This window comes from Peromyscus eremicus, chromosome 9 (assembly GCF_949786415.1).
Source record: "Peromyscus eremicus chromosome 9, PerEre_H2_v1, whole genome shotgun sequence".
NCBI lineage: Eukaryota > Metazoa > Chordata > Mammalia > Rodentia > Cricetidae > Peromyscus > Peromyscus eremicus.
This window is the reverse complement of record NC_081425.1, coordinates 44,177,258-45,199,995: the sequence shown is the minus strand read 5'-3', so window position 1 is coordinate 45,199,995 and position 1,022,738 is coordinate 44,177,258. Positions and strand designations below refer to the sequence as shown.

General features: G+C 42.0%; 4 protein-coding genes, 1 long non-coding RNA gene and 1 pseudogene across 8 annotated transcripts in view; 4 read left to right on the top strand and 2 right to left on the bottom strand.

Annotated features, from left to right (window-relative positions):
- Ccdc122 (coiled-coil domain containing 122) overlaps nt 1-45,908 on the top strand; it is a 50,323-nt gene extending 4,415 nt beyond the window's left edge. The window contains exons 2-6 of one of the 3 annotated variants that reach the window (XM_059273303.1): nt 6,045-6,138; nt 6,995-7,110; nt 19,975-20,373; nt 21,147-21,263; nt 45,025-45,908. In XM_059273303.1, the coding sequence (XP_059129286.1) occupies nt 6,093-6,138; nt 6,995-7,110; nt 19,975-20,373; nt 21,147-21,263; nt 45,025-45,222 (876 nt within the window). In that variant the 5' untranslated portion in view covers nt 6,045-6,092 and the 3' untranslated portion in view covers nt 45,223-45,908. Of the gene's footprint in view, nt 1-6,044; nt 6,139-6,994; nt 7,111-12,295; nt 12,396-14,615; nt 14,744-19,974; nt 20,374-21,146; nt 21,264-45,024 lie in introns of those variants that run through there. The other 2 variants (XM_059273304.1, XM_059273302.1) reach the window with 2 other exon arrangements.
- A 43,710-nt stretch (nt 45,909-89,618) lies between these two features.
- On the top strand, nt 89,619-652,473 carry Enox1 (ecto-NOX disulfide-thiol exchanger 1). The gene is made up of 18 exons (XM_059273297.1): nt 89,619-89,815; nt 210,360-210,420; nt 308,334-308,435; nt 373,931-374,072; nt 443,467-443,613; nt 444,614-444,751; nt 501,618-501,791; nt 502,965-503,171; nt 506,395-506,628; nt 516,271-516,483; nt 539,983-540,089; nt 543,982-544,099; nt 566,156-566,340; nt 592,461-592,568; nt 596,950-597,006; nt 630,858-630,960; nt 637,741-637,826; nt 651,509-652,473. Exons 5-18 carry the CDS (start codon nt 443,541-443,543, stop codon nt 651,638-651,640), a joined length of 1,935 nt encoding a protein of 644 aa, XP_059129280.1. The 5' UTR covers nt 89,619-89,815; nt 210,360-210,420; nt 308,334-308,435; nt 373,931-374,072; nt 443,467-443,540; the 3' UTR covers nt 651,641-652,473.
- On the bottom strand, nt 204,986-205,303 carry LOC131919836 (small ribosomal subunit protein uS19-like; annotated as a pseudogene).
- A 107,455-nt stretch (nt 652,474-759,928) lies between the features above and the next one.
- On the bottom strand, nt 759,929-813,901 carry Dnajc15 (DnaJ heat shock protein family (Hsp40) member C15). Its single transcript, XM_059273300.1, has 6 exons — nt 813,749-813,901; nt 801,114-801,165; nt 799,407-799,480; nt 786,748-786,824; nt 782,348-782,418; nt 759,929-760,180 (listed from the first exon to the last, which is right to left on the bottom strand). Exons 1-6 carry the CDS (start codon nt 813,848-813,850, stop codon nt 760,107-760,109), a joined length of 450 nt encoding a protein of 149 aa, XP_059129283.1. The 5' UTR covers nt 813,851-813,901; the 3' UTR covers nt 759,929-760,106.
- LOC131919211 (uncharacterized) lies at nt 813,622-815,660 on the top strand. The gene is made up of 3 exons (XR_009381193.1): nt 813,622-813,949; nt 814,057-814,118; nt 815,431-815,660. It is a non-coding gene; the product is annotated as an uncharacterized LOC131919211 (long non-coding RNA).
- Nucleotides 815,661-839,682: 24,022 nt separating this feature from the next.
- Nucleotides 839,683-944,017, top strand: Epsti1 (epithelial stromal interaction 1). Of its 2 annotated transcripts, XM_059273298.1 has the most exons (12): nt 839,683-839,950; nt 866,322-866,380; nt 867,963-868,046; nt 873,355-873,428; nt 874,190-874,273; nt 882,306-882,379; nt 904,982-905,075; nt 917,849-917,881; nt 919,693-919,776; nt 930,749-930,822; nt 936,555-936,654; nt 943,464-944,017. In XM_059273298.1, exons 1-12 carry the CDS (start codon nt 839,772-839,774, stop codon nt 943,470-943,472), a joined length of 948 nt encoding a protein of 315 aa, XP_059129281.1. In that variant the 5' UTR covers nt 839,683-839,771; the 3' UTR covers nt 943,473-944,017. The 2 variants fall into 2 exon arrangements, with proteins under 2 accessions (XP_059129281.1, XP_059129282.1); XM_059273299.1 differs by lacking the exon at nt 917,849-917,881.
- Nucleotides 944,018-1,022,738: the final 78,721 nt, after the last annotated feature.

Sequence of the window (1,022,738 nt, the reverse complement as noted above, 5' to 3'; positions counted from 1 at the left end):
CATTGGTTTTTTTGTCTGCATGAATGTCTGTGTGAGGGTGTCAGAGGGAGCTCCAGACAGCTTCCAGCTGCCATGTGGGTGCTAGGAATTGAACCCAGGTCCCCTGGAAGAACAGCCAGTGCTCTTAACCACTGCACCATCTCTCAAGCCCCATATACATATACATATATATATATACATATATATGTATATATATATATTTCAGGATGCTTCTTCGGTGGCATGTTTCCATGTTGACCCTCAGATAACCTTTGGTATTAGTTGTCCCCCCCATTCCCTCCATTTCCTATCTCTTCCATACCTCTCCCCATTTAATCCTACTCTAGCTATCAACCCTGCTACACCTTTCCTTAATAATAAATTCTCTTTCCCTTCTCTTGGGATATCCTTCCCTTCCCCCTAGTCCTCCCACTCAGTAGCTAACCTCCATGGTTATACTAATTGTAGAACACATGTTGAAGGCTTAAAAGCTAGCACCCACATGCAAGAGAAAACATATAAATAGTATTTCTTTTATTTTTTGGCAGGGGGAGAGGGTGCTGAATTACCTTAGTCAAAATTATTCTTGGTTTTTTTAAATTTTTTTTATTTTTTTGGCTCCATCCATTTACCTGCAAAATTCCTAATTTCTTTTGTTTTATAGTCTTATAAATAACGCATTAATATCTCATTGTACCACATTTTCATTATCCATTCATTATTTGATGGGCATCTAAGCTGTTTGCAATTTCTGGCTATTATGGATACAGCAGCACTGAACACGGACGAGCAATTGTTTGTGTAGTAGGATGTAGAGTCCTGTGGGTTTATGCCCAAGAGTGGTGTAGCTGCATATTGGGGCAGATTAATTCCCAGCTTCCTGAGGAACTGTCACCTGATCTCCATAGTGGCTGAAAAGAAAGTATATTCTTTGGTGTTTGGCTGAAATGTTCTGTAGATGTCTGCTTGGTCCATTTGATTTATGATGTTATTTAACTCAAGCATGTGTTTTCTATTTAATTTTTGTTGGGATGACCTGTCTATTGGTGATCATAGGGTATTGAAATCTCCCTCTGTCATTGTATGAGGATCAACAAGTGATTTTAGCTGTAGTAGTGTTTCTCTTATGAACTTCTCTGCCCTTGAGTTTGGTGCATAAATGTTTAGAATTGCAATATTCTCTTCATGTATTTTTTCTGTTGATGAGTATGTAGTGTCTTTCCTTATCTCTTCTGATCAGTTTTGATTTGAAGTCTGTTTTTGCCAGATATTAAAATGGCTACATCTGCTTGTTTCTTGGTCCATTTCATTGGAATACCTTATTCCATCCTTTTATCCTAAGGTAATATCTGTCCTTGGTGGCAAGGTGTTTCTTGAATACAACAGAAAGATAGATCCTGTTTTCTAATCCAATCTGTTAGTCTGTGTATTTTCATTGGGGAATTTGTACTATTAATAGTGAGAATTATCAATGAACTGTGTTTATTGATTCCTATTATTTTGTTGTTATGATGTTATGTTGTTTTTATCTTCCTTTTTACTTTTTGTTCTGGAATTGTTTGTTTCTTGTGTTCTTGGGTGTAGTCTTTCCTTTTCTGTTGATTGTGATCGATAGTTTTGTTGGGTATAGGAGTCTGGGCTGGCATCTGTGTTCTCTTAGAGCTTGTAGAACATCTGTTCAGACCCTTCTGGCTTTTAGAGTCTCTATTGAGAAATCAGGTGTTATTCTAATGGGCCTGCCTTTATATGTGACTTGTTTTTTTTTTTTCCCTTGCAGCTTTTAATGTCCATTCTTTGTTTTCTGTTCCTGTCTGTTTGGTGTTCTGTATGCTTGTACCTTGGTAGGCACCTCCTTCTTTAGGTTGGGAAATTTTTCTTCTGTGATTTTGTTAAAAAATATTTTCTATGCCTTTGACCTGGGTTTCTCCTCCTTCTTCTATCCCTATTATTTGTAGATATGACCTTTTCAGAGTGTTCCAGATTTCCTGGATGTTTTGTACCTGGTTTGTTTGTTTTTTGTTTTTTGTTTTGTTTTGTTTTTTAGATTTAACATTTTCTTGCACTGAGTATTTATTTCTTCTACTTTGTTTTCAAGACTTGAAATTCCCTCTTCCATGTATTGGTGAGGCTTAACTCTGAGGCTTTTGACTGCCTAAATTTTTCATTTCCAATTTTATTTCAGTTTTGGTTTTTAGTGCCTCTATTTCTTTGTTAAATTCTTCCGTTTTCACATTTGTTTCATTATTTCATTCAACTGTTTCTTTCTGTTTTCATGGTCTTCATTCCTCTTTAAGGTCCTTGAATATGTTCACAATTGCTGTTTTGAAGTCCTTGGCTTGTGCTTCAGCTCTATTACATTTCTTAGGGCCTTCTGTAATAGGGTTATTAGTTTCTAATAGAGGCGTGTTATCTTGGCTGGTCATGTGTTTTTATACTGGAGTCTAGGCATCTGGAGTTAAGATGATTAAGATGTTTCTAGGTTTTGACATCTGTTCTTGGCTTTGTGGGGTGGGTGTCCTGTTCTTTGGTTGCTGTTGCCCTTTCTGGATCCTAGGCAAGTGATAGATGTGGGGTCTCTGGCAGACAGTGCTTCCACAAGTCTATGGGTGACAGAAAGGAATGGAGATGGGCTAGGAGGAAAGGCAGAGAGTACCTGTGGCAGAGAGTTAGGGGGATCTGGCTCACATGAAGAGGTGGGGTCCCCAGGGAATGGGGTATGGTGGGAGGAGGGGCTCCTGCAAGTAGGCCACAGTAAGAAAAGGAATAAGTCTGGAGAGAGAGGGCTGAAAGGCCTATGGGGCCCTGGATCTGTATTAAGAGGTGGGGTCTCCAGTGAATGATGTTGAGATGGCAGGAGGGGTTCCTGAAAGCAGGACTAGGAGTAAGTCTGACAGAGAATAATGAAGGTCCAGAGGGATAGTGAAAAATCACTGACCTGAGTCAGAACCTCATGTAGCCACGGGGAGCGGGTGTGTGTGTGTGTGTGTGTGTGTGTGTGGTCCAAGGTAGAAAGTGTTTCTGGGCATTTGCTGCTGACACAAAGGAATGTCGATAAGCCAGAAGGGAAGGCTTGGGGGCCGGGGAGAGCTGAGCTGGGGCCCAGCAAGAAGTGGAGTCCCCAGGGAGTGAAAGTAGTGTAGGAGGGGGGACATGTGCAAGCCAGCTGCTCCAAGACTCCGGTGAGACTGGAGAGATTATGAGGGAGGACAGAAAGGAGAGTGGAAATCTGTTCTTCTGTCTTTTCAGTCTAGGGTATGTGTTTAGCCATCTTCCAAGCCTCCACTATGGTAGTTTTCAATGATTTGACTTATGAATTTCTTTTGGATGGAGTCCAATAATAGGCTTTTTTAAAAAAGTAGATAATGACTGTGTATCAATTCTAATGAATTATCAGTAGATGGCAGTCATTGTTTTCTTTTCGTTCTTTCTTTTTTCCTTTCCTTTCTTTAGGTTCCACCATAGAGATCCAGAAAACAAAATAAAACCAAAAACACCCCCCACCCCCCACACACACACCAAAAAAAAAAAAAAAACAAAAACCCCACAATCTTCTCCAATTTTTTTCAAGAATAGTTGGTGTAATTAAGTGTTATGTAAGAGTTCTTCAACTGATGTTGATTCATGATTCAGAAATAAATATCAAGAAATACCAGTTAGTTTCTTATCATATGAATCTAATGTTCTTCATTCTTTATGTTATGTCATCAAATATTTGAGGGAGGACATTACTAGAGTTAGTGAATTGAGGAAGAGGCAGTATTTCTGGCTTTCAGTTAAAGCAAAAAGGTAAAGCTAAAGATCAGTAAAGAAGCTGGAAAGTCTGCTGAAGGTGGAACTTGAGTTTCAGGGAAAACAAAGGGTGAGTTGGGGTATGCAACTGTGTCAAATTAAGGAATGTACCAAGCTCAGTGGGGATACATCTTCACAGTAAGGCATGATTTGAAAGTCTGAAGGCTTCTCCTAAAGCCTGAGTGAGGAGGGATATTGAGTACAATGGGACCAGTGACCAGCTTTAGGCAGATTGTGAAGTGGCACTGGTTCAGAGGGGAGAGAGTAGACTTTCTAGGAAGAGAAGTCCATCTAGCAGGAACTTAGAGCATGAAGTTGGGTTCCCTCTTGAATCATGCAAATAGGGTGCTGGAGCCACCTGAAATAGTTCCTCAAACAGGGAAAGTGGGTACAGTAGTGTGAGTAAAAAGAAGAAGCTCAGTGGTAAGATATCACGCACAAGGTCCTGGGGTCAATCCCCGGCACTAGGAAAAAAAAATGGTTAACAATCTAATTTGATTCTGACATGATATATAAAGACATGATTCTTCTCTTTAAAAAGTAGTACTCCAGCATTAAGTGGTACTAAAATAACATGAATTCAACTCACATCACAATAGCTGACTGTAAGTTCCTTGATCTGTTTGTGCCTCAGTGAGCTTTTGGTGTATATTTACCTCAGAGTCAAATGAGTTTACATGTTAAATACTTAGAACACTACCAAGAGCAGGATAAATATTATATATAATGCTTAAACAAGTCTGAAGTACTTAGCATCCGGCACAAGTAGGCATGGAAGATGCACTTAGCACTGTAGTCAGTTGGAAGCATTGAGCTTGCTGTAGAGTATGCGTTTTCAAGGCAGGTAGGGAAATTAAGGATGAAGTCTTTGACCATAAGACGACACAAATAAGCTAGAGAATGTAAGATTTGGCTCCACCAATACTAATCTGAGGCAGTTCTGTGTATGATGAGGGAAGGACATAGAGCAGAGGCATGAACAGGGAATGAACTCAGAACCAGGAAGACATCAAGAGTGAAGGAAGTTCCAAGTGAGATTTGAAGGGAGTGACATGAAGACATAAGAAGGAATTCTAACTTCTCACATGCATATGACCGTCCACTAGCTAAGCTTTCGGAGTCTCTTCTACTTGTTGTAAGATATTTCTGCGTAGGTTTCAATCGTCTTGCTTCAGAAGCAATTCAGTTTTGATTTTCCTTCTTATTTTTATGTAACACATCTCAGTCTTAAGTTTTAGTTTAGAAGGCATGTGTAATTCATGTGTGAGTGTGTGTATGTGTGTGTGAGTGTGTGTGTGTGTGAGTGTGTGTGTGTGTGAGTGTGTGTGTGTTGTGTTGTGTTTAATCCTTAGAAAAGATGCTCAGTGATTGCTGAAACTTCTCTGTGGAGGTTTCCTTGCATGTGTTTAACATTTAGGATAATGTTTCATTTTTTTGTCTTGGAAAGTTTGGGATCATTTTAGTACTGGTTAGATTTACAGCATCTATAAAATATTGGGGTTTTGTTAACAATTAGAAATTTCCTTCTGCACAGATGTTAAATAGAAGGTGGTAACTTCTAATCTCAGCAGTATTTGTGAATATCAAGTCCACTTTTTCATCCTAGGAATGTGTATCATTTCCTCTGGACAGACCAATTCTGTGCTGTTTGTCCTGACCCCACAATGGCCTGTTCTGTCACCTTTCCACTCCTGTGAGTGCAGTTCCCTCTTCCTTTCTTGATCTTATCAGCTGCTCCTAAGAAAAGGGTAAACAAATGTCTTCAAACCTGCCTAGGACTGCCCTGGTTAAAGTAACACTGGACAGAAATGATGAAATGTTCTTGGAATCATTTCTTACTTGTGCTGATCAAAATCTTCTTCAACACAGTACTGGAAATTCCTGCTAATCCATAGTAATTACTCAGTGTATGTCAGCTATTGCGTGTGTGTGTGTGTGTGTGTGTGTGTGTGTGTGTGTGTGTGTGTGCATATATACATACAGGAGTATGTTATAATATCTTTAATTATGACCTTGGCCCTCTGAGGCTTCACAGATAAAGATACAGAAGATAAAAGAAAAAACTTCCTCAAGCTCCAACAGCTAAAAAGCAGAAAAAACAAAATTTAAATATAGTTTTTCTTTCTTCTTAAATCTCACTTAATTATTGTGTTTAATTATTGATACTCATAGTGAGCAGTCTTTAATCATCCTTGTCCTGTGTTTAATAACTGTTAAGATCATGAATATGTGTCAGGAAAAACGAAAAGTGAAACATTATCTCTGTTGTTTTGTAGGAGTAAAGAAGGTGAACTAATCCAGGGAAAGGAGCTAGTAAACAAAGAATGTCAGAAGACAGAGAACAGAAGAAGGAAGGCATTCCTAAAGAAGGTAAGGGAGCAATCCCAATAAATAGCTGGAAGATCAGCAGCATTGACAAAAATGAGTGAAAGGATCATGGTGGTAAAAATGGGAGCAAGTTAGAGGAGGAGGAAGCAGGTATATTTCCTCAGGAATAGACATAGACAGGGTTTATATGCTTTGTGTAACATGAAAAAACAGGACTATACAACTAAGAAATGCTGAGACTATGTGTGAGAGGGAGGATTCCCATAGAAGAGCACACCAATTGGTTATCCAATACCAAGTGGTCAGCCCTGAAAACATATATACAGGCTACATTATACAGACCAAGCAGGTTGTGCTTATGCATTTATCAATATATATATGTGTGTGTGTATATGTATGTATATATGTATGTGTGTGTTTATATATGTTAATACATATGTGTATTAACAACAATTAACTTTTAAAAAGACCATAAATTTGAAAAAAGAGTGAGGAGGGGTACATGGAGGTGCTTAGAGGAGTTTATGAGTAATAATTTCAAAACATAAATAATTAAAAAGACAGGACTACAGTGAAAAATAATCAACTCTAAGTGGTTTTCACTTGCTGTGATAGCACTGTAATTACAACATGTGCAAGAGTTCTGGATTAGGAAATTAAGACAATCACATTTACTCTGTTCTATAGAGAACTGGTACAACACTGAGGTAAGCAACCCAAGTGACATTACTATGGCCTTGTTCTTGATTTTGCTTAGGGCCAGAAAGGGAGACTGTCAACCCTAAAGTTAGTTATTTATAAGAAAAAAACATTGTTTTTAATGAACTTATAGAAAGAAATATGACTTCCTTAAAATATATGCATTTAATTTTTATTAAATACCTTATTCTTTATCTAGCTATGAGCAAGGAAGACACGTCTTCATTAACAGATGTTGTAGAGCAAGTTGCAAAACAACAACAATCACAAACATCCGAAATAGAAAAACATAAGAGAGTTCTGTTCCATTTGCAGGTAACTATTTCATATATTCTTTGAAATGTCTCTGGCTTCTTCCGAAGTTTTAGTGAAATGTTGCTTATGAAGACTAACCAGGAAGGCCTTGCCACACAAGCAAGAGAATCTGAGTTTGATGGCCCATGTAACAAAGCCAAGCATGGTGGTGTGTCCTTGGGCTGTGGAGAAAGGCTGATTCCTGTGGCTCATTGGCCAGCCAGCCTACCCTACCTGGCAAGTGCTAGGCCTGTGAGAGACCCTGTCTCACAAAACTGAGTAGATGGTGCTTGAGGAACACCACCAGAGGTTGTCTTCTAGTTTTCACATCTATAAACATACACACATGCATGTGCACAGACACACACACACACACACACACACACACACACACACACCCCAACAGTAGCACCACCACCACTACCACAAAAAAGAATGGTATTGGGAGGTTCATTTTAAATTCATATTTATTCCCTCAAGTTTTTGTTCTCCCAAAGTGGTCTATATGAATATTCTGGGTTTATAGAATATCTCACACTTCCATGCAGTGTCATTGTAGCTACAATGTCATTATAGCTATAATGTAAGTACATAAAACCCACCACTTCACATAGAATCATTTAAAATTCATCCTATGGCATTTTCCCATAAAACCATAAATTGAAGTAAATTAGTAAAACCATGTAAGCCAGTAAAGCTATGGTGTCTGAGTGACTAGCTGTTAGTGAACACCTTAAGTAGACTTCCTCTAAGTTCTTTCCTCTTCATAATGTTCTCTCATCATTCTACAAGGAACATGGGGACCATCTTCGTCTTGTATGAAACGTAATGGAACATAATCACACTCTGTGAATATGACTAGAGAAAGGCAACGGTGTTTGTAAAGGTGTTATTACAAAGGCCGTGGAAATGAGAAGAGCAGGCTTCAGAGCTGAGCTGTCCTGCTTGCATGGCTAGGTTTGCATATTTAGCTCTACGACTGAATTTGCTAGTGCCTCTTCTGCCTCCTTTGTAAAATGGAGAGAATAGTGAGAGATGATTGCAAGGGTTTTGTGAATATCAGAGTCCACTTGTAATTGTATATCAGTGTCATTGGTGGGGCCACAGTGGACAGTAAGACTTGATTTTGACACTTACTTAAGTATTAATGTATTCACAGATACATCATGGTAATAATTGTGTTGATATACTATAGATGGTTTATATATACTAACATTATGTTAGTCACTCCTAAAATATATTAGCAAAATAGAATTTAATACAAAGCAATGTCTTAGATTTCTATAAAGAATTTTTATGACTTCTTTTTATAAAACTTCAGATGATATTTTATTTATGCTGAGAGCCTATTTTTGAATAAAAATTTTACAAAACATTATATTTACTCTTGCATTGTTCATCACCTGTGGGGGAGGGAGACAAAAAAATCAAACAAATAATTTCATGCCACATGGCATCCTCAATGTTAGAAGCATGAACTTCGTACAGATTTAACACAAGAAAGACTTTTCACTAAAGAAGTGATCTTTCAAAGTCAAGATTTCAAGGACAGTTGGAGTATTGAATACTTGGGACAAGGTTCAGAGTGAGAAGTTAGGAGGCTAATATTCCAGAGAGTTCACAGAGGCCTGCCATAGCCTTGGCATGTCCACAGCACTGGAAGTACTTCGGCAATGCCATAGCATAGAGAAGCCTTGCGAAATGATGGAAGCTTTATACAGTGATAAGAGACTTGTATTTTATTCTGAAGTTGATGAGGTCCAAATGGATTTTAAAGCAAAGATTCAATAAAAAAAACTATGTTAAAGAAAGAGAATTCTAGGTCCATAAAAAGTACTTGTTACAACATCTACTTAGGACAAAAATTCTCAGCAAATTAGGAATAGACAAGAATTTTCTCAATCTAAAGGAAAAGAACATCTGTGTAAGAGCAACCATATGCCTGAGGCTGAAGTAATGTTTTCCTCTAGTGATCAGGAACAAAGCAAGGTGCTTCCTTTCATTTTTATTCAAATGAAGAAAAAGAATATATCTAGACAGGATGAAGTAAACTTAAAAAGTTATTCATGTCATGGTTACCTTTAGAAAAATCCCAAAGAATCCTGAAAAAGCTATTAATATTAATAAGGGAGTTTTTTTAAGTAATAGAATGTCAAGACTAATATTTTAAAAACTGTATTATATGTCTATTTATGGGCAAGAGATGATCAGAAAATTTTAAAACAACATCATTTATTATGGTACCAAAACTGTGCAGTTAAGTAGAGATGAATTTGGCAAATGTTTAAACAAGCCAAGTATGAATGAAAAAAGTTAAAGACCTAAAAGATGGAAAACTATACCATTTTCATGAATCATGAAAATGTTAGTTCTCCCAACTTTATACCTAGAGTAAAAGCTATCTCAAGCAAAAATACTACCTCAATTTTGTTTTGACCAGCTGATTCTAGAATTGGATAGAGAGACAGAGAACCTACAAATGGCCAAAACAACTTTGAACAACAATGTTGGAATTCTTATACTGCCTGGACTACTTTCCAGCACAGCAGCCAGTTTTCTAATTCTACAAATACCAACTAGATCTAAATAGTTCAGTCTATTCTGACATTACCTGACGTTAGCATCAGCCCTCACATGCACACATTCACCATTACACACATAATGATGACAGATAGACAGACAGACAGACACATACATACATACATACATACATAGACTAATTAATAAAATTTAAAAGTCAAAATCCATCAGATTTCAAAATGTAAAGATTTGGAATTTATTGACCTTGATTGTATCTTAATAAGATGGAACAGAGGAAGAAAAGGAGAAGTCATGGTAGCACTTCTGTGTTTCTAATTTAAGGGTGGAAATAGATAAAAGAAAACATGCTAAAGCTAGTAACAAAATATAATGGTCTTACATTACTTTAAGAAAAAAAAGAGATGACCTAATTGGTAGAAATGTTATGTTTCCCTATACCAAGTTTGCATGCTCTTATCATTAATAACTTGATTGTAGCCAACAGAACATCTGTTCCCTTTTCTTATATATGTGTCCATCATTTCATAAACATTTATTGAGCTTCTACTTTGTGACAGGCACTGTCTTAAGAGGAAGGTGGTGATGAAGAAGACAGACAAGGTTCTTGTAGTCACAATTCCTACTTTCTAATAGAGGAAGAAAACTGTAAGCTATTTAAAGGAGAGTTGCAGATTGATATGTTGCAAAGGAGGTAGGATAGGGTAATATGTGAGAGTGATGGGGAGGGTGTGAGTAGTTACTTCTTATTTCAGTTTAACCAAGGTTCCCCTGAGGAATATAACAACTGAATGTGAATCGTGAGGGGCAAAGGATTTTAAACAATTTTGTTTACTATTGTTGTGGGATATTTGTACACTATGTGAGGATATATTGCTGTGATTGATTTAATAAAGAGCTGAATGGTCAATAGCTAGCAGGAGGTATAGGTGGGATTTCCAGGGAAAGAAAGGAAGAGGAGGAGGAATTGAAGGGCAGGAGACACAAGGAAACGTGGAGGAAGCAGGATGGGTGCTACATGACAGAACACAGATTAATACAAATGGGTTAATTTAAGTGATAAGAGCTAGTGGAGACAAGCCTAAGCTAAAGGCCAAGCTTTCATAATTAGTAAAAAGTCTCAGTGTTGTTATTTGGAAGCTGGCTGGTAGGACATAAAAAACTTGTTACATATTATTATTGCATGTTTGTGTGGCATGTGAATTCGGGCACCTGCATGCTACAGTGAAGGATGGATGTCAGAAGATAACTTTGGAGTTGCTTGTCGTTTTCCATCATGTTGTCAGGCTTGCAAGCCTAGCACTTCAGCTGCTGACCTGTCTTGCTGGCCTGAGGCAGAGAATTTTATGGTAGATGGATCAACAATTACAGATGTCCTTAATTAAGAAGGAACTGGGCATAATGGATAAACAGGAAGGATGCTGGGAAACAAGAGTGTAGTAAATGAGTAGGAGAGGCAGCAAATAGGGATTAGGATCAATGTATTGGCTTTATAAGCCACTTGCAGGGATTTAATTGTGTCATTAATGTGACAGGACACCATGAGAGGTTTGAGCAGGGAAGTGTGCCATGTGCTTTATGTTTTAAAAAATTTTTTCTGTTTACACATGGTACCTAGCTGGTGAAGAGGGGCAAGAATGGAAATAAGATGAGTCAGAAGTCAGGCTGTACCACCTATGATAAAGATATGTCAAAAATAAATTTGAGGTATTTATCTATTTATTATATGTTTGTTTATTTATTTATTTATTTATTTATTTATTGGTGCTGGGGATGGACCCCAGGGCCTCATGTGTGCTATACAAATGTTCCGCCACTGAGCTACATCCTATCCATATATTCAAGATTTTATTTTGATATCCCAATCATCGAGCTTTGTTGAAAGTGGCAAATAGAATGTAGAGGCAAATGAAAAGAATCAGGAATGACTTCTCAGCTTTTGACTATCCAGTGAAAACCAGTACAGTTTTCAGACATCAGTGGATCTGTGGGAGGAGTATGTTTGGTGTGTTTCAGATATTGGCTGAATATGTTTGCATAGTTGAGATGGTTCTGCCAGGAAAACACCAGAGGAGTCTTACATAGAAGGGTTTGAAGTGAGAGTTCACTTTTTATCATGTCTTTCGTCCAACCCTTCAAATTGACTTAAAGAGAGTGACAGTAGGAGACAGAAAGAAAGAAGGACGACAAGTGTCCTGCAGTTATTTAAGTGGGATTTGATGTAGAACTGGATGAACAACTAAATACAGAAACAAAAAGGCTATAGATTAGACAATGGTTGTTTCTCAAGGTGGTCCTGTGGATTATGTTTGTGACTGTGCTGTGCTGATGTGTACTTCTGGTCTCTTTATCTGTATACTCACACTGTGACATATCACTGTTAGTTGACAGATCCTGTAGTTGCCTTTCTCCTTCAGAACTCAGGAAATAGCCACCCACAGTCGATTAGGGTGTGCTGTGACCTCACAGTTCTACAAGAATTCTGTGGTCTCCCTCCCATTTGATGCTATGATGTCTGGGCCCCTTGATTTCTAGATCAAGAACAACCTTGCATTACCACTTTACATTTGTCAGTGTTTTCCTAACACAACATGCAGGCCAGGCCAAGCCAAACTAGGTCACATGGTATAGAGCTTTCCCCTTCAAACAAACAAACAAACAAACACCATATAATTCAGAGAAATTCCCTTTGTTCTCAGGCTCTGAAAGGAAATAAGGTCTACAGGCTCCCATGTGTGTCTTCAGAGCACCCTCCTGGCTGTCTGTGGGTATGATGCTCTAACTCTCCTATTGCTCTCTAAGTTCCCAGGGCTGGCTATGAGTCTGTGACTCCCAATAAGGCTCATTCTGAAGAACAAAGTCATGTTAGCTTTCTTTCAATGAACCTGTTTTCTTTTGTAATTTATAATAGTTATGTGTTCCCATTGTGTTGAACTCATTTCCACCCCTTGAGGCTGAGTTTGGTCATGTGACTAGCTAGCGTGTTAGCCCAATTGAGTCAAGCAAAAAGCTTTAGGAAAGCTCTTACATAGTCACATGTCCACTTTTTTTGTGTGTGTGTTTGCTATCATGAGAAGAACATACCTCTGGAGCTTAATACATATAAGACAAAGCCAAAACACCCCGGCCAACCCAGTTAAAGCCAGCCTAAATCATTTTCCAGCCAGCCAGCACTCATTTAAGACAGCTGGTTCAGTCATTCCCTTCGCCCCACTGCCCTCTCCAAGTGGCTTCCTTTCCTCCTCCAGTTAGTCCACATTTCTGCTTTCGTTTTCCATGTGTTCTACTGCCTTCTCTATTTCCCATCTCTCTTCAGTTCTCTTCTTCCTCTCTCATGATCTTCTTTCTAGTTTCATTACACCACGCACACACACACACACACACACACACACACACACACACACTCCCCATATGAGAGAAAATTGTTTTGTCTTTCTGAGACTAGTTTATTTCACTCAATATAATGGTTTCCAGTTGCATACATTTTCCTGAAAATGTTATGATTTTAATTTCCTTTGTTGCTGCACAATATTCTCTTGTGCACATGTACTATATTTGCTTTCTCCAGTTATCTGATGGACATCTCGGCTGGTTCCACTTCCTGACTATTGAGATTAGTGCAGCTGTAAACATGAAAGCAATTTAGATTACTTCAGGTATGAACTCAAGAGTGGTGTAGCTGGATCATAGCGTAGCTCTGTTTGTAGAAATATTTCAGAAATACATACTGATTTCTATAGCAGCTGTACAAGTTGACATTCACTTTACCAGAGAATAAAACTTCATCTTTCCCTATATCCTCCCAAGCATTTGTCTTTTGTTTTATTGGTCATAACCATTATGACCAGGATAAGATGGAATCTCAAAGAAATATTAATTTGCAGTTGGTTGATGACTAATGAGGATGAACACTTTTTCAAGTATCTATTGGCCATCCATATTTCTTGTTTTGAGAACTGTCTATTCATATCATAAGCCCATTTATTGATTTGGATTTTTGATATTTAATGTTTATAATTCTTTATATATCCTAAGCATTAATCCTCTGTCTAATGTGGAGTTGGAAAAGATTTCCCCCATTTTATTTGTTGATGACTCTTTCCTTTGCAGTGCAGAAGCATCTCAATTTCATGTGCTCTCATGTCAATTCTCGGAATTATTTCCTGTGTTATTAGAAACCTAGTCAGGAAAGTCCTTGTCTATGCCTGTGTCCTCCTGTGGGATGATGGGCGTGTCTGTGTCAGGAAGGGGCGTATGGGATGTGTGTGCTCATATGTGGGAGTACATGCATGTGTGTGCATGTGCATATGGAGACCAGAAGTCCATATCCGATGTCTTCACACAGTAATTTTCTCCTTATCTTTGGAGACAGGGTCTCTCAACAAATGCAGAGGTCTCCAAGTTGGCTAAGCTGGCTGGTTGGCCAGTTCCAGAGATTTGCTTCTCTTTGCCCCAGTCCTACCCCAGGGCTGAGTTTGCACTGTAGAGTTCTTTTTTACTCTGTTGTGTAGGCTTATTCCTGGGTATTTTTAAAGCTATTATGAATACAATTTTTCTCTTTGATATCTTTCTTGATGCATTTGTTATAGAGAGAAAGCTACTAGTCTTGGTGTAGTGTTTTTTTTGTTTTGTTTTGTTTTTTGTTTTTTTTCGAGGCAGGGTTTCTCTGTGTAGCTTTGTGCCTTTTCCTGGAACTCACTTGGTAGCCCAGGCTCGCCTTGAACTCACAGAGATCCACCTGGCTCTGTCTCCCGAGTGCTGGGATTAAAGGCGTGCACCACCACCGCCCGGTGGTGTAGTGATTTTTTTTGCCTTGCTATTTTGCTGGAAGTATTTATCATCTCTAACAGGATTCTGGTAGAATATTTAGGGTCTTTTGGGTGCATTGGATTATGTTATCTACAAATAAGGATAATCTGACTTCTGCCTTTCTAGTTTGTCTCATTTTATCCCTTTCTCTTGTCTTATTATGCATACTGCTCTCACAGAGGACCAAAGTGCAGTTCCCAGCTCCCATGTCAGGTAGCTCAACTGCTTGTACTTCCAGCTCCAGGGGATCCATAACTTCTTCTGGCCTCTGTGGATAATGTACACATGTGCAAAAATTTACACAAAGGTACATATATATCTATGCATAATTAAAAATAAACTATTTTAAAATTGAAAAGAATTTTAAAGAATGGAAAGAGTAGGTACCCTTGATCAAAATTTTAGAACAAAAACCTTCAGTTTTTCCTTTATTAATATAATGTTGATTATATGTTTATCAAATATAGCCTTTACTATGTTGATGTATGTACCTGCTACTACTAATTTCTTCAGGATTTTTTTTTATAAATTTTTGTCAATATTTATTAAACTTTAACAATAGACTTTTGTACATTCACTGTTGTGATCTTGTGGTTTCTTTCAAGTCTACTCATGTGCTGAGTTACTCTTCCCAGTGTACATGTATTGTACCAATCTTACATCCTTGGAATGGAACCAACTTGATCAACACACATGATCTTAATGTATTCTTGAATCCAGTTTGATAGAACTTTATTGAGAGTTTTTGTACCTATATTCATCAGTGATCTTGGTCTACAGTTTTCTTTCTTCCTTCTGTTCTCAGTTCCAATCTGCTATTGATATCATGATGATGCTGGCTTTATTGAAGGTGTTTGGTAATGTTCTTTCCCTTTTTATTTTATGGAAGAGCTTGAAGAGCCTTAAGTAATAGCTCTTAAAGGCTTGTAGAATTTGACATTGAATGTATTTAGACCTGGAGTTTTCATTGTTTGAAAGTCTTTTTTTCAATTTCTGGCTTAATCTCAGTGGTGATTATGGATCTGTTTAAGTTTTTTATATTTTATTTAATTTTGGCAAGTCATCTATATCTAGGAATTTAACCATTTCTTCTAAATTTTCTAATTTCTTGGAATATGAGTTTCAAAGTACTCCTTAATGATAACCTGTATTTTATTTCTATATGTAGTAATTTATCTTTTTTTATTTCTAATTTTGTTAACCTGTGTCATCTCTCATTTTTCCCCATTTATTTATTTATTTGTGTGAGTGTGTGTCCCTATATTGGTGTGCCACTGTGGAGGTCTGAGGACAACTTAGGGGGGTCATTCTCTCATTCACTCTCGGAGGATCAAACTCGAGTTGTCAGGCTTGGAAGCAAGCACCTTTACTTACTGGGCCATCTTGCTAGCTCGTAGCATTTTCTTTTGGTTAGTTTGGCTAAGAATTTGTTAATATTGTTTATTTTTTCTTTTCTTTTTTTTTTTTTTCGAGACAGGGTTTCTCTGTGTAGCTTTGCGCCTTTCCTGGGACTCACTTGGTAGCCCAGGCTGGCCTCGAACTCACAGAGATCCACCTGGCTCTGCCTCCCGAGTGCTGGGATTAAAGGCGTGCACCACCACCGCCCGGCTTGTTTATTTTTTCAAAGAGCCAATTTTGTAAGTTTCTTTTAAACTACTTACAAATGACTAGTTTATGCTATGATCTTTATTCTTTCCTTCCATCTGCTGCTTTTAAGTTAGATTGTTCTTGGTTTTCAAGGACATTGAGGTACATCATTAGGTTATTTATTCCAGCTATTTTAAATTGTTTCATGTAAACATTCATTATAAACATTCCTCTTAGAACTGCCTTAGCTGTATCCCAAGGCTCTAGTAAGCTGTGCATTCATTTTCACTTCTGCACTAGTTACTTTTCTTTTCCTGTAATAAAACATCAGGTCCAGAGGCAACTTAGAGAAGGAAGAGTTTATTTTGGATTATAGTTCTAAAGGGAGAGTCCACAATAACTATGAAGAATGGCAGCAGGAAAGTAGAACAGGAAGCTGAGCAATCTCATCTTCAACTATAACTAGAAGCAGAGAGTGAACTGCAAGTGGGAAGACACTTTAAGTTTCCAAGCCTGCCCTCTAGGAAGGTTGTACTACCTCCCCTAGGACCTCTGAAAGGAGTACCAAGTGTGCAAATACCCTAGCTTAGGGGGACCTTTATTATTCAAACCACCACAATTCAATTCAAGGAACTTTTCATTTCTTCTCTAGTTTCTCCAGTGACTCACTCATCATTCCAACATGTACAGTTTAATCTCCATATATTTCTGTATTTTTTAATTGATTTTTAGTTTTGTTTCACTATAATCTGATAAGATACAAGAACTTATTTTGATTCTTTTGTGTTTGGTAAGACTTAATTTGTGTCCTGGAATGTGGGCTATTTCACAGAAGGTTCAGTGGCCTGCTAAGAAGAATGTGTGTTCATTTTCTCTAGGGTGGACTATTTTCTATATACCTGTTAAGTCTGCTTGATTTTTGATGTAATTTAACTTTAACTGTGCTACTTTTTAGTTTGAATGAGCTATATATAGAGAGATTGAAATCACTCACTCCTCCTGTAGCAGGACCTAGCTGACATTTTATGCCCATTATAGCAGCCTCAATGTTTCATGTATGCATATGTACAATAAATTTGGCTCAAAATCTACTTTATTGGATACTAGAATAGATATGCCAACTTGTTTTCAGTTTCTGTTTGCTGGGTAGATTATCGTTTTCTGACTCTCAGCCTGTGAGTATCCTTGCCGGTAAAGTATTTTTCTGGAGATAACAGAAAGTTGGATCTAGTTTTTTTTTTTTTAAATCAGATAGCCCATGTCCTTTTACTGGTGAATTGGAGTCATTTACACTTAAGGTTATTATAGACAGATGTTTACTAATTGCCATAATTTTGTTGGTTATTTTTCTGGTTGGTTGGATAATTGTTCTGTACTATCCCTCATATTAGTATCAGGGTGCTACTAGTTTATTGAATTGCATTTGATGGATTCCTTTGTTATCCATCCTCTTCTGAAATTTATTCTTCCCTGTGTTCTTTTTATTAAGACTGTCTCCTTTTCTTTATATAGTATCCCTTCAAATATTTTCTGGAGTAATGGGCTAGTGGTCATGATTTCCCTTGGTTTGTGCTTGTTTTGAAATATATTTCTCTCTCAGTTTGGAAAAGGCTTTGCTAGATATAATATTTTTACCAACTCCCATTTGCATTTACTAAATTTTAGATCTACTTACATTTTTAAAAAGACATGCCTCATATACTTATTGATCTAGCAGACAAAATAAATTACACAGCCCAGGATCAAGCATTCCTAGGTTCAAAGTCAGGATTCCAGAGTCTGTCTCCTTTCCTATTTAACATCTCCAAACTTCAGTTTTATCATTTGTACGATAGTGATAATAATAACTGTTGAGGGTGTTAGCAACTCATCTCTGCTTTGCCTTCCTTCCATCTCCTTTACCTTTCCCCCTATTGTATGTTGACCCTTATTTTTTTTCTGTATAAACCAACGAGTGTCATAGCAGAATCACCTAGCAGTTCTGTTTTACATTTTGAGGAGTACTCACACTGATTCTGATAGTGAGTGGCTGGACTTAACTACATTTCTACCACCAACATGTAGGTATTCCCAGCCCTCCATCTTCTAGCTGTACTTATGATTGCCTGCTTTCTTAGCTGCAGCACTTGGGAAAGTGGACCCTGCCTCTCACCTGGGCAGGACAGTAGAACTGACCCTGTTGGCAGTGTGGGAGAGCCAGCGGGCTGACCAACCCTGCAACTACCCAGGCCCAGAACCAGGGTTGTGTGTTGGCCCACCACAACATCCACCCTATTTGTGATCTGCTGGAGCATGGGGGAGGGGGGCTGGGGTCGGTCCTCTGGACCCATGGCTGCAAGATCTCCATGACAGGGCAACAACAGGATGTCCAGGAAGCATCCCAGTGAGGGCCCACATCCATGGTGTAGCAGAGACCAGGGGCCTTGAACCAGACCAATGATTCTTTGTGATGAATGCCTGCATGTAAAAATGTATGGGTAAAGAGGTTTACTGAATGATTCACTGTGTCACACTGGAGCTTCCATAATGAGTTTTTTCCCTTTCTCCTTTTTTTTTTTAAACCTTTCTTCTCTTAAATTATATTTTGTTTTATTTGGGGCAGGAGGAGAAAGGTGGGTAGGATTAGGAGGCATGATGTGAAAGAGACAACGAATAAATAAAAAGAAAGTTAAAAAGGAAGCAGACAACAAATGCCCTCCTTTGCTTTTTACACAGGTAGCCAGCAGCAGAAGTGTGCTTAGTTTCATGTGGGACAATTTAGTTTTCCCTTTTCAGAAAAACCAAGAGAAGTAACTCAGTGAATACATATCCTGTGTTTAAGGAGACTTAAAAGTGTGTTTCCCCTAAAAGCCACTTAACAGAGAAGTACAGCAACCCCCACACATAGGAGCAAACCTGACCAAAATCAGCTCCCTGCTCTCAACCATATGCATCACCTGGCAACACCAGCTTCTCCCAGGCATGTCCATGATAAATAACACTGTATTGTATGTCACTGAGGTTTTGTGCTACGGCAATTGATAACTGATACAAATAAAAATAGATTAGGAAGGGAGGAAGGAAAGTCTGATTTGGGGACATGATGAATTTGAGGTAGAACATGATGAATTCGAAGTGACCCACGAATTTGAAGTGACCTGTGAATTTGAAGTGACCCGTGAATTTGAAGTGACCCGTGGTAGTTGGGTATAGAACTGAGTAGCCACACATAGTCTGTGAACCATCAGAAGAAAATAGAAAAGATGGAACTATTTATATAATTACTCAGTCCATACATATAGAATGACAAGAAGAAATATGATGACTGAACACTGAGGAAGCCCTATATTTGAAGGAGTTGTTGAAACTGAGAAGTAGTAAGAAATGACTGAGGAGATCCAAAGAAAACTGGTGATATGAAAACTAGATTTTAACAAGGATGTGTGAGTAAACAATGACTGATGCCCCAGGAAAGCAAAATAGATCCTTTACATTTATTTTACAAGTGAAGAAAGTGAGATTTGGATGGAGTAATTAAGCTTATGTGTGGTCATAGAGATTGGTAAAAAGCAGTAAAAGTACTGGAACCTAGTCTTTAGGTTACTTAACTCTGGGCTATATAAATTTTACCATACTGTCTTATTTGAAAGAATACTTCTGGTATCTATAAACACAGTTTTTAAAATGACCAATTATCTCCTTTATGCATAAGATGGTAAATGATATAACTTTAATACCTGAGAATTAGATGAGCAAGTAAGAGATATACAACTGTGGGACCCTTCTGTGATTCTAAAATAAGTGCATATTATGCTATTGCGTGTCTCCTATTATGAATCATTTTTCCTATATCTTATAAATGTATTTTTTATATTGTGACTTCTTATGTGCATTATGAGTTAAAATAATGACTTTCCTCTCTGCTGAATACAATGAATTAATCATTAATGATATTTATGAAATATATTACAGATTGAACTTCATGATCTTGAAAAACAAATAGCAGCTATTGCTGCAGAAGCTAAAGAGACAGAGAAGCAAATGCACCAACAAGATGCTGCCATGGAGAATTCCAGACTTCATTGTGGACTCTTGGAAGCTCAAATTGAGTCCTTATATTCGGAAAGTGTAAAGCTGAAATTTGATACAGAAACAGCCCAAGAACAATTTGAGGAACAAATGATAAAATATAATGCATATTATGCAAAAATAAAAGCCTATAAAGATAGTTTAGTAGAGACAGAAAGCAAATGCTCATTTATGACTGAACTCTATGAAAAACGAGAGCTCATCAAAAACTTAAAGACAATGAAAGAAGATCTTAGGGAAGATCTCCAAAATCCACAAGGAAGATATGCAACACAAATACAGGTTTGAAGTGTTACTTATCAAACTCTTCTCTGTTGTTTGTAAGTATAGATAGCAAATAATAATTAAATTAATCCAATACCTATAGTTCTACATTTAGAAACAGTTTTCACAATTTTTAAAACTTAAGTAAGTACATATAGCAATCAGATATATAAGTTAAATAACAATTTCCCAATGTGCAGATGCTTAAAGGAGATATAGATTATCTGTGGCTGTGTGTGTGTGTGTGTGTGTGTGTGTGTGTGTGTGTGTAGTCACATATTTATGTGTATTTATGGTCAAAATCACAGTGAACAATTAATCCATTTACTGCAGAAAGTGTAATTCATGAAAAATGTTCACCCTCTGTTTTGATAACTAGACTGAATAAATTCATGTGATTAATGCTGTTATGCAAGCCAGTGGAATTCATAATTGCACAGTGGGCATCTTTGTATTCCTCCTACTAATCTTTGAAAACCATAGAGGATACAGACTTAAAATATCTACCACTCCTTGCTGGAGAATGCAAAAGTACCCTTTGCACTGTTGCCAGGGAATCATCAACACAACCACTACTTTCCTTTGTGTCTTATTTTGTTTTCAAATCCAGGTTTGCTTTGTGTAAATAATGGTTATTTTGTATGGCTATAGAAGTAATGTTTTAATCCTGTTTTCTAAATTTAAATTTTGATTAGGCTAGTTTTCATAAATTATGAAAACACTGAAAGTTTTGGATTTATTTTGACCATTGGGTTTTTGACTTGTATATTTTAAATTTTACAAATATCCAGGAAGACATTTCAAAGCTAACGAATAAAATTATGACAGTAAAAGATTCAATCATTGAGAAAACATATTTTATTGAAGAAGAGAAAAAGACGCATGAAAGACTAAGAAAAGAAATAGAGGTGAGTCTTAACTATTTATATTTAAATATTTCATGAGACTGTGTCTTAAACTTATGCTATATTTGTATTTCTATAACTTACTTTTGATTTTCAAAACAGCCAGAGAACAAGAAAGAACTTGACTAAACATAAGCTATTAAAATATAACAAGAGATAACACTTCTTTCAAGTCTGTGAACGTATTCAAACAAAGCAAGTAGTCACATCAAATATGGTCTACACCAGGTATGACACATGCCTATAATCCTAGCACTTGGAAGGGTAGAGTTTGAACCAGTTTGGTCTACAAAGTAATACCATGTCAAAAAAAAAATGATATCTGGTTTAGAATTCTCTGGAATTTGTCCAGGTCTCATTCTGCCAACCACTTAGTACCTAATTAATGGCTACAAAGCAAAGGCTTAGATGGTCAAAAAGGATGACCATTCTAGATATTGGAATCTTGAAAAGAGAGCAAAGAGCCGTAGAAAGCATTGTTGCTCTAAACTTCTTGATTTCATATTTACAACTCTCAAGAGTCAAGTTTAAAAACAACGAATATCTATACAAAATGAAAATGAAGGCAGGTACTGTGGTTCTTGCCCATCAGCCCAGCATTTAGGATACTAAGGCAGATGGATTGCCATAAATTAGAGTCCAGTCCTGGCTTTAGAGTGAGACTCTGTCTCCAAACCAAAGCAAATAAATAAGGAAAATGAAAGAGAAACTAATTTCTTAACATGCAGTGCCACCCTAGACATTTGTCATTTGTGTGAATGGAGAACAAGTATGGAAAAGAATGTGCTGTTAATAGCAAATGAAAAATAATTTTTACCTTCAACACAATAATTTGACATGATATGAAAACACCTAAATAATTTTAACATGAAAAGCCTTTCCTATACGTATTTTCAGTTAAAAAAAAACCCACCATGATTTTATCTTATAGATCAGTAGGAATTCAAATTAGATTAAGCATTTCATTTATAATTGTGTTCTTTTACACATCAATTTATTAAAATGTTGTAAGGTAGTCTATACATGGTGTGAAAGTAGAAAAACGATTAATGAGACAGAGAAGAGCTCTAAAAGTCGTTCCTGTGCGTGACTGACATAAACGGAATGAGCTAAACCGTGCCAGTGGGATGGTGGTGCAGCAGGTGAGTGTGCTTGCTGCCAAGACTGACAACCTGAATACCAGCCCGTGAAGGAAGGACAGACAGACCATGCTGGTGCAGCTTATCCTCTGACCTCCACATGTGGGCCATTGTGGCATGCACTCACCCACACACACATGCATCACAGCACACAACATTACACCATACCCACTCCCCCACCCCCACACAAATAAATGCGACAACATCGGTTCAACTATATAGAGAATGCTAAGTTGAATTTCCATCTTATACTACCTATGCTTATACTCATAAGAGCATTCAAGAAATGTAAGAGAAAATTTAACTCTGTATTAAATAAACATTTTTAAAGACAAAAATACCTTCACAAACTCTATGGTTAAATAATTTTACTTCCCTAACACTAGAGAGGACAGACTCAGCTCTTAGAAAGATTTGTAAGACATATGAAAGAAGAGAAAAAGTCAAGGACATGTCAACAAAACAGAAACCCAATGACATAGAAATAATTAGTTAAGCGTGTGGATCTAAACAACAAATCAGCAAACAAAAAATGAAAAATCACTTTAACAATTTTTCTGCATTTTCTTTTTGAACAATATGGCATTTTTATTTTTAAATTGTCCTACAAATTAGGTTTCCAGTGAGATTTGCATATGCACTTCATTGTGGTTGTTATTCTTTCTCGTCCTCTCCCCTCCCCCACCCTCTTCTTCTCTGTACCCTTCATCCCCAGTGTTCCCTTTCACTTTGGGCTCTTGTCTTCCATGCCCTCCATTCAGGGCTCTTTTCTCCAGGCTCTGATTTCCTGCCTTTTACTTACATTTGCCCCAACATGAGACACATAATCAGCAGTTAGAGGCGAGGATCTACATATGAGAGATAAAGTCTGGTCTTTGTCGTTTGGAGCCTGGATTATATCACTTACTATAATGTTTTCCAGTTCTTTACATTTTCACATAAATTTCATAATTTCACTTTTCTTTTTAACTTAATAAAATTCTATTGTATGTACATACTACATTTACACTATCCATTCATAGGTTCTCAGACATCTATTTCTTTGTTATTATAAAAGAGAGTAGTGATAAACATGGCTGTGGAAGAATCTCTGTAATAGGATGAGCCCTTGGGCATATGCCCAGGGGTGGTATATCTTGGCCATGTGGAAGTTCTATTTTTAACACTTTGAGAAGCATCCACACTGGTCTCCATGGTCACGGTACTAAGTCACTTTCCTACCAGCAATGAACAAGGGCTCCTCCTCTTCCCACATCCTGTCTAGTATTTGTTTCTTTTCTTGATACCGTTTAACTGGGGTGATACAGAATCTCAGAGTAGTTTCAATTTGCATTTCCATGATGGCTAAAGATACTAAACATCTTAAAAATACTTACTGCCATTTGCCTTTCTTCTTTTAAAAATGGTTCATTAGCTCACTTGTTGATGGCACATTTTATTTTTGGAATTTCATTTTTACAGTTTATGTTTTGTAGACATCAGTCCTCTGTTGGCAGGATAGGATAGCAAAAATTTTCACCCATTCTGAAGCTATCCATTGAGTTTGCTGTGTAAAACTTTTTTAAATTTCATGTTGTACCATTCGTTAATCTTTCTGAATATTTCTACTGATATTGGGGTCCTAGTCAGAAAGCTCTTGTCTATATGTACTTCTTGAAGTGAAATGTATTCTCCGTGTTTTCCTTTAGCAAGTTCAGCATTCTCTATTTTAAATTAAGGTCTTTGACCAAGTTTGAATTGATTTTTGTGCAGGATGAGAGATATGGGTCTAATTTCATTCTTCTGAAGGTGACTATCCAGTTTTCTAGTACCATTTAACAATAAAATATTGATAATTAAAGCTGTAATGGGGTTTATTTAGCTACAAAATTATCAATATTTATAGTTGGAAAGATGAAAAGCACCTTAATTTTAATACATCCTTTATATGACTGCAAATTGCTGAAAACATCTTGTTAAGAAATTTGATATTATGTAGTAAGTTCTTATAATAACATGTTCTTAGGTGCCATTGTTAAAGAGAAAGTACTTACATTTTAAATGCTTGGCTTAATTAATTTTGATTAATATCTGCACACATCAGAACCGTCTCTCTTTTTTTAAATTTTATAATTTAATTTAATTTTACATATCAGCCACGGATTCCCTTGTTCTCCCCACTCCCGCGGGCCCCCCCCCCCCCCCCGCCTTCCCCCCAGCCCACCCCCCATTCCCATATCCTCCAGGGCAAAGACTCCCCTGGGGATTGAGTTCAACCTGGTAGATTCAGTCCAGGCAGGTCCAGTCCCCTCCTCCCAGGCTGAGCCAAGTGTCCCTGTATAAGCCCCAGGTTCCAAACAGCCAGCTCATGCACTGAGGACAGGTCCCTGTCCCACTGCCTGGATGCCTCCCAAACAGATCAAGCTAATCTCAGAACTGTCTCTTAATCAAGACATTGAACTTCCCGTACATGTTTAGAAAGTGCTTTTTTGTTTCTTTCTCCATGAAATTGGAATTTTTAAAAAAACTTTATTGATAAATCACTACATGTAATACTATAATTTAGCATTTAAAGCATCAAATCCAAAGAATTTTAGTATACTTTCTGCCTGGTGTGATCATCACCAAAGTTAATTTTAGACAGTTCCATCACCCTTTTGTTAATTTAATTTTTATCTCCTGCTCAAACTGAGTGATTTCTAGTGTTTTTCTTCTTGATTACTTATTTTTTTTTTCCATTTTTCTCTCCAGTTATTGAGATCCACTGAATTTTTCACTTAAGATTTAATCTTTTGGTCTTTGAATTTCCACTTGATTTCTTAAATTTTCTGTTTAAATCCTTTGCAAAGTATTTCTTCATCTTCTTATGTTTGTGACTTTCTGTTGCATGTGTATCGTGACTGCTTTGAACTGCTCATCAGATAACTGTGATGTGGTTACAGAGGTGTTGGTGAATGGTGAAGGTCATTTCTTACTGAGTTTGAGATCTCAGTTCTTGGTATGATAACTAGTTTTCTATTGATACCTGCATGTGTGGCCTAATAGCTTTTAAGACCTAGATCATAATCACTTCCAGGCAGCAGCTTAAGTTCACATCTTCCTGGTAGTCTCTGTCGACACCCATTGGAGAGTGAAGAGTTTCTTTTCACTGTGAACCAGGTGTGGGTGTTCTGGCTGGCCCTCCAGACCTCTGCTGCTAACACCTTGTCCTGCACTTGACAGGTGCCTTACCATTCCACACACACCCTCTGCTCTAATTATACATTGCTGTGTTGGCCCTGAGTACTGGTCTAGGGAGATAGCTGAATGGTTAACAGCACTTACTGCTTTTATGGAAGGCCCAGGCTTTACTAAGCTTCCTCTGCTTTTACTACAACTTGATGAGAGTAGTGTCTTCATGGGCTCCACTGATTCCAAAAGACTTAGCTTGTTATTACTTAGAAGGCAATACAACTCAGGACTGCCCAGTTAGCCCACTGAAGCCACTCAGCAGGTGGATTGGAGAACTTCAATATTACTAGCAATGATATACTATGGGATTGTTTTAGTGACTCCTCATGTGTGGGTGGTGGAGAGCCACATCTTTTTTTGTGGTATTCATTTTGAGGAGAAGAGTTACTATCTGAGAGTGTTCGGTCTTGGGAGGCTGCCATTTTCTTCATTATCTGTCTGGAAAGAGGCGGTTTCCCTGGAGACTTTTCCCTTCGAGTATTTATCGACACTTCTGATGGCTGTCTTCTCAAGAACCCTCTCTGGAGTATGTAAGAGAAATGGAAATGCATGTCATTCCTAGGGCCTGAATTCTCTACCTGTATTTCTTTCTTCTCTCCAGTTTTTCAGAGGCTTCTGATATTTGTTTTATGTTCGATATTTAGGGTTCTTAGTCACAAAGAAAGAACCAGCAAATGAAGACATTTCTATTTTGCTAGAAACAGTATGGAAAATTGGTACTTTAAATGCTAAAGAATAAGAGGCCATTAATGCTAGATTTTGAGGAATTAACCCTAACATCTTCCATTTTTAAATTTTTTCATCATAAAGTTTCTTGCTCTGAAATTTAATGACTATTAAGCTTAATAGGGCTAGCTGTATTTTGAGCTTTTCAGTTGTAGTTTTATTGCTTCTAATATATTAAAAAGTAATCCTCAACTTTGTCACAATGTCATATTCATAAATTTAAGTTAAAATTTTACACAATAATTATTAAAATGAAAAACAAATACATTTTTGAAAACAGTTGTTCTTACTAATTGTTATTAACTAATCATTGTTGTTCTGAAAATAACCAAATTTTTTTAAGAAGGTTGAATTCCAGTACTGGGAGGCTTTACTAGTTATTTCTTCCTGTGAGTACTATTTTCTATCCTTCCTGAGTTTTGTTATCCACAGCTCTGGGACAGTTCATAGGTAATTTTTTTTCCTTAACTATACCATTGTTTGTTCTAATCTTTAATGTTTTCAAACATTTATGCATTGCATATTTTAGAGTCTGTATTCCTATCCTTTACATTTGTTGTTCAAAAAATAGAAACGGTCTTGAATTTCAATCTTTATCTGCAAAATAATGTTTTCAGTATTTCTAGGTCATATGTGAAATGGGAAAAAAAGACATTTCTAAATATTTATCCCTAAACGTCTTTCTTTCCTATTTTTATCTTTATATTTTTAGAAGATGGAGGCAATAATAAAATATGAGTCACCAAGAAAAACTGAGAGAGCATGAACACAAAGCTTCAAATATAAAGCACTTAGCAACAGTATGATTTTTTTTTTAGCTTAAAGCATAACAAGTGTTATTTGCCAAAATAAAGAAAAAACTGGAGCAGTTTAAGATGATTTAGCAATTGATGAGTGTTGCAAGCAGTATTTTGTAATAACAGACATTCTGTAAAGCACTGATGATTTACTGTTGCCTAAATTTTGTACAGTCTGGCCTTAACATTTTAAAGGGTAGGGAAAATTAGTGCACTTCAGAGCCACTACAAAGAGTGTTTGAGTCAGTACCACATGACACTCATCTATACAACTGACAAATACATCCATTTATTGATGTTAAGAATAGAAATGATTACAGAGCCAGGAGCCAGTCAATCCATATGAAAACTCCAAAGAAGAAAAGGAGAAAAGGGGAGCTAAAGGCAGTATAAGAATTATTCAAGTAGGACCAGGGAGATAGCTGAATGGTTAACAGCACTGACTGCTTTTATGGAAGACCCAAGTTTCATCCCCAGCACCCACATCAGCTCTCAACTGCCTGTTGCTTTCCGATCTGGAGGATGTGATGCCTCTGTCCTTGTAGGCACCTGAACTCATGTGCCCTCACATGCACATACACAGAAACACACACACACACACACACACACACACACACACACACACACACACACTTAAAGACAATAAAATAAATCTTTAAAAATAGTATTCAAGTAGATAGCATGATAACATGGTAAGAATTTAGTAATCTAGAGAAAATGCAAAAACAAAGGTTGAGTATTAATTGGTTTATTATTATTTTCCAGTTCCTGTATTTTCCAAAAAACTTTATATAAGATATATAATTAATCTTAATAATAATCTATGACATAATTTTATAAGCTTAATAATTTGTATAAGATTAAACATCTAATGAAACAGAACAAAATATGATCCCTGATCTGTTGAACTCTTTCTCCCAGTCATATTTAAAATGGAATATACTTTCCTTAATGAAAATGTAAAATAGTAGAGAGAACACTCTATCATTCCTTTGAAACTACCTCCTATTACATTACTCTTTCCCATTGTTTTCACCTCTTACTCATGGTTTACACACAAACACACACTCACAACAAGACATGGGTATATTATATTATATTATATTATATTATATTATATTATATTATATTATATTATATTATATTATATATATTGTAATTATATGTACTGCACATATAATTTGGCAACCAATTTACTTATTCATATCTATCTTAACACATTTTCCATTTTAATATATATTAGCCCACCTTAATTTTTTAATTGCTATAAAACATCCAACAATATTTCTACACCTTAGTTTCTATCACCCTGCTACATCTAGTGAATATTTAACCAGTTTCATTATTAAAAGTACTGTTGGGGTGAACACTGTACTACACATATCTTTTTGTACCAGGAATTAGTACTAGAGAATCATAAGATCCAGGCTCTGTTACATTCTCTTAAAAATTAAGTAATATTAATTCTTTCAGTAATATACTTTCTCTTAATAATTATGAACAAAATATCTTACATTTAAAATAATTTTATACTGTTTTATAGACTTACTCCCTCATGATATTATTTGGGTCAATACTAAATTTGGCTTTACAAGATTTTCATATTAGTTCCTTTCAAAGCCTTGTCTGTAATTTAAACTGGATGTGTGAATAAAATTTCAAGGTCCTCAATTGGAAACAGGTAGAATGTTAAGGAGCTGAGATTTCAGTATCTGCTCATATGAGAATTTACCTTCTTCTGCTACTGCCGAACGCTAGTAGTAAAGACCACTGTGTCCAAATAGATAGAAGGAACTAAAAGGAGGGAGGATTTCTTCTTACCTCACAGTTCAAAGGGTAGAGTCCTTGACAGGGAAAACACAGCAGAGTTCATGGCAGTAGGAGCACACAGGTGGCACTCCTCATCTGCAGACTGGAAGCAGAGAGCTCCTGCTGGAGGATGGCCACTCTCTAACGAATACCCTTCCTAGCCTGTGCCCATCAGGTAGGTCCCATGGTCAAAAGGTTCTACAGCTTTTCAAAACAATGTCATGAGCTGAGGAACAGATATTCAAACACATCAGCCTGTGAGGACATTTTTTACATTCAAATCTTAACACCCATAATGATAACTGAGACAAAAGCTGGCTAAAGCCCTAAACCCCAGGACAAAACAGAAATAGACATTCTACTAAGTATTAACTTTTACAAGTTTAAGATGATCTACCAGTGATTTAACTGAAATTAGAACCAAACTCAACATTAACTGCACTAGAATGGTGACAGATGGTTTTCTAAAACTCAGAAACATTCGTGGCTAATAAACAACAGAAAGTATCATTAGTGTTAAATGAAAAAATACTGATCAAAAATTTTGTATTTTATGACATACTTTTTCTTAAGTAAAGGTGAAATAATGAAATTGCCAAATAAGCAAAAGCTGGTAGACCTTATTTCTGGTATATTTTCACTAAGAAATGCTGAATGACATTCTTAATGTGAAAAGGAATAATCTTGCAAATGACTTGAAGTGGAAAATACATGGATGAGTAAAGGAATACTTTTCTTGAATTGCTTAGAAGTTGATTGATGGACTTCTAGATAACACGGCAGATTCAAACTGCTTTTGAGCAAGCAGTGGGTGGTTATAGTAAGTGAAACAGGCTGAGCAGGACCACCATCCTGCTCAGACTAGCAACTCCTGCCATACCCAGCACTCATCCCTAAACACCTAATGACAGTCAGGTAACTTGTGCTGACGCAATGCAACTGTGCAGCTGCATAGGAGCCACAGTTTGGGATACTCCCTGTGGGCTCTGATTCCCTCTGAACCAACCTAGAAAGTGCGTCTGCTAGCAAACAGCCCGCAGAACTTGTACCACAGGTGAGTTTCTGCCTTGAAACTCTCACTTACTACTGCCCCTGGAAACAGCCTGACATGACCACCACAAATGAGCCCTGGCACCCAAGCAGCCATTAGTGGGCAATGGGTGCTCATGCTAGACCTGCAGTCACCATCCCTGTCCCCACCTTAGTGGGTCCAAAGCCAAGAAGTTCTAGTTGAAAGAAATTTACATTACAGAAGTGCCTATCTGCAAGACCACATAGGCTTCATGAGTCTAACAGCTGACCTCACTGGAAGTCTCCCCAGTAACTGGGAAACTGATAACAATACAGGGGAGGGAGGAATCTCATAGCCCACTGGGTGAAAAAATTGGACCCAAATCTTCTTTTGCAAGTTACTATCCTTCCCTTTGCTTTTGCTTGGTTTGTATATAAGTTTGTATGTTTTGGTTTTATAGCAGTTTTGTTTCTTTGTTTTTGTTATGTTTTGTCATGTCTTTGTTTCTTTTTTTCCTAATGAGTTAGTAGTTTAGTTTCTCTTCCTAACTGTTTATTTTTATAATTATTTGCCGTTTTGTACTTTGTTAAGTCACTGTGTTTTAGCTTTTATCTCATCACAATAGGCCTTTCTAATTCTCCATCTTTTCTTCACCCACTCGTCTGCATTTCTTTCCTTACAGTCTCTGCCTCCCCTGCCTTCACCCCATATGCCTTCCTTCTCATTCATGCTTTACCTCCTTTTAGCTCTTTTCCTGTTCTTTTTCATTTCTCTACTGAAGTGCTGATACCCTTTGCTCTAGAAAGTCAAGTACATTTTCTCCAGCCAGTGTTCTGTCACCACTGTCTCTGAAGCAAAATGAGGAAACAGGACCAAAGGGTCTCCTACAGCCAGGCAAAAACAGGAGTACTGATAAGTAAGAGATAACGTCATGCCCCCCTCCCCCCCCAAAAAAAAGCTGCAGAAAAGGTAATTCCTAATGAAGACATCCCTCTTGGAGGACTCAGACAACCAAATACATTTGGGAAGAAGGAGAGATAAAACAGAGACATATCCATCTCAATAGATGCACTGAACACAACTAGGAAACACAAAGAATAAGAGGCAAGGACTTACCCTTGCTCCATTCCAAACTTCCAACTCCACACTGTGGAAACACAAAGCCCCCGAGATAGCTGAAATGTCTGAGAAAATTCAGATATTATTTTTTAAAAAGAATTAATAGCTGCCATGTCCTTGCATGGCTTGGGTCCAGGAACCCTGATTTGGATCTATGAGGGACTAAAGAAAGGACAGACACATGTACAGAAAGGCTTCTCAGAAGAAGAAACCACAGCACCCTGGAAGCTCAGTATGTGTTTATTATATACAGTTGAACAGGGAAGTGGGATTATTGCACTACAGATAAACAGGGTTACCGTACACAGGTGAACAAGGAAACAGGACTAACCTCAGTAAGAGCAGGCTCTGTGGGGGAGTCTTCAGGCCATAACCATCCTGGAGAGGAAAGCTACCGTGGATGTTTTCTGCACACACTGTCAACATTTGCACTTGGACCTGATGGAGGCTTTCCTATCCCTCTGAGCTTCACCCTGGGCAAGCTTTGCCACTCCCGTGGGTCGGAGGAATTTGGGTCTTTCACATGGGCGTGCCCATGTCAAGCAACATACATTGACTCAGAACTTAACTCCCCAAATGGCCATATCAAGGATTTAAAGGAAAAAATCAGATAACAAATTAAGGTAATATATTCAGGGTCTCAGTAAGACAGTCCTGAAAGGAACAAAACAGTAAATTGGGGTCAAAAGCCCAATATATGGAAGAACATATAAGCCAGGATAGGGAAACCCTGAAAAGAAACCAAAATGAAATGCAGGAAATAATCCTTCAAACAAAAACTACCGGTGGTGGCACACGCCTTTAATCCCAGCACTCGGGAGGCAGAGGCAGGCGGATCTCTGTGAGTTCGAGGCCAGCCTGGTCTACAGAGCGAGATCCAGGAAAGGTGCAAAGCTACCTGGTCTCGAAAAAACCAAAAAAAAAAAAAAAAAAAAAAAAAAACCTACCACATAAAGTGTCACCAGCAGACACTGCATGCAAAAGAATGAATTTCAGGGATAGAGGAACGGTTAAGATAACATACTGAGACATAGAAGAAGGACGTAGTTAATGGGCATGACCAATACTTCCAAGAAGTCTGGGAGAGATTCCAAACCTTACAATCCGTCAGATGGGAGATAAGATAAAAACAAAACAAATAGACAGACTAATAACAAAAATCTCCCAAAAGCTGGAGAAAGAAGTCCACATCCAAACATCTGAGGCATACAAAGGTAACAGTTTAGTTAACTTCTAGGTCTTAAGGTAATTGGGTTCTAAGTCATTTGATTTACAAAGAACACCTTATCCTATTTATTTCTTCAATAGTCCACTCAACATATTTGCGTGCCTACCATCTACCTATTACTTTTAAATTCTGAAGGTAGAATGGTAACAATAATAAATAAATTAACAAATAAGTAAACATAAAATTTTTTTTTGAGAATGAGGTTAAGGACAAAACTTGAACAGTGAAAATGTATGTAATGTATATGGTGTAGGGAATGAAAAAGTGAAACACTGGATCTCAAAGAGAAGGAAACTTCAAGAAGCTCTCTTTGGAGAATCTCTTTGGCAAAAACCTGAAATACATGAAGGATCTAGTCATGCAAACACACAAGAAAGCTTTGCAGGCAAAAGGACAACCAAGTACAAAGGCTTTCAAATGTGAATATGCTTGGGCTCAGGGAATAGATGTGCAGTGTGTCTGGAATGGAGGCACAAAGAGAAAACTCACAGGAGATGAGATCAAAGTGTGAATATATGAGGTCTTCTTCCCTATTTAGTGCAGGGTTTTATGTTGTTGTTTTTTCTACACCTAGTTCTCTTTTAAATTTTTTGCCAGTTAGCAATAGTAACTAAATAAGAGGAGCAACCACACATTTCTTACAAGTAACAAGCTTTATTCTCTATAGAATCACCACATTCTTAGCTACTTAATGGTATTCAAGTCATAACATAAGACAGCTATCAAAATCAGAATGCCACCTGGAGGGGCTTTAAGAAGCTTACAAGGTGACCTTTCCTTCATGAAGTCACCTCTAGGCCAAAACTGCTTTTTAGCCTGTGAATTTAGAAATTTAACATAGTTAGTGTGTTAATGTCAAGTATCCCATATTACTATAATACAAGCAAACTCTATAGAGACAGGTAATTTATGAATCACAATACTGCATCTTCTTTATGAAAAACAGCTTGCATGGAAATCAAGTCAGTCACATGCATCTAAGTGTTGTTGGCCTGCAGGCAGTTTGTGGGGGCATTTTCTTGATTGGGGCATTTCCAATTGATGTGGGAGGGTCTAGCTCACTGTGGGCAGTGCTATCCTTGGGTGAGTGGTCCTGAGAGGCATAAAAAACCACAGTGAGCAAGCCATGAGGAACAAGCCTGTAAGCAGCTAAGCAGAGGGATCCTCAGTTGAAGAAATGAATTCCTCCATAGCCTCTGCTTCAGTTCTTGCCTGAGCTCCTGCTCTGCCCTCCCTACATGATGGACTGTGACTGGACAGGTGAACAGAACAAGCCCTTTCCTCTCAAGCTGCTTTTCAGTGTTTTATCACAGCAACAGAAAGCAACATGCATTGTCATTAGCCTATTCTTTGTCTCCAGTTTTCTGCCAGTGGGTTCTTTTTCTAGCTGTAGTAACATCTGCTGTAACAGCTAGTTGTGGCTTACCGAAGGGTAATTTCACAAATCAGTTAGTTTGCAACTCTGATAAAACAGATTAACCATTTTCTACTTGTTAGGCGTCTAGGAACATGAATTTAATCATATTCAGTAACTGTATTCTTAGAGTATATTTTGTTAGATTATTAATGAATAAGCACACATAGTAGATACAGTATTTACAAATGAATATTGTGTTTGTTAGTTACCAACTTGACATAAACAAGAGTCACCTGGAAAGAGAGAGTCTCAATTGAAGAATTGCTTCCATCAAATTGGCCTATGGGCATGTCTGTGGGAACATTTTCTTAATTGCTAACTGATGGATGTGGGGTCAGACCACTTCGGGTGGTCCCATCCCTGGACCTGGGCCTGGGTGTTGGTTAACCGAGCAAGCAAATAAGCAGCATTTCTCCACAGTCTCTGCTTTAGTTTCTGCCTACAGGTTTTCTGCTTGAGTTCCTGCTCTGAAATTCCTCAGTGATGGCCCATAATCTACAAGCCCAAAAAAGACTTTCCTCCACAACTTACTTTTGGTCATAGGGTTTATCACAGCATCAGAAAGCACACTATACAAATTTATACTTTTTAAAGAAATTCAATATATTGAAAAGCTTCTTTTGGATATAGTTTCATTATTTAATATGTTTGTTATGTTTAATATATTTGGCAAGCTGGGACTCTGTCGTCCCCCATTATTTAGTGATTTCATGTAGAGCACCTTCTATATATTAGGAAGCATCTATTGTATTAGGTTTCCATACTGCCATTCAAATGGCCCTTAATTTTAGCTAACTCTCCCTGTATTCTCTCATTATCCACCTCTCCCCTCCCCATTGATCCTCCCATTCTAGCCCTCTCCCACCATCCATAACTATTTATTCTATTACCCTTTCCTAACAAGATCTGTATCCCCACCCCTTTGTCCCTTACCCTATACCCAACCTTTTTGGTTCTACAGATTGTAGCCTGGATATTATTGACTTAATAATAGCTAATATCCATATATAAGCACACGTATATGCTATATTTGTTTTTCTGGGTCTGGGATACCTCACTCAGAAGGATTTCTTTTCTAGTTTTATCCATTTACCTGCAATTTCAGGATGTCTTTTTTTTCAATAGCTGAGTAATACTCCATTGTATAAATACGTCACATTTTCTTTATTCATTCTCCTGTCGAGGGACATTGAGATTGTTTCTAATTTCTGGCTATTATGAATAGAGCAGCAATAAACATGGTTGAATAAGTCTCTGTAGTAGGATAAAGTGTTCTTTAGGTATGTGGCCAAGAGTGGTATAGCTGAATCTTGAGGAAAATTGATTCCTTTCTTACTGAGGAACTGCCACAGTGATTTCCATAGTGGGTTTTTGCATTCTCCCCAGCAATGGAGGAGTGTTCCCCACTCCACATCCTTGCCAGCCTGAGCTGATGCTTGTTTTATTGTTCCTAATCACTCTGACTGTTTGATGAACTCTCAAGGTAGTTTTGATTTGCATTCCCCTGATACTAAGGACGTTGAACATTTCTTTAAGTGTTTCTCAGTCATTTGAGTTTTCTCTTTTAAGAATTCTCTGTTTAGCTCTGGCTTAGTTAGAGTTTCTATTGCTGTGAAGAGACACCATACAGTTTCAGAGGTTCAGTCCATTACCGTCATGGCAGGGAACATGGCAGTGTGCAGGCAGATGTAGTACTGGAGGAATAGCTGAGAGTCCTACATCTTGTAGGCAACAGGAAGTGGACTGACACACTGGACAGTATCCTGAGCATAGGAAACCTCAAAGACTGTCCCCACAGTGACACACTTCCTCCAACAAGGCCATACCCACTCCAACAAAGCCGTATCTCCTAACAGTGGCACTCCCTATGAGATTATAGGGGCCAATTACATTCAAACTACCACATTCCACTCCCTGCCCTCCATAAGCTTGTAACAATGTCATAATGCACAATGCATTTAGTCCAACTTTAAGTCTGAATAGTCTATCACAGTCTCAACAATGTTTAAAAGTCCCAAGTTCAAAGCCTCTTCTGAGATTCATGCATCTCTTAACTGTCATCACCTGTAAAAATCAAAATCAAAAAACATTACATACTTCCAACACATAATGGCACAGGATTACATTACCATTCCAAACATAGGGAAGGGAGCATAGTAAGGAAATACTGGACCAAAGTAAGACCAAAAACCAGCTGGACAAACTCCAAACTGCATCTTCATGTCTGATGTTAAAACAGTCTTCAGATCTTCAATTCCATTCAGCTTTGTTGACTGCAACACACTTCTTGGACTGTTTCCACTCCCTGTTAGCAGCTCTCCTTAGCAGGTATCCCACAACGCTGGCATCTCTAACATCTTGGGTTCTCCAAGGCAATCTAGGCTTCAACTTCACACTTTCATGCACTGGCCTGTCTACTAGGCCTCTGTTAAGGGACACCCTTGACTCATGCCTGGCCTCTACGACTTTCTTTAGGTGAAGAGGCAAATTCCATAGCCCTTTTCTTCTATCTTTAACTCTAAAGCCAGAGCCATGTGGCCCAAGCTGTTGTTGTTGTCGTCGTCATCGTTGTCGTTGTTGTTGTTGTTGTTGGTGGTGGTGGTGGTGGTGTATGTGTTGGCTTCCCCTCTTTTGATTTGCTACTTTGGGATTATTTATTCCCTGAGTTTTCTTGGGTGTAGTTAACTTCTTTTTATTGGGGTTTTCCTTCTAGTGCCTTCTGTAGGGCTGGATTTGTAGATAGAAATTGCTTAAATTTTGTTTTATCATGGAATGTCTTATTTTCTCCATCTACTGTGATTGAAAATTTTGCTTGGTATAACAGTCTTGGCTGGCATCTGTGGTCCTAAAGTCTGTAGCACACCTTTACAGGCCCTTCTGGCACTGAGAGTCTTCATTTAGAAGTCCAGTGTTATTTTCATAGGTCTTTTTCCCTTGAAGATTTTAATATTCTTTGTTCTGTACATTTAGTGTTTTGATTATTATGTGCCAAGGGGACTTTCTTTTCTGGTTCAGTCCATCTGGTGTCCTGTATACGTCTTGTACCTTGATATACATTTCTCCTTTAGGTTGGGGAAATTTTCTTTCTGAGATTTTGTTGAAAATATTTTCTGGACCTTTGACATGGGCTTATTCTCCTTCTATTCCTATTATTCTTAGACTTGTTCTTTTCTTAGTGCTCCAGTTTTCCTGGATGTTTTGTGCTAGGAGTCTTTTAGATTTAACGTTTTCCTTGACTGAAGTATCCATTTTGTCTATTGTATCTTCAATGCCTGAGAATCTCTCTTTCATCTCTTGCAGTCATTTTGTGAGGCTTGCCTCTGAGGTTCTTGTATGAGTACCTACATTTTTAATTTCCAGATTTCTCTCAGTTTGGAGTTTCTTGATTGATTCTATTTCCACTTTCATATCTTGAACTATTTTATTTATTTCCATCCACTCTTTGTTTGTGTTGTCACAGAATTCTTTAAGGGGTTTATTAGCTTACTCTTTAAGGGCCTCTGTCATCTTCATAAAGGCTATTCTAAGGTCTTTTCTTTTGCCTCAGCTATGTCGAAATACTCAAAGGCTACTGTTGTAGCTTTGCTAGGCTCTAGTAGAAATATATTGTCCTGGCTGTTATTGAATATGGTTTTTATGCTGGCATCTAAGCATGTGGGATTGGGAAGATTGTAATTTTAGGTGCTGATATCTGGTCTTGTCTTTGTTGGGTGGGTGTTTTGTTCCTTGGTTTCTGTTTTCTCTCTGGTTCTTAGGAGAGTGTAGTATCTGTGTGTTGCCTGGTAGGAAATTCTTCTGGAGATCTGACAGGCATGGCCAGTGGGGGTTCTAAATAAAATGTGTTTTACTTAGGTAGTGGGAAGTAACATTTAAGAATGGGGATGGGATAGGGAGGGGCTTAGGGGTCCACAGGAGGGAGGAGAGCAGGGTGTTCCATCAGAATCTGCTTAGTCCCCTAGGAATGGGGCAGAGAGTGAGGAGAGGCCGCAGTAGAAGGTCTGCTACAGAACTGAGGATGAGACTTGGGGATTGGACTTGGAGGAATGGAGGGGAGAGGTGAAGATTTTCAGTTAGCCTTCTTGCTTCCCTGGTCAGAGTGGCCTGTGGGATTCTGGGGAATTCTGATATAAAAATTCTGCTGGAGTTGAGGTCAGGGATAAAGCAATGAGTGGGCACAGGAAGGTTGGTAGGGGAGCTCTGTGTGGTCCACTGGAGATGGGGGCAGGGGAGGAAAGGGGGCTGCAGCAGGCTTTCTGCTGAAGAGTTGGGCATGAGACTAGGGGATTGGAATTGAAGGAGCAAAGGGAGAGGTGAAGACGTGTAGTCAGCCTGCCTACTTCCCTGGTTGGAGTTGTCTGCTGGTTCCCAGGGAGTGCCTGATGGAGTTAGTGTAGAGAGCCGTGCACGGCCGTGCCTCAAAGACGGCGCAGCGTCTGGCTTCTGCCTTCCCGATGGCAGGTGCTCCTTATTTGGCTAAGGCTAGGATCTGGCTTGCTTCTGCACACCTGGACTTAATCTGGCTTGCTTGTACGTGTCTGACCCTAGCGGCATTGTCCACGTGGCACCACGGGGTTGATTTGCCCAGTGGCTATAAAAGGGCGTGGGCTGGCTTTCTTGGAGGTGATTGTGAGGGTGACTGTGAGAGGGTGACAGTGAGAGAGGAGAGAGAGAAGAAGAAAAAGACTATCCCCGGGGTCAGAAGATTGTTCAGGGTTCCTGAATAAACTGCTTAGAGAAGAGTCTGGCGTTGCGTCATCCTTGCTGGTAGAGGCGGACGCGACAGTTAGGGTCTGGGATAAAGCACTGAGTAGGGGGAGGGAGGTTAGGAGTGGAATATCTGTGTGATCCCCTGGAGAGGGGGTCAGGGGTGGGGATGGTGGCCACAGCTGGTTTGGTCTGCTGCAGAGCTGTGGATAAGGCTGGGGATTTGGATTTGGAGGAGCTGAAGGAGAGGTGAAGATCTCCAGTTAGCTTACCTATGTCCCTGGTCAGTCTATAGTCATTTATTTTTAATCCTTATAAAGTCATTTTTCTTTGCTAGCATGTCAACAAGCCTGGTTTGCTAAGTAGAATATTTCATCTGATTTTGCAAAATTAGCAAGCATGAATATATGTATATACATTATATATTTATATAACTTATTGCAATTTATTTGAAGTATTAGTTGATGAGTTTTTACTTTGTTTTTATATCAGTATTTTGAAATGTTTATACTGTCATTCCAGTTCTGCTGTTGGTGCACAGTGATGTTTCAACATGATTGCTTTCCTTGGTCACCTATTTTATTTTGTGTGTTTAAAAATATGTTCTATGAAGATGAAGTAGTATATAGTATCCATCATCCTATCAAAAGTATGTAGTCTGTAAGCACAGGAAAGAGCCCCTGAGCACTAATGGAGGATCTGAGTAAAAGACAGAAGCAAGAGGAGACTGAGCATGTGGCCCAATCTGGGTCCTGGTAGTAAAAGCTATAGTAGTGCCTAATATTTATATGCCTGTATATATGTACATACATATATATGTATGCATGTATAATAGGTACCTATCTCAGTTCTATTATTATGTAATTGTATTGTTAATTTAAGATAAATATTGGGCTGAAGAGATAGCTCAGTGAGTGATAGCAAATGCCTTTAAGCTTAACCTGAGTTACATCCCCAGAACCCACATGGTGGATGGTGAGAACCAAGTTCCACAAGTTGCCCTGTGACTTTCACATATGTGCTCCCTGACACACACACACACACACACACACACACACACACACACAACTAAGTAAATGTAAAAATAAATGTTTAACTATGAGATATCATTTTAGATACATAAGGATGGCTGTTAACAATGGCAAATAGTAATACATATTTTGAGGGTGTAAGGAAATTGGAACTGTCACATATTACAAGTGGGAATGTAAAATGGTGCTGTCATTCTGGAAAATAGTTCTTCAGAGGGTTAAACATGAAGTTACCACATGACCTAATAACTCTTTTCCTAGGTTTATAGGCAAGGTGCACACAAAATATGTCACACAAAGACCTATACATGAGTATTCATAATAGTATGATCATAACAGCTAAAAATGGGAAACAACTCAAACATTCATCAACAGGTGGACTAGATATCATATAATGGGATATTATTTGACAGTAAAAACGATGGAATACTGATACAGTCTACTTCATAGCTGATCCTTAAACATATTATGCAAAGTGAAAAAAGCCAGTTACAAAGAAAACCTATTGTATGATTCTATTTATATGAAATGCACAGAATAGGCAAATGTGTAAAAGGAAAATTAGATTAGTGGTTGCCTCGTGCAAAGAGTGGGGTAGAGGAATGGAATTGAGTGCTAATGGTTACTTGTGTTTTTAGGAAGTAAATGAAAATGTTTTAAAACAGATTGTGGTTATGTTTATATAGTTCTGTGAACATGCTAAAAGTAATTTGTCCGATTTACATAATGGATTACGTGAATTGTTTAACTACCATGACCTATATTATTGCTTGGGTGTTGACCTGTGTTGCTTGCATCCTGGAACTCTGACTAGGGGCATCCACACATGTACAAAGCTGGAATCAAGTTGGGGGATCTGCTACTTCCAGTGGAAGGTACCTACTATCACCATTTTGTTGTTGGGGGGTTGGCTCTTTTTTGGGGGGTGCGCCACCCAGCTCCTAAGTAAATCACACACAGAGGCTTATTCTTACTTATGAATGCCTGGCCTTAGCTTGGCTTAGTTTCTTGCCAGCTTTCTTAACTTAACTTATCCCATCTACCTTTTGCCTCTGGGCTTTTCCCATTCTCTTACTTCTGTAAATCTTACTCTGTTGCTGGTTGTGTAGCTGGGTAGCTGGCCCCTGGAGTCCTCCCCATTCTCTGGCTACTTCTAGATCTCTCTTTCCAGGTTTCTCTCTATATGTACTCTCTACCTGCCAGCCCCACCTATCCTTTCTCCTGCCTTGCTATTGGCCAGTTCTTCATTAGACTATCAGGTGTTTTAGACAAGCACAGTAACACAGCTTCACAGAGTTAAACAAATGCAACATAAGCAAAAGTAACACACCTTAAAATATTCTACTGTAGCAGGAATCTTAGAGTCTTATTAATAAAATCAAACCTGAGGCAAGTTATTGGGGTGAAATGCTGGATGGTCAAAGAGACAGAACAAGCCACAGCTAACCTCACCTGGCCAACTTCTCAGCTGATCTTGTTTCCTCAGACTGGAAGCTTCTGTGTCCTCATCCCAATTGCTCTCAGCTGAACTGCTGCTTGAAAGCCTGAAGCTTAACCAGGCAAATGCTTAACCAGGCAAATGCTTAACCAGCCAAATGCCTAACCAGCCAAATGCCTCTAGTTTTTGGTCTCCACGCCTTATATGTCTTTCTGTTTTTGCCATCACTCCCTGGGATTAAAGGCTGGCTTTCTGGGATTAAAGGCATGAGTCACCATGCTTGGCTGTATCCTTGAACAGATGGATTTCTGCCTCTGGAATGCTAGGATTAAAGGCGTGTGCTACCACTGCCTAACTTCTATGTTTAATATTGTGGTTGTTCTATCTCTGACCCCAGATAAGTTTATTAGCATGCACAATATTTTGGGGAACACAATACCACATTCTACTATATCACCATAATTCAGAACCTCAATATGTTTATTAGGCATGGGGAGATGGGTTAGCTAGCCTTGGTAGGAGGACTGTAGGTGAGCAGTTGTAGGCTGTAGACATACTGGAGGAGGAAGCAGCAGTTGCTAGTCTTTGAACACACTAGTCAGTTGTTTATAAACAGTCAAACACTCTTTGGTACTCCTCTTCAGCCCAGCTTCATGGAGAAATAACTTAACCAATTTCCCATGACTCAGAGACCTTGGAGTCCTTGACATGGCTATGCCCATCTCAGCAATATACATTCACTCAGAGTTTCCTCTGATTTTAACAAACAAGATAGGAATGCTTTGTATAGTCAGAACTAATATAGGAATATTTTATTTGTTTTTCACTTACTATTGTTTGAGTATTTTATGCTATTATTATTTTTCAGAATCCTCATACATGAGTATTGTAACTACATCCTTTCCACCCCATACTCTCTCTACTACAATCCCTCTCATGACCTCCTCGATGCCTCTCAACTTCACGACCACCTCTTCTTTAATTATTATTATGTGTTTAGGGATGCCTGCTTGGGATTGGATATCAATCTCTATCAATAGATATCAATATCTGTCAGGGGGGCTTATTCCTGGAGAAGGCTGATTCTCCCTCTCTAAGTAACCATTAATTTTCTATAGCTTTTCATTTAGGAGCTATATGAACATAAGGCCTTCATCAGGCCTTATGAGATGCCTCCCATCAATACTGAAATGTCAACTGGTATTGTCACTGTGTAGATCTTGTTTAGGGGACTATATTGTGAAGAATTCATGGATGTGACTCTGTCATGTATAGAGGACACTATCTTGTAGCACATATCCTGGTCCTCTGGTGTAGTCGGAAGATTTCCTGTATCTCGGCTTGCCGGTGGTCGGGACAGATCTCTCCCACTCACATTCCCCAAGTAAACACACAGAGGCTTATATTAATTATAACTGCATGGCCATGGCTGAAGCCTTTTGCTAGCTAGCTCTTATATCTTAAATTAGCCCATAACTATTAATCTATGTATCTCCACATGTTTCCTGGTTTACCTGTGTCCCATTACATGTTGCTCCTTGGGCGGCTCACTGGTGTCTCTCTCCCTTTCTTCCTGTCTCTCCCTTTGAATTTCCTGCCTGCCTCTAAGTTGTCTTGCCATAGGCCAAACGGCTTTATTTATCAACCAATCAGAGCAACTCATATTCGCAGCATACAGAAAGACTTCCCCCATCACTCTGGCTCTTACAATCTTTTGCCCCCATCTTTGGCCATGATCTCTGAGCCTTGGTGTAGTTGTATTTCTGTGTATCTGCTGGAGATAGGCCCATTCACAGTCAGTTGTTCTCTACACTGTGACCAATTGTGTATTTCTGAAATGTTCATTTTGCTGCTAAATGAAGCATCTTTGAGGGGTAAGGGCTATGCTTATCTGTGGATAAGGATATGTATTCGGAATGCAGTTGGGAATTATACTGGTTTAGGAAAGTAGCAGCAGTAGGTTTTCCTCTGGGGTCCATGACCTCTCCAGCTCCTGGTAGTTTACTACCTGGTTTACAGTGACAGGTGTGCATTCTCTCCAAGCACTGAGTGGGCAGTAAGTCCACTTAGATGGCTATTCATTACCCCTGAGAGATAAGTGCTACTTGTATACCATAGAATACATCTTGACATGCTGGTCATTGTTGTGGGTCGTGGGCTTTACAGCTAGCTAAAGTTTTTAGTTTCTTTACACCCTTGGCATTTTTGGATGCTAAGAGAGCTAGGCCTCAGGGAGAAGGATTCCAGGTCAGTTTCAGTTTGGTTCCTCCAAGCCCTGTGTTTGAAGTGTGTGGTGTCTTCAAAAATCGGGTCTTACCTTCAAATTCTCCACACAAAGTAGGAGAGAATCCTTGCCAACTATACATCTAATAAATGATTGCTAACCAGAATATACAAAGAACTAAAAAAGCAGTGAAAAAAACAAATTACCCAATTAAAAATAGGCTATGGATCTGAACACAGAGTTCTCAAAAGAAGAGAGAAAATTTGCTAAGAAGCATCTTTAAAAGTGTTCAGTATTCTTAGCAATTAAGGAAATGCAAATTAAAAGTACTTTGAGATTTCATCTTACCCTGCTCAGCATGACTGAAATCAAGTAAACAGCTAATAACAATGCTGGTGAGGATGTGGGAAAAGGGAAACCTCATTCACTATTGGTGAGAGTCCACTATGGAAATCAGTGTGGTAAAGTCTCAAAAAGTTAAAGTTAGATGTACCATTTTATCTAGCTGTAACTCTTGGTGTATGCCCAAAGGACTCAACATCCTACTTCACAGGTAGCTTCTCAGCCATGTTCACTGCGGCTCTATTCACAATAAATACCTAGGAAACAGAACAACCTAAATAATCTACTTATGAATGGGTAATGAAAATGTAGCATGTATACTGAACTCCATTCAGCTTTTTAAAAAATGAAATCATGAAATTTGCAGGTAAATGGATAAAATTTTTTTAGCTTTTTGTGGCCAGACACCACATCACTTGGAATTTCCACTGCTTCATTACCTTGCAGTGTGTCATTGTCTGGCTCAGAATAAATTTCCTCAGCTACCTAAGGGCAAGGAAATAGACCACATCAGCTCTTACATCAGTGGTTCTCAGCTTGTGGGTCACAACACTCGATGTCCCTTCACAGGGCTTTCCTAGGACCACCATAAAATACAGATATTTACATTGTCATTCATAACAGTAGCAATATCACAGCTATGAAGCTGCAAGGAAAAGAGTATTTTGGTTGGGGTCACCACAACATGAAGAGCTGTATTAAAGGAGTTAGGAAGGTTGGGAACCCCTGACTTAGATCTTTTAAACATAGATAGATAGAGATATATGTTTCCGTGAGCCACTAACTGTAGAGAACAGAACCGTTTCTCTTAACTAGTGGTAAAGAAAGACATTAGAACAATTAAATTCAACTGAGTGTAATAGAACAATGAATGATCCATGAATTGTTAAGTCCTCAGAGCCTGAGGAGCTTCAGAAGGCTGTCAGTGGTGTGGGCAGGCAGCATTTCTGGGCAGCAAATGGAAGTGAGATACAGAAGTGACTCCACTGGCTACAGCCCATAGTGAGCACGGCCTTACCAGCTGGCAACCATGAGTTACTGAAACAGGGCTACTGGGATTTGCTGAGAACCAGCTGTGCTACAAATACATACTTTTAGGCTCTCAGTTTAGATGCTAAGATTGCAGTTCATCAGATAGGACTCAATAAAGAGGCAGCTGCAGGCCACATTCACTTAACACTGGGTAACTGCCTTGACAAACAGGGTATTCCATCCTGGATGTTTCATTTGGGTTCAAATCCTAAACACCGCAATTTGTGAGCTTTGAAATTGTGTTCAAATTACTCTGATTTTCAGTTTCTTCACACACACACACACACACACACACACACACACACACACACACACACGATAATAATACCTACAGCATAAGGTATTATGGTCATTTCATGTAGGAAACTTTCAGCACTAATAATATTTTGAATACTTACATAATTTTTGTTTGTATTGATTATTCCAGTGAATGATTTCTAATTGAGTGCTTCCCTCTAGAGGAGTCAGAGTGTCTGTTATTAACTGTTGACTGTGCATGCTCACAAGCACTGTTGTTGTGTACTGTTTTCTAACAGGTACAGCATAAGAGATATGATGCAATTCTTAAGCGTTTGCATTGCCAGGTGAACAAGATTCAGTTAAACAGGAGGAAATGGCAATGGAACATCCAACAACTGGAAAAAACTGCAGCTGAGTTAAAAAAGCGCCTCGGAGTGAAAGAAGCCCAGGAAATACAGAACAGACCAACAGCATCGTGGGAAAGAATACTGTGAAGACCCTTTGGGCTCCTGAGAGCCAGCACCCAGTGGCAGAGGCCTGTCTCAATGACCGATATTTTCTTTTTCTTTTTCCTCCTCCTCTTCCTTCTCTTTGTTTCAGTCACGTATCTAATGGTTAAAGTGCCTCCTATCTATAGTGCGTGGTAGAAAATAGCAGGGCTTACAGGAAGCTAGCCAAAGAGTGTGTGTGCATTCAGATGTTCCTTACACTCCTGAATGCCTCCATATAATAATGTTGAATTCACTACCCTACAAAGTGAAAATTTAGAAGAAACAATTGGGTTTCCAAGGACTTCAATTGCTGAAGTATCTAAAAAATAGTTGTCTGTTTCAAACTTTTTATTAGATTTTTTTACAACTGTCTTTGCAATAGCCCATGAATATTAATATTCATGATAATATCATTATATGTTTAATGCATCAACTATTTTATTGTTTCCTCTTTTCTCCAGGAGGTAGCAATCATTTTCCTTTGTTTTTAAATAATATATTTTAGAGTGTTACAATACATAAAATTTGTGTTTACTCTTCAGTCTATAAATTCTTTATTCCTATATTGTGACTAAAATAAAATTATAGCATCATATAAGGCAGACATACAATAAAACTCTTCAAAGAGATATTTTTCCACATTGAAAGGCAAATTTTTTGTCAATGGCAATAAATTGAATGTAAAAACACCTTTGAAGATAAAATTGCTCTCTTTAATGCTCTATTGATCACAACTACAGAGAAGCAAAAATAAATATTAATTACTGAAGACACAGTTTTAAAATATTCACTTGTGGGATTACATAATTTCAAAGAAGCAACATTGAAAAGATATTCTGAATTCATTTCTCACCTTTCTGTGTGCCTAACATTCAGTAAGTATGTAGCTAATAGAAAACCTGATATTAGCAATCTCATTATGCCTGGTGTTAAGAGTCTTAGCACAGTTCAGAATGGTTTACTACAGTTAACACTTCACATGGCTGGGCCTGTAACATAATCAGCTTTGCTCCCAGACTCAGAAGTGCTACTACAGATAGAAAGGGTTAAACTTACAGACTATGCTCAGCTTGAGACAAGGTTGAACTAGATGCTGCATGTCTAGATATGTGTTAGCACAATATGCACGTTCAAAGCTCTGGTTTCCTCATCTCCCTTTAAGTTTGTAATTGTGATCACTAACAGCTTGAGTTATTGTGAAAGGACAGATACAGGCAGAAGGTGCTGCTTGCTGCTAAGGAACCCCGAGTCAAAATGGTCCAAGGCTGCAGAGTATGCTTTATTGAGGGTTGTTGGAGGTTCTCTTCCTATTGCCCTGATAAAATACCCTGACAAAAGTAACTTACAGGAGAAAAGGCTAATTTTAGTTTATAGTTCCAGGTTAAAGTTCATCTTGGCAATGAAGTCAGGGCATCAGGAGCTTAGTGCAGCTGACTGCATTACTTCCACAATCATTGGAGTGTTCTGTTTACAGGATGCCCAGCCCAGGGAATGGGCTCACCCATGGTAGGAAGGTCTTCCCACCTTTAATCAAGATAATCACCCAGACGTGCTCAGAGGTCCATCTTTCAGATGATTCTAACTTGTTAAGCAGGCAGTTAACCCTAACCGTCACAAGGAATTAGACCAGAAGCGTAGTCAAGAGTGGCTACACGCCCAGTGAAACCCCATGACTTGGGTAACAGGGGAGAGCATTTAAAAGAGTGGCTTGCTTCTAAGCCACAGTGCACCTGGTTTTATCTCAAGCTGACGTCGACATAGCATATTCCTGCTGCTGAAGGTGCCATATCTAGTCTTATAGCTGTACGTAGCACCCTTAGGTTTTGTTTATTTATATATGCTTGGAAACTATGCAGAGGAGTAAGGAGTCCACCCAGGGCTTCTTGAGACAACCATAATGATTATAATTCAAGACCTGAAGTCTAGTCAAACTAGAGTCCTCCGGTTATACATTTGAAGCTTCATTTTTAAATGAAGATATGAAGCAAATAAAGCTACTTGAGATGAGGAGTCATATTTGAGAAAACAATGATATTTTTTTATAATGATGCATGCACTTAGTTTCAATTTTATGATAGTTATGTGAAAGATATATTGTTCTTTTTAATCATTAAAATGATTTCAGATAATGGAGGCTTTCACAGTAATCAAGAAGAAATAGTAACTGGGTATGGTAGCTCAGGCCTGTGGTCCCAGCGCTAAGATAGGCTTGAGGCAGGGGAGGTACAGGAGGAGTTTCAGGCCATTCTGAGCTTCAGTGTGATACCTGATTTCAAATGAACAAACAGACTAAAGAACTGACTCTGCTGGATGAATTTTTTTTTCAACTCGACACAAGCTAAGATCATCTAGGAAGAGGAAAATTCAGTTGAGAAAACGCCTCCCTCAGATTGCCCTGTAGGCAAGCCTGTGCATCATTCTCTTGATTAATAATTGGTGTAGGAGAGTTGAGCCCACGGTGGGCAGTTCCACCCCTGGGTAGCTAGTCCTGGGTTCTATAAGAAAGCAGGCTAAGCAGGCCATGGAGAGCAAGCCAGTAAGCAGTGTTCCTCCATGGCTTTTGCTTCACTTCCTGTTTCCAGGTCTCCACCTTGAGTTTCTGCCCTAACTTCCCTGCATGATGTAAGATGAAATAAACTTTTTCCCAAGTTGCTTTTGGTTATGCTGTTTATTACAGCAATAGGAAGCAAGCTAGAACACCAACCAAGCTCAAATATCCCTAAAATTTGAAATACAAGAAAACTGGTATTTCAACACATTAATAAAGTGTTAAGTTAGAGAATTGTGTGATTTTTATTTCTATATAACACATATAGAACTACTGTTCTGTATTAGGCTATTCTCTGTTACTATAACAAAATGCCTGATCTGAGTACTTCTAAAGAAAGGAAATTCATTCAATATTCACAATATTGGTAGCTGAAAGTCCAAACAGCACAGCTCCTGCCCTGGCTGTGGATTCCTTACAGTATCCCCTCATGGTGGGTCGCATCATGGTGGGGACACATACAGAATGACAGATCTGTCAAATATCAGGTCAAGGAGCTGCTGAGGATTAGAGTCCTAGGAGAACTGTATTGATCTCTTCTGAGGGCATATCACTGAAGAGGCAAGGGCCTACCACTAGGCCTTGTCTCTTAAAGCCTGCACCACCTCAGCATCCCCACAGTGAGGACCATGCTCAACACATGAGCTCTTGGGGGACATATTCAAGTCCTAGCCAAACTGTGACAATGTCTTTCTCACGAAGACTTTTGTTTCAAACTCTTTGGGGTAAACTCATAGTTATTTCTTCTCTTTAGAAGTGCTCCAAGTTGGGGGGGGGACCTACATTGTTTTGTCAGTAGGGGTGGATCATACCCCTAGGTCAAGTGCCATTGTCTGACCTCTCTGACCTCTGCAGAAATGTCATCTACTCCAACTGGTCTCAAACACCATCTTCTGGCTGTGCTGTACCTGCAGTTGCTTACTGTAGTCATGGTCAAGGTAAATGTTCTGTTTTTGACCATGGCTCTTTTAGTCCCTTGACTAGTTGTGTGATTTTCCAAAACACTACCTATATGTCCAATCACAAAGCCTTTTCTTATGTATTCAATTCTGTCGTTGGATGTGCTTGCCAACTTTTAACTGACTGTTTTGTTATTCTGTCCACGTACTCTTCTCCTCTGATTTCTGCTATAAACCGAGGGTTCTGTAGTTCTCCTTGCTTTGCGTGACTCAGCAGATTTTCTCTCTCTTCAAAGCTACAATCTTCTACAGCTATGATTTATAGATATTTCTATTGTGGACTTGAAAAATCCCAGTATGAAACTCAAAACTAGTATGGGAGCTTTTGGTTCTCAGCAGCATGTGCCCTGAGCCTGCTAGGTGATACCACCTAAATTATCAGAACTAGGTAATAAATGCAAAGAAACAGTGGGAAGAAAAAACCTGCAACCACTACCTCACAAATTAACTTACAATATATACACTGCATGGGTGAATTAGAGCTAACCAATGTGAAGAGACTGGAATTTTCTTGAAAGCCCTATTTTAATAATAATGGAGGTTCCAGATTGCATGTTATTAAAGCCAGCCATGACAGTGTTAAGATGCTTTCATGGCCAATATAAATAACTTGTACATACTATCTTAAGACCAGATCTCTTCCATGCTATTGGCTAGTGGTACTATTTTCCAAAACACTGTGTATATGAAACAACAATAAGCAACAGCAATGTGCTGAGTGAACATATGCCTGATTTGGCAAATGGCATACATTATCTCTTTTAGTTCTCAGAATGAGGTTTAAGGTAGCTTTTATTATCTCTGATTTGTAGGTGGGCAAATGCAGGCTTAGACAAGACTTGCCCAAGATATCGTTGCACAACTCAGCAGGGGTAGAGTTGAAGATCAAAATCCCAGTGTATCTGCCTGACAGCACAAGGAAATGATTCTAAAAGTAAATTCAACTTAACTACAATAAGCAATAATATTTTTGTCTATATCATTGTGATAGACTATAGGCATAAAATGAATTTGACCAAAGAAAGAAAATTGATAGTTAAAACTGAGCAGCACTGAAAAGCACAAGTAACATTCCATGAGGGTCAGTACCTGAAAACCGTTTTGGTTAAGGAAAATGGAATTTGCTTTGTAGACATTGTCTTGATGTAGATGTAACCGTCTTATTAAATAAGAAACACAGAGCCAAATACAGAGTTAAAAAGCCCAAGAGGTCAGAGAAGTAGCTGAGAGCTGAGACTTAAAACTGCCTTCTTACCCTTCCTGGCACTGCTGTCCTTCCCCTCAGCAAAAGACCTACTTCCTGTGTATCTGTCTTTTTATTGACTTTCTGGTCTGCCTTCTCATTGGTTGTAAACCCAACCACATGACCTCCTCATCACTGCCTGCCTGTACAGACCTCCAGGTCTTCTATGGTTGGTATTGAGATTAAAGGCATGTGTTTCCATGCTGGCTGTATTCTTGAACACACAGAGATCTGTCTGTCATGTGATTTGGATTAAAGGCATGCACCACCACCGCCTGGCTTCTGCTATGGCTTGCTATTAGCTTTGACCCCCCAGGCAACTTTATTTATTAACATACAAATAAAATCACATTTCAGTACAAATAAAATATCACCATATTTTGAAACCTTTTAAAGTTCACACAGGAGATGCCACTGAGACCTTCATCACCTTAAGCCAACACAGGATTCACTGTCTGCCTATAAAAGTTGCAAAAGGCTCATGCTAGTACAGTTTGGGACTAGCAGACTGGTAGTCTGTGATTCAGGAGCGCGTGTAAATTTGATTAGCTACTTGCTCATTTTTCAGTTGCTCATTCAGTATTGTAAATATTTTATTTTTCATTAACCAAACTAATGATTAGCAAAGCTAATGATCAGAAACTAAATGTCACGTGCCTGCCACAAATAACCCATGTTATTTGAATATATAATGCATTTCTGGCAGCACCATTTTTGTCCTTTGCTGATAAATTGGGCAATGTCAAATAAAATCAGGTTTTCTATTTTGCATTAGCTACAGTATAACACTTTCTCTTTAGTGCTACTGAACTACAAGCAACACCAAGAAAAATAAAGGTTGGAACAAATACTCATAGAAGACTAGATCCATCTAATACATAGCTAAGAACAAGGTGCTGCACATTGCTTCTTATTTTCTGTAATGTTACCTTTAAGTGGTAGCTCTGATCTCTAGCTCGTTAAGAAAAGAAAAATAGCATATGGTTTGGTAATGACAGGGTTGCTGTTTTACATAATCCAGGAAAGACAGACATGAAGTAATGAGACTTCAACCTTTTAATTAATGAGATATTCAAAAGCAAACCGAGTTTGTGTGATAAATACCTTTTAAAAGGTTTCTTACTTGGACCCTCTGACATAAAAATCATGTCAAAGTTTGAATAGAACACTTAAATTACAGAAATTTGCCAGCATTGCTCATTCACAGAGCCCAAGGGAGTTTAGAGGCCGTGGTAACACACTGTCAATCTGAGATAAATGTCCAAGTCCATTTTCCAAAGTAAATAAAACGTATCCTCTACTTCATCTGCTATTATTTCTTTTTCTCTCAGAATTACTTTACATAGAATTGACATATACAGTCCCTGAAGAGGAGCTTCCCCAAGGTGTTTTCATTGTGGTTGCTCCTTGAATCTATAGTCCTTTGTATATTTTATACAGAAAACATAGCAGCCTACAACTGGTAAGGTCGCTTTGTCTTCTACGACCCAGATTTAAGTAGCTCATGCATTGATGTAGCCATATGTCATCACATCCACTGAACATATTTCCTCTTCATGTTATCATGGCACAGCCATTTTTCCTTTTTCTTTTTATTAAATTTATTTATTTTACATCCTGACTACAGTTTCCCCTCCTTTCCTCCCATTCCTTTCCCCCAATCGACTCCTCCTCTGTTTCTGTTGAGAAAGGGATGCCTCCCATGGGTTGCCAAGTCCAGCCCAACCTTCGGACAGTCCTTGGTATAGAGAGTGTGGACTGGGAAATAAGAGATATGAGAAATAATGATGTAGACGTAAAAGGAAAACACAGAGACACAGAATAGCTTTGGGAGGGCTCTGGGTCAATACCATAATTGCCTGAGTTTATTCTTCATGGGCTTTCTATACACCAGCAAGAGGAGAGGCAAAAGACCTCCCCATCTCAAGGACACCATGGTTCAAGATACAAAGTACAGACAAGTGTAAACACTTCCTTAATTCTCAAAACATCTAGTAGCCACACCTTACAGCAAAGCATCCTGTAATTAGGCCTTGAAGTATAAGACACCTGGTAACCAAGTCTTAGGCTAAAACATCCTATTATACAGCCTTATGGGGCAAAACAATCTTGGACTCTCCAGCCTTGAGTTAAGATGGAATAAGGCCACACTATGGAGTCTCTGTGGGACCCCACAATGGGTATCAACAAAGCATGGCATATCAAGTTGCAATAGGACTGCGCTCCTCCCCTTGTATTAAGGCTGGGCAAGACAACACAGTATACAGAATAGGTTCTCAAGAGCCAGCCAAAGCATTAGAGACAGTCTCTGCTCCCACGTTAGGAGTCTCACAAGTAGACCAAGCTATACAACTGTCACATATATGTAGAGTGCCTAGGGCATTCCCATGCAGGATCCCTGGTTGTCAGTTCAGTCTCTGTGAACTCTTATGAGCCCATGTTAGTTGATTCTGTGAATTTTCTTGTGGTGTCCTTGACCCCTCTGGCTTGTACAATCCTTCTTCCCTCTCTTCAGCAAGATACCTAGAGCTCAGCCCAGTGCTTGGATCTCTGCATCTGTTCCCATCAGTTACTGAATGAAGGCTCTCTGATGACATTTGGGGTAGTCATCAACCTATGAGTGTAGCAGAATATTGATAGGTATTATTACCATGACATTTTTCTTTCCTTGCTTCCTTCCTTGCTTCCTTCCTTGCTTCCTTCCTTCCTTCCTTCCCTCCCTCCGTCCCTCCCTCTCTTCCTCTCTCCCTCCCTCCCCCCCTCCCTCCTTCCCTCTCTCCCTCCTTTCCTTCCTTCTTTACTTGCTTTCTTGCTTTCTTTCCCTCCAATCCTGTTTGGTTCTATCCTAGGTCTCTGGGCCATCCAGGCTCTGGGATGTGACACTCCAGGCAGTGTCAGGGGTGGGCTCCCTCGTGGCATGGGTCTCAGGTTGGACCAGTCATTGGTTGGCCATTCTCACAATCTCTGTGCCATCCTTACCCCAGCACATCCAATAGACAGAACAGACTATAGGTAGAAGGTTATGTGGCTGGGTTGGTGTCTCAATCCCTCCACTGGAAGTCTTGCCTGGTCACAGATGTCCAGTTCAGGCTATGGATCCACTATTGCTAGGATTCTTAGCTGGGGTTATCCTTGTAGATTCTTGGGAGTTTCTCTTGTACCAGGTTTCTACTTGACCCTGAAATGCCTCCCCACTTTATAGTCATCTCTTTTAGTCCTCTCCTCTCCACCCACCCCCAACCTGATCCCTTATGTTCTCATCCCCACCTGCTCCCAGTCTACATATGAGATATCTTCTATTTCCCCTTTCCAGGGGGATCCATGTGTCCCACCTTGAGCCCTCCTTGTTACCTAGCCTCTCTGAGTCTGTGGATTGTAGCATGGTTATCCTTTACTTTACAGCTGATATCCACTTATAAGTGAGTATATACCATATTTGGCTTTCTGAGTCTAGGTTACCTCACTCAGGATGATTTTCTCTAGTTCCATCCATTTGCCTTTAAATTTCACAATGTTGTTTTTAACAGCTGAGTAATACTCCATTGTGTAAATGTACCACATTTTCTTTATCCATTTTCTTTATCTCAGACATTGAGGGACATCTAGGTTGTTTCCAGGTTCTGGCTATTATGAATAACACTGCGTTGAACATAGTTGAGCAAGTGTCCTTGTGGTATGATTGAGCATCCTTTGGGTATACACCCAAGATTGATATAGCTGGGTCTTAAGGTAGATTGGGTCCCAATTTTCTGAGAAACCACCATACTGATTTCCAAAGTGGCTGGTACAGCCATTCTTAAGGGTCTTTCTTAAGGGAAGTCTTCTCTGAGGATACTTCCATCCCTTATGTGTGTGTGTGTGTGTGTGTGTGTGTGTGTGTGTGTGTGTGTGTGTGTGTTTACTTTGCCAGACCATTAGATCACATTCATTTTAGTTATGGATTATACACTCCATCCTCAGAGTCATCCTTTTCCCAGCCTTTCATTAGATTATTTTTTCTAGTCTCAATATAATCTACCTATGCAGTCTCTTTATGATTAGTTTAATTCCTTCATGTCTCTTGGTTTATTTGTATCTAAAGCAGCACTTTCTTACTCAGACCTTTCCTGTTTCTGCCCCCAACAGCCATAATTTGCCCAGTTTCAGGTTAAGTTCTCATTTTGGTACTCTGAAGCGTAAGCAGGATTTAGATTGCAAACGCTGTCTTCATTTATAGCTGGCCCAGGCAAGGAAAGGTATCTTGACTTGAAATGCTTCACAGACAAAAACAGTCCAGTGATTCTCAATTGTGGATTACAACCCCCCACAGGGGTCGCATATCAGATATCCTGCATATCAGATATTTACATTATGATTCATAACAGTAGCAAAATTACAGTTATGAAATAGCAATGGAAATAATTTTATGGTTGTGGGTCAGCACAACACAAGGAATTGTATTGAAAGGCCGCAGAGTTAGAAAGGTTGAGAATCACTGGCTGACTTTGTCTAAAACACTGTAATAGGTTCGGAGCTCTTCCCAGATCTCAGCAGCTCTGCTGTAATCCCTCCTGAGCAGCCTTTTAGGAATCCAAGCGTGCTTTTGCCTCCTGTGCTCTTACTGAGACTTTCTTAGGGAGGGCTGTACCCTCAGAAGGACTTGGCTGTGGCTTTGCATCTGTCTTCTTTACTGGTCTTACTTTCCTCCCTGATTTCTCCTGGGAAGACCTCAGGAATGAATCAATTCCTTAAGCACCTTCACCTCAGGGTTGACTGTGGGGAATCCCAAACTAAGTTGCCTTGCAAAAATAATCCCACACTGAAATCTCTACTTTTCAAGCAATGAACTGTTCTCCTTCTGTGTCTTCCTCACCCCAGGTCAGCTTCACTCACAGCAGGAAAAGAAAAAAAGATGAAGAAACAAGAAAACACTAAGAACCCTGGAAATCTAATCACTGCCCCTCCATCATTTGTTGTGATTTTAATATGATTTATTTATTTTAAGTTAAAAGGCAAGCCAATGGGCATTAGCATTATTACATATAACTAGTACATCAGTAACAGTACACCATTAGCTTTCAAAGTAATAAATCACTATTTTGTATCATTAATCTTGTTGATATTATTGTTCTAAAGAAGTACCATGTTGATACAAACAATAAATTAAATAGATAAATTCTGACTCTGAAACTTTAAGATAAAAGGTTAGTATATTTTTCAGCTGTGGCAAGGTCACATGACTACAGATAGATTTATTAGAAAACTCATACAAGCAGACAAAAAGGTGGTATTCGGGGAAACTATGTTAACTGCTTTCATTCCATCTAGAAGACAAAGTAAAATGTGTACACTTAAGACACCATGTCCTCATGGTCGCATCCTGGTTTTCTCAAACCACTCACTTCCTGTGTTTTCTACCATTTAAAGTTAGCAGTCATCACTCGGAGTACTTCATTATTCCATCCATAGCTCAAGAGCACTAGAGTAACAATCCGGTGCCTACCAAAAACATGAACTCAGCAAGATGCAAGGAAATATGGATCTATAGGGCAGACCTTTGTAAAATACAAAAGCCAGGGTAACCAAAATCACAGTAGCAGACAATTCACAGTGCCTTTAAGAATATGTATTGCCAACAATACCAGAACACATTGCTGTTTTTACAGTGTCAAAACTTAAAGTTAGTAAGAATTTATCAAAAACAATTTTTAGAGTTGTAGGAATGATTTTTTTATCATTATATCATCAGTATCACCTTTCTCCTCCTAAACCACAAAACATTCAAAATATTAATATTGCTAGTTCTCAAAACCTATGGCATACATTTATATATATTAAATTATAATATATGCTATATATTATATATTAACTATATATTATATGTAATAGATAGTATATATTACATATATACTATGTTTAAATTATGTTTAAACTGTTTAATTTATGTCTAAATTATGTCATTAATATATATTACATACAATATGTTGTAATTTTAAACTATTAAAAACATCACTAACTTTGACAGTAGTAAAAATCTATGGCATATATATGTGTAGTTTAAGATTATGTATAATTATATATTATATAATATATATTATAATTTTAAACCATTAACTTCACTAACATTAGTTCTCAAAACGTATGACATATATATGTAGGTTAAAAATAGATAATATATAATTTATATATGTAATAACTTATATATAATTGTAAACTATTAACAATGTTACACAAAAGTGGGGAACAGATAGAGGAATACATCTTGAATATTAACATTTATTATTCATCTAAAATGGAAAGTTGACTATGGTGAAGGACTCCACACAGCTTTCTCATTACTCCCTCATGTTATGCCTTCTCTATGTTAAGAAACTGTAAAAATAGATAGGGTACATCAGACACACACACACACACACACACACACACACACACACACACACACCATACAGAGGGAGAGAGAGAGAGAGAGAGAGAGAGAGAGAGAGAGAGAGAGAGAGAGACAGTGAAATGTAAAACATCACATAACAGAAGCCAAGCCTTTTTTTTTTTAAACACAGAATAAGGAGTAATTAATTAATTACAACAAAGGAGAGGTGATTATAACAAGAGGTGACTTTTAAAGCTTGCTTCAAGGGAAGTGTTTGCTCTCATAGCTATTTCCACTCCTTAAAATCTGAATGTAGCTAAAGTTTTCCTGCCTGACCCACAGTCAGGACAAATCTCTCTCACCTGCCAGTCCCACAGCCCCTCAGACCCGACCAAGTAAACACAGAGACTTATATTGCTTTCAAACTGTATGGCCGTGGCAGGCTTCTTGCTAACTGTTCTTATAGCTTAAATTAATCCATTTCTATAAATCTATATCTTGCCAAGTAGCTCGTGGCTTACCAGCATCTTCACATGCTGTTTGTCATCGTGGCGGCTGGCAGTGTCTCTCTGACTCAGCCTTCCACTTCCCAGCTTTATTCTCCTCCTTGTCCCGCCTACACTTCCTGCCTAGCCAATGGCCAATCAGTGTTTTATTTATTGACAAATCAGCAACACATTTGCCGTCCAGAACATCCCACAGTATCTGAATGTTCCAGTTTCTTCTCCTCTGCTTCTAAACTAGCTGCAGATATCAGACATACAATAGGTACTTTGAGGTATGCTGGAAGAATGAATGAGCGTGATAACCAGTCAATCATTCAACTCATCTTGTTACCCAAATCTCCCAGCATTCCTTTCTGATCTCTCCTCACTCAAATCTCACTGTTGATACCAGAACAGTGTTTAAATAAAGATTTACATGCGATGCTTCTTCTATAAAGAAAGCAAAAAAAAAAAAAAACCCAGTATGGGCACAAAATCCATTTTATAAGCAAATAGTAAACACTTAAAAATCTGTCAGCAGCCTGCCTTTCCGTCCTCACTTTATCCTGCTCTGCCCAAGAAATAAACCCTATAATTCAGCCAAAACAAAATTCTAACTCTTGCATAAGCATATTTTCACATATTATTCTCTGCCTGAAATTACTCTCTCCTATACCCCAGGAGTCAACACCAACTCAGCCTTTAGGATCAAGTTCAATGACTACATCTCTATAAAGCTGAATTACCATTTAGCAAGGCTCAATTTTTCTACAATGTCACAGTTTAGAATTACTTAGAAATCTATATCATGATTTCCGGGATAGAAATGACTGGATTATAGCTTAGAGAATTGATGCAGCACTTCTTGTTTGGAGTGGGTTGAAATAATTTAAACCCTAAAATATTGAGCTTCATTAAAGATATTCCGGAGTTTGCAATGTAATGCTAAATAAAAGGCATCATTCAAGTCTGTGGCTCTATAGCTCAATACAGTACATTGACCTAACATAAATGAGTCACTGGGTTCCACCCCCAGAAAAACACACACACACACACACACACACACACATACACAAACAAACACACACACACATACCTACATCACACACACATACACACCACAATACGCACACATACACTACAACACACACACATACACATACACACACACATCACACACATACACACCACAACACACACACATACACGTACCACACCACACACACACATACACGTACCACACCACACACACACCACACATACATACACACACACCACACATACACACACATATACACGCATACACACATACACCACACATACACACACACATACACACACATATACACACATACACACACACACCACACCACACACACACACACACACACACACACACACCATAACACAAAGCTTTAAAGAAATGTGAAAACTAGCCTCATCTACTTCCAAATTCTACTTTTATATTTTTAGACCAAATCTTATGAACATCTGCCAGTATAAAATGTCTTCTAAGAATGCCTCTTAGGAAAATGGAATGACACCTTCAGGTAGCTAAGGCGTGCTTAGCAAACCACAGTTCTTTGTATTTCCTCATTATAGACACTTGGAAGCATGCTTTGAAGGGGATTTATGCAGAGAAAACTTAGACACAGTATTCCTTCCTTTCAAAGAGGAAATTGTAAGAAACTCTGTGAAAGTACTGCAAAATGAACAGGACTTTACGGGAGTAAAAATGAAGTTATTAAAAGTGCAAGTCATAGGATTTCTCTGACTATAATAGTATAAATTAATCATAAAGGAATGAATATTTTAGATGATTCCATAAAGTGTCACTGTGTTTTACTGTTTCCATATAATTAGCAATAATTTTGGAATTTAACTGTAATTCTAATACAGTTTTTCATATGACATGATTTATATTTTTTCTAATTACATCTGTAGAAAAATCATCTTTAGGAAATTAGCCTTCTGTGCCAATTGTATTTTTTTACACACTGAAGATAAATCTATTGCCTTTAAATGTTCTTAATTCCTTCCCCCCAAATAACAATATTCCATTAGCAATGATTTGAGGGGTCGGGGTACTTTTTCTGTGTTTAGGCACTAGCAGGAGCCTTGACCATACTCATTGAGCCTTGCAGACTAATTGTCTGTACAAAGGGATTTTGAGACTTTCATTATTAGGATGTTTCCCAGATATTTTAATTTTCAGATGCACTTTAGTATAATTATGGCTGCTATAATCAAGGATATTTGAGAAATAATATGCACAGCCAAATGGAAAAGCAGTGAATAAGTAATCCACCCTATACTGACTATATACTAACTATATATTATATACCATATACTATATGCTGACTATATACTAACATACACTGTATTATATATTAATATATACAAAAGTAAGTATTTTGTGCTATTAAGTATGTAATTGCTAATATATCTGAATCTGAATTTCAAATCTAGCACTGTTAATATGGCGGATACAAATAAAGTCCAAATATTAAATATGGAAATAAAAATTTATAAATATGCATATTTAAAAAGTATGAACTCTTTAGATTAGTGAAGAGGAAACATAGATTATAAAACATTCAGAATATATTAAGAGTAATATATTTTCTACTTATTTTTATTAAAAACATGACTTGAATTATATTTCAAAGAGCTGGGGTATTTTGGTCATTTGCAGGCTAGACCTTGTTTTCCTCCAGGTAAAATGGTCCCAAATTTTCTATCAAGATATGTGTAGTATAATTTCTAGTATTTCAGCCATACAAGCCATGCTTCTTTAAATATATTTGGCCTTGACATTATCCTATGAAAGATGCAGGATAAAAAGCACCTCGGGTGTTTATGCTAATCCTAGCATGTGGTTTACCAACAGGTGATTTTGGCATACATAGGGTTAACGTTTTGCCGCCCCATGGGATCATTGTTTGCTGTCATGTAAGAAGCTTTTCTCACTAGCTCACCTTGGACTTATGGGAGAACAAATAGGGTAAAATATTTGAGAATAAACTTTGCCTTAGGATAATGTCTATTGTGACTTGAAATTAAATATTCCAAATAGTAAAATACGGTTCAAGAGTATTCACAATAGCAAACGTGTTCTTTCTATAAAAAAAATCTCTAGATCTCTATCTATCTGTCTGTCTATCTATCTATCTGTCTGTCTGTGTGTGTGTGTGTGTGTGTGTGTGTGTGTGTGTGTATTAGTTATCACCATTGGCATCTTTGACACTTGTCCCTTTTCTATATACTTCAACCAGTGGAAATTTCAAAAGGGTAGAGACCTAGAAATGCCTGGCACATACATAGTAAGTTCATACTCATAATCTACCTATCTCTACTTCACTTCACCATGTTTTGACAGAATAATGCTCCTTGCAACAGTTCTAATCATGCCTCAAAACTATAGATCTAGAATATAGAAACAAAACAGGATTTGCTTCGTGGGGTTATTATAATATTAAATATGATAATGATTATAAAAATTTGTACTGTAACTTTAATGCTAATCACCAGTGTTGCCCGCCGTTAGTACACAATTTGTAACTGAAATCATGGAAGTGAGGAGAAATCAAATCGAGTTACATAACTAGGATGTGTCAGAAGTGGAATTAAAACCTGAGCTACAACCTATTTTTCTTCCCCAATTCCCGTCTTTCCATTTCCTTAGTAAAGAGTAATTTTTACTTGCTGCTGGTTTTAGAGATACCTACAGTAGAGCAGACTTGTGTGTGTTCAGGGAGCCCTCTCATGACTGGATTCAGTGGTGTTTAAACAAGGACTTTTGTGATCAAAACATTGTGTATGACCACCTCCCTAGAATCATTTGGTACATTTTAGAGCTGAAAAGTCAGATAAAGCCAAGCCTAGAAGGGGCCACTGCATGGGTAGCTAAGGTCTTGTGGCTGGTCGTGGGGCAGAAACATTGTGTGTGACTAAGGAGTGATTGTATTCCAGCAGCATCAGGGACGCGACAGCTAGGTCAGGAGTAGTCAAGACCAGGCAGGCTTCTGAGACACGACAAGAACTCAGGAAGCCCTCGCAGAGGGGAAGGGGTCGTGGTGGATAGTGGGGAACGTTAACTCCTCAGGACCTACATTTCCATAAAGGGAAGAGAATGTCCACACTTCCCCAGGAATGGAAACCATGAGAGGAATGCAGCCAGCTTATCTTGGATCTTTCTTTTTATCTCAAGTAGAAGAGTGATTTATTTCTGTGGATTTGTAAGGAGGCTTAGCTTAACCTGTGACTCTTCTATAAGGCAGCCTGCACACCGAGTGCATTTTGGGCTGCTATTGAAGGAGAAAATTCAATACAACAAGGCTTTTGACCAAATATCTAACATGTTCCCCAATCAACTTCATCAGTAACAGAGTTAACATTCTGATTTCTATTTGTTCATTTAAAAAAATGAGATAGCAAACAAGAGGCCAGAAATAAAACAATGACATATAGGGTAGCAAGAAGGATCAAGAAAAAGGACTTTCTAGAGTTTGGGAGATCTGAGCACAGCGGCATTATTTAAATAGTTATTCAGAGGAAAGCTATGGGAGTCCGTTTTTCCTTTGTACCACGTGAATTCCAGGAACCGAACTCAGGTCATCAGGCTGGGCAGCAAGCACCTTTTCCCACTGAGCCTCCCCCTGCTCCTCATTTGCCAATTTATTTTAAAGCCAAATTCGATATCTCTGATTCCAAGTGGAGTACAAATACCCAAGTTTACTGAACATCTAAGATATTGCAGACATACACACATATGTAGCCTGATTTGATTGATTACTCCAAGTGGTGTGGTTCTGAGTCATTTAGTCAGCAATTGCTCATTCAGTAAGTACATATCCCTGCAACATGATGTAATCTACAGTGCCGGTCCTTTCTCTCTTTATCTTACACCCTGGTGTGTTAGCGAGACTTGAAACAGTGTAGCAACACAGAATAGGGGAATATAATGAGGTCCCCAATGCGACCTGAATTTTTTGAAAAATTAACATAAGCTGTGGTTGAGGTGATAATATTTGGATGAAAAAGAAAATACAAGATTATTTCAGACCAGAGCTACTGTGTGCTAGAACAGCCATAGTACACCACATTGGGTGGGTGGGGGTCTACGATGGGGAAGGAGGAAGAGGGAATCTTGAATCGGAGATTTACCAAGATGAGAGTGAGGCCGGGGGACATGCATACCTCTGAGGAGCCACACGATGGCTTCAGCTGTGCTTCTAGCTCCTTTAGGTTGTTTCAGAGGGGAACTAGAGTATCCTTCTTTATACAGTAGCCTGTGAATATCACTACCTCCAATAATTCTGTCAGACTGCTCTCCAAACATGAAATCTTGAGAGGCTGCTGTACCCTGCACCATTAAGCTTACCCCCATCCACAAGGCAATCCTCAGCTGAGCAACTTACTGCTCCAAGTTAAAGAGGAACTTACTAACTTTGGAGCAAAAAAAAAAAAAAAGAGGCCTGTCATAGATCCAAACTTCTTTTTTAAATATTTTAAGACATACAAAATAAGTATTATGAGATAACATTGAAAAAATATGAAGTTTTCTCTTAATAGCAAATGGCAGCTAGTAGATTAATCTACCTCTAGAATGTGAAAAGAAATAGCCTGGGGAGTTTTGGTTTTGAAAATGATTGAACAAACCTTCTAGAATTCAGCCTCCAGCTCCCAGATCCCCAGCAGGTCATACATAATGACAGAGTAACCCTGGATCACAAAGCCGCTGACACTTGCTAGGTTGTAAAAGACCTCAGGAGTTCACTCAGGAGTCTACTCAGGGCCCAAATCTCCAGGTCTTCTCACAGACTGTCTGGATGGGTTAGCTTGGTTCTGGTTGCTTCATTCCTGGCCTCCTGCATGCCCCCTACTGTTCCAATCACTTTGACAGATTCACTGAGACAGTTAGCTAACATGTCTACAGAGAAGCCACATTCCACACACTACAAGCATTCAGAGTGAAGAGGCACATGATTCTTGAAGTCTGGGAAACTTAATATTGATTAGAGATGGCAGATGTAAAAAGAAACCAAGGGTCTCACTAATTATAAATATGGAATATTCTCTTCTGCCTCTCTTACTGCATCCATATGAAGTACAGGGGAAAGGAAACATACTAGTGTATAAAATACATTTATGGTTAAGTTATATTTCTTTATTGCAGTCAATAGCAAAACCCAACCAGAATAAGAAATAAAGAAGTATTAAGTTTTACCGAAGATCAAAGTAGAACTGGATAATATTTTGATATAAAATTCACACAGAGAAAGGAGGGAGGTATAGAGGTGTCTCTCCTTAGGAACAAAGGTCCTGGAGCAGGGAGGTGTCATAGGAACACAGAATAGCCATACATCGAGGGAGGCAGCAAAAGCCAGTGCAGGATGACTTCAGATGAAGGTTGTGACGAGGGAGGAGTGTGGGGGTGAGGCACCCCAGGACAGCATCTGTAATTCAGAGGAAGAGAGTACATGGAAAGAGACCACACTCTTCGCAGAATACAATCAATGAACTACTACTGCCTTATCTCTGTTCAGTGGCTGTGTCCTCCTACCACTTGGACACATTTCAGAGTGCTTTCCCTGCATTTCTGGTCATTGTCAATCACAGCTTCAGTATATCTTTATAGCACCCTAAATATAACTGATTTCCTATGTGGACTAGAGTCTCCCTTTCATTCAGCTGAGGTTTGACTCCATGCTTTGCTGGGGTATGAAGGGTGGGGAACTACAAAACTTTTCCCACTGCTGTCTCCTAAATTCCAGCTCTGGACATCACCATGCTTCTCTCACCCCAGGGGAGGATGAAGGCTGAGGAAAAAAAAGGAAGGGCCCATTCACTTCTTCTGCTGTTTGGAGATCTGTCTGGAAGGGCAGGACAATGTTGTCCCTCTCCTCTCTACGGCATGGTTAGATTAGTTAAATACTATCACAGGAGGGGACTTGAGCCAGCACCATTCCCTGGTGAGGTGACTTCCAAATGACCACTCTGAATCTTCTTTGGTGCCTGGTGACGTTGCATAGAATCCCTGCTTAGGTCCTTTCACTTCCACAGGCAGCCCCTGGAGATGACTCAAGTCTGGCTCCCCTCTGGTGTGTGCACACTTGGTACTGTGCAGATTCTCAGCTTGATGACACATTCGCTGGGCTGCCTTGCCATAGCTGTGTTGTAGAACAAGTCAATTACCATTACCCATCAAGAAGCTGAAAGAATGACCTTTCTTTTTCCATTTCTTCTTCCTTTCTTTTACCAACTTGTGTTTCTAAGGAATAGCCCCAGGGTTCAGTATGTAGCAGAGGATTACCTTTAGCTCCTTAGTCTCTTAATTCCACCTCCTGGTTCTGGGATTACAGGCATGCACAATCAATTTATAGAGTCAGGGACTGATTCCAATGTGTTAAACATGCTAACACTATACCAGCTGAGCTACATTCTCAGCCTTGAAAAAATGTTTTTAACCAACTTGTAACCTTATAAATTATATGAGAGCCTATGAAGAAAATGGAATAAAATATTTTTTTTGTTTCTTTTTGTGGTACTAGGGACTGAACTCAGGGCCATACTCATGTTAAGCAATTGCTCTACCACTAAGCTATGTCCTGAGTCTTCTTTGCATTTTTTAAATTTGGGAACAGGGTCACACTAGGTTTCCTAAACTGGCCTTGTATTCTTCCTGTGGCCAATACAATCCTTGGACTTGGGATCAGCCTCCTGATTAGATGGAATTACAGGGTGACATCACTTAGCTCAGCTTAGAATTTTCTTTGTAGGGTAGAGAGAAATTACTTCCTCTTCTTTCTCATCCTAAACTTATTCTGTTACCTTCCTTTCCTGTACTCCATTCCCCATTAATCTCCTCTCAATTCGTTAGTAGTCTGAAATTCTCAAGTCACTGTTAGCCATTAATTGTCACAAAACTGGCTTCTGCTTGCCATGTCCTTTCTAGACTTTCCCTTGTCCTTCTTGCAGTAGCTGGGGATCATCGTGTTTCGACAACTTTCTGTTCTCTTGATCTTGTGTAAATTTTGAAGCTAGTAAGGAAGCCCTTTATTCTGCTCTGGGCGGCGGGGAAGGGGTGCTCTTACCTGAGCATTTATCCAGTATTACTAACAGTTCTAAAGGATCGTGATTTCACACTTAAACGCATATGATGCTACTGTGCCATTGCATTTCACTTTATCTCTCAAGAGCTATCAAGTGCTGCTGGGTCAACTTTGACATGCTTAGTTAATGGGAAAAAAAGAACAAAGAAAATGAACCTACAAAAATGAGTCTGGGAATTAAAAAGGAGGCAGCATTGTTGGGGGTCTCTCGAGAATCACACATCTGTTTTCTGCCTCTTATCTTTCTTACTTATCAAATCTTTTTGACTTTTCAGTGACATATCTCTCTTTCCTTAGAATGGCAACAAAATCTAAACCCAGAAAATTCTGATAAGATAAACCCCAAAAAAGAAAAAGGAGAGAAGGAGAGAGAGAGAGAGAGAGAGAGAGAGAGAGAGAGAGAGAGAGAGAGAGAGAGAACAAAACAGGTGGAAGAAATGGCTGTCCAAAGTGCATACAAATACGTTAGGAGGGTAAAATGATTTCATATCAACTTTGGATCAGTAGTTGATGTGCCTTTCCAAGACACATCCTTCAATTAGTTAGGAGTTCTTTTACAATTGTTTACAAAGTTCCCTATACACTTATAAAGGCCTATTCAGTGAAAATGGCAAATAAAAATGCTCATTCTTTAAATGGTTCAAAACCACATTTATAAACAAATTATGTATTTCATACTAGCTAATTTTCCTGATAAACTAGATGTTAGACATGTAGGTTTTATGTTATTATCATTTCCATTGATTACCAACTGAAACAGTAGGGTTCTAGTTGTGTGAAATGCAATTAAACAAATTTCAATTATATGGGAGGGTACTCTTTCTTAATGTGAGTAATTTTATCTTAATGATGTCCATTATACACACATTTATTAGCCATTCACATATACCCCAGACACTTTGTGTACTAAGCAAGATATAGTGGTAGGCTGAGAGCTATCCCACGCTATTGTAATCAGTGGTAATTCACTTCTAAAATCCTGGAAATAGTGCAAAATGGGCAGTAACCCAGTTCAACACGATCATGGCCTCATCAGTGGCTGGACAGCACATCTGAGTGGTGATTGCAGGTTCTAAATTCTGTCCAAGTCACATCCTCCTACAACAAAACAAAAACAAAAAATCACATCTCTCAACTTGCATTTTGCCAACAGTAGATGTTGGCAGAAATGCTTAGGAAGACAGAGCATGTGAGCAGAAAGCTTCAGGATTGTGTTTTACTAGAATTTTCTTTTTCACATCAGTTTATAATTTATACATTAACTAGGCAGCTTCTTTTACTTGTTTTGGGAATCCCAAACCTTGAAATTTTAAAGTAGCCAAGGATTCTAGCTATTTCCATAAGATGTCAGAAGTAGGTCAGAGTGTGAATATCGTACGTTGTGTTTATGTAATTTATTTTGTTTTAGGGACTTTATGTCCATGTCTGCTTGATTTTTGTAAATGAATGAACTCACATGTATTAATTTTTTAACATTTAACCCTTCATCAGTGATTGTGGGCCAAGTTTGAGGAAGAAGGCAAACAGTATTTTCTTAGCTGAGCACATTATAAACCAGAAAGTAGAGTGGTCTCCATTTTCACTGACATTAGAATGACCCAGGAAAATGTTTAAAAGAGTAAATCCTTGGCAATGTTCCAGGCCAAATGACTCCAACATACCCAGGGAGCCTGAGCATGACCATTTTATGAAGTTGTGTTTCTCATATATAGTTAGAGTTGAGGTCCACTGGAACAAGTGAACCAGCCATGTAGTAGAAGACATGGCTACGGCTTTGAAACATCCTGAGGAATGGAATGAAACATATTCAGAGAATAGGATTTACTGACAGATATATTTAAGGTGCTGGGGGATGATCCTTCTGTATGCTGTGACTGTGTGTTGCTCTCATTGGTTGATAATAAAGCTGTTTTGACCAATGGTGAGGCAGGATAAGGTTAGGTGGTACAATTAAACTAGGGACTGAGATGAAGAAAGGCGGAGTTGGGAAGATGTGAGTCAGCAGCTCAAGAAGCAAGATGCTAAAGGACTGTTAAGCCATGGGCCACATGGTGATGCATAGATGAATAGAAACGGTTTAATTTAAATATAAGATATAGTAGAATATTTTTTTTTGTTTTGTTTTTTGTTTTTTCAAGACAGGGTTTCTCTGTGTAGCTTTGCGTCTTTTCCTGGAACTCACTTGGTAGCCCAGGCTGGCCTCGAACTCACAGAGATCCACCTGGCTCTGCCTCCCGAGTGCTGGGATTAAAGGCGTGCGCCACCACCGCCCGGCTAGAATATTGTTTTAAGGTGTGTTACTTTTGTTTATGTTGCATTTGTTTAATCAGCTGAGAGCTGCTCATGCAGAGAATCCAGGTGTACCTTATCAATTTAAAAGTTTACTCATGCAGTCAAAAAAAGGCTAAAAGACACACAGTAAAAAAGACCCAGACAGAAAAACCTCTAAATAGGTTCCAGTGTGTTTTACAATGTGCATAGGCTTAATAAAGAAAGAAAAAAAATATGGACAGTCATAAAAAGAAGTAGTTTAAAAATAATAAAGTCTTTAAAGAGAGAAGTACAATAATAAAAAATAAGCCACATAGAGATGGGAAATATACAGGGAGTTTGGATCCTGTATGTTGTATTGATTTGGAATTTTTTGAATGGTCATAAGCAAACAACAGCTGCTAAGAGACATGGGATTGAAAGAGGGGCTTATGAAATAAATCAGCCTTTATACCTTAGGAATGCTTTAACTTTTAAAAACTCAAAAATATATTTGTTAAATGGAAATAAAAAATGCTCTGGAGTTTTGTTCCCACAAAAGATGAGAGGCTATGGATTCATTCAGGGTTAAAATGGATCAGTTTTGATCAGGTGAGATCTCCTGAAACTTGACAGGTGATATCTATCAGCAAGGTTACTGCTGGTCTTCCCAGGACTTGGTCATTATCTCAAAAATTTCTCTCTGGGACCCTAAAGATACTTCATCCACAGACATCAGGAAGAAGTATGGAGAAAATTATGTCCACATTCCCCAGAGTTGGGGGGTATGGGTGGTTTTTGGTTATTTGGTGGGTTATGGATGTTTGTTATCATTTAGGGGAATATAGACTATTGATGCAAATTTAGAGTTATTTTTGTTACACTGTATATATGTTTCTACTCTTATTTAAAGGATTTTTATATATTAATAAAAATTTAAGGTTATTTTTGTTACAACATATTGTATGTTTGTTTCTAGTTTTGTTTGAGGTATTGTGCCAATGAAGTTCATTTGAAAATATAGGGTGAAGTTCTAATTTTTGAAAGCTATTATTATAAACTATATAGGATATTAAGAAACATAGATTAGTGGTTAGTCATTTATAATAATCAAAATTGTAGGTATGTTAGGTATGCTTTCTAGATCATATAGAGATATATTTTAGATAGATAGATGGTCTTCAAACCTGTCAAAGATGTATAGAATATGGCATTTGAAATGTTTTGTTAACTTAAGGCTTTTCATGACAATGAGACACTTTTGCTCCTGGCAGCACCAATTTACTTCAGAGAAGATGATGGGCACTGAAGAAGCTCCTTTTGGAGTTGGCTTTCATTGTGGCAAAGTTAGCCACTGGGCAAAGAAACCGCTTTTTCCTTGACTGCTTCCCAATGTGCTGTGCAGACTGGACATGCAGGACACACAGGGAAAAAATGTTGAACTTTGCCCAAACAAGGCAGGACAGTCCTTCAAAATTCCTGCTTCACAGAAGAGTCTACCAGATATTCTGCAGGACATAGAGGAAAGTGACTGATGAACTTTGCCAAAACAAGGTAGGACAGTCCAAAATTCTTGCTTCATAGAAAAGTCTGCCATATACTCTAGGCCTGTAGGCTAAAGATGGATGTCCCAACATTGCAGAGGAACTTTGGGTGACTGTCTAGGCAGCCAAATGTCTCTGTTGTTAGATAATATTACATCCTTCTGGGTCTTTGATGGAGTTGAAGACTAAATAATCATAGTTGCAATTTCTCTTAGTTATGATAGAAAGTAAGTTAGGATTCACCAATGAAACAAAGAGTTGGTTCTTTGAGAAAATCAACAAGATAGACAAGCCCTTATCCAGACTAACCAAAAGGCAGAGAGAGAACATCCAAATCAACAAAATCAGAAATGAAAAGGGAGATATAACAACAAAATCCAGAGAATCCTCAGGTCATACTTCAAAAACCTATACTCTATAAAATTGGAAATCTAAAAGAAATGGACAATTCTCTGGATAGGTAACACATACCAAAGTTAAATCAAGACCAGATAAACATTTTAAATAGACCAATAACCCCTAAGGAAATAGAAACAGTCATTAAAAGTCTCCCAACCAAAAAAAGCCCAGGACCAGATGGTTTCAAGGCAGAATTTTACCAGATTTTCAAAGAAGAGTTAATACCAATACTCTTCAAATTGTTCCACACAATAGAAACAGAAAGTACGTCACCAAACTCCTTTTATGAAGCTTCAGTTACTCTGATTCCCAAGCCACACAAAGATGCAACAAAGAAAGAGAATTACAGACCAATCTCCTACATGAACGTTGATGCAAAAATACTCAATAAAATATTGACAAACTGACTCCAAGAACATACCAAAAACATTATCCATCATGATCAAATAGGCTTTATCCCAGAGATGCAAGGATGGTTCAATATACGAAAGTCTGTCAATGTAATACACCATATAAACAAACTGAAAGAAAAAAAAAACACATAATCACTTCATTAGATGCTGAAAAGGCCTTTGACAAAATCCAACACCCCTTCATGGTAAATGTCTTGGAGAGATAAGGAACACAGGGAACATACCTAAACATAATAAAGGCAATTTACAGCGAGCCAACAGCCAACATCAAATTAAATGGAGAGAAACTCAAAGTGATTTCACTAAAATCAGGAACAAGACTGTTCTCCCCATATTTATTCAATATAGAATTTGAAGTTCTAGCAATAAGACAGCAAAAGGAGATCAAGGGAATACAAATTGGAAAGGAAGAAGTCAAACTTTCACTATTTGCAGATGATATGATAGTATACATAAGTGACACCAAAATTCTACCAGAGAACTCCTACAGCTGATAAACATCTTCAGTAATGTGGTAGAATACAGAATTAACAAAAAAAAATCAGTAGCCCTACTATATACAAATGACAAATGGGCTGAGAAAGAAATCAGAGAAACATCACCCTTTACAATAGCCACAGATAATATAAAATACCTTGGGGTAACTCTAACTAAGCAAGTGAAAGACCTGTATGATGAGAACTTTAAGTCTCTGAAGAAAGAAATTGAAGATGTCAGAAAATGAAAAGATCTCCCACGCTCATGAATAGGAAGGATTAACACAGTAAAAATGGCAATCTTACCAAAAGTAATCCCCATCAAAATCCCAACACCATTCTTCACAGACCTGGAAAGAACAATACTCAGCTTCATATGGAAAAACAAAAAACCCAGGATAGCTAAAACTTTGGATTCACTATGACAGAATAGATAATGCATTATTTTGTCTGAATATGCTAATTACAAATGGACAGAATATTGTGAATGTAATCCTTACCTGATAATTATTATTGTATATCATCTTACTATGTTAAAGTTAAAACCATTTTATTTTTATTTAGACAAAAAGGGAGAAATGTACTAGACAATTATTTTAAGGTGTGTTGCTTTTGTTTATGTTGCATTTGTTTAACTCTGTAAAGCTGTGTTACTGTGCCTGTATAAAACACATGTTGGTTTAATAAAGAACTGGCCAATAGCAAAACAGGGGAAAGGATAGGTGGGGCTGGCAGGCAGAGAGGATATATAGAAGGAGAAAACTGGGAGGAGAGAGCTAAGATCTAGGAGCCAGAGAAGGAGGAGAACTCCAGGGGCCAGCTACCCGCCTACAAAGCAAGACACAGAGTAAGAGTTTAGATTTACAGAAGTAAGAGAATGTGAAAAGCCCAGAGGCAAAAGGTAGATGGGATAATTTAAGATAAGGAAAGCTGGCAAGAAACTACACCAAGCTAAGGCTGGGCATTCATAATAATAATGTGACTCTGTGTGTGTTTATTTGGGAGCTGAGTGGTGGGCCCCCCAACAAAAGAGTAAAATACTAACAACAACAATAAGAGCTAGTTTGTAATAAGCCTGAGCCATTGACCAAGCATTTATAATAATAAAAGCCACTGTGTGGTAATTTAGGGAGTGGCTGATGGGTATTCAAGAACAGATGGGTGAGAGAAAAGCCTCCATTTACAATAAGGGGAAAAGCCTGGTGAACCATCATGAGAGTAGAAATAACAGTAAGTTTGAAAACAAAATACTGGATAAAGAATAACTTGCCCACTGGTGTATTGCAGTGCAAGGCAATGTAATACTTTGTTTTTCCAGACTTCGCAGGCTACCCCATGGGCTCTGGAGTTAATTAAGAGCTGGCATTCTTGAAGAGATTAGTTGCCACAAAATCCCATCAAGACTGGGATAATGGAAGGAATCAGCTGATGGGGAATAAAAGCAATGGAGGAGCCTGCGAAAGCTACCCCTTGCCATGAGGAAGGAGGGCCCTGGATGGGGAGCCAGCCAGCATATGTTGCCCTGCTTCCTAGCCCAAGGACTGTCTTTGTAGGCACATCCTGAGGTTTCCCTAGAGCTGCAGTTGACCATGATCGGAGACACACCAGTGTGGCCTGGTAACCTACCCACTGAGTTAGACTCACTGACGTAGCACCTGGGAATGCATAACTGTTTGGAAGACAGAGATGGAGCTGATGTGTAACCATGGGCTATTCTAGAACAACATCCGAAGAAAAGTCCAGATCACTGTAGGCCCACACTGGGTGCCCCCCCCCAAAATAAGAAGAGTCTGAAAATGCAGATCCCTTGCATTTCAGTAAACTCTCAAAGTGAGGCTCATACTGTCATCCAAGGACCACAGTTTGAGGTGCACTGTACTTGACTGTTGAATGAGTCCTCTTGAGCATGAGTGAGATGAGGTAGAGAAAATCAGGTGATCCAGCACATTGACTTCTCCCAGGGAGAGAACTGTCGAAGATACACCCAGCTCTGCTATGGTTGTAATACATCCCTCAGGGATCATCTGTTGTAAGCTTGGTCCCCTACATGGCAATGATGGAATGTGTCGAAACATTTCACAGATGAGCAAAGTAATTAGGTCACTGGGGCACTGCCTCCAGAACGGAATGATACTGAGCTCACAGGATGGCTCAACTGCTCTTGTTGAAAGCGACATAAAGAAAAGAGTAGACCGTCCCCTATCTGCTCTCTGATGCTCCCAGTGTGATGACATCTGCTGTGATGTGGCCAACCAAGGGGACGTGAACAAGAGTTTAAACCAATGGAGTCGGCTTCTCCTGGGCCTTCCGCTCATGGCACCTTGAGCTCAATGGACATGTTTTCTTTGTGAACTCCCCTGTTAAGGTGTTTTATGGTACAAGGAAGAAACGCAAACAAGCAATAACCAGGCTGGCAGAAGCTCCCTTTCTATCAAGTGGCCAATGTAGATGGAGAATTTCTTCATATTATGTGGGGCATGGCTTCCTTGTCAGGAAAAGTGCTTCTCTTTTTCATTTTCTTTGTAAAGAAAACAATATTTTTGCCCAGATGTGGATCAAATTGAGGTTAGAGAGGAGAATCTTCAGCTCAGCAGAGGGATGGTTACTCCACAAACCTGGGGAGATATCTCTCGATTTTTACTTTGTGAGGCCTCTATGGAGGAAAAGGGTGTTTCCTTTGAGAAAAGGTTTCTAAAATATCGTGGCAGGTTTCCTTGAAAGTAATTGTTTCATTTTTATTTAGCAATTTGCAAACATAGGTACTCGATTGTTTTTAAGTAGCTTGAAATCTTCATGGATGGTAGGTAACACATGTGTTTTACCATATGTAGATTATATATGTACAATACCATACCGTTACCGTCCTCTTCAAAATGTAAAAGTCCAGTAGATGAAAAAAAGTCCAGTAGATGGCGCTGTTTACTTCTTTTTTTTACAAATCCATAGAGTGGCCTGCTTGTTCCTAAACTATGTTTTCGAAATTGTATAAATCCAGCCAGCCATTCTGTTTAAAAAACATTATTTACAAGGAGCCCAATCATTACATATTTTCTGAGTCCAAACTGGGTGACTCTGTCACAGTTTATTAACTAGAAAAGTACTTAAGAGTTATCAATCTCGTCTAAGGACAGAAAGCATTTAACTTGATCCTCCTTTTCCTTTCACAGTCTCCAGAACAGCTGTTTTCTCCTCCCCCACCAACTCACCCCCACACTGCAGATGCTAGCTGATCAAGATAGAAGCCAGGCATCAATTTCAGGCCACAAATGTACTTGGGCTTAAGTAAAATAGTTTGTATTGAACACTGTCTTTTAAACATTGGAACACATTTACGAACAGACAAACAACTGACAGTTTCATATGACATGGAAACAACTAACGTAATCATTGTAGGTAGAGCTTTTGAAATCAGAAGGGACCAGCTTTGGAATTTGAGTCTCAGCTCTCATCAGGTAGCTCCTGGTCATGTGACAACATGTCCTTGTTATAGTAGCCATTCCATATAGTTAACATGAAAAATGTAATTAGATCAATATGGTACAAATCAAAATATATATAACATATGGTAACTATAGAGCATATATGTCATATAGAACATATATATATATATATATATATATATATATATAACATATAACATACGGTAGACATTCAGTCAATGTGCTTGCTGTTTATTTTATCATTCAAGTTCCGTCTTCATTTGTCAGACTTGTCTTACATAAGACATTCTTCCACAACGTCATAAAAGAAAACTCCATCATCACTGTTAGCAACATGTTTACGTCCAGCCCTCCTCCAAGCTAAGCGATGCTAATTCACCGTGTTTTCTCATCATTAGCATCAAACCTGTATTTTTAAGCTTCCTGGGCTTTCAAAGCACATGGAGGCAATTCCAGAAGCATCTCCTGCTGCTGAAGGTTAAAGCAGCTGTAGTCTGTAATCTCCCGCTCAGCCACCAATACTAATTTAATACAGAGAGGTGAACACATGGCTAAAATGTTGAGCACGGTGTCTATTTTCCCACCATGGTTTAAGATTATGAAAATTATAGATTGTCTACAGAAGCTTGTATTTGTAGTTAGTGATAGTTTCCCAACATCACATATTAAATACATCAAACTGTCAACATAGTCTACTATGAATTAAAATTTTATTATCTATCAGTGTTCAACTTGATTAAAATTCAGAAGCCAAGCAGAAAGATTAATACAATGAACGGGAATATCCAGAAGCAAGAAAAATAAATACCAAATAGTGAAAAGGAAAAAAAAATCACCCTAAGAATTGCAGTTTCTATATTTGTCCATGTATATTTGCTTCACTTGGCTGTCAATTTTAATTGGTCTGCAACATGCTGTGGTTCTAATATATTCAGAACTTCAATTGTTATCTTTTCCACTTATTATAGTAACCCCAAATGCAGTCTGTTCCTCACAAATAATAGAGGTTTCTCTTATTATAGGAATAAATAGCTTATTAAATCGACTGCTAGTTTTTATAACCAGTGACACCATTCTTCAGAGGTGCAAAGAGTGGGAACCCGTCTCCTTTACAAATTATGTTTACTTTCTGAGAGCAGTGGTGATTTATAAAGGTTAGCCCATTGCTAATTAAGATGTAAAGGTTAAAACTAAGACAGGTATATACTAAAATGTTGGGATCCTGCCACTGGTACTCATCTCCAATGCGCTTGCTTTTTGGATGTCAAGACTAGTTTTTAAAAAGATGCTGAAGACGAATTTTGGGGTGTCATTGGATCTCTTGGTTCTTCTTTCCAATATGGCCTCACTGGATAACCACCCCCCCCTTGCTTTCTACTATGAGAGAGCCAGAGAGAGGGAGAGAGAGATATCCTCTCCCTTCCCCAACCCGCTAACACACACAATTATGTATCTGTAAAATGTTGATGGTTCTAGAATTTGAGAGGCCACACAGTGTACTAAAAAGGACATAGCCTTCAATCAAAGATAGATCTGAGTCCCAAACAGATTTTAATACTTACTACTTTTCTTACCTTAGCATCTTATTCCACCTTTCCAAATCAGAGCTTTGCCATCAATTTAAAAAAATGAGATAAATAACACATTCCCTACAGGAAGTGATTGGTGTATTTTATCATAATGACTAAAATATTGGAGACGTTCAATACTTGATTAAAATGAACTCAAAATTTTAAGCAAAAGTGGACCTTTAAATAACCTGTTAAACTCACCATCTGCATTTTAACCAGCAGCTAGTTTGTAACAGTTATTTTTTAAAGATTTCTTAAGGAAAAAAAAAAAAAAAAAACAGAATCATTTGACATGTATCTGTGCACTTAAAGTTTAACAAAAACTGAGCTGAAAATATGAAGTATAGCGAAGTATAGCCGCAGACTTACCACCAAGAGCTGGCACTGTGGTACCACATTGTTTGCCAATCAGTCATTTGTTCAACCGTATTAGTGAGCTCAGACGCACCATGGGTGAGTCCTAACAAGTATTCTTCAATGCTTTGTTTTAATAAAATTATCTGTTTAGGAGTTCAGATTTATTTATGCTAGTATAAATATGTTACATATCTTAACTATATTCATGTGTGTATATATGCTACATGTATGTATATATCCATTGTTACTTTTGTTGTTCCCTGTTTATAAAGTTTAACTAAAATGTAGCTAAACAGTATATGAAGATTAGCTGGGAATTCAAGGTCAGAATGCAAGGAGTTGAAAGTTCCAGGCCACTTTCACCGCGTGTTTCTGAGACATTATTTGGTATAGGAAACTACTTGAATCCTCAGATGACAATTAAAGGAATAATGATCTTGAACTATCATATATTGATACTGGCAGAATTAGTGAATTCAGGGCTGTATAGTTTCTGAAATATTATTAGAGCATCTCCTACAGCCTTTGTTTTAATAAGATTTTCTTCTGAGAGAAATAATTTGATAGATGATTTGTCAGTTTTTCTGGGAGGTGAAAAGCAAAACAAAACACATGAATGTTGTTGAACAACGACAATGCATGTTTATGGGAGGGGCTTTGTGAATGACAGGGTGGGCGGTTGTGGGATGGGCTTTGTGAATGGCAAAGGGTGGGTGGTTGTGGGATGGGCTTTGTGAATGGCAAAGGGTGGGTGGTTGTGGGAGGGGCTTTGTGAGTGACAAATGGTGGGTGGTTGTGGGAGGGGCTTTGTGAGTGACAAATGGTGGGTGGTTGTGGGAGGGGCTTTGTGAGTGACAAATGGTGGGTGGTTGTGGGAGGGGCTTTGTGAGTGACAAATGGTGGGCGGTTGTGGGAGGGACTCTGTGAGTGGCAAAGGGTGGGCAGTCTCTTCTGAAATATGATAGCAAGTTCAGTTTCCTCAATGAACTATTTTGAACAAAAACATTTTGCTAAAAATGCTACCAAAATGCAGCTCAAAAGAGATAGTATGATGGAAAGGATGCACAGGATGTTGATGTCGTCCCCCACGTGACTGTACAGATTAAAATATACACAGGATTATTTTATTTTGGCATAATCAAGGGCTGTAGGGCATTCTTGACAACCAATATGCGAGCATTGCCCACATCTAGTATAGCCGACAAGGCTACTGACAGTTTGCTGCCACATCTGTGAAAGTGGCCTCTGAGAAACACAGGGGCGGTCTCATCCTCCTCTTCATCACTTTCAACTATTGTGAACTATTCTGAACAAATTGCAAAATCCAATTTGTCTGCCCAGCCTCCTTTGAAGTTCACTCTAATACACAGCTGTCTCTCAATGCTTTTGTACCTCTAGCAGAAGCAGAAGACATGAATAGAAGACCCCCCATTACAAATTGTGTGTGATCTGGGATTGGTTATCTGGGCTTTTCTGGATGGTGGAGATTTCAACAATAAATACTGGATACATTTTCTTAGTGAAATGAAAAGTTAACCTATAACTCAACAGCCCTTGCATTTATCACATGCATTTTGCAAATTAAAGTTTAATTTGTTAGGACAGTGGTCTATGGCCATACACCTAAGCCAGTGGTTCTCAACCTGTGGGTCATGACCCCAGGATCGAATGACCCTTTCACAGGGTTTGCCTAAGGCCATCGAAAAACACAGATCTTTACATTATGATTCATAAGAGTAGCAAAATTAGGGTTATGAAGTAGCAATGAAAATAATTTTATAGTTGTGGGTCACCACAACACGAGGAACTGTATAAAAGGGTCTCAGCATTAGGAAGGTTGAGAACTGCTGACCTAAGCTGTCAGCCACAGGTGGCAATGTGTTGAGAGAGTGACAGGGCCTAGAAAGCAGCACTGAAAAGTGACAGTGCAAATCTCACTAATGCAACAGAAAATTCACAGCATGCAGGGTGTTCCGGGATCAAGCAGTAGCCCAGGTGACAAGGATGTGAAAGCTTACCACGGTCTCAAAAATTGCTTCTTGAGTCTCGATCATTGTCATATTGATTAATTGAGCAGCTATTTTCTAAGGGCTAGCTGTAGGCCAGCATCAAAGCTAAATGCTATCACACAGAGTCATCTAATGTATCTGCTTCTCGGCATGGTCAAGACCCACAAGTGCTCACTGAGGTTTTGGCCACACTGGTTAAGAGGAGTTTGGGTTTTCTGTCCCCTGTAGCCATGGTGCTGACTTGCTACAGGCCCTTGGACAAAGCATTAACCCTTCCTCTCATTCACTGTAGGCAAGAGACAATGACAGCCGAACTGCACGCTTTTTTTTTTTCTTATAGTGTCACTGTGATGCACAAACGAGATAATTGATGTGAAATGCTTTGGAAATTATACGGTATACATTTTCTTTGCTCCTTATAATAGACAGAAATAATCATTTCCACCTATTCACCTCCCATGGATGCTGGTGCTTCGTGGCATGTATTGAACGACAATGCTCTCTCCCTGATCTACAAATAGAACGAGACAGAGTTCCTGCCCCTTGATTTACACTGGGAAAACATGCCCGATAAAAAGCTGAGGAAACAAAGAAGACAAAAGCCAGCAGTGATCGTCGATGTGTTTACAGAAGGCCCGAGTGTTCTTCGAAGGCAAACGCTATGTACGTTTTCCACAGTCCTTAGGATATTCGCTTATGGTGCATAAATAGTCACATACACAATGTAGAACCAGAAAAAATTAAAAATAGAAAAGGATTAAAAGGTAGTCAGCCTGAGTAGAGTGGAGGGAGTGAGACATAGTCCAGGTGAGTCCAACTATGTCTAAGACTTGTTATTATTATTATTATTATCTACCTTACATTCTAGTGAGTCTGACATAGGCAAATACTGGTGTAGGTGTGATATGAACAGAAGCTCACCTTGCAAGTTGACTTTTTCTACAGAAACTATATCTAGTAGTTCAGCTTGTCATCAATGTGATACTATTATTTAGCTTTGAAAATATTAATATTCAATATTCTTTTTTTTTTTTGGTTTTTTTAGACAGGGTTTCTCTGCATAGCTTTGGCGCCTTTCCTGGAACTCACTCTGTAGACCAGGCTGGCCTCGAACTCATAGAGATCCACCTGGCTCTGCCTCCCGAGTGCTGGGATTAAAGGCGTGTGCCACCACCACCCAGCTAATATTCAATGTTCTATTAACCAAATATTCCCAAATATGCCAGTATCTAAACAATGTCTTACCTTTTATAAAATACTTTATGAAAGCAATTTATCACAGTAATGTTTTGAGATGGGCATTGCCATTGTCTCCAGTCTGGAACTGAAAATATTAGGACAGGAATTGGGAAAATAATTAAAAGTTAAGACTGTAAAGGAAGGGATCATGGCTGAACCTCGATTTGTGTATTCTCCTTCTGCGGGCCACATAAATTAATCACAGTCTAAAATAAAGCCCTATTATGAAGGAAAGGAGTCTAGAAGTTAAATATAAAAGCTCATTGAGTGCATGGGTTGAATATTATAGTGTCCGTCCTTACTCCTCTCTCCCTATTCTATGCCAGTGTCTATAAGGCAAGTCCATTGGCTTCCATGAGAAGGTCTGGTGAAATGGTTTCTGAGATCTACACTGCACATCACTGTGAGTCTATATTGGTGGATGGTGATTCTATGCATGAATACTATATATTTGTTTCACAATATTGTTGGGATGCCCAGAAGAGTGCCTTGATGTAGCATTCCCTCAAAATTCCAAGGTATCTAGTGTTTGTAGGTAATCCTATGAAGTACAGTTTGAAAAGAAGGACGGAATGGCTTAGAGAAAAATAAGACAAAGTCATAATTGACATTTCAATTTCAAGTATTATATAGGATTCTTACAAATTTCAGTAATGACAGGTTAGCTGACTAAAACACAAACACATCCAAATAATTAAGCATGGCTGTCAACAAAACATCAGTAATTTCCTTTAAATTTCAGTCTTCTAGGCTCAAAACAGATTACTCCTTATTCTCTTTGCCAGAGTCTTGGTGAAAGACTATGCCAGATATTGTAGAAAACAAAACCCCCAAATACCCTCTGGGGTGTAGGGTAGCATTCCCAGCTACACTTATTTTTCTCTTTCTTTACAGTCAGAACAAAATTTCTAACAAATGGGAGATCTTATACTACAATAAGAATGAAATCTTGTTTCTCCTATTCTGGACCAGTGTTGCTATTTTGGAAATTTAAAATGTAAATTGCCCCATGAAGCAGCTGCTAAGGGCTAATTTCCATTTGTGTTTCATTTTCCCCTTCTATAATTGTCATAGAATGAAACTGCTGAAATTCTCATGGATTAATACTACCAAAACCTACCCCTATTGCGTCACCGTCTGGAGTTTCTCTGCTACAGCATTAGAGAATTGTGTGATTAGAAGAGGTCCTGACTAATCATTACATATGGTATACATACTTTTTACTTAGATTCCTTTAAGTAGTGCTTCACAGAATGTGCTGTTACTTTTTTGTTACTTTTGGTTAACTTCATATAAGCTATAGTCCTCTAGGAAGCAGGAGCCTCAGTTGAGATGGTGCCTCTGTTAGGCTGGCTTGTAGGCAAGTCTGCAGGGGATATTTTCTTGATTAATGATTGATGTGGGAGGGGGTCCTGCCCACTGTGAGTGGTGCCATCCCTAGGAAGGGCATGGGTGGTGTAAGAAAGCAGGTTGAATGAGCCATAGAGAACAAGCTGGTAAACAGTATTCCTTCCTGTTCTCTGCTTCTGTTCCTGCCTCCAGGTTCTGCCGTGCTTGAGTTCCTGTGGACTGTAATCAAGACATATAATCCAAATAAACCCTTTCTTCCCCAAGTTGCATGTGATTACTATGGTTCTAACCACAACAGAAGGGAGACTGGGGCATCCACCATCCATCTCAGCAACTCATTTTAGATACACTTTAATCGTCAGAAAACTCCTCATTATACTTTAATCCCTCACTCACAGATGAAGAAATGTAAATCCTGCACTGAATCTCAGCACATGGAGAGTTGACTCTTGGAAGGCCTCAAGTGTGAAAAGAACTTAAATTCTTTTATGTCTAAAACCATATGGTTCCTATAATATGGAACTCTCTGAGTGCTTGGGGCTGGATTGTGTAAGACACAGCCCTTTAGCGATCTTCACGGTCATGGCTTAGTCTACAGTTTTACAGTTTCAATTCACTGAATAATTGTGTAGTCCCAGGGGGAGGATTCCTACTAGTTGACATCTTAGGAAACTGATGGTGTGATGCCAGGGTGGAGGGGCATGAGTTGGACAGAAGGCACAGGGAAGATGTGTGTCTTCTCCATCTGACTGTTCTTTTTCATATCTTTATATATCTGGAAATTTAAATCCATTAGCATTTTCATTCTTCAGACTGCAGGTTACACACAGGAAGTATGTAAAGGGAGGTCATCTGTGATGACTAGATATTCTCAAGTTCATGCAGTACGGTTCTTTTTGAGTAGAGACATAGCTAGTCAGGCTATAAAATGAGGGAGAGAGATGGCATGTTGAAGAAATACAGAAAAACAGACAAGCGAGAAGGGGGAAACTCCACACCGTTATATTCTTTAGATTCACGCCAACATTAGAGAGTAAGGGAATGCTGAGTATTGTCTCATATCTTTACAGAAAGTCCTTACATAAAGACACGAAATTATTCCTATTTTCAGATGAGATAACCCAGGCTTAGTGGGGTTCAGAAACTCTCAGGTTCGAACCCTGTGATACAAATCCAGCCCAGTCTGATGATTGATATTTCCCCTTTTCATGTTGCCTATCTTACCACTAAATATAAATATCCATTCTGGTGACGGTGAAGATGAAGTGTATAGAGCATTCTTTAGCACTGCCACTGAAGTAGTTAAATAATAATAATAATAATAATAATAATAATAATAATAATAATAATAAAATCGTTTAACTTAAAAAATTTAAATTTCACTTGAGGATTTAGTACATGAATACTGGATTTACATCACTTTCATCTTTCCCTCTTCTCCCTCCAACTCCTTCTGTGTCCCCCCACTCTGTCAAACTCATACCTTTTAAAATTATTATTGTGATATTTCATATATATATTTAGATATATAATCTGCTGAGTCCATTTAATGTTGCTCCTATGTGCATATGTTTAGGGCTGACCTTTTGGGACTGGGTAACCCATTAGGGGCTTGTCCCTGGAGAGGACTGAATCAATCAATCTCTCTCCATCCCTCTTTCCCTCTCTCTCTCCCCCTCAGCAGCCATTAATTATTTTTATCATTATGGTCAAATATGGTTTCATTATATTAATTAAAGTCTGATTTTTTAAAATGTAATCAAAGGACATGGAAGTAACTGTACTCTGTGGGCTTCATATTAGCCACATGCCATACAGGCAGGGCTTTCTATGGCTTCCCACTGCTCAGGGACTTGGCTCTGAATCACTGGCCTCATGCTGCTTAACAAATTTTTCTATTTCTGCCTTAATCTTTCTACTCAGGTTCAATGCCATAAATAAAGTCTATCTCAAAAAGGACTCCGGTTTGTCTCTCTAAGACCTTTTTTGCTCCGACATGGATCTGTGCAAACAAACACGGAGCACATTCTACAAGGAAGAATAAAGAAACACGATTTTCTGCCAGGGGAATCTACTTTCCTAGGTGCCGAAATTCATTGGTTTGGTAAACGGGAATAGTTCCTCTATCTAATTAAGGCAACGTCTGTGTCCTCCATTCTTAGATGTTTCTTTCGCAATTTAGCACCCACCCAAACTTTTCTGTGTATATTGTTATTCCCCATATACAATTTCCAAGATATATTGTGTTTCACTACTCTAGCATTTTATTCAGTTTTTTTCTTTATATAGAATGCAATTCAGGATGGCAACTTACTTGTTTAAAACTTTCATCATTTACGATATAGGGTGAATAGTCAGTTGACGGACTATATTCCTTCAGTGACTCGAATGGGATGCTCCCTATATTTTTGGCAACTGAATACTTGTTCCCTAGTTTGTGGCACTGTTTTGGGAGTATTAGGGTGTGTGGTCTACCTGGAGGAAGTATCATTGGGGGTGAGCTTTGATGTTTCCAGAATGTGGGGGACCCACCCCCACCTTTTTTCCGCAGGGTACTCTTGAGGAGTGAGGGATGAGATTTAGATAGAAACTTAGAGGGGAGAGAGAGACAGATAGAAACACAGGATAGTCTCAGGAGGGCCTGGATTCTTATCCACCAGCCCTTTCTGTCTCTTCTAAAGGGCTTTCTAAAAGAATGTCAAGGGGTGGAGCAAAAGAACTCCCCCTAGCACAGCCAAGTGCAGACCCTTCCAAACACCTGGTAACCATGCACACATGTGGTCAATCCATCCCCTTATGCAGCCCTGCTGGGTAAAGCAAGCTCAGATCTCACTAGGAAACCTCTGTGGGCTCCCACACCAGAGTCATGCCCAGTTTCCAGGGCATTCTCTCTGCTTCATGCTTGTAGTTTGAGATGTGAGCTCTCAGTTGCTGCTCCAGCCACCTGCTGCCTGCTACCCCTTTCTCCATCATGGACTATTATCCTTCTAGCACCCCAAACAGACTCTTCCATGAGCTGCCTCGGTCATGGCATTTTATCACTAAGACAACTCCCACAGACAATCCCCCCTGATGTTTCGTCCTTTCTCCTTGTCTTCCTCCCCTCTTTTCTTCCAATAGGTGTTTAGCTTTCATTTTAAGAAAGACAACCAGATTTGCAGAGTGGGATGGTATGGCTTGAGGTATTTTTACTTTGGGGACCTGTTGCCATCTATGCAGTGAGCAAATTGACAAAATGATAAATCTTGCCACACTTTTTTATTAAATAAAATATCTTCCTGGGGAAAACACAACAAATCAACTGCAAAAGTAGGCGAGTCCATTGGAATTTTAGCTTTCATTTGCATTAATTATTGAGGACTGTTGGACACCTCTCCCCATTTTGCCTGTAGCAATTGACATAAAACATATATTTAAATAATTCGCCACCCCTGAGTCAACCTTCTGCAGACCTAATAGATGGTGACCCCAGTGACTGGTTTAAGACTGGTTACTTATTGAAATCAAGACTCTTTCCTGCTCCATCAGGGAATGCAGTACTAAGTCCAAGGTTAGAGCTGGACCCGCTTTGGGGGATGGAGGTTAAGTAATGCAAAGCTTCCACAGAATGGCCAGGGGCCAAGGAGCATGGCTTGTGATTCCAGAACACGTCAGCAAGGTAAAATTAAACTTGCAGAGGACCATTAAGAAGGACTCAGTGTTAGAACGGCGAAAGCTGAGAAGTAAAGAGGTAAGGTTTCATAGATGCCCAATTCAAATCCTGTTCCCAAGGACTTGCTTGAGTAAAAAGCCCAACTTGAAAAAGAAAATGAATGGGAAGTTTTTTGAACTTTTTATTACTGTCTTTGACTTTTTTCTTGCTATAATGATAACATTTAATAGCTACTGTTTTACTTAAATAACATTTAAAGAAAATAAATATAAACAAATGTCTGTGAGGGTATACATTAAAATATGAACCACGATTGGCCCCTACAAGGTAATGTTTCTGCATTTTTTCTTTATATATTTTTGTATTGTTTATGTTTTCAACCAGTGAGCACATCTGTGGGCAATGAACTGTCATTTTTTTTAAAGAAAGGAATTTTAATCATTGGTATTAATCTGGAAAATGAATGTTTTCAACTTAAATTAGGGGGCAAAACATCACCGAGGAATCAGAATCTGTATAATAGAGAAAAAAAACATAGTAATTAAAAACAGATGAACAGAAAGGCTTGGGTTTTTGCAGTAGTAGCAGAATTTACAGAATCACAGCACCTCTAGAATATGGAATCTGCAATTTCCTGCATGTATCTCTTTCTGCCAACTTTTGGTTGTGGTGGTTTTCTTAAAATATCCTTGGAAAGGACTCCCAGGAATCATCAACCCCATTCAGTGGTACAGTCTTGCAAAAGTTGCTACCCTTGTTTCAAGAGCTTCTCAGTCATGTCTGTCTTCCAAGTTTCTGCCACACACTTGATGTGGTGCCAATATTCCGTAATTCCAGGGAACCCATCTCATGCTGCTTCATGGAAGTTTCTTAAGGAACCTATAAGGAAGGTGTTATCCAGCATGTACAGACATAGCAATGGAAGCGTGGTAGGTGAAGCCTCCAAGGTCACATGGCAGGTCACTATTTGAAATGGGATTTGGACTCAGGTCTTATGGTAGAGAATCCTGTGCCGTTCTCAGGTTATACAAAGACCACCTCTAAAAAGGTCAAAGGCCAGCATGACAGTCCTGGCTCCCCCACATGCAACCTCTGAAGCCTATAGGAAGGCAGATTATGTAAGTGTTTGGTACTTGGATGGATGGGCTTTCAACATCCAAGTTGATTATGTAACTTTATGTTGATGGCCCCCTATATTAAGTGGGAGAGGCATCCTTGTTATACTGCTTTCCACCACTAAAACGTTGTTTCTGTGGATTACTGATTTTCTATAAATTACTTGAAAATCATATTTTTAAAAGTTATATTAACTAAAAATGTCTCCGTTAGTAAGTAGAAATAAACCAGGCAGGAAGAAAATTACATGACCTAAGGATATTGGTAATATAGTCTTCTATGAAAATTATCCAAGAATGGATTGCTGAGTCTTCACAGGTAAGTTTCAAAATGTATGGTGGCCCGACATTTCCCTTGATGGGTTAATGTAAGTTCTAGCATATTGTAATCTATTCTTCTCTGCCTAGGGAATCCTCAAAGATAAATAATCCACAGCTGCCCCTGTTGACACCATCCACTCTAACTTCTCAGCAGTTTTCTTCACACCTTCAATTCAAGTTCAGATCACAACACCAAATCAGGAGCTATGATCATTTAAACCATTACTATGAGGGAGTGTGAGTGTGAAAATATGAGTGTAAAACTTGGCCACTAATGTTCAATCATTGACCAAATGGTCTTCTTACCAACAGCTTCATTAACTCTCTTTGGTAATTAAAATAGAAGTTTATTTGCTGCATGTGGTCAAGTGATAAATTTTGCATATGTTCACTCATTTTTTATTCCTAAGAATAATGCGAGCTAAACTGCAGACGTCTTAAAGGCAAAGCACCTCATTTCTATTGCTAAGGAAGTGAGAGGAGCAGAGCTGATTATAGAGTAGACACTCAGCAAGCACTCGTTTAGTTTACTGGTCTGCATGTGCATCTTCTTCATATTGACAAGTAAGTCATTAGATTAAAATAAAGAATCTAAAAGAGGTAAGCTAGAGCTGAAAATTGAAAGGATGTAAAGGACCAATTCTAAGTCAACAAGGCAAGTCAAGGCTTTGTTTGGAAGATTTTTAAAAGTGAGGTTTATTGAAATATAAATGTGTATAATTATATACAATACATATACACATACATATATAATAAAATTTACCCTTTGGGTGTAAGAAAAAGAATGAGATACTAAGAAGTCCCTAATTTGCTTTCCTTCAGCCGCAAATTGACAACATGTAAAAGGATCTATATTAAGCATGGATCTTTACCTCGGAATGTGTACCCATACCTCTCTGAAATTTGATGCAAAGACGTGTATGTTCCAATGTTCATTTTCCTGGAGAGAGACTCCTGTTAGCTTCCAGGAGATCTGGAACTCAACACAGCATTAGAATGATCAGTATGTAGCATGCCCACTGTGCCCCAATATCAGCATTGATGGCTGAAACAGATATTTGTCCACTTCTGCTTGGAATAAACTGTAAGTTCCTTTCTGGGTTTTGCCTTTCCTTGTGATGTCTAACATCTGGTCTGAATTAAATTTCCCTAAGAAGTACCTGGAAAAAGACCATGCTAACAGTAACAGCATGGGTATACACTAAGTAACTCGAGCCTGCTCCTTGTTCAAGGTTCCACTCTGTACTGAGCTGGCACTTTGATTTTAGGTGCTGGTCAAGGTTCTTTTTATCATTTAAAACTCAAGTGGACTAAATGATCTGGGACCTAATTATGAGGGAAATTACCTGTATCCTTATGCGAGCTTACAGCCACTAAAACCACAGCAGCACTTCAGCTAACGGTTCCTGCCTTCTCACTTCAGAGAATTTGGGGCTGTGTGCTCCCAGCAAGAGGAGTTGACTTTGAAATTCACAGACCATCTTCCTGCCGAAATCTGCTGGTCTTTGGAGGTGGAAGCAGCTGGCTTTTTATTTAGACAGACAGACTGATCAGGCATGACCAAATCAGCTGTAAGTGTTTGCCCTCAGGCTCTCTGTCACAGTCCTGTGTTTCTAAAGAAGTTAATGTTTGACTGCTTTATAGCAACTATAGCACAATGAAGAAGAGCTGTTACATTAATGATTCTTCTTTTTAGGGACGAGTCTCCAGGCTATATATTTCATTACTACCTACTTCTAAATGGCATGGAGATCTAGACACTGGTATTTTAGTTCTCACTACTCCTCCAAACTTTTATCTTTTAAACATATTTCTTTTGCCGGGTGGCAGTAGCACACACCTTTAATCTCAGCACTCAGGGGACAGAGCCAGGTGGATTTCTGTGAGTTCGAGGCCAGCCTGGTCTACAGAGTGAGATCCAGGACAGGCACCAAAACTACACCAAGAAACCCTGTCTAGAAAAACAAACAAACAAAATATTTCTTTTATTACTTTTAATTACGTGTATGCTTGTGTCTTGCATGTAGGTTTGTGATCATGAATGCAGGTGCCCGAGGAGGCCAGAGGTACTGGGTCTCCCTCAAGTTGGAGTCACAAGTGGTTTTAACTGTCTAACAGTGACAGTGGGTACTGGGAACCAAACCTGGGCCCTCTCCAAGAGCAATAAGTGCTCCTAACATCTGAGCCATCTCTCCAGCCCAGAAACTTCTATCTTAAAGTCAGTCAGAAATATTAAATGTTTGAAATTGCTATTCTTCCTTTTCATTGTTTATTTTTCCATGTCTACGATGTATCCTTTAAACAGAGGTGAAGTACAATTGTTATGTGCCTACTTCTAAGACATTGGCCTCTTACAACTGTCTTGGTGGTGACAAGGTATTTGGAGAAGTTACAGCTCGCTAGCACTCGCCCACTCCAGCAGATAAAACGAGCATGTGGAGAACTGTTGTAACTTTACAAGGCCTTGGAAATTATCTCGGAAGGCTTTGCTGTATATTTGTTGTCTACTTTGGCCGTGGGGGGCCCATTCTGCATATCTGTTCACGAGTTTTAGAAATGCCTTTCAAGTAAAAGTTTTAGATAACCTAAGCTTCCTATTTAACAAAACGACGAGAATTCCAAGATCACAGCAAGTGTCTCCTAAGAAGACTGTAAATGGAGTGACAGTGGAGAAGTCATTGAAAAGGGACCCCTAAGAGAAAACATAAAAATGGATTTATTTGGCAGCATCCAGATAAATCCTTTTTAATTTTCACTTTATTTCAGTTATAGTTCACAGCTGTGGAATCATGACTGGCAAGAGAGGCAGCTCATAGAAGAGCCTGAGTTCAAAGGAATTGAAATTGAGCGTGGAATGTGAAATGGAGGCCTCCTGCTTCTAAGAAGATGACTGGGAACAGTGAGCTCGAAGGCAGCAGCAGAATTAGCAGCAGTCCCCAGTGACCTTGCATGGTGTGGGCCAGTGCTCAGGGCCTTATGCCCCTGACAGAGAAAAGCTCGCTTCGGACCAGCTTTCAGAAACAGACAATCATTTAAAATCTCCTTTTCTATCCTCTACTACAGAAGGGAGTGTGTCAACTGCTTAGTATGTGTGACTTGGTGACTTTACCATTTTGTGAGTTTAGGTAAGTGTCCCCAGGACCTTTATCCTTCTCTCATGCAGAATATATCACTGAGTGCCTTTCTGAGTGCTCTTTGCATGAATCTTTTGGTAAACTTGCACAATGGGTCAGCATTCTCTTATTTTCTTTCTTTGCACTGGGGCTCTGCAGCCAGAGGGGGGGAAAAGCCTTCACACAGGGAACTGGCCTAAGTTTAAATCAAGCAAGCCTAGTGGGATGGTAATGACATTCCCAGCATCCAAGTTTCTGCCTTCAGGATATGTGAAGCTTTAAAACAATGTCATTCATTCAACATTTATAGAGAACACATAATGTACAGTGGCACCGTGCAAGTACTGGAGGGCAGGCAGAGTGCAAAACACGACCGGGGCTTGAGGATTCCTGCCAGGAAGGGCATGTCAGCTGTTACACAGGCCTTACACTCCTCGAAGGAACTCTTGGGTGAATAAAGTCTACTTATTTAAAATAAACATGGAAAAATATACTGACAGGTCGATATATCTTTTAGGAATAGGACAGGTAGGTAATTTAACCATTATTTCTAAGATGTTGGAGTGCTCTGGTGATTAAGGAGTTCCTGGACCAGCCTACTTGAAAGATGCACTACTTGTATGCCTGAACAGTTGGCAGAATCCTAACAAAGAGAAGACTGGTATTTTTTTTTCCTTTGTGGAAAGTGGACAACTTTGAGGGAAGTGGCTTCCAAGGAGATCAAAAGGTAACATTTTGTCTGCTGTGCTCCCAACCACTGTTGAGGTAACCTAACATCCAGAGTACACCCTCTCTGCCCAGGGTCAACCCTAGACTAAGCTGGATTGAGCAGTGCACCCCACGCTCGCAGCCAGGAGTCCACCGCGTGCACCCGAGTTCCCTGCACCCAGAAGCTCCGGCCTGGCGCCTCTAAGGTCGCCATGGCAACCATGGGGTACCAAGACCAGTCCCTGAACGTCCAGCCTAGAAATCCAAACCGGCAGCAGCAGCACGAGCTGGTCCCCTCGGCCCCTCCCTCGAGGGGATAGCGCGAGCCTGTGCCGCGGGAGCGACTCGTGCAGCATCGGTGGCCAAGCGCTCCGCGGGCCCCAGGCCGGCCTGGATCCCGAGCTGGAGCGCGCCACGCCGCCTTCTCGACAGGCTCCGCCGCGGGGCCAGCAGCTCCTCTGGGCGAGACGGGCGGCCCATCCTTCCTCCGCTTTACGGATTTCCGGGGGCGACGAATTTTGCCTCGGTCCCTACGAGCATCTCTCTCCGCTTCGCTCCCCCCCCCCCCGCCCCTCGCGACTCCCCCCACCCCTGGGCGCGCGCGCGCACACTCACTCACACTGGCAAGGCGCGCGTGCGCACGCCCGCGCGCCCCGAGCCGCGGAGTCTCCAGCGCCCCTGAGCAGATCCCACTCTCCCGGGCGCTGCTACTCACACAGGCTTCCAGCCGCCACGGGGCGTCCTCTGTCTGCGGCAGCGGCGGCGGCGGCGGCGGCGGCGGCGGCGGCGCGAGCGGCGGCTGCAGTCTGGCCCCGTCTGGCTGGCTGCTCTGCGCCCCGGACGGAGTCCGGCAGAAGCGCGATCGGGGAGGAGACGCCGAGGCGAGGAGGAGCCGCGCCGCGCCCCGCGCTCGCTTGCCTTGAATCCCCGCACCGTAGCCCCAGGTAAGCGGCTCCGCGGCCCGCAGCATCCCCGGGCTCGTCGGTACTCGCAGTCCAGGGGGTGGTGGTGGGGTTTCCCGGTCCCGCCCCCGCCGCGGCCCGGGGACAAGGAGGCACCGAGAGGAGTGGGCGAGGGGGGAGGGGAGCGGAGCTGGAGGTGAGGCTGGAAGGCAGCGGGGTGGGGGAGCCCCCTGCGCCCTTCCCCGCCGCTCCCCGGGCTCCCGCACTTTTACGAGCTGGGGGTGCCCGGCGCCCCACACAGCTGTTCTCCGCTCTTTTTGCCGCTGGCCGGCTAGTGTCCGCTCGGGCTCAGCGCCCGCCACGCACCAACCGCCTCCCTTGCACCTTGGACAGCGCACCCCGCCGCTCGCCTCCCGGGGACCGCACCCGGGACCCCGTCCTGCCCGTGCAGCCCTCCGGTTGTCCCCTTCTTCCCACAGTGTCCCCCTCCTGTCTTGTATAGCATCTCCCTGCCTTGGCGGTCTCCACTCTGGCGCGGGCCAGAAACTTTCCTCCCCGCCCGGTCTGCGCGAGGTACTATTGTTGTTATTTGTGTCTGTCCCTCTCGCCGGGAACTGGACACATGGACAGGTCTTCCTTGGCGGCGGACGATCGCCTGCCTTGCCCAGTCCGAGACGGCACTGGGCAGCTGGACTCGGACACCCGGCCGGAGCCTCGGCAGCTGGGCGCCCGCGGGTTCCCAGCCTCTCTGGACACGTGCACTCCTCCCACGGACGCGGCCCCTCCCGGACCACCCCATGTCCTCCCCCTGCACGGCCACGGCCACCCCATAGGTTGGACACCCGGGATCGCGGGCTCTGATTGGCTGGTGGCGTAACCCCGCCTCCTTGGAGGGGGGTGGTTCTGGAGTGTTGTGGTTGTCATCCTGCAGCGAGCACATGGGGGAAGTGGGGTCGACAGGTGGGGAAGCCCAGTTCCAAGGTATAGTCATTCCAGTGTGTGTAACTGAACCACCCTCCTTCCTGTACTTTACACCGTTCGCCTTACTCCGTCTTCCGCAGTCTTCCACTGTTAGAACCTTACAAATCTTTAAATTTGGCTAAGATTATGTTTGTTCAGTGGTAGCGATTTTTACAAGTAGCTTTAGGAGAATGCAGGAAACAAGTGCACAAGACGAGATTCACAGCGAGCTGGGCTGAGGATTAGAGTTTGGTCCTTTGGAGGAAGTCATGGAAGGGTGCTTACGGCATCTGAAGAGGGTGGAGAAAGGAGAAAGGAAATTGATTGATGGCCGAGACCCTGGTGCTGAAGAAGCCAAAGAAGAAGGAAGTGGTGGGTCATTTGTAGGTGGAGACGTGAAGTCCCTGTGAGCTGTACTGGGAGGCAGCTGCGTTCTGCTGAAGACCGCTCTCTGGGAAAGGAGTAATTTTGTATAGTACTTAGGTAGTGATTAACACACTTTGCTTTTGTTTTGCCAGCGGTGCACTTTTGATAGGAGACTTATAGTAATAATGTCTGCCCACATAATGGATATTGATTATTCCGCTTTCTTGTAATATGCAGATTTGCAAATGGTAATGAATTTCATCCCTCTAGAGGGAAGCATTAAAGTGCTTTTGAAATATCGTGAGAGAAGACGAATGAGCATTGTGTAAAATCCAGAGACTGTCCTGACATTGTGTAGTTCCGTTCCAGAAATGCGTATAAATGACTTTGATTTCTCTTCATTTCAAAGCCCTATTGCTTCCAGCATTGTTGAGCTTTAATTCCTTCAGGCTGTTTTGATGTTGTGTCTGTACGTCTTAAGAATATTGTAATTCTTATCTTTAGTAACCTTGTCAATGGGAAACAGGCAGCAACCGATGCAGGGTAATGTTGACAACTTTATACTGAGCACACTGTGTATTATTTTATTTGCAAGCTGGTGAAATATGCAAGAGGAACATAGCATGACTATAATTCCCCCAGAGACTCATGTCCAAACAATGTGGAGAATCATGTGAGGCTATTCCAGGGAGGACAGTTCAATTATTTTTAAGACGAATAAATTTCAAAGATTCCTATGCGTAAACAGCAACACTAGTTGAATGATCTTTGGACGCACTGGCAGCACATATTAAGTAAAACAGCTTATTGAATATGTGAGATGATCAAAGGAGATGGCACAGCTTTCCCACTTATTATTATGTAAGCAGGGAGAAGAGCCTTGCCGTCTGGAGGACTTCATACTCAAGGAACAGGGTTTGACACATCTGACGAATCTGAAGTCATTGCTGTTGCTGAGAAGATGATTCTTACTGTGTTTTTATTTCTTTAGTTCATGCTGGTTTTCCAACATGGATTTAGATGCTGGTTGTGGGCCTACGAAATCTAGATTATGTAAACTAGAAAAGAATGTGTATAATAGCACAAACATATGTGCAAAATATATATTGATATCTGCATACAGTCACAAGTTGATACACGTAATTTTAGGGTACATGCAATGTATTCATATATATGCATTATTGCCAGCCTTAGAATTTTTGCTAATCTCTTCTTGTCCGAAAGGTGGCCCTGTTTTAAACTGTAAAAGCATTATCACCAGTAGAATTGGCCAATAGATCACAGAAACAGACAATAGTATTTTGTTGCCAGGCAACCACCTACTGTGAATGAAAAACAAAGCAGTGACAGCTGCTTGCACATCCTGAGACTCAGCCTGTAACTCAGGCATCGAAGCCCTCCACATAAGACACACCTACAAGTTGCATTTCAGACAGGTGGACCTATCTCTCTTTAAAACTGTTATTAAAATAATTTTGAATTTTTTGGTTGTAATAAGGATTATGTGGTTATTGTTGAGTGAAACGAAGTAGCTAATTTTGATTGCCCTCTTAGTCTTGGGGTAAACAGAAAAACTGAAGTGGGAGAGAGGTTTAGACCCTTCCCATTCTTCCCTTCAGAATCATTAAACATTGTAAACACATTTTCGCCACTGTCAGGTGCTCTTGGGATGTTATAAAAACTTGAGTTAGGTCTGTGAATAGATGGCAGCCTTTTACTGCTAAAAGAGAAGCAGAGAGTGATGCTCTCTAGCTCAACCATTTAATTCTGTGCATTACTGAGGAAGAAGGGGTGGGGGTGGGGGGATGTGACAGCCTGGTGACAACCCATAGGATACCTTCCCTGGGAAATACCTGATGATTTTCTCCTCTGAATCATTCTGTCTTCATCCTTATTTAAATAGAATTTGTAGCTGGGATTAAATCAGGATACTCAGAAAGTACAGCAGTAATTGCAAGTAAAGATCAGTATGGACACACAGGGCTAGACTGTGGTCTGAGATGCACTGCATACAATTTATTCTGCATCCAGCCCCATGAACCCACCTCTTTCCCAACACTTGGAAGCTCAATGCCTTGCTAGTTGTTTATAGATTTGAACAATCTTTAATAATCTCTTATTATTGTGAGAAGTGTGTGTGTGTGTGTGTGTGTGTGTGTGTGTGTGTGTGTGTGTGTGTATGTACCTTTGTGTACAGGTTCATTCTCATGCAGACACTAGAGGGCATACTTGGATATTGTTGCATCTGCCTAAGTACACTCCATTTTATTTTCTGAGACAAGGTCTCTTACTGGCTTCAGGCTTGCTGACTAGGCTAGACGGGCTGGCCAGAGAGCCCAGGGATGCACTTGTCTCCACTTCCCCACTCCTAGGGTTACCAGGATACACCACTATTTTTTTTCAATTAGATGTGATTTTGTTTTTGTTTTTCAACAAATTCAGGTCTTTATGCTTGTTTAGCAAGTAATTTACCAACTGGATTATCTTGACGTGTAAATTTTTGATGGTGGTGAGATTCAAGATTATGTTGGTTAGTTTGTCTTTCTACAAGAGTGCAGATATTACAGTTTCCTACATCACACATGATCTAGGGTCTTAAGTGAAGGTGACATTGAATTTATGGTCATATTCATTTTAGGGTTCTAGCGTGTCGGTAGAAGGTAAGTCTCTAAAGGCCTAGATTGTTGTAGTCTAGATTGTTCCCAGACTCAAAAATGAACACGAACATATTATTGGTGGCAAACTTAGAGCACCTTGCATAATTCCAGCATTTCTTCTAACCTGAGGAAATGTATTGCACGCCTGATATGTTTTGAAGTTCCTTTTGCTAGTAAAGAATCTGCATTCCCCGCTGCCTGTCATTGATGAGCAGAGTAAGCATTTAATGATAACACAATACCTTCAGTACAGGAACCAGGGTGGACTGATGGGGGGAACAGTGTAGTGACAATATTAAGTACCATTGAAAAGACATTCTCACCAGAAAAGATGCACTTTAGCAGATTGGTAGGGGGGATAAATTGATTTGCAGCATGTCTAACTTAGCTTTAGAAGCCTTCTATTAATTTGTTCTAGCTAGGAAGATTTTCAAACAATAATAGCTTGGCAGATTTCAAGTGAACTCCACTGGTTTACCCAAATAAAAACACAAAACGTTTTCCATTGTCTGAGTATAGTTTGTCCACAATAGGTATTTGTTTTGGAACTTTGGAGAGTAATCTAAATTTCAAGATTATTTAAGAAAAGAAATTCTGACATTTCTAAATGCATTTGCTTAGTAGGGTGTTAAATAGTTGATATCATATTTAATCTGCTGGAATCCTGGAATTTAGTTTCCCTCTCCTATTTTCTCTTATAAGATAATGTGTTTATAGGAACAAACAAATCATACACAACACTTAATACCTTTTCCTTTTGCTGTTTATATCCTTATGATAGAATATAGTTGGAGTCAGTTTGCTTTTTTTTAATGTGCTGAAGAGATGATTTAAATAAAAGATGTTTACAGTTTCAATTTCCTTATGCCATCTTCTGCTCTTAGATCCTGTAAACTCTCACCCACCAAAATAGGATTATTACTGAAAACAAACAAGTAAATGCATAAGCAGCATGCCGTTGCTGCCCTGCAGGCTAGCCAGCCAAGCATCTCTTCCCATTCTTAGAAATGTGTTTACTTCTGTGCACATATACATGCATAGGAAGTTGAAAGGTCTATAACTCTTGTGGATAGAACTAGTATTTGACTGGAAGATTTGTGTGTGGTCATATTTAAGGTGAAGATGAACTATTCAGATTTTTAAAAATAGGATAGCATAGAAAGAATCACATTTATTCTTTTTGGAAATAAGTACAGTTATTTGATAATATAACCAACTGTAGCAGTTGGAACAATATTCAGGACTCGCAGCCGAGCATGATGTATGAGAGACACCCCAGATATGCTCTGTGGGGTTAGTCCATCTTCCCTTCTTCTCTGTGTAATAATGTAAATATTTCAGTCTTCCTCCAAGTGAAAAGTAGAAGCTTTGAATATGGAGAAGACAGTACTGTCATTTTGTAATAGCTTTTATATTAACAAATCTGAAATAGCTAACTTAGTCAGGGATTTTTTGGAATATACTTCCTCCTAGTGTAAAGTCACACCAGAATTATTGATTTTTTTCACAAATATAGCCATCCCTAGTATAGCGCAGCTCTTTAAGAGCCCACAGCAACATAACAAAGGTTATGGCTGTAAGTCCGAAGGAATACTTTATTTGGCTGGCACTGGAGAGTAAAGTCCGCGAGCTTCGTGTAATTATCCAGACTGGAATGCAGCCAAGGCTTGGTGGCTAACATCCCAAATGGTGGGGAAGTACCATGGATGAGGTGTTTAGTGACTTCAAGTGCCTTGTCTCATTTGCAAGGGGACACCTTGTGCATCTCGAAAGCCTCAGAAGCCATTGTGCACATACAGGACAGAGCCCAGAGTCACCGTTGCTATCCAGATGCCCAGGTTTTATACCATCGAGAAAGACCTTTGTCCCGATGCGTCTTGGTGATGGAGGGTGGGTGAGGACCCCAGCCTGAGTTCTAATTGCTCATACCTTTATTTCCCACTGCTTAGGTGTTTGCCTCCTACGAAGGGTTTTATTCCTGGCTGCATATTGGCACGTCTTTCATGACATGTAAGGTGATAAATGGTTAAAGTAAGGTTCAGTATCCCTGGTTAGGAAGTCTATAGTGTACAAGTGGGAAATTCCACACCTGACATTATACGGTGAGGATGAGCTGCTGTCTAGATTGTGGGTATAATAAAAATATAGGGTAAAGTTTCCTTCAGACTACATGTATATAAAATATAACTGAATTTTATGTTTGGGTCTCACCCCTAAGATGTCTCATTATATGTATGTAAATATCTTCAAATAAAATTCAAAATACTTCTGGTACCAAATAGTTTGAATGATGGATTTTTTTTTCTTTATTAAGAAATTTTCTACTCACTCCTCATGCTATCCACAGACCCCCTCCCCAATGATGGATTTTTTTAACCTATGCCTTCTACAAGGATTCCTGACTGTCTTACATATATCAGTGATCAGTATACATTTGTCTGGTTCTAGTAGTGAAATTGTACTTACTCTTTTATTTAGGACCATTTTTCTTCTTCCTGGTGTAGGGGCACTCATAATGCCATCTTAGAGACTATTTCTTCAACGAACATTTATTGAGCATTTGCTGTATGAATGGTACTGTATTTGGCTCCATGGTTTATAGACTCTTAATACTTCATTCCAGCTGTTTGGAGAGAACATTTTTACTTTCAGAAAAGTACACAAATTCATTGTGCTCTTCAGAAGAGTTGACAGGGTCCACCAAAGGTTTTGAAATTTAGTGAGATCAGGCAGCCCATCTCAAATCTGCCTGTTCACAGGACTCTCATGCCATACTTGTCACAGTGCTAGTTTGCAGATCCTACCAAGACCCTTAGGAATGTGCAGAGACGTGGCTGGGGGAGAGGCCAGAGTCAGCTTCATATTCGGCCTCAGACACTCCATGCTTCTGTAAATATTTCCCCCTTCTCCTCTTATGTTGTATAGCTTGGTAGTGTAGTAAGCAAATGGCCTTCACAGTGGACCTCAGCACGGCTGAGCTGGCTCATACCCTGGGGCATGATAACCATGATAGCCATGATGGATGCCCTGTCCTGTGTCCTGGAGTTCCACCATGAAACTGCTCCTCAGTAACCCGGAGAGGCTGTCTGGTGCCCTGGGGGAATTAATGGCTGTGTCTCTTCCCACCATTATACTGGTTCTTCCTGGGATTCCTTCCCAGGCAGATAGCTTGTACTTACATTCTATCTGAGGTCTGCTTCTGTGGAGTCCCACACAGGAAATAGCAGAACCTGCTTTATTTTCTATTTATTTATTTATTTTATTTTTATCATGCGGCAAGTTTGGGAGAGCCAGTGTCGGGTGATGATGGAGTGTTACTGAAGTCCATAGATGAGGACATTGCACTTTAGATTTGGAGCTTAGAAAGATCACTCTGGCAGATGTGTGGGGGACTAAATCAATGGGAAAGGGGTTGGGAGCACGAGACCAGCTGGGAAGCAGGCCTGCCCAGGCAGTGATAAGCACTTATGTAAAGGTAGTCAGGAGCACTTAGGCTGCAGATGGAGATGCAGGGAAGGACTGGAGATGCAGCCTAATGGAGCGCAGCCCAGAAAAGTCAGCAAAAAAGTCACAGATACCTATGGCATGTCACCCACTACCATGCCAGAGAGGGTTCAGTCTTCCACCCTGTGCACCATCACCCTGCTCTGCCCATTAGGCTCGACAGCCCTGGGGTGGCTGTGGACTCTTTCTGTGTAGCTTATATTCTTACCCAGTCTTGCTAGAGTTAAATTGTAAATTCAGACATAAATAAAAGACGACAAAAAGATAAATTGCAGAGTATAAATAATTCACCACCAGGTCATTAAAGGAGGAAGGTTATATTTTACAGGAAGGATTTGTGGAGTTGTACAGAAGAATTGGAGAGATCTTTGATGCATGTTCATTTCGTGATGAATAGTGACTTTCCTTCTCTCTTGCTTGTGGCCAAGAAGTGATGTTTGTCCATCATCGGTTTCTGGGAGAGGACCATGGCTCCCTGGCTTTATGGCTATTGTTTTCCCTGCTGCCCTGTTAGCAGGTATTTTAGCTAAGTGAATGAGTGCTAGCTGGGGTGTGGCTTTCTTTTTCCTTCTCGTTCTGTCATAATGCCCAGCTCTTGACTGCAGTTTCCCTGGCCAGTTATTAGTCCACACGCTCCCAAAGGAGATCAGGGGGTACAGAGACCAAGAGAAAGAAAGCAGAAATCCATAAAGAGAACTGTTTTGAATTAAATGCCTAATTATGAAATGAGCGAGTTAGAGCTTGTTAGATGATATGAAATAAGATAAGGCGGCCTTCTAATTAGTATTGTGTGAATGCTAATATTCTGGCTCTGTCTGAGGTAAGACTGAGAGCTGAACAATCAAACAAGGGAAGCCTATCACCACCCTATTTTTTTTTTCCTAAAGTGTCATTGAGTCAATGACAAACAAAGACCAAATTATGAAGAGCTAAAGAATGGGTCATTGAAGAGCTTACTGGTATATGATTAACAAGAAGAACAAAGAGTTATGAGAATGAAAACACTGTGTGTGTGAGCATTGTAGAGGGCAGGAGCACTGTGGGAGAAAGAAGGTGAAAAGAGACGTTGCTGACGGAGGATGTTATACATATGTGGACATTGTAGAGGGCAGGAGCACTGTGGGAGAAAGATGATGAAAAGAGATGTTGCTGATGGAGGATGTTATACATATGTGGACATTGTAGAGGGCAGGAGCACTGTGGGAGAAAGATGATGAAAAGAAACATTGCCGATGGATGATGTTGTACATATGTGGACAGTGTTTGAATTGAATTACGTTTTTAAACTTTTAGATAATGGTAAATTCACATGTTATTGTAAGAAACAATGCAGAGATCTTATGCATCTCTTTAGCTAGGTTCTGCAAAGACAAAAATCTTACAAAAACAGAGCATATAGCAGTAGCTCTCAACCTGTCAGTAGCAACCCCTTTTGGGGGGTTGAATGACCCTTTCACAAGGGTCACTGCCTAAGACAATGGGGAACATCAGATATTTACATGACCATTCATAGCAGTAGCAAAATTACAGTTATGAAGTAACAACAAAAATAATTTTATGGTTGGGTCAACACAACATGAGGAACTGTATTAAAGGATCACAGCATTAGGAAGGTTGAGAACCACTGGCATATAGTGTAATCTTATAGCTAGGATGTTGAGGTTAGTATAATTCTACCAGTTATACTGAGATTTCACAAGGTTTTCTTGTTTGCGTGTGCTTGTACGATATTCATTTATTTGTCATCGTTTGATTTGAGACCAAGCTGGAAGTCACTACGTAGCCAGGGCTGGCTGGCATCAGTATTCAAGACCCTTCTTTCTCTGCCTCTCTAATGTTGAGATTCTAGGTACATTTAATCTTGAAAGTCACATCATTTTTCATTTAGCTGGTCTGGATTGGTTCTGGCTAAATTGTAACCAAGGAACAGATGATACAGAGTAAGCGCCCCTGGTGTCTTCCCATCTTTGGATTCTGCAGAGTGACATCAAGGGCCACCTGACCATGGCAGGAAAGTCAGCGAATTGTTTCAGTTGCTTTGTTTGCTCCTGTGACCCTTGCATGGCCCTAAGAAGGCTTCTGAAGTGTTTTGTAATAAAAGCTTGCTCATGGAAACTCACGAGGATACCTCCTCCTACACTAGTATGTCTGTCCTTCCCTTTTCAGCTGGGTACACTGCCCTTTGTCCTTTTTTCCTCTTCTCTGTTTAGGAAGGAGCTCACTCCTGAAGGCTGCCTTCTCCAACCTCCAAGCCAGCAGGTGGGAGCTGGTAGTGAGAACAACAAATCCATGTTTATTTTTGCTTTGGGTAGTATCCCTGGTGACAGAACCCCTCCTCTGTCTAATCGTTCGTGCTTCCACATACCTTCTCTCATTATCACTGCTCACTAGTGATGTAGTGATGTAGGCCAACGATGTACTGTGGTCCCCCTGCTCTTAAGAACCTCTTCACCAGGCCCCATTGCTGAGGACAACACCTACGCAACTCATTGAACATGAAGATGTTGAGCTGGTACCTAAATAGAGCCTTCCCCACTACATCCCAGTGTGTTTGGTAGAGTAAAGTATTCTGCATGCTACTAAAGAGAAATGTGAACGCCAAGACAGCCACAAACCCTTTGATCTACAATGAAGTAGTGCCTGTAAGACATGTGTGCTAGTGCAATGGTAACACAAAGCTTGTGGGAGTAACCGACCAATAGCTGATTTGGCTTAAGGCCCACTCCATGAGATGCAACCCATACCCAACACTGCTTGGGTGACCAAGAATCTGAGACTAGGTAGTCCAGGGACCTGGGGTAAAAAAATCAAATAATGCAAAGCTAAAGAAAAAAAATGTAGTGATAAAATGACTCCTAATGATATTCTGCTGTACTCATAGTTCAGCTCCTTGCTCAGCCATCATCAGAGAATCTTCCTCTTGCAGCGATGGGAACAAATATAGAGGCCACAGCCAGACATTATGCAGAAAGTAAGAGACCTTGGAACACTCAGCCCTAAATGGGATGTTGCCATCCAAGTCCTCCCCTCAGGGCTCAGGGAACTTATGGAAGAGGAGGCAGAAAGAGTGTAAGAGCTGGAGGGGATGGAGGACACCAAGAAAACAAGGCCTTTTAGATCAACCTGAGCAAAGCTCATGAACTCACAGAGACTGAGGCAGCATGCACAGGGCCTGCACCAGGTCCTCCGTGTTATAGTATGGCTTCCAGTTTAGTCTTTTTATGAGATTCCCAAGTGTTCAAACGAGTAGGTCTCTGGTTCTTGTGCCTTCTTTTGAGCTCTTTTCCTTCTCTTAATTTGTCTTGTCCAACTTTGATGTGATGTTTTTCTTATTATATTTTTGAAAAATGAGTGAATGAAAATCTAGGTACTAGGGTAAAGGTTAACAACTGAGCTGTCATTTACACTTTCTGGAAGAGAGAAAATCAGTTTTCTCCAATGAAGTGACACCGGGTATATCAACAACTCCAGGTCAAACTTCATGCCCAACAGTAGTTGACCAACATATGATGGACTCCACAGTTTTTCTTTTTGGGTGTTCATTTTATTTTCTTGATTTTGGGAGGTTTTGTTGCTGCATTGGATTTTTTTTTTTTTTGAGAAAGAATTTAAAGTTGGGTGGATAAGGAGTGGAGAGTATCTTTAGGGACTTGGGAAGGGAAGAATATGATCAAAATATTTAAAAATTGTTTTAAATAATAAAAAAGAACCTCTAGACCATCTGATGGCTTGGAGCTGCCCATTCCTCTGTCATCGAAGTAAGCAATTTTCTATTGTTTCCTCAGTGGGAAATGTTTGAGGGGTTTCTGTTTCCTTAGGCGGACAGCCTTCAGTTCCTTAAAGCATAGGGATGACAGGCTGGGTGGTGGTGGCGCACGCCTTTAATCCCAGCACTCGGGAGGCAGAGCCAGGTGGATCTCTGTGAGTTCGAGGCCAGCCTGGGCTACCAAGTGAGTTCCAGGACAGGCGCAAAGCTACACAGAGAAACCCTGTCTCGAAAAACCAAAAAAAAAAAAAAAAAAAAAAGCATAGGGATGATACAAATCTGATAATCCTGTGTTCATAATCACTCCACTGTCCCCCAGTCTCCATCTCTTTCCTGACCGCTTAGGACTTTGTTTCAAAGTACCAGGTTCTCTTTGTCAAATGATTCGGAACCCTGGAAGTTTCTTTCCAAAGTCTTTGTTGCTATCTTCTAACACCCCCCCCCAGCCCCCACCCTCGCTAACCTTTCCTCCTGCCAGCAGTTCTTTCTGAGCCCATGTCTGTGGAATACCCTTAACATATTAACGTGCTGGCTTCATGACCCACTCATGAGTGTTCCTGGGCTTGTGGGTCAAGTCTCTGCTGCATCCGGGTTTGCATTTACTGACGTTGCACTTGTCTGTATTAAGATAGCTTTTGTGTGTTTTCTTACACTTTTCTGCTTCCCTCCTATAGAAGTATATGTGTTTGCACAACCAACACAGTGGCAAGAATGCTGATGAGAACACTTTGGAAAGAAGGGAGCTAGACTCAAGTAGACTGTATCTATAAAGCAAGTGACAAAGGCAAATTGGGGGCCACCAAAGCCAGGACTGTAATGGCCTCACACTACCTTGAGGAAGGGGCTACAAAATAGTTAGTTACTTGGCATCCTAAGAGATGGTGGTGGGGCAGTGATTGCTCAGGCACTCCTCCTCTCCAAAAATGGTCTTATTGGCTATTGATTGCCACCATATTAGTCCTTGAGCTTCATCCATCCATTCTCCAGGGCACCTAGCCAAAGATAGAGTTGGGTGTTGGAGCCCTTTTTTAAGAAAGAGATTAGAGCCGGGCGGCGGTGGCGCACGCCTTTAATCCCAGCACTCAGGAGGCAGAGGCAGGCCGATCTCTGTGAGTTCGAGGCCAGCCTGGTCTACAAAGCGAGTTCCAGGACAGGCTCCAAAGCTACAGCGAAACCCTGTCTCGAAAAACAACAACAACAAAACCAAACAAACAAATAAAAAAAGTTTAGAGGTATCCAACTGAGATGCTCACAAGAGCACATCAACCATCTGAAGTGCTCTATCCTTAGAGCCCACTGACCATTGCAGCCTGCATGGTGGAGAGTCTTAGAATTAACAACCATCTACATCGTCAGCAGCCCTACAGATGCAGAACCTGGAAAAATGCAGGACCTTTGGTAAAATAAATTTAAGTATTGAAGGATTGCTTTTGGAATGGCCACTGAATGTGTTCTCCTGGCCTCATGGTGGGCACAGGGCATGGGAGTGTTTTGTGGGTTAGTACACATGGTTATGAAGGAATGGATCTGTCTGGAACCTGCCCATAAGGCTGCTTGCTTGCCTCTGCTCTCCGTAATGATAAGAAGTGGTGAGTGCTGGGCTGTGGGTTGTGGATTAGGTGGCTCTGGACAAGCTGACAATGGAAAAGAAATAAGCTTATTTCAGATGAGCATAAGCTTCAAGGCAAGTAATTAAGACACACTTCAGCTTCATGGGAAAATTAGGATTCGAGTTAATACAAGTACCGGGCTGGAAAAAAGACGAGTCACCTGCTCACCTGTAATCAACGAAGAACTGTTTAGTAACAAAACATCAATTACGCTTGCGCTGGTGTGACTTTCTCCTCTTTCCCTTGCTATTATATCATAGAACTGACTGAGTCCAGACTCCTTTTCCCTCTGGTGACACTCTATGCACCTTTCTTTCTTCAAGAGGTCCATGCCTACGTGAGAGAAAATAATCGTTTCTTGTGCTATATCCATGTCCCCCGCCCCTCAGTCTTTTACCCATTTCACTTACATCTTTCTACAGAGATGCACGCTCCCTCTCCTGGTTACACAGTCAGGTGCGGTGGTGTGTGGACAGAGTTTTAAACTGTATATTTCTAAGTTTTTGAGACTCAGTTTTGACGTGTAACACACAGTAGGTATTTGGAAGTCATAGACTCTGCTGCTTCTGTTTATTGGCCAAAGTGCTCACCATTGTTAGTGTTGGGTGGGCTCTAAGTAGTTTCTGATTCTGAAAAGCTACTTGTTAAAGTATTATTTTTGACCCATGCATTTTAATTCTCACGCTGCATTGTGACCTAGCTTGATATTCATTCTGTAGTAGAAATTTAATGTTTTTGGAGAAAGGCATGCTAGATAGTCATTGTGCCAAATGAATAGGTATTTATTGTGCCAGGTCCACACTAGATGCTGAGAACACAGTAGTGAATGAAATAATCATTATTCCCCGATTCCTGGGAGTCCATAGCTTACTGGTAATGACATTAAATAAGTAAACACAAAATAATTATATAATTGGAACTCGTGGTAAGCACTTGGAAAAGACAAGGTTTCTCTGCAAGAGTATAATGAGTGTGCAGTGGTCAGGGGAGCCTTCTAGGGGAGAGTAATTTATCAATTAATGCCTGAAGGGTGGTTAAGATTATCCAGATGGGGAGTCCTAGGTGTGGTGTCCAGAAAGAGCTTGGTTTTTGGAAACTAAAAAATGGCCAGTCAACATTGCTGGGCATCAGATAGTGAGGGTGGGCTGTGCATAAGAAGGAGGCTGGTGAGACTGATAATGCCTTCTGCTCTGTGGCCTGAACTTAAATCTTCCCTTAGGAGTGCTGGGGAGCTATTCAGACGATTTCGTCTGTCCTTCTTTTCAAATTGAGGAAAGCTCATACAACATAGCGTGAAACATTTGGAAATGAACAATACAGTTGCATTTAGTGCGCTTGAAAGGTTGTGAAAGTACCACGTGTACATCCTCTAAAGCCTTTTCTTCTTTGCACATGGAAACCCTGTACTGGCACAGTCACCAGAGGAGTCAAGGGAAGTGCTGAGGACTGGTGTTAGTGTTCATGATCTTTCTGGGGAGTTTATAGAGGGGTCAGAAGGGGAAAGACTGGAAGCAAGAGGACCAACATGGGGATGATCTGTCAAGTCCAATGGCTATGGGCTCCTGAACAAGGCACAGGGATAATGGGCCCAGATGGAGATGAGTAGAATGATCTGAGACAGAGTCACACAATCACGTTTGATTATCTGTAAGTGATTGAGCATTCTTGTAATTATGTACGTCAGGCCTGTCTGGAATGCTGGGTAGACCTATAGCTACTTGAGTCTAGCTCAGATAACTGGTGCAGAAGGACTAAAGATGGTCCCAGAAGGATTCTTACTGCAGTGAAGACATGAGGACCAGCCATGGTTCTCTTCTTGTTCATCTGTACTTAAGATTAAAAGCGTCCAACTGTTCATCTCGGCAGGATTGTACGAGTCCTGGGTATAAAATAGACAAATACACAATTACACATATACTTAGAATCTTGAGTGGGACAAATGCTGTTTGGGGATTCTCTATAACTTGATACCAAAGCTAAATATGCAATATAAATGTTTGGTTGGGTAGAATATATTTTTTATTTTTTTTCTTGGAACAGTATGACTCTCCCAAAATTCGACAGTGATGGACTGAATAAATGCAATATAGCAATTTACCATAAAAGAAATAAATTATTAGTGGAAATTAAGTTGTAAAAAATATTACCTTATGTTTGAAAAATTTCTATTACTTTAAAGAAATGTTCATACCAATTAAACTGATTTTAGAAGCTAGGGTACTTGAGACTATTTTTTGGAGATCTAACAAGCTGTAGTTAACATTCACCAATAAACAGATCACAATTTTTATCTTGACTTCTGTTCTATTTGTCCACAATGGGTGTTCCCAGCCCAAGCAAATCTGTGGCACTCAAATGTCTGTAGCCCAACAGTGTTCAGAAATCTTTGAAACAATCTTTCCTCAACAGTCTATACCAAGTGTGCTCAGTGATAACTTCAGAAGTGAAACTAGGAGGGAGTCATAGTCTTTTGGTTCCCTTGAAACCATTACCTTGGGAAGGCTTAAGTGACTGAAATAGAGACTCGAACCTTATGGACACGTTAGGGATTTGTCCAAGAAGAGTGTAGCTATCCAGCCTCCTTTGGGGATAAGCCAACCTTCTCTGCCCGATACATTAGACCTGCGCCCGGCTGCCCTCTGCAGCTCTGAGTGGCCTCCGTAGTCCCTGGCCTCCTTGATACGTTGTCTGTTTGCTCTGCCATGCCTCTGTCTTTCCTGTGTGAGCATTCTTGGGTTAGATGAAGCTCAGTTTCTGAGAAAAGAAGCTTCCTCTTGATCAGTGCTATTTCCAGTCTCCTGGAAGATGGAAAGACACTTGGAAACGGCTGCCTCTGCTCCTCTTTCAACGTGTGTACATTCGGCTCTGAAAAAGGTGCCATTGCTTCATCACGGAATCTTATAATGGCATAATATTCTGAGTGCCTGGCTAGTTTCTTCATTATTTTTCTTCTCCCAGAACATTTAAGTTTAGAGAGAGCTTGGAGGCAAAGCTGTCCATTTATTTTGTAATACAGACAGAATCAGTAAATACCCAGGTTATTTTTAAGTTTAATTTTCTCCTCACAAAAAACGCATGCCATTATGAAATAAAACACTATAAAAGATGCAGGAAGAATAAACCATTCCTCAGAAACCCCATAGACAACCATTGCTGACACTTTAGAAAAATTCTCCCTCGCATACCTCCCACTCTGCTGTGTGTGGAGGTGGGTGGGAGTGAGTAGGGTTGTATTCACATAAACACTACATACAAATAACATTGTAAACAAATGTGATTTTTGATTTATGTTTCTCTACAACCTGTTGTTTTTTTCTAATATAATGTAGGCATCATTTCATTTCAGATGGTGTGTATAATATATATGTATATGTAATATATGATTTATACATTTTTCTTTTTTTATTAAGAAAATGTTTTCATTCATTTTACACATCAAAGATCTCCTTCTTCCCTCCTCCCACCGCCCCACCCCCTCCCAACCCATCCTCCACTCCCTTCCACAAGAAGGCAAGGCCTCCCATGTGGAGGCACATTTAACAGAGGCAAGTCCAAGCCCTTCCCCCTGCCTCAAGGCTGCATGAGGTGTCCTATCATAGGTAGTGAGCTCCACAAAGCCCGCTCATGCACCAGAGATGGATTCTGATCCTACCGCCAGGGGGCCTCCCAGGCAGATCAAGCTACACAACTGTCTCACCATGCAGAGGGCCTAGTCCAGTCCCATGCAGGCTCCACAGCCATTGATCCAACTTTCATGAGTTCCCTCTAGTTTGGTTTGGTCGTCCCTGCATGTTTCCCCATCATAATCCTTATGCACTTGCTCATAGAATCTATCTTTTCTCTCTTTGATTGGACTCCTGGAGCTCTGTCTAGTGACTGGCTGTGGATCTCTGCAGGATAGCTAAAAGAATCCTGTACAACAAAACCACCTCTGGAGGCATCACTATCCCTGACATTAAGCACTACTATAGAGCTATAGTAATGAAAACAGCTTGGTATTGGCATAAAAACCGACATGTGGACCAATGGAATCGAATTGAAGACCCTACCATTAACCTACACACGTATGAACACCTGATTTTTGACAAAGAAGCCAAAACTGTACAATGGAAAAAAATAAAGCATCTTCAGCAAATGGTGCTGGCATAACTGGATGTCAACATGTAGAAGACTGCAAATAGATCCACATCTCTCGCCATGCACAAAACTCAAGTCCAAGTGGATCAAAGACCTCAACATAAATCCAGTTACACTGAACCTGATAGAAGAGAAAATAGGAAGTAGTCTTGAACACATTGGCACAGGAGACCACTTCCTAAATAGAACACCAGTAGCACAGACACTGAGAGCAACAATTAGTAAAGGGGACTTTCTGAAACTGAGAAGCTTCTGTAAGGCAAAGGACACAGTAAATAAGACAAAATGACAGCCTACAGAATGAGAAAAGATTTTCACCAACCCCACATCTGACAGAGGGCATGATTTATATTTTTAATGATTGAGTGCTTGTATTGGGTACCTTTGTGCTGGCTAGTTTTATGTCAACGTGACACAAGCTGGAGTGACTGAGGAGGAGGGAACCTCAACTGAGAAACTGCCTCCGTAAGACTGGGCTGTACACAAGCCTGTCAGGTATTTTCCTAATTAGTGATTGACTGGGGAGGGCCTGGCCATCGTGGGTGGGGCCATCCCAGGGCTGGTGGTCCTGGGTTCTATAAGAGAGCAGGCTGAGCAAGCCATGGGAAGTAAGCTAATAAGCAGCATCCCTCCATGGCCTCTGCATCAGCTCCTGGCTTCAGGTTCCTGCTCTGTTTGAGTTCCTGTCCTGACTTCTTTCAATGATGAACAGTGATGTGGAAGTGTAAAATGAATAAACCCTTTCTTGGTTTGGTCATGGGGTTTCATCACAGCAAAAGTAACCCTGACTAGGATAATGTTCATGGTAAGAAACACAGTTCTTGGGCCAAACTGGCATAATAATGATAAATCTATTGAAAAACTCTGCTGTTGTAATTTGAGTGTTCCTCTCAAAGGTCTGTGTGTTGAAGGCTTGGCTCCCAGCCTACAGTGCCCTTGGGACTGTGGACCTTTTATGAGGTAGGATTAGGACTCTTAGTAAGACTATGACCCTTCCTCATCCTTACCCTGCTTTCTGGTTTCCATGTGGTGATCAGTGTTCTCCGCTGTGTGCTGCCACCATGATGCCCCACTTTAGAGGCTCCCAAACTGTGTGGCTAATCAACCACAGACTGCAACTTTTGCAACCGTGAGGGAAATGAACCCTTGTAAGCTGATTTTTCTCGGGCGTTTGTCGTGGTGGCAGCACAGCAGCCACACCATTGCCATTTTCTCTCTGCCTCAGATTTAGGGAGTTTATGCTAATTCCGTCTCACCCCCATGAGTCAGGAACTAAGTTCTGAAAAGCCTTTCGGAGTTGGTAGCTAATGGTGTCTGTTGGAATTTTCTCCAGTGTTGCTGACAGACATTAGTTTCTAATTTTTATTCCAGAAACCATGGCTGCTCTGAGTACACTTAAAATATTCTCTTGATATTCATGTGGTGACAACCCTTCGGTAAATTACTATTAAAAAATGTTGGATCCAAAGTTTACATCTTAATAGCCAGGAGCCATCTTATTTATAGCATGGTACTTTTGCTAATAATACCCTGATATCACTCAACAGCCTGTTGGAAGTTTTTTTTTCTTTAATATTTATTTGTTTTGTTGTTGTTTCAAGATTCTAAATCTTTTAAGTAGAGGTTTCAGAGTTAAAGGAAGATCTCAGATAGAACAGTTTCTCTTAGCAGAACAATTTTGAAATGATATCATTTGAAGCTGACCATAGCCGCTGTAGACAGAAGTGATGTATTCTACCAGTTATGAGCCTAGTTTCTGGTGGGTGATAGCCCAGAGGTTAACTATTTGGAAATCTCAGGGTGTCCACCTTGTCTGGTTGATGGCAAGTGCTGGCTCATATTAGCTGTTACTATCATCCTTTTCATTTCAGTATGTGTGGGAAAGACCAGTGAAGCATGATGGGAAGTCAGGGGGAGTTGATGACCATTCATATGTTTTCTCTGTGCTCTCAACTAGTTTTTCTGAAAATCTTGTGGTTGAATTTATTGGAGAAAATTAGCTTAGGGATCGGTGATTTCTGTAGTGGCCAGGCCTTGTGGAGGCCACACTTTTGAGGCAAGAAATAAGGAAACTTACTGAGCTGATGGACACTCAGGGACCCAGTGCAGACATGCAGTGTAGCAGAGTTGCTTTGGTTAGTGTGGGTGAGAAGGGTGTGTGAATAGAAGAAGCCTGCTTGAAAAAACTCAGCCTACCGTGAATATAATTTTAAAGGCTTTTATTTATTTTTACTTTATTCAGGAACTGGAGTTACAAATGGTGGTGTGGTGCCATGTGGGTGCTGGGAACCGAACTGGGTCCTCTGTAAGACCAACAAGTGCTCTTAATGGCTGAGCCATCCTTTCCAATCTGGTGGTGAATGTCTTGGAGTGTTTTCAGCCATGTGTGCATAGGATCCTTTTTAATCCCCACAGCAGTTGTTTATGTCAATAAGAGTAAACTGTAGCACAGAGAAGTCCAGTACCATGTCTGCTCTCCTTGCTGGTAAGTGGAGGAAACAAGAACGTGAGTCCTCTCTTCTACTGTGTTGTGTTCCACAGTGCCCCTCTTATTTTAACATAGAAACTACTAATAACTAGCTTTCTTTTATTTGACCTGATGACAGAGAAAGGAACACAACATTGAATATCAAAATAAAGATGCAGCATTGAAGAGATCCACCCGAGAATCGCTATTGAACATGTTTGGTATTGCAAAGGGCTCAAATGGAGAAGGTGACATACACAGGAAACAAGGAAGTCGGGTCACTAGCAGCGACGGGAACAGGCTTGCCTGCAGAAAATGACTCTGTGAGTTGTGAATTTTCACAGGCAAGAAACATGTGGAAAGAGGCCAAGAAATACAAAGAGACCAGATAAAGTGGTGTGATATATGTACATGTGTTTTAAACCTATAAATGTGTTAAAGAAATACTAATAATTGCCAAACTAGAAAGGTTTATCATGGGAGCATGCTCACCTCTGTAACAGAAAATTTGATTACGGGGTAGAAGTTTGGGGGAGTTTGGGAGGTGTTTGAGCTTGTCTGCTGTTTTTAATTGGATCGAGTGTGTTAGAGTGATATGGATCTAGCAACTCAATCAAAATGAGACAGAAGAAAAGGACAATATGAACAGAGGGAAAGAGAGAGCTTGGGTTTAGCAGAGTTAGTGGATAAGAATAGTGGTTTCCTGGAGTTTCACAATATGGCCAGGCCTTCTGACATTTAGAATATGGAGGAGTTCTTTGCCAGTGTGGGCCAAGAGCTGTGCCCAGCTCTCTTAGCCTCCCTTGCTCCTTCCGTCTCTAATTGCTGGATGCCAGGTGGAGCTGGAGGGCACTGGCAGATTGAGTGGGCCTAGTGAGTCTCCTGTTACATCTGGCAGCAAGTGCCCCGCTCTCCACAGGCTCCTGCTGGCTGCTGCACACTGCCCGTGTTGGTGGAGTCAGCCAGTGGACAGCTGATTCGGAGCCATGGGGGCGTGCACAGAGCTTTGGCCAGTGGCCAGCCGTATATGGCAGACCCTGCTCACCGTTAAGTGCTTCAGGGGGAACTGAGTGCATGCTTTCCCACTGACGCTCTAATGAGCCCATTACAGAGTATTTGCTGCAATGTCTCCTTAAGTCACCTTTATTGAGAATAGACTCCCTTGGCCAACTGCACGGATCCCTAGAAACTTCCCTTTAATGCACGCTCTAAACTTTTCCCTCCAAGCTTGAGGCAACCGCCGTCTGTCCCTTCCATCAGTGGCTGGGGATAGCTGTGGGCACCGATGATGCTACTGTCTTAAAAAGCCGAAAAATAGATACAAAGTGAAGTTGAGTTTCTGCATCCTTCAGGGCAGCACTTCTGACCCCAGAGTTAAAACAACCCAGGAACAGCACGGGACTTGTCAGTGAGCAGTGCATCCTTGAGTGGTCCTTGGTGTCCAGTGGGTGCACCCTCATCTCAGCACTGAAGATGCTGTTGCAAACTCCCAAAGCTCCAAGTTTGTTCCCACATCTCTTTAGTCTCAAAATCTTAGCGTGAAATATTTAGTACCCTAGGAAAGCTAAATTAATGGTGAGTCAGAGTAATTAAGGCAAAGTAAATAATCTCCAAGGTTCTCACTCCCCCGTGAAACTAATTTCAAATCTTATCCTTCATGTGTTAAAAATAGTTCTCTGCTAATTCAAGATGGCCATGCACTGTGCTGGTGAAGTGCACTTCAGTTCTGTTGAAAGGATGCAGATTAGAGAGTTATTTTCAATTGGGCACTTTTTTTTTTCCAAGAGAAGCATTCATTCTGGCATCCTGAAAGTGTGAATCTCTACGGGTGAGCTGAGAGTTGAGTACAGCTGCAGCCAGGCAGATGACGGGCCAACGAGCTTAGGGTAACTTGTTGCTGGAGCATCCTTTTCTTCCTTTCAGTGAGAACTTAGTTTCCAGCCCTCTCTCCATTGATGAGGTTTGTTCAACTTTTGCAGGGGTTTGATGAGCCAAAGCCTGACCTTCCTGTGTCTACTCATTTAGAAAATAAGTCCACCTGAGGCCCTGGGGGATGGTTCATTGGTAAACGACCCACTGCACAAGCATGAGGTACGGAGTTTGGGTCCCCAGAACCTACATAAAAGCTAGGCTTGGAAATACATGTCTGAAACCTCAGCACTGGGTGTAAAGATGTATGTATATTATGTATATAATACACATAATATACATAAATTATTAGGATCCCAGAGCTCATTCACCAGCCAGCCTGGACAAATCATTGAGCTCCAGGTTCAGTGAGAGACCCTGCCTCAAACAATGTGGTAGACAACAACTGAGAAAGACATTTGACATCTATCTCTGACCTCCACTTGCACATGTACACATGCACACACCTGTATGAACATCTACACACACACACACACACACACACACACACACACACACACACACACACGGTGTATTTTGCTCCAATGAGCAATGGAAACACTGGAACTGGAACATAACTTTAGTTGGTATCTGAAAACACTTAGAGTCACAAGCCCACACCTGTTTCTTGTTTATGAATTTTAGAGGTCACAGCACTAAAGCACCTCTATGGATGAGGGAGACATGTGCATTACCCTATTTGCCCAGGGCGTGAGGGACGGAGTGACGGCTCGGATCCATGTGCTTCTTCCAGTGGGTGGACCTGTTCAGGGCTTGTGACAATGGTCTTGATCAAGTGAGAGAACTTCCTCTTTCTTTGTGATAAGAGCATCTCTCTTGGTTGAGAAAGAAGAGCTGCCTTTGGAGAGAAACGTCTAACATTGGTCCTCCATCGCCTCAGCTGAACTTTGAGGTCATGACCATTGCGATGTATGTAATGATGCTTTGCTTTGGAAATGTTGTGAGGTGGTGACACAAGAGTGGAAGCCACAGGATGCCATGCATATCACACAGTTGCATATAGCCACCTAACCAGAGCAGAAATATGGCTAAGCAGTGGTGATGCCTGTGGACGGTGGCTTTAGTGAATTTTTTATCTTCACAAATACCTAGCTTTGGTACCACTTAACCTTTTAGAGGGTGAAATGTCTCTAAATTTTACTAAATTTTTATTTCTCTTTCTAATAAAACAAAACACATGAGTGTAGGCATGTGACATGTGCAGGGGATGATAACTTCTTTAGGGTATATGAAGACATAAGACAGTCATGTTATGACTTTTTAACATCACTATTGATATCAGAGTGATAATGTGCATTTGTACAGTGCCCGGAAGTGTGAAAAGTCAAACCTTACTATTTAATTATCACAAATGAAGTGGGCAGTAGCCCTTCTGTTTTAAGGGCCATGATGATGAACTTTGGTCATTGTTTCATCTTTTTTTATATCATACATATTTACTGTGTGCTTCCTCATGTTATAGGAGGTTAGCTTGTACAAAGATGACCCTGTCCTTTGGGAGTAGGTAGGCAATAAGGGGAAATGGACATCAGTGGGGAACAGTAGTAGGAAGCTGTCAGTTCCAGATTGTTGGAAGGGTTCACAGACGTGCTGGGGATTAATGTTTAACGGGGGAGGTGGACTGCCAATCATAGAAGTTAAGCCTGCCTCCAGAGGGGCTCTCCATGTAAAGAAAAGCTGCAGCACAGGGACAATGACCACAGTGTGGGCAGAGTAGTAGCATGAAGTAACCAGGACACCGAGGACATGTAGAAAGGCCAGGGAGGTGAAGCTTGGAAAGGTCACGTAGCTTGTAAACGACAACCTGGAGGACACAGCATTTTCTGTACCCCAGTTGATGATTCTCCTTTAGAGTAGGGCCTTCATTTAGCCTCCCACCCCGACCACATCCTGAGTCCCTTCTATACAGGCACATTGATGCATGCAACATGTAGGGATTTCACCCAATGCATTTACCCCATGTAGCCAGAGGCATGAGCTTGTAGTTTGGTCAGCATAAACCTCTGTGTGTCTCCAGGGATTAGTTCAGGCACTGTGAGGAGGGCCGAGGCCTGGGTGTGCTCAGCTGAGTGGTTTTTGGCAGGTAAAGCAAGTGTTACTGTAGCCATGGGTAAATAGGTGGATTGTTCCTGCATGCCCCGCCCTGATGTCGAGGTCTTGGGGCTTTTATGTATTTGGTGCTGGGAAATATAAACACTTCAGTAATTAATTTGAAGGTGATGGTGCTTTGAGCTAATTCTGCAGGTTAAAAATAAGGTGTGGGTCACAGAGATGAATAAGTGCCAGAAATAAGTGAAAACAACTTAAAGAGAGTGGCGGGGGGAGGTACAGCACGGTAGCTGTTAGCCGAGACTGCAGCTTAAAAGCAGGCGATTTGGTTGGGTTTTGTACACTGTATGCTGTGTAAAGAACAAACCTTTCCATTTTTTTCTTTTGCCACTGAGAGCCATGATGTTATCTCTATAATTGAAAATAATCTTCTAAGGTTGCTCCTTAACTGGGTTTACACAATCCTCTTTCAAATCAGCTGCTATCTGCCCTTACATTTCACAGTAAATGCTGCTGTCTGCACAGCCCTTGCTAACAAGAAGATCAAGTGTAACTCTTTCATGTTGGAACCTAGTATTGCCATTGTAATTATCCCAGCAGGCTCTTGGTTGTGCTGTTGGGAGTGGGCTTCTTTCTCACCTGTGTCTGTAAGGCGTGTGAGCCCCTGTTCCCAGCAATGTGCACTTTCTCAGATATCTTAAGGATTTCTTTAACTTTCCCAAGTCCTTTAATTGTTTTATGGTTGGAAATATTTTCGTAGCTGTTTCAAGGTTGTTGCTGGGGTTAGGGCAAGGTAGGTTTTAGGAATTTTTTTCCTTTAGCTCTACCAGATGTTATATACAAGAGAGCTCTACATTCTCTGTTTATACCTTCACTGGCCTCATTTTGGCAAAGTTAGAAAAACAGCATGCCTATTAAGCTGCGCTAGGCAGGTTTTGAATAAATGGTGGTGAAGGAGGTAAGCATTAAGGTATGCTAGCCCAGAATGCTGCGCAGAGCAATGGAATATTCTTTGGAATTCTTCAAGAGCAAGACATATTCTTGTGTGCTCAGGATTCAGATTCTTCATGATTATGTGTCTTTGCAATATTTATCAATCTTCCTAGATAGCATTCACATTTCACTGTTGTTACATTACCCCAGTTGCATTATTAATTAAAAAAAGATTTTATTTCTAGCTTAGCAACATATTCAGTGGCATTTTCTTCAAATCATGGCTGCCGATTGCTCACTTCCTTAGGGAGATGTCAATCAACAGCCATGTAAAGATAATGGCGCATCAAGTCCTATTTAAATTAGAGCCCAAATTGGGCTGAGACGTCACAGGAAGGTCCTAGCAGGTGTTGCCTGAAGATGCTTTGGGACATGAGCAAAGTTTGAGGATCTAATGAAGGACAAGATAGGGAGGGACGACACTGAAGGAACTTCCTGTGCCTTGGTTCTCCGGCTGCTTTTAGATAGAAGTTTTACTTCACGATGTCAGTTGGGATGTTTGGATTATGAGCTATTGTAGACTGAGTATTTGTGTCCTCCCCCAACTTCCTGTTTAAATAGCAATGATGCTTCTAGAGGGTTGCTTGAAGCTTTGGATGTGATTAGGTGGTAAGGACAGAACCTTCATGGGTGACATTAGTACCCATATCCGAGAGGCCAGGAGAGCACTCATCACACTCATCTTGTGAGGACCCAATGAGAATGTGACATCCGGGAACCAGGAAGTGGGCCTTCACAGACACTGACCATCCTGGCACTTTGTCCCTGAACTTCTTAGTCTTTTGAGTTATAAGAAGTTAATTGCTCCTGTATATAAGCTATCTAATATACACCATTCTTTTGTTGGCAACACAAATGGACTAAGAGAAAGCCTGACTTTTCTGTTGGACACCCATGTAACTAACTTCTTCAGTCAAGTCTAAATATCCTTGGGTGAGAAATAACAGAAATAAAATCAAATGTCCTGAAATGAATTTTGTACAAGTTTGAGAAAAGATTCATATACTACATATACATCAATAATAAACAGTAGATTTATGTGTCATTTTAAAACTAGATACTTAGCCATTCTAGGCTACCCGTTGCCTTGATTAATGCCATTAGTAGGGATAATTGAAAATTGATTGACTCACTTAGACACCTTCCTAATCTCATTAACAAAACTATGATTATTCCATAAATACTTCATGTTGCATTTCACAAGCCACTTATCAGTGTGTGTTTCAGAAAAAACCGAAGTATGTTCTGACTGTAGAATAACATTGTTATGAACAGTAAGTAGTAAGAGAGTGGACCTCCTGCCTGATTGCCACAGCTGGCTGCCAACAGGGCCCCTTCAGGATTGCAGAACTCCACTGGAGTCTTCCCTTCCATCTGGGAAGTGCATACTGCCAGCTCACATCTGTGGGAGGCAGAGACCCAAGCTGTGCATGCGTCTTTCACTCTATGTTGTACATAGACCAGTTCATTGCTTCCATGGATCACTACTTTAAAGACTTACAGGCACAATCTTAGTTAAGTTCCAGATTTCACACCACAGTTAATGGAATAGACCAGAAAGAAACTCAAATCTGACTGTTAAAGGGCTGCTTCTTTTACCCACTGTCTTAGTTAGGGTTTCTATTGCTGTGAAGAGACACCATGACTACAGCAACTCTTATAAAGGAAAGCATTTAACTGGGGATGGCTTACATTTCAGAGGTTTAGTTCATTATCATCATGGTGGGACATAGTGGTGTGCAGGTAGACATGGTGCTGGAGAAGGAGATGAGAGTTCTACATCTAGATTGGCAGGCAGCAAGAAGAGACAAGAAGAGATACATGTCCTCCCGCAAGGCCACAACTACTCCAACAAGGCCACACCTCCTAATAGTGACACTCTGTGGGCCTATAGGGGCCATTTTCGTTGAAACTGCCACAGCTGAAAAATGAGACTTGGTGCTTTAGAATCTCCCACCCTGTATCTTCCTCTGTCTCATCAACGGTTGGCGTTGACAATATAGGGAGGGACTGAAAGGGCTTCCTTCTTTAGGCCATACGTGTCTCCAAGCTCTGAGCAGCATATCCTGCCAGAGGAAGAATGACTTGGTACTCAGGTTTAAATTACCCCAGGGCCACTTTAACTTAGAAGTTTCTCACTTGATGGAGATGTGGCCAGCTGAATATGACATAGCTCAGCAGCTGTCTCTGTCTCAAACACACCCATGCACATTAAACATTATCCTTCAACTTGTGCCAAGAAGTCCAGCTTTATTAGGCATATGGTGTAAAAAAAAAAAAAAGGCACAAAGGGAGGATGTGTGTGTAGTAGCTTTGTCAGAGGTGCCTGTCTGACCTAGAGAAGGGTAGAAATATATGTCTGAACTTTCTAAATGAATGCCTGGATTTTCTCTCATTTCCTTTCTCCCTGTGTTCCTGACTACTGGGAATGACACTCTCAATTCCTTCCCTGTAGAATTCGTAGTATTTTGCCTACCGAACATAGAAAGTGATAGAGGCTTTGCTTAAAGTATCAAGACTATTGTGGTCATTTCAAAATGACAGAAATGAGGTGAGGGGGGAGGGCTCAGCACCTGTGATCCAGTGGCTCATAGAGAGAGGCAGTCCTAGCAGAACTGAATCCATCTAGAAACAGTTTACTTGGTGATACCCTTGAAGGGAGGCAGCCAAGTGAGTGTGCAAGAGTGGACCTTAGATCACGCAGTGTCTTTTCTGTGCAAGTGTGCAGTATGTGTGTTTTTGGGAAATAATGTGGCTTTCACCACAGTATAAGAATTATTGAATCACTAAATTGACTTTAAGCCATTTCAGGGTGCTCTCCAAGGGGTGAAAAGTCCATCTGGTGATGTAGACATATGGGAGGACTTCCTTTATAAAGTTTTAAATACTTTCTATACATTTATTTTTGTACATCATAAAGATAGTTTCCTTCAGAATAAAAATACCTTTAAAAATTTCTAGTGAGCTTATTTCCAAAGAATTTGCTTTCCTTGCCTCAACTTTCCCATCGGAGAAGAAAATTTGATATCTCATGTGTATCTGATCTGCAAGTTTTATTTTCTGGAAGGAAAACTAGGGTAGAGGGCAGGAAAACCCTTGGGCCCTAGCTGTGACTTGCAGCGTCTGGATGCTTGGTGCCTCGGTATTAATAATTGTATTTGTCTTTTCCTTTATCTCAGGGACTTGGGGGAAAGTAAGTGACACAACACAACAAATATCTGAGCTCTTTCCATCCTCCAAATGTGCATTATCATAATCATAATTGGCATACGGCCCACTGCCAGGGAGGTGGTCCTTGTTTTCTCTACTTTGTGATATTTGTGATCTCGTAAAAAAGCCCAAAAGCCCTTTCCACTGAGGATATTTCCCACAAAGACCACAAACTTGAACTTTGTTTTAGACAGAAAGTCTCTTAATGTTAAGCTTGTGTGTCATGATGCCTGTTGGTTCCCTTGGAAACACTCCCTTTTGTTCTGGCTTATGGACCACAAGGTAGAGAACATAGCGAAAGTGAGCAGGCCCGGCTGGGGGAATGATGGCAGGACCAGGCAGCGTGGACAGGTGTCCATGGGGACAGTGGGCCCTAAGGGCAACAGTGCCTCATTGAGCTGGGGGTGTTTCATGTTGGGGCAAACATGCTGGTGTGCGCCCTGGGCAACATGGATTGGTGTGGAGGATGTGACAGATGGCATTCGGTAGCATCAGAGAGAGCCCTGCTCCTCTGCATACGTTGGGTTGGTTCAAAGCCTTCTCAGCAAGGATGCAGAGTGTTGACATTCGTGGTGATTACCAGGGATACTGGGAACGGTGCAAACTATAATCATTTGTCTATTGCGGTGGTACGAGATAGTGCATGCTAGGGTACATTTCAGAAGGATTTGTTTTTTAGAAATTGCAGGGGATGCACTCCAGCCTCATAGAGGATGCACATAACCAGGTCAGGCTTCTTGCTCAAGGTAGCAGATTAATGTGGGGTTGTTTTCTCCTTGGATGGATGAAGACAACATCCAAGAGAGGAAAGACTTAAAGCTTGCTTATGTCTACACATTGAGATGTCACTCATTGTCTTCCCAGTAACAAACAGTCATACCAATGGAAACAACCCCTGTGTTTAATAATCTTATCATATGACTGTGATGTGCCTTGTAGCGTTAGCCTTTGATAAAAAGTTTGACAGTTTTGTGCTATTCTGCAAGACAGTAGCTTCTCCGTCACTATAAGTTTAAAATAAATGACAACTTTGAAGCACAGACTGTTAGTAACATGAAGGGTTGAAAAGTTTAGTGGAGTTAAGTTGTATGACTCCAGGATTCTGTGGTTTAAATCTGCATTTAACAGTCTGTCTTTGGCATATTAGAGTCTGGTCAACCCGAGCTCTAGTGTCCATTACTTCCTGACATGTGACTTCTTGGCTCCATCCTGTAGCTTCTTGTAAGATAGAGTTGCTGTTCTCAGCGCTCTGGTCTTGGAGCACACAGACCCTCTTTCCTTCCCTCTCTATTTTCTAATTAGCATCCTGATGGCACAAGCTGCTTGTTCCTGGCTTCATTGCTGTTAGGACCCAAAGATGACCTGTTCTTAAATAGATTTTAAATTTTTAATTAGGCTATGCCAATTTGTTTTCTGCTATGATTGCTACTCATATTGTCTATACTAACAGCTATAACAACCATTTCATTTAATTGTCTAATCTTAGTCCTATTAAAAGTACTATTTGTTTTGTCCCCTTTTTATAGATGAGAAAACTGGGGCTTAGGGTAGGTCAATGACTTTCTCAAAGCCACCCAAGTAGTTAGTTTCAAATTAAACTTACTTTGTGATCAATTTAAAAATGCAGACATCAAGCCAAGAGGTGGCGGAGCACACCTTTAATCCCAGCACTCAGGAGGTAGAGGCCAACCTGGTCTATGGAGCCATATTTTGGACAGCCAGGACTACACAGAGAATCTTTGTCTCAAAAACCAAAAACAAACTATCAAACAAATGCAGAGATCTCCTGTAGCCTTTCCTTACTTTGTCTAAAGATACAGTACGCAATAACGGTCAGGTCCTGACAGCTACAGTCAAGTCCACTTTCTGTCTCCACAAGGATCTCCCATGTTACCTTCAATTGCCACGCTCACCTCTCTAGCTTCTTTCCCTTCCTGAACCATGTGACCCTTACAACCCTGTTTCCATAATTTTCTCTATTACAGAATGCTACATAAATATGATTTGTAACTTTTGGATTTGCCTTTTAAAGAACAACTCAGTACCACTACCTGGTCACTCCTGAAAATTGTTGTGTGCTTCCATAAATGATTTCATTTTATTGTTGAGTAGTCCAGGGATGAAGATGATCTTCCTCTTTCTCCTCTATTTCTTCCTCCTCCTCCTCCTTTCTGTTTGCAGTGTGGGGACAGGAACCCAGGACCTTGTTCATGCTAGGCAAGTGCTCTGCCACTGAGCTCATCTCCCAGTTCAGCAGTAGGTACAAAACATGACATCACCAAATAGTGGGGGAAATGCAGAGAAACGAGATGGTCATACATTGTTGTTGAGAATATAAATAGTGAAAACACCATTTGAAATTTTATTGTAAAGTTTAATGTTCAAAACATGTGGCTGCCTGCCAACTGCATTTTTGAAAATTAATACTGGGAAGAATAAAAACAAAAGTGTATTCAAACAAAAACCTGTACAGGAAAGGTCCATTAAAACTTTATTTTTACAGTAGAAAAATACTGAGGGAAAATAAGAAAAGTCTTTCAAAAGAGAAATAAGTTAAAAAGTACTGAGCTGGTGGAACTTTGACCAGATCAAATTCTTCAGTGGTAATCTTCTGTGTTTTCTCTGGCATCTGCTTCTCTCTGTCTTCCATGCTTGAAGATGATGTTTCTGTTATCGATACTCATCTGACGACAGGAATACCACTGTAAATGCTCACATTCCACCCCAGTCCCTCCCAGTTAGGGAAGGGCTTTGCAGTTCTCATCCAGTATGGAACAGAGAAGTGATTAATTTTTTTTCTTGCATGTTCTGAGCAGATACAGTCCCAGTGATGTGTCGGGGAAAGGACCACATGACCTCCGAACTTGCTTTTGGGGAGAACAAATGCAGCAGAGCAGGGTGTAGTGATTAGTTAAGCAAGCATCCTCCTTAGGGGCAACAGGACAGCAGTGCATCTAGGTATTCAGGCAGTCAGCATGGCTTGCTATGTAGACTTTGAGTCTGGGACCAAAAAAATAACCACGCAAATTGCAAGGAGGTAGACAGAGAAAATACTTAGAGCTCAAGTCCTATTACTGAAATGTCAGGTCTAGATTCCTATTCAGGAAGTGTGGTCATAATAGAATGAGGAAAACCAGAAGGCATGCTGGTCCCCCTTCATGCCTCAGTTGTGGTAAGGGATTTCACTGCTTCACATTTCAGAAACCATTACAGGAGGGGCCATACATAATAAATCTAAAGTTTCCCCAAATCACTTGGCTGATGAGCTTAAAGGCTCACTCAGACTATCAAAGGCACAGAAATTCGGGCTATGTCTCTGCTCATCTCTCCTCAGCAAACTTGTTTCTACAGCATACCTTTTCCTGAGAGTGGTTATGATCAAATTTCTTTGTCCTCCAAGGCATTGAGATGTTAATCTTAATTCTTATTTCCAGTGTCCTCTGGCTGGGTTGCAGGATACAATATCAATATATAAAAATCAATTGTGTTACTACATACTAGCAGTGAACAATCAGACACTGAAATAAAAATGCCATTTCACAATAGCATCAAGAATATGAAATACTTGGTAATAAATCTAATAAAAGATTGCAGCTGGAGTTTGTATCTTAGCAGGAGAATTTGGCTAAGCTTCCTACGGCTCTGTCCCTGGCAATGCCCATAGGAAGAGTTCAGGACCTCAACAACAGGACCATGAAATATTTACCTTTTGGAGAAGTTAAAGGAAATTCTAAATAAATGGGGAACTACAATGTGTGCATAGTCAGAAGACACAATATTGTTATGATGCCTACTTCTCCCCAAAATGGATATACAGAGTCAGTATATCCTGGGAGGTTCTGATATTGAAAAGATGAGTCTGAAAGGCCATTTAGAAATGGAGAGAACCCAGAATATCCAAAACATTTTTGGAGAGGATAGATAGGGCTGAAGGAGGATTAAGTCTGATTTAAAGGCGTCTGAAGCAATAGTAATCAAAAAGACTTGGTACTAGTGTCCTAACAGACAAATAGGAAAGTGGAACAGGAGAGAGAGAGAGAGAGAGAGAGAGAGAGAGAGAGAGAGAGAGAGAGAGAGAGAGAGAGAGAGAGAGGCAGAAATGGACTCACAACTTTATAAACTAACTTTAGACAAAGATGCAAAGACAGTCTGGGAAAGCTTTATTTCGCAAATGATGAAATGAGCACAGAGCTATTCCTTATGTAACATTTAAAAATTGAGCATGAAAATGGATCAAGACATGATTGTAACACTTAAAAGTATCACTCACAGAAGGTAGAACATGCTTTATTGGGTTGGACAAAGATTTCTTTGATATAATGTACACTCCAGTAAAAAGACAAGTTAATATATTAAACACCATCAAAAACATTCAGTTAAGAGTGCAAAGATAAGCCACAGATTGGGGGGAAAGCGAAACCCCTATGTCTGATTTGCAGTTTAGAATATATAAATTACCCTCAAATTTTACGAAGAAAACAATTCACTGAAATAGGTAAATGATTTGAATAGCTACATCACTAAGAAGAAGTATGGGTGTCAAATGAGCACATGAAAAGATGCTGAATAGTGCTAGTCATTAGAGAAATGCAAATTAGAACTCCAGTGAAATCATGTAATAGACATATTAGAGGCTACAATGAGAACAAACCCTACTGAATGTTGACAATTCTGTAGAAAAAATGGAACTTTCTATTATGTGCTCTTAGCAGGAATGTAAAATACCGTGTCCATTTTGGAAAACAGTTTAGCAGTTTGCTGCAAAAGGAAACATGTGCCTGTCATGATCTACACCCTCCATTTCTATGTATGTGTCTCACAGGAAAGGAAACTGTCTTTATGAAGACTTCCATGTGAATCTTCATAGCAGTGCCCTTCTGATAGCAGCCAACCTCAGTCAACCCCACTGTCTATCAGCAGTTGAAAAGATTCTTTCCCAGCAGTCAATCCACACCCATGCTGAAAGTCCAGCAGTAAAAGGTAATGAGCTGTTGATTTCATGCAGCAATGTGGATGAATCTCAAAATAATTATGCAAAACTATGAAGACTACATACTGCATGACTTCATACTCTCAGAAGTGATGATGTCCTGTAATATTAGAAAGGAAGTCGGTGGCTTGGGTGGGGATGGGGATGGGCAGAGAGAGGGATGGGTGTGAAGTAGAGCTGGCAACTTGGAGTCATGAATGTTCATTATCTTGACTATTCTGATGGTTTCACAAGTGAATACACATGGAACAGTTTACGAAAATCTACACTTTAAAGAGTGAGTTTTATTGTATTTGAATTATTTTCCAAAAAACCATTAAAATTGTTACTGTGAAACAGTGTGACGGCCGGAAGACCACAAGCGCTCCAGGACTTCGCATAACCGCTCCACCTTACAAGGGCTATGAGTCCATTTTTCTAGTGGAAATGGCTATAGCTCAGCTGAGAAAGTTGAACAAGCATTGTTGAAACTGCTACAAAGAGAAACTATTCTCGGTGCAGTAGCAGTGAGTAAGGATTGAGGCATGTGATGGAGTGTGGCAGAACAATGTGAGTATCCCCTGGAAGGCAGTGCTAGAGGGACTCTGGCAACCATAGAGGTGGGTGAAGCTAGAGTAGAGAGAGGACAGACTACACAGTTCATCTTGGCATCCTGTAGTGTGAGGATATTAGTTCGCAGGCACTGGAGAGCTGCTAAAGGCGTTTAATCGGAAAAGTGTCAGGCCATGTTTATGTTCAGGGAAGATTATTCTCACACCAGAATGAATGTTCATGAAGATTAAAAAAAACACAAGATTTTAATTAAGAATATTTTCCAGTCATAAAGATTTTTATTTGAATACTTCTTGTATAATTATTTTGTTTGAATAGACTCCAAAGAATAGAGCATGTAAAATTCTGCATCGAATGCCACACACGTATGCATGCATGTGGATCTACACTGTTGGTTCTCCTGGCTTCCTCTGACCTCGGTGACAGAGAGCACATTTCTCAGTCCTACTCCAGTAGCCTTTTGACAAAAGATTCCATATCAGAGGTTTTGCCTAAATCTGAATTGTAAAGGTGCCCTGTACAGAATTCCATCAGAGGGGAGTTGAGAATCAAGGTTGGCAGCTTGGAACTTGGGAAACTATCTCAATGTGTTTGGATTCCAGCTCCGCAAGCATTAAATGCAGGCGCCTCTCTCCCTCCCTAGGGTGTGTGCAAAGCGCCCTGTAGTATTGGAAACTGCATTGCCAGGGCAGCATTTCATCCCTCTGCTTGGATGATGCAGTTTGGGCATCATTAAGGGATGCTGGAATTACAGTGCAGGCATGACCACTGAAGAATGGAGCACTCTGATGGTCACATCTGCCTGTCTCCACCCTGAATACTTGACTGCCTGCTAATCTTTGGGTACTAAATCTGCACTGTGCCAAATTTTACTTTCCTTTCAAGATATAAAGCTTCCTGTTTTTCTCTCTCTCAGGAATGGACTTTTAGCCACATGTGTTGGAAAATAGTGTCTGCAGGGGATACCTCTCTGTGCGTCTGGGAGAAACATAAATACTTCTTAAAGTTTATAACTTTATAATTATTGTAATAAAAAAGCAGATCAAGCATTTGGATGTTTTGTGAGTTCTGGACATAATGATGGGCATTCATTTTTACAGTGTAATGGAATTACTGTGGTATATGTCATATGGTTTGAATATTCATTATATTATACTTTGAGAGAGTTGAGATCACATACTGCAGAGTCTTGAATTTATAAAACTCCGAAGCAACAAACAACAACAGACAAACACAAAATGGTGAAATATCAGTGAGAATGGCTTCATGCCGTAACTTTGCCATGATGATGAAATATACTCAAATACCTAAAACCATGGGAAAAGCAAAGTGTTTCTTATCATTATTTTTACTGTTATTTTCACTTCAGAAAATGACATCATCGGTCCCATTCTCAGAGACCAGTGGTTAGTGTCGGTTTAAATTAAGTCACATCTACTAATTGCCAGTTGAGGATCAGGCCTTGTTTCCTTCTGGGAACCAGCTGAGGCTCTGCTCCTGTGGTGTTGACGTGGGCCTTGCTGTTGTCATGAAGTCCAATGTCTCCATGGTTCCTTTCTCCAAGGCAAGTTCCAGTAAGGGCCTCAGAAGGCACCTGTATGCACATATTTAAAGAGCAAAGTAGTGTTTACCCACAGAAAAGAACCATTTCAAACTCTTGCTTCTTTCTTGCACAGGAATTATGTGGTTGTAAAGCCATGGGATGTGAGATAGTTCTAGTCACTCATTGGAAATACATGAGGCTGGATTGGTAATCTTCCTTGCCCTCATTAACATCAAGTGTTTTCATGGAATAATAAACTGGACCAACTCTGCTTTGTGGATACTAAATATTCAGTAACATTTTTATTCAAGAAGGGTGAAGAAGTTCTTTGTAACTTGATGGGATACCGTTATAATAACTACCATTGCAATAACAATACCCAATAATTACAAAGTGCTGTATACCAGGCACTTTTGCATGTGTTTTACATATGGTTACTGATTTGAACCACATAACAGATATGTGTCTGAGTTATAACCTCTGATAAATTGACAGAGCTTGGAAGTGGAAGAGTAAAATTCCAACCCAGGCAGTCTGTTGTGAAGACTTGGTGTCCTGAAGCAGTCTGCTGGTTGCTTCCTAGTAACAGACTCTTTTAAAGGAATAATATTGAAGACACTATAAATAAATGACATTAACCACTAGGACAGTGTTACTGCTATGAGAATTGAGTATTCGCTGTATGAAATACTACACTGAGGACTTTGTAGGTATTATGTAGTGCTGTGTGTGCAGTTTAATCCTCTTAATGTTTTGAGCTGGTTGGTCTTTTTCCAACTTACCACAAACCTAGACATGTGGATAGTGGGGATCTTAATTGAGGAGACTGACCTGTAGGCGAGGCTGTGCAGTACTGTCTTGATCAATTGATGTGGGAGGGTCCAGCTCATGGTGGGGTGGTGCCACCCCTGAGCAGGTGGTCCTGGGTTCTATAAGAAAGCAGGCTAAGCACCCATGTACAGCAAGTCATTAAACACTATTTCTGCATGGTCTCTGCTTTCAGTTCCTGCTTCCAGGTTCTTCCCTTGAGTTCCTGCCCTAATATCAGTGATGGAGTGTGGCCTGAGAGTTCCAAGGTGAAACAAACCCTATCCTTCCCAGGTTGCTTTTGGTCATGGTGTTTGATCACAGCAGTATTTCACTTCACAAATTACAGTCCATCATAGAGAAGTCAGCGAGATCATGAAGGAACAATGCCTTTTTGCTTTTCAAGGCTTGCTCTGCCTACTTTTTTATAATACTCAGGACCACCACCCTGCTCCTGAGGGCTGGGCCCACCCACTTCTATCATTAATTAAGAGGATGCACCACAGACTTGCCTCCGGGCAATCTGATGGTGATAATTTCTCAGTTAAGGTTCCTCTTCCCAGATAATTCTAGCTGTGTCAAGTTGACAACAACCAACCAGGACATGGGGTATATTATCATTCACATTGTATAGAGGAGAAAACAAGGTTTATAATGATGTGTTAGTAAATTTGATTTAGGGTTCAAACCCAAATCCTTGACAAAAATGTTTGTTTTAAACCCTATGGGAAAAGGTAATAAAAATAACTCAAGTTAAACTATTGTATGAGTAAGCTGCATTTAAAAAAATATAAATCATGTAGTTAGATTTGAACTTTCTAAATATGCAAGTAATACATACTATAGTTCTATACACATAAATCCTATGTGTGTGTGTGTGTATTAGAATGTTGTGATTTCACAAATAGTGTTTTAATTTTCACATTTGAAAGTCTTATAAGTGATGGGCTTGATGACTGCATAATGCCTTCGGTGCTTGGGCCAGACTGCCAGGAGCAGGGTTCTTGTCTCTTGTGCTATGGACTTCTTTAGCTGGCTGCTGGAATCTGTGGCCTCTTCCTTAGAGTGAAGTGTGTAAATGTATTGAATACCAAGCCTGATAGGGCTGCAGCTATAATGAAATAGTTGTCAAAGTATTTAGACATATTTGGGTTATAGCAACATATATTCCCTTTTGGTATCATATGTTAGTCTTGTGGTGGCTATAATGGCCACTATAATGGTGATGAACATAGATTATATTTTGACACACTCGCAAGAATTGCACTGAGATATGAAAACATTCATGGCTTCTGTTGGTGACAAATAGACATGTGCTGTTACTTCTGTCATGAGTGCTTTAGTTGTCCAAATTCATAATTATTGAAATTCTAATCTGAGTTTAAATACTTCCATGAATTCTATCCATGGATCTCCTTAAGCTTCAAGGATGATTTAAGCACCTCTGGATGGTGCTGCTTAATCTTACACACTACAAGGGTCAGGTATGCTCTTCACATCTGGATCTTCAGAAATTTTGTCTCAATTCAGAAAGGATCTGGAGTTGCCTCACTACACCATGTAGATCTTGACTCTAAAGGGTTCTTCCTGGACTGAAGGTGTAGAAATACTTTCCTCTCTGCATGGCTTGATGATTACTTGCCTCCTCATGAGCTTTAAAGATGCGCTGTTCTCATTCTGGAGCTTATGTTTCTGAGAGAAGGCAATAGCTACAGAAATATGCTCTTAAGACTAAGGATGGTATATGGTGACAGGGAGGCTTGCTTAGGGGGAGCAGTAATGACAGTGGCAGTTTAGCAGACATGTTGATGAGAAAAAGAAATTATATATTAGAGGGGAATAGACCCATAGAGAATGCCATTCTTTTCCTTCTCCCTTCTTGTATATTCATGGTATCATATGCTACCAGAGCATGCTGGTGTATCTACTCAGAAGCATTTTAGAGTATCTACTTTGTGTCAAAAATTAAGCTATCATTGATATGTCATTGGAATCTCATAATTCTTTGAAATTATACCTGCTTTTTCAGAGGAGAGGCCTAGGGCATATTGTGGTGATGATGTGGTTGCCAAGGGAAGAGGCCATCATTTGCATTATACCACTAGGTACCACTTACTTTTGTTTCCACTTCCAGCCTTCTGTCCTGGAGGGGCAGACCCAGTAACTGAACAGTTTAGCTGCTCCAGTTCCAGGCAGCATCTGGGAAACTGACTTGGACTAACATGATATATAAAAATGGTAATTTTTCAACAGAAATTTGATAAACTTGTTATGGATAGATTAACTGTGTTCTGAAGTTTGGGTTGCTGTCTGGAAGCAAGAAAATGGATTTCTAGTTAATGGATTTGGGCAGATTTCTTTGTGCTTGACTGGCTTTTGAAGAATTGGCAACGTACTAGGAGTTCCCCCAAAAATTCTGTGTAATCTCCTGTTTTTATTCTGTGCTGTTTTATTTACTGTTATTCATTAATTTGTAGGCTCAATTTATTTATTTTTTTACTATCTACTTTCTTTTCCAGAAATCCCTTGTCACATTGTCTCACATCTTTATGGTCTTTTGTATATCATGAAATATCTTCTCTTGTGTTTATGGTCAGACAATGTTCTTATTCCTGCTTCCTGTTAGTGGGACTGGCTAATTACTACCTTGCTCAGAGCCCCCACTTTTACCATTACAAACATTGCTGTGAATATTCACATATCTTCTGATCTCTAGTAATCCTTTTTAAGTGTGTGTGTGTGTGTGTGTGTGTGTGTGTGTGTGTGTGTGTATGTTTATGGTAAGGTTAAAGGGAATTTCAAAGGAAAATAGATATGCTCCTAATTTGCCACTTACACCCAATGGCTTTGATTTCTACATATTTTCTGTCAACCTCTACCCTCTGTAATCCTAGTTTTATGTCTTTATCATTTTGTATCTTGCTGTTCACATTTACTATTCTCTTGTAAGTGCTTTCTTATGTCGATGCTTTTTTTCGACGTCTTCAATGGTTGCCAGTTGCTTGTCCCCAGTGCCTCGCAGGTTCAGGTGCTGTTTTACCTCACGTCTTAGTACAGCATCTCTCTTGAGAAGCTTCTTTCTCTTCGCTCTTGGAAAACCTGACCAGACTCGGCGAGCACCCTGCCAGCACCTCCTTGGGGCTCAAGGCCCTGTCACTCTATTGCTCCTAAGCAAATGGTGATCGTTTGTGAGTGAACATACGGGGAGCGCTCACACTAGGAACTTTTCTTGGCACCAGAGTTCCTCTGCAGACGCTGCCTTCTGGAGAAACTACAGGTAATCCATAACACTAAGACACGTTGTAGCTGTAATTTATATTCGCAGCCATTTACGCAGCGTTAGTTAGGCGGTTCAGCACCAAGGAGAGTGACTGTTTGCTTAAGCTTGGGTTCAAGGTCAGTGGAGGATTTACTGTTTAGGCCTCTGTGGTGCTGTTGGCAAGATGTAATTTTTCCATAATAGATGAAAAGCCAAACCCTGTATAAACACACTTTAATAATGGTGAGAGCATTCGCAGAGCTGTACACTGAGGAAATATTAAAGTTCACACTCCTGTAGCTTAGGCCTAATTGAAGCAAATAGTGTTCATATTTACACTCGGGCTGTTTGTTTTAATATCAGTTCTTGGAGTGCCTCATCACGTGTCACCCAGCCCTCTACCCACAACTGCTTAGCAGTCCATTCCAGCGTCCTGCCTGCTTTGTGTCTGTCTTCCAGGCCGGAGGACAGATTTACAGTTTCCTTTGTGTGCCTTGGAAATCCTCGAGGTGGTATCCTAGGCTCTTTTCCTCTGAACATCCATCTCAGTGCTGGAAGGCACAGCTTCCTCATTAGCTATTGGTTCACTGGGGAAAATGACTTATTAGGGTGAGCTAAACTCTCTTTGTCTGTTTCTATAACAGGTTCTTAGAACCATGACAACGGTGCCCAGAACCTGTTTTCCGAGAAGCCCTGAAGTCTCGGGCTTTTACTGGAAAGGAACATTAGCTCATGCCCTTCCTCATGCCCCACAGATTGAGATTGTCACTGAGATGGAGACACTCTGTGGGATAGAAAGGAGTGGAGAGTGTTTTGTTCAGAAAAAAAACCCAACAAACCTTATGCAGACAAAGGAGCCACAGATTCGGGACTTATTTCCTCCCTGCCAGGGCAGCGCCTGTCTAGCACCCTCCCCACCCCCAGCCAGGGGAGGGGATCAGATCTCTTCAAGGGACTCTAGAGCTGCTGGGGCTTTTCACAGCATCACTGGGTGAGCTTATTGATTGTGCCTTGACCCTCTTCTCAAGGGTTTTAATAGAGCTTGAGGATTTATGCTTGAGAGCCCCCTGGGCTGGACCTATTAGAAAATGTAGCACAAAGCATGCTTAGAGAGTTTCTGAGTTGATAGAAAACACAGGTCTCCTGCTTCCATGGAAAATGTTCCAGCAGAGTATGATTGGAGGGGTGCCTGCATCCCATCTGCCCTCTGTCTGCTCCTGTGGCGAAACTTACTGTTCTACAGTAACTTGTTTGCTGTTAGCCATCTTGTTTCTAAGGAAGAGTAATAGCATTTCAGGTACACTCCTCAAGTGAGATTATCAAAGTAGCCTTGTGATTACTTTTTCAGCTCTCCCTTATTTCTTTCCAGCTGTTTGTCATACAACAGCCAAAGAGATCATGTTATAGACAGACAGAAACTGCAGTGTGCTGACCTTAAAACCCCAGACATCAGCTTAAGAGTCTCTCTGACACACTGTATCAGGTACTTTTCTGTTGCTGTGACAAAACACCACGACCAAAGCATTTATAGAAGGAAGAATTTATCTGGGGTTATAGTTCCAGAGAGGTAGTAAGTGTCTGCCATGGCAGCAAGTGGCAGTTGTGTGGCAGGGACAGAATCTGGGAGCTCTCACATCTTCAAATGCATGCATGAAGCAGAGAGAGCAAATTAGAAGTAGGTGAAGGCTTTTCACTCCCAAATCCTTCTTCCAGGAAGTCCATACCACCCAAACCTTCCTAAACAGCGCCACCAAACTGGGAGCCAAGTGGTCAAATGCTGAGCCTATGGGGGACATTCTCATTCACACCACCACATGTGTCCACGTCCAGTCACTCAGCAGAACCATCAGTTCAACTTGAGAACCACCTAGAACTTTAGCAGCTCTCACCACTCCCCTGTCCTGAAGGAGCCACCACTGTCACCACACCTCTGAGGGAGTGATGGCTAATTGTATGTGCAAGCTTGACTAGGCTGTGGATGTCCAATTAACTGCCAAGACATTTACCAGTAAGAATTCTTTCCGCCTGATTTCACATCTCCTACCCTGGACCATTGAGACCTCATACACGTTCCTTTTGTTCTCAGGCCTTTGGGTTTTAACTGGGTCTGTATCACAGGCGGTTTTGGTCACCAACTTAACTAGAATGTTACTGTATTATCCCCCCATGAAGGAATGAATTGCTGTCTGTTGTTGGTCTTTAACATATCCCCAGTACACTTGAAGAATTCTGGCACAGAACAGACACGGAGAATATTTGCTGAATGAATGGATCATGGAAGATGGCAGTGAACAGCTGGGGTCAGTTAATCTCCTTAGTAGGAACTGGGGAAACTGACAGAAGTGGTGGATAATATAGATTTTTAAAAAATATGTCTTTGTAGATTGTCTTTGTAGCATGGCCCATAAAGGGCAGCCCTGTTTAACCATGAAGATGAAAAGCGGGGGAAAGTGGGTTAGATGGAAGTGAGTGGAAGCAGAGGCAGGCAGGATCTAAGACAACGACACTTCACAGTTTTAATAGAAGCAAGTGCTGAGCTGCGTTGCCGATCAGCAAAACTACTATGAATATGTTAGTTTCAGAACTTTTGAGACCAAGTATCATTCACATTTGCTTGCTGTAATGAGCCACCACAAGAAGGGATTGTGCACACAGAACCCGGGAAGAATGAACTACCGTCTTGCTATCTCTCTTCAGCGTTAGCTTCCTTCATTTTTTTCCCTCCTAAAACATCTCTAATATACAACTAAAAAGCTATTGGTTGTGAAATGCTTCTATCTGAAAAGAAGTTAATAAAAATGTTGTTTCTCTTGAAATATGTAGGAGACGTGGGATATATAACAGAGATAATGTGAGCGTTACCTTTAACATTTATAATTAAGAACCAGCTCCATTGTTAGTCTATACAGTATGAGAGAAAGGCAGTTTACCTTAGAATAGAGACTTTTAGAATATGACATTTTTCTTCATATAATGTTAAAGAGACTTTCTATAAATTATTATATGGACTATATAATTGGCTACATAACAGCCTGTTATTATGTTGGAAAAAACTGATTAAAGACTTTTACATGTAAAACACTAAGGCTGAATTTAGAAAACCGTTCTCTTCTAGATGGTATCATATACTGTGTACTCTTGGGGCCTGGTTAAAAGGGCTTTTCACAAGAAATAGTGTGACATTTTTAATGCTTTATGATTACATTTGGAAAATGACATCTTTAAAATAGTGTTTTTCCTAGTCATTTCACTTAAAATACACAGAATTTGTAAAGAAACTAATTATGATGATGAATTTAGGTCTAAATTAAAGTTGAAATTCTTCAGAAAGAAAAAAACAGTGGTTTGAAAGTGTAACCCCATTTTCTTTCTGAACTGATTTAAGTGAACCTGAATCCCTGGTCTGTGTGGGATATGGGAAAGAATGCGAATCAGCCCTCACATCTCCTGTGTTTGCTGTGGAAGGTCCATTGTGTGTTCACTGGGATTGGGAAATTAGATATATGAGAATTTAAAGTAATAAAAGTCAAACAGATTTAAGATATTGACCAATTATGACTTTTGTGGTGACATGTATATTTACTCAGATGGGTCTTTCTAGAAGGTCTAGCCTAATATCCTTTCTTGTTAAATGTGTTATTATATATAATTATGGAAATATACATTCTAGGTAGAGTATGTAACTTGTGCCAGTAAGTGGTGTCCTTGGCCAGAGAAGTCAGTCCTAAAGAAGTTGCCCCATCTATTTTGAATAGTTCTGTAAAGGACTCCATCACTAGTCTCAGGTCCTTGCTCTTTTGTTTGAGATGTGTGAGCCTCCATTAACATTCAGAACCACTGGGTCTAGAAGTGGCAGATATTCCCATTATCATCCAGGAAAGAGCAAATGTGAAGGACCTTGGAAAGCAGAAACACCAATTTAAGTTATTATTCTAAAGTTGATCCCTGATGCTGAGGTGTCTCGATTTTATTACACACATCGTTGCCTTGATATTGGAAATCACAAGATGCAATAGGAAATGCATTTGCTGGTCAGTGGTCTCTCTCTCTCTCTCTCTCTCTCTCTCTCTCTCTCTCTCTCTCTCTCTGTGTGTGTGTGTGTGTGTGTGTGTGTGTGTGTGTGTGTGTGTGTGTGTAAAATTGGCTTCCACTAGAAGTCTGTAGAGTGGATTAGGCCTGGGTTTAGGAATATACCTTCTTGTTCATCCAAGTTCAAGTTGGCTGTAAGGCTAGCCAAAGTGGTATTTCAGGAGTGAGGTGGAGAAGGAAGTTAACAATCAATTTTGTCTCTTCTCATCTTAACCAGGTGTCTCCATGTTGTCTCCATGTTTTTAATAAACTGAATATTACAATGCTCACCTCCACTGCTGGAGAGGCGGAGTTGGGGGGGTAACTATGATCAAAATGCATTATATACATGCATGAGATTCTCAAAGAATAAATAGAAACATTTTAGAAGTATTAATTTAAGTGAGATAAAGAATTTTTTCCAGATACCATGTGGCACTTAAGTTTGTCCATGACTGTTTGAACATAAACTTAAATTATGATTTTTTTTTTCCAGAAAGCTTGCTCGTCTGATATAGTTCTGCAGCCACACTGAGATGGAGCATTTCTTATTGCTGGGGTCAAGTTAGGGCCTGCCTATCATAGTATTTCTGGAAAGTAAGAAAAAAAATTCATCCAGTGAATCGTTTAGACTCATATCATCCTATCTTTAGAAAATTAATTTTTAGTACCAGCACCCTAGACACACAGCCTATTGCATAGCCTTTTTAGAGGGACTGTGCAAGGTACCTTGCTTCATGTGCTGACAATTTTTGATCATTTTCTTCGCTGTAATGTGGGAAAATATAAAAAAAATTTACAATAAAGCTCTTCATGTTTTGTAGCCTACATTAATAATTAAAAGATCAATAAACGCACTATAGCAGAAGTTTCTACCCTAGTATAAATGTGTACAATTGAATCAATAAGGTACATTAAACAATGTTCCCTGCAACCAAGCTGACTGAGAGCACGCAGAGTGGATTTTTAAAAAGTCAATAAAAGGGGGGAAATGGAAGGAGGAGTTGGTCCTGAAGATGGGTTTTGATGATCATCCTCTACTGCTCACTTCCCTTTTACAATGCTGCACTTTTACAGGAAGTGAGGGAGAGCAGGTCCTTTCCAATACTGTGCTGGGGTCAGAGCTAAATGGATGGGCTGCTGTTGTAAGCCTTCAATGACCTTCCGGGATGATTCATTCTCATTCTCTCTCTCTCTCTCTCTCTCTCTCTCTCTCTCTCTCTCTCTCTCTCTCTCTCTCTCTCTCTCTCTCTCTCTCTGTGTGTGTGTGTGTGTGTGCACGCCTCTGTATCTGTCTGTCTACAAGATCCCAAGTTGTAATCATGGCCTTTGAAAACTCTGTTACTAGATTTTTACCTTAAATGTCATGCTTTCTCATGCATTTAAATGTTGAATATTTTGATAACTTTTTACATGTATTTTATATGTGTCTGTGTTTGCATATATACACATGTGTGTGCCATGGCAGGAATATAGAGGTCAAAATAAGACTTCTAAGAAGTCAGTTCTGTCAATTCTCTCCTTCCACAGTCTGGGTGTCAAGGATCGAACCTGGGCCAGGCTTAGTCACAAGGGCGTTACCCACTGAACCATCTTTTTGGGCCCATGTTGAGTATTTTGACATAGTGCAGGAATATGTTCTCCATTTTATATTTAAATGATCAATTTCTTCTCTCCCTTCCTTTTTCTTCCTCCCCTCTCTTTTTACTCCCTTTCCTCTGAAACAAATCTGGTTTTAGCTGGGCTGATTGATGCATATTATAACCAAGTACGGCCACTCCCCCTCTTAAAGGTTGAGAAGCACGTAAACTGTAGTTTGGTGGAGAGCCTGCCCAGCCCATGGTTGGCAGTGGTGTCTCAGTGATGTTTCTTCAGCATAATTTTCTCATCTATAAAACTAAATATAAATTTATAAAACTATAAATAATAGCAAATTCTCAGGTTCTGTTTTCTAGAGCATTCCCCCCATTCTTGTGAATTTACCCCATGTATCTGTTCCAAACTATCCAAACAAGAGTCTCCTTCATGTCACATTTTTTTTGTCCATTTTCTCACTTGCTGCTGATTTTATTGGGGGACAGAGGTACCATCTATATGCTCATACCTGCAGAGTTAAAAACAAGTTCCCGTGCGTTCTAAAGCAAGAAATGCAGGGTGGAGGTTGACCACTGACACCTTCAGATCCGTCTCATTGCTTCCTGCATGGTTCCCTTAGGAGGGAAAGGAGGGCAGCTTCCTGGATCCCAATGATTCTTCAGGTTTGAAAGAGTTGAATTGCATTAGAACTGTTTTGTTTCTCATTCGATGGTGGATAAAAATGTCTAATATGGAAGGTCTTAGACACCGAGATAGTCCACCCATCGGGAATAATTCTGTGCTGTCCTACTTGAAAGTCAAAACAAAACAAAAAACAAACAAAACCCCAAACTTAGAAGAGCCAACTCTTGAACTGATTTTCTAGGGACTCCTATTACGTGAGGTGGCTTTAAACAACAAGGAAGAGCAGCTGGTGGCGTACACCTGTAGTCCCAGCACTCAGGTAGCAGAGGCAGGTGGATCTCCATGAGTTCGAGGCCAGCCTGGTCTGCAGAGTGAATTTCAGGACTGCCAGGGCTACACAGAGAAAACCATATCTTGAAAAAACAAAAACGAAAACAAAAACAAGCAAACAAACAAAAACCCAAGAAGTGTCTGGGGTCTGGGAGACTCAAGGTCTGAAATCAAGCGTCAGCAGGGCTGCGTTCCTCTTGTTACTGGTAGGAGAGAATCCTTGCTCCCAAACTTTGTCTTCTGTTGGTTTGCTGAACACCATTGGCTATCCTTGACTGTGCTCCAGCCCTTAAGTCCTTGCACGACATTCTGTCTACTCTCTTTTCTCATAATGACATCACTTGTATTACATTAGGACTTGCCTAATGACCTCATCTTGAAAGACTATTTCCAGATAGAGCCAGATCCAAAGGTACTGGATGTCAGGATGTCCACATATTTGGGGGGGCGGCCACACACAACTCAACTGATAAAAATTTCTGACTTATTTTTTTCCATGTTGAAGCTGTAACAAGTCTTTGGGTAAGGGAGTCAGCTGGAGGATCAGCAATCCCAGCAGTATATTTGGAAAACAATTTGTCTGTACAAGATAAAAGGAGAAAGCTTTTTAAGAGAGTGCTTTTGGTGCACTGAAAAAACTGGGTCTCCGTTTTCCTTTGGAGCATCCAGAGCCAAGGCTAAATCACCAATCGGGTAGGGCTTACTCTAATGCCTTTTGATGCTTCTGACATGTTTGTAAAGCCCAAGATTCGTTTGTGCATAGAGGTTATTATCTTTTAGTTCTTTGTGTAGAAAATAACCGAGCTGATGGCGTCTTCCAATAACACAGTCACTGTGTCTTGCAGAAAGTGGTTGCTATTAGGTCTCTGCACTACTTTTGCTGCAGAAGGCATTTTATGTACCATTTGTTGTACTTTTTCTTGTTGTTATTTCCCCATGTGGTTGGTACACAATTATTTGAAGGGTATGAAATCTTTATATTTTTGTTCTGCAATCCTATAATACTTAGACTTTGGTAGGGGTGGGTACACATACCCATGAAGATATGAACATATATCTTTCAGCTGTAAATTGAGGATCTCAGGGAGGGACTAGTTAACAGCAAGATCTAGCTTGGAACTGGCATAGCAGCCTCTTTTTTTTTCTGTGTGGCTGCCCAATTAAGTATAATTTATGTCAGTGATGTGAGCTGTGGCTGTCTGCAGCTTGGATGCTGACTTTGCCACATTTGTAGTGGTCTGATAGACAGGTGGGGAACCTGTTTATCCTGCTTTCCTGGGGGCAGAGCGAGGGCAGAGCATACTCTGTGGTTGCTAAGAGCCAATGCTCAGAACCTTCATCATCAGGACCATTGCCTGGCGAGCGTCCCACTCTGAACTTTTCAGGTCTAGCCTACCGATATTTAGGATTCTTATTTGAGATCATCTTGCTGCAAGATTTAATGGGGAATACATTTCAGCACCCTTTCACTTTAATAGGAAGTATATTGCTGTCTTCTTAAGGATAGCTTGTGTTATTGGCACTTCAGTGTTGAAAATGAATTCAGTTTTACATTAAAAAATCATAGGTGGCTGGTTGGGTAGCCAGTGTTTCTATACATATATTTTAATGATTTGGTATAAATAATGAAGCTAATTGCGTGAGAATTCAATTATAGAGGCTTAAATTGTTTTTATGTCAGTTTTGAATAGTAGTCTTTGGTAGTAAGGATTTGAGAGTGAGATAACCATAGATTCAGTGTCATTGTGTCCCTAGTCACAGGGAGTGTGGGAAGACAAGGGTCGGTCTTTGAATCATAAAACAGACATGCATCCCAGAGTTCATCTTGCCCATCTTGTGACTTCGGGCAGCTCTGTCCTTCGTCTGTGAGGCTGCATGAGACAATCTGAAAATGTGCATTTTGGAGTCAGCCCAGTAGATCCAAACGCAAGGGGCATCAGGTGGGCCTGGCAGTGTGACAAACTTTTAAAATTATCTTCACATTACAAATGACTCCTGTAATGTTTGAAGTGAATTCTGATGCTGTTACTATTGATTTTAATTTTCTATCCCCTTTCCTTCTCTGCTTGGGATAAAATGTTAATTAACTCTCACCTGTGAAACCTGTGTGACTCATGTTGCTTGTTTAATTTAGATTACAAACCCACGGGGCCAGCTTCTTTTCTTTCCTCTGCAGTACTAAGAACCTCGAAGGCGGGAGTGCTGATGTTCTTGTGTATGTTAGCGGTCGTGATGCTCTGCCAGGGTGGTGTGCCGATGTGCTTATTCAGAAGTGAAGAGTTCAGGTTGTTTTGTTTTGTTTTTGTAAACTGGAAAATACTTGATTTTGCTTTAGGCTGGTCGTACAGTGACTTCATAAGGAATGCTAAGCTAGATACTAAACTGGAGTTTGAATGTATTTTGGATTATGTTGCTTATTCTGAGCCCAAAGCAGTTCCACCTTCCATGTAAAGGTTATTTTAATCATTTTCCAATCTCCTTTCATTCCAGAATAGTTAAGTGCCCCCCGCCCCCTACCCCCTACACACACACACACACACACACACACACACACACACACACACAATTCCCAAAGAAAGGGATAAAAACAGGGCTGGTATGAAACCTAAAGAGGTTTGGCTAAAGAAAGGAGTTGAGATTTCAGGGACAGAGGTGACTGTGATATTCTGCCTCGACATATCTTCAGCAGAAACTTTTTTAAAAAAATTAAAAACTCAGTCATTTGGTATAGAAAGCTCAATACATGGAACATGACCTAGAGGTAAGTCACATATTAAAATAATTCAGTCCCAAAACCACTCTGTTTGAAATATCTGAGTAGAGAAAACCTCTTTATTTAAGACAGACTTGGAAAAGGCAGCCAAATGAATGAAGTTGAAATTAGAGTAATTTGGAGTGTATAGTAATTTGATGTGATTATCCAGGGACGTTACCTAGAACTTGGCTGAGTTCCGTGGCATGGAGAGAAGCCCAAAGAGAACGGGCTTGTCATCTCCAGTGACTCCTCCTACTCATTCAGGAAGCATATTGTGTGTGCATCACATATGTGATCATGCACTCTGCTAAGAACTGGGCAAACAGAGGTGAGTCATGCCCTTGAGGATGAAGAATATCAGAAAGAAGAAAAGGGAACAGTAGGGGGTCCAGGTGGCGGAGGAGCACTGAGTGAGGAGTGGTAACTAGCTGTGTCCAGGAGACAGGAAAGCTTCCAAAGCAAGTATTTTTAAGTTGAATTCTGCGGGGTGATGGGAGGGCAGGAGTAAAACCCCTCAGTGACTGAGGGAAGAGACTGAAGAATACGGTAGAAGATGGAGAGACCTCCCGTGCTCGAGGATTAGAAGAATTAATCATTGAAAATGACGCTTCCACCAAACGCAATCTACAGATTTGATGCAATCCCAATACAGATTCCAAGGTCACTCTTCAAGGACACAGAAAAAGCAATCCAAAAATGTATGTGGCTTGACTTTTATGTCTTTTTGTTTCTAAAGTTAGATTCTCAATATAAGTGGACACATTTGATATTGTCATTTCATTTAATTTGTCTTAACATTAATTTTGAAAACTTGATTCCACTTTGAACGAAACATTGGCTTTGTGGAAGTGATAGGAAGCCACATGACAGAGAACGCACACTGCTTCTTAAGCTTATCTTATTTGTTTCTTTCTGGTATGGGGAATCAGGACCTCATGCCTACTAAGCATTTGCTCTGCCTCTAAGTTACAACCCATAATACCAAGATTCCTTGATTAAGGGTATTTTTGATGCCAATTTATTTTTTAAGATATACTTATCACACAGAAATGCTACAGTAGTGTTTTCACAAATAGTTGAAAAATATGAGGGTTTGGTTGGTTGCTATTAAAATATTCCAACATCTTTATTTTTGAACATTATATAGGAGTTAAGTATTTCAAGTGCTAACCATGTTTACATTAGGCACACATCTTCATAAATAATGCAAGGGAAGTGTTAGTCTAGACCTACTTAAATTATCCAAAAACACCAAATTTTCAGAGTAGGAATGACTAGGTTTTCTATAATTTAATCAGAAGATTGGTATTTTAATCTGTATTAAATAGACACTTGTTCAGATTCATAGGTTAACTTAGTATGTATATTCATGTACAGAATACATATTGAGTGAATATGATTTGGGTTATATGAATATAAAATATAGAACTGTGGATTTCTTGATCTTAGTTTAACCACTTCTTGTTGAAAAGCCTTAGGGAAAGCAGGTGTCTTCTTTGGGCTTAGTTCTCTCATGTAAATAAAAAAGAAGAGACTGAACTGAGTTACAGATTCTGTGGTTATTATTCTTTTTTAAATTGAGGCATGGCACTCACAGTCTTCATGGAAGCTCATGGTGGTAACACAGTACATGTAGATGAGGTAAAAGGTCAAGGCAGGACAAACAATCTTTCAGCTCCTCTAGCATCAGCTATTTTCATGTCCTGTGAATTTCACCTTCTGGCCAGTTAGAAATGAGCTAGTACCACACCATAGTTAGAAATGTTATCAAAAGACAAATAGCAAATGCTGGTGAGGATGCATGGACACTCTATGTAGCATTGCCAAGGAGGTAAATTAGTCTAGCCATCCTTGAAAACAGTGTGGAGATGCCTCGAACTACTACAAAGCAGGCTATCACATGACCATGAAGTTTCACTACTGGCTATAAATACAAAGAAGCAAAACCATTCTACCAAAGAGATACTTGTACTCGCGTGCTTATTTTGCTATTAGTCACAATCAGTAAAGTAGGGAATCAGACTGACTAGATGTCCATCCATGGGTATGTGGTAGAGAAAAGAGCTGTATATATGCAGAATATTATTCAACCAAAAAAGACTGAAAGCCCATCATTGCAGCAAAATAGAGGGAAGGAGAGGTCAGTGATTTTTAGCATAATAAATCATAGAAAGATTAATAGTACGCGTTCTCGAACTCATTTGTGGGAACTCAAAAGTTCTTCTTGTAGAAGAACAGAGTGGAACAGTGGTCTTTAGATCCTGGTGGAGGCTGGTGGGACAGGAAGGGATAAAAAGGGACATCAAAATACCGAGGTGGAGAATCTCCTTCTGGTTCTGTAGCACGGTAGGGAAACTATTGATTAAAATAATCTTTGGTGTGTTCTATTTGATGAGATGAATGAACCTGAGAGGGAACAAGCAGGAGCTTTGCTGGCCGAAGAAAGGGCAGAATCTTAGGTCTCCCTTCCCTTCCCATTCACTCAGATTGTGTGTGTGTGTGTGTGTGTGTGTGTGTGTGTGTGTGTGTGTGTGTGTCTTCATGGTGCCCAGAGGTCAACTTCAGGTTGACCTTCATGGTCCCCAGCATCTGTCTGCCTTCGTTTTTGTACAGTCTTTCTCTGGATCCTGGGCCTTGGTAATCAGGATACGCTGACTCACAGGCCAATAAACCAAAGAACCCTCCTGTCCCCGCTTCCCTGCACCTCCAGGAAGGGGATGCTACTGATGTCATATCACACTATCTCAAGCACCTGAATCGGTGTCTGTGTCACATGCAGGCCTGGTGCTCTCAGAGGCCAGAAGAGGACATTGCATCCCCAGGAACTGGAGGTACAGTTTTGAGCTGCCATGTGGGTGCTGGGAATCAAACCCTGGTCTTCTGGAATAGCCGAATGTTCTTAAGTGCCTAGCCCTCTCTCTCGCCCCTCACTGAATTTCTTAATGACACTCATAATACCTTCCAGTTACCATTAGAAGCAACAGAGACTACTGCCTCTCTGCCTTTGGGCTGAGATCAAGTATAAAATGATTTTTTTTCACAAATATGCATGATTGAATTGTAAATGCGGTTCATTTTTTTCCCTAGCTCGTTTTGTAGAACAAGTGTTAGTGACATATTACCCCAGAGGAATGAACAGTCAGATAAGTCTTGAGAAGTCCTACTTCCCATTCTACTCTCTTAGACATTTTCAAATGCACGAATAAGCTCCAAAACTTCTGTTGTAAACAAATGTGTGCTATTTTAAATAGTTCACGAATGAGTTCACAAAAATCTTTTTTATTTTCTTTCAGAATCTATTACTGTCCAGAAGAGTTCAGTCACAGTTTACATGTCAGAAAACACTGATCCCATCGTCTGAGCTGTTCAGATGATCTCTGAGGGGCGAGGGTTTAAATGCCAGGAGGAGTTCTAAGCAGCGACTGAGGTCTGGGTAACAAATTGAAAGTAAACACAAAGAAACAAAGCACACATGCTTTTATATCCCTGCAAAGTCTTTTACCTGGTACATGTTGTCAAGATTGCCCTTAATATCACATTAAGTAAGAAAATCCACCTACAGCTCTGAGTCTGGGGCCAGCAGATGTCTCAGGCTGCTGAAAGTGCTGTCTGTCCAACCTGACAACCTGAAATCAATTCCCAGGATCCACGTGGTGGAAGAGAGTAGCATCTCTCACCTGTGTGCTGTAATGTGCACATGTGCGTGCTCTCTCACTCTCTGTCTCCCTCTCTGTCTCCCTCTCTTTCTCTCTCTCTCTCTCTCTCTCTCTCTCTCTCTCTCTCTCTCTCTCTCTCTCAATAAATATAATAAGCAAAAGCCCGGTAAGTCATGTTTTCACTAGTTTTATTTTATTTATTTTGAGATGAAGGCCAGAAGAAGATAGTGACTTTGGATGCCAGCCTGGTCTGATTCATCAGCCCCTGTTTCATCACGTCCCTCGCCCTTTCTTTACCTTTCTCCAGGGACAAAAAGGTAAAGAAAGAGCAAAGAAAAGTGACAGGGGGAGAAACTGGGTTTATTAAAGCCCAGAGGGTGTTAAATTCCAATTGCCAGCATCTGACACCGTGGTCTTCGGTGCACTAGAAAACCGTATATTTTCTGTAATAGGAAATGCTGCATAAAGAACTCTGGTTTTAAATTTAAAGTGATTTCTTGTTAGGAATTGGTTATTTTTGTATATCCATCTAACCTTTAAAAAATTGATTTCCCTAACATCAGAGACTCAACAAGCAAATGCATAATATTAATGCTTATAACTTCAGTGGGTAAATTCATATTTAAAACATTCAAAGGTTGATAATATTTGTCTTAGTTAGGGTTTCTATTGCTGCAACACAACACCATGATCAAAAAGCAAGTTGGGGAGGAAAGGGTCTATTCATCTTATACTTCTACATTGCTGTTCATCATCAAAAGAAGTCAAGACAGGAGCTCAAGCAGGGCAGGAACCTGGATACAGGAGCTGATGCAGAGGCCATGGAGGGGTGCTGCTTACTGGCTTGTTCAGCCTGCTTTCTTATAGAACCCAGGACCACCATGCCAGGGGTGGCACCACCCACAAAGGGCTGGGCCCTCCCACACTGATTATTAATTGAGAAAATGCCTTACAGTTGGATCTCATGGAGGCATTTCCTTAGTTGAGACTCCTTCCTCTTTGATGACTCTAGCTTGTGTCAAGTTGACACAAAACCAGCCAGTACATTATTTTATGTGGTTTCTAATAATTAAGGATGATGACATTAAGGAGTGGGGGAGAAAGAAAGTACAGAGGGGCTACATAGTATTTTTCTATCAGATGGCCATCATCTAATTGAGAAATTCCTTTCTCCAGACTTGTGCCGGTCTTTCTTCCGAGTCCTATGCTTCTGTAGGCACATGTGAACTTCAGGGCTACCTTTTACTGTGTGTCCTCTGCTGGCATTGACTCTGTTGATCTCAAGGAAGCTCGCATCTAAACAAACTCGTTAGAACAACCTTGTAATGACTGTCAACTTGGCTATGTTGTCTGCCCGCCAGTAGAAGGCGCGGACTGTATCCATTTTTATTTAGGCCTACTAGGTCTACTCTGTGGGAAGGAGGAGAACTAGTCCAATGTGGGATAGCCCTTCTAAAGGCAGGTTCAAGTAAAGAGTGAGTGAGAATTGCCTCTTACTGCTGGATTCAGAGGAGGTGTTGTTCTTCAATTCCCATCTGTTTTAACAGGTGTGAAGAGGAATTAGTTCTAGAATGGTCACAAACAGTATGGAATTTGAGTCCGTTAGTAGGATTTGCGGACATCTGCCATTGCTCTGCAGTCCAAGGTGGTGGGAAGTACTCCAAGAAGGAGCTGGAAAACAGAGCATGCTGACATGTGTGACAAGGGGACAGCCTGGACGGGCAAGGAGTTCGTTAGTGTGAGTCTGTGGATTACACACAAAAGTCAACCTCTCCTACCTAAAGAAAGTCATTTCCTGTTGCCAAGATGACTCGGTGGCAAAGGTGCTAGCCACTGAGCTTTATGAACAATCCCCCGTGGTAGAAGGAAAGAGCCAACTTTTGTACGTTGCCCTGGACCGCTGTATGTACACTGTAGCATTCGCACTCACACACACAGGTGCATGCATTGCACACGTGTGTACTCACACACAGAAGATGTAAAAGCTATGGATTTAAGAAATACATGGATTCAATTCTGACCCCAGTAGACTACTACTTTACTGAGGCCAGTTATCTTTGCCCCTGCACACTGGTTGAGTAAGGTGCTGGGTAAGTTTAGCATTTTGTTAAAGCTCCAGTGTGTGATAGAACTGAATGGTAAAATTAAAAGCTTTCAAAACAGACTGTAAAATCTCATTATTCCTTGTCTTTTTATTGTATGATTTTCTGGTTCTTGTTTTTTGTTTTTTCCCTCAACTTCGGGCCACACTTTGTCCCTTTTTGTGCCCATATATCGTTTACTTGAAAAAAAATCATCATGCACTCCTATAATCATACTGGGCACCTGGGAAGTTTAGAGCATGGAACTTGTCTTTGTGTGACTGACAACTGGTGATGAGCACTGAGGAGCTGCAGAAGAACAGCAGAGGGGAGCAGCCACATTCCTTGTGGAAAGCTCTTGTGACAGAGAAGTGTGTCACAGGAGACAAAAGATATGGCTTTATTTCTACGGTTCTTGCTGCCTGGCTCCTGCCCTCGTCTGGGAGAGAAGCATGGTGCTGGCTGACGACTGGGGAGCTCTTTGGAGCCTCATGTTTGGGCCACCTCCCAGCAGGAGACTAGCATGACTACCCATGAGCTCTGTAATCTGTGCCATTTAGATGGTGATGGTCAGTAGAAATGATGATTAGCCATGGCCCAGCCCTTCAAGTCATACATTTCAGGGAGCCAAGGTCCTTGAAAGTGTCTGTGTCAAGCCCTCACCGATTGGCTTGAAGTTGCTTGGTCAGTGGGAATGGATACCGTATTCCATTTCCTTGAAAACGCAGATTTGAAAGACACAACAGTATGGCTGGTGAGAAGTGACTCAGTAAAGCGCTTGCTGTGTGAACACGAGGACCTGAGTTGAAATCCCCAACAACCGTGTAGAAAAATCGTTGGCTGCATGGCTCTGTAACTCCAGCACTAGAGAGGCAGAGACAGGTGAGTCTCAGAAGTTCACCAGTAAGCAAGCCCAACTGAAATGACAAGTTCAAGTTCAGCAAGAGACCCTTCCTCAAAAAAAATAAGGTAGAGAACAATAGAGGAAGACCACCGACATTGAAACACTCATGTGAAACATAACACATTACCCCTCCCACCCCATACACACCACCACCACCACCACCACCACCACCACCACCACCACCACCACCACCATTTCTGGACTGAGGACATGGCTCATTTGACAGAATGCTTGCTATGTAATCACGGACTTGAGCTTGATCCACAGCACCCACATGATGGCATGTACTTGCCAGCTCAGGGCTGGACAAGAGGGAGACAGTGGTCCGCTGGGCTCTCTGGCCAGCCAACCCAGCCTAATCAGCAAGCCCTGCGTTCCAGAGAGAGGACCCGATCTCAAAAACAAGGTGGACAGCTCCTGAGGAATGATACTCGAGGGTAACTTCTGATCTCCATGTGCATGTGCACCCTCACGTGCACAAACATACATCCATGTACAATATGTGAACAAAATAACATGCTTCTATGTTGCCTTCTAAATTCAAGTCATGAGGCTGGAGATACAACTTAATGGTTAAGAGAACTTGATGTTCTTCCAGAGGACCTGTCTTGAGGCATCCATGTCTGGTAGCTAGCTGACACTGGCTTGTAAGTCCAGCTCCCAGGGATCGATGTCCTCTTCTGGACTCCATGGGCACCTCAATTTACATGTGCACATACCCACACACAGACCTATACATGTACACATAGTTAAAAATAATAAAGGGCTGGAGAAATGGCTCAGTGGTGTGGAGCCAGAGACTCCAATGCCCTCTTCCAGTCTCTGAGGGCAACTGCACACACATGACATACATACACTTACACAACAACCCACACATAGTCTTAAATAAAAATTAAAAATACTATTTTAAAAGGGGCAGGGAGATGATCCAGTGGTTCTTGCAGTGGCCCTAGGCTCAATTTCCACCATCCACATCAGAATCCTCTAATTCTAGTTATAGAGGATCTGACTCCTTCTTCTGACTGTGTGAGCACAAGGCGTTCATGTGGGATGTGTACATGTATGCAGGCACTCACACATACACATAAAATTGAAAAAAATATATAAATCTCTAAAAGAAGTAAATCTTAAATAAATACCAGTCATCAAATCAATAGTTTTTTCTTTCATTCAAAAGCCAAAATAGTCTAGATGTGCTATGTAATAATTAAGGGAGGTGAGCAGTACATCCCTATGATAATATTTCAGTTTTCTGTAAGCAGGATCATTTATCTCGGCTTTGCCATAGCAAACATACCTGACTCCTCCCCTTTTCCAATCCACCTGTGCTCCCATGATGAGAACAGTAGGCCCACCTCTACTCATTTTCCTACAAACGTCTGATTTCATTCTTCTTCACACCTGAGTTAAAATCTACACCATCTATTCTTTCTTCAGACATTCGTCAGTTAATAGAAATCAGGTTTGATTCCATTTCTTAGCTTTTGTGAACAGTGTAGCAATTAACATGCATGTGCAAGAGTAGCTCTGGTGGGTTGCCTTAAAATTCCAACAGTGTGAAACCAGGGGTAGGATCCTGGATCACAGGGAAGTCCTAGTTTGAGGCTAGTGAGGAACCTCCTTATTGTTCTCCAAAGTGGCTGCACCTGTTGGCATTCCCATCCCAGTGTATGAGGGTCGGGGCCCCCCCTTCCCCCCCTCCCCTCCCGTCCCCCCCTTTCCCTCGCCACCAAAACTCACCAGCATTTGCTGCTTACTTTCTTGATGCTGGCAGTTCTTACAGGGGTGAGACAGAATCTCAAACCGGCTATAATCTGCACTTTCCTGATGACGAAGGATGTTTAACACTTTACTGGCCACTTATATTTTGTCTTTAAAAAAAAAGATTCATGTTCATTACTTTTTAAAATTGTGTGTGTGTGTGTGTGTGTGTGTGTGTGCGCGCGCGCGCGTGCGCGTGCACAAGGGTATGTACACATGTGGGTATGTGATTGTGGTTGCTTGCAGAGACTAGAAGAAGGCAGGAGCTGGAGTTAAAAGCAGATTGTGAGCTGGCCGACGTGGGTGCTGAGAACTAACGCTGGTCCCCTGCAGGAGCAGCGCCTCCTCTTAACTAATGAACCATCTCTCCAGCCTCTTCACTTCTTCTCTTGAGAGATGTCTCTTCAGTTCATTTACTGATGGGATGGTTCGGGGCTTTCTGTACTTAAGTTTAGCATTTTAAAAGTAGATTCTAGATTGAATGTAGAGTTGGTAAAGAATTCCCCCTTCCTGATGCTGTCTCTCCATTCTGTTGATGGCTCCTTCACTGCACAGGAGCCTTTTAATTCAATGCCTTCCAATTTGTCAATTCTTAGAATTATTTTCTATGCTGTTTGAGTCCTCTGCAGAATATTTTTTGCCTCTGCCCATATCTTCAATTGATTTACTTTGAGATATTAGCACAAGCAGTGTCTTTGAATGGAACTGGAAGCCAGTATATCAAGTTAAGTAACCTAGACTCAGGAAAAAATAGCACATTTCCCTCTTATTTTTGCAATATAGATGTGTGTGTGTGTGTGTGTGTGTGTGTGTGTGTGTGTGTGTGTGATATGAAAGTTGAAAGGAGATTTTGAGGGTGAAGAAGAGATCTTAAGGAAGGCAAAGGAGGAAAAGGAGGGTCATAACACATGTATGACATGAGAACAGGATGACTGCTTTTGCATTTTGAAAAAGGACAAAGTTCCAACAAGACCAGAAACAGGGGAATCAGGCAAAGTAGTAGGATGAATAAGAGGATAAAGAGATGTGTGAAAATACCCCAATGAAACCTGTTAATTTGTCTGCTATCTTAAGAAATATAGGAAAACAATAGTGTCAGTTTTCTATAGATATGGATATTCCTTGCTCCATTCACAGCCAGCTGAAGCCTTTATGCTGACTAGATGATGTAGAACTCTTTCTTGCATGGGTTTAAAGAGCAGCTAAGTTTGTGTAAGGGAATGTGTGAAGTGGGGGCGAGCTCTCTTGAAAGCAAACGTAAGTGTGAGCTGGGGAAGGACATGAAAACAGAAGGAAGAAAGGAAGGGTGAATTAGTTAAATATGAATTAGAAAAATTCCAGATTCCTTAGGTTCATTTTAGTTTGCAGTTGAATTTCCTCCAAAATCCACTGCTGGAATCCATTACAGCGGCATTCTTTACTACTTTTCATACGATCTCTATTTCCTGATTTCTGTCTCTTGAGTTCCCACTGTTGTGTTTGTCAAGGGAATGCAGAAACAGATAAAGAGGTCCTTGTGCAAAGTGCACATAGATTATTTCATCGTGGTGGTATGATCATGCTGCCAATGAGCGAGGGATGCCTAGGGGTTTGGGGACCCCCTCCCTTTCTGTCGGTGTTGGAAGCACTAATGAAACATGCCAAGGAGGAGGAAAGGCAGCAGACTAATAAGAGGTAGGGCGCGTGGAGGAGGCCAGGCTTGCTGGAACAAGCACTCTGGGCCATGGGCACAAAGAGAGGCCATTCCTGTTTGTCAGCTGCATGCACTCTTTCATGCGTGAAAGCCTTTTGCACACATTTGATTTATTTAATTGAAAGGAACTGATGGAGAAGTAAAGTAGCCACTTCCATTTGAGCAGTAACAAAAGAAACATGAAAAATGGATCCCTGGAATATTTTCCTGGTGTTCACAACATTATTTAAAAGATCTAATGTGATGTCATGTATGATTTATGTGGTGTGGGTGTTTTCCGACTGCGTTTGAAGCAGATAGGTATTAGAGTGTAAAATATTATGTTGCTTCAAGTATCAAAACTGTTCTGGTGATAGGGGGAAGATAAGGAGTTGTACTGCTGATCAGATAGCCCGGAATAACTGTCTTCAGTGGTAAAGCTTATATTAGGACATTTTTATCCTAATGAAATATTCAGGATTCTCATTTCCTTCCTCTCTGTAGCTTCGGGGTTTCGTCCAACTCTTTCTCTTACTCTGTGTCTGTCTCTCTCTTCTTGTCTTGTGTGTGTGTGTGTGTGTGTGTGTGTGTGTGTGTGTGTGTAAGGCATCTGTATAGGTGCTCTAATACCATCACCAAGGTGAAGGAGAGGAACAGCTGGACAGTCTGGGATCCCATTTGTAGCTATGACATCTCCCTTCTTATTTTAAGTATCTTTGGTGGCTCTCACTTCTTTGCCCTAGCTTTGCATTATTTAAAAAAGTGTTTCCAAGGCACCGGAACTCATAGAGTGCTTTGCTGAGTATGAAAGGATTAAGAGTTTCAAATGCTTTTAGGAACAGGAGTTGTCTGTCTTCCAATTCTTAATTTTCAGTTGGAATGTGTGCTGAAGTCATCTCAAGACAACCCTAACAGGTAGTATACATTACCCTTCTGCAGCTCCGGACTGGAGACCTTTAAGTGAGCATCACAGCTTTGCTTCCACAGATCTTGGTTTGAGTTTTGTTCTGGGCTTTGCTGCTAGGGAAGTGAACAGTAGCCCACCAAGAGGTACTCACACACCTGCTACACTGCAAGGTTCCCAAATGTAGCTTTCCTAGATGGAGTGCTAAGATGTTTAAATATAAAAAGCTGCACAACATGCCTTCATATAGGACAGAGAGATGTTGCCTGAGGGGCCTGTCTCCCCCATGGCTGCCAAGGTAGAGGCAGAGGTCCAGGTCCAGTGATCCTTGCTTGGAGATAGGTGAGTTCTGGATTAGTCTTTCTGTGGAGGAGCAGTTGGGGGGAAACCTGGCAACTCAGTACTCAGGCTCATGCTCTGGGAGGCGGGGGATCCAAACACCTTTATTTCCTTGCCTTTTCAAAGGTTCTGTTTTATAGTGATGTCATCCTCCTGGACAGACTCAGTGTGTCTTTTAGGTTTCCTCATGGTCCAGATGGATGCTGCCGTGTTTGTGTGAAAAGGATGCTATTTGGGGAGTGCTTCACATTCAGACTGGGGTTTGTAATCATTCTCATTTCTTTTAGCATTTGGGTAAATGTGCCCAATTTCTTTGAATCTTTGAATTTGAATTGAATTCAGTAGAAGGGAGATGCTTTTGTGATCATGGACAAATGAATATTCTTTAATACTCTGAATAGCTAGAATTATGAGAAGTATTCCCTACCTCATGGATTTGTTTTTATGACTTAAAAAGATAGTGTATGTGAAGTGCCTCTCGTAGTGTCTAGAACTCTAGATGCACCAAGAAATAATGTCTGCCACCAGTATTACTGTTGCTGCTTCATGTCCAGTCTTTACCTAGTGCTACATGTTCCTTCAAACTATGTTTTTCAGTATACTTCTGTTATCTCCGGGGACAGACAGTTTATTATATTCCTAGACAGGTCCATGTTTGCTTCTTTGGAAATTCTTATTCCTGTTGGTTTTTCTTCCTTATCATTACTTTATTCCACTAGTCCCTAAGTTTTTTTTTAAATTTTGAGACAAGGTCTTGCTATGTAGCTCTGGTTGGCCTGGAAATCGTAATGGTCTTCTCTGCCTCTGGAGTGCTGGGATTACAAGGCATTACCATCCCCAGATCTGGACTGTGACCTCACAGAGCGCCACTGAGCACATCCCCAGCTCTACATTGCATTCTCTGTGTGTACATGTTTGTGTGTGTGCATGTGTGTGCATGTGTGGACAGGGATTGAGTTGGGTGTTTTCCTCCTTCATTCTTCATTCTATCTGTTGAGACAAGGTCTCTCACTTGGCCCGGAGCTCACTGATTTGGCTAACTGGCTAGCCAGTGACTCCCAGAGATCCTCCTGTCTCTTCCTGTCCAGCACTGGTATTACATATAAGTGTTGCCACTGTTCCTAGCTTTTATGTGGGTGCTGAGTATTCGACCCAGGCCCACATAGTTGCATGACAAGTGCTGTCCTGGCTGAACTCTCTCCCCAGCTTACCCTATGTTCATTCTTAAACTGTCTGCCCTGTGACAGACATCCAACTGCTAGACCTTGTTTGTCTGTGTTCCCCCTAGGTTTACTTAGCTTCCCCAGGTCTTTCTGTGAGGTCATCCACCATCCCGCTAATCTTCTGTAGAGACCTGGTAGTTTTTTTTTTTTTTTTTTTTTTGGTTTTTCGAGACAGGGTTTCTCTGTGTAGCTTTGCGCCTTTCCTGGGACTCACTTGGTAGCCCAGGCTGGCCTCGAACTCACAGAGATCCGCCTGGCTCTGCCTCCGAGTGCTGGGATTAAAGGCGTGCGCCACCACCGCCCGGCTGAGACATGGTAGCTTTTTAAACACAAACACTTACGTACAGCAAGCACATTTCTAAATTGCTTTCCACGCCCATCATCTTGTAAAACATTTTATTGTCCCCGTTTCCCAAAAGTGAAAATTAAGACTCACCAGGGTTCCTTCCATTCTGTTTGATTACATGGCTAACAAGCTGCTGGCCCGGTTTGACCTGGTACCCTCTGATGGGTCCTTGTCTATGCCCCTGTCTAAATGCTGCCCTGTAGCTCTGGTACATCCACTACAGAGCAGAAGGGGGGACAGTGTCTTCTCAGCTTCTAAGATTGTGGTTGGTTTTTTTACTCTTTGGGGGCCTGCCACCCAGCTCCCAAATAAATACACAGAGACTTATTCTTACTTATGAATACCCAGCCTTAGCTTAGGTTGTTTCTAGCCAGCTTTTCTAACTTAAATTATCCTATTTCTCTTTAAATACTTTTTGCCTCTGAGATTTTATCTTTCTCTATTCTATATACCTTTCTTTCCTTCTTACTCCATGGTTGGCTGTGTGGCTGTGTGGCTGGCCCCTGGTATCCTTCTCCTTCTTCTCTCAAGCCTGGATTTCTCCTCCTATTTATTCTCTCTGCCTGGCAGCCCTGCCTATCCCTCTCTCCTTGACTGTTCAGCTCTTTATTAGACCAATCAGTTGTTTTAAATAGGCTGAGTTACACAGCCTCACAGAGTTAAACAAATGCAACATAAAAGAATGTAACACATCTTTGCATCATTAAACAAATATTCTACAGCATAAGTGAATGTAACACATCTTAAACTAATATTCCACAATATAAGATCTTTTGGTATTTATCTTCCTCATATCTAACAAATACTTACTGAAAACTGAATGAGCACAAAATGGTAGCATATGCTACAATTACATAGATCTGTTCCTGAAGCAGAGGTCCTGTGTTCTGAACACATGTGTCTTAGTGGCAGGCTCTCTACCTCATTAGCTTGATCCAGTGCAGATGAAAGGATGGAGCCCTCCATTTAAAATTCAGGAAACAGTGCCATTATTTCCTCAGACTCTTCACTTATGGTAGTTTTTTTTTAAAAAAATTGTTATTCAGTATAATTCAGTGTGGAGAATAATTTAAATATTAAGTAATGACTTTGAGATTTACTCTCATTTTTATGTTATGCAATGCTTGTGTTAAACGGACACATGGGGGCTCTAAACTTGTAGAGGGAATCCCTAAAATTATGCAGTGAAAGTGCTACACCCAATCATCAGTTGTTTCTGTTTCCTGGGATGTCTGTATTGTACCTGTGGCTTTCTACCTTGATGAAAAAGGAAAGTGAGCTGTGAGCGGCCCACCTTTCTTTCTGTGCTGTGCTATCTGGGATTGGGAGTTAGCTACTATTTAGAATGCAGTTGTCTTTTTTCTGTGTGATTCCAAGTCCTAGCTCACGGGAAGGCATCCTCTTGGGGCTGTCAGTGTGCTTACTCACTGCTGACTCACAAATGCACTTGGCATTGTATCTCACTCATCTCCCACATGTTTTGGAATTCTATTTTCATGGGACACTGAGAAAGCCACATGCAAATGAGGTAGAAAGGAACAGTGGACACGTGACCTTCTCTGTTCACCACGTGTTCCTTTGTCTTGATAGACTTCATGCAGCAGACGTTCAACAGGATGATGGCAGAGCAAGAGCAGACCCTTGGAGGGTGGGGCTCTTTGTGGCCGCATAAGTAATGTCCATCGGACAGCCCTGCCTAGTGGGAAACCGGCAAAGGCTATTTCAGGTTGAGCATCCCTAACTCAGAAATCAGAAATTTGAAATGTCCTGAAATAGAAAATATTCTCCTCGGTGCTAACTTGAGACCACAAGTGGAAAGATTCTATGCTTGACTTCATGTGACAGGCTGTAGTCAAAATATAAGCACACTAAAAATACTATGTAACATTTCAGGTATGCGTATGTGATACATAAATGAATTTCATGTTTAGACTTGGTTCTCATCCCAAGATGTCTCATGTGAATGCAAATGTTACAACATCTGAAAGAATGCAGAATCCAAAATGTTCCTCATTTTAGTAGTGGTACCCAATCTGTCCCGGGCAGATGGAGCTGAGCCACAGCAAAGGGCTTGAACACCTACGAGAGTTTGGAGGTGAGGGTGATGTTTGAGCAGGCGGTAAGGGAGATTGCTCATAAGGAGGGGCATTGAAAGGGCTTCCATATGAGAGGAAACCTGTGCTGTGCCCCTGAGGGATGGTAGGACAGAACCTGGTAGTTCAGAGAGCAGCTGTAGTCCAGAGTAGCCTGAGCAGAGAGAACGTGGTATGGATATAGATCACTTGCCGTGTGCAGCGTGAGAATAGTGAATAAGATCGTTGCTTCCTCATTCTCATTTATATTGCATAGGGTCTATAAATCTGCAAACACAATCCTGAGAGAAACATCAGATTTATATGTGTGATTTTTCAATAATAGCCTATGTAATTTATATTAACTTTAGACAATTTCCCCCCAAAATGAAACACTATTAATTCTCAGTCTTGCTCTTGGAATGATTACAGTTAGAGAGATAAATCTTGATTTCTCTTTTCAAGTGTGTCGCCTTGAGGAGAAGATTAGGCATACATGCCACATGTTCTTTTTTTTATACCTGAACTTGGGAATGTTGCCCTCAGGTCTCAGAAGCAGGATATGAGTTCTGACATGTTCTCTGTCAGCCTGAGAGAGGAGGCCACAGTTAGCTTATTCAACTGGATAGGCTTCAAATTGGGAAGTATAGTTTATTAGGTGGCAAACTCCGTGGCCAAAAAAAAGTAAGGACTTTGGTATTTTGGCTGGTCCCAGAGGGTGCTGCTTGCTTTGTTTCCATGACGGGGATCATCCATTCTTAGTAAGCTACATTAGGCTCTGGTGGTTGCTTCTTTGTATTTTTGTGTCAGTGTGGGGCCTTAATCACTAGGCTTGTCTGTGAGTACCTTATAGCTTGGTACGTTTATGATATCCCCTCTTTTTACCCATGAGCTCTGTATCTCTCAGCCCTGGAGCCACTGCATCGTGATCTCTAAGACAGGAAGAAATCAGGCACATTAACCACTCAGCTCTGAGGTAGACACCCGGGCAGCTAGAGAGCAAGACAGAGTCTCAGATAATGAAACTCATGAGAGTGTGTGTGTGTGTGTGTGTGTGTAATGCTACAACTCAATGGGAAATATGAAAATAGTTCTTTATGAAATGGGGGTCTTCCTTTTAAAAGGCTTAGGAACATTTGTGGAAACTTTTATCTGGCATTGATCTTGTCCTGAGGACAAAGCTCAACATCTAAACATCACCCTAGAGGCCCCGCCTCCCAAGTTCATGGCCCTGGAGCTGAAATATATAGTATATGAATTTGATGGGAACAAATTCAGACCATAACTTTTGACCCAGAGCCCCAGATTCATCTCCTCCTCCTCCTCCTCCTCCTCCTCCTGTCATTCTATCCCTTAGCTTCAGTCTCTTAACGTCTTCCAGCATCAAATTTCCCTGCAGCTGTGAGGCTGTGAGCCCAGAGGTCACATGCTTCTGAAATACAATGGAAGGATGGGCTTGCATTTGACATTGCCTTCTGACAAGGGGACATAGAAAAGAGGAATAAAGGAATGCAGATCCTTTGTAAGTCTTAAACCTGGAAATAATCTTGGCGTTTGTTTCCTGCCTTCCAGACTCACTGGGCTGAGGATTCATCCCCCTCTGCCCCAGGCCTGTTAAGTGCAACCCCAACTTGAGTTTTCACACTGAGATTCTTTGTCTTCAGCTTTTCAAGGCTGACATTGCATACTGCTGACTCCGTGTTTGGGGGTTTTGGGGTAGCTCTTGCACGATAGATAGCTCCTGTAAATTAGCACCTCAAGATTCTGCCAAGGCCTGCCAGTTAAAGCCCTTTGGGGCAGCTGCCAAGATTCCACATGGCCCACTGGAACCACATTTGGGACATCCAAGTGCTGGAATGTGGCAGCCCTGAGCAAAGAGCCCTAAACCCCCATACATTCCCTGAACTCCTCCTCTGAGATTGCCCTGCTCCCCAAGCCCTAGCTCCCCAGACTCAGGATGGGCATGACAGCCCCTCATAGTGAACTCTAAAATATTTGCCAGCCCATCTCCCATTGTCCTGCTGAATTGGGTATGATTTCTTCTATCTGTGTTAACCCATTTACCCAATGGTTGCTTGGATACATACTTGGTTTTTCTTCCCTAACATTAGGCCTTATTGCTTACATGGCCTCGCTGAGAAGTCCAAACTTTTATCTTCTCCTTCTATTTCTGTTAATACCATCTTTAAATCATTTCTATGGTCTAAAATTTCGCTGTAAGAAACAACACAGCACCTATCTCGAATGCTTTGCTGATTAGAGATTTCTTCTGCCAACTCTCCTAGTCCACTACTTTAAATTCTGCCTTTCCCGAAGTCTTAGGACACCAAGGGAACTCAGCCAAGTTCTTTGCTGCACCGTAGCAAGTTTGCCTCTTCCTCCGGTTCACAATACTTAACCTTCATTCCTTCTGAGGAGTGATCTCTTCATATTTCTGTCAGATTCCCATCATCACTTGGGGAAGCCCTAGGATGACTAAGGACTTGCACTGGAAATCCTTGTCTTCTGACCCATCTCACCAGCATCACCCCAGATGCCTGACTCAGAGCAATCTTGGATTTCCTCAGTATTCACTTCAAAACTATTCTGGCCTCTGCCTGTTGTCAGCTTCCAAAGCTGCTTCCACATTTTTTTTTCATTGTTATAGCTACACCCTACTTCTGTGGAACTAGTTTGGACTTAATCCATTTGTGCTGTGGTGGCAAAATATCTAGCTCTGAGAAATTTATAATGAGGAAACATTTCTCACAAGCGTAGAGGCTGGGGAATCCATGATTATGGCTCTGGCATGTAGTGAGGGCTCACATGGAAGTTGGTGCAAGGGTATGCATGAGAGAGTGAACCTGCAAGCCGTTTTTATAGTGGCACCAGCCCAGTGAATGCCTCCTCCATGGTCTCACTTCCCACCATGATTGCTTTGAATATTACGATTTGTAGCTGAAAGTTTTCCTGTGTCCTGCTTGGGCCCTGCAGTCGGGACGAATCTCTCCCAAGAGCGTTCTGCAGCCACTTGGTCCCAAATAAACACACAGAGGCTTATATTATTTTCAAACTATATGGCCTAATGGCTCAGGCTTCTCACTAGCTAGCTCTTACATCTTCAATTAACCCATTTCTATAAATCTATACTTTGCCACATGGCTTGTGGCTTACCAGTACTTTTACATCTTGCTTCTCCTGGCAGCGGCTAACAGTGTCTGCCACACTCTCCTTTCTCCTCCCATTATCTCTCTTGGATTTTCCCGCCTGGCTCCATCCTGCCCTGCCATAGGCCAATGCAGCTTTATCTATCAGAGCAACACATATTCACAGCATACAGAAAGACATCCCACAATGACAATTCAAACACATGAATTGTACATGTCTTTGGTAGTATAGCTTTTTTGCTAAATTTTGAATAGAATCCCATAAAAATCCTTCAACTTTGCTCTTCTTCAGGATTGTTTTGATAACTAGATTATTCATATTTTTGTATGACAAGAAGTTAGTGTCATGTCAGTTTTTGTGGAAATTATGTTGATAATTTCATTGGGGAAGCATCCACTTTAATACTATTAATATTTCTATTTCATCATCAGGTATCTGGGCCATCACTTACATCTTCATTTTCTATAGCATTTTACAGTTTGAAAAAGAGGGGTCTTTCATGTTTGTTACACTTTTTTTCATTTGACATATGAAAATTCTATTAGAAGTAGTATTCTTTCAGATATATTGTTATTACTTGGTGGTATATAGACATAGACGTGACTTGTCTGTACAGATGTTTGCCAATTTATGAGAGTCGTGCTTTCATAACATTGTAAGTAGGAACTATTTGAGTATGCACTTCCAGTGACAGTGCTCCTCTTCAGAGCATTGATCATGTGGGCGATTGGAGCCCAGGCTTGCTACTGCCCTGCCCAATAAGGAACTTGGAAAAAAGAACCAAATCCAAAGTCCTGTTTGTCCTGAGTGCTCATTGCTATTGGACCATTTTAGAGCTGGGAAACTGCAAGGTGAGCTATCTGTCTTGATTTTTATATTATCTAGCTTTACTAAATACATTTTAAAAAGATCTCTCTCTCTCTCTCTCTCTCTCTCTCTCTCTCTCTCTCTCTCATATGTATACAGTGTTCTGTCTGCATATATGTCTGCATGCCAGAAGAGGGCATCAGATCTCATTATAGATGGTTATGAGCCACCATGTGGTTGCTGGCAATTGAACTCAGGTCCTCTGGAAGAGCAGCAATGCTCTGAACCTCTGAGCCATCTCTCCAGCCCCACTGAATAAATTTTATGCATGTGTGAGAACCCTGGTTTTGTGGACAGAGAAAAGGAACAGCCAAAAATAAATTTACTCTTTCCATTGTTCTCTTACACTGTTTGAGATGACTATGCCACCAATGAGAAGTGGGAAAAGAGAATCCTTTCTGACCATAGAAAAAGTGTGTGTAGTATGCTAGCATTAGGGTAGGACATCCATAGGACATAGATGGGTTTTATTAGACTTCGTTTTGTTTCCAGTACTGGGAGATTTTTGTTGGTTGTTTTTCTTAATCATGTGTTCATTTGGGTTCCATGTCTTTTTCACACCTGTGTTCTTTGCAGATATATTTTTCCCATTCATGATTTTGTCAGTATATGTTGACTTAATCTTTTGAGTTTAGAATGTTGAAATAGCCTTGCATTTTGGATTAAATACTATATCCATGGGGTACTATTTTTAATTTTATTTGCTAGTCTTGGTTTGCAAATGCTTTCTTAGGAATTCTTGTATCTTTGCATGTGAGTTATATTGGTTTATAGTTTTCCTTTCTTGTAATGCAGGTACCATGCTTGGGTATTAGGGCAGTAACAGAACTGCTGGATCATGCTTTTTCTTCTTTTTGATTTATTGCTGAGAATCAAGATTGGGTTTGCTGACATTTATTATTGTTTGTCTTTTTTCTGTTTCACTTTTTTCTACTTTATTAAAGCTTCATTTCTCCTTTGGTTGACAGCATAGATCATTGACATTAAGCCTTTTTTATACCTTAATATAAGTCTTCAAAACTTCTTCTAATCATTACTTTATAAAGTGTTTTGACAAACTTTAATATATTATTAGTATTCAGTTCTGTTTTTAACTTCGGCTTATGATTTCTTCTTGAATGCACAGGTGGATTTAGAAAGATATTGCTCAATTTCCCAATATTTGGCATATTGGATTACATTTCTACACTACGTTACTAATTTATTTAAATGATTTATGAACAGATAATATTTTATATGATTTGAATCTCTTATTGACTTTTATGTTCAAATATATGAGCTATTAAAATTTTCTTCTTAAACTAATACATTTATTTATTTATTTATTGTTTTTCGAGACAGGGTTTCTCTGTGTTGTTTTGGTGCCTGTCCTGGATAGCACTCTATAGACCAGGCTGGCCTTGAACTCACAGAGATCCACCTGGCTCTGCCTCTGGAGGGCTGGGATTCTTTAAAAGTTCTTTTGTGTTGGGACTGGAGAGGGCAGAGTACTTAAGCATTCTTGCTGCTCATGCAGAAGACCCACGGTTGGTTCCTAGCCCCATGTCAGCTGGCTTACAATGCCTGTAAGTCCAGTGTCAGGAGATCCTGTGCCATCTCTTGACCTCCACAGGTACTCACAGTGGTCTCTCTCTCTCTTACACACACACACACACACACACACACACACACACACACACACAGATATTTAATGGAAAGCATTTCTAAATTTATTCAGTTATCATTGCATATATATAATATTCTTTGATCAAATCCCTCCACCTCCATTATCCTCTTGTCTCCCACCAAATGCCTTCTTTCCATGCCCACCCAGCAACTGCTTTCATGTCTTTTCTTTGTGTGTGAGAGAGATCTGTTGAATTTGAGTTGCCTGCATGAGCAAGGGTCAGGGACTATTTTTCTTGAGTGGGAGATAAGCTACCTAGGAGTATTTTTAAGTGTGCTTGACAAGTATGTTTCTTAGATCAGTTCTGCTTTGCTGAGTTTAATATTCTACACATTTAGGTTAAACTTAGCAGATAATGTTATTGGGGGAGTCAGTTGGCCTTTGGGGTTCTTAGTCTCATTAATAAGAGAATTAAGAATGGACTCAGAAGGAAGCTTGATGACTATTTTATTAGAGTTTGAAAGAAAAACAGCAGAGCAGGCGAGGTGTAAATTTGTGCAGCTTGGAGAAAGAGGGACATGGAGAAGAGGAAGAGGGAGCTGTGTGTTTTGAGTTAGGGTTTAAGAAAACAGGGATAGTCTTCAATGGAGGTTGGCAAGCAGCTGTAGAAAGGGGTGTGTTTATGGCTGGGTGTGTCTTTAGACAAGAAAGTGAGAAAGCCTTAAGTGTCAAGGAAAATAGGCTTAGGTTTTTGGTCAGTATCTAAAAAAGAAACAGAAAGAAGGGAAAGAAAAAGTTGCGCTTTTTGAGGTAGAACTCAGAAAAAAATAGGCAGTCTTAGGGCTGTGCTGCCCAGTGGGAGCTCCATAAACAACTGCAGGAAGGGAGTGCTTTCTGGAAAGTCTAAGTATAACCTTATGAGGGGATAATTATTCTTCCCATCTCCTTAGCGTTTTTTCAGGTGAATCAACTTTCCATCCTGTGGAGTGATCTCAAGGAGGAGTGCTTGGCAAGCCCAGTTGGATTCACTCTTGAGAGAGGAAGAGAAGACAATGGCATTTAATGCTAAAATTTTGGAATAGATCAGAATGTCGTGTTTCTACGTGGAGCCAAAAGACAGAACACAGATACCACTCCTTTGACCAGGAGAAGCTAGTTTTCCTTTAATGGGGCTCAACAGAGTCCAGCCACCTCCACCTTTTCTTACGGTACTTGAGATCCCAAGGAGGGACAGTTGTGATGGATTCCTTCCTGGTGTTGCTAGGGAAGAGGAAGGCGAGGCCCAAAGCTGACCACGAGAAATCCACCCTTAGTGACCTCCCAGGCTGCCAACCCCTGCCAAGCTACTTAACATTAATGTTGTTATGATTAGCTGTGGCCATATTGCATTGTCACTTCCCAAGAAAGGAATGTTTAAACCTTACTCTTGCCAGTTTTTAGTGTAAATCACACTCTTGGGAGCAGACATTCTGGATGGGATGCTGCGTTAAGGAAATGGTCTTTTCACTTCGATAATGGCTCTGCCATTGTAAAGTACATTCATTTCTTTCTGGAATTACTCATTTGTTGAAGTCTGCCTTCTTCAAGTATTCCCCTAGCCACATTCTTTTTCTTTTTTATGAATTAAGGTTTGTTTTAATCTTTTCATTAATTTTTAGTTAGAATGTAAAGTAGTGGTTTCATCATGGCATCTTTCATCCACGTGTGTCATGTATGAGCCCCACTCCCTCCCCTACTCCCCTCTCCAGTGCCTCCCCCTCCAAGTGTTTACCTCTCCTCCTCCTTTTATCTTCCTTTTGTATGTATTCCGTTTCTCTATTTCCCGCCTCTTTTAAGATTGCTTCCTACATTCCTGTTATTCTTTTCTAGTTCTGTGTCTAACAAACACCCACACATAAATACACATATAAACCCACACATGTAAATACACATATAAACACACACATAAGTACACATATAAACACCCACATGTAAATACACATATTGATTTTTTTTTCGCTTTTTTGTTTTTTGAGACAGGGTTTCTCTGTGTAGCTTTGCGCCTTTCCTGGAACTCACTTGGTAGTCCAGGCTGGCCTCGAACTCACAGAGATCCGCCTGGCTCTGCCTCCCAAGTGCTGGGATTAAAGGCGTGTGCCACCACCGCCCGGCTGTAAATACACATATAAACACACACATAAGTACACATATAAACATGTACATGTAAATACACATATAAACACCCACATGTAAATACACATATAAACATGTACATGTAAATACACGTGTAAACACACACATAAATACACATGTAAACACACACACATCATTTTAAATGTAGCTGCTGCATCTGAGGGAAAACAGTCCTGTTGGTTGTCTTCCTCAGTACTTTGTTTAACATGATTTCCAGTTGCATCCATTTTCATGCACATATTTCATCTCATTTTCTTTATGGCTTCGGAATGTTTCATTGTGTGTATGTGTCCTGGTTCATCTGTTGGTGGACATCTAGTTTGGTTTTATTTTCTGGCATTCACGTGTGTGAATGAATATATATATACATAGATATATAATATGTTATGTATAATGTTATATTTATATAGAGAGATATAAAAATAAACTCTTCCTTCTGTCTTGAGTCACCTGAAGTTTACTTTTCAGACTGTGTAGCTGGCCGCTGTATTATGTAGTATAACGATCTTTGTCGTAGAGTTATGTTGTAACTGTAGTCAGTGTATAGTCAGTGTCACTACTGGAGTTTCTCTTTAAGTGTGCAGCCCTTTGATTTGGTTTTTGGTGGTCCCTTCTGTTCTCATTTGGGATGATGTCATCTTAGGACTACTTTCTATTTACTGCTCATTTTTTGTTTTGTTTTTCCTTTTTCTCTTTTCTAATTTCCTTTGAATTCACAAGATTTACTTTTGCTTAAAAAACATTTATTCACTCCATTTAATATTCTATATGATCCTCCCTCATTTAAGATACTCTTACCTTTTAACATGTCTCTGTTAGTAACTTCATTCAATTATTATCTACAACCTTCCTTATCAAGAAAAATCACCTAGTCTCTGATATCTTGCTATCTGTACCATCTTGGCATTTTAGAGTTTTAGTTTTTTTGTTATAAAAGACAATATTTTAAAATTTGAGCATGAGTTAGGGGGCTTATTTTGGTTACCATTTTGTTAAATATTGGATAATGTTTATTTTAAAATATACTCCACTGGACTCAGGCTTGCTGTTAAAAATGGAAGGTGTGACCCTAATAAAGAAATCACTTTAAAGGAAGATTAGTAGAAAAGTGGTGAACAGTGTTTAGTTGTTGTTGTTGTTTTATAGTGATCTGGTTTTTTTTTTTTTCATGGACATTAGGGAAAAATAAATCCAAGTGTTAATGTAGAATTTAAAACAAGTTCTCTCAACTCTGATTCTATCATCTGTTTGCTATGTATTTTGCCTTAATATTGGTCAGCTGCTCAGTAAAAATCTATCTGGAAAGATTACTTAGATTTTTCTATAGAACTCAGGAATAGGTTCAGTATGGAACATCTGGCAATAGAGAGGAAGAAGACAGATAATCTGATATTCTCCAAGAGTCCTAAAGAAATGGCCAAGCATCGTTCTGGAGCTGCCTATGTTTATGGCCTCAGAAGTCACGTCCATTCAGGGGGTTGGCTGTACTCCTTCTTCTTAGCATTGAAGAGGGCAGGCAATGGCAAAGTGTGGGCTAAACGAGAAAAGGGTGGAGGGTTGGATGAAGCAGGTATTCCACTTGTGCCGCTGTAGGGGAGGGACTCTCTACACCATGTCCAGCAAAGGAGGCATGCGGAAAGAACCACCACATACTTCTCTGCCTCACCCCTCATCCCTCCTCAGGGTCTTCGGTTATCTGTCATAGGCAATTTCTGCTGTTGTGGCAAAATACCCTGGCCTGGGTAATTTATGGCAGCAGAAATTTGTTGCTCACAGTTATGAGGCTAGACCTTATATGGTTGACAGTAGCGCCTTTAGTATCTGGCGAGGGCCTCTTCCACATAGATGCTACCTTCTCTTTGTTCTCACATGCAGAACGGGTGAAGGAGTTTCACTAACCGTTGCCTCTTAATACTATTTCACCTTATGAAGTTGGTGGGGGTGCAGGCACATACAGACCAAAGCATCACCTGAGATCACATTCTAGACCTCCAAGTCTGCTGGTCAGTGGTCTCCTGCCTATGCCAGTGAGTAAGGTTGAACCTAAGGAAAATGATTAGCCAACTGTGGTGGTATTGTGTCCCCCAAAATATTGTGTACCTTAATAAACTTATCTGGGGTCAGAGAACAGAAAAGCCACAAGATACTTAGGCTAGAAAATGTTAGCACACGCCTTTAATCCTAGCATTCCAGAGAAAGAAATCCCTCTGGATCTCTGTGAGTTCAAGGCTGCATTGGAAACAACCAGGCATGGTGACTCATGCCGTTAATCCCAGAAAGCAGCCTTTAATCCCAGGGAGTGATGGTAGAAAGCAGAAAGGTTTATAAGGCGTGAGGACCAGAAACTAGAAGCATTTAGCTGGTTAGGCATTTGGCTGGTTAAGCATTTGGCTGGTTAAGTGTTCAGGATTTCGAGCAGCAGTTCAGCTGAGAGCCATTGGGATGAGGACACAGAAGCTTCCAGTCTGAGGAAACAAGACCAGCTGAGGATCTGGCAAGGTGAGATAGCTGTGGCTTGTTCTGTCTCTCTGATCTACCAGCATTAACCCCAATAACTGGCCTTGGGTTTGATTTTATTAGTAAGACTCTCTAAGATTCATGCTACAACCAACTATTTTAGCATCGGATAAAAAGCTCTCCTCTCGGGAGCTGGAATGATAAAGCACTCATAACTCCATTCCCTGGTGCCTGGCTCTATTTGTCCTCTTAATTGGCTTGAAACTTACAAAGGGTATTATTATCCATCCTTTAAGACTTCTATATACTTTTGTATTATGGTGATCAAAATGATAGCAATATCTGATATCAATATCAGTAGTAAGAAGAGCATAAATGAATGAGTGCTATCTATCTATCTATCTATCTATCTATCTACCTATCTATCTATTTCCACCTAGTCAGTCTATCTATCTGTCTGTCTATCTATCCACCTAATCAGTTTATCTATCTATCTATCTATCTATCTATCTATCTATCTATCTATCTATCTATCTATCATCTATCTACTATCTACCCTATCTATCTATCTATCTATCTATCTATCTATCTATCTATCTACTATCTACCCTATCTATCTATCTATCTGTCTGTCTGTCTGTCTGTCTGTCTACATACTAATCTATCTACACACACACACACACACACACACACACACACACACACACACACATCTAAAGAGAGTTAGACCAAATGAAAAGATCAAGTCTCAGTAAATTTCATAGTGATGGATTCCACTTATTTTTGAAATGATAGAATTACAGAGATCTAGAACAGATGAATGGTAGTCAATAACAGGATGGGGTAAGTAATGTATGGGGATTCCTTGGTAAAGATGGAAGAATTCAGTGGATTATAATGGTGGTTATAAGAGTCAATTCACTGGATAAAACTACATGTGTCTGTGTATACACACACTATGCTAATACTGGTAAAATTTGAATAAGACCTAAAACCTATGTATGAATATTATGCCAATATATTTTCCAGGACTTGGGAACTATGTAAGATGGCATCATGGAGGCAGATTGGACAAAATGTACACAACATCTGTATTATTTTTTGCAACTTCCCTTGAATTGATAGTTGTCTCCAAATAAAATATTTAGAAACATATACGGACATTGTCACTTAATCTCAAGTAAGAGTTAATAAGCCAGGGGATGAACTGAAGTTCAGAAGGCTTCATGTGGAGGATATTTTCTAGGAATAAATTCTGTCTCTGTTTAAGTCATGATACAAATAATCTTGAAAACCCCCTAGACTGTCCATTCAATAATAAGTTTCCACAGTTCCACCAGTCTCTTCTAGAAGATTGTTCATGGGATCCAAAACCCTTCAGTTCTTCTGTTGCTAGTTAGATGGGCTTGTGAACTGCCTGGTTGTCTTCCTTGGAATATGATACTTAAGAAACTACAATTCATCTGTGAATGTATAAATGCATTCTCATTTAGTAATGGTTTTAATAAGAATCCAGATCCTTTCTATAAACAAAGGATTGGGGGAGAGAGTTCAGACTTAGGAACAATCACTGCCATTGGTAACAACTCTTCTCTTTCCAGGCATGCACCTGTCTGTGTTCACTCCTTAGCAGCATTGTAGACTTCAAAGCCTGAATAGTCAAGATCTGAGCCATTTTCTTTGTTCTTGCAATCTCTATATGCAAACTCAGTAGCATTTGAGAGCTAATCTCCCTGTGTGCAGAGTAATTACAGAAAAGTAAATAATCTCCAGTGTTCGGATTCCCTTTGGAAATGGTTTAATATCTTATCTCTCAAAACTAGTTTTCATTGCACCCGAAAGGCCTGAGAAATTTCCTTAGTATTCAGAAAAGGAGTAACTTTAAGAACACTCTGGAGCCCCTCTCCATCCATTGTTGTTGTGTGGGGACATTTTCCCCATCCTATGAAAAACCAGCTCTCTGTGCCCTTTACCCAGCCTGTGCAGTGTGTGCGGGTGGGTGGGAGTACCCTCTGTATAGCCCACGCTTCAGTTCAGATTTTGTGAACTGAATCAGAAGTTGCTGTGGGCAAGGAAGGTGATCTTTGTGACTGTGGATTGTTTTCTGGGGGAACATCTTTTTTTCCCCTCTCTCTCAATTCTATAATGACACTCCAGTATTCCATTAGGGGCCACCCACTTCCCACAACATGTTCTGAAGAAGCCTGTGTGACCCTGTAGGTGATTATTTCCTGGGATTTGTGTGTATGTCAGAGGGGTCATGATGCACACTGTAAACACTATACATATGCATGAGTAGGACAGAGGACAACCATTGGGTGTCATTTTTCAGGGGACATTCACTTTTTTTTAAACCAAGGCATCTCACTGGGACATGGACTTTACCAATAAGACTCAGTGGGTTGGTCGGTGAGCACCAGAAATCTGCTTCTGTCGACCTCCCAGGTGCTGGGTTTACAAGCATGTGGTACTTAGCTTTTCAAATAGATTCTGGGGATCGAACTCAGGTCCTTGTGCTTGCGCGACAAGTATTTTGTTCACTAAGCTATCTCCCTAGCCTCCTTACTGGAAGTAAAAGAAAATCCATTTATTTATTTGTTGTATGTGTGTATGTACACATGCATGTTCGCCATAGCATTCATTGTTGAGATCAAAGGGCAGCTTGTGGGAGTTGGCTCTTTTCTTTCATCATATGGGTTTCTTGGATCTAACTCAGGGAGTCAGGTTTTGTGATAAGTGCCTTTCGTGGCTGAATCATCTTGCTGGACCCCCTGCTGGGATTTTCCAACCTTGAAAGGTTTGTGATGTTTGTCCCAGTCTCTCTACAGGCTTCAGGAGGGGTTATTTTGCTGTTGCTGCCCACATCCCATGGCAGCCAGCACCTAGTCTGAGCTCTTTGCTCCTGTATCAGAAATGATGGATGCCAGACCTCAAAGTACCGAAGCAATGCTTGCTGTTTCAGCTGTGAGCTTGTTCTTCTCACGGGCTGTGGACAAGTGTATGGCTGGAAGCTGTGCACTTCACCTAAGGTTGCAACTACGCAAAGAACCTCCACGCCTCCATGACTCATGTTCTTCCCACAGCAGGACTGTTAGGAGACATGTTGTTTGGAACAAATATATCTTTCATGAAGTGTGCAAAGACTAGACATGTGCTGCTAGCAGTTTGCAGCCGTTCCAGATTCGTGAAAAGTCTAGTGTTGATTGAAGCGTTCTATCTTTGATCATGGTGTTAAGATGGTTTTTGCTCTTACTTTTCCCTCAATAAAATATGAGGAGGAAACAACTATTCATAGCTGTGGTGCTTTATTTCTATTAAACTTCAGCATTTTGGTGTTCTAACAGATGCCTTTTGAGAGCCCTGCATGGTTTGTACACATCTGTGATCGCAGAATTCTGTAAGTGGAGGCCAAAGAATTGTAAATGTGTGCTCTACAGTGAGTTCAAGGCCAGTCAGGGCTACAAGTAGTCTGACTATTTCAGACCCCCTAAAAGAATTCCTTTAAATAATTTAAATTGTTTGAATTTGAGCTCATACTGTTTCATAACCATCGACTCTCACGTTTTTGTTGTGATGTTCTTTGCTATTTTTCTGATTACACTAAGAATTGTAGTCTTTGAAAATTTGTTTCCAGTTTCATATAACTGGTGTTTTCCTTGTTTTTAATAATACTTTTTCGATCTAAGTTAACTGTTACTTTCTGATGTTATTTATGAAGAATGTATCATTCATAAGGTTACAAAAATAAGGGAACTTGAGACTAACAAGCAAAGCTTTCCTTGTGACCGAGCATCATTGTTAGATACAGTTAAGTGAAAATGTTAGTGAAAACCAGTGAGGTGGAAAGGATTGCCTAGTGGCTTCTCTCATTCTTCTCCACCCTCTATTTCTCTTGTGCTACAGTTACTCCTCCTAACGCTCAATGCTGTTTGGATATATTTCCTCTTCTTGTTTCTTTCTCCCCCTTCTTACTCTTCCTGATGTAGGTGTTCTTTGGGGATCCATTTTTGCCTTCCTCCACCCCACACGCTCAATTTCTTTCAGCTCTGAGCCTTTCTGGAGAGGACAGGAAGAACAACGGATGCTCCATCTACTGTAGCATATGAGAGCCCACATCAGTCATGTCTCCCTAGGCCGGGTGCAGAGAAAGGGGTGGTTGGGTTCTGATTGTTCCTCAGAGCCCAACAATCTGTTCATCTTGATGTGTACTAGATCCTTCCTAGAGCTTCATGCCTTCGCACTAACTTGGCCCTCGAGTAGACCTGGGGTGGATGCCACTCAGCTTCTGAGTTAGTAGCAGGTGATCTATTCTGAGATGGTTCACTTTTCTCACTGGAAATTCCTTTTGCCATGTGTCACAGGCAAAATTAAAAATCTTACAGATCAGTACTAAATAGGTTGGTTAAGCCTAAGTTGATGATGTCCCATAGAGCGTTGTAGTTGGATAATCACTTGCCAATCGCAAGGCTTGCCCAATGTTGGATCAGTTTTCCTAAGTCCTGACACTCTCTCACTTGGTCTCCTTTGCAACCTCAGTGGCCAGAGTGTCTGCTGCCATCAGTCTTGTAACAGAGTGTCTGCTGTTGTCGGTCTTGTAATAGAGTGTCTGCTGCCCTCGGTCTTGCAACAGAGTGTCTACTGCCTTGTAACAGAATGTCTGCTGCCATCGGTCTTGCAACAGAGTGTCTGCTGCCGTCGGTCTTGCAACAGAGTGTCTGCTGCCGTCGGTCTTGCAACAGAGTGTCTGCTGCCGTCGGTCTTGTAACAGAGTGTCTGCTGCCATTGGCCTTGCAACAGGCTGGCTTTCTTCTGCCTCTTCATCACTCTGAAGGTGTTAGCAATGGCGTTCACTGGGAGAAACATTCCTGAAGCTCCAATTGGCCTTGTTGGCCTACTGGGCCCCAGTTGCAAGTCCCCTGATATCTTAAACTCAGTATATGTGTAAAGTTGACCCCTCTCTCTTATCAACATCTCTTCTAGGCTTTACCTTGATGTTGTTAATGGCACAACCATCTTTCTTCTACGCCTAAAATCTGGAGTCACGTTTCATTCCATCAACTTCTTCACTTTTCCTATTCAGCCATTGGCAAAGGGTTGATTTATCACAGACTCTGGTAGCTTTTGAAAAGTCTTCATTCTTGTTTATTTAGTCTCTTTTTGTTTAAATGGGTCCCTAAGCAGGATGTAATTCCTCCTTAATTTTCCCTCCACAACTTTGTTATTACTTAAGGGCCAGTAAAATTGTTTTCTGCTCTTTCAAATCATTTCCCTATGATGTGTCTGGCTGGAAATACTCTTTTTGAAAGAACAAACAAACCCCACAATATATTCCAGAGTTATTTTTTATGTCTGTTGAATTGTCCTTGGTATAATGAAAGAACTTGGGATGCAGATATTAGAGCCTCCACCCACCCCTTTGTGAGTCCCTTATTGGCACAGGGAACCCCACCCAGATGCTCCTGAATCATTTCAGGAATGCTGGGCATTATTGGTATCTGGGCATGGGTAGCCCTGATCTAAGCATCCCAGTAATTCTGTGCTTCTTTAACTCACCTAAACTATTTTGTTGTGTTTATATTAACAGAATGCCAAAATTTCCCTTCTTTATCAAATATTTTTATAAGCACTTTCTTTTTCCTCAGTGGAACTTCTCAACCAGAATTCAGAGGGGGGAGAAATGAAGCAAGGTCCAATTGCAGAGAAAATGGTACCAACACTTTAGAAAACTGTTGACATTTACCCAGCAGTTCTCCGGGTGTGTTCCAAAGAGAACTGAAAATTCATGTCCACATAAACAGCTGCTCACAGACATTAATAGCACTGTTCATTGTTCCATAATAGAAAAAGTGGGAACACCCAACTATTCATTACCTGATGAAGGAATAGACAAACTGTGGTGTATTCATACAGCAGAATTTTATTTGAATATTAAAAGTGCTTAAGTATTGCATTATGAATGAATCCTAAAGACAATGGTCTGAAGCAAAAGAAGCCAGCAACAAATGATACCATGTTGTATGATTCCATTGATGTGAAATGTCTAGAAAATGTAAATCCATGAAAAGTAGTTTTGGCTCTTGTGAGTTGTAGGTCTGGCATAGCCAATAATGTCTAATGAAATTTTTTTTTTTAAGGTGATGAAACTTGTATGGAATTAGATGATATTTTATTAGGTTTCTGTTGCTCTGAAAAAGTCCGTGACCAAAATCAATTTGAGGAACAAAGGATATTTTTTCATCTGACAGTTCCATATCACGGTCCATCACTGAGGATCAGGGCAAGAACTCAAACAGGGCAGAAACTTGGAGGTAGGCGCTGATTCACAGGCCGTGGAGGAGTGCTGCTTACTCCTTGCTCCCCATGGCATACTCAGCCTGCTCTCTTATAGTCCCCAGCCAACCCCCATGGACTGGGCCTTCCCACAGCAACTACTGAAATATACACTACAGGTTTGCCTACAGCCTGATCTTATGGAAGCATTTTCTCAACTCAGAGTCGCTGTTCCCACATGACTTGAGCTTTTATCAAGTTGACATAAAAGTAGCCAGCACAGATATTATGATAACGTTACAGTCGCTTGAAAGCTGCCCAAGCTAAAAAGCATTGACTTCTCTCTTGAACCCACAAGGTGCCTAAGAGCAGAATGAAATCTTGGAACCTCTGCCTTTGTTTTTCTCGTCTCCTTTAGTTTGGGTCATGCCAATGCCAGCCAGGCAATGCCTGTGTCCCCCTCTGCTATGCTTTGGATATGAAATGTTGCAGAGAGCTCTGCTCAAGGGTTTGGACACTTGGTCTCCAGCTGGTAGAGCATTTAAAGAATGTTCTGGAACCCTGGGGGTGAGGGCCTAGTGAGGAGAAGTTGATATTTTGGAGACAGGCCTTGGGGTTTTAACTTGGCCCTACTTCATGTCCTTTATCTGCTTCCTGGTCCATGGAGATATGAGCAAACAGACCTGCATTCCTGCAACGATGTCTTTCCATCATGCTGGATGGAACCGAAATGAATCCATCCCTGCTGGTGTTGCTTCTTCTTGTTCAGTATCTGGTAACTTCAATAGGAAAAGTGACTAAAACATGAACCTTGTCTCTCCTCCTCTCTCCCCTCCTCTCCTCCCCCTCCCTCTCTCTCTCTCTCTCTCTCTCTCTCTCTCTCTCTCTCTCTCTCTGTCTCACACACACACACACACACACACACACACACACACACACACACACACCAGCACTGAGAACACAGAGATATATTTTTATTCTAAGCATGCCCAGTCTTCTTGGATTTTATGAACCAGAAAAGCTCAGAGGACAGAGCACCCATCCCCCATAGGTGAAGGGAATACCCTGGAGCAGAAGTATTCATTTTACAGGAAACAGATTGATCCTTCAAGCAAAGGCATGGACTCCTGAGAACCATGCTGAAGAACCATGACTGAGACAGTGTTTCCCTAGCTCACACCTTGACCAGGATTGTTAATTATTTACACCTCTTTCCCTGTCCCAGTACCTCCTTTCTAAGCTCATGTCTCTACCCTGAAGGTGGACTTCAAGTTGCTAGGCTTTCTTCCTCCCAATGCAATGATTCAATTCATCCCCGTTTTCTACTATTACTTGTCTTTATAATTTTCACATTGGAAAAGGCAGCTGAGCCTAGCTTCTTCAGTAGCTGGAATGGTTGTTGCTGGCCCCAAACTCAACTTTGTAGATATAGTAAACAAACAAACAACAACAACAAAAAAAAAAACCCAAACAGAACCTCTGAATTGTATACTTGGAAGGGTGAATATTCATTGTACCTGAATTATATCCAAATCCTTTACTAATAAGCCAAGAGAATAAAAAGTGAGCATTGAAAATAACCAGAAAGTATTTGGATATATTTGTTAAATTATAGAGTCCTTCTTGTCACAGTTAGGTCAGCTGAAACACTTTACAAGTAAGAAAAGTTACCAGAGGTTGAGTGACCTTACTCAGGTTCCTGCAGTGTGTGGTTGGGTGAGGGCCATTTTTGGAAAGACAAGCTTGTTCCGCTAACGGTGTTGCCTTCCAGGGAGCACATGCCTTCTGTTAGATGTGTCTGTGTGAACATAGCGCTCTGCAGGTATGAAACGAAACTCCCAGGAAAGAAACCAGGCCTGTCTGAAAGGTTTTACAAGGCAAATGAGAACTGAGCCTTTTGTTTCTATCCCTGTCACTAACAGTATTTGGTCCGGAGGAAAAGACAATTTTGTTAGAAGAGAAGTTAAACTAACACGATAGTATTTTCCTATTTCTTCTATAATGTGACTTGTCTATTGAATTCCCCAAACTAAATCTGATATAATTGCTAGATAATAACCTGCCCCTTTAAGACAGTGGATACCCTAAGAAACCAGATTCTACAACCTGAAGAAATCGCAGTACCCACAACAACTCCCTGGGACAGAGAACTAAGAAGCTGTCTGTGCAATGGCTAAGAGCAGCCACTGACTTATAGTCCTAACCAGTATCCAGATCTTCCATGTTCTCTGTCCTATGTGATGTGCTATATGATAAATCACATGCCGTGATTTAGTGGGCTATCCCTTTGTTCAGGGGCTTTCTCTGAAGGGGCTTCTCTGCCCCATCTCTATGGCCAGTTCCCTGTTTCTGTCTCCCTGTCCAAGTTTGAACAGGAAACCTCTCTGTCACTTTAAGGGACTGTTATGCTGTTCTTCATGTGTTATTCTTTCTAAGCTCTCAGTTAACCCAGACCACAATCCTAAGGCCCTTTCTTCTAATAACTTCATTCCTGATGGGCAATTATATGTCATATACTTTCCGGAACCAACTGCTACCACCACAGTATTATGTTTAACAGTGATGCTGAATAATATATCAAATGAAATTATTAGTTACAAATAAAAATATAGTAATTTGAATATTAAAGCCCAAGGTTTCCTAACATTACAACTAGCTGCTCCTCATGAAGTTATAGCTATACTATCAAACTGGCCAAAAGAAAACCTAGAATTTAAGGGTAAATTATCTTCAATACTCCAAAAATCAAGTACAATATTTATAAAGTGCTAGTAACTATAGACACGGGAGAAAACATATAATTCATTTAGTTAAAAAAATACAATTTTTGGTTTGCCTGTTTCCATCATCTGTTGTCTTTAGTTCTTTAAGCCATATTGTGTTCTTGCTTATTTTAATTTTGGGTTTAATACTTCTGATATATTTATATGTTACATATAAATGTTATGTCAGATATATAGGTTTGGAGGGATCAGACCTGGGTCATGATGACCGATGGATTTAAAGGGATCCACAGATTTATTTGTTGCTGGATTTACTAGCCACTCCTAGAGACTGCTCTCTTGCCTCGTTAGCCTCATCTTTGTTAGGTCCTAAGGCTAAGCTTCCCAAGTACCATGGGAGATCTCCACATGCTCAAAGTGTGATTCTTAGCCATTGGGAATGTATTAGCTACTTTTATATCGCTGTGATAAAAGACCATGACCTAGGCAACTTATAGGAAGAAGGGGCTTTTCGGCTTGTGTTTTCCAAAGGATACGAGTCCACGATGGCAGAATGCAGCATGGCGACTGGAGGAAGGAGCTGAGGCTCCCATCTTCAGATAGTGTGGGTGGAACAGAGACCTCAAAATGGTGGGAGTCTTTAAACTGTTGGAGCCAGCCTCTAATGAAACACCTCCTCCAGCGAAGCCACACCTCCTGAGCCTACCCAAATGACATCACCAACTGGGAAGCAAGTTTCCAAATGCCCGAGACTGTGGGAGACATTTCATTCAAACCACTCCAAAGGGGAACTGGGAACTAAAGATTCCAGAAAAAAGGAAAAGAAAGTTATACTTATGTTAGAACTTACACTGATAGAAGGCTGATGGATGTACTAGAACTCATGAAAATTGGAATGGTCTGAGCCAAATTGTCCTGGGCTGTCTTTATCCCTTTTAATACCCTTACATTAAACAGCTCTGTGACCCAGTATCTTACTTGCAACTATAGATAAATTCTTCTGAAATGTACTAACAGACCACTAGCTTCCACCAGCCCCTAAGCTAAGGCTATCATCAGCATCTATAACCTGCTATAATCCACCTGCCCAGTGTGCAGCCAGTGTATTTAAAAAGGGCCTTGATTTATAGCTTTTCTTTGTTCTTTAACTGTAAACCTGTCATGAAAAAATGCCATGTTGGAGCATGGTATCTGATGTAACATTGATCTTTGTTCCTGGGTCATACTCATATTTGGCTCCACAATAAGTGATCTCTTATCTCTTTAGGGTGAGAGTTGTGGTTTTTGTGTTGACAGGTGCCTGGGGATAGCATGAGTTTGAAGTCTGAACTTGTTCAAGATGAAACCCCATTATTGTCTTCTAGTGCCTTGAATAGTGTTGTAGATTGTGCTCATTAGTATTTTTCACCCCCACCCCCTCTGCTACATGTATTTTCTATTCTCTACATGACTGCTTGCTGGTCATGTCTATGCTTGAGGGTAGATTTCATTTCTTATCTGCAACATGTTAAAAAGTCAAAATTCAATAGAGTAAAGGGGAGGATTTTAATGAGCCTGTTTCAACGGGAAGAATCTTCATCAACATTGATGAGTGTCTCAAAGATGAGGGAGAAATCCTGTATTTCATCTAACAAGAGGTTTGTGAAGGAAGCTTTATCTACAAAGGCTGACTTACTGATTAGAACTTTAGTGACTTTGGAGAAGTTGGAACGTTGCAGGTCCAGAGACTAATTACTAATTATCTTGGGCTATCTTTAATTCCCTTATATGAACATTTATTGTTCCTTTCTGTATGTGGCCTAATACCCTTGCTTGTGGCTGGTAGGTAAATCTTGACATATATGAACACACACTTCCATAACTTCCATCACTCCCAAGGCCAAAATGTCTTGAACTATCACCTGAGCCATAGAGCAGAGATTTACCGTCTTTGCTATGACCCATCTTCCTATGTGCCAACCAGTGTATTTGAGAAGTTTGTTGATTTATGGCATTTTGCTTTTTCTGTTATTATAAAAACTTCATGAAACTGTTCATTTGTCAGAGCATGGGATTTAGGGTAGTCTAAATATGTGTTCTTGGACGTGGTCACTTATGTTTGACTCCAGAATACACTACCTCTTATTCCCTTTGAGTTGATGATTGTTTTTAACTAATTTTCTATTGTTTGATTTACCAATAGAGACTTGGGAACCAAATACAGGTGTGAAAACCTGCTAGCTCAGGGAGGCAGAGAAAGCACCTAGCTGACATTCCCTCTTCTACCTATGTCCCAGAAAGAGAATCTTCTCTTCTGTCATCTCAAACCAAAAGGATCCCCAAACTCAAATGTCCCTCCCTACTACTTCCTGTGCCCCCCTCTTTCCCTTCCTCCTTCCTTCCCTCCCTCCCTCCCTCCCTCCCTCCCTCCCTCCCTTTCTCCCTCTCCCCTCCTCTCTCTCACTTCCTGACTTTCCCTCACTCTCTATGGCTATTTCCAGTCAACTGGTTGCTTGCTCCTCCTGTTGACCTACGGAATGTTGTTTTTATCTTATCCTATTTACCATAAGCAGAAAGCTCTTGGATTAAAGGTATGTGCTAGGGCTGAGCCATGCCACAGCTAGAAGCAGGTTTTTCCAGCAAACACCACAAGATATCCTGAAACAGTTGGTAGTTGTTTTTATTCACTGACCAGTTACTGAGGAAGGGTACAAATGGGATATGTCTTGGAATAAGAACAGGCAGAGTAGTCTCTTACAGTGCCTCTGTTTCAGCTCCCTCGTCTCTAAAATTAACTATCAATTAAAAATCATTCCCACGCTGGTGTCTGGTTTTATAAAGACAACGGCCATCTGGAAATATCACTTGAGGGAATTTGTTATCCCCATTTTATGGCTCATTGACCCTCTGGTGGTCAGTTTTAAAGGAAAATCAAAAGACCAAGTTAGAGTTGCTCAGAGGACAAGGGAGAGAAACTGGCTAGACAGTTTAGACCATGGGTCCAGAAAGCAGTAGTTGTCAGGCCATTTTTGCCCCTCCCGACAAGGGAGTTCTGGTTCTCAGTTCCTTGTTACATCTCACAATGTACACCCCTACTTAGAATCTGCATATGAGAGTGTGACCAGGCACTAATCTCTTTTGGTGAGTGGCTTCGGAAGGGGACCTTTGGGTTCTTATGGTAGAAATGAGGCATGTCTGTTCCCCAGTTTCAGCCCAGCTCCTTCATAATCTTAGGGTACCCATTCTCCAGAGCACGCTGTTAAAAAAAATCGTTAAAGATCATTGATGACAGGCTCCTCCCTAATGGAATCTATTTCTGCCCCTGGGTGTAGACCTGACATTCTAATCTGCTCCAAAGGTTAGAACATTACAGACTGTTGTCTTCTCACTTAACGTTTAATCCATCTGGGCCTGTCAATCACCTGGCCAAGAGCTCAACCCTCAGGAAAGCTGTCATGCTAAGAATATGGGAAGAATAATTATTCTCTTAATGAGGTAATGTACGTTCCCTTCCTAGGAAGGTTGCAGAGCTTCCATCATGTAGTATTGCAGAGCTTCCCCACCTTTCTGAATCCTAAATCAGAAAACCGTAACTTTCCTTTTCTTCTTTCTATTGCTTTTCTTTTTTTCCTTTCCTTTTTTTTTTTTCCTCCAAGATAGGGTTTCTCTGTGTAACTTTTGTGGCTATTCTAGAACTTGCTTTGTAGACCAATCTGGCCTCGAACTCACAGAGATCTGCCTGCCTCTGCCTCCCGAGTGCCTGGCTTTCTATTGCTTTCATAAGCACACATTCCCTGACACATTGGACTTCCTCTCTCTTTCCTAAGTTCCTCCCTGCTTACACGTGGCTGCTAAGGAAGTGCAGGGCTTCTTCTCAGAGGATTCTTGGTTTCCTGCCCTGTTGTTTTTCTCTCCAATACTAGAAGAAATGTCTGTGGAGTTCCTTCTGAGTCCGTTTTCAAACTATTTTGCTGAAGAGTGAGAACCTAAAGGGGAGACCCCACCTTCCGTGTTAACATGTGATGCCCACCCTGGGGCTCCCAAGGTTTCTGCTAACAGAAAGACTGCCTGTAGGGACCACAGTGACTGAAGGGCGTGGCCAGCGACTGCTCAGCTGGTGCCTGTGCAGATGGGCCATGTAGGCTCAGCCTGCAAGGAGCTGTGAAGGAAATGGAATGAGGGGTTAATTTTGAATATAAGAAGTGGTCAAATTTCCTAAATGTGGGGTTATTAAAATGTGTTTCTCGTTTTTCTTTTCATAGACTATCTCTATTACAAATTAGTCTTTTTTGTTTTCTTTTTTTTTCCCCTCTCTCTTTTTTTTACCCCTAAGCCTAATCTCCATGATTTCACCATATGGAAACTGTGACTTTTAAAAAGAACTTGCTCTATTGAGCAAGCTTGGTACATTTTTCAAATGTTTCTTGACATTAACAGCTCTATTTCTCAATTAGCAAAGGGAATAAAGTTGATTATGCATATCCATGGGGTGACAATTTACATCTGATTAGCAGCTCTAAGGTAAACATTAAAAGGTCACTATAAATAACTTTTACTTCTTTTGTTCTCCTACCAGTCACTGAGTCCCAGCTTCCCTCTGCTCCCGTGGTTGATGGAATCCCATTTTTAAAATGGTAGGCCTCAGTTTCTACTGTACAATCAAATCTGTGGAATTTGAAGCTTAGTTAGTTGACATTTTGGTTGGTTCATTTTTCCTGTTCTTCTGATGCCCATCTGCTTTTGTGAGAACTATTAGTGACTCAGCCGTAAAACAACAAGAAACATGGACAAGGCTTGCAGCACATCTTGATGACTCCTTTATGGATTTCTCTTTCAGCCTAAAAGGTCTTCACATTTTTTTTTTAAGATGATAAAACAGATAAAAGAGTCGGGGGTGATGGGGGGCCATGTCACCTCCTGTGTTATGAAACTGATCAGCCATAGAATACAAAACAATTCATTCTGTGCTCTGGAATCAGAATGGAAGCTGCCTTTTGTGGGGAGCAAAGAAAACCCTGAGTGAGGGAAGTCCTGAGTCAATGTGTACTATTGACATGGACATGGCCGTGTCAAGAATCCCATAGCTTCAAGCACAGAGGGATGGCAGAGCCGTCCTCCAGGGACCAAATGTGTTGACAGCGAGTGCAGAAAATGTCCACCATAGCTTCCTCCTCCCAGATATTTACAGCCTGAAGATTGTTTCCTTACAAAGACTGCTCCTCCTGAGGTGAGCTGAACTGTTTCCTTGATCCTGCTGTATTCTGTAAATCCTGTCTCCTTGTGTATCTGTCTATAATAACCCTGCCTTCCCTTTTCAGCTGTATGTATAACCCTGCCTCTCTGTTCAACTCTATAATAAACACACTGAGTTTCCTGAAGGCTGAAGTTTCTCCAGTAGCCCTGATCATCCAACACCCCTCCCACCCCGCCCCTTTCTGACTATGTGTACATCTGTCTGTCGTTTTTTTCAATACCTCCTTACCCCAGTCAAGTCCATTCCTGTAATGCAAAATGCAAAATGCAGTAAACTGTCTTGTGCATGAGAATGGTTCAGATAAGGAAATTGATAATATTGGTTCAGAGAGGAATTTAGGTAGTCCTGTTGATGTGCTTGGAGAGTCCTACTTTGCAATTGCTATAATTAAGTTAAAGACATGTGGTCCCTTTAAATCTATGCATATGTAGACAGGATTTTGTCTTCTTTCTGTGTTTTTTTAAAATAGTGGTAACTGTAATAATGATTTTTGTTATAAATGTTAGAATTCTGAGGCAGTGTAGAGCTAGAAGGCAGAAAGAGACCAGAGTCTGACCTTCAATGGATAGGATTGTGTTTATTAGCATACACAGCCATGGACAGCCTCTTTCCTGTGGAAAATTGTGGAGTCTGCCCCAGGGAAAAAGTTGGCTGTGACCCTTTATAGGGGTGGGTCAGGGGCTTGGGAATGATGAAATCATTGCAGCTGTAGGGGACTATAAGTCCCTCTGTCCATCTTTCCTTCCTGAAATTGTTGGCTCAAGGCGAGACAGAGTATCTCGGGAGAGAGGCTGTCTCAACGGACTTTCCTTTCTGTACTGACCTATAATCAAATGGCTGGTCATGGCTGAGCAAAGTCATCTGTAATCTCATAGGAATCCTGTTTTATAACCAGGGCACTCTCTAAATATGTACATACTATTTGTGAAAACAATCATATAAACTTCAGATATGTGATGAAATAAATGTTTGAAAGATTCCCATTCCCACTCTTTGGAGATAATAATATACATTTTACTAAATATTCTAAGGGTTTTTGTTTTGGCTTTCCTTTTCTTCTGAGCATATAAACATACTTATTTTAAAAATAGAACTATGTAACATGCATCATTAACCCTGATTTATGGATATATGATATTATTATTAAATAACATGACTAGGTTTACTGTTCAAAGGGCTACTATAATTTTTGGCTCCTTGATGACACTTAAGTTGTTTACTAGGATAAGTTATGTGAAGATTCTGAGTACTTTTAAACTGTTTGTGAGAGGTTTTGATCGGTTCACTTTCCCATGGTTGGGTTTAATAGTGCCCACTCTGCCTCGCCTTCATTAATGCTTCAGCACCCTCCAATCCTTAGTTCTCTACGCATTTACCATTGCAAGTTCGAATTTATTTTATTTTGAAGTTTAAATACTTCCAGGCAATTCAGAGGCATTTGTGTGCTTTTCTTGTCGTCTGGCTTACCTTTTCTAGCAGCTGGTTTTGGATTATTGTTTGTTTTTATTTTGCTTTACAAGAGCTCTTTACATATTACAGAGATTAGCCCTCTGCCGATTAACTCAATCTAAATTAGGTACCAGGCAATGTGCCAAACATGCACAACCCCCCATTTGATTGTTGTCTTTTCACTTGAACTTAGAAGAGTCCCTCCATTGAAGAGATACTTAATTAATCAAATGTATCGACATGTAGTATTGGACTGAATAATCATTCCTGGGGAAAATCTTCTTGCCCTAAGATTATAGAAATTGTCCCTTAAATTTTCTTCCAGTTCTGTGATTATTAAACTATTTGGAATTAATTTGGGAGAGGCATAGTTGGTAAGGATCATAAATTATTTTTCTATATGCTTATCCCAATGCTATCATTTTAGAATCCACAGTTTTTCCATTTTTTTAATTATTTATTTTTATGCTTGTGGGTGTTTTGCTTACATATGTGTCTGAGCACCCTGTGTGCAACTGGTGCCCGTGCAGGCCAGAAGGTGGCTTTTGATCCCCTGAGACTGGAGTTACAGACAGTTGTGAACTGCCATGTGGGTGCTGGGACTCAACCCTGGGTCCTCTGGAAGAGAATCCAGTGCTCTTAACCACTGAGCCATCTCTCCAGTCTGTGGAGCCATCTCTCCTGTCCCCAGTTTTTCTATTTTTATCATACCCAACGTTCCCATGGGTCCTTGGATATAATTCTGCTTTTTCTATTTCATCCCATAGCTCTTTATTACCATTGGCTTATTCAGAGATACAAGGATGGATTATCAAACAAATATGTGGTGATATTATGTATATGCTCTAACAAATAAAGCTTGTCTGAAGATCAGAGGGCAAAGCCAGCCACTAGTTATTCATAAAGGCTAGGCAGTAGTGGCACACACCTTTAATCCCAGCATTTGGAATCTCATGCCTTTGCTCCCAGTACTTGGGAGGCACACATACCTTTAATCCCAGCACTAGGAAGGTTGAGACAGGAAGTGATATAGCTGGGCAGAGGGAGGAATATAAGAGAGTCCCTTTTGGCTGAGGAGTTGGTGAGGTGAGAGATGCTGTGGCTTGTTTCTTTGTTTCTGCGATCTTTCAGCATTTACCTTGATATCTGGCTCTGGGTTTTTATTATTAAGACCAATTAGGATTCGTGCTACAGAAATATTAGGATTGGTTCAAGAGTGGAGAGTCTGAGAGTAAGGCTTGCTTCTAGGAGGTGAGTGTGAATGAACTTGGAAGGTGTAGCAGGTAGGAGTGCCTAAGAGAGAGTTGGAGATGATGAAGAAGTGGAAAGACTTGAATGTGAGTGAAGCCTTAGAAATAAGACTTGGCTCGTGTGTGGTGTGTGTGTGTGTGTGTATGTGTGTGTGTGTGTGTGTGTGTGTGTGTGTGTGTGTGTGTCTATGCAGTAATATAAGGCACAACAGAAAGTTGGGCCAAGTTTGCTCCTATGGTGTTTGGAGGGTTTCTCCTGTCATATAATTAATGTAGATTTAGTCTGAAATAGTATCGTGTGTTTTAAGCAGATGTGAGAGACAATCTGTTTTGTGTTGTAGATAAGATTTTGGGTGGTTTTGTTGTTGTTGTTGAAGATGAATTGGAAGGATTTTAGAAGAATCACCAACTAGGCAAGGATTCTAATGATCAGGAGTTTCCGTAGAACGTGATAGGGATCTGGACTAAGATGGGAGTAACAAAGAGAAGGAGCAGAGGTAGATGAGAGATGTGCTGGTGGTGATTTACAAAGAATGATGGACAGTGCAGTTGGGAGAGTAGAATAGTTAATGTCTTCAGTCCCTAGACTAGGAGATGGAAATGTCTTGTGAAGAGCAAGTTCTGGTCAGCTTCACTCCTGCAGGTCCGGGAATATGACAGCTATGAAAGATGAGACTAAACAAATTTGATAGGTTTCAGCCCAGGTGCCACCTCAAGGCATTAGATTTAATGTTCAAATAGTGAATATTGCACCAACTTGTTCCTTTGACCGACTGCCCAGGGAGTGTACACATCATCTTACCCACTCCTGCCATTTTTTTCCCCTACACTGGCTGACAGATTCCAGAATGTTCTTCAAAGTATTTAACATAGATGGGGGAAAGTTATGGTTTTCCTATTCCATACATTATCTGTATCATCAACAGGTTTCTAGATGTACCTTGCAGATGAGATTTGAAGCTTACAGACGTTGAATAATGAAAACCCTGTAGAAGTCATTATATGAAAAAGTTCTTGGCTGGAGCTGATGGAAAATCTCATTTCAGAAGCCAGGGCACAAATGTAACTGTCCAAAGGTTTTCTTTGATTACATGTATTGCCTCTCAAATAGAACGCAGACTTAATTTGTTCACTGAGAAGCTGTTTCCAGTTGTTAAATTCATACCTGATATGAGTTACGACATGGAAGGGAGTAAACGACAAATAGAGTATATGTGGCTTCTGCTACTGAGTTGCCAGCTAAGTGTCACCAAGTGAGGAAATGTGGGCAGCGTCGTCACTCTCTTCAATTTTTATTTTTTGAATATCATGGTGTTTGAAGTCAGGCTTATAAATGCTTGGTCACATTGAGTATGTTAACAGTTTAAGCTTGAAACAGTTTATCAGCTTCATTATCTTTCTTATCTGTGTACCTTCTGGACCGATGATCTTTTAAAACTCTGCTTGTCTTTTTTCCTCAATTTTATTTATAAGCAAGACTGACGATCATTCTGCCAAAATGAGTATTCTTGATGCAGACCTCTCCGAATCATCTTTGGACCTCAAAATCCTTATGCTCTCAAGAGAAAGTAGAAGGTAGAGTTGTAGCTCGAGTTTTCCTGACTGGCCCACAGTCAGGGCAAATCTCTTTCACCTGCCAGTCCCCCAGCCACTCAGACCCGACCAAGTAAACACAGAGACTTATGTTGCTTTCAAACTGTATGGCCGTGGCAGGCTTCTTGCTAACTGTTCTTATAGCTTAAATTAATCCATTTCCTTTAATCTATACCTTGCCACATGGCTCGTGGCTTACCGGCATCTTCACAAGCTGTTTCTCATCGTGGTGGCTGGCAGTGTCTCTCTGACTCAGCCTTCCACTTCCCAGCTTTATTCTCCTCCTTGCCCCGCCTATACTTCCTGCCTAGCCAACGGCCAATCAGTGTTTTATTGATTAATTAGCAACACATTTGCCATACATCCCACAGCATAGAGTGATGTATACTACCCTGCTGTTTGATGATGTGATGTGCCAGCGATATGGGTTCTTACATTTCTAGCTGAGGCCTCCTGTGTATAAGAGCCAAAAAGGGATTGTGGACATGCTTATGGACTGTCCTGGGCTACAGACTCATATATTTTGTAAAATTGGAGCAGGGTTTGAAATGTCATAAAAGCTAGCATCTTTTCTTTAGTCTTCTCACTGTGAATAGGTTTAGGTTGAATGGTGGAGGCAAAAGCTTGGAAAAGAAGAGATCATGGAAGAATGGAAGCAAAACAGAATTGCATTGTGGTAAAGAATTCTGAAAGTCCTGAGTGCCTGTGTATACAGAGACAGGCCTACATTCATTCATCATCACGTTAATATGTTTATGTCTGTAAGGTCATATAGAATTTTGATGCAGTATATACATTTTATCTGTGTAGGTTGATGTATGGACATAAAACCAAATCGGAAAAAAAAAATGAATACAATGATACATAGCTCTGAAGCAGTCCATTTGCATGAGAATGAAAAGCTGCTTTTGGAGCAGCTGATTTTGCCATTTTCTCTTAAATAAAATTTGGCTCATTTTTCATCTAAATATTGGAAGTACCCAGTGTGTCAGTTTGTCGGAGACAGACTCAGTGCTTAATGATTAAATTTGTACCCACTCCTGCATCTGTCCACCAAGCATCTCAGGCAATTTCCTGGTTTTATTTTCATTGTTATTCTGATTCTCTGAATCCTCTTTTTAATCTCAGTTTTTCTCTCATCTTTTAAGCTCTGAATTGGGTCTCATCAGCTTGGCCCCTTGAGTTCTTCATTGTTCTCTGAAATCTTTTTTACTCATTATCTTAGTTACTTTTCTATTGTTGTGACAAAACACCATGACCAAGACAACTTATGGAAGAAAGCATTTGATTTTGGTTTACAGTTTCTGAGGGTCAGAGTCCATGATGGCCAAGCAAGTCCATGGTGGCAGGAGCAGCTGAGAACCCACATCTTAATCAGCAAGTAGGAGGCAGAGAGACACTGGGAATGGTCTGGACTTTTGAAACCTCAAAGCCCATCCCCAGAGACATATCTTTTCCAACAAGGCCACACCTCCTAATCCTATTCAAACATGTGAGCCTTTGGAACCATTCTTATTCAAAGGATCACGTTCCTCTTCATGCCTTCCTAGGTTTTGTATGTACTTTTGACTCAGGTGCTAAACACTAAGCAACTGTTCACCAGATTCACTCTGTCTCAGAAGCACAGTTAATGCTGCTGTTTCCCAGCTTCCCCTGTAGTGGGGTGTGGTCATGTGTATAGAAGCTCTTTGTAAAAATCTTCTACAAATGCTTCTGGCTGTCTTTCTTTTCTTTCTTTTCTTTTCTTTTCTTTCTTTCTTTCTTTCTTTCTTTCTTTCTTTCTTTCTTTCTTTCTTTCTTTCTTTCTTTCTTATTTCTTTCTTTCCTTCTTTTTGTTCAGTGGAATGGATGCTATCATTCCACAAGCTCCTGAAATCATTGTCCCCTTTTTCCCTATCTGAGTTCCTTGAATCATTATGCTGGAATAGATTTAAATATATTACTAAAGCCATTGAGTCTTGGTGATTTGCTAATATAACTTAGACTACTTTGCTGACTAGTTTCTCGTCAAGTTGACACAAGGTAGGGTCAGTTGAAAGGAGGAAACCTCAATTGAGAAAATGCCTTAAAAAGATTGCCCTGTAGACAAGTCTTTGGTTTGGGGGGATGTTCTTGACTAATGACTGGTTTGGGGGCTATCTTAGGGTGAAGAGACACTGTGACCACAGCATATCTTATAAAGAAAATGTTTAATGGAGGTGGCTTGCTTACAGTTTCAGAGGTTCAGTCCATTATCATCACAGCTGGGAGCATGGTGGCCTGCAGGTAGACATGGTGCTAGAGAAGTAGCTAAGAGTCCTATATCTTGCAGGCAAAAGGAAGTAGACTGAGACATTGAGTGGTATACTGAGCATAGGAAACTTCAAATCCCATCCCTACAGTGACACACTTCCAACAAGGTCATACCCACTCCAACAAAGCCACACCTCCTAATTATGCCACACCCTATGAGATTTTGGGGACCAATTACATTCAAACTATCACGTTCCACTCCCTGGCCCCCATAAACTTGTAACAGTATCATAATACGAAATGCATTTCATCCAACTTCAAAAGTCCTCATAATCTGTCACAATCTCAACAATGTTTTAAAGTCCAAAGTTCAAAGTCTCTTCTGAGGTTCATGCAATCTCTTAACTGTAATCACCTGTAAAAATCAAAATAAAAAAGCAGATCACATACTTCCAACATATAATGACATAGGATATACATTACCATTCCAAAACACAGGGAAGGGAGCATAGTGAGGAAATACTGGACCAAAGCAAGACTGAAAATCAACTGGACAAACTCCAAACTCTGCAGCTCCATGTCTGATGTCAACTGCTCTTCAAATCTCCAACTCCATTCAGCTTTGTTGACTGCAACATACTTCTTTTTCTTGGGCTGGTTCCACTCCTTGTTAGCAGCTTTCCTCAGCAGGTATCCAGCAACTTTGGCACCTCTGACATTTTGGGTTCTTCAAGGCAATTCAGACTTCAATTTCACAGCTTCATGCAATGGCCTCTCTACTAAGCCTCCATTCAGGGACACCCCTGACACATGCTGGGCCTCAGCAGCTTTCCTTAATATCCAGGGAAAAATTCTATAACCCTTTTCTTCTATCCTTAACTTTAAAGCCAGAACCACATGGCCAAAGCTGCCAAGTTCTGCTGCTTGCTGTGGCTGGAACATGGCCCCCTCATTCAATTACATCTTCACCAGCTTTCTGCCCTTCACTGCCTAAGCTTGGCTGTCCTGAAACTTGTTCTGTAGACCAGGCTGGCCTCAAACTCAGAGATCCATTATCCTCTGCCATCTCACTGATGGGAATAAAGGTGTGCCTCACCACACCCAGCTCTAAGCTTTTCTATACTTACTTTCCACAAGTTGAAAACTTAACTGGGTGGGATCTTGCCCTGAGGTCACCACTCCCTTTATTCCATTTCTTACTCTGTTTATCTCCTTGAACACAGGACTTAGCTCCATTCCACTTTCTGGTGCTCTTTTTCTCCTCAAATATTTTTCCTTGCTCAGCTTGCTCCTTTTCTTTATAAATCTTTATCAGAGTTAACACTAATAACCACAGAACAGAGTCTATACTATGTTGTTTTGAGATATTTCTCTGCCAATGGTATTAATCCAAAACTCTTCACTTTGGATTAAAAAAAAAGGAGAAAGGCAAAAAAAAAAAAAAAAAAAAAAAGCCACTTTCTTCACCAAACCATCACAAGACCAGTGTCTAGGCCACATACTAACGTTTTTCTCCTCTGAAACCTCTTGATCCCCACAGTTCATCAGATCACACTCACCACCACTGTCTTCCATGCTCCTACTAGTATGGCCCATTAAGCTATGCTTAAAGCATTCCACTGCCTTCCTAATCCAAACTCCCAAAGTCCATATTAATCTCCAAATAAAGACATAGTCAGGCCTATCACAGCAATACTGCCCTCCTGGAACCAACTTCTGTCCTAGTTAGGGTTTTTATTGCTGTGAAGAGATACCATGACAACAGCAAACTCTTACAAGGAAACTTTTTAATTGTGTGGCTCCCTTACAATTTCAGAGGTTTGGGCCATTATCATTATGGCAGGGAGCATGGGTCCTGCAGGCAGACATGGTGCTGGAGAAGTAGCTGAGAGTCCTACATCTTGCCGGCAACAGGAAGTTGACTGAAACACTGCGTGGTATCCTGAGAACAGGAAACCTCAAAGCCTAACCCCACAGTGATACACTTCCTCCAACAAGGTTATACCCATTTCAATAAAGCCATACTTCCTGATAGTGCCACTCCCCATGAGATTAGGGGGGCCCTACAGTCAAACTACCACAAGGGCTCAGCCCACTCTAGGTAGTACCACCCCTAGACATGTGGTCCTAGTCTGTATAACAAAGCAAGCCATATAAGCAAGCCTGTAAGCATCATTCCTCCATGGCCTTTGCATCCATTCCTGCCTCAAGATTCCTGCCTTGAGTTCCCTGCTCTGACTTCCCTTCATGATGGGCTATAATCAGGATGCACTTGCCATTCAAATAAACCTTTTCCTCCCTAAGTTTGCATTTGGTTATGACATTTTATCATCATGGAAGACAAACTGGGACAATGATCTTATAACCATTCTTGATTCCCTAGAGCCTAGTTCTTTTTCTCTGAAAGCAAGACTGAAATGTCTGTTCATGAGATGTGTCTTGAGTGGTACTCTTCAAGTGTCTTAAACTAGAGTGCATTTGAACCGACAGAGTCTCCTTCCTCCCCTGTCCATTTTCCTATAAGTCAAGCCATGGCTGTCCAGATGTCCAGGCCCCCAGCCTGGAAGCTGTGCTTTGCTTTTCTGGCTGCCACATCCTTGATGGAGCCCAGAAGTTGGCATGTATCAGCCTTGGAGCAAATTCAGCCGCCTCCTTCTTCTTCTCCTTCTCCTCTTCTTCCTCCTCCTCCTCTTCCTCCTCCTCTTCCTCCCCCTCCTCTTCCTCCTCCTCCTCTTCCTCCTTCTCCTCTTCCTCCTCCTCCTTCTTCTTAATAGATTTTTTAGCCCGAAGTCTTTCATTTGTATGGTTTTTGTTGTTGGTGTTGGTTGGTTGGTTTGTTTTTAATGACCTCTTTCTCATTAACAACAGAAGTTCCAGAAATCATACACTGACAAATCTTAAAGGTTTCTTACCTGGTCGTACTTAGAAAGTGTTTTCCAAACCCTTTTCTAATCAGTTGCCAGAGTCTGTTCATGCTGTCTTTTCACTGTTCTCTTGGACTCAATGACTTCTTTGCATTTCCAGCGTTACCTTTAACACCCTATTTAGAGTGTGGAAAAAATAACACCCTACATGGCCCCCAGTGTATTTGGCCCCAGAGTCTTGCAATCTGTTCTCAATTTGGTGGCCAAAACAATCCTGCTCAAAGGAAAATGTTGAGAGGCTGCTTGTTACCATAATGATACAACTCTCAGGTCCGCGTATCTTTATGTGCAAACCAAGTGTCTCTGAAAACTCATTAAAAATCACCATCTTGATTAAAACCCTCCAATGCGTTCCTTCGCCCCCCCCCCCCCCCTGCCCAGACTGTCTCCTTCCTCTGTGGCCTTTAGCACTGTCCGTTTCCCGTGTTACCACAGCTTCTGTTCTGTTTTTTGTCTCTCTCTTCCCACCGACCATAACTTCCACAAGAACCAGGACCGTGTCTGCGTAGGATGTTGTGGGGCCTGCAGCATCCATCCATCATACTTGAAACATGGTTAGCAGGCCATGGGCAGCACTGGTGGAAGGCATAGTCAGTCCCATTTCCTGCCCCCATTCACCAAATCTTGTTGAAGTAATGATTTCCATTATTTAAATTACTTAAATCTAAGGAAGACAAGGCATAAGCCAGGCTGGCTTGATGGGTACAAGAAATGTATTAAGAAAGGAGGGAAAGCCGGGTGGTGGTGGCGCACGCCTTTAATCCCAACACTCGGGAGGCAGAGCCAGGCGGATCTCTGTGAGTTCGAGGCCAGCCTGGGCTACCAAGTGAGTTCCAGGAAAGGCTCCAAAACTACACAGAGAAACCCTGTCTCGAAAAACCAAAAAAAAAAAAAAAAAGAAAAAGAAAAAAGAAAAAAGAAAAAAAAAAGAGAAGGGAAGGATGATATATGGTATAATCATCTATGAAACTCATTCATTAAGCTCCCAAACATCCTGGATACCTAATCTTCCAAACAAAAGGTGACCCTTCCCCAGTCCAGCAGTGTCAATCATCTCTAGTCATAAAGAACAGAGGAAAAGACTTTTTTTTTTTTTTTTTTTGCCATAGAGAGAACCCCCAGGGCAAGCTGTCACGTACTTGCTCTTCCGCTCAGTCTTCCATTTGTTTGTTTAACAAATGTTTGTTAAGTGTGATCCAGATGCCTGGGATTGAAATGTGAAGGGGGATGGAGCTATTATATTACTTGGAAAGCAGACACCTAAAATCTAATTATAGGACAATATAGTAAGCACTGCAATTAGCAATTTGTACAAAGTAGTCTAGGAGCACACAGGAGGAAGCGAATTCTGCTTTCACCTGCTTCTGGCAAGATGAAAATGGAAATGTATGTACATGTTTTTTTTGTGGAGAGCAAAAGATATGGGTAAAATTTACCTCTGTTCTGCTTCAATTTTGCCTAAATAATTTCTCATAGATGGTATGCTGTTTTCCCATATGAATTTGCTTGCCAGATGGAATAAGTCACTGCGTTTGGATCAGAAGCAACAGAATTTCTTAGACATTCTTGGATGAGTCATAAGAGAGAAGACAGACGTTCTTCTCATGATGTCATGCCTCCTCCCCAAACTCCCCAGGAGACATACATACAGGAGAACTCAGTTCCTGGGTATGGACCTTTGGAAATAGCTAAATAGGGGTGAATCACACTTGAATAAGCGTGATATCACATGAGCACGGCACAAGTCTGTAAGGGACTCTGTTCAGGGGTCACATGGCTGAGAACCGACCCCATGCATTGTGGGCAAACTTTTATATGGTTCGACATTACAACCTCCTTTTGCCTCATTAAGCAAAATAAAAGAAATGAACTGACAGTGAGGTTAGAGGGATCTGTCACCTTTTTACTTTCAGGGTTTTTTTTTTTTTTTTCTGGTTAGCTCTGTGTGTGTGTGTATGTATGTGTGTCCATAAGTGGGTGAGTGTGCACTTGTAGATGAGCATATTGTTACCAGAGAGTCTCTCACTGAGCCCTGAGCTTGCAGACTCATCTAGTCTAGGGAGCCAGCTTGCACCAGAGTCTCCTGTTTTTGCTTCTTGAACATTGGAACTATAGGTGAGCCACTACACTCATCTGGCTTTTAAGTGGATTCCAAGAATCTGAGCTCAGGGCCTCACACTTCCACTACAAGTGCTCTATCCTTTGAGCCATCCCCCAGCTCCCGTTCTTCTTTGGTCTTTCATCTCTTCCCTCCTCCCTTTAAATTTCGTGGAAATCGTCTGATCCTGGTTGAAAATTTCCTTGGACAGTGATAAGCAGAAATAATTGGTAGCCTGCATTTATAGCCCATCTGCCGTTTACCTGGAGAAAGTGGAATGAGCTTCTTAAATTCACTAAGCCTTGATTTCCTCATCTTAAAACAAGATTTCTAATCAACGATTGCATTAGTTACTTTTCTGGTCCATGTATTACAAGCAGCTCCGTGGAACTGTTCACTTGGGCTCATCGGAAATAGTTATGGTGGGAAGGGAGCGGTGACTAGTGTGTCCTGTCCATGTGCATTTTATTGTCCTGGAGTGCATTTTATTCCCATCTTGGTGGATTAGGAAGCTGAGAGCTCTAGATTGTAATTATAGGTGGATGTAACTCTCAAAGGTACATCTCTAATGTGCCAGCTAGGCACCATATCTCAAAGGTCACAGAACCTCTCCAAAAAGCTGGGGGTCAGGCTCTCCAAACATGAGCCTGTAGGGGACATTTCTAATTCAAACCATTTATCTCCACAGGCTATTTTGAGGATTAAATGAGATAGTGCAAATAAAGTTCCAAAATGTCTCAAGAGCTTCTAGGTTATCTTTTGTTACAGAGTCTTAACAGCTAAGCCTTGCATTGATTTCTTCCCTGATTAGCAGATAATTTTTCCTTTGTCATTCCAACCCCCACAAGAACAAAACTCCACTGAAAGAGTATACTAGAGCCCCACAGGGTGACTTTACCTTTCTCAGATGCTTGGTCAGTTTATTTCTTAGTTTATTTTGGCTGAGACTTCATTTGTAACTGAAAAGTTCTCTTGTTGATAATGTGGGTTTTGCTCTGTAGCCAGCCTGTCTTGATATTCATTTCATAGTGCATATTAACCTTGAACTCCTATAATCCTGGGATTATAGGGGCGAGCCACCATGCTTATTTTATAATTTTCGATTTCAAAGAATTTACACTATTGTGTGTGTGTGTGTGTGTGTGTGTGTGTGTGTGTGTGTGTGTTTCTGGATTTTCTAAAAGATTGGAACAACCGTCCTGGCTCTTGAGCAGGGGCTGGCTGTCTGATAAGTGATGGGCCAGGCCAAGGTCTCCTCCTCTTCACAGTGTCCTGGAGGCAACCACAGCTGAGCTCAGAGTGGAGCTCACAATCTTAAAGTCAGATGGAAACAGGATTACAGAGGTCCACAAAGCATTACTATGTACCCATCTCCCAGCACCTTAGTAAATATAGATCTGCCATCACCTTGTGCCTTTTTTCCAGAATTTCCTTTTGAATTAATGCCTTCCATAGTTCAGAGTCCCAGCTGCCAAGGCGAGTGACTCATTTCTCCATTATGTAAGCCATTAGCAGATTACTGCTCAGGAGCTAGAATACCTTGCTCTAGGGGTAACAGCAAGGTGCCCAAATGACTCTCAGCTGTGCCTTGACACTGGCTCACCTGGGTTCCCCAGAGAAGCCACACTTAGCTCTCAGCTCTGAGTCCTGCACAGAGACCTCATTAGCATCACAAAGCCACTCCTCTGCCTTCCGGGCAGTCACCTGCCCAAGGGAAAAGGGAACTATGGGAGAGGAGGTGATTTGCAATTACCAGGAAGTCAAAATTCTTGCAAAAATTGCACATTGACTAGATCTGGATGTAGGGAAATATGCAGAGATTCAGTGTGGGAAATGTCATCTGAGAGAACTTGAAATTTGAGGCAGACTCCTTGGCATCAGGTCCTGCTTAAAGCAAACACTGGAGAAAATGACCTTGGGGATCCTGGGAAATTGAAGAAGAACGACGTGATTTACACAATGAGGCTGAAAGGAAGGGAAATGCTTAAGGAGCAGTCATTTCTAAAATGCTGTTGCTTTAAAAGCGATTTCAAAGCTCAGATACTTATATATTTGTTATTTAGCTATGATTATGAAGTTTTTGTTGTCTGGAGTACAATATATGCATTGTGATCAGGCAAACAATATTGTTTCCCCCAAACCATGGAAGACGTAGTCAGTGTCTGTGATTGAGTGGAGCTGCAATGCCTGGAGGAGCCTTGACTTATTTAGCTCTTAATCCTTCCTCTCTGAGGAGCTCCCATCATTTGGTGTGCTAGATGCAAACATGAGAATTCAGTTGCTTCTGAAGATTACCTGTTCTCTGTGGGGTGCCAGTCCTCAGAGGAGGTCCAGGCCCCAACCACAGATGTGATATTATCTCCCAAGGACTGCTACCACTGGAGTGGATTAGCAGAGCGATGGGGAGCGAGGATTTAGAAGCCATTTTGCTTGCCGTTCATGACTACTCAGAAGGTCATCAGGATGTGCTACATATCAAATATCGTGTTTGTTGGAGGCTTCCTGCGAATCAGTTTTTAACTAGTCTTAATTTGCACACGTTCTTCTTTCCCTTTGATTCTTCAGTTTTAGCGTCCTGTCAGATAAAACTGGTAAAGTCCTTTCCATCTGGTCACTTTGGTTCCTCCGTGTTAGGTAGCAATGAAACCTGGGACAAATGGCTAACTGAGGCGCCTATTTAACATATCAAAGTAGATGCTGGCCAGTCTCTCTCGGCCATCACCAATACTTGTTACAGAGTCCTAGCTTCTCAGCACTTCTCACCCTGCCCTTTACCCTCGACCTCTCAGGCCCCTGAGCTTAGCTGACCTCCCAACTTCTCTGCTTCCTATATAACCTCAGCCATGGTCAGCAGTTCCTCCTTAGCTCCCTCTCTCCTCCCTCCACCCCAGGGCCTGGTTCTGTCTGCTGGCCATGTTCAGTTTGGACTTTTCCAGATGCCTCTGGCTGTTCTTGCCCTCATATCTACAATAAACCTTCTCCTCCACCATCCCTGGGGGAGCAGTCATGTCCTCATTTTTCATTCACTTAGTAAGAGAGATACAGTCATCGACCACACACACAAGAGTCAAGAACTTTACATTTCCTGACTGCTCTTATCAGTCATTAAAGCATCGTTTCTCGAAGAGCCTGAAGTTAAAAGACAGCCCCACCAATAACTAACATTTAAGATACTTCAAAAAAGACAGACATGTTTAGGTGAGAGAAATGCTGTTCCCCGTGAGAACTTTATGGAGTAGGTGACTTTAAAATGCCCACCCCCACACCACAATCCAAGTTTCTGCAGGTGAGGTTGTTTCCTGCCTGGATATGCATCTTCATCATTGGCTTGACGGTCATTTCTGGAGAGGCAGAAGAAGAGTTCTTTATCCTCGGTGTTCTGTGACATGGTCCAGTGATGGACACAGAGTGGGAATCTGACATATGTTCATTGATTTGGTCTTGTGCCAGAGGCAGGACATTAATCATTCTTTCTAATGGGAAGTGAAAAGCGAGATGGTACAGTGAAAATATTCAACTCAGCAGCAAACAAAAGGTGGTCTTTGTCTGGTAGCCCTGTTAGGACTCTTTAATAGGGCATTTTCCCTTCTATCTTTTTTGGCTTTCTAGACCCTAACTTCTTGGGGTCACACAAAAGAGGAAGTGAAAGTGAGTGAGATTTACATCTTGAGTCTGGTGAAGCCTCCAGTCATCTTTGGAGAAGGTACCATTTGCTGCTTCATCCTGGGATGAAGAGATGGCAGGAAGCCAGCGGAAGTCGGTCTATTTCAAAATCTCAATGGCTTTAGCCTGGTTCTCTTGTCTTACACACTCACTGTCTGTTTTGCATCCAATTGTAAAAGGCTAAACTGAACTCAAAAAATAGCCACCACTATTAGTGAGCTCTGGTGCGATCTAGGAGTCAGGAGATACCAAGGCCTCCCCTCTCCCAGCAGCTAAAACCCAGGCCTGCCTCTGTCACCAGGGAAACACAGTAGGGCAGTGCCTTCTGGATTCTCCCCTTTCTTCCCACCCAGGTTCCCCAGCTATGGATTATCCCAAGGCCTCTGTAAAGCTTGTGTGGCTCCCAAAGGTCTTCTGGCCTTGTAGCACCGGATTCCCAAAGACATGCTAGAAAACTACAAGAACTTCAGGGTCTACACAGCAGCCAGTTATCAGGGGAAGCATTCACCAGTGTCTGCCACTGGCATTGGCCTGCTTGATTGCTTGCTTTCTCTTTCTTTCTTTCTTTCTTTCTTTCTTTCTTTCTTTCTTTCTTTCTTTCTTTCTTTCTTTCTTTCTTTCTTTCTTTCTTCCTTCCTTTCTTCCTTCCTTCCTTCCTTGCCTCTCTTCCTCCCTCCCTCCCTCCCTCCCTTCCTCCTCCTCCTCCTCCTCCTAATCCTTCTCTCTCTCTCTCTCTGTCTCTTTTTCTCTCTAATAATTCCAAACATGAAGGCTGAGGTAACTATTAGATTTGATGTTCCACATTCTCCCTCTGAAATGAAGTTTGTCTTATTAGCTAATAATTCTATTCTATTAAAAACCCAGAATTGATTTTATAAGCGTGGCAACTAGCCAACACATGAAAAGTTCTCCACGGGCCCAAAGGAGAACATGTAAAATGCCATTTCAAGTGCCAAGTTCTTTTCTAATGCTTCTTGTTTTCTTTCACAGTATTTTGGAAGTGGCTTAAATCTAATTGGTTCCCTCAGGATCTCAACTCCTGTTACATTTGTGGAACATCTTTTATTTATTATTTTTTTTCTAGAGACATCTGGAAAGAATGAGTTGCTGCTACTTGCTGGCATGCAGGATAGAATGATGCATGAAGCAACTTTTATTATTATTATTAATTAATTAATTATTTTTATCATCATGAATCCTTTCTTAGGAACTTTCAAGTATTGTCTCAGCTCTTTTCAATCTTTGAATGTTTGCTTTTTCCTCTTATTTGGGAAGTGTACCTAATGTTGAATTTCACAGTAGGAACAACATCTATGTCCTAGCTAGCCTGAACTGTCAATTTGACACAACCTTGAACTTCGGAGAAGGCAGTTTTAAGATCAGATTTTGGCCTGTAGGCTGGTCTGTGGGCTTTTATCTTGATTGGTAGTTGATGTAGGAGGGCACAGCCCATCGTGAGCAGCACCATTCCCTGGGTAGGTGATCCTGGCCTATATAAGAAAGGCAGCTGTACATGACCCTGGGGATTCTAGCAAGGTGTGTTCCTCCATGGTTTCTACTTCATGTTTCTGCCTTGGCTTCCCTCAGCAGTGAACAGTCTGGAAATGTGAGCCTACCCTTTCCTCCCCTAAGTTGCTTTTGGTTGTGATATTAGCCCCATGAAACTAGAACAATCTATAGGTGTAACTACCCCGGGTAGCTGGCCCATCCCAGCTATGAAAGAAAAAGGCAGACAGACACATAACAATAAAGGATAGAGTTGTCTAGAGTTCCCTCAGGATAACACACACCAAGTGTGGCTCCACGTATGTCTAGATTATGCAAAGCAAACACCCATTTCCACTGTGGAACTACCATACTTTTAGTGGCCCAGCTTCAGATGCTCCTGCCGCGTAAGCTACTGTGGGCACGGGATCAGAACCTCTCCCTTCATTATAGTCAGTTTGTACATTTTCAGCCTCACATGGAGAAGCAAATATGCCATCTTGGTCCCAGAGAGCAGGAAGGGGAGGGCGGGGCAGGCAGAGCTTTGCTGCTCGCTTGCTCTTTGCTTCTAAATGTTTGTTTTAGATTCTTATCTATCAGGCCCTGCAATCTAACAACAGGAAAGACTACTTGGAGAGTTGTTTTTTATACATGACTGAGAGGCTCTGGCTTCGTTGGGAGCTTTACTCTTCCGTTTCAGCATGGAGGCTTAGCAAAAGGGGGCATGGCTACCCAGGCACTGGCTGGCACAAAGCATGTTGCAGAAAGACCTTCAGGAACCCTATATGATGCTGGCTGACCAACCTGCTGAGCTGCTGGTGGCTCTGGGGGTAGAAAGAGCTTTGGTAGCACTGGGAAGTTCATTCCTCCAGCGGGGTGGGTGGTGGGTGGGGGAATCAGTATTTTGAAGTCTGTGTTGACAGCTGCATCTTCAAATATTAAATACTTCCTGTCCTAAGCATAGGCTGGAAGAGTGACAGCGAGTTCCGAAACTTCCTTTTTGATTAAAGATCTCCTGGGTGTGTGTGTGTGTGTGTGTGTGTGTGTGTGTGTGTGTGTGTGTGCTCACATGCATTATAGTCTACACTCACAAATGGAAGATCTGTTCAATTGCAATCTGGTGTCCTGTTACTGGTTGGGCAGGCCTTGTCCAAGCATAGAAAAACTTAATTTCAGGCTTAGCCAGCAATGAAGTTAATAATAAAACATATTTATTGAATTTAAAACAGCAAGATTCTTGCTAATTCATTTTAAAACATTTCCCCACATTTTCTTCCCAAGAGAAAAATTTATGTTTCTGCCAAACGGGATGAGGGCCAGGCAGACTGATGCGTTCCCCTTGCTGTCCTGAGGGAGACTGGGGAGGTGGGATGAGTCCAGCTTCAGTGTGTGCATTATACAGCTGGCTCTTCCTTTTTCCCATGGGTAAAGTAACAGGTTTAGATCAGGTGAGTCCTAAGGGCCTCTCCACATCTAACATTCTATTAGAATAAACATGTGATCAGTAGGAAGAGACACACAAAGGAAGCATGGGAACCCAGGGCTTGAGGAGGGGCATTTTCGGGGAGAAGGATGCTTGCTCCTCTCCCCGCACGCATGTCAGCCCTTGCCTTCCTCGTGGCGCTGAGAAACTTCCATGCTTCTCTTCTGTGCCTCCACTCTCTTCTCTGGAATGTTTCTTTTCAGTTCTCTCCCACTCCCATCTCCCCCGGCCCCCCCCACCCCCCCACCCCCCCACCCCCCCACCCCCCCACCCCCTCCACCCCCGCCTCTGAGGAATAGGCCTAGTTGGGATTTTTTCAGGCTCATGTAGGAATTATTAATGAAACCTAGAATATAATTTTCTGGGCTATTTTTATCCTTTTTCCCAGGATTTGTTTTTTGTTATGGTTTCAGTTTTACTAATTGTGAAAATGATTTATTTTAGCTTCTAGGTTGTATGTTTGTAATGATGATAATCATGATGGTGATACCCTGAGTATTTCTTCCTAATACACTCAGCTGTTCTTAATACCATGAGTATAACTTAGTTAAGCCTCATGACAATACTGTAAGAAATTTACTGTAGTCCCAATCACTATTCCTATAAGGACACTGATTCAGGAAGGGTAAATAACTTGGCAAGGTTTGACACATAGAGGAAAGCTAAGATTCAGTCCTGGTCAACCATTCTCTAATGTCCGCCGCTCTTAGGCACTTGGTCTTACTGAGTTTCCTCTAAGGTAATGTGATATATTGTATTCATTTTCTTACACCCTTTGAATTGGTATAGTGCTCAAGGAAAGCATATTTTGTGTAGAATTGAATTACAGAAATACCACCTATCTGGACACCATAGCTGAACACGCCTTCCAGACCAGGCTCCGCTGGCCTCAGGTTTCTTGGGAGAAACAGTCCTCATAACACCCTCAAGTGTGCGTGTTGAGCAGTGATGCACTTATTATCTGAGTGTGTGCACTTTATGTGTGAACTTTATGAATTAATTTAATCTGGAGGTTTCTATTTTAATAAAATAAGGTTGGAGTTTAAGGAAGCCACATTGAATTTTCATGCAAAGACTGAAACTACTGTGTTATTTAAACAGAGGTATTGACAAGCTAATATATGAACCAAGTGTGGATTGAAGGAACAGCTAGGCCCAGAAGGTCAGTGAGAACTGTACTTAGTTATTAGAAAAAAGAAGCCTGCAAGATTCTGTTTGCCCGAGCACTGCTGACTTATTTGGGGACACAGTAGGCTTTTCAGTTATTAAGAACACATGACACAGGAAAGAAAGATCAATATGTTTATACTCCTAGCTCAATATTTCTACCTTATTGGTGGCAAGAGAAAGAAATAAGAGAGCTAATTTCTTTTATCTTTGTTGCCATGGTACAAAGTTAATATCTTTTTATAGGATAGATATCCCATCAAGTGCATAAAATATATTGTTTATTCATTATACTCTCCTATACCACACCTTTCTGATAGTCATATTTCCAGCAGTTCCACTCTCTCTCTCTCTCTCTCTCTCTCTCACACACACACACACACACACACACACACACACACACACACCATGCTCATGTGTGCATTTACTGTTGGAAATGCTTTTTAGGGATAATTGAGCAAAGTTGCCTTACTTAGCGGATGAAGAAATACAGCCTCAAGCAAATAAGGAGCCTAACCAAGGGTTATGTAAAGCTCTACAAGTAGAAAACAGCAATTACACAATTTGTAGACTGTTTACTCTGGCTGGTCACTTTGTGAATATTTTTGAGATCTTTTTTTTTTATGTGAGATTTTAGGGAGAGAGCAGTCTTCACTGGCCGAGAGGTGGTTGTTGGCATCCTTATGAGACACATGTGAGCAGTGAGACCACAGCTGCGAAGCACCTGGGGATTCATTCTTCTTAGGTTCATTCTTCGAATATGGCAGTTGTGTGAACTCATTCCTTCCTGGGTCTTCTGCCTTCCAAGGGAAAAATCTGCCGACCAAGGAAAGAAACAAGATGACTGAATATTGCACAGAAGTCTGGGAGCATTCAGTGTAGCAAATCTAGTGATTTTTTTTTTTTTAAAAATTCAAGAAATGCCTACTCTTTTTTCCAACATCTGATCTAAGTTCACATCCATAGGCATAAATCAGAGAAGATTCTTCTTTCCACTTCTGATTTTAATATAGTGGTCAGGAGGAAAAAAAAATTTTTTTTAATGCTTTCAGATATAAAGAGTATTGCTGCCTAAAACAATGAGCTTTAATTCTCTGAGGTGTTTACTTCACAAACATTGTCATTCCCTGGACACCTGCTGTGGGTGACAGCTGATCTCTAGACCGTGAACAGACATGTTTGATGTTAGTGCAGGAAACTGTCAGTGCAAAGAAACTTGATGTTCTGTCATTAATTTTAAAACAGCCTTTTGTATATGGAAATACCATTATTAAGGTGGTTGTTGTGTAAGCAAGGGGTGTAGCTGGAGAGCCTCTCTCCAGGTCCCACCAAGCCCCGCAGTCCCACAACCCACGTATAAAATAATCACTCAGATGCTTATATTACTTATAAACTGTATGGCCGTGGCAGGCTTCTTGCTAACTGTTCTTATATCTTAAATTAACCCATTTCTATAAATCTATACCTTGACACGTGGCTCGTGGCTTACTGGCATCTTTACATGCTACTTGTCCTGGCGGTGGCTGGCAGTGTCTCCCCGACCCAGCCTTCTGCTTCCCAGAATTCTCCTCTCTCCTTGTCCCGCCTATACTTCCTGCCTGGCCACTGGCCAATCAGTGTTTTATTTGTACAGAACGATATCCACAGCAAAGGGGTCATGGGAAATGTGAGAAAATGAGGGGAGATAAATGGCCTGTATGAAATTCAGTCATGTAGACAGTATGCCATCTGCAGTTTCATTTGTGACTGGCCTAGTATTTAATATCATCCTCATTGCTTATGGGGGGACTTGGAATCAGGAGGTGAGGTCACTTAACCCTGGTGACCTAGCTGGTAAGCAGCTGGGCCGAAGTCTCTGAGATTTTCCAGTCCAGGATGGATCTATTGTGTGTACCCGATGCCAGTGGCCTTTAATCCCCCAGCTGACACAGTGTCCGTGTTCATTACCTTTCTCACTGGTGTGACAAAATACCAACAAAGGCCGCTTAAGGAGGAAGAGTTTGTTCTGGGGTCATAGTTTGAGGGGACACTACTCATCTTGGGAGGAATCCTCTTTTATTGCCTTGTCAGTTCTGAATTAGACAAGTCCAGATGAGTGAAAGTCATAGGACGAATTCTCCTCAAATTATGATGGGGTTACGCCATGCAGTACCTGTAGTGAATTGAAAAAAATATCTGAAGTCAAAAAGCATTTTATACCTTCTCACTGAACATCCTAGCTTAGTGATGGTGTTCCTTAGTGGATGGCCTCTTCACCCGGGTGGTCTCCTCATTGGCTGGGAGCCATGACACTCTACTGATGCCTGGCTTTGCAAAAGAACATTGGCCCACACATCGCTAGCTCTAGAGGACATCGAAACTGAACATCCAGATGTCACAGTGTGTATAATTTGACTGATATAATCACAAACTGAACCACCATAAGTCAAAGATCGTCTATTTATAAAGCGCAAACAAAACAGATGAACAGTGTTCTCTACAAAGCACGGACCCTCCTCACAAGATCTTGGGTTTGCTTGCCGTTTCTTTCACAGTGGTGCACTGTACAATTTGTACATTGTGAATCTCTTTGGGTTTATATTTATCTAATAGTACTTATGTCTGATTGTGAGATCGAAAAGACAAAAGAGGTAAACAGTGCTTTTGACAAGAGAGCTAGTGTGTGCCGTTTTACAGGTGCTCCACAGTATTCACTGGTGTTTTCACAGTATCAAGTGTCACACAAAGATAAAGGGACATTTAGTGTGGGCTCACACTGAAGTGAAGATAGACACAGGGAGCTGAGGGAGGTGGCCTTCATTTTAAAGAGTGAGGACAAGTCAACATTTCCTTTTTTGTGACCACACAGCTCTTTCCATTGCCAGTGGCAGTGCCATTGCATTGTCAATCCGTCTGTTCCCAACTTTTGAAGGCATTTTGAGATGCCTCATGGTGGTGTGCTCTAAGGGACTCTGGCCAGCGTGACTGATGTGGCGATTGTGGCTCTGACTGGCCCTTCCCTTCTCTCCCATTCCCTCTTCCTTGCTAAAAACCATTAGATTACACTAAAGCTAGCCAAGGTCTATTCCCTTATTTGGCCACCTCCTCCTCCTGAGGCTGACTACCAAGGTCCAGCTATCAAAGTATTGAAGTTCAGCAACCCAAAGCCCCCTTGGCTCACCTAATTAACAGGCCCAGCTAAAATTAAACCCCTCATCTTAACACAAGGTTTCCCCACATACTACCATTTTCTTATGTTCCATGCCTGTCTCCTCTCTATCCAGAGGCAGTCCATTGTCTTTTGGAATAAGTAGCCCTCCCCCCTGTCCCTTGTTCCCTTCCCCTTCTCCCTCATCCTCTGTCTCCTGTCTTTGTCTCTCATTCCCTGCCCTCTGTCCCTCTGGGGCAAACAAATCTCCTTTGTGCTGAGAACTTGGACTTGAGGCTCCCGAGCTGATACTTTTCCTTTCGGTGTTGGCTTCCATCTTGGATCCTCCTTGTATCTGAGCTGCTTTCTTCCTGCCATTCCTGCTCGCTTGTTCTCCAGGCCTCCTAGTTACAGCCCATGCCTGACACTGTCTTAGTACCGCCCACAGATCAGGATCTTTGGGACAGATAGATCCAGTGTAGCTGGGTTAGTTCCAGCTCACTCTCATCAGCTGCTGTCCTTGTACTGTCTTTGCACATCCATCATCCCACTCTGCTAAAAGAGGAATGATCATTTTAATGTTGGAAGAAGGTAGAGTTGGAAACACTGTGTGCCCAGGCAGTGGAACAGTTCCTACAGGGCAGAGTACACGGGGAAATATGACCCGAATGGAGGAGCTTGCCTTGAAATCCTCATCCGTTTCAGAGGGACCACCTGACTGTTCTGTCATCTCAGGGCAAATCCCAGTTCTCATGAAAGCATTTGGTTAAGGCAATCGGCGGAGGATGAGACCGAATGACTCTCTTAAGATACAGGAGTGCCATGTGTTTAGCCCTGAAGAAGGACTTTTCTAATCGAAGTCAGGGTACAACTGGCTAGGCTTCTCAAAGCCTCTCCCTGGGCTCTCTTCTTGGAGTATTCTCAGTTCAGTTCTTGTGGGAACCAGTAAGCATTGTCCATCTGTGGGACTGTGGAGTCCTTTGGAAAATACTGTTGAAAAGCTGTAGAGAGAAGGTGGGCACATGAACAGGAAAACAAGCCCCACACAGAGGAACAAAATGCATAATGCACGACTCCCAGGGCAGAGGTTGACACCGCTTCACTGTTTCCTCTTCAGACTACACAGTGTCATAAGGTGGGTGTCCTCAGAGCTTTCAGGGAGTTTCCAAGGAGCACCTGGTAGGTGAGTGACGGAAGCCTTGCTTTAAAACTTGCCTCTATCAGAGGCGGGCGGACAAGACAGACCCTCCAGGCTCCCCAGGTCTACCCCCAATGTTTGCTTCCTTTAAACTGGATCTGAGTTCAAGCTAATCTGTCTCCTCTAATTACCCCTTTAAATGTTACAGAGACCAGACCTGGGAACTTGTGGGCTCTAGTATTGTTCTTTTCCTAAAATTTGTTCAGTGTTTTGTTTGTTTTTGTTTTTTGAGACAGGGTCTCTATACATAGCCCTGCTGTCCTGGAACTCACTCTGTAGAACAACCTGTCCTAGAACTCTCAGAGATGCTCTTGCCTCTGTCTCCTAAGTGCTGGGATTACAGGTGTGTGCCATCATGCCAAGCTTGTGCTCAGTGTTTTCTCTATGTGTGTTTTGTGTGTGTTTGTGTGTGTGTGTGTGCACTTGTACATGTGTGGACACTAGGGGACAATCTCAGCTGTCTTTCAAGCATCCACCTTTTCTTTTGAGACAGTGGCCTGGAATTCACCAAGTAGACTAGACTAGTTGGCCACTGAACCCCCAGCATCCCATTGTGCTCTGCCAAATTCAGGGATTACAAGTGCGCACCGCCATGCCAGGCCTTTTCACTCAGACTCTGGGGATTTCACGCAGAAAAGTGAGTATTTTACTGACTGCACTCTCTTCAACCCTGTTTTTAATTCCTCTTTGTGAGACAGGGTCCTGCCACGTAGCCCTGACTGGATTAGATTTTTCAATGTGACCAAGCTTGCCTGGAACTTGGGGAGATCGCCCTTCCTCTGCCTCCAGAGTGCTTCTATAAAAGGAGTACACTCATAATGTTTAGTTCCTTCAGTGTTCTCTGAGAGGATAACTAAGAGCTCCAGGGGAGGGTGTGTACACAGATCCCGAGAGGCCACGGAGTCCTGTGTGTCCTTCCCCATATGGATTTTCTCTCCATGCATCCCCCAGGAGGGCATTGCATGAGCATGTGCAGTAGAGGCCTGCTGTTGATAATTTAAATGTCTATTTAAAAATCTGTGTCACACTGCACCTTAATATTTGATTTTCTCTCTGTGAGGCTGGCTTTGGTGTTAACGATTTTTTCATTTTCTCAGCCACATTTTATGGATTATTTAACAGGCATGTATGACAGGATGAGACAAAGGAAAGGGACAGAGGAAGGTGGCAACATTGCCCCTCGCCAGCCCTTACCTCACTAGAGGGGGAGGTGGGGGGATGGCCCCACACTGAGAGCAGTACCTGCAGGGCACCCTGAGAGAAATGCAGAGGTGTGTGGTGCACAATGTGGCGAGGAAGCCTGGGTGGCTGGCTGTGAGATCTTAGTGAGACTTCTCATTTACTCTCAGCCTCCTTGAAGTTCACGGCCGTCCTTTCTCTCCACTCCTTGGAGAACTGGTGAAACTCTTCAAAGTTTACTTGGAATTACACAATCACTATATTGAAGTTACATGCATTTACATATGATCACACACACATATGCATATGCAGTCACATACATATATGTTGTTAGGCACAGCCACCAACGAAGTGTGCTGGTTAATTTTTTTGTCATCTTGACACAAGCTGGGCCATCTGGTAAGGTGGAACTTCAGTCCAGAAAGTGCCTTCATCATCCTGGTCTGGAGGTAAACCTGTGGGATATTTTCTTGACCAATGATCAGCCTGGGAGGGCCCATCCCACTGTGGGGGAGTGCCAGCCTGAACATATAGGTGGTCCTGTGTTACATACGAAAGCAGGCTGAGCTAAAGACGGAGAGGGCAAGGCAGTAAGCAGCGTTCCTTCCTGTTCTCTGCGTCAGTTCCTGCCTCCAGGCTCCTGCTGATCTCCGAGCGGACTTTTCTCAATGGTGGACTTTTCTCAATGGTGGACTTTTCTCAATGGTGGACTCTTCTCAATGGTGGACTTTTCTCAATGGTGGACTCTTCTCAATGGTGGACTTTTCTCAATGGTGGACTTTTCTCAATGGTAGACTGTGCTGAGGACATGGAAGCCAAACAGAGCCTTTCCTCTCAGGTTGTTCCGGTCTCAGCATTTAGCAACAGAGAGACTAGAACAAGAGGAGATCAAGCAAACAATACTTGAGCTCTCCGATCTGTTTCCTCTCCGCAGTCAACATTCATACTCGTAGGGCATATTGACACACCATTGTCACCTGCCAATGGCTTCTGTGAGGGTCCCTTCTTGGTGTTGCATATTCAGGAAATTGGGACACCGCAATGGCACATATCCATCACCATGGTGTCACACACAATAGTTTATGCTCTAAAGTCCTCTATGTTCTGCCTGTTCATCTGTCCTTCTCCACAGCCCCTGGCAACCATTCCTGTCACATAGGTTATGTGGCCTTTTGTCATTGCCTTCTTTTTCTTATGAATATGAATTCAGAGTTCCTCCATGTCTTTAAAGGAGCTTAGGAATTCTGCTGTCGCCCCCCCACTCCCCTTCTCCACTGCTTGATTGTAAAGTTACACTGTATTTAACAAACATAGATGTTGTATTTTCTTTATATGACTTACTGCCCTCTGATGTCTTCACTTTTTTCTTTATCTGTCCTTCTCACTAGAACACCAGCTTAGTGGGGATGGAGTTCTAGTCTGCCTTGGGTCCCGGTGTTCTCACAGTACCTGGAAAAGTGTTTCTGCATAGTAGGTATTTTCTGCATAGTAGGTGTTTTCTGCATAGCAGGTGCTCAGCAAATGTTGTAAGAGTTGCACGCAGTGTGACCTGAACATGAATTCCCTCTGTCTCTGGTCTTCTCTCCTACTTGGTTTTAAAGGTGACAAACTCTCTCATTCACTTTGCTCCAGATTTCCAGATTTTGTTCGGAGGATGAAGCAGAAATTCATGTTAAGTCACCGAGTGTGGGAATTATTTCTTGTTCACCTTTGGCTTCTGAAGCTCTGTGGGTTGTCTTCTGAATTTAATGGGCCCCAGGTGAAAGGCAGCTGGAAGCTTCGGTGGGAACCAGTCACGTGGCCAGAGAGACGACGGCAGGCAGAGGAAATGATTAAGGGAGAGTAGCGGGGAAGTGAGTGCTAACATTTTAGAGTCACACATGGTATTCAAAGCTGTGTGTAACTTAGAACAGGAGTTAGGGGACAAATCTGACAGAAAACGAGGAAGCACACACAGCACCCAGCAGCACAGGGATGAAGGCGTTTCTTTAGATGTTTGACTCATTTACCAAACTGTAGTGGGATCAAAATATAGGCTGGTTCCAGGGAGAAATAATACAGTCACTGTTTGTGGTTCAGTGGTGCCCTTGGGGGCACAGCGAGGCCTGCAATTTCATTATTGGTTTTCTAAGTAACTTTCTTTAAGGCTAACAGACTTTCTGGGAAGGCCAAACCAAGGGAAGCGGAGTTAATGTTCTCATTAAAATGTTAAAGAGGCCTTATTCATGGACGAAGGAGGCTGTACTTGCTACATCCTTGTGAACTATGAAAATATGTGTTGATCTCTTGCAGAGGGTTCCCCTGGGCCCTCTGTCACCGAAAGCTTTGCCTAAACAGGGCTTGGCCACTTCTGGGCATGGAGTCATTGATCCTCCGTACTGTCTTCCAGGAAGAACTGGTGATGGGGTACCTCCTCCATCAGACTGCTTTCTTCCTGTAGCCCCTGCTTGACTGGGCTGAGAGATGTCTGAAGATGCTGCAGTGCTGGTGAAGCCAACAGTTGCTCTGCTGACCGTGGATGAGAGCCCTCCCGGACTCTGTCACCCCTCAGCATTGCAGTTTAGAAACAGCCATAGGACTTTATAGAGACTGAATGCAGATGCCAAGCACAATGCTGATTTTATTTCTGGACCTCCCTCCCACCCCTCACCACACACACACTCCCCAGCACTAACCATGAGTCTTTATTGGCTACAGCTACTTCAGAGGGATGAAGCAGGAGGACCGGGTGACCTAGCCTGCAGTGCTTCACGGGCTGGTTAGGGGATGGAGAACTCGCCCAGGTAGCGGCCAATCGGTCATCTCTGGTTTGATTTCCACCTGGCTGAAGGTCTTGCCATTGTAGACACCCACCATGCTGCCTACCGTCTCGGGCAGGATGATCATGTCCCTCAGGTGGGGCTTCACCACCTCGGCTTCTCCATGGGCGGTGCCTCCTTCCTGTTCTTCCTCTGCTCCGTGAGTAGCCAGCACTGCTTCCGCCACAGGCCGTCACGATTCAGGCGCTGCCCCTGGCCCACGCTGTACAGCCTCGTCAGCTGTGCATAGGGCATGTCCCTCAGCTGGCCCCGGTCCACGCTGCGCTCGGTAGGCGAACTTGCCGAAGGTCCACTTCTTTTTTTTTTTTTTTTTTTTTTTTTGTTTGTTTGTTTGGTTTTTCGAGACAGGGTTTCTCTGTGTAGCTTTGCGCCTCTCCTGGAACTCACTTGGTAGCCCAGGCTGGCCTCGAACTCACAGAGATCCGCCTGGCTCTGCCTCCCGAGTGCTGGGATTAAAGGCGTGCGCCACCACTGCCCAGCCCGCTTCTTTTTTTACTCCACTTTAGCCATCTTGGAAACTGCTCTTGGAAATTGTTTTATACTGATATTTACATGAGACTGAAATTGTAGAACGATGGTCTTCATACAGGTAGGAAACCATATCACTGGAAAACTCAACATGAAATTTAAGGAGAATCAGTTAAAACACCCTACCTTTACTCTACGTTATTAGAAAGCCTTGCTTGTTGGATGATAGCAAATGCGAGTCTCATGGTTTGCACTTGTGATAGTAAGTGTAGTTTCTGGGGAATGGTCAAAAGTATCAAAGAAGGAGAGAAGTCTAGCCCAGGTTCATGTCTGATATTCCCCAAACAAAAGACACTCACAAAAAGAAAGACAAATAAAGTTTTTATGGGATAGTGGAGATTCCATACAATAATGACCTCAAACAGTTGTTAAGCTGGTGGGTTTTGTTGTTACCTAAGAAGTAAGTAGTTGTGGACAAATAGATTTGGGCAAAGGAGTGTGATCTACTGGTTGTAAATGGAAGGAGGTCTACCAAGGACTTCGATTCTTCTGGATGTTTCCATATCCTTGGCTCCTTTGATTTATATGTAGAGGGTTTACCTCTCATGTGAGGGCCTTGTGATCTGCTTCAAGAGGTCAGAAAAAATCTTTCCCAAGTTCTAGTGACCAGAATCAGGCAAAAAGGGCAGGAGAGAAGATGGAGACCTTCCTGACTCTGCAGTTTCTCAAATTCGGTGCCTCCATATTTGGGGGAATAGCCCTCCACATTATTAGTTGTAAGTTAAACTGGTGAGTTTTAAATATTCAATCCTACTCAGACCAGACTAATGTTGAAATATGTATGTCCTACAAACTGTCAAAGCATTTTCTTTTAAAGAATGAACTCCTTGTCCAAGTGAGGACTTGACATTTGTAAACTGTTTCCAGTGTGAGAGCCAGAGATGTGAGTTATGACAGATAATCCTGAAAGATGGTTGACTCTGTAGATTTCTGAATTGCTTTGATAGAGGTGTAATGCTTTTAGTCCAACACTAATATGGATATTAGTGTTAAAAAGAACCTCTAGGCATTTCTGTGGAACACTGATGCTACATAGTGAAATACGTGCTTTTAATCACAAAGCAATTTAGAGTAACATGTAACAAACTTGCAGGCTCTTCCTTTCACTCTTTGATGATTGACAAGTAGTGTCTTACAGACACTGGGAAACTGCTCACCTGACCCATGCATTCAGAGAGTGGCTTCCCACAGTTCTATCTGGCATGGCTCAGCAATCTACACGTCCTCACTTTAGCCAAAGTAGAAATCCGGTAGTTGATGTGGTCTGGGGAATTTCTTAGTTGACTGGAAAATGCTTGTGTGTGGTGTTCAGGCCCTTACTCCCACCTTTGAAGAAATGTAACTGTGATGAGACCTGAACAATGCACCTTGGAAACAAACGGAACCATTTGCTAGTGTGGTACAGGATGCTGTATTGTTAATAACGTTCGTCTGCTTTGTAGATTTTTTTTTTTTTCTATTTTCAGATTTGTTGTTTGAATGCTAGTGGTCACATCTGACTGCCCAAAGTAATACTTCACATTCTAGTGCAATTGTATCCTAGATCCTATGTTGTGTTTGTGATTAGTGCCAAAAAGTTAAGGGAATTTTTCCAAGCCCATCAGTGTGAATTAGTCTCCTCAACTAGACTATCTTAACATTTATAATGACCAGTATGTTGATTGCTTGGCTACTTACTCATTTCTCCATCATATATTTAGGGCATATAGACTGTGTTCAGGGCATTGGGATACAAAAGGTCAGCAAACTGGATCTTGTCTGAGTTTTATTGATAGTTCACGGGTTGACTATAAAAGATTGAACTACTTAAAAAAAACAAAACAGAAAAAAACAAAACAAAACAAAAAACAAAATTACTTTTCAGCAATTTAAAGACCGTATGTGAAATTGCCATATCACAGCCTACGCTATAGAGTTCTTCTTCCTAAGTGCATTTGACATGAGAAGAAGTACCAGGCATTTATATACAATCTTCATATATTTATTAAGCTGTACCTTGTGAGGCTTCCTGTTGGGGCAGTGAAGGAGGCTTCTTGTGTACTGTAGTGTGTGTTTATCAAGAACCACTTTGTAAGTGCCCACTGGTGCCATTGAGGGGCCTTGTATGGGGGTGGGGCATGCTTCATCCCAGGAGGGTGTGGGGTCCTTGTATGGGGGTGGGGCATGTTTCATCCCTGGAGAGTGTGGGGGTCCTTGTATGGGGGTGGGGCATGCTTCATCTCAGGAGGGTGTGGGGTCCTTGTATGGGGGTGGGGTATGCTTCATCCCAGGAGAGTGTGGGGTCCTTGTATGGGGGTGGGGCATGCTTTATCGTAGGAGGGTATGGGGGTCCTTGTATGGGGGTGGGGCATGCTTCATCCCCGGAGGGTGTGGGGTCCTTGTATGGGGTGAGGCATGCTTCATCCCTGGAGAGTGTGGGGTTCTTGTATGGGGGTGGGGCATGCTTCATCCCAGGAGGGTGTGGGGTCCTTGTATGGGGGTGGGGCATGCTTTATCCCAGAAGGGTATGGGGTCCTTGTATGGGGGTGGGGCATGCTTCATCTCTGGAGGGTGTGGGGGTCCTTGTATGGGGGTGGGGCATGCTTCATCCCAGGAGGGTGTGGGGTCCTTGTATGGGGATGGGGCATGCTTCATCCCAGGAGGGTGTGGGGGTCTGCTCAGAGAGGGATGAGACTAAAGCCAGGATTGCTGTCATGGTACACTTAGGCAAAACTAGGGAGCAAATGAAACCCTTTGCTTAGTGTATGTCACCTCCGTATGGCTTCTAAGCACAATAGCTAAAATTCCAGGTTTGTCCTACAGTTTTGAATGCCAAGAAAATGCTAGGCTATTGCATTTTCTTTTTAAAAGTCTTCCTGCCCCGACTGTTGACCTGGCACAGGTTAGGAGGATGTGAGAAGTCCAAGTCTTACGTTGACATGATGAAGGGGTCCAGCATTTTCCCTGCCATTGCTAAGCTGTGTGTTTGGCTAGGCTGGCTGCATGCTAACAAAGCGACTCAGATCTGTGAAAGGCAAGAGGGCACAGAAGAAGAGAGTGAAAGTGTGGGTATAACAGGGAAAAAGAGAAAGTGGAAGGGAGGCACAGAGGCTATTTGATGTTCCTTCTTTCTCTCCCTTCCCTGTTCACAGAGAAGACAGGGTAACAAAGCAGGTCAATTGAAGGGGGGGAAAGAGTGACCGAGGCTGGGGTAGGAGAGCAGCTGGAGGTGGTAAGGGAACCAGAGAGGGCACAGGAATAAGTGGGGGAGAAGGAGAGATAAGAACTATTTAAATGCAGGAAAGAGATGGGCGCAGAGAGGGGGGTAGCGCACGCTTTGGTCATACTGAGAGCCCTCAATTGCTCCCAGTGGTGCATCTGCCAAATAGCCAGTGTCCCTTGCGGAGGACATTCTCCTGACTTTTGTATTAGCTTTAATGCGATTCCCTTTCTGGTTCCCGTATAACTGGTTGAGGTTTCATTGACACTCCGTGTGATCAAATGCAAGCACGGAGGCACAGTTCTGTTATCCCTTGCTGGGCGCTGCAGACTTCTGAGTCGCTGCTTCCTGCATTTGATGTCTGCCATTCCTCCTTGTCTACAGGTAGGAGAGTTAAAAGGGGGAAAAGCACACCTCTGGGCTACCACGGTTACGGCTCATGCATACAGATATTCAAAGACGCTGAAAGAAAAGAGAAAATCACAGTCCCATATTTTCTTGAAGTGAGGTAGTTAGTTGACTCTTTCGTTTCTGGTTCGGTTACATGCACCGACAAAGCCACACACTGTACCTTCTGGAAGATCTAATTTTTGTTATAGGATTCACTGTAGCATGCCTTTCAGACAGCTGGCGCCGAGCAAGGCACTTTCCAAGTGGGCATGAATACCTAAGTGCATACCTTCCTGTTAGAGCAACCATGCCATTTTATAATTTCTGTTTTCCCTCTTCTGACTCTTTGGATGACATTGGGTCTAACTGAGGAGCTTTTGGATGTTGCTTCACAACTAGTCTATGTGTTCTGGAAAAGGAAGGGAGTTTAGTTAGCAGCAAAGGATTTTGGAGGGGTTAGGAGATCATTTGTCCTCAGATTCACACACCTGTGATGAAATTGTGGGCTTCAAATCTGGGGCGCTCCGTACTATGGTCCTAGGAACCACAGATGCTTGGGGTCCTTTAAAACCGGGCTTCCCAGGCTTCAGTCTGCCTGGGTACCAGCTGAAGCCCCCGTGAAACTGCAGAGTCTGGTGCTGTATGCCTCCCAGGGGACTCTCAGTCCAGGCTGATGTGACTGAGTGTACCATGCTTGAAAAAGGAGGACTCTGAAACCCTTTTCAAAAAATCAAGTTTTATTCTATGAAAATATCTAAGTATATTTTATAGTTTGCAGGACAATAGATTTTCTTAGGGAAAAAAAAACATAAATATCTAACTCAGTTCCAATTGGAAATTTATAAGATAAATAACACATCTGCCTCCCCAGCTTTAGGCACTAGTGAGACTCTAGACATAACACCAGACTCGGTGTAGCAAACTTTAACAAGTAGGGCTTCTTTAAAGCAGAAATATCCTGTGAGAGATTGACAGCTTAAAGGCTCTGTTTATGGTGAACAGCTATTGATTGTTCCCAGGTTAGCATGGTGCAGAGCCCTTCTGCAAGGGCATTCCGTTGGAATGGACTGAGCATAGAAAGGGCAATGTTCAGCTCCAGCTCCTCCAAGTGAAACCTTGCATCTGCTTACACATGTTCAGTTGGCTCGGAAACTGATGTTTGGAGTTTCTTCTAACAAGATGGCCTTTGTTTTGCAGGTCCTTGGCAGCCAGCATGGTCGTGTATTGATAAAGAGGAGAGAGAGCTCATCGTGCTAAGGTAAGGGAGTGGTGTGTGTGGCTCAAATGACAAGCAGGACTAATGTCAGGGTACCATTGTATGAGGACTGACTTTCCTTTATCATATACCTTGAGGTCATTTTCTTGCACAGGGATGCCTGTGTTTCAGGGGTCTGTAGTGTGAAACATCAGTGAACTGACTTGCTCATGAGGAGCATCTGCAGGGCCTTTGGAAACCAAAAGTGATGAAACACAGTCATAGGAGGTCATGTACCAATTTCTACAGAGTAAAGTAGAATTATGGCCGTTCCTCCTTTTTGTCAGAAATCTCTCTTTTCAACATTAATGTAAATATGTAAATACTGAATATTTCAAATTAAGTCTTCTCTTTTTCTTCTTATCTAAAGTTGTCCTAAGTCCCCCCCTTTTTTATTAAAATTCATACTTTACGACTTTGATTTGCCCAAATAGGTCGTTAAGATCAGTTTTTCATTAACTTTTGCTGCTTTCTTTTCTACAATCTTTTCAGAGGATTAAAGGTCCCCACTGAGAGAAACTGTCTCTTTCTCATATGGCCTTTATAAATCTGACACAGATGTAGCAGCCTGGTCAACTGAACCAAGATATGAGTAGAAATGACCCCCACCAGGAGTTCTATTGACCATGACAATAAACTGGGCTTATTTCTTTGGTGACAATCTGTGTCATTGTCTCATAGTTGTAGAAGCTGTGTGTCTACAATCAAGGTGTCGTTAGGGTTTCTTTTTGGTGTTTTGAGGAAGAGTAGGGTCCAGCTCCAAATTCTGTTGTCTCAGGCATTCCTTGGCATGCAGATGACACCTTTCCCCCAGGTGTCACATCATGTCCCTTCCATGTCTGTCTATCCCTGTGTCACAGGGCATTGGGGTGATTCTAATGACCTACTCTTAAGTTCATCATCCTTATGGGCCCCATTTCTAAAGCAAGCTACATCCACATGTGCCGGAAGCTAGGACCTCTGCGTCTTTTAGAGGGACATAATTCACCTGCAGTCCTGTCCAAGTAGCACTTCTCTTGGTATCCCCTAACAAGTCTAACACCCTGCTTGCTGCTTAATATTTACTGAATGAATGAAAGACCACATTGACCGTGGTCAGACCCATTAGGAAAAGCAAAGTGCACTTACCAGAGGTGTGCAGGCTTCATTCCACTCTTACCTCCAGTGAATACCTCCAGTCTGTATCGTCCAAGTTAAATTACACTGTAAGTAGGTACGATGACTCTTAAAAGTTGTGTAGAAAGTGAGTTTAAAAATACATATACAGCTCCTGTTGTGAGTGGTCCTTGCTTCTCTGCTGGCATCCAGGCTGAACCATCAATCTGCATACTGCCTCCATCAGTACCTCCAGATACCTTTGCAGCCAGTTCGGTGCCATTTAAATCATAGCTGGGCTGTTTCTTCCTGGCTGCATTGCTTTGCACTTATTAAGTTTAATGTTCTGTTTCCTAGCTTTAATTCATAAATGCTATCCTGAAATGGATCTGCCCTCACAGCATCGTCTCCCATTTCTGTGCTTCTCTAGCTCAAATTATTAGAAGTTACCTTTTTAGCATTTGTATTTGGATATTGGTAAGACATTAAGACACTGATCCTCAGGTAGAACTTAATGGCTCTGTTTATTCCTAGAGATGTTTATTTGTGAAATTTTTACTTCCTCTTAACTCTGTGCTTTTTTTTTTTTTCCAAGTCTGCTGTTGTAGGAAAAAAATAGCTAAAAGAACTAAAAGGAAGCCTCCTGCTGAGAAGCGTAAAGGGCTGGAATTTTCTGCTTGGAATGAGTAGATGGGTTAGGAAACCTGTGAGTTCTCCTGTGCCCAAGATGAGTGCTGTATGGAGCTGATGTGAGATGGTAGGACAAGTTTGAGATGGAGGGTCAGCGCCAGGTTGGGGCTTCCTGGGGGTATACCCTGTAGGCCTATTGGAATCACTTACGTGCAGACATTCCCAGCCCATAGGAGTTTCTGTGTTCCCTGGATGAGGCTGAGTCTGCCCCATGGCCAAGTGGGTAACACTAATTTCAACAGCACTAGATTTCTAAGCTGGTGGCTTATACATAGAACAAAAGATTGTTAGCCTTTTCCAACCGATATTTGTCCTTAGAAAATTGGTAAGTCATATGGCAGTTATTTATGACACGTGTGGTGTGTGCCGGCATGATCCCACCAAATGACATGGAGGATTGCTCAGCTTCCTCTTGATGCCTCCACAGCTGTTTTCTTTGTTGCACTCAAGATTGCTGCCATTGACTTAGGGGCTTCTGGAGCTTTCCTCGTGCACTTCCCTTGTTTGGTCTGTTGAGGATGTCTGTAGGGCTTCTTTAAAACAGTTAAATGTGCTGTAGTCACGCAAGGATCACGTCAGGGTGATGGTGGGGTTGCCCTCTGTGGCTGCAGGTGGAGCGCAGTGAGCAGTCACACGCTGGTCATTAAAGTCTGCTGAACTGGGTGGCCAACGACTGCGCTGTGCACTACTGTAGGGTAAGATCTAATACGTCTCATTTTAATAACTGCGCCATTTTGTGTGGTCCTTATACTCATCTGTTATGGAAACATCCTAGAAACAAAACTCCAAGCCCCTCTAGCATTTAAACCTTAGCTATTTTTGTTGCCTAATCTTTTCTTTGCCTCTATTCTGTATTCTTCAGTTTCATTGATCCAATATTTGAGAACTTGGACATAGGATTTTTGTGGGATGCTAATATTTGTTGTTAGCTCTGATTTCAAAACCTGAGAAGTCATTTCTGTATTCACTTAGTCAGTGGTTAACATGGTAGAGTTTTGTGTCTGTTTTAAAAACCTGTTCAAGGTTATTTATAGTATTTAGAAAGTATCTTAATTTAAACAAATCTTTTATTTTGGGGATAGGGTTTCACTATCCCATGTGCCACTATGCCTGGCACATTCATATTTTGACTCACGCTTTATCAAACCTTCTTAGGACTTTTTTTTTATGCACACAAGTTAAAATGGGAACCTAAGTATTCAATTTCTCTGGGTTCATCTTTCTCCCATGGCACTCTCTTTGTTTCATTTAAAATCTGTGAGTTAAGTGATCCTGAGCTGGAGAGTTAAAGGGAGTGAAGAAGAGCAGAGGGCTCCTGGCAGGGAGCTCAGAAGTCTGGCATTCTCCTTCATCTGTTGCTGTTTCTTGCATGTAGATAGCACTAGGCATTGCCCAATTCCTGTAATTCATGTTTTTAAGCCCTTCACCCCAACTACTTCTCTTCTTCTTCTCCTCTTCTCCCTGTCCTCTTCCTCCTCTTCTCCTCTCCTCCTCCTCTTCTCTACTCTTCCTTTTCTAGGTTTTTTTCACTCTCCCCTTTGCTTGCTTATTAGTTCATTCATTCATTTATGCATTGCCTTTCTGCCATGTACCAGAAATTGCTCTGGGAGAAAATGTTAAGCATATTATCATTCCAATGCTGATGGACAGTCATGCAAAGCCCCTGGTGTAATTCAGCCATATACTTCACATGTCTTCCAAACAGGAAGCGGGACAGTAAAATTGGCTTGGGGGAGTTAGGGAATGTTTTTATGGAGAAGATCGTAAAGAGGTGGAGATTGGGAGAATAGAAAAGATGCTGCCATGTAGATGAGCATCATGGGATAAAAACCATTCCAGAGGAGAGGAGATGGATCTGCAGGGAGCTGGGTGTGCTGTGTACTGCATGTTGATAGGATATTCCTGGAGCATACAGTGGAAAGAGGGAGTGAGAATGGATGAGGCACTTTAAAGAAGGTGGGAAGTGGATCTTGGTGGTTCTTTTGCACACAGCTGAACGGTCTTTCTATCTCATGATGCACACAGCAGTTGCCGCCCATGCATCCTCCACATTGCAAGGAGACTGACGGTTCATAAGGGCATATATCCTCTTTATTCATGACTCTCAACTCATTGCTTCTAAAGGAAAGCCAGGCCTCCTAGAACTCTTACTCACTCCATTAAGTTGTGTACTCAGTGAGACTTGTCCATTTTATTTCTCATACACCTTTTCCTACTTTTGTCTCTCTGCTTCCATTTCCAAAATCTTCCTGTCCTTCAAGACTACCTGTGATTTGTATTTTTTTTTTTAATGGAAACTTTACTCCTGACTGATCTTTTTTTAACCTCTTCTGAACTCCAGGATAACTTCCGATGACTTCTCAATCAAAATTTTCATAGGCTTCTTTGAGTCACAAGCTATTTTTGCAAATGTTCAGTAAGATACCCACACATTGAAGGGAAGGGCTTGATGTCTTTCATGTAGCCTGTCTATGTCAAAAGGGCAGCTTCTTGCGTTTAACAGACATTGCACCGATACATTTCCAGAGAACGGAGCCAAACAGAGTTTCTATAATTTGGGAGGCTCTTACTGTGATTGATTAGTTGTCATGGGGAGATGCAGTTGTTAATATGCTATCCATATGTAACTCTTTCATGGAAGACTGTCAGTGGAGGTGGAAGAATTGCATTGAGCAAAAGGCAGGCAGAGTACGGAAAGGACGTCAGGTTTAAGGGGAAATCGGATGAACTACCCTAAGGTTTCGACATGGGAAGAAGACACTCAGCCATTAAGCCACACGTAATTGTCTCTAACACTGAGTGACAAATGGCCCAACAGGCAAAAGAACCTATATTACATTAAAATTATTACATGAAATGACCTCTGGAAAACTTGATTCAATTTAAGTCTTCTCAGTTACAGTCCTGGAGACAATCACAAATTCAAAAATATATTTATGAAACTGTGTTGCCACTGAGCTCAAAAGACCATAATCCTATTACTTGAGATTTTGAAAAGGGTAAACATGAGTAACTGCAAAGAGATATTGATTAAAGAAGTAATATGAACAGGAATAATGGAATTAAGTAATTGAGGCAATATTGGGCCTAATGGACCTTGTTCCCTTAGTGCTTTTCTTCTGATTTTGCATTGAGTTGGCTCTAAAGTCGATTGGACTGTGTGCATCGAAAAAAGACACAATGGAAGAATGAACATTGCTGTCTATAAAAAAATCAATCTGTTATTCTTAAGGAAGAGCATCAATCAGTCTGTGAAATCAATTAGCTGGGTTTTTTTTTGCATTAGTTTATAACATAATGAAACAAATGATGAGACAAGACTATGTGCCTTAATCATAGTAGATCTCAGTAGACATTTCTTGAGTTGATGGAAGGCTAACAGGGATTTAAAAGTGAACTGGTGCCAGTCCCTTTGTTAGTGTGAGTTTCCCCCATGTTCTGTTGGCTCCACAGCCTGTGTCTGTAGTACTGTAAAGGCAGATTACTCAACTTCATTGATTCTTGCACTGAGATGAGTTCTCTCACCTTCTGTCAGCAGGCCAGGCCAGCTTTGGTGACCTTGTATCTCTGGGTCATTCCGTGTCCTAAGTGGCTTTTTGGAAATCCTGACTGTCATAACTATGTCGTACTAAAAGGTTTTACATTTGGGAATATTGCTTTAGTGACAAAACTCCCTATTTATGTAACATCAGTGTTTTCTCCCTGTCTTCCGGGCTCTGGGCTTGTGTTTTAGAATGCATTCCCTATGGCAGTTCATTAAGATTTCTGCCACTCCTTACTTTTAACCTCCACCAGTTCCTGCCCCTCCAGGGGTCACAGATTTGCTTTTCATTGTATCACTGCACTTTGGATAAGTCTGTGGTTCTACTTAAAATCCTTCTACATATATGCATGCATGTGTGCACTTACATACATATAATTAAAGCCAGTTCTCCTTTAGGCAGTAGTGAGGTTTTTGTTTGTTGGTTTTATCCACACTGTTAGAAAGTCATTTTAGTGGGATGCGTGGTCCTGGGCCTGGAGAGTTGCAGGTGCACAATACAGAAGGTTGGTTTTTTTTTTTAAACCTGCAAGTATTTCAATAATCATTATACTTTTAATCTCCATAAGCGTATAACTTTAAAATCTGAAAATCACTCAAGTATGAAGTTTCCTGTCTCCTTTCATAGGATTGTAGGGAACTAAAGTGTTTACAAAATGTTTCAACATCTTGGTGATCTGCCTTGGTGAGAAATGGAGAATCTTAAGACACTCAATGCAGCTGTGTTTTGTGCAGAAGGGTTTTTCTTTCTTATGTGAAGAGCCCCGATGTATATATTCCTCAATCAGTTAATCATATTCTGTTGTACATAGTGCAACCTCTGCAGAGAAATGTCTGGAAGCCCAGGTTTTCAAAATTGAATTGAAACCCTTCTTTCCTCCTTTGCATTGGCTCTTCCCATCCCGTTGTCTTGTCTGATGGAGTTTGCTCTGAATGTCCTCTTTTAGGCCAATTGTCAATGCAAAGCACTTCTCTCCCTTTGAGGATATGCCCAAGAGTGGTATAGCTGGATCTTGGGGGAGATGGATTCCCAATTTTCTAAGAAATCACCATATTGATTTCCAAAGTGGTTGTACAAGCTTGCATTCCCACCAGCAGTGGAGGAGAGTTCCCCTAGCTCCACATCCTCTCCTGCATAAGGTGTCTTCAGTGTTTTTTATCTTAGTCATTCTGACAGGCGTAAGGTGGTATCTCAGAGTTGTTTTGATTTGCATTTCCCTGATGATTAGGGATGTTGAGCAATTCCTTAAATGTCTTTCAGCCATTTGAGTTTCCTCTGTTGAGAATTCTCTGTTTAGTTCTATAGCCCATTTCTTAATTGGACTGTTGGGCATTTTGATGTCTAATTTCTTGAGTTCCTTATATATTCTAGATATCAGTCCTCTGTCAGATGTGGGGTTGGTGAAGATCTTTTCCCATTCTGTAGGCTGTCGCTTTGCCTTGTTGACTGTATCCTTTGCTCTACAAAAGCTTCTCAGTTTCAAGAGGTCCCATTGATTGATTGTTTCTCTCAGTGTCTGTGCTACTGGTGTTCTATTTAGGAAGTAGTCTCCTATGCCAATGCATTCAAGACTACTTCCTACTTTCTCTTCTAGCAGGTTCAGAGTAGCTGGATTTATGTTGAGGTCCTTGATCCACTTGGACTTAAGTTTTGTGCACGGTGATAGTTATGGATCTATTTGCAGCCTTCTACATGTTGATATCCAGTTTTGCCAGCACCATTTGTTGAAGATGCTTTCTTTTTTCCATTGTGCACTTTTGGCTTCTTTGTCAAAAATTATATGTTCATAGGTGTGCGGATTAATGTCAGGGTCTTCAATTCGATTCCATTGGTCCACATGTCAGTTTTTATGCCAGTACCAAGCTGTTTTTATTACTGTAGCTCTATAGTACAGCTTGAAGTCAGGGATCGTGATGCCTCCAGAGGTTGTGTTATTGTACAGGATTCTTTTGGCTATCCTGAGTTTTTTGTTTTTCCATATGAAGTTGAGTATTATTCTTTCCAGGTCTGTGAAGAATTGTGTTGGTATTTTGATGGGGATTGCATTGAATCTGTAGATTGCTTTTGGTAAGATTGCCATTTTTACTATGTTAGTCCTGCCTATCCATGAGCATGGGAGATCTTTACATTTTCTGACTTCTTCAATTTCTTTTTTCAGGGACTTAAAGTTCTTGTCATATAGGTCTTTCACTTGCTTGGTTAGTGTTACCCCAAGGTATTTTATGTCATTTGTGGCTATAGTAAAGGGTGATGTATCTCTGATTTCCTTCTCCGCTTCTTTGTCCATTATATATAGGAGGGCTACTGATTTTTTTGAGTTGATCTTGTATCCTGCTATGTTGCTGAAGGTGTTTATAAGCTGTATCAGTTCCTTGGTGAAATCTTTGGGGTTGCTCAAGTATACTATCATGTCATCTGCAAATAGGGAAAGCTTGACTTCTTCCTTTCCAATTTGTATCCCCTTAATCTCCTTATGTTGTCTTATTGCTCTGGCTAGAACTTCAAGTACTATATTGAATAAGTATGGGGAGAGCAGACAGCCTTGCCTCGTTCCTGATTTTAGTGGAATTGCTTTGAGTTTCTCTCCATTTAATTTGATGTTGGCTGTTGGCTTGCTGTAAATTGCCTTTATTATGTTTAGGTATGTTCCCTGTATTCCTGATCGCTCCAAGACCTTTATCATGAAGGGATGTTGGATTTTGTCAAATGCCTTTTCAGCATCTCGTGAGATGATCATGTGGTTTTTTTCTTTGAGTTTGTTTATATGGTGTATTACATTGACAGACTTTCGTATGTTGAGCCATCCTTGCATCCCTGGAATGAATCCTACTTGATCATGGTGGATAATTGTTTTGATGTGTTCTTGGAGTCTGTTTGCCAGTATTTTATTGAGTATTTTTGCATCAATGTTCATGAGGGAGATCGGTCTGTAGTTCTCTTTCTTTGTTGTATCCTTGTTTGGTTTAGGAATCAGGGTAATTGTAGCCTCATAGAAGGAGTTTGGTAATGTTCCTTCTGTTTCTATTGTGTGGAACAATTTAGAGAGTATTGGTATTAACTCTTCTTTGAAGATCTGGTAGAATTATGCACTGAAACCATCTGGTCCTGGGCTTTTTTTGGTTGGGAGACTTTTAATGACTGTTTCTATTTCGTTAGGGGTTATTGGACTATTTAAATAGTTTATCTGGTCTTGATTTAATTTAGGTATGTGGTACCTATCCAGAAAATTATCCATTTCTTTTAGGTTTTCCAGTTTTGTGGAATAGAGGTTTTTGAAGTATGACCTGATGATTCTCTGGATTTCCTCAATGTCTGTTGTTATGTCCCCCTTTTCATTTCTGATTTTGTTGATTTGGATGCTCTCTCTCTGTCTTTTGGTTAGATTGGATAAGGGCTTGTCTATCTTGTTGATTTTCTCAAAGAACCAACTCTTTGTTTCATTAATTTTTTGTATTGTTCTCTTTGTTTCTATTTTATTGATTTCAGCTCTCACTTTGATAATTTCCTGGCATCTATTTTTCCTGGGAGACTCTGCTTCTTCTTGTTCTAGAACTTTCAGGTGTGCTGTTAAGTCACTAGTGTGAGATTTCTCCAGCTTATTTATGTGGGCATTTAGTGCTATGAATTTCCCTCTTAGTACTGCTTTCATAGTGTCCCATAGGTTTGGATATGTGGTGTCTTCATTTTCGTTGATCTCTAGGAAGTCTTTAATTTCTTTCTTTATTTCTTCCTTAACCCATTGGTGATTCAGTTGGTTATTATTCAGTTTCCATGAGATTGTCGGTTTTCTGTAGTTTTTGTTGTTGTTGAAATCCAACTTTAGACCATGGTGGTCTGATAGAACACAGGAGGTTATTCCAATTGTTTTGTATCTGTTTAGATTTGTTTTGTGGCCAAGTATGTGGTCGATTTTAGAGAAGGTTCCATGGGGTGCTGAGAAGAATGTATATTCTTTTTTGTTAGGATGGAATGTTCTGTAGATATCGATTAAGTCCATTTGAGTCATGACATCAGTTAAGTCCTTTATTTATCTGTTAAGTTTCAATTTGGGAGATCTGTCCAGTGGTGAAAGTGGGGTGTTGAGGTCTCCCACTATTAATGTGTGGGGTTTTATATGTGATTTAAGCTTTAGTAATGTTTCTTTTACACATGTGGGTGCCCTTGTGTTTGGGGCATAAATGTTCAGAATTGAGACTTCATCTTGGTGGATCTTTCCTGTGATGAGTATGTAATGCCCTTCTTGATCTCTTTTGATTGATTTTAGTTTGAAGTCTATTTTGCTGGATATCAGGATGGCTACACCCGCTTGTTTCTTAAGACCGTTTGATTGGAAAGTCTTTTCCCAGCCTTTTATTTTTAGGTAGTGTCTATCTTTGAATTTGAGATGTGTTTCTTGTATGCAGCAGAAAGATGGGTCCTGCTTTCGTATCTATTCTGTAAGCCTACGTCTTTTTATAGGTGAATTAAGTCCATTGATATTGAGGGATATTAATGACCAGTGATTGTTCATTTCTGTTATTTTTTGGTGGTGATGTGTGTGTACTTCTCTTCGTTGGGGTTTACTGCTGTGGCTTTATCTATTGCCTGTGTTTTTGAGGGTGTATCTGACTTCCTTAGGTTGGAATTTTCCTTCTAGTGCTTTCTGTAGGGCTGGTTTTGTGGATAAATATTGTTTAAATCTGGCTTTGTCATGGAATGTCTTGTTCACTCCATCTATGATGATTGAAAGTTTTGCTGGGTATATTAGTCTAGGCTGACATCCATGATCCCTTAGTGTCTGCCTTACATCTGCCCAGGTCCTTCTGGCTTTCAAAGTCTCCATTGAGAAATTGGGTGTTTTTCTGATAGGTTTGCCTTTATATGTCACTTGGCCTTTTTCCTTTGCTGCTCTTAATATTCTTTCTTTATTCTGTACATTTAATTGTTTAATTATTATGTGGCGAGGGGACTTTTTTTGGGGGTCTAGTCTGTTTGGTGTTCTATAGGCTTCTTGTATCTTCATAGGCATTTCCTTCTTTAAGTTGGGAAAGTTTTCTACTATGATCTTGTTGAATATATTTTCTGTGCCCTTGAGTTGGTATTCTTCTCCTTCTTCTACCCCTATTATTCGTAGGTTTGGTCTTTTCATGGTGTCCCAAATTTCTTGAACATTTTGGTTCATGACTTTGTTGGATTTAGTGTTTTCTTTGACTGATGAATCTATTTCTTCTACTGTATCTTCAACGCTAGAGATCCTCTCTTCCATCTCTTGCATTCTGTTGATTATACTTACATCTGAAGTTCCCAGTCGTTTTCTCAGATTTTCTATTTCCAGCATTCCCTCTGTTTGTGTCTTCTTCATTTTTTCTACTTCCCTTTTCAGGTCTTGGACGGTTTCCTTCATTTGTTTCATTGATTTTTCTTGATTTTCTTTCAGTATTTTATTGTTTTCTTCCAGGACTTTATTGATTTCTTCTAATTGGTTTGCCCTTTCCTCTAGTTGTTTACAGCATTCTTCACATTTTTTTGTCTTTTCCTCTACACAGGCCTCTACCTTCTTCATGATGACATTCATAAGGCTATTTTCTTCTGTTTCTTCCAATTTCTGATGTTCAGGTCTAGGTGTTGGAGGAGGCTAGGGCCTGGTGATGCTGTATTGCTATTCATTTTGTTGTATGTGTTTCTGCCTTGACGTCTGCCCATCTCCTTGTGGTTCATTCTTGGCCTTATCCGCTCACTTGGTTCAGACAGAGCTGACAGATTCAGGAAGTCTTTCTCTCTTGTCCAGATGGGAGCTCTCTTGTCCAAATTGGAAGTCCAGGGCAGGATGGGAGCTCTTGTCCAGAAGGGAAGTCCGGGGCAGGATGGGAGCTCTTCTCTCTCTCTCTCTCTCTCTCTCTCTCTCTCTCTCTCTCCTCCAGAAGGGAAGTCTGGGGCAAGATGGGAGCCGGGGGCTGGCCTCTAAGTCTCAGGAAGAGGCTTGGGGCTCGGGCAGATGGGCGTGGGGGCAGGGCGTGGAGACTGCCGAGTCCGCCAGGGGTCCTGGAGAAGGGGATCCCTCCCGGTGGGGCTAGAAGGGAACCTGCCCGGTGGCCAGAACCTGGGGCCAAGTTGAGCAGGTCTTCCCCGGAGTAGCTGGTGCCCAGGGATGGGGTCCAGGGCAAGCCAGGGGACTCACCTGTGCTCCAGAAGGGAAGTCCAGGGCAAGATGCGGAAAAAGCTATTTTCAATAAAAGGGGAAAAATTAAAAAGTGACATCTCCCCTCAAAAAAGATGAATACATATGTTATTCCTGACCCTTCTAAAGCATAATTGAAATGACTTTTGAGGGATTTTTCTTAAAGGAACACGCCTATGAAAATATGAGTCAGCAGCTACCTCACTTTGGAAGTTGGAATGGATTTGGATGGGGTGATAACTTAAGGGCTGAGAGAGTGGACTTTGAATTGGGCAGAGGAGAACAGAGGACAGTATCCCAGTTTTGGATTGAAAACCTCTGCAGAAGCTCACACCTGAGAATCAAGAATCCTCCTGAGCCACAGAATTGCTGTTCAGTTTCTGGTTCTCCACCCTTCTATATCAGCAGACGACCAAGGATCACTGGACTTTAAGGAAAACTATCCTGATAGGCCAAAGCTAAAGCATGCACTCAGAACAAGAAAACTTAGAGAAAACAGAACTTTGTAGGAAATAGTCTTCTGAAAAACCAAACTCAAACAAAAAACCTCTAGAGAGATAAAACAAGATTTCACAGCTATTGACTACACAGAATTTATAAAGATTAAAGATAATGCCATGAGAATTTCCTAGATAGTGAGTTAAATATAGAAGATAATACAATAAATAAATAAATAAATAGTTGATAGGATCTGTTCTTAAGGTCCAGTATCCAAAAATAGAAACATCAGAGGCAGAGAATGTGGGGCAAAGCACTGAAAAGTATCTAAGGGAAATTCAACATTTCCTACAACCTACAACTAAATGTAGGAAGTTTGGGGTCAAAAGAGAAAAATCACGAAATTGTGAAACTGTATAAATCTAGATTGTGTTCCAGTAAATGGCAGAATCCACTAATAAGCAAGACCCAGGGTCTCAGAAATGGCACGAGATGAAAGCTAGATGAGAAAAAAAAATAGCCAAGGTGAAGACAGAGACATGTGAAGGCACAGCCAAGCGATGGGTGTTGGCATCAACTGATCTAAATTGTAGAGGGTAGAGAGGTTCAGGGGAGACTTCGATGATGACAAAGCTGGCAAAGCCACTTGTGTGTAGGCACCGAGAAAGGAGGAAACATAGTAAATTCATGGGAACTACTCAGATAGCACAATGATTAGCTCTAAGAAGACCCAATGTAAGGCAGAAAAAAAATATATAGTCATGGCATACTGTGTGGCCTGACACCAGTAGTCTCTCTCAAGCCCTGTGACTTAAGTGTGGGCATAGAATCCAAGTGTGGTGCAATCCTAAGACTTCCAAAAATTATCTATTCATATTTTTAAAAATTACTACATTTAAACCTGAATTTTTGTATTTGTGTACATATATGTAAATGTGTGCAAGGCATGCACTTCTTGTGGTGTACTTGTGGAAGTCAGAAGGCAACATGGAGAAGACTGTAATGAGTCTTTTTTTGTCCCACCAGCCAACTCCCAAAAATGACACAGAGACTTATTAATTATGAAAGCATGGCCTATAGCTTAGGCTTGTTCCTAACAAGCTCTTATAACTTAAATTAACCCATTTCTATTAATCTACATTCTATCTCATGGTGTTATCTCTCTTTCATCTTGCACCTCCTGTTTTCTTGCCATGTCTCCTGGTATCTTCTGTGTACCTAGATTCCTCCTCCTCTTCCTTTCTCTCCCTGGAAATCCCGCCTGTACCTCCTGACTAGCTATTGGCTGTTCAGCTTTTTATTACACTAATCACAGCAACTCACCTTCACACAGTGTACACATATCCCACAACAGTAGTCAGGTCTTTCCTTCCATTGTGTGGGTCCTGGGAATTGAACTCAGATCGTCAGACTTGGCAGCAATCACCTTTACACTCTGGCTTGTATCACCAGCCCTCTTTTCAGAATTTTAACGCATGCTTGTTGATGAATATACATTTTCAAACACACCTTTTTGATCAGGACTTTAGTGATTCTCTATCAGCTATTTATTAGTTGCTGTTGTGATTTGGCTCGTAGATGTACTGAAGGTTACATCCTAAGGCAGTGATGTCACCCTAGAGGGTGACACAGCTTTTAAGACATGGGCAGGGCTGGGCAGTGGTGGTGCATGCCTTTAATCCCAACACTCGGGAGGCAGAGGCAGGCGGATCTCTGTGAGTTCGAGGCCAGCCTGGGCTACTGAGTGAGTTCCAGGAAAGGCGAAAAGCTACACAGAGAAACTCTGTCTTGAAAAAAACAAAAACAAAACAAAACAACAACAAAAAAGACATGGGCAGTATCTGATGGGCAGTAATTGGGGGCTTAACTTTAAAGGATATTAGGACCCTGGACATTAGTCTTCTTTTTCTGCCTTCTGGCCACTATGAGGTGAACAGCCCCTCTCTGCTGTCTGTTCTTACCATGGTGTACCATGATGCAAGAGGCCCAAGGCAACAGGGACAACCTGTCCACTGACTGAAACTCTAGAATGACAAAGTAAATTCTTCTTAAGTCAGTTATGAGAGATATTTTGTCAGAGTATCATAAACCCTACTGACACCTTCAGTGTTAGTGAAACACTATACAAGCAATAATTTAGAAAAAAAAATCAAATTATCTCACTGCTGTTCCAAATTCTTCAACAGTTAAAATTATAATTAAAAATTTGATAGTTTGTCTTTTTCTTTGCTAACCCAATGCGATACTCCGATAATTCGATGAAGTCCAAAGCCAGTTGAATTTCCCCGTGAAGAATTATGAGTTAAAAGTAAATTATACTCAGTGGAAAAAAGTATTTGAGACCCAGGAATATGACAAATAAGATAACGTTAATTCTAAAGATAGTGAACTTCATCTTTTAATAAAAGCCAGATGAGACGTTGAAGTTCGAGAACTGTAGCTTGTATTTCTGACTTCCCTGAACGCCTTCCTGCTGCCTCTGTGGTGTGTCTGAGGGAATGTGGTGGGAGCACCAGCAGCCACTCTGGAAGTCCATTAGCTGTGAAGGAAGAGAAGCCATTGGGCCTGCGTACGGGGAACGCGGTGTGGAAGGGTCTGCGAGCACTGCCCGGTTGGCGCCCTTCATATTCAGCGCAGAGGCTGGAAACAATGGTGCTTTAATTTGGTGCTCAGCTAATGGCTGCTGATTTGTTCTCATTTTCCAGGCTTCTACTATGTCCTTCGAATCCTCACAGGGGTGTTGTGCTTTTAGCTTGAGGTCTCTGCGCTTCATTTTCCCCTTTGTTCTTCAAACATGCGCTTGGCTTCACCCTGCTTCATCTCCTGAGAGGCTCAGCATAATGCGTGGTACGCACTGAATAATTTGGAGGAATCTCTGACATGTCTTGATGATGTTAAATCACTCAGAATCCTGGGAAATAGCCCTTGCTTGCATTAGCAGAAGATTAAGTCAGGTGAACTTTAAAGTCTTAATTTTTAAAAAAATTTACATTTTTACCAGTGATGATTGAACAACGTTGATATTCTTCCTGCTTGCATTACTGATTACAATTGCAAATGCTTGCAGAAAGTTCTAGAATGGCTTCTTGCTGCTCCATATGGAGTAGGCATTATTTTACCTATTTAGTGCCTATTAAATATTAAAAACACTTTACCAAAAATATCTCCATAACTATATGTAACATGTGCATATATCATAATGAGAAGTATATTCTGATATGTGTGCCTAACACTGGCTTCCTTGGGGTTATATTCTAAGAGAATTTGCCAAGAAGTTTAACATTTTGCGAGGTTTCTTATTTGAGACATCATTATGGGAAAAGGTAAAAATAGAGATGCTTTCCGATGAGGTCAGGATAGTGATTTTTCAGCTAGTTACTATCATTTTGCATCAGGACTTGCTGAATATGAGCCCAAAATGATCTGAACCAGGAAAAATGGAAAACCATGGTAAGCTAGTTATTTGAAGGTGGGATCCAGGACAGTCACCAACCCTTGAACTTTCCCAGTGACAAATGAAGGGGTGTCATTTGTGATCGTACAGGAGCTCTGTTCTGGGTGGAGACTCAGAGGTGAGCATGGACATACAGCTAGCTACAGAGTGGGAGCTAGTGCTTCCCCGTCACGTGGCAGGTAGAATGGGCACAACAGGCCTGGGGAGTGGGGTGAGGGTGGGCACAGTCGGAAAGGGGAGGGTAGACTTGCATATTTCAGGTGGAAATTTAATTTAAAGGGAAACATTTGGCGCTTTTGAGGGTAAATGACATGATCAAAATGACATTTTGGGGTAACACTGTGGACTGTAAACAAAAAATTAGAGGAGGAGACAGCTGATTTCAGGAGAAGATGGGCTGTAGAGAGACAGGTTTGACTTGGTGACAGGAGTGATGTGACAGCTGATTACAGATAAGCATTGCTGTCTTGGAGAATACTCTATCTACAAGTCTAAAAGTAACTAATTAATTACATTTTAAAGTAGAAAAAAACCTAAGATAGCCAAGAAATATCCAAACACCTTCTGGAATAGATTACCTCTCTTTCCAGTTGTGACAAGAAGACAGTTTGCAAAGACAGAAACTGACTGAATCAGTTCCCTTAGGGATGCATTCCCAACCCTTCATCTTCACCTGCTCCCAGAAGATCCCCCTGACCTCAACAAATAAAGGAGTGCGGTAAGGTCAGAGGTCAGGGAAGGAAGGAAGGGTCTGGGAAGCACCTGTGTACACCAGTCATCAGATGCAGCTGTGCAGGTAGGCATTCCCTGATGGCCTGCAGAAGGAGAGAGGCAGGGCTACCTAAGCAAATACTGGGAGCTGCTTCATGGAGAGTCCAAGGACAAAAAGACAGAGGGAGTGTTTGGCATGGCGTTCAGCCATGAGCTTACTTGCCTAAGCTAGACACGGACATTTGCCTCATTAGAGTAGGCAGTCCGATTTGTAATTTGAGGCTCTAGATGGAGGGCCGTGTCATTTGTTAAGTGTAGCATCCACAGGAAATTCACAGGGTAAACACACAAGAATACAGCCCAAATTGGCATGTGTGAGCATGTGTTCAACTACCAGAAACATTTCCATAGCCTGTCCTCTACAAATGAAATTCTTATTCTAGAATAGCTGTTCTTTTTAAAAATTATTTAAAAAAATTATTTGTAGGTTTATGTGTATGTGTGCATTGTGTGTGTGTGTGTGTGTGTGTGTGTGTGTGTGTGTGTGTGTATGAATATGAATATGTGCACATGAAAGCCAGAAGTTTAGAGGTTCAGATTCCCTGGAGCTGGAGTTACGTAAGGTTGTGAGATGTCCAATGTGAGTGTTGGGAACCAAACTCCACTCCACTGGAAGAGCAGAAAGTACACTTAACTGTTCAGCCATTTCTCTAGACCATAGCATTGTTTTTTTTTAAAGATCTTTTTGTTCATATATTATGTCTCTCTGTGTGCACATGTGCCTGCAAAGGCCAGAAGAGGGTGTCAGAGCCCCTGAAGCTGGAGTTACAGGTCTTTGTTAGCCTCCCAATGTGGGTGCTGGGAACTGTGCCCAGGGTCCTCTGGAAGAGCAACAAGAATTCTCCATTCGATTCCAGAATTGACTGATTTTCTTTAAATGGGTATCAGGCAGTACACTTTCAATCCAAAGTGAAAGAATTACTTACACCAAGAAAGCATTCATTTTTACATTGCAATTAAAATCACTCAGCCCTGACCCCCATATCAGAATAGATTATAATCCCCATGTTTAAAAAATAAAATCGAAACAAAAGGCCCTGGAGCCCTCTCCATATAATTGATTCACCAATAATTGGTTTTCAGTACTTGAGCTCAATTCCCAGAACCAATATAAAAACAAAAAGCAAAACAAAATACACAACAGAGGTAGGGGTATGTGTGCTTGTAATCCCAGCTCTGGAGAGCTAGAGACAGACAGATCCAGAGGCTTGCTGGCCAGTCTGCTAGCTCCAGTGGCCATCTCCAGGTCCCAGAAAGAGGTCCTGTTTCAAACAACAAGGTGAATGCCTCTCAGGGTCAGATTTCTCATGGCTTATACACACACCAAACAACAACAACTACAACAACAACAGTAAAAACTGGGAGGAGTTTTGCATTTTATATTAGTCACTACTTCCTGTTGAAAATGAGTCTATTAATTGTCCTCTCATCCATCTATCTAATCTATCAACTGCCCAGTGTGTGTATATAAATTATGTGTATGTGTATGTCCATACCTATACACAGTAGACTGAATTTGAGGGAGCTAGTAAGTCCAAACCTCACAGCCTAGACCATAGTCAGGAAACTCTGGTAGAAGTTGGTGTTGCATGGAGTCGTTAGAGGCCAGGCCTCGGTTTCCATGTTCCAGTCCTGAGGCACAATTTCTTCATCTCCTGGAAACCTAGGTTTTGCTTTTAATACTTTCAGTTGCTTTGGCAAGGCTCGTTCTCATAGCCAGAGTTGGTTCCTTTGCCTGACTTTAACCGATTACAGATGTTAATGACATTAACAAAACACTTAGGGGCTGGAGAGATGGCTCTGTGGTTAAGAGCACTGGCTGCTTTTGTAGAGGACCCGAGTTCTATTCCCAGCACCCACATGGAGGATAACAACCGTCTGTAACTCCAGTTCTGGGATATCCAACACTCTTCTGGTTCCTGTCTCCACTGTATACACAGAAATACACTCAGGCAAAATACCCATATACATTAAAAAATAATAGACAGCCACATCTCGCCTGTTGTCAGCACCCACAACTCGTGTAGCCTCGCAAACACACACTGTCACCACAGCTCTTACTTCCGTTGTACTTAAAGAGGAGAGCTAGCTGCATTTTGCCTGGTTCGACAATGCTGTCACCATTGATACAATGGTGGCAGTTTTATTGATGTTTTAATTTTTCTATCAAATTGTAACTAAGATAATATTTTTGAAAATCTGGACAATGTTAGCATCTTTTCTGTGTCCCATGCCAGTGGCTCATCTGCCTCAACTTAGGAATTGACATGAGCATGAATGAGGTGAAAACTGGGTCGTTTGTTTTGTGCCAGGGCCTTGTGTTGCCCAGGCTGCCTTTGAACTCAGTAGGTAGCCAAGAATGACCTTGAACTCTTGATCCTCCCAGGATACAGTGTACACAGTGCTAGGAATTGAAACCCAGGATTCATGTGTTAGGCAGGCACATTGCCAACTGGGCTATAATCCATTCCCAGCCCGGGTGATGTGAATTTGGCAGGACTAGGTTATTGACTTCTGGAGTTCTGCAATAAGACTATTCCGCTGACTTTGTGACAGTCACATGGGATATGGGGAGTTAATATTTTCTGGGAAGAATTTTAATGTTAGAATTTACTGTCTTTTGCACATATAAATTTGAAGCCTTAATGTTATGCTCTTCTGGTTATTTGCATTTAATATGCATGCAAATTCACAATGTATACTATATGCTGAGAACATAATTTATAAATCGGTACTTTCCCTGGTTGTTAGCAATTTTGGCCGCTTTAAAAATTAATGCTTTGAAGAAATATATGTTTGCAGATTTATTTGTAGTATCTTTAGTTTCCTGAGGAAAAAAATCATATATTGTATGTTCTCTACAAGCGAGGCAGACCTCTGCTGTAATGTCCCCGGTGTTTAAAAAAGTTATGCACAAAGGGAAATGTGAATAAAAATGCTTTTATTTATCTTTCCTGTAAATGGGTTTGGATTAGATGTTACAGAGGTTTACTGCCACCAACAATGCTGAAAAATATGTGTTTCTGCAGCGTGATTGCAATGTGCAGCATCCTGCTACAATTGGGGGTGAGTCACGTCAGTGCTGAACATCTTTTGAGTAAGAGAGGACATATTATAGTTGTAGGTGGGAGAAGATCCGTTCACAACATCATGGAGAGCAAGAGCATCCCAGAGAGGGCTCTGGGGCCTCTCAGGCTGCCTTTTAGCCTTGTTGTCTTGGCAACTAAAACACAGCCATCCGTCCTTTCCCCAGGCAGGGAGCTCCAGTCATCCTTGATTCTGCAGTGACCTTTTCTCCTCCCCCTTTCCAATCTGCTTTGAGGATCTGCCACGAATGTTCAAGGCAACTTCAGATTTCCTCTTCCCTGGACATCTTCGACCAGTCACCACGTTCTTTTCTTTCCCTTTTGGACCATTAGAACCTCATCACAGGATCCTGGCTGCTTAGGATCAGTTCCTCTTCCATCAGTTCCCAGTAAGGCTTTCCAAACCTTCCTGTCCAGGGTAGAAGTCAGGTCAGTTCAACTTGGACCCTTGGGATACATTGTCTGCAAGGTGCAGACGCTCGCCTTCACCTGCAACAGTCTGCTCCAGCATCCTATGAAGGGTCAAGTTTAAACATTCCCCTTCACTACTTAGTCACCTTCCATGTCTTTATCTGCCCCAAGGACTTCCCTTCTGTGTCTCTAAGTTACCCCCTCCTCTCTCAGAATCACTGTTCTGTAAGTGGTGATGAACAAAGGCTCTCAGCTGACAAGTTCTCTTGGTGGCAGTGTCACCAGCCCTATAGGATCCTGAACTTTGTGTGACTCTTGTACTAGTGGTTGCAGGGAATGAGCTAAGTTCAGCTGCCCTGTGGGCGGTGACTCTAAAGGTAGGTGAGGGCCCCTGTAATCATGCAGCCTGGCAAAGGGCAGGAGTCCTGAATTCTTGGCTCTCTTCCTCATGCGAGTGAGTGCAGAGGAGAGATAATGAGCCATGGGAACCAAGATGTCTTGATTTTTCTCATTCATTTGTGGGCCAGGGTCATTGTCAGTGACTCTACCGCTTGGTATTCTATAGTCCTTGACCCAGAGGGTGTGTGACAGTCGAGGTGCATCAAAGTTAAGTATCCTGCTGATAAGAGAAACTATCAAGAGACAGAGCTTGCTTAGAAACCATGAATGATACAGAATCCTGTTTTTGAATTATTGGGCAGTATGTGACGAGTTTGATGTTAAATACTTAGTGAAAATAACCCAAATTGGTGATAATTGGCATTTAGATAAAATATTCTGCAATGGTTTTGCTTCCTGCCCCTTCCTTGGCATTTCCATTTCCCTCTTCATGCCTCTCCTCTCTGTTTCCCTTTCCTCCATACCTCACCCCTTCTCCTTTAAAAAATAAGCCATAACAGTAGCTAATAAATATAAGGAGACTGTGACTTGCTCAGAGATGCATTTTTCCTGCCTGGTAGTATGATAGGCAACTCCAACCTCGGAGTACCCTCCTAATTGTCAAAGAAGACTTATGGACGTGGAAGTCTCACCCTGAGTCCAAGAAACCTGAGCCTACTTTACTTTTGGATATGTTCTGATCATTCCCTTGGCTTAGTATTACCAAAGGTGTTTGATCGAGGGGGTCATGTTGGGGCTCCTGAGAGAATGCAAGGAGTGAGGCAATTTTCTGGGGGCCTGACTGAATCATGGGGTCTGGATGCTGAGGGATCAGTGGGTCCTGAAACCTCCTTTTGCCGAATTAGCACCCACTAACTCCCCCCGCAACAATAGACACCCCTCCACTAAACAAGAAGTAGAGGTGGGCACACTGGGACCCTAGGAAATGCCAGCCTGCTCCTTTAAAGCCCAAGTGTCAGAAGAGGTGTTTTTGTTTGTTTGTTTTGTTTGAGATAAGGTTTCTCTGTGTAGCCCTGACTGTCCTGGAACTCACTTTGTAGACCAGGCTGGCCCCAAACTCAGAGATCTTCCTACTTCTATCTCTTAAGTTTTGGGATTAAAGGTGTGTGCCATTGCACCCAGCTCCAGGGCTTGGAGATTTTAAAAATATATCTTAAAATAGTTGCTCTTAACAAGAACAGTATGCCACAGAGAAATATGTGGTCTGAAAAGCTAGAAACATTATCTGGCCCTTGGCAAATAATGAAGGCTAATTTCCATAAAGAACTGATTAGCTATACCCAAAAGCCATTTTGGTAGCCCTGTTTTGAAAAAGTGAAGACCAAGGTTGCAACTGGGTTCCATGGTGACTGAGCCTTGAGGTTGGTGTCCTGGAGAACATTATTTGCCAGAGAATGTCATAGTTGTACTGATGTGACCTGTATGTGGCAGATTGGTCTAGATCTGTGAAGTAGAGGAATTCATGGGAGAACTGGGGAGGAGGGCCAAGGCCCGCTGCCGATTTGTGGATGGTGCTCAGAGAATTCCTACCTACTGAAGTCACAGCACATATGAGCACCATAAATGGGGAGGGTAGTGGTTTTCAGTTCACACTGTGTTTTGTAGTTTACAAAGTGTTTCTCGTTTTGTAATTGTGAGAGCCGTTTGAGGCGGGAAGCGTGAGTGTTATTGTTGACCCCAATTTATAAAGAAAAAAAGGATTAATCTTTAGTCTGGCAAGTGTCTTCTTCAAGGTCATAGAGTTATTATATGGTAGAGCTGGAAATCAAATCCAGACATCCTGGCTCCCAGACCTCAGAAGCAATGAATTCTCACTGCTCAGAGTGTCAACCCCATATGCTCAGCATGGAAGTATTCCTGCTCAGTATTGATTCAATATGCCATGAAGTTCATTGTGTTAATACAGGAAACAACAGGAATGAGTAGGGGCCTCCAGGGCTGGCATGGCCTGGTTTATCTCAGCCCAGACACCTTCTCACGCGGGAAGGTGGGTGTGGAAGGAGCTGTCACCAGATAGAAGAGGCAGTTGCAGTGTGCCAGGTTGTCCTTGCAGGTCTAGGAATACTTGGGTCAGAGGGCAAACCCCAGAATTCTCTCTCTTGCTTAAAGAACTCATGAAAGAGGAAAGTGTGAGAAGTTGTATCACCTGATACAGAATCTTTCCTAAATTGAAGCTGTTTTCACTATTTTACTGTACATGTTGGACCATAGTGCTACTCAATAAATAATCTGAGTGGCCTGCTTTCTGCATTTGGGATTCACATATCAAAGACTATATTCCTGTGTGATACAATAGGGGAGAGGCTTATACCCTCTTACTCACCACCTCCAAACTTGGGTCTGTCTGTCAGGATTAAATGCACAGTAGAGCCAGCTGACGTCCACAGAGATAGTGGTGCTCCCGATCTGAACCTGAGCTGCAGGTACCACAGCCCATGTTACTGATGAGTGCTGCAGCACTGGGGGATTTATCAGGGGAAAGGCAAGCAGCCTTTGCAGGGACTGCAACTACATCCGTATTCAGCCAAGGAGAACAGCACTCCTGCTGAGAATGATGGCCAGGGGCTCTGGGACAGTGCTGCCTTTACACTGTTCATAAAATATGTTAAAAAATAAAGCCTTAAAAGTCATGTTTGTGAAGAGTGAGGACAGGAAAATGAGAGCAGCAATTCACAGTGTACTTATCCTCTGCAGCCAGAAGTGGTATCAATTTTTAAGCATGGTATGTCTTGTCTCCTGCAGATTCTTGCCGGGGGTGGGTAGGGGAGGCGGGCAGGCCATCCATGGGCTGGAGTCTTACAAGCTGTTCTGGAGCTCTGCCTGTCTGGCTCCTTAGACCTTGCAGATATTAGCTCAAGTGTCACTTCTTGGAGAGCCTTATACCCACCCAGTCTGGGAATCCTAACTTCTGAGCTCTGGCCTTGGGGTTTTCTACCTCCTTATCCTGTCGTATTTTCTTCATGGCACCGGTCACTGCTGGCAATTAATTTATTGTTGGTTTGTTCAGTGTCTATCTCTTTCTTCTGGACTGTGAGCTCCATGGGAGTGAAAGCCAGCTGCAACTCCGATTTACTGTGGAGTTGTGGAGCATACAAACAGTGTCTGGCCTTTGAGAGGTACTCAGTAAACTCAGTGAGTAGATGGTACTCAGTAAACTAGTGAGTAGATGAATGTGTGTGAATGAATGAATGAATGAATAGATGTATGAGCAAATTTATGTTTTCCTGTTACTTAGTCCCTTAGCGCAGTACCTAGCACTGGGGTCTCTTTCTACTAGGAGAATCAAGAGACTCTTAGTTATTTTCATTACTATGACAAAATACCTCTTGAGAAGCATCCTAAGGGTAGAGGGATTTATTTCAGCTGGTGGTTTGAGGGAATACATTCCATCGCAGCAGGGAAGACATGGAAGTATCAGCAGTTCCAGGCTGGGGCAGTAGGCATGTGAAGCAGCTGGTTTACATCTTGAGGGATGAGGAAACAGAGGTCTGCTGAACCAGAACTCGAAGGCTCACTCCACCAGTGACCCTTCTCCTAAAGTTTCTACAACTTTCCCAAGCCATGCCACCAACCGAGGACCAAGTGTAAGACAAAGGAGTCTACAAGGAGCTATTTCATCATCAAACCATAACAGAGGCTGTGCTTGTTTTCTGTTGTTGTAGCAACAATGAGGATAGCCTGACAGGCTTGAGCAACACAACACAGGTCCAAATACAAGTGTCTGCAGTACTACATTCCTTAGTAAAGAATCCAAGGAAAAGAATCTATTTTCCAAATGGTAGAGGCCACCCACGTTCTTTAGTTTGTGGTACCCATCCATCTTCAAAGCCAGCAGTAGTGGGTCAAGTCTTTCTCACATGTCTCTGGTAACCCAAAAAGTTCTCTGCTTTTAAGGACTAAGGTGGTTAGATTGAGTTTACGTGGATAATCTTGAGTAATCTCAAAGGTCTTTAACCTCAATCACTAAGGAGGAGAGAAGCCAGCTAGCCTGATAAAACCACAGCTGCCTTGTTCTGGGTGGCACACATAGGCATGTGTGCTAGCTACTTCCCACTGAGCCAACTTGGAGTCTACCTCTGCACCTGGTGATTGGTGATGCATGTCCATAAGAATGCTGGGGGCCAATGAGAAAGAGACAACACAGTCTCCAGATGCCAATGGGAAATCAGGAGGGGGGTATATAGGTTCGCCCCATGTCCACAATAAATGAGTCGACTGCTTGTTTCTTACCTGACTCCAGGTGTCTGTGTCGTTGATGCAACACCTTCTCACCCCCTTCCCCAAGGGGTGTCCAGATAGGGTGACCCACAACAAATCACATCTACAAAGTCCTTTTTGCCATGTAAGGTATCATATGTAGATTCCAGGGTCAAGATTCTGGACCTTTTGTGTGGATGTACAGAAACAGCAACAGCAAAACATGGTGCTCACGCCAGTGCCTCATTTCTCTTCCAGGGTATTTATGGTGAGAGAGAGTCTTCCTAAGCTATTATTCACTCGGTGAGAACTAATTGTGAAGCTTGTCACATTCCTCTTGACAACTTTGTTTCTAATGGCAGAATTGGCCTAGGTTGGAGACCAGATTGCTAAATAAAATGGGACCAGTGGCCAATGTGTTCAAAGCGTATTCGGGAGTAGCTGTAGTGATAAAATGGTTATGGAAGATAATATGTGTTGTGTTTAGGGCTTTTGGAGAAGTTTGTGTAAGACAGTATTTACAATCACCTTGTAATTAGAAGTACTATTTTATCCTCATTTTATAGATGATAAAACTAAGACATAGATGATTACCTAGGTAGTGACTGAGCCAAGATTAAAAACTCCAGGCATCCTGGCTCTAAATGCTGCTCCCTACCACAGTGCTTCTCTACCTCTCATGGGGGAAATTAGTGAGTAGCTGAAGGAGCCTACAAGAGGGTCAACATTGTTGTTGAAGAACAGAGCCTCAATTTTTATGCACATGTGTTCATTATTAGGGCTTCATGGTTTCTACCTTAGGATCCTCAGAACTCAGAACAGACCCCACTATGATCAGGTATAACTACCTATCCCCAGAGCCTGGAGATACAGATGTTTTTTACCTGGAAATTACCCACCCCAGGGGAATTCCCTCTAAAGGGCTGGCATGGGTGATACTCTGTACTGTGTACCCTGCTAAGGCTTATTTGGACTCTTGTGTCTATGAAGTAGAGAGAAGCTCTGACCTTGTTTGCTAGGCCTCAGCCTGGGTCAGCCACTTCAATACATAGAGCCTCTGTGAAGAGAGATTCTAAACAGTGTTGTCTAGATCTCTAACGTGAGATAGGATCATGTGAACACTGAGAACTGCAGTGTTGGTGATAAGTACCCACTGAGTAAATGGGGTGAAGAGGGGAGCAAATATCATAACCTCAGAGCCCTGATGCTGTCTGGTTTTGGTCACCCTGAGCTGAACTGGACAGCATGATTGAGGTAGGAAATCATCCCTGCACAGCTTCCAAGGGAGACTGACTGATTGCAGGAATTTTACAGGTCAGCCCATGAAAGCATGTAATCCGTCAGGGTGTGGGAAGGATAGCTGGTCTTTGTCGTATAGACCAGGACTTTCAGTAATCCAACTGTGGTTATTTTAGTAGCAGAGGGTGGCCAGGCAATTAATCTCATTTCTATTTTTCTTTTTGGATTTTCCTCCCTTATTTTCAAAGTTGTTTGACAGTTTCATACATTCATATAATGAATTTTACTCATGTCACCATTTTCCTCTTCTCCCTCTGGCGTTCTTCTTCTCGGTGAGTCCCTCTCCGAGCTTGATGTCTTTTTTTCTGTGTGTGGCCCATGGAGTTTAATTATGAGTGTGAATGCGAAGTTATTCAGCACAGCATGGGCAATCTGTGTCTACACTACTGAAGAAAGTGACACCCTTCCCCCAGCAAGCGCTGCTAATAGTCCCTCCAGGTGAGGTGGGGCCTCATAAGCTCCCTCCCTCATCCATGATGAAATATTGATGGGCCCAATCGTGTTCAATAACAACAGCTCCCATGAATTCATGAGCATGATGGCCATGTCATGTTTAGAAGACATCCCCTCATCCTCTGCCAACTCACATTCTTTTCACCTCCTCAGCTGAAATACTCCATGAACGTTGGAGGAGGTGCTGTCTTCATTGGGACCCAACATTCCACTGTCTTATGCTTGGCACTTTGGTTTGTTACAGGTCTCTGTAGAGCTACCAACTGCTACAGTATTATGTTTCTCTTGTGAAGGCAATGCTAATCTGTTGGTGTAAACCAATATATTTTACCATTGATATTTAGATGACAAAATGATGTTTAGCAAATCAGTAATAGTAGGTTTGTTCCTAGAGCCTGTGACTTCCTCACCTAAGGGCTGTTGACTAGGTTTACAGAACCAAGCATGAGTTTTCTCCTGTGGAGTCGGCCTCAAATCCAGTAAGATGGATGTTGATTGTCCTCATAACGGTTGTGCCACTATTATATTAGAAGCCACATCTTGCCTGATAGGATATTTATCGTAACTCACAGGGTTTAGAGATGAGTAAGATTGTTGATGACTTACTTATTTTTCCCAGTAGCCTGCATAGTACTTTCTGGGATCATGAAGACTAACCACAATGGAGAATGCTTTCAGTTCACCTACAGCTTGATTTCTCCAGGACATGTGACTAAACTGTTCAGTTTATCAACTTCTAGTGGCAAGACATTTATTGAACGATGATGCTGTTCTTTAATGGGTTTGCTATCTAATTGCTTAGGCATAAATGGCAGATATAAGGTTAAAACTTTTTCATTGAACTTAGTGAGCACCTACAGATATTTATTTGAATAATAAGTTATAAGTTTGTCTATCAGGGACATTTGAGAGTTTACCCTGCCTGCGATGGTTTGAATGAAAATGTCCCCCATAGGCCCATAAGGAGTGCCACTATTAGAAGGGGTGGCCTTATTGGAGTAGGTGTGGTTTTACTGGGGGAACTTTGTCACTGAGTGTGATCTTTGAGATTTTAGAAGCTCAAGCCAGGCCGAGTGGCTCAGTTTCTCATCCTGCTGCCTGCCAATCCAGGTGTACAGTTCTCAGTTCTTTCTGTAGCACCGAATCTGCCTGTGCATTGCCATGCTTCCTACCATGGTGATAATGGAGTAAACTTTTGAACCTGTAGGCCAGCCCCAATTAAATGTTTTCTTATATAAGAGTAGGCATGGTCATGATGTCTCTTCACAGCAATAGAACCCTAAGATACTGCTTGTAAGTCAACAAGTCCACAGCATCACATTGCTGACCCAAGTCACAGCACTAGAGCAGACACAAAGGATGTTACTGTTCCTGGCACAATAGGCAGCATGAGCTTCTGTACTCTCACTGGTTTCCTTGTTACCGAGCTCTGTTGGAGCAGCGCACAGAGGTCCAGACCTGGTGGATCTGTGTCACAGCTGAAGATAACAAACAGTCTTTAGGAAATCACCAGTCATATGAAAGGGTGCTTGAAAACATGCCAGCATTTACCCCAGGAGAAGGCCTCTGGCCAAGAAACAGAATGATTTCCCTGCCTGGAGGAGATAGGAACTCCACCCTTACAGGCTCTTTGCCCTATAAAAATTCTTGAAAAGGTCCTCTGGGACAAATAATGTTACAGAATGAGAATTGCTTCCCAATAGGAACTAATGCATAATTAGCTATATTTCTAATAATTATCCTCAAACTATTTTTCTTAAATATAGAGTTGTACCAGTGAGTTGATAAGTTCTGAATACCAAGAAGGAAAAAAATTCACTTCATCTAGAATTCAACTTAATAATTTGGGATTAGGATTCAATCAAACTTGTTGTTAAAAACCCAGTTTCCATAGCATTCAGAACTTCCAAAGAATTGGTAATTAAATGTCATTTTAATGAAAAGTTATTTGTGTGGAATGTGTGAAGGGCATGTAATTGTCTCTTGTCACATGAGAGCAAATGAAAGCTTGAGTTCTGTGCTCTGACAATGCGTTATACTGATTGGTGCTTATGTAAAGATTTTTTGTTTAGGAAAACATAACCTTTCCTTTGATTCCCATGGTAATGTTCTAAACAGATCCTTAATAGGAAAATTATTATTTAGTGTACAAATTCCTTCATCTCTGATTCTTCAATTAAGTCCTAAAATGAATTGCCTTTTTAAATAGTCACTATTAAAGATAAAAGACTATTACTGCCTACTCAGTGAGTAGTCAGTGATAAATTGGCCCCAAGTGAATTGGATAGTCCATAGACAGTTAAGCGCAGAATATATTTTTTAAGTTGAAACTCAGTGCTTGACTCATAGGAAAGTTCAAGGACCCCATATTCCATAAAGGTTGGTATGGCCCCATGAACATGACTTTATGCACAGCTGGGTCTGTCTAGCTCTCACACTTCTTACTGCAGCAATTCAGCCTAAATATCTGAGTCTCAGCCTTCTCATCTATAAATTGTAGCTAATGATTACTACATCAAGGAGTAGTTGTGCATCCTGCATGAAATAAGTTATTTGAGGCTGATGTATTTCTTTAATAATGTAAAAAGAATATTGAATTCAGTTCAGGACCATTATAAGATTTTTTTTGATTACTTTCAGCTTGGGTGAAGCTTTAAATTCTTAGTTAAATTCCTTTTCTAAAGCACTCATTTATTGTCTATTATTTTTCTAGTTATCTAGGTGCATTGGGGAATTAAAATCATCATTTAAAAATCATCCCATGGATATCAAAAGCTCATAAATTGTTAGATGCTAATGGGAAAGTCAAGAATCTGCTCCAACTTATTATTGTAGGCGTGCACAGAGCTACCTCGGGAAAAGCAAGGGCTGGTTTCAATTCCCAGAATAAAACGCTTTGCAGAATTTAAAATATGTCACTCACTATAAATTAATTCAATTATTTACCAACTACACACATACTAATCAGAGTTGAAAGTGTGATAGACCACGGGGAAGAATGGCTAGTTACCTTTCTGTACAAGTGCCTGCACAGAGAAATAATGACAGCTTGCGTGTGTGTGTGTGTGTGTGTGTGTGTGTGTGCGCGCGCGCGCGCGCGCGCGCGCGCGCGCATTGCCCTTGGCTTTATGGGAAATCAGGATCTGAATATTTAAAAACTAATTACAATTAATTAAGATGACTAAAAGAGCTGTGACAGGTTGGGATTCTATTTTTACCAATTTAATCAATCTCTCCAATGAAAAGTAGGAGAGAGGTTTTTAGATCTGACATGTGGCTCTAAAGCTTCTCGGTGAGAATGGGTTGAGCAAGCACCGCAAGAGGGAGGCAATGTGGGCTCCTCCAAGAGGAAGAAACTCTGAAACCTCTAAAACAAGTGGCTACGGTACGCTTAATATCAAGGAAGACATGTCTGAAGAGGTGAAGAAAAGGGGAAGAAAGTTAATGTGTTTCAGCGGATGGAACAATAGAGGACAAGTATAAGATGCCCACTTTCCCCTATGTGGTTGCCATTTGCTGCTTCATACTATCATGCTAACTTTTATTATAGGTTTATACCTACTGATATGTTTATTTGTACATGCATACAGCAATATAATTGATTTGTGTTTGTATAGATGGTGTGTATATATGGATATGTTTAGTATGCCTTCAGACTATGTATAAAATGTTAAATATTTTACTTAGTAGACTTTGGGCTAAATATTTCCTACATGTGTGCCAAAACATTAAAAAAATAGCTATTCCAAAGGAAGAGAACAATTTGGAAGCTGTGACAAAGTTATTTCAAGTTTCTTGTTCCTGATGGTCACTGGATCGTGCTTGGCTTTGTTTCTGTTTGGTCCAGCTCACATTGAATAGGTATCTACCTTCCATGGGTAGGATGCCATGCTGGCTCTGTAGTGTCTAAGCTGATCATGGTCATTATTAGCAAGGTTCCTCTGTTCACTCACACCAGAGAGTAGGCAGTAGAGACACAGAACTACCTGCCCATCTCAGCGCATGGTAACCCATGAGAGAGGGGGTTCAGAGTCAAACTTTTGCTCATAATAACCTTGTCTTGCAGTGGAGAAGCTCCCATTGTGTTGAGAGTAGATGTTTTCAAATACCACATATTTCTAATTATTTTACCATGAAAGACTGTGAAATGAGATCTTCCACCTCTTTTTTTTATTAATATATTTTTCTTTTCCTAGATTCTTTATGATCACATACACACACCTTTTAGAAAAACACAGTTATTGAATAAATGAGACCATCGGGCAAATGTTTGAAGTTCTAACTCTGGTCTCTGTTAGACAAGAAAGTGGATATTCCAATAAGTCGGGTTGTGGAGACCATGGCAAGTCATCCATACACAGCTGCAGGCTCAGCATTTGTTAGATAGTATCTTGGATGAGTAGTTAATTAAGTAAAGGAATCCAATCCCCTCAGAATCTTGAAGAAATGAGGTGTGTGTTTTCTTCTCCTAGAACAGGGAGGCAAATTGGTCTCTGATCTGTTGTGGCCATCTATGGGGCACTTCTGCTGACTTGTGTTTCTATTTGAAAATCTTTTGTGTCTCAGTGACCTTAGTGCCAGGGATGCCCATTGGCTAAATTTAATTGCCTTTCTAAAAGTATCATCCCTGCCCCCAGTGATTACCTCAGTTTACAAGTAATTAAAGCATGATGTGTTGGAAATGTTTTTGTTTCAGTTCTTCCTGTTTCTCACCTTATTGATGTGCTTATTTATCAACAAATGACTGACTCCAGAAGGCAAGTATTTCTCTCAGCTTTGTCAACTGATTCAGTCTGGGGATGTTCAGGACAGACAATCTAGGAAGAAAGACAGTACTGGACCCTAGTGCTTGTAGGTGTGTGTGTGTGTGCATGTGTACGTGTGTATGCAGGACATCAGGGTATTATTTTAAAGAACCATTTGTATGATGTTTTGAAATTAGAGGCCCAATTATATAATAATTGTTACTAATATATGTATATATATGCATAAACTTCTTGAGAAGTTAAGCACGTCTCTAAAATTTTTATTCAGATATATTTATTTTATGTGTATGAGTGTTTGCTTGTATGTGAACCAATGGCATGCCTGGTGCCCACAGAGTTCAGAAGGGGGCATAGAACCCCTGGAACTGGAGTGAGCCATGGCTGTGAGCCGCCATGTGGGTGCTGGGAATTGAAGTCCGAGCTTCTGCATGAGCAACAGGTGCTCTTTAACAGCTGAGCCATCACTCCAGCCCCCAGCAAGTCTTCTTTTGTAAAAGTAGGACAATGGCTAATGACCTTATTGTGGTCCAGATAATGAAATGTGCCTCACAAAGCACCTGGTTTGGGGTAAACATTCAGTTCATGTTGTCACTGCCACTGATCAGTGTGGCCTTTGGAAGTTTTGAGTGTATTTTAGGATTTTGTGAAACTGGAAAGCTTCTTTCTATTTGAAGCCTCCTGGGAGGCACCGTGGACTTCCTTTTTAGTGTTTTCTGTTGCTCTGTGTTCTTTTCTCCATGTCTAACTGTAGTTGACTTGATTGAAATCCCACAGCCGTTACCAAGACTCACAGGCTTTGAGGGCAGGACTCCTCCAAGATTGTGTTGGGACAGTTCTAGCAAGAGAAGGCATTCAAACAAATTAGGACAGAGCCATGCAGCAGGGAGATGTCACACCTGGGTTTATTTCTTGTTACTTATTTGCTGCAAGGTTCCTAAGGTCACCTTCTAGGACTCAGTAGTTTTGAGTCCCCTAAAGCCACATTTGTAGACAGAGATGACCCCGGTCTAATCTGCTGATGACTGGTCCAACAGTTTTTTTTTTAAATCTCTAAATCTATGTTCCTTAAATATTTGATGAACTGGTATTTAATGGAGACATAATGATAGAAATGATTTTTAGTTAATCAAAATATATGCTAATGGACTTAGTATCTCATTTGCTGTCTCTGGCCAAGGCAGGATCAATGACATTGTTGATTTTGCTGTGGGTTGTTTGTGTGTCTGTGTATGTTTTCTAAATCAGTGATTATGGGCCTTATTGAAGGCTATAAATCTTTGATGACAATGTATCTCACCCCTTCCCTTCAGTGGAGCTCATTTGGTCTCAAGGTTTTAGCAGCAGTGCTGGGTGCTGCAGCCAGAGGGTAGATGGCACCAGCAGGCTTTCATCGACTAGGTGGGTGGGGCGCTGGCTTTGTTCCATCGGAGAGTGCTGTATTTGCATTTTCGGGTTATATAAAGCATCTCTGATTAAAGTCGAGTCGATTTGTACTCAATACTTTACATTCTAAAAACTGGCTCTCTAGGAATTGGCCCAGTGCTCTGAGCAAGTTGGTGAAGGGTTTTTGTGTATCAAGCATCTAGAAGAATCTGTTAAGTAGTAGTTCCACAGAAAATTTATTTTTTCTCACGTCTAATTCCCCATGGCTCTGGGTGCAGTAACTGTGTTAGGAAGAAAAAAGATATTTTTTTATCTTAGAAGTTTATGCATATATATACATATATTAGTAACAATTATTATATGCAGATACTGTGTCTACAGGGTCTTCCTTTCTAAAATGTTAAAATATGAAAAAAAAATCAATATCCCAGAATTGCATGGGAGTAGATAGGAGGATAATAACTGAAATTTCCATTTTCCTTAGATAACAGTTTTAGTAAACTATAAACTTTTAATAGGGTGTAAATTGTATTACATGGATTAAAACCAGACTTTCTTTTTTAGAGGGTCTAGAGTCTACCTTTAATGTAACAAATTTAGGCAAATATTTTAAGATAAATTTTGCAACTTTGTCAGAATATATTTTTGGATAGTCATGGTAAATTTAACGATAGATAACACTTTTACTTAAAACTTGATTGAAAAAATCTAAGTAAATCCCTTGAAGATATGCACTGCATTTGTTTTGCTTTGTTGCTGTGGTTTTGAGACACTCTTAATCTGTAGTTCATGTTGGCTTCCAACTCTCAGGTCTGCTGTCTCTGCCTTCCTGGTGCTGGGACTATAGTCGTGTGTCACCACTCCGACCGAAGCTCTGAGGGTGCTTTTAAACATGAAGCTGTGCTGGGTTATACTCAGGTTGTCATGGTTTCAGTGAAGGATGCTGGGAAGAGCTGGTCATCAAAGATGTAGTGCTGGTCCCAGCTCAGATTGTCCAGTCAGTGCACTTGACTGATTTTAGTTAATATAAATCTAACCAAATGCTAGGTATCTCAGATTAGAATCATTGTCTAAGGCCAATGCAAATTTATTACAAAACTTTGGATTCTTAAGTTTTGTACAGTAGCCCATAGATGAAATTACAGATTTTTGGAAAGTTTAAAATTGGTGCCCAAACCTTCCATGATTTGATTACACAATGCCACTACCATCAGTGATTTTTTTTTCCTAACCTGCTATTTGGATGTATTTCACCTGCAAAGAATCCTTTATTAAACTTGAGTCATCATAGTCTAAATATAGATTCTCCTCTCCATCTATCCCTCCCCCTCCGGAACAAGTTATATATAGTATGCAAACAGATTGTGCAACAACCTTGGAGAATAAAGTACAGAACCATAAATAAATGAAGACTTGGTGTTGCTGGGAGATATGTGGACTAAAGAGAAAGCAACAACTGGAGTCGTTTGTTTCGGTTTTCACTTGCTACGCACTTCACAGACAGCAACATTTGGTTTATCTGGCAAGGAAGTTTATTAAGTTAGAAACCAGCTCCTTAAATTATAGTCTTTGCTAAAGCTTGATGCATTTAGAGAAACTCTTTGAATTAAGGGGTCAAATATTATAGTTTTCTCAAAAAGACCCTGGACACTAGTGATGATAGTGTGAGTTAATTCCATTTCCCAGAGTGAGGTCTCACTGTGTGGACACAATGTACCACTTTGGCTGAGATGCTGTTTTCAATAAATATGGAAATTATGGTTTCCAGTGCAGTGGCCTGGTAGGAAGTCTCATGGGAAATAGCTTGAAACTATGTGATAGATTTGAAATTAATTCCTACCCCTCTTCTGAAGTAGCCAACCCATATGTACAAGATGTATTATTATTTCCAGGCCATCTAGAAGGAGGGTGAAATGCAATTCTATTTTGTAAAATGAGTCTGGAGCAATACAATTCTGGCCCACATGTCTTCCTCTGAGGGCAAGTGGAACAAAGCAGGTTCCGACATCATGAGGCAGCCCCAGTCATGGTGGTTCTAAGTGCTACTTGCTGTTGACTCTTTGCCGCCATCTTGGCTTGTTCTGATGACTCAGCAGAAAATGACATATACATATACACACACACACACACACACACACACACACACACACACACACACACACGGGGCGGGGGGGGGAGAGAGAGAGAGAGAGAGAGAGAGAGAGAGAGAGAGAGAGAGAGAGAGAGAGTCTATGTGTAGTTTTTTACCTTGTCAAATCTCCAAGATGGTTTTTCTAAGTTTGAGTTTCAAGCTAAACCTATGTTCTCAACCTTCAATCTGTGAGAACAAAGGTAAATGAAATGTGCCTGTCATTCAGATCATTTGTAAAGGAAACATTGGAGATTTACTATTTCAAAGATTTGGAGGACACCTGTGACTAAGAGTAGGGAAAATGGGAACTGAGAAAGCAATTGGGAGGCTGGGGCTGTAGTTCAGTGGCACACCTCTTCTCTGGTAGGCATTGGTGGTGGGTTGGATTGGTTGCACATGGCCAGGGTAAAGGCGTGGTTTAGAGGGAGTGATCTGAAACTCTTAGGATGATGTGGAGACAGTCAATAAATATTCACACTCCTGGTATCCTGGTGGGTTCCTGCCGAGGTCAGAGACACCCAAGCTGTCCATGCTCTGACCTCACCCACTGCTGTCAGTCTCTGGGGACACAGGGCCAGCACTCACACTCCTGGTATCCTGGCGGGTTCCTACCAAGGTCAGAGACGCCCAGGCTGTCCATGCTCTGACCTCACCCACTGCTGTCAGTCTTTGGGGACACAGGGCCACTCCTCTGGGCCCTGGGAGCAAAGGCACCTGGGTGTGACATCGATTTCCCCTTCCCTAAGAACCATTGTTTCTGGCTGTTCAATGCTCTTTTGTCATTGTCTGTGGAGATCACCTCTTGCCTTTAATCCTGATCCACAAGTGTGATGAAATAGGCAAGATTGACTCTGTTTTGTTCATTTCTAACTCCATTCAGAGTTCATAGAATTAATAGGTTAATGAAAACACATGTTTTGTGTGACTGTCTGGAGCTCTTGGGAAGTTGCCTGTGGATAAACTTTGTAAGGCCTGTGCATCATGATTGCTCGAATTCTGTGAAGGGGGAAGAGCCCTGGGCCCCATTCACCAGGCTTTCCTAAGCAGCACCATTAGAAGGGTGGCATTTACCTGCATACAATTATGTCCTCGTGGTAGCTGCCTCTCTTCCACTCGTTTCAATGTACGAGATGCCATTTATTCTCAGCTGCCATCTCCATGGTCACAATTCCCATCTTACAGATGAGAACTCCAAATTTGAAAAGTTATAACTTGGTCAAGTTTTCAGATTGGAAGGTGGCAGCATTCCTGGCCCAAGCCATCACTCATTGTCCCATCCTCTGCTGGGCACCACCTGACACGCTTGCTCGCTCTTTTCCCGCCTTTTGCTGCCTGTTTCCCAAGCAGCAGCTTCTTCCCTAGTGATTGACGGCTGTGTCTCAGCACTTCTCCAGTGACGTCTCTCCCCTCCCCTGAGCTCTTTCCTGACTTGTCGGCTTGGCAGCCGGCCCCCAAGGCTTTGGTTTGCTGTTGTCCTGTCTGTTTTACAAAGGACTTCGGCAAAGCAAGCTGGAAAATTTGAACATCTCTTGTGGATGTTTGGATATTTGCCAAATAATCTAGAGCACCAAAATACAGGATAATTTTTTTTGAAATAGTGTTTCTTAGGGATGAATTCTCAGATTGGTTATGCAATACCAAGTGGTCAGTCCTGCCTGAAATCGTGTGTGTGTGTGTGTGTGTGTGTGTGTGTGTGTGTGTGTGTGTGTAGTTATATGGACTGAGCAGGTCTATTTAGGAATAAATATTCACATATATGTAGCAATAGGGAAAGAAGTAGAGACCAAGAACTTAAGAGATCAAGGCAGGGATGTGCATGGGAATTGTTAGGGGGAGGAAACTAAAGGGGGCAATGATGTAATTACACTTTAATTCCAGAAAAAGAGAGAGAATATAGGTTGAGCATCTCCAGCCAAAAAATTCAGGCTGATTCATGCTGATATTATGCCACAGTAGAGAATTCCAGGCTTAATCTCATATGATGGGTTCCAGTCAATGGCAGATGCATTAGAAACATTATTAAAAATTACATTTAGGCTTTGTATCCAAGGTGTGTGTGTGTGACATAAGTGAATTTCATGTTGAGGCTTCAGTCTTAACCTTGGGATCTCTCTCTTCATCTGTTTATATATGTGTGTTTGCATGTATGTGTGCACACGTGTGTGTATATGTTTATGTATGGATATATGTTCTTATGTTCACACACACATATACATACACCCACCCCACACACACACACATGTGCACATACACCACACACATACTCCAAATCTGAAAAAAAAACAAATGTGAAGCAAGTCTGGTCCCAAGCGCTTGATATAAGGGATAGTCAACAAGTGTTTGCATTTTAAAATGTCATAACAAGAACTCGGTCTTCAGGAACTTTCAGAGGAACCATAGAGCATTGCAGTGGGAAAACTGAGGCCCTGTATGCTTAAGTGATGATACCAAAGTCAACCTGCTGTTCTGGGGTTGTGCTACCCCAGAAGTCCAGTCTTGTGAAAGGGCCCCACTGCTCCCCTCCATGGCCAAATGACTTCCAAGACTTTCCTAGTTGGCTTCTTCCGGTTGCGCTGGCTCCTAGACTTCTTGCTTTCTGTCCCTTGGATCGAGGTCAGAATGAAAATTTTGTTGGCCACTGTCCAGATGCCCACAAGCACGTGTACACATATACACAGTCCAGCAGCAAGGCAAATGCAGTCGGTTCCTCCTCCACACTTTGGTTGTATTTGTTACAAGAAGCTGCCAAAATTCACCAGAATCCTGATATACGACATATTTTACTGTTATTGAAAATTCTAAACATCATTTCTTGCTTCTCATGTGTGGACATTGCAGAAAATATATGAACTGAATGTATAGTTCCATATTTAAAATACCATTCTGTCACCGTATCTTTTTCAAAAGACCAGAACTATCATTATTTGTTCTTTTGATTTCCCCCCATTTCTTTGCAGGGAGCATCAGTAGAAGCTGAGTTTGTTGATACAATTGCGGCCTTGTTTCCTATAATGGGCACTTGTTTAAACAAAGAAATGCTTATCAGGGGAAATGATAACTGTGATAAATTGCCTGGCTTTCGTGTTTACTTGCTGTTTTCTGGTGCTGCTAAGTCAGTCTGAACAAAACGGAACTGCATGTCCTTTCCAGTGGCACCTCCTTTCCCCACTGATTATTTGTAGATTTCCCCTCTTGTCCCTTTACTCAGACCCTATTCTTTTGTATCACAGCCCAGGTAGTAATCCCCCGTTTATTCCTGACTGTTTACATGTATTTCCACACAGATTCTGCTCCACACCCTTAATGCGTCCCTCCATGCCTCTTTCTTTCTTTGCTTCTGATCTTCAAAACAGCTGCCATAGAAATGTGTGTCTGTTCTCTGCATACATGCCCCACACGTGGCAGCACTAACACCCTGGGGAGCCACCACGCTTGACTGACAAGCAACAGGTGTGCCTCCTGTGGTGCAGAAAGGTGCTCTAGAGTTATGTCCACACGCACACCTTTTGTGTTTATGACCTTTATCATTGTTAGTCTTGGACTTGACTTCTAAAGACAAAAGAACAAGTTTATGGTGTCCCTGGCTGTCCGGCCCTGGTGCAGCCTTTCTCAATTTTTCACATAAATGCCAGTGCTGATCCAGGAAAAGACAAAGCATTGCCCACAAAGAATAAGATTGAGAGGCGTGTGTGGTATTCCTGGAGGAATTAACTGATTACAAGGCTCCTGGAGCTGAATTGACAGTGACCGTCACCAGCTAACACTGTTTCTGTACAGTCAAGAACACTGGGATGGCCAGCTCCTGTGGCCAGTGCTTCTCGAATGTGTGGGAATTTGTAGTCTGTCTTCTGTCCAGTAACTTTCATTTTGCTATTTTCATAGACTGTGAGTCCTAGACATTGATGACCTTGTTTGGTGGGTGGCAGAAGGAAGAACTAACCCATGTAGTTAAGTCTCTCTTCTTTCAACACACCACCAGGGTCTAACTGGGTGCTGGAAGAGTCTTCTAGCCATGGATTCTGGCTTTCCTTGAGTTTTGTTTTTGGTGAAGTGTTGGAATCTACAAATAGGCAGTGATGGGGGTGGGCAGGAATCCCTCACTTCTGTAACTTAGTTTAGTCTAAGACAGTAGTTCTCAACCTTCCTAAGCTGCAGCCATTTAATGCAGCCATTTAATGCAGTTCCTCAAGGTGTGGTGACCCTCAACCATAAAATTACTTTGTTGCTACTTCACAACTGTAATTTTGCTACTGTTATGAATCATAATGTAAATATTTTTGGAGACAGAGCTTTGTCACAGGTGTTGTGACCCAACCACTGGTCTAAGGTGAGTGTATGTAGACCCCAGGTAAGTAGCAGGAGGACACATGTGCCACCTCTTAGGCTTCCACACATTTATAATTCTCTGACAGGCGAAGAATAGACACAGACTTCAAAATGGTACTGTGGGAGAAGGTACTATTAAAAGGGTAAAAGATTTAACATAAAATATAGACTCAGAATAGATAATAATAAAACACAACATACACTGTGCTGGTTTTATTTTGAAGATGATACTTGGTTACAGTGTGATTGTGGCTCTGTTTCCCTGAATAATTTGTACACAGGACTTTGTGCAGAATGCCCTCCATCTTTCTACAGTCATGCTCTCACTTTGGTCCTCATTACCCTCGTAGTTTATAAACTAGAGGGAGCAGACGCATGTGACCTAGTAACCATTCTAAGGCGCCAGGGAGGCAAATCCAGCTTTGTTCAAGCTGGGCAGGACTTCCTGCATCCCAGGAAGGAAGTACTCTGAAGCTCCCTAGTTGGTTGCCAAGAGTATGCAAGCTTGCCCCTGTGGGCAGGTTCACCCACACTTGTGTTGCTCACTCAAAAAAGTAGCTTTGTGTTGCCAGGAGCTGCAATCTGGTAATCTGGATTCTAACAGTATGCCCCACAAGAAAATAACTAAGACATATGTGGAAGAGGATATGCATTATGATGTTAATGAAACTGGCAAAATGTAGAAACTTAAATGTCCTCACATAAAGGAATGTTTAAATAAATTACAGCCCCTTTCTAAGGTACAGTATTATTATAGCCATTAAAGACATGCTTTTTAAGGCCATTTAACCAAATGGGGAAACACATTATCTTAAGTGAATAAAGTGGATTTCACAATGATATTTATGATAGGAACCCACTTTATCAAAAGAAAAAAAAAAGATTGCCAAGAAAGAGACTGGAGCAAAATACCCTAGCTACTCAACTAATTTTGATAGTTGGATGACATGGGAAGTAACATTTTTGTGTGTGTTTCCTTTTCTACAAATATTGTGCAGGGAGCAATTATTCGAAGATTTTATGTGTGCATTCACACAGCTCTTTAGCGCTCCAGGGAAAGCTCACAAGGAAGTAATCCTTTGCTTCTATGCACATGTGTTTTCCTGTGAAGCCGGACCTTCAGATTCTTGCTAAGCAGAAACAAAAGCTTCTGGGAAGGTTGAGTGAAGGGGGACATGCTTTAAGAGGAAAAGGGGCCTCCATTATATTTCTTCTTAACACTGCAGGACATCCTCCTTTTACTAATGTTGTTCCTGTCTTGTTCTCTGAATGCTTTGTTTATACCAGTGCTGGAAGTTTTGTTGAAGGATTACCAGACAGACACGCCTGCGAAATTAGGATGTGATATAGTGAAGGCAAAGTCAGTGGACTGCTTGCTGTTGAATCCACGGTCTCAAACTCACTTCCTGGGGCCTTTGCAGATGCTGCCTATGGTAGGCATCCACTTAGAGCTTCTTTGAGCTACTATCAGCAATATGCCTTCCATTCTTCAAATAGTCTCCTACATACAGATCAGACCAAAAGAAGCCTATGCTGAAAGGAAAACGGAAAGACTGGGGAGTGATCCCAATAAAATGTCACAAGTAGAAAGAATTTTTTGAATTGAATGCAGCATGATGTGGAGTTAATTAAGAGAAGGTACCAGGAGCCAGAATAAAATGACCATCCTTAGAGTAAACCGTTGGTAGTGTGGATTTCTGTGAGTGAAGGTGGCTTTGAAAAGCTCACTGACAGCTTTCAAAGTAAATAAAGGGGGTAATTATCAAAGAAGGAAACATCTACCAAACATCCACTTATACACTCAATTACGTTTTATCTGTGCTTCAGTTTCCTGTAGGAATTCCTTGAATTGGCTGTGAAGAAGTTGATGTGGGCGCCGGGCGGTGGTGGCGCACGCCTTTAATCCCAGCACTCGGGAGGCAGAGCCAGGCGGATCTCTGTGAGTTTGAGGCCAGCCTGGGCTACCAAGTGAGTTCCAGGAAAGGCACAAAGCTACACAGAGAAACCCTGTTTTGAAAAACCAAAAAAAAAAAAAAAAAAAAAAAAAAGAAGAAGAAGGAGTTGATGTGGAACCTGGGCAAATCTGGTGTAAAGGGAAAAATAAATAGTAGCGAGCAACTTTTTAGAATGAAAGCTATTAGCACGAAGTGATGTCAGCTCTACAGAAATGTAATTGGCTCAATGGAAGTGTAAGGCAAATTAGTGCATCTATGAAAATCAATTAGCTAATAACTATTGAATTTTAAAAACACATATTTCCAGGTTAATGTAGATGAGTCCTGCCATTCTTTTTTGTTCAGTGCAATTAAAAACTCTTGGCATTATAGACCAAACCAATGAGCATTTGCATGCTGGAGAAGGGGGGAAGGAATGCTTAAGGGCACTGGAGGGATGACCAGATGCCAAGTTCCCAGTGACCTCCTATTGCCTCTGGCATTTGATGCTGAAGAATGTTGCTTCATCCAGGGTCCCAAGCTCTTCATTTGAGAAAGCGAGTGAACCTGAACCAAATAAACCCAGAGACTCCTATACCAAGGAATAATTAAGCAGACAAAAGCAACATTTAAGAGGAGGTTTTGAGTAGAATAAGGGAAAAGCACCATTTTCCCTATCAGACAGACAGGAGGACAGTGTACTGTTCACCAGGAATAGTGGACAACAAGGGAAGAGGTACCATGTGTGTCAAATGCTGAAAAAGTATCAAAAAAGAATCAACATTTCTTAATGTGGAGCCAGTCAATAACCATCAGGAGTGAGGAGGAAGTGACAGCGGGCCCGGCCTGACGGCAGGGCTGGAGGAAGTTCTCTCTGAACAGGACGGAAAGAATGAAAGAAAGGATGCTGCCTGCTGTGGGATGTTCTGTATGGCAAATGTGTTGCTGATTGGTCAATAAAACACTGATTGGCCATTGGCTAGGCAGGAAGTATAGGTGGGACAAGGAGGAGAATAAAGCTGGGAAGTGGAATGCTGAGAGAGAGACACTGCCAGCCGCCATGATGACAAACAGCATGTGAAGATGCCGGTAAGCCACGAGCCACGTGGCAAGGTATAGATTAATAGAAATGGATTAATTTAAGCTGTAAGAACAGTTAGCAAGAAGCCTGCCACGGCCATACAGTTTGTAACCAATATAAGTCTCTGTGTTTATTTGGTCGTGTCTGAGTGACTGTAGGACTGGCAGGTGAGAAAGATTTGTCCTGACTGTGGGCCAGGCAGGAAAACTTTAGCTACTGCTGCCAAGCCAGGCAGGCAGGAAGGACAGTCACCAAAAACAAGTATAATGCTACAGTCATCCCGTTCCTTCTAGGTCTCATAGTTATGTTTGGTGGTTGAAATGATGATGACAGTACTGCATCTCATGTCAGTCTAAGAGAACGTGGAAAGTTGTTGCATTTATTTGAAATGGGGGATGCAAAAATACTAAGATGAGCAAGTTTCCTGTACTTCACTAGAGCTAATAAAATGCCCACCAATAAGACTATAAAAGTTATGTGCACATATGCATAGTACCCAGAGCAAGCACTAAAAACCGTGCAAAGAAAAACTTGGGCCAACAGGGAATTCTGCATTTCTAACCCATTTGAAAAACACGTATACAAAAGAAAACAGAGAATTTTTTTAAAAAAAAAGAAAGAGTAAGATGATCAACTTACAACCAAATACAATAGTAAGGAGAGTAAATTCAGGTAGTCTAAGACATAAATGGCAGGGTAGAGTTTAAAATCGACAAATGTGTATTACAGGAAATGCACCCCGAGGGCTAGAGAGATGGCTCATCAGTTAAGAGCACAGGCCGCTCTTGCAGAGGACTTGACCTCAATTCCCAGCACCTGTATGGCAGCTCACAACTGTCTGTAACTCCAGTTCCAGGAAGTCTGATGCCTCCTATTGACTTCCATGGAAGTGAGGCATACATGTGGTGAACATGCACATATATGCAGGAAAAGTGTCATACACATAAAAATGAATCAGATTTGTTTAAAGAAATACAGCACTTGAGTTACATGCATTGCACTAGCATATCTTACAGGCAGGACACTATTGCAGATCAGAGTGTTCGTAGCTGAGTTGGTGTTTATGTATCTCTTTTGATAGCATTAAAAGTACCTTCCTGTACCAAAGATGCATACCAAATGGGGGCGAAGGCTCTAGGTACGCACCGGCCAACTTCTCCATGTTCACTGAGTTGTGTAGGTGTTGTCTTCAGCAATGGGAACTTGCTGTCGGTTTTTGGAGACTAACCTATAGTCTTGTCCACAGCCTGTGTTGTTTAGAACTCAGAAGTAACCCGTTCCTGGTCCTGGAGGCCTCATTTGATAACAAGAGATGTCCATTTGGGGCTCTCTCTCCCCATTATTTGGGGATTTCACTCAGTATACGTAAGTGACTTTAAAAATTCCTAGGCTTTCCTTTGTTGAGAGCATTTGGATGACTGATTTGATCTCATTTTTTCTTCTGTTTAGAATTTTCTCTATCTTTAAAAAATTAATAATTTTAACTTATTGGTATGTGTGCATGTGTGTGTGTGCATGTGTGTGTGTGTGTGTGTGTATGTGTGTGATGTGTACATGTACTACATGCAGATGTAAAGGTCAGAGGATGCCTTTTAGATGCTCTCAACTGCTAAACTATCTCACTGGCCTTTGTTTAAAATTACTTTTTGTAGATTATGTGCTTCTAGGAATTTATCTTTTTCGCTAAGATTGCCTGCTTCAAGAAGGTATAGCCTCTTCACCTTTTATTTTCTGTAGCTTTCCTTATGTTTAGTTCAGCTAAAGACTTGTCTGTTTTGTTGAACTTCTCAAAAGGTACTGTTACTTTCTGTTTGTAAAATATTGTTCTTGAGAGGTAATTTATATACCATAAAATTTCCTCAAAGTTTGCAAGCATGCATGTACAAAGTTGTGGAACAATTATAGCAATCTAATTTCGGACCTTTTCAGTAATAGGGTGGTACTGACCTACAAGCTTCATCCCTACTGGCCAGCTTTCATGGTGCTTAAAAGTACTACCAAAGGAGAATACTGTGACTCCTGCAAACTATAATAACAACTGGCCTAGCAAAACATGCCCATTGGTGCAATAACGGCATGAGCATCAGGAGAGTAACCAGCTACTTTCTGATGAATTTGAGTACTGCTTCCCAAGATGAAACCCACACCTGGCACCATTGTTGAACCAAGAACCTATGACTAGACAGGCCATAGGCCCCAGCGGAGAATCTAGTACCATTCTGCTACATTGACATCATATTAAACTGGCTCCTAATGATTTATTATTCCCATAAAGTAATGTCCCTCTCAACATTCATTAGAGAAGTTTCTATTTGCAGTAGATAGGGGTTTAACAGCAACACAGTTCTCTGGCCAAATTGCAGAGAATAAGAGATGGCAGAATGGTCAGCTCTAAATGGGACATCTATATTACACCTTTCCTCTCCAGGCTCAGGGATCATTGTGGAGGTGGGGCGGAGAAGAAAGACTGTTAAGAGCTCAAGGCAATGGATAAATCCAAGGAAACAGTATTCTCTGGACACAGCAGGACAGATGCAAATATGAACACACACTGACTGTTAGAGCGTGTACAAGCCCTTTGTAAGCTCAAGCCAGACCAAATAGTTTGGAGAAGGGAAGTGGACATGAAGCCTCAGTCCTGACTGAGGGAGTATTAGCAATTGATAGGTGCTGGGAGGGGGAGAGTCAGTTTAAGAGCGTTGCCCTGGTAATTCAACCTTACTCTAGAGAAGGTCCAAGACTACTTGGGCAGCACAGGTTGGACTTGATAGATGAAAACAAGCGAAACCGTAAGACAAAGTGCAGTTGCTAGTGAAGGCGCAGAGGGTCTGCGAGGAGTCTGGAGGGAGGGAATTTGATCACAGCACGAGGTATAAAATTCTCAAAGAAGTAATACCCATTTTAAATATTCATTTTATTTTTTATTTATAAGTATGTGTGATGGTGTGTGCAAATGTGTGTAGATACCCAAGGAGGTCAGATGAGGGCGTCAGATCCCCTGGAATCACAGTATTTACAGGTGGTTGCCAGCTACCAGTCATAGGTTCTAGGAACCCAACTCTGGTCCTCTGCAAGAGCAGCAAACACTCTTAACCACCTAGCCATCTCTTCAGAACCAAAATCAACTTTTAGTTGCTCAGATACATAGATTCATTGTAAATTAGGTTTATCGATGATATTGTAGAGCTAAGCATATGGTCACTGTAAGAGAAATAATATGAGTGTTCCTTGTACCACGTTTATGAAACCTAGTTCTATAGTCTGATAGATAGCACCATTAGTCAATTTAGCTAACTTATTTTGTGAATCGTGACATTAAAATCTCTTTCTGTTCACTTAAATTAGTCTATCTGTCTACCTGTCTATGAGTGATAATCCAGTTCCTTTCCTGATTTCTCTTATTTTCTTGTGTGTTGTCTTAGAAATTGAACCTAGGACCTTATACATGGTAGAAAAGCAAAAACACTCTGCCACTGAGGTGCATCCACAGCCATCCCACCTTCTCAAATCATTAAGACAAGCTTTGCTAAGGCACGCTGAGCCCTGTGAACCATTGGGTTCAAGTGCAGTTCCTGTGAGGTCAGTCTGTGATTTCTTTGCTAAAATCCTGACCTATCAGGTGGTCTGTTCTTTGTGAGACCTGCTCCTCCACCTACTAGCTAAGCATGTCTTCTTCAAAGGAACTGTCTGTCCTTCCTGAGGATGTCTAGAGGCCAGCTTCTAGAGCAGTTGAAATGGCTTTCATCTGCCTTCCTTCCCTTCACCCCTCATCAGCTTGGCCCATTAAGCACATTTCTAAGAACTCTTTAATGTTGTAGCACTACCAATTGTATGTAAAGATGACTATGATTGCTTAGATACGAAAGACAGAATTAACAAAAAGGAAAAGGAAAAAAAAAAAAAAAGCATTCTGACTATGCTACCAGGCAGTTGGAAAGCAGGAAGAGAGTCTTTGTGCGATCAGTGCGTTAGCAGGTTGGAAGGCAAAGCAACATTGCTGGAACTCATGAGAAAGAGTGAGGAACTGTGCCAGGGGCAAGCCCAGGCCTCCCGGCAAGGCTTCCAGCTTCGGGAAGACTTATGTGTTTCCCAAACTGGACATGTCATTGATGGTTAAGCCACAGTCCATGGTTGCCAACATTATTGTGCAGTGTGGCTTTGCCCAAGAAGCATTGCTAGAATACATTAGAACAATGATTGAGGATTTTACTTGCTCTGTTGAAATAAGTTGAATTACATGGTGCAACATGGTTTTTCCCAAGTGGCTAAAAATCAGTGACTTAAGATATTTACAATGTAAGAAATGTGTGTTCCTAATAAGGTTGGGGAGTCAGCTTTACTTAAGGGAGTAGTGCGGGTCTTCATCATCATCTAAGTAGCCCTTGGAGATCCCATGGGGTGCGACTTGATTTTTCTCATTATAAAGTAAATCTGAAATGACGGTTGCATACAGACATCCAGAGGAGACCAAACCAGATGTGTGACAGAGTCATGTTTGCAAAATTCTTTCTTCAAATCCTTCCATGTATATCTGGCATTTAACATTTAAACATTTACACTGGAGGATTATTCTAACCGTTGCGATTCTTGATGCCTGACAGATGGATTTGAGTGTGTGTGTGTGTGTGTGTGTGTGTGTGTGTGTGTGTGTGTGCGCGCGCGCAGAACTAGGGTGGGGCATGGAGGATTCCCTAGGTAACCTGTGCTGGAGTATTTCTGGTCACAATGGGGAAACATGGTATCTTTTAACTCAGTTTCCCATATCTATCACTCAGACAATTCAAAACAACATTTAGTAAAGCTCTCTCAAGGGCTAGGAAGAGATAACTGCATTGTCACCCTTGTTGAACCATTTCTATTGAGTATTTTTATACTGGTTTCAAAATCACTGGCAGTGTTGAGCTCTCTCTGTTGAGTATTTTGCACACTGCGATAGCAAGCTTCACCAGTGTTCCACTTTAAAATGGTCTCAACTTGACAGCTCACTCTCAGCTGACATCCATATGCTGACTAGTGTTTCACAGAGGTTTGCTCTTTGGCAATGAATGATTTACTTTTAATATCTACATTGGAAAACTGTTACGTTGTTTTCTAAGAATTTGCCTCTTCTGATAACTACTAAATGAAATGTGAATTGTACGATAAGACTGTGGACTTGTGGGGGATATTCCAATTTGAAAGGCAAAGAGCAAAAGAACTTTGACATCTGTTTTATAACTTTGCAACTTCATCTAAGTGAGCTGCCACTGCCCTCCTCTGAGTAGCTAATGCTATCCCACAGTGCACAGCTTTAAAAAAAATGTGAAATGAAGAAGGATGAAGCAAGTCAGAGCATGATAATTAATCAGTGTGTGAATTAACTCTGTGTTCTTAAGGGAAAATAAAATTTCCCTGACTCCACTTAGTGGAGAATGTATCACAGTGTCAGTTTGAAGTAGCAGCAGAGCTTTCTTCTTCCTGTTGTGGTTCAGGCTCCCCGGGGTATGTTTGTGTCTGTCTGTGGGGTGTGTGTATTAGAGGGCTCCATGTGCTCCACGGAGATGGGAGCAAGGAGGATGGCCAATGGACAAGCGTAAACACACACAGTAGAACGTAAAACAGAGGAAAAGTACCCACATGCATGCCATCAGCAGGCTCAGTGTTTGGAAAAGCTATAGCTCATTTGTCACATGCAAAATGCTGGAAAAAAAAAAACACATAAATGCCAGAGCACTTTGACTTTATAATAACACATTGGAGGTGATGTCTGGACCTTCTCTGGATGTCAGAGCAGATGGTTGATACCATGTGCGGGGAACAGGCACTTTGCAATTCTCAACATTTGGAAATCTGCCATGTTAATTTGAAATGGATGAAAATTTTAACAGGATTTTTCGCAAACTTATGAGAGGCTAAAACAATTTAAAACTGTGGAGGATTGGAATTTATTTTCTGATAGAACAGCTCTACAAATAATATTTGAAATTCAGACGAATTGACTCAAGTCCTGCCTGAATGTAAAGGCGATGTGCTTAACGAAACAGCGAAGAGAACAGGAAACGGATGCTTTCCCTACTTTGGTAATGGGCAATTTCAGTATTTGTGTTGCTGCCCCTTACATTAATTCTTATGCCATAACAAAATAATAGTTATCACTTTTCAATGCAATTATAATTGTGTTCAAGTGTTAATGATTAAAATAACACGGCGAGGCCTATATTAGAAGTAAGAGTGATTATTTTTTCAATTGCAAGTGTGAGGCTTTATGGAGAGAGTAATCAGATGCTGTATACATGCTGTACTCCATAACTGCTGTGCCTTTCCTATTTGAGTCTTAGTCTATGAGCTGTTGACATTAGCCGAGGGGGCAGCATCAGGATGGTGCTGAGGTAGTCTCTGGAAAGCCAAAGTTGCATATCCCTGACAGTGTAACTCAGACTCAGCATTGCTCATTATGCTCAGATGTCTATAAAATATAAATACAGAGTAACTATTTTATTAAATTTGAACCAATGGGTAGATTTTATGAAAATAATACAAAATCCATTAAAGGTATTTTGCCTCTGTTCTCATGTGTGTGTCTGAGGTGTGAATATTTGTGTACATGGTTTGCTTGCCTGTGTGTGTGTGTGTGTGTGTGTGTACATGTACATGTGGAGCCCAGAGGTTGATGTTAGGAATAATCCTTCATTCTTACCCCTTATTTATTGAGGTAGAATCTTTCAGTCAAACCTGGAGCTCACTGATAAGGCTAGTCCACCTAGCCAGCTTGCTCTGGGGTTCCCCAGGTTCTATCTTTAGAGGATAGAATTACTTCCGCATCTACTCTGCATTCACGTGGATTCTGGGAATGCAGACTGCAATCCTCATGCTTGTATAGTAAGCACTTTCACCACTGAGAGCTCTCCTCAACAAAGAAAGGACTTTTAAGGTATCACCCTCCATAGTTGCAAATGAGTTACTTAGGCATAGACAAGCCTAATGAATAACTCATGCAGAAGCGAAAGGAAAGATTTTCATCCATAGAGAGTCACCAATAGAAAGTAACCAGTTGTGATCTGTGGGTGTGCTGGCCACGAAGATGAGCGGTATCTATATGTATCAACCTGATCATAAAAAGATGGAGAGGTTGGGGAAAGTGTCAGGTGAAAGAATGGCCTACAGCGTGCAGGGACTGGTCTCCCGCATTGATTGAGTGCCTGCCCTGTGGCAGGCTGTCTGTGGGGCATTTTATAGACATTGTGATATGAGAAGAACAAAGAAAGATAGATAGCAGGATGATGGGCAGAGAGGAGATTAGAAGGAGAATGCAGGTGATGTTGAAATATGTGTGATGAATGAGAAGTGGGTGGCTCACATCGGTGTTAGTGAAGAGGCCATCGACGGATTGGCTGGTGCTGGGGGTATCAAGAGAGGACGGCTTCTGCGGCTGCTGTCTGTCACTCAGTGGTGGCTTGGGCCTGGTTTGTGCTTGTGCACAGCACATTAGTCTTGAAGCAGGTGTTTAGTTCATGTGTGGGATGAGGGAGGACAAGAGGGAGGATGGTGGACATCAGGAGTATTTTCTGTTTATTCATCAACCTGTGCATCCACGCATCCTCCCACCTGCCTAATTCAAAACTCAGAAAGTGGTTCTCATCTAGCTCTTCCTGTGATCAGCAGCCCAGCTCCTGGGATCAGCACCCACTTCTAACTACAGCTGTTTTCAGTGCTGTGCCCTCATATAGCATGTTCATAATGATGCCTCCTTGTCAACAAAATGTAGCATAGCCATGAGATCCCTTAGTGAAGGTATACACTGGCAAAATACACTCTAAAAAGATTTTCTTTTAACCATTAAATTGGTGGTGTTTTGGGAAAATAAATCATCATTATGTTTTTTGACACCCAGGACAATGCTTTATAAACAGACAGACACATAGACACATACACACGTATATAGTGAGATGTGATATAGATTATAACTTGAATGATTGAATTTTGTGGGTGGTCATATTGTGCAATATCAGAATCCTCCTTATCAGAAAACTCTACCAGAAATGTTGCATGACTATGTCCATGCTCTTAACCATCCTCCACCCTCAAAATGAGATGGCATTTTCATATATTGAATTAGGAAATCAGATGCTGGGGCTGAAGTTGTAACTCAGTAATAGAGCAGCTTACTTAGTTCACAGGGCCCTGGGTTCTACCCCTAGTAATCACAGACATACAATACAGACACACAGAGACAGAAACACACACACACACACACACACACACACACACACACACACACACACAGAAACACACATACACATACAGACACACATACACAAACACACACCCACACAGTCACATTCATGCACACACATGTGCACACACACACACACTTCAATTACTGAGATGCCTTCAGTAATGAAGAGGACATGTTTAGAACAAGGGTTCCTGCTCCTGGCTTTCCTAGATGGTCTCAGCACCTGCCTGAGTCTGGTAGCCATAATCCTTCTGCAATACCCTGCACTTACAGTGAGCCTTGGCAAATTGACACCCAACATAGACCCTTCATGGGCCTTGCACACCTGAAGCTTTGCTAGGACCTGCTCACATCTATCACAACCTAACACCTACTCTGGATGGGACCAAACGTTTCTCCAGTAGCATCAGCATCCTCTGCTGAAGGAGCAGTGGGGTCTTGAGTATGAGGACTGCAGTGTTAGAAACCATGGTCCTTTCCTGGTGAGTGGCAACTGTGTGAGCTTTGGTTTCCATAGTGGTAGGAAGAGTATGATAATGTATGCTCTGCAGAATTATCAGTTGAGGCATAGGAAACACTGTCTGGTGTCCTGGGAAATTTCTGAGCATCATAGTCACAGGGGGCCAGGCATCTCTGTGCCCATACCCATCTGTGGCAGCTTTGCTCCAGGGCATATGTTAAGTTGATAGCACTAGTGATTGTTGAAAATTATAAGAAAGTTGTTTGCAGTAAAACTGTTTTGGTACACTGATTACTCCAGGGTAGAGAAAAGCACATTTGTGAAGGAGCCTCTGTGCACAGCGAGTGAGAACTGAATCCTCTTGGCCCACTTAGTCCAGTGCCTTAATGCCATCCTCCTCCTCAAAACCCCTCCCACCTTCCCCATGGAATCTTCACCTCCTCCACAGTGTTCCCCAAGCTCAGCAACACCCCCGTATTGCCATCTAAGACTGATTAAAGTCCCATTAAGACTTGTAAGTGGGCCAGCTCTGTCCTCTCTGGTAGAGGGATCTTGCTCAGCAGAGCTGGCCTCACTGCACCTGAGAGGACAACACACGTCCTCTGCAAGTCCATGCCAGCTGGCTGTCGCCTTCACAGTTTCTTAAACTGCCCGTGAGCTCTTAAAAAGAAACATACTTCAAAGGAATCTTGTCAGACATTGCCCTCAGTTTGAACAAATATTTCCTGTAACTGTATATATGGCCTTGTCATAGTCTCTTCAATCTAATATTTGCTCTGGAAAGTTACAGTAAGAGCGACAGGCCAGGTTTGTTGTGATTTTTCCCAGTCTACTCTTTTGCTGTTTCTTGGTTTGAGGAATGCACAGAGGCTGAGGCACCCTGGAACTTCTTAGATCTGTGAATGAACCATGCAGGTGGAGTAGGCCCAAGGACATGGCTATGCTTAACAAGAGAACATACTTGACTCATCCCTAAAAGCAAAAATGTAGTATTCTAATACTTTTTCAACTTGGTTAAATATAGGAGATAGAAAAAAAAAATTAACTGATTTAGCCAATGCTTATTTTACTACTGCTGTGTGCTAAGTAAGCATCATAGGTTCATTGGTGAAAGCATTGAACCTGGTCCTCCATGAAGCATACCGTCTTGTCAGAGAGGAGCCAGGAGGGTCATGGTCTAGCCAGGCATCCTTAGAGAAAAGCATTTCATTAGTAATTTGGCTCTAGATCAAACAGAAGCCTAATTTGTAATGTTTATTGATCCTAGCCAACTTCAGGAAATGATTGTGACACTGGTAAATGAGAACTGAGAAGAAATGGGTCCAGTCAACTTGTGGAGCTGGAAGGAGATGGGAAAAGCAGCCATCAAATAGAATAAAAAACCAAGCCCACACTGTTGGGTGTGTTAACATGAGCTGGAGGATAATGGAGCAGGGAGAGGCAGAGGCAGTGCAGGGAATGTGGTGGAGTGAGGAATAAAGTAACCAGGCCTGGTAACCTCTGGATAGATTCTAGAAGGAGGGAAGGAGCCAGAGTGCACACGTCCAGGGGAGAGAGTTCAGTGCATCAGGAGCAGCAGGTGTGGTTTGTCGGGGACGCATCCTGGGGACGGCTTGCAGAGCTTGTTTGTGGTGAGATGGGAGATCGAGTGGAAGAGTGACATGGTCTGAACAGACGTTCTAACAAAATCCTTGAGAACAGGAGCTAAATGGTGGCAGGGCCACAAACTAGGAGGTGAGTTAGAACTGATGGAGCAATACACGTAGTAAATCTGGACTTAGTAAACTCCAATCCATGATTTGGACCAGGGTGGGGAGATGTGTTCAGAACCTGGGGTTATGTTGTGTGAGAGCCAATGGGACATGAAGGTATGTGGCGGGGAGTGGCGCGTCAGGGAGGGCACTGACACTTTGTCAGACTTAGACCCAGGGCTCTGTTCTGCATCTGGAGGCCTCCTTCCCACTTGTGTCTCTTCCAATTGCTCATTTCCCTTTCTTGTTCATGGACATGGTCAGTGAGCTCCATGATGGCAGGACCATGCTCTCATTCTTTTTTTTTTTTTTTTTTTTTTCGAGACAGGGTTTCTCTGTGTAGTTTTGCGTCTTTCCTGGAACTCACTTGGTAGTCCAGGCTGGCCTCGAACTCACAGAGATCCACCTGGCTCTGCCTCCCGAGTGCTGGGATTAAAGGCGTGAGCCACCACCGCCCGGCTCATGCTCTCATTCTTACCCTGTTGCTGGTGCCTCGTACAGGGCCCGCTGCACAGCTGGTTCCTGGGCCATGTTTAGTGAGCGTTGGATGTCCTCTCTTCATCATTTGTGATCTCCATATGGCTATCAGATCTAAATGGTGACCCAACTGCACATCTTGGCCTGAAGAAAAGTGAAACATGGAGTGTCTAAAGTTCGTTATAGCCAACATTCAGAGGGTATCACTGCACAGAACCTGGAATCACAGCTGTCCATATTGAATGCTGCTAAAGGCTTTTTTTAAAATTTTGTTTTGTTTGTTTGTTTGTTTTGATTTTTCAAGACAGGGTTTCTCTGTGTAGCCCTGGCTGTCCTGGAACTAGCTCTGTAATACCAGGCTGGTCTCCAACTCACAGAACCACCTGGCCTCTGTCTCACCAGTACTGGGATTAAAAATGTGGTGGCTGCTAACATTTTGAACTCTGAGAAAGGATGCTGTTTTTTGCAGAAAACATAGTGGATTATTTTTGCCAATTTCATTAAGTCTTTTTCATTAAGAGTCAACTCTTGAGTGACTCCAAAGTAGAGGATGGGCTTCCATGTCTAAAGGACAGTAAATCCAAACCAGTTCAGCTGTATCACTGCAAATGAAAAGGCTTTGTCCCCATGGAGCTTCCTTTCTGCTAATACTATTTACTGTGACGATTGCTGTTTTAAAATTTTGAAACTGGAAGCCAGCTGTAGTGGTGGAAAAAGCAGATGAGCATTGACTGAGTTGTGTGGGAGACAGACATGTAATGAAGACCCTAGCCCCCAACCCCCATAGGTCCTTTGCTCCTTTGCCCAAAATTTCCATGTCTGTATTAACATGACCTGAATGGTGACCATGCGAGAGGTGGGTGTGTCATAGCATCTATTCTTTCATCATTAACAATTTAAAAGCCTTTTTTGAAGACCCGAGAGTGAGTTTAGCTGGGAACAAATGAGGATTTGGTAGAGAATGTCAATAGCTCTGAAGTTTGTAGTTAGGAGCTGAGTATGAAAACCCAGGTGCCTTTCCAGGTGAATGTAAAAACCCCACTGCAGAGGAGTCCACAGGCCCATTGTTAAGAGTCTGTCCGGTGATGGGGGCTATGGAATTCACATGTGTCTACAGAGGACCTTCATCTTCTCCTGTCACAGCATGAGTCCCCATCTGGGCCAGTGACTGACATAGAAACAAACAGGTGCCAATTTGTCAGTGGCTTCCAAAGTTGATTGTTTAGGAATATGTTTTTTACCTAATTATAGTAATTATGATTTATGCATGTATTTTTTCCATATAAGTACTGGACCTTGTGTCCAGGGCAAGTCTCTAGGGAAGCTGATCTTGAAGCAAACACCCTGTTGATCTGGGAAGAGAAGCCTGCAGAGCTCCTTGTCTCCTCCTCTGGGAGAGGAGACCAGGCCCTTATATGTCAACCTCTAGTAAGTGTTAGTGTGGCTGAGTGTGCCCTAGAGTCGAAGTGTTAGTGTGGCTGAGTGTGCTATAGAGTGAGTCAAAGTGTTAGTGTGGATAAGTGTGCTATAGTGTCAAAGTGTTAATGTGGCTGAGTGTGCTATAGAGTGAGTCAAAGTGTTAGTGTGGATAAGTGTGCTATAGAGTGAGTCAAAGTGTTAGTGTGGCTGAGTGTGCCATAGAGTCAAAGGTTAGTGTGGATAAGTGTGCTATAGTGTCAAAGTGTTAGTGTGGCTGAGTGTGCCATAGAGTCAAAGGTTAGTGTGGCTGAGTGTGCTCTAGAGTCGAAGTGTTAGTGTGGCTGAGTGTGCCCTAGAGTCGAAGTGTTAGTGTGGCTGAGTGTGCTCTAGAGTCAAAGGTTAGTGTGGATAAGTGTGCTATAGAGTGAGTCAAAGTGTTAGTGTGGCTGAGTGTGCCATAGAGTCAAAGGTTAGTGTGGGTAAGTGTGCTATAGAGTGAGTCAAAGTGTTAGTGTGGCTGAGTGTGCCATAGAGTCAAAGGTTAGTGTGGGTAAGTGTGCTATAGAGTGAGTCAAAGTGTTAGTGTGGCTGAGTGTGCCATAGAGTCAAAGGTTAGTGTGGCTGAGTGTGCTATAGAGTGAGTCAAAGTGTTAGTGTAGATAAGTGTGCTATAGTGTCAAAGTGTTAGTGTGGCTGAGTGTGCCATAGAGTCAAAGGTTAGTGTGGATAAGTGTGCCATAGAGTCAAAGGTTAGTGTGGATAAGTGTGCTCTAGAGTCGAAGTGTTAGTGTGGATAAGTGTGCTCTAGAGTCGAAGTGTTAGTGTGGCTGAGTGTGCTCTAGAGTGAGTCAAAGTGTTAGTGTGGATAAGTGTGCTATAGTGTCAAAGTGTTAATGTGGCTGAGTGTGCCCTAGAGTCGAAGTGTTAGTGTGGATAAGTGTGCTATAGAGTGAGTCAAAGTGTTAGTGTGGCTGAGTGTGCCATAGAGTCAAAGGTTAGTATGGATAAGTGTGTTCTAGAGTCAAAGTGTTAGTGTGGCTGAGTGTGCTCTAGAGTCAGGCACAGATTTGCTCAGACTGATGTCATGACTTGGGAACTGGAGATAGTGTTTTCTTCTTGGGATTCTCATGGAAATTATTGAGTTAATGACTAGAGGGCAACCACCGTGTTTGTAAGCTGACAGTTCGATGTTGCATGTTCCATGTCAGCTCCCATGCTCTCTGCACACACCCTAATATACTAATTAACCTTTTGAATTCAAGTGCCAAAAAAGGAATAATTCTGAAATTGCTGCTGTATTGCTTATCACGTTCAGTGGGTTTTTGGCTTTGGCTTTTACAAGTGTAACTCCCCTTCTGTGAAGATGCTACTCTCAACATTCCTTGTGTTTACAGATTCATCTTTCATCATGTTTTGTCCAGTTAACATCGTGCATGAGAAGATGCACTTGTCGTTGGTGTGGACATCCACACCAATTGTTGTTTTCATCTCTGGCATTTATACTGGCTGACAATGTAAACCCTCTGTGTCAAGAGTTGCCCCACTCCCCTGAACCTCGAATTCCAGACTTCAGAAGGAGCAGAGATATTTGAATGGGCGTATCTGTGCATCTTGGAAGAATTTCTTCTGCCTTCTTTCCTGCATTCCACATCCCTCCCCCGACCCACCCAAGTGCAACTGGGGCTGTGTTGCTAGGACCAGTGAGAGAGGACCACATTCACCTGCCCACACTCTGCCCGGCTCTCTGGCTGGCCTTAAAGCTTTAGCATGGTTCATCCCTTTAACTTGGGAACGTCTGTCTCAGACAGGTCCCAGTTTTGATAGGAGCACGAGTAATAGCGTCCTCACTGTAGGATGGTTTTTAAATGGTCCAGACCTTCCAGGGGGAAGCCTGGCAGATTGTTTCAGATTGGCATTCATGCATGCAAAGGGAGTGAGAGGGGAGTAGATGGTAAATCTCAACTGGTCCTGAGGGTATGGATGCTGTGGTTTTCTTCCCCCATCCTTTCTGATCCCCACTGAGTGAGGATGCCTCTGTGTACCTCCTTTTAAGTCCCCCTCTTAGGTGAGCTGGGAAAGGCTTGTTGGCTTCATTTCATTTTAGAGGTTTCTCTGCAGACAAGGTAACCAGGATTCTGGGAACATTGCAGCTGCCTCACAGACCTTGAAGGGCCCATGATACCTCTCAGACACTCTCTCGGCTCACTCTCATCTCCTGAATATTTTATTTCTGATCCCATCAGTAGGTAAAGGAATGTGATGGTTTCCTCGCTTTGGTCCTTTTCCCTAGAACTCTGTCAGCCTGGGGATATATTTTGGATAAAGGAGTAGAATCACTTTGTTGCCAGTGATAAAAAAAAGTCTAAAAATGTACAGGTAGGAAACAGACAGGAAAGTCATCCCTGGCAGCGGTTTCCAGCAGACTCCAGGCCACTTGTCTCTATGGCAGTAATTATTAGCAGAAGTTATAATCCAATTATATGAGCAGTTTTTGGAATTAGCACACATTTCTCCTGTCAATATATTAGCAAAACATTGCAGCTGAGTAAGTTCTATGATAGTTACTGATGTTTTTTGAGCTTGTCAAGTGTGTAAAAATACTCAGCAAAACAATTTCTGAAAGCATTTTTATATGGAGATCTGACAAAAGAATAATTATAAAGCATCTTCTGTTTGAGTGAGATCTGTTGTGTGCTAAAGGACTGTAGACTTTATCAGATTCAGATTCGATGGTAGGAGAGTATGTGATAAATATTACTGTTCCCGGGGCCCTGCCTCTGCACAAGAGACAAGCAACCTTGCAGATGTCAGCACATTGCCTGAAATTGGCTTAGCTGGATCCTGGAGGCTATGTTCAGGAAATCTTAATCCACTCATTCATCTGTCCCCTCCCTCCATTCCTAATGTATTTCATTATGGTTACATATTCAGCATAGAAAAATCTCTATCAGTATGTCTTGCATAGTGATGTAAAATCCAATCAAAGTAGGTTTAACAAATTAATTTTAATCACATAAGAATAGATATTAGTATTTTCTAATTGATGAGCAGATCAAGCTGCTATTATTTTTTTCCTGCAGTTTTGTTTCTTCTCTGTTTTATACTAAAAATATGATAATGGCATTTTAAGTCACCTGTGAATCAAACCGTTGGAATGTCCCCATGAGTCATTCAATCACGAATTTTCACTTGTCCTAGATGCCCAAGATTTTAAATGACTAATATAGACTAAGAAGAACTGGTTTGCCTTGGTAAACATACCAATTAGCTGGCATACATTAATACAGTTCCTGAATCCAGAAGTCATATTTAAGCTGTTTCTATACTTTATATACATTGTTGGATTCCTTTCCCATCTCATGTGTAGGTCCAAGTGGGTCGTTTCTCAGCTGAGATGAGTAATTAGGATCTTGCTGATCACACACCATAAAAATACACATGGCGCTTTTTCATCCCTGTCTCTCCAGACTTACTCTTTTTCCTACTGCAGCCTGCTTGCAGGAGATCCTCCTGCCACCTACCTCCATTCCCTGGTGACTTTACCTCTGGGTGTTGAGGTGCAATCCCCTTAGCTCTTTCCTACAGATCCTCTTATCCTTCTCTCCCAGCCTATCTCCATTGCTTTTTGCCACCAGCCACCAGGCAGCAGAAACACTTACTATGAGAGACTCCCCCCTGGCCACACTGGACTGGGATGCAGGTGGGTAGTTTTTAATATCCTTCCTGTCCTCCAGTCTGCTTCTTCCAGAATTATTCTTAGTCCTATAGCAGCTTTGCTGCAGGACCCTTCTTCCCACCATGACTCTACTCCTTAAGGACCTCATCTCTTGGTGGAGATCCCAGTCATCCCAGCTAGTTCCCTCTGCCTCTCAGTCTTTTCTCTCAGCCCATCTCCATTCCTTTCTGTCCCCCACTGAACCACAGAAGCACTCTCTACCAGGGATCTCACAGCCACCACACTTGCCTAGGATCCAGAGTAGATAACAGCAAGTACAAGAAAGACACCCACCTATCAAAGAGAAGACCAGATATGGACACCAAGACACACCTCAAACATTGTAGCTCAAGATGTCTAGATCCCTGGAAAAACCACAAACATGAACAGCCTAAGTTTGCCTCCTGCAGAAGCCAGTAATACATTGTAACAGTCTCAGAGAAATGCAGATTAGCTGAACAAGCCAGGGACTTCAATATAACAATTACAAATAAGTTCAAGACCTTAAAGAGGACATGGACAGACATGTTATTGAAGACCATAAAAGTACAAACAGTTGAATGGAATAATGGAAACATTTCAATTCTTGAAAGTAGAAACAGAATCATCAAAGAAAACCAAAATAAAACTAGAAATTAACAATTTAGGAAGTCAAACTAAAATCTCAGAGGAAAGCCTCACCAATGTATTACAATACATGGAAGAGAAAATTTCTAGTCTTTAAGGTAGAAGATGTAGATAGATCAGTCAAAAAAATGTTAAATCTGAGAAATCGAGGCACAAAACATCCAGGAAATCTGGGACACTATGAAAAGATCAAACCCACGAATAATAAGGATAGAGAAAGAAGAAGAAACCTAGGCCAAAGGCACAGAAGATATTTTTTAACAAAATCATAGACAATTTCCCCAATATAAAGAAGGAAAACACCAAAGTACAAGAAGCAAACAGAACACCAAACAGACAGGATAAAAAAAAATGCCCATATCACATAATAATCAAAACACTAAAAATATAGAACAAAGAAAGATATTAAACACTGCAAGGGGAAAAGACCAAGTAACATATAAAAGCAGACCCATTACAGTAACACCTGACTTCTCAATGAAGACTCTGAAAGCCAGAAAGGCATGGAGGCTGTTCTACAAATCCTGAGACACCATAGATGCCAGCTGAGACTGCTATACTTAGAAAAACCATCAGTCACAATTAACTGCAAAAGAAATTTAAGCAATTTCTATTTACCAGTCTAGCTCTACAGAAGACACTAGAAGAGAATCTTGAATCTAAAGAGGTTAATGGAACCCCAGAAAACACAAGGAATAAATAATTCCAAGACAGTAAAAAAGAGTGAGGGTAACAACAAAATTCCAACAATCAATAAAAATAGCTTATTGATAACCCTCAATATTAATGGTCTCAATTCCCCAATAAAAAGATACAGAGTAACAGAATGGATTAGAAAACAGGATCCATCTTTCTGCTGCATCCAAGAAATACATCTCAACATCAAGGATAGACACCACCTCAGGGTAAAAGGATGGAAAAAGTTATTCTAAGCAAATGGACCCAACAAGCAAGCTGATGTAAGTATTTTAATATCAGACAATGTAGTCTTCAAACCAAAGCTAATCAGAAGAGATACTCATCAAAGGAAAAATCCACCAAAGGATATTACCATTCTAAACATTTATGTTTCAAACATAAGATACCCAAATTCATAAAAGAAACACTGCTAGTGGGTAACTTCAATGCCACATTTTCCCCAGTAGATAGGTTATCCAGACAAAAGCTAAACAGAGAAATGTTGGAGTTAAATATTGTCCTAACAGATATCTACAGAACATTTCACCCAAACACAAAAGAATATTCCTTCTTCTTAACACCCCGTGGAACTTTCTCCAAAATTGACCACATCCATAGACACAAAGAAAGTCTCAGCAGATACAAGAAAATTGAAATAACTGTATTCTATCTGGTCATCATTGATTAAAGCTGGATATCATCAACAAACAACACAATGTATACACAAACTTATGGAAACTGAAAAATCATTATTGAATGAAAATGAGTCAAGACTGAAATCAAGAAAAAAACTAAAAACTTTAGAATTGAGTGAAAATGAAGCACAACATACCCAAGCCTATGGGACACAATGAAAGTGGTTATAGCAGGTAAGTTCATAGCATTAAGCACTTACATCAGGAAACTAGAGAGATATTGTATTAATACTTTAACAACATGTCTAAAAGATTACAACAATACGAAGTAATAATAGCCTGTAGATGTAAGTTTCTGTCCCTCCTGGTCCTGTAGCCGCTCAGTCCCAAATAAACACACAGAGGCTTATATTAATTATAAACTGTTTGGCCTATTGCTCACACTTACAACTAACTAGCTCTTGTGCTTAAATTAATCCATAATTCTTGTCTAGGTTTAGCCACGTGGCTTGATACCTTTTCTCAATCCAGTATTCTCATGTTAATTCCTCTGCGTCTGGCTGGCGACCCCATCTCTGCCTTTCCTCTTCCCAGAATTCTCCTAATCTGGTTGCCCTGCCTATACTTCCTGCCTGGCTACTGGCTAATTAGCATTTTATTAAGCCAATACTACAAGTGACAAGTCTTTACAGTAGCCCAAAAGAATAGGAGAAGAAGGGAAGAAACAAATTGAAATAATGATATAAAGACAAACAATGTCACCTCCAGGAAGGAGAACTTGAAATTGATGAAGTCAGTCTTGTGAATTTAAGGGGAGACAGCTTCTCAGAGGTGACATGTTTAGGAGATACAGGGGTGGAGGCTTCAAATCACTGCCTTTGATTCTCAATTTGGTCTTCCAGGCCATGCTTTATAAAACCTTTTGGAAATCATATTACAAGCTTGTATTTTGAGCTTATTATTTTGTTTTTTTAATTTTTATTTTTAATTATGTATTAATCTGTTTCTCTTTGTGAATTTGCACATGGGTGCAATTGCCTGTGGAGGCCAGAAGAGGGTACCAGATCCCCTAGAGCTAAAGTTACAGGCTGTTGTCAGCTGCCCAATATGGGTACTGAGAACCAAATTCAGGTCCTCTGCAACAGCAGTGTGCTCTTTTAACTACTTAGCCATTTCCCCAGCCCCTCTGAAAGAGTGATTGTCTTAGTCATGCCATAATACAGGAATGAAGGCAGAATGAAGACACTAGCCTTTATCATATCAAAGAAATGAAGACCTAGAGAAGTAATGTTATTGACTGGATTATGAGTGCATAAGCTAATATTGTGATCCTATTAAGTCTATCTCTTGAATATATAAACATTGTAACTGCATTTATATGACTTAATTTTATCAGGTCAGTGGGAGAAAGTAAAAATAACGAATTTACATAAATTAATTAGAACAAATTCTGAATTGAGATTTTTTTCCAAGAGCCATTTAGAGATGAAATTTTTTGTTCAGTTTGTACCATTTTACTTCAGAATTATGATTTTATTCTGCATTTCTATTGTTCTGTTAGAATGACAGACAACTTATAAGGCCCTCTCTGCCTTCAGCTGTGTCTTTCACATTATAGTTTTAAAAAAATATTTCAAGGTTAAGGGAATCAAACTAAAACCCTTACAACTATAGCCACATTGTCTAAATCACTATTTCTGGTGCTTATGACTTCTACTTGAAGTTTTATCAATGGATAGTAGAGGATTATTTATTTTTATAATTAACTAAATTGTTATGCACCTATATAACTATGTAACAAGTTTAAAAATAAAGACAACTGCCAGGGAAACTGTGGAGTTTTGATCTGAGTCTAATGCTTCTAATTATAGATTAGGAACATCAAGTCAAGTTGTGCTATATTGTCAGTACACAAGACAGCTCTTTGTAAAAGCCTGAAGTTTTATTAGTTTAGGAAAAGCTGAGAGACTCTCCCAGCCATCATAAAGGGTAGAATTGACATGCAGGCATTTTGCAGGTATAAAACCATTCTCACCTGCCATTTGGGGATATAAATCAGCAATATAGGGCTATTATCCAAGAGGCAGACATGATCTGGAATTGCGTTAACAAAAATGTAGGACATGAGAGCCATGAAATAAGTCATGCACTGTGTCCAACATTGATAAGACACATATTAGAGTCTAATTTTCAACTCCATATTTTAAATACAATATTAGGAAATTGGAGATGGGCCAGAGGAAAGAAAAGAAAATGATTTGAAATTACAAAAATTTGAAATCTGCATTCTATATAACCATCAAGGTAAAGCCTGTAGGGTAGCATGGACGTAGGGTTGAGTGGGTCTCCATCTTTGGAGTAACTGCGAGTAACTTTTGCCTGGGGCCTTAAGTCTGTCTTTAAAGGTAAAATTTTAGCATTAGAAAAAGGAGTCACAACCCAAAGTGCAGTTCTTCTGTTTCTCAAATCTAGTGCTGCTTACTGGAAATACAAGAGTCAATGGCATGTGTCAGACTATGAAAGACCTTTTCTTTGGGAGAAGAAACATAATTATTATTTTGGTTCTCATGATGAACCAGCATTTTCATACATTGTCTTATTTATGTCTCAGAAAACTTAAGAGTAATTTGGAAGGTTCAGCATTGCTCAGGCCGAGTTTGAAAAGAAGAGTGAGTGGCTTGAGCTGAAGAGAGCCTAGGAATGAACCACAAGATGAAGCCCCAGCTCTGAGGTACCTAGAGAGGAGTATAATGAATGTCAGATGCAGCTTGCTTGGGTATTAGTGAGTCATGTGACAGGGTATCTGGGACAGTTTTCGATGAAGCAGGATTTTTTTGAGGTGGCACCACAAATGTGGAGGAGCCCTGGCTGGTCTGTTTACTTCCCATCATTGCTCTTAGAAATGAGTACAAACATAATGGCCTTCAAACAGAACAGATGTAATTCTGGAAGCCAGAAGTCAGAGTGTCAGCAGGGCTGTCTTTACACTGGACGTCACAGGCAGGAGTCCTTCGTAGCCTCTTCCCAGCTCTGGACGGCTCTTCACACTTATTTCTGCATGGTTGCTTTCAATCTTCAAAACTAGCAGTGACAAGAACACGTGTTTCTCACACTGAATCCCTCTCCCATTGCCCCTTCTAACTCTGTCAGGGTAATGTGATTACATTGAACCCACCCATGTAATCCAGTACAAGCTCCTGTATCAAGATCTTAAATCTGAGGTTCTGGGAGTCAATTTGTTATTCAGCTCACTGTAGTAGAGATGGAAATAGTAAGTTAAGTTCATGCATGAGATCTTGTCAATCAACTGCCGGCTGGACAGCTGGTTCCTTTCTGAAGATGCAGGGGGTTGGGAACTTAGATTGTAGTTAGGCTGGAGAGGAAGCCATGTTGAAATGTTTCAGAACAAGGAGATGGAAAGAAAAATTAGCTATAAGAGGTCCTTACTAGCAAACTTAGGTTAGTCAACTTCTTTGGTTCAATGACTTAAAATGTAATTCTAATATTCCATATGAATCAGAAATTTGTCATTTCATTGTCACCTTTGCTTTTAAAGTAGTACTCAGTATAATGGAATAATGATGAATGTTTAGTTTCCGAGAGCCGTGTTTGGAATACAGCCTCTGGGTATTGTTCTGACCCAATGTCAGTGTCTCATTTTAAAGCCCTATACTTCCTGTTCTTGAATATTCTGCTTCTAGCAAAACTTTGGGTGTATTTCTTACAGGGCTCTTGGCCGTGTTGCACACAATAAATTATATGTGCACTTTGAAAGGTAACACTATGACTGTCTCCCAAGCCTATACATTATCACTGCAGTATTAGAACCCCGATCATCTTTGGCCTTGATGAGTATGTAAAGAGAATGTGGGTAGCGGGAAACATATACAAAGAAGAGCTTCCTTCCAAACAGCAGTGCAGTTCACTGCAGAAGCCAACAGCTCCAGCCCAGTTTTTCCGCTCATCCTCACCCCGGTGAGCAGAACTGATGGTAGGTGCTGTTTCTGGGCTTGTGCAGTGGCTGTTGCTGCCAGCTCCTCCCTCGCTGGAGGTAATTAGAGTTCCTCAGTTCGGGGTTTGAGCGGGCTTCATGCTGCCCTAACTCTGGCTGCAGGAGGAGAGAAGACCAGGCAATGCCTGTGCCCTGCTGATTCTTAGATTCTACCATTTCATTCCGTGCACCTGCAGGAACATTTGAAGGAAAAACCACTGCTCACTAGTCTTCAGGATCCTTTGGATTTTCTAATCTGAATTCTTATGTGTTCAATAAACAAAATGTTCATGTATGGAAGAATTTAGACTTGGAGTGTTTGGGATCCAAGAGCACATAAGGCATGGCCCACACTCTCAGAAAGAGCATCTTGTCTAAGAAGAGAGGTAGAGGCTCTGCAGATGTCTCTGGTGTTGTAGTGGGAATGAGGGAAGTGTGTGGAACCAGCAGGAGAGAGGCTCCTGGTGCTGAGGAAAATTCGTCATCAGAGCTTTTCTTCTTAAGAGTTAAAATATTTAAATAGGGGTTTTATTTAACTGGGAGATTTCCTTCCAGCTACCTTTGATAGTACTAGCAGGTTGCTGTGCAGACTACTGAGGTATAAAATATAGCAATGGTTTTACCCAGCACTGGACCCTCCATGCTTCAGAACTCACCTGGAGGCAGGATGTTTGCATTGGTACTGTGGTAACATGACAGTTATGGTGACTGACACCTTTGCCATGGGATTTGAGGCTTATGGCTTCTGAGAGAATTCGATGCCTTGGTCAAAAGCCCATGGCTGGCCAAGTCATAAGCCCCAGGGTAGAACCTGTTATTGTTAGTTTGCTAGACAGTTGTGTTTCAAATTGCCTTCTTAGTATTTATGCTTATACCCATAGACCTGTGTTGCTGTCTGTCTTGAACAGAAAAGGCTTCCTTTTGCAGTGATCTGCAGCCATTTGAGAGATGTGTGACTGATAAAAGTGCTTGAGAGTAAAAGACTGTGAATACTCATCCCTAAATGAGACACCTTACACCCCGCACACGCACACACACACACACACACACACACACACACACACAGAACCAGCACCGTCACTACCACCATTGAGCCTCAGGGAGCATTGAGGACGAAGAGGCGGAAAGAATGTGAGATTTGGAGGAGGGCTGTGAAGTGCTGTCTTCTGGACGTGACATATGGCATGGCTGCTGCACTCACGAGCTCACAAAAGCTGTGGATACCTGCACCAGACCTGGACAAGACCAAGCCAGATGAAATTCCAACATAGATAGGGAAGTGCTCGCCACATCAAAGCCCATACTGAGGTGTTATTAGCAGTTGAGGGCTGCCAAGGAAGGGAGAATCAGTCTTCTTCGAGAGTGTGGCCACTGTTATGTTTTGTATATTTCAGTGGATGGTTCCAATCCCATGCACATGGGTCTTAATTGGACTTAGTGGAGTATCCAAAAAAGAAGGGAAGGAAGAAAAAGAAAATGCAGATATGAAGTTGGGAGAGCAATGTTAGGAGGTATCTGGGGAAATGTGAAGAGGAGAAAATGGGGCTATATATGACCATATTTCATTGTACACATGTATGAAATTCCCAAAGATAAGGGTTTTATGAGTACAGAGGATACTGGAAAGAAGTTTATATGGGTAAGATTCTGAACATACAAAATTAGCAGAGGTCTGGAGGTGGGGGTTTTGGAGGTGGGAGGTCCAGAGATAGGGGTTTGGAGGTCTGGAGGTGGGAGGGGGATCTGGAGGTGGGGAGTTTGGAGGTGGGGGGAGGTCTGGAAGTGTGAGGGTCTGGAGGTAGAGGTTTGGAGGTCTGGAGGTGGGAGGTCTGAGGAGAGGAACTGTGGTAACATGATTATGAGGGAAATGTACATTTTTTCAGAAGATTTTTTTTTTAAACTTTTGTTAAAAACTGATAGTTTTATCTCATGGAGATATAAGAATATTTACTATACTTTGCTATTTTGGGGAAATCTATTTTTATATGTGACATAGTATAGATTAAATTTTATACTCATTTGATAGCTACTAGAAAAGAAAGTATTTTCTGTTTCCAAGGGGCAGATATGATATAAACTACCTTATGTGTATATACTTACATTATATGTGCATTTATATGAGAATATGTAGATGTAGGTAAAACTAGATAGGGCCTACCATTGTAATATGTTACCACTAACTGTGAACAGAAAGAGAAGAGTACTCCCCTGCCCTTTTTCATCTTCTGTATTCTCTCCAGAATCCCTGCAGACTCTGTAGGTGGGAAGGCTCTGCATCCTGCATACCTGCCTCTTTCACTGAGGGCAGATTGGCATCCATGACTTCGAGTAAAGACCAGATGAGCCTTCCTGCTTAACTGATAATCTAAAGCTAAGACAGTGGTGGGCAAGGACCACACCTTGACTGGACTGCTTAGTTATGCATCTCTCTTGCTTTCTGTTTACACCTTACTCTTACATCAGGACTGTGAAGATGGACTTGGGAAGTCATAGGATCCCTTTGTCCCTCCTCCCAGTGTGCTGAATGAATCTTCTTTTTATACCTTTTACCATTAGAACAAAACCAAGAAATATCTTCTATCAGAATAGTAGGGAAAATATCATTTGTAATTGAGAACCACTGATGTTTGGAAAATAGGTTTTTAAAATATTTTTCTTATTTATTTGGTAATTCTGTGTTTCAGTGATAAAATTTTAATGTAAATATTAATACAGGTCTAGTGGGTTGGCTTGGTGGTTAAAATTGCTTATTGTTCTTGCAGAGGACCCAGGTTCGATTCTTAGCACACACATGGCAACTCACGACATCTGTAATTCCAGTTCCAGGGCATTCAGTGCCCTCTTCTGATTTCTGCAGATCCCAGCATGTGGTGCAGACATACATGTGAGCAAAATGTGTGTGGATAGAATAAAATAAAGCCAAAAAGTTTTAAATTATATATGAAAAATTGAGTTTTTTCACCCCTCAGATAAAATAAAACCAGTGGAATGGCAATCGTAGAAAGAATCATTAAGACCCAAAGAGTGCTAAAATGGCTTAAGGCTGATCCCTTTCCCCATTCTGCCTTTATGCTTAGGTGTGAGCTACTATGCAGTATACCAAATAAGCCACTCTTCCAGTGACCTTAAAATAAGGTCACACCTTATCTTTTGACACTGAGTACTAACCTTTCTTACCACCTGCTTCCATTAATCTCCCAAAGGGCAAGCTTTATTAAATTGACAAGCTTTTGAATGCCAACAAAGCTTACTAGATAACATGAACATGTGGAAATTTAAAACTTCTCAAGGTTCCAGAATAAACACATATAACCTTATGTAAATATGTATACATGTGGGGAGGGGACAGAATATGTAGAAATTTCCCCTCTAAAAATAAGGCCAGCATTTCCTTCAGTTCTAAATACACTCAGACTGTGTGCCAACAGTCCAGGAGCATGACAGTATTGAGGAACTTTTGGCTAGCTCATCAGAATTTGGATGAATCCCCCCAAATGTGTGGATAGGATTTGAAACAGCTTAACTGAGGCTAACACACACTGACATCCCGTCCTTTGTAAGGTGGTTGAAAACGACTTTCGCTGCTCTAGGAAGGAGAAGAAGTGTGTATTTTTAGGTATTCACCTGAGCATACAGAACTGTTCTTAGAGCAGCTATTCTGTTCTGGTCAGCACCTGAAAATACCCCACAGAACAGCTGCTCCAAATCTACTATGTTAAGAATTAAGTCGTACAGCTCCATTAATGCCATGTAATGTTATTTGTTGGTAATAAAAGAGCTTATAGCCATTTACAGTCAAAAGGGGGAGCAGGAGCCAAGGGGCGACTGGCCCTACACACAGATTGCTAAGGAGTAGAATATGATAAAATTCAGTGAGCATGAAAGTTAATGAAGACTGCCAGTTATTAATCTTTTCTGCTGTGGCCAGTGATTTAGGTCTATTGTTTAACTCAAAGTCGTGAGCATCCTAGGTTATGTCCTAAGACTAGATCTAGAAAGCCCCTGACTCATTCTCAGTCTGCACCTGCACTAGGGTTTCCAGGTTGCCTTTCCTTTACAAGAGGGGTAGTCACTGGCTGGGGTGGTCCTGCACACATAGCTTCCACTGCCTCATCCCTGGTGCTCTTGCTTATCGAATGGCCTTGAACTTAGAACCTCTGGGGAGAGGTTGACAATTAGCTGTCTTGACTCTGCAACCTGCATTGGGATAAAGGATTCTTGGAGTTTTATGAATTTAAATTCTTCCTTTCCAATTAAGACCCATAGCATTGCTGGTTGGGTTTTTGCTCTGCATTATTTTTCTCTCGTTTAAAAACCTCAAGGTCTTTGAATTTTCCCTCCTTCAGCCTTGCCCTGGGTTGTCTTTATCATGAACCTTCAAAGCTTAGCTCTGAGTTCTCTGTTTCCAAGAACATCCTTGCTCCAGTTCTCACTTCCTTTTTTTATAATAAAAAAAAATGTGTTTAATTAGAAGCGTTCAGAATGTCAACAAAACAGCTGCATTTCCTCTACAATTCCAGAGCAATATTCCAGTAACAGAACAATTATTTCCATATATGCTTCATCGGAAACAACTGCAGGTGGAAAAAAACAAAACACTGCTGTCCCCATGTATAACCAAATTGTATACTGTGCACCAAAAAGGACTTGCTTTAAATTTCTGTGCCGATTTACAGGCCCCAGACTGTACCGGGCTAGGTCAGTGGCTCTTGGAAATACCACCAGGACAGGGCTAGTTAAAGCCACATTCAATAGTTTTATCTCTATCTGTATCTACTATCTATCTGTCTTTCTGTCTGTCTATCTATCTATCTATCTATCTATCTATCTATCTATCTATCAATGACACTGTACAATTTAAGGACAAGTCTTACACAATCTTACATTTCATTTTCTTTTTTCTTAGAAGGAGGGAGTTTTGTACAGGGGGCTAAATGCTTCATAGACAATAAGAAAGAACTGTACTAGAACCAACTTATTCATCATCTTCCTTGTCCTGTTCATCACCCCCGCCTTCTCTTTCTTGCTCTTTCAGCCCTGACCAGGCTTTCTCTCTGCATGAGGTTTCGCTTTAGTTCTCTGGGCAGTGATACTCTCTCCCTGGTTTTCCTTCAGCTCGGCAGCCTTCTCCTCACAGGGTTGCTTGTCTTCCGCAGCAGCGGTGTCCCAGGTCTCTTCCAGCTTCCGTGCAGCATCACCGGTGGACAAGCCGAGGTGGTTTCCTTTGATTTAGGGTTGAGACTCAGAACATGACAAGACGCAGGCTGACGAGGCCTCTCGGGTGCGTTGAGGTCTTTGCACTTCTTTGTCTCCCCTTTTGGGGGATGTAGGCTTTCATTTCTCTTCCATAACAAGCCTGTCAGCCTTTTCCATGTCCTCTGAAAGAAACATCCTGTGCTTCTTGAGCTCTTCCTGGTGCGTTTGCACAAGGAACTTATATGATGACATTTTTGCTCTCAGCTTCTTAGGATCTGGTCTCCTTTGACTGTATCTAGTTGTTCTCCTCTGAGGCGCAGAGTCACCTAGTGCTTGCTGCTTGCCCCAGCACTCTCTCTATGGAGCTCAGTGTTTGTCCAGTTCTCATTTCATCTACCACTGATTCCTTCTGTTATCTCCGGGAGACAGAGATGGAGTCCCTGTGGTGAAGGCCAGCAGGAAGACGTTGGTTCTGTTAGGAAAGGAGTGCAAATGCGTTTGCTGGCGACTAGAGGCTGCCCCTTGGTTTACATCTGAGAGTGCTGGTGTGCGTATTCTAGCATCAGTGTAAAGTATTAGCGTGGTCATGGGCGTTAAGGGCTGGACAAGTTGGACGGAGGATAATAAAAGTCAGAAAATAGAGTGGCTTTCTGATGCATGAATCTTTGCAATATCTCCAGCAAAGTGTAAAATTGTCTCCATCGAGCGTCTCTGGGTACAGATAGGTTACTCCTAACGCCAGTTGTTTCTCTTAAAGATAGAAATTCTTATAATCTGTTAACCCACCATTCCTCTTTTATAACTTTAACTAGACTAGAAATAAAACGATGGAACGAGAATTCCTATTTCCTATCGCAGTCCCTGGTCTAGTATGCTTACTTAACCCCATGGAATCTAGAAAAAGTTCTGGAACCAATGTAAGGAGGAGGAGGAAATGAGAGCCAAAATGAAGCCAGATATGATGCTTGAATTTCTTGTGCATCATTGACTTAACCAAGGTGCCCACTAAAGCATGGTACCTGGAGATATTGCAGATAAAGCTGTGGCCAGGACATGCTCGATGCACTCCAGCAGAGAGAGAGGTAAACAGAAGACGTACACAGATCAGGAAGAAGGCACTTGTGGGTAGAAACCAGAGAACAGGGAAACAAGGTAACTAACTGGATTATACCTCCTGGGTGGTACTTTCAACAGGGTGCCTTTCTAATAAGGTGACATTTGACCACTGTGATCACTGTGACCAGGCGGTCACTCTTTGGTGTTCCATTCATTATGATGAAGAATTGGATGGCTGGTGACATAGCGGCTCAGAGGCAGAGCGCATGCGTAGTGTGTGCAAGGCTCCGAGATCAAGCCCTAGTATAGCATCATTTAGGAACACAAATGTTTTTCCTCAGTCGCCTATTGAATATGTGTTAAGTTGGAGTCATCTCCTGGTTGAGATTTGCAGGCGTTAAGCAAGGTCACCTTGTCTTCAACTTGGTGCCGCGCTGTGTCAGCCCACGCTCTTGCTTGTGTTGGGACTTGATGGTTTCAAATGGCTGTCCTGTGTGTTATTTCTGTCTCCTCCTCTCTATGGCAACACCTCATACGTGTCTGTTTATTGTTCTAGCGAACTGACCGCATCGCTGCTTTCCATCCCCCCTTTCCTTTCATAATTTACATGGTCTTTGTTCCGTGAGTTCTCTGACCGTGGACAGAGAACTGCAGTGGTGTGACTTTAAGGATCCAGGTTTTGTTTTGTAAGAACAATTAATTAGGGTATGGACAAGGGAGTAGGCGGTTGTCAATTAACAGAGAATGAAGTCAGCCAGTGATAATTTAAATGAGTTTGGAGTCTAGACTATTCCTTGTGTGAGTTGTGTGATCAAAGCAAAAAACAAAACTTTACTTATCTTTTGACAGATTGGCAAAACCCTTCAAAGCCATTTTGCTGCCATTTCATCCTTGGAGTTGTGCTGGACACTCATTTCTTCACCTATGCACATTCTCCATCTGGCTCTTGGCCTGCTTCATGAGCAGCTGTGGCCCAGATACGGTTCTGTGGTATGAGTTTCCTCATGTGTCATGACATCTTCATTCTTCCATCTCTCTCTGTGCTGAGCTCTTTGAGGCTCGGGACGAGGGATCGTGCCATCTCCTTCTTTGTTTTATTATTTTTTTTTAATTGGGTTGAAGGTCATGTCACATAGAGGTAACTGATTGAAAGTGAGTGATTCGGTGACTTCCAGTTCTTGACAATGCTGTGCAATCACCACCTCTGTGTTAGTCCCAAATACTCTCACATCCCCAGAAGGAAACTCTGTCCTTGCTTGGCAACTGCTCCCCAGACTCTGGCAAACGCTGGTTGTTACATTTATATCCTTGGTGGTTTGCAAAATACCTTGCCAGAGTAAGTGCTTAACAACTTTTTACTGGAATAATAAATGGATTAAAAATTCCAAAGAGAGCTGTCTTGATTTCAGTTGCTTTATTCATCCAGACGATTTTGGACCGACCACACGCCAGGCCATGTGCTGGAGTGGGGGGCGGGGCAGGGCACAGGAAGTGAGCAATGTAGCTACATTTTTCTATCATGAAGACTATAATCTGACTCAGTGTTGGACAGTAGAAATATTATGTGTTTCACATATGATATTTAAATTTTCTAGTAGCCAAACATATTCATTTAATGTTGCTATTAAAGTTTATGCAAACTAGTGACTGAAATCAGCCTAAACATGCTTTTTTAAACTTATTATTTATTTATTTATTTTTATTTTTAAAGTTTTCCTTTTTAAAATTAATTTATTTTAATGCGCATTGGTGGGTTTTGTTTTGTTTTTGTGGTTGTTTTTTTTTTTTTTTTTTGCCATGGGTGTTGGGGCTCCTGAAACTGGCATTACAGACAGTTGGGAGCTGCCATGTGGGTGCTGGGAATTGAACCCAGGTCCTCTGGAAGATCAGTCGGTGCTCTTAATCTCTGAGCCATCTCTCCAGCCAAACATGCTTCTTTTAAATTTTTTTATTTAATGGCACTGAATAGCAGAAGGCTATTGGTTGGTCCCAGTGCTAATTCAAAGTGCCAACAGGCTGTATCTCTCATGGAGCAATGCATACTAATTCTGCCAAATTCCAGGTGAATTTTACCTAGAAGAACATCTCAATTTGAGCTGGACACATGTATTAGTCACCTTTCTCAATGCTGTGACAAGTTACCTAACATGACTGAAGAAAGGGCTTGTTTAGGTGCCACAGTTTGAGGGTACAATCCAGCATGGTGGGAAAATTGTATCAGCAAGACATTGAGGTGGCAAGTCACGTGCCACCCCCAGTCAGGAAGCAGACCATGATGGCTGCCAATGCTCAGCTCACTGTACAACCCCCTTTTTCTGCAGTTCAAGGCCCACCCACCCCCAGATTGGTACTGCCCATATTTATGATGAGGTTTCTCACCTCAATTTATCTAGTCTGGAAATTCCCACAGAAACACAGGCAGAGCCAGGTCTCGTTCCTGCCAGGTAGACAACTAGCTGGAACCACACATGCTTCATCTGACTCATGTCTTCCCTATTGCTCCATATAGTTCTTGGGAGCTCCCTGGGCAGCGAAAAGACGATTTCAGGTATGGTGTGTGTCAACTAAAAGTACAGAATTCCACAAGACCGTACGCCAGAGAATCTACAATCATGGTGAGGTATGGGAGGTCCCCTAGAGAAAGCAGAAAGCCGAGTTACAAGAAAATTGGGTCTTAAGAGCAGAGGGTGAGGTTATACACCCCCTGCCTCTGTCTTACTTTTCTATTTCTGTGATGAACACTGCAACCAAGGCAACTTATAAAGGGAAATGTTTAGTTGGGCTTATGGTTTCAGAGAGCTGTAAACCCGGATGGTGAAGTAAGGCATGGCAGCAGGAATGGCAGGGAGCCCACATCTTGATCTGTAAATAGGAGGCAGAGAGGCACACTAAGAATGGCAGCAGTCTTTTGAAACCTCAAAGCCTGTCCCCAGGGACACAAATCCTCCAACAAGGCCAAATGTCCTAACCCTTCCCAAACAGTCCCACAAGCATTCAACCATGAGCCTATGATAGTGGTTCTCAACCTTCCTAATGCTGTGACCCTCTAATACAGTTCCTGATAGTGTGGTGACCCAAACCATAAACTTATTTTCATTGCTACTTCATTACTGTAAGTTCACTACTGTTCTGAATCATAACATAAACATCTGTGTTTTCCAGTGGTCTTAGGTGACCCCTGTGAAAGGGTCATTTGACCCCAAAGAGGTCATTCTCGTTTAAGCCACCATACTGCCTTTCTGCCTTCAGTGGTCTTCACTGTCACTGAAGTCCCAGCTAATGCCGTACCCATCTCAGCAGGAAAGAGAGAAGGCTGGAGTTGAATTTCTTAGACTGTTAATCCTGCTGTTTATAAATTCCCATTTTCTCCATTCTTAACCTTCCTGAGTATTGTGTTTTGATGGAGACAACATTTTTGTTGCGTTATTTTCTGTCACAATATATCTGTTAGACCAACTCAGTTCATTTGAAAAGAATGTGAACTCTAATTATTCCGTAGGGTTTTGTTGTTGTTGTTTATTTTTGTTGACTTAAAAGTATTACTTAAAAATACAATACATCTCTGGCAGCCATTTTTAGGACCCTTCTCCTGCCAAGGCACTTGCCTCTTCAGCACAGTAAAGTGGGTACCCTTCCCTCCCTCATCACTAATGCCATGGTCTTGGCTGCCCTTGGGGGATGACCTTACAGAGAGGAGCAGGAGTACAATTTCATCTGACCAAAGCAGAGATTCTGTTGAGTGAGGAGAACCACATCTGGGCATTTTCTAAGTTACGGAGGCATCTGTGTGTCATTCATCTGGTGGCAGTCCTTATCCTGCTGCTCTGAGCCACGAGGACACACGATATATTCTTAATAACCACCACATAAGAATGGTTTGCAATGTGATGCTCTCCAGAAGAGTGCTCCTCTCAAACAGAGGCCACAGAAGGCAGAGCCACATTTTAGGAACCATTAATAAAACAGATTTCAGGTGGCGGGAGGGGGTGCTGGAATGATGCTAAGGATATCTTCAGAGTTACCTTATAACACTTCCCTGTGTACTCAAACTCTTCTGCTCCCACAGTCTGGCAGGAAGGTCACAGACAGTAACAGTGTCGTGTTCTCACGTTTCCATATTTGGTTTTCTGAAAACCATGCTCTTCTGGCCAACTTCCCTCTCAACTCTCCTGGGTGAAGCAACTGATGCCTGCTTCCTTTCCCAAGGACAGCTCAGACATGAAAGGCATGAGATGAGACCAGACTCCCTGTTCATTCCTCAGAGATCTAGTGCAAGCCTTAATCTCCTCCTTCAGGGCATCTTCACGGTGGTTCCGTTGCAGTGACGTTAAATGTTAAAATAATAGGTGATTCACTCCATTCTTAACATGTGTGTGTTTCCTCTCGAAGCCCAGTATGCTTCCAAATTATGGCTGCTTTAAAGTTTAGTCTGTGTGAACGTTAGTCCAGCAAGCAGTTTTGAACAAACAACTCCCACAGTACAATGGGTCTCTTCCTCCTCTCAACTCCCCAGGATCCATTGTTGTGTCCCTGGCTGTTCTAGCCCCACCTCCCACCTCTCACCAAACTGGCTGAGTCCTTCTACCTCTCATCCTCTGGTACCACTCATGCTCTTCTTAGTCTAGTCTTGCTTATGCCCCACTGTGAAGAAATTTCCACAAGGGAAGCAAACCAAATGCATGTCCCTCAAAGGTCCATTTCCTCCCTGTCACATTTCCCTCTGCCACACAGTTTCTGGGATGTTAAGAGGTGCAGGCAGAATGTCCTTTGGTGTGTCACTACAAATGCCAGGCTCAGTGTCCCAATCCTGCTCACCCAGTATCTCTGCCCTGAATCCAATCTGTGTGAGTGTCCTCAAGGACACACTGTGATAAGTATATTGGTGAGAAACCAGGGGTTTCACTTTGCAGATCCCTCAGACTTGATGGGTGTTGAAAGAACACAATGCTTGGACTGGGATCAACATGAAAATGCATGCTTTAATCAGCTGTGGCAGTTTCTGAATGTTCTTCCTTCTCTTATAATTTCAGTGTATAGTAAAGTGCTGTATGTGTGATGCACACATGAAGTCATTCCCATGACCACCCTCTAAGCATTGATTTGAACCAGCAGCATTAATTTTAGTGGAGTGATGCGTCCTACATTGGAGGTCAGTTAATTGAGTATGTGTTGTGATGGCTCAGGCTGGAAAGAGTCTTCCATCTGTGGACCCTGCTGACAATGATGCACTTTCACTAATTGGATGTGGAAAGCTGTTTGGCAGTTCACTTTCCTAAGTGTCATTTTTATACCTTTCCATGACCTCTGTCTACCTGAAGCGTCCGTCACGTGGTCTCTTGTTTCCCCTCCACCCACCAGTTTGACACACATATTATTACTTCCTAAATAGCACTTAGTCTGTCATATGGAGCATTAGCCTTGAAGATCTGCGGTCCACGTTGTAATTTTGAGGATGGAAATTGGTTAAATGACAACAGAAATATGGTAGTTCATGAAGGAAACTCTTTGCAAGTTTCATTTTCTGTTCTGGCCATTCATATCCTTGTCACTAACCTCATTAGGTCAAGGGCTTCCAGGCATTATATACAGAACTGGTGTGTGTTCCGGTGACCGTGGCACACATTTTTTAGCATCTGAACAGTGATTTTCCTTCCTGTTTGGGAGGATAGTCTTTTTCAAATGTCTGTAATTTTTAACTTGAAAAATTAATATTGCACAATGAGTTTTGCCTCAGGAACCCTTTGAAGCTGGATTCTGAAGTTCAGCTCACATTTACCCCAAGTCTGAGAACTCCTCAAACTTGAAGGCAGCAGCTGTGAAGGTCAGACAGATGAATTAACTTCCTTGTCAGGACTAGAGTTATTGGATGTTGTTCTTTTATTATTATTACTTTTATTTGCCCTAAGGTTCCCAGGCATCTGAGACAAACAATACGCCTATGCCATGGATTTGAATATTCAAGGATTCCTTCCTTATTGTCATAATGGCTGGAAGAACAGCCAAAGTCATGTTGAATGTGGACACAGAGAGAAACATCCATCTCCCTCTGTGCATGCCTGGGTAACAGCCCTGTGGTGCTGTGCTGCCAGCAAACATCTGGAGTAGTTCATCACCACCAAACAGATGTTGGTGTGAATTGGGTCATCTTAGTAGCAGAGCACACACACATTTCTTTATTCTTGCAGTGACAGCCATTACATTTTCTTCATGCTAATTTTGACAGTGACACCCTGCTCTGAAATCTGAATACATTCGTTACAGTGAGGATTGGAACCAAGGGGTCAGATTCAGACTAGCTCCAGAGGATTTATAAGATGCTGCCTCCTCGTTCACATAATTCTCTTGAATTTAAAGTGTGGGATAAGAGCAAGGGAAAGTATAAGGAGGTGTGGGTTCTAATGTAGACATCGTTGAGACTTCCTGGTTATAGATAACAGGAAGAGTGGCAATTCTTAGGGGAATATCAGTCCTCTGAAAGAAGTCACTCTTGTAAGAAAAATGGACAGCAGGAGGACATTGAGCCGTGACATTCAGTGAGTCCTTGTCACCAGCCATCATTAGCATGCAAGCCTGCTGTTAGTTTTCTGTGTTTTATGTTATGGTCTTGACCAAGCAGGAGCTCCTGAAACAAGAGAAGCAGTTAATATCACACAAGTTATTATTTCTTTCTGGAATGCTTTATATTTTTAGTACCAATGAGATCTTTCTCTTGTCCCAGTGTGCCTCTAAAAATTTAAAGAGAATCAAAGAATGCATAATTTATATCTGTCCCAGAGGTAACAGAGTGACTCAATGGTGTCCATGAAGGAATGGTTTTAAATTTCATGTCTTATGCAAGAGGTGATTTTTATGTGAAAACTGCAAGGACCGGCCTCAGGGATCTCTAGGTAATTATCCCTCTGACAGCAGAGAGAGGTTCCAGCGGGATTATTGCTGAAAGCAGTAGTGAGTCAGCTATGCCCTTGTGAATCATGGTGCATCACGGTTGCCACAACGGAGCACATAGCAACGGATGCCCTGCACATAGCACATCTCCCTTTCACCCCCCTGAGAACTCCAGTGAGGCCCATGTGTCTCAAAAGGCGGATGAGTCTAGATTTCCTGTGGAAGAATTTAGGGCAAGAATGGATGAACTTTCTGCTTACCACATCAGTTCCTCAAATTTGTTTTCTTCACTTTGGTCCCCAGGATGCTTAATGATGAAGTCAGTGAGTCTATTAGTCTTTAAGCCATGGGCATCCTGACTCCTCTCTGCTGCTTTCATTGTTCCAGAGACTCCTCACCCAAACCCCTGGGCATATGGGATGCTGGATTTGGAAAGGCCTTAGTGCTTCCAGGAGAAGAGATGTCGGAATTATATGCCACTGTCAACTTTGTTAAAAACCTATGCTTTGTTTTGGGCCAATCTAGTTTTTAGCATGTGCTTTTAAGCATTTCATGGCAATGGTGTTCTTCTCTGGGAATATTAGGTGCCAAGAAACAAAATCATGTAGCCTAGTAGGGGAAGGGACTTCTCTAAGCAGCAAAGGGCTAGTGGACCTGGGAAGAACTACATTTCTCTATTGCCCCTTGTTTATCAATGTTTATGGTATGTATGTGAGTGCGTACATTTTTGTTTTGATATGGCAATCTTCATTTCTCATCAGAGAAGGTGTTTGTTAAGCTTGCAGTCTCTTAGTTTGTGGACTGCTTTCTGGGTCCTCTGTTCTCTTTGCCTCAGAGATGAGTCTGACTCCTGGCCCTTCCCCTTTCCTGTATGTATATGTGCACACATCAAACACAGATGGAGAGATTTGCCATTGCAACCCCTTCATCTCTCAAACATGAACTGACTGGAGCTCTTGGGTGCCTTATCTCTTTTTAAATATAATAATCTCAATCAAAAGTGATTTTAAGCAATAATCATTCAACACAGCTTCTCCCATAAGTTCAGATCTAGTTAAGTAAATCAAGAGTCAGACAGATTCTCTTTGTGTGCATGTTGAGACTTTTTTACCAATATGACAGAACTGGAGGATGTGGCACATGTGTACCAAAGCCCCCTCTGAAGCAGAGGACTCCTCGGCCATCCATAGAGCAGCTTAGCCCCAGGCCTGTGTCCAGACAGCCTGTGCAAGGCACAAGAGAACAGTGGGCTGAGCCTGTGTATCTGAGGAGGTTAGGGGAGAAATGGACACACTGTTCCTTCTCCCAGTGAACTGATTGGATAAATCATTAATTCTCAAGGAAAAATGAAATCAGAGCCTGCCCTTCAGAGAGTTTACTTTGTCTTCCTTCCATGGGAACGGGGGGGGGGGGGGGGGCAGAAGTTACCATCACTAGGGACTGGGGAGCAGGTTTCCTAGTTGTAGGAAGCACAGACTCTCTGCCTTTGCTTATCTGTGAATGCATCACCCCCACTGCCCACCCATCTTCCCCTCCACTGCCCATCTGGGCAGCCCCAGAAGGCTTCCCGCCCACTGAAAGTCTCTCTTGAGTCTGGCTGAAACATACTCATTTGCCCCGATGGCAAGTTGTTTCACCTGCCTTTTGTCTCCAGGGATACTGCTGTCAGTGAGGTCCACTTTCCCCTGAACACCTCCCTCTGGAAATTCTAAATGTCTAACATGTCTGCTTAGTTTTTGTTTCTGGTGACTATCATGAGACCCTAACCAGGTTGATACCTGTTCTTATTCTAAATTTCACATGCCTTTGGCATCTGAGGCCTCTAGGCTCTTCTCTATTATTCCCCTCTATCATTCTCTCTGAAGAAATTCAGGGGTCCTCCCATTTTAGACTAAATGTCAGGTAAGCTCTTGGGTTTTCCCCCCTCCATTCTTGTCTTTCATTGTGTCCCCTATATATCCCTGGCTTTTAACCCTGCCTATGTGTGGATGAATCCCAAATGTCTATCTTCAGCTCTAAACCCTTTGTCCAGTTCTTGTCTGAGGTTTCCAATTTTATGTTTTCTTTTTTGGTATATCTAAATGGGAGTTTTAAATTTGAATGTTCTCAAGTGAGACAAATGATATTTTATTTGATAATCTTTTTTATTTTTCCTTTCCTTTCCTGGTTAAAGTCATCAATATTCTATTTGCTCCTCAAATAGAAAGTCTTGAAGACATCCTCAGTTATATTAGTGTCTTGGACAATGTTGGGTATTAAAGAAACGGACACCTGGTAGGGGGATCTATGAGGATCAGAGGTTCAAGATCATCCTCAGCTATATGGCATGTTCAATACCAACCTTGGTTGCATGAGACACACACCCCATTCAAAAAATAAAGAAAGAAAAAGGTAAGAACACAGAGACAGTGGTAAGGATTTTGCTCATGATAGGTTCATAGGCATTGGTTTGAAATTATTTAAATTAGCTCATATAGATGTCTGTGACTATAGAAATCTTTACGGGAGGGGCATAGACTACTCCAGGGAAAGTAATGACTAACTTTTTCCTGGGTGTAGTGCAGGGTCACTTATGAACTCAGTTTTTAACTGAGTTTTCTCAAGTAGTTAACAAATTAATGCATGTGAAAAGACAGGAAACTCTTGGAGCACTTGGAGCATCATGGCGTGCCCAGGTTGGTTCAGGGAGAATGAGTTGGATGGAGAACTGTGGTCTGAAGCTGAGCCAGGCAGCTGTGCCAGTGCAGAAAGAATGTTCGTGTTAGGCTCAAGTTTTCTGTTCATACTCGAAGGAGAAGTTTGAATGAAGAGACATCGTCTCCATCTGGTTCTACTCATAGTGATTTCAGGGGTCCCGTTCTTTTCTTAGCATCCTGCCAAGAGCATCTTCTGTGTACAACTATGGTAAAATCAAGAGTTTGAAGGTGAAAATCACCAGGGCCAGCAAGATAGCTCAGGAGGTAAAATGCTTTCTGCTAAACCCAACAAACTGTGTTCATTCCCCAGGATCTGCTCGAAAGAAGGAGAGAACCAATTCTGCAAGTTACCTTCTAACCTTCACATATAGTGCTGTGGCTTGTGAGTGCACACACATACACACACACACACACACACACACATACACACACACACAGACACACACACACAGACACACAGACATACACACACATACACACACACATACACACACATACACACACACATACACACACACACATACACACACACACATACACACACACATACACACACACACACACATACACACACACACAGAGTAAATAAATATTAACGAGTAAATTGAGTAGTGAAGACAATTTAGATGAGTATTGGAGGTCGGTCTGTCTGTCCGCTTACACACTCATCAGCCACTTGATCTGTCCATCTGCTTGGGTTGCCATGGGTGCTTCTGTTTTGTTTGTTTTCTTTTTTTCTTCTAACACTTTCTTTTTTCCCTTCTTTCTTGAAAAGATACAACATTCTTTTAGTGATTTGTTGATGTAATTTTTTACACTCTTCCTTCACAGGTTGGTGTAATCCTCCAGTCAAACTTGTCCTGGAATTCTCTGTGTGGGGAGACTTAAATTCTGCTGTATTTCCATTGCTTTCTTAGTGGTCTGTTTAAGTTGTTTAAAATTTTTTGATCTGATTTTATAGGTCATATTTGCTTAGGAATTTATCCAACTCTTCTAGATTTCCCAGCTTTGGAGAATATAAGAGTTCAAAAAAAAAAATCCTCTAATGAATCTTTGGATGTCAGTAGAAGTCAGTTGTCTCAACTGTCTTGTCCTGTCTAATTTTATTACGATGGGCCTTTTCCCTTGGTTAGTTTAACTAGAGATTTGTGAACCTCTCAAATGACCAAATCTTCATTTGACTGAATCTCTTTATTGTTCTTTTAGTCTCTTATTTCATTAATTTCTGCCTAAGTCTATTACTGATTGTCACCTCATGCATTTGGGCTGGGCTTCTTGTTTTTGTAGAACCTTAGATTGTATCATTGTATTATTTATTCAGTGTCTCTCTGTTTTTTTAATGAAAGCACTCATAGCTATGAATTTTCTTCTTAGAATTGCCTTATCTGTATCTGGGAGGTTGCTATCATTTTCCTTTGGTTTTAGGAGTTTAAGAAGTTTTCTTTCTTATTTTTTAATGACCCTGTATATTGTGGCTGGTGTGGTGGCACAAGCCTTTAATCCTAGCACTTGGGAGGCAGAGGCAGATGGATCTCTGTGAGTTTGAGGTCAGCCTGGTTTATATAGTTCCAGGATAGCCAGGACTACATAGTAAGACCCTCTGTCAGAAACAAACAAAAAGGAAAAAGTGTATTATTCTACCAGTATTTGTATAATATTTTTGTTGTTTTCTTGCTGATAGGAAAGGAATTGTCTTTCTCATTTTTGTATTTGTTACTGATTTTCTTGTGCACTAGAATATGATCAGCTTTAAAGAGTAGATACTGAGAAGAACATATCCCCTCTGTTGGATGAACTATTCTGAAAATATATGTTGACTCTAGGTGACCAATGTATAATTTAGCTTTGAAGTTGTTGGGTTTTATTTTGGCATTTATATTTGGGTTTTATTTTGGCAATTTTTCGTTTGTGAAACCAATTTAAAGATGAGAGTTGATACAAAGTCTTTATTAGATCATCACAAGAAATTCCACAGCTGGACATAGTACAGACATCAACAGATCATGGGCAGCCCAGCCCCAATGTATACATTTTCATCACAGCTCCTGTTTTTGTGGCTCGGGGAACATCCTGGAATAGGGGATTATTATCAGGACATTATCAGTGGATGTGATAATAGGCAAAGGGGGAAATTTCCTGGAGTTCCATCCCCAAACAAAGTACTGGAGGCAGCTACTGATTGCTTGGAGGAGAATTAGCCTCTCTCAGGGATAAGCCCCCCATATTGAGTTCCAATATGGAACAATAAGTCTTGAAACCATATACACACCACCAACAAAAACAGACCCAGCAGGTTGTATTCACATCTATTCTTGCATAGACATATGTGCCATATATGTAACAATAACCCAAGAAAAAGGCTGTTGAGAGTAGGGTGTCCGGGGAGGGGTTTGAGGGCAAGTAGCTGGGTGAAGCTAGAGGGAAGAAAGGAAGAGGGGCAAAAGTAATGTAATTTTATTACAATTAAAAACATATTTAAAAAGAAAAAAGTTTCCCATTGTTACTGCCTCAGGGCCTATCTGAACTTTCATGGCATTTATTGTTAGTTTTATGAAATTGAGAGCCTACTTACTCCTTGGTGCATATTTACAACTGTCATATCTTCTTGATAAACTTATTGATATGCAGTGGCCATTTTTCCTCTTCTAACTAGTTTTGGCCTGATGTGTACTCTCGGCCATGAGTGGACAGTGGCTTGTTTATGTCTCCCATTTGCTTGGTAGTTGAATTTAGCTTTTGACTCTCAGTGTTTGACTCTCTTTGCCACGATGCCCAGTGCAGTTCTCAAAGTCAAGAGATAGCTAGACCTTGGTTTTCTTTCAGTCAGTCGCTTTGTGCCCTTTACTTGGTGAATGGGAGCATTTGCATTTAAGGCTACTATTGAGCTGGGCGGTGGTGGTGCACGCCTTTAATCCCAGCACTTGGGAGGCAGAGGTAGGCGGATCTCTTGAGTTTGAGGCCAACCTGGGCTACAGAGTGAGATCCAGGAAAGGCGCAAAGCTGCACAGAGAAACCCTGTCTCGAAAAAACAAACAAACAAACAAACAAACAAACAAACAAAAAAAGAGACTACTATGGAGATAGGTTGCTATTTCCTATGAGTTTTATTTGTTTGTCTGATTTGTTTTTGTTTTTGGTTGTTTGGATTATTGGTAGCTATTTTTCTTCTTTCCCTTTTAATATTAGGGGTTTACTGGATTGGAAACTATGGACTTCTTCCCAGGGCTCCTCTACCCACCTATTTATTCCTTTTAAAAAGGTAGAAGTTCTTATCCTCTTGTATGTGAAACCATCTTTCTTTCTCTGTGTATAGAATCTCTTTAAATCTCTTCCTCACTGCTGGTGAGGTTTTCATAAATAGTCCTTATTTGTGCTTGTCCCAATATTTTTATTCTTCAATAATTTTAAGAGATAACTTTTCTGGGTATAATAATCTCTGTTGACAGAGCTTAAAATATATTATCCGATGATTTCCTGGCTCTTAGGGTTGCTGATGAGAGATCTTATGGTATTGTGATGAATTTCTCTTATAGGTAAGTTGGTGTTTTTCCCTCATATTTTAAGTATTGTCTCCTTTTCTTGTTGCTCTTTTTGGATTTTTAAAAAATGTTTCACCTATGCTAGGTCATGGAGAGGTTCTTTTCTAGTTGTGTATATTTGGATATTCATTTCTTTCTCCCGGTTTGGGAAATTTTCTTCTATCATTTCATTCAACAAATTTCCTGTGGACTTTATCTTAGCTCCTTCTTCTACCTGCTGTGGGTTGTTTTTATGTGTTCAAAGAGATCCTAATTAGATTAAGTAAGAATTGGTTCTAGAAAGGGCTAACGTGAGCTAACAGTGTTACAGAAAGGCTATTTGAACAGCAGTGAGGCTGAGAAGGGGGAAGGTGGCCTTGGAGGGGAACCTTTTAACAGGCTATTGAAGTACTTTAGTTGTAAGTGATGGATGGATTATGAAGGAATACACCCATGTTTAAGGACACAGAGCTCTTCCGTGTCCATTAACTGTTTCTTAAAGCTTCACTTTATAGCATAACACAATTTATTCAATGGCTTTCTGAAATATAAACGTTTACTGTCTACACATTCTGTAAGCACAGAGGATTTGACAGGCTTATACTTGTGGGTAATAGACGTCATAAAAATCACCACCTTGAACTGTCTGCCATACCCAGCCTTGTTATTCTTAAGTCAGACATTTGGATAGCCAATACCAAGAGATACAAATTAACTTTTGGATGAAATGGGTCTCGTCTTATCAATAAAATGAGTTTTTAAAACCTGATGGCTGTAGGCATGAAAATAAGAATGATACAATGATCACAAACTAGCAAATCTGTACAGGGACTTGACTTGCAGCAGATGGAGAAACCTATGATACTGGAGTTTAGGACACCCTTGGAATGGAAGGATGGCTGAGTGTGGAGTGAGTGTCTCCTTCAGGGACTCCATTTCAGGAGCTTGGCTCTTTCTTACTTGTGCGGTTCTTCTTTCTTAACTTGTAATCTGCTTTGACTCTTTGAAGTTCAAGTGGAGTTAGTTCATCTAAGGAAAACATTTCTGAGCAGAGGTTGACAGACCGGCACACTAGTTTGGTTGAAATCTGATTTTCTCCCATTTGGTGACCTGAATGATCAGGGGAGTTTCTGACTTTCTTGTGGGAACACCCTGGCATGGTTGCTGATCAACTTCTTTAGCACAGCTAGAATTTTAAGCCAGGTTCTGAGTGTTCTTACTGTATATCATTCTCCATCGGGAATGTATGTGTCCTCAGCCTGTGTTTGTTCTAGAAGGTACCATGTATACCATGGTAAGGAAAAATGGCTTTTGAATTAGCCTTTCAAGGCAAAATATTTATCTGACAGCTTTTACCAAAATATGTGGCTCTAGTTATATGCCATCCTATCTAAGTCAACTTTATAAATAACAGTGCCACTTGTCAAAGAAGTGAGAAAAGAATGTTATCCTACCACAAAGGAAGATTCATTGCCTAGGGATTTTTCATATTATGTTTTTCAAGTACAATAGATCAAAATTTTTATAGCAGGGGAACATTTCTGTGGTTTGTAGAGGCCCAAAGTAAACATCTTTAAATGTCAGAATGCTTTAAAACCCAAACAGGCTGTATTCTCATTAGAGAGAAGCCTGGCTGGAATTCATAAATTGAAATATTCTGCCATAAAGTTTATTGTAAACAAGAAACCTAGAAAAGGCATGTGTGCTATTCCATAAATATCAAGCTTTGGGTTTTACATGCAAAAAATGTGGGAAGTTACATAATCAACCCCTGACTCGTTATCGTGATTTACAGATCTACTTTTGAAATGCTGTTTCTCCTCCTTGTGGACTGTGGGGAGGAGCGGAGGAAGCGCAGATTAAACACTGACCCCTTCCTTGGAAAGGACTCCTTTGCTCTTCAGGTCCTTTTGAAAAATTTTGATCATTCATGACGCTCTTGCTCCTCCTTTTTGTAAGATTAATTAATTAATTATTAGGGCACAGCCAAACAGAGGTAAAATGATCTTTGAGAGTTACATTAATCATTTCAAGTAATTAAAAATTTTTAACAAAGCGCTTTAGGCAAGCAGTTTATTAGATACAATTTTGTTCATTTTAAAACATTAAATATTTAAACGTATGCTAGAATAGCTAGATAAAAGGGAGAATGATAGAACTCATTGGGCTGAAGATCACATTATTTTTAAGACAATATTAGAGGGAAAATGAGATTTTAAAAAGGAGCGCTGGGCTGGGGAGATGGCTCACTAGGTAAAGCCTGTGCCATGCCAGCTTGGGGAAATGGCTGAGAATCCCCACAACGCACATAAAGCCGGGTGAGGGACAGGAGAATCCTCAGAATCTCACTGACCAACTGGCCCAGGGTATGCAGTGGGGGCCAACAAAGGACCCTGTTTTAAAAAAGATGCATTGCACTCTGAACCCCTGGCACATCCGCACTTACACGGACACACGGACACACACACACACACACACACACACACACGAGAGAGAGAGAGAGAGAGAGAGAGAGAGAGAGAGAGAGAGAGAGAGAGAGAGAGAGAGAGTGAGAGAGAATGCTGAGGGAGTTTCCTCAGTGGTACAGCACTTGTAAAACAAGCTCAAGCTCAAGGTGCTGAATTTCATCCCTGGAACTGGAAAAACAAAAAATGAATGCTGGTGTTGAGTAAAAGCTCTTAATGCTGGCATCCTATTTAAAAGCGTCCCTCTAGTGGCTTGTCTAAGTGCAGTGAGGGTGTTCTGAGACCTTGTAGGTAAGATTTGCTTGCATGTTTCCCCTCCCTGCCTCCAGGCACTGAGGTCTGCACTTGTACTTTCTCCACTTAGTCTATGGTGAGTTTTAAAATTTCTTGGGAAACCCAGTCGGCAATTGGCATGGAGGCACTTCGTTCAAATTATGAATAAACAAATTAATGTCTTGGATAGAACAACACTTTTGCTTGGCTGTGTCTGCTTCTGGAAGAGGATGTTGGTCTGCTTGTTCTGTATATTTTTATTTTAGATAGTCTGGACAAGGTCACTGGAAATATAATAGGTAGGAGTTTAGCCACAGGAATTCCAAATAACTTAACTCCAAAAGTAATAATGACCTACCCTTTCATTTTACAGGAGTTTATACTTTGCAAATTCTTACAGATAAACATGAACATTTAAACTCATCTCATGTAAACGATAGACATGTTTCAGTAAATTATTGAACTCATTAAAGATCTAGTCTGTGTTAGCATTCCATCCTGATAATGACATTCCTGAGACAAATTAGCTTGTTGAGGGGAAAAAATGCTTCTCTGGGATCACAGTTCTGGAGATGTTAATCCATGCCTTGTTGAACCTATTGTTTGGCACCTATGATGAGACAGAACATCTGGAAGAAGTATAAGGTACCACAGTCTCACATCTGGAGCCAGGGGAACAAACAAACAGAAAATAGAAAGAACATGTCCCCAAGGATCTAACCCTCCAAACAGGGCCCCACATCTCGTGGTTCCTGCCAGCTCTCCATCATGCCAGCCTGGGGGCTACAGTCTTTCCTACATGGGTCTTTGGGAAGTATTCAGCATCTGCATTTCAGTGTGTACCTGTCTTCTGAGAGTGGAGACAATAGATGCAACAGCTTCTACGTGTTCTCCTCAGCTGATGGAGTCCAGATAGCTCAGTTCTTAAGTTCTGGCCTTGCTTGTTTTCCTTCAGAAATACTAATTTGTTCCCCAAATATCCCAGTTATCTTTGTATTGCTTCAGCTGCAAGCAGTTTTTTTTTTCAATTACATTCTAACGGAAGATAGACATGACATTGACACTGAGAATAACAATTTGTATATTCTAAAACCATAAATAATATATGTTTATTTATCCTAGGTATTCATCTTTCTTGAAGATCAAGTAGAATGAAATTCATGTGATTAAGTAGCTACAAAATTCATGTGCCTCTTCACTGGTGGTTTTCTTTTTAAAAATTGCTATATTTGAAATCTTGAAAACACCTAGAATTTGTAAGAAGTAGAATTTTGTTCCTTGTAAGTGTGGACCAATCAACCTTTTTGAGGAAGCATTATGGTGGCTGGAGAGATTGCTCAGTGTTTACAAGCATGTACTGCTCTTGCAGAGGACCCAGGTTCGGTTCCCAGCACCCACACAGGCCAGTTCCTAAATGCCTAGATAACTCTAGTTTCAGGTGTACCAATGCTCTCTTCTGGCTTCTGTGGATGGACGACTGTACTTACATGTGCACACACATAATAAAAATGAAAATAAAATCTTTTTAAAAAGAGAAAGCAACATGACTTCCTAGGAAAGTTGATTTTATTATTTTTAAAAAGTTTTTAAAATCTCTTGTCTAATACCAACTGGCATATTAATTCATGGTAATAAATAACAAATGGAAAACACATGTAAATGCTGACATCCCCAGGGCAACTTATTTACATCAGAATTTGTATTAGAGAGCAAAATTTTAACACCAAAATGTGCAGTTGAAACTTGGCTCAAGAAAACAGGCAGTTCTTAAATTTCCTAATCACAATGACCACCAGCCATAAGATCCTTGCTTCTGTAATATGCTTGGTCGTTACTAACATTTAAAAAGAAGACCAACCAATGAGACAGGAAAAAAAAAGTAATCCCTTCAAAGGTGAGAGTCATTTTCTGTCCACCAGTGGTTTTATTTTTGGAGAGATCCGCAGGGTCCTTTCCCGAGGTGGTCGTTCACATATTTAAATGTCAATCTGGGAGGGTAGGTGTTGTTCCAGCACCTCCTTGGCTTCCTGTGGTCTCGGTTTACTGGAACCTCACTCTGTGATTTGCTCTTGTCTCAAGTGATTTCACCCACTGTACCAACTTGAAAATTCAAACAAGATAAAGAAACCAGAGGCAGATTATTTTCCCCCTTAACAATAAAATTCTTTTTGACAAGTGTGGAAATTTCTCAGCCCCAGTTCCCAAAGAGCTACCCTATTGGTGCTACAGCTAGGAGCCCTAGTGACTCTCTGTATGGAACCCCTTTACTTTTCTTTTCAATGAGCTCTGGGGTCCCAAGGGCCTGTAGGTCCTGCAGAGAGAGTGCCCAGGTCATAGAACCTCTGAAGACCAAGAAGCCTCCCTTAGTTTGTCCCAAGCACAGGGGAGTGGTCCCACCTCTCACGGCGCATAGCAAGAAGAAGGGCTCACGACTAAAGCTGGAATGTTTTTAGCCAGGGTTGCATTTACCTTCTGCTCACTCTACTCCAGCCTGGCTGACCCCCTTTGTTCCCTTCTCAGCCTTAGCCCCCTGCTCTTGAGTTCCTCTCTGTTGGGAGGCTTCTCATCTAAGCCATCAGTCCATGTATGACTTCCTCAAAGAAGTCTCCCCACCTGGGTCAATGACCACTTCCGTTTTCTTACCAGCACCCAGGGAAGCAATCGTATCCCCCTCTTCAGAGCTCTGTGCCCTGCCCTGTCTATTCCTCTACGGCTCTTGGCCACACTAAAGTGGAAGCTCCTAGAGAGCAGAGACCTTGCTGCTCTTCATTCACCTATTGCTCCCTCGCAGCAGAGCTGGTGGTAGCATTCATCGGATGCAACTGAGAAACTGTATCCGAACAGCATCAGGACCACCGTCCTGGTGTGACGAGGGGCGGCAGTGACCGGTCTGCAGGGTTCTCCAGCCTGTGCAGCAGGGTTTCTGTGGGACAGGCTTTTGAAATAGTCTTCTGATTAAACTTCAGGGAACAGCGTTCCTTTATAAATTCAGGATTAGCTGTTCTGAATAGCAGCTGATTCCATTTCCTAGTTGAGAGGCAAGAGTAAGTAAACATTGTATTATTTAAACCAATAGAACGCCTCCAAGAGGTTAACTTCTTGGCCATCTACACGTCTCAGGAAGGCCCCTTCTGTCCAGAGGCACTCAGGGAAGCTTAGAGGTCAGGCTGTGTTTCTGTGGAGATTCTTCTGGCTTTAAAGGCATACCACTCTTTGCTTATTTAAAAGGCTCTTAATTCAGGTCCTGTCAACTCCTTCCTGTATTTCTTGACTGCCCCTTTAGGACCCATTTCCATGGCTTGTGGTACATCCATGTCTGTCTTAAAGCCTGTTAGACACCATCATACTCTAATTCGTATTGTTTATATTTGTGATTATTATACTTACAGACTGCATTTATTTGAAACTCACGTGCACTTCTTAGGGGCTCCTCTCTGTATACCTTCTGTTACCTACAGAAGACCTGCCAGGTTGCTGCTTTCATTTCTCTGTCACCTGAACCTCTCCCCATCCTGTGGATGTTGACTGTGAGGCCACAGAGGGAACACTTACCCAAGTAGAGACTCAGAAGCTGAAGCTTGCAGCCTATCTGTAAGACCTGCTACACTTCTCATCTGCTCTCAAGCACAGAGCAGGAGAGTTCCTTGCTGCCTGGGCTGCTTCCTTGGCCTTCTTTGCATGCTAGCCCAGGTGTGATGAGTGTCCTGCACAGAGCACAACCCAGTAGATGACAGGGCTAGCACACTGAACCCTGAGGTAGGAGGCCCAACTGATCACTTGGGAGACACAAAGGTAATCCTAGGCACTTCTAGATCTGCCCTTTGGTTTCATGCTTGGTAGGGAAGCAGGAAAATAAATAAAAGAAGATATGGCTTAGTAACTTTTGAGTGACTTGCAGATAGAAGGAGCAAGGACTTTGCTTCTGGACTCTAACAAGTGATTGCCAGGGAGTGAGGGGACACTATACAGAGGGTGCTGTGATGATATAAAACTTAGGAGTATTTCACTACTAAATTCTGGCGGCCTTGTTGCAAAAGACAAACATAATATCTGCTCAGAGCATATCATGGTTGGGGTTTATAGTAACTGCTTCTTTGTTTAAAATACCTCTAAGGTGCTCAAAGAGTAGCTTAGCAGGTAAAAGCACCTGATGTACAAGCATGAGGACCTGGGTTTGCATCCACACAAAAAGCTAGGTGTGGCCACATTACACTTATAACCCCAGCATTGTAGAGGGCAGAGACAGGAGAATCTCTTCAGCTTGCTGGTCAGTACCAGCTTGTTCCAGTTACTGTAAGAAATCCTGCCTCACAGAAATAAGGTGGCCCATTATAGAGCAGAATATCAGATATTTTCCTTTGGTCTCAGATTGTATACATGGGTATGCACCTGTATGCGTGTGTAGCCACATGCACACATTGAACATGCATGCATTGAACACAAACACACAGAACCACAAATAAAATGCCTTCAAGTCTAGAAGATTATCTCCACTCCTAACCAAACTGAAGCTGTAGTCACATGGAAATTAAGAACAATACTTTATTGTACTTGCGACAGATGATGGATGGGTTGATTACTTTGAAAGAGGGCTCAAATGCGGTAAAATCCATCAGTCCAACAGAAGAAAACAAGAATAGGAATGCACAGTTGAAAGGAAAAGCTAGTATCTGAAAACTGCCTTATTAGTGATGGAAACAAAATTGAAACTTAAAAGACAGTATTCTTGATTGTCAACTGACGACAGCTTAAACTGCCGGTGAGGGCCTGGAAGACAGCTCAGACCCCTGCTGCTCTTGTGGAGGACCTGGGTTCCTTTCCCAGCACCCAGATGGCTCACAGCCACCTGTAACTTCCCTTGCAATCAATGTAATGCCCTCTTCTGGCCTTCGCAGGCACTGCACTCATGTGGTGGTTACAGTACACTCAGGCAAAACACTCGCACACATAAAATAAAAATCCATAAATCTGAAACTGTTGATTCCACTTCATAATAATAACCTGCTACACTGTTGGAAGGAGTGCATAGTGGGAAAATACTTTTGAAGGTGCTTCGTTGCATTTATCCCAACTATATACTTATAACTGCACTATAGCATTTTGCATATTTTTTGTAATAGTCAAGATTTGGAAGAAATCTAAAAGTGTACCAGTGGGAATACAGAGGATGTAGTATATCTCTTCAGCACAATTGGTATCACATTGCATTAGTGAGACTTTCCCTGTAATGACAAATATCTAAGAAACAAGTTAAAAGGAAGAATGATTTCTTTTGACTCAAGGTTTTGGAGGTTTCAGTCTATGGTTGCTTGGACCCATCCCTGTGGGCCTGTGGTGAGGCAAATCATCTTGGTGGAGCATGGAGCGTGTGGTAGAGAAGCAGAGATGTTCACCTCATGGCATTTGAGGAGTAGAGGGAAGAGAAGGGTCAGGGGTCAAGATGCAGTTTTGCAGAGTATGCCTCATGGATCTTGTTCCTTCAGCTCTGCCCACTTCTTACTTTACACGCCTCCTGATAATGCCACCATTTTAATCCATGTAGGGATTAATCCATTGGTCAGTGTGTAGACACTTGCCCGAAGCCCGTCATCTGCCAATCAAGCCTTCAAGACAAGAGTCTGGGGGAGACATTTTTTATTTAAATGCAACAGCCATAAGTAAAACAAAGTGGTCTATGCCAATCATAAGGAGCAATGCTCCAGAAGTACTTTATGTAATAAAAAAAGCATATGTAAGTGGAATAATAAATGCTTCCAAATAGTTTAAATAGGTACCAGCAGGTAGGCACACTCTTAAGTGTGCATTTATGTATGTTTGTTTGTACAAGGCTGAACATAATGCTGTTTATGTTGATTATTTAGAAAGTGGAACTGGTGGGAATGGACCTGGCATTTTTGGCTTTTTTTTTTTAATTAATTGGTTTTTTTGGTTCCAACGTATAATACTTGTAAGAGAAGCCCAAAGGTATGCATGAAGCACTGACAAAGGTGATTTTATGCTAGTATTTCTAAAGAGTTAGTTAACAGCAATTCTAGTTTTCCATGTGGTCCCTACTCATAGGATGTTTTAATTCCTATTAGAAATCAAAGTTCTTGGTTAAAATTTACATGCAGTCTGTATTTTACTAGGCTCCTCCGCACGGGATTTTCCTTCCGATGTGGATGTGGCTCTTTGTCTACTGTTTTACCCCTGGCAGCCTACCTGGGTGGGGATGGGGGTGCAAACCCTCGTGTTCTCTGCGATTAGGCTCCCTGCTGCCTTGTTCTTGGTCAATTACCTAGGATTGGGTAATTCACACAAACAGCAGCAGCAGCATGTTTAAGGAAGTACTCATTTCCTTGGTTGACCATTCTGCCTGAGAGACAAACTTGTGATCCATCCATTGAGTTTGACTTTCCTGTGAATTGCATATTGTCATCCATCCCCAGTATTAAGGAAAGCTGTGTGTGGAATACCGGATTCCAGTGCTGTTTGTCAGCAGCCAAAGTACAAATTTTCTCCTAGAAGAGACTGAGCACTGAGAATAAAAGCTCACAAGAGTGTGTGTGTGTGTGTGTGTGTGTGTGTGTGTGTGTGTGTGTGTTTTTGTGTGTATGTGTGTGTGTGTGTGTGTGTGTGTAGGGGGCATTTAAATAAGAATGCTTGTGTTTGGAGGGGCTGTTTTGTGACCCCTGTCCTTTGCACATTTGAGGGGTCAGCAGGCCAGAGGGCATGTCTCACTGAGTGCTGTTGACTGAGCCCTTGTTCCAGGCCAGCTGCATTCTGCAGGGACTGGCCAGCAGACTAGATGGGAGTGAGTTTGCCAGATGTAGCTGAGAGGATGTGCAGTGAGCTGGGAGCATCCCTTGTATTAGATTTTCACCTTGTGTGTGGCACCTTTTGGTTATAGGCTCAAGTGGTTTCCAGAGAAGAGGAGCAAAAATCAGAAAGAAGTGTTTTCTATTGTTGTTTGTACTTCACCCTCTAGAAGAGGGAGTTTGGGAGAGAATATAAGTGCTAAAAAAGGAAGAAAAAAAAAAAACAGAACAAAACAAAACTCTTTATCACAAAGAAATGTCAGTCCCAAAGACCGTGTTGGCTGTGTACTGAGAAGTGTACTAGTTTCAAATCGAAACTAAGAGCTTTCTTATAAAAATATACTTCTCTTTAGTCCCTGCACCTTTTGTTGCCTTCCTGTCTAAATTGTGCTATAATCATTCATTTGACTCCCCTTTAAATGTGAGTGCGGGGAGAAACACAGTGAATGGTCCCGTTCGTGGCAGTTGAAAAGTTAAAGTGCTTCCCTGTCACAGAGGCAACAGTTTGTAGAGGAAAGTCGGCAGGAGCAGCGAAGGCGAGTGAGTGGCTGATTCACTGTGGCCTGGCAGCAAAGCGCTGAGCTGTCCCTGACACCAGCACAAACCCAGATCCGTTCCAGAAACACTCTGGCTCCTTCAAGCACAGGGCTGAGTCGCTGGTCCAGCCTTGCTATGCCTCAAGGAAGTGAGCAGCATGCTAATCATTTTCTACTTAACTGCTGCTTGAACAAGGACACCCAGAGGAATCGTTGAGACCGGAGACCACAGAATGTTCCTGGCCCATCAAACGCTGTCATCAGTGCGTTGGCTGGTGGTCTTTGTGCTGAAAGTCTCACAGTTGTTATGGAGGACGGTGTCAGGGCAAACTGTATACTGAGCTGGTCACCTGACAAAGATTTTAGTGCTCTCTATGAGTGGGCTTCTGGGCAGTTCATCTCCAGGCTGGTTTCCCAGCACCCAGACTGGACCAGAGACACAACCCTCCAAGCAGCATAGCTCATACACACTTCTCATGTAGGGGTCTTCTCTCACCACCTCCAGCTTATTTTCTTGTGGTACACTGTGGTGGGGCACTGGGCTGGGCCTCAGTATCCTGAAATTCGTCATGTGGGAGATAGTGTGAATATGGATGAGCATCAGTGACAGCTGGTTAAGGTCCAGAGGTCTTGGCTTCTTGGTTGATGTCTTCTCACCTTCTTGGTTTTCCACCACCAGCCACATGGAAGTTTTCTTCTTTAAGCCCAGGCTGCTGAACCTGGTGGGTGTTTGGCTGTCAAGTGACTTAGGATGCAGCCTTTGCTGGATGCAGTGCCTCATACCTAGTGCCCATCCCTTCCTATTTGTTCCTCCCACGCAAGAGAACTTGTCTTATATTGTCAGTCATACCTGTTCCTGTTAGGGAATGTTTTCCCAAACAACCATCCTCCTGGTATCCCTTCCCTGAAGCTGTGGCTTGCTTCTTGCTCCTCAGAAAGCCATTTTCTATGATAAGCAGACGTTCTGTGAGTCAAAGACTCATTGATGGAAGCACATCCCCCCCATTTCCCGCATCCCCCGTCATCTCTTGGTCACAAGCTCATTTGACTCTGCTTCGGGTTCCCGGACTTGGAGCTGCAATAAGCATTCATCTGACCTGCCAAATCTCTTCCATCCTAAGAAAGAGGCTTGAGGCTTGAGACTCAGACAGTCTACCCACTGTCCTTGCTTTTGGGGACCCGCTCCTCATCTACAGTGTCCATTCTCTCTGACTTGGGCTGTGTGCTTCCACATGGCTTCCATCAAGCTTCCTGTACTGATTGGAGTATGTGTCCCTTTCCTCCCTTATTTCCTCAGGTCACAACCAGCTCATTTACCACCTCCTAAGAGCCCTTCCCTGACAGCCTGTAATAAAGATGTCTTTTGTAAATCCACCATATCCCCTTGTTGACACATAAGCGAATATGGCACTTCTGATCGTCACCTTTTTATATCATAAGCCAAATCTTCAGCTAGTTAACTTTTTATGTGTGTACGTCTTCCTTAAGAGTGTCAACCTTTTTGAGATTAGAAACTTCTGGACTCTTTTAAAACCATATAATTATCATCAAGCCTGTCTAACATTTAAGTGCTTGAAAATATTTGTTCAACGAAAAAAGTCTTAATTAATCACAAATGAACATTGCGAGTTGCTAGGGAGCTTGCTTTTGTTTGCTGTTGATCTCCCAGCTGTAAGTCTTCTAAACACATCTTAAGACGTGAGGTCCTCTTAGCTTAACGTCCTGAGTTTGGAGAGATCCCCAGTAAATTGAACTCCCAAGAAAAACTATTTTAATTAAACACCGCAAGTGCAAAGCAGAAGCGAGTCAAAATATCGTCTACCCTCTCCCATGCCATCTCAATAAGTGAGGAACTACAGCACCCCAAGGGAAAGGCTGATTTCCATGGCAACACTCTGCCAAATCCTTCTTTTGGTTTTTGCTACATGTGAGAAAAGACAAATAGTCTTGAGGTTACAAAAGAAAACTGGACCGGCAAGCCTAGCAACTTCTTCTAGTTGTTTGCCTGTTTTCCTGGGACCATCAAAGACAATGGGCATGATTAAGGGGTTAGAGAAATTTACTGTTGTTCACCTCTCCTGATACAGTGAGAACTCACCTCGGGATGCTGCATACCATACAGTGAGCATCTATTGCTGTCGAAGTGCTTCTCATTTTAGGAAATGGTACCCAAAGGATGGTGATTTAAGAAGTGTAAGTGGAGGGTGGTAGAAAGATTGAGAACTATTAACTGGGAGAGGAAGCCGGTTGTGACTCCAAACCATCCTCTGCTTTGATTTCTCCACTCCGTGCTCTCTCTAGAAAGCAGTATGTCATCCATAGCTGCAGTGGAGCAGATTCATACATATTTACTAGTTGCAAATTAGAAAGTGCAGCCTGGAGAAGGGCTGTGCTCTTTGTCTTTCTGCTTCTCTTCTCTCACTGATGATTCAGTGCTCTTTATACACCCCGAATCCAGAAACCGCTTCAGGAACTTGTCATAGTCCGTGTATACCAATAAGGTCTTTGTAATTTAAATAGAGTTTTATTTTCTAATTTGGAAGCTTGTAGGGGAGACAGGCTGGGGTTTTCTCCATCCCGTGTCAAGGCTTTGATGCAATGATTTATTAAGGTACCAGTCGAGATATTGATCCTGCTAATAGCTTCTGCCTGGCCTCACAATGTTTTACATTTTCCTCGTCTAAAAGACCATATTCCCTTTCTCCTCATCTGATTGACCATAAATGCTTCGGCCTTTCCTCAGTAATTATCTCACTCACTAAAGCAGTGGGTAAAAGTCAAGTATTTATAGACTAATTAGTGAAGTCAACATGTCTAAGTGGAATGTTTTACAGAATATCAAGAAGTACCACATAGTGCTGTGAAATGAACAAAATTTGGTACACAGAAAGTGAGGGCGAGAAGACAAACGGTCGAGAACATGCACACTCCTGGAGGCCGCTGTCTCTCGTGTGACTGCTAGGGCTCAGCCCAAGCCATGCTCTCCTGATGCACTTTTCCATGCAGCTTCTCACCTTGGGCCGTTTTCCTTTTTATTTTTTGTTGTTGCTCACTTTTCTCTTGTTTTTCTTTTTCTTTTTTGTTAACTTATGAAAGCTTTGAGATATTAGCATGTTCTGAGTCTATTTCATAGTTGTTCTTTTTTTTTTTTTTTGGATTTTAGTGTGTGTGTGTGTATGCCTGAGTTATATATGTGTGCTGTTTGCATGAATGCAGGAGCTTCTGGAAGCCAGAAGTAGGTGTCAGATCCCCTAGAACTGGAGTTACAGATAGTTGCAAACTGCCATGTGGTGCGAGGAATTCACTACCACCTGACCCCCCCCCCCCCCATCCTCTGCAAAAGCATTAAAGTGCTCTTAACCTTTGGCCTACTCATTCAGCCCCAAGATTTGTTTTTTAGACTTTATTATCTCATGATATGAATGGAATCATCAATAGATCTGATAAAAGTGCAAGGAAGAGCCATTTTATTGCACGTAAAGTTCCCTTGCACTTAGCAAATGTCTTGAAAGGTAGTAATTCTCGCCTAAGGTAAAAAGGGCTTGGTTCTGAAAACGGGCAAAGCGCCACTGGTGTAACAATACATATATGGGTCGAGGAGTGGGGAAGCCTGGTTCAGGTTGCAGAGGAGACGGCTCAGCAGGTGAAGCGCTGATGACCTGAGTTCAATCCTTGGGACTCGAGAAAACGTGGCAGGAGAGAATTAACTTCTGAAAATTGTCCTCTGACTTTTACATGAGCCCCACGGCACATGCACACCAGCACTTTGCACACACAATACACATCATATGTATGCATGTCACACATACACACAAATAATAAATATATATGTGTATATATTAATATGTGTATATACATATATATGTGTGTGTATGTATATATAAATATTAAGGTAAGAAACCTGGTTTTCAGCCTGCGTTTGTAACCGAGTCCACATGTTTTTGCTGCCATATGTGTCTTGTTGGTGTTGGGAAGGTACCTATTTCTTTGTTTTGAAACTAGAGATACAAAAACCATTATAAAAATCGAAGATGATAGCCAGGCGGTGGTGGCGCACACCTTTAATCCCATCACTCGGGAGGCAGAGCCAGGCGGATCTCTGTGAGTTCGAGGCCAGCCTGGGCTACCAAGTGAGTTCCAGGAAAGGCGCAAAGCTACACAGAGAAATCCTGTCTCGAAAAAACAAAACAAAAAAAACAAAACAAAACAAAAATCAAAGGTGATAATGTGTGCTAAATTACTTTGTAAATTGTATGGGACTAGAGAGAAGTCATTCTTTTAAAAAGCATTTCCTGGGGCTGGAGAGATGGCTCAGTGGTTAAGAGGACTGGATATCCTTCCAGAGGACCCAGATTCTGTTCCACCCACATGGCAGCTCACAGCTATCTGAAACTCCAGTTCCAGGGGATCTGACACCCTCACATAGACATACAGACACACATAGACACACATGCAGGTAGAACACCAGTGCACAGAAGAGAAAAATCAATAAGAATTTACTTCTTTATAAAGTAACATTAAAAAAAGCATTTCCAATGGTATTAAGGTCACTGAGAATTTCTTCAAGGTAGGCAGCTTGCAGCCCTGAATACTGCTAAGTAGTAACAGTGCTCCCTCTTTGTTCCTGTGTTCCTTTTTGGAGAGGTGAAAAATCTTACAGGAGTCACAAATATGCAGGAATGTTTCATTATGTAGGGCCCAAGTGCAATGCTTCTGTGTCCCTCCCTACAAGTGACATTTGCGCACTTGGACAGGTACTGTGGGCTTTCGTTCAGTGTGCCAGGTCTAGATTGAGAAACAAGAACAACAACAAAACCACGTCTGCCTTAAGTGACGATCACCAAGTCTTTCTCATGGTTGTGCCCTCTGATTGTTCATTGTCTTTAAATCCTCCTACTTCTCATTATTTGCAGGAACTGACAACTCGCAAAATCAGAAGCCAAAGCAGAATTGAGTCCCAACAGGGGGACCGCAAGCGGGCCCAGCCCCGGAAGTGAGCTGGTTCCCAAGAAGTGGTGAGTATTACAAGCTTGGAGACAAGAGCTTTACTTCTGACCTCTCTCGGGGCAGCCAAGGGTCCAGCCCAGGCTGCCTGAAGAACTGTGCTTCCCTGCTCCCATCTTTGTGTGTGTGAGTTAAAATAATTGGTGACCCTGCATTCACTAGACCCGTGTTGTTACTGCATAGACAACTCAGTGTCTGTTTCCCAGTTCAGCATGGTTGTCAGAGCAGGAGCATCCAGTCCTAAGTCCAACAGTGCTGCTTACGTTCAGCTGTGTGGCCGTCATTGTGTCTTGCTTATCACCCAGTGGGCCTCGCACCTATGTGTAAGGACCAGTGGTGCCATTAGGTTGCCTGTGACTGCCCATATCTCCCCATTCAATGTCCTTTTCTAACCCTTACAGAATATCATAAGCTCCAGAATTAACTTCTCTTTCCAGGCATTCCAAAAATGCCTAGGTTTTGATGATATTGATGGTGGTGGTGGTGATGGTGAATGATTAAGTCAGGACAAAATCACATCCCTAAACTAATTTATAATAAAGTTTCTCCTCCCCTTACTAAGGGTGTGTTTCTACTTTAAAGCTGAAAGTCTTCAAAGTTTGCTATTTATTTGGCTGAAGTATGGTTTGTTTATTCATTATCTTAGCAGGACACTGAAACCCTAGTCTTATGATGTGTGTGAGATCAGGTAGGTCTTATGCTTGCGTTGGTCCTTCCACACTTAACTGGAAGGTTACAACCAGTCGTGACCTAGGCAGAAAGTATTATATCACCCTTATCATGTTTATACTGTTTATTCCCTCTCATCAAATACAGTCCCAGTGGCCATGATCTTAGTTGGGCCGATCCTGTAGGCAGTAACAATTTTAGTAAGTGGGAGGGGGAGGGGAGTTGAAGAGATGAACGGAGACAGAAGGAGGGCAAAGGGCAGCCAGAGCTTAACCTTAGCCCCCAAAGTCTCTTCTGGCCCTGGGAGTTTGTGTAAATGAGAAAGAGAAGGGGCAGGAATAAGGGCAAAAGGAAAAGAGAGAAGGCTCTTTGAATACAGTAAAAGGCTCCAGGCTAATAAATATGTTATGATGTGTTGTTTATCTCCTAGACTAGAGGTGAGCCCTTTCCTGTGGCTGCTACGAATTTCAAAAATGAATCAGCTTGTAGCCTCCCTTGTATGCCCCCTTCAGGACATCAGAGAAGTCTCCCTCAGCCAGCGAGGTTGAGGCTGTCAATGAATACTTCAGCATTTTCTTTTTAAGCATTTGCCTCCCTCAGTCAGAACCCTCAAAGAGGGTTGGTGAGAGATCAGAAATCTGTCAGAGTGACAATGCTTGGGGCCTTGGCCCATCCTACAGAGGATGGAGACTGAGATTTGGGCAGCAGGGCATTGGGGGGAGGGGAGACAAAGACTGGGATAGAATACCTAGACAGTCCAGCAAGATGCTGAAATACAAGGAGGCTTAGAGTAAAATTTAGTTTCTAAAACTCAGCGTGTGTGTGTGTGTGTGTGTGTGTGTGTGTGTGTGTGTGTGTGTATGTATGAAGAATTGAAATGCCCCTGGCTTACTGAGTGTCCCTTAACTGGAAAAGGCTTCACTCTGTAGCTCAGGGGCAGCAACTGTACCATCGGACAGTGGGTATAATTGAAAGTGCCTTAAAGGTGCTGAGGGCTCTTCTGTGGTGTGGTCCTCCTCTCATCAAATACAGTCGTCAGGGATTGCAGCTTCTTAAACCTGTGACTAGCAAATCTGACTGCATCGCAGTGTAACTTTTTAGATAATAGTAACTTTGGTATATCAAAATGTTCCATAGCATTTGATATACCTGGACCATTATGAAATAAATATGCCACCACATAATTGTTAGAAGACAAATAAGGCCCCAAACCTAATTTAATAGTTCCTTCCTGAAGTCTTCTCACTGGCCACTGGCAGCTCTGTTCTGGTAGGAGTGAGTCCTTAGGGCAGGGTTTGAGAAAGCATTTCTTGAAGAGATAAGATCTCCAACTTTACCTATATTAAAACCTTGAAGGTAAAGTCTCTGAGATGGCTCAGTAGGTAAAGGTACTTGGCACTTAGCCTGAGAACCTGGGTTTGATTCCTGGTGCCCACATGGTAGAAGGAACCAGTTCTTGGCTGTTTAACCTCCATGTGTTCACCTCGGCACACCTACCCAAAACATCATGCATGTACACACATACTAATAATAAGTGAAACAATTAAATAAAAATTCTCTTGTGGTGATTTGAAATAAAATGGGCCCCGAAGGGAATGGCACTATTAGGAGATATGGTCTTGTTGGAGGTATGACCTTGATGGAGGAGGTGTCACTGTGGAGGTGGGCTTTGAGGTCCATATATGCTCAAGCCATGCCCAGTGAGATAGACCATTTCCCTTTGCCTGCCTATCAAGATGTAGAATTCTCCAGCACCATATCTACCTGTACAGTGCCATGTTCCATGAAGATCATGGACTGAACCACTGAACTTAAGCAAGTCCCACTAATTAAATGTTTTCCTTGTAAGAGTTGCTATGTTCATAGTGTCTCTTCACAGCAGTAGAAACCCTACCTAAGGCAGAAGTTGGTACTGGAAGTGGGGCATTGCTGTGATAGTCCTGACCATATTTTTTTTTTTGAATAATATGGACTTTGGGAATTTGAGTTAGGAAATCAGTGGAATGCTTTAAACACTGCTTAATGGGCCATACCAGCAGGGGCATGGAAGACAGTGGTGCTGAGTGTGATTTGATGAACCGTGAGGCCTTGCTCAAGAGGTTACAGAGAAGAAGAATATTAATATGTGGCCTAGAGATTATTCTTGTGATATTTTGGTGAAGAATGTGGCTGCTCTTTTGCCCTTGTCCAAAGAGTCTGCCTGAGACTACAGTAGATAGTTTTGGGTTAGTTCCTTTGGCAGAGGAAATCTCAAAACAGCCTAGTATAGACTCTGTTCTATGGTGGTTAGTGTTAACTCTGATGAAGATTTATAATGAAAAGAAGCAAGCTGAGCAAGGAAAAATACAAAGTATACAGATTGAGAAAAGGGACACAGAAAGTGGGATAGAATTAAATCCTGTGTTTAAGGAGATAAACACATTAAGAAATGGAATAAAGGGAGTGGTGACCTCAGGGCAAGACCCCACCCAGCTAAATTTCCAACTTGGGAAAAGGAATTGAAGAAAAGCTTAGAGCTGGATGTGGTGGTACACACCTTTAATCCCAGCAAGGGATGGCAGAGGCTGAGTTTGAGGTCAGCCTGGTCTACAGAGCAAGTTTCAGGACAGCCAGGCTTATGCAGTGAAGGACAGAAAGCTGGTGAAAATGTAACTGAACGAGGGGCCCATGTTCCAGCCCCAGCAAGCAGCAGAACTTGGCAGAGTCAGCCATGTGGTTCTGCAGTTAAGGATAGAAGGAAGGGGCTATGGAATTTGCCTCCATGTGTAAGGAAAGCCACTGAAGCCAGGCATGTATCAGGGGTGTCCCTGAATGGAGACCTAGAGAGGCCATTGCATGAAGCTGGAAGTTTGAAGCCTGGATTGCTTTAGAGTTCTCAAGATGTTAGAGATGCCAGAGCTGTGAGATACCTTCCAAGGAAAGCTGCTAACAGGGACTGGAACCAGTCCAAGAGAAAAAAGTGTGTTGCAGTCAACAAAGCTGAATGGAGTTGGAGATCTGAAGAGAGTTTTGACATCAGGCATGGAGATGGAGAGTTTGGAGTTTGCCCACCTGGTTTTAGGTCTTGCTTTGGTCCAGTATTTTCTCACTGGGCTCCTTTCCCTTCGTTTTGGAATGGTAATGTATATCCGGTGCCATTGTATGTTGGAAGTATGTTATCTGCTTTTTGCTTTTGATTTTATAGATATCAGTTAGAGATTGCATGAATCTCAGAAGAGACTTTGAATTTCAGACTTTTACTTAAGTTTGAGACTGTTATAGACTATAGAGACTTTTGCAGTTGGATTGAATGCATTTTTGCATTATGATGTGACTATAAGCCTTTGGGGGCCAGGGAGTGGAATGTGGTGGTTTGAAAGAAAATGACCTCTAAAGGGTGTGGCACTCTTTGGAGATGTGACTTTGTTGGAGTAGGTGTGGCCTTATTGAAGGAAAAGCATCACTGTGGAGGTCTCATATATGTTTAAGCCATGCTCGGTGAGACAGACCATTTCCTATTGCCTGCCTATCAAAATGTAAAATTCTCCAGCACCATGTCTGCCTGCACACTGCCGTACTCCCAGCCACCAGGCTTCCCACCATGATGATACTGGACTAAACCTCTGAAACTGTAAGCTGCCACCACAATGAAACATTTTCCTTTGTAAGAGTTGTCATGGTCATGGTGTCTCTTCACAGCAATAGAAACCCTAGCTAAGACACTTGTCTGTGGTGATTCAGGGATTCCAGAACTGTTACTGAAATACAGCGGAATTACAGTGGGAGGCTATTCTCTAACCATTATGGATTACTTATGATCTAACTCACAAAAAATCAGGAGCCATATTTTGTGATATGAAAGCCTTGCTTGGATAGTACAAACTGATGGTTTAAATTACTGTTGTGATATCTCAAATGGTTTATTGAACCCAGGTAGTTAATTCTCATAAAGCAACACAAAGCACAAATTCTCTGCCTTATACAAGTATCCTGGAAAAAGCTGTTAGAAGGTTTTAAGGAAAAAAACGTTATGGCAGTGTTCATTCAGTGTGTGCTGGTGGGAAAGTCACATGACACCCTGGGAGTTCTGTCTTCTCAGGTACTGTGGTGGCTAATTCCTGCACCAGGCTACCTTAAGATGCTTGTAGAGCTTCATCCAATCTCGGGAATTAGGTGTACTTTGTCTACACCTGGGTAGAGGGTGAGAAACCTGTGTTAGCAGAACTCTTGAGATGCCCCATAAAGAATGGCACACTTGGGTCTCTGACTGGAGTCCCTGCATCATCCACGTCCCCCCAGAGCTGGAGTCAGGTGCTTAGTGGCATTTGAGTGACTCTTATTTGAGCATCACACTCAACACTGCGGCTTACAACCTTACCCTCATGCCTCAGTGTTAGTCTCTCCTGAAACAGGAAGACATGACTGTGGATCTCAGGGCGGCCTAAATGGTTACTAGAGTTCAAGCTTCCATGATGGTCCTAAAACCTGCAGTTCTGGAGCTGGATTGTTATGGCAAGATACCATTTGTATTGGATACCTAAGAGGCTCAGAACACACAGACACATGCAAGAGCCTTGTAGATCAACTTACACAGTCAGTGTATTTAAAGTAATTATAAATTTCAGTTATGTTAAAAAATAAAACACCATCCAGAAAGTCACGCATCACTGATCCCAGGCTGTTTTTGCATGAGATGTCTTTGATCATAGTGCAGGCAAAACTCCTGCTTTGGTGAAGTGGGGAGATGGACTGGAGATCCCAATGAAGCTGGTAATAATAGTTATAGTTATTTCGCTAGCTTTGGGGTTAAACACAAGGACCACACATTAGCACTCAGTATGCTGCTATTCTTGTCTCTGTTCAGGGCTTAATGGCTAGCTAAAAATACATTTGTCAGTTGGTGAATTTTCAAATTGCCACCAATCCACCATTCACAGGGCTGCTCTCTCGCCCTGCAGATCCCTGGGAAACCCTGAAAACTTCAAGGCTAAGGACAACTTTGTTGAATTATCACAAGTCTGCTTTTTATGGGATGCGATTAATGTAAATTCTATAGTCATTCTGTTTTCAGTTAACTTGATTATAAATGAAGCATCTGGCTGGGTGTGATGGTTCAAGCTTGAATCCTAGCACTTGAGAGACAGATGCAGGACGATCAGGTGTTCAGGAACCATCTTTGACTTCATAAAGAGATCAAGGCCAGCCTGAGCCATAAGAGACCCTGTCTCAAAATAAAAACGAACAAATAAAACCACTGCAGAGCATAGCAGAATAAAGATATCCGGAAAGGTTCTCATCATGTAAGCACCTCAGCCCACCCATGCCCTAACCCATTAGGCTTGGATTTTTCAGTTAAATCTGCCCATGAGTTCTCCCTGGTTTTTCTGTCACTTAGAATTAGGATTCTGTGACTTGAAACTGGAATGATTCTAATGATGGCTTGGGCAGGGATAAATGGAGGGGCTGGGATTGTTTTACTTTTTATTTAAAAAGAAATGATGTTACTTTCCTCATAGTTTGCTTCCTCTGAAAGAGACACTTCTTCTCTTTAATGTGTTCAAATGATCAGAAATTTGTGTCAGTTCCAAAGCAGTTGTTTTATTTCCAAGCATAGTTTGTATCTGTTACACTCAAAAGATTAAAAAAAAAATCTGCTGGGTGGTGGTGTTTACACACCTTTCATCCCCACACTTAGAGGCAGAGGCAGGTAGATCTCTGAGTTTGAAGCCACCTGGTTTATAGATCGAGTTCCAGGATAGCTAGGGCTACACAGAGAAACCCTGTTTTGGAAAAAAACAAACAAACAAACAAACAAAAACAAACAAAAAAGATAAATACACACAAAAAAAATAATAAAAACCTCTAACCATGTATAGAAAACTGGCCTTTCTGTAATAGTTTTAATGGCTTTTGTGATCCTCTGGCCAGTCTCTTGCAGAAAAGAGAGCCCTATGCATGTGGAGTTGGGAACAATGATGTGTAAGAAACAATTTAAGGTGTCCACCTGCCTTGGGTAACAGCACTGAGGGTCGGGGATGACTGTTTTCCGGGGTTCACAGCCATATCTTGTTATCAGCAGAGCCCCCCACTTTCTGAGCTACCTGTCTAGATGTTAGCTATTGTTTGGTCCTAGCGTGGGTTGTATGAGCCTCTCAAGCTCCAGGATGTGGTGCATCAGCCATGGTTTGTAGTATCTGATGACAGCCATTAACTCCGGTTTCCAGACAGAAGTAGTCCCTTCAGGCCTGTGCGAATGAAGTGCCCTGCAATTGTACCTGCGTTTATCTCATTGGTGATTGTTTAGGAAATTCACTTTCAGATCTTTCTCTTTGATGTCTTTATCAGTTCCCTTTTTCAATCAGAGATAACTTTTATCTTCACATCATTAATGAATGTATTTAAAGTTTGTTCTTCTTACATAGGTTTCTTGTCACTTCCTGGCAGCATGTAGTAAGTTACTATATTCTTCCACAGGGCTCTGTGGGGTTTGTGAAATCGTGTCATTTCCATGCTTTTGTCTTTGGTTTGTCTTCTATTAGGAAAACCAAAGAAGATACAGATTTAAGACAATGAACTTGACAAAACTAACATGAAAAACAGGTGGTGTTGCTAAAATCTTTTCTCCTAGAAGTCAAATTCAGACTCTGTTATAGGCTCTTCTTGCCCAGTTGGTGGATGGGCCCGTTCTGGCATTCTCAGAGACATCAGCTGTCCTCAGTTCCGAGGCAAGAAGATGCGCCAGGCTGATTCTTCTATGATTTTATGGTTGGCTGAGCCAGCTTAACCAACAATGCCGCAGGCATTGTGGGAACAATAAGCCTCAACAGACCCAAGGGGAGGTGTTGACAGCTCAGATGGGAAGTGGGTAGTGGAGTCCTGCCAGTGGCTGCCCTTTTCAGAAGGCATGCACTTCCAGGGAATCCCCTGCAAACCAGGCCTGGGGATGCAGGAGCGGGGGGTGGGGGTGGGGGTGTTTATGGTGTGCAGTCACTGTTTTCTGGGTTTGGTTCTTTCTTTCAGGTCATTGAGACAGTAAGGGATGAGTATACTCGTAAGTGGGAGATCTTTTATTTTTTACAGTTGCTTTATTTAGAACTAATTGTCTATTTTTCTCCATTGAACTACAAATAACGAGAAAGCAGAAACTGAGGAGATGGGGAACATCTGAAATGCAGTCAAAATTTGGCGAGGGTGTGGGTCTTTAGAAGGTGGCTGAGCTGAAGACATCCAGAAAGGTAGCAAAGGACTTCAGGTCCCTTCTGAACACCTCCCTCGCTGTGAGAGTGACATAAGATCCCCTTCCGTACCCATAAGCCCTTGGGGGATGTGGCCCCTGCTGCTCACCAGTGACCTGGTACCTAAAACATGTAGGTAGAGCTCAGCCTCCATTTGCTGCCTGGGCTGCTCTCGACCAGAACTAGAGCTTGGCAGGTCCTTCTGACTCTTCCTTTCCAGCCTGAGTGGTACTATTCTGAAGACTGCCTCAAACTCTGCCCAAGATGGCTGGCACCCCATATCCCTTTACTCTCCATTGGCCACATGCTACCATCTGTGTGTGTGTGTGTGTGTGTGTGTGTGTGTGTGTGTGTGTGTGTATACGTGTGTGTATTTGTCTGTGTGTGTGTGTCTGTCTGTGTGAGTAGGTGTGTGTATTTGTCTGTGTGTGTGTCTGTCTGTCTGTGTGTGTGGGTGTGGGTGTGGATGTGTGTATGTATGTGTATGTTGTTTGCTTGTGTGTTTTGTCTTTTCAACCAAAATGCCTGTTCTATGAGGGCAAGGAACTTACTCATCACTGGATTTCCAGGAGCTCATTATCACTTATGTACTATAGGGTCTCTGCTAATATTGGAACTTTCTAGATCTGTTTTAAGTGAGGATCCAGCATCTTATGTTTCTTATAAGCAAAAGTTTTTTCTTGTTTTCTGTCATTTAAGGGAAAATTTCAGCCTGTTAAGATAGCTGGGCATGCAGGCAGGATCTGCTTAGTCTCCTGGGAATGGGGGCAGAGAGGGAGTGGAGGCCACAGCAGGTCCTGCTACAGAGCTGGGGATGAGAGTAGGGGGTTGGATTTGGAGGAGAGGAGGGGGAGTGAAGATCTGAAGCTTGCCTACCTGCTTCCCTGGCTGGCATGGCTGGCAGGTTCCCAGGGAATGCCTTCAGGAGTTGGAGGTGGAGACCAAGGGGTGAGGTGGTGAGGAAGTTATAGGAGAAGATCTGTGTGAAGATCTGGAGGTGGGGCAGAGAGAAATGGGAGGCCACAACAGATAGTTTGCTGTGGAGCTGGGGATGGGACTTGGGGATTGGATGTGGTTACTCTCCCCCTCCCAGTACCTCTCAGGGTCCCTGGAGCTCAGCCAAGGTTGCTGCCTTTATTAAGTAAGGTGGAGGGAAGAGTATGCACAGTTGGACATCTGTCACCTGTGGAGAGGAGATAGGAATAGCATCCTCTTCTGTCCCCAGGGAGCCTGTGCCCAGACACACAGCATAGACATTGAAAACATCAACAGGATCTCCAGAGTTTCCTGTCTTTCTCTATTTGTGCCTTCAACTTTATTTTATGAACTTTTATTCCTGACACTTGCAGAAAGTAGGAGGAGAAGCTGGCTTATAGGCTCTGACCATTATTAGGTGACCTCTCATAGGAGCTGGGGCCTCAGGTCCCAGGAGAAGCTGGCTCACACGCTCTGACCATCAGGTGACCTCTCATAGGAGCTGGGGCCTCAGGTCCCAGGAGGAGCTGGCTCACACGCTCTGACCATCAGGTGACCTCTCACAGGAACTAGGGCCTCAGATCCCAGAGGCCATTTAGGATCCCACTCCTCCTCTATTCCTGCTCATCTGGGGCCTCATATTTATATCCTGAGAAAGGAGATAGAAGCTTGACAAAGAGATTACTTTCGTGTGATCGTTTAATTGCAGGATAGTCAGCAAATGGCCACCCTAGGTCCACTGCAAAAGGTACTTGAAGACCAATTACATTTTCGTTTTTAACCTTAAAGACTGTGTGAAGGGGAAGCCCAGTGGCTTCATATACTTTGGGATTCTTCAGAAATGTGCCGGGCGTTTACCCACCAACCTCACAGCTTCCCAGATTTTTCTTGAGTGCGAGCAGCAGGAAATATTAGATAGAAGGATTTAGAATGTGGAGATGAACAGATAGAAAATAAAGGATAGCCTTGAGAGGGCCTGGAACCTATTCCAATGAGCCCCGACTGTCTCTGCCCCAGGGTATTTATAGAGATGCCAAGTGGGTGGAGCAAAAGACCTCCCCCCCAGCACAGCCAAGTGCAGACCATCTCAGACACCTGCACTTAGGCCCGTGGTCCTAATCATCCTCTCTATGCGGTCCTGTTGGGTAAAGCCACGAGGAACCTGAAAATGGGCTCCCACAGAAATGGCTCTTATCTTATTCGATAAGATATATATCATATATACATATATATATATATATATATGATATATAAAACGTATAGCCTGTTTTGCCTGAGATCTCACTTTATTTTAATACTATCTGGAATTCCTTTGAGATGGCAGAGATACGTTCAGAGGATGAGTCTCACCTCCCCTGGACTCAGTGGTACTGCTGATGAATGTGGGGTCATTGGAGAGGTGACTTTGGAGGTCACAAATGGGAGTTGGCTAATGATTTAGTGGACAGAACAATGGGAGATGGTTCGGGGGTTTGGGGTGCTGGAGGAGAAGAAATGTTTTTAAAAGGGAACAGATTACTGACTCTGATTAAGATGGCTCACCATAAGCTTGTTTTGGACCCAGACAACGGTTCTTTCTTATCATTAGTTCTTTCCTTTGAGGAGAAGAAAGCACATCTGTCCCTCCCTAGATTCCACTTGACCAGCAGGCACTTTCAATTACTGGCTTCTTCCCAGAGCCAAGTAACACACATTATAGTCCTGCCTGGTAAGGTGACATTTACTTGATGAAGCTTGACTTTTGTCCCAGTGGTAGCTGGATCACGTGGAAGTCACATGGTTCCTATTGTGCTTGTTTTTCTACTCCCCAAATTTAGCAAGCTCTAGAGCCTAATGATTAGGCTTATAGTTATCTTGGCAATATGTCCATTGTGTTTTCAAGAAAACACAACAGCACCCGTTCCTCATTGACTTCTGTCAGCTTTTATCAAGCAACATCTGTGGATCTGAACATGCATTGGCCCCAAAGGAAAGAAAAGAGATGAACTCTGTTCTTCAGGTCAGTGGAAAGCAAGATGCTTGGTTGGGTGTCAAGAAGCCAAAAAAACAAAAAACAAAAAACAAAAACAAAAAACAAAAAACAAAAACAAAAAAAAAAAACAGTGGCATACCTTCTCTCTTATTTTATTTAGATTTTAAAGATTAAATGCCTAACTTCTGCCAATATTTTGGCATAGATCATCTCCTTGCAACACATGCAGCCAAGGAGACAATATTAGCATTAATTTCCAGCCAAGGAAACCGAGGCTCAGAGCAGGCTCAGAGCAGGTCTGCAGAGCTGGGAGTTAGTCTCATTCGCTAGGCTCTTGTTTTTCAGATGTTTAGATGGGAATGTGTTTCCAAGAAGAGCCACCTCGGACACTAATTGGTAAGGTCATCCATGGAAGCGATAAAGGAGAGAGATGACCTTGAGAGTCCTTAAAGGTGGGCCTGTGGCTGAGGGATGTGAAACCTGCTCAACAGAGTCAGTGTGAGGTTTTAAGAGATAACTGAGTATTTCTGGACAGTCAGAATCAATGTTTTCTTCTCTGCTCCATTTTTGGTAACAGGAATGAAAAGAAAACTTGGTGCTTTGTTCTGAAGATAAAAATATAAGTAAAAAGATGACCAAAAGGACTTTAGTGTAACAGTCCTTACAGTTGGAAGGAGGGGGCAGGGAGACTAGGCTATACTTTGGTGATTCTGGACCATAAACCATGATGTATAAAGCATTTTATAGGAGAACTTGATGCCTACTCTTATACAGTATTCCTATACAATATGCTAACATGTATATGAAACAATGTCCCAGGTATCTTCTCCTTCCTCTTCATGCCCAGGAAAACCATCCAGAGAGCAGACAGCAGACACTATAACCCTTCCTGCCTCTCTCACATTTCCATGTCCAACATATGTCATCTTCTCTCTGCTGAACACTGAATCTGTCTCCTCAAATTCATATGCTGACATCTTGTCCAGCAAGGCGATAGTACCCAGAGGTGGGGCTCTGAGGTGTGATTTGGTCCTGAGGCAAGAGCCCTCGCAAAGGGGAGTGAGTCCCAAGAGCGTTCTCTGCGCACTCTACTAGGAGAGTACACAGATAGAAGTCAGCTGTCTGTGAAGCAGGAAGCAGCCCCTCATCAGGCACCAAATTCTCCAGCACCGTGTTCTCAGTCTTCACAGCCTGCTGTTCATGTGTCCACGGCATTGGGCTACAGCAGCTAGGGTGCACTGAGACCCCGGGCCTTAAATTCCAAAGACCTTTGGCATCTCCACCGCTTCATTCTGGAGCTGAGGGGTGTGTGTCATAGGTTGTTGGTGCTGTGCAGTTTATGGATGCTGAGGGAGTTTCCGCAGCCAAAGGAAGTCCCCTTTGGTGAGACGCTTTTTGACATAATTTTATCACTGGAAAGAGAGAAAACTTTGATGGTGATGCAGCAGCCTTCTAATCCTATTAGAAAGTTTTCCTGTATATTTTAGAGCTCGAAATTTGAAAACCCAGGTGCAGTCTAGGCCCCGTGAGTGCTTTGTGGGTTATCATTTTCAATTGTAAATTTGATTTTTATAACAGGAATGCCTCTTTTGAAAGTAGTGGTGCTGGAATGTTCTATTGAAAAGAAATACAAAAATTATCTTTCTCCAGTATTATCTCTTTCGATTTTCTTTTTGTGTATGTGAAAACTGCAATATAACAAAACTGTTGTGCTTTAATTTCTGTGGAGGCATTGTCAACCTGGCCTGAGTTCTGAAGGTTTCTGACTGAATTGTGTGATTTTTTTTTTTTTACTTTCTGAGAAGAATAGTCTGTGCTACACTGTTTAGTTTTATTTGAAATCATTTTCATTAAAATTATAGAGAAAAATATTAAGGAAGGATTGAAGAGGTTGAAACTGAGAGATTTTCAAAATCTTGCAATTTTTCAAGTGTATTAAATGATGGGAATAAGACAAAATAATAAACAATAAATTTGATAAGTGTTCTAGAAGTACTGGGTTTTACTGCAGATATAAATTTACCACAGATCCTTCCATTTAGGCTCTTGATTGATAAAAAAAACCACAGCTGTCTTCTGGATGCCATCTTCTCCTGCTACCCCCCCCCCATGCCTCCAGGGAAGCATTTCTGGGGATGCTCTATCAGAGCAAGCCTTTTCCACCTTCTTCTCAAAGGCATGACTTATCTGGGGAAACAGGAGTTACCTGAAGACTAAAACATATTCTTATTATCCATTCCACTCCAGCCTCGCTTTTGCTAATCAGTTCTCAGTATAGTGATTTCACTCAAAGGATTTCACTAGTGGTGTAGGTTATGGTCGAACACAAAACGTGGGTTTGATCCCCAGTACTGAAAGTTAAAGAGGAATGGGAAGAGAGTAGAGCCCTAGGCGGTGGGAGGTGTATTTCTAACCAAGTCACAAGTCCCGAAAGCACCACAGGATCCAGCTTACAGCAGATTTCTGTTTGCCTCTTGGTCTCTTTTCCATTCCTTTAATTATCTTGAGGTCTTTCCTCCCTAAGGACTCCTATATATACCTCTGTGAGGCAAAATTACAGGCTTTGTTTCTTCAAAGGGCTCCGCTTGGGAGATTGAATGTATATTATTTATTTTAGATAGAACCCCAAATGCTTTTCTGACACTGCATGTAAGTGTTTTATATCACGGAATTTGGGGACGATCTTCAGTGGAAGTATGTTTAGTAACATGTTTTACTAAAACCAATGTTGACTGTGAACATTATAGTTTCCAAAGCACTTATACAAATCTCATTTAAATTTGGTTTAATCCTCCTTTGGAGATGGGAAGATGATAGACTTAAAGCCAAATATGGTAGCAATCATATAAATTGTAAATAGACATAATACTCTGATTAAGAGTCATTATCAGACTACATATTCAGTTTAATCCTGCTTTCAAGAGTTACATCTAGAATTAAGTAAACTTTAAGAGTTATATCTAGAACTAAGTAAACAATAGAAAAATTGCAAGGACTGAGTTCTCACATATAAAAGATAGTCCCAGTGATGCTATTAGTTAACACCAATAAGACTTAAAAAATTACGTGTCATAAAATTGTATTTTATAACTCTAAAAGCTTGACTTCACATGGAACCTGAAATAGTCCACAAGCTTTATTCAGTGATACACAGGCCAACTAAAGCAGAGATGTATAGAACCAAGAAGAGGAAGAGAAAAATGCAGAAATGATAAGAGATTCCGATTTCTTTACTGATTGAGCATTTTGTAAAGTAAGCACTCTGAAAGTTTGCAGCACATGATAGCCTTCATTTGGGGATGCAGAGACACTGACCGTCGAGAACAGAGCAATCCCATCTTCTCTGGGACATGTGGGGCCCCTTTCCTTCCACTTGGTTGGCTAGTGCATAAAAGTAACAGTCTGGAAGTACTGCAAAGGCTTAACAACTGGATCGAAGGATGAGAGAGGTCAAGAGTTGACCTTGATTCATCAAGCTATAAATCAGCAACACTGTCTCTGAAGGCAACAGTAAAATCTTAAAGATTTCCACATTGTAAAATTAAAAATATGTTTCGAACTAAATAGTAGGTTGGAAAGGAAATTGCAATGCAAATTCTCAAATATTTTGACCTGATTGATATTAAAAATTTGACATATAAAATGTTTAAATGCAACTAGTGCTATCTTTAAAGGAAATTTGTAGCTTTAAATGAATGTTAGAAGAACAGCCGAGCTAGCTAGTAGTGGCACACCCCTGTAATCCCTAATCCCAGCACTTGAGAGGGTGATTTCCAGGGCAGCCTGGTCTACAAAGTGAGTTCCAGGACTGTTACACGGAAAAACCCTGTCTCAAAAAAACAAAAACAAACAAACAAAAAAACAACAAAAAGCAACTGAGGACAGAAATTAATAAAATGGAGATTAAGAGAACAATGCACAGGTCAGTCAAACAAAGAGTTAGTTCTTTGAAAAAAAATAAACAAATTTGACAAACCTCTAACCTAACTAACCAAAAGAGAAAGAAGACATGGGCTTTAAAAATTTGAAAGAAAAAGGGAGAGTAGTTACAATGCACTCCCAGTGAATTCTAAATGATCATTAGGGAATAAGTTGAAAACTTCCCCAAATCTGTTAAATTGAAAAGTAATAGATAGTTCCTAGACAGAAAGGATCAACAAAACTAAACTAAGAGGATATAAGCAACTTCAGGGATCCACAGCAAGTGTTGAGATTGAAACAGTAAGTAAAAGTTGTCCCACGAACAGAAGCTCAGGGCTGGATGGAATCAATGTGAATCTAACCAAACCTTTAATGGACAGCTACCACCAATCAGTGCTTCTCAAACTGACCCACTAAGCATGAAGGAAAGGAACACTACAGACTTAATTCTGCAAAGCCAGCATGCCCTCATAACCAAACCAAATGAAGGGACAACAAATAAAGAAAACTAAGGAAAAATTTCTACCATGTACATAGATACAAAAATCCCAAACAGAATACTTGCAAACTTGATTTGTGAACACGTTAAAGAAGATCATACATCACAACTAATTTGACATGCAAATCAATAAATGTAATAAACTATATAAGTAGACATAACTTGAGATATCACATATGAGCATCTCAGAAAATGTAGAAAAAGCACTTGACAAAATTTATCCCTTTATGATAAAAATTCTGAAGAAACTAGCAATAGAAGGAACAAATCTCAATATAATAAGGGCTATAATATAATATAAAGCACATCTATAGCCAACATTATACTAAATGGGGGGAAATGGAAGCATTTCCTCTAAAATCAGGAGTGAGCAGAGAGTACCTATTCTCTCTACTTATTCAACACCTTTATGCAATTGAGCTCTTAACTAGAAAAGCAGGACAAGAAAGAAATAAAAGGGGTAGGAGTAGTAAAGGGAGAAGTTAAGTTATTGCTATTACAGGTGAAATGATCAGACTCCATCAAAAAGGTATTAGATCTGATAATACTTTTAGTACAGTTGCAGAATAGAAATTCAACACATAAAAATCAGTAACTTTTCTATATCCAAAAAATTAACTTGCCAAGAAAAAAACCCATCCTATTCACAATAGCTTCAAAGAAGTAATAAACTGAGACTAAAGCTACCAAGGAGATGGGCATCTTCTCCAATGAAAACAGAATAGAGAAGTGGGAAAAGACACTAGAGGATGGAAAGAGCTTCAGTGTTTGTGGACTGACAAGTTAACATTGAAAATGGTACTGTAATCAGTCTGCAGATTAACCGCAGATTCCACTCTTCATAGAATGTATTAGTTACTTCTCTGTTGCTGCAGTCAAATGCCACAACTAAAAGCAACTTACGGTCCCCGAGGGCTAGAGTCCAGAAGGCATGGTGTGCAGGCAGGAGCAGGAAGGTGATAGCTTACATTTGAGTTCACACACAGGAAGCAGAGAGGGAGAAACAGAAGTGAGACTATAAACCCTCAAAACCCACCTCCAGTGACTTCCCCCAGCAAGACTCCACCTTCTGAATGATCCCCTAAGAGCACCACCAACTGGGACCCGAGTATTTAAATTATAAGCTGGGGGTGTGGGGCATTTCTTATTCAAGCCACCATATATTTACTAAAATTCACACACACACACACACACACACACACACACACACACACACACACCCGCCCCAAATAGCTGAGGAGGTCTTTAGCAGCAGCATCAATGCTGGAGATATTACAATATCTAGTGTAATCTTACAAAGTCAGCAGCAAACACAGCGTTACCACACAAGTAAACCAACGGAATAGAGTAGGGACCCGCAAATAAACACACCCAGCTACAACTACCTACTTTTTGACAAACTTGTCGAAAACATGCATTAGAGAAAAGACAGCTTCTTTAACAAATAATGCCTGGAAAATTTGATTTCCACATGTAGAAAAATAAAACTAAAGCCATAGTTTCCACCTTACACAAAAATCAATTCAAAATCGATCAAAGAGCTTAGTATAAGACCTGAAAGTTTGAAGGTACTGGAGGAAAACATAAGAACACTTCAGTCCACAGGCATAGGCAAGAACTTCCTGAAACTAACTCCAGTGGCCAGGAAGTAATCCCAAGGATTTAGAGATGAGATTGTATTACATTTAAAAGCTTCTAAGAAAGGAAAGAATCCAAAAATACAAAAGGGGCCTAGAGTCATGGCTCAGCAGTTAAGAGCGCTGGCTGCCTTTCTGTTGAACCTGATCCAGTTCCCGGCACCCTCATCTCATAACGTATAATCACCGATAACTCGAGTAACAGGGGATCAGATGCCTTCTTGTGGCCTCGGTGGGCACCCCCATACATGCGGTGGACACACCAAACACTTTCAAAGTAAAATGCCTTCTTCTTTTTTAATAGGCTCTGCACAGCAAAGGAAACTGTCAGCATAGTAAACAGACAGACTACAGACTGGGAAAAAAATAATTTGCTAGCTACATACTGGACAGGAGATTAATGTCAATATATATAAAAAAAATTAAACTCCAAAAAGCCCCAAATCATTAACCAGTAAATGGGCTAATGAGTTTGAGTAGACATTTTTCATAAAGAAGGAATATAATGGCCAAGAAATAATACTTAGAAATGTGTCCAACAAACATAGGAATCAGGAAAATGGCAAAGTAAAACTTTTTGGCGCATGTATGTTCTCCAGACACGACAGAGCATATGCGCACGTGAGCCCACAGTAGCTGTGACAGCACGTACAGGACCTGCAGAGGCTCAGGGCAGTCAAAGTCCTGGCATGGAAGAAGGGACACGGGCACAGAGTCCCACCCTAACTGAGGAGCTATTAGTATTTGGCGGCGGCTGGGAGAGGGAGAGTCAGATTTCTTCAGTGGTGTAACAGCTGGTGTATCACCCGGTACAGGCAAACCCCATGTCCAGGGTAGCTAGTCCATCCAAACTGGACTCATGAGGTTGAAAGAGAGAGAAAACATGAAGTTGCATGGGTAGGCTGGTGGGGGAGTGTTTGGGAAGAGTTAGGGGAGGAGGATGGAGATGGTCAAAATCTGTTGTAGGAAATTCCTGAAGAATTCATAAAACATTATTTAAAAAACAGTTCCATGGGAATGGAGAGATAGCTCAGCAGTTAAGAGCACTGGCTGCTCTTTCGTTGCTTTGAGTTTGGCTCCCAGCACCCATATGCCATCTCACAACCATCTATAACTCCAGTGCCAGGGAATTTGATAGCCTCTTCTGACTTCCAAAGGCACCAGGCATGCACATGGTACACATATACATGCAGGCAAAACACTCATACAGATAAAATAAACAGGTATTTTCAAAAAAGTTAAACTGTTTTGAAATTCCATTTATCCCCAAACAGAGAGGCTACCCCAATAAAGTAAGCAATGGCAAGTGCTGGGAAGGGATGGGAAAGGAGGGATTCTACTCACTGCTGGTGGAAATGGAAACTTGTGTAGGACCTGTGGAAGTCAGTCTAAAATTTCCTCAAAACACTAAAAAATAGAACTACCATATGACCTACCTATACCACTCGAGTGCGTCCAAAGGACCTTTCAGTCAATACCACAGAGACACTTGTACATCCTTGCTGATTACTACACTATTCACAGTATACAAGAGATAGAATAATCAGCCTAGATATCCATTAATAGATGGATGGTTAAAATATGATACACACACAATGGAACTTTATGCAGCCATAAAGAAAAATAAAATCATGATATTTGTAGGAAAATGGGTGCAACTGGAAATCACATTAAGCAAAATGAGCCAGATTCAGAAAAACAAGGGCATATTTTCTCTTATGTCCATGGTATTAGGGATGACAGAGGGACATCACAAGAGTTCTCTGCAGATTTTAAAATTAGACTGTTACAAATAGCCTTGTCAAATAAATGTGATCTGTATGAAAAATATAATAGCAAGTTTGTTTACCACTTTAGAGGTCATGGGACCTGGGAGAAGAGGACTGATAAATGAAGCAGACTAAAGTATCATATAATAGCCAACTTTATTCAGAGCATCAGACACTATACTCTGAGGGTTAAGAAGAGTCACGTGAGTAAAGTATACAGTCACAGAGACAAGCCTCACAGGACAAAAACATGTTTTTCCGTAGAGGCACATATACAAATAACAATAGCCAGTTGTAATGACTCACCTGAAGTCAACCCACTCCTATCCTCCTATCCAGTACACATGAGAGGGGCATGAAAATGCATTCCAAGAATAATTTTGTGTTTTTTAAGAAACTGTGGTCACAAGACTCTTTTCTTGTTTTCTTGGAGTTTTCTCACAAGCACTCAGAATTCTTCTCACACGATGGACTGTGTTCTAACACAAGTTAAATTGCATGATATTAAAAATAAGTGAGAAAATTGGGTTTCTGCCAGGTTGGCTTAATGTAAATTTTACAGTAATTTTGTAAGAATTCATTAAAATTTAACATTCATCTGGGTCAGTAATTCTTACATCAGGAATAAGTGTGGTATATGCTCATGTCCACCCAAGTCTTCAATCTACCAGAGGTTCTGCCAATGTTTACTTACTCACCTTCTCTATGGCTTATGAAAATGATGGGAAAGGAATTGGAAGAAGCATGACTTTATTTTCGAAGCCATACAGAACTTGTATGAAGATGGCTGTAGATGAGTTGGTTCATTGTGATTTTAAGTTAGGATTTACATGAGGACCTATATGAGGACAGACGTGGTGGGCATGATCAGGTGGCCCTCAAGGACAAGTGGAGGAAAACAACTAGTGTTGAGAGGATGCTTGGTCGTCTTCGGTCTAGGAGTTGCGTCTAGAGTCCAGCGAACACATTCACGCGAAGTTAGAGGCTAAAGAAATACCTAGTAAGTGGGTTCTGCCTCCAGGTGCATGTGAGGACTCAACTGGGAGATGCCTGCCCCACACAGCCCTCAGAGTTCAGGCAGACTGAATATTGCTTCTTGCCCGGTTCCAGTCAGTGATAAGCAGGCAAGGAAATACAATTTGACTGTGGCGTGCCATCGTGAGAAGATAGAGAAAACATTGATTTTCAGCCGTTTACTTCACCTAGTTTAATTCTGAGATATGTGTCTCATCTCATGGAGACTTTGATAATTTAACTTGAGAGCTTATTAATTTTTAGTGAAGTATTTTGATACAGTTGTCCAGCTTCACAGCACCAGTGCTGAGAGCTATGAGAAACGTGCGCGCGCGCATGCGCGCGCGCGCGCGCGCGCGTGTGTGTGTGTGTGTGTGTGTGTGCGCGCGTCTCACACACACAGGCACACACACACTACCACAGTCGCTATCCTCATTGTCTACCTTCCCTGCATTTCCCATGCTCCCTCATCTTGGGGTGAAGACAAATCTTCAGGGCAGTTCTTAGGGTGTCTTCGGCTCCAGCGCAGATTTCTTGCACATGCCTCAAGAGTGTCTCACATGCACTTTGCACAACGTTTCCCCGATGAATGCTGTTCAGCAGCAAAGCTGTTCCATTTCCTCCTCAGGGACGGTCTCCAGTGGCTGCATCTCTCACCTGTAGACCCCAAATCGTTGGTAACTTCGTAGGAACTGTGGCTGCTGACACTTTGTTAATCTAGGTGGTCATATTGATTTGATGGAGAAATGCTTAGGAAATCGGTCAAGCTCCCCTGTGTGGGAAGGTGCCTTCAGACGTGATTGGATCCTGGTCTGATTAGTGTAGTGATGGTTTTGGGAGGCAGTGGTAACTTGCAGAGGTATGGCCTATTTGAAAGCAGGAAGTCACTGGGCACATGTCCTTCAGAGCTATGTCTTGTCCTGGGCCTCTCTCTGTCCTCTCCCTGCTCTCTGGATGCCATGAGGTAAGCTGCCTCTGTTACTACTTCGACTGCCTCACCTCAGGCCCCAAACAAGGGACCCATCTGGAGACATGGACTGAAATGTCTGTGAGCCAAAATGCATCCTCCCCCTTCATTAGCTTTGCTCAGGCATTTAGTCACTGTGCTGAAAGACTGATGCAGGTGCACACCCTTGGAGGAGACCCACCTCTGAGGCACAGGGGTCGTAGTCCAGGAGTAAGCATTACCTCCATCACATTGGCAGATGCTACTGAACGTTACTCACGTGTTGGGTTTCTGGTGCTCAATCAGACTGGGAATAAGTCACTCTACTAGCTTAGATGTGTACTTACTATAGAATCTTTCATATAGGAGTCTGGCGTACACACACACACACACACACACACACACACACACACACACACACACGTACACTCTTCCAGAGACCTCTCAGCACTCAGAGTAGACACCATTGTTGTCAGGATTGCTGCCTTGTTGTGGAAACTTCTTTCCTTGTCACTTCGTTCTCTTCCACGTGGACCTGAGGAGGCTCCTTAGTCCCTGCTGTGAAGTCGTCCCAAGAGAACCTACCTCCCTGTCCTCTGAGTAACACACAGGCCCAGCTCTACAAAGAGAGACTCCACTCAGGTACAAGGAAAGAACGTTCCTTGCACTGACCTTAACCAAAGGTGACCAGCATGACACTTTCTACAGTTCTATTTAAAATGCTCCTTGGTGGGCAGATAGGGTTGTGAATGACCAGAATAATCGTGCTGCCATACCAAAGATGATGCTGTGTTGGAAGGCTCAAGGTGGCCATGCAGGCACTTCTGTGTCTCTGTGGTTTCATTGTTGTTAAGAAGGCATATCTTTTCTTGCAGATGAGGCAGGCTTTCAAAAATGAAACTGCTTTCTAGATACTCCAAAACCTAATTATGTTCTACCTTCATATGGTTTGAAGCCTGTAGGCAAAACATGGGGGTTTTGTATTAGATGAAAGCAAATCGGTAGTGCCTTTCTTTGCAGCAAATGGTGTAAACTTTTCTATGTAAAAGGCCACATTTCTTAAATTCAAGGCTAGTTACCTGCTTCATTAAGAAACATGAGTGCAAATAAATTTTATGAAAAAATTATGGAAAGCAATTGGCTAGAGAGTGATTCCAGAGGTTAATGTGTGTAGTAATTGGCTTATTTAGGATGTACCGTCAAACAAGATTCACCAATCATTTCTAGTTTAAGTAAATGATACAGCATTATAGCAATTAAAATATGATTCATTTTCCAAGTGTTTCCACATTAACTTAAAAAATAATCATTTGGGTTTAATCCAAATCAACAAAAAAATATACAGCATCTAAATGGGGCATTTACCTTCCCAGTGCCTTTTCCTGCTGCTGAATTTGTAGAACAGTGCAAGCTAGGAACCTCCTCTCTGCACTGTAGAGCTTAAAGGATATTCTCCTAAGGTGTATACCTTCTTCATAACCCCTATTTATTTATGCCACAGGTCATAATTCTAGTGAATGTGACACTGCAGTCACTCTCACAGTCACAAATTATAATGTGTATGTGCAAATTATAACTTTCTTGCACAGAGCAAGGAGCAGAGCTGTGTGAGGTGAAATAAGAAGGATAAGTAAAAGTCATTTGATACAGTAATGAAAATAAATTACAATGAGTTTTCTAACGGGGGAGATCTTTTTCCCCCTCTCATGATGCTTAGTTCTGCTGCCTTAAGAGTTTCTAGGTGACAAATGTCACAGTGCCATGGCGAGCAGGTAGCCTGATGGATGCGCTGAGCAGTCTGTGGCTGAAACTTTCGTCCGAATCTTGCATATGGTGACATTTTAGCTCTGCCCCCTTTCTGAGGCTGATGGGAAGGCATTCTCACTGGCATCTGTTATTGTTGTTATGAGAAGGGCTATGTTACAGATGACTCAGGTACCAAAGTAGCATGCGATGGAGAGGTAGCAGGAAAGTAGCATATGAGAGAACCCAAACAGGACCAGTGACACTTCCTGGGACCCTAGTGAAAAAAAAAATGGCATTTTGTATTTCATTAATAAAGGGAACCAGTCTTCGAATAGGATATATGCTTAGTTGGGTATGACACATTCCACATCTTATTCTTGTACTTTTGGATCCAAATGCCATGCAAAGCAATCCGATATTTGATGATAATGGTAGTGGTAGCATGAGCGGGAACAGCTAACCTGTGGTTACTCAGCATGTTCTGTGTGTCAGGCACTGTTTTCTCTGATGACTTTGTGGACCAGTTCTCTGTCCCTACACTTGAGGGAGAGGATTTAAGTTCCTTGCTCAGGGTCACACAACTGGTAGCCGAAACTGAGCTCAGAATCTAATACAGAAACCCTGCACAAGTGCAAATAGCTCAATGAACATCGCATGGCTCAGGACTTCGGTTTGTTCCCATGAACTTGGACACATGTGTTTTGCATTAGATGAGAGCAAGTTTTCTCCACCTTTTGGCATTTCAGACTGCCTGAGCACATTAGGATGTTGAGCACTGTCCCTCTCTGCCCTCCCCACAAGTTTTTAATGGCAATGCTAAGCCTCAGATGTCTACCACAATTTCCAGATGTCTCCGAGAGTGGGAATGTGTTGTCTGTTGAGAAGTACTGGCCTTGAAGACCCTCTTAGGTGTCAGTTGTTTAGGAGTACCAGTTCCTACTAGAGCCATCTGGAAACACTTGAATTTGCCAAGAGATTAAAAACATTTCCAGCAAACCCTGAAAGACCTAGACTGACCTTTCTCTGCATGGCAGCGTCACTGTCTTCAACCCCAGAGAGCGAGGGAATGGGAGGCACGTGGTGTCTCGATGTCCCCCTCTTGTCTGTCTCTCTGTTACTGAAGTGAGAGAAGACAAAGGCACCAAGCTGAAAACTCACCAGAACCTGTGTGCAGTATGGGAATCACTTTCCTAATTGGGAAGCAAAAACCAGTAACCATGTAGAGGTAGTGCCATGAACAGAGTGCTGTGCTATTGGGAAGAATTTGAACAAACAGTGGCCAGTGAGAGCCGATCTTCTCTTGAGGGCACAACGCTGGGCCCAAGGAACACTGGGGAGGGCCCTGGGGAGGGCTGCACACTTCACTCCACTCTCAGCTTTCTTGAGACTCTGTGTTGCTGAGGATCCAAACTTCCTGTAGTTGATGCATCAAACAGAAACATGCATGAGATCAAGAGCTATGGTTCGATTTACAACTACAAGGGCCAATGTAGGTTTCTGAAAGACAAATTAAATTCATACCCTTGAAAAATCAGTAAAGATATTTCCCATGTTCATTTTGCATTAAAATAAAAGCTCTGCCATAGTGGTTCATGGCTTTAGAACCTTTCATGACCATACTGCCCTTTAGTTTTGCTCTATAGCATTCTGCTGTGGATCCCCTGGACTCTTTGAAAGAGCATAAGAATCTATATAAAAAGGGAAATTTCTAAGTACTTTAAAATACAATTTAGGAAGATGGTGTGGTTTAAAATTACTTAGGTAGGATCTCCAGAGATCACTTGAGCTTAATGAGGCTAACCATGTATATATTAATGTATTAAAAGTTAATGTTAAAGAATGAGAGCAACATCTTATAGGATTTGTATATTTTAGAACTCCCTAAAGACTTTTAAAATTCTGATTAATCAAAAGTCAAACAATCAGATGTAAGAGAATCTATATTTATAAATCACAGATGGGGCCACAAGCTCTTACTACCACAATCCATTTTTACCCTGTGAAGAAAAGAAGAGGCAGTTTTAAACAGTGTCTCTAATGCATAGAGGCCAATGCAGGTGGTCAGGTGATAAAAATGAGAAGCTATCAAAGTCACAAAACTAAGGTGCCAGCGTTTCACCTGACTATGAACCATAGATAAGGAGAAATATATTCAAGGCCCAGGGTATGTTAAAGAAAACTGCTATTGGACTAAATAAAAGTAATTTTTATTCAAAAATCTTTCAACATATTGGTAAGCATCCTGGAAAGATGAGATAAATTATTGAGAAAGGAGAGAGGTGAAGCAGGAGGAGCATATAGTTCTACAGCTGGAGGTACCTAGAGTCCCTGGCCCATCTGCTCCTGAGAAGATCTCTGTGCCCCATGCAGCAAAGGCTCATGGGATTGGGAACCTCTCATTAGACCCTTCGGGCTGTTCACCAGAAGGCTTCGTTTCCAAGACGTGTATTCTGGAGTTAAAAAAATAAAGGTATGTTAATGAGCAACGACCTCCTCTTCCTCCTTTCTTCTTTCCACCCTTCACTCTCATCTCCCTTGACAAGCCATTTCAGTTAAAGAATACAGGGAGATCTAGCCTCACACAGGACTGTGGTTATAAAGGGGGGACCTCTGCCCGCCTTTTCACATAGTTGTATATATTGTTGCTTGATATTGCACACAAAACTCAAAAACTGCCCTGATCCTTTTTAATCTGATGCAGCTTTATCCACTTGGCTTTGCCATGTCTACTCAAACGTCAGCACACTGCAAAAGGAAGATAATGCTCCATTGTTATTATGAGAAAGGATTTTGTCTGCTAGACACTAAGCATAGATCTTAGGAATACTTAGGTGTCTGCAGGTCATCGTTTGAGAACTGAAGGTATGGGGAAACGTTTTAAAGTATAGAAAAGCACATGGTATACTGTGGAGTTCTAAAGGGAGAGAGGGATTATTGCCATCATTTTAAATTATATATTTAACTTAAAATATATACGATAAAACTAGAAAACAACAAAAGGTAAAACTACATAGAAAAGTCTTTTTTCTATAATTTTCTTTTTAAAATTTATTAAAGAAATTATTTTGTAACAGAGTTGAGTTGTTAAGTTTTTCATCCTCTAAAAGTGAAACATTTTGAAAATTTAAGGAAAAACTAATCCCATTACCCTGAAAACATTTTCACATGGCTATTTTTGTACTTATTCCTTTTTGTTTTCATTTTGTTGGGTGTTTTTCATGAAGTAATACAATTTGTTTTTTCCCTTATTATTTCAGAATATTTTTATATGGCCTGAAAGCTTTTCTTTAGTTACATATAAAATATTCAAAACTCTCATTGCTGGTACAAATCCTGGCTTATATTGAGATGAACTGGCTATTCTAACTGGCGCCCAGTGATGTTAGCAACTGCACTGCTTTCCTGTAGGGGAGCAACAATGATTTTTCATGAACCGAGCTTAAAAAAATGTAATCATCACATTAATATTCTAACAATTTTAGATCCTTAATTATGCTAATTTGATTTTAATGATTTAGCAAATTTCTGTTTGTTCTTAATGATGATTTAAAAATAGCCAGAGGTACTTTCAGTTCAGGCACAGTTTTGTTTAATATTATTGTTGCTGTAACTACACTCTTAACTTTTAATCACTCTCAGGCTGTCTTATTCCACACACAACTTGGGGCTAATGTGTACAGGTAACTCCTTAGATCCAGGCAGTGCATTAATTTGAATGGCACTGCTTTTTGCCATTCAAACATCTCCCAGCCCATAAAAATTTCATTTCTTGGCATTGCCCGCATGCTGAGCTGCATGCAAGGGAACTTTAGCACAGGTGTGTCTCTGTGGGGTCACTCCCAGATGGATTCCCCTCAGAAGTCATAAACAGAAAGTAATTAGATGACAGCATCTTTCCTTTCTACAATTTTGGTCCTTTTGAAGAAAATTTTATCTGTCCATCATAGATGAAATCCCCTAAACGTCTTGTCTACTCTGATTATATACTTCAGTTCTCCACAATATCTGGGTCAAGCGTGTTATCACCATAGCATCAGATGATATATGACAACTGATAGCAATTGTCGAAACGCTCTGAACATGGGATGTTTTGTTTAGTAGTTTCCTGTCTGTCCCTAGACAGTCTGTGCTCACAGGGCGTATGAAGTGATAGGCGTATACCAAAACACTACACATCCATGAGGGAGCCATCCTTACGTCAATTACTGATACAGATGGATCCGGATTCTTAGCATCTGAACTCAGACTGCCCTGTGTTGGACAGCTTAGGGTAGCAGCTGCAGATATTGGTTCTGTTTGCATAGCTATGCAAGCATTAGTTTGTTGGCTTTTTAACCTGATTGGACTCTTGAGACAATTGGTCTGGGGTTGATCCCAGATCTTCCACTTCCAATGCCATCATTTAGGGAAGTCATTTAATCTTTTCTGTCAGTGTCTTTATCTGGACAATGGGAATAACACTTGCAAGTATTAAGTGAGTTACTGATGTTAATTTTTTTTGAGAAAGCAATACTCAGTATTAATTATACAATGGCCCACACTCCTATATTAACAACCAAAGCTAAAATGCTCCATAAGAGTTCTTGTAGGCTGGGAATCCATACTACGTACACTAGCTGTGTAAAATTGTACTCCTAATAGAAGAAAAATATTTGACTGCTCAGTCTTAAGAAATACACAGAATATTGTAGTCAGAGAGCAAAAAGAAGCTACTACTTTACAGTAGTTCTTTTTAAATGTTCTTTACATTTAAAAAAAATCGATGCAGCAACTAAATAATAGAAGAAAAGATACTGAGTGTCGAAATGGGGATTTGGGCGCTCCTCCCCAATGACAAATCAAGGTGGGAAGCTGGTGTGAAGGGTAGGATGGAAAATCAATCCAGGAGGTCAGATATTTATTGACTGGGAGTTGCAGAAGGGGGAGAAAAATTGGAAACGTAGATAATTATCAAAGAAATAATCAGAGAAATAATGGGAGATAATGGGTTTATCTGAAGGTAGATCCTGTGCTCAACTCATTCCCTAGCCATCCTAATTGCTGCATCTTCTGAGCTTTTGGAACTCCTGGGGTAAAGAGAAAGTCCTGAATGTTTGTAGGCCTGGGTCAGGCTAGAAGACTGGTTGGTGTCATCTAAGGAGGAAAGAGCAGCCTCGTAGTTTGTTTGTTGGTGGCAACCTTGGGTCCTGCAATATGATGGCTCATCTGGACGTTTCCATCTAGTTCTCAAGGGAAATAATTGTGAACCCAAGATTCTCAAGTGTAAGGCAAAGGGACTTTACAGGTTCAAGTGTCCTCTAAAAGAATAAACTACAGATCTACTAGAGAAAAATGAAATATAGTGGCAGGATAAGAATTTGCATGTATTATGTATGTAATATATGTTTTAGTGTATACACATGAGCTTGTGGGTGAAAAAGCTCTTTTGTAGGAATGTATGTGAGGCCAGATGTAGACAACAGGTGCCTTTCTCACTAGCTCTCTGTCTTATTCTTTGAGTCAGGATTTCTGACTAAACTTGAAGTTCACTGATGCAGCTAGATTAGTTGATCAGTAATTCCCGGGGAGCCGCCTGTCTGTCTCTCCTCTCGGCAATGCTGAGGTTATAGGTGTGTGAGCCACTTCCCGTGGGTTCATAGCTGCTCAGAACCCTAGTTGAGGCCCTCACACTTGCGTGCCAAGCACTTTACCAAGTAAGCCATCTTCCCATCCTCAAGTAAGGCTTTAAAAAAAATGGACAAGGAACTCAATCTGTACTGAATGCTGAATTATAGAAATTGTACATATATTAAAATCTCAAGAATTGTATATTCTGATGCAGGTCTGTAATACTATCATTTGAGAAGGCTGGTGCAGGAGGATTACTGTGAGCTCAAAGCCAACCAGGGCTACCAAGGAAGGCTGTCTACGGAAGAAAATGACAGATATTCATCTACACGGTTTTTTGTTTGTTTGTTTGTTTGTTTGTTTTTTCAAGACAGAGTTTCTCTGTGTAGCTTTGTGTCTTTCCTAGATCTCGCTCTGTAGACCAGGTTGGCCTCAAACTCACAGAGATCTACCTGTCTCTGCTTCCCGAGTGCTGGGATTAAAGGCGTGCGCCGCCACTGCCCGTCCAGATATTCATCTAATAATATTTAGTACTAGTGAATCCAGGATACACACTCATGCACACATTAAATTATAATAGTTACATAAGCTCTTTTTAGAAGGTAACATTTAAATGTACAGCCCATTGGATCCAGCACTTCTAGCTGTAGGTTTCAATACTAAAACAATAAATACCTGAATGTGTACAAAGAGTATGTCCAAGGGGCTTTATTGAATGACTTGGGTAACTAGGCTAAGAAGTATAATCTCTAGAGTCTCTGTAGCACTTAACCTCATTTAAATAGTTAGCTTTTGTTTGTTTTGTTTGTTTGTTTTTGAGAGAGGGTCTCATGTGGCCCACACAGACCTGAAACTATCGATGTGTTCAAAGTTGGCACTGGACTCTTGATCCTCCTGCCTCCCTCTCCCCATTGGTGAAATCACAAGCAAGCCCTACCACACGCAGCAATGTGCTAAATGCCTAGGGCTTCAGGCATCCTGTGAGTCCCGGAAACTGAGGTCTCATTAGGGGAGAGATCACACCTGGACTGTTTCACAGGCCTCACCCATACACTCAGCAGAGATGTTGGGTTGAATCTTCTCCAAATTCAAGTGAATCAAATCATTTGGTTTTGAGCTGAAATGAAGCTTAGAAAATTTCAACCCCAAAGGAAACCCTTTCGGGAAATTATGACAAAGTGGAAATTGGTTCATAATGGAAGTCGGTGTAGTCTGTAATTTTATGGTTTTCCAAAGAGTATATCATCTCACTTTGCATTGTGTTCACTTAATTAGGTGTTTGAAATATGGAAAACAATATTTAGAAGAAGGCAGAAACAGTCTTAATGAGACTCAAAGAGCATAAACAGAAAGAATACATTCAGGTGTCTTTACATTATAATCATACAAATAATGATTTGGGCGTAGGAAGGGAGCTGGCTCTTTTATTACTTGCCATCACTCAGCCTCTCTGTCACCTACATAATACAGTTTGTTTTTTTAAGATGCATCAGTCTAAATTCACTGACAGAGGATGAAAGTTTTTTAAAAGTATAATATTTTTAGATTTCTTCCCATCCAGGCTTAAATTAGATACGTTATGAACCATGGTTGTATAAAAGGATTTGGAAATGTAGGCCTCAGAACCAACATATAAAAAAAAAAAATCAAGTTCTCCTTTATAGCATACACTAGCATTTTCAAAGGAGAGGAAATCTGTCGCTTTGATGGGTGGGTGGGAGTTGGAGGGAGAATGCGGAAGAGAGCCGAAGATGGCGACAGGACGTGACCACAGCTGACTTCCGAGTTACTGTGGCATCGTGAGTGAGAAGCATCTAGCGCAAGGCGTTGCCTGCTCTACTCAATACCTCCTAGATAATATTGCATTATTTATTTGTCAAACTTCTGTTCCATGAGTTTTCCTATGTCTGCTATGTCTGAGAGAAGGCTTCTCTTGGCCATGGATCTTTGTCTTTATTGCTCGAAGTTTGTTTTAACCTATTTTCCTCTCATTTTTGGAGTTAGAATATAATTACATCATTTCTCCCTTCCTTTTTCTCTATCTAAGTTCTTTCATATACCCATTCTTGCTCTCTTTCAAATTCATGTCCTGTTTTCATTGGTTGTTGTTATATGCCTATGTCTATGTATACACATATATAACCCTAAACATAACCTGCTCAATCTGTATGTCACACACACACACACACACACACACACACACACACACACACACACACATGCATATGTATTATGTATGTATTCAGGATGGCTGTTTGGTATTAGATCAGCAATTAGTGTACTCTTCCCTGAGGAAGACTATATCTCCCAGAATTGAGACTGTGGGAAGGTTTGTCTTTCCAGGCCATTTCCTACAGAACAAATACCTATGATAGGCCAAGAAAATAGACTATGTCATTATGTCATTACCCAAAGGCTTCCCAAGACAGGACTTGAAGTTGGTCCCCTTGAAGTGTGGTATCTTCCAATTAGTAAGAGTAGAAGGGTAGAGATAAATTATATCTTAAATTCATTTTAGAACATAAAAGGCACTTTAAATTTAAATGCCTTGCTAAACACTGTGCTTTGTTTTCTAGTTCAAAGATTTTTTAAAAGCGTTTTAGGAAACTCTGCTTTTCTGTTATAATAGTGAGGAAAGTTGTTTTGGAAACTTTTGTACTTTCACTGTTTCTCATCCCAGTTTTTTAAGGCCAGAATAAAGACTGAAAATAATGAGTATGAAACAAAGGCTTTCGACTGTGAGATGCAACAGTTTTAATTAAAGAATGATGGAAAGGCGATTAGTTCTCCAGATCTTTAATAAAGCTAGCCAGTTCTCCACTGACACTGTAGGAATTATGCTCTAGTGAGCTGGGGCATTTTGCTCATAGGCTAGCAACACTGTATGCTTTTAATTAACAGTTGTACTTTGATTTCTTGGCCACCATTGAAAGAAAAGTGATAGCAAATAATATGTTATTTCATAATCATATTCAAAAACCTTTCATCATCAAGTGTATGTAGAGAATCTTACTCATTAAGCGTTGTATGGCTCAAATACCAGACAGTACCTCCTTCTCTTCAAGTCTACTGTCCTAAACAAAACTATTAGGCAGAAATTAATAGGACACCAGCCACTTCCAGAATTAAAATACATGTATTAGTATTAGTTAGCAGGTCACAGAATGAAGAAAATCTTTGCACTTTGTATATCTGATGAAGCTAGTGCTCCAACATTACAATAACAGCAGTCAGACAGACTGCTTCATTACGAACTGGCCAAAGCACCTGGACAGACACATTCTGGGGAAGATACGCAACTGACCAATACATCTATAAAACATGTTGCAGGTTCATTAATCATTGGAGAAGTGTACCTCAAAAACACCATGAGATGGCACTTTACAATTCTTAGCATGGCTAGTCAGAACAAAAGTTCTTTAAAAAAAGCAAAAATAAAAAAAACAGAAAGCAAATCCATGAGTATGTGTTGAAACAGAACCTTTGTGTACTGTGGTGGCAATATGAAGCAACATAGATGATGTTGAAGAAAGCATGATAGTCCTCAAAAATAGTCAAAATAGAAACCACCATGGATTCCAGAAATTCCACTGTGGGTCTGTGCCTCCAAGAACTGAAAGTAGGGTACACTCAAGCCCATAGCAACAGCATTCACAATACAAATATCAGCAACTCTAATGCTCAATAATGGAGGAACAAGCAAACTAAGTGTGCTGTAAACCTATAACAAACTGTTGTCCATCCTAAATGGATGAGCCTTGAGGACAGTTAAAATATATGAGATACCTAGTATAGAAAGTTCAAGTAGACAGAAAGTGGATTGGTGGTTGCCAGGGCCTGGAGAGAGAGGAACTATGTTTACAGTTACAGGGTTTAAGTTGTGGAAAATGAGGAGTTCAGTGAATGGGCAGGTGAAGTTATACAACACTGGATGTGTTTAATATATGCCTCAAAATGATTGAAGTTGTAACATTTATGTTACATGTATTTTACTGCAACCAAAAATTAAAGGTATATGTGTATGTATACACACAGCATTAACCTTAAATGTGATACTATGGCTGTGGCCTGCCGGCCTGAGCCAGACAGCTTTTGGATTTGGTTTCTTTATAACACTTGTCAAACAGTTCCTAGTGGCGTGTGTGATTATGGACACTAGGGACATTAGCTGCTGTTCATGCTGCTAGGGAACTGATGAGGACAAAACGACACAGTGAACCACACAACCAGTATGTGTGTGACTGAGCTGCAGGTGGTGACGTAATGAATAAAATGAAGCAGCGGGTTAAAGACAGAGTGCTAGAAGCACGGTTGAAGAAGTGATCAGGGAAGTCCTCTGGGAGTGAGTTTTATCTAAGCAGAGCTATTAGTGCAGATGTGTGTGTGTGCGTGTGCATGCGTGTGTGTGTGTGTGTGTGTGTGTGTGTGTGTGTGTGTGTGTTTTCAGATATCTTGGGGATGTATTGCAGGGTGGAAGACACCCATTTTGCAACTTAGAAGCTAGAACTCACACAAAACATTACAAACTGGTGGTGAGCTGGGCTGTGTGATGTCCTACATATGAATCACTGGTCTGGAGGGATCTGGTAGGTGACTGCCCATGCCTTAGTGCTGACTATAAGGGATTGCTTGATGGGATGTTGTTGTTGGAATATTAGTTTAGGATGTGTTACATTTATTTGTTCTGTGTAATATTTGTTTAATGATGTAAAGATGTATTCCAATCTTTTATGTTGCATTTGTTTAACTTTGTGAAGCTGTGTTACTGTGCCTCTCTAAAACATCTGATTGGTCTAAGAAAAAGCTGAATGGCCAATAGCTAGGCAGGAGAAAGGATAGGCAGGGCTGTCATGCAGAGAGAATAAATAGAAGAAAAGGAGAGAGGAGGGAGAATAGGAGGAGAGGAGGGCTCCAGGGGCCAGCCACCCAACCACCCAGCCACCCAGCCACCCAGCAAGCCACAGAGTAAGAAGGAAAAAAAGACATATAGAATAAATAAGGTAAAAGGCCCAGAGGCAAAATGTAGAAGAAGTGAAACAGGATAATTTAAGTTAGAAAAGCTGGCTAGAAACAAGCCAAGCTTAGGTCAGGCATTCATAAGTAAAAATAAGTCTCTGTGTATTTATTTGGGAGCTGGGCGGTGGGCCTGCAAAGAGTTAAGAAAAAAAAAAAAAAGAACCAACTACAGGATATGTTTGTATTGCATTCTCCAGAGCCAGAGCAACACCTCAGATGGCAAATGCCCCTTCTAGCATAGGGGCCTCCAAGGCTGTGTGGAGGATGGAAGGGAGAGAGACTGATGGACAGGGCTCCAATGCTGCTTGCAGTGCACCTCTACATTTGCCAGGAGATGCTGCTCCTCGCTCTGAATCTTCACTTCCTTAACCAGCTGCGCTAGAACAAAGTTTGGCTACCGAGGGAGATCCAGAATCACTCTCAAGACCCTTGATTGTCACATAGAAAACAGTTAGAGAATGAGAGACTGCATTAAATGTTCACTTCAGCCTTCCCAGTTCTGGGCTATCTTCTTGTTCCTCTGCATTCCACTTTTACACTTATTTAACCCAGACAGTTTAGAGCTAGACTCTATTACCTGGGAGCCTCTTTGAGGTGTGTCTGGGAGACTTGACCATAGATAATTCTACCAATAGTCTGAGGCCACACTTTGAGAATAAACAGACTGGAGACATTGGTGTAGGGACAAGCCTTCCAATGGATGGGATGGAAGCATGGTAGCAATTATTATTGAGCTTTATGGATTTAAAATGAAAAAAACTCAGAGAGTAAAATGGTGGATCCAGGGAGGCATGGCTACTACATCATGGCTAAGACACAAGTTCTATGTTCTTGCCCCCAAAACACTCCTTCCCAAATAGAGGCTTATGGAACCATGAGTCATACTGAGGAATTATAGAACAGTGGTGTTTATAAATAATCTGCATTTAGTCTGAGATTCTGCCTTTCTAAATGTTTTGAGTATTACACTTTCACTAGGCTATAATAGTAATTGTGTGTAGTGGTGTAGTTTTTAAAGGACAGAGGACTGCAGGAGAAGATAATGTGGTTGGCAGACAGTGAAAACCTGCTCTCCATGTCTTCATAGCATCGCCCTGGTCCTTGAAGGAGTCCCAGAGGACCCTGCTGTGGTGGAAAGTATATTCACACAGAGATGTGACACTGAGAAGCTGATCATATCTCCTTCATTCATTCGCTTCGTAACTTTTGGCAAATCACTTCATTTCTCTGAGTACATGCCATCATCTATGATTTTGTGTGCTTAAGGATAAATTTTTATATTTTGAAATACAGAGATCATTAAAATGGATTAGAGCTGATTTCCCTCATTAGGAGTAATTCATCAGCTCTGCCATATTTGTGTGAAATGACTAATACAAATTTTTTTTATTAAACCCAGTACACAAAAAGCTTATTAAGCCAATACTGGCATACCCAAAGTGGTATTTTATTTAAGGCAATTGCTATTCCCTAGTAATCTAGATTTCTGTGGTTTAGTCATAAAATTATTAAATTATCTGAATATAGTTAATGTAAGACTCATTTTTCCCATGTCTTCATTTTTTTTTTTTTTTTGGCATAGTTTTGCCTCTTATTTCAGGCAATGTTTATGACTGAGGCCAATTTGCCCGTATCAGACTCCGACCTCTCGGGAAGGAAGGCCACCTTCCTGTCCACAGTGGCATTCCCATGATCTTGTCCATGAATGCATGGTCATGGACTTAGGATTCGAGCCGATTCATGATGCTGTACAAATTGCTCCAGGGATGTCTTTCGAGTACTCAGATGCCCGGCCAGCTGTAGAGCTCAGCGTTTTGCTTCGCGGCACTCTCCTGACTTACTGTGTCTGCTTTGTCACTCATGTATTAAGGCCTGCTGTCTGCTGAGCCCCAAGCCAGGTGTAGAAGACACCGTTCAGATCCCAGGAACTCTGGAGTTAGCCCGAAAGCAAGTCACTGTGGTAATACAATAAAAATATAGGAGCATGTGTGTCTTCCACGAAGAGTTCAGACCCAGGCTTTCTTGTACATTCAGACTAAGCGAGGAGACGTGGCTGTGTGAATCTCAGGAGCAAACAAGTACTTGGCAGAAAAGGGTCCTTTGAGTGCAGGTGGTACCAGCTATAGGGAGATGGTGCTCTCCTCCGGGAGATGGGGACAGTCGTCCATCACATGAGAAAGAGAGTGCAGGTGCAGCCCTCCTGCCCCTCCTGATGGGAGCAGGAGGACCCAGCCCTGAGGAGTCTTTGCTCTCTGGGATGAAGCTCCACCATCTCTGATGACAGTCCGGCTTGCTTCTCTCTGGTTCCCATGGTCCCCTGATCACCCAAGAGACAATCAAGAACCCGAGACTTGGGGTTGCCCTGCAAACACTTTGTATAGTGGTTATTTCTTTGCTCTAAAATTATTTTATTGATGTGTGTCTCTCATAATGTAGCTAAAAAGAAAATTTAGCTGGTCTCTTAATGGGGGAGGGCAGGTTTCTAGACGCAAGGAACCACTGTATCTCATGCAAATGGTCTGGGCCAGAGTCAAGCACCTTTTGCACTCTGACACAGTAAGATAGTGGGTCCAAGCATGCTCGCCGGCTTTTGTTTGGAAACTGGCTGTGACCTCTTGTTTCCGTCTCTGCATAAATTGTGTTTCTAGCAACGTGTCCAGACATCATTACTACATTGCTAGAAGTTCCTCCGCGGGTTTCCCTCCCACTCACCCTTCTTCCCTTCAGCGAAGTTTGAGGCACTCTCATTTGGTGTGGCAGATGACGCATTGAAACACTGCCACACTGGTCTTTTCTATCTTTATGTGGGCAGGCTGGTAGGCTCGAAACAGCACAGAAAGGATCCGAGTTCCTGAGAACCTGGCTTCCTCTTCCTCCAGACTCCTAAGGTTGTTATTGGCTGCATGTATTTCACATTTGACGATACATAGGAGCGGTTTGGGGTGTGGTTCTCTGAGGACAGAAATCCTCTCATAGACACATCTTCAGTGGTGTCCATGTTAGTTGAGCCTGACTGAGTGGCTGAGAGGATGAATGAATGAGTCCTCTGATGGAGGTCCTTGTTGCTCCATCTGCCAGCCCAGGGTAATTCCAGATAGTCAAATCTAGATAGTTATTTTGCCCCACAATGAAGTATTTGATATCAGAGCTTAGCATCTGAAAGATATACTCAATAGTTCTCATTCTCACTGACTTTGTTTATTTGGACCTAGGAAGAGGTGCCTATAAAAACTGAGCCTGTTCTAACTCTCCTGGCTCTTCCCGGAGGCAGAGGTGTCTACTCTACAGTTGATGCTGTTTGGGGTACAGCCAAAGGAGGCCACAGGATGCAACAGCCCCTTTAGACACTGCATCCCTCCTGGTTCTCTCCTGGCCTTTGTTCACCATAGCCAAGTGTTTGGCTCTTAATGACTTAGGAACAAGGACCTGAGTGCTCGGGTCAGGCTTGAGGTTTACTCCGTCATCATTATCTTCATGGCCTTGGACAAACTACTGCTACCGTCCATTGAAATGATAAAGTCTGCCAGCCAGGATTGTTGCGGAAATTAAATAAGGCATCTAGTAAATGGTGGTTTCCCCTTTTTCTCTTTCTCTGTTGGAGGGACAGTGAGTAGCTGGAGCATTCCTTCCTTGGTCTGATTAGTAGATGTTCTATTTCAAATCTCTGCAGTAGTATCACATATTTTGAAAGCACAAAAGATCTCTTGTGAATTTGAAAAGATAATGATAAAATCTCCAGCAGCTAATAAAATGAGAATCCTTTTCTTTGCAGGGAAAGGAATCACATTAGCTTTTTTTTTTTTTTTTTTTTTTTTTTTTTTTTTTTTTTTTGGTCCACGATAAAACACAGATGTCTTTAAATACATCTGTGGGATGAACTACAGCAGGTTAGGACTTTTTGGCTTGATGCTTTCTGGGCCTATACAGTTGAGCCTGGTAAACATGGGACTCTGCCACGTAATGTGTGTACCCTTCACCTTCCCACAGGTCCCGTTTCTGTGGCTGGTCTGAGATGCTGCCAGAGGCCCCTCAGCAGCCCTGTTTTTGCCAGCCTACTTTCTTATCCAGTCAGTGTGTCACAATAGAAAGTCTCCAGCATGGCTGACTGTTTATTAGCTGTCTTACTTTACCAGTTTTTAAGTCCTGTTTATCCAGTGAGGAAGAGGAAGTTACCGGGAGATGGTTTCAGGAGCAGTGGTCAGTGCAGGTGATGGTCGATGGTCAGGCTGAGTGTGCTGTGTGGTCACTGTGCTTCATAAACATGAGCCTGCTTTATCCCTGCCCTTGCATGGCGCCCAACCCAACCTCTCCTGGTTAGTGCTGGCATTGCTGCGTTCTGAAGCCTGGCACTCTGCCACTTCTTCTGACCCTTAAGCATTTCACTGTGTCTTTTATCTCACTGTCCCCTTCTCTTCAAATCTGTCCATAAATAGTCTCTTTTATCTGACCAGTGGCCACCTTACACAACCATTGTGTCTCATGTGATGACAGTTCTGTGTGTAGGTATATATGCTGTCTCCTTTTCTATATAAGATCACTGAAAAGAGAGACAATGTTTTACTACATTCCAGACCCCACCCAGCTATTAGTGACATTAGAGTATTTTAACAAATTCAAATACAACATATTCACAAAATTATGCAAAGTAGCTTGTCCCTTTTGTAATGAGTTTAGAAAATGTGAACATGGAGGTTATGTGTGAGTATTATATTTATGGGCATATAATGAGCTAACAGTGAAGAGGTTCTGGTGAGATTTGATGAGGAAGGCCTCTAGAGCCTGTTTCGGATACGCTATGAAGGAACTGAAGAATGAGTATTATCCAGGGCCCTTTGATGGGAATCTAGAGCAGCAAGCAGGAAGCTCTGTCACACTGTGAAATTGTAGTCCATTTGTTTATTCACTTATTTAGTAAACACCCTTCAAAACATTTATTGTAAGTGAAGCAGTTACTGGGTACTGGGAACATTAGATGAATGAGCTCCAGGGCCCTTGGGCAAGCTTATACCACAGTGGGAAGCCAGACACATTAGTAGACGTTTAAAAAGCAATCTAGATGTTCAGGGATGAGGGAGACATTATACATTTCCCCAGGGCCCAAAGGGACACTACAGGCATAAGAAGTCCAGCTCCAGCTCCTTAGGCTGCCTCAAGAGCACCAAGCAGAGACAACTTGTATGGAAAACAAGGCCATAGAATATGAGCCTGAGACTGCCAAAACGCTGTGGCATCCAAAATCCAGACAGCACAGGGGACAGAGTTCTGTGGGCTTTCTGGCTTCAGTTCTGCTACCTCTTCTGCCTAAGGCCTGTTCCTCTTCCCTGCCCCGGATCTGCAACCTGGATTCTCAGTCTGTGGAACCAAGTACAGCTTTCTGCCAGATGGGGATGGAGACCAAGATGAACTTTTTACTTAGCCACCGGTTCTGGAGATGACAAGGTGTTTTGTGTGGAGACAAAGGACGGAGAGAGGTCTCAGTGGCCAGTGAGACTGTAAAAGTCCGTTAGATGAGCATGTGATTAAGAGGCAGAATTCAGGTGGTGGCTGCAGGTGTGAGAGGCACGGGTTCAGCAGTGTGATGTCGCTGAGCTGAATTTATTCTGTGGCAGAATGAATTATCATTCATTCTGAGTATGAGCAAATATGTGTCTCAGATGCCCTAACCGTATATCATGGGTGAAATTGTACCCAAAAGATTCATCACTAAAAGGAATGAAATGGTAATTTATATGCTTGTAACTAGCACCCAGGGATATTTTGCTGTTTTCCCTACCTGTGCTCTTTTGAGACCCTCAGACTTTTTGAAAAGAAATAAAATTTGTCAAAGATTCTTGGCTTGGATAGGGGAGAGTTTTGACATAGATCCCAGAACCACTTGTTTCAATTCTATATTTAAAGAAAATGTTAAAACTGATAGAGATTCTACTTGTTTGTATTTTATATAATTTATCTTTAAGTTTTCTAGGATAGATCCTGAGAATATGTATATTATATGAATTAATTTAATTCAAGATGTTTAGCAGGTACTTGAAGGACTCATAAAGTAGTTGCTATAAATTGTACAGTTATTATTATATCTAATCAACAAGGACATTGAGTTCTTTTCTTACATTGTTAAAATGAATAAGGTTTGATATTTGTACATTTTAAACTGTTGCATGAATAATTATTTAAGAATCTAGGAAACCAAATTAAAATCTGGCCACCTTTTGAATAACTATGGATTTATGATTCTAAAGCATTTTACGTGAAAGATGACTACCCCATAATAACTGAATAAACACTGGGTTCACACTAGTACTCCACCCCACCCCCCTTTAGTTACTATTGAAACCACTCCCTCTCAAGACACTAGAAGCAATGACAGAAAACTAGAATGGCTTTTCATAGACACGGTCACCTAGCTGTCCCTGTATCTTCCTGCTCATGGATTTTGGGGTATGTGTGTGGGGGGATTTCAAAGCAGGATGATGGGAGAGGATACCTATATGTCTCAACTACCAGAAGGAACCTAAATGCCAATGAATGTCAAATTGGTTAAGTTAATACACACAACATACCTACTGGGAATGACTGAATGAAATGGAAGGCGGGAAGAGTTTCCAAGAGAGGAAAACATGTTAGTGTGTTTGGTGTGTTCTTTAATATTGAGCAGTGCATTCCTCAGATGAATTCTATTTGGAGGATGCTTCATCATCTCTGACTGTACATATATGTTCCCTAACTTAGGGTACCATCAGATCCTCTTTGAAGGACAAAGTAGCCATCTTGTCTACACTGGGAAAAGTAGGTATCTTATCTGTTGTGCTTTATCTTAGTGGCATAGATACAACAAACATTCATTTCTCATAGTTCTAGAAATCATGCAGTCCACTATCATGTCACCATCAGAGTCAGCAGGTCTCGGGAGCCCCCTTTCCTTATTCCTAGCTCTGACTTTACAAGATAGGAAGGACGAGAGATTGTTTGGGGCCTTATTCTAAGAACACTTGTCTCAATCTCAGGATATAGTGCTCCTCTGCCCCCAAGACTCACCTTCTAATTATATTGCCTTGAAGATCAAGACTTTACCATAAGAGTTTGGTGAGGGTAGGTGGTACTGTTAGACCATAGCAGCAAAGACAAATGACTCAGACCATGGTCAGTTAGACCTGTGACCTTGATGACTCAGGCCAAAGGCAGTCACTCCTGAGCTTCGGCCCAAAGACCTTAGGTGGGACTTACTGTCTGAGGCACAGCCTTCACTGAACTAAATTCAGTACAGAATTTAGAGACCTGAAAACTATAAACTGCATACCTCTGGTGCCCAACCCAAAAGCCTTTAAACATATTTGCAGCCATGAAATGCACTTATGAGATAAAGTATGATCTGTGTTGTCTAGAGCACATCTGGACTACTTGGTGGCAATCAGAGCTCTCCATCACTGCATTAGCATAATGAGTTTAGCTTGTTTTCATCTGAGGGTGCTGTTGAAAAGGAAAGATTAATACAGTGTGTCTCGACTAACCCCAAATTCTGTTTTGTATTTCTTTGATACAGATTCTTTGATGTGAGGGCAAACTCTAAATCTCTTTTAAAAGAAGAAAAATGCCCCTGAGACTGTGTAACATGCACACAATCTCAAGAATGTAGGAGACTGCACAAAAAGAGAAGCTAAGGTCTGTGTTTGGAGCTGGCAGCATTGTTAGTGGAATTTAATTACAGCTCAGCTGGCTTTTTGCTCGTGAGAAAATGTTCACTAAGACTGAAGAATATTTTGCAGCTATCCTATGCAATTGACTAGGCCACAGAGAGAACAAGCTAGATAAACACTAACTAGTGTTTTAGGTAAAGCACTAACTAGAGTCTCTAAAAGCAGGAGACACGGAACCAAAGACCCAACGCCTCTGTTCTTTTCTCCTACTCTCCTGTGCAAAGGAATTTAGTCTCTCCAGATAGCACTGGTGATCATTATAGTCAGGAAAGCATGACCTTTGTGTAGTCAGGACAAGAGAACTGAAAACTTTTGCTCCTGCTGCTGAGAGAAAATGAGCCTGAATTCGTAGGCCAACCTTAACTTAACCAATCTGGTTGCACACTTACAACTCCAAGGCTAATGTGCTCTAGGTACACACTCCTATGAATGCAGCAAATGCACACTTTGAAATCCTGTGTGGAACACATGTTCATAGACCCCAAAGACGGAGTCCTCCCGACATACATTATAATCACACAGCCATCATACCTGGAATTAGGTGGGTACCCAGATGTTAACAACGGCTTTGACTTCCTGCACTCCAGACTTTTGGTCAGAAAATCAGTCATAGACCATGTGATCAGAGGGGTTTAGAAACCTTTGGTGAATTCTGCCATGAAGGAGATCACTGTTCTTTATGTCATATTCATGTGGCATTCCACAAACTTTTTGTTCATTGCTAGACATGTAAAGTAGAAAATAAAGAAGGCTCAGTATTTGGCCAAAGGAGGGACTTCTGCCTCATCTTGCACCTTGATGGAGTGTTTGAGGTCTTGCCTGGGAGGAAGAATTTGTCACATGAAGAAAGAGAAGTCGAGCTGGATAAAACTTGCATAACATGTGCTCCTGTGAATGGAATTCTCAGTACTTTTGAGGTGCCTCTAGAGATTGCTTGGATCTGCAAGACTGGCCTATGGAGTGCTGCCATGTGGACTCTGCAGCCTCAGGACTGAGGACACATGTGTAACCATCTCTTAGCTTCTCTGTGATTATATATGTGGGTATTGTAATATTATGTGGGTAAGGTTGTGAGAATTTTATCAAGTGACATACATAGCATGTAATGAAAACTGTATAATCATTTATCTTGTCCATGAGATACTCAAATAATGAGTAAAGAAATTGTAGAAATGTTGTTCAGGAAAAGCTGGCTAAAGATCCAGTTGAACAGCAGAAGAATCAGCAGTCCTCTGGTTCTTCTGTGAATGAGACTGCAGATTCTTGGCCCCACCCTCAGATGTAATTCTTAGATCTTGGTTAGGATCCAGGAATGTACATTATTCAAAACACTCCTAATGCTTGGTTACCATGTGGACTGTCTCAGAATCTTATGAGAGCTTCCTTGGGCTTTACCCTTTGGGGGCGTGCAGAACTCCTGGACTCACAAGACCTGTTCTTTTCATCTTTGTTCTGCCACATACTGGCTGTGAGACCTCGAGCATGTCAAGGAGAACATTGTAAATGCGAAGCAAAATATGTATCGGAAAAGATGCCAGTGAGGTCATCACTGCCGTGTGGTCTGGTTATTGACATTGAAAGTGCTTCAAGCTACAGTGTAGCAGAGAGAAGCCAGATTAATCAGAGTGACAGGGTTACTTCATGAAGGAGAGTTGTGTTCCAGGTGGGTCCTACAGTTTTCCTGGAAACTGCCTGTTTCATGTAGCCAAGTGGCTCCAGCTAACATTCCTGTGTCTCATGTACATGGGTGATAGGAATTATTAGACATTTGTTTTGAGAAATTTTTACAAAGTTAGCCCAAAATGGAATTGTCAATAGGCTTTCCTATATCAACTTAAACAACTTAAACATTTGAGAGATAATGCAAAGAGGTTGGATTGGCTTAGGACCATAATGCAGCACGTGACTGTGGAATGCCAGGAGGAGAGCTGGCTGGCTGACGGCTAAGCATCCTCATCATTCTTTTCTCTACAGATGTGTCTGGCCCCAAGTGCCAGAGTGAAGAATGAGAGCAGATTTTTCAGGAGGGAAGGAAGGGCAGGACACATTTCAAACTTTATTTAGATAAAAATATATTTACTGCTAGATCTAAACATTGAAATCATTCTTTCTAGAGCCATAGTTGCTTCTGATTTAAGAATTTAGTCACTTCCTTGAGGGATATATTATAAAGGAGCAAAATATTTAGGGCTAAAAACGAAAATAGGTCTCAACTGGAAATTTCGGATCTATAACACTGGCTTAGATTATATCTTATTCTACTCCAGTTTTAATAGAACCCTATAGGACAAAGAACCAAAGGCTAAAATTGCCTTGGTCTCTAGAGGTGGACACGAAGGAGATGCTAGGGTTCTCCTCGATTCACAATGATAAATGCTAATCATGACTGCTGCTATAACTGCTAAAAGAAACATGTCCGCATGTATGTGAATGCAAAGTTAAACAATCATATGTGAGTATTTGTAAGCTCATCATTAGTATATGCATTTCATGATGTTGTCTTTGACAGTGTTTGTTTGTACAGTTAATGAAAACTGAGTTTCAAGATTTTTTTTTAAATTTGAATCACTTTTTAAGCTGCTATTAATAGCTAAGAGTTAATAGCTTCTTGAAAAGTGGTGAATTTTGTTGTTTTAATTTATTGACTTTAAGTACATTCATTACTTTTGTGTCATTGGCCCATTTCTATTTTCCTTCTGTGTTATTTTCCCTATTATAAATAATTTCATAAAGAAGACATAAACCACAGTGCGGATGTGCTTCCCACGTTGACCCATGATTCACAGAGCTCTCTAAAAATCTCCGGGTAGAGCAGAAGGACAGTCGCTCAGCTGTAGATGACTCACCTGATTGCAGGAGAGGTCGGGATTAAGAATAATAGAATAGTCCTTACATTGTTGATTACCTCCTGAGAACGTGTGGTTAGTTAGCCTCTCCAGAATAGGAAAGCTGTAAGTAGTCATAGCAGAGGAATCCAGACAGAAGGTGTATCACAAAGGTAGAGATGGTTCTCACAGACATCTATCTCCAGCATGAGTTTTTATCCCCCTCTGCATGTTCTCTCTACTTTTTTAATGTCTCCTTCTTACTTGTCCTGGTTAGTCAATTGTTCTGTTCTTTGTGGTCCTCAATGCCTTTCAATTTTTCCTGACCTCCTAGTATTTGTTCTTAAAGTCTCGGGATAAATGTTCTTTTGGAACCCTCTGTGACCCTTGTCTAAGCTCCTTCTAGTGTAGCGTGCTCTTCCTTTATCGCTGCACTTGGAACAAAGTCAGTCTCCATTCCTTTAATGGTGCGTCTTCCCGGCTAGACAAGAAACGAAACTCCACATTGTCAGTGTCTCTGTCCTCTCTGTCTCTCTGTCTCTCTGTCTCTCTGTCTCTCTGTCTCTCTGTCTCTCTCTCTCTCTCTCTCTCTCTCTCTCTCTCTGTGTGTGTGTGTGTGTGTGTGTGTGCGTGTAGTCTCTGTCTTTCTCTCTGAATGCTCAGCCCAGTGCTTGACACATTTAGAGTACTTGAATAATGTTTTTTGAAAGCCTGATAAATGGAAAAATGAAATCTTCACAAAGAGGACAGATGTTGACCTCATGAAGTAGCTTAGCCAGGATTATAATTTAGCCAATTATACTTGTATTTTCAAAAGTAAATAAAGATTTTTTGACTGGTTTATTAATGTTCATGCAAATGTGCAAAGGATAGGTAACAAGTAAATATGAAAGTCAAAGCCTCAAAGCTGATGAGATCAAAGTTACACTCTTGGGCAGAAGTGAAAAATAATGACAAAACGATAATAGCAACAAAAATAACCTACAGCATCCACATAGGTTCTTCTGGACCAACCACACCCACATAGGTTCTTCTGGACCAACCATACCCACATAGGTTCTTCTGAACCAACCATACCCACATAGGTTCTTCTGGACCAACCATACCCACATAGGTTCTTCTGGACCAACCATACCCACATAGGTTCTTCTGGACCAACCATACCCACATAGGTTCTTCTGGACCAACCATACCCACATAGGTTCTTCTGGACCAACCATACCCACATAGGTTCTTCTGAACCAACCATACCCACATAGGTTCTTTTGGACCAACCACACCCACATAGGTTCTTCTGGACCAACCATACCCACATAGGTTCTTCTGGACCAACCATACCCACATTGGTTCATCTGGAAGCTTCTGCAGATGCATTACTAACATGGAATTTCTTTGAAAATAGCTTTTTTACTGTGTCATCCATTAGATATCTCTAGCATAGTGCTGGCAAGACTTTCCATCAACTGTATGCTCATTGGCAAAGTGTTTCCAAAATATTATAGTGAACTTTGAAGCTGTGAGCAGCCTGTATGACATTTCCATATTGGTATGGGGGGTATTGCATTTTTTTACACATCACTTGAGTGCTTCTTGTCAACTTTTGTTCTCAGGATGGAGTAGGTTTGAATTCTGAATGCAGATATGCAAAATGAGGCCAGCAAGATGGCTCAGAGGTAAAGGTGTCTGCAGCCAGGTCTGAGGACTTGAGCTCAATCCCCTCAGCCTAAAGGGCAGAAGGAGACAACTGATGCCTATGAGTCCATCTCCCTGTGACTTCCACAAGTGCCTAGTGTGTGCCTGTTCCCCAGTACACAAAAAGGTCACTTAAATTTTTTTGAAAAGAAAAGTATCTATACAGATTGGAATGAGCAAGTGTGTTACATGATAGAAGTGCCCAGTCCATAGCAAGGAAGGCGGGTGAGAATTAGCACTATGTGACTCTGGGAGGACCTTTGGGTAACTGCTGTGTGAGCCGCCTCTGAGGAGCTGCTTAGGGATAGGAGAACTCAATCTGATCTTCTCAAACGATTAATACAAATAATAATATGAGTGTAATATACATAGTAAATAGGCATCTGCGTGCTATAGGTGTAAATTGTGCACATAGAAATATACGTATCATGTTATGCATTCAATTATGTGTATATATTACACATACATGAGCTACTGCATGTTAGTTCAGTAATACATTGGTGCTGCACTGGGGTGTAGGCCTGATGACCTGTGGAAAGGAAATGTTGGTGCTGTCATCTTGGATCTCCTAAAATGAACCTGGAAGATGATTACAGTTTGAAGCAGTTGCTGCTGTTGATGGTGTTTCCCCTACAAGGTGGTGAGACGATGCAACCCAGTGGTCCAGCATCTCCCAGAGCACTCTAAAAGACTGAATCAGACTCAGTGAACTGGCATATTGCTCTATGTCTTAGTTTAGGAATTTTAGAATTTCTTGGCAAACTACCATTCCCAAGGAGAACTCTCTGACCTAATTTAGCAAGTTCTAAATGAAGCGTCTTGCTCACAGCCTGGGGAATGGGGTTCAGATGGGCCAGGCTGTTTTCTTTCAGCTTTTTCCTTTTAAAGTTCCAGAGCAGTTCAGGTCAATGTGATTTGCTTATGTTGAACTCAACTGATTATTTAGAATTCAGCACTCATGGATGAAAGACGCAGCACAAATACAAAGGCCCAAACTCTGTCACATCAGTCCATAAACCATCCTCCTCTGAATGAAATTACTGTCCAAAAACACACCAACTCTCAACTCTGAGAACAGGCATAAAGCTGCTCTCAATTAAAAGAAAAAAATTGTTTTCCAGCTCAAGAAGCTTTCCATCTCCAAGTAACTTTGAAAGGGCTCCCTAAAAGAGAAAACACATTTATCAGTGTGCTGTGAAAAGTAGGCAGAGAATGAATGGGAACCCTGAGGCTGCTTCTGTGATTAAATGCCTCCGCTCATATCCTTATTTTATCCAAATACATCCTTTATTGGGCTGGCGTTCCATTGGCCTCTTTAAGGAGCTAAATGTGGAAGCGAATAAGTCTGTCAAGGTGAAAACACCAGAAGAATTTGGGAATATAAAATATGACCTTACTCTTGCATGGTACCAGTTACAGAAGTTCACAGTGTGGACATTGCCAGATTTCTTTGTATTTTCTTCCATGCATATGACAGTAGGCACAGTAGCAGCCACCCCTATGGACATAATCAGTGCTTGCCTTGTGCCAGGCCTGTTTTCAGTGAGTTACATAGAGCCATCCACTTAATTCTCACCACAATCTAATGAGTTAGCCACTCCTACCACCTCTTAATTTCCAGATAGCAAAGCATGAAGAAATTAAACAATATTATGATCGTTTACCCGGTAAGGTAGTTGAAGGGATGGGATCTGAAACCAGGCACTTGAATTCCAGAGTTTATACTCTGAACAATTCCAGTGTATCACATCTCAGCTGGAAGAGAGTGTGATTTAGGACCCAGTGTTTGGATTGAAATGGCTCTGTCGAAGTTCTTAGGTGCTGGCCCCAACAAAGGATCCAGAAGAGCAAAGAGCGTTCCAAGGTCAGAAGGTTTTAGATGTGCAAGCACTTTCATCTGGACTTGTCACAATTAAAATTAGGAAGTTGTTACTCATTTTTTAAAACAAATAACAGTATCTTAATGAATGCCAGTCTTCTAGACTTTTGGATTTAGCAGCAAAAGATTCAGCATCCAATTCTCCTGCAGCCTCCAATTCTTGAAGAGAATTGCATGGTAACTGTAATGCCAGTAGCAACTATCACTACGTCTGAGTACGGGATGGAGAGGGAAGCCAAGCCTTGTCCTTTACCAGTCCTAGAAAGCCTGTGAAGGATCACACGGGATGACGTTTGGCTGCTATTAGCTCTGATTCAACTTTCACTGGACAACCCTGCAACATTGAGAGAAACTAGTTTGGTGATGTCCTTGTCCTAGTGAGGTCTGCACAGGCACAGAGATACACCTGAAGTCATCACTACTGGTGGAACTTTCTGAGACCTAGCTTTTGCAGAACAAAACAAAACACCCCCCAAACAAAGGAGTAGCTACATAATTATAGACCTGCCCAACCTTGAGAACATATTCTGCAGACTTCTAAGCTGCTACGGAGTTCTAATTAAGGAAAGAATGGGGTATGGAAGAAGCTCAGGTGTTTTTCCTTTCTTCAGGACAAGCAAGTGAGCACCTGCCTTTGAAGCCCCTGTAGGATGTAGAATATTGAATTTCATGGATTTTCCTGTATCAAATGACATTGGGGAAACCGGTCACTTAAACTGTTTAAACACACAGCAAAAGGAGGTAGAAAATGACTGAGAATGCCACCCGAAGCCTCTGCAATCCTTCATCTTTTGATGTTTGCCTTTTCTTTTTTTAATTTTTTTATTTTTATTAAGAGATTTTTCTATTCGTTTTACATATCAACCATGGATTCCCCTGTCCTCCCTCCTTCCACCCCCTAGCCTTGCCCCCAACCCACCCCCCATTCCCACCTCCTTCAAGGCAAGGTCTCCCCTGGGGATTCAGCCCAGCCTGGTAGATTCAGTTGAGGCAGGTCCAATCCCCTCCCCGCTGTACCAAGGCTGAGTAAAGTGTCCCAGCATAGGCCCTAGGTTCCAAAAAGCCAGCTCATGTACCAAGGATAGGTCCCGGTCTCACTGCCTGGGGGCCCCCTAAACAGTTCAAGCTAAACAACTGTTTCACTTATCCAGGGGGCCTTGTTCAGTTCCATAGGGGCTCCTCGGCTATTGGTTCACAGTTCATGTGTTCCTGCTAGTTTGGCTAGTTGTCTCTTTACTTTTTCCAATCATGGACTCGATAACTCTTGCTCATATAATCCCTCCTCTCTCTCTCGTCGATTGGAGTCCTGGAGCTCTGCCTGGGATCTATTCGTAGATCTCTGCCTATGCTTCCATCAGTCACTGGATGAGGGTTCTATGATGACAGTTAGGATGTTCTGCCATCTGATCACCAGAGTAGGTCAGCTCAGGCACCCTCTTGACCATTGCCAGTAGTCTATTGTGGAGTCATCTTTGTGGATACCTGGGGACCTCTCTAGCACTCTGCTTCTTCCTATTCTCATGGTGTCTTCATTTATCATGTTATCTCTTTTCTTGTTCTCCTACTTTGTTCCTGATCCAGCTAGGACCTCTCGCTCCCCTAAGCTCTCTTTCCCCCCGACCCTTGCCTTTGATGTTTGCCTTTTCTTTTTAGCCTTCCGCTTCACTTATACTTTCCTGAGTCTGGATTGTAGATTAGTAATCAACAACCCCCAGAAGGTCCAAGCCACGCTATAGCAGCTGTAGTAACCAGCTGTGGTAACCCACCTTGAAGTACCATAATCCGCGGCACCCTGCTCTCCCCATGTCATTTCAGTTATATCATGTTCAGTGGTGAGGTGCTGGTCACTCTCATGTTGAAAACTGGGATATGACTCACAGACAGTCCCTGGTGATTTGTCATCTGGTCTGCTAGACTCATACAGGAAGTGAATTGCAGACTCGGGCTGTTTCAGGCTGGCCCCAGTCTCCCCATGCTGTATTAAAAAGGAAAGAGATCCATGTTAGGAGCTATGATACTTTAGGACAGTATTACTCACTACCTGGAGTTTTTACAAATATCTTACCATTTCTTTATTCCTAATAACTAACACCCCTGAGGCAGACTGTCTCCTTCCTAAAGTGTTGCTGTAACACTCCTGTAGCAGGCCAGAATGTCTAGCTACCTCTGTGTGAGGTTTCAAATGTTATGTTTTCATTTTTGAATTACCAGCAGGACCTTCTGTAAATGCTGAGGGTTACATTATGAAGCATAAATCTAGTTGGAAGATTTCCTGGTAGATTTATGTTCATGTGAATAAATATTTTGTGTCTATTTATATCAACAGCACATATGTAAATGCTTTTAGAAATTAAAAAGAGGATGGACTTACAATAAAAACTATGCTAGCTCCCACCTCTGGATTTATTTGCTCAGAGAAAAACCTATAAATATTTTAATTATTTCTATATTTGCATTTTTGTTAACCACTTATAACTTCCAAAATATTGGTAGTATTAGATCATCACATATGTGTGCATGTACATATGTATGTGTGATCATAATCTCTTGCTTTATCGAGGTTCTTTGTTATTTGTTGATTTCATACCTGGGTGGATAAGGGCCTAACTTCTTTGCAGTACAGTGTGACTTCTAGTTCTAATTATCTCTGTACCTTTACATAGTAGACATGGCTGTAGTTTCAGTCTGGAGTGTTTGCCAGAGGCCCACCTGTTGACTCTTGTCTTCAGCTTGGCATCACTGGTAAGTTACAGAACCTTTGAGAGGTAGGCCCTAGTGGTAGGAGGTTAGGTTATTGGGGATCTATTCACTGGAAGACAGTATCGGATCTCAGCCCCTTCCTGTTTCATGTGTCACTGCCCAGCCAACATGAAATGAACCTCACTCTACCACACATCTTCCACGCCCTTCAGACAGAACATGCCCTTCCTGCCAAAATCGGTGCAGCCAAGTAACTAAGGATTGAAATCGCATGTCCTTGAGCCCAAACAACTTTTTTCCTTGTTATATGTTGGTTATTTTAGATATTTTTATTAGAGACCTAACTAACAATGTGTTACTTCCTTTCTTCAACTAGAAAATAGTGGTTTTTATTATAATGTAAGAGTATTCCCATTCTAGTTTCCTTGTGGTACTGTCACAAAACGTCTGATGCTGAGCTATTTGTAAAATGCAGACGTTTAGTAGATCATTCTGAAGTCTGAAAATGGTCAAGATGACAGCAGATTCAGTGTCTGGTGAGGCTTTGTTCCATGGATGGAGTCATATGTCAGAACTCTTACATAAATGGCGAAAGAAACAGATGAACTTTGCATTTCTCCATTCCTGGAAAGCAAACTGAGCCTATGCTAGCTCCCTCCAGACACGTTAGAAGGCACTGGTGCACTGAGTGATGGGGACGCTCTCCTGACATACTCTCTGAAAGGCTCCACTCTTCGCAGGCATCTCAGCGGGTTTAAGTCTCCGTTTGTGGATTCTAAGGGGCACATTCTAGCCATATCATTTACCCTTCTGTGACTTCTCCTTTCAGTGTCTTCCAGTTTCTCTTTACGTTATGAAGGGAAACATAATTTACACTATTTTTATCTTTATATTGAGATTTAGATGTTCTATCTATAGATACATTCTAAAGATTGACTTATAAATAAATTACTACTGTGTTGTCATGTTGCACCAAGCCTTTTATCATTGTGTGACAATCTTTATCTCTTGCAAATCATTTTTAACCTTTACTAGCCTTTACTGATAAAGAGGCTGTCCACCTCTGCTCATCCCAACTACTATTTCCCTGGACTGTTTATACTTTCAGCCTGTGTCGGTGAACTTAAGTATTTCTGTTGGGGATATAGTTGAATTGTGCTTGTGTGTTGCGTGTATTCGGCTTCTGCATATTTTATTGGTGAATCAAATTCTTTTATATCTAAAGTAATAATTGCTATTATTTATTGCTAAATAAAGAGTGGTTGCTATTTTGCTGTTTCAGCTTGTTGTAGTCCTTTCTTCCTCTTTTGCTATCATCCTCTGTTGAGTTTTTATTTCGATATACTTCAGTCTTCCATACTTTCTTCTCTTTGTAATTAATTTGAAGTTGGCATAAAACCTTATGAGAGTCTCTTTTATTATAATTATTTTCCTTTTCAATCACATATAAAAATCTATGCTTTTATTAGGCCCATGTACTTGGCTATTAATATCTAAATTTACTTCTTTTTTTTGCGGGGGAGATGTTTCGAGACAAGGTTTCTCTGTGTGGCTTTGGGCCTGTTCTAGAACTCACTCTGTAGCCAAGGCTGGCCTTGAACTCACAGAGATCCTCCTGCTTCTGCCTCCCAAGTGCTGGGATTGAAGGTGTGTGCCACCACCGCCCTGCTTAAATTTACTTCTTGTATTGGGCATCCACTAACAAATTTTTGTGTTTATTCTTTATCTTTTAACTTTACACACTAGTATTAGTGTTGTTAATGATTTATGTGCCACCATCTCAGTCTGTATTATTTGTATTTGTCTGTATTTTCATTTATTAGTAAAAGAAATGCTTTCATATTCTTTCATGTTACGATTTGCTTCAAGATCTCCCTTTACAGCTCCTTATAAGGGAGGTCTGGTATTGACAAATCCATTTCTTTATATTTGCCTTGAAATGTTTTTCTCCCATTCAATTCTAAAGGGGTTTTTCAAGGATGGTATTCCTTGGTGGCAGTTTTTTCTTTTTCTTTTCTTTAATCATATTGAATCTATCATCTTATTAGTACATTCTTATGTGATGAGTTGATTTTCTCTTTCTTCTTTTACAATTCTTTGCTTGACTTTTGACAGTTTAATTACTTTTATGCTGTGTTTTATGAATGTGAATATTCCTTTATATATCTAAATTTGAATGGTTTTCAACCATTTTTAAGTCTTCTATCTTATTTTCTCTATTTTGAGTTTTCTATAGTGCATGTCCATTTCCTCGATAATGCCTCATATGTGAACAACTTAAACTGATGTGTCTGCAAATGTATTTATCCTTCAGCTTGATTTAACTGTTGTTAAAGCCCTCTATTAAACTTTTTAAGTTCATTCATGATTATTTAGGTGTTGACTCTTACTGTTGTTGAATTTTCGATTTTGTGCATTTATTGTTTCTCTGATTTTATTTAGCCATTCTCTATAGTTCACTAAAGTTCTTTAAGATGATTACCTTTGATTCCTTGCCCAAAAGGTCCTAAATCTCCATTTCTTTAAGGTTGGCCGTTCATATTTTGTTCCTTGGGTGCTGTGATGGTTCATTTTAACTATCAACTTGACACAATCTAGAAACACTCTGGAAGTCTAGGTAAGAGGTTGTCTAGATTGGGTTTTCCTGTGGGCGATTGTTTTGAGATTGGAAGTCCTGCCCACTGTGGGTGGCACCACTCTCTAGGCAGTGGATCCTGGAGTGTGTAAGAGTGGACAAAGTGAGCTGTGGACTAGAATGCATGTGTTAATTCATTGTTGATGCTTTTCTCTGTGCCATACTGTGACAAGTTTCTCTCAAGCTCTTGTTCCTGTGATCCCTGTTATGACAGCTTAATTTTGAGTTAAATTCTTTCTCCCCTAAGTTACCTTTGTCAGGGAATTTTTTCACAGCAATGGAAACAGAATTAAGACAGATACTTTGTAGCCTTATGTTGCTGTCTATGGATTTGAAGCTGTCGCCTCCTTGTAGACTAGCAGTTTGTGGGAAACCCTTGGATGATCAGCTCAGCAAGGAGTTCTGGGCTGGCCAGTTGGTGTGGTCTGCCTGTTGGCTGATTGATGGAAATCTGTGAAGCGGAAGCGCCTGTGGCCTGTTGAGGCTGATGCTGGGGTTGCATGTATGAATATTAATCTTAATTTATAAACACCCAGGCAGCCTAAGTCTTTTTAGAAATAATTGTTGTGTCTATTAGTGGTAATGATACTGCTTGTTCCCAGTCATACTGTTCTTATCGAAACTAAAAACTGAACACAATAGAATTACTACAGTTAAATGTTACTCTATCAACATTATCATGTACCACAAGTATCATATTTATTTCATCTTCATCAATATGTGGCAGTCTAATAGCTTTTCTTTTACTGTCAGGACTTTGACAGGTTTGGAGAGTAACAGGTACATATAGTCACTGTTAGTCTGAGGGTTCCTGGGAAGCCTGCTACAGAACTGAAGTTCACTCTTGCTCATCTCAGCAGTACCTGACACATGCTAGCTGTGTGACTCGAGTGCTGTTGTGACATGTGGCCACTGGTTGAGGTAGCATCTGCTGCCCCTCTCTAGTCTCTCTACAGGTTCCAGTTGGCTTTTCTGTACCATGTTTATTTCAGACAAGCAGCTAAGTCTAGTATGCAATCCCGTGAAGTTCTGCCTCCCAGATTAAAGATGTTAAAAGGCTCTTAGGCTTGTGTTAAAGGTAGGTGTCGTGGTTATGAAATAGTGTAGGGGGTTGCTTTCATGTTGTTGAATGATATTGTTTCTGCTTAAATGTTTATCACATGTATTGTTCATCATTTGACTTCATCTACTGCAGTTACTATAGATTTCTAATTACTATTTCCCTCATTCCTTTTACTTTTGAATTATACTTTTATTTCCTGTATATGAGTGTTTTGCCTGCAGGTATGTTAAGTTCACTGCATGGGTGCCAGTGGAGGCCAGAAGAGGGTGCTGGATCTCCTGGAACTAGAGCTAGTGACACTTTTACGTTACCATGTGAGTGTTGGGACCTAAATCAAGGTCCTTAGCAGAGCAGTACGTGCTCTTATCTGCAGAGCCACGTTCCCAACTCCTCCTACATTTAAAAAAATTAGAATTCTCCAGTGAAGACAGTTGTCCCTTTTTTACTGTCTGTCTGTCTGTCCATCTGTCCATTCATCCCTTTATCCATCTGTCTATCCATCTATCTACCCATCCATTCATCCATGCATCAATCCATCCATCCACTCATCCATCTATCTATCTGTCTGCTTATCTAGTCATTTTCCCAAAAGACTTTAGATATTATGTAATTATATGCTCTCAGAGTATTGCCATTTTGAATCTCAAATTGTTCCAGTTTGGCCACTGGAAGATCCTTGAGCATGGCTCCTGTGACTTTTGATAAACTCAACCCTAGTTTTTATTGTTTATATTTTTAACACTTCTATGCTTCCTTTCACTGTAGGTTTCCTCAAACTAATCCATAATTAATGTTGCTAATCCATAATTAATGTTAAACTAACCCACAGAGTAGGCTAATCAATAATCCCATAAATATTTATTGAGTGTTAAAAGACTATATTCAATGCAATGGAGAACAATGAAATTTAGGATATAATTTCTGTCTTCCAAGATCCTGTTAGGGCTTTTGCAAAGATAAAATAAACTAAGGGAAGATAATAAGAAATACATGGTAGAAAAAGATTAAACCATGAAGGCTAGAGTTCTCAGTAAAGGAAAAAGCAATATGTGACTTAGTAACTAATGAAAGGGGCCCAGAAAAGTGGGTGTTTGGTCAGATGAAATGGCAATGAGCAGACAGTGGAGAGGTTATTACTACTGCATATAGCAAGCTGTTAAAGAATGAAAAACATCTTTGATGCAATAGAGAAATTTCTTTTTTAGTAAGATAAAATTAAACTTCTTTGATGCAATAGACAAATTTCTTTTTTAGTAAGATAAAATTAACTAAAATTTATAAAAGAAGCAGAAAATGAGTATAACTCTATATTTTAAAAATAAGTAGAATTAGTAAGGGAAATTATTCTAAAAAGAGGATTCCAGTACAGATGCACTGTACAGATGCTGGTGAAATTCTTCTAGCATTTATGAAATAAATTATACTAATTTTAAAGCAAATTCAGATGTAAGTAGAGATAGTACTTTTAAGACTTTTTAAAGAATAAAATATGTATTCAGAGTATAGAACTATGGAACATAAACTACAAGAACATTTCTAGGATGTGAAGAATTAACATAGAGATATGCTAATTAAATGCAATATACTTTTAGACACCATAACCGCCACACAGTCCTGTTTGTGCTATAACAAAAATCACACATTGATATTCCTTGTGATTACAGATGCAAAGCTGTTCCAGCACAGAGATGTAACTCCCAGTCACTATAGTGACATAAAAAAAGGATGAAGCATCATGATCACTTTAATTTATTTCAAGTATATCAGCATGCTTTAATATTTGAATATTAATAATGAATACTAAATATTAATTTGTACTGGTGTGATGAAGTATACAACACATCTGATTATTATAAGTAGTAGACTCAAAGACAGGACTCTTAAATTTTAATACATAATTATGATTAGAAACTGAAACTTTCTAAAAGTAAAAGAGACCTTCCTTAGTCTTACTAAAAGAAATCAGTGAAAAACATGTAAGTAATAATAATGACATACTTTCTTTCAAAATCAATAAAAGTCACAGGCCCTACTCTGACTGTTTTTGAGTAGCACTGTATTGGAGGTCTGAGCCTTTGTAATAAGGCAAGTAAAAGAAATAAAAAGCATACTTATAAGTGTTTTGTGGAAAAGTTACACAAATTTACATATGACATTACCAGAAGTCCAAAAAAATTCACTTGAGCTGGGAAATTTTGTTGAACATAGCGAGGTCTCTGGATTCAAGAGCAGTGTAAAACATTCTATCTCTGCACACTCAAAAATTATAAAGTAAAATTACAAGTAATACCACTAACATTAGTATCAAAACCATATATACTTGATATTATGTTTAAAAAGTGCAAAACAAACTGAAAATCACTTTTAATGTATGAAAAATTTAAGAAGGCAAATAAATAATTAATCATATTGTACAGTGAAGACTCCGTTTTAACAAGTTGATTTAAAAAAATGATGCAATTATTGAATACAATTCCAAGCATTTTATGGGGCAATTAATAAATTTGGTCCTGAAATTTATATAAAAATACAAAGACTTGGAAATTTTAAGCCACTTTAAAAAATATATAGCAATACCAGGGGGACTAACATTCTGAAAGATGGTGTTTCAAATGAATCAGTAGAAGGAAATGGATTATCAGGAAATAGACCAATGTGTACAGTCAAGTGATTTTTAACAAAGGCTACAAATGTAGTTTTCTGGGTTAAGGAGAGAAACAAAGTTAGTTACTGTCCTTCATTTATTGAAACAAAGGAAATAACACTTACCCTACTCCATATAAAAAATAGCTCTAAGTTTGTAATAAACCTTTACATCAAAGTAAAATCTACAAACTTTCAAAAATTAATAGAATATCTTAGAATGACAGTAATTATTTATTAGGATACAATAGATGAGAAAAACAATAAGTTAAATTTAACAAATATGCAAAGTTCCTCATTAAAAACATTGTTCATGGTCCAGTCACAGAGTGGAAACTTAATTTGCTGTACATTAATGAGAAAAACAAATCAAATAAAAATGTATAAATAATCTTTACATCTCACTTAAAAATAAACAAAGAAGCTAGGTTTGGTGGTATAAGCCTGTCATACTAGTTGCTTGGAAACTCCTGAGGCAGGAGCATCATGAGATCAACACTGAGCTGCAGAAAAAATTAAAGGCTGGCCTGGGTAACTTAGTGAGACCTTGTCTCAAAATTTAAAAAAAAAAAAATGGCTAGAGGAGTATGTTAGTGAGAGAGGCCTTGGGTTCAATTCCTAACACCACAAAAGAACTTTAAGAATGCAAAGAAAACCTTTTAGTCAATGTGCAAATTACTTAAGCAGATCATTCATAAAAGAAGATGTAAGAAAATTCAATAAACATTTGAAAATGTAGTAATAATATTAGTAGTCAACAGGGAGCTGTAAATTCAAGTAGGGGTTCACTTTCTTCAGGATCATTAAAACTAAAAGTACCAGATACCAAATGTTGATGATGTCCTAATACATTTTCCATACGAGTAAGGATATGAAATATTATAGCACTTCTTAATAATTTTCTAGTTCTTTATGAACTTAAAACATGAACTTTCAGCATGGCTGAGCATTCTCATACCTAGTTATTTACTTAAAAACTTAAACTTAAATGAAAACATACATAGTCCTTTTTTGTTTGTTTGTTTGTTTGTGTTTCAAGACAGGGTTTCTCTGTGTAGTTTTGGTGCCTGTTCTGAATCTCACTCTGTACACCAGGCTGGCCTTAAACTCACAGAGATCCACCTGGCTCTGCCTCCTTAGTGCTGGGATTAAAGGCATGCACCACCACCGCCTGGCCATGGTCCTTTTCTTAGTCACTGCTCTGTTTCTGTGAAGAGACACCATGACCAAGACAGTTAATAAAAGAAAGCATTTACTTGGGGGCTTGCTTACAGTTTCAGAGGGTGAATCATGTTCATGGTAGGAAGCATGACAACATACAGGCAGGCATGGGGCTGGAGGAGGAGCTGAGAACTACATACTGATCCACAGGCTGCAGAGGGGGGAGGGGGAGGGAGAGGGAGAGGGGCTGGGCCTGACATGGCTTTTTAAAACTTCAAAAGCCTACCCCCAGTGACATACCTCCTCCAACAAGGCCACACCCCCTAATCCTTCCCAAACAGTTTCATTAACTGGTGACTAAGCACTCATATATATGAGCCTATGGGACCATTCTCATTCAAACCACGATAGTCCTATATAAAAATATAAAGCCCCAAAATTGGAGAGATGAATCAGCAATTAAGAATCCTGACTGCTCTTCCAGAGGCCCCTGGTTCAATTCCCAGGACTAATAAGGAAGCACACACTGTCTATGACTCCAGTCCCAGTGGATCTGACACCCTCTTTTTACCTCCTCAGGCACTGCATACATGTGGTGCACAGACATGCATACAGACAAAATATCCACATACAAATGAAGGAAAAATATAACTTCTTAAATAAGAATGTTCATAGTCACCTTTTTTTATAATAGCCAAATATTGGACCAACCTAAATGCCAGTTATGAAAAATAGAAACGGACAAGAGAATGTGAAAGAAATTATGATAAGTTCATCCAATGGACTACTGTACATATGCAATGGAAGAGGACCATCAGAAGTGATGGAGATGCTTTTTATCATGGCTGCCTGAATGTTACTTGGGGTTGTACACTTGACAGGAATCATGAACTGTGTGCTTAGGATAGTGTGTTTAACGGTGTATCATTTACATACCAGTTAAATTGCTGGTGTGGTTGTTGAGATTCTTGACTCAGTGTTCCTGTGTCAGCATAGCCTAGCACACAATCACTCTTGCCTTCCTTTGCCCGGGAATATAGACACACCCAGAATCTGCTCCTCACATTTTGTCTGTTTTCCTAACCACTTCCCCATACCTCCACTCAAAACACTGCTGTGCTTTTGAGCTATTTCTCTGTTCTCATTTTCAATTCATCTAGCTGCTGAAATTTATTCTGCATTGTTCTGTTTCTTACCCCTCTTCCGTATATTCCTACTGCTGTTTCTTAATTCCCTCAAGAGTCTCTTCCTGATTATTCACAATATTGATGGTACGTTTGTCTCCACATCCTAGTCACAATCTGTCTGACAGAAAGTACTTCTAATTTATCCCAGACCACTCTACAAAATTTTCAACTTTGTTATGCTGGAATTTATATTAATCATGTTCTCCAACCACAAAAATAAAAATGTTCCCACTCTAGTCTCCAAAGTGATTTCCTATCATCTCTGTTTCTTTGCCAATCAGATGGAACATTTGTACCATCTGACAGTTTTGTCACCTGTTTGTGTCCTTCTTGAGGAAACTTGAAATTCTGTATAAAGTTAATTTGGAAAATTGTCCTTTTTTAGGTTATGTGAAGATGATGCTAGTAAAGTTGGATCACTTACTCGTTTTTTTTTTTTTAAATTTAACTGAACAGATACATACTGAGCACCTAGTCCATGCCTCGGATGGCACTGAGAGCCGTAGATGAATTTGCAACTATCATGAATGTATTCTCTGAAAAGAGTTAGAAGCCTACCACATTAGAAACTTAAGAAGTAGATATAGTTCAGCATGTTAATCTCTCTCTCTCTCTTTCTCTCTCTCTCTCTCTCTCTCTCTCTCTCTCTCTCTCTCTCTCTCTCTCTCTCGTGTGTGTGTGTTACAAATATTAATGTGCTTGTGGTCTTGTGGTCAATATAGAAAATTTTGACCACTGTGAGTTGCTTCAGGGTGTCATTTTTGGTTGGATTATAGGTTATGTAGGTAGTTGGTAAAAATGTTAGTTTCATGTCCCAGTAGGCTTGAACTTTTCCCTCTTCTACTGAAAGAAAAACCTAGTTTGTTTGACATTTAATTAGAACACTTGGACTGGTGCAGGTGTCTATGAAGATGTTCCTGGCAAAGCATAGTGTTGGAGACAGCAGGCTGAGAAGAGGTCTTCTCCAGTCTGGGTAGACAGCATCCTAGCACTGGGGCCTTGATGGAACAAGAGTGCAGTGGAATGGCCAATTCCTGTTCTCCTCCTTGGATCTGTGGCACCCTTCCTTTCTGCACGTGGATCTTAGAGCATCCATGTGCTATAGGAATCTATCATGGCCTCACAGTCTCTGACCATCGATCTGGGTTTGCAAGTTACACCATCCCCTAGTTCTAAGAATTCCAAATTGAATTGAGACACATTTAAACTTTCTTGATTATCAACTTATGTCTTAGTCTAAGCTGTTCCCCTAATAATCTCAACTCTAAGTGTGTCTGTATAGAAAGATGGAGAGCCTATCAGTCTGTCTCACTGGAAGACCTTGTCTAAAACAGTAAGGCTCCTCCAAAAAACAGAGCAAATAGCATTGTGTGTGTGTGTGTGTGTGTGTGTGTGTGTATGCATGTATACACTTAAGTTCACACATGTACACATACATACAAGTAAAGTCAAAGATTTATTTTGAAGTTTAGCTCATGTGGTCTGGGAGACTAGCAAGTCTAAAATCTGTTTGGTAGGCCAGCAAGCTGGAACTCCAGAGAAGAGTTAGTATTGTAGATTGAGTCTGGGAGCAAATGATGTCTTCTTCATGGGATCTCAGGCTGTTTCTCTGCAAGGCTTTCTACATTATGGAATACAAGGTATTTATTTAGTATCTACTGACTACAACATTATTTTCATCTTTAAAAAAATACCTTTACAGTACCTAAAGAGATGTTGGACCACATACCTGAGCACTGAGGCCCATATAATTACCACAGAAATCTGGCCGTGGCTTGGCTCAGACTCCTAGCTCCATTCTCTCACAAAGCTTTAATCAAGTCTTTGACTGCCAAGGCCATAGTCTTCTCCACTGAGTAAGCTGGCTATTGGCTTAGAAACTTCCCTCAATTCTTCTTCATAAGATCATTCACAACATGGCAGTCAAGATCAGCGGAGCAAGAGTGATGTCACTTCTCATCACTTTTCTTGTATTCTAATTCTGAGGTAGCCTCGAGGCCTGCCTAGCCTATAGTTACAGTAGTGGTGAGACACCCAAGGCTGTAAATACAAGTATGGAACCATGCAAACAATCAGTGCAAGGCCTGGCCTTGCTGTGTGACCCACTTTAAGTCTCCAGACAGAGGGAAAGGGAAGAGTCTTTTCCTAGTACAGATAAACAGTGTACACTCGTGCTTGGTTTGGAGCAAGCACACAGCACTAGAAGGAACTGGAATTACACGTCTCATGGAAAAGTCATCAGAATTAATGGCCTGGAGCAGTCTCAACTTACGGATTGCAACCTCTTTGGGGGTCACTTATCAGGTATCCTGCTTATCTGATATTTATATTATGATTCATAACAGTAGCAAAATTACAGTTATGAAGTAAGCAACAAAATAAATTTATGGTTGAGATCGCTGCAACATGAACTATATTAAAGGGTTGCAGCATTAGGAAGGTTGAGAAGCCCTGGTCTGAAGTGAGTTAGCTGTCTTGATTGGAAATTCTAAAGTAAAGACAAAGTAAAGAGCGGGCTTCTTGCTCTTTCATTTACAGTCAGTTTTGGATTGGCATTAAACATTTAATTAAATATTTAACATGAAGAAGGCATGCTTATGAGTCAGAAGTCAAAAGCCCCACACCTACCTTTGGAAACTTACACAGTACTTTCATCTCAGTCTGTAAAGTAAGACTGTACGAGAAATTCTCTGGTTTGTTATTGCTGCTGTCTGTTGAACAATACACTGCCAATGCAGAGGTCCATAGGAACCAGGCGATGACCTCACTGAGAAAGAGAGTAGGGCGTGGTGGGGAGTATGAGGCTGGAAATACAGGCCTCTGTTTGCCCTCCTGCCTCAGCCCTTACCAGCCTTTGACATGACGAAATCCATCCCATTGTTACCAGATCTTCCTTTTTCATTTTTTAAAAAATGTCCATTAACCCAAGTGCTCTTCTAACTGGGTAATTCTAACAGCAGCTTCCATGGCTGTGTGCTCTAGACACCTGGAGAATCATTAGCAGGTCCCTCCTAGGTGCAGTATTTTACCCCTTCAGAGAAGACTGTACATATCCCGGTTGGGACCTTCCATTCAGGAGGACTGTGGACTATCTGCCAGGTAGGTCAGGTACACCTGGAGGAACAAGAGAAGCAGGGGAGTCCATCCTACCTGTACCAGCTGATTCCAGGGTTGGGGGTTCACTGTCCTGTAGCTAGTAGACTGCTTCCATAGATCTAGAGACGTGCCTGTGAGTACTCTCTCCTGAGGTTGCAGATGATAGAGGAGCACACATTTCCAACAAGGCATTTAGGTCTGATCCTTGAGAAGATAGGATGCCCTTGTGGGCTCTTGAGTAGTGGAATGTACATAATTAGAACAGCACTAAAAGTTAGTTATGCATTCATTTACATTTGCATATGTATCACCGTGTATGTGAGAGGATAACAAATTGTTTGGCGTTTGTCAAGATGACTACAAAGAGGGAAGCCTTGCTGAGAGTCTATGGTGATCCATAGAGAATGATGTCATGTTTAGAATGGGAGGAAAGAAGGGGAAAGATTGAGACGGGCGAGAAGTATCCATGGCTCCGTCCATTTTGTAAATGCTGTCTTCTTCCATTCTAGAGATTGTGGCAAAGTAGCACAGACTAAGATTTGTACAGTAAAGGGATTCCTTTGCTCCCAAGAGGATGTTGTCTCTTCCCCATGGAGACTGTAGAAAATCGAGCTTCCAGCATGCAGAATGAGGCATCTTCTAGAAGGGCCCTAACCCAGTTAATAAGAATGGAGGAAGAAGGCCCTCAAGGCTCAGTCACATCTTAAAGTCATAACCTCTTAATGATGTCACGTTGGCAAGGGGCACAGTTAAAGCACAGCTCGGTCTTTGGCAAAGGTCTCAGGTGTAGGAGGCAGAGAGGGTGAGAGAACTGAAGCCACTTCAGGCTCTTGGTTCTCCTGCTCAGTACAGTCTTGTGTGAGTCTGGTATGGACAAGGCAGTGTGGCTGGGTGAATCCCTGTGAGTGCATATATTCAGTGGGATTATGTTTTAAATGTATAAACAAGAAGATTCTTGCTAGGGTTCTTTTGAACTCCAGAACATAGAAGGATTAGGAATCTCCATTACTGCAACAAAAAGAATGATTTTTAAATGAACTTACATTTATCTTTAAATGAATGATACAAAACCAAATAGAGCCTCGGTTTCCCTTGCTTCTGGTGAATCACAGCCACCGTCATCTTGCTCTGTGCTTGTTAAAATAGAGCACATTTCATTCTGCTTGCCAGAGTAAAGGGGCGTGTGGGTTCTCTCCACAGTGACAAGCATGTTTTCTTGAACAATACTATTAAAGGTCACATTGACGATCTGAGTCAGAAGCCCTATGATTTAAATTTGAGCCTAAGTTTAAAAATGGCATGTCTAGAGCGTGCCAGTTTCCATTAAGAACCACGGTGTCATTTTGAATTACTGCCGAACTGAGCAAGGACCCTGCAGGATATTGTATCTCTTAGCAGAAGGCGGGCATGTTCTCCTTGGCTTCATTCTCTGTCTCTGTTGGGGCAAAGAAAATGATGTCAGACTTCATGGACCTGCTTTCTGGTGAAGGCCCTAATTTTCCAGTAACATCTGAGATGGAAACTTTATCATGTCTGGTTCATAACGCTCATCATGGATGTTGCTTTCCTTACTGAACCTTCTTGGCTCCCCTTCTCCCTGACAGAGGGAACCTCAAGCCCTCTGAGGTCACCAAGCATATGCACCCCCCAGTGGTGTCACTAGACTTTCCAGCCACAGTGCCACCACTTCAGTCATCTCTCCCGCACCCTTGTGAGGATCTTGCTTCATGCTTAGGGAAGGTTGTGTAGGAGAAATGAAGTGACAGTTTGAGTCCCATGCCCAATGTCACACAGAATGATGAAACAGGAACTCTCCAGAAAAGTCGAATTCCACATCTCATTCTCACTAGTACCAACTTCTTAACTAGTTGTATTCCTCTGTGAGACATTAAGTTACCAGGGGGCAGAGGAAGGACAGTCGTACTATTTCCGTATTTCTTGAATTTTATAACTTCTTAATTGACTCATACATCTCCAGTGTGTAGTGGCTAAGTGAGTACTGTTGGGATTTTGGTAAGCAGACACGCATGTTACTTTAAATTCGAATGCTAGATTGTGTTGGAATGGTAACAAAGAAAGGAAGAGGTGGTTAGCCACTGTGCTCTGTTTCTTTTGCATTCCCATAACTTAGATTCTCTCTTCCCCCCTCCCATTCTCTGTCAACCTCGTCTTCTTTCATGCGAAGTTCAACTCACTCTGTGTGTCTCTGTTCTCTTTTCTTCCCCATGTACTAGACCCCAACTTTCCAACCTTGAAAACACTGTCAACCGTTTCTTCATGTTTGTTTATATGTGACTTATGTTTTACTGCCGAGTACAAAATTAAAAGTTTCTAAAAGTTATACGAGGCGATCTTAGCTCCTAGATCATTTTCCAGCCTTTCTGGGGTGCTTAACTAGTGCAGTGCAAATGAGGTAAATGATCCAAGACTTGGGCAAAAGTACATGACATTGAAGACGTACACACTGAGGGAAGTTTTGAAGTGTTCAGTTGCTGTGTGTTGTTCAGTGGGTACAAAGACGGCTAGTAGAAGGCAAACTGTGAGGCTGTGTTGCTTCCAGAACCATGATGTTAATTGACTGAAAATGGAAATAAAAATCCAGAAAGAGCCCTGTCAAAGTTTACTGAGGGCCCTTCAGTCATTCAGGTGGACATAACCACTTGCCTACTTCATTCAGGGCATCCTCAGAGGACGTAGACTCAATTCCCACCATGTCAAAAGAAGGAAACTGTGAGCCATGTAGGCGGGCCTGTGGAAATGAGAAGTGTGCATTGCCATTATTGGCATAGCAGAGCACACAAATGGCACTGTCACACCAGGGAGCTCCTTGGTTTCCAAGGAACACTCTTTGTTTGCTTAGGAAAGAGAATTGGAAGGGAAAACAGCATTGCTTTAGCTTGGTTGTCTGCTTTTCACAGGGCCCAGTAGAGTAAGATAATATTTGATATAAACCTAAAGCAAATTAGGAAACACAATTTCGTAATTAATTTAGTAATATTTGAACTTGATCTCTCTGGAGGTTATGTGTTTCTCATCGGTTGTGTTTATGAAATAGTTTTCTCAATCTCATAGGCTCCATCATGAAATGAGAAGAAGAGGCAGCCAGAAGCACTCTGGGTTTTAGTAGAAACAGGACTTAACCTTGATCTCAGGAAGATGTGTGTCAGCTTTTCTCAGCTGCAGTGCAGGGTGGCCGTCCCCCAGCCCTGCCCTCCATATGAAGGCCCTGCCCTCCATATGAAGGCCCTGCCCAGATCGATGCCTGTAGACATTTGGGAAGTAGCGATGCTGCTCTGGTACTCACAGCCTGCCCAAAGCTTTTCAGTCTGAGCCCAATGTCATGAGGGGAAGTGGAGAAGCAGGATTGTTTATAAAATATTCTTGACTGTTTGCAGTTTCTGAATCCAATGCTCAAAGTTCTATGTTTCACCTCTCCATTTACGAATAAAATGATTTGGGTACAAATCATTAATAGAAATTAATAACATCCCACTAGATTAGTTAGGGCTTCTGTTGCTGTGAAGAGACATCATGACCACAGCAACTCTTATAAAGAAAAACAATTAATTGGGGTGGCTTACAGTTCAGAGGTTTAGTCCATTATTATCATGGTGCGATATGGTGGCGTACACCCAGACATGGGCTAGAGAAGTAGCTGAGAGTCCTACATCTTCACTTGCAGGCAACAGGAAGTAGTCTGAGACACTGGGCTTGGCTTGAGCATATATGAGATCTCAAAGCCCCCACAGTGACACACATCCTCTAACAAGACCATGCCTACTCCAACAAAGCCACACCTCCTAATAGTGCCACTCCCTATGAGCTTATGTGGCCAATTGCATTCAAACCACCACCTGTGCTTTCTGAGCATGGAAACTGGGTAGGACTGGCAGTTGTTCGTGGTGCTGGAAACATTCCCTAACAGTGTGCTTTTCTTTGCTTCCAGAAGCATTTGGCATGTCAGAACTCTACTGTCTTCCATGGGATTTCCTTTGAGCAGCTTCCATAAAACACTTTTATGAATACATTGTTTCCATCAAGACCTGAAAGGACAGATATCCATCTTCTTCTCTGCAGGCCATTTTAAGGTTTGTGTTATTTATTTCCATTTTTATTACTAGAGATATTGTTAATTTTAAGGGATTTTTCTAAAAATTTCATTGATAAATCCATTTCAATAAGAGCTCTGCAAGTAGATAATGCACAAATTGTAAAGCTTTAATTTAACTGGGAGATACACATAAATAAAAGAAAATATGCTGTGGTACATCTCATTCCCATTATCTCATGTTCTGTATGATGCTTTGAAGATATTAGAGATAATGTAGGTTCCACATTGGCTATAAACAAACTTTATTTCTAGATTTACAAACCCTTAACTGAATAGATTCCATTAGTTTATATTAGGTGTGACCATATATCAGATTTTGCTAGATATTTTTAATCAGCTAGTACTTATGCATAAATGCACTTTGAAATATCAAAAATCAAAACTGTATTTGTCAGTATCAACTAATGCTGTCAGCAGGGCACCTTTAAATGTAAAATCTCAGTGGACCAAGTGTCCTCATTTTGTTCTACCAGGAAGTACTCACCTTAATGTTTCTTGAATGATAAAGAAGGCTTGTGTCAGGGTGTGTGTGTGTGTGTGTGTGTGTGTGTGTGTGTGTGTGTGTGTGTGTTTGCGTTTTGAAAAGCTAGCAATTCTTTTGCTCACTCAAGGAGCAAGCTGGCAGGATGCAGCTTCATCTGGAAGTAGACTTGCCTCTGAGATAGCACCAAATAAAATACTTTTATTTTGAAGACACTGTCTGACAAAGACTATATTTGGTTCATGCATCTTTCATGGCTGGAGCAAGCAGCAGAGTATACAGAGTAAGGCCTGGAACACAGAGTGGACAGGAACTAAATAAAGAGCAAGCGAGAAGGCACACACGACCTCCCAGCCTGACACATCTTTTCCCCAAAGACATTTATTTCATTTGGTGGGACTTTTATTCTGTCCAAGGTGACAAATGTTTTTTCCCTAATAGACCTTTACTGTGTTTTACTTTTTTATTTCTTTCATGTCTACTGAGAAATCAGAGAAAATTTTACTGCAATCTGGGCTAAATTCCAATCTTCCCATTTCAAAACCTCCATTGGGGGCCATCTTGATTAGTTTGCCTTGGAGGGCATGGCTGTGGCTATTTATTAAGGGATGGGGGGTTGATGGGAAGTTGTGCCCCCATCTCCCACTCCACCTCCAGTCTGTGATCTGGTAGCTTGCTGCATCCTGATGACTGTATCTATAGAAACAGGCACACTGGGAGGACACACCTGAATGCACCTTCTCATCTGCAAGCAAGATTCTGCCTCACCTGTCTGGTTTTAACCCTTCATACCCAAAGATTTGGTTTCCTTTTATGATGCTGAGATATTTTGAAAATCACAGAAAATAATGAAATCTACCCCATAACGAAATTTTAAGTACATGGTCAACTTCATGTATATTATGAACGTGTTCTTTGAGAATTGTAGTAGTTTATCTTCTTTTTTTTTATTATTTTGCAATACAATTCAGTTCTACATATCATCCACGGATTCCCTTGTTCTCCCCCCTCCCGCCCCCCTCACCTTCCCCCCAGCCCACCCCCCATTCCCACCTCCTCCAGGGCAAAGCCTTCCCCACAGACTGAGATCAACCTGGTAGACTCAGTCCAGGTAGGTCCAGTCCCCTCCTCCCAGGCTGAGCCAAGTGATCCTGCATAGGCCCCAGGTTTCAAACAGCCAACTCATGCAATGAGCACAGGACCCGGTCCCACTGCCTGGATGCCTCCCAAACAGATCAAGCCAATCAACTGTCTCACCCATTCAGAGGGCCTGATCCAGTTGGTGACCCCTCAGCCATTGGTTCATAGTTCATGTGTTTCCATTCATTTGGCTATTTGTCCCTGTGCTTTATCCAACCTTGGTCTCAACAATTCTCACTCATATAAACCCTCCTCATTCTCACTAATTGGACTCCCAGAGATCCACCCGGGGCCTAGCCATGGATCTCTGTATCCAGATCCTTCAGTAGTTGGATGAGGTTTCTAGCACGACAGTTAGGGTGTTTGGCCATCCCATCACCAGAGTAGGTCAGTTCGGGCTGTATCTTGACCATTGTCAGCAGTCTGTTGTGGGAGTATCTATGTGGATTTCTGTGGGCCTCTCTAGCACTTTGCTTCTTCCTATTCTCATGTGGTCTTCATAATCATCAGGGAAATGCAAATCAAAACAACTCTGAGATAGCACCTTACGCCTGTCAGAATGGCTAAGATCAAAAACACTGAAGACACCTTATGCTGGAGAGGATGTGGAGCTAGGGGAACTCTCCTTCACTGCTGGTGGGAATGCAAGCTTGTACAACCACTTTGGAAATCAATATGGCACTTTCTTAGAAAATTGGGAATCCATCTCCCCCAAGATCCAGCTATACCACTCTTGGGCATATACCCAAGGAATGCTCAACCACACCACAAGAGCACTTGTTCAGCTATGTTCATATCAGCATTGTTTGTAATAGCCAGAACATGGAAGCAACCTAGATGCCCTTCAACTGAAGAATGGATAAACAAAATGTGGTATATGTACACAATGGAATACTACTCAGCACAGAAAAACAATGACATCATGAGGTTTGCAGACAAATGGATGGATCTAGAAAAAAATCATCCTGAGTGAGGTAACCCAGACTCAGAAAGACAAACATGGTATGTACTCACTCATAGGAGGATACTAGATGTGGAACAAGGATGACTGGACTGCTACTCACATCACCAGGGAGATTACCTGGAAAACAGGACCCCAAGAAAGACACGGGGATCGCCCAATGACAGAGAAATGGAAGAGATCTACATGAACAGCCTGGACATGAGTGGGGGTAGTGAAGGGCAAGGGTCGAGGGAAAGAGAGCTTGGGGGAGCGGGAGATCTCAGCTGGATCAACAACAGAGAGGGAGAACAAGGAATAGTAGTTTATCTTCTTAACTTAAATTCTACACCTACTGAAAAGCCCCTCTACATATACCTGGCGCCAGCCCCCACCCTGCTTCTGTCTTCCATGAGTTTGACCGTGATTACTTGTCCTTCTGGGACAAGCTTTTTTCACTTTGCAAAATTGCTTCCTTTGTAATATGCTTTTCTGGGCATATGCTATATTGTAAAAAATTCATTTGTCATTTTGTTTGTGCATTTGCACATGATGGGTAGTGGAGTGTGGGTACCATACGGTGAATATGGAGGTCAGAGGGCAGCTTTGTGGAGTTGGTTTTCTCTTTTCACCTTTATGTGAGCTCAAGGACTCAGACTTAACCCATCAAGATTTACCAGCTAAGCCATATCCCCACCTCTCCTTTTTTTTTTTTTTTTTTTGGTTTTTCAAGACAGGGTTTCTCTGTGTAGCTTTGTGCCTTTCCTGGAACTCACTTGGTAGCCTAGGCTGGCCTCGAACTCACAGAGATCCGCCTGCCTCTGCCTCTCGAGTGCTGGGATTAAAGGCGTGCACCACCACCACCAGGCTCCTTTTTTTTAAAAAAAAAAATATATGTTGATAGTTTGTGGATCTACATGTTGATTATTATAAATAATGTTTAATAACTAAGCCATGAGGATGTCTCTACAAAGCTCTTTTCTCAATTCCTTGGGTATATACTCAGAAATAGGATTGTGGGATCATATGATAATTCCATTTTTAATTTTTGAAAAAAAATTTGTGCTGTTTTCCTGAGTGATGGATAACATTTGAACACAGCCAGCAGTGTTCAAGCACTATGGTATCTCTATGTCTTATCAATGCTTGTTCCTTTTGGCTGATTTAATAATAAATATCCTTTTTGATAGGTGTGAGGTGACAGATTTCTGTAGCTGTGACCTGGTTTCATGATGACTTAACACAAGTTGACCATTACATATCTGCTTGGAGGATATCTGTTCTAGCTCTTTCTCATTATTGTTTAGCTTTTTGGCTAAATATCATTTGCTTTTGGCTCGTGAGTGACAGCGGCCCTTATAGGTGTTGTATGTTAACCTCTGCATGGATGGATGGAGAGCAGGCTCCATCTCACTCTGTCCATTGCTTCCTCCCCTACACAGAGACTTTTTACTTGATATGATTCCATGTGTCCATGTTGCTTTGGTCATCATTCTACCTTTGGTGTAAAAAAAAAAGGGAAAAAACATAGGTAAAGACAATGTTGAGGAGCTATTTGTGCATGTCTTCTACTTGTACCTTTTTCGGGAGGTGGACTTAGATTTAAGTCTTCAGTAAGTTGAGGGTTGGTTTTAGTATATAGTTTAAGATGAAAGAACATTTCATTCTTTTTCAATTTTCCTAATACAAGGTGTTGGAGAGACTTCCTTTACCTTATTTGGTAGCTACCAGGACTCAAACCGTCAGAGACCATTTGATTGAGTGTAGGTCCTTTTGTGACTATCCTCTGTTGTCTTGATCTAATTTTCTGCTCTATATTGCATAATTTTCTTTTAATTACCATGGTTTTGTAGTCTATTTTCATGTGAAGAAGTATATTACAGGTACAAAATGCAATTCTTGCTTCTCAAAGTAATTTGGTTATTATTGTTCTATGGCATTCCATATGAATTTCAGGATTATTTTTCCTATTTCTGTGGCAAATTCGATTGGGCTTTTGAAGAGATTGCATTGATTTTTGTGAATCACTTTGGTTAGTATAGATATTAGAGCAAAATTAAAGCTGTTAATCTATAAACATGAGGTCTTTCATTTGTTTATATATTCCCTTGGGTTTCTTCAGCAATATTTGGTAGTTTTCAGTATTCAAATATTTTGTCTGTCTGGTTAGTTTTGTTCCTAAGTGTTTTCTAGCTTTATATTTTTTATTGATAAATTTTGCTGTTTGACAATTTCATGCTTGTATGCGATATATCATGATTACCCTCAGCCCCTATCCTCTCAAACTCCCTTCCTCTTTACCAGTCTTTCTCCCAGGTCCCAGACTTTTGGTTGTGCTTTGCGAATCATTTATTTTAAATGGCAATCTGTGTGACCATTGAAATAGAAGTGTTCACTAGATCCTGATCAGATCATTGGTGAGGGCACAACTGAAAACAGTGATTCCCTTGCTTTCTGAATCTATCAGCAGCAAACAGTTTAGCAGTGAGAGATAGGAACCCCTGAATGAGTCCCTCATCCACTGATGCCTGACTGTAGACATGCCCATTCTTGTGCAGACCCAGTGTGGGCATCCAGAGATGCTATGGGTTTATGATTACATGGCAACATCTTAACCATGAGATGACCTTTTACAGCCAAACTGGTCTTCTGACTCTGAGATTTTTTTTTCACTCCATCTTCTAAAATGTTCCCCAAGACTCAGAGGGTATGGGACAAATGTCTAGTGTAGTGTTGAGTTGTCACATAATCTTGGTATTTGAGCAGCCATGAATTTATTCATTCCCATTCCCTGGAAAGGCAAGGCTTCTCTGATTAAGACTGAAAGTAGCAATTGTCTATAGGTAGAAACATGAATATTTAGCAGGCAGCTCAACACTGTGTCGATTCAGCTAAACCACCTGTTCCTGAGTATTTTATGTCTTACGGTAAATGAGATTGTTCTTGTAATTTCCTTTTCGACTGTTAGTTGTTATTATGTAGAAACAAAGTATTTTGATGTTCATTTTCTATCCTGAAACTGTTGACTTTATTAGTTCCTATGCTTCTATGTGAAATCCTAAGAGCTCTTTATAAGATGATGTCATTATCAACAGGTGATTTTATTTCTTCCTTCCCCATAATGATGTTTTCAATTTCTTGTACCAACCAAATTGTATTAACTAGGACTTTTAATGTTATGTTGATAAAAATGTGTCAAAAATGGCATCTTTTCCTTGTTACTAATTTTAAAGGGAAAATTTTAGGTTTTCTTAATTGAGTATGATGCTCAAATGGGCTTTTTATTCATGACTTTTATTATGTCAAGGTAATTGCTTCCTATACTTAAATTGCTGAGTTGTTTTGTTTTGTTTTGTTTTAATCATGGAAGGGCATTAAATTTTGACAAGTTTTTTTCTTTATCTACTGAGATGATCCTGTGACTTTTATACCTTTTTATTGTTAATATAGTGTGTCTTATGGAATAGCTTCTGGGTTTTGAACCATCCTTGCAGCCCAGAGGAAAATCCCACTTGTCTTGGTCTATAATCTTATTTCTGTGCTGTTGAATTTTGGGTAAGGATTTTTTTTTAATCTCTGCTCATGGGAAACACTGGCCAGTAGTTTTCTTTCCATAGAGTATTTTCGCCTGGCTTTGGCAACAGCCTTGGCCTTGTGTAAAAGTTTTTGTAGTAATCCTCCTCTTCAATTTCTTAAAGATTTTGAAAAAAAGATTAGTGTTGATTTTTCTTAAGTATTTGGTAGTTTTCCAGTAAAGCCTTTCTTTGGTGATATAACTATTGTTAACTTAGTAGGCAGTTACAGGTCTGCATAAGCCGTCTTGTTCTTGCAGAGTAACCACTAGTAGGCTGTAGTCTGGTTGTGGTCTAGGCTGTAGTCTGCTCCACTCAGACTGTCCAGCTTCTTGGTATCTGATTTTTAATTTTAGTCCAACAATAGTAGCATGGAATCTAATGCCCTCTCATTTGCTCTGGTTTTACCTGTTTGAATCTTTCTCGAGAAAAGATGTGTATTTCCCAACCTCATGTGATACTAATGGATTTCTTCTTCTAGATAAAAAGCCCCCTTGTACCATTATAGCATCATTTTTCTAATCATCCCTTTCCCCCCTTTTGGGGAGAAAAGCCTGTTTTATGTTGTTTCAATAAAATCTTTTTCCTGAAAAAATTGTATAATTCAAATTTTAGCCATCTAGATATCCTCATTGCTCCTGTTTTGGAGTTTCTTAAGTTACTACATTTCACTTTAAGAGCACAAAGAAAGGGAAGGAGCATTAAATGTTATCTACTTGTATTTCTCAATCACCACTTTGGGTGGGGCCATTCTTTGTGACATAAGACTGAATTATGCATTTTAAAATTTTTCAAGTCTGCGGATTTCAAAAACCAGATGCTAACAACTCCTAATAATTTCAGCCATTGTGATATGTTCAGATCTCCCTCCCAGTGCTGAGGAGGTCTGCTGATGCCTGCATGCCTCACTTGACACTGTGATAATGTAGTTGGTGAACTGAATACAGGGTGGGGCTAGGCCCTTTTCTGCTCTATCATACTTCTCAAATCCCTGGGTTTTCCAGCCATCTAACGGCACATCTGCTGCCTCTATCCATGCTCTTTTATAGGACTAGTACTTTTAGTTTGGTACTTAAAGGAAATCATGTTTGTCTGATTGAAGAACATGGTTAAGAGGAAGATCATGTTAGTATTTAGTTCAGGGAAATAACGGAGAAAGGGCATCTCTGAGGATGGAGAGAAGCAGCTGGGCCTGGACCTCAGAGGAAGTGTTTGTACAGATGTTACAGCCCAGCAGTGGTATGTCAGTTGAACAGACACCACAGTGGTAGTTGGTCAGTTACTAAAATCGGAAAAGGGGGAAACAAACAAACAAAAAACCCCTGACATCTGAGGAAAGTGTACAAAATGAGGGATTCTTTCAGCACACACCTTAGTTTCTGTTTCCTTTCAGGTCATAGGCTTCCTCAAAACCTAGAAGATCAGTCTGTGGGGAGCTGGCTGGCAGACGCCTGGGTTCTGATTTGCCTTGGCTACCTGCTCACTCCGCCCTCCTCTCCCTTCCTCTTACTTCTTGCTAGCTCATGCTCCGTTCTTCATGCATTCTGAGTGTGGAGAAATGACTTGACCAGTTCTGTTCCTCCTCATTCTGCCCAGAGCTGGAGCCAAGTTCTCAATTATAAAGACAAAGAAACATTTGACCTTCGTGAATTTGCCCACCCTCAAAGCTTTGGTAAGGCTCCATCTCCTTGTGACTTATAATGATAGGTGTAGGACCTCCCCATGGAAAAGTCACTATTGTTCCCTTCTGTTGTTTTGGGGTTTTATGTAAAAAACAAATCACAGAATTCTCTACTCCAGAGGTTACTTCATAGTCTAATGAAAAAAAAAAAAAAAAAGGTCATGGTTTAAGGAAACAGAGTTCTAGATAGGAACATCTCACTTCTTATAGTGGATTACCCTCAGCATCTTTCTTAGCTTCCACAAGAAGACACAGAAAGCATGGAGATGAGCCAAAGACTGCTAGCAGAATATAGTCTTCGCTTCCTAATAAGATGAGAAATTCTGTGTGATAAGGTTTCATGTGATCTGTAAAAGGTCACATTTATGAAGAAGGAAAAATAACAACAAAGGACTTCCATTATCATACATTAGTTATTTATAGCTCCATGCCTTAGCTCCTGGGTGAGGTTTTTTAAAACAATGTTTCCTTGTCTTGCTGTCTTTTGTACATAGGACACGGAGTTATATTTGACTTCACGGAGTTTCTCATTTCCTGAAATAGACTACCAGCTCTGTAAACATTGAAGAATAAATATTAGCTTTAGGAGAACACGTTTCTTTACTAGTTGAAAAATAGCATGTAATAAAAAATACAAGGATGTAATATTGAAAATTATAGATCAATATGCCTTCTTATTGTGGATGTATATCTAATCCTTACACGTGGAGTCTGTGTTTTCAGAAAAATGCATGCTGTGTAATACCACTTGTGTCTGTGATAAATTTCCACCCCTCATATTTAACGATACATCTCAAGTGACTCTTGCCTTACTAGTGAAATGTTTGGGCTTATTTTCCATTATGATGTTGAAAATGCTGTGGTTCATCGCTCTGAATGCTAGGAATTTCACACAATCCAAAGTTAGTAAAATGCTTATACATTCCTTCTTGGCGAAACATCCCCGCCTCCCCCCCCCCCCCAAAAAAAGGAAGCTGCCTTGGAATTACATTAGGAAATTTTGAAAGAAAAGGAAATTTTTGTGAGGGATGTTTTTAAGAGTCAATTGTGACCTTGCACAGCTAGTCAAAACTTTTAATTGTGCAAACTGGAGTCCAAAATCCATTTAAAGTAGCAATGGAAACATGTCTTCCATCAAGTATGGCTCCAAAACCTTCCATTCACAGCCCACAAGAAGGAAGAGTAACTCACATGAAGAGGGATGTGATGAAACCCTCTTTTCAAGGGAAAAAGCAACTTAGTTGTGTTCCAGTAATTCACTCCCATCACTCCCATCTGAGGATGGCCGCCAGCTGTCCAAGTGCCACTGGCTTCTTTCATCACATACAGCCTCTCTTCTGCAATGACTCGGTGTCGTTCCTCATGCTGAAGACCGGAAGTGATCAGCCTTCTGTACTTTAGCTCAGAAATACGACAAGCCGGCCTAGTAGGAATGTCTCTTTCTAATCATCTGCCTTGTTGCGCTTTCTCCAAACAATTCCACAAAGCTTATCCACTGCTATCGTGAAGAGGTTTAAGCCTGAGTGAGGGCATACAGCCTAAGTGTCCACCCCATGCTTTACAGTGCTGATGTCACAGCCCTGATTTTTAATGTTCAAAAGACAATTGCCATCCTTCCTGTTCTTCCTCCTACTGACTTAATGTTTCTCACTAATGTGTGTGTGTGTGTGTGTATGTGTGTGTGTGTAACTGTCATTAAAGATGTTTGTGTCTACGTATCATGTGATACTGTTTTTCAGTTTACATAGATGGAATCCTGCTAAATAGCCCTTGGCAACTTGTTTTCTTCTGAACACTGTTTTTAAGCAGTATCTCCTTATTAGCCAGTTTTCCACATAAAAAGTACCACATGTCCAACTTCACAGAATAGTATTTATCATTCTTTTGTGTCTTCTGGACGGTCACCTGCCTAGTCCCATCTCTTCTTGACATTCAATGTCCAAATAAGCTTTTGATGTGAATCAGCCATATGCTACTGTCAGAGAATCAGCAATAGGAAATCCCTGCTTTTTATATCCTATTGTTCGAGTCTTAGAAGGTCTATTAATAAAAAACCCCTGAGCCAGACAGATATTGGGGTGAAAGCTGAAAGATCAGACAAGCAGAACAAGCTAAAGCCAACCTCACCTCGCTGACTCCTCAGTTGATCCTCAGACTGAAAGCCTCTGAGTCCTCATCTGAAAGGGTCTCAGCTGAACTACTTTTTCCTGTAGTTCCTGTTTCCTCATATCTTATATACCTTTCTCCACCCTGCTGTCACTTCCTGGGATTAAAGTGTGCCACCACTGCCTGGCTCTGTTCCCAGTGTGGCCTTGAACTCACAGAGATCCAGATGCATCTCTGCCTCTTGAGTGGTAGGATTAAGCGTGTCTGCTACCACTGTCTGGCCTCTATGTCTACTGTAGTGGCTGGCTCTGTCATCCAAGCCCCAGGCAAGTTTATTAGGGTACACAGTATATCACTACAACATCCTAACACACACACACACACACACACACACACACACACACACTAACATACAAACAAAACCTGTCTTTCTCTTTTTTATTGGCTTTTATTTTTTATTTATTTAATTTGGAGGGGTGGATGGGTTTCAAGACAGGGTTTCTCTGTCCTGTACCTCACTTTGTAGACCATGCTGGCCTCGAACTCACAAAGAACCTCTGCCTCCCATGTGCTGGGACTAAAGGTGTGCGCCATCATGCCCAGCCTTGTCTTTCTTTCCTAACCACAGTTTCTGCTTTATGCTGCTGTTTTTTTGGTTTTTTTTTTGGTTTTTTTTTTTTTTTTTGGTTTTTCGAGACAGAGTTTCTCTGTGTAGCTTTGCGCCTTTCCTGGAACTCACTTGGTAGTCCAGGCTGGCCTCGAACTCACAGAGATCCACCTGGCTCTGCCTCCCGAGTGCTGGGATTAAAGGCGTGCGCCACCACCGCCCGGCTTATGCTGCTGTTTGTACAAGATGTGTCAATCTTCTTTTTTATTGTTTTTTTTTTTTAAATGAGCTGTTCTGCAGATGGTTTCCCAGCTCCATCTCAGTCCAGTCTAGTTGTTTCAGAAGGGTGAGCATCGCCAGCAGCAGCAGCAGAACAGGGACATAGGCAAACTACAAAGAGTATAAGGGAGGACACCTTCCAGTCTCACACGTCTGACATTCAGGTGGCGTCCACAAGGGATGCTTTTGGAAGTACATTTGCACATTTGTTCACACTCCATTATCTCAGAGGTCAGCTCATGCAGAGGCCTTTTCCATTAGACCAAGACAATTTTTTCTTTTTGTCCTTGGATTTCATAATAACATTAGGAAGAAATGTACATGATTCATAAAAGCTTCAGTACCTTGTTAAATATTTCAGACCAATCTCATCGTAAATGTTTTAGTGTCTGGTTCCTTCACAAAATGAGAGCTATTGAAAATTCTCAGGTGACGACTGGAGTGGTGGCTTAGCTGTGAAGAGCACATGCTGATCTTGCAGAAGACCCTGGTTCAGTTCCCAGCACGCTTGTCCATAACTCCACTCTGGGGCATCCATCGCCCTCTTCTGGCCTCCAGGGGCAACTGCACTCGGGTGCAGTTAACCCACACAGACATACAGGCACACATGTAATTAAAAATAAAATTACATTGGACGTGGTAACCTACACTTTAAATCCAAGCACTTAGGAGTCAGAAGTCGGCTGTCATTGAAGAGTTTGAGGGCAGCCAGGTCTACATATAGACTGCCAGACCAGTTGGGGGACAGAGTGAGACCCTGTCTAAAATTGAAAAATAAAACACCTACATCTTTAAACCTTTTTTCTTGGGTGATAAATATTGGTGGATTTGGGGGATTTTTATGAAAAATTTTTGCCTAGCATCTGATAAATCTTATTTAAGTGATCAAATAAACAAATTAATTAGTATTTATAGATGGTACATGATCATTTGTTCCAGTGGTATTTCTGAATTCTTTTTACATATCTTTTATCTGTTAGAACAATGAACTTCAACACTTGAACCTCTGTGATGCAAAACAAGTCTAATAAGTAAATGATCTGAGTTTACTGAGTGCATAAATTTCCAAGAGATCAAACTTAAAGTGTAGGGTTCCTAGTTTACTTGAGGCTCTGAAGAAGTGTCCTCCAACATTAAAAGTTTACAGCTCATATACCTTAAGAACATAGGCTATTTCCAAATCCTGTTTTGTTTTGCCACTCTAAGAAAGTACAACTTTTGGGGAATTGATTATATTTTTGCACAAAAGCATGTTTTGAGCCAATCACTACCACTAAAACAAAACAAAACAAAAACCCAGCAACTTAAAAAAACTGAGCTGAGAAGATGTTTCCGCTGGTAAAGTTCTTGGGCACAGGCAGGAGGATCTTCATTCTGATCCCAAAATGTAGGTAAAAATTCAGGCAAGGAAATGTATGCCTTTAATCCGAGAGCTAGGGAGGCAGAGACAAATGGGTCCTTGGAACAACCCAGTCAGGTAGCCTAGCCAAATTGGTGAACTCTAGTTCAATGAGAGGTCCTATCTCAAATGATAGGACAGAAGGGAACTGAGGAAGACTGAAGACACCTGACCTCAACTCTTGGCTTATACACACATGCACGCACACACACACACACGTGAACATTCCCATACACATGCATGTACACAAATTCACACAAACATGCATTCAAATGCTTATGCACAACCCACATGTGCATACACACACACACAAATTTCAAGAAAGAATAGAAGCAATTATATCTAGAATAGACGTAGTCTTTCCTGGTTCAGTTACTGAGTTGTAAATGATTTATTCCTTTTTGTATACTGCAGATCACGACAGTGTAAATGATCTTACCACTTTCCAAATGTAACTTTCTATCTTAAAAACACTTAATAAGTACTGAGCCCTGCCTTTGGTCACCCTGGGCAATGCTCTGGTCATTACTGAAAGTCAAGCTTATAGGGCTTTTATTTCCACACTGCCCCCCCCCCCTTAATCTTTATTTTTGTTGTACTTGATGGAATGCTGCTAAGCTAAGATTTGTGCCAAGTTTAGTTTTCACTAGACTTTTGTAGCTGAGTATAAGTCCTCAGAAAATAGAGTTCCTGTCAGAAATTCTGACATGCATTCCCTATTGCTGCTCTGCTGCCTGCCTGTCATCACACTGCTTAAGGCCTTGTGTGGATGTGTGCCATCAACAGGGAAATGCTTTCCAACTGTGGTGCCTGATTATAAGTAGGACTTTTCTATGGTAGTGTGGTATTCATAGGGTAACATAATTCGTGCTGTTCTCTTACCAATAAGTTTATCACGTCTATCAGCACCAGCGTCATTGGGTTCGTATTCAAGATGCTCCTTAATAAATGTGATGTGTTCTCAACATATTATAAATTCTATTTCTGATCACTTTAGAAAACCAAACTGTCCATCCATCTGCATTACCATTACATCTCTATCACCACCAGACCTACAGCCTTCCATGTTTTCCTGTCCATTCTCTCTCAGGGGGCTGGAGTAGAGTGACTGACATTTATATAATTTCATACATGTGTGCAACGATATATGGTCATATCCACCCCACATTTTCCTTTTCCAACCTCTCCCATCGCCCCCAACATGCCCCCTTCACAACTCATCATCTCCTCCTCCTATTTTTCTTTATAAAATAACTCACAGTCTAATTAGTGCTGCCCATATCATATGAGTATGGGCAGCCTACTAGCGGCTCCTGGGAAAGAAGCTGATTCTCTCTCCCCCCATCAGTAGCTCCACTGTTAGCAGTTCAGCCTTGGGAGCTCCTCCTCCATCCATGCTGGGGATCACCTTTTGGAACTCAGGAAACAGGTCTTGTAAAGCCCTCCTGTGGTCCTACTACTTTTATGCCTTTTGTTTTTATTTCAGAGCCCAGGTAAATTTTTGTAAGTAGCAATTACTACCAAGTAGCTTAGTGGGAGAAAGGTTGGTCATGATGTTGAATTGTGAGTTTTTCAGTCAAAACTTGAGAAAATATCCGTTACAATCTGAAATGGCACATAGAAGAGTAGAAAATGAGAGCATGGGTCTTTATTCAGATGGGAAAATCATCATCTTCATTTTGAATAAGTTGGAACCTGAATTTGGAGTATTTTGTGTGGAAACGCTGTGCAAAATTTAAAGATAATACATCATTACCAAAAGTGTTGAACAGACAAAATTAGATTAACAGATCTAAGCAGAAAACAATGCTGGTGTTAGGAAGCTAGGAAAATCATTCATTTCAAGTGTGCTCTTAGTACATGCAACCCAGAGATAAATACTTAGGGATGGCGAGTCTCAAGGTTGCTTGCTAAGAGAGAAATCACTACTGGAAAGCCTCCTGATGTGGTGAGTACTGTCATATTTTTGGAATCAAGTGATGCTCATTGTCAAGGGCAGTGGTACTCTTGGGTAACTTCTGTAACATAAGCTTACTGCTGATGGAAATCTTCACTATAATACCAAACACCTTATCCTCCTTATGAATCTTTAAATCGCCTCCAGTATTTTGACTCTAAGATGATCCACTCTGAGAGTAAATATGGAAGGCTGGACTTAGGCCAGCATAAGGAGATTATGTTAATTTATCCAACAGTGAGTTTAAGTCAATTGTAAACTTCATTTGGATATAGGTCTCCTAATGCACTTCTTTTAAAAATGAGTACTGTTTACATTGAAGAGGTGCTTTAAGACAATAGATGTATTGTTGGTGTGGCCCAGAAAGTAAGTGATTGTTTTCATTTACATATAACATTTGATTTCCTCTTAACAGTAACAGTTCAGTCTGGGAGAATAAGACATTGATGTACAAGGTACCTGACTTCTGATTGTGTCTCCATGAGAGTTTCTTTGTAAATAACCACAAGAAACTATGTTTGTTTGTTTTTTTATGGAAAAGACATTTTTCCAGATTCTTTCCCAAAATGTGGATGACACTTCAATAAATACCACAAGTGAAAATTTTCCAGATAATTTTCACAAGACTGTTTCCATTTATTTGGAATTTTCCACACACACAGACAATTTACTGAACAGTGAAATCACTGTTAGAAATTCCATCCTAGAGCTGGGGGTGGTCAGTCCAGAGGCAGAGGTGGGTAGATGTCTGTGAGCTCTGGGCCAGCCTGGGTAGCATAGTGAGACCCTGTCTCAAGAAAGAAAAACAAAATCCATCTCTAAGGTTTAGCAGGCTGTGAGATCATGCATCTGCTTAGAAGGCTGAACTAAGCAAATGACATTTTGTTTCACTGAACAGAATTTTATGTCTTTAAATTTTTTGGAGTAAAAATCCACTAGTTAAAACTTTTTAGATTCCTCAGGAGCATATATATTTGACAGCTTACATGACCCCAGTCGTAAGAGGAACAGGGCTTTCGAAACTCCGGCTCAATTTGCTCATCAGAAACATTAATTTGTAAGAAATGGATGTGTGTTGAGAAACTCTACTTGCAAGAGAGTGGTTGTGTGTATAAATTCCTTAGCAAATACACTTTACCTGTTTTCACTCATGCTGTCTTAGCAAAGCAACCCAGCACACATAGAGGTTCTGGGGACCCTCATCCCCAGTGCGAGCATGCTGTCCCTTCTGTGGGTTGAAGGTGTCAATGCTGCATTTCTATATGAAAAGGAGGTGACGAGACCCAGTGCCATTAACCTTTTATTTTTACTACACATGTACTTATTTTTTCTAAAATTACCTCACACAGCTTCCTTTTGCTGAGGTCCTGGAAGGCATGTGTAGAAGTTGGCTCTTAGCAACTCACAGCAACCATTTAAATGGTTGCTGGACAAATAAATAAGACAATTAATTAAAGGTGGCCATGACAGGTGACTTAGCCCAAATCCTCTAACTTCCATGGGCTGGATACCAGATGGAAAGGGTCCCCTTCCGTGCTCTCTCGGCAAAGCCCAGTTGGGTTTATTGCTGTGGCTTTTGGCAGGCTCTCTTTTCTTGGCCCTGCATGCTCCTTGCCGTGTGTGAGCATATTTTCCTGGAACAAAAATGAAGGAAATACTGTTTCTAAAAATACGCTTTATGAGTTTTTAAAACTGCAATCCTCCTTTCTACTAGTTCATTCACATAGGGATCCTGAGAGATGACATTCACAGGAGGAGAAAAAAATAAAGAAAGAAAAGAAAAGAAATGGCCAATCTGATTTTATCTGTACAACAAATCTAACAACTATTTTCACAAAATACATTAACTCTTCTGCTTCTGGGAAATTCCATTTTTGTGGAGCTATGGCCACAGGCATCCTGTTCTTACTAAAAATAATAACTACAATATTTTCTTATTACTTAGTCATACCAGGAACTTCTCTTTGCACATATTAATGAGTACGACTGTGTGGTAGGTATAATTCGTTGCTTAGAGTTTATAAATGAGAAAATTTAACCATTGACCTTTTAAGAAGCATGACTAGTAATGAGTTAATATGGGGTCCCTCACTTTCCTTTTCTCTCCCTTCCTCCCTCCTTCTCCCCTCCCTCCCTCCCCCCTAGTCTCCTCTCCTTTCCTTCTCTCTCTCTCTTATTTCTCCCATTGTCTTTTTTATTGCAAAAGATCAAGCTTTTGAGATATATTATTTTTATTTTCTGATACGGTATTGTGGGAAAATATTAATCATACAAAAAGTGGGAAGAAATTTACAGTGACAGTTATATGTTACTAGGACACATCATTGCAGCCTTCCCAGACATACATACATGAATTCAACTTATTTCTGGGCATATTTTAAACTAAGCTGTAGACTTCACTACATGTCTGTACATATCCTCTCATGTGTGCATCATGGCTAGAATTCAAATTTAGCATATAATAAAAATGCACAGTTCTCAAGTACATATTTCCCTGAGTTCTGACAAACTTACATGCTTATGTCACCAAAATCTATATATCACCTTAAAACGTGCCCTACTCAACCCCCAAGAGCAAACAGTACTTTTTCTAGAACATTGTATGGGTAGAAATCACATATAATAGACTCTTGTGTCTGGCCCCATTCTTACAGTGTGTCTGTTTCTCAGCTTGTCCTGTGTCTCGGTTTGCTGGTCACTGTTTCCTATTTATTGCTGTTGCTGTTCTTGTTTGCCTTACCTATCCATCTCTTACTGATTGACACCTGGACTCTTGAGCAAAAGTGAATGAGCTTCCCAGAGCATTCCTGTACAAGGCCTTTCATGAGCATGGAACTTCATCTCTGTTCAGGCAACATCTGAAAGTACAACTGTACACAGGTGCAGACTTGGTTTCAGGAGATTGCTTACATTCCCATCAACAACACGTTATCATTTTACTTACCCACATCCTCAGTAGCACTTGGCTCTGTCGGTCCTCTTTTCATTTTAGTCATTCTGGAAGTTTCATAGCAGTGCTACATTGTATTCTGAAGTGCATTTTCCTTGACCAGTATATTGAAATCATTTTCATGTGGTTACTGTACATTCATATATCTTCCTCTATAAAGTGCCCTTAAAGTAGCTTCTCATATTTATCCTGGCTTATTTGTATTCTTATTTTTTAAGAAAAGCATTCTTCATATATACATATGAAGATATGTGTGTGTGTGTGTGTGTGTGTGTGTGTGTGTGTGTGTGTGTGTGATACTAATATATATGTGATATTGTTATTCATCAAATGTGAGTTTTGCTAGCGTGGTCATCCAGACAGGCTTTGCTACCGATTCTCTCAACAATGCCTTTGGTAAGCACATGTTTTCATTTTTGAGATATATTTCTCAAGATTTTTTCCTTCATTGCTTTTATTTCTGTTCTCATTTTTAAAAACTCTTTAACTCAAATCAAAATAATTTTTATTAATTGAACCTTACAGTTTTATTCTTTATGTTTAGATTTATGCTTTATAGTGAGCTAATTTTTGTTTATTATATGAGGTCAGTGTGGAATTAATTGGTCCCTATGTGGATGGTTAATTTTTCAGCAGTATTTGTTAAAAAACAAAACAAAACAAAAAAAAAAAAAAACAAAAAACACTTGACTTTCCTTATAGAAATTCCTGGGTGCTGTTCCCCAAAATCAAATACTACTATAATACTCTATGTATTTCTCTATCTGGGGACTCTGCTGCATCCTCTTGATTGTTTATCTCTTTTTCCAGTATCACAGTGTATGAGTTACTTTCCCGTTGCTGTGCTCAAACACCACGACAAGACAGTTTATAAAAGGAAGGTTTTATTTGGCTTACAAGTCCAGAAGAGTCTACAGCTTTGTTTGAAATATGCTCACAAATAAGCTGAATTCATGTATGGGAGGAGGGCTGCAGTGATATACCTTGGTAATATATAAATGTCACTGTAAAATTTCTCTCCATTTTTTTTGTGTGATTAATAGTTTTTTACAGTATCATATCAGAAAGTACAAATAATAAATCTCAAAGGCTTGATTTTTTGCAATAAAAAGGGGAGTGGGGGAAATAGAGGGAGAAGGAAAGAGAGGGAAGGGACAAGAAGGGGGAGGGAGGGAAGGAAGAGGAAGAGAGCAGGACAGGAGAGAGCAGGGGACCCCAAATTAACTCATTACTAGTCATGCTTCTTAAAAGGTCAATGGTTAAATTTTCTCATTTATAAACTCTAAGCAACAAATTATACCTACCACACAGTCATACTCATTAATATGTGCAAAGAGAAGTTCCTGGTATGACTAAGTAATAAGAAAATATTGTAGTTATTATTTTTAGTAAGAACAGGATGCCTGTGGCCATAGCTCCACAAAAATGGAATTTCTCAGAAGCAGAAGAGTTAATGTATTTTGTGAAAATAGTTGTTAGATTTGTTGTATAGATAAAATCAGATTGGCCATTTCTTTTCTTTTGGGGGGGAAGGGTGATTTTGGGGGGTTGTTTATTTATTTGTTTGTTTTGGGTTTTTTTATCCATCAAAGTGGGAGGACATGGCAGCAAGTGACAGAAGCAGGAAGCTTCACATCTTCAAACCACAAATGATGCTGAAAGAGCAAACTGGAATAGGACAAGGATTTAAAGTCTCAAAGCCCACCTCCAGTGACAAATCTCCTACAGCAAGGACACCCGCCCCAAACCTCTCCAAACAGGGCCATCAACTTTGAGAACAAATGTTCAAATATCTGAGCTCATGGAGGACACTCATTCAGACCACTACATATGTTGTACTGATTAATGTAGATTTACAGTTAGTCTTCTGGTCAGGTGGTATAAGCTATCTGTTCCTTCTTTTTAAAAAGTTTATGTGTCCTGCTTCTTGTGACCTTGTATATACATTTAAGAATTAGATTGCTGGTTACTAAAAATAAAAACAAAATCAGTCAACCAAGCAGGATCATAACTGGGAATATGTTGATATTCAGCCTCAAATTGGGAAGAATTGATGTCTGAATATTGAATTTTCCAATCCATAAACTTAAAATGATCTTCCCACTCATATGGATCTTCTTTAATATCTCTCAAGATACTTTGATGTTTGTGTTTAAAAAAAGTCTTACATGTCTATTATTTAATCTTGGGGTTTATGTATATATATATATATGCATATACATATATAAGTATATACATATATATTGTAAATGGAGAGTTCAGTGGTTTGAATGTGTTTCTTGGCTGACTTTACAGAGAAGGCCTGGGAATAGTGTGGCCATGGGAATATCAAGCATACTTGGTACCAAGATCTTGGTCTCTATCAGCCATTGATGGGAACTAGAGTTCTCTGGAAAGTGGCTGTTTTAATGACTGTGGTGGTAAAAACAGAAGGTAATGTTGGAGCATCTGAGTTAAAGTGGCAAAAACAAAAGGATGCAGAATGCCAAGGGGACAGGAGCCGACCTGAATGAGCCCAAAATAACGTAGTATGTAAGTACCATGCAGAAGATGAAAAGAATATGTGTGAGTTTGTCTTGATACAGATAAACTACAGAAGGAAGCCCCTCCTTATAAAAGAACTCCACTTAGAAGAGGCAGCTCTACCTGTCCTGAACCTCTCGTAAGTGTAGATGCCATTGGTCATTGACTTCCACAGGAAGTATAGGAATGCTATTGTGCAGAAACCTGCTAAAGATTGTACCCATCAACTAAGTGGCCAAGATCACCAGTGAGGAGTCACGGTGGTATCACTTAGCCACCCCCTGCCCCCTGCACCATGCTGCTATGTGAACCTAGCCTCTGTGATAGTCTTCCCAGTAACTGTGGTCAGTCATCAACAACCCCAAGCAGAACAGTTTACAAAACACATGGCCACTCCTTCTTAAGATAGTTAGCATCAAGGGAAACAAAAGAAGACTGAGGAACTACAAAACTGTCCCCATCCATAAGACACTGAGACTGGACGCCTTGGCACAGTGGGCTGTCCTGGATTAGATCGTGGATCACAAAAAGGAAATTACCAGAAACATAGTTGGGTTAAAGTGAAGGCGAGGCCAGTTAGCAGTATACTGATGTCACTTTCTTAATTGTGGTAACTGCATGGTAATTTCAATATTAACATGGTGTAAATGGAGGAAGAGTATCTAGGAAGGTGCTGAATTTGCAACATTTCTGTAAATCTAAAATTATTATGAAGTAAAATGTTATTTAAAATATTAAGAATAATGAGTTAAAGACCTGGTACATGAAATAGATGTTATCAAATATGCCATGGCTGAAGTAGGATCTCGGGTCCAGGCTCTCCTCATTCCTGTGGCTCCTTCCTTCCCTCCTAGGACTCCCCTGGATGTGTTTGGTGAACTGTGATACTTCAGGATGAAATCCAAATTCCTTGACATCGTTTCTGGCACATGCATAGTCTTACCCTTGCCTGGCTTTTATTTTCATACCTGTTGACCTCTTGCTCCATGTCTATTCCCCTCATATATTCAGATGGCAATTCCTTTGCTTCAGGCTGACTGTGACTTTCCTCTTGATGTTACACATACTATTCTTTCAACTTGAAGATCATTCTCAAGCTTAGTCACCCTCAGAATCCCTTAAAAATCACCTCAGACAGCTGCAAAAATGACTCGGGGTAAGAACCCTTGCTCTTGCAGAGGACCTAGGTTCAGTTCCCCAAACCCTCAAAACCATCTGAACTCCAGTGGGATCCAATGCTCTCTTTTGACCTGTGTAGGCACCAGGTATGCACATGGTGCACATAAACACCTCTGGGCAAAACACTGATATGTATAAAATAAATCTAATTTTTTTCAAAAATCAGTCTTAGAATTCCCCACAACAGCACATCTTCTCTCAAAGGGCTCTTAGAAAGGGAAGATTCATCCTGAAATCATTTTCTCAGCAGCACATAGTCTATCCTACTCACCTGCATACATACTTCTTGCATGCATCGTTCCTGAAGTGAAAATTCCTCTGTTATTCATGTCCCCATGCCAGATAGTAAGTACAGTGCCTGGCGTACATGCAGCATGAATGAATATGTGCATACATGAATAAAAGATAGCAAATTTATTAAAAAACAAGTTGTTTCCTCTTTGTTGTCTTTAAATGTATTTGACTCTGACTAGCACAATCAATGAATTCAGTCATTGTTAATCAGCAAAAGTATCCCACTTGCCACCTTAAAATAAAGAATGTTACATCAACAATCAATCATGGGTTGGAAGAAGCCCATAGGGCCTTACCTGATTGGCTACTGGTGGACTCTGGGGGAAGTACAGTCATTGTCTTCGGTTGTAGACCCAGTGAGGTGCCCACTGGGCTCTAATGGACAGTTCCAAAAGAGTCAACACCGTTGATTCTGGTTATGCACTGTAGTTCTAAGCAAAACCAAAACCAAACCAAAGCAAGTGAAAGTCTGAAAGGCAAGTAGAGAAGAGGGTGGGGTGTTAGTTGAGATAGGACAGTATGAATAGAGAGTTGAAGTTTATAGTAATCAGAGTGTACTTTATATGTATACAAAAGTTTCAATGAACACATTTCAATAAAAGCTATAAAATACTTTTAAAGGGCATTAGCCTTCCAGAAATAATAGTAATTCAACCAAGATACACACCACACACACACACACACACACACACACACACACACACACACACACACACACACACGATATGAGGAGTAGCTTTCTGACCCTAAAAATAACAGAAAGTCTGTTGGTAGATAATTTATAGTGAGTGAAATAGGTGCTATGCTGTCGCCATTCAGTCTGTTTGTGTTTCAAGGCATTTTCGCTAATGCACACTGTATACATTTATCTTCATTAATCATTCCAAGGAGATGGTTTCTGATGCAGGTGGGTGAGCTACTCCCAGGCATTTTAATTTGCCAGTTATTGTACCCATAGCTAAGAACAAATAGTGATTAGTTTCACATTTCGCTCACTGGGCAGCTTAATGTTCTTGTCACCTTATATTGAGTTTTAAATGTGTGAAGCACAAAGAATGTCAAACGTATTTCTCAGGCGTGCAGGGGTAGGGTCATTCCTAGCCATTTGAATTGCTTCAAGATACAGCAATTAAAGGACCTGGCGACTAGTAACAGCACAACATTACAAGATAATATAACAGAAGTGTATGGAAGATGATACTATAAGTGCATAGGGTAGATTATTAAGTTGCAGATGGCTCTTTTAATTTTCTTTCACAAAAGCCCCCACTTGCTAGTATGTGGGATCTGCGTGCTGGCTTTCTGGATTGGATTACTACCATTCAAAAAAAGAAAGAGCCCCTGGTGTGATCCCATTTATAAAATACCCTTTGCTTAAGCACTTTTCTTCTTTGAGTATTCTGAGGTGCCAGGGGTCACCCCAAACAGAATGAGATGTAGTGATGGTTAGCATAATGACCTTGCATATTGGGCAAGATGCTCTAGCCATTACTCACTGATGTGATTAAAACAAAACACCTTACCCTGCATGGTGGAAAAGTTCCCCTTGGAAAATCCCAAAACATGGAGCAGTTTTGTCCCTGTTCTTTTGCTTAATTGTCTGGGAATCAAATTGTCTCATTTCTGGAGACTTAACCTAGTGTCATTGTTAGCAGAAAAGATTATTTATTGTTTCAAGTGGGCGTGGGGAAATGTCAAGCGCTCAGCATCCCAAATACAAACTTTATTTGTTTGTCTCTTAAAGAATTTGTTTGCATATAATGTTGTGTTCACACCACCGATAAGAGAAATGTATTTAATAACTACTCAGAATTAATATGCTGTAGTATGCATGGCTGCCTAATTTAATTTATCTCTGATTAAGCCTATTATGTTTGAGATCACTTTACAGAAGAGACTTTTTGCCAGCTGTAAGCTTATTTGAATTGTAATATAAGTTAATAATGTGTGAAATAACCAGTGGTACCCACTTCTAAATGTTAATTGTGCCAGCTGACTTCCTGAGTCGATGCATGCCCAGATCATTCATTGACATTACTTAATATCTTGCATTAAAACCTGTATTATAAAAATGTGAAAATTTACTTCTTTAGTAGGCAAAGACAAATGCAGTAGTCCTGCTTTAATTCCAAAACCCAGAAAAGTGGTTATTGCATTATAAAGGGGAATTTGAAAAAAAATCAATGATTAATTAATCATATAAAATGATATTGAAGATAATACTTGCATACCTCTCATGTGATTTCTGTTCTAAATATATTCCTTCATTATCAAATCATGGGTGAATCAAATGAAGCATTAACCTCAGAGACTTGGCAGTGATTTCCCCTAGCATCTGCCTTGGTATCTAGGCCATCAAGTGTCTTCAATAGATTCATCAGGAGAGAGAAGGGCCTTTGCTATTACTGCTTGGTGGCTTAGCTCTATATTATAGACCAAATTGTTCATCATGTTTATGGTATGCCAACTATGAATCAATGGCCAAACTAATTCTCCTTTTAAATCTTTTAAGCGGTTATCTCCAAAACAGTTATTATGCTATATTCTCTTCATAGTAATCATTGGCCTGGTACATAGTTTCATGCAACCTATAAATTGTATTGCTTCACATGTAAACTTAATTATCTATAAATGAATTTAGGTTTGATAATCTTATAGCTTCTTGCCCAGACTTTTTTTCTTTCTTTCTTTCTTTTCTCCCAGTTTGGAATGCTTTCTACTGCCATCTGATATAATTTTACCCAGCCATCCAGGCCCTCTTGAAATCTTGCATACCCATGGCAGGTTTTCTAACCATCTCAGGCCTTTGGCTACTTCCTCTGTAAACTTGTCTTGTAGTCAGTTGCTCCAGCCATCTTGTTTTTAAAAATAGTGATATCAATAGCTGGTGATGATTGATGATCAGAATGCAGATATGACAGGGGAGAAACATATGTAACACAAGCCCTATATGAATACATACATGTTTACCGCTCTAAAGGTATTGGACCCTGGAAGAATAGATCCTTAAAAATGGGGCAGACTCATGCAATAGCCAACTTTATTGAGAACACTAGACAATTTATACTCTGAAAGTTAAGAAGAATCACATGAGTAAAGTGTATAATCACAAGGACAAACCACATGTGGCAAAGGCATATTTTTCCATAGAGGCATAAACAAATAACAATAGCCAGTTGTAATGAATAATCTAAAGCAAACTTACTCCTATCTGCTACACCTGGAAGAGGCATGAAAGCACATTCCAAGGACAATTCTCTGTTTTTGAAGAAACTGAGAAACTCTTGTCTTGTTTTCTCACAAACATTTAGAATTCCTCTCATGCAACCCATTCTTGGACCATGTTCCAACACATACATACATGTGAATAAGTATAAGTAGTTTATATGTTTCATTTGTACATATGAAGAAGATGTTGGCATGCTTGCTGTATTTTAAAAGGCAGAGTACATAGAGTGGATTTTGTTGTTGTTGTTGTTGTTGTTGTTGTTGTTAGAAGGGGCTGTTTGTACACCTGTAGTTTGAATCTTGGTAAATGTAAACTATTGTTTCCAAGAAACACTGAAATACTGCTGGGTAATTAGAACATGCTTGCCACTGTTCTTCAGGCCTGTTGCATCAGGAAGGCATTTTTGTTGTTGTTGTTTAAAAATCTAACCAGATGATTCCTCTAAGTATCCAGAATTGAGATCTACTGGTATCAAGGAAACATAAATGTCATTAAATCCATTCATCCATCTGGTGCTTTATTGCTTTCTACAGCTGTTTAGCAATGACAGAAGAGTACTTCTAATACAGGGATTGAAATTGCAGCTCTCTAATGGTGGTATCCATGTCGCATGCAGTCCTCCTCTCAAGCTGCCACTCAAGGTGACCCAGTTTGGGGACTGTAAGAGAGTACTCTAATAGAAGAGTCTAATGTAGTGGGGCATCAGTCAGTCTCAGGCAAACAAAAACTGTTTTTTGCCCTACTGCCAACCCATTTGTGTATTTGGATGGTACAGAACTGGGTTTTGATACATTTTCTTCTAGTAAGGAAAAGGGTGCTGCTTTGGATAGACTTTTTAAATGGAAAGATAAAAACGGCTAAAACATTAAAACCTTAGCAGTCTGGAGAGAAAAGAGACACTGAGGAAAAAAGCAGGGGGTAAAAAAGAAAAACAACAGATTCTCAAAGACTTTTTGAAGTTAAAATGACATATCACAAGCATAAAAATATTCATTCACTGGTTATCTCTGGTATGTAGATTGATTAAGAAAGTTTCTGTAATGAAGAAAGCATGAAGAAAAAACTCCCAAATGTGTGTATATAATCAGCTATAAATCTATAAACTCCTTGAGGGTCACTGGTTTTTGTTTTTGTTTTTTTCTTAAATGAGAGAAGACTTCCAGCAACTGCATGGAGACTTGCCAACAGCTGAGTTCCGGTTCCTGTCAGGAACCCGGAAGCATCTTCATCTGCCATACATCCTTTTCTTCCTAGCAACACTTAGCAGTCTCTCCCTTTGAGATACAAGTAAATGTCAATCACCTAGTAGAAAGGGGAATGCATTTTCACTTTTAATAGTCTGATTTACATGATAGCATTAAAATGATCATGAGAATCCCTTTGAGTTGCATCTTGATGACATAACATGGTCCTGCAACCTGAGAATAAACTTATTCACTGTTGTCTCTTATTTTAGTTACATTGATCACTGAGCAGTCAGTCTGAGTGCCACACAGTTGATTTATTTCATTCATTGATTGCCAAAATGGCCAGATGTGTTTCCAGCAATCTGACTGTCTTCATAACCAAATCAAATCAACTATGCAGCAATTCAGCCAATGGTTGAGTGTCCAGCTGTCCTAGATGCAACTAGCAGTGAGATATTAAGCTATGCTTGGAAATGTCTAGGTTCGTTGAAATCATTATAGCTTTTTCTGCTGCTCTGTAATTTATATGCAGCTATAGGAGGAAGCATCGATAAATAAAAATGTTAGCAGGTTGTACTCTGACTTCTTCCTCAATGAAAATATCTAGCTAGATTTGTAAAACATGTTAGAATCAGACATTGAACATCAACTCATTCCATCTTTTCATAGTCTGTTAATAGATGTTACCTGAGAGAATGAAAGGAGGCCCTGTAGTCATATAAGTTCACATGATGCCAGATCAAACAAGATCAAACAGGAGCTGTAGAGAATAACATGTAGTTCTCACCTTCCAGAGTGGTAGAGGGGAGGGCAAGAGATGGCAGACCTTTTCCAAATGATCATATCTCAGAACTCTCCGGTGAATATGTAGAGGGACTCCATCTGACCTCCTAACTTCGTAGTTAAGCAAACTCCATCCAAAAATGTAAAGAAACTGACACAGCATCTCACTTCTCTTTGTCTAGGGGGCCTGCTTTCCTTTAACTACCCATAATCCTCTGTATGCACTTTCTCCCAGAAGGTGACTGACAAGAGTTTCCAGGTGGTCTGCTCATGGGAGTGAAAACTCTTCACTTTCCCTCCTGTGTTTTGAGAAACTGATGTAATAGCTCCTCAGTTGATGATTAGTTCCAACTTTTGGAGCCAAAGGTCAACTCATGGAAGGAGGTTTACTTTCCTCTGTCTGTCATCCCCTAGAAAACAGCAGAGCGTTCCAGAGATGACTCAGCCATACTGCACCAAAGTTCCGTTCCCAACTCCCACATCACCACCACCTGTCACTCCAGCTCTAGGGAATCTGAGGCCCTCTTCTTACCTCCATAGTCACATGCTGTCACATACAAAGAGATACACACAAACACATAAATAAAAATAGACTCTTTCAAAAAAGGAAACAACCATGGATTAGGACAATTGGGCAGTGTATACCGCTGCCCCCCCCCCCCGACACACACACACACACACACACACACACACACACACACACACACCCCAGAGTCCTGAGAGAGTTAGCATTTGATTTGTGTGAACACAGAAAGTTCTTTGGGTAAACAAACTGGGCCAGATTGAGCATATGTCAATGCCAGGTAAAGCTGTAAAAATTGAAATTTCTGGTGTTGTGAGACTGAACATGTGCGACTTTGTATTTTCCTATTCAAGAAATCTCAGCAAAATTATAGAAAATTGTTCTTAAATCTATAAAGTTGAGACGGAGAGAGCAGGTAAGAGAAAACAAGTGATACCACTAAGAAGAGATGTCAGCCAATTTGAGGACAATGATAGCAATTGAGGAGTAGCTGAGGTATGTGGACAGAAGCCATGATGTCCTCCTTTGGGAACATCTCAGGGCTAAGAAAGACTCCAGAGGTGAGACTAGCTAGACAGGATGATTGTATCATGTTGACAGGAACATTAGCACCTGGAGTAGTTACTAGGAGTAGTTAGCCTATACTCCCTGCCCCACCACATGGAGCCACATCCCATCATCCCTCTTTACACCTTGAAAAGGAGTGATAGGCTGCACCAGTCATAGATGCTTTGGACCCTGGGAACCAGACCTGGGGAAGGAGATGAGGCTGCACAGAGAAGACAAGTGGAGCCCTCTTGCACTGCCCCCTGGGGTACATGCATTAAGGGACCACTTCCTAGGCAAGATTTTGAAGACCTGGAGAAACTTAGTGGCCCAAAGATTGGCATTTGGCATCTTACTCAAACAGATTCCAACCCAGTTGTCATCAGGGGTCAGCACACCTGTGCTGTGGATATCACTCAGTATAAATAAAATGCTGATTGGCCAGTAGCTAGGCGGGAAGTATAGGCAGGACAAGCAGAAAAGAGAATTCTGGGAACAGGAAGGCTGAGTCAGGAGACGCTGCCAGCTGCCGCCATGAGTACCAACATGTAAGATACTGGTAAGCCACAAGCTATGTGGCAAGGTATAGATTTATAGAAATGGGTTAATTTAAGATAGAAGAACTAGATAACAAGAAGCCTGCCACGACCATACAGTTTGTAAGCAATATAAGTCTCCGTGTGTTTACTCTGTTGGGTCTGAGCGGCTGTGGGACTGGCGGGCGAGAGAAATTTGTCCTGACAGTGGGCTGGGCAGGACTGGAGAAAAGTCTAGCTACACACCTGGCCCTATCCATGTTTTCCATGGAAACTACTCACTATCCCTAAATACACAGGAATTACATGTTTCTGTATTTAAGTATATACTATTTATAAGAATATCTTAAATGTAGAGAGTCACTAGTCACTTAAATAGAACCCTCAATATAAAATAAAATAAAATATAAAGACCCAGAGAAAAAGAGAGAGAGAGAGAGAGAGAGAGAGAGAGAGAGAGAGAGAGAGAGAGGAGAGAGGAGAGCAGAGACAATGTTAAGGGGGCTGGGAGAGGATTACTTTGTGAAGTAAATGAAGGACTTTCAAAAATCTGTAACATTTCTCAGAAAGATGAAAAACACTACTATAGTCATCACATAAAATAAACATTCTATAAGAAATGAAAAAATCAGAAAATAAATATATATATCTAATAAAAATTATTATATAAGTATAATTTATATTATATGTACACAAAAATATACATATAATAAATAGATGTACATATATACATATAATAAATATATATATATACCAATATATGCACACACACACACACACACACACACATTTGAATGTAGAAAATAAAGTCAAGTAGATTTCCCAGAAAGCAACTTAGCAAGCAGTGATAGAGGATGGGATGGGGTTGAGGTAAAAAAATAAATAAAATAAAACCAGTGAATTAATCCATAAGGTTCAATATTTTTCCAAAGGAGTTCCAGAAAGAGAAAAAGAACAAATCTGTGGGATACAAGATAAAAGATAATAAAAGAAGACATTTCAAGGGAGAACCACAGGTGTCTACAGATGTAAAGGGACAAAAAAGTGCCCAGAACATTGGATAAAAAAGGTCCTCATTATAATGGTGCTTAGTGTGAAACTTCAAAACAGCAGGATTAAAAAGAAGCTTCCAGACCCTTCAGAGAAATCACGAAAGTCGCACATGAAAGGGCAGGAATACCAATGGTGTGTGCCTTCTCAACTGTGGCCCCGGAAGCCAGCAGGCACTGGAGTACAGCTTAAAACTCCTAGGAGAAAAAATTCCTCCTTACTTACAGTTCATTTAACCAGGCGAACTGGCAAATAAGCTTGAGTCGAGTTAAGACATATGCATGGTCTCAGCAAATGTGCCTCCCATGGACTTCCCTAGGAAACAGCTAGGAAATGTGCTGCCCTTAACACAAGGTTGTGAATGAGAGGACAGGATGGCGAGGGCTCCCGGACAGGGGGATCCAACAGAAGAGCACAGAGAATTACACAGCACAGTACTGTTTAAAAGAAGGCCCTGGTCAACAGGTGGGAACACCTTTAAACCAGACAGATTGATCAGGCCTCTTGCTGGGAAATGGGTCTGACAGATGAACTGCTTGGCTTGACCTTATGAGAAGGAGTTTCAATAAGGGTTTTGTAGTTCTTTTGGATAGCTTAAAAACATTATAATAAGCCCAAAGAGTAAAAGGCAATAGGTGTATCAGAAGTGAACCCTTCTATTTGACTCTGTCGTGCACAAGACTACATGGATATAACAGTGTAAATAGAATATTCATATAATCCCAAATTGCCTGACACATTGGAAAATGAGAGAAGAAAACTATCTTGTTGGGAGGTAGTGATGGGATAAGAATGGTCAGGGTTTTTTTTCATTTTACATATTAGTAAGTTATGGTATAATGTCTAAATGGTATGATGTTAAAAATATCATATGCTACTTAAATAAAAGAAAGCAAATATAAGAGCTGGAAGGTGAAAGTGGTGTCCTCTGTGGTGGGACTGAGTTTGATAGAGGTTGGGGTCAGATCAGAGTTACTTACTAATGAGTCTTCCTGCACTTGGACAAGATTATCGATGAACCAAACTGAGAACAATGGGGGGGGCAAAAGTCCTATAATATAAGAAGTTGCTCATTTTAGCAAATGGATACTTTTCATAAAAAAAAAATGAGAGGAGGAAAGAAAAGAGGGAATGAAAGAAAACAAGAAGAGAGAAAAAAAGACTTAGAAGTAACAAAAGACGAGAGTGGTCTCTGAGAGCAAGAAGGGCATTAGGAGAGTGGTGAGCAGTCATTACTGGCATGTTTCAGTTATAAGTCCTGCAATATTGCTATGGACATAGCGCTGTGATGAATATTAAGTTGCATTATAAGTTAGTAGAATCACAAATAGAAGTTATATAACGAAGGTGTATACACACACCAAATAAAAGTGAGAGCATGATGCCTGGTGCTAGTGTCTTCCAGAGCTCCTTCGTTTCATGTCTAACAACAAAGTAAGCACCCAGGACCCTCTGCCATACTTACTGCAGCTGACATTTCCTGTCATCTGTACCAACTCTCCACGTTCTGTATTTGAACTATACTAATTGGTGATCCCTTATGGGACTCATAACGTCTCTATTTTCCTTCACCTGGATCTTTACATAAAGTGCAGTTATTGCTCACACTGTGCTCACCCTCCAAACTCCCGACACTCAAGCTCACACCTACCAGTCATCACTTCCCACCTTCCCTGCTCACCTCCATTCCCTGGATACTTGAACTGTTTCCTCTAGGCTCCAATTCCTCCATGAGGGATTTGTGAGGCCTTCACAGCCTGGTACTGCCTTTGGCACCACCTCCCACACACTGCTGTGAATCATGGGAGTGTCTCCCTTCCTTCCCCTGTCTTTGTAAGGGACCTGGAAGGTCACAGGAGCAGGCAGCTTCCTACACTGTTTCTTTTTCCTTCTTGTGCTGCCTGGGAGAGCACTGATCTAACCTAGGTATTGCCTCGGATATTAATTAAATGAGTAAACTAATCTTTTATTAAATGTGAAATCTGTTCAATCATATGGCCCAGCACTAAACATCTGCATCTACATAAATAAATATTACCAGTCAGTAAAAACGCTTTTCTTTTGGTTTTCGGGAGGCTCACAAGTGTTCCCTCCAAGGAGGGGTCTCCTGCACAGAGCCTGCAGGATAAACTGTTATCTGAGACTTCTGTTTATGCTGCCTTCATGGGGGATATGGAAAAATTGTCATCTTGGAGGCTCACGGTTTAGTTTGATGGAGTAGGAGTTGCAGATGGTCTCTGGACTGAAATTGTAGGCCAAATGGCACCTGGGCCTCCAGGCAAAGACGCCCTTAGACATCACCCTGGCCTGATGCACAGCAGTGCTGGCTGAGATGGACCGGGATTGGCAAGAGTACTAATATGAAAAAAGAAGTCCAGAAATCCCCAAGGCCGTATCGAAGTCACCTAAGGTTGGGGTGGAGCCATGGTTCTCAACCTTCCTAATGCTGTGACGTGTTGTGGTGACCCCAACCATAAAATTAATTCATTGCTACTTCATAACTGTAATTTTGCTACTTTTATGAATCATGATGTAAAGTATCTGATATGAAGGATATCTGATATGTGACCCCCATGAAAAAGCCTTTCAACCCCCAAAGGCGTCACAACCCACAGGTTGAGAACCACTTGGTAGAGTCTTGAAACCCTGAATCCACATGGCACACACCTTGTTTAGGTCCCTTCATGTTCAATCAGGTTTTATTCTACCATCCCAAATCTCTAAGTAGCCACTCAAAATGACCATCTAACAAATATGAAACATTCATTATTAAAGTAACACAATGCCCGCACTGTTATGATGCATACAAATATCAGGAGAGTGTCCTTTGGAAAGAATGCAGTAGATCCGCTAAGTCCTGGCATAGTGAGGCCTTCAGCACCACAGGCTGCTGCCAGAAAAGATTAGTGTGGAGCAGGAAGTCCTCAACTCCCACCCTTCCCGTGAGGACCTCCCTACAGCTGTGCTGATAATTTCATGCAGTCTCACATTTCCCTGCTGCTTTCTCCACAAACATCCATCCCTATCTTTTTTGCTTGCCTGTGATTTCTCTTTAATGGAAAGCCATGTAATAAAGGATTTTGCCTCTTTCTTTACTCCTTTTCTTTCAGTTTTTCTGGAATAACATGCTGAAGTAATTTGCATGAAGACAGTTTCTTTGCATAGGCCAGTTTTAGAAGGCCACACGAGTCTAAGGAAATGGTCTCTGAGAACAGGAAGACTGTTCTTCAGAGAAGGACTAACTCTTTATTGTGTATATCTTACCAAGCACATCTCTTCCTTTTTTTACTTTATTTTTATTGTTGTATATGTATATGTCTGTGGGGGTGAGCCTTCAGTTGTTGGTCCCTCCTTTCACCTTGTTTGAGGCAGGGTCACTTTGTTGCTCACTACTGTGTGCAGGCTAGCTGGCACACAGCTCCTAGGGATCCTCCCATCTCTGCCTCCATGTCACCACAGAGGCAGTGGGATACAGACATGCACTGCCGTGCCTGGCATTACATAGTTTCTGGGGATTCGAACCCAGGCCCTCACACTTGCTCATCAAACACTTTATCCACCAAGTGTCTCTCCAGCTCTCATATATCCCTTTTAAAAAATAAAACAGTAGTTTAAGAGAGCCCCTTTACAAATGTTTTATAAGTAGCTGTAACAACTTTGCCAGCCACATAAGCAATACCATTTATGTGTAGTCCTAAGAATGCACTTCTTAACTTCTGTAGATGTAACCAACCGTCTTATTAAATAAGAAACACAGAGCCGATTCAGAGAAGAAAGCCAAGAGGTCAGAACTAAGAGCCTTACCCTTCCTGCTTCAGCTATCCTGCTTCAGCCAAGAGAGCTCTCCGAAAAAGGGGCCTACTTCCTGTGTGTATGTCCTTTTATAGTCTAGCTGTTCTGCCTTCTCATTGGTTGTAAACCTAAACATGTGATTGCCTTATCACTGCCTGTATGTACCGCCCTCCAGGTCCTTAAAGGCGTGCGCCACCACCGCCACGCACTTGCTATGGCTCTAAAACTCTGACCCCCAGGCAACTTTATTTATTAACATACAATTAAAATCACATTTCAGTACAAGTAAAATACCACCACAAACTTCTCTCCTTTTCCAGAAGTCAGGTTGTAAATGGGCTGCTGTTTGGGTCCACAAACTTACCAGATTACGAATTCTTTACCAACTGTGTCTGTTTCTCATCTGAACAATGCCATCTGTGCTTAGGCTGTGCTGGAATTAAACATTGGTTTTCGGCCAGATACATTTTTCCAACTTTTCAGCAAGGTGTCCCAGGATAGGTCTTGGGTCTCCATTCCCTTCTGAGTAAGATTGGGATAAAATCTCCCATGCACAGACAGTAATTGAAGAACAGGCCCAGATGTGTGTGTTTGGTGACTCTCAGCGACTGGTTCAAGACAGGGCTTCAACGTCAGGTTCTGTCCCTGCAGAAGGTCACCAGAGTGAAGATTCCCGGTGGTCTTTTTAATCACTAGCTACTCAAAGTGTGGCCACAGTATCACCAGGAAGTTTATTAGAGCTACAAAGTCTTGGCCCGGCGTGCTCTGAAGGATCAGCTTTTGTACTGTGCACTGGACCCAAGCCATGCCTATGCACAGGAAGTCTGAGTAACATTTTCTACCTGTAGAATTTTAGGAAGTCTATAAATCTTATTTCTGATTTTTAAATTTTTTCTGTCTTATGGACTTGAGTGGAGACAAGTTCTCCTGGTGATAGCAAATTGCTTAGAAGTAGTAAATAATTCTCTGAGCTCTACTTTGCCAGACCAGATGATTCCTGTCTAGATAATGCCTGTTCTTACCCCTCTGCCTCTTTCTGTCCGCTTCCTCCAGCCTGGAGATTCTCCCCATCCTAAACACTAGAGACACCACACCTGTACCTCACGGTCTGCCGAAATCCTCAAACCAGCCAATCCCAAGCCTTCCTCCAGGACTCAACCTGTTCTTTCCCAGGAAGCACAATCTCAGCTCACTCTCTCTGCCTCCCGACCAGTGTGGCACTTCCCCATGAGCCTCTGGATAGCCTGAAATACCCCTTAACACCCATTTGGGGTATTATAGCCTGTTGTCATTATCATGGCTGTCATTTGCGGAGCTGTGGGCTTCCCCATATAGGAGTAAAACCTGCAATCGTAGTTACACGCTAGAATAAAGCTGCCCTTCACACTTTTAGCAGCTGCTTTTCAAGCCTTTTGGAGCAGCGAGGGTGGACCACAGAGCCAGGTGTCCTAGTCGGGTACAACCAACAGTAGGAAACTCTACAAGAATGCTAAGCTTCATCGTCAGTCTAAACTAGCTTTTAAATAAAGATGATAGCCGTGTCCAAGGCTGTAAATCTGCTTAATGTGCCATGACTGTGTTGAAGGCCAGTGGTACTCCTTAGCAAGCTTCGAACACCTCAGACACTGCCGTTGCAAAAGATTAAGCCATCTAGGACAAAGGAACCATTTGCATCAAAGCACACAAACTTATTTACCATATTCAAAAATGCCAGGGAAACAAATACATCCATTGCTTTTTCCTGTAATTTCTTAATATATATGCTTCAGATAGAACCCCCCCCCCCCCCCACACACACACACAGCCTGGCCAGGGAGCAGCTGTTATGTAAGCAACTCCTTGCTCACCTTTGTACTTCCCTCTTGTCTCCAGTTCTGAGGAGAATCTGATTGTGTGGAGGTGAGCTCGCCAAAACTGTCAGTGCTGGCAGATGTTAATGTAAGCTAGACTTTCTGTGATCTGATCCAATAGGTGGAAAAAGAACCCCTCTAAAAATTATTTCATGTTTACTAGAAGCAATCGTTTTTTTTTTTTCTCTTAGACAAGTTCTTTTACCATAATTTTATTAAGTAATTACAGTTTGGTTGGTAGTTTTGGTTAGGACTGCTACTAGAAGAGGAAAAATTATATGAATTGTCTTGTGGCCATCAGAGTAATTTTCATTAAAAAATAACTTCATTTGTTAAGATCATAATCAAGAGTCAGCTCCAACCCCTGGGTGCATCATACACAACACAATGCTACTGCCAGCCAGTGTCTACAAAGAACTTGTTTGCCTGCATGTCCGACAAATGTCACCTGAAACCAGGGGCTTGTTTCTTGAAGTGTTTTGTTTGATGGTTCCTTGACTGTTTTCCAAGAAACCTCATTTGCTCAAGGGAGCCTGGCCCTGGGAAAGGGTGTTTGCATCTGCTTAAGAAAGTGTGCCTGAAATAGTGACTTATTTGGAACTGGGAACAGAATGGAATGGGAAGGACAGATGAGCCAGTTTGAGCCAGCAAAGAACAACCTGGCCCTCTAGACTCTTATAAAAGGGGCTGTGAGCAAAGCACTTTGTGGAGCCTGGAGCCAGCAAGACCCATCTCCACTCAGCAGGCCTTGTCTCTGTACAAAACGCTTTCTCTAACAGTGTCATAAGGTACACGATTGCATTTTAAGCTCCACTTAAACTCCTGTTATGGTGCGGGTTTCCCGATTCAGCCCTGCAGACTCCATTGCAGAGACTGCTCTCCAAGGTACGTTGCCCATTTGAAACTCAGTCAAGTTCTGTGGATGGCCTCGGGATGTTCGCCGCTGGTGATGGGATCCAAATCACAGTGCTTTCTCTGTTGCCAGGAGAGTTGACATGTATGCTGATGCATGGGCTACCTGAAGAGAGGGCTTAGGCTCTGCTGCTGTCTCACTGAGCTGAAAACAAACTAGCAGTCGAGGAAATGGGGGGGGGGGCTCATCTCCTATCTAGAGGAATGCAGAATGAACTGCGGACTAATCCAAAAGCAGCCAACTCCTGCCACTGTGTGGCTTTTGGGTCTGTGCCTTTCCTGTTTCTTCCACTCTTTCTTTTAGTCTCCTCACTTTTCTACCCAATGGAATCAAGTTCATTTGTTTATTTTCATAGCCTGAAGCCTTGTAACTCTGAGCTGGCAAAGCTGATGAGAGAGAGGCTCTTTAAATCTTAAAATCCTGAAGTTAGATTAATTTGTATTTTATTAATCTTTCTCTTGTGTTTAAGAGGAAAAAAAGAAGAAGAAACAAAGAAACCATTGGCCACATTTAAAACTGGCAAGGTTAAGTGTGGATTGAGTCCTGTTTAGATACGGGGGTAATGAGAATCGTACCTTCTAAAAAAAATTTAAATCTATCTTTGCACAATTAGCAAATTATTAAATGACCTTTCCTTCAGTGTCTTCAAGCAATTGCCTGTTCCCACTAATAGGAGAACATGTTTTACAAGGTTCACGTTGATTAATTGACAAATGCTGATAAAATCAAAGCAGTGTTAAAACCCAGTGCACCAACAGCAACATAAATTACATTTGTTCAATAATGCTCCAAGTGGCTATGCGCCTATGCTTTACCTTTCAATAAATAGCACTGTCTTCATTGAAACATCCATTGTGGAAATTTATCTCTGAGGAGGACTGTCAGGCTGCACAGCCTGAGCCCAACATTTCTATATCTATACATGGTTTTAGCTCTATTAAAACCATTGATGGCTGTGATTATTCAAAAAGGATGCATTATACTTTGTATGAAAATGACATAGTTTAATATAGTACTTTGAAAATCATACACCCTCAAGTGACTTTCATTTGCCTTATTTTTTTTTTATTTTTAGCATCAACTACCCGAAATGTTCTAAACAAATTGCCTTATGTCACTCATAAAGAGCATCGCCTTCTTGGCTCACTGCCAGGGAGCTTCTGGGTGCCACTGAGCTGCTTTTAGCTGGATTGTGCTCCTATATGCTTGAGACATGGGGATGCCTGTCAAACCCAGGCTTTTGCTTTCAATAGGGATGAGTTGCTGTCTGCAAGGGTCTCATGTATCATGTCAAACCCGAAAGTCTAGACAATTCCAGCAGGAAAAAGAAGAGCTTCAGTAGATAGGAGAGTCTGTCCCACTGGGTGCTACTTCTCTTCTGTTGTTTTTCATACCCCTGGGATAGACTTTCATACTCTAGTGAAAGATGGCCTTTAGAAATGCCCAGTTCCCCCACACTACCAATGCCTGCCTTATGTAGATTGTGCTTGCCACCCCACAGTCTGAAATCATTCCTCACTCTGTACTTATGGACCATGTCCCCAATTCTGACACTGTTATGTTTGACACATGGCTGTTATGACAATGACTCTTAAAAAAAATACACATTAAAAGGAAATCACTTCCTTCAAACATCGTTTTCTTTTCTAGAATCAAAGAGTGTTGGAGTAAACATCCTTGAAGCATCTAATGCAAACCTTGTTTTCTGTTGTAAACTGAAAATGCTGTGACCAGCCCAGGGTCCCACAGTGAGTCAGGAACCAACCAGGGACTAAGACTGGCCCAAATCTCTTGATCTTGGGAAAGTCTTTGGGACCTGCCTCAGGGCCATACCCTTGGGGAAGACAAGCAGCCGGCCTGGGTCCAACAGTCATCGTGTTCAGTGTGGAGAGGGAAGAAGTGACGTTACCAAGGCACGCCCCCCCCCAGTCTTTCCTCCTAGCAGCTTTTTCATGTAGATGACCTGAAGGCAGTGACTGATGCTCTTTTCACATCTCTCTTGCATTTGCATCCTGTAAGACCTGTCAGGGATGAGTTCACTTGGTTTTATGGACTGTGAATGAGCCAAGTGATGCTTCTGTGGATGGCTCTCAGTTCTGACTCTTCTCATATGCTTTGGTTGGGTGAGGCACGCCAGTCTTCTCGTCACCCCTGCCTTTGTCTAGAACTCCAGAGAAAGCAAAGGACTCTCCCACTGGCCATTCTTTCACTGGAGGGACATTGTTTCACTCTCCTTGGTCTCTGACAGAAGAGAGGCACGATACAGACATCAGGACAGCAGCAAGTCTTCATTCCTACTCATAAGAGGGTGATTAAGATGTTGTATGCAAAAGCTATACAGAGAAACCCTGTCTAAAAAAAAAAAAAAAACCAAACCAAAAAAAAAAAAAAAAAGATGTTGTATGCAGATGATAGTTCTTTTTCCTTCTAGTAGATCCAGGTACTGATTGCCATCTTTGCGGTCCCTAGAGGTCCCTAGAGCTGGTTGCCTCTGTGGACCTCCTCCCTTCCTTCCCCCAGCTAGTGTGACCTTTTAAGAAGAATGGGAAAAGATGCAGTCACACTATGCCCTTCTTCATACAAAAGCAGTTGTCCCCCATCATGGGCATACTGTGCTGGTGCTCCCCTGGGTTTCTGCTTTGGTAGCACAGAGGCTCTCTGCATCCTCCGCTTCTTCTCAGCAGGTTTCCTAAAGCATCCCAAGTCCCAACAATTGAACAGCCTGCTGGCTTGAGAATTTTGCCCTGTGTTAAGCAATGCACACCTAAACATTTTAAATATGTGTTCATGCCTTTGTGGGCATGTGGTATATGGATGTGTGTGTGTGTGTGTGTGTGTGTGTGTGTGTGTGTGTGTATGTTCATGTGCAGCATATGTACATGTGTGCATCTGTGTGTTGAAGCTAGAGGTCAGTGTCCTGGGACTACGTCAGTCATTCTCCACTCGCCACTTACTTTTTGAGGCAGGGTCTCTCCCTGAACCTAGAGCTGACCAATTCAGCTATACTGGCTGGCCAGAGACTCCATGGTCTTCTCTCTCCAGTGCTGAGATTACAGACCTGTGCGGCTCTGACTGGGCTTACATGGGTTCTGGAGGGGTGAACTTGGATCCTCATACTTGAGTGTTATGGACAGAGCCATCTCCCAGCCCCGGAAGTAAATCTGTTTTAAACATGGAATTTGAAAATGTTGGTTGGGCAAGCTGGTTTATTTCTGGTCCTTGGAACGTCTCCTCTGCCTGGTTTAATCCTATCCATCCTGTAAGACTCAGCTCATGCATCTCTTCTGCTGAGTTCCCAGCCGTCCTCTGCCCATGTCTCACTCTTGGTCACATGGTTGCAAAGCAGCTTATTCCAGCAGCACCAGGGGATAGCATTTATCTCCAGGATATTAGAGCCAGTTGTATCCACATGTCCTCCAGCCCAGTGTGTCCACAGGGGCAGTGTCTGATTGATCTTACATCATCTGCCCAGGGCCTAGTGGAGGCTATACCCTGGAGTTCTGTATGGACGGTTGGCCTGAACCAAACTGGCTCAGCACTTGCTCTTTTAATATAAGGGCTCTGAGTTTCCAGAAAGTGCATCAAGAAAAGTGTCTTTGGAAAATTCCTGAAGACTTAAAATTTTATACTCTTATTTTTAATATGAAAATATAAAACCATGCATGTATTTCCATATATATGAGGTTACTACCTTTGAGTGGGGAAGAATTTTTATCACAGATTTACTTCCTTTATGTGAAAGAGGTAAACATGTAAATCTAGAACCAAATACGTATTAAAATGTACTAAAACAGCCATTTGGGTGTCTTCTGTAAGTGACAAAGTTGTCAGAGAATTTTTATAGAGAAGAATTTTCTCAAAATGATACAGGCACTCCAATGTTCCAGTCAAATTTTTCTTGGCCTGAACTTCATGGCTTTCTAAAGTATGTTTACAAGGCTGGATGTATTCCTAAGAAGATATTTACTTTATACAACAGGTACCATGGACTTACAAAACTTAGTAACACCTCTCACTGTCATAAAATCTGTTTGTAGTATGCATTATTTCTGGAATAGTTAACAATAAAATCGCCCATGTAGACCTTTAATGATTTTAAATCTCATTTGAGGGAACCTGCGTGCTGCACCTTTGACTTGTGAAAACTGAGTGCTAATGGGAATGCTGTGGAGAATCAAGAACAAAAGAAAAATATCAGAACAACACTGTCCCAAATCCCAAAAATATTGCATATGGACCTGAAATGCAACATGATCTTTATTTAGATACTTCCATTTTCCTTTTTACCTAGATTGACTAAAAGAGACTTACAGAGAGATGTGGCTTGCGTGTGGGTGGGGTGTTGTTGGTTTACAGGGAGTGGTTCAGTCCTTGAGTGTACCATTGTATTCAGACAGAATGCAAGGTCACCAATGCCTCTTCTTCCTGACGATAGTGAGTACATGGAGTTCTTTTAATAATGCATTCATTGAAAAATAATATTCCTGACTATGGAATTGTCTTTAATAACCCTCAGCATATATCACGTGGCAACCCTAGTTCTTTTAGACTAGGTTTTTCAGTGCGTAAATAAAACACTCCAGTGCTGACCCTTTTCAGTAAACAATACTAGAAATATTGAGTATCTTTAAAATTCAAATGCCGCTTATGAAATATGTTTTCGTTTTCACAGGCAGCTGAGACCTGGCTGTACTAATACCCAGCTAATCTGAGGTCTGGAAAGAGCCTGAGACTCAGTCAGACTCTGGCTTCTCAGCTTGCCTTGGCCCCAAGGGCAGAGGCTCTGAGCGAGGTCCCATTGGATTTCGTTCTCTCCTTACATTGGCATTTTGATTTCCCCCAAGATCTTTCTCTCACGTCCAAGGATTTGTATCATAAGCATCTCATTTGGGCTAATATACACATGCCTCACCCAATTTTAATTAAGTAGTAAAGCTGATCTTTATTTATTAGAAATTTATTTTAAACATCAATATCCCTCCTCATTTTATCTTTAAAAATGTCTTTACTTGTCTATCTCTTTTCACTCTAAAAAATATCTAAGGGGAGCTCCCCACCTCATTAAGAGATGTCATTCAACTTTTATTACTGGTCCTTGGGATGACAATATACACAGCCACAACCCACATTGCTGACCATGAGCAGCAGATCTGTGGTCCTGCCCTGGGGCATGCAGGTTCCAGGGCATTCTGAGACATGCAATTTCTGGGACAGGCAAGCTTGGGGGCAGGCAGGTTTTGAGGCAGGCAGGTTTGGGGGCAGGCAGATTCCAGGGGAGGCAGGTTCTGGTGCATGCATGTTCTAGGGCAGGCAGGTTCTGGGGTCCCCAGGCAGCAAAGCTTCATCAGTTCCACTGCATTAAAAATTAAAGCCTGCCCAGAAGTGGGCTGCTCACCCTAGCCTGGAGTATGTGGTAGCCACCCCTATTAGTGAGTATGGTAGAAGGGCACCCCGTGTCCTTTTTCTTCATCTCCTTTCTCTGTGTGTCTTCTGACTGTCACCTTTTCTGATTGGAAAACGGACACAACCATGATAATTCTGAAATATCCTGAATGAAATACTACTTAGGAAAACATAAAACCATTGCAAAAAAAATGACATAAATAAATTCAAATTGAGTACAACATGATTCCTGGTGTGTTCATTGAGTCTCTAGCTAACAGAGTCCTTTTGTGATGATAACTACCAGAGACAATCATCAAATGATAGGAACACAGGCTTGCATCCTAGACTTCAGTGAATTTTTTGGATGGAATATGGAGTCATTTCTATTTCTTAAGCCTGTAATTTATACATCCAGCACTGTGTAATGATTGCTGAGCTTCAGAGTGATAGTCTGAATACATCAAAATTAGCCTAAGCCGACAGCACAGTTCTCAGTCTGGCTTTGTCTTTCCTGACTGAGAGAGATTTTAAGAGTACTGGTTGGTTAATTTTGTAAAATGCCTTTGATTTAGCCAATGCTCCCTGATGATTAAATTAAGTGTATGCAATTTAGATATCACTGAGTGTGCATGTAGCCTTCTCCATGTGCCCTATGAAAAGCACGCATCCCGTCATTGCGTCTTGTTACTGCTTTTAGCATCTGTTTGATAACATCAGTGGAAGCCATTTTTTCTCTTTAGCCAAATTACACCTTGATCAGAACATCATTTCATTCATTCTGATAGTTTAAGTCCATATTTAATATTTATATTCTCTTATAACTGTAATAAGCATTTTCACCTGGATGGAATGATACTTGCATACACTATTATTATAATTAACACTTTTTGAAGATTTGTCCAACCTTCTGGCATTGGGACAGGACGCTGTTATTTCTCTCCTTCTATGTAGTTTCACATTTGAGAAGCAGATGGTCTAGTTACAAAAAATAAATCTTATAAGTAATATCTTGTAATATTTTAAATATATTTACAACTTTGTGTTAGAAATACTGAGGAAAAGTTCATGTGGAAAAGACGTATGTGTAAATATACAAAGAAAATCATGGAACTTAAAAAAGAATTCTTGGGACTGGAGAGATGGCTCAGCAGTTAAGAACACTGGCAGCTTTTGCAGAGGACCCGGATTCAGTTCCCGTAACCCAAATAGTGGCTCAAAACCTCCTGTAACTCAAGTTCCAGGGGATCCAGTGATCTCTTCTGGACTCCCAGGGCTCCTGCACACCCATGAGGGTGTGTGGATATACTCTCTCACATATACAGTCTCTCTCTCTCTCTCTCTCTCTCTCTCTCTCTCTCTCTCTCTCTCTCTCACACACACACACACACACACACACCACACACACACACACACACACACACACACACACACACACACGCAAATAAATTTTTTTAAAGCAAAACAACAACCAAAGAATAACTTGCTGTAAGGGATCCCTAAAGGTGTAAGAAATACAAGAAAATGTTCATCCAGTCTAGCCAATGACCTCAGTCAGCACTCTATGTGAGGCACAAACCCAGCAATTTCTGATCACACTTGTGGACCTACAAGGCCCAGAGATACAAAGGCCATCTCACAAAACATCTTACCCAATATTATACTGAGTGTTGGTCAAACTGTGTTTTCTTCAAAAAAAGCCTTCTTTACTTTCTTCTTTTAATTGATTTTTTGAAGTTCCCCATTGGCTCTAAAATTATAGCCCTCCTGCCTGTCAAATTCTGATGCTCACTGGAATCAACTTCAGAGCTGTTGTTTCAAATTCTTGACCCTTACATAGGATTCAGAGAAGCCAAATCTTCCAAGGTGGAAAACAGGTTTGTAGCTGGAGTTTTCTCCAGTCCTGCCCAGCCCCATGGACCCCACAACCGCTTTTAAAATAATCACTCAGAAGCTCATATTAATTAAACTGCTCGGCCATTAACTCAGGCCTATCACTGTCCAGCTCTTAGACTTAAACTTAGCCCATTTCTATTAATCTATATCTTGCCACGTGGCTCGTGGCTTACCAGTACTTTACATCCTACTCCCCATGGCAGCATCTGGCAGCGTCTCCCTGCCTCAGCCTTCCACTTGCCAGACTTCTCCTCTCTCTGTGTCCCGCTTATACTTCTTGCCTGGCTACTGGCCAATCAGCGTTTTATTTATCAATCAATCACCCACAGAACAGGTCTGTGTACTGGAAACCTACTTGGGTAGACCCATGTCCACCAGAAACTGAACACCATTTTGTGGCTGGTGACACACCAGTCGCATGCCTACAGAGGGAAGCAGATGACCTCCAACCCTCCCACCCCCTACCCCCTACCCCCCCCCCAAACATATCGGCTGTCACTGATGCTGTCAGCTTAGTACAGAAGCATCTGTAGATGCTCATGTCGTTCTCCTGGACTAAAGGAATCCTTTCACTGTCCCTGGCCTTAAATATGCTGCTCCTGTCACAGTTCTCCCAAGCCAGAAACCTGGGAAGAGTTTTTTAATATTGCCTCTTAGTGCCCTCACACCTGTCCCTGATACCTCTCACCTATGCATTCCACTTGATCACTTGTGACATAGGAATTCCAGAAACTTCTCTCAGTGCCTTCTCCTCTCTCCATCTCTCCTGCTACTGCCTTATCTGCTCTTGTCTCTAGTGATTTTCCCGGAATGGGGGCCCAGCACAGGCTTCTCTCCCCATGGATCTTACCTTCCACTCTGACATAGAAATTACTGTTTTAAGTTACAAATTTTATCCCATCGCTCCCAATTTAAAGCACTGTTTGGCACCCTGCTAACTACAAGGATGCTGCTTCCTAGCATGGCCTCTCCATTTCATCATTTGCCCCCTAAATTCCAGACAAAAGAAAGTCTTACTTTTCTATACCACGCCACATGCTGTTCACACCCAGTGCTTTTGAGCATCACGGTGCCCGTGTCTGAAGAATCATTTTGTTCCTTTAAACATCCTCTCCTACGAATGTTCACCTCTGTACCTCCTTCAAGAAAATCTGCAGTCACCATCACCGGCCAGCTAATTGGTTCTCCCTCTGTTGTTTGTGTTAACTTGCGTTTTATTAAGTTTGCACACGTGTCTTCACACCTGCCTGGTGACCCGAGCTAACTGCACCCCTCTTTGGAGTAAGTGCTTGCTTGTATAGAACTTACAGAACTTGCAAACGGTGTTGCGCAGAGTAGTCGCTGGATGCCTGGGGAAAGAATGCTTGGACAGGATCCGTGATTCCTCCCCAAGAGCCTCCGTCCCTTTTAGAGTATTGCTTAACAGGTGTAATTTATCATTCGCTTCCATTCTCCTACTGATATGTGGACATCACTCTCATGATTGATCATTTCCCCCAACTAGTCAGTGGTCAATCTAAACCTGTCACCAATGCTTTGGAGTCTACCAGTCACTGTAGCTCATTTTTTGAAATTCAGATTTTTCACTGGGGAGGGACTTAAGTATTTAGCCTAGTTTCCAGTTACATTGGTGCCCTTTTTTTCTGAGAAGAGCTGATGCAAATGATCCTCTCAGGGCTTCCACTTTACCTCAGTCTGAAGTTCATACTTACATTGTTAGTTGTCTAATGTAAGGGTGATTTTACTCACAAAATGAGAGTAGAGTGCTATTGACATCTGCTTATTAGTAATGGTTTTAACCCAAAATGTTGCTGTTTTTCCCTTGTTCTTCTCTTAAAACTTTGAATTTTACATTGTGTGTGTGTGTGTGTGTGCACATACACACGCATTTGTACATGTATGTCATAGATGTATGATGTATGGATGTCCGAGAGGCAAGAAGAGATCACATCCCCTGTAGCTGGAGTTACAAGTAGGTTTTGAGCCTCCTGATATGGATGCTGGGAACTGAACTCTGGCCCTCTGGAAGATCAGGAAGTGTTCTTAATCACGAAGCCATGTCTCCAGGCCTTAAAATGTTCTTTAAAAACATTCTATATGCTACCCACACCACCTGCAATGTTTGTTTCAGTATTTTGGAGCAACACTGTATGTAGGTTTCTCTCCCCTAAATTGTTGCTCTAAGAATTGCCCCCACACATCTGTGACTGCATTTACTTCCCTGCCATCTCCATTCACTGCTTGTGCTTTTAGAGTCCGAATTTGTCGGAGGAGCTCCTGTAAGACAGTGACTTCTGTCTGTAAAAAACCTCCTCCTCTTTTATTCTGAGTCTGGCTATTTCATTCTGTAATTAAATGTTTGTTCCTCTCCTAAACTTAGTGGAGCTGATTGGTGTTTCCATCACCCATCCTGCCCTGAACTTTCCAAATGCACCTCAGGAGGCCGTCCTTGGGTCTGGGTAAGAGCAAAGCTGTCTGCCCTCACTGTCAAGGACTCCAGGCTGTGTAGCACCTTCCCTCTGGGAGCCTGGTCACCCTCACGCCATTGAGGTTTTTGCAGCTAGTCGATACGTTTGTTATATACTTTCTTCCCTGTCACCAAACGTTATGAACACACTCCCACCATTGTTGCCCCGATTTAATGAGAGCACTGTAAATCTGTCCGCTGTGACTTTATTTAAAGCTCTCCTAAAACATACCATAATATTTTGTGCATTGTTTTGGTCTCTTGGTTAATGAATTCTGAGATTCCTTTCCATGCTGTAAGAGAATGCTTCATTTTCCTCCTCCTAAAGTGATCTTCTTTACACTGTGCACAGTAAACCCTAGTTTTAGCATTTCATGAGTTGGTAAGTGCATGTTTATGTTGCCAAGACTCCCCTAATCTTTCTGAGCTATCTTCTATAAAGAGGCTTACTTCAGTTTTCCAGTTGATAAACCAGCATTTTTATATAGGAAAACATTGTACTTAGCATGCATGGATTTAAATCCCTTGACATTTTTCTCAAAGCCACATTTTGAAGAATAAAACAACATTTTAAAGACTAAAAGTACCATTGTCATTGTATACATGCAGAGAAGGCATTCTCTGAATAAACTTGCTAAAATGTAAAGTAGCAGCTAGGCAGCTCTGCCCTGTCAGCAGCCTCCAAAACACTCCCAGTTTCACACTTTCTGGTCCCTGGTCCCTGCCTGAGCTGCTGCCCACTCCGGTCTCTGCCCACTACGGATATTCGTATCCTTAGAGACTCTGCCAGCTTCTGCGGCTCTTGGCGTCTTCCTCACACCTCAGATGAAAATAACATCTTCCTCCTCTCTCAGCCACACACTTCTACCATAAGTACTCTTCTTTAGCATTAGTTCCCTTAATATTTATGATTGATCGCCTCTGTCTCAAGACCCACCACTCTGTGAGTGGAAGTAAAAACTGATGAGTATGCAGGATTTCATTTCTTAAGGACCATTTTTTTTTTTAATGTGCCAAAAGCTGCTTTAAGTACCAATACCATGTGAGTGTTTTATGTCTTCTTTTTAAACCGGAATAAAATATATAGGAAGTTAATTTTGTTTAGGTTAGCTTAGTTTCTAAAGAATTGGAAATCATAATCCTCCTTATATACTTCCAGAGTCTTGGATGGTATTAGAAAGACCTTAAAAGCTAGCTGCAATAGGGTCAGGAAGGACGATTGTCAAGAGAATGTCAAAGGAGGCAGCTTCCCACCTCCTCCTTTCTCATCCATCGGTAGCATTGTCAGTTGAGACTGGGAAGTGGGGGTGTGGGGGTGTGCACATTGCGCTACAAAACAGAATGAACCCAGGTGGACAGCCCAGATTCTGCCCAACAAATTGCCCTTCCCTGTAATGCTGAGCACCAGTGAGGTAAGCTCCCAGCAGTGCCTCTGGGGGCCCCAGTGTTTCACTGTGCTCCAAGTTAAAGGCTTTCTGGCCAGAAGAGTATCCTGGATTGCATGGTCCATCAGTTTCATGTTTTCGAAAGACCATGAAGCAAAATAAATGATGTTCTCTGGTGAGATAGCATAGCCACAACCCACCAGACAAATCCTTACAGTTTGTCTGGAAGCTATCTTGTGAGCATTGTGCTCAGAGGCTGCTGTTGTTTCTTGCCTCTTAATGCTTGAAAACTAGCTGAAGAAAGACACACAGAGATCCCTCCCATCCCAGATGAACATGAATGCAAGATGGGACATATAAGGGACACAGAACACTGGTTGTCAGAATGCCATTATTCAATTTTAGTAGTGGATACAAACATAATAATTTTACTACAGCTATATAGTCAAAATATATATTTACTTATTTATTAGTACAAGTATCTATAAAGTACCTATTTTTGTCTCATCCTATACAATAATACTGGTAAAGTCCTACTTTTAAAAATGTCTTTCTTTCTATCATATACTAGATTGAACGCTATGAAAACGCCAATATTTTACTAGTTTTTAAATCCACAGAAACATCAATTTCACATGGCTCAGAGCAAATTTAACTATTAAAAATTAAAATAATGGTTTTCTGCTCCCTGTTAAGTACCCTTGGGAAACGCTGGAGTTAGAGGGGCAAGAATTGATCCTGTAAGGTGCCTCCGAGAAGGTGGTCCTTGATGTGAGCCAGAAAGGAGGGAGGCGTGGAGAAGTAGAGGTGCACAGGGCAGCAGCTGTGAGTACAGCAGCCTGAAGGAAAGGTGAAGGACCACAGGCAGAGCTCCTGTCCCCTTTGATAGACATTCTCAACTTCTGTGATAGCTCCTGAAAAAGCACGTTTCCACAGCCCGTAAGTAGTTTCAAAACCTCTCCAATGGCAAAATTATTCTTGCATTGTTACTAATGCCTAGAGCGGGATCTAGTATTTCCATTGCAGAATATGTGGTTGTCACAGAGTGGCCATCTTGGCAGTGGCTCTGTAGCCTGAGTCAGCAGGCATGCATCCAACCTGATGAAGTCAGGTGCCTGGGCCTTCAAGTCCTTCTGAAGTGTCTAGTGCCAAGGTTAGCGGCTCATAGGCTGCGACTCCCTCCAGTTCATGCTGGAAGCTGCCTCGGTCATTCCTGTGGACATCTTGATGTCTTTCTGGCCAGATCCTACTTCGCTCAGACCTCAGCCTCCGGCCTTTGTCCTTACCAGTTACTTGTAATGGGTAACCACCCAGCACATTCCTCCGAATTGACTTAAGAGAGTCTATCAAAGGTCGTTTTCCCAGCATCAGTTGCTGTGACTGCCGTACGCCTATCAGGCCTGGCTGAGCCCTGCTGGAGGTGTGTTCCAACAGAGAACAGTGGCCATCTGACCAATGGGCCATGGAACATGAACCGTGGCTTTGGAATGAAAGGGGAACAACTGTTTTATAATGGGCTGAAAAACTCACTGAATGCCCCGAGTCTTGGAAATGTGCCATCTTTATTTTTAGAACTAGCTATAATTTGGAAAGTGAGGGCAGAATTTATTTCCTTATGTTTAATGAGCATTAATAAATACAGGTATGAGAATGTTTATTTTTTCTTTTTAAAGATCTTATTTTTCTAGACCACTTTGAAGTTCATAGTGATATTGAACAGAAGGTAAAGAAATTTCCCATATACTTCCTGTACTCAGATAGGCATTGTCCCCCCGACCCATTATTAATACTCCCACCAAAGTGGCACATTGACTACAGTTGACAAACCTACATGGTTACATCATTCAAAGTCCATAGTTTGTTTGTTGTGTGGGATCAATTATTGCTCTGAGGCAGAATGAAAGAATCATGGCTATTCCCTTGAGTTAATGAGACCCCTTTTTCAAAAGTCAACAATAATAACCACAAAAAAAAACTACATAAATTAATCTCAGGGCTGAGTGAGGTAGAGGCTAAATCACGGACAAGTCTTTAAAATGTCAGAGTCATCTTATTTCTTGTGGATGCAGCAAGCCGTAACTTCTGGTGATTACATTTCATTTTCCTTGAAGATAGAGCGAATTATATTTATTTAAGTGAATCAGCCAATATGTTTGTATATTTGCATTTTTAAATGTAGGTTTTATTATTAATATATTGTTATTTCTTAGGAGTAGGAAGGCCAGAAGATGAAGATACTGCTGAAGCTGGTTTGTTACCAGGTCCCCAAAGGAGGGGACACATCTTGCCATAGTACAGCAAGCGTGGGACAGACTAGGGAGGCACTCCATCTATCTCAAGAAAGGAACTGAGAGGAACACTAGGCAAGAACCCTTCCTGTGCTTCCCCAGGAAAGAATGTAGGTTTAGGATTGGCTAGGACAGATAATGTAAGCGAATTTCGGAGTGAGGCACTCTCTCCAGTGGCCTCGTTCCTGGCCCTGGCATGATGGGAACAAGAACTGTGGCTTAGAACCTGAAAACCCCAGAACAAAAAGCAGTTTGGGAGATAGATGGTGGTCTCCTGGTCTGTTGGTTCACCCTTGTCGAGCGGCTCCCAAGTGACCATATGATGTCCTGAGAAGCTGGCTATCCCTGGGAGAACCAGTTTCCTCCAGCATCTGTAAGACCACAGGCATGAGCATCAGAAATACAGAAAGTAGAGATGTAAGTAATGCAGTGTGTGTGTATATATGCTTATGCATTCACACAATCAAATCAATGCATTTGAGAGTGTGGGAGAAGGAGGATTTATGTATATACTATTAAACACTGTTTTGGCTTGTGGCAATTTAGCGCAAAGAAACATTTTAAATGATTAAAAATAAGCCTATCCCCATGGAAGACTAATTTACCAAGGAACTCTCTATGTAATATAACTTCAGATCCTAAGAAATCTATAGAGAAAAATAAGGCTTATAGAAAGATGGAAGGTAACTGAGGTTGCGGTTATAAATAGAGGCCATTCTTGTCCAAGAGCAAGGATTCGGGTGGGATCAACAGAACTGGACTAATGGGAGGAAGATAGCTTGTACTCAGGCACCCTGGGGAGCAAGTGCAGCATTGCCAAGCCAGGATCATGCCTGGCAGCCTCACAGGAGCTTAGCAGGCCCGTGCTTCCTGAGAAGAAGTCATAGAACTTGAACTTGCAGAGGTAACTGGCAGCCGGACCCTGAAGGGCCTTGGAGACCATGTAAACATGGTAGGAAGCTGCTTGTGTGCATGACTGTAGTCAAAACTGCAGCCATCTGAAGATGAGAGCTAAGCAAGCTTTGGCGTCAAATTGCAAAAGACGTAGCCATTGCTTTTTTTCTTCTGTCTTTTGTTCTCAACTATTAAATTATCTTATAGTCATTTGAGATGCCTAGGTTTACAAATGGCAAAGTTTAATACCGGCCTCCCAGAGGTCTACATTTACTAGTTATTTTTATAGTTTAAAACAAATAAAACCTTACTCCTACCATGCAAAGGGACAGCTTCAGGTCATGACGGAAGTCACATTCTGTACTGCCGAATGGGCTGGCATACATGTGGCATTTAAATAAAATGGAAAACAATTTTAAAAACTGTCACACTTCTGGTAAATGTGGAGGGGAAAAACGCTGTGAACAATCAACAATTTGCTTTTATTTTCTATTAAATCAGAGTGGTTTTTGCGTTGATATCGTCTATAGAATATAAAGTAAAATCTACCCACAGCCCACTTACTGTAAGAGCACCCACAAAGAAAACCTCATTTCAAATCTAATTGTGGACATTGTTTCTTCATTAAAAATTCATAGGGTTTGTGAATGTGTCACATGAGTTCTGGCATCTCCATTATTTCCCAGCTCTTTCCCACTACCATTCTAATCAGAATTTCAAAACACTCCCGTCTAGAAAGATGTTCTCTGAAGAGCAGTCAAAGAAAAATGAAATGGAGAAAGAGAGACATGATGAATGTAAACAGAAAGAGTCCCCAAACACACAGATGAGAATCCCCCCTTGCTCTTCCAGCATACACAACTAGTGGACGGGGACACCAACCTTACCCTACACCCTGCATCTTCCTGTTGCTGCAACTTCCTCGTCTCAGCTGCTCCTGAGTGTGTCAGTAGCTGTCAACAAGTAGGTGCCTTTGGGAGCCCACAGAAGACTTCTATGCTTCTATGCCCAGGCTCTTCCTTCCCTCCTCTCAAATGGCCAGCCCAGAATGCTAGGCCATGGATCGTACCGCGCATGGTATTTGCTGGAAATGGATATGACAAACAGTGCTAGCAGCCATTTTGGTGAGGTGGTCCCCATGCTGAGCCTTTCTTGCTTCTCCTTTGTGTTTTTGTGTATTTGCATCAGGAAAATCGAAATATTGTCTGGCATCCTTAGCAATGCTTCAGCCAACATTAGGTTACATAAAAGATGATGGCCCCATTAAAATATAACCTAGCTGATAATTTCCTCTTGTCTAGTGGTGGTGGATACAGCCATCCAAAGATTGTAACTTAAGACATATTCTTCTCTAGTGCCAGTGCTAAGGGCAGCCCACACACAATTATGTATAGTGTACAAGGCAGTGATCTCCTTAACTTTGAGTATAATCCTTCTACTGATAGTGTATAATATTGTACTCTCATTATCTTTGAGTGTAATCCCTCTACTTACCAAAGTTGCTGTAAAGCGGTGTGCCATGTGTGCTGGCAGCTAAGTACAAAACATGGAATCTACATCTGCCTTCTCCTTGTACCATAAATAAGACTGATAGAAGCACAGAATGGGGTGTACTGTGGAGCCATAAGCTGAAGAAACCAGAAAACACTTCTTCTCATTCCTGTCCCCAGGGATCACTGCCACCTTCCAGGCACCTCATGTTGCCTTTGTCTCTCGGTCCCTCAATAGCTGCCCTAGTCTGTCTAGGCCTGTGAATCTCCTCCGTGATGCTCGCACACTCACGGAATGGTGCAAAGATACATAAATAGCCCCCAGGTAAACGAGCTGTGACTGTACAGGAAAACTGGTGGCTACCATAAACTAGAATTTTAACTGGGTCTGCTGATACTGTGATCATTTGGGTGGAGGAGTGTGCTTCTCCCAACTTCCTATATAAGCTGACAGTGGTTGTGCTATGGTTAATAAATTTCAGAAATCACCTTTTCTCCTCCTGTAAACTTTTACATTGGAGCTTGGCAGGGAGCTTGCAGATTGAAAAACAGTTTCAGCTCAATACAGTTCTGATTGTGAAGATGCAGCTTCAACTTGGTCATTTTATTTTGCATCACGTTTTTGCTATTAATTCACATTTTCTCCAATTTGCCCATTTCCTATGTAGCCTGCTCCACTACTTGATTCCCAAGTGTGTGATGCATCCTAAAGGTTCCTGCAGTGGATGGCCACTGTCCTGAATTCTGGGTGTTCGATTGAGACGTCAAGATCACACTACCATGCTTTCCCTTGTAAGATCTTCTGAACCGAAAAGCTTACAAAAACCAAATTGGCGGTGCAGCTTCCAAACCCTGCCACACACAGGCTCAGCTCAGCTCATCCATTCCCCTGCTGACAGTGAGTCAACCTACAGTGTGGGTAGGAAAGCCATAAAGACCGAAATGCATACTTTCTGCTGGGTGGGAGAGGATGAGTGGCAATAAAGGCTGTGTGGTCATGTGATCAAGAGTATTACCCGGGGAAGACTGTCTTAGGGAGATCTGGATCTCAGCTGTCACAGGAGCTGACAGTTCTGCAAGTGATGTTTCATTCTTTAAACTCATACAAGAGGCAGTGGATGCCAACCCCTCCACTGCCTCCTGAGATGAGAACTGAAAAGCATGAAGTGGAAGAGCTCAGGAACGGGGCCCACAGGGGGCCTGTGACAGGAGCCCCCCTCTGATCTGCACGTCTGTGCTCCCAAACTGCTGTGCACACTGCCTAGGAGAGGCCAAGAGAATGTTGTCCCTGGACCAGTTTCTCTCCATGGGGACTGAAGAAGTCGCTTCCGCCATGGGCAATAACTCTACCAAGCACACGAGAGATCTCTGATTCAAGTTTGTCCCTTCTTAACTGACACAGACTTGTGTTTCCAGAGTCTTAGGACCGGTGGTCATCCCTTAGAATAGTAATTATTATAAAATCTGGATGTTCTACCTTATTCAGCTTGGGAATTCCTAGAATCCCCCATTCCCTGTTTCTGTAGGTCTTGTTTATGGTTTCTGTTGGAAGGAGAAGTAAATTCCAGGCCTCATAGCTAGCTGCCAGTATAATGAGATTGCTTGTGCTAGACTGTACTGGGTACAAGAGAAAGAAATCAGATGGAAAGGGGGAGGAGTCTGATGAGGTGAGGAAAAACAATAATGGCCTGACTTGATTTCCCAGCCCAGGAGAATAGTCCTAGGCAGTCCCTGATGACCACAGATTCACTTCCCATCTCTGTCTCTCTCTATAGACATACATTTTATACATTTTACACACCAATCTATCTATATAGCCCTTCCCTGATGCCCAGGCTGTCTTGAGTGAAGGTGTATCAGCCAAGCTGTCAGCGTATGCCAGCACTTGCTGCTTTGAACATTCCATGGACACCTTGCAGAAGCTGTTCAACAAGCGTATTTGCTTACTTCAAAACACACCTCTGGCTTTAGAAGGCTCTAGCAGGACCACAACTGCGGTGAGCTCTAGATGACCCTAAATCCCTTTCCACGCTGTACAAAGGGGAAAACTTCCTTTAGTGGCCCAGGAGAAGGCCCGGCCCATGGCCGGTACCAGTGCAGCCCTTCACTTTCCAAATCGACTGCCATGATTGATGGCATCCTTGCCACCTTCTCTTTCTTAGCCATATACGTAGGCTGTTCAGCCTGCGTTTTGAGTCAGCAAAGAGACACCCTATTGCTGTCCCTGGCATTATGCATTAAGCCTACTAAAAGGCCTTGCTGACTTCGATCTCATTACTAGAGTGGGCCGTGCTTGTCACACAGACGTTAGAAGCAGCTGCAGATTGGTAACAACAGCAAAGTTTTCGGTGGCCCGCACCCACGCCACAGCAGTGCCAGCAGTGACAGCAGCCGTAGCAGTGAGATGGTGGCTGCAGAAGTCTTGTGAGTGGCTGAGGCAGAAAGGACAGAAAACACAGGCAAGGGAGATGAGCAGGGTTTCGATGAGCCTTAGCTGAGAAACTGTAGACCTGGCTTGCGGGAACTGTACCAGGAAGCTGTGTGATCTTAAGGACCAAGAGTCTCAGGCATCCTAGGTCTAAGAACTGTAATATTCACTGTTGTTAGGCTAGGGTCCGAGCACTGGAGGGCTGTTTGTAAGCTGGAACACCAGCAAGTAGCAGCTTCGCAGCTGACTGCTGCTGCCAGTCACTACCGCTTCCTATAGCTGAAAGACAAAGATTACCACAGCCACCAAGGGCTGAGGCCACCTATAGTTAGAACTCAGGGCAACAAGCCTCCATCCTTACTGCCTAGAGCCATGTCTCTAGTGTCTACATCCTTGGAGCAGCAGGCTCCTAACCGTTCAGCATGTAGAGTTGTAAAGTTCTGGGTCTGCCCATCTGGTTTCCAGATCTTGGAAACTCAAGGGCCTTGGATCATCAGTTGTGATAGTTAAACTTGATTGTCATCTTGATGGAATTTAGAAACACCATAAAAATAAGCCTCTGGGTGTATCTGTGAGGGAGTTTCTAATTAAGTTAATTGAGGTGGGACTGCCCACCCTTAATGTAGGCGGCAGCCTGCCATGGCTGGGGGGTCCTAGACCGCATTAAAAGGAGACCATGAGCCCAGCAGCAGCGTCTATTTCTCCCCGACTGGGAGACGGTGTACTCATTTGCCTCAGGCTACGGCTGCCTCTGCACAGTCCCTTCCACGATAAACTACACACTGCACTGCAAGCCAAAACCGCCTCCTGCACTTGCCTCGCCAGGTGCTTTGTCATGACAGGAAAGTCCACCAGCCCCGGAGTAGCATCTGGGCATCTACTCAGGACTCCAGGTGGAGCAAGGGTCAGTTCAGCCGGGGACGCTGATCTCTAACAAAGTCCAGTTGAGGATACAGGTCAACCCTAGGCCAATAAATATCATACATGCTTGGTCCTTCGGCTTTTGTTTTGTTTTATTTTTTCCAAATGATGATTATCACTCTGACATCAAGAAAAAATGTGCCTCTCAAGAAAGCAAGCCTTTGGGTGTTTCCAGCAGCCATTTATAACTGATTGGCCCAGATCCTTTCACTTGGTCACATCTCTGATGGCAGTGGAGGGTTTGGGGAGGGCTGAGGAGAGCCGTGACAGAGTCAATCTTACAATCCCCATCAGACTATGGCTGTATCTGCCACAGAGTGCTGTCTCTTGGTTCATTACTGATGGTGGCATTTCCAGGCCCAAACTCTGACTTCTTTTGATTCACCGTTCTGGGCTCATTCTTCTGGCTTCATGCTATGTTCCCCCTTTCTTTCTTTCTCTCTTTCTCTCTTTCTTTGTTTTTTTTTCTTCTTTTCTTTAGGAAGAAGGAAGGCATCTTCAAATACTTCATATACAAGCCCAGCAATAAGTACATTAGTAAGTAGTGTTTTTCCAGAACCTACTTAAGGGTTTGTTGTTGTTTGTTTCAATAGGAAGGCTCATAAGAGAATCTAGTTCACTATAGTGCAGGAATTTCATGTCTGCTAGTGATTTTTGATTTTTGAACGTGTTCTGTGTTACTGTAAACTCCATGAGGACAGAGTCCATTTCGTGCACCATTCTACTATTGGTATTTAACACAGTGTCCTGTATACCATAGTCACTTAATGAAGACCTCTTGAGCAGTTGTATCTTCAGAGGATGGAAGTAACCTTTTATCCCAGATTGTTCTGTCTAAGTACCAACAAAGCTCATAGGAGCTTAGCCTATATTTTTGGTGAAAGAAATCTGAGTTCTGTGAATCTATAACAACTAAGATCAGGGCTGGGGACTGTATCCAGGACTCTGCCATTTTTTCTGATCTAGAGGAAATGACCCAAGTCTTGGTCTTTAGAACTCTCTTTTCTTTTTTCTTTTTTGCACAACACTGTAGCCTAATAGAAGGTTGTGTTTTGTGGCATATTTTTCCCAAGAGATCCGGGATATGAGCTGCTTATTAAAATGGCATTAATGGCATTGTATAGTGATGGTGTTCTCCAGTGAGTACCTCTACAGAATATGGCTAGCTGGAGATAGGGTCTGAAGAGAGTAGTATCCCTCTTACTGTTTGACCTAGCTTTATTTGAACCCATTACATGTATTACCTTAAAGTAAATTTTTCCTTATGAAAGTATCAGTTCCTGTCTCCCAAACATCTCTCAGATCAAAAAGGAGCATGTCATTGCATTTTTATGCAAGTTTCACAGCCAGAGGTAAAGAACAGTGCATTGCTGATAGCTGGAAATGGAAGCTGGAGTTGGGGGTTGGGGGTGGGGTGGGGAGAGTGTCTGAATAATGACAGTGATCCCCCCTGATACAGGGTTTGGTGTTAGGAAACTATATTTTAACAAATCTGGAAGTCATGAGTTTTGTTTCATATTAACTATGTGTCTTAACATTTTTTTGTTTACCTTAGTTTTTACCTGTTGGTAAAAACTTCCCATACTGTTGAGTTGATGGGTTGGTTAAGTAGGAACACCCATCTCCCTTACTGTGCATACTAGTATAATAACCGCCTTAACCACCAGAGTATCCGAGGGCTGGTGAACATTTGGAGTTGACAGCCACTGCAGCTCCCAGCTGCCACCGCTTCCTGCACTGTAGTGCTCAGGCACCGCTGGTTGCTGGGTAGTTTCCTAAGTCATTACTCTGCAATAAACATGATCTCAGAGTAAACTGTAACATTTAGGATTGCTCCAGAATAAGAATATCAGAGGACTGGAAGAACAGAAGATCTTTTTCATTAAGCCTAGAAAGGGAAAAATGTGATAATACCACTGGGAATTCTTTTAGAATATTTGTTTAGGTTGGGTTTAAGCCATCTTGCTGTGAAAATAAACCGTGGTAGCAGTAGCAATATTCTGTAATTCCCACAAAGCACATTCAGCATAATTTCTTTTTTATAAATAATAAAACCATAAATAAATATGATTACCCTAAGCTAACATGAAATTATATTCAGGCCCCCAGGCCTGATGTTCTCCTCTCGTATCTGAGTTTTTCCAGTTCAGTGTTGGCCTGCTGCTCCCTCCGCAGTCCTCTTCCCTGTGTCGTCCCCTGTGTGGGCGCTGAACTGGAGGTGGGCTGGGGGCGGCATGTGACCTTGAACTGAGTTTGTTGAGTGGAGGGAAAGTAGAGCTTTGCCTCACAGGCTTTCAGTAGGCAGGAGACTGACAGGGCCTTAAACCTGTGTGGAGTTCAGCAGCTTCCCCCTCACAGGTCTCACCCCATATCTTACCACGGGTGTGGATGGCACTCACATCTGACAGTGTAATTTGGCTATAGGAATTTTGGATGAGAGTTTGATAATTTTGCATTTGAAATTATTCACTTATGAGTTATGGCTTTTCATCTAAAATCAGCTCTGATTTCTCCATAATTGTGAGGACTCAGGAATTCTGCAAAGTGAGAAAGCCTGCTGACAAATGATTTTCAACTGTAATGACTTTCATCTGAATGCTAAATTTGACAAGAATTGTCCTAATACAAAATTTATGGATATTTAATGAAATAATTCTTTATTTAAAATAATGCACTTTTCACTGTATGCTAGAACAAAACATTTTCGGGTCTCCAACATTACTGTGGATATCTCATGCCTCAAGTGCCTAATTGATAATGCAGTCCCAGTTAAGGGAACAGGCAGGGGCAGGGGCCGGGGCAGCGGCCCCTTTCATCCAGAAAACTAGTAGGGAAGGGATTCTCCTTGAGGCTAGTCTTCCAAATGCCGCTCCCACATGTCTGGCTTCTTTTGGTTTAGGGGATTTTTGTCTGCTTTTTTTTCTTTTTCATGTATTTTTTAATTCCTTGACAGCTACATACATGTATAGAAATTTGCCCCTTTCACCTACTAGTACCCTGTCTCTTCCTCTTTCCTTCTGCTGAACCCCCCACTTCCTGGTAAGTCCTCTTTCCTCCTGCTGAACCCCCCCACTTCCTGTTAAGTCCTATTTCCTCCTGCTGAACCTCCCACTTCCTGGTAAGTCCTCTTTCCTCCTGCTGAACCCCCCACTTCCTGTTAAGTCCTCTTTCCTCCTGCTGAACCTCCCTACTTCCTGTTAAGTCCTTTCTCCTCCTGCTAAAACCCCCCACTTCTTGGTAAGTCCTCTTTCCTCCTTCTGAAGCCCCCCCCCACTTCCTGGTAAGTCCTCTTTCCTCCTGCTGAACCACCCACTTCCTGTTAAATCCTCTTTCCTTCTGCTCAACCCCCTACTTCCTGTTAAGTCCTCTTTCCTCCTGCTGAACTCCTCCACTTCCTTTTAAGTCCTCTTTTCTCCTGCTGAACCCTCCCACACTTCCTGGTAAGTCCTCTTTCCTCCTGCTGAACCCGCCCTTCCTTTAAGTCCTCTCTCCTCCTGCTGAACCCCCCCACTTCCTTTAAGTCCTCTCTCCTCTTGCTGAACCCCCCCACTTCCCTTAAGTCCTCTTTCCTCCTGCTGACCCCCCCCACTTCCTGTTAAGTCCCCTCCTCCTCACATCTGTTGTGTGTGTGTCACCCACTGAGGTTAAATAGAGTTCCCGCATGAGCATGGGTGGGAGGATTTTTACTGAAGCACAGACAACTTAACAGTGACTGTACCACTGAGCAAAGTCACACCCCTTCTAGCTGCCACCATTAGCTGTCAGCTGTCCCTGAGGGAGGAGTGGAGCCTCAGGATGAAATGTTGACTGTCTAGATCTGTGTAGCTCATAATTATGCAAGCAACTGCCGCTACAGTGACTTAGGAGTCCTTAGGTCGTGTGGTGTCCAGAAGATGCTGTTTTGCAGCAGTCCTGCCCAGCCTCTGCCTTCTACAATCCTGCCACCCCTCAGTGTTCCCCAAGCCTTTGGTGGGGAGATGTGATATAGGTATCCCACTCAAGGCCAAACACCCCATAGTCACTTATCTCTGTATTTTGAGCAGTTGTGAGTCTCTACATTGACTGTTGTCTCCTCCAAATAGAAGTTCTCTGATGGAGGCCAGAGAGACACACTAATTGAGGGGAATGGGAGGTTCACAAGGCGGTTTGATATTAGGCCCAGTTAGCAAATTAATAGTAGTAGGCTCTTTCCTGGGGCCTGTGACCTCCCTGGCCGTGGACTGTTGCCCACGTTTACTGTACTGGGCATGCCTTTCTCCTGTGGAGCGGGCCTTAACTTCACTCAGCAAACAATCGATTGTCCCCATCAGTTACACCAACGGGCCTATCTTCCCAGACCGGTTGTTATTGTAGCTGTCGGAGTTCACAGCTGGGTAAGACTATTGCTAATGGACTTTTCTCCCCCAGGCAGCCCGCATTACCCCTTCCAGCACTATAAAAGGTAGCCAGCAGAGAGGAAGATTCCTAGTCAGTTTCAGCTTGATTTCTCTATATCCTGTAACCAGCATACGTGGTACCTACAGCAACAGCGTCTTATTTTCAAGTTCTGCCAGGCAACCTGAAGCAGTAGCAATAGCCTCTATTATCTGGAGGATCTTTGGGGTGATCCTGGCCAATTTTAGGAAGGTATCCCACACTTGATACTGGGATATTTGTTTCATAGTTTGTGCTCTGGAAGACGCATTATCCTCCTGTGTAAGGTACCTCCATCCAACTTCTTTTAAGCTGTATTTGTACTAAGCACCCTTAACATCAGTTATCCTTGCCTCATCCCCTCCTCTGCCCTCCCTTCCTAACCCTTCTGCCACTTACACCTCCCTCCCCACCCTTCCCTTTTGCTTCTTCATGTAAAGAAGGTCACTTGACAGTGATTAAGGGAACAGTTTGACTTCTTAAAGGGCCAATGTCTCCTCTGTGGATTCAGAGAAGATGAGGGTGGAGGGTAGTGCATCTACACCCTTAATGGAAGCCTAGACAAGATAGGGCAGACCTAGCTGGGAAGTGGTGGCGCACGCCTTTAATCCCAGCACTCAGGAGGCAGAGGCAGGCAGATCTCTGTGAGTTTGAGGCCAACCTGGACTACAGAGTGAGTTCCAGGAAAGGCACAAAGCTACACAGAGAAACCCTGTCTCGAAAAACCAAAAAAAAAAAAAAAAAAAAAAAAAAAAAAAAAAAAAAAAGATAGGGCAGACTTGTTAGAACTGTAGCAGAAAGGTGTGGCAATGACCTTCAACCTACCTCAATGTCACAGCCATCCCTTGAGTGTTATTCCGTAGGTGGCCAAGGAATGACCTTGTGCTTCTGGTCCTGCTGCCTCCTCCTCTTGAATGGTGGGACTACAGGCTTCACCACCATTCCAGTTTTACATGGGGCTGGGGCTCAGGATTGAACCCAGAGTTTGTGCACTTGAGGCAAGCCCTGAGCTCCAGCTCCCGGACAGTCTTTCTAATTTCTGAATCACATATACTCCTAGAGTCTAGAAGCATTTCTGTGTGCACCACACACACACACACCTCCACCCTCAGAAGCCTGACTGTGTTCAAGCCCCACAGGCCTCTCTCTCCCCCAGGTGCCTCCCTGTGAGTCTTGCTGAACACAACCACCAGCACCAGAGGCTTATCCCATTTCCTCAGAGTGCTCCCTGCCAGACTAGAACCTTCTAGCAAATGCCCAGCTACATTTGCACCAGGCTTTGTGCAACCCTTCATTTCCTAAGAATGCCAGGAAGCTTTCTATGTGGGCCACCATGAAGTAAGCACACTATTTGATTGGAAGCTGTGAATTCCACCATCCTTACCCTTACCCACATGTTACTCACCAGAGCAAGGGCCATAGGTGGTCTTTCAGAGAACAGAAAGCTAAGTGTCTGTGGGAATTTAGAGGAGGAGAAAGTTAGGCCTCTGGCCTGGGGCAGAGGATTGGAGAGGTGTGAGCTGCTGTGTCTGTAAGTCCTGGGGCATCTTGGCTACAGGGCTAATGCTTTATTCATTGGGCTGCAATGACATCATTAAGAACCCATTAGCTTAAAGAGTAACTAACTCGTTCTTTGTGACTCTACTAAAGGAAATGTTAAGCAGGATGAGCCACTGGTTCAAGCTGGTCAGGGTCTGATCTGGATTTTATTGCAGGTAGATTTCCATAGCCTCAAGCAGGGCTCTGCCCTGGGCTTTTTGGAAATAGATAACTCATTTACCAGGGTTTGCAGCTATTCGGGGGTCAGTTATTTACCCAGGACAATTAAAATGTTTCACTTTGTGTCTTAATTTGTTTTCCATGCATGGGTCAAGGGATAAATGAGTATATAATGAAAACACTGAACCATCCACAGCAGAGGTTGGACAATGTTGTAGGATCTGCTCCCTCTCTCTCCCTCCCTCTTTCTCTCTCTCCCCCTCCCCCTTTGTAAGAAGGTAATTATGTTTGCAGAAAATGTTTTCTGTGTATCAGTGTGGCCAACAAGAATGTGACAGATACTGTATTTTTATAGTATATGTGTGTAAAATTATTCTTTAATGTGTTTGCCTATGTTCTCAGTATGAAGAATCCATCTCTTGATAGTTCTATCTTTGAAGCCTAGAATCTGCCTGAAGTCTTGCTCAGATATTGGCTCCTTTTTCTAAAGGAGCCTTTCCCTGCTCTCTCTTGCCCAATCCCAACAGCCCATGGCTGTGTTGTTTCAGATAAAGCTTCCATTTACCTACAGCTCTCTGGTTGGTTTACTCCATGGAAACCCCACATGTGAATTTGAAGAGAAAAGAGAGTGAAAATTCAGAACGGGCTTAACAGTGGCAGGGAGTTAGCTACGTCCTTGTTCACCTTCATAAATGTAGCTATGACTTGCTTAGATGGTGGCGGAGACCCAGTGACCTTCTTCCAGGGAGAGGTGGCACATTTTTTTTCTAAGGCTGCACATTACTGTGGAAGTAGACCGGAGGCCAGAAGTCAGATTTGGATCTCTTCTCCAGGTGAGGAGACAGGTAGAGAGGGAATTTGTCCAACCCTAGGACTATTTGAAATGGTGGTCAAGCATCAGCTAGGAATGGGAATACCTGTTGAGAACATTTTGGAAATTTTTGTACTGTGAGAAATTGGAAGTGATGAATTTTAAGTACCATTTAATTCTGCACATTATGGTGCTCTGTGAACCGAGGTGTGTTCATCGTGAATCCCAAGGGCTCTGCTATAATGAGGGCTCATCCATCCAGGCTCAGGTCTACTGGTAATGGTGCTTCTTTTAATAACTCACTCACCATCAGGGTAGAGCAATGCTAATTGTTTTAATATTGATATATTTAGAAGGTAGAAAGCAACTCAAGAGAACAGATAGTGTATGGAGGGTGCTGATTGACATCGGTCCACAAGGGGACTGGTTGAGCTATTGTATTTTCTACAATTAGTCTTCAAATATAACATTATCCTTTCTAGGAAACCTGAAGTGGTCTCTCTGTGGAAGGTCATGGCTTTTAGAAGCTGTCTTCAGAGACCTAAAAGTTATAGATGGTCATGAGAGTACACAGGTCCTCTTTCCTTTCTGTTTTTAGTGGAAAGAACAGTGCTTTTTCCTGAAGGTCTTAGATTGCTCTTTGATTATTTGTTCAGTCTAGAAATATGGAGTGTAGCCTTTTTGAAAAGCAAAGGATTCCTGAGAAAAATAATTGTACCTGTGTAGCTAGAGTTTTCCTGCCTGGCCAACAGTCAGGACAAATCTCTCTCACCCGCCAGTCCCACAGCTGCTCAGACCCAACCCAGTAAACACAAAGACTTATATTGGTTACAAACTGTATGGCCGTGGCAGGCTTCTTGCTAACTGTTCTTACAGCTTAAATTCATCCATTTCTATAAATCTATACCTTGCCACATGGCTCGTGGCTTACCGGGATCTTCACATGCGGCTTGTCATGGTGGCGGCTGGCAGTGTCTCCCTCACCCAGCTTCCTGTTCTCTCAATTCTCCTCTCTGTTAGTCCCGCCTATACTTCCTGCCTGGCCACTGGCCAATCAGTGATTTATTTATTGACCAATCAGCAACACATTTGACATACAGACCATCCCACAGCATACCTGTCATTTCTCAACATATATGCACACACACACACACACACACACACACACACACACACACACACACACACACAGAGAGAGAGAGAGAGAGAGAGAGAGAGAGAGAGAGAGAGAGAGAGAGATCTAAAATGTTGAATAGTGTTTTTCTTGTGTCAAAAAGTAATTGGCTTTGCTCTTCTACTCATGTTTGTTTACTTAGATGGATAAGTCTCTTTTGGTCATGTTATTAGATTGTATGATTTCAAAGGAACCCTGCCTTCTTGCCTGCCTGCCTATCCACCTGCCTGCCTCCTTGCCTGTCCATCTTTGTGTGCCCTTCTCCTGGAGACAGACAACAAGTTGAGGGTGAGGTAATGCCTCACCCATTCTGTGATCATTACTTACCGAAGATAAAAGGAAGATGATTTACAGCTTAAAATTGGCTGCTTGACAAAGTAGAAAAATGGAGGATATAATCACAGTCCCCATAATGGAATGTAGTGTTTGAGAACTGGCCAGATCTGCTTTTCATCTTCTGTGGTACATGCCAAATTGAAACTCCTTTCTTCCAATGATTTCACCTCCTTCCTACTATACATTTGTGCCTCTGTCATGCTAATGTACTGGTTAGTGGGTCTGGAGATGCAGTTATTTATAGATCTGGGCTATTTCAAACAGCAGCTGCAAGAAACCTCACAAAGGGAATGTATCATAATAACCCACCCTTGACCCTGCGCTGGGGGAGATTTGGGACCTGAAATCCAAGCAGATGACTTGTTGGGGGCACCAGAAGCTCGTCTTATATTCTCTGACACTTGAAGTCCATCTTTATTTTTGCTTCTAAGAAACATTCTCCCTATTGTGTTCTTTAGCTTTCAAACCTCCACGCCTTGGGATTGAGCCCTGGCATCAAACTGTTTGGTGTTGATGCTCCTTTTTTTTTTCTTTACATTTCCTTTCCTCTTCCCACGTACACATGCATTTGAAAGTGTATAGATAGATAATATTTACGTGGAAGGGGTGAGGGGGAGATCCTGCCATTTTCTGCATTCTTGCTGGAGATTGACAAGTTGACTTAATCATCCTCAGTTTAGTGTTGACTGATACTAGCAGTGAAAGGGAAAGTTAGCTGTGTCTACCCTTAGATCCATTCTTCAGGTAAGGGCTCAGGAAGAGGGGAGCTGAATTTGTGAAGCGAGAAGCATTGGTACATGAAAGGCACAGAATGCTGGCACAGAGGAACGATTCCGTAACTCCTTCATCTTTTTGTCGTAAAGAGAACACTGAAGGAAGAATGTGTGAAGTAGAGATGGTCTCTCTTCGCAGGTACACTGTGATGGGAATGTCTAACCTGACAGTTATGAAAAGTCTGCAATGATTTTATCACTGTACAAGGAACAGAGGGTTGTTAAAGGAGAATGTTCAATTCTATGGATTTGATGGGAGCTGTGACATGGTTTGGCCTCCCTGGATTCACCTCTGCAAGCAGTGGCCTCTGCATTCTCCTCATTTCGAAGAAGGATCCTCTTAACTTTGTTTAATAGAGTATTACTACTTGTGGCAGGGTAGAGAAACTGGAGAGCTGGCTCAGTGGTTAAGAATATTTGTTGCTCTTGTGCAAGACCCTGATTTGGTTCCCAGTACCTACATATGGCTCACAACCAACCATCCATAGCTCCAGTTCCAGGGGCTCTGGTACTGACTTTTGACCCTGCAGTCACCAGGGATGCACATGGTACACATACATATATATATACAGGTAAACACTCATACCCATAAAATAAATAAATACAAATTTTAAAGGATATTACTGCTTAACAAATCTCATCAATTTGTTCTACCTAAGGCTCTCCATCAAAACCTTAGTTTTCTTCTTTGACACTAATTAACAGATAGTGATCATTAATAAGCAGTCGGAATCCTGTATATTTACCAGACTTAAAAACTTTATAATACTTTTTCATCTAGGAGTTTAGGTTATCTCTTATCATCCATCTCTTCCTTACCACTTTCAAGCTATTGCAAAGGGTTCCCAATACTCAAAAGAATAAGGAGCAATATAAGAGTTTGCTGGTATTTCTGCACTGTGTGTTGTGCTGGCTAGCTTCAGGGTGGGCAAACCTGATGAATGGTCTTAACCACCCTGAGCTTAGAGTTGACTAGAGAGTGATGCAGGAACAGAGTGTCATGGGAGCATAGAGGAGAGAGTCCGTATCTCCTGTCTTCTTCCCTAAGAATACCAATGGCATCTTTCTCCAAGGTCATTGTGATTGACACTGGATACTTTCCTGTGAACCATCTGATATTCTGTGGCTTGATTAGTGACCTATCTCTGTGATGGTGGCCACCACTGATCCCTTCTCGCAAACAGAGATCGTGAAAAGTGTCAGCTTTTGTGTGTTCTTACCATGTTTGGGGGTTGTTGTTTGTTTTGTTTTTTAAGTGTTTGCATGCAGGAATGTGTTTAGGTTGTTTGATTTCCTTTTTTGTTGTTGTTTTTGCATGTGTATGAGTGTTTGTCTGCATATATGTATGTCTGTGAACCACACCTATGTAGTACCCATGGGGGCCAGAATAGGACATCAGATTCCCTGGGACTGGAATTACAGATAGTTGCGATACACCATGTGGGTTTCAAACCTGGGTCCTCTGGAAGAGTTGCCAATGCTCTTAACCAATGAGCCATCTCTACATCTCTCCACCACTACCCACCTCCCCGCCCCTCTTAAAGCCATGTTTTAAAGAGCAGTTTCATTCTGTCCCAAAATTTGCAGATTCCTCTCATCTTCTGAGCAGTGAAACACTCAGTAGTGAAGATGACTTGTTCACCTTAGAAAACAGTGGAAAAACACTCTGCAGAGCTTGTCTTTGTGGTCTGTGTTTGCGAAAAGAAAACAGAAATGTACAAAACAAATGTAAAACACACAGCTTTCTAGTTGTTCTTTAATGGAAAGGTTGCTCTGGAGTTCCCTGGTGTACCAGTAGGAGAAGCAAAGCACCTCCCATATTGTCATAGACAGTTGTTTTCAAAACATGACATTAACATATGCGTAGCATATGTCTAGTTGTACAATATCCCATTTTAATCTGTGAAATGTCTCTCTAAACTATGAAGTGGTCAGCAGGTGTTCTGCTGAACACCCATAGTAGATAGGTTCTTAGCGATGGAAAGACATGAATTTGGGATGAAAACACAACCTTTTAGCACACACATAAACTATAGCTAATAGAGTTCCTAACAAATGAGGCTTCAGCTATCATGTAACATAAGTTTGCTTTGATCTCCTCTCATTCAAAGACATTAATAAAACCTATTCTCTCATTGTAATGGTTTTTCTATTAAAGTAGGCATGAGTCTAAGGAATTAGGTCAAATAAATTCATTTTTTAAATAAAATATTTTGAAAACCTAGCTTTTTTTGTCCCTTTTAACAGGAAACTCCTTTTTGTGGACAGCCACTGCTGGATTTTCTTCTTTAAAATATTTGTCCTTAGTATGTATAGAGTTAGAAAGGACTAGAAGGCACTACACTTTCCCAAGTAGAAGCAGCCCATTCTTCTCCTGAACTAGAGTACTTTTGTAGGCTTGATGAGATAAGACATTTTTGCTCAGTTGATATAACCCAGTGAAGTACTGAGCAAAAATGTATCTTGTTAAACATTTGGGAAATTAGGTGTAAGATTTCTGCCTTCAGTATATTTCACTAAAGAACAGGTTGGAGGTCCATTACGCCCAGGCAGAGCTCTCCTGTTATCCTTGACACTCTGTACATCTGATTGCTTTATAATAATAATCCCTCAGTAAAACCTGTAAGCAGAAACTGCCAATTTCATAATTTGTCAGGAAGCTCTTAAAAGCTTTTGTATTTGCATAGAAAGGAAAAGCTGGGGGGAAAAAATCATCCATCTTTTATATGATGTTATTTTACAAAGGAATTGTGGGGAATGAAACAGCCTGCTACAATTTAGGTGTGGTACAGAAAACTAGGGCAACACTTACTTTTAGAAATATCAAGTGTTATTCACTGTTTTATAATTAATTACATAATTATACACCAGAACACAAAGATCCCGGGATACCTTAATAGAAACACTGCACTTCCAAATAAAATAACAATAATTATCACCTACTATATTCAAAGTACTTTATTAGCTGTAAATCTTAACTCCCTGTATCTGTGTGTAAATAAACATCATTAAGAATATTAATCTTTCCTATAGTTTAGAAATAAGAAAACTAAGGCAGGGAAGTTGATTTGAATGATCAATTAAGCATCGCGGTCTTGAGTGGTTTAAAGGGGCCGGGATCCAACAGAAAGAGTAAGTGTTCACAAAGTACAAAAGTCACTCTTGCATTCATTCATAAATTACCAGGTAGTAATTAATATTTATAGTATTCCTCTTTGTTCAAGTCTATGTGACCAAATCAGCTTAAAATTTAAAAAAGTGTCCCGTTAGCCTTGAGACCACCAGAAGTACCTGGTAGGAATGAAGTTGCTTCAGAGACACCATCCTAGGTACCTAAAAGCCACATGAAGTTGTATGTAATTAAAACCATTGGGTTGGGAAACTGGAGAGCTATAATAAAATGAAAGTCACAGAGTTCAAGATAGGGATAAATGAAAGTTTACTAACCACATCCTGCTAATAAAGCGATCTTTTTGAAATAGCAGCAGTTTGTTAAGGTAGCTGTGAAAGATGTAGATAGAGGCCATGGCCCCCAGGGCCTTTGATACCCCTGTATAGAGCCACAGCCTCCACAGGGAGAATTACCACTGGGACAGACAGTGTGGAGCCAAGACAAGCTAGTGCCATCCCTGTAACACTGTAGAAAAAGTCAAGGTTAAGCGTAGCCAGAGAGGCACAAGCCATAAAGCCGACAAAGTAAGGAGATATTCTCTGATAGAGTGTTCCAGAACTGCAAACTCATTAGACAGGAAGAAAACTGTGTGATTGATGTCCATTTGTGGAGATCTGAGCTGGAGGAAGGGAGCCAACCACACTTCATTTAGGGAGCCAAGTAAGACAAATAGTGACCTTGTGGTGATCCGAGGCTGCTCCACTACAGGGCCGTTGAAGAGAGGAATGAGACATGCTCGTCTGGCTCTGCCTTGGTGCCCTGAAAGGGTTGGAGCAGAGAGAAGAGGACTCTGGGGCATCACCAAAGTGCTGATGAGTGGACAGCCACAGGGCCTGCACTCAGGCTTGCTGTGTATTTGCTGAACTTGGTTTATATGTAAAGAATCCGTCTTGTGGTATTTGTTGCCTGTGATAATTGTACAATCCATCAGCACATTCTAGGTTCATTTGCTACTAGTGTTTAACAGAAAGTTTTGATGTGTATGTTCTGAGTACAGTTTGTTCCCCAAATTGGAATCATCCACTGCTAGGTGATAGGTAATTGGGAGAAAAATGCCCCCGTGTCTCATTTGTTCTGCTTAGTGACAGCGAGAGAGCTTTGTTGAACTACAAAAACCGCATGCTCATTGTGCACCTACCCTTGAGATACTGAGACCTGAGCTTGCATTTCAACTGAACTGGCAGGAAGCTTTCTGGCCTCACTGTGCTTATTAAGGAGTGGGCTACTGATACTTGGCCCTAAGAATCGAAGACTGTAACTTGAAATACTCAAACTTCACATTATACTCCAAAACCAGAGTATCTAAAAGTCTGAACGGAAATGTGACTCCGGGGGGCGGGGGGAGTAAATTTACACCTAACAAAAACAAATATTTAACTAGTTGTCATCTCAAACAGTCTTCAGGTCGCTCATCCAGGTTCGCAACTGGCAAAAGTCACTTAAACTGTGAATGTGCGCATGGTTGGCTTTGTAAGGGTGGAGAAAAGGCATTATAATTTTATCACTAATGTCACCGAGAGGCCCTTTGTAACTTTACTGTATGTTGTATTGTTATTTGTATATATTAGAAAAACACTTTGAGTATAACAAAAGACATATCTCTATATTAATATAGATACATACAGACATGTATATACACATACATATACAAACTATATGCCATGTAATTCTGAGGAAAAATTTGGACCAGACAAACTTGGGCAGGTTAAATTCATCATTTGATAGAACTGAAAAACAAATGTTTTGCCTCTGCTACTGCAGCCTTGTGGATTTCTCCCCAGGCCAGGCCCTGCCAAGCCTTTCCTCTTGCCTTTTCTCATGATTGTTCGCTCCTTTGCCAGCCTTACAGAAAAAGAGGTCCTTGCTTTTTTGATTCTTCCTCCCTGCTTTTTGTCCTCCTTGAATACATTTCACAGATGACCGTCTTCCAAAATAACAACATCAATTAATGTCTTTTTTAACTTGAAAAGAAATCATGTTCGCCCGAGTCCGCCCTGGCTGTTGCTGTTCAGTGTGTGGGAGAGGCTGTGCCGGTGCTGATAAGGCTCAGAGGCTGAAGCCGGAGACTAAACCCTGACACACTCAGACACCGGCCCGGGGCCAGGGGAGGTGATAAGGTGACCCATACAATCTCCTAAGCGGAGAACTGTGCCACAACACTGCAGGAAAGCAGGAAAGCACCTGAGTAATGTCCCCAATGCTAGAAGCAGTTCTTTGTGTTCTGTTCTGTGTTGAAATAGACAGCAGCCCGTTACTCTTTACTACAGATGCCCCTTCCTCACCACAGTCCTCTCCTCTCTTGCAGAGTCCAATGCTGTCCGAGGGGACCCTCCGCTCAGCTGTCAAAGCACCCGGGCGCCCCATGGTGCTTGTAACTCAATGGTAGATGCAGCTGCTGCGTTCGAGAGCATTACCCAGTGTCCTCAGGAGCTCCCTCAGATGATGGCAGCAGGTAAAGGTTGGTGGCTAGTGGGAGACACAAAAGAGATCTTTTGCATTTTTACCGGAAAGCTTGCTCAACCATGAAAATCAGTGTTGAATCAGGGGCCAGAGCCTGGGGACAGGAGGAGGCTATGAAACTCAAGAAAAGCAAAAAAAAAAAAAAAAAAAAAAAAAAAAAAAAAAAAAAAAAAAAAAAAAAAGTGCTAAATCAAATTTAATACAGTTTTCCAGTTTTCTTTTTTTTTTATTTAAATTCTGCCATTTGTTTTCTAATTTTATTTACTGGTTTTATTAGCCAGTATTTATAAGGGATACTCTAAAAAGAGGCCATGAATTTGAAAGACAGCAAGGAGGGGGTTATGGGAGGGGGTTGGAGGGAGGAAAGGGAAGGGGAAACTATGTTATTACAATTTTTAAAAAAAAATAAAATAATGAAAAAGGAATATTCTAAAAAAAAAAGTCATTTTTAGATGGGCACGTGCATTCCCTTAGAGGAACTGTGCTTCGGCGATCGCCTTGCCAACCCAACCAGGACCTCAGTCCTTGGCAAGTGGTTTCTTGTTGGATGGTTAGTCAGAAGGGACGCCTGGACCAGCATAATGCTCAGAAGCAGACGCATTCATCTATCTTGCTCTGCTAGGCAGTTGACTTCCCACTGCTTTCTTCTAGACCTTGTCTCTTAGCAAGTGTTGCCTCACGGGGAAGAGGAAAGTGATTCATTTCTTTCCCAGAGGTCCTCTTTCATGGCATGCTGCAAACAACATGGATTCCGTGTCATCAAGTTCCCTTCTAGAAAGTTCCATGAATGCACGTCTTTATGCTCCCATCTTTATGCTTCCACCCTGATGCTTTTTACATCTGGAGAGATTATTGATGTAGTACAGATCACAGCACTTTTTCTAATTTCTTGGCGATGTGCTAAATGAAGCCTCGTATCTTTAGAAACATGATTTCCTGTAAAGGGAAGAGCCTTGCCTGTCAACACTAAGCCAAGTTTGTTTCTCCTGCAGCAGCTGATGGTTTGGGGAGTCTGGCCCTAGACACCACCCAGCTCAACATGTCCGTCACCGATCCCACAGCCTGGGCCACAGCTATGAATAACTTGGGCATGGTTCCCGTGGGGTTGCCTGGCCAGCAGCTCGTGTCTGGTAAGCCTTCTTCTCCTAGTTTCAAAGATGCTTTGCGGCACTGCCAAATACTGTGGATGACAGGTGTTCCACAGTAATCTCACTCCATGCCGGTGCTGAACATGGCTCTTGATTTTTGACTGGGGCATGTCTGGCTGTTTGCACCCGAGATTGCTTTCGTCTGCACTTTGCTCTTGGCAGCCACAGCAGCCCGCACCCTCACCGCTGTTGATACACACTGCATCTCTTCTCCACGGCCTTGCAGCAGCAGTCACACTCTCAAAGTGGTAGATGGGGTGGCTGATAGCGTCTTTCCAGTTTGTGAAACTTACTCCTGTGCGTCGCTCCATTTGACCGCCGTCTCCTCTGTGATAGCTCGGGAGACACGTGTTGGGTGGTTGCTTCCGCTCATGTTCCCGTGGTGCGAACGTGGAAGATGACTGTTGAGGGTCACTTTGCCAGCGCTGAGGTGACGCATGTAGCAACTCGGCTCAGCTGACACCACGTTCAGACTTTGCTGCCTGCCACACCCTCAAATAGTAATTCAGAGCAATCAATAGATAGCATATTTAGAAATGTCATTAAGTCAAAGGTCATGTAAAGGTTTTACGGCTTAATTTGATATGTGTTTCTTTTTTTTTTTAAGATTTATTTATTATGTATACAGTGTTCTGTCTGCACGTATCTCTGCAGGCCAGAAGAGGGCACCAGATCTCATTACAGATGGTCGTAAGCCACCATGTGGTTGCTGGGAATTGAACTCAGGACCTTTGGAAGAGCAAGCAGTGCTCTTAACCTCTGAGCCACCTCTCCAGCCCCTGAAATGTGTTTCTTGATGGTTTTATGTGTGCTTTGTAAAACAGTCTTTGAAAAAAATACACACACACACACACACACACACACACATACTTGTAAGTATCAGCAAAAAGCATGTCTCAATTGAAATAGAAAGAAGTGAGTGATGATAGAGCTAGAAAGCTGATGTGCAGGATCGGGTGTTCAGTGGTGGGTGGTAAAGATGCAATATGGCAGTTTGCTGCTCAGTCCCTGGGGCTCTGAAGGGAAGGATTGTCAGATGGGAGATGAGCTTTGTCTGCAGAGATGGTGGGACTTACATGTCTACCCAGTCACTCAACAAATACTATGGCTCTACTGGGTACAGAGGCCTCATCAGGGAACAAATGGGCTCATCCCCATCCTCCTGGGGTGTGCTTTGGTGGGATGACCACCAGGTACTATACTGAAGGATGTGTTCAAACAACGTAATAGTTGTCTTGTTGTCTTCAACCGCCAAGTCCAGAGATGGTGGATGGTGTGCACTCAGCTGGAATCAGTTCTCTTTGGAATGTTTAATTCTGCCCACAATGCTAATGTTCTTCCTTCTTCCCTTCGTCCCTGTATCCGTTCCTCTTTCCTTCATCCATGCTTCCTTTCTTCCCTCCCCTTCTCTTTTGTTAACAATGTTCATAAACAAAAAACCCACTAAATTATCTATATTAAATTATAGTTATACATATGTATGTATGGTTTCTCTTTAAAAACTTCTAAATTCATTTTATATGCATTGATGATTTACCTGCCTATAACCTTGTACTACGTGTATGTCTGGTGCTCATAGAGTCCAGAAGAGGGCATTGGATCCCCTGGAACTGTGGTCATAAACAGTAGAAACAGTTGTGAGCTACCGTGGGAGCTCCGAGAATGGAGCCCAGGTCCTCTGGAAGAGCAACCAGTGTTTCTGACCACGGAGTCACTTCTCCATCCCCATGGTTTCCTTTTAGTACAGCAAAAAGGAGCATGAGAGGAGGTCGGTGACAGGAAACTGTGAGACAAGAAAAAACAAAGGAAAGAAAGAGGCTAGATTGTAGCCAGCTGAGACACTGTGCACCTATAATTCCAGCACCAGGGAGGCTGAGGCAGGAGGATTATGAATTTCTGGCCAGTTTGACTATGTTGCTGGTGAAATCACACCTTTAAAAATGCTATAGAATTAACTATCATTGAAGCTATTCTGCTGAATGAGTAAGTGTGCACACATAAAGGACGTTGTCCATGAGTTGCAAATGAGTTCATCCAGGCCCTTTTCAGAAGCTCGTCCAGGCAGACACTTCCTTTTGATAACACAAGAGTAAAGATTTGTATTTCCCCACTCACCTCTTCCCAGCTGCCTAATTGAAATACTCACACAGCAAAAAGGACTCCTCTCTCATCTCGGCTCCCATTTCTCTCAGAAAATGTGTGACTTCTAGAGGAAGCCCAAACCTCAATAATTCATTATTTTTTTCTTTACGATTTTGAGTCTTCTGACATTTTAACCATGACCAATTTATGATTTTCCTAGCAACCTACCATGAAAAGAATTACAGCCCTGCTCGTTATAGAAGATTTACCGTATCTGCCCCGAATTGCATTCTCTATCTGCTGTATTAGCCAGGCAGCCTAAACTGGTTTTGAGCCTTTCAGGGTGTCTCCCGGCTTTTCTTCCTCACTTCTGTGACCTGACGAGGTAAACTGCACTTGGCTATGTTCTCAGGACCAGCTCACTGCAGATATTGACCCATCATCCTGTCTGGTTCTGTTGAGATTGGCTGGTCTTTGTGTGTTTTCCTTCTGTCTTTTTTTTTTTCTGTGAAATGTTTCAGTCATTTGAATATGAAATTCTTTTCTTATGTATTTTGTGAACATATCACCTTCAACTATTCTGTGTTTTCATGTTAAAAAAGTAAATCATCCATCAAGTCAGTAGCCACACTCTAGGTATTTCATCCATTTCTACTCCTTTGTTCAGAGTGAGTTTCTTTAGAGCATTATGAAGCTTTTTTGTGGTGTGATCATGTCTGCTAAGACCAGCTATAACACTTACATGTGGTAGCTTATGCAAAATGTATATCTGTATGTAATAAGTATTTGCTGAATGTTGGCTTTTTATCCTGTTTTTTTCCTTTTTTAATGCATTTCGACAGTTCCATACATGTAACGGTGAATTTTGGTCCTTCTCGCCCTCATTCCCCTCTGTCTTCCTCGGAAACCTTTCTCTTCCCACCAAGCCTCTTCCTCCTCTGGTGTCTTCCTGTGTGACCTACTGAGTTTGAGTTTCTTGCCTGAGTGTGGGGTAGGCACTATTGGAGAAAATGACTCTTTCTCCCCCAGCAACCGTGAACAAGACCCTCAGGAAGGAGTGGGGCCTCAGGAACCACACCCACACGTGACAAAATATTGAAGACCCAGCCTGTGCACAGGTCTTCCACAGATAGCTACAACCTCAGTGGGTTCAGGAATGGAAAGCTCAGGATTTTACTGTCGATCCTGTCCGTGTCATTTTCCTGAACTTTTAAGGAGGTGACACAGATGTCCCATTTAGGGCCAATCACTCCACCATCACTTGTTCTTGGCATTTGAGACAGTTACGAATTTTTTTATTAACCGTGTCACCCTCTACAACAATAAAAGTTTTTGTGATGAAGACCATGAACATCACTACTTTAAAGATATAAACATGAGCGTTTAGAAGGCAGTTTAAAGGAACTAGAAAGATGGCTCAGCAGTTAAGAGCACTGGCTGTTCTTTGAGAGGACCTGGGTTTGGTTCGTAGCACCCATATGACAGCTCACAAGCATCCTTAACTCCAGTTCTGGGCATTTGGCTCCCTCTTCTGGTCTTGGTGAGCACCAGGCATGCACACAAAACACATACATAGATGCAGGCAAAACAGTAATGTATTTAAAGAATACAAATAATAAAAATAAAGCAGTTTGCAATCATAACCATCTAGCAAAACAGTAATATTAGTTTTACTATTAGGGCCTGTGACCTCCCAGGCCAGGTTCAGAGAACTAGGTATCAGTTCACTCCTGTGAATCTCTGTTTCCTTAATTTTTGTTTTGGGAAAAAAAAATATAACTGTGAGCATTTTAAAGCATAGTCAGGACTTCTCATCAATTAAAGTAATTTTGCTTGGTTGGTTCTTATGTGTAGAACTAGTAGGTCAAAGAAGAGCATATTTTAGAGTTACTTACTGTATACTAGGCAGTTAATTTCTTTGATACGTAGTTATATTTAATTTATTAATTTTATTTGCAAATATGACAGGCTATTACTTCACTTTGCATTTTTCAAGATCCAAATTCCGTAAGAAAATTCCCCTAAAGGTCTATGCATTGAAGGCGTGTCCTCCAGCAAATGGCTTTACTGGGAAGTTATGGGGCCTTTGGGAGGTGGGGCCTATTGGGAGGAAGTTAGGTTTTGGGAATATGTCCTTAGACAGGATGTTTGAATCCAAGCCCATCCATTCCTCTCTCTTTGCTCTGATTTGTGTTCATGGCATGATTTCTGCTCTCCAGGGACCAACAGCTGTGGACTGAAACCCCTGAAGCCATAAGCAAAGGAAACCTTTTCTCCTTTCCAGTTGATTTTCCTCAGGCATTTCATCACAGTGGCAGAAAGCTGACAAACACACCCTGTTTTGCTTTTTCCCCCTTTTATTTATGTTTCCCTTTTATAAATAGGTTATTCTCATTATGAGCTCATTTTACCAACTGTGGTCATGGATCACTCTTAATTGGTTTATGTTTGCTTACTTTTGAAAAAAATCTATTTTAACACTCTGACTTCATGCTTCCTAAAATATTTATCTAGCCTCGTTTTTTTCTTCTTAATATTAATTCCTTTAAGAAATGTTTCCTTTATGAATTCTTCATTCTATTTCTAAGTGCAGAATAGTTTGCATACTCTGGGGGTGGATATATGTATTTCCAGTTTTGTACTTTCTCATTAGTTCTCCTATCTTTTATGAGAAATCAGATTTCTATGAATTGTAGCATGAATCTTAGAAGGTCTTATTAATAAAAACAAACCTGAAGCCAGGTATTGGGGTGAATACTGGAAGATCAGAGAAGCAGAACAAGCCACAGCTTCCTCACCTCGCCAATTCCTCAGCTGATCCTATTTCCTCAGACTGGAAGCTTCTGAGTTCTCATCTAGAATGAATCTCAGCTGAACTGCTGCTCAAAAGCCTGAAAGCATAACCAGCTAGTTCCTGGTTTTCACGCCTTTTATACCTTTCTGCTTTCTGCCATCACTTCCTGGGATTAAAGGCTCTTGTTACCATGCCTGGCTGTTTCCAGTGTGGCCTTTAACTCACAGAGATCCAGATGGATCTCTGCCTCTGGAATGCTATGATTAAAGGCGTGTGCTACCACTGCCTAACCTCTATGTTTAATATTATGGCTGTTCTGTTCTCTGATCCCAGATAAGTTTATTAGGGTGCACAATATTTTGGGGAACACAATATCACCACAATGAATGTCTCTTGGTTTTTAAAATATCTATTGTATATTAGTGATCTGTTTTTATTCTAGTACCAAATTGGTACTATAATTTGTTTATGGGAAGCTCTGTCGTCCCTTTTTACTGCATTTTACATGTAGAACTATTTGTTCCTTCTTAGCATACCCAGAGTACCATAGGCTCAGTGTCCAAAGTGGCCACCTCTGGAGTTCTTCAGCATGACTATAGAATGCTAGAGACTGTCTTTAATGCTTCAAAGGGGACTTGGAGATTATTTAGTGTAGTGTCCCTCCCAAGAAAACCTCCCAGCAGTAACTCTGCCAGGATTATAGAAAGGCTCAGTTTATGAACCCTTGGCTTTCTCCCAAAGTTTCTGATATTTCTAAATGACCAAGTACTCTTCCCGTATTTGTTAAAATTAAACTGACACTAAATCCTGTTCCTCGATGCTTCTTCAGTTTATTGAGAGATTAAAATTATCAGCAAAGCGAAGTACACATTTTTCATATCCCTTGATTTTATCAAAAGGATTTCCCAAGAAATCACATCACTTGTTACCCCCGTGTTACTTTTCTGATGTGCTGTCTTATGCTGCCATAGTACGCCTCTGCCATTTATCACCCCACATCTGCTTCCACTTTCAGAAATGCCCATTTACCTCCCTGTGAAGTTCTATGTGAGATAATTGTAGTGGACTTGTTTTCTCTTGTCCAAAATATAGCATTAGATTGTTATGCATCCGTCCTGCATCCTCTGCTACAAGGGGATGCTGGTTTCCTCCACTTACTGTTCCGTGTGTATTTTATCCCCATAATTGTTTTGAGGGTTTATGGTTTTTGTTGTTGATGTTTATTTGTTTTGCTCTCAGTGTTTTGTGCATCGTTAGAGCCATGCTTTCTAAATTGCTCTGTTGTGATCTGTGTCCCCTGTTTGTCATTAGGTGGGGTGAATGTTGTGTTAGTAGATAGATGGCCTGACAACCATGGCCAACTCTGGGTTAAACTCAGATAAATTACTTTCTTTGTGGATTTTCTCTGAGTCTTTGCTGTGTTGATGCACAGTGTTTTCACAGTGTGGAAGCCAGTGCGTAGGATTCTGAAACTTAATCCATCCTTTAGGAAATAGCAGCCAGTATTTCCTGAGACACCAGAGTGCAGCCGTCTGCACTGGGCATTTCCTGTCAGCCACGGCAAACCTTCGCCAGGGCAATCATATGTCTTTGCCATGTATGTCGTCGTTGCTCACATGACCTCGTCTAAGATTGTGTGTGGGTGTGCGGTAGCTGAATGGTGTCACTACCTAATTCCACCTTTCCTAACAGCTGTTCTCCGCTCAGGTCTTTCCTGAAACCTGTTCTCGGTTCTCTGTGATGCACATTGTCCTGTATAAGGGACCCCCACCCTGTTGTCACAGATCAAATCCTAAGCTCTGACCATCTGTGCAGCCAGGCACTCGCTTCTCTGTTGTCCAAGTCTCTCTCTCTCTCTCTCTCTCTCTCTCTCTCTCTCTCTCTCTCTCTCTCTCCCTCTGTCTCTCTCCCTCTGTCTCTCTCTGTCTCTGTCTCTCTCCCTGTCTCTCTCTGATTTTGTAAAATTTGTTCTTTGAAGCAGTGCGTGATGGCTCAGAAGGCAGAGGTAGGTGAATCTCTATGAGTTCAAAGCCAGCCTGGTCTACAAAGAGAGTTCTAGAACAGCTAGGGCTGTTACCTAGAGAAACTCTGCCTCAAAAAACCAAATAAATAAATATAAATAAAATAAAAATTTATTCTCATTATGTAGACACACACAAAATAGATCTTGATCATATCCACTCCCACACTCCCCTCCCTATTCTCTCAGGATCCCTATCACATCTCCTTCTTCCTAACTTCATGTCTTTTTAAAATAACTTTAATTGATGTTTTCACTGTTTAATGTTCATGCGTGCATATAATATGTTTTGATTAAAGTTTACTCCCCATCCCGGCCCCCACTCTTCTCTTCCAATTTCATGCATTCTTTTTCAAAGATCCACTCTGTCCACTTAGTGCCACCAGTTTGTGCTTTGGTATAGTGCTATCTACTGAAGCATGTGCAGACTCTCAGGGGCCACATCCTTGAAAAAGATTGACTCTCCCTCCTTCAGCAGTTATCAGTTTCCAGTAGCTCTTCACCTAGGGGTAGGATTCCTGACTCCCTCCCTCCTCCATGCTGGGATTTTTTTTTTTTAAATCTGGCTTGAGCTCACACAGGTCTTGTGCATATTGTCAGGATGTCTGTGACTTCCTATGAGCAACTGCCTGTCATGTCCAGGAAGTACCATTTCCTGTGGTCATCCTCTGCTTCTAGCTCTTCCCATCTTGTCTTCCATGGTGCTCCCTGAGCTTCGCAAGGAGGAAGTGTGATACAGATATCCCCCGTGTGCTCCAGAGTCTTTTATTCTTTGTGTTTTGCTCTTTTATTCTTTGCAGTTGTGGATCACTGAGTTAATCATCACCTACTGCAAGAAACAGCTTCGCTGATGAGGGTTGAGAGATGTAATCATCTTTGGGTATAGTGATAAATCATTAGAAGTTAGTTTAATGCTATGCACAATTAGCAGAGTTATAGTAGTAGGCTGTCCCCTAGGCCACAGGTTCTTGGCCCCATTAATGGTGACAGGCAGTGCCTTCCATCTTGAGGAACTGGCCTTAAACCGAATACGAGGGGTTAGTGACGCCCATAATATTCATGCCACTATTGCACCAGTGACTGTGTCTTTTTAGGTTGGTTATTACTGTAGTTCTCACAGCTAGGTGAGCTAGTGATTCCCTTTTCTCCCTGTAGCATACACAGCCCCTCAGAGCACTATGGAAGCTAGCCATTAAGGAGAGAGCTTCCAGGTCAGTGTCAAGTTTCTCCACGTTCTATAAGTCAAGTATGTGATGTTTTTAGCAAAATAGTTTATTAGATTCCAGAGGGTAACTAAAAGCAGTGGCAATCCTCTGTAATGTTTTAGGGGGGAATCTTTGGGATCCCAGTGACCAAACACTACAAAAGAAATAACCCATTCCTGGCACCGGACTTTTTCTCTGATAGCCTGAGGTATCTAGAGGCACTGTCTCCCTGTTTGGGGATAATTCCCATTTAAACTCTCAGGTGGTGGCGTAAGGGTCATAATGGGGAGTCTGGGTGGAGATGGGGGCCCCTACCTGGACCTGTTTCACAAGGACTTGAGGGCTTCAGGCTACAGGGTGGAGTCACCACAGAGGTAGAAGTCCCTACTGGAGAGTGATGCACAGGAAAGGAGGTCTTCATGCAGCAAGTGTAGAGCTGTCATGGGGATCTGTCCTAGTTTGTTTTCCAAAGCTGGAAAATCAACTGGAAGAAGAATTGGAGAGCAGGAGACTTTGTGGATGTCTTCTGGTCATGAGATTATATCCTCCTCTTTGCAGTTTTGGGGCATCTCCTTTCTTAATGTCAACACACTTTCTTTAGCTGTCATTGATTTAAGTTGACATGAATCTTTCACACTAAGTTCCTTAGCATGCCCTCTGTTGCACCTGAAAATGGCATCATACTCCCTTTTAGCTGCAACAAGGGCCATGCACACTGGAGTGCTGCACCCACACTAGGGATTACCTTGAAAGCAGGAACAATTCTGTATATCTGTGAGTGACTGTTAACACTCTTCATTGCCCTGAGTTCATTCCTTGCTGTCTTCTCTTTACATGTCCCTAGCTCCCTATCCTTGCCAGCTCCTGCCACTCTGAAAGGTTGACTCTCTGACTCATGGGAGGGCTAGCGTGGGATAGTTTCCCCACGGTCTTCTTCATTACCCACTCCACTTCCCTGAGGTTTTCATTCATTTTCATTCATCTCTGCTTCCTTGGACTATTTTTTTTCTAGTTCCCTTCTTGGGTTGTTTAATCCTCCCAGGAACACCTTTTATCCTCTTTAATGTGCCCAGATATGAAGAGGCATTTGCTAAATCCTTTCATCTCCTCAAGCATCACCCCTTTAACTGTGATTTACTGAGCCAGATGTTGTGCTGAATGCTGGGATTACAAGACATAGACCTCACTGCCATGCAGCAGAGTCAGTGGAGAGACAAGAATAGTAAATAAGCAAATACAAATCAACAGGGTAAGTGGAGATGTTTCTAATAGATATGGATACTATAGGGTGCCACTATAGAGTGGCAAGCATGGCAGTGGTGAGGTGGCCACCATATTTCTGCAAAGGACGTTCTAAGTACTGCAGCAGATCACCCATGGTAATGTGAAACATTGGCAACAGGTCATTAGATACAAGGCTGTAACAGTTGCACAAATGAGACAATAATAAAATAATGCTAGTCATAATCCTGGCATTGGAGATATAACTATATGAAGGGCCTCAAGAGACATTTATTAATGATTATAGAAACATTAGGAGTGGTCAGCCGAGTCCACGTGGGATATAAGGAAAAGGAAAAATAACCATGAATCCTCGGAGTCTAGCCTTGGAAATTGATTCAGTGGTGGGGAAGGGAAGCAGAAAAGAAGGGCAAGGGCAAGTGACTGTTTCCTTTTGGGCGTGACAAGTCTGAGGAACCTTTGGGAAGGAAGCACGCAGTGAGCAGTCTACTCTATGGGCCCTTGGCTCAGATAGGATAGGAAGATGGAGAAGTAGCTTTGGCAGCCATAACACATGATGGTCCTGCATGCCATGGGGACTTCCTGCTGTGAAATTAGGGAAGTCCTTTGTGTGCCATGCTGATGTCAATCCGATCCAAATCCCTCTCTCTTATTTCCTGTGACCTGCTAGATTCTGTCCATCGTTTGGTTGCCAGGCTCAACATGGGAGATGAGGTCTAGGGTAACAGATGTATTCTGGAAAAATCTGCCACACACGGTCTCCTCAGCTCACAGATTCTCAGGGAACTCTGTGGATAAACTACCCCCGCAGGCTTGCATTTAATATTAAAATAGCACCCCTGGCAGCACAGTTCCAATCTCAAATGTCTCACATGTTTATGAAGATTCTCTCTGACCCCGGCATGCTTATGGGCGGGTAGGAAGCCTGGCACATAGTAGTGGGGCTCTCAGAGATGGTACTTAGAGCTCTCTTTTGTTCTCATTTTCTAATTGAAAGAGTCCTCATTATCCTGGGTCAGAAAACAGGTAGGCCCTTGCCTCAGAGTTCATGATCTGTGAACCATATTTCATGTCCTTGGGATAGTTTCGTCCCACGTGACACAGGTATTTACCCTTTTCTCTCCAGGACATTAGGACAGCGTGTGAGTAGAGTTACTCATGCACCATGATATTCCAGAGGTCCAAAATGCACACTGTATTTTACAAGGAACCAGAGAAATGCGAATTTGCATGACAGGTGATGTGCTTATGGAACATGAAGTAGATGCTGCAGTGGTTTGAATGAGAATTGTCCCCCATGGGTTCATGCACTTGAACACGAGGTTACCAGTTGGTGGCCTGTTTGGGGAGGTTGTGAACCTTTAGGAGACAGAGCTTCACTGAAGGAGGTACATCACTTAGGGTAGGTTTTGAGGGGTTATAGCCTGAACCTATTTCCTGTTTGCTCTCTCTACTTCCTGTGTTGATGGAAATGTAACAGTCAACTTCCTGCTCCTGTCAGTATGCATATCTTCCCCACCATTATGAATTTTAGCTCTCTGGAACCAGAAGCAACAAAACAAAAATAAAACAAAAACTAAAACACAGAATTCTTGCCAGGCATGGTGGAGCACAGCTTTAAGATCAGCACTCAAGAGCTAGAGTCAAGTCAATCTCTGTGAGTTTGAGTAGAGCTTGGTCTACATAAATGAGCTCTAGACCATCCAGTGCTACATAATGAGCTCCTCCCCCACCCAAAAAGAACCTCTTTCTTTCTTCCTTAAGTTATATTCTATCACAGCAACAGAAAAGTAACTAGTACAGATGCTATATGAATAATTATACAAGTGATTAATTGCCAACCATGGGTCATTATCAAGAGGAGGAACATGCTTTTACCCAGAGGTTTTTGGGGAGAGGTTAAAAAAGGCTTCTCTAGAGAAGTAATAATTTAGTTAAGCCCTGAGGAAAATCATATATTTTCCCTCACAGAGGACATTCTAATTTGCCTGAGGACAGGAAGAAAATCTATAGTTAAATTCACATACCAAGATTGATTTGAGGGTCCTTAACCTGTTGCATGTGTGTGTGCGCATGCGTGTGTGCACATCCATGCATACTAATATATATTGAATCTTTTTTATACTGTCAAAGTCTTTTATTTGTTAATATGCAGTAATTGCACAGTGAATTCTGTATCATTTTTTTATTTTACTCCCTTTAATTATTCTGCAACTTTATTTATGTGTTCCTACTATGATCTTAAGTTGTGGAAATAGCACATTATGCATTTCCGTGACTATCATTTATCTAATAGATTGTGTGCTGCTTTCTATGGGCAAGAACTTAATTCATACTTAATTCATCTTTGTATTTTCCCTATTATCAAACTTAGAGCTTGGGGTTCAGCAGCTATATAATTGAGTAGATTTACTATTTTATTCATTTATATGAATAATTATACAAAACATGAAAATGAAAGTTTTATCCTTGGCCCTTAGACATTTCTACAGTATAGTCTTTACATCTTTAATCATGGTGAGATGTCAAGGATGACTCCACCCACTGTCCCTGACTGACATGGCTGATGTATTTTTCTCCTAATTGACCATGATCTTTCTAGAGTGTGTCTGTTCTAGGAATGCATCTTTCCTGTCATCCCCCATGAGGTTTATGCTTTCTTCTATTTTTTCATGCATCTGGAGTGTGTTTGTGAGTTTCTTTATTTTACATATCTACTATTTCTGTTGTCTATGTCACTTCTGAGTCTCCTTCTCCTGACTGATTTCTCTCCGGGCCATGTGGTCCTCTTCTTTCTTTGCATGTCTAAGTAAGTCTGTGTATGTCAAACACTTTGATAGTTTTTTTTTTAATTTCCTCAAATATTTTTGGAATTGGATCAGGATATGGTCAAGTTCCTTGGAAACAGTTTTGATTCTCTCAAAGCTTCCATCAGGTTTGGGTAAGTATATCTAGGGGACCCTCTAGACTACACAGAACTTAGATTAATTCTAGATGAAATACTTTGGCGTACGTTTCTCCATGTATTGCAAGGTTTTTCCCACCTCTGGCTTCTAGGAACTTGACCCATTTTCAACCCGCTTTGAGCTTCAGACCTAGCTCTCTGCTCATCCTTTCCCCTGGCTTTTACCCTATTTTCCTCATATTTTTCTCATAACCATTGTGATGACACGAGGCTGAGGATCCTGAAGGCATGTGGACACCACATCTGATAAGCCAGACTCATGCACTCTGCCCACAGTACCCTGAGGATACTACACTTAGGTAGAAGGCAGACTCTGTTTGGACATGTTCCAAAGAGAAGGCTGAGGCCATCATAGGCTCAGTTTCAGATGTTTCTAGATGTTCATCATCCTGCATGTCCCATTGTCCCATCTCTGAAAGGTGTCACTTCACATATTCTCCTCATTTTTTTTACCTGAGGTAGCATATAAAGTCCATCTCTATCATTGCCTCATAGCTGGAAGGAGAAGTGTTCAAAGTCTTTGCAAATGTTTGTCTGTACTCCTTGGAGATGTGAGCAGTATAATCTGAGGGTGCGATGTGCATGACTTAAGGAATGCCAAAAAGGATAGTAACAGAACCTGTCAGTTACATGAAAGTAGAAGGGGGAACCTTTGGAGAAGAGGAAGAGGATGAATGGGCAGGGGAGGGGCAGTAAGAGGAGGTAATACGGGCACATGATGTACTTGTATAAAAACACACTGAAACATACTATTTTGTACAGTACACATATCCTCCTGAAACCTAAAACATGACATAAAACAAATTTCCATATTCTAAGAACTTACCGATGATTGAAAATTTAATGTATGCTAAAGGCTCTAAATATCTTTCTTTGTATACTCTTCTGCTAGGTAATATCAGTCACCTTATAACATATGTAGAGAACAAAAACCTGGGTGACACTAATTAACTTACCCACCGTTGCTGAGATAGAAGGAGGTGATTTTGGAATTGATACAAGCTCTGCTCTGCTGCTAAGCCTTTTCTACTCTATCAAGATTTGTGGAGAAATAACTAAAGAAAAGCCTCTTACAGTTTTGACTTGTGCTAGTCCTATCTTTACACTTTTTACAGAAATCCTTAGCTCAAAACACTGTTGGTAAGGAAGGAGAGGCATCATGGAGATTTTATTATTATTATTACATTGGCATTTAAGAAACTTCAATTATCTAATTTATATGCATGTCACTTTTTCTTGTGCTTGAAATTTGAAGATTCCTAGGCAACCTTTTAGGACTTGGAGTTCCAGGGATCTAGAATTTGTACTAGTGCCTGACAGGCAATAACTTAGTGATATAAAACAGGCTGCTGTAAATAAGACTATCAGGTTCACGATGGCCAAATATTGTTAGTATGAGGATGATGTACATGTACTGTATGAAAATAAGAAAGTTCTGTCACATAAAAAATATACTTCAAACATTTTAAGATGAACGCAGATAAGATGGACATAGGTCAAGTCAACTTAACCCTTTACTGCATGGAAGATGCAGGAGGCAGACAGATGTGTGTGTTGCCCTGGTAACACAGGTACCAAGAGCTCCTACTGATGGAGTTCCTCTCTCAGAAGAAAAGGAGAGTCAGGCACATCTGCTGATTGCAGGCTGGAAGCTGGGAACTGGAAAATGTGAGAGGGGAGAATGCCTTTAAGGTCCTCACCAGGGTGGGCCAGAGAGGGGTGACTGAGAAGACAGCAAGGTTGCTAACTACAGTTTGAGAACCCTACACAGCTTTCCCTTGACGAGTGTCTCTTCTTGGGGGCCAGAGAATGTGGGTTATACACAAAACTAGATTGAACAGCTAATTCAAATCAAAGGATAATGACACGAAGATAGGACCAGACATTCCTTCAAGAGTGTAGAGATGGCCATGAAGAAAGGGAGGATTGACTGTGGAGAGAAAGTGGAGAGTGGAAGGAACACACAATAGTGAAAAGAAGAGGAAGTGAAGGTGTGGACAGAGGAGGGCACTAGCCTACAACTGCAATAGATTGGGATTTTGCTGGTAATAATTTTGTCATCAGACAGTGAAACGTCATCTCTAGAAGATGCAGATAGTAGCTTTAGAGCCTATGGGCTTTGGTTTGAATCTGTGTTCTTTCCCTCAGGCGTGTAGCCTCAAGCAAATTATATAACCTGTCTGGGTTGTGTATCCTCATAGAGGGAGGGTTCTTTTTTCTATTATTAAAAATAGATTTTTTTCTCACATAGTGTACCCTGATTGTGGCTTCCTTCCCTCCACTCCTCCAAGCTTCTCTCCACCCATCCAGATTCACTCCATGTCTGAGTCTCACTAGGAAACAGGCTTCTAGGGGATAATAATAAGAAAAATAGAATAAAAATGAACCAACAGAAGACACATTGAGATTGGACAAAACAAACAGAAGGAAAACAGCCCAAGAGAAGGCACAAGAAACAAAGACCTTCTTGTTCACACACTCAGGAACTCCATTAAAAAAAAGCTGTAATATATAGGAAAAGTACCTGTTACAGACCCACACAGGCCCTGTGCATGTTGCCTCAGTCTCTGTAAGTTCATATGAGCTTTGATCATGTTGATTTAGAGGGCCTTATTTCCCTGGCTCTTACACTCTTTCTGCTCCCTCTTCTGCTGGGTTTCCTGAGGGGAGGGATTTTGTTTAGGGCTGAGGGTTCCAAGGTATCTCACTCTCTGTATAATGTCTGGCTGTGGGTTTCTAGATTTGTTTCCATCTGCTGCAGGAGAAGCTTCTCTGGTGATGACTGAGCAAGACATGATCTATAGTGCAGCAGAATGTCCTTAGGAGTCATTCTGTTGCTCTTTTTTTTAGTCTAGTAGTATTTGGTTTTACCCTAGGCCCTGGGCTATCTATCTAGTCTCAGGATCTTGGTCACCCAAGCAGTGTTGGAGATGGGTTTCATCTCATGGATGAACATCAGATATTGTTTTGTTACTCCCACAAGCTTCATGCCACCATTACACTAGCATATCTTGCCAGCAGGACAGCATTGTCAATCCAAGGATTTGTGGCTGGGTTGGTATTTACGTTTTACATAGAAGGAGATGTTGAAGTCGATATCATGGAATTGTTGCAGTGTCCAGGAGTGGTAATGTAGGATATTAGTCATACGTGAGGGAGCCACACATGTTAGTTTTCTTTAATCTCAGTACAGAACCATAGAGGAAGTCATAGGGAAGGAGAAATAGTGATCTTGAGAGATTTCCTATGAAATGAATAAAAACAGAAAAATTGGTCTCTGTGAAAAATGTTTCCCTTGTCCTGATTTCTCCCATACTTGTCCTGTACAAGCCATATGAAGGCAACAAATGTGCTCTCAGTGCACATTCACAACTAGAAAGTGACTTGTCTGAACAAGTCTCACAAGTGACTTGTGTTGGCACTGCCTAGGCTGTCCATTCCTGGACATGCTTTAGACTTTTTTGAAACATGAAACCATCAAAACTGAAGTTTAAGTTCTTGAAGCACCCCTTGGGGCCTGAGCATGGCTAAGGAAGCTTGTTGGATGCTAACTTTTATTGTCTTCATCACAACACAGTTCTACAGTTGTAACTGACTTTTGTAAAAGTGGATGAGCTGAAAAGTGCCTGAAAGGTGATCACAGATACAAATTTAAAACTTGTACCATGATTGGAATGTATGTGTCCTGTGAAAACTCAAGGTTGAGATTCTAGTCACCAAGGTTTTAGGAAGAGGGACTGCTAGCTGACCATGGCATGACACCAGAGACTTCATGGCTGGGACTCATATCTTTATAAAAGAGATCTGGGCGGCTACCTGTCTCCATCCACCATGTAAGGATGCAATGAGAGGGAGCCAGCATGGAGCACTGAGTAGGTCTTAGCAGACATTGAATTTGTCCATGCCTCGATATTAGGCTCTCCTATCCCCAGTGTTGTGAAAGATAAACTTGTGTTGCTTCTAAGCTATCCGGTCTATGTTAGTTCCTTACAGGGGACTTAGAAAACTAAAGCACAGGGCTTATACTCTTCTAATCCACACTTTTACCTTGATTAAAAAAAGAAAAAGATGTCTTAGGCAGTAAGATGGACATCATTTGGGTATATAATACATCGCTTTCCTCCTCATCTGGGGCATTTTCTTATATCATAAAAGATATAATTTTGACCTTGAGACTTTTCTTCTGAAGGTCCCTGCCTGCAGAAGGAGAGGAGACTTTATCCTTTATCCTTAAGGAGAGGGAGAAACAGCATAGGCTTCAAGCCTACTAAGTCTTGCAAACCACGAGGGCATCTTTAAAGAAATATCCCTCACATCAGTGGATAGGACGCTTGTGACCTCCATCAGTTAATGCATCCTAGCCATTTATTCCATCTTGGCAGGAAAAATAGGCCTCAGTGCCCTAATGTGAGCTGACTAAAGCCGCCACAGGGGACCCCTTGCCCAGAGTGAGCCGTCACTGATGAGTTTCTAACCAGAGACATTTTTGTGAGCTGTGCAATCACTCAAAATGCTCATTTTGTATTTGCAAGACTTAGTGGCAAGACTCTTTTGGAAACCATGAATTTGAGAACATCTTTTTGAATTTGTTCATCCCCAGCTGTGTGAAAATACTGCCTAGTCATGGGTAGGGAAAAGGCAATTTAGAAAAATAATAGAAGAAAAAGATGATTTCATCTTTGTCTAGAGTTTCTATGCTATCCCACTGGGACTTGGCCAGAATAGGGGCAGAGCAGAGATTCTGCAGAGCATGGAGGATCCCAGGGTTGCAAGGTCCTGGCTGGACAGTGAAGACAGGCAGGGGTCCAGACGTGCAGAGAAGGACATGAGTACAACAGTGAATGAATGAAAGGCAGAGGGTGCTGCAGGCCCTGGGTACAAGACATTGACTCCTGTGCTGCATCAAACAACTGTGGGCAAGTGTGAGAATCACCCACCTTTCCTGGAAAGATAGGAACATTTACTCACCCCAGATAGGGCACCAATCACAGACAGCGTAACAGTCCCACCCAAGTATAATTTGATGAAGCAGTGGGTTTATCGGGCTCACTTACAAGAGAGTAAGTGAGTAACCCCAAAACATCCACATCACCATAATGTCCCGGCCTAGATAGTTAACTGTGTCCCCACAGCTGTGTAGATGGAGTCCTTCTGTAAGCTCTGAGTTGCGGTGTACTTGCTAAGGTGATAAGACAGCCAGCTGAGGTGGAGTTGTCTTCTCAGAGGGAAAGTCAGTTGAGGCCATTTTCCTTTCTTTTATGGTGTGGTGTGCCTCCTTCATGAATGTGGTCCACCAAGGGAATAGAGGGACATGCCAAGAATGGCTGATGGAACCTGAGAGTACGTTGCAGTCTCTAAAAGTAATACACAGGGAATGAGATTGTAAGCAACCTGTAGAAGTTGCATTGTACTATTGTGAGTGAGACTGTGGGACTGAGGCTGAGCTACCTGTGCTACCTATACCCAGAAAGAATTGACCCATGTAAGGGATGAATTACAAAAAGTCATCTATGGCCATACTACCCTGAATGTGCCCCCATCTAGTCTGATCACAGAAGCTAAGCAGAGTCCAGCCTGGTTAATACTTGGATGGGAGAGTTACAACAAGAAAAGGACGTGGACGCATTCCTCTGAAATGAACACTGTCCTCTAAAATGACATAAAAAGTTGGAAAGGGAGGATGAGATGGAGGTGTGTGCTCACTCTTTGTTAAAGCTAAGAATACTAAGAGGAAAGAGATTACAAATAACTAAATAACAAATAGCTAAATACATAAATACTAAATAACTACATTACAAATAGCTAAGTAACCCCTCCTGCAGTCTGAAAACCTGAAGCCCGTGATGGTAACAATGAGGAGGGAGGAAATGAGGTTACGATGATAGTGAAGGATGATTGTGAGAGGTGGTAGGTGATGCCCAGTTCCCTGAGTGAGGCAGGGCTGTATTCCCCCGAGAGCTAAGAAAGGAGTTGATTCAGCAAGTGCCTGCTGACTGGGGTGGAGCTTTTGTGGCTTTATTAATCCTCACGATGGAAGACGGTTTTGAAGAGGAGGGGTTGGCTCTGGAGGGTCTGGGTAACTTAGATTGACATGTGGATTGGGTTTGTAAAGTGCTAACACAAAGGAGGATATGGAGGGAAGGTTAGATGAAGGAACTCTATCTGTGTAGCTATGAGGAAGTGGTAAGCCGTGGTGGGATGGGATGTTTTGGGGTTGCCCACATTCCTGCAAGTTATCCCCAACCCATATTCTGTAACTAAGTCCAATGAACCATTAGTTCAACAAGCTAGACTTAGGTGGAATGGTTCCTTTGGCCTGTCATTAGTGCCCTCTCTAGACTAAGTAGACATTTGCTGATATCTCCCCCAGAAAGAGTCCAGTGATAGCAAGTCACACAGATTTCCAAGGTCCCAACTAGGCCCCCCATTGAAAGAAGATGCTCAATTCCCTTAAAGATCTGTTATTTAGTTATTTAGAAAAACAGCCACCCCCCAACCCCATCAAGAACTTAAGACATCAATACTCCTGATGCTAAAACAACTTGCATCCAGTTAATTACCTTCAGAAAATAAAGCAACATAGCAACACAGTACCCACAAGCACAGTGTGCCTGTAATTAAGATAATCTTTTCAGTGGCGATGGTGTCTTTTGTTTGTTTGTGTATTTATTCTCTAATGGATCCAGAGAGCCCCTGCAGAGTTAATCACACCTGTAACCTTGTGAGTGATGTGGGAGAATCACTCTAAGAAATAACTCTAGTCTCTTATGGCTTTGAAGGACCGAGTCCAAGAGCAGGAAGGATTGCTGCCAGCTTCAGGGCCTTGGACTTCGCAGTGGCATATGCTGAGTAAAGCAATCCTGGAGTTTAAATGTGAAAATGTGCAACCATGAATATACATAGTAGCTTAAATGCTCAATATGTTATGGTCTCAGTTCAGGCAACTGTAGGAAAGTGTATATACTGCTTGGTCTGTTCTTTAGGTGAAAGATACCTGGGGAATGCATAGCTGAGATCTCACCTCACTAGCCTTGTGTGCTTTTATGGTCATTTTTTGTCATGATTGTATCTGGTTTCTCTCTTCTTTATATTTGGTGCTAAGGAAGGGACCCAGGGTTCTCTTCAGGCTGAGAACTCTGCCACTGAGTACATCCCAGCCCTGTATTTGACTTCTGAATGCACGTCTTTAAAGAAAACTAGAGACTTCATGGAAATAAAAGAGCCAGAAATGTACATTATAATCCCACATTCCTTGACAACACTCTTACACTCATTACATCCATGCTCAGAAGGTGCATGTGATAGGCTTCACTCTAAGTGGCTTCCTGCAGGGTCATGTGATTGGGTGGGAAGGGTAAGAAAGGCTGTGATTCTCTTCTCGTGAAACTGGGCACCTGAAAGCAAGATTTGGGGCAGAAATAATGGAAATGTGTTAATAAGAATGTGTTGTGGTAAGGTGTCCACTGTGAGGACAGATGACGGCTCTAACTGAGTGCTCCTGGAAGCATCAGATGGATAGATAGAGAGGGCTTCTGAGAGGAATATCTCACACTGGCACTCAGTGCTTTAATCATTTCCAGAGACATTTGAGAGGCAGCGTGTCATTTAAACATTAATGAGCTGCCTCAAAGTGGGAGTGTCTCCCATTATTTCTGTGCTCAGAGCAGACCCTGTTAATTTGACAGAGGGCCTCTGCTCCTGAGATAGGATGTATCCTCATGTCTCAGTGTGATACCCCAGGCAGCCAACACCAGCACTGCTGTGAAGAGACCTTTCTGTTAACTTGGATCCAGTAAAGACCTTTCAATCTTTTCATTTGTTTCCTGCAAATATTTTTTTAATGTATGTAAGTGGGTGTTCAGTACTCAGCTATAACCACCCTCACGATGTCTAGGGTGGTGATTAGAGTTTGTCCCCTTCTTCAGATGAGTGATACATGGACCTCCTTTTTCTTGATGGAGTTGAAAACCTATTGTTCTCAGTGAACTTTAGTGGCTCCATGGGGAACTCCACAGGGCAAAGGCACATGCCTTTATGTAATGTCCCATGAAGTTGCTAGGTTTGGTGAGACGTCAGTGACATTGGCTGTGCCTGGAGTGGGCTTTCTCGTGTTCTTAGTCACATGATGGCCCTTGCTGAGACCCAGGGTACTGAGTAGCACTGATTGTTGGCTACTGCTCTCCAGTGGATGTGGTACCCTTTCACAAGGCAGTCTGGAGAGAGTGTGGCTACGTCCTACAGAGCAGTGCCTTAACACTTTTGATGAGTGATAGAGAAATCTCCAGGAATTCTTGTCTCTTTCCTGGTGCCAGATAAAGGGCATGCCAGGCATTTTTTTAATCTTTCTCTGAATTACTAGACATAAAAGGACAACTAAACTTTAACTATGGTTTCTTAATCAAAAGTCTGGATGACCAAGAGGAAGCTACATTTTTCATGCATTCATTATAAGCATTTTATAGATCTAATACACAAGAAAAAAACCATTATTATTTCACAAAGCCTCTGAGATAGGGATCAAATTAATGAGCCATGCTCATTTCTTTGCATTTGTAATCAATCTCCCTAAGCTTGCCTTGTGTCATTTTAAATCCCCATTACTTTCTTTTTGTTATGACACAATGTTCAGTTGCCCATCCCTATCTTTATTATATTCGTCCATCCACCCACTCATCCATCTATCCATCTGGGTATCCATGGATCAATATAATCTTCATGGTGATAAGCCTCATAAGAGAAAGAACAATGCTTATTCATCTATGTGCCTTTTTGCCTCATGAATCGGTGTCATGATTTGAATATGAAATATCTCCATTAGGTTTGTGTGTTGAGGCTTCATCTCCAACATGCTCCTTTGGAAGGAGGTAGAGACTACAGAATACAGAGGCCTTGTATGAGTTGCTGTTTTACTGCTGTGACAAAATGAGCAACTTAAAGTTTAATTTAGTTTACAGTTCCTGGAGCAGAGTCCTTAATAACAACAGGTGAGGGCATGGCAGGAGGCAGCCAGAGCTGGGAGCTTAGAGAGTGCATCTCAGCCATGAGTGCACTTGAAAGCACACAGGAAACAAAACAAAACAAAACAAACAGAAATCAGAGAGAGTAAATTGGAAGTGGGATGAGGTTATAAACTCTCAAACCCTTATCCCAACCCATGACCTGCTTCCTTTGGTAGGCTCCACTTCCTAAAGGTTCAGTAACCTTCCTAAACTGGGGACCAGGTTTTCAAATACATGAACCTCTAGGGTGGCCTTTCTCATTCAAAGCACCACAACCCTGTTGGAGGAAGTGTCCCTGGAGGATAGGCCTTTGAAAAGGATGTCCTGTCCTTTCCCCTTCTTGCTGTGTTGTTCTCTACCTCCTGCTTACAGGGAGGTAAGTACTCTTATCCTCTACATCCTCCCTCCACTGTGATGTCCACCCTCACCTCGGCCAGCTAACCATGACGGACACCACTGAAGGTGTGAGACATAGTAACCCTTCCTCCCTTCTCATGCTTTCTGTAAGTATTTGTCATGATGAAGAAAAAGAAAAAAAATCTAGCACAGTTTGTATTCAACAATGTGTATTGAAAAGAATCTTTTGCCTGTGTGTGTGTGTGTGTGTGTGTGTGTGTGTGTGTGTGTGTGTTTACCTTTTTGTGCCATCTCTTTTTGTTAGAACCATACAAACCATTTTCCCCTTTGCTTTGCAAAAAAGAAAAGAAATTGGAATGCACCTTCCCTGAAAGCTCCGGAGTATCTTTTATCGGGTTTTAGGCCTGAGTACCCACAGCAGGTAGCGCTAAGAATTTATACATCAGCTTCTTGGAAACAGTTACAGGTGCTTGCAGCCAAGTACATGTCAAAGAGGTGAAGTAGTATTGTGTTTTAGCTGCAAATGAACTTCTTTCCTGCAGTAACTCAAAAACATACAGGGCTTCACATTATTTTCTCTTATTATTTGTGTTTCATCTTCTTTATGTGAATTATTTATAATGACCAGTGTATAGTAGCAGAAATGCCTGCAGAGCTGTGTCTGATTTTTGCCTCAGTCTTTTAGGCACCAACTTAATAGTGATCATGATAAGGGATCCTTCTCACCTCAGCATCCTTGGACCATGCTTTTTTATTTTTATTTTTTTATAGAGCTGCTGAAGATGCAGGAAAAACACATAGAAAAGATTTATTTAATATAGGATCATGCATGTTATACTTGGAATGAAAAAAAAACCAAGATTTTCAAAGAACTTAATAGCTTTTAATGAAAAAAATACTGGAATCTTTTTAAGTGTGTATATTAAATAAAGCCAGAATTTTTCAGAAAACATTGAAACAAATTCTGTTCTTCCTAGAAATAGTTTTCATATGTGCATATGGTATGCATGCATGTATGTATTCATGTTTGCATGTATGGTTGCATGTGTATGTATGGATGTACATACATTTGTGTATGTGTGTGTATAAGCTTGGAATTAAGAATATTCCTCAGTTGCTCTCCACTGTGTTGGGGCAGGGTCTCTCACTGCCCTCCACTGTGTTGGGGCAGGGTCTCTCACTGCCCTCCACTGTGTTGGGGTGTGGTCTCTCAGTGCTCTCCACTGTGTTGGGGCAGGGTCTCTCACTGACCCTGGAGCTCACTGATTTTGGCTACCCTATCTTGCTGGCTTACCCTGGGGATACAAGCAGCAGCTAAGATTACCTGCTTAGCTTTACATGTAGGTGCTAGAGATTTGAGATGTGGTCCTCATACATACTAGCAGGCACTTGACCCATCTTCCCATGTCCCAACAAATAGGTTTTTTTTTTAATTAATATTATATTTCCTCCTCAACTTCAGAGATTTCTAACTTGAGTTAGGAAGTTTTTTTTTTCTTCTTTTTGTGAGTTTCATGTAGCCCAGGCTGGTCCTATAATACTGTATGTAGTCACTGATGACCTTGAATTTCTGATACTCTTGCTTTTTACCTCTTGTATGTTAGTATTACAAGAATACATCACCATACCCAATTTTATACAGTGCCAAAAATCACACTCAGGACTTTGTGCCCATTAGTATTGGCCATTTTTCTCATTGCTGTGACATAATACTTAACAGCAGCAATTTCACAAGTCAGGATTTATTCTGGCTTACAGTTTTAGGGATACAGTCTATCATGTAAGTATTGGTGGCTGGAGCAGGATGTTACTAGTTACATTGCATCTGCAGGCAGGAAGCAGAACACTATGAGTGCTGGTGCCCGCCTTGCTTTCTTATGTTCATGGAGCGCATAGGATGGTGCTCCTTCACTTAGAGTGGGTTATCCATCTCAATTAATCTAGATAAACCTTTATAGACATTTCCAGGGACTTGTTTCCATAGTAATTCTAGATCCTGTCAAGCTGGTGACCATTGTTGACCATCACACTACGTAAATACCCTGCCAGCTGAGTTATATCATCAGTCCCTAATTTCATTATGTGACAGCATCCTTTCCCTCTATCTTCCCTTGGCCACTCCTACATTTATTAAACTATTTTCACCATGAAGAACTCGTGTTAATTCTCCCTCCACGGTGGTCTTATCCTGATGGTAGAGACAGATAACAAACAAACAACTGAAAATTGTCAACTATGATGGAAATAATCCCACATTGAACTGAGAGAACACAGAGTGAGAAAATCACATAGATCGTCTGGTGGTCAAGCAAGGCTTCTGTGTGGAGACAAATACTAGGCTGTGACTATGATGAATGAGAAGAACTAGCTCTAGAGAGAGTGGATGGAAAGAACCTGAGAAGGATACCAAAGGTGGAGAGCTTGACATACTCGAAGAAGTCCTAGAGAGCCAATTTGATGGATTAAGTGGGGACATTTAGGAGCAAAGTTTAAAGGCGTAGACACAAGTCCTGTGGGTCCTGGGAAAGAACTTGGACTTAATTCTAAGGTAAACTGAGGATGGTTTGTTTATTTATTCACTTCATCATAAATAGATTCCATGATAGATTTAAATTTTGAAAGGGGAGAAGAGTCAAGGAAGAGGAGGAAGGATGCTGGGCTCAGCTAAGAGGCTATGTGTGTTCAGAGCTGAGAACAGCTGTAGCCTGGCCAAGGTAGTGAGTTGGAGAGATGAGGACAAATTTGAGTTATATCTTTGGGGTAGAGGACTTAGTATTTTGTGATGGATTCCATGAGAAGGAAATCAGAAAGACAGCAACCAAGATGAATCCCCACTCTCTAACTTGAGCAACTGGGTAGGAGATGGCGTTTCATGAAATGAGAAACAGGGAAAGAAGGAAGTCAGGGGAGAAGCAAGTGTAGCAGGAATCTTAAAGGGTCTTATTAATAAAATCAAACCTGAGCCAGGTATTGGGGTGAACGCTGGAAGATCAGAGAAACAGAACAAGCCACAGCCACCTCACCTGGCCAATTCCTCAGGTGATCCTGTTTCCTCAGACTGGAAGCCTCTGAGTCCTCATCCAACTGGATCTCAGCTGAACTGCTGCTCAAAAGCCTGAAAGCTTAACCAGCTAAAAGCTTCTAGTTTCTGGTCTTCATGCTTTATATATCTTTCTGCTTTCTGCCATCACTCCCTGGGATTAAAGGCTCACTTTCTGGGATTAAAGGTGTGAGTCACCATGCTTGGCTGTATCCTTGAACACACAGAGATCCAGGTGAATCTCTGTCTCTGGAATGCTAGGATTAAAGGCATGTGCTACCACTGCCTATCCTCTATGTTTAATATTGTGGCTGTTCTGTTCTCTGACCCCAGATAAGTTTATTAGTGTGCACAATATTTCAGGGAACACAATACCACCACAAGCAAGCATTCAGATTTGTGCAGCTAAGTCTTAGCCGTCTCTGGGAAGTCTAAATAGTGATATTACTGTTAAAGGGGCAAAAGATATGTGGCCCTGAAATTAGAGCCAAGGGAGGCTAAAGTAGTCATGTATAAAGATACCGGTGTTGATTGGAGTAAAGATTATATGGGTGCCGTGAACATGATAGAAATTATATAGACACAGTAGAGGAAAGGGAGGCAGCTGGGGTGTGGCTCTGAAGATGCTACAGTTAAAGCTTCAGAAAGTGACAAGCTGCAAAGGGGATGGAGAAGAAGCAGGCACCCAGAAAGCAGGAATGTGCAGAATTACAGAAGGCAAGTCACAAATTTCAGCCATGTAGCAGCTAGCAGGATGGATTTTTTTTCATCCATCTGATGAGCCAAGTTCCAAACAAACAAAAAGTTGGAGGAGGTGATTCTGAAGTCATTGGTGATTGTTACAGTCGGGTTGTTGGCATGGAAGCCAGGATGATGGGCTGAAAGCTGGACCATGTCAAAGGATCCAGTGAGATGGTACCCAGGGAGGACCTGTGAAGAGGCAGAAGTGGTCCATAGAGAACACAGGTGAGTGGAAGAAGCACCCTGGGATACTTATGGTTAGCTTTTCTTCCTTTCTGCTTCCTGTTAAATTTGGGTCAGTTGTTTTAAGGAAAGAGAATAATGAGAAATGAAAACTCAGAACACCTAAGCAGAAAACAAAGAAATTTTTCTAAAGGCCAAGCTGGTGTGTTGCAAGGTAAGTTGAGGAAGCTATGAAATCAAGACAAAATGAAGACAATTTAAGAGTCAGATGATACTCTATTGGAAGTGAATTTATACCTCGGAAAGAGATATTGACTGAGGACAGAGGGGCATGGGGTAAAAAGTAAAGTTCTTGAGAAGATAGATGCCCAAACTTGCTGGATTAGGTAAAACTTTTTCAGCCAATAATGGGGATAGTGCAAGTGAGACATAGGAAAAACAACCAACCAACCAACCCAGTAAGTCATTGTTCTAGGATCAAATAATCAGCTAACAAAATTAGGGAATTGGAAAACTCAAAATGAAATACAAGTTCAAGCTTTGAACTTGCCAGAGTTTTATAGACTTGCTGACATTATACTTGATAAATAATTGAACAAGTATGATATGTGCCCACTGAATAATGAGGACTGGCACAGCTAGGGGCACAGTGCCACTTGTTCCACGTGAACAGCCTCTTTTTCTAAAGAGTAAGTTTATATGTGTGATGCTAATTTATATGCCATGACTGCATATCCTTGTGTGGTAACTCAGTCTAAATATTTACTTTGGTTAATTAATTGATTATTGTGCAACTCATAGAAGTCCACATAGCTCTTAATAATTAGAATTGTGGCTTCTTCTGCTGAGGAATAATAATGCTTCCCTTCTCTGTTTGACCTGCTCTGTACAAGCAATCCATTAGAGGAGCAGACCTTCCATACATCCACACCTTTTTTTGAGCCGTCACACTGCATTTTCTATTTGAACATATGTTATTTTTATTTATTCTTTCACATAAGCTAGGTCAGAGTATCAACAAATCATCCTCACTCCACCTCTTTCTCCAAGGCTTCCTAGAAATAGTGTTATCCTTAATATAATAGACCATCCATTGTTTCCCCAGATTCTAGTAGAGTGCCTTCATGGAATGGGGGTCTGTGCCTAAAGAAAGAGGTATTTCTGCATAAACAAGATGACTGCGTTTTCCTTTGCTGAAGTTGTTACCAGTAGCCTAATGCAACAATTTTTACTGATTAGTCATATGGACTTATTAATAAAGGCTCAGTTTTTTAACCTCAAGTTCCTCATTAGAAAAGGGGCCAATTCTAAAACATCTTCAGATGTTCATTTTTTAAAATTAAATGTGTTCTTCATAACATAATTGATCCTTGAAAGAAAGAATCAAGTATGTTATGGAAAAACCTATTTATTTTCTAAAAGAAAATTTGAAGATGTCTTAGAATTGACAAAATCCTTATAGACTTTAGATATCCAGTATTGTATTACTCACTGGGACCAAATGTCTTACAGAAAAGGTTGAAGAGCAAAAAGAACTGTTCTGATATATAGCCTCAGGGAGCTCAGTCCATCATGGCTGGGAGGGTTTGACAGAGCAGTGCACATCATAGCAGAAGGAAACCAAGAGAAGTATGCTAGTTCTTGGCCCACTCTATCAGGTTTCTTTTATAACATTACCTACTGTCCATTGTACCTAGGCCATGGAGCATTCAGAGTGAGTTTTTCTCCTCACTTATGCGTGTCTGGAAATTCTCTCTCTCTCTCTCTCTCTCTCTCTCTCTCTCTCTCTCTCTCTCTCTCTCTCTCTCTCTCACACACACACACACACACACACACACACACACACACACACACACATATACTAAGAGGCATGCCTCACCAATCTCCTCAGTGAGTCTAAATCTACTCAAATGGCCCATGAATAAAAACTGTCACAAGTCTATGCCTTGTGAACTTGACACCCAAACACATCACTTTAAGCCAACCGCTGGCCTCTCACAACACTCCTGTCCATATCCAGGAGCCCCTGGTCTTTAACAACTCCAAGAGTATGCAGAAGCCCAAGTTCAATATCTTCACTGAAACTAAAGGCAGGCTTTTACTTGTGAGTCTCTTGCTTCTGGAACTTCTAATAAAGCACAGAGTGCAACTATTTCAAGTGTGAATAAAATAATGGCTAGGAAGGACCCAACGCCAACAGGATCAGATCCCAGCAAGGCAAGCATTGAATCCTGTAGGCTTATGTTCAGCGTCAGAGCTTGTGCTACCCTGATGGGAGCTACAGGAGGCTAAGGCAGTCCCACTTCAGCCTTGCTGTCTGTTTCCCACAAAGCCTCTCTTTTGAGCTGGTTCTACTTACTAACCACGCTTTCTATATCACTAATTCACATTCCTTGCATTTTTAACTTGCTGTAGTTTCCACTGCAGCTAAGACTGTATCCATTCAGCTTCGTGTTTTTTCCTCGTGAATGCTCCTTGCAAAGATGTTGAGCCTACTAGACATTGACTGGACTCCTAGGCATCCTTCTAAAAATCTAGGTGGAAGGATTCATGGCCCTATGACACTTGCATGCTGCATGCTTAGAGAAACCAATAACAAATGAATGATACAAAGCCAACTATCAGCTCAAGCATTATCTAGTCCACCTTGGATCATGCCTGGAGTGGTCTGATCTTCCCATCTCACAACTGAACATTAGAAATATTTCCCTAGGCACCCCTTATGCACAAGATACTCCATTGGTTCTCTCTTCTCAAGAGAAATTCTTTCAAATGTATTTATAATTTCACACCATGAAACCCGATTGGTATAAAAATTCCTTCTTGCCCCAGTACAAAATTACTAGCTTCTCTTTAGTGAAACTGTTCTTTTAACAACTACAAAAACAAAACAAACAAAACAAAACAACCTTGTCAACACCTGTCAGTGTCTGGCCAGACTTCATGTTTTTCAAATGCTTTGGCTCTGCTTTTGCTTCCTGTTCACCCGACTAAAAGCAGCCAGCAGTAACCATGCCACAGCCTCAGAGCTATGGTGTTTTGAAATTTCTTCTGCCAGATTAACTAGTCCATCACCCTTAAATTCAGCCTCCCACAGAGTTCTGGCTGTGGACAACATAGAGACAAATTCCTTGACAGAATGTAACATGAAAGACTGCTTGTCTTCAATCCCACCTGAAACGTCACAAGCACAATCTTCACTGTCCACATTTTTTTTGTTGACCTTCTCATGTTTTGAGCTCCAGCCAGAACTGCACATTAAGCTCTGCTTTTAGTATTCGAGGGCTTCACTAACCTCTAAATCCTTCGTAACTCCTCCTGCAGACTAGTTCCAGAGGTCTAAGAATCAATCCGTTTTAATCACACCAAGAGCCCAATCCATGTGTCCAGCTGAGGGGTTAGTTCCTTTTGCCCTTTCAGGATCACATACCGACAGAACAACTTAAGTGATAAAAAGATTTGTTTTGCCTCACAGAGGATACAGAGGATTCATCATGGCAGGAACATTCGTGTGGAATGGCTCATGCATGGCAGAAAGGAATTAGAAAGGAGGGAACGCTGGTGACCGGCTGACGTTCTCCCTTTTCCAGAACATCAGTGCTGCTGCCCACAGCCAGGATATTCCTTCTCCCTCTGTTAATCCTCACTGATAATGATCTCATAGCCTCACCAATTCCAGGGTGATTCCAAAGGCAGTCAAATTGACACTGAGGATTAACCATCACAAGTATTTATCTAAGCTTCTTGATCTGACCCAGAGGAGTGTGTACTTTCACTTTTATTATTACCTGGTTGCCCACTTCAAAAGTTCAACCTGTTTGCACTCACACTAATAATGGGTCTTTAAGATCCTGTTACATCTAACCCATCTCAATGGAGAATGCTCACATCCATCTGTCCCCATTCACCTGACTCCTCTGACTTTGAGCTACTCCCAATTTGCAGATCGTCTGAATAACTGCAATTAGTGTATTTGGCCTTCTGTTTCCCATTTGAACTGTTTCTTTAAGATCAATTCCAGGTCAACTGAAGATAAGGTCATCTCAGTTCATCTGAGGCATCCCCCAAATTACCTCCAGAAGGATTTTTCTACCTATACTCTCATTAGAGATGCCTGGATACATGTTTTCTTTTTAATATTCTTACAAAATTCATGCATCGTTAAAAAAGTTTTCTAGTTACATAAGAAAGAAAGAAGCCAATGCCTTCTTTGTATCTCCCAGGAACTACTATATAAAGAGTATCCTGATGACATTGGTCCCAGATGGAAGCCTGGCATGTAGTTTGTTTTCTGTTCTCTCACCTGCTAGTTAATAATGAGGCAGGCTCACAGTTGGGTAAGATTGAACTACTTTTGATCAGTGTTACTCATTCAGAAATACCTTTCCCTCCCCTCTCCCCATATCTGCATTCTCCCAGCACCTCTGAGTGTCCTTAAGTTTCATTTAATTTGAGTAGCCCACCCAGATAATTCTGGCCAGTTTTAACAATGCTGTTTCCTACTCACCTCCAGGCAATTTTGCTCTTACCATCGGGGTTGACCTGGATTGTAGTCAATTTGTTCCCATTATTTGCTCTGTTGATAGGATTCTGTAAAGCGAAGCCTCTCCACATGCCAGGTGGCATTAACATCAAGGCTTTTCTCTCCACTTGATTTTACTCTTTGCAAGCAGAAATGCACCCTCTCACCATGCCAGCCGTATAGATATACATAATGCCAGTTGTCTCACACTTGTATCTCTTAGACAGATTCTACCCTATAGGATAATGAGTGAAATGGACATGATGCTCTCCTCCAACAAAATCGTTTCTATACCTCTCAGCAAGGAGGCAAAAATTGATTATTAAATTTGGCTTTCATATAGTGTTCATATTATTCCACTGTGCTTTGTTAGGAACCCTTCCCTAATGATGTTTTTCGCCTAATGATATATATATATATATATATATATATATATATATATATATATATATATATATATATATATATATTTCTGTTTAGTCTTCTGGCTTATTTCAGTGAGTAAGCTTAGATCTGTTCAAACAAACACCTTTTCTGCATTCTCACACAGCAGGTTGAGTTTCTATTTAGATCATGTTTCCTAAGTGACACCAATCTACTTAATTCCATCAGCCTTCATTGTTGATGTTGACTCTGTCTCTAATGCCAGCATTTTCCCGCTCTGTGGCTTTCAGGATATAACCGTGCATGTCATTCATGTGTCTTTTATTAGTAACTGCTGGTGTCCTTGACATCCTGGGCTTCTCCAGCTGTGGAAAAGCTTCCACCCACCTATGGCTAACATTGCCTCCACAGCCTTCAGGCAAATCACTCGTGTTCATTTTCATTATGTACCATGATGTCCAAGTCACTAATTTACCAGTGCGAATCTTCAACCTGTGTTCATAAAGCTGTATGTGTACATCTGCTTGTGTATATGACCTTCCATCTTATATATGTCAATATTTTATATATGCTATATGTTTATATGCATGTATATGCACATTTATATCAGTATCATGGTTGTAGGCATAATCCTCTAACAACTGGAATAAAATAACTGCTTACAGGTGTTGTCTTTTTTGGCTTTTCAAATGAATGACTGCCCAAGCAGAAGTCAATAGGCATATAAGATAGTAGTTATCAGCTTAGTAGTGGGGATGAAGAGGCCCTTAGAGATGTTCTGTTCAGTCTCACATCTTGCTGTACCCTGACTCACCAGGCTGCATCCACACTGACTTGCTCTCAAGTCCTAAACCATACTTGGTTTATTCAGGCTTTTTTCTGGATCCACATCCTCCCTGGAATCCCTTCATCCTGATCTTCCTGTTGTGGATGAATTCTCTGTCACTAGTTCAACCCAGAATCCATGTTTCTAGACAGTGTGTTCTTATGAATGCTTCCTTCTACCCCAGGGAACCACATGTATCTCTGTAGCAGGCATCTGTTACTGAGCTAAGCTAAAGGTTTTGTGATTTGTTTCTGTTCTACCTTTTTCTACTGAAATATCAGCCTGCTCTGGGTCCTGTCTGTAGTTCTCAACCACTGCCTGGTTCACAGAAAGTTCTGGTTAAGGCCTGCTGGGAGAAAGAAAACTGGAAGTTTGTTGATATGTGTTTGTTCAATTCTAAATTCTGTGGTGCTCACATTTTAGAGTTTCATTTTTAAAGATGCTTCACAAGTTCCCCCACCCCACAGTCAATGTAATTAAGCTGTGCTTTGATATTTGAACTTGATTCCTAGCAGGAATCTGAAAGCATATGTCAGAGGTCACTGCAAATAATAAACTAGAATAGTTTTGAAATCAGTTCTAAATATATTAAAGGAAAACCTAGGGTACAGTCTCTGTTTATGAAATAAATAACATTTCAAAGTTAATTTCTCAAAAAGAAATCCCCCATGATACCGTGTTCTTAGGTCTCAGCTTCTAATATCAAATGGTAATTTTAGTTGTTTTAATTGTTCAAACAAAGCTAAACAATTTACATCCAAAGAGTGGTTTTAAACAATGGTCCTTAGTAAGCACTAGTTTGGGTTGATATTTCCCCTCGCATATATCTGAATGGGAAGCAACTATCAAACACAACATTTGCTTTGGAAAATAGCCTTTACAGTGTTGTGATTTATGCTTTCTTCTCTTCTTATCATGGAAAGTTCTGCCCATGCTGAAATAAACTTTTGCTTCTGAAAACTATGTTATATAAAGTTAAATTTTCTAATACATCTAACCATCTAGTTTTCAATGATCTCCATGGGAAAACAACAATAAAATGGTCACACAAAAAATTAAAGCATCATCAGTATGTCTCAGTGACATCAGGAAAGCGCCATGGATCTTGTCTCATTCATTCCCCCCCCCCCACAAACCCGCAAAGACAGTATTGTTTAAAGAACTTGGAATGAATGTACGAAGGAAATTTTCAATAAGACAATTTTATTGTCAAACTTTTGAGTACATGAGAGTATGCAGTACACCAATATTATAATTTAGGAACTTGAAAATAACTTTCTTATGGAACTTGGTGTATTGCCTTGCACTTGCCTTGTCTACAAATACACAGACAGATGCAATTAATTGTACAAGATTCCTGTTATATCAGATGTATAGTTGTTTCCCACCTTTCCCCAACCTGTTGAGTGCATGATTTTTTTGTCAATGGGTATTTCACTATATACATCATGTTAATCCGTTCAAATCTTTGCTAAAATAGTTATCATGACCACAAAAATATTTGCCAGTGATATCCGCACAGAGTATCTTGATCTGGTTTGAATCTTTCAAATCCTAAATGGCCACACTGATTTTGTCTTTTGTAAATACCGTGTGTCAGGTGTAGTGGCACACACTTGCAGTCCCAGCTTTCAGGAGGCTGCAGATAGAGCATAGCCCAAGGCTCGCTTAGACAACATAGAGAGTTTCAGGCTAGCCTGAGCTGCATAGTGGGAGCTAGCTCAAAAAGAGCAGCAATGGAAATCCCTGCTTGTTTGTCTTATTTATCTCTTACTGAAACATTTTGTTATTGGCTTATTCAAGTTTTCTGTACTTTGAGGATTTCACCCCTTTATAGTGTCACAGATAAACATTTTAAAGAGAGGTTCAAGTTTGGTTTAGTCTACTATATTTCTTGAGAATTGTTACAATATGAATGTCAATCTTATATTTTTCCCTTTAGAACAAATCTTGAGAGTTTTCTGGTAGACATCAATGGTTGATATTATGAAATAAGATTTCCTCTTACCAATTCTTTGTCTTTGCCCCTTTTATCATGAGTTCTTCTAAATACCTATGGAAGTAGACTCATTCATCTGGGCGTCTACCTAGACTCCTTCCCTCTCATCTGAGAAGCAGGGAACCTCTCTCTAGGTGTTGATGTCACAGTGTAGCTAGGAAAACCCTGACACCATCAGGCCATTTTTTTCTTTTCTCTCAGCTTTCTGAGGCATATTCTTTTCAAAGACGTTAGTGCCAAGTAGCCTCACTTTACCAGGTCCAACCAAGGAAGCACAGCAAATAAGCAATTTCATTCCAGGAGTGTTACCCTGCTACTCAGAGATGAGCCAGCAACGCTGATCACCCCTCAGTGCTCAGATGGGAAAAGGAACCAGTTTTGCCCAGCGGTATTTGATACCATCCTTCTTGTAATGGCTTCAGAGTCTGTGCATTGTTGGAAAGTCTGCCTCCTAACAGATTTGTTTTCCTCCTAAATGCCTTTGCTCAGAAAATACCACTTCCTTTTGGACTGAAAAGCCACATGACATAGCAGGAAGCCTGTAGGCTGAGAGCCAGACAGTTCCATCCAGAAATGCTCTTCCCAGCCATGAGGGCTGAGGCAAGTGATTCGTCTTTAATCTTCTCTGGCCTAAGTTTCAAAATGTGAGGTCTGGTATCCTCTGCATGATGTTGTAAAAAGAATAAGATACTGTACGTGGTACCCTTTATGTGAGGTGGTGTGTGCAGAAAGGACGAAATCCTTTGTGCTGTAACTGTAGACCATGATATTTGAGAAGCCAGTCATGTCCAGTTCTCCTTTCTAGAAGGTTTTGCTGCATCATTCAAGGAAGTACTTCTCCTTTGTATTGCTTGTGTGCTTGCCATAGGGAAGCAGCATAGACGTGCCACCATCACCCAGGCTCCGCACATGCTGTGGGGCAACAGAGCTGCGTTAATAAGAAGCATTGATTGCATATGTTGTTTACAAACCAGGCGTTTTTCTAAGCATCTTATAGTTACAACCCTGTCTAATCCTCAACCAGTGAAGTAGGTGCTATGGTTGCCCCACCTCTACAAGTAAGTATGTGATGGCCCAGAGGTGCTCCAGAGTCTAATGGGAGTCACACAGAGGGTGGCGTGATTGGAGTGTGAACAGAGGCACTCTGGCTCCACAGCTGACAGCCCTGGGCATTTTCTCCTTCTGCCTTCCTGTAGTGGAAGCCTCTACATTCTGGGACATTTACTTTAGAAAGATGTCAAAATGCCTGCTGGAAGGAGGGAAGAGGGGTGCTCTCAGTTGAGTGCCATTAACCTGCAGGGGGGGTCCAGAAGGAGCAAAGCCATTGACAAATAAATCCGTGTGATCTGCCAACAACAGACTGGCTCCCCAGTGTCAAGAGTTGCTGTCCATGGGCACAGTGTCATTTCTTGTTTGGCCTAGGACCCTTCCTGTAATTGCAATCCTAGCAACAGTGGCCACAGGAGACCGAGGGAAGCCTTTGTGGATAATGCCATGGAAACCGTTTCTTTGTGATACCTCAGTAGACCCTATTTATTGAGCATCTAGAAGTTATTTAAGGTGCTACTTCTAAAGGAAACATCAGAGCCATGTGTGAGCTTCCAATAGGTTGTCAACCAAAATGATAATATTAAACTATTCGCTGTCCCCAGAGCAGCTCTAGCTTCGTACTCACCTTTGTGCCTAGGAGAATGATACTTCTTGCCTCAGCTGTAGTTTAATCACGAATAGAGTTTAAGGTTCGCTTGCCTTGAATCTTTATGACTATGACTTTCAGCCATCTGTGCTTTGTCATTCTGCTCACGGCTCCAAGAAAGTCTTGAAATTTAGCACATTGGGAGAAGAATTTCTATGGAATAAATTCAGATGTACAGTGACAACTTAAGTCTTGCAAGTTTTTATGTTACTTGAGAGACATTTTCTCTCTTGGATTGAGTTGAAGGTAAGAATTAATCTAACCCTCCCAAATCATCCACAGTTCTCAAACTCTCGTGAGGTTTGGGGGCCATCCTTCAAGCCAGATTTTGTTCTGCTCATTCATAATCCAAAATACAGTTCTTTATTGATTTGTAAGATTGTAGAATTGGCATGTAGCTGACTGGGTTTCTATCGAGATCTATTAAGTGTCCTTTACTGTACACAAGAAGCTTTATTTGAACACATCTGATAGTTTTTTAAGTTGGTGTTAGAATAGTGATGCCCACCTATAAATAAATCAAGTACACCCTGAGACGTAGACCTGTGTGGGTCTTACTTGTCACTGTGGCAGTGATTTCAATTTACAGATGATCTAAGGGACATGTTACTGTTTATAGTTTAATGAAGTATGACTGACATATGATGAGTGCAGCAAACCTAAGCAGTATCATGTGATCAGTTGTAGCCTATGTACATATGCCTGTGAGATTGTCACTTTCAAAATAAGGAACCTATTAGTCATGCCAAAAAGTTCACCGTTCCTTCTGTAATATTCATGTCTCACACTCTTTCTCAACTCTATCACATTCCTAGGGAACCACTTCTTGTCTTCTACCTGTCTATAATTATTTGTATGACAAACTTTCATATGAATGGAACTCTATGGGATTTACTCAATGCCTGACTTCTTTCATTCATTAGAGTTATTCTGAGAGTGATCCATGTTGCCCTGTATGCCACTAGTTGAATATGCATGTTAAGAGGTGGCATCCTTGCCTGGTTTCTAGTCTTCTGGTATATACATACTGACAGATAGTGAAGGTGTGTCTTTATCACACAGAGGAAGTTTCCCATGGGAAGTTTTCTTTAGCTAAGAAAAAGGACACTATACTCTGCCAGATGCTTCCCTGCACCTATTGAGATGATCTACATCTTTTCTTTTTAGTCTGATGTGGTGTACATTTCATTTGGTTTTGTTGTGGTGGTTGTTGTGCTTAATGTGAAACTAGCCTTGTATTTTCTATTTGTTCATGAGACATTATCATTTATATAGATCATTAGATTCAATTTGCCAAAAGCTTGGATGCAAATTTTACATAAAAATTCATGATAGATGTTGCCTATAATTTTCTTTCCTTCTGTTTTTGCCTAATTTTGGTATCAGAGGAATGATAGAATCCTAAAATCAGTTGTCAAGTAATACACATGCATTCACACACTAAAGCACACATACACACACACACACACACACACACACACACACACACACCATTTTTCATGTATCTGAAAAAGATTGCATATAATCAGTATTTCTTTTTCTTTACTTTTTCTTTTTTTTTTTTTTTGGTTTTTCGAGACAGGGTTTCTCTGTATAGCTTTGCGCCTTTCCTGGGACTCACTTGGTAGCCCAGGCTGGCCTCGAACTCACAGAGATCCACCTGGCTCTGCCTCCCGAGTGCTGGGATTAAAGGCGTGCGCCACCACCGCCCGGCCTTCTTTACTTTTTCTAAGGTTAATTCCCTACTGGGGCCATCTAAGTTAGACTTTCTTTATATAAACAGTTATCTATAGAAACTCAACTTCTTTAATAGTAACTGGCTACATAAATTATTTCTTCCAATGACTTCAGTACTTGGTGTATTTCAAGGAATTAATTTTACTTGTCATATTTCTTGACATAGCATTCCTTTATACTTGGTAACACAGGGTCTTTAGCTCTGTCACCTTTCTCGCATCTAATCTCAGTACGTTTGGATCCTCCCTTGTCCTTCGATGGCTCATTACAAGTTTCTTCACTTCACTGATCTTCACACACAAAACCTGGTGCCTGGCTTGATTTTCCTTGGTGCTTATTCTCATAGCCCACTGACTCCTGCTGTCTTTATCATTTCCTGGTTCCCCCTGTACTGGCTTTGGTTTGCTGCTCTCTCTCTCTGGTTTTCTCAGGAGGAACCACTGTCGGTGCTCCGCAGCCAGCCTTCCTGCTTTTCTCCCAGAGCCATTGAGTGCTGTGAACTGCTCTGCTAATGCTTCCTTAGCTGCATCCCAAGGGGGGTTGTGTGTTGTATTTTCATTTAGTGTGAAATGCTTTTTTAATTTCCCTTTTGGTTTCTTTCTGACCTACAGGTTATTCTGAAATGTGTTGTTTAGTTTCCAATTACTTGATGATTCTCTAGGTATCTTCTTATCATTAATTTCTAATTTGATCTCTTTGTAGACCAATAATATGAATTCTATGTGTGATTTGTGTCTATATTACCAAGACTTTATTTATGCCTAGAATGTGACCAATCTTGATAAGTGTATGTAAAAAAATAAAGAAAGAAAAAAGACAGAGACTCAAGCATTCTATAAATGTCAGTTATGTTGACTAGTTGCCAGTGGTGTTTAAATTTTCTATATCTACTGATTTTCTGTCTATGCATTCTAGCAGTTATTAAGAGGGGGTTGATATTTATAGAATATTGATTTGTATATTTCACTTTTCTATTCTATTAGTTTTTAACTGCAGTTCTATTATTCAGTACAGAATGTTTGAGATACTTATATTCACTTGATAATTCATCTTTTGATCACAAAGAAATGAATGTTTACATATAGTAATAATTTTTTGTCTGGAACCAATTTAGCCTGTTATTTACTGGTATTAGCATGGTATAGTCTTTTAGTTCTTTTATTTTTAACCTGTTTGTGATGTCATATTCAAAATGTTTTCTTTTAGGCAGCATATAACTGGCTCTCATTGTTTTTAAATTCAATCTGATGAGGCCTGCTTTTTAATTGGGATTTTTAAACTATTTCCTTTTAACATGATCATCAGTATGACTGCACTAAAATTTTATTTTACTGAATGATTTTGTCTATTCCATGATTGATTCCAGTGTTTCTTTTTTCCTTTTTTTTTTTTTTTCAAGGCAGGGTTTCACTGTAGCTCTGGCTGTCCTAGAACTCATTCTGTAGACCAGGCTGGCCTGGCACTCATAGAGATCTGCCTGCCTCTGCCTCCCCAAGTGCTGGGATTAAAGGTGTATACCACCACCACCCAGCTCTTCCTTGTTTTGTAGTATCTGTGATTATAACTGTCTCTCTTCTTGACTATTTCATGTATGATCACGCTCTTGTCCTATTTGTTACTCTTCCTCTACATTTTACTTTTGCATATATTATAAACCATAAATAATATTAATTTTATATTTTCAGTCAGTTATCTTTTACTTATTATTTATTTTTTGTGTGTATGCACATGCATGCACACACATTTGCACATGCACATGAATGACATGAATCATAGATAGCGATGAGCAGGCTAACTGTGGGAGTCATTTCTCTCCATTTCCATGTGAATCCCAGGAATAAAACTTAGGTCATCATCAGGTGTACTCACTGTTTTTTTTTTTGTTGTTGTTTGTTTGGTTGTCTTTTTTTATAAACTTGACACAAACAAGCTCAAGTCATCAAAGAGGAGGGAACCTCAGTTGAGGAAATGCCTCCAGGAGATCCACTGTAAGGCATTTTCTCAATTACTAATCAATGGGGGAGGGCCCAGCCAATTGTGGTGGTGCCATCTTGGGCTGGTGGTCCTGGGTCCTATAAGAAAACAGGCTGAGCAAGCCATAGAGGAGCAAGCCCGTAAGCAGCACCCCTCCATGGCCTCTGCATCAGCTCCTGCCTCCAGGATCCTGCCTTGTTTGAGTTCCTGTTCTGACTTTTCTGGCTTCCTTCAATAATGAATAGCAATATGGAAGTGTAAGCCAAATTAACCCTTTCTCCCCCACCCCCAATTTGCTTTATGGTCATGGTGTTTTATCCTAGCAATAGACATCAGGCATGGCAGCAAGTGCCTTTGCCCACTGAAAGTTTTATATAATCAACCACACACATATATTTACCATTTCTGTTACTTATTATTTTTGTGGGTCAAGACATATCTTATATAATCCATCCCTTGGCTTACATAATTTGTCTCTTGGGAGTTCTTCCTTAATACTCCTTATGGATTTGATGATGGATTTCTTTGAACTTAGCATCTCTGAAAACAGCTATCTGTTGATTTCATTTTTGACAGATTTTCCCTGGGCTATGTGTGTTCTTCATTTGCTTGTCTTGTACATCTTTAGAAGTGCTACTCCAGGATCTTCTTACACAGTTTCCATCAAGAAACGTGTTCATGTGTCTTTTTCCTTGATGCTTTCAGAACTTTGTCTTCTTTGTCAGTTCTGAGTAACTTGATTATCGTGTATCTTCATGTACTCTTACTCATGTGTCTTGTATTAAATGTTCTAGAGCTTTTCTGATGTATGAATATAGTTTCTATCAAGTTTGAATAATCTTCAATCGTCCTTCTTCAGATAACTTTCTAAACAAATATTTTAGACTGCTTGAAGTTTTCTCTCCACTCACTAATGTTTTAGTTAATGTGTTTTTATATTTTTGTTTCATTTTTGTTAGTTTCTTTTGCTGTTACTCAAGTTCACTAACTTTTAAATAAAATGTCTGCTCTCCGTTTAACTTTAGCATTTCCACTTCAGCAGGTGAAGACCCTCTGCTTCGTACCCTTATCGTCTACACATTCTCTTTGAAGTTCTATCTGTAGCTAACATTTTCGGTCTGTCTTCTGCCCTGTTAACCATACAGCACACCATTATTACCATTTATTTGTGTACCAAGGCTGTTTAATGTGTGGTTTAATATTTATAGTGATGTATTTTTTCTCCTGATCCGAGGTCGTGTTTTCCTGCTTTTTTGTGTATCTGCTTCCTTTTAAATTGATGCTAGAATAAGTAAACACAAACATGGTAGTTCAAAACAGCACCAACTGACCCCTCCAGTTCTGTAGGTTCAAAGCCTACGTAGCGCTCATGTGGCTGAAATCAAGGCATCACCATGGCTGTGTCCCTTTCTGAAGGCTCCAGGCCAGAGTCTGTTTCTGTACCTTTTCTGAAGTCTATGAGCATTCGATTTTTTGGCTCACGGCCTTTCCACCTGTAAGGCCAGCACAGGCTCTCTCTCTCATCAAGTCGTTTGATTCTTCCCTTTTGTCTCCTGTTTTTGAGGACATTTGTGATATGAAGTCCACTGAGATACCCTAGAATTAATCTATCAGAAGGTCAGCTGATTAGTGCCACCTGCAGCCTAATTCTCTTTGACATATAAAATAAGATGTACAGAGATCCAAGGCTTAGTTTGTCACATCTGGCAATGTTTCATTGGTTGCCAGGTGCTGTAAATTTTACCACATTGAGAGCTAGATATTTTTTTGTAGCCCTATAAATATACTTGAGGTCTGCTCCAGAGCACATCAACACATTTAAGTCAGTACAAAGCAGTGTGACATTTTGAAGCTTTATGAGGTGAGGTCAGAGAGGCTTTCATCAGGGTCCTGCTACTTAGGCAATGGCGTTCTCAGTATTCTGCCAGATAACCCAGGGATTACAAGGCTTTGTGCTATAGCCAATGGAGACGACAGAGACCACAAGCTCCTCCTGACCTTCATCGTCTCAATGAATTGTTTTCTCTGATCCTGTGTGTGTGTGTGTGTGTGTGTGTGTGTGTGTGTGTGTGTGTGTTCTTTTGTCTCTGATATCCTGACCCATAAAATACCCTGGCTACTGCAAAGATGAGCAATTATATCTATACTTGGGGGAACTATTGTGCTCTTTCGGGGCTGTGTTCCCCTGTATTAGAGGAGACACCTCTCCTGGCAGGACACCGCACCATCACACAGTCCCTTTCTTTGATCCTCTTCTCTCAGTAATCATTACCTTGCACTGTCTGGTGTCCAGTATCTGAAAACCACATGTCATGTATTTTATCTGGGTTCTTAGTGGATTCAGGTGGGAGAGTATATCCAAGCACAGTTTACTCTCTCCTTGCCGGAAGTAGAAGTCAAACATCTGTTATTTGACACGTTTTCCGTTTTGATAATAGCAACAATGATACCCAAATATTTAAAAACTGATAGGTCCTGGGTGCTGACCAAACAGAACAGATGCTGGCCTGAAAACAATGATACAGTCGTACTTGTGTTTACCAGGTAAAGATCACTCCTGTCTTATGCAGCAGCCAAATCTCATAACCCTTGTAGTTCAGAGTTTTGTCACTGACAGCCCCGATGAGACACAAAGAGCCATGCAAGAGGAGTGGTCTAGATTTGAGTTCTGACTCTGACAGACTGTTTTTAATCTTTATATTATCTTAATTATATGCATGTGTGGTATGTCTGTGTGAAGATATATGCAAGTGAGTGCAGGTGCCCATGAAGCATAGGATCACCACTCCCCGCCAGGGCTGTAGTTACAGGCGATTGTTAACAGCTTGGTGTAGGTGATAGGAACCAAACTCAAATCCTCTGCAAGAGCAGTTCATGCTGTTACCTGATGAACTGCGTCTCCAGTCCTCTGACTCGGCCTTTTTAGCTGACAGTGATTTTAAAGTTCTCCATTCTTCAAATTCTCCTGCATGGTCTTCATGAGCCTTAGGTGGGATAGGGTTTGGAAATTTGCCTTACACCTTGCCTGGCACCTGGAACACCCAGTAGAAATGAGGACTCCCTTCTCTCCATACCTTTCTCAGTGACCCATCTGGAGGCATTCGGGCCAGCCATGGGGTTCTGCCAGTGGCCGACTGGTTCCTAGACGATGATTCATACCGAAGTCAGAAGGGCAGGTAATCAAAAAGAATCACAAGTATACAGTGGGAATGGAGGACAAACCTGAGTAGTGAGCCTTATAGCTGTCCTTCTGTCCTTCTGAAGTGGAATCTGTTCAAGAGGGAGCCCAGGAGAGGAGGCAAAGGAAGAGTGGCCAGGACTCAGTCAAGCTTAGGAGTGGTCTGACCTACATGTTCCCCACTCAGGGCTGTCTGCTCCTAGGGTGTTAGCATGACAGTGATGGCCTGGTCCTACCTGGACAGATAATGTCAGGGGCAGAGGGCACTTTGTGACAGAGGCTTTGTAGGACTTGGTTTCTCTGGTATTGTCCTCTGGGATTAGAACCAAAGCTCTCCACATGGGCTTTTGTTCTTGTTCTGGCGATGGTACCCTCTATTGGTCAGGGTTTTCTAGAGTAACAGAACTTATAGTGTGAATCTAGAGAGACAGAGACAGACCGAGAGAGACACATACATATAAATGGGGATTTATTAGAATGACTTACAGGCTGTGGGTCAGCTAATCCAACAGTGACTGCCTATGTATGGAAGATTCTAAGAATCCAGTAATTGTTCAGCTGAATTCAGTATATGTTGGCATCCTGAAGAAGTATGTTCTAATGCCAGTGAATGGACTTGCTAAGGAGGGCGACAGCAAGCAGGCAAAGAGAAAGAGCCTCCTTCTTCCCTGTTCTTATGTAGGCTGCCAGCAGAAGGTGTGGCGGAGATTAGAGTTGTTCTTCCCACCTCAAAAGATCTGGCTTACAGGTGTGTCTTCCCACCTCAAAGATCCAGGTTAGAATGGATCATCCCAGTTCAAATGATTTAATTAAGCAAAAATTAAAAAAAAAAAAATTCTCACAGGTGTACCCTGCCAATTTTGGGTTTTGGTTAATTCTAGATGTGGTCAAGTTGTAACCAACACACAGCCCTTTTGTCTCTTTTTGGGATTTTGGTTTTAATTTTCTTTTTCAACCAAGAGGGTGTTTAATCATAGTCCCCTGTTTGTGTTCCTACCACCAAACATGCCTCGACCATAGTGTCTGTTGAAGACAGTAAGCAATGAGTGCCTATGGCTTCCTAGCTTGGAACATAAGGGAAAAGCTACTGAACAGAGAAAGACCCAGGCAGGTCCCCCAGTGCACATTCATTTTACCTTACCAGTGGAACCTCTTTTCTTTCAGCCTTACTTGGCTCTGTTTAACAAAAGCCCAATGCAGAAGGAATTCACTTCCCTGTGTCTGCTCCATCACTCTGTGGAAGAAAGTTAAGTACTTATGATAGGGTTTTCAACATTTTTTGACTGACTGACCAAATGTATTTGAAAAAAAAAAAAATGAAAGGATCTGGTTTTGTTACAGTCAAGAAAACATAATTGAATAAAGGCATGAATGCCCAAGCTACCATTTCTATTCTGGCAAATGGACACCCCCATTCAGTTGCAACAGCAGATATAGATTAGCCGGCCCTTGTTCTGTCTCTGCAAAGAAAAAAGGTCTACAGTCTACGCTTTGCAACCTCTGTCCTGCACCCAGGGGCGCATCTGATGTATACTCAGCCTGAGAGGGCCTATGAATCCAGAATGGCCCTGTGTTGAGAAGAAGAGAAAGGCATGTAATAATACAGATAAAGAAAGATAAATAACGAAGCGCTGGACAGTCCCCTGCCTTGAAAGGGCATTCAATAAATGCCATGAAGATGCCTGCTTCTGAGGGAGCGGCTCAAGCCCCAGGCATAGCTGCTCTTTAACCCAGATATGTATCCACAGAACACTCTGCGCTTGGATACAGACACAGTGGCTTCGTCACACGGATAGTATGCACGAAGATAGGCCCCTTGTAGCTCAAGACTGTCATCCTTCTCCCTCAGTGATGGCATGGGTGTTTGCTTGTCTGATCCTGTCACCACTTTTTGTCATAGCCCCGTGCCGGTGTGTTTGTACCACAGTGCACCGGAACACCTTGGACTCTGGATGTTGACCTGCCTGTGTACCTCTAGCACATGGCCTAGAACTTTTAGGTTATGGATAAATGTTTAGTGAACACGTATCTCAGAAGGACTTAGGAGCAATAAAATGAAAAAGAAAAGCTCCTTAGTTTCCCAGCTATTAACACAAAACTTTCTAGTGAGCCCTACCATGGACCATGGCGTAGTTCTACTGAGAACCACGGATTGCAGTAAGAAGAATGAGAACTAGTCTTTCTCCCCTCCTTCTTTTCCTCCACATTCTCACTCATCATGTTTCTATATACTCTTTAAATCACACTGACATACAGAATAACATATTGAATTCTGTTTCTGCTCAAGACAGGCACTCACTTAGCACAACTATGGCATCCCAAAGGATATTGAAGTAGGAAAAAAAAAATCCAAACTATAATTTACATTTTTGTATTGATTAACTGTTTGTAAATTGCTGGCACATAAATATCCGTCATACAAACCTGACAGTTACATAAATGCTATGAAGTATGCAGGGCAGGGTTTTCCTTACATCTGAACCAAGCAGCCTGAGGTGGATATAGGGCTGAAGCGTCCTGCTTCTCCTGTCTACTCACTGCCTCCTCTCTCCATAGACGCCAAAGGCAGGTAGACACTCATTGTGGTCAGGATGGAGTGGACCATATGCTGTCCCTTCTGTGATTCCGGGTTACTGAGCAAATGCCTTCAGTCTTTCCAATCTCAGGTTCCTTATTTATCTATAGAAGAAGGAAAGATCTTGGAGAAATGTGTTCTAGACCAGCACACATAATGACTATGCCCAGATTCTGAAAATCTAGCATTGCATACAGGGGTAAAACCTATTTGAAACTAAGTGTTCTGGGTATGAGAATGAGAGGAAACCCTCTGAATGGAGAGCAAAAAGATTCTTCACACTGACCACTGGGGAGAAAATAATTAGTTCAAAATGGACATCTTAGTGATAATCCTTGCTTTCAACCCTGAAATGCCCAGAAAAAAAGAAAAATGTTTGGAGTTTGTCTTTCATGTGAAAGATTACACCTCAGATTTCTAATGTTGGGTAGCAACTGACCCATGCTGTGACAGAAAGAGCCATCAAACGGGTCACTAAGGAATACTCCTCAGCTGTGATGGCAAAATGTGTTAGTTATTCCAACTTATTTTACTTCTCTGGAAATTTAGCCACTGGGAATATTTAGCCACTGGGGATTCAGGATGTTACCAGAAGTAACTAGTTACAGGAGACAGGAGTTGGCACTGGTACCATCTACAGTAAGATACACTGCATAAATATTAAAGCCATCCAGGCCTAGAGGTGTGACAAAGTGTTTTCTATGCCTGCTGCCGCTCAATTTTAATTTAGTATAAAGGTATGCATATGCAAATATGCATAAGGTAGGCATTCATTTAGATGAATAAAATAGGATTACAAAGGAAATCCCAAGTTTATTGGGAAAACAGAAATGCACAACGTGGGGATGAAGGCAGCTGGAGTGTCTGGTTGTGACTTCTAATCTTTCTGACAGAGAAAGCCTAGAGAGAATCTAAAGGAAAGAGCACATCGTATCCCAGGTGCAGAGAGATAGCTTGGTCCTAGGAAGAGGAAATTTTTAATATTCGGCCCTTGGAGAGATTTTTGATTTAGGGAAATTTAATGACAGTGACTTTTCAGTTGTTTTCCTACAAGACCTTCAGACTTCCTCTCAATTACTTCTTAATATTAGTATACACCTGTAGTGGGTAGTTGTTCCAGCTTTGACCTGGATGTACTGCCCCTAGTGAGGCTTCCGGTAACTGCCACGCCTACCTATGACCTGCCTCTGGGGTGGGGCCAAGACGGGAGCCCTTAAGACCCAATATCCAGATGTGCCAGGTCTCTTGGTTCCTTGTGACCCTGGATGCTAGATGGTAGACCGAGCAGAGTTCTCTAGAGAACACTGCTTGACTGCACTCCACCTCTTCCGGATCCTGTAACCAATCCCTTTACTGGTTGTAAGCTACCCCAAAATAAACCTTTTTAACTACACAGAGTTGCCTTAATAAATCCCCCAATATACACCTAAAATATGAGCACACACTGAAGCAATTTGTAAGACACATGCACTCATACCACCACCACCCCCCCCCCCACACACACACACACCACTGGGATTACTAAGGAAAATCCAAGTTTCTTAGAAAAAACAGAAATGCAGAACATGGGAATGAGCACAGCTGGAATGCAGCCTGGTTGTAACTTCTAACCTTTCTGAAAGAGTGTGCATATTATGTGTATGCACACATGATCTACGCACAGATACACATGCACATTATCAAAATGACAGCCAGTGTTTATCTGGTGCTTCCGGTGTGTCAGGCATGCTTTGAAACCCTTTGCAAAGTTTAAGTCTTTTAACCCGCAGAGTGACTCTGTCTAAGTATTTCTCTGCTAGTTTTGCAGACTGAGAGATAAGGCACAGAGAGTCAGTGAGGCAGGAGAATCTGTCCTTGAACCTGGAACTGGCCTCACTACCTACCTAAGGTGTCTTTCCCTCTGATTTCTCTTTTGTCTTTCCATCCTCAACTCTAGTTACAATTTTGACAGGAGACATGGGAACTCTTACTCATTTTTATGTCTGTTCATTTATTGTGGCCTCGTGGCTTGAACATGGGGCCTTGTATGAGCTGGTGAGCCGCCACTGACCTCTACTCCAAGATTTTCCTTTCAGTATTTTCTGGTTAAGTTGCATGTTGCTTAGGCTCCTTAAGTTGCATGTGGTGTGGAGAGCTGTTCTCTTCTAAGTGTTTTAAACACTCCCAATCTGACTGACAGGGACACCCTGTGTGGATTTAAGTGGTTTCTTTAAGTGGATTTAAATGTTATTCTCCTTACCTTCCTGCTCCCCAGCCTCATTACTGTAAGTTCAAGTGCTCCTTGCTATAGCTATGAGCTCCAGGGTTGGGGAGCAGGTTTGACTTCAGGGTGTCATACTGCTGAGCGTGCAGAGCCCACGTCCATCTTTGCACTCTGACCCTGGCCACACTCTCTCGGTGCTCCTCATCTCCCTGTAAAGTTGGCCCTCCCACAGTGATACTAAGATGAATGGCTAACAGAGCCCTTATCGTTCTTGCTATCTGAGGATCAAGATAAATGTAAAGAATGCCAGATGTTAGTTGCTTAGAATCATATGTCAACTTATGCAGTGACACTGTGGACTGAACAACCAAATATCGCTTTTGATTGTCCCTTTAGAATGAACCCTGTGAATCTGTAAATGTCACCATCTCTTTCATTCCCTTAACCAATAAGCTACAGAAAGTGACACCATAGGGCAAGGATTGTACTGGACCCCGAGATAGGGTGTCAGTTCAGTTACCTAGCTCTCATTGGCTATGCCTTTGAATAGCAGCATGATACTTATCTATGATTTGAAGTCCACTCGGTGTTTACATTTTTTCTACAAGTCCACAGCCATATGCTGATGTTATTTAAAGAGATCATTTCCATGTTGTTTTAACCCCTTCTGATAGGAAGTTGAAATTGAAGCCTATATAAATTACTTAGATGATGTTATAAATTTTTAAGTTAAATATTGAACAAGTTTTCCTTTGTTCTTTTTTTTTTAACTTAAGAGATGCTATCTATCTGTAAGTTGCTTCCATAAACTGAAAGCGAGGTTGGTAAATAAAGTCACAAAGCTAACCCATGCACATTGCCTTGGAAAGACTCAGACTTCAAAGGGGAGACCCTCTATAGATACCCATGTGCTGCAGAGGCCTATCTCTCTGCCATGAGTAGCTACCTGCTCTACATCACCAGGGCATTGGCAGGCTCTTTGCCTGATTTCAAACAAAGGGAGGAACCCTGTAAGACAAGGACATGTTGCACACCAGAAAGAAACATCCTAGCATGGCTTGCTTTATCTTTCAGTATACAGATGGGGTGTCTTTACCCTTTAGAAAAATAGAGTAATGTAAAAATAGATGTGAATAATTTAAAATATTTCTTAAGTGCTTGACTACGTGTTTAAACATATTTCTCAAAACTCAATGTTTTTTTTTTGGTTGGTTGGTTGTTTTTGTTTTTTTTTCCTCTGCTGTCAGCTCTGGCACCAAAAGCTTATTAGCTTGGACAAAGCAGAGAACACATCAAGAGATTGTTTAGGTTTTCTTTTTCTTTTTCCTATCATTATGTAACAGCCCCACTGCACAAAGTCACTTAACATAACATCATACAGAGAGAAAATTAATCATCAGCTAATGAGATAGAGATGTGAAAAGAAGTTTGAAAGAAGTAATTTAGAGGCCCCAATTAGGCCCTATTCTAGTGGGTCCCTCATGGGCATTGCTAGCTGATCTCAGGTCCATGAGTCTGAGAGGGATGTGGGAGCAGAAAGCGGAGGAAGGAAGCGGGGGAGGGTGAAGAGGTGGGAAAGGAGATGCAGGAGCTACAAAGAGGCCTTTTCAATGCTTTAGACATGGGCTAATGAGAACCTAAATTAGGAAGGAGAGTGAACAAAATGATCCAGAAATCCCTTCAAAGGCAGGCTGTAACTGGGCTTAGCATATGCCTGCCTGTCACCATCTGTGGAGCTTCCGTCCAGTAGCTGAGCAGAAGGGCGATGACCTTACAGGAAGTTCTGTAACCTTCTCTGGGTTGTTGGGACAGAGGAGGGCAGGTGTCTGGCCCTGTGGGGAGTTTGCAGACTGCAGGAGGGAGATGCAGAAACAAGGAAGGTGGTGGGAAGTAATGTCCACGTGAGATCCCCATACCAGCACCTCAGTGAAATCCTGCACGCGTCTCTGAGACTTGGCAATAGTTCTCCAAACTAGAAATCAACAAAAAGCAAAAGTTTTGGAGGAAATAAATGTGGGGAAGGGAGTTCAGGTGGACTCGCCTCAGAAGTTATTTCTACAGACCAAGAACCTGCCAGAAAAGCAGACGATAATGTCCCTTCCAAACAGGGCAGCGAATGGACCTTGTCTGCCTCTGTGTCTGCATCTGGCCTGCAAGGACAAGCTTGCTGGTGAAGGAGAAGGGGTGAGAATGCTCTGGAAGAGCCATCTAGTCATTTTATACAGAATGAGGACCAGGGAGAGACTAATTGAGAGAAGAACAGAGCCTAAGAAGAGAGAATGAGAAATTAGATGTGACCATTGCTGGAAAATACCAGTAGTGGGAAAGAAAATTAGATCTGGTCCCAGGAGCCCAGAGTTCAGAGTAAGGAAAATGGATTTAGCCACAGGTTACTAGGTCTCGAGCAGCGTGAGAGGATCTGTTTCACGTGTGAAACCCCTCAGGACATGCACAGAATTCACTGTCCCTGGACACATCCACAGGTAGTTTGGGTTCTCCCTCCCTCCCCACACTCACTGGCTTCATAACGTTAGAAAAGTCATTTTACATCTCTGGAAATTAATTTCTTCAGCACTCAGTCATGGCCATGGAGGAGTGACCGCCTCATTTCGGGTTCAAACTGTCATATTCCTCGGGCCCAGAACCTCAGCTCCACCATCAGGTCTTCCCGGCCCGCACGGTTTGTGAGTCTGAGGCACACCGGGTCTTCAGTCTGGGCTTCTTAAACACCTGTCTCTCCTAGCTCACTAACCCACTTCACTTCTATCCTCAGGGGTGTGCCTTTTTTCTATTTAATAAACTGCTTCTATTTCTATCACCTAAAAATGAAGGAAAAAAAAAAAAAGACTGAGTTCCCGCAGGCCTAGGCACTGTGGTGTGGTCGACCGATGGTGGCAGCTCAGGTCTGTGCACAGGATCTGCTCCGGGACTGCGTTCTCGTAGCCTGGCCCCCAGTGCCAACACATTTCACTCAACCATTCCTGAGCCCTTGCCTCCTTCAGAACATGTTTGGTGTTTTAGATGCAGGCTCCCGACACAGGTCTCTGGAAGGATCTGTCAGACATCTTTGAACAGTTGGTTTTCTGTACTCATTTTGGTCAGGAGTTTTGAAATGGTCTGCACTTCCTGTCATGTCCCTTTTTCAAACATGGACACGAATCTCCTCGCCCAAGTCAACAGTACTTAAAGTAGCTTTTGACAGCTGCACTCGCATTCCGGCAGCACCACATCCCCGGTCAGGGAGCCAGAGAGTTTTATGGATGGAGTGAGGTCTCTGTTTATAAAGTGGAAACAGCAAGGCTAGAGGGGCACGTGCTGGATATGCATCTTGGGTTTAAATGGGAAGCATACCTCTCCACCTTTGGATCCCTTCGGAAAGATCACAGGCACATTTTCAATTTCACTTCCCTAAAGACCCTGCATTCACTTATCTTATAAAGTACACCTTTACCTTAGCATGTAATCTGTGTAGCTGATTTGTTCTCAACAACTCCGGAGCAATCTTCAAGGTTTGTTTCCTCACAAAGGGAAAACCTAAGGGGAGTTCTGCCTCCAGGGAACTGGTCTGAGCATTTCTTTCTCAGAGAATAGTTAGAAGCGTCTTTGCACCCATCATCCCAATAAATATATTTTGGAGATAACTTTTTTACATGCCCATCACTTTACCAAAAGAAACCATTTCTAAAGAAATAAGTTGAGACTGTAATCTCAGAACATACATAGGTGGCTGAGACAGGAGGATTGTAAATTTCAAGTCAGCCTGGGTTACATAGAAAGCTCTAGGCAAGCCTGAGTTTTATAGCAAGACTCTATCTCAAAAATAAAAGGTAGGGAAAGTCAACTGTTAACCGCCTTAGGGTCCCTTCCCTGACACTGTCTCCTTGTACTGGTTTCCCAGAGTTCCCATAACAAATCAGGTGGCTTAAAACAATAGATATTTATTCTGTGTTTTCATATGCAGCAGACAGAGTGATTGAGAAGTGACTGAGAGCTCACATCTTGATCCACAGTAACGAGGCAGAGAGAACTAACTGGGAATGATGTGGGCTTTTGAAACCTCAAAGCCCACCCCAGTGACTCGCCTCCTCTAACAAGGCCACACCTCCTAATTCTTCTCAAGCAGTTTCACCAAACATTCAAATATATGAGCCAAGGGGGCCATTCTTATTCAAACCACTACAGTATACGTACTGACATTATAGACAAGCAGAGTTCATCAGTTGAAAATGGAGACTATACTAAGAAAATCTCTTCATTCTAAACTCCAGGAAACAGAATGCCTTGTGTATCACCAGGCCCCCCAGTAGCCTGATTATGAGTCTTAGTTGAAGTCAGTAACTCATCTTATAAAGGAGAAGTAATGCTGCCTGTTTTTCAAGGCCCCTCTATCCCATTTTTCTGCCCCTCTCCAAGTCCTGGGACCTAGCACAAGGTCAGAACCTGTAGACACCCTGGCAGGATAAAAAGCCCAGAGCCCCACCCTCTGACCTGTGCTGTATGCCTGAGAAGTAGGATAGCACCTTTGCCTCTGCCTCCTTTGCCAAAGCCCAGGCCTTGCTTCTGGCATCTCAACCCTACCTTGCTTCTCCAGCCTGAGACTCAGCAGAGCTAACCTGCCAGATGCTTAGCAGTTCTTAACCTCTGGCCCTGAGTTCTTATTGCTAAGCCCATTCCCTGTGGGCTGAGTCAGAGCCCTGGACCAGAGTAACCTGTGCTCTGTATCGTGTGGACAGGGTTCCTGCCCTAGTATGCTTGCGGTGCCTGGGCTGTGTCTGTGGACTGCTGGCAGCCCATGTGCTCAGTCATTCATCAACATCTCAGGCTCCGGGGGAAACCTGCAATGTTCCCATTTACCCTGATTGCACTCTCCTTTTCATTCTCTTGGAACACAGTGTTCTTCTGCCTTCTGGGCCAGACCTGCTTTGGCACCGACAGCTCATCTCTGCCCCCCTCATCTTCAGCCCCAGCCTGTCTCCTCTGCTCACACCTGACCTAGTTATATGCAGCTCTGATCTGGGAGAGACCCAGCTGCCTTTATTTTCCCCCAGTGAGGAAAGAGTCTCACCTCAAACAGGACTCTCTTTACTAAGGTGTCCACTGAAAAGGACAGAGCAAGATCAAGCCGCTACTTGAGACAAGTCTGCAAAGAGAAGAGGATAGGGACAAGTCACCCAGCCTAGGATCCAGCTGACAGATGTCTGGCATGCAGGGAACTGCCACTCCACCAAGAAGCACGAGGGCACTCACCAGCTTGCATGGCACTGCCCCTTCTGGTCTGCAAGATGCCTTGTGCTTTTTCAGTGTACCATGGTCACTTGCCCTGTGCACCTCATGGCAGAGAGGGGGAGTTATTTGGAATACCTCATGCTTATGAGACTTGCTGATGGCAGTTTCTTTCCTGGAGAACTCTTAGATTTGGCTCATGTATTCAACCTTTTCTCTGGGCTTGGCGCTCATCAAACCCCGTGATTTCCCACATGAAGAATTTATACAGTTATCCTTGGTAGATTGCAGTAGTAGTAAGTGCTAAAGAAATGCTGAATGGATTAGTGAATGAATGAATGAAGCTAATCAGTTGAGCTGTCATCCCACTAAAACCCTAAATGCAAACTCTCTGAACCACACAGATGTCCATCTTGTCCAGTCTGTGCCACCGGCTGTGGAAGCTGCAGCATGTTTGAGGGCCATGAAATGAGTTCAAGGCTAGCCTGGGCAACTTAGTGAGTCTCAAAATAAAAAGGGAAAAGAAGGCTGAAGGTGAGCGCTTGTCTGGCACGTGCCAGGCCCTTGGTTCAGTCCCTGGTACTGAAAATATACAAGCTCATCTCAGAAGTAAAATCCCGGACCATAAGACCCCAAAGCCAGACTCCTGTTTTAGCCATTCATCCTTCCAACTGAAACAAGAAACACTGCAAAGTTCCTGCTTCCTGCCACCCATGTCTTCGGAGCCAGGGACACAGAGAAGAACTAGACAGGACCGCAGTATGAATGACCCTTGGCTCATCTCTGAGCAGTGTTTCTAAAAGGTGCTGCTGTTGCTGAAGGATAAATGGCGCTGGTGGCAGCACTGGTTACAAGCGGAAAAGTCACGGACCATGGCCACAACTACCAGAGTTACAACGAGCTTTATTAGAAGGAAGGAGGGGATAGGAGGGAAGAGAGCCCGGCCTGGGGGGAGGGAGAGATGACAGAAGCAGAGCCGAGAGCAGGGAGGGAACAGAGGGAGAGAGAGAGAGCAGAGAGAGTATAGGGGTCCGTGTCCAGCTTTTTTAAGTCGCCAGTGCCTGCTGATGACGTAAGATGCAAGACCCCAAGCTGCACATGTACAGGATCCTAATGGTTGCATCCTTGAATGGACCTTCCATGCTGCAGTGTGAGCTGGCTTCCTATTTCCCTAGAGTAGAAACTGCAGCTCCTGGTTCATGGACTTCACAGGGATAGCTCTTACCCGCCAGGCAGGGGAACTGGTGCCCAGCATTTGCATGGCCTTTACCTGTGGCTGCTGAGTGTTGTATTAGATTTTTAAAGCGTCTACTTCAGCTTAATAAGCTAGTACATAATATGCTTTTATGCTGTTTGAGAAATAATTCCTATTTATGCAAATATTGTTTAAAAATAACGTTTTCTTTTTCAAAAAAGAAAGAAATGACTAATCCTTTCCTCCTTTCCCACTCACATGCTGAATCCTGGATCCTTTGAGGTCCAGCATAACTTGTGTTAATTCCTTTCTAAGCCCCTTTCAAGCCCCTGCACTCACCATGCAGATTTCATTAAACCTCATAGTCTCTTCCTACTTACTGATGCCTCAGAAAAGGCAAAGAAACTCTCGTTACATACTAAACATTCTGCTCAGGAATATACTGTCTTCTGTCTCCATTGCTGAGTATTTATCTATTTGGCCTCGGGACAGAAAGCAGACAGGCGTCTGTTCTGTTCGAACTAAAGGCAAATGCGAGCACCAGGCTCCCATCTCATTTGTGGGAAACATCTGTTTATTATAATGCACGGGGCTCGAGTTTCAGGGTTTGCAGTCCTGAGTGGCTCCAGCCTTAAATCATCCTGTGTTGGCAAACAATAGTGAAGGCCAGGCCAGGAGAGAAACAGATGTATGGGCTGAGATTAAAGGAAGAGCACAGGCAGGCCAGCGTTCCTACCACTGGCTTCTGTGGCTAATACACTCACCTATGGAAGCAGTGAGGCAGGGAGTGTGACACTGAAAGCCTTTGTGCCTTGGAACTACTTTATGATTGTCATCTACATGAGCAGAAGAAATTGTGTGTGTGTGCGCGCGCACACATGTGTGTTAATTTTATGGGTACGTTTTTAGATGTAGTATCCAGTATTAGATGACTGAAGGCCAAAACTGTACCTTGTGCTGGCAGCCAAACTTGGTAATGTGTAAGAATTTCCCATGTGGTATTGGTTTTGAAGACATGAAGGGTTCTTGGCACCATGAGAAGCCAGGAGAGGACGTGAGTGAATGAGCAGCATCAGTTGAAAGAGGAGCAAGCCAGTAAGCAGCATCACTCCATGGTCTCTGCTTCAGCTCCTGCCTCCAGATTTCTGCTTTGAGCTCTTGCCCTGACTTCCCACCATTATGCACTATAAGCTGCAAGATGAAATAAACCCTTTCTTTCCCGAGTTGCCTTTGGTCGTGGTGTTTTAGCACAGCTGTAGAAAAGTAACTAATCTAGCAATGAATGAAGTTGGGTCATTTTTAAATGAGAACATCGAAACCATCATCTCTCTATATTTTTAAATATGGAGCCAGATCTGGGCCCTTGTTCCAACTCTGTCATTTGTCTGCTTTATGATGTAGGACCTTTTCCTTAAATGCTTTAAATGTCTGTTTCTTTGCCTATGAGGTGTCATGACGCAGTGAAATCGTGTGATGAGCTTGTAAATAAACCAGTTTGGTCTCATCCTTGTCCATTTCTAAACTTCTGTGACTTCTTGATATCACTGTTCTGAGCCCTGTTGTCACAGAATTATGGAATCCTGGAATGCTGTTGTTGTTGGAATGCAACACACATGCCACACACCCAAAATAAAAGCGTCTGACTACAGCCAGGCTAGTATACTGGGGTTGCGGATCAGGGCCACCCTGCTTATGCTGTTCCACCCAGGGAGAGGTGGACATGTCTGCAGTGGCTAGAGGACTCCTGTGTCTTTTCTGTGAAAAGACTGGCCTTCCATATCTTCAAGCTTCTGTATAAACTCCATCATTGCTTTTGCTACTGGGTTTATCTAACTGCTCAGCACAGCTAAGCAAAGAATAAAGCCGTACATGGCCAAGGTTCCTGTGCACATGAGAACCCAACAGGAAATGGAGACATAAAGGTCAAAGGGCAAATACCTAAGAGGAGACAGGGAAAGACGGGAGATGAAGAGGTGGTTTAATTTCGTGCTTGCAGCGTGGTAGAGGGTCGTCATGTCCTCTCTTGGTGTGATCATCTGCTTAGTAACTTTATCTTACTGGACAGAATGTTGTTCTCTACAAAGAGAAGAATCCCCGAGAGAGGGATGCCCTTGTACCTAGTTGTGCAAATATCCCTGTGATTAGAAAGGGCTTACTTTATTTGTTTTTAATGACAGATAAATCAGATCCATTTGTCACATGCAGAATGATGCCTTAAGGTGTTAAAGTATGTGTACCCATGGGGAAGTGGGTCCATTTACCTACCCTTGAATTGCCTCATGGAGTTGTTGTTTTCATGGATGGTAAGAACCTTCAGTGTCTCACTCCCATTTGCCAAAATGTTTATCATTAGAAACTATAGTCATTAACATGGACAGCGATCTCCAGGACCTGCCTCCATCCAACTGTAACTGTCTATCTTTTGACTAACCTCTACCCAGCCCCACCCAGTAGAGTGGCAGTCACCATTCTTCTCTGTCCTTCTATACATTCAATTTTATTTTTATTTTTTTACATTTTGTCATAGGGCACTTGGTCGTAATTATAAGTCTGGCTTATTGCACTTACCAGCCATCCATAATGCCACGAGTCCTTTCTTTGTATTGCTGGCTAGTACTCCACTGTTCTTCACACACCATAGTTACTTGATATGTCTGTCTGCTCATACATCTGGGTTGATTCCCCATCCTGGCTGTTGTGACCCCTGGTGCAGTGCACATGGAGTGCAGATGTCTCTTGATCATTCCCTTTGGATAGCTACCTACCAGTGGGATCACTGGGCCCATGAAAGTTCTGTCTGTACTGATTTCCATAATGGCTGCATTTATTTATACAAGGACTCTCTTTTCTCTCTGTCCTTGCCGACACTTATTATCTTTTTAAAATCCGTATATATCACCTTTGACATTATTTGCTTTATTGTCACACTTAGAAATCAATTCAGCATTTTATATGGAAAAAATCTATCCTCCGTGGCTCTGTTTAGTTTTGTAGTTGTTTTTGATACCATGCATAAAAATTTCAGAAGGGTGGGCCAACTGTTTATTGATAGAATAAAAGGAAGTAAGTGTGATTATATAATAGAATTCAGAAATATATATATAGCTAATTTTACACCTGCGTGCCTCTAACCCAGGCATAGCAATTATAATCACTCTTTCGTGTCAGGCCCCTTCCCCTAGGAGAAATGGGTCAGGTGGGACTGGAGTGATTGTTATAAAGCATGCACATATAAATTGAACTTTCCCAAATGTAGGTCACTTGGGCAAGAAGGCACTTCTGACAAAACTAGGCTGACAATTAGATTCGCAGGGCACTTCAATGCTAAATGTTCTTTCTGCGCTCTAAATCATAAGACGGTGTAAACAATAGCCTAACATTAAGAAACAGAAAATTGCATTCCCTGTAATAGCAGAGCTTCATGGCACATGGTTCCATGGCACATGGTTAATACGCTGTGTTCTGTTCTGCCGCGCTACTATTTTAAGGAGTATAATTTCCTTTTTGTATAGTTGCAGGTTCTTCCTTTTCCTCTTTCTCCCCCTTTACCCTTCTAGAATAGCTTTCTATAATGCTATATCATGTGCCAAGAAAAACCCTTGAAAAAGAGAAAAAGTAAAGTTGGCTAGTCTGTGCAGGACAGTAACACAAACAGAAACCATGGGGTGAAAATTCGCTAGCCAAAGTGTTGTCTTGTGTGCTTTGCAGACTCGATCTGTGTGCCAGGCTTCGATCCAGGCCTCAACATGATGACCGGAATCACCCCCATTAACCCCATGATACCAGGCCTGGGACTGGTACCACCCCCACCCCCAACAGAAGTGGCTGTTGTCAAAGAAATCATCCACTGCAAAAGCTGTACTCTTTTTCCCCAAAATCCAAGTAAGTACAAGTGAGAAGTACTTGCCTTTTCCTTTGAAACGGTATTGTGTTCATTTTCAGATGTGAGATGTTCTACACAAGGGCGTTAACTCCATATTAGGAGAGGTCCACAAGGGCGTGTCCGTGTATCTGTCCAGCAGCTGAATAAACACTGCGCAGCCAGTACGTGGGCTCTGACAGTTTATGTGTAACTTTAGGAATCTTTTCTGTGTGCAGTGAACTAGGATTTTCTGGAAAGCATCATATGAAACCTATCACCCTTTCTAGCTGTTCACAAATGGGAGAAAAAGTCTGAAGTGTGTTTTGTTAGATAGAAATTTGAATTAACCTCGCGGTTGGCAAGTTGGGAGAAAGGCGAGAGGTGGGAGGAATATGCAGCTCAGAACTTCTGGGCCAAATCACACTCACTTAAACAACCTATATGTTTGATTAATTTAGCCTCCCATACTAAGCTTATAGGCTTCGATAGCTAGAATTTTTAATTCGTATTAATCAGTGTTGCCTGTTCAAAGCGGACTTTTCAGGAGATTGCTTTACTAATCTACATATAAACCAGGCAAAATGTTGTGGCAGCATATGTTTTATCTTCTCATACGGCCTCCTCAAACTTTAATAGTGTGCTCCTTTAAACGTGAATAATCATGGAGGTTTTATTCCGACTCAGCATTTTGCAGCCAGGTAGGTATTGTCGAATGCTCTCGCGGCTGTGTGTCCCTCCTCCTGGGATGCCGCCCCTCTACCTGGCAAGAAGACAAAGCAGTAACGAGCCAGGGTTTTTCATCATGTTGTCATTTCATCAGGTTTTGTACTTTGTGAAGCTCTCTCCCCTCCCTCTTTGTCTTTTATTTTTATTTTTTTATTTTTCTGGGTATCTGATTTATGAAAGAGAAATGACATCATGCTAAGATGTGCTATCTTTTTCTCAGACAAGCATAGCGACTCTGTGTAGAAACGAACATGAGAAATAAGGGTTGGGAGGAGGAGGGGAGAAGATCACGAAACATAACAGCCAAGGGGTGCGATGGGGTGTGGGTAGGGTGGGGAATGTAAGTTGGTGTAAAAATTGACTGGGCCTCAGTCCGGAGAGAATTGTGCCAGCCTAACTTTTGCCCGGTGAACGCGGTAAAGAGCTGATCACTAAAAGACAAAACTCTGTGTTTCACTGTGTATTAGATCTTCCACCTCCTTCCACAAGAGAACGACCTCCAGGGTGTAAGACTGTGTTTGTCGGAGGATTACCAGAAAACGCCACGGAAGAAATTATTCAAGAAGTCTTTGAGCAGTGCGGAGATATTACAGCCATCCGAAAGAGCAAGAAGAATTTTTGTCACATTCGCTTTGCAGAGGAGTTCATGGTTGATAAAGCCATTTACCTTTCTGGTACTTCGCTTTACAAAAGGGGTTTGCTGGGCATTTTGTCCTGTTTTGTGATGTTAATATGAGCTCATTCCCTTTTGCCTTAATGCACTGTAAGTTCCAGTAGTCTGGGGCAGGAGAAGGAGGTAGTCGCCTTTTAGCTTGGCTGCCACGTGCTTTTTGTTAAGCCCTGTGCCTCTCCACAGGCAGGATTTCCTACCATCCAGTCTTGAGGAATTCCACGGAGTTTCTAATTAATGTTCTCAAGTGCGTATTAGATGAAAAGCAATATTTTGAGTACTGAGGACCATTATTATTATTGGATGTAATCCTCTGGGGGAGTAAAGTACTCTCTCAGAATAATTTCAGTTTTTTAAAAGTGCGTTTACAATCTTCACCCCAGGGATAGTGAAGCAAGAGCCTCCTCCTGGCAGGGAATTTGCTCCTGAGCCTGTGATAGGCCTACAGTCTGCCATCGCACACTTGGTAGTTCAGCAGCCTGCTCTACCATCCTTAACCTGAGGACCAGGTTTTAAGAGAGTTTGGGGAGTGTTAAAAGGAAGCCTAGTGCCACCTTCCACTTTGGGTATTTATTTGGACAAGTATGTAGAGTCGGTGTACAAAACTCAGTCAAATCAAAAAGAGGCTGAGGCTAATATTGACAGTGACTTTAGAAGTATTTATTTTTTAGATTCCACTCACTGTCCTTTGCTCATACTCGAGCGACATTTGTGCAGCGCACCACTCTGCAAACCGCCTACCTAATTCTAGGTAACTTGGGATTCGAAAGAGTCCAGTTTTCCTAATGTCTGCAGCCAGCTTCCACTGCCACGGCCTTCTGTGTAAGCTCCAGAAGCCTTGAGGTTATCTGAGCAGAGGCTCTCTTGCCCTAGACGGGGATCCAAAGAATGTTAAGAACCCTTACTGTAATTAAGCCATAGAAGTGAAAAAATCAAGTCTGACCATTCCACAGTGGGAACGAAAGGCAGACCCAGAGTAAAGGTATTTTGCAGTGCACACCCAACTGTTAAACCTTTGGGGATGCTGGAGAGAGTAGGGTGCTGGCTGTCCATCTCCCTCAAATGCAGAATAGCCAGTTTACTAGCCAGGAAACTTAGATGGGTTCATCACATGAAGGGCAATGTGGGAGCCACTGGGTGTGAGATTGTTACTTAACAAAACAGTCCTGGCCAGGATAAAGAAGGACGGATACTTCTTTCCCATCAGCCTGCCTAGAAATCTGGCTTCTAGTCACTACATTCAATCAAACTATTAACTACTCATCCATAAGACTGTAACTTTGTCTCGAGTGATTGAAGAAGGTAGGTGACTGGTCCTTTTCAGCACTAACACAATTCAACTTTTAGACCAAATGAAAAACTCGAAAGATGCTAACAAAGATGAACAGTGCCAAACACAGACAGAGAGGGAGGTATAGACTTAAACTGGGATTCTCCTGGGTCGCTCTTGTAGCAGGAGGAAGCAGAGGCCCCACCTGGAGCCTCCCCTGCCTAGCTAGGTGCAAAGAGGTCTCTGGCTCTGCTAGGGTGGCCTCGGCACCCTCAGCTGCAGAGCAGAGCTGAGAAGGTCTGAAATCCCAGCTCACTGGGGGGTGGAGGCAGGAAGGAGAGAAGGTTGCCCCTCCTCTGTGTAATCTCCTGCAAGCCCAAACCCAGCTGGAATGCCTAATTTTAGGACCACTTTCACATTTGAGGGCCCGACTAAGTTTAGCCTCGGCCTCATCAGAGTCTCTTTTAAGGCTGTAATGATGATGTTCTGATGAAAGAGAGGACCAGAACTGTTTTAGAAAGTGATTCTCTGGATACAAGCAGGGAAAGTTGTTTGATCAGCCCCGACAGCTGGCCAGTACCTGACCTGCTGGTTTAACTTTCCACAGCCTACCACTAAGACATAGTTTGCTTCAGCATTAATTCTGCTCACATGTGAGTGGCCATTTGCGTAGCTGATGGGCATTATTATGTTTCCAGGTTTTTAGATGATGCTGCAGAAGCCTAGAAGATGAGATCTGTAGGATCTGTAGCAGATTTGTAACTTCTCAAAAGTTGGAAGTGCCCCACTGGGGACAATCCAGCTTCCATAGGGATTTAAGGCTCTGCTTTACCCCAAATGCCACCGTTACCCACTGAAATGTACCGTGACAAGGTCCACACAGCACAGCACAGCACGGCATTTTCCAGCTGCATGTCACTTGCAAAGCCCCTGCACGGCAAAGGTGCTTATTTTTGCTTTCTCCTCTAGCAGCCCCTGGCAGACATGCTCCCACTAAGACTTGAATTTATGTTATGAAAATCTGAGTACTCCAAACTGAAGAGCAACCTCAAAGTCAACGCTTCCTCATTTGAAGTTAGGCCGGCTGGCTGCATTCAGTCCTGTTGACCTCTCTCACACACTACCCAATCTTTATGAGTTGGATAGTTCACAGTAACCTCCAACCCCCAAGGATTCCAATTTGTGTGTGTGTGGGGGGGCTACCTTTGGGCTCTTGCGCAAGCCTCTTGTGGCCTTCAAAGATTGCATGGACAATTTGTGTGGTACTGCAGGCCGGATGAGGTGCTATGGGGCCTCTTGATTGAAGGTAAAATATTCTCCTGCATGCCCCCAGAGGATAAGTGGAAATAAAACAGCACTACAAAATTGCCTGGGTAATTGTGGCTTCTCTAGCAGCTGAGAGGAAGCTGAGCGGGCCATGTTTGCTAGGGGAATGAAGCAAAAGGCTGTGAGTAAAGTTTGGGAATTTACTTTGCAGACCCCTTTAAATATCAGAGATGTTCTTTATTTGCTCATACTCTGCCTCTTTCCAAAAAGAATTTAAGAGTGCCTGTGCAATAGAGTTATAATACATTAAAGAAAAAAAAAAAGCAAGATCAAAAAACATACTACATGCCAAATTTGTTTCTGAACTCCCTAGAAGCCAAAGGGAGGAAGGGGTGGCCAGGATTTAGTGCCTAGGTTCTCACTTGGTGATGCTGGACCTGAGCATGGTGAGGGTCCCTCTGAGAAACTTCTCGGGGCTCGCGGGGGTGGGGGTGGGGTCTTTGTCTCCACATCTGTGTTTCATGGTGTACTGATTGGGAAGATACCTGCCTCCCACCTCCTAGGAGGGAAAAGTATCCTCACCTGTCCAGAGGCCAGAGAAACAAGTGCGTGGTTGCCTAGCCTGTGGGAAGCCCGGACCAGAGCGTGTGTCCCCCTGAGCTGAGGTGACCTGGCTTTCCGATGCTTCTAGGTTACCGTATGCGGTTAGGGTCTAGCACGGATAAGAAGGACTCCGGCCGTCTTCACGTCGACTTTGCCCAGGCCAGGGATGACTTTTACGAGTGGGAATGCAAGCAGAGGATGCGTGCCCGGGAAGAGCGGCACAGACGCAAGCTGGAGGAGGACCGGCTGCGGCCGCCCTCGCCGCCCGCCATCATGCACTACTCAGAGCACGAAGCTGCCCTGCTGGCTGAAAAACTGAAAGGTAAGCAGGGACTCCCGCCAGAGTCCACCCCTCCTGCTTAGCCACTAACTAACTAAGGAAGGAAAAAGGAGATCTTCTGTAGATGCCAGACACCAGTGTGTCTTGCCCCTGCAGGCTGCTTGGAAGTGGGAGCGAGGCTGGAGTCTGCAGACCCCTGGGTTCCATCAATCTGCAAGGGGCAGAGCTGTTACTCTGGGAAACTCTGAAGGGCAGAACGGCAAGCAGGCCCAGTCCCAGCAGCAACCCGTGGTCCCCAGCCTGTGCTTTGTGAGCCCGGGCAGAGGCCTCACCCGTGAGTCAGCATTTCCTAGTGCTCTCAGAGTTCTGTGGAGTGTGCAGGTCCACTAGACACTGAAAGTTTTTCCAGGACATCTTAAATACAGTGCCAGCGAGGGTGTGTGGACGAGAAGAGAGAACATGTAGACAGGTCCCCGTCTTCAGAGGCGGGCTTAAAGGAACCGTTCTCACACCTCCAGTCGAGTGACAAGAGAGGATGGACAATTCTTTCATTTCTGCTGGGGCCTCCCCTGGGTTTGAGGGCGAGGGAAATAAGGATTCAAAGAAATAAGGAGCAGACCTGCTGGGCTTCAATGACAGGTGAGCCAGGTTTTGAAATTAGTTGGGGGAGGGGGCACTTGTATACATCTGTGGGTGTGCTTAGCTCTATTAGTGACCAAAGTGAGTGAGCTGGACAACATCTAGGCATTTTATAGGCCAGTGGTAGGTGGTAATCAGAGCTCCCGAGGTTGCCAGGTGCTATCAGGGCCGTAGCGGATCACAGCTGCCACAGGCAGGTGTCCACGAGTAAATGAGTGACCAAAAACAAAGCAAATGGCCTCAATGTCAACCCAGGCATGTACAACACGCTTTGGGAATGGCGGCGAGTGTGGACAGAGTGGGTAAAGGAATCAGGAATGTCTTCACAGAGCAGGCAGGATTTGAACTTGGTGGGATAAACAAGATTTCTCCCAAGTTAGAAAGGTTCCTAAAGGCAATCTAACCAGAGGCTGGAGCCCCAAGAACAAAGATGCACAGGAAACCCAAAGGACTTGGTGTGGCCACTGCATTCCTCAAGCAAGGTAAGGCTGGAGAGTGAGTGTCTCGGCCAGAAGCCCAAGGTTGTTGCTGGCCTTGGTTGTTCTGTAAACAGTAGAGAGGGTTTCACAGATGTCTGATGAGAGGACAGCTGTGATTGGTTCTTGGGGTTTTAGAGCCTAGCTCATGTATTATTGGCAGTGTCTTAAATGGATGGGATGGGCTCACTGAAGAAAATGAACAAAAGGCTGCCCAGCACCGATTTCAGGAAGATTGGAAATGGCGTTCTATGCTTTGTCCAAAAAGCAGGGCATGTGCTTCTAGCCACCACTCCTGTCAGATCTGAGGACTCCTAATTAGCTACAGTTGCCACTGAACTGCCCCTCTCCAGCTACTGAGTGTTGCCCGCTGGCTCTCTTGGAAGCTGCCCAGATGCTCCGAGAAGGCATTAATATGCAGAGACTGTTCCTTCAATAAGACACATAGGCAGTGCAAGTTCAGTATTAGGAAAGTTCAGAATGAGAAAGAACATTACAACCAGGAATGCTCATTGGATCAATAAATACTCTTTTTGTTAACGTCAAGTGAATTTTGTGGTACCACCCTGTGGTCTCCGTACCCTGACTGTTTTTAAGCCCAGCTAGCTCAGTCAGTAGAGCATGAGACTCTCAAGATGGGTTCAATCATGGCCACGCCTCAGGTCTGTACTACGTGGAGGAATTTCATGAAGGTTTGGCATCTACATTATGTTATTTTTATGAAGCGAACATCAAAAGTGCCAATTGCGTGTATAAGGTACATGGCATTTGCCTCTACTTTTGGAGGATAGCAGATTGGGATGTCAATTTGCTAGAGTAATTTGTGAGCCTTGCCATTTCAAAAATGTATATTTATATAGATGAGTATAATTTTCAGAATTCGGAAGCTGTACCTTTGCCAAGTACCGTGTGTGATCCCTTGAGGAGAGAACAGATTGGAAATTTTAATAGATGGTTCTTACAGTAGAATGAACGAGCTGCAGATACATCTTAGGCAAGAGTCAGGTAATACCAGGCTTGACAATTTCAACCCAAGCACAGAGTTTGGAATATAAACAGCATTTAATTGCTTAGGAAATTGGCTGCCTCTGAGAGGAAATCCACTCTCTGCTCCTTAGAACCCTGTAAAGCCTGGCAGGAAGAGCCAAGGAAACTGTTTTTCCCTGAAGATGATTTCACTGATGTAGGGATATAAAATGCAGTCAAGATGGAAGGTACAGAAACCTGTGTCAGAAAGGAAGTAGAAATGCAATCTGAAAATGCCTGATTGGATTAGATTTTTTCCTCCTCTGAGAAATCTTGTTATCTTAGGTTTATTAGCTATTTTTCTCCCATTTGACACCATACATGTTTATTTTTGTAATTTTGATCTTGAAGATCATCCACATTCAGCAAAATCTGTATCAATCAAGTCTTTATTATGACCTGCAAGGCTTTCCACATAGTTGCACACAGTAGGTGTTTTGGGCAAATTAATTCCTTTCTTTCTTCTCCAAGTATTTGAATATGTGGGCATATTGCATTTCTGGCCATAAGAGCTACTAAGCATGGCTGCAAATGAGAGAAGTGATTATGTTAGCCTGCTGCCAATCAAGGAAGAAGTATTTGCTAAGTGTTTTACACATACCTGACACCAGGTACTGGTGCTAGGTACTGGGGGAAGAGATAAAACACCATACTAACTTCTGCCTCATAGAATCTAGGTTTCTTGGGTAATAAATGAAATGACAAATCATCCTGCACTTGCTACTTAGAATAGTGGGTTATGATACATATAAATACTATTAGCAGCAGTGCGCACTATCATGCAAGATGCTTTCTCTACAGAGATAGCCAAACCACTGAAGCCGCTAGCATAGGAGAAGTGGGGACTCTTCGGAGATCCGATCTCCCCCATCCACTGGCTGCTTGGCTTTCCGAAGCCAGAGGAAACAAGAGTTGTAACTGGGTAGTGTCTGAGGCACAGAGTCACCAGGCATCGGTTTCATTAATACAAATTCTAAAACAGAAAATCAGTGGGCACCCTGCTGATTAAATAGACATTGTTGTGAGACAATTCAACTTAATGAAGACTGACTGGGAAGTAACTGTGCAGGGACCTGAAGTTTATGGCATGGCTTTGGGAAAGCGAGAAGGCGCTCAATAGCACCATAATTACACTTTATTGGAAACAGTGGCACCAGGCAGATGAGATAATGAATTCCAGGGTTTCTAACACAGACCAAGCAGCCCTGAAGGGGCTGAGGGTCTGGGCGGCACAAGGAAGAGATTGATTCAACCACGAGGAAGCATTATATCTTCATTCACTGGAGATTTCTTTGGGCAAGAACATTTTAAAAGTTTACCAAGTACTTTCTCCCATTTGTCTTTCTCTGTATCGAGTAAACTTCTGACAAAGTTCTCCAACCAATGCCCTTGGGATCCCCTCATATGCCACTGAGAACTGAGCCCTCAGGGACTGTGCTCATAGTTTTCAAAAGAACTGGGCTCATATTTGCATAGAGTATGGCTAGCATCAGTAGACAGGAGCGGAAGTGGTGCTGGCATTCTGTAGATGGTTGTCAATATTTATGGTTCTATGGAAGTAAAAGTCAATAATGCTATGAGCCCAGTGGACATTCCATTAGCTAGCAGCCAGACCTCCTCCTTCAGGCCAGGAAAATATGAAGCACGGGGAGCCTCCTGGAGAAGCACCTTTTGGGTATTATTGACCTTCACAGAGGCAAGAGAGGCCATTTCATTTAGAAACATTTTGCTTGGCCCCACAGTGGAAATAATCAGTACACTTTTGTATTGCCCTCTTAATTTCCTCATTTTATAAATCCTGAGTAATTGAGGAGATTGTGTGTTGGGGCAGAGGGGAGCGTTAACCACCTATGTAGCCTTTATGTGCTATTCTGATTAACTGATGCACAGACAGTTAAGCAATTAAAAAACACATACTTCTCTGGGCCAAATTCTCCCTTGAACTAGTTTTAGCATCTTATTGTTTCTTCATTAATTAATGAGTTAAATAAAATCATTGGAACATGCCCAATTTATATTTGCAAGATGGTCATGATTTCTCTGCCACAGATTCTTTAATAACCCCAAAAGTGCACCTTCTTGGAGGAATGGTAGACAGACACTATCTTCACAACTAAAACCCCCAGCTTGCAGAAGGTGATAACACTTGGTCAATCTTAATCAGCCTGGTAGATGCTAATGATGGAGGAAAGGCACCAAGAGGTAGTTTTCTTCTCCTGTGTGTGCTAAGAGAAATTCAGAACCCTAGGCAGGCTGTGGGCATGGGATAAGAAACTTAGGTGGGCTGTTGTGCCTTTGTTTATGGCTGGGTCTATATAAGGATAATAGGGGAGGTTCTACGATTGAACAGAAAAGAGAAATAAATTAAAAAGATAGTCTGCTGTGGGTATCGCTCTGTATAAATAAAACACTGACTGGCCAGTAGCCAGGCAGGAAGTATAGGTAGGACAAGCAGAGAAGAAAATTCTGGGAACAGGAAGGCTGAGTCAGGAGACGCTGCCAGCCGCCGCCCTGAGTACCAACATGTAAGATACTGGTAAGCCACAAGCTATGTGGCAAGGTATAGATTTATAGAAATGGGTTAATTTGGCCGGGCGGTGGTGGCGCACGCCTTTAGTCCCAGTACTCGGGAGGCAGAGCCAGGTGGATCTCTGTGAGTTCGAGGCCAGCCTGGTCTCCAAAGCGAGTTCCAGGAAAGGGGCAAAGCTACACAGAGAAACCCTGTCTCGAAAAAAAAAAAAAAAAAAAAAAGAAAGAAAGAAATGGGTTAATTTAAGATGTAAGAACTAGATAGCTAGAAGCCTGAGCCATTAGGCCAAACAATTTAAATAATATGAGTCTGTGTGTTTATTTTATAAGTGGGCTACAGGACTACCGGGGCTTGGCGGGACCCAGAGAGAAAAACTCCAGCTACAATAGTCCATAACACAATTTTGTTTGTTTTGTTTTTCTCCAAGACATACTGATTTCTGGCTAAGACGGTAGCTGGAAACTCCTCATGTAATTTGCTTTACAAAGATATCAACTTCTACTGAACAAAAATAATCCCTTGCATTATTGTAGAGAGGAATTGTTTGCATCATTCATTTCCACAATTTATGTTCTCCCCCCTTCAGAATTGTAAAATAGCCTAGTCAGACAAGCAAAAGTACAAGCCCCAATGAAGGCGAAAGTGGGGTGCAGGGTGTGGACTAGTATCTCACTGAGAGGTCCACAGTGATCTCTATGCCATTTCCAGGTCTTAGATAACCTTTTTCCTTTCTGGTTGGCAGTGACAATTATTCTTTTATTGAAAGTGGGGATTTAGAATCAGATACTTGCAAAGCTCATAAAAATCACATCAAATCCTTTCAAAACTCACTTAAATTTTAGTTACTATTTTCCATTTCAGGTTTGTGGTATCTCTTAACTTAGATTCGCTTCTCACCGTTTTACCTGGCTTTCCCCAGTCATTTCTTGCAGTGTGTCTGAGACTTCCAAGTGTATGTAACTTAAGGGGTGACATGCAGTCGCCGTTGGGGAGGGGTGTCTGAGGAAAGCTGAGTCGGCATTCTTAACAAGCTCTCAAAGGACACCTTGACTTGTGGACTTTGAAGAGCACGTTACCCTGCTGGCAATGTTAATGTCCACTGTATAGCAGGTGTTTGTCAAACGTGAGAAGAGGGCACACAGGGTCTGGAATAGCCCAATGAAAAACAAGACGGCATGGCTTCAGCCGGGGACACTAAGCAATAAAAGATGAGCATTATGGTTCCTTACTTAGCCCTCCAAAGCCAACAAATGGCTATCACCTCTCCTAAATTAAATATACTTTCAAAAAAATGTTTAATCGACTGAGAATCCAGTTAGCTATTTGCCACCACCGGGACTCTCTGCTTGTCCTCGAGTGTCCGACATCACTCTTGACTTCCGTCTCCAGTGCTCATGACCTCAGAGGCCTGGTTCTCAGTCACGACATAAGTGGACAATGACATACGTGAAAATCCTCCTTAATACGAAGTTAAACGTCTTTAGTGTCAACTGTTGAACTGTCCACCTTTTACTCATCGGATTTGTGACTTGCCTAGCATTAATCGCTACATATCTTTGAAAACTAGATAAAGTATGGACTGCAGACAGAAAGGGACCAGAGGGTTGCAGTGTATTTGGGAAGTTTCCTTATAGTAGCAGCCCCTGGAGCTGGAGGTAAAGAGGAGGCGACCATCACTACACAGGGTGACTGTGTCAGTGGAGTTCATAGGGAATCTTGGAAACACAGCAGAAAGGCACTCGGTTCACACCCAGGTGGCAGGGAAATCACCTTTGTGAAGGTGACATAAGCTGAATCTCGAAGGAGTGACAGCCGGCCAGGGGATGGAGACTACGAGAGACACTAGGACAAAAGCACAGAGACCATGCCCACGGTGCCTATCAGAATGGGCTTGACAAAGAAACGATATTCTAGAAGGAAAATGCCACCTGGGGAGGGAGGCCGGCAAGCACGTTTCCAGTAACGCAGGCAGCGGGGTGTGATGTGGTAAGGACCCTTCTTGGAAAACACTGAGTAATCTGGAACTGGCAAATGGTCCGTCCACACCCCTCCTCAGCACAGCCCTTCCCCAGTTGGTGCTGTGGAAAGGCACATGTGCACACTCTAATTTCTAAACTTCACTCTGCTCAGAGTTCTGCCTAAGCATGGACAAGGAGAGCATTTGGAAGTTTTCTAAGTGCGTCTTTGATGTGATTTTATGGGCAGCGTTAATTTCCTTCCACATGAATAGCTTTAATAACGCTGCAATCTAAATCCTGTTTAAATTAGTTTATATTGTTTTCTGCTTTCTCGGTGATCTTTCTACTGAATACGAAATTGAATGTACAGTTGTGAATTGAAAATGACCGTCCTCAATATGCTCCAGTAGCCATCCAGCAGGAGTGACTGAGTCGGTGTTAATAAGTATAAATTAAAGTCACTTCTAATATGGTAACAAATGTTGACTGGCATTTCTAAGCATGCCTCAACTAACATGTTTTAAATTTAATGTGAATGTTAGTACATCAATCATTATTAGCCTGCCAGTTTCAAAGGCGAACTTGGATGAACTTTGGAGTTTTCAAAACTATACACTTCCCTTAAATTAAGGGGATTCTGCCTACCAATACTTGCTAACAGGCGAGAGAGCCTCTGGGCTACCTATGTTTTCAATACTGGGTTTTCTGTTGCTCAGCCCTCTGAAAACTATCCATTAGCTTCTCCTTGTAATTTCAGATCAACTTGTGTGTCAGTCGTAAGAGTGAGGGCCACTGAGACATAGTTTTCACACTGAACAGACACATGAATTTTACCATTTAAATGCGTTCTTTCTGACAGAAGTTTCTATATTTAGGAAGTAACAACTAGGGGTGAGATTGGGAAGGAGTACCCATGTGTCCAGGGAAGAGAACTGAGCAGGATGGGCAATCCCACTCTTTCCTTTCTGCTTTTCCTTTATGAACTAGAAAAAAAAAGAAAAAGAAAAAGTTGAGGATTCTCCATTTTCTTGGTGCTATGGCTTACATCACAGCAAGGGTAAAAAATAGCACATGAAGTCAATGTTCTTTTCTGTTGTTATTCTTTTTTAAGGGGGAAAAAGGATTTCTTATAAGCATCAGGTTTATTCCTGCTGTCTGTCCCAAGCTCCATTCTCCTAACATATATTGGCAGGGAGAGAGGGGGAGGATGTGGAGGGAGGCAGAATTTATTCTGACTCTAAGAGTCGCAGTGGGCCTCTCACAAACATAATGCTAAATTATGGGCCTCTCCATGGGCTGAGTGTAATGCTAAGTTGTATGATGGATTTTATCTTACACAAGCCGCTTCGGTCCATGAAATGAGATAAGAAACCATGGCAGCTGGAGTTCACAGAGGGTTGAACTCGGACTGAAACCCCAGAGTTAACACAATTGCGTTGAGTCAGCGTGGGTATTAAACGGTACTCTATGCTCCAGGAGCACAAGTTACAAAGAAACCGTAGTCTCCTTGTGAGTGTTCCTCAGCCAGTTATCTCCTCCCATTCAAGGGTAAGCACGGCTTTGATAGGAGGGTTGCTGGCGAGCTTTGATCCCTAAGCCCAGGAGGAAACACCATATCTTGGCTTGTCCTAAGTCAGCAAGAACAGCTTGGAGTCTGGAGAAGGTAGACTGCGTTCCTCCACAGGATCCCAAGCAAGGGGAGGCCTGCCCTGATATGCCAAGCATGTCCTGGGGCAAGCAACAGCCATACTGAGGAAATGGTACCTGGCTAGGGAGGCGGCCTCAGAAAAAGAGGGCTGAAGATAACTTAAACAGCATACTGTAGGGTTTACAAAGTACTCCTCAAACAGCATACAAATAACCAGGCAATGATTGATTTTTCTTTTAATTGTGTTAAAATAAAAGTAAAATTTCCTGCCAAGTCACCTTGTGTCCACCTGGAGTGTGTACATGTTTATAAACCTGAACAATACAGGAGGCATCTCTGCAAGTCCTCCGTGGCATGGACAGGGCCTAGATAGACATGTAAGTAGGTAAGTATCCAGACAGTGAGGTCTAGTTTGGCTCCGGACGTTGAGAATTAAAGAATCTTTCTTCCTTGGTTTAACAAAGGCATTTTCCCAGAAACAATACAAATGAAAGCATTCTCCCCTCAATTTTGTTCAGAAAGTCCACGAGGAGCCTTCAGCAGAGGAGCCTTCAACAGCAGTGGTCCCATCGATTAACGTTGTAATGGCTGGCATACAACTTCCAGTTGTAATTAACTGACTCACCCTCACTCCTGCCTTCCTCCACGCTGTACAGCCATTCCCAAACAAGGCAGCCTGTCTGTTGTCTTTGAAAGCAGCTTTATCATTTATTTACAGATGCAGCCTCCTTCCCCACTTCCTACGCCCTGCCTGAAGCTCAAATGAAGTTTAAACGGACTTTCCAATAGCCGCCCCAGACAAAGGCTGGCCACCTCAGGGAACACACCCCCTTGTGTGGGAAACAAAGACATACTCAGTTTTTTCATTGTAATGAAATCTGTTATGTTAAACTGAAAATGAAATTTCTTTGGAATTTCAGTAGAACAAGAAATGACCTTATTTCTCCTGCCTGCTTTGGGTACAGTGTCCTGTATTACAAGAAGTTTTAAGCTAACTTTGCTATCATCCACACATTGACATTACCTTAGCTATCTGTACACATAACAAAAATAATATACATCATTTTCTGATAAAGAAATAGAATGAGGGCCAAATCGGTCCATAACAGTTTTTGGAGTCCATCTTAAGAAAGCCTAATCTAGGTTTGATGAGAACAGGGCAGCAGATTATAGCTAAGAATGCCCGGTACAGCTGTGCTCACGGAGAGGCAGCTGAGCGAGAAGTTCTAGGTGGTTCCATGGAACCAGAGGAGGAAGAGAAAAAGACAAGCTATGGAACGACAGAGCAGTCTTGCAAGGAATGCTGATTTGCCAAGTTCGGAAACGGTGCTGCCGGGGGAGACCTCGCATGTTTCCAGAACCTGGATAAAGTGGCTTTTTTCTCGCCTCCACCTTCTTCCGTTCCAGACGACAGCAAGTTCTCGGAGGCCATTACCGTGCTGCTGTCCTGGATAGAGCGCGGGGAGGTGAACCGGCGCTCTGCAAACCAGTTCTACTCCATGGTGCAGTCGGCCAACAGCCACGTGCGCAGGCTCATGAACGAAAAAGCCACCCACGAACAGGAAATGGAGGAAGCCAAGGAGAACTTTAAAAATGCCTTAACCGGGATCCTCACTCAATGTAAGTAAAACCTTGGGGGCCATCTCTTCTGTTATGGCTTGGCCTATTCTTTTGCACACATTTTATGTTTTCATGTGGGGGTAAGTAGTTCAGAAGTCTCCCATTTTACTCCATATTGAATGGCACACCTCATAACCGATTCATGTTCTGTGGCATGTGGAAGAGCACGGACCCTGCCCTGAGAGCTTACTTCTCAAGGTGAGCGACATTTCTGTAGCTTTTCCTCAGAACACCGTGCCTGGCCCCCAGGACGGGGCAGCCAGGTGCACGTGTTAGTTGGCTCGACCTCAGTTCACACCACACCGGCAGAGCAGCCACTTCCCACCCGCAGGCTGTCCACACAGACCTGTATGACTGTCCACTTGGGGCTGATATCAGAGAACAGGCCTTGAACATGCCCCAGGGTTCTGTTTAGGGAGAAGGTGCCATCTGCTAAAACCCCCCTCAGGGCCCTTATGAGGTGAGCTTTGGCTGTCTGCATGGGTGACTCAGGAATAGACTTTTGTCCTTTCTTCATTTGGAAAGCAAATTGCCTTAAACACTTAATGCCAGTGATTTTTCATGTCTAGATCCTGAATTGATGAAGGAGCATAAATGGAGCTTTCTAATAGAACAATAGTCACGGTAATTACCCTGGGCTCTATTCAAAAAAGGGGCGTTGACTTTTCCTGTGGCACTCTGCATCTGTAGTTAATGTCAGGGCGGCACAATGCAGCTCAGCTGCTGATGGTCTGTCGCTTGGTAAAAGCTGTTGAGTGACACTGTAAGGGGGCTATGCTCCATTCCATTCCAGGTGCAGGGACCCACACACGACAGCAACACATGCAATTTACATATTCATTCTGAAGATAAGTGTTATTTGCAGTGATCTAGTGTGCCAAAATGCCTGTCACCCCCTTCATCAGTACAAACCTAAGGTATAATGTGTCTGTTAGGATAGGCAGACAGAGAGGGATGACGAGCCAGATTCTTACATATGAAAGCATCTTACATGACTTTGTTGCCAACAGATGGTTTTTGCAGTAGCACAGAGTAAGTACCATGTAATGAATCCCCAAACATAGACCGGTAAGTCAAATGCCCAGTGTAAGAACACTCTGCCTTTAAAGAAAAGGACGGTGGAAAACAAGAGTGCTCTACCTCTCACCGACCTGTACTGTATTAGCAAAGCTCCTCAGCATTGAACAATGGCCTTTGACCCAACTGTATAGGTCCAGCCATGCTAGAGTTGGGGTTACTAGGTGGAGAATAAAGGAAGTTAATACTGACTCTAGCTTTGAAGGAGGAAAGACAATAATGGATGAGTGGCCAGAGAAAAGGTAAGAGTGGGTTGACAGAAGAGACAAGGAGAGAAGAAAGGCTATACAACCTCAAAAGAGCAATTCGGGGTCAGGGGTGGGGGGTGGGGCTATGGTGGGAAGCCATGTGACCAAACAGCAGTGTGGTTGCTGCCCACTTACTTTTGCTCAGGGGACTCAGTTCTAAGCAACTTCCCATCTGTGTGCAGTTTACTGTCTTCCTTTAGCAGGGACTTCAGCCCTTGACAAGTGAGGCCATGGGGGGAGGGGGACAGCCATGGGTTAGGATAGGAGAGAACCATGCTTTCCTCGGCAATGATATTAAATAGGGACCAGTTAAACTGGGGCTGAAAAAGGAAAACATACCTTCCTGCCATTGTGTAGGTGAGAACCATCCACCTTTGAACAACAGAGAGGTAGACAGAATGTGATGTGTGGCATCAATGGGCCTCACGGTGGTAACGCTTAGGGTGGGCCGTCCAGCCTCCAAGTCTCCCCTGGATGCTTGAGCTGGGAGGAGCACACTAAGACAAGTGCTCACCCCCAAGGAGTCAGAGAAGTTGCCCACGCCAAGTAGGGATGGCTGTCAAATAGTTCTTTAGCACCTCAGCTTAACTGAACTCTTTCTTTGCATTCTTTTTTTCATTTTTAAAATTTATTTTATATACCAACCACAGTTTCTCCTCCTTCCTCTCTTCTTCCCTCCCTCTACCTCCTTTCTACCCCACCATCCACTCCTCAGAAAGGGTAAGGACTCCCATGGCAGTCAACAGAGCATGGCATATAAAGTTGAGGCAGGATGAAGCTTCTCCCCCACATCAAGACTGAGCAAGGCATCCCACCATAGGCAATAGGTTCCAAAAAGCCAGCTCATGTGCCAGGGACAGATTCTGGTCCCACGGCTAGGGGCCACAAATAGACCAAACTACACAACTGTCACTGACATGCAGAGGGCCTAGGTCAGTCCCATACAGGCTCCCTGGCTGTCGGTCTAGAGTCAGTAGCTTCCATGAGCTCTGGCCAGCTGTCTCTGTGAGTTTTCTTGACCCCCCCCCCCCTTGCTTATATAATCCCTCCTTTCTCTCTCTTCTACTGGACTTCCAGAGCTCTGCCCAGTGCTTGGCTGTGGATCTCCACATCTGCTTCCATCAGTTACTGGATGAAGGTTCTATGATGACAATTAAGGTAGTCACCAATCTGATTACAGGAGATGGCCAGTTCAGGCACCCTCTCCACTATTGCTAGGAGTCTTAGCTGGGGGTCATTCTTATAGATTCCTGGGAGTTTCTCTGGCACCATGTTTCTCCCTAACCCCATAATGGTCACCTCTATCAAGATATCTCTTTCATTGCTCTGCCTCTCCATCCCTCCCCTAACTCGACCATCCTGATCCCTCATGTTCCCATCTTCCATCCCCTCCTCTCTAAACCCCTCCTGCCCCCAGTTTACCCAGGAGATCTCATCAAAATAATTATTTATTGTTTCCCTTCCCAGGGCAATCCATACATCCCTCTTAGGATCTTCCTTGTTACCTAGTTTCTCTTGGGCTGTGAATTATAGCCTGGTTATCCTTTGCTTTACATCTACTATCCACTTATGACCGAGTACATACCATTTTTATCTTTCTGAGTGTGGGTTACCTCACTCAGGAAGATTTTTTCTGGTTTCATCTGTTTGCCTGAAAATTTCATGATACTGTTTTTTACTGCTGAGTAGTTCTTCATTGTGTATATGTATCACATTTTCTTTATGCATTCTTCGGTTGAGGGACATCTAGGTTGTTTCCAGTTTCTGGCTATTACAAATAATGCTGCTATGAACATAGTTCAGCAAGTGTCCTTGTGGTATGATTGAGCATCCTTTGGGTATATGCCCAAGAGTGGTATCACTGGGTCTTAAGGTAGATTGATTTCCAATTTTCTGAGAAAGTGGCATACTGATTTCCAAAGTGGCTGTACAAGTTTTCATTCCCACCACAGCAGTGAAGGAGTGTTTCCCTTACTCCACATCCTCTCCAACATAGGCTGTCATTAAGAGTTTTTTATTTTAGTCATTCTGACAGGTGTAAGATGGTATCTCAGAGTCGTTTTGATTTGCATTTCCCTGATAACTAAGAATGTTGAACAATTCTTTAAGTGTATCTTGGCCATTTCAGATTCTTCTGTTGAGAATTCTCTTTTTAAATCTGTACCCCATTTTTAATTGGATTATTTGTTATTTTGATGTTTAGCTTCTTAAGTTCTTTATATATTTGAGAGATTAGCCCTCTGTCAGATGTGAGGTTGGTGAAGATCTTTTCCCATTCTGTAGACTGCTTTTTTTTTTTCTTACTGACAGTGTCCTTTGCCTTACAGAAGCTTTTCAGTTTCAAAAGGTCCCATTTACTAATTATCGATCTCAGTTTCTATGCTACTGGTGTTATATTCAGAAAGTAGTCTCTTGTGCCAATGTGTTTAAGGCTACTTCACACTTTCTATTCTATCAGGTTCAGTGTAACTAGATATATGTTGAGGTTTTTGATCAACTTGGACTTGAGTTTTGTGCAAGGTGATAGATATGGATCTATTTGCTTTCTTCTACACGTTGACATCCAGTTATGCCTGCACCATTTGTTGAGGATGCTTTCTTTTTTCCACTATATATTTTTGGCTTCTTTGTCAAAAGTCAGGTGTTCATAGGTGTATGGATTTATGTCAGGGTCTTCAATTCGATTCCATTGATCCATGTGTCTGTTTTTATGCCAATACCAAACTGTTTTTATTATTATAGCTCTATAGTAGAGCTTGAAGTCAGGCATGGTGATACTTCTGGAAGTTCCTCTATTGTACAAGATTGTTTTGGCTATCCTGGGTTTTTTGTTTTTCCCGTATGAAGTTGAATATTGTTTTCTCAAGGTCTGTGAAGAATTATGTTGGGATTTTGGTGGGGATTACATTGAATCTGTAGGTTGCTTTTGGTAAAAAGTGCCTGTTTTACTATGTTAATCCTATCTATTTAAGAGCATGGGAGATCTTTCCATTTTCTGATATCTTTCTTCAAAGACTTAAAGTTCTTGCCATACAGGTCCTTTACTCATTTTGGTTAGAGTTACCCCAAGATAGTTTATATTATCTGTGGCTATTGTAAAGGGTATTGTTCCTCTGATTTCTTTCTCAGCCCATTTATCATTTATATCTAGGAGGACTACTGATTATTTTGAGTTAATCTTGTATCCTGCCGCATTATTGAACATGTTTATCAGCTGTAGGAGTTCCCTGGTAGAGTTTTGGGGATCACTTATGTATACTATCATATCATCTTCAAATAGTAAAAGTTTGACTTCTTCCTTTCCAATTTGTATCCCCTTGATCTCCTTTTGTTGTCTTATTGCTCTAGCTCGAACTTCAAGTACTATATTGAATAGATATGGAGAGAGTGAACAGCTTTGTCTTGTTCCTGATTTTAGTGGAATCGCTTCGAGTTTCTCCCCATTTAGTTTGATGTTGGCCTTTGGCTTGCTGTATTTTGCCTTTGTTATGTTTAGGTATGTTCCTTGTATCCCTGATCTCTCTAGGACCTTTAACATGAAGGGGTGTTGGGTTTGTCAAAGGCTTTTTCAGAATCTAATGGGATGATCATGCGTTTTTTTTTCTTTCAATTTGTTTATATGATGGATTACATCGACAGATTTTTGTATATTGAACCATCCCTGCATCTTCTTCAATCACCCAACCTTTTCCTTTTTATGGCTTTCCTTTCCCATTTGAATAAATTCTTTGACCAAAATCTTGTCGGCACTTTTCATACTATCCTCCCACCAACAAACCCCATCTCAAGGCCATACATAAGAAATCCTATTGTTTCTACCTGAAAAAGCATAGCCCTATGTGACACAGTGGTTTCATTTTGATGATCACTGCTCACAGTCATGGTGCCTAGGCACTTGAAATTGCCCAGTTAGATGCAGTGTCCACCACTGAGTAACAAAAATCCCCACCAAGCTGGTTGGTTTCACACACAGAAAAATGCAGATGCTAGACCAGTTCAGTGGTTCAAGGTTTCTATGAATGCCATTATCTTTCCTTGGATTATTGTGGAGGATGATTTGCTGTTACCCCTGACATTGCATCTCTTCTTCTAGATTGAAATCATGTAGGAGAAAAAGAGGAAGGACTGATACCATTATATTGAGAAAACATAACTTTCCCAAAGACGCTGTGTATTAGTTAGGGTTTCTATTGCTGTGAAGAGACACCATGACCTTGGAAACTCTTATAAAGGAAAACATTTAATTGGGGTGGCTCGCTTACAGTTCAGAGGTTCCATTATCATCATGATAGGAGCATGGCAGCGTGCAGGCAGACATGGTGCTGGCAAAGTAGCTGAGAGTCCTACATCTTGCAGGCCACGGGAAGTCGACTGGGCAGTATCCCGAGCATCGGAAACCTCAAAGCCCATCTCTACAGTGACATACTTGCTCCAACAGAGCCATACCCACTCCAACAAAGCCACATCTATGAGATTATTGGGGCCAATTACATTCGATCTACCATATTCCACTCCCTGGCCCCCACAGGCTTGTAACAATAGCATCATGCAAAATGTGTTTAGTCCAAGTTCAAAAGTTCCCATAGTCTATCACAGCCTCAACAATGTTTTAAAGTCCAAAGTTCAGAGTCTCTTCTGAGATTCGTGCAATCTCTTAACTATAATCACCTGTAAAAATCAAAATCAAAAAGCAAATCACATATTTCAACATATAACGGCACAGGATATACATTACTGTTCCAAACATAGGGAAGGGAGCATAGCGAGGAATTACTGGACCAAAGCAAGATAAAAAACCAGCTGGGCAAACTCCAGACTCTGCATCTTCATGTCTGATGTGAAAACGCTTTTCAGATGTCGAACTCTGTTCCATTTCCTTGACTGCAACAACTTTTTTCTCTTGGGCTGGTTCCACTCTCTGTTAGCAGCTCTCCTCGGCAGGCATCCAATGACTCTGGCATCTCTTAACATCTTGGGTTCTTCAAGGGAATCCAGGCTTCAACTTTACAGCTTCACAAAATGGCTTGTCTACCAGACCTCCATTCAGGGACACCCCTGACACATGCCTGGCCTCAGCAGCTTTCCTTGGTCTCTGGTGCAAATTCCACAACCTGTTTCTTCTATCCTTAACTCTAAAGCCAGAACCACATGGCTGCTAACTTCTGCTGCTTGCTAGGGCTGGAACATGGCCCTTTCACCAGCTTTCTGGTGATCGTTACCTTCACTACATAAGCTTGGCTGTCCTTGAACTTGCTCTGTAGACCAGGTTAGCCTCAAACTCAGAGACCTGCCAGGCTCTGCCATCCAAATGCTGGGATTAAAAGTGTGTACCACCACACCAGGCTCTCAACTTTTTTTTAATTCCTTTACATAAATTGGAAACTTAGCTGGGTGGGATCTTGCCCTGAGGCCACCACTCCCTTTATTCCATTTCTTACTCTGCTTATCTCCTTGAACACAGGACTTAGCTCCATTCCACTTTCTGGTGCCCTTTTTCCCCTCAAATATTTTTCCTTGCTTAGCCTGCTCCTTTTCATTATAAATCTTTATCAGAGTTAACACTAATAATCACACCACAGAGTTTATACTAGGCTGTTTTGAGATTTCCTCTGCCAATAGTATTAATCCAAAACTCTTCACTTTAGCCTTAGGGATGGCTCTTCAGACAAGAGCAAAAAGAAGCCACTTTCTTTACCAAAATGTCTTAAGACCAGTGTCTAGGCCACATACTAACATTCTCCCCTGAAACCTCTTGATCCCACAGTTCATCAGATCACACTCACCACCACTGTCTTCTATGCTCCTACTAGTATGGCCCATTAAGCAGCACCTAAAGTCTACATTACTCCAAACAAAAACATGGTCAGTCCTATGACAGCAATACCCTAGTCCTTGGTACCAACTTTTTAGGGTTTCTATTGCTGTGAAGAGACACCATGACCTTGGAAACTCTTATAAAGGAAAACATTTAATTGGGGTGGCTTGCAGTTCAGAGGTTCAGTCCATTATCATCATGGCAGGAGCATGGCATCATGTAGGCAGACATGGTGCTGGACAAGTAGCTCAGAGTCCTACATCTTACAGGCCACAGGAAGGCAACTGAAACACTGGGCGGCAGTAACCTGAGCATAGGAAACCTCAGAGCCTGCCCCCATAGTGACATACTTGCTCCAACGGGGATATACCTACTCCCACAAAGCCACACCTCCTAATAGTGCCACTCCCTATGAGATTATAGGGTCCAATTACATTCAATCTACCACACCCTGCATGCCTCACTGGGCCCTACAGGCTACACATGGCCACGCCCAACAATAAGAAAAGTGGGAGATATAATTCCCAGCTGGTTCACTGATGTCCAGAATAATCTTGAGTTGCTTACAGTAAGGAAGAGGAAGTAGCTCCTGGGAAGCCCTGTTTCCTTTCCAATTCCCTTCTCACATACCATCTGATAGACAGCTGAGCCCCCTCAGGTAGCTTCCTGCTGTACTCTAAGTAGTTTTTATGCTTCCTAGCTATCATTGCTCTCCAACCTCAGCATCATATTGCCCTGTACTTACTGTGACCATCCCCTTCAGTCTCATTCTTCCTGGGTCCAACAAAGCCGTCTCCCACCTCAGAGCTTTCATACATTTGGTCCCCTCTGCCTGCCATGCTTTCCCCCTACTATGCATGCTGGAATCTCTCTCATCCTTTAGGCTTTAGTTGAAAGGCCCCTCCTCCTGGGAGGTCGTTCTTGTCCCTTTTCCTCTGATGGAGTTTCCATCACAGGACCTTTGCAGCACCTACCCAGGTGTATGACAGTTTGCTGGGCTTTGATAAGGGTCGTAAGAAGGGACATTACAGTCGTAGAGACAGACTCAGGAGGGAGTGAACTAGTACGCAATGGCTAAACTGCAAAACAGGTGAGAAGAAAGCCTGAAACAGCACATTCAGACATTGTTCATAGCCGTGTCTGGTAGACATCTGGAATCCCCGCACTGAGGAGGCTGAGGCGTGGGTGTGAGGCCAGCCTAGACTAGATAAGATCCTGTGTCAAAACAAAAAGGAAGGAGGGAATAGGAAGGGAGAAACTTTTCATAGTTAACAGGGTTTCAACCTGCACATGTAATGAATCAAATAAATCAAAGAAAACTTGCTGGCTGTGGTCTTATTGGAAATCAGTACGCCAGACCATAGTTAACAGGTTAGGGGCTATTAGGAGGGCTGAGCAAAACTCACCAGAGAAAGTGATGCTAGACTCTTCTCCTGTGTAACCTTCTGTAACTAGAGTTTTCCTGCCTTGCCCACAGTCAGGACAAATCTTTATCACCCGCCAGTCCCACAGCCGCTCAGACCCAACCAAGTAAACACAGGTACTTATATTGCTTACAAACTGTATGGCTGTGGCAGGCTTCTTGCTAACTGTTCTTATAGCTTAAATTAATCCATTTCCATAAATCTATACCTTGCCACGTGGCTCGTGACTTACCGGCATCGTCACATGTTGCTTGTCATGGTGGCGGCTGGCAGTGTCTCCCTCTGCCTTCCTGTTCTCTCAGTTCTCCTCTCTGTTAGTCCCGCCTATACTTCCTGCCTGGCCACTGGCCAATCAGTGTTTTATTTATTGACCAATCAGAGCAATTTGACATACAGACCATCCCACAGCAACCTTCCAACCACATTTAGGTTTATCACATACCCACCACCCTCTGGGAATCTCCCCTTAGCTCTACAATTTGGTTCTCAGTAGTATTTCAGTAGTGGACAGTTTTTAACAGACTGTGAAAACCCCAGCCAATGCTGACAGCTCTGTGCTGGCTGAGGAGTACATGCCCCATCTGGAGCATGGAGGACTTCACATGTATCCATGAAAGCCAGACTCTTCCAGGATGACTTGAAGACAGAGGTGGTATTATGTGTAGCCTGTGCTCAAATTAAGCAGAATACGAGGATTGCATGGCTCCATTAACAACCTCCATTTTCCATTCTCCTGTGTGTGCTTTGTACAACAATGACCACTCCCTGAATACCAAGAGAAGCAAACCTCACATCCACTGTGAAAATAATATCAGTGACCTCAATGGCCTGGTAGGCAATCTCAGCACTCTGTTGCCATGCTCTGCATGGCTCCAAGGATTGACCTAACTGGGGCAGGGAGGGGATGAAGAAATGACAGACACACAGATGTGGAAAACTGGAATTGAGTGGGCTGGGCTCTCTGACAGAACCATAGCACCTGGGAAGTTCAGCATGTTTATTATATACAGTTGGACCAGTAGGCAGAGTTATTGTATACAGCTGAACAAAGTGGCAGGTTTAGCTAATTTCAGTAGGAACAGGCTCTGTAGGAGAGCAGTCTTCAGATCATAAATAAGGAGAGGAAACTATGGGGGACATTTTCTGCACACACTCAACGTAGTCACTTGGACCAGAAGAAGGCTTTGCCACTCCCAAGGGGCATTGGGGTCCTTAACAAGGTCTTGCCCATGTCAACAACACACTCACTTGGGATTTCACAAGCTCCCTCCACCTTGTGAATGAGTCTATCACATCTCCTGACCTGAGCTGTCCTCTTTCTGTTGGGGTTTTGTTGGTATATCTCAATCACCCTCCTAGCTTCCCAGGCTTGGTTCAGTTATGGGAACCTGAATCTGGTGTTAATACCACATGACTTTCTAAGACAGTAACTGCCGATTGACATGTTTGCTGAGATTTCCAAAAGCAGAACCAGTCAAACCCATTCATCTGTATTAATAATATCCCTGGCAAACTCCACATGAATTGCATTTAGCTTTCTCACACAGAATGCGGTTGGGGTTGAGGAGCACTGATATTCAAATCACAGCTTACTTTCTTCTAGATGGTCTCTTTATTAGGCAGTAATCCCAAGTGCCCTCCCCCATGTACAAGGTTCCCAGTGCCTTTCTTCATAGCATCCCACTGCAGTCCATACAGGAAGCAGCCAGGAATGCTGGGAAATCGTTCTAAGACATCACAGAAGCAGATGTACTGACAGGCTAACTTATTCCAGCAAGTAAAGCAGACCTGACGTCATGATAGGAGGGTTTGCTTAGCAACTTCCAGGAGAGTCCAGTGCAGAACTCAAGGCATGGTGGGCTCCTGTGTGTATGTTGCTGGAAATAGCCGAGAGGTTGGGCAAGACGAAAGAAACTTCATACAGGAGTCCAGAATGCTGGACAAGGAGCATACACTCATCTCATTGGTTTGTTTGCCCTTGTCTTTTCTTCATGTGTGAAGCAAGCGCTCAGAGGATTGGTTCTGTTGCCAGCTAGCCATCTTGAAGAAAGAGATCAGTGACGCTTCTTGACTTTTAGCGTTTAATAGAAAATGAAAGAGTGTACACTGAGCACCTGCGGCTACCATCTAGCTTGGCTGGTGCTCCACTCTGCCAGCGTTTGCACGTCGTCTCACTCTGCTTTGGAGTCAACTAGACATTGTTTCCACCCAGGCTTTGCCTTAAAGTGTCAAGAACAGTAGCTATACTCAGCCCAGAGTTTGAGGTTTGTGACATTTCTTCACTTCTCACTTCTCTAGGGGATTGTCCTTGACTTGTGTCCTTGACTTGTGATCATGAATGTGCAGTTATCAGTTGAGGACCTCGGTCCATCCTGGTATGGCACTGGGGCTTTCTCTTCTCTTCTGAGCCAGCTAGAGTAGGAATGAAAGAAAAAGGAAAAGTGGCAGGCCTAGTGAGTCTAGTCACATGTCATCTTATCCTCAGGTCACATTTGTCTCACCTGGTTGTCAACTTCTCATTCTGTCTGTTTGGTAGAACTTGCCCACGTTTTCCTATTCATAGACTTTGGGGTTTTGATCTTTGCTTTTAAAAGATGTATGCTCCCTAGGGACTCCCAATAGGCCTGCCCACTTTGAGTTTTATCAGTCCCAAGGAAAGCTTGTCGTTTCAGAGATCTGGCTGAATCAGTTTGTAAGTCCAGGAGGCATGTGCCACCACATTCACATAGTAATATACATGCCAAGATGATCAGTTGTGCAATTCTTGTTACAACACACACACACATCTAACCAGTTACACATTCCGTGACTTTCCTTCCTGGCTTCTTTTCCAGCAAGCTTCCTGCTGAAAAAGAAAAAGGGGCAGAGTAGAGGAGGGCAGTGAGAAAGCAGGCAGCAACAGAAAGGGGCCTGTTGATATTAAATGAGGATTGCATGCCATACACATAAGTATGAATGAGAAGGAAAAACTCTAATGTCAGTGAAGGCCAAGAGTCGTACTTCTAATTGTCCTTTAATCTCTGACCCTTGGCCATCTGGATAGTTTGTTTTCTAGAGCCATGTCTGGTTTCTTTGTTTGTTTTAATAAAAACTGGAAATGCTCAGGGGAGGATACGATTATAGCTGTGAACTCAAGCTCACAGGAAGAGATGAAGGGCGACACTGGCAGCAGAGCAAATAGAAATGTTACTATCTGGTTAGAAATTGAAATACATACTTCCAGCATGCCCCCTTTTCACCCTATTCCAAACACTCTCTGCTGTCTCCTTGCCTGAAAGACTTCTCCTCCTTCATACCAGATTCAAAACCCACTGCCATTCAGGCTTCCTCCTTGAAGCCTGTCCAGTCCGTTAGGACCCACAGCCATACTCTCTACGTGAGTCCCTAACAACTGCTAATTATTTTATGTGCATCAAATTTATTTGTGTTCTTCTAGAATGATTTCATGGCAGAGATGCAAGCCAGGTGTACCTACCTCTTTCTTCTTACCTCCCCACAGCACTCTGGAGCTTGGACTGTTTGTAAAAGCACACAAAAGTCCTGAGCACAAGTGTCCATCGTTGACCAGTTGTAGAGGGAAGCACTGTTTGTAAAAGCACATGCACGCACACACAAACACACACGTATACACACACACACACACACACACACACACACACACACACACACACACACATACACAGTCCTGACTACAAGTGTCCATCATCCATCATTGACCAGTTATAGAGGGAGGCGAAGCTGGTGTTGGAAATTGGGCTGAAAACCAGTAACATCAGAACCTAGTATGAAGGTTTTCTAGTTTTGGTGTGTGTGTGTGTGTGTGTATAAATTGTGATCTCAACTGACTTAGCACTAAAATGGATTCTCTTTAAACTAGAGCACACAGAATACACATACGTTATGAGATAGTAGGATTATCTTGTTCTTACTAGTCTTTTTTTAGCCTTGCTACGGTAACTGTTTCAACCACCATACAGCCTAGTTTTGTACACTTAGGAGAGAAAGTGGCGCCAGTCACATCCTTGGTTTTCAAAACAGCAAATGATGGAGATGCCTTTGACTGGGTCTAAGGAGACGCTGGCTCTAATCTCAGCTCAAGCAGTAATTAGCCATATTCCCTCAGGAAAGTCTTCTCAGCCCTTAAGTCTCTGTGTCCTCCTTTCTGTGATGAAAAGGTGATTCCCTGAGGTTCCATCAAAGCCCCATAGCCTCACCATATGAACAACTTTGATCCTTGAGCGTTTCTGGATATCTAAAGGCAAGAGGCCTGGCAGGACCCACGGGATGACCAGTTCACCTCAGATGATGAGAGAAGAGAGGAGCAGGCAGTCGTTCCTGCATGTGCACCAATGCCTAGCTCTGGTGGCTGCCTCTGTGGAGCTGCTGTGAGTATCAGAAGTCACATTTCCACCATGAGAACATGTGCTCGGAGCCCTGCAGGTGTCAAAGCTGGTCAGAGTTATTGTCAGAAATGGCTCTGCAATACCCTGACATCCCCCCTGTCACGTCCTCATCTGTCTTCTCAGCTGAAATTGTAAAAAGCCTCTACTGTTGGAATGAATGATTAAAATCATCCCACAAATATTTGCTGGAGTGCTGTTAAGTGCCAGGTCATATGCTAAGTGCCCGGATGAAATATGAGGGTTTCTGACCTCTGTGCAGACGTGGTCCCCCTTATAGGCAGATTGGTGTCCTCCCCCACATTTCTTCTGCCTCAAAAGCTCTCTCTGAAATCATTTACTTCTCAGGAACATCTTGGGCTAAATGTTTTTTATTTCCACCAAGGGAAATTTGGTTGCTGTGTCCCCTGCTGTCGAAAAAGAATTTTATGAAGTGTTAAAATGTTTTCCCATGTCTGGAGAAGTCATTGCCATAGCTCATCTGAGGGAAGGGGGTAAAAAAAATCTCTGTAACGCCTCAGCAACTTGACAGCTTTTCCATTTCTCGTCAAAATCATGCTGATAGCCATTATTTACTAATGCATTAAATGCTCAAAATATTATTTCCACTAAAAAGAAAATAGAAAGAAGAAAAGAAAACACATCCTTTGATCTCAGGGAATAAATATCCAAAGAAAATAATGTCTGAAGGCTTCCAAATGAAGGAGAAGCACCAAATGTTCTATTTCTCACAGTACCAAAACTGACAGAAGATACTAAAAGCTTGCCACAACTGAGTGGACCCTTTTTAGTATCTTTCTTTTCAATTTTACCAAAAATACAATTCTAAGTTAAAAAAAAAAAAACTTTTTTTAATCGTGTACACACACGCACACACACACGTGTGTGTGCGCGCGGGTACATACCCACACAGACAGAGACACACACAGAGTGAGAACAATTAAGCCTTACCCTCTAGAACAAACAAGAACTAGGGAAGGCTCCATTTCAAGATTCAGTGTGCTCCATTATCATTAATGAAGCAGCAGCTCAGGAAAGACAGCTTTTATCTAGTACTAAAACCCGGTAGCTTGATAGGTGCCCAGTCTTGAGACTGAACAAAAGGCTTCTGTCGAGTGTGGGCGGGGCTTTCTGTTAGTGGCTTAGGGAACAGATCTTGGCTACTTTGGACAAAAGCCACAAAAATGTTTTTTCTGCAAAAATTTGTTTAAAAGGAAGACATTCAAAGTGAGAACAAGCCACTGCGAGACAGATGATGTGTTCTTGAGGCAAAGAGTGCATCTTCGCGTCCTTTTGCCAAAGGAAGAAATCATCCCAGGAGGAGTGTGGGAGTAGCTGGAATGTGAGTGGATTTCCCTGAGACCTAAACAGAGCAGATTCAGAACCCACGCAGCACAAAGTGTGCTGACCCTGACCCAGAGATTTCCAGCACTTGACAGCAGATTTGGTATTACCTACTGTGGTGGTTCTCAACCTGTGGGCCATGACCCTTTCACAAGCGTCTCCTGAAACCATCAGGAAGCACAGATATTTGCATTACAATTCATAACAATGGCAAAGTTACAGTTATGAAGTGGCAACAAAAATAATTTTATGGTTGGGGTCACCACAGCATGAGGAACCATATTAAAGGGTTGTGGCATTAGGAAGGCAGAGGGAATGGGGGAGAAGGGCAAGGCCTGCCTGAGCCACGTGCTCAAGTGGGCTAGTGTCCCTTCAATTCTCGTAGAGTCTTTCAGAGCCAGTGGAGGCCCAAAAGAAAAATGAATCACTATTTGGGTGTCACAAGGATGAAAATGCTCTCAGAATCTAGCTTTGTCCTCTCCCTACAAGAGACCACACTCTTCACTGTACCCCAGCTACTGAGAAAAGGACCCATTTCCTGAGTCTGGACTCGCTAGGTTGTTTGTGAAGGAAGCTGCAAATGTGGGTGTTGGTGGAATGGAATTTGGTTGATACATGATTCGTTCCTTCTTCCACCTGTCAAGAAAAGCCAGCCATAATGGCTTCTGACCTGTTGTTGGCCAGGAAGAGGAAAATAATGAGAGAGAACCAAACCAACCAACCAACCAAACAAAACATTTAGGGAGCATAATCGGAGAACAATTAACAGTAGCTCTCAAAACTAATAATCCCGATACTCCTTTTTCATAGCCACTGCCAGAATCTTTTAATAAAGATGTTTTTAGAAAGTTGTCAGAAACCGTGTCTGAACATGCTCATTGGAGCCTTATCAATGTAGACACAGGAGCAACTTCCAGGATACGGTGTAAGTGAGACAAAGCAAGACACAGGAGCAGTGTTAGCATTTGGTGAATGGGCTAGAAAGCTGCACACCTGTGCACTGTATGCATCCCTTCTTATCTTGCTGCCTGTGCCAGGATCTCCCAACATCCTTTGTTGTTAGAGGAGCTGGTGAAGGGGCTCACGCTCGGAAGGTAGTCTTTTACTGCTCACTTTGTTTCCTTTGTGTTATGTACATATATTACTTTTGTTGAGTCAGTGGTGGAAATCTAGTCAGAGAATTTGTGGGATTTATAAAGCCTTGGAAATGCCATATGTTGTAAGAACCCATTGCATGTTTAATCTCATGCAGTTTTCTTCTGGTGCTTCCTACAACGTTTGGATGTGTGCATTACAAAGGTGCCGTACCTTCACACAGCCTCTGGGATTGACCTAAGCGGGAGAGCAAGGGCATGAAGAAAGGGCAGACACAGAGACACAGAGAAAAGCTGGAAGCCCGTGGGTTGGGCTCTCTGACAGAGCTGCAGCACCTGGGAAACTCAGTGTGTTTATTATATGCAGTTGAACAGGAGGTGGTGGTTTCATACACCACTGAACAGAAGGCAGAGTTATTATATACTGATAAACAAGAAGGTAGGATTCATATATATATATACACACACACACACACACATATATATAAACAAGAAGGTAGGATTCGTGTATATATATATATATATATATATATATATATATATATATATAAAAACAAGAAGGTAGGATGTGTGTGTGTGTGTGTAAACAAAAAGGTAGGATTCTTATATACAGCTGAACAAGGAGGCAGGTTTAGCTAATCACAGTAGGAACAGGCTCTTTAGGGGAGGAGCCTTCCGGGAGGAAAAAGCTATGGTGGACATTTTCTGTACACACCGTCAACATCAGTGCTCATACAGAAGGAAGTCTTTGCCATTCCTCTCAGCCTCATCTGAGGAAGACTTTGCTGCTCCCAAGATGCTGGGGCACAGGGGCCTTTGACATGGCCGTACCTGTGTCAACAGCATACTTTCACACTCAGACTTCACCTGCTCCCTACATAGGGGGTCTGAAGTTCACCTTACTGAAGTAGAATTTGTACAGATCTTTATGTCATTGCCTGCCTAATATCTTTGTATTTATTTGAGCAGTTTGACCATTTCCTGCTTGCTTAGAATTTGCCAAACCAAGATCCTCCTGTTTTTTAAAATATTTTTTCAGTATCCCATTCCTTAAAAGAAACCCCTGTTGTGCCTCATCTAACCAGGCAGTTGAGAAATCAAGATTGAGGCTGGGATTTTTGGGGTTCAAGTGTCACATGATGGCCTTCTGAGTCATCTCAAGACAAAGCCCCTAACTGCCCTGTCCTTCCTCAACTTGGAAGTGCAGTCCAGGCCTCTTTCGCACATTGCTGCCATGGTCTCCTGCTTCCCTGGCTATCATCCAAGCAGCTCCTCCTCTCAGGCACCAGCTGAGGACCATGAAGGAGTCAGGAGTTTCCACACCTGACCTCTTCCACATGGCCAGTGCTTACTGCTCTCCTTGGATATCTGGTAGACCTCTGGGTGCCGGTCATGAGACTGCAATCGGTGATGGCATTCTCTCTCTGGCAAGTCTCCCACCTATGGCCAATGCACACCAGTTCTACCACTCCATCTAAAGCCTCATTTCTTCTTTTGTCCCTCCTTCCCATGAAGAATTCCCCGCCCCCAGCTTTTAGCATTTAAAGACAACAATAACAAGCTAGGCGAGGGAGGTCAACTATTTCATTTGATATATGCCTTTGAAAATCCCTTCTGAGCTATTCATGGAGGATTTGGAAATATGTTATCCCTTAAAAGCCAAAAAGGGAATTCTTCTGAAACCTACAGAGTTAAGGCTCTATCATGAGCCTGATAGCATTAAAAACAAAAATTAGGCTTGCAAGATTTGTTTGAGGTGCTTTATGTAGGAAAGCCTGCTGCCGGGAAGAATGTAATCAGTTGCTCCAGATATTTGGGCCACTAAATGGATTTAAGTCCTTTTCACAGCTGTGTAGCTGCAGCACGGGATATATTGGAGGTACCAGGGCTGTGGGGGAGAATGCAGTGAAGGAGAAAGGACTATATTCTTGCTAGGTACCTGCCTTTCCATCTCAGTGCTTTCAATACTTCTCTGTCCCATGCTAAAAATTCAAAGATCTCATACAGCCCCAGCATCTGACATCTGCATCGGATGCTCTGCTTTTCCTCCAGAGCGTTTGTTTAAATGGAGTCTATGTCTCCATACATGAATGTCCTGTTTTAAGCAAAGCTCCTCTTCCTCAAGAAGGCTAAACACAAGTGCCTCTCATGATAGTTCATAAAGAAAATCTTGGAATTCAAGGCCACACTCTGTTCCTGCTGAGGAGGCCCAGGGGAATGCCACCATCACTCTCTAGTGCCTCTGCTTTGGGGCTGGGAGATCCCTTGCAAGGGAGGATGCCAGATGGCCAAGACATTGGAAGTGGGTTCCTATGCCCAGCAAGACCTCATGTAACATGAAATGGTGCCAGAGGAAGCCCAAGATGCACGGAGTGGAAGAGACATGAAGATAGGTGTAGAGACTCTGAAAGATGGAGGCCTTCGGTTAGAACAGCAACCATAAGTAACCCAAAGACTGCTCTGGAAGGATAGAGGGCTGAGAAGAGAGAACAGTGACTTGGACTGTTGACTACTCACCTGGAGTCAGGAAGCTTCTACTGGGCTCAGCCAGGTTCAAGCACCACATACTGAATTTACAAACACATACCCTTTGCCAGCTCCAGTTGGTCTGGTCCATCAGTCCCTATGAAGGACAACCATGTACATCACAGCAGGAAAGATGACACAGAACAGCCTCCAAAATTAAGGACACTTTTACTTGGGGAAATTATATTCTGCCTGGTGGGGTCACCTTAAATTGACCCATTGGAGATCACAGATTCTGATGTGCAACCAATCAATCCTACTATGAGAGTGGCTGCTACAGGAAGAATAGGGGGTGAGCCATGCTGCTAGACTGCTGTCCAGTGGCCCAACGTGGGTATTTTAACTGAAGTTCATTACAGTTCCAAGACATTGAAATGAAATGCTTAAGACTTTGGGGTCAAGTTCATGATGCAGTTTTCTTGGAAGCTGCTTGCTGAGATGTGCACATAACCCTCCAATAGACTCCTTTAGTGCATGTAATTTAGTGTTTTTGGCGTATTCCCTTAGGCTTGCAATCACCATCAGTCAGTTGTAGAACAGGGTCATCTCTTTAAACAATTCCTTGTAATTGTTTAAACAAACGTTGTAATTGTAGCTGTCCTTTATCCTTCTCCCAAACCAGAGACAAACACCTCCTTTCTATGTGGTTAGTTCCTTCTTCTGGACATTTATGTGGAGGGAATTGTCATCTGTGGTCTTGATGATTAACTTTACTAACCAAGCATAGTTTTCTCTAGGGATATCTGTCCTGTAATAAGTATCAATACTTCATGATTTTCCATGAATTTCTATTCAACATTGTGGTATACCAATTTTCAATTAATACATTACTTCATATCCTTTCATATTCTCTTTGGGTATTCTGAGTGAGGTTGTTATCAGTATTTTTTAAAGTAGTTAATTAAGTTACTTTATCAAGAAAGAAGTCTGTTCTACACCCAGCAGATGTCCAAACATCTGGGGATAGGGGAAAGCACAAGAGAAGATTTATAAACTATTTAGTTTTGAAGAAATGGTCTTCTTTGTGTGTCTATATGTATGTATATGCATATGTATGTATTTTGCCTACATGTATGTCTGTGTACCACCTGCATGCCTGGTGCCTATGGAAGCCAGAGGAGGGTGTCAGATCCTCTGGGACTAGGAGTGACAGACAGTTGTGAACCATGTGGGTACTGGGAATCGAACCCTGTCCTCTGAAAGAACAGCCAGTGATTTGGGGGCCAACTCTCACCCCCAAGAAGTGGTTTTTAACATTGAAGTACAACTATGTCTGTGTGCATGTTGTGTGTCTGAATGTGTCTGTACATGTGCACATACATAGCTCATGGGATAATCACAAGAGGGATTTACAGCCACACAGGGTAATTGACAGTGTTGTTAAGGCTATGTGCCCCTTTCTTCTGTTTGTGTCAGCCTGCTGGGCAGAGTAGGCACTCTGGGATGGCATCTAATGAAGACTGGCATCCCTGCAAGCTTCCGGAGGGTTCATCACTGACTTTCCTCATGGTCCTCAGAAAACCCAGTTTATACAGAACACAAAGCAGAGGGTAGGCAAGAGTTGCAAGACGGGCCTGGCAGATCTACATTTTCTGACTGAAAGCTGAGTCAATAATAGTTCCAAAGTACCAGGGATATGCTTTGTTTTTTTGTTTTTAATAAGTAGCACTCATGTTACAGGATTTAAGCTTCTTATCTGAAACAGAAGCCTGGAGTCCTTCTTGCCTCACAGGCTGCCAAGGTGGCAAAGGCATCCTATAGTGTCCCGACCCAAGTGTGTTCTCCCTACAGCACAGCTGTCTGAGCTGCGGTTTTGAATAAGTGCCGGCCACCCTGTGCTGCCTGTATCCCTTCCTCTGAGAAGTGAAGTTGTGGGTACCCGTTAGTAATTACTTGTGGCTTTGAGCAGTGTGAATAAAGCCAGGGAAGCATTAAGTGGTCATGTGGATCACAGACTTGAGTCTTTCTCAGAGACAATGGATGACATATGGTCTTCACCTGGGACATCAAGATTAGCACCATCCTGGTTTGTGGTTTTAAAGCCATGCTATCTTTGCATCACGTTCATTGGGACATTCTCTTTGAAATGTTTTCCCCTAATGATGGATTCATACTCACCCTAGCTCCCTTTCATGGGCCTGAACACTTTTGTGTATAAGACAAATGTCTCGCTCAGAAGGTATCTACAGAAACAGGAGACTGAACTGGGCAATGTAAATGCTGTGAGAGTGGTTTTCAAACCCAAGTTGAGTTGTACCATTTTTACCTTTCTGAGTTGGTGGTGGTGGTGGTGGTGGTGGTGTGTGTGTGTGAGGTGTGTGTGTGTGTGTGTGTGTGTGTGTGACTATGAGGTAGGAAATGTAAAAATCTCATAAGAAAAGGATATAATTAAATCCCATCTAGTTTTCCTTTTAATTAATTATCCTATAAGAGATTGAGAGAATGCCCAGAGAATTTGAAGCCTATCTTAGAATTCTGGCATCTTTCTGAACCTCCATTCATAGTTCAGCCCCTTTTGGGTAGCCTTCAGCAAATACTCAAGATCAATACGTCCCAGAGCCAGTTCCCTGTCTTTTTTACTTAGACCTCCATCTGTGCTTGTTCTCTGTGTTTCTGATACTCATCCCAAACTTGAGTCAGCCTGGCTCCTCCATCTCCTCCCCACATCCTCTTCGCAAGTCGCCCCCTTGCTGCTTCCTATCAGACGGCTGCTCACCCATCCCTTCGTTCAGAGCTGCTGCTGTGACTCAGGCCTCTCCATGTCCCCCACACCACTCACAATGGCACATGTCCCCTGACCTATGGCAGCAACTGCGTGGCCTGGATTAACACATAGTCTTTCCCCGTTTCTTCTCTCATGGCCTTAGCCTCTTCCCCTCCAGCTCCTTCCATGGAAAGTCCTTTTACAGCTCCAACCTTGCAGACTTCTCTCCTGAGCAAGTCACCAGCTAAGGCCTGGCAAAATACTGCCGCCTTCATGACAGGATCCCTTATTCCATGATCCCGACTTAGCTACTCTACTCTGTTTTCCTCAAAGTGGTCTAACATACTTCTCTTGTACAGAATCATTATCTGCTTTCACTTCTTTATCATCTCCAAGACTTGGATCACATCAGAAAACAATAATATCTAATGTGTACATTTCTAGTAATCAGCTGTCTGGTACTTGACCAGCTCCCCAGGTGTTTGTTGAATGAATGAATGAATGAATGAATGAATGAATTTACTTCATGGCCTCAAATAAAGTAATCAAGTCCTCTAACTGACTAAGGCACATACCTTCAGTCAGCAAACCTACCTAAGTATACACGGTGTTTTCTCCTTTAACCTATACCATAGTGAGCCAGACTTTAGCTTCTGTTTCATTCTGTCCTCCATGTTCGTTAGTGGCATATCTCCCCTTCAGACCCTCCTCCATTTATGAATAGGCATCATTTACTCTTTAATGTAGCGTCTTCATTAAGAGTCTTCTCTAGCAAAGAGCAGAATTTTGATTATCACCACCCAAATACTACCCCTGAACACCATAGCGTTTCCTCTTCTAAATGATACCAGTCGAAGAGCTTTGCTGTTTAAAGCCACGGAGCCTCGTGGTCACCAGCCCTGCCGGTTGGCTTTGTCTGAGATGACTTCTGGCTTCTGCGGGCTGACGCTGCAAGGACAGCTGAAATACCACTGATCCCAGCCTGCAAGTAGATAAAGCAAGTGGGGAGCCCGGGTGGCCACAGCATGCTGCACACTGAGGGCAAAGGCCAGATGAAGCCAGCACTTAGGGTCGCTCTGGGTGACAAGCCTAAAAGCCTATTCGTCTGGGTGAGGCATAGCAGGGCTGCCACAGAAGCACCAGAAGAATGTAAACCACCTCTGTGGAAAATGTTCTTGTTAAAACTGAGAGAAACAGATTCATAATATAATATGAAAATGGAGTTTTCTAGATAAGTTTACAATTGAGGTTCCTCTCAGGGAGAAAATAGCAAATACAAACATTCCATGTGAAAATACCTGGAGATCGAGGCCAAGAAGTATTTATTAGCATTGTAGGAAATATTCACACCATCATGGGAATGGAACACATCTTACTTCCCTCTAGCACAGTGGTTCTCAGCCTTCCTAATGCTGCAGCCCTTTAATACAGTTCTTCATGTTGTGGTGACCCCCAACCATAAAATTATTTTCATTGCTGCTTGATAACTGTAATTTTGCTACTGTTATGAATCATAATGTAAATATCTGATATGCAGGATATCTGATATGTGGCTCCTGTGAAAGGGTCATTCGACCTTCCCCCAAAGGGGTCATGACCCATAGGTTGAGAACTGCTGCTCTAGCACATCATGTTGCTCATTTTGTGTGCTAATTTTTTGCCACTGAAGGTCACTCGCCTTTGGGGGCTTTGCTATCATGACATTTTTTTGGATGCCTGAAGATGTGGAAGAGAATTGAAGCCCTCTTTTTTATAATAGAGCCTCAAGAATCACTTAGGAGTTATGGGATACAGTGCTAGCATCCTTAAGAAGTGAACTCAATATTTAGAAGTTCAGGTTTAATCATGTGACTGACTCAATGCACTAGTTTCCTTAATCCCATGCTTACCAGATCAATAACTACTCAGGCAAGACTGAGTCTATAGTTTGTTAGCTCCATACCTAACATCCTGTAAGACCCCATCCCTTCCTCATCCCTTTCACAGTCCCTCAACATTTACCATCCAAATAGCACTGTTCCTGGTGGTAGCAGAATTAATCAATGAAGTCAAGGTGATAGAATTAAAACCCCAAATGGTGTGAGAGTCAGGAGGGGATGCTTATGAAAGTTATTGTGGGACACCAGAAGATAGGGGATTGATTCAATAAAGAATGGAGAACCACCTATGGTACTGAAGTCAGACTCAAGACTCGAGCTGCTGCTCAGGTGAGCTTTGGTCTGTCTTCACAAGAAATGAGTAGCACCTATTACCAGCCAATGGGCAGGAGGACTGGCTTGAGTCCTTAGAGAAAAAAAAAACAGGGTGGGGGGAGCTGGTTCTAGAGGCTGAGGAAGCTATAACACAATGATTCATGGCCCCAGTTTGGACCTTGGACACAGTAGTGTCTTCAGCGGGTTGTACTTAAGCCCTTGAGATGGAGAACAAAGAAAATTGATACATGTTTGATTCTTGGTCTTCAGACGCTCCACCCTAATTTTACTCTGAAGCCCCTAGCCAGGCAGGACTTTATATGACCTTTATTTGTATGACAGTAGCAGGGTCTGTATATCTATAGATCTAGGTCTATAATCTGCCCTATCAGATTTATAAACAACAACTAAAGGATGCTCCGAGGTAGATGCCCATGATCCTTTCCCCAGTCATCTATAGAATTCGTTCTAACCTAAAGTTATGGAGACAAACTTGAAGGGAGACATCCCCAACCTTGCTAAAATGTAAGTACAAAAAGGCACAAATTGGATGGATATTGATGATGTTGTTTCTACTGTGACATCATCCATAGACTCCTAGTGTCTTTGCTTTGCTTCCCTATAGTGATCACAACATAAATTACTTGTCTTGTTTGACTTCCTTGTTCACCAAAGTTGAGCAGATTGTGGCCGTTTTCAACGCTTCTACCAGACAAAAAGCCTGGGACCATTTCTCGAAAGCTCAGCGCAAGAACATAGACATTTGGCGAAAGCATTCTGAGGTTGGTGATTTTACTGTTATTTTCTAACCACCATCACACAGCTGGATTGGCAGAGAATAGAGTGGCTGTAGCCGTTAATGGTTTTGTTACAGCGGGCAGTCCTTTGCCATCGCCCTGTCTCATTGTCCCCTCCATAGCCAGCTCTACTTCGTTTCTTGTCCAGAAAAGCAGCTGGCTTCACACTTAGAACAATTTTCTCTCCTCTCCAAGGGAGAGAAGCATCTTTCCCATTCATAGTAAAGAGCTTGCTCAGAAACAAACCAAGACGCTTTACCTACAATTAGACTGAAATATATATGTATAAGCCAATTTAGAAAACTAATCGTTAAGTACGGAGCTTTTCTTCCGCGATCTATGTGGTGATGACAGTTGGCTCTTTGGGCTTGAAACGGCAAGTACGCCTTCCTCTCCATATCTTCTTGTCATCAGCCATGCCTGGTCCACTGGGCTAGCCAGGAGGTTCTGTCACATCTCTCCCCAGAGCAAAACTCACGATGGGGGCAAATGTCCAGGCTAGCTGAGTTCACAGCATCAATGCATGTGTGAAGTGTGAGTATCTCCTGCCAAGGAAAGAGGTCACAACTTGACTTTCCTTGCTACCTAGACAGGCCCAACTGTGTCCTTAGTCATTGGTCATCCAGCTGTTAATTTTGACTCCACCTGTAGTGTACGCTTTGAACCTGTAATGTAAAAGTAAGTATTCCGTCTTCCTTTGCTTCTTTTTAAGTGAGAGAATGGTTTTCATTTGGATGCCTCTTCATTCCTAGCATGTTAATATTAAAGTTCTCTAAAAGACACTCCCCTCTTTCAAAACTCACAAAGTTATAGAAGGTAAGGTTTATTTATGTAATGGTTTTGGCTCACACTTGGAGAAATAAGTATTTTATGAAGAGTTTGAGGAAACACAAAGTCCTATGACATCAATCATCCGGGTAGCATTTTAAGTGCCCATTAACTAATGCTAAATTGCAGTTGAATACCAATGGTACTACATGTAATATCCACATGAATACTAAATAGATCCTTTATTGTTGCTGTTATTATGGCGAATGCTGAATAACTTCACAGTAATGGGCTGCTGGAAACACTAGTGTAGTTGTCTGGTAAGGGCATGTTTAAGTGGAGTTCACTAGCCTAAGAAGATGGCTGGTGACTGATCCAGCTCACGTCCACTCTTGGGGATTGTGAGGTGGAGGTAGGATTTCTCTTGAATTTTTCAAGGGCTCCCAAAAAAAAGGAAGGGTGTGTTTAGTTGATTTTCTCTGACACCAACATGCAACCCAAGTCAAAGTTGATTTTCTAGAAGGGGAAATAAAAAGAGGCCTCTGTTTTATGGTACAGTATGAACACTCAAATTGGAGTCTAAATTATGATTCAATGATGATTCAGATTTGGGAATGGAGAACCTTTGGATTTTTTAAAAATTCAGATAAAATCAAGTGTAACTAAGGATATTTTAACAGATACCCATAAGTGCTAGGATGCTGAAACTATGTGGGCACACAAAGGCTTCTTGCTTTCTCAGTCCTTAGAGATGGAATGGAGACTCCAGAGGGATGGAACGTCACCCTCAAAAGCCCCTCCTGCCACTTCCAACCTTATCTTTTGGAAAACAGAATTCTAAATTACCTCTTATTTTCTCTCCTACATGTTGCTTAATTGATTAAATACCAGTTAGTAATTTAACATTGTGGATGATTTCTCAGTTGGCATATAAGCTTGATAATTGGCTTGATTTTTTTCTGCATTCCCATGTACAGCATCTGTTAATTACCTGCAACACCTCTACAGATTTATTAGAGTGTGTTAGTGATTTACTGCTGAACCACGGGCACCTTGTGGAAACACCCTAGTTCCCCTCCCTCCAGTATTTTCCCTTTACACCACCTTCCCCACAAAACAACTGTCATATGACAGTTTGTCATTAATTGCAGAACTAAGCAACTGCCCTTACAGCCTTGTTTATTCTTTCCACCTGGTTTTTCCTTGTTTGGGTTTTTTTTCAAGCTACCTCTTTGGGAATTGGGCTCTTCATCAATAGAAAAATTAGCTGTCCATTGCCCAGAAATGTCCCCACGAATCACCCGTGGTATCTACCTCCAAGAGCTGGTAGACAGATTCAGCCCCTCTAGATGGCATGGTTACAAAGGGAGGTGGTGTTTATTGTCCCAGTGGTCTCCAGGGACTGTTCTGTGGCTGTCTGCCTTCCTGTTTCCCTGTCCTCCACAAGGGTGATTTCTTGGGTGCAGAGGTATGCATTAGCATAGGTTGACAATGAAGAGTTTCCTTCCACCCTGCTGCAGTTCAAATCTGTGAGCTAAGGAAGGACTTCCAAAGCCAGGGCAGCAAATGCACATCCGCTGAGTGGGCAGTAGTCATGCCCCAATAAATTGATGGAATTGTTTACTTTTATTGTTACTCATAGACTTACTATACAGTAAAATTATCTTAGTATTTGACTTTTAATTAGAGGCCTTTAAAAGAGGAAAACAGAACAATGGAGGCTTTTCTCTGTTCTAAGTCTTTGTGAGAACAGTACATGCTCTGAGAACAGAAGGCTTCGCAATTCCATAATACACAGCTGGGTATAAAATGATGATATAGCCAATTACGGTAAACAATTACATCATTCTGCTTTTTAGGAACATTGGTAAGGATTTTATGTGTAATTTGGTACCTTTTACAATGGATTTCCTAACATACCATTGCAGCCAAATACCCTTGTCTTAATATTATCCCCCTTTATGGGTGTGTAGGCAGAAGCTCAGTGAAATTTCCTGACTTGATTTCAGCCACTGCCCTAGTCACTAGACATGGCAGGTCCTCAGATCTGTGGTTATAAAACCAGTGCTTAAGCCATCGCCACCACAGAACTACAGCCCCGTGAACACGGTAACAGGCTATAAAAGAGAAGACCTCTCTGTATTTATTTGATTCAGCATCTTTTGAATTTTATGTCGTGAATATATGAATGGCATGAATGTTTGGATAAATCATATTCAGGCACATACATAGCAGCTCAACACAGTGTCTAGCATGAGACCAAGAGTCTTTCACATGCAGGGCCATGGAAATGGCTCAGTCTGTAACCAAACATGAGAACATAAGTTCAGATCCCTGGCATTCCTATAAATAACTACATTGGAGTACACTTGTGATTCAGAGCTGGAGAAGTGAAGACAGGAAGTGTCTAGAGCTTTATGGTCACCCAGTCTAGCTGAGTCAGTGAGAGACCCTGTACAAAGAAAGTAAGGTGAAGAAGAAGTGAGAAAAACACCTACTTCAATTTCTGGACACACACACACACACACACACACACACACACACACACACACACGTGTGCGCGTGCATGCCACATATATACTAAAGTCTTCTAAATGCCTTAATTCATTTCCTCCTGTAAAGCATTAGTACCACAATGTTCCAGTAAGCAAATTGAGCAAATAGTTGTGTAGTAGTATTCTTAAAGCTATACTAGGACCAAACTGAATGCAGCCTCCTTAAAATCCCATTGCCCACATCTTTGCTAGCAGTTGATGTAACTTCTGTGTGCCATCTATGTAACAACGGCTGTTTCTCTGTAACCTTGCGGTAGCCCTGCTGGAGCAGACAGGTCCTCATTTTTATAAATCAGGAAACTCAGGCTGCAGTGATACCAAAGAATTTGCAAAGAGCCCTTCCAGTCATTGATGAGCAAGGATTTCTCCCAAGTCTGACAGTGAAGCCTCCTGTCTTTCTCCTAACCCCTCCCCCACAACACTATTCTAGACTTTGGGTGGAAGCTTTAGACTCTAAATGTTGATATGTGAGCCGTAACCTACCGGAGACCGTGGGGAGATGGTTTGATGACATATGGCCGTGTTTCTGATGTTCATGTATCCTGTGCTTTCAGGAACTCCGGAACGCTCAAAGTGAGCAGCTCATGGGCATCCGCCGCGAGGAGGAAATGGAAATGTCTGATGATGAGAACTGCGACAGCCCGACTAAAAAAATGAGAGTCGATGAATCAGGTAATGCTGGTAACCGCCAGGTCCCCAGAGGTATCCTAGCGAGCACCGCATCTTACATGGGGAATAAGTGCCAGGAAATGGCCACATAACTCACTTTTATTTGAGTTGCACTAAACTTTCATCTTTTGAGTGACTACATTTTATTAATAGAACGTTAAACTCCTCCTTGGGAACACGGTGATTTAAATTGCTCCAGTTGTTTCTCCATATGTAGATCTGGGGCCATTATCCTTCTTTCAGGGACCCATGCCTGTTCCCATAAAACCCCTTTTCCAGAGTGTGGCAGCCACAGCTGATGCTGAATTACAGATGAAGTTTGGTTTCAGTCCATGTACTTCTTAGGAAACGTTTAATCCCTAAAGAAGCTTGCTAACCAGCTAGCATGCTAGAAAATTAAACATTCCCTCCAATACAGTCCACCTAACTTTTCATCGAGATGGGGCCACACATGGTACCAAGTGAGGGGCATCTCCCCCTTGAGTTGAGTGGAACTTAAAGAACTTCTTCTTTGTGCACTCTGCCTTATCTGAGACTGATTAAAACTGTCTCCTAGATTCACAAGTGAGTTCTTAGTGTTTACAGGTCCAGTCAGACTGGAGGCACCAAAGGAAGGTAGCTTGTGAGAGGGAAGGGATATTGTCCTATGGACCTGCCGAGACCCTCAGTCACCACCACAGCCAGAAAATAAAATTAGAGAAATGTAATAAGTTCCATCTTCGTGTGTGTAGCATGGGATAAAACACATACCTGTCTCTGGTTTCTAACTGAAAGATTGCAGGCAACTGAAATAGAGGATCTTGGCTAATTTGTTGGTAGAAGTGGAGGGGTAGAAGCAAAGACACCCCCCCCCTTGCCCTCTGAAGATAGGATGACAGTAGGTAGACTATGTAGAAGAGATACACTCATTGATGATGTGCGTGGTTAAACACAGTGTGATCACTCACCAACCCAACATGACATAGTGCTTATATACTATTTTCCTAGGGAAGGGACAGGGTAAGGACTATGGGCAATTCTGGGTAATAGTAACTGATTTTTAGTAGTACTCCATGAGCCTGGAGAATATGGGACATTGACCTTAGACAAAGTCAGCTGGGTGTCAGAGCAGACAATGGATGGTAAATGGTTCTCTGTGGAATGTTAAATGGCATCAAAGCCATATTAACAGACATCAGCCTCTCTCCCAACACTATCAGGACCCACTGAGACAAACTTGTAGGACAGGGGAATGAGACCTGGCATTCTGTAATCAAAGATCTTTGGGGAAGCCCACTTGATACTTTCTGACATTGGAAAGCCATTGCCCTAGAAAATCTCGCTTTCTCCCTGAACCCCATCCTTGAAGTTCTTTAGAAGCCTAGCACACAAGCAAACACTGTATCTCAGGGACTTCCCAACCCCATTGTCTAAAAGCTAGCCCAGCATTTCCGTCTCTCATTAGATGGAGACTACCTTTCATAGGACTGTCCCACTCTAAGGTGTGGATCTGGTTATTTGAAGAGAATTCTGTCCTCACGGGCACTTCTGTAAGTCTTCATATATGAAAAGGTTTATTCATGTGATTTTCTGAAATTCCATGTGATCTTGCTATAAAATGTTTCTTTTCTAAATGGTTTTTATCATTTTTTGAAGATGAAAATTGGATTCTTAATATCCTTCTGTAAGGTGAGAAAGAATTTAGTCAGTTTGAAATTCTGAGTTGAACCTGTGCCTTTTTGTATATGTAACATTTCTTTCTTTATTTTTTTTAAAAATTTTATTCATTTTACATACCAATCACAGATCTCGCTCTCATTCCTCCTCCTGCTCCACCCTCAGCCTTCCTCCCCCTACCAACCCCCCACTCCCTCCTCCAAAAGGGTAAGGAGTCCCATGGGGAGTCAGTAAAGCCTGGTACATTCAACTGAGGCAGGACTAAGCCCTTCTCTGCTGCATCAAGGCTGAGCAAGGTGTCCCACCACAGGTAATGGGCTCCAGAAAGCCTGATCATGCACCAGGGATAGATCCTGATCCCACTGCCAGGGGCCCTCAAACAGACCAAACTACACACCTGCCTTCTGTATGTAGAGGGTCGTCAGGTCCTATGCAGACTCCACAACTGTCAGTCTAAAGTTAGTGGATTCCTATGAGCTTGGTTCAGTTGTCTCTGTAGATTTCCCCATCATGATCTTGACGCTCCCCCCGCCCCCTCCCACCTCCCCGGCCATGCTCATATAATCTCTCTCCCCTCTCTCTTCGACTGAACTCCCAGAGCTCAGCCTGGTGCTTGGCTGTGGATCTCTGCATCTGCTTCCATCGGTAACATTTCTTTTTAAACAATCTGTCAGTTTCCATAGGGAGAAATGCATGTGATTTCACAGTTTGTTTGGGATAGGCTAGCATAAGGATGAATAAACAGTAGGTTCACAGAGTTGATCTGGGAAATCACATCAACAACTGTACATCCATAGGACTGATACCAGAACTTAGTTTTAGACATGTCCACGGAGGCAGCAAGGACCTGTGCCCTCCTCAGGGACCAGCAGTCCCCCCTAAAGGTCTGGAGAGCAGTTTCTCAGACCTCCCTTGGTGGATGCACCAGGCATCTGATGAGAGCACGCAGTATAACCTACACTTTGAAGACTTTCCCCAGGCATGTTACTTGGTCAGCAGAATTAATGAGCAAATGCAGTGCGTGTTGGCTGCCATGTACCGAGGGAAGAGATGAAAAGGCTGGAGTTCAAATGCCAGGCCCCAGAAGTCCAAAGTCCTTTTCGTGTTTCTTCAAATGAGCTGGGCCAGAGGACGTGGCATGTGGTTTCGGCAGAGAGCAGAGGACTGATTAAAGGGATGAGTAAGCAGCTGACCATTTTTATGCCACTGGGCCCTGGAGATCCTGCCCACAAGCAGGCCATTGTTTTCCTTTCAGCTCTGAGTACTCAGGGACATTGCCTGATGGCAAGAATTCCCATCTGCTCTTTGGACTAAACCATGCTAATAACGGCATGAAGCAAAGGAGGGGGACAGAGACCTCATAGACTAAAGGAAACAGCCTTTCCCGTCACTCATTTTTAGGTACAAATGTGTGGCTGGCTTTTCCCCCCCATGGGAGCTGCTTCCCCACAGTGTCCGGCTCTGATGAGCCAATGGGAGCTGCCAAACATGAAAATGAGTCTCTCTCCTCTACAGGAGCCATCTACGGCCCAGCTCCTGTAGTCTCAGCTGAAACTTTTTCTTTTCTTTGCCTCAAATATCTTAAGGAAATAGCTGGCCCAGGAATTCTTAGAAATTCCAGGAAAGAACACCCTCTAGGGGACCTTCTGCCTGTGATAGGAGGACATGGTGAAGCCATACTCCTCAGGGTGGTCAGGCTGGAGCTCCCAGTGCCAGCTTGGCATACCCTCTCCCCGCTAGGACACTCACAACCACAGCAGGCAGGAGCGTTTTCCAGTGAGACAGAGCAAACTGACTTTGTGTCTAGAAATAACACAATCGATTATGCATATAAGGGCTTGTATGATACTTTTGGTTTTATTTCTTAATAACCAAAATATTTCAATGTGCCTCTGCTTTTCTGGTTGTAAAGACTATATCGTTCTATTTTTTACTTTTCTCTGTGTGAAATGATTAACAGCATATCTCTGGCTAGAGTTCCCTGGTTCTGCTTTAATATAGCTCTTGGCAGACCGTTCACACTCCCTCATTGGTTGGTCTTAAGAGGGAAAAGGCATTCGTTGGAGCAAAACTAAGACAGTGATGGAAATGGAAATGATTCTGCTAATAACCGAAAACCCTGACAGATTTATCAAAGCATCCATTGAGGAAGATCAGCACCGTCTTCCAGAGCCTGTGAAGCTGGCTTTTGATAAAAGTGTAAATGGGTTATTGCTTAGTTTGCCTCCTGCTGGAATCAAGCCAAACCTTTAAATCCACATCTAGTCCTCCATCAGCCCCTGCTCCCTTCCTTGTCTCTGTCCTCCCATGGTCTTCTCTCCACGTGGACAGTGGAGGTGGGGCAGCCGCGCATACAAAGAGGACGGGGGCAAGCCACACCTGGAAGGCTTGGTGTGGTAGAACCCAATCAGTTTTAAAATCGTTAGAATTAAACAAGCCATTGTATGTTAGGGGCTTGTGCCTTTACAAATAATGCCAAGTGCAAAATAATTACTCAGTAGTACTCTGCTTATGGTCTCCATTGTTCTCCAGCACCTGGCCCAAGACCTTTCTCCAAACAGTTAAAAGTATGTGGACCTTCACACGCATCCTTCCCTTGCATCTGCCCCGTCATCTGATCGTAATGTTCTTTCTTGATGTCTTTCTTTCACAAGACGATTAACACTGGGAACATTTGCTCTGATTCGATTTAAAAGGCACATGTTAAGATGCATATTCAATGAGGATGCTTCCTTTTGCTAAAACATTCAGAACTTTGTGCAAAAACTCAGTGTCACTGGCTGAATAGGCATCTTTCTGATTACCAAAGGCATTTGTAAATCACCACAGCGGCACGGTGAAGGCATTGTAGCTCCAAAGAGAGTTAGACCTGATGCCCCTGCCCTCCAGGGGATGTGATGGATGCCTTTTGAAGAAATAAACCATGGTATGCTAATTAAGGCACCAGGCTGAATAACAGGTATGTCCTAAAGCCAGGAAGTGAAGTGTGGTATCATCCATCCGTACCTCAAGGTTACGCCATCCATTCAACATTCCATGCATGTTCAGAAAACACAAATTTTAGAAAAGTGGAAAGACAAGGTTCTTGCTTAACGACAACACTTAAACTATTCTACAGGACATAACAAATGCTTTTAGATTCTAACTGAACCTCATTTAAAGTCTGGGTTCTTTATACGAACGTGTGTGTGTGTGTGTGTGTGTGTGTGTGTGTGTGTGTGTGCGCGCGCGCGTGCATGGGTGTGTGTGTGTCTGTCTGTCTGTGTCCGTGTCTAGGCTTGCATATGAGTGTATAGGTCAGAAGATGACTTTCTGGAGTCACTCACCTTCCAACTTGTGTAAGGCAGGGCATCTCATGTTATTTCTGCCACTGTGCTGCGCATTCCAGACTAGCTGGACCTCAAGCTTCCAGGCATTTCTCCTACCTTCACCTCCCACCTGATGAGGTATAACTGATGGGATGACCACATCTAGCTCTTTCCCCCCACTCTTTTCTTTTTAAAGTGGGTTTTGGGAATGCAACGTCGGGTTTTCAGGCTTGTACAGTAAGCATTTTTGCCCACTGAGCCTCGCTCTACCCACAAATACTTTTTAAACGACAAAGTTTTCTCTGTGTTGTCAATTTTCCATAGAAGCTCACAAAACCATTTTGTTTTATTGCTGTTGTTTTTAATTTCACCAAGAAGTTGAACAGTGATTTCCAGCAGCCACGTCAAATTAGGGATTCAATTTTAATTAGAATAACAGTGTTTGATCTGAATAGTTTTATCCATAGCAGGATGCCTTGGATTTAAAAATATGAATATTAAGGTTGTCTTTGGCTGTCCCCTTGATTTCTTGAGTTCCAAGATTACCTTTGGTTTTCTGTTACTGCATTCCCCTCCTAATTACATTCTGAAAGCCCAGTGGGGGTGCCCCACAGGGAATCTGAGAAGAGGCTCACTGTAGCCCCACACCAGCCAAGCACAGGGGTTAGTTACTAAATACCAGCTAGAGTCTGACTCAAGATGGCAGTACCGATGGCAGCTTGCCTGAGGCTGCCTTTTGGGAAGAAGGCCTGGACTGTGCTCTGGGGCAGCTAACCACAGAGGTTTAGCACATGGCAGAGCAAGAGCAGTCTGCTGTGGAGAATGGGAGGGTCCATTGATAGCCACATGCCCGGGCCCATGCTTCCCGAGACAGTCGCAGCATTGAATAGAAGCTAGAAGGACAAGCTGCTTTCCTGTGTCCTGACAGCCTTGAGCATCTCCTAAAAGAACAGTGGCATCTATTTAGGAAGGACCCCTGAATCAAAGACAAGCACATGCTTCTCGGGCTCAGTTGCATGTCTTCTGGGAACCTCAGTGCCAACGAGGGAATAGTTTTTTGTTTTGTTTTTATACACTGTGCAAATCTTACCAATGGACTTCAAATAAATGTTTATTTTCAATTGATTTTTTTCAGTTCCTTGATTTTATGTACAGTTACAATTCCCTGCCATAATGGACAGGCTTCTTAAAAAATACAAAAACCATTTCTCCTTGAAAATTGATTTACCTTTTAAATACTTGGAGACAGATATTATTAAATGGATCTTGTAGGAGCTCTTTCTGCTGGAGGCTGTCCAAATGGACCCTCTGCATCTGGGTTGTAAATGTAAATCTTGATCTTACTGTAAATTTATGCCCTTACTGTTCTGTGGTACCTAGCAATGCCACAGTTGGCTCCTGACTTCTCTCGTAATGACAAACTTTCCATAACTGGCCACATCCAGGAAAACTGCACTGCGTTTTTAGATCTAAGGAACTCCCCAGGACTCCCCTGCTTTGCTGGCCTTCCTTCAAACTGAGTGGAGCCCTTGTTAGGGTCCAACACTTGTGCTTGGCCTGGAGCAAGGAAGGCTCCCTCAGTGGCCTCCCGTGGTCACTCAGCCTAGTACTCCAAGGTGCATTAACAAAAAAACGGGGCTCTGTGAGGCTCTGGCTTCCTGCCAAGCACAGTGAGCCCTTCTGAACCCTGCAGAAGACTTGGGCTACTAGGTAGCTAGCAGGCAAAAGAAGGGAGTGAGGAAAGTGAAATCATTGTCTGAAAGGGAGAGCCGAGAGGGCTTGACTGTGAAGGATTCAGACAATGGGGTCTCAGCCTCACCCCTTGCATACAGACCACAGGAACCCAGTCCTTTCCACTTCCCAGAACACCACCATCTCTATTCCAGCTTCCTGCGGTTGGGGGCATTTCATTGTGTTAAGGCTCATAAGAAACTTCCCCCATTTCCTTAGCAGGCTCTAAGGACACTGAGGGAGTATTTATGTAATAAGATGCAAAGTTGCTATGGAAAATACTATAGCAACCTAACACCTCCTGGAGCCAGGCAGGGGCTTGTAACAGCAGTCTAAATTTACATTTACCGGAGTGTCATTTTATCGACACTCTTAGTATCTCAACCTGACAGGATGTTAAAATATGTTTTCAGCTCAAGTTTGAACAAAATTAACACAGTGTTGTTGGAGTTTCAGTGTAGTCTTCCTGACTTCTGGAAAAAGCTATCAGAATAATTCTGGAAGGGGTTAGATGCCAGACTCCCAGTGAGTTGGTAGATTTCTATTGTTTCGCTAAACATAGGGCCAGATTGCCTTGCGTTAATGACTGATTCCCCCTTTACTCTGTAAGCAATACAGAGGAATGCCTGATCATGAAGAGAGAACTCGTTCTCAACACTCTGTGTGCTGGCAAGGGCTCGCTCACCTGTGATTTCAGTAGAAGCTCCTAGAAGATATTTTCAGCATGTTAGCTCACTGCCCTCACCTTGAGAAGCAGCTAACATTGTTTAAAAGCAAAACTATTTTTTATATACAGACAAAATATAGTCTCTTAAGGAAGTCAGTGGCTAAGAATGGTGAATATAGCAGAAGATATGGCTGTTACAGTACTCTAGAAAAAGTTTGGATTTCTAATGTTTTGCCCTTCTATGTAGTAGAACCATCTATTCCAATGTATTTTGTAAAGCTCAATAGAGGTAACGTTACATTATTTGGGTTTTAGTCAGGCCTGCTTATATAACATATCTTTAAAAGCCTTCTGATATGTTCATGACATTAAAAAAAAATGCAGAGCAAGTCTGTGTTCCCTATTGGATCCTGGCTTTTTCTCACAAATCATTGGGAGATGAGGCTACCATGAGTCTTTGGTCATCGTGAACACCTGAGGTACTTGAGGCCTAATTACTGGAACAGCCCTCCAACACCATGTTTCAGATCCATTAAATGTGAACGTGGCTGAGAAGCCATAGATATGTAGGCCAGTTACTAATGAAAAGTTCATATCCATTGATTTTCTTCTATGTCTCTCCATCTAAAATCTAAAAGTGTGGCTCCAAGGCTGTCAAAATGGGACACTGGCCAAAAGAATCAATATCAGACCATATTAAAGCACATGCTGTTACATCTTAGCACCATGATATACTGCTGATGGGCATCGATGTCCTCATCCTCCTCTGCTTTTCTGTTTCATTGTTCATCTAAGCACAGTTGCTATCATCAAGCTATTGGACCCTGACCAGACATTATCCTGACCAGGGAGCCACATACTAATGGAAAAGGAACTTGAAAAAAGGAATTGTTTTCTTTCTTATTTTCAGGAATTCCACTTGCCATTGTATGTTTATCTTATAATTAGAAGCCCTGGAAATCGATGTTTAAAGCAACCTACAAATTGTTACTATATTATGCTTTTCTGTGTCTTCGAGATACTTCTCTTGTATCGATTGAGTAGTTTTGATACTTGGAACAGACAATGTGTTCAGCAGCTGGGACATCCCAGTTTCAGGACACAACATGTAAAACCTCCTGAGAAATTTTTAAGGAAGAAAAATTTTTATTGAAGCTCCAACCAGTAGCAGAGACATGGAGAGAATCATATCTGGGGCAACAGTTGCATGCCAGTGTTAACTGCAGAGCTTTGAGCTGGACATTGCCAAGTCCACAGTGAGGCCTTCCTGATTCTACAGCTCCTGCATTCCCAATTGGGGCATGTTGAGTCATTGCAGCTTGAAGCAGTTACAGAAATTTTCATTTCCCAGAATTGCTTAGAAACTTGTAAATATCTCACTGTACTCTTATATACACTGCCCTGGAGTATCAGTTAGTGATGCATCTGATCAGATCTGGAAAAGGAATCATGTTTTAGAGATTTTAAATGGCACAATAGAAGGTTCCCAGTGTAGTTGCTAAGTGATAAAAGCACTCACAAAATGGCATATGTAACTCCAAATGTGTGCTTATATATGTGTTATATTCAAATTTTATATATATATATATATTATGAGATCTATAAGGAAATGAGTAAAAATATTTAGAGTGTATATCTGTAAAAGATGATAATTTGATTTTTTTATTATAAGTGATTTTTTTTCTTCTTTGTGTACTTCCAAAATGTTTACAAGAGCTGTGTGGTGTTGTCTTAATAATACTGTGAGGCTCATTAAGTTTAAAGTTCTGAATCAAGAAATGTTAGCCAGACATCAGACTCACATCTGGATGGGGGTGAAGGTATAGCTTGCAGAAAGAAGGGTACATAGAAAAGCTGTAGCTGATGACAGAAAGCTTCAGAGTTCTCTTTATTAAAAAAAAAAAAAAAAACTGGCTGTGAATAATGTAGCTGGTATTGAAGAGGAGAACATGATTAAAGGCCAGTTATTCATTTCAACAATCCCAGAGTCCAAGCTTCCTCTCCAGTAACACCGTGGCCTTACTGGTCCTGCAGACACTAAACCTGTAGCAGAAATGCTTCCTGGAATGGTAAATGAGCTTGGTGCTGACAGTTTAAGGAGCCTTAGAAAGTTAGCTGACCAGTTCCCGCAAGCATTGCATTGTAAAGGTGCACCCAGTAAACTGTTTTTAAGTCCACTCCAACAAAAATAAATATTCAGAAAACTGGCACAATCTGTTTTCTGGTTGAATGACATTTTCTTAAAGAGTGTCTGCTATATGGATATAGACAGAAAGAAGAAACAATTTGAAGAAATGTTGGGAATGGATGAACCATACACACAGTCATAACCAATGTTCTCTGTTACCTAACTCTCCAAAGTGATAAAGAGAAAAATAAGGCTGCTTCTCTCTGAACATGAGCACACACTAAATGACTGATCTAAGCTGCAATATCAGCCTTTTGACTTCCCATAGTGTTCCCCATTTTCTTTGCACCCCCAGGGCCTGGGAGAGAGAGCCCACAAAACTATCAGTGTATCGACTCAACATCTAATTCCAGGACTTATTGAAGTGCCTCTCCCTGTTGCCCTGTCCCTGGGGCTTTTCTTTATGAGATATGCCTCTAAATACATCTTTAAGATATAAAAGTCTGAAGGAGAACACACAGGGCAATATCAATGTCACTGCAGTTCCCACACCCAGAGAAGGTTGATTTTGGAAGAGATGCTGAAAGCCATATGTTTCCTCTCTCCCCAATATTCTGAATGTAACAAGGACCCAAACTGAGTCTTTGTACCCCCAATAATAAGTGGAATTGCTTAATAAATATAAGCAGTCAGTAGTGGACCTTGTTGCGCTATTCTAAGTTGTAAGGCTCAATCTCTAATATATTGGCTAGTCTTTGGGGACAGGATAAGAGCTGTCATTCATTCTTTTAGTGACTTACCAGTCAGTTTCTATTTTTATCTCCACACCAGACTCTTCTAGTATAGTCTGTGTAATTCCTAAACCATGCCTTTCCCTGGCCTTAACTCTTTGCCTCTGTGAGTCATCTTAGGCATTGTCATAATACAAAGCAGTGACAAAATTGAACAACATTCGCTGAATCCTTACAATGTGTCTGGGACCATGGCTTTTGTCTGGAAGTGACAGATTAAAGGGGAAATTGCTGAAGTCTTGTAAGTCTAATTAAGACTCAGTCCCTGAAGTGAGAGTATTGCTTGTAAATTCCAGGAAGCCCTCCCAGCCTGTGATCAGTCCTCCTCCTCCTCCTCCTAGAATAGCATCGGGTCCTGGGTCCACACTGTCTCCCCTGCTGCGCACTCACCGTCCCCGCCAAAGGCCAGGAGAGAACCCTTGATGTAAAGAATGGCAAAGGACGAGAGAACCTGAAAAAAAAACGACTGTTCATCTCAACTGTGAGCCTAAGAGAAACCTTGGTGTGCTTTATGCTGATGGGGTGAGCACATCTGAGGTGGGAGAGCCTCTCACACCCCCCATACCCCTTGCAGGGCCCTTTTCTCTCCAAATGCTCAGCATTGTACACGGTAGGCAGATGATGGATCATTGGATAGATAAGAAACGACAACTAGGAAGAACTAATTTCTCATCTCTTGGGGGATGTTTCTGTTCTTCATTTGGAGCCAAACATGAAAACAAAGACTCATTTCCCTTTACTTCACAACATGTTCATATTTTTCAGATAAGGACCCTGAGACATTAGTTCCAAGTCTGAGAATTGGTACCAATTCAAAGTCCCCCCCCACCCATTCTCTGTCTTTGTATGTGTGCGTGAGGGAGGCCACAGGACAACCTTGACTATTGTTTCTCAGGTACCTTTGGGGTTTGTTTGCCCACCTTCTCCTCCACCAGCCTAAAACTCACCCTGCAGGCTGGGCTGGTTGGCCAGCTGGTGAGATCCAAGGATCCAGCTGCCTATGTCTCCCACCGCAGGGGTCACAAGCATGCACTGTAGTACCTGGCCTTACTACTTTTAACCTAGGTTCTGGGAGATCTGGGCATGCGTACAAGGCAAGCCCTTTACCTGAGCCTTCATCCTGTCCCCTCGCCTTGTCTTTCTCCAGTCTCCTGGTGCCTCCCTCCTTCATAGAGTCCATGTTAGCTGGGCTCCAATGTTGATGGGAACAGGACTATGGAGGGACAGAGACGCCATCTCCCTCATGATCGCCGCTCCTCAGCAATCCTGGGTGGTCCCCCAGGCTACTCCCCCTCTTATCTGTGGAATTGGGCTTTCCTGCTTGTGTATCAGAGACTCATGTGTAACTCTTTAGGGCGGAAAGGATGAGACAGGTTATTAAATCATGGGGTAATATGGACAGGTAAAGGACAAAGCTAAGAGAAAAAGCAATGGTATCATTTGAAATTAGAACTAGGTTGAAATTACTACAGATGAAAAATACATCTTTATTTTTTATTATTAATACTTTTATTATTATTAGTGAAAGTTGTTAGGTCCTTGGGCTTTTCGACTAGAAATTAACATTTAAATTAGACTTTTTTTCAGCTCTATAACATTTAGGCTCCTAAGGAATATTATAATTGATGCCAGACCATCAGCACTGTGTTAACAAAGCGCTTTATAGAAAGCTCTCCACAGCACTTTCTCTCTCGAGTTCAGTAAGAAGCGAGTAACAAGAGAACTGCCTCCTCCAAGGAATTCCTTTAACCTTTCCGAAACAAAATATTTCATGCTAATTCCTGCTTAATTGGAAGGAAGTCATTTTTTTAAAAAAAAAATATCGTTGACTATGGGCTTGAAGCCTGTTCCATCCCTGACCTCTTTAATTTAATCAAGGTCACCTAATAAACTTGCCCAAACAGCTCTATTTCTCAATTAGAAAAAGATAGTGCAGTTTAGAAGCATTTAGTGTGTGATTAATAGCGCTCAACTGGGGATTCAGTACTTGCAGGGCCTTTGTGAGGAGCTGCTGCGGAGAATAAAACGTTCATACCTGAAAACTATGCTCATCAGAAACTCAAAACAAATCACTTTAATGAGCAAAGCAAAAAAAAAAAAAAAACTGGCTGAGCAAGGTTTGTGAGGAAGGTTATCGTGCTCAGTATAGAAAGGCTCTTCATGTCTGAACGTCTCTCTCCAGTGGAAAAAGCTGCTATAAGTTAGCCTTGCAGACAGTTTATAAAATACACGCTGCTTTTCCTGCCCAAGGACTCCAAAAAAGATGGCCTCCAAGTTGCCCAAATCAGGCTTCTAGAGAACTCACATTCCAGGGCTGGAAAGAAGTAACGAGAGAATGTTAGAAGTCTGTGACCAGAGCCGTCTGTGTGGATGAAACACTCAGCGTTCTGAGAAGCCACCCTTGGCCTCCTCCTGCGTAGACTTTCCACTTCGTGGGCTTGAGGATGGCCAGACTCCCCCGGAAGCTGTTTTGAAGAGGACATTATTCAGGTGGTGAATCATTAGAATGCTTGAGAAAGGAACATGCGAGACCGAGAACTGGTGGCCCCAGTGCAGCGCTGACCAGCATGGAGAAATAACGAAGTCAGACCAAGCCAGACTCCTAGATGCAGCTTAATGTTGTTTCTGGGACAGCTTGTCAAAGGGTGTCCCCTCTCCAGCCATCAGCTTCCTTAAAGGCAGCATGCGTTCCTGCTTTTTTCCTTAATAAGATTATGGGAAAGAATCAACGGAAGGATTTATGGCAAGTTGAAAATACCTTGTGCTGTAATGGAGAGTTTAAACATGGTATAAATGAGCGTCCCAGTCTGGGCTACACATAAGAATCACCTGGGGACCTGCTGCAGGTACCCATGCCCTGGGTTAATGCCCAGTCATCTGTTACTAAAACACACCCCAGGAGAGTCTGAAGTACAAAGGACGGAGAGAGGGCCTATAACGTTAGGGCTGATGGCTATTTGTGGTAGTAGATGGGAAAGGAAGGAACAGACAAGACAAGGTAATAATATGAGAGAGACTAAAACCAAGGACAACGGTCACCATGTGTGATGGACAGAAAGTGACTGGGCCAAAGGAAAGAGAACGGAGAGGAAGCAGTGTCCATCTAGTGTGTAACGCCCTGGTGAAGAACTTGCCTGTGCCAGCATATTCGGAGTATTCACTGATTAGTGTAGGAAGGGTTGCTTGAATAGGGAAGCAGGATGAACTGGCCCAGAAAGACCTGGTACCAGTGCCAGAGTTCCTGCTGCCTTTATGCTGCTCTAGAAGAGCCAAGACTGTCCCCCTGTGTTGGTGGTCAGAGAGGAAGCAGGCATGCCAGGCAGTTTCCGGGGAGTCACATGTTTGCAGCCCGTGAATGGCCTGGGAAGAGCTTGCCCACCTGAAGGACCTCCTCTCCTGTGGCAGAGGCCAGGCCAGAGGCTGAGGTTCAAGGGTAAATTAGTTATTAAAGTTCAGTCAGACTTCCTCAGAGGGAGAACCACAAGCCAGCCACGGCGAGGAAGATAGCGGCTAAGAAAAGCAGTGTGGGGGATCAGGAGGGTGGAGGCTTAGTCTGGAAGATTCTCAGAAGCACTCAGTCACAGCGTCCAGAGTGGAACAGGAAAGAGGTCAAGGAAATGTAGAAGTATACCACAGACAGCAGAGATGCCTCGAAGACCATGCCCGGTGACGAAAGCTGGGACAAGGTCCTTTCCCTGACAGAGATGCCATTAGGAGGCGCTGAAAGAGATCAGGTGTCCAAACCTAATGAAAGACCCGGGACTGGCAGAGCATTACAGGTGGCATTAGGTCCCCGCTCCTCCGACCCTGCTGCACAAGGTGACAGCTCTTACAGTACTCTGTGGAGAAGGAGGGTGAGGGCTGCTCCCAAGTAAGCTGGGGTGAGATTGCACGTGGAGAGCGGGGTGCCTTCCTCAAAGCACAGGTGCAGCTGGGCTGAGCCAGAGATCAGGTTCGGGAAGCAGCGCTTGAGAAAGAGGCACAGAGGGCTGCTGAACCACCCAGGGCAGGATGCCTGCGCTTCTTGGGAAATGGTATTATCATCATCATCATCGTCGTCATTTGTGTGTGTGTGTGTGTGTGTGTGTGTGTGTGTGTGTGTGTAGTGCATGCATCAGGAAAAGAAAAATAGTGCTTTTTAAGGGGGAAGAACCCTTCCATATGGTTCCTCATGCTGTGGTGACCCCCACCATAAAATTATTTTCATTGCAACTTCACAACTGTAATTTTGCTACTGTTACGAATTATAAACATTTTTTTGGAGATAAAGTTTTGTCAAAGGGGTTGCGACCCACAGGTTGAGAACCTCTGGCCTAGGCGGCGCCTCCTCCTGGAATCTGCCCAGGCCTTGTTCAGTCAGTTTCTGCCCCGCACTCTCTGATCCCGTGTCACTTCCGCCTCCTCCCCAGTGCGCTCTCAAACAACAGCATTTCTCCTCTGGCCGCCACCCATTGTTCACTAACTTCTCAGGCCCTCCTTTCTGCCAGCCTCTGAGGTCAGGACAATGGGGGGAAGAGCCTGGCTCCCTGGGCCAGCCCTGCCTCAGCTTAGCCCAGAGTGGCACTCAGCCGGGGTGGCCCTAGTCTCCCCTTCTCTCACCCTTGTGGACCCCAAAGTTGGCTCTGACTTGACAGCAGATCCCTCGGCCCTGGTGATGGCCGACCTTGCCATTGGAAGTCAGCATGCCTGTTTCTTTCCCTTATTTTCCTCTGAGGAAGAGCGGGTAGGGTGGTAGCAGAGGTAGAAGCTGATGTGAGTCTCAACAGTGTCAGGAGCCCCAGCCACACCTCCCGGGCCTGCCCCTGCTGCAGACTTCTTCATTAGGAAGCGCTAAGATGGGGAGGGACAGAGGATGTGTTTTCTGAGTCACCTGCTGCCGCTCGCGCCTCCAGGCTCACGTTTAAGCCGGCATAATGTCAGGCTCTGGTTTACCTGCGCTCCTCAAATTACCCTTATTCCACCGGCCTCACACAAAGATGGAAATAGACACTGCCTTGTGTGTCTGTTTAGTGCTCCCTAATAATAGCTAATGTGCAGACGATAATGCGCCCTGCAAACATAAAGTGTTATGTCAATGCTAAGTCGTAATAATAATAATCCTGCAGAAATGTAGCATAAGGAATTTCCATGAGCAATTTGAGGATGATTGTTGCTTCAGAGGGAATACAGGTATTATTGAGAAGCAGACCAATTGTACTCTGCTGACTCCGGAAGAGGCTCCGTAGCAAAAGATTGGTTCGTTGGCAGATATCCCACTATGCCCCCAGCTCTATGCCTGGCCACCGGGGGCATGGGCAGGGATAACAGCCCCAGGGCTTGGGCATTCATGGAGGTGTTTGATGTTTTTCTCTGATCCTCATCTACCACCAACAGTAGACCAGGGGACAGATCTTTGGGAGGTCAGAGCTTCAGGAAGAGCATCTCTGCCATTTCTCCTTCAACTGGAGGCCACAGACAACAGAGGCAGCAGATGGGTGTGAGTTCCAATGATTAGGCAATGTATATCACCTTCGGGTTATTTAAAGGGCCAGGATATTTGGTCTCTGGAGTTGACACAATTAAGGGAGCCACATTAACAACTTAGACTCCATGAGCTCAGTGACCAGTGAGCATCCCTGAGCCCTCCTAGAAGACAGAGGGCGTAGAAAGGAGTCCCCCTGTGGTTTGTGTGAGGGCTCTGGATTGCAGAGGGGTGGGAGTAATTTCTCCACGGATCAACCCCAGTTTTCTCCTGAGGAAAATGTTTACGTTAGACTAGGGTCATCCCTCCCGTTTTTTGCAGCTAGGCCTCTGCAGCAGAACTCTTCCCAAACAGCCAGAACGGACTGCTTGACCTCCATTACAAACAAGCCACTCCATTAGGAGCCCCTGTCCCCACCTTTCTCAGACTGCAGCATTTAGCTGCCTTTGGGCCACCCGTAGGGCCACAGTCTGTACCATTAACTAGCTGTGTCACCTCAGCATCGCTGACACTTGGTCCCATCACCTGTAAAATAGAATTGATAATCATATCCACGGTACCACGTTCTTGTGAGGGCGGAAGGGGGCAAACACTGTGGATGGTGTGTTCAGCTTTCATGTTGGGTTTAGATCTAGATTTGGGTGGGTTTTTTTTTTTCTGATATTGTGGTGGTGGTGGTGGTAGTGGTGGTGGCATTAGTGGTACTGAATGTAGGGCCTCATGAAGAGAAAGCAAGTGCTCCACCAGCCAGCTACAAATCTAGTCCTGAAAGTTGTGTTTACAGTAAAACTGGAGCTACTGCTGTTACTTGGGGGAAAGTGTGGCGGGAAAGTGGATTGGTGGCTGTAGCTTTTGTCCAAGTCTCCCCTCACTGCTAGGGAGGTGCTGAGGATGGTGGGTAGGGCTGAGCTTTCACGAGTGTGAAAGGGGCAGGGGACATATGGAATTAACCAAGAAATACAACCAGACTGGCCAGCCAGGCATGTTGTTCCTTCCGCAGGAACTGTCCAAACAGAATAACCCAGGCTAGCTCAGGAAATGGAGTGGAATGAGCAGGAGCTTCCAGGTGTGGTCTCAGCATCAATCTAGTCCCTTAGCACCACCTGGCGACCTGGTATGTTTAACCTTCAGACCAGATACAGGAAACTACAAACCTGGTAGAAAGCCCAGAACTAAGTGTTTCAGTCAGTCTACCAAGAGATTCTAACACGGGCTAATATTTGAAGAGTGTCAAGTTAAGGTAACCCTGGAGGCCATAGAAGGTCCCAATTTCCATGGCTTTACAGAAAAAAAAAAATGATTTTTGATCCCAGAACAGTCTGTTTTATGTCAGAGCTATCTCAGAAGCAAGAAGAGCATGGGGGACTGTGCAGGTGTCATGGAGGGTCCTGGCTTGCATTCTGCCGTTAAGAACTGGTCCAGCACACCTCCTAGTATGGTCACCTCTCACCTAGTATGGCCACTGCATGGCACTGAATGATGTTTTCAAACAGGAAACAGGTTTGAGAAGAGAAGCATGGGTTTGGGTGCACAGCATGATGGTCTCTGCCATAGAGCAGCCAATGAGGACCTTGGCTACCCCACAGACATGCTTACACAGAGGAGCAGATAGACCTATGAAAGAGTCCTCAGGTCACCGAGTCTTAGCTACAGCCCTTTCGTCAGACATCAGAAAGCAAACTTCTGACAGAGAGGGGAGCCCCTGAGGCTCTGAGATACTGTAGGATCATCTCCCAGGCCTTCAGCCTAACCCTGCCTCCTTGTGTATAAGGACAATTGCCTACCTGGACAGCAGCCAGTGAAATCCTTAGGAAAAGACTTCCTTTGTGCATGGGAAAGAAATACACAATTTAACCACATCCTCCCAGCATTCCAGAGTACAGCCGGCAATGTAGAGAGAGAATGTTAAATACAGCATTCCCCAAAGACACAAAGACGAACAGTTCCAGAGAAATGCAAATATTGCCAGCAACAATATGTTAAAGCATTTTATTATTTAGTTACATCTTGCCTGAGCATGAAAAAGATATTAACACACTGTCAGCTTACTGGGACATAACCCAAAATAACTTACATTTTTCATATATTGCTAATTATTTTTCTGAGGCTGGCTCAGGCTGGTAAGAGAGAGATTTCAAGGCTTTCACCAGATTATTTACTTAAAGAAGTTAAGTATGCCATTATCTGTTCCCATGGAAACCCAGTCAGTAATCCAGGCAATGGAGGAGGAGGTCACTTTGACCATAATTAATATAGAAAATAATGGTTTATATAGAATCTGGTAAAGGATACAATGAGATGCCATGTAATACCTTTAAACCTTTTTCTCAGCAATGCAATGTAATCTCTGGATCAGTTCTCGCAGACCAGTGACACTTCAGAACTTTAACTAATTCAGTGCTAATTCTCCAAATACAACGCAGTTTTCCTTTGCGGGAATTTACCCAATGCTTTTAGTTGCTCTTTTGTTTCAGACAATTCCAGTATCTAGAATTTTCTAAAGTACACAGCGAGTAAGAATACATGAGTGTATCTGTCAGCTTTACCCCTCCTAAATTGTATACAGTATGGTTCCTTGCCTTGATTTCTCAATAAATCGTAGGTTGGAGAACTAACAGGTCACAATCCAGGCACCACTAGATTTAAAATTGCCAGCAGTCGGTTTAGTTGTGCTTGGTGTGATTCACAAGTAGGCTGTTGTATAGGATTCTTTTTAAAACTGAAATTTGGTGATCCACATGGATGGCTCTTCCTAAATATTTCAAATTTATTGGAACACAGCATACTCTATGAACGTTTTTATTCAGAGGTAGATAGTCATTCATTTTAATCCTCACACTTATTTGAGTAGTGGATTTCTTGCACTGTCTCTTAAGGTAAATTTTATTGTAGAAGCTTGGTGACACATTTATCAAGACTGTTTAATTTAGTACAATGTCCCAGAAAAAAAAATGCAAGCAGAAAAGAAGAAAAATGAGTTGACCTTTCAAGTTTCTGGGTTTCTAACACACCAAAAACTGACAGGCATTATTAGGACTTGGTTTCTTTCAGAGTTCTAGTTCAAGAAACATATCACAGCCTCTTCCAGGCAGCCTTGTCAAAGGGGTACATGTGGGGCCACTGCATGATGCCGAATAACGTTTTCAAACAAGGAACAGGTTGCCTCAAGTTAACTGGAGTCAATACACAATTTCTCACCCTTTAGAAAATAACAACTTTGCCACCACGGGTATGACCAAGTTTGGTTTTTGTAAATATTAAGCCTGAAATTATTTAATCAGGAACATAAATCAGTTATATGCCCTAATTATGAAGATGGTGATGGGATTGGTTATGGTATTGATTTTTTGAGGGGAGAGGAAATTTACAGCTGTTTTCTTTCTTTCCCCCCCTTTTAAACATCATGATCTTGCATTCCTGTTCCAGGAGTGTACCCAGCACCATAGTCTGCTTGCCAGGCACAGTGGTCATGGCTTAGCCAAGAATAAGAACTCTCAGCTGGACCACTCCATAGGCTTATAAGAAAAGCCCGAGAATAATGGATGGAACTTTCCCTGTATGTATTTATGTTCAGATGATTTATTAAAATAATGCTGCTGGCACATGCTTTATAGCTGCTTGCATTTTTGCTACACAGATTTTAAGATATCTTGCAGACTATGCAATTCATTTGGAAAATGTAATTTTCATCCCTGCATACTAATCGATTTCCTCACAAACACCTGCTATCAGTTATGATAATAAAAATGCCACTCTGAATTGAAAAGGGGCCAAATAGAGCTTCCTAAGGAAATGACTTAAGTGTCTTTGAATGCCACCAAATGTAGTAATGTGCTCGTGTAGTGCCAACACTTTTTTCATCGTTTGCATCCTCAGTGATTTTGCCATGTTACAGCATCTCTCTTTGAAATAATGCCTCATAGCCCTTGCCTTGGGGAGCAGTGAGCTGATGGCTCAGGACACCCTGGTGTCTCAGGGTGGGGCAAGATTTGAGGGACAGCTACACACTGTTAGAAAGCATCAACCCGTGCTCCTAGGGAAGCTCTGGGTTGTTTCTGATTTTAGAAGTCCTTGGAAAGTGTAAAAGCACCTACTCCTTGGCCCTGCACACCCACGTACACCAAATCAAATTTCCTCCACTCATTCTCTTCAGCCTCCCGTTCATTGCACGCACCGTTGCCGAACTAATCTTCCTAAATCACCAATTTCATCAGACCCTTCCATTACCCCAAACACCTTCAGCACCTCTCACCCTGTTGGGTCTGAATGCTCCCATGCTGTCGTCCCAGGCTCCACCTCTTGCTCACTGCTTGTAGGCTGCTAATCGCCTTTTGAAGCAAGTGTTTCTCATTACTGTCTAGAACGGCCTCCCTCTAACGGTCACTCCTGGGCCTTTGCTTATGGTCTTGCTCCTGAGAGCGCCTTCCCCAGTTCTAGGATTTTCATATTACAAAGCACACCTTTATTCTATCAATCTGTAGTCTCCTTTTGTATTTCAAAACCCCTCTAGGATGTATTCACTTGTCATATACCTTGATACTAAGTTGCTTATTTATTTATTCAACCAATGTATATTGAGTACCTACTTTATGCAAAACATGATCCTACCCTTTTTGTCCTCTAAATGCATTAGTTTCCTTTAGGAGTGCCAGTTTTTATTTTGTTTCAATAGGACTTGGGAAAAGTGATATGTCCTGTTGTTCTCTTTTGTGATCTAAGATACCAAGACAGACTAGGGCATAAGGAAGTATGCAGTAAATGCTTGTTGACTAATTGATCCCTAATGGCTTTATGCTGGGAGTTTCCTGATTAATTGCATGTTCTGTTTGATTAGTATTTCAGTGTGAACTATTCATAGATTATCATTTTTGCAAAGTGGAATACTGTATAACACTAAACTGTAAAGCTATTATTAACATAGTTTGATGTTTGCTCTTTGGGGAGAGAATTTGCTGGGGCCTCAGAGTGCCTGAGTAAAGCTCTATGGTCATCAGATGTTCAGTGGTGCCTAGAGGTTGCTAGCTGACCTCCTTCTGGCCCTAGGTCATGGCAAATGGCGGGTGGGACATGGACATGAACACAGGGGGCTCTACACTATACCTTTGCATACCATAAGTCAAAATCCATGGAGACACTTCTAGTAACAAACTTTGCAAGTGTTATTTTACGTTTCCTTTCAAAAGTAAACAATGGCTTCCATAAGGGGAGAGAAACAGTGGGCCACTACATGAAGAGTGTGTGGAAGACGTTGGTTTTGAACAGTTGTTAAGAAGTGAACTCACATGAACTGACACAGCAGTGTCAGTTAGAGCTTGGCTGACTGACCAGAGCCCGGATTTACGTTCTGTCTCAGTTACTTTGACCACACTGGTGATCGATTTCTCTGTGTCTCATATGGCCGTCACATGTTAAAATAGGGATCAGTAGACTCACATCTAGGCCTGATGGGGCGACTCAGTGGGCTAGTTCATATGTAGAAGCCCCTGATCCAGGGCCCTTACTGTGGCAGTAGCCAGCAGACTATTGTTATACTGCAGAGCCCACAAAGCATGAGATGGAATGGAAGCAGGGCAAGAGATTCCTCCCCTCTGTCTGTCTCCTACCACCCTATCACTCAGGGTTAGATGTTTCTGGAGCCCTGAGGTATCTAAGACCCTAAGCAAACTGCCTTGATTTCTCAGGGAGAAGGAGATGGGAGATTATACAAATTAAGTCTTTGTCAACACATTGAGACTATCAGGTTTCAGGGAGGAGCAGAGCAACCATTCAGCCTTGTAGGCAGAAAGGAATTTTAATCTGTTGGTGAAGCAGGTGGAACTAGGTTTCCATTCTGATAGCAGTTAGAGAAAACAATTTGTACAATTTGTCCCGGCAATAGAGCAAGAAGGAGCGGTGTGCATATCTGTTCCTCCCTCCCCTGGGAGGCTGCTGCATGCCTCAGCCTGTGAAACAGCCACTTATTTGACAGAAAGAAGCAGTCCAAGAGGCTGAGCAGTCACACAGCCCGAGAGAGGACAGTCAAGCAGTAGATATGATGGTTGCCAAGAATTCTGAGCATCCCCAGCACTGAGCATGGCAGATTAGCTTTTGGGAAGGTGTCCAGCTTTTTGTCTAGCATGTGATAGGTGCCATCCCCCAAAAGATCAATTCCTAAGGTGGTCCACACCAACTGTTAAACAAAGAGCCCTGAGGTAAGGCAATCAGGGTTTAACTTCTGAGTTGATATGAATCCCGGTTTAGGAGAGACTTTCCTACCGAAGGACCCCTCAATCTGGGCAGGAAGGTGACTCCCCAAACTTCTTCTGTTTCTCATACAGCCCTGGCTGCTCAGGCCTATGCCCTCAAAGAAGAGAATGACAGTCTCCGGTGGCAGCTGGACGCCTACAGAAATGAGGTGGAGCTGCTAAAGCAGGAGAAAGAACAGCTCTTCCGGACAGAGGAGAACCTCACCAAGGACCAGCAGCTGCAGTTCCTGCAGCAAACTATGCAAGGCATGCAGCAGGTACTGGCCACGTGGTGCTGAGAGAATGGGCCTGTGTGCATTTGCGTGGGGGTGAAAGACAGCGGTTGGCTGGAAAGGGTGAAGGAAGAGAAAGGATGACCAGAAAGCTAAGTCCATGGCAAAGGAAAGCGCTGAAGGCTATTGTGAGAGCTAGACTCTGGAAAAGCCAAGCCAGGGAAATCTGCTGAGAATCACCCTGAGGACAGGAAATAAAGGGCAAGAATTTGGAGGGTTAAAAAGTGGTATATGAATATGTGTGTGTGTGTGTGTGTGTGTGTGTGTGTGTGTGTGTGTGTCCGTGATTTGTGGTCAAATTCTTGTTGACTGTAATAACATGTTTTATACTTAGAGGAGTCTTAAGTTCAAAGCTGACAGCTGATCTTTCGAAAGCTATGTGTTTGGGTTTTTGTTCATTTTCAAGATCATCATCAATACAAAGTATATTCTTCCTGTCTCTGGATTATTCTTAGGGTCTCGTCGGGTTGAAGAGTTGATTGTTGGGTCTGGAAAGATGGCTCCATCTGTGAAGTGCTTACCAGGCAAGCCTGATGACATGAATTCAATCCCCAGAACTCATGTCAGAAGGCTGAGTGTGCTGGCAGGATTATACTTTCAATCCCAGCACAGGGGAAGTACAGACAGGCACAGCCCTGGGGCTTGCTGGCTCCCAAGCCTAGCCTAATTGGCCAGCTCCTGTCTCAAAACCCAAGGTGCCTGAAGAATGATACCGAAAATAGATCTCTGGCTCCACATGCATGAATGTGGTGTGCATGCCCTGGCGCACAGGAACACATACACACACACACACACACACACACACACACACACACACACACACACACACGAAGTGATTGCTGATGGAATGGATGAGTCCTGAGTTGGGGCTACAGAGCTATAGGAAAGAAAAGCCATGCTTTTGTTGAAGAATACCAGACTGTAGTCTGGCACACTCCATCCAAAGGCCTCTGGACTCTGGAGAATTTGTAGCTGTCATTAAAAAGAAGGTGGCAGCTGTGATCTGAGAGCTTAGGGGGAGCCTGTGCTATGGGAAATGCGGAGAGAGGAAAAGCCAAGGATGGACAGTTAGGGAAACGGAATCAAAAAGATTCATAGGTGGATATGTATCTGAACATATCCATTGATAAATAGTGTTCTCCAGGCATTGGGGTCTTGTTAACTTAAAATAATAGAGCATAAATTGTCACCATTGCACATGGGCATCTTTTAATTACTCCTTTAAGGATACAAAACCAACCAATGCTTTCTGGTGGGGGGATTCTTTTTGTTTAAACCAGAGAAAGCTATTAGGTTGGTGGGAAGCTTGATTATGGTGAATAAAGTGATTTCTGAATTCCCCATATTCACACTGGCTGTTCTTTTAAACCAGGAACATGAGTTGCCTACGAACATGTTTTTATGATTAGGAGTGACTACCACAGAAACATGAGTCAGACCAGGAAAAATAATTGAGAAGGAAGAGTATAAAAAATAAAGTTTAAAAAAAGGATAGCATGTTGGGAAGTGAGCAGTGGTCAGGTCATAGAGACTGTCTTAAACATCTCTTGCCATTTTAAAGCAAATTTTTGAGTCCTGGCTCTGAGTCCTAACTGGTTGATGTTCACAGTGTGTGTTAGACTAATCAGTGAGATTCGGAGGTCAGAGCCAGCCAGGAAAATGTCACTGCAGTCATTGCTCAGGTCCCTGCACTTGGAAAGCTGATGTAACAGCTGCTGTGTGGGGTTCCTGGGGTTGTCCATATGCCCCAACAAGGGGCACGGGGATGAGGCTTGCCAGCATGATAATCTGTCCCATTTTCCCCAAAGAACATGATGGCAGACACAGCCTGCAAACTACTGTCACACTTCAGGCAGCAGGCCCTCTTTGCCTCCTGAAAAGATGTCTCTAATTTCTTTAAAAGTAGATAAAACCTCTAGGCTTGTTGCAGCGTGCAAGATTGTTCTACATTGGGGAGACACCTGCTGGGGTCTCAGCATTGGAACATGAGCCATGCATCTTCTCCACAAAGGGCAGTATTGGGACTCCTTAGTCCTCCAGAGGAACAATGGCTGGTAGAGTTTCCTTTGCACGACTGCTCTGTTGATAGGAAATGCTCTTTAACACAAAGGTTCGCTTGTTCTTGTAGTGTGGGTTTGAATTCAGCATCAAAACTGATACCTCACATTCTGAAGGTTACAAGTTCAAGATCTAGGCATCACTAAGGTTGGCTCCTTCCAAGGCTGTGAGGAAGAAGCTGTTGCTGGTGGATTGCAGGCAGTTGGATCTTTCCTTAATTTGCAAACTAAGGTTTTTTTTTTTTCCAGTTCTCTGCTTTTGTTCTTATATGATGTTCTCCTTGTATGTGTGTCCAGATTTCTGCTTTGCATAAGAACCCAGCTCATGCAAGGTTAGGGGTCTACCCTTCTCCAGTTAGACTTCATTGTAGCTAATTATGTTTGCAGTGACCTCTTTCCCAAATAACCTCACCTTCTGTGGTTCGGAAGGCTGGGACTTCAATATGCAGACAGGATGGAATGTCTGAAGAATCATAACAAATCCATGGTAACCAAAGATATGCATTAAGTAGAGGATGAAAGGACCTGAGCTAAGAGTCAAGAACAGCCTGGTACCTGTGGGGCTCTGGCTTGTGTGAGACTCCTGGCATCATAAAGAATAAGGCAGGTGGGATCAGAGCTGCATCAGCACACCATGTGTGTGATGCTTCCTTATTACACAGAAGCACTTTGCCCATGGCCTTTACAATGGTTTTCATTTTTATTGGTTGTTAAGCAGGTACATGGCTACTCTGAGGCAACACATGTTTAAAATGTACATGCTTTTAAATGAGCATATTTCTACCATGGTCTGTCATATAGGAATAAATTACTACAACTAGCTCAATTTGGATCTCACTACAAAGCATCCTAACAACTGTAAAATACGTAGTCAATTCGTCGTAACAAATACCTGAGATTTGTAAACTTAGGTGTTTTGCCCATGGGTTCAGAGGATTTTGTGCATGGTCAGTTGGGTTTGTTGTTTCTGGGCCTGTGGCTGTATAAAATGTCATGGTGGAGAGTGTGTGGGGAAACAGAACTGACCACCTCTAGGCAGTCAGGAAGCGAAGGTAAGAATAGGGAGTCATTCAAGGGCACATCTCAATGACCTGAATTCCTTCAAATAGGCCCCACTTAAAGGATCCACCACCTTCCAACATCAGACCCTGATAGTGTACAAGTGTTCAGCATTACCAGCGTTTTGAGGATATACAAGATTCAAACCATAACAACTCTGATATGAGATTTCTGTAATTCATCTCCATTTGAGAGAGTCTTGCTCTAACAACAACAACAACAACAAACACACACACACACACACACACACACACACACACACACACACACACATACCATAATAAAGAGTCTTACATGGCCTTAGAAATAGCAGACAATTTTTAGAATTGCCTTCAAGTTTAGCCCAAAATTTCTGATATTTTTCCCTTTTTTAAGCCCTTGTCAATATGTTCCCCAACGTCACTCCCTTTCTTACGTGTTTATGAAAAAGACATTATGAAGCAGAGTTCTTAAACACGAAAAGCCTTAGGGTGACTTTGTCCTGTTGTTTCTAAGTTTGACTCTATGCTACACATGAGTCATAATTTAATAATATTAGACATTTCATACCTGAGGAAATAACAGCTTGTAGCCATGGTAACATGATCGCCTTTACCAAGCCATATGACAACAATTAAGTTAGCCTCTCTCTGCTGGAAGGCTAAGAAGGTTAGTGCCATTTTTTTTGCGTTCATTTATATCTTTAGGTATACAAATAAAGAATAAACATTTTAAGCTCTGTTCATCTTCAGATTGCTACACTGACTTGTTTTGTTAGATCTAGTAAAATAAAATTTCCTCCGTGGATGCCTTTAGTTCTATGAATGTTGACAAATGCTTACACTCATGTGAGCATCATGTGACCATCAATATGTTAGTCATTTCCATAGCCGTTCCCTCGGGCCCCTTGTTATTCAACCCCACTGCTAGCATCCACTGAGCTGAAATCTACACTTAACTAAAGCTTGCCTTTTCCAGGATCTTCCAGTCTGCAACCCGTTAAGACTGGCTGCTTTCACTTAGCATGCATTGGAAGTTCCTCTGCATTGCTATGCCCCTTTGCTCCATTTCCTGCTGAGGAGAATTCTATTGTTAAGTGAAAGCTACAGGTTATATCTAGTCACTGGTTCACAGTCATCTACGTTGTTTGCACAAATTTGCTGTGAATGTTCATTTACAAGCCTTCTATTAAACTAACTTTGCATTTTTTCTTGGGTAACTACCTATGATTGGGATGGCACAGAAAGCATCCTTCTTAAGACAACGCCATTATGTTTTCCAGAATGCCTGTACCTGATGAATCCCCATGAGACTGCAGGAGTATTCCAGGTGTTCTGTGCCCTTGACAGTTAATGTCAGTTTGCTGTTAGCCACCATAGTAAATGGATGGTAGTGTCTTGTTGTGGTTCGTCTATATCTAAATTTAAACAGTATTTTCATTTTTACTCATGATCATAGCCCAAAGGACCATATTCTTAAAACATAACCTTAAAAATGAGATGCTTATTATGAATTGTTCTTTCACAAATTTTTAATGTGTGTAATACATTTGGTTACTCTCTCCCTCACCCATTCATATTTCCCTCCTATCTTTGTCAGCTGCCCCTTTCAAAAAAACTTCTTTCTCATATTCATTTGGTTTGGTTTGGTTTTGTACCCCAAAGAGTTTGACTGTGGCCATCCGTGTGATCCTGGGTTTGGGACTAACCAAAGCTTGGTAGGATTACCAGTGGATATACAGCTAGGCCCTATGCCTCCTCATCTCCCAGAATCTGTTAGCTGCTACTAGATCAGCATAAGTGGTAGGCCCCATGAGCCCCTTGTCCATTCAGAAGCAGCTGCAGGGCAGGGCAGACTTTCATAGGCCCAGTGCCAGTGGGCACAGTTGCCATGAGTTAATGATGGCAGTGCCCATGCCACGCGTAGAAGACGGAATTACACAGCCGTTCTCCTTGCCTTCCGACTCTTACATTCTTTCTGTCTCGTCTTCCATAGTGTTCCCTGAGTGATGAGGGGACTCTAAATGTCCTAGCCTTAAGCTGTCCTTTACTCTCAGCATCTCTGGAGCCACAAGTCTCTGTATTCACCTGTTTTCAGAGTGGAGAAACTTCTCTGATTAAGGCTTTTAAGTCTATGTATATAAACATATTTAGAAGGTGTTTTGAATGCTATGTCAATTCAGCTAATCAGAAGTCACCATAGGGGCTGAGACCCCTTCAGTGATGGGTTTGGGACTGGGTTTACAGTACTAAGCATAAATCCCTTTTTGTAGAGTGGGCCTCAAATCCAATCAGAGTTGTTGGTTACTCCCGAAATAGTTTTGCCATTATTGCATCCATGGTTACATCTTTCCTGGCAGGTTGGTATGATAGTTCATAGAATTTGCAGATGGGTAAGACTGTTGTTGTCTTTACCTCTACCTCTGTCCCACAACCAGCAGCCTGCACAGGAGCAGCTAGCGCAATAAGCATTAACCAGCAGAGAGAAAGCTCGGTTTCACCTTGATTTCTCCGTAGATTGCATTCAGATTGTGTAGTATCTTCATCAAAAGTGTCTAGTCAACTTTTAATTGTGTTTCCAGATAGTAGGCTTACTCATTCTTCCTTCAGTTAAGAAAGTCAGATGTTGTACTGAGGCCCATGTGAGACAACTGAGAGGACTGATGAATATTCAAAAAATCAATGGGATGCCATTAAAACTGATGATCACAGAACTGTGTATGATTAATGATGATTGTTAGAGCTCTTTCGTAAATACCTAAGTGAATGCTTTTTAATAGTATTATCAAAGACAGCCTGAAAATCAGCCATGGTAGGCCAGTGAACCCATTGGTCTGTGTGGAGTAATGGTTCACCAATGTTCTAGTTTGACATTAGTAATGCCCAGGGCGTTTAGCTCTCTTGACAACATTTACCAAGGATAGATCAGGAAAAACAACATAAGCAAAAGAGGATTATTATGAGGAATACCACTTTAGAAACCAAGTGGGTATTTTTCTCTTTGTAATCAGAGTAGAACATACATATGATTTTCTTTATTTGTTATGGCACATGGATAAATGTTACTACTTTATGAAGATACAAAGTCTTCAGTAAAGTAAGATTAATTCCAGTTAGTTGTACAATATTTGGGGTGAGAGTTTGACTGTGGAATATATATGTATGAAATAAATTCTAGCATTTTGAAGTTAGAACATCAGTAAGTATATTTAGTCACTTGGAGATGTTAGGCCTGTCTTCTTGATGCTTGTTTAAATGACTCAGTTGCTTGGTAATTACTTTCTTGTAGATATAGAGAAAAGTTTAGAGTACAGCCCCTCTCCCTACCCACATGTAATGATGTGCATGTGTTAAAAATCAAGACAGAATAATGGCATCAGGTATGGTGCTGGGGTGGTAACAATGGCAGCTGTGGAGGTAATGGTGGCTGCCATGGTAGTGGTTGTGGTATTGAAGGTGGCTGTGGTAAGAATATGATGAGCATGTTGACTGAGGTAAGAATATTGGCTATGGTGATGCTGCTGGATATGGTGATGATGTTGGCTATGGTGATAATTCTGACTGGTGAAAATTGAACTGTGATAGTGCTGACTGTAGCGATGATGTTGGCCATAGTGAGACTGTTGGCTGTGGTGAGCATGTTGGCCCTGGTGAGAATGTTAGAGTGCTGTGGTGATGACCTTGGCTGTGGGGAGGACTGTTGCCTGCAGTGAGGATGCTGACTGATGGTAATGTTGGTTGTGGTGGTAATGGTGACTGTTGTGACAATGCTGGCTGTGGTGGTGACATTAGTTGTGGTGACAAGGTTGGTTGTGGTTAGAGTGTTGCCTGCGGTTACACTGGTGGGCTGCGGTAGAGATGTTTAGTGTTTCCATATTTAGAGAAGCATAGGAAAAGAGATCATTTCTGTGTAAAACTTACTTCCTAAAAGCTATGGAAATTCTTGAAGGTACAGCAGTCCTGGTTCTACAGGCCAGCTTTTAAAGGCCCTGCTACAGAGAGCCAAGAGAGCAGCACCTGTAGATGAGAACACAGAGGGATGGAGTAGGAGTTGGCTTCTAACAGTTGTCTCTGATTTCTTGATTACTTTTTCCTTTGATTCCTAGGGTTGAGTTTCTTTCTGAAATGCCTGCCAGTCAGCTAGACCTGCTAGGGTATTGCTTCTTATCTTTTTTCTACTATTTTCTGTTTTGACTTTATCTGTTATCTATTCTATTGAGCTTCTGGCTTGGTAATCATATTATTTGATTTCTGGAAGTTTACGCCTTCTCTGGTTATTGCCTTTTTATGTTGTCTTATTTTTATCTTTCCGTTGAATTATCATCTCAAATCTTTTTGAGCATTCTACTTAGAAATTTTAAAGGTGTTTTTTTTTGCTCCTAAATAATTCTACTAATTCCAGAATTGTTTGGGTTTAGTTTTGTTTTTGTGCACATCTATGCATGCATGTGTGCATATGTGTATGCTTGTGTGTGTGTGTGGTGTGTATGTGTGGTATGTGTGTGGTGTAGATGTGTATGTTGTATGTGTGTTTTGTGTGTGTGTGTGTGTGATATATGTATATGTTGTGTGTTTGTGTATAGTATGTGTGTGATGTATATGTTGTGTGTGTGTGTGGCGTGTGTGATGTATATTTGTATGTTGTGTGTGTGATGTGGATGTGCATGATATGTGGTATATGTGTGTGTGTGTACATGATATATGTTGTGTGTGTGTGTGTGTTTAAGCCTCTCTTTCATATAGAGGCTTGTTCCAAGCAAGGTGGTGGCTGGCCATCCATTCAGACTTAGCATGAAGGACTTGGTTTGCTTTCTTGAATGGTGTGTGGGTATGCTCGCTGCTGAAGCTGGGCCTCCTACACATGTTAACTGAGGCCTTCCCAGATAGCAGTTAACTCAGGGTATATTGACTACACACTTCATCTTAAGGAGAGCCTGGGAAACCTTAAGTACCCAAATTGATCGTATATTGTGAATTCCCAGAATTCCCTTTCTTTTCTCATTGATCTTACAAGTTTCTTCATTGACAGGCATGTGAGTTGAGTCTCTGGAGGAAGGGAACACACATGCATACAAACTCTACATCCATTACCTTAAACAGAGCCTGTTTCAAGGACTTTAACTTGAATCTAGTCCGTGACTGAATACTTAGCTAGCATGTGGCCAAGATAAAGGAAGTTGAGGCAGGCAGATATTAAAACTGTGTGGCCATCTAGAAATGTGGGAGAGGAAGAGCAGCAAGAAAGTTTTATGATTGTCTAAAAGGAAGGAATAAGGAGTCTATAGTAGTATATTTTGGAGTAAAAACAGTGACTATCTTAGTTAGGGTTTCTATTACTGTGAAGAGACACCATGACCATGGCAACTCTTTTAAAGAAAAACATTTAATTGTGGCTGGCTTACAGTTCAGAGGTTTAGTCCGTTATCATCATGGCGGGAAGCATGGCAGCATGCATCATCCCTCTGAAAAGTAATGAGGCCAGTGGATGAATCAATGGAGGAGCCATGGTGCTGGAGAGGAGCTGTGAGTTCTGCATCTGGATCCACAGGTATCAGGAAAAGAGTGAGACACTGGACCTGGTTTGAGTATCTGAGACCTCACAGCCCATCCCCAGTGACACACTTCCTCCAACAAGGCCACACCTCCCAATAGTGCCACTCCCTATGGGCCTATGGGGGCCATTTCATTCAAACCACTACAGTGGCCCAGGATGAGGGGGAAAGTGTGTAACTGAAACTGTGTAGGTACGAACATGTGAGCTGAAGAAGCTGAAATATGTAACGAGGCTGACTCTGGTAGCCACTTAATCTTTTTCTTGGACCTGGAACGGAGAAAAGGGGTAACCAAAAACAAGGCAGGGGGAGGCAGAGGAGGAGGAACATAAAAACCAAGTGTGGTGGTTCTGAGAAGCCTTGCTTCCAGGGACTGTGAGGAGTTCAGGATGGTCTAGATGGGGCTGAGGAAGACAAAGGCGTGGAACATGTCTTCAGCCGACAGCCCCCCTCAACTGCTATTGTTTATTTCATCAAGGAAACTGGCACAAACCCAGAAGAACAGGAAGCAGAGAAAAGGAGAAATCCCCCTCAAAGAAGACATTCAAATGTTTTAGCATGATTAGGTGTGTCTGAAGAATTTTTATGAAATACCTAGATACCAAGTAGTGAGTGTGAAAAACTACAGATAGATTAGTCTAGAATTTAAACTGTAGTGAATCATCAAACTCTACCTTCTGAAGAGACTCCGTGACCCTCAGCTGTCTAGTTATAAGGAAGAAGCATCCTGAACATGATGATCAGGTCGTTGACTCATTCAGGAAGAAGTTCATTAACAATATTACCATAATGTTTTTAATGCATGAAAGTATTATACAGCAGAACAGGAAAGAATTCAGTACCACGGTACAAGGCAAGGACATTTCACAACAATGTAGAGAGGGGCTTTCTTTTCAAAGCTGTAAAGCCTTCAGCTTTAAAAGGTTCCAAAAAGATGTGTGTGTATAAATAGACATGCACACATAAAAAGCCGATGTCTTTGCAAGCTGCAACCGCAGAGGCATGTCCTGGGCTTAGCCCATTCTATTTCATCTACCCAAATGCAGGTCCGTCCTTTCTTCCCTGAGAATTATTCCCAAGGTTTTCCCCACATTCATATTAAAAGTCCCTGGCATTTTGCTAGAAGCAGAAAACCTCCTACCCAGGAACATCTTAAATGTGCCTTTAGAAGGGGCTCAACGTCAAACAGAGCCTCTAACTGTGGAGTCCGCCTCGGCCTTTTTTTCTTTTTGTTCAACTACCTCAGAGTCTGTCCTTCCATTTGCTTCCCAGTCTTCTGCCCCTGCCTTGGCTTGATGCTTTCCAGCAGCTCATTAGTGACCCTAGGGTCACGTGTGGCGTGTGCCAGCGGCCCTCCTGTTTTCCGACATGTGCAGATGTCTTCTCCCAGACATCTAAAGGAGGCAGCATCTCGATTCAGAGCGAGACTCTCGAAGAGACCGTTAGCTCCGCTTGGAACCGGAAGCACACGCTATGCTCCTCTGTCGCCTGTGTGGAACGACCACACCTGACATCTGTTAGGGATGTAGAATTTTCACAGCGCCTTCCTGTTGGACTCTGGAGGAGACAAAAATGGCTGTACCTGAGGATAGCAGAGAGGAAATCTCAGAGTCTCTTCCCAGGACACAAATCAGAAGATGAGAGACAAGCTATGCCCACGCTGCCATGGGCATGGAGAAGATGAAGACACCGAGTGAGTGGAGGCCAGGGCAGAATCGACTTGACTGTTTTCTATCCTGCTTTGGGAACGTATGACTGTCTAAGCCTCGGGTTCTTCACCTGGCCAGTGGGTCCTGCCAAACTCACCAAGGCTTTGTTGTTGTAAAATAAGATCACACATGTAAATGCCCTGAAAGGCAGTTGTATGGTGCAGACAGTTGCTACTGTATCCTAGGTGAAACTATGGCAGGCCTAAAACTAAAACTAAATAAATAAATTGAAGACTCGGGTTTTGTAAAGTTAAGTCTGGGCATGTTCCATGGTCCTGTGTGGCCCGTGCTGATGCATCGCCCCTCCCAAGGAGTTCCTCCCCCAATGCCTTTATGTTATTTCTCCATCCCGGGATCCCACATCCAGAATTCCAGGCAAGAAACTGAATCCTATAAGTGTCAAGAGACTGGCCCAAGGCATATGTCACCTAGCAGTGTGGCAGCTCCAGCCCAGGTCTCTCTGACCCCTCTCTGAGGCCGTCAGTTTCTGAGCCATGCTTCCTTGAACATCAGTGCCTAGGAACTATAGTCATGGAGGCAGAAGACTGGTAGAACATTCTAGTCCAGGTATTAGGGGACTTCAACAGTAGCAGCCTCTTGCTGCCTCTGTGTCATAGGCCCCAGGTGGGTCTTTGCATTAGCAGAATAAGAAGTAACAAAAGGAAAATCATACACACACACACACACACACACACACACACACACACACACACAGCTTGTATTTATTGAATTTAAACTAGGGAAATAAATCTCTTCACTTCTGGGAGGGGACTGAAAAGCCCTAATGAAACTTAACTATTGGCGGTTCATCTCACCATGAGTCCTCTTGTGCCTCCATTAATTAATCTGATCATCAAATGCATCCTCATTAGTAATCATCCCTCTGAAAAGTAATGAGGCCAGTGGATGAATCAATGGAGGGGCCAGGGGTAGGAATCATGGCACCACCCTGCAGACCATTAGAATCATTTGCCTTCTGTGGCCTTTTCTTGCTTCTGTTATGAGGAATCGCAGTTGTCTGGTAGCCTTGCTGCCATCGCCAGGATAGTCAGGACACAGGACCTTCCACTGCGCCACTCTGCAAGTAGTGTGATGACCTTTGAATGACCTTCCCTGTCACCACCTCTTGTGGAAATTGCTTCCTGACTTATGTGCAGTATTACACTCCAAGTACCAGATTTATAGTGAAAAGGATCTTTTCTTAAATGTAGTAAATCAAAATGGAGTTCTGCCGCAGACACACTCTGGTCTCCCCTGTTCGGCCATTGCCATCTCTCTCCTTCCAGCCACAGATGCCGAAATGAATCCTTGTGGTCTGGCCTTGACTCCAATTCTGTATTGCCTGCCAGGGCACAGAACCCCACCCCCCACCCCACTCACTCACTCACTCACTCACCATAAAGCCCCGAGCCTGCTGGTACTGTGGCTGCCTGCTCATAGCAGGTGCCCTGCTCCCAGCCAGCCTGATGCCGTCATCCACCTCCAGATCTTGGCTACAGTTGGGAGGGCATCCTGCTCCAAGATTTCTCTGCAGCTGCTTCGAAGAGGCAACGGGGGCTTAGAACAACTGCCCAACTTCCTTCTCACCTGAAATGAAGGCTGTGAAAAGAAAAGAAGGCAGGGAGAGAGGGGAAAGAAGGAAGTAGGAAGAATGGGGGGAAATGTTTGTTTTAGCTAATATATGCAGAAGAGAAACAGAGGTGGTAGTTGGTGTGGGCTCCTGGGTCTGTTGGACATCTTGGTTTTTGCTTTTCCATTCAGTGCAAAAATATATGCTCAACTGAAGAAAACTTAGAAGCATGAAGGATGTATAGAAAAGAAATTGTTCATAGTATCACTACCCAGATAGTTAACTGTTTAACATCTGCCCTTGCCCTTCTGAAGTCTTTTTTCTTTATGCTCACATAAGAATATAGTACTAATCATGTTGAAATATTGACCAATGGGATAGCCAAACTTAGTCAGTTAAGTTTCTGCAACTGTAACCAGAGTATAGAATTGGGAATTCAGTTCCAAGATGTTCTATGGTTAGTTAAAGACTATGTTTTCTCCTCTGTTTAACAAAGCACCCTGAAGAGTCATCAAGGGAAACTTAAAGGGAGTTACTGCCCAATCTGGCCCTGCTTTATAGACCACCCTCTTCAGTCAATTGATCGGTGGAAACAGCGCCATCATGGAGTTCTCATCTGGATGCTACTTCTTCATTCTGGCGATTTCCTGCTAGTTCTTGAGTCTGTCTGTCTGTCTTAGTTTCTTCCTTTACCTTTCAATCTTCTCTCCCTCTTTGCCTCTCTCTCTCTTTCTCTCTTCTCTCCCTCTCCTTCTCCCTCCCTCACTCCTCCCCCTTCCTTTCTCCCCCATTTCCCTTTCTTTCCTCTCCCCTCTTCTGTTTCTTACCTCCACAAACATAATGCGGGGTAATTTTAGCAAATAGCTACAACGTTCTTTTTTTTTCGAAGTCCTGTGGAATACCGAGAAAGCAAAAGTACTCGCAAGCTTCTGTCAAAGCTTTCCAAGAAGAGATTAAGTATTACAGTCATGCTTACAAACAAAAGGCCAGCACTGTGGCTTCTCGGGCAGCTTTCTGTTCTATTCTCTTGAACCAGTCTGTTGACTGCAACCCACATGGCCACAGTCCATTTCTTAGGTCTGTTGCCACCTTTTTATTCAAAGGGTGTTTTATTCGCTTGGGTGTTCCCTGAGCGGGCCTCACTAGTAAACATGGGGACTCTCACTAAAAAGTGACAAAGACATGTTCCTCTTGCTAAAAAAGAACTGAGCACAAAGGAAGACAACGATTGTAAAATGATACACAACAGTAGAGAGCAGTAAGACCCAACACTGTATATTTGAAAGATTAATAAAGTAGAACAAAATTGGTGTTATTGATCAGTTTGAAGTCACAACCTGGGAAGCAATGTTAAATGCAAACAAGGTTATACCCCTAAACCCAACAGCGTGTGAGGACAGCAAGAAGACCTTTGTGATACGTTTTTAAACGGAGACAATGAGACTTGTAGGATTGAGTATCTTATCACTACCAAATCAGAGGAAATCGAGAGTCTGACTGACCTCAGCCTTAAACATCGAGTTAGCAGCTTAAGTTTTGTATTCCAGGAAGAGATACAAATTGCTTTATGGGGCAAGTTCTCCATCCTTCCGAGGGCAGGTGCTGCCGGTCGTCAGAATGCACACAGATAAAGTGGAAGGAGACGGGAGAAGGCTTCTCAGTAGTTTATAAGGCTTGTAGATTCCGTGCTAGCCACAGGGCTGTGTGAAGCTGGGCAGGGAGTCAGGCCAGTCTCCTTTGTGAATATAGGTCTAATGGCTGTGTGTATTGAGGTTTTCCTGTTACTGCTGTCATTATTCCTCCTGCGACTATAGTTCAGTTATGACTGGTGACAGAGACTGAGACCGGAGGATCTCACATTTGAGATCAGACTAGGCTGTGTAGAGAGGCAAGGCCAACATGCCCAACATAGTAAGACCCTTTCTCATTTTTTTTTTAAATTAAAAGAAAAAAGAGTCTGCAATTTAAAGCAGAGCAAATTTGGAATAGTCCAGCTGCAACAGGACCACCTACCTTCTCCTCAGAGACAGGCTTTTAACTGTTGTTTCTCTCTCCTGACCTGGGAGGAGCGACCGAGGAGGAAGAAGAGTTGAAACCCGGAGCCTGGGGTCCATAGTTACCATGAGACTGCTAAAGGGTAGTGTTCCACATTGGCCTCAGTGTTAAAATAACTGGGAAGTTTTGGGGAAATTAGCACTTGCTTGCTTCCACTTCCTTTGTGAGAAGGGAACATGCCTGTCTATTCATGAAGTTTGTTCTGGAGCCATCTAAAGATTCAAAATAATGAATAGATGGGTTGTTCTTCTCTCCTGGGCTGGATCAGACTACAGAGCAAGTTCAAGGCCCACTTGGACAACTTCACAAAATCTTGTCTCAAAACACAAAGTTAATTAAAGGCTAGAAACACAACTCAATGTTGGAAGGCTTGTATAGCATGTGCAGGGTTATAGGTTCAGTCTCCAGAACTGGAGTTGGGGTGGGGAGCAAGTTAAATTCTCTCCCACACATGTGCCTGGTTAAAAATCTTAACATTGAACCAAAGACACAAGTGTTGGTGGTAATAGCCATTGCTAATGATGCCACAATGAACTCTGGGTTGGCTCTCAAGTGCCCAAGGTAGATAAGACCCAAGATTTCTTAAAAAACACCCTTCCAATGGAGGCCACAGGAGTTTATCCTCAAGTCACCGGTGTAGGGTATTCTAGCTGGCCTCTCTCACCATGACTGAGTTAGAAATGCTACAAAGAAAGAACATGTCTCTCTCGGCCTTTGCAGCGCATTGCAAAGACCCATCTGTTCAATCATGTCCTCATTTGACGGAGGTAAATGGGCCAACCTGGCTGGAAAGCAGACTAATATCTTAAATCTCAGTACATGTGTCCAGAGGTTAGGGTGACAGCCAACTCATATAACTGCAGGGAAAAGGTGGTAAGAATAAATACATCTCAGCAAATTGGATTAGCATTTGCCCGGGGATTGCCCGTGCAGGCAGTGGAGAGAACAGCGCTATCTGTCCCTGCTTCAACGGGGCGTTTGACGCCTTCTCTTGTGAACTGCATGAATGGTATTAATTCACGTCGGGTTGGCTGGCTGTATTTTGAAAATCAACAGAAGGGAGACTACTACGTGACTGGAGTGGGGGTGGGGGGGGGCAGACAACAGACCTTTCTTCTGAGTACCAACCTGCAGTCCCCAGTACCGCCCACTCATGTTCGTTAAAAGCCACTTGACCTGCCTGGGTGTTACACTGCCAGTTTTACAAAGAGGATAATGACGGCGCTGTGTTTAACTCGGTGCCTTCGGCCATTCCAGAAGCCTCACATCACTTAGTGGATGCACCTCAGTCTCATAATATCCCGCTGGTAAATATTGTTTACTTAACTTCTGAAGAACACGCAAAACAGGAAACTGAGATGACCTTGCAAATTACACTAGGAAGAAAAAGCATCTGAAAACGAGAAAGTGGGATTTAAAGCCTTCCCAATCACTTTCACGTCTCTTTTCCCTCGCTCAGTGTGGAAGAAATTGTTCCGTGGCTTTGCTGTGCTGCCTCCGACCTCACGAAGCAGTTCTGACGGTAGAATGTGAGCAAAACAGGGAGAGCAGAGATGCAGAGTGGCCTGCTCGGGCTTCTACAGCACACTCCTCTGAGATGCTGGTGTGTGGCTTATTTGCCCGTTTGCCAACCCTGAGCTATATTTCCTCATAGGAACAGAGGATATCATGACTAATAACCCCAGGAGGTTACATGAATACCAAAAATTATTGTCTATACCAGAGTTCCCTCCCAGGGCATAGTCAAGTAAATGAAATTGTCTTTAAAACCACATCAGATAAAACATTTCCTACCAACTTCCAGCCAATAATCCAAGGTCATGGTTTACCTTTCTTAAACCCAGGTAGGTAGTGGCTGTGCACACCAGGAATAGACCCTTTGCAAGCCTTTGCCTCTCTAAATGGCATTGTTTTCTGTGATAATCATAAAAATTGGTAATAATAGTGGTCAAGAAATACGTGCAGACTTGAGATTGTCTTATGGTGAACTTCAGCTGTATTTGTATCTATAAAAATATGATACAGTGCAATGAGCAGGAAAATACAGCAACTAACTCTATAATTTTTGAACCCACCAGTTTGAACTTTGATCCTCTTTGGCAGTAAATAAACGTTTGTAAATCATTATCGCCTAAATAAAAGCAGATCGCAATAAAACCAAACAAATGCAAAATGCTGCAACTATAAGTATGTCGTGGATGTGACACACTGACTTGTGTCCTAGCTTTAAAGGAAACAGTCTGAAAAGAACACACTGCAATTTTCAAAATAGTAACATTTGATACAAGTGTTTCACATAGGAACTAAAATGTGCATTTCTCTTAAAAAAAAACAAAAACAAAACAAAACAGGCAGGACCTCATGGTTCTCTGTCTCACTTTTAAATTTTTTTTGGGGGGGTTTTTTTGGTTTTTTTTTTTTTTTTTTTTTTTTGGTTTTTGGAGACAGGGTTTCTCTGTGTAGCTTTGTGCCTTTCCTGGAACTCACTTGGTAGCCCAGGCTGGCCTCGAACTCACAGAGATCCGCCTGCCTCTGCCTCCCAAGTGCTGGGATTAAAGGCGTGCGCCACCACCGCCCGGCTTCACTTTTAAATTTTAAGCAGAGACTCTCGAAGTTGCCCTGTTGGGTGGTTAGATGTGGCTCAGGCTTTGTAGTAACTGTACTGTCAATGTTTATCTTGAATCTATTGTTGAAATGCAAAATGTATGCAGTGCCAAGCAAGCACAAATGATTCTGAGTCAAAACAAATGTGTGTTGGGGCTGGAGAAACGACGCTGCAGAGAGTACTTCCTAATGTTGCAAAGGACCTGGGTTCAGTTCCCAGCACCCCCCTCGGTGGCTCATAACCACCTATCACTCCAGTTCCAAGGCATCTGATGCCCTCTTCTAGCTTCTGCAGGCTCCAGAACACATGTTGTACACAGAAACGCAAGCAGGCACACACATAGAAATTGGTAAATGAATCTTTAAAAATAATAATAATGTGTAGAAGAGCCCTTCTTTGTGTGCAGATGTGAGCCTGTGTGTGAAGGTAAACCGGGGAGAGGGTGATAGATGGGCACATGGTACAGTGTAAATATCTTTGTGGAACAGTGGAATATACTAGTCTGAAGACTGAACACGTCTCATTAAATTCCAGCAGTACTGGGAATAATCCTTTAGCATTTAGATCAATAGATTTTGTGAAGGAATAGTCTATTGCTGATTTGAATGGGTTTGCTTGTATACTATGACAGACTTTGATTAGTTTAGTTATTGTTTTAAAATTCCGTATCACTACACCTAACTCCTGCACCTCAGTCTAACAGCTTGGAGGCAGGGCCCCTCTGCCTTCTTGCATGCCTAACCCTCAGGTCTTGCATCTCAGTGGCTTCCTCTGTTTTCCCATTTTGTGTGGTTCTAGCAGTCTTACAGAAATTATGCCACCCTTAGGAAATTTTGCTTTATTAAAGGATTCTTGGACCTACCCCACACATAAACACACAGACACAGCTCTGTGTAGCAGGGGAAATCTTATTTTATTACAGGCCAACCCCAGAGAATTTAGACTGCTTCAGCTCAGGGGTGCCATTTTCTGGGGGCTCTTCCCTCCTCTTCTCCTGGCCCAAACATCTTGGAAAATCTCTCCCTCAGATGTTCACAAACATCTTTCAGTTCATGCCCTTTATCAGACTTGGGGAACAGAATCCCTGCCAGCAGACTGTACTGGGGGAAAACAAGTTATTTTGTGTTTTAGAACCACCCCTAGGCAAACCCAAACCTGTTTCTGCTTTCTCCTAATCTCCTAGCTGTCCAAAGCAGCTAGGGTACCAGTAGACTTGCCCCCAGGTTCAGGCTCTTGATCCCTCAGGGGCTGATCCCCAGCAAGCATGCACCTAGGGCGGGACAGCTCTGGCACTCCGGTCTTAACAGGAGGGTCAGAGGTTGGGACCATGCTTCAGGCAACCCTGGGCTTTAAAGGAAGCCTGATCCCATCAACAAAAAATTGCCTTTCTGTCTAGCAATGAGAATGGCATTTAAAATTCAATATCAGGAAAGATATTGACGAGATTAAGGGCCTCGAGGAATTGATTTATGAGGAAAGACCCAAGGAATTAAATATGTATAGCCTGGTGTAATAGGATATTAGCTCTGAACACAATTTCATTTCTAAGATCCAGCATTCCTGTTATCAGTCATCTGAATGAGGAGGACTCTCCAGGAGATGTCCCTCCCCCAGGGGTCACCCTGCCAGAGGCAGAGAAAGGGAGGTGCCAGGATTGATACAAGGGCCACCAGCTTGGTTCCCCTCAACCTGATATAAATTGAAGTGCATTTTCCTCCCCAGGTGGGAGCAGATGACATTTCCAACTAGAATAGATCTTGGATTGTATTATCACCTCTCGCAATGAGAACATTCCAGCTAGTTCCATCTCTCCCTGTTCTGCAGGTACTGGGTGGTAAATGCCGATCTGTCCCTTGAGCCACGTTTCCCTCCTTTGTCAGAAACACCACTGCACATGCTTGTGTTTAGGTTATAGCCTTGCTCTCAGGTTGTGAGCATATGCGCTCGATTTCTCCGTCTCAGCTTTCCCTTCCAGTTGGAGACTGGCTCAGGATTTTCAGGCACAGAGTACAACAGGCTCAAATGACTATAACCTCCTCAGCAGGGCCTGAGGTTGACGTTCCTCAGCAGGGTCAGTGTTGCTGAGAACCAAAGCAGAGTGAAGAAGTAGTATCTGGAGGGCTCCCGAAGGTGTGTCCGGGTGAAATATCACTCCAGAAGGACAGAGTTAAGGAGTGCGTGCTCGCATCACAGAGCTAAAGCAGGTCAACGAGCTGACAGAGCTGACGCCATGCACAGCTGTGTTGCAGGCTGAAGTAATTGAGGAAATCGGGTTGGAGACAAGGCATATAGACACAGCGAGGTTGGCTCACGGGCATTGCCATGGAGCCCAGCCATTCAAAGTGCTGCTCCAGTGGACCATCCAGTCACACGCACCATGGCCTTGGGTGAAAATTCCTTCAGGAAATTCCTGGCCTCGCTTCCTTAGGTGATATTCTACTGGCCTTCAAAGTGTGCCCCACTGACTGGAGCTTCTGATTTATAGCAGATTTGTGAAGGTAGAATAATTTTGTTAAAGCTGAATCAAAATGACTGAACATGTCGAATTTCAATTCATGACAATCCATGGATTCAAAGATTGAGTGGCACGCTTCTAGTGGAACAAATAATTCAGAAGAGAGACCCTGAGCCTGTTCTACTGACCTGGAATCTGATCACCCAAAAGCTTAAGGGTTCTTCTGTAAAGTACACTGGCCATAGTCATTATTAGAGTGTATCGTTGCCCCAAGTTAGTTACTGTGTTTATATTAACATCCTTGTGACCCATCATTTTGAAGACAGTCCCTAAGGTTTTTGTTGCTGTTGTTTTCTGTATTCTCCATGTTATCTAGCCCAGGGTTGGTTGAAGGAATAGATATTAACAGAATGTTTTAGGACTGAATGTAGAGCTAAGCCTTGGTGATAGCCTGGAGCAAAGACAAGATGGAGGGAGACAGAGAGAATGAGTCAGTGGGTCAGTCACTATCACAGGAGCTCCAGCTGGTATCATGAGGTCGCCAATTTAAATAAACCTAAATTTAGAAAGGATGGTCACTCCTGCCATCATGGAAGGCACAAAATCAGCATTGTATTTCAAGGTCTTCTCCATTTTGTGATGTCCACCACCTCTCTCCCCCAGGAGCTCTGTAGGCTGCCAAAGAATCCTGAGTTGTCAGCCCTGCAAGTGACCATTTCCAGTGCAGTGCTGTTGGTCTCCTTCATACAAACCACATACCTGTCACCCCTCACTTCCCTGGAGCCCAACCTTACACCATCTGCTAACATTATTTTGGTAGCAAAATTACAAGATTTAGGAAACCAAAATATAAGGAAGGCTTGCAGTTTTTAAAGGAAGGCTCAGCCCACCATACTGCTCATAGAAGTGTTCACAATAACGTCTTCCTCAGGCTCGCTCCTAAGAGGGAATAATGAATGCCTAAGTTCAGGATGTTGCTAGGAGGATTGTAAGTTTGGCCTGTTCTGATTTCCATTTAAAATTGATGGTGCACCATGGTCGCCGAGGTAGAAATAGCAGTTTGAGGTAAGAAAATGGTGCAGGTGGTAGGTCTCTCCCAGACAGTGGGACCTCAGGTGTATGACAGCCCTGTGCCACTGATTCTCCCCTCTGTAAAGAAATGGAAATGTGACCTCACTTATTCCAGGGCTCCAAATAACATTTGTAATGCTCTTTGAATTTGCTAGAAAGGAAGACCCATCACACACCAAAGCCTCCATCCCCAAAGAGCATTACAAATGATCTTATTAAATACATGGCCTAGAAATATCAAGCCACGTCAGGTGCAGCATTTATTTACCTGCTTCTCGTCCGCTAGAGTGTTTCCACTTGATTGGCATATGGATAATTGTCTAATTGGAACACACTCAGTTGTAACCACCCAAGAATGTAATAGTGCATCTGTTTAATGCCATACTCTCAAATGTTAAATTAAAATTATGCTGCAGTCAGCCAGTCTAACCCGGAGACACTTCTGATTAAGTTCTAGCTGCCTGTGAACGTCTGTAATTGAGGCACGTTGGTACTTAAAAATTCAAACTAGAAAGAATATTATACAGTCTCATAAATTTCAATGAAAAGGACCAGAAAAGCCGACTTAAATTGTCTAGTTGTAAACTATCTCACTTTTTATAGGGCGCCTAGTCAAATGAAGGATAGCAGTTTGAATCACCACTGCTTTTGAATGCATAAATATTAGATTCTCAGGTTTCTGCTTTGTAAACCAAAGAAAGCACTAATTTTCCAGAATGCACAAACCACTCTAAGGGTGTTGGCTTTCTTTCTTCCTGCAATGGAAGTTTCTTTGAGGGAGAGAGTGGGACATGGGGAATAAATAACATAATTATAAATCCAGTGATTGGAATTATTTAACCTTTTAGGAAATATCCTTCGGATTAAGGATAGCTAGAACTGCCAGAGTAATGAATCAAATGTGTCAGATGGAGCCATAATTTTCCTCTGAGGTTTTTTTTTTTTTTTAGATCTGTATGCCTAGAACAATAAATTATCCAGTGAGGGAGCCTTGGATAGTTTTTGTTGCTTCTCTTTGCAGAGTCATAGTTTAAATGCATAGAAGTAGGAAAATCGGAGCAAGCATTCATTCATCCTTCCATTCATTCGCTCATTTACGAACTACTGAATGAGCTAAATTGTCGACTTTAGCGTTGATGCAAGCCATCTAGTTGAGGACATGTGTGTAAACTGTGACACAGCAGCAAGTGCTTTGGAAACAGAGACGGTAGATCAGCTCATGGTGTTTGGGTGATTGAAAGATGTCTCCACAAAGAACCCAAGGTATGCTGGAGTCTTATGTCAGCTGGACACAAGCTGCAGCTGTGTGAAGTGAGGGAAACTCAGTTGAGCAAAATGCTTTCGTAAGATCCAGCTATAAGGCATTTTCTTAATTAGTGATTGGTGGGTGGGGCCATTTCTGGGCTGGTGGTCCTGGGTTCTATAAGAAAGCAGGCTGAGCAAGCCATGAGGAGCAAGCCAGTAAGCAGCAACCCTCCATGGCCTCTGCATCAGCTGCTGCCTCCAGGTTCCTACCCTGCTTGGGTTTCTGTCCTGGCCACCTTCAGTGATGAGCAGTGATGTGGAAGTGTAAGCCAAATTAACCCTTTCCTCCCCAAGTTGCTTTTTGGTCATGGTGTTTTCATCGCAGCAAGAGAAACTCTAACCAAGACACAAGGCAATTGTATTTCATTGTGTTAATTGCCCTGGACAGGGCTTCAGGGGCCAAGGGATTTACAGTATCCTTAAGCCAGAGTGCAGAATGGATATCAGAGGGACAGGCAGCATCCAGGGAAGAGCTGGTGGGTCAGTGAGAGCAAGGCTAGGGTAAGTAACAGAACAGGCTGGGTTGGAAGGAGGGTACCTGTGGGGGAGGAGAGGGGTGGTTGACAGACAGGCAGGATATGTGTTAACAGGCACAGTTTGAAACCCTGTACCTAGCTAAGGGGCTTGTGCATACTGAGAGAAAGTAAGAACCTAACAGACAAGCTTTGCAATTTGCAATGCCAGTATACATAGTATGCAAGCTAAAGCTAGGGGCTCGAATAGGGTCACTGCAGAGAGCATGTGAGGAGAAGAAAAGAAGCTGGTGTAAGAGCTAGCAACATCACAACTGACTGGAGTTCTGGGGACTGGAACCACATTGGGGCCAGCGAGGACTAAGTGAGAATTGAAGGTACCAGTGATTCTTAACCTGGTTACTCATTAGCGTTATCTATGGAGGCTTAGGAAAGTAACCGATGCCTGGTTCCCACCTCTAGTCATTTGGAGTTAATTGGGCTTCTGTGGGTCCTAGAAAGCTGTATTTTTAATACTACTTGGGTATTATTAGTGTATAGAAGGAATGAAGACCCACTTGTCCTTGACTGTCCTTTTAAGAAATGTAAATAAAACTCAGAACTTGCAAACATCTGATGAACTGCCTGTAGTCACAGGGGAATAGATAATGGGCATTTTTGAAAATGAAGGGCTATGTCCTGAATGGCTTCAGGGATTGACCTGACTAGAACAGGGAGTGAATAAAGCAAAGATAAACACGGGGACACACAGAAAAGCTGGGATCACGTGGGTTAGGCTCTCGGACAGAGAAGCTGCAGACCCCCAGAAGGCTCAGTGTCTTTATTACGTACAGTTGAAGAGTGGGCGGGGTTACCACATGTAGCTGAACAAGGAGGCAGGATTATTATATACAGCTGACCATGGAGGGACTCTGTAGGGGAGTCTTCAGGCTGTAAACATCCAGGGGAGAAAGCTCGAGTGGGTATTCTCTGCACACACAATCAGCATCCACACAATCCACACACCCCATGGATCCTGCTGAGCCTCAACTGGGGAAGGCTTTACAATTCCCATGGTTCCGAGGCATTGGGCTGTACCCATGTCAAACGTTGCACGTCCACTCAGGATTGTATTCGCTCACTACAATGAAGAATCTTTAGACCCTATTATTGACAATGACTAAAGTTTTTCTCCCGTGTGTGGGGAGGTAAGTGTTTCCCCACAGTAACCCTGTGGGTCAGCTTCCACATATTACCTTTCAGGCATGCCCTTGACCTAGAAGTTGTGTGGCTAGATCAGTGTCTGTGCTGGCGTGTTCCACTGTGGTCTTGTACAGACTGGGAGAACTGGAGGGGGCTGATTTGTCACTGGAAGTGCAGATGAGATAAAGTGGATCCATGTACCCCATAGATACAGTACAAAATGTTAACATGGGTGGATCCTAAAAGTCACATGGAAAACATAGTGAACAGTAAGAAACATGGCAGTGTTCCAGAAAAAGACATACAAAACAACATCAATGTACATGTTTCAGAATAAAAGTTCAGACATTATAAGCATTAAAGTGATGGTTTACACATAGGAGGAAAAGGGAGTGGAGATGAAAGCAAGGATTTTGTTTAAAAGTACAATTCCATGAAAGAATGAGATTATATGGAAGCTTTCATGGGAAGTAAGGTTAGGGGGAAGGGGTGTGTGTGTGTGTGTGTGTGTGTGTGTGTGTGTGTGTGTATGCATGCATATGTGTGTTTGTGTGTGTGTGTGTACAGATGAGATGGAAGGTTCTACTAAGTGTGTATATGTCTGTGTGTATGTGTGTGTATGTGTGTGTGTGTGTGTATGCATGCATATGTGTGTTTGTGTGTGTGTGTGTACAGATGAGATGGAAGGTTCTACTAAGTGTGTATATGTCTGTGTGTATGTGTGTGTATGTGTGTGTGTGTGTGTGTGTGTGAACATGCAGATGAGATGGAAGGTTCTACTAGGTCTGTGTGTGTGCATGTGTGTGTGCATGCATGTGTGTGCTTGTGTGTGTGTGTGAACATGCAGATGAGATGGAAGGTTCTACCAGGCTTCTCAGGTATTCAGTGTTGATAGTAACAGCTAAGAGTTACTTCCAAGTCTTTTCTCCAATCTTAAGTCCATTTGATTTTTTTTTTCCCTGAATTACTAGAACAGTGTGTGCCCATTACAGATACAACAGAAAGTTAACAAGCAAGACTTGTTAGGTCACAGACTAGCTCCTGTGGAGACAGTGTCCAGATCCTCCCCTGTGGATATGGCCGAATTAACTGATGTTCATTCATTGCTTGTTTATGTATGAGCGTGGGCGTGTATATGCCACACAGCACATGTGAACGTTTGAGGACAACCTTTGGCGTCAACCTTTGCCTTGCACCTTGAGATGGAAGTCTCTGGTTTTACCAGTGTGTGCACCAGGCTAGGTGGCTCTCAGCTTTCTTGGGGCTTGCCTCTCTTCACCTCCCCTGTCACTGTAGGAGTGCGGGAAATCTAAACACAAACCGCTGTACCTAGGTTTATAGTCCCTGGAGATTTCTATTCACATGTGGGAAGTCTCTCGTGGCTAGATTTGTAATTTTTTTTTTTTTTAAATAACAAACTCATCATCATCACTTGAGTCCGAACACCAGGCAACCTCAGGCTGTCCTCTGGTCAGTGACCGATGAGAATGAACAGGGGACAACCCACTATTTCTACTGTCTTCTAGGTGCTTCTGTCTGTCCCACAGGACCTCAGAGGCTCCCACGTTTCTGTGCTCTGGGCCGCTGATACACAATTCAAGCTTATGAGTTGTCAAAGGGAGCCACAAGAGCAGAATGGGGGGGGGGGGACTAAGCTGTGAGAGAAATGACTGTTTACAAAGAGAAACCAAGGGAGATTTTTAAATCTATACACAGTTCCAAAATAGGCAGTTGTACTAACAAAACCAGGAGAAGGAATGAGGAGAGGGGGCGTTGTTTTTGTTTCGGTTTGTTTTGGTGTAGGTTTTGTGAGTACTTCCCATGCCCAGCTCCACTAAAGCACTTGGTATTGAAGATTCAGTGAAGTCTTTCTGAGTGGTGTCCATAAGCATGAGAAATCCAGTCTGAGAGTTCCCTTGGACTCTGGTTAGCAACTGGCCAACCGTTCTGTGGCCTAATGCCTGGAGTCAGCCCCTTCCCAGCAGGAACACACTACTCCTTCACATCCGTAGAGAGGCGTTAGTAATGTACCACAGCAGGAAAATAGGCTCTTCTGTGTTTTCAAACTGGTCCTTTGTTGTCAAGAGGCTTTGAGTACACATCGCTGTTTCCCGGGCCTGCAGCACTTGAATGCATTCTCTAGCCTGTATGCACATTAACCTCAGAGAGTCAGTGCAGGGCGGTCCTGGGCTTCGGGCAGACAAGGTAAGCCTGGAGATGAGTTACAATTGATAGGGACGAGGAAAGCTCAAGGCTTACCAAACTCCTGCAGTGGCCCTGCTTGAACGCAGTGGTGGAGGCCGTAGCTTAGTGTTTTGACAGCTTATATCAGCAGTTTTCTCAGCTGATATATGGATTGCAATTGGGCTTCAGTCCTGCTGACCCAATAAAACATCTCCATCATAACAGAGGAAGTAGAAAGGTCTTTTGTGGTCCCTGCCACCTGGGGAAATAGCTGGATGGCATTGCCATAAAGCTAGCTTTGCTTCAATATGGAAATCAGGCAAAACTGAGAGGTTAGTCTGTGTTGTCATTCTCAGCTTCTTTTAAAAAGGGAGGTTTATTTTATATGTATGTGTTGTGTGCGGATATTCATGGAAGCCAGAAAAGAGTCTTAGATTCCCTGGAACTGAAGTTTCTGTTACCTACTGGCCTGTGGGTTCTGGAAACCAAACCTAGGTCTTAGCTTCTCAGTCCCTCTCTCCAGCCCCTTATATTCCATATGCCAGTTTGTTTTATAAACACGATTCTAGAATTTTTACAAATACTCATTGGTCAGAGGAATATAATGGTGTCTTCACAAATATTAAATATCAGTATCATAGACAGCCTACATGTGTGTCCAAAACTGCATTGCTCCTTACCTAAGTAGGGGAACCTACCACAAAAAGTTACCTGGTGTCCGGATGAAGCTTTTGTGCTTAAAAACAAACAGGCAAAACTCCTGTTGTTTGGAGGCTAGATTGGCCATCTTATAGTCACCTGGCCTTTGGTCCCCCTCCTCCCTTACACTAACTATCGGTTGATTTCACAGCAACTGCTGGCCATCCAGGAGGAGCTGAACAACAAGAAATCAGAATTGGAGCAGGCGAAGGAGGAGCAGTCTCACACACAGGCATTGCTGAAAGTCCTCCAGGAGCAGGTAAGTGAGCAAAACCCTGCTCTGGTCTCCAGATCAGTCCCGACCCTGCAGACACGCGCTGTCACACACACAAGCGGGGCTCAAGGAAACCTGCAGGAGACTGATCCTGCACTCTCGGCCACAGCTCCTAGCAATTCTGACACGTGGGATCTATAAAGGCATTCTCCACCACTCCGTCCTCACCCCTCCCCTCGTATCTACTCTGAGAATCCAAGCCCACCCAAGTTATGTTACTGTTTCTTCCAGAAGACAAATGATTTTTGATAACATTTGAAACTACTGACAGCGAAGCCATGTGTCAGAGTAAGCCGCCTGTTTCTCTTCAGTCTAAGAGCGAGGAAAATGAGTTTAGCATAATCCATGATGCTCCTACAGACACGTGAATAAAAGAGGCTGATGCAGAGAGACTTTAAAAATGTATCTTTCCTGTGTGTCGGGCCACTTATCTGATCCTAGTGAGCCACAGAATTTTCATTTGCAATCTGGGAAACTGATCGCCTCGTTCTGGCTCAGATACGGAAGTGGAGCCTGACGTTGATCAGTGCACGTGGAGGCATTGTCTTATGGTAGGGTGAGATGGGTCAGCAGGGTGAAATCCAAGTCCCATTGTCTCAGCTAAAGAAGTCGGCGTGCCCCGGAAGTACTTTCCAGTTTCTGGCCTTGGTTTTTAGGCAACATGTAATGAATGCTAGTAAGGCATGTCAAGAAACACAGACAGTGCCAGGCGGTGGTGGCGCACGCCTTTAATCCCAGCACTCGGGAGGTGGTGGATCTCTGTGAGTTCGAGGCCAGCCTGGACTACAGAGTGAGTTCCAGGAAAGGCGCAAAGCTACACAGAGAAATCCTGTCTTGAAAAACCTAAATAAATAAGTAAGTAAGTAAGTAAGTAAGTAAGTAAGTAAATAAATAAATAAATAAATAAATAAATAAATAAATAAATAAATAAATGAAACACAGACAGCAAGCCCAACCCTCTTTAACCAAAATACAGATGTTTTGAAATTTCTACTCAAATATACTTACAGGAACTTTTTTATACCATATAAATACCTTCAAAAGAGACGTTTTGGCCTAGTGGTGGTGGCACATGCCTCTAATCCCGGGACTAGGAAGCAGGCAGATCTCTGAGTTTAAGGCCAGCTTGGTGTACAGTATGAGTTCCAGGACAGAGAAACCCTGTCTCAAAAAACCAAAAAGAAAAAAAAGGAAAGAAAAGAAAAAGAGAGGGGTGGGGGGTTTAGCCAGCTGTGACTCAGTCACTTCACAATTGACTTGGAATTTAAAAAATATATTTAGTTAGTTTTCACTGAAAGTAGAAGCGTTGTGTGAGGGGAAGGTGATTTTAGATAGTTCATAAACATTCATGGATTTGAAGGAAAAGGCTTTATAAATAAAACTGTTGCCAGTGCAGGTTCAGTAAGACACAGAGGCTGAACCCGCAAGGGTTAGGTAGGGTACGTTAGGTGGCTCTGAAAACTCTGGCTAATGAAGTCCACAGTGGCCTCTTCCTAGGATGTGAAATGGCACTGTCACCCTCACTGTGACATTTATTAAAGCCAAGTCCATATTTGATCTGGACCTCACAGACAGCTTTGTGATTGTGCTGGTCTCCGTGGTGGTTTTTTTGGTTGGGGGGGGGGGCTTGTTTTTGTGTTTTAGATAGCGTATCTGGAATAGTTGTCGTGTATGTATTTCTCATTTTTCTAGATGACTCAAATCCTGCACTCTGATTGAAGGTCTAAACCCACTTATCAAAAGAGATGAGTTGTGCAGAATGTATCAAGGGAGGCTTGTTGGGGTGTGTTTTAAAAAGCAAAGCACATGCATAGGCATGGGTGAGCATCACGCTCTACTCTCCATTGCTTAAAAAAAGGGAGAGACTGTGAAAAGAACTCAGAACAAACTGCTAAAGACCTATAAAGTATGACTGAGAAAAAAAGGCGGAGCCTTTTCCATCTGCCGCAGTAATGTGGAATGAATGGCTTCTTTTCATGCAAAGGCACCAAGAGCCTGAGCCCAGGAGGCCAGTGAGACACAGCAGCCAGAGCTATGTTATTACTGAGCAGTTAGTCTGCAGACCCCTCCCCTGCTGTCCCCAGCAGCCATGCAGAAGGCAGCAGGCCGCAGTAGACTTGTTTCTTCTATCTCTGGGGGGTATCACCCTCCCCCAATCCAGTCCCTCCCACATGCAGCTTGCTTTGGATTTGTATAGAGTAAGTACAAGTGAGAAGTTCCTTTTTGACGCCATCATAGATAATGGCCTTTGCAAACACCTACACACACATGGAAACATATGTCTTCTCTGGGATTTTGCTATTAAAAGCAATTGCCCCCTGCTGGGAATCCTGACAAGTCCCGATCTTGAGAATAGATCCTCAGAGGCTTTGCTCTGGCAAGGAGGACAGGGTCACCCTCTGTGCTGGCCAGCTCTGTCCTGTGACTTGCAGCTTCCTAGCCCCACCAGTTCCACACTTTTTTCCCCTTGGCAGTGAAGAGAGCATCCATCATACACTTAGAGATATTCTCTAACACCGATCTCCCAAGATACTTAGAGATATTCCCTAACCCCTGTCTCCCAAGATACTTAGAGATATTCCCTAACCCCTGTCTCCCAAGATACTTAGAGATATTCCCTAACCCCTATCTCCCAAGATACTTAGAGATATTCCCTAACCCCTATCTCCCAAGATGTCCACATCTAGCTCAGGGAAAGGAGCACCATGCGGTAGGGAGTAGCTTTCAGGGCAAAGCAGTAAGGCCAGGAGCCTCCACTGCAAGGAGAGGGCCTGCAGGAATTCCCAGAGTAGACAGGAAGTGGGAAGAGAGCAAGTGGATTGTCACAAAGAGAGGACAGCTACGGGCATAATGTGTACGGGGAGACTGGAATGCATTTAACGGGGAGGAGGGGAGGACAGCCTCTGTCATGTGTGCTGGTGAACATGTGAGGTCACACTGGCCTTGTGCAAATAGTCCTTTCCTTCCAAGCTGAGGAAGAATAAAACTCCCTGAGCTAATTACACGCACACACACACACACACACACACACACACACACACACACACACACAGAGATACCAAACACAGGGAGATGAGCAGAGAGGGGACTGAAGAGGAAGAAGAGGAATTCCATAATAAGAAATTTTAAGCAAAGGAAGGCTATTATTTACAGTCTCCTTGTATGCTCGGATAGATGATGTTTCTATCACTTTGTGCCTTATCCTATTTCCATATATCCTACATTTCCCCATGCCCTTGTATTGTTAAGCATACAACCATTGATGATGTAGCCCTAAGAAAGAGGTGACAAGTTTCTGTTGCGGTTAATTTGGTTAACACTAATGTGATGGTGAGCCTTAGATCGCAATCAGCTGCCTCACTCAAATCCTTCTGTCACTGTGCCTTTAGAAAAACCTCTCTGGTGACATGGCCTTCTTACAAAAGTTGAAGACATCCCCGAAAACCCAGCGATTCTTTCATTTTAATATATACAAATGGCCATAAAGAACCAATGTTCCGAATCAAGCATGGGGGTATATATGATTTTACTTTCTTCCAAATTTTAGTAAATTCTTTCCCACCATGAGTGTTTTCTATTGGGCAGACAGAAAGGCACTGGCCTTGCTGCCTGAGCATCACAAGCTGGGAAGAAAGGTGGCCAGAGGCCAGGCCAGCTCTTCCCTGACCTTTGCCTTCTGTTACCACAAGTCTGCTCTGAGTCAGGATAGGATGAATGCCAACGCTAAAGGTCTCCTAAAATCTCCAATAGCTTGTTACTCTTGAGCAGGGTGGGGGCGCTGCTAAAAATCTCACTTGCAAACGAATTTTATTTCTAAAGCTTCCGTGACCAGAGAGATGTCTTCCTCGTTGTTCGTCACTTCAAAGACTCAAATGTCTTCCCCTGTTAGGCTCTGTCAATCATTTATTTAGCCCTGCCCTCAAGACGTGTACAGCAGTACTGCAGCGTGTTCTGTGGCTGGAAGCCTGTCATTCCCCAGTGATCATTAGCATAACATCCATTAGCTGATGGCAACTTGCAAATACTGCAGGGTTTAAATTAATGGCAATCCCACCAGGAAATGAAACCATTTAGTATTCCGAAGAACCAATTTTAAATATCTTATTTCTATAGAACTGCTTTCTAATCTTGCTGAAGAAATAATGACCAGGATCCCTTTTTATTTTTTTTTGCCAGCCATCAAGCTTTATAAAATATTGGTTGCGAACTGGTTTCAATAAGATTCATTGTAATTATCTGTTCCATCTGTTTGTCCTCGGAAGTTTTATAAAATGCAACCTCAGATGAATCAGAGTTAACAGGATGATGTATGCTTAGTGGATATGCTTGCTTATTCTTCTCTGTTGTTTTTCTTTAAATGTTGCAGTTAAAAGGCACCAAGGACCTGGTGGAGACGAATGGCCACAGCCACGAGGATGCAAATGTAGGTACCACAACCTGGTGTTTGTACTTCTTGCTGGATGTCGGTTGAATCCCTGGGGCACGGCACTTTATTTATAACATAAAGGAATCAGAAGCCCTGCCTCTCAGGAGCTTGAGGTCCTTCAACAGATTTTTAATATAAGCTTTGATAATAAGATGTGATAGACACTCACCATTATTACTACCTTTGTTTACCAAAAGTTTCAGCTTAAACATCCATCAGAAATTCTAATTACAGTGAGTTTGCTTGAGATCTTTACTTTTCCAAAGCAACATGTGTTGGGAGAGCAAATGGACAGGACCCAGCATGCTAAGTTGTATGTGGATTTTGTGTCTATGACATTTGCTTGTCAGTGAGGATGACAAATGATTGACATGCTGAAGAGGTCTCCAAACACCTCTTTATGCCCCAGCATGCCCATTAAGAGTGCACGCACCTTTGGTTTCTGCTCCAGCCCGTAGTAGCACAGTGCATCTGCTTTCCTTACAGAAGGAACAATGGCACCAGATCCTGGTTAGTGCCATGTCATCTTCTCTTACTCTTCTTAAATATCAAACTCCACAAAGTTGTACCTTAGGAATCCCGTGCTCTCAGGTGGAGTAACACACCTTGCTGAGAACTGTCCCTCTGTGTGATTGGTGGCTTTGTACTTGTCCTTTCCAAACTCTTTCTGCTCTCTGTCTTGTGTTTGATTAGCTTCCTCACAGGAAATGCCCACTAAGCAGTCCTTTCCTCAGAACACCAAATCAGACATGGTAATGAATGCTTGATTAAGCTAGAGCTAGAAGAAATTATATATTTCATGTTCACTCTTGTTTTAATTATATGCAGCACAAAGCCTAATAATCATAGTGCCCAAATCTCCCTCAATGTAATTACTTACTATTCCTACCCAGCAGCTTTTAAACGTGGGGTGCTTAATGGGGGGCTCACTGTGTTGGTGGTAGTCTACTGAGTTCTAGCAGGAGTGGGGAGGGATTCCGGAGGAAGTTCAGGCACGCTGTCTATTCTCAGGGAACTTACACTCGGGCCAAGGAATGAAGGAACACGGGCTGTAGTATGTTCAGAAGAATGAGACAGCTGGGGTGAGACACAGTTCAAAACCCAGGCCTCTGCTACTTACGACCTCTCGGCTTGACATTATGACCTTCGTAATCCTCGTTGCCTTCACTGGTGAAAAGTGTAGCCAAGCTTTGCTTAAAAACCCACCATGGGCCAGGAGAGATGGCTCTGGGGGTAAGAGTGCTCCCTGCACAAGCAAGTCATTTGAATCGCTGACACCCTAATGAAAACAAAAACTAGGCATGGCCACGTGTGCCCATGACCCCAACATTGGAGAACGAAGACAAGAAAACTTGGCAAGAGGGGGCAGCTGGCTGGGCAGCCTAACCAAAATGTCAGTCTTCAGGTCCAGTGACAGGGTATCTCAGGAGAAAAATGTAAAGCTAGATGGAGGGAGATACTTTCTCTGACTTCCACATACATCCACATTGCATACACCACACACAAATACACACACACATACATACACACATATATACATACACAGACTGACACACACACCTCTTGTCAAAACATTGTACCGAGTTGAGGTTCATGGAAAGCCTTAACACGTAGCTGTTGTGTGGGTTTTGGGGGTTTTTTCAGGCTGGGTAATAAAAGCAGCTGTCTGGATCTATGAGAGTTGGCTGGCTTTGATGAACGGGTAGGATGGAGAGCTGGAGAGCAAAGTTGCCACACAGCCCTGTCCTCACTATCAGGATCAGGATATATGTAGCATTTGGCTTTCCATTCCGAAGTTCATCACCCTCGTTCTTAACCCCGATACTCCTCTTCAGAATTCCAAGATTCCACAGTCTCAACCCAAACTTTCGTATCTATTACACTTACAGCCTGTTCTGCTGTGCCTTCCAAGGAAATTGCTGTCCAGTTCAACAAACTAGACAAAGTACAGTGTGCCTCCGTTTCCTGGTCTGTAAAAATGGGGAAGATATTTCCCTTCCTTTAGGATTCCCCTGAGAAACAAACAAGACTGTGGATGTGGTAACACCCTGAAATTGTAAGGTTCTGTCTGAAGAAGAAGTCATAAATTCAGCTACTGGCTAGCTTGAAGTATCTCTCAAGCCCCACGGCCCTCTCTTGAGAAATGCCACTTATTATTATAAATGTTGTAAACAGGGCAGGTTTAGGGTCATGTGTTTCTTTTGGAGGCAGGTTTTTAGACACTGCAGATACTTATGTAGGGCTCATGAGGTAGACTTTGCATTCAGCTCAGAAGTGGCCATTAAGCATGGAGTTCCAACTAAGTGGGAGAGAGGAGCCACAACTCCTACTCAGAGTGAGTGAAGAATCTAGGAATCCAGATAGTCCATGCCAGTTACTGCTCTAGCACCTCCCTGCCTGGCAGGCCCGGCCTTTTCCACGTCTACCAGGGTTTTGCCAGCTGGTGGGCCACTCGCTTCCCCTTGCGTTTTCCTGTCTGTAATTTTGCCCCTGTGTGTGGTTCCCCTGAACATCTGCCCGCTCCAGCTGTATACAAAGCAGGGAAGCCCATTGGTTGTTTGGGCCATGCATTAGAGAGTGGAGCTGAATGCCTTTTAGTGATCACTCTGCTGTCTGAAAGAAGTCTCCAATTTACCTGCCTGTTAACCCCGAGCACTCGGAAGAGACCAGGCTTTCAAACCAGCACAAGAGAATTTAATTCCAATATGATCACCAAGAGCCGTATGACTGGGGCAGGCTGTTTGACCCTGGTGAAGGTCACCTTCCTCATTTGTACATATGTTAGGGGAATTGAATACGTGAATACTTGGCCTGGCACACATACTCAGCAGATGTGAGTCCCTTCTTCTCACCTGCTTTGATGGTGTGTGATGGAGAAGGCAGGGCTTTGGCAGAGTGGATCTCAGTGCAGATTATAATGTTGAAGGCCGTGAACTAGAGACAGTTTGTTAAGATATATAGTTTTTTTTTCACTGTAGCAATTTCTGTCTAGGGTCAGAGTCTTCCACATTGTCATTCATTAACAATAGTTCTGCGGTGAACTGGCACAGGCTTAGATGGGTATTCTTGTGAGAGGTCACAACCGCTGTTTAAAAAGACAGTATATCTGGCTAGAGAGAGAATTCAGCAGTTAAGAGCACTTGCTGCTCTTGCAGAGGACCTGGGTTCGGTTTCCAGCACCCATATGGCAGCTCACAGCTATCTGTATCTCCAGTTTCAGGGGGTCTGATGCCCTATTCTGGCTTCCACAGGCACCAGGGATGTCCAAGGTATAGATACATGCAGTCAAATACTTGTACATATAATAAAGTATATTATAAATATATTGAAAAGCATAATAAAACAAAATAAAATAAAAACAATGTATCTTTTTAAAAAAATTCCTGAAATTTTCACATCAAAAAAAAAAATACAGAAGCAAAGAAAAATAACTTAATGCCTCCTAATTTAGAGATAGCCATATTGAATACTAGTTCGTGTTCTCCATCACAAACATGACCACAGGGAAGGCCCCATAAATAGATAGATAAATTGTATTGTATTGTCTTACATTTTACAACTTTTGATTTCTCATTAATCCTAAGTATTTTCTTGCCATTGACTATTTTTCAAAGACATGACTCAGTGGCCTGTCTAATGTCGACATGAAACATACCTGTTAGGCTTTCAACTTCATATATATGTATGTATATGGTTTTTTTTGGTTTTTTTTGTTTTTTTTTTTTTTTTTTTTCTGAGACAGGATTTCTCTGTGTAGTTTTGGTGCCTTTTCTGGATCTCGCTCTGTAGACCAGGCTGGCCTCGAACTCACAGCGATCCACCTGCCTCTGCCTCCTGAGTGCTGGGATTAAAGGCGTGCACCACCACTGCCCGGCTCAACTTCCTATATTTCACTAATCACACTGGTTAACATGCCCTTAAGCATGTCTTCATCTCCCATTTGCTCCCTTCTTTGGTAGCCATGTTAGGACTCATGGCAGGAGCTTTAGACTGTGGCCCTGGTTGTGTTTGAGGAAGTCAGTGTGACAGCTGCACTCCTATGGTGGCCTTGAGCCATCTGAAGGAATCCACTCAGAGACTGCTCCAGTCTTCTTGTTGACTTTGGCCTTAGTGTCACCACCCAACTTGTGATAAGCTTGTGGCTTATTCACTGCTTTTGTGATTTATTGAGCACCAACAGAGTCTGGCCAGCACCTGGCCTGGCATTCTTGAGGTTTAAAGTGGATATACCCTTAAAAACACGCACCTATACCCATATCAGCAGATCTGTTAGTATGTGCCCAGGATAATTTAAAACCGCTTCAAACCCACACAGGTCGGTTTCAAAGGCCTTGCTGTCTGAGAGAACTTACATAGTTCTAGCCCACACTTGCTAGTTTTCTGTAGTATCTTTGGATCTGGATCTGGATATGTTGAAGGCAGATGGACTTCATATGTATCCAGTCTCTCATATGTATCCAGCTTTAAATGCTGGTCTTAATTCCATTGTCTTGAAGTATCTCATTTATTCCAGACCCCGTTTTCTCTCCTGCCAATCAAAGCTACAAATTTCCCTTTAATTTCCATCTTCTAGCTCTCCCAGATCTAGGGAGGCCTGCTGTGTTCCTGGCCTGGTCCATGGCAATTATGTGTAACATATCAAAATCTTAAATTGAGAAAGGTATCTGCTCTCATCTGGTGTTTTCTTGATGACCCCTTCACACCAGTGTGCCCACTATCCTAACGTGTACGTCTGTGTTTGGCACATGAGTGGGAGAAATGCAGGGGCAGTTGGGAGTTGTGGCACGCAGTGGCAGCAGAAGCTTGAGAGGCACAGGACAGCTTGCTCTGTGTGCTTCCCATGCACACATCCTCAGTTCTGTTACAGGAGAGCTGCCACCCATATCCCTCTATTTACACAGTTCAGCTCCCGCCCATGCGGAGGTTAAAGAAATCATTGGCAATCTGTGTAGAGGTTTAATGGGTGATGTTGAAGGTTACTGCTGTCAAGCACAACACCATTCCCACCCAACAATAAAACAAAACACAAAAGAAAAAGGACTGCGCTGTTTGTCACACTGTCTCCTTAAGAAAGTAAATCCTCAGAGCTGTCTTTAAACCTGTCAGAGCAAAGACATTAGGAGGGTGTGGAAGAGACAGAGCTCAAAGAACATTCTTCAGGGTTAGCCCACAGCGGCTGAAAGCCGTCAGTAACCGCGTGTTTTAATGGTGTGTATGAGTGAGGTCCTGTGAGTACCAGTCCATTGCCTAGTTTCAGAGTGTCTTGATGTGGGGTAAAACCAGATAAGCATGTATGTACTGTGCCCCAAGCAATTAAAATAAACATCTCCCTTGGGGAAATGGATCATAATCTCAAGGGAAAGAAAAACCCAGGTTGGATCCCACCCTTTTCATAGTGGCCTAGCCCCTGGGGACCTTGATCTTACTCTGGGAAAAGAACAGAGAGAAGAAAGACTTTTCACCTACTGCCCATCCCATCCTACATGCTCTGTCAAACCCAGTGAGGTCTGGCCCAAGCAGAACGCTGTGGCTCTTCTCCGTTCTTCTCGAAGCTGCTTTCTGGCCATCCCGTGCTGCCCTCGGCCTGTAGAGCCCTCCAGTTTGTGTTCCCATACACCCTGCCGTCCACTCTTACTCAGCAAACCACGGAAGTCTCAAAAGGAGGAAGCAGAGTCTAGGAGCAAGCACCAGATCTAGGCGCTAAGCTGTTTCAGCCCTGGCTGGCTCTGCCACTGATCACCCAAGTACCACCCACTGGTACCCTGAGCGTGTTTTTCTTGCCTCTGAAATGAAATTAATATCTTACCCACCTCTTAGGGCTGTTATGCTTTCCTGGCCAATACTGACACAGTCATTATATGTCAGGTATCTGTAGAGCTCAAGTTTCATGTACTGTGTGTGCTGTGCTAGGCTCTGGAGTATGTAATAAAGACACATACAGAGAGTGAGAGAGAGAAAGAGAGAAAGAGAGAGGTGGGGGGAGTGTGTATTCTGGCCCTTCAAAACTTCCTTGTCTCATTATACTCTGTCAGGCTTCTGTCTTCAGATCAGTAGCCCCGTGGCAATGGTGGGACCCAGGTAACTCTGGAGGCAGGAGGACATGGCACTATGTGATAAATGATACACATCTTTAAAACCCTAGAGAAATACAACTGGAGCGGAAGTAACCGCTGTGCCTCCTCTTCAGAGAGAGATGGACCCCGGTCTGTGGGTGTCCAGGTCACCCATGTAGATGCCTTGAAATGGAGATAGTGGGTGGATTTGTCAGACACCACCTCTACCTGTGCTGTGTGTGTATCTGACGCGGTTCACAGGTCATACACTCACACTCAGGCCTGGCTTCGCCTTCCACTGTCCTTCTGATGATATCCCTTCCCTTCCTATCCATCCAGAAACCCTCTTCCCACTGCCCCACATTTTCTGCAGTCAGTTTACTGTAGGGCTTGCTATTTGCTAGGAAACCCATAATCCTACCAAAACATGTCTCATCCCAGCGTCCTTGAGACCGATGATAGAAGGGACTCTGTTGGTACACCACCCCTCGAAGCCAGCACAATGCAGACCTCCTAGGAAGGATTGGACAGGGTGCTGATCTCAAGGGCAGGCAGCACCAACTTCTCCACAACCCTCCTGGTCTATGTAAAATAGTTTCCTGCCCAAGCACCTCACTGCCAATTGGCAGTGGCTGTCCACAGCTGGAGCCTGGAGCTGGGGCTTGATAGTGAGAGGCTCCTGCTGGGCCAGCGAGGGCTGCTGCTTTTCTGCTCTGTATGTTACTCAGGAGCCTTGGGTCTCTACAGAGGTTTACTTTTATTACTTAGACTGTTAGGTGTCAATAGTGGTTTCCGTAGCCCTTAGTTTCCACTAACCGTGAGACCAGTGAGGGAGAGGTGTACAGTCTCACTATGCCAATCTGGGCCCCACACTGGATGTGGAATACACAGCCAGATCTGGACATGTTCGGTGACGTCGGCAGACTGAGTAAGGAGAACTAAAAGTGTCTCCTCCCCATGGCCAGGTTTGAGAAAGCAGGCAAGGGAATAAATTTCACACTGTGTGACGTGGTCAGCTGTGGCTGTCGATACCTGCTTGTGTAAAGCCAAGAGCAGGGCACAGGTCTCTCTGAGGACAGAAGGGCCGCAGGTCATCCCACCTGTTGTAAAAGCAAATGCGACAACGGTTTGAAGAGTAGTAACTTTTATAGGAAGATTGATAACTTTTATAGTCTGTACACAAACATATAAGCAAAACATAAAGGCTTCTACCATAAAGCGTTCTTGGAGAACACTTGGAAATGCCAGAAACTCTAAGGGAAAAGATAACCATCTGCAATATTAGCATTCACAAGTGTGTGTTTCCACTTTGTCTATTTGCTCCGTTGGCACCAATACGTGTATATTCATCTTAACAGGATTTACAGCACATCATGTAGACAGTTTTTTACAGCCTGGTTTTCCTACATGAATCACAGGCATTTCCCCTGTTATTAAATATGTTTTCTTGATATGATTTTTTGTGATGACCTAATATTTCATCCTTCCGATGTACTCCAGTTTATTTTATCATCTCTGCTGTGGGACTCTGTTTTCGCTGTCATAGATAGTATGCAGTAAATGTCCTGGAACAATGTATTTGTTAATCCAGCCATCATCTAAGCACTTTATAAATGGAAACTTTGGCACTGGGTTGGGATTTAGGCATAAAAGGAGATCCACTGATCCTTTCAAAAAGATTAAAGATCAATCTCACTAGATGCAGAAAAGGCACTTGACAAAATCCAACACCCCTTCATGATAAAGGTCTTGGGGCGATCAGGAATACAGAGAAAATACCTAAACATAATAAAGGCAATTTACAGCAAGCCAACAGCCAACATCAAATTAAATGGAGAGAAACTCAAAGCGATTCCACTAAAATCAGGAACGAAGCAAGGCTGTCCACTCTCCCCATACTTATTCAATATAGTACTTGAAGTTCTAGCCAGAGCAATAAGACAACATAAGGAGATTAAGGGGATACAAATTGGAAAGGAAGAAGTCAAGCTTTCCCTATTTGCAGATGACATGATAGTATACTTGAGTGACCCCAAAGATTCCACCAAGGAACTGATACAGCTTATAAACACCTTCAGCAACGTAGCAGGATACAAGATCAACTCAAAAAAATCAGTAGCCCTCCTATATACAGTTGACAGACAGGCTGAGAAGGAAATTAGAGATACATCACCCTTTTAATAGCCACAAATGATATAAAATACCTTGGGGTAACACTAACCAAGCAAGTGAAGGACCTATATGGCAAGAACTTTAAGTCCCTGAAAAAAGAAATTGATGATGTCAGGAAGATCTCCCATGCTCATGGATAGGCAGGATTAACATAGTAAAAATGGCAATCTTACCAAAAGCAATCTACAGATTCAATGCAATCCCCATCAAAATAACAACAAAATTCTTCACAGACCTGGAAAGAATAATACTCAACTTCATATGGAAAAACAAAAAACCCAGGATAGCTAAAAGAATCCTGTACAATAACACGACCTCTGGAGGCATCATGATCCCTGACTTCAAGCTCTGAATATGTAGAACTGAATTGTATTGCAAAATAAAAATAAAAAAATTAAAAAAAAAAAACAGCTTGGTACTGGCATAAAAACTGACATGTGGACCAATGGAATCGAATTGAAGACCCTGACATTAATCTGCACACCTGTGAACATATAATTTTTGACAAAGAAGCCAAAACTGTACAATGGAAAAAAGAAAGCATCTTCAACAAATGGTGCCCACATAACTGGATATCAATGTGTAGAAGGCTGCAAATAGATCCATATCTATCACCGTGCACAAAACTTAAGTCCAAGTGGATCAAAGACCTCAACATAAATCCAGCTACTCTGAACCTGCTAGAAGAGAAAGTTCAAGAAAGTCTTGAACGCATTGGCATAGGAGATCACTTCCTAAATATAACACTAGTAGCTCAGACACTGAGAGAAACAATCAATCAATGGGACCTCTTGAAACTGAGAAGCTTTTGTAGAGCAAAGGATAAAGTCAACAAGGCAAAGCGACAGCCTACAGAATGGTAAAAGGTCTTCACCAACTCCATATCTGACAGAGGACTGATATCCAGAATATATAAGGAACTCAAGAAATTAGACATCAAAATGCCCAACAGTCCAATTAAGAAATGGGCTATAGAACTAAACAGAGAATTCTTAACAGAGGAAACTCAAATGGCTGAAAGACATTTAAGGAATTACTCACCATCCCTAATTATCAGGGAAATGCAAATCAAAACAACTCTGAGATACCACCTTACGCCTATCAGAATGGCTAAGATCAAAAACACTGAAGACACCTTATGCTGGAGAGGATGTGGAGCTAGGGGAACTCTCCTCCACTGCTGGTGGGAATGCAAGCTTGTACAACCACTTTGGAAATCAATATGGTGCTTTCCTAGAAAATTGGGAATCCATCTCCCCCAAGATCCAGCTATACCACTCTTGGGCATATACTCAAGGAATGCTCAATCATACCATAAGGGCACTTGCTCAGCTATGTTCATATCAGCATTGTTTGTAATAGCCAGAACCTGGAAACAACCTAGATGCCCTTCAACTGAAGAATGGGATAAATAAAATGTGGTACATATACACAATGGAATACTACTCAGCAGAGAAAAACAATGGCATCATGAGGTTTGCAGGCAAATGGATGGATCTAGAAAAAATCATCCTGAGTGAGGTAACCCAGACTCAGAAAGACAAACATGGTATGTACTCACTCATAGGAGGATACTAGATGTAAAACAAAGATGACTAGACTGCTACTCACAACTCCAGGGAGGCTACCTAGAAAACAGGACCCCAAGAAAGACACAGGGATCACCCAATGACAGAGAAATGGATGAGATCTACATGAACAACATGGACGTGATTGGCGGTAATGAAGGGCAATGGTTGAGGAAAAGAGAGCTTAGGGGAGCGGGAGATCCCAGCTGGGTCAAGAACAGAGAGGGAGAACAAGGAATAGGAGACCATGGTAAATGAAGACCACATGAGAAGCAAAGTGCTAGAGAGGCCCACAGAAATCCGCAAAGATACCCCCACAATAGACTACTGGCAATGGTCGAGAGACAGCCCAAACTGACCTACTCTGGTGATAGGATGGCCAAACACCCTAATTGTTGTGCTAGAAACCTCATCCAATGACTGAGGGAACCGGATGCAGAGATCCATGGCCAGGCCCCAGGAGTCCAATTGGTGAGAAAGAGGAGGCTTTGTATGAGTGAGAATTGTTGAGACCAAGGTTGGATAAAGCACAGGGACAAATAGCCAAATGAATGGAAACACATGAACTATGAACCAATAGCTGAGGAGCCCCCAACTGGATCAGGCCCTCTGAATGGGTGAGACAGTTGATTAGCTTGATCTGTTTGGGAGGCATCCAGGCAGTGGGACCGGAACCTGTGCTCAGTGCATGTGCTGGCTGTTTGGAACCTGGGGCTTATACAGGGACACTTGGCTCAGCCTGGGAGGAGGGGACTGGACCTGCCTGGACTGAATCTACCAGGTTGAACTCAATCCTCAGAGGAGTCTTTGCCCTGGAGGAGATGGGAATGGGGAGTGGGTTGGGGGGAAGGCGGGGGGGGGGGGACAAGGGAATCCTTGGCTGATATGTAGAATTAAATTAAATTATAAAATAAAATAAAAAAGAAATGGAAAAAAAAGATTAAAGATCACCCTTTTCTTGGCAAGTGATTAAATAAACAGCCCCAAGTACTATCTGGATTTACCTCATAGAGGGTTTGCTGCACTCCTCAACAGGAGAGGAAAAGAGTTCTGAGGGAAGAATATTTGCACTTTGAAGAGAAAGGCAATCACATCTACTTCATAAATAATTCAGAAGAACAATACTTAGATATGCTATTTGGAGTTGTATGCTGCGGGCTGGCCTTCTTCGTGGCCTGAAAGTGCAGAGCCCATGCTCCATGTGGATTGTAGACCCAAGGCTAATGGAATCAGGCCACCACCCCAGCAAAGCCTGTCCACTCTATCCAGAGAGTAAGTGCAGCAGAGCAGACCGATACATTGAAAGAACAGTGAGTTCTAACCCCAAACAGCAAATCAAGCTTCTGTTCATGATTGTGGACAAGGCAGTCCCTGTAAGGTCCAAAGCACCAACAGGAGATGCATATACATTCCATAGAGCTATGATGCAAATTCAGGTAAGATGTTCTAAGCTATGCCCTCCCATGCATTGTGGCTCCCCACTGCCTGACATCCTAAGCAAAACCGAATGGAGCATCAGTAGCATTTGTAAGCCAATCCAGGAGCCAAAAGGTAGACAGAAACAGGATTGCTCTAGGGCCTCGTGGAGACAATAGGGATCTGCCAGAATCAGTGTCTGAAAACAGTGAGGAGTCAGATACAGCAGCAGGCTAGACCACTTTCTTTAGCTCTGTATGTTACTCAGAAGTCGTGGTACTTTCTGGGTCTGCATTTATTTCTTAGAATAGTTTATTCCATAGTGGACTCCATCGCTCTTGGTTTCTGCCAACCACTTGAGACCAGGAAATGAAAGGTATGGAATGTGGTCACCATGATGGACTGTTCAATGAACTCCCATCCTTGATGTTGGTCCTCATGTGGACTTCCTGCTGAGCACCGCCCGACTTTCCTCAGATGGGTCTGTGATGCCACAATCGGTGCCCAATTATCGGCTATTTCTCTTTGTTCAGCTCTGAGCTCATTCATTATGTTACTAAATGACTCACAGGATTGTGACAAGCCATTCAGGAAATACGTAGGAAGATAATGAAGAAAACAGGTAGGTACCGTGGTAGGAAGACGGAAAGGGGGAAGGTGAGAAAGACCAGACAGACCCCACAGAAATTGCTTCCTGCTCATCACCCTCTGCCATCCACCAGCCCTTCTGAATGTACCCCGGCAGGCAGCAGAGCAGCAGCAGCTGACATCTCGTGGTACCCTGCCAACTCCAGCAGTGAGATCTGTTTCTACCAAAGGTGCGAATGTGGCTACATCAACATCCAAACTTTATGCAAAGTTAAACCAAAGAAAAAGCTATTAAATGCAAGGCAAGAAGTTCAGCTGTCAGTACACAAACAAAATTACCCCTGGGCTTCGTGGAAGACACTGCACCATAGCAACTTAGAAGTAAATATTTCTAAATCGCCCACCACCAAATGAAGTGGGTCCCAAGCCTCCTTCCAGCCTCAAACTCAAAAAAATATCTGCTCAGCTGGAGACTCCCCTCCCCAAGCCTTCCCCAAAGCCTATCTGGGATGTGAGTTCACAGCCAACAGTGGCAACTTCATCTACCCTCTGTCCTGCACGTCCTGGGAGACCAGAAGAGCTTAGAGCCAGACCGAGTGTTTTCATCAAATCTTCAAGAAGGTTGTAAACCTCAAGCTGATGGCTCTTAAGTTTCAGAACCTTAGCAAAGTGGATCATGTGAGTCCCCTGCAGGTCCCCGGTGAGGCCAGCCAAAGCTAGCCTCAGAGGGAAGAGACAGCAGCGTGCTTTGCTACGTTTTAAAATGATGTCCATGGTGTGTCCAGAGGAGCCCTGGCCTGTCACCCTCTCTGGACAGCAGCCTCCTGTAAAGGAGACTTATGACCAGCCCCTTTGCCCAGGTACATGGTGGACCATCTCCAAACCCCACAGTGATCTCGCAAAGCATTTCACCAACCATGGAATGTTCCACTGAATTTTTTTTCAAATTTCTGTTCTGTCTTACTTTATCCCCCACCCCATCCCCCAAATCCTCCATGCCTCAGCCCTTTCCATCCTTGAAATTGCCCTTGTGGTGAGGTCCATGGCCTGATAACTCAGCATCACGTCATTTCTATTATGTCAGCCTCTCTGGAGGATTACAGAGTGGCTTTTGCTGTCTGGACAATTTCCAGACTGTTCCATGTATGCTGATGAGCTACTTATGTTTATGAGGCTCACAGAATCTAATTTGCACTGGCAATTCCTTACCATGCCAGCTTTCAGAATGATGATTTGAAACTATGAAAAAGGCTTGTGAGTGCAAAATTTAAAACCTGATGTCCGTATAGGTCTAATCCCCTGCCTCCCACACCATACACCCACATACATGTCAGTCCTGAGCCTTTTTATATGACAGTGTTTGAACTGGTCCCTTGCTCAAAACAGAATTATACTGGCCTGCTATCCTCAATTAATGGCCTTAATCAACAGGTCAGATTTGGCTAGGTGAACCATTCATTAAAAATTCTAAATAATTAGATTTTTCATTGATAATGCAGCTTGCTCCATCTATCATGTCATCCTTTTTTCCCTACGTTGCACATCCCACCTGTTTTTCAGCCTCGCTCAATACCCACTGCTCGGGCCCTTCCCCTACAAGATGATCCCCAATCAATGACAGATTTCCAGAGTGTCTGCACAGTGTTCCGTTCCGACCATTGTGAATAGGCCGGACTCGATCCCCAGCTTGATGCGCCTGTGTGTGCCCTCTTCAGAACCAAGCTCAGCAAGGAGCCTGTGTAGGCGAGCACATTTGTAACACCCACTGACTGATGACAGATCACGGCCATTCCACAGCCTCATACATCACTGTGTGTCTGTTCAGCCTAGCCAGACGAGGGGGGGAAACCCTTCTTTCTGTGTATTTTCTGCAGGTGGTTATAAAGATATCATTACAGTTAGCTACAAGGGTCCTGTAGATTATGAAAGTCAGAATTGAAGTGGGTAAGGATCACCCCATTCAAACATCTTATTTTCTGGATTTTTACCTGGTCTCTTTTCTTCTTGAATTGCTGCATGCATGTGAGTATTGCTGAGGTTGTTATTGTTTTGTTTCTCTTGGTTTGGGTTTTGATGATAGAAATGGGACTTTTCTCTCATTGGTTACCCCCAAGCCCTGTGTGTGAATCTCATTTTCCAGGGCAGTATTCTCAACCATTGGGAAGCTACACAGCCAGAGAGCTATTTAAAGCAGAGGGGACTGGGCCCCAGTGTATAGGTTCTCATTAGGTAGATTCAGCCTAGGGCCTGAGAAGCTGCATTTTTTGTTTGTTTTCTTTCTCCCCCTTCCCCTCCCCCCCATTTCAGAGCTGAGGATCAAACATAGGGCCTCACAGATGCTCAGCAAGTGCCACCAGTCTACAGGCCACACTTTATACACCAGTGCCACCTACTATTCAGCCAAGTCCAGGCCGGACAGATGTCACTCTGGGCCTCTTTTTATCCCACCATGTTTTGATGTATTTTACATGCTTGGCCCGCATCTCCACCCTTACACTTGGAGAGAGCAGGAACCACTATTAATCATCTTTGCACCTTATTGTCTAACCCAAAAATCTGTCATTACAATAGATTCCTAATAAATAACTGGGAAAGAAAGAGTCCCGGAAGATCAATAAAGTCAATCAAATGAAGGGGAGGACTCCAAATATCTCAATAACACATGGGTTTAATCCAAAGGTTCAGCTTTGCTGCTACATAGCTCCAAAAAGAAAACGTACAGTTCAGAATTGCCAGAATCTGGTGCAAAAGAAATGGCATCCATTGAGAGAATGCAGAGTATTGGCATACTCCTAAAGAGGTCCATCTAAGTCCATGGGCCAAGCATTAGAGTGTGGCAGACACAGTTGCTGCCCTCTGGCAGAGGGCAACCCAGTAACTAAGACAGCAAAGAGGATGTCTCTCATACACACACACACACACACACACACACACACACACACACACACACACGACATAGCACTTAGCCTAGGGTTTTACACACATAGGGAAGCTCTGACTCCCTGAGAGGTTACAGACAGGGCAATATCGATTAATAGCCCCAGAGTCTGAGTGCCTGGGCTCAACCTGGGCCCCATTACTTTCCACGTGTGTGAACATCAGCTCCTTACCTGATTCGTGCCTCAGTTTTCCATGTGAAATGGAGATAATAATAGTTCACAGCACCTGTCATCCATCAAGCACTCTGTACGAGCAATTAGAAATACCACTGTTCACCAGTATTTGTGTTACTGTATCAAATACTGCATCCTTCAAGTACCATACCGTGGCAATCCCAAACACTCAGCGCTTGATGTATTTCTCATGTATGACATCTGCAAGAGGGCAGCACGGAGAAAGTGGCTGGATTTGGGCATGTTGGGAAGTGGGGTATTTAATGTCGGCTGAGCTTTCACAGTATGCCAGGCAGATGGCTTGAGCTTTGATTTGCTTTCCTAATAATCAAACGTTTTTCTTCCCCATTCATCAGAGTGGATCTCATCTATTCTCGTGACCTAATTTACCATGCTAAAGGTCAAAAAAAAACCTCTAAGTTTTAATAATATCATTAGTAATGTAAACTCAGCAGGTGAAAATTATGATAGTGAATGCATTGTAGCAGGGAAAAATAAGAAATGTCATACTGAGAAATGAACTGAGAAAATAACATGCCAAGAACGCCATAATACGATTAATCTTTACCAGCAATAGAGTCAGTATCGTGCAAGATAAATCAACCCGACTAATTCTGGTTGCACATACATACATTAAAAAAAGCATTTCACTTTAGTTTCTTCTCTTTGCCGCTCAGTTTTTATGAGGAAGGAGATTTTTCACGCCAGTGCTTTCTCAGACTATGAAGTATATGGACCTGTGTAAATCCAGCCGCTCAGGTTACACTTCTCATGCACTGGAGAGTAATGCACACCTATTTTTCAGAGCAAGTGTGTTTTTCACTTGGTAGCATCTACCATTGTGGCATATTGTAAAACTAAATGAAATGCTGCTGTTTAATTGAAAGAATGAGCAGAGCTATTGGACTAACAAGAAATCTTTTTTTTTTTTAACCAATTTTAGTTAACATGATGGTCACAAAGCTATGCCAAAAGAAAGTCATTTAATTGACTAGAGACCACCACTTGAGCATGTTGTGAACTGTGATGGCCATAATTAAGCTCTGACCTAACCAGCAGCGATGCTTATAGTATTTAATGAGAAATGTTAAGAGATTGAAATTCCTCTTTCTTATCAAAGTGTGTGTTCTTTGCCGGGGATTTTCTAGTCTGCGGCATGCATGAAGGATTCTTTTTTCCAAATGAGAACTAATCAGCAATGATGCTTGCCTGGCCACAGTGGGCCATGTTTTTCTAGAGGACAGTACCTGTGCTGTGACCTCCCATGCAATGTGCCTGTTACATTCTACTCTTCATCCCAGGGACTCGGAGGGACCTGGTTAGGTGAGGCCAGTTGTGGATACAGCCACCTTTGCATTTTTCTCCAGACTGGGGTGGTTTCTTCAAATCAATCAATGTCCGTTGATTCCTAACTGTGTTTTTGTTTAAGTGGCCGCAAAATTCAACAACATTTGGACTAAATCCAGTATTGGCCATTTGAAACCCCCATTCGGTTCCATTTGATTGGAACTGATTGGGCTCCCATGACACTTTATTTCTCCAGCTCCTTACTAAACACCCACCGTAATAGCAGGCTTTGTGTTAGACCCCAGGGTACAAAAATGGAAAATGGTGGTTCCTCTTTTCAGAGTGCGAGTTGGGAAAATGGTCACACATACACTGTATGTAGGAAGAGGGTTGTATGTAAAATGTAAAAAACATACTTCAAATTAATAGTGGTTTTATCTCTGTGGTGAAATTTCACTTGCTTTTACTTTCTTTTAATTTTTCTAGATCATATTCATAAGGAGAAAGCTAATGGCTGTTATAGAGAGTAAAACTGAATGAACAAATCTCTTCTGCCTTACATTTTTAAAAAATAAAAAGGAAAAAAGGAAGGGAAACCATTTTGGTCTTCTTAAAGCTCGATCTCAATATAAGTTAATATTTAAAATCATTGAAAGCATTAATAATGGATACTACCTAAAAATTAACTTTATGTCTGTCTAAAAAAAGGAAAGAAACTTGCTTACTTTGAAATGATGGAGCAGTGGGAGCATTTATGGATCTAAAGATTCAAAGTGGCTGCATTGTACTTTGCCACCAGTCCCTTCTCTACCAGCTCCCCATAGACTTCGTGTAGCTCACCTTAGCCCGGGGGTGCTGACCAGATTCCCGTAATGGCTGGTCTGCATCTCCCCCAGTTTATCCTCTCTGTGTATGTGGTATTCAGTTAGCGCGAGTCCACAAACATCACTGAAGGGCCAGGATTTCTTCTTTCCAGAAAACGATGGTCGTGGCTCTGCAGACAGCAGTCTGCATGTGCTAGATTGTTCTAAGGTGGAGAGAAAGGCAGACTGAGCATCCAGAGTCCTGGTGGGTCTGTGTTCAAGGCTGCTACTATATTCTGCTCCTGCCTCTACCAGACAGCACCTGTGTGTTAGGATGGGGTGGGGGTAGCAACATGAAAGTGATCCAGGAGGGGGCGTTTGCCACGCAAACGCTTCCCAAGCTCGTCTTCCATTTTCCCAGCTGCCTTTCCAAGATCTTAAGTCCAGTCTTTCCAAAGGAAGCTGTTTTACCTGCTTCTCTGTGATTTCTCATCCTGGAGTCCTTATCTGTTAACCACCAAGACTGGCTTACATGTTCACCGGTGCCCCCTTCCTGAGAGTCCTGATTCCCACATAGCACCTGCCCCTTCTTCCTTCACAGCAGCTTCCACAACTTCCTTTCCTCTCTTGGCCAGCAGAGGTTCTGCCCTAATACATAATGCTCAGAGTGTGGCTGGATCTGAACCCCGGGTCTCTCTGCTTCTTCACCTGCCCAGCCAATCAATCCTGCACATGGCTTTCCCTTGTTCTCTTAGCGTTCACTTTGACCTCAGCCTCCCTCTGGGCACAGTCCAAACCAGGAGAGTCTGTGTGGCTGACTTGTCCATCCATGCTCCGCTCACCGCCACACACACTGGAGTGGGAAATCACACAGTTCCCCTGAAAGTCCTTCACTACCAGACACCAGCAGGCAGCCCATCCCTGCTGAGACTGCATCCCAGTCACCCTTCACGTGGCCTCCAGCCTTGTGGCCCCTTTGCCCCATGACTATGCAGTAATCACTATTTGCTAGGCCTCCCGGGAGCTCCTGCTGGCTCCCCAGTCATCCAGTATTGGCTGGCCCTCAGTAGGGGACTGTCCCTGGGTTTCACCAGCACTCAACATTCATATCATAGACACGTTTTCAGTTGAAAAAGATGTCATGGGCGACAGAAGGGCATTCTAAAAGGCACAGTGGTTAAAGCTTGAAAGGAGCCGGTGTTGTCTCAAGTTCTGAGTCTGCTTCTTATTTTATCACCTTTGTCAAGTCCATAGCTTTTTTATGCCAGATGTTGCCCATCTGTGAGGTGGGAATGTAGACCCTGACCTCATATGTTAGGTTTGTTTTGTTTTGAGTCAAGGTCTTGCTGGACTTGAACCCATGGTCCTCTTGCCTCAGCTTTTCAGAGGGTTTCAATGGGAATTAGATGGGTTCACATTTGTAAAGTGCTTATTACGGTCCCTGCCTCTAATAAGCCCCACACATGTGTTGGCTGAGTAAGTAGAAATGAAGGTGGTCTTAAAGTCATCAAGAAAACTGCTGTGTGTAGATCCGACCCCCAGCTCCAGTCTTCACCTGCATCTCTCTAGAGTGCTGCTCAGGCCATACAGCCGCTTCTCACCTGCTTTAATCATTGCTTGGGAAAGCTTAGAGAACATAGTTCTTGGAGCTGTCCTCAGACATAATGCCTGTGCTGTGGATCCAGCCAACCCCACTGAGGTGGTATGTCTCAGAATATTAAATATGGTCACATTGTGATGACTTGCTGGATCTTGGCTAAGGGCGGCAGTCCAGTGACCTCCTCAGACACTGACACCTGGGCCCCTGGGGCTTACCCTGGGCTGACTCAGTATATCAAAGGCTGCTAGAGAAGGATGCAGGTAAGAGAGAGCTCATGACCTTCAGGACTGGCAATGCCAAGATCCAGAAACCAACGAGACTTCAGGATTTCTTTTTTTCTTTCTTTCTTTTTAATGACTATGCAAGTGATTTTATTTTTTTTTTTTTAGAATTACATGTATGAATACTGTATTTACATCATGTCCCCTCTCTCTCTCTCTTCCCTCCAACTCTTCCTACATTCCCTGCCCCCAGTTCCTTCTTAAATTCATGGCTTTTATTCTTTAATTATTATTGTTACATATACATATATAAATACATTCTGCTGAGTTCATTTAGTGTTGCTCATATTCATATGTGTTTAGGGATGACCACTTAAAACTGAATACTCCATCAAGGGGCTCTTCCCTAGAGAAAACCAATAAGAGCTACACATAGATAATGACTTCTGGACGAGGAAGTGTCAGGGTTTTTAATATATTTTTATTCTCTGATAATTTTATACAATGTGTTTTGACCATATTCACCCCTTACTCTTCCCTGTTTCCTCCCAGATCTACCCCAACTCCTGACTCCCTCCCACCCCTCACTTTTGTTTGTTTTAATAACCTACTGAGTCCAACGTGTGCTACCCATATATTCATGAGTATGGGGCCAACCACGGCAGCATGGTTGACCTACCAGGGGACATAGCCTCAAAGAATACTGAGTCTCCTTCCAGAAGCCATCAACTGTCACTAAGCTCCTCAACTAGGACTGGAAGACCGTGAGTCCCTCCATGCTAGGATGTTGGCTGGCTAGATCTACAGGCAGGTCTTTCTCGGGGAACACCAGCTGCTGTAAGTTCATAAGAGCACCCCCCCCCAAGTCCTGTTAAGAAGACACTCTTCACTCTAACCCTCCCCACCCTCTGGCTCTTAAGTCTCTCTGCCCTATCTTCCTTGACAGTCTGAGCTTCAGGATTTCTAAGCCATCAGAATTCCACGTGATCCTGCTCATTCTTGGATAAGAATATATTCTTCCCTTTCCTAGAACCTGGGAAGTTCCCATTTAACCACTTGTTCTCATCAATGTTCTTCTAGCCCATCTGATATTCTGCTTTTCTCCTCCTCCTCTTTACTCTTTCCTTCTCATTGGCATCAGAAATGCAACATGCTGGCTGCATGATTCATGAAGTTTTGGAACAGGCTGTAGAGATCTTTCATGTCTAAGTTCCGTTTCTTCAAAGAGGAGGTTGAAACGAGAGTACACAGCTGGTCAGTGGCAATTAGCTAGTGACTGGGTCCTTCAGGAGGATGTAAGAGGTGTGTCTCAACTCTTCCTCCTCTCTCAACCACAGTCCTAATCCTGTGAAGACTAGGCTAAAGGTTATTGGAGACCAGTGTGTCCTTTTCTAGATTGTTTGTCTGACTTCTGACAGATTAGAAAGATAAGGAAATAGCTGAATAGCATCATAACTGTTGTCCACAGGGCCTCTGATTTCATGAAATGTGATGTTTATGAGTGGGGCACACAAATAAACAACACAAGACCATAGGACAAGTAAGGCTGAGAGAGAAGGTGAACCTGGTGCAGTTATGTTGGCAGAGTCAAAGGCAACCATGAATTTCTACCATGTAGATCTTTTTGATTGGCCCATTCCAAGCAGCCATGGAGGCTGTCATCAAGAGGGCCGTAGGAGAGGTCACATGATGGTGGTCTCTATTTTGAAGGTGTGGGTATGTGGAATATTACTCAGTATATTATCTAATGAAATACTTAGCTACTAGAGATGCTTTCACAGAGATCTTCAAAATGAAATTTGCATGTCATTGGTTTCATTTCCTTTTCAATTATAAGGCTAACATAACAAAATTGTCACAGGAATTTTGAAAAATATCCACTGTTCAAACACAACACAGTTAACCTTTTTGTATACCTATTTTTATAAGATTGCAGGAAAGATCTAACAGTGTATTTTTGCATGGATTCAGATTAAATGCTCATTCTATATTCTGTCAGTTCCATAAATAATAAAAGTGAATAATGATGTATTACAGTGCCCTTGGAGAAGTACAGTTTTCAAATTTGGTTCTCACAGCCACCCTGGGGAATAGGCATAGAGTGTTGTCCTGTTTTGCATAAGAGAAAGCTAAGGTTTGAAGCAGCGCTCTACCTGAAGCTATCCAGTGTGTAGATAGATCATGGCGACAGAATCAGAGCACAGCTTCCACTCATCCAAGTGGGCTCACTTGCTTAGATGTAGCAACTGCACTAAAAGTTTTGTTGGAGAAACGAATAGAGATGGAAGCCAATTCTCCTCAAGTGTTTACGTGGTCAGTTGCCGCATCAGTGGCATGGAAGTAGCTGCCAGATAATGAAAGTTTGCAAGAAACAAGTTCCTTTGGGACATACGGGACTTGTGCTATGTATAAAAGTGTTTAAGTTAGAAGTATCAAGACAAAGGGAGAAGAGAACATTCTAGGAACCAGAGGAAATAGAAAACCACCAAGCTGTTACCAACTTCATTTCTACTAGCTAGCTTTCATAATGCTGGAATGTTCTCTCAATGCTACTGGGTGATCACAGTTTTACCCAACTGGGAACTACAATAATGCCAGCCTGACAAGATATGCCCCACTGGTGTAATAGTAGCACAAATGTATGAGATTAACCAACCACTTTCTGATTGGCTCTACAAGATGAAACCCATGCCTGGTACCGCTAACTGGGCCAGGAACCCATGGTCCCCTAGGTCGTAGACCCTAGAGGAGAGGCTAGTACTACTGTTCTCCTTAATGAACATAATAATAAACGTCTTCCTAAGTTCTTATCTGTATACTTACGGAGTAGTTCATCTCTCAACCTTCATCAGAGAAGTTTCTTTGTAAAGTAGATGTGATTAATTCAGAAACCCACATCTGGTCAACAAGTAAATAATAAAAGACTTGAGTGCGCAGTTCTAAGTGGGACCTTATATCACACTCCCTCATTCCAAGGCTCAGGGATCATCACAGGAGAGGTGATGGAAAGATTATAAGAGCCAGAGAAAGTAGATGTCTGTGTCAATACAGTATGACCAGATGTGGCAGCATGAACTCTGGTTCTGGGGCTGGAACCACATGTACAAGACTTGCACAAGGTCAAGCAGCCAAAGTCACAGCATGGATGAGGGAAGGGCTCAGGAAGTCCTACCCCTATCTGAGAAACTACCAGCAACTGGTAGCTGCTGTGGGAAGGGAGACTCAGTTTTCTTCAGGAATTATAAAATTTTTAGAAGAACATTGAGAAGGACTTGAGTTCAGTTTTTTTTTTAAATTAAGTACATGATGAGATTTCATGAAGCATAAAGATATGAGCTGTACCCAGCCCCCACATTTTAGACAAGTAGATTCCTGTAAATGCCAATAAGTTATTAGTAAAAGAGCCAAAGTGTAAGTCTGAGTATATAGAATATCTTCCACCTCCTTGTGGCCACCTCTCATTTTAAATTTGAACCATGCAATGATCAGTTCAAGTGAACAAAGGCCACTACTCAGCTGATAATGAGGGACAAAGGCTTATTCATAACTGAACCCATGAGGATGAAATGGAAGAACTTTGATGAAAGGGAACAGAGAAGAAAAAGTGAAGACTGAACTTTAGCAAAGATCATTATTAGGATATCAAAGAAGGAAAATGGGGGTGATGGACCAGCAGAGAAAAAGACAAAATCCAGTAAAGATGAAGTAAAAAATCGGGACAAAGGCTGGGACCTCATATGTAACAGGAGTGAAGCAAGCGGCTTACCATCGCTAATGTCTAATATACAAAATGAGAAGAATGAGACAGTAACTGTCAGGAAGGTGACTGGAAATCCTTCAGAGGGTCTTTAGATAGTGAGTATCAGTGAGCAAGTTATGACTATGATGCTAGGTAGTGAGGTGATCTGTAAATGGAGTATTCCCATCCTAACTGCCTGGTCCCAAGTAAACACACAGAAGCATATATTAATTACAAAATGCTTGGCCAGTAGCTCAGGCTTATTAATAACTAGCTCTTACATTTAAACCAACCCATTTCTATTAATCTATGTATTGCCACGTGGCCCTTGGCTTTACCTGTCCTCTAACATCTTGCTTCTTGGATGACTGGCTCACATCTTTCCCAACTCTGCCCTTTCTCATCTATGTCCTCAGTTTGATTGTCCCACCTAACTTTATCCTGCCTTGCTATAAGCCAATCAGCTTTATTATTAACCAATGAGAGTAATACATATTCACAGCATACAGAATGATTATGCCACAGCAGTGATCTATGCAGCTGGTGGACACCACATACACAGGAAGTTGTGCTGGAGAAAGAAAGTAGAAAGGCACAGAGGCCACTGGACTAATTAAATGAAAGACCCATGGGAAAGAGTTTATATTCTGGAGAGTATGTATTCTTTGTCTGGGGGACTAGTATACATGGGAGGGAAGGGGGGAAAAGGCACAATTCTAGCTCTGCAAGCTATTTTATCCATTCCTCCATTGATAGACACCTAGACTGCTTCCATAACTTAGCTACTGTGCAGTGTCTCCATAAACATAAAAGCAGGTCTCTGCAGTGTGGTGGCTTAGATTCCTCTGGGTAGATTTCCAGGAGTGATGGTACAGCTAGATCATATGGATGTTCTATTTTTAGTTGTTTTGTTTTGTTTCGAGAAACCCCCATACTGATTTTTATGGTTTCTAGATTAGTTTATATTCCCACCAGCAGTGTAAGAGGTTTTTCTTACCTAGTTGGTGGGTTTTTGCTTATTTGTTTTTCAGTATTAGCCATTATAACTGCGGTGAAATGAAATCTCTTGTGTAACTTTGATTTGCAGTTCCTTGATGACTAAGGATATTAAGCATTTTTAATGTGTCTTATTTTGAGTGTCTTTTCATTTTTCCATTTCCTGATTGTATTATTTGTGTCCCCACCCCCACCCCGTTTGGGCTTTATTTTTTGAGTTTTTTATGTACTCTTTATGCTATTCAGCAAATCCCATTCTGTAATCTGTTTCTTCCCTCTGTTAATTTTCCCTTTGCTCTGCAAACACTTTCCAATATTATGCATTCTTGGCTGTTAATTCCTGTAATTTTATCCTTAGTTGTTAGAATCCTCTTCAGAAAGTCCTTTATTGTTCCTATGTTTGAGGTGTTTGGTCTGTGTTCCCCTCTAGCAGTTTCAGATTTTTCAGGGCTCATATTAAGGTCTTTAATCCATTCCAAGTTGATTTTTGTATAGGGTGAAAGATGTGGATCTAGTTTCCTTCTTATTATGTAAATATCCAATTTTCACAGTACTATCTGGAGAAGGGGCTGCCTTTTCTCCAATGTATGTTTTTGACACTTTTGTCAAGAATTAGCTGGAAATATCTATGGGAGTTTAGTTCTGGGCCATCAATTCTATTGATCGGTCTGTTTTAGTGCCAGTACCACACTGTGGTTCTGCAGTAGAATTTGAAAGCAAGTGTTTGGGATACATTGTGCTTTCATATGAAATTTGGAATTGCTTTCTATTTCTGTGAACGGTGTTCTTGGAATTTTAGTGGTGAATGGGTTGAATCTGTCCATCACCTTCAGCAGAACACTCCCTTTTACAGTGTGAACATGGGAGGTCTCATACCTTCTAGTCATCTACAATGTCTTTTCTTCAGTGCTTTAAATTTTTCATTGAATAAGCTTCCTTGGGTTTATTCCTATGTGATTTTTGAAACAATTACAGATGGGATTGTTTTCCTGTTTTGTTTTGTTTTTTCCCCTCGGCATGTTTGTCATGAGTATATAGAAAAGCTACTCATTTTTGCATCTTGATTTATGTCCTGCAGCTTTGTCCCATGTATTTTCCAGACCTAAGAGTTTTCCAGTGGATTCTCACGGGTCTTTTAAGTGTCAGAGTATATCATCCACATATAGGGCTACTTTGACACTTCCTTTGCTATTTGTTTCCTTTTTATTTATTTCTCTTACTCTGGCTAAGTCTTCAGTACTAAGATCTACCTACTTCTCCAGTGTTATCTGCCAACATGACTGTCTCATAGACCTTTTGTTTAGTGTCACCTTGTACTTAGTGTCCCTAAAAGCTTAGAATTCCCTGGCATATATGTATATGTATGTATGTATATGGCATAGATTGTATTTTTGAAGTGGCTGAAAGTGGAAAAACTAATTTCAATTGAGTAAGAGTAGAGCGAAAACACCCTTGTCTTACTTCAGAGAACATACTCTCTATTTCCCCTTTAATATAACATTAGATGATGTTGAGTTGTACACAGCCTTTTGTCTGTTTCAATCTTTGGAGCTTTTGACACGTTGTCCATTAACAATTTCCTCCATTAATCCTCTGTACTCTCATGCTACTATCCATGCTTATCTATGTCCACCTCCATTCTGAAATGTCCAGGACCTGGGATATCATTTCCAGAATGCTAGTAGGAACATCATTCATACCACTTCTATTGAGTAAAGGATATCTACATAGTGGGGTAAACAGATAAGAGACCTTCATTATTTATTAATATTAATCTCTCTCATTTGATAAGACCTTTTCCATTGACTAGAAAGTTATACTAGTAATAAAGACAGTGAAGTTTTAAAGAAAAGGTAGCCAGGTATAATTTGTGATTCAATGTTCCTCAAATTAGATAAGTGGGAATACCCTAAGTACACAGTATAGGACTTATTGTTTTCTAACATCTCTGTTAGAGCTTTTGGTAGAAATTCTTTAATTCATCCAAAAAAATAAAGAGATCTTTGTAGCACAATTCAAGTATATGTCCCACCTTAAGAGGATTTTCAGAGTTCAAGATTTAAATTTGGTATCATCTGATACCCTTGAGAATGGTCACCTTTAATGTTAAACATCACGGTTTGTCTCCATGAGGAATCGTACCTATAGAGTCTACTTGAGACTTATCACGTGATGTCTGTCATCCTGGCCTCACCAGACTGTTGACTTCACAAACATGCTCACACTTCACACAGTGAGGCTGAAGGGATTCTCTCCATATGTTGAGTTGTGCTATAGGAAAACAACACAGAGCTGAGGGAAACAGCCTATGAACAAGTATGAACAGGGCAGCTCTCTGTCTCAGAGAGTCAAGGGTCTTACTGCAAACACACCTGAGAAATGCCCCATGGAAAGAAGTGGGAGGGCTCTGCTTCTTAGATAAAAAGCTTGAACATCCCATTTTCTTTCAGTGATTTTGACAAGATGCCATAGAAACCTTGAGGTGAGAATTTCTGAAACTGAACACATCATCTCTGGGAGTTATACACTTCTCTATTTTCCTGTTCACCAGGCAGGCACCTAACTCATTTCCAACATTTATCTCTTTAATTCCACCTCATAAATATTCCTTCTGTTGTACTCTGCACATTATTAACTTAGATTTGACCTCCATTACTAAGAGGTAAAAATGACTATTATTATGGGTTCCCGCTTTGTGTCCCTGTGTTCCCTTTCATTTGTCTCCAACCCAGTGTCCTAGAGTACAGGGTTATTTGTGTAAAACCCTGCACCGCTTAAGGTTTCCAGATAAAATTTGAACTCTTCAAGGTCTACCTGCTTCTCCAGTTTCATCTGCCAACATGTCTGCTTCATAGACCTTTTGTAGCAATGGGAGGAGAAGGGGTTCTAGAGAGGGACACAGTAGGACACAAGCATTAGGAAGTGGGAAACAGGAAAAAGAAAAGGACTGAACATGCTGGCTGCCCTCCATCATCTACTTCCCTTATTCAAACTGGATCCTCAACTGTGTGTTGGCCCCAGGATACCACTCAGTCTTAGCAATTAATGTGGGCCCGTTGTCTGCTAAACTCTTGTGTGTAATTTCATTTGTCCTCAGTTATTATCCAGACTGTGAACATATCACCCTCTCTCAAAGTTATTCTTTCCACTTAGTTCTGAGGTTCATCACTACTATTTTTTGATGATGCAACCATCATCCTGGTTAATGTTCTTCTACCTTTTTGCGTCCTAATCCTCTCTTGGGAGACTTTCATAGAGACTTAGCCTGCATTCTGCTTAGTAATCTTACCTTCCCAGGCCTGCAAGCCCGGTGCATGTCCCTGTTTGTCCTTAGTGTAGACCATGCACAGAACTCAGCAGACTCCTTGAAAGATGAAACGTACATAGTCCTCTACTCCTATTGAGAAAGCCTGATCTGAAAACGCCGTGTGCTATTTCATAAGGAATTCCTGTTGGTATCCTCATTACTCTGTAAAATGTTCCATTCCTACATAAACTTTAAGGTTTGCTCTGTTTTAAAGTTCACTGTTTAAAATGTTTCTGGACTTCTGAAATGACTCAGTGGTTCAGAGCACCTGCTGCTCTTTCAGAGGGTCTGTGCTTTCAACCGCTTATAACTCCAGCTCCAGGGGACCTGACAGTCTCTTCTGACCTTTGTGAGCACCTGCACACAAGTGTATACACACACACACACACTTACTTCTTTTTTTAAAAAAGAAAGGTAGCGTCTTTCATATATATTTATATATAAAATCCTTTTTTAAAGAAGAAAGGTAGGCCGGGCGGTGGTGGCGGCGCACGCCTTTAATCCCAGCACTCAGGAGGCAGAAGCAGGTGGATCTTTGTGAGTTCGAGGCCAGCCTGGTCTACAGAGCCAGATCCAGGAAAGGCACAAAGCTACACAGAGAAACCCTGTCTCGAACAACCAAAAAAAAAAAAAAAGAAGAAGAAGAATAAGAATAAGAATAAGAATAAGAAGAAGAAGAAGAAGAAGAAGAAGAAGAAGAAGAAGAAGAAGAAGAAGAAGAAGAAGAAGAAAGGTAGTGTCTTTCAGTAATAATATTTTATGGACAACTGGCCCAGACATGACCTCCTCAGACCATCCTGAATCCTGTTCACAAGGGATGTTCTCTCTCTCTCTCTCTCTCTCTCTCTCTCTCTCTCTCTCTCTCTCTCTCTCTCTCTCTCTCTCTCTCTCTCTCGGTGGGGAATGTGTGTACACACTCTCAAGCACACACTGTGGTTGAACTTATAGCCTCACATGCTAGAGAAGTACTCCTGTTTTGAGCTGCATACCCAGTGCTCCCGGGTACATTTCTGCTGTCTTAGACCTCATTTGGTACCTTCTGGTTTTATCACCACCCACACTTATGCAGGAGAACCTTCATTCCTGGCAATTTCTCATTACTCATGATTTACAAAGTAGTCGTGCGTTAAACTAAGGCCTATTTTTATTGGCACATGCTGAGGTCATATGTGAATGCCATCAAATGAGGTTCATGTTCTTTGAATTCTCAGCATGCCCTCAATAATTTCTAATTTCTTACCATCTAATAGAAAGAGTGTCCTTCACTCTTGTTCAACATGCTGGCCTTTCTTTAAGATCCATCTTTTTCTTATTGATTAATAATATTTGTACATCTTTATGGGATATAATATGATGATTTGGTAAAAGAATACAATGTATAATAACCAGATCAGAGTAATAAGCTCCTCCATCTCTTCACTTGTTAATTATCTTTAAGTGTTATACATTTTGTATCCTTTGTTAATTTTTTTTGAGAATTTCACACATGGCTACTGTATTTTATATCATTTCCACTTCTCCTTTCCTCCCTCCAACTTCTGTCATGTCCCTAACCCTCTCAAATTCATGACCTCATCGTCTTTGATTATACTAAGTACATATAGATATACATATAATGAATACAGTCTGGAGTCCCTGTAGTAGTACCATAGGTGTATGTGTTTGGAGTTTACAACTTGGGAATGGATAACCTATCAGAGAGCTTACCCTAAAGGAGGCTGATTCTCCCTCTCTGAGCAGCTCTTACTTACCTGTAGCTCTTGATCTAGGAGTAGGGCCTTGTGAGACTTCCCTCCTTCACATTGGCATGTGAACTGGTATGGTTGTTATGCAGGTCTTATTTAGGCTGCCATATTGTTGTGATTTTATACGTGTAACTTCCATGCCAAATAGAGAAGAACTATCTCAGTGCAGATCTCTGATCCTCTGACTCCTATAATCCCTCTGCTCTCTCCTCCATGATGCTCCCTGAGCCTTAGGTAGAAAGTTGTGTTGGAGATGTATTGATTCGGGCTGGGCGCCCCACAATCACTTGCTCTCTACATTTTGACCAGGTGTCAGTTTCATAATCATCTCCATCCTGCTACAAGAAGAAGCTGGTTTGATGAGGGATGAGAAGTACACTCATCTGTAGATATAAGGATACCGTCTAGACTGTAGTTGGGAATTAACTGGTTTAGGATAATGGCAGTAATAGGTATTCCTCTAGGATCTATGGCCTTATCAGCTAAGGGTTGTTAGCTGGGTTTACAGTACCTGGCATGAATTCCCTCCTATTGAGCAGGCCTTAAGTTCAATTAGACTCCTGTTGGTTACTCCCAAGATATAAGTGCCACTGTTACACCTATTGGAATACCTCGCTATGCTGGTCATTATTGTGGCTCCTAGGCTGTACAGCTGGGTAAAACTAATGATCATTTTTCTTCCTTGGCAGCTTGCATAGCACTGTCAGATATTATAAAAGCTAGTCCTAAGGAAGGAAGCTTCCAAGTTAGTTCTCTCTCAATTCCTTTAAGTCCTGTGTCCAAAGCATATGGTGTCTTCAGAAATACGGTCTTATCTTCAAGCTCTGAGAGAACCAAGGGCAAAGGCAATAGTCAATATCATTGTAGAAGTCTCTTTGACTCCTGAACAACAAATCAAAGGGGAGGGAGTGTTAGATAATCTGTTACTCTTAAGGGGAGCATTATCACCCGTACTCAATATGTGTAATATATATATATATTACACATGTATTTTTTAATCATAAAATATCTTCCTATGGCTTTTCAAACATCCTCTATGTTATGTACTCGCACCATGTCACCCTTCCTCCCCATTCCCAGTTCAGTCCTTTTCTTTTTCCTGTTTCCCACTTCCTAATGCTTGTGTCCTACTGTGTCCCTCTCTAGAGCCCCTTCTTCTCCCATTGGGTGAACAGCTGCACCCCATCACACACTCCCTGCTGTTATCTGCTGCCTCACCATAGGCCAAAACGACAAGGTCAAGAGACCATTGGCTGAAACACCACCACCATGAGCCCAAATACATCTTTCCTACTGTTAATTTATTTTCTCATGTGTCTACACAGCAACATGATTTTGTTTTTTGTTTGTTTGTAACTTAAGACGACTTGGTTTGTGGCCCTAACACATAATCTTAGGGAATTTTCAGCACGGTGATAAGAAGAATGCATAGTCTGCTCTTGTTGCATGGAATGTTCTCACGTGTCTTTTAGGCTCATTCACTCTGTAGTATGGCTCAACTCAGGTATTTGTTTCCTGTCTGGATGATTGAGAAAATTTGGTATTGAAGACCCCAACCTATTATTGTACTATAGGCTATTATTTATCCCTTCAGGTGGTCCTGTGGTGGGCACATATATGTTTATAATTGTTATGTCCTCTGCTGAGTTGTTTTATTAATGTATGGTGACATTTTTGTCTGTCTGCGCTTTTTATTTAGATTTTTCTTTATCTGGTGTATCATAGTCCCACTTTGGTTTGGTTTCCATTTGTGTGCCATGTATTTTTTCCAACCTTTCATATTGAATCTACAACCAGTGGAATGAGAATTTTTTTGGATGTTTTTGTTTTGGACAGCATACAGTGGATCTTGATTTTTGGTTTTATTTTGTTATTGTTGTTTGATCTGTTTGAACAGTCTGTGTCTTCCGATTGAGGAAGTTCATCCCTCTACACTTAGCATTGGTGATGATTGTGAACTCTCCCTCTCGTTTTGTTAATTGCTTCCTGTTTATCATGTGTATCCTTTGTTTGGGTTTCCTTCTTGTTACCTACCCTGGTGATCTGGTAGCTTTCTGAGATGCTGATGTTTAGTTCCGTTTCTCTTTTATGTAACTGTTCTTCAGGTGAATTTATGTATCTATGTGTTTTCATGAAGGTGGCTACCATTCTTTTGTTTCTAGTATTCCTACAAGCATATCTTGTTAGGCTGGTCTCATAGTGATGAATTCTGTGATTTTTCCCTAACAGAATTCATTACTGGGTGCTTGGCTGGCAGGGTTTTTTGGGGGGAGGGGGAGTCTATTGTTTATTTTCTTTCAGGAGTTTTGTTATGTCATCCATCCTTTTCTAGCCTGTAAGGTTTTGTCTAAGAAACCTGTTGTAAATCTAACGGGAATTCCCTTATATGTGACAGGAAGCTTTTTACTTGCTGTTTTTTGTATCTTTATTTATTCTGTACTTTTACCATCCTGTCTATGGCTGTTTTGGTGAAGTGATTGTTGTTTGTTTGTTTGTTTGTTTTTGTTTGTGTTACATCTACTTGGGTCCATCGAGTTTCTTGTAGCTGAATGTCTGTACCACTTTGAAATTCAGGCATATTTTTGCTATTGCATCATGAAGTAGATTTCTAGTGCCCCTTTCCTTTTGGAATTTCTACTTTCTCATTTCTTCATGTCACCTGTCTTCATTTCACTGTGTGAAAGTCCCTTAGCATAATTATTTTGTATTCTTTTCATGGATTTCCTTCAAATTGGGATTATTTCTGGAGGGAGAGGTCATGCTTCTTTGTTTCTTATATCCATATACTGATGCCTGTGCATCTGGTGAAAGAGCTGCCTCTTCTAATTTTATAAAATAGTTTGTATGGAAAAGTATTTTGTTTTGTTTACATTGAATGTGTGGTGCCAGTTGGGTAGGTCTTGGCTTTGTCACGGGTATGCTCAAAAGAGTAACCTGTGTGTGATTTGTTTGGCTATGGTGGTATCAGCAATGTCTGGCAGGTCTCAGTGGTCTAGATTACAGTGATTCATGACTTTGTAGTTCATAGAGGTTTCTAAAGGTGTGTGTTCTCAGGCATCACAGAATATAACACTTACGGCACTGGGGGCTGTGATATCAGCTGCCACAATCTTGATGATACAGATGTCGATTGGACTGTCCTAGAATAAATACAAGTGACACCAAGGATGTAAGAAAAATAATCCCTGAGCCACAAAACATGAAGGAGACCCTCCCTGGGCCCTTAGGCTGAATGTAGGAGATGCCTGGGCCTAAGGAAACAACTCTCACAGTTTTTCAGTTACTGGATGGGAAAGGACCTTCCCTGTTTCCCATTGGATGAGCACAGTGATAGTGGGGTACACGGCACTGGTGACCACAGCTTCCTGGTGTACTTGTGAGTTGTTCTTGGGCTTGTAGTAAGTACTGCAGCCATTCTTCTGCAGCTCTGGAACCTGGATGGTCTTCTGTAGGTCCCAAGAGACAAGCGCAGATGATGCCAGGGCTCTGGCATCAGTATCTATGGCATTGGTGCTCACGGTGCTGTTATCCACGTTCCTGATGGTGTAATGTGGAGGAGACCATCCCCGGGGCCTATGGGTACCGTTAGAGCACTGGCATCTGTGGTTCTATAGCTATAGGAAATAGATGAAGAGACAAGTGTGGTCGATGAAGGGACTGTCCACACTTGTAACTGCAATCCCAAGGAGGAGACCTCCTGGAGTTCTGTGGGACTTTGTCCTGTGGCTCTGGCAGGCTACTAGTCCTAAAGCTGTAGGGTTCTCTAGGGGCTGCCAGATACCCTGTGAAAAAACACATGTTTCAAGGTTTTTAAGGTAAAATGGCATCTAGCAGTAACTTTTAATTGCTTGGCATCTGGACATTGGGAGGGTCTGTGTTCCTTCTTTGGGGCGGCAGCTAGACAGCCCACAAGCTGGTCTTAATCCTTTCTTAGGACCAAGGAATTCTGAAGTTGCCCCACTTTTATGATGGGGTTGCTGGTACTTTACCATTTGCCTTTTCCTTGCTAAGCAGAGTGCCCCTACCTCCCAGCCAGGGACCTAGTGTTAAAGCTGCAGCTTGCTCCAGTCTCTAGGGTGCCCTTCTGACTCTCTATGGGATGTGGGAGTCCAGTAATCTTCCTGGCTAATTGCCAGAATTCTCCTGCAACCACTCACCTCGAGATACAATGTTCTCTTTGTTGCCCTAGTGCTTACCTGTGGCAAGGTTGAGTACAAAGTGCGTGTATTCAACCATGCTGAATCTCCCTCAAGTGGAGGGAGCTACCTTTCAGTAATCAACTTCCTTCCAACAAGATTCAACTTCCCTAGTGATTGTACATATGTGCAGGCTATTAAATTTCTATTACATCACTTTCTATTTCAAGTCATAAATCAATACTGGGAGGATATGAGTTAAATATTTGTCTCTATCTTTAACTTTTAGAAGACCATAAAAATAATCCCAGACAGCCCAGTCTCAACATGTCACGTGTGTACAGCTCTTGTTCAATTCCCCATTGTTTAGTGTTTTTTATATATATATATATATATAATATATATATATTCTCCAGGCTTTGGCTTACCTGCCTTCCCCTCTTGTGTGTAAGAATTCATTCCTGCTCAACTTAAAAACTCCACCTACAGCTGTACCCCCACTTCTTAAGCCCATCCCGTTGCCTGTATTCACTCACGTTAATCAATTAGTCTTATGCAAGCTTTGACACCTCCCCCCCAAATTTCATGTTTAGAATAAAATATATTAACCATATTAATGTGGCTATGGTCAAATACAGCCTAAGTGAATAGAGGTGTTTGGTTTATTTGATTTTTCAATTGCCAGAAATCTAAGATTTTATGTCAAATTTGCTACTCTTAGCGACTATCTTGGTTGTGTGGGAGTGGTTAGGAGCCTATTATTGAACAAATAATTAAAGGATTTTGTCTGTACTTCTGAGAGGAAGCAAAGGCCTGTTTTATAGAGTTTAAGAAATGGGTGGGGCCGGGCGGTGGTGGCGGCGCACGCCTTTAATCCCAGCACTCGGGAGGTAGAGCCAGGCGATCTCTGTGAGTTCGAGGCCAGCCTGGACTACCCAGTGAGTTCCAGGAAAGGCGCAAAGCTACACAGAGAAACCCTGTCTCGAAAAACCAAAAAAAAAAAAAAAAAAAAAAAAAAAGCAAGCAAGAAATGGGTGGGGTTTTTATTAAAATGCATGGGATCTGCATAAACAGCTACATGGCTTTTGTGTTTCTACTTTATAGGAAATCAATGTGTTGACAGTTGCACTGGTTAACCAAGACCGGGAGAACAATACTGAAAAAAGAAGCCCAGGCTTAAAATCTGAGAAGGAGGCCCTGCTGATAGGTAAGCAGTCTCTTTTCATTGTCGATGTACAGAAGTCATTCCCAGAGAACCAACGTGGGCAGTAGTTCAGTAATTCGCTTCTACCGTGATGATAATCTAAACAGCAAGATTTCACAATGTGCATTTCAACTGAGTGTCGTACAGACTGGCAGAGGTTCCTCTCATTGAGAACTGGGAACATTAGGTAGCTGTCAGACAGAAAACAGGGTTCAAGAAAATAGGTTCATCTGCATCTCATGTGTCATAAGTCTGAATTTTAAAATTTAAAAAGAAGCCCAGTTGGTTCTTGTCCAGAAGTTCATAAGCCAAGCCAGGCTTTTAAGCAGTTTTGACTCTGGAGATGAGCCTCTCAGCCCCTTAGCAGAGACTCCATCCCAAAGACAGCCCCAAGGCCAGACCCGTAATGCAGATTATTAATTGCTGTATCCAGAGTAACAACGTTAGGATAATCAGTCTAAACCAGACTCCCATGTCCATGTGGATTCACTTAGCCAAAATGAACAAGAAAAGCTGACTCCTGAGAGAGAGAGAGAGAGAGAGAGAGAGAGAGAGAGAGAGAGAGAGAGAGAGAGAGTGTTATTATTTACCTACAATGTCCACTTGCCCCAAAAGATGCCACCGGTTTTTCTTTGTCTCAGCTGAGACAGAACTCTTATTTCTTAAATCTTTATCCAATTGATCTAGGCAGAGTGCTTACTCTTCCAGGAAAATGTTCTTGGGGGTGGTGTGTTGGTAATGTGCTTGGGACCCCACCTTACAATCCCCTCCCAACCCAAGAAGAGAGGACTGTCCTTCACCTGTGGCGCACAACCTTGGTCCAGGCTGCACCTTGGCAGAGACCACAGTATGGCGTTCCGGGTTCAGCCTGGCTCCTCTGCAGAGTGCTTGGCTAATGGTGAGGATTGAGGCCACAGTACACACGAGGCAAACTCTTCTCCCCCAGGTCATTATCTGGCAGAAGCAACAGCCTCTAAATATTGCATCAGCTCACACCTTAAAATGACAGGTTCACTGGGGCCTGCAGAAGCCGGCACAGGAGAAATTAAATTCAAAAGATAGTCCAAACTTCATCCATCACATATAGATTTTTCAACTACGAGGTTATTGAATATGACATCAACTTAGAGATACTCCAAGGAAAACCAATTATTTTTTTTCTCTCTGATGATATACAGCTGTAATAATATGCTGTGCACATGTCTCAAAAGACATGCTGATGTGCTGTCGGTTCCAGAAACCCAAAATGAGCCCACATGTAGTTACTAACTGGCTTCTTCTCCCCTCAGAAAATATTTCCAGTTCTGACAACTGTTTGTTTTATTCTGTATAACTAAGATATAATTATTGCCCCCACAATGCTCTGGGTCTATAACAAAACTCATAATGATCTATAGAAAATTTTCTAGAAGTGTGAATAATGCTGACCACTTACAAGGTTTTAAAATTTCGAACAGGCCACCACTTTAATTTCCTTTTCACTGGAGATTGCCTCCTATTTTATTTTACGTTCTCCTTGGAGAATATATTTTATTTATGATGACTTCTAAATAGTTCTGTATATAAAATATACATATAGCATAAAATATGTGTATAGACTATAAATGTTTATATCTATACATTTTAGTCAATTTTCACAAAATTTTAAATATATGCTTAATTATATACATTCTAAATTATTCATAATTATGTATATATGTATATATACATGTGTGCGAGTACCCATGGAAGCCAGAGGAGTTAGATGCCTCGGATACTGGAGTTAGAGGCAGCTGTGAGCTCCCTGATATGGATGCTTGGGATCAAATTTAGGTCCTCTGTAATACATAACTGCTGAGCCATCTCTCCAGCCCCTAATTATTATACATTAACGGGAGTAGACAGGGAGGTTTTGTTTATAACTTTCTGTCTCTGCTAATGTCTTTAGTATCAGAAAAAAGAAATTAGCTCTTTGAGTGTAATAGAAAGAAAAATATGCCAGTATCTTCAATAAAAGCATGCTCAGCAGACTGATTGTTCCCCTCAAGGTTCATCTTTGGAGCCAGCCTACCTGTAAACAGTGGATTGCATAAAAGAGAACAAAGAATACACTCGTCTCAAATCAGTATACGAGAACCTTTCTGCTCTAAAGAATGCTGGAGACTGAAGTGTTTGATCAAAACAAACCAAGGACTAATTTCTCCTTTTAATTCTCTATTGGTAGTTTGCCTTCCTCTAGTGATAGTATGACAAAAGATAGGACTTCTTCCCCAAACCTAGTCTCTAGATAGCCATATTTATATTCTTAGAAAATTTAGAATTAAAAGAGAGCAATCCTTCCAACTCCCTAAAAGGAGCTATGATGGAGAAGTATCTCCCAGCTGGGCAGTGGATCCCGTGGAAGGCCGCCATTTCCTCTATTATTAAGTTAAGACTTCTCTATCTTAGTCACCATTCATGTCACTGTGGTGAAGTATCCTGATATGAGTGACTTAAGGGAGAAAGAAATTATTTTGGCTCACAGTGTTGAGGTTACAGTCCATCATAGTAGAGACACAGCCACAGGAGCATGAAGCATGATCACATGGTACCCACAGACAAGCAGCAGAGAGAGATGAATGCTTATGCTCAGCTCACTTCTCCTTTTTTACTCTTTAGTATTTTTATTAATTCTTAGAGAGTTTCATACAGTGTCTCTTGATCATATCCACCACCCATTCTTCCCAGCTTTTTCCAGATCCTCTTCCATGTTGCTTGTTTGAAGAATCTATCTTGCAGCAGCCATCTTGGTCCTCCGGCTCTTGCAGTCTTTCCTCCCCTCTTCCGTGATGTTCCCAGAGCCTTAGGTGTACAGGTGCCTTGTTAATGCGTTAATTGGGTGTAGTTATCCCACAGTCAGTTGACCTCTTCATTTTGACCCATTATGGCTTTCTCTAGTTGTTTTAGTCTACTGTAAAAAACAAGCCTCGTTGATGAGGCGGGGAGAGCTACACTTAGCTGTGGTAGAAGGATCTAAGTCTTTACAACGCAGTAGGAATTATACTGGTTCAGGAAAGCGGTAAGTAGTGGGTTCTCCTCCAGGTTCCATGTTCTCACCAGCCACAAGTACTTGGCTAAAGTTACAGAGCCAGGCATGAATTCCTTCCTGTCAGTGGGTGTTAAGTCTTAGTACGTGGCTATTGGTTACCCCTAGGAGACAGGGCCACTGTTGCATCTCTCAGACTATCTTGCTGTGCTGGCCATTGTTGTGGTATGTTGGCATCACAGCTGGATAGGACTATGGGATGCATTTCTCAGAAGCTTGCACAGCTTCTTCTGATACTATGAGAGTTGGTCATCAGGGAGGAGGCTTCCAGGTCAGATGTAGAATGATTCCTCCGAATCCTGTGTTTGAAGTGTGTTGTGTCTTCAGGCATGGGGTCTTACCTTCTTTTTCTGGAAGGTACCAAAGACAACAGCAATTGTTTTGGGAATTTTTTGGACTCCCATGACCAATAACTCAAAAGGGAATTTTGTTTTTAGTCTGGGAGGGTGTTGTCACCCCAATTATCATAGCTTCAATTAAGTGTGTGTGTGTTTGGTTTTGGTTTTTTGAGACAAGGTTTGTGTGTGTGGTTTTGGTGCCTGTCCTGGATCTCGCTCTGTAGACCAGGCTGGCCTCGAATTCACAGAGATCCACCTGGCTCTGCCTCCTGAGTGCTGGGATTAAAGGTGTGCGCCACCGCTGCCCAGCGTGTGTGTGTGTGTGTGTGTGTGTGTGTGTGTGCGCGCGCGCGCGCGCGCGCGCGCGCGCGCATAATTTTAAGCAACCATAAAATAATATAATCCCCTATGGATTCTTCAACACCTAAATGTGAGCTGCAGCCCTCTTCAGCTAACCCTAGTCTTGCCTGCTTATTCCAAACTCATGACCCTTGACTGCCCAAGGACTGTGCGTAGACTTACTAAGACTTGGTATGATAGGCTCCTCCACATCTCCCACTTGGAAGTTACTGTCTCAAAGAAGCCTGAGTATGACCCCTCAGTGTAAAAATAGCTCTGCACCAAACCCAAGGGCACTCTGTGTTCTGTCGCTGGTTTTCTCTTTGTTATGCTATATTTCCTTTAGTCTTAGTATTTGTGTCTACCGTCTATGGTGGTCATCTAGACCGGAAATCCACACGAATGGCCCTTTTTCTGACTTGTCCCTGCTGTGCCCAGCACCTTCATGTCATATCGCCACAAAGTGCTTAATGTAAAACACCAGAACTGTGTGGTGGTGAGGAGAATCTAGTCCTATTTGGTTAATCCAAACGCTTGGGTAGTGAGGATCAAAACAAGGCTAAAATAGATGGTCCTGATGGAATGCTTTTATGTAGCCTGTTAGAATGGGCCTTCCAAATGGGATCTGCTGCTCCTAACACAGAGCTGGTTTGCATTTTCTCAAGTAGCTTTCAGGGCTCTGAGACATGTAAAACGCCCCAGTAGGACAACATCTGCTCCTTTTATCCCACTTAGATTGTCGGCTTACAAATGAGTTCTGCACTACCAGGACACATTCTTAAGCAGGGAGGCTGCTGCTGCTGACAGAAATGGGCAGGGCAACAGAGCCCACCTGCTCAGCTCAGCCTCTGCCTCAGTTCCCGTGTCCCTGTTACCAAGCAGAGTGCCAGAAATGAGTGTCCATTTGGAGACATGTTGGCACTTTTCATTAACTTTGGAGTTAATGAAAGCCCCTCCCCCCCTTTTTTTAGAAACTTTTTATTTTGCTTTATTCTTGGGAATGTCAAATATGTACATATACAATGAAATATGATATCTGTACCACCCATTTTTCACTTTTAACTCCCCCCATACTAACTTCATGTCTGTTTTTTAGATGGTTTTTGTTTTGTTTTGCATGTGTGTGTACCTTTCTAAGTTCATCCAGTTTGTGCTGCATATAAATGTGGGGGTGTGGGACCACCCACTGGAGCATGAGAAACCTACCGATCATCGCCTCAACTGATACCTACTACTCAGAGCTCCGCAGTAAGGGGTGGGGCCTGGCAATCACCTGCCCCATCTCTGCCAGGGTTTAGGCTGGCACCTAAATATTCACACCCCTAGTCCTGGGCTGCTCTCAGTCTTGGTCAGGGGAGCTTCTTGTCCCAGTGAGCAGCAGTCAGTGGAGGAGATGCATAATTGATCGGAGCACTGGGAGTGAGAGATGGAGTTCTAGGCCTAAGTGGGACATCTGCCACAAGGCTCAGGAATACTGTAGAAGGGGGCATGCTGTGGGGGGAAGAACCAGAGGGTGGGGAGGAGTACTGTGAAATGCATCTTGTAGACATGGCATGGCTATCGTGTGCATGAATTCACAACAGCTTTGGTTACCTGCACACCACCTGCCCAGCTGTCCATTCCAAGGAGCAGCCCAGTTCCTTTCAGGAAGCAATAGACACTTCATTTACGAAGCTGCCCCCAATTGAATCTGATTTTTAAGATAAGAAAACTGAGCATACAGAACATAGAAACTGCATTTTCTCAAGTGGTCACTTAAAGATGTTAAACTCGCCACAGTCACCTATGATGGTCCCTATTATGTCATAAAACTATAGATTGGAGAAAGGTAGGTCTGCATAGACTCTGAATAAAAGGCGGGCTCTCTGTGTCTCAGAATACCAATATTTCCGACTGATGGAGATGTAATGTTCCTGCCATCCTCATGCAAGCCTCATCTGAACAATCCTCCAAAGACAGTCATCAAGAGTACTCGTCTAGACTCTTCAATTCTCTATCCTTAGCCTAAGGATAAGCGGGGAACTTGCCTTTGAAATCTGGCTGCCACTCATCCGTGAGCATCCCACATATCATAGAGGACAAACACCATCCCTAATCAGTTCAAGGCCCCTGCACATGTAGGATGACCTCCCGCTTGGCCGGTGCTTGCCCTGAGTGCATTTTAGGCAGGTGACCCTTGACTCACGAGTACTGGTTCTCACAGTACAGAGTGTGGGAGATGTAATACACCTTAAACCTGATTAAAAACTTCAAAGTGTCCATCTGCGCTCGACCTTTTCACCAAGCAGTACATGGTCTGTGGAACTGACTCCCTCGCTATTTTGCTTTTGGACCCGGGAGCAGCGGGGGTGGGAAGGTCGTGCTTTTCAGTTTGGTCCTGACACTAATATCCAGCCATTAGCCGGCACAACCCTGATGGTTGGTCTTGTGATGGAAAGGTTTTCTGCCAGAGCGCCCATTCCCAGACCTTTGCAAATGATCTTGTACGTTACAGCTGAGAAAGGAGAGCACCAGGCCCCCTTCACCCAGCAGCCACGGCCTGTGGAAGCCACGCAGCGGCAAGAGGTAGATGGAGAACATGTCGGAATGTGGAGTACACACTTTCCATAACCAGCAACTGTAATTATCAAGGACACTCAAGGCAGCATGAGCTGACACAGCTGTCTGGGCCGTGTTCAGACCACAAAGTCCATGGAGAGAAAAGAGATCGTTTAACCCTCCCCAAACTACAATTTCAGATTGGTAAATCAACTTGGTAGTTGAACTGCTTCCAGGGTGCCTCTGTTCAGAAACACCTCTATTCATCTGTGCCTCGTCCCAGAGTCCAGCCATGCTAACCACTGTCATTCCCATCCCGTGAGACAGTGTAGTCTCTCTGCCCAGTCCCCATCCTGTCTGCAGAATGTGCTATTACTGGACGCTGGTTGAGAGGTGTTGGAAACGGCCAGACCGTGACTCAGCCGGGAGGTTAGATGGCATTTGTTAACCGAGCCTTCCCACTCTCCTCCAAATAACTTCTGATGTTTGTCTTTTTCAATTCAGGCATCATATCAACGTTTCTTCATGTCCACCCTTTCGGAGCCAATATAGAGTATCTGTGGTCATACATGCAGCAGCTGGACTCGAAGGTAAGTTCTTTCTTAGACTGAACTTTCAGTGTTGGAACTTAGCAGGTTGCTTGCGGCGGGTGGACGCTATATGATCTGCATTACTATAGAGCCACATTTCAGGACCTCCCCGAGGACCCAGGGTTTGGCAGACAGTTGTCATCTCCTTGCTTTTGTCTTTATATAAAGAAAAATCAATTGTCACTGTCAACAGATGCCAACGTGCTTTGAAAAGCTTGTGAGAGATTTGAAATTACAGATTGGCCAGAAAGTTTCTGAGACAAGGAGGAAGACATTGTGAGAGTGACTAATGAGGCAGGTTCCTTAGGCCATGTTCACACGAGATTCCATGTTAGAGACTTCACATGGAGGGACCATCAGTGTCGATAACTTAAAGATCTGACATGATACTCAAGAAAATGCTATCAATAGCTGTTTTTAACATTATTCTAAGTGTTAAAAAAATAAAAAATAAAAAAAATGGCTGCTGAGTTATTCTCAGCTGAGCCCCTTATGGGTCACACTCAGAATCAGACGTCATTGCCATTTTTCTAAAGTTCAGCTTTCTCGTCTGAAAATTAGCAGTGTTTTTGACAGATGCAAAGAGACAGGAAAAAAGGTGCAATGTCTGTGTTAAGGTGAACAGTTGAGAGGGCGTGCTGTTGCTAAAGCCACTTCCTTTAACCAACCAGGGCTGGCTGTGAGAGCCACATCTCAGGAGATAACCAGAGAACACTGGCCTTGTCTGAGCAGCTGCTCAGCCTGCAGCTCTGTGTCCCTGCAGTGACATCTAGGGCATCCCCGGTACTCAGTGGTTAGCACGGATTGCAGGATCACATTATCACACTGCATCCTCGTTTGATGCTGGAGATTTCACCTACACATGATCACAGCGCTGCTTGAGCTCCAAGTAGACCTGATATTTCCCCTCTGAGAGGAATCATCTGGAACTGCACGTGGATTTTAGTCAGACATTTTGTGCCTCTTGATGAAGGATGAAAGGAGTTAGATTTTAAGACTTTAAAATTTGTTCTGTTCGTACACATTAATTGTACATATTAGGGGAGTTTAGCGTGGTATTTTCCTAAATTCCTGCAGTGTGGATTCATTAGCCACCTCCTGTCACCCACTTCCCAAGAGCTAGTAATCACTATTCTACCTACATCAAGTGCTTGTTTCCAAATGAGTGAGGTGCAGCCCCTGCCTTTCTGTGCTGGCTTATTTCACTTAACATAATGTCAAGATTGCACTCTTTATAGATGAATAATTCTATACCACATACCTATTCATCTGTTGAATGACACCCAGGCTGATTATATAGCATGGCTATTATAAATATTATAATAGGATACATGAGTAGGTAGGTATCTCTGAATCCTAAATGAGATTTCTTTGGGTAAATACCTAGAGTGGTATAGTTTGATCATGAGTTGTATTTTTAATTTTTTCAACATTTATTTTATGTCTTGGTTGCTTGGCCTCCATGTATGTACACCATGAGTGCGCAGTGCCTGTGGAGGCCAAGAGTAGATTCCCATGGAATTGGGCTTATAGATGGTTGTTAGGTACCATGTAGGTGCTGGGACTCAAACTACCGTCCTCTGGAAGAACAGTTAGTGCTCTTAACCACTGAACCATCTCCCTAGTCCAGTCCCTATGTTTAATTTTTTTGTGGAAACTCCATAATGATTTCCATTGTGAATGGACAAGTTACAGTCCCACCAGTAGCATATAAGGGTTCCTTTTCCTCCTTCCTAAGCAGTATTTGTTATTTGCCCTCATAGTCCTTCTAAACAGGGTGATATGGAATTTCCCTGTAGTTCTGATTGGCATTTCTGTGGTGGCTAAGAGTGTTAAACATTTTTATGTACTGGCCATTTGCACTTCTTTTGAAAGCTGTTAGTTCAGTTTACCTGCCCATTTACCAACTGAATTATTTCTCATTGTTATTGTTACATATATTCATAAATATAATTATAACAATCGGAGTCCATTTAGTGTTGCTCCGATGTGTATGTTTTAGGAATGACCACTGGTATTTGATAATCAATTAGGGGCTCATCCTTGGGAAAGACTAATTGCTCCTTTCTCAGTAGTCATTAATTGCCTGTAGTTTTTCATCTAGGGGTGGGACCTTGTTAAATTTCTGCCATCCACCCTGGCATGGGATGTCAACTGGTACTGTCATTGTTCAGGTCTTGTCTGGGCTACTGTATTGTTGAAATGACATGGTTGAAGGTTTCCTGTCATATATAGAAGACACAGTCTCACAGCAGGCATCCTCTGGCTCATAAAATATTTCCATCCCTCCTCTGCAGTGGGACTGGGCATGGGTAGTTGTTCTTGGCATTTTGACCATATCTGGCTTTCTGCAATGGCCTCTGCTGCAAAAAGAAGCTCCTTGATGTGAAGCAAGAGCTACACTGATTTGTGGGTATAAGGAGAGCATTTAGAATGCACTTAACAGCCAGGCAGCATTCAGGAGGCAGAGGCAGGCGGATCTTTGAGTTTGAGGCCAGCCTGGTCTACAGAGGGAGATCCAGGAAAGGCGCAAAGCTACACAGAGAAACCCTGTCTCGAAAAACCAAAAAAAAAAAAAAGAATGCACTTAACAATTATAATGGTTTAGGAATGTCGCAGTAGTACATTGTCCTCTAAGTTCCATGGGCTTGGCAATGGATAGTTGGCTAGGTTTAGAGTAGCAGGCATGCATTTCCTCCTATTGGGCAGACTTTAATGCAGTAGAGAGTAGTGGGTTATTGCCAAGATATAAGTGCCACATTGTACCTGTGGAGATGTCTTATTGTGGCTCCTAGACTCTATCTGAGTAGGCTCTGGCTGCATAGCACTTTCAGATACTGTGGAATGCTAATCCTCAGGGAAGAGGCTTCCAGGTCAGTTCTGGCTTGATCCTACAAGTCCTGAGTTCAAAGTCAGCAACAGGGATTTACCTTCAAGTTCTGGGAAGCAACCAAGAGCAAGGGCAATAACCTGTAATTCTTTTGTTGGTTGATTTTTTTGAACTCCCCTGACCAGCAACTCAAAAGGAGGTTTATCTTACCTGGTATTAGAGGTTTTGTTAGATAATTTATGGTTCTTGGGGGAGCATGAACACCTCAAGTGACATAACTTTATATATCCACATATGCTTTTTGTATATTATATGTAATTATAGGTAAGCATAAACTACAATTGCCTATGACTTTTTCAAACATCCTTAGTGTTATTTATTCCTTTTACCTTTCTCTTCTTCTATACTGCCCTCTGCCCATTTTCCTATTTCCCTTTTATAGCACCTGTATTCAGCTATCCCTATGTGTATGTGACACTATTCTTAGGGAGACATGAAGAAAGATCTATTCACCCCAGATAGGGAACCAATGACAGATCAAAGTAAGGATAACACCAAAGTCCAAATTGGTGCATCTTTGAGTTTTATTGGTGTTACTTATTAGAACAGAGATGACGTAAAGAAAGCTGTATCACCAAAAGCCCACTGCAGCATGGGTGATGGAAACCCGGAGCACACTGCAAAACTTTTAGGCTACTCACCAGGTTGCAGAGTGTCCTTTTCTGGTAGACCAGTTGGTCTCCACCATTTCTGCGCAGTTCGGTGGGCTTGGCTTTCTTCCAGGCAGCTCAGCTGGTCTGAAAATGCTTTTCAGCAGTTCTTACTGCTTATGTATACCTGGGAAGGGAGGAAACTATGAGTCTGGTCAGTTTCAGGGACTTCCTGAAGCTGTTTTTAGTGTTTACTTCATGAGCTTATTTACTGCTTATATACACTTGGGGAGGTAGGGGGCTGGGGCTAGTGAATCTGGTCAGTTTCAGGGACTTCCTGAAGCTATTTTTAATGTTTATTTCATGAGCTTATATTGTTTCTGATCTTAAATTCTTTCAGCATTTCCCGATTTTGTATGATGTTAGCTATGGGTTTTTCATGTACAGCCTTTATTATGTTAAACCATAAACTAATCTATTCAGAAATGTTATTACGAAGGGATGTTGACTTTTATTGTATGTGTTTTCTCTACTTACTGGGATTATTTTTATCCTTTGTTATATTAATGTGATAAATTATATTTAATGATTTGTATATACAGACTCACTCATAACTTCATCATTGTCATGGTACTCAGCTTTCTGGTGTGCCGCTAAATTCAATTTGCTAGTATTTTGTTAAAAAAAATTGCAGCAGTGTTTATCAGAGATGTTTTCTTTCTCATCGTGACCTTGTGAGGTTTTGGTAACAGGATAGTGCTGGCTACATAGAATGAGTTTGCCAAGGTCTTTGGATTTCAGTTCTTCAGAATAGTTCAAGATGAATCAGCATTAGTACCTCAGAAGTTTTGTAAGACTCAGTAGTAAAGCCATGTGACCTTGGGCTTTTCCTTCATGGTAGATATTTTAGTATGGATCTCAGCTCATTGCTTGTTACTGGGTTAGTCAGGTTTGTGTCTTGGTAGTAGAAATTTGGTGGGTCACTTGTGACCATTCTCCTCTTAATTGTATTTAAACTCACTGTATTGTCTTGAATTTCATGAGTTTTTTGTATAACCAGCTTTTGAGTTCTCTGTAGATATTCTGTTTATTTTAATTGCTCTGGAATGTGCTCCAGGAGAATTTTGAATTTTTCCATAGTCTGTGTTCTTCCACTGAGATTTCTGGATATGGTGGATCAGCTGCCACTGCTTTCGTTGGGGGAGGGGGGGGTCTTCTCAGAAAGTGGCTCTCTCTGATGGTGGTCTCAGGATGTCAGTTTGTTACATAATGTTGGCTCTGAGTTTTGTCTGGCCAATTTAGACTAATCTGCTTGTAGGTTCTTTGGCTGTGTTTGGAGTCTTTGGCCAGTTGTAGTCTGGTGATACAGAGACACTCACTAGCCTCAGCAGGCCACACACAGTGAGCACACAACAGTTCAGGCAGGTGTGATGGAGCTTGGAAGGGCCATGTAATGGTGTCCCCTGTTGAGCTCTGGGGTTGGTATAGACCCAGACCCTATGTGAGGAGAGACAGAGGCAAGAACCACGGCTCCCACTCTGGGGTGCCCATACTCACGCCTGACAATAGTGGGTGGTGTCATTAAGGTACCTTGGCTGAGAGACATTTAAATGGAACAGCAGTAGGAACTGAGGTTCTTTCTGCTGCCACTTGGGAACGCCCACCAGCAATGGGACCTCCAAAGCTTCTGTCTGTGTATGCCAATGACAAGACATTTCTCCCCTCTGATTCCCTTCTTCTGTAATGCCCCCCGGGTAGTGGACAGAAGCTGGGCCTCAGCCAGAGCCTTCCTTCATCCCAGTATGCTTAGGGTTGGGATAACTGCCTAGCTACAGTGTGCCAGGCTGCCTCAGACAGCCCTGTGGTCAGAATAGTGCTCTCTCCTGCTGTGGTAGTGAAGGTGCCTGAGAGCCCGGTATGAGGGCGGGCTGTGGGAACCACATGGACACCTGCTCTCAGTGGTAGGATGAGCCTTAATCCACATCATGTAGCCATGGTGAAATCCCTAGGACCCCGAGGGCAGTTCTAGCATAGAAGACAGCAATATAGTTCCCTCAGAAAGGAAGGACCCAGGGACTCCCTTGGCCTGCACCGTTGCCCACACGGTCCTCCGTCTCCTCAGGGAAATTCGCAATAGTGCTGCCAAGTGTTCTCCTCAAGCCTGAGGTAAATGTATCCCAAAGGACAGGCAAGCTGCCGGGTGCCACACATCCTCTCTAGCCCAGTGAGCCTACAGGGATATTTAGGCTTTTTAATCCAGCATTGCTGAATTCTAGAATCCCATGTCTTCAGAGCTTTAAAGAGAGAGCAAAACAATAAGAGGTTTGCCCTCTAAGTATTCACGAGGGCTTTGTCTCCACGTCAGTTGCCAGAAAGGCACACAGTCCTGGATCTGCAGGCAGCCTGGGGATGCTGTGGGTCTCCAAGGCGGCAGCCAGGCCCAGCGGCCTCCGGTTAATCAGAATGGACTGGGAGTCGTGGCCCTGTGCAGAGCCTTGGTTACTGCTGCGTTACGGCGGCATGGCTGTCCCACCACCACAGAGCTTGCCGCCTCTAATAAAAACGCTTTGTGGAGTTTCCACTCAGAGCAACAGTTTCCTTGAGGTTCGACACCAGCAGCAGCAGCACAACTGTAAGCCAGCATTTAGAGTCTCTTCACCCCTCTACTGAGGGAAGCAGGAAAAGCAGGCCTGGTGCAGGCCTGTACCGTAACTGCTTTTCCTAGCATTTCCCCGAAGGCTGCTTACGGGAATGAGAGTGATTGGGAATGGAAGGAAGGGCAGGAGAATTAATTTAAATTATGCTGGCCATGTAAATTGTTCATGGCTCCTAAAACCATGTAGCCCAATAATAGGCCATTTTCCAGTTAAATATTGTTCTTGGTAATGACATTCGTGTGCCCCTCCCCCCACCCACTCGTCTTCTATCAGAAATGTGAGACCAAGTCAGACAGGGCAAGGGCTTCAGGAGGCTTTGCTGAATCTTCAGAACAGACAAATCCATTTGACCAAGGGTTCAGTCACCTTGGAGTGGATGGAATCCCAGCTGTGAACCAGCCACACCACCCTCCCCATCCCACCCCCACCCCCACGGGATGCTAAGCCACACAGACACTGGAGTAGAGCTGTGGCAACTGACTGTGTCCTGCCTTTCTTCCTTCGCTCCCTCTAACTGCTCACACAGATGGTCTAGAGCAGTGGTTCTCAGCCTTCCTAATGCTTCGACCCTGTAATACAGTTCCTCATGCTCTGGTGACTCCCAACTGTAAAGGTATTTTGTTGCTACTTTATAACTATAATTTTTGCTACTATTATGAATCAGAATGTGTAAATATCTGATAAGCAACCCCTGTGAAAGGGTCATTTGACACCCAAAGGGATTGCAACCCACATGTTGAGAACCACTGGTCAAGAGGCTCTTCTCCGATTTACAGCCTGTACCCCAAACTCCTAGTGTGGAAAATCTGGTTCCAAAACAACAGACCCATATGACAACAGATGCTGCCAGATGCAGGCAGGCCTGCCTCTGTGGCAGGACACCACATCAGCTTGGGTGCTCAGATGTAGGTGAGCATTTTTCACCCAGGAAAGATCATCGGCATTTTAAAAAACATCCCTCTGCACATACAGAATTTCAGCATCTTTCTAGTTTCCAGGAGATCCTGATTTTGCCTTTAATGGCTCAGTGTTCTCTCCTGGACTGTTGGCGGATAGCGAAGGTGGGTGAAATGTTCCTAGTGGAATGTTTAAATTTCCCACATGAATACTCATCACCATGATATATATGCTGCTGTTAACAGCCAGCTGTCACCGAGCATTAATGAACTATTGCTAAGACAGACTGTAATGAATGTGCTTTTTAGATAGCATAGCACCTCCAGAAGGGAATAGATTCTCCACTTGACTGCAAAAGAGGGAAAAAAAACAAAACCTCAACAGCGAGGAAGCAGAGAGGGTTTCATGATGCCCAAACAACACTAGAACATGTCAATCTTTTTTATGTGGTTATTCCTCCTGTCCAGGCGGGAACAGGGCAAGCTGCCAGCATACAGCAGACATAAGCTAGAGTTCTGCTCTCAGAAAGCTTATAGTTGAGAAAATGGTGTAACACATAAAAAAAAATAAGAGTGCCTGACTCACATGCACAAGGTCCTAGATTCAATGTCAGCAACCCCACCCCCACCAAAACGTATTATTAACGAACTTGAAAATCAGACATGAATGAATAAAGTACCAACTTGGGCAAGGTGAGATGCAGTCAGAGATCTCAGAACCCGAGAGAAGAAGAGCAGCCTGGAGGCCAGCTCTGGCCAGAGCTTTCTTCTGGGATGTGAACCAGTGTGGCATCTCTTCCCTCCCTTCTCTTGTTGTTCTTCCAAGTCCTCTCCTCCTCTTAATTCTTCCTCGTTTATCTTTTCCTCCTCTGAACCTCCCTTCCTCTTCCATTTCTTCCTTCATTCCTTGTAAATCCTCCCTTTTGCTCCTCTCCCTTCCTCGTCTACACTGACTACTCATCCTACAGTGTCTGTGCTTGCTCGTACCATGCTTGATGCGGGAATGAACACCATTCACACCCACTCTAAAGGTCAAAAGCCAGTGTGTCCTGTGGAAGAACAAGGGCTTTGTACTTGGCCTGGCTGGCTCCCCAGCCATAACACAGCCTGGGCTGGCAGCTTCTCGGCGTCCCAGGGGAGAGCCCTTCCAGCCTGCCTTACCTGACAGTATAGGACATACCGTCGCTCCATCAAGGCCTCACTGACTTGTGTGCCTGTGTCTCCAGGCCTGGCGAGGGGGCTGTAGGCTTGAGGTAGCACCAACAGAGCAGGGAACAAATGCAGCCAATCTCACAGGTTTCCTCTGTGATGTCACACCATGGAAGCCCCCGAGTTATTACGGATTTTCTTTTCACCTGATTCCTTTTGTAATACTCGTCACAGTTCACACCTTACTGAAGGAATAATTATCAGAAGCCTGAGAACATCCTGGTAGGAAGAGACATTGTGAGAGGAAAAATGACAAGAGAGAGGAAAAATGACAAGAGGTAGTGACTTAGTAAGGAGGAGGAGATGAGGTAAATAAGAATACTGCTCATTCCCAAGTGCAAAACATCCTAAAAGCATCACCAGAAGCTGGGAAAGGCCTGAAAACCATCACGCTGGCCTACAAGCAGCTTCTCATCATCTTCCCCTGATGAGCATGGTGACTGTCTTTAGGAGGAGTCTAGGATGGTGTAAAAGCCCCTCATATGCTAGCTATACTGGGTGGGACTTCATTTGCTCTGCCCCATCACCATACAGCAGAGCCCGGCTCTTGGCTGACACTACCAGCAGAAATGATAGTTCACTACACTTGAGAAGCTGCAAGTACTTTGAGACTCAGTTTCACTGCTCCCGGGGAAACTCATTTAATGCCTTTCCACCTCAGTTTAACTGTCTATAGTTTTTTGTGTTCCATGTATTGACTACATGGCCCTGGAAGATGGCACCGTGGGAAAAGGCACTCGCCACACAAGCCTGATGACTTGGGTTCTATTCCCGGACCCCACATGAAAGTAGAAGGAGAGAACAGATGATGTGAAGGTGTCCGCACACTTCCACATGCACACTGGCTTTTGTGCACCCGCATAAGTGAGAAAATAAATAAGAGCAGCATGGAGTAAATAGTACTTCAATTTGCTTGCCATTCATTTTCTACTATAACAGTGTACCCAAGGTGCCTCAGTTTGAGCTCTGTGCCACAGCCCAGCGCATGGGCAGGTTTTGAATGATTCACCCCAGAACTCACACTAACAGGAGAAGCCAGTGCTCAGATCAAGCCCTCGGAGCATTTAGTGAGTTCCTTGCCAGTTAATCCCCTAGTCTTATGAATGAGCAAACAGGTCCAAAGAGAGTACAGTACCTAGATGTGAGTGTTGGCCATGGCTGCCCATCACCTGCTGTCCCTTTGGTTGTGATTTCTGGGGTGGTGCTCAGCAGCATGGAAGTGTGTGTACTGGCTGGTTTTGTGTCAACTTGACATGAGATAGTCATCAGAGAGGAAAGAGCCTCAGTTGAGGAAATGTGATCCAGCTGTAAGGCATTTTCTCATTTAGTGATCAATGGGGGAGGGCCCAGCCCATGGTGGGTGGTACCATCGCTATACTAGTGGTCCTGGGTTCTATAAGAAAGCAGGCTGAGCAAGCCATGAGGAACAAGCCAGTAAGCAGTGCTCCTCCAGGCCTCTGCATCAGCTCCTGCCCTGCGTGAGTTCCTGTCCTGACTTCCTTTGATGATGAATATCAATGTGGAAGTGGAAGTCGAATAAACCCTTTCCTCCCCAACTTGCTTTTTGGGTTATAGCATTGTATTGCAGCAATAGAAACCCTAAGACAGTGTAGGTGAGCCTGATTCATTTGGAGTTCTCAGGGTTTGGTTGTTGGTATGGACATCCATCTACCAGTATTCACCACACAGAAGTCCAGCCCTCCTTCACACAGTCCCTCACTGCCAGCATTACCTCATGAGTACAGAGGCATGACCAAAAGACCATTGTTAATCCTTTCCATGCAGCCTTCTGATAAGAGAACGGCACTCCAACTGTAACGCCTGGACCCAAGCCAACCCCACACTCACTCTGTGGCTCCCCCTGACCAAGTTACCTGACCCCTCAGTTTCCATATTTGTAAATGATTGCCTACCTCATGAGAGTGTGGTTAGAATTATAGAACCTTGGGGTGTTTGGGTTTTAAAAATCTGGTTCAGCAGATGCAGAGTTCCACAGCCAAGCACTGGGCTGAGCTCTGGGAGTCCTTCTGAAGAAAGGGGGAGGGATTGTGTAAGCCAGGGGTGTCAAGGTCATGATGGAGGAACCCACAGAGACAACTGACCGGAGCTCATGGGAGCACATGGACTCTGGACTTTGGGAGCCTGCATGGGACCAACCTAGGCCCTCTGCATGTGTGTGACAGTTGTGTAGCTTGGTCTGTCTGTGAGGCTCCTAGCAGTGAGATCACTGCCTGTCCCTGGCATGCTTAGCTGGCTTTTGGGAACCTATTCCCCATGCTGGATTACCTTGTCCAGCCTTGATGCAGGGGGAGGAACTCGGTCCTGCCTCAACTTGATGTGCCATGCTTTGTTGAAGCCCATGGAGGCTGCCCCTCTCTGAATGAAGATGGAGGAGGAGTGGATAGGGAAGGGGGTAGATGGCAGGCAAGGAGAGGGAACTGTGATCGGTATATAAAATAAATGAAAATTTTTAATTAAAAAAAAATTTGGTTCAGTCATTGTTAGACCTTCCCAGGCAGCTGCAGAGTCGCGACATGTGCTTGCTGTTCCAGTGCCACAGCCTCCAGAGTAGACAATGTCTCCACTTGCTTGTTTCCCTCCTTCCTAAGACTTCCTCCTGGGTTCCCCAGGGAGGGGATGGTTACCCTGGATACTAGCTATTGGCTAACCCCACGCTGCCTCCTCACTGCTGTGGCCTCCACTTGATCTGAGGGGAGACGGCCCATCCAAAGAACGATGCCCGAGTTTGACAGGCATCACCTCCTATAAGAGAAGAAAGGAGTTTGTGAAGGGAACAACATATCTGAATAGAGCCTAACTGAACTGTTTCTTGTGTAAAATAAGGAAAAAAGATTTAGAAAAGGGAAGAGAGAACTTGTAAAGGGGCAACCTGGCCTCATAAAGCATAAAGATACCGTCTTCAGCATGAACTTTGGAAAAAGGATGTTGAAAGTGTTCTGGACTTGCTACTCTTCCAGAATATTTAGGCTCAGTTCCCAGCACTCAGGTGGTGGCCACAGCCATCTGTGACTCTAGTTGCAGAGGACCTGATGCCCTCTTCTGGCCTCTAGACACTGCATGCCATGTAGTGCCCAGACTTAGCAAGCAAGACACTCAGACACGTATAACTTAGGTTGTTTTGTTTTTGTTCTTTAGAGAAGAAATGATTGCTGTGAAGAGGTAGACATAACTGGCCTGATTTAAACAGTATGTGACCTGTATCAATAGCAACAACACAGATTACTCAGCTAACCTGTACAACCTTCATGTTTTTAGGTGTGTCAGTTAAGTAAAGGAAATGTCTCATGGGCCTAACACTGAGTTTGGCCACATATCTCCTGTACTCATCTCATGTGGCCTTGACTGTAGACCTTGACCTTCTGTCACAAAACTTCAGACACTAGCATTATTGTTATCCATGTACTGGATGGAGACAGAGGGTGTTTTTTTGGTTTTTTGTTTTTTGTTTTTTTTTTTGTCTTTTATTTACTTCAATTACCCCTCCCAACCATGCAGGAAGGTGATAGTTCTATTACACATGGAGGAACTGAATGTCATGGGTACTAAGTGAGCTGCCCAAGACCACGCTGCTTGAGGCTTAGCCCAGAGTCCAATCCATGACTGCCTGACTGAAGCCTCTCAGAAGACTTGCTGGGGGAACTCGTTAAAAATAGATTCTCTGGGCTACATTTCCAGAGCACGAACCCAGGGTCTCCAGAGACGCAGCTAAGGAAGCTGCACTCTGAACAGGAGCCCCAGGTGGCTGGTGTTTCACAGCAGTGCCTTTCTTGCCTGGCTGGCCACTCCAGCTGAAGAGCAAGCATATAAAGCAGACCCGTGTCCAGGCCCAACCCACATGCCCAGGTCTCTCTCAAGCTGTCTTTGATATCAGCTACACATACCTCATGGAGTCTCATGGAAAGAAGTGAGGATGTGGAAGAATGTGCTCTTCCAGTGCCCATGGAAAGGGGGTACTTTGCAAGGTCACTGTGAAAACAGTCTGTTTGGTGGCTTTTTGTGAGTCTAATGATCCTTTTCTCACATGGTTTTATGGTGCAATACATTCAGATTTCAAATTATTCACACACACACACACACACACACACACACACACACACACACACACACACCAGACTACAGTCTATTAGGGGATGGAGAGATGGTTCAATGGTTAAGAGTACTTATTGCTCTTCCAAAAGACCTGAGTTCAGTTTCTATTACCCACAGCAGGTGGCTCACAACTACCTGTAACTCAAGCTCTACGACCAGACACCCTCCTCTGGCATCCCCACACACATGCTATACATACACACATATAAATACAAGTAAGTATTTTTAAAAGAATATAATCTATTTTACCTTTCAGAAATGCCTCTTTAACTAAAATTTTACAGTGTAGGCTTAGGAATATTGAATATATATGGAATGTTTTCCAGGTAAATGTTAAATATGGTTGATTTGACATTCTCTTAGAAGATAGGCCAAAAAGAGAGTCTTAATATTGCTAAATGGGAAGTGTAGACTCTACAACAATCTCTTTGTGGCAGTTACACCATGAAAAATGATAATCACTTTGATTCATGGCACAGTTCTCTGTGCCCAAATCTGTGCTAAGCCAACAGCTTTGACACCATCCTTAAGTTTTACTCCCTTCCGCTAAGGCTTAAGGAGACTAATTATCTGTCTGAGGTTCATTTAACTCTCAACAGCAGCAGATAGGAGTTTCAAACAGAGTATCAGCCCCCAAATTAGCCATATTGGTATACATGTTCTCACATTGTACACCAGATTAGGACACAATCGAGAAAACAAGAACATTGACTGTGCTAGGCAAGATCAAAGTTCATTCGTTCTTCATTTAAAGCAAAAGTCATTATTAAGGTAAGAAGTTCCTGCTTTTTAAAAAGAAAAATCTAAGGAAAATTTTGAACTAAAACACTTGTCTAGACATGGTGACTTTTTTTTTCTTTAAATGACTGGCTATCAAGATTTTCACTGCTATACACTTGAGGTTTAGTCTTCATTTCTAAATCTTTATCATCTTTAAGAGAAAGAGTTTGAATAGCAAGAAATCCACCCTTAAGGCCTCTGGTTCCCAATGAGCTACAGAAAGTTTCTGCCCCAGGCAGGTAAGGCTGAGCACAGCAGTGGTGGGGATTTGTTCTGAGTCTTTCATGTCAGGGAAGGGTAAGACATGGCTCTGCCGGTGAGGCATCTCTCCAGCTACAGGAAGGGTGAACCCAGAAACTCCTGGCTCACCCCACACCCACGCTGCCGGCTGCTCATGGATAGGGCAAGGGCCCAGCACTTCACCCTCTTGCTTGACAGCCCAGGAGAAAACAAAATGTCTCAGTGGAAAGTGGGGCTTGCCTAGGTCTGTCCATTTCTAGTTTTCAGGTGGGCTCCTTTCCCAAAATTGACTCCTCTTTCTTCCTAACAGATATCTGCCAATGAAATCGAAATGCTTCTGATGAGGCTGCCACGCATGTTCAAACAGGAATTCACTGGTGTGGGAGCAACGTTGGAAAAGAGATGGAAGTTGTGTGCCTTTGAAGGAATTAAAACGACCTAACTGATGGCCAGGAAAGCTGGAAATGAAGGGGTCCGAAGCCAGCCAGGGCTGGACAAGAGAGGAGCAGGAGGGCTGGGGTCGTCCAGCGTGGGACCTGTGTGGAGCCACCAAAGCCTTGTTCAGTGACATCTGTGGCGTTTTCTTGTGAGTGGAAATGTAATTGTGTACCAGTTCCTTAAACTAGACGAAGCCTTATACTTTGCTATGACAGACCTGTCCCTATGAATACCGAGCAATGATTTCAATGACCACAAAAATCTCAAAATAGGCATTGTTGCAAAGTAGAACACCGAGCAAATGCTTAAAGTTAATGGCGGTGTAGCAATGGTGGTTGCTAGGCTACAGAGTTGTATATGTAATATATAGTTGAAAACATTAAGTGACATTTTCCTGAAGGTCTTTCTGTTAATAAAACAAAAAACCAACAAAACAAAACAAAAAAAACATAATTTTACAGTGGGAAAAAAAATCATACCAAAAGAAAACTTGAATATGTGTCTGAACAGTTATTGTATTTTGTAAATTAAGTTATATGCTGTTCCAGGGACTTTTGCCTTATTGCAGAGGCAGAAAACTATGATTGGACTCCTTGAGAATGCTTTATCAAGGATATTATTTTTCTAACGTAACAGTTCTCCATCGTGCGTTCTTTTCACATGGACTGCATAACAATTTTCATAAAATGTGACTAGAGGGAAGAACTACATCTGCTGTCCTGTGCTTGGTATGTAGCATTCAGGTTTATGCATCGAAAACCATTCGGAAAATATTCCTCTTACAAATTTTATAGCAAATATATTAATTTTTTTCAATAAATCTTGACTTCTACCATATTGGTTTTGTGTAATTGTTTTGGTTGATACGTTTTCATTCCTTCTTATAAAATCCTTTTCTCATTTTTTAGTCCTGTGTACTAGACCAGCACTTTAAATGTATTCAATAAGAGACAAGTGACGCTAAGAGAAAAAGCATTACTAAAAATAGAACACATACAGTCGGTGTTCGGAAAGTGCAATGCAGGAGAGAATCTAGTACTGGGGTGGATGTGGCCAAAGGACCAAGATAAAAGCATCTCAGTGTAATCACCACCAGACTTACTGTGCCTTCTGTCCTGTGGGCAGGCACTGAGTATCCCGTCAGCTCATCTTGTCTCTGTGGGATGTCTACATTTGTGTATCTTCTGTAAAGCATGTGTTAAGAAAGGAATGGAGTCAGTCACACAAAAGCCCAGCAATTTAAACAATCTGGTCTTTCCTTCTTCCTTTTTCCACCAAGTAGAGGAGAATGTGGCTTTGAGTTCCCTTTCCTTCCTGCTTTATTATATAAAATCCCCAAAAAGACAAGTATTCAAGATATTAATTTTAAATGAAACATTTTCAAAAAGACAGCCGAACAATGAATGGTCTTTGAAGTCATGAAAAGATAGTCATAATTTCCTATCGGACGTCATTACCCTCAGGTTCTTTTTATTGAACCCTGGAAAATGAAGGCCCTTATCATAACTCCCACAGCATCTACCCGTGTGTTTTGTTCAGGCTCAGTGCCAGTGCTGTGTGTGAGGAGATGAGTGAGGAAAGACCTCCTCTCTCCTTAATGCACTTGGAGTTCAGTCTGAAACAGAAATTTCCCCCCAAGTTTGTATATGTGAGGTTCGTGGCAAGGAGGACATGAAAGGGATGCTGTAGGCATCCAAGCAAATGCCGTATCAACTGGGCATGGTGGCCCATGCCTACAATCCCAGCACCTAAGAGGCTGAAGCAGTTGGATTAAAATTTTTAGGGAAGTCTGCTGTACATAGTGAGATCCTGTCTCAAGAAAGCAAACAAAAGCAAATCCTACTATCCCATTAAATACTGGTGGCATTCCCTACACCTGATGGTGCCCGTGGCCACCATCATCCTGACAGATTCCTGGACCATGACGGTCAGAAAGCAGAAGACATCATTTATAGATAATGCTGTTATAAAGCAGCCTAAGGGGTTCACCTGAAAATGGGGGGGGGGGGATTCCACACAGATTCTAGTCACAGTGATAAATTGTTGAGTAGGGATGCAGAGGAGGGTACCACAACCTGGCTGGTTCTGACTACAAACATGGAGTGGTTTTCTGCATGCTGCATGCTTCTGAGCATGTCCGGGACTCACACCATGCAGTGAGACTGCACAGAGTGGAAACTGTAACTCAGGCCCTGAACTTAGAAGTGAGTCCGGGGGAATACACTCACATTGGTCTGGGGTCTCCATGTGTTTGTCATCCCAATTTCTTTAATCCTGTGGTAACACTATATGAAGATATTATTAAATTATTGTCCCCTTTTGTCACGTATGGAAAATGAAGCTCGGCCATTTATATAACTTGGCTTTCTTTGCAGTTTGCAATGTTAGTCTGAGATTTAAACCCAAGGTAGACTCCAAAACATGTTCTTCTTTTTACTTAGACATTCTTCTAGCTCAGTCTGTTCCCAGACCACTTATGACCCCTCTTTTCCTCTCAAAGGTAATATCTTGGCAGAATCTTGCCAATATTTTTATTTAAGTTTATCTTGTGATTAAAAATATATAATATGCTGATTTCAAACATTCGTAAGTATACAATTTGGCAACATTAAATACATTCACAATGCCAATCAATCACGCCTCTCTGTATCCAAAACTTCTTAATCACCAACAAACATCTAGCCCTGGTTGTCTTGGAACTTATTCTGTAGACCAGGCTGACCTTGAACTCACAGAGATCTGCCTGCCTCTGCCTCCTGAGTACTGGAATTAACACGTGTGCCACCACCACCCAGCTATCTCTTCTTAACAAACAATAATGTTGTACTCATTCCCACTACTGCCAAGTCCCTGTACTTCCTTTGTCTTCCCAAGTCTGCCTAGTATTACAGTGTGTGTCCTTCTCTGTCTACCATCCATTCAGCTTGTGTCTTCAACATTTACTCACACTGTAGCAGGTATCACAACTTAACTCTTCCTGTAAGGCTAAATAATGTTCCCTGGTTTGAGAAATCTTGCTGCCTCAGTTCATTTTTGTTGTCTTCTAATGCAGCAAAGAAAAGCCGCCAAGCTATATGTGAAAAGAATCAAAACCAGCTTTCAGATGTACAGAAAAGCATGGTTTCATCTGCATCACCCCATTAGTTTCATCAAGGATGATAAAAATGAAACAACATCCTCAAAGAACTAATAAAATATATATTAAAAATGAAATGACAAGTTTGCAAAGATGGTATTAATTGTTGAAAATACGCAAATTCTACACAATGAAATATAGACAAAACGCTTTTCTTCATAAGAGTTGGGACTGCCTTTTGAGAACAACATCAACCACTTACCCACCAAGATGTGTCCACTGCTACAGCAGTGACATGCCTGTCTTGAGGGTACCCAACAGCTGCCTGACTAAAGGCTCACTCAACAGGAGGGAACTCATGCTTGGTACTATAACCCTGGCTGAGAACCAATATGGTGTCTTAGCTAGGGTTCCTGTGGCTGCAACAAAACGTCATGACCAACAACCAAGTTGGGGAGGAAAGGGCTTACACTTCCACATCGTAGTCCATTACCAAAAGAAGCCGGCAGAGGAACTCAAACGGGTCAGAAACCTGGAGGCAGGAGCTGATGCAGAGGCCATGGAGGGGGGCTGCTTACTGGCTTGCTCTTCATAGTTTGCTAAACCTGCTTTCTTATAGAACCCAGGGCCCCCAGCCCAGGGGTGGCGCCACCCATGATGTGCTGGGCCCTTCCCCACCATCACCAATTAAGAAAATGCCTTATAGCCAGATCTTATGGAGGCATTTTCTCAATTGAGGTTCCCTCCTTTCAGAGGACCCTAGCTTGTTCAAGTTAACCTAAGACTAGCCAGCACATAATGGTTAGAGAGGTTACAGACTGTAGGGGAGAACCTACTTTTATCATCTTGCTAAACTGATGCCGTATCAAACTTCTAGATGCTTATCCTTAGACTCGTAGATTATTCTAACTCATGCCCCTCCAGAGAAGCTTCTTTGTACAGGAGATGACAATTAGCACAGAGAACCACAGCTGGCCAGAGTGCAGAGAAGAAGTGTCTTTGGAGAACTCAGCCATAAATGAGACAACTGTATCATACTCCCTCCCCCCCGAGGCTGGCATCCAAGAAGAGACCAAGCCTAAGAGGCTAAGGTTGGGGGGGACAGCTGCAAACAGTGTCTTCTGACATTACAGGGCTGTTGCATGCACGGAACTCACAGCAACTGCAGTTGCCTATACAAGACCTGCTGCACAAGTCAGTCTAGTCAATATTCCAGCATGGGCTGTGGGGGAGGAGCTCACAAAGACCCACTCCTACTTGAGAGGCTGCTATAGCCAGGTAATGGATGTAGGGGAGAGAAAGTTGCTTTTCTTCAGGGGCAAACCACCTGGTAGATTGTCCATGCCATAGTGGACATGCAGGGTGGATTTGATCAAAATAAGATACATTCATGTATGAAAAAAAAAAGGAAAGAGAAGGATAAGGGTTAGAGAGGAGAGAGAGAACATTTAGGCTAAACAGCCTCAAACTGGCTTTTTTGCTTGTTTAAAAAGCTCTAAATCTTCAGATGTGAATGTAAACTTTAGAGTAATCACAGAAACAAAGAAAGTAAAAAAGGACCATGGCAGGGGGAAGGGGAATCCAGAGGGAGGAATAGCAGGATACAGGTAGTATGAAGAGGGATATGGGAAAAATGAGGGGGTTGAATACAGAAGGAAGGAAGGAAGGATAGGGATAAATAACGCTAAGGATGTTTGAAAAGCCTTAAGGAACCATATTTCTATATTTACCTAAAATGACATGTAATACATATAAATGTATGTGTACATGTGCACACACACACACATATCTTAAATGAAATTATTCTACTTGGGCTAACAATGCTCCCTACAAGAGCCATAGACCATCTAACCCCAGCACCAGGCATGAGAAATCTCCTTTGGAGTTGTTGGTCAGGGGAGTACAAGAGATACCCAAAACAGTATAGGGTATTGCAGTTGTTCCTAGTCACCTCCCTAGATTCTATGGCTCCAGACACTTACGTACTTCAGACACAAAAAGATTTGAGCTGGATCTGACCCTGGAAGCCTCCTCCCTGGGGACTAGCTTTCATATTACCAGAATTCTACAAGTTGCCAGAGGAGAGAAACAACCCATAGTCCTACCCAGCTATGATGTCTATTAACAGCAATGACAAGCAAAGCAGGATATTCCTAAAGGTACAACAGTGGCACTCGTATCTGGGCAGTAACCAACAACTGTATAATTGGACATAAGATCTGCTCAACAGATCTTATGCCTGGTGCTGGAAACCTAACCAATACTGCCCAAGACTGATGAGGTCATCAATCTGAGGAGTGGAACCTACCACCACTACTTTACTAGACCAGTATAATTCCTAATTGCATTCTAAAACATAGCCAAATGTATTAGTTGCTTTTTTTATTGCTGTGATGAAACACTGTAACCAAGGCAACGTATAGAAAAAAAGAGTTTACCAGGTCTTATGACTCCAGAGAATTAGGGGCAAGGATGCTGTGCTAGAGGTATCAGCCATCAGCTATGATAGCCAGAGAAGAGGCTGAGGGCTCCCATCTTGAACCACAAACACAAAGCAGAGAACACACACTAGGCATGGTACATGGCTTTGAGACCTCAATGCCTGGCCCCATTGACGTACGTCCTCCAGCAAGTCCACACCTGCTAAACCTACTCAAACAGTGCCACCCACTGGAGACCAGGTAGTCACATAGCTGCACCTGTAGGCGACATTCTCATTGCAGCCACCACACCACAGACCCATGTAACTCTCAGCCCTCATCAAAGCAGCTTCCCTTTGCAGCAGACAGAGACCATTGCTGACAGCCATCCCTGGTCAAAATGCAGAGAACAACCGACATCAGGGTTCCCAGCCCCCACGGACACATCTACAACACAACACAGTTTCTACACTAACGCTCAGAGAACAGTTTAGAATAGGGGGCAGAAAGACTGTAAGAGTCAAGAGAACCAGGAAGTCTTCTGTGAGATTCAATCTCCTAGAAGTGGCTGTAGATGAATGGTCTTGTTAAATAAGAAACACAGAGCCAATGCAGAGATGAAAGCCCAAGAGGTCAGAGCTAAGAGCTAAAAACCTTACCCTTCACTGCTGCTGCTGTCCTCTTCAGCAAGAGACCTATATCCTGTGTGTTTGTCCTTCTTATTGACTTTCTATTCTGCCTTCTCATTGGTTGTAAACCCTACCACATGACCTCCTCGTCACTGCCTGTCTGTACAGACCTCCAGGTCTTCTACAGTTGGTATTGAGATTAAAGGCGTGTGTCTCCATGTTGGCTGTATCCTTGAACACACAGAGATCCGCCTGGCTCTGCCTCCCAAGTGCTGGGATTAAAGGCGTGTGCCACCATCGCCCAGCTTCTGCTATGGCTTGCTATTAGCTCTGACCCCCAGGCAACTTTATTTATTAACATACAAATAAAATCACATTTCAGTACAAATAAAATATCACCATAAGTGGCAGGGAAGCTATTCTCATGAAACCACAACAATATGGCTGCCCAAATAAGACCTGAACAAGTATAAGACCAATAGGCATGCTAACATTGTCTTAGTTAGGATTTCTATTGCTGTGATGAAACACCATGACCAAAATCAAGTTGGGGAGGAAAGGGTTTATTTGGCTCACACTTCCACATCATTGTTCATCATTGATGGAAGTCAGGATAGGAACTCAAACAGGGCAGGAACCTGGAGGCAGGAGCTGATGCAAAGGCCATGGAGGAGTGTTGCTTACTGGCTTGTTTCACATGGCTTGCTCAGCCTGCTTTCTTTTAGAACCCAGGACCACCAGGCCAAGGATGGCACCACCCACAATGGGCTGGGCCCTCCTCCATCAATAACTAAGAAAACACCTTATCACTGGATCTTTGTTTTTGTTTGTTTGTTTGTTTGTTTGTTTGAGACAGGGTTTCTCTATGTAGCTCTGGATGTCCTGGAAGTAGCTCTGTAGACCAGGCTGACTTTGAACTCATAGGGATCTACCTGCCTCTGCCTCCAGAGTGCTGGGATTAAAGGCATGTGCCACTACTGTCTGGCTACAGCCAGATCTTACGGAGGCACTTTCTCAATTAAGGTTTCCTCCTTTCAGATAACTCCAGTTTGTGTGGCAACTTGAAATAAGACTAGCCAGCACAAACATGGGATGGGAAAACTACCAATAATCAGTCAGTGATGCTTCTAAATACAACACAAGAACCATATGAAAGACACAATATCACCACACATGGCAATTGGGGCCAAATACATTCAACAGTAAGGAAACTGTGGCTCTGTGCTGCCATTCTCCATGAGGGTCAACAAGGTACACAATCTTCAAAGATTAAAAGAACTATGAATTATGTATTTTTTAACCCAAAGAAACATTACTGGGGAAAATTACTGCAGTAGCTAGAATAGACAATAGTGTTATTTTGCAAAACATACATTTTTATTGTAGTTGCTAAGGGTTTCATAGTCAAGGACTCCAGTACATCTAGTAATTACAGACTGATTATGTTAATCAAATTATCTGTTCTGTCCAAGCTGTTAACTGTTGCCTACTCTGTAAAGATGCCCAGAGAAGCACAGATGTTCACACATGCCAGTCACTTCTTAAACAATGTATATTCACTGGGACCAGCCTATAATGGAATGTTCTTACTCTGTCGGAGAAGAAAAAAAAAAAAAAACAGGCCCACAAAAATAAATTGCAGACAGTTTACAGTAGAAAATAGTGTTTTACTATACAAAGCAGAAAAAGTGGTTAATGTACAATCGAAAGTGCATCACATGTAATGAAATGTATTTTTTTGTCTAGCAAATATATTTATTGTACTTTGAACATTGTAATATCTTCCCCTGCACAGAGACATTCCTATTAGAAAGCTCGTTTGCCGTGAGAGGGGGAAACTCTTTTTCTTGTTTACTGTAGTTGTCTGTCTCCCTATCAGCCCACAACACTTGTCAAGTTCACTTAAGAAGAGCTATGTGTAGATAAGAATGGGACGGAATTGGGGACCAGAATATTCCATCTCATCTGCTTTTACATCTGAGGGAGTGCCATGTAATCCATGGCATCTGGAGGCAATCTCATTTTTGAAAGCATTTTTCTTTACAGATGAAAAGTCAAAAAATTGGCCAATTTAAGGCTTTTACCAATAAATAAATCTTTTACCTTTGAGTATATTTATGCATAAGCGAGCATTTCTTCCTCTTGTGTGCTTTGAGATAGAACATGAAGTATGGGATAGGAAGTCAAACATTGTCTTTGAAAGGAGATAAGAGATGAAAACGACTGCGGGCCATTTGTTAAACAGACATTGATTGTTATGTCAAATCAACGTATCACGGATTATTTTTATGATTTACAATCACAGTAAATCAAGTTTCAAGTATGGAGTGCTATGAATTCTCACTGAGAATAAATTGCCACTCCCTAAGGCTGAGCAGAAACTGGTTAGGATTTTGCCCCATGACCTGTTCCTCAAGCACATGATGGAAGTTTTAGTTCAATGCACGCCAATGAAAGGCTGGGCCTGGTATGTGGGCAGAATGAACAACAGAGAACAGCCAGCTCTGTTCTCTGAACAATCTGCACTGAACATTTTGTATTGACAGTCTGTGACTTAGGACAAGTAAATAAACACACAGCCTCTTGGTCTAGATGGGTACATCTCAAAGGCAGTGCCATCAAGCAGTCAAAAGTATCCTTCTAGAATCGCTCCATCCAAGCGATGGTGGGAACTTGATTAAATCCCTGGGGTTTCTCACTGATATGGGATGACACTATTCTTGCCCATCCTCATGTTACAATGTTATCTATTCACTGGGTCTTACTAGGTCATTGGAGACAATGCACTTCTCTCTTGGCCTCAGAGTTTACCAAGTTTTTCCCCTCAGAGCCCCCCACCAATGCATCCAGAGGAATCTGCTTCCTGGTCTCTCTCTGGAACAACAGATGCTTACATTCAAAATAACAGGAAACTCTACCAATTCCAAGAACTTTGAGGTATGTTTGAAACCAGAATTCTAACTTCTCAAGAAATCCAGATTCCCACAGCCTCCCTGGGAGATTGTAGGTACTCATGAAATAAATGAGAAGCTGGACAAGTTTCTAACTCAAACCAGGCCTCTTGGAAGCGAATCTTGGCAAAGCATACCTGGTGTGTTTTCTCAAATATAAAGTATTTCAGAGGAAACAGATTATCTTATTCTTAAGACAATAGGGCTAGTTATCTTAGTCCTTGTGCTTGCTAGATTTCTGTCAACCTGACACAAACTACAGTTACCTGAGAGGAGGGAACATCAATTGACAAAGTGCTTCCATAAGACTGGGCTGTGGGCCAGCCTGTGGGGCAGTGGTTCTCAGCCTGTGGGTCATGACTTGTTTGAGGGTTGAATGGCCCTTTCACAGGGGTCACCTAAGGCCATCAGAAAACACAGATATTTACATTACAATTCATAACAGTAGCAAAATTATGGTTATAAGTAGCAACAAAAATAATTTTATGGTTGGAAAGTCACCATAACATGAGGAATTGTATTAAAGAGTCACAGCATTATGAAGGTTGAGAACCACTGCTGTGGTTGATATATTGTGCACCCCAATAAACTTATTTGGGGGTCAGAGAACAGAACAGCCACTAGACAGACATAGAGGCCAGAAAATGGTGGTACACACATCTTTAATCCTAGCATTCCGGAGGCAGAGGTCCATCTGGATCTCTGTGAGTTCAAAGCCACACTGGAAATAGCCAGACATGGTGACACACGCCTTTAATCCCAGCACTTGGGATCTTATGTCTTGCTTGGGAAAGACACACACCTTTAATCTCAGAAAGTGATGGCAGGAAGCAGAAAGGTATATAAGGGATGAGAACCAGGAACTAGAGGCTTTTTAGGTCTTTTTAAGTTTTTATGCTTTTAGCAGCAGTACAGCTGAGATCCATTCAGATAAGGACTCAGAGGCTTTCAGTCTGAGGAAACAAGATCACCTCAGGAATTGACAAGGTGAGGTTGGATGTGGCTTGTTCTGTTTCTCTGATCTTTCAGCGTTCACTCTAATACCTGCCTCTGGGTTTGTTTTTATTAATAAGACCTTTTAAGATTCGTGATACACACAGCTATAGGGCATTTTCTTAATTAGTAATAGATGGTGGAGGGACCAGTTCACTGTGAGAGATGACATCCCTGGGCTGGTGGTCCTGAGTTCTATAAGAAAAGCTAAGAAAGCCATGGGGAGTGAGCCAGTAAGCAGCACTCCTCCATGGCCTTTGTATCAGGTCCTGCCTCCAGGTTCCTGCCTTGTTTGAATCTCTGTCCTGGCTTCCTTCAGTAATGGACTACAATGTGGAAATGTAAGCCCAATAAATCCTTTCCTCCCTAACTCGATTTTTGGTCATGGTGTTTCATCACACAATAAAAACCCTAAGACAGTCTTCCATCTCAAATAAAAAAATGAGAGGAACATTTTGGTGGGGAAATCGATGGGATAAAATCTGGCATGTGCTTCTTTGATTCATAGTACTTTATGGAAAGGCAGCATATATTTTCCCCTACAAAGGCACCTAAAACCTAAAGAGATATAGGGGAGAAAGGATGAAGAGAACTAATCAGTACCTTTTTACAGACCTCAAACTTGAATGTTCAGAATAGGACACAGGAACCCCCAACTCCTGCTTTATTCTTATAAACCTTTTGATTTCCATGTGTATTCATTTCCCATAGGACCTTTCTCTATGAGCATTCATCAGACCGGATCATTGATTTTTCAGGTCAAGTACAGTGGTATTTTTTAATCAAGGAGGAAGTAATACTTACTCAAGTGCACTAATGTATAAACATTCACTGATGGATATTGAGATGTGAACAATGTTGAAAGTGTTAGTGGTCCTTGCTAGCTGCATGCTTACAGGGTCCTACTAGGGAGAAAGGAGATTAGAAAAATAACCAGCCAGGGCATAAGCAAATGTAGAGGGACTATTGAGGAATCAGACTACTTAGAAAAGTAAGTATTTATCATCTGTAGCATCTCCTGCCAGCAAAAGATTCTGAAAGTAAAATAAATAGCTAGGACAAGAAACCAATCAAGTGTCTGTCTCTAAGACGCTCTATTATGACATCTTGGAGGGCAGGGAAAGACATGGGAAAATAGGAATCCTTACATGCTGGTGGTGGGGATATAAACTGATGCAGGGTTGAGACCAGCTGTGCCCTGCTCTTAGCACCTCCATATTGTGTGAAAAGTTGGTTTTTCTTTGTCTTGGGAAGCTTCATTTTATAAGCAGCTTTTGACTCCACTTTGAACAAAAGAATAGGCAGACCCACAAACTATTGTCATCTGTCAGTCCCCAGCCAGCCAACACAGACTGACAAGTAACATTCATAAGTACAGAAGGTGTTCTATAAGCTTGTCAGGGGGAGCTGAATCTGTAGGGAAAATATGGGTGTATTAAAGTTATATCAGGGAGACCATGTCTAATAACATATCAGACAAACCAGACCAAGGAAAGGGTGTAACTCTCCTACCTGGACCCCATAAAATAATAACACAGAACACTGTGGTAGCATGGTCCCACACGAACCAATCATCTGATACCTGGTATATGCATCAAGGCTGAGAAGAGGAGGGACTCCTGACTGTGCCTGGGGAGCTCAGCTTCATCTCCCTGTAGACAAAGCCTAATCAACCGCCTGCCTGTCTTACCTTTTCACCCATCTGGACTTCAACCTGAACCCTCCATTTCTTTCTCTTGGACCTCAGTTCATCTTATAGATTCTCAAACTGTGACTTCAGCGGCAGCTCCCTTCCAACACTGCTCTGCTTCATTATCAGTTCAGACTCATTCTCAGCCTACTTCTGAACTCTGCGCTATAGCCTCTTTAACTTGTATCTGTAAACCAGAGAGACATATTCACTCTGTGCTGTGTAACATGTGATATGAGAGTTAGGATCAATGAGTCTTCATCCTCCTTACTCAGGTTACCAAGGTAGGTAGGATTATCTGGCAAATTGCTGCCACTGAAAACTCTAAACCTTGTGAATTTACTTGTGAATAATATATTGAATCTAATTCAATATTTTATGACATTGTAGAAAGACACAAATGTGTTCATCTATGTTTCTGGTATAACATGCTCATGATGTACAGTCACTGTGAAAATCAGTATAGGGATTTCTCAAAAAACAACAAGAACCTACCATATCCCTCCTACCTAAGGGACTCTTAAGTAAACATGTCATGAAGATATTAGCAAATCCATGTTTATTACTGCACTATCCACAAAACCTAGAAAATGAAATCAATCTAGAAGTTCATCAATATCTGGATGGATAAGAAACTGTGGTACATATACACAGGGACTTTTTCATCATAAAGAAAAGTGAAAGCATTACATGTTCAGAAGGACAAGTGAAAGAGGAAGTCATTTTGTTAAGCAAATAAAACAGACTAAGAAAGACAAGTCTGTGTGTTTTCTCTCCTATGCATGATAGATTTAAATGTGGGGGAGGACAGAGAGGGTGGACAATGAAACTAGAAAGGACAGCATACAAAAGAAGAGGTCCTGTTCAGGAGGAGGGGAAAAAGAGGATAATGGAATACAGAATGAAAGCTGGGTGTAGAACTGTATGAGGAGCAGGAAGGGGGCAGCGAGCATTGGCCAGGGGGACAGGAGAGGGGAGGGGAAGGGAATGGGTGAGTTAGGACAAAGTAGGGCAAGTACCTTGTAAAACTCATTACTTCATATTCTAACGTTAAGAATTAAAAAAAATACAACACACATACATGGGAGGAGGGGAGAGAGGGAGAGAGGGAGGGAGGGAGAGAGGAGAGAGAGAGAGAGAGAGAGAGAGAGAGAGAGAGAGAGAGAGAGAGAGAGAGAGAGAGAGAGAACACGAGAAAGAGAAAGAAAGAGTGTGTGTCAAGGAGGATATTAAAGAAAAGACATTCCAGAGGGTAAGGCCCAGGGTCAGACACAGTGGCCATGAATCACTCTGAGGGAACAAATTGAGGCCTAACCAAGGGCTCCTCTCCCTCTCTTCTGAAACAGCAGTTCTATGTGTCTAAGGCTGTCCTCAAATGCCCAGTCCCCTTACATCCAACTCCAAGTGCTAGGATTACAGGTATGAGCCACAGTACCTGCCTTCTATTCTTTTTTTTCCCATGTGTATGTGTGTGTGTGTGTGTGTGTGTGTGTGTGTGTGTGTGTGTGTGTGTGGTGTGTGTGTGTGTGGTATGATGCTCTTGCTCTTATACGTGGTTGCACATATGGCAAGAGTGTGGTGGCCTGAGATGGCTATCAATGTCCTTCCCATTTGCTCTCCAGCAACTATAATGAAGCAGGGATTCTCACTGAGCCTGGAGCTCACCATTTCTGTTAGTCTAGTAAGCCAGCTTGCTCTGGGGATCACCATCACTGGGTCTAACTCCTGTCCTCTGGGGCTATAAGCATGCCACCACGCCTGCCCAGCTTTTACACGGATTCTAGAAATCCACGCTCTGGTCTCCATCACTGTTCAGTAAATGCTTTACCCATCAAGCCATCACCCCGGCCCCCACTCTTCCTTTCTGAACGAGACTGTCTACAGCCATTCTGTCTTTTACTATCTACTGTATCATGTATGGGCACCAAAGAGGTTTTTTTTTTTTTTTTCACTCAAAATCCAACATCTAAGAAGCCACATTAGAACTTGGGATCCTGGCCTTTGAGCCTAGTGCTGTGACTAGGTAAGCCTTTTTAAGGGTGTGTGTGTGTGTGTGTGTGTGTGTGTGTGTGTGTGTGTGTTAGGAGGAAGAGAGTCTTTAAGTGTCTTGGGTGGGGGGGGTGACATATTTTTCCATAGATCAGTAACATGAATAGTTAAGAGACATTCAGCTTCTGTATCAATTTTCTTATCAGATTTCTATTGATACACATAATTCTAAATAACCCAGGCCATCTAAAAATCAGTGGTTTATAACTACCATTATTTACATGTCACCTGAATTCATAAATTGGTGATTTAAACTGAGGACACCTTTGGATCCATCTGGACTCACTTGCATGTTTTTTAGGCCAGTTGGTCACTGGCTGAGACTCACATTTCTAGAGGTGCTTTGCTGGTGGTTGGCACAGACCAAGCTTAGCTGTGATAATTCCGCTGTCTTCCATGTGTGTTCCACCAGGCCAGCTCTCACATCGTGCATTCATGATCATTATAAAGGGGTATAGAAGACATTAATTGCAATTCACGACTATAAAGAGTATCAAGAGGGAAGCCTCAAGGCATGAGAACTTTGCAAGCCAGGGCCAACCTCATCCTCACTGAAAGTCTGGTATATGATCCTAGAAACTAGGCGTGGTTCTGTCAATATCATCAACCAACCACAGTCCCTAAATTATGTTCTATGGAAACTAGTGGCCAACAAGATATCATCAAGTGCTACATTTTTTTTTTAAAGTTCTTCAACCATACAAATAAGCAAAATATTTCTCATCTCTCTCTTGGTAAGCTATAGGATAAGCTAACCTGCTACAAACTCCAGGTTTTAATTGGTGTCTTCTGCACTCATTTATGCATGAAACACATTAATTACAGAAAATTAGGAAGACATCTTGGGAACAAGTGTTCCTTAAATCACACTCCGAAAAACACCCAGTCTAAATTATAAAAACATGTAACAACTGCATAACAACAACCACCACCCAAGAAAGAGCTGTAAGGGTCCTGGAAGCCTTCGCAGCACAGATAAAGACAACGCTAATAGTAATTATTGTCTTGAGTTCCAGACAAGAAAACCAAGAGGCAGGAAAGTTACACAAGGCACACAGAGGAAGAGCAGTGGGGCTGAAGGGCACGCTACACCTGGCAGCTTCCCAGCATCTATCAGACCTCTGATCTCCCTCCCTGCCAGTGGAAGGCCAGCTGCAGCACAGTGGCAGAGAGACAGGCTGCTAGTTGAAAACTGGCTTTGGTTCTGGCTTATCCACCAACTGGATCTTGAGGTGGCTGAAGCATCTTTCAACAGTGGATTGGAAACACTCTTCTCCGTATGCTCCCGTCAAAGCTCAGAGAGGCAAGAAAATATTTCAGTGAAGACTGTGTCAGGACACAGGAATCCCTCGAGGCTTTCCTATCCACTGTAACAGTGATGACATAAAACTCACTGCCTTGATATTAAACTCACTCCCTTGTCCTGACTGTAACAAATTCAGTTTAAAAATCTGTTTATTTCAATTGCTTAATATTTTCATGATCCTCTTCCCCTCTCTTTTCTAATTTTCCAGTCAAATCTCAGTGATGTACTCCAGGAGGGGCATATTAATATTCTGAGGAAATATAACCCGGGCCCTGTACAGTCTAATTTTGGAACATTCATCACGGAAATAGTTTGCTTCCTCCTGTCCTATTTTTCTTTCCTTCAGATTGTCAGCCCGATGGACTACATTAAGCTAGGTGGTGACTTTCCTCTATGAAACCTTTCTTTCTTTCTTCACCCCTTTGTCAGGGATGGTGGGGGGCCCCGGAAATGGGGAAGCCACAGCCCTCAGCTGCTCTGAGCTTGTGCTGGAACTGGAGAGATGAAACGCAGAGCCACAGAGGCTGCAGGAGAAAACACCAGCAGGTTAGCAGGGACAAAGGTACTTTGTTAGCAAAGCTATTCACCATCGTAGCGTCCCCCCCACCCCAGCTTCTTATCTCATCATGCTAAGGCACTGAGGTGGGCTGGTTTCAGAATCACTTTCAAGTTGTTGAGTATCTGGTTTGGGTGAGATAGCACCCATGATCTCACATCCAGGGAAATCCACTCTTTGGGAGAAAACAATCTTAGCTACCCTTGTGCTTCTACAATATAAAGCAGTGAGGCATCTATGTTTCTAGTGACAACAGCCAATGCCAGGCATACGGGATTACTCACCTTTCCCAAGTGCAAGATGGCTCCAGGGTAAGTGTCTAACCTCAGCGCTGTTGACATTCTGAATGGTGCCCTTTGCTATGATGCAATCATGCACACTAGAGGATGAGTATGCTCTAGCTGACCCTCAGATGATGACTGTATCCCCTACCTCCATTATGACCATCCAAAATGACCCCCATATAGTGCTGTGGGATGTCTTTCTGTATGCTGTGAATGTGTTGCTCTGATTGATTGATAAATAAAATGCTGATTGGCCAGTAGCCACTTGGGAAGTATAGTATAGGCGGGATAAGCAGAGAGGAGAATTCTGGGAAGTGGAAGGCTGAGTGAGGAGATGCTGACAGCTGCCACTGCCATGAGAAGTAAGATGTAAAGTACCAGTAAGCCACAAGCCACATGGCAACTTATAGATTAATAGAAATGGGTTAATTTAAGATTTAAGAACTAGATAGCAAGAAGCCTGCCATGGCCATACAATTTATAAGTAATATAAGCCTCTGTGTGTTTACTTGGGTCTGAGTGGCTGCAGGAGCTGAGTGGACACAGAAAACTTCAGCTACAATATAGAGCTGAATGTCTGGAGGAGGTCAACACAATCTCCACTGGCTAAGAATTGGTGTTCAAGGGTATTAGACCCACCCCCACCAAAATTCTCAATCTTTTTGATCAAAATTGATCTCATGGCCACTACTACCAATTACTGTCTATGGGATAGCCAGCTTCCCTCCAAGCCCCTGAGCCTGGGTGCATTTGAGACTTCCCTGGGGTTGTTTGCATTAAAGCTTTTATTTAGTAACTATTCTTTTTCACTCTTCCTAAACCATCACCTTTTGCTGTCCTGCTCACTGGCTTCTAGAGCGTTCCATTAAGTTTCCAACCATGAGTACATTTTCCTAAGATTATAGAACTATTATTCTGGAGCAACTTGGAACCGACTTGGTGACAGAAGAAGACTAGGAGAAGGGGCCCAGTCTAAGAAATAGAAAGACAATGCCTCTACATAGAAGAAGCAAACTTTATACAATTAGCCATCAGCCCCAGGAATAAGAACAAAGTGAACATATCATCCTAAGCACTCACCAGTTGCTCTGAGAAAAGCTGACCCTTGCTGCATCACTGAGAATGAAGTGTGGTTTCAACCCATCAAAACAACAAAGCAGTGGCAGAACCACAAAGAGGAACGCAAGGAAAAGTTAAAGATGAGCTCTTTCCTCAGAGGAGGGAAAAAGTAAATAACACAGGCTGCAACAACCCTGGAGTCTTTGGATTCTGTCTACCTGAAAATCAGAGTGAGCTCATTTTAGGGAGGTCTCCATGTTAACAGATAAGATGTTCCCCAGTGACTGACAGAACAGAATTCTGAAGGACTTTGAAAACTCCTTCCCACTAGACTCTCTTTCTAGCATCTAAAATGGCTTTAAGGCTATTCACTGGCACAAGAAAGTATGCCCTGAATTCTTGCAAATAGCTTCGTCTAGACACAAGCGCACAGAGACACAGCTTCCTTTGCAAAGGAGTCCATTGTCTGCATCTCTGGCCTATTTTGCAGAGGTTTTGTGTAAGTGGGGCTTTGGGTTTTACTGTTTCTCCCTCCTAATAAAAAGTGATTAGTGAAAGAAGTCCACATTGGATGATGTTTTGTATTAGAAGCTGGCCTGGGATCCAGGTAAAGTTTCTTCTTCCAGCTTGACTCAGAGATGGCTGCAGTTCCTTCTGCTATGCCTCTGGAGAGAAAAGGGCCTTGAGAGCAGTGAGTTTGTGAAATGTTAACAAGGTATAAAAAGACAGAGGAGGCTTAGGGCTACCACTCAGTTGGGAAAGCGCTTTCCCAGCATGGACAAAGTCTTGGGTTCAATCCCCCAGCCTTGGATTGGGTCCCCACAAGCTGGACACAGTGGCACATACCTGCATTCCTAGCCCCCAAGAGGTAGAGGCAGGAATGTCAGGAGTTCAAAGTCATCCTCAGGTCCATAGCAAGTTCAAGGTCAGCCTGAGATACAAGAGATCCTGGGGGGGGCAAAAAAAAGATAAAGATGACTGAGTCATCCTGAAGAGAGAGACCAAAGCTCCAAGAGTCCTCCTATCCTTGCTTTCTGCCTTTGAGCACTTACTCTGTGCCTCAGTTTACCCACCAGCAACACTTAAATGGTTTTTAAAAACTGGCCTGCCCGTTCCCTACCTAATATGTAATAAATCAGGATATTGGAACATTCTGTAATTTCAGAAGTCTATAAATCAAGCAGAGCAAAATATAGAAACCATCAATATCACCACCCTAGGTCAAAGACAAGATTTCAATTCCAGGCTCTGGTGCCAGACTAGTGGGTGTAAAGGCTGATGGCTGGCCCATAGCTCTCGTCACCACATTCAATGTGTTCGCCTTCAGATCAAGGAGTCATTAGAGAAAGCGGGCCTCACTGTACAGCCACACTGTCATAACAGCAGTTTGACAGAAATGGAGACAGATGGCTGCTCAGCAGCAGATTTTAAAATGAATTTACTGTTTATGAAATGTGCAAGATGGATGACATCAGTGACAGAGTCTTTGCTTAAAGGGACAGATCGAGGGGGACAAGGACAATGACCTGGCCATCCTGCCCTCGGCCCTCCACACCTGCCAATCCCCAGGCAGGAGACTAGGGCTGGCTGCCAAGTCCCCAAAAGGGAAACAGTATCTAAACTCATGGTGACACAGTCAAAACAGATTCTGCTCCTTGGTTCTTCACATTGGCAGAGAAGATGTCAGCATGTGCCAGCTGTAGGGGGAGGGCAGGGGAAAGAGCAAGGCTTCCCTTCTGGTCACTGTCTTTGAAACAGTGTGGGGGTGTAGAAAGAAGCACCCCCACCCAGCTGACAACCCCCTGCACAGGAGTGAGGCACGTGGTAACGAGGTCACAATTCTTACAGATACAGTGCCGATCCTCATCCAATCTCATGTTTGACAGACTCCAATCATTATTTCTTCCGGTTTCCTGCCATTATCAGTCAACCCACCCAGACTGCAGTCAGCTTTACAATGTCCTCCTTTCACAATATCAAAGGACGTCAGCTGATCCCTACTAGCCTGTGTCCTTGACATTTTCTCCAAGACGTGTCTCCAACTTTGATTAAAATAAAAACAAAAGCCACTCAATGTGACACACTCTCTGGGACTTTGGGGATGTCTCTAGTGCCCTTTCTCAGCCTCTGTGAGTCAGTGACATTGAAGGGGACACAGCTGAGTACAGCACCTAGGAACCAAAGACAGCTGGGTGAGTGCCACGATGGTGTCCCCTCTTGCTAGCCCATCTGTGCCCTTGCCCTTTTCTGACGGGTGTTTCAGAGTTATGACATATTTGTACGTCTCAAAAACCCCTTGTTCCCTGGGCTAGAGAAGTGGTTCTGTTGGTAAAGAGCTTGCCATACATGCCTGGGTACCTGAGCTCAATGCCTGGCACCAACAGACAAAAAGCCAGGCATCGCAGTGCAAGCCTGTAATCCCGGTGGTGGGGAGATGGAGGGTTCCTGGGGCTCGTTGGCTAGGCACACTGGCCACATTGGTGAGTTCAAGAGTCAGTGAGAGACTGTCTCCAAACATAAGAATGATTGAGGAAGGCTCCTAATGTTAACCTATGGCTTCCACATACATGGCACATGTACACTCCAAAAAGTACTAATTCTCAAGACAAACGGCGTTGTTGGGTGAATGCCTAAGAGATGACTGTAAGCTTAACAACTCCAATTTGATACTTAGCAGATAGAAAAGAGCAAACCATGGATTCTGGCCACTTCCAGGAAGTCTCAGATGTCTGTTCCTTTTGGTCCCCGTTTGAGGAGTTGACTATAGAAAGGACGCTGTGCCTGATGCATCTGGCTCTAGAATTCTGCCATTGCTAGACATAGCTAACCTACCCAGTCTTAGCCTGCTTGAGCCACTGTGAATACCACCAGAGTTTTCTAAGCTGAGAGGCTCCCTATGACCAGACACAACGCAGGGGTGTGAAGTGGGAGGAGAGTCAGATGTCAGCCAATCAAACAGCAGAGGCCAGGCCGACCGAAGGCACTACTTCCATGATGCTAAAACACCAGGGAAGAGACCGCCATCCTGATCACAGCACTTGCTTCCTGATGCTGGGCTGGTTTCCAGTCTCTCCGGTTCCCTGCTGTACTTCATGCTTTGCGTCTTGGTTATCCTCAAGGGCATTTCTGTTTCTTGCGGTTCACAAGAGCCTATCATAACTAGAGTGTCTCTGCAACCTGAGTTAGCTGAACATTCAACAGATGGTGCTTGCCTTGAAGTGAAGGGAATGTCTACTTTCAGTACTCAGTGGAGTTCCCTGAATTCACCTGCCTGTTCATTCAGTGATTTGACCCTCTTAAAGGAGATCTATTATATTCATATTATGTGCCAAAAGTGAGGTGCCAGGTGCCACAGGTGCAGTGGACCTCAATTTCAAAAGCATTTCTGGACCTTGAACACCCTAGTCTACCATTCTCTTATTGCCAGGCAACTGGCAGATACAGAGTTATCCTGCCCTCAGTATTCCCAGGCAGAGGTTACTAAGTAAGCACCACTGTCAGGTAAACATCACATTCGCTCAGTGGATCAACAAGCTTAGGGGAGTTTAGTTGTATAGACAACCAAGAAGAGAACATTCTATCTAAACATCTAAGAAAACTACTGAAAGGTTAGCTCTCCTATTCAAAACAGACTTGACAAAAAGAAACCATCAGCAGAAAAGAGCACCATGGAATCCTGCAGCAGTCCTTTGGTTGATGGTCTATTTCTGATGTTCCAGCCTGGGTGGTTGTAGCCTGCACAAACTGGTCAGTATGCAAAACGGGTTCCAACCAAGACTCAGAGGAAATGTGTGACAAAAGAAAAATTAAACATGATTATCATCCTGAGAACTGAATTTTAGGGAGCAATGGTGCCATAGCTATCCCGTTTTTTTGTGTTAGAAAATGACGCCTCCTCTGGGAAGGTGAACCCCAATACCAGCACACAAAGCTCATAGCACAGAGTCCAGGCTTGACCTCTGCCCTCATGGCCCTCTTGGCAAGGTGTCTTTGTGTAGTTAATAACATACAAATCCTTACTCAGAGAAAGGAGGAAGGGGAGAGAGAAGAGAGAAACGGATAAACCAAGGAGGGTGAAGGAATGAAGGAATTATTAGAAAAAGAAAGCTTGAGATGGCAACAGAGGAAGGAGGAAAAAACTAGAAACTTAAAACAAAAACAAACAAACAACAACAACAAAAACAGGAAAGATCAAGCATGTGTCTTAGACTTGTTTCCCAATGGCTTCCTAATGCTTGGCCATGACGGTGAAGCCAGGCCAGGAGACACATGTGACGATTCTGTTGAATTTAAATGAACGCATCTGTCTAAGGACTGACTCCTAGGCAGCTCCATGACTAAACTGGACACAGATCTGGGAGATCTCATACTAAAATGCCTATTCCAGGGAAAGCCTAGAAGGAAAGGAATCAAAATGTCTACCAGATGTCCTGGGGGGCATCAAATATGTGTGATTAATTATGACCCAAATGAGCCATTTCAGGAACATACAATTATGTTAGACAATTCGAAAGTCAAGATTAAATAGAAGAAAACAACTAATCAATCAAATATGAACCACCCAAGCAAGGCCCTTGCCTGCATGACACATATTTTTAAGGTATATAGTTGCAGGAATTTAGTAAAATTGCTAGATATCTCACGGGCATTTTCAATCCCCGCAGGTTTCTGTTAAAAACATCCCTGATCCACTCTCTCTACTCCCGACACAACAGAGATTCCCCTCCCACCTACCCTCCATCCTGCATATGACCCAGTTTTGGAGACTCCTGGGTAGCATCTTCCTGTAGAATGTGTTATTTCCAATATCGGCACCTGTGGCTACTCTTCTAAATAGCGGGAGCTTAGAAATGTCCCTTCAGAGGTAACTCAGAAGAGCCCCAGTCATTGTTAAGCCAGATGCTTAAGTGAGGAAATAACTGGCCGCCTACTGAGAACTGAGCCTCATGCATGTGACCCAAGATGTGTGAAGATCAGCAGGAGAACACAGACACAAGAAGGAGGAGCTTTGCTAAAAATAAAGCTGACCCATAAGCTCTTATCACAGCCAGGCCTCAGTGGAGAGGTCCTAGAATTCGGTTTCTTGCCGTTTTTCATTCAACACAGATTTGCTGTTTGGAGTGTCAGTGAGCTAGTTTCTGCAGATACAGGAGGAGAACACTGTGATCTCACCCTTGAGGACTTTACAGTCCCCCAAAAAAAATTAATGGTGCAATTAATTATTTAATTGATCTGAGGCATGAATAGGAGTGAGGCATACAAAGATGTGGAAAAGAACAGACCACAGGGAAACACGATCCATGCAGACCCTCTTGGGGTCACTTCTGCTCAGATCATAGGATGTGATCATGGCGTAAGACAATGGTAGGTCACTGGGCTCAGTAAGGCCAACTTAAGTGTCACCTCTATTTCTGAATTTCAGAGAGAGTCATGATTTCCCTTCAGAGTTCAGTTGTCTGGCAGACATTGTGATCTTTTCTGTGAAATGGCTGCCACATGAATCTATTCTAGAGAATACAACAAGAAGCGGTTACCCTTAATTCACTTAATATGATTATCTCAGAAAGACAAATGGCATGTTGTCTCTCATTTGTGTCTCTTACATTTTATAGGAAACACATAAGGTCATGTATGGACTGAATGCAGAAATAAAACTGTCCAGGGACAGAGATGACTAATGGGAACGGGCAGAGTTATGAGAAAGGGAGTTGAAGGGTATGAAAGGGTATAGACGCAATACAATAGGCAGGTATAAACACTTTAAAGTAACTAGCTGATCAATTTAAAATAAAAAGATGCTACACTTAGCATTTAAACCACAGGGCCACCCAGGACTCCTGAAGTCCCTTTTCTACCTTCCTAGCTCCAAACAGAGCTGCTGAACCACTTGAGAGGCCTCTTAGCTTTCCTTGGCAACAGGTCATGACTATTTCCTTGGCATGGGTCTAGTTATTTCCATCAGCTTGGGCTTCCTGACAGCTTGCCTGAGGCTGCCCTGTTCCTCTGCAGAAACAGAGCACAACTTCTTAATGTTAACACCATCAGTTCTTTTTAAGATGATTAAATAGCCCAAATGGCTTTAGTATATCTTCTTTGGATATATATGTAGTCTTGCCATTTAATCATTTTAATTCCTTTTCTATTCATCTTAATCAATGAAACACTTGGTGGGGGGAGTGCTTGAAGAGGAGAATTCCAGAATTATGTTTGAGTAATAGTCCTAAAATAATACATAAAAGATTCCAATCCTTTCACTTCCCTTCCTTGACTGATGGTACAGAGTTGAGGAATCAATCAAGATGTTCCTCTGAAAACATAATATAAAATGTTGCAGGGGAGTAAGACATGGACAGGAACCACAGCATTTCTGGGATTACTGGAATTCCAGGGATGGAAGGGAGTTCTGGCCTAGTATGATGATTAATCTTTATTGTCAAAGTTAGATCTAGAACCATGTGGGAGACTAGTGAAGGCCATCTCCGAGTATGTCTATAAGGAGGATTAACTGAGGCAGAAAGACTGACTCTGAATGTGAGCACTACTGTCCAATGGGCAGGGACTCAGAACAAAAGGAAAAGGGAGAAAGAAAACCATCTAAGTGCTGGCAGTCCCCCCCTCCCCCGTCTGCTTTCTCTCCACCATAATAACTTCTCTGCTCAGCCACACCCTCTCTCCCACGGTAGACTAAAGTTGAGTCACCAAAAACACTCCCTCCCTTAGGTTGCTATGTGGTGGTGACAGGAAATATAATGATACACCTGGGTTTCATCTCTGCCCACAGGGGAGTAGTTAAGAACAGTGTTTCAGATCTGGGGAGGAAGGAGTGATATGGTCAGTCAGTGATGAGCCAGAAGCTCAGTGAGTCACAGAAAGCATGCCAAGTTTCCATCCCTGGCAGAGTTCCTGAAAATCTACAGGCTTTTGAGCTTGACAACAAGGGGTTGAAATCTGAGCTGTTTACCTGGTTTATCATCTCAAAACTGAAAAAAAGTGAGGCTGAAGAAGAGTCATGTAATAAATCTTCAAGACCTCACCTGATTCAGTGAAGTGTCTACTGTAGCTATGGGGGATTTTCCAATCGTGACTATCCTATAACATGAACTTAGTCATGGGAACAGTAACAGCCCACATTGTACTTGTTTGCAAGACCCATGAGTGGTGCAGGATCGCCTGCCTTTTGGAAGTTCTTCCCTTTCACTCTGTCATGTACCACTGGTGATGTAGGCATCCTCATAGTGCCAAGCTGTGCTGCAGTATGTGGTAAAGTGACTTTAGCTTCTTGAGTATGGGTTGAACCGGTGGACATGGTGACAATATCGCCCTCAGGCTGATGTTGCTGTATTTGGCAAACAGAAGAATAGATGGGCATTTGTGCAACTGCAGAGAATTTTCTCCATCTCATGGCAGAGAGAAAAGTCAGGGATATTCAAAATATGAGAAGCATTCAAGGTACTGTTGCTAGCTTGAAGACGAAGAGACAAAGTGGGAAGAGATGAGGCTGCTAAGAGTGAAAAGTAGCCCCCAGCAGAAGCCAGAGGAAAGGTGGGGACCACAGTCCTATAACTGTAATGAACTGAATTTTTCTAACACTTGAGTGAGATTGGAAGTAGATTCTTTCCCTGAATTTCCAGTGTGATTGACACTTTGATGTCAGCTGTGTGAGACCCTGCAGAGACTTCTGGCCACAGATTGATGATGATGAGGGGGTATTGCATTGACCTGCTAGGTTCTTACGCTCTGTTGTACTGAACAGAAAATTAATCAGTGGTGAAAGAGGAGAAACAACCTTCCCTCCAATAGCTCAGGACAGGATTGGTCCTGCCCCTGTACTGCACAGTTCAGGCAAATGGACTTGATTTTATTTGTAATTATCATTGTTTCCCAAAAATCAGACATATCTTCAGTTGATTTTAAGACTAAGGATGGTCATTAGTCTTCAGACTTAAAACCCTTCTAGGACCTTATTTCTTTATGGTGACCTCTTATAGGAAGTTCTGTGATTCTAGTTTGAAGAGATGAATGGAATTATGGCCATTCATTCATTCATTTATTTACTCACTCACTTAATATGCTTATCACATGCTAAGCTTTCTTTGGGGTTCTGGCAATACAAAAGGAATCTATCAAAATCCTAATTCTCACGGAGCTCACATTTACATAAGGGTAAAAAGACAAATGTTTGCTAGGTAACACCAAGTTCTATGAAGTTAAACAGGACAGAGTGAGGGAGTGTTAAGAGCAATTCAGAGTGTTTCTCACAGAGTGATCAGTAATGACTTTTCCAGTGGGTTTCCATTTAAACACAGTAAGAGTAAGCTGTGCAGATATGGGGGGAAGACCAGTACAGGGAGGGTGGGTCCATGGGTAAGGAAACTGGAAGCCCTGAAATGGAGAGTACTTAGCATAACATTAAAGCTGACATCCCTCCAGGGAGTGAGCAAGGAAGAGAGATGCAGCCGCACATAAGGCCAGTCAACCCTTAAGGCTAGATCACATGGGACTACAAGGGATACTGAAGAACTTTGAAGTTGACCCTGAAGGATATTTGGAAAATAATAGAGATGTTAAAACAAAAGTGTCCCATGATTCTTTGCATTTTTGTGGCCGAGGAGCTAGAGAAGGCCATGAGGAGGGGAGCAGTTAGTGGACCAGGGAAGTTGTCCCCTGAGAGTGACATTTTAGAAAGGTACAGATGGAGACAATGAGAGGATGTTAGGATCTGACTATATCAGAAGGGTTGTGGTGGTCTAAATGAAAATGTCCTCCACAGGCTCATTATTAGAATGTCTGTTCCTAGTTAGTGGCTCTGTTTACAAAGGTTATAGCACTTTAGGAGGCGGCCTCTTGATGGGTGAAGTACATCGTGTAGCTGGTGTTATCTTCAGTTCTGCCCAGGCCTGCAGCTGCTCAGACCCAAATAAACACACAGATGCTTATATTACTTAAACTGTTTGGCCTAATGGCTCAGGCTTCTTGTTATCTAGTTCTTATATCTTAAGTTAACCCATTTCTGTAAATCTATACCTTGCCTTGTGGCTTGTGGCTTACCAGTGCTTTACATCATGTTTCTCATGGTGGAAGCTGGCAGCATCTCCTCACTCAGCCCTCCTGTTCCCAGAATTCTCCTCTCTTTTTGTCCCACCTATACTTCCTGCCTGGCTACTGGCCAATCAGCACTTTATTAACCAATCAGAGCAACACATTCACAACATATAGAACATCCCACAGCAACATCATTTGAAGGAGACTTTGAGGTTTTATAGCATGGGCCCACTTCCTGTTCTCAATCTTTGTTTTCTATTTGTACATGAAATTTGATCCCCCTGCTCCTGACCAGCCTCCTGCTCCCAATCAGCCTCCTGCTCTCATTGCCATGCCTTCCCCGCCATGATGGACTGCATCCCCTCTGGAATTGTAGGATCAAATCCATCTTTTTCTTCTCTAATTTGTTCTTGGTCATGGTATTTTACCATAGCAAGAAAAGTAAGACAAGGTAGTATTGAGATTCATACACAGTTTAGATATGAAATGTGCAAGAAGGAACATAGAACAATTCACACTGTTGGGGAATATTATTTTAAGATGTGTTACTTTTGTTTATGGTGCATTTGTTTGACTCTGTGAAGCTGTGTTACTATGCCTGTCTAAAACATCTGATGGTCTAATAAAGAGCTAAATGGCCAACAGCAAGGCAGGAGAAAGGATAGGTGGGGCTGGCAGGCCGAGAGAATTAATAGAAGGAGAAATCTGGCATGAAAGGAGTAGCAGCCAGAGAAGGAGGAGGACATTAGGGGCCAGCCACCCAGTTACACATCAAGCCACAGAGTAAGAAATAATGAAAGGTAAACAGAAATAGAGAAAGGTGAAGTCCCAAAGGCAAAAGCTAGATGGGATAATTTAAGTTAAGTACAGCTGGCTAACAACAAGCCAAGCTAAGGCCAGACATTGATAATTAAGATTAAGCCTCTGTGTGCAATTTATTTGGGAGCTAGGTGGCGGGCCTCTCAAAAGAGCTAAGAGTAAAAAACAACCAACAGTACCACACTTCCTGCAAAAGTATTCTGAACAAGGTCTCTGATTTCATAATTAGTTTGTCTCATTTTTGAGGATCAAAGAATACAATTAAGCATGCCATCATCCCCAGAGCAGGGTCCCCAGCTCTAAAAGACTTCTACATCTTTATCTTACTGGAGTATCATGGTAAAGTCTGAGTATGAACCTAATGTCTAGAGCTGAGTCACCAGAGAGCCAGTTGGATAACTAATTCAGACTCTTTCACAGGTGCTGCAGCATCTCGATCCCGTTGTTTCTTTTCTACATGAGCAGAGAACAACTCTTGGAAGTCTTCTGGCATGAATACTACATATGGCTTCTGAATGTAAGGTGTCATTTTATAAATAAGAAGTTTAAGAAAATGTTTCATATCATGTAACTAAACAGAGCCAGCGTGAATAAGATGGGTGGTGCACACGGTGCAAGCTCATGGTAAACCTGGGAAGGCTACGGCATAAACTGAAGAACAAAGGGTGTGAGGAAGGAAGCCAGTTGGCGTGTGACCCCAGAACTGGAAGAACAACACAAAAGATGTTTCTTCTGTTCTCACCCAACAGAGGGGCACCCAGATTTAGAACAAACTAACCCCCAAATTAGTAGTAGCACGCTATCTGGGCTGTTCTTCCCCCAGCAGGCTGCCGACCCGTTAATAACAAAGGAAAAGCATTCAGAGACCCTCCAGAAATTGTCAAGGAGATACTTTGTTCTCAGGCCTCATTTGTGGTGGGTCTCTGTAAACACAACAGCCGGGAGAATCCATCTGTGTGAAGGACAGAAGCCAGTCCGGTTCAACACGACTCAGTAGCTGGTGTTGGTTCCAACTTTCAGAGTCTGACACACCAGGCAGGTTTTTTGTTGTTGTTGTTGTTGTCGTCGTCGTTGTCGTCATCGGTTTTGGTTTTTTTAAGGCATATTTAAGTATAACAATTTGGAAAAAAGGCATAATTACATTGAAACTCTTTTCTAACTACATGTCACCTCTTTCAAAAAGATGAGTTAGATAGACTATATGTGACATCTTAAGGGCCTTTGCGAGGATCTGGTGTGGTCTTGGTTGTACAAATAGTTCAGAGGTCACCAGACTATTAACCATTTCCATTCCCAGCCTCTGGGCAGGAAACAGGTTACACATCTCTTCCTTTGAAAAGACAACCCCCTGCATGCTTGGTGTCCCTGGTGCTTACCTGTGAGTACAATGAACTTGTGCTGTCTACATTCACTCCTGCTCCTTCTCCTCTGAGACACAGAGGGTGAGGTAGACTGAAGGCCCAAGAAGCGAGAGCCAGTGGCACCAAGCAGCCCTTCCTAAAGGCTCTTGGTCTCCAAGGTTCTGAGATACTAAAGCATGGACGAGTCCCAGAAACTAAGCCAAGCCAAGCCAAGCCAAGCAATTCCTCAAAGGCTCGGGAAATTAAAAGTCTAGAGCAAACTTTAACTCATACATGATTCGAATTTGTCTTTAGTTCAGGATTGGTAGAATAAACCGGTATATATGGCAGGCTTGAGCAACAGGGCCAATAACACATTCTCCATAAAAGGTTTTATCTAGAAATTGAGATGCCTAGGTAGGGTTGCTATCAGCCAAAGCCCTTAACCTTAGCTTTATGTTTTATATGCAGGCAGACTGAGGTTAAATGGAAATACATGATTTTATTGGTATACAGGAAGCAAGAGACATTGGGCTGTACATAAAGCTCTAATGCAGAATGTGATTTCCACTAAGGTGCTTTGGGGAGAATACACATAAAAAAGGCTTTCAACTAAAATTGAAATATGCTTTTGAGCGACATTTCAGGGTAGCAGATCCCCCTCCCCAGCTGTCTGAAGAAGGTCTCCTCTTGCAGGTGGAAGTGTAAATATGAAAACAGTCCATTTCACTGCATCGTGGTAGAATTTAGGGTCCCAGGGATATCAGGACAAGGGTTAGCCAAGAGGAACAATGAAACACTTCGCAAAGGTCCCAGAACATCCATCTCGAAAGCAGTAAACAAAATAAGCTCGCAGCTTTCAGAAGCAAAGCTTGGAAAGAAAGTCGAATAATGGGGTGCATTTGGCTGGGGTAGCAAGATGAATTCATCAACATTTCAAAGACAATGTAGGCACAGGAAGAACCAGGTGATGAACAATTCAAGATGAATAAGACAGCCACGTGGCAATGTCACCTTGGTCACATACTCCTAAGTGGTCTGCCACATAATACTGAGGAGGAGAAAAATAACGGTTCTTATGAAGGCCAATGTGGAATCCCAAGAAGAGAATTTTCCTAATACTTCCCAGATTTTATTTTCAAAACAAATGGTTAATTAATAAAATCTAGTTAGAGGCATTCCTTTCACAGTGAGAAACTTTAAAAATATATTCGTATAGATGGAGACTGATCTAAGCTATGAAATCAAACTACATGTCCATCAGTGGATGAGTAGATAAATAAAATGTAGTAGGGATGCACAAAAGAGAATTCTTCAGCTCCAAGGAAAATGAAATCCTGTCATTTGCAATGAAGTGGATGAATCTGAGGACACTGTGTTAAGTGAAATTTTACACATACAGAAAGACTCACACAGCATGTTCTCGCTCACATACAGAACCTCAAAGTCAGTGCAACCGAATGTAGCAGAGTGACTAAGGGAGCGTGGGAGGGAGGGTGGGAGGGTCAAAGAAGAATGGCTTTGGTTAGTTCATGCTATACGCGTGTGAGAAAATACCACATTGAACCCTGTTAGTACAAACAGTTTATGTATGTCAATCAAAACCTCATATATTAAAAAATTTATTTAAGATTGAAACCAGGGCTCCAAGCATGTGAGGCAAGCCCTCTACCATGGAGCTACATCAAAACCTCCAAATAATGCATTCTTATTTTTTTTTTAAGGGAAAGTGTTGTTTCAATCAATAAACATCTGAAGACCACAAAATTTGCAAGGTTTGAAGCCTTGGCCAACCATGAAAGGCAGCTTGGAACATAATGAAGATGCCAAGCTTGCTGAGGAATCTTCTAGACTATAGAATCTATAGGGTTTCCTACATTCATTTATAGCTTACTTTCTAAGCAATAGATACGTGCAATGTAGAAAGTGTCTTTAAAGAATAAAGAAGCTCTATCTTGCTAAAGATTTGTATTAAAGTAATGGTTTACTTTTAAATATACTTTCTCCAGATTGTAAAATTAGTATATAATTCAGCACTTTCAATGAAACTATAAAGAAGCAAAATTTTTACTTTTATTGAGAATTTTGTACATGTGTATAATGTTTTGCTTGAGTACAAAACCCATTTTTAAATGTGTAATCTCATCAGAGTTAAGTACATTAGAAAGTATAAGTACAGTTTAGATATATTAGTAACATATACTATTTTTTTAATTGTAACTATTTTTTTTTACCATCAAATATGCTCCAGTACATGACTTTGGCTCTCTCATTAATGTACCACGATTGTGTTGTCCTTATTAAATATTTAGTTTACAACCAATTTGACCTATATTGCATGTTATACTATCTTTGCAAATAAAAATATTTTCTGATCACTAACAATTTCTTTCTGATTTTGACCAAATTGTAGTTGCTGGGTCAAAGAGCCATGGGTTAATGGATACACTTTTCACAAGGCATGTACTAAATTACAGTTTAATTGTGTGTGTGTTAAGGATGTTTGCATCGTCAAATCCTTGAGAAAGTTTACCCTTCATAAATCTGTAAGTAGACTTCCGATTCCCACATTGGCTCATTCAGTTGTTTCAGAGAAACCTTCTACTTGGGAAGAACAAGAAAAGCTGCATGAATACATTAAAGGAAATAGTTTTAAAGGCATGAAACCTAATAATAAAATATTTGGTGGGGGCAAAGATTTAGAAAAGGGGAAAAAAAGTAAATATAGTATTTAGAGCATTCTGTTTGTGACATATATCTTAGGTTCTTCCTGGCACTAAAATAAAAATGGAGGTGAGGAGCCTAAAATACCAGGAGAAACATCAGCTGTTTCATCAGGGGTCAACGCTAGGAGGAGGTACCCTGGGAACTACACTAAGCTTTCAGAATTGGGAGCCAAAAGTATAGTGAGCCAGAAATACATCTTCCAAACACTTTAGACAGCTTGGCAAGGTGAATAAGATCAGCTCCTTTAGTCTAAACGCCTCCCAGCAGCAAAGGGTCATCTTTGCAAGAAGATAGCACGACCCAGAGCCACAATTATGTTCACTCTAAAATTAATCATCTGACAGTAGAGTCAGGGAGATGACTCAGTGGGTCTAAGTGCTTCCTGCGTAAGCCTGGCAACCTGAGTTCAGTCCCCAGAACCCAGAGTAGGAGGAGAAAACTGACTCCCTAAAGTTGTCTTCCGACCTCCACATGCACCCCATAGCATGTGTGTCCACATGTGTGCACATACACAGCACACATGTGCATGAGCACACACATGAATGAGATATATATATACACATCATCAAATGCTGGCAGTGTGCAGAAAAAGAAGGGCTTTTATTCACTGCTGACGGAAGTATAAACTGCCGCATCTACAACGGAAACCAGTGTGGAGGTTTCTTAACAAACTAAAAACAGAAGACCCATATGTCCCAGCTGTGCCGCTCCTGGCCGTCCACCCAGAAGACTCTAAATCAGCATCCCACAGAGACGCTTACAGAAAGAAAACTATTTGCCAGTGTGACTCAAGCCTTCTCCTTAATACGACATATGTTAGGCCATAAAAATCAATCACAATATATTTAGAAGGGCTAAAATCAGACAAAGTGTATTCTCTGACCACAATGGAATAAAATAGAAATCCATAGAGAAATTCAGGATATTCATGAATTTGCGGAGATTAAACACCATAGCCCAAAATAACTAATGGGACAAGGAAGAAAACATAAAAAAAGAAAAAAAATATCCAGGGTTGTCCGAAAATAAGACGAAACAAAAGCCAAGGTATTAAAACTTAGGGAAGGGCCTGTATGCAGGGCTTAAAAAAAAGTGGTAAAATTGTAAAAAGAGAGAAATTGCAGTTCAATAGCCAAATTAAGAAATTTTCTTTAAGAAAACAGACAAAGAAAGCCAAATTAATCCCCAAGCAAACACAAGGAAGGACACAATATGTCAGGGTATATATAAATGACATGAAGTCACTCAGTGGAAAAATGGTCTTTTCAACAAATAGCAAGCTCAGTACGCACAGGCACAAAGGGGAGCTTGGACCCCACACCATGTTTTGACTCAAAACATATTTGTTCAAAAGAAAGCAAAGGCTTATGTGCTCTAGGCAATGAAAAGCTTTTTCAATTAACTCACCATGTCCTTGCATTGGACACCTAGAACATAAGCAACCCAAGAAAGAGATATGTTGAGCTTCATCAAAAATGAACATTTTTGTGGATCCAAAGACATTGCTATGTTTTGGATGTAGCTTGTCCCCTGAAGGTTTGTGTGTTGGAAGCTCAGCCTACAGAGCAGCTATGTGAGAGGAGATGGAGCATGTAAGAGGTACGACCTAGTGGGTGGTAATTAGGTCATTGAAATATTGGCCTCTGAAGAGATCACTGCCAGTTGTGTGGACTACTTTCTCACAAAAGTGAACTGTATAAATCTAGGCTGCCTGGCATGCTTGGCTCCTTCAGCACAAGCCTATTCACCTTTGATTCCTCCAGCATGTTGTAAACAGAGATGATCTACCCAGATATTTCTCCACTAAAGAAAATACTCAAGTGGCTAATAGGCACATCAAAAGATGTTCAACATCATGAATCACTAAAATAATGAAAATTATATCAGAATTAAAAACCAGTTTGTGCTCCTCGGGGTGTCATTAAGCAAAAATGCAAACAGAAACTGTTGTCCACTTTGTGGAGAAACTGGAACTTTTACCATCGTTGGTGAGAATGTAAAACAGTGCAGCTATTTTGAGACACAGTTTGGCAGCCCCTCGGAAAATTAGATTGAGTCACCACAAGACCCCACATTTTCATTTCTAAGTAAAAGAACTGAAAACAAATGTGATGCAGGATATTGTACACCAATATTCATAGAAGCGCTGGTCTAATAACCAAGAGACAGACAAACCCAAATGTCCCCCAATGAATGAGTAGGTAAAGTGCGATCCATACTTTAAAATGCCATTCATCGGTAAGAGGAATGACGTACTGATACTTTATAGAAAAGGGAGGACTATGGGACATATGTGAAGAGAAATCAGACACATCACAGGTTAGATGATTCCGTTTAAACGGAATATCAGAGTTAAATAAATACATGGATAAAGTGACTTGGTGATCGCCAGAGATTTTAGGAAGAGGAAGTAGGAAGTTAATGTATGTGGGGTTTCTTCTTGAGCAAAGCAAATATTCTTAAATAGTAGTGATTATTGCCACACCTTGTGAATACACTATAAAAAAACAACTTGCATAGTGTGTGTGTGTGTGTGTGTGTGTGTGTGTGTGTGTGTTTGTGTGATTGCCAAGGATCCTGTAAGATTTCACTAGAGCAAGTACAACCAGTGCTTTTCAATCATTCCTCGGACCATTAATTCCAAGCCCTACAAAGCAGTATTTTTCTATTTGACATACATAACATTAAAACTGATACAAATAGAGTATATATCACCAGTCTGATCACTGTGGGGTAAAATGGGGCTGAGGCCAACAGCTTTAGACTCTGTTTCTATTAACATGCCAAAGACAGACATCATAAATGCAGCGTGTTAATGCGTAGTCATATGACCGTCATGCTGAACTCTGCTGTCACCTTTCAGATCTCATTCATTCTATACTTCTAAGGCTGGATTTTGAGACATATATTCAGGGGTTTTCATTGGCCTTATAGAAGTTTACACCTTAGCTTTCAACCCATGATTTCAAGTTTTCTTGTTTTTCTCAGATTTCCATGTGTACTGGTTCAGTCAGGCCCACAACCATTTTGAGTTGTAATTACCATGGGTTCCCCAAAGTAACTTTAGCCTTATGTGTAGTGAAACTGTGTATATGTGTATGTACATGTTTGTGGCTGTGTGCACATGTGTGCTGGTACACAAGTGTCTCCATTAGGATTTCTATTGTAGTGAAGAGACTCCATGACCATGATAATTCTTATAAAGGAAAGCATTTAATTAGGGCTAGTTTACAGTTCAGAGGTTTAGCCCACTGTCATCATGACAAGAAGCATGGAGGCATGCAGACAGACATGGTGCTGGAGAGGTATCTGAGAATTCTACATCTGGATTGGCAGGCAACTGGAAGAGTGAGACACTGGTCCCGGCTTGAGCAGCTGAGACCTCAAAGTCCACTCCCAGAGACACACTTCATCCGACAAAGCCACACCTACTCCAATAAGGCCCTACCCCCAATAGTGCCACTCCCGATGTGCCTATGGGGGCCATTTTCATTCAAACCACCATGTGTCGCTGTGTGAGTACGGAGACCAGAGGTCAACATTGAGTGTCTTTCTCAATTACTCTCCGCTTTACTCCTTGAGACAGGTTCCCACACTGAACCCAGAGCTCACTGATTTGGATAGACTAGGTGGCTGTCAAGATCCTCACATCTCTATCTCCCCAGCACTGGGATAGGCACATGGTGCCATGCCTAGATTTTTACAGGGGTGCTGGAGATCTGAACCCAGCCCTCGTGATTGTGCAGCAAACATTTTATGGATGGAGCATCTCTCCAGGCCCTACAGTGAGTTTTCCTGCATATCTGTCCAACAACTTTTAAAGTGAGAAGACCAAAGAGGAGAATATGAAGCAGTATGGCCATTACATCCTTGCCTCCAGGGTGCTTAGCTCAAGACAAACTAAGTACATGGGGTCACTTTGGTCTTAATTTATACATGTTCACGTGCTCCTCTTTCTGGCCTAAATTTCAAGATGATTGGCCTTTCTGTCCTCCAGGACCACAGTTCCATCCATAAGTCTTTCAGTGAGTTATGGCAATCCCAAGTCTACCGGTCTCTCTTCGCTTTCACAACAACTTGGTCAGTTTTTATAAACTAGACCCGCATTGACCTGGAGCACTGTTAGTAGGCACATGAAGTAGTCCTTCTTGTGTCCATCAGTACCAGGGTCTACATCAGGTCTTTAAAGAGCCAGAAACAAAACCTGGTCAGATACCACCCCAGCTCTTTCTTCAGGTAATCAGCCAGTGTACTAATTTGGTCCCCATTTACAGTTCTTGAATATAAGCTATGCTACTATTGTCAGTAAACCCATATATTTCTATGAATTAAATCCTTATTTAGTGTTTAATCCTCATTCGGTTTTTGCCTAGAATGATGGCACCCCATGTGTGGTCAGAGAAGAAAGAGAAAGAGCTGAATATCTCATGGGAGACTTGTGAGGTTGGGTCTGAAATGATGCACATCATTTCTGCCAGCATCCTCAGGGCCTTATCAGTCACATAGGCCCAAGACCACCAGTACTTCACAATGTAGTCTTCTTATGTGTCCACAAAGATTGACATTGATTAACATCTAGCAATAGCTTTGTTTGTATAATAAACCCTGATGATTTATTCTCTCTCTCTCTCTCTCTCTCTCTCTCTCTCTCTCTCTCTCTCTCTCTCTCTCTCTGTCTCTCGCTCTCGCTCTCGCTCTCTCTCTCTCGCTCTCTCTCTCTGTGTGTGTGTGTGTGTGTGTGTGTGTGTGTGTGTGTGTGTGTGTGTGGTTGATGTTCATGCTGGGACACAGGATCCTGTGTATCTGAAGAGGCCAGAGGAAGTCATCAGGTGGCCTGTTCTAACACTCTCCTCCTCAGTCATTTGAGACACATCTCTCGCTGAACATGGAGCCAGAGTGGTAACCAGCAAGCCCCAGTAATCTTTCTCTCTCTGCCCTCCACAGCACCAGGGTTAGAGCCAGAGCTACAGGCAGCCTTGGGAACCTGAACACAGGTCCTCATGCACATGAGGAGCATGAGGAGCATGAGGCATGCACTCCTACCTGCCAAGTCACCTCCCTCCAGATTTTTTTGGATGTCTTTCTTTTGCATCTCTGTGTCAGCATTGAGACATTTGAGTCTGCTGTAGGCCCGGAAATGCACCCCTCAAAGGGAGAAGGGAGGTTTCATCAACATAACAGTGTGGAAAAGATGGTAGTCACTGATGGAGTTAAACAAAGTAGACAAACTTGTTCCTCAACCCAAAGGAATTTTGTGCTAACTCTAGCTTCCACCTGCTGAGGACGCTTGATTCTTTCAAGCAACCAAGCTGAATATGATCCCTTGTTGGCCCTTTCTTCTTGATGGTCTCGAATCTGCTCCAAGAGCAAATACTCTTGAATGTTTTGGTACAAAATGTGAGAGATTTTTTTGTTTCATAAACAAACTATTGTCTAGAAATATGATACTTAGAAAGCATTTCTTTTTAAAGGCGACTCTGGCCCTAACCTTAATCCAAGGAGCAATGTCCTATATATTGGTAACAACAACAACAAAATCACAACAGAGTACCATATGTGCCACCCCAGGTCTTTGTGATATGGAACTATCCTAAAAACTAGCATTCACTCACTAACCCAAAGCCTTTGTGGCAAACAGAAATGACCACCCCCACATCCACACTGAGACTCATCAGGCTTTAGAGGTAAACTCATCCAAGTCTGACCCTTCAAAGACATAGAGAATCTGTCATTCAGTATCAAGCACTTTCAAAGGGAATAAGATTATTTGTTCATTTATTTAACGCTAAGAAAGAACACCTAAGAACATTGTCCTTCTCCAGTCTGCTTTTTAGAATTCGTTTGGCTGGCAACAGATGAGGTAAGCGACCACGCTTGAAGTAAGATGTGATGATTCTCTGCTTTGTTTCACTTGCCTGTTTTGGGGAGAAATGATAGGAGTCAAGAGCTAGCTTCTGCTGAACATGCTGTCCCACAGTGTATTCTCTGAGAGGCCCTTTCCTACCTTGCTACCCCAGGCTAGCTCTAACTGGATCATATCCCTAAGGTCCTTCTCTCAGAAGCGGATCCATCCTCATATTGCCTTCTCAGAGAGCCAGGCCTCTTTACGATTATTCAGTCAGCTGATTAGGTGGGGCCAGGGAGATTGCTCAGCAAGCAAAAGCACTTGCAGCCAAGACTGGTGACCTGAGTTTGATCTCCTGTCCCCACATGATAGAAGGAGAGAACCCAATCTCACAAGTATTCCTCTGATTTCTACATGAGTCCCTTGTCCCAAAATCAATGTAATTTAATTTTTTAATGTTGAATTCAGTGGTGGTTACCATTTTGTAGTTAACTTCGTAATTAGAACTTAAAACATTCTTGCAGCCAGCAGAAAAACCTAGATAATTCATGTCTCTGTAAAAATTCTCCTAGACTTGCCGGGCGGTGGTGGCGCACGCCTTTAATCCCAGCACTCGGGAGGCAGAGCCAGGTGGATCTCTGTGAGTTCGAGGCCAACCTGGGCTACCAAGTGAGTCCCAGGAAAGGCGCAAAGCTACACAGAGAAACCCTGTCTCGAAAAACCAAAAAAAAAAAAAAAAAAAAAAAATTCTCCTAGACTCAAATCATTTTCAACATGACCTTCAGTTTTGCCCTTTCCTAGGTGAGATCAACATAACCAGAGCAATGTGATGAGCTATAGCAGGCTGAAATGCTGTGAAGACTGCTTTTCATCTTGCATCAATCATTGTGCATGTGACGCCGTGAAAATCTGTTGTGCTACAGGACTGATGCACATATGAAATCACAGAGACTGTCATAACCATCACAAAACCTACACAAGTTCAAGCCAGATAGAATCTCAGCATGAAGTAAGGGAAGTAGGGACCAATTCACCCCCAATCCAGAAGCTATAGGGTATATCAACCACACTCCAGGGCAAGCCCCATGGCTCAGGAGAAGTTGGTCAGCACAAAATAGACTCCATGTTTGTGTGTGTGTGTGTGTGTGTGTGTGTGTGTGTGTGTGTGTGTGTGTGTGTGTGTGACTTTTGTTGTTTGTTTTGGTTTGGTATTTTTATGTTTTGGTTTTGATATTGTTTTAAGGAGAGAAAGAACATGAAGTTGAGTGTGTAGAGAGGTGGAAAGGACTTTGAGGGAGTTGGGAGAGAGGAAAGGATACAATCAAAATAGATTGCTTTAAAAAATTTAAACAAACAGAAAAAAATCTGTTATTCTACTGGGATGAGTGAATTCATCAGCTGTCCCTCTGACATCGGTATGTGCTTGTGTACTGGCTGGTTTTGTGTGTCAGAGTCGTCAGAGGAAGGAGCCTCCGTTGAGGAAATGCCTTGATGAGATCCAGCTGTAAGGCATTTTCTCAATTAGTGATCAATGGGGGAGGGCCTAGCCCCTGGGAATCTATAAGAAGGTAAGCTGAACAGCCATGGGAAGCAAACCAGTAAGCAGTTCCCCTCCATGGCCTCTGCATCAGCTCCTGCCTCCAGGATTCTGCACTGACTGAGTTTGTCCTTGCCCTGTTTGAGTTCCTGTCCTGATTTCCTTCAGTGATGAGCAGCAATGCTGAAGTGTAAGCCTAATAAACCCTTTCCTCCCCAGCTTGCCTTTTGGTTGTGGTGTTTTCTCATAGCTATAGAAACCCTGACTAAGGTAGCTTGTGTGGCATTCTCTTCACCTCAGTCATACACAAACTTTTCCCAAGAACAATCAAAGTCACATCACAGAATCTTAAAGCTCCTTCAAATTTAAATATACACATGGAAGAACAGTAACCCCACAAAACTTCTAACTGATCTTGAAAAGACTTCATAGTCACACATCACTAAATTAGGAGGATATTGTGAGAAATATACCATTAGGTGGTTTTATTATTATGCAAAGATCATAGAGTGTACTTACAGAAACCTAGATGGTATAAATAGCCTGTCATATCTAGGATAAATGACAGACAGACTACTAGATGAAAGACAGTCAAGATAGGCGATAGACAGACAGACATACTACCTAACTTCTTTCTCCTAGAGCTGTGATGAGCAAAACAACTTGAAATTCAATTAAGCTCAAGAGACTCAGTAAGTAGCTGGGAAGGCTGCTACTAGCATAATATGGTGTGCCATTTTATAGAAAAAATTAATAAATAGGAGGATTCTCTAGTACAAAATATTAATATATTAAATGCATTAAGTTGTACCATGTGTACGTTATCAGTACCCAGTACTAAATTTTGTATATAATTGCATGTACTATAGTTATATATGGGCTGGTAGCTATGTATCAACAGCATCACCACAAGTACATGAATAATAAGTTACACCGTGATGTCACTAGGCAATAAACATTTTTCTGCTCCAGTATAATCTATGAGACCACCATTGCATATGTGGTCCCATGCTGGGCAAAACACTATTATGTGGCACCCAACTGAAGCACATTTGTATTACTACTGTCTCTCTGGAAGTGCAAAGCAGCCTGGCTTTGGAGTCAGGAAACAGTCCTGGGCTCTGCCTCTTATCATTGGTTGACCTTGGCAAAGTTATTTAACTGTCTCCTTATCTCTAAAATGCTAAGAATAAAAGACTTCATTCTGTGTAGGTTCTAAGGAGAAAACTAAAACCCCCTTAAAGAATCACTACACTTAGACCTTAATACAAAGGATTATTCTCCAGGGTGATAGAGACTCTGAGAGTCAGAAGGGATGGGACTCGCAAAGCAGATGTTTTGAACAACAGAAAAAAAAAATGTATTACCTCTTAGGAAAAAAAGCCAAAAGGAGGAAGTAGAGACCTGGAGTCCAGACCGGGCCAGTTTGGTGGGAGGAGAAACATCCTCCTTGCACACACACACACACACACACACACACACACACACACACACACAACCTGGAAAGCAGCAACCTGCTGCTTAGGGGCGAGGTCCCTGCACACACACCTGGGCCTCCAAGTGGCCAAGCAAACTAGAAACTAGATAAGACTGGGACAGGGCCTTCAGGGTCAGGAGGTTGAGTGATGGCTATGCTGTCAGCTTGACTGCATCTGGGATTAACTAAAACCCAAGCCAAAGCTGGGTGCACCTGGGAGGGATTTTTCCTCATTAAATCTTTTGCGGCGAGAAGATCTGCCTTTAATCTGGGTCATGCCTTGTGGTGGCGGCCTCAATAAAGAACATGGAAGAAGGAAGCTTTTGCTCTTTGCTTACCCTCACTCTTGCTGGCAGATTCATTCCTTCACTGGCATTAGAGTCTACTTCTTGGGGATTCTGGCGTACACTGAACACCAGCTGAGACATCCAGCCTCGGTGACTGAACAACGAATGGATTCTTGGACTTTCCACTGGAGGAGCCATTGTTGGCCTAGCTAGACTACAGCCTGCAAGCCACTCTGATAAATCCCCTAAGAAAAATAGGACAAATACGGGACTGGAGAGATGGCTCAGTGGTTAGGAGTATTGACTCCTCTTGCAGAGGACCCAGGTCCAGTTCCCAGCTCCTACATGGAGGCTCACAGCCATCTGTAACTCCAGTTCCAGGGTATCTGATGTCTTCTTCCTCTGGACTCCATGCCTGCAAGTAAATGGCACACCCACATGCACACAGGCAAAATACCCATACACATTAAAAAAGCCTATTAAAAATGAAAAAAAAATACATATATACTTAATATAAATATATATTTAATATAAATATTATATCTATATAATGAGAGAGAGATTCATTCTATCAGTTCTGTTCCTCTAAAGAACCCTGAATAATACACAATACAAAGCAGAAGACAGGACCAAAGCTGAGAGCAGAAAGTTGCCTGCAGAAAGTTGCTATGAAGATTAATATAAACCAGAAAATACCTGGGAGCAGACTTTGTAAACTGCAGTGCTCTGGAAAACATCAGCAGGTGCTAGTGTATAAGATTCATCTGATGTTCCTCCCTCCCCAGAGCTTCCGCTCACGTCACTTCTTTCTTCTGTCTGGTCAAGTCCATCTCGGATTCATCCACTTCATCCCCCTGCCATACATTCCATGTCCCTGACATCCAGTTAATATTGGGTGGAGGAAACAAGCAAAGAAGAAAGGCAGAGGGAAGGAAGAACGGAAGAGGAGGGAGGGGACAAATGGACTCTCCTGCACTTAAACCAACACGTCCTGTAAAATGTGGCCCCTGTTGTAAGCAGTAAAGGCAACTGTGGCGGTATTGTGTTCCCCAAAATATCGTGCACCCTAATAAACTTATCTGGGGTCAGAGAACAGAACAGCCACTAAATACAGAAGCTAGAACATGGTGGCACTCACACCTTTAATCCTAGCATTCTAGAGGCAGAGATCTGTCTGGATCTCTGTGAGTTCAAGGCCACATTGGAAACAGCCAGGCGTGGTGACACCTGCCTTTAATCCCAAAAAGTGAGCCTTTAATCCCAAGAAGTGATGGCAGAAAGCAGAAAGATATATAAGGCATGAAACCAGGAACTAGAGCTGGTTAAGCTTTTAGGCTTTCAGCTGAGATCCGTTTGGATAAGGACTTAGAGGCTTCCAGTCTGAGGAAACAGGATCAGCTGAGGAATTGGCAAGGTGAGGTGGCTGTGACTTGTTCTGCTTCTCTGATCTTCCAGCATTGACCCCAGTACCTGGCTCCAGGTTTGCTCTTATTAAAAAGACCATTTAAGATTCATGCTACAGGCAACTGAGAAGAAAACTCTTCTCCCTAGGGGGTGAATTCAAGTGTTATGGAATGCTGAGAGGCCCTGAACCCCACCTTTTATGAACACCAAGTTTCCTCTGATAGGTGGGACACAGCCACCCACATTTCTAATTGTCAGGATGGTGGCTGGCACTCCCTCTCAGCTGGGGGTACCCATATGCTCTCTAAGGCTGCCTTTGGGGAAGGCTGTGCATCTCTTTTCCCAGGCTCCAACCATAATGCTTCCTTTTCTTGTTTTATGTGGTTTTATGATAGAATTTTTCATTGTCACGTCTGTTTGGGGAAAGAACAGCTAAATAAAGTGTAAATGCTCTCAATATTCATCACCAACATGCAATTCAAGGGACATAAATTGGCTCAAAGGAAATTAGAGGAGATGAACACTGTCATAAGGGAACCATTCATCTCAGGATTAAAAAAAAAACAACCTTATTTATTCCAAGACAGGGATCTCACTGATTCAATCAACAAACCTATAGGCTAGTTACCAGGGGGTGTTCATGTGGCTTTAAGTCTCTGTCTTTGCAGAGTTTGTGTTCTAGTGAGCGATTTTGAGACATGGCCAGTCGAATGGGGTCAGAACACACTGTACCATAATATTTTAAGATGGAAATTAAAAAAACTTCAGATCTGGTGAGATGATTCAGGTAGCAGATGCCTTTGCCATCAAGCCTGAGAACCTTAGTTAGATTCCTAGAACCTACATGATGGATGGTGAGAACCAACTCACACAAGCTGTCTTCTGACCTTCACTGGCATGCTGAGGCATGACTGAGTACATGGGTGTGTGCATACATACATACACACACACACACACACACACACACACACACACAAAGAAACAGGATGTCTGCTGTGAGATTGAGAACCCCCAATTTGTTAAAATGTAGGGGTCCAGGGAAAGAGGCATGGGTCTGTGAAAGTGTATGAAAATATGTACTGTGAATTAGTCCTAGAAATGTCAGGGAAGTTACTACACACCCACAAAGTCTCACCAACATGGCTGCCTAGACAAGACCTGAACAAGGACAACACCAAAAGACTTGCTAACATGGAAGGGAGAAATCTCACAGGGCCCCAACCCTAGAAAAGAACTATGAGCAACTGAGGAATCATGAGAGCATGAGAAAATGGTCTTCCTAGTGAGGAGTCCCCCAACTGGTTATCCAGCGCTAAGTGGTCAGCCCTGAAATTATATGAGCTAAGCATATTGTAATTACAACAATTAAAAAAAGGTCAGAGGACATGAATTTGAGAGATTGCTGCTGCTGCTGGTGGTGGTTACTGGGGAGGGGTTGGAGGAAGGAAAAGGAGAAATAATGTATTATTTTAATTTCAAAAAAATGTAAATGAAATGAAACTTCAGAATTGCCACCTTTCCCCATCCTTCCCTGAAGCAGGTCAGCTGACACAGGAGGGATTTCCTGGCCTTCCTACAAAGGAGGTCATGAGAATCTCCTGGAAGAGGTGACCTTCTTATACCCCAAGAAAGGAGCATCTGTATCTCTAAACACAAAGACCTGAATAACTTAGACATATAAGTCTTGCTAAACTCACCTCATTTATCAAGACTAGACTATACATCCTGTCTTCTTATATATCTCCATGACTCTCCACTCCACATCAGCCCTACCATATATAGGTTTAACCAATTAATTCTTTGCGCCCCTGCTTCCTTAGGAATGCCCCTATGTCATTATCAAACTTCTAGAAAATATGTTTATTGTTCTTTTGTTAATCTGTCTTCCATTACAGGAGCCTCAGCCAGGAGTCTAACAGAGAGGGAAGAAAACATAGTTTCATTCCACAAAACAAGGAGCTTAGAATGTTACTTGGTGGGAGACAGCAGTTGCTTAGCACTTGCAAGGCCCTGAGTTAGATCTCCCCCACCTAAAGGAATGCAGCATCACTGTAGTGTGTTCAAAGTTGACAGCAGCAAGGTTCTTGAGAATGCTCCTGAGTGTATTCCACTTCAATAACTATTCTAGGATGGTCTGAAAAGCATGGGAGTTGACTGGTCCATGCTCTGGACTGGTGACTTCCCATCACAGTTAAGGCAAGGTCCCCAGAAGGTGAAGAAGCATGATGGTGAGTTAGTGATGCTCTTAAGTGATAACCACAGCTTCAGCTCACGCCCACCAAGGAACCCACAGCTGCAGGCAGCTGCTGCCCAGACACAATCCATTCGACGACTTCAGATGATCCTTCTTCCTCTCTAGGCCAGCTGACCCATTAGCTTCTGGGTTGTTTTAGTGGTGATGCTGTTATTTTTGCTTTGAAATATCAAATGGAGGTACAGACACAGGCACACAAAATATTAATGGCTTCTCCTGGTGAAATGTGTGTTGGAGCAAGCTCTTCCACTGAATGCATTCACTTAGGTCACTGGACTCACAATTTGCTAAAATGTAGGGGTCCACGGAAGGAGACATGTGCCTGTGAAGGTGTATGAAAATATATACTGTGAATTAGTCCTCAAAAATGAAAAGGCTGTGTACTTAGGAGTAGTGAAATCTTTGTTCAGAGTTTCTCCGGCTTGGGCTGTGGATACCCAATGTGATTCATCAGGGCCTCAAGTCTGCTTGGGCTGCAGACATGCTGAAAAATTACCCGATAATCTCAGAGGAAGACAAGCTTATCCTTTCTCTGAATTTTCCGAAATCCAATATGTGTCTCCACTAAGACAAGACAACTGTAATATCTTGTCATGGTGGCCCCATGTCAGGAGTTTCCAGCCCAGAGCTCAGGATCAATACACGCTATGCCAATGACCTTGTCTAAGAATTGATCCTGGCCTTGTGTCTTGTAGAGCCTTAGGGAGCATCACAGAGTCACATAAAGCAGAGCCACATGTGTACATTGCAAAGCTTCCAGGTGTAAACAAAAAAAAAAAGGAATTTCCTTCTAATGGAATGATAAGGACTTTGAAAACACCTTATAAACTATAAATAAAACACAGGCCAATGGCAGTTGCTAGTTGTTGTTGTTGTTATTAGCATCCATTTAAGTTTTTGATTGGGTCTGGAGAGATGGCACTATGGCTAAGAATCCTAATTGCTTTTGTAGAAGACCTGAGCTTGATCCCAGCACCCACATGATAGCTCACAATTCATAATTCCAGTTTCAAGGGATTTGATGAGCTCTTTTGACCTCTAGGGTCACCGGGCATGGACATGGTACACAAACATACATGCAGTCAAAAACTATGAACCCTTGATTGGTCTGACATGGTGGTGCCACCTCTAATCGAGCATGAGGAGGCAGAAGCAGGAGGAGCACTAGAAGGTCAAGTTCAGCCTGGGTGACATGGTAAGGACCAGGCTAGCTAGGGCAATGCCGAGAGATCCTTCTCAAAGAGCAGGAACAAGCATCTGGTGGTTGCAATTGATGACCATCAACGAACATACATCCTGGGGAGATTTCACTATAGAAGGCAGAAAGCTGAGTTCATTTGAAGACTAGAACTATCTGTCTTTTTAAAAACTGTTGTGCTTGGGGCTGGAGAGATGGCTCAGAGTTTAGGAGCACTTATTGCTCTTGATGGGAATGTGGATTTGACTCTCAGCACACACATGGTGGTTCACAACCATCTGTAACTCCAGTCCCAAGGGACCCAACACCCGCTTGTGACTTCCTTGGGTACCAGTCATGCATGTGGTATACATACATGCAGGCAAAACATTCAAATGCATAAAATAAAATAAATAAGTCTAATATTTATAAATGCGCAGAAGAAAACCCCAAAGACTAGCTAAGCATGGTGGTGCTTACTTGTCAATACTTGGGAGGGAGAGATACAGGATCATTGTAAGTTTGAGGCCAGCCTGGTCTACGCTGTAAGCTCTGGGCCAGTCAGGACCATGTAGAAAGATTATGACACAAAACAATAACAGTAACAATCAATAACAATAACAAGAACAGTAACAACATCATCATCCCATGGACTTTTCGATAAAGAGGCAGAGAAAAGGTAAAGAAATTGGCAATTAGGGAGAGAATGGGAGGGTGGGGCCTCTGGATTCCAAAGGATGGGACGTCTTGCATGTAAAGCTTCATTGTGTAACACCAAATTATAAACTCCCCTTATTGATGCAAAGATAGTTCAATGTGCAGGAGTCAATAAATGCAATCTAGCGTATAAGCAGACTCCAAGACAGAAATCACATGATCACCTCAACACACAGAAAAGACCTATGATAAATCTCAGCATCCCCTCATGATAACAGCTCAGAGGAAACAAATACCAGCATGGACACACCTTAGCACAACCCAGGCTCCACCTAACAATACCAGATGGGGGAAAGCTCAAAGAATTTCTTTTCTAAAATCTAGAACAAGACATGGGCATCATCTCTCCACTCTTATTCAAAATGTGCCTGAAGTCTTAGAGCAATGAGGCAAGAAAAATAAATAGGAAAAAAGAAGTCCAATTATACATATTTACAGATGATACGATACTATACTTAAAAGACCTTAAAGCCTCCACCAAAGAATTGTTTGGTCTGATAAACTATTCTGGTAAAACAGAAGGATACAAAATCAGCATATAAAATCAATAATTTTTCTATGTTCAATAACAAACATACTGAGAAAGAAAATAATCCCATTGAGTAATAAAGTGACTAGGAAAAATCTTAACCATGAAGGTAAAATGCCCACAATGAAAATTCTAAAACACTGAAGAAAGACAGTGAAGATTCTAGAAAAGAGAAAGATCTCTTGTGCTTGTGGATTGGCAAAATAATAATGTAAAAATGGCTTTCATATGTACCAGGCTCTTTCTTTTGGGCCACCAACCAGTTTCCAAATTATGACACAAAGACTTATTATTAGTGTTGAATGCTTGACCTAGCTTAGGCACACTTCTGGCTAGCTCTTTTAATTTAAATTAACCTGTTTCTTTTTATCCTCCTTTTGCCTCGGGGCTCATTACCTTTCTTACTTCTGTGTATCTTACTTTCACTGCTTCTCATGTCTGCTGGCTGGTGTCTGCCTGGCTTCTTGTCCTGGGCATGTCTTTCATCTTCTCCTCCTCCTCCTCCTCCTCCCCTTCTCTCTCAAACCTACATTTCTCCTCCAATTTATTCTCTCTTCCTTGCCTGTCAGTCCCACCCATCTTTTCTCTGCCCAGCTATTGGTCAGTCAGCTCTTTATTAGACCAATCAGGTGCCTTAAGCAGGCAAGGTGAAACAGATACAACACATCTTCACATAATTAAACACATATTCTTACATTGTTAAACAAATGCAGCATAAAAAAGTAACACACCTTTTTACAGTGAAAGTAATATTCTACGGCATAAATAAATGGAACACATCTTTGCCTCGTTAAAATAATAGTCTACAACATTCATACTAAAAAAGATCCATATATTCAGTGTAACCTCCACCCAAATTTCATGATATTGCTCACAGGAATAAGGAAAAAATCCTAAAATTGATATAGACACAGAAAAGACCACAAATAGATGAAACCAAAGAGAAAGAGAAATGCTGGCCGAATTGATTTCAAACCATATTACAGAGCCCTAGTAACAAAAACAGCATGACACAGGAATAAACACAGAGACATAGATCCACAGAATAAGGACCCAGAAATAAGCCCACATAGCTAGAGCATCTGGTTTGTTTTTTACAAAGATATTTTTAAAAATGTACATTGGAGAAAAGACAGCATCTTTGTCAATGTTGCTAGGAAAACAGGATATTTGTATGTAGAAGAATGAAAACTACATCTCTATCCTGTACAAAAAATACATTCAAAGTGGCTAACAGTCTTAATGAAATACCTGAAAGTGTGAACCCTACATGGAAACACTATAAGATGTAGGCAGAAGAGAAGACTGTTTAAGAAGGACTTGGCTTAGGGAGTAATACTAAGAATTGACACAGGGTCACGTGGAACTAAAAGCTTCTCTTCAGCAAAGAAAATGGACTAAAAACATAGCCTACAGGATGGAAGAAAATCGTTACCATCTATACACTGGATAAGGGATTAAGGTCTAGACTCTATATAAAAAATCAAAATACCCCAAAATAAGAATACATCCTAAAATTCATATAGATGCAGAAAATACCACAAATAGACAAAGCTAAAGAGAAAGAATGGTGGAATCAGAACACCTGATTTCAAACTGTATCGCAGAGGCCTAGTAACAAATAGGTAAAAATTCAGTAAGTGGACTGTGGTAGTTTGAATGTAATTGGTTCCCACAATCTCATAGGAAGTGTCACTCTTAGGAGGTGTGGCTTTGTTGAAGGAAGTGTGTCAATGTGGGGGGCGGGTTTTGAGGTTTCCTATGCTCAGGATACAGCCTAGTGTCTCAGCCGACTTCCTGTTGTCTCTAAGCCAAGATAAAGCCAGCACCATGTCGGCCTGCATGTCGCCATGCTCGCCGCCATGATGATAGTGGACTGAACCTCTAAAACTGTACGCGAGCTCCCTTAATTGTTTTCCTTATAAGAGTGGCCATGGTCACAGTGTCTCTTCACAGCAATAGACACCCTAACTAAGACACAGACAAATGAATAGATCAGACAGTTCTCAAAAGAAAAAGTACTAATAGCCAAACGAGAAATGAAGGGCCATCATCAGGAAATCAAAGAGCACAAACTCTGGTGAAGATATGGGGGTGGAGGGAGATGGCTATTCTTTGTTGTCAGCTTGACTACATTTGAACTAAAACCCAAAAATGGAGAGCGCACACACACCGGGAAGGGATTTTTGCTTAATAGGAAGTAGGAAGACCCACTTCTAATCTGGATCTTTGAGGTAGAAGACACACCTTTAACCCAGATCATTTGAGCTGGGAAAGTCTACCTCTAATCTGGGTCACACCTTCTGCAGGAAGCCTATATAAGGACATGGAGGAAGGAAGCTTTTGCCCTTTGCCGGCTTGTTCTCATCTTGCTAGCAAGTCCACTCCTTCACCAGCATTAGAGTCTACTTCTTTAGGATTCCAGTGTATACTGAAGACCATCATCCAGCCTCACGGACTGAACAACTATTGAATTCTTGAAATTTCCATTCATAGTCAGCCACTGTTGGATTTGCTGGACCACAGCTGGAAGTCATTCTAAAATATTCCATATAGATATGAGAGAGGAGACAGACAGATGGACAGAGACAGAGAGATACAGAGAGGCACACACACACACACAGGGGAGATTCATTTTATAAGTTCTGTTAGAGGACCCTGACTAATACAAGAGGGAAGGGTGGGGGAGGAAAGAGGAAAAAGAAAGAGGGGAGAGAAGAGGAAAAGGAAGGAATAGAAAATTGTAGCAAGCTAAGAATAATACTTTGAGCAGGAAGGTAGTCAGTAGCTTCACGAGGCAAAGTTTTGGGATATATAAAGGTACAGTGCTCCCAAATACTTCCCCTCTTACCCCCCACCCCCCACCAGTTTCCACACTTATAACTGAATTCACCCATTGATAACGTGTCTTCCTATTCCAGCCTTCTCTGGGAGCCTATCAGTTTCTAGACCACATCATTCCCCAAGACCTGGACTAGTTCACTCAGCTCACTGGTTTCTCCAGAAATAACTAGGATCCCTGGAGGTTCTCACGATTATTCAGCACTGGGGGAAGGGGGTGGTAAGGCAGATTTGAGGTAATTTTATCTTCCTCCCATCTTTATGGTACTTCCCATGCTGGGGAGTCATCAGATGCTATCAAATGAGCCATAGAAACTAATATGGCTTTAATGAAATGAGGGCCTTGGACTGACAGTACTTTATTTTAAGGACTCTCTAGGCTGAGGAAGCATAATTTATTCATATCCTGACACTCCCCAGGAAGAGAAAGCAGATGGTTTATCTATTTCGAAGTTGGAATGTGAAGGACTAAGATCAATAGGTATGATCCCATGATGAACACCACTGCCTGGCTGGGCTCCAGACCCCCTCCTCCCACTGTAAAGAGTGAAAGTGTGAGAGGCTCATGTTCCTTTTCAAGTGACAATGAAGGAACAGAAAGATGTGCACTTCCGGGATTTAACCTCCCCGATTAATGGATGGAGACACATGATGAGAATTCTCTTGTTAGGGGGCGAGACAGATGTTAAAGGGCTTAGAGGCCATTGAGGTTGGATCCCTCCCTCACGGACCTTGCATCCCACCTCCTGTTTCCTTGGAAACTCTAGAAAAGGAAGCACCTCCTTAGTACTTAGATGACCACATAACAAGGTGGAGGAATCTGGGCTTTTTGTGAGGCTCTTTACGGCAAAGCTACTCTTCCTGCTAAGAGCAAATCTAAGGTTTATCTCTGGCCCTGGGTGCAGGCCTGACATTCCAGGACACCCCAAACATTTCACACCATCATTTTTCTCCTTTTAAGAATGAATAAAAAAATGAGAACACGAGGAGAAGGTTTATTGTAGATATGAGGGAGAAAACAGCCAGAGGCGTCTGGGAGGGTCCAGACTGAACCAGACCAGCAGACGAACTGGGCCATGAAAGGAGAGAGGGGGGTGGGGGGGGAGGTTAGAGGGAAGAGAAAATGAGAGAGGAGACAGTGCAGGAGAGGGGGGCAGGAACCAGGAGGCCAGGAGAGAGCCAGGAGACCAAAAGACTGCTTGATCAACATGGCGGAGGTTATACAGGGGTCAGAGGCTGGGAGAAGGGAAGGCCAGCCCCTGGGAGAGAGAGGTTTAGGGCCCAGGGAGGGGTGAGAAGTGCTGGTAGAAGCCACACCTACTGTGTGAGCTGCTTTCCCTTGCTCGTATGTTCCTTTGGGTGACACCAAGATCATTCTTGGATTCTAGCACACTCATAGTTCAAATCTGAGATGACTCAAGGTTCGAGAGACTAGGTAAAGTCTTAAGTAGAGAGGTGTAGACTTAACAAGAGATAAGCCTGCCTACAATAGAACCCACACCCCCACATTCCTCTGCTCAGCATTCATCCTCAGCAAAGTGGGTTAGCCTGAGGGGAAAAGGTCCACTGTGATGATGCCTCTCCACTCAGGGTACCACCATTTACACTGATACAGAGCTGGACTTTGGCCATGACAACCAGGAAATGCCCCAAGCGGATCTTCTTTTAAGAAGAAACGTGTTGCCAGGCATGGCGGCACACGTGCCTTTAATCTGAGCACTTGGGAGGCAAAGATAAGTGGATCTCTGTGAGTTTGAGGTCAGCGAGTTACAGGCAAGCCAGAGATGCATAGTAAGATCCTGGGGATTTAGCTCAGATGGCAGGATGCACTGCATCAAACTGGGTGTGATGCTTGTAATTCCAACACAGGGGAGGTAGAGATGGGGTGGGGGATAGGAGTTCAAGGTTATCCTCAGCTACATACTGAGTTCAAGGCCAGTCTGAGCTGTAAGAATCTCCTGTCTACACACACACACACACACACACACACACACACACACACACACACACACACACAACCTTGGTACTATCTAGGTGTGGTGGTGGCACAAAAACAGCCAACAACTGGGAAGCAGAGACAGAAGGATCCCTAGGTTCAAGCCCAGCCTGGACAACTAAGCTAAAAACTGTCTCCAAATAGGTGTTGGGGATACCACTAGTGGTACAGTACTTGCCCAGCATATACAAGGTCCTATGCCCGAGGAACCTCCTGATTCATTTTGAAAGCAGGAGCCATTGCCCCGTATTGTTAAAAATACATTTCTGGCCCCAACCCATGACCTTGCCTTGAGTTGAGAACACCCAAACCCTCTCTAGCCCTTCCCAGTCACATGGCTACCACATGGTAATGGCTGCTGCTTTTTTGGGATTTCTCTGTACTTCCTACGGCTCCACTGTCCTCTGTAAACCAGCTCTGCAGCTAGCTACTCATGATTTTATTTCTTAAAAGGGCCCTAAGAAACAGACTCGGGGCTGCTCTCTTTAACCCAACTTAGGAGGCAGCCACTGGCCAGCTCCCAGGTACACCCCCAAAAAAAATCAAGCTTGCTTCAAATTCGGCTCAACATTCCGGTAACAGTCTTATTCTTGCCTGGTGGGATTAACAGGCCCAAGCGCTTCAAAGCCAGGGTGGGCAGGGTGAATTTGCAAGAAGTGTGGTTTCTTCTGCTTTGCAGCTGAAACCGCACTCTTCCTGCAAATACTCTGGTCAACAGTGAATTCAGCAAGGGCCTGGCCGCATCGGTGCAGGTAGAGCTCCGCTAATGAGCCATCTTTGGTCTGAAGGTCTGCAGGAGTCAGTCAACACCATCCGGTCTGTATCCGTGTGAGGCTTACCAACCCCTCTCCCTCCCTGCTTCTTCCTCTTCCCAGACATGAGAGCTCCATCGCAACCTGGTGACCTTCCCTCCCTTCCAGTGCTTTCTCTCCTTTTTATATTTTACAATGCTAGGTCCTGCTACCGTGTGGCTTCTGAACACTCCTCAGCCTGTGCTAGCTCTGAGAAGTGATAGACTATTTTAGAAGTGGGACAACATTGAAGGAAGTTAGATCAATTGGAGGTGGGCTCCTGAGGCCCTGGCTCCTCCTTCCTACCTCTCTCTTTGCCTCCTCCACTTCATACTCCCTTCGTGACTTACTGTGCCTCAGTCCCAAAGCAACAGGCTCAAGTAATATGGGTGAAAAATCTCTGAAATCATGGACCAGAATAAAACGGTCTTAGTTACTTCTCTCTTGCTGTGATAAAACGCCATGACCAAGGTAACTTATCAGGAAGAGTTTGTTTGGGCTTATGGCTTCATGGGAATGAGTTCATGACAATGGAGAAGCATGGTGCCTGGAGCAGGAAGGTTTGTTTCTTGAACCACAAGCATGAAACAGAGATTGTTGTGGAATATTATTTTAAGATGTGTTACTTTTGTTTATGTTGCATTTGTTTAACTCTGTGAAACTGTGTTACTGTGGCTGTGTAAAACACCTGATGGTCTAATAAAGAACTGGCCAATAGCAAGGCAGGAGTAAGGATGGGCGGGGCTGGCAGGTAGAGAGTATATATAGAAGGAGAAATCTGAGAAGAGAGATCGAGAAATGAGAGAGGAAGGAAGAGAATATCAGGGGCCAGTCACCCAGCTACACAGCAAGCCACAGAGTAAGAGTAAAATTTACAGAAGTTAGAGAACGGGAAAAGCCCAGAGGCAAAAGGTAGATGGGATCAGTTGAGAAAAGCTGGCTAAAAACTAAGTCAAGATAAGGCCAGGCATTGATAATTAAGAATAAGCCTCTGTGTGTGAATTTATTTGGGAGCTGGGTAGTAGGTAGTAGGACTCCCAAAAAAGCAAAAACAAACAAACAAGAGAGTGAACTAGAAATGGCATGAGTCTTCAAACTCTCAAAGCCAGCCTCCAGTGACATACTTCCTCCAAGAAGGTGACACCTCTTAAACCTCCAAAACACCACCACCAGGAAGGACCAAGTGTTTAAATACCCAGGACTGTGTGGACATCTCATTCAAACACCATAATAAACTGACCACTTTTTAAACTGATTATCTCTGAGAATTTGTTAGAGTCCCATGAAGATGACTAACTGGCTACCCAGCCCGTCCTGCCCCCCATATCTCACAGCATTCTCCTTTCCAAGGGACCAAATTTAATACACTGAGTACAGGAATTGACTGAAAGCCAACATACAGAAAGTTCACTAAGATGTTAACGCAACAGCATGACGAGAGCGAACATAAGGTAGGCCAACAAGCTAAGATTAGCAAATCCTGTTTGACTTGTAAGACGGCATTGCAGTGCCCCAAACTTGGTGAAAAATGAAGTGACCTGGAAAGGCTTTGCAGCATCTAGCGGCAGCCTCCTCCTTAATGTGTCAGGTGTGCCATGGGGACAATAAGCAGAGGACATTTCTCTGAAGAACAGAGTCCTAAATGCCAGGCAGGCTAAGCAAGGAACCTAGTCCTCCCTCCTCCTCCTTCAGATCAACAGGATTAAGTTTATGCTAGCAGTCCATGACTCTGGTGCGTTTCCTCTCATCCACTTCTCCAAGTATGGGTCTTAGGAAGGCATCCTTCCTCTGCACCGCTGCATTTGCCGCTGGAAGCTTGTTTTTCACTATAGACATATGCACCCTTAGAGTCCAGATTCAGAGGGTGAAAAATCTCTCAGAGGTGCAGGCTACAGTGACTGCACGATCCTGTGCAGCCGCTCTGCCCTCATACAGTGGAAGATCATTCTACCGCAGGCTGTGGGGAGGGTTGATGTCTCCCGCTGCTGGGCAACCAAGGGGATGAATGCCAGTTAGTCCTTTGGCAAGTCAGCCACAGTCATGCCCAGCATTGTCTTAGTTTGTATTTGTTCTACAGTGGAGCATGAAACCAAAGCTCGCCTTTGCTCTGTCAGCCTTTGGAGACAAGGGAGAGGAGAGGGGGTGGGCTGGAGGATGAGCTGGCAAGGCTTTTGGGAAGGTGCTTGTGCTTCTGGAAATGGGGAGAACTGCACAGGGAGAGCGCGGCTCAGCCACAGCGTGACACCTTGAGCCAGGCTTCCAAGCATTTACTGGGTGACCAACCTTGGATTTTAGTCATTGCTAAGTGGATTTTCAGTTGCCTGGAACAGCTGGTTCAGTGATCTGACCCCCTACTTCTCTGAAAGGGGGTTCAGCTTCTGCCGTTATCTGGTTTTCTATAGACAGTCATTTAGATGTTTAAATTTAGATATTTCTTCATGTGAAATGTGAGTAAATCAAAATCCTAATATTGAGAACTTTTGTTCCTGTGAAACTGAATAATCACCACTTAAGGAATTCCCAGCCTGTGCAGTCCCATGCTGTCAAGTCGCAAGTCACTGGTTCTGTTGGAAATGCAAGCATACTATCCACTCGAGAGCCAGAAGAGTGTGCACGGACCTCACAAGTGATGGAAGTAACAAGAGCTCCATGGTAGGTCTTAGGCCCTGGGTTTGAGAAAGGACCACTGCGCACACATTTGCCCTATAAGAAGGGCGACAAAGCTCTATGAAGAACTAGTCTGACACCTTTGAGTCCAGCAGCTCCAGGGACTGGGGAGAACCTTCCAGAACAATGAGTTTCTAATACCAAACACTATTTTATCATCATCCAGTCCAACACCCTCACTGTACAGACAGTAAGCTGAGGTCCAGGGCTGAGGGTGAACTGCTGAATTTGTGTTGCTGATGCCATGACAGAGCAGAGGTGGGACACTAAACCCAAGTCTCCTGTGGTCCGCCAGTCAGGGCCCTGACCTACTGAACTCCTTCCACATGAGGAAGGACAATCCTGCTCTCCTCTTTCACATTGTTCCTTCCTAAGCATTTAATACAGGTCCATCATAACTAGACCTACCAAAAGTCCCACAAAGAACTTTGAAGAACTTCTAAGAAATGAATGAATGCTGTGGTATAACAAGGAAAACATTGCTTGGTTACTGACAGAGTCAGACTTAAGAGTCCAAACTTGTTCAAAGATTTGATTTTTTTTTTTTCATCTTAAATAATCCACCAAAATGGAGTTCCATGTTGACACACCAGGGACCTTAGACTTCATAGCCCTTAATTAACATTTGCTGAGTTGAACTGAGTGGAGTCATCTCTATGGGATCAGAAGCATCATAGTCATAGATTTAGAGAAAAGTCTTTGCAATTACATTATTAGCAGCATCATTGGGAATCAGGTTTTCTACCAATACTATTGGTGTGAGGAGATGAAGATTGCCATGTTTCTCAGAAATACATACTACATGCTTTAAAATAATTAGCATAACTTGACCAGCAAATTAACTCAATATATTTTATGGAGCATCCCCTTTTGGTACATAATCAAGTTCAGTTGGGGGCTCAACAGTGAAACAGGTAACAGTATATTTCTGTTCTCAGGATTGTTTGCTCTCTAGAAATAAGGATACATGTCTCTATCAAATGAACAGTTATGTCATAAAGACCCTATAATGCACATACATGCAGGCAAGTACTGAGGGGAGAGGTAGCTTATGGACTTGGCAATGAGCCTTGACAGACAAGTACCTTCAGCTCAGTGGCTCCTCATTCATCTACCCTAAGGCAGTGATGGTGCTGACTACGGTCATACATCCAGTCTATCTTGACTTGATAGATGTTTGTCATTTCCCTAGTGCTGTGATGGGGGACCTAAGAAAGTCACCTTCAAGGAGAAAGGTCTTATGTTGGCTCTTAATGCCTGTCCATGGCTGCTCAGTTTCATTGCCATGGGTCTGAAGCAGGGCAGAACATCAGGGCAGCGAATGCAAGGTGGAGCAGAGGAGCTCTCCACGGAGTCTGGGAAACAGAGACAGGAGGAAGCAAAGGGTCCTTGAAGGCCATGACCCTCAGTGTCCAACTGCTGCAACTACCTAATAGCCCATTTCAACTCTTGTGCCCTGGGGATCCAATCACCTCTCAATACTGCCACCAGGTGGGGGCCAAGGCTTCAGCATACAAATCTTTGGAGATAGTTTATCCAAATAATAGAAATTTTTGGCAAGCACGAAAGGATCTGGTACTAGCTTGGGAGTGGGTAGTAGAGGGGCAGTGCGTAGTATGTGAAGAAAGGCTTCCCAGAGTGGCCATTGAGGTGATGAGAAGGGGGAGCAGGAAGTGAAGAGGTAAAGGGAGAATTTGGAGTATGGAACTCAGAGGAGGTAGCAGAAGTGTTGTAGAATATTAATTTGAAGTGTGTTACTTTTGTTTATGTTGCATTTGTTTGCATCTGTGAACCTGTATTACTTTGCCTGTCTAAAACACCTGATGGTCTAATAAAGAACTGACCAATAGCAAGGCAAGAGAGAGAGACAGGCAGGGCTGGCAAGCAGAGAGAACATATAGAAGGAGAAATCTGGAAGGAAAAGGAAAAGTAGTAGCCAGAGAAGGAGGACATCAGGGACCAGCCACCCAGCTACACAGCAAGCCACAGAGAAAGAGTAAGATTTACAGAAGTAAGAGAACGGGATAATTTCAGTTAAGGAAAGCTGGCAAGAAACAAGCCAAGCTAAGGTTGGGCATTTATAATTAATAAGCCTCCGCATGTGGTTTATTTGGGAGCTAGGTGGTACCCCCCCGCCCCTGCCAAAAAGAGCAAAAACAAACAACCCAGGGGAGAAGCTTTACAACTGAGAAATGAAAGCAACAGGGACAGAGAGCCTGAAGCAACAAAAGCTGAACATAGGAAAGCAGATCCTCAGCAGCCAGGCTCGTGATACTGGTCTTTATTAGGACAGAGGCAGAAAGCCACTGAAGAACGTCAGTTGAATGGTTTCTTTGGCGAGTATTTTAAAACACTTATTCATGATTCAAGACTGAGATTATTTATTTAACTACGTCAGCAAGTTAAGAATAGAATGAGATCCTGCTGATAGAGGCTGAAAATTGTTCTCAGAAGAGTTCTGCCTCCAGCACTGATGGGTATGGAAAATTCCACAGCCCACCCCCACGCCGCTCATCATCAGCACTCACCTGAGTGCCCACCGGATGGGGATCTGGTGGTTTATCGGGGCAGGAGAAGTCTGGGCTGCATTTGTGTCGTGACAGATTTAATATATGCCTGCTCACAGCATCAGTGCCTTATCTGAGGAATAAATGGAAAGTTATTCCAGGCTGAGAGGCTAAAGAGACCGGTTTATGGGAAAGAGAGCCTCCTTACGCACACTTTCTGTAAACTACAGATCAAAAGCCAGAAGAGGTATGCCAACCATGAATAATGAAATCACACAGCCAAAGGTCTGCACAGAGGCAGATTTCCTGATGATTTCTTTTTGAGGAAAAAAAAAAAAAATCAAGGCTTGTGCCTCTGCCTGAACGCTTTGAAGATAAGTACTCTGAAGACAGAGCAAGATAGCTATCGCATTCAGTAGAGATGGGTGCGCTTTGGAAATTGGGTTCATTTAAATAGCGTGTCCTAGAGTGCCTTGCCAGATAAGGAGGGTCAGAGGGCCTTTCATGGAGTTTGAGGGACACTTTAATCTCCAATAATTTGGTTGTTCCATGATGTCAGATGGCTAAGGACTGAGTAGATGTATCCTGAAAACTGTACTTTGGACTAAAATCACAAGTCTACTTCCTAAGAACTTCCAGATGTGGCAAAATCTTGAGGGGTATGGGTTGGGGGATAGCAGTCACAGTCTGAGTCTCACCCGTACCCCTTGAATGGTTCCTGCTCATTCACTCCCCAACCCATTAAGCTTCAGCCCTGCCATCTTCCCACCCTCAATGCTAACCCGGCTGTTGTCTGTTAGGGAGGGTGAGCAAGCATCGTTGTGTGCATGAGGATGTCCAACTGGGGGACTGAAAGTGCTGTGTTCTAGGGTGCCCCTTCACCTCCCAGACATACAGACTTTCATGGGCAGTCACTTGCTGAGGTTACCAGGATTATGTGATGGACAGAAGCAGTGACCCATGTGCAGTCAATACCCACCTCACAGGAAGGATAAAATGAGGACTTGTCCCTGCTCGGTCCCCTTGGTCAGTCTGTTTGTCCTTCTCATTTTTCCTTCTACCTTCTCTCTCCTTACTTTTCTGCTAACCCCCAGAATATCAAGCCTTCCCATCACGTTGCCAGTTAAATAAAAGTCATAAGTGGATCAAGAGTGGGCCCTAAATCCAAGGTGATTGGTGGTTTTACAAAAGAGGAACAGGTAACAGAAAGATGGGCACCTGGGCTAGGGAAACAGACCTGGGTATACAGATGGGAGGCAAGGAATGCTAAAGATGGTCTACAACTCACAGAAGCCAGGAAGGATGGCAGGGGAGGGTGGGGGGTGGAAACACAGTGGTAGCCTCCCAGGGAGCTCATCTTACCTTCATTTTGGATGTCTAGCCTCACAAAGACAGTAGGCTGCTACTGCTTTGTGCCATTCTGCCTGTGGCCATTTGTCATAATGGCCTTAGAAATCTAAGTGGAGTCATCTTCTATGTCAGAGCTATTCAGTTCTTCCAGTTACAGTTCAATATACATGTGTGTGTCATCCATCCTTAGGGCCTGGGCTACATCTATGCTCTGGATTCTAGGTATTTCGGGGTACCTCCCAATATAATATAAACACATGGTCAGAGTTCTGCATCCCCATCTACATAACATGTTCAAGTGTGAATTGATCTCTCCCACATGTCTACTCACTCCTTAATCTCCTTAATCATTTTTCCTCTAGCTCAGTGGCCTCATTGAATACATGACTCCATCAAATCTTGATGTTACTTTTGATTCTTTCTCCTCTATACTTCTCTCACTGTACTGGGTAGTTTTGTGTGTCAGCTTGACATAAGCTATAGAGTCATCAGAAGAAGGAGACTCAGTTACAGAAACGCCCTGTAAGGCATTTTCTCATTTAGTGATCAATGGGGGACGGGCCAGCCCATGGTTGGTGATGCCATCCCTGGGCTGCTGATCCTGAGTTCTGTAAGAAGGTAGGCTGAGCAAGCCATGGGAAGCCGTCCAGTAAGCAGCATACTCCATGGCCTCTGCATCAGCTCCTGCCTCCTGCTCCTGCCCTGTTTGAGTTCCTGTCCTGACTTTCTTCAGTGATGAACAGCAATGCTGAAGTGTAAGCCTAATAACCCTTTCCTCTCCAACTTGCTCTTTGGTCATGGTGTTTCATCGCGGCAATAGAAATCCTAATTGAGATGCTGGCCATTAACACTGGAAGAGTGGTGAGGTAGGAGGTGTGGCAAGCTCAAGTGATCTCCATGGTTCAGTTCCTGATGGACTGCGTCTTAGGGAGGATGTATAGGGTCCAGCCATGAACCATTTCCGGTAAGAGAGTTGTGTGAATTTGTGAGGTTGGAGTCTGCACTTTCCAGATTACATCAGCCTGCAATAAGAAATGAGTTCATGATAGGGTGTGGTGGCTCATATCTGTAGTCCCAACACTCAGCTAACTGAGGCCGGAGGATTGTTGCAAGTAGGAGCCCAGCCCAGCTACAAAGTAAGACCTTATTTCAAAAACAAAAAATAACAAAACCAAACCAAGGTCATAATTCTGTCTCCTTTTTGCAATCAAAATCATTGTGACAGGAGACCTCCTCTGTTGTCTGCAGGACCTGAGTCTTCAGAACAGGCCTTTGTTATTTATTTCCTTATGTCCTTCGAGGGATGTCTCTTCTGTGTTAACAAATTAAACTGGCAAGAGAAAGGGCAGTAGGCAGGGCATTTTTGGCCATGCATGTCAGAACCTATCAGCGGCTCACTGAAAACAGAATAACCAGTTCCCATTGTTGAGAAAGACACTGAGAATATTCATGTAACTGAAGGAGCAATGGAGGAGACCCCGGAGAGTACCTGGTACCCTTAGCCTGCATCTGTTTATTCATGTTCTGGTTCTGCTTCCCTTGTCCCCATGGAACAGCATGATTGACAGAAACTTCTTGCTTCACAAAGCCAATAGGAAGGAAGAGCTTCTCTCCTAGTCTTTGACTTAATCTCACAGCAGAGTATGATTGACTGTGGCTCTCATACCAAGTACTGGCCAGCAACCATATCAGGGCAAAGGTCACAGTAATGGGCTAGACCTGTGTCAGGAGAGCATCTCCACAGCTAGGAGATGAGGTCTGTTGCCAGAAGACAGTAAGTGATGAAAAGCCATGGATTACACAGCCGTTGCTGCTCTGATTCCTTTATGTCCACACCTACAGCCTTGAAAGCTATGATATAAAGTCTTGTCTATCAGGAGATCCAGAACACATGCCACATTTAATCCCCAGTCACAGGAGTATCACCAAGGAGGGAAGAAGAGGGTTCTTCCATTTGGAAACTCCTTGTCTGACATCCAAGGATCTCCTTTTATCCCCATGAATTCAGCAATGGATGTGGAAGGAGAGCCAGGAACAGGACAATGACAGTATTGTCACTGGCACAGACAGTAGTTGTGCCAGTGTATTGTATTGGGCACAGACTGTAGTTATTAGTATCAAAAGGAAAAGGAAGAAGTACTGGGGACTGGGAAGATGGCTGGCTAGCTGGTTCAGTGGGTAAGCACTGGCCACTGAAGCGTGGGGACCAGGACCAGTGTTTGAATCCCCAGAACCCATATAAATGCTGGGTGGAAATGGAAACCCCCCCATAATCCTATAAGTGGAGAAAGATGACCCCCAGGACAAGCTGGCTAGCTGGTCTAGCACCATTGGCAAGCTCTGGATCTAAATGAGAGCCTTGCCTCATTGAATAAAGTGGAGAGTGAATAAGGAAGACTGCAATGTCAGTCTCAGGCTTCCATACACAAACACGTGTCCCCACACATGCAAACATGGTGTGTGTGTGTGTGTGTGTGTGTGTGTGTGTGTGTGTGTGTGTGTTTTACAGAGCAGAATGACCAACGTCAATAAAATAGTCTAACCTAGCAGATTGTGATTCTGGAACATCAGAATTCTTGACTATCTGTCTTTCTCCAGGTATGTGGTGGTGGAGGTTCTCTAGAATCCCATTGCATGTGTTCACCTTCCACCTCCAGGCTCTGCTGCTGCTCTCCAAGGACATCAGCTCTGCATCACTACATCTCAGCTGGATGAGGGTCAACAGAGAGCTGATGGAGCAGAAATGATGATATGTAAATAGAACTAGCTGTCCCAGAATGAGACCCCTGATCCACCTTTTGGTCTAAGACATTTGTCATTGGAGATGAGACTGGCAGTTCTGCTATGGCCCATCCTGCTCCAATGCCAGTCCTGGATCTTGACTGTGGTAAGTCAGTAGAGCCAGAGTCATCAGCCAAAGCTGATGTAAAGAGACCATTTAGTCCAGTGGTTCTCAACCTTCCTAATGCTGCAACTCTTTAATACAGTTTGCCATATAGTGACCCCCAACTATAAAGTTATTTCCGTTGCTATTTCATAACTGTAATTTTGCTACTGTTTTGAATCATAATGTAAATATCTGTTTACAATCATCTCAGGTGACCCCCGTGAAAGGGTTATTCGACCCTCCCCCAAAGGAGTTGTGACCCACAGGTTACGAACTGCTAGTTTAGACCTATCCTCACTTGCATGAAACACAAGTGTGTGTGCTTACTGGGAGAGGCCTGGGGAATGGGACTTTGTATCTTGGCAGAGTGTAATTAACATATCATCTCTCTATACAGAGCTGGTCGATGGATGACACAGCCCCACCATAATTACTCCCAGGAAACACACTGTAATTGTATCATCCCATCCAAATGTATTGGGACAAATGTTTTGGGCAGGACAAAAGACAGATTGGAAAGTGCCCATGCCTGATTGACAGAAGGAGGTGGGAGGCAAGGGGGAATGGGAAGGAGCTGGTTAAGCAATCACTAAAGGTGAACGTAGAACATGACATGGAAGATGCTCACGCCACACTACAGAAAGAACAGAATGTAAAAGGGAAGAGACCAGAAACCCAGGTGTCTGCTGTTTTCATGTGTCTGATTTGGTTTATTTCTAAAATTGTTCTGCACAGGGCTTTCTTGTGCAGACAGACTGTCATTGCCATTGTATTGGCACAACATTCAAGGCTAGGAAGACTCTTCTCAAGCCAGGGCATTTTTTCTAACCATGTATGTCTTCTTTCCCCCTTTCTCTGGCCCAAATCACATCAGGATGCTTCCTGAGATGTTTTCCCCTTCCTACCCCTATTCATAGTTGGAACCACTAGAGGACAGAAAGTCCAGGGCTCCAACCTCTTGTGTGATGGTGTGACGTGTACTCACACATAAACCCACAAAGTAAAGACAGCTATTTCCTTAGAACTTGAAATAATAATACGAATAATAACAACAATAATACTCTAGAAACTGATTACTAAATAAACCACAAACTATAAGAAAGGCAGTGCCACAAGGATGCCCATCTACTGCAGATGTTGTAGAGATTTCCCCATGGTGGGGGTGAGACTGGAATACCTTTTGCTATCTTTTGATTTATTTACCCATTTCATAAATAAGCATTGAGCCAAGTACCCCCTCATCACCTTTCTGAATCTTAGACCCTATTGTATAGGAAAGAGTCACAATAAAAAGAATACAGAAGGTAAGAGTCACAAAGGAAATACTCTTCTCTGCTGTGCTATGTATCCTGGGCCTCTTGGCAGCACCCACCCAGCCTCAGGTTGCAGAGTGGCCCTTCATCATGTTTCAAAATACCTACCAGCAGCTGGCACGTCTAATCTTGGTTGCCAATGTCACTACATCTGGGATCAACGAAAACCTGAGTAGTTGGGCATGCTTATTTGGGATTTTCTTTGATGGGATCATTTGAGGTGGGAAGACTCACCCCAAACCTGTGCCACACCTTCTGGTGGTATAAATGAACATGGAAGAAGAAAGCTCTTGCTTTTTGCCTGCTTGCCCTCATCCTCACTGGCAAGTTCATCCATCCTGTTGCTGAGGTATTCCTGTGCTGTGTTAAAACCAACTTCCTTGGGATTCCAGCATCAATTGAAGACCAACAGCTCTCTAGGAATCCTCTGGGACGCCAGTGGCAGATTGACTAAGGAGATACCCAGCCTGTGGACTGATAAATGACTGGATTCTTAACCTTTTCCTTGGGTGACAGCCATTGCTGGACTACCCTAACCCCCACCTGTAAGAAACTCTAATAAATCCCCCTTAAATACATATCCATACCCCAGTTCTCTTCCTTTAGAGAACCCTAATACAGCACCTGCTTCTCTTCCAAGAGAATCTGCTCCTCATGGTGTACCCATCTCCATTCTGTCCTTTTTTTCTTTGGAAAGTTCTGGTGGCAATGCCTCCATTCCTCACAACCACACACAGCCTGAGAGGTGGGCAGCAAGTCCTGCTTAATATCCAGGTGCCCAAAAGAGAGTGTCTGCTTCAAGAAGGACTCAACTTGAGTCCCTCTCCCTAATCATTAGGACAGAGCATCTGATGCTAGGGTCCCCTAGGGAAAAGTTTCTCAGTCTAGTGTAACAGAGAGGATGTGGGGCCAGTGCAGCTGAGGCTGCCCGGATGTCTTGCCCAGGGTCACATAGCCTGAGAGTGGCAAAGGAAGAGTTAAAGGCAGCTTTGTTCATTTAAGATTTTCTGTAACTCATTAGAAACAAAAGTTTGCTACAATTTTCCCTGTTATATCATTTGGAAAAATTATTCCTGAGTTATAAAGGTCACTTACACCTTAGCAATACTTCAGCTTAAAAATTCTACTTATGTGTGATTAAATTGTGTAATTTAGAATATGATGCTGCTGCTGTATTAGCAAGATAGACACACTTAGTGATGCTCACTTCTGAACACAAAAGAGCCATTTAATTTAAACAAGATAATTCAAACGTCTTATGTGCCTAAAGCTCATAAAGCACCATTTCATTAAATCATGTTTTCATTTATGTAAGATGATAGTCATAGCTTTCATTGTTATCGAAGTGAGAAGATTGTGGTGCATTGTTATTAAATTATGGCCATATCAGGGGAAAAAAATACTTTTGAGACTGGAATACCTTTTGCTACATTGATTTATTTACCCATTTCATAAATAAGCATTGTGCGTCTGCCACGTCTGGGTGTGACTCTGGACACCTGGGGTACAGCAGCCTTCCTCCATAGGGTAAAGTGGATGGAGGTGGGAGATGTAGAAGGTTGGATAGTGGCCCCTGAAAGGTGTCAGTCTCGAATTGCTAACGCCTGTCAATGTCACATTACATGGAAAGAGGGCTTCCCCAGGTGTGATTAAACAGGGAGGCAGGGCTGGAACAGTGCAGAGCAGTACTGGTGGCTTACTCAATGAGCTCCCTTATTCCAAAAACCACTCTTCTGGGACTATTTAAATTAATATCACCACCATTTCCTCAATGACAGAGGGTAATACATTGGACAAACCTTTTTTTTTTTTTTCCTTTTCTATCATACATGACCAGCAAAGTGGTAAAAACATCACTCACCTCCCTGTAGGATGTGGGGACTTAAGGTAGCAGTGCAAAGTGCTTAGGGCAGGGAATGTCACCCGTGAACATAACTCTTAGCAGCTACACTCATCTTCACCGTCTTCACGATCCCAATCCTTCATTCCCATTTCCATCCTGGCTTATCCCCCCCTCTGTGTAGCTATAAGTTTTCTTATGTCCCGCCCAGTCTGCAGCTGCTCAGACCCAAATAAACACACAAGGGCTTATATTAATTATGAACTGTATGGCCTAATGGCTCAGGCTTCTTGCTAACTAGCTCTTACATCTTAAATTAACCCATTTCTATAAATCTGTACTTTGCCGCATGGCTTGTGGCTTACCGGTACTTTACATCTTACTTCTCATGGCGGCAGCTGGCAGTGTCTCCTCTGCTCTCTTTTCCTCTTTCCTATCTCTCCAGTTAAGAATGTCCCACCTAACCTTATTCTGCCTCACCATTAGCCAAATAGCTTTATTCACCAACCAATCAGAGCAACATATCTTTACAGCATACAGAATGACATCACCCATCACCTCTACCCACCTTTCTATCCCCCTATTCTCTGTGGCAGACCTAGTCTTCCTAAAGAACTGCTTTGATTGGCTCACTGTCCTCAGACACCCCGGTCAGTGCAGGGTGAACCCCACAGGCTGGCTCTTCTCCTCTCCCAACCTTCTCCCTTCCCTACTTATGTCCCACACCATAGTCCTCCAGTGGCTCTCCATTTTCCTGAACACACACACACACACACACACACACACCAACTGCATTTGCCTTTTCGCCTCACTCTTGGAGCTCCCTGGTACACAACTCCCATCCCCAGCACTTCCTTCTGGTGCCTGTTAGTGTGACTTCTCCATCTCTGAATCCCTCCAAAGCATTTCACACTTCCACAGGGCCCTCCCTCTCCCCATCTCTGAATAGAAGCATCTGTCCATCTCTTTATTGGATGGGACAAAACCCTGTTTCTTGCCTATCTTTATAGGAACACCTAGATCAAAATAACTTAATCTGAGGCTGTGCCCCAGAGACAGTTCTCTCCCATGGCCTTAGAAGACAGACAAGGGTATGGGTTGTGGGGAGGTATAGTCTGGGGTGGAAGAGAGGGACAGTTTGAGCTGAGAGGAACAAATGGTAGAGTCAAGATGCAAAACAGGCAAATGGCGAATCTTTTCTCCACAGAAGACCCGGGAGGTCTGACCTAGTGGGTGATGAGCCCCCACCCACAGCTCCCTAGGGGGAGCAATCCAGAGCGGCCAACCTTTACCTGCTCGGCAGCCATGATGTCTGAGCAGAAAACATCACTGTGCCTGCCCAGCGGCTCTCCATTTTAGGATTCCTAAACGAAAGCCTCAAAGCTCCACGGGTCCTGCACAAAGAGGCCTAGGGTGTGGTTGCAGGGGAGGTGACCTGAGGGAGGAAAGTCAAGGGCAGAGCTCACAGGAACACCAATGGGCCTGGGCTCTGGGGAGAAGCAAAAGGCATACCATTTGCTCTAACCCTTCATGTTGGAGAGGATTCTTAAAGGCTCAGTTCCCTAGAGTGGGTGGCTGTCTTTCTCACTGCCAGCAGGTTCTTGGCATATTCATTTTCATAGAAGAAAGGAGTTTACTCCCATGTTTGAAAGAAGTATATCAATGTATACCTCAGCTCCTGTGTCACTTTCTCATCACCTCCCTTAAAGGAGGGGAAACCATGATTCAAGAGAAGCAAAAAATACTGGAATCTTATCCTGTATATTAGTAGGGGAGGGGCTTGGCCTTAGCAGGGAAAATGGCACCTCTTTCAGGCTCAGTGCCTCTTTTATCTATGCTCAGGCACAGAGGGTCCTTGCAGTCTTTGGTCCACACTGGGTTGCCAATCTCACACACACACACACACACACACACACACACACACACACACACATTTCAGGAGGCCATGATGGGCTTTGGTTGTGTGCCTCTAGTGACTAGCCTCATCGAGCTCAGTTCTGGAGAGGTAGTAAGGTATATTCTGTCCCCAAGGACGCCACAAAACTGGAGTCCCCAGTGCTAATCTTGTTGTGCTGTTGGGTCCTTGTTCAGCCTGCAGTAAAATGGATCCTGCTAGACGTTATACTAGAGATTTTAGAACCCTAACCTCCGACCATCCAGGAAAGAGCTCCATGTGTCTACGTATTAGTTTGGGCTATGAAAATAGGTGATGTTTTAGTCAGGGTTCTCTAAAGCAGGGGTCCTCAACCTTCCTGATGTTGCGACCCTTTAAGACAGTTGCTCATGTAGTGGTGACCCCAACCATAAAGTTATTTTTGTCGTTACTTCATAACAGTAAATTTGCTACTGTTATGAATCATAATGTAAATATCTGTGTTTTCCGATGGTCTTAGGCGACCCCTGTAAAAGGGTTGTTCAAGCACAAAAGGGGTCACAACCTACAGGCTGAGAACCACTGCTCTAGAAGAACAAAACCAAGATACATACATAAGTACATACATACATACACACATGCATACATACAAAGTAAGCTTTAAAATAGTAACAACAGGCTAGGCAGTGATGGTACACACCTTTAATCTCAGCACTTAGGAGGCAGGGGCACGAGGATCTTCCAGTTCCAAGTCATTCTGGTCTACATAGTGAGTTCCAGGACAGCCAAGGCTACAGAGAGAAACCCTGTCTCAACTCTGCTCCCCGCTCAAAAAAAAAGTAACAACAGCAGACTCACACCTGAGACGCTGAGAGCTTGGTCCTTGAGGCTGGATGTCTCAATGGTCACCGTTGGTCCGCAATAGCTGCCTCTCACTGCAGGTGCCAGGGGCAACTAGTCCACAAGGCCAGTGACTCAGTAGTCCCAATGTGGTGCCTGAAGTCCAGAAGGCTCCTGGAGAGCCGCTGGTCCCTGTTCCATGATGAAAGCTTGGAAGCCCTGGTTCTGCTACCACAAGGTCCAGACCACAACCAGGTGGGTCACCCCACATCAGTCAAGGCAAACAGGACAGTGCTTCAACCGAGACTCCCTACTCAGGTGATCCTAATAGGTAGGGGTCTAAAGCAAGGGGAGTCAAGGAGGAATTAGCTGGCCCTGCCTATGGGGTGGGTGACTTCTGAGCTCACATGTGGAATCAACACACAGGAGAGATAGATTCATGACCAAGAGATGCCAGAAAAAAAAAAAATCCAGAGGCTTCATCTCTAGATTGCACTTCAGGACTGACAGAGATCACCTTAAAGAACAAGGATGCAGGCTCCCTGCCACACCTATCCATGGCTCTCACACACACACACCCCCCCCTGCCAAGTTGCTAACTCTTCACAATGTGGAATTGCATGGTACTTATCTCTACACTAACTGTTAAGCTCTGAGCCTGGCCGAGTCCACTCAGATTGATTGGCCTAGACGGAAGCTGGATGAAACAGGACATGCTTGTGTGGATCTCCATCCAGGGAGGTTGAAAGGGCCTGATGAGGTTAAAAAGACACCCCATCCCCCAGCATCACTGGTCATCTCATTTGAATGTGAAGTGAATGACTCCTACCAAACAGCCGAAGAAAACAAGGATTTTTATATACAGAGAATAAAAGGTTGTAAAATGTGAGTCAAAATTACTAAAGAAATTGGAGGCCTCTCTGATTTCAGGTTTTGTTATCCTCTAGGCATTAACTTACATTCCTCCCTTTAACTGCAATATTCATACTTCACCTTCCTACACCTCTGCTGGTCTGGGTTCATAGGTGAATAAAGGCATGACATGAGCGTGTGCACACACATTCATTCATTCATTCATTCTCTCTCTCTCTCTCTCTCTCACGCGCGCACACACACACACACACAGCACTTGTTCCTCTCAGCAGCACATATTCTAAATGACTATTCAGAAGGAAATCCTCGAAGAAATACCCAGTGAGATTATCATCACGAATCTTTCACAGGGCACAGGGACCCTCTTGTCATGGCCTCTTCTAGGGGACAACAACGATCCAGCAGCTTTCTAGTGACTAAGAGCAGGTAAGTAAAATTGATGACCTGAGATTCTGCCATAGGGCATTTGTTTCAGTCAATTATTGAAGTTAGTGCTGGTTTTGAAATACTGTTTGCTTTAAATCTCAAATAATGTAAATCTCTCCGGCAGGAAGAGTCCCTTAGCAGCCATTCCGGCACCAGTGGAAAAGCTAGAGAAGACGCTGAGCAGCTACAGAGCTTTGGAGACCAGGGCTCATCATCTGGCTGGTGAAACAACCGTCTCTAACATGCAGTGGGAAGATGAAAACTTCTGCTTGGCTTCCCTGCACAGTGTAGCAAGAAGTCAGCAGCTCATCAAATTATGGCATAATAGGTCATTTACACAAATCATAACATGAGCTTATAGGATGCTGCTTTGCTATGAATAAAATAAATGCACCAATATAGGGAGGAATTTCTCCCTTGTTAATTCTTATATTTTGTTTGTATTTAATACGCCATTAAGATCTGAAGCCCTAAAATTTGTGCGCTCAACCAAAATTTACTGGCATGCTCTGTGTCCTGTGCGAGGCAGTAGGCTCAGGGGACTCCTCAAAACTTGAAGTCTATTGAGTGAGATCAGATATGCTCACCAGGAAATGCAATCACAATCCTGTTGGAGGGGCCATCAGAGGATACGTTAGTGTCCTAGGATAGCTATACCACTAACTGCGTGGCTTCAGACAACAAGTCTATTCTGTTCACACGGGCCAGAGCTCTGAAATCATAATGTTGGCAGACCATGCTCCCTCGGAAGTCTCAAGGGAAGATTCCTCCCTGTTTCATCCAACTCTGTTTGCTGTTAGCAATCCTTGGCTTCCTTTGGGTCCTACCCTCACCATCCTCAGGCATTTATTTCCTCAGTGTGTCTCCATACACCCATGGCCCTCCTGCATGGCACTAGTCATACTGGAGGAAGGACCTACCTGACTAGCATATGATCTTATTATAACTTATGTAAGTTATAATAACCACTGTAGTAGAATACTATTTTAAGGTGTGTTACTTTTGTTTATGTTGCATTTGTTTAACTCTGTGAAGCTGTGTTACTGTGCCTGTCTAAAATACCTGATGATCTAATAAAGAACTCAACTGCCAATAGCAAGACAGAAGAAAGGATGGGCGGGGCTGGCAGAGAGAATACATAGAGGAGAAACCTGGGAGAAGAGAAGAGATGGAGGAATGAAAAGACATCTAGGAGCCAGCCACCCAGCGAGCCATGGAGTAAGAGTAAGATTTACAGAAGTAAGAGAACGGGAAAAGCCCAGAGACAAAAGGTAGATGGGATAATTTAAGTAAGGAAAGCTGGCTAGAAATAAGCCAAGCTAAGGATGTGCATTCATAAGTAACAATAGCCGGACGGTGGTAGCACACACCTTTAATCCCAGCACTCAGGAGGCAGAGGCAGGTGGATCTCTGAGTTCAAGGCTAGCCTGGTCTACAGAGCAAGTTCTAAGACAGGCTCCAAAGCTACACAAAGAAACTCTTGTCTCCAGAAAAAAAAAAAAAAATAACCAACTCATAAATAATAAGCCTCTGTGTGTGAATTTATTTGGGAGCTGGGTGGCACCCCCCCAAAAAAAAAAAACAGTAAAATACCAAAACAACAAGCACCAATTAGGGTGCCAATTGTTGTCCTTTTTTAAATTGTTTGTTTTTTAATTCACAGCCGTCCAAATCAGCAACTGCAACTTTGCCACTACCAGCAGCGGTTAGGCCCCAAGGGCCACAGCTGGAGGGAATTCCACAGCTGGAGGGAATTCCACAGCTGGAGGGAATTCTACAGCTGGAGGGAATTCTGCTTCCTCAGGCTCCAACTCTTGCAAAGCTGTGAAGGGAACTTAACTAAACCTCTGTTCCACTAAAGAACTCGAGATTCAAAGGTTAGGGTGGAATTCTGCTTTTCAGAGAGGCTGAATAGCAAGTAGCTCACCTCCTCTCCGTGCTCACATCCAAAAAAGCCCTCACGCGTCTCCTTGCCCTCCTTATCAACCCTTTCTCACCTGTCTCCTCCCTACCACTTCCTGTCAGCTAGTTGCGGACTCAGCCTCCTGACCTCAGGTGAATTTTATTTAAAAAACACATCTTTGCATCATTAAACAAATGTTCCAGAGCATAAACAAAAGTAACACACCTTAAAATAATTTACTACAAACCCCCCATCCAACTGAAGTCACACGTGAGGTGTCAGGGGTGAATCTTCAATCTGTCTTTTGGTACAAAATCAAAGTGTCCTTAGATGTGATGCTGAGGGATGGATAAGATATCTACGGGGTCAGCCACATCCTACCTCTGTTAAGGAAGGAAGGATCTAGCAAAATCATTCACCTCTGACTCATGACCACTGCAATGCACAACCCCACAAATGTCTGACTGCCTCAGAGAGCTCATTCTGTTTGTTCCTCCTGCAGGAGTTTCGGGACAGAAGTTCCCTTTCTGATCATAAACTTAAATAGCCAGACTTTAGGCGGGTGCTAAGGAGGGATTCAATCTTGCTGACACTGGAAAGTGAAGCCAGCTATTCCTTTCTCTAGAATGAAAGAGAAGATGGCTCTGACCACCACCTGGGGGTGGGGTGGGGGTCAGGGAAGGAGTCTTAGCCCCACCCACAACTACTGAACCAAAGTACCCACTTTTAGTAAGCCCCCACCCCTTACTGTGAGACGTGTGCTCATTAGCATCTGAGACGGTCTTCTCTCCCAGTAGTGATCAGAAAGATACTGGCGTCTGGTTGCAATGCGAGTACCCTTGCTGATGTCATTGACATTAGCAGAGAAGCACAAGGCTAGACACCACTTCCTACATCCCATATGTTGCTTGTGAGCTTTGGGATCCAAAATAGTTTTTAACCTTCTTGGTTATTCTTCAAGTGGCATTTTCTCAAAATGTATCTGATGAGTTATACACACATAATTTTAAAAGTTAATTTCTAAGGGTTCTGCAGTCATCCTCTCTCATCTGTTTTCAGTAAAGCATATGGCTGAAACAGATCGAGCCCCGAGCAGGAATGATCTCAGCTGGCTTTTGAATCCACTCTCCAGCAAGGCAATCAGAAGCCATGTGGTCGGTTGCCTCCCAGGCACAGGCCTCTGCATGAGGCAGGTTGTAAGAATTTTCAGGAAACAGTGTGACCTGAAGGCACTGAAAGCTGAAGACCACAGGGATTTGTTTGTTTGAGACAAGGTCTCAGTATGTAGACCACGTTGGCCTCACAGAGATCTGCCTGCCTTTTCCTCCCAAGTGCTGGGATTAAAGGTATGTGCTACCATGCATCTACCCCAATTCAATTTACCATGTAAGGTGAAAGTCTTGAGGACAAGTCTGTTCAGCATTCTCAGAGAAGAGATTGAATTCTATAGACTGTACCTTGTAGTTGTTTTTTTCACTCTTTGGGGGCCTGCCACTCAGCTTCCAAATAAATACACGGAGACTTATTTTTACTTGTGAATATCCAGCTTTAGCTTGGTTTGTTTCTAGCCAGCTTTTCTAACTTAAATTATCCCATTTCTTTTTAACTACTTTTTGCCTCTGGGTTTTTTACCTTTCTTTATTTTATATATCTTTCTTTCCTTCTTACTCTGTGGCTGGCCCCTGGCATCCTTCGCTCCTTCTTTTCTCACTCCTTGCTCTCTTTCCTAGATTCTCCTCCTATTTATTCTCTCTGCCTGGCAACCCCACCTATTTCTCTCTCCTGCCTACCTATTGGCCATTCAGCTCTTTATTAGACTAATCAAGTGTTTTAGGCAGACAAAGTAACACAGCTTTACAGAGTTAAACAAATGCAACATCTTTGCATCATTAAATAAATATTCCACAGCATAAACGAATGTAACACATCTTAAACTAGTATTTCACAACAGTACCTAGTTTAAAATGAAACCTTGGAAAGAAGATGGAACATTCTCCAAAATCCAAAATGTAAACAAAATATAAATCTGATTTAATTTTTAGAGTATTTTCCTGTTCAGTTACTGTCCACAAAGCTTTCAAGACAAGAATTCAACACACTACTCTATTTCCTCAGAGTGTATTTCAGCACTTTATTTTTAAATTCCAAACTTTTTCAGGGCCTCTTCTCTAGCAAAGTACAGTGCTCCATCAACCTATTAGCCGCCAAGCTTCAAAACCTTTTGAGGGAGGTGAAACAAAACACACCCCCAAACCTCCCACAAGGCACCACCACTCCAGAACAAGTGCTTATCCTCAAAATGGCTTCCAACAAAATGTATGCTCAGACATCTGAATTGCAAGTCCAGCCCAAGAAACCTCCTATACATTTGCATGAAATACTCTTTCCAACAAGTTTCTCCTGGGTGAGGAATTTTAAATACATGTTTTGCTTTGTTTTGTTTTGGCCAGAGACGGCAGAAAAATGGCCGCAGTTGGTCAAGAGTTATATTTCTCAGAGCCAGGAGATTCCAATTGCTTTCTCACTCCACGGGACCAATAAACAGCCAGGCTGATAAACATAAAACTGCCTTGGCCTTACCAGTGTGTACACACACACACACACACACACACACACACACACACACACACACACACACACAATTTCTTTGCTCCCCTCAAGGTAGAGCCTTTCCAAACCCTGACATTACTGAAATATGTACAGCCTCAGAAGCAATATAGAGATGAACATGAGAGAAAGAAGAACTCAGCTCAGGATGTGCCCTCGAGACAGTTGTTCCTACAGTGAGGCTTTGTTCTTGTGCAAGCGAAACACAGACCAAATTCAACTCTGTCAGCAAGGACACTGGCATAGGCCCCCCAGATGGGACTGGTAAGAAAAACGACCTGTGTGAGAAGAATTGACATGGCAGGGCAGTCACTGTTAGTCATAAACCCCCTCGAAGGGCCCAAGAGCTGCAGAACACAAAGATCGAAAAGGTTTAAATGCTATCATCTCCATTTATAGACTTCATAGGACTCCATCTAGGCCTCACAGCTATGCCTGCCCTGCACATCGGCCGTCAGCTTTAGCACATGTTCACCATGATGGGGCACAGGGTTCGGTGACCCAGGATCCCAAGTTTCCTCCTGGAAGTAGGGTCCTGGGAAATTTGCCTGTCTACTTCCAGGAAGGGGGTTCATGGGAACAGATGCTCTTCTCTTAGGTTAACTTTCCTAAGAAGCTTGGCTGAGAGGGTAAAATGAGACCATTCTGTCGTCTCTCAAACACTTTTTTTTTCCTTCTCTTTAGACTCCACAGGAAAAGAGAATTAAGAATAGTAAAGTTGAATACCCCTAATCTGAAATCCGAACTGCATCCAAATCTGAGGTTTTCAGGACTCATGCTATCTTAATGTGTATATGCAAATATGTCACATCATTTTTCAACTGGGAAGCCCTTCTTACCCCCAGGCATTTTGGATAAGGGGCACCCAAGCTGCTTCCAACAGTGGGTCCCTGCTGAGTTTGCTGTGTGCTGAGGGTTGTTAGGGACATTGGAGAGGAAAACACTTGGTAGAAAGTGTTTGGCTTTGGCTCTGTTCTTCAGAACCTTGTGAGCTAAGGAGGACACAGAAAAGTGAATGTCTTTATCACACAGTGGGGAAGTTCTAGTGCTGGGTGGCGGGGGTGGGGGTGGGGGGGTATTGTGGGGGGAGGGAAACCATCTGCAAGGAGGGAGGTAGTTCCCAGAACTGCCTCCTCAGAGTGAGTCTGTCCCTCATGAATTCTAAGGGACAAGTTAGTGTAACAAACCCAGTAGTCATTGCAATTGTACTGGGTCCCATAAGCAGACGAGAGTGTCCTGGGTTCGAAACCAGGCCCTGCCTAGGCACATCACTTAGCCTGAGTGGACTTCTTTCTGAATCTGTATCATAGTAATATCTGTCTTGCAGAGTCACTGTAAGGGGGAAAAACACCATAAAACATACACAGTGCTCACAATAACGCCACACAGTGATCACAGTAAGGCCACTTCCAATAAAGTGACCTCTATTGGTTTGTAGACTGAGTGTTAGATTCCAAGCTAGTTATGACGGCCCACATTTAAAAGGAATCCCCAGAAGGGAAAGATTGGTTTGACGCTGCTCGCCACCTTCCCAAGTTGGCATTCAAAAAGACAATGCCATCCAGCTGCCCAGGGCGTGACATTAGCAAAAGGAGAAATCTTGCTGGCTTCCTTTAGTGGTCTCAGTCTTTGAAGGGAACTTAAGGAGTCCCCCACTCTATGATGGGAAGAGAAAAGCCATTGCTCCTCCTTGCTCCCTCTGCTCCAACTGCACTGGACTGCAAACACATGCACCGAGCAGGCCGCCTCCTCACGGCCAGGCCATGGCTGTTCCTCCTGCCCTTGGCTGCTTAGGTCCTTGCTGAACCCTGAGGTCTTCCCTGACTATTTTCTCTAGGCAAGCCGTGAGTCCCGGTCCTTAAAACACAATAGGTGCTTCGTGAACTTGGTGACTGAATGCAAAACGCACGTTTGAAAAGCACACGTACCTTTGGATGGAGTAACAAGTACCGGGGTGCACCGCGGCCACCCTTGGCCTTTTCTCCTTCGCTGTTTCTCCAGCAGAGGTGGGATCCTCGTGGTGACTCCATATTCCCCTCTCTGCACCCCCAGGGCTCTATTGCCCTGTGAAACACAGCCCAAGTTCCTTCCAGGGCTGTCGGGAGTGCAGCCTCTGACTGCTGCACAGGGAAGCTAACTGGCTCCCTAGGGCATGGAGCCCAGAAGTTGGTTTATTAGCACCAGCTGCAACCAACCAATCACACCACAGACTTCACACACACACACATCGCTGGCTGGCTGGGCCAGGTGCATGAATAAACCAGCGCACCTGTAAATAATGAAATATTCGCACGGAGCAGAGGGTTTAGCAAGACCGTGAGGAGGAAACTGAGTACAGAGGGTGAACACTGGTTCACTGTCCTCTGGGCCAGGGAGAGCAGTGTGTTCAGGTGTTTTAGGTAGGCATGCGCTCTCTCCCCCTCTGACTACCTGGACACTGTGTGACTTGGAATACAAATTATTTAAATAAATCTCCTCGGTCTCGAGGGAGAATGAGTGCAAGCATCTTAGATGTTTGCCCGCTTCGTGTCTACTAGTTTGAGTTTTTCCAATTAAGAAAGAAGGCCCATAGGAGTGTAATGGCTCTCACCTGTAATCCTAACAGTTTAGAGGATGAGACAGGGAGATTGTGAATTCAAGGTCATTCAAGGCAAAAGAGGGAGACCCTGTCCCAAAATAAGAACAGGGCTGGAGAGATGGCTCAGCCGTTAAAGGCTAGGCTCACAACCAAAATAAGAACAACAAAAAAGATTCCCCACTTCTGAAGAGCAACTGAGGGCTGCGGATGCTTGTCTGCCATGCACAAAGCCCTGGATTCAGTCCTCGGCATAGCATAAACTGGGAGTCACCGCTGAGTCTGTGATCCTGGCACCCAGGAGGTAGAGGACGGAGGATCCGGAGTTCAGATTCACCTTCTTAACACAGCCAATTTGAGGCCAGCCTCGGCTACAGGAGATCCTGTTTCTTTCTCAGAAAAGATTTTTAAAAATCCAAATTCAGGATGGGAATGGTGGTGCACACCTGTAATCCCAGTACATGGGAAGCAGAGGCAGGAGGATCAAAAGTTCAAGGTCATCCTCAGCTACACAGTCAGCCCGGGAAACACAAGTTGAGACCATCTCAGGGGAAAAAGTGTGGGAGAGCATTAAGCAATCCTTCAAACCTTAGCTTAAGGAAACTTGAAGCTTCCACCACTGGCTCTGAAATCAGGGATCATTTAGCAACAGAGAGGAATGGACAAGCTTCTAAGAGAAGAAAGCTCATGCTTTTCACTGAATATTCCTATCCAAAGAAGCTGTTTCAAGCCAGCAGCCTTTAGAGAAGAGCCCCAGGGGGTGACTGACCTGGGTAGTTTTCTCTGCTCATCCTCCACACGAAGCCCCGGGCAAGAATTATAGTGCAGCTGTGTACCGGGAATCTAAAATCCAGGGCGAAGTGGTGTGAGGAAGGAGTAAGAAGGGAGAGCTTTAAAAAAATAACCCCTGGGGCCAGTGAGCTGGGCAAAGTGAGTGCCGCACACGTTTGTTGAACGGAGCCTGAACTCTGGAGCCCGTGTACAGGTGGAAGGAGAGGATGGATTCCACAAAGTAGTTCTTTGAGGGTCACATGTCACCGGTACACTATTCACGCACCTTCCCAAGAGCACACACACACACACACACACACACACACACACACACCACACACACATTTTTAAATTAACAAAAATTACAAAATAAACCCTGGTACAGCATGGCTACCCTGTACACAGCTTGTTGGTCAGGAATGTTCACAGCCTGCCCCTGGGTGTGTGCCCTCAGTTTGTAAGAGTCAGCAGTGCAGGCCTGCTGGGGGAGGGGGGCAGGATGAGGACACACAGGACCACACCTCAGTTCTCTATCACCTACTACCTGTGCGCCACGCTCATTTCCAGGCACAGCCTCCTCCTGTATGTCTTCAGTCATTCCTCAGTCATTCCTCAGGCAGGCAAGTTCACTACTGGGCCTGGAGTGGAAGAGCGATTTGGACTGATTGTGTTCGGCGATGGGCTTATGGGTCCCATACTCAGGGCCATGGCTTAGATTGGGGGGTAGCTCCAAAGCTTGGCAAAGCCAGTGATGCTGGTGGTAGGTAGGACAGGTGTGAGGGGTAGGCAGAGAAGGGAGCCCGTGGAGCCTTTCTTAAGGTTTGGGTTCAGTACAGTGAGGAGCCTCACGGGGTTCTCCCAACTCCCAAACTTAATACAAAATTGGTTCACAAAAACATGTTTTGAAAACCACTGGCCATGCTTTCTTGGTTAGTGTGTTTGCTTAAATCCAAACCAGGTCAGGGATTTATCTGATAGAGTTGGACATACCACACCTCACACACACACACACACACACACACACCCCACACACACACCCCACCCCCACCCCCACCCCCGCACTCACCCCAAAGTCCCACAGAATTGATCTTTTTTCTTTGTTTACTGGGGATAGATAGTACCACATGCGTGCATGCGTGCATGAGAGCGCGCACGCGCGCGTGTGTGTGTGTGTGTGTGTGTGTGTGTGTGTGTGTGTGTGTCCTGTTCCTGGATTGTGCTTGCTCTGTCCAACTAACACCTCTTTCATTTCTACCCAGCCTCCTTCCTTTACAGAGGACTGAAGTTCTTAGTGTTTATGCCTTAGAACTTCAGATGGTGACCTTGACTGATACAGAAGCCTCAGAAAAGATTGCTCTGTGTTCCAAGGCAGCAGGTGCAGTGAAATTGGCTCCAATGAGAAATGAATCTGACATGGGAAAGAGAGCAGGAACACGGCTGGGCTGGCAGTGGCCCAGCCACTTCTACAGGCCAGATTTCCTCAGCCCTGTCTCCATCCTGCATCCTGGGGCCAGTGCTACACGTTTTACTTGATCACACTGGTTGGAATTGGATGCCTTCAGATGATACCAGCCTTGGAAGCCAGAGCCACAGAGCAAGGCACAGTTGATGGAGCCAGGGAGGTACTTCAGCGAGCAACGTTTCCTACCACTGATGTCTACAGCTCCTTCCACCAAGCGTTGGATGTATGGCAGAGGAGGTGGTTTGAGGTCCATTTAGCAATTTCTTTAAAGGGGGATAGAATATGCATAAAAGATATGCATATGGAAAATATGCATGTTACCATAGATGATTCGGTCCTGTGTACCTGAGGGCACTGATAAGGGGTGTGCGTGTGTGTGTGTGTGTGTGTGTGTGTGTGTGTGTGTGTGTGTCTGTGTCTTTGTCTGTGTCTGTGTGTGTTAGGAGTTGTAAGGGGAAAAAAATGAGGCCAGAATAATATCTGAGAAACATTTCTCGGTGATTCCCCGGCCCCCCACTAACACACCACAGCACAAAGCCCATCCATGCGGCAGGCTATAGCCAAGGCAGCAGATAAACAAAAATCTCTTTGCCATTGCCCTGTGCCCAGAGAAGACACGGCCTCTTCCTGCCCTCTAATTGTTCTGCCTACAAGATCCATTGCAATGCCTTTTCTTTCTTCCGGAGGAATTCAAAATTAATTTGGCTTCCCAGCATCTTGTCCTATTTTTATGTAACTGCTAACTGTTCATTCAAAAATAAAAATGAAAGGATCATGGAAGATGCATGCAGCTGCCTTTTATACTTACGGATGAAAAACTGGTTATGAAGGAGGTTAATGTTGTTATTCCAGGGAGATAACCCTGGTTGCTATGGTGAGGAATCTTCTGTCAATCATCCCAATGAAGTTGGCTCCTTTTACAAGAATGGCCTCTATTAGAGCCACAGTTGAAATCTATTTGCCACTGAGCTTTGACTCAAATGTTTAACTTAGTGGACAGGTCTGTGTTTTATCAATTGGAATACTGTAGACTTCAAATGTGGTGCCTAAGAAATGCTGCTGGGCTTTCCAAACACACTCAGAAGGGGCCAGTTTAACAACTCAGTCTGGGATAGCATTTAATGTCTGAGTAAGTACGGAAGGACTTTTGGAAATGAGAACTAGCCATAACCTGGAAAGGAACAGCCACAAGGAATTCAACAAAACAGAAGGTGTGATTCATTGTTGAATGGGACTTCCTTTGATGGATTAGTTGATTGACTGATTTTAAAAATGGAATGGTTTTGATCTGTGGCGTTCACAGCTTAATGATCTGCCTTTCTGGCTGAAATTTATTAAGGCAATAATCCACAAGAAATTGGCTGTTTTCAGCTCTTTATGACTTGTTATTTAACATTTAACAGAATGGCTATTTATTTTGGAAACAGCCAATTCTGAGAGGTTTATTGTCATTGTAAACCGTAATCAACCGCTTGTATCATCACCAGTTCTGCAACAGATAAAACGGGCAGCTGCAGTGGGGAAACTGTGGAGTAGCTGCTGCATTTGCGTTCTGGATTGCACAGGGGATGACTCCACCTTGGAGCGCGAGCCCTGTCTGCAGTCACAGCCGCTGTGGACTTGCCTTCCCTGAGAAATATCTGCAGTTGCCGTTCGAATGGGTTCCAAATACGATAACACTCCTAACAGCCTCTGCATTTTCCCTCCAGTTACTTACACGGGGGAAAAAGGAGATAAAGCCTGGATGGACGGAACAATGTTGTAGATTGCATTTTGTTTGTCCCAGTGCCATAGCGGGAATTAAGCTTCCTTGCTTTGTGGAAACCCACGTTTGAGTAATACATTCCAGAGAACTCTCGGCTCCTTTTGTCGCACGGTCTCTGCTTTGGCACTTTCGGGGCTGCGAGATTCACAGCTGGGACTGAGTCTTGGAACGTGATTAGATCTCAGAGCTGCTCCTCAGCTGGGACCTGGAGCCCAGGTGATTTATAAAGGACACCATGTGTCTCAGAGCCGCACAGATACTCTTGGACACCTTTGATCTGAGATGTTACTGATTTCTGATGGGAATTGGAATCCCAGCGCTGACAAGGGCACCAAGGGGGTTGGTGGATTCAGAGAAGGGGTACCCTGCATCTGGGGCATTGCAACTCCCCATGAAAGAGAACAGGTCTTCGAATCTTTCTGAGCCTTGTTCACATGTCAAAGATGCAGACAACAATCTCACAGTCTCTCCTAATATATAAAGATTATGCTGAGGAGTAAGAGGGAGTATTGAAAGGCCAACTGTGAAAGGGTAAAGTACAGCCCTTCAGTTATACGTATCTGAGTTATTCAGCATATCTATGGGTAGAATGACTCCATCCAACACCTACAAAGATTTTGCTCCTACATTTGATATTTGACGTTTGTAAGAACTGAGACATGACTTCCTCTACCAGAAGCGTTCCGGGCATGTCTCCTTAGTAGAGTCCCTACATACATCATTTTCTCTCTGTAGAGAAAATTGTGTGAGCCCATCTGTGCAGCGGGGTGGGTGGTGGAGAACTTAGGCTTGGGGCAGAAGGACCTATCTTTGACACAAAGGCTTGGTAGCTCCATTAAGGGTATGGTGATCCTGGGGTACGTGTTATTATATTTTACTTTTTTTAAATAAAAACCTCAATGTATTTCCGAGTTACCTTAATTAATAAACACACACACACACACACACACACACACACACACACACACTCACGCATGCACGCACGCACAAGCTCAGGTCTTCATGTGTGCATAGCAAAGCTCTGTACTGACAGTCCCCTCCCCAGCCTCACTGTGCAAACAGGGTTTTAAATTCTGGGCTCAGAAGATTGAAGGAACAAAACAAACGAGAGACCGATGAGGTATAAGAAGAGAGCAGAACAGAAAAAGATGCACCGCGAAAGAAAAAAGAAAGAAATAGATGGGAGATGGGGATGGGGAGAGCCGATAGGAAGCATCCAGCAGATGTATCCAGTATGAAGAAACAGGAAGACTGCAGACAGGAAGGAGGGGAGAGGTGGGCAGGAGGGAGGGAAGGAGAGCGAGAGTGAGAGCCCCCCACACACACAGCAAGAGAGAAAGCCAGAGCAGACAGTGACTATAAGTCCCCTGTCCTCCTGGGAAGCTGACCAAGGCCCTCATTAGCAGCTGAGGACTTAAATATACCAGGAGTGGAAACCTCAAAAGGGGAACCAGAGAGAGCCCTGTTTTCTGAAGATTTGGCTTAAAGGGTAAGCTCATTTGCAACATGACAGACCTGGAATTGGGGTGGGGGGGGGACGTCTTCCAGATCTCCACAGTCTCATAAACCAAGTGTGAAAAAGTGTTCCCGTGCTGGGTGCTGACAGGAGATGCTTGGCCTGGCTGCCCTGTAGGGAGAGAATGTAGGTCTCAGAATTCTGTCCCTGGGAATCTTCCCCCACTCACCTGTGGTGAGGGGCAGGCACAGCATGGCAGGGATGTTAAGAGTCCTGTGTTTTGTCGCCCACAGATTTCTAGTGCAGTAATAATGGCTATTTTATACTTAGCATTTGTCCTTTGTCAAAGATCATGCTAATTGTCTTTGTTTACCATCTCCTTTATTCCTCTTGACTGTCTAGCTATTCTGATACGTGTGACAGTATTTTTGGAATTTTCAAAGTAAAAATACACATAATTCCATATAGCCTCACATGGAACCTACTTTTGCACAATTCTATTTAGGATTGCATCTTCTGTATTTTTATTGATACATTTTGTCCTCATTTGTTACCGTTCTATCTGGTGGAGTGAACCTGAGAGAGTGGGGTCTAAAAAGGCCGACTAAAGTTTCATGCAACAGCCAACTTTATTCATTGCATCAGACAATTTATATTCTGAAGGCATTCTGAGGATTAAACAAGGTCATGTGAGCAAAGCTCCCTTAGAGTACAAGTTGTATACAGTCACAAGTGCAAGGTCACATGAGTTTAGGCTTATACCGTCTAGAGGTCAAGGTCACATTAGCTCTGTATACAATCATGAGAACAGCTTGCACTTGGAAACATCACTGAATACTAGTGGATGATGGGTAATCTAAAGGAAACTCACTCCTACTTACCACACCTGGGAAAGGGCATGAAAGCACATTCCAAGAACATCTCATGCTATGAAGGAACGAACAGAGGTTACAAGACTCTTGTCTTGTTTACTTGGAGTTTTCTCACAAGCTCTCAGAAATCTCCTCACATAGCTTCATTCATGGACCCTGTTCCAACATGCATTAACATAATTAGTACAGCAGTTCCTTCCTTTGAGCCTGAAGAAAGACATTTGTCATAGAAATTGTTTGATCATCCTACATCAGACCCTTTGAGTCTATGTTCGACCCATGCTGCCCCAGTGAATATGAGCTGAGGACTTTGATGCGGCCAGCAGGGTCCATGTTTCCCTCCCTGCAAAGCCCCTGCGCAGGCTGAATCTCAGGGAGACGGGGTGTGATGTACGCCAGATTGGTAAGTTGTCAGCTGTTGTCTTCGGTTGTTGCAATCTGACTCCAGGGGCAAGAAGGCTCTCCCTCCTCTCAAATTCAAGCATCTTTATCTCAAGTGTCCTTCAAAACTCTCTGTCTTAGATCAGGCTGGTACCCAAACTCTGACAGAGAGAGAACAGCAAACAGCTAAAAAGAAAAAAACAAACAAACAAACAAACAAAAAAAAACCATTGTGCCCCTGAGAACACACAAGGTAAACCATTGCCAACAGAGGCTACTGTCTGTGGTGTAAAAACGCCTGTGGAGACGCCCTGTCCAGGAACCTCTCACTCAGGAGCTCCAGCATGACTGCTTTCAGAAGGAATTTCCCAGTCACTTCACGTCGCTTTCTTTGCTGTCTCAACTGGGCTGCTCCAGCCATTTCTGCTGCATGTTGTAAGAGCCCCATTTGGTGTGTTTGCTATCTACCTGCTATCTATCTATCTATCTATCTATCTATCTATCTATCTATCTATATCTGATATTTACTATTTGTGCTTTTCCTGTTCTGTACTATATACTCAATAAGCTCACTCATTTGAAATCAAAAGCATGGATATTGTAAATCATTCTTCATGCAGACCCCAGGGGATGTAAATAACACTTCCCCAGTAGTACAATGCTTTGAATGTTCCCCTACTCAAAACTCGTCTTTCCTCCAACCTATATGTTGATAGTATTTAAAGGTGGACCCTTTGAGAGATCAGGTAAGACCTTCAGACATAAACAGAGGAAGAGGGAGCCCTGGGCTGTCGTGTGCTTTTTCTGCCTTAGCACGTGTTGTCTTTTGTCATCTTAGGACACAACAAGAAGGCCTTGACCAGGCGCTAATCAGAAGTGGTGCCATGCTCTTGAACTGTGATGCAGATAAAAGCCCACTCTTTATTAATGACTCAGGCTTGGGCGTTTTGTTCTAGCATCAGAAAATGGGCTAAGATGACCACACACTGGGACAGCGTCTGCATTAGCCCAGGCTGCAGAGCCTGATCTAGGCCCAGAACTGATGACCATAATGGTGTGGACTCTAATCAAGGTTCCTTTACTTGTGTTCTCCTGAAGTATCCAGCCAGACATGACAGGAAGGACATAAGATGAGGCTGCTGAGGAAGAAATGGGGCTCTCCCATCTGTCCCTACAGACAACAAATGTAGAAGAATTTCTAAACGGTTTTATTAAATAAAAAACATGGAGCTAGAAATTTGGGTTAAAGCCTGAGAGAGATCAGGGAAATATGGAAAGCCACCAGCTAACCTCACCTCACCAACTCTGCAGCTTCCAAAGAGCGTGACTTCCTGTCTACCCAGGCTTACATGCCTTGTTTTTCTGCCCTCTCATTGGCGCTTAGCCCAGCTCCCTCACTTCCCCTTCCTACACAGCTCTGTCACTGTCTGTCTGTCTGTACAGACCTTCAGGTTTCTATGGTTGGTACTGGGATTAAAGGCGTGTGTCACCATGCTTGGCTCTGTTCCCTAGTGTGGCCTTGAACACACAGAGATCTTGCCTGCTAAGGAATTAAGGACATGTACTGCCTGACTTCTTGTTTACTTAAAATGGCTGGCATTCCCCCCCCCCATCTCAAGGCAAGCTTTATTTATTAATACATAAATAAATATCACCACATTTCAGCACAAATAAAATATCACCATAACCAAATGTGACACAATCCTGACAGCTCATGTGGACTTGAGGTCCACGAAGATGAAGGAGGCAGGATCACTGTCTCTGCTTCTGTGTTCCCACCTCTGTCAGCTACCAGAAATGATGGCTAGAACCTCACAAGGCAGGAAAGATGGCTAGAACCCCACAAGGCAGGAAAGATGACTAGAACCCCACAAGGCAGGAAAGATGACTAGAACCCCACAAGGCAGGAATGATGGCTAGAACCCCACAAGGCAGGAATGATGGCTAGAACCTCCCAAGGCAGGAATGATGGCTAGAACCCCACAAGGCAGGAAAGATGGCTAGAACCCCACAAGGCAGGAAAGATGGCTAGAACCCCACAAGGCAGGAAAGATGGCTAGAACCCCACAATGCAGGAATGATGACTAGAACCCCACAAGGCAGGAAAGATGACTAGAACCCCACAAGGCAGTAAGCAGGCCAGTGTTGTCCAGTGGATCTTCCTGCAATAACCCAAATGTTCACTACTGTGGTCACAAAGTTGTAGTTGTTACGTAGTGTCACTGAGTGCTCAATGTATGGCTAGTATGCCTAGAGAATTAATTTTAGTTATATTTAATGTTGACTGATTTAAATTAAACAGCCACCTGGGATTCCTGCTGCCACGTTGGACACCGTCATCCCAGGCTCGGAGATTCCAGGCCTGCCAGTTCTGAGGCGTCTCTATCTGGGATTGTGCTTTAGAGCCTGTGAGTTTTGGTCTCTGCATCTTCGGGACTATGTGGGCAGGCTTGGCTTGTGTCCTCTATCTGTACACATCCTTGGTTTTCCCAGCAGTTTGACTTCCTACATTCTCCCTGTAGGTGGACAGGAGGTAAAGAGACAGAGCTGAATTCACCAGGCAGTCTCGTGTGGGCCACCAGAGCCCACTCAGGCTGGCCGGTCTAAGCACAAACTTGTCAGAAGGATATTTAGAAGTGCACAGAAACCCTAGGAGGGCAGAACCAGGTCCAGGACTCTTGCCTCATGAGCAGCAGCTTGGGTCAAGTGAAGAGGTGACAACCTCTCTCACCAATACCTCTAGTTCCTGTCACTGGATGTCACCAGGCAGGATGGCTGCGGGTGTTTGCAGTCACTGCCAGCATCCTTGTCATCATCTAACTCTGATTGGTGGCACCTGGGCCATCTGTCCACCTGCTCCTTACAAGGAAGGCCAGAAGAGCAAGTAGCTGATTCCTTCAGCTGCAGCACAGGAGGTGAGAGCTGTGTTAGTTTAAGGCAGTGGGGGTCTCAACCTGAGGGTCAAACGACTTTCACAGGGGTCACATAGTAGATATCCTGCATGTCAGATATTTACATTAAGATTCATAACAGTAGCAAAGTTAGAGTTATGAAGCAGCAACAAAATAATGTTATGGTTGGGGAGAGGTCGCCACAACATAGTGTACTGGATTAGAGGGTCGCAGCATTAGGAAGGTTGAGAATCATTGGTTTAAGAAATTCCAAGAAGGTACTCATATTCCCTAGGGATGGCAGCACAAATACTCATGGTTACTATATGACACTTACCCAAATTTTCATCGAGGCTAGCAAGCTCTATTCCCTGTATATTGAGTAAAGGTTATTGGTAAATCAAGCAAGCTAACAAAAAGCCATACAACCAATTCTCACTGGATTGGCCACCCTGCCCATTTCTCTACCTGGTCCCGTGGTGTGATGCCATATAGACAGAAAGGACATATGTACCACAGCCACCTAAAACAGCACGTCCACCCTGTGGAAGACATCGTTCATGGTCACTTACAAGTTCTTGTTCATGAGCAACCATGGGGGAGTTTTGTCTTCAGTCTCAGTAAGGGGAGAAGCAAGCCTCCTCTGAGCAAGTGGGAACAGTGTGAAGCAAGGAAGCAAGAAGCAGGCACTATTTCAGTCAGCTTCTGGAAAGCTTAGGGCCAAAGCTGTTAGCCACCTGCAGCCCAGGAGAAGCCCAAGATCACAGTACTTCACACATACTTTCTTACCTTTTCTTCCACGTTTTCAGGGGCGAGGACCACGCACATACAAAAGCACACACTCTCTACTGCCTCGCTAAATTCCCAGCATTCCTTTACATCGCTAATCCCTGTGTCCTCTGCCTTCATTTTGTTCCCAAGTTTAAAGGAAATGGTTTATTTTGTCTTTTAACTATCTTTGTCATCCTTCTTAACTCCTTCTTATAGAGAGTCAAATGAAAATACATAAAGTTAGCCATAATTATAGTTCTACAAGTACCAAGTGCTTCCAGTGAGCTGAGGATACGAGCGGGCTGGGGTTCTTCCCGAGGAGGGGCCAGGGGACAGTGCTGGGGAGAGATCCTACAAAGGACAGATGGGCAGATCTCCATTTGTGAGAAGGAAAGTCAATGAGTATTTCCCAGGCCTCATAAACAACACCAGCCTTGATTCTCCTTTCCAGTGCTATTGCTCCGCAGTTTGGAGGACAGCCTTTCAACGCCCGCACTCCTAGAAGCCTGTGGGTCATATTTTGCCTTCTGTGTTTTCCAGTTTCCAGGCAGACCAAGGCTGGGAGGGAGAGGCCTCTGGAGCTACATGAAGGGGCTCTCTGCTGGCCCACTTTCATCCCTTCTGCCCCTGCTGGCTCCTGCCTCCTCTGACAGGTGGGCCCGGCATGGTGGCCAGCCCCTTCAATTCGTTGCGGGCAGCTCTGAGGTCTGTTCATTGGCTTTGGAAAGAATCACCCAAATAAATCCACTCTCTTTTGGTGGAGTTTGCGGCCAAAGTGGCTTTCTGGAGAGCAAATGGTGCCCAGAGCAGTTTCTCTCCCTTGCCTGGTGGAAAGGAAGCATGTAGAGACAAGGAAACGAGTGCTAGATGCCATCTCTCAGGCTGTGGGCAGGCTCTCCACCCTGCGTGGTGACTGCCTCATGAGCTCGGCTGGAGGGCAAGTCAGAGGGGAGCGGGGGACGAGGGTCAAGTGGCCCTTGACCATCTACATTCTGAGCCCTGGCTGGATCCCAGCCTCTGCCACCAGGAATCCAGCTAGACTATTTCAGAGATTCTGCAGAGAACCCAGGGTTCTTTTCTTGAGGATTCGCTTGTCTCTCTGATGGGCCCTAAGCGAGATGCTTCTAATCTCCTGCAGGAGGGACTGGCGCGGCTGTGGGAGCCATCGGAGGTGCGAAGCTCTTTTGGTGCATGGAGTGGGGACTTTTTTCCTGAGCCTAGCATTGCAGGAGGGAAGCAGCAGCTTGTGTGTGAAGAGCCTAGCTTTGGGTTTCTTGTTGTGATGTTTGGGTTTAGAGATTAGTATTGACCTCACTAGCCGGGTGAGCTCAGAGTTATTCATTCCAAACCTCAGTTTTCTTCTCTGTGCAGTAGACAATAGTTCTGTTTACCTTGTACTTTGTAGGCGGATTTTTCTGTCCCTCCTGCCAGCTCCTAAATCACAACATTGCTGGGTCCCGCCCGACTATCAAATAGTCCTTGAAGGGAGGAGTGAGGATTGAGAAATAATAGATATGAAAAATAGAGACATAAAAGACACCACCTAGTGTAATAGAAAAGGACAGAATAGCAAGAATAGCATCTGGAGGGCTCTGGGTCAATACCACAATCGCCCTGAGTTTATTCCTCATGGGCTTTTTATACATCAGCAAAGGGAGAAGCAAAAGACCTCCCCCCTCAAGGACAAAGTATAGACAAGTGTAAACCCTTCCTTAATTCTCAAAACATCTAGTAGCCATGCCTTACTGCAAAGCATCCTGTAAGTAGGCCTTGAAGTATAAGGCACCTGGTAACTATGCCTTTGGCCAAAACATCCTATTATGCAGCCTTGTGGGGCAAAACAAGCTCAGACTCACTGACCTTGAGTCAAGATGGAATAAGGCCACACTATGGAGTCTCTGTGGTCCCCACACAACATGGAGACTTATTATTAATTATGAAAGCTCAGCCAATAGCTTAGGCTTGTTTCTAACTAGCTCTTATAACTTAACTAATCTGCCTCGTGGCTTTCGTACTTTTGCTTTATACTGCCCATGCTGCTTTCCTGCTTCCTCTGTCTCTGGCTGTTGACTCTCGAATCTTCTTCTTTCCAGCATCCTCTCTGCCCCCAAAATCCTGCCTAGCTATTGGGCGTTAAGTATGCTGAAATGTGGTGATATTTTATTTGAATGTTAATAAATAAAGTTTGCCTGGAATCAGAGGAAATAGCAAGCCATTTTAAGTAAACACAAAAGTCAAGCAGTGGTAGCACATGCCCTTAATCCAATTACTTGGCAGGCAGGGTCTCTGTGTGTTCAAGACCATACTAGGGAACAAAGCCAAGCATGGTGAGACATGCCCTTAATCCCAGTACCAACCATAAAGACCTGGAGGTCTGTGCAGACAGGCAGTGACAAGGAAGTGAGGTAGCTGGGCTAAGAGCCAATGACGGCAGAACAGCAAGGCAATAAAAGCCTGGGTAGACATGAAGTCGTGGCATTTTGGGAAGCTGCAGCACTGGTGAGGTAAGGTTGGTTGGTGGTTCTCACTATTTCCCTGATCTCTAAGGCTTTCACCCCTGTATTTGGCTCCATGGTTTTTTTTATTTTATAAGACCTCTTAGAAATTTGGCTACAGTTAAGCTTTTTATTAAACCAATCCGAGTGACAAATCTTCACAATGTACAAAGAGATTATTTCACAAAGTCAGCATTAAGAAGAGTAAGCCAGGCTGGGCAATGGCACACACCTTTAATCCCAGCACTCAGAAGGCAGAGGCAGACAGGTTTCTGAGTTCAAGGCCAGCCTGGTCTACAGAGAGAGTTCCAGAACAGCCAGGACTGTTATACAGAGAAACCCTGTCTTAAGAAACAAACAAACAAGTCAGAATGGGGGCTGGAGAGACGGCTCAGCAGTTAAGAGCATATACTACTCTTCCAGAGGACCAGAGTTTGATTTCCAGCATCCATGTTGGGCATTGGCCTCCTTAGATACCTGTGCACACTGGCGCATACACACAATTAAGAACAATAAAAACAAATCTTTTAAAATTATGTCAGAATGAATGTAACATGCACAATACTGTCTGTCATTTGTTTTCCCTTCTGAGCCCAGGATTTCCTGTTTCCCAGAAGTTTCTATCAATGAACCAATACTGAGTACATTAGGCCATATATACCACCACTGCAAGGGGCTATGTGATAAAACAAGTTTCTCAGGGGTTCAGGACCCCAGGAGAGCAGATGTGCACAATGGAACATGATGAGTGAGTAATGCCTTAGGATCACAAACAGACTCAACCAACTGGGCTTTGTATTAATCTCCAGAGGCAGAATCAATACACGTGTACAGACAGAGAGAGGGGCTTATCTTAAGAACTCGTTTATGAGGCTATGAGACCCGGCAGATCCAAAATCTGCAAGGTGAGCTGGCAGCCAGTGTTGAAGTCTCAAAGTCAGCTGCTGGCAGAATGCCCTCTTCCTTGGAGGATGATACTCTTTGTGCTAGAAAGGTCTTCAACTGACTGCATGAGGCCCATTCATATTATGGAGGACAGTTGCTCTGTGAAAGTCCTCTAAACTGGGCATGGTGGCACATGCCTGATCACATAGGTGACTAAGGCAAAAGGATCTGTGATATCAGTTCATCCTGGGCTATATAGTAAGTTCAAGATAAACCTACATAGCTACATAGGCTGAATAAATACATAAATAGCACACATGTTTATCATAGACACATCCAGAATGTTTGATCAAAGATCCAGGCATTGTGGCTCAGAAGCATTGTCACATGTGATTAAGGATTAAGACATTACACTGTACCCAGTGCTGAGGAGACTGTCATCCCAGTCTCCATCTCCCGGCCTGAGCTAGGAGCTTCTCTTCCTGCTGCCACGACATATGGGTCTTATGATAGGCACATGGCTAGCCCAGCTGAGTACTTCTAACCACTGACACAGGATTGGCCAGGCACACAGTAAGTGCTTAATACATACTCACAAAATAGGCAAGAACTAAGAGACTATAGGTGCTTACACCACTGATTCCACTATGTCCCCTCTGCTACCCTCTTGACCTAAGAGGATGTCGGAGTCACTCACTGCTCCTCCTCCACTTGGGTTTCTTCACCTCACCCAGGAGCACACAGGGCTGTCTGGCAGCCAGATGCCAGCGCCCTTCTTACCAGCTCTGATTAGGTAGATTCCTAGGGCTGAGGTGTAGCTCAGTGGTTCAGGCTTGCTCTGAATGCAAGAGAACCTCATGTTGGATGTCAGCATTGCTTAAAAGGTGGAAAACCTCCTTCCTCTCTCTGGCAACACAGGACCTCAAATAATTTTCATTCATTCATTAGAACTTGAATTAGACACACACACACACACACACACACACACACACACACACACACACACACCACCTGCAGGAAAAATGACTGCATAGTGTACATTTTGATACTGATTACCCATCATCCCCCAAGAAGTCTAGAGGGCCCTTTGGCCAGGCTTGGGACCAAGCAAGACGTGCAGTGCTGAAGACAATCAGGGCTCTGCTATCGAGTCTGTGCCAGGTGACGGGCACATCTGATTGCATGTAATCATCACGAAGACTGACAAAGCTAGAAGGCTCATATCTTTCTTTGGTGCCCTGGGTCTACCGATCGCTTTTTCAGACTAATGCTTTTAAATGCATACCCACAATAATAACAATTGCAAAGGAAACCAATTAGTTTAAAATACAATTTTCATAAAATTAAAAAGCTTCCCGTGCCTCATTATTAATGCATTAAGCATCAAGAGCTAGCAGCAAGTCTAAAGAACGGTGGTAGGTCTGAAGCACATCAACGCAGATGCTACTTAGAGACCTCTGCAACAACTGTAAGGTAGCGTGGGAACAGCTGTTCTGTGGCCACAGAGACGCCAGGTGCTAACAAATGCTGCTCACAGTCAGAATCAACTGAGATGCTCACTTTCTGTTAGGGACCAGTGAAAACAAAAATGATTTCCCCTTACACCAAACAATAGGTTCCTCTGTTTCATCCACAATGGTCCATTATCAAGGTAAATCACTTTGTCCCAAATTTACACATGAAGAAACTACTTCAGAGAGACTAAGTAACCTTTTAAAGACCACGCAGTTCCCAGAACTAGTCCGCCCCTCCAGCTTCTCTATTTTCACTAGCAGTGCTTACCCATTTTTACTGAGCATGCTGCCAATCACCTGAAAACCATGGTACAGTGGATAAGCCCGGCTCACCACAAGAGGTTCTGTCTCAGTAGGTCTGCCTAGTGCGGGGAGTGTTTGCAAGAGATCCTGCATTTCTGACTTGCCCCTGTGGTCCTATGCTGCTGGGCTGGGGCCATACTACATTCCCTGATGGTTATGTCGGGAATTCCACTGAAAGGGGACAATCACTTTGGGCATGCGGTACTGAGTCAAGCTGCCTGTGTAGGTGGATCCACAGTGTAGACTTTGTTCTCATCCTCTCCAGCTATGTCCTTCTCCTCATCTTTGGGTATAATGCGCTTTAGACTCCCATCTCATTTTGTTTAAGGCTGGTCTCGCTTGGGGGAAAATATTGGAGAAGAAAAAGCCCCAGAGTGATAGTCTGTTAGGTCTTGAAGATACCCCCATCTACCTTCTTTGAGATAGTTGAGGGTTCCCTCTCACACTCCCTGTCAACCTCAAGCCCAGCTACTTTGGGATCTGAGCCGCTGAGGAGCTGATGCGGAGAGCCTTGCCCTGGGCTGGAGTCCAGTCCAGTGGTGCTTTAACTAGGCTGGGCAGGGAAACAAGGAAGGAGCATTGAATGAGGCTTGTGCTTGGCTCCGGCCCCGAAAGCGGGACACTCTGCCTCGGCTTTAGGATTTTTAAACCAGATGGTTCCAAGAAACAGCCAAGAATCACTTGTTCAGTGAAAGGGAATCAGCTGGGCTTGTGGCTGTGGAGGGCCAGCCCCAGGCCAGACACTGTTTGACGGCCCACATGCAGCGCTTCCCCCATCCTCACAGCCATCCTGAGCGGGTGATCTTAGGTCTACTTTATGGATAAGGAGGCTGAGCTCAGAGCATAAATAACCACAGCCATACAACAAGCAAGTATAAGACCCAGAATTGAAATCCTTGTCTCCTGAGCCTAAATTCTTCAAATTCTTAGAATTATTCCCGAATAGACATGACATAAAAGTAGTACATTTTCTTATTCCAAGATCTCACACTTTCCCTTTCATTTAGTGTTGATTGTCTTTGGGGTGATCACGTGCTTTAAAGATGCTGCCAACCTGGAACACTCCCCCCCTCCTCGGGCCACACCCACAGCAGACTTCAGATCTACAGTGTATTTTTTCCAGTTACAGCTCAGGTATGTTTCTCTGGCAGAGACGACTCCTGTCCATCTCCCCGGATGCCTACTACTTGGTGTCCTAAATGTAACATGACAGGTGACAAATGCTGTGAGAAGCCAGGAGGTCCTTGACTGTGCTCATGCTGGAACAAATGACTACCCCGAGTGGAGTGGCCTAATCAATTACCAGCTTCCACTTTAGAGGGAGAGCAAGGGTTTCAGGAACTTGGGCTGAAAGGTGTCGGGGCGAGCTTGGCACTGGCCTGGTAAACAGCAAAAGGAAAGAGTCTTTGGGGTGAGACTCTGGGAAGAGAGCCCGCTCTTCCCTTTTGGATTGTGGGACTGTGGAAGGTAGTTTGGCCCTTGAGCCCCGCTTTGTATGAAATGAGGTTAAAAATAGCTAACCGTCTTGTCAGGGTAAAAGAGAGCGCATGAACAACGGTGCCCGCATTAGGCACTCAGTGACTGACAGCCGTGACTATCTCCTTCTGATTGTTATAAACCGGCTCGTGGCTTTCTGCTGGTAAGGCGGCATTCAGGCCATTAGCACTGGGAAATCAGTTATTTTACAGAAGATGTTTGTGTCTTTGCAATGTTGCTGTCTCTTCAGATCTTGAGATCTGCATGTTTGTCTCCAGGCATTTCATGTAAGATAAATCCCCAAGGCCCTGCTTAAAGATGTACTAAAGGGACTGCCTTTCCCTAAATACAAGACGGTTGTGAAAAGGATGTTGGAGTTACTCATCAGTAATCTGTTATTCTTTTAAAATTTACTTACTGCTCTTGTAATATTTGAACAGTATCTGAAATGTAAATAAACTCAATCAGGGGCATCTTAAACAGTGTCAGGGAAAAGGAGTATTTTTGAAAAAGCAACTGTGCGCAGGTATGAAAGCCCATCTCTTTAACATCCAGACAATTGCCTGAGGTCCACGTCATTATGTCCGGGACCCAAAAGGCAGCTGACAAAATTGCCACAAGATCTCTGTTAGCAGAGCGTGCCCAGGGACTTACACAGGTCCAGCGACCTGGGAAGGAAGTGCTCCTCCTGGCCCTCTCTATGAGAGCACCTAATTCAAAAGGCTCAGGCCTTGTCTTGACAAACAAGTAGTGTCTTGGCTCCTGAGGAGGCAGACTACTGGAACCCAAGTTCTCGAAGTCTTTAAGGTTATTAGGAGTCAGGACTGTTCTTTGAGAAAAGTTGCTATGTTTTACATACTTTACAAAATGAAACACAAAATCCTTGGATAAATCTTTATGGGGCCACTCGGCCTGCACTGGTTCAAGCCAGACAGTCTCAGAACTGAGAGGAGGCATGGATATGATCTCTCATCCCTAAGAAGCTATCTCCAGTTGACAACCTCTTGCAAAGGAAAAGTTAGTTGTCTCTGATGGAGTCTCTCTGGGTACACAAACCACACTTAAGGATGCCCCCCCCCACACACACACACCCTGTCCAGCAGTAGGCCGCCAGCACAAAACAGACTTCATTGTGGTTTGCAGCTTTTTTCAATCTCACCAGTCTTTAGCTTGTATACTAGGTTTCTGATTGTATTTGGGCGGGGGGTGGGGGGGTGGGGAGGTGAGGGGGGGGCTTTATGTATGTGCGTGGATGGATTTCTTGTGCTTTTTCACTGTTTTATTCTGGTGTGTTTGCATTTTTTTATTTGTTTGTTTTAGAAAGAAGGAAAAAGAAGGCGTGGAATTGGGTGGGTGGGGAGACTAGGAGGACCTGGGAGAGGTGGGGGAGGGGAACCTGTGATCAGAACATATTGTACACGTTTTCATTTAAAAATAACCTTTATTGAGCAATTTAAGTTTAGGCCTAAAGTATTTTCAGAAAATGTCTGCACAAGAACATCAAGGCTGTTCTCTGTCTGCTCCCAAAGCACTTTGGTTGGGAGGGTAGTTTCCCAAGGGGCATCATCGTAAACATTAGCAATAGGAAGAAACGACTAGATACCACGCCCCAAAAGGCGACAATACATATGGGCATGTCTGCCTAATGGAATGTGGGGTAAGCAAGACCCAAAAGGACTGTGTCAAGTGAAAGACATCTTCACATAGAGCTGAACTTGAGCAGATTCCCCCAGAGTGACCCAAGGCGTCTACAGACGTTACCTGGCAGCTCCTACCTGGCTCTGCAGAACTTGCTAGCTGGCTTCAAGGCATAGGCGGATACTTGCCTGGCTGGGCTACAAAAGAAACTTCATTCCACCAGTGCAGAAGGATTGCAGCCTGGCGCCTACACAGCTCTCCACACATCAAGGACTGTGTACTTGACATTGGCAAACTCATCTAAGCAGCTCCAAATAGAAAGTGTTTCTGTAGTGCCCACGGTAGATTTAAACGGACTTCTCAGCCACCTACAAAACGGAGAAAGATTGGCTAGAAATAACAATCCAAATCAAACCAAAACTGAAAAGCCCTAACCTAGAATTCTGTAGTAGGCGCTACGTGAGGTACTTCCCCATGCACAAGAGAACGGGTCAGGTGCAGCGTGGTGGGACATGCCTGTAATCCCAGCACTCTGAAAGCTTTGGCAGAAATCCCAAACACTCAAGGACAGTTGGGACTGTACAGCCAAACAGAGACAATGCTTCAGCACCAGCCATTCTGCAGATGCACAAGCCAACACTGCTGTGCTTCACAAAGATGCACACCGCGCCTTGAAGGAACACCTCCTGTGCACAACGGCACAAGCCAGAGTTGTTTGGGAATAGGAAACTTCAATGGAGAAAATGCCCCGACCAGATTGGCCTGTGGGCAGGTCTGTGGTACACTCTCGGTTGATAATTGATGGAGAAGGGTCTGTCTCACTGTGGACTGGCCACTCTGGATTGGTGGTCTTGGGTGCTATAAGAAAGCAGGCTGAGTAAGCTATGAGGAGCAAGTCAGTGAGGAGCACTCCTCCATGGTGTTCGCGTTAGTTTCTGCCTGGAACTCCTGCCTTGACTTACAACTTGAGAGTTGTAAGCTGAAATAAACCCTTTTCTCCCCAAGTTGTTTATGGTGATGATGTTTTTATCACATCGATAGAAACCTTAACTAGACACCTCTTCTGGTGGGGTCCAGAACATGCCATGTGTATCCTTTATACCTTTCTTGTCAGTCTGTGACTCACTCTCTTCAGGCAGGTGAATGGTGTTCCAGGAGTGAAGTAAAGCAGCTGTTTGAGCTGGGTGGTGAGTGCAACACACGTGTGGGTCAGCAGGAATCACCACCCACTGTGTGTGTGTGTGTGTGTGTGTGTCTACCCACGGATACAGGAGCAACTCGTACAAAACAATAAAGCAAGCCAAGAGTAGTCAAGGAGAAAACAGAGAACTTCTTAGAAGGAAAGATTTCTCTGCTGTTATGGATCCTGCCATGATGTCCCAAAGGACCAAGACTACAAGCACTCCCTTAGGCTAAACCATCTCTGGAAGACTGCGGGGACAGGGAGACACAAGCTAATGGAAAGCGATTCAGCTGCCTTGCATCATCTGTTCCAGAAAATCAGCACCCTCGTCAGTAACTGGAACACTAAAAATCTACCAAAGCTCTTCTGGTTGACCAATTTGTCCCCTAGGCCAGTTTATATACCACAGCAATTCCCATTGCCCCTGGCGAGCAAGGCTCAGAACAATTACCACCTGACCTACTGCTGACCTCCACTAACTAGGTGCTCAGAGCCAGGTATTTCTGGTCAGTCAGGGCAGGGGACGAATTTGTCAGTGGACTGTTCTTTCCCTAGGAGTAACTGTCCACCAGGCTGTGAAGGAAAAATCCCCTCCTCCTATGACCCTGTTAAATCCTGAAGGCCCTCAGACCTGCTGAGAGACCTCACTCAGAGACCTTGGAGGTGAAGCTGGAATGGGCTAAGAGCATTTCTGAGCCACACAGCAGAGCTGAGGATCTTCCCCTTAGCTATCTTTGCCCTGTTTAAAAAAAGTCACTCCAAGAAGGAGCAGGGCAATACGCTCAATGTCTACGGATCTCTACAATACATGCAAGGAATAGTTGCTTCACATGTATCTTGAGCAAAAATTTCAAATGAACAATTTCTTCACTTTTATCTGTTTTCAGGTCTTCTGATTTTCCTCATTAAAAATTCACACACACACACACACACACACACACACACACCATGCCAGATTTCCACATGGTTTCTTATCATGGTAATGTGTTCTTATATCTGTACAGAAACTTGACATTCCGTACACAAATCCCATATACAGTCAGACAAAACATGTTCACCGTGTGGTTCTGTGTTTTGCTTTTAATTCATCAGACTGGTGTGAATAACGTATTCCTCCTCTGTCAAAACAAATTCAAGCTCCTACTTTATCCCTTCATGTCATATTAGGTCAACAACACCATCATCCCCCTTCCTTGATGGATATGAACACAAATACGAATGATGGCAGCGATAAGACCTTCCCAGGCTATGTAAAACAGTAGCAAATACAGTACCCACTGAGTGTCTGATGGGCCACGGTGAATGTGATCGTAAGGATGTCTGTGTTTTGAGAGGCCAAGTACATGTTTCCACAGACACATGAACAAGAGCTGAGATGAAGGAAAGGCCAAAAGGAGAAACAGCTGGAGAGATGGCTCAGCAGTTAAGAGCACTTGTTGCTCTGGCAGAGGATCTGGGTTCGATTCCTAGCACTTACACAACAGCTCAACCATCTGTAACTCCAATTCAATGGAATCCAATACTGTCTTTGCACCAGTGCCTTTAATCCCAGCACTCAGGAGGCAGATGCAGGAGGATCTCTGTGAGTTTGAGGCCAGCCTGGTCTACAAAGCAAGTTCCAGGACACACTCCAAAACTACACGGAGAAACTCTGTTTCAAAAAAACCATACACACATACACGTGAGAGGAGAAACAGCCCTGTGGGTAACTCCTCTTAGCTGAGAGCTGAGTGGTTGCCCTATTCTTCTCTTTCTGAGACCTACCTGGGTAGACATATTTATTAATACATTCCGGGGCTGACAGTTCAGTTGTGTCAGCATTTCTGTTCCCACAGTGCCTGTGTGTGAAATTCTGTACGCAGTCAAAACTGCTGAGGGCTAACAAATGGTAAAAATACCTGAGACAAGAAACAAGGAAACAGACTAAGGCGCCAGACACTTGACTTCGGTTGCATTACATTGTAAGACAGTTAAGAACCTAAAGTTTAAAGTATTCTTGGGCTGCGTTCTACTCCCCTGGCCCTGATTATTTTGACATAAAAAGGGAAAACCCAAGTTTTAATAAGAGCTTCTAAGAAAATGCTCGTTTCAGGTATATTCCCCCTTGAGGCAGGGTCTTGCTATGGAGCCCAGGCTGGTTGAAAACTGCCCATCTCCATCAGATCCTGAGTCCTGGAATTACAGGGGTGCCACAGTGCCTGGCTTTCACGGCTCCCTTTAGGATGAACCAGTCAATAAGAATCTGCAGGGATGCCTGGCCTGAGCATCTCACGAAGTACAGGGAAGTTAAAACAGATAAAAGGCTCACACAGTCTTTTAATAAAGAGCTCACAACGTAGATGGGATTATATAATACACAAGGTATTCTCCAAGAGTTCTACAACAGAAAAATTGAGTGTAAATTCAATTTTGGCAAGTAAGATTTTATTTTAAGTGTATTGGGAAAAACTGTATCAATAGATGCATCATACAGTTTATCCTTTATGATGTTTAAAGGAAAGCAAATGTAAGAATATTCCCTTTCATTTCTTTAAAGTTTAGTATAAAAAATTAAATTTTGTTATCCAGAGAAAAATAGTCTATATTTTCACATTTTTTAAATCCCTATTTTTAAGGGGTGTGCGGGGGTGGGGAATGGGGATACAGGAATATAGTCTATAAGTCAGTCTAAAGTGGAATAAAGAAGGCAAACTGAATAGCTAAGTACCAGGAAGCCAATGAACAAAGCGTAATTCAGACCCATGTGGGCTTAATTAGGGAAGGCTGTGTCTGTGTGTACATGCTGCTCTTCTGTAACACTGCCCTGTACAACATCTCAGAGCAGCCTAAGAGAGGCAGACGACGCAAACAGAATCCCCTGTATCGCCACCAAGAACAAACATTATTACCTCATCTCGTTCTGCCCCAGAGACATGGAAACAAAACTATAAACACTTACGAAGTCATCTCTGGAACATCCATATTCGCAGAACTAAAGAGCAAAGGCACCAATAACTCAGGTTGACATGACTCAGTCAACGAGGTAGCTGTGGGATGCATTTCTTTTTGAGTCCAGGTGTGGTGGTTTGAATAAGAATGGCCCCCATAGGCTCAAGGATTTGAATGCTTGGTCACCAGGGAGTGGCACTATTTGAAAAGATTAGGAAGCGGGGCCTTGTTGGAGGAAGTGTGTCACTAAGGGTGGGCTTTGAGGTTTCAAAAGCTCATGCCAAGCCCAGTGTTGCTCCCTCATCTTGCTGCCTGTGGATCTGGATGCAGAACTCTCAGCTATTTCTCCAGCACCGTGTCTGCCTGCATGCCACCATGCTTGTCCCATGATGATAATGAACTAACCTCTGAAACTATAAGCAAGCCCCAATTAAATATTTATTTATAAGAGTTGCCTTGGTCATGGTGTTTCTTCACAGCAACAGAACACTGATTAAGATATTAGGTGTCCCTAATACTCAAGGAGTTTACATTTCTGCCTTAAATACTGGTCATCTGAGTTAGAAATCATTTCATCTTCTGATTACCACTTCTGCAAACATTAAGGGGTTAATCTCCAGACAGTCTCAGATTGGTGGCTAATGCTCTGTAGATTCTGCTAGAAAACCCTTTAAGGGTGCAAATGCAATTGGAATTTGGAATAAAAGCATGGAGTGGGCATATAACTGAATTATAAAAAACACATTTTAATCATTTTGTGTTTGCAGTGTTGACTGGACCCAAGACCTTCCACATGGCTAGGAGGGGCTCTAGCACTGAGCTACATTCACATCTCAAAAACCACTTTTAAAGCTTATACAAAAGCACCCAGCTGCCCCAAGTTCTCTTCTTGTTTCAGTTCCCACCCTCCAACCAGTTGGCTCCCGGCCTCTTAGCTCCTTTCGATAAATTCAGTCTTGTTTTGTTAATTTACCGAACCATCTCTTTTTCACCCAAAGTCAGAGGCTTTCCTTTTGTGGAGTGCCTTCTACACCTAGTTCTGGACATTCTCCTGTGCGTTCTCTCCAGAACGTTCAAATGAAATCTCATCAGGGATCACTCCGGCCCCGCGTTGGAGAAACTCACACTATTTGGCTCACACTTTACAGCTGAGACTGTGCTATGTGCAATGAGAACATTACAAGCCTTTGGGCAGTTACCCAAGACTCCCCATGCGTGACACTAGATTCTTCCATACATAAGCCTATTTCACACTCATGATCCAGGTCACAAGAATGAGCCAGAAGTGATGCAAACCCCATCAATCTGACTGCTTCTCACATACTTGGGGCATTGCTTCAGCATCGTTGAGACAAACTGGACTCAGATCCTACTCCCATCTTTAGAAAAGAATTACAATCTTAAAGAGATTCTAAACTCCCAAGGAGCCTTTGTTTCTTCATACAGGAAAAATAGTCACACCTGTCTCTTAGGTTAGCTCTAAAAATGAAAAGATAATGTGGGCAGAATGTTTGCAAAAGTGTTCAACAAATACTAGGTATAACTAAAATAGTTTGTGGGGCTGGAGAGGTCGGAGGTTAACATTTGCTCTTGTAGAGAACCTGGGTTCGGTTCCCATTACCCACACGGTGGCTCATAACCATCCAGAACTCCAGTTCCAGATCTTCTGATCTCCCTGGGCACTGGGCAGGCATGAGGTGCATATACATTCACGCAGACAAAACATTCATCCACATAAAAATATCTAAAGAGAAATCAATTGATCAATAAAAAAACTTGTGAAAATCAAGTGGTTTCTCGACCTTTACAACACTGTGGATTAGGAGATGCCAGCTCAGATTTCAATGTAGACGGTGCTGCTGGGCACTGCGGACCAGATGCCAGTGGGAGGGTTAGCACGCCACGAAGAGAACCAAACACAACTTAAGGAACGTGCATTTCAATTAAGCAGGAATTTTTATTTTTTTTAAAAAATGCTTTTTATAATTTTTTTTTTTTTTTTGCTCAGCAACAATAAAAAGAAAAAAAGCAGCACTCAACCAAGAACAATAGCTGCTCGGCTCATAAAAAATCATTAGAAGGAACATTTTCTTTGTCTACCACACCTAGCAATTTTGCTTGAAGGCAACGATCCAGATCACTTAGATTCTACCTATAAAAATGAGGTCAGAGAACCTTTCCAAAAATTCAAGCTAATAAATTATACTGGCAGAAATTTTAATTTCCTAATGTAACTACACATAAATAAAATTTGGGCTCATAATTCACAAAATGTTTTTGACACCTAGATAGTACTGACCTGGCGCTAACAGAATATGCTCTTTGGGTTGTCTTTTCATTAGAAGCAAGAAGGGTGCTGACACACCCTCTCCCTCAAATCCTCCTGCAGCCAGAGTTGGGGGAGTGACTGTAGACAGCATGGTTCCCACTCTGTGGAATGAGGCAGACTCCCTGGTCTCAGCAGCTCGCCCTAGGTAGACTGAGTCACAGAAACCTCTTACTTTTGACATTAAGAATCTGGCTGATTCATCTGTTCCCACAAATGTCATTAAACTATTTTAAGCTAATTATGAAATGTGTTGAAGATAAATCACAGAAAGCTGTTTTCTGTATTCAAGGTTTCCCATGACAACCAAAAATTTCCCCCCTACAGGCATGTAATCTTAATGGCCTTGCTGGATAATCAGAAGTAACACAACTCTTGAATTTTCTTGTTAATAAAAAAAAAGAAGGCAAAAGTCACCTGTGTTTAAAACTATTTCTTCTATTTAGTTTAAACCTTTGCATTTTTTAAGAATGAATGTATTTTGTACCAGTGGCCATGTCAGAGCAGCAGCAGGGGGCAATTGACTTCAGAGGATCAGCCTGCAGAAATGAAATGCACTGACAGGTGACTCTCAGATAGGCAAGACTGCAGGAGCCTTGGCCCCAGAATGTCTCTTGCTGCTGCTATGACTTTACATGTTTGCCGCTGCCATTTTTCTCTGGTATCTGGCATGGTGTGAATGGGTGTGGAGAGATCCTCACTGCCTTTAATGAGATATGATTATCTCATGGAAATACCCTGTTCTATTGGGCATTTTAACCTGTGGATTATTATGAAGATGATTTCCTCCTCAGCTGTACTGTTTTAACTGAAGCAATAATTTTCTACAATCATAGTGTTAGTTTAAATAGGATTCTGATGACTGAAGGTCTTTTAATAAATATAGTAAGGGATTATGATAGAGGTTAGCTTAGTGGAAAAACTAATATAGGCAAAAGCAAAACATGGTGTTGTCCCCGCCCCTGATGAAACAGGGGCTACAGAGGATAGAAAAACAGAACAAGGGAATGTCACACAGCTAGTTTCTCCTCGAGCCATATAGACTGTGGCTTAATGATTAAGAAAACAACTGAGTCCCAGAAGCTAAAGTAGCTCAAGTTCTTTTAATCTTAATGTTGAAAGATGTGTTCACGGGTTTTGGTGTGTAACATAGCTAAAATAAAGCTTGAAAATATGACTTAAGGTTAGATTAAGATGTTTTGTGTTAATAGCTTTGAAGAGAAAAACGTTGGGAAACAATATAAAGTTTAGAAAGGCCCACAGTTGAGTGAGGGACTCATTAAGGTCAGGGAACAAGAACAAAGCAGCCCAATTATTATTGGCTGATGTGCCTTTCCTGCTAGGATTGGTTGGTGACCAAAGATTGCTGTGGGATGTTCTGTATGGCAAATGTGTTGCTAATTAGTCAATAAAACACTGATTGGCCATTGGCTAGGCAGGAAGTGTAGGCGGGACAAGGAGGAGAATAAAGCTGGGAAGTGGAAGGCTGAGTTAGAGAGACACTGCCAGCCGCCACGATGAGAAACAGCATGTGAAGATGCCGGTAAGCCACGAGCCATGTGGCAAGGTATAGATTAATGGAAATGGATTAATTTAAGCTGTAAGAACAGTTAGCAAGAAGCCTGCCATGGCCATACAGTTTGTAACCGATATAAGTCTCTGTGTTTACTTGGTTGGGTCTGAGTGGCTGTGGGACTGGCAGGTGAGAGGGATTTGTCCTGACTGTAGGCCAGGCAGGAAAACTCTAGCTACAAAAGATGATGATTAATTCCTTGTACTCACTTCTGCCTTCAGCTTCCTGATGTAAAGAACTGTTGAGTGGCTATGCACCCTGAGGATTTAAATTAGAAATGACTGATTGTTTTTCATATATAAAAGTTTAGGTTTATGATTCTTTTAAGATTGCTTATAAGATTACCTTTTGAGATAAGTAATAAAGTGATGATACTTTCTTTGTAACCACAAAATGCAGCCTGCCAGTAAGAGAATTGGCTGATAAAATTATGCTTGCTTACACTGTTAATCTATAACAAGTTGCTTGGATGTAAATGTATGTGGGTTCTTGGGATAATTTGTTCTCCATCTATAATATGTAGGAAGTTTAATCATGTAAGAGAAATGGGAAACATGTTTTTTACCTGTATTCACTATAATTATTCATTTGAAAAATAGAATGTAACCACATTGTAATTTTAATATTGCCTGAAAGATTTTGTTGGAATATATAAGGTGTAAAGGAAAACTAAAAGACAGAGAGAGAAATGAAAGAGAACAAAGAGAGACCTTAAGAGTGTATGTGTGTTTTTGCTTTTTCTTTTTTTTCACTGACCCTGGAGAGTTAAGTTTAGCGCTCCTTGCCAGCCCCAGAGAATTAAGTTTTACCCGCTCAGATACAAAAGTCAAGTGGAGTGATGGCCCACTGACTCTGTTGGCTCCCCTCAAACCCTGAGCTGGTCCTCAAGGTGTCAATAATTTTCACCTTTACCACCTTGGTAAAATACATTACCAAGTAAAATATCATACCAAGTTTAAAACTTTGGTTTTAAATATTGTTCAAACAAAACACAGGATATGCTCTGAAGGCTAAACAAAACAATGCCTGCTATATTCAACATTCTTTTTCTTAACTAAATCTTTTTCTTAACCTTTTTTCTTAACTAAATCTTTTTCTTAACCTTTTATATTACATCACAGATTGGCACCACTAAGTATAATCTAATTGTCCCTACACACTACTGTTAGCTGTTCATCAGAAGTGCACTTTCTCTGTGAAGTAATTGTGTTTCTAAAAGGTCTTATTCTCAGACTTAAGTTCTTTGTGTAAACAGAAACTGCAGTATCAACAAAGCTTAATTGAGCAGAATATGCAATGAGAGGAAATATATAAAAGCAATCTTTACTGAAGATAGGCAACCATTTAAATAAGCTTTTTACAGATGAGGAATTGAGGGTAAACAGTTCGTCAAAACCCAATTTTACAACTACACCACCATTCAGAGAATTACTACTGAATTACTATCTACCCCAAATGGCATTTGTGCCAACTGAAGCTCTCTGAGCTCAAATCCTATAATTAACTGACCCATCGCAGGATCTCATACATGCCACGTGAGTGCTTTATAAGAATGCTGTTTCTGTTTGGGGTTGTTCATAAGTTTTGGTTCACTTCCTCATTTTGGAATATGGACTTGCTAAGCTTCCCAGGCTGGCTTGGAACCTGCACTTCTCTTGTCTAACCCACCCAGGTGAGGTGCATCACACCACATTGGCCCCCTCTCCATGACTGAATTTTTTCTTTTAAAATAAGTGCCTAAAGCTGATATGATAAAAGGGCTAAAGTCCCCTAAATGTTAACAAGGACTACTGACCCTTTCACAGTTCTCTGGTAGACACAAATAGCTCCTCTGGGAATCCGGCAGGCTCTACAACTCTTAGATCATGGGGTATGCAGAAATGATGCCCTAACAGATTCCAGACCCAAGATGAAGTGACCAACTTTTACTTCCTGTTCCTGGACAATTGCCTCCTGCAGCACCCTTACAGCCCTATGAAAAAGCCCATAGAAAGAGGACAACCAGTTCCAACTTGGAGCCCCATCAAGTGACTCCTTTAGCCACAGTTGATGCTGCATGGAATAGTGATAAGCATGCCCACTCCATCCAACCCAAGTCAAATTCAAGGAAAAATAAAGAACTACTGGAATATACAGTGAACCTTAATTCAAGGTTTCCTAAGAGATAAAATCAATGAAATGGAACAGTTGTTGTGGAATATTACTTCAACTATCTATAATTGTGTTGCATTTGTTTATGCTGCATTATTTAACTATGTAAAGGTATGTTATACTTGTTTCACCTTGCCTGCCTGCCTAAGGCACCTGATTGGTCTAATAAAAAGCTGAACAGCCAATAGCTAGGCAGTAGAGGGATAGGCAGTGCTGGCTGGCATAGAGAATGAGCAGGAGGAGGATTCTTGGCTTCAGAGAAGAGAAAGAGGACAGCCAGTCAGGGAGCTGCCAGCCAGCCAGCCAGCCAGAGGAAGCAGGGAAGTAGGACATACAGAATGAAAGAAAAGTAAAAAGCCCCAAGGCAAAACGCAAATGAAGAAAAACAGGTTAAATTAAGTTATAAGAGCTAGTGGGGCCGTGCTGTGGTAGCGCACACCTTTAATCTCAGCATTCAAGAGGCAGAGCCAGGCAGATCTCTGTGAGTTCAAGGCCAGCCTGGTCTACAGAGTGAGATCCAGGACAGGCACCAAAATTACACTGAGAAACCCTGTCTCAAAAAACAAAAACAAAAAAAACCAAACAAACAAAAAAAAAGAGCTAGTGGGATAAGCATAAGGCCAAACATTCATAACTAATAAGTCTCTGCATCATGATTTGGGGGCTGGTGGTCCTAGAAAGCCTACTCTGTTAAAGTAAAAGACAGTAAAATACTCTAAATTTCAACATTTGCTACATAACTAAATTACTCATATACCTTTATATTCTACAACCACCTTCCTAGATATGATTACTTTCTAATTTACAGATGAGGGTCATTGTGGTAGTTTGAATAGGAATGGCTCCCAGAGACTCATGTTTGAAAGCTTGGCCTATAGGAAGTGGCACTATTAGGCGTGGCCTTGTTGGAGGAAGTGTGTCACTGTGAGGGTGAGTTTCGAGGTCTCATGCTCAAGCTATGCCCAGTGTGGCATGCTGTCTCCTGCTGCCTGTGGATCAAGATGTAGAACTATCAGCTCCTTCTCCAGCACCATGTCTGTCTGCACACTGCCATTCTTCTTACCATGATGATAACGGATTAAGCCTCTGAATCTTTAAGCCAGCCCCAATTAAAGGTCTTCCTTTATGAGAGTTGCTTTAGTCATGGTGTCTTTTCACAGTAACAGAAACCCTAAGACAGAAGTTTGTACCAGGGACTAGGGTATTGTTTTGATAGGCCTGACCATGTTTTTCTTTGGAGGAATGTTTCGAATTTTGGAATATAAAAGCAGTTCAAAGCTTTAAGTGGGGCATAATGGGCCATACTAGTAGAAGCATGGGAGACAGTAGTGCTGAGGGTGATTAGAATTGTAGGGGCCTGCCTCAAGAGGTTTCAGAGGAGAATTTTAGTATGTTGCCTAGAGATCATTTCTATGATATTTTGGTGAAGAATGTGGCTGCCTTTTGCCCTTGTCCAAAGAGTTTGCATGGGGCTAAACTGAAGAGTTTTGTGTTAATTCTGTTGGCAGAGGATATCTCAAAACAGCCTAATATTGACTCTGTTGTGTGGATATTAGTGGTCACTCTTACACAAATCTACAATGAAAAGGAGCAAGTTGAGAAGGAAAAAATACAAAATGTACAATTTGAGGAAAAGGAGCACCAGGAAGTGGAATGGAGCTAAATCCTGAGTTCAAGGAGATAAACAGATTAAGAAATGGAATAAAAAGAGTGGTGGTATGCACCTTTAATCTCAGTACTCATTTAGGAGACAGAGGCATGCAGATCTCTGAGTTCAAGGCCAGCCTGATCTACAGAGCAAGTTCCAGGACAGTCAAGGTTAGCCAGTGAAGAAAACCACAGAAAAGAGAAAGCTGATGAAGAAGTAATTGAACAATGGAGCCATGTTCCAGCCCCCAGCAAGCAGCAGAACTTGGCAGCTTTGGCCACATGGTTCTGGCTTTAGAGTGAAGGACAGATGAAAGGTACTATGGAATTTGCCTCTGCTAATAAGGAAAGCCATTGAGATCAGGCATGTGTCAGAGGTGTCCCTGAATGGAAGCCCAGAAGAAGTCATTTGAGTGAAGCTGTGAAGTTGAAACATGGATTGCCTTAGAGACCCCAAGATGTTGGAGATGCCAGAGTCATGGGATATCTGCTGAGGAAAGTTGCTAACAGGGAGTGGAACCAGCCCAAGAGAAATAAGTACGTTGCAGTCAACAAAGCTGAATGGAGTTGGAGATCTGAAGTGTTTTGACATCAGACACAGAGACACAGAGTTTGGAGTTTGCCCAGCTGTTTTTTGGTCTTGCTGTGGTCCAGTATTTCATTTTGCTCCCTTTCCTCCATTTTGGAATGGTAATGTATATCTGGTGCCATTATGTAGGAAGTATGTGATCTGCTTTTTTTTAATCTTAATTTTACAGAGAATAACAGTTAAGAGAGTACATGAATTTCAGAAGAGACTTTGAACACTGAACTTTTTAAAGAGTTGAGACTATTATAGAATATGGGGGCTTTTGAAATTGGACTGAATGCATTTCTGCATTATGTTATGGCTACAAGCCTATGGTGTGGGAATGGAATGTGATTTGAATAGGAATGGCTCCCATAGACTCATGTATTTGAATGCTTGGTTCATAGAGAGTGATTCTATTAGGAGGTGTAGCCTTGTTGGAGCCTGTATGGCTTTGTAGGAAGTGTGTCACTGTGGGGGTAGGCTTTGAGGTCTCATAAGCTCAACCTATGCCCAGTGTGATATATAGTCTCCTGCTGCCTGCGGATCAAGATGTAGAACTCTCAGCACCTTCTCAAGCACCGTATCTGTCTGCATGCTGCCACGCTTCTCACCATGATAGTAATGGACTAAACCTCTGAAACTATAAACTATCCCCAATTAAATGTTTTCTTCCTAAGAGTTGCTGTGGTCATGGTGTCTCTTCATAGCAATAGAAACCCTAACTAAGACAGTTATACACCCACAAACTAAGTAGCTTCTCAAGGTTAGGGACATGCTTAGTAAGCAAGTGAAATGAAGGAGACTCCAAGTTACTTCTGGGGTGACTCATACACACACTAAGTACAGGGCTTGCTTTTCACAACTACCCTGCCCATCATTTACTTTGAGAAACCCTTCACTCTAATCACAGTAACTGATACCCATTTCTACTAATTCTGATTTCAGGAGAAATACTACTGACTCACCAATTATATGGTATTTTGTGGTTTTTTTTTTTGTTTTTGTTTTTAAAGTTCTGGGCTCTATCATTTGTTCCAGGAAGACCCTCAAGTACTGAGATTTAAAGTACACTTTTCTTCTCTGTACTTCATTAGCATATGATCTGTATCTGTCTGATAGTATTCATTACTTATGTGATTTATCTTTTCTCTATACAAAACTTCTTCTGGGTCAGGCTCCATGGCTGCGTCATACATGTGGCTCTCCTCAGAGGATCCACTACAGTACCTTATACATCATAGCTGGGTCAATAAATATTCACAGAATGAATTATTGAATAAATATACAGCATAGGAAGACTATAAGTAAATGTAAACTCCTTATATTTCTCCCAGCTCTTTCCAGCCTTTCCTCACAGGGCTAGTTTTGTAAATCCTTAATCATCTTAGTGGCTCTCCAAGTTCTCATGCTTTAGCCATAAGGTCTCAGAGAGCAGAGTTCCCTTTAAAATTCCAACAACTGCTGTATGCATCACTATTTAGTAAATTACATACATTTTGGATTTTTTTCCCCATGAGGTAGTAATCACTGTTTGGTCTCAAAACATTTAAAGCCCCTGACACTGAAAAAGTCCCAAACTCTTCTAAAGAAAGGGACAATGAGGGCATATCCATAAGCATGGAGAAGAAAACTTCAACTCTGCTCACAAATCTCAATGCCATCATGATGGTCACACCTTTCTATGTGTGTCCAGAGCAGAGAGAGGAGTTAGACTAAATCACCAGTTTTCTGAAGTATAATGTTACATATGAAATGATGTGGCAAAGCACAGCTGCAGAATGTATGAAATCCCCTTCAAAGGGAGTGAAGAGCAAGGCCGCATGCCTTTTATTGCTGCACACTTAATGACAGAAGGACAGATTTGGTCAGTAATGAAGCAAGACCATGTTCCACATTCTTCTGCAGGACTTTCAGAGCCTTGTATTTTGTCTTCCTTTGGTATGGTCTTTCAGCATCAGTTAAGTTTGGTGGATGCTTCTAGTAAGTCCTTTGCTTCATTTATTTTGGATGCTAAGTAAGGAGATCCACCTAGGAGGACAAAGAGAAATGAATAGTTAAAGTCTGTGTCATTACTGACATTTTAAAAATTTAATATAGAAAAAAACACAACAACTATAATTCAGGTATTTTCCCACACATTTTTTTTTCTGACAAACTATTTTATATGCTTACCAGAAATCAAAACAGCACAAATTAAACTTATTTAGTGAAGCATTACATGTTCCCACCAGTCGAAATACAATTTCTGAGAAAAATATAAGTTACACATTTTGGAGATCAGCCCTCTGTCAGATATGGGGTTGGTGAAGATCTTTTCCTATTCTGTAGGCTGCCATTTTGTCTTACTGACCATGTCCTTTGCCTTACAGATGCTTTTCAATTTCAGGAGGTCCCATTTATTAATTGTCAATCTCAGTGTCTGTGCTACTTGTGTTATACTCAGGAAGTAGCCTCCTGTGCCAATGTATTCAAGGCTACTTCCCACTTTCTCTTCTATCAAGATCAGTGTAACTGGATTTATGTTGAGGTCTTTGGTTCACTTGGACTTGAGTTTTGTGCAGGGCGAAAGATATGGATCTATTTGCATTCTTGTACATGAGTTATAATCAGTTGAAAAACACTTACTGGTTATATAGTTACCATGTAGACATTTGGCCAGAATATTTTCTAAAATTAAATGTATGATTAAGTAAACAAAATAACAGTTTCTTCACAGTTACATCTCAAAAGCAATAAATATTACCTTTCAGAAGGAGCTAAATCCATCTAAGGGAGTCTTTTCATGTCTTATCATAATTTCACAAAATAAACACTTGTTTAAAAGGCACATATATAATACATAGTGCTAAGAATCATACTTGCTAAGATAAATGATCTAACACTAATAACTGAGTGAAAATAAAAATAATGCTAGAAGAAATTCTCCTGTTCTCTGAAATGGTTCTATTACAACATTAACAATGTAGTCTTGGATTTACAATACCCTCAAATAAAATTAAGTCAGTTACGTTTTAGAGTTCTTTGCAATCAATTATTTCTAATGCAAACAGCAAATTGAGGTGAATTTCAAATACAGAATCATTATAATCACAAACAATGCTTATTTGACATATAAAAATATCCCAAACTGTCACATGAAAGCTACACATCATATCCTAACTTATATTCTAGAACACTGACATTGCTTAATGCTTGAACTAACAATCATCTTACAGTTTCCAGTTTCTGTTTTTATTTTGTATTTTTTTCTTCAGTACAAACTATGGCTGTTGAAAATATTGTAATGCCTCACAACTTTTGTTTGTTTGTTTGTTTTGGTTTTTTGAGACAGGGTTTCTCTGTGTAGCTTTGGAGCCTGTCCTGGAACTCACTCTGTAGCCCAGGCTGGCCTCGAACTCACAGAGATCCGTCTGCCTCTGCCTCCCGAGTGCTGGGATTAAAGGCGTGCGCCACCACCGCCCGGCTATGCCTCACAACTTTTAAGAAACCAAAAGTGTTTAGACAGTATAGGTATAAACCATCCTGGCTTTACGCAGGTCTTCAGTTGTTACCACCTACCACCTCATGAAGGAAAAAGCAAGCAGAGAAAATACATCAACAAACACGGGCTGCAGTAGAGCTGGAGGAAGCTATATTTAGTTTTTGCCTTTGAGGATACCAATGACATTTTCATATCAAGATAGGAAACATGATAAACATTTAAGGAATATATCACACAGTGATCTTGAGTACACAATGAGAATTACAAAGAAAGTTCATAACCCTATAAGTTGATTTCATGATTATCTCTAAAAATAACCTTGGAACACGTAAAGCTCATCTTTGTCAGTTGCTTAAATGTTTGAGTTAGCAAGGAGTTGCCAGGTACTTTGTGTGCTCTAAAAAATATTAAAATATTAACTGATCTTAGCTATAACCTTTAACTGGTCAATATACATTCTAAATATTTAAATTATAAGTCATGATAGGCTCACAACAGAAGACAAATAAACAAACAAAAAGAGCACAGAAGAGTAAAAATCTTATTAAACATTATATTTATTTGTAGATTATCTGATATTTATTTTAAAAAATCAGCCCAGTAGATGTTGGTTAAAGGAGACCTCATTTTCAAATAATATAAAGTTTCACATCAATAAAAATAAAGTAAGCATTGCTGTGCTAATTATCACAGGAAAACTGCTTTAAGGCAAAATGCAGTAATAGAGATTTTACGGTGTTTTAAGTTAGTCCATGGGATAAAACAATGAGATTTAGATTTTGTACATGCCTAATATCTTAAGATCAGAACACATAAAGAAAACATCGTCACAACCAAAAAGGAAAAATACACACCCCATAATCACTGGGAGGTTTAGCACACGTCTCAATAATTGATTGAACAACTACAGAAAGGGTGAGAACATCAAAATAAATTACATGATGAGCAAATGTGATCGAACTGATGCTCTTAAGACATTCCACCCTTGCAAAGCAGAATACAGCTTTAACGCTGCAAACTTACAACACCAAGACTCAGCAAACTTAAAAACATCAAAATCAACAAGTGCATTCTGTTGGCAGTGACCAGCCAAGCTTAGAAAGCAAGTATTTTGAGAATAATACAGATCAATTTTATAGACCTCAACTTTTTAGTAGATTCATTTGTTGTATTTTACAGGTCCCCAGGGCTCAGAGGTGAAGAGCACTTGCTGCTCACCTGAGCTGCCATCAGTCAGCTGTCTGTGAGCTCCAGCTCCAAGAGATCTAATCCTCTGGCTGCTCTGCAGCCTGCTGCATTCACATGCACACACCCACATGTAGACTCAAACACCTACACATAATTAAAAAACTAAAACATTTTTAAAAAGCCACCAGAGATTATGGGAAAAATGCAAGTTATATACAATATAGTACTTGAACAATGTTGACACACAATTCTACAATTGTAGAATTATGATAGAAACCAGCAACATATCTAGAGGGTCTCAATGTTTAGAAATAATTCACATATAAAAGAAAATATTACAAAATAAATTAGCATTCAAGAGAGTCATTCAACAAATTCTGAAGGATAGTTTTGTTTTTTGTTTTTTGGTTTTTTTTTGGTTTTTGGAGACAAGGTTTCTCTGTATAACAGCCCTGGAATTTGCTTTGTAGACAGGCTGACCTTGAACTCACAGAGAACCATCTGCCTCTGCCTCCCAAGTGCTGGAATTAAAGGCATGCACCGCCATGGCTAGTGGTCAGTTTTTTTTAAAACAAAACAAAACAAAGGACCCCTGAGATAGTTCAGCAGGCAAAGGCACATGCTGAGCTCTACCCTCAGGACTCAGATGGTACAAAGAAAGAACTGACTACCACAATGTGCCATGTCACACACCCCTCTCTCTCTCTCTCTCTCTCTCTCTCTCTCTCTCTCTCTCTCTCTCTCTCTCTCTCTCTCACACACACACACACACACACACACACACACACACACACACACACACCATACACATGAAATAAATAATAAGTTAAAAAAAACCAACCAAACACTTTCATGCTAAAGTGAAAATTTTAAATGAAAAATTAATTCCAGGAAAAACATGGCATCTCACAACCTGTAAAAAAAATCTGAAAAGTCAAAAGCATACTATTTACTTAAAGAACTGAACCTGAAATTAAATGCCTACCCAGAATTTTATCAACAAATCCAAGACCTAAAAAAACAACCAACCAACCAACCAACCAACCAACCAACCAACCAACTAATCTAAACACAAAGATGAATAGGAGAGCATAATCATCTTTTTATATGTCCAGGGGTTACCTCTTATAAAAAAACTCTGATGGAGATATCATAAGAAAGGAAACCATAGACCAGCACCTCTTACTAGTGTAGATTCAAAAACACTATGCTCACTTATCCAGTCAGACCAAATATGACCAAGTTAGGCTTATATCAGAAGAGCAAGACTGACTTTAACGAACATTCCAAAATTAAGCAATGTAACTCAATGCATTAACAGCTGAAGCAAAGCATACCATCCTCTCAGTAGACACAGACAATTCAAAACACCGTTGTAATAAACTTTTAATGAACTAAGAAGAGACAGGAGTGTGGTTTGTGTGCTAAAGCCATCAGAATACAGTCAATGGCACTGTTAGTAGTGAAAGGCTGGAAACCGGCTCTGAGGTGAGGACAAGAGACAGCAGCCATCACTGCTGCCTATAACACCACGTGGGAGGGACTTGCCATGTAGCCTTTCCTCCCCCACCTCTTCCTAACACAAAAGGAATAAAGACCAGAAAGAAATGGTCACTGTTTAAAAATACCAACTACTCCACAGAAAATCCAAAATGATCTAAAGACAAATCACTGATTTCATAAAAAAAAATCCAACAAGTTGATGGATAAAATATGAAATATTTGAAAGTCAGCATTTCCGTATCCTAATAAGTAACTGTATAATTGTTTCTGAAACATGACAGTTTATAGCAGAAAACCTACAATACTAGGATGGAGAGATGGCTCATCAGTTATGAGCATTTGTTGCTTTTCCAGAGACAAAGATTTAACTTCCCAGAACCTATATCAGGCAGTTCACAGCCCTCTGTAACTATAGCTCCTGGGATCTGATGCCTCTAGCCTCTGTGGAGAGCTGCACTCATGTGCACATACCCACACAAACACAAACACCTATACATAATTAAAAAAAATATCCATCTTTACCTAGGGGTTGGGGTGGTAGCTCAGTGGAAAAGGACCAGATAAGCATGTGCAAAGTCCTGGGCTCAATCCCAACGCCTTCAAAACAAACAAACAAACAAACAAACAAACAAACCAAGCAGAACCAATACCTAGCAATAAATAGGATAAATCACAGATATGACTGAAACACAGATACTGTGAAAACGGAAACAAAGATGATCTAAACAAATGTTCCTGTTAAGTCAATAACTAAGCTCCAGTCCACTGGAGACAGAAGTGGGTATAGAGTAAGGGACTAGAGTAGTGGTTCTCAACCTTTGGGTTGTGACCACTTTGGGGGAGGTGTTGAATGAACCTTTCACAGGGGTCACCTAAGAGCATTGGAAAAACACAGCTATTTGAATTATGATTCATAGCAGTAGCAAAATTACAGTTATGAAGTAGCAATGAAAGTAATTTCATGGATGAGGGGTCACCACAACAAGAGGAACTGTAAAGAGTTGCAGCATTAGGAAGCATTGAGAACCACTGGGCTACAGGAAACAGATCTCTTAGGAAAGGGAAATATATAGATAGATACGGATGGGGGGTTGGACAGGAGGATCAAGTCGGGAGGGGAGGGAGGCAGGTAGTGGAAGAGAGTACAGGAAGAGACAACTGAAACTGAGGAGACTGTGGAGGACTATGGAAACCTAATGCAGTAGAGACTTCCTAAAACATATACATGTATGAAGGTGATATAAATGAAATAACCAAATCATTAATGGGAGAGACAAGAGTCCCAACTGGCCATCTCTTATCACCAAATGAAGCTTCTAGTACCAGAATTGGGTTACATTTAATTGAATTGTTGGCCAAAGGGGCCTTATGGGAATCCTCAAACAACTCAGACTGCTGCCAAGTCTATAGGTTGCCCTCCCACAAACTGACGGCAAGGTCCACTGCCAAAGACAACACCTCCACAACTCATTGAACATGGAGATGTCAAGTTGGTGCTCACATAGAGCCTTCACCCCTATGTTCCAGCATCTTTGGTACAGGAAGGTATTCTGTATGCTATCAAAAGAGAAACGTAAACACCAGACCAACCACAAATCCTTTATCTACAATGGTGTACTACCTGCAAGATATGCTGGGGCAATGGGGGCACAAAGCGTGTGGGAGTAAGCAACCAATGAATGATCTTACTTGAGGCCCACTGCACGAGATGGAACCCATACCCCAGACTGCTTGGGTGACCAAGAACCTGAGACTCGATAGTCCAGGGACCTAGGGTAAAATCAAGTAATACTGGTCTAAAAGGGGGGGAGGGGAATGTAGTGATAAAACAATCCCTAATGATATTTTGCTATAATAGATTAGTGACTTGTTCAGTCATCATCAGAGAAGCTTCCTCCTGCAGCAGATGGGGACAAATACAGAGACCCACAGCCAGGCATTACACGGAAAGTGAGAGACCTTGGGACACTCAGCCCTAAACGGGATGTCTCTATCAAACCCTCCTCTCAGCTCAGAGAACCCCAGGAAGAGGAGGCAGAATGATGGAAGATCCAGAGGGGATGGAGCACACCAAGAAAAGAAAGCCCTCTGAATCAACAAGAGCAAGGCTTCAGAACTCACAGAGACTGAAGCAGCATGCATGGTCTGCATCAGGTCCTCTGAGTTGATAGTATGGCTTCCAGTTCAGTGTTTTTATGGGATTTCTGAGTGTGGAAATGAGTGGGTCTCTGATTCTTGTGCCTTCCCCTGGGCTCCTTTCCTTCTGTTTATTTGTATTGTCCATCTTCATTATGACAGTTTTTGTTTTATCTTACTATATTTCATTTTGTTATACTTTTTAAAAATGAATGAATGAAAACCTAGCCACTAGGGTAAAGGTTAACAACTGAGCTGTCATTTATACCCACTGGGAGAGGGAAAATCAGCTTTCTCCAATGAAGCAGCACTGGGTATATTAACCACTCCAGGGCAAATCTCATGTTCAGGAGTAGCTGCCCAACATATGATGGACTCCACAGTTTTTTTGTGTGCTTTTATTTGATTATAGCTTGGTGTTTTGTTCTGTTTTCTTGGCTTGGGGGGGATGGGGGTTGTTGTATTGGGTTTTTGTTTGTTTCTTGAGAAAGAACTTAAAGTTGGGTGGGTGGGGAGGTGGAGGGGAAGAATATAATCAAAATGTTTAAATTTAAAAATTGTTTTAAATAATAAATGATAACAATAAAAGAAATGTTCCACCTTGTTTATGAATAGGAAAATTCAATATGTAAAGACGCCAATTCTCTCCGAACAGAATGTGCATTTGGACAACTTCAACCATGAGACTAAAAGATTTGTGTGTGAATGAACACACATGCAAACTGATAAGTTTTTTTTCTGTTCTTTGGTTTTGGTTGTTTCTGTGGTTTAGACCATGCTGGCTTTAAAAACTTAAGAGTGATCCTCTGCCTACCTTGAGAGATCAGTGACTTAAGACAAGCACCACCATGTCTGGATTTTATATTCTTAACTTATGTTAAAATGAAAACAGCCAAATAGCTAGAAAAAGATATTAAATAAGAAAAAGTATGAAAGACTTTCACTATTAGAATAAAGCTTTGTATAAGTAAAGCTACAACAGTCAATATAGGTTAGGACAGTGTAAAACCAACATAAAGAACCAATCATGAAAGGAGAGAAAATACAGAAATATCTAGTGTGGACTAATCCTTTTGTACACTATGAAAATGTGTTGCTCTCATTGTTAATAAAAAGCTGATTGGCTGATAGCTAGGCAGGATTTTAGGGGCAGAGAGAATGCTGGGAAAAAAGGTGAAGTCTGAGGAGTCTCGGGAGTTGTGAGAGACACAGAGAGAAAGAAGCAAGATGAATGTGCCGTGTTTAAAGAAGGCACAGCCAAGTGGCAGATGGTAGATAAGAAATATGAGTTAATTCAAAATGTAAGTTAGCTAGTAACTAGCCAGAGCTATTGGCTAAGCATTTATAATTAATATTAAGTCTCTGAGTGGATATTTGGGAGCGACTGCTGGGACATAGAGAAACTCTGCCTACAAATATCTGATTATTTGATTTATCAAAAGTTTACACTACAGGTCATTGGAGAAATAATGTCCTTTTCAGGAAGTAGTACTATGGTACTTGGACCTGAAATAATCAAAACTTTACCACTGCCTCAGAGCACACATAAAAGCACTTTCCAAATACAATGTTTAAACATATCATCATAGCTTCGAGATTTTTATGACTTTGCGAAAGGCAAAAATTTCTTAAAATAAAAGTAACCCATTGAAAATAAAAATGTTAAACTGGGTTACTTTAAAACTAAAGATTTCTGCTCATGAATGAACACCAGTAAGAGGACAGAAAAACAAGCTGCAGAGAGAAGATACTTGCAATACAAGGACTCTTACCTGGAACATTCATATATGTTGTTCATAAAGTCAATAAAAAAGAGAGACAAGCTGGGTGGGCATAGTGGTGCATACCTGTGATCCCTATACTGGGAGGTGGAGGCAGGAGGATCAAGAGGTCATCCTTGGGTCCATAAGGAATTTGAGCCATTTCTTTTTTTTTTTTTTTTTTTTAAATATTTTTTTTTTTTTTTTAAATTTTATTTATTATGTATACAGTGCTCTGTCTGCATGTATCCCTGTAGGCCAGAAGAGGGCACCAGATCTCATTACAGATGGTTGTGAGCCACCATGTGGTTGCTGGGAATTGAACTCAGGACCTTTGGAAGAGCAGCCAGTGCTCTTAACCTCTGAGCCATCTCTCCAGCCCTTGAGCCATTTCTTAACTCAGGTTCTACTGCATTGGGTCCACTCTATAATACTTTATTGATTTGTGTCCTTTTATGGATGTGTACCTCAAGTTTTAAAGTTTATGTCATCACTGTGTAGTTTGATAACCCTTCAAACAATCAGTGTTGAGCAAGCTCTGACTGGGGCCACGGGCTGCTCATGAAGTGACATGTCTTTGATGGAATGAACGAAAGCAATGAGGCCCTATCCAATATGTTCTTATATCAAGTACCAGTTTCACAGAAGCATTTCTCCCAGAGAGAGAAAGCAGGTGAAAACCCTGTAATGCAATTCTCATTATAAGAAAACCCAGCAAAGTAAAAATAGTTAAAGGAGCCCATAGCTTTGGGATGTGTTTCCCAATCTGATAAGGGACATTAACAGAATGCCAGGCCTGAATCCACACCCAATGGTAAAAGACTAGAATTTTTTCCTAAGATCAGATATAAAAACAAGGATATCCATTTTTATCACTTGTACTTATTTAACATTTTACTGGAGTTTCAAAGAAAGGCATTTGGTAAAAAAAAGAAACAAAAAGCATCCAGATAAGAAAACAAGTGGTCAAAATATCTCTATTAATGGATGACATGACTTTATATACTTACAACCCATCCGAAGGAACACACTATTAGAACTAATGATTTCACCAAGGTTGCAGAATGTAAGACCAACACACAAAAATAATTGCATTCCTATACACTTGCACTGAATAACCCAAAAAAATGAAACCAAGACAATAATTCATTCACAACAGCATCAAAAAGAATAGGAAATTAGAGAAGTACAAAATTTATACTCTGAAAAATCACAAAACATGGATACAATTACAGAAGATTTAAATACACGAGAAAACATCCCACACCCACCATCAGACCACTTAACACTGTTATAACAGCAAAACTCTACAAACTGCTTTACGGATCCAGACAATTCCTGTCAAAACTCCTTTGTAGAAACTGAAAAGCTGATAGAAAACTTACACAGCATTGAAAGGTACCCAGAATAGCCCAAGCAGTCCTGCAACAGAAGAATAAGTAGGGCCAACACTGCACAACGTGAAAACTTCTTTCAAAGCAATTATAATCAAGACAGTGTTGTACTGACACAAGGACATATCAATGGAACAGAACTGAGAAGCTGGAGTGGAAAGGGTGGGTCCATTTAGCTTGCTTTCTATTGCTGGCAGAAAACACCATGACCAAAAGCAATGTGGGGAGGAAAGGGTTTATTTAATTTACATGTGACATTCAGGGTCCAAGGCAGGAATTCAAACAAAGCAGGAACCTGGAGACAAGAGGTGAATCAGAACCAGAGACAAAGAGGATCACAGCTTCCCGCTTGCTCAGCTTGTTTTCTTTAGCACCTAGAACCTCCTGTAAAGGGGTGGCAGTGATCTGAGTCCTCTCATATCACTCATTAATCAAAAAACAAACAGAAATAAAACAGCCCCCCTCAAAAAAACAAAACATCCCTACAGACTTGCCTACAAGCAATATGATGGAGGTGTTTTCTCAACTGAGATGCCTCTTCTCACACGACTATAGCTTGTGTCAAGGAGACAAAAAGCCTAAGCAGGAAAAGGGCTTCTTTCTTTACAGTGGTCTAAAGTTTACTCTGAAGCTGGCTCCAAGCATCTGCTTCTCTATCATGCAGTTCTGAAAGGCACGCTTTAACTCAATAAATATGAACACCTCATCTCAACAAGGTGTGTTTAATGAAATCCTTTAGACTCAGCAGTGCTGGCAATGAATGAAGAGAACAGAACAGAAGATCGTGGTGGTACCTGGGTTTTAATAAAGACACTGTATGTCCTTCCTATAGATTATGATGCATAAACTTTTTTTGTAGTTTTTATACTAAGAAGCCTTGCAGGTTTTGAGAGCAACTATATACTCATGGCTCTTTTTCACATCAAACACTGCCAAATTTCTGTCCCATATGTATGCAATTGATGCAGGAATTTGTAAAAGAACATTTATGTTGATTTAATTGTAATCTCTTCTAACTCATCAATCTCTCTAGCTGTTACAATACAAGCTTGCTCAAAATTACCAGGATCTCCCCACATTCTTTTCTGAAATGTCACAATCCTCTCTTGCAGCTTACTCCATTTCTTCCTTTTTCTCACAAATCTCAAAAAAAGTTGTCTAAGTGTTTTTACTTCTAAATCAATGCCAGCTGAAACTGTTTTTAAAGTCACAAATAATTCTCCGTTTTCCTTCCTTCCTCCTCCATTTTTTTTTTTGTTTGTTTTTTTGTTTTTTTGTTTCTTCAAGACAGGGTTTCTCTGTAGCCCTGGCTGTCCTAGAACTCACCAGGCTGGTCTCCAACCCCGAGATCCAACTGCCTCTGTCTTCTGAGTGCTGGGATTAAAGTGTGTGCCACTACTGCCTGGCACAGATTCTTCAAACACTAAAATCAAACAAAACCAAACAAAACCCCATGTGCCCACTCCCCACCCTCAGCTTAATGGTCCTCACAGCAGCTCGGCTCAGTTGGTTTTCTTGAATGTATTCCCATCTCAGCTTTTATTATACTATTTTCTCCTTCCATCTCTTTTGCTGATTCTTCCCAATTTATAAATATTTGAGTTCCTCACACCTGGACACCCAGTCTCTCCCCTCTATCTTGATACGTACTTTCACTTTCTGTAACTTTTTACTTGGTACTATTTTTGTAGTGCTGGGGACTGAATCTAGATGTTTTGTACATACAACATAAGAAGTGCTCCACCACTGTGCTATATTTCAAACCCACTAAAACAAAACAAAAAGAACCCAAGACAAAGTCTTCTATGGCAGCCAGTCTGGCCTTGAACTCAGCCTCTGGGATAGCTGGAGTAACAAGACATGCAGACTCCTCTTTTGGACTCTTGATTTGTCCATCTTCCTACTCTCCAATTCCACCTGGATTATCTCCTGAGTACTACATCTAACAACAAGACAGTATTCTTTTTCTCCAATCCTGTCTAAAATCTACTTGCCCTTTCTAAGTCATCTTTCCTTCAATAAACTGCTCTGCTACCAGTTTAATTCAGACTCAATCAGAAGTAGTTTATTTCTAGCATCAATTGAGAGTAACTACTAACTATCTCAAATTCATTAGCTTCTCTTCATCCTGAAGTACGTCTGGGCTACTAAACAACCTACTAGCCGATTCATCTGCCTGTGAGATGCTTCAAAAGTAAGCTTCTTTAACTTCTGCTCTTGGTAATGGTGGAACAGCTTGTATCACCTTGAAAATAACCAAATTAAAGCCAAAAATGATTTTCCCCAATAAAAATCAAAACAACAAACTCCTTCCTGTTTCTTAGGCTTATAAAGAGGTTATTCAGGAAATAAGACTGTAAGTATGCACAGGTTCTGGAAGTGACATGAGGAAGCTGAAGATGGTATTTTGACATTTAACACTCCCTTCCCCATGGTATTTGCTTGTTCTTGGTGTGGAAAAGAAGCTAAAACACAGGCAAATGGCCGGGGAAAGCTGCTCAAGGGCAGGCCTGCTCGCTATACATGCGCTAGAAAGACAAAAACCAACACTGCAGTATTAAGAAAGGTTTAGGATCTAATGTGGGTGCCGGGGGTGGGGGGTAGGTGGGGAGATGGGACTTGGGAGGCTAGGGTTGAAACAGAAATCTCTTGACAAAGTTTTCTCTCCAAATACAATCAACTTTCGGACTTGAACAAGGCAGAAGAGAAAGGTTTAGAAAGAAGCAGGAGCTTCAGTTTCTAAACATTTCTGATGAGCAGGGGAACAACAGTGACAGAGGTCAGAACCAGTTCTGATGAACACCCTTGGACCTGGTTGGAAACTTCAGAGGTTCTCAGACATAAGACTTTCTAGAGGACTTGTTAATCAATACACATTGCTGGCCTTGCCCATTTTCTGATTCTGTAGGTCTAAAGTGAGCCCAAGAGTTGGCTGCTAGTGCCCAGACTACATCTTGAGAAATACTCCACAATGAAATACATCAACACTTGGCTCATTTGGAACTCTCAGTGAAGCAGTACTTTCCAAATGATCAGTGAATGATGTTACAAAATCATACTTGGATATAAAATCAATTCAAAGTTCATGACAGACCCATACATTTTATGTAATGAACTTCTGAAATTCATTAGTGTGGCTTTAGATTCCAAATGCAACTAATTTTAAGAAACCACCACTGCTGAATTCTGGTTCAGCAGCAAAGGGTCCCCCAACTCAGGCACCTTGAAAACAATCTTTCTTCTCCCAACTACCTAAATGTGTATTTTCTTTATCTACTTAAAGAAACTACATACTATAAGAGAATGAATGCAGAGATTGACATGAGAATATAAGTAGTTTTTACTAAGTCAGAGTAGAGATAAAAATTGTAAAACAATTATATAGTATTATATATATATATATATATATAGTATAACACTATAATTGTGGAAAAAATTATGAAAATGCAAATGTTATAAGGATTATAATACTTCTATTAACACACATTTAAAAATGATTAAATACATAAATTTACACTGAAGAGAAAAGAAACTAATTTCAGGAGGTGAGTTCCATTAAAGTCTCTGGGTTCGATGCTAAAATAAAATGGAGTATTTCTTATAAAATCAACAGTGCTTAAATATCATAATGTATACTTAATTTAAAAAATTGAGCATGCTTTCACCTTAAACTATTTCTCTCTTTACTTAGTTTCCTTTCAAGCTTTTTTTTTTTTTTTTTTTTTTTTTTTTGAGATTTTCTGTGTAGCCCTGGCTGGCCTGGAACTTGCTCTGTAGACCAGGCTAGCCTTGAACTCACAGAGGTCTGCCTGTGTCTGCCTCCTGAGTGCTGGGATTAAAGATGTGCACCACTACTGCTTGATTTTCTTTCAAGTTTTGAAGGACACATTTTTCTTTTTCCACCCCAGATCATCTGAGAAGGAGAAATCAAAACTAAAAGACAAACTCACTTTAACAGAAGCAAAACCATGACAGGTAAGCACTGGGCTCTGAACAACTACCAAGCCCAGCCGCAGCTGACCAATTCCCCATAAAGGAACCTGAAACTAAAGAGATGGTGGAAATGCCTGAGGAAAAAAATACAGAATTTTACTTTTTAAAGGAATTATCATATGACAGAACAAACGGATGAATGAATGAAGAAATTTATCCAAGATCTTGACGACACAGTCTCCAAAGTGAACAAAACAGTAAATTAGAAGTGAAAGTCCAAACTATAGAGGAAAAATATTAGCAGAAATTGAAACACTGAAAAGGAGCCAAACAGAAATATTTGAAATGAGTAAGATGATTGTTAGATATCAAAGAATCCCAGGACAAACAGCTAACTGAGGTACACATACATACATATATACATATATACACACATACATACATATATACATACACTACATATATATTATATATGAAAATTTTTTCTTTTTCTCTTTTTGTTTTTTCAAGACAGGGTTTCTCTGTGTACCCCTGGTTGTCCTGGAATTCACTCTTAGACCCAGCTGGCCTCAAACAGAGAGCCACATGCCTCTGCCTCCTGAGGGCACAGGGCACACTGCCTACTTAGAGGTTTCTAATAGAGGTGCCTATTCAACATATCAAAGTGGCCTCTGGCTGCCAGTCTCTCTCACCATGGCTAATACCTGTTACAGACTCTTGGCTTCTGTCAGCAGTTCTCACCCTGCCCCCTACCCTGACCTTGAGAATTTATGGTATAGAAGGAACAGAAGTAAAATCAAATGGAATAGACAGACTACTTAATGAAATTATAGCAGAAAAAAATCTCCAAACTTCAAAGAAAAAAGCAGATGTCCAAACACAAGACGTCTACAGAGCTCCCAAAAGACATGAGAAAGGAAACTCTCCGTGACATATCATAGCCAGTATGTCAAAAATGCAAAGTAAAGAAAAAAAATCCTAAAAGCAGCATGAGAAAGAGATTGACTTACATGCAAAGGTGGAAATATCAGAATCACCACAGACTTTCCATCAACAACAATAAAAGCCAGAGGAGCCGGGCGGTGGTGGCGCACGCCTTTAATCCCAGCACTCGGGAGGCAGAGCCAGGCGGATCTCTGTGAGTTTGAGGCCAGCCTGGGCTACCAAGTGAGTTCCAGGAAAAGGCGCAAAGCTACACAGAGAAACCCTGTCTCGAAAAACCAAAAAAAAAAAAAAAAAAAAAAAAAAACCATGTCATGTTAAATAACTGGGGACCAAGAATGCTTTACCCCAAAAAGGTATCTTTCAAAAATTGATGGAGCAATTAGGATATTTTAAGACAAACACAAATTAAATCAATTCATGACAACCTAACCAGCACTGAAGAAAACTCTTAATGGAATACGTTACAGAGAAGAAGAAGTTAAGAGAGTCTCCTTCAGGAAAATACATAAAAGCTTACACTCCATGAAAGTAACTGAAGAACATAGTAGACCTGGGAAAGCAACTACCATGTCCAACACAGCAATGCAGCAAATCCTTAGAACTAATATGGGAGAAGAAAAAGTAATACCAATAACCTAGCAAAACAAAACATCACCTAGCAAACTGACAGGAAAGACCAAACCCCTTTCTATAATAATCTTAAATGTATATGGCCTCAACTCACATTAAAAAGACACAGACTAATGGACCAGATTGAAAAACAAGAATGAATTATATGCTGTCTCCAAGAAACTCACTTAGCCAGCAAACATACCCAAAACCCAACATCAAAGGATAGAAAACAAGCTTCCAGCAGCTGGACATCAAAATGAAGCAGACATAGCTATCTTTATATTAGATAAAGTGAACTTCAAATCAACACTAATCAGAAGATAAAGGGGCATTACATCTTTAAACAGGGAACCACTCATTGAGATATAATTGTAAACATTTATGCACCAAACATTGGCGCCTCTAATTTCATAAGACAAACACTAAAAGACATAAAAGGCCACGTCCGGGCTGACACAATATAAGAATACCTCACTCTCATATTTAAATAGGCCTTCTAAACTAAAAAGAAAAAAGCAAAGATACTTCAGAGTCAAATACACTATAGATCAACTGGATTTATCGGATGTATATAAAATATTACCAATAGATAGAGGAATCGACAGCCTTTCGTTTCCTGTGGAAACAAAAGCATAACCTCTTCCTCAATGTGACATAACTTTTTACTTCTTTTTTAAAGTTGAGACATTTTAAAAATATATATGTTGGTTTAATTTAGCAGTTTCCATAACCCAATGTCTCTCAGCAACTACTGTTTGTTCACCAGCAATCAAAAAATTAAAAGACAACAGAATAACATACAGCATCCAGAGTCACTATGTATTTTCCATCTTTGTGTGGCTTCTTTTTTTTTTTTTAATTACTTTACTCTTTCTTTAAAGAATTTATTATTGTAAAACTACTTATTTATACTTATGACTGTCTACACATTGTAACCTATTTAGAGGATTTTTCTGTCTGAACCTGCTTTACTGTGTATCTGTAACGTTTTCTGTTTCATAAGCAAAACTTTAAACCCGACATGGGGCTTAGCTCATGGCACACTAGCTGCTCAAGCATGCAGGCAGCTTCCAGGAGACAGGTCTCTGTATTGAGGCCTGCATGAGAGACATGAGACTAGGAAGCTGTGTTTGGCTCTGTTTTGGGGTGTTTAGAACCCTCAGACAGGGTTTCTCTGTGTAGCTTTGGCACCTTTCCTGGAACTCACTCTATAGCCCAGGCTGGTCTCAAACTCACAGAGATCTGCCTGCCTCTGCCTCCCATGTGCTAGGATTAAAAGCCTGCACCACCACCGCCTGGCCATTTAGAACCTTTTTTAAGCTTTCTCAGGTTTTATGTGTATTTACGCAGCAGGACATTAGGCATCTGTCGTGCCAGCTCCCAAATGACCACACAGAGGCTTCTTATTAATTACAAAAGCTTGGCCATAGCTTAGGCTTGTTGCTAACTAGCTCTTACAACTTAAATTAATCCATATCTTTAATGTACATTCTTTTATGTGGCTCAGTTACTGGCTCAGTTACCTTTACTCTAATAGGCATTTTTCTCAATAGCACATCAAACCTTATCCAAATTTAGTCATATCTTAGAATATAAATCACATTTAAAACAATAAAAATAATGAAGATAATTCCTTGAGTCCTATTAAAGCATAATAGAATAAAGGTAGAAATAAGAAAACTACAGAAATACAAAGAAACTAAACAATACAATTTTTAATGAACAGTTGGTCACTCAAGAAATCAGAGAAGAAATTTAAAAAAATCTCTAGAGACATGTAAGAACACAACCTATCAGAACTGCTGGGATATAGTCAAGGCAACTGAAAGCTATAAGTGCTCACATTAGAAAATCTGAGAGATGTGAGTTCACATTTTTTTTTTATTTTAAAAATCTGAAATTTTAAATGTAACACAAATTTGCTAAATGGTCTTATTAATAAAAATCAAAAAAACAAAAAACAAAACAAACCCTGGAGCCAGATATTGGGATGAAAACTGAGAGATCAGAGGAATAGAACAAGCCACAGCCAACCTCACCTTACCAACTCCTCAGCCTCCAGAGACAGCTACTTCCTGTATACTCACACCTATATACCTTTCTGTGCTCTGCCATCTTACTTCCTTTCTCTGCCCAGCTTTATCACTTCCTCTTTCCACCCAGTTCTATCACTTCCTGTCTGTCTGTCCAGACCTCCAGGCCTCTATGGTTAACTAGTGCTGGGATTAAAGGCATGTGCCACCACGCCTGGCTCCGTTCCCAGTGTGGCCTTGAACTCACAGAGCTCTGGATGAATCTCTGCCTCCTGAATGCTAGGATTAAAGGTGTGTGCTACCACTGCCTGACCTCTATATTTAACATAGTGGCTGGCTTTTTCCTCTGATCTCCAGATAAGCTTTACTGGGGTACACAAATAAAATATTACCACACTTAAATAAACAACCTAACAAACAGCCAAACCCAAACCCACTAGATGGTAAGAATAGATTAGGGAAGACATTAATGAAACAAAGACTGAAAAGGACAATGTGCTAAACCAACCAAAGAGTTGGTTATTTGAAAAAATTAGTGACTGACAAATCCTTAGGCAATCTGATAAAAAGAGGAGAAGATGCAAACTAACAGAGTAGAGATCTGTGTGTATGTGTTGTAGATTATTATTTTAAGATGTGTTACATTTGTTTATGCTATGGAATATTTGTCTAATGATACAAAGATGTGTTGCAGTCTTTTATGTTTCATTTGTTAACTCTGTGAAGCTGTGTTACTTTGACTGTCTAAAATACCTGAGGGTCTAATGAAGAGCTAAACAGCCAAACAGCAAGGCAGGAGAAAGGATAGGCTGGGTTACTAGGCAGAGAGAATAAATAGAAGGAGAAATCTTGGAGGAAGAAAGAAAAGAGCAAGAGAACAAGGAGAGGGATGGTAAGGGCCAAGCACCCAGCCACACAGCGAGCCACAGAGTAAGAGTGAAAGTAAGATTTACAGAAGTAAGAGAAAGGTAAAAGCCCAGAGGCAAAAGGTAGATAGGATAATTTAAGTTTAAGAAAAGCTGGCAAGAAACAAGCCAAGCTAAGGCTGGACATTTATAATTAAGAATGAGCCTCTGTGTGTGATTTGTTTGGGAGGTTTTTGCTGCCTGGAAGGCCAGCCTCTAGCAGCCCAGAGTATGCAAAAAAAAATCTACAAATATGACAAGAGCTAATCTTTTCTATCTGAGGGCTAATAAGGAAACACATGCGTCCTGACGGTAACTTTCTCTTTTTATTTCATCATGAAAAAAACTCAACAGAAAACTCTAGACAATATATGAGCTGCATTTTCAGGGTCGTATAGCATATCTTGAACAAACATTAAGAAACAGAGCCATTCTGATCACACAGTTTTTTTTCAGGCTAAAGATGTCACTCTGACTGGCTAGAAGTGAGTAATCATGGCAATGCTTTGCTGTGCAGACAGGAGGCACATAGCCTGAGCAACATCACAGAGAGTGACATTCAATTCAAGATCTAAGCAATAAACAGTTAGTTGGCTGAACCTTGAGCCTTGTATCATAAAAGTAAGATTAGGAGTATGTACAAAAAGTCAGTTGCTGAGAGGATTTGTACAGGTAATTGTGTCTTTAACATTATCAGCCAGGCTTTTACAAGCAAAAAACTGGCACTAAAGTTGCTTAATGCCTGACCTTGATTCTACAATTAGACACCTGGGAACTTGTCCTTGAGCAATTCACCTCCAGGGGCAACTAGTCTATTTTGGATTTCCTCTGAGGTCTGTAATTGTCTTGAAGTCGTGGAATAAAGGTCTGGCTAAGAAGGTATATTTTATTCACCAAAATTACACAGCATAAGTCATCCTACTGTCATAACTGTGTCCGATATGTGGAGAACACACCACCAATAGGCTGTGCAAAGGGTCCCACAGTTCTTTTTAGGGAGGAATTGTGGTAGCACATGAGAGAACTGCAGACAGAAACAAACTGATTCACAGTCAGTGACCCCACAGTTTTTGCCAAGTGGGGTTCATATCAGAGAATTATTCATCTGGTGGGTTGACTTTATGAATACAAGCTGTCATCTGCCGCATATTTCTTGCAGACTCTGGTAGGAGTGGGTGGCAAGACCCCCAAAAGAGCAAAAGTAACCAACAACATGTGTGTACATGTATATGTATTTAACACAACATACATATAAATATCACACACAAACATGTTTTTAATTTCTTACATATAGGAAAACATTAAGAAACACCATCTAGACAGCCTGGAAGAAATCCCTGCGGGCAGGTTGGAGATGCACCTCAAATGGTGAAGTGTTTCTAGCATACAGAAGCCTTGGTGTGGATCCCAGCACCTCAGTAACCAGGTGGGGCAGGGGGATCAAAGTTCAAGGTCATCCTCAGCTACATAATGAGTTTGAGGTCATCAGGAGGCTCGGCTATAGGAAGTCCTGTCTTCAAAAGGGAAGACAGGAAGGACAGTCTGTAGCTTAGTTTTCAAATTTGCCCCATCTGTCAATCTTCCCTCTTGGATGTTCATCAGGTAGTATATCAAACTACTGACTTTATAGAAAATAATCCCTTTCTTCAGCAGTTAAAAAAGTTGATAAACTAAGACATTAGCTTCAAACCATCAGATCAAAGACCCGAGATACTTCTTACAGCATTAATCTTCTCACTCACTAAGTTCACTTTTTATTAAAAGTCACCTGAATGCTCATTTCAAACTAGTTACAAAAATATTATTTCCAGTCATTTCCCATGTTCGTTTTCTGGAGTCATTTTCTTTGCACAACCTGATAAGTTAAAGCTTGTTGCACACATGCTGCTCTATGTTTATCCCACCCACTGGTAACAAACAGAAAAGTGACTTTGGTCAGAGTTGGGGGAGCACAGAAGTGAATTTCAGTACTGGGAGAGGTTAGTAGCTGTAAGGGCTTACAACACTTAGTGCTGACCTGGCCAGGACAACTCTGCTGGAAAAACAGAAAAGGTGGGGGCAGAAATGGATTGCTCATCGCTATGCTTTGCAATATTCCTAGCTTTCTCCTTCCAAGGTCAAGGAAATATTTTTGTTGAAAAACCTATGACTTCTCTAAAGATAATTTTCAGATTTATGAGTCAGTATTCCAACTTCATCACACATAGGAAGTACCAATATTCCTCTTAGTTCATTGTACTTGTGTTTCCTCCCAAATGCGAGGTACTTTATTTTCTTATTACTGTGATAAAATAGACAAAAGCAGCTCAAGGGAAAAAAGGGTTTATCTCACAGTTCAAGGTCTGTCATGGCAGACAAGTCAAGGCAGAAGGATCTGGAAGCAACTGGGCACACAGGACGCACAGTCAGAAAACACCAATGAACACAGGAATGACAGTGCTCAACCAGTGTTCTTTATCTTATACCGCCCAGAATTCTGTGTTCAGGGAATGGTGTCATCCACAGCCGGTGGTGGCTCTCGTCCCCCAGTGAATGTAATCAAGATCAACAGAGCAGGCATGGCTATAGGTCTGTCCCCCTGTGACAACTAACACCAAGCATCACAGCTAGTACAGGATTAGGAAGTCCATGAGCTTAGGAAATTCCAGATGTTCTAAACTGAACAAATTAGCAATTCTATGGGGGGAATAACCCACAGCATCAATACACCCTTAGAGGGTACAAAATCCAAAAAGACAGAGATCTTTCTTAAACGTGTGATCTGAAGAAAAATACAGAGTACAGTTCCTTCCTTCATAGGTATAAAATATGATTACATTAAGTTCCATAAACAAAAAGGACTTTAGAATAAATCCCTTTTTTTATACATGATAAAAACTAAAATCTGGAGAAATTAAGGGAATGTTAAGGCTACAATGCCAGCAGAAAATACTAGCTTCCTGCCTGCATGGCTCATCCTTTCTCACTCAGTTGTTCACACAAAACCAGATAGGAAGGTACTGGTAGGCATACTGGCATCCAAAGTCTGATATATCACACACATATGATATATATCTGATAAATAAATTATCTAAGAAGAAAACAAGTCCTTATTTTAGGTATTACTGGGCCATTTTAATTTTTTAATTTTAATTTTTATGTAAAACAACATGCTCTCTTGGATACATTTTAGAACTTGCTTCCTTCCTGGTAGAAACAACCAACAACTTATCAATCATCTGACAGACAGGAGTGCTTAATACTATTGCAATCAATCACAGCCAAGAGCATGCACTTGACCTAAAAGGGGCAGAGGACATTCAGGAGAAAAAGGACTTCAAGGAGGCACTTAAACACATTTCTTGCTCAGTCAATTGCTCTGAAAGCACACAATAAAGAACAAATTAGTTGAGTGGATCTTCCAGTAACTGCTGAAGCTCTTTAAAAAATTTCAGCAAAACCTCTTTTCAAAGTTTATTCTCTTGTTTATTCACACTAAAGAACAGCAAGTACAAAACCAACAGCGATAATGTTCAGTGAAAAGAATTTTTATAGCAAGTAATTAGGTTGAGAAAGCTGAAAAAGAACGCTTTATTTTGGTGTCAAAAGGAATAGGAATCCAAAATTCGTTTTTAATTTTTTCCAAAATAATTACAAAACTGAAAGTCTATAAATAAGAATCTAAGAAAGCCTTCGCTTTCCTGCCCCCACCCCCTTGACTTCCGAAATACAGTGCAACTTTTCCCATCTGTTATTTTAAAGCAAGACAGTAATGAACATATGGGGCTTTCTCTATCAAGCAGCTGTAGTGTAGTTAAAGTTATAATAATTGTCTTTCTGTAAGATAAATTTACATTAAAAACCTGGCCAGTGAGAAATAAATAGCTCAACTGCAGAGTCTTCTTAAACAAAATTTAAAAATTCATAACCATCTATGACAAATTACAGAGATGTAGAGGAAATCCCTAAAGCTTCTACTTTTATCTTTAAGATTTAGTAGATATAATAGATGATGCACAAATCAGCTTATTCCACCTCCCAGCCTCATAGCCCATGTTTTCTTTCTTGATCAAAATGTGGGAACATTAGTGAGTTCAGATACTCATCCCTAAAGCCAGCAACTAAGTTCTTCAAAGTTAACAGTTCAAATTCACTCTTTCCATTGAGTCACTCAACTCTGAACCACAAGCCCACTTGCTTACGAGGAAAATCTCCACACACGTGGCACCTAACTCCCGCTTCAGCCCTGTATTACTTATGTGAGTTGGAGTGAACTGAAAGGAACTCATAGCACATCTGACCATAGGAAATGGAGCTACTACCTACCTTTGTCTGGATGGTTCAAAATCATCATTCTCTTGTGTGCTGTTCTAATCTTGGCCTTGCTAGCAGATGGGCTGTAAACAAATTAACAAAATGCAGATTATAAATTAATGATTTATATGGGTTTCAAGAAATTAAAAACTAATGAGAATTTCACCATCTTGTGGACAAATACAAAATTACAAGCTTTACACTTAATTCTACTAACCATTAAAATAAATCATGGTGACTCAATACTGTATTATATTTTCCTTCAGTACTTTATAATATCTGTCCTCATTCTCAGTTTTAAAAACTGAATAAATAAAAGATGGGTTGGAGATTTAGCTCCATCATAGAATCCTTACCTAGCAGCCATAAGACCCAAGGCTTAGTGCCCAGCACAAAAACAACACACCACCACCACAACCAACAACACCCCACATACACAGGCCAAGAGAGTCACACTATGCACACTACAAGTATTGAAAGTTTATGTTTCTAAGGTCATTTTGGAGGAAGGTGACATATACCATCGAGGTACTGGAATTCCAGAACTAGTCTGCTAGCTTTTTAGATCAGTCTTGCTGCAGAGTACTGGCTGATGTTGGTCAAGGATACTGCCAAGTGCTAGGACAGTGAGTTCTAGAATAGTTGCCTTCTGTCAGACCTTCAACAAGCAATCTCCAAACTCCACATAGTTCATAGTGTATCTAGCTTTGTAAGGAAGCTGTGGGGAAGTGTGGGCGTGCAGCAGCCTACAATGTGAGTGAAAATGAAAGGCGACAGTGAAAATAAACATAAAGTTACAATGACGAAACTGACTTATTCAGAGTTACAAGTGTTTAGTTCATTTTCTGAGCATGAAAAGAATTTTAGCACCAACAGTAGAAGCTACTGTAGCTAACAGCTATTGTATTTAAGTGACTTAACTTTACCAGGCTTCAAATGGGTAAGTTTATAGCCAGCTTAAAGTATGAGGGTAGTTATAAAGCTCAAAGGAATCTGAATGGATGAACTCTGTGTTAGCAGGAAGCACGCAATTTTAGTTATTCATATCTAAGTTCAAAAATCCTAATTCTACTGCTCTTCAGCTATGAATTTGTCTTGCTCATTTAAACTCTCTGAGTTACCATTTTCTCATATGTAACATAAATACAATGAAGCCTATCTACAAGGATTACTTTAAAGAGTAAAGGATGTTTATGAAAATACATTTTATATGTATATGTGTGTGTATATATATATATATATATATATATATATATATTGTACTTTTAAAGAACTGAATGTAAACAATCTAACATTTCCTGAATGACTCAGAAGCACTATCCTGAGAATGAACTAAATGCAGCTCTCAGAGTCTGCAGAAGTTGGCTGATCCTTCTAAAGGGCCCAGAGTGCTGCTTAAGATCCTCCTTCTGTTTGAACACCACCTCCCCTTGATATCAGGTGTCAATCTTTGATTCTGTTAGTGCTCCAATTTCTAGCAGTTTCTTGTCAATTACATGCTACCACTAACCTCCTACAGGTAAATAACAATGCCATACATGTTAATACATCCTATTAAGGGCCTGGAATAGTGTCACATGCCTAAACTTCTAGCATTCAGGAGGCTGAGACAAAAATATCTTGAACTCAAAAGGCTATGTAACAAGACTGTCTCAAAAGACAAGATCCCTGTGAAAAAAGAACTATTACTGGCTAAACGAACAGACAAACCATTCTTCCATAAATAAAATAAGCAAGTTCCTTTATGCAAGGACCTGAGAATACTTTTTTTGGTTGTTTACAGAAACCTTATGGGGGAACATTTTTAAACTTAACTTTTAGGTAGCTCTCAAATAGATACTGTTTGATTTCAAAGACTATTGAGTTTTGAGAAAGTAAAGTAACAACTGGATATTCACAAGAGCTAACTTTTATCTTACCTAATTGCATAAGAAATGAAAACCACATCACTCTGAAAACCAGTGCAATTCCACTTCCTGTGCTGATGTGCACCGATCCTTCTGTTTGCGGCGCTCTCCAGCACCTCTACACCAGTTATGCTCTCCTGTTCTGGATGCCCGACTCGTACACACAAATGACTTACAGGTACAGTCCATGACCTGCACTTATGATATCACCTCAGATGGAACATGCAATGGGTGCTTCATGGATTTTATAGTACCCCCGTCTCCCCCCAAAAAAAACCCAGCGATAACAACAAAAACCAAAAGACCCAAAACCAAGAACAACAATCACAAAAAGTAAATTCCTTAGAAGAATGAAGGCTCTAGCTAGTAAACACTGACATTATACAAGATTATTAATTATAAAAATTAGAAACCTATAAAAAGAGCTTCACAAAACAGTACTTCACAAAGCTAATTACTAAAAAATAGATATCAATTTAGAAAAGCACCAATTTCTTGTATATATTTGAAGAAACATGGAGTGTTGGCTCTTATTCTGTATATCAAGTTTTAATTGAATACATGAAACAAAGTCTGAAAGTCACCTCAGTTACAATACTCTCGAAAATCAATGGCATTGCCTATTTTTAAAATTTTGTTTATTAAGAATTTTTTTATTCATTCCAAATACCAACCACAGATTCCCCCCTCCTCCTTCCTCTCCTATCCCCTCCTCCGAAAAGGTAAGGCCTCCCATGGGGAGTCAACAAAGCCCAGCACATTCAGCGAGGAGGGTCCAAGCCCCTCCTCCTGCATCAAGGCTGTGCAAGGTTTCCCACCATAGGCAATGCGCTCCAAAAGGCCAGTTCATGTAGATGAATTCTAAATGGTCTTATTAAATAAAAAACAAGGAGCCAAATATAGGGATGAAAGCCTTAGATCAGGGAAACAGGGGAAGCCACCAGCCAGCCTTATCTCACCAACTCTGCGACTTCTAAATGTGAGTTACTTCCTGTCTTACCCACGCCTTTACTGTCTTGCTGTTTTGCCCTCTCATTGGCTATCTTAGCCCAGCTACCTCACTTCCTCTTCCTACACAACTCTGTCACTTTCTGTCTGTCTGTACAGACCTCCAGGTCTCTAAGGTTGGTACTGGGATTAAAGGCATGTGTCACCACGCTTGGCTCTGTTCCCTAGTGTGGCCTTGAACACACAGAGATCCTGCCTGCTAAGTGATAGGATTAAGGGCATGTGCTGCCTGACTTCTTGTTTACTTAAAATGGCTGGCCTTTTCCCCTTGATCTCTAGGCAAGCTTTATTTATAAAATATTACCACATTTCAGCACAAATAAAATATCACCAGAAGTTCATCACCAGAGATAGATCCTATTCCCACTGTCAGGGGCCTCTCAAACATACAAGCTACACAACTATCTCGCCCATGCAGAGGACCCAGTCCAGTCCCACGCAGGCTCCACAGCTGTCAGTCCAAAGTTTGTAAGTTCCCACTGGCTTGGTTCGGTTGTATCTGTAAGTTTCCCCTTCATGGTCTTGCTGCCCCTTGACATTGTCTATTTTTTAAAAAGTAACTTCTTTCTACACAAAACCTGAAGTACTGTGTACATTGAGGTCTGACGCCCATCAAACTATATTAAAGTGAAAACGCATGGAAGAAAGTTCACGTACACAAATATGACAATTTAAAACCACTGCCTTTAAGACAATTATCATCTTAGTGGTGATCTTTGAAGATGGGGGAGAATTCTCATTTACATGCAGTTTATTTCCCTTCTGGTTTTGCTATATTAAAACTCTAAATCATTGCTACATTTTAATGATTTGTTTGTTGCCCAGACCACAAATTTCAAAGTGTTCCCTGGAATATGTTTGACTGGCAGGGGAAGGGAGCGTGGGGTGGGTGGGAGAAACGAGGTGTGTGGAACTGAGCGGCATTCTTGAGCCTGTAGTAAACAGAGTCAATAAGTTGAGGGAAAATAATGCTCCCTGAGTAAATACTAAGCACGGAAATAGTTAGCTACTAACGTGGTCCCTTTGCTTAATGCCAGCCACTACTTCCTCTGACAAGGAAAACTCCCATCTCTTAGTTTTAAATAAAGCACTAAGCTAAAGGAAGTCCAGTCTTCAAAAATTATTATTGCACTTATTTATTTGTATCCACATCTCTCTCTCTCTCTCTCTCTCTCTCTCTCTCTCTCTCTCTCTCTCTCTCTCTCGGTGTGGGTGTACCACAGTAAGCAGGTGGAGGTTATGGGACTGGTCGAGAGAGAAATCAGTGTCACAATAGAGAATCTTGTGATAGACCTGGAGCCTAGGACTCCTTGAAAAGAGCAAAGAGTATACATAACTTCAATTAATCCAGACCTTAAAAGGCAAAAATGTGCTATGTCCTCTTCTGGGTTTTATTTTTAAATTTTAAATATAAGCACAAACTTACTGTAATTCCCCCCACCTCCAATTTTCAAGACAATCTTGGCCACAAAACAAAAATACTTATGCAGCACTTACCTTACACCTAAAATAAGACTAGCTTCTCGCCTACTCATTTTCTGCTCAAATCCTCCTTTATAGTAGGATGAAAGGCTCTGCACGGGAAAGAAAGAGCAAGAAATAATTAGTTCCATGCACAGGGTAGCATGACCTCAATCCCCTCACACCGCTACAGTAAGAGCAATGCATTTTATTAGAAATCAACTTGAAATTGCAGGGGAATGCACTACACAATGATCCTTTCATAAAACTCTAACCAAGATGAATGCAAAAAACATTACCAATGTTTTCAACTTTACAATGCGTTAATTTTCTCTACTGAGATAGAACCGAAGGACAGGGATCAGCAAATGTCAATGCTTTCCCTAAGCACTGAAGTTCTTTTCTCACTGGATAGCCTTGACCAAGTCACTTATATTGATATGGCAGGTATCTGTTTGCCTTGTATCCTGGCTGACAGAGAAAGAAGAACATGTAATGGAAACAGACAGGAAAGGCAAGAGAGGCTGGGAAACGGAACGAAATGGCCGTGGTGGCTAGAGAGTGAACTAGGAAGCTGGGAGTCTTAAAAAGCAATGGGAATGGATCGTGAAAGGCCTGGTTGGTGATGGAATGAGAAATGAGAGCACTGGAGTAACATCATTTGGCTTTGTTTTAGAAGGATCAGTTCGAGTTTGAAGAGTGAAAAAGAACAAGGGTGGACCAGTTAAAGAACAGACTGTAAACTAGCAAGGCACTGGGACATAAATGAAGGCAGGACTTGAGGATGTGGTGGAAATGGTCAGAGACTTTTCATGTCTTTGGAGAGCAAACATTTGCTTGGTGGACGACTATGAGATATGACAAAAGGAGGAATTACAAAGGAATTACAAAAATTACGCAGAAGTTCTGCACTGTCCAGATCCCTCCTCGGGACTGAAGGACTCAGACACAGAGTTGCACTCACTGAGCAGCCTAGCTCTGACCATTTGAGACTAAAGTCAAAGGCATGCCCTCTTCCCAGAGCAGCCTGTATCTGAAATGCCTGGCCAAGGTGGAATGAGCTGCAGTTCTCCAAGGTCAGTCCTTGGATGCTGCTATACCCACTTCCCAGGTGACGTTATGCTCCTAGGCCTCTTCTAACCACAATGGACCATGGTAGCTGTGAGGCCAGGCCTTTGCTAAGACTGCACTACAACATAACTTGCTCCTCTAGCCTTGTCTTGCTTTGAAGGATGCTGCGTCAAAGACTGTTCCCTAAACTTACAGCTCTCCAATTTTTGTCCCAGTCTGCTTCTCAGAGAGCCCAAGCCATGCAAATGCCTTTTTAAGATTTTTGGCCTAGAACTACCAGACTGCTTTTTAACGGCTAAAGGATGGAGCAGTTATCAGCTGTAGGAAATAGACGTGATGAGGATGGTTTCCAAGTTATTAAATTGAAGCTTCTATCCATTTCCAAGTGGAAAAGAAGTTCAATCTGGAGAAAGCCCATCAGAGTCCTCAGTGGGAACGGTGCTTAGTGAAGACAGACCGAGCAAGGCTGCCTAAGGAGAGCAAGTGCAGAGACTGAGCCTGAGTCTGCGCAAGGCATGAAAGGGAGGAGGGATCAGTAAAGGGCTCTAGGAAGACCACGCTATGACATAGGAAGAGAACTGGAAGTGAAAAGTAAGGAAGTAAAACATGGTTTCAAGTGTTTCGGATGGGTAAAAAAAATGTGATCTGAGAACTGACCCCATTAATTAGCAAAGAGAAGGTCAATGGAGAGGCAGGGCTGGAAGTTCCAGGCTGTCAGCCTGGGCTGAAGAGAGACCTGTCTCAAAAGACAGTAGCAACTGAGGTGAGCTGAACTGCCGGGTATGGTGGTGCACAGCTGGGATCAAAGCACTTCAAAGGGGGAGACAGGGGAGCACACAAATCACAGCTCCCTTGGGCTACATAAGGACATCCTGTCTCAAAGCGGGGAAAACAAGAAATCAAAAAGGAGAGAGCAAGAAATCAGGAAAGAGCAAGGAAAAGCAATTACCGTCAGGAGCTCTAAACAGGTGTATGAACTCAGCTTTTAGAGAGAAACATAGGCATGTACGATTGAACACATACACAATTCTAGGCAGAAGCCTGCATTTTTGTAATGAATAATAAGTAACTACAGTCACCGAGTACAGTATGTATCAGGGATTGCTTCCAGAACCGGTTGTATTGAAATGCTTAGGTGTACAAGTCTGTTATATAAAAGCACAACATAATATCTGCAAATAAGCTGCCCTCCTCCTCCTGTACACCCCAAACCACCGGCAGATCACTAAAACGATGTAAATGACATGCAAATAAACAGTGGCTCTACTGTATTTAAGGAATGATGGCAAGAGGAACCAGTGCTACGTGCTTTAGCACAGATGCAGTTTCCCCTCCATGGTGGTGATCTGCCGGAAGTAAGCCATGGTAAGGGTTGTCTTTTACCAGACACCGATTCACTACTCTAACAGGGCCACGAGGAGTAATACGCCCTATTTCCAGTGTCATGCTATTTCTAACCCACTACAAAAACAAACACACACAGAGACTGTTACAGAAGCCGGGAGTAAATCTCAAGCCAAAGCTGGAGAAAAACTGGATACTTAGTAGAGGAAGGCCAGATGGTCTTAAAGGCTCTCTCAGCAGACCAAAATCTTTCCTAGGTACAAACCATATCCTCAGATGAAAGCTGCAGTTGAGTTGTTTATGGCAGTCATTTCTACAGCAGTACATTGGTTCTTATTTCGGTCTTAATTCATGCTTCAGGCTGATACACTTTTTCTTTACAAAAAAGGTATTCCTATGACTCTTCATCTACTTTAGAGAGCTCGAAGACTCTAACTCAGCATGAGATAAACTGATGTTCCCCAAACTGTCACTCCCTCTATGGTCACAAGTCACTACGCTTAAAAAGAAACACTAGTGTCTATGCTATTTTTATTTTTCACCAAGTGGAAATGGGGCCACAGAAAAGTCTCCTCAGAACCCAGCATCTGCAAGAACTTCCTATCCTGCAACACTGCCTTTATTACAAGTAAGTAAACCTTTGCACAGAAACCATCACACCTTCTAAAGGAAGATCATTTTGCAGAAAGGAGCTTAACACCTGGGACAGCACACAGAAAAACAGACAAGAGAAAATGGAAGCTTGTATTGCTCAACACTAAAATACAGGCACATTTCTTCTGAGAAAATCCTGCCTTCTAAAACCAAGAAAGACAATCTTAAAAAGGAATATTTGTACAATATACTAATCTAATCTATTATCTTTAAATTACTATTTACATTATGAGCAGGCACAAAATTATAACTTGGTATCTCCCTCCTCTAATACTAAATAATAACTGAAAGGGTATTTGAGGCTTGATAAAATATATCAAGACCAAATTGTTTGGAATATAAAGAGATAAGATGCTGTAGCTCGTTCTCTGAAAATGCTGCGATCCAAAGGAAATGTCCAGATCCATAAACATGACTGTGGTGGTTTGAAAGAAAATGGCCCCCAAAAGGAGTGGCACTATTAGGAGGTGTGGTCTTGTTGGAGAAAGTGTGTCACTGTGCAGGTGGGCTTTAAGGTCTCATATATGCTCAAGCCACACCCAGTGAGACAGTCCTGTTGCCTGAAAGATGTAGATTCTCGGCTCCTTCTCCAGTATATGTCTGCCTCCATGCTACCATGTCTTACCATGATGATAATGGACTGAACCTCTGAACTGTAAGCCACCACAATTAAATGTTTTCCTTTGTAAGAGTTGCTGTGGTCATGGTGTCTCTTCACAGCAACAGAAACCCTGACTAAGACAATGATATTACTACAAGTAATAATTATGTCATTGAGGGTGTAGAGATGATGCTGTCTACTGAAAACACCCTAGAATGTACAAATACTATTCTATCCAAGAAGCACACACAAGCAACAACAGGAGTCACATTAATTTCTTTCTAAAATTAGTATTAAATGATGGTGTCATGTTATCAAAGGAGGGCTAAACTAACTCAAATAAAACAAGTGTTCATTAGCTATTTCAGTCGGTAACATGAACAATCCTCCACTAGGTGAGACTGGTTATCATTCACAGTGTTAGGTGAAGAAATAAACTTCATATCTGAGTTATAGAGCCACAAAAGGATGACGTCAAGTAAAAGGACAAATTTATAAATAGAAAATTAAAAGCCTTGAAGAAAATAAATGACTCAGGACTCTCTCAATCCTTAAATTAGGAGTAATTAGGCATTTGCTGAACCAATTAGTACTCATTGATACATTTTAAACAGCAAACAAAAAGCACTAGTTCAAAATAAGAGACTGCATCACAACGGTCTTTTGTCTCCCAAAGTGCCTTAGAAATGAAGAAGTAAATATTTTCAATAAGAGAAAGCCATAACAGACTCTGAAAATAAGAAATCAGTAGTAAGCCAGAAAGTTTAAACAAATACTGATATTGAAAAACATGAAAGACTGAATATACTGAAAAACTATCACAGCAACCCCAAATATCAGGAAAAACAAAAACACTAGGAAAGAATAAATTCTCCCCAGGAAACCAAGAAGAAAACATTAAATTCAGAGGCCATTTCTTTTTTAAGTGTTGAGGTTTATAGCAAAGAGGGCCCTCCCTATACTCATCTAAATCAGAGCCTATGGTCCAGAGCATGTGACTTCCCCTCTGACTAAGAAAACGAACAAACAACTACATTACACCATGAAGAAGAAATAAAAATGACTTCTCAGAAAGTACAATCTTCCCTTGCAGGGGCCGAAGAAATGGCCAGTAGTTAGGAACACATACTGCTCTGGCAGAGGACCGATGTCATGCTGCTCACACCTGCCCATATCCAGTCCTAGGGAATCCAACACCATTTTTTGCACTCCTCAGGAACCTGCACCCATATGTGGACAAACCCACACACATACACATAATTAAAAATAAAATAAAATGTAAGACATTTCCCTTGTACAAAATTCAGATGAACTGTTTTAAAGAATGGCCATAGCTAACCACCAGCCTGGTGACTTTTAAACTGCGGAAGAACTGCAGAATGTAGAAGAAAGTCAGGAACAAAAATGAGATAGAACAGCTAGACACTAAAGGACAAACTCAGATGTCAGCATCTTCTAATACACACCCTAGAAATAGAGAATTAATAGAGGGAAGAAATAATCAAAGAAAAACATAGCAGTATGAAAGAATAAAAGAGAATCTCCAAGTAAGTTACAGTTCATTAAGAATTCTGGTGAAATAGTAAGATATCAATAATTAAAACAAACTAACTGAAACCCCAAACCAAACAATGGAAACGAAGGGGGTGGGGGAGAGGTGGACAGGAAGTGAGGTTGCATCCCAGCAGAGACATCAACTTCTGTTAAGCAGGGACCACTAGATTTCAAACTGAAAAGAGTCACAATCAATAATTAACAATTAATAATTGTGTGGGCAACACAAATCTTGTTAGCAGAAAAACAGTGAAAACATTCACCATCCATGCACACGGATGAACTCTCATTCCAGCCAGCATTCCTATATAATAAGTTTTAAATATATGACTAAGAGAAATGGGATTCAAGAACAAGACAGTACAAAATAAAAAAAGGGAAGAAAAGAACAGGACAGTGAAACTTGAATAAAGTAGAGTATACCAAACAATAAACAGAAAGCCTGTGAATGAGATAGTTAATGGAATACAATTGCACATCCTATTCTTTTAGTAACACAACTTGGTTCAAAAATGAGTACTTCCTGAATCCTGTAACACTGTATTTATGAGGCAGCTGAGACTCGTCAATGTGAAGAGAAGCTATGCACATACTTCATATTTCAGTTTCTCTGGACTGGTTAGTAAAGAATTATTCTTGAAGATGACGATGATTAAGATATTCTAAACTATTTCCCTACAAACTATAATCACATTTTGTTTTAAAAAGAAAAAAGCTAGATTTATTAAAAAAAAAAATCATCACAAGGAAAAGGGTGGTACATCAATCACTTCCCCCACCTAAGAAAAGTCTTGCAGCATGCCCATTACCAGCCGCCCTGCTGTAGGCCTCTACTGAGCAGTGCAATGGTGAAAATATCCTCAACGCCTTTTTCTCAGTACAGTGCTCCAGAAAGCTGACGGTTTTCTCTTTATGATATACATATATCTACAGAGGATCACCACAACAGAAGCATGATAATTCTTTCTAAATGTGTTTCCAGTTACGAGTGACACACAGGGAAAGACGAAGACAACATGCACTCAATGAGCCCCGTCACAGTTTCCATTAGGACCACTCCTCTCACGTCTCTATCATCCATCACCATTCCCTCTCAACGACCTCCAGAGCTTTTGCTCTGGCTCACTCTTGTCTATACTCTAAGCGGTTGGCAGGACAAATGATAACCTAAAAAAATGCATGTCTTGACCTTTCCCCTGTTCAAAATCTTCTGTACTCAGAAAAGAATGAGAGGTCTGTCACGGTCTATGGGCCCTAAGAGACCGGGCCCGAGCTGGTTTCTCTTCAGACACCACTGGAATTATCCTTGCTGCTGTGCTCACCCCACTTCCTTCAGATGCTCATATGGTCCTGTCCACATCTCTTAAAAGGCTTTGCCTGACCTAGATGAGACGAAGGTCCTTCTCTTCCAGTATTCTTGTTTCTTACACTGGTTTGGATTTCTTAATGATACTTGATAATTTTAGAAATGATATACTTTCATGTTTTAAATTGTTTATCTGCACTAAAATGTAAAATATAAACTCCTAGAGAGAAGTATCCTTGGTCTATGAATACATTTCACTGCCTACAATATCTGCCATGTAGCAGGTACACAGTGAATACCAACTGAACAAATGCTGAATATCTACCTATGAATATGTTAGCCAAATCAAATATAAATGGGAAGCAGAAAACACACATATACTCCGTAATCACAGACATGCATTCTCAGATTCTACAAGAATCTCTTGCAGTTCTTTTGAATACGGGCTGAATTACTTTCACTATGTCTTCCTTTGAAGGGCTGTCATTAACTAAGCCCACAGGCCTGTAACGTCTTTGCTAACAAACCAAGCTGATCGAGTCCAGATCTGCTCCTAGTTTCCAAAAGGCAATGCTTACACTACAGTGATCAAAACTGCAATTCACACTGTAACTTTTAAAAAATGATTTATTTCTTTTTATTCATTAATTTTTTTCTATGCATTGTTGTTGTGTCTATGTGAGGGTGTTGGATCCCCTGGAACTGGAGCCACAAACAGTTGTGAGCTGCCATGTGGGTGCTGGGAACTATACCCAAGTCCTCTGGAAGAGCAGCCAGTGCTCGTAACTGCTGAGCCATATCTCCAGCTCCCAATACACACGCACACACGCGCGCACACACACGCACACATGCACACACACACACACACACTGTAGCTGTTTTATTCTCATTTTCATTCATTCTGCACTTCTCTTAAGTTTATAAAAATAAAAAATATCTAGAATTATGCTGAATGAATGAATAACTGTAGTTGGTTTATTTACTCTTTGAGCCCGCCACTCAGCTCCCAAATAAATACACAGAGGCTTATTCTTACTTAGGAATACCCGGCTGTTGTTTGTTTTTACTCTTTTTGGGGGGCCTGCCACCTAGCTCCCAAATAAATCACACACATAGGCTCATTCTTAATTATAAATGTCTGGCCTTAGCTTGGCTTATTTCTTGCCAGCTTTCCTGAACTTAAATTGCCCTGTCTACCTTTTGCCTCTGGGCTTTTCCCTTTCTCTTACTTCTGTAACCTTACTTTCTTACTCCATTGCTGGTTGTGTAGCTGGGTGGCCGGCCCCTTGCATCCTCCTCCTGCTCTTGCTCCCTCTTCTTTCCTCTCAGATTTCTCCTTCTATTTATTCTCTCTGCCTGCCAGCCCTGTCTATCCTTTCTCCTGCCTTGCCATTGGCTGTTCAGTTCTTAATTAGACCATCAGGTGTTTTAGACAGGCACAGTAACACAGCTTCACAGTGGTAAACAAATGCAAGTACCACACCTTAAAATAATATTCTACAACACCCAGCATTAGTTTGGCTTGTTTCTAGCCAGCATTTAACTTAAATTATCCTGTCTACCTTTTGCCTCTGGGCTTTTACCTTTCTCTGTTCTATATACCTTTTTTTACTTCTTACTCCATGTCTGGCTGTGTGGCTGTGTGGCTGGCCCCTGGCATCCTCCTCTCCTTCTTCTTTTCTCACTCCTTCCTCTCTTCTCATTCTATTTATTCTCCCTGCCTGCCAGCCCTGCCTATCCCTCTCTTGCCTTGCTATTGGCCATTCAGCTCTTTAGTAGATCATCAGGTGTTTCAGGCACACAAAGTAACACAGCTTCACAGAGTTAAACAAATGCAACATAAAAGAATGCAATACATCTTTGCATCATTAAACAAATATTCCACAGCATAAATGAATATAACACATCTTAAAATAATATTCCACAACATATAGTCCTATAAGATTTTGGGTGAAGTTTTGCAAAGTTATGTTTGAGATGGTCAGGTGCAGTGATATAAGGAACTAGTTTCAAATTTCAAGCTGAAATACACTGTGCATAAGCTCTACTAAGGCAGAGGCTTTGTCTGTTTTACTCAATTGTTGTTTTCATTTCCCAGCACAGGGATTGGTAAATGGTGGGCACTCACTAAATGGTTAATGAGTAAATAATAAGCAGTTAAAAGGGAAAAATAAGACAGGTGTGGTAACTCAATACTTGCTATATGGGGCTGGAGGACCAAGAGAGTTCAAAGTCAACATTGGTTAAATAGTGAGATGCTATCTCATAAAACAAAAACCCAAAGAGGCTAGGTATGGTGGTGCATGTCTATATCCACTCGGCAGATGGAGCAGGAAGATCAAAGGGCTCAGGCCAGCCTGGGATACACAAGACCCTGCTGGTGCCAAACATCCAGCACCTACATCCACATAAGACCCAAGAAAGCTTAAAAAAGGTTCTAAACACACAAAACAGGAGCCAAACACAGTATAGAGACACATCTCCTGGCAGCTGCCTGCGGGATGAAGCTATCCACCAACCACCAAGCTTTACTGTCATACACTAAGCTGGACAGTGCCATTACCTGACACAGCAGTTTAAGATTTGTCTCATGCAATCAAAAAAACAATAGAAGTGCTCAGTAAAAACAGATCCAGAAAAAAAAAAATACCTCTAAATGGGTCAGTGTGTTTAAAAATATACATAGGCTTGGGAGAGAGAAAAGGTATATACAGTCATAGATAAAATTTAAAAAAAAGTTTAAAAATAATGTCAAGTCCTTTAAAAAGGAGTGAAAAAAAAGCAATACCACATAAAGATGGGAAACACACAGAGAGTCTGAATCCTGTATGTTATTGTGTTGTCTTTGCATTTTCTGATTGCTAATGAAGGAACGACAGCTGCTAAGACACAATGGATTATAAAAACTGCTCGATTAAATGTCTTGACTTCAAAATGGAAATTAAAAAATGTTACTTTGGGGAAGAGGTTATGCTTTTATTTCCATAGGAAATGAGAGGCTGTGTATTCATTCCAGGTTGATATGGACCAGGTTTGATCAGGGAAGATCCCCTGAAAATCCTGGCTACAGACATAAAGAAATAAACCTAGAAAAACTACAAAACACATAATATATATTTTACCTGCTCAGTCATGAAACAACAACAACAAAAAAATCATTTTTGGCTAACTTGTGTACAAAACACAATCTGTAGATGGAAGTTTTCCTGTGTCCCACCCAGTCCGGCAGCCACACGCTCCCAAGTAAACATACACCCCCGTTTGTGAAGCATATGTTAAACTCATGGTCAGCTTATAATAGAATTATCCCTCAAGGCTGGAGAGATTTGGTTACATCAGTCTTAGAGGCTGGTCCCCAATTACAATGACTGACCTGGTAGAAGGATGAGGCTAAGACCATTAAAAAACGAAGCAAGGTTAGAGGTATGGAAATGTCCCAAGATCAACTTCTTAGAGAGGGCAATTATGCTGATACATAAAGACAATCTTTATATGATAACCACACCCTGGCTTAATGGCACACAGCAGCTTTGAATGCTTGGTACAGAATTGAAGAAGTAGGAAAGAAAACTGAATCATTTACTAAAGTAATACAGGGCCCAAAAGAAACCTTTACTAATTTCGTACCAAGATTGACTTCAGCAGAAAAAGAGAATGATACCAAATTCAGAAGCTAGACAAATAATAATTGAATCTCTGGCTTTTGAAAATGCTAATGCCCAATGCAAAAGGGTAATTAGGCCATTAAAGGCAAGATCAGCATCCTTGGAGGAATTAATCTGAGATACAATCAATATTGATTCTCATCATGATGAGGAGAGGTGATTTACAGAGTTTGAAGAAAAATAATAATGTCAAATGTTTCAATTTTGGTAAAAAAAGTTCACTGAAAAAAGGACTGTAAACAAAGCGTTCCTAGAAACAATGTTTTTTCAAGAAATAATCCTAACAGAATGCCCCTCCCTTCTTGATTATGCAGAAGGTGTGGCAAAGGCAGACACTGGACTAAGGAATGTAGGTCAACAAGGGACAGATAAAGTGATCCCTTGCCTTTGCAAGCTGGAAACACCCTGAGGAGTCTCTCGCAGGCCCCATGTCAACAATCTATGCTTGTATTAATATAGACATGTATGTTTCCTTTAAAAGTTTATGTATTTTCAGAACAAGGAAACCAGGCACTAATTAAAATGGATGGTTCAGATGATCCCATATCTCAGAGAACCTATGTTGCAGTTTCTTCAGAGTTCTGCATCCAGAACAGTTTCAAGGCTGCTGGCTGAGATGATCCAACCTCACAAACTACTCCAGTCAAGACTTAACAATTATCCTGATTTTCTCAAGGTAACCCAAAGATATCAATGCCCACAAACAACAAGAAGTAGTCTAGAGAGCGATGCCCAGATTCCCAAGAGATGGGGTATGGGTGAGTTTTGGTTATTCAATGGATTATGAATGTTTGTCATTATTTAGGGGAGTTGGTTACAAACTGTGATTGGTCATAGTCAGAAAAAAAAAAAAACCTAAACAAAAGAATTAAATTCAAAGATCTCTTTCTAAAGAAAAAAAGGGGGATATGATACAGGAATGATAGGATAAGAGTGTAGATTATTGAATCTACTTTAACCCAAAAAAAACCTATAATCTCAAAATATTTTACATTGGTATAGATTTTGGTTTAGTAATACAAATTTAAAGTTATTTTTGCTATACTGTATGTATGTTTCTACTCTTGTTTGGGGTATTGTACTTCTGCAATTCATTTAAAAATGTATAATTAAGAAATACAGGTTAATAGTCATCTACAATAATCAAACTTGTAGTCATATTAAGTATGTTTTCAAGGTTAAGCAGATATATTTCGATAGATTGATGGTCTTCAAACATTTCAAGGACCTACGGAATACAGCATTTAATATGTTTAATAACCTAAGGTTTTTCATGACAGATACATCTGTTCCTGACAGCACCAATTTACTTCAAAAGCAGATGATGGGCATCAAAGAACCTCCGTATGGAGTTTGCTTTCTTTATGACAAAAGCTAGCCACTTGGGAAAAAAAAATAAAAGAATAAAAACAACAACTGCCCTTGCCTCAACTGCTGACAGTATACTATTCAAACCGGACCATTAGGATGAGAAAGAAAAAAAGCATCTGCCAAACTTTCCTAAGACAAAGTAAGAAAGTCCTTCAAAATTTCCTGCTTATCAAAAATGTCTGTCAGATATACTAGGCCTGTAGGCCAAAGCTGGATGCCCCAACGTTACAGAAGAACTTTTGAGTGACCGTCCAGGCAGCCAGATGTCCCTGTCCTTGGAAACATTACACCCTTCTGGGTCTTTGATGGAGTTAAAGACTAAATAATTAGACTTAAAGTTTTCCTTAGTTATAATAAAAGGTAAATTAGGTATAAAACTTTAGACTAACAAGTAAGACATAATAGAATATTTTCTCTAAATTTGTCAAATACAAATGGACTAGATATGGTAACTGTAATTCTTACTTGATAACTGTTGTATATAATTTTACTATGTTAAAGTTAAAATCTTCCTTTTTAATTAGACAAAAAGGGGGAAGTGCTGTGGAATAATCCTTTTGTTCAATATGAATGTATTACTTTCATTGGTTATTAAGAGCTGACTGGCCAATGCCTAGGCAGGTTTTTTGAAGCAGAGAAAACACTAGGAGGAAGAGAGACACCATGAGACTCAGGGCGAGCAACATGGGAAGAATGCACATGAGATAAACAAGCCTCAAGGCAGCACATAGATTTATAGAGACGGGTTAATTTAAGTTATAAGAGCTAGCTAAAAACAAGCCTAAGCTGTTGACTGAGTATTTATAATTAATATTAAGTCTCAGTATGGTTATTTGGGGCATGGATGGTGGGAAAGAAAAGTCTGCCTATACCCTGCTTCAAAACAAGAAAACAGTAAGTTACCTAGCAATCGTCAAAACCAGAAATAGAAGTTTATGCATAAAAATCATATGACTAAGAAACTTAAACTAAATCCATAGACTAGACAGACTCATAAATGATGTGAGGAGGTGAACTTCTACTTCTTCCTGACTTGTAGGTGGGAAGCCTAAGACATGCTCTGAGTTGCTTTCAAGTACAACAAACAACCATTAAAAGTGCTTTCAAATTACAGCCCCATTTAACTTACAGGTGATGAAATCTTCTTTGCTGTTTCTGTGATTACTTGTTCTAAAGGTTTCCAGATTTGAAATGCATAGCGACCTAAACAGTAAATAGAACAAATACTAATATATTTCTCATAATCAATGTCAATCATTACTTTTAAGGTGCTTATCATTTATCATTTATTGATATAAATGCTATTTCAAATTTTATTAAAAAGATCTACTATTTTTCAAACTTCTAATTTACTAAATAGACTGATTTTAATATTATCATAGCCAACACATATGTACCAAGTTTTAGTTCATTTGCAATGTGTATATGTATATTGTACACTTATACAATGTTACAGAATACAGTAACACCTTAATACTCTTTCCACAATAAACTGACTAAAACAAGACACTGTTTATAATAGTCACTTATGATACTATGTGAGTAATTATATTGCCATTTACAATGATAACCACACTGAAATACATAGAAAACAAGCACCTCAGACACATAATACAGGACTGCATTTAGTAGAGGAACCCGCAGAGCAAGAAAGCAACCACATGTGAAGCTCTTAAAGATTTCATTATCTGTTTTTCTTACTTCCAGTCTTTATTTTCTCTAAAATCTTATTTTATTTATTTATTTATTTTTTGGTTGTTTAAAGGTTTACTCTCATTTAGAAATTGCCAGATTCCAGTGATTTCTCATCAATAAAACTTCACATCACTCCTATCTCCAAGGTACCTCAAAAGAGTTTGGAAATTATTTTCAAGTTGATATTTTACCAACTACAATTACTATTGGAATTCAAAATATTAAAACAATGATTTGAATTTACATTTTCACAATTTCAAGTAAAAGTACTTGTTGTTCAAGCCTGACAATCTGACTTCCATCCTGGGAACCTCTGTAGTGGAAAGAGAACTGACTCCCTAAAGTTCTCATCTGCCATCTACTTGTCCCGTGCAGGCCTTTGTGTGTGTGTGTGTGTGTGTGTGTGTGTGTGTGTGTGTGTGTGTGTGTTTAAGACTTACTTTATTATTTATTTAGGTGTATGCATGTGTATTTGTGGGCAGGTGTCCGCAAAAGCCAAAGAAAGAGTTGACTCATCTGGAGGTGGCGTTAGAGGCAGCTGTGAAGTGCCTGATGTGGGTGCTAGGAACTGAACTCTGGTCCTCTGGAAGAACATCAAGTGCTCTGAACTGCTGAGCCATCTCTCCAGCAGGCTCTCTTTATTTATCGTGTACCACAGTGGGCACAACACAGTCAGAGGATAACTAGGATGTTGGGCCTCAGTTTTGACCAGGTTTGAGATAGTCTCCTATTGTTAACTGCAGTACACGCCAAGCTAGCTGGTCCAGGACTTTCCAGGGTTCCTCTTGTCCCAGCCTTCCACTGTGCACGGGGATTACATGAGCTACTGTGTCACACCTCTGCATGTGTTTGGGCTGTCTGAACTTGGATCTTCAGGCTTCCATAGCAAGTGCTTTAGCCACTGAGCCATCTTATCAGCCTATGTTACAAATTTCTTATCGTTGGACACTATAACTAAAACTGGAAAGAGCATGGCAGGAACATCAACCATTATGCAGCCAGCTGTCTTAGCTCACTGACCAATAATTTTCTTTACTATAAGAAATTTCTTATCTATATTTTGCTTGACTGATCACTGCTAAGTAACTGTTATCGGTGGGCAAGTGGGCCTGCCTTATGTCTAAAAACCAGAACAACGTACCTGCAAAGGCAACAGCTGCAACACCAAGTCCTACAGCTATCAGCCTCCTTCCCTGCAGAGGAAAAACATCATTTATAGTTGTGCACACCAGTCTATGAAAGTAAATCACCTTAATGACAATGATAATTACATCAAATACATTTTCTGAGATTATATAGGCTGCTTGCTTTCTATATGCTGCTTGCTTTATTGGCTAATTTTCTTTCTTTTCTTTTTTCCTTTGGTTTTTCGAGACAGGGTTTCTCTATGTGTAGTCCCAGCTGTCCTGGAACTTGCTCTGTAGACTGGCCTTGAACTCAGAGATCCTCCTGCTGAAGGAGGCAGGGACTGGTGAGGAGCAAACAGGCCAGCCAGCAGGCACAGGACAAACGAATAAGGAGTCAAGTTAGAGAGGTCAAGTGTCATGCACATGTTCCAACCTTTTGACATTGTGACATGATAGTGTTAGCAAAGTTCACACTCAAGCACCATGCAATCAAGTTACAAAACAACAAACAACAAAACAAAACCCCCAAACCTTACAATTGAAGTAAGTTTATAATTTTGTGTTGGGCCAGGCTGCACGTAGCCCACAGGCTGGACACCCCATGGAGGGCCTCACAGGGACCATCAGGACTTCAGCTTTGCTGTGAGTAACAGAGACACCACTGTTTCCAACAGAGGCCTGACAGTCTCAGAGAATTCTAAGGATCTCTAGTTGTCATGCTGAAAAAACAACAACAAAAGCTAACAGGGTCAAAAACAGAGGCACAGAAATGAATTAGAAGTATTTTAAAATAATCCAAGAAAAAATAATGGGTGATTAGTGATGAAAATGGTAAACTTCTAGATTTCTGTATTTTGAAGGTAAAAAGATTTTCTGGTACTGTATGTGGTCTATCTATGAGAGAAAAATCTAGAATGTCAAAGTTGTTGTCTTGAACAACTACAAAAATGAAATGCCTTTCGCTGAGGGGTCAGATTAAGAGCTTTCCAGTAGGAAATCTGATGAGCTCTCTTTGGGCTTACTTGCAAAAACCAGGATGAATAAATAAGACACATTGTACAGGAATTCATTAACACTTGGTTGAGAGGGAGGGAAAAGAAGAATTGAACAGGATTAAGCAAAACCACTCTTTGTTATCTGGCAGGGACGCAACTCTCAAGGGTTAATCGCAAGCAAATCACATTTGCTGAACTCAGTGTTTTATACTGTCTTATTATTTGGTTCAGTTTCCACAAAGAAAGCCCTCTGAATTTCAACAACATCAAGTAAACGGGAAAACGTGGAGAGGATTCACAAAGGCTGCCGACACAGCAGCAAGATTTGGGGAGAGTCGGAAGTTACAGGAGTGCTCCCCAGGAAGTTACAGGAGTGCTCCTCAGGAAGGAAGGAAAGAGGGGCCTGTGCTGAGTGCAGCTCAGGGGCAGGAAGCAGGGTAGCCTGTGTTACTATGGTAGCCCTGGGTTCCATCCCTACCATCCCAAAACAAAAAGAGGGGAGAGTGTTTATATTGACACACACAAAACGTCGGACCGTAAAATGACATTTGGAAGAGAACTTTTACAACCATCTCACCTGAAAGTTTCAAGCTGCATCAATTTCAAGTCTGAACTGGCTAATCCACATTAACCTACTCAGCCTTTGGCAATGCGGTTTCACTTCCACAGTGCGCGCATGCGCCCCCCTCCCCTCCATCTCGAGGAGAGGAAAAGCTAGGGCCCAGTTCTATCATCTGCTTTTAAGCCACTTAATTTCTTTTAAATCAAAGGCAAGTTTTGAATTCTACAATAATACTAATGAATAAGTGGGGGGGGGGGGGAGCGCAAAACAATGTAACAAAAATCAAAAGTCAAACACAGGAAACAACCCTTAGGCTCATCCCAAGTGAGTTGTATTCCACTCCTCAGTATAATGAATGAAATTTCTCCAAACTCAAAGCTCTTCTACATAATGATTTCTTGGGAATAATCTTTTAAATACTACTTTGGCTTTATTCAAAATAATGTTGTGAGTCTTGCCTGCACTTTCTCCTAGTAACATAAAAAGCTCTTTGCTCACATTAAACTATAATGTGGATAAATGTATGTAGTGGAAAATCTTGCTCTAGTAACAAACCAGTCCTGGAAGCCTTAGAAAGACACAAGCTGTGGTAGGTTTGCCAACCACGTCGTAAATCTGCTTCAGGTTCCTCCTTAACCCAAATACACAGGGACAGGCAGTCCATGGGTTGACCTGGCTAGACTCTAACACTTGGAACTGTCGTGGAGGTGTTCTGTAGATTCGGTCAATACTTCTTGTCAGTTAAGGACTAATCTATGAAGGCCTCAACCAGTCAACTGAAAGGCATTCAAAACAAAGTTGAAGGTTTGCCTGAGGAAAAATCAGGTCTGAGGTGGCGAGGCAGGGCTGGAGGCAGCTCCAGGCTGTAGGTACAGCTCAGCAGTAAGGAGCTGGCCTACTACTGAGTTTTCACCAAGGTCTTGGGTTCAACCCCTGGCAGAAGAACATAAAAACAAAGAACAAACAAAAACTGAACTCCTATCTTAAAGTTTTCTGCCTGGGTCCTGTCCTATAAATTTTAGACTTGCAAGTCACAAAATACACGCCAATTTCTTAAAATAAATACATATACTACTTTGTTCTGTTTCTCCAAAGAACCTAATACAGACTTCTGGTGTTTAAGCCCTGAGCCTCACACATGCTCGGTAGTGTTCTACACCAAGCTATGTCCTCTTTCAGGCTTACTTTTGATACATCTATTGGGCACAATTAAATCCATCTTTAAATATTTAATCTTGCTATCAGTTACATACTGGGCACAAGGCTAGGCCTGGAGATACAGATAAATAAAAAGGTCTCTTAAATGTTATAAATTCCCTCAAAACAAAAGATATGTCTACCAAAACACAATAGTTTTCTTTTACTCTTCTTCCCTATAAATGTGTCTAATTCCCTGTAGCGCTTCCTAGATCTTTGAGCCAAGAATGTTTCTTAGGACAATCAAGGAAAGGTACGACTAATTGCTAACGGGTCTCAAGTCTACGGACCTAACACTCCCAATTCTTAGATTATGTCACAGATCACAGAATACATAAAAATTGTTCTGGGTCATTTCCAAGAACACATGGTTGTAATCCTTTTTGTTATCTCCTGCTATTATATCAGGGTGTCATGGTATATAATGCAAGCGCAATCATTAAGTATATAAAATAATATTTTTCTAAGATTTTTAAAGCTTTCAACTTCTTTAACTTATTGCCAGGAAGCAGTAAATCTGAGGAACTTTAAAAAAAGATTTCTAGAGGCTGGAGAGATGGCTCAGAGGTTAAGAGCACCGACTGCTCTTCCAGAGGTCCTGAGTTCAATTCCCAGCACCCACATGGTGGCTCACAACCATCTGTAATGAGATCTGGCGCCCTCGTCTGTATACATAATAAACAAGCAAATCTTTAAAAAAAAAAAAAAAAAAAAAAAAAAAGATTTCTAACCATCTCCCTTGTGATATGTGCAGAGGCCCACAACACTGTGTGTGTGTGTGGGGGGGGGGGTCTTCCTCTCTTCCTCTAAATTTGCAGGTGTTTAACAAGAGAGCTGAGCATCCACCGTCACACTGAGCAGGATAAAATGACAAGGAAAACAAAGGGACATAGAAGAAAAAGATCCCCAAGATCCCTCTCCCACGATGAAATTGGTTTATGTCTCTCCCTGACATAAACCTAAAGGATTCTGACCAGCTAACAAAACCACCGTTTTTTTCCTGAGCTCTACTGAGATCCCAGGAACAGTAGGCCTTATTAACATCTTAAGGCAAAGGACCAAAGTACACCATAAACAGCAGAGACCTGGGTTGGAAATAGACCTTTCTATGGCCCATCCTGGAGTAATAGCCTAAGATAATGATCACATAAACCACAAACAAATGGCGGCCTGGAAAACCCCAATCCTTGCCTTTCTGTTGCTATATAACCCTGAGACTGCTGTACATATTCTGAAGACAAATTACAGACCTGTGGCTCCTAGTGAGACCACTGGAGAAGGCTCCTCTTCCGCTTTCATTACTCCTGGTCTGTCTTTACAGGGTGGGTGACTGAGTCTGGTCACTTGGGACTCTCTGGAGCCAAGGACTTTGTCTATCTCTGGTATTAGTAGCAGGATAAATAAGCATCCAAACATTAAAGACGTCAATACCATTCCCCAATTCTCCCCTATTCATAGAGCTCCAGCTTCCTAACTCCTCCTCGCCGTTAACTCTGTTATATCACAGACCACATTGTAAAACCTGTATTCATCACACCAGGAGGCTCCGGAGAATAAGAAACAGGCTTTGTTCACTCTCTTATTCTCAGTATACAGTACGAGCTCAATAAGAGTAATTACCTACATGGAGACACAGATGAGGGACAGGTGGTTAGGCATCTGAGTGCTTTGCTTCTAAGTCAGTGCCCTTCTCAGAAAAGTAGAAACAAAAATGAAGGATAGTGGGGTCAAGGTTGGGACAGGGAGAGAATGAAGATTATGTTGTTAAACCTAAATTCTGATTTGGATTTTATTCTCACCTTGCTGTCATCTTATGTCATTATAATTTGAAGAAAGAGGCCCTTTTCACCCAACCAATTCCTTTTGTCATTTTATTATTACATTGACTTCTATTATTATTATTATATTATTATTGCTTTTTGTCCAGTGTCTTCCTGAACTAATAGATCTGAACTATTTATGATCCAAGTTCCAAATTCTTTTGCTCCTGCTGTGGTTTAAATCTGAAACGTTCCTGACAGGCCTGTGTTCTGTATATTGGTCCCTTAGCTTGTGGCACTAATTTAAAAGGGAGATTGGGGGAACTTTGGAAGTGAGGCCTGGCTGAAGGAAAAGGTCACTGGGAGTGGGTCCATGGTGTATACTATCCATGCCCACATCCTGTCTTGATCTCTCCTTCCCTGTGGCCCAACAAGTGAAACATCTCTCCATCCACGTGTTCCTGCCACCAGTCCAGTCCCACAGGACCAAGTGACCAGGGCTGACCCTTGAGAAATCATCAGCCAACAGGAACTCTTCCCCCCAAGTTGTTTCGATCATAATTCTATTACTAACGCAAACACTAATACAGCCAGGCATGATGACCCACAACCTTTAATCCAATCACTCTCAAGGACAAGGCGGCCAGATCTCTGAGGTTGAGACCAGCCTGTCTACATGAGTCCCAGGCCAGCCAAGCACTACATACACAGTGAGACAAACAAAACAGAAACAGAAACAAACAAAAAAGGTTACTAATACACCAACCTTCAAATCAGCCTTCTCCTGCCGCCTCCCCCACAACACTCCATCTCCATAACACTCAACTATAAACTTCTCACAATAATAAGTTTATCTGTTGTCTTTTGGGGGAAGTTATTCATTTCTATTTATTTCTAAAGGTATAAGAAATATATGCAGAATTTTTGGTACAGAAAGGTCATTTTATAAAAAAAAAAGTTTGTTTCATTTTCAATGGCCTTCATAGGCTGTGTGTCACAGAATCTAGAGCTGTAAGAAAAAGCAAACCTAGCCAAAAGCCACATTCCAAGAAAGCCACTGAGACCAGAAAAGTCGCATGCCTTGCGAACTGCAGCTGTGTCTGCACTAGAATTAGAGCTCAGCTAGTATAATTGCAGATCTGCATCCGTACCCCAGTGTTCCTTAAAAGGAAAAGTATACCCAATGGATGATAATCACTACTTGCCAAGGTGAACTCACAATCAAACACCCCTATCTGACTCTAATGCCCATTTACAAAACCCTTATAAAATGTCTTAAACAACTCATCACTGGGTCATTTTTACAGACAACCTAGAGTATGGTATCTTCTACTTAGCTAAACTACAACTAGAGACTAGCACTTGTCTGTGATGTCCCAAACACTTTATTCTCTATAATGCTATCTTCCTTCTCCCTTTACCCAAAGTGCATTGCAATACCCTATAGTAAAGACGGCATCGACACTTTGATGTACTTAGAAGTAGCAGTACTAGTCCTTTGAAATGTTTTAGCTGGCACCATGTGGCAATGTGTCATAGTACTAGCACAGAAACTCTTAGTAATGAAAGACATACATTTCATTTTTTCCCCCAAGACAGGGTCTCTCTGTGGTTCCCTGGCTGTCCTGGAACTGACTGGCTTTGAACTTAGAGATTTGCCTGTCTCTGTCTCCGAGTGCTGGGATCAAAGGTGTGCACCACCATGCCCAGCGAAAGACGTACATTTTAACCAACAGCTCAAGTCTGAAAAGCCAGGAAAGCAGCCCAATGAATAATCTCTTGATGCAGGAGATTGCAAAGTGAACTCCATGTCTTGAGGGTAATTTCATCATAAGAATCAAACACTTTAAATATCTTACCTATGGCATTTTACAGCTTTTCTTGTTTCTTCTTACTTAATTTGAATTTATCTCCTTTCCAGAAACTACTCTACTCCCTTCCCAGCACCTACTTTACTGTAAGGCAACAATCTCAGACAGACCGTATTCACAGCTCACAATTTTCATTATATATTATCCATCCCTTCCTCTGAGCTAAGGGGAACTCAAACCAATCTGCTTTGAAGCTTAGGAATTTATAAAAATATCTAGCTTCATCTTCAGACCCTGAAAATTATCACAAAAGCCAAGGCCACAAATCATTTCTTGGAACTGAACTTCATCCATTTCCTTTATCTAAATGATGGAATGGCAGTGTTCTATAGCAAAAAGGACTGGGTTCCTACCCCAGGCCTACCACTTACTATCAGAGTAACCTTGAGAGACTTAATTAACCTCTTCAAGTCTCAACTTTCTTACGTGTAAAATAAAGAAAAATAGCATGAATGTTTTAGCTGGCACAGGGTAACTTTACAAGGAGAAAACACTATCACAGTGCCTGGTGCAGAGCAGACATTCATTAAATGTTCATTTGCTTCCTCCTTAACTATTTAGGCATAATGAATAAGAACAGGAATATCAGGGCTTCAGAGATAGTTTAGTGGTTGAGACTGTTTATTGCTCTGCCTGAGGATCCAAGTTCAATTCCCAGCACCGATGTTTGGAGGCTTTAACTCCAGTTCCAGGGAATCTGACCTCCCCATGCACTCAGACAAAACAGTCACATACAAAAATAAACAATCAATCAATCATACACACACACACACACACACACACACACACACACACACACACACACACCCCTCACTAGTATTCTAATATTATTATAGGGGCAGGAAAAAAAAGGAAAATTTTTTTATGTTATAAAAGAACTTAATTGAGAAGATTGTGCAAAAGTGTTTTTAGGTTAGGGCAAACAAAATCAGAGAAAAGAACTTATAGTAGCTAAGAGTGAACTTACACTAAAAGTACCTAAAGTAACCATCTATACAAATCTCATAGTCAAAAATGCTTACCATATTGAGAAAATATAATCAATAACCTCATTGTTTGAAATAGTTTCTATTGAGACTTAAAAACGAGAGTAATTCTAAATCACACAATATTCTGACTAAACTGCAGAAGATTACAAGCTTATCTAACTGAAAGGAATTCACCAATTAAGTGACTTTCTTCCCCTTTCTCAAAGTCTGGCTCACTCACTTTTCTACAGACTTTTGATTTCCAACACTAGAAACAATGGGTCTGAACTCAGGGAAAGCCTCTCACTAACTTGTTCTTGAGGAAACAATGACTCTACAATGTGCAAGGATGGCTTGGCTCTGGGGGCAGTGTCAAAGAGCATCAGACAGGCTCACTACTGCTGAGGAGTCCCTAGGCTTGGAGACTGAGCAAGTCTCCTAAGGGCAAAATTCCCACCTGATTTGACTCTGGATTTACCATAGCATTTAGAATAGGCATCTTACATTAATAATAAATATGCATTTAGAGAATGGGAAAAAAATGACAGCATTAACACATCTGTCCTTAACTGGGCAACTGAACTGGATCCAACTTTATAAATACCCGCCATAATAAGAGGGGTTATAACAAGGTTGCAGAGTCTAAAACACTTAGTACCTGCTTATGAACTAGGCTTGCTGTTCTCTGACCTTGGAGGTAGTTTATACACAGGTTTATAAATCCTGGTTTATACACATTCTGCATACACAAACCCAGTTTCTATCATTTACACACCTGATGTTTCCCAACCAATATATTAAACAAGAATAATCAAACTTAAAATTTGGGGGGGGCTCTATTTGGTGGGAGTGATGGGCACACCACTGCACACATGTGGAAGTCAGTGGTCAACTTATGGAAGTTGGTTCCCTCCCTCCATTGTGTGAGATGGAAAATTACTCAAATGTTCAACTACCATGAATTAAAAAAAAAAAGTAGAAAACTAGGAAAACAGCCCACTCCACCCCAGCTGCTGCTGCTAATTTTTTTTTTTAATCACATCAAAATTGTTTAAAATTTCCCTGTGGCATTTTATTCTTCCAAACAGTATAAGCAGTAAATAACTATCATCTAGATAAGTATAAATTGCCTGAAAGCATTTTAAAATGCTAAAACATCTGTCTTGAGGCTGCATCACTGGAATTCAAGATAGACAATAATTGTGCCAGAGGGATACAAGAACAGGGAAAAACAAGTTCTTCTCAAGGAGTGATAGTTGGGACAGAAAAAGGAAGCACACACTAAATAATTATTTAATTGGCATTTACCATATAAACACGCCAGGCCTTTTACTAAGCTCTGGAGAAAGAATAGTGAACAAGACAGATATGTACTCATGTTTCTTATCCTCCTTTACAGCCAATAGCAAAAATATGTACCAATATGATATGGGAATCAAATACCCACATATTATTAGCTATGTAGTAAAAAACTAACTTTTTAGTGAACAACTACATGAATACCATCTTCCAATTACAACACTAGGGAAAACATACATTTTAGGTGCTTACAAAAACATGGATATAAATCATTTTGATAATGTAGTAGTTACTTTTCCTGCTGCTACAACTAAATACCCGAGGAAAGCAAGTTAAGCATGCACATGATATGGCGGCACACGCCTGCAATCCCAACTCTGGAGTTGGAGCAGGAGGTTCAGAAGTTCAAAGTCATCCTCTACACCTAGAGAATTCAACGGAAGCCTGGGCCATATGAGACTTCCTAAAAATAAGAAGGGGGGCTGATTCAAGAAATAAACTGAATGGAGGAAGGATTCGTGGCTCATGGTTTGGTGCACAGGCATCTCCAGTCAGGAAGTAGAAAGATAAAAGCTGGTTCTCAGGAGACTGTCTGTCTCCTGGGCTGAAGCTGTCCACACTCAGGGTAGGTTCTCCTTTCTCAATTAGCACTCTCTAGAAACAACCTCACAGACACAGCCCCAGGCAGGTGTGTTTCCTAGGTGATGTAATCTAGGTAAGCTGACAGTGGGGACTGACCATTAGAGATATAATAATAAACTATAATAAAAGCTTGTACAACCTTCTAAGCAAATAAATAGGAGACAATTTTCTTCTGCTGCAGAAGAGGAAAGGGGGTCAGGGAAGGCTCTAAGGCCCTTAAACTGGGTCTTCAAAAAGGATGTTAATCAGAAGAGAAAGCTTTAAAAATGTCATAGAAGTAGGAAATTCCATTTAGAAAATGGAAACCCAATTTAACTACGGCATGCAGGGAATGTGTAGTCCAAAGGATGGACAATGTGGCTGGTGAAGCCACCAAACATTAATACATGAACAGTCCCGTATTCCACCCTGACAAAAGTTGAGAGTTGCGTAGCTTTGTGGTTTGACAACAGGAGTGGCCTCATTACTGATCTGTGCTGTACTAAATAACTGGTGGCAGTGTGATGTCTAGGAAGTGTGCGCCATCAAGGCAAAGAGACCAGTGGTTAAAGTGTATTACAACAGGTAATCCTCTGCTACAGAGGAGAAATGATAAAGACTATGAGAACAACAATAAAGAGTCAAAAACAGATCAGAGATCAACCTAGGTAATTCAAGGTCAGAATTAAAGGAAAGGGAGAGTTGATGGCTTTATGAAAGACACGGGAAATATCAGGAGAATCAGCATGCTTGGGACATTTCTGATTCTACTACTACTACATATCAAGTACTAACATAGATGCTGGACAGTCATACCAAACTATAAATACAACTTGTGTCATGGGAAAGCAAGGACAGAATCAAGGTTAAGATATTACAATAATCAAGGTTAAAATCACAAAATATGATCCACGTGATTGCCAAGAGAAGTTTCCAAGTATGTCTTAGGAGATGTTAATGGATGTTAAAGATAGGAGTGTTACACTATTTGGGAGCAACAAATGCTGACTAATACATAATTAGAATAAGGTTTTAGCTAATATATTGACAGGTTTTAGCCTTTAAGTGGTGGCTAATTGTCTTACATGTTTTACTATCCTAATAGTATATTATGCTTTCTGGAAAAGTAATAGAACTCAAAGGCTACCAGTTCAAACTTGGTTTTATCTAAACTCTTTTAAATATTGGTAATAGTCTATTCCCAACTTAAGTTTCTTTTCTCCTTTTCCATAAGTAATTTTGCTAGAACCACCTTTGACAATGGCATCTATCAAACAATTGTAGATTATATAAATACTTATATAAAATAAGTATTTTGACTGCTTTATTCAGCCTCTCATACAGGTTAATGAACATTTCATCTTAATCCATTAAGGTAAGCGTCATAACCGGGCGGTGGTGGCGCACGCCTTTAATCCAAGCACTGGGGAGGCAGAGCCAAGAGGATCTCTGTGAGTTCCAAACCAGCCTGGTCTACAGAGTGAGTTCCAGGACAGACTCCAAAAGCTACACAGAGAAACCTTGTCTAGAAAAACCAAAATAATAATAATAATAATAATAATAATAATAATAATAATAAAAAATAAAGATAAGCTCCATGAAGAAAAAGTTATTTGATAAGAACAGACACGGAGATATAGTCTATAAATATCAAAATAGATCTCAGTAAATGAAAAGGTTTTCCTTAACTTATAAATAAACATCAGTGTCTACTATTTTCTTTTTCTGTTTTTTTTGTTGTTTTTTTTTCAAGACAGGGCTTCTCTGTGTAGCCTTGGCTGTCCTGGAACTCACTCTGTAGACCAGGCTGGCCTTGAACTCACAGAGATCCCTCAGGCCTCTACTTTCCACCTTCTGGGATTAAAGGCATGAGCCACCACCACCCAGCTCAATGTCTACAATTGTCAGGCCATTTTTTTCCTTTCCTAACACGTATCCCTTTGTCAGCTTCCCATTTATTTTCAGTTACCTAGAGTTATTATCAGTAATCTTGTCTACCTCATTGGTTTGATTTGGATCAAGGACTCTCAACAAAATCAAGAATGGTTCCTCCGGGACCTTCTAAAAATTTTGTGAGGCCCTTTGAGGTCCCACAGTAATTTGCATAAGAGGACAGGTGGACAGTGGACTACTGATTTCATGTAAGACCAGCCAACAGAGCAATAAAGAACCAACCCTGGCCCTTAAGGCTTTACAAGATACCAGTGACATGAAGTAGGGGGATAGCCAGTTTATGCTCCTCTTTTTTTATACCGCGTCTACTGTTTCAGTACCGACTGATTTTTCCGTAAGTGAAGCTACCCTGTAAACTGAGGCGGTATTTTCAAAAAATTACCTCAAAGCGTTCACCTTTCTGGAAAAAAAAAAAATTAAAAATAACATTAAATTTAAAAAATAAATGAAATTAAAAATAAAAATAAATTGGAATGCTATTTGATAAGCCAGACAGTGACACGAAGGGTGAGGCAGGAGGCTCCTTAAGTCGAGGCCAGTCTGGGATACACAGTGAGTCCCGGTTTAAAAAAACGAGATCCTGATGGCTGGCGGCTGTAGCCGTCACACATACAACTACTTCGGACTGCTGCAACAGGGGAGCAATATGCTCGCTCTGTAATATTGCAGCCTCCAACGTAATAACGTGAAGGCATTCACAAGTTCAAAAAGCGACATGTGACTAAGGAAACAGTTACTCCACCTTTATGTTTCAGTTAGACTATTATATTGACTAAAAAAAAAAAAAAGACTTTAATGACTCTCATATCAGGATATCACAGGAAACTTTTAAAAGTTCTTGGTATAAAAAAAAACAAAACAAAAAAACACGGCACTGGTGTGGACTGGTGGAGAATCACCCACACCTGAGCATGCCTGAGGCTGGCTGCTAAAAAGACCTCCTAACTTAGGTCCTGAATGCTCTACACTCCTACAGATGGAAACCGGCAGGGTGAGGCCGACAAGAGTTCGAGCCCCGGGAAGGAAAGAACCTATTTCTTCCTTTCAGCCTGAATAAATCGCGTGCACTTTCTGAGTGGCCCCAGGTTGGATAACTCCAGATTTGGGGGGGGGGGGGGAGGGGGGACGCTAGAGAAGCACCTCTCCTTCCCCCCTTCGCGGGGTACCAACTGCCCTCACGCCTTCTTCACGCCGGGGTTCTTAACTCCTTTCCCCAAGGAGGTGGCCCTGGCCCCTCCAGGTCCCCTCCAGGCCGCCCCGGGGCTTCCGGGGGACTCTTCGGTGGCCGTGCACGGGCCAGTTCTGCGGCCCCGTGTCCCTCGGCGGAGGCAGCCTGTGCCGGGGTGGGACTTGGAGAGCTTGGGGTCCATGGGTGCGGGGACCCGGGAGAGGAGCGCGGGACGGCGGCCGCCCGCAGACTCACCGCTGCGTGGTCGATGTCGGCGTCCGGCCTCTGGGTGGAGGGAGGCAGGTACTCGGCGTAGCGCAGCCCCTCTCTGGAGGCCACGCCGCCACCGGTAGCCATAGCAGTGCGCGTGGCTCCCAAGGACGCGCTGCGTTGCTACGAGTCTACGAGACGACCGTAGGGACAAACTAGTGCGGGCGGGTTAGCTTCGCGCTCTGGGTAAACTGGTCGTATGGGTGGAGATGCTGTAGAGAATCTGGTTCTCATTTTATCTGTCCGGCCAAAGCCCTAACTTGTTTACTTTTATTTGTTTGTTTATTTTGCAGGATCTCCTGGGGCTAGACGTGTTGTGTTACCTTCCACCACACCCACCACGCCTGGGGCTGAGGTGGGACTTGTTAGGTCTGTCTTGAGTTCCTCTGAAACCAGCCTGGGAGAGACTCCTGGGTTCCGCAGTGATGCTTGGGAGTAGAGACATGCTTGGGGCTTCCTAACTTGACCTTCCCAGAAAGAAATAACGATGATTTTACATGTAAGTGAAATTACTGGGGAGAAACTGGTGACCAAGTAGCTATTTTTGAGTTAATTTGAATAATATATAAAGACTTACTTTATTAATTTTTAGGTCAAGCTCTTTGAAACAAATATTAGACAATAACTGAAGCTAGTATGTTTTCTAACTCCTGGACCGACTTGGCTGTTGTTTTGCCCTTTATACACTTTGCAAACCAGCTTACAAGAAGTTTTTTTTTTCTATTCTTGAATTAAAAGTTTTAAGAACCTATTAATTTATCCATGTAGTTAATATTATGTGCATGCTTAGGGCCTGAAGGAATTTACAATCCAGAAGAAAAGATTACACTAACACCGTGCTAGTAAAACATACCAGAGCATGAGCATGCTGGATTAGCTGCAAAAGGAAGCAAAGCAACAGCGTTAGTGTTTACAGAAAGGAACAGCAGCAATCCTGAACATTTCCTTGGAGGCTCAGCCATTGAGACAGTTCAGTAAAAAACATGTTTGTTTTTTTGTTTTGTTTTGTTTTAGTTTGAAGAAGAAAAGGGCCAGAAATTCCACTTGGAAATAAACACAAAGAACTGAAAAGGGTGGTGTGTAACATTGGGTTAAAAGTATTTCAAGACTCTTTAGAAACATGATTTTTATCTAAATTATTTTTTATTAAGCCAATCCCCAATTATTTGTGAGCAAAACAAATGAGTGGGACTGGAGCCTACGTATCATTCATTCATCATCCATTTGTTCAATTTATTCAATAAATACTTATTGAGCATGTGTCAAGTTTTAGACACAGTATCAGGGCATTGTGCCTTTAGCATCAGTTAAACAAATAAGGTCTCCAAGTCTTTGGAGTTTAGAGTCTAAGGAAGGCTAATGGTGTATCCTAGCAGCTGGACCCTAACAGTCATAGGCTGCTAGCCTGGAGCAAACAAGCAATTAGAGCAAGACCCATGCGAGCCAGCTCTTTTTAGAATGCTGCACCTGCTCAAGAGCTGGAGGGGAAGCTTCCAAAGCAGAAGCCAGGAGAGAAGGGGGCTGGGGTGGAGAATGAGGCAGGGAGAATGGGGCAGAGGAGACAGCTATGAGGAGGAAGATGGTCGGCAGGTTTTGAGAGATTATTGGCTGCTTCTAGACTTTCCCGAACTCCCTGCCACTACTGCCTTGGTTATCTCCTTCTACAGAAGTGGCCAGTGTTCCAGAGAAATCTCATCCCCAGTGACCACTCAGCCCTCAGCCTTTGGTTCTTCAGCAGGCTCAACCTTACCAGCAAATAACGATAAAAACAAAAGCAGTGAAATCCTTTCCTCTCCCTCAAGGATCTCTTCTTGCTTTAGCTAAACTCACTTCTCTGGCTTCCTTGAGAATGATGATAAATGTTGTTTTGTGAAATAAAAAAGAGAGGTGTATTAAATTTCTATTGGTTTTCTTTTAATTACTTATACCATTTCAAAGCTATGTTATGTTCAATGGACCTTGTAAAACAAAGGCAGAGAGTGATATATATTTTGGAAACATTTCAGAGACGTAATTGATTTTCTCAGTTTACCCATCAACCATTATCTTGGTCGGGTCGGCAAAAAGGCTCTACTATAGGCCAAAGTGTAGTGGGAGAAGATTGTCTAAAGAAGAAGAGAGAAAAACTCGAACCACAGGTGACTGTGAAGGGCCAGAATTAGACAAGATTCATTACAGGACGGGGCAAACACAGAGGCATGGAGTATATGAAAACATTATATATGAACAGCACCACAAGCTCGGTTTTTCGAAAGCTTAAATCATAAAGAAGACAATACAGATGGATGAGGTGGGCAAAATGCCAGCTATCAAACAGATTTACACAATAAGCAAAGGTATTTAGGGTTATCTTATACATCAGAGAACATGAATCCAGGTGTAACTTGATGTGTTAGCATTTTGTCACCCACACAAAGTGCTTGAGGACAGCAACTTAAAATGGGGGGGGGGGGGGCGTCCACTGTGGCTCACCATCTCCAAGGTTTCAGTCCTTGGTCCCTTAGCTCTGCTGGACCTGTACTGTGAGGAGGTAGAGCAACAAGTCAGGAAGCATATGGAAGGTCAGAGCGGTTCACCTCACGGTAGCCAGGAAACGGGGGGGGGGGGGGGGGGGGGGGGGCGGCGACAGACGGAGACAGACACAGAGAGAAAGAGAGAGGGGACACATCTAGAGATAAGATCCATCCTTCAATGGCTCACCCTCAGTGACCTATTTCCTCCAAATAGGACCCACCTTCGAACAGGAAGTCACCACTGAATTAACCCATTGATGAATTAAGAGCTTTCATGATCCAAACAACTGGTAAAGTTCTGTCAGCTGGCGACCAACCCCTTAACGAATAACACTGACAGGAATGTCATAGCCAAACCATAATGCATGATGATGTGCAGCCATATTCCCTTGTGTATTGAAGCCACACCACTTATATGGAAAAAAATGTGTAATAATACATGAAAGAAGTTAACTAGCTGGACTGGATTTAATTTAAAAATGATTACCCCTCATATTGCTTGGATACTTGCTAAAATATTTATCTCCTGGCATACTATTGATTCCACATTAATGTAGGAAGACAGGGAAACTCCTTGCTGTTTGGGGGGACTGGCTGCAACAAGGAAATATGGCTGTGGGATGGTTTCAGGGCTGATCTTATATGGAATTTAACATACACACCACGCACACACACACACGCACACGCACGCACACGCACGCGCGCACGCACACACACACACACACACACACACACACACACACACACACACTGACCCCAAAGGAAGTCAGTAGGGGATAAACCAAACAAAAACACATGTAAGTGCTCTTTGTGGAGATAGCCACTCTCTAATGGGAGAAAATGGATCTCTGCACCCGGTAGGTTTGTCTCATGGTCACCTGGAGCAGCATCAGCTGCTTGGGTGCCAGCTACCGAGAATCCCTTGGAGGAAGAGCTGGCAGGAATACCCATGTTGTTTTTTGGAGCCCATTTGCATTTTGCGCTTTGTTTGTCTGAGCCAAAACAGCACAAACTGTGCCAAACCTGGTTTTGTGATTATTTTCAGGCTGATTGAAACTGGCACATGGCATGGTTTTATCTAATTAACCCACATGTGGTACAAAACAAAACAAATTTGAAATGGAAAGCTCTTTCTGTCTTCATTGAAAGACAGAGGTGAATATATAATTATTTTGTCCTTGTCTCTCATCCACATTTACAGTTGTGTGAGGAGATATTTTCCTAATAGATAGCAAGACACATTCTATGTATTCTGTGTCTATAATTAAAAGTGATTATGTTTTACATTTTCCTAAATTGAATATTTTCCTTTACAACATCTGCCTAAAAAAAAAAAAAAAAAAGAAATATGTGGGAGATGTGTGCTCCAATAAACACAAGGGTTGCTCTCTCCACACATACACTTCTGATGTTACATGTGTAAGAGTTTGTCTCATACCAACCAATTTTCCAATTCTCTGGACATCCACTGTGTTCTACAATCCAATTCTGACACTAATCATCCTAGAATTAGCAGAATTAGTGCAGACCCACAGGTTAATAATTTGGTCCCACAAGATTGTCCCCACTTCAGATACCAATTGCAGGTTCCAGAGTAGCAGCTGTAATTCTGACTGACTTGCTACAACAGGGAGGGCACAGGTCCCATGACGTCCTCCTCCAATTTCATAATTTGCTATAAAGATTCACTCAACTCAGCAAGGCTTTTTGTTTACCATGACTACTTTGTTATAAAGGACACAACTGAAGCACATCAAATGGAAGAGATTCAAAGATCAAGGGGTGGGGGGTGGGGGGACTCAGGGCTTCCAAGCCATCTCAGCTCCTGGATGTGTTCATGAGTCTAGAAATTCCTCAAACCCAGTTGTTTAGGATGTATTACCGAGGTTTCATTACATAAGCATGGTAGAGTAAACCATTAGCCCTTGGTGACTGAACTCAGTCTTCAGTGCCTCTCCCAGTCTGGGAGACTAGTGGGTATGGCTACAAATCCCAATTCCTTTGGCACCCAGGACACCCTTTTCTCTACCCCACCCCACCATCATAGTGGCAGATATGGTTGAAAAGAGCTTGTATTATTGTATTAGTTACTTATTTCTGTGGCAAAACACCTAAAAATTTAAGATAAGGTCTATTTTAGCTCCCAGGTTCAGGGTACACCGCATCCTGGTGGGAAGGTCATGGAGGGAAAAGCCTAGGGCAGCTGGTCACATTGTATGTCCAGTCAGGAAGCCGAGAGAGGTGAATGCTACTTCAGTTTGATTTATTCCTTTTTATTCAATCTAAGACCCAAGCCCAGGGAATAGAACTGCCCATGGTGGGCAGGTTTTCCCACCTCAATTACGATAAACTCTTATAGACTGGCCTATGTGCAAACAAAACTAGACAGTCCCTCACAAGCATACCAACAAGCTTGTATACTAGGTGAAATTAGATCCTGTCAAGTTGATAATAATATTTACTATCACAGGGATCCTTATGAATAACATATGTCTATAAAGGAAAATTTAAATTATATTATATTTGCAGCAATGTCTGTCTGTATGTGTTTTCTATTGCTGCTGTAACAAGCTGTGTAACACTCATTTATATTAGCTCAGACTTCCACAGAATCCAAAGGAGCTCAGCTGGGCTCTATGTACCCTGTACCCTGAGGCCAAAGTCAAGGTGTCTATAAGACTGCCTGCCTATTTGGCAGGCCTGGAAAAGTATCTTCCAAGCTCATTCAGGTTCCTGGCAGCATTTAGTTCTTGTGGTTGTGGCAATAAGACCTGTGTTTTCCTTTTGGCTATCAGTTGAGGCCATTAAAAGCTCATTATGCCCCCCTTTCTGGCCAGCAACAGCTGCTAGACCTCTTGTGCCTCAAAACTCTGACTTCCTTTTCTGCTCCCTGATGATGAACTGTTTTTACAGAACTTAAGTAGCCTGTGCCTATCATAATAGTTTTTCTTGGGATCAAATGAAGCCAGGCATGGTGGCACAGAAGGAGTGCTTATTCCAGAGCTGCTGGGGCCACAAAGCAAGACCTTGTCTCAAAAATGAGTAAATAAATAAATACATAAATACATAAATAAATAAATTCAGGAGTTTAATTATACTTACAAAAATCCCCTTGTAGTGGTACCTACATTAATGTTTGATTAAATAACTGGAAACAAGAATCTTAGGGAAGGTTATGGTGATATTTTATTTGTACTGAAATGTGATTTTATTTGTATGTTAATAAATAAAGTTGCTTGGGGGACAGAGCTAATAGCAAGCCATAGCAGAGCTGGGTGTTTGTGGCACACACCTTTAATCCCAGCACTTGGTAGGCGGAGCTAGGTGGATCTCTGTGTGGTCAAGGATACAGCCAGCATTGGAGACACACGCCTTTAATCTCAATACCAACCATAGAAGATCTGGAGGTCTGTACAAACAGGCAGTGACGAGGCGGTCATGTGGTTGGGTTTACAACCAATGAGAAGGCAGAGCAGAAAGTCTATATAAAGACAAACACTCAGGAAGTAGGTCTCTTTTGGCTGAAGAGGCTAGCTGCAGCAGACAGGTAAGGCTCTTAGCTCTGACCTCTTGGCTTTCTTCTTTGCATTGGTTCTGTGTTTCTTATTTAATAAGACGGTTGGTTACATCTACAGAAGGTAGCCTTTGGAATTCTGCCTACTGTATTATCTATTTACCAATTTATAGATCAGCAGTTATCTATTTGGATAGCTAACTATAGAAATGGAGATATATGTATGCTTATCTGTATATGTTTATGCATACCCATATTTCCTATATATATCTTCTGAAAAAGGCCCAGAAGCAATGACGTTCCAGGAAAAAAAAAAGTGTATGCTTAGCACCTAAATCATGGTTCCTAAATACTGTTACTCTATGAGATAAAACATGGCTCAGTGGAGAAATAATTCTATTGTCTAAGGCAGGGAAAACTTAAGTCTGGGACATCCTACTGAATTAGAAATTAAGGGAGTGCTCAAAGAATCGTGGAAGGATGTAGAGGGCAGCAAGAAAGGGCTCTCACTGGCCAAATGTGACAGGGAAAATAAGAACAGTGATTGGTAGCCAGCTGGATATTAGTAAGCTTAAATGTTGAGGTAGAGTTCACACTTGTCATCAGCAGGCCTCTGAAGGAATGAGATCTGAGTTATAGCTTTGCTCTTTGGTAGAGATATGGCATTCTAAACTACCCAAGGGCTCATTAGCCACTATTTAGTAAAGAACAAAGCCATACCACTGTCCCTCCCTCAGGAGTTAATCCAAATGAGGCACTGGAGAGAGTGGATAGACCATTCAGTAATTCAGAACACTGAAGAGGACTTGAGTTTGATTCTCTATATCCATAGTGGGTGGTTCAGAATCACTTGTAGCTCCAGCTCTAAGGCATCTGATGCTTTATTTTGGCAGTCTCCAGCATCTACACTCACATGCAAGCACGCACACACACAGACACACACAGACACACACACACAGACACATACACACACACACACACACACACACACACACACACACACGCACACACATTTAAAATAAACTTTAAGTGCAGTTATTACAAATCGGACTGTCAATCACCCAGACAAGAAAACACTCTCCAGAAACTTTAAAAAATAGTATGAAACCTGCCTACAATTGTTAGGTTGGCATAGTGGTCCCTTTCACCACTGAGAACTCTCAGCCTTGAGAATTCCTCACTTTAATAAGCTCTGAGTTATAAATGCTGCCTGTCTTCTCCTCTGTTCTCTGGGTGTCTTGTATGAATTAATTCAACAGAGATGAACAATGACCAGGGAACTGAAGGGAGTCCAGAGTGAAATCCTAGAAACAACAGTAATATATTATAACCCGTCGAATAAAATAAAGATCCAGGAGTCACTATTTGTATAAACAAATGGAAAAGGCTATTCCCCACCTCAAGGAGAATACTAGTTAATGTAGAAGGAATGATGAAGTCTGAAATTGCTATTTCATATTCATAAATGATTCAGGCAAAAAACATCCATGGATGCTAAAACCAGTGGGTAAAAGTTTGATGAGGAGCTGCATGTTTACATAGCCTCAAAGTATCTCCCCACAAATTGCTTATCAACTGCTTATTAATTATTTAAAAGCCCCACAGTGGAGAAACCCAGCATGTGTCATCTTAAACCAAGTGATTATAGTCTACATTGCCAAGAACAGGACAAACCATCACCATGCATTTCCCAGTGTGGTACATTGAGAGAAACACAGAATCCTTCTGCAGGATTCCTGCCAAAATGCATGGCTTTGTTTGAATCTTGATGAAACATCACACAAGGGCAAATTAAAAGACACTCTGCAAAGTTATTGGCCTGTGTGCTTCAAAAAACATCAAAAATCATTAGGAATAGGAAAACTGGGGATTTTTCTGGCTTGAAAGGAATCAAAGAAACACAACAATTGAATAGTCTACAATCAATTCCTAGATCACGAAGGTGGGGGAAGGGAAGGATTTTACTTTTTGTTTTTGAATCCTCTACTGGGACAACTTGAAAAATTTGAGTAGAGTTCATGTATTAGATGGGAATGTGTATCAGTGTTAATTTCTTGATTTTTATGGGTATGACCTGGTTGCTTGAGAAGGTGCCCTGATTATTAAGAAACGTATACCAAAATACTACCAAACTACACTAAAATGTTTCAGGCAAAGAAGAGACGTTGGAAGCCCTCCTTGGGCTCACCACGTTTGGTTCCCTGGGGTATTGGATTTGTGGATTTGGTGCATCTGAAGGTGTTGTATTGGGAGAAGAGTGCTATGCAGACACAATCATTACATTAGCTGTAGTCACACTGACTAGAGCTGAGCTTTTATAAAGAGTGAGGGATGGAAATAGATGCAGAGAAGACGTGTTGTGATGGCAGAGGAGAGGCTGCTGTGATGTAGCTGCAAACCAGGGACACTGAGGATTTCTGGCAAATATCAGAAGCTATCCCAGGAAGAGACAACCCTGCCTGAACTTGTAGCCCCTAGCACTGAGAGAGTAAATGTCTGTTGTTTTAAACTATCCAGCATGCCTTTAATCCCAGCACTCGGGAGGCAGAGCCAGGCAGATATCTGTGAGTTTGAGGCCAGCCTGGTCTACAAAGCAGGATCCAGGACAAGCACCAAAACTACACAGAGAAACCCTGTCTTGAAAATCCAAAAAATAAAACAAAACAAAAAAAACCCCAAAACTATCCAGCTTGTGGAATTTGGCTATGGCAGCCCTAAAAGTGAATAGATGCTTTTGGATTGGTGTCTGTTAATTCTAGTTTCTATGTGTATGATCTGCTGACTTGAAAATTCTCAAAGATCTAGGGAAACAGATTTATTTTATATTTCTAAAAGATTTATTTTTATGATTTTTAATTGTGTGTGTGTCTGTGTGGGTATATGTATGTGAATGTGAGTGCCCATGGAGGCCAGAGGTGTCATGTGTAGGTGGAGTTTTCCTGTCCTGACTGCCTGTTCCCAAATAACTGGCAGCCACTTCCCAAATAACTGACTCACAGAGACTTAATACAAATTATAAATGCTCAGCAAATAGCTCAGGCTTATTACTAACTAGCTCTCACAACTTAAAAAACAACCCATTTCTATTAATCTATGTATTGCGATGTGGTTTGTGGCTTTACCTGTCCTCCAGCATGTTTTGCTCCCCCTGTGTCTCCTGACAACTCCTCTGACTCTGCCCTTCCTCATCCCATCATTCTCAGTTTGGCTTTCCTGCTTAACTTTATCCTGTTTAGCTATTGGCTGGTTAGCACGTTTATTAAACCAATCATAGTGACAAATCTTCACAGTTTACAAGGGGATTATTCCACAGCATTTTCTCATTTTAACTTTAACATTGCAAGATTATTTACAACCCAAACAGTTATTAAGTAAGAATTACAGTTACAATATCCAGTCCATGCATTTGACAAAATTAGAGAAAATATTTTATTATTTATCTTATCTTAGTGAGTCTAAAGTTTCACATCTAATTTAGCTTTTATCATAACTAAGAAAAAAAGAAAAAAACATAACTATAACTATCTAGTCTTCAACTCCATCGAAGACCCCAGAAGGGTAAAATGTTACCTAATTACAGGGACATCAGGCTACCTGGACAGTCATTTTAGGTTCTTCTGTGACTAAACCTTTGCGTTAGTTATTTGGGAGCAGGCACTTGGAACAGGAAAACTCCACCTACATATGTCACCCAAATGTTCAGCAAGAATTTCCACATAAAATCCGAGAAAGCTTAACAAAAAGGTTTCTAAATACACAAAAGGACAGAGTCAAGCATGGCTTCTTGGTAGCAGCATTTTCTCTGGTGGGCTCTGTTTGCTTGTGGTGGGCAGAGGCTCCTTTAAGAGATGGCTTTCTGGCTTGGTGCTAGCGGCAAAAATGGGTGGTGGCTCTTTCAAGAGACTCTGCTACCAAATACTTAAATGGGGTTTATGAACAACTACTCAGTGACAGCATGGACCCAGAAACTTCCCAGAGTTGGGGTGGGTAAACATGGCTCCCAGAGCTGGTGGTAAATGTACCTCTGCCATGAGACTAGCTTCTTAGGAAACTGAGGGGGAGGAGCCAGCTGCTAACACACCATGATTTAAGTTGCAAACCAGGTGTTTTAGTTCATGTAGACAGAAAAGGTTATAGATACACAATAAGGACAGATTCCGACAAAAAGAACCTCTAAATGAATCACAGTGTGTTTGAAAATATGTGTAGGCTTGAGAGAGAAGACAAAGAGTATATACATTCTTATATTTTAAAATATAGTTTAAAAATAATAAAATAAAATCCTTAAAAAGGGAGTAAAGTAATATAATAGCAATAAGCCACATAAAGATGGGAAATACACATAGTTTGGATCCTGTATGTTATTGTGTCTTTGAATTTTTTGGCTGCTAAGAGACATTGGATTATGGAAACTGTTGGATCAAATCAACCTATATATTTTTAAAAATCTTGACTTCAAAATTTAAGTCAAAAGATATGTTACTTTGGGGGAGACGTTATGCTTTTGTTTCCACAGGAAATGAGAGGCTATGGATTCATTTTGGGTTAAGGAAAATCAGGTTTGGTCAAGGAAGACCCCCTGAAAAATCCTGGCCACAAACATTAAAGAAACAAAGCAAAACAAAAAAAATCTACAAGATATATGATGTATATTTTACTTTTTCAAACACATAACAAAAAAAATCAACTTTAACTGACTTATATACAATGCACAATCTATACTTGTACTAATGTATATATGCATATTACCTTTAAAAGTTTGTATATTTTCAGAACAAGGGGACCCGATGGCCCAGATGATCCAGCATCCAGAACAGCTGCCAGGCTGCTGACTGAGATAATCCATCTAGGCTCACAGAATACTATAGCCAAGACTTAAGATTTATTCTAATTTTCTCAAGGTTCTCTCAAAGATTACCAGTGCCTCCAATCAACAGGAAGTATCTAGAAAACTATACCCACATTTCCCCAAAATGGGATATGGATATTTATTATCATTTAAGAGGGGTTAGTTACAAATTGTATTGATAATGGTCAGGAAAAAAGCTAAACAAAGGAGATTAGATTCAAGGATCTCATTCTAAATGAAAAAGGGGGTATAGAAATGATAGCATAAAAGGGTAGATTATTGAATCTACTTTAATCCAAAAAACAATTATTAATCTTAAATATTTTATATTAGTATGGATTTTGGTTTATACAAATTTAAAATTATTTTTGTTATACTGTATGTATATTATTACTCTTGTTTGAGGTATTATGCTTATGCAGCTCATTTAAAAAATGTAATGTATAATTAAGAAATACAGATTAATAGTCATCTATAATAGTCAAACTTATAATCGTGTTAGGTATGTTTTCAAGGTCATACACAGATCTATTTAGGTAGATAGATGGTCTTCAAACACTTCAAAGACCTACAGAATATGGCATTTAATATGTTTAATAACCTAAGGCTTTTCATGATAGTGAGACACATCTGCTCCTGGCAGTACCAATCTACTTCAGAGAAGATGATGGACATTGAAAAAAACTCCATATGGAGTTTTCTTTCGTTGTGGTATAAGCTAGCCATCGAGGCAAGAAATTGCCCTTGCCTCAATTGCTGACATTATATTGTCCAAACTGGACCAGCAGGACACAAGAAAGACAACTGCCAAACTTAGCCAAGACAAGGTAGGCCAGTGTTTCAGAATTCCCTGCTTCAGAGGAAAGTCTGCAGATATGCTAGGCCTGTAGGCCAGAGTTGGATGCTCCAGTATTACAGAGGAACTTTGGGTGACTGCCCAGGCAGCAAGATGTCCCTGCTGTTAGATAACATTTCACCCTTCTGTGGTCTTTGATAGAACTGAAGACTAGATAGTTATAGTTGTACCTTTCCTTGGTTATGATAAAAGGTAAATTAGGTACAAAACTTTGGACTCACAAAGGTAAGATAGATAATATTTTCTCTAATTTTGTCAAATGCAAATGGACTGGATATTGTAACTGTAATTCTTACTTAATAACTTCTGTTTTATATATATAGTTTTACTATGTTAAAAAAAAACCCTTCCTTTTTAATTAGACAAAAAGGGGGAAATGCTGTGGAATAATCCTTCTGTACACTGTGAATATGTATTGCTCTCATTGGTTAATAAAAATCTGACAGGCCATTAGCTGGGCAGGAAGTATAGGTGGGAAAGCCAAACACAGAGGACTCTGGGAAGAGGGAGGGCAGAGTCAAGGGAAATGCCAGCCAGCCTCTGAAGAAGCAAGATTTATAGAAAATGAGGTAACAAGCCATGAGCCACGTGTTGAAGCATAGAGAAGAAATATGGGTAAATTTAAGTGTAAGAGTTAGCTAGTAACAAGCCTGAGCTATCTGCCAAACATTTGTAAGTAATATTAAGCCTCTGTATTGGTGATTTGGGAGCAGGAGGTCTGGACAGGAAGACTCCTCCTACAGTCATGTTTCCTGGGGCTGTAGTTACAGGCCATTGTAAATTGCCTGACATGGGTTGTGGACACTGAACTTATGTCCCCTGTTAGAGGAGTATGTGATCTTAAAACTTCTGAGCCATTGCTTCAGGCCCCTAGTGAAACATTTAAGAAATGCTATCTCTTTTTTTTTCTATGCACACACTTTTATATGATGTTGCTATATATTTTAACTCCCTCCCCACCTTTTCCCTGGATGTTGTCCTTAAAGAATCTAACCAGATAAAACAAAAGTGTTTACTGAATTATATTTGAGCTATTTTTTTGGAATTAACACAACACAGTAAAAATGCCTCAAAATATCTGACCCAGAGATATATCCCAGTGACTATGAATATAAATGCATGTATAAAAGTCAAGTTTTATACAATAGCTCTGAGCTTTATTAATCATTTCAAAAATTGAGAAACAAAATTATTTTTAAAAAGATTTAATTTAATTGTGTATGTATGAGTGTGTGTTTTTTATGTATGTACTTATGAATGTGTGTGTGTGTGTCTCAGAAAAACCACTTTGGACAAACACAATTAGGAAACAGAGAAATGCTGATTTTGTTTTGGTCTCAACTGTGTTTTGGTGGCCAGACTCCGTGAATATATGAGGGTTGCAGACAAGTCTGCTAGGTAGTTTTAATCTAAAATAAATACCCAGACCTCTAATACTGCCATCTGCCAACTAGACTGCTTTCCTAGAACTCTTCCCTCCACATGATCACCATATTAATTTATGGAAACTACAGGGGATTTAGGGTGATGTGGGTTCACTTTCACTTTTCACAATATCATGCTACAAAACCCATTTTACCAGTGCAATGTCCCTGCACGACAGCCACAAGAACAGAGTGACCTTTGCAGGGTCAGCTGCAACAGATAAGTAACCAGAAATGCTTATGGAAGGAGTTTTAAAAGAACTGTCTAAACAGTTAGAGTTTCTCATCCCAATAATTTTTATATCTTTACTTTTACTATATTCTACTGAAAAAAGTAAGGTACTAAGTTCACTGCTGAAGCCCATGCTTTAGGGCATGATGTAGACATATTTCTTTATCAGTTCTTGTATGATATTTGAAACCACATCAGCTATACCACATACAACTTATCACAGGCAACAATGAAGAAGTCCCAATTGATGTGCTTGTACACATCCTCTAGGTCCTTAGCCTGGTGCTTTAAGAAATGGCAACAGGTCTCCCAGTTCTCATTGCTTCTTTCTGCATCATGATAGAAAATTACAGAGCACCATGGCCCAACCTACTCCTGGCTTTCTCAGCAGGCTGGAACCCCAGCCAGGGTCCAAACACCCCTAGACACTTCAGCCAGATCCCTCAGACCCTCATACAAATTTCATATCCTGTCCACCTTGTTGTGGGCATGTGGGTAAAATATGCATTTTCTCTCTGTGTCTGTCTGTGGGATGTACTGCAGCCCTCTGTGGGTCCCTCTGATATACGCTTTAGACTGGTCACCCCAGCATTTCATGCTCCATTCCTTGGAAGTCCAGCTGGCTCTCTGTCTAGGTACTTTGGAGCCATCCTTTGTGGGAATGCATTCCTCCTGCTGCTGAGTTTGGTGCAACTCTAACCTTGGGTTTTTGCTGATATGAAACAAAGTGAGCGACTAGAAGCAATTTAAACTAGTTATTCAGTACTTGTTCCTTTCTCTTGTTTTTTAAGCCCTCTAAGACATCCCTCTTCACAGAATAGTATTGACCTAATCAGAACAATGAGCAAAGAACTGCTGTAAGTGTTGATGTGGTCAGTCAGTGACTGTAGCAAGAACTGTTAGAAGGTCTTGTTAATAAACAAACCTGAGGCCAGGTATTGGGGTGAATGCTGGAAGATCAGAGAAGCAGAACAAGCCACAGCTACCTCACCTCGCCAGTTCCCAGCTGATCCTGTTTCCTCAGACTGGATGCCTCTGAGTCCTCATTCAGAATGGATCTCAGCTGAACTGCTGCTTGAAAGCCTGAAAGCTTAACCAGCCAAATGCTTCTAGTTCCTGGTCTTCATGCCTTATATATCTTTCTGCTTTCTGCCATCACTCCCTGGGATTAAAGGCTTACTTTCTGGGATTAAAGGCATGTGTCACCATGCCTGGCTGTTTCCAATGTGGCCTTGAACTCACAGAGATCCAGACAGATTTCTGGAATGCTAGGATTAAAGGTGCGTGTGCCACTATTTTCTAGCCTCTGTATCTAGTGGCTGTTCTGTTCTCTGACCCCAGATAAGTTTATTAGGGTGCACAATATTTTGGGGAACGCAATACCACCACAAATAACTAGTGTTTTTCACCCTCAGTGATGCTGTGTGGCAGGGTCCACCTGAGGCCCAGTGATGCTGTGAGACAGGGTCCACCTGAGGCCCAGTGAGTGTTTATAAATGCCATAACTCCTCACCCAGGAGGAAGACTTCCTCGGGACATTCTACCTGAAATTCCGTACTTACATTCACTTCCCTTTCTCTCTCTTCTTTCATTTTTTTCCTCCTTACTCGTCTTAGTTATCTGTTGCTGTGTAACAGATTAATTACTCTTATGGTGTGGCTCAAAAGAACATTAAACATTTATTTTCCCAAATAACCGTGTGTGTGTGTGTGTGTGTGTGTGTGTGTGTGTGTGTGTGTGTGTGTGTGTCTGGAAACAAAGGCTTGCTGTATAGCTCAGGCTGGCTCTGAACTCACGATTTTATCACAGCTTCCCCAAACTGGGATGACAGGCTCTTGACTGCTTGGATTCATGTCTATGAGTTGGAAATTTAGGGCCAGCTAAGCTGCATGCTATTTGGCTATAGTCACAGTGTCAGTTGGCTCACAAACATGCAGAGCAGAGCAAAACAAGGTGTGTTCTTAGGTTGTGGTCATATTGCTAGAGGTGAAACCATGCCGTCGTGTTGACTGCTGGAGGGAACTGCTTAAAGAGATGAATGCAAGAAGACAAGAACCACTGAAGGCTAGCTACTGCTGTGTATACATCTAGTTAAGACTAGGTCCTTTAGCTGGGCGGTGGTGGCGCACGCCTTTAATCCCAGCAGAGCCAGGCGGATCTCTGTAAGTTCGAGGCCAGCCTGGGCTACCAAGTGAGTTCCAGGAGAGGCGCAAAGCTACACAGAGAAACCCTGTCTCGAAAAACCAAAAAAAAAAAAAAAAAAAAAAAAAAAAAAGACTAGGTCCTTTGGCTTCTTGAAACTTAGTTTGGCCACAATTTTTGCAGGAAAATGTAGGCAAAAGTGAAGTGTTTAAGTTGTACCCATAAAGGGAAAGGGTATTGCGCCCCACCCACCATTGCCTCCCTTTCCACCTTCTCATTGGCTAGGTTATTATGTATGTGTTAGATTTAGATAAAGGTGAAGACTCTGAGGAATCAGAGCAGCAGGAATGAAGGAACCCAGGCGCCCTTGCCACTATGGAGACACTATAGTGGTCCCAGCTTGCATATGCTTGGATGGTACTTAAAAGCAAGCTTCCAGGCCCTGTCACTCACAGCCATTTGGTGTCTCTATTACTGGAGTTAAGCCATGGTTTAGCTACGATAAGGTGCACAGGTGGAAGGACCTAAGGATGAGTGCTAATGGCCAAGCAATACTGAAAGACAAATAACGCTGATGAGCATCTGTGATCCTAGCACTTGGAAGGCTGAGGCAGAAGGATTGTGAGTTTCAGGTCAGTCTGGACTACAGAGTAAGCTACATGGTGCTACTCTGTTGCAAAAGTGGGTAAAAAAAAGATAAATACAGGGCTTCTTTATAAATAATGGTAAGTTTAGAATCTTCCAGTTCATTCATCTGTTACAGATCATTTTAAAATCTTTTTTTTTTTTTTATTCTTTGAAATCTTGATCCTGGTATACCTTAAATACACCTTCCTTCAAACTTTATGTTCTCTTAACATTAAAAAAAAAATTAATCTGCTGAGTCCAATCTATTTGCCGGTGTAGGGTTCTTTTCTGGGGCATAGGTGATCTTTCAATGGAAACCCACCACGAAGTCTCTTCTTCCCTTAACAGCCAGCAATGACCAATAGCTCCTCAGTGAGAGCTGGGCCATTGGAAGCTCCTCCCTACTCCATACTAGACTTTTTAATTGGCTTGGCCTTGTGCAGGTCTTATGCAAGTATCTACAGTTTCTGTCATGAGTCCCATGACCACTTCATGTCCAGAGGTCAGCATTTCAAAGCCCTCTTCCTCATCCTTCAGGTCTTACATTCTTTCTGTTCCCTTTTCTTGGTTACTGTTCTATTGCTGTAAAGAGACACTATGATCAAGGGAACTTATAAAAGAAAGCATTTAGTTGGGGGCTTGCTTACAGTTTCAGAGAGTGAGTCCATTATCATCATAGCCAGGAGCATGGCAGCAGGAAGGCAGATATGGCGCTAGGGCCGTAGCCGAGAGCTTGCATCTGATCCACAAGCAGCAGGCAGAGAGAGAGAGAGAGAGAGAGAGAGAGAGAGAGAGAGAGAGAGAGAGAGAGAGACAGAGACAAATGGAGAGACAGAGACAGAAAGACTTTTGGCCTGGGCTTTTGAAAATTCAAAGCCCACCCCTAGTGACACATGTCTTCCAACAAGGTCACACCTCCTAATCCTTCCTAAACAGTTCCACCAATTGAGGACCAAGCATTCAAACATGGAAGCCTATAGGGGACATTTTCATTCAGACCACCACACCACTCTTCTGCCACGTTCCCTGAAACTTGAGATGGAGGGGCCTCTTCTACAGCTGAGCACTCAGAGTCACCTATTCTCAGCACTCTAGACAGTTACCAGTCCCTGTATTAACCACTGCCCTCTGCAGCTATCAATAGACAGGCTTTGAGTAGTTTCTGGTTTTATGTTCTAGTGCAGAATGCCAATATGAACATTTCACACATGGTGTTAATGAATACAGGCACACAGCTATGTTGGACACCTAACAGTGGAATGACTAGATATGCAAATATTCAGTTATACATATTCCTTCAGGTTCTTCTAAGGGGATATGATAGTTTACAAGCCCACCAGCAAAGTACAAAAGTTTAGTTGTTTTACAGACTTTTCTGTAATCTTTTTAGCCATATTATAGATATTTATTCATTTTAGCCATATTGTTAAATAAGTAGTGATACATTATTCTAATTTTTATTTGCATTTTCTTCTTGCCAAATGGAGTTCCTTTTCATATGTTTATTATTCATTTGGGTGTCTTCTTTTATAAAGGATTTGTTTTTTTGTTTGTTTTAATTTATTTTATTTAGTATTTAACCTGGGCAAGTGTTCTTCCTTTGAGCTGTCCCCAAGTCTTTAACTCACTTCAGAATTTTTGTGACAGAGTCTCCCTTCTCCCTTAGTTGCCCAGGTTGGCCTTGAACTTGCTCTCTAACTCAGGCCAGACTTCAACTTGTGATGCTCTTATCTCAACTTCCAGCATAGCTGGGATTACAGGCCTGTGCTACCATACCTGACTCATTTTAGTTTCTGAGGGTTTAGATTATAACAATGACTCACGTAGTTGGAAGTTTTCCTATGTCCTGCCTGGTCTGCAGCCACTCAGACCCCCAATAAACACACAGAGGCTTATAGTAATTATGAACTATATGGCTACTAGCTCAGGCTTATTACTGACTAGCTCTTACACTTAAATTAACCCATAATTCTTATCCATGTTTAGCCACATGGCTTGGTACCTTTTCTCAGTTCTGCCTTGTCATCTTACTTTCTCTGTGTCTGGCTGGTGACTCCTAACTCAGCCTTCTTCTTCCCAGAATTCTCCTGTCTGCTTACCCCACCTATACTTCCTGCCTGGCTACTGGCCAATCATCATTTTATTTATCAAACCAATCAGAGCAGCACATATTCACAGCATACAGAATGACATCCCACAGCAGACTGCATTTACTGAATATAATCTTTGGCAAGTGTTACGAATACTTCGTATTTAGAGATACACAAGATAAGTTCAATGGGGCTGTAAGTGTGGCAATTTAATAAGATGGGGTCACATACACCCCAACAAAACTATCATTCATTAAAAACATCCTAAATTGAAAGACATTTAATACTCATAACCTACTGGGCATCACAGTACACTGTAACATCCCAATTATTGCCCTGATGATCATATGGCAGACTGTAAACGACTGCTCAGTATTGAAAAACAATAGACTTTCACTCCCTGTGAGAAGAACACAAGTCATCACTATGCCAACCTCCACAGTCTCTGCACTGGTGTCCACTGTTTCCTGGGCCAGTATTTAGAAGCATCATATATCCCTTAATTATTTTTCTGAATCCAGTCATCACATTTATATACCACAAGTTATGTAAAACATATTTATTACTTCCATGTAGACAGCAAAGACAGAAGTCTCAGCTCCATCATGAGCTCGTTCCCCAAAGGAACCTGCCCAGGATAGATGGAGTCTTGACTGCCCATGCCCAATATTGCACCACAGTTAAGTGGCCCCCCAAAACTGCCTGCTCTAGATGACTTACTTCAGGGGCCATGTGACTCACTGGACAAGCTTTGACGAACACACTGATTCTAGAAGAGAGAGGAGGAAATTCTGTGTAGTTCTGGGCAGCTCTTCTGTAAATTGAGAAAGGGGGACAAGAAGAAAGGCTGGGCTATCTAGGGAAATGCTTAACTACTGTATCCCAGCATCTTCTAAAAGTACTTTTGAGAGCTATAAGTGAGAGAGACGAGAGAACTGGTTCTGGCCACCCAGAGAATTGTCCTGTACTGGTAGATAAACCTGGAATCCCACACTTTCTGAAGACTGCATGTATCCTCATCCTAACCTTTGTCTTCTCACTTACATTGCCAGGAATAGCCTCCCTGATAACTTAAAGAAGGGGAACATATGGTTGGCTGAATACTAAGTCATGTGCTAAGCCTGTAACCAACCATTCTGGCCTTAGAAAGATATTTTCATAAAATGTTATGTATGTGTATAAGTTCATATATATGTATATGTTCATACACATGTGTGTATACACATGGAGACCAGAGGCTTATGTCAGGTGTCTTCCTCAATTGCCTCTCTCTCTCTCTCTCTCTCTCTCTCTCTCTCTCTCTCTCTCTCTCTCTGTGTTTTTGTTGTTGTTGTTGTTTGACACAGGATCTCTTATTGGCGTAGAGCTCATCCATTAGGCTAGACTGGCTGCCATCAGGCTGTTCTCTTATCTTCGCCTTCCCAATGTTGGGACTGCACCTGGATTTTTACAGGGGTGCTAGGAAACAGGACTCAGGTCTATTTGCAAGTTAGTTACTAGCCATCCTCCACCCCCCATCAGCAACAAAGATATTCTAAGATATTTATGTCCCTCTCTTTGGCTAGTGGAATACAGATATGGGACCCAAGGACTCCCATGCTGAGGAAGCAAAAGGCTAGGGCCCTTTGGCCAGCCAGAAGGAAATGTCTTCCAGAAAAAGACTTCACACAGTTGACCTCCTGCAGGACAGGAAGCCAAGAGCCTAGACAACGATGTCAGTGATGGGCAGGACCACACCCTACAAGGACAGCTTGGTCATGCATACTTGTTGACCTATACTTAAACCTCATGTCAGGACACAGAAGATGCTCACTATTGCTTGGTAATTTTATTGGGCCATTGAGGAAGGGTGGCTGAGCCCAGTTTGTTAATGTTGTCAGAGCCTAGACCTGACCCTAACAATTCTAGTAACAATCTTGTGGGGGAATCCCATCCCAAACTACAAGCCTGGAAGCCTCCAAATGTTGTGGGGATTCCTAAGGTGATGACTTCTCTATGTAAATCCAAGAGAAGCCTAGGGATTATCCACAGCAATGGAATTTTTGTCGGCTCCCAGAAGTTGTTAGGCTAGAAGCATGTCACGAAATAGCTACAGTTTCTAATGCCACCCAGCAACGACAACAGAGTCTTAGCTTCACTAAAAAGTATGCCCCTGTGCCAGGCTTTTTTTTTTTTTTGCCAAGGTTTTACTATGTAGCCCAGGCTGACCTCAGATGCCTCAGCCCTATACCAGGCATTTCTATATTGGTCAATAAAACTAAAAATTCTACTTAGTTTCTATTCTGAAGGGGGTTTAAATTTAAACACACATTATGGATAAAGTTCTGTGATGTTTTAGAAATTGAAAACCAAAAGCCTTGGGAACTAAAATTAAAACTCCTTTGGGCACCGATAGCTCTAAAGTAAGTGTCCACTTATGCTGCATCAAGGTGTCATACCCGAGGCCCTTTCCCATCTTTACCTCATTCAGCCCTCACAAACCTTGCAAAGGTGGATGGGCCGGCCAGGTGAGGCGGCTTTGATTTATACTGCTACCCCACAGATGCAGCAATTAGAGTTCAGCTCAGTGGTTGTCGGAGGTCAGGAACGTCTTCATTGATGTCACCAAGTCCCAACTCAAGCTTTCTGTATTTGTGTCTCCCACTCTTTCCCATGTGGTTGCTTGTTCTCTGGCACACTTGGACATATTCACAAAGGCTTCGAAGCCCACCATACTGTTGGCTTAGCGTCAGAACATCAGACCTATGGGTAGTTCCCTTAAAAGTGGATTTTTCTTTTTTTAAAGGCACAGGTGTTTGGTAAAATCTGAACAGTGTTCAGATAGTTTCTGTTTGAATCACTTATCCCTAGTTTAAAAGAACAAAAAACACTCCCAGGGAATCTCCAGGCCAAGGTAGCTGACGGAGTCTGCAGAAGTTTCTTAAGTTAGGGAAAATTCTTTCAAGCCCCACAGCCAACAGAGATCTTGTGAGAGCTAGCACGCAGCGTGAGAACCTAGAGATGGCAGCTGCTGTCTTTCCCTCAGGTCTAAATTTCCAAAGAAATCAGCCCCCTGCCAGAGGAACATCACGAAAAGTGCATTTCTAGGCCCTCATTTGCCAAGAGATGGTATTCATTATCATTGCAAGTGCAGGGAGCAAGGGTACAGCTTTCCATTGCTCAATACGGTCCTTTGTTCTGTACAGCAGAATGTGCTATTTTAAGCCCCACTCAATACATTTGCCATTGGTGAATATTTGACAAGTTGTTCACAAGTCTATCACCATAGAAATTATTTGATCAAAACCGTAGGGGTGAGCAGAAGAGTGATAGGGCTTCTATTTATTAATAGTGTTGACTTTGATAGGTCTAGAAACTTTGTTGTAACTGTTTTGGCTCTGGAAAACAATGCATGGCTGATGGGTGGGAATTTTATACAGAGTGAATACTACTTGAAATTCTAAATCTCATCAAGAGATACAGTTAGTGGGACTTGTCTTACAAAATGTCAAAAGGCAAACTTTGATGGGAAAGGCCTATATTCAAGTTCTGTTTCTGCTGCAGATGTGTACACTACCTGGAAAGTTACTTGGCTTTGTGGAGTTTCTGTTTCCTTATACTTAAAACGAGACAGTTAGATGATGAACATGGAGACAGAGTACTAATGTTCTGTCTATTTACCACAGCAGCTCTAGTGCCGAGAGAGCAAGTGGTGTGCACTTAGCCCTCAGGAAACCTTTCTTGCAGGAACCTGAGGACATTTGTCATTGTGGCTTCTCATTATATAATGATTAGAGAATGTTTTAAAATATGAAATTGTCACAGTACAAACATGTACAGTGCACACACACCCCACAAGTGAAGAGGTGGTAAGGAATACATGGCATTGACGTAACTCCATTGTTCAAAGTGGGGAAAACAGCTTTAAAGTAATTGCTCTCCTGGATTTACTGCCTTAATTTAAAAATTATTTATTTTCTATGTCTGAGTGTTTTAAAGAATTTTGTAACCCTCTGTTTTTATTGTGTGTATGTGGGTGTTTTGCCTGCATGGAAATCTGTGTACCATTCTATGCAGTGCTGCAGAGGATGGAAGACAGCATCTCCTGGGACTGTAGTTAAAGACTCCTGTGAGCTACCATGTGGTACTGTGCTGCAGAGGATGGAAGACAGCATCTCCTGGGACTGTAGTTAAAGACTCCTGTGAGCTACAATGTGGGTGCTGGGACTCGAACTTGCATCCTCTGGAAAAGCAACTAGTGCTCTGAATCGAACCATCTCTCAGCCCAGTGTATGCCCATTGCCTGCATGCCTGGTGCAAAAGAGGGTACCAGATTCCCTGGAACTGGAGCTGCAGTCACCATATGGGTGTTGGGAACTGAGCTCAGGTCTTCTACAGGATGAGCAAGTGCTCTTAACTGCTGGCCCAGCTCTCGGGCTCAGATGTATTAATCTGACTTTAGAGTGAAGCATAAGATTTTAGGAAGCAAGACTAGCCGGATGGCTCATGGGTTAAAGGTGCTTGCTGCCTAGCCTGACGTGAGTTCAATTCTTTCAGAACTGAAAGATGGTGGAAGGTGCAGAGAGAGAAGAGACTCCCACAAGTTGTCCTCCGTTCTCCACATAAGCTCTGTAGTGTGGTGGTATGTGCACCCACATATAAACAGACAAAATAAAGAGTATATGTAAAAACATTAAGGACTTTGTTTGTTTGTTTTCAGAAACGAAGACTTTTCATTAAGGCCTTTCACATCAGCGGAAGGTTCAGAGTTGATACATCTTATAAACTCCTACATACCAATGGGAGGTTAATGTAAGGGAACTAACTTAAAAATCAAACCTCTTGGTTTTCTTGAGAGGGAAAGACATATGTGGATACGTTACCCATACAAACCAAACCGAGGAAGGGTCTTTTTGGGTTGATCTTGTCTCTTAAAGCTCACTGGGCTGGCTAAAATTGCTCACTTTACTTCTGAATTTCCAGTCATTTTAGAGCATTTTTCTCTGCATAATTTTTTGAATTCTCCTTTTCACTTTCTCTACCCAACCCCAAAAGTCCTTTGCTCATATTAAACTCATTGACCCAAAGGGATGAGTAAATGAGTATTTCCCAAGGACAGTGATATCTTAGAAGAAAGCCATTTGCTAAATGAATATCTAATCGGTCAAATTTCAAGCAGTGTAACAGTTTCACTGGATTTTGGGTCAGTCTTCTGCCCCCTAAAATGTATTCCTTCTCAATTACGTGGTATGGTGGTTTTTCAAACACTAAAAGTCATGGAATTCTGGCATGAAAGAAAATTGGGCATCATCTCAGTATGTAGGAGAGAAGGAATTGAAGTGTTTGGTTGGAGCAGGGACGGAGCCCCTGAGTTTTCCAAAAGCCCCCAAGCCCTGCTTCTTTTCACCAGCCATTTCTGCAGCGGCACACACCCCAGCCACCAGGGTAGAAACCAGGTAGACACACACAAACACATATGTGGACAATGAGAGTAAGAGATATGCAAATAGACAATACATCCTGGAATGTCCTAAAGAAGCTTGTAGACACCCTGCTATCATACTGCCGCAGGGAATCACAGCCATGATTTTAAACAGAGAATATGGTCTGATTCTGTCTCATGTTTAGAACTTTAGTGCAGAGACTGTTTGGGTTGTATGATAAGTAGTGTCAAACAAATATATTCTTGAAATCAGTACCACCATTACTAGCTCTTGAGGGTGGGGGTGGGGGTTCCCCTAACTTGCCTTTTCCCTTACTCAAATGTTAAATCCCGTGCACCTGACAAAAATAGTGATCTTCTCTTTGAAGCAAGAGCTCCTGTGGCATTCCCCTAAGCACACATGACTTGGAAAAGTACAGCCTGCAGGCAGACCATGGTGGCCCTCTTCTAAAGCATCATGGCAGCTGTGACATTGTTGGAGCTTTCAGATAGGTGAGGACTTGGCAGCCTCTGCACCATGGGCATTTGGGGCTGGGTAACTCTTTGTTGTGGGGACTGTTCTCTGGACAGTGTTTTATATTTAGCAGTTTTCTTGGCATCTCCCTACTAGATGCCAGGCATCCCTCTTCCTCCAGGCGTCACAGAAAAAAAAAAGTGTCTCGAGGCTTTGCCTAATGTCTGCTGGAGGCAAAATCAACTCTGACAACCATTGTTATGAATTATCTCCATAGTCCTCACAATACAAGGTCGAGATTGTGACTTCATGTCACATTGTGCAGACCAGGGAACTGGGGCCATAGGAATGCAGAGACTTAGCCCTGTCACAGGGCCAGCATGTGTCCTTGTTGATCTCAAAGTGGTGCAAAGGCTGGCCCCCGATCTCTCTGTTGACCCTGGTGCTCAGTTCTCCCTGCTATCTACCTGTTCTAACACACCCACCCCGTGGTTCTAATGCTCTCTGAGCTCTGTGACTTTCTGGTCCGCTTAACCGAGCTCCAATGCCTTGTTGAGGGTGCATAGGAATCCTGACCCCTGTGGCCACTGCCTTCTCTCTTCCCACTTTATCACCTGCACTTAACTACTTTTCAATTGTATTCTTTCATTAGCTATCAAACATGCATTTGTCTTCCTGCTCCCAGCACAGCAGTCCAGCTTCTGGGTGGCCAGTTGCCAAAGCAGAGGGGCTCTGCCACAGGAAATCACCTGGACAGGTATACACTGCATAACAATTTTACAGCAGAAGCCCCTGTCATAATGTCTCTCCCACCCCCAGTGACCTCCCATGCCTTTTTGTGGCTTAGTCTCAAATGGTCCCTTTTCTGAACTACAGGGCTAGTTGTTGGCTCTCCAGGCCATGGACCTTACACACCTTCCTATCATTTCAATTGTCCAATGACAGCATTAGTGTTTGTTCGCCCGCTTCCCAGAATACAGGAAAAGCGTCACACATCTTTGTGTGGCCAGCACTGTGGCTGGGGATGAACCCAGTCACACAATCACATCAGAATTATCTGGAGCATTAAACAAACAAACAAATGATGCCAGAACATATCCCGAGACCTACGAAATTAGTCTTACAAATCTTTTTTTTTTTTAAAAAAAAGGCATTCAACATAGTTGGATCGCTGGAAGCTGTGCTTAGGGCAGGCATTTAATCCATAATTTCTTGGATGTTTAGTCAATTACTTAGCAAGGCTAACAGGCCATCAGCTCTCCTTAGTCCTCAACTTGCCTCTCCAACTCTGTTGGGTGCTTGCTTTCTTCTGATTTCACTTTCCTCTTCCCCTAACAGCCAAGCAGCAGTCACCACCAATAAATGGCAATTAAAAAAATTTTTTTTTGTCTCATTGGTTTTATTTGTTGACCTAACCTATGGGGACTCAAGGTAATATGTTCCCCGTCTCCAGCCTCCAACAGTGACCTCAGATTAGGGTCTGTTTAAGCAGTTCCAAAAGTATTTTCAGGACTCTGGTCTTCATTCTGCAACAGCTCAGAAGCTGCCCATGGCTTATCTTAATGACCCTTGGCGCCCTCCACAGTGGTGCTGAGGCTTTAAGCCTACTCACCTGTCCTGGCTAACCCAGCTCAGTTCATCACCCCTGCTGCAGGCAGGCTCGTCCCAGGCTGTTAACCTGTCATAAAGTCAGAGGGCCCCTGGGTAGAGAAGGAATGAGGAAGTTCTCTGCTGGCCCTGAGGGTGGTTAGAGAGAAATCGAAACTCAGCTGTTAAAACCGCTGTGCTTGCTCTTCAGAACCCTCTCCTCGAGCCTCCTGGGAACCCTCACCAGGATCCTTCCGGCAGAGGCTGAGGCTCGGACCCAGCGGGAGGGCTGTGGACCATGTACACCCGCAGTAGGGTGGTGGGCCCAGGCTTGGGCACTTCCTCCAGCTCTCGGGACCACACTGGGGATGGGCAGCACAAGGAGCTGCACCAGCAGCAGAGTCGGAGACAGAGTTTGGAGAGGCCGGCTCCCAAGGACCCTATGATGGAGAGGCAGGGGCGCGCTGACCAGGGGAGGTAAGTATTCAGCAAGCTGCCTCGGATGCAGGAAGTCTTGGTCTCATAATCAGGCACCTTCCAGGTCTTTGGAGGTTGAAACCATAGAGGCCCAATAATAGGGATTTTGAAAGAGTTAAGTGTTATTTAACTCAATAAAATTACCTATGAATTACTTTACTATGTCTTGAATCTGCCAATTGGCGGTCTTTAGAGCATATTCTGGCGCCCACTCCGCTGATTCTTGTGACTGGCTCCTGGATTAAAAGATGGGTGTGTTCTGGGCTTCTTATTCATTATGAAAGTAAGTTTTCCTTTATTGGAGAGAGGAGGGAGGGAGGGAGGGAGGGAGAGGAGGGGGAGAGAGAGAGAGAGAGAGAGAGAGAGAGAGAGAGAGAGAGAGAGAGAGAGAGAAAAGAAGAAGAAGAAGAAGGGAGGGAGAGGGAGAGAGGGGGAGGAGGGAGGGAGAGAGGGAGGGAGGGAGGGAGAGAGAGAGAAAGAGAGAGAGAGAGAGAGAGAGAGAGAGAGAGAGAGAGAGAGAGAGCGAGCCTAAATGAGGCCATTACACCATAGTAAAGGCAAGAAGGAATATGATACAGAGGGTCCAGATAGCCTCAGAAACAAGTTTACATCACTACCAGACTCCAGATAGACCAGCCTCTTGGGACCAGTGGAGTACAGCTGGGAGTGAGGACCTCAGCCTCTCAAGGCTGAAGGCATTCTAAGCAGGAAGAGAGAGGAGGCGTGTGTTTTTGATCGGTGGTTTAAGGACTACTGATGGCATCCTGAAAGCATGTTACATAGTCAGCCACCCTCTCTTTGCACCAGGTGGAATGGGTTTTTCCTTCTTTCTTCCTTTTTTTTTTTCCACTCAGCACTGTGGTTTGAAGTGCTGCCTCTGTGAATTAGAACTGTCCAAACTGTTTTATTTTTAGTTTTCCCCCTTTGCAACGACTTCTTTGTTGCAGGAAAGACAAATGCTGGTTGCTAAGGAACAGTTATATAACCTTATGACCAACAAGCAGTAGAGTTTCTCTCATTCCCCTCCCCCCCCAGCTTCTGAAAGAACCAAGGTTATAATACTATTCAGGGTAGAGTTACCCTCAGCCGGGGCAGATGGTCTGGGAATCAATTAGAGACGGTGGACTTTCTCTCAGAGTAACTGGCATCTTGCCACAATAGAAGTTCATTGACCCAAAGTCACATATCTATAAATGCTGGTCTCATGCTTATGAGTGGTTAATGATAAAAATCCATTTCCAAGCCTTTTATTAGAAAGCAGCTGTTTAGATATAACCACTTATTTGTATGCTCCTATCATCTCACAAGCACTAATCAGTTACGTCTTTCTGTTTTCTGATTTGATGGTAATTACCCTAGCATCTTGCTGGACCAAATCACCCAGAAAGGGACAGTTTTCTGTTAGATCATTAGAGGAAACTCCTGAAAGAATTCAATTATTACTCACAGACTAAATGTGCATCGCTGGTAGTCAGCAGAGTATTAGAGAGTGCATTCCACTTTAGGCGGTTAACATCTCAGGTCTTGTTTGGAACACTCTGGTTCATCTTGTATCTTCATCATTCACTGTGTCCACTTTCTCACTTGTTTCCTTAGTGGAATCAGTAAGCCAAGGGGAATGGTTGAGTGATAAATGGCATCTCTGTAAAAACAACAACAAAGAATTAGGAAGGTCTTACTTAGTTTGGAGAGAGAGGGGGTGTGTGTGGTGGAAAATAAGAAAGGAGGATGCTAAGTGCCATAATAGTTTATTTGTATGGTAAAGGTAAATTTAACTTCATTTGTGTTCAACATTCGAAAAATTCGTCTGAAAAACGAGTCCAGTGTGGGGATTACAAGTATCGGCTTTGATGCCTAGTAGATGGGTTCAACTTCTGATTCTATGGTTGCTTACTCTCTGAATAACATGCTTAGCTACTGCATCTCTCAGTTTTTTTCATTAATAAAAGTGAAATAATAGCAGCCTTTAAGCCAGTATTCAGTCAATGTTGGAAGCTGATGGCCATGACTTCATTTAACAAGCATTTATTGATGATGATGCTATCACCTTTAGATTGTTTATGACTTGAAAAACCATATTCATTTAAATTCCTTCTTACTAAATAAACAAAATACACTAGTGTGCTGGTAGTTTTGTGCCAACTTGACACAAGCCTAGAGTCTGTTTAGAAGAGGGAACCTCAGTTGAGAAGGGGCTTCCACCAGATTGGCCCATGGCAAGTCTGTGATGCATTATCCTCTTGATTAAGGATTAATCTGGGCGGGCCTAACTCACTGTGGGTAGTGCCACTCCTGGGCTGGTGATCCTGAGTGCTATAAGAAAGCTGACCAAACAAGCCATGAGAACAAGCTAATATGCAGCACTCCTTCATGGTTTTTGCATCAGTTCCTGTTTCCAGGTTCCTGCCTTGAGTTCTTGCCCTGACTTCCTCCGGCGATGGATGGAGTGTGACCTGAGAGTTGTAAGCTAAAATAAACCCCTTCCTCCTAAGTTGCTTTTTGTTATGGTGTTGTAATCACAGCAATGGAAAACTAAGAGAAATTGGTACCAGGTCATGGGATATTGAAGTGGCAGACCTGACCATGTGTTATTATGGGAGGATTGTGGAAGGACTTTGGGATTTTGGACTAGAAAAGGCATTGGGTGTTCAGACCTTAATGAGCTCTGGACTGCTGAACTGAGTTGAGCTGTTGTGGGAACTTAGAAGATAATGCAGAGAGCAATACAGATAAAGGAGGCCTGGCTTTGATGCGTCAGAGGAATGTTTACAAGTCCCTTAAAAACTCTATCAGGGCCATTTGAAATTTTGAATTATGAACTACTAAAGTGAAATCTCTGCTTTGCTGGGACAATCAATACTGGGCCATAGGGCCTGAGGAATCATCTTTGATTAAAAGGAGACCAGCATCATTGAGGCAAAATCCTCAGGGAAGCATCTCAGCAGAGTCAACACGGAAGCTGTGGTCCAGAGATGGCCTGTGCTGTACCTTGTGCTGGCAGCCAGAGCTGGTAATGTGTAAGTCATTCATTCAGGTCATACTTTGAAGGCAAGAAGTTGTCACGAAGAGAGGTTTAGGCTTGCCACCGGGTGGCAGGGGTAGAGTCCCTGAAGAGAGCCCAGGAGAGGCTATTGGTGATGATGCTGCCCAGTTTCAGCAGGTCCTGAGCATTTTGGAGAAGCCAGCACCATAGGAGAAGCCAAGGACAGCAGCTGCAGAATGGAGCCAGCCTTAGCCTAGGAGACAAGCTGGGTCTGCTGCAGAGGGTGGGCCCAAGAAGTCCAGACCCTTTGGAGCCTGGAGGGTTGGAAGATGAGTCCCAGAAGCCAAATATTGAACTTTTTTTTTTTTTTGGTTTTTCGAGATAGGTTTTCTCTGTTTAGCTCTGGCTGTCCTGGAACTCACTCTGTATACCAGGCTGGCATTGAACTCACAGAGATCCAACTGCCTCTACCTCCTGAGTGCTGGGATTAAAGGCATGCATCACCACTGCACAGCCAAATCCTGAACTTTTAATACCTTTGAACTTTGGTTTGCTTTGATTTGATTGTGACTGCTTTGATTCTTCCTTCTTAGAGTAAGAAATTGTATATTTTTTTAAAATTTTACAGGAGTCCACATCTAACAGACTTTGGAATTTTATAGAGATTTGGGAATTTTAAAGAGATGTTTGAGTTTTAGAAAGACCAGAATTTTAGAGAGGCTTTGGTATTTTTGAGAGACTGTAGATGTTTTAGAGAGACTGGACATGTTAAAGTCTAAAGTGCTTGAATTTGTAATGCTTATGGGACTTTTAAAGTTTGGAGTATGTTCTATATTGTGATATTGATATTAGTGACATCTTGGGGACAACAAGAAAGGTTTGGGTTTAATAGTGATGTGTTTGCATATCAAGTTGACAGGATGTCAATTGTGCTGGGAGTTTAGTGTCAACTTGACAGAAAACAGTCATTTGGGAAGAGGGTAGGCCTATGGTACAATTTCTTGATTGATGACTGATGTAAGAGATCCCAGCTCACTGTGAATAGCATCCCTCCTGGGATGGTGGTTCTGGATGCTATAAGAAAACAGGCTGAGCAAGCCGTGAGGAGCAAGCCAGTAAGCAAAATTCCTCCATGGCCTCTGCTTCAGTTCCTGACTCCAAGTTCCTGCCCTGATGTCCTTTGATGATAGACTGTGACAAGGAGGTGTAATCAAAATAAACCCTTCCTCTTCAAGTTACTTTTGGTCATGGTCTTTATTACAGCAATAGAAAAATAACTAAGACAACTAGGGAAAAAAAATAAAAGATCTATGAAGTTCTTTAAAAATCAATGATTCCTGAACTGTGGCAGAATACCAGATAGGCTAACTTTTATTTATTTATTTTTTTACTGCATTTGAATTTTAGTTATTGCAAGTGTTTACTATTTCATATTGGCTTTTATAGTTATTTTTACCTAGTGATATGTACCTTGTCCCCAACTATTATAGACTATTCACACAGATTTAAAGAGAAACAAAAAGCTTATGTAAACTTGTAATCTAAAGCAATCTTTTATTCTCTCTTTGACTACTTTGCTTGCTTCTAAACTAATTTCACTTACATCTATATGGATATTAAAGGTACAGGTTTCCAGCCTGATTATACTCAATTGTGGGCAATAGGCTCTTACCTATGTTAGTGATAAATGCCTGATACTGTTTGAGAAAAAAAAAAAAGACATTCTGAAAAAGGACCAGCAGTATAGAACTTTACTATACAGTAGTTAACTTTAATATAATTTAGACACAACTTCAGTTTACCATAACACACTTATGGTGTACTATATAAGGAGTGCTATAGAGATATAAAGACTGAACAGCAATAATAGCAAATACTTATGAACTGTTTCCTGTACAACAGTACATTACATATGCTAACAGCCTTACAGTAACAGAGGAGCCCTAGCTTGGGACAATTTAAAATGTTGGAACAATTAGCACACTTCCTAAGGAGTTTTTTTTTTTTTAAATCCAGTGGATGGGATGGATACTTCTGCAATAACTACACAAGTAAATCTTTGTGTGTACTACAAAAGAAAGCCAGTACCTGAGCTAGTTGTGAGGGCAGGAAACTCTTTCCTAAGACATGATATTAAACTGAGACCTATAGGAGAATGAGAAGTTGTATGTGGATAGACGTTTATGTTGTAGGTTGTGATGATTTGATTGTCAGCTTAGCAGGATTTGGAATTATCTAGAAGACAAGCCTGCAGTTACACCTGGGAAGAATTATTTAGGTTAGATTAGCCTCGTGAGGGATTGCTTTGATTAGGTTAATCGAGGGAGGAAGACATACCCTAAAGGAGGGTGGCATCATACTCTGGCCTTGGGTGTAGGATTGCATAAAAAGGAGGAAAGTAGCTGAGTACCAGTATCCATTACTTCCATCTTCTTAACTGTGAATACAGTGTTACCAGGTGTTTTAAGCTCCTGCTGCTTTAATTTCCCTGTTGTGATGGACTGTGCCCTTGAACCGTGAGCCAAAATCAACCTCTGGTAGTTTGGATGAAAATGGCCCCCATAGACTCATGTTTGAATTCTTGGTGGGACTGTTTGGGAAGGATTAGGAGGTGTGGCCTCGTTGGAGGAGGTGTGTCACTAGGGGTGGGCTTTGGGGTGTGAAAACTCCATGCCATTCCAGTTAGCCTCTCTCTTTGCCTCATGGCTGTTGTCTCAACATGAAGTAGCTCTGAGCTACTGCTTCAGTGCCATGTCTGCCTGCCTGCCTGCCGCCATGCTCCCTGCCATGGTGGTCATGGACTCTACTACCCTCTAGAACTGGGACTCCCAAATTGAATGCTTTCTTTTATATGTTGCCTTGATCATGTTTTGTCATGACAATAGAAAAGTAATTACGACACTTTCTTTCTTGAATTGCTTTTGTCAGGGTATTTTATTACAGTGACAGGGAAAACCTAAGATACTGGTTTGTTTGCTTTTTTTTTTGCTTGTTTGTTTGTTTGGCTTTTTGAGACAGAATCTTTCTAGGTAGCCAAGAATATCCTGAACTCACTATGTACCCCATACAGACTTTAAACATGTGATCATTTTGCTTCAGCTTCCTCAGGTAGATTACAGATATGCTCTACTACCTCATTTTCAAGCAACCCATTGGTAGTTATTAGAGCCTATAAAAACCAATTTACTATTTCCTTCTCACTACAGTGCTCCAGATTTCAATTTCCTGTCTCCATGTGGTTAAAGGAAAATAAGTTTTGCCAGTAGATGCTAAATGGCATGAAAGCATCAGGCTTATTCTTCCCAGAGATGGAGAACTGGATAGTGTAGAAGCTTCTCTCAGTGTTATGAAACAATAGTACATGGGAAAAACTCAACGGTTGTCTTAATGAGCAATCTTCCTGATGGCTCAATATATATGGCTATTCATTAGGGGATTATTTAACTCAACTCCCAGACAAGGCCCATAAGCACTTAGAAAGTTTGTAATGTAACAGATAGTATTTAACTCTTAATGATAATGATGCAGTTCAATGAGCTGGGTAGGTACCTCAACTACTACCAGATTCTAATAGCAAGCTAATTAGCAGAGGTCTGCTTCCTTAGGTTACTCTTGGAATGATAAATGTGTTGGAGCATTGCAATACTGTTGTTACATGATGTAAATTAGTTATAGCTCAAATAAGCCAAGTATCCTTGCAAAAACAAAATAGACATGCACCAAAAATAACAATCAGTTGGGTTGTTCATTACTTACATGAAGCCCTAGGTTCAAGCCAGCATCGCCAGACAAGCAAAACCAATGGTTAAAAAAGTACTTAAAATATCTCAAATGCTAAACCATTCATTAGATCTTGTACAGCGTGCAATCAACATTATTGAATTTTATCTTCAAAGTAAACACCTTGCCACCCAACAGATAAGGAAAGTAAGTCTTGGAGGATTAAATGAGTTTCCCAAGTTTCCATTATGTTTCCTAATCAGTGGCTAGAATTCAAGAGTTCTTTTCTACTGAAGAAGAAACTGCTCAGGAGCTGGGAGAGGAAGTGATATCAAAGTTACCTGTCGCCTTATTGTTTTATGTCCACATCAAGAAAAATTCAGTGGGTCAGCCAGAGTACTAATACAGAAGTAGAAATGTGGTGCGTATTTTCAGCTTCTGAGGGAGAAACAATTTCTTTAGTCACCCATCCCTTGGTTCATGGTTGAGACATCTATAGCAAAGTCAGATTCACAAGAGAAAAGAATACAAATTTATTTGGTAAATTGTATGTGACATCGGAGCCTTCAGAAATGATGACATAAAGATACAGAGAAATCTTACACATTGATAAATTTTCTCATTACTGTGACAAAATTCTTGACCAAGGCAACTTAAGGGAGTTGACTTTGGCTCGTCATTTTGAAGGGTACAGTTCATGGTAGGGCAATTTCATGGCAGGTGGAGTATATGGTAGAGGTTTGTGTACCATGTGACCACAGACAGGACAAAAGAAATACAGCCTGGAATCATAACAGAAGTGGGCATAACTTTTAAAGGTTTGCCACAAGAGCCCTACTGCTACCAGTTAGGCCCCATCTCTTAAAGACTTTACATATTATAAAATAGTGCCACAAGGGAGTGGAGAGATGGCTTAGCAGTTTAGAGCACTTATTGCTCTTGGAGAGGACCTGGCTTCAGTTCCCAGTGTCCACATGGTGCTCATAACCATCAGTTACTATGGTTCCAGGGGATCGCACATCCTCTTATGACCTCCAAGGGCATCAGACATGCATATGGTACACATACTTATATGTAGGCAACACACACACACACACACACACACACACACACACACACATAAAATAAAATAAAAAAATATAAAATAAAATATTAAAAACAAAATTCTGCCACAAGCTGAGCACCAAGTGCCCAGAGCACGCCCCCGTAAGGGACATTTTCTATATCAACATAACACCTATTTTTATGCTTCGGCTTGATGGAGGGTAAACAGTTTGTAGCTATGTGATCAGTTGGAAAGGGTTAGCAACTAATAATTCTATAATGAAGTGAAGAAAGAAAGGAGGCCTGCTTGTACAGATTCTTCAAAAGAGAGCTTTGACTTGTGGGCCTTACGACCTACCAACTCTAAAGGTTAGAGAAGTCTTTTGTGGTCTGCTCCAAGGGGTGAGGAAAGGCAGACTTTCCTGTTTTTACTTTCTCAAATGCCAAGGTGCCATATTTTTGAAAAATGTGCCCTGAATCCTATCATTGTTTCTAAGTTATTTTCTAAACAATTTAGAAAAGTAGTTTGAAGTGCCGTGTGTGTGTGTGTGTGTGTGTGTGTGTGTGTGTGTGTGTGTGTGTATCTCCTTTTCTCTGCTGCCTTCTACAAATGATACACAGCTTGGTTGCCTCCTGCTAGAGCAGGCTGTTGTCATTGTCCCTAAGCAACCTGAACTACATGGTGACTTTTGACCAAAGCCTACAGTGAACAATTTGTTTGCTATTGTGACCTAGGACATATATCAACATATATGAGGATATATACAACCGAAAAGAAATTTCACAAAGAAATTCTCACTACATGTGTTACATGACATTTTCTACTCTTTTGTATGCGTGGAACATACATGTGAGTTTACATGTGCATGCACATACAATGGGGAAGCCAGAGCAGAGGATGTTGGGTGTGTTGATCCATCACTCTGTCTTACTGCCTTGAGACAGGGTCCCTCATGGAACCAGAATTTCACATTTTTGTCTAGGCAAGCTAGCCAGTATGCTCTCTGGATCTGCCCAGTCTTTCTCCTCAAGGCTGGGATTGCAGGCCTGCAAAGCAACCATGTCTAGCTTTTTATGTCTGGGGTGAGGATTTGAACGAAGGTCCTCAGGATGGCAGAGCCACTGCTTTTACCCACTAAGTAATCTCTCCAGTCCCCATTTTCTATTCTTGTTCATTAAAAGGTAAATTCATTGCATGATTTCATAAAGCATGAGTGGGCTAGCACTTATAGTTTGAAAAGTACAGCTCTATGCAGAGGAGTTTGTTAGAGTGGATGGAAAGAAAAGACATTTTGGTTTGATTAGATCAAATTTACCTTCCTGTTTATGGAGGAAGGTATAAATTATGCTCCTGTTAGAATGAATTTCCAACTTTCTTTGTGCTAGACCCTGCTCCTCGATGTGGTATGCGTTTGTGATCTGCCAAGTCTTGGGGAGCAATCATTTTTGTTCAAATACAGTATCATCAAAAATGAATGGACATTTTTCAAAAAGCCTTTGACAGCTGCAACAGTGAAACAATAAATCAACAGGATGATGAAAGCCCGAAAACACATAATACCTATAATAATCAGTAGAAGTGTTGCAGAAATGAGAGCAAACGGAAACTTAGCTCAATTACACAGTAAGGTGACTCACTTCAAAGTCAGTAGAGTGCCGTAAGGTTATACATATTGTTAAGGTTAACTGCATCTATTCAGAATGTATTTGAGTCTGAAACAAAAGCTTAGGAGAAAAAAATGATCAAAGGAACAGACAGCTTTGGAGGGTTCTATTCTCTATCAGAAAATCAGCTGTGATGGCTTCTTTGTTCTGAAATGTTTGTGGTTCTCCCTCCAAATGGGAAGATTAAAAAGCAATCTATTAAAGTAATGTAGAAAAATGCAAGATATTTTCCATCATTAAAACAAAGGCTAGCACAGGGTGTGGCGGCACATATCTTGGCATTCAGAACACTGGGGCAGGGGATCATTAAAGTCCAGTCTGGACTACATAGATATGAAGAGATCTTGTAAAGACAGACAGACAGACAGACAGACAGACAGACAAGAAGAAAAGAAGAAAGAAAAGGGAAAAGACCCAGTATGCTCCTTAGTTCCACTGTCAAGAGATGGTGATGAATCTATTATTATTATTTTAAATCTTTTTGCTTTTTTGTGATATAATATATATATATATCCAGGCTGTATAATCCAGGCTGTCCTTCAACTCCTTGAAACTCAGGATCCTCCTGCCTCTGCCTCTCAAGTGCTGGTTTTAATCCTTTCCATAATAATAACTCCTGCCTCCAGACCATGAGACATTCCATACGACAATATACTTAAGAGTTCTTAATGATGCCCCGTCATGCAAGGTCAAGGGAATCGACCTAGATTAACAGTTTGCAGAGACAAGTGAGATTCGTGACTGAGTCTAGGATGAGGTGGAAATAGGGAGGAATTCAATGGCACAATTTTGAAATCTGAATATAATTAGGTAAATTCCGTGGGTCTGGTAATATTTTCATGTGTAAGTAGGATCATCGTTTTCTTGGAGATATATGCTATAGTGTTTAGGGGTTATCTAACATGACCCTGTAGCTTAATTTTTTTTGGTACACATACATACAAAAAAACAAAAACAAACAAAAAACAAAAACAAAAAGCAGATGAGAAAATAAATATGTAAGGCATCCAGAACCGATGACTACGAGTAGAGAGTGGTGGTCTTTATTTGACTAATGTTGCTTGTTAGGCTTTATTTGTGTATATGTGATGTGAGGGGTGAAACCCATGCCCAGTACACACTGGAAAACACTCTACCCCCTGAGTTGAACCCCCAGCCCAGCACAACGCTTCTAAAGAATTTAAAAATAAGCAGTAGGGAAAGGGTAATCCTTGGTAACATCTTAAGGCTCGTTTTGTTTCTCTGCTTCTTCTTTTTTTTCTTTTCCTTTTCTCTTTTGGAACCCAGAGGACTTAAAAGAAGGTTTGTCACAGAGCTATGGACTTAAGGTTTTGCAGTTTACTGTAGGTTTATTATATTTCAATAAATGAAGGAGCAAAGCCTGGGCTCAGAGTGGTCTTGCCGTTTGCAGAGGAATCACATCCTCTAATCTTTCAAGACATCTTTTTCAGTCCCATTTTGTGTCTGGAGGTGGGTCTTCTTACCTCTATGACACACAGCAAAGAGTCAAGGAGCTATGACATAGGTGTTATAGGGAAGAGCCAGGGCCACAGTTGTCAAAAGAACCTAAAAAACTATATATGTTTATGAGAAAGATGCAGAAAGGGATTAATTCAGAGCATGAGATAGACCAGAGATGGTTGAGGGTCTAGTACCTAAAGCAGCCATAATACATATTGTATCTACTTATCAATACTGCATGCAAAACAGACACTGTCATATGTATTCTAAAACAAAGCTTTGTTTAGTTTCTTTCCTACAAAATATGCCCAAAGGTGGCTAGACTAGGGCTGATACAAATACTTGGCAGTTGTAGAACATTGTTGCTTTCTTTTAATTAAAAAAATGTATGTGTATGTGTGCATGTACATGTGTGTATATATCACATGTGTGCAGGTACCCCTAGAAGACTACAGAGGGCATCAGATCCCCTGGAGCTGGAATTACAGGCAGGTGGGAGACACTGCATGTGGGTGCTGAGAACCAAAGCCACTTCTCCAGCTCCTGTTACTTTCTGATACTGTTCTTTAAATTAAACTTATTATCATGGTATGTGTACGTATGTATTACAGATATGTTTAATGTGGCACACATATGCCATGGCATATGTTTGGAGGTCAGGGATACTTTTGGTAGTTTTCTCCATCCATTGTGGATGACAGGAATTAAATTCAGGTTGTCAAGCTTAGGTGGCAAGCCCTTTTACCTGTAGACCCATATTTTTTGGACCCTGAAATTATTTGAAGCATTTTTTTTTTAAACCTAGGAAGTGGATAATAGTCTCTATTTTAGTAATGGGGAAAAATAGAGAGCAACTAAGTGGTTTGCTCAAAGTTGTTAGCTGGGGAGCAGGGGGATGAGGTTTGAAGCCAGGCAGTTGATGTCAGAGCAGCACTAATGTGGTAGCTTCACAGTTAGAGGGCAGACTAGCTATTTGAGCATCAGTTCTCCCCTCAACCCTTCCAGGAAGGGAAATGCAAGCCAAAGCTTAATCTGTCCATCTCCATTTAAAAGCATGGTCCTAGAAATCTTGCTCGATACTGCTACTAATACGCCAGTGTCCCAAATGAATGGTGTGGTCACACTTAGCTGTGAAGGTTGGAGACTATCGACATTTAGCCAGGTACATTGTCAACCTGGATGATTTGGGAGTGCTGTTAGGAGGAAGTGAAAATGCACCTTGGCAGGGGCCAACATCTCTTCTGGTTTGAAAGCTGAGGAGAATCAGGCAGAAGAGTGGAGACTGATCATATGACCTAGATCTTTCTTTCTTTCTTTCTTTTTTTTAGATCTATTTATTTACTATGCATACAGTATCCTGCCGGCATGTGTGCCAGAAGAGGGCACCAGATCTCATTGTAGATGGTTATGAGCCTCCATGTGGTTGCTGGGAATTGAACTCAGGACCTTCAGAAGAGTAGCCAGTGCTCCTAACCTCTGAGCCATCTCTCCAGCCCTATGATCTAGATCTTTGGCAATACAACTCAGGGACCAATCAATGGAAGAAAATCTAAGTGGGGTCATATTCTTGGCCCCAAGTGCTGATTCCAGAGGACTGTTAGGATCTGCTGGACAGTGCTTTGTGCAAAGCTTTGTTTATACAAACTACAGGGCTTTTTATAACAGTCAATGTTTGAAACAAATGAAATAGTTAGATGTTATGTTAGGGCATACTATGGAGCCATTTAGAATTAAGCATGATATGTGTATAATTTAATGGAGAAACCATTTAAAATGGAAAATAAGAAAGAAAATGTGATTTTTAAAATGTGATTACTAAGTAGAGAACATAGCTGGGTGTACTGATACACACTTGTAATTCTAGCTCTTGGGAATTTGAGGCAGAGGGATGGTGCTGAGTTAGAGGCCAGCCTGAGCTACAGGGTAAGTATGAAGCCAGGGTTGAAAACATAATGAAATTTTGTCTCAAATAAAAACAACAAAAAGTAGAGCACATAGATTAAATGGAAATTCAGCCAGATAAAACAATAATTGCCATCTTTGAGAAGTGGGATTTGAGTAACTTTTAAAGTTATTTTTCTACATTGTCTTACGTCTGACTTTCAGAATTAAAAATAAGAAGTATTTTTTTCACTCTGAAGTATTCTTTGCATGAACTGAAATGTATATCACTAGATGCCGGGATTCTGAAGAGTCTTAAGTTTAAGTTGAATGAAAATAAAAAGGAGAAAATGCACAGCATATTTGGCATGTAAATAGCTGTGAGGCAGTTGCCATCCTGCGCCATTGAGTTATCCTTTAGAAGACAGCTATTGTGGTTTGAAAGAAAATGGCCCCCATAGGGAGTGGCACTATTAGGAGGTGTGGTCTTGTTGGAGTAGGTGTGGCCTTGTTGGAGGAAATGTGTCACTGTGGAGGTAGGTTTTGAGATCTCCTATGTTCAAGGGATGCCCAGTGTGACACAGAGTTCTTCCTGCTGCCTTTGGGTCAAGATGTAGCACTCTCAGCTCCTACTCCAGCACCCTGTCTGCCTGCATGATCACCATGATAATGGACTAAACCTAGGAAACTGTAAGCAAGGCCTCAATGAAATGTTTTCCTTTGTAAGAGTGGCTGTGGTCATTGTGTCTCTTCACAGCAGTAGAAACCCTAAGACAAGAGCCTTGCCCCAGTTTCCTGCTCTCTTTAACTTTTAACTTGAGATTCTTATTTTCTGTATTTTTGTTGTTGTTTTGTTTTGAGGAGGGAATTTTGCTGTATTTCCTAACTAGTGTTGAAGTCCTAGGCTGAAGTGATCATCCAGCCTCCTGAGGATCTGAGATATAACTCACACACTACTTTGGCCAACTAACCCAGGCTGCTTCTAGGGTTGCTATCTAACTGAAACCTTGGGAGGCAGTTACACTCTTTCCAGGACAAAGACCAGATTGTTTTATGACCCACTGTAACAATGGTAGATTTTAGGGTGTGGTGGCATGTACCTGATATCCAGGCTCTGGGGAAGCTGTGGCAGGAGAATTGAGAGGCCAAGGCCATGCTGAGTTCCATCCTGAGACCCCGATTCATAAAACCAAGAAAAACCAAAGTACAGCATGTCTTAGCTGCAAGGCAAGCATACCAGGTGCTCAGTGCTCACCACACTGCCCCCATGGGACCTAGGGCCAGACAGCTGAGGTGAAAGGGTTCCTGGTCATACTGCAGAGGGACAGAGTCTTTTGTCTCTGACCCAGAATCTCATGTCTTCTGTCACTGTCCCGGAAGTGAAAACAGGCTCGTTTAGTCGCTTGTAACAGTTACATCAAAATTTCAGACCTGACACCCATGTTCTGAAAACACAAATTTCTTCTAATTTTTCCTGAGAAACCAATTTTATACATTTTATAAGTTTACCTATCAATTGGTCCCAGTCTTGTCTTGGTTTTTGGCCTCTCAAAGGTGGAAGTTCTGTACAGATTTATTTATTTTTTTTCATGAATGTTCTTTGTATCTTTACTGTCAATTGTTCTTGCTAGCTTTCTTTTTCATGTATAGCATTTTATGACACATGCTTTTAAGTGAAGCAACATACCATCTCTGGTCCATCCTCTGTAGCTGTGCATTTTAACTGCCCAGATTGCCTCAGCTAAATTAATACTGTAGGCATAAAATATGTATCCAACAATGAGCCTCTAGTAGGGTGTGTTTTTCTAACTTGTGCAAACTGGTCATATCTTATCAAGACACGGGAACTCTAGGCCATGTATTTATGTGCATGCAAAACACCCACACACATAAAATAAAAATAAAAATGTAAAATAGATAGTAAAAATAATAAGCTTCATATCTCCACACTGAAGGCCATATAACAAAACCAATATGGAACCCCATAAAACCATCTGGTGCCTTTCATCCCCCTGGTCATTCTCCCCATTGCCAATTGTATCCGAGATTTAGGATATTCTTGAACTATGAAAAAGAGTCATGAGGTTTACTTTTGGGGTTCTTAGTCACATTAATAAAAAGAACTTAGAAATAGACTCAAAAGAAAGCTCTTGGACAACGTTTTTAGAGTTTAAGAGAAAAACATGGTGTGGGTAAGATGAAAATCATGGCAGCTGCCAGAGGATGGAGAGAAGTCATGCTTGTCAAGTTAGGCATGGAATAGAAATGAGAGTTTATTAAAACAGGACCAAGATACTCTGAGGAGTGGATGTGAATGAGTGAGCTGAGAAAAGGGCCCCCAAACCATCCAGGAAACTGGGTACATGTTTTTTTTTTTTAATGCCTCCCTCCCTTCCTGCTTGTATGTTCAAGGCTTTGCTTAACACATCCTCTGTCATGAGATGATGCTGTGGGAAGGAAGGGCTTCCAGTCTTGCTCTGAGGACTTTGCATGTTAACCTTGAGCTAGCCTTTTTAGTTCCTGCTCTCCATCAAACATCAAGCCAGGTTTTGACAGGACGGTAAAGTCCACATATCTACTATTCAGCTTGAAGCTGTCTGTAATTCACTCATCTATCTCTTCCTGAATATCTGCTATCCAGTATAGTTCTTTTTTCAACCAAACCAATGCTGGTCTTAATTAGAAATTTAAATTACATCTGGTAGAGTTTGCACACTCCAGGGGATATATGTGTGTAACACCTTTAACAGCCAATCTATTTTTCACAGCTTGCACATAGCAGTTTTTTTTAATAGAGTGCTTATTGATGAGATGTCATGAAAATGGCCGAGAAGTCTGCATAGGAGATGCCCTGTGTGACTAAAGCCCTCGCAATGTAAACATGGCTTACACCTCTTTTTCCTCAAATGATTTTTTCAAGTATGTATATATGCTTGTGTGAGAGAAAGAATGTGCATGTGCACACATCTGTGGGGGCCAGGGGTGCCCATATCTTCCTCAGTTGCTTCTCTACTTTGTGTTTTGAGAAAGGGTCCATAGCTGAACCTGGGGTTCCCTGATGGGCTAGGCTGGCCGCTCAGCAAACCCTAGGGATCTGCCTGTCTCTACTTCCTTCAGCACTGGGGTTGCCTCTTTGGACTTTCCCCATAGATTCTGGGGATCTGAACCCACATCCTCATGCTTGCACCGCAGGACTTCACTCCCTGAGCCATCTCCGCCTTTCCGCCCTCTTTAAAAGTGATGTGGAAAAGATATTGGACTTTGTTTAGCCTCCTGTCTTCTGTGCCCTCCACTCCGTCTCACAGAACCGTGTTGTTGGGAATTGCCAACAATCATACCAACAGATATTTCATTAAATTTCAATGAGATAATTAAGGAAACTCATTTTCAAATATATATATTTGTTTCGGCAGCTAAGATGTTGCTTCATTGGGAAATGACCAGAATGCTAAATGGAGACTGCTTGAGCTCGCCCGATCAGCGGCTCCAGAATCCCCTTGCTAAAAGGAACGCCATGAAGCTAAAATGGCAAAGGTCTGCTGTGGGTGGGAACTAATTGGTTGAGAACATTAATAAATTATACTTGCTATTCACGTCAAAAAAGTTCAGAGAGAAGAGATGAATATTTTTGATCTGTCAGGGCCTTGCACTCTGCCACACAATATTAAAAATAAAAAGCATATCCTTAGACTTCAGTTCCTCTTCCTTCTGCAAAAAGGGGAGAGAAAAGCTGAATCACTTGGCGGTGCTTTCTTATATTCATATGTTTTTGATTTGGCATTTTCAGCCAATAAAATATTGCTAAGGCATTCTCTCACACAAAATGTGCATTACTAGGATCAACATTAGAATTAGGCTAAAATACTTTTGATTCAAATCCTTTATTTTCAGGGCTATTCATCCCTTCTCTCTTTCCCCCTCTCCATGATGCATGGGTACTATCAACCACACACAGCATCCTGCATTTGTGGGCAGCCCTGTTCCCAGGACAGTTCCTCGGACCTGGAGCCAGGGAGAGAGGAAGATGTGAACAACCCTATCGGGTCACACTGTTTTCTGTGCATTAACTGGGAAGCCTTTTGTCTCTGACCCAGTAGTCTCACATCTTCTGTGATTGGCAGATGCCTACTGTACTGTCACTGGCCTCAATCAGATTAGATACTGTAAACTATAGTCTTCTGTAAACAGATGTTTCCCTCCAACTCTCTTCAGTAGTAAGAAGACTGATGGACTTGGAAAATTCTCTGTGAAACATTCTTAGCAAACTCATTGGCCCTGTCTTCAACTTGGCAGTCTTCTTCCTTGAAGTTTGCTGCTGTTCTGGGTTCTTTGTAGATCTCCTCTGCTTGGGTCCCTGACTACCTAAATCATCTCCCCCTAGAGCTTGTTTGGATTGTCTTGTTGCCAAGTTAGGCTGGTTTCTTGAAACGTTCCTAACTAAAGTTTAAGATCAGTGGAAGGGGTTGGTGTCTGTGTTTGACACCTCTCCCAAGTCTGGTAAATCTCTAGCATAGTAATTCTGTAGCAGATACTCAGGTAAGTGTTCATATTGCTTGGAAGTATTCCAAAGGGCCGAAGTTACAGGAAGTGGGACCAGCTTTCATCACAGATGAAAGAACAAAGAGACATGTACACAACTGAGTTTATGAAGCCATAGTGAAAAATCAAGACATCTGCAGGAAAATGAGTTCAACAGAAATCATTGAATCAAACGAAATTAGCCAGGCCCAGACAGACAAATGCCACAATATTCTCTCATATCTAGAACGTAGATTTAAAATTATCCATATATGTATGTATGTATCTATATATGTATATATGTATATATATATGTTTTTAGGTCACGAAACTAGAAAGGGGAACATGGGAGCTGAAGAAATTTTAAGGGAAGTGGGAAATAGGAAACTAGAAAACATGGAACAATGATGCAAAGCAAGTGAGTGACTGGAAAAAGGAAGAGAAAGAGCTGTAAAGGGAGACGACGTGGAGGAGGGAAATGAATCAGAACAAAGTACAGCGACAAGTATGCGTGAAAGTATCATTACTTAGTATGCTGAGCCAAGCAGTTCATATAGGGGTGGTGGGTGAAGTAAAGAAGATAGTCATATTATAAGCTTTCTATTTTAAGTTGAAAAATCAGCTACAGTTAATTGGTGTGGGTCACAAGTACCGACTTCTGAGTCTTAGCCCCATCGTTTAGTTAATCTAGTGATTTTTTTTTTTTTAGTATATGATTTACCATCTGTGTATCTATAAAAAATTTATTAATCTCTAAATAGTTTCTTGTTTGTTTTTGAAACAGTGTCTTTTATGTAGCCCTGGCTTGTCTAGAACTCGGTTTGTAGACCAGGCTGTCCTCAAACTCACAGAGACCACTTGCCTCTGCCTCCCAAGTGCTGGTATTAAAGACGTGCACCACCATGCATGACCCTTGTTATCTCTTTATCAAAACATCCTAAAACAGTTTCTTAGTGCTTTTGTGTTTCTATAACAAAATACCTAAGAAGGGTAATGCATTTTTTTTTTTTAAAGAGAGATTCATTTGGTTCACAAATTTGGTGGCTAGAAAGTCCCAAGAGCATGGTACCAACACCTACACACCTTTGGGCTGTGGGAAGCAGTGAAATGGAATGGGGTAGCAGGCACGTGAAGAAGATCCAGAGGTGACTAGCTCTGAGTTCTAACAATACTCCTTCTTACCTAATCTAACCCTGTGATGCCACTTTTGTAAGAATGGCATTAATCCATTAGTCCCTTGTAAGAGCGGTGTCCAACCAACATCTCTTAAAGACCTTCCCCCCCTCTCAACACTCATACACTGGAGATTAAAAGCTTCAACATGGGTCTCACTGGGGACGAACCACATGACAACATAGCAGGTATAACAATCTACAGCAGTGGTTCTTCAAGTGTGGTACCTCGGGCCGCATTCCCTGTTGCTGTCAAGATGGAAGTAAAAGCAGAAGACTTGGTGGGAACTGAGGCAGATGGTCACATGGAGTCTGCAGCTGGGAAGCAGAGTGGTGCATGCCGGCTCTCCGTATGCTTTCTCTTTCCCCCTTTTTTATTCCATCCCCATTCAGGGTGGGTCATCCCTCCTTAGTTAATCCTCCTGGAAATGCCCTTACAAACTGGTCCAGGAGGTGTTTCTCCTAGGAGATTTTAAATCCTGTAAAGATGACGATGAAGATTAACCAGTGCAAACATCGACTGGGAACTTATTTTTAAAAAAATGAGTGTTATCGAGCCTCACCCCGGAGCCACTGAATCAGAAACTCTGCCCTTTAACAAGCCTGCCAACAAGCCCTCCAGGTGATTCTGATGTATGGTAAAGGTTAAGAGCTGCTGATGTGCAGCATAGGCAAATCCCCAGCCTGGACTCTACATCACAGTCTCGGCACCGAGGATAGTGCAGCAATTTCACAGTTGGCCTTTAAATCCAATGCCTTGCATTTCAGCTTTAAGGCTCTGTAGAATGGCTCACCATTGCATCATGTTGAAGCTTCCAGATACTACTCACAGAATTGCAGCTCCCAAGCTCCTATAAAGCACTGGCAATTGAGGAGTGAAAAAGTCTTTCTTGGGGTGAACAAAGACTATGTAACAGATAAGGGATTAATTTCCAGTGGCAGTCTCCTAATTCTGTATTCATAACGTTGTATGTATGCTAGGCTACCCATGCACCATCTGCTGATATACATTAGGTAATTGGGCACCCAGCAGCCCTATTTGCATGCAAAGGTGGTTGCACACCTCACATTACAAGTCTAAAATTAAAGTCCAGGAAGGAGCAGGCTGAAGGCTCGCAGCTAGGAAAATAATGAGATAAGGAAAAATGGCTTCTATTAATCAGCACTTTTGGCCTCTACTGTTCTGTCTGGGCTAATTTGCCCTTAGAAATGGTATATCCCAGATGGAAGAGAGACTTCTAAGAGCATCCAGGGTTTTTGTTTTAAACCTACACTTATAAGATGGTTGCATTTATCCATAGCATTTTCTCCCAAACTGCACCCATATGTATGCCCCAGTCTGTTACTGTACTTTAGTTTTGCTTTATGAAGTATTCGTGCTCTGGTGGGACCACATGCATGGGCTCAAGAAGAGCCACCCCAGCACAGACTCACAGCTGGGATCTGTGACACTACTTCAGTTAGCCCACACTTCATCACACAGCCGCTGTCAGCTAGGCACTGTGGCATAGATCTGAAATACATATCAATGAAGCCTACCTTTGCCCTTAAAGGTTCACTGTGTTTTATAGAGCTCAGTATTTCTGGTATCTCCGTGTGGAATATTTTTACTTACAAAAAAAGAATCTGGGGAGATGGCTCAGTGCTTACTGTGTAGGCAGGAGAGCCTGACTTTGGATTCCCAGCACCCAGGGGAAAAGTCCAGCATGGAGGGGGTGTGTCTCTGACCCCAGAGATACAAGGGAGGGATGTGGAAGGAGCAGAGATGGGGGCAGGGCTCTGGCCAGCCAGTCCAGTCAAAATAGGACTGACACCAGGTTCAGTGAGACATCCCATCTCAAAAAATAAGGTGGCAAGAAACAGAAGACACCAATGCCTACCTCAGACCCTCACGTGTGCATGCACGAAGAAGTGTAACAGCGCATGCAAGGGTGCACACATGCTTGTACCTCACCTGTTAAAGAAAGAACAAAGATAAAACTGAAAAAAAAAAAGGAATTTTTCTTTGTTGTTGGTCTTTTTTACTCTTTTGGGAGGGGGTACCACCCAGCTCCCAAATAAATCACACATGGAGGCTTATTCTTAATTATGAATGCCTGGCCTTAGCTTGGACTGTTTTTAGCCAGCTTTCCTTAAATTAACCCATCTATCTTTTTCCTCTGGGCTTTTTCTGTTCTCTGACTTCTGGAAATCTTATTCTTACCCCATGGCTTGCTGTGTAGCTGGGTGACTGGCCCCTGGAGTCCTTCTTCCTCCTTTCTCTCTCATTCCTAGCTCTTCCTCCCAGCTTTCTCCTATATATATTCTCTCTGCCATCCAGCCCCGCCTATCCTTTCTCCTGCCTTGCTATCGGCCACTTCTTTATTAGACCATCAGGTGTTTTAAGGCAGGCAATGTAACACAGCTTCATAGAGTTAAACAAATGCAACACAAACAAAAGTAACACACCTTAGAATAATATTCTACAACATTTCCTTGAGTCCCATGATCACAGTGTCCTTGCTTCTCTGAGCTCCCGGTTATGTTCAACCTGTGTCCCCGGGAGAATGAGGAGCCCAGGAGATCAAGGCTCATAAGCATCAAAACCTAAAAACAGGAAACAGACTAGTGGGCTAGTCACGTGGGTCACAAAGAGGATGTGGCTGCATGGCAAAAGACTTGGACTCTTGTTTGTCTGAACAAAGAATGCACCAGATGTCCTAGTGGTCCTTTTTCTCTGAAAGTGGGTCTACACGAGGAGGAAAATCAATCTTAAAGGGGGTGACTCACAAGCGCCATCTAGAGGAGTGATGTCCCACACGAACAGTCTACCAGGAACCAGTGGTAACGGAATTCAGCAGGAACTAGTCGTCACGCCCACTGCTTTGTGTTTCTTTATTTGACCCTGTCCACCTGTTCTTCAACTAGATTGGAAGGAAACGGAGAACAGAGCAAGCTCTTAAGAAAGGTTATCAGTATTTTATTGAGTATTTTTGCATCAATGTTCATGAGGGAGATCGGTCTGTAGTTCTCTTTCTTTGTTGTATCCTTGTTTGGTTTGGGAATCAGGGTAATTGTAGCCTCATAGAAGGAGTTTGGTAATGTTCCTTCTGTTTCTATTGTATGGAACAATTTAGAGAGTATTGGTATTAACTCTTCTTTGAAGATCTGGTAGAATTCTGCACTGAAACCATCTGGTCCTGGGCTTTTTTTGGTTGGGAGACTTTTAATGACTGTTTCTATTTCGTTAGGGGTTATTGGACTATTTAAATAGTTTATCTGGTCTTGATTTAATTTAGGTATGTGGTACCTATCCAGAAAATTATCCATTTCTTTTAGGTTTTCCAGTTTTGTGGAATAGAGGTTTTTGAAGTATGACCTGATGATTCTCTGGATTTCCTCAATGTCTGTTGTTATGTCCCCCTTTTCATTTCTGATTTTGTTGATTTGGATGCTCTCTCTCTGTCTTTTGGTTAGTTTGGATAAGGACTTGTCTATCTTGTTGATTTTCTCAAAGAACCAACTCTTTGTTTCATTAATTTTTTGTATTGTTCTCTTTGTTTCTATTTTATTGATTTCAGCTCTCACTTTGATAATTTCCTGGCATCTATTTTTCCTGGGAGACTTTGCTTCTTCCTGTTCTAGAACTTTCAGGTGTGCTGTTAAGTCACTAGTGTGAGATTTCTCCAGCTTATTTATGTGGGCGTTTAGTGCTATGAATTTCCCTCTTAGTACTGCTTTCATAGTGTCCCATAGGTTTGGATATGTGGTGTCTTCATTTTCGTTGATCTCTAGGAAGTCTTTAATTTCTTTCTTTATTTCTTCCTTAACCCATTGGTGATTCAGGTGGGTATTGTTCAGTTTCCATGAGATTGTAGGTTTTCTGTAGTTTTTGTTGTTGTTGAAATCCAACTTTAGACCATGGTGGTCTGATAGAACACAGGAGGTTATTCTAATTGTTTTGTATCTGTTTAGATTTGCTTTGTGACCAAGTATGTGGTCAATTTTAGAGAAGGTTCCATGGGGTGCTGAGAAGAAGGTATATTCTTTTTTGTTAGGATGGAATGTTCTGTAGATGTCGATTAAGTCCATTTGAGTCATGACATCAATTAAGTCCTTTATTTCTCTGTTAAGTTTCGATTTGGGGGATCTGTCCAGTGGTGAAAGTGGGGTGTTGAGGTCTCCCACTATTAATGTGTGGGGTTTTATATGTGATTTAAGCTTTAATAATGTTTCTTTTACATATGTGGGTGCCCTTGTGTTTGGGGCATAAATGTTCAGAATTGAGACTTCATCTTGGTGGATCTTTCCTGTGATGAGTATGTAATGCCCTTCTTGATCTCTTTTGATTGATTTTAGTTTGAAGTCTATTTTGCTGGATATCAGGATGGCTACACCCGCTTGTTTCTTAAGACCGTTTGATTGGAAAGTCTTTTCCCAGCCTTTTATTTTTAGGTAGTGTCTATCTTTGAATTTGAGATGTGTTTCTTGTATGCAGCAGAAAGATGGGTCCTGCTTTCGTATCCATTCTGTAAGCCTATGTCTTTTTATAGGTGAATTAAGTCCATTGATATTGAGGGATATTAATGTCCAGTGATTGTTCATTCCTGTTATTTTTTGGTGGTGATGTGTGTGTACTTTTCTTCGTTGGGGTCTACTGCTGTGGCTTTATCTGGCAAACAGACTCCAAGACCACATCAAAACAATTATCCACCATGATCAAGTAGGATTCATTCCAGGGATGCAAGGATGGTTCAACATACGAAAGTCTGTCAATGTGATACACCATATAAACAAACTCAAAGAAAAAAACCACATGATCATCTCACTAGATGCTGAAAAGGCATTTGACAAAATCCAACACCCCTTCATGATAAAGGTCTTGGAGCGATCAGGAATACAGGGAACATACCTAAACATAATAAAGGCAATTTACAGCAAGCCAACAGCCAACATCAAATTAAATGGAGAGAAACTCAAAGCAATTCCACTAAAATCAGGAACGAGGCAAGGCTGTCCGCTCTCCCCATACTTATTCAATATAGTACTTGAAGTTCTAGCCAGAGCAATAAGACAACATAAGGAGATTAAGGGGATACAAATTGGAAAGGAAGAAGTCAAGCTTTCCCTATTTGCAGATGACATGATAGTATACTTGAGCAACCCCAAAGATTCCACCAAGGAACTGATACAGCTTATAAACACCTTCAGCAACATAGCAGGATACAAGATCAACTCCAAAAAATCAGTAGCCCTCCTATATACAATGGACAAAAAAGCGGAGAAGGAAATCAGAGATACATCACCCTTTACTATAGCCACAAATGACATAAAATACCTTGGGGTAATACTAACCAAGCAAGTGAAGGACCTATATGACAAGAACTTTAAGTCCCTGAAAAAAGAAATTGAAGAAGATGTCAGAAAATGGAAAGATCTCCCATGCTCATGGATAGGCAGAACTAACATAGTAAAAATGGCAATCTTACCAAAAGCAATCTACAGATTCAATGCAATCCCCATCAAAATACCAACACAATTCTTCACAGACCTGGAAAGAATAATACTCAACTTCATATGGAAAAACAAAAAACCCAGGATAGCCAAAAGAATCCTGTACAATAAAACAACCTCTGGAGGCATCACGATCCCTGACTTCAAGCTGTACTATAGAGCTACAGTAATAAAAACAGCTTGGTACTGGCATAAAAACCGACATGTGGACCAATGGAATCGAATTGAAGACCCTGATATTAATCCGCACACCTATGAACAAATAATTTTTGACAAAGAAGCCAAAAGTGCACAATGGAAAAAAGAAAGCATCTTCAACAAATGGTGCTGGCAAAACTGGATATCAACATGTAGAAGGCTGCAAATAGATCCATATCTATCACCGTGCACAAAACTTAAGTCCAAGTGGATCAAGGACCTCAACATAAATCCAGCTACTCTGAACCTGCTAGAAGAGAAAGTAGGAAGTAGTCTTGAACACATTGGCATAGGAGACCACTTTCTAAATAGAACACCAGTAGCACAGACACTGAGAGAAACAATCAATCAGTGGGACCTCTTGAAACTGAGAAGCTTTTGTAGGGCAAAGGAAACGGTCAACAAAGCAAAGCGACAGCCTACAGAATGGGAAAAGATCTTCACCAATCCCACATCTGACAGAGGACTGATATCCAGAATATATAAGGAACTCAAGAAATTAGACATCAAAATGCCCAACAGTCCAATTAAGAAATGGGCTATAGAACTAAACAGAGAATTCTCAACAGAGGAAACTCAAATGGCTGAAAGACATTTAAGGAATTGCTCAACATCCCTAATCATCAGGGAAATGCAAATCAAAACAACTCTGAGATACCACCTTACGCCTGTCAGAATGGCTAAGATCAAAAACACTGAAGACACCTTATGCTGGAGAGGATGTGGAGCTAGGGGAACTCTCCTCCACTGCTGGTGGGAATGCAAGCTTGTACAACCACTTTGGAAATCAATATGGCGATTTCTTAGAAAATTGGGAATCCATCTCCCCCAAGATCCAGCTATACCACTCTTGGGCATATACCCAAGGAATGCTCAACCACACCACAAGAGCACTTGTTCAGCTATGTTCATATCAGCGTTGTTTGTAATAGCCAGAACATGGAAACAACCTAGATGCCCTTCAACTGAAGAATGGATAAACAAAATGTGGTACATATACACAATGGAATACTACTCAGCAGAGAAAAACAATGACATCATGAGGTTTGCAGACAAATGGATGGATCTAGAAAAAATCATCCTGAGTGAGGTATCCCAGACTCAGAAAGACAAACATGGTATGTACTCACTCATAGGAGGATACTAGATGTGGAACAAGGATGACTGGACTGCTACTCACATCACCAGGCAGGCTACCTGGAAAACAGGACCCCAAGAAAGACACAGGGATCGCCCAACGACAGAGAAATGGAATGAGATCTACATGAACAGCCTGGACAGGAGTGGGGGTAGTGAAGGGCGAGGGTCGAGGGAAAGAGAGCTTGGGTGAGTGGGAGATCCCAGCTGGATCAAAAACAGAGAGGGAGAACAAGGAATAGGAGACCATGGTAAATGAAGACCACATGAGAATAGGAAGAAACAAAGTGCTAGAGAGGCCCACAGAAATCCACAAAGATACCCCCACAACAGACTGCTGGCAATGGTCGAGCGACAATCCGAACTGACCTACTCTGGTGATGGGATGGCCAAACACCCTAATTGTCGTGCTAGAAACCTCATCCAACTACTGATGGACCTGGAGGCAGAGATCCATGACTAGGCCCCAGGTGGATCTCTGGGAGTCCAATTAGCGAGAATGAGGAGGGTTTATATGAGAGAGAATTGTTGAGACCAAGGTCGGATAAAGCACAGAGACAAATAGCCAAACAAACGGAAACACATGAAATATGAACCAATGGCTGAGGGGTCACCAACTGGATCAGGCCCTCTGAGTGGGTGAGACAGTTGATTGGCCTGATCTGTTTGGGAGGCATCCAGGCAGTGGGACCGGGTCCTGTGCTCATTGCATGAGTTGGCTGTTTGAAACCTGGGGCCTATGCAGGGTCCCTTGGCTCAGCATGGGAGGAGGGGACTGGACCTACCTGGACTGAGTCCACCAGGTTGATCTCAGTCTGTGGGGAAGGCTTTGCCCTGGAGGAGATTGGAATGGGGGGCGGGCTGGGGGGAAGGTGAGGGGGGCGGGAGGGGGGAGAACAAGGGAATCTGTGGCTGATATGTAGAACTGAATTGTATTGCAAAATAAAAATTAAAAAAAAAAAAAAAGATAAAAAAAAAAAAAAAAAAAAAAAAAAAAAAGAAAGGTTATCTTCCCCCATACCTGTCTGATGGCATAAAAAGGAAAATGGGCAGATGCCTTAAGAATTGCTCATGATAACCACTCTTCTTTTGATTCCAGCACAGGCACGTACACCTTGATAGCACCGAATGCAAGTCGAAGGCAGAAGATACAGAGAAGTATGCACACGTATTCATCTAAGACTAACAATGCTTCTCATTTGCCTTACAATTGTTTTTTTAAGTATTTTTATTTTATGATTTATAGAGATTCATTGGATCTCACCAAGGCCTTTAAGAAAAAAAAAACCTAGCATTTTTAATTATACTTGTAAAATTATTCTATTGTTAGCCCTTCTAAATTTGTTTCCCTACATTAGTAACAGAACTCATGGCATGAGTGAGTGTAAGTTTTGAATTTTTCTCAGGTTTAAAAGAACCTCACACCTGTTGTTATTGTTTGGATCTGGTCCCGGATATATCAGGCAACTTGGTGATATTTTAATGGTGCCATGAATACCTTTGAAACAGACAAGCTATATATAAAAAAGATCATAAGTAATTTGTACCTTTTCTGATATGTTCCATCTTCCCTTAATGGACTTTTTTCTTTAGCCTCTGTATTCCCACACTTTTTTTTCTAGATAATAACCTAGAAGGCAGGGACTGCATCTTAATCTCTTGCTGTGCGCCTTGTACTTCAGGCACAAGCAACAGGTTTAATCAAGGCACAGTAAACACAATGCTGCCTTCGAATGCTATAGCATTATTTTTAGTTGCCGGGAGAGATAATGTTCATTGAGCTCACAAGGACATTGTGTGCCTGTCCATGGCAGACTATGCAGCTGGCTCTGGAATTCTGTGCTCTCCCTTATTAGGTTATTGTTAGGGAATTCAGTGACTAATGAGGACACAATGGCACAGCCAAGAAAGTCATTATCTAAAGGGACCACACTAGTCAAGTATCAACCTGGGTGGCACAGTGAGTCACTATAGCAAATGACATCAATCTGCAGTTGACTATGGGAACAGAACCCCCAGGTGCCGACATCTTTCAGGCTTCGAGTTCAAATTTCTAACAGGGATTTAAGAGTCAAAAATCATCTGGGGTTTTGAAGTGTTTCAGAATTTTTCTTTTACTAATTTGGAAGTTTTTATTAATGGTCTTTTGGGACAAGCCAGTCTAACAGAGATCAGGTTCTATGCTGGAGCAACAGAACTAAATCTCGCGCGCGCCCCCTGGCGCCCCCTGCTGTCTCGAGCCCTGAATATTTGGTCAGTGAAGAATACAGGGGTGCCAAAGCGCAGCGCAGAGTCTCCTGAGTTGCAGCCAGCTTGGGAAATATTCAAAATAAAGCAAATATAGGCACCAGAATTCTTTGAGGATGTATATTTACCTGGATCTTATTGACATATGAATATTCTAGTTTTTGTACACATTTGCTATAGAAAACCTTTAGAAATAATTCATGAGATTTTCAGAATGTCGGATTTAGAGGGAAAACTATATTTTTCTGTATTAGTAGGAGTTTAGCTGTTGTTTAAATTTGCACCTTCTGTGCAGACACTTGGGAAATGCCATGGGATGGGTCCAGCCTTCCTCCAGGGGTGGGGCTAGGAGGAATCATCTTTGCCTGGACATCTTGTCCTCTCGTTCTGGAGACTCGGGAACTGCTCTCTGCTACTGGTTTTGATGTTTGGAATGGCCGGGTTTCTTTCCATATTCTGACAACTGATGACTTGCTCTTTCTCACCTGGTTAGTTGCTGAGCAAGAACTGGCAGACCTGGAGAGGTGGAAGCAGCAGAATCGGGCCAAACCGGTCCACTTGGTGCCACAGCGGCTGGGTGAGTGGCAAGTGGAAAGCCAGAGCCGGTAGGCAGGGTCACTCGCCTCGACTGAGACCTGCCATGTCTGCCTTCCCTTCATACGCAAAAGGCTGGTTCTGTGGGTGTACTGCTGGAGATGGGATCCCTCCGACAAACATTGAAGTGTGCAGGTAGATTGTTGTTTCTGGTATTCTGCAAGGAGCCAATGCACCTGCCACAGTTGTGTGGGAATAAAGTGATGGCTTAATTGGCAAATAATTTAGAGCCTCTTAGATGATCAGCTCTGAAGAAAGCTTACCTGGGGCGCTGCAGATGCCCTGTCACAGCATCGTCAGGCTGCGAGGAGAAGCCATCACAGCATATTCATCACGGCAGTTAGATGCTAATGTGGCGAACACGAAGGGAGAGTCAACTCGGAAAGCAAAATGAGAGGGAGCTGGGGACCCAGCTGTGGGTGTAAAGATAGATGTCACTCGGGTTTACATGCTAGGGCTGGGGACATTTGAGTTGGCAGAGCCGGTGTTGCTGGCGTGATGGGCTGTCTAGGCCCCCTGTGTGGGGTCCGGGATCTTTAGAAGGAATGTGTCCCCCAATGGGAGTCATTTGCTTCCCGTCTTGACTTCTCTTCATGGCCAAAGCTTGGCACAGTTCATACAAAGATACTGCCACAATAGTCCGAGAGATATAAGAAAAATATAAAGCTAATTTGGAAATCTCTTAATGAGTGGAAGTAATAGAGCTATAGCTGTCACTCCATATATTTGCCTTTAGCAGAATAAGCCAGACTTGAGGAACCCAGTGTAGATATAACCGTCTGTTAAATAAGAAACACAGAGCCAAATACAGAGTTAAAAGCCAAGAGGTCAGAGCAATAGATAAGGGCTGAGACTAAAAACCTTACCCTTCCTGCTGCTGCTGTCCTACCTTTCCGCAAGAGACTTACTTCCTGTGTGTTTGTCCTTTTTATTGACTTTCTATTCTGCCTTCTCATTGTAAACCCAACCACTTGACCTCCTTGTCACTGCCTGTCTATACAAACCTCCAGGTCTTCTATGGTTGGTATTGAGATTAAAGGTGTGTGTCTCCATGCTGGTGGTATCCTTGAACACACAGAGATCTGCCTGTCATGTGATCGGGATTAAAGGCGTGTGCTACCACTGCCAGACTTCTGCTATGGCTTGCTATTATTAGCTCTGACCTCCAGGCAACTTTATTTATTCACATACAAATAAAATCACATTTCAGTACAAATAAAATATCACCATAACCCAGTCCAAACGTGTCCTTCTTGACAGGCCCTCTCAAGCGGTCTTTCCCATGATTTTGAGGTGAAGTAAGAAATTACTGTTTGTTTGTTTGTTTTTCTTTGTCCTTTGAGACCGTCTTGTTCCAGCAAGTAGTGCTCAGTGCTAGGCATGGGCCAGACTTGGTCACCTCCAGGATGACTTTAGATGTGTACTCTTTCATGAGATCCACACTAATAGTGAAGACAACACTGTTGCATCCTTCTTCCTCCAACTCAGGAAGACAGGCCATCCGAGGTGCAGCCACTTCCTTTCCCGAGACTGGCTTTCACAGTCCAGGCTAGTCTTTAGGCCATGGACGCCTTGCCTCTCTCTCCCTAGTGTTGGGATTGCAGACTTGCAACTCTGCCCACTGTCAACCAGATCGTCTTGAGTACCTATCTTGACCGTGGACGTGTGTTTTTACGCTTGGATTCTCAGCATCTCCTTTCCTCCCAGGGGTTCATGTTGAGGGTGGTTTTCACTAAACCCCTCCATCATCTTGGTATGAAACCTTTCTTTCCCAAACACAAACACAGAAGGAGGTAGAACTTAGGAAGACATCCTTCCTCAGCTCCCAACCTTCCTCATGCAAACTCTTTTATAGGCTGAAGGGAGTTTCTACAGCAGATTCTTCAAACTGATTTTTAGTTCTTCCTCCTGGATCTTTCTCCGGGGCCTGGGTACCACCTCACTTTGGAATTTGGAGAGCCTGGCCCCTATTGTTTTACAGCCTCCACAGAAAATGAGCAAGATCTCAGTGTCTGCCTGTCTGCTCTATGAAGTTGTCTTCGTTAGGGTTTCTATTGCTGCAACGAAACACCCTGACCAAAAAGCAAATTGGGGAGGAAAGGGTTTATTCGGTTTACATTTCCATGTTGCTGTTCATCACCAAAGGCAGGCAGGACAGGAACTCAAGTGGGGCAGGAACCTGGAGGAGGCAGGAGCTGATGCAGAGGCCATGGAGGGGTGCTGCTTACTGGCTTGCTTCCCCTGGCTTGCTCAACCCGCTGGCTTTCTTTTTGTTTGTTTTGTTTTGTTTTTGTTTTTTTGAGACAGGGCTTTTCTGTGTAACAGTCATGGTTGTCCTGGAACTTGCCTTGTAGACTAAGCTGGCCTCGAACACACAGAAATCTGCCTGCCTCTGCCTCCCAAGTGTTGAGATTAAGGTGTGAGCCACCACTGCCTGGCTTCAGCCTGCTTTCTTGTGGGACCCAGGACCACCAGCCCAGGGACGGCACCACCCACAATGGGTTGGCCCCTCCACATTGATCACTAGTTGAGAAAATGCCTTATGGCTGGATCTCATGGAGGCATTTCCTCAACTAAGGCTTCTCTCTGATGACTCTAGCTTGTGTCAAGTTGACACACAAAACCGGCTAGTATAGAAGTATCCAGAAATAGTCAGGTATGTGTCTTTGTTGGGGGATAGGTGGCTTTTAAAAAGCAAGTTGTAAAATGTATTAGCCCTTAAAATGAGTTTTGGAAAAATGTTTTAAAAATATTTAGACATTTGGCTTCCTCCATTTTTTTTGACTCTTAATTTATCACATGTGTCTCTATCACTTAAAATTTTGGAATGATTGTAGGAGCTACAGGGAATGGTGTGACAATAGCTATAAAGCTTTATTATTCCCAATTCTTTTCCAACTTCCCTCAACAGTAACAGAAGGGGCCAACCAAACTGGCCTCACGTAGCTCAGAAGAAAACTACCTTCAGTGTCTTTATCAGATCAATTACCGAAACCTCTGTAAATGCAAATTGTTTTCATATAACTTCTGTGACAGTGACTCCTAAAAAAGCTGACACTTTTAGTAACCAAAGCACCAGAGAATTATTGCAGAGAAGTCTTTCTTTTTAAAAAGAAAATTTATTTATTTTTATTTTATGTGTGTGGGTGCTTTGCTTGCACGCATGATTGTGCACCATCACGTGCAAGCAGCGCCTGTGGATGCCAGAAGCGGCGGTCAGATCTCCCGGCATTAGAGTTACAGACAGTTGTTAGCTGTGGGTGCTCGGAACAGAGCCCACATCCTCTGTAGGAAGAGCCCATGCTCTTAACTGCTGCACCATTTCTCTAGCCCATGAAAGGAGTCCTTTTAACGTCAACACTAAGCTTGTATAAACACTGAGAAATCACTAAGTGACAGCTCTTAGGCTGATTGTCAAGCTGTGAGGCTTTCTGGCCCCAGATAATTCTGGTCTAAGAGTAGGAGCAAATAAATCATTGTAAGTCATTGTAAGTCCTCTTTTTTTTTTTTTTTTTTGTCTTGAACACCAAAAAAAGGGCTGTAAATGGTGTGATGGACTAACAATTACTAGCTAGGATATTTAAAAGACTAGAATATATGATTTCAGAATACTCAGCCTAAAAGGAATATATGCTGACCTCCTCCCAAGGCTCAGGGATCATTGCAGAGGAAGAGGCAGAAATAGTATAAGAACTCAAGTCTGTGCATAACTACAAGGAAACATTATTTTCTGGACACAGCAGTGAAGCTGCACATATAAACTCAAAGTGGTCAGGACAGTATGTACAAAACCTGTGTAAGCCCAAGCCAGACTGTACCAGGCTTTTTCTTTGGTGCCACCAACCAGCTCCCAAATCATGACACAGAGACGTATTATTAGTTATGAACGCCCAGCCTTACCTTAGCTCTTATTTTAATCTGTTTCTCTTTATCTACATTTTGCCCTGGGCCTTTTAACCTTTCCTTCTTTCTTTCTTTCTTTCTTTCTTTCTTTCTTTCTTTCTTTCTTTCTTTCTTTCTTTCTTCCTTCCTTCCTTCCTTCCTTCCTTCCTTCCTTCCTTTCTTTCTTTCTTTCTTTCTTTCTTTCTTTCTTTCTTTCTTTCTTTCTGTATATCCTACTTTCCTGCTCTTGTGTCTGTCTGGTGGCCGCCTGGCTTCTGGACCCTGGTCCCTGGCATGTCCCTCTCTTTCATCCTTGTTTTCTGTTCTCTATTTATTCTCTCTGCCCACCAGCCCCACCTATCCCTCTCTTGCCTAGCTATTGGCCATTCAGCTTTTTATTAGACCAATCAGGTGCCTTAGTCAAGCAAGGTGAAACAGCAACACATCTTTACATAATTAAATAAATGCAGCATAAACAAATGCAACACATCTTTACATCCATTAACAAAGGCAGCAGAAACAAATATAACACACCTTCACAGAGTTAAAGTAATATTCCACAGCATAAACAAATATAACACATCTTTACATAGTTAAAATAATACCACAAGACCAGACCAAATATCAGTATGGAGAGGGGAGTTGGACATACAGTTCTACCCCTAACCATGGAGTCACTAGCAATTGTTGGGAGGTGTGTATGCAGGGTGTTCTCTAAGCATGTAGTCCTTAGTAAGTTGACTGTTCTCTAGTGGGAGACCACACACCCAAGAATATATGGGCAGCACAAATTAGTCTTGAAGAATTTAAATAGGATGTACAGTTGAGTGGGTAGGGAAGAGAGGTGGATCTGTGAAGAGTTGGGGGAGGGGGAAATGAATATGATCAAAACAAATTGTATGAAACTCTCAAAGAACTAATAAAATACTGAGAAAAAAAATGAGTGGTTTATAAAGAGTACATACATCTGTGGTGTCAAGAATCATGAGGGTTTGGGGGGTTCCTCTGCAGCAGAGGTAGGGGAAGAAAAGCAATTGAAGCCTTATTGGCCACTGTCTTTACTGGGTTAGAGAATGGCCATACTAAAGCAGGAGGAGTGTTCCATATTACTAAATGTCTAGTGTGGCCCTTCAGATATGGTTTTAATCTAGGTGAATACTTTAGCGTTAATGATTGAAAACCTTAGTGTTACCATCCTTTGAAGAACAAGGTCTCATCTTTCCATCCATTATCTTTTAAGTGGTCACCACTCTGAGAACTTTGGCTGTGTTCTGATGTCGAGGGGTATGAAAAGGTTCAACTCACACTGCAGACTTACCATGCATTAATTAGTACTCAGCAGCCAGCATTTCAGCTTAATACTCCTGTTTTACCTTCACGGCTATTTATATATTATTTATCTTCCTTAGGTGGAAGCCAGTCTGAATCTGAAGTCAGGCAGAAACAACAGCTCCAACAGATGCGATCTAAATACCAGCAAAAGGTCAGAATCCATTTCTTCTAGTTGAATTTCAGCAACAAATTTCAGTACCAACATTTCCACATAACCATGAAATAACACAGTGACCCAAAATATAAAACCTTCAAATCAACTGCAAAATATAATTCTCCAAATAAAAAAATGCCAGGAAGTGAGAAGAAAAAGGGAACTATCTAGAAGTCTTACCCAAGCCACACAGCTAAGCCTGTCTTTGATTAAAGATAGTCCTTTAAATTAATTATGTATTAATTATAGCTTAAGATTACTGTTTTCATTCCCAGAATATGGTTTTGTTTATTTCAAGCTAGTGATAAAAGTAGTACAAAAATGATTTAAGAGAACCAGTGATTTTTGCAATAAATATTATGATTTTTATAATTTGGAAAATTTAAAAATCTGCTTTCTCCTCTTGTGTGTATGGATGGACACACACACACACACACACACACACACACACACACACATAGAGTGAGAATGAGAGCTAGATAGAGCAAGAAGCAAGAAAGAGAGCGTGTACTGGAGATACAGACAGACCGACAGACAGATTGACCCATGAAGAAACACTGAAATTCTTAGGCAGGAAATGCAGCCTGGCCATTCTCTGAGATCTAAGTGGCTTACAGTAACAGCCTATAATCATGGTGAGGTAGAACACAAACAATACTGTAATTTGCCTTTCATCATAATTTTGTGTTCCGCAAGTTCAGACTGAAAAATGGTAACTGTTTTTTTTTTTTGTCCTCTGTAATTTCGATACAATTTAGCTAAAGAGAGATGAATCTCTACGGATCAGGAGGGAAGCTGAGGAAGCTGAGCTCCAACAAATGAAGGCGGTCCAGAGGGAGAAGGTGAGCCGGTGGAGGGGGGTGGGCTGACGTTTGCTGAGGTCAGCCCTCTTCTAGACGCTGTCTGCATTCTTCCCGTTTAACCCTCCCTGGAATCTGAGATGGTGGCGATTATCCAATTGTGCAAATGAAGAAACAGCAGAGAGAGGGAAGATGAGGTGCCCAGTGGCCCTCAGCTATAATGAAATAACTGGGTTTCATGGCCCAACACACTGGCCTCAGAGCTGGGTTTCTGAGTCACCACACCCACCTGTGCGCCTCTTAGCAGGGTGCTTGGCCAGAAGGCAAGGCAACAAGAAAGAGAGAAGTCAGTGGGCCACTGTCGTATTTGTATGCAAATACAGCATTTCTAGGGGGAGCTCGGTGAAGGTGAACACAGCCCTCTCACCACTGAGAAAGAGCATAGGATGGTCTTTTAGTGTCAGTGATGTCAGACTTTCTCAACCTGACAGCCGTGCTTTTGCTTTGATATAACATCCAGAGCTTGGGGAAAATCTCTTCCAAATGCTTATTTGCTAGAGAACAAGAAACAATACAGAGATGGTATAACCCCCTTCCCTTCCACAAAGGCCTAAAAAGAAGTAAGGCTTTAGTGTTGGGGCTTTGAGAGTAGCGAGCTGACACATGGTTCTGAGAAGTGTGTGTGTGATACCTGTTGCAGATGCCTCTTAGAACACAGCTGTTGCCTGCTTGTTTCTCTCTCTACTCCTCCCTCCCTCTCTCCCTCCCTCCCTCTCCCTCCCTCACTCTCTCCCTCCCTTCCTCTCTCCCCTTCCTCCCCCTCTCCCCTCCCTCCCCCTCTTATCCTCTCTCCCCTCCCTCCCTCTCTCTTTCTCTCCCTTCCCTCCCCCTCTCCCCTTCTCTCCTTTCCTTTCCTCATCTCTCTCCCTTTCTCCCTTTCTATTTTCTTTTTCCTTCTTTCTCTCCCCTTCCCTCCCCTCATTTTAAGCAATAGACTTACTCATTTTATTTGTTTATTTATTTATTTTGAGACAAAGTCTCACTATGTAGCCTTTCCTAGCCTAGAACACACAGAAACACATACCCGCCTCTGCCTCTTGAGTGCTAAAATTAAAGGCACGCGCCACCACACCTAGCTATAATAGATGTTTTTAACAGTTAAAGTTAAGGAAGCCAAAAGCTAATGGCTTATGGAACACTGGGCAGGAATACGGGTTTTCTCCTCCTTGTAGGAATTCTCTTTTTGCCTGGGAACAGTCTAGTCATTCTTGGAAAGTCTGTCATTATTGTCTGACCTTGGGTAGGCTTCCAACTTTCTCAAAACTCTTCCTGTAAAATGATTCTACGAGTACCACCTCCAAAGTCCAAGAACAACTTGTTGCCATAGAGATGCAGGTGGCGGTGAGCCTGGACTTGCACGTACAAACTGTAGTAAAATGCTGGATATAAATGTATATAAAAAGCACAGGTAGTTTACTTATGAATTTTGATCCACTGATCCACTACCAGCTGGCTATCTATTACACAAAAGATCTCGACTGGTTCTCTCTTTTACCACACTTCTGTTCTTCATTGCTTTCTCTTCCTCTCTCCTACTTGAAAAGCTGGAGCTTTGGTCTGTGATTGTAGGGATGGGGCACATCTTACACTGTCTGCCAGCACATTCAAGTGGGACCAAGGAAAACACCACCAGGAACCGGATTTAAGGCTAATAGAACCTGAAGAATTTTTGTTGTGGTGGTGGTTGCAGACTCTCATCTAAGTCATGTTTGGTGTCATTTGGTCCCTGTAATTGGCTGGCTTGTGGGTTGCTTATAGCTCATTTCTTCAGGGCTCGATAACACACATTCTCAATGTGTGGGTGAAACTCTGATTCTGCTTTCCAAGTCACACTACCACTGTAGAGCCACAGCAGTCTTTAGACACTGAAACATTAATTGGATTAACCTTTCTAAGTTGATAATTATGATATAAATTTGAAAGTGATGGAGAGGGAATCAGCTCTCGAGCCTTTCTCATAAGAAGGGGAATGAGAAGAATGGGCATTACCTGGATTTGCTAATGTGCACGCTCTTGAACCCACCTTGGATGCGTACTGCAAACTGCATCTTGCCATGCTTCCTGAGTTGATTCCTATGCAGATGAAATTTTGTGGAGTATTAATTTAAGTGAGTCTTGATTTATCTGGCTGATGGGCTTTCACTGTCACCGGTTGAATATGGTGAAATATTTCTGTTGAGTATAAATCTGTGACTGTTCATGGCTCTGTATGCTGGTTTAGTAGCTTGTGTCAGACAGAAGAGTGGATATTAGCTTTCCAGAAGTGACATATTCCACATTGCCAGTGTGATAATGGCTGGGAGAAGTGGTAATGACTACGCTTATGGAGCACTTAGTCTTTAAAATGCACAGCAAATGCATGCACGGACACTAGCCCGCACAACTCTGCCCTCCTCCCCCGGCAGGTGGATAGTGGCCAGGAATTCTGAGCCAAGGCAGAGCCAAGCAGCTACTGCCACCCAGGAGTCTGGCCAACCCCCAAGACACCCGCAAGGTATCTTTCTTATTGTAACCTGTTAGTACATCAGTGGATCGATGTACGCGTTTAAGGAGAGTCCTCACGGGCCAGTCACTTCTTCAAAGTCCCAACAGTGACCACTGCTTGCCATGGGGATCAGGTTTTTCATATATCAGCCTTTGAAGGGCAACTTCATATCTAAACTACAGTAATAGGTTTTCATAGGTCACCATAATAATCTTTTCAGCTAAATTGAATGTTCTGAGAATAAATGTCCATCCTACCCTGTTCATAGTCATATTGATGAAATACTCATTTGATTTTTTCCCATACTTTCACAATAGTCACAAACCTGAAAAGTGAAAACCTTCCACCTCCGTGTTAAAGACCTTCCCTACCCCTTGAATTCATCTTACTTTACTATCTATTTAGTTTGAAATAGTATACAATGTTATGTCTTTTCCAGATCCTTCCATGTAATTATCCCAATTTCCCTGTATCATCATAACTTTGGAAAGTGTTAAAAACAGCTAAAGATTTGAGTGGCATCTAAAGCCTTTTCTTGATCCTCAAGCTGTGGCTACCAAAGTCACTTGCAGCAAGTAAAGTCATTGCTTTTTTATAGACCCCAAGAAACATGGGTAATTTGAATGCTGTTCAATGCTGTGGGAACAAACCAGTAGAATATAAATTATGTATATTAGATGTAAATGTATTCATATACTTATTTTTAGGGCATCATACTTGTTGCTTCCTAGTTCTGTAAGGCAAGTAGTAGCAAGGACTAATGGCTTTAAGGACAAAAATCAAACTCATGAAATTGCTTGAACGTTGTTTGAACTGGGAATTATTTCCAATTCTGTACACTCTCAAGCCACACAGGTTTCTGAGAAATATGGTTCTTAACACTCTGCACTTCTTTGGGGTGGCATTGGAACAGGCATTATGTCTTTGGGTGTTGAAATGCTTTCATTAATGAATCCCGTCATGTCGGAATGAGAATGGTATCTCTGGAACACAGGCATTAAGAGTATGGGCTGTTAGCGTCCCTGGGATCCATTTGCCTTAAGTATAAAATGGGTACAATAACAAGGGCAGGAGAGCTGAAGGGTAAATGTACAAAGTCTTAAGCACAGTGCCTAGCTCTTAGCTCTTATTTATTTACTTTTGGTTTCACTTTGCTGCCCTAACTGACCTGGAATTCACTGTATAGACCATGCTGCCTCTGCCTTCCAAGTGTCAGGATTAAAGGCAGGCACCACCATGCCCAGCCCTAGCTCTTAGCCTGTGATAAAGGTGCCCTGCCCTAATTATAAGTATAAAGAAAGGCTTTATAGTCTTTCATTTCATTTGATTTTAGTCTGTCAACTTCCTGCAAGGAAGACAAAGAAAGGTTTACTGTTACTTATCACAAATTAAGTGGAGTCAGTGATTTCACGTCTGTGAAGCCCACATCAGTGAAATTGCTAGAGAGAAAACACACTTGACACTCTTGGCCATGTCTAATTTCCAAGCTTCCAGTTCAGCTAAAATTTTTAACATCGACCAATATCCAGTAGTTTTCCTTTGTGTGCTTGGCCCTTTGCTCACTTTCTTTTCCTTTTCAAAATAGAATGTCCTCTACTATTTCATTGAAATAAAGGCTGTGACTATCCTTATTTTTCTATTATTTTACTCTTTGTTACTTTTCTACTTTCCCCCTTTCTCCCTCCTTCTCTTCCCCTTTCCTCGTCTCCCTCCTCCTCCTCCTCCTTTACCCTCCTTCCTTATTTCCTTCTGTTCTTTGACAGTTTTATATATAGCCCAAACTAGCTTCGAACTGCTGATTTCGCTGCCTCAGCCTCTTGGCCTGCATCACGATGTCTACCTCTTTGCTGCTTCCATCTTCAAACCATCTGAAGAGGAATAAGGTGTCTCTCCTTGATACTATGCTGGAATCTTCCATCTGCATTCACTATCTCCTCTCTCTCATTCCTTCAGGGACCTTGTGTTTCCATTGGTTAAGCCCCGCTCCCCCACCCTGCCGGTTTTTTTCTCTTTTGTATTTTTTTGTTTCTTTGTTCAGTATAGACTTTTTACTTCATTTTCTCATCTCAACAAATCACATTGCTGTACTCTTACCTACTTTCAGCTCCTCTACCCCAAGCATCATGGTCAACTTCTTGAAAACCTTCTCTTTAGCCTTTGATTTGAAATGTGAGTCCATGGACTAATTTTAATACTCACTTGAACAAGACAGAGTTTTTGCTTTAAAAAGCACTGATGCTGTGCCCATCAGATCAAGAAAATGAACCCTCTGGATCTTTTCTTTATTTGTTTCTTTGTGAGTAAAGCTTGGCTTCTGTCTCTAGTACTTGTCTGGTATAGGTGTAGACATGACAAGCAACGATATTCTCAATAGAAATATGTATATATATATATATATATATATATGTATATGTATATATATACATAAATATATAAGTATATGACTTCAATTAAAAATGCCATGTGTGTTGATGACATCATAAGACCTAGAGTGTCAAAGTCTCCCTTGTAACTGAATTTGTAAGAGTACAGAATGGTCTGGGGGAAACAATTGGTCATTTTTGTCCAAGCTTCAAGAGACTTTCAAAAGAATTTTCTTTTCCAATATGAAAGAAAGGGAGAGCATTATGGCCAACTATTCAAATTACAAAAACTGTAAAATCATATAGTATTTTTCAACTGCATTGAGTGCCCACACATACAACAGGTCCTTATAACCCAGTGAAAAAGATATGTAAGAAACAGTGGTAAGAAATGACGTATTAGATAAGCATGCTGTCAACCTTGTTCCTTAAATGATTTTAAAAATTTGAATAGTTTAATAATTTCTCCCAAGGACAGCATGGTGGTGCGTGCCTGTAATCCCAGTTCTTGGGAGTAAAGTGAGGAAGACCAGGAAGTTTGAAGCCAACTCAGGCAACAGGAGACCAGGGCCCAAAAGAAAAATAACAGTGTTTCCTTATGGACGTATTTTAAATTAGCCAGCATCTCCCTGTTAAACATCAAGTTTTGTGCTACTGTAAATCACAGCTGTATAATGTATGGATTTAAAAACATCCCTCCTAAGTGCTCAGGGACACAACCCCTAGATCCCACACACTTCTGAAAAGCCAAAGTGCTCCCCTCAGAAGGTTGATGGCAGCTATCACTTGGAGGCGGAGGCAGGAGGATTACAAGTCTGCACCCTAACCTCTCCAAAGCAAGGAGGCGAGGAGAGGAGTGCAAGTGAGCTGGGAACAGAGGGCAGCCTCGAGTGTAATGGCTGCAAGAAAGGCAGAGTTAAAATACATCTGAGGGATGGAGCTCAGGATGAAGTCTGTGATTTCAGGGCTGTTTCTAAGCCTACAAATTTTATGCTTTAGCATATAATATCTGTGATAAGCCCTCGTGTGTCATCTTTTCCTCACCTAAATTACTGCCCAGTTTCTATGTATTTGCTTTTATACATTTTATACATTTTATACACATCCACAGTTCTTGCAAGTGGAATGTTTTGTGGGGCGCGGGATTCTATGGAAAGTGAAAACAAAAAGTTGAAACCTCAAAACAGCAACAAACCAAATCGAATCAACAAATGAAAACTAAATCTCCAAACTTCCATACTTCAAATGTCTGTGGATCTCCTTCTGAAGTTGTGATTATTGCTTCACTTATGAGCATCTCTCTTGGCATATTTAACATAATTTCTTCATTTCTCTCTTGTCTCTATCTTTTACAGGACAGGTACTTCTCTATTCATATAATAAATATAATAAGTATAATATATCATATCATAATATATTTGTATAATAGGGCATTGGATAAAGGTTTGTTGAATACACGTGATTCAGTGATATTATTCAGGTCTCTTAGCCCGTGGTAGTGTCCTGGCTGAGTTTCCTTCCGCATTTTTATTTGTGCGCATACATTTGGGTGAGCTGACTAAATCTAAGTATTTGGACTGATATAGAAATCTGTTCCTATGTTGGTAGACATTGGATTCAAATCCTCAAACATTCCTCCGTTTTATAAAATACTGTTCATTGCTTTTTTGCTGAGGGATTGATTAATAGACCTTCCCCGGGTAAACTGGGCTAATGTGTATCGTTATGAGTCAGAATCTATCAGGGAAGAGAGTAAAGTCGGTTTTCTCAATTACTGACCTCCACGAAGGCAGCAGGCTTTTGTTTCTAGATGCTGGTGTGACTTTCTCCGCATTCTCTAAGGAGATTCCTGACCTTGGTTTAATCAATATGTCCTGTTTACATTCTGCTTGCTTGCAGACCTCCATCCATTGGTGCCTCCACCTCAGGGATGTGGAGAGATCATCCCAATCCAGCCTGTTTGGGCTCACCAGTCAGGACTTTATCTAGACATATTACCTATTTGGGGTTAAATTCTTCTTTCATTTCCTTCCTAGGATTCTGTTTCATTAACAGTTGGTTTGCTGCTGCATAACTGCTTCCTGGATTCTAGAGTACTTACTATAGGTTTTGTTTCCTTTTTTTTTTTTTTTTAAACATGGAAAACATCTATTTTGCCTGTCAAAATGGGAAAGCTCAGTGTACGTTAAGACTTTTATGAAATGAATATGAATAGCTCCCCATCTTTGAGTGATGGAGCCGGATCCGAATCAGAGTTTAAAAGCCACGATTCCTATTACTCTTTCATAGCTCTTCCTTTGAGAAAATCCATTTTGTTGTTGTTGTTGTTGTTGTTTATTTAAACCCAGCTGCTTTCTGACTTTCCTTTGGACTTGTTGAAAACTTCTTTTCTCCTGTGTTGTAGAACGTGTTTCCACTCCTTATTAAATTTAATCTTTGTCTTGAGAATGTTTTCTGTTTTTCTTCGGCACATTAAAAAATGACGATAGTATCAGGGAGAGCAAAAAGCAAGTGGGTTTGGTTATTTAAATCAGGTTCAAATGTGCCACAGCCATGGTGACAGCAATATCAATATGAAGTCACATGTCTGAAGGCGCTCTAGACAACTAATTAAAAAACAGAACTCTTGCTACTCAAGTGGATGGCTTTTTTCAGACATAGGCTACTCAGTTTCTTGCTCTACTTAGCTTTAAGTGTCTAAATCAGAAGGGAGGTGGATTGGGTTATTGAAAATCTTTTCCTGAATATTTTGGTAGAATGTGTGATACACACACACACACACACACACACACACACACACACACACACTTTGAATGAACTATTTAATTGTGCATTATTATTTTTAATTTAACATGTTTGGTGGGGAATTTCTTGTTTCCATCAGAATATTTCATAAACTCCTTAAAAATGGATGTTGCTATCATTTGAACTGAAATAAGAATGTGAAATTTTGATTCTGCAGTTTATCCAGTCAGGTTGGGAGTGGGGGAGCTTTGAGAGCATCTTGGGGCCTCCATCATAGTGCTTGTGGGTTATGAGAGGGGAGACTATCTTGGAATCTGTGGGGCCACGGCAACTCAGGGATTTGGGGTTTGAGAGAACTTAAACATCGTGATTCTTCCTAAATCTTCCATAACAGATCACATTTTGATATTTTAAATTTCAGAGTAACAAACTAGAGGAGAAAAGGCAACTTCAAGAAAGCCTCAGAAGAGACGCATTCCGAGAGCATCACCAACAGTAAGTTTATGCTCTTGGAACTTTGTTTCTTTATAGGTTTATTGTTCAGATTCCGGGCTCTGGAAAAGGATGACTTTTCAGACATGGGGGGGTTATATTGTGGGCACTATATTAATCATGGAATTAGAGATTGGGACACTCATGCTCATCAAAGCGTTCTCTAGCACTCAAATGATGAGCAGTATTCCGACTCAATTTGAGGAATTTGTTCCTGTAAATAAGTTAGATTCCAGGGTACTTCTGATTATACTGAGCTCCAGGACATTGTGTAAGGAGGGTGATGTTTGAGGTGAAATATCTGAAGTATCCAAGTGAGGTCTAAACTAAGTGGTAGTATCTTGTGTGCTGAGGGCTGTTTTACTTTTTTTTTTTTTTTCCTTTTGATTTTTCCAGACAGGGTTTCTCTACATATACCTGGCTGCCCTGGATATCACTCTAGACCAGGCTGGCCTCAGACTCCCAAGTGCTGGGATTAATGGCATGTGCCACCGCACCCAACTCTGTTGTATTTTTTCTTGCCAAGAGTTGAGATATCATTTATTAATTATTTTGACACTCCAAATCGATGGTTATAAATCAAGGTAATTTTTCTAGTGTGATTCCTGAATAATATTATTTAGTATGCTAATACTATACTTTGATAATGCAGAAAATCTGTTATATCCTTTAAAGAAACCACAGCCGCATGAATAGAAAAGGAGTTTTCACCCTGGTGCATTTCTCCTTATCAAGTTAAGGTCAGAGCTGGGGAAGTTGAAGGAGTCGGCCTTCAGCCAGTTGAGACAGGGCAAGACAGGAGAAATTCTTGGAGTTTCCAAAGGTTGGAGGCTGTTCTACACAGCCTCCTGTCTTTTCAAAGTTCCCCAGCGCCTTGAGTTTGTGTTTTACTAAATGCTAAAGATCAGTCACCCTTTAATGTAAAGAAGAAAAGGAGGCCTTGCTCCCAGCCACCGCACACACGATCGGCGGAGCTGAATTCAATTACATGCACATTTCACTCCTGCTCTTTTTCCTGCTTATCATGAAAGTCCGGGTTAGCCAGGAAAAAAGGAAACTTGGCTAGAAAAACGAGAAGTATCTCAAATTGATTTTTAAAGCCTATTGAGAAACACAAGAAGTATAGATGTGTCAGGTTTTTTTTTTTTTCCTTTTAAGAACATTGTGCTCAGAATTACTTTTTAAATTAAGGAGACCAATAGCTGAAGAATCGAATGACCATTATACAGCTGGAAATGTGAGAGGAACTTCTCAGAAAAGGTGGATCCTCTATAGAAAGGTCTTTATCGCTTTTTCTTAGAACCAGTTTATAGTGGGAGAAAATGTCTAGCAAAGCTGTTAGAATCCCAGCAGTGCAAAGATTTCACCAAACCGCTCCCGGACCCTCTGCCTCCCATGCCCGAATGAGATTCTCTTGAAGCTGTCAGGTGAAGGAACACAAAACAGAAACCAAATAAGCAGTTCTTCCAAACGAGTCGATACCTTGCCAGTTTCAGCATGCTGTGCTGGGTGGTGCCAACGGCAGACCAGGAGCAATGTGTTTTTGCTGTTGAGAAGGGCAGTCGTGGACTTGAGCAGACTATAAATCCAGCTGCTGGAGGAATGGAGAAAAGGTGCACCATGGTCACCCTAGGTACCCCAGAGCATCGGAACGTGCTCTTTCTTCACACCTTGTTCCTGACTCTGTTCATTTGCTTCTGATTATTTTTAGTGTTGTCAATTATTTAGCTAACAGGCAGAAAACTAGGCTTTTATTGACAACCAAAGGCACTCTCCTGAGTATAATAATGAAGGCAGTTTATTGAATGCCTGTGAGGTTGCTTTCTAATTGTACGCATTAATCTGCCCATGCAAGCTGGCTGAAAATACACAAGCAGATTGCACATGCAGATGGAGCACACAGGATGGTTTTTATGAAAAGACCTCCACAATGCACTTCTGGAGCATGGTCTTTTCCTTAAAAATCGAATGGCTGTGACTATTGCCATTGGCAGCTGAGAGCAGACCCGATTAATGACGCATTAAGTTTGCCACTCTGGCTGGGGACGGTCTCCAATTTCACAACTCAGAATTAGTTCTAGGATTCTCCGACCTGAAAGCAGAGAGCAGAGATGAGCCTTTAACCTTGGCATAATTTTCACCATGACTTTTAGTCTCTATTTACTGCCTATAAAAATTCAAATGTGCTTTTTTGGGTGTGTGTGTGTGGGGGGGTACTTTCCTATTAGCTGATAGTACAGAAGGATGCCCAGCTCTGAAATGACAGTGAAGGAGCCTCCATTTTTAATATCAAAGAGAGACTGTTATTATTTAGAACATTGAGTAAAATAAAATGTCAATATTTTAATTTTTTCAGATTTCCTTTTCTTTTAAAAAAACATTTTATTCATTTTTTTGAGAATTTCACATAATGTATTTTGATCATATTCAACCCAACTCCTCCCCTTAACTCCGCCCATCTTGCTACCCACTCCCCAACTTTGTGTCCTCTTTTTCCTAGTCTGATAATCCACTGACTCCAGTATATTTTAAATTTTAATGGTAATTTATCCTAGGAGTGTTGTCATTTTTATAATTATGTCTTTTTATCTTTTTAATTGTGTGTTTTTTGGATGAATTTTGGTATGGATTGAGGTGTGGTCTTTTTTGGTATTTTGTGGTTTGGTTTTTGAGACAGGGTCTCACCATGTAGCCCTGGCTGTCCTGAAACTTGCTAAGTAGATTAGGCTGGCCTTGAACTCACCAAGAGCTGCCTGCCTCTGGCCTCCCTGAGTGCTGGGATTGAAGGTGCGTGCCACCACACCTAGCTTGGTTTTGAGCCTATTGAGGAGTGAGTGAAGGTCAGATAGGGCCAGACAATTTGCATTCTGGTAGTAGGAAAAACAGTTTTCTTTGAAGATTTTTCTGGGAGCATATGAACTGGCATGTTTTAGATGCTTAAAATTATAATTCATCTCTAGTGATTATTTACTGTAAGATGACGTGTTTATGTCACCTAAGAAGTACGAAGTGCTGGGCTCTTTCAGATTGAAGCAAGACGCTGCTATGTAGTTGAGAAATAGGACGTCAGGCTCTGTGATAGATACCGAGTCTTGAAATACAAGTTTAATCTTTGGGTTAAATTTACTAGAGCTACATCATCCCCCCCCCCCCCCGCCCCCCCAACCCACCCGCTTTACAGATAGGGTCTTGGGTAGCTGAAATTTTCCAAAGTGGCAGAGACAGTAAGTAATTCAGCCAAATTTAGGCCCCAAATTTTGGGAGATTTTGAAAAACAGATAATCTGAGGGCACAGGGCACCTCGAGGGTCAGGAATAGCAGGGTTGGTGGTGTGATGTGACAGCATGGGTTCTTGAGGCGAGACTGTTGGAGAGGGCAGAGCAGCTCTTTTCACTGAGGTCTACATTTGGTCTAGGGTGGGCAAAAGAAAGGCTGGAAAAAAACTAGTGTTTTCTCCAGTCATCAAACATGAGCAACACCCCCACTCCCCGGGTCCAACCCTGATTAATCCTGTGGCTGATCTCAAGTTAGAGGGGATGAGTGTCGTGATCTATCTGTGGTGTGCTCTTCTCTCAAGGTACAGTCTCCAGAACTGTTTAACAGGACCGAGAGTTCAGTTATTTAAAGTTTGTTCGTTTACTAGTGTATATGGTGTGTGTGTGTGTGTGTGTGTGTGTGTGTGTGTGTGTGTGTGTGTGTGTGCGCGCGCGCACACGCGCGCACACGCGTGCATGCGTGTGCATGTCCAGTGTACATGTGGAGGTCAGAGATCAACTTTCAGACGTAAGCTTTCTCCTTCTACTCTGGGATCCTGGGATCCAGCTCGGGTTATCAGGTTTGTGAGGCAAAGCACTTTCTTTGGCCGCTCCACCATCTTGCTAGCCCGAGGATCTCAGTTCTTAAAACTGTGGTTGGAAACCCTTTTGGAACCAAGCCCATTTCCCAAAACTCCTAAACTGCATGCGCCTCCCCCCAGCTCTGCCTCGGGGCCATAATATCAGGAAGTTTTACTCATCCCACCATTGGACCCATGTATCTCTTTTATTTCCACTCAAATAGTTATGAGTGCTAAGTTCCTCAGAGGCACATCTGCATCTCTTTCAGCTTCCCAGAGCTGTGAAGCCAGACAGGTCTGCTGAATGCGCATACTTTGGCCCCAAGTTTACCTTCTAATCTGCTCACAAAACTTCTAATGCCCTTCATGGGAACTTCTGAAAGACACTTAAGGGCTACAGTGTTCCCTTGTCCATGTGGTAGGCTTTGATCCAACCCTTGAGTTTTATAATTTAGGTAAGGTGACTGGAAAGTCATCCTGTTCCTAACTTTCTAGCATATGCTAATGAAGTGAACTCAGAGATATAAAATCCCTGTGTCTATTTTGTTTAGAATGAAAGTGAACAGAGTACGAAAGATCCGGTCTGAGGGAAGTCTTTACTGATGCGTGTTAAGGCATGCTGTTGAGGGGAAGGGCACATCAGATTTCTACCCTGTAGCTAGCAGGGCCTCTGTCACCCACGTCCTTTGGCTCTCTCATGTTGGCACTTATCACATGCCTGTTTCTTCTGTGTTCCCTGGTGACCCTAGGGACTCCTGCAACATCTTTACCGACCATCTCTTCTCTTGATTTTCTCAAATTCTGTCACACTTCGTTTTTCAGTTTGTAAATTACATTGCTTTATTATTGTGTTTATGTACGTAGGGCCACTTCTATAAATCTATACCTTGCCACGTGACTCGTGGCTTACCGGCATCTTCACAAGCTGTTTGTCATCGTGGCGGCTGGCAGTGTCTCTCTGACTCAGCCTTCCACTTCCCAGCTTTATTCTTCTCCTTGCCCCGCCTATACTTCCTGCCTAGCTAACGGCCAATCAGTGTTTTATTGATTAATTAGCAACACATTTGCCATACATCCCACAGCATTGGCCCAAGTGCTAGACCCTGGGAACTACTTTTTGAATCCAGGAGATTCGCAAAGGCGGCCCTTGGGCCAAAGCCTGCCCCTGGTGAACACAGCACACCTTGGGGAAGGTATGTCCATACTGGAGACAAGTTTCTGCACAGCCGACTTTATCACTTCCATGTGGCTTCTGAAAGTCTCTCTGGAGGAAAAAAGACAAAAGAAAAAAAAAACAAAAAAACAAACCCCAACACAAGAAAAGGAACTCTAGACAAATAAATAATGAAACAAAGAAGGAGGAAGATTGAAATGGCAGAAAAATGTCAAAGAAAATGAGATTTATGGTTCAAACATGTAACTGGCCTCCTTTTCTCTCCTTTTCTCATTTTCTTCTGCTCCTGTAGCTAGAGTTTTCCTGCCTGGCCCACAGTCAGGACAAATCTCTCTCACCCGCCAGTTCCACAGCCGCTTTGATCCAACCAAGTAAACACACAGAGACTTACAGCTTACAAACTGTATGGCTGTGGCAGTCTTCTTGCTAACTGTTCTTACAGCTTAAATTAACCCATTTCTATTAATCTATAAGTTGCCACATGGCTTGCCGGTACCTTACATCTCATTTTTCATGGTAGCGGCTGACAATGTCTCTCTGACTCAGCCTTCCACTTCCCAGAATTCTCCTCTCTCCTTGTCCTGCTTATACTTCCTGCCTGGCTACTGGCCAATCAGTGTTTTATTTATTAACCAATCAGAGCAACACATTTGACATACAGAACATCCCACAGCACCCCTCCTTTTCTTCCCTGAGCAAAACCAGGATGAAGTTAAGGCACGGAGGACTGTTACACTAGAAGAGACACGAGCTCAAGAGAAGGGTCAGAGCTGCACTAAGTGTGGTCCCCTTTGGTGCAAGCACAAAGGCTTGTGAGCTCCTGGTGCCAACAGAAAAACTGGTGTGCATGTGTTTAGTTGTGCACACTAATCCATTGCACAAACAGGATATGTAAAAATGGGAAAACGTGACACATGACAATTTGGTCATTACAACAAAAAGCAAAAAAATGTTGAATTTTTATGATAAAATATAAGAAAGTAAAATATTAAATCTAACAAGCTAGTGCTTCCAAAAGGTATATAAATCATGTTTATTTATTTTTAAAAATCCTCTTGGGTAGCATAAAAATAAATATCTAACTCTGTGTTATTATGAGTAACAGCTATAAAAGAGTTAAAATCAAAAGCGTAGAAAATATATCCATAAATGCCAGCAAAAGAAAGCAGATGTAGCAATATTAATATGAGACAAATTGAATTCTAGGTGAAAAGTGTTCAATATTTTATGAAGATAACATACATAATCCCAAAGAAAATGAAACATAAATCTTTAGTAACAGATTTGAAATGTATGTAGGACACAAAAATTAGACAAAATATTATTATATAGTCTCTAATATAGCATATGGATTTGCTGAAATTTTCTTTTATTTAGGTAATTCTCCATAGAAATGAATCAATCAAATAAGCCAAAAAAGTGACATAAGGAATAAAGACATTGAATAATAATTACTCCATATGATTTTATAGACATGGTGATAAAAGCACTGTACCTAGTATATGAGAACACATTCCTTGTGAACATTGTGTTAACTTCTATAGCATTGACCATGGCCAAAACCTCAGAGACTGTCGGTATATTCCAAATGTCTCTCCAAATCCTGGATAACCCCAACTCTTGAAAAATGTAGTAAAACTAGAAATTGTGCAGTAAGATATTTTAAAGTCACAAGATTTAAGTGCCCCCTTTTACTCTTTTTTTTTCCTAGTTTTAAGACAAAGGTGCTATGTAGCCTAGGCTAGTCTAGAACTCACAATCCCTCTGTTTTAGTCTTATGAGTATTGGGGTTTTGAGTATGAGCCACTATGAAGAACTTAAATATCCTTTTGAATGACTAATGTGGAAAAGTAGAAATTAGTTTGTGATAAAAGAATAAGAATTTTAAATCTCTGATAGGTATAGCTACATGTTCATAGTTTTATAACCAATAGATAAATAGATCCATTAAATGCTACAGAAGATCCACGGGGAAATCCACAGTCATATGAGAATTCAGTACTTAAGACTTTAGCTATCTATGGAAGCAAGTGTTTCTTAAAATCAGGATCAAACAAATGGATGATTTGACAAATTGTATTGAACCAATACAGTTAGAATGTAATGGTATTTTATAATTTTAAGGCTTATTCCTTTTTAAACATTATAGAAATTCCAGAAGCAGTGAAGAAAAAAAAAGACCTAAGGACATAATACTTTTAACTTTATAATAGAAGGCATAGTGAACAAAACTACATGTAAATGGTGGTCTAAGAGAAAATGTTGCCTAAAATATAATAAGATAAAGACCTAATTCACAAAGGATTTTTCCACAATATGATAAGCCAATTCTAGGAAAATTGACAAAGTACTTGAATATGCAATTAAGAGGGAAAAATTCAGAGAAACATAAATACAAATTTTATGACTTTAATGAAAAGTATCAATGTATTGATAATCACTAGCATTTGGAAACATGCTTTCATTGATTGATAAGGAGTACCTAGTATGTTAGTATGTGTTCAGCACTGCACTAGATTCTGTGAGCATTTGTGTGTGCAAATGAATGTGATTCCATGACTAAATATGGAAATTCAGATGATGCTGCCAAAGGCATACATAGTTGGTGGTCATTTCCTTAAAGGAACACAGGGGTAGAGAGATGTACAATGACCAGGAGAAGTGGGATCCAGAGGAGTAAATCTCCTCAGTGTGATCAGGAACTCCTAACTCACTGAGAAGTTGACATTTGAACTTAGGGCACATGGAAATTTGTGAGCAACTATGTAGGACATGTAGATTTAGAAATTGTTATGTTACTATAAGCCATGCAAATGGATAAAAATCACTTAAGAGAGATTATAGATTTGAGAGATGAGTCAGGACCAAGGGTGGAGGAGCTCTGTCGTTTAGAGTTTAGATTGATGTGTAAGAATATCTGAGAAGAAGAATGGTTGGGTCATGGAAATGAAGAGACACACATTTCCACAAGGAGAGAACTGTCAGTTCTCCATTGCTGCTGAGAGGGGAAGTCAAGGCCCTGCCTCACCAGCAACCAAGGAGGAAAATTCTTGGCTCAGGGATCATCATACAGTGTGATTCAATCAACCAAAAAGAAGCTGGCTTATTAAGAGTTTCAGTGAAACCTGGAGAAGGGGTTGTGAATTCAATGAGATGGGCAGTTGCTGTGGGATGGCCTGCATGTCAAGTGTGTTGCTGATTGGTCAATAAATAAATCACTGATTGGTCAGTGGCCAGGCAGGAAGTATAGGCGGGACAAGGAGGAGAATAAAGCTGGGAAGTGGAAGGCTGAGTCAGAGAGACACTGCCAGCCTCCACCATGACAAACAGCATGTGAAGATGCTGGTAAGCCACGAGCCATGTGGCAAGGTATAGATTTATAGAAATGGATTAATTTAAGCTGTAAGAACAGTTAACAAGAAGCCTGCCACGGCCATACAGTTTGTAAGCAATATGAGTCTCTGTGTTTACTTGGTCGGGTCTGAGCGGCTGTGGGACTGGCAGTGAGAGAGATTTGCCCTGACCATGGGCCAGGCAGGAAAACTCTAGCTGCAGGCAGTACCTAGACAGATCAAGTGGGCCATAAAGAAGCCAGATTTGTATCTAGTTCCATGGGAAAACTGCCAGAATCATCATCATCATCATCATCATCATCATCATCTCCTCTTCCCCTGCCTCTCTTTCTCTCTCTGTCCCTCTATTTTTTCATTTTATAGAAGTAACCACTCAGGTAGCTGTACTGAGACTGTATCTAAGGAGATGAGAGGGAAATAGAGACATATGAATGACATTATGTAGTGGTTTAGGTGGGAGTTTACAGTGGCTTCACTTAGGGTGATTTTCAGGCAGAGAACAGAACAAATACCTATTGTTTGGAAAATTTGTATAGAACATGAGTAGGATATGCTGGTGTATAGGAGTGGGGAGAAGGAAGAATCCAAGATGTGCTGTATTGGGTGTGTGGTGGTATCATTCATTGATATGGGGACCATTAGGTATGAATCAAAGTTTCAGGAAAAAAATACCAAAGTTTAATTTTTAAATGTGCTAAGCTTGAGATGCCTGGGAGATGTGAAATGAGCAGTTGCACAAATCAGTTTGTGAGTAAATATGTGGGATGTATAAGTTTAGAAATTACTAGCATGTGATATAAATGTAAGCCATGAAATGCATAATATCACTTATGATAAACTGCATTTGAGCAGAATCCCAGGGCCAACTATATAGGAGCTAAACTCATTTAGAGTTCAGGTGGATGCAGAAGTCCATCTGAGAGGCAGAGTATGGAGTGTGGGGACTTGGGAATCAAGAGGGCTAGATAGTTCTGCGAGGAGGGATTTGTCAATTCTCCATTGCTGCTGAAATGCTGAGTGAGAGGAATCCAGTGTTATGACTAAGAGGAAATCACTTCTGATCCTGACAGGAACTAAAGATTTGGATGATAGTGGGGATGGAGCCTGATTGGGGCAGATGAAAGACTAAATGATGGAAGTAGAGACGCCCAACTCTTGAGTAATTTGAGAAAGAGAACAAAGAAATGCTGTAACGGGAGGAGGTTGTGGGATCAAGGGAGAGTTCCTAAAGTGTCTACACTTGTGTGAAGATACAACAAAGTTCACCAGAAGAGAGAGAGAGAGAGAGAGAGAGAGAGAGAGAGAGAGAGAGAGAGAGAGAGGACAGAAGGGAAATGAAAGGAAAAAAGTTCTTAAGGTCTAAAAGGGTAGGTTAATGACAATATAAATCAAGGGTTTAACCAATGGTTAAAAAGAGGCAGTATATATACACACACTAATATTGATGCACATGTGAGGTTGGTCTTCTTGATTCACTTCTCCTTCCTACTTCTAACTCCAAACACCTGGCATGTTCCTTCCCTCAGGTCTTACTCAGGACCCCTACTAGAGACTCAGAGGGTACAGGTGTTTGACTTGATCTGGGTCTGGCAGGTTTTTTCAGACAAAATGATGTAAGGAAAGAGAGGAAGAAATAAGTTAAAAGCAATTGTGAGGATATTTATTTTTTAAAACAAAATTGGTTATGATCTAAGAGCCGTATAAAAAGTGAAGATAAGTGGAAGCTGATGGTCAGAAAGGAGTTGGGGCATGGTGACAGTGATTTAGAAATCCCAAGAGAATGGATACTTACTGTAGTGAGAATGTTTGAAGGAAAATCAAGGCATGATAGAAATTGCATCTAAGAATGAAATTGACTGCTTGGTAGTTTGCAAAGAGGACAATTGTCAGTGGCACTAATGTCTAGCCTGTGAAACTATGTTGTTTAGGTCTGAAATGTTCCCTCAAAGCTCTTGTGATAAGGTTTGGTTTTTACTGCAGTGATATTTGTTGGAGTGGTTGAATTGTGAGAATTCAGATCCAACTGATGGCGCCATCATTTGATAGGCTATTAGGAGGTGATAGAAACTTACAAACTAGGACCTAAGGTGAGGCCCATCTCATCTCTTTTCTTTTCTTTTCTCCCCCTCATGACTGCCAACCGCCATTAGATAAGCAACTTTATTCTGTCATGCCTTCCCCATTAGATGTCCTGTCTTGACTATGATGGGACAAAGTGATCATGGATAGAAACTTCTGAAACATTAGCCAGGATAATCTTTTCTCCTTAACATGAATTTTCTCAGGTATTTTTGTCATGGCAACAGAAAGCTGATTAGTATACTTTATGTGGTTGACAAAGTAGAGAAAAGCTTTTAGAGATGAGAAAGTTGAGAAATAGAGGTAGGTTGTGGCAGAATACAGATCTAACTCAGTCTGGGCCTGAGATTTATTCAGATGAGTGTAATGGATGGAAAGAGGGGGGAAAGCAGGATAAAGGCCTTTACAGAGGGAAAGTAGGGTATGTGTTGATGACAGCAGTTGACACAGGGAATGTCTTGGTTACTTTTTCTATTGCTGTGGTAAAATAGCCTGGTAAAAGGAACTTAAGGGAGGAAGGGTTTATTTTGACTAAAAGTCAATGTTACTGTCTTCCATGGTGGGTGAATCACAGTACTGGGAGTGTAAGGTAGCTGGTGACATTGCATCCGTAGTCAAGGAGCAGAGGGCAATGAATGCTTATGCTCAACTCACTTTCTCCTCTTTATACAGTCTATCATCCCAGCCCAGGGAATGGTACCATTTGCAGTGAGTAGGTCTTTCCCCCTCAACTAACCCAATCAAGATAATCTTTAACATGCCCAGTGGTCTGTCTCCCAGGTCATTCTAGACCTCATTAAGTTGACCATTGTGCTTAACCATTGAGGGAGGAAGGACAAAATGTTCCACAAATAAGAAATGTTTGACAAGAAAGCTGACTGGCAAAGAAGATGATATATTCTTACTGAGCCTTTTGGCATGTTGGTAAGAGATCACCTAGATTAAGTTAGTTGATATAGGCAGCACCATTGCGTGGGCTGAGAGTCCTGACTGCTTCATAAAGAGTGGAAAACACCATCCCTGCTGTGAGATGTTCTGTATGTCAAGTGTGTTGCTGATTGGTCAATAAATAAATCACTAATTGGCCAGTGGCCAGGCAGGAAGTATAGGCGGGACAAGGAGGAGAATAAAGCTGGGAAGTGGAAGGCTGAGTGAGAGACACTGCCAGCCGCCATGATGACAAACAGCATGTGAAGATGCCGGTAAGCCACGAGCCACGTGGCAAGGTATAGATTTATGGAAATGGATTAATTTAAGCTGTAAGAACAGTTAGCAAGAAGCCTGCCACGGCCATACAGTTTGTAAGCAATATAAGTCTCTGTGTTTACTTGGTCGGGTCTGAGCGGCTGTGGGACTGGCAGGTGAGAGAGATTTGTCCTGACTGTGGGCCAGGCAGGAAAACTCTAGCTACAATCCCTTCTTCTCTGCTTACTGAACATGGATGCAGAGTTAGCTACCAGCTGTGTCAAGATCCCAACACCGTGAAGGACTATACCTTCAAACTGTGAGCCCAAACCCTTTTCCTTACTTAAGCTGCTTTTGTCCGGTATTTTGTCCCATCAATGATAATGGACTGAACCTCTGAAACTGTAAGCAAGCCTCCAGTTAAATGCTTTCTTTGATAAGAGTTGCCTTGGTCATGGTGTCTCTTCACAGCCGTAGAAGAGTGACTAAGACAGAAGTTGGTACCAGGAGTGGGGTATTGCCGTGACAAGCCTAACCATGCTGTTGGTTGGCAGATTGCGAACTTTAGGACCTTGGATTAGGAAAGCAGTTGGGTGCTTTAAGCAGGGATTAATGGACTATACTAGTGGAAGAATGGCAGGCAATGCTGACAGTAATGTAGAGTGTGGTGGCTCCATTCAAGAAGTTTCAGAGAGGAAGAATATTAATAAGTGGACTAAAGACCATTCTTGTGATATTTTGGCAAAGAATAGGCTGCTTTTTGCCATTGTCCTAAACATCTGCCCGAGGCTAAATTGAAGAGTTTTAGATTAATGGCATTTGCAGAGGTTTCAAGACAGAATAGGATCGACTGTGTCACATGGGTGTCAGTAATCAGTCTTATGCAGATCTATAATGAGAAGGAGCAAGCTGGACAAAGAGAATTGTAAAATGTACAGTTTGAGGAGAAAAGGAGCACCAGGAAGTGTAATGTAGCTAAGTCCAGGGCTCAGGGAGATAAAAAGTTTAAAGAAAAACCTGATACTAAATGGAATAAAGGGAGTGGTGACCACAGGGCAAGACCTCACCCTGCTAAGCTTCTAACTCATGAAAAGGAATTCAAGAAAGCTTAAACAGTGAAGGAAACCATCAACAACAGGAAATTGATGCAAATATAATCAGAAAAGGGGGCCAGGTTCCAGCCCCATCAAGCAGCAGAACCTGGCAGCCTCAGTCACATGATTCTGTCATTAGGGTAGAGAATACAAGAAAGGGACTGTGAAAGCCTCTGATGCCAGGCATGGGTCAGGGGTGTCCCTGCATGGAGGCCTAGAGAGGCCATTGCATGAAGCTGTAAAGGTGAAGCCTGAATTGATTGAAGACCTCAAATTGTTGGAGATGACAGAGTCATGGGATACCTGCCAAGGAGAGCTGCAGGCTGGGTGTGGAATCAGCGCCAGAGAGATAAGTGTATTGTAGTTAGCAAAGCTGAAAGGAGTTGGAGATCTGAAGAGTGCTTTGGCATCAGACATAGAGATGCAGAATTTGGAGTTTGCCCTGTGGTGGTATTGTGTTCCCCAAAATATTTTGCACCCTAATAAACTTATCTGGGGTCAGAGAACAGAACAGCCACAATATTAAACATACAGGTTGGGCAGTAGTAGCACATGCCTTTAATCCTAGCATTTCAGAGACAGAGATCCACCTGGATCTCTGTGAGTTCAAGGCCACACTGGAAACAGCCTGGTGTGGTAACAAGAGCCTTTAATCCCAGGAACTGATGGCAGGAAGCAGAAAGGTATAAAAGTTGTGAAAACCAGGAACTAGCCTGGTTAAGCTTTTAGGCTTTTGAGCAGCAGCTCATCTGAGATCCATTTGGATGAGGACGGAGAGGCTTCCAGTCTGAGGAAACAGTATCAGCTGAAGAATTGGCAAGGTGAGGAAGCTGTGGCTTGTTCTGCTTCTCTGATCTTCCAGCATTCACCCCAATACCTGGCTCAGGTTTGATTTTATTAATAAGACCTTTTAAGATTTGTGCTACATTGCTCTATTGGTTTTTGTTCTTGCTTTGATTCGGTATTTCCTCACTATGCTCCTCTTCCTCCCTTTTGGAATGGTAATTATATTCTGTGCTTTTGTATGTTGGAAACATGTGATTTGCTTTTTTATTTTTACAAGGTTTAGAGTTAAGAGATTGCCTTCAGTCTTAGAACTCTGAACTTTGGACTTTTGAAGATGGACTGAATGTGTTTTTGCATTAATATATGGTGGCAGGCCTATGGGGCCTGGGAGTGGGATATGGTAGTTTGAATAAGAATAGCTCCCTTAGGCTCATGTATTTGAGTTCCACCATTGAGTGGAACTCTTCCATAGGATTAGAAGGATTTGGAGGAAGTGTTTCACTGGGGCGCAGGGGGTGGGGGCTTTGAGGTTGCAAAAGACCATGCTAGGTCCAGCCTCTTCCTCTCTTCCTTTCCCTCCCCCAACTATCTTTGCCTGCGAATCAAAATGTAGCTCTCAGAACTGCTCCAGTGCCTGCATGCTACCATGCTCCCTGCCATGATGATGATGGACTAAACTTTTGAAACTGTGAGCCAGCCCCAGTTAAGTGTTTTCTTTTATAAGAGTTGTGGTCATGGCATCTCTTCACAGCAGTAGAACAATGACAGTAGCTAATTCAGAAGTTCAGGGGAAACACCTTTCATGTAGAGTTAAGTTTCAAACAATGCATTAAAAAAAGACCTTCCCCCTTTTTGTTTGAAATCATTTTCACCTTAAAGACAAGATATAAAAATAGTATTATTGCCATTAACACCTACATCTAAGAGAATTTAATAGCTTATGTAGCTGTGGTATAATTATCAACATCAGGCAATTAGCATTGGTACAGTACTATATATGTACAACACATTTTAAAATTTTGCCATTTTTTCCCCCTCCAAGTCCTCTTTCTATTTCAGGATCTGATTTAAGGCATAGAAAACATCTAGTCATTGTGACTCCTTAGTTTTCTTTTATCCGTGATGTGACCTCATTTGAACAGCTTTCCATTTGGATCAGGCTGACCTGTCTCCTGATTAGACTGAAGATATACATTTTAATAAGCAACACTGTAGAAATGATGCCATGCACTCTTGGTGCATCCTATCAGAAGGCACATGAGGCTTGTGTCCTTTTCACTTGGTATGTGACTTCGCCTGTTTAGTTAAGGTTCTCTGCACTGTGAAGGTGCTGTTTCCATGTGTGACTTATGTGCCTTCACTGAGATCTGTTAGATGATAGAGTATTCTGTTAGCCCCAACTCTTGCTCAGAAGGTTTATTAACATTCCCATGTGGAGCACGTAAGGAAAATTTTATTTTTTACTTTGGTATTTACCTAGTAATTATTTTATATTTGAGGAAAAATTTTTAAAATTGGGACTATCTGGTACATGTGTGGTGTATGTCATGTGTATGTGTGGAGGCCTGAGGAAGGTGCTATTACTCTTGAAGGGGTAATAATACCAATATTACTAGTATTATTATTAACCTTCTGATACAAAGTTACAAGTATAAGGTTGTTGGATTTCAGTTGAAGATCTTTTGTTTTCATGGCAGAAAGTTTCAGAAGACTGAATGGAGGAGGAACAGATATCCAGAGAATTATAGGATTGAAAAATTGAGTGGTAATAGTTGATGGGAGGGTATCAGTTTTCCATTATTATAATAAAATAATTGAGATACTAAAATTAAAAGTATAAAATATTCTTTGGCTCACAGTTTTGGAGAGTACAATCCATAATCAATTGCTTTGGCTGCTCTGGGCCTGTGGCAATATACCATACCCAGATGGAAGTACATGGTGGTATAAAACTTAATCTCCTTGCAGAGCAAGAGAAGGGAGAAGAAAAAAGGTCCCACGATCACCTTCAAGGGCACATCCTCAAAGACCTAAAGCCCTTCCTTTAGACACTTCCTCTAAAAGATTCCACTACCCGTCTATAACATCTCCCCGGGACCAAGCTTCTAACAGCCTTTGGGGAAAGTTTTCAATCTCAACTTTGTCACTGGGCAAGTCTAGGTTATTTGAAGGTGTCTGAGATAAGTAGAATATACAAGACAGTAGATTGATACTCAGTGGAGGGAAGTTGTTTCAAATTGCTAATTTCAATACATGTAATTTTAGGGGCGATCTTTATTTACATATAGCATCTTGGCACCATTAAGCATGACTTAAATATGCATGTCTATATGAACATATACTAGGAAATAATTAATTTAAATAGGTAAATATCTTAGTGCAGTATTATGCGTACATAGATGGTCACTAGAGTAACAAATACTCATCAGTAAAAATGTGGTAGGACTGTCTTTAGCTGGTAACGGATTAAGTCAGATATGTAAGAATTAATAGGGACAAGAGCCAAAGGATGATATTAATTGAAAAAAGTAAGAATAACATAGAGCTTCACAGTATTTCATATAGGGGAAAATATTCCTGTTTAGGGAGAAAAAAAAGCTATGGTGAAAAAAAAAATCCATCAATGATTTAGAAGAGTATGCTTTCCGTGTGGAGTGATCAGGGCTGGTATGTGACTATGCAGTTAACTTTGGTCCTCTGGCAGTGGGAAACTCAGGCAAATGGAGCTTCTACCATGCTTAGCAAGCGTCTTCCAAGCCTACTTTGAGTGCCACCATCAAACAGGAGGAAAGAGTCCTCAGGATCATGCGAGTAGCTATAAACGCTCCACTCCAAGCCTGGCCCATCCATCTGCTCTCACTTCTCAGCCCAGAGCTCAAACACAGTGGCATCTAGTTGCACGGGAGCAGGAAATGTCATCTGCTCTGTGCCAAGGCACAGAGAAACTCACTTGAGAAGAGCTGGCCTTTCTGCTTTCTCCTAAGTACCATCCCCTGAAGGAAACCACTCCTCACCCGAGTAGCTTCCTAAGCAAATGTTTATCAATTCATAGGAAATTGCCCAGAAAGATACATATGGAATGATTCAAGTTGAGTAAAATATTACATAGGACATCATTATTTTATCCCTTAAACTTTTCTATTTCTATTTTCTATTCCTTTTTATTTTATTCATGTATTAACTTTTATAATGAAAAATTAAAGCATTAAGAAACTGTTAAATAAGTGGAAATAATCATTTTAAATACATGATTAATTTAGCAAAATTTATCTCTCCCAACATTTCTAGATGATTTCCTTGTGATCTTGTAAATGGGACTTATATTATCTATTATAGCCCAGTTTCTCCTGGATTTTAATTACATAGGCTTTGCTAACGCCAGAAGATGCATGACTATCTTTTGTTCACACCCAGTTATAGGAAATGGGCTCATGTGAAATAGTGCTTCCAAAGTACACAGTGGAGACTCAGGGTGCACACATTGCCTGTGTGAATGGAAAAGCGATTGCTCACTCACCCAAACTTCACAGTACCAAAGTTAGGCTTGTGAACCTGTCAGAAAGTAGGGTAGAATGTCCTGCTAACACTTGCACAGACAGTTTCTAAGATACACCAATGTTTTATTTCCAAATGTGTTCTATAACATGAATTATTCATAAGCCAAAATCATGGATCTAGGATAATTATGTATATTAACTATCCATCTGCAGGACTGTGGTAGCTCTTAAGATCATGGTGGGTGCTTTTAAGACGCAGATTTCCAGATTCTATTGAAGACATGCTGGAATGTCTAAGGCCTGAGCCCCGCGGTCCCTAAGATGCTCCATTGATGAGTCTCAGGTTTGCAGTCCCATGTGGGTAGGGTCTTCGGACAGGCGTTTGGAAAGCCATTGTCCTAGGAAGCTACGATGGAATTTGCTTGGAATTTCTCTTCTCAGTGCAACCAAAGTGACTGTGCCTTTTCTCTATTTGATAAACCACTAAAGCTGTGTTCATTTTAAAGGGAAACAAAACATTATAGGGACTGTCCCAATGCTGTCATTCTCTGTCTTTTCCCTGCAGTCATCCTGTCCTGATGCGGTAAGTATGCTTCCCCTCTAACTAGAGACACACCTGTAGGTGAACAAATTGTGTTTATTGTTGAAGCAAAGCAAAACTAATGCTATAGAGAATAGTGAAGTATGAGGAGGGAAAACCATCCGAAAGAGCCAAGTATAGGATCTGAACTTTGGGTAGGTAATTAGAGGAAGAGTCTAAAATGACAAAAGGTGGCATAAGGACGCAGGGGCATTTTGTGATTGGGTATCTTGATAAATTGTCAGTGTAGGGGTGATATAGCAACCGGAGGAAGGAGCTGTGCCTGGAAAAGGAGAAGGAGTCTTTCACTGAGTTGGGGGGAGATGTGGGTAATTTGTGGGTTACATCATTACTTTGCAAGAATCAGATGCAGATGTTCAACATAGAACACATTTTTGTATGGCTGGATCACTCCACGATAACTGTTAGGTGAGAACATCAGATCAGTTCTCAGATAGGAGAACCACTCCAAAGGATTCGTGATGAAAATTAACCCATTTCCTTTTTACTTCTGGTTCCCCCTCCCCTTTCTCCTCTCTTTTCTCTTCCTTCCTTGTCTGGGATACTTACAAATGGTGCTGGGTTCTGTGTCCTTTCTCAGTTCTCCTTAGTTGTCAAAAGTCCCCTTATTGTTAAACATCTAGACATTGCACATGTTTTCGGCTCCACCAGGTGTTGTTAAATTTCTTTCCCGGGTGACCAATTTGCTCTCCTATCAGCAATTTGTAAGAGAAGTTCTGCCAGATATTCTCCTTAGCACGGGGCAATTTTCCACATGTAAAAAGTATTTTTTGGCTTGTGTGGTAGTGTCTTGTTTTAATTTTCCCATTCTCAGTTGTTACTGAGATGGAACATCTGTGCACATGCGCATTCCTCCATAGGAACAGTCAAGTGTCCTGGCTGAAAGTATGGCCTCTGCAGTTGGGATGTCTGGGTCTGAGTCGTGGTTCTGATATTTGCTGATTGTGTGGCCTTGAGCTAGTTGCTTCTGTGAACTGAAGATGATAAAATCTTTGCAAGGTTGTCACAAAGTTGTAGAAGTAAGGGTCTCTCAACAGGGCTTGACACACGTGATAATATATATATATATATATATATATATATATATATATATATATATACCCTAAACCATTGTTGCCATTTGTGTTATTAATTGCATTTCTTTTTCAGTGAAGTGTACATTTTTATCTCTTACCCACTTGTAGCTTGGGCTCTTTGTCTTTTTGAAATTTGATTTATCAGTGTTCTTCATACATTTTGCACAATAACCCTTTTATTATCTTTCTTTGGTCATAAATATTTTCTGTGGTTTCCCTTTTTATGTTATATGTAGTGTTTGCTTTTCATGTATTAACACAAATACACAGAGCTGTAAGTGTAAATAAAAATGATACACCTTAGTATTTGGCATAAATATGATATATGGTATGATGTCTCTTAGCTGGCACATATAAAGCAGTGTATCGGCCCTTCTTCCTTATATTTTTTAGCCTAAAGATAAAGAGCCTATAGTTATGAAATAACTGTATTGTCAACAACACAAACATGATCAGGCAGAAGCAATGATTCAGCCATGGCAAAGAGCCCTTGGGACCACATCTGGCTTGCAGAGGGCTTTGTTTTGTTTTGCTGGTTTTATGGTTTGCTCGGGGCCAGCAGGGTAAGCCTGCAAAGTTTTCAAACTTTTTAAATTAATTGCCAAATTATTTCACATTAAGAATTTCAGCATCTTGGTTACAACAGTAAAACCTGGGCCATTTGCCATTGCTGGCTTGCTGCCCATTGGCAATGCTGGTCTGCCACTAAGTAGCAACTGACCCCCTTGCATGGGAAATAATTTTCTAGTTGTCAGTGCCCCCCACCCCAACATGATCAGTGTTCTCCCTGTCTTTGACTCTATTGGCAGATACCACTTACTGCTATGTCTAATCCCCTGTTTCCTTTACTCACGTACATTGCCCGTCTGGACACACAGGCAACTGAGTCTGTGTGTTAGCTAAAAGAAGGAAAGATTAGATAAAACTGCCCCCTCCCAACAGCGCTAGAACCACTAGGGGTGGGGTGGGGACCGTTCATCATTTATAGTTTTCAGTGAGGATGACTTCATAATTACAGTAATAATTTAAACATAATATAAAGCTGGTAGTTTAACCCTTTTATGCCATATACTCTGATGTTCCCTAGGGCCACATAAATACCCATCAGCAAGAATGTTAAGTGCATTCTACAAAATAGGACGCTCTCCTATTTTACATTATTGATTTCAAGAAGTCAGGCTGTGCGATGTCATTGGCCTCTGCCTATTCTGGGCAGGGTGATTCATCCTGGGCTAGTGGACAGGCTGCTTGCTGTCATGGCTGAAGTCTCGTGCTTCTAGGGCTCTGTACTTCGTTTGCACTTCCTTGCTCAGCTCGGGCTTCTAACTTCGCTTAAACACCACGTTCTACCCAAGAATCTATTTACCATGATGTGGGTATCTCTGTTTCGTTTCTAATTCCTTGAATTGTCTCCCCTCCCCACCAACTGCGTGCCCCTGCTTCCTATGAGACCCTTGTGCTTCCTGAGATGCCCATGTCCTAGGTACTCGATGACCTGAATCTTAGTTTCGGTATTAGCAGAGGAAGAGTGGAAAGGAAGAGGAAAATGGGAGCAGACGACAGGAGCCTGGAGCAATATAAATCAGGCTTCTTTGAGGTGTTTGGTTATAAATGTGGAGTAGGAAGTAAAAATTCTGGAGGTTACATAGGGAAAGGAAAAAAAAATGAGTTAGTCTACGGTAAGGCCGAGTGCAGCAGTACCTGAAGTAAGGACTAGGAAGTAATTCCAGTGTTCTGTGCTTGACAGAGGTGAGAAGAGAAACTGAATGGGGATTTGGATTGAGGAAAAAACAGAGGCCCTATTACAGGCCTAGTACATGTCTAGTCAGCAGTATTGTGTACATTTGGGTATGTGCTATACATACTTGTATGTATGTAATTGTGCATGTTAACATGTGTATGTAGATGCATGTATACATGCATGTGGAGGTTGGAGGTCAACTTTGTGTGTTTTATTCTATTACTTCTTTTCCTTAATTGATCAATTGATTAATGACACAGGGTCTCACTATGTAGCCCTAGGTGGCCTGGAACTTGCTGCGTAGACCAGGGTGACCTCCAACTCAAAGAGGTCCTCCTGTCTTTGCCTCAGGAGTGCTGAGATTAAGGGCGTGGGCCATCACACACAGCTATCACTGTGGTGATATATTGTGGACCCTAATAAAATTTACTTGAAGATCAGAGAACAGAACAAGCCACTAGATTAAACATAGAGGCCAGTCAGTGGTGGCACATACCTTTAATCCAGCACTCGGGAGGTAGAGATCCGTCTGGATCTCTGTGAGTTCAACACCACCCTGGACTATATGAGATTGACTCAGTCTAGGAGAGAAAACAGAGCCAGGCAGTGGTGGCACACACCTTTAATCCCAGTACTGGGAAGCACACACGCCTTTAATCCCCAGAAGTGGAGAAAGGTCTATAAGGCGTGAGGAGACAGGAACTAAAGGCTTCTCGGCAGAAGCGGCCCTTTCAGCTAGAGGCTCTTTTGGCTGAGGACTCAGAGGATTTCAGTCAGAGGAATGGTGGAGATGTGGCCGTGGCTTGTTCCTTTGCCTCTCTGATCTTTCAGCATTTACTCCAATATTTGGCTCCAGTTTTTATTTTTTACTTTTTTTATTTTTATTAAAAAAAACATTTTAAATTTCGAACAATATATCACCTTATGTTTTAAGCTAGAACCTCTTATTGACTCTGGAAGTCACTGATTTGGCTGGACTGGCTGGTCAGCAAGCCCCAGGGAGTCTGTCCTGTTTCTGAGTTGCCAGCACCACGGGTGCGTGTCACCAATGTTATTCATTAAGTGGCGCTGTTTACCTTGCGAGAAAAGCCACAAGGTACAACAAAACCCACTATAAGAGTTTATTAAGGGGAAGGGACAGAAGGGGGTGCTTAGGCCTATGGAGAGATGGTGCAGGAAGAGGGGGAGGGAATATGTGGAACCCGCTTTTATAGATTCCCCCTGCACATGCGCATATGGGCCTAGGTAGCTACGCCACGCCTGCACATTGATTATGTGAATGCGCTGCGCTCCAGTTACGTGGTCGTGCAGCACACAGGTTACAGAGGCCGTAAGGCCCTGGGATGCCTAAGCATCCTGCCAGCCCATGAGCGGTCATGGGGGAGTGGCCAGGAATTCTGACAACCATGCCCACCTTTTTATGTGCTTCCTGGGAGTCTGATCTCAAGACCCCGTGTTTGTACAGCAAGCACTTTGTTGACCGAGTCATCTCCTCAGTCCAAGCGGCACTTTGAACCTCTAAAGAAGGAAATTCATCTCTTTCCTTGAATCAAATGTGTGTGTGTGTGTGTGTGTGTGCGCGCGCGCGCATGTGTGTTGTGGGATGTCTTTCTATATCTGGATAGAAGGTCTATTTCTGTTTCAGAATCTTAAAGCACTCACAGTCCCTAAATGGGAGAGAACTGCTGGCCTATGGGCTCTGTGGGTCCTGTGAGTAGTCAGAGCTCTGTGGGAGTTGAGATGACTAGAGAAAGACCCCTGGAGGGTTAAGGGCTTAATGTAAAGCTGAAGTGGAGTGAGATGTTGTCTGGGATTAGTGTCCCACAGGTCTGTACTGACGGCTGCTGTCAAACTCGAGATATACACAGAGGAAATTAAACACCATCCTGTGAAGTCACGGGGAGGATTTATCTCCGTCGATAATGCCAAGTGTAAAATCTGAAATAACAGGTTCACATTTCACAAACCTAATTTTATATTTTTAAAACATATGCTCTTCAAGATGCGGTCTTGCAAAAGCACTTAGCTTTGATTTCCTACGGCACCATGATCTCCCATCTTTTGTTCTCCCTAGGTTATTTTTAGGTGTCACCCCATGACAAGCCAGGCTGGGATCCAAAGGCACTGTAAACAGGGCTATTTCTAGTCTTTTGGAGCACTAACACCTCTTTGTTTTCCTGGTAGCAAAACTGCTGAGTTCTTGAGCAGACTGGACACAGACCGGAGAAAGAGAACTGCCTGTCAAACTGCTCCTCATGCTTCCCAGTCCTCAGTATGGGTGAGTGGAAACTCCTGCAGGGTACTGTCTGGCACCTTTTGAAGAAATGTTTAGAGACCAGAGATTAAGGGCACAAAGTGACAGCACAGAATGATCTGAAACCCCAACTCACCCCCACCAACTGCCCCCTGAGGTATAAAATAATGCTTGTATTTGTTACCATAACATGGGTATCTGAAAAGTTCTTTATCTTACCCAGTCGTCCACATATACTTACCTTGTACAGAATAATGGGTTTTATAGATGAAGTTTTAAACAGCCTTAGTAAATAAGAAACAGAGCCAAATACAGAGTTAAAATCAAAGAGATCAGAGCAAGAGCCACAACTACCTTATTTGACCACCTCACCGCCTTTGCTTCCCTCGAGAGAGAGACCTTCTTCTTGTGTGACTTGTCTTTTTATTGCCTTTCTGTTCTGCCTTCTCATTGGCACCAAACCCAACCAACCACATGACTTCCTCGTCACTGCCTATCTATACAGACCTCCAGGTCTCTATGGTTGGCACTGGGATTAAAGGTTCGGGTCACCACGCTTGGCTGTGTCCTTGACCACACAGAGACTCGGCCTGTCATGTGATCAGATTAAGGGTGCGTGCCACCACCACCGGACTTCTGCTTAATGGCTCGCTTTTACCTCTGATCTCCAGGCAACTTTATTTATTAAGATACAAATAAAATCACATTTCAGCACAAATAAAATATCACCATAGGGTTTCATTCTCATATTTTTATGTATGGATACAATATACTTTTGTCATATTAACTCCCTCCCCCATTAACTCCATGTCCCCTCTGTCTAGTCTTCCTGGTCCTTTTCATTTTCCCAAATATTCCTTCCATTTTCATGCTTATATTGATTCTCCATGTGAGAATATGCATTTGACATTTGTTTAACTAAGGCTCACTTATTTCACTTGACATTGTAATTTCCCATTCAACCCAGTGTCCTAAAAACGACACAATTTTGTTCTTTATGGTGAAAGATAATCTATTATAGTATTTCTACCACATTTTCTTTATCTTTCATCCACAGACAGGTACTTAGGTTGACTCTAGGATTTGGCAATGGTAAATGAGGCTAGGTAAACTTGGGCAATCGGGTATATTGTATGCTGACATTGATTCCTTCACCTCACCAAAACATTGATTTCTATATAAGATCTAGTTCATTCTCTACACCAAATGACCACAATAAAGAGAGATAAACTAATACTTAGGAAGCTGAGTACTGAGCACAGAGCTTAGCACCGTCAGAAAGCCCCACTGCTTTCTGAGAAAGAAGCATGTCAGTCAGGCTGTGTGAGGGTCTTCCTGGCAGAGGACACCTGAGCTGAAGCTGACAAAAATGAGTTAGTAAAATGAAGAGAGTTATTCCAGGTGCCCAAATTCACTGGCACAAGGTATCCAGGTGAAGAAAGAGCACAGTGGATGGTGGGGAGGGTGCCTTACATAGATTCAAGGGAGAAATAAGCCAGAAGGCTCCGGAAGTAAGCAGGGCCCTGAGGAGCTTTCCTCAAATGGGGTATCAGTGGCAAACTGGGTGGGGCAGCTTATTGTCTAGTTTGTATAGCATCTCCGGCCCCCAAATGCTAGTTACATCCCCTCAACCAGTGGTTCTCAACCTTCCTAATGCTGTGACCCTTTAATCCAGTTCCTCATGTTGTGGTGACCCCCAACCATAACATTATTACATTCTTTTCATTGCTACTTCATAATGATAACTTTGCTACTGTTATGGGTCATACTATACATATTGGATATTTCCAAGGGTCTTTGGTGCCCCCTTTGAAAGGATCATTTAACAGCCCCCCCCCCCAAAGAGTTTGCAGCCCACAGGTGAGAACCATTACCTAGACAATGAGACACCTAGAAATGGCCCCAACAGGAAGCTGGTGAAGTTCCTGGTAGAAGAGCCACTGAGGACATTCGTGTGTAAAGTCGGAGAACTGTGGGGGCTGACGGGCCTAAAATGCTGTGAACAAGGAGGATGCAAGGTCTCTTGTATTTTCCTGGGACCACACAGACGTTGGTGTGAAGGATAGACCCAAGAGAACTGAGAGCAAAGAACCTCTAAGACTCTGGCTGTGGTCTAGGTGCCACATGATGAAGAATTCAACAAGTGAGAGAGGATGTAGTGGGGGGACTTTGAAAACGGGAAGGGAAAAATGGCCGGACTTGGTTGTTGCTTGCTCACTGGGGGAAAATATGATGCCATGCTTAGAAAAAAGATCACTCTTGCTTCCTGTCCTGTAAGGATCCTGTTTTATATTTTTTCCCCTGTTTCTGATGTGGTGTTGTATAATCTACACTTGTCACTCATCAGTGTGAGCTCTATCATTGTGTGTCACCCCAAATCTGTCATCTCACCCCCCTCACTGCAGGACCCTGAGGGGAAGAATGGAAAAACCGCAGGTCACAGGCGTAAATTATGTGTGGAGGGCAAGTCCTAAGCAAGTCTGGATAGCCTTGTGGCTGTGAGGGGACAAGGACAGTAGAATTTGGAGCACTAGGGCTTACTTGCCAGCGTGTCTTGCTTTTTAGTTGGGAGCTTTGGAGTCCTGTGATGTGAAACATCAGCAGGACTGTGTCTGCTTGCTCTATTGATTTCAACTCATTTCTTTGACTGCACAAGACCATCCTGAATTTTAACAGTGTCGTCTATAACACATCAGCCATGTCTCCCAGAGCTGCATATTCTCTGGATTGATTAGTGCACACGTAACACCATCCTAGAGCTATCAATAGGAAATATGGAGCAGGATCAGCCCCAGGATGGTTCCTCATGAGCTGCATGCAAGAGATACTCGATTTTTGACATCAAACTATTAATAAGTTGTCAGCGTTCGATATACTTAACTGAGTTTTCACCCGTAGTGTGCTGTTCTCCTTCTGTCTAATCCATATGCATAGAATTCTGAGAAAGCTTTGTGCAGCCATTTCTAATGCTTTAAGAAAGTCAAATATGTACATTGCACTTCTGTGAAAAACATTTATTCTGTTAAGAGGATACCTAGTCAATGTCCAGAATGTGAGCGATGTCCTACTCCCATCTGCGTATATGGAAAGCTGAAAGGATTTAAATTTTTTGTCTGTTTCCTAATTTTATTACACTCTTCAAAGCAACTTTTCTGAAAAGCTTTTCTCCTACGTTTAAAATACTATCTCATGTGTATGTTCAATGTCTCTCAATCATATCTACCCCGCGGTCCCTACTGGCTCCACCAACATAACTCTCTCCCAATTTTATGTCCTCTTTTTCTTTTTTTAAATTTATATTTTTACTAAAAATTTTTCACACAATATATTTTGATATTCTTTCTCCTCCCCCAACACCTCCCAGGTTCTCCCCACCTACCTCCCCACCCAATTTCCTCTTCTTTCTCTCTCCAAAAAAGAAAAGGAAAACAAAAAACAGCACAGAAACCCCACAAAATCAAAACAAACAAATGAAAAACCCATTAAGACAAAAACAAAACATAACAAAAACAATAAAACTAGACAAGAAAAAAAGCAAACAAAAACCGTGGAGTTGTTTCTGCATTGAGCTGCTGCTCCTGGGATTGGGTCTGGAGTGTGGTTGATAGACCAAATGGCACTCCTTTCCCAGAATATAGTATTTGCAAATAATTTCTTGGTTATGGGTGGGACTTTGTGCCCATTTCCCCTTCTCTGTTCTGGGAGAAATCTTTACAGGTCTTGTATATTCTTGTCACAGTCTCTGTGCGTTCATGTGTACATCAGTGTCTGTTTGACGCTGTTTCCTGGGAGTCATCCACCATCTCTGGCTCTTAAAATTTTCCTCTTCCATATAGATCCACATAGAGGGGAGGGCCTTGATGAAGACGTCAAAGGACTGAGTGCTACAGTCTCCCACTCTCTGCACATTGCCCAGTTGAGTTTAATAAGTGCCGCCCATACGTTTGGGAGTAGGTCATCTACCAGAGGTCCCACTCCTCAGCAAACATGACTCGTGACTCTCTTCCCTACCAGGCATCAATTGCCAATAGCTCCTCCACTAAGGATGGGGTCTTATAACCCTCCATAAGATAATTTATGTTTATATTGAACAGAGGTACCCTGCATAGGTGGAAAAAGCTGCTTCCAAAATGCCTGGGTTAATAAAGGAAATTCTCAGTGCCAGGCATGAGTTAGCTCCCCATAGGTCCTTACACACATTTCTAATTTGAACATACAGCCACCATTGGGAGATAGGGATTTTATAAATACTGTGTAATTATATGGATGAAAAAGGCTGTAGGAAAATTCCTTTGTGTGTTAGAATAAAGCTCTTTGAGGTTTAGGACTCCAGACAGAAGACATCTGAAGAATTTGCTTAGACTTAGATGGTGTCACTCTCTCCAGTAAGTATGTGTGTTTTGGGGTTAAGGTGGGGCAGAAATCCTTTCTTTCTGAGCTATTAGCAATGGATATCTTCAGCTACACTCTAAATAGTTTGCGGTCCTTGCTTGTTTTGCCCTCTTCTGCAATGAATAAGGTGTGTATATTCTTTGAGAGTTTCATTTCCATACAATGTGCTTTGTCATACTTACTATTCAGCTTTTCTCAGATCCATCCTTACCCTTTCCTACCCACCCAACATTGTGTTTTTTTTGTTAACCTATCAAGGCCTGTTTGTACAGCCCAAATATTCTTGGATGTGTGGCCTTCTACTAGAGCATGGTCAACTTACTAGGGGCTATAATCTTAGAGAAAACTGCCTCTCCCTCTCCCAGAGACTATTAATTGCCAATACCTCCTTAGCTATGTGTGGACCTTCCTGCCAACTCCCTTCTCCATTAAGGTGTTTGGTTTGGCTTGAGTTTGCACACATCTTGTGAGTCCATCTGTACAGCTTCCTTGCTTTATCCAGAAGATAGCTTCCTTGTGGTTATCCACTGCCCACTCTTACACTCTTTCTGTTCTCTGGTTCACAATGATCCCTGAGCCTTGGGAGGAGGGGTGTGGTATAGATGTTTTATTTAGGGCTGAGCATTCTATTGTCTCTTATTTTCTGTACCTTGGCTAGTTGGGGGTCTCTGTGCTAATCACTACCTATTACAGATAGAGGCTTCTTCAGTGGGGTTTGAGAGATGCATTGATCGATGGGTATAATACATCATTATCAATCAGTTTACTACTGTGTCAGTTTAGCAGCATAATGGTAGTGGTTTCTCCTCTATGCCCATGAACTGTTTAGCCATAGGTTCTTGGCCCAATAGTGGTGCCTAGTATGGATTTCATTTTGTAGAGAGGGACCTAAATCCAATCAAAAAGAGTGGCTTGCTCTTGTAATGTTTGTGCCACTAAAATCACAGCCCAATCTTTTATTCCTTAAAGTCCCTTAGTGGCTTTCAGTACCTCCAATGATAAAGCCAAAATGCCTTAGCTTAGGTGCAATGCTCTCTCTCCTCTCCACACCCCTGCCCACCTCTCTCCCTACCACACCTCTGCTCGGTGCTTCTATCTCTTTAGATGTCCCCTCACCAGCCCCCAAAGTCTCGGAGGACTGATCTTGATGTTTGCTACTTCATGTGTGATCCTTGGACCCACAGCATTGGTCATCTGGGAACATGCAGAGATGCAGATAGATCTCAAGCCCCATTCCAGACCTTCTGAGTCTGAACTTGCTGTTGACTACTGCCCCTGGCTGATTCATGTGCATGTTCATGTTGGAGAGAAGCTGCCCTGGGGTTATCTACTCACTCTGCTTTCCACACTCCATATGAGTTGTTTGTTCGCAATTTTTATCACATGTTCACTCCTTTCAAACATTACATGATGCTCCTATGTCTGCACTCCCTCTATTCTGTTTTGTCTTGTTTGCATCCAAACACCCCAAAGTCCTTGTATTTTCTGCTGTTGATGTAACAAACTGCTGTTGGTTGTTTTTATTCTTTGCTCTTTGGGGCCCCACCACCCAGCTCCCAAATAAATACACAGAGGCTTATTCTTACTTATGAATGCCTGGCTTTAGGTTGGCCTATTTCTAGCCAGCTTTTCTAACTTAAATTATCCCACCTACCTTTTGCCTCTGGACTTTTACCTTTCTGTATTCTATGTCTTCCTTTCTTTCTTACTCAGTGGCTGGCTGTGTTGCTAGATGGCTGGCCCCTGGCATCCTCCTCTCCTTCTCCTTTTCTCACTTGTCCCTTGTCTCTCTCCTTTTATTTATTCTCTCTGCCTAGAAGACCTGCCTATTTCTCTCTTCTGCCTAGTTATTGGCCATTCAGCTCTTTATTAGACCAATCAGGTGTTTTTGATAGACAAAGTAACACAGCTTTACAGAGTTAAACAAATAACATAAAAGAATGCAAGGCATTTTTGCATCATTAAATAAATATTCCACAGCGTAAGTAAATGTAATACATCTTCAACTAATATTCCACCACAAAGAACCACTGCAGACTAACAGTGGGTAGCTGTGAAGGGCAGCCAAGGTTGAGAAGGACCTGCACTGAGAGTGTCTTGATGTAAGTGAACTCAATTATTGTTTTACGTTTCTGGGGGCCAGAAATCCAAGATGAGTCTGAAGACACTAAAACCGACAGGATTGGTTCCCTCTGTGGAGACTGTGGGCATCGGTGCCTTGCCTTCTGCAACGTCTGTCACTCCAGGCTGCCTGTCCCATGCCGCACCAGCTGGGTCTCTTCTCTCTCCGCCCTACTCTGACCTCTTGCCTTTTTGTCATGCAGACCCTTGGAATTCCACTGGGTCTACCTAGCTGATTGAGACTAGCCTCCCATCTTGCTGTTCCTCTTGTCTTAGGTGGTGATATGAACATATTCTAGGGAATGGAGTGGAAATATCTCTGGGAGACCATTTTGTACCCTTTTGGTTTTTGGCAATATCTGTTAACATGCATATATTACTATCTCTTGATGACTTTCAAACCTTGCCAACTCATTTCTTCTTTTCATTCTCTCAGTATTACCAGTGTTTCGGGCTTCCCATTACTATGACCTATCCGAGTGTCTTTTCCTTGCCCAGCCAGTTAGTTAGTATAATCTGGTTGCACTGTCTGTCTTTTGCAACTTGTAAACATTTGAGAAGATTCTATTTTTGCATTTTCTTGATCAAATGTTCACAGGAAACTGTCTTTAGCCTTTCCAGATGTCCCACCCAATACTTCTTGGCTAAAGGTTCCACACATTTTCCATTTTATGACTGTCAGCTAGCTCCTCGGTTCTGTCTTCCCCATTCAGATGCCACCTCGCTCCTGCTCTGAATGCAGCTTGTTTTTGTAGTCCACAGTATAGGAGTTGTTCTGGAACTTTCCTTTAGCACAGTGGGTCAGAGATTCCTCTGCCCAGTGATCTGATCTGGGGAGCTTTAAAACTTGTCCATGCCATGCGTGAGCTGGCTTTTTGGAGCCCACTACCTATGGTGGGACACCTCGTACAGCCTTGAGGCAGTGGGAGGGGCTTGGACCTGCTTCTACTAAAGTACCAAGCTCTGCTGACTCCCCATGGGAGGCCTTACCTTCCTAGAGGAGGGAATGGGGGGTGGATTGAGGGGGAAGGCTGGAGGGGCAGGAAGAGAGAAGAGGGGGATCTGTGATTGGTATATAAAAATGAATAAAAATTTTCTTAATTAAAAAAACCCAAAAACCTTGTCCATGCCTAGGTCACACCCCCAGAGATCCAGCTACAGTGTGCCCTGGACTGGAGGGTTTTCAAAGCACCCAAGGCAGCTGTGAAGTTCAGGCAAGGTCGAGAAGGACTCTCTGAGTGTCTTGGGAATTGCCGTTATTGTCTTTTTATCTGGAGTTCCCCGACTTTGGGATCTCCTTGGCTTCTGCTTGTACGCTTTGTTCCTTTGTTTCGATGTAACATCTTGTCTAATAGTTTCCCTGGAGAAGACACAGGGCAGGCAAAGGCGTTCAGGTCCTTCTGTGGGGGACACTATTTTCATCCTCCCCCCGCCACTTTGCTTGCAGCTCCAAACTGGATAGAAGTTGGCTTCTGAGTTTTGATGGTCCTGCTCTTCTACTTTTCAGTATTGGCTCCTGAGCAATCCCAGGGCATCTGGATTTTAGTTCTTATAGGTGCTTTGTAAACCTGCTTTCGCGGGGAATAGTTTAACATCCTCCTTTCTTCTCCTGATAGTCCGTGGTGATGTGACTGAGTAGGAGGGTTTTTATTACTCATTTTCAACTTGGAAACTCATTTCTAGTCCTAGATAAGTTTCTAGTATTACTTTCTTTTTATTCATTTCACTTCATTTTCCCCTTATGGAATTCCCATTTCTCTAATCCCAGGCCACCTGGATTTATTTTCTAACTTTATCTTTTAAACATTTTTTTTCTCCTTGAATTTATCTTCCAGTCCCTTTAGCTCCTGCCTGCTGACACACTTTCGTGACTTTATCCTCCAAGTGTTTTATGGATTTGATTGTTTTTGTGGAAGAAGGAAATCTTGGTCATTTTCTAGGAATCTGTCTCCAGTTCTTTGGGCGGCCACAGTGCAGGAGACAGGTGAAAACCCCACAGAGGGCATCAGTCTGCAGGATCCTATGTAGCCTTTCCCTGCTCACCATTGTTGCCTTCTAGGCTTGCTGGGTCTGCTTTCATTTTTTTTTTCCAGAGAATACACTTTGGATTTCCTGTGAGGGTTGAGAGAATTAGCACTTGAGTTTTCAGGACAAGGGCAGGCAGAGGGGGCAAACAGCTCTTTGGACTTCCTAATAATTTCTTTCTTTCGTCTTCCTGTGACCCATCTGGCTCCCCAAATAGCTGGTGCATCCATGTATTACACCCTCATGCAGCTCTGAGGAAGAAAAAGGGAGAGGGCTGGCTGTCTGTTTGTGTTTTGAATGTGAAATGTCTCCCATAGACTCACATATTTGAACACTTGATCCCAGCTGCTGATGGTGTCTAGGAAGGTCACAGAACCTTTAGAACAATGGTTCTCAATTTGTGGGTCACGACCCCCCTTCACAGGGGTCAGATATCAGATACCCTGCATATCAGATATTCACATTCCGATTCACAGCAGTAGCGAAATTAGTTGTGAAGTAGCAGTGAGATAATTTGGTGATGGAGAGTCACTACAGCATGAGGAACTGTATTAAAGGGTCACAGCCTTGGGAAGGTTGAAGACCACTGCTTTAGAAGGTGGAGCTTCTCTAAAGGAGGTGAATAGTTGGGGATGGGCCCTGAGGTTTTATAGCCTGCCCCCTTCTCTGTTCACTCTCCTCTTCCTGACTGTGGATGCAAAGTGACCTCCAGGTTCCTGCTCAGGGCATTTTGATCATCTCACAGGGGAGGAATGGGCCCCCTTGAACTGTCAGCCCAAATAAACTCTTCTTCCTTTAAATGGCACCTTGTTGGGTATGTTATCACAGCAAAGAGAAAAGGAACTAATCTCCTCTGCACTGTCCTCTGTCCCCTGCCAGCTTCTCTTGTATCACTTTTTGTTTCTTGATCAATTTGGCTTGATATATTTCCATCAAGAAGGGTCAAGACATGATCAAATCCAAATTTTACAGTAAATAGGAATGGACTTATTTTGACCTTGTAACAACATGGCTTAAGATGGAGCCAGGTTGGTCTATCACAGCCAGTGCTAGTTACCACTCAGTCATCGCTCCAGACCCAACTTCTCTTGATTTTTGAAAATAGTTTGTTTTATTTTGCTTTGTTTTTAGGTTAATCTTTGAGAGAAAAATATCTACAAGTACAAACATCCTTACTCCATCATCTGACATGAAAACTTGTCTTGGGATGATATGAAGCCCTCCAGGTTTATATGTTGAAACCTAAACCCGACCATTTTAGGATGTGAGCTCATTTGAAGATAGGAGCTTCACAAGGCTGATCAGTATGAAATTCAACATGAAACTGAGAGAGTTACATGTAGAAGGAAGTGGTGGGAAAAGAAAGGGATGAATATGACCCCGGCAAGCTAGACAGGAAGTATAAGAAGACAAGGGATGAATATGACCCCTACAAGCCAGACAGGAAGTATAAGGAGACAAGGGATGAATGTGACCCCTACAAGCCAGACAGGAAGTATAGGGAGACAGGCTGAATAGGACCCTGCAAGCCAGACAGGAAGAATAGGGAGACGGGATAACTATGACCCTGCAAGTCAGACAGGAGGGATGGAGTCAGAAGGAGTAACCTTGATTTTGAAATTATCATGTCTAGAACCATGAGACAGCAGATTTCTGAACTTTGAGAAACCTGTCTGGGCTGGTTTGACATGGGAGCGTGAGCAAACTCTTTAATAAACACTGTTTTTCTAATTTAATTTTTTTTCCGTGCAGTATGTTTTGATCATGTTTTTCCCTTTCTCAACACCTTCCAGTTCCTCCCGCCTTCCTATCCACCCAATTTCATGTTCTCTCTCTCTCAAAAAAGAAAAAGCCATCAAAAAAAAAAAAAAAAAGAAATCAAAACAAACAAAAAAGCCAATAAGACAAAAAGAATTGCCAAATGAAACAAAACCTCCACAGGAAAGGCCCCCTTGGAGTTCATTGGTGTTGACTGACTACTCCTGGGCATGAAGCTTGCTCTGCAGTGTGGTTATGGACCCAGTGACACTCTGTTGGAGAAAACAGATTTTCCCTTTCCCATCAGGTGTCCATTGCAAATATCTTCTTGATTAGGGCGGACCTGGTGTCCACTTCCGCTTCTGCGTGCCAGAACTTTGTCTGGTTTGAACCTGTGCAGGCCTGTGCATGCTGTCACAGTCTCTGCAAGTTCCTATGTGCATCAGCCCTGCTGTGTCTGCCAGACACTGTTTCCTGGAGTCTTCTACCACCTCTGGCTCTTACAGTCTTTCTGTCTCCTTTTCCACATAGATCCTCGAGCCTTGAAGGATCAGGCTTCGATGAAGACATCCCAGTTAGGACTGAATCCTAGCTAAAACAATGTGATTTGTCATCTGTTCATAGGATGTTATTCTCCCTTTTTTTTTCTGAATTTCTTTTTTTTTAATTTAATGTAATTTCTTTATTGATTCTTTGGGAATTTCACATCACGCACTTTAATTACACTCACCTCCCAGTGCCCCCCATATCCTCCCCTCACTCCTGTAGTGCACCCCAAAAAGAAAATTTTAAAAAATCAAACCAAAACAGAGCAGCTAATCAAATGAAAATAAGAACAAAACAAACAAACAGCCCCCCCAAACCCCAAAACCACGTCTTCACTTTTCCTTCTTTCCCATCTCCCCATCATGACCTCTTCATTTGTCCTGGTGGCTTTAGGAGCAGTGTGACACATAGTATTCCCTTTTGTCCAATCAGCTTTCCTAGCAAATGTTCATTGCAATGAATCATTGGTCTGGTCCAAGGCCTCTGGTTTCTGGTACACTGTCATCACTGGATCCTCACTGAAATTCTTCTGGGATATCCCGTGGCCGCCCCAAGTCATGGAGATCCTGTGGGTATCTTCCCACAGGACCAGTCCCTTCACCAGCCCCAGCAGGTCCCAGATGGTGTAGATGTCAGGGTGGGCCAACCCAAGGCACAGCTGTGGGTCTGGGTGGTAGTTGAGCTGGTCAGTCTGGGCCATTGGGGTCACCTGCCTCAGGCAAGAGGGCACAGCCAGCTCCTCTATGCCCATGCCATCGGGTTAGTTCTCCTTCACCTGTGGTGAGGTGTGGAGGCATCTCTCCCAAGTGCAGGGGCCAGCTCTCTTGCTACAGTGTTTAGCAAGAGGCAGAGCCAGCTGTCCCAGGGCCAGTGAATGGTGAGCTGGCTCAGCATGTCCCTCTGATTTTTAGTTCCTATGGTTTCCTGAGGTGACACGGGCCATAGACATCACCACAGACCCCAGCTGCAGCTGGACCATGGACTCAGACATGGCCTTTGGCAGCAGCTCAGGCCGGGATAACATCCTGGCTCCTGGTGGAAACACTGGCCACTCAGATTTGTATGGCCCCGGAAGAAGCATGGTTCTCAGGTACCAACATGGTCCCAGGCGGCTATTGAGACCCCAGGCAACCACACAGCCTTTGGTTGTACCAGGAGCCACAGATGTCAACACAGATCCTGGCTGCAGTAGGACCCCAGATCCAGTCATAGATTCATGGCAGCAGCCCGGGTCTGGATGTCACCATGGCCCCATGTGACAGCAAAGTACACCCAGATTGGCATGGCCCAGTGGCAGCATGGCCCTTATACACCGACATGGCCCCATGTCGTGGCCAAGATCCCTGAAATCAGCAACCCTCAGTGGCAACAGGAGCCACGGACATCAAGATGGCTCAGCCATTAAGCACTAGGTTCACAACCAAAAATAGTCTCCTCTCTTAATCAGTTTCCTATTCATTCTCTGAAATACAGCTTAGCAACACCCAGTTGGAGAAGGTCTCTTTGACCCTATTTGATTAAATGCCATCTTCTCTAGCTTCATATGTTACAATAGTTAACATGCCTTGGAACTGTAAATCACTGTCTTTCTGACTTCCACACAAGGTTATTAAAGTCTGAAGTTTGTGATCTTGTTTTGGCGCAACACTTGCACATAGGTGGCTCAGGTACTGTTTATGAATGAATGCATTGTAAGCATTCAGGTATTGTTTATGAATGAATGCATTGTAAGCATTCAGGTATTGTTTATGAATGAATGCATTGTAAGCACAGCTTTGAGAAAAATGGAGAAAAGTGTGCATTGGCTTAATGACAAAACTTTGGTGTCAATTACTATATCAAGTGAATATTTAATACTATACAAATATTAATGTAGTGATTTAGACTTGGCTATTATTAAGAACTAAGAAAAAATAGAAAATAAGACATATTTTCTCCTGTATTCCTCTGAACAAAAACTTCCAGTCCTGCCTAGAGATCCCAGTTGGGTAAGCATGAATTAGGGTTGCAAGTGACTTTGAGCTTTCTATAGCTAAGGTATCATGTGACTCCTTGGTTCTTGTAGCCTTTTATATGGCATCTCATATGCATAATAAGCCTCTTATGTCTCAGCTGAAAAATAAGACTCATATTCTGATAAAGAACAATGTGATACATTTATAAGGAAAGGATTCAAGTAGAATTCATGTTCCTTGTTCAAGACATAATATTTACTTGCATTCTGCCTTGCTCCCTGGGTCTCATGTGGAATATTTGTGATTAAGATTAGCTTTCTCTACTATAAATAGAAAGGGCATGAGAGAACCACTACCCACTTGCGGTGGCTTATCACAACTCCATTGTTTGGGTATAGAGATAAGAGAAAGTCATAGTGTGGAGGTTGCTTGTGTGATGAAGCAGGCTTTGGATATATGAGGGATTTCTGGACATACAGAGCTCTATGAGCCTCAGTGGTACTTGTGCATAGTGTGATTCTGAAAGCTTCTCTCCCCCCCTGGAGAGTGGTTCTTGCTGGTAGATGCTGGGAGATGGATTTTTATGGTTATAAGAATGGGGAGATGATCTAAGAAGTACTTGAGAAAAATTATAGTATGGGGACAGGGGGAACCAACTACACAGACTAGCCGGATTTCTAGTCCATAGAATGAGGCCTGAAATATGTGGCTTTCTCACACGCTGCTGCTGGGAGTTTTATGAGATGAATGCAGTTTCTGGAGCACTAGGTTATCAGGTTGTGCTTCCTGCCTTTTGGAGGCTAGGACTACAAGTTCAGTGTGAAGTAGAAAAAGTACATGTCACTTGGACAGAATATAGATAGTCTGGGCTCACGATGGGGTTTACACCCAAATAAACCGATCGTAATTTGAAAGTATTGCAAGTCAGAATGTATGTAATGTATCTAACCTAGGGAACACCCTGGCTTAGCATCATCGCAGGCTGTGGAGCGTCAGTCATTTATCCTCCTGATTGCATCGCTGACTGGATGTGTGGCTTGCTCCCACCGCCAAGCATCTAGAGCTAATGTGTTACTACATATCACCAGACTGTGAGAAGATCAAAACTGCATGCACATCACTTTTGCACAATCATAAAGTTGAAAAAAAAAAAAACCTCACAAGTGAACCGTCATAAGTCAGGCACTATGACTACTTGCAATCTCATATATTTCATAATAATTGGTCTGTAGGACAGTGTGTTGGGCTATGATGGTGAGTCAGAAAGACAGCAGGACATCCTCTTGAAGGTGTTGGCTCTCTCAAAGCTCCTGTGGTCCAGAAAAGGCTTTTCATCTCCTCTTCTTGGGAATAGAACTGTGTGTCAGGTACAGATAAAGGCTTAGAAAGAAAGACATCTTCGGAGTTACATGTTATCAATCACCAATTGGCAGAGTTTAATAGATACCACAAATAAGCAGTGGTCACGGTAGTGATTCTACAGCCAGTGTCGTTACTGCTTGTGTGTGAGAGGGACCAATCAGTCGGTTGGAATAATTGTGAAATCTTTAGCTTTCCACCAGAAGGGATGAATTATGTCAGTTATCTCTGAGGAGAAATTTTACAGCTTAATTAAACAAACATTTAAATCATCCTTTAAAATGTGCTAGATGATTGTGCTTACACTAGCCTTCTTTTTATATATCCCAGGGGATGTCTTCAGATGTATGCATAAATCACTCAATAAGCAAGTGTGTATGGAAAGCTTAGTGTATGCTCCACATGGAGGCTGAGTTATTAACAGCAGTCCCTTGGTAGGAAGATGGATGCACTGAATGGATGCTTCTCTGCTTGTACCTTTACAGGCCAGTAGCCAGACACACAAGGATTCTCTACGGAAGGAAGACAACCAGAAATCGCAGAAGATGAGAGATGGACAACATCAGAAGGTATTTATGAGGCCTTCCTTGTTACTGCGGATTGCTTCCAGTACCAGGTGCTTTTGAAGGCTTGCTGAACAGACATGTTTAGATTCTTAAAAAGATTTTGGAAAAACTGACAACACATTGCAAACAAAAGATGGATTCTGGGTTTGTTCTATGGAGGTGGCTCCTTCCAGCCAAAACGTTTACTTATGTAGCCCTACAGTGGGTTGTACCATGTTGGCCACAGCCAGTGCTGGCAGTCCACAGAGAAGGGGAAAACACACACATGAACACAAAACATAACCAGCCCTCATGTGAGCCAAGGACTGATGAAGTTACAAATGGCATCCAGCAGAGAGTCCAGGGCTTTGAATGAAAGAAGTGTTATGAAACTGGGGTAGACATCTGTACACACATGTATACACATGCAGAGCATCCGGTACACTTTGAGTGATGGAAATCAGCAGAACCTCCTAACTTCTGAACGGCTGAATTTCACAACTGAAAGTTTCTAGTCTGGTAACTAAAACTATTGTGATTTGATGGTCAAGCATGCTTTCCACAAGCAGGCTCTGGTAGTGGAGCATATAGGTAATTAAAAGCAGACAGAGAAGTTGAGCTTGTACTTTTAATTGTATGGACATCCAGGACAGTGTGGTAACCAGTGCTGTAGGGAAACAGATGCAAAGCTGTGAGAACTGCAGTGTGGTCCATCCTGGTGCTGACTGCCTTCTCCTCGGCCACACCCTGGTTTTTCTAGAGGATTCCACTCTATATGACATGGCCTATGTGCCAGAAAATGGAGGGGCCATTCCAGGCCAAAGATCCAATCCTAGTTCGTCTCCCTGTCTAGAGAAATTACATTCTGCATGATTGTGATTGGTTTTCACCATAACATAGGCTGTAGATTTGGGCAACCAGGCTAAGGGAGATTGCCTTTCAGTGTTGGTTTGAAAAAGTCTGTGCTTCTCATTAATTATCTTTCAGGTAAATTTCCTTTTTGTCTTTCTGTATTTTATCCAATAGTTCCTGTACTTCATTGTTCTTAGTGTTTATGTGGCATTTTCCTATCACTCAGTTTTTACTCCTCTGTGTTACTGGTCTAAAATGTATGTCCAGTGATAAAAGTGGCTGATTTTCTTTCACTCAGTGTCATGGTCTCTTTTCATTTGTGGTTTGATATGTTCTCATTTTCTGTGGTTGGTAGTTCATTTGCACATGTTTGTACTCTTGCCACGTAACTGACATTTCATTCACAGTGGTTTCTTTATTTTTATGATCTCTGGTTGCATTTTTCTCTGTTGTGTTTATTAATCACTCCTCTCCTCTCCCCTCCCATATTATGAGAAGATTTACAGTGCTTCTATTTCTGTTTTTAATCTTGCTGCACCAACTCTGCTTGTCTCTTTGGATCTGAAAATGCATGCATCTCTCTGGCTTTCTGTCTGTGTCTATTCCCTTGTTCCGTTGCTGCTCACCATTCCTGGGACATCTATCAAATGGATTCCAGACAGGCAGGATCAGCTCTCCATACGTCTTCACTGTTCTTTCTGCTCCTTCCCTCTGCATCTCATTCTGAAGAAGGCACTGGATCATCCCATTGACTGCAGTCTCTCAGGACTCTGCACTGTGTGCTTATTTGACACATATATTGAATTCATTTGCTCACCCAAACCGCTCATTGGCTTTATTGTAGCAATGTTCCGCTTTATGAATCTAATATTCTCATCTCTCCACTGATGGTAACTATCCACATATTAAACTTTCTACTTCATATACCAACTGTATTTCCTGTTTTCTCTCCCATGCATTTGTTTCTTCGTGTTTGGTGATTCTTGCTTATGTTCACCTGGACTCTGAGACAAGCAGTCACTGTCCTTATGTGTGGCGGCTTGTTCTGTGGTCACAGATCCCTGGTATACTATTTCTCTGAGCTCATTCTCTCTTCCTCTGTTTGGTGTGATGGACTAAGGAGAGAAACCGACACAAAAATGCCCTAGATGCCCTTCTCCAGCTGGTGGCCCCAGTAGAGACGTCAGTATTCCCTCACGAAGCTCCTGTGGAGGTACAGTTAACTCAGCTCCAGTGCATGATGCTCATGCAGTGGTTCTCCATGTACTCCACTGAGGGAGACCTGCTCCCTCTTTCCCCCCAGGGTGCTCTTGAGGAGGGAGAAGTGAGAAGTATGTAGACAGAAGTATAGAGGAGAGAGACAGAAACACAGGATAGCTTGGGAGGGCCTGGGTCAAAACCCACTGGCCCCTTCTGTCTCTACTAAAGGGCTTTTAAAAGAATGCCAAGGAGTGGAGCAAAAGACCTCCCCCCAGCACAGCCAAGTACAGACCATTCCAGACACCTGGTGACCATGCACATGGTCAAGCCATCCCCTAATGCAGCCTTGCTGTATAAAGCAAGCTCAGATCTCACTAGGAAGCTTTTGTGGGCTGCCACATTCCATGTAACTTACCCTGTCCGTTTTACCTTGTTGGCCTTTCCTATCATTTCTAATAGGTTGATTGTACTTCCCAAGTTTTGTATGGTTATCGGTTTAATTTAGAAAGTGAAAAGGCAACAAAGGAAACCAGAAGGCACTCAGATAATTAGGAAACAAAGTTGTTATGGAAGCCATAAAAAGTAGTAGTGCTAGCATCTTATGGGAAATGCATGCAGAGCTGTGCACAGAGAAAGGAAATTACAACTGTTAAATCCATTGAATACATAAAAAGAAGAAAAGTCATGAATTATGTACCAAGGAATTTACAGCAGAAACAATAAGTGAAACTAAAGGAAGTAATTAAGATAAGAACAGAAATTAATAACTTAATAATTAGAAACTTGACGAAGCAGCTGTTTAGAAACTCCAGCCGTGCATTCTGAGATAACGTCAGCAGGCTGAAGGAATCTGCAGCAAGCATGATTTGGAAGAGATTAAAGGAACAGACACAAACATACAACCTTAGATCTGGGGGTCCAGAGAGGCAGCTTTGGGAGGATTATGCTCCTGTTGCTGCAGGGAAGGCTATGCTAATAAGTTGAAAATCTCCATGAAGTGAATGACTTTCTCAGAAAACATAAAATGACAAAGAATTAAAAAGTGCACAAAGACAAATGGAAATACCTTGATTTGTAAAGTTTTCTGGGAGTTCCTTACCCCAACAGACTAAGCTTAATGTTAGAAGTAAGTTCTTCGGAATTTTTTACATGGCAGATTTTTTTTTCTTTATGCTTAGAAACTGTTCCAGATCAAGGAAAAGGATTAAACATTTTAGGCTTTCTTTTATCTATTGTTTAAGTACAGGTACATAGTAAGTATGTGTACATTCACACACACACACACACACACACACACACACACACACACACACACAGAGAGAGAAAGAGAGAGAAAGAGAGAGAGAGAGAGAACACAGATCTTTTAGATATAAAAGTTTCAAAAGATAAAGATTTAATACTGAAAAGAAAGGTAGAATTTTTCTCTTAAGTAGTAATTTACCAAGATAAAATAGTTTCTAAAAATGCAAAGATAGCTACCTGTTAGAATTTGTTATATTTTATTTTTGCTATAGGAAAAAATATTCACTGATTTTTTTTTGTTTTGTTTTTTTGAGACAGGGTTTCTCTGTGTAGTTTTGGTGCCTGTTCTAGATCTCCCTCTGTAGACCAGGCTGGCCTTGAACTCATAGACATCCTCCTGCCTCTGCCTCCCGAGTGCTGGGATTAAAGGCGTGTGCCACCACTGCCTAGTGTTCAGAGACCTTTTAAGTGGCAGAGAACAAAAAGATAGACTTTTAAATTAATTCTGTCAATTAAACAAAATTTTAATAAACTATAATAAAAAGGATATTCTTAGCATATGTATAGCCTTCCAAACTAAAGCCCAATATATTTACCATTAGTGCCAAAATACCAAAATGAGCAACATGGGATGCTTATAATTCCTCCCATATAAACCAAGATCATTCTGGAAATTCTGACATAGTGTTCCTCAAATCTATTTGATGCTAAACTGTTAATATTGCATGGAACAGCTTTGGGAATTATTTTAGTCAACTTGATAAGGCAAGAAATGAAAATTTAAAAGGAGCATTTCTAATTATTGGAAATAAGCTAATATTAATGGATGAGAGCAATTCACTCACACAACCCAAGAGAGTCTGTTGAAGCATGATTAGACAGAGAGAAGTTCAAAAGAGATGTTGGTTACAAGAGACATATCAAGAAGGAACTCTCTCAAATACTAGTGAAAATTGATTATAAAATATAGTGAGGTAAAAAGGAGCTCATGAACTGAACTGTGTAAAAAAAAAAAACATTTAGTAGCTTGAAACAAACAAACCAATCAACCCCCAAAGCATAACTTTCCTTTACCCATAAAAGTCCATTTGGATAGAGCAGAGATGGTAGTGTCCCTGAGTGGGTGAACTCTACATTGCAGTAGCTACAGTTGTATCCAAGTTAATTTGAGTTTAATTCCAATAAAATTTAAAATTTCTAAGTCTCAACTCTGAGAATAATGCAGAAACTTTGGAAAAAATGACCACCTGATATATGTGTTTGCTGGGGTAAGGACTTGTAGTAGTGGTTACAACATAGTGTAGACAAACATAATGCTGTATGTGTTTGCTGGGGTAAGAGCTTATGGTAGTGGTTACAATATAGTATAGATAAACAGGATGCTGTATGTGTTTGCTGGGGTGAGAGCTTACAGTAGTGGTTACAATATAGTATACATAAACAAGATGCTGTATGTGTTTGCTGGGGTGAGAGCTTACAGTAGTGGTTACAATATAGTGTAGACAAACACAGTGCTGTTACTAGGACAGGAGAAACTAAAAAGCCCTTGGGAACTATCAAATTAAAAAGCAGTAGTTGTAAATAGTATTTGTTTCATTTATTTTTGACGGAGTATGTAATAGCCCAGGTTAGCCTTGAGCTTGTTATCAATTCCCATCCCCAGCCTACTGAGTGTTGAGATGATGGACCCATAACAACCATGCCTGGCAAATATATGCATTTGTTCTGAGAAAATAATCACAGATGCCCACAAGAAGTATGCACACATTTGTTTTTTTAATGATTAATGAAAATTTGAAACAGTTTGTTGACTGGCAGAAGACTGGAAGGTTCTGGAAGTCCATATAGCAGTTACCAGCGTCCTTGAATGACAGGAATATGTTCACATTGGTGATAATGAAAACACAGATTAAAAATAGAGCACAGACAGATTGTTAAACCTGCCTCCTGCCTCTGCACCCTGTGTGGGTTGCTCCCCTGCCCCAGCCTTGTCTGTCGTGTTGATGGTGCTGTTATTTGCCTGGTGACATTTTGTCAAGATCAAAAGAGAGGAAACAGGTTGGGAGCTGATTCTCATGCCTGGCACATGCTAAGCCTGATAATGTGAGTCAGGGTGGGAGGCTGTAATCTGTAGGTTTAATCAGGAGGAAAATATAGGGGCTCGTTAAAGGGGGTTTTCTGAGTAATTATTTGTTGTCCTTTATACTTTCTGTAGTTTCTAGATTTTTCTATAGTGAATCAAACCTCCAACCTCCAGCAAAGGAAGAGCTTAGAGAGAGAGAGAGAGAGAGAGAGAGAGAGAGAGAGAGAGAGAGAGAGAGAGAGAGAGAGAGAGGAGAGAGAGAGAGATGTATGTTCTGGTGTGAAATGTATCTGGGTGAAAGATTGAGAATGGTGAAATCAAAGATCATGGAGCTGGACTCCCTTGGTTACTATTGACACTAAATGATAGAGCTCCCTGCACTAGTCAAGGGGGAACTTAGTCATACTCCGTATCATTTCCGGGAGGTGTTCCACCTCACTGTGTAATTTTCTTGACTGTCCCACTTCATCCTTTGAAGTTCGCGTCTTTCGATTTGGTTGGGCACCTCTTTTCGAGCATCCTTTCCACCTTTTCACTTCGGTCTTGCTGGTCAAGGTCATCGCTGTCCTTCTGGGATGGAGCCTCATCAGAGCCAGGCTCTCTTTAGACTCTCCCATTCCCTCAAAGTCTTTTGCAGCAAACATCCAAAGGCAGCAGTTCTTTTCCTGTCCCGGCTCGGCCCTCCTGCTTCCACCGAGCTTTTCAAAACTCCAGTAGAGCTGAGAGAACATCCTCTCCTGGGAGAAATTCATCCCACCAAGGCGACGGCACTTTAATGTTTACACGAAGCAGTCAGGCTGAACCGTGTCCGCACATGCCACAGTCGGAATCGGACATGATTTCAAAACCGCCCTATCTTCATCGTCAATTAGTGCACTAGGAGTTGCTTTGGAGCCTGCCTTTTGCTCCAGTCTCATCGCTTCTCAAAGCTTCCAGCCTTGCACACGCCTGAGTGTGGTTCCATGGCTCCTCTGATGGAGTAGGGCACTGGGAGGGAGCGGAAGCGCAGGGTTGATTTTGCTTCTAGCAGGAAATGCCCAAGGCTCTATGGCTCTCTGTTAGGCTGTGCTCCCAGGACTGATGCTCGGAGCTATGCTGCGGCTGTCCAGCACAGCAAGCTCCCTACCTCCTGGCTAACCTAGACAGTGCCCTGTTTGCAGCAGATTCCTCACATGTAATAGGCCACCAGGTCAGTGCTTACAGGTTCTGTTCTTGACATCTCAAGATGGTATCGTACCGTTTCCCGGAAGTGCCCTCTTTGTCTGGAGCTCTCAGTGCCTGGAGAAGACCCTCCCCTCCTACTCCTTGGAGAGCTTTTATGGATATACTTTAAACACTGAATATTCATTTCTCTGGTTTGTGTTTCTGCTTTGTATTTCTGTGTTATTGTTGAGACTTACGTTCAACAATGCATTTCTTTTTGCTTCGTTCCATGGTTCTTTCTGGGTCCGCTTCCATTTTAACATGGTTTCCTTCGGGGAAGAGCTGCGTTGCACTTTATCTGCACAAATCCAGGTGTCTGAGGAGTGGCTGGTACTTAACACGCACGCACTGCGTGAGATAAGGGTCCAGTGTCTGGTGTGTTGTGTACCGCGGCATTTTGATTTTCTTCGTGTTGCAGTCTCAGTCCGGGGAACCAGAACAACTTACCTTGTACTTTTTCAACTGGGTGTTGCCTTTCCATGTGAGAAGCCGAGGAAATGAACCACAGATATGCTTATGAGGCATGCAGATAAATCCTCGGTGGCTGTCAGTTCAGCAGAACAAATTAATTAGTAGAAATTATCTTTCTTGGTACCAAAGAAAAACGGCCTCTCTTTGGAATACACTGTGCTGATGATCAGAAAATAAGCCAGGGCGCCGTGGCGCCAGCCCCTCCCCTCTGCCATCTGGAACAATGTTCTCACATGGCGATGCCTCATCAGTTCCCTGTCCGCACTTCCCACCAGATCTTTATCTCTACTCCCCATTCTTAGCCTCTGCAAGAGGATGATGTGCGTCGCTCTCTTCCCCGTCTCTTTCTTCTAGCAGTTTTTAGCTTCCTAATATACTAACTTCCTGTTTTGTTATCTCTACACGTTAAAAACTGTACCTATTAGAATCTTTTTATTTGTTTATTTTAATACATTTTAATTAAAGTAGAATTACATCTTTAAACAAAGAAAAACTTATGAAAGCAGAAGGGGCCTTTTACATGAGTTATAACCCCCCACAGATGGTCTAAGGAAGTAATTAATATGTACATATAAAGATTGTAAAACCTAAAGCGTATCAGATGTTAAAGCTTTCTCCCTCTATCCATCTATGCTCCAAGTTCTTTACCAATGGCAATGACCAGTTTCTTTCATTGTTCCACAAGGTATTTTACATACGGCAAATGCAAGCATATAAATTTGAAATGGGGGTACTGGGGAGATGGCTCAGTGGTTTAGAGCACTTGTTGTTCTCGAAAAGGACGTGGGTTCAATTCTTACCACCCACATGGTGCCTCACAACTGTCTGTAACTCCAGTTCCCGGGACTCCAATACCCGCACTTGGTCACAAGTTTCCTTCGTCTAGAATAGGAACTGTAATAGGGCAAGGATCCCATCTGTCTTGTGCACCACTGTAGGGCTGGCACATCCATCTAAGCCCGGCTCACCAAAAGCCTCTCAGATATTTTGTTCAATGAATGCATGGGACACATCCAATTAGCTTATGTGTGCCGTAAATATTTACTTATTCCTATTTTACTTATTTTAAAGCTGGTTTATGGTATTTTATCAAAATAGGAGCTATAGATTTTTTATTCAGCTGAATTTACCAATTTTCTTCTTGTGTAACTTTCTTTGCTATGTTCATAATTTTACCTATACTTGCTTTGAAAATGTTTGTGATTTCATCTTTAACGTTCAAATCTTAGACTCTATAGAATTTATGTATATTTACAAGTGAAGGATCTAGTTTTGATTTTTCTCTTAGTAGTTGCTCAGTCTATCAACCTTCACTCAAGTGTCTGCTAGACAGCCTCAGCACAAGTCTACCATAACCACATTTCCACAGGCATTCGGCCTCTTGCCAGACTTGAGCTGTTTAAACCGCTAAGTTTCAGGACACATCTTAATGTCTGATAGGTCTACTTCTTTCTCATTTATTTCATTGCACATGATGCCTTTGTAGCTATGATTACATTCTTGGATTTTTTTCCCTAATAAATTCCACAACAATTTTGTTTATAACTGGTCCCTTTCTTCTCATTTCCCACAGAAAGAGAAACATGATCTTTTTTTTTTAATCTTTTTTTGCTCTTGTATGTTTATAAGAACGAAAGAATAGATAAGAGGATTACAGCAAAAAGAAAATGTCTTATTTATTTATCTGTTTGTTCGTTTGCTTGTTTATTGGTGAGACTCAACCCAGATTCTTAGACATGCCAGGCAAGTGCTCTACATAGAATCATACTTCTAATTCTTTAGCAAAAATTTTGTAGCTGGCAAGCGATAATTGACTGAGTGAAACAGAAAAGGCAGAACTCATATTCAAGAAGCTGTAAGACACAGACTGACTAAAGTGCTGGATGTGGAGGTATGTGGCGCCTGCCAAGGCTGGGTTAAAAATAAAAACAACTAGTTAGTTCTACAATGTAAAGTCGTCAGCTCTGGTATCATACCCTCAAGAGACACTAGACAGACTCATTAGACATTTATATATATGTATATAACAATGACTATTCAAGGAATTTGAGAAGGAAGGTGTCAGAGGGAAGGGCATGGTAGTGGGGATTGGAATGAGTGAAGGGAAAGGGGAAGTGATGTAGTTAGCTTTTAATAAAATTTTGGAAATCTTAGTGAGGAGCTACAAGAGCCCTAGGCCCTCTCTGCCACCACACTGAATGTTGAGAGAAGTGTTTAAGAATGGAAATGGGCTATATGAGGAGGGGGATTGGGATTGACATGAAGATAGTAATAAAGACATATAAATCTCATTCCATAATAGGACATAAAATTAATGTAACCAGAATTAGTAAGTAGAATAGGAATGCTTATTGTGGAGATACTTTAGACAGGTAAGCATGCACACAAGAGGAATTGAAAATGGTATGGAGACAAAGGAGGGTAACAGCTGCTTTCGCTTTATATAAACCTGGCAAGTGCTAGGATGTGTTCTCATACTTTGACTTATTTTTTGAAACAGGGCCTTAATAGGTAGCTAAGGCTAGCTTCAAACTTAGTCTTTGGGCCCCAGCCTTCCAAGGGCTAAAATCATAGACCCGTACCACTCTGCCTAGCCATTTGACAGAGTGTTAAAACTTTCTGTATATATTAAGCTCAAAAGGAAGAAGGGGTAGGATAGTGTTTGGGGGTAGAGCACCCACAGAGCATGTCCATGCCCCTGGCTTTGGTCCCAAGGGGAAAATACAATTAAAAGATTAAAAGAAACAGACGACTTTATATCATTGTGGAAAAGTGAGAACTCTAGCACTAGGCTTGGCATCTAGATTCCGGGGAAGTGTTGAATGGGTGGATAGTATGTCATTATTTTGAAAACTCTCCAATTTCCCTTATTAGCACTATATAAGAATGAGAATAGACTAATGGGCTTTATAGACCAATAGGCAATAAATTTAGAGTATAATGTATAAGAAACAAGTGTATTTCTTTGGCAATGACATTTTGAATGAAATTTAAAAAGAAAAAGTCAGTATGAATTTTTAGTTTGTTTTAGACTTTTCACGAGGTGGTTCGAAAACACTAGCCATGGCCATTCATTGGCATGCGTTTGTCAGAACCTGACAGTAGAGTTTCCACCAGAAAAATCTCTTTAGCCCAAGGGGTGGCTTATGACTTGGGCCTGGTGGTTTTCTTTCTTCTGCTTTTGTCTGTCTTTGAAAATAGGATTAAAACTTGGTCTGCCTGAAGGTAGGTGATGGGTATTCAGGAAATCCTGGCACTTAGTCCTATGGTGTAAGAGTATAAATGAATTATCTGTGGCCACAGGAGTTACTACTTCCAAGAAGACAACCAGGATGTTAGAAACTGGAGACTCACAGTCATGAGATGTATTTGGAACCCCAACTAGGGAGCCTGAAGTTCTGATAGCAGGAGAAATAACTGTTTAAAAAAACAGATATAACTGCTATTAAGGCAGATCTTATTCTCCAAGGCCGAGAACGCTTTACCAATAGAATTGCACTGCAGAACGGAGTCCAAAATTTACTTTTAAGTTGCAATGGATTTTTACTAGGAAAGAAATGTTACAAAAATACTATGATAGTATTGTGTGATATTCTTAAAGGAACTTATTCGATTTGTTTTTCTTTGTAAGACATAGATGAGTTTGAGTCACATTGTATTGTCTTCTCTGTGTTTTGTACACCTTGGTCTAATTTTCTTGACCATGCACATTGGCTTTTTAATCTGACAATTTTACACTCACAGAGCTATTCTGTTAGACTAAGCTGCAATTATTTTTGCTGCCTACTTATAGAGGGAAAATAATTTCACGTCCAAATAGATTTAAGTAGAAGTTTCAGAAGTGAAATGTTGCCCCAGCTAAGGTTAAATGTGTAATTGATTTGGGGGCCGTCTGTACAACCGTGTTAATTGAAAACCATATCTTCAAACTTTCATTGTTCCTAGAGTAAATTACTGGAAACTAAAGGACAGCACCAAGAGGAAGAAAGAGCCCAAATCCTTCAAGCTGAGCACTGGAGGTATAACTGGCCAATAAAATAAGCATCCTTGGTAAAATCAATTACTTATAAAGTTTTGCAGCATTTTTGGGAAAACGTTAGAGCAACATTAAATAATGTTCTGGAATTAAAATCACTTCTAAACCTGTGTGTGCTGTGCCTATCTATCTATCTATCTATCTATCTATCTATCTATCTATCTACCTACCTACCTACCTACCTACCTACCTACCTATCTATCTATCTATCTATCTATCTATCTATCTATCTATCTATCTACCTACCTACCTATCTATCTATCTATCTATCTATCTATCTACCTACCTATCTATCTATCTATCTATCTATCTATCTATCTATCTATCTATCTATTCATTTGTATACATACATATGTATATGCATACAGAATTTCTACACTTCTTGGGTTAAGGACATTCAAACTCCTATGAGAAGGCTGAATCACAGGGTTGGAGAAAATGGCTTAGTGGTTAAGAACACTTATTGCTCTTACAAAGGACCTGAGTTGAAGCCTTAGCGCCCACATCCAGCTACTCACAAATGTCTGTAACCCCTATTCCAGGGAGTAAAACCTGTCCCAGGAAATCTGACACCGTCACTGGCTTCCTTGGACACCTGTACTCACATGAGAATGCACGTGTTGGCTTAAAGAGAGAAGGCCAAACCACACTTTCTGTTTATTTAGGCTGTTATTTTGTCCCCTTCCCCGCGACAGAATGTCACATCCCTCTGAGACCGCACGTTCCTGTTTGTAAACGACTTTGGCGTTATTGGATTGATATAGATGGTTAGACACCATGTACATGCTTGGTGCCTGTAGAGGCCAGAAGAGGGGCATCAAATCCCCCAGGATAGAATTACAGATGGTTATAAGCCACCATGTAGGTGCTGGGATTCGAACCTGGGTCCTTTGGAAAAGCAGTGAGGGCCCTTGACTGCTCCGCCATCTCTCCAGCACCACTGAAGTGCGTTTTTGAATTGTAATGCTTTCATTTTGTAAATGAGGGACTTTGAAAAGATGTCTAGTAGATGCTCCAGTCCTGAAGGTGCCTCTAACTGCTGGTGAGTGTCGATGTCCCTTTGAGTAGACTTTGTTGTTTCTACGGTTTTCACAAAGTACTTTTAAAATGTTAAATGTGAGTTTATATGTTTTACTCTGATTTAGGGAAACATCAAAACCTTGAGACATTGGTTAGATTATTTTGTTAGGTAAACTGAGGGGGAGGAAGGGACCTTTATTATTGCCTATGAAGTAGGCCATAAATTATCTAGTGTTTTTTATTGGTTTTGCTCATTTTCTCTTTAGAAGACTTTTGGTTAGAAAAACACTGATATTGTTTTTATATACACAGTGGTTGCTACCAGTAGCCAATTATTCTTCTGGGGTAATTAGATTAAAAAGCCTTAAGCATCTTAAAGATAACAATGTGTCACATTAATAGTCCCCATTGCTAATACATTAACCTTTCATGGGTGCCAAATAAAAGTGCATGCTATTTGGTTAGAGGTGGAAAGGGTTGCATTTTTGTTACAAGAATCTTGGCCATCATTCTTTAAATTTATTGTCCATACTGCCAAATACATAAATATTGGTGGGAATGTTTATTTTCTGTACCTATTTTCTCTCTTATTGATTCTGGTGACACATAGATCCAAATTAAACCCACCAGGGAATCTCTGTGGATAATAAGCTCAGTAATCAAGTTTGAAACAACTAACCAAGCCTTTAGACACATATTTTATATTCTTGATCAATTTTTGAAAAGAGTGTGCATTTGTACTGCCTTTAAAGTTTATAGCATGCATTCCCATGGTATCATAAGACACACATCCCATAATTCCTTAATGAACAAAAATAGTGGTGCCTCCTCAAAAGGCAACAACACAAACTATGTAGTATGCAGGTAGGGTATATACATTAGATGTACCCTGGGGGCATGATTTCATCAGCATTCAAAAGGCGACAAGCATTCTCCTGTTTAGAAGTTGACATAGATAAGCACTCAACTCTGCATTTATGATAGAAAGCTTGTGGGATTCCATGTGAGCTTTTCAATGCATCCTATAGTGAGTATACACCTGAAACTGCACCTGACCCTGTATAACCACTCGAGCAAGGGAAGCACCTAAGAATCCCCGCAGAGAGCTGATAGATCACCACTTTAAAGGCTCGAATGGATCTGGACTGTGAGGTGAATGCCAGAATGAACCCTATTGATTTATGAACACTCAAACCATCTCTGAGTAATAGTTTTTAATCCAAACTAACCCTCAGGGAGAAAAAACAAACAAACAAATAAACCCAGAGTACAAGTTTGACAACAATAAAATGTGCAGTCTCAAACTAGTCAACAAAAATGTAGCAGGAATCTTTCCTCACTGTTTGGATTCTTGTTGCCGATGGAGAGAAACAAGCTGTGCATTCTGTGTCTTTGTCTCTGGTTGACCTATTCCGCAGTGGGCAAGCCAGTTGAGGATCTTCCTAAAGCACCATGGAGAACTCAGTCTCTCTTCCTCTTAGTAGCCAAGCTTGTGGGTGAACTTGCTTTATGAAAACCCAGTCAGAGCAGTTGATACTGAGCCATGTGTACTTTGTACTCCACATCAGTGAGCTTTTCATGGCACGGCCTCTGTCCACAGCCATGGATGTAGGGAGCATGTGCTGAGAAGCCCCATTCACTCAATGAGTATGTTATCAGGGCACACTCAGCCCAGGCTCTATTCCAGGTAATGGGGTGAACCAGCGGAAAATAGTCCCCAACCACATGCAAATCACAAACCCAGAAACAATTACACAGTGAAACTTTTCCAAATGGTGGTGAATACCATGACTGTGATATCAGAGTGAGCAGCTGGAGGTGACAGGTGATTAAAAGGCCTCATACAAGAGCTAACATCAGAGGGTGAGGAAGACGCAGGTGCACAGAACTCAGAGGCAGAGACTCCTACTGGAAGGGCCCCTTATTGTCAGCAAAGCAGCAAGTGCAGAGGCTGTGTGGTGGGAATGAGGTTGGACTTTACATCCCAAAGTTTGGATGACGCTGGATGAAAAAGAGTAGAGAATGGAAGCTGGCCCAAAGTGGGAAGGACGAAATACGAGATTGCATAAGATAGTGACTCTTCTCAAGCCATGGGAGATTTTGAAGCAGAAGGAAGGTGTCTCAGTCACTGTTCTGTTGCTGTGAAGAGAAGCCATGACCAAGGCAGCTCTTATAAAACAACACATTTAATTGGAGCTAGCTTACAGTTTTTGGAGGTTTTGTCCACTATTGGCAGGAAGCATGGCAGCATGCATTGGCAGACATGGTGCTGGAGAAGTAGTTGAGAGCTACATCCTGATCTGCATGCAGAGAGGGGGATACTGAGCTTGATATGGGCTTTTAAAACCTCAAAGCTTACCCCCAGGGACACACTTCCTCCAGCAAGGTCATACCTCCCAATCCTTTCAAACAGTGCCACTCCTTGGTGACTAAGCATTCAAATCCATGAGCCTATAGGGGCCATTCTTATTTAAACCATCATTGGAGGTAAGATCACTTTTCTAACTTGAGGTGGGATGGGGTGGGGTGGAGGTTGTATTGTGAAGAATGAATGACAGGATAGGGTAGAGACAGTAACCCAGAGAGGTGATAGGACATGAGTGAATTCAGGATGTGTTGATTAGTAAGACAGTTAAGACATCCGGTGGTTTGTATGGGGTGGGAGGTCATTGGGGAAATGATTGAGGGAAAACTCTTCCTTATGACTGACCAAAACCCTAGATAAAGGGGTTGGGGAGATGCCTCAGCCACAAATGGCTTGCTGTGTAATCATGAGAACCTGAGTTTGCATCCTCAGTACCTGGGTAGCATGAGGGACCCATCTATGGCCCCAGTGATTTGGTGTGGAGGGGATAGAGACAGTGGAGGTATGTTGGCAAGCCAGTCCAGCCAAACTGAGCAGTCCAAAGTTCCATGAGAGACACTGCCTTAAAAATTAATATAGAAAGAAATTGAGGCAAGCACCCAGTGTTGACCTCTGGCCTACACATACATGCACACACACATGCACACACACACACACATGCACACACACACACACATGCATACACACACACAATAAAAACTAGCATCAAGTGTGTCCACATTCCAGAAGGCCTTTGGTTGTGTTGCTCACAGGGCAATTTCCACTCGTGAGCATTCAAGGCTGTAATTTAGTAAGATTCAGCGTGGTGACTCAGACATGGGGTCCTGCAGTGGGCCAGGCTGTGGCACTTGCATAGGTTTCTAGGGTGAGAACAGAAAGCTGAGATGCAGCCATGCCTACAGGGAATACACTTGTAGAGAAACAGCTAGTCAATCTTCAGAGATCAAGAGGAGCCCAAACACAGTTGACATCTTGGCTGGCGCTGAGTGAGCTTGGACTACATGACTGGGCCACCCAGCCATTGTTTTCTTGCAGTTCCCCATCGCAGAGAGCTGTGACTTTGACCATCCAGCAGGACCTACTTCTGCTTTCCATGTCTGCACAGGAGGCAGATGTGCTCAGTTCTCACCTTTCCTTTCCTTCCACAAATGCATGCTGAATAGCTGCTTATGCTAGGTGCTGTTTCTGCCCCAAGAACTTTCTAGTCTTATCTTCTAAGTTTCTAAGTCTCTCTGTTGCTATTTACCCAGCTTCTGAGTCCCTGTCTCTACTCAGCCATGCTTAGGTGACTTAGAAGATGGTGTTGAAATGCCCATAATACAACTATTTAGGATAATAACTAATTATCAAGTGAGCCTCCAGGTAGCCATCTGTAGAAATAGTCAGCGCATCATATCTGTGAGTCTATTCATGGCTTGAACAGACTGAACTGAAAATACTCAGAAAAATTCTGTATCTATAGCTACGTGTTATAACAATTTTCCTGCCTCATTCTTTAAAGAATACAGTGTAATAAGTCTTTTACTCATTACACAGCATTGATACTGTATTAAATATTACAAGTAACCCACAAATCATTTAAAACATACAGGAGGACATGTGAAGGGTGGCAGTGCTATGTCACTTTACAGAAGAGACATGACATCAGTGTCCTTTGGTACCCACAGGCAGCCCTGGAGTCAACCCCTCATGGATATTGAGGGATAACTTGTTAGACCATCTCTGGCAGCCTCTATCCTGACCTTTGCGAACATGATTGTCTTATTAATTCAGATTTAAGTTTTGCAGTTGGTGGCTGTAAGTGTGGCAGAACATCAGAGAAAGGTGTACTTATTCTGTCGTTTGGAACTTGAACTTCTTTTCTCTCCTTACAGCCTGCTGTTTTCCTTCGCCTTGCCTCTGGCGTGATTCCGGATGACTGACAGGGCCATAGAGCTTAAGTGGGAACCGCTCTGTCCTGCACAGCACTGCCACGGAGCTTCCCACCCCCCACTCCCCACCCCCACTCCCATTAGTTCTTTCTGGTTCTTCCATCTCTAGCCTCTGTCTCATTCCTTGGCTTGCTTGGGTGACCAGAGGACTAGCTCAGGTGACCCGGAGAGTGAAACTTTAAAGTTGGGAATTGATGTCCTTTTGGCTTGAGACACACCAGTACCAGTAAGGGGCCCTTAGCAGACCCCATGCGTCACTAGACCGAGGTTTCCATAGACCTCCTCTAAGCCGAGGGGAAGAAGTATCCCACACCAGTTTGTGCAGCACATTTGGCTCTCAGAAGCCTCTTTTCCCTGCAGCAGGCTTGCTACTTATGCACATTTTTCTTTGTTTTAAAGGGTAAATAATGCTTTTCTGGACCGACTCCAAGGCAAAAGTCAACCAGGTGGCCTCGAGCAGTCTGGAGGCTGTTGGAATATGAATAGTACCAACAGCTGGGTAAGTGTTTTCTTTTCTCTAAAAAAAAAAAAAAAAAAATGTTTCCAAGTCAAAGGATAAAAATAAGTGATCACTTAAAAATATATTGTGAATTTCCCCTAATCATCATCATCATCATCATCATCATCATCACCATCATCATCATCACCATCATCGTGTACTGTAATGGGCAGCCAGGGTAATTAATATAAATTCAGCAGGGAAGAGTGAGTGGAGGAAAGAAAGGAAGGGGAAGGGAGGGAGCAGAGAGAGGAGGAGAGATAGAGGAGGAGGGTAAGAAGAATTTCCGTTTGGACCAATTAAAAAACAAAACAAACAACAGAACACCTACCTTTTGTTCTTAGCATGTGCCCAGCCTGGAAGGCTTTTTTTTTTTTTTTTTATCACCTTTGCCCAGACCTGCAACAAAAACAAATGAAGATTTTTCCCCCCAAGGAAATTTGAAGTGAAATGTGGTTATGAAAACACTAAGCATTCTTCTCCAGTCATGGGGCCTCCTTGTGAACCCAGCACATCAAAGAAACTAGGATTTAACTTTTCACTACAATATGATTTAAAAAAAAAGCCCTATAGCCAAAGGTATTTTTGGAAGATGAAATATCCTTACATATTTCTGTGGGAAAAACACCCTTGCAATTCTATGTGTTTAATGTGTTTTTGTGTGCAATATATTCTTGAACCAATAACAAAACTTCAAAATATATGTGACTACAAGGTGTGCAGAGTCAGAAATCAATCACAATTTATTTTTTAGTTTAATTAAATCCCAAGTGAATGAGGACTTAAAAGTATTTGTGTGTGTATGTGTGTATTCGTACATATGTGTGTGTGTGTATATATATATATGTATGTATATTTGGAGTGAGGAATATTTTGAGTGAGGAGATCAGATGTGTGTGTGTATGTATGTGTGTATACATACATATGTGTGTGTCTATACATATATACCTGTATATTTGGAGTGAGGAGATCAGATAGATGTTTTTAAATCATCAAAATCCAACAAAATAATCAAGTTCTGGGCTGGTGAGATGGCTCAGTGGATAAAGGTATTCATCATCAAGCCTGATGACCTGAGTTTGATCCCTGGGACCCACATGTTGGAAAGAGTGATCTCCCACAAGCTGTCAGCTGACCTCCATATTCATGCTGTGGTATGCCCCACCTCCAAATAAATACATATAGTGTTTTCTAACCTGGAAACTAGGAAATAAGTAACTCAATAAATAGTTGAAGTGCAAAAGCTCACTGTGGAAAAATCAATGCATTAACAATCTTATATGCAGGACTCCTCAGAAGGCAGCTAGAAGTTAAAATTGGTAGTTTTTATTAAAATATACGTATTGAAGATGATTGACTATGAGCACATTTATAGAGAATGTGCCTTGGATGGGTCTGTTTTATTCACAATGTATGTTGATTTGCTCTGCTATGGCATTCAGAATCTGGACAACATGAAAGAGGGAGAACACATTTGAAACTCAGTCTCGAGGTTGTGAGCTTGTTCACGAGGCTTTGTGAGTAGGAGACGTAAGAAAACATACTTGGAAATCAAATTTTGTCCAGGATTTGCAACTCCACTGTTGAGTTTTCATCTCTCCACTACTCAGCAACTTCCAGGAGTCCTTGGAGAAGTGTCTAGGATCCAGGGAAGATGTGGGAACATATGAGTGCGTACATAGCAACTGGGATTCAGCTAAGGAGGTGACTTAAAACCCAGCTCCGCAGTGACTACTGGCGAACCTTGGAGAGTGGGTGACAAATTGTTGCTTAGACTCAACAGATGAAAGAGAAGACCACTATGTTCTTAGGATACAATGGTGACAATGATTGGGTCAAAATATTTTACCAGGACAGGCATATCCAAATCCAAGGTGGTTTTCGATTCTTCTCTTATTTGAAATTATGTGATAGAAAGGTGAGAATGTCCTCAATCTCACCCCATCTTTATTCACCTACACGTATTGAGACCTTGCTTAATTATGGACCAGAGCATCTCTTTTTACCTGCTGGGACACTGTTCTACTAACATCCTTCTCTCCTAAGTCACCAAACATTCCATCAAAGTAGAAAATTCTACCAGTGTAACAAGAGCAAACATACATTTTGTTGATACATTGCTGCCACTGACTTAATTTCCTACTTTTTCAAAAGCCATCTCCTCTGTAGCTCAGGCTGGTGTGGACCTCTCATCCCCTCTTTTCCTGGTGTATAGGATTACAGGTGTACATCATCATGTTGTCTGCCTCTAGGGTTTTTTGTTGTTCTTGCTGTTTTATGTGAGCCAACTTTACCAGTAGTTTTGTTTGTTTTATTATCTTTTCATGGCCACTGATAATGTCCACAGTGCAAAAACCCTTGGCTACCCTTCAAGTTTGATCTCTGGCCTCTCAGCACTTGACAAGGTGAATCTTTTCTGCCTTTGAAATAGTTTCTAGGACACATTCCTTTGCTGGGATCCAACAAATCTTAGTGGTCATTTCCTTCCATTATCCTTCCCCGAATCTCCTGTACCCCAGGGAAGCCACATTCCCGACTACTTCATTAATACCTTCTCTGCCTGAAGAAACTGTCTTCCATGTGCTTACTGTTCTTAACTTTCTGTTCCCAACCTAATCCTTTTCCTCTAGATTTGCACATCCAGTTGGGTTGACTAGTAACAGGCATTTCCACCTCTGTATGTCTAAAACTAAACTGCAAACATTTTCAGTCCGACCTTTTCCACCACCTTCACTGGCATTATCCTTTGTCTAGTCTCTCCCAGTGCACTTCCAAATCCTAACAGTCATTTCCTGGGTTGTTTTCTTATGTTCACAATTACATATCTGGAATCTGTTTTCAGTAGGAGAGCAACAGAGGCCATAGCTTGTCAATTTCCTCTTCAAAACCCTCCAGGGGCTTACAGAACTCCCTCAGCCACTTAGAGTAAGAGCTAGGATTCCCTCTCTGGCCCTCAGGGTGCTACATGAGGTGCAATCTGTCTCACCCCTGCCCTTTACTGTCATGGCTCTTTCTAGCTGCATCGGCATCCTTGCGGGTATTTGAAAACGTTCTGACACTGGCTGCTTCAGCTTGGGACCTTTACCCAGCTTCTCCCTTTATACACCTCTTCAAAGTATCTGTCACTTCTCTTCCTTCAAGAGCTTTCTCGGATTCCGTCATCTTGATAGGATTTCCTTAGATTGTCCTTTTCTAAGCCTTGCAGTGCCCTTCCAACATCCCACAGTATTTTCCCACAACACTCTTTCTCCTCTACCGTATTTCCCTAACACATCTATTTATACATTTATCTGACTGTTTTGACCTCTCTGAACACAAGGACGGGTCTCTTGGATTGTTTTGTTTGCTAATATAGCCCAAACAAGAAGCCATGACTAGAATCTACTGCACACACAAGAGAACAAGTCGTTGAGATTTCACATTATGAGCACAACAAAAGATTTAGGAGAACATTTTGATATAGTAAAATGAATAGGTATTGAATTTAAAAGAGCTGTGTAGGAAGCATTTGCTAAAATAAAAATGAGACTTGGAATAACGAGCAAAACCAAGATACAATTAAAGATGGCCCAGGGGCTGGAGAGAAGGCTCAGTGAAGAGGGCTTGATGCACAATCAGGAGCACCAGACTCCAGTACCCATGAAACAAGCTGGGCTTTCCCAAAGTGTGCAAAGAATGACTGACTGTGGAGTGTTCATCCCCAAATGGCACATCTACATCTAAAGCTCAGGAAACATCACAGAAGGGGGGTAGGGGGATCGTAAGAGCTGGAGGACCAGGAGGAGTGCTATGACACAGTGTCTTCTGGACACGACAAGGCTGTAACACCCTTGAACTCCCAACAACATGATTCCCTGCACAAGGCCTGCATGAGACCACATCAGCCAGCATTCCAGCACCCATGCATGAAGAGCACCCATGGTACTACCCCTGGTTGAAGAGCTATAGAGAGTTGGTGGCTTCTAAGGAAGAGAAAGTCAGTTTTCTTCTAAGACAAGTTCCTTGATAGTTCAACCAAAGTACCTACACGCAGTACTAATTGAACTCCATAGGTGTGTGTGTGTGTGTGTGTGTGTGTACATGTAGCAATAATTTTGGAGGAGCACTTCATGAATTTGAGAATGGACTGTGTTGGGGAACATGGAGAAGAATTGGAGAGGGAGGGAGTAGAAGATCTGATGAAAATTCACGGTAGTCATGCATGCAATTCTCAAAAAAGTACCAAAAGGACTTTTGCTCATAAACATAGGTTTAAAAATCATAAAATTTTTATAGACCTTTAAAAACATTAGGTAATATAACCTCATTAGGTTATACCTATCTCAGAACTGCAAACATGATGCTCTAGTTCGATTTTCTGTTGCTATGATAAATGGCATGGCCAAAAACAACTTGGGAAGAAATAATTTATTTCCTCTTATGGTTACAGTCCATCATGAAGAGATGTTAAGACAGGAAATCAAGGCAGGAACCAAAACAGTGATCATACCTTGCTTCTCCTGGTTTGCTCAGCTACTTTTCTTAGATAGCCTGTATCCACCTGCCTGGGGTGGTACTTCCCACAGGGAACTGGGCCCTCAGACACCAATTAGCAGTCAAGAAAACATCCCTCAGACATGCCCACCAATGGAGGCAAACCCTCATTTAGGGCTCCCTCTTCCTAAGTGGGTCAATTTGACAACTGACTCTCACTACGGTACCCGGCTTATCAGAAAACAAGCCATAAAAAACCTCCTAAAATAATATATCTCATAAATTTTGTATGATCATTTCTACAGATACAGAGAAAGCATTTGATAAACTCAAGTGCTCATTTGTAGTCAAAAGCTCTATCAAAGGAGAAATAGAGGGCAAGTTTCTTTATTTAATAATAAAAGCAGAACTTCATAATAAAACAAAACTTCAACAAAAGCCTTTCTGTTGAATTATGTATAAGTATTGAAAAGGAAAACAAATCTATAAATTACATCACATATGATGTGATCACCTACATAGGAATCTCAAAGAATATTTATTCATATTAGAGTAAATAAGGGCTCACCAATGTTGACTTATGTAGAATCAGTATATAAAACCTAAATTCATTTCTACACATTTAGAGCAAACAAGAAAACCAAACCAAAAATATCTGATTAAAAAATGTGAGAACTTTTTAAAGAATTGTAAGACATTTCCGAAAGACTCTAGGGAATAAATAAGGGCAAGCTGTATCCTTTAATGGATAGGAATGAGTTCCCAGTCTGTGGCTTAACTAATTGTGGAAGCAAAGAGTCAAGAAGAGTTGAAGATAAAGACATGTACACGAGGACTTAATTGTTTAGGATGGCTCAGAGTTGGTATGGGCAGGCCAAACATTTGCGGGCTTTTGATGTAGGACAGAGCAGTGGAGGACACATCCCTCGGGGGGAAATGGATTCAGCAGCAGGTGTGTTGAGGACACATGTATACCTACTGGAAATTAGACAACACTCTCCTGACACCATTTACAAAAATCAGCTTTAGGAGGAGTCAAGCTTATAAAGAAAAATGAAACATTTTTAGAAGAAAATTAAAGACATTATTTATAAAATTGACCCAAAATATAAACCAAAAAGAAAAAATAACTATAACTACATTAAAATTTAATATATCCATTCCTCAAAGGACCTCAATCCAAAGTCAGAAAAGAGCACCAGACATTGGTCTTTTATTCTGGGTGTATTTTGTAAATACCAATCAGACTAGAGTTAGTATGTAGGGTATATTCCAAATGGGTCATTTATTTAGAAGTGAATGGATGGCAATTGAGATTCTCTAAGTAATATGAGGAAAAAAGCTATGCCCCCAATGATGGCTGGGAGGAAACATGGGAACCAGTAGAAAGCCAAAGGCAGAGAAGAAAAGGAAGAAGGCAAAAAATGAGGGACTATGGTAAAAATCCATGGAAAGAATAGTTCCTTGATATGTCACATAGATTCTTGGACAAGAGGCCCCTAATAAGTGTTATGTTGAAATGACAGATAGGATTGATCTTTATTTCTTAAACATTTTTATTTCATTATAACTTGATATTTCTTAATGTATATAGTTATTCTTCAACAATTTTAAATGACATATATTTAAAAATGCATTTTTATTTTGTAAAATTCCATGTTAGTTTTCATGAGGCACCTGATGTTGAACATGTTAAAAGTCACTGTCAATTAAATGTTCAGTTACAATAATAGGCAAGACTTTGTGGGATATATCTCTGAATGCTTTGTCTTCAAGGACAGTTGAGAACTTGATATGACCTCTGAGTTTCCATAAAGGGCTGACAAATCAACAATTGTCTGTATCCCAAGTGTAGTGTAGCCCAGTATTACAAAAGGATGATCCCTTGAACACAGTGGAAGTGGGCACTCATTAGTCTATCAACCTCAAGGTCGCCTTAGAAGTCACCTTCCTGGTGAATAAGCCAGTGTGACTCCACTAATACATTTTCATTCCAATTCCTTTGACCCGGATTCTGTCCTTGCTGTGTTTGTGGAGGTGCCAACACTTATGAACTCTAATATTTGTGACCCATGCTGGCCTGTGTGTAACAAGCACAGTCACTAAGATGTCATTGGATAAGACATTACGTTCTCAGCAAAGATCATGTAGCAAACTAAATGCACCATGACTTAAAAATCAAACTCATTTCACTGGGACTTCAGTCATTAAAAAACAGAGAAGGTTACCTTAGTCTGATATACTGCATATAGTTTGCAGGAACTCCATTTTGGGTTGTACAGGCTTCAGATTTTATTTTGCTGTTTGTGGTAATTTATGTTTTCTTTTTATTTCAGGGTGTATGAGAAACAGTCACTACCATTGGGATTTCATCAGCTGACCTTGAAAACCCTCATGAGATGCTTTTCCTTCACGCAACTTTGTTTGGCTTCAGTCTTCATACCTCAACTTCAACTGCCCACCCACTCAGCTGAGCGGTTGTGGGTGGCCAGTTTTCCTCTGTCATTAGTTATGTGTGGATTTAGAGGCTCATTACCAACTCGTGTTTAATCTCTACTGCCGGCGTAATGTTACCTTATTTTTCCTAATTAGTTCTGCCTCTTATTAGAAGGCTAATTAGAGCAATGTTAGTAAAATAGTAAAAGGGAATCATGTGACATTCAAGGTAGTTAGAGCTGTGGATGCTGTAGGCTTGTGTCTCCTAATTGACTTTTTTTTTTCTTTACTAATTCTTACAGCAGGTTTAGGGAGCCTTTGGGGTCTTTCTGAATTCCTACTTTCTTAATCTACAAATTTGAGCAAAAGGAGATCTCTTATACTTTTATAGACAAATTTATAAATAAATTCCCAACTACTTCTGAATAAATGGGTCAGATTTTTAAAATGAAAAGTTCTCAAAGAGTCTGATTATAACATTCATTTTTACCGTCCATATAGATCACATACAGTGGGCAGTCACTCTTGGGTCTTTCCTTGGTCTTTATACATTGATTAGTGCTGTTCCCCTGATTTTCAAAGGGGAAAAATTTGTTTATTGGAAAGCCAATATGTTTATAAAAATTAACTAGACAGCTATAGCCCCTTATCTGATTTGTAAGTATGAGGGAAACTTATCTTTTCTGTGTTCTGTGCAATCTAGTTTAATTAGCTCTCCTGTTCAAGCTCCGTGACCTTGAACAAGCTCATCATTCTTAGAGTAAAAGAATATTGATCTCTCTACTATGTAGTTCAGTCCCACAGCCACCTTTCCATCCTCCATGGTGCATTGCATTTAGTCTTTCATAGAATAAAGGTTGGAGGAATTAATGTGTGTGTGTGTGCGCGTGTGCGTGTGCGTGTGTGTGTGTGTGTGTGTGTGTGTGTAGATAATAGATATATAGAGAGGTAGATTATAGACAGATAAGTTATAGAAAGAGAATAGATAAATGACAGAATAGATAGATGATAGAAGATGGAGTTGACAGACAGGTAGATAGACAGAACTCTAATATTTATTAAACCAATAATACTTTGTAGCATCAAGACATCTTCTATTTCACTAAATGCCCTGTTAAGATTAATTTTCCAGATCTCTATATTCAGAGAAACATTAGGATTTGAAATCTTGTGCCATGACACATGACTAGGTCCATGGTGCCATGCAGAAAGCTCCATACTGGGTGGGGTGAAGGTGGCTAAGAACAAATGGTGTTCTGGCAATTTCTCTAGAACAACAAAAAATGCAGATACTTTTGTTTTTCTGTTCTCTGCCAACAGAAGCTTTGTGAGTGCTGCTGACACTAATATGAAGTGTTTGGTCCATTTGAAACACTTGTTGTCATATATGAAGAAAGCTGAATCCCTCAGCCTGTGTTGGAAGCACTGCCAAACCAATTGTAAATGTGCTGTGGTAGCAGACATTTTGCTGCCATGGCAAGCAGCCACTTTAGCCATACACCTGGCAGCCTGGCTCCCTCACAGATGTGTTTGGTGTGTGTGTTCAGGAATGGTATTCCCCTCTGTGGTGACCGTCACTGTGGGGCCAGGGGTAGGTGAAAGGATGCGTTCTTCTTTGGAAGGCTATTGGGGAAGTTGGCCTGAATCTCCTTCTCAGTATATGACATTTTCTGTCCTCCCCAGCAGATTGCTCGTGTGTCTGGTTCCACTTTTTTTTTTTAAGTGCAGGTATGGAAAATTACAATATCATGGCTGAAATTATGAATATGTATAGGCTGTAAGTATCTTTCTTAAGGAATTTCTTGAAGTATGTAGATGGAAGTTGCTAGGAAAGAAACATGAACCACTGCCCGAGGGACCCTACTATTATGCCTTTCCTATTTAACCAGCCTTGTTGAACCAATTGGAATGAATTTTGACTTTTAGGTAACTCTGGATAGGAAATCCTCAAGTCCTGTCTGTGTTTCTATGCTTTGAGGGAGCTTTTTTTTTTTTTTTTTTCTCGGAAAGAAGCAAATTATTATAAAATAATTTATGTGTTATAGAAATAAATATTGACTGCTACAGATAAGCAATTAACAAATTGATAATATTTCAGGTTTTATTCCTAGATAGTTATAATTAAACTTTGTTGTGTATCCTTCTGGATCCTTTCCAGTATGTGTATCAAAGGATGCTGTGTAGACTGTTGGCTGAGAGTAAGCTCCTAGAGTTTGAACTGGTGATTAAAATACACACTGATGAGGTTGTCTTAATCCACTCAAGCTGTTTGAAGAAGCTTCCTGAGTCTGGTTAGCTTATGAACAGCATATTTATTCCTCATATTTCTGGAGGCTGGAAGTCCAAGACAGAGGGACTCCCAGACTTGACGTCTGGGGAGGCAGCACTTTCTGGCTGACCACCTTTTTGGCATGTTCTCATGTAGTGGAAGAGGCAAGGGGTCTATCTTGAGCCTCTCCTATAGAACACTGATCCCGTTCATATGGAGTCTATCCCTGTGACCTGATCACCTCCGGGAGCCTCCATTTCTTGATGCTTTTCACTGTAGGGATTGGGATTTGAATATATGACTTTGGTAAGATGATCTGTTAGTTCCTTGTCTCATCACTGTGATAAATGCCTGGCAAAAACAGATGAAGGAAGGAAGGAAGGGAGGGAGGGAGGGAGGGAGGGAGGGAGAGAGATATGGATTAATTTTGGCTCATGGTTAGAGGATGCATTCCATCATGGTGAAGAGGGCAGGGTGGCAGCAGTTTGAGGCAGCTGGCCATGTTGGAAGCAGATGGAGATGAATTCTATTGCTCAGCTCATGTATTTCTCCTTAGATTCGGTCTGGGACTACAGTCCATGAAATGGTGCCACCCACGTTTAGTGTGGGTCTATCAGTTAAACCTCTCTGTAGTTAAACCATTACGGACACACACAGAGTTTTGTCTCCTTGGTGACTCTTAAGTTCTGTCATACTGACAGTTGATTAACCATCCTGTGGGGATAGAAACATAGGAGTCTTGATCTAAGTGATAAAACATTCTTCTCAAAGGCCCTGCTAGTATTTATCAGCACCAGAAGTGTACAACGACACCCCAATACATGTACTTTCTCTAGTAGAATTAGTGACTTTAAATCTTTGCCTATAGAATGTGTAGCTAGAGTTTTCCTGACTGGCCCACAGTCAGGACAAATCTCTTTCACCTGCCAGTCCCCCAGCCACTCAGACCTGACCAAATAAACACAGAGACTTATATTGGTTACAAACTGTATGGCCATGGCAGGCTTCTTGCTAACTGTTCTTACAGCTTAAATTAATCCATTTCCATTAATCTATACCTTGCCACATGGCTCGTGGCTTACCTGCATCTTCACATGCTGTTTGTCATCGAGGCGGCTGGCAGTGTCTCTCTGACTCAGCCTTCCACTTCCCAGCTTTATTCTCCTCCTTGTCCCACCTACACTTCCTGCCTAGCCAATGGCCAATCAGTGTTTTATTTATTGACTAATTAGCAACACATTTGCCATACAGAACATCCCACAGCAAGAATGAGTTAAACATGTCAATAGAGGGGTTACCCTCTTCTTCCCATGTGCTTCCTGCTCAGTGGCTTCTGCTTTGTGGAGAGGAGAATTTAGTTGTGTGTATACTTGCTTGGTTTGCAAAAGATCTGTCTATGCTGAAGTGTGATTTCACAGATATTCATTTAATTTTTGGGGGAGGATTTTAGCCTTAAGTCCATTATTGAAGTTTGGAATATTTATGTATTTCAATTTACCAATCTTTTTCTTTTATTTCTGCTTGGTATCCATTTGATCAATTTTAAAACATACATATCAACACTTGGCCTCGTGGCCATCTGAATCAAACAAAAGATGCCAGCTTCCTCATAGTAGGTTTAGTTCTGAGTGACATAGGATAGATTGTCCCATTCCTGATGTGACACAACTTTCTGTACTTGCTTTTTACTAGTTTGTTTATTTATTTATTTATTTATTTATTTATTTATTTATTTATTTATTTATTTATTTATTTATGTTTTTGTACTAGATACATATTTCTTACAGTCTTTACATACTCTGTTTAGGTTGAAAGAAAGCATTGGATTGTTTTAGCTGTGCTGGCTATTGAGCCAAGGTCTTGGGCATTCTTGGCAAGCTCTCTACCACTGTGTTATGCCTCCATCTCTTGGTTTCTTGAGGCAGGTTGTACTGTGTGGTTGAGGCTGGCCTTACTATGTAGTCGAGGCTTGCCTTGAGGCCATGATCCTGCTGACACTTCCCCCTTAATATTGGGGTTGCAGGCACGCACCACCACTCCTAGCTAACACAGAATTTTTTCCTTTGGATTGATTTTGTTTTATAAAACATTATGAGCAGCCTATGAGTTGGTTGTCTTTCAAAAAGTGTGAGAAATTATATTGTCATTATAGCAAACGTAGATATACCCCCTCCAAATAAAACTCTTGACACTTATAAATATGAAAAATTTGGGTTGAAAGTCAAAATTTTATGACAATCCATGCTAAAATAAACAACTGAGTTCTGAAAGCGTATAAGCACTGAAACCATGTCTCCACGCCTGACTGCAAATTGCAGGCATTAAGCAGATAGGTCATGATTAGGTATACCTATTTATTCCCAAGAAAAGGGACCTGTGGAAGCCTGCCCGTCAGAAGAGGGAATAAGCATTGTATTAGAACAGCTAACAGATGGAAGAAAATAGCAAGAAGGCTGCCGGCGTTTTGTTTCTAACTCAAACTAAGCATGCAGGAGCTAGCTTTGTCCTGATGTGCATAAAGCAATCCTGGGTGCTGTGTAGCACATTTACATGAGGCTAAAAAATACACCTTTCAAGTCACTGTAAAAACTGCAGAGAATAAATGTACTTCGGGCCATTTTATTTTCAAGGAATGGGCTCTGTTTAGGAGCTCTTTTCTTTTCAAATATGCCATTGCTCTAGAGTGGGGTTTAAAAAGCATCATAGAGAGAGGATTTTTTGGTTCATTTTGTTCTTAGACTTATAGGCTCCGGAGTGGCATTTTTTTTGTAAAAGGCAAATGGGGAAACACTCTCATGACATTTATTGTCATGATATTGTGCCATCTGCTGGGATAGAAGATGCAGGGAGGCCCGCACTGCAGCACACACAGATGCCACAGATAATTTGTCACAGCCCTTTGGCTTTGCTGGCTGCTCAGCTGCTGGCCATGTGCTGGAGTCGCCTTTCTGGCAGTCCCCAAAGATCATGGGCTGCAGAGGAGCTGCTGAGAAAGTGACATTCTGTTCTTTACAAAATGCTAAGCCAGTGACCATCACTAGAGTCTACACTAGTTAGAAATGTTCATGTTTATGTTTTGGGAACCAGACTTATGCTAGAATGAAATGTAGCTTAGGACCAAGAGAAGAAACAGGAGAGGAATGTTTGACATTGAACAGTTTGAAGTAAGAACTCGGAAGTCAACATTAAACTATTTATATTCTAGTCTGTTTGAAATATGAAGTAAGAAGGCATAAAAGGAAGTGGTCTGGGTCTCTTTAGGATTTGGAGCAGCTGTGATAAGATACCCATTTCTGGCCATACAAAGCAATCCCATCTCTTCCTAGTGTCTTAATTAATTCTCTCTCATCCATGCGACACCGCTGCTGTGCAGAGACAGAGCTCCGTTCACACAGGCTCTCAGGGACCTGGCCCGATGGAGGTCCCTTCTCCTCCTGCATTTGCCCTACAGCAGAAGAACACAGTGGTTGTGCCTTACACCAGGCAGTGAAATGCTTTCTTAGCAAATGACACACTTGGTTGTCGAGACACTGTCTTACCTTGGTGTTCACACTACTTCCCAACTCAGGAGCTCCACCGCAGTGCGTGCTTCGGCCTGGAGTCGCCAGAGATTGCATGTGTGTGCCACCATGTCCAGCTAACAAATGCAATGCCTGTTCATCTGTTTTTCTAAGTGTATGTATGAATGAAAGTGGACACACGCCACAGTGTGTGTGTGTGTGTGTGTGTGTGTGTGTGTGTGTGTGTGTGTGTGTCGGGGGGAGGGGGAGGTCAGAGAACAACTTTTGGGAGTTTTTTCTCTTCTTCCTCATCTTCCACCTTGCTGAGGCAGGTGATTTCCTGTTTTTGCTATTGTGCTGAATACACCGGGCTAGCTGGTGTCCATGCTGTCGATGCCTCCTACATCCTTGTAGGAGTGCTGAAACTAGAGCGACATGCCACCACATGCGGCTTTTGTATATGAATTCAGGGTTGTACTCAGGTAATTGGGCTTGCAAAGCTTCCACTTTTGCCTCCTGAGCCACACAAAAGACCATCTCCATTTTTTCCATTATGCTAGTCAGGACAAATTATATGGCCATCTCTATCTTTTTATTATTATCATGCATTATTTACACACAATAATGAATTTCATTGTATATATAATCATTTACCCCAGTTAATCTTTCTTGTCCCCATGCCCCATTTACTTATCTTTAAAGACACTAGGAAAGAGGATTTCACAATGTTCTCAGAAGAAATTAAGAACATTTGTAAACAGGATGAGTAACTACCCCAAATGTGTAAGACTCACCCATGAAAACTTCTAATTAAAGATGCACATACATGTGAGGTAATATCAGATACCTACTGCAGTCCAAAATCTGTTACAGGGATAGTATAGGTCAGGGACTGCACTAGATATAGAGACTGCCATGATGGACAGGTCAGCCATGAGGAACTCTGGGCTAGGAATGTGGCTCGGTGGAAGAACATCTGTGTAATATGTGGGAAGTCCTGGATTCAAATCCCAGCACCATATAAAACCAATAGACAAAAATCTCTCATTTGAGTTAGGAGCATACACAGCTAACCTAAGTAAAATATAATAAGAACTATGCAGAAAGATGAAGCAAGAGATATAAGGCACAGGTAGAACCTAAAACTTTGTGCATGCATCTCAAGTAGTTTACGCTTTTCAAAAGCCATAAGAAGGGAAGGGATCAAACTAGATATTTGTTTAAATAAATCATGAGTGATTGACTTATGGGATCCAGATTTGTGGAAGTCAAGAACAGAGTCTAAGTACATATTTCGGAAGCTGTAGGGGATGACATCAGCCCCAGTGAGCAGAGATGGAGGTCCCAGTCCAGAGCAGTGAGTATGGCTAGGGAGAAGAGAGTGCACGTGTGGAGTTTGTAGGGCAGAGACAGAGTAACAAGTCAGAGGTAAATTTCATTTGTGAATACATTGATGGTGACATGACCATAAAGGGAAAATCTGAAGTATTTCAAAGGGGGAAGGGGGTGTAGTCAAGAAGAACTTCAAAAACTAAAAATCTAAAAAAGCTACTCTGCCTTGTTCAATGCCTTACTCCTAGGCTTATGTGTGATGTCTGCTCATACTAGCCATGCAGGGAGCATTTGCTGAACGAATAGGTTGGTTTCAGGAATAAAACTGCCCTTGGTAGAAAGAAATAAGTATGGTGTTGGCTGGTAAGGGGTAGGATACAGAGAACTGGAGGAAAGCACATTGTACTGATGTGGGTGTAGAAATGTGTTGAAGGGAGAGAGAGAGAAAGGGGAGAGAGAGAGAGAGAGAGAGAGAGAGAGAGAGAGAGAGAGAGAGAGAGAGAGAGACACAGAGAGACAGAGAGACACAGAGATCCACAGGACTGAGATGGTTGTGGCTGAGTATGAAATGGAATGGGGGATATACTGCAGTAGAGGAGAAGCACCCTGGAGAAACTTTCAGGCTCTTGGAGTTTCTCACAAGTAGTTTGCCAACTCCATATGTGAGAGTCAAAGATGGAGGAACTCTTGTCTAATATCAGACTACACTGAACAGTTTTCATAGCCTCAAGCCCTGCTGCAGGCAACCACTGACGTAAGCCAAATGGCTGGCTTTGCACACTGGTATGTGTGAAGGATGTTGGCAAAGGTCGACCTTCAATTGCTGTGGGTGGTGAACAGTGACCGTTTGGAACAGAAAGAAGAACCATTTGATTTGGGAGATACAGGGGTCCTGCCCTGTGGTTCACTAGTGTGGAATTGTTGGATAAATCTCTTCCTTAGCTACCACACAGGACAGTGTTTCCATGAGTTGACAAGGTAAATGGTCTTAGCATGATGGCAAGCTAGAAGAATGGCAAGGAAGTGCTGACTTCGTGGAAAATGAAAGGACTCCATCATTACTAACACTGCTCGCTCTTCTTCCCTTCTCCCACCTGCCCCGTGCACGTGCAACCTCGGCAGTCTCCCCCCATCCTTGCATCGTCCATTGGCAGGAATTCCACTTCCATAAACCCCCAGCCCACTCTCCCTGACCCAACTTCACAGCCACTCACCACTGTCAGAAAGGACTATCTGGTTTTGTCTCTTGCACCTTGTATCTACAGCCTAACAGGAAGGTTGGAATTTGGTGGACAAATGAATCCTTTGAGATTTGTGCCATCCCAAAGGATGGAGCTTGGGATTCTGAGATGGTACTTAACACTAACAAATGTAGATTTTAAAGAATCCAAGAAAGGATCATTCCAATACTATTTCTGAAGAGCGGACTCAAATGAATTGGTGAGCTTTTGAAGCTGTAATTCATTTTAAGGTCATGTTTGATTTTTTTTGAAACTTTAATACATGTAATACACTGTATTCTGAACACATCCTCCCTCATAGCCTCATCCTCATTTTTCTTATCTCTTACCTATCACCACACAGTATTTTTAAAACTTTTATTATACACACACTTTTTAAAACGTGTCTGTATAAGATCTAATAGCCACAAATGAGGAAATGTGTGCAATATTTATCTTTATGAGGTTGGGTTATTTCATTTATATAGTTATCTTTATTTTCTTTCAATGACTTACCTTTTTTTTCTTTATGGATGAAAAAAAACTCCATTAAGCATACATACTACCTTTTCCTTTGAAGTTATAATTCTGTCTTTGCCGTCCATATGCTGGGAAGACAAGAGAAGATGACATTTAGAACCAAGGTCCTGTACACCCTACTAAGAGACTCATATTGTAAAAGGACATGTGCCAAAAAGTGAGAAGAAACCTATCTCCAATGCTGGTGTGAAAGAGATGCTGAAAAGAACTGGGGGATGGCCATATAGGTAAGAGCACCTACTGGGAAGCATAATAGCCTAAGCTCAGTCCACAGCACACAAACAAAAACCGGGCGTGGCCACACCAATCTGTATTCCCGGTGCTATGGAGGATAGAGACAAGAGAATTGCTGGGGTTTGCTGGTCAGACAGCCTAGGCAGAAAATGGGGAGCTTGGGATTCAGTAAGAGAGCACATCACAAAGGAGGAAGGTGGAGAGTGAGGAGCAGGAGTCCTGACAGCCTCTTCTGGCCTCTGCTGGCCTTTGTAGGCACATACATAGGTGAGGTGTGTGTACCCCACCCCCCCACCCCCACATATTGGAGAGAGAGAGAGAGAGAGAGAAAGAGAGAGAGAGAGAGAGAGAGAGTAGATCAGGCCCAAGGGGCAGAATGAACAGAAGCATTTGAGGCGAAAGGCTCAGGGTAGTGGAGAGCTTTTAAGTTCAGAGCAGGAACAAGGAAAAGGCCAGCTGCTCAGGCCAAACAGTGTGATGTTGATGGATGACACAAAGAAAGCAGAACTCCTTTTCTTCCATTTGCTCCTGTCTTCTCTGTCAAGGAGAGTGATCTTTGGACCAAATAGGCTAGAGTGAACATTGTTAAGAGAAAATTGAAGCTCAAGATGGGTGAAGAGATTATGCGAGAGCATGCGTCCCCTGTAAATGAGCCTACGTGTCTGGCTCCGAATGAAATGTAGAGCAGGCGCCTGAGAAAATGCTGCATGAGTTCACCCAGCTAAGCAGGGAGGACTCTGATGGGGAAGGAAGAAATACAAGGGGCTTGGGAATATGCAAATGCTGTGAGCTACGGATTACAGAATTCCGCATGGGATACGGTCCTGGGTATCCAGTTCAACCCTTATCTGCTTCACCGATGTATATTTAGAGACGTTTTAGGGATATTTAGGGATTCATAATAAGCCCAGCTTATCCATCACACATTTTATTCTCATCTTTACTACGTTAAGTCCCTGATGTAGATAGAGATGGCTTTATAGTCGTTGAAATCATTCACTCCTTTGTCCCATTTCCAAGAACACTGTGCTGGTCTTGTAGAGAAAAATAAAAATGGCACAGGTTTGGCTCTTGAGTGCTTACCATGTGAATTTAGCTATTTGTTTAGTCCACAGATATCAAGTGCAGAAAGGGTAAAAAAAAAAAAATTTCAATGTAGAATTGGAAGTCGTAATTCTCCTTATTAAAAACTGGGAGACACTTCCCCATTCTCCCTTTTTTCTCTCAGAATTTGTTTCACTGTCTCTGTGTGTGCAAATCTCTGTAACTACACATCTGGCCTGCCTCTCAGAAGTGCATCCTTCAGGCCCCAAGAACCACCTCTTTGAATGAATCATTAAAGAATACAGGCTTTAAGTCTGTGTCCGAAGACAGCTCCAGCTGGCCTGACCGCAGACCAGTGAACCCACACGGTGCAGAGTGGCTGTATCCACTCAGCTGTAAGAAGATGGGCCTTCTCGGTGCTTTGAATCTTTTTAGGCAAATTTTCTGTAATGTGTGCCACTTTCTGGTTAAGTTCTTAGTCAATAACATTATTAAATCCTCTTCCACTCTGAGAAAAGTTGTTTTTTTCACGTCTGGGAAATTTTGTTTTCCTTTATATTATGTGTCTTCCTATGTGCCAGGTACTCTTCCAAGTACTGGGGATATGGTATTCCATAAAACGTAAGTCTTGCCCTCATGAAACTTATAGTGTTGGAAGAGAGACTCTAGCAGTGAAAATCATATCTAAGTAAATGATACAGCTTATTAAGAGGACGAGATGAGGAAAGCAGGTATAAATAGCACACAGAATCTGGGCTTTCTGGGGACAGTTGATGTCCAAAGGAGAAGGATAAATCATCTCCAGTGAAGCAGAAGATGATATTTGAGTTGAATCTTGGGGGAAGAGGTGGACTGAAATGGCTACTTCAATAGACCTGACCAAGCAAAGGCAAGAATGTCCAGAATGGAAGATAAGGTCAAGAGAATACCTCATTGTGACAGCAATAAAGACAGAAAGATAAGAAAGCTTGGCCTCAATGCTCAGGAACCCTGAGATGCGACCAGGAGACCAAATCTAGGAATTGGTAGGATGCAAGAAGAGGCTGAAATAGAAAACTAAAGGCAGGGAACTATTCAATGAGATTCTAGCAGAGAATCCCCCACATCTAGTGAAAGAAATGGACTTACAATTTCAAGAGGCTCTCAGAACCCCAAATAGATATGACCAGAGAAGATCCACAAAGAACCAATACTGAAGGCTATCAAGAAAATAATGCCAAATCTCATACAAAACCAAGAAACAATGGAAGGTTATATTTCAAGTTTTGAAAGTAAATAACTGCCAAGCAAGATTGCTCTATCTTTGAAAATTGATGAAGAAATATGAACATTTTAAAATAAGCAAAGACTAAGGAAGTACACGTTCCTCAAGCCAACACTGCAGATACTTAATGACTACTGTACACAGAGGCAGAATCAATGTAGTCTCCACAAGAACACAGAAAAGAATGATTTTGAGGAGAGGAGTAGATAAATGGATAAAGAAGATGTAGTATACGCACACAAAGGACTTTTACCCAGTTATAAAGAAGAATTTTCATTTCTTATGACATTTGCAGGAAAATGTTATGTTAAGTGAAATAAGCTAGATTCATAAAGAAAATGTATATTTTATTTTCATATGTAGAATCTCAGTTCAAATTTACAAAACATAGGACATGAAAATAGAAAGGCAGCGATCAGAGGGGAGGGAGAGGCTGAGGGAAAGGGGGGAGTGAGAAGAGTGTTAGTGGGATGCCTGTGGCTTAAAGCAGAAGGAAGGACCATTTGGAGGGAAGAAGAGATGCTCAGGAGTGGAGAAAAGAAAGGGACAAAATATAATATCTATGAAAATGTCACAATGAAACCCAGTACTTCATACGCTTACTAAAAATAATTTAAAAAGAAAAAAAATAAGCTGTTACTACAAGAAGAAAAGAAAAAAGAAGGGAAAGCCTGGCTGCTTTGGAGGACTAGCAGATCTGATATCTAGAGACAGAAAATATTTACCAATGAAATGGCAATGGCAGCCAAGTGTTGGGGAAGACTGGGCAATTGATGGATGTAGAGTTCTCTCCTCTTGGTCCTTCCGTTCCCTATCTTTGCCTTGGCCTATCCCTTCTACTCCCTGATTCTCGTGTGTAATTCCCAGTGTTGGATCCATAAAGCTTGCCCTCAGCTGCCACCCTTAGCTTGTCTGCACATGTTACTCATCAACCACATAGCCCTAATCCTTGTTTTTTTTATTCTCCATCTTGTTTGAATGTATATGTGTTTGTGTGTGTGCATGCTTGAATGTCTGTATGTGTGCATGTGCGTAGAGGTGAAGGGCAGAGAAGGAAAGACCCTGGCAACAGATGGCATCTCTCTCCTCTGTTTGAAAATCCACCATGAGGACAAGGACTGTTTTTCCTATGACTATTAATGCCGGTCAATAGTACTTCTGGATGTGAAGCTCAGCTCGATACCAATAAAAGATTTTAGAATTATTTGAAAGCTTACCAGGTACAAATTTTCAAAAGAATCTTTTGAGACTCCCTCCCAAAATGGGGGAAGATCGTGGGGAAAAACATAGACCACTGGGCCCCATTCAGGATTTATATTACATGTCTTATCACCAAGGACCAGAGATTTATCTTCTAGTAAATTCTCAAAGATACTCAGTACACTGAAATTGAATACCTTGGAGGCATTTGGTGCATTTTTTCTTTGAGATGCCCTCCAGTCCTGGGAGCCTTTGACTGTATAGGTCCTAGAAAGAGAAAAAAGATATCTCTCTCTCTCTCTCTCTCTCTCTCTCTCTCTCTCTCTCTCTCTCTCTCTCTCTCTCTCTCTCTCTCTCAGTGTGGGGTGTCTTATGACTCTATAGCCAGGGTGACCAAGAAGTTTGTATTTCAAGCTAATTCACCTTTGAGGATGAAAAAAAGATTAATATTAGCCATAAAAAATCTTTAAATATTTATGAATTGGCAATTTAATTTCAGTTGTATTGATGGATTGATAAGATAGTCATATTCCAACACTGTCTAAAAACATTTTCTTTACCAAAGTTAACATATGTCTGTGTCCACCAAGGTAAACTTACAACTTCCTTCTATTGAAAATCAAACATTATACAAAATCAGGATTATCACCTCCTTTAGTTTTTAAAAACACATTTGTCTCGAACTATCGCATCACTGTATCTTCCTTAAGAATGTGATTTTTCCCCTTAATATGATCTTGCTGTGTCAAATAGGAATTCTCTTCAAAGTTGTATTTTATGGCTAATAAATTTGAAACGAATCTTCGATCGACCTCCTCTGTAGACCAGAGCTTGTCTGAGAATGTTCCCCGGCTACCACACTAAATTGGATTAGTGGTAAAGCACACTGTTCTCTACTCTAATTTATTTTCAGGGTACTAACATTTAAATCTCTACTTGGAGGATCTTTCTTCAAACAATATTTTACTTGCCAAATTAATTTTGTTTATTCATTATTTTTTTTGCCTAATTTATATTTGTCAAAATTTAGTTTTTCTCAACTCTGCCCACTCATATAATTTAAAATAAGAGCATCAGTAAAAGTGTCTGTCTACACCATGGGGGGAGTTAGAAATCACATCAGTGGTACTCACTGTGATACTGGGACAGTGAGACCTGTGGTTATGCCCTGAGAAGAGGAATGTAGGCTTTGGGTAACCAGACCCAGGACTCCCAGAGGACATACTTGACACACAGGAGAAAGAAATGATAGTTTAGAAAGTTGACATGCTGTCATGTCAGATAATCTAGCTCAGCTGGAAGGCTGTGGACCTGTCCTGCTTAACTCCTAAATGAAGTCTGTCTGTCTGTGGCCCAGAGGCATAGCATTATGGCATCTTGCCTTCCTCCCATCTTCCCATCTTACTCGGCAAACAAATGGAAGGAATAGCAAGAATCTTCCTGAGATCCGAGTCTGAATACCTTTCTGACAATGTCTTGTGAAGTATTTTAAGCCTTCAATGGCCAGTTTGTACTTTCTTTTGCTTAAAAAGAAAAAAAAAATCTGTCCACAAATTGAGATACTCCAAAGATAATTATAGAATTTTAACAGTGAATGAATTGAAGTCTTCTTTTGGTTTCATGTTGTTAAGACAGGGCAAGGTTTTGGAGTGTGCTCCAACAAGATGGAATCCCTCATGCTAAGTGTCACATAATTAACCCAAAACTTCAATGAAGCAGGTTCCAAAACAGTCCAGCTCTCAACACAGATTCTTGTCACTGCAAATAAGGAACTCCTTTCTGCTGTGTTGTCTACAGAAATGTACCCCAGAGTTAACCAATTGGATTTCCTGTAATCTGTTTGCTTGTTATCATCTTGTAAAACCTACTGTTCAGTGTGGTGATATATTATGTACCCCAATAAAGCCTACCTGGGGATCAGAGGACAGAGCCAGCCACTAAATTAGACATAAAGGTCAGGCTGTGGTGGCATACACCCTTAATCCTCTCACTCAGGAGGCAGAGATCCATCTGGATATCTGTGAGTTCAAGATCACACTGGACTACATGAGAGAAACAGAGCCAGGCAGTGGTGACACACACCTTTAATCCTAGGAAGTAATATGGCAGGACACAGAAAGGTATATAAGGCGTGAGGAAACAGGAACTCTCTCTCTTGAGGCTGAGGATTTCGTAAAGGTCAGCTAGTGGCTGGTTGTTCTGCTTCTCTGATCTTTCAGCTTTCACCCCAATATCTGGCTCTGGGTTTTTTATTATAAGACCTTTTAAGATTCACGTTACAGTTCAGTCATCACCCCGGAGGAGCTGTCGTTTCAATTTGTAGAAACTACTCCAATTCATAAATTGCAAATAAAAACCAATTAGATCCATCACTAAATCTGTTTTAATTTGCCTTTTGGCAGTAGGAGTACATTTTAGTGTCTTGCTGCTTTTCAACCTTGTTGTCTAATAATCTCAATTATCAGAGCATCTAGAAAACTGGAAAATTTGGACTTGACCCATTTAAAACATTTATAAAACATTTCTAACTGATTTAGATAAATACAACTCAAACTCATTTTCAAAAACATCCAATAACATTATGGGACATTTAGATAGATTTTAAAAATTATTTATTGAAAGATTCAAATGAGTTCAAAGTTCTATGACCAGCAGACAGTGAAGGGTGAAGGCATACTAGTACCTTGTGTTTGAATTTACAAAAAAATATGTAGCTCAGTTTAACTGTGTGCAATGTTTACATATTTCTCAGCAATGCTACTGTTTGGATGCCCATGGAGTATCACTATTTACTTGATTATGGAAATGAATTCTATTGCAGCCACACCAAATTCCAAGATCCTTTCTGGCCCACATAGTTTGTCACAGTTTATTTTGCAAGGTCTGTTTGTTAGATTCTCTGTGACTACAGAGATGAAAACATTCCCTTTTTCCAAATAAAGAGAGGGTGTCTTTCACAAAGGGCCTCTGGGAGGGATCAGAAAACCCTCGCTAGACCTTAGCTCTGCATCAAGGAGAAAGGGAGAAAGGGACAGTGACCTTCCAGCTTTTGTGGTTTTCCCCAGATCCCTTCAGCTTAGAATAGTCAGTATGTCAAGGTACCATTATTTTTGAATAGTGCTCTAAATTCTATTGATTTCACTTTCTCATGCATAAGAATCAGAAAATATAATTATTTAGAGGAACAATTATTTGACCAAAATGAAGTGCCATGCTTTCTACTTTCTACTATGTTTCTTCTGTACTGTCGTTGGAAGTATGCACTGTAATTTGAGTAGATTTGTATCTTCTGGATATTATGTGGTCAATGATGTCATGTCTCTTGGGGGACCACGATGAGTAGCAATAAGCATTTTGGAATTTATAGCTTTACCAGCTCTCTCATGGACAGAGTATTTGATTTTTTTTTATTGACTGTTCCATTTCATCTTTTTCTTATTCCATTAACTCCAAATACTTATTTCAAATTTAAAATGTGTTATCAAATACCATTTTATAGCTGTAGATTCATACAGCATACCATTAATGTTACAGTCATTGTAGAAGAGCCATGAGACTTTTTTTTTTTATATGTCGCCTGGCAGGATGCTCAGGTTCTGCTTCACAGCCACTTAGATAAAAAATGTCTCATGTTTTCTATTGACTGCACTGAATAGTGACCTCCTGGCCTCAGACATCTCTCTAATTGAGGCCAAGGTCACTACACAATTGCCTGTTATGCTTAAGAGTGATAATACCAAATCTTTTCTCCTCATTATCCCGGATGAAGAGTTAGCTATCCCTGACTGCCAGTGCCCAAGCACTTTACGTGTTCAGCAAGCACCCAACAAGCTGTCCTTGGAAAGTAGGTGTTAGTCATATCATGGTGTAGGTTGAAGTATGGAGGTGCAAATGCAGAGAGGAAATTTGGGGCTCAAGGAAAAGGAGGGAAAAGCCAGATTGGGTAAAGGAAGATGTGCAGCTCTGATGTGGGTTAGACAAAGTTGCGGCTAACCTTGCCCTGGAAACAAATGTGGAGGTGTCCCATGCGGAGCTGACATAGCTGGACTTGTATGCACCAACTCACTCAGTTGCCAACTGTGGACTGTCCTAGAAGGGGCCTGTCCCTCAGTGGGGCCACTCTTTAGTAAAGCTGACCCTGAAGATGCTGACAGCTAGAGGCTATTCACTGGACTGCTCACAGATGGGCATCTGCATATCACATCATTTGGATCTCACATGTTACATTTTCATAGAACTGGCAAAGATGAGCTAGTTTATCTCTGGAAATCCTCTGATTTTGCCAGCCTTAAAATAATTCAGTTCACTGCACACATTTTACATATAGCAGTCAAACCTGTAGTAGAAGCAAAAGCACCAAGTGATGATTGCCATGGGCTCTGGCAGCTTAGCAAGGAGATGCTGAGATGTAGATGAAAGTCTAGCAGATTTGTTGAGGGATACTACTCTTGGGATTAGTTCCTCTGGAAGGGGAAAATGTGTCCTAGGACTGGGCAGAAGGAAAATCTGGCCTGTCATTCAGTCTCATACAAGGTCAAATTTGTAGTTATCTGGGAAGATGGGTGAACTTCATATCTCCTTATAAATCAGCCATTGGTTATGTGTGCCTTGGGGCAAGGTGTGGCCATAGCTGAGTTGACATTTGTCATTCAGAGCAATTCTGAAGAGAGATGTGTGGTGGTTTGAATGAAAACAGCCCTATAGAGTCATATATTTGAATGCCTGGCCTACAGTTGGTGGAACTGTTTGGGAAGGATTAGGAGGCATAGTCTTGTTGAAGGAGGGGTGGGCTTTGAAGTTTCAAAAGCCCATGCTATTTCCAGTTAGTGTGCTCTGTGTGTGTCTCTCAATGTCTCTGTCTGCCTTTGTCCTGTGTCTGTGTCTGTGTCTCTCTCTCTCTCTGCCTTATGGTTGTTGTCTCAAATGTAAGCTCTCATCTACTGCTCCAGAGCCATGCCTGACTGCCTGCTTGCTCCCATGCTACCTGCCATGATGGTCATGGGCTCACTCTCTGGAACCATGAGCCCCAGTTAAATGCTTTCCTTCATGAGTTGCCTTGGTCATAGTGTTTGTCACAGCAACAGAACCATCACTAAGACAGACTGAGAGCTGGGGCCTTCTATCAGGTGTTCACCTGGTAGCTGTGCATAGTTCTATTCTGGAAAGTGCTTTGGGAGGCACAGCACTGACTTCTGAAGTCTGCCAAACCCATCCTGACTGACTTTAATGCAGCTCTTCATCCTGCGAATAATACTTGGCTCATTGTCACCCAGTACAAATGCTGGCCTGTGGTGAGGTCCTGACACAACAGGTGTAACCAAGAGGGCCCCTGAGCAAAACAGGAACAACCCATCCATCTACAGTGCACTTTCAGACATCGTTTAAGGAGGAAGAACCATCTGGTGGCTTGGAAGGTGAGTGGCAATATCCAAGAATCTTTTGAACTGACTTCCCTTGGATTTTACTCAAAATGCAAAGGGGTTTAAGTAGATTATCTAATTCCTCTTGTCTGTGTATACAGCACTTTCATATGGGCAGTAGTTCTTTGCATTTCCAGCAACCCATCCTTCCCAATTAATCATTGTGCCTGTTGCCTCGTCTTGATCACTCAGCACACCCCACACCCCACTGTCACTCAGAGTCAGCTGGCTTCAGGTTCCAGCATGCCCTGGGCGTGATTATTTGGCCTCACTTTCCCTTATGGTGGAAGCACAGGATTTTTCATACCAATTGTAAAACATTAAACCTCATGCCCACCAGCCTTTACAGAGTCCCTGGAAACCCACCCTGTTCCAAATGAGGTACTTCTGCCAAAATGACACAGTGAGAGGCCCCGAGCACCAGAGGGAGGCTGTTGCATTTTGTTTTGTTGTGGACTCCAGCCAGGGTTGAGAGAAGGTTAAGATACCTTGATTTAGCTCTCAATCATTGTCAGGCCTGGTACACAGCACTACAGAATTGAAAAGGAGGAAGATACAGTGGGAAGAGCTGTTGATCAGACATTGAGAGGTCTTGGTCCCAGCCCCTCTCCACCTCTGATGTTTCTGGCTCTGCTATGGTCATGTCAAACTCATTGTGCCATCCCCCACTGCCAAGAAATGAGGAAAGTGGACACAGGACAAAAGCTAAGGGACTATGAAAGTTCTTCATCCCATACTGGGCACACTCTGATCTCACAACCCATTGCACGAGACTCTCTTACTGACTCTGTGCATTCTAAGCCAGGATAGCAGTTCCAGGCAAATATCTTCAATATCCCACATTATATATCTTCCCTAGGGAAACATTCAGATGAATCTGTACCAATCCTATGTGCAAGAGAATAAAGTACCGTGGTTAACCCAAATGTTACCCCTCCACACTTCTTGTTAGTGTTTCCTAATCACTTGTGCAAACTTGGTATTTCTTTGTATATGATTGTGCTGCGTTTTATGCTGTTTCTCCAAATACATTCTGCAGTTTACGAATTTTCTCCCCGGCCGCTTCTCATCTGCTGTTTAACCTACTCACTTAATTTTTAAATCTTAATGACTTAGTTTTAATATTTAAAAGCAATATGCATTTTGGTTTTCTTTTCACTTTGCCTCTTTCTTTCGTGATCCCCAGGGCCTTCGCTGTCATTTTTGTGCTTGATTTATGGTCTCGTTCAGGTTGTGTTATCAACCCCTCTAGACTTTTCAGTGTTTTAGCTCTTAGCCTCTGCCAGCTCTCTACCAAGTGGTTTACTTTCTTGGGTAGGTTGTAATATTTTTACTGTAAACTGCTGTGACTGTAATTCTTGCCTGGTAATTGTTTTGTTATATGTAATTTTACTATGTTAAAGTTAAAACCTTCCTTTTTGAAAAAAAAAAAGAAAAGAGGAAGTGCTGTGGATATCTGTATGCTGTGAATGTGTTGCTCTGATTGGTTAGTAAATAAAGTGCTGATTGGCCAGTAGCCAGGCAGGAAGTATAGGCAGGACAAAGAGAGAGGAGAATTCTGAGAACAGGAGGGCTGAGTCAAGAGATGCTACCAGGTACCTCCATGAGAAACAAGATGTGAAGGCAGAACTGGGAAAAGGTACCAAGCCACATGGCTAAACATAAATAAGAATTATGGGTTAATTTAAGATATAAGAACTAGATAGCAAGAAGCCTGCCACTGCCATACAGTTTATAAGTAATATAAGTCTCTGTGTGTGCACTTGGGTCTGAGTGGCTACAGAAGCCAGGTAGACACAGAAAAACTCCAGCTACAAACTGCTACTCTAGGGTCACCCCCTGCAACATTTATTCATGTACTCTTGTGTAATGCTTTTGCATTTACTTCTGGTTGGATTTTCAGAGCTCAGTGGCTTAGGGCAATAGTTTTGTTGTTGTTGTTTGTTTGTTTTTAAATTTTATTCTCCTGGTTTGAGTTGCTTGTATTGTGCAGGCATCTTAACTGTTTTTTTTTTTTTAATTTGGCAAATATCTTTTCTGCATCTTAACTTTTGATGCCTTATCAAATGTGGGGTTCTATCACATGAAGATTTCCAGGCATCATTTCTTTTTCCAGAATGACCAAGTGGAGTTTTTCCATCTTCATTTTTTAAGGTAGGGAAATCTTTAGAGGAACATCACTAAATGCTGGAGTCTTTATTTCTGCTTTCTGCCTGACCCCGCCTCAGAACTATGACTCCCTTGTCCTAGAAGATAAATCCCCTGCCCGGGTTACCCTGGGTATTTTACCCATGCCCTTTGGTCTTTTTCCTTTTTAATTGCCAGTATTGCCAGTCTGGCTTAGGTTATTTTTTAATAACCTAAGATTTCTGAAGATTTCCCTCCTTCCTATGCTGTCCCTGTCTATTGCTCCTTTTCTCCATTCCTCCCTTCTTCTATGAGCCCTGCATGTGTACCTGAAACACCCCTGTGTTTTCCATACAATCAATAGCACAAGAGTGCAGCAGTGGGTGGAGCCGAAGCTGTAAACGTACTCACGTCATTTGACCAGGACTCTTGAGTGATTTTTGAAAAAACAAAATAGTTCATGCCACTTGTGGTAGTTTGAATGTAATTGGCCCCCATAATCCCACATTTCCATAATCTCACAGGGAGTGGCACTATTATGAGGTGTGGCTTTGTTGGAAGAAGTCTGTCACTGTGGGGGCAGGCAGGCTTTGAGATTTCATATACTGCCCAGTATGCCAGGTGATTTCCTGTTGCCTGAAAGAGGTAGCAGTCTCAGCTCCAGCACCACCTCTGCCTGCACTCTGCCATGCTCTCTGCCATGCTCTCTGCTTTGACAATAATTGACTGAACCTTTGAAACTATAACTGAGCCACCCCAATTAAATGTTTTCTTTATAAGTGTTACCGTGGTCATGGTGTCTTTTCACAGCAATAAAAACCAAAACTAAGATACCACTACTCAAGTTCAAGTTGCCAATGATTGTACTTTGATATATAAACTCAAAATTTTGGCTTAAATTGTCCTATATGAGTTGTCCCCTCGCTCCCTGCTCAGTGAGAACTCACAGTAGTATCCCTTATTCAATCCACCATGCTTTGCCTTAGAATTGTGTTCTAGGCTGTTCTTTCTGCCTGAAATGACAAATCCCTTGGTCTTTGTATGACCTCCTCAAAACCTGATAATGGAGTTGTTGCCTTTCTGAAAGGGCTTCCTAGCCATCCTATGAAGGCCCTTGTTCTCCCTTGTAACATCCTGTTTCATAATCTGCACAATACATACCATGAATGGGATGAATTTGTGTTTATTTAAGGAACCAGGTGACAGGGCTTCCAGAAGTGGAAAGAAGGAAATAACCAAGAATGAATCCTACATCTGATGCCTCAGCAAGTGAGTAGACACTTTTCAAAGAAAGAGATGAAGGATGAGAATTGGGATTTCTGTTTTAAAGATGCTTACGTTGAGATTTCATGCCAGGATTGATAGCAGCAAACTGAGGTGCTGAGGCAAAGCTATTTACCAAACCAAAATAGAGCACAAAAAGGACATAGATAGAGCAGGCAGGTTGTTTTTTTTTTTAATAGAAATTAAGGGAAGTTACTTGTTACCAAGTAGAGTGTCATTTATGTAGATTCCATTTCTGGATATATAATAGTAGGCATCCTATTATCTTGTTAAGAAGAAAATTTACAGCATCAGTTATCTTTCTTAAGATTGGCCATTTGTGATAAAGTGCCATGTGTCATCAGGACATCACAAATCACTTGAGTGAGTCACCAAATGATCAGTGTCTGTTTGTTGAAATTTGGGAATTTCTACTTTTATTTTTGGTCTTGTTGTCTTCATACTTCCTGAACAGATCAACAAGGTAAAATCACTGACAATGGATGAAAAGTCTTCAGAGCTAAGTAGGGATATCAGAGGGCCCTGGTTGGCACTGCTACTCTGTCATGGGTTGTAGGACCACAAAATATAAAGGAATCAAATGCCATTTGTAAGAGGATATAGAGTGATTACCTTAAGAGTGGAATCCCAGACTGTAACATCACTTGGAGGCTGAGAGATCCTCAGTGATGGGGGACAGATATTGATGGTAATGGTTACTATCTCGGTGACAATGCCATCTGGAACTTAATGGCCTATAATCTAGAAGATACAAATGTACCATAAAATTAAGCAAATAATGGCTGAAAAGAGGAGAATTATACTGGTGAGCAGACCAAGGAGAGGTTGTAATTGGAAGTGCCAGTCCCTTGTGCTCTACCATAGGAGCGATCTCTCTGACGCTCTCTGTCTTAAATCAGATATCTGCTTTGCTCGTCTTCCAGCTGACCTCAGGCTACCCCTGGCCAACTGGCATAAATACAATGTTCTTCTCTCAGACCCAGGCATGTACCACTTTGGGCTGCTATATAAGCATGTCATGGGCACAACAGTTTGAGTGAACTAAGAGAGTCAATCTTGCCCGAAGGGACCACTGATTAGGAGTTGAGGGCAGACAAAGCCAGCAAGCTTCTTCAAGGATTGAGAGGTGCTCTTTGAGTACATCATAAGCCTTTTATATATGTTGATAAAGGGAGGTAACTGAAGGGGCTAAAACAGGAAGGAGTACATGGATTTTAAAGAAGTAATAATGGTTAAAATTGGCATCATGAGGGTAATTTCAGAAAGCCAGGTAAGAAGCCTAATAATAGGAACTGTGAAGATGAGAAGAAAGTTTACACCTAGCGTAAGATCTCAGTTTGATGATAGTTTAAGTGAATAAAGATGGAGGAAACTCTAGGGTAGGGAGGACTTGTGTCTAGGAATAGTCTAAGAAGTCTTCCTGAAGGAAAAGGACTGGGATGAATTCTCTAAACTGGGTTGGATCTTGCAGAATACTGAGTGAATAAAAAAGAGTGCCTGTCACACCATGGAATTCAGAAAGGTTAGAAAAACAACCTCTATCACTCATTAGCATGTAGAAGTGTTTGAGGGTGAAGCTCTGTAAGAAGCTCAGAGGCTCACACATTTGAACTTCTGGGTCTGGAACAATCTTAACTCTGGACACATGAGTCTATGGTGATAGGTTGTATAACCTGACTGTGATTGGAGATATGAGCCTCTATCACTCATTAGCATCTAGAGGTGTTTGAGGGTAGAGCTCTGTAAGAAGCTCAGAGGCTCACACATTTGAACTTCTGGGTCTGGAACAATCTTAACTCTGGACACATGAGTCTATGATGATAGGCTGTATAGCCTGACTGTGATTGGAGATGTGAGTCGCATTTGGTAAGGCCTGGTCTTAACAGCTTTTAGCAGCCTTTTGTCCTGTGAGAAAGTTGTCAAATAGATCCAATTCCCCTAGTTAATGAGGGACACCTCTAAAATGGTGAGAGCAGCCTTGGGGCTGTACTGCCTGGAGGAGGAGCCTACTGTAATGGATTTCAAAGGTGCTGACATGGGTTGTAGACTTGAGAGTAATGCACAATCTTAAAGGTGCTCTTGGGAGGAGAGTGGGCCAGGGCTGTTGGGTTTCAACTGTGCACTGAGAGATATCATAAGGGTTAGATTATCTCTCTCAACCTTTCTAGAAGATTGAAGATGCTAAGTAATGTGCAGATGATGTTTGGTTTTGAGAGCTTCACGCATTCCCAGAGTGGTACTAGAAGTGAAAGCTTGGGCCATTATTAGACTGCAGAGACCAGGAGAGCTCTAAGTGAGGAATAACATGTTCTGTGAGGACAGTGATTCCTTCTGAGGCTCTTTTGTGCCATAGTGAGTTCTATGCCCCTAGAGAAGGTGTTCCGCCAGAACTTACAGATATCCGAGGCCATCTACTTACATGGCATGAAGGCAGGTCAGTAAAATCTATTTGCCAATCTTCCCCAGCATAATTCCTTAGATTGGTAGGCTATATAGGAGGGAAGGAAAGGACCTTGAGGGCTTCTTCAGGATCAGCCTGACAATAGATAGGACGATGCTTAGAAATAGGCTGCAAACTCTGGAACATTCCTATATCCATGAGCAATAGCTCATTTAGAAACTGGTAGACTTTGGTCCCCAAATGTTTGGCCTGATAAAAGTTGTCAAGGGTCTTCCACTGAGATAATCCAAGGGTTGGCAGCTTATTCTCTTGGATTTATAATCATCTCTCTTTGGGGAGTGTCTTAGTTAGGGTTACTATTGCTGTGATAAAACATCATGATTGAAGCAACTTGGGGAGGAAAGAGTTTGTTTGACTTACACTTCCACAGCACTGCTCATCATTGAAGGAAGTCAGGACAAGAACTCAAACAGAGCAGGAACCTGTAGGCAAGAGCTGATGCAGAGGCTATGGAGGGGTGCTGCTTACTGGCTTGTTCCTCATAGCTTACTCAGCTTGCTTCTTAGAGAACCCAGGACCACCAGCCCAGGGATGGCACCACTCACAATGGGCTGGATCCTCCCCCATCAATCATTTCTCAATTGAGATTTCAGATAACTAGCTTGTGTCAAGTTGACATAATATTAGCCAGCACTGGGGAAGAGAGGAGAGTGTTGTAAAGCTCTGATATAAAGCCTTTGGGGTTTCTCTAGGAGTATATCATGATGTAGGAGAATGGGATTGGAAACTAAGGAAACCTAGTTACCTGTTTAGCCTGTGAATATACTCTTTGTTTTCTAGAAGGATGTCAACATGGTCATCTTAATGGGCCTTCTGATATCTAGTGGCCACCTAGGTTGGAAGTCAAATGAAGTGCCAACCTCTCAGGAGCAAGTTTAACTGAGGCATTGTAGTCAGTGAGGAGAATTCTTTCTGTCTAGGTGGCTACATGCCTGGTTACATAGAAAGTACAGCGTGAATGTGGGGGAATGTGAGCTCTCATTCCTGCTTTCAGATGGAGAGTCCTAGTGAGGGCAATTAGTTCTGTAGGTGGGATGATATGGAGTTACCTAGAAGGTGTAAGAGTCTATGGTCTGTTAGAGGCACACTACTGCAGAGCCTGAAAAAAATAAATCTATGTCCTGCCTCCATAAAACTACTACCACCCGTGAATAAGATAGCCTCAGATTGGGAAAGTAGTGCACATTACAGCTGTGGTCTAGCACCGAGGTAGGGTTCATTGTCTTCACACAGGAACTCCATAGAGAGGTCTCCGGGGGAGGGTCTGGCGCTAAGGTAGCAAGATCTCATTTGACAAGATTTTATAATAAGTTCTGGAGTTTCCATGAGAAGAGACTGACCCTGTCGGATAGCCAAGCACCATAATCATGAGAGTGGAAAGAAGCTAAGAGAAGCAAAGAGAGGCTTCCCCACATGGGCCACCAAAATGTTGTGGTAATAATAATGACAAGCCAAAGGCACGTATGTGGAAGTATTTTATGAAACAAACATAAAAATTTAATACATAAAATAGTGCTGCAGAAAGGATAGAGACACAGTAAGTAAGTGAATTCTAAGAGGGAGAGAATTGGAGCTCTTTCTGTAACAGCTAAAGGAAGCTAGTTGGTGTCTATCATTGATGTAGGGTCATATCTGGATGCATGAACAGGCATCTCACAATCCTGTTGAGTAGCACAATTTCCAGTATCCGTTTTCTTCCTTAAAATTGGTTGTTTGGGGTAAAATGTTTGGTGCAATGTGTCATTGAGGGTATCAGTAATCAGTGTCTGTTAAAATGTGGAGATTTTTGTTTTTATTTTTGACATTTTGACTTCACAATTGCTATTCCTCATCCCAATGGATTAAAAATCTGTGAAGTTGGACATAAGAGTCTAGAACTCCCGCCACAGTCTGTGATGGAGATAAATGCTTGATTGTCATTACACACAGCTCCTATGTAAAGCCACATGACTAGATGATAGGAACTTGAAGATGAGGAAATGTCATTGGCAAAAGATGGTAATGCATCTCAAGAAACAATGCCCAATGTGGAACAATCAGACCTACAAGGCAATGCCATTCCATGAAGACTCTCATAGTCAGCAGCATCCAGAACTTATATACTCCTATTATTTCTTTTCAGTTTATCACTCCTGCCAGTCAGAGTTTAAGGTATAGAAAGCCAGTGGTAGCAGCTATGGATCAGCTTCCTCACTAATTGAACTCAATCTCTCTACACAAACATACAGAATGATCACATAAATATTCCTTCCTTCCTCCTTTCCCACACAAGTAGTTAGAGTGGGTTCTGTCACAGATGACCAGTGGGTATTGCCCAGTACAGATAGTTATGTCCAAACTCTGAGAAGGTTTATTTTCTTACTATCCCCAAAGGCTAAGGAGACTAGAACAGAGAATTCCTTCCCTCTTTGTCTCGAGGAGAGAATTGGGCAACTTATTTATAGTTCGGAGGAGTGGGACATTTCTAAATTTCATCAGATGATTTAATCCAAGGTGGGAATTAGGCGCTGATGTTTTGAGACATGTGATAAGGTTGAAAGATGGTCACCTATGGTCCTGGTAATGGAATGAACAGGCTCCCTGTCTACTGCGGCTTCCTCCAGCCACACATCACCACCCTGTCTTTAAATCTAACTCACTTACTGCTCTCACTGTCTTCCAGACTTATTCAGGCAATAAAAGGTTTGCCTAGCAATGCAGATTGTTTATGTAGACTGTGAGGCTGCAACTACGCAATATATCCGTGCCCTTGCTTTATGATTTTAGCCAAAACAAAATTAAAGTCTCATAATCACCCATGCTCTGGAAGCAATGAGGAATATTTTAAAATTTACACTTTCATCGATCTCTTGCCATGAACAAGCCTAAAGTTCTAAGTGCGGTGGATTTCTAGAATTCATGTGGCACCCCATCCTGCAATGGCTGTTGTCTTTGTTATTCTGATTTGATGAATGGGCAGTTAGAAATTAAACGATAAAGAGTGCACTTTAGTATATGACATTTTCATTTGCAGAAGCCCAGCAACCTGAATTCGCAGACATGGAATTAGTGTATTCATCTCCACAGGTACCCAGAAATGAAATGAAATGTCACCCAGTGCAGTAGACACACCTCACTGCTGTCATAGCCCGAACTTCCCTCCAATAAAATATGGTATTAAAATGAAATGAGAACCCCAACCCTGCACCATGGCTGTTCAAGCAGCTTTAATGAGCTTTAGAATGGTGTACACCCTGGACACTTCTCCAACGAATATTTTACTATTCACGGGGCAATTGTTCAAGGAATGTTATACTATACTAGTCTTCCCTCATTTGGGGGGGGTATGTGTTGAATCAATTAAATTGCAACTTATAAATTTCTGCTTGGAATCTCTTAAGAAACAGCTTTCTTCTTTAGTTGTAGGTATTGGATACAGTGTCTGAAAATGTCCTCCTCCCTGCTGAGTCAGTCTTTCCCTTCTCATCGTCTAGCTGTTCATTTCAGCGGTATTTATTTATGTGTCACATCCTTGTGTTTCTTCTTAGGGTGACAACGCTAAGGAAGGTGATCCAAGTCTATAGGTCGTTATGGAATCTCCAGTTTAGTCCGGTAGGCTGATAGCAAAACCAGTGACTGGAGCCTCCATTCTGTCTGGTTAACTATTCTCCAGGTGCTTCTCCAGGCGAGCTTATGTCCTATTACCTCAGCATTACAACCGGATGTACCTAATCATCGCAAAAATGCGTGGGAAGATCTGTGAGGCAGGTTCCTACTGTTCTCCCCACTGTATGAAGAAGGAAAGAGACAGAGGAAATGTTAAACAACCAGGGCAGGGTCTTATGGTCAGGAAGTGGTTCTGACAACATGACGTGGCAGATGTTGTACCATGTGGAGTCCAGATATTTCGAGATGTAGAGACTCTTCATTATTGTCTTAGCTTACCGGGGCTGCTCTGACCAAACCCCCATAGACTAGGTGGCTTCAATGACAAACGCTTATTGTCTGACAGCCTTGGAGTCTGGAAGTCTAAGATCAAGGTCCAGTGGGTTTGAGTCTCTGGTAAGGTCCCCTCACACAAACATAGCTTTCCTGTCTGCCCCCACCCCTTGATGTCTTCTAATAAATGCACCAATCCTGTTACAAGAGTCCCAGACTCATGATTTTACCTAACCTTGATGGCTTTCCAGAAGTTATACATCCAAATATTGTCATTTAGGGTTTGGAACTTCAGTGTGTGAATTTGGTGGACATAATTCAGTTGATAGTGTCTGGCCTTGTAAGTTTTCTGAGTTTAAGGCCTTACTCTAGATAATGAATGATATTTAAGAACTGTGAATGAGACTGTCTTCAAAACAGAAGCCTCAGCTATATCCCAGCATTATCCTAACTACTCTAGTATGTGACTGTCTGCTTCCTAAGGTCCTTAATCTTTGAGAAAACCTGTGTTGTTGTAAAACTTATGCAGATACAGTTGTTGCTGGGTGCCTATGGATGTCCATGGATGCTCAAGCTCCTTATATAAAACAGTGCACTACTTGCATATAACCTATGTACATTCCCTCATGTATGTCAAATCATCTTTAGATGGCATTGTGTCACTCAGGGAATAATGGCAGAAAAGCCTACATCTTCAACACAGACACAATTTTTTTCATTCTTTTTTAATCTGCAATAAGTTGACTCTGCACATGTGGGTTTGCAGATGTGGAAAACCAACTACAGAACATAATTATAGATGAATTACACATAATTCTATAGTGAGTATATATGTGAGTGTTGAGGGTGTGCATGTGCACACACACATATGTGAAAGAGTGCAATAATTTTTTTCTGGTACTTTCATATGCCTGGCATTTTGTAGTTGGCCTTTTTTGGAACATAGATGTACGCTGCCTTACTTGGTGATTATGAATAGAGTATTATTTACATTCCCATTTTACATGTGTAGGAATTGAAGGCAAGCACTTTTTCCAAGGTCTGCACTTGGTGTCTACCTAAGCTGGCAAGGCATGTGCCATAGACTTAAACTCCCCGATCAGTGCTTGTCCTCTGCTCCATGGCTGCCTGATGCTGGCATGCCTTCTGCGGGACACATGGGCTCTGAAAGAGACGTTGGCTGTCTGCAGTGTGCTCTGCTGACATTTCATTTTGTTTCCTTGCCGACCACGCTCACACACCACAGTGATGCTTGCTTCAGTGCATCCTGAAGCATTGATTTCCAGTCAGCCCCCATCCCAAAGTCCCTGCCACACACCCAATCCTATTTACCTCACCTCAGCTCACTGTATGCTGCCTCTGGAAGCTCTTAGTTTGGTCTCACTCCTCTTGCATACAGGTGTCAGACATTTACTACAGCTACCAAGACATCAGGACCAAGAAAACCATTAGGTTTCAGAAATATGTGCATATTTTACTATTTTTAAAAAAATTAAGAACAGGCCAGGTGTTGGTGGCATACACCTTTAATCCCAGCATTCAGGAGGCAGAGGCAGGTGGATCTCTGTGAGTTCGAGAGCAGCCTGATCCTCAGAGGGAGATCCAAGACAGGCTCCAAAGCTACACAGAGAAATCCTATCTAGAAATAAAAAATTAAGAACAATAGCCGGGTATGGTGGCACACGCCTCTAATCACAGCACTTGGGAGGCAGAGGCAGGTGGATCTCTGAGTACGAGGCCAACCTGGTCTATAGAGTGTGTTCCAGGACAGCTAGGGCTACATGGAGAAACCCTGTCTCAAAACAAACAAACAAACAAAACACCAAAAAACACCAAGATAAATAGAAATTAAGAATAATCTTTTATTTAAAAAAATCTATTTGTATCATGTCATATAAACCCTTATGTTGGGTTATGTCACATTGCTTTTTAAATATGAGATCTTGCTTATATTTACCCTTACTTAGCATTTCTCCATCTGTATCAACTTCCACTTCCATATGTAATGTAGTATAGGACCTTCAAATAATTCTCCATGCTCATAACATCACATACAAATATTTATGTCTATACATAACCTACAAATCTTCATGTTTATTTGTAAAACCAGGGCTTTATTTACAAAATGAGATCATATAATCTTCTTGTTCTTCATTTTGGTTTTTGACTCAACAAGGAATTGTGCATTTGAGGCTTGACATGCTAGCAGTACCATGAGTACCTGCTTCTCAGGAGGCAGTTCTCTGTGGGTTCTGGCCAGCTGGTTCTATATTGGAAGTTCCAGGCTAGCCGGGGTTACAGAGTGAGACCCTACTAAAAATTGTGGGCATTACTCTAGGTCAATTGGTAGAGTTTCAATTTATTCTATATTTTTTAATTAAAAGGAGAAATTTAAGACATTACAAGAATGGTGAAAATATGTGGATTCCTCATTACCTGTTACCTGGTTTCAACATCTATTGACATTGTGCTAATATTATTTTATCTGTAGCTGGCTTTGTATTTATTTTTGCCGGACTTCCTTAATGTAAACTCAGACTTTGTTGTTTTATCCAGCACAGCACTCTTTAATATATATCACTAACAAGCAGGTAGCTAGTTGTAAAAATAAAGTTATAGCATTATACCAATGTCACTTACAGCCTAATTTATAATAATTCTTTAAACCATCCAATTCCCAGGATATATTCTAATCTCTCCTGTTTCCTCTATAAATTGTCTGGCTTATGTGAGCGGGGTCCCAATGCAAAACATTGCATCTGACTCATACAGCTGATAAGTCTCTCTGATGCTTAAGAGTTTCCCCTTCCCTTTTCTTTTTGAAACTTATTTGATGAAGTGACCCAAATGATTTTCCTTTTACAATCCCCTGGCTTCCACATTTGGCCAGATGCATCCTCGGGGTGCAATTTAACATGTTCTTTTGCTCTGTGCTTCCTTTAATTCTTTGTTGAATATAGAGGATCAACTAGAGTTGATATTCTTGTAGCATGAACACTTAGTAGCTACTGCTATGTACTTCCTGTCATATCATCATGAGTACTGGGGCCTTGACAACAACAACTTCTTCTTCTTCTTCTTCTTCTTCTTCTTCTTCTTCTTCTTCTTCTTCTTCTTCTTCTTCCTCCTCCTCCTCCTCCTCCTCCTCCTCCTCCTCCTTCCCCTTCTTCCTCCCCTCCTCCCCTTCTTCCTCCCCCTCCTCCCCCTCCTCCTCCTTCTCCTCCTCCCCCTCCTCCTCCTTTTCCTCTTCCTCCTCCTCCTTTTCCTCTTCCTCCTCCTCCTTTTCCTCTTCTTCCTCCTCCTTTTCCTCTTCTTCCTCTTCTTTCTCTCCTTCTTGCTTTGACAACCTCTAATGTTAATCAATATGGTCTTTGTACTTCTGTTTATTTATTACATGTGTTTCAAGGTCTCATTCCTTGGCAGACAAGGATCCCTCAGATACTCCTTTGCTCTTATGCAATGAGACTCTGGTAGCTTGTTGTGGTCGCCTAACTTCCTGGCACTTAAGGTAGCCTAGATCTACCCAGTGTATTTCTACATTGGATTTAGGTTGAGTCATCTCTCTAAGGTGGATTGGTCTCATTTAGTGGGAAGTGACATCTATAGGACACAATTTTAGTTCTAAAATCGTGTCTACATTGTATTATAGGACATACCATGAAATATTTAACTTTTCCCCTTGCTCACATTCACTTTGCTTACAGTTTTTATAGATCCTATCAATTCCAGAGCTACACACGAGACAGGATAAAATTGTCCACAAAGGTCTTGATGGCCCTTCCTTCATCAGCAGAAGGATAAGACTGAAAACTAAGATGTGCAGAGCTGGAATTTGTAGTAGAAATTCTGACAACCCAATGTTAGTAAGGACTAGCGCACAATGCTCCTTCTTCAGCTGGATAGACAGTTTCTCCTTTGCCTCGTGGAGAGCTTCTTTAGAAGCCTGCAGATGGGATTCTCTCCTTTCCTCTCTCCATTGGAGAAAAGTTTTCTTTTGTTCCCTCGGGGACTTTAGTGGAAGCACATTTTCTCTTTGCCTTTTCTAACTGTGCATCTGGCAAAGGAAGCCTGCTGGCCCTCCAAGTCATCTAGCAGCTTGGACCTCTCGTGTGCTCCATACAGCTCTGGATGGAGGTGCAGCTGTGTGCCATATTGGCAGTACATTTTATTCTCACAGAGGGCATTCTAGCCTTCTTGATTCTACACTTTATTTCTTTGCCAATCACTGGACAGTGTGAAATGGAGGAAACAAAATTTATTGAGAGCTTTCAGCTCTATAACTAGCAATAACCATTCCTGGCTGGTGACGAAGTTCCCCAGATGCACCCTGCTATATAGCCCTGATTTCCGAGCTCATTGTAAATCCACCACACTACACTAACACTGCCAACTGTCCTTCTTTTAGTATCTACATAAAAAAAGAAAGCTCCCGGTAACGCTCTTACAGCTTTTAATAATGCTTACGGACTTCACAAAAAAGAAACTTTTGTCAGAATATTATATATGTTACAGAAAAGTACATATAAGTACGCAGCTTGTGGAGTTTTGCAAACTGAACACATTCATTTAATTTGCACTTGAATCAGTAAATAGTATGTTACGAGCACCCCGGGAGCCTCTTTATGTTCCTTTCAGTAAGTATGTGCCCTTTTGCCCCCAATGCCAACCATTTCCTAATCCTTAAAGGCACAGATTAATTTTGTCTGGCTTTGTATAACTAGACATACACTATGCACTCTCTGGCTTCTTTCAGGATTTGTGATATTTAACCCTATGAATATGTATAACTATAAATTCTAGTTGTCGTATGGTATTCTATCATATGTCTCTACCACAACGCATTTGCCCATTGTTTTAAAAATAAATATCGAGTGGTTTCCAATGTAGACTATTACAGTTTTGGCGACCATCACCATTCCAGTACACACCTTTGCTGAACGTACACACGTGTTTCTCTTGGGTATACCCATGGGAGGGAGATTTATGGTGTCAGAGTGTGCAACCTATTCTTCTTTGTTAGATAACTCCAGATAGTTTTCCAGAGTGTTTTTTTCCAACTCACACTCCCTCTAGCAGTGTGTGAGAGATTGAGATAAGATACATTGTTGCCAACCCTTCAGCCTTTCCCTCTGTCTCTTTTACTACGTGTACTTTTGAGTTTATAAGTCTCCATAGCACATGACTACCTAATATCGGCCTTTGGGTTCTATTTGAAACCTAGCAATGTGTTGGGGTAGAGTTGACTGATCCTAACAGCATCTAGGCTTTTTTTCATCCATGGTAGGAAAGGGATCAACTGGATGCGGTCAACTTTGCGAGTCATCAGAAAGAAAAGGCTTGGCATGCAGTGACAGAAGAGGGTGGTTATTGTTGCATAAATGCCGTGGCAAGCTCTAAAGACAGCAAAAGAGAACTAGCATTCATATTTCCACTACAATAATAAAGTAACAGTGCATTAGTTTCCACATCGACAAGCATACCTAAATTTTATATGGCTGACTTCATAGTCTAGACAAATTTCACATCGTGCTCTTTTTTGGGTTAAAAGTTTTATCTGACATGCCCTCACATTTTGTGTAAAAACTCCCTTCTTATATGTATTATGTATGAACCTATACATAATTTAGATTGCCTCTACTGTTTTACAGTTGTACACAGGTCCATAGAAAAGAAATTCACCAATTTGCTTTTTGTTTTCTTTTTTAAAAGATTAATTCAGGAGGCAAAAATCCTAAGAATATGATATCCAAGTAGAAAATTTTAATTTTTGACTCCTGATTTATGCTACATTCTTCTTTACAAAAGGTTTTGTGTAATTTGTACCAGAGAAAGCCACCCCACCTTCCCAGAAACAGTCAGTGCAAGTGTTGACTTCTTGCAAAAAATGCTTTGTCAGGTTCGTTAGGTTCATAGTCAAAATATACAACAGACTGTAGGAGTAATTCCTACCACTGGCAAGATTGACTAGGATCATTCAATTTTATTTGTAATAGTCAGTTATTAAAGAAACCTGAATTTTCATTGGCAAGAAAATGGATAAATTGTGTATATCTAAATAATTGAATTTATGTAGCAATTAAGAACAATTCTAGGTACCTATATGGGGACTGGATGGATTATGAAATAATTGTGCTGAGTGAAGGATTTCAGAGCGGGGGGGGGGGGGGGGGGATACACAATCTGTGATTCCATTATGAATATCTATAAAATGCAGTAAAATGTGGTGATCGAAAGCAAAATGGTGGTTGCCTTGGGGATCTGGGGTGGGAGCAGAGGAAGGTGGATAGGGAAGGTGGCGAAAGAAGACATGGGTGCTTTGGGTTTCTCTGGGTGTGTTTATTATCTTGATAATGGTATGATTTAATGAGGACACACACAAATCACAACTTACCACATATTACCACTGTAAATATGCAAGTTATATACAGCATCAGTTATACCTCAACCAAGTTCTTTAAAACAAACTGTACTGCTCAGTATTCCCAACAATGGGGAGATCAAAAGAGAATTAGGACGAATTCTTTCGGATAGAGTGCAATGGGTTCAAGAAACACAATTAAGCATACCATAATATAATATTACAGTGGCAGCAATTTGTACCCCTTATTTTTGTATCAAAAAGGAAAGATGTGTTCAAATCTTAACATAGGAATCTATGACCTTATTTGGAAATGAAGACTTTGCAGACTGTTGGATGATGATGATGATGATGATGATGATGATGATGTGTGTGTGTGTGTGTGTGTGTGTGTGTGTGTGTGTGTGTGTGTGTGTTTAGAAGGAGTGATGAAGGGGGGAGCTTTGTATAAGCGGAAACAGCAGTTGGAGCGATAAGGGTGGGAGCCATCAGAAGCTGGGAAAAAGCAATGGAGGATTCTTCCCAGAGCCTCCAGTGTTGGGGCACTGCAAATTTTAGACTTTGAAGCCCTTAAGGAGTGGGACAGATTAAATTTCTGTTGTCAGCCACAAAATAAGTATGATAGTGGCCACTGGAAGCCAGCACACAAAGCGTATAAAAATTTGCTGACTAGTCTAGTCTGAATAACGGTGATAATACCAAATAGGAAACACAAGGTTATGCTGAGTGCCAGACGTCTGCTAGACCTTTTTATGAAACTTTGTGTTCTCTCGTTGTTTTGATATCTGCTCTTTTGGAGTCTAATGTTGTTCATGTCTTTATATTAAGATATTAGCACAGTGATTTTTCAAAGTATTATCTCTAGACATTTGGGAGTCCCCGGGACCTTTCTGGGGCCAAATGCATTCTCTTTTCATCCTTTCACTGCCCTGACATTTGCAGTGACAACGTAAAGCCAAGACACATTGAATTGCTGACATCTTAGCACAAACCAACAAACCCAGGCAGCGCTGCAAAGTGCCCTGGTAAACGTCTTAGTCCTGATCATTATGCAGTGGCAGAAAGCAAAGACAGAAGGAATGTCCCTTAAGAGTAACCTTGATGATCCAGCAAAATACTTAATCTGATTAAATGTTGCTGCTTCAATGTGCACCTTTTAAAATATTCTATGTGATGGTGTGGGGCACATAAGCAAAGCATTTCTATTATATATGAAAGTGCAAAAATGGCATTCCTGTGACTCCCACAAACAGTTATCCTGGACAAACTGTGGTTATGAATATTATTCAGAAATAGGACTTTGGGAGATGTGCATCTTCGTATTCAGAAGCTTGAAAGCAGCCATCCGTGAGATTCGGGGTGTGTGTGTGTGTGTGTGTGTGTGTGTGTGTGTGTGTGTGTGTGTCTGTGTGTGTGTGTATTCACGTGGAGGTGAGAAGACAACTTCAACAACCTCAAGTGTCCTTCCTCAGGAACAGCCATCTTGTTTGTGGAGATGGAGTCTCTTACTGGCCAGGAGCTCATTTATTTCACGAAGGTAGATGGCCAGGGAGCACTAGGGATCTACCTGTCTCTGCCTCCCAACACGAGATCACAAGCACCAGCCACTACCCCTAGCTTTTCACATGGGCTGTGGAGGATCCAACTCAGGTCTTCATGTTTCTGCAGCAAGTGTATCATCAACCGAGCTATTGCCCCACCCTGAGATTCTATTTTTCTCAGTGAGAATGGTGTTTTCTGTAAGAGCTTACACATAGGGTTTGGGGAGCTATGGGCTTTGCTTAAGGCTGAGCATAAAGGACTGCGATCTTGTTTGGAAAACCAGGCACCTCGGATTTCCAGCCCACTACCCTTCCCATTCACTGCACAGGACAGGTGGCTTTCCCCATTTCACGCCTCCCCTCCTTGCGAGAATGAGTAATGCTGCAAAAGAAAGAAATGCCAGGTGGAAAAACTGACAAGTCAGACATTACACAGCCACTTAATTTTTATCTTGTAATTTTCACAATCTGAGCAACCAAGTAGAATCCATAAAGGAGATACTAAAACGTGGCCTAATAAAATTCATCTGACCGGGGTACCGGTGTCCATGTTTTTGTCTTTGGCTTCGTTTTGCTTCATTTTAATGGCAGCTATTTTCTGGGCCCAGCACTCACTTGGACAAAAGCTGTGCTGGATTGCCAGTTGAGACACGGCGCAAAGCTTCTATGATTAAGGAATTCAGAATCTATCCAACAGAAAGCCTTGAGGGCAGAAAGAAACACTGAGGGAGAAACATCTCAACATCATGTACAGATGAATGCCCGAAATAAATATTAACTGTTATTTCTGCAAATGTTCCCACTGTTTTATAGACTTCATTTCCCCCGTTTGTGAGTCGGCAATGCATTCAAGCTGCATTCTGGGCTTCTGCTCGTGATGATCTTCTCAGCATGGGTTGGGTCAGTGTTTGTAGCTCAGCTGGCTGGTGCCAGAGTGAAGAGTTCCTCTGATTTGATTCCACCCTAGGCACTGAAGGATTTTCAAGATTTTCCTCTTAATATTTGGCTTTGCTTGATAATCCTAGAGCATGCTGGGAAATCTCAGCAAGAGGAAAAATTTAGTAACCACAGGGAAGCCTGCTCGGAAGGCTGTGGCTAAGTATGAAGGCTTAGGAGTATGACTACTAATGACTCTTGAATGTTCTGCTTCTCACAAGGTTTTCCTTCAGCATAAAGTGTGTAGGCTTGGGAGGGCAGAGAGCTTTTAGAAAACTCAGCCATCCCCAGAAACACAAACAAACGCCTGATTGAGCCATTCCCCATGAGAAAAGCCATTAGTCAAAAAGGTGCATGGAGCCATATGGCTCAGCTTGCAATTCTGAATTTCAAAAGCAAGAGTTGGCAAAGGGTGGTATGCAATTTCTGCCTCGTGATTTTCATCCTTTTCTTTCTTAGTTGTTAAAGGCTGACCTTGCCTTAACATATCCGGGATTGAAAACTGTTTTCTGCTTCCCAGTGTTGGAGAGAGTGCCCAATTCTGACACAGACTTTATAGCCAAAGAGGTGACTAAATCTCAAAGGCTCGGAGGTTTTCTTTGTGCAAAGCAATGCCTGTGCTTTTCTTTATAGATTTGTTCCTTTGTTTTTGTTTGTGTATGTTGCTTTTTTGCCTTTGAGATGTTTAGGTTGGATTCTCATTCTGTCTAGGTGACCCAGGTCTGAGCTGCCGTGCCCCCCCCCCCCCCAACTAGAGGGGCAGCTAGGGATTCAGGCTCTATTTGCAGTGGGCGGTGGGGGAAGGGCTCATCTTGCTGGTTGGAGCAGGATGCTGAGTGGCTTTGCTGATGTGTGAGACAGTAGCTGAGCCAGATGTGGAAGAAATCTATCCAGAGGTGGTGTATGTGCAACATGCACTTCTGTAAGCACAAGAAACTTCACCTCATGACTCTACCTATGAAGCCTCATGGCAGTTAGGATGAGTACACAATCCCTGTATGCAGGAAATAACTACTGTCTAATCTAATTGCGTTCAGTTCACTTCCTACTGAGGAAAATGCATGAAGCTTGAACACAATTGACTCTTATGATTTAGGTCATCCTCATTTTAAGTAAGAAGAAAAAGAATTGGTGAGGATAGTTTATATAAATTCACACAGTTATTATATAATATTATATAAGTTTTATATACGTGTATTATATATAATATTATTTAAGTCCATACATACCTTCCAAATTTAAAGACTTCATTGATTTTTCTCAATAATTTATAATAAACATATTGAAATAATCTGTAGATTTTGACATTCACAATTGTCTTCTAAGTGACTGTGGTGGATTGAATGAGAAATGTCCCCCACAGCTGACACATTTGAACACTCAGCCCCCAGTTGGGTGGTGCTGTTTGAGGAGGTTATAACACCTTTAGGAAGAAGAGCCTTGCTGAAGGGTCAAGGGGGGGACTTTGAGAGTTCTGAGTCTCAGCCCACTTCCAGGTTTCTCTCTGGCTTGTGTTTGTGATTAAAGGTATACTCTCTCATCTCCCTCCTCCAGATGCTGACTGCCATGCTCCCTCACCATTGTACACGCTCCCTTTGGAACTGTAAGCCAAAAGAAACCTTTCTTCCATAAGAAATTGTGGTGCTTTATCATAGCAACGAAGAGTTTTTAATACAGTGACCCTTTTCATTACTTTTTATTGGTTTGTATTAATTATATAAAAGAATGGGTTTCATAGTGATATTTTCATATGTGTATAGACTATGCTATGATGCTTGGATTGTATTATTCTCTCTTTTCCTCCCATTCCTCCTATTCTCAGATAGTCTCTACCCTCATGTCCTGCTTTAAGAATACAGATTACTCATGAGAAATAACATGTGACATTTGTCTTTTTTTGTCTGATTCATTTTACTCTGTTTCCAGTGCAGAAGAAACAAAGTGGCTTCGGAGCCAACAGCCCTTAGCAGCTTCTCAGTTCCGAGAAGGAGGATAGTGCAGATGAGGCATAGGATTCCCGAAGCATCGCGGATCTCCTAGGGTATCATCAGTCTGAGGGAGGGACCAGAGAAAGGGAATAAACAAGAATAATGATAAGAACTTGGCTCCTATGATGGCAGAGGGCTGACTGCTTGCCAACTCCAAACTTGGTAAGGCTTTTGAGTCTCAGGAGTTGTGGTCTGGGGTCTGAAGTCTCTAGGGTAGCCTAAAAACTCTGGCAAGGTCTGTGTGTTTCTGTGCTGAGGCAGCAATCCTTGTTCTCTGGAAAGCTCAGTTCTTGTTTCTTCACATCACTAAATGATGAATGTTAGGTCTCACCAAACTCACAGACATCGTAAAAGAAATTTCAGCTGGAGCTGGAGAGATGGCTCAGCAGTTAAGAGCTCTTGCTGCTCTTCTAGACACTGGAGATGGGCTTCCAGCACCCCTATTAGGCAGCTCAAAACCACCTGTAACTCCAGTTCTGGAGGATCCAATGCTCTCTGCTGACCTCTGTGGCCACCCCCACACACATGGTGTGCACACACGTACACATGACAGGTAAATAAGAATAAATATTTAAAAAGAAAGAAATTCCAATCAAATGCTCAAGAGAGTTTTAATGAAAAATTTAACAGAATTTAAATTGCTAAAAAGGAACCAAATGTTAAAAATAGCTCAGGTACTCTACTCCTGAAGAAATGCACTCTGGGTGGTAGAAGGGGGAAGAAGGGGTTATACATGAAAATTTGCTAAACTAACAGAAACCCAGAAAGGGGTTTAGGGAACTCTGAAAAAGAGGCTTTGAAAAGAGGTGGACGGGGCAAGTGAACACAGGAGGTGGAGAAGAGGGCATTTCTGTGCGAGAAAAAGGACAGAGAAAATAGAGGAAGAAGGTGATGGGGCTGGGAAGGAAGGACTGCATCTGAACAGAATGTGTGCGATTTTCTTGCCACTATTTACATGGTATTAAATATTATAAATAGAAATCTTTAAACATTGCTAAAGTCTAGGTTATATCTGCTTTGGCTACAAGGAGAAAGATGGGCAGTTATACCAGTTGATGGATATTGTACAGTAACCACGTTAGCTTGTTGTATCTTATAACATTATGCTGTAATCCTTAAACAGACACACTAAAATTTATTCTCAAATGCCATCATAATCTTGTCACTGGGAGGAGGCATGGATAAGTAATCATTGTGACAGAGAAAAGAATAGATATGAAAAGCCATGAAATTACATCCATATTCATAGGATAGGCTAAATTGATTCCAAATGTGTATGATTTAAATATGATAGATAAAACTTTAATTTTAAAAAACAATTTAGAATTGCCTTATAACTATAGTTGAAAAACACTTTTGGTCTACCCCCTTCTCAGAGCTAAGAACACATGCTAGGGAGGTCCTGGCTCCATACTGAGCCACACCCCCACTCCCAGAAGATCATTTCTTGGCAAAACTCCAGGAGGAGTACATTTGATTTTGGAATCAGTTGTCTGTTGACTGTTTGTTAGAACTTCCACAGAAACTTCTGGTCCTGTGGTTTTCTTTATTGCAGTTTTAACGAGAATTCTGTTATCCTAATGAGCATGGGCTGTTTCAAGCTCTCTGCTTTTTTTCATGTGTAAATGTCAATAATTTAACTACCTTAGGGAACTTATCATTTTTCCCTATTTTTCAAATTTATTGACAAACTACCATTGTTAGTTTTTACCAGGAATCTATCATTGTGACCATTTTTTTATTCCTAATTTTATGGCTTTCCTATTGTTTCAGACCAATATTTCTAAAATTAGGTCAAATAAAAGGCCACCTTTTTCTTTGTTGACCCTCTTCATTAATGACATTGTCTTTCTATCTTGTTACTACTTCTGCTTATCTTTATCATTTTGTTTTTCCTTATTTCCTTGTTTTTAAATGTCCACTTTCCTTTCTTAAGATTATTTTATTTTTAGTTATGTATATGTGTATGTGCCCACATGAAGTCCCACAGGCATGCAAGTGCCCTCAGTGACCAGAAGAGGGAATTGGATCCTCAGCATGAGCCACCATACAGTAAGTCTTGGGTTTGTTCCTCCATGAGCACAATAGGTACTCTTAACCACGAGCCATTTCTCCACCCCTTCATAGACTTTTATTTGTAGAAGTTTAGATTTGATTCTTGGTTCACTGACAGAAAACCTTACTTATTTTTTTCTGGTGAAAATACGTACAGCTAGAGTTTTGGTTTTTTTTTTCATACCCTTTTTATTGTTTTTATCAAATTTTGTTTTGTAGTCTTTGTTATTTTGACTATTAAATGTGATTTCACCTTTGATCTATGAATTGTTTAGAAGTGCATTTTTAATTTTCCAAATGGCCTTAAACAACCTATCACTGTGACTGAAGAGGTGGCTTAGTAATCAAGAGTACTGGCACAATCCAGAGGATTCAGGCTCAATTCCCAGCACCCATATGGTGGTTTACAACCATCTGTAACTCCAGTCCCTGGGCATCTAACACCCTTCTAGTCTCCATGGGCACCAGGCATGCATGTTGTACATAGACATACATGCAGACAAAACACTCATATTCTAACATAAATAAATAAAAAACTAAAGTAACAGGACAGTGATGTCAAATTTAGTTGAATCCGACAATTCAGATGATAGTATTCTTCAAAAAATTTGTTGAGACATTTGTGAGATCAGTTTTTATAAGTAGTCCATATATGCTTGAGTGCAATATTTATTTCCTAGCTGTGTTTTATAAATATACACTATTGTATGGGGGTTATTTGTTCTGTTCTAGCAAGAAGCCTCCCATAGGCCTTACAGTTTGTAAATAATATTAAATCTCTGAGTGATTATTTTATAAACAGCTGTGACACCATGGGTGAGAGAGATTTGTCTGGACTTCAGGGGCCGGGCAGGACCAGAGATACTTCCAACTACAGATGTCAGAAAAGATCAGTGGAGAAAGGAGAGGGTGGTGTGGTTTTCAAGAGGAAATGGTGAAGTATGCTGAGGTTAGGACCTTTATTACCTTTAAAACCTTTTTTCTTTTCTTCGGACATTTTTTCATTTGTTTTGGGGGGAGGGTCACATGCCACGGCACAGAGAAGTCATAGACAAATTGTAGGAGCTGCTTCTCTACCACCAGGGATGGCAGCACCTGTACCCACTGGTCCATCTAAGCACCCCCTTTATTGCCTTTAAATGGGGGTTGAATAGAAATTTGAAACTGAACACCAGAAAGACTGGACCAGAAAATGTTAAATCTAAAAAACTCCAGGCACAAAACATCTAGGAAATCTGGGACACTATGAAAAGACCAATCTAAGAATAATAGGAATAGAGGAAAGAGAAGAAACTCAGGTCAAAGACCCAGAAAATATTTTCAACAAACTCATAGAAGAAAACTTCCCCAATCTAAAGAAGGAGATGCCTATCATGGGACAAGAAATATACAGAATACCAAATAGACTCGACTAGAAAAGAAATTACCCTAAGCACATAATAATCAAAACACTAAATGTTCAGAACAAAGAAAGAATATTAAAAGCTTCAAGGGAAAAAGATCAAGTAACATATAAAGACAGACCTGTTAGAATTACACCTGACTTCTCAATGGAGACTCTAAAAGCCAGAAGGGCCTGAATAAACACTGAGGAAGGAAGAGGATTTAAGGGGCCAGCCACCCAGCCACCCAGCTACACAACCAGACATAGAGTAAGAAGGAAAGAAAACGTATACAGAATAGAGAAAGATAAAAGCCCTGAGGCCAAAGATAGATGGGATAATTTAAGTTAAAAAAAGCTGGCAAGAAACAAGCCAAGCTAAGGCTGGGCACTTATAGCGAAGAATAAGCCTCTGTGTGTGGTTTATTGGGGAGCTAGGTGGCAGGCCCCCAAAAAAGAGTAAAGAGCCCAAAGAGCAAAAACAACCAACAACAGTAGCATTATTTTCCCACTGTCACCCAGCTCATGAGGAGAGGTAGAGTAGAGTAGAGGTAGCTTATAGGTAGAGGCATTGACTGATGCCTTTCTGCTTCCAAGGAATATGCTCCTCTTAGATACTAGGTTGCCTCATAAACTAACATTCATTTTTGTCTCCCTACCTTCATCAAGGCTCTCTTTCTCCTTCCCTCCCTTACTTCCTTTTTGAAACAAGATCTTTCTGATTTTCCCAGGCTGTCCTTGAACTCGCTTTGTAGCCCAGGTTTGCCACAGACTCTTGTTCTTCACGTCTCAGCCTCCTGTGTACTCATACAGCTCTTTCTGAGGAATAAAATCTATGAAGAAATAAAGACCTTTGTGAGCTGCGTGCAGGTAAACACTCATGTTAAGAAGCCCATCTGGCATCCACAAAAACATACCCACATAGAAACTACAGAATCACCTGGAACAAACGGTCTGACCGAGTTCTCTCTGGAGCATCTTCCTCCACTGTCTAGGCATTGGATTCCCGGTGCTATGCAAAAGCTGGGACTCAATAGCCTGTTTTTCCACAGCCCTGTGCCATATCTCATTTTCCTTTTCTCTGCTTCTCTTAATTTTCCGTTTTCTGCCCCAGTGGCTGGTGACCACAGCCTTCCTTCCATACTGCCCTCCTCGCCACTCTCTGCCACAGACAGCTTCTATCTCTTCTTGGCACAGGATGGTCCCTTGTCAATGGTCTGGCCCCTAGGCTGTTCATGCAGACTAGGGTGGCCTTCATAGATGGCCCTGTAAGGGGGTTTGTCTGAAAGCGACTGAGTCAGCCCCCCTGGGGTGTGCCGCCCTTTGGTCTGCACTTTAACAGGCTTTCTAGTTCATTCTTATGTGGCCAGTGTTTTGCCAGTCCTGCCCTCCCAACTTGACATTATCCCTAAGCACCCCTATCCTTTATGTCATCCTCTGCAATGGCTTCCCTCAGTGGGGTGACTCACTGGCCTGACCCAAATATAACATTGTTCTGTCCTGTTAATGTGCTTGTTTCTATTGTTTGGGCTTTTTAGAAAATCATATGCCAAGAGCAGCTGCCTGCCCTTTGTAATCACAAATGGAATTTGCCCTTTATTTTACAAGTAACCCATTTCCCCCAGGCCTCATCTGTTTGTAGGTACAAATAAAGGCACTTAATGTTTATTGCCCAAGTTTTACTGACTCATGCCCACACCTACATAATATGAGAACTCAATTCCCTGCGAAATCTCCCCCATGTGTTTCTGCGGGGTCTCAGCAGCTGCTTTGCTTGGCTACACATTGCTGCTAGCTGGTGGGATTGATCTTGGATTCCTTTGGCTGTGTTTCCCCACATCAAGAAGAGCAATGGCCTTCCTGAAGATGAAGATTCCGATGTCCCTCTTCCCCCAGATAGGGCAATTGCCTCTTCCTTCATCTCTCTGCCCCACAGACACAAACTCCCGAGGAGCTAGGAACGTGTTGCCAGGCATCCTGACTTGCATGCAGCCATTGGCCATTGCCTGCGTCACACAGAAGTGGGGGTGGGGAGTGCTGATTTGCCCTGATGCTGTGTTTTCTTTTTCTCCATCTCAGCAAAACTCCCTCTCCTCTGGCTTTCCAACATCCCTGGCGAAGCCATTTCAATTTCTGCATGCAGCACCTCTCTGCAACACCCCAGAGAAGTACTGTATTTCCAGCCCAGCTGCATCCCTGAGTACCCACAGATAAACCTAAACAAAGCTATTGAGCAAAGTCTTAGCCTTATGGATCCTGTCTGCCACCAGTTCATCACACATGCTTAGCTATGACTAAAGCTCATTTTTATATTAGGTTGAGAAAACACACACACACACACACACACACACACACACACACACACACACACACTGGTTCCAGTAGATTAGGAGTCTGTGGTGGTTTGAAAGAAGATGGCCCCCAAACGGAGTGGCATTATTAGCAGATGTGGCCTTGTTGTAGAAAGTGTGTAACAGTGGGGGTGGGTTTTGAGGTCTCTTTTCCTCAAAGCTTCCCTCTGTGTGACACTGAGTCCATTTCCTGGGGCCTGCATACCAAGATGCAGCCAGCACCATGCCTGCCTGCACATCACCATGCTCCCTCCCTGTCATGATGATAACGGACTGAACCACTGAAACTGTAAGCGAGCCACCCCAACGAAGTGTTTTTCTTATAAGAATTGCTGTGGTAGCTATGGGAACTCTTCACGGTAATAGAAACCCTAAGACAGAGTCACTAGTGAAAATTGCTTACATAAGCTTTTCACAAACTTTAGAGGCCATCAGAATGATAGAACCTGCTGTAGTTTGGGTCTTAAGTATTCTCTAAGGTTCATATGGTAAAGGCTTGGTCACCACTATGGCACTTTTGGGAAGTGGTGGTGTCCTAGTTTGTCCCCTGTTTCTGTGATAAAGCACTGACCAAAAACATCTGGAGGAAGCAAGGGTGTATTTGACTTATAGGTCCATCATTAAGGGACGTCTCCATGGGAACTCAAGACAGGAACCTGAAGGCAGGCACTGAAGCAGAAGCTCCAGACTGCTGCTTACTGGCTTGCTTCCAGGCTTTTATTCAGTTACTATTGTTGTTGTTGATAAATCCCAAGACCACATGAATAGGGATGGTATTGCCTACAGTGGGCTGGGCTCTTCTACATTGATTAGCAATTAAGAAAATACCCGATCTTGCCCTGGACTTCCCTTCTGAAGCACAGCCCCACCAGGAAGGATCCCCTTCTCCAAGACCCCTGGTAGACCCTGCAGTCTCCACGCCCTGCCCCCACCCCCATCCGCCTGAGCCCCAAGCCTCTTCCTGAGACTTAGAGGCCAGCCCCCAGCTCCCAGCTCCCATCTTGCCCCGGACTTCCCTTCTGAAGCACAGGTGAGTGCCCTAGCTTGCCCCCGACCCCATCCCTGGGCACCAAGACCTGCCCAACTTGGCCCCAGGTTCTGCTCACCGGGCAGGTTCCCTTCTAGCCCCACCGGGAAGGATCCCCTTCTCCAAGACCCCTGGCAGACCCTGCAGTCTCCACGCCCTGCCCCCATCCCCATCCGCCTGAGCCCCAAGCCTCTTCCTGAGACTTAGAGGCCGGCCCCCAGCTCCCAGCTCCCATCTTGCCCCGGACTTCCCTTCTGAAGCACAGGTGAGTCCCCTAACTTGCCCCCAACCCCATACCTGGGCACCAGCCACTCGGGAAGACCTGTCCAACTTGGCCCCAGGTTCTGGTCACTGGGCAAGTTCCCTTCTAGCCCCACCGGGAAGGATCCCCTTCTCCAAGATCCCTGGCACACCCAGCAGTCTCCACGCCCTGACCCCACGCCCATCCACCCGAGCCCCAAGCCTCTTCTTGAGACTTAGAGGCTGGCCCTCAGCTCCCATCTTGCCCCGGATTTCCCATCTGGAGGAGAGAGAGAGAGAGAGAGAGAGAGAGAGAGAGAGAGAGAGAGAGGAGAGCACCCATCCTCCCCCGGACTTCCCTTCTGAACAAGAGCTCCCATCCTGCCCCGGACTTCCAATTTGGACAAGAGAGCTCCCATCTGGACAAGAGAGAGAGACTTCCTGAATCTGTCAGCTCTGTCTGAACCAAGTGTGCGGATAAGGCCAAGAACGAACCACAAGGAGATGGGCAGACGTCAAGGCAGAATCACATACAACAAAATGAATAGCAATACACCATCACTAGGCCCTAGCCCTCCTCCAACACCTAGACCTGAACATCAGAAATTGGAAGAAGCAGAAGAAAATAGCCTTATGAATGTCATCATGAAGAAGCTAGAGGCTCGTGTAGAGGAAAAGACAAAACAATGTGAAGAATGCTGTAAACAACTAGAGGAAAGGGCAAACAAATTAGAAGAAATCAAAAAAGTCCTGGAAGAGAACAATAAAATACTGAAAGAAAATCAAGAAAAATCAATGAAACAAATGAAGGAAACAGTCCAAGACCTGAAAAGGGAAATAGAAAAAATGAAGAAGACACAAACAGAGGGAATGCTGGAAATAGAAAATCTGAGAAAACGATTGGGAACTTCAGATGCAAGTATAATCAACAGAATGCAAGAGATGGAAGACAGAATCTCTAGCGTTGAAGATACAATAGAAGAAATAGATTCATCAGTCAAAGAAAACACTAAAGTCAACAAAGTCATGAACCAAAATGTCCAAGAAATTTGGGACACCATGAAAAGACCAAACCTACGAATAATAGGGGTAGAAGAAGGAGAAGAATACCAACTCAAGGGCACAGAAAATATATTCAACAAGATCATAGAAGAAAACTTTCCCAACTTAAAGAAGGAAATGCCTATGAAGATACAGGAAGCCTATAGAACACCAAACAGACTAGACCCCCCAAAAAAGTCCCCTCGCCACATAATAATTAAACAATTAAACGTACAGAATAAAGAAAGAATATTAAGAGCAGCAAAGGAAAAAGGCCAAGTGACATATAAAGGCAAACCTATCAGAATAACACCCGATTTCTCAATGGAGACTTTGAAAGCCAGAAGGTCCTGGACAGATGTAATGCAGACACTAAGAGACCATGGATGTCAGCCTAGACTAATATACCCAGCAAAACTTTCAATCATCATAGATGGAGTGAACAAGACATTCCATGACAAAGCCAGATTTAAACAATATTTATCCACAAACCCAGCCCTACAGAAAGCACTAGAAGGAAAATTCCAACCTAAGGAAGTCGGATACACCCTCGAAAACGCAGGCCATAGATAAAGCCACAGCAGTAAACCCCAACGAAGAAAAGTACACACACATCACCACCAAAAAATAACAGGAATGAACAATCACTGGACATTAATATCCCTCAATATCAATGGACTTAATTCACCTATAAAAAGACATAGGCTTACAGAATGGATACGAAAGCAGGACCCATCTTTCTGCTGCATACAAGAAACACATCTCAAATTCAAAGATAGACACTACCTAAAAATAAAAGGCTGGGAAAAGACTTTCCAATCAAACGGTCTTAAGAAACAAGCGGGTGTAGCCATCCTGATATCCAGCAAAATAGACTTCAAACTAAAATCAATCAAAAGAGATCAAGAAGGGCATTACATACTCATCACAGGAAAGATCCACCAAGATGAAGTCTCAATTCTGAACATTTATGCCCCAAACACAAGGACACCCACATATGTAAAAGAAACATTATTAAAGCTTAAATCACATATAAAACCCCACACATTAATAGTGGGAGACCTCAACACCCCACTTTCACCACTGGACAGATCCCCCAAATCGAAACTTAACAGAGAAATAAAGGACTTAATTGATGTCATGACTCAAATGGACTTAATCGACATCTACAGAACATTCCATCCTAACAAAAAAGAATATACCTTCTTCTCAGCACCCCATGGAACCTTCTCTAAAATCGACCACATACTTGGTCACAAAACAAATCTAAACAGATACAAAACAATTGGAATAACCTCCTGTGTTCTATCAGACCACCATGGTCTAAAGTTGGATTTCAACAACAACAAAAACTACAGAAAACCTACAATCTCATGGAAACTGAACAATACCCACCTGAATCACCAATGGGTTAAGGAAGAAATAAAGAAAGAAATTAAAGACTTCCTAGAGATCAACGAAAATGAAGACACCACATATCCAAACCTATGGGACACTATGAAAGCAGTACTAAGAGGGAAATTCATAGCACTAAACGCCCACATAAATAAGCTGGAGAAATCTCACATGAGTGACTTAACAGCACACCTGAAAGTTCTAGAACAGGAAGAAGCAAAGTCTCCCAGGAAAAATAGATGCCAGGAAATTATCAAAGTGAGAGCTGAAATCAATAAAATAGAAACAAAGAGAACAATACAAAAAATTAATGAAACAAAGAGTTGGTTCTTTGAGAAAATCAACAAGATAGACAAGGCCTTATCCAAACTAACCAAAAGACAGAGAGAGAGCATCCAAATCAACAAAATCAGAAATGAAAAGGGGGACATAACAACAGACATTGAGGAAATCCAGAGAATCATCAGGCCATACTTCAAAAACCTCTATTCCACAAAACTGGAAAACCTAAAAGAAATGGATAATTTTCTGGATAGTTACCACATACCTAAATTAAATCAAGACCAGATAAACTATTTAAATAGTCCAATAACCCCTAACGAAATAGAAACAGTCATTAAAAGTCTCCCAACCAAAAAAAGCCCAGGACCAGATGGTTTCAGTGCAGAATTCTACCAGATCTTCAAAGAAGAGTTAATACCAATACTCTCTAAATTGTTCCATACAATAGAAACAGAAGGAACATTACCAAACTCCTTCTATGAGGCTACAATTACCCTGATTCCCAAACCAAACAAGAATACAACAAAGAAAGAGAACTACAGACCGATCTCCCTCATGAACATTGATGCAAAAATACTCAATAAAATACTGGCAAACAGACTCCAAGACCACATCAAAACAATTATCCACCATGATCAAGTAGGATTCATTCCAGGGATGCAGGGATGGTTCAACATACGAAAGTCTGTCAATGTGATACACCATATAAACAAACTCAAAGAAAAAAACCACATGATCATCTCACTAGATGATGAAAAGGCATTTGACAAAATCCAACACCCCTTCATGATAAAGGTCTTGGAGCGATCAGGAATACAGGGAACATACCTAAACATAATAAAGGCAATTTACAGCAAGCCAACAGCCAACATCAAATTAAATGGAGAGAAACTCAAAGCAATTCCACTAAAATCAGGAATGAGGCAAGGCTGTCCACTCTCCCCATACTTATTCAATATAGTACTTGAAGTTCTAGCCAGAGCAATAAGACAACATAAGGAGATTAAGGGGATACAAATTGGAAAGGAAGAAGTCAAGCTTTCCCTATTTGCAGATGACATGATAGTATACTTGAGCAACCCCAAAGATTCCACCAAGGAACTGATACAACTTATAAACACCTTCAGCAACATAGCAGGATACAAGATCAACTCAAAAAAATCAGTAGCCCTCCTATATACAATGGACAAAAAAGCGGAGAAGGAAATCAGAGATACATCACCCTTTACTATAGCCACAAATGACATAAAATACCTTGGGGTAACACTAACCAAGCAAGGGAAGGACCTATATGACAAGAACTTTAAGTCCCTGAAAAAAGAAATTGAAGAAGATGTCAGAAAATGGAAAGATCTCCCATGCTCATGGATAGGCAGAACTAACATAGTAAAAATGGCAATCTTACCAAAAGCAATCTACAGATTCAATGCAATCCCCATCAAAATACCAACACAATTCTTCACAGACCTGGAAAGAATAATACTCAACTTCATATGGAAAAACAAAAAACCCAGGATAGCCAAAAGAATCCTGTACAATAAAACAACCTCTGGAGGCATCACGATCCCTGACTTCAAGCTGTACTATAGAGCTACAGTAATAAAAACAGCTTGGTACTGGCATAAAAACCGACATGTGGACCAATGGAATCGAATTGAAGACCCTGACATTAATCCGCACACCTATGAACAAATAATTTTTGACAAAGAAGCCAAAAGTGCACAATGGAAAAAAGAAAGCATCTTCAACAAATGGTGCTGGCAAAACTGGATATCAACATGTAGAAGGCTGCAAATAGATCCATATCTATCACCGTGCACAAAACTTAAGTCCAAGTGGATCAAGGACCTCAACATAAATCCAGCTACTCTGAACCTGCTAGAAGAGAAAGTAGGAAGTAGTCTTGAACGCATTGGCATAGGAGACCACTTTCTAAATAGAACACTAGTAGCACAGACACTGAGAGAAACAATCAATCAATGGGACCTCTTGAAACTGAGAAGCTTTTGTAGGGCAAAGGATACGGTCAACAAAGCAAAGCGACAGCCTACAGAATGGGAAAAAATATTCACCAATCCCACATCTGACAGAGGACTGATATCCAGAATATATAAGGAACTCAAGAAATTAGACATCAAAATGCCGAACAGTCCAATTAAGAAATGGGCTATAGAACTAAACAGAGAATTCTCAACAGAGGAAACTCAAATGGCTGAAAGACATTTAAGGAATTGCTCAACATCCCTAATCATCAGGGAAATGCAAATCAAAACAACTCTGAGATACCACCTTACGCCTGTCAGAATGGCTAAGATCAAAAACACTGAAGACACCTTATGCTGGAGAGGATGTGGAGCTAGGGGAACTCTCCTCCACTGCTGGTGGGAATGCAAGCTTGTACAACCACTTTGGAAATCAATATGGCGATTTCTTAGAAAATTGGGAATCCATCTCCCCCAAGATCCAGCTATACCACTCTTGGGCATATACCCAAGTAATGCTCAACCACACCACAAGAGCACTTGTTCAGCTATGTTCATATCAGCATTGTTTGTAATAGCCAGAACATGGAAACAACCTAGATGCCCTTCAACTGAAGAATGGATAAACAAAATGTGGTACATATACACAATGGAATACTACTCAGCAGAGAAAAACAATGACATCATGAGGTTTGCAGACAAATGGATGGACCTAGAAAAAATCATCCTGAGTGAGGTATCCCAGACTCAGAAAGACAAACATGGTATGTACTCACTCATAACAGGATACTAGATGTGGAACAAGGATGACTGGACTGCTACTCACATCACCAGGCAGGCTACCTGGAAAACAGGACCCCAAGAAAGACACAGGGATCGCTCAATGACAGAGAAATGGAATGAGATCTACATGAACAGCCTGGACATGAGTGGGGGTAGTGAAGGGCGAGGGTCGAGGGAAAGAGAGCTTGGGTGAGTGGGAGATCCCAGCTAGATCAACAACAGAGAGGGAGAACAAGGAATAGGAGACCATGGTAAATGAAGACCACATGAGAATAGGAAGAAACAAAGTGCTAGAGAGGCCCACAGAAATCCACAAAGATACCCCCACAACAGACTGCTGGCAATGGTCGAGAGACAGTCCGAATTGACCTACTCTGGTGATGGGATGGCCAAACACCCTAATTGTCGTGCTAGAAACCTCATCCAACTACTGAGGGATCTGGATGCAGAGATCCATGACTAGGCCCCAGGTGGATCTCTGGGAGTCCAATTAGCGAGAATGAGGAGGGTTTATATGAGAGAGAATTGTTGAGACCAAGGTCGGATAAAGCACAGAGACAAATAGCCAAACAAACGGAAACACATGAAATATGAACCAATGGCTGAGGGGTCACCAACTGGATCAGGCCCTCTGAGTGGGTGAGACAGTTGATTGGCCTGATCTGTTTGGGAGGCATCCAGGCAGTGGCACTGGGTCCTGTGCTCATTGCATGAGTCGGCTGTTTGAAACCTGGGGCCTATGCAGGGTCGCTTGGCTCGGCCTGGGAGGAGGGGACTGGACCTACCTGGACTGAGTCCACCAGGTTGATCTCAGTCTGTGGGGAAGGCTTTGCCCTGGAGGAGATTGGAATGGGGGGCGGGCTGGGGGGAAGGTGAGGGGGGCGGGAGGGGGGAGAACAAGGGAATCTGTGCCTGTATGTAGAACTTAATTGTATTGCAAAATAAAAATTAAAAAAAAAAAAAAAGAAAATACCCAAATTGATGGGCCCACAGGTTTATCTGATGGGTACTGACAATCAAGATTTGCTAGCTAACACAAGTGGAAACTAGAAGAGGTGAGGTCCAGCGGGAGGTTGGTTTTTGTTTTTTTAATGTCTTTAGGGGAAGACCCTTATAGAGGAATGCAGAGTCCCGGCCCCTTTTCTTTCTGCATTTAGTTCCAAGGCTATCGGTGAGTGGTTTGGGTCTGTCATACACTCTCAGCATGATGAACTGCATCTCCACAGGCCTTAAAGCTTTGTTATGAGGCATGACATGTTGAAGCCAGGAGTCCGAATCAGCTGCTTCTCTTTGTAAGATGGTTGCCTCAGCTATTAGTTACAGTTACAGAGAGCTAACCAACACCGAACCCAAATGATAGCTGTGCTAATTCCAAACCAAGCAAACAAAGGGGACGCAAAGACTTGCTGTTCATTTAAAACAACATCCGATATTTGAGTTACAGAACACAAAAGGAAGGATGCAAACGGAAAAGTAAAGTATATGCAAGATGGCACATTAAAAATGGAACCCATTCTCTCCTACCTTCCTCTTTGTTTACCATGAAAGGCCAGCTGCCATGGAAAGCTGTTTCTATACCCATTACCATTCCTTTATCAGAAAGGAAGATAAAACCTTAACAAAGGAACAGATGATCTGAGGCCATTGGTTCCTCCAACTCCAGAACTGCTTTAGAGAGGAAGTTGTATCTTTGCAGAATTATTATTATCAATCAGCCTTTATTGCTTCGGCTTTCTTTATTGCATTCAAACACACAAAGTAATGAAAACATATAATAAAAAGAATAAAACACGCAATGCATCACTGTGCAGATATTGCAATCATAGCAAATCCAATGTAAATGCCCTACAGGGAATACTTGAGTCTTTCAATGCATTGCTAACAGTTTGCATGATACTACACTCCGTTATTTATCTACTAAAGCTGTCATGCTTTGCTAAATATCATGGCAGCATCAACCCCAAATAACACTTCTTCTTCTCATCCTCCAAAGGGGAGGCATATTTCTTTGCTGTCACTAGTTTTAATGTTTGCAAAGAGTAGCTTGGGTTCCTGAATAATTAATGCATAATGATTACTAAGCTATGGGTAGTTTACTATTCTAGCCCCTCTGGTCTTCCCAATGTGGCTTGCTTTAATATGCATTTCCAATTGGAACCAAGAGGTAGTAAAAGCCGTTAAGACAGTATGGAGCTCAGTCAATAATGATTTAGAGTTTGGATGCATCCTGAGTTTTTCAATCTTGGCTCTCAAGCCCCATCTGCTGCTCATGCTCTGACTTGGTTCTCCTTCTGCAAATGCTTCTGTGAGGGCAGGGTTTCTGCTCTGTTTACACTTCCTTAAAAAAGTCAACACTCAAAAGTTCAAGTCAGGAGTGCATTTCCTCTGCAGTATTTCCAGCTGGGGAGAACATGGGCAATGGCTAGATACCCTTGGGGTGTTTCTGTCAGTTACATACACACGTCAAGCAACTTCGTGATCTCATGCAGTACAGGGACTTAATAAACGTTGAATACTGCTGATTACAAGAGAAATACACCCCAGAGACTCTAGGAGACCCTTCTAATCTATCTGAGAGGGCTTCAAAGGAAGGGACAGGAACTTTCTCTCAGAGAGGACGACAGAGGGGTGGTGTGAATACAGGCTCAGTTGTGGCCAGAGGTTTCTGCTCCAAGTCTCTCCCAAGATGAGATCAGATGATGATGATTCCCACATGTCAGAAGCTATGGCATCCTGAAAGGCAGAGATAGGTCATTTTGTGGCCTTGTAATGATCTAATGCTCCACAAATATCTAGGGAGAGGCACAAATGGGCATCAGGACAAGCGCTAGTCACTTCTTGAGGGACTTTTATTTTCTTTGGTACTTGATTTGGGGATGGACCCATAACATGCAGTGGAGGACTAGTTAACCTATCTGTGGAATGCAAGTAAATAAAAGAATATGTTGTGTTATTTTCTGACCAAAGGGTCACTTAGAGCTTGTTGTTCAATAATGTCAGCATCTCCCATTTCCCACTTTTTGAAGTCCCTTAGATATCCTCATTAAGTGAAAATAAATTTAATATTTTAGAAATAAATATATAAATGTCCCTAGTCTGATTCCCTAGATACATCTGTTTGCTTCTGGTAGGAGATACTGTTCATTTTGTGAGGGGTTTTAGAAAAAGGTCTTTGGCTAAGTGGATCCTGGTGACCACCATTAGCATAAGTCTAAAAGGTCAAACTTGCTATTTCCTCCTCACCCTGCAGATCAAGCCTTATGTGTGGTGATTGGTGCTTTGCCCTTTTGAGCACTTAAACTGTTGCTGGCCCTGGCCCTGGGTTAAATAGACAAGACCTGTGTTGCCAGGGGAACAAATGGAAATTAGACTAGCACGTGTTCAAAGCTCCGTGGTTGCAATTGGCTTGCTAACAAATCATTTGTGGGAAAAGAATGAGGTGAGATAGAAATATCAGCAGGATGACCCCAAACACCTCCATGGGAAGGCGTATGCCACAATCACAAACTGAATAGCGAAGCCTCGAAGTATTATGGTAGATCTCAAAGACAGTGTCACCACTATGTCAGATTGCTGATACAGGCAATCCGGTGTTCAATGGAACCATTGGGCAAATCTTTTTCCAACACATTGATTGCTAATTTCCATAATGGTAGAGGTGGGGAGAGACCCCTGGGAGCCCAAAGAATGGGTGTGTGCATTCCTAGAGGCTCTCTTCATACATCTCTCCTATTCTTCCTGTCGTCAGGGCTCTGCTATCCTTTTCAGTCAATTTGGTTCCTTACGTGAGTGACACATGTCATTGAAGGGGAGGGATGTGACTGTCTCTGTCAGGTGGATGAGGCAGAACTTCACTCCTGATTGGCATCAGTCACAGTGACATGAGATTGCGGTCACTCCAGTGCTGGGTCTTACACCATGAAGCTTGAAGGCCTCTCCATGGTCCTCCATTCCATTCTGTGCAATCTTTCTCCTCTTCCTCTCAACTCTGAAATCAATTTCTGGACTGAGAGGCACAAGAGGCACACAAATTCTATTTTTTCTTTAACTTTGCACCAACCTGAACTGCCACTTAGCTTGTCAAGCATGAGTAAATAATTTCACTCTATTATCCATCTGCTTTCATATTGCTGGGGCCTTAGGTAATTCATGCTTCACTTGTATTAGACAAGATACTTTATGAGCTGCATGAAGAAATCTAAGAAGGTGAGAAGCTAGTGTGGGAGAAAGATTGAGCATAGTTAAAGTCTTCAAAAAATCATTAGCCTGCACAATTGGTTATATATGCCACAAATTCAAGTATGTGGGACCTTGGATGGGATAATTTAAGCTCTCTTTACCTTCATTTATTCCCATTTGTAATGGGAATAGTAATTACATCTACTTTCTAAAGTTGAGAGCACTAAAAGGTATAATACATGTACAATTATTTGTATACTACTGGGGATGTCACCTGAAGATATGCTCAGTGTTAAGGGGGAATGTGGAAGTCAACACTCTATTCATTGTAGAGGCTGACAGGATGATGATGCTTCTAAAGTCTCCTGACCAGAAACTAGGCCATGTTCAGAACATTCCGGACTGAAAACAGAAACGTGTCTGGGCTTTAAAACCAAAGCACCTGGCTTTGAATTGTGATAGACAGGTTTATGATATTCTGGGTAGTTACCCACTGTGTTAGTTTCCTGTGGTTGCTATAGCAAATTATCATAAACTCCATAGCTTAAAATAACAGAAACGTATTCTTCTGCAGTTCTGGGGGCTGAAAATCCAGAGAGAGTATCATGGGACTGAAATCAACATCTTTGCATGGCTTTGTTTGCTTGTAATCTGTTCCCACGTCTAGTGGCCGAGGATGCTCTCTTGCTCGTGGATGCATCTCACTCTTCCTGTCCCTATCACCATGTTTCCTCCTCTCTGTCTTTGGCTGTTGTAGGTTTCCATGTTCGTGTGCACATGCAGATTCTGTCCTACATCTTGTGAAATGGTTTTATGATAATTCAAAGTCGAAAATCATAAGGAGTCATAAGACCTACTGGGAACAAATGTTGGTTTTGTTCCAAATGCATTGTCTCAGCACTCTAATTATTGTATGAGAGCTAACAACTATAGTTCCAGTTTCCTAGGAGCTGATAAATTATTCAGTTTAAATACTACAGGCCTCCTCTTTGCTGGACAGTCTTTTAAGAACTGAAATCGCAGGGGTAAGAATTCCCTGTCTTGAGGAAATTATTTTTCATTTGCTACAGACAGACAAATAAGGATTGAATACACAGTGAGGGATAGCATGATAGAATGTCAGCAATGGACCTGGGGAGATGACTTGGTGATTAAGCACTTGCCCTAAGCACCTAAATTTGGATCCCCAGAACCAATGCAAATGCCAGGTGGGTGTGTGGTCTGCCTTAATTCCAGCCTCAGAAGGCAGAGACCGGGGAGTCTCTCAAATCAAGCTGGCTACTGGGACCAGCCATATTGGGTACTCTGAGTTTGACTGACAGACTCTGCTTCACTGAATAAGGAAGAAGAGCAATCAGAGATGATTCCTAACATCAACCTCAGGCCACCACATGCATATGTACACACATGCCCATATAACCCCCCCCACACACACACTGCTCACAAATATGCATATGTATACAGCACACATCCACATACACACACACACACACATGCACACACACACAAGAAAAATGAAAAAAAGACTATCAGCAAGGATGCTGTGGCATGGAGGAGGCTTCATCTGGCATGCAAAAGCTCTAATGGGCTTCAGTTGTGCTGTTACTGTTTTTAGTGGGTTACAGCGCTGGGGCGGACTTACCTTTTCTGAAGAGGTGACTGACCCCCTTAGTTTGAGTCCTAAGTTAAGCATATCATTTCTCCTCCTCTTGACGTCTGAATGTAGAATGAAGTGGATGGTTATACTGTGGCATGAGAGGATAGCATTCTATTTGACCCGTTCTCGATGGTCATAAAGAATTCCATTAGGGGGGACACTTTTCAATTTAGCACAAAGAATCCAGGAAGACCTCCTAAGCCATTTTCCTCTACTTCTCAATTTAAACATGCCCAAATCTTTAATAATAAAAGCAAACAAATTATGAAAATTTCGTGGCAGCTGGAGGGCTCGACGGAGCTGGTCCTGCAAATGAGTGTGTAATTTTGTCATGTTAATGGGAGAGAAGATGTTGATCGGTGTGTTGTTGATTCATTATCATGCTAGCAAGGACCGCTGCCTCGTGATTTCCTGTCAGATCCCTTGTTCAGCAAGCAATGGAGGTAGACATGGGAATGTGTCATTCGTACCCACTGGGAACAAATGTTGTTTTTGCTTCCAAATGCATTGTCTCAGCACTCTAAGTAATTATTGTATGAGAGCTAACAACTGTAGCTCCAGTTTCACTGGAGCTGATAAATTATGGGTATCTTACTTGGAGAGACAAAGCATATTAATCAAAAGATAACAATTTCCAGTAGCGCATTCCAAAGTAGCAGATGAAAGGCTCAGGCAGAGTTTCAAAGACATTTGGAAGAAGTCTTCTCTGGGAAAATCCTTTTAGGAAATGGGTCCAGAATTGAGCTTCAGTGTAGACAGTCGTCAGAAAGGTAGGAAGGGCTTCACAGAGCTATGAGAGAGTACCACCAGAGAAGTACAGAGGCGACAATGTGCTAATGTGCTATGGGGGCAGGATTTAAGGCTTTGTTATTGTTATTTTGTGTTTCATTTTGAGACAGGATCTTACTATGTGCCCTGCTAACCTTGAACTTACAACCCTCTTGCTTCTGCCTCATGAGTACAGGATCATAATTGTGTGTCAGAATGCCCAGATGAAAGACTCTTATCCATGTTGAAGTAGTATGACTATAACAAAGACTTTCAATAGACTTTTGCTAAAGTCATTGACTCCATTCTTGGGTCTGAGATGCCCAGTTGGTAATTGAAAATGAGACAAAAGCTTCACACCTCCAATTTTTAATGCCTTTGTCTCCTTTGCAAACTTAAACTTTGGTTGAGACTTGCTAGTCATTTAAGGTATGTTCATCATGAAGTTGAAATAGTTCTAAATTTAACCAATATGTCTTCATTTCTTCCCACTCCAAGGCTGACAACACTAAGATAAGAGTAACTAAAATATTTTCATGATTCTAGGTGCAGCAAGCATTTCACACAAAACACTGAATCTCGGGAACTGGGGCCTCTCCCCGAAGCAGGGGAAATTATCTTCTGATGGGAACTGAAGTCCTTCTCCCACTCAAGCAATAATGCTTTTCTTGGTGTCAGAAGGACCCAGTGGGACTGGACCTGAGCTCATGATGAATGGAGCACCTGTTTAACTAAGACTACATGACTATGTACGTGTCTGGTTGTCCACTTTTGCTCTTCTGTCTATATAGTCCAACTGGTCCTAATGCTACTGTCAATGTTGAGAGAAAGGGCATAAGACAGCAATCCTCGTGGTCCTTCCTGCTGTGGTCAAACTGAATAATTCCCCTTCGTAGTCCAATACCACTTATCTCTGTACCATTGAGGTATCAGGTGACCAGATCTTGTGTGTTGGTATTCCCAGAGTCAGTCCACTCTCCTAGGATCCCATTAGCATAATTAGAGACACATAGTTATAAAATCTAATTTTCAATAGTTAGGTTTGGTTTAGATTCATTCATTGATTCACCAGCTACTTACTAAGAATACACTATGTTCTCTCTTTAGCTCTGAGGTGAAGAAGTTTGTATTTTGTAGTTTCGGGAATGAGAAACTAAAAATACTGTTGAGGACCAAGGTGAAACATAGAATATCACGGCTTGGGAAAAGGCTGCCTTGTATACCGTGCATTAGGTTAAGAAGATGAAAATGAAGAGATGAGGGAGGGAAAAAATTACAAAGGAAGGACTTAGTGAGATAGCAAAAGAAATGGATTAAGAGATGCTGGGGAAAGTGTCGATTCTTCTGTATCTCCAGAGAACATTATGATGGAGTATGTTTTTTTTAAAAAACACATCTATTTCCTCTCCAGGCTTTTCAAAAGCATGAACCACATCTGATTTACCATGCCCCCCTTCAGTCCTTGTTAATATGTCTATTGTGTGACACATTCTCAATAAATGTTGACTTTCTGATCATTAAAATCACTGGATGGGAGATGGGAGAAGGGTCAGTTTCCTGGGAACAGGGGTGTGGGGTTGATTGGACACAAGAGAAGAATCATCTCAGGATTGTGAAGATGTGCTTCTGCTCTGATCGGTGAGACATTTGTGGCGCTGAAATCCTAAGAACTGACTTAAGTTTCTAGGCTACATTTTAGAATCAAGGAACATAGCTTCCATGAGTACTTTAGGTTCCTGGACAAGTTTAGCTGTCCCCCCATGGAATAATTTGTCCTGTTGGAGGAGGGGTGAGGTGGGGGAGGTGAAGGGGAGCGGGAGGAGGAATGAGAGGAGGATCTGTGGTTGGTACATAAAATGAATAAAAATTTTTTTTAAGCAGAAACAAAAAGAAAATATAACTAAGTTTTTTTGATATGTGGCAAATTACTCAAATTTTAAATTTTGATGATACTGTTTAAAATCTAAAATTCACTTTATCATTAAATGGAAGATAAGCCTATGGGTCTCATTTCATACTATTATTCTACAGCATCATGATAGTAATTTTGCTGATACTAATTTTTAATTATACTTTTCATAGTGTATTCGATAGTCAATGTGGCAAGCACTTCTTTTGCAGCAAGTTGTGGGGCATACTTTTGCAGGTTTTTTTTCTCAAGTAAACATTCAAATAATCAATTTAAATTTTATTTGTATCATTTGGGATTTTGATTGGATTTGCAATGAGATTCATTTGGGAAGAATAGATAGCATTATTAATAGTGAATTGTCACATTACATGTTTCTTAATTTGTCAAGAATTTTAACATATATTTTTGTTTTGTTTTTAAGTGTTATTAAAAATGTGTTTATTTTATATCCCTTAGTAAACCTTTTCATATAGGCTTTGAATATTACTTTTTTAAAAGACTTTATTTTTTACTTTAATTTCATGAGTTTTTCCTCTTTATTTAAACGCACCGTGTGTGTGTGTGTGTGTGTGTGTGTGTGTGCGTGTGCGTGTGCGTGTGCGTGTGTGTGTGTGTGTGTGTGTGTGTGTGTGTGTGTGTGTGTAGTGCCTGCTGAAGCCAGAAGAGGGTATCAAATCCCCTAGGACTGGAGTTACAGATGGTTGTGAGCTGCCATGTGGGTGCTCGGAATTGAATGCTGGTCTTCTGCAAGAGCAGCAAGTGCTTTTAACTGGTGTGCCGTCTCTCTAGCCCAGGCTGGCATCCAATTCACGACCCTTCTACTGTGTCCTCAGAATATCTTACAGGCACACACCACCACAACCTTCCATTGTTTCTATTACGTTCATTCCTGAACATTCCTGAGTGTGTATGCCATTATGTAAATGACATTTCCTATTACTTTCTAGTCATTATTTATTTGTAGGAAAGAAGTGGATTTTGCAAACTACACTGTTACACATATATCCAAAACTGTGCTGCAGATGAAGTATCACCTTAAACATTAAAAAATCAGTTAATTCAAGGTAACACTGCAAAATATATTCATAATACAGAAGCAAGGGGATTTTTAAAAGAAATCAACAAAGACAAAATAAAACAAAGTCAAGCAATACATGATGACTTTGATTACATAAAAATTCAGGTTTTTTTGTTCAGTGATGGAGTGTTGGAGAATATTGCTTTAATCTGTGTTACTTTTGTTTATGTTGTATTTATTTAACTCTGTGAACCTGTGTTACTGTGCCTGTCTAAAGCACCTGATGGGCTAATAAAGAACTGAATGGCCAATGGCAAGGCAGGGCTGGCAGGCAGAGAGTACATGCAGAAGGAGAAAACTGGGAAGAGAGATCTAGGAGCCAGAGAAGGAGGAGGACTCCAGGGGCCAACCACTCAGCTACACAGCAAGCCATGGAGTAAGAGTAAGATTTACAGAAGTAAGAGAATGGGAAAGTCCAGAGGCAAAATGTAGATGAGATAAGTTAAGTTAAATAAAGCTGACTAGAAACTAAGCCAAGCTAAGGCCGGGCATTCACAATTAAGAATAAGCCTCTGTGTGTGATTTATTTGGGAGCTGGGTGGCAGGTCCCCTTCTAAAAGAGAAAAAAACAAACAACCACAATGGAGACAGACAAAAGAGCAATTGCAGGAAAATTCTAGCAATGTATAAAGCAACAAAAGTTCAATATCTAGAACTGTGTAAAGAAATAAAGAAAACATCAAGGAAAAAGACAGAAACCCCGACAGGAAAATGAACAAAAAGAACAGCTCTTTATTCAAGCAGCTAGAAAATATGTGAAAAGATGCTCAAATTTATGAGTCATCAGAAAATTGGTGTTTGGGAGAGATACTAATTATTTTTCACATGGAAGAAAAGTTGTGTAATACCCAGTGTGATGCGGAGAGGAGAGATGCCAGAGAGTCGCCATGGGAAGGTGATGGATGTCACTCCCCTGAAGGGCAATATGGTGCTGCTTAGTCAGCTTGTAGATCCAGACCAGAACATGTGACTTCCAGTAGCATTTCCCTTGCAGCACATGCCCCAGAGACCCCATCACACAGGTTAATATGGTGATAGATGAGGATTTCCATCACGGGGTTTTGATGAAAACGTGGAGAAAACCTGTTTCTTTGTCATTATGGGATGATGGATACATACTGCAGATTGCTATGCAGACATTCAGAGCAGGAGACTGGGTGCTAACACAGCACCTGGTTCAAAAAAGGAAAAGTTTAAGAAACACAGCAAAGCAAAAGTGGAATAAACTCTATAGCAGGGTGTCATTTCTGGAATCTAAAATGCTGCCACATAAACTACACATATGTCTTCCTAGAACACGGGGAAACTGATGGATGGACTAGAATAAATTGTTACTCAGTGATGGAGAAAATGAAATGGGAATGAGAAACAAACGTGAAAGAGAATTAATGAACATGCAAATGAATTTAGAAAACTCTTGTTCTAAATGATTTTGGGGTGTGTGTGTGTGTGTGTGTGTGTGTGTATACAATGGGGGGGGTGATGGCAGAGTACACAAGAGGGTGTCAGGTCCCTCAACGAGGAATTACAGTCATTTGTGAGCTGCCTGACATGGGTGCTGGGATTAGAACTCTTGACCTCATGATTGAGCAAGTGTTCTTTGCTCCTGAACCATTTCTCCAGCCCCTGGAAAAACTTTAAACTGCCAGAAGGAAACAACCAGAATGTGTTCACCATCACCACGCAACTTGTGATTTGGTTAACATGATTGGTTAACCCCAGTTGGGCTAAACCATTGCAAAGATGACTTAATACATGTAGACAGTGAATGATCAAATGTCTCCTCCCTAGTAATTGCAGTGATTATAGAACCATTGCTTTGTGGTTCCGGTAGCTTCCTCGGGGAGAGTCGGCCGAGCATACTTATCAGAGAGCAACAGGAAGAGTAGAGTCACTTTGCTTGCACATCATTCACTTTTGCAGAGTTGTCTCACCTGGTACGGCGACAACATTTTGATTGATAGGTGCTCAGCCATTTCTTTCTGATGCACAGGAGCCGGGATGGGTCTCTCTCTTGAGAGGGATGGTGTACGTCTGGAAAAACCCTTTCTAAAATAGGAGAGTCTCTCCCGGGTAGGATTTCACATTTAAATGGTAATGAGAGCAGGGCTTCTGTTAGATGGTCATCCTGAGGAAGTCACGCTTTTTATCCCTGATTTTTGTGCTCCTCTGAAGAGCCAGGACGGCTTTCACTGCTCATGGTGTTCCGGGCAGGTATAACTGCCGTGGAGGAAGAGATGAACTCAGCCCGGTGTACTATAAAGTAACTTTATGTCCCCTCCTGTGGTCCTTTCACACCAAGCCAGTGTGCTTGTTAAGCCAAATAGATTTTCCAGTAACTTCTAGATTATAAAAAGTTCTCCCTCCATTACTTTGAGCCACAAGGACTGCCTCAGTTCATCAATTTAAAGGTGTGAATAGTTTAATAATAAAAACTCTGAACTTGTTTTAAAGCTTGAGATTCCCAATTCCCTAACCGACTCTGCCCTGGGCAGGGACTCTGAAGCTGAGAGGGAGGGACAACATCAACTTCTAGATTTCCTGCCTGCCTTTATCATCGCGTTACGGCACCTTCATATCACCTCATGTAGCTGCCTCTGCACTTTGCAGGGGTGGAGCTGGAAGCAAGAAAAACAGATAAGGAAAAGGAAGTTCTTCCTTCATAGACAAAAATGCAGAACAGAACGGGAACTGACCTGAGCACTCTAAGTGGTTTGGGTGGCACAGAACAGGCCCCTTTCCCAATTTTAGGTTGGTCATCTTAGATGAAGAAAGGGGAACTTACAGGCCCAAAGCTTTAAGGAAGCATGTTCAGAATTGGCCTTGAACATATCTGACCAGCCAGGTGGGTGAAGAGGGGAGACAGTGACCCAGGGCCTGCTGGTAGGAGGAAAACCCCACCAGGTTTGTCTCAGGTCTGGAGGGTGAGGAAGAAGCTGGCATTTGCCGTCTTCATTACCTATCTGTCTGCCTATCAGGGATCTATCTAGCTCGTAGCCCTTCACTACAGTCTTCAAACCCAAAGGGAAAAATTGTGTTAGAGGGCACACTAGAACATGAACAAGGGTAACATGAAGGAGTGGCTGGGGGAGGTGAGGGAGGGAAGAGTCTCAGGGCCAACAAGATCTCTATCGATTATTGTCAGTTGTTCCTCCATGTTTCTGGTGCTCTGCTCTCTTGCTATTCCAACCTTGTCCTTTCACAGTCTAAAAGCATCACTCAGTTACATCTTCAAATACCCCATGTACCTCTGATTACTCATGTCTAATCTGCTCCTTAGGGTGTCTTTTACCTTTAAAATTTTTAATGCTTTTAATTTTTTGATGGAAAAGGCTGTATTTGCCTAATTTTCCAAATTTTCTCTTTTATAATAGAATGTAATTCCTAGTTCATGTTTTCTTTAGAGTTTCTCTCTCTTTCTGTCTCTGTCTCTGTCTCTCTCTCTCTCTCTCTGTGTGTGTGTGTGTGTGTGTGTGTGTGTGTGTGTGTGTGTGTGTGTGTGTGTGTTAGCACTGGTTGGACTGGAGTTTATGTAGATCAGGCTGGCTTCAGACTTCTGTCCCCTCGGCTACCTGCCTCTGCTTCCTGAGTGCCAGAATTAAAGCAAGCACCACCATTCCTTGTCTTTCTTCAGCTTTTATTTCCTTAGATATTTGAAACATATACATTATGTATCCTCACTTAATTATTTGATTATTCCATGATATGGAATATAGTTGCTTAACTCATGATAGTTTATTTCTTCATATTTAATAGTTTTGCTATGTAAAAATTTAGAGATATGATTTGAGTGATTTTCCTGGTTAATTTTATGTCAGCTTGAAATTAATCTAGAGTTATTTTGGAAAAGGGGAATTCAACTGAGAAAATGTTTCTACCAGCTTGGCCAGTAGTACATTTTCTTGATTAACAATTGATGTGGGGAGGGCCTAGCCCATTGTGTATGGCACTGTAGGCAGGTCATTCAGAATTGTATAAGAAAGCAGCCTGAGCAAGTCACAAGAGCAAAGCCAGAAAGAAGCACCCCTCCAAGGCCCCTGTTTTAGCTCCTGCCCCCAGGACAGGGACCTCAGGCCATTGTCTTTTTGACCACTCAAAGTCAGCTTGTCTCCATGTTAGTTAGTTAGTTTAATTTCTTTACCCAATTCTCCAAATCAATAATCATTTTACTTTATTTTATATATATGTGTGTGTGTGTGTGTGTGTGTGTGTGTGTGTGTGTGTGTGTGTATGTGTGTGTGTGTGTGTTTGTATGAATGTTGTGGACACATACATGCAGGGTACCTTCAGAGGCCAGAAGAGGGCGTCAGATTCCCTGGAGCTACAGTTACAAGTAGTTGTGAGTTACTGAATGGGGTGGGGGACTGGGAACTGAAGTCTGGTCCTCTAAATTAGCAACACATGTTCTTAACTGCTGAGCCATCTTCCCAGACCCCCGTTAATTCATCTTTAAGCCATTCCAATCTTCTGTTGAAGCAGTATATTGGGTTGACTTCCTTTATTGTGGTTTTTGTTGTTTAGATCTGGGATTTTTCCCCCCGCCCCTGCCCAGTTTCAGTTTTCTAATGAATTCTCAATTTAGTCTTCCAACTCCATGAATATACTAAGTTAATCAGAAAAAAATGTTTAATAACTCTGTCTTATCTCCCTTTAACATCTGTTTTGTTCGATAGCATTTCCCTTTAATTTCATTCATATTGTTGTGTCTTCGTATGTGCCTGGTTCTTTTTTAGTTGAGTGCTACTCTTTACTTACAAGAAAAAAGTATAGAAATAATTTAAAGCCTAGTATAACTTTACATTTTCTAAGATAAGATCTAAGTTTACTTCTGGCACAGACTAGAGGCTGTAGGTATCCTGGGCCATGCTGATTAATTCAAGGGAATGAGATGACTCAGCCTGGCTCCTAGTGCCCATGAGACCCTGCTTACTCACAGTCACCCTTATTCCTATGCTACATTCCTGTTGTATGAATATAGATCTCACTCTTCTGGCAATCCCTCTACTCCAGTGTTGGCTTTCTATTTCACAAGGTGTCAGAACCTCCTAGTCTCAGCTTCCTGGGTGCATTTTTTTTTTCATGGCAGCCAACACACCTAGAGCAAGAGAAGCCCAACTCATCTAGCAAAACTTTCCATTTCCTCATAGCTTGTTATTTAGTTCCCCATTGTTAAGTCCTGGAATAAATCAAACATGTATTTTTGTGTTTCCAGCTTTTCAAATTGTCCTCAGTAAGAAGGTTGCTTCTATTGGCCATCATCAAAGAGTTCTTAGTGCACTGTTTTTAATTAAAATATTTTTCCATCTATGAAGGCTGTCTGCTGATATTGTTGGTCTTACTATTTTCTTCTATCTGGGTGCTGAGTTCATCAAGCATGTATTTTCTCTGTATAACTGCATATTTCTGTTTGTAACTAATAGTTCTCAACAGTTAGGGCAGGGTCGATGGTCTCTTTAGAGAGCTGATCACCTATTGGTAAGTGGTGGAAGAACAGTACCTGCTATACTTTTGAGCCACCAGGAAATAATAGAACAAAGCCATTGACCTTCTGTTGATGCTCAGAGAAGAACCCACTTACCTCCAGATCTCATTCTTTATAATCATAAGGATTGGCAGCCATGTATCCACCTGTGTAGTTATTTTCCAGCTCACCTAGGATCAGAAGCGTCTGATCCATGGGAAAGCTGATTCTGTATGACTTTCTCCAAAATGATGGACAGGCTTCCTACAGCTAAGCAACCTCAAGGAACCATGAAGCCACAGACCTGGCACCTGATATGAAATACAAGTGAGCTTTTGACTCTGTTCATTTCTTAGTCCTCCTCAGAAACTTAGATAAGTGGTGTTTAATACCATCTCCCTGTCCTAGGCTCTGGAGAGAATCTTGAGACTCAGAAGCCCCTTCAGGCTATCAACCTTTCTGCCCTGACTACACAGAGGAGAGTTGTCCTGAAGTCCTCTTCTTCCCAGAATTCTCCTGTTTTTCTGAATCAAATCTTATGATTTCAAATCTTTATCTCTTAGTGGTATATGAGGATCATTGGACTTGGTACCTTCCTAAGAAGATGATGGTGATGGTAGTGGTGAGAATGATGATGATGAAAATAGCTGGACCATTATTTAACCTTCATTAAATGCCAGCCTTTAGGGCTGGAAAGATGGCTCAGTGGTTAAGAGCACTGACTGCTCTTCCAGAGGACCTGGGTTCAATTCCCAGCACCCACATGACAGCTCACAACTGTCTGTAACTCCAGTTCCAGGGAATCTGACACCCTTACACTAATGCACATAAAATAAAAATTAAATAAGTTAAATGCCAGCCTTTGTGCTATATACTTTATGTACAGTACATACACTACCCTCAAGAAGCCATACACAATGGTTTTATTGTCAATATAGTTACTTAAAAAGATGAATAACTGGTCTATGCTCCATGTAGTTATTAAGTTGTAGTGCAAGTATTTTTTTCAAACTTGCAAGATATTCTCTTTTGATTATTTCCAGATGAAAGCTGTGCATATCTAATATAATTTTATTTGCATATTTATTTTTGAAATACTCACTACAAATAGCACAACAAGCCATATTTAGTATTGTATTTAATCAAACTTTTGAAGACTCAAAGTCCAAAGTGCAAAGATAACCTTGAAATTAGCAGTCATCACTCCAAGACTTTCAGTTTTATTTGCTACTAAATAGCAATAGAAACTTGAGAAAATTAAGTAACATTTCTATGGTTCTCAATTTATTAATATTATAATGAAAGAATTGGCTTAGATGATCTCTAAGACTCTCTGTGACATAAAATAAAGGAAAACCTATTAAGAGACATTTGCAGGTAGGACTTGTTGGAACTCGCCTTTAACCCCAGTACCCAGGAAGCAAAGGCAGGCAGTTTCTATGGGTTTGAGGCTAACCTGGTCTATATAGCAAGTTGCATAATACCAAGTGCTACATGAGAGGCACTGTCTAAAACAGAGATGCTTGTTGCCTCATGCTTACTGTAGCACTACTTACAACAGTCAAACTTGGAAACAATGGAAGAGGGTATCAACAGACAAATAGATAAATATAATACACTGTGTGTGTGTGTGTGTGTGTGAGAGAGAGAGAGAGAGAGAGAGAGAGAGAGAGAGAGAGAGAGAGAGAGAGCCCTAAAACAATGAAATTCTATCCTTGATGGTAATGGAATGTATCTGGAGGTGTCCTATTTAGTGAAATAAACCAGACTCAGAAAGATAAAAACTTTGTGTCTTCATTCACTGAAAGTTAAGAAGGGCAAGGAGTGACATTAGGATGTGAGTCGATAGCAGATACCAAAGGAGAGTTAAATAGGATAAACAAGCTCTAATATTCTATAGACAGCAGGGTGAGTCTAAGTGTGTATGTGTGTGCACATGTATGTATATAATTGTATGCATATATGTAAGTATATATATATGTATATATATATGGGGAGGTATATATCATCTGAAAAACTGAGAGTGAAGAATGGAAGGTTTACACACAGGAACTGCTGAGTGTTTACTGAGGAGGACATGCTAACGGCCCTGATCCGATCATTACATATTGTGCACAGGCACGGGATTGTCACAGGGGGCACCATGTATCTGTGTAGTTATAATCCAAAGTTAAATAACTAAAAATTAAAAATAGACATTTCCTTGAGATAATAATGTTTGTAATCTTAAAATACTATACAAATCAAATCAAATTGTGTTTAAAATACAATGGAAGAGAGTTATTTTATTAGCTCTTTTATCAAGCAGACCTGCCTTCCCTACTTTAAAATCGCAATCTCATATTTTCATTTACATGGCGTACTTTAAACAAGACATATATTTTCTTACACAGACACACATCCAATACAGATATTGGGAAAGCATGTGTGGCAGGCGCTGTTGGCTGCTTCCTTCAGTCTCTCCTTTCTCTTTTCCAGCTAATAAATGGACCCACTGAGCTCAGTATGGCAATATTCCCAGCTAGAAATGCCAGAGCTACCAGCACACAGTGGAAGCATGAGCACGTGACAGAGCACTGGCCAATGAAACATGAAGTGACAGTTTCTAGAAATCACTTATGGCCTTTTTTGTTTTGTTTTTGAACCCCACCCTTCCTCCTTGACTACTTTCTTTCAACCTGGAGTGCCAATCAAGGCTTCTAAGACCTCACAGGCGAGATATAGACCTCTTGCAACCAAGTGACAAACGTCGAATGCTAAGGGTGACAGAGGAGAAAGACCAAATGGCATTGTTGACAGCCCAAACTTGCATAGTTTAAGTTTCTGCCGAATGTGTACTTAACAGTTTCGGTGAGCATTAGTTGTAATTCCCCATAGTAGAAGGCGATTCAAGTTTTGTTCTAGAGCTGCACTCAGTCATATTTAATTTGCTCTGAGTGTTCATATACCTAGCTGCTGTGTAATCCATTCCAAGTCATTTGTGTAACACACACACACACACACACACACACACACACACACACACACACACACTGCCCGGCGGGGTGGCGCACGCTTTTAATCCCAGAACTCAGGAGGCAGAGGCAGATGGAACTTTGAGTTTGAAGCCAGCCTGATCTACAGGATGAGTTCCAAGACAGCCAAGGTTACACAGAGGCACCCTCACAGCCCTCCACCCTCCTGACTGCCAGTGTATCTATCAGGTGCAGAGTTCTTGCATCAGGAGTCCTTATCTTCCAACTAGGCACACGGGGTGCCTCCCAGGACCCCATCCTGAAGACGGCTAGTCCCAGGACTCCACAACCTCTCTAGGATCCGGAAGCTTCCATTGAACCTACTTTCTGTAGTCACAGCACTCCTTCTAAAGAAGAAACCAAACTTAATTCTCAAGACAATAGCAACCGCTCTTATGCTGAGGGGAAAGCTGAGGCACAAGGGCCAAAGCTGAAGTTGCCCAGCTGCTAAGCAGCTGGGATGGGATGGGACGGGGCAAAGCTGGCTCCCCTCCCCACTATTCCCTGATGGGATGGGGCAAAGCTAGCCCCCCTCCCCACTATTCCCTGATGGGATGGGGCAAAGCTGGCTCCCCTCCCTGCTATTCCGTGCTGTCTCCGCTACTGTGTTTTCAAAATAAAAGCCACTCACTTTCTGCTTCCCAGTGAGCATAGGTTAGCCCATCACAACCCTTACTGCAGTAAGAGTGGGAAGGAGAGTTATCAGTCACCCTCCTCCTCCTCCTCCTTTTTTTTTTTTTTTTTTAATTCAGGATCTCCATGTGTAGCCCAGACTGACCTTCACTCAGTATTTAGCCCAGATTGGTGCTTTGAAATCAGCATCCCGGAGCACCACAGTTACAGGCACTCACCAGCACACATGATTTTTTTTTTTTTTTCCTCGTAATTCGTTGGTATGCCCGATGAGGAAGAACTACGTGGCTTTTTAAAAGTGAACCACCTCAAGTTTCCTTCGTCTTACTTTTCTCATACTAAATCGAGGGTTGTCATTCCTGCCTGGACTTCGCAGCTGTGTTTAGCCTCATCAAGATTCAGTAACAAAAAGAGAGAGAGAGAGAGAGAGAGAGAGAGAGAGAGAGAGAGAGAGAGAGAGAGAGAGAGAGAGAGAGATTAACGAAGAAAAAAAGTTGACATCTTTAGGGGAACAATGTGATATTATAACAAGAAAATTGATATAATAGCAGACACCATAGCTGACAAAATGAATTTTAGCTTTGGCGTCCCTAGATACTCCTTAGTCCGTTCTTAGTGAAATATATTTCAATCTAGAAAGAAATAGGGGCCCTGCCAACCATTATTAATGCTCACTTGCCTTTTAATTGAAGCACACTCTTAGAAAATGCCATATGCACCTGGGGAAATACAATGCACGCAGCATAAGAATAAATCTTTTTTGAGATCCCGGGTATCTTTCTCTTTCAGTCACGCCACCATCTTTCTGGTTTATCGGTTCCCTTTTTTTTTTTTGCTAAACGTTGATGGTAATGCACACATTTCCCTTTTCCAGTAAATCACCCTTTTATAATTTGGCTTTCTTTCCATCTCAGCTTCCCATCAGAAGGGCTTTACCTCAGGCATATTGCAACCAATTTCCCCGTAATTAATGCCATATCTGCCTCAGAGTCCATTTCAACTCCCAAATGAAAATTGATGAGGCAGCCAACCACAAACAAGACTCACATATCACTGATAAAAGTATCAGGCTGGGTTCCGGGCTTTGACGTTACAGGGCTGGATCATAACAGGGGAGTTTGCTGGTCCTTTGCAGTGCACATTGCTCATAGTAAGTGTCTGTAAATTGCCATTAGCAGACGAGGAAAGGGATTTTATATGACCCCTATCAAATTCTGCCAGAAAGACTAATGATTAGAGGGGGCTGTGTTACAGGAACTGGGACTTCACAGCACATGAAATAATGCGTCTAGACTTGATCAAATGAGCCACACAGTGCAACAAAAGTCACCGGGCAAAGAGTAACTGCCCACTTAGGTAATTTCTCCCTATTCAAGTGGGATGCAGATGGTTCAGCCATGCCTGTTGCCTGTTGCTTAGGAAACAACCAAATCCTCCACCCACAAGCCTCGACTTTAGACTTCAGGGTGAGGGCTGCATAGGAGATAAATGCATAGGGTAGCCATTTACCTGAGGACATGATCAAGAACACACTCATTCATTCTGTTCCTTTACTCACTCAGTTTCTATTTACCGTATTCTGGGCTCTATTTGATGAATGAGAACAAACTGAAAAAAGGAAGGAAGGAAGGAAGGAGGGAGGTAGGGAGAAAAGAAGAGAGAGAGAACACCATTTTTTCCTGCTGTGGCTGATGCTCTCAGGGCAGAGTGGCAGGGAATAGACAGACAGATGCTCATTAAATAGAAGGCACTGAATGCTCTCATCAAAAAAGTAGGGATGACATCTAGTCAAGCACGTGTGGGCATTTATGCATGATGTGTTTGGCAAATAGTGTGTGTGTGTGTGTGTGTGTGTGTGTGTAAGGCCACTGGAGCTTTTAAATGGAGCTAACGAGCCAGGTTCAGAATGAGGGAGCATCTGAGGTCTGCAACGGCATGGTCAATTACTTGTTGACTGTCATTGGAAAGTTAATCACTGCTGTAACCAGGGTATAAGGGGCATAAGAAAGAAGGCTTGAGGAAGGCTTCCAGATGCTAATCCCCCATATATTAGGTCATCAGTGTGAATAAGGCAGATGTGAATATGACTATGAAAACATGCATGTATATGCATGTGTACAAATCCATGTACATGTGCATACATCTGTGTGTATGACAATCAGCAATATGTACCTTTTGTTTGGGCACTCCTTTATCATGTTTGTAGACACACCTCAAAAATGAAATGTAGACATGAGCTCTTTCCTGCTCCCAAGGAAAGGACTTAACATCCCAGTTGGAGTTCTCTGGCTTTAGTTTATCTCACTAATACCAGCAGCTACCATCCAAAGAGGTGGCAGAGTGCTGAGACACAGAATTCCAGAGATTGTCTGTTTCAGAACAGTGTGCCCTTGGTGGGAACATAAATCACACTCACTTACTGAATCCACAAAGTCAACCTCTCTAAGGCTCGGCCACGCGGTCTCATTTTCAGACTGCTGTGAGCAGTGAGTAGCATGGTGTGGGGGGGGGGATAAGAGGGGCACAGGAGAAGGCCCATGTGGCCTTTTGTCAAGTATACTCCACAGAATCAGTGGATACCCAACAGAGGAGCCTAGCTCCAAAAGGTAAAATACTACTAATAAAAATGTACATTGGGCTGATGGCCTAATACTACTGCTTTTTATACTCTTTATACACTTTTATACTCTCGAATAAGCTGATTTGTTTTCATAATTTATTTTAGGTAATCAAACTATTAGTCTCAAAAGTGATAAGCCAATTTTATGATTATTGAAATTCTTAAAACAGACTGATGGTGATGATGATGTTGATGATGATGATGAATGACAATTCTTTGTATTCAGCGATACCTTACCTAAGTTCTGCTGAATTAGAACTTCCTAAAGGTGCTTTGGGTGGAATGTTAGATATATATGATGTGCCGTTTTCAGCATTTTAACCTCAAGGACATCGAACAGTTGGAAGGGATTCCAAGAGGGGTAATAAACTCTGATGGGGCTGGCTGAGCTGGCTAGCCACCCAAGAAGACAACACTGGTGTGTCAGCTTCGCTGAGAAAGCACCTTCCCGGGGCGGCTCTCACTCCCCTGACATCCCACTCATGCACAAGGGCTGAGGACATTATTCACGGCCCACTGGCCCTGGGGCAGCTGTTGAATCTTCAAAGACGCATTGAGTGAGCCTGTTTAGAGGTCAGTGGCACACTGAGTGAGCCCTCCAGCTCCTTCATTCTATTTTGGCCCTTGGAGGTGGCCTAATTATATAAGGAGAGGAGACTCACAATTCAGGCAACTCAAATTTTTTCAAATGTTGTGATTTACCTTTATTGATTAAAAAAAAAAAAAAACATAAGCCCTTATTTAGTTTCAAAGTTGTCATACCCGAAGTTGGTAATAAAAACGAGTTTAAGATAGTCACTTAATAATCTTGCTTTCACAAAGCAATGAAACTGTAGCTTAATGAAACTCTTGCTCATGGGTCTTTCAGAATCTGGATCCTTGAAGGGCATGGAGGCTTCAGGACAATGACCGGAGTGTAGCTGCTGAGTCTGGGAGCCAGACAGGTCAGTGTAAAGTAAGCTGGTGCCTGGGAGATGGTGTGCTGGAGCCTAAGAGATGGTGTGCTGGGGCCTGGGAGATGGTGTGCTGGGGCCTAAGAGATGGTGTGCTGGGGCCTGGGAGACAGCTAACTCACTGGCTTTCATGTCTCATCCCAGAAGACCTGAGAGGTAGAAAGCTGAACCCTTTGCCAAGCTCACCCAAGTTATTGGTTTGAAGATGGTGACCCAGAGCACTGGGAGGTTACAAAATCCCAGAGTTTTGTTGCTGTTCTCTTTGTTTTTATATGGAAATTGTTCTTTGTGTATATTTTCATCTACTTGAATCCACTTTTATGGGTCTATTTTACTTTGGGCTTTTCAGAAACATGCTAGACCAGATTCCCTTACAGACACATAAGAGAGTGAGAACCTATCTTGTGTGAGGCTCCCAGCTCACCATGTCCATGTCACCAAGGAGGTGGCTCCCCCACAACAACCCTTCCTTCAGCCTGTTGAGTCCCTGTAGGTGCCTCCACCCACCATCCCAACGATCTCTTCAGTGTGTGTGGATGTGGAGTGTGTGTGTGTGTGGGGGGGTGGGTGTGGGTGTGTGAGGGTGTGAATGAAGAAGCTTGCGTGCCAATGTATGCCTGTGGATGTCAGCCCTTGCCTTTCATTTTGTTTCAAAGAGTCTCTTCGCCGGTTTTCTGCTACATATGCCAAGCTACCTGGCCCAGGAGCTTCTGGGAATTCTCTCTGCCTTCCTTTTCTTCACAGGAGAGCTGGGGTTGCAGATGCTCATATTACATGCTGGGTTTTTGAGGGTTTCCAGGATCTGGGCCCAGTTACTCAGTAAACACTTTCCCAGCCCCCTTTCTGTCTTTTTTGACAGGGCCTTACTGTGTAGCCCTTTCTGACCTTGAAATCATGGTTTTCTTGCCTCAGCCTATTGAGCACTGGGATTACACTCTCCCAGTTTTTCTCTTAAATATCTTTATCACTAGGAACAGTTCTATTTCAAGATCTTTCCCTGGGCATTTTCTGTGTCAGGCTTGTTGCTTAAGAAGCCTATTAGATTTTTAAAATCTATTCATGTTCACATGTTTCATTCAGTAGAATGAATTATCTATATTTTAAAACTGTAAGTTCTTCTAATAAAAGGTAACATTTCACACAGTGGATCTCTTTAATACACTCAGACATAGATCTCAAGGGCAATCGGAAGTTCAAGTTTCTGCTTCCCCCAGTTTTAAGGGGAAACCCAAAGAGCTTAGAGGGAGTTTGCTCAGTGCAGTGGTTGAGCAAGGACAGCCCCTCACAGACTCAGGCAATCGAACTCTCAGTCCCCGGTGGGTAATACTGTTTGGGGAGGGCTAGGTGGGGAAGACTTGCTGGAAGAAGCGTGTATTTGGGGGCTGGCTCTGAGAGTCTATACCCTTCCCCTACTTTCAGTTTGTTCTCTCTGCTTCCTTGTGGTTGAGAATGTGGTCTTCCTGCTTCCTGCTCTGGCTCCATGCCTGTCTGCTGCCATGCTCTCCCACCATGACACACTCCTATTCCACAGGAACCGTAAGTTCAAATAAACTCTTCCCCAAATGAGTTGCCTTGGTCATGGTGTTTATGGACAGCAACGGAGAAATAGCTAATTTACTCAAGAATATGTAAGACTCAAAGATTCAGGATGATCTTTGAGACTCTTAGACTCCAACGGCACTTGTTACTTTTCATCCCATCCCACTCAAAACTTTAGGCTTGGCATTTTCTAAGGAGCAGAAGGATAAAGGGTGAGGATTAAGTTCAGTCCACAAATGCCCTGGGTTAGAATTCTTTTTTAACTCCACCCACAATTTCCCTATGGACAAATACCACAGCAGACATAACTTGAAGGACACCCTACAGATTGCGTGGACATGATGAGATATCCATTCAGTGCCCCCAAGCCAACCAGAACAATGTCAAGCTCAGCAGTTAAGGTAGATGAGAAGACAGAGAAACAAAGATTGAATAATAAAATGGGTGAGCAAGTTGGCTGAGCGGAAGAGAATGTAGTCAGCATCTGCCTAAGGTAGAAATCATTAAGCGCTGTCAGTATCCATAAGTGGAGAGGGTGACAGACAGCAGAGTTAGGCTTAGAGTGACATGGACAAGGAAATAGAATGAGACCAAGCCTTAGGGCTGAACAGCCACAGAACCAGCGACAGCAAAGTAGAGATAACAAGGGAGTAGAATACAGCACAGCAAGGAAAAGCGTAGGTTATATGTCATCATGGACTTCTTCTTTTTTTCTTCTTTTTTTAAAAAATTTTATTTATTTATTTATTTTTCAGAGCTCAGGACCAAACCCAGGGCCTTGCGCTTGCTAGGCAAGGGCTCTACCACTGAGCTAAATCCCCAACCCCATCATGGACTTCTAACAGAATGCTATCCTAGTATATTCCAGCTGTCAAAAAAAAATAGACAGCTTATGAATAACAGAAATACGTTACCCTGAGATCTACAGGGCAGAATGTATAAGAGTAAGACCAGAGCAGATTTGAGGGCTGGTGGAGCTCTGCCTTCTAGACCCTAGATGATTGCTTCTATGTCTTTCTGTGGTAGAAGGAAGTGAACACATTCCCTTAGGCTTATATCGTGAGAACATTAATCCCATTTATGTGAGCGGAGCCCTTATAACGTAGTCAGTCCCCTCCAAATTCCCATTCCCTAAAATCATTTGGGGATGAAACTTTCAACATATATTTTTTTTGGGGGGGAGACAATTCTAGTATCAACTTACAAATCTCAGTAGCTCCCGAGGATGACATCACTGGATGCTGGCCAAGCTGTAACCAGTGCTTAGAATGATGAAGCTGAGCCATCCAGAACATTTTCAGTTATGAATGTATTATATGGGAGACTGCAGAGATGTGCAATAAATTCTGAGGTATTTTAATAAAATCTAGTTGAAATTTAAGTTTTTATCAGTGAAGGCATAAACATTTCACTATTTGCAAGTACAGCCAGTTTCCAGTCATCCTAGGTTACTGAAGGATAGCCAAAAACCACCGGTCATGTTCGCAAAGGCATGGGTGTACAAGTGGGCTCATTTCAAAGAGCTGAGTCTATTGCTGGAGGAAGTTGTGCCGTAAAGACTGTGGGAGTGGATAAGGGTAATATAGGGCTGCAGAGCTTGGGGAGCCATGGAGGTATCCATCCCAAGACGAAGTCTATATTTATTTAAATTCAATTAAATGTAATTACTACAGGCTCCTACAGGAAGTAGCATGAGGATAGGACTTGATAGCAAGATGAGAACTAGGGTAAAGGAGTGAGGTGTTCTTCTCAGACACAAGGTATAAGGGGTGAGAAAAGAACAAGGATTAGAGCCGACTGCGGTGGCGCACGCTTTAGTTCCAGCACTCAGGAGGCAGAGGCGGACAGATCTCTGAGTTTGAGGCCAGCCTGGTCTACAGAGTGAGTTCCAGGATATCCAGGGCTATACAGAGAAATCCTGTCTCAAGAAAAACAAAACAAACAAACAAACAAACAAACAAAAAATCAAAATTAGTACCACAATCCAAAATGAACAAAATAGCTGATTTTTTTAAAAAGACACAGAACCAGCAGTGACTTTGAACACTTCTAGGAGAGTAAGAATGAAGCGGCTGATTACATTTCAGAGTGAGATTAGGAAATTATAGGGATAAAAGAAAAAGGTTGGGTTCATGACTCAAGTGCCCCTGTCCATCACTGATCTAAGGGAAATAGAGATGAAGTGGCTTTGGGGAAGGTGTAGATGAGTTCCATTATGAGTCTGCCACATCTGGGATGTATCTGGGCTCTCAAAGAGAGGAAGTCCAGCCAGGAACTGGACGGACCGACCTCTGGGAGGGCATCAACAAGTGGTAGGTTCTCACATGTACGTGCTTCTGGGAGCAGTGTACAGGTGAGCCTGTCCCAAGAACACACACACAAAGGAGAGACAGGACAAGGGTATATTAAGTAAAATGAAAAGCAGTGGCGCCATTTATACGCTGCTAAGTAGCAATAAGTGTAAGTATATAAATGAACCATCACAACAACACTAAAAGGCCTGCGTTACTATCACCTTCCTTTTACAGATGAAAAAAAATGGAATCTAGAGTGGTCAAGTTAGCTGGGATTTACATGTAACAAATCCAGTGTAAAACCTAGACACAAACTAAAGAAGTCTGAAAGGGAAGGAGGCAATGTGGCTCCGGGGAGTGTAGACCAAGGATTGGACTCTAGTGTTGCGCTGTGATCTTGGCCAGCACGTGGGGCGTTGACACAGAGTTAAGTTAGCTTGCTAGCCATTATGTTCTCCAAAGAGCATAGTAGTTTTGTGGAGAGTGATGTGGCGGGACACACATGGATGGAAAAGAGGGTTAATGTGTCTGGACTGCACTTCCCAAACTCTGAGCTCTGAAAGGGGGAACCCTGCCTGAAGAAGGCTTAGTTCAGTCAGAAGCCTCCTCCCACCGACATGTGCCAGGGAGAAGTCAGAGGCTTTCCTTCCTGGGAGGGAAAGGCTCTTAAGAGTGAAGAAAATTCCAGGTCTAAAAATAATGATGACTCGCCACTTGAGATGTTTTAACGCATTTGAAAATGCTTTTATATACATGTGATATGTGGTTGTTAGACAATCCCGTGGAGTAAACAGGTGGCATCCACAATTTATAGATATTGAAATGAAGGTTTGGGAGAAGGTTAAAAATAGATTAAGAATAGTCAGTGCTGAGAGATCAAGAGACTCCTTCCTGGCTCCAGCTGGAATGGAGAATAGAAATAACGGGTAGGTTCTAGAATAGACAGGAAGGGAGCGTTTCCAAGTAAGAGGGTTGCTAGTGGAAGGGAAGAGCTGAGTGTGGGTGAGAATTTGTGGGAGGGAGAAAAAGAGTGAGTCTGGTCTTCAGCTGTTTATCAAGGCATGTCCAACCTGTGACATGCATGCCATAATATGTATGTGACTGCATGTGGTCAAGGATAGCTATGCATGCAACCTAACACAAGACAGCACCTTATTTAAAACATGATGGGTGTGTGTGTGTGTGTGTGTGTGTGTGTGTGTGTGTGTGTGTGTGTGTGTTTATGTGGTTATTTTGGTAACTTAATTGTGTATTTTCTGAGTGTGGGCATTATAGATGACAGCTTTGTGCCAAAGTGTGAATCCCTGCATGTGCTTGACAGAGACATTTGAAAGGACTGCAAAGTTTAGCTTTGCTCCCACAACACATAGAGAGCTTTGCATGTTCTTAGATATTGAGAGAAATCTGAGGTTGTTTATAGTATTTGGGTTTTTTTCCCCTGGACCCTTTGACACCCAGATTATGGAAATATTTGAGCTGCATGTGGTTGGAACATAGAGCCAATTATTCCAATGTACTGTCTGCACCCTCTGCACTGAACCCACAGTGTTTTTGTTCACAAGTAGGAGGAACTGAAATCTGAGTTTCTTTTTGTTTTACTTGTGATGATCTCAACCTCAGTTCCACAGAGGCTCACGAACAAAGCTTGCAGAAGGACTAAAGATGAGGGATACTTGCATCATGCTAGTTAGATAGAGAGAGGCTTTTGCTTCATTAGATTTATTTAATAATCACAGAGGCTGGAAGCCATGCAGAACTTGGATGGAGACTATAGAAAGAGGAAAAGAAGCTGAAGGGAAACTGTTCATTAAAGTAGCCCAGGTCTGAAGCTGTTCATGTTAGCAGAGGATGCGAGACTCATCAGCAGGCTCCTGACATGCCCTTTGGAAAGGGT

Excerpts from the sequence above, each read along its gene's own strand:
- Enox1 (XM_059273297.1), top strand. The coding sequence starts at position 443,541 with ATGGTAGATGCAGCTGCTGCGTTCGAGAGCATTACCCAGTGTCCTCAG. Across the intron at positions 503,172-506,394 it reads TAAAGCCATTTACCTTTCTG|GTTACCGTATGCGGTTAGGG; the intron begins GTACTTCGCTTT and ends CGATGCTTCTAG. Across the intron at positions 630,961-637,740 it reads GAAGGAGGCCCTGCTGATAG|GCATCATATCAACGTTTCTT; the intron begins GTAAGCAGTCTC and ends TTTTCAATTCAG.
- Dnajc15 (XM_059273300.1), bottom strand. The coding sequence starts at position 813,850 with ATGGCTACCGGTGGCGGCGTGGCCTCCAGAGAGGGGCTGCGCTACGCC. Across the intron at positions 786,825-799,406 it reads CAAAGAAGATTTCATCACCT|AGCCTTTCATCCTACTATAA; the intron begins GTAAGTTAAATG and ends TTTCCCGTGCAG. Across the intron at positions 760,181-782,347 it reads TTTGAACCATCCAGACAAAG|GTGGATCTCCTTACTTAGCA; the intron begins GTAGGTAGTAGC and ends TTGTCCTCCTAG.
- Epsti1 (XM_059273298.1), top strand. The coding sequence starts at position 839,772 with ATGTACACCCGCAGTAGGGTGGTGGGCCCAGGCTTGGGCACTTCCTCC. Across the intron at positions 868,047-873,354 it reads CTTGGTGCCACAGCGGCTGG|GTGGAAGCCAGTCTGAATCT; the intron begins GTGAGTGGCAAG and ends TATCTTCCTTAG. Across the intron at positions 873,429-874,189 it reads GATCTAAATACCAGCAAAAG|CTAAAGAGAGATGAATCTCT; the intron begins GTCAGAATCCAT and ends GATACAATTTAG.